An 827,884-nucleotide genomic window follows, 5' to 3' on the forward strand; every position below is an offset into this window, starting at 1 on the left:
TCTGTTAGAAAATTGATTCATATTCCTATTACTGTTGCTAACAACAATCGTGTATGTATTAAGACATAAGAAGGGACAATTATCTTAGTTTTATTATATTAGTTCTAGTATTACAATACTCCACATTATATTATAATATATTTCATTTCAACAATGTAATATTTTAACTGATACTATCCTTTTTAGCTTCAACCAGTATATTTGATTGGGTCCTGTTTAAAATAGCGAATCTTTAATGGAAATGCCGTCAACACGCTATGATTTGCTTTCGTAAAGATTTCCACGGGTGCGAGCAAAGTGTAATATCCGGTAGAGTGAAAAATTTCTGCGTGCTACGCTGACAAGGATTCGTATGCACGACAAGAGGGCTGCAAGTTCCCAGAACTTTTAATTGACTCCATCGTGAAACTTAACAGACACGACTTTGATCGTCTTGCTTTCGTTTATCCTGGTCCCGCAATCTTGTAGAGAGACTTGGATTTGACAAGTACGAGAAACGATTTTTACCGCCACGCGAAAGTTTGACAGTTTAAAATAAAAAGTAGAAGGTTCGCGTTTGGTTTAACCATGAGTCGATAAAAAATTTGTCTTCTTCGGATAAAGATGGCGAAAATGTATGTATGATAAGGAATAATGATAAATGTCGAATAGAGGCAAATAACTTTTAGTATACAGGTAATTAATTCTCTATTAAAGTTTCAGTTTAATAATGTTATGTGCTTCATATAATAGCAGTGAGCTAAGCAGCTTACCATTAAATTAAAAATTAGTAGAGTACGAATAAATGAATTCTAACTTCGCGCAAAACATTTAATTATGTAAATGTTCCGTAAATACTGAAAAATGTATTATACAGTACTTGATAATAAATAGGAAGGGCAGTTCTGTGGATAGATATTTAATTCTTTGTTTATTAAGTACACTCCACTTACATAATTGTGTTTAAAGCGAAAATTAGTGGGAAATGTTGCTATCATTTTAGCTTCTTTTACGTCTATTCTTTCTCTGAAATTTATCATGATAGATAAATATTACTTATTGAGTATGGTTAATTGTTAGTGGAGTTTTAAATTAATCTCCATCGTACTCGCTCGACTCTGCATTGAAACTTTATATGCTACACATGTGTGTATAGAAAACGTGTTTGTTCGCGAAGAGGACCTTCTCGCTTGTTTACCTGGAAATTACATTTCGTGTTGCATGCATTGCCTCATGCTGTGGACGGCTGGAATTACAGATGAAGCAATAGATGGGAGATGAAAAAGAGGAAAGGACGAAAGAAGATAATCATATAAATAAATTGCAATCTGCTAAGCAGAATGAAATGTAGTACAATTCTTTTATCAACCCAGCTTTTCATAATTACCTTATTTTATGATCTTGTCCAAGATGTTCTTTTATGGTTTTGTCTAAGACCTTTGTCGTCTACTCTCTGACTAACTCTCAAATTCTCATCTTGCTTCAACTTGAACTCTCTTATGGCGTCCAGCCCTAAGATCAGATCATATGTGAAGTTATCATTGCACACTATATAAACATTTATTTCTTTCTCTATTTTATTAACTTTCATTCTAAGTTTTGCCCGGCTATTCATGAAGTCCTTCCCACTGATAGTCTTAAACATACTCGTGTCTTTTATTATATCTGCCTTTATTTGGTCAATGATTCTTTGGTTAATGTAGCTTGCATTGGCTCCAGTATCATAGACGCCTTCAACCTCTTTCTGGTCGTTGATTCTAACTCGGAGCTTTATCAGTGATTCTTACTTCTCCAGGCGTTTTAGTTTTTTCCATTCTCATCTGGTGTTATTGCTTCTTTACTTTCTGTTGTGAATGCTTCTAATGAATTTACCGGCTTTTGGTTCCTCTGAGCATTTCTGTTTCTGTTTCTGTTTCTGTTTCTGCATACTTGTGTTGGGTGAAATCAGCCTGGGAAATTCAGTGCTTCACAAATCACACACAGTTGTTTCTTGGGTGGTGGCTCTGGCTTTCTGTCCAATCTTGCATTATTCTCTTGTGTTTTTCTTCCTTTCATCTGGTCTTCATATTGCCCCAAGAGTCTGATTAAGTCATTTGTTGATTGTACAGCTTCTTTATCAATTTCATCTTGAATGTGTATGGGTAATCCAATAACAATTAGATTTATCCTTGTCTCTTCGGAGGTCTTCCTCCTTGCTTCCAATATTAATCGTTCCTTTTCTATGGCATATTCAGTGAATGAACCTGAAATATATTTAAAGTTATAGGCATATTGGGCTGCCGACCAACCTTTATTGCTAAAAGCTTTTAGAAATGCTGCCTTCCAATTTTCCCAGTTGTATTCTTCATCTTTCAGCAGATTTGTCTGGTACCATTCTGATGCTGTTTTTCCCAAATATTTCTTCAAATTCTTGATCCTTTTTTCGTCGTTTTGGATCTCGTATTTTTCGCATTCCGTTTCATACAAATATCCAATCTGTGGCCTTTTGCGTTCCATTAAATTGTTTTATGGCAAAGTCCGTGCCTTCCCTCTCATGCATGTTTTGTTTCTGGAAGATCTCTAATAATGTTTCTATTTGAAGATTGGGCTTTCCTTGTGGGGATGATCTCCGATACTTCTAAATAAATATCTCAAAACAGGAAGTTTAAACTTGTATCGATGTATGACGCTGCTGTTGCATCATCCATCGTGACTGCAATGTTTCTGTAATGGCCTACCTTGGTTAAGCTGTTTGCGGCTTTCTTCACTATCGATAAACTGAATAACCGCGGATGATGATCTCTTGCTTGATATTCTGGGGGAAAGACATAACATACTTCATCTTCTGGTTTTCTTATGGATTCTATGCATTCTATTTTCTCCCCCCTTGCGTTCTCGTTCATGACAATACGTAGCTTCACTTCTAACGGCATGACATAGTGAAAATCGGTTTGTAAGATCGTAATCTGGGGATAATTCAGGGATCGATTCTGTAGTCTGAAAATCGAGTTTTTATTATGAAGTAAATAATAAAATACAAAAATAAACAACAATTAGTATGCGTCTATAACAATAAATAACAATAATTATCTAAACGGGAAATAACAAGTCTTTAGTGCAATGTTTACCTGAAAATCGAGAATCGATTTTCAACGTCCTGAGCTACCGATCTTTCTTCTTCAGTCTTTAAAATCTTAAATAACTATTCTGTAGCCTTGTCTGTCTCTAATGTAACTCTCTGTCCGTCCGTTCGGGAAAAATGTGCTTCTTAAAATGGTCGTCCGTAAAACAAAAGAAGATCGGTCTGCCCGTGAAACACAGCCTGTCGTGCTACCCATAAAGCAAAAAGAATCCCTATCCTACATGAACTCTAGGGAGTTTACACCTCCCCTCCTCGTGTTGACAATTACATCGCTAATTGTATTCTCTGTAAGGGGTCAGCTTACTCGAGTGGAAGAAATTCCCTTCAGATCTCCGATTACCGTTATCCACTTCATATATGGAGTTTGAAATCCTTCTTAGAATTTTGAAAGGTCCTTTCCTAATTTCTTCCAGCTTATTTCTATTCATTTTGTTTCCGTTGTGGGTGAAGACCATATCACCGATTTTAAATTCGTGTTCTCTTCTTTTTTTATCGTATTTTTCTTTGTTGATTTCGAAATTTCTTGTCGAGTTTTTGAATGCTTCTTCTCTGTCTCTTTTTAGGTTTATCTTATTTTCCATTATTTCCTTAGGGACGATTTCAATCATTTTTCCATACAGTAAATGATTTGGGGCAAATCCCGTTACACTGTGTCTGGTGTTATTGTATTCTTCTACGCTTTCTTCTGCGATTTTTGTCCAGTTTCTCTTATTTTTGTCTGAATTCATCTTACATCTGATCCTGTTCACTAATGTTTGATTTACCCTTTCGTTCAGTCCAGTGGAGAATGGGCAGTCTGTCGAAGTGAAAATTAATTTAATGTTCCTTTTTCTCGCATACTCTTGAATTTCTTTGGATGTCATTACTGGGTATAGGTCTGCAAGGAAAATTTTTATGGAATCAGTTTCTCCTGTCGAGTCTATAAGTTTTATGATATCTTCTGAGCGTTGTGTTTTCGATGTGGAGATAAAAACAGCCCTTGAAAAATGATCGATGAGTATGTGCATGTATTTCTTTGGTGAGTTGTTATTGGAAAAACCTCCGATCGTATCGAATGACAATATTTCAAACGGTTTCCTAGCTGGTCCTAGTTTCGACATAAACCCGATCGGTCTTCTCGTTCTGCTTTTATTCTTGATGCAGATTTCGCAATGTTTGCAGAATTTGTCGACAATTCGGTCCATCTTTTTGAAATAACAAAAGGGTCGGATTTTCTTCAGTATATGGTTTCTTCCAATGTGACCAAAGAAATCATAAACCTTCCTTATGATATATTCACCAAACTCTTGTGAGACGAATATACGTTGGCGTCCTTTAATATTTTTAAAAAAAATCTCTGATTTTTTTATAAGGTCTTTCGTATTTTTAATATTTTCTCTGTTTTCTTCTTGGTCTTGGATTATGTCTTGTTTTTTTATAATATTTGCTACTTTCAAAACATCTTCTTCATTCTTAAAGCTTTCTAAGACGGGGTTCCTGGATAGTGCGTCTGCCTCTATGTTGTGCTTTCCTGGAGCATAGTATATCAGGTCTCCTAAGATTTCATCGGTTCTTGCCTTGATTCTCATTAATTCCAATGGTTTATGATCTGAAAGGAAAGTGAAATATCTACTAATTAAACAATGTTGTCAGTATTGAATCGTCTCTTTAATAACAAGACATTCAAAGTGGATTGCTTTTCTCTTAGCCTCTGTTGGCTTCAATTTTCTCGAAAAGTACACAACAGGGTATAACATCCCGTTGTCTTGAGGTTGCCTTAAAACTGCTCCTAAGCCCTCTCCACTTGCTTCTGTGTAAATGAATACTTCTTTGTTATGGTCTTATATTGAAAGGATCGGGCTTGAACAGAGGTATTCTTTAATCTTTTGAAATGATTTTTCACATTCTTCATTCCAAATAAATTCTGTGTTTTTTCTTAATAATTTGTGTAGTGGTACCAAGAGTTTGAGATGAATTTATAATAAAAATTTATTTTTCCGAGTAATTGTCTCACATTCTTCTTATTTCTTGGACGTTCAAATTCACGTATCGCTTTTAGGTTATCTTTCCCTGGTCTCACACCATCTTTCTCTATAATGTGGCCTAGGTATTTTACTGAGTTCTCTGCGAATTTACATTTGGCCAGTTTTAATCGGAAGCCTTCTTTCCTTATTACCTTCATCAACTGCTCTATGTGTTTGATATGTTGACCAAACGTTTCAGAGAAGACTAGGATGTCGTCGATGTAGTTAATGCAAAATTCTGCTAATCCGTTCCTTCTAAAAGTATTTGCCAGCACCCGTTGGAAAATAGCAGGAGAGATTATTAGTCCGAACAGTAAACATTTCCGTTGCCAGTGTCCATTTTGTGTTATAAAGTCTGTCTTCTCTCGGTCCTCTTTTTTTATTGGAATTGATCAAACGCTGAATCAATGTCAAACGTTGAGAAGAAATAGCAATATCCCGCTTTGACTGTGATATCTTCGATTCTTGGGAACGGTTGTAATTCCAGAACTACAATTTTGTTTATCTCTTGGAAATCAATACACAGTCTATCTCGACGATTCAATTTTTTTTTAGAAGCTAGTGTCATCGGTGCTGCAAATGGTGAACTGATCCCTCTGTGAGAGCCTGTTCTAGTAATTTCGTACTCTGGAATTCAATTTCTTTCTGGTCTGGAATGCTACATCTGTATGGTTTCTTTGATATAAATTTGTTTTCAGTTAGCTCAATGGAAGCCTCTTGATATTTCCTAGTTCCCATATCGAATTTGTGTTTTGTAAATATGTTTATATTTATATATATTTCTCTATATATTATAGAGAATTTATAGAGAATTCTTTATATTTTATAGAGAATTTCTCTATGTTATATATTCTCTATTCTTTATATTTCTTTATAAGCTGGCTTGTCTCTTTTTTTGTAGGTTATTTAGGTGTCCTAGGTTGTCCATCTTCTTGTATTCTGTAACGTTTATCTCCTAGTTCCCATATCGAATTTGTGTTTGGCAAATATGTTTATATTTATATATATTTCTCTATATTTTATAGAGAATTTATAGAGAATTCTTTATATTTTATAGAGAATTTCTCTATATTATATATTCTCTATTCTTTATATTTCTTTATAAGCTGGATTGTTTCTTTTTTTGTAGGTTATTTAGGTGTCCTAGGTTGTCCATATTCTTGTATTCTGTAACGTTTACCTTTCTTCTCTGATTATTTCTTCTTTCTTCTTTTCTATTAAATATTATTTCTTCTTTGTCGTCTACTTTCTGACTAACTCTCAAATTCTCATCTTGCTTCAACTTGAACTCTCTTATGGTGTCCAGCCCTAAGATCAGATCATATGTGAAGTTATCATTGCACACTACATAAACATTTATTTCTTTCTCTATTTTATTAACTTTCATTCTAAGTTTTGCCCGGCTATTCATGAAGTCTTTCCCACTGATAGTGTTAAACATACTCCTGTCTTTTATTATATCTGCCTTTATTTGGTCAATGATTCTTTGGTTAATGTAGCTTGCATTGGCTCCAGTATCGTAGACGCCTTCAACCTCTTTCTGGTCGTTGATTCTAACTCGGAGCTTTATCAGTGATTCTTACTTCTCCAGGCGTTTTAGTTTTTTCCATTCTCATCTGGTGTTATTGCTTCTTTACTTTCTGTTGTGAATGCTTCTAATGAATTTACCGGCTTTTGGTTCCTCTGAGCATTTCTGTTTCTGTTTCTGTTTCTGCATACTTGTGTTGGGTGAAATCAGCCTGGGAAATGCAGTGCTTCACAAATCACACACAGTTGTTCCTTGGGTGGTGGCTCTGGCTTTCTGTCCAATCTTGCATTATTCTCTTGTGTTTTTCTTCCTTTCATCTGGTCTTCATATTGCCCCAAGAGTCTGATTAAGTCATTTGTTGATTGTACAGCTTCTTTATCAATTTCATCTTGAATGTGTATGGGTAATCCAATAACAATTAGATTTATCCTTGTCTCTTCGGAGGTCTTCCTCCTTGCTTCCAATATTAATCGTTCCTTTTCTATGGCATATTCAGTGAATGAACCTGAAATATATTTAAAGTTATAGGCATATTGGGCTGCCGACCAACCTTTATTGCTAAAAGCTTTTAGAAATGCTGCCTTCCAATTTTCCCAGTTGTATTCATGATCTTTCAGCAGATTTGTCTGGTACCATTCTGATGCTGTTTTTCCCAAATATTTCTTCAAATTCTTGATCCTTTTTTCGTCGTTTTGGATCTCGTATTTTTCGCATTCCGTTTCATACTCTAATATCCAATCTGTGGCCTTTTGCGTTCCATTAAATTGTTTTATGGCAAAGTCCGTGCCTTCCCTCTCATGCATGTTTTGTTTCTGGAAGATCTCTAATAATGTTTCTATTTGAAGATTGGGCTTTCCTTGTGGGGATGATCTCCGATACTTCTAAATAAATATCTCAAAACAGGAAGTTTAAACTTGTATCGATGTATGACGCTGCTGTTGCATCATCCATCGTGACTGCAATGTTTCTGTAATGGCCTACCTTGGTTAAGCTGTTTGCGGCTTTCTTCACTATCGATAAACTGAATAACCGCGGATGATGATCTCTTGCTTGATATTCTGGGGGAAAGACATAACATACTTCATCTTCTGGTTTTCTTATGGATTCTATGCATTCTATTTTCTCCCCCCTTGCGTTCTCGTTCATGACAATACGTAGCTTTACTTCTAACGGCATGACATAGTGAAAATCGGTTTGTAAGATCGTAATCTGGGGATAATTCAGGGATCGATTCTGTAGTCTGAAAATCGAGTTTTTATTATGAAGTAAATAATAAAATACAAAAATAAACAACAATTAGTATGCGTCTATAACAATAAATAACAATAATTATCTAAACGGGAAATAACAAGTCTTTAGTGCAATGTTTACCTGAAAATCGAGAATCGATTTTCAACGTCCTGAGCTACCGATCTTTCTTCTTCAGTCTTTAAAATCTTAAATAACTATTCTGTAGCCTTGTCTGTCTCTAATGTAACTCTCTGTCCGTCCGTTCGGGAAAAATGTGCTTCTTAAAATGGTCGTCCGTAAAACAAAAGAAGATCGGTCTGCCCGTGAAACACAGCCTGTCGTGCTACCCATAAAGCAAAAAGAATCCCTATCCTACATGAACTCTAGGGAGTTTACACCTCCCCTCCTCGTGTTGACAATTACATCGCTAATTGTATTCTCTGTAAGGGGTCAGCTTACTCGAGTGGAAGAAATTCCCTTCAGATCTCCGATTACCGTTATCCACTTCATATATGGAGTTTGAAATCCTTCTTAGAATTTTGAAAGGTCCTTTCCTAATTTCTTCCAGCTTATTTCTATTCATTTTGTTTCCTTTGTGGGTGAAGACCATATCACCGATTTTTAATTCGTGTTCTCTTCTTTCTTTATCGTATTTTTGTTTGTTGATTTGGAAATTTCTTGTCGAGTTTTTGAATGCTTCTTCTCTGTCTCTTTTTAGGTTTATCTTATTTTCCATTATTTCCTTAGGGACGATTTCAATCATTTTTCCATACAGTAAATGATTTGGGGCAAATCCCGTTACACTGTGTCTGGTGTTATTGTATTCTTCTACGCTTTCTTCTGCGATTTTTGTCCAGTTTCTCTTATTTTTGTCTGAATTCATCTTACATCTGATCCTGTTCACTAATGTTTGATTTACCCTTTCGTTGAGTCCAGTGGAGGATGGGCAGTCTGTCGAAGTGAAAATTAATTTAATGTTCCTTTTTCTCGCATACTCCTGAATTTCTTTGGATGTCATTACTGGGTATAGGTCTGCAAGGAAAATTTTTATGGAATCTGTTTCTCCTGTCGAGTCTATAAGTTTTATGATATCTTCTGAGCGTTGTGTTTTCGATGTGGAGATAAAAACAGCCCTTGAAAAATGATCGATGAGTATGTGCATGTATTTCTTTGGTGAGTTGTTATTGGAAAAACCTCCGATCGTATCGAATGACAATATTTCAAACGGTTTCCTAGCTGGTCCTAGTTTCGACATAAACCCGATCGGTCTTCTCGTTCTGCTTTTATTCTTGATGCAGATTTCGCAATGTTTGCAGAATTTGTCGACAATTCGGTCCATCTTTTTGAAATAACAAAAGGGTCGGATTTTCTTCAGTATATGGTTTCTTCCAATGTGACCAAAGAAATCATAAACCTTCCTTATGATATATTCACCAAACTCTTGTGAGACGAATATACGTTGGCGTCCTTTAATATTTTTAAAAAAAATCTCTGATTTTTTTATAAGGTCTTTCGTATTTTTAATATTTTCTCTGTTTTCTTCTTGGTCTTGGATTATGTCTTGTTTTTTTATAATATTTGCTACTTTCAAAACATCTTCTTCATTCTTAAAGCTTTCTAAGACGGGGTTCCTGGATAGTGCGTCTGCCTCTATGTTGTGTTTTCCTGGAGCATAGTATATCAGGTCTCCTAAGGTTTCATCGGTTCTTGCCTTGATTCTCATTAATTCCAATGGTTTATGATCTGAAAGGAAAGTGAAATATCTACTAATTAAACAATGTTGTCAGTATTGAATCGTCTCTTTAATAACAAGACATTCAAAGTGGATTGCTTTTCTCTTAGCCTCTGTTGGCTTCAATTTTCTCGAAAAGTACACAACAGGGTATAACATCCCGTTGTCTTGAGGTTGCCTTAAAACTGCTCCTAAGCCCTCTCCACTTGCTTCTGTGTAAATGAATACTTCTTTGTTATGGTCTTATATTGAAAGGATCGGGCTTGAACAGAGGTATTCTTTAATCTTTTGAAATGATTTTTCACATTCTTCATTCCAAATAAATTCTGTGTTTTTTCTTAATAATTTGTGTAGTGGTACCAAGAGTTTGAGATGAATTTATAATAAAAATTTATTTTTCCGAGTAATTGTCTCACATTCTTCTTATTTCTTGGACGTTCAAATTCACGTATCGCTTTTAGGTTATCTTTCCCTGGTCTCACACCATCTTTCTCTATAATGTGGCCTAGGTATTTTACTGAGTTCTCTGCGAATTTACATTTGGCCAGTTTTAATCGGAAGCCTTCTTTCCTTATTACCTTCATCAACTGCTCTATGTGTTTGATATGTTGACCAAACGTTTCAGAGAAGACTAGGATGTCGTCGATGTAGTTAATGCAAAATTCTGCTAATCCGTTCCTTCTAAAAGTATTTGCCAGCACCCGTTGGAAAATAGCAGGAGAGATTATTAGTCCGAACAGTAAACACTTCCGTTGCCAGTGTCCATTTTGTGTTATAAAGGCTGTCTTCTCTCGGTCCTCTTTTTTTTATTGGAATTGATCAAACGCTGAATCAATGTCAAACGTTGAGAAGAAATAGCAATATCCCGCTTTGACTGTGATATCTTCGATTCTTGGGAACGGTTGTAATTCCAGAACTACAATTTTGTTTATCTCTTGGAAATCAATACACAGTCTATCTCGACGATTCAATTTTTTTTTAGAAGCTAGTGTCATCGGTGCTGCAAATGGTGAACTGATCCCTCTGTGAGAGCCTGTTCTAGTAATTTCGTACTCTGGAATTCTATTACTTTCTGATCTGGAATGCTACATCTGTATGGTTTCTTTGATATGTATTTGTTTTCAGTTAGCTCAATGGAAGCCTCTTGATATTTCCTAGTTCCCATATCAAATTTGTGTTTGGCAAATATGTTTATATTTATATATATTTCTCTATATATTATAGAGAATTTATAGAGAATTTTTTATATTTTATAGAGAATTTCTCTATATTATATATTCTCTATTCTTTATATTTCTTTATAAGCTGGATTGTTTCTTTTTTTGTAGGTTATTTAGGTGTCCTAGGTTGTCCATATTCTTGTATTCTGTAACGTTTACCTTTCTTCTCTGATTATTTCTTCTTTCTTCTTTTCTATTAAATATTATTTCTTCTTTGTCGTCTACTTTCTGACTAACTCTCAAATTCTCATCTTGCTTCAACTTGAACTCTCTTATGGTGTCCAGCCCTAAGATCAGATCATATGTGAAGTTATCATTGCACACTACATAAACATTTATTTCTTTCTCTATTTTCTTAATTTTCATTCTAAGTTTTGCCCAGCTATTCATGAAGTCTTTCCCACTGATAGTGTTAAACATACTCCTGTCTTTTATTATATCTGCCTTTATTTGGTCAATGATTCTTTGGTTAATGTAGCTTGCATTGGCTCCAGTATCGTAGACGCCTTCAACCTCTTTCTGGTCGTTGATTCTAACTCGGAGCTTTATCAGTGATTCTTACTTCTCCAGGCGTTTTAGTTTTTTCCATTCTCATCTGGTGTTATTGCTTCTTTACTTTCTGTTGTGAATGCTTCTAATGAATTTACCGGCTTTTGGTTCCTCTGAGCATTTCTGTTTCTGTTTCTGTTTCTGCATACTTGTGTTGGGTGAAATCAGCCTGGGAAATGCAGTGCTTCACAAATCACACACAGTTGTTCCTTGGGTGGTGGCTCTGGCTTTCTGTCCAATCTTGCATTATTCTCTTGTGTTTTTCTTCCTTTCATCTGGTCTTCATATTGCCCCAAGAGTCTGATTAAGTCATTTGTTGATTGTACAGCTTCTTTATCAATTTCATCTTGAATGTGTATGGGTAATCCAATAACAATTAGATTTATCCTTGTCTCTTCGGAGGTCTTCCTCCTTGCTTCCAATATTAATCGTTCCTTTTCTATGGCATATTCAGTGAATGAACCTGAAATATATTTAAAGTTATAGGCATATTGGGCTGCCGACCAACCTTTATTGCTAAAAGCTTTTAGAAATGCTGCCTTCCAATTTTCCCAGTTGTATTCATGATCTTTCAGCAGATTTGTCTGGTACCATTCTGATGCTGTTTTTCCCAAATATTTCTTCAAATTCTTGATCCTTTTTTCGTCGTTTTGGATCTCGTATTTTTCGCATTCCGTTTCATACTCTAATATCCAATCTGTGGCCTTTTGCGTTCCATTAAATTGTTTTATGGCAAAGTCCGTGCCTTCCCTCTCATGCATGTTTTGTTTCTGGAAGATCTCTAATAATGTTTCTATTTGAAGATTGGGCTTTCCTTGTGGGGATGATCTCCGATACTTCTAAATAAATATCTCAAAACAGGAAGTTTAAACTTGTATCGATGTATGACGCTGCTGTTGCATCATCCATCGTGACTGCAATGTTTCTGTAATGGCCTACCTTGGTTAAGCTGTTTGCGGCTTTCTTCACTATCGATAAACTGAATAACCGCGGATGATGATCTCTTGCTTGATATTCTGGGGGAAAGACATAACATACTTCATCTTCTGGTTTTCTTATGGATTCTATGCATTCTATTTTCTCCCCCCTTGCGTTCTCGTTCATGACAATACGTAGCTTTACTTCTAACGGCATGACATAGTGAAAATCGGTTTGTAAGATCGTAATCTGGGGATAATTCAGGGATCGATTCTGTAGTCTGAAAATCGAGTTTTTATTATGAAGTAAATAATAAAATACAAAAATAAACAACAATTAGTATGCGTCTATAACAATAAATAACAATAATTATCTAAACGGGAAATAACAAGTCTTTAGTGCAATGTTTACCTGAAAATCGAGAATCGATTTTCAACGTCCTGAGCTACCGATCTTTCTTCTTCAGTCTTTAAAATCTTAAATAACTATTCTGTAGCCTTGTCTGTCTCTAATGTAACTCTCTGTCCGTCCGTTCGGGAAAAATGTGCTTCTTAAAATGGTCGTCCGTAAAACAAAAGAAGATCGGTCTGCCCGTGAAACACAGCCTGTCGTGCTACCCATAAAGCAAAAAGAATCCCTATCCTACATGAACTCTAGGGAGTTTACACCTCCCCTCCTCGTGTTGACAATTACATCGCTAATTGTATTCTCTGTAAGGGGTCAGCTTACTCGAGTGGAAGAAATTCCCTTCAGATCTCCGATTACCGTTATCCACTTCATATATGGAGTTTGAAATCCTTCTTAGAATTTTGAAAGGTCCTTTCCTAATTTCTTCCAGCTTATTTCTATTCATTTTGTTTCCTTTGTGGGTGAAGACCATATCACCGATTTTTAATTCGTGTTCTCTTCTTTCTTTATCGTATTTTTGTTTGTTGATTTGGAAATTTCTTGTCGAGTTTTTGAATGCTTCTTCTCTGTCTCTTTTTAGGTTTATCTTATTTTCCATTATTTCCTTAGGGACGATTTCAATCATTTTTCCATACAGTAAATGATTTGGGGCAAATCCCGTTACACTGTGTCTGGTGTTATTGTATTCTTCTACGCTTTCTTCTGCGATTTTTGTCCAGTTTCTCTTATTTTTGTCTGAATTCATCTTACATCTGATCCTGTTCACTAATGTTTGATTTACCCTTTCGTTCAGTCCAGTGGAGGATGGGCAGTCTGTCGAAGTGAAAATTAATTTAATGTTCCTTTTTCTCGCATACTCCTGAATTTCTTTGGATGTCATTACTGGGTATAGGTCTGCAAGGAAAATTTTTATGGAATCTGTTTCTCCTGTCGAGTCTATAAGTTTTATGATATCTTCTGAGCGTTGTGTTTTCGATGTGGAGATAAAAACAGCCCTTGAAAAATGATCGATGAGTATGTGCATGTATTTCTTTGGTGAGTTGTTATTGGAAAAACCTCCGACCGTATCGAATGACAATATTTCAAACGGTTTCCTAGCTGGTCCTAGTTTCGACATAAACCCGATCGGTCTTCTCGTTCTGCTTTTATTCTTGATGCAGATTTCGCAATGTTTGCAGAATTTGTCGACAATTCGGTCCATCTTTTTGAAATAACAAAAGGGTCGGATTTTCTTCAGTATATGGTTTCTTCCAATGTGACCAAAGAAATCATAAACCTTCCTTATGATATATTCACCAAACTCTTGTGAGACGAATATACGTTGGCGTCCTTTAATATTTTTAAAAAAAATCTCTGATTTTTTTATAAGGTCTTTCGTATTTTTAATATTTTCTCTGTTTTCTTCTTGGTCTTGGATTATGTCTTGTTTTTTTATAATATTTGCTACTTTCAAAACATCTTCTTCATTCCTAAAGCTTTCTAAGACGGGGTTCCTGGATAGTGCGTCTGCCTCTATGTTGTGCTTTCCTGGAGCATAGTATATCAGGTCTCCTAAGGTTTCATCGGTTCTTGCCTTGATTCTCATTAATTCCAATGGTTTATGATCTGAAAGGAAAGTGAAATATCTACTAATTAAACAATGTTGTCAGTATTGAATCGTCTCTTTAATAACAAGACATTCAAAGTGGATTGCTTTTCTCTTTGCCTCTGTTGGTTTCAATTTTCTCGAAAAGTACACAACAGGGTATAACATCCCGTTGTCTTGAGGTTGCCTTAAAACTGCTCCTAAGCCCTCTCCACTTGCTTCTGTGTAAATGAATACTTCTTTGTTATGGTCTTATATTGAAAGGATCGGGCTTGAACAGAGGTATTCTTTAATCTTTTGAAATGATTTTTCACATTCTTCATTCCAAATAAATTCTGTGTTTTTTCTTAATAATTTGTGTAGTGGTACCAAGAGTTTGAGATGAATTTATAATAAAAATTTATTTTTCCGAGTAATTGTCTCACATTCTTCTTATTTCTTGGACGTTCAAATTCACGTATCGCTTTTAGGTTATCTTTCCCTGGTCTCACACCATCTTTCTCTATAATGTGGCCTAGGTATTTTACTGAGTTCTCTGCGAATTTACATTTGGCCAGTTTTAATCGGAAGCCTTCTTTCCTTATTACCTTCATCAACTGCTCTATGTGTTTGATATGTTGACCAAACGTTTCAGAGAAGACTAGGATGTCGTCGATGTAGTTAATGCAAAATTCTGCTAATCCGTTCCTTCTAAAAGTATTTGCCAGCACCCGTTGGAAAATAGCAGGAGAGATTATTAGTCCGAACAGTAAACATTTCCGTTGCCAGTGTCCATTTTGTGTTATAAAGGCTGTCTTCTCTCGGTCCTCTTTTTTTTATTGGAATTGATCAAACGCTGAATCAATGTCAAACGTTGAGAAGAAATAGCAATATCCCGCTTTGACTGTGATATCTTCGATTCTTGGGAACGGTTGTAATTCCAGAACTACAATTTTGTTTATCTCTTGGAAATCAATACACAGTCTATCTCGACGATTCAATTTTTTTTTAGAAGCTAGTGTCATCGGTGCTGCAAATGGTGAACTGATCCCTCTGTGAGAGCCTGTTCTAGTAATTTCGTACTCTGGAATTCTATTACTTTCTGATCTGGAATGCTACATCTGTATGGTTTCTTTGATATGTATTTGTTTTCAGTTAGCTCAATGGAAGCCTCTTGATATTTCCTAGTTCCCATATCAAATTTGTGTTTGGCAAATATGTTTATATTTATATATATTTCTCTATATATTATAGAGAATTTATAGAGAATTTTTTATATTTTATAGAGAATTTCTCTATATTATATATTCTCTATTCTTTATATTTCTTTATAAGCTGGATTGTTTCTTTTTTTGTAGGTTATTTAGGTGTCCTAGGTTGTCCATATTCTTGTATTCTGTAACGTTTACCTTTCTTCTCTGATTATTTCTTCTTTCTTCTTTTCTATTAAATATTATTTCTTCTTTGTCGTCTACTTTCTGACTAACTCTCAAATTCTCATCTTGCTTCAACTTGAACTCTCTTATGGTGTCCAGCCCTAAGATCAGATCATATGTGAAGTTATCATTGCACACTACATAAACATTTATTTCTTTCTCTATTTTCTTAATTTTCATTCTAAGTTTTGCCCAGCTATTCATGAAGTCTTTCCCACTGATAGTGTTAAACATACTCCTGTCTTTTATTATATCTGCCTTTATTTGGTCAATGATTCTTTGGTTAATGTAGCTTGCATTGGCTCCAGTATCGTAGACGCCTTCAACCTCTTTCTGGTCGTTGATTCTAACTCGGAGCTTTATCAGTGATTCTTACTTCTCCAGGCGTTTTAGTTTTTTCCATTCTCATCTGGTGTTATTGCTTCTTTACTTTCTGTTGTGAATGCTTCTAATGAATTTACCGGCTTTTGGTTCCTCTGAGCATTTCTGTTTCTGTTTCTGTTTCTGCATACTTGTGTTGGGTGAAATCAGCCTGGGAAATGCAGTGCTTCACAAATCACACACAGTTGTTCCTTGGGTGGTGGCTCTGGCTTTCTGTCCAATCTTGCATTATTCTCTTGTGTTTTTCTTCCTTTCATCTGGTCTTCATATTGCCCCAAGAGTCTGATTAAGTCATTTGTTGATTGTACAGCTTCTTTATCAATTTCATCTTGAATGTGTATGGGTAATCCAATAACAATTAGATTTATCCTTGTCTCTTCGGAGGTCTTCCTCCTTGCTTCCAATATTAATCGTTCCTTTTCTATGGCATATTCAGTGAATGAACCTGAAATATATTTAAAGTTATAGGCATATTGGGCTGCCGACCAACCTTTATTGCTAAAAGCTTTTAGAAATGCTGCCTTCCAATTTTCCCAGTTGTATTCATGATCTTTCAGCAGATTTGTCTGGTACCATTCTGATGCTGTTTTTCCCAAATATTTCTTCAAATTCTTGATCCTTTTTTCGTCGTTTTGGATCTCGTATTTTTCGCATTCCGTTTCATACTCTAATATCCAATCTGTGGCCTTTTGCGTTCCATTAAATTGTTTTATGGCAAAGTCCGTGCCTTCCCTCTCATGCATGTTTTGTTTCTGGAAGATCTCTAATAATGTTTCTATTTGAAGATTGGGCTTTCCTTGTGGGGATGATCTCCGATACTTCTAAATAAATATCTCAAAACAGGAAGTTTAAACTTGTATCGATGTATGACGCTGCTGTTGCATCATCCATCGTGACTGCAATGTTTCTGTAATGGCCTACCTTGGTTAAGCTGTTTGCGGCTTTCTTCACTATCGATAAACTGAATAACCGCGGATGATGATCTCTTGCTTGATATTCTGGGGGAAAGACATAACATACTTCATCTTCTGGTTTTCTTATGGATTCTATGCATTCTATTTTCTCCCCCCTTGCGTTCTCGTTCATGACAATACGTAGCTTCACTTCTAACGGCATGACATAGTGAAAATCGGTTTGTAAGATCGTAATCTGGGGATAATTCAGGGATCGATTCTGTAGTCTGAAAATCGAGTTTTTATTATGAAGTAAATAATAAAATACAAAAATAAACAACAATTAGTATGCGTCTATAACAATAAATAACAATAATTATCTAAACGGGAAATAACAAGTCTTTAGTGCAATGTTTACCTGAAAATCGAGAATCGATTTTCAACGTCCTGAGCTACCGATCTTTCTTCTTCAGTCTTTAAAATCTTAAATAACTATTCTGTAGCCTTGTCTGTCTCTAATGTAACTCTCTGTCCGTCCGTTCGGGAAAAATGTGCTTCTTAAAATGGTCGTCCGTAAAACAAAAGAAGATCGGTCTGCCCGTGAAACACAGCCTGTCGTGCTACCCATAAAGCAAAAAGAATCCCTATCCTACATGAACTCTAGGGAGTTTACACCTCCCCTCCTCGTGTTGACAATTACATCGCTAATTGTATTCTCTGTAAGGGGTCAGCTTACTCGAGTGGAAGAAATTCCCTTCAGATCTCCGATTACCGTTATCCACTTCATATATGGAGTTTGAAATCCTTCTTAGAATTTTGAAAGGTCCTTTCCTAATTTCTTCCAGCTTATTTCTATTCATTTTGTTTCCTTTGTGGGTGAAGACCATATCACCGATTTTTAATTCGTGTTCTCTTCTTTCTTTATCGTATTTTTGTTTGTTGATTTGGAAATTTCTTGTCGAGTTTTTGAATGCTTCTTCTCTGTCTCTTTTTAGGTTTATCTTATTTTCCATTATTTCCTTAGGGACGATTTCAATCATTTTTCCATACAGTAAATGATTTGGGGCAAATCCCGTTACACTGTGTCTGGTGTTATTGTATTCTTCTACGCTTTCTTCTGCGATTTTTGTCCAGTTTCTCTTATTTTTGTCTGAATTCATCTTACATCTGATCCTGTTCACTAATGTTTGATTTACCCTTTCGTTCAGTCCAGTGGAGGATGGGCAGTCTGTCGAAGTGAAAATTAATTTAATGTTCCTTTTTCTCGCATACTCCTGAATTTCTTTGGATGTCATTACTGGGTATAGGTCTGCAAGGAAAATTTTTATGGAATCTGTTTCTCCTGTCGAGTCTATAAGTTTTATGATATCTTCTGAGCGTTGTGTTTTCGATGTGGAGATAAAAACAGCCCTTGAAAAATGATCGATGAGTATGTGCATGTATTTCTTTGGTGAGTTGTTATTGGAAAAACCTCCGATCGTATCGAATGACAATATTTCAAACGGTTTCCTAGCTGGTCCTAGTTTCGACATAAACCCGATCGGTCTTCTCGTTCTGCTTTTATTCTTGATGCAGATTTCGCAATGTTTGCAGAATTTGTCGACAATTCGGTCCATCTTTTTGAAATAACAAAAGGGTCGGATTTTCTTCAGTATATGGTTTCTTCCAATGTGACCAAAGAAATCATAAACCTTCCTTATGATATATTCACCAAACTCTTGTGAGACGAATATACGTTGGCGTCCTTTAATATTTTTAAAAAAAATCTCTGATTTTTTTATAAGGTCTTTCGTATTTTTAATATTTTCTCTGTTTTCTTCTTGGTCTTGGATTATGTCTTGTTTTTTTATAATATTTGCTACTTTCAAAACATCTTCTTCATTCTTAAAGCTTTCTAAGACGGGGTTCCTGGATAGTGCGTCTGCCTCTATGTTGTGTTTTCCTGGAGCATAGTATATCAGGTCTCCTAAGGTTTCATCGGTTCTTGCCTTGATTCTCATTAATTCCAATGGTTTATGATCTGAAAGGAAAGTGAAATATCTACTAATTAAACAATGTTGTCAGTATTGAATCGTCTCTTTAATAACAAGACATTCAAAGTGGATTGCTTTTCTCTTTGCCTCTGTTGGTTTCAATTTTCTCGAAAAGTACACAACAGGGTATAACATCCCGTTGTCTTGAGGTTGCCTTAAAACTGCTCCTAAGCCCTCTCCACTTGCTTCTGTGTAAATGAATACTTCTTTGTTATGGTCTTATATTGAAAGGATCGGGCTTGAACAGAGGTATTCTTTAATCTTTTGAAATGATTTTTCACATTCTTCATTCCAAATAAATTCTGTGTTTTTTCTTAATAATTTGTGTAGTGGTACCAAGAGTTTGAGATGAATTTATAATAAAAATTTATTTTTCCGAGTAATTGTCTCACATTCTTCTTATTTCTTGGACGTTCAAATTCACGTATCGCTTTTAGGTTATCTTTCCCTGGTCTCACACCATCTTTCTCTATAATGTGGCCTAGGTATTTTACTGAGTTCTCTGCGAATTTACATTTGGCCAGTTTTAATCGGAAGCCTTCTTTCCTTATTACCTTCATCAACTGCTCTATGTGTTTGATATGTTGACCAAACGTTTCAGAGAAGACTAGGATGTCGTCGATGTAGTTAATGCAAAATTCTGCTAATCCGTTCCTTCTAAAAGTGTTTGCCAGCACCCTTTGGAAAATAGCAGGAGAGATTATTAGTCCGAACAGTAAACACTTCCGTTGCCAGTGTCCATTTTGTGTTATAAAGGCTGTCTTCTCTCGGTCCTCTTTTTTTATTGGAATTGATCAAACGCTGAATCAATGTCAAACGTTGAGAAGAAATAGCAATATCCCGCTTTGACTCTGATATCTTCGATTCTTGGGAACGGTTGTAATTCCAGAACTACAATTTTGTTTATCTCTTGGAAATCAATACACAGTCTATCTCGACGATTCAATTTTTTTTTAGAAGCTAGTGTCATCGGTGCTGCAAATGGTGAACTGATCCCTCTGTGAGAGCCTGTTCTAGTAATTTCGTACTCTGGAATTCAATTTCTTTCTGGTCTGCAATGCTACATCTGTATGGTTTCTTTGATATAAATTTGTTTTCAGTTAGCTCAATGGAAGCCTCTTGATATTTCCTAGTTCCCATATCGAATTTGTGTTTTGTAAATATGTTTATATTTATATATATTTCTCTATATATTATAGAGAATTTATAGAGAATTCTTTATATTTTATAGAGAATTTCTCTATATTATATATTCTCTATTCTTTATATTTCTTTATAAGCTGGCTTGTCTCTTTTTTTGTAGGTTATTTAGGTGTCCTAGGTTGTTCATCTTCTTGTATTCTGTAACGTTTATCTCCTAGTTCCCATATCGAATTTGTGTTTGGCAAATATGTTTATATTTATATATATTTCTCTATATTTTATAGAGAATTTATAGAGAATTCTTTATATTTTATAGAGAATTTCTCTATATTATATATTCTCTATTCTTTATATTTCTTTATAAGCTGGCTTGTCTCTTTTTTTGTAGGTTATTTAGGTGTCCTAGGTTGTCCATCTTCTTGTATTCTGTAACGTTTATCTCCTAGTTCCCATATCGAATTTGTGTTTGGCAAATATGTTTATATTTATATATATTTCTCTATATTTTATAGAGAATTTATAGAGAATTCTTTATATTTTATAGAGAATTTCTCTATATTATATATTCTCTATTCTTTATATTTCTTTATAAGCTGGCTTGTCTCTTTTTTTGTAGGTTATTTAGGTGTCCTAGGTTGTCCATCTTCTTGTATTCTGTAACGTTTATCTCCTAGTTCCCATATCGAATTTGTGTTTGGCAAATATGTTTATATTTATATATATTTCTCTATATTTTATAGAGAATTTATAGAGAATTCTTTATATTTTATAGAGAATTTCTCTATATTATATATTCTCTATTCTTTATATTTCTTTATAAGCTGGCTTGTCTCTTTTTTTGTAGGTTATTTAGGTGTCCTAGGTTGTCCATCTTCTTGTATTCTGTAACGTTTTTTCTTTCTTCTCTGATTATTTCTTCTTTCTTCTTTTCTATTAAATATTATTTCTTCTTTGTCGTCTACTTTCTGACTAACTCTCAAATTCTCATCTTGCTTCAACTTGAACTCTCTTATGGTGTCCAGCCCTAAGATCAGATCATATGTGAAGTTATCATTGCACACTATATAAACATTTATTTCTTTCTCTATTTTCTTAATTTTCATTCTAAGTTTTGCCCAGCTATTCATGAAGTCTTTCCCACTGATAGTGTTAAACATACTCTTGTCTTTTATTATATCTGCCTTTATTTGGTCAATGATTCTTTGGTTAATGTAGCTTGCATTGGCTCCAGTATCGTAGACGCCTTCAACCTCTTTCTGGTCGTTGATTCTAACTCGGAGCTTTATCAGTGATTCTTACTTCTCCAGGCGTTTTAGTTTTTTCCATTCTCATCTGGTGTTATTGCTTCTTTACTTTCTGTTGTGAATGCTTCTAATGAATTTACCGGCTTTTGGTTCCTCTGAGCATTTCTGTTTCTGTTTCTGTTTCTGTTTCTGCATACTTGTGTTGGGTGAAATCAGCCTGGGAAATTCAGTGCTTCACAAATCACACACAGTTGTTCCTTGGGTGGTGGCTCTGGCTTTCTGTCCAATCTTGCATTATTCTCTTGTGTTTTTCTTCCTTTCATCTGGTCTTCATATTGCCCCAAGAGTCTGATTAAGTCATTTGTTGATTGTACAGCTTCTTTATCAATTTCATCTTGAATGTGTATGGGTAATCCAATAACAATTAGATTTATCCTTGTCTCTTCGGAGGTCTTCCTCATTGCTTCCAATATTAATCGTTCCTTTTCTATGGCATATTCAGTGAATGAACCTGAAATATATTTAAAGTTATAGGCATATTGGGCTGCCGACCAACCTTTATTGTTAAAAGCTTTTAGAAATGCTGCCTTCCAATTTTCCCAGTTGTATTCTTCATCTTTCAGCAGATTTGTCTGGTACCATTCTGATGCTGTTTTTCCCAAATATTTCTTCAAATTCTTGATCGTTTTTTCGTCGTTTTGGATCTCGTATTTTTCGCATTCTGTTTCATACTCTAATATCCAATCTGTGGCCTTTTGCGTTCCATTAAATTGTTTTATGGCAAAGTCCGTGCCTTCCCTCTCATGCATGTTTTGTTTCTGGAAGATCTCTAATAATGTTTCTATTTGAAGATTGGGCTTTTCGGTTTCGGAATTTATTTATTTCGGAATTTATTTTTTTCGGGCTTTATTTTCCTTGTGGGGATGATCTCCGATACTTCTAAATAAATATCTCAAAACAGGAAGTTTAAACTTGTATCGATGTATGACGCTGCTGTTGCATCATCCATCGTGACTGCAATGTTTCTGTAATGGCCTACCTTGGTTAAGCTGTTTGCGGCTTTCTTCACTATCGATAAACTGAATAACCGCGGATGATGATCTCTTGCTTGATATTCTGGGGGAAAGACATAACATACTTCATCTTCTGGTTTTCTTATGGATTCTATGCATTCTATTTTCTCCCCCCTTGCGTTCTCGTTCATGACAATACGTAGCTTCACTTCTAACGGCATGACATAGTGAAAATCGGTTTGTAAGATCGTAATCTGGGGATAATTCAGGGATCGATTCTGTAGTCTGAAAATCGAGTTTTTATTATGAAGTAAATAATAAAATACAAAAATAAACAACAATTAGTATGCGTCTATAACAATAAATAACAATAATTATCTAAACGGGAAATAACAAGTCTTTAGTGCAATGTTTACCTGAAAATCGAGAATCGATTTTCAACGTCCTGAGCTACCGATCTTTCTTCTTCAGTCTTTAAAATCTTAAATAACTATTCTGTAGCCTTGTCTGTCTCTAATGTAACTCTCTGTCCGTCCGTTCGGGAAAAATGTGCTTCTTAAAATGGTCGTCCGTAAAACAAAAGAAGATCGGTCTGCCCGTGAAACACAGCCTGTCGTGCTACCCATAAAGCAAAAAGAATCCCTATCCTACATGAACTCTAGGGAGTTTACACCTCCCCTCCTCGTGTTGACAATTACATCGCTAATTGTATTCTCTGTAAGGGGTCAGCTTACTCGAGTGGAAGAAATTCCCTTCAGATCTCCGATTACCGTTATCCACTTCATATATGGAGTTTGAAATCCTTCTTAGAATTTTGAAAGGTCCTTTCCTAATTTCTTCCAGCTTATTTCTATTCATTTTGTTTCCTTTGTGGGTGAAGACCATATCACCGATTTTTAATTCGTGTTCTCTTCTTTCTTTATCGTATTTTTGTTTGTTGATTTGGAAATTTCTTGTCGAGTTTTTGAATGCTTCTTCTCTGTCTCTTTTTAGGTTTATCTTATTTTCCATTATTTCCTTAGGGACGATTTCAATCATTTTTCCATACAGTAAATGATTTGGGGCAAATCCCGTTACACTGTGTCTGGTGTTATTGTATTCTTCTACGCTTTCTTCTGCGATTTTTGTCCAGTTTCTCTTATTTTTGTCTGAATTCATCTTACATCTGATCCTGTTCACTAATGTTTGATTTACCCTTTCGTTCAGTCCAGTGGAGGATGGGCAGTCTGTCGAAGTGAAAATTAATTTAATGTTCCTTTTTCTCGCATACTCTTGAATTTCTTTGGATGTCATTACTGGGTATAGGTCTGCAAGGAAAATTTTTATGGAATCAGTTTCTCCTGTCGAGTCTATAAGTTTTATGATATCTTCTGAGCGTTGTGTTTTCGATGTGGAGATAAAAACAGCCCTTGAAAAATGATCGATGAGTATGTGCATGTATTTCTTTGGTGAGTTGTTATTGGAAAAACCTCCGATCGTATCGAATGACAATATTTCAAACGGTTTCCTAGCTGGTCCTAGTTTCGACATAAACCCGATCGGTCTTCTCGTTCTGCTTTTATTCTTGATGCAGATTTCGCAATGTTTGCAGAATTTGTCGACAATTCGGTCCATCTTTTTGAAATAACAAAAGGGTCGGATTTTCTTCAGTATATGGTTTCTTCCAATGTGACCAAAGAAATCATAAACCTTCCTTATGATATATTCACCAAACTCTTGTGAGACGAATATACGTTGGCGTCCTTTAATATTTTTAAAAAAAATCTCTGATTTTTTTATAAGGTCTTTCGTATTTTTAATATTTTCTCTGTTTTCTTCTTGGTCTTGGATTATGTCTTGTTTTTTTATAATATTTGCTACTTTCAAAACATCTTCTTCATTCTTAAAGCTTTCTAAGACGGGGTTCCTGGATAGTGCGTCTGCCTCTATGTTGTGCTTTCCTGGAGCATAGTATATCAGGTCTCCTAAGATTTCATCGGTTCTTGCCTTGATTCTCATTAATTCCAATGGTTTATGATCTGAAAGGAAAGTGAAATATCTACTAATTAAACAATGTTGTCAGTATTGAATCGTCTCTTTAATAACAAGACATTCAAAGTGGATTGCTTTTCTCTTAGCCTCTGTTGGCTTCAATTTTCTCGAAAAGTACACAACAGGGTATAACATCCCGTTGTCTTGAGGTTGCCTTAAAACTGCTCCTAAGCCCTCTCCACTTGCTTCTGTGTAAATGAATACTTCTTTGTTATGGTCTTATATTGAAAGGATCGGGCTTGAACAGAGGTATTCTTTAATCTTTTGAAATGATTTTTCACATTCTTCATTCCAAATAAATTCTGTGTTTTTTCTTAATAATTTGTGTAGTGGTACCAAGAGTTTGAGATGAATTTATAATAAAAATTTATTTTTCCGAGTAATTGTCTCACATTCTTCTTATTTCTTGGACGTTCAAATTCACGTATCGCTTTTAGGTTATCTTTCCCTGGTCTCACACCATCTTTCTCTATAATGTGGCCTAGGTATTTTACTGAGTTCTCTGCGAATTTACATTTGGCCAGTTTTAATCGGAAGCCTTCTTTCCTTATTACCTTCATCAACTGCTCTATGTGTTTGATATGTTGACCAAACGTTTCAGAGAAGACTAGGATGTCGTCGATGTAGTTAATGCAAAATTCTGCTAATCCGTTCCTTCTAAAAGTATTTGCCAGCACCCGTTGGAAAATAGCAGGAGAGATTATTAGTCCGAACAGTAAACATTTCCGTTGCCAGTGTCCATTTTGTGTTATAAAGGCTGTCTTCTCTCGGTCCTCTTTTTTTTATTGGAATTGATCAAACGCTGAATCAATGTCAAACGTTGAGAAGAAATAGCAATATCCCGCTTTGACTGTGATATCTTCGATTCTTGGGAACGGTTGTAATTCCAGAACTACAATTTTGTTTATCTCTTGGAAATCAATACACAGTCTATCTCGACGATTCAATTTTTTTTTAGAAGCTAGTGTCATCGGTGCTGCAAATGGTGAACTGATCCCTCTGTGAGAGCCTGTTCTAGTAATTTCGTACTCTGGAATTCAATTTCTTTCTGGTCTGGAATGCTACATCTGTATGGTTTCTTTGATATAAATTTGTTTTCAGTTAGCTCAATGGAAGCCTCTTGATATTTCCTAGTTCCCATATCGAATTTGTGTTTTGTAAATATGTTTATATTTATATATATTTCTCTATATATTATAGAGAATTTATAGAGAATTTTTTATATTTTATAGAGAATTTCTCTATATTATATATTCTCTATTCTTTATATTTCTTTATAAGCTGGATTGTTTCTTTTTTTGTAGGTTATTTAGGTGTCCTAGGTTGTCCATATTCTTGTATTCTGTAACGTTTACCTTTCTTCTCTGATTATTTCTTCTTTCTTCTTTTCTATTAAATATTATTTCTTCTTTGTCGTCTACTTTCTGACTAACTCTCAAATTCTCATCTTGCTTCAACTTGAACTCTCTTATGGTGTCCAGCCCTAAGATCAGATCATATGTGAAGTTATCATTGCACACTACATAAACATTTATTTCTTTCTCTATTTTCTTAATTTTCATTCTAAGTTTTGCCCAGCTATTCATGAAGTCTTTCCCACTGATAGTGTTAAACATACTCCTGTCTTTTATTATATCTGCCTTTATTTGGTCAATGATTCTTTGGTTAATGTAGCTTGCATTGGCTCCAGTATCGTAGACGCCTTCAACCTCTTTCTGGTCGTTGATTCTAACTCGGAGCTTTATCAGTGATTCTTACTTCTCCAGGCGTTTTAGTTTTTTCCATTCTCATCTGGTGTTATTGCTTCTTTACTTTCTGTTGTGAATGCTTCTAATGAATTTACCGGCTTTTGGTTCCTCTGAGCATTTCTGTTTCTGTTTCTGTTTCTGCATACTTGTGTTGGGTGAAATCAGCCTGGGAAATGCAGTGCTTCACAAATCACACACAGTTGTTCCTTGGGTGGTGGCTCTGGCTTTCTGTCCAATCTTGCATTATTCTCTTGTGTTTTTCTTCCTTTCATCTGGTCTTCATATTGCCCCAAGAGTCTGATTAAGTCATTTGTTGATTGTACAGCTTCTTTATCAATTTCATCTTGAATGTGTATGGGTAATCCAATAACAATTAGATTTATCCTTGTCTCTTCGGAGGTCTTCCTCCTTGCTTCCAATATTAATCGTTCCTTTTCTATGGCATATTCAGTGAATGAACCTGAAATATATTTAAAGTTATAGGCATATTGGGCTGCCGACCAACCTTTATTGCTAAAAGCTTTTAGAAATGCTGCCTTCCAATTTTCCCAGTTGTATTCATGATCTTTCAGCAGATTTGTCTGGTACCATTCTGATGCTGTTTTTCCCAAATATTTCTTCAAATTCTTGATCCTTTTTTCGTCGTTTTGGATCTCGTATTTTTCGCATTCCGTTTCATACTCTAATATCCAATCTGTGGCCTTTTGCGTTCCATTAAATTGTTTTATGGCAAAGTCCGTGCCTTCCCTCTCATGCATGTTTTGTTTCTGGAAGATCTCTAATAATGTTTCTATTTGAAGATTGGGCTTTCCTTGTGGGGATGATCTCCGATACTTCTAAATAAATATCTCAAAACAGGAAGTTTAAACTTGTATCGATGTATGACGCTGCTGTTGCATCATCCATCGTGACTGCAATGTTTCTGTAATGGCCTACCTTGGTTAAGCTGTTTGCGGCTTTCTTCACTATCGATAAACTGAATAACCGCGAATGATGATCTCTTGCTTGATATTCTGGGGGAAAGACATAACATACTTCATCTTCTGGTTTTCTTATGGATTCTATGCATTCTATTTTCTCCCCCCTTGCGTTCTCGTTCATGACAATACGTAGCTTTACTTCTAACGGCATGACATAGTGAAAATCGGTTTGTAAGATCGTAATCTGGGGATAATTCAGGGATCGATTCTGTAGTCTGAAAATCGAGTTTTTATTATGAAGTAAATAATAAAATACAAAAATAAACAACAATTAGTATGCGTCTATAACAATAAATAACAATAATTATCTAAACGGGAAATAACAAGTCTTTAGTGCAATGTTTACCTGAAAATCGAGAATCGATTTTCAACGTCCTGAGCTACCGATCTTTCTTCTTCAGTCTTTAAAATCTTAAATAACTATTCTGTAGCCTTGTCTGTCTCTAATGTAACTCTCTGTCCGTCCGTTCGGGAAAAATGTGCTTCTTAAAATGGTCGTCCGTAAAACAAAAGAAGATCGGTCTGCCCGTGAAACACAGCCTGTCGTGCTACCCATAAAGCAAAAAGAATCCCTATCCTACATGAACTCTAGGGAGTTTACACCTCCCCTCCTCGTGTTGACAATTACATCGCTAATTGTATTCTCTGTAAGGGGTCAGCTTACTCGAGTGGAAGAAATTCCCTTCAGATCTCCGATTACCGTTATCCACTTCATATATGGAGTTTGAAATCCTTCTTAGAATTTTGAAAGGTCCTTTCCTAATTTCTTCCAGCTTATTTCTATTCATTTTGTTTCCTTTGTGGGTGAAGACCATATCACCGATTTTTAATTCGTGTTCTCTTCTTTCTTTATCGTATTTTTGTTTGTTGATTTGGAAATTTCTTGTCGAGTTTTTGAATGCTTCTTCTCTGTCTCTTTTTAGGTTTATCTTATTTTCCATTATTTCCTTAGGGACGATTTCAATCATTTTTCCATACAGTAAATGATTTGGGGCAAATCCCGTTACACTGTGTCTGGTGTTATTGTATTCTTCTACGCTTTCTTCTGCGATTTTTGTCCAGTTTCTCTTATTTTTGTCTGAATTCATCTTACATCTGATCCTGTTCACTAATGTTTGATTTACCCTTTCGTTCAGTCCAGTGGAGGATGGGCAGTCTGTCGAAGTGAAAATTAATTTAATGTTCCTTTTTCTCGCATACTCCTGAATTTCTTTGGATGTCATTACTGGGTATAGGTCTGCAAGGAAAATTTTTATGGAATCTGTTTCTCCTGTCGAGTCTATAAGTTTTATGATATCTTCTGAGCGTTGTGTTTTCGATGTGGAGATAAAAACAGCCCTTGAAAAATGATCGATGAGTATGTGCATGTATTTCTTTGGTGAGTTGTTATTGGAAAAACCTCCGATCGTATCGAATGACAATATTTCAAACGGTTTCCTAGCTGGTCCTAGTTTCGACATAAACCCGATCGGTCTTCTCGTTCTGCTTTTATTCTTGATGCAGATTTCGCAATGTTTGCAGAATTTGTCGACAATTCGGTCCATCTTTTTGAAATAACAAAAGGGTCGGATTTTCTTCAGTATATGGTTTCTTCCAATGTGACCAAAGAAATCATAAACCTTCCTTATGATATATTCACCAAACTCTTGTGAGACGAATATACGTTGGCGTCCTTTAATATTTTTAAAAAAAATCTCTGATTTTTTTATAAGGTCTTTCGTATTTTTAATATTTTCTCTGTTTTCTTCTTGGTCTTGGATTATGTCTTGTTTTTTTATAATATTTGCTACTTTCAAAACATCTTCTTCATTCTTAAAGCTTTCTAAGACGGGGTTCCTGGATAGTGCGTCTGCCTCTATGTTGTGTTTTCCTGGAGCATAGTATATCAGGTCTCCTAAGGTTTCATCGGTTCTTGCCTTGATTCTCATTAATTCCAATGGTTTATGATCTGAAAGGAAAGTGAAATATCTACTAATTAAACAATGTTGTCAGTATTGAATCGTCTCTTTAATAACAAGACATTCAAAGTGGATTGCTTTTCTCTTTGCCTCTGTTGGTTTCAATTTTCTCGAAAAGTACACAACAGGGTATAACATCCCGTTGTCTTGAGGTTGCCTTAAAACTGCTCCTAAGCCCTCTCCACTTGCTTCTGTGTAAATGAATACTTCTTTGTTATGGTCTTATATTGAAAGGATCGGGCTTGAACAGAGGTATTCTTTAATCTTTTGAAATGATTTTTCACATTCTTCATTCCAAATAAATTCTGTGTTTTTTCTTAATAATTTGTGTAGTGGTACCAAGAGTTTGAGATGAATTTATAATAAAAATTTATTTTTCCGAGTAATTGTCTCACATTCTTCTTATTTCTTGGACGTTCAAATTCACGTATCGCTTTTAGGTTATCTTTCCCTGGTCTCACACCATCTTTCTCTATAATGTGGCCTAGGTATTTTACTGAGTTCTCTGCGAATTTACATTTGGCCAGTTTTAATCGGAAGCCTTCTTTCCTTATTACCTTCATCAACTGCTCTATGTGTTTGATATGTTGACCAAACGTTTCAGAGAAGACTAGGATGTCGTCGATGTAGTTAATGCAAAATTCTGCTAATCCGTTCCTTCTAAAAGTATTTGCCAGCACCCGTTGGAAAATAGCAGGAGAGATTATTAGTCCGAACAGTAAACATTTCCGTTGCCAGTGTCCATTTTGTGTTATAAAGGCTGTCTTCTCTCGGTCCTCTTTTTTTTATTGGAATTGATCAAACGCTGAATCAATGTCAAACGTTGAGAAGAAATAGCAATATCCCGCTTTGACTGTGATATCTTCGATTCTTGGGAATGGTTGTAATTCCAGAACTACAATTTTGTTTATCTCTTGGAAATCAATACACAGTCTATCTCGACGATTCAATTTTTTTTTAGAAGCTAGTGTCATCGGTGCTGCAAATGGTGAACTGATCCCTCTGTGAGAGCCTGTTCTAGTAATTTCGTACTCTGGAATTCAATTTCTTTCTGGTCTGGAATGCTACATCTGTATGGTTTCTTTGATATAAATTTGTTTTCAGTTAGCTCAATGGAAGCCTCTTGATATTTCCTAGTTCCCATATCGAATTTGTGTTTTGTAAATATGTTTATATTTATATATATTTCTCTATATATTATAGAGAATTTATAGAGAATTCTTTATATTTTATAGAGAATTTCTCTATGTTATATATTCTCTATTCTTTATATTTCTTTATAAGCTGGCTTGTCTCTTTTTTTGTAGGTTATTTAGGTGTCCTAGGTTGTCCATCTTCTTGTATTCTGTAACGTTTATCTCCTAGTTCCCATATCGAATTTGTGTTTGGCAAATATGTTTATATTTATATATATTTCTCTATATTTTATAGAGAATTTATAGAGAATTCTTTATATTTTATAGAGAATTTCTCTATATTATATATTCTCTATTCTTTATATTTCTTTATAAGCTGGCTTGTCTCTTTTTTTGTAGGTTATTTAGGTGTCCTAGGTTGTCCATCTTCTTGTATTCTGTAACGTTTTTTCTTTCTTCTCTGATTATTTCTTCTTTCTTCTTTTCTATTAAATATTATTTCTTCTTTGTCGTCTACTTTCTGACTAACTCTCAAATTCTCATCTTGCTTCAACTTGAACTCTCTTATGGTGTCCAGCCCTAAGATCAGATCATATGTGAAGTTATCATTGCACACTATATAAACATTTATTTCTTTCTCTATTTTCTTAATTTTCATTCTAAGTTTTGCCCAGCTATTCATGAAGTCTTTCCCACTGATAGTGTTAAACATACTCTTGTCTTTTATTATATCTGCCTTTATTTGGTCAATGATTCTTTGGTTAATGTAGCTTGCATTGGCTCCAGTATCGTAGACGCCTTCAACCTCTTTCTGGTCGTTGATTCTAACTCGGAGCTTTATCAGTGATTCTTACTTCTCCAGGCGTTTTAGTTTTTTCCATTCTCATCTGGTGTTATTGCTTCTTTACTTTCTGTTGTGAATGCTTCTAATGAATTTACCGGCTTTTGGTTCCTCTGAGCATTTCTGTTTCTGTTTCTGCTTCTGTTTCTGCATACTTGTGTTGGGTGAAATCAGCCTGGGAAATTCAGTGCTTCACAAATCACACACAGTTGTTCCTTGGGTGGTGGCTCTGGCTTTCTGTCCAATCTTGCATTATTCTCTTGTGTTTTTCTTCCTTTCATCTGGTCTTCATATTGCCCCAAGAGTCTGATTAAGTCATTTGTTGATTGTACAGCTTCTTTATCAATTTCATCTTGAATGTGTATGGGTAATCCAATAACAATTAGATTTATCCTTGTCTCTTCGGAGGTCTTCCTCCTTGCTTCCAATATTAATCGTTCCTTTTCTATGGCATATTCAGTGAATGAACCTGAAATATATTTAAAGTTATAGGCATATTGGGCTGCCGACCAACCTTTATTGCTAAAAGCTTTTAGAAATGCTGCCTTCCAATTTTCCCAGTTGTATTCATGATCTTTCAGCAGATTTGTCTGGTACCATTCTGATGCTGTTTTTCCCAAATATTTCTTCAAATTCTTGATCCTTTTTTCGTCGTTTTGGATCTCGTATTTTTCGCATTCCGTTTCATACTCTAATATCCAATCTGTGGCCTTTTGCGTTCCATTAAATTGTTTTATGGCAAAGTCCGTGCCTTCCCTCTCATGCATGTTTTGTTTCTGGAAGATCTCTAATAATGTTTCTATTTGAAGATTGGGCTTTCCTTGTGGGGATGATCTCCGATACTTCTAAATAAATATCTCAAAACAGGAAGTTTAAACTTGTATCGATGTATGACGCTGCTGTTGCATCATCCATCGTGACTGCAATGTTTCTGTAATGGCCTACCTTGGTTAAGCTGTTTGCGGCTTTCTTCACTATCGATAAACTGAATAACCGCGGATGATAATCTCTTGCTTGATATTCTGGGGGAAAGACATAACATACTTCATCTTCTGGTTTTCTTATGGATTCTATGCATTCTATTTTCTCCCCCCTTGCGTTCTCGTTCATGACAATACGTAGCTTCACTTCTAACGGCATGACATAGTGAAAATCGGTTTGTAAGATCGTAATCTGGGGATAATTCAGGGATCGATTCTGTAGTCTGAAAATCGAGTTTTTATTATGAAGTAAATAATAAAATACAAAAATAAACAACAATTAGTATGCGTCTATAACAATAAATAACAATAATTATCTAAACGGGAAATAACAAGTCTTTAGTGCAATGTTTACCTGAAAATCGAGAATCGATTTTCAACGTCCTGAGCTACCGATCTTTCTTCTTCAGTCTTTAAAATCTTAAATAACTATTCTGTAGCCTTGTCTGTCTCTAATGTAACTCTCTGTCCGTCCGTTCGGGAAAAATGTGCTTCTTAAAATGGTCGTCCGTAAAACAAAAGAAGATCGGTCTGCCCGTGAAACACAGCCTGTCGTGCTACCCATAAAGCAAAAAGAATCCCTATCCTACATGAACTCTAGGGAGTTTACACCTCCCCTCCTCGTGTTGACAATTACATCGCTAATTGTATTCTCTGTAAGGGGTCAGCTTACTCGAGTGGAAGAAATTCCCTTCAGATCTCCGATTACCGTTATCCACTTCATATATGGAGTTTGAAATCCTTCTTAGAATTTTGAAAGGTCCTTTCCTAATTTCTTCCAGCTTATTTCTATTCATTTTGTTTCCTTTGTGGGTGAAGACCATATCACCGATTTTTAATTCGTGTTCTCTTCTTTCTTTATCGTATTTTTGTTTGTTGATTTCGAAATTTCTTGTCGAGTTTTTGAATGCTTCTTCTCTGTCTCTTTTTAGGTTTATCTTATTTTCCATTATTTCCTTAGGGACGATTTCAATCATTTTTCCATACAGTAAATGATTTGGGGCAAATCCCGTTACACTGTGTCTGGTGTTATTGTATTCTTCTACGCTTTCTTCTGCGATTTTTGTCCAGTTTCTCTTATTTTTGTCTGAATTCATCTTACATCTGATCCTGTTCACTAATGTTTGATTTACCCTTTCGTTGAGTCCAGTGGAGGATGGGCAGTCTGTCGAAGTGAAAATTAATTTAATGTTCCTTTTTCTCGCATACTCCTGAATTTCTTTGGATGTCATTACTGGGTATAGGTCTGCAAGGAAAATTTTTATGGAATCTGTTTCTCCTGTCGAGTCTATAAGTTTTATGATATCTTCTGAGCGTTGTGTTTTCGATGTGGAGATAAAAACAGCCCTTGAAAAATGATCGATGAGTATGTGCATGTATTTCTTTGGTGAGTTGTTATTGGAAAAACCTCCGATCGTATCGAATGACAATATTTCAAACGGTTTCCTAGCTGGTCCTAGTTTCGACATAAACCCGATCGGTCTTCTCGTTCTGCTTTTATTCTTGATGCAGATTTCGCAATGTTTGCAGAATTTGTCGACAATTCGGTCCATCTTTTTGAAATAACAAAAGGGTCGGATTTTCTTCAGTATATGGTTTCTTCCAATGTGACCAAAGAAATCATAAACCTTCCTTATGATATATTCACCAAACTCTTGTGAGACGAATATACGTTGGCGTCCTTTAATATTTTTAAAAAAAATCTCTGATTTTTTTATAAGGTCTTTCGTATTTTTAATATTTTCTCTGTTTTCTTCTTGGTCTTGGATTATGTCTTGTTTTTTTATAATATTTGCTACTTTCAAAACATCTTCTTCATTCTTAAAGCTTTCTAAGACGGGGTTCCTGGATAGTGCGTCTGCCTCTATGTTGTGTTTTCCTGGAGCATAGTATATCAGGTCTCCTAAGGTTTCATCGGTTCTTGCCTTGATTCTCATTAATTCCAATGGTTTATGATCTGAAAGGAAAGTGAAATATCTACTAATTAAACAATGTTGTCAGTATTGAATCGTCTCTTTAATAACAAGACATTCAAAGTGGATTGCTTTTCTCTTAGCCTCTGTTGGCTTCAATTTTCTCGAAAAGTACACAACAGGGTATAACATCCCGTTGTCTTGAGGTTGCCTTAAAACTGCTCCTAAGCCCTCTCCACTTGCTTCTGTGTAAATGAATACTTCTTTGTTATGGTCTTATATTGAAAGGATCGGGCTTGAACAGAGGTATTCTTTAATCTTTTGAAATGATTTTTCACATTCTTCATTCCAAATAAATTCTGTGTTTTTTCTTAATAATTTGTGTAGTGGTACCAAGAGTTTGAGATGAATTTATAATAAAAATTTATTTTTCCGAGTAATTGTCTCACATTCTTCTTATTTCTTGGACGTTCAAATTCACGTATCGCTTTTAGGTTATCTTTCCCTGGTCTCACACCATCTTTCTCTATAATGTGGCCTAGGTATTTTACTGAGTTCTCTGCGAATTTACATTTGGCCAGTTTTAATCGGAAGCCTTCTTTCCTTATTACCTTCATCAACTGCTCTATGTGTTTGATATGTTGACCAAACGTTTCAGAGAAGACTAGGATGTCGTCGATGTAGTTAATGCAAAATTCTGCTAATCCGTTCCTTCTAAAAGTATTTGCCAGCACCCGTTGGAAAATAGCAGGAGAGATTATTAGTCCGAACAGTAAACACTTCCGTTGCCAGTGTCCATTTTGTGTTATAAAGGCTGTCTTCTCTCGGTCCTCTTTTTTTTATTGGAATTGATCAAACGCTGAATCAATGTCAAACGTTGAGAAGAAATAGCAATATCCCGCTTTGACTGTGATATCTTCGATTCTTGGGAACGGTTGTAATTCCAGAACTACAATTTTGTTTATCTCTTGGAAATCAATACACAGTCTATCTCGACGATTCAATTTTTTTTTAGAAGCTAGTGTCATCGGTGCTGCAAATGGTGAACTGATCCCTCTGTGAGAGCCTGTTCTAGTAATTTCGTACTCTGGAATTCTATTACTTTCTGATCTGGAATGCTACATCTGTATGGTTTCTTTGATATGTATTTGTTTTCAGTTAGCTCAATGGAAGCCTCTTGATATTTCCTAGTTCCCATATCAAATTTGTGTTTGGCAAATATGTTTATATTTATATATATTTCTCTATATATTATAGAGAATTTATAGAGAATTTTTTATATTTTATAGAGAATTTCTCTATATTATATATTCTCTATTCTTTATATTTCTTTATAAGCTGGATTGTTTCTTTTTTTGTAGGTTATTTAGGTGTCCTAGGTTGTCCATATTCTTGTATTCTGTAACGTTTACCTTTCTTCTCTGATTATTTCTTCTTTCTTCTTTTCTATTAAATATTATTTCTTCTTTGTCGTCTACTTTCTGACTAACTCTCAAATTCTCATCTTGCTTCAACTTGAACTCTCTTATGGTGTCCAGCCCTAAGATCAGATCATATGTGAAGTTATCATTGCACACTACATAAACATTTATTTCTTTCTCTATTTTCTTAATTTTCATTCTAAGTTTTGCCCAGCTATTCATGAAGTCTTTCCCACTGATAGTGTTAAACATACTCCTGTCTTTTATTATATCTGCCTTTATTTGGTCAATGATTCTTTGGTTAATGTAGCTTGCATTGGCTCCAGTATCGTAGACGCCTTCAACCTCTTTCTGGTCGTTGATTCTAACTCGGAGCTTTATCAGTGATTCTTACTTCTCCAGGCGTTTTAGTTTTTTCCATTCTCATCTGGTGTTATTGCTTCTTTACTTTCTGTTGTGAATGCTTCTAATGAATTTACCGGCTTTTGGTTCCTCTGAGCATTTCTGTTTCTGTTTCTGTTTCTGCATACTTGTGTTGGGTGAAATCAGCCTGGGAAATGCAGTGCTTCACAAATCACACACAGTTGTTCCTTGGGTGGTGGCTCTGGCTTTCTGTCCAATCTTGCATTATTCTCTTGTGTTTTTCTTCCTTTCATCTGGTCTTCATATTGCCCCAAGAGTCTGATTAAGTCATTTGTTGATTGTACAGCTTCTTTATCAATTTCATCTTGAATGTGTATGGGTAATCCAATAACAATTAGATTTATCCTTGTCTCTTCGGAGGTCTTCCTCCTTGCTTCCAATATTAATCGTTCCTTTTCTATGGCATATTCAGTGAATGAACCTGAAATATATTTAAAGTTATAGGCATATTGGGCTGCCGACCAACCTTTATTGCTAAAAGCTTTTAGAAATGCTGCCTTCCAATTTTCCCAGTTGTATTCATGATCTTTCAGCAGATTTGTCTGGTACCATTCTGATGCTGTTTTTCCCAAATATTTCTTCAAATTCTTGATCCTTTTTTCGTCGTTTTGGATCTCGTATTTTTCGCATTCCGTTTCATACTCTAATATCCAATCTGTGGCCTTTTGCGTTCCATTAAATTGTTTTATGGCAAAGTCCGTGCCTTCCCTCTCATGCATGTTTTGTTTCTGGAAGATCTCTAATAATGTTTCTATTTGAAGATTGGGCTTTCCTTGTGGGGATGATCTCCGATACTTCTAAATAAATATCTCAAAACAGGAAGTTTAAACTTGTATCGATGTATGACGCTGCTGTTGCATCATCCATCGTGACTGCAATGTTTCTGTAATGGCCTACCTTGGTTAAGCTGTTTGCGGCTTTCTTCACTATCGATAAACTGAATAACCGCGGATGATGATCTCTTGCTTGATATTCTGGGGGAAAGACATAACATACTTCATCTTCTGGTTTTCTTATGGATTCTATGCATTCTATTTTCTCCCCCCTTGCGTTCTCGTTCATGACAATACGTAGCTTCACTTCTAACGGCATGACATAGTGAAAATCGGTTTGTAAGATCGTAATCTGGGGATAATTCAGGGATCGATTCTGTAGTCTGAAAATCGAGTTTTTATTATGAAGTAAATAATAAAATACAAAAATAAACAACAATTAGTATGCGTCTATAACAATAAATAACAATAATTATCTAAACGGGAAATAACAAGTCTTTAGTGCAATGTTTACCTGAAAATCGAGAATCGATTTTCAACGTCCTGAGCTACCGATCTTTCTTCTTCAGTCTTTAAAATCTTAAATAACTATTCTGTAGCCTTGTCTGTCTCTAATGTAACTCTCTGTCCGTCCGTTCGGGAAAAATGTGCTTCTTAAAATGGTCGTCCGTAAAACAAAAGAAGATCGGTCTGCCCGTGAAACACAGCCTGTCGTGCTACCCATAAAGCAAAAAGAATCCCTATCCTACATGAACTCTAGGGAGTTTACACCTCCCCTCCTCGTGTTGACAATTACATCGCTAATTGTATTCTCTGTAAGGGGTCAGCTTACTCGAGTGGAAGAAATTCCCTTCAGATCTCCGATTACCGTTATCCACTTCATATATGGAGTTTGAAATCCTTCTTAGAATTTTGAAAGGTCCTTTCCTAATTTCTTCCAGCTTATTTCTATTCATTTTGTTTCCTTTGTGGGTGAAGACCATATCACCGATTTTTAATTCGTGTTCTCTTCTTTCTTTATCGTATTTTTGTTTGTTGATTTGGAAATTTCTTGTCGAGTTTTTGAATGCTTCTTCTCTGTCTCTTTTTAGGTTTATCTTATTTTCCATTATTTCCTTAGGGACGATTTCAATCATTTTTCCATACAGTAAATGATTTGGGGCAAATCCCGTTACACTGTGTCTGGTGTTATTGTATTCTTCTACGCTTTCTTCTGCGATTTTTGTCCAGTTTCTCTTATTTTTGTCTGAATTCATCTTACATCTGATCCTGTTCACTAATGTTTGATTTACCCTTTCGTTCAGTCCAGTGGAGGATGGGCAGTCTGTCGAAGTGAAAATTAATTTAATGTTCCTTTTTCTCGCATACTCTTGAATTTCTTTGGATGTCATTACTGGGTATAGGTCTGCAAGGAAAATTTTTATGGAATCAGTTTCTCCTGTCGAGTCTATAAGTTTTATGATATCTTCTGAGCGTTGTGTTTTCGATGTGGAGATAAAAACAGCCCTTGAAAAATGATCGATGAGTATGTGCATGTATTTCTTTGGTGAGTTGTTATTGGAAAAACCTCCGATCGTATCGAATGACAATATTTCAAACGGTTTCCTAGCTGGTCCTAGTTTCGACATAAACCCGATCGGTCTTCTCGTTCTGCTTTTATTCTTGATGCAGATTTCGCAATGTTTGCAGAATTTGTCGACAATTCGGTCCATCTTTTTGAAATAACAAAAGGGTCGGATTTTCTTCAGTATATGGTTTCTTCCAATGTGACCAAAGAAATCATAAACCTTCCTTATGATATATTCACCAAACTCTTGTGAGACGAATATACGTTGGCGTCCTTTAATATTTTTAAAAAAAATCTCTGATTTTTTTATAAGGTCTTTCGTATTTTTAATATTTTCTCTGTTTTCTTCTTGGTCTTGGATTATGTCTTGTTTTTTTATAATATTTGCTACTTTCAAAACATCTTCTTCATTCTTAAAGCTTTCTAAGACGGGGTTCCTGGATAGTGCGTCTGCCTCTATGTTGTGCTTTCCTGGAGCATAGTATATCAGGTCTCCTAAGATTTCATCGGTTCTTGCCTTGATTCTCATTAATTCCAATGGTTTATGATCTGAAAGGAAAGTGAAATATCTACTAATTAAACAATGTTGTCAGTATTGAATCGTCTCTTTAATAACAAGACATTCAAAGTGGATTGCTTTTCTCTTAGCCTCTGTTGGCTTCAATTTTCTCGAAAAGTACACAACAGGGTATAACATCCCGTTGTCTTGAGGTTGCCTTAAAACTGCTCCTAAGCCCTCTCCACTTGCTTCTGTGTAAATGAATACTTCTTTGTTATGGTCTTATATTGAAAGGATCGGGCTTGAACAGAGGTATTCTTTAATCTTTTGAAATGATTTTTCACATTCTTCATTCCAAATAAATTCTGTGTTTTTTCTTAATAATTTGTGTAGTGGTACCAAGAGTTTGAGATGAATTTATAATAAAAATTTATTTTTCCGAGTAATTGTCTCACATTCTTCTTATTTCTTGGACGTTCAAATTCACGTATCGCTTTTAGGTTATCTTTCCCTGGTCTCACACCATCTTTCTCTATAATGTGGCCTAGGTATTTTACTGAGTTCTCTGCGAATTTACATTTGGCCAGTTTTAATCGGAAGCCTTCTTTCCTTATTACCTTCATCAACTGCTCTATGTGTTTGATATGTTGACCAAACGTTTCAGAGAAGACTAGGATGTCGTCGATGTAGTTAATGCAAAATTCTGCTAATCCGTTCCTTCTAAAAGTATTTGCCAGCACCCGTTGGAAAATAGCAGGAGAGATTATTAGTCCGAACAGTAAACATTTCCGTTGCCAGTGTCCATTTTGTGTTATAAAGTCTGTCTTCTCTCGGTCCTCTTTTTTTATTGGAATTGATCAAACGCTGAATCAATGTCAAACGTTGAGAAGAAATAGCAATATCCCGCTTTGACTGTGATATCTTCGATTCTTGGGAACGGTTGTAATTCCAGAACTACAATTTTGTTTATCTCTTGGAAATCAATACACAGTCTATCTCGACGATTCAATTTTTTTTTAGAAGCTAGTGTCATCGGTGCTGCAAATGGTGAACTGATCCCTCTGTGAGAGCCTGTTCTAGTAATTTCGTACTCTGGAATTCAATTTCTTTCTGGTCTGGAATGCTACATCTGTATGGTTTCTTTGATATAAATTTGTTTTCAGTTAGCTCAATGGAAGCCTCTTGATATTTCCTAGTTCCCATATCGAATTTGTGTTTTGTAAATATGTTTATATTTATATATATTTCTCTATATATTATAGAGAATTTATAGAGAATTCTTTATATTTTATAGAGAATTTCTCTATGTTATATATTCTCTATTCTTTATATTTCTTTATAAGCTGGCTTGTCTCTTTTTTTGTAGGTTATTTAGGTGTCCTAGGTTGTCCATCTTCTTGTATTCTGTAACGTTTATCTCCTAGTTCCCATATCGAATTTGTGTTTGGCAAATATGTTTATATTTATATATATTTCTCTATATTTTATAGAGAATTTATAGAGAATTCTTTATATTTTATAGAGAATTTCTCTATATTATATATTCTCTATTCTTTATATTTCTTTATAAGCTGGCTTGTCTCTTTTTTTGTAGGTTATTTAGGTGTCCTAGGTTGTCCATCTTCTTGTATTCTGTAACGTTTTTTCTTTCTTCTCTGATTATTTCTTCTTTCTTCTTTTCTATTAAATATTATTTCTTCTTTGTCGTCTACTTTCTGACTAACTCTCAAATTCTCATCTTGCTTCAACTTGAACTCTCTTATGGTGTCCAGCCCTAAGATCAGATCATATGTGAAGTTATCATTGCACACTATATAAACATTTATTTCTTTCTCTATTTTCTTAATTTTCATTCTAAGTTTTGCCCAGCTATTCATGAAGTCTTTCCCACTGATAGTGTTAAACATACTCTTGTCTTTTATTATATCTGCCTTTATTTGGTCAATGATTCTTTGGTTAATGTAGCTTGCATTGGCTCCAGTATCGTAGACGCCTTCAACCTCTTTCTGGTCGTTGATTCTAACTCGGAGCTTTATCAGTGATTCTTACTTCTCCAGGCGTTTTAGTTTTTTCCATTCTCATCTGGTGTTATTGCTTCTTTACTTTCTGTTGTGAATGCTTCTAATGAATTTACCGGCTTTTGGTTCCTCTGAGCATTTCTGTTTCTGTTTCTGCTTCTGTTTCTGCATACTTGTGTTGGGTGAAATCAGCCTGGGAAATTCAGTGCTTCACAAATCACACACAGTTGTTCCTTGGGTGGTGGCTCTGGCTTTCTGTCCAATCTTGCATTATTCTCTTGTGTTTTTCTTCCTTTCATCTGGTCTTCATATTGCCCCAAGAGTCTGATTAAGTCATTTGTTGATTGTACAGCTTCTTTATCAATTTCATCTTGAATGTGTATGGGTAATCCAATAACAATTAGATTTATCCTTGTCTCTTCGGAGGTCTTCCTCCTTGCTTCCAATATTAATCGTTCCTTTTCTATGGCATATTCAGTGAATGAACCTGAAATATATTTAAAGTTATAGGCATATTGGGCTGCCGACCAACCTTTATTGCTAAAAGCTTTTAGAAATGCTGCCTTCCAATTTTCCCAGTTGTATTCATGATCTTTCAGCAGATTTGTCTGGTACCATTCTGATGCTGTTTTTCCCAAATATTTCTTCAAATTCTTGATCCTTTTTTCGTCGTTTTGGATCTCGTATTTTTCGCATTCCGTTTCATACTCTAATATCCAATCTGTGGCCTTTTGCGTTCCATTAAATTGTTTTATGGCAAAGTCCGTGCCTTCCCTCTCATGCATGTTTTGTTTCTGGAAGATCTCTAATAATGTTTCTATTTGAAGATTGGGCTTTCCTTGTGGGGATGATCTCCGATACTTCTAAATAAATATCTCAAAACAGGAAGTTTAAACTTGTATCGATGTATGACGCTGCTGTTGCATCATCCATCGTGACTGCAATGTTTCTGTAATGGCCTACCTTGGTTAAGCTGTTTGCGGCTTTCTTCACTATCGATAAACTGAATAACCGCGGATGATGATCTCTTGCTTGATATTCTGGGGGAAAGACATAACATACTTCATCTTCTGGTTTTCTTATGGATTCTATGCATTCTATTTTCTCCCCCCTTGCGTTCTCGTTCATGACAATACGTAGCTTTACTTCTAACGGCATGACATAGTGAAAATCGGTTTGTAAGATCGTAATCTGGGGATAATTCAGGGATCGATTCTGTAGTCTGAAAATCGAGTTTTTATTATGAAGTAAATAATAAAATACAAAAATAAACAACAATTAGTATGCGTCTATAACAATAAATAACAATAATTATCTAAACGGGAAATAACAAGTCTTTAGTGCAATGTTTACCTGAAAATCGAGAATCGATTTTCAACGTCCTGAGCTACCGATCTTTCTTCTTCAGTCTTTAAAATCTTAAATAACTATTCTGTAGCCTTGTCTGTCTCTAATGTAACTCTCTGTCCGTCCGTTCGGGAAAAATGTGCTTCTTAAAATGGTCGTCCGTAAAACAAAAGAAGATCGGTCTGCCCGTGAAACACAGCCTGTCGTGCTACCCATAAAGCAAAAAGAATCCCTATCCTACATGAACTCTAGGGAGTTTACACCTCCCCTCCTCGTGTTGACAATTACATCGCTAATTGTATTCTCTGTAAGGGGTCAGCTTACTCGAGTGGAAGAAATTCCCTTCAGATCTCCGATTACCGTTATCCACTTCATATATGGAGTTTGAAATCCTTCTTAGAATTTTGAAAGGTCCTTTCCTAATTTCTTCCAGCTTATTTCTATTCATTTTGTTTCCTTTGTGGGTGAAGACCATATCACCGATTTTTAATTCGTGTTCTCTTCTTTCTTTATCGTATTTTTGTTTGTTGATTTGGAAATTTCTTGTCGAGTTTTTGAATGCTTCTTCTCTGTCTCTTTTTAGGTTTATCTTATTTTCCATTATTTCCTTAGGGACGATTTCAATCATTTTTCCATACAGTAAATGATTTGGGGCAAATCCCGTTACACTGTGTCTGGTGTTATTGTATTCTTCTACGCTTTCTTCTGCGATTTTTGTCCAGTTTCTCTTATTTTTGTCTGAATTCATCTTACATCTGATCCTGTTCACTAATGTTTGATTTACCCTTTCGTTCAGTCCAGTGGAGGATGGGCAGTCTGTCGAAGTGAAAATTAATTTAATGTTCCTTTTTCTCGCATACTCCTGAATTTCTTTGGATGTCATTACTGGGTATAGGTCTGCAAGGAAAATTTTTATGGAATCTGTTTCTCCTGTCGAGTCTATAAGTTTTATGATATCTTCTGAGCGTTGTGTTTTCGATGTGGAGATAAAAACAGCCCTTGAAAAATGATCGATGAGTATGTGCATGTATTTCTTTGGTGAGTTGTTATTGGAAAAACCTCCGACCGTATCGAATGACAATATTTCAAACGGTTTCCTAGCTGGTCCTAGTTTCGACATAAACCCGATCGGTCTTCTCGTTCTGCTTTTATTCTTGATGCAGATTTCGCAATGTTTGCAGAATTTGTCGACAATTCGGTCCATCTTTTTGAAATAACAAAAGGGTCGGATTTTCTTCAGTATATGGTTTCTTCCAATGTGACCAAAGAAATCATAAACCTTCCTTATGATATATTCACCAAACTCTTGTGAGACGAATATACGTTGGCGTCCTTTAATATTTTTAAAAAAAATCTCTGATTTTTTTATAAGGTCTTTCGTATTTTTAATATTTTCTCTGTTTTCTTCTTGGTCTTGGATTATGTCTTGTTTTTTTATAATATTTGCTACTTTCAAAACATCTTCTTCATTCCTAAAGCTTTCTAAGACGGGGTTCCTGGATAGTGCGTCTGCCTCTATGTTGTGCTTTCCTGGAGCATAGTATATCAGGTCTCCTAAGGTTTCATCGGTTCTTGCCTTGATTCTCATTAATTCCAATGGTTTATGATCTGAAAGGAAAGTGAAATATCTACTAATTAAACAATGTTGTCAGTATTGAATCGTCTCTTTAATAACAAGACATTCAAAGTGGATTGCTTTTCTCTTTGCCTCTGTTGGTTTCAATTTTCTCGAAAAGTACACAACAGGGTATAACATCCCGTTGTCTTGAGGTTGCCTTAAAACTGCTCCTAAGCCCTCTCCACTTGCTTCTGTGTAAATGAATACTTCTTTGTTATGGTCTTATATTGAAAGGATCGGGCTTGAACAGAGGTATTCTTTAATCTTTTGAAATGATTTTTCACATCCTTCATTCCAAATAAATTCTGTGTTTTTTCTTAATAATTTGTGTAGTGGTACCAAGAGTTTGCACGCGTCTTCTATGAATTTATAATAAAAATTTATTTTTCCGAGTAATTGTCTCACATTCTTCTTATTTCTTGGACGTTCAAATTCACGTATCGCTTTTAGGTTATCTTTCCCTGGTCTCACACCATCTTTCTCTATAATGTGGCCTAGGTATTTTACTGAGTTCTCTGCGAATTTACATTTGGCCAGTTTTAATCGGAAGCCTTCTTTCCTTATTACCTTCATCAACTGCTCTATGTGTTTGATATGTTGACCAAACGTTTCAGAGAAGACTAGGATGTCGTCGATGTAGTTAATGCAAAATTCTGCTAATCCGTTCCTTCTAAAAGTATTTGCCAGCACCCGTTGGAAAATAGCAGGAGAGATTATTAGTCCGAACAGTAAACATTTCCGTTGCCAGTGTCCATTTTGTGTTATAAAGGCTGTCTTCTCTCGGTCCTCTTTTTTTTATTGGAATTGATCAAACGCTGAATCAATGTCAAACGTTGAGAAGAAATAGCAATATCCCGCTTTGACTGTGATATCTTCGATTCTTGGGAACGGTTGTAATTCCAGAACTACAATTTTGTTTATCTCTTGGAAATCAATACACAGTCTATCTCGACGATTCAATTTTTTTTTAGAAGCTAGTGTCATCGGTGCTGCAAATGGTGAACTGATCCCTCTGTGAGAGCCTGTTCTAGTAATTTCGTACTCTGGAATTCTATTACTTTCTGATCTGGAATGCTACATCTGTATGGTTTCTTTGATATGTATTTGTTTTCAGTTAGCTCAATGGAAGCCTCTTGATATTTCCTAGTTCCCATATCAAATTTGTGTTTGGCAAATATGTTTATATTTATATATATTTCTCTATATATTATAGAGAATTTATAGAGAATTTTTTATATTTTATAGAGAATTTCTCTATATTATATATTCTCTATTCTTTATATTTCTTTATAAGCTGGATTGTTTCTTTTTTTGTAGGTTATTTAGGTGTCCTAGGTTGTCCATATTCTTGTATTCTGTAACGTTTACCTTTCTTCTCTGATTATTTCTTCTTTCTTCTTTTCTATTAAATATTATTTCTTCTTTGTCGTCTACTTTCTGACTAACTCTCAAATTCTCATCTTGCTTCAACTTGAACTCTCTTATGGTGTCCAGCCCTAAGATCAGATCATATGTGAAGTTATCATTGCACACTACATAAACATTTATTTCTTTCTCTATTTTCTTAATTTTCATTCTAAGTTTTGCCCAGCTATTCATGAAGTCTTTCCCACTGATAGTGTTAAACATACTCCTGTCTTTTATTATATCTGCCTTTATTTGGTCAATGATTCTTTGGTTAATGTAGCTTGCATTGGCTCCAGTATCGTAGACGCCTTCAACCTCTTTCTGGTCGTTGATTCTAACTCGGAGCTTTATCAGTGATTCTTACTTCTCCAGGCGTTTTAGTTTTTTCCATTCTCATCTGGTGTTATTGCTTCTTTACTTTCTGTTGTGAATGCTTCTAATGAATTTACCGGCTTTTGGTTCCTCTGAGCATTTCTGTTTCTGTTTCTGTTTCTGCATACTTGTGTTGGGTGAAATCAGCCTGGGAAATGCAGTGCTTCACAAATCACACACAGTTGTTCCTTGGGTGGTGGCTCTGGCTTTCTGTCCAATCTTGCATTATTCTCTTGTGTTTTTCTTCCTTTCATCTGGTCTTCATATTGCCCCAAGAGTCTGATTAAGTCATTTGTTGATTGTACAGCTTCTTTATCAATTTCATCTTGAATGTGTATGGGTAATCCAATAACAATTAGATTTATCCTTGTCTCTTCGGAGGTCTTCCTCCTTGCTTCCAATATTAATCGTTCCTTTTCTATGGCATATTCAGTGAATGAACCTGAAATATATTTAAAGTTATAGGCATATTGGGCTGCCGACCAACCTTTATTGCTAAAAGCTTTTAGAAATGCTGCCTTCCAATTTTCCCAGTTGTATTCATGATCTTTCAGCAGATTTGTCTGGTACCATTCTGATGCTGTTTTTCCCAAATATTTCTTCAAATTCTTGATCCTTTTTTCGTCGTTTTGGATCTCGTATTTTTCGCATTCCGTTTCATACTCTAATATCCAATCTGTGGCCTTTTGCGTTCCATTAAATTGTTTTATGGCAAAGTCCGTGCCTTCCCTCTCATGCATGTTTTGTTTCTGGAAGATCTCTAATAATGTTTCTATTTGAAGATTGGGCTTTCCTTGTGGGGATGATCTCCGATACTTCTAAATAAATATCTCAAAACAGGAAGTTTAAACTTGTATCGATGTATGACGCTGCTGTTGCATCATCCATCGTGACTGCAATGTTTCTGTAATGGCCTACCTTGGTTAAGCTGTTTGCGGCTTTCTTCACTATCGATAAACTGAATAACCGCGGATGATGATCTCTTGCTTGATATTCTGGGGGAAAGACATAACATACTTCATCTTCTGGTTTTCTTATGGATTCTATGCATTCTATTTTCTCCCCCCTTGCGTTCTCGTTCATGACAATACGTAGCTTCACTTCTAACGGCATGACATAGTGAAAATCGGTTTGTAAGATCGTAATCTGGGGATAATTCAGGGATCGATTCTGTAGTCTGAAAATCGAGTTTTTATTATGAAGTAAATAATAAAATACAAAAATAAACAACAATTAGTATGCGTCTATAACAATAAATAACAATAATTATCTAAACGGGAAATAACAAGTCTTTAGTGCAATGTTTACCTGAAAATCGAGAATCGATTTTCAACGTCCTGAGCTACCGATCTTTCTTCTTCAGTCTTTAAAATCTTAAATAACTATTCTGTAGCCTTGTCTGTCTCTAATGTAACTCTCTGTCCGTCCGTTCGGGAAAAATGTGCTTCTTAAAATGGTCGTCCGTAAAACAAAAGAAGATCGGTCTGCCCGTGAAACACAGCCTGTCGTGCTACCCATAAAGCAAAAAGAATCCCTATCCTACATGAACTCTAGGGAGTTTACACCTCCCCTCCTCGTGTTGACAATTACATCGCTAATTGTATTCTCTGTAAGGGGTCAGCTTACTCGAGTGGAAGAAATTCCCTTCAGATCTCCGATTACCGTTATCCACTTCATATATGGAGTTTGAAATCCTTCTTAGAATTTTGAAAGGTCCTTTCCTAATTTCTTCCAGCTTATTTCTATTCATTTTGTTTCCTTTGTGGGTGAAGACCATATCACCGATTTTTAATTCGTGTTCTCTTCTTTCTTTATCGTATTTTTGTTTGTTGATTTGGAAATTTCTTGTCGAGTTTTTGAATGCTTCTTCTCTGTCTCTTTTTAGGTTTATCTTATTTTCCATTATTTCCTTAGGGACGATTTCAATCATTTTTCCATACAGTAAATGATTTGGGGCAAATCCCGTTACACTGTGTCTGGTGTTATTGTATTCTTCTACGCTTTCTTCTGCGATTTTTGTCCAGTTTCTCTTATTTTTGTCTGAATTCATCTTACATCTGATCCTGTTCACTAATGTTTGATTTACCCTTTCGTTCAGTCCAGTGGAGGATGGGCAGTCTGTCGAAGTGAAAATTAATTTAATGTTCCTTTTTCTCGCATACTCCTGAATTTCTTTGGATGTCATTACTGGGTATAGGTCTGCAAGGAAAATTTTTATGGAATCTGTTTCTCCTGTCGAGTCTATAAGTTTTATGATATCTTCTGAGCGTTGTGTTTTCGATGTGGAGATAAAAACAGCCCTTGAAAAATGATCGATGAGTATGTGCATGTATTTCTTTGGTGAGTTGTTATTGGAAAAACCTCCGACCGTATCGAATGACAATATTTCAAACGGTTTCCTAGCTGGTCCTAGTTTCGACATAAACCCGATCGGTCTTCTCGTTCTGCTTTTATTCTTGATGCAGATTTCGCAATGTTTGCAGAATTTGTCGACAATTCGGTCCATCTTTTTGAAATAACAAAAGGGTCGGATTTTCTTCAGTATATGGTTTCTTCCAATGTGACCAAAGAAATCATAAACCTTCCTTATGATATATTCACCAAACTCTTGTGAGACGAATATACGTTGGCGTCCTTTAATATTTTTAAAAAAAATCTCTGATTTTTTTATAAGGTCTTTCGTATTTTTAATATTTTCTCTGTTTTCTTCTTGGTCTTGGATTATGTCTTGTTTTTTTATAATATTTGCTACTTTCAAAACATCTTCTTCATTCCTAAAGCTTTCTAAGACGGGGTTCCTGGATAGTGCGTCTGCCTCTATGTTGTGCTTTCCTGGAGCATAGTATATCAGGTCTCCTAAGGTTTCATCGGTTCTTGCCTTGATTCTCATTAATTCCAATGGTTTATGATCTGAAAGGAAAGTGAAATATCTACTAATTAAACAATGTTGTCAGTATTGAATCGTCTCTTTAATAACAAGACATTCAAAGTGGATTGCTTTTCTCTTTGCCTCTGTTGGTTTCAATTTTCTCGAAAAGTACACAACAGGGTATAACATCCCGTTGTCTTGAGGTTGCCTTAAAACTGCTCCTAAGCCCTCTCCACTTGCTTCTGTGTAAATGAATACTTCTTTGTTATGGTCTTATATTGAAAGGATCGGGCTTGAACAGAGGTATTCTTTAATCTTTTGAAATGATTTTTCACATCCTTCATTCCAAATAAATTCTGTGTTTTTTCTTAATAATTTGTGTAGTGGTACCAAGAGTTTGCACGCGTCTTCTATGAATTTATAATAAAAATTTATTTTTCCGAGTAATTGTCTCACATTCTTCTTATTTCTTGGACGTTCAAATTCACGTATCGCTTTTAGGTTATCTTTCCCTGGTCTCACACCATCTTTCTCTATAATGTGGCCTAGGTATTTTACTGAGTTCTCTGCGAATTTACATTTGGCCAGTTTTAATCGGAAGCCTTCTTTCCTTATTACCTTCATCAACTGCTCTATGTGTTTGATATGTTGACCAAACGTTTCAGAGAAGACTAGGATGTCGTCGATGTAGTTAATGCAAAATTCTGCTAATCCGTTCCTTCTAAAAGTATTTGCCAGCACCCGTTGGAAAATAGCAGGAGAGATTATTAGTCCGAACAGTAAACATTTCCGTTGCCAGTGTCCATTTTGTGTTATAAAGGCTGTCTTCTCTCGGTCCTCTTTTTTTTATTGGAATTGATCAAACGCTGAATCAATGTCAAACGTTGAGAAGAAATAGCAATATCCCGCTTTGACTGTGATATCTTCGATTCTTGGGAACGGTTGTAATTCCAGAACTACAATTTTGTTTATCTCTTGGAAATCAATACACAGTCTATCTCGACGATTCAATTTTTTTTTAGAAGCTAGTGTCATCGGTGCTGCAAATGGTGAACTGATCCCTCTGTGAGAGCCTGTTCTAGTAATTTCGTACTCTGGAATTCTATTACTTTCTGATCTGGAATGCTACATCTGTATGGTTTCTTTGATATGTATTTGTTTTCAGTTAGCTCAATGGAAGCCTCTTGATATTTCCTAGTTCCCATATCAAATTTGTGTTTGGCAAATATGTTTATATTTATATATATTTCTCTATATATTATAGAGAATTTATAGAGAATTTTTTATATTTTATAGAGAATTTCTCTATATTATATATTCTCTATTCTTTATATTTCTTTATAAGCTGGATTGTTTCTTTTTTTGTAGGTTATTTAGGTGTCCTAGGTTGTCCATATTCTTGTATTCTGTAACGTTTACCTTTCTTCTCTGATTATTTCTTCTTTCTTCTTTTCTATTAAATATTATTTCTTCTTTGTCGTCTACTTTCTGACTAACTCTCAAATTCTCATCTTGCTTCAACTTGAACTCTCTTATGGTGTCCAGCCCTAAGATCAGATCATATGTGAAGTTATCATTGCACACTACATAAACATTTATTTCTTTCTCTATTTTCTTAATTTTCATTCTAAGTTTTGCCCAGCTATTCATGAAGTCTTTCCCACTGATAGTGTTAAACATACTCCTGTCTTTTATTATATCTGCCTTTATTTGGTCAATGATTCTTTGGTTAATGTAGCTTGCATTGGCTCCAGTATCGTAGACGCCTTCAACCTCTTTCTGGTCGTTGATTCTAACTCGGAGCTTTATCAGTGATTCTTACTTCTCCAGGCGTTTTAGTTTTTTCCATTCTCATCTGGTGTTATTGCTTCTTTACTTTCTGTTGTGAATGCTTCTAATGAATTTACCGGCTTTTGGTTCCTCTGAGCATTTCTGTTTCTGTTTCTGTTTCTGCATACTTGTGTTGGGTGAAATCAGCCTGGGAAATGCAGTGCTTCACAAATCACACACAGTTGTTCCTTGGGTGGTGGCTCTGGCTTTCTGTCCAATCTTGCATTATTCTCTTGTGTTTTTCTTCCTTTCATCTGGTCTTCATATTGCCCCAAGAGTCTGATTAAGTCATTTGTTGATTGTACAGCTTCTTTATCAATTTCATCTTGAATGTGTATGGGTAATCCAATAACAATTAGATTTATCCTTGTCTCTTCGGAGGTCTTCCTCCTTGCTTCCAATATTAATCGTTCCTTTTCTATGGCATATTCAGTGAATGAACCTGAAATATATTTAAAGTTATAGGCATATTGGGCTGCCGACCAACCTTTATTGCTAAAAGCTTTTAGAAATGCTGCCTTCCAATTTTCCCAGTTGTATTCATGATCTTTCAGCAGATTTGTCTGGTACCATTCTGATGCTGTTTTTCCCAAATATTTCTTCAAATTCTTGATCCTTTTTTCGTCGTTTTGGATCTCGTATTTTTCGCATTCCGTTTCATACTCTAATATCCAATCTGTGGCCTTTTGCGTTCCATTAAATTGTTTTATGGCAAAGTCCGTGCCTTCCCTCTCATGCATGTTTTGTTTCTGGAAGATCTCTAATAATGTTTCTATTTGAAGATTGGGCTTTCCTTGTGGGGATGATCTCCGATACTTCTAAATAAATATCTCAAAACAGGAAGTTTAAACTTGTATCGATGTATGACGCTGCTGTTGCATCATCCATCGTGACTGCAATGTTTCTGTAATGGCCTACCTTGGTTAAGCTGTTTGCGGCTTTCTTCACTATCGATAAACTGAATAACCGCGGATGATGATCTCTTGCTTGATATTCTGGGGGAAAGACATAACATACTTCATCTTCTGGTTTTCTTATGGATTCTATGCATTCTATTTTCTCCCCCCTTGCGTTCTCGTTCATGACAATACGTAGCTTCACTTCTAACGGCATGACATAGTGAAAATCGGTTTGTAAGATCGTAATCTGGGGATAATTCAGGGATCGATTCTGTAGTCTGAAAATCGAGTTTTTATTATGAAGTAAATAATAAAATACAAAAATAAACAACAATTAGTATGCGTCTATAACAATAAATAACAATAATTATCTAAACGGGAAATAACAAGTCTTTAGTGCAATGTTTACCTGAAAATCGAGAATCGATTTTCAACGTCCTGAGCTACCGATCTTTCTTCTTCAGTCTTTAAAATCTTAAATAACTATTCTGTAGCCTTGTCTGTCTCTAATGTAACTCTCTGTCCGTCCGTTCGGGAAAAATGTGCTTCTTAAAATGGTCGTCCGTAAAACAAAAGAAGATCGGTCTGCCCGTGAAACACAGCCTGTCGTGCTACCCATAAAGCAAAAAGAATCCCTATCCTACATGAACTCTAGGGAGTTTACACCTCCCCTCCTCGTGTTGACAATTACATCGCTAATTGTATTCTCTGTAAGGGGTCAGCTTACTCGAGTGGAAGAAATTCCCTTCAGATCTCCGATTACCGTTATCCACTTCATATATGGAGTTTGAAATCCTTCTTAGAATTTTGAAAGGTCCTTTCCTAATTTCTTCCAGCTTATTTCTATTCATTTTGTTTCCTTTGTGGGTGAAGACCATATCACCGATTTTTAATTCGTGTTCTCTTCTTTCTTTATCGTATTTTTGTTTGTTGATTTGGAAATTTCTTGTCGAGTTTTTGAATGCTTCTTCTCTGTCTCTTTTTAGGTTTATCTTATTTTCCATTATTTCCTTAGGGACGATTTCAATCATTTTTCCATACAGTAAATGATTTGGGGCAAATCCCGTTACACTGTGTCTGGTGTTATTGTATTCTTCTACGCTTTCTTCTGCGATTTTTGTCCAGTTTCTCTTATTTTTGTCTGAATTCATCTTACATCTGATCCTGTTCACTAATGTTTGATTTACCCTTTCGTTCAGTCCAGTGGAGGATGGGCAGTCTGTCGAAGTGAAAATTAATTTAATGTTCCTTTTTCTCGCATACTCTTGAATTTCTTTGGATGTCATTACTGGGTATAGGTCTGCAAGGAAAATTTTTATGGAATCTGTTTCTCCTGTCGAGTCTATAAGTTTTATGATATCTTCTGAGCGTTGTGTTTTCGATGTGGAGATAAAAACAGCCCTTGAAAAATGATCGATGAGTATGTGCATGTATTTCTTTGGTGAGTTGTTATTGGAAAAACCTCCGACCGTATCGAATGACAATATTTCAAACGGTTTCCTAGCTGGTCCTAGTTTCGACATAAACCCGATCGGTCTTCTCGTTCTGCTTTTATTCTTGATGCAGATTTCGCAATGTTTGCAGAATTTGTCGACAATTCGGTCCATCTTTTTGAAATAACAAAAGGGTCGGATTTTCTTCAGTATATGGTTTCTTCCAATGTGACCAAAGAAATCATAAACCTTCCTTATGATATATTCACCAAACTCTTGTGAGACGAATATACGTTGGCGTCCTTTAATATTTTTAAAAAAAATCTCTGATTTTTTTATAAGGTCTTTCGTATTTTTAATATTTTCTCTGTTTTCTTCTTGGTCTTGGATTATGTCTTGTTTTTTTATAATATTTGCTACTTTCAAAACATCTTCTTCATTCCTAAAGCTTTCTAAGACGGGGTTCCTGGATAGTGCGTCTGCCTCTATGTTGTGCTTTCCTGGAGCATAGTATATCAGGTCTCCTAAGGTTTCATCGGTTCTTGCCTTGATTCTCATTAATTCCAATGGTTTATGATCTGAAAGGAAAGTGAAATATCTACTAATTAAACAATGTTGTCAGTATTGAATCGTCTCTTTAATAACAAGACATTCAAAGTGGATTGCTTTTCTCTTTGCCTCTGTTGGTTTCAATTTTCTCGAAAAGTACACAACAGGGTATAACATCCCGTTGTCTTGAGGTTGCCTTAAAACTGCTCCTAAGCCCTCTCCACTTGCTTCTGTGTAAATGAATACTTCTTTGTTATGGTCTTATATTGAAAGGATCGGGCTTGAACAGAGGTATTCTTTAATCTTTTGAAATGATTTTTCACATCCTTCATTCCAAATAAATTCTGTGTTTTTTCTTAATAATTTGTGTAGTGGTACCAAGAGTTTGCACGCGTCTTCTATGAATTTATAATAAAAATTTATTTTTCCGAGTAATTGTCTCACATTCTTCTTATTTCTTGGACGTTCAAATTCACGTATCGCTTTTAGGTTATCTTTCCCTGGTCTCACACCATCTTTCTCTATAATGTGGCCTAGGTATTTTACTGAGTTCTCTGCGAATTTACATTTGGCCAGTTTTAATCGGAAGCCTTCTTTCCTTATTACCTTCATCAACTGCTCTATGTGTTTGATATGTTGACCAAACGTTTCAGAGAAGACTAGGATGTCGTCGATGTAGTTAATGCAAAATTCTGCTAATCCGTTCCTTCTAAAAGTATTTGCCAGCACCCGTTGGAAAATAGCAGGAGAGATTATTAGTCCGAACAGTAAACATTTCCGTTGCCAGTGTCCATTTTGTGTTATAAAGGCTGTCTTCTCTCGGTCCTCTTTTTTTTATTGGAATTGATCAAACGCTGAATCAATGTCAAACGTTGAGAAGAAATAGCAATATCCCGCTTTGACTGTGATATCTTCGATTCTTGGGAACGGTTGTAATTCCAGAACTACAATTTTGTTTATCTCTTGGAAATCAATACACAGTCTATCTCGACGATTCAATTTTTTTTTAGAAGCTAGTGTCATCGGTGCTGCAAATGGTGAACTGATCCCTCTGTGAGAGCCTGTTCTAGTAATTTCGTACTCTGGAATTCTATTACTTTCTGATCTGGAATGCTACATCTGTATGGTTTCTTTGATATGTATTTGTTTTCAGTTAGCTCAATGGAAGCCTCTTGATATTTCCTAGTTCCCATATCAAATTTGTGTTTGGCAAATATGTTTATATTTATATATATTTCTCTATATATTATAGAGAATTTATAGAGAATTTTTTATATTTTATAGAGAATTTCTCTATATTATATATTCTCTATTCTTTATATTTCTTTATAAGCTGGATTGTTTCTTTTTTTGTAGGTTATTTAGGTGTCCTAGGTTGTCCATATTCTTGTATTCTGTAACGTTTACCTTTCTTCTCTGATTATTTCTTCTTTCTTCTTTTCTATTAAATATTATTTCTTCTTTGTCGTCTACTTTCTGACTAACTCTCAAATTCTCATCTTGCTTCAACTTGAACTCTCTTATGGTGTCCAGCCCTAAGATCAGATCATATGTGAAGTTATCATTGCACACTACATAAACATTTATTTCTTTCTCTATTTTCTTAATTTTCATTCTAAGTTTTGCCCAGCTATTCATGAAGTCTTTCCCACTGATAGTGTTAAACATACTCCTGTCTTTTATTATATCTGCCTTTATTTGGTCAATGATTCTTTGGTTAATGTAGCTTGCATTGGCTCCAGTATCGTAGACGCCTTCAACCTCTTTCTGGTCGTTGATTCTAACTCGGAGCTTTATCAGTGATTCTTACTTCTCCAGGCGTTTTAGTTTTTTCCATTCTCATCTGGTGTTATTGCTTCTTTACTTTCTGTTGTGAATGCTTCTAATGAATTTACCGGCTTTTGGTTCCTCTGAGCATTTCTGTTTCTGTTTCTGTTTCTGCATACTTGTGTTGGGTGAAATCAGCCTGGGAAATGCAGTGCTTCACAAATCACACACAGTTGTTCCTTGGGTGGTGGCTCTGGCTTTCTGTCCAATCTTGCATTATTCTCTTGTGTTTTTCTTCCTTTCATCTGGTCTTCATATTGCCCCAAGAGTCTGATTAAGTCATTTGTTGATTGTACAGCTTCTTTATCAATTTCATCTTGAATGTGTATGGGTAATCCAATAACAATTAGATTTATCCTTGTCTCTTCGGAGGTCTTCCTCCTTGCTTCCAATATTAATCGTTCCTTTTCTATGGCATATTCAGTGAATGAACCTGAAATATATTTAAAGTTATAGGCATATTGGGCTGCCGACCAACCTTTATTGCTAAAAGCTTTTAGAAATGCTGCCTTCCAATTTTCCCAGTTGTATTCATGATCTTTCAGCAGATTTGTCTGGTACCATTCTGATGCTGTTTTTCCCAAATATTTCTTCAAATTCTTGATCCTTTTTTCGTCGTTTTGGATCTCGTATTTTTCGCATTCCGTTTCATACTCTAATATCCAATCTGTGGCCTTTTGCGTTCCATTAAATTGTTTTATGGCAAAGTCCGTGCCTTCCCTCTCATGCATGTTTTGTTTCTGGAAGATCTCTAATAATGTTTCTATTTGAAGATTGGGCTTTCCTTGTGGGGATGATCTCCGATACTTCTAAATAAATATCTCAAAACAGGAAGTTTAAACTTGTATCGATGTATGACGCTGCTGTTGCATCATCCATCGTGACTGCAATGTTTCTGTAATGGCCTACCTTGGTTAAGCTGTTTGCGGCTTTCTTCACTATCGATAAACTGAATAACCGCGGATGATGATCTCTTGCTTGATATTCTGGGGGAAAGACATAACATACTTCATCTTCTGGTTTTCTTATGGATTCTATGCATTCTATTTTCTCCCCCCTTGCGTTCTCGTTCATGACAATACGTAGCTTCACTTCTAACGGCATGACATAGTGAAAATCGGTTTGTAAGATCGTAATCTGGGGATAATTCAGGGATCGATTCTGTAGTCTGAAAATCGAGTTTTTATTATGAAGTAAATAATAAAATACAAAAATAAACAACAATTAGTATGCGTCTATAACAATAAATAACAATAATTATCTAAACGGGAAATAACAAGTCTTTAGTGCAATGTTTACCTGAAAATCGAGAATCGATTTTCAACGTCCTGAGCTACCGATCTTTCTTCTTCAGTCTTTAAAATCTTAAATAACTATTCTGTAGCCTTGTCTGTCTCTAATGTAACTCTCTGTCCGTCCGTTCGGGAAAAATGTGCTTCTTAAAATGGTCGTCCGTAAAACAAAAGAAGATCGGTCTGCCCGTGAAACACAGCCTGTCGTGCTACCCATAAAGCAAAAAGAATCCCTATCCTACATGAACTCTAGGGAGTTTACACCTCCCCTCCTCGTGTTGACAATTACATCGCTAATTGTATTCTCTGTAAGGGGTCAGCTTACTCGAGTGGAAGAAATTCCCTTCAGATCTCCGATTACCGTTATCCACTTCATATATGGAGTTTGAAATCCTTCTTAGAATTTTGAAAGGTCCTTTCCTAATTTCTTCCAGCTTATTTCTATTCATTTTGTTTCCTTTGTGGGTGAAGACCATATCACCGATTTTTAATTCGTGTTCTCTTCTTTCTTTATCGTATTTTTGTTTGTTGATTTGGAAATTTCTTGTCGAGTTTTTGAATGCTTCTTCTCTGTCTCTTTTTAGGTTTATCTTATTTTCCATTATTTCCTTAGGGACGATTTCAATCATTTTTCCATACAGTAAATGATTTGGGGCAAATCCCGTTACACTGTGTCTGGTGTTATTGTATTCTTCTACGCTTTCTTCTGCGATTTTTGTCCAGTTTCTCTTATTTTTGTCTGAATTCATCTTACATCTGATCCTGTTCACTAATGTTTGATTTACCCTTTCGTTCAGTCCAGTGGAGGATGGGCAGTCTGTCGAAGTGAAAATTAATTTAATGTTCCTTTTTCTCGCATACTCCTGAATTTCTTTGGATGTCATTACTGGGTATAGGTCTGCAAGGAAAATTTTTATGGAATCTGTTTCTCCTGTCGAGTCTATAAGTTTTATGATATCTTCTGAGCGTTGTGTTTTCGATGTGGAGATAAAAACAGCCCTTGAAAAATGATCGATGAGTATGTGCATGTATTTCTTTGGTGAGTTGTTATTGGAAAAACCTCCGACCGTATCGAATGACAATATTTCAAACGGTTTCCTAGCTGGTCCTAGTTTCGACATAAACCCGATCGGTCTTCTCGTTCTGCTTTTATTCTTGATGCAGATTTCGCAATGTTTGCAGAATTTGTCGACAATTCGGTCCATCTTTTTGAAATAACAAAAGGGTCGGATTTTCTTCAGTATATGGTTTCTTCCAATGTGACCAAAGAAATCATAAACCTTCCTTATGATATATTCACCAAACTCTTGTGAGACGAATATACGTTGGCGTCCTTTAATATTTTTAAAAAAAATCTCTGATTTTTTTATAAGGTCTTTCGTATTTTTAATATTTTCTCTGTTTTCTTCTTGGTCTTGGATTATGTCTTGTTTTTTTATAATATTTGCTACTTTCAAAACATCTTCTTCATTCCTAAAGCTTTCTAAGACGGGGTTCCTGGATAGTGCGTCTGCCTCTATGTTGTGCTTTCCTGGAGCATAGTATATCAGGTCTCCTAAGGTTTCATCGGTTCTTGCCTTGATTCTCATTAATTCCAATGGTTTATGATCTGAAAGGAAAGTGAAATATCTACTAATTAAACAATGTTGTCAGTATTGAATCGTCTCTTTAATAACAAGACATTCAAAGTGGATTGCTTTTCTCTTTGCCTCTGTTGGTTTCAATTTTCTCGAAAAGTACACAACAGGGTATAACATCCCGTTGTCTTGAGGTTGCCTTAAAACTGCTCCTAAGCCCTCTCCACTTGCTTCTGTGTAAATGAATACTTCTTTGTTATGGTCTTATATTGAAAGGATCGGGCTTGAACAGAGGTATTCTTTAATCTTTTGAAATGATTTTTCACATCCTTCATTCCAAATAAATTCTGTGTTTTTTCTTAATAATTTGTGTAGTGGTACCAAGAGTTTGCACGCGTCTTCTATGAATTTATAATAAAAATTTATTTTTCCGAGTAATTGTCTCACATTCTTCTTATTTCTTGGACGTTCAAATTCACGTATCGCTTTTAGGTTATCTTTCCCTGGTCTCACACCATCTTTCTCTATAATGTGGCCTAGGTATTTTACTGAGTTCTCTGCGAATTTACATTTGGCCAGTTTTAATCGGAAGCCTTCTTTCCTTATTACCTTCATCAACTGCTCTATGTGTTTGATATGTTGACCAAACGTTTCAGAGAAGACTAGTATGTCGTCGATGTAGTTAATGCAAAATTCTGCTAATCCGTTCCTTCTAAAAGTATTTGCCAGCACCCGTTGGAAAATAGCAGGAGAGATTATTAGTCCGAACAGTAAACATTTCCGTTGCCAGTGTCCATTTTGTGTTATAAAGGCTGTCTTCTCTCGGTCCTCTTTTTTTTATTGGAATTGATCAAACGCTGAATCAATGTCAAACGTTGAGAAGAAATAGCAATATCCCGCTTTGACTGTGATATCTTCGATTCTTGGGAACGGTTGTAATTCCAGAACTACAATTTTGTTTATCTCTTGGAAATCAATACACAGTCTATCTCGACGATTCAATTTTTTTTTAGAAGCTAGTGTCATCGGTGCTGCAAATGGTGAACTGATCCCTCTGTGAGAGCCTGTTCTAGTAATTTCGTACTCTGGAATTCTATTACTTTCTGATCTGGAATGCTACATCTGTATGGTTTCTTTGATATGTATTTGTTTTCAGTTAGCTCAATGGAAGCCTCTTGATATTTCCTAGTTCCCATATCAAATTTGTGTTTGGCAAATATGTTTATATTTATATATATTTCTCTATATATTATAGAGAATTTATAGAGAATTTTTTATATTTTATAGAGAATTTCTCTATATTATATATTCTCTATTCTTTATATTTCTTTATAAGCTGGATTGTTTCTTTTTTTGTAGGTTATTTAGGTGTCCTAGGTTGTCCATATTCTTGTATTCTGTAACGTTTACCTTTCTTCTCTGATTATTTCTTCTTTCTTCTTTTCTATTAAATATTATTTCTTCTTTGTCGTCTACTTTCTGACTAACTCTCAAATTCTCATCTTGCTTCAACTTGAACTCTCTTATGGTGTCCAGCCCTAAGATCAGATCATATGTGAAGTTATCATTGCACACTACATAAACATTTATTTCTTTCTCTATTTTCTTAATTTTCATTCTAAGTTTTGCCCAGCTATTCATGAAGTCTTTCCCACTGATAGTGTTAAACATACTCCTGTCTTTTATTATATCTGCCTTTATTTGGTCAATGATTCTTTGGTTAATGTAGCTTGCATTGGCTCCAGTATCGTAGACGCCTTCAACCTCTTTCTGGTCGTTGATTCTAACTCGGAGCTTTATCAGTGATTCTTACTTCTCCAGGCGTTTTAGTTTTTTCCATTCTCATCTGGTGTTATTGCTTCTTTACTTTCTGTTGTGAATGCTTCTAATGAATTTACCGGCTTTTGGTTCCTCTGAGCATTTCTGTTTCTGTTTCTGTTTCTGCATACTTGTGTTGGGTGAAATCAGCCTGGGAAATGCAGTGCTTCACAAATCACACACAGTTGTTCCTTGGGTGGTGGCTCTGGCTTTCTGTCCAATCTTGCATTATTCTCTTGTGTTTTTCTTCCTTTCATCTGGTCTTCATATTGCCCCAAGAGTCTGATTAAGTCATTTGTTGATTGTACAGCTTCTTTATCAATTTCATCTTGAATGTGTATGGGTAATCCAATAACAATTAGATTTATCCTTGTCTCTTCGGAGGTCTTCCTCCTTGCTTCCAATATTAATCGTTCCTTTTCTATGGCATATTCAGTGAATGAACCTGAAATATATTTAAAGTTATAGGCATATTGGGCTGCCGACCAACCTTTATTGCTAAAAGCTTTTAGAAATGCTGCCTTCCAATTTTCCCAGTTGTATTCATGATCTTTCAGCAGATTTGTCTGGTACCATTCTGATGCTGTTTTTCCCAAATATTTCTTCAAATTCTTGATCCTTTTTTCGTCGTTTTGGATCTCGTATTTTTCGCATTCCGTTTCATACTCTAATATCCAATCTGTGGCCTTTTGCGTTCCATTAAATTGTTTTATGGCAAAGTCCGTGCCTTCCCTCTCATGCATGTTTTGTTTCTGGAAGATCTCTAATAATGTTTCTATTTGAAGATTGGGCTTTCCTTGTGGGGATGATCTCCGATACTTCTAAATAAATATCTCAAAACAGGAAGTTTAAACTTGTATCGATGTATGACGCTGCTGTTGCATCATCCATCGTGACTGCAATGTTTCTGTAATGGCCTACCTTGGTTAAGCTGTTTGCGGCTTTCTTCACTATCGATAAACTGAATAACCGCGGATGATGATCTCTTGCTTGATATTCTGGGGGAAAGACATAACATACTTCATCTTCTGGTTTTCTTATGGATTCTATGCATTCTATTTTCTCCCCCCTTGCGTTCTCGTTCATGACAATACGTAGCTTCACTTCTAACGGCATGACATAGTGAAAATCGGTTTGTAAGATCGTAATCTGGGGATAATTCAGGGATCGATTCTGTAGTCTGAAAATCGAGTTTTTATTATGAAGTAAATAATAAAATACAAAAATAAACAACAATTAGTATGCGTCTATAACAATAAATAACAATAATTATCTAAACGGGAAATAACAAGTCTTTAGTGCAATGTTTACCTGAAAATCGAGAATCGATTTTCAACGTCCTGAGCTACCGATCTTTCTTCTTCAGTCTTTAAAATCTTAAATAACTATTCTGTAGCCTTGTCTGTCTCTAATGTAACTCTCTGTCCGTCCGTTCGGGAAAAATGTGCTTCTTAAAATGGTCGTCCGTAAAACAAAAGAAGATCGGTCTGCCCGTGAAACACAGCCTGTCGTGCTACCCATAAAGCAAAAAGAATCCCTATCCTACATGAACTCTAGGGAGTTTACACCTCCCCTCCTCGTGTTGACAATTACATCGCTAATTGTATTCTCTGTAAGGGGTCAGCTTACTCGAGTGGAAGAAATTCCCTTCAGATCTCCGATTACCGTTATCCACTTCATATATGGAGTTTGAAATCCTTCTTAGAATTTTGAAAGGTCCTTTCCTAATTTCTTCCAGCTTATTTCTATTCATTTTGTTTCCTTTGTGGGTGAAGACCATATCACCGATTTTTAATTCGTGTTCTCTTCTTTCTTTATCGTATTTTTGTTTGTTGATTTGGAAATTTCTTGTCGAGTTTTTGAATGCTTCTTCTCTGTCTCTTTTTAGGTTTATCTTATTTTCCATTATTTCCTTAGGGACGATTTCAATCATTTTTCCATACAGTAAATGATTTGGGGCAAATCCCGTTACACTGTGTCTGGTGTTATTGTATTCTTCTACGCTTTCTTCTGCGATTTTTGTCCAGTTTCTCTTATTTTTGTCTGAATTCATCTTACATCTGATCCTGTTCACTAATGTTTGATTTACCCTTTCGTTCAGTCCAGTGGAGGATGGGCAGTCTGTCGAAGTGAAAATTAATTTAATGTTCCTTTTTCTCGCATACTCCTGAATTTCTTTGGATGTCATTACTGGGTATAGGTCTGCAAGGAAAATTTTTATGGAATCTGTTTCTCCTGTCGAGTCTATAAGTTTTATGATATCTTCTGAGCGTTGTGTTTTCGATGTGGAGATAAAAACAGCCCTTGAAAAATGATCGATGAGTATGTGCATGTATTTCTTTGGTGAGTTGTTATTGGAAAAACCTCCGATCGTATCGAATGACAATATTTCAAACGGTTTCCTAGCTGGTCCTAGTTTCGACATAAACCCGATCGGTCTTCTCGTTCTGCTTTTATTCTTGATGCAGATTTCGCAATGTTTGCAGAATTTGTCGACAATTCGGTCCATCTTTTTGAAATAACAAAAGGGTCGGATTTTCTTCAGTATATGGTTTCTTCCAATGTGACCAAAGAAATCATAAACCTTCCTTATGATATATTCACCAAACTCTTGTGAGACGAATATACGTTGGCGTCCTTTAATATTTTTAAAAAAAATCTCTGATTTTTTTATAAGGTCTTTCGTATTTTTAATATTTTCTCTGTTTTCTTCTTGGTCTTGGATTATGTCTTGTTTTTTTATAATATTTGCTACTTTCAAAACATCTTCTTCATTCTTAAAGCTTTCTAAGACGGGGTTCCTGGATAGTGCGTCTGCCTCTATGTTGTGTTTTCCTGGAGCATAGTATATCAGGTCTCCTAAGGTTTCATCGGTTCTTGCCTTGATTCTCATTAATTCCAATGGTTTATGATCTGAAAGGAAAGTGAAATATCTACTAATTAAACAATGTTGTCAGTATTGAATCGTCTCTTTAATAACAAGACATTCAAAGTGGATTGCTTTTCTCTTTGCCTCTGTTGGTTTCAATTTTCTCGAAAAGTACACAACAGGGTATAACATCCCGTTGTCTTGAGGTTGCCTTAAAACTGCTCCTAAGCCCTCTCCACTTGCTTCTGTGTAAATGAATACTTCTTTGTTATGGTCTTATATTGAAAGGATCGGGCTTGAACAGAGGTATTCTTTAATCTTTTGAAATGATTTTTCACATTCTTCATTCCAAATAAATTCTGTGTTTTTTCTTAATAATTTGTGTAGTGGTACCAAGAGTTTGAGATGAATTTATAATAAAAATTTATTTTTCCGAGTAATTGTCTCACATTCTTCTTATTTCTTGGACGTTCAAATTCACGTATCGCTTTTAGGTTATCTTTCCCTGGTCTCACACCATCTTTCTCTATAATGTGGCCTAGGTATTTTACTGAGTTCTCTGCGAATTTACATTTGGCCAGTTTTAATCGGAAGCCTTCTTTCCTTATTACCTTCATCAACTGCTCTATGTGTTTGATATGTTGACCAAACGTTTCAGAGAAGACTAGGATGTCGTCGATGTAGTTAATGCAAAATTCTGCTAATCCGTTCCTTCTAAAAGTGTTTGCCAGCACCCTTTGGAAAATAGCAGGAGAGATTATTAGTCCGAACAGTAAACACTTCCGTTGCCAGTGTCCATTTTGTGTTATAAAGGCTGTCTTCTCTCGGTCCTCTTTTTTTATTGGAATTGATCAAACGCTGAATCAATGTCAAACGTTGAGAAGAAATAGCAATATCCCGCTTTGACTCTGATATCTTCGATTCTTGGGAACGGTTGTAATTCCAGAACTACAATTTTGTTTATCTCTTGGAAATCAATACACAGTCTATCTCGACGATTCAATTTTTTTTTAGAAGCTAGTGTCATCGGTGCTGCAAATGGTGAACTGATCCCTCTGTGAGAGCCTGTTCTAGTAATTTCGTACTCTGGAATTCAATTTCTTTCTGGTCTGCAATGCTACATCTGTATGGTTTCTTTGATATAAATTTGTTTTCAGTTAGCTCAATGGAAGCCTCTTGATATTTCCTAGTTCCCATATCGAATTTGTGTTTTGTAAATATGTTTATATTTATATATATTTCTCTATATATTATAGAGAATTTATAGAGAATTCTTTATATTTTATAGAGAATTTCTCTATGTTATATATTCTCTATTCTTTATATTTCTTTATAAGCTGGCTTGTCTCTTTTTTTGTAGGTTATTTAGGTGTCCTAGGTTGACCATCTTCTTGTATTCTGTAACGTTTATCTCCTAGTTCCCATATCGAATTTGTGTTTGGCAAATATGTTTATATTTATATATATTTCTCTATATTTTATAGAGAATTTATAGAAAATTCTTTATATTTTATAGAGAATTTCTCTATATTATATATTCTCTATTCTTTATATTTCTTTATAAGCTGGCTTGTCTCTTTTTTTGTAGGTTATTTAGGTGTCCTAGGTTGTCCATCTTCTTGTATTCTGTAACGTTTATCTCCTAGTTCCCATATCGAATTTGTGTTTGGCAAATATGTTTATATTTATATATATTTCTCTATATTTTATAGAGAATTTATAGAGAATTCTTTATATTTTATAGAGAATTTCTCTATATTATATATTCTCTATTCTTTATATTTCTTTATAAGCTGGCTTGTCTCTTTTTTTGTAGGTTATTTAGGTGTCCTAGGTTGTCCATCTTCTTGTATTCTGTAACGTTTTTTCTTTCTTCTCTGATTATTTCTTCTTTCTTCTTTTCTATTAAATATTATTTCTTCTTTGTCGTCTACTTTCTGACTAACTCTCAAATTCTCATCTTGCTTCAACTTGAACTCTCTTATGGTGTCCAGCCCTAAGATCAGATCATATGTGAAGTTATCATTGCACACTATATAAACATTTATTTCTTTCTCTATTTTCTTAATTTTTATTCTAAGTTTTGCCCAGCTATTCATGAAGTCTTTCCCACTGATAGTGTTAAACATACTCTTGTCTTTTATTATATCTGCCTTTATTTGGTCAATGATTCTTTGGTTAATGTAGCTTGCATTGGCTCCAGTATCGTAGACGCCTTCAACCTCTTTCTGGTCGTTGATTCTAACTCGGAGCTTTATCAGTGATTCTTACTTCTCCAGGCGTTTTAGTTTTTTCCATTCTCATCTGGTGTTATTGCTTCTTTACTTTCTGTTGTGAATGCTTCTAATGAATTTACCGGCTTTTGGTTCCTCTGAGCATTTCTGTTTCTGTTTCTGTTTCTGCATACTTGTGTTGGGTGAAATCAGCCTGGGAAATGCAGTGCTTCACAAATCACACACAGTTGTTCCTTGGGTGGTGGCTCTGGCTTTCTGTCCAATCTTGCATTATTCTCTTGTGTTTTTCTTCCTTTCATCTGGTCTTCATATTGCCCCAAGAGTCTGATTAAGTCATTTGTTGATTGTACAGCTTCTTTATCAATTTCATCTTGAATGTGTATGGGTAATCCAATAACAATTAGATTTATCCTTGTCTCTTCGGAGGTCTTCCTCCTTGCTTCCAATATTAATCGTTCCTTTTCTATGGCATATTCAGTGAATGAACCTGAAATATATTTAAAGTTATAGGCATATTGGGCTGCCGACCAACCTTTATTGCTAAAAGCTTTTAGAAATGCTGCCTTCCAATTTTCCCAGTTGTATTCATGATCTTTCAGCAGATTTGTCTGGTACCATTCTGATGCTGTTTTTCCCAAATATTTCTTCAAATTCTTGATCCTTTTTTCGTCGTTTTGGATCTCGTATTTTTCGCATTCCGTTTCATACTCTAATATCCAATCTGTGGCCTTTTGCGTTCCATTAAATTGTTTTATGGCAAAGTCCGTGCCTTCCCTCTCATGCATGTTTTGTTTCTGGAAGATCTCTAATAATGTTTCTATTTGAAGATTGGGCTTTCCTTGTGGGGATGATCTCCGATACTTCTAAATAAATATCTCAAAACAGGAAGTTTAAACTTGTATCGATGTATGACGCTGCTGTTGCATCATCCATCGTGACTGCAATGTTTCTGTAATGGCCTACCTTGGTTAAGCTGTTTGCGGCTTTCTTCACTATCGATAAACTGAATAACCGCGGATGATGATCTCTTGCTTGATATTCTGGGGGAAAGACATAACATACTTCATCTTCTGGTTTTCTTATGGATTCTATGCATTCTATTTTCTCCCCCCTTGCGTTCTCGTTCATGACAATACGTAGCTTTACTTCTAACGGCATGACATAGTGAAAATCGGTTTGTAAGATCGTAATCTGGGGATAATTCAGGGATCGATTCTGTAGTCTGAAAATCGAGTTTTTATTATGAAGTAAATAATAAAATACAAAAATAAACAACAATTAGTATGCGTCTATAACAATAAATAACAATAATTATCTAAACGGGAAATAACAAGTCTTTAGTGCAATGTTTACCTGAAAATCGAGAATCGATTTTCAACGTCCTGAGCTACCGATCTTTCTTCTTCAGTCTTTAAAATCTTAAATAACTATTCTGTAGCCTTGTCTGTCTCTAATGTAACTCTCTGTCCGTCCGTTCGGGAAAAATGTGCTTCTTAAAATGGTCGTTCGTAAAACAAAAGAAGATCGGTCTGCCCGTGAAACACAGCCTGTCGTGCTACCCATAAAGCAAAAAGAATCCCTATCCTACATGAACTCTAGGGAGTTTACACCTCCCCTCCTCGTGTTGACAATTACATCGCTAATTGTATTCTCTGTAAGGGGTCAGCTTACTCGAGTGGAAGAAATTCCCTTCAGATCTCCGATTACCGTTATCCACTTCATATATGGAGTTTGAAATCCTTCTTAGAATTTTGAAAGGTCCTTTCCTAATTTCTTCCAGCTTATTTCTATTCATTTTGTTTCCGTTGTGGGTGAAGACCATATCACCGATTTTAAATTCGTGTTCTCTTCTTTTTTTATCGTATTTTTCTTTGTTGATTTCGAAATTTCTTGTCGAGTTTTTGAATGCTTCTTCTCTGTCTCTTTTTAGGTTTATCTTATTTTCCATTATTTCCTTAGGGACGATTTCAATCATTTTTCCATACAGTAAATGATTTGGGGCAAATCCCGTTACACTGTGTCTGGTGTTATTGTATTCTTCTACGCTTTCTTCTGCGATTTTTGTCCAGTTTCTCTTATTTTTGTCTGAATTCATCTTACATCTGATCCTGTTCACTAATGTTTGATTTACCCTTTCGTTGAGTCCAGTGGAGGATGGGCAGTCTGTCGAAGTGAAAATTAATTTAATGTTCCTTTTTCTCGCATACTCCTGAATTTCTTTGGATGTCATTACTGGGTATAGGTCTGCAAGGAAAATTTTTATGGAATCTGTTTCTCCTGTCGAGTCTATAAGTTTTATGATATCTTCTGAGCGTTGTGTTTTCGATGTGGAGATAAAAACAGCCCTTGAAAAATGATCGATGAGTATGTGCATGTATTTCTTTGGTGAGTTGTTATTGGAAAAACCTCCGATCGTATCGAATGACAATATTTCAAACGGTTTCCTAGCTGGTCCTAGTTTCGACATAAACCCGATCGGTCTTCTCGTTCTGCTTTTATTCTTGATGCAGATTTCGCAATGTTTGCAGAATTTGTCGACAATTCGGTCCATCTTTTTGAAATAACAAAAGGGTCGGATTTTCTTCAGTATATGGTTTCTTCCAATGTGACCAAAGAAATCATAAACCTTCCTTATGATATATTCACCAAACTCTTGTGAGACGAATATACGTTGGCGTCCTTTAATATTTTTAAAAAAAATCTCTGATTTTTTTATAAGGTCTTTCGTATTTTTAATATTTTCTCTGTTTTCTTCTTGGTCTTGGATTATGTCTTGTTTTTTTATAATATTTGCTACTTTCAAAACATCTTCTTCATTCTTAAAGCTTTCTCAGACGGGGTTCCTGGATAGTGCGTCTGCCTCTATGTTGTGCTTTCCTGGAGCATAGTATATCAGGTCTCCTAAGATTTCATCGGTTCTTGCCTTGATTCTCATTAATTCCAATGGTTTATGATCTGAAAGGAAAGTGAAATATCTACTAATTAAACAATGTTGTCAGTATTGAATCGTCTCTTTAATAACAAGACATTCAAAGTGGATTGCTTTTCTCTTAGCCTCTGTTGGCTTCAATTTTCTCGAAAAGTACACAACAGGGTATAACATCCCGTTGTCTTGAGGTTGCCTTAAAACTGCTCCTAAGCCCTCTCCACTTGCTTCTGTGTAAATGAATACTTCTTTGTTATGGTCTTATATTGAAAGGATCGGGCTTGAACAGAGGTATTCTTTAATCTTTTGAAATGATTTTTCACATTCTTCATTCCAAATAAATTCTGTGTTTTTTCTTAATAATTTGTGTAGTGGTACCAAGAGTTTGAGATGAATTTATAATAAAAATTTATTTTTCCGAGTAATTGTCTCACATTCTTCTTATTTCTTGGACGTTCAAATTCACGTATCGCTTTTAGGTTATCTTTCCCTGGTCTCACACCATCTTTCTCTATAATGTGGCCTAGGTATTTTACTGAGTTCTCTGCGAATTTACATTTGGCCAGTTTTAATCGGAAGCCTTCTTTCCTTATTACCTTCATCAACTGCTCTATGTGTTTGATATGTTGACCAAACGTTTCAGAGAAGACTAGGATGTCGTCGATGTAGTTAATGCAAAATTCTGCTAATCCGTTCCTTCTAAAAGTATTTGCCAGCACCCGTTGGAAAATAGCAGGAGAGATTATTAGTCCGAACAGTAAACATTTCCGTTGCCAGTGTCCATTTTGTGTTATAAAGGCTGTCTTCTCTCGGTCCTCTTTTTTTTATTGGAATTGATCAAACGCTGAATCAATGTCAAACGTTGAGAAGAAATAGCAATATCCCGCTTTGACTGTGATATCTTCGATTCTTGGGAACGGTTGTAATTCCAGAACTACAATTTTGTTTATCTCTTGGAAATCAATACACAGTCTATCTCGACGATTCAATTTTTTTTTAGAAGCTAGTGTCATCGGTGCTGCAAATGGTGAACTGATCCCTCTGTGAGAGCCTGTTCTAGTAATTTCGTACTCTGGAATTCTATTACTTTCTGATCTGGAATGCTACATCTGTATGGTTTCTTTGATATGTATTTGTTTTCAGTTAGCTCAATGGAAGCCTCTTGATATTTCCTAGTTCCCATATCAAATTTGTGTTTGGCAAATATGTTTATATTTATATATATTTCTCTATATATTATAGAGAATTTATAGAGAATTTTTTATATTTTATAGAGAATTTCTCTATATTATATATTCTCTATTCTTTATATTTCTTTATAAGCTGGATTGTTTCTTTTTTTGTAGGTTATTTAGGTGTCCTAGGTTGTCCATATTCTTGTATTCTGTAACGTTTACCTTTCTTCTCTGATTATTTCTTCTTTCTTCTTTTCTATTAAATATTATTTCTTCTTTGTCGTCTACTTTCTGACTAACTCTCAAATTCTCATCTTGCTTCAACTTGAACTCTCTTATGGTGTCCAGCCCTAAGATCAGATCATATGTGAAGTTATCATTGCACACTACATAAACATTTATTTCTTTCTCTATTTTCTTAATTTTCATTCTAAGTTTTGCCCAGCTATTCATGAAGTCTTTCCCACTGATAGTGTTAAACATACTCCTGTCTTTTATTATATCTGCCTTTATTTGGTCAATGATTCTTTGGTTAATGTAGCTTGCATTGGCTCCAGTATCGTAGACGCCTTCAACCTCTTTCTGGTCGTTGATTCTAACTCGGAGCTTTATCAGTGATTCTTACTTCTCCAGGCGTTTTAGTTTTTTCCATTCTCATCTGGTGTTATTGCTTCTTTACTTTCTGTTGTGAATGCTTCTAATGAATTTACCGGCTTTTGGTTCCTCTGAGCATTTCTGTTTCTGTTTCTGTTTCTGCATACTTGTGTTGGGTGAAATCAGCCTGGGAAATGCAGTGCTTCACAAATCACACACAGTTGTTCCTTGGGTGGTGGCTCTGGCTTTCTGTCCAATCTTGCATTATTCTCTTGTGTTTTTCTTCCTTTCATCTGGTCTTCATATTGCCCCAAGAGTCTGATTAAGTCATTTGTTGATTGTACAGCTTCTTTATCAATTTCATCTTGAATGTGTATGGGTAATCCAATAACAATTAGATTTATCCTTGTCTCTTCGGAGGTCTTCCTCCTTGCTTCCAATATTAATCGTTCCTTTTCTATGGCATATTCAGTGAATGAACCTGAAATATATTTAAAGTTATAGGCATATTGGGCTGCCGACCAACCTTTATTGCTAAAAGCTTTTAGAAATGCTGCCTTCCAATTTTCCCAGTTGTATTCATGATCTTTCAGCAGATTTGTCTGGTACCATTCTGATGCTGTTTTTCCCAAATATTTCTTCAAATTCTTGATCCTTTTTTCGTCGTTTTGGATCTCGTATTTTTCGCATTCCGTTTCATACTCTAATATCCAATCTGTGGCCTTTTGCGTTCCATTAAATTGTTTTATGGCAAAGTCCGTGCCTTCCCTCTCATGCATGTTTTGTTTCTGGAAGATCTCTAATAATGTTTCTATTTGAAGATTGGGCTTTCCTTGTGGGGATGATCTCCGATACTTCTAAATAAATATCTCAAAACAGGAAGTTTAAACTTGTATCGATGTATGACGCTGCTGTTGCATCATCCATCGTGACTGCAATGTTTCTGTAATGGCCTACCTTGGTTAAGCTGTTTGCGGCTTTCTTCACTATCGATAAACTGAATAACCGCGGATGATGATCTCTTGCTTGATATTCTGGGGGAAAGACATAACATACTTCATCTTCTGGTTTTCTTATGGATTCTATGCATTCTATTTTCTCCCCCCTTGCGTTCTCGTTCATGACAATACGTAGCTTCACTTCTAACGGCATGACATAGTGAAAATCGGTTTGTAAGATCGTAATCTGGGGATAATTCAGGGATCGATTCTGTAGTCTGAAAATCGAGTTTTTATTATGAAGTAAATAATAAAATACAAAAATAAACAACAATTAGTATGCGTCTATAACAATAAATAACAATAATTATCTAAACGGGAAATAACAAGTCTTTAGTGCAATGTTTACCTGAAAATCGAGAATCGATTTTCAACGTCCTGAGCTACCGATCTTTCTTCTTCAGTCTTTAAAATCTTAAATAACTATTCTGTAGCCTTGTCTGTCTCTAATGTAACTCTCTGTCCGTCCGTTCGGGAAAAATGTGCTTCTTAAAATGGTCGTCCGTAAAACAAAAGAAGATCGGTCTGCCCGTGAAACACAGCCTGTCGTGCTACCCATAAAGCAAAAAGAATCCCTATCCTACATGAACTCTAGGGAGTTTACACCTCCCCTCCTCGTGTTGACAATTACATCGCTAATTGTATTCTCTGTAAGGGGTCAGCTTACTCGAGTGGAAGAAATTCCCTTCAGATCTCCGATTACCGTTATCCACTTCATATATGGAGTTTGAAATCCTTCTTAGAATTTTGAAAGGTCCTTTCCTAATTTCTTCCAGCTTATTTCTATTCATTTTGTTTCCTTTGTGGGTGAAGACCATATCACCGATTTTTAATTCGTGTTCTCTTCTTTCTTTATCGTATTTTTGTTTGTTGATTTGGAAATTTCTTGTCGAGTTTTTGAATGCTTCTTCTCTGTCTCTTTTTAGGTTTATCTTATTTTCCATTATTTCCTTAGGGACGATTTCAATCATTTTTCCATACAGTAAATGATTTGGGGCAAATCCCGTTACACTGTGTCTGGTGTTATTGTATTCTTCTACGCTTTCTTCTGCGATTTTTGTCCAGTTTCTCTTATTTTTGTCTGAATTCATCTTACATCTGATCCTGTTCACTAATGTTTGATTTACCCTTTCGTTCAGTCCAGTGGAGGATGGGCAGTCTGTCGAAGTGAAAATTAATTTAATGTTCCTTTTTCTCGCATACTCCTGAATTTCTTTGGATGTCATTACTGGGTATAGGTCTGCAAGGAAAATTTTTATGGAATCTGTTTCTCCTGTCGAGTCTATAAGTTTTATGATATCTTCTGAGCGTTGTGTTTTCGATGTGGAGATAAAAACAGCCCTTGAAAAATGATCGATGAGTATGTGCATGTATTTCTTTGGTGAGTTGTTATTGGAAAAACCTCCGATCGTATCGAATGACAATATTTCAAACGGTTTCCTAGCTGGTCCTAGTTTCGACATAAACCCGATCGGTCTTCTCGTTCTGCTTTTATTCTTGATGCAGATTTCGCAATGTTTGCAGAATTTGTCGACAATTCGGTCCATCTTTTTGAAATAACAAAAGGGTCGGATTTTCTTCAGTATATGGTTTCTTCCAATGTGACCAAAGAAATCATAAACCTTCCTTATGATATATTCACCAAACTCTTGTGAGACGAATATACGTTGGCGTCCTTTAATATTTTTAAAAAAAATCTCTGATTTTTTTATAAGGTCTTTCGTATTTTTAATATTTTCTCTGTTTTCTTCTTGGTCTTGGATTATGTCTTGTTTTTTTATAATATTTGCTACTTTCAAAACATCTTCTTCATTCCTAAAGCTTTCTAAGACGGGGTTCCTGGATAGTGCGTCTGCCTCTATGTTGTGCTTTCCTGGAGCATAGTATATCAGGTCTCCTAAGGTTTCATCGGTTCTTGCCTTGATTCTCATTAATTCCAATGGTTTATGATCTGAAAGGAAAGTGAAATATCTACTAATTAAACAATGTTGTCAGTATTGAATCGTCTCTTTAATAACAAGACATTCAAAGTGGATTGCTTTTCTCTTTGCCTCTGTTGGTTTCAATTTTCTCGAAAAGTACACAACAGGGTATAACATCCCGTTGTCTTGAGGTTGCCTTAAAACTGCTCCTAAGCCCTCTCCACTTGCTTCTGTGTAAATGAATACTTCTTTGTTATGGTCTTATATTGAAAGGATCGGGCTTGAACAGAGGTATTCTTTAATCTTTTGAAATGATTTTTCACATCCTTCATTCCAAATAAATTCTGTGTTTTTTCTTAATAATTTGTGTAGTGGTACCAAGAGTTTGCACGCGTCTTCTATGAATTTATAATAAAAATTTATTTTTCCGAGTAATTGTCTCACATTCTTCTTATTTCTTGGACGTTCAAATTCACGTATCGCTTTTAGGTTATCTTTCCCTGGTCTCACACCATCTTTCTCTATAATGTGGCCTAGGTATTTTACTGAGTTCTCTGCGAATTTACATTTGGCCAGTTTTAATCGGAAGCCTTCTTTCCTTATTACCTTCATCAACTGCTCTATGTGTTTGATATGTTGACCAAACGTTTCAGAGAAGACTAGGATGTCGTCGATGTAGTTAATGCAAAATTCTGCTAATCCGTTCCTTCTAAAAGTATTTGCCAGCACCCGTTGGAAAATAGCAGGAGAGATTATTAGTCCGAACAGTAAACATTTCCGTTGCCAGTGTCCATTTTGTGTTATAAAGGCTGTCTTCTCTCGGTCCTCTTTTTTTTATTGGAATTGATCAAACGCTGAATCAATGTCAAACGTTGAGAAGAAATAGCAATATCCCGCTTTGACTGTGATATCTTCGATTCTTAGGAACGGTTGTAATTCCAGAACTACAATTTTGTTTATCTCTTGGAAATCAATACACAGTCTATCTCGACGATTCAATTTTTTTTTAGAAGCTAGTGTCATCGGTGCTGCAAATGGTGAACTGATCCCTCTGTGAGAGCCTGTTCTAGTAATTTCGTACTCTGGAATTCTATTACTTTCTGATCTGGAATGCTACATCTGTATGGTTTCTTTGATATGTATTTGTTTTCAGTTAGCTCAATGGAAGCCTCTTGATATTTCCTAGTTCCCATATCAAATTTGTGTTTGGCAAATATGTTTATATTTATATATATTTCTCTATATATTATAGAGAATTTATAGAGAATTTTTTATATTTTATAGAGAATTTCTCTATATTATATATTCTCTATTCTTTATATTTCTTTATAAGCTGGATTGTTTCTTTTTTTGTAGGTTATTTAGGTGTCCTAGGTTGTCCATATTCTTGTATTCTGTAACGTTTACCTTTCTTCTCTGATTATTTCTTCTTTCTTCTTTTCTATTAAATATTATTTCTTCTTTGTCGTCTACTTTCTGACTAACTCTCAAATTCTCATCTTGCTTCAACTTGAACTCTCTTATGGTGTCCAGCCCTAAGATCAGATCATATGTGAAGTTATCATTGCACACTACATAAACATTTATTTCTTTCTCTATTTTCTTAATTTTCATTCTAAGTTTTGCCCAGCTATTCATGAAGTCTTTCCCACTGATAGTGTTAAACATACTCCTGTCTTTTATTATATCTGCCTTTATTTGGTCAATGATTCTTTGGTTAATGTAGCTTGCATTGGCTCCAGTATCGTAGACGCCTTCAACCTCTTTCTGGTCGTTGATTCTAACTCGGAGCTTTATCAGTGATTCTTACTTCTCCAGGCGTTTTAGTTTTTTCCATTCTCATCTGGTGTTATTGCTTCTTTACTTTCTGTTGTGAATGCTTCTAATGAATTTACCGGCTTTTGGTTCCTCTGAGCATTTCTGTTTCTGTTTCTGTTTCTGCATACTTGTGTTGGGTGAAATCAGCCTGGGAAATGCAGTGCTTCACAAATCACACACAGTTGTTCCTTGGGTGGTGGCTCTGGCTTTCTGTCCAATCTTGCATTATTCTCTTGTGTTTTTCTTCCTTTCATCTGGTCTTCATATTGCCCCAAGAGTCTGATTAAGTCATTTGTTGATTGTACAGCTTCTTTATCAATTTCATCTTGAATGTGTATGGGTAATCCAATAACAATTAGATTTATCCTTGTCTCTTCGGAGGTCTTCCTCCTTGCTTCCAATATTAATCGTTCCTTTTCTATGGCATATTCAGTGAATGAACCTGAAATATATTTAAAGTTATAGGCATATTGGGCTGCCGACCAACCTTTATTGCTAAAAGCTTTTAGAAATGCTGCCTTCCAATTTTCCCAGTTGTATTCATGATCTTTCAGCAGATTTGTCTGGTACCATTCTGATGCTGTTTTTCCCAAATATTTCTTCAAATTCTTGATCCTTTTTTCGTCGTTTTGGATCTCGTATTTTTCGCATTCCGTTTCATACTCTAATATCCAATCTGTGGCCTTTTGCGTTCCATTAAATTGTTTTATGGCAAAGTCCGTGCCTTCCCTCTCATGCATGTTTTGTTTCTGGAAGATCTCTAATAATGTTTCTATTTGAAGATTGGGCTTTTCGGTTTCGGAATTTATTTATTTCGGAATTTATTTTTTTCGGGCTTTATTTTCCTTGTGGGGATGATCTCCGATACTTCTAAATAAATATCTCAAAACAGGAAGTTTAAACTTGTATCGATGTATGACGCTGCTGTTGCATCATCCATCGTGACTGCAATGTTTCTGTAATGGCCTACCTTGGTTAAGCTGTTTGCGGCTTTCTTCACTATCGATAAACTGAATAACCGCGGATGATGATCTCTTGCTTGATATTCTGGGGGAAAGACATAACATACTTCATCTTCTGGTTTTCTTATGGATTCTATGCATTCTATTTTCTCCCCCCTTGCGTTCTCGTTCATGACAATACGTAGCTTCACTTCTAACGGCATGACATAGTGAAAATCGGTTTGTAAGATCGTAATCTGGGGATAATTCAGGGATCGATTCTGTAGTCTGAAAATCGAGTTTTTATTATGAAGTAAATAATAAAATACAAAAATAAACAACAATTAGTATGCGTCTATAACAATAAATAACAATAATTATCTAAACGGGAAATAACAAGTCTTTAGTGCAATGTTTACCTGAAAATCGAGAATCGATTTTCAACGTCCTGAGCTACCGATCTTTCTTCTTCAGTCTTTAAAATCTTAAATAACTATTCTGTAGCCTTGTCTGTCTCTAATGTAACTCTCTGTCCGTCCGTTCGGGAAAAATGTGCTTCTTAAAATGGTCGTCCGTAAAACAAAAGAAGATCGGTCTGCCCGTGAAACACAGCCTGTCGTGCTACCCATAAAGCAAAAAGAATCCCTATCCTACATGAACTCTAGGGAGTTTACACCTCCCCTCCTCGTGTTGACAATTACATCGCTAATTGTATTCTCTGTAAGGGGTCAGCTTACTCGAGTGGAAGAAATTCCCTTCAGATCTCCGATTACCGTTATCCACTTCATATATGGAGTTTGAAATCCTTCTTAGAATTTTGAAAGGTCCTTTCCTAATTTCTTCCAGCTTATTTCTATTCATTTTGTTTCCTTTGTGGGTGAAGACCATATCACCGATTTTTAATTCGTGTTCTCTTCTTTCTTTATCGTATTTTTGTTTGTTGATTTGGAAATTTCTTGTCGAGTTTTTGAATGCTTCTTCTCTGTCTCTTTTTAGGTTTATCTTATTTTCCATTATTTCCTTAGGGACGATTTCAATCATTTTTCCATACAGTAAATGATTTGGGGCAAATCCCGTTACACTGTGTCTGGTGTTATTGTATTCTTCTACGCTTTCTTCTGCGATTTTTGTCCAGTTTCTCTTATTTTTGTCTGAATTCATCTTACATCTGATCCTGTTCACTAATGTTTGATTTACCCTTTCGTTCAGTCCAGTGGAGGATGGGCAGTCTGTCGAAGTGAAAATTAATTTAATGTTCCTTTTTCTCGCATACTCCTGAATTTCTTTGGATGTCATTACTGGGTATAGGTCTGCAAGGAAAATTTTTATGGAATCTGTTTCTCCTGTCGAGTCTATAAGTTTTATGATATCTTCTGAGCGTTGTGTTTTCGATGTGGAGATAAAAACAGCCCTTGAAAAATGATCGATGAGTATGTGCATGTATTTCTTTGGTGAGTTGTTATTGGAAAAACCTCCGATCGTATCGAATGACAATATTTCAAACGGTTTCCTAGCTGGTCCTAGTTTCGACATAAACCCGATCGGTCTTCTCGTTCTGCTTTTATTCTTGATGCAGATTTCGCAATGTTTGCAGAATTTGTCGACAATTCGGTCCATCTTTTTGAAATAACAAAAGGGTCGGATTTTCTTCAGTATATGGTTTCTTCCAATGTGACCAAAGAAATCATAAACCTTCCTTATGATATATTCACCAAACTCTTGTGAGACGAATATACGTTGGCGTCCTTTAATATTTTTAAAAAAAATCTCTGATTTTTTTATAAGGTCTTTCGTATTTTTAATATTTTCTCTGTTTTCTTCTTGGTCTTGGATTATGTCTTGTTTTTTTATAATATTTGCTACTTTCAAAACATCTTCTTCATTCTTAAAGCTTTCTAAGACGGGGTTCCTGGATAGTGCGTCTGCCTCTATGTTGTGTTTTCCTGGAGCATAGTATATCAGGTCTCCTAAGGTTTCATCGGTTCTTGCCTTGATTCTCATTAATTCCAATGGTTTATGATCTGAAAGGAAAGTGAAATATCTACTAATTAAACAATGTTGTCAGTATTGAATCGTCTCTTTAATAACAAGACATTCAAAGTGGATTGCTTTTCTCTTTGCCTCTGTTGGTTTCAATTTTCTCGAAAAGTACACAACAGGGTATAACATCCCGTTGTCTTGAGGTTGCCTTAAAACTGCTCCTAAGCCCTCTCCACTTGCTTCTGTGTAAATGAATACTTCTTTGTTATGGTCTTATATTGAAAGGATCGGGCTTGAACAGAGGTATTCTTTAATCTTTTGAAATGATTTTTCACATTCTTCATTCCAAATAAATTCTGTGTTTTTTCTTAATAATTTGTGTAGTGGTACCAAGAGTTTGAGATGAATTTATAATAAAAATTTATTTTTCCGAGTAATTGTCTCACATTCTTCTTATTTCTTGGACGTTCAAATTCACGTATCGCTTTTAGGTTATCTTTCCCTGGTCTCACACCATCTTTCTCTATAATGTGGCCTAGGTATTTTACTGAGTTCTCTGCGAATTTACATTTGGCCAGTTTTAATCGGAAGCCTTCTTTCCTTATTACCTTCATCAACTGCTCTATGTGTTTGATATGTTGACCAAACGTTTCAGAGAAGACTAGGATGTCGTCGATGTAGTTAATGCAAAATTCTGCTAATCCGTTCCTTCTAAAAGTGTTTGCCAGCACCCTTTGGAAAATAGCAGGAGAGATTATTAGTCCGAACAGTAAACACTTCCGTTGCCAGTGTCCATTTTGTGTTATAAAGGCTGTCTTCTCTCGGTCCTCTTTTTTTATTGGAATTGATCAAACGCTGAATCAATGTCAAACGTTGAGAAGAAATAGCAATATCCCGCTTTGACTCTGATATCTTCGATTCTTGGGAACGGTTGTAATTCCAGAACTACAATTTTGTTTATCTCTTGGAAATCAATACACAGTCTATCTCGACGATTCAATTTTTTTTTAGAAGCTAGTGTCATCGGTGCTGCAAATGGTGAACTGATCCCTCTGTGAGAGCCTGTTCTAGTAATTTCGTACTCTGGAATTCAATTTCTTTCTGGTCTGCAATGCTACATCTGTATGGTTTCTTTGATATAAATTTGTTTTCAGTTAGCTCAATGGAAGCCTCTTGATATTTCCTAGTTCCCATATCGAATTTGTGTTTTGTAAATATGTTTATATTTATATATATTTCTCTATATATTATAGAGAATTTATAGAGAATTCTTTATATTTTATAGAGAATTTCTCTATGTTATATATTCTCTATTCTTTATATTTCTTTATAAGCTGGCTTGTCTCTTTTTTTGTAGGTTATTTAGGTGTCCTAGGTTGACCATCTTCTTGTATTCTGTAACGTTTATCTCCTAGTTCCCATATCGAATTTGTGTTTGGCAAATATGTTTATATTTATATATATTTCTCTATATTTTATAGAGAATTTATAGAAAATTCTTTATATTTTATAGAGAATTTCTCTATATTATATATTCTCTATTCTTTATATTTCTTTATAAGCTGGCTTGTCTCTTTTTTTGTAGGTTATTTAGGTGTCCTAGGTTGTCCATCTTCTTGTATTCTGTAACGTTTATCTCCTAGTTCCCATATCGAATTTGTGTTTGGCAAATATGTTTATATTTATATATATTTCTCTATATTTTATAGAGAATTTATAGAGAATTCTTTATATTTTATAGAGAATTTCTCTATATTATATATTCTCTATTCTTTATATTTCTTTATAAGCTGGCTTGTCTCTTTTTTTGTAGGTTATTTAGGTGTCCTAGGTTGTCCATCTTCTTGTATTCTGTAACGTTTTTTCTTTCTTCTCTGATTATTTCTTCTTTCTTCTTTTCTATTAAATATTATTTCTTCTTTGTCGTCTACTTTCTGACTAACTCTCAAATTCTCATCTTGCTTCAACTTGAACTCTCTTATGGTGTCCAGCCCTAAGATCAGATCATATGTGAAGTTATCATTGCACACTATATAAACATTTATTTCTTTCTCTATTTTCTTAATTTTTATTCTAAGTTTTGCCCAGCTATTCATGAAGTCTTTCCCACTGATAGTGTTAAACATACTCTTGTCTTTTATTATATCTGCCTTTATTTGGTCAATGATTCTTTGGTTAATGTAGCTTGCATTGGCTCCAGTATCGTAGACGCCTTCAACCTCTTTCTGGTCGTTGATTCTAACTCGGAGCTTTATCAGTGATTCTTACTTCTCCAGGCGTTTTAGTTTTTTCCATTCTCATCTGGTGTTATTGCTTCTTTACTTTCTGTTGTGAATGCTTCTAATGAATTTACCGGCTTTTGGTTCCTCTGAGCATTTCTGTTTCTGTTTCTGTTTCTGCATACTTGTGTTGGGTGAAATCAGCCTGGGAAATGCAGTGCTTCACAAATCACACACAGTTGTTCCTTGGGTGGTGGCTCTGGCTTTCTGTCCAATCTTGCATTATTCTCTTGTGTTTTTCTTCCTTTCATCTGGTCTTCATATTGCCCCAAGAGTCTGATTAAGTCATTTGTTGATTGTACAGCTTCTTTATCAATTTCATCTTGAATGTGTATGGGTAATCCAATAACAATTAGATTTATCCTTGTCTCTTCGGAGGTCTTCCTCCTTGCTTCCAATATTAATCGTTCCTTTTCTATGGCATATTCAGTGAATGAACCTGAAATATATTTAAAGTTATAGGCATATTGGGCTGCCGACCAACCTTTATTGCTAAAAGCTTTTAGAAATGCTGCCTTCCAATTTTCCCAGTTGTATTCATGATCTTTCAGCAGATTTGTCTGGTACCATTCTGATGCTGTTTTTCCCAAATATTTCTTCAAATTCTTGATCCTTTTTTCGTCGTTTTGGATCTCGTATTTTTCGCATTCCGTTTCATACTCTAATATCCAATCTGTGGCCTTTTGCGTTCCATTAAATTGTTTTATGGCAAAGTCCGTGCCTTCCCTCTCATGCATGTTTTGTTTCTGGAAGATCTCTAATAATGTTTCTATTTGAAGATTGGGCTTTCCTTGTGGGGATGATCTCCGATACTTCTAAATAAATATCTCAAAACAGGAAGTTTAAACTTGTATCGATGTATGACGCTGCTGTTGCATCATCCATCGTGACTGCAATGTTTCTGTAATGGCCTACCTTGGTTAAGCTGTTTGCGGCTTTCTTCACTATCGATAAACTGAATAACCGCGGATGATGATCTCTTGCTTGATATTCTGGGGGAAAGACATAACATACTTCATCTTCTGGTTTTCTTATGGATTCTATGCATTCTATTTTCTCCCCCCTTGCGTTCTCGTTCATGACAATACGTAGCTTTACTTCTAACGGCATGACATAGTGAAAATCGGTTTGTAAGATCGTAATCTGGGGATAATTCAGGGATCGATTCTGTAGTCTGAAAATCGAGTTTTTATTATGAAGTAAATAATAAAATACAAAAATAAACAACAATTAGTATGCGTCTATAACAATAAATAACAATAATTATCTAAACGGGAAATAACAAGTCTTTAGTGCAATGTTTACCTGAAAATCGAGAATCGATTTTCAACGTCCTGAGCTACCGATCTTTCTTCTTCAGTCTTTAAAATCTTAAATAACTATTCTGTAGCCTTGTCTGTCTCTAATGTAACTCTCTGTCCGTCCGTTCGGGAAAAATGTGCTTCTTAAAATGGTCGTTCGTAAAACAAAAGAAGATCGGTCTGCCCGTGAAACACAGCCTGTCGTGCTACCCATAAAGCAAAAAGAATCCCTATCCTACATGAACTCTAGGGAGTTTACACCTCCCCTCCTCGTGTTGACAATTACATCGCTAATTGTATTCTCTGTAAGGGGTCAGCTTACTCGAGTGGAAGAAATTCCCTTCAGATCTCCGATTACCGTTATCCACTTCATATATGGAGTTTGAAATCCTTCTTAGAATTTTGAAAGGTCCTTTCCTAATTTCTTCCAGCTTATTTCTATTCATTTTGTTTCCGTTGTGGGTGAAGACCATATCACCGATTTTAAATTCGTGTTCTCTTCTTTTTTTATCGTATTTTTCTTTGTTGATTTCGAAATTTCTTGTCGAGTTTTTGAATGCTTCTTCTCTGTCTCTTTTTAGGTTTATCTTATTTTCCATTATTTCCTTAGGGACGATTTCAATCATTTTTCCATACAGTAAATGATTTGGGGCAAATCCCGTTACACTGTGTCTGGTGTTATTGTATTCTTCTACGCTTTCTTCTGCGATTTTTGTCCAGTTTCTCTTATTTTTGTCTGAATTCATCTTACATCTGATCCTGTTCACTAATGTTTGATTTACCCTTTCGTTGAGTCCAGTGGAGGATGGGCAGTCTGTCGAAGTGAAAATTAATTTAATGTTCCTTTTTCTCGCATACTCCTGAATTTCTTTGGATGTCATTACTGGGTATAGGTCTGCAAGGAAAATTTTTATGGAATCTGTTTCTCCTGTCGAGTCTATAAGTTTTATGATATCTTCTGAGCGTTGTGTTTTCGATGTGGAGATAAAAACAGCCCTTGAAAAATGATCGATGAGTATGTGCATGTATTTCTTTGGTGAGTTGTTATTGGAAAAACCTCCGATCGTATCGAATGACAATATTTCAAACGGTTTCCTAGCTGGTCCTAGTTTCGACATAAACCCGATCGGTCTTCTCGTTCTGCTTTTATTCTTGATGCAGATTTCGCAATGTTTGCAGAATTTGTCGACAATTCGGTCCATCTTTTTGAAATAACAAAAGGGTCGGATTTTCTTCAGTATATGGTTTCTTCCAATGTGACCAAAGAAATCATAAACCTTCCTTATGATATATTCACCAAACTCTTGTGAGACGAATATACGTTGGCGTCCTTTAATATTTTTAAAAAAAATCTCTGATTTTTTTATAAGGTCTTTCGTATTTTTAATATTTTCTCTGTTTTCTTCTTGGTCTTGGATTATGTCTTGTTTTTTTATAATATTTGCTACTTTCAAAACATCTTCTTCATTCTTAAAGCTTTCTCAGACGGGGTTCCTGGATAGTGCGTCTGCCTCTATGTTGTGCTTTCCTGGAGCATAGTATATCAGGTCTCCTAAGATTTCATCGGTTCTTGCCTTGATTCTCATTAATTCCAATGGTTTATGATCTGAAAGGAAAGTGAAATATCTACTAATTAAACAATGTTGTCAGTATTGAATCGTCTCTTTAATAACAAGACATTCAAAGTGGATTGCTTTTCTCTTAGCCTCTGTTGGCTTCAATTTTCTCGAAAAGTACACAACAGGGTATAACATCCCGTTGTCTTGAGGTTGCCTTAAAACTGCTCCTAAGCCCTCTCCACTTGCTTCTGTGTAAATGAATACTTCTTTGTTATGGTCTTATATTGAAAGGATCGGGCTTGAACAGAGGTATTCTTTAATCTTTTGAAATGATTTTTCACATTCTTCATTCCAAATAAATTCTGTGTTTTTTCTTAATAATTTGTGTAGTGGTACCAAGAGTTTGAGATGAATTTATAATAAAAATTTATTTTTCCGAGTAATTGTCTCACATTCTTCTTATTTCTTGGACGTTCAAATTCACGTATCGCTTTTAGGTTATCTTTCCCTGGTCTCACACCATCTTTCTCTATAATGTGGCCTAGGTATTTTACTGAGTTCTCTGCGAATTTACATTTGGCCAGTTTTAATCGGAAGCCTTCTTTCCTTATTACCTTCATCAACTGCTCTATGTGTTTGATATGTTGACCAAACGTTTCAGAGAAGACTAGGATGTCGTCGATGTAGTTAATGCAAAATTCTGCTAATCCGTTCCTTCTAAAAGTATTTGCCAGCACCCGTTGGAAAATAGCAGGAGAGATTATTAGTCCGAACAGTAAACATTTCCGTTGCCAGTGTCCATTTTGTGTTATAAAGGCTGTCTTCTCTCGGTCCTCTTTTTTTTATTGGAATTGATCAAACGCTGAATCAATGTCAAACGTTGAGAAGAAATAGCAATATCCCGCTTTGACTGTGATATCTTCGATTCTTGGGAACGGTTGTAATTCCAGAACTACAATTTTGTTTATCTCTTGGAAATCAATACACAGTCTATCTCGACGATTCAATTTTTTTTTAGAAGCTAGTGTCATCGGTGCTGCAAATGGTGAACTGATCCCTCTGTGAGAGCCTGTTCTAGTAATTTCGTACTCTGGAATTCTATTACTTTCTGATCTGGAATGCTACATCTGTATGGTTTCTTTGATATGTATTTGTTTTCAGTTAGCTCAATGGAAGCCTCTTGATATTTCCTAGTTCCCATATCAAATTTGTGTTTGGCAAATATGTTTATATTTATATATATTTCTCTATATATTATAGAGAATTTATAGAGAATTTTTTATATTTTATAGAGAATTTCTCTATATTATATATTCTCTATTCTTTATATTTCTTTATAAGCTGGATTGTTTCTTTTTTTGTAGGTTATTTAGGTGTCCTAGGTTGTCCATATTCTTGTATTCTGTAACGTTTACCTTTCTTCTCTGATTATTTCTTCTTTCTTCTTTTCTATTAAATATTATTTCTTCTTTGTCGTCTACTTTCTGACTAACTCTCAAATTCTCATCTTGCTTCAACTTGAACTCTCTTATGGTGTCCAGCCCTAAGATCAGATCATATGTGAAGTTATCATTGCACACTACATAAACATTTATTTCTTTCTCTATTTTCTTAATTTTCATTCTAAGTTTTGCCCAGCTATTCATGAAGTCTTTCCCACTGATAGTGTTAAACATACTCCTGTCTTTTATTATATCTGCCTTTATTTGGTCAATGATTCTTTGGTTAATGTAGCTTGCATTGGCTCCAGTATCGTAGACGCCTTCAACCTCTTTCTGGTCGTTGATTCTAACTCGGAGCTTTATCAGTGATTCTTACTTCTCCAGGCGTTTTAGTTTTTTCCATTCTCATCTGGTGTTATTGCTTCTTTACTTTCTGTTGTGAATGCTTCTAATGAATTTACCGGCTTTTGGTTCCTCTGAGCATTTCTGTTTCTGTTTCTGTTTCTGCATACTTGTGTTGGGTGAAATCAGCCTGGGAAATGCAGTGCTTCACAAATCACACACAGTTGTTCCTTGGGTGGTGGCTCTGGCTTTCTGTCCAATCTTGCATTATTCTCTTGTGTTTTTCTTCCTTTCATCTGGTCTTCATATTGCCCCAAGAGTCTGATTAAGTCATTTGTTGATTGTACAGCTTCTTTATCAATTTCATCTTGAATGTGTATGGGTAATCCAATAACAATTAGATTTATCCTTGTCTCTTCGGAGGTCTTCCTCCTTGCTTCCAATATTAATCGTTCCTTTTCTATGGCATATTCAGTGAATGAACCTGAAATATATTTAAAGTTATAGGCATATTGGGCTGCCGACCAACCTTTATTGCTAAAAGCTTTTAGAAATGCTGCCTTCCAATTTTCCCAGTTGTATTCATGATCTTTCAGCAGATTTGTCTGGTACCATTCTGATGCTGTTTTTCCCAAATATTTCTTCAAATTCTTGATCCTTTTTTCGTCGTTTTGGATCTCGTATTTTTCGCATTCCGTTTCATACTCTAATATCCAATCTGTGGCCTTTTGCGTTCCATTAAATTGTTTTATGGCAAAGTCCGTGCCTTCCCTCTCATGCATGTTTTGTTTCTGGAAGATCTCTAATAATGTTTCTATTTGAAGATTGGGCTTTTCGGTTTCGGAATTTATTTATTTCGGAATTTATTTTTTTCGGGCTTTATTTTCCTTGTGGGGATGATCTCCGATACTTCTAAATAAATATCTCAAAACAGGAAGTTTAAACTTGTATCGATGTATGACGCTGCTGTTGCATCATCCATCGTGACTGCAATGTTTCTGTAATGGCCTACCTTGGTTAAGCTGTTTGCGGCTTTCTTCACTATCGATAAACTGAATAACCGCGGATGATGATCTCTTGCTTGATATTCTGGGGGAAAGACATAACATACTTCATCTTCTGGTTTTCTTATGGATTCTATGCATTCTATTTTCCCCCCCCTTGCGTTCTCGTTCATGACAATACGTAGCTTCACTTCTAACGGCATGACATAGTGAAAATCGGTTTGTAAGATCGTAATCTGGGGATAATTCAGGGATCGATTCTGTAGTCTGAAAATCGAGTTTTTATTATGAAGTAAATAATAAAATACAAAAATAAACAACAATTAGTATGCGTCTATAACAATAAATAACAATAATTATCTAAACGGGAAATAACAAGTCTTTAGTGCAATGTTTACCTGAAAATCGAGAATCGATTTTCAACGTCCTGAGCTACCGATCTTTCTTCTTCAGTCTTTAAAATCTTAAATAACTATTCTGTAGCCTTGTCTGTCTCTAATGTAACTCTCTGTCCGTCCGTTCGGGAAAAATGTGCTTCTTAAAATGGTCGTCCGTAAAACAAAAGAAGATCGGTCTGCCCGTGAAACACAGCCTGTCGTGCTACCCATAAAGCAAAAAGAATCCCTATCCTAGATGAACTCTAGGGAGATTACATATATATTAATACTTGCACGAACATTTGCAATGAATCTTTAAGCATTATAGTATTTTCTTAAAACAGACACAGGAAGTAAATATCATATACAATTAAAATATTTCTACCGACTACTTTACAATAATTAAAGACCTTTAATTTGCAGAATAATAAAAATAATTAATTATGCTTCTTTTTCTCAGTAAAGTGAATATTCCACTTGGAGAATGACGATGATTTGCTTTCTTGGTCTAATGATCGTCCACTCTATTAAGAGCACTGTGCTTCGTTAAAATTCTAGCAGAAAATTGCACCTAGGCATGGCAGACGTGAAAAACGAAGTGCCACGAGGTTGTACGGGGTGAAAGAGGAGTGACGTTGAACGTATAGACTCCGCGAAACTGCTTCAAGCAAGTAGAAAAGTAAGAGAAAATGGAAGAAGAAGAGGAGAACTGGGCCAGCGTGAATAAATTGCGCCTCCGGCAAGAAGAGCGTTGCTTGCGTACAGTTTGACTGGTCAGAGGTAACTGAGGATCTGTCGAGTTTGCAAGCTAATATTTGTAAAATACAACACACGAAAATATACTTTGATTCGATACGGTTCAGCTCCAATTTAGATGAAACTTCATGGGCTTGAATAATAGCCAAAAATATTAGACTCAGGTTACTCAGAGGCGATTATAAGTAGAGAAAAAAATCTTTTTCCACCCAAAATTTACATTTTTCATTTCAATAATTACAAGCCTGACATCTCATGGATTCTACGCCATGAACTGGTGTTGAATTGCTTGTTGATACGCCGTTTGCTAAATAAATTTCTTACATTCTAGTTATAACAGACAACCTTCCATTGTATACTACTGCCGACCACTTATCACCCCTCACACACCCACCAAATTATAGATTACAGGCAAGTAGCGTAGATTACATACATTATATATAAACAACGTGTGTAATTCATAAATGGTTTCATAAATGGTGCGAATATAAAAATTTGTTAGATATAAAATCATATAATACGTATCCGTACATGTTGAAGAACGTTAAGACAATAGAATGAGAGAGCGAAAGTAGAAAGTGGGCCAGCGTGAATAAATGGTACTTCTGATAAGAATGTCCGCCGTGCAAGAGATAAGAATTTACAAGCCATTCGAATTTTGATGCGCTGTGAATTAATTCCCATAAAGCTGCGCTAACGCCTTATACGTAACACTTTAAGACGCTTTATCATTTTGATACAAACATTGCTAACATTATTCCTGATTTTGTCGAATCATATAAAATAAATAAATACAAAATTACATTTTATAAATTATTCGTCTTCGTATTAAGATGTACTGAATATGTTGTTCTTCGTAAAACAAAGAGTTATTTCGGATTTACAGGGAAAATATAAAGTAGGAAACCAGATCATTGTGAAGAAGCTACGGTATCTGCAAGAAAAATTCAACTTATGTGCGGAACAACCGACCGAGATTCTGAACTACGTATCTAAGGAAACAGACGTAAGGAAATGTTTAGAAAAGCACGTACAACGGTAGCAAGGCATTTTCACGGATGATGGAAATGAAACATTTTATCGCATTTATTCCTTTCCATTGGAATCGCAAGTTATTCGCCTCTTGCAGCGGAATTCTTTCGAGAAATAATGATTGCGTTTCCTATCTCCTCTTACCACCCATTTGGAACCCTATTAAAATTTGAATTTCAAGCACGAAGAACAATCCTTTGTCCTTTGGGGCTGAAAGCATAGTCACCAGCAGATATTGCTCTTTGTCATTACTTCTAGAAATCACGCTCAATGCAATCTACATAGCTTCGTTATAACACCAATAGTGTCGACTGTTCAAGATTGAACTGCAAAAATACAATGACAATGTACAGGCGTATTTTCTGCATTGTCAAGATGTATTATCTGAATCGATATCAGGTTTGTGCTAAGAAATGATGTTCTTATTTCAGCTGATAAGACAAGTCATTCGTTCTAGCATTTAACAAAAGTAATTCTCAGATCAAGTATACCAGATTTTCAAAATACGTATTTGATAAAGTATTTATGAATATTTATGAATATAAGTATATTTTCCTTAATATTTCTTAACTCTTAATCCTTTTAAAGACCCAGTTAGCCAATATCTTTAACTCTTTTATCTTGAATTTTTCTAAAATCTTCTAGGCTATAAATGTAATCATAAATGCCTCAGAATATAGCGATCCTAAAGTGATATATAGATAGAGAAGCAGACAACCAGGGAGTATTTAGTATCGAAGACGACCGGTGTTCATAAAACAAAAGGTGATACAAAGCATAGTGAAACAACGGCGAAAAGCGAAAAGCGCGGTCGTGATGGCAGAGAAACGAAGATAAAAGGAGAAAGGCAGATAGCAAAGGACATGTAAGAAAGTGGGCCAGCGCGAATAGATTGCAAGTTCGGATAAGAAGAGCAGCCCGTGTGTATTCCGTCCGGTCAGAGACAAGCAAGGAGCTATTTTCCCTGGAACCACCAGCTATCCAGCTTCGCAACCACGACCAAGCACGAATAGGGTAACGTAACGGCACGAAAGCTGGCGCTAGCAAAATATACGAGCAGCTCGTGGCCCTTACCCACCCCTTCATCACGATGTTCGCAACGCTTGCATGCTAAGGGCCCGTGTGCTCGTGCCTCGTGCCACGGGAACGTGAGGAGAGTTCGCTGCACCGCGAAAGTCGCTGAGCGCCGTGCTGCGAGCTTTAACCCGTTTACCGTTAGGTACTACGTTCTTAAGCCGCTTACATCGCTCCGCCGGCCCTCTTAGAAAACCACCAGGGCTAGACGATACCGATTCGTCGACGGTCACGTGTAGATAGTGTTTTGCTCGACATTTCGGACCCGAGGATCCTACAAAGACGTTTGCGCCGTGTCGCGTCGCAAACTTTTTATCAGCCTGTACGAAAACCTCCACTGGTGCTTTTGCTTGTGTATTCACGTTCGTAGAATGCTGCAGGGATAGAAATGCTTTTTCCTCGAAACAGGGATAGAAAAACGTGACTGTGCAATGTTATGGTTGCCTTTTTAGCATAGTTCTTTTTATTAGACTTTCTATTTTATACACGTGTTATGTATATTCTTTAATTTGTTGGTAAATTGATTTTTATTAATGTACTAACGGAGTAGAGGATGAATGTTTTATTTAATCGTATATCCGAGCTTTTGGAAAGGCTATGTATAATTTTCATTATGTAATATTGCAACGAGAACGTCAAAGATCAGTGGCCAAGATACCTGCTAGCCAGTGTGTGATGATCGTAGGTACGTTAAACTGGTGAGAAAGAAAAAATTGCGACAAGCTAGAGCCGACATGGCAGCGATAATACCTACTTAGAGACGATTATTCTGACGAGACTGGCACGAGAACATGCATACGCCTAGTTGAACGTATGTAAGATACCGAAGTTAGTTGTGGGCGATATCAATTTTCACATGGTTACACGCAGAATGTCAGGAGACGGTAGCTGAACTTCTGGTTACAAATGCTAGTGTTATGAACCAACGCTCTAAAATGACATTGATCGTCGGGTTTAGATAGGTCTTACATTTCGTCATGCGGTTTTGCAGTAGTTTCACTGTAAGCAACGTAAACGAGAATTGTGAAGAATTTCTAAAACAAAATTTTTTTGAAGCTCTATTTGATTATCGTGTACTGAGTTTCTAAAATTTTGTTTTCTTGAGTCATTAACGTAAAAACCCATTTTCTTTATAACGGCAAAGTCACAAGGAGCGACAGTTGAAGTTTCAGGTTATTGCATTACGAGAATGTGGATCTCCGGAGAGTCGAACTTGTTTTCCAGTTATGCACTCTTGAGAGTAATACGGAATCAAGTTTATAAGACTTTGGGCAGAGCGCGTTTAACTCCTGTAGAGTGAACAGTCGAAATACAGCTCATATTTGATTAAGCACATTTCATCAAGCATATTTGATCGGTATAAAGGTTAATGTATATTTGTGAAAAAAATTACTAACGTTGTAATTCTTTTATCTTAATATTTTGTAATTAACTATTTTACAGGTACATACGTCAATAGGTACAAACGTTGATACAACGAGTGGAGCTTGAAATCAGGTATTGTGTTTTGTGTTGTTTTTTACAGGAGAAAGTGATTATTATACTAACATTGTCCTTTAATCTTATTCTTATATTCTATGCAACGATCTCCTTTAGTGTTCTAAATATGATTAAACTCATAATCGCGACGAAGTTGAAAGTTATGCTGCTCGTCATGCGGTCTTTGATAATTCTTGCTTTTGTTAGAAACCACGATGCAATCCTGGCGGCGGTATTGCAACTAAATTGAATTAATCTCTTACTTAGTAGCGACTTTAGACCGCCTAACAATTCGCTTATCAAGAACAGACGGTACTAGAGAGAGTAGCGATGACGACGACGTTCAGCGTCGACCTCGGCACGTCACAACGAATCTATTCGGTTGTTACAGCTGTCGAAACTATGAAATTCAATGCATCCAATTTGCATGCTAATCCAGACGTCGTAAACTAGGCATGTATAGACCGCGTGGATCCGTCTAAGTTGTAATTGAATGAAGACACCAACGTTGTCCAATGTAACCGAATAACTTGGTTAAGTCGCGTAGCTAACGACTTTAACAACCTATACACTGTGCAGATACGACACGTATTCGATATACAACTAGCGTGACAGAAAATTTTTAATTTATAGTGGCGTCAAAGATTTCCTCGGTCTTTTATGCCACGTACAACATCATCCCTAGTTATGAAGTATAAACAATTCGGGACAACTGGTAACGAAGGGCAAGCATGTTACGAGGAGGCTATGTTATGTTGATTATTCCAGCGAATTTTCTGCGTTTCTACCTTTGTTGCATGCATGCTCCTTTCCCATTGTTAGAAGTTGTTGTTTCCACATTTATTTAATTTTACTGCGCTTGAACAATTGTTTTATTGCGCATGTCTGTTAAGCGACCAATCACGGCCTAACGAATCAATATTTAATTACGTAAATCCGAGATGGAATAAATAAATCGGATGATCATTTGCCTATGGAGGTTCGTTTAGCGGATTCAATTAAAGTGCTTGTCCTTTCTGCGCCGATATTACCAGACATAGAATTAATGGAAATAATGGAGTATTATACAATATTAATGGAAATTTGTGATGTGTCCATTTTCCATGAATATTGCGAATTGTAAGAATAATTACGAAAAGCGTGTAAAGATTATACCGATAATAACTAGCTAATTATTTTTGAAATACTTCATATGTGAGTATTTCTAAAATTTGTTACCAATACTATTCGCAGAAAAGTATGTGGAAAGGTACAAATTGACCGTAGTCACGTAAATACATATCGATATCATTCCGTAATTTCCCTATATAAATGCGTACAGTGGAATACCCAAAAAGGCCATCGACTCGTAATAGTAAATTTTCAAGTAACAGAGAATTTATTTCCAAATTGTTGGCAAAGCTATCACCGCTGTGTTGCTAGATATTTGGCATTTTCGATCAATTCGGTACCCCAGAGATCGCGGAAAAATGAGGGATCGATAGCAGCCGCGAGAGTGCATGCGAGCCGTGATCAACGAGTTAACAATTGCGACGATTCATCTATCACGCCATACTCTTATTATAGCTACGTTACCACGATAAAGCTCATCCTAGCAGGCAGGTTAACCCAGGTCATGGTATACCGGCTGAATTCCATTTAATGTTAAACCGATGGCAGAGGGAAAACGTAACTAGACACGAGGCCGAGCGAGATAACTGACTGAATTATGTTTTTCAGTACACAACGGCACGCTGGCCGATAAGCAATCGTAAGAATTACAATAGCACCTAATAAATAAATTTAGATAACAGACGATATTTCAACGCGTCTGCGTTCTATCGCCATGATTCGTGGAGCAAAAATATCCCTTTCTCCCCAAAATAGATCTCTCTATTCCTTTCGTTTCTCCACTCTATGACGAAAATAAATAAATAAATAATTCCTGCTGTGTAAAATATTCCAGCGATTTCGCGGCCGTCGCGAAACGCAGACACAACTATGCGCCGTCTGGAAGCAGAATGCATTACCGAATGTTTCGGAGGCTTCGTAGAATATTCGAAATTGTTTGCAATCCTTTCTTTCGTTGCCTGCTGGAATATTTGAAGAATCAAGTCGTTTGATTCCTACTTAAATTCGAATGTAATTTGTGTAAAAGGTGAATGTAATCATTCAGTTTTACTATTATTACGTTTTGCATTATTAGAATACCTTTTTCATTGAAATGCATAACAATGTCATACAATTTTTAGAGTGCGTTTTAGTCTTTTATGTAGCAATTAAAGTAACTAGGAATTTTTCTATACTTCTATTTCCTCCTTTTATATGTTCTAATTTTCTTCTATCACAATTTTACATTCATTCATAAACTGTACGAATATTTCCTGCAGTTTATAGAATTCTTTTATTCCCATATATTTACCGAAAGTTTAACGCCCGATGTATGTTTCACCGAAGAATATATTAATGTGTAATTGTGACACAATTAAAATAGTACAATCTATGTGCAATCTTGCGTGTGTATTCCTTTGTATTCTAGGAAATGCAGCGATTTCAGGGAATAAGGAAAGAAATACGTGTCACGTAATGATGTAAAACCTAATGGTCAATCACAGAGCGAGCCATTACCATTCGCGTAGCTCATTTTTTACGAGGCTGTCAGGTTGGCGTACGACGCTAGGCACTTGCTAGTTAAATTATTTCGGATTTATGTCGGTTAGAGCTATAGTTCTTTTTACCGAATGCTTCGACAATTGCAAGTTCGGGGAATGCCTTGACGATAGAAGAAATGAAAATGTCAAGTGGGATCTACAGAAAGACATTTAAAGTGAAAAATTGAAGAGAAACGCCAAAATGGGGAAGAGACGAGCAGATATACAGGAAAAGTTTAGAGAAATGGACAGATATTCAAACATAAAAAATGTACGAAGAATTGAAGCAAAATTACGTTGCTTTTTCAATTATGTTTATGAACAACTATTTATTATATAGAATTATTGGTTATAAAATATGAAACAGACATTGTTGGGTACAAATTGAACGATAATTCAGTATTTATACAGATCGATATGGTATGAAGATTATCGTAGATTTATTCTTGAATAACATATATGCATAAATATGAAATTCATGGAATTTTAAAAAAACAGTAGAAGTAATACAGTTGAGCCATAATATATGGTTGAGTGAAAGTGAATTAAAGAATGAGGCGGAACTTTTATTGCCGCATTTGGCATTTTATTTATTCACTCATATTTAATTAATTTTCATTGCTCGTATTTAATGGTATATATTGTAACGATATGTTTAAAACTGTTTTCCAATGCTATATATTTTTCGATTGAGATATAAAATGAATAGGCATATCCATTGAAACCCCGAGTAATGTACGAAACGGTTCAGATAATACTTATTACGAGGTAACTTGCTGGAATTAATATTTAATGTCTCGTTATTTCATTGAATATTTTGTTTAATACATCAGTTCAGCGTATTAACAATTCATACGCACGTAGTCACAATTCCTATGTAAAATGTACGTTAAACGCATAATTTGTATGCACTAGAGTAAAATACAATAACGAGATGTTTAAAAGCGTAAAATTCAATGACAACAATTAAATATCGTTGAAAATGGCCACTCAAGTATATTAAGTATAGACAAGTAATTGTCATTACATATTGTATATCATACTAAAAGAAATAATGATTGAATGTTTCCTGATTAAAAGCAATGATATGATGATTTTCACATTCTACTTGTAAATTTAGATTTTTTACAATAACTAACTTTGATGTTTTCGAACAACATAACCTACAAACGTCATACCAGCTAACAATACGGACATATATATTAATTAAACGCGTAATGTGATTACAGATCTAGTGTTTAGATTACAACATAATTAAACTTAACTTATGTTGATATTTGTAATGTTTCGCGATTATATCACGCCTGTAATTCTTCTATATCACTCATTCACTATCCTTCTTTACTGTTATCTCCTTATTATTTTTTTACTTTTGTTTTACTTTTACGATACTACAACTTCACAACGCAATTTCACTGTCACACTTTGTAACACGATTTCAAATTCCGATTTCATTGTTATGTTTATGATATTGATTAATACTTAATTATATAATACGATACAGCTTAATCCCACGCACACGATTGCCATATTTGACAATTACGTTGTATCATTAGACGTATCGAGATATCGAGATCCTCGACTCCCACCCGTTATGTGAAGCTTTCCTTTACGGTTTGTTTATGTCGCATGCGCACTATTTGCCTCAAGAGCAGCAGACGCTTGGTGACTCTTCCAGTCGTCGGGAAGCGTGCGGATGTTTTACATCTCTTGTGACTTGTTCGTGAAATTTGCTTCGAAACGAATATCAACAGTATCGAATTGCGTATGTTATCGGTGTCGTGTTGATTTCTAGCCATCGTTTACCGGGAGGAAAGTGTGTCGTCGTTCGTATCCTGCGAAGTTTTCGGCAAATCAAACAACTCTCGTTTTGGCGCGAATACCGCGGATAACCTCACAATCGAACGCCAATTGTTTCGGGGCTGGTGAATTGAAAAGACGCTGAAATACGTGAAATGTGTTATTCTCGTACGAATGTGATCGAAAATGTGGCGAAATATTTGATTAATGCATTACGAATGTAGAGGTATCACTTTTACATGTGTTTCCATTTAATACGGTTAATAATTGATAATATAATAAAAGTGCGAAGATTGACAATTTCTATGTAGATTGAAAAGTTATCGGTTTTAAATAATCGAAATAGATATTAATGGAATAATTCGTATATAGTAGTTTTTCGGTGTGAATGATGTATTATTAATTTATGAAAAATAGGTCATTATATCGGACCACGAGGATATTTGTTACATTAGCTAGAGAAACTCGTTAACTCGAATTCAATAATATCCAGAAACGTGTGTGAATTGATGAAACTTTGCATGTAATGCCAAACTACGGCGGAAACTTTAGAGATTAGTACAACGTGAAAGGATTACAAGGATCGTTGTGTTGGAGCACTGTTCAACGCGTCAGTGGTAAGTCGTATTATGTTAAAATATCTATTTATTTAATTAGAGAAACGTATAAAATTATTTGTCGTGTATCATGCTAGTTTAGTATATGTAACAAGATATATCGAAGATTTCCGTTTGTATGTAATTCCATTGACTTGTATCACGTTTTGTGTTTACGTTTTCTGTTTACGTTTTCTTTTGTGCATCAGCAGGTTTTTAAGCACAAACGATTGTAATAAAGCACTTTATTATACATATACACATACATACGTATGTATAAAACATTCTTATTCATTATAAACAGGAATGATGACACATTTTTAATTAACGAAAATCAAAGGATCGATATTTTATCGAAACATATTGACCATTGCATTTAAAAAATATTCTACTATTCGACAAAACCGAAGAAAATCGTTATTCGGAAATTTCTCTGACCACGTCGAAGCAAACGTTTCAAACGAAATGTTCGTCCGTTTCATATCGCATTTACACTTAATGGATTTTCGATACCACGTGAAAGCGCATCGCGGGTAAACGCCACTATTTCTCTTTATTCGTTTCTTCATAATTATCTCTTCAATTAATTAAAGGCACGCAATTTCATAAAATGTATATATGTATGTGTATACCTTTTTTCGTGAGGATATTAACGTGTCTACCGCGCACAAAGCATTTGTTTTTCAGCGACATGCGGAGCCATTTTATTTTTTTTCATACCTTCGGGTCATGTAGGTAGCGTTATTATCGTAGCTCAGCACAGGGGGGCCGGCTAATTGAAATTCGGATAATGGACGAATCGATGAACGCTACCGTTGCTTCGGGCGAGAACGTCGTTTTTGTCGACATCGTTACGCGGAATTTAATTTTCATGCCTCGCTAATGTTACCACGACATTCTCTGCACATCGGCCCGCCATGGTGTTTCTATCGGTCCGTCTGAAGGGTGTTTCGTGAATCACGCCCAAGTTCCTTCGCGTTACCTTAATTTCGCCAGATATCCACGGTAATTATTAGATTTTAGCGGTAATGACTTTTCATTGACAGTGATTGGCCGTTCACTAGGCGAGGTTAATTGATTCATTAAACGGGTAAGGTCGTCCCTGAAATCTTGAGGGATCGATGGCTTGCAGAGGTCTCGTTAACGTTCTTAGCTTGTTTAGGTGCTGTGAATCATAGCCGAGTTCACGGATAACAATATTTATATACGTTCAATCTATACCAAGAGAAACTTTCTGTCTAAGGGCAATCTTATTTATTAAAGGCCAGAATAGGGGTATTTTGGTTGGTTATTTTATCTTTATTGGTCGAATAAAAAGCTATTGATACAGCGAATAGAATTTACGGCTTTGCATGCAGAAAATCTCTAAATCTGTAGATAATACGATAACTATAATTACGTAATACCATGAGTTGATATATTTAACCGCGTTCAATGTTGTATTTACACAAATAACAACAGCAGATTAAAATTATCGTTACTATATTCTGCATGCTGCAAAATTACTGCTCATGTTGTAGATGCTTGCTCGCGTTGTAGATATTTCTAACCAAGAGCAATACCAATAATATCAGTTCATTAATTAAATTGACAATCTGAATAATTGCGTAACTGTATGGCCAACAATTATTACGTAATAATATAATACAAATTCTTCTCTCTTTATTATACATCACTTTTTTTGCTTTAATTATGATTTCAAAATTATATGTTATAAAACACATATACATATATACCACGAAGGAACTTCACGATTTATTATACTACGTATTTCGAAACGAAACTTTTCGTATTAAGCAAGTTGCTTCTAATACATCAGTATAAATACTCCGATCAGTTGCATTGCTACTACACGACTATACATTGTGAAAACTGATACTCCGACGGAGTTTCTACCGGAGAAAAGCTTAGGTGTGTCGTGCATAAATCACCAGACAGTTTCCACTTAGATTCTACAATTTGGTTTTGTCCAGCAGCGGTGGCGTCGGCGTACGGTATTAACGATAGCTACACGATTAATTTCCAGGGTCGTGCTCGTGTGACACTCGAAATTCGCATACGCAAGCAACGTTTGCCAGTAGGGGCGGGAGGGGGAGGGAGAGGGTGAGGGTCGATTTTGCAACAACGACTCAGCGCGTTTAGCGTCTTCCCGCGTGCCGGTGTAATAAAGAGCTTCATAATTTAAACTGACCTGTCTAGATAGGGACTTATAAATTGTTTCGGCTGGCAGGGTGGTCAGCATTATCGCGTCATCGGAATTACGAATGCTAGCAGGCTTCCCGAACCTACTTTTGCCTCCACCTCCTCCTATACACACCCTTCGTGGAGTATGGCATCTTTATTGTTTTCCACGTAGTTATGGTATCATCCCTCGTGCGTGCATGGTATTCGAATGGAGGTCCGGATTCATTGCGAGGACCCGTTGGCTGTATTTCGAGTGAAACGTTGCGCGAGATAGCCATTTCAATAGATACTCCGTGCACCGCATACCGGTAATTAGAAGCAAATATTCATAGGGGATGGGAGTTCATGAATAATGACTTTTGCTGGAAAACTTTCGGTGATCGATTTTAAGATTATATTTGCCAATGGAAGTATCGGCGATGTTCTAAATTCGAAGATTTATAGAAATCGAATTATTTTCAGAATAATTTGGTGGAATTAATTTTAGAACAATGACTTGCGCAAGAGCGTTCATTTAATAGATCTAATGTATTTCTGGTATAAGGTAATAAGATTATATCATCCAGTTTAAGTTCCTGGGAATTTGGAAATATGTAAATGTAAAATGAAGCAGAACAGTAACGTGTTTGAAGCCTCGTTGAATTTCTTACGTCTTTTGATTTTGAAATAAATTTATTTTAATACAAAATGTAAACCGTTGGCTCTTATTTGAGTTATTAGCGGGTAACATGAATATTCGATCCAAGTTATGTTACATTAAACTACATTTGCACGAAATTTAAGTAGGTAGTTATAGTTTAGCGGATGAGAGATATTATTATTCAAAATATATTGTATAGAATATACATTTTCGCGAAATATTTAAACATCGATTGACGGATAGGCCATATACATGCATATTATATTCTTCATTCCAGTACCTTTAGTCCAGAAATGTGTTGCCATATCCTATTCAAAAATTCATTCTGATAGTCCACCGACCGTTCTGTCAGAATTCAAATCGAAGGGATGATCGAGTTTTTAAATATGCATCGATCGTTCCGCCGTTTGAAGAGTTTTGGCGTCATATCGTAGACATCTTACGTTAGTAGTAAGCGATAAATTTTTCAGAGTTTTACGAGGCAGCAAGGAAGTATACGCGATTCATACAAGAGAAGCCGTTTATACGCAAGGAAAACACCTTAGGATACAAGATATATCGATACATCTTTCGTGCGAATTGATGTATATTCTTCCTTCCTCACTATGTTTTCACTATTCTTTTTCACTTCTGTCTCTCTTTGTACCCTTTCAACTTTCGACACAGCTGTTTTCTCAATGTACGAAATTTACGGACTTATTTGATCGCTTACTTTCCTTTTGACGAAAATGTTCCTTTGAAATGTGAAAATTTATCTTTACCGTTACACAGAGGAAGATGCTGCGCGACTATAATTCCGTTACTAACCTCTCTGCTTTCATAAACATTTCTCGCACACCTATAAACCCAGATACAGGCCATCGTGGAATAGAACAAACCCGACAAGCGGAAGATGTTAATACTTTCTTCTTCTTTTTCCGCCAACCATTTTTGTCAACAAAATTTTCCAGCTTTTTCGCGTCTAGGTTAAGAGTTTTCTATCTACAGTTACCAAAACGCGAAACTCCAGTCAAGGATCGCCTACTTTCGAAGGTTTGCCGTTTTCTTCGACACAAAGATACAACGAAGAAGCAGGACTCCGAGCTCGTACGGCTTTTTCGTGTTTGCGAGTGTCTGCTGGAAGGGAAACGAGTTCCGCGAACTTAGGCGGAGAGGGATGCTTCAGTTTCCGCGTTGCGAAAAGTTCCTCGATCCCCGAGAGGTCCGGGAATCTGCGTTCTTAGCCCGAGACGTTTCCATTGAAAGCTTTCTTTTCGGGTCGCACCTGACGGATCGACTTATCGCAAGTTTTGCCGTTCCTTCTCCGTTCAATGCGGACGGAGGGATAAAATGGGTGGGCGCGAACGAGTTCGAGCTGGGGAAAAAGGCAACGGGGTCTCGTGGAATACGAATTCTCCCGAATAAGAATAGGATCTGGATACTCAAGGTCGACAAGCAGCTAAGGGCGAGAAATAAAGTTAGTTAGAAACCGGCGAGAAGTAGCGAAATATTCCGGTGAGATTGGAAGAATTCCAGGAATACGGAGAAGCCACGAGACTTGCACTACCGTCGGTGAATAGATTAAAGATTAAAGAAGAGCTGCGAAGAGGATTTCGAGGTTTTATTAAATATTCAACTACCCCTGCGTTTATAACATAGATATTGGTTATAGAAAAACTGGAGGGAAAGTCTGTTATCTACGAACTTGCTACCAGTCCTTTAGAAAATTGAAATTTAAGCTGCTCCTGTTGAAAGGCTTGAAAAAAGCTACAGTCGCTACCTTCGCCACGTTATTAATTTTACGTATTCGATAATACGTAATATGTTTACGTTAAAGATAACGAATTCTACGAAACGTCGAGTTTCCCAATATTTGAAGTAGAATTATTGATAGCCGTGTAAAAGTTAATTTGAGTTTGTTTTATTCAAGCACTCGATCGAGGTTGCATTTTAGAGCATACACATAATGCTAAAATGGAACACGGGTTAATATAATGTAAAATTGGTTAATTGAGTAACATTGTTTAATTTTGAAAGTGATATTGGCGAATCATCATGGCAAACATTTCAACAGGTTATCTTCAGGGATACCGACAGATTTAATGTACTTGCAGGAGATTAAAAAATTTCCATGTAATTTACTATCTTCGCGTAACGAGGATATAAACAAAAGAAATAAAAAATTCACGTCATAAATAATCATATCTTATAATTGCGAGTTCACTGTGCCACAAACCAGTTCTTCGTTTCATATTTTGTAGATACGAAATTCCACATAATTTGTTCCATTTCATGAAATTTCAGACTTCATTTTCAGAATGTGTCCGGCGAATGTACCATCCAAGAATATTGACACGAAGGATGTTCGCATTGAGCTTTTCGTAACACGCGTGGAGACCTCAAAGGTCTCGGTAAAGGACCCTACACGTAACCTTACTCCTGTCGTAAAAATGCAAAGCGTTCCGTGCGAATAAAAAGCTTCCCCCGATCGGTGCGAAGCTCATGAAACTTTCAGAAGAAGCGACTATAGCGCCGCCAGGAGCATTGCGTACAGAATGCGTTCACGATGTATACCTTCTTCTCTCGCCATTTTTTCCTTTCTTCTCTTCCATTTCGTATCCGGCCGGAAGCGCGGGGTTTCCGCTGCAATGCGTTACGTGACTGCGTTCGTACTTTCTCAACCGACGATTTCACCCGAGTAGCTTTGCACTTCCTTGTGGCATTTCCTTTGAGAACTTAATTCTCCTTCACCGTGAGCTTTACTCTCGGAACCTTCGTTTAATAAATGATCGATTGTATTCAACAGGAAAAGTAAGTATGTAAAGATCTGCGAGACATTTTTCTTTGTTGGAACTTCGTTTCACGTTTAAGCGTGGCGTGGTATTATTTTTCGTTCGATAAAATAATTCATAAGGCACTGTTTACCGTTGTTCTTTCATTAAGACTTATCGCCGAAAAGAATAGAAAATAATATCGTAAGTAATAAAGTAATTTCGTAAGAGGTAATTATTCTTGTGGAGAAAGGGGAAATAGAAAATAGAGATTCATCTTAGTTAACACCAATTTCAGATAGATAATACGAAGTATTTCTTTTTTATGGACTTCTTCTTCTAACAAAATCTCTTTTCTCGGCGTTAGATAGATACGAGTGATTTAACACCATTTCTTTTCCATTTGCTTGGCTGATTTCTTATTTTCTTGAGACGAAGAAGAGTTATTCGGAGAATATGGATCACCGACATTAACTCTATTTCTTGAGATTCGTAAATCTCAGTCTATTATACAATAAATCTTATTTCGTCGAAAGAATGGCTATATTCTTCAGTATCTTGAAAAAGAACGCGTACAATGATAGAAATTGAAGCAGAAAGAAGAAGTTCCATTTCGATTAAAATATAAATTTCATCGGTCAATACAATTATTTAATGAAATATTTTTCCAATATTTTAAGTATCTCTTGACTCTAATTTAGTTTTTACCCTCTTTTAACGCTTCTTTGAACATCCGTACTTCTCCTTACAATTTTCTCCGATAGATTTGATCAAAGACATCCAGAAAGTGTTCTTCGCGTACAGTTGCTAGAAGCTCTCTTACCTCTTTTTAAAACTCTTCCAGCTAAAAAATGTAAAGAAAGGATACCTAAACACGAGGGGAATAATGATAATGGACATTATCTGTACTCTTTTAACTTGTTTCTCTTTGTACTATTTTCTTTACTATTTTAAGATCAAAGTCCTCCCTCATTTTCAATCTGTACATTCTTTCGTTGTTGTAAAACTTTTGAACAATTTAATTACTGTTAAATACGGTACTATACGTATGATACTTTATTTTGACTTCTCCCTTCTTTACATTTCTCTGGAGTTTTTTGACTTTTTATAGCTTCTTTTTTCCTCCCCACGGAAAGAAATCTACACCTGCACCTTGTAATCCACAAGGCAGAGATCTGCTTTTCTCGTTCGACAGATCTCCGAACGAGTTTCTTTTATTTCGTCGGTACTGTTACCGGAAATCCCGATGCACGTGGAACGTCTTTCACAACGAGGAACGTGCCAGCCTTACCCTCCATGTTTGACAATTCGTCAGAAAAAGGGAGGGGTACACATTCGATAGTAACAGAGACCTTGCGTGCTAAATTCTTTCTTTTTGGTCGTTTCTTTCCTTCTTGTTACAGCTTGCCTCCGGATGACGAGGTTTCGTGACAGAGCGCTACGTGACGGTCTCTATACTCGTTTATTCGACCTAGCCGATCTTTCTGTTTCCTTATATCGCGAGGATACCGACGGAAACGCCAGCGAGAAAGAACGAGCCCGATCAGAAATTGTTTCTTTAACTTCAGCCAATACGCGTTGTATTTTCGGTGAACCGACAGTTACGGTAATTGAAATTGTACGATACGAAGGCTATTAAATTACTCGAGGGCGTTCCGCTAATTTCATTCCTTTGCTCTGAAATCTGTCCATTTTTCACGAACTTGAGGTTGAAACATAAATCTGGATAAACTTGGCGATATATTCATCGAGATATCTACTTTTAATATTATAGCTGTAATAATATTGTATTTGAAATTGTTCCTGAATATCTTTATGTAGTTTATTGCAAACTATTTTGATGCAAATATCTGAGCCTAACTTAAAAGAAATACTGTCAGTATATATACACATGTTAATTGCAAAAGACCAAGCATTCATGATACATGTAATCGACAATGAACTTAATGACTTTAATTTTCTATTCGTCTTCCAAATTCATTAAAACAAAAAGGAACGTCCTTTATTCCCCACTAATAAGAAACTTCCTATGTGTAAATAAATGGAAGGTGGTTGAGGGACAATTTCATTGTGGAGCAACAATTTCTTTTGAAGCTAGAATGGCCCACCGGTGGGGCTGAACGAGCCGATGCGTGGAGCTAAGGCAGTTTAGATGTTATCGTATTTCGCTGTGGCTAACTCAAGGGAATATCCCCAGTACCCTTCTCGTCCTGTTTCCTTTCCCGTTTCTCTTAGTCCCGGCGAACCGGTGCAGCCCCCACGAGCCGGCCAGTCCGATTCTTATCGATTTTGGCCTCGCCACCTCCAATCGCGATAGAGTTTCGCCTTTCTTTTCGCCTTGATACCCGTTTTCTTCCATTGCTTCCCAAATCGCACTGAATCTTCTTAATGGGCCGTTGTACTACGCATTAATGTCAGATGCATTGGTTTCCAAGTTTGACCTGGTTTCTGAAATATCGATGTCATCATTCAGAGTGTTTCACGATTCCTCGACGTCAAAAGTTATGGGGTTCTTCGCCATGATTTATCGTTGCATAAGTTCGTATAATTATTCCATTATTCAAATATGAATATTGTAATTTCTTTGCCACTTTTTCTTCATAACGAAATCTGTTTATTCGTTCGTTCGCTAAAGTTTGGCAATGATTGATAGCTAACGATCGTTTGACAGTGCCTTTAGCTACTACCTTTCTTTACCGACTTTAATAATCGATTGTTAGTATCCAATCCATGTCTGGCACACCAAAATAAAAAGAACATTACATTTACGTGGTGCACAGGGGACCTCTGCTATCTCGATGGCCCAAGACCTTTATCTTCGATCTTGCAAAGGCTCCACGGATTGATCTTTCACTCTGTGCTATTGTTATGTCTTTCGAATCTCCTTGATAGCCGAAGGGCGGATGTGGCGCTTAATACAGCGATCATTACTTTTAGCTTCTTCCGAGTTTCCGTAAGATCTTCACGGATATGGAGACTAATAGCTTTCCCGGATCACTATAACTCCGGATTAAAACGGTGATTCCAGACGATCAGAATCGCGTCGATCGAAAACTACACCCTTTAAAACTACACCCTTTGTCTTATCTTTCTATTTTTTATAGAAGACTTTCCTACGTATAATCTCCCGAGATGGTTTAATACCCGTCAATCTTCTTTTTTCGTTTAGGTTTCGATAGATTTTGGTATGGAAGATTTAATGGTCAAATTTGATCAAAGACAACTATGGCCTGTCATTCGAATCATAAATCCGCACCTTTCGACGAGAATTTCGTTTTATCACCGAAGAAAATGGATGTCGCCGATTTAGCTTCCACTCCGCTACACATTTTTCTTACTTTTTCCGGTGTACGTATATTCGTATTTCTAGACTTAAATTTTACGGTCTTATTCCTTATACGATAGTTTTTCTACGACTTTTATTGCAGAAGATATTGTATTTGTAATATAGTGTACAAATGGTATAGTGTATAAAATAATAGACAATACTTTCGGTATTATTATCTGTTGATAAAGATTGTAGCAAAGATAAAGAGAAGCATAAAAGTATCTATTATTTATACAGAAATAATTTCTTCTAAATAAGAAATCAAATATTATATAATTAAATAAGAAATCGACGAAAGATCAGTTATTAATCATGGCAGGCATAATATCTTTTCATAATTATACTTGTTTGAGGATTTTTTCAATTATTTTTCGTGTCTAAATGATCTTATACTCAGAGCATACCGTGTTTGACATTGCACGAGTTGATTGATCAAATTAACAGCACGAACTTCCTTGTTCATATTAATTCGATGATTATAGAGACAATAGAGACGTAGGAAGACCTACACGCCCCTTCCTTTCTATGTATTTCTACGATGATTTAAGGGCTCAATGTTCATGATCAAAGGGCTTAGAGGGAAATCCTTTGTCTGCCGGCGCATGTGATTAAAGCAGTTCAACGATGTCTCGACATTCAGCCAATATAGCTTCAACTCCCCGTAGAGAATTTTCTAACGGAAAATAACATGGTTTCTCGTTTCCTAAACACAACTCTGATATCACAACTGACTAATCGATCAGAGAGGCCTTCTGACCATTCTATTACGAATGAAAAGCTGTATATTTCTCTGAAACATTGAAACGTTATTGAAAATTCTGAGAATTTTCTATAAACAGACCGGAGAAATTATTTTGAACCTTAATAAGAGTTACACACGGTTCGCGTTTGCGAGAGGTTTGTGTTTTATAACTTTAGGAGCCTTGGAAATTTATGTGATGGCAAAGGGGAAGTTGAAGTGGCGCGTAGAATTAGCGAATGGCGGGTGTAATTCCCGTGAGCGATTTAAGATGAAGGGAAATGAGTTTCCACCCCATCGTTATTATTCACATGTAAATAATTAATATAAATTTAGGTTGCGAATATAGACTGCGTATTTCACGTTTATTTGCGTACACATAACTTCTTGGTAATTGGAACCTGGCTGACAGGATATTTCAAATATTAGTTACTTTAGTGAGGGCGAGTAAACTCTGGCAAAATTTGATTTGAACTGAAAAATTGATTATGAATTTGAATATTCAACTGGCGTGTATACGTCGAGTTAATCCTTGATATTCGTAGATATTTTATCTGCACGACTAACAGCCACTAGTTCGCTGACTCACTGGATCGATCTAGTCGTAAGTACAAAATAGGGAGAATGGGAAAGAAAGATATAACGATTAGCGCGCCGTAACCTAACGAGGAAACAATCCAGGAAGTAGAAAGGCGTGGTCAGATAAAATGGCCCCGATCCTCACTTTTGCACAGGATTGGGCTTTCTAGTATCACTCGTCGTTCTTAATACCGACGATTAACACGAACCAACTGTTTGTATCTCTTTTTGCCTTTTTGTACGACATTACTTTTATTCCAAACTCGACGTTAATCCTCCAAATTATGACAATTATTCTCCAGACAATTTGTTATAGCTTTTATTTATCTTTTTCGAAGGATACAAACGTTTATAATCATTACGAATAGCTTTCACGGTAACCAGTCGTTAAGATATTTGTGACAAATAAAACGTACAATGCTTGAGAGACAATATCTTTAATTTGAGGAAAATGTAGCTAAAGTTCATCCATGATAGGAAAAATTACATGCTTGTAAATACTAAAATATCTTACTCATAAAATTTATACGTAGAAATACGTAATCATAAAGTTTGCAAATTAATACAATTTTGCAAATAAATCCAGATGCTACATTGTTTTTGAAAAAGGAAATGCATCTATATCACTGTTTCATTGGGTTTCTCGTTATTATCAAATGCATTACAAGTACAGAATGTTATAACTCTGCAAAGGCCAGTAAATCTTCGTTTTAATCGGAACATATTTTCAAGCATTTTCAGTACCTGATCGTTCAACCAAGAATCGATTTGCATGACGCTTTACCATTAGATTTTGTAATTGGAGTTCGATTCAGCTGGAAATATTTTTACATTTACGCCATTCGACGTTAATATGTCGTTGCAATTTCTGTTCCCTTTAAAGAGAGAAGATACAGCCCGGTAGATAGGGAAGATTAACGCAACGTCACAGATAAATCGAGTAAAAAGCGGAAATGAAAGTGCTCCACTTTACAACGAGTTAACAATTTGAGCTTCGTCGTCGCGCGAGGAAATACACTCGTTTAAAAATCTTTGATGCCTCCCGTGAAGGAAGAAGTAGGTCGGTGCTTCGGGGCAAGAACCGAGGAGAATTAAGCTCTCGCCTCCTTTCGCGCCACCATTTTTCTACTCTCTTGCTCGTCCTCCGTTCGTATTCCTGTCTTGAACTCAGGTATACCTACAACATGCCTCGTGGCGTCCATTTTGCAGCAGAGTTTCAAATTTACATCACCGTCTTCCGCTTTGTTCCCGATTTTAACTATCATAACTGACGTTATAATGATAAGATTCGTAAAATTTTATAAAACATCGAAAATTAATTGTTTATGCAAAATGAATGTGATATTTTATTAATATCGATATAGTATTAGATTCAGTGAATTAAAGTTAGTTAAAACACTAGCACAAATTTATAGAAGAAAATGTCTTTGCTCTACTGCATATGATGCAGAGTGTCGAATATATCTTTATATTCTGTAAAATCGATAAAATGCTTACTTTATGCAGGAAGAAATTCCATGAACTATCGTAGAAATCGTTTCGAACCAAAGTAAGTAAAGGAATTTAATATTTATCAAATATTAAACGTTAATAATAATCCGTTTATATCAATATTCGTTTGAAACTATTTCTTTAGATTTCTATCCTCATAGCTCAGTGCATGTATTTCTATAACCCAGGAAGTTCCACGAACCTGTTTTCTTTTTCTTTTGCAACTGTACCTTTCTCAATAAAATGTTCTTTTCCCTACATTTTTGTGCAACAAGAAATCGATAATGGATTTCATACAATCTCTACTTTTTCCAGTTAAATCCCAAACTTGCTGAAATATGACACGTGCATGGAAGTAAAACGACAAAATGCATATTTACAGTTTTCTTAAAAAAAACTAGGAAATTTTATATTTTATTCTACGTTATATTTTCTATCGTAAAATTGAGAAATTACTTATCCAAGAAAGAGCACGATTAACTTAGGAACGATTCAACAATTCACAACTTATTCTATAATTTAATATATTTTAGATATTTTAAGCCTACAGGCTTTGTTTCTTGTATATGTGGCTTATTTAATCCCACCAACGAATACGAGTGTTTTACAACGTATAACATTCTAGCTGTTGTCTTTCTGGCGCACAGTAGCTTCAGTAGCAATGAGATTAACTCGATTTGTCGAACGACAAGGGGTAGATGAAATACAATTCGGTGAGAACGGGCTCGCATGTTTGCACGTGAATAATTATGGCGTGTTGCGACGAGAGCATCTGCTGCAATCACTTGTAAAAACTGCAGAAAATACACGGACGATTCCTGCGATGTATAATCCTCTGTAGCGTCAATTAGTTCATGGTAAATTTGCGTTAACGGATCGGTAATTAGCAGAGATTTTTTCCTCCCTTAAATAGTACGATTATGCGTGCACGATGAAAATTTAGTCGACGAGATGTCTGTTTTCGTTTTATTCATTTTGCATAGCACTTTATCCCATCATGTAATCGAAGCAAAATTCTCTGACATTTCTTGCATTTTTTGATGTATTCAGAAAATTTAATCTCGGCTGTTTAATAAAATTGTCTCTCTGTTTCATCTAGAGTATTTAACTTAAACATATTTCATTTTCGAGGGCCATTGAGTGGAAAAATTTCATGGAAAATTTTCCTTATTTAATACCTTCGAAATGTTAAATCGAGAATCTTTAATTTTCAGTTGTAATTTTTATCGCGACAGTAGTTCCTTCATCCGCAAGAAGAATTCGAAATTAAAATTACACAGAACATGAATAATAATCTTTCGTTATCCATTCTTCTTTCCTTTAACTCGATTGTAAGAAAGAAACTTACAAATATTAATAATTTTCTTACCAACTGTTTTCTTTGTTATTATCTTTTACCTTGTTCAGTGATCACTAAAAGGATTCATAATAATATAATCTTTAATTTTCACTTATAATGTCTCGCGTTTCTGCTGTGTCTGTACAGTGAAACACCTGTACTACTTAATATCTTACTCTCCACTTAACTTATTATACAAGCTAAAAAGCGTCGTATTTCATGTGTAAAACACTATGTAACGTAATCCATCAGATTAAGACTTCACAGAAATCCTCACTGTTTATGTATATACGTAAAAAAGTAATGCAATAAACATAAAAAAGGAGTGATACCAACGATGTTTTGCAGTTTTCCAAAAGTTACTGGACTAACAGCGGAATCATGTTCCTTACATACTATTCCGATTGAAGTAACCATGTCAGTGATCAGAGGCGCACAAAGCGCACAAAGCGAGTGTATTTTTCACGCTGACGATGGGAGAAAGTTCCCGTATCGATACGAGAAACGTACCGATTCTTTACACGAATTGCTGTAGCTGCAACACGCCACAGAACTCGTCCGATTCCTTTGTGAAACTGCACAGGAGCTTTTTACTGCATCGAATCAGAATTGTTCATGGTTAATGGAGTATTCTGCTTTGGGGAATGAAAAAGATCAAGTTTCTAACTGTTGCATTTTTTTTAGTTTGAAAACGAACATTTGAAAAACGTTTGAAATCTCGAAAACGTGCTCTTTCAAATATTTTTACGAGAAAGACTCTTTCTTTCTTTATGTAAAAAAAAAAAAAGACTTATGAATGTCGCGATTCATCTACACTAAAAAAATGTTGGACATTGATCTTACACAACCTTTTGCAAGTGGAGTTTTAATGTATATTCTGCGGTACATTATTCGTTCAAGTTTCACGATGTTTTCATTCTCTCGAAGAGTTATTTCGTTACCAGTCCTGCAAACAGCGATTCTAACGGAACAGTAAGTCCACGAGGCACAACAAGATATTTTCTTTTCGTATTTTTCGTCGGGAATTCAGCGGGAAGGAAGAAACTTTACTCGTCCATGAAAATACACAGAAGAACTGGTCATTACCTGAGAAATAGACGAACACGGCCTAGAAGAAGAGCGCGATAAAGAAAATGAAGGAGACTTCTTTGACCTTGTTAAACGATACGTAAATATATAACCATAAGTCTCGGACTTGTAGGTTGAATTTTTTGAAACTGTTAATTAAAATGTTTTATTAATTGCGAGAAGGGAAAATGGATGATTCCACGTCTTTTCAAACGTCGTGGATAATTTCAGTTAATTTTATTTAGAGTGAATATTGGAAGTTATCTCTCAGCAGGCTATACAAAAAATAATCTTGGATTTTATTGGAAAAGGTATAAACAGATTGTAATAAAAGTGAAGGATTAATTTCACCTCATCTTTCTACATCTGAAATTAGCATTTATAATCAGATTGATTATGCTTTCTGTATACGTGGTTTTAACTGACAAACAACCGAAGTAATGTTCTGATTTCGTTCACTATACTACTTCACGTAATACGAAATTCCATAACATATTATTCTCCACACCACCCCCTTCCGCCGTAACATAATGAACGAGCTTCGGCATGTGAGAATTTTTACATCCACTCCATACCACGTTGTAGGTGTGTGTACTTTGAAAAATGGTGGAAGGATGTTCTCCTATAAAAGTTCCGCTTCAACTTTGATGAAAAACTTTCGGTTAGAATGTAGAATCTCGTAAATACTTTAACCGTAATTTATTCGCCACGATGCGATGTTGGGAAGGAGGCAAAAAAAAAAAAAAAGAAGGCGGAAGAGAAGTTGGTTATTAGTTCTTCCTAGAGTAACGGTGCTTGAGATTTTTAGGAAATGAGGTCGATCTATTGACTTTAAATTAAAGCCACTGATTTCGTTATGCCATTCCCTTATTCGATCACATCGGGACTTCCGCGTATATTACGATCGTTGGGTGTTATAGCGTATATTTCATTTCCTTTGAAAGTTGGAAACGATCGACCGCAGGAGTACGTACAGGGCCCCGTCTCCGGATTCGATAAGAAGCCTTGTTGACCCGTCTCGGTTCGGTCGTTCTCGTATTTTTTCCCTCTCGACCGGCTATCGAGAGATAATGCGTCCGCGAATCTATAGATTCAGCGGTGAAGTATAAGCTTCGAAATTGAAGGTAAATTAATGATCGCAGCAGCCGGAGGAGTCGTCCGGCAGTAATTACCGATCCCATTGGGATTCGAGTTCGCGAGGTTCTTAGGGAGACAGCTGAAACGAAAGAGAAACGACTAGGCGGATAGAGAGGAGAAGGAAAACGAAGAGGGCAGACGGTACGGACAGACAGACGTAGAGCAGCAGAAAGAGAAAAGGAAAGAGAGCGGTTGAAAGCAAAAGGCTGAGGAAGAGGAGGTGGAAGAAGGAATTTAACCAAACCTCCCTGTAATTTCTCGTTCATCCCTTCGCAAACTTGACGGTGCCTAGGGTTATTCTGAAGGAGTCTCGAGGTGACGGTGGTGGATGAGGGGTAGCGGTGGAGCAAGCAGAAATGGGACGGAAGATGGAAGAGAAAGAGAGATAGAGAGAGAGAGAGAGAGAGAGGATGACGAGGTTGCTGTTGGAAGGAGCAAGTTCCCTCTTCGAAGGTCGGCGTGCAGTAGGTGAGTTATCGGCGTTACGTTAGACGTCACATGCAGTGCAGACCTGGCAAACCTCCGCTCGAGTGCTCTAGCGCCTTCCTATCTTCGGCAAGTAAGACGCAACGTCAGATGCAAGACAAACATCTCAATCCTAAGCAGATGAACGCGTGAACAGTACCGGCGAACCTATCGTCATACCCTTGTTCTTGTGTTTCGTCACGTAATGAGCTTTGTAATTTGATAGTCGCATTTGTGAACTTTTTGCCTTGCAAGAAAAGGGTTAAAGATTAGGAAATTCGTATTGGCATATAGAATAATATAAGACAATTCAAAGTATCCGTGACCGTTACGGCTATCTTTCTTTAATTAGAATTACTTCGGTGCGTGAAAACAGCGACAATATATCCACGAAGAGCAGATTCAAGTTTCTGAGAACTCGGAAAAAGTTTCAAAGCCCTATACGAAAGTTTTCTGGGACACGGAGGTTTATAAGCTGGGCAAACATTTGTCAACAACGCCACATCTTCGTTCAAAAGAGCGGACAGGCACGCAACCAGAGAGCGGAGAAACGAAAAAAAGAAACGATCTAATGATTAATACAGTTGGCTCGCGCGAATGTCACGTTCAATTGTATCCGTCTACCACAGGTAATCGCAGTCGCGAGCGAGACATTTCCGTCGTATGCTGCGGGTAAAGACAAGAAAGAGTGTATCAAGCTACGAAATCCTAAGAAAAACGAGGCTGCATTGTTCTCTATTGACTTCCTGATCGTCGGTGTCCTGTACTCGCACGCTGCGGTACAAGAGAAATGTTCTGCTGCCAGATGAATAACGAAAATGGGCAACCGTTGTAGCGGCAGTTTTTCTTCTGTCGCGGAGAAGAATACGACATTGTCGACCTAACGGTCGGAATATATCGAGAGTCATCTTTTTCGATCATTGAAAACGATAAATGTAGCTCGCCACGTGACGTTTCGAGAATCATGATTGCGTTTCGATGAAAATCAATGGATTTTTGTTGGTGATTTATCGATGCGCGCGAAATTGAATTTCTCTTTCTCAATCGAAACAATCGTGCGTCTAGCAATGCTGTGAAATTGGATCAGTTGATCCTCAATGATGCTCTGAGCTCGATGACAATTAGCGTCGGCGGTTCGCCGATTACGTTTTGGAACTGTTAATTAATATCGATCTCGTGGAACTAATAAGCGAAGATATACCGTATGCGCTATCGATAGAACGGAACACGGAAACTCGTGCAAAATGTTGGGCTTAACGCGATGTGGCGTGACATAGAGTAACGATATGCAATCGGTTCAGCGCGACGTTATCTTGTACGTATTACTTTACATTTCTTTCAGTCGATAATACTTAGGAAGTCTCGAGAGAGAGTTGGTGCAAGGGTATCTTATCCGTGGACAGGACACGATGGTGATTTATATTCGGGAATTAATTACGTGTCAACGTTACCACGGGGTTTAATTAAACGTACAGAGAAGTATAAAAATGAGACATCTACGTCTATTTTTTTCGATTTCGGTCTAACTAAAGCCATTCATATATATAAAAATTAAACGAATGGCATATGTTTATTAAATCGTACGTTTTGTCAAACGATGTGCCATGATATATACCTATATACCTTTTTGTCCACTGCTTTATTTGATAACATTTTCATGAACTACCTGGAACGATCATATGTACACGTAACATTCGTAATGGATATTTCATTACATGTATTACTTTTGTCAGTTGTCAAGTTAAACAAGAAACAGTGTTGTTGATAGTCAGAGAGAGAATTATAAGGACTTAATAGCACAAATACATATAACCTCGGTATTGCTGGTGATCGATCAAAGTCAAAGGTCGATTGGGAGCTGCCAGTTCTCTCTTCAGGTCGAGAGTAGGTCGAGCCAATGCTTTATTTGTTCCTGTCGATATTGAAAGCTGGTTACTCTGTATCACGATCATCGTCGTATTGGTCTCGCTTCAAGGTTTATCATGTTAATTTCTTTATCACGTGCAAGAAAGCACGGTCCTTTAGAATTTGTTGAACTTGGTTAAACCTGATGATTTTACCACCAATGAAAACGAACATAACATGTAATCCGTTATAAGCAGGATAGATATTTCATTGGTCGTTGTAATTCGTTTATACTTTACACGTATCTTACATTACGGGTCCAATCGGAATCGTGGCGTGATTCTGCGTTTATTCGGATTTCGACGATGACGAATACTCGCATTATTCATGTGCAATTTTGTATACGCTGACACGACAGCTCTTATAAATTATTACTTTCAAATGCGATAATATTGTCGCCTGAACATGAAACAATCATCACGATATTGGTGTGTGACGTTAAACACACTGAATTCGTATCTGATTTTGCCCAGCGTACTGTTTTGCATATAAATTCATGAACCTGATAATACAAACGAAGAAAGCATAAGTGAAATCGTAAGCTGAACTATATTATTCGTGACAAATTTATAAACCCTTTAATATTTACATTATACAGTAAGCTACAGAGCGGGAAGAATTCAGTGGGAATAATATATTAAAATTCAACGTGGCTTGTTCGATGAATATATGTATCTAACAGAGTATGAAAAGATTTTAATAATAGCGGTCAAAATGATATTTTCAACGAATCTCAATATTCACGCTTCATTGATTTATTTACTTCACAATGCGTTAAAAATATTAGCAATTCAACTTGAGTCTTTGGAGGAACGCATTTATTCTCATAGAGAGAAATTTTTAATAATATCCATCAAAATCATTCCGATAAATCAGAGTATACAAATTGTCCTATTTTATCTACTTCGTAAATTTGATAAAAACAATAAAAAATCCACGAAAGTGGTACTAAATTTACACGTGGATTGTTGGAAGAACGCATTTACTGGCGTATTGACGTTTTCCTTAGCATTATGGAAATAGGATTACCTAGACAGGGAATAGGCACAGCTTTTCAATACGTATGGCGGTTTCCTCTTAAGCAGGTTCAATCGATTCTTGCGCCATCGACCATGCAGGAAAACCCTGGACATTATCATGAAGCATCGATCTAAATCGCGTCGAATATTTCGCGATCAAGTGATGTATAATAACACGTAGTCCTCTTCGATAAGCGAAATAAGAGGTTATTCGAGTCAAAGTACATTTATCTTGACTCGGTGTGGTACATCGACGTATATTTGTGAGGAGACACCTTCAACCCCGCGCTGGCCTGTTTCCGGCTTCGCCTCTTGATGGAATACGTGCGTGGACTGCGTTTCCAGCCACAGTCCCTGGAATTTTGCGATTTTTACGTAAGGACGACATCCTCGTTTCGGGTTGACGACAAACTTTCCACCTCTCCGACTCGATCAGTGTCACCGTCAAAAATCGAATTTGTCGGATAAAACGTCGTCGTTCGTGACACGTTACCTGTCGTCCGATCATTCCGCTTTGCCTTGAAATTTGTCAAATCGGAGAAAAGTGAAAGACGAACGTCCGAATGATACTAGAAAATTTTCACCGATTATTCGTCATTAATAGAGTTTCCTTATTCGCATTAGTCGTGATAGTAATTGAATATTAAGTCTGTTCAGTTTCCTCGCAGAAGAACAATATTTCTTTTCGTTCTACGATACTATTTTTCATTCGAAGAATTTGCATTGTTCATATCATCAAGTATGATCGCGTGCATATTGTGAAATAATAAAATCTCTTAATTATTTTTTTTCGTAAACGTTGAAATATTGTCTGCGCTATGTATATACCGTTAGTTAACTTTTTAGTAGAATACAAAGATAGATTAAAAAAGAGCATTATATATGTCTAATAGGAGAGAAGAATAGTCTCCAGGAGAGAAAGTAGGGGAACAAATTTTGGAAATAAGGAATAGGTGGTATGATAGCGTATAACAAAGCAGTAAAAACAATAGAGAAAAAAGGAAAATTTCTATAGTTGGAAGAAAAATGAAAACTGTACTAGAAAAACAAAAATGAAAAAAGAAGGGGAAAAAAGTGCAAACCTTTACACAGGAGGAAAAAAAGAAATAGAAAAAGTTATCCGCGTACCGTCAAAAAGCTTTATCCGGAATCCGGAAATCTGATTCATACCGAGGAGAAAACAGAAACAAGGGGCTTTCAGTGCGGGATTTGATGTCGTGCTAGTGCTGGAAGTCAACACGTAGTGATTTGTTATTGTAACGTCACGATGATGTTTGCGTAACAAATCCTTAGCGCGGTCTACGAGGCGTAGACTTCCTCTTTACACCTACAGCGACGCTCCGGGCACGAAATTCCACCCCTTGCAAAAACATCAGCACATCTTCGATAGAAATCGGTTGCACCATTTATCCTAACGGACTGCTAAAATGATCAACGATCTGTAGGAAGCTTATACTTTATCATGGTTGTCAGGGATTAGTGCGAGAAATTGATCGAATTCTTTCAATGTCCATAAATAGCAAAAGCTTTATTATTATTCTGATACTAATACAATTTGTTTTGATGACATAACAAAAACGAAGGTATAGTCAGTTTTTTCTTCTGTATAACAGATAGAATTGAACATGTGTATGTGACATTACATATTGTATGTTATAAAATGAATCTTGGATTTATACTTTTTTAATTTATATCATGAATTATTCTATCTATAATTTAATAACAAGGAAGTGGAAAATTCAGGTCAAAGATCGACACTAAACAAATCTTTATCCTACTCCTTTTATTCGATCACGGATCGTCAACTCTTCACATTGTCTATTGATAAGACTGACTTAATTAATTCAAATTTCTAATCGAACCACATACTTCGACTTCAGTCTTTTACTTAAACCATTGACAGTAACACTAGACCTGCTTTAACACTTAAAATTATGGTCCCAGATACTTTTTATTGGATCGTGGATCACAAAGTTACACCCCTTACCAAATTCCATAACCAAATTCATCAGAGATGTTTACCCAAATCTGATACATCGGCCCTTTGGTCTTTAAGTTCATTACCCCTACTTGTGTCCGGATCTCAGATATCTCAAGATATCTAGAGATATCTGAAGTAGAAATGAAGGAGATACAGAGTCTCATTTTCAGAGGGGGGATAGCCTGGGACTGAGAGGGAGAATTCAAGTGGGGCTCTCGGATCGATGCCCGTGATCCAGGTAGCGGTTTGGGCCGGGTATCAGGCTGTCAGGGTGTGTGTTGAGTCTGGGGTTGAGGTCAGAGGTTAGAATAGGAATCCCAGATCAATGTGTTGAGTCTCAGGGGAGAAGGATTCCGAGCTTAGGTCTACAGTTCAACTAAATCTAGATCAAAGTACATACTGGTTTGTTTTAACGTTTCTAATTACTATACCATCGTGTATCTCTAATGAGTCTGCTGAGAAAAGGCTGTAAGTAATCGCGCAGCTGAAGATGCGGAAATCGATGGACTCGTAAGCATCTCTTATCGGGCACTGCTGTCGATGTTGGAAGTTAACTACAAACTGTGCCACGACCTAGACGCAAGTAGCATCCTCTCTCCCTGTTGCAACCTATATTTCAAATGGCAATAAATCAGCTAAGATTCCGGAAATTTACGCGCGACCCGAATCTCTCATGGCTAGCGTCCTAGGAATAGCGGCAAGAGGGTGTCCGAGAGGCGGAGAGAAGAGCGGCAGACTGAGGAGAGACGACTTTTAAAATGGTCGAACAGGGAACGAAGAGAGGAAAGAGGAGGTTAAGGGTGAAACGACCTTCGCGATCAGACATCGTAACTCAACCAGCTAGAGGCACGTAAAGCGAGAATATCGATTCTTTCTGGTCTGGGAATTCTTCGCAGCGGTTCAACTGACCGTTGCGTTGGCTATTGGATGCAGTGGCCTCAATGACCGAGTTTTGTTGGAAAACGATTTCACTGAATACGCTCATTACCGGGTGCACACGATCAAAGGTAATATGTGTATGTTATTCATCGTTGTTGAATGGACTTTCTCGAAGAGTAGCATCGGTATATGTTAAAAGGCAATTGAAATAGAAAGCACGAAAAACCGGATATTCCTTCTTAATCCAGGATTTTCATTCGGAAATTTGATTTCTTTTTATCTTTCCTTTTTTTATTTTTATACTTTGAATAGAGAAGATGTAGAAACAAAATCATGAAATTAGAACGTGGCGGAATTATGTGGTTCGGATCAAGTCATGCAATCGCCGATAATATTCTCCGTGCTATAGTCCAGGATTTTCATTCCGGATTTTGATGTCTTTTCTTTTTATTTTTATACTTTGAATAGAGAAGATGTAGAAAGAGGATCATGGGTTTAGAACATGGCGGAATTGTGTCAATCGGATTAAGTCATGCAACCACCGATAATATTCTGAATTTTACAATTTCCGTCTACGAGCAGGCAAGCATCTACTTTGTTTTACGCCTCAATTTCAGCCGGTATGTGTACTCGTAATTATGTGATCACGTTTAAACAGCGCATGGCCGGCATCAGCGAATTTACTTCACCAAGTAGATTGCAGTTTAATATCGTCAGACCGTAACTACTAATTATGTACTAATTTGGAGTTAGCTAATAACGTGGTACTAGATAACGATGTCCGGACTACCGTCAGCTGCTCCCATTGGCAGTGGTATAGTGGCTACGGATGGAAACGATCTGCCCTTTGTCCAAATCTGCTCATCTTTCATTGAATTAGTTATGAATGATAAAACGTTAACGATAAAAGGTCAAGAGAATAAAGATAAAGAATAGGATAAAGATAAAAAGTTAAATATATCGTATAAGATTCTTGAAAAATTGAGTACTGAGTGAACTGTATTACACTCACATCTTTCTTCTCGGACCCTTAACTTTAATTCGTGTCACTTGTACCATACAGTCGTCAAAAGATACTAAAATAATGACGATGGTCGATTTTATATAGCAGATACGTATTAGAACAGCGTAGACGAACGCGCGTTATCGTAATGCCATCGTTCCCTGTGTTATAGCCGACATGTGTCGCGTGAACAAGTCCGTCTACCTGTAGAATGTAGTATCTACAGCCCCTTGTTGCCTGAAAAGCTGCACGTAACGACTCGACGTCGTCAGCCGTCATAACGAGACTCGTAATGCGAAATTTATTGTGCGAACAGCTTTAAAAATTAGCTCTCTTGCGTTTCTGACGTTTAGCACCTGTTGGGTGGCATTGTGTTACGTATACTTGGTTTTCTTGAACCTCGTACATACACCAACATTAGCCAAAATTCAATGCCGATTCTATAACCAATACGATAACCAAAATTCTATTCCAATTCGATAGCCAAAATTTCCATCGATGTTTACGAAAATGGTTTGTTAACATTTATTAAGGAAACACATGGAATAAAAGAATAATTAATCGAATTTAATTAAATCAAAAATAATTTACTCGTGCTTTTAGACATTATTGATTCGTCGAACCTTTGAAATTCCCAGTCGAATGCCGTATTCCGAACGTTCATCCGGCAAACACCATTAACCGAACCGGTAAATTAAAGTTTATTGTTTCTCCGACGAAAGACGGATTTCGAATGCGACAGAGAATAATTCTGGCTAGAGGTCCATATGTTTGATCGATTTATAGCGCTGCTAGACCTTGTTTCACACATAGGTTGCCGGCATACGAGATCAAAAGCTACCGGTATTTCGGGGCGATAAAGCGTGTCGCGCCACCAGGGAAAGGTGCGTTAATTAAAGTGTCTCATTACTGGTTTCGCCTCACTCACGGACAGAGGCTCTCCACTCGTCGCCTCCAATGAATTAAATCACCTATTTATCTCGATTTTTTTATTCATCTCGACATTTTGAAAAATAACAATAAAAGGGAGCTTGAGAGCGGAGGGTAGGTTCAGATAGTCGGAAGTTTTTAATTAACACACGTGCAAAACCAAAGCTTCCATTCGATCTTTTGGCACTTGCTCGTAATAAATGAGTTATCGGTAAGAAAATACCAGCGAACGTAAACAATTCTAATTTTTACGGCGTCTTTGCGAAACAAGAGGAAAAAGTTGGCGTGTTTCTCGTTACTCCTAGGTTTCTGTTCACAATAAGAAATTGGATCGCAGTAATTCTTACCCTGAATTAATGAATCGTGTTAATTTGGTCTGAAATAACGTAGCATTTATTGCTACAATATATCGACTTTGACCGAAGCGTATTTAGTTAGAGATTCTACAGCAATTTAATTTTATCTGGAGTTATTTAAACGTGAGTTAATTTGAATAAATGAAAATTGTTTTATAAGAGGAAAAAGCAAGGAATTTAGAGTTATTTATTCGTATTTTATCCATCTCTTAAAGAATTTGCTTTTTTCTAGTCAAGTATTAAAAAAAAAAAAAAGAAAAAAGAAATTATACAAAATTATGGAACTATATTTAATAGATAACGTATCTATATTTAAGAATGTAATCATCAGAGGACAATGCTTTGAAGAAAAATTTTAATCAGAATGAAAATTTTTCCCTATGAGTAACTATATCTTACAAGCGACGCGAAAACATACGGTATAGAAATATTTGTAGATTCAGTCGAATAGGCGAATAGCTGCACTATCGATACACAGACGTAACGGTATTGTAGATAAAACATAACAGATCGAGCATGGGATTCCATGAAGCGGTCCTCGTTATAGGTTCGCTCGTTCGCCATCGATCTCACCCTTCAGAGTTCCCAATTATTTTGGTCGGTCGTAAAACTCTCGCAGGCTTGATTTTACGAGATGCGATGTCGTCAATTTTACTAGCAATCGATAGACAATTCGCTCCCGTTGCGTGTCCACGATTTCGCGGAACAAATGCAAACTCTCGCTCTTGTCACGCTCAGCTGCCCTCGTGGAACCCGCAATTCAAAGTCCTTGTTTTGCGCCACGTGGAAACGTGGTAAACCGGAAGGATTGGATTTCGTGTATTTCCGACCAAGCCCGCAATAGCTTTCCACTTTTATTAATCGCGTCTGCCGGGCTTTTTTCGCAATTTTTGCGTTTATCCCGTGAAAGAGATTGAAAACTAGCTCCGCTCGGACACGCTGCCATTTTTTTACTCTCTTTTCCCGAATTTATCCAATTTCGTGTTATGGAATTCGCCAAACGATCGACGAATTAAAATTTTTCAGAAAATCCGTACGAGATTCCAGGCATTTTCAGCATACTGGCACGTCATTATAAATTTCACGAAATGGACATTGTTATAAAAATATTTCGATGCGAGTTATTCGGTACGTTGAACTTTTAAATGAAACTGATAGACATCTATACTCTATAGAGAGAAACGTTAACATTGTATTTAGTAGCTTTTTTAAAATAAATCCCGTGGCAAAGAACAGTGACTACAACAAATATTTACACGTATCCTTCGTTTCCAATAAAATATTTTCTTATCAAGTTTCACATTTCATTTCCATAGTACATTTTATTTCTACTATTTCACTAAACGAAACCTATCTAAATATCCTACTTTTATATAAACATCCAGAAAGATTAACAATCTTCTAATCGACTTTCATCACTTGAAATCCTCGCGAGAATGAATTCCCTCGCGCAAAATCGGAACGGGTATTCAGTATCTTCTGTTTTGTATCGAACGAGTATTCGTATCGCCACGAATATTCCTTTTACAGACCACTTCGGGCAATAAAATTGCATTCCGTCTGCCTTCGAGAATGGAACATGTTTTTCGCCTTTGTCGAGCTTCATTCGTTTTACTGTTTCCGCGACTCTAATGCGGCTGATGCAAACATCAAATCGGGTTTACGGCGTCGATGCGCGATACATTAGCGAAGTGAAAAGGTATCGTGGCGTTTTCTGAAGCCGTGCACGCTTGTCTCAGGTGCTCGAGGCTACGTTTAGCAACACAAATCGACGAACTATTCGGAAGCGACGATAATCTCATTTAACGAGAAAATGTTTGCAGCTTCAGTTTCTTAATGAATCCCCAATCTCGACCGTAGAGGCTTCCCTCTATAGAATTCCAGCCTACCGTTTCGATGTTTATAGTTAGTTCCATGTAAGAGTTGCATTGTTTCTTCAGATGCTTGTATGCGATAAGCCTTGAATTTACTGTATCGCGGTTGGAGGGGATGGAGGAGGGCGGGATTATGTTGACTCACAGGTGAACCTTCGCTTCCATATCTTCCCACGCAATCGTGGAACGAGTGACTGAGTTTTTGGGTTACTTTTAGGGTGGATTGTAACTAGATACAGGAAGTGGAATTTGTCCGTTTTTGACAATTTATGTTTATCGATCAAAGATATTGGAAGCTTCGCTTCCATAATTCTTTATGAATTATTATTTTATTTCCTTACCTTATTTGTTTATTACTTACCTTATTTGAAATATCATATTAGTAGGTCGTCCGGAAAGTTTCTTTCGTTTTATAAGGAAATAATGGCTGCACAACATTTTCCGTTTTATATTATTTTATCGAATTACGTATGATCCACTTTGTTCTATCAAAATAAAGATCACAACGTTCGACAGATTAAGTTTCATGTTTGTATAAAGATGCATCGTTGTAAAAGACGTGTCTGTAAAAGAAAGACACTTTACGGACAACCTAATGTAAAGAGTACATCTTAGAAAACAGTATATAAGTATAATTTAAATAAACGAGATTACAAGAACAAACAGTTCAAAGATATACAACATGAAATAAAATAATCATACGATAATCAAAATTACTTGCTTAAACTTTAAGTTCGCTATCTTACAGAAAAATTCCTCTGAAATAAAATTCTCATTTTTCCTATTACTCAAGAAATCTGCACCTTAGAAAAATCGTGCTTAGTTATCCAACATTTTAAATAGATATTATTTCAAATCTCTGAATTATCCACGATCAGCGCATATATAATTACATTATTCTTAAACATTCATTGAAGACATGGCATCCTGTTCGACACAATATTCGAAAAAAACATCCCCCACATATAAATTCTCTTTGCCAAGTCGAAAATTCTGTACGCTTAATTAAACGTCGCGACAAACGATCGCATCGATCAAGTATCAGCCGTCCTTATCAGCAGGGTTGCGACAGAGGGATAAAGGATTTGCGAGAATAGGGGCGAGACAAGTGGCACCGGTGAGTAACGCCGAGGGTGGCGGAAGGTTGATGTTATCGAAAGGTATCGATGCAGAGTGCGGCAAAGCCGCGACGTGTCGAGTCGTTTCGGGCCCTCGGGGCTTCCCTGTGTGTTTGCCACGAAGTCTCGAAGAACGTGGCTACCAGTCGAGTTACTGGTTCCTCGTTTTCTCGGTGCGAACGAGCTGTTAAAGAATCCCGCCCCTCTTTCTCTCTTTCACCCTCATGAGTGGTGAATTGCACTTCTACATAGCGATGGGAACAAGATGTTTCGAATCTACGGTCAAAGTTTCCTCGAGGCTGTCCTCGAGAATTTTCCAAGTTGGCTGAATTTACGAAATCGCACGAGTTCTATGTAGGAAAGACGACACTTCGCGCCTTACGTCTTGTACGAGAGTGTTTCAAGATATTGCTGCAGTTTTGAATGATTTGCGAACAGTGCATTTTTTTGTTTGCAATTGTTGCGTTCCTGATTGGGAGATAAAAGATACCTTAGCTTTGTATATTTATGGATTTTTTGAAATTACAGCGAAATATCAGAGGTACAAACTACTTTGCAGTGCTAAATATTGTAATTTTATGGATGATTCATGAATCGATTTATTTATGTACTTATGTCGTCGTAGAATAGAAAATTCTAGTGTGTTATCACTTTTCTGAAAAAAATACAATATTGTTGTTCCATTTTGTTCTATTTTGTTCTATTATCAATAAAATAATACAAAACAAAAAATGTTGCGCATTTATTGTTTTCTCTTAAAACGAAAGACACTTTTGGGACAACCTAATATATTGCATACGTATGTAGATTTTTATTCTGCGTCCACTCTTCGTCTTTTTTAATCACTCTATTTACGCTTTTTAATCCACGTTTCGTCATAAGCAATATGCCGGTGTATAATACATTCGCTCGATGCATGTTCCACCCATTCGATCCACAAACTTAATTATCCTTAATGCTCAGTAATTGAATACGCAAATAAACATTGACGATCAATCTCAATTACTATCTCTTGTTTTATTTCACGGTGTATTTTCAAATTATATCAACCAACTAATATTGTAACGTAAAAACTAAACAGATGTTATTGATAAAAAAAAATTTGTCCATTCATTAGCTATTTTTGAAAGACTCATACCGTCCAACCCATCATGTTATTCCTTTCTTCAACTATTCTGTATTAAAATCCTCCTCTTTATCTACCAAAGGGCATACAAATTAGAAGATTAACAAAAATTGATTTATCATATTTTTCCTAAGTAGTCTTCACGTAATAACAAGTGATCATCGAACGTTTGAACTGCGCGAATCTGAGAATTTTTAATCACTGAACTTGACTGATCGTGAGAGCTGCGGGTATTCGAAGCGAAAAGCAGTTGCAGACGTTCGAGAGACTAATTTGATCCAGGGGCTTGCGTGCGGTGCATCGAAGACCCATCGCTGCTGGCGTGTATACGAATGCACAATCTTGTTTACGCGGTGACGGGTGTAGGTGAGCACATGAGTACACATCGCCCGGTATGTTTTGCCTTGTTGTGGCCTCGGCAGGTCGGGGGTGCGGCAGAATGGAAATCCGCGAGCTCACCGTCGAACCCCATCAGACGTCTGCGTAGCTGGGGTGTCTGAAGCAGCCCTCCACCGTCCCTTTCTCTTTCTCTCAAGCGGCTGCCTACCACCTTCTCGTATCACACCTCATTATGCCACTGCTTCGTTAGTGCTGGCCGACGTCGGGATCATCGTGGAACAAAGAACGCGCGATCGACGGCGAGTAATTTGTCGGCTGAGCTTGAAAGATTCGGCGGTTCGCTGAACAAAGCTGGCTCGTCACGTTTTGCGCGACGTTTCCGGCGCCGAATCACGGCAGAGAAAAAAAATCATATGAAATTTCTGGTGCGCGACCGAATTGGGAAATAACAATCGTGCTTTCCCGACGTTCGAGAGTCGACGACTGATCTAGACACGCCGTTCGAGAATTATCGTCGTACTGGCAATTGAAATTTCATTCCCGGTTTCGTCGTTTCATTTTTCAAGATCGTATTGCACGTTCGACGCGTGATTGGTGCTGTTATTGTGACACGTTGCGAGGAACGTTTAGAAGTGTAATATAATGTTGCATTGTGTAATAAGATTGCGACTGTGGAGTTCTTTATGCAGTAATAAATTTTCATATATGTGAAGAATTGTAAGCACAGTCAATAGAAATGTTGACATTGAAATAAGTATTTGAATAATTGAAAAATGAAATCCCTGATATTAACGAATTTTGAATTAATTAATATTCATTAAAGTATCTTTTTATTTATTAAAGCATTTAATTTTGATTCCAAAGATCTCATGAAATGAAATTAAATAATTTAATATTTAATATTTAATATTTAATACTTAGTATTTAATATTTAACATAAAATATTAAATATCTAGTATTTAATATTTGGTATTTAATATTTAATATTATTCATAAAAAAATAATAATTAAGTAATTTAAAATACTTTAATATTTTGAGTCCGACGTTAAACATAATTATTCCACGGTGAAAGTCCAGTGGATTTGCATAAACAGCAAATGTACGCACGCACGTGCAATCGTTGCAAAAGGAGAATCACAGAGAGATAAGCCCGTGGTCCGCACTCGTAAACCAGAAACTTGCGCAATCACAAGTTGGCAGAAGTCTACCGGGAACGGGTGCGGCTGAAACTCATAAAACTACCGTAATTGTAAAACACGAAAGGGCGGAGGCGGAGACCAAAAGCGGTGGGTGGTCAGCGTATGCCACCAAGCTTAAATTGTGATCTATTTCACTTGTTGAAATTATTAAGCTTTTCCTTCGTTTAGTCAATCAACGCCTTTAACATCCTATGGATATTGAAATTACGTCTTTATTTTCCTTAACGTTTACGTCCTTAAACTTTTCCTAATTTAAATTACTATAGCCGGTTTTTTCAGCAGTTCGCAAGTTAACATATAATAGTAATTGATATCACGTGAAAATGGCAAAATTCGTATCATTATGAAAGTTAAAATTATGTAGAGGTTCGACCGGGGAAAACGAACAAGAACATTTTGAAAAAGCCAAGTCGTTTTGCTTCAATAGACCGTCGTTGAAAGTTCAAATCGTGTATATCGTGGCGAAAGATTCTCAAAGCACGATTTCCTTTTATCGGAAGTCGATATTCCTTTCCGGTCAAGCAAAAGCTGCTTCGAGCAATCTCACCAATCTACTTTCTTCGCCAAATCTAACCGCACCAGTGACCGTGTCCTTTGATCATTGTTGCTAATGTCCCATGTCCTCGCATTTTTTTATTTCCGGCAACATTAGTGAAGTACCAGCTTATGTAAGTTGACCATGTGAAATTGTGTAGCTGTAGACGTATAGATAATAATTTTTATCTGAACGATAAAAAAAATATATATATATATTATATATATACATATGTGAACCTAAAAATCGATATTTTGGAACTAGTGTATTAAAAGCTGTCGATAAATTTTTCTTCTTCCACCTTTCTTCCAAATTATGATTTTTATCTCTTCGTGCTCTCTACCATAGTGGTTAATTCTAATTAAGATTCCGATTTTTGCGTGAGTTAACGCTAAATGTGTCAAAACTGATGTCAAGATTTATAATTATCGGTAATTGAATTCCGTGGATTTGTGTTACGTATACATTATCCTTTGATTTAAAATCTAATTTAGTTAGAGAATTGTAACCTAGATCTATAAATCTCATAAAAGCATCGAGCTTTCGTTCTCGAACATATTTAAAGTAATATCGGAGAAAGAGAGAAAGAGATAGATAGATAGATAGATAGAGAGAGAGAGAGAGAGGGAGAGAGAGAGAGATTTCTATAAAAGAAAGGAAACAAAAAGAAACCAGTGTATAATACAGCTTACACTCTACATTTATTTATCGCAAATTATTTTATACTTAATCACTTTGCATTTACATATCCCCGCGTTGCTCTCAATCAAAATGTCAAATCAGATTAAGAAAGAAGTTTAACCCGTCTCGTGAAACAGATACTGAATCCAGTTGTTTTTAAAAGCTGTCTGACGATATTTAAAACTGCATTCACCTTCATAGAAATGGACAAAACTGTTTTGGAAATTCGCAGACGTGAAAAGGGGCTGTACGGTCGTTATATAGTAAAATCTCCCATAAACGTTCGCAGACAGAAGTTCTGTTCTGCAAATTCATTCGCGCCGATGCCCGTTGAAACGGCGCATAAAGGATATTCACTCGAAATTGAAGAGCGAAGTAACTACCGGCTAAAGTGCAACAGGACTATTCCGCTTCTTGTGAAAGGTGCATATGAATGGATCACGTTTAAGAAGATTTCAACGACGCCGTCATACGTGCCGCTGTGTATATTTAAAAAATTCATACGAATATTCACAGTGAAATTTTGAGAAGCTTCAAGCGAAGTATTCATCGGAATTCTCTCGTTAAATTCTTCCAAGTACAAAGCGTCGAGCATTTAACGATCAGGGACTTTTAATGCAAGCTGCGAAAAATTAAAAGACGATATTCTCCTTTTTACGCGGTTGCACGGTTGCCCGATTATGCTGGCTACTGAAACCAATCGATCTAGAGTGTTGTATAACATGAATATTTCAACAATAATCTTTTCTACCGGGTATTTTTCTGCGATACCGAGAATTTCCCTCTTTTCTAACTCAGGGAAATTAAGTTTCAGCTACCAGGCTTTGGTAATCGAGGCAAACTTTCGTAACTTAGATCGACCCTTTCATTCTCTCTATTTTTTCATTCCTTTTTCTTCCTGCCTTTTCCCTAGCGATGAACTATATCGATTTAGTTAACGTACTTACCGATCTCCCGGTCGGCAGCGTGCTCGAAAGTTAATACGTAAGTGTAATGAAATTTAAAAACTTAGTTATAAGTTTCACCACGTTCGCGCCATTTATCGGCCAGTTGACCCCAGAAATCTTACATCAAATTGCTCGCGAACTCTCTGCTCTCGTCGTGTCGGGCTTTCTTGCTTATTGTAGTTGCTTAATACAGCGGAAGAGAATTCCTACGAGTAGCACCCTGTAAAAGTTCCCTCTACGACTATATACCGTTTCCCATAGTTCCGACTAACTACAGTCGTCGTCATTATATCCTTTATGAAAGAACGGTGGCTGGGAACTTCCGGAAGTAATGAAAAATTTATAACGAACAACGCAACACGCTGCTAGTCTAATCTTGTTAAAATCGTAATGGGAAAAAGAAGAAATGTAAGACGCGAGCAACTCTAAACAACGTCCTTTAACGGGAAAAGTTTTCGGTTGGAATTTACGTGGATTTTATCGAATGTTAGTCGAAACAGGAAACGAGGAATCTCGTGGGACAATTTGCGAAGAAAAATAGGGGAGGAAACCCGTGGAAACGAGCGGGAGTCAGAGACAGTACCGAAGAGTCGCGAAATGAGGAAATCAAATCAGGAGAGAGCGTGCTTACCCTGAATGAAGAAGAAGAAAAAAAAAATAGACAGTAGTAGGGTACAAAGGGAAGCGAAAAAAGAAGAGCTTCGTTGAAAATAATAGAGTCGTATACGTCTTTCGTCCTGATACATCGTTACCTTCTTCCTTTGTATACATTCATCTCAGGTGCACTCTTGTTTCTCTTCGAACCTTCCAAATCACAGCCGTCTTGGCACTTGGCCTGCATACTGCCTTTAGACAATTTTACGTTTCTGCACGAGCTAAGAGTTTATTCGATAAGCAGACGAGAAACGGGTAAAGGCCTTTTAGCGGCTCGGAATCGGGGTCGCCGGCAAATTAAATGTTTACCTGCTCGCGTCTGTTTTAACCTCAATTACCCGTAACGAATTTTAAAAATATTGGAAATAGGAACTGCGGTGTTAGCTTCGTGGAATTTTTTATGGAAGTGGATTTTTCGAGAGTATCGTCAGGGTTAGTTTAGATTTTTATTATTAATGAGCTGTCTTAGATTTTTTATCGAATACAAGTTCGATATCTGATTCATTTCGCTAAACTCTGTATCTCTGTTTAAGAACGTGATTGGCATTGAATTCATTTCACTAAGTTTCGAATGTTATCATTGGAAGTACCGTTTGTATTAAATTCGCTTGACCAAACCTTACAAACAAGCTAGAAAACCTTAATCGGATAGAGATAAATGAAGATTGTAATAATTAGGTCTGTATACTTCCAGTATCCATCGTAAGCTGTTAAATTACAATAAAAGGGGAAACGTATAAAAGACTCTTGTCCAACATATTACAAATTCATCTTTAAATTCAATATGTTTCTATCGAATTTGCATTTCGTATAAACATACCACGATACATAAATGGTCGATAGTAGCTAGCCAGTTTTTTTTACAGTTTATTAAAAATTCATAAATCCAAGCTGGCAAAAAATTCTTCCTCATTTACATGTACTGCATATAGAACGAAATATGTACACTTTAAAACATGGTCGTAACACACACGTGAACAGCTTCGTATTCTCAGAAGCCCCAGGCTTATAGATATTTTTTCGGCATAGGTTAGTGGTTTTCATCGAGTTCGTTACGCGTTTGCAGACCAACGCGAATTGACCGAGCAAATGGGACGGTAAAATGAAAGATTAGCAACGAGGGTGCGACAATATCCCCAAAAGGAAGAGCACCCTTGAACGCTTCAAAGATCCTTCGTCTTGATAACCCAGACACCCGATCTAACGGGGCCCTTAGATGTGCTACGGAATTATTTAGTGGTGCGTAAGCCACAGGGTCGGTTGGAAGGAAGGTTAATAGCTTCGATTCCCAGTAGTACGTTTACCCGGTTCTCAAACTTGCCGTTACTTCATTGGTTCTCAGCCTAGAATTGTGTAAATAATACATAATATGGTCTTTGCGCAGTTAAGCTGCTTGAGACTTTATGACTCCATCGAAATTTACGGTGCGTCGCGATACCGAAAGCTACGCGTTATTAACGTCCTATTCGATACTAAGCTTTCGTAGAGTTCTCTCGGTGTCGGCCTTAATAGAATTTCAAACGCGATAAAAGGAATTCTATATTTGTTATTCATAAATACTAGCTCAGATCCCCCTGATAGCATAAATACTCTACTTCTTAAATTCTATTCTGGAAGAAATTTGTTTATATATGTATATATTTCCGCTTAAAGATTTTAGGTCATTCGTGTTTTTAATAAAACTGATATTTCACGTAGATTATGTATTTTAAATTACACGCGTTTTTTCATAAAATTGCTACTAATATATTAATATGGTATACTTCTTTTATCGTATAAACTGTTAAGCTAAATGAGTTCTTAGAGTAAATATAATAACACTGTCCTGTTCTAACACTGTTAAGCGGGAATGAAGTTCGATTATTCTCGACGTAACAGCACCACGACCCACCAAATTCTAAATTATTCAAGGATTGTAACAGAGCTGTAGTACGTTCAAACATCTACAGAAACGTACGCAACAGGAACGTTCGAATACGAAGAACAGTCGGCATCTATTTTGTCACAGTTCGGTAGCGATTCATGGACACTTGATATGACAATTTCACGGTGATTTAATAGATACTCGGTATATTATGTAAATTTTGGAATTAGCTCGATAATTTCAAAATTATTAGGTGGGTGTTATTTAACTGGTCAGCGAGTTCAGGTTCATATTATACGCCGCAGCTACCACAGATGGTGGCCGTTTGGTCGCTAAACGTCAAATCCACCTCTAGCCCTGGGCGAACGTCATGTTCGTTAAAGGTAACGACACACGTACAGTCACAGATATTTGTATGCGCAGTGGTGAGAATGACTGCGTCGGATATCAGGGTCCCGCAGTGCAGCGAACCTACATCGAATAAGCTTTCCGACGGAGGTCTACCAACACTGGCTAACATTGGTAAATTCTGGATCGCACGAAAGAGAATGGGACAGGGCAATGAAGAGCGGTGAACACCGAATAGAGGCAGTGAACGAGGCGAAGGAGCAAGAAGAGGAGAGCAATCGAGAGGCTTGGTTGGCATTAAACGGCCTTCTCCTCCGCTGCCATTTGCGCTCGAACCGATTGAATCCTTTCTGGATTAAAGCCGCTGCGATTCTTCCTGGCGCTGTCGATCATGGCTGTCTATCGCCTACCTAGTAGATTTGTACGGAAGCTCGAAACGAATTGGCATGTGAATTTTCTACGTATATTGGTTCGTAAAAGTATTTGAACGATTACAATATACTATGGTAAATAATAATATAACGATATAATAAATAAAATATTTATTACAGTCACCGTGGAATTGTATCAAAATTCGAAACGAATTCATACGCGAATTTCATACGTCCATAAAAGTATTGCGCCAATTACGGTATACTGTAATAAATAAATAATAATATAACACCATAAGAAATAAAATATTTATTGAAGCCACTGTAAAATCGATATATGAATTTACCACTTACGTTGACTCTTATTGAACAATTTCTCTGTATATTATAATAAATATAACGTTGTGCAAATACTTCTCGTAACCGCTGTCATATTATTGCGTGATGAACGAAGTCAATGGGATGATACAAGACCTAGTAATCGAGACCAGATACCTATCACTCGCGTATTAAATCTGCTCATGTTGATTATAATAGTATTCTAGTGACGTACTACGAGGTATACCAAGAACTTAAAACTTAGATGAAGATGTAGAAGAAACTCGCATGAAACAACAGGAGCAGGAAGCAGATGGGTGCGATACGCGGCGCATCTTGGAGGACGAACGGCAGCATTATATTATGTGCCGTGCGGCTAAATTGAATTCTCGCGCCGGCGCTTTCTGGAAATAATATTATGTTTTATGTGCCCGGCACCCGCGCAACCCTATTGGAATCCCTTAATAGGAATTTTTCACATTTTCCGCCCGTTCTCGACGAATAAGACCAGCGAGAGGCAGCAGCATCCATTGGCACAGATTCCGATGCGCCAGGGGCGGGAAAACAGGAAGGAAAGGCGAAGGGATCTATCTAGCTCTCTCTCTCTCTTTCTCGTTTTCTTCTCTTCTTTTTTTCTCTCTCGTTTTCTCCGCGAGCAACGAAACGAGAGGACAGATGGGCCACAGGCGGCGGGGGTGGCAGACTGCCCCTGTTTGCTTTTGCTCTTTGCTTTTTCCCACGGTGATGGAAGCAAGGAAAATTCCAACGCCGCCAGCACCAGCATTCACCGCCGATATCAGCTTCCACCACCATCGCCGCCACCGTCGACGCCGCTACCGCCATCATCATCGCCGCAACTTTCCACTACTACAGATAAAAAGCTCGGGGAAGCTCCACTTTTCGAGATGGCGTGGTGCACGCGACGCTCGATAACACTTCAGAGGACGAAGTTAATTCCCGTCGAGCAGCTGCATCCAACCTTCGCCGGCTTCGGCCTTCCCGAACGTCCCGGAATATTTGAATTTAACGATGAACCTCTCTGTTTCCTCTTTTCGTTATTTTCTTCCTTGCTTTTTGCGTGTTCCGCTTTTTATTCCTTCCGCCGTTTTCGTTTTCCTTTTCGTTCTCAGTTTTTGCACAGCCGACCGAGAAATGTACGAGCTTATCGTATCCATCCACGTACCTTTTCTCAGCGGAAACCGAACTGACGGTTTCGATCGTGTGTTCTCGAAATCCGTGTATCCCGATTGATAGGTTTCCCGATTGATAGGAAAGAAACTGAAACGTTCCGCGTGCACTACTGGCAAAAGAATATTTTCTGGTAAATTCGTGAAATAGAGAAGGCGTATATCGATTATCGAATTCGTTTCAAATGAAATTCTATAATAAATATAATTAAAATGCTGTCAGGTATCAATCACTTCCAAGATAGTGATGGACGAATCAACGATACAATATGTATAAAATATGTTCCCCTATCATAATCAATCAAAATATCAATCATGATTGAATATCAAAATTCAATAATGGTTGAGTACCATAACAATACAATTTTCCTTCGTTTCAGGCTATGATCCTCGCTAGCGTGAAAAATTTGGAATATCCGAATCTTTTTAAAATTCATCTATGAATACACTTAGATCGATGAATTGGAATTTGAAGCAATGAAATATTAATATATCTCTAAAATCGAATCTAAAAGCGAATATCTCTAAAAAGATCTATTATACGAGTATCGAGCCCCAAATTTCTAAAAACGAATTAAAGAAACCTAACAGTGTTTAATCTTTCACCTACATCGTTAACGGTTTTGTAAACTACGTACCAATTAATCCTTGCTTTGAATTCGTAACAATCATGTCAAATCCGATATTCAACTAGCAGAATATACAATAGAATATTCTATGGGGCTTCTAATCGATTCATCAAATAATAACGTATCGTTAGTGAAAATCGACGAGAAAACTAGGGAATTGGATAGAAGCGGTCGGAAGACGAAATAATTTAAGCGCGGACACGCGTGCTGCGCGCGAAGCACAAGTTGCAGTTTATTCGCGATTCAAAATAGTAAAAGCGATGATCGGTGAATGTAATCGTGAAAAACGTTTGCGGGTTGTACGAGTGAATATTTCAGGCGTGTATATCGGGCGTTCTGTTTTCAAGCAAGCCCACCGTGTACACAATGTTCTCGCGGTTAAATTCGCGATGTGCCATTGCAAACAATGCGCGGGCAACGAGGCTTCTAAACTATCTCGCGGTCTGTTCATAACTAGAACGTGAATTTTTCAAACTTACAGATGTTTACCTGCCAACGCCGGCACACATTCAGCGCGTTGATCGCGCTCGTTATCGATCCCTCGTTTCCTTCCCCAAGCGCGTGTCGTTATTGCACATTGCAAAGATTCTAATCGACCAGCGAATACGATATCGGTGCAATGCGCGTCGTTACACGTATTATTTGGGTCATCTACATAGAAAGTAAAACAAATTGGCATGTACGATATAGTGGCGCGTTACGTGAGCTACATTCATTATTTCACGTCGAGTGTAATTTAATCACATCGGGTCTTTGAACCGTCTTGCATAACGGATGCGAGCAACGCATTTCAGGAAACATCGATTCGAATAATCACCTGTTGTCGTCTACACGCGTTCGAACTCCCTCTTAATCCAAATCATAAACGACGTGCAAAAGGTTAGGAATGTTTTCACGTGATTAATATACTCAATGATCGAGAGCGGTGAGTTTTGGAATTCTATTTGATCCCATCATGAAAGTTTTTGTTATTTTTAATATTACCGATATAGTTACCAATATGTTACGAATTTTAAAACAGCCCGAGGCGTAAAAATGCATTAGGTAATAAATCTACCTTGTAGCTTGCTTTCATCCAAACATTTGACAGTTCGGTGTTCGCTCATTCTGTCGAACATTTTTTCGTTACTCGAAAGAATAACGAGAGGCTTTGCAGCAACGGCGAAATTATCATCCAGTCACATATTTTCCGGTTTTCGCCGTGCTCTGAAATTTCGCAAAGTGTCATTTCACATCATGTAACTTCAAAAATTTGTTTACATCGTTCCACCATTACCACGGTGCACGTATTTTGTTCATTTATTTCGTATGTTCCTGCGTCGTTGCAACATTTCACGAGCGCGTTGAAGCTCACTTGTCGCTGGCTGTACGCCATCGTTTCGTTGAACAACGGGGGGAAAAAGGGAAAAAATAGATTTTCTCCGGTGCAAGTTTTGCGTAAACACGCGACCAGTTTGTTCCGTTTGGATATGTGATAGATTTTTGGCGCGTTATCGACGTTCATGGCACTCGAAAACTCCGGAAACTGTCGACTATGCAGCTTGTCTGCAGGCTGGCCGCCGGATCGCGTTAGCATAAACGCATTCGGTCACGACAGTTATAGATAACGGTAGCATTCTGCGTTTCGAATGAGATTCAAATGTATTCTAAGGAGATGTTTCTTCAGGCTTGGAACAGCTCGCTGTTTTACGAGTTCATCCGTGGGCGCGCGCCGTTTCACGTATTTCGTTTCCGGCCGGCGAAATAACGACGGATACCGAGATACGATTTGAAATTACACCTTGATGTTTTCGTGAAACTTTATCGTTCGCCTTGGCGTGGATCGGCGGCGCGAAATGGCTGACGTTAATCAGCGGATTATGTGCCTTTAAGTGTTTCCTTTCTGCTACGCGCAACCGGAAGGATTTATCCCAGATCACTTTTCTCGCTGACTGATGGCATTATTACGCGCCGCGGAACTTTCCCTCGTCAACCGGTTGGCTGGTTGTATTTTATCGGGGGTGACAGTAGAAAAAATGACGAATGTCAGGATTTTCTACGTTGAACGTTACGAAACTAAACGATCGCGTTTTGTCAAAACTCTTCAGAGTGTAAACCAGAGAAATGTTTTCTTTTTATTCAATTAAATAAAACAGGAAATATTTTCATTTTGCTTTTATTTCATTAGTGTTGTGAAAGTAACAGTTGAATAATTCGTGATTTAGTAATGACATGAAACAGACATGATAAAGAAATGTTGATTTTCATCCTGTTATCCATTCTTCATTATGAATCGAACCGATGTATACTGACAACAATACGAGAGATATTTTAAAAATATTGAAAATAGCTTTTTATATAAATATTATAAACGAGGATGAATATTTCCAATTCACTCGATATTTCGTGAATATATGGTTTTTAATGGCATGTCATAAAGACAAAAATTTGATTACATAATAATACGTAATACAAAATTCTACAGTAATTAATGTTGAGATAACTTGGTCCGACTTGTCATCGACCAATCTCCTGTACATCGGATTAACGTAGATTAATACTACTGTGGTATTTATTGATTTGTGCGTGCTAATTGCTAAGCAAACATGCATCTTATTTCCATCACGTAGTTTTCAATCATTGACACATCACATATTGAAGGAATTTTTAATAAGTAGAATACATGTTTACATAGACATGTAAATAGAGCGAAATTGATAATTTCCAACGTGGGAGGCAATTACTACTTTCAAAGCAAATCAGTTATCCAGTAAATAAATGCAATTATGTTATAACCGTGGCAAATGAAAGAGTAAATACGTGAAATGTATAAAAGATATACCAACATTCAAGACAATTGGTTATTTATTTTGGCAATACGGTATACTATTTTTTTGCCCTAAAATCCTACCAGCTATTTTTCCACAGAAGTACTGAATTCACAGTTTTAACTTTATAACGTTTCAATCGATGAGCTTGATATTGCACTTTTTAAACATTCCTGCCAATACCGAGCAGACATTTAATTAGAAAACTAAAAAAACGTTAATATTTGTTTTTGATCTGAATGTGTGGTAACGTACAATAAATTTCTTTATCCCGCTTTATTGTTTCGATAACGAAATTTCACAACTTTCCTACAATGATTCAGTTCCTACTACATAACTTTATCAATAATCTATCCATCTAACTTTCTCCATCTATTCCATAGCTAACCTCGCCTATTCAAATATTCTGTCTAAATACTGTTTCGGTTCAACAGTTCCATTTACACGCATATTCGTTCCACGCGATTCGATGTTTCCCATACGTTCGAAAATTCTCTTTTTTCCATCTAGTAGAAATTCAACCCGAGAAATCTCCAATTTTAGCAAATAAATAAATACTCTCTATAAATATCCGAATGACGATGTTACAACATATTTGTTTGGATACGGCGATTGATACGCAGGTTGTTGTCTTTATCCGATGTCGAGATACGTACTAGGTACATGGATCGAGGCTATGGTGCTTTAATACCTGCATAAATGGAACGGTGCTAAATCAAACGGTGTAGCGATTGGGTTCGCCCGATCGAACCTCATAAAAGTTCAGTTGTCGATAGTGTATGCGAGAAAGAGGAGAACAAAACCGCGGAGGGAAAAAAGTAAGAGCTTATGATTGCGTGCTAAGGTTTCGTAAAGCACGTTTCTTGCCTTGAGACTTATCGAACTATCGGCTTTCCTTCCAAAGACTAACCCTCCCCTTCATTGGCCCAGATAAAGAAAGCCGCAGCCTCGTTTGTAGATGGCTGCTAGCTCGTTCCTCCGATGGCTCGACGTTTATCGACGAAAGATATATGGAAATTACGAGAATGAAGCAATTTCACCGTTTTCCCCATTTTTCTTCCCCTCCTTCGTGTCTCTCTTTCTATCTGTTTCCCCTACCTATTTGCCCGTTTTACGTTTCACTATGAAACTCAGGTAACGAAGAGTCGCCCTAGCGACGAGTTATTCGATGAGTCTAGGCTTATCCGCGAATCACCCAGAGGATGCACAGTACGCATAAAGCCGATCGTAATTCGATAGCTAGACGTAATCTTCTTTAATGACGGGATAGAAGTCGCGACGTGCTTTCGAGATTGAAATTCTTTTCTCGGCTCTTGGACTCGCTGCGTCATGTCGAACTTAATCGATCTGTGAAATTAAAGTATTAAATTATAGGGAGACGTTTAAGATCTCCTCTCTTTCTCACTCTTTTTATTAAAGGACTTTTATTAAAGGACAAGGGAAAACCGAATGGATCGCGAGCACCGCGACAAATTTGACCGACGCGACGCGAAGATTTTATTCGCCGACGAATAGCTTTGTTCTCGAGCGATCGTAACGGGTGCCTTTTGTCAATTGTTTGACGATGAAAAGTTTCGATTGGTCGTTATCTGTTGCGTTCGGTCGTGAAAGCATTTAACCGATGAAAGTTAATTTATCGTGATTTCGATCCATCGTGTTTTATCGTTTCCCCTTTTATCGGTTTTCGCACTCGCTTCCTATCTATACAGCTCTCTTTCTTTTTGTCCTTCTTCCTTGTTTACAAATGGTTAAAGTTCGCGACTGTTAGGAAAGTTCGATTTATCGCCCGACAAATCAGATACTCGTTTCTTTTAACGTGGCAAGCGTGGTTAACTTCACAGTGAAATTGCCTAATTTCATACCTTATTGAAGATATAATATTATTTCATAATAGCTACTTTCCTTTGTCAATTCTATTCCAAGTACAAATTTAAGTACGAAGGAAATCAAAGGGAACGTAAATTTCGCTTCTTTTTCATTTGAGCCAAGTCAAAGATAAGCCGAGTATCGTAATGAAGCATAGATAACGGAGAACGAAAGAAACTGAAAGAACCAAATTCTTTAATTTAACAGCACGAAAATGTAAGATGGTAATGTGATCATAATAATTATTGACCGTCTCTTATTAACGTATCCGTGTTTCATTTTCATATGAAACGAACGTTTAACGAAAGGACCGTGGACATCGGAATTGGCCGATTAGAAAGTAGACACGCGAGAAAAATAGAGGGCGCGGTGAAAACGTCCTGTCACTGCATTTGTCGTTGGCAGGGGCGCACGAAACGAAACGGGGGTTGCCGCGTTACGTCAGCGACATCGAAATTGCAAAAATTCACGTGCGGTCCACCCGTTTTTCCTCGACTTTCGCTTGTTTTCTGCCTCCTTCTCCCTTTCAACCGATCCTCCACCGACCGCCGCTCATTTTCTCCATTTGTTTCGTCTCGTTATACACGACTGAACGAGAAATTCTCATTTACAACGGAATGTGCGTGGTGGGCACATCGGTGATACAAGAGCCTCGGGACTCGGTATCATTCACGCTCCTTCGTTGGACTCAACAAAGCCGAATATTGATTAAACCGTGGCGCACACAGACTGCGTGCGGATAATTAGTAGATGCACGGAGTTTTAATGGCCCTTTAATAACACGCAACATCAAATTAGAAGGGTGGGGTCGTAGACCCTTCCCGTTCTCCCGCTGCTTTTCCATCTTTTCCCTTCCGTGATATATTTCACCAGCCATCGTCGTCGTGCGGAGCAGTGATTACTCGCGGCCTTGTCAAGCAATTTCGCTACGAACGGTCATCCGACTAACTTATTCGGCTAATAGAGTTATGAGACCAGGCGCTTATTAAGAAGCATTCTGCCGCAGTGTTTTGGTTGTTTATATATAATTTGCGAGCGGATCTAAGCGAAATGTTGCGTTTCATGGTAGTGTTAGGTCTCTAAGTTACGTATCTCTGTCCTGAATGTATCTGAAGTAAGAAATCCTTGTAGAACGAAATATGCGAGATAAGCGAAAGCGTTAGGTGTGAAGAATATATGTATCGTAATTACAAAGTGAAGTAAAGTCAGGTATTGTGAATTTTACTGTCGAGCGAGGATTTATTAACCAGGATATGTGTTACGTAATTCAGATGTGTGATTTAATCAAGGAATATTGCACGTATCCTGCGCGTTTACTGTAAATAAGGATATATTTGCTCATTAAATATGATCTCATTTTCGCAGTATATTATGTGAAATTTGTAATACTTCACGATATAAACTTTGTTTTCGTCTAGTCGAGTTTCTGCTTGCTAGTAATTTCCAACAAAAATACGTGCCTATTAGACGAAGCTTTAATCATTGATCGAAAGGAAAAATATATACATCGAAAACAAAGAAATTTCTTAAGGAACAATAAAGGTTAAAAAAGGATAAAGGTTAGTGGAACTTTTTCAATTTTTTTTTATCAGAATATCAACAATACAATCGACGGCGAGCTCTTCTGGTCTAGCATGTCGAAAATGAAGAAAAATTAACCGAACATGTACCTACTTCATTGCGTGAATTTCGTATGGAGAGGCCAGTTGAAATGGTTATTCGTAATGTTTGCCAAGTACGCTACGCTCTTTGTGCGGTATAACTGGCCGTTACGTTAACAGCGCAATTATGGGCTGAGCGAGCCGCCGTGTCATGAAAGAAATACATTAATACGACGTTAAAGCTCGTAAATTATTAAGCGTACAAACGTCCGGCGAAATTACGGGAGAACGATCCACCAGGAGGTCTACGGCGAGCCACGGTGAAAATTTAATAACGCACGTTCGTCCTGTCTGATTGCAATCCAATTAATTACACGGGGATATTTATTAATCGGTCGTTTCCGAGTTGCGGACCCGAACGGGCTTATTGCGTTTGCTGGGCAAACAGACGAAATTGCAGAACGTTCGGGGCGGGAGTCCAACAATTTTTCGAAGTTAATTTTATCATATACACGATAGAATACGCCTGGATCCTTGAAAAACCGATCATCGAATTATTCGAACGGAATCCAACTTAAACCAGTTCTCTTCAGTTTTTTTAAGTTTCCTATCTATCCATATTCTTCTCTTCTCTCCGCATTTTTCTCCAGTTATTTTACCTATTTCTTACGATATATTAATATATTACGCGTTCGTTATACAACGTTTCCCGAATAAAATTGCATCTATGTACGCGTGTTCTCTTCTTTTCAGAATTATTGGTCGATCCTGTTGGAGAAGTTTATTCAAGGCGCACCGTTTACGCTGTTCACAGCGGCCGATAATTTCAAATTTACGTAGCACGAATAGGAACAGCCGAAGTTAAATAGAGTCGGATATCGAAGAATACGTTGAATTTCCATAACTAGTAGTGGATTATACGATTCTGTTTGGCTGCTCTATCCGTGACTATCCATAACGGGCCACGGTTTTATTTTGTCCGAGTAATCTGAACCTTTTTCAATTTCTGTTCGAGCGATAACTCCGGAAAAGCTCTCTTTCTCTCTCTGCTCTTTTCTCTTGGTGTTTATCTGGTTCTCTAACTATCGTACCAACCATGGCAACGATAATCTGTTACAATCGATCTTGCCAATGAACTGCGAGTACAATTTTCGATGAATCGCAGAGTAGGTTTGTCTGCGGTGGTTCATGCAAGAACTCGAGACGGGATTATGCATCGAGCGACTCGATAATTGGTGGTAAAGAAATGAATTGGTCTGTGCTAAACGATCTAGTCGGAATCGTGCAAAGTTAATCAATCGTTTAACCGTACTTTGCTCGTCCGATAATTCACCGCTTCGAAGTCTATTAAAGTACACATAGTTTAATATCATTGGGGAACGATCCGGGAACCACTGTGGGAGCGAAACCTCGAACGTGGCTAATTCTCTTGCTCTAAAATCAACCGTAATTTTCAGGAAAAAGGAGGAGGTGAGATAGAGACAAGGAACGTTACGAACGAAAGAGAAGGAGAGAGATAATCTCGTTTGTGTAGTTCTGTCTCGTGGATTATTATTAATTTATTAGTGGTTTGCAGCGAGCGTACGCTGTATTACTGGCGCGCAAATCGTTAGCGAAAAATAATTAAAACGAGAGGATTTTATCGAACCCATATAACGGCAATTACCGAAGGGTACCAGCTCCAAAGCAATTAAACCCAGTTCGGTTTCTCTCTCGTTGTTGCCTAGCCGTTTGATCTGTCCATAGAGAAAAGCCTGCGTCTGCTACCGATACTTTGCTGGTCGATAGTACCACGATTGGCATGCTTCTCGATAATTGTTACATCGTCTTTTGTGAGGCCGGGAAATACGATATATCGATTTTTAATACTCACATAGTGATCTTTGTGTCGACGTTTCTACGTATTACAGATATTAAATATAAGGTGATAGAGTTGTAGCAATTTTGCTTTCTACGACTCGGTATATTCTGCGCCATCTCTTTGAACACCTTTTTCATTTATTGTAATTTAGTAACTGCATGTTTTCTTGTTATTCGTGTCTATGAGTAGTCGTTTGATTTGAATCGTAATTATTAATGAATAAATGTAATTAATCATATTTATTGATATTACATAACAAATATTATCGTTTAGCTACTAAACATTTTTTTCCAAATCTGAGATTCTCTTTTATTTTAAACGTGGAATCAAGTATACTTGTGATTAATCAAAATTATAGACGTTAAAAACGAAATATTAAGTACAAATTGGAAAGAAATGAAACCAAATATTTATCTAGAAATTGCACCGAATTGTTTCAAAGATTTTTCATTTTCGGTCCTTATTCTTTAACATATTGTCACCAATTTTAAGCCTGTCGCATCATTTCCTTATTATTCCGTGCATTCCATATATATCACTCTACTCGTGTTAGTACTACATAGCTCGTGTTAGCATTAGAAAACAGACGAGTAGGTTAAGTCAATACAAGTAACAGAGCAAATACAGGTAACAGAGCATACGTTCATTCTGCAAATCTGCGGATGCGATTGGTCTGAAGATATCGGAAACGGTTGCCCGATAGCGATCGGTCGTCACTCTGGTAGCTCGCAATATTAATTGGTTTAATTAACTTGCCGAATTGCTGCCGCTCTCGTGGCTTGGCCTGGATTAATGTGTGATCAGATACGGAGCAACGTCTTGCCTACGGGAGGACGTCGTGAAATGTGTTACATGCTGCTCGAACAACCCGACCTATGGTAAATTCAAGCTATTAATTAGCTTCGACGATTCATTCAATGATTGAACATCGTTTAATTTGCAGACAACTCTTGATGATAGAGAAATGTATACTACAATATAAAGGAATGTCGATCGATTAGTTGAATAATTTATAGCTGTTTTTCTAATTTACCATATCGAGGATGCAAATGATAGTAAATATTAATTAAAAGTATTTGGTGGACTTCATATAATTTAATTTATACCGTTGCTTGAATAAATAATGAATGTTATTACGATTAAATGAACTTTAAGATGTTTATGAATGTCTTTATTACTGTCGAGTATCTGGAACATATAATAAAATTGTATGTTTTTTTTTTTGCTTCTTGATAGGTAATTGGGCATTATGTAAATAACTGGTCAAGAACAGATAAATTACGATTAAATGGTTATTTGAGGCAGAATTACTCCATTTTACTGTTAATGTAAATTAATTAAGACTAATTAGCGATACAGAGGAAATGTAAACTTATCCTTATTTATTGGATTGCGTTACTTAATGGTTGCATTTAATTGGCAATTAATATTCCATCGAAATTGAACGACTTATTGGGGCATTCAAATTGCAGGTTACGATGAAATATTTAAAGAAACCCATTGTCACATTCAGAGAACGACGTAATTTTTTATTAAAATATTTAACACACAACATATGATGAATTGTATAAGAATGTTTGAAATATTCTCATCTCTTATGTTTACAGCGATTCTTTATTCAAATTTATTACGTTGCTTTTTATAATATTTCATTTCTTTGTATCATACATATATACATGGTATGCGGATATATTTTGTATATATATTATTAACAATCTGATGAAGATAAAGTGATTCATAAATTAATAATTATTAATTTTTTGTAATCATTTATATAATATTACGAAACAAATCATTATCTTAAATCTTCTCAAAATTACTTATTTGAAAACTGGATTGATATATAGTAAATTTCATTAGATAATTCTAAATCCACTTTGTCGTTTCCATTAATTTCTATACGCAATGTTTCCTGCGGAAAGATAACATTTTATACCTGTTATAACTCGGCGCATATTTGAAGATTAGGATATATCATCAAAAGTTTATGGAGATGAGGCAGAGGTGATTTGAAGCGAATGAAGTGTCACAAATATAATCTCCGGATTACGGTTCTTGCTTATGAAACATGACTATACTTATATGGCATTAGCCTGAAACTGCACGGTTTCGATTTTATGCGGGACGCTGGAGTTTCACAAGAAAATTAAATTACGTTTACGACGTCTTCTACGGTCGGCCAGAAAGAAATACAGAAGGTATTCTTTAATACGAACGGGCTTACTTAAAACAGCTTTATGCGCCGTGGCTAAGAGATATAATTTTCTTTAATATACTCAGACTTGCTATGAGAACCCTGAAATTCCGCTTAATTAAATCTCTTTCGCGAGAATAAAATTGCTCTTCAAGGATTTTTTAAACGCTACAATTACCGAGTTCGCGACCAATTTTCTCTTAGAGTTTATTATTTTGCTACGCATCCTCATGTAACACTTAAACATTAAAATAATAGAAGAACCAAGAATTAATGAGGAGAAAATTGCAATAACTTATGGAATTTTGAGACTAACGAAGACTTATAAGCTTGAGATACTTTTTATATCTCATGTGAATAAAATAATAATATTAATTTACAATAGGGAACCTTGACAATTGATTTTACGTATTATAGGTAGTATTATTACAATATACTATTACAATGTTAGTTAAGTTCTATTTAACCGTTTTAATAAAATAGTAATTTTTAACGAGTTTATTTAAAGCAGTAACACAGTTTGAAATCGACAACAATAGTTCGCAACGTTTGTCCGAGCTACCTGTAAATCGCCACACCTGTACCACCTTTTCATTGACCAGCTCGAGTCACATATACTGTATTCCAGTCACATTTAACTTATTAATCCTCGTAACAATGAATGCCATTGCGTTACACAACGACCAGCTAAATATACAATAAATACCAGCTTATCTCTCTCTTTAATATTTATCCTGAATGACTATATGGCCTGGATGGCTAGCTGAATGAATAGATTGTGTACAGTTATGTAAAATAATAAAACTCTACATTAACATATTCACATAAGTAAAACATCGTCGTTTCAAAAGAAAAAGCGGTTCATCTAAAATCTCGAGATTGAAATTTTCCTGCGATATTCGATAGAATGCAGCATGTCCACTTGAAGCAATAATATATTTGAGTCAAATTAAACAAGTTAGCCTGTAATTCCCCGAATTCTGTTTACAACAATTTTCGGACGAATCACGTTTGAACACATACTCGATGAAACAAGTTTGATTATTCTGTACAAGGTGCAGGATCGAATCCTAAGATATCTCGAGCAATCCTTCCTCACATATCTCCTGCCATCGTAACTCTGCTTTTATCGATCTCTACTTTAACAGATGTAATAACGCAGGTTCGATCACAGACCAATTCCATTGGTCGTAATAGGGCCAGGATGGGCGCGCTCGCAGTCTCGTTTCCGTTCTACTCACCGCTTCACGGATGAGAAACGATCCTCCCCGCATTTCGGAAACAGGATTCTCACGAGACGTCTGGTATCCTGGCCACACGTGATCCTATACCGCAAGGACTGTCAACCCTTGGCTCTCCGGCCCGTCGTCTTACAGTTTTGATACGCTATTCCATCGTCAGTGATGCGAGATAGAGGAAACTGCTAGGTCCGCCCGTCAACAGGGGTAAGGCGTGTGGAAGCAGGAAGAAAAGGCTCGGAAAAGGAGCATCTCGGGAAATAAGATTCTGACTTTCTTCTTGACGTATCTGTCTTCCGGCGGCGGATCTTCAGAGGTGCAACGGTGTAGAGTATCAGAGTAAGAAAAGCAACGAGGAAGAGAGGAGGATGAGGAACAGAGCGAAAGAATAAGAGCCGAGAGAATAGTGGAAATTCTTCTAGACGGCTGATGCTATGCATTGTCTTTGTTTGTTCGTTGCGGTGCGTCACGAGTACGCGTACATCAGACAGAATTTACATACGTGTTCGCTAGTGCTCTTTCCTACGGACCCTAAGAAAAATGCGCGGACCCTGACGCACGATATCCCGAAAGTATGAATTTCGTTCGCTTCGGAATGTTATATTCCACGGATTGCAGGTTTCCAATCGAATTTATCTTTCCCATCATCAGATTTCATTCTTCAAAGATTCACTCGGTGCGTTTAAATTCTTTTTCCTAGGGTGAGCTGCTTTCACGCAGCAACTGTTAGAGAATGACCGAATTTTTTTTAGCAGTTTTATCGATCTACGATTTTTACAAGGTCGAATGATTCTTTGTAAAATACGTGGGTAAAGAGTCGTTCCTTTTTCTTGCATCGTACGTCTTTCCACGTCGATTCCTATTTCAGAAAATTCTATATTTTAGTTGTTGGTAGTACCATCATTAAAAGCGGTTGCTATTATCAACAGTAAAATTCCTAGGACATCTCGAACGTGATCTTCCGATTGGGAGAGTCACAAAGGTATAGTACAAATTAGAATCCTAAATAATTGCACAAAATCTACAATTACAATTAGTTTCTCATCGATTCATTCAATTTTGCATTAAGTGGATTATTAACGCGGATTGATAAATGACATAGAATGACGTATACATCATTTAAACGGGTTTAGAATACCTGGAATTTCGAGGTTGCGATCGGTGGAACATTAGCAATACGCAAACTACATTATTACCGGCGAGCGCGAGTTCAACTAAAATTTTCTCCAATTTTTGCACGGCGAAAAAGTTGCTTGCGATGCGAATCACGGTAATTGCGAGCGGTGCTCGCAATTATGCATTTAGTTAGTGTTTATAATTAAAATGAAACACGGAATCGAGAGCAGAGACGTGGCTGGCCAGTCTAACGAGACAATTTAACGTTACAAAGCTGTACGGAGTAATTTTCTCAAATGTTTATTTCAAGATCGTTCCCTGGCGGTAAACGCTGGTCGTTTCGGTTTTCGTTCTTCGAAAGGCAGGCAAAAGGGCAGCTCGTGGATCGCGACAAAGCAGCGCGACACAGAGTTGCGAGTTATCGAATTTCGATCACGTCTCTTTTCCGTGTACTTTCTGTGAATTGGCGCGACTATCGCCAGAAAACCTCTCGTCGCGCTTTCGCGGTCGCAAATTCGATTTTCCATGTGCGTTTGTGTCCGTGTGCAACAAAAAGAGGTTACTCCGTGGAAGTGAGGAGAAGAAAAAAAGTAATTCGAAGAAGAGCAAGGGAATGAAAGTACAACGTTAATCAAACAGAAAGGTGCAGTACGTGAGCGTGAGCGTGTAATTGCGGACACGAATTTTCCGTGGAGTCTCTAATCAGCGCGCCTTGATTAATCAGGCTGCATGTCCGGTTACTTCCGACCGCGATCTTCTTTAAGTGAACCAATCTGAAAAGTAATCACGGTTTACATAGAGCATTCGGGTGCAGAGCGTCTAACCCTTCGTCTTAAGAAAGTAAGAAACTTTGGTGCAAATCGCAGGGTCACTCGGCCAATCACGATCTACGTTCCGTGTCTGTTTTCTTTGCAATTTGTAGCAAGAAACAAGACGGCAAGCGTCCGGTTTTTAATTTATAGAACAATGTTTCATTAACTTCGTTACGTTTCTCAATTTATTTTTTAGCCAATCTATTTGTTAACAAATTCCTTAAGTTTAAAGAATAAATGAAGGAATGAATAAAATAATCCTTGCTAGAAGCTCCGTTCAGATATTAAAAATCTTTTTTCTTTCTTAGAACGTGTTTAAAATCCAAGCACAAAAATTCGAGTATCGTAGTTGACATCGTTGTATCAATTTCTGAAAATAATTACGAATCCTAATTAACCGTACGATACGAAGCGTGCATCTATTGACTGTAAGTCGTGATTTCGTCCATATTCGTCCTTTTCCTTTTTATCTTTTTAGCCTATGTCTTCCTTATAAACTCTTCTGGAACGGATCTGACCGGAAGGTTAACCAGGGTTGATGTATTGAAAACAACCCTCGTCCGCTATCTGGACAGCTTATCATATCCATCATTCCACCCTATTTGTACGGTCCGCATGGGCTTGGCTTGCGCGTAGAAAACGCGGATCGTCGGCGTATGTATGTACAAACAATCTCGCCAGTGTTTGACTGCTCTGTTTTTCATACATAAACCAAACCTAGCCGTGCATCGAGCTTTTTTTTCTCATAAGCGTGTAATGTGCAGAGGTAAATGGAATGATAGACGTGAAAAGAATGCAATTAAGTGGAGACGTACGTTTCGTGTGTTGAAAGGAAGCTCTTTTTAATTGAAACAACCGAAATGATCTGTTACGAAGGCATCAAAAGAGAATCATATACAGGGACGTGGAATTAATTAAAAGCCATAGAGTCGTTTATATCGTTTTAAAGGAAACGGCTGATAAAGTAAACCCACGACTTAAGTCTGGAAAATTGTTCGGATAGCGATTAACGAGCATCCACCTCTGACGTGAAATTGCATTTTTAATAATCACCCTTTAAACCGACGAAACGTTATTAACTGCTGCAGCCTGGTTTACGAATAGCATCTGCCCCTATCGCGTTTCATCCCGTTTTAGAAAGGAAAAATTCTATTTTAATCGCGACCAGTAAAAACATAAAAGTATATTTTCCTTAGCATCGCGTCGGTCACACTGTTTAGAACATTGGACGATTGGTTTCCTCTTTCTCGGTCATCACCGACAACGTTCATTACGCCCTTTCATTTCGCAGCAAGGAACTCTGTTTGCTCCTATTATCAGTAAACGCATCTAATTGCTTCTTTCTAGCGAGTGAAATCTATATAAAAAATAAGAAAACTAACAGTCGGCAAACAATGTTGCATAAAATTATTATGCTATGGTATCTGTGGAAAATGTAATATGCTTGAATTGGTATCGTTTGGTGGTTAACGACATACAAAAAGCACAACAATTTGAAAAAATATAATTTCAAACTGCATGATTGCCTATTATATAAACAAATAATATCGATAGACGATTAGAATGGAACTAGAAGACATTGCATGATTCACTTCAATCTTTTATCAATTTAGCGAGGTCCAGTAAGTTTATAAAAATTCATATTCATGGGGACTTTGAGAAGTTTGAGAACCCTACTTTGTATCTATTTATTTTGGAAATAGCTGTGGCGAGCATATGCACGCTTATAAATATTAACAAGGACACGTTATTATTTTACATTTTGAACGCATAAGCCATATTTACGAGCAACGTCCCTTCCCGCTTCCAGGCAGAAAAGTTTCGACTCGAATTGCTCCCCTGGGTCTTCTAATGCTTTCATTCCACTATTTATTCCGTGTAATGAATCACCTTGATCATATTATTTGCATTCACATCTGATGACGTTTTATTCTACTTACAATGTTTTCCCGGACCAATCTCATATCAAATTTAATTTTTCCCTTTGTAATTTTAATTTAATTTACATTTACCGGGGAAAAAAACTATCCAAAGTGATACAAAGTGATGTAACAGAGAAAGAGAGAAAATAAATTAAGCCGATAACATTTGTTGTAGACGCTTGGCTAAGCAAGAAGAAAACGAAAACGGATAAACTGACGAGGCAAAGCTATTGACGTATAGTATTGGACGGTTGAAGTAACTGAAGTAGCCATATAATGTACGATAGCGTTCGATCCGTAATAGTTCAGAATGACGAAAGTTTTCGGGTGGAACATTAAGATTAAATTTATTAATAATGTCCTGGCAAATAATAAAATCGTACAAAGCTTTAAGGACAAACAGAGAGCATCAGCTATTTTTCTTCTGTTTTCTAAAGTTATACGATTAAGCACTACTTCCTTTATCATTTGATCATAGCAGTAGCATGTTAGAGGCATTCTAACGTGTCTTGCAGCAAAACGAAGAAACCTATGTCGAACCCCTCAAGCGCAATAATATATTTTCTATCGTAAGAAGACCATATTATGGAAATGTTTAATACCGTGACATTTTTCGTTATCGAAAATAATCATTGAAATGTATAATATAAGGATGTTGCCAATTCATTCAAATCGACTCAATTTATTAGAAAATTAATTTTCTGAAACAGAGGAACTCCAACTGAAATACAATTCGACACAATTCACTGGTTCATTGGTCAATGAATTGGTCGAGAGCAGAATGGCCATTCTTCTACGTCGTTTGGGATTGAATCAATAATCATCTTGGCGCGTCGAACTCGAAATCTCGAAGATACGAAATAATAGAAGGTAAAGGAGAAAATGAGTTTCTCGGACGAGGTAGCGACGGAGGAAAGACGGTGTAGAGATAATCTAAACGCGAGGTGATGGAGAAGTGGCAGGTCAGACTAGGCGAGTTGTCAGCTCATGATGGATGGACGTACGGCACGTACGAACGAAGATTCTCTTCTCTTTTTGCACAGACTTCGCCTTATTTTCCTCCGGTTCTATCTTTTTCCACACAAGGAAGCACTATTCTGCCACCGTATTGTCTTTCGTTCCCTCGGTCCGCAATTTCTCGATTTCTTGCACCGAACAACATATGGCAGTTGTTCAATCCAATTTCTTCCTGTTCAGAAACTACAGCTGTAAAAGCAGCCTGCTATTTGTACCACATAAACAATGCTCGCTATTCTCACAGGTTTATTCAACCGAGATGTATCGTCCTAGCAATATCTCTACATCGAGGTTCCGCAATAATGGTGAGGAAAGAATAATTTGCTTTGATCCGATTGTTTTTTAACTACAGACTTTCATGAAACTATTTGTACGGGATTAAAAGTTAAAGAAAAGAAATCAATATCACTTACGTTGGTTTTTACTTTTTTCAAATCTCATTCGATCACCTCTTTAGTCTTGAGATGAAACGACACGTAAAGGAGGTATTCCTAAATAAATATTCCAATATTCAACGAAAGAAGTAAACCTAAATGAAATTAAATTGCTCCACGTGCAATTCCAATAGACATATAGCTATCGATTTCAAAAGTAATCGGAGAAGTACATCGCGAAATAATTCAGTACTTTATTTAAAGAGTTCGACGATCGAAAACTTCCTTCGTGCCGTTTAATCGAAACTTCGATCGGGAAGCGATATCGTATCCACTTCATAATCGAATCGGTCGTCTCGAAGCCCTACGTGAAATATCTCTGCGAAAGATATTTTTCAAAGAGACAATTCCACCGTTCTCTGGGGTTTTCCCCGTTCTATGCCGCGCTCCGTGTTCAGAACGTTGAAACCTGGCTAGATTACCGGTGCCATCTAACCTATTCCTTCGTTTCTACCGTATTCTTCGGTGTCTGTTCGCCAAGTCTTCGTTCTTGGGGACGTGCAGCGTGTTCACGCCCCAATTCTCCCGTTTCTATGGGCGTATCGACGGCGAAAGAGAAGAGCGCAGCAGAATATCAGAAATATCGTAACAATATACATGCATAAAGTTGCTTTGTTCGCATCCTTTTTATACGACACGGCTGTGTTCCACAGAAATTTAGAATATTCTTACGCTGCGCTTGCACGTTGAAATGTAAACGTTATACCTGGCATGCGTACATACGTCCCTGCGATGTAGTTCTTTCTTCTTTTTCAGTTTCATTGCGAGACCGTGTGTCGTGTTAAACGGGCACGAATCTTGTTCCAGCTTTTCTGCTCGACTTAATTACCCTGCTTTCCCTTAGTCGGTACTCGACTTAGATAGCTGCGTGCTTAACACTATTTCTTCGATCCAATTAGCACGTAACCCTTTCAACGATGTAACGCGGTATATATACATACGAATGAAACTTGCATCTCAGTAGTTTCATTGGATAGCCTACTTATAGGTACTCCATCTAGTTTGCTGACCTATACTATTTTCCACCTACGAAATTTTACATTACGCTTACGGTCTAATTCTGGAGAAATTCTCTCAAAATTTTCACAGTATTTTGGAAACATTATCTTCTCTGCATTCGGTACGTGAAAATGAAGAACCGTCAAAATTACCAAAATGTAGAAACGCTGTTATCGACACGTTACATCGATGCTGTTAAATAATTGCATCGACGTAACTGTTGCATTCTCGTTTTCTATACGTTCCAATAAAATTCGTTAAACAATTAAACAAGGCGGTTAACCTTATACTATTACAATGGTACTGCTACTCTTAAAGTAATGATTCTTACAAAAAAAAGATATGCAGCTTCATAGCCGTGTTTCAGTATCAACGAATGAACTAATCACTAAACAACGCGATTTCCCGTCTATGTTATGCCTTTTCGAGGACAAACACCGATTCGGAATACACAGTCGACCAACAAGGATCGATAGAACTTCGACGGGTCAGTACCTTAATCAAGTCGAGTCGACTAAATCGCGACGGTTTCCCGTGACGCGCTCGTTTCCAGCTAGTTTTCGGACGGTTCGCTGGCTTCTGGTTACGCGTTATTCCACGTCTGCGTCCGCTCATCAGCGTCCCGGGTCTCAAGACAGACGATATGTTCACGCTCTAATTCCCTGGCTGTAGCGGTTGTGTACGGGATTGAAAGGGTGAGGCGGCAGTGCGAGGGAGAGGGGTAGCGCCTAATACCCCTTTTCCTTCGTGCCTAGAGCGACAGTTAGAATCCACGTATTCCACCATATATACACAAAGACCGTAGAGAACGTGTATACGTGTCCTTTTGCTCGCACACCGTTGCCAGGACTGGTACAAACGAGAGTCCAGTCGACCGGAAGGTGAGCTCGCACGGAGCGTCCGCCTCAAGCCTGCAAACGTGTCTACCGTTTCCGCAATTTGTGCTTGCGGCTTCTCCTAGACGAAACCAGACGTACTGGTAACGAGCGTTCGTGCACGATGACGAGCACGAGTGCATTTTTCACCGCACTGGCCGCGACTTCGTACGCGCCCACTGCCGGTGTACCGCGCTGTTTCGTGACGCTCCGCCGGGGAAACCGGCAGAAAACGTTTATTAAATGTCGTCGAGACGCAGCCAGATGCTGTACGCGAACAGACCACGTTGTTTTACAATTATGTGAAGCGAATTTATATCGCACCGTGCGCTAACGATAACGATTCTCGCAGCTTAAGGGACAAGCGAATTTGTACATTCGCGTGGAATACACGTGTGCGTATGGTTTCATTTAGTTCGGTAAAACTTGGACTCACTTTGTTGAGATATAGAATTTATCATGGGAGATGAAGTTAGTAGGAGTATGTTATTGTGAGCTTTGCGTCTCTTTCATATTTTGGATTTCAGTTACATAGCTAAACACTACAGAAATAAGTGAGCGTGTATATGAAAATGCTTTGAGTATTAGTATATTGTACCTTGAGTATTATCGTCCGAAAAGTCTTTTTCGTTTTATAAGGAAATAATGGATGTACAACATTTTCCGTTTTATAGTATTTTATCGAATTACGTATGATCCATTTTATTCTATCAAAATAGAAATCACAACGTTCGACAAATTAGGTTTCATGTTTATATAAAGATGCATCGTTGTAAAAGACATATCTATAAAAGAAAAACACTTTTCGGACAACCTAATACTATGAAGCTTTATGAAAATTACAAACAAACGAAGGTCCTACATTTATTTTGAACTACTCCCTTAGAAAATTACTTTCTTGCAACATTTATTTTGCGGAAGGAAAGTACCGTTATGTTTCTGACATTAAATACAAAACTTCTGAAAAATAAAAACTAATTACCTCCACTTTCTGTACACTTCTCAATCTCATCACTTGAATACATAATCGCCGATCAGTTTCTAATAAACAGATAATTTACTACAATCATTTATTTATCATAAGAACCACTTTACGTTTTTCCCGTTTTTTAATTTATGAAACAACTCGGTACAGCTGCTGTACAGTTCACGTATCTTTCGAACATTGAATTCACTTCTTGAATATATCAGCTGAAGGGGACTCATGCCCGGAAATATTAACACCGTCATATCACAAAATTCTCCAACTTTGCACCCGATACCGGGCATACCGAGTTGATATCAAAGCCAACGATCGACTGCGAGCAGACGGGTATCCGATATATATAACGATACGTTGAATCGTAGCGGCGATGATCGTTCGAACTGTTCGTCAACGAACGGACCGCTAATCGGATCAGCGTTTTAGCCCGGGCGACAGGTGGAGAGTCGGCTTTCCGCTTTTTTCACGCCAGCCAAAAAATTTGCCCTCGCGGCGATTATGCGATGTACTCTCGTCTGGATTATACTCGCACGCTGACAGCGACGGGGCTAATGTTTCCGTTGCACTGGCGAAACGGTTTTAAAAATGCAGCAGGACGTACTCGTAAATGTCCAGACTGCGCCTGGGGTGTAGCGTCGCGAAACACGGCTCGAGAGGGGTTTCACAGGGCGTCGAGGGTCGCATCAGGTCGCGCGGGGGTTGCTGGTCTGTAAGCGTCGTGTTCGCGACGACCTGCAGCGCGCGGCAATAAATTTGTTTTAAAAAGCGCTTTTGTTCGTTCCGGCTGTGCGTGTGTCCCACGCGATTGTGTGCGTGGCACGCGCTAAAAAAAACGAGCAGGTCGAGCGCTAAATCTCGGCAAAATACGATCCGGCGGGCATAAAGTACCGCACGGGGGTGGAAGGATCCTGAACGTAGGAACCGACGATCAACGTATGCGGACTTTCATGAATATCGCCGTGGCATTTCCTACGAGAATGAATTTACGCGAACCCTTGGAAACCGGCAGTAGGGGTCAGCCGGCGATATTTTATACCGATTCGCGTGAATTACTACCGAGTTCACGGTTATAAATAAAGTTCAATGGATGTTAGGTTCTGCACGTTGCTTTTAACGTTTCGTGTTTGACTTGCTGAATGGATCGAGCGGAATCGTTCTCCGCTGTTTGCGCTGACAAAACGTTCGCTGGTCTCGGGAAATGTACAGAACGTTCGACTAATAAGGTCGATTAGTAGCTTCGGTCATGATTGTATTGAATCAGAGGATATATGGTATTATCTCGATTACTTCAATATGGTCGTTGCTTGAATGATACTCGTGCAATACGGTAGTAAATATTACGACGAAAATTTGCAAGAATAAATATCATAAACTTCCAGGAGCCGCATTAATCAATTTCATAAACTGTGAAATATGTACAAAAAAAGCTTCTTTTAAATTTATCTTAGAATATTATTTATCATATCGTTGCGATGAATTAACTTATATATTTAATTATACTAATTAAATATTAATCATTGGCTTGTATACCTTTTCCGTATAACATGTATAATCGTAAGATGTATCTGCAAGTGTTCGAATACATCGGTATGTATACCGGAAATGCCAATTTGCGGGGTATCAAGCCAAACAATTAACGCAGTAGAAACGCGTTACGCCTAACTCACGATGTTCCTCGAAATTGGAGATAAACGCGCGAGAAGACCAGTTAGTCGCGACGATTTGTCGGATGAGGGATATCTAAACGATGCTATGGTAACTGGAAGAGGATCGAGAACGAGGATGAACGAGATGGAAAATCGCAGGAAGCAGGGGAATCAGCATGAAAATCCCAGCCACCGTTTACTTAATGATGGAAGTTTCTACCTCTGTGAACGAGACTCCAGCTTCCGGAAGCTCTTAAACCGGATTTAAGGTGGACGGGAAACTACGAAAGCGCGCGTCGGCCGTGGTGTCACGTCGGTTCTACGGAATCGGTCTGGAATTTGCTACCGAAAGTTACGGCCGATTTGAGCGTGATAAGCCCTGTGCCTGGATTTACTGCGAATGCACATATTAGTCGGGTACGTGCACGCGTTCCCAGCGCCACGCGGTTGATATTAAATATTCGAGAAAATAACGGGCCGAAATAAAATACGAACGCGACCGGAGTCGGTGTACGATTTTTCGCTTTTTGGCGCGACTCGTTTTACCTCTGCCGTTGCAGCGAAATTTCACGTCGTCCAGACGGACGTTAGCTACGGGACTCTCCAAGTATTTATGCGTTCGGACAGTCGAGTGGGTTCGTACACGATGAGTATGCGAATTGCGACACTGCGATTCGTAGAAAATTTTTTGATGTTGGAGTCTTGCCTTATGAGGACGAAATTTTACATAAATTTGTTCTATGTTTAATCTTGAGATGATATGTCTTTTCCGAATTATTATACGTCATGTTGATTTCGCGTGGCTTTTATACATTTCGAATACATAATAAATTACACAAAGATTTTATTAAAATGCTCTCAAGTACGTAGTTTAAGGTTATAAAATTCAAATGTTCAAAGAAAGTTGAAGAAATGTATGCAATCATTTTGATATAGAGTTACTAAAATCCGCATTCTGCTAGGGTTATTAAAGAGTCCAATGTATCACTCCAGGATTAATACTAGTTTGTTTGAGAATTTAGGCAAACCCTTTCGTAAAAGTTTGGAAGGCATATAAAATATTACGTGGAATAATTTCTTGATTGTACATTGTAATAGAATTACAAATGAAATTAATCTAAAATAAAATAAAATATCGTAATCATTTAGAAATACGATAGTATCGGTTCATTTAGGATGTGAAATTAATGATCGATTAATTAATCTTAATGTCGAATAATTCGAACTATAAATATTTCAAACAATTCAATTACGAAGCGTACGTGACGACTGTATACGGTTTGCAATCTTGATACGTCGATTCCTGATTCTTCGATTAAAATGAAATTGCGTCGTTCGATATATATTACGAATTTATATATGCAAAATAAAACTATGTATCGTGTGGAATCGTGGCGCGAATATCGTTGCGATTCGTTCCCGACAAATTAAGCGGCAGACACATTTATGGATCATACGTATCGTGTACACTTTTAATTAGCATTCATGAACCGTACTTTTGCAAATGATATTTCGCTTATGATCAATCCGCAATTCGAAAATTTTCATTTTACAATATTTCATAGCACGAATGTTTTCCAGCGTGAATGTTAAATATAAAGCACTCGTAGATATTTCCACGGCAGCTATTTAAATAGGTTCATTATACATTTAAATTCAATTTAAAATTGCATCCGTATTTTGAAACCAATGTAACGTTGTAAATTTCGTTAATTTTCTTTTTATGTAATATGTGGATTATGAAATTCTCGTAATATTTTTGGTAGATGACATTTATAAATATCAGTCATATTTGTCAGGTTTAATTAGAGGCCTTTTTAATTATTCAATCGTATGACGTTTCTTTTGAAAGACAACTTCTCAGGTAGAAAAAGTGTATTATATAACTAAAACTGTTTATTCCGTATACATTCTTTCATTTACTTTTAATATACCTTACCACATTATAGTCGGAAAATACAAACATCATATATATATATATATATATAACAGAAATTCAATTTCCTCGTTCACTTTTCATATTACCTTTACTCTACTTACTACCACAATCTCAAGCTGCAATGCTAAACAAAATTTTCAACTTCCGATAATTCAACACCACGAGAACAAAGTAACAGAAGAGCGATAATCCTCGTCATAAATCACATCCGCCCACAAATTCGACACGGATGTTATCAACGATCCCCGTAATAACCTATTTGCCATTAGACCTCATTCGATATCGCTACTTCAGCATGACGTGTTCGATTCTATACACCTAATACTTATTTTCTTTCGGAAGTTTCCTTTCAAGGAGTCATCGTGACAAAATACACTAAACACTCAAGATCGCAAGATAAATCTACGAAAGTACGACACAAAGGAAATCCACAATCAAAGTAAAACAGTAATTTCATCTTTACCAAATTGATCACTAATATGTCGTATGTCACGAGTGCTTCCAACGACGAGTACCTAATGCACATAGCCAATATAGTCATACATAACGCCAAGGATAATACCTCGCAATTATGGCGCTCAAGAGATTCACTTACTCGGATTATCCCCGAGGAAGCGTCGAAAGTTCTACGCAGGTGTAATATGTAAAAGCGGACGAAGAGCTGGCCATGTAATACAGCGGCGATAGAAAGACGCCATTTTCACCGGGCTCGAGTACCATCCCAGGAGATGGTATAAGAAGAGAAGAGGAAAATCCCATCAAAGTTGAAAGTGCCGAAAGTTAACGCCGCCCGACCGGTCGGCTCGGTTTGGTTCTGAGTTTTTCTCCAGCGGAGATCCACCCTGTAGGGTTGCACCATCTCCTCGTGCCATCCCCTTTTTCTCGTTCGGGCCCGAGTGAACAAGAGGAAAAGTCGTGGGCGTAACTTCGTCGCGGTGACAGGGTTGCGCTTCTTTCTTTCTCGTCGAGTTCCATAGCAAGCAGCAACGCGGATGACTGGTAGGGGAAGGAAGGAAGGAAAAGTGCCGCAGGGGAAATAATACGGTCGAAAATCTAGCTACTCCTATAACGCTCGCGGGGACGAAATAACGGCGAGTTGCTACCGCGGAAAATTTAGAGTCAACGACAGCGTTATTGTTTTTCGAGAGTTTCCGGTATGAGCATGGGCATGACGTAGAGACGGAGGCAATGACGATGGTTAGTCGTGGAACCAGGGTGACAGAGCGAAGGCGACGCCCTTTTATAACGTCGAGGTCGTGATCAAGGTAATGCTATTTTAGCATGCGACGATTTACTTTGAAATATCGTCGCCGTGGCGAAATATCATTATGTTCTTGAGATCAGACCGAAACTACAGAAATTCGGGTGGTACAGCGTCGCGATGCTCGGTGACGCCTAACGACATGCCGCGCTGTAACGATATTTAATAACGACATAACGCTCCAGCTTTGTTAAATATTCGCGCGTCGCTTAAACAAATCGAAAATTGATACGCGCCGATTGTTGGGGGCTTTGGAACGATAATTTGGACGATACCTCCAGGGAAATAAAATACGTGCGGCGTGTTCGAAACGTAACGTTTGCAAAATAGACGAAAACTTCATACAGGTAATGTTAGCGGCAGTGACAAATGTTTCTACCGCAAATATCGATTCCTGTGACATGAGTGGTACTTTTTGTTAATACACGAAGTAGTTAAAATAAATTCATTTGAATGCTCAATATTTATAAAATAACAGAGATGAAATGTTTGGCCAAAAATATACGATATTTCAAACTGTACAATAGAATTGAACGATACACGGTCACAGTGATTCAAATGCGCGATTCATATCCGAGCGTGTGTAGCTGGCACAAAGTCGTTTCAAGATCTCCAGCACATTATTCATCCAATTGTATATTCTATGCATTCAAAACACTTACAACAATTACGATGTCCCCCAGCGTACGTACTCCAAACAAGCAACGGTTATATTCCGCGGCTAAATTGGTCCAGACTCCTAAATGGTATCCACCCCGCCTGACCATCTACCAAATAAACCTACGCTGATGTTCCCGTAGCACTGACAATCGTAAGCGTAAAACACAAAAAACAAGGGAAAATGAAAGCATAGTACACGCACAATCCGGCGAATATTACCTTGTCCATTTTGTTTGATCGCCGCCGAAAAACTGGACGCCCCCTTTGTGCCACGACGTATCAGCAAAGAGAGGGAGAGAGGGAGAGAAAGAGTGGAACCAGAGAGGGAGACAAGGTTGGATGGGGATTTTCATTCTTTTTTCCAGCAGTCTGCAAATAACTCGCGCACGTTCGCCGAGAGATTCCCGGCCTGTCCCCGTGGGAGACCGCATCTAATCAGGATGAATGGCCTCGCCTAGTAGCCTGAGCGTATCCCAACCGACGACTTACGCCGACACACTCTGCCCACCCCCGGCATTTCACTCGATTCCGGGCCAAGCCCCGGTTGTCATCGGTCTTCATTATAAAAGAGGTCCACCGTGCGACGGGAGACTAAATCTCGTTTGCTTGTCTCTCGTTGTCGATGTTCTCACAGAGACCTCGAGGCTCTCTCGCATTCGACGAAAAACCAAGCGGACCCGCTTGTTGGTTTCGAGCCGACCGATCCAGAAGGGGAATAGGGCGATTTCAAGTAGGAGGACCTCTTCAACTTTTCGCCTGGAGTGCCACCTTGTCGATTATCCGGGGCACGTGATACGTCAACCGGCTCGTTCCAACGAGGGCTTGGAAAAACACTTGGACGAAAGCGATGAAAAAGAAAAAGGAAAAAAAGGAGGAAGGAAAGAGGAAAGTGGGCCAATGAACACGCAGACGCGTGGCGGTCGACGATCGATTTTCACTTTCGTTCCCGGAAATCACGGGGGTGTGCGTCGTCTACCTTACGGAGGAAACGATCGTTTTAGGGCGGATCGTCGGACGGGGGAATTTGGTAAACGTTCACACATTCGTCTTCCAAAGTGGCTAGGCAATGTATTGTTTCTTGTCGCGTTCTCTTTTAAAGATAGAGAGGGAGAGAGAGGAGAGATTCGTAGAGAGCGTGAACTTGATTAGTGCTTAATTGTTTGGTAGATGTAATATCCATGGAGCAATTTTCTTTCCACGTGATAACGTTTATTCGTAGTTTGAATTATTTTATTGGTGCATAATCTGATAATAAGAATGCGTTGAATTTTTTATTATTTGAATTACAGGTTGTTCTATAGGAAATCGATGTATCGAACGATAAAACAGCTATTGTTTAGATTTCGATCGCCCTTGATCTTCATAACACAAGTCAGAATAATTTACATAGTCTGAGACATGATGCAGTTAAAGAGGAAGAAATTTATTTCACTTTATTTGATGTTGAAATCACACGAACATTTACGATGTAGTTATATCGGTATAACCCGTATCTCCTATATCAAACTCTACGAGATAAAATCGTTTTTTATTTCGACGCGTCTGTCTTGAATGCTACATCCCCCGATACGAAAAACCACTCAGGATTAAACGGCGAACGTTAATAAATATACATGCCGCGATAAAACGCTCTTTGCTGCATAATTCCGACGCGTTTCGGGAAGATACGAGGAAAATTCGCGTTGCGTCTGAAGATTTGGCAGCTGTTACAGAATAAGAAAACAGAATATCGGAGAGATAGGAAAATGGGTTAACGGTGGCTGCTCACAGAGGGTTGTTTTCGTGTTCTGACGGAATGGGATACTTCGGAGTTTCGGTGAGACGATCGCTGCTCGAATGTGTCATATTCTACGTGGACATTCATAGACTTCTTCGTGGCACTCGTAGCCGTTCGGGATAAATAATTGATGAACAGAAAGTAGTAGTTGGTGTCGCGCCACTTGCTCAACGCTCTGTCGTTTCCGCGCCAGAAGCGTCGTAATGCAGACGTAAAGTATCGAGCGGCTTCGAGCGTACCGTAACTTCCTTCTCATTTATTCTATCGAAGCAACGGTTCTACATTTTTCACGAGGACTGGTCGTTGAAAAAAGGACGATTTTCTAGTTGACGCGTGAGCTCCGGCCTTACGATGACTATGGTCGCAAAAACAGGACGTTTTATACATACATTTACACGTTAATGTCCAGGGAAATTCAGGAGAACAGTCTGTTCTAGGCAGCAACTTTGGAGAACTTTGTAGATAAAGTGGAAGAGTTTGTTTCTGGTGTTCATAGACCCACAGGGATTCGTAGGATTAATGAATTGTCTATAGTTCTCTATTTCTTCAAAAGTAAATCGCATTGTCCGCGTCTGTTACGCTTGTATTTAATCCAAGAGATTTACTTTCATCTCCTTCGTTGGAAAATTAATCTTAATTCAATATAATAATATAACGATCGTGAATAAATAATACAATGTTTAGAGTTATATAATTACAATCAATCGGTAATTACTCAATTTCCCATTACGAATTAATTAATTTTGATCGTCGACAAATTGCCATATCATATCATCTTGCAATTTCAACATTTGTTACCTTCCCTTTCGAAATAGACGAATGTGTTCTATGTTTCTAATTCATAGATGTAATTCACAAATTTATATTTCCTATGTATTTCTTTGTATCCAAGCTTCCGGATATTTCATAATATTACAAGTTTGATATTCCAATGTAAATATCGAAGCAATCACGAAAATCGTTTGCTATTAGATACTCGGAGGACAGTGGACAGCTGAAGTGACCTTAGGCCACTCGTTTGGGAAAACTGTACGTGAAGCGGCTTTTGTTAGTCCTGAATGGCACTTGAAATCAAGTGTATCCTCTTCTCTTTCTAACTTTAATAGCAAGAAGGAGGAAACCGTTCGGCCCACAGTCTCTTTCTCAGCATCCTCTCGAGAGTATCTGTTTCTTCTTCGATAAGTTTCTCCCCTTGTCCCGTGGAGGCGCGGCGTCTACGTCGTCCAGGCAAATCCTTAAATCGACTGTCACTGTCAAAGGAAGGGAAATTTCTTCCCCACCGATCTTTATTCACAGCAGTCGTACGTGAAATGATGCGTTAAATTTGCGAGCTCGAGAGAGGGCGCGAGGAAAATGGGATATCGAACAGGGCTCAAAAGATTTTCGACCGCTGGAAAATCAGTAAATTTCCACGGGGCTCGAGAGTGTTCGCAAATCTATCTGCGAGTATTGTGCGCGAATGAAAGTGAGGAACGCTCGAAGATTGGAAGGAAACATATTATTCGACGACATCGAATCAAATTTTTTTCTAAAAGGGCGATGAAAAAAAGAAATGAAATAGTCAGTTGGATTTAAATCGACTATTCGAATTCTTTTTTCCCACTTCAAAAGCAATACATTTGGAATAGGGTAGAAACGTATAGAAAAACGTACTGTTATCGATCTTTCGTGCTGTACTTCGTTAACGATCCTTAACTGTTCAATCGGATCATTAATTTTTAATCGATTCTCTTCGCGGTTTATTTCTGTGGCTTTGTCGCTCGACTAAGATTTTTCAGCACGGAGAAAGAAAAGTACCGGGATTTCTTGATCCAAATTATGAGTGTCTAGAAAACGCCGCTAACGAAGCGAGCCAATCCTTCGAAGATAGTGATTTACTATCCTTCTGTTTCATTGCTTAAATCCCTGCTAAACGATCCCGGTGGCAGGTTTGTCCTTAGACTTATAGAATTATTTACGTCGTAGTTGGTGCTCGCTATCAGAAAGAGATAGGAGAGACGGTTTCTTAGCGAAGCGAGAAATGCGTTCTCGGACGAACGACGAATCAAGGCGACGAATTAAGAGTCCGTCGGGACGATTAACCCCGGAAATTTAATCTCGTTGAAAATGAGGGACGATTTAGATTGGTACGGCGTCCTTAATAGTTTCTGCAAAAAGAAACGAATAAAATCGGCCTCCCTTCCGGTTCTCAGCTGCGAAACATTCTCACTTTTCCTCTCTGTCTCTGTCTGTCTGTCTCACTCTCTCACTCGCTCTTTCTCTCTATTGGATCTCAGGAGTCGCGAACGCGGGAGGGTACGGTTAATTGGCAGAATTACTACGATTCGAAGGAAAAATAATAAGAGGAAAACACATTACTGGAGACTAATTCGCGCGGACTGGCTGAGTGTCGACTGCGAACCGGGGAAGAAGAAAAATTCGTAGCGAGAATTCCCTGGTCCGAAGAGAGCTCGTATTACTCGAATCACAAATGTACGCGCGCTAGAGCGCATTACGAATGAACAGTAATTAACGTGTTTCTCCTTTTTTTGCCTGGTCCTTTCATCTGTCTGCATTTATTATTCCTTTCCTCCTCGAGCTATTGCGCGCATTCTGGTCGTAATCACGGAAAGAGAAGAAACTAGGAACGATGCCTCTAGACTACAAGCACCCCCTGCTCTCAAAAAAAAAGTGAAAGATAAAAAAGGAAAAGAAAATAAAGTAAAACATTTACTCCGAAAGGAGTCGTTAGAATGCATCACACCGCTGGTTCTCATAAACAGACTAATAGTGGGTTAAATCGTTGGAAGTTCTCGTCGTGCCACGATTAAGTTAACAAAGTGCGCGGCAGTTTACATACATTACAAGTAACAGGACCGAAACTTTCGAGACTCCCTTTTCCTTCTGTTACGAACGCAAGTCTGGCTACATTTTGGAAAACGGTGTATGCATAATTAAGATGTTGCAACTTTGACGTGCATTGTGCTCTGAATCTTGGCAGATATGTATGCTGCGTTCGCTATGATAAGACATTCGTCGCTGGCTGTCCTTGAAAAGACTTCTTATCAATTAGTCAGGGTTAGTCTTTACGACTCGTAGGTTACGCGTATAACGGTGGACTTTGAACGTGAAAAATTGTAATATTGTTGTGTTGGTTATTATCGTGGTTTAAAAAAATTGGTTATACTTTGACGTTTGTCCTACATAAAATAATTTTTAGTGTCAGAGGTTGATTAGATTTTATTTAACAAAATACTTAGCTGCGTAAGTATCGTCGATAAATCGTAGTTGAAATATAAAGAGGAGATTTATAAGCTAAATTATCCAATCAGAACAATCTTTTAGAGACATAAATTATTAACTAAATGAAAGATATAAAAATTTCGTTAATCATCATTTATTTTTATCAGTTTACAAAAATCCTTTCCCTCGCTAGTACACTGATGTATATAGTTCACCAGTGTTGAATATAAAAATACCACAAAAAGACATAATTGAAACTAACGAAAAAGTGATACATAATACATTTATTACAAAAGAAGAACCGTTAATACGTTATACATACATGTCGAAGCAGTAGCTTGTATAGAATAACCAAGTTACAGGCACGTCGTTGATAAATTATTAATATCGTCAACGCTGAATTACTTGGAGCACAGTCGGCCGTGCTCAAGGTTAATGACTAGGATGCTTCGGAATAAATTGCCGTCTCATTTTCCCCGACGAACGAGATTCACCCGTGTTACATAGTTTTTAGCTACCTACCGAGGCAGCAGAATCTGCGTCGCTTTTGTTCCGCTCACCCTTGGCGATTATCCTCGGCGGCGATCAATTATTACGTTAGATTACAGCGGGCGTAAGAACAGGTTTTTAACGCGGGAAAGATAATACCGTGGCGAAGTTGTTCGCGGCCGCTAAAAGTTTCACGACGTAGCACGTAGCCGTAAGCCGCCAGTACCTCCTAAGTCGACGATGAAAATTTCACCCTGGGCCCTTTATTTCCAAGCTTCCACGTGTTATCCCAGAAATCCCGTTCAACGCGCCGCTGATGAATGGTCCGTTGCATCCTTTTCGTTAATCCGCAGCCGTGTTCTAATTGTGCGGCCGCCGCTTTGTGTTAAAGGTTTCAAAGCTGTTAATTGGATCATAGAATTTATAAGGGTGTTTTATAGGTAATTGCGAATTATGTGTTTCTGTTATGAATGTTGAATGATCATGTTACAGGCATACGAAGAACTGCTTGGACATTTTCACTCGATTTTAGTGAAGAATTTTCATTGATTTTCACGTGAGTGAATATTACAAAGCGGAGTTGGTATTTTACAAGTATTTTAAGGTGGAGAGTGAAAAGTTCATTGAAGTTGGCCATGTTATCCTACTTTATTTTGAGTTATTACTTGTTAAGAAGTTCTTAAAGCTGGGTCAGAAGAGTTCAAAGAATGAAGATTTTATGAGACTCGCTCTATAAAGTCACGCTATGTATATAATCCTTTTAACCAACTTTATTTAAAGGACTCTATGAGTACGTATATTATTTAATACTTAATTGATCATGTTACGGTGAACAGTATTCCAAACTACCTGGGTAATTAATTATCATATAATGACACAGGAAAGACAGAATTTTCGTGCCACACAACAAACCTCTGAAAGACAATTAATTAGAAACAAACTTACACTCTTTGGAACCTTTTTATTCACTTCCTTTTTCTATTTTCCAAGGTAAATTGTAATTCTTAGTAATCCATGTTTCATCAACGTCCTCGTAACTTTCACTAAGGGCAATATCCAGGCGCGTATGTACCATTTTATACCTTTTAATCAGCACCAGCGATTGCGTTGCTGATTATTGCCATAAAATATACAGCGAGATTCATTTTAGTCCCATAGCGAGCTAGTCTGGTACGGGGATTAATTATTAAATCGCTAATAGGGAAACATCGTACCTTTAATGAAAAGTTAAACGTAATCTTAAAAATCCCGCAAAGTTTGCATCTCCGAGCGACGTGCGGTTATAATTACGCGGTACGTGCGTATTTACGCTGGTGTACGAGCGCCTACGCGCCTCGAATGTCAGCTCTTGGTCCTTTCCCTTCTGTTTTGAAAAATTCATTAACATTATGACCGGCATGCTAATTTTAGCAAAGTGTCCCGCAAGCCATGAATAATTTAGACAATGGAATGGTCTGCCACTCCGAGAATATATTTCATGCCTACACCGCAGAGAATACCTGTCCCGCGTTCTGTTGCATGCATTATTTGCACGTATCCGCTTAAATACGCTTGTCTAGAGACCATCGTGTCGTCGCTGTAACGATTTCAAACGCGTCACATCGCGGACACTATCACCCTCTACCTATCTAAATTAATGGAATTCCAGACAACCCTCGTAATGATAAGCGCTTTCGATGATTATTTCTTAACCTTCTTCTTCGTGTCCCTTCGATGTCTACGGTATAGTTCAATTTCTACGAGACGCACGTTACATAGCGTCACGTTTTTCGTCTGGCTAACAGTGAGATTAGTGGATTGCTATGATCCAAGCGGGTCAGAAAGGATTAGAATAGGTCAGAGGGAATTAAGACAATACGTGACGAGGGTCAACCGAATTGGGTCGCAAATTCGGCTTCCGAATAACGATCGAACTCGTCTCTGACTCGTCGATGAAACCGTCCAATTTCACCGAATACGCACTTCGTACGAATATCACAACCTAAATTTATGTAGCTGATCGGTATAGCTACTAAATGACTCACGTATACAGACTCATTGATATAACGCATAATAGACTACTTAAATAAATGTACGCCTCTTATGAAGCGTACATTTACAATAAATATCTCCTAACTTCTACGCATACTCTTCTACTTACATGCTGATTATGAGAATGAGACATAGCAGCGACAGCGGGGTACAGCTATTGAGATATGTATAATTTTGTGTGTTAGACTAGATTGGTCGCATAGTAATGACACACGTATGTGAATATGAGTGTGTGGAAGTATGTGTGTGCGCGGCGTCTCGAAAAACAGATGAATGTATCTGTTCCGTTGGCAGTGTGGTATGGAAGATGGTGAGACAAAGAGAATGCTGAGACGCGTGCAAATGTATATCGACGAAGATCTTGGAAATCGTTTATTAAATAAATCTAAAACTATTTTAATATGAATTCTAAGTGTAACCTTAGTATTCCTTTACTTTTATTTCGACAATTAAGATCCACAATTCTCAACAACAGCAATTAAATAACTCAATTTCTGAGTTATTAAAACGGGATAAAAACACGGCATTGTTTAATGTCAGTTGACGTCTTTGTCTGCCCGCGTCGGTCTTCCGGCGTGAATATCTCCCGTTGAACGAAGCCCGACCACCTAGCCGTCTATCCGCGTTGTTCGCAACTTCAGGTAAAGCGTTGCAAGCCCGTTGAGGTGAGTCCTTGTCAGTTGTGAACGCGGCAAGTTCACGGTGGAATTGGTTGCGGGTGGGTGATTGCTGGCGCGGAAGGGGTGCACGCGGGGGTGGCTGGAGAGCCAGACTTCTGAGAAGGGCTTCGCGGTATTATGCTAATCTCGTTAAACTGAGAGCAGGTCAGACGGTACTAGACCTTACACTATCGTATTAAGATAATAACAATGAAAGGGTTGGCGCGACGAGGCATCGGCCGGCGTCGTTGCATTATTAGCTCAACGACGGCGTACCAGCGTAATCTTCTCAACGCTTACCAGATAGGTACACAGGTACGCGTCTCGCCGAGCCGATAATAATTTATTCGACGAACTTTCCCGTCGTGCATTTTCAACGCGTCAGGCTGTTTTCGTCGCTTTTGTCCATACATCGATTGCTATTTTGTAATCGCGAGTCAGGGGGACGAAAAACTGAACGTTGCTTGTTTGATGGTTGGCCAATTTTGGATTGTTTGCGGTGAGCAATTTGCCTGAAGTTACATGATATGTGTTTCGATACGAATCATTGCGGTGGAATTGGTTACACGGCACGTATAGGATGGTCTCTCTCTCTCTCTCTCTCTCTCTCTTCGTGCGCCAAGAGATTTAAATCGGAACTTGATTTATTTTGCTTCGAAATTGTATATTTCGACTATGTGACTAAACGTAGAATTATTATAGCTTCGTGACTGTGCTTACTGGTTATAGTGAATTATATATAGTCTTGTATATAAATTTAATCTTTGAAAATTCATTCTCGTTATCATCTCTATTCTGAACTCTTTTATTAATATATTTTGTGGTGTTTAATATTCTTGAAACAATTATCAATAGAATTTTCAGAATATAGACAACGATATTCCTTCTAAGTCGTTTCAAATTTAACTCATTGTTTTCGTTAAAAGAATAAATAAAGGTGAGTCAAAATTTTAAAAGAGTTTTAAAAGAATGAAGTACCATTAAGGATTTAAATTTATAGTTATTTTTCTGATATTAGATAATATAATGTAATTTTACGCCATGAAACTTATGAAGTGTATATCACAATGTCTTAATTTAAATTGCAATGCATCTTTCTAATTCCGTGCTCTTACTATGCATTGTTATTTCCTTAAACAGACAACGTGGCTCGCTCATTTTTATTATTTGCCGGCGTTACGTAAAACTCTGGAACTTTAATGCGGAAGAATTCCCTTTGTTTTGGCGAAATATGTTGCCCGATAAGAGCGATAGAGGATGGACGGCGTAATTGCATTCTGAAAAGTTTTTGCGGAATGTAAGCAGAAGGAACGTAGCTATGAGATGCGAAAGAAAGTGCGGCGGGAGTGCAAGTGAACCGAGGATAATCGGGAAACCGTGAAAAAGCTGGTTGCACGAGGGATAAAATTTTATAACTGGTCCGTGAAATTTCATAAACTGCTATAAATGTGCGCATCTGAAAACTCGCGTAGAATTAATGACTCTGAGAGTGCTTTTCGGAAAAGAAGTTAAACTGTTTTCAATGTTTTGAATAGAAAGTTTAATGAAAGTTTACAATAGTTAAATAATGTAAATTTTTTAATGGAAACTGTTTTTCAGTATAATTTAGTTCACAGGAGCTATAATCACTGGTAAAATTTTTGAACCTAACATTTAAAGTTATGTTCAAGTTGCGTGCCTACTAGATATTTCAATGTTATCGATGAAACTTTAATATCTGTAGAATGTTAAAGGTTTAAGATGCAAATATCTATAGATGTTAAAGAAAAGATAAAGAGAAGGATAAGCAGTTTGTTAAATGATTTATTTTATAAAGTAAAGTTTGGAAAGAGAAAGTTACAGGCTAATATCCAAAGATGCTTGAAGCTTTAAACTTTTTTAAGAATTGAATATCATGTAACTTTAAACTTTACTCAGAGAAATGAACTTGAAAGTAAACTCTTAGTAATTTACACTCTTTAATTAATTCACATAATTAACAGTCCCTAATTAAACCTATATCTTAAAATAAATAGAAACACACCATTTGTACAAATTAAAAAGAGTGCTCGTTCTTTATGTCCATATCTTCGCCATACAAAACTAAACGAATTCCTTCATAAAATCTTTCACCAATATCTCCGACTCTCCCAAACCATAGGATTGAATTCATCCAGCATAAAATCCAGAAGCGACATCATTGGGAACACGTATGGCCACGCCTGATACTGCACGATTCATAATCGAAATTACATTACTGGTATGAGCGAGAGATGGAAGAGGCTTCTCTATTCCCCGCAGCGTCATCATCTTGGATTCTGATTAATAATTACGTTAAAGCCACCGAGTCCTCGAGCCAGTGTCGTACCTTCCGACAGATTATGATAATGTAGTCCGTTTTGAACTACGGAGGAAAATTTTCCGCGAGGAATGCCGGTCTGCGCATAAATATGGAAGAGGCTGATTGAAGGGAGGCGAGGGAAACGGCCAGATCCCCGCGCGCAAGCTCCGTGTTGACTCAAAGGAACGATGAAAAGGAGCAAAAGATGGGAAAGCGAAAGAGAGCAGAGCTGCGATAAAGCAACCCCTCCTGGCTTTCCTTTTTCTCCCTTTCCATCCTCGTTCCCCTGGCTGAGAACTGAAAAAACCGAGCGAAGGATTGAAGCTGGTCCGATTGGGACCAGGTGTGGCTTGATTGTCACGTAATATGCGCGGCTTAAGTTTATTCAAGGAGAAGATTTGTCGCTTTAACGCGCCGGTCGAATTTCTTTTAATAAAACCGCTCACGTGACGCGGCTCGTAATCTCGCGAATCAGATCCTATTGTAGGCTGACTCTGAATCAACAATTTCAGCTGATTCCCGTGGATTCTATTTCGCTGGGAATGACGTGACTCGCCAGCCCTCTCCGCGCGCCGCGATGGAAGAAATGGTGTAGCATTTTTAGCAGGTACTTCGAAACGGATAAATTAATTCAATGATTTGTCGAACTTGGTTTAAGCTGGAGAAAAATGTAAAAACAGTAATAATTAATTAAGTGACATTGCTAATCAGTAGAAAGATAAATAAGGGTGATAAGAGTGGTAATTTCTAATGGTAATATGGTTACATATTATAATCGATTCGGAGTGAATACCATCCTCGACGCTATATGAGAATTTGTATTATTATATTAATGAACAGGCAATCAACAGCATTCAATTTAGTGCACAAATATAACTCTTTAGTGGCGTGATAATTGAAATTACCTACTTGCCAATTAAAGAACAGTTTATGTATACATTAGCAGTATCACTTTCAGCACATTACGATTATCGCGTTCGACAGCATTTTTGGCCATTCAAGCAATGAACCTTTCTTTGCCTAGATAATCGAATCTGCGTTAAAATAAACAAACGTTTCTTTTTTTTTATCGAAGAATCAGGGATGACAAACTAGCATTCCGAGAACTGAGAGCATAGGGAAATGGTTTTCCGCTAATCAGATCGCAAGGACAAAGCTTATGATACATTGCCCCGCAGATTGCGGAGAATATTATTAAATGGGCCACGTTCCTGAACACGAAGGTCTTCCCTCGAGCTCTTTAGCTGTAGGATTAAGTAAAACGCTGGACGTTCCTATTCCGGCGCAACAGGTGAGACGCTATGTCATTTTTTAACGGACATTACTAAGCATGTGTTGCGAGGCCATTCATCGAAAATTTATGTGACCTGTTCGCCAGGAACAGGCAAAAAACCCGACCACCTCCTCTCGATGCAAATAACGCGACATTATTCACCTTTTAATATTATATTAACCATCTTGTGGCTCGGTTGAAGCGCATAAATAAATCATACAACGTGATACCAACTAGAGAAGAGAACGCCAGCGGATGAAGAATCTTGGTTCCCCGTTGGTGAAAGCTTCGCCTTCGGCACCAACCTCCGATAAGGTAAATCTCTTCCCGATACTCGCACGAGTTGGAATAAAACACGAGTCAACAGCAGACTAAGACGAACGTTTCTGGGATAATCTATTAATGGCGGAGTCGTCCAGGTGCGTTTAAAATGCAGGAAGCTTAGCGTGCCTGTGCAGGGATTGCAGCTGGCCTCTAGCCAGCTTGCTAAGTGGTCCACGTTTTCCATCGGTACGTCGGCCTCCTTGCATTTTCCGTCTTCGATGCTTTCCCTTTCCAACCTTTCTCTTGCATTCATACGCATCCGCACGTTCCGTCCCGATGTACTTTTCGCATCGACGAGTGCCTCTACGCTTCCCCTGTTTTAATCGATCAACGATCCACACCTCTCAGGAAGGAAAATTAACTTGGAGAGATCGTAACTTAAGTCCCCGGCAATCCCCTCGATTTGCATGTCGCTGGTTCGTTGTGGAGTTTTACATTCGTTCCTAGATTTGGATGGAAGGTAGCGTTCTTCGTTAGTAGGAAAAGAATTATCGCGGAATACGCTGGCGGTGTGCCGATTAGCGAGTTGACGAAGGTGATCTTGGTACTGTTCGTGACTGGGAAGTTGTTTAATGGAAAGAATGCAGATTTGATGGGTTTATAGCATAATAGGACTATCTTTTGTGACATTTCTTTTATTATTGGCCAAAATTGTTACATTTACGGATCATCTACGTTTGCAGATTAAAAATAGGTATTTTATATTCAAATAGTATTCTTGCTGAGCAACGTGTTTCAGTTTCAACATTTTAATGTTAAATCATATTTATAGATTTATATTATATTTTATAGATTTATAGATTATATTTTTTTTTAGAATTGGATTCGTGATAGATAATTAGAAATACTTGAATCCTTCTCGTGACATTATAGCTAATTTCTACGAGACAATTGTGAAATGCATATAAATTTTGAGAATGTTGCGATACAGAAGAAAATCTGATATTTTTTGGTCGATGCTTGAATATTGAAAATAAATGAATAGCGTGTAATACACAAGGATATCCAGTGTACGTAGTAGATGTTCCACCGTAGGCGTAGTGTTTCTTACGAAACTTCTTTCACAAGCGATAAATTAGCTTTAATTAGCTTAGATTAAGCGTAGGGTAAGAATAGTTTAAGTAATTGTAAAATAAATTTAACGTCGAGGAAAGAAAATACGTTGAAAAAGTTTTAGAGGGAGATTCTCGAGAAGCATCTTAAAAGCTTAATAGCTTTCACCGATTAAAACTTTAATTCGTGGTAATCAATGGTAAAATGTGGAAGCTCCTGAAAATTTTCAAATATGTACTCACAAGAAAATTAAATCGCGGTAATCTTAATTAGTTGCGACGTGTTGCACGCGATTAACTCTCAAAGAATAGGCTCGGCCTGGCACAACAAGGCTTTTCGTACCACAGCTCGTGGTTATGAGCTTTACCACGGACCATTTTGTATAAAAAAGAATGAATTTAGATTCCCCAATATGAATTCCCAATAATATGAATAGAATTTGGGATCAAGAAAATTGACCCTCGAGTTTGACGTGGATAATAAATTTAATAATAGAAACAAAAAAAAAAAAAGAGAAAGAAAGAAAAGGAAGTGTCGTAATAGAGTTCACAATCGCAAGCCGCCAAATAATCGAACAGAAGCATAAGCTATAGAACTATTGAGTTTAATTAAAGATTGGAAAGTGTTCCGCGAAATGTACACGTTAACACGTTTAATTAAATCAACCAGAGTTACAAAAAGAATTGTAAAGAAATATTCACGACCGTCAATGGCATTCATAAATCGTAACACACTTATGTTATCGCGGGGAACGGTAATTAATACTTATACCGTAGGAATCACAGGCAGTAAATTATACAAGAAAATAGAAGTAAATCGGTACGCGAAATCTCTTGACCGCTAACACGCGGAGAAGAACGGTATACTCGCGCTCGTGTCACGGGGGCGAGACCGCCAGCCGCAGGTCACGCTAACTCAGGTACCGTCGCTTAACGTGCGGGCGGAGTACAACGCTGTGGATGACACAGACACAACTCACTTGCTCACGCACCGCAAAGCCAAGAAGAAGTCAAGGAAGCCAAATAATAAACGATTCACTCTACTACACCCACGATTCCGCGCTCTCGTTCCGCCCAGGCAGCAACCACCCCACAGAACAACGCAATATGCGACCCTTGCTGAGGCCGGATCGATCACCTTCGCACAATCCACTCTTTGCGTTCGCAAATATAAAAATTCACTCTAATTACAAAGAGAATGTCGCCGGAAAAACAAAAGAGGATCGCCATCGTGAACATCTTTAATTTGTGTCAAAGTAGTCAGACACGTTCTTTTCAAGATGGCTGCGCTTCCTTCTTTCCTCGATGTGTTAATATTAAGATGGTTTCTGATCCGAATGAAAATAACAAAGGAAACTAGATGAATTCTGAAATTTGAATTGATTTGGCAAAAAAAAAATTGTTGTCTTTTATAATTTAATTGACATTGTCTTTACATTTCGAGGGTGTCTAATAAGGGTGTCGAGGGTGTTTACTATTGAGAAAAAAATCGAATCTCTATCTTGTTCCATTTAAATAGTCTAATTTTATTGCACAACTACGATATTCGCATCTTAATAAATAATTCACTTTTAGAGATAAATTTCTGTAGATACCTCAAAGGAAACGGCTTTTTTAGATGTGCCGCGCGTCTATGAAACCAACGGTACATACATACGAGTCTTACACATAGGCGTTGCGCAAATCTCAAACTAATTGGACGTGGGTTACGCGTCGGAGGGTTAGAACAGATAGAATTAGGAATTGTGGAAACGGCGACGTGTAGAGTGAGACGATACTCGGCACGCTAATTAACATCGTACGCGGGTACACGCGTTAGCATATTTCCTCGTTAGAAACTGTCTATCGTGTCTTTGTTATTGTTCCAACCGTTTCTAGCCCCTCGGATGCGTTCAAAGGTATTACGGTTTCTCTCCCTCTCTTATTATTATCAGGCGGAGGATGCGTCCTTTCGCTAATTATACTCAAAATCGATTAAACTTAACTTCGTAGGAATTCGCGAAGGAGGTAACGATGAATTTAATCACGTTTCATGTGCACTCCAGGTGTAAAATGTAATCACGCCGCGAGCGTGCAGCCAAAGTCATCAGGAGTTTACACTCCAACGGTTTGTTAGCTATAGTTACACGCGGCGCCACGATAATCGCGACGCTTAGTTTAGAAGTCACAGGAACATTGTCAAACTACGAACATCGCGATCTACCTCATGCCGAATGCAGATCGCGAATCATTAATTCTGCAATTAAAATCTTCCGTACGTAACGACGAACCGGAAACACGTGGCAGAAAATGGATCGTATCTTCGTAAAAGTTTTGGGTATGTATATATCTGCTATTTATATATATTTGTGTAAAATGGATATTTTTTAACCTCCATCTGGATTTGAAATATTATGTACACAGGATAAAAATCTATTGCGAAATATTCTCTGTCGTATTCTTCTGCTATTTTAAATAAGACATCCATCTTCGCCTTTTAAATGTAAATAATGTCCTGATTGATTGATGTTTTTCACTAATTTATTTTTCAATTTGTACTTCGAATAAATCAATATTGCGTTTAGGTTAAAGGGGGAGTAATATTTTTTATTTTCGTTCAACTAAGCAATTGTTGCTTACCAACGATACTTCTCGTGAAAAACAGGATTCTTAAACACGTTGAATACATCTCAGGTATCCAAGCGATTCGATTTCGTTGCCTATTGGTATTTCGTGACACGAAAATCACATGCCGTGACAATGGCTAGGAAAGAAATTTTTAACGAGATTGAACTTAACGGACCGAAGTTAAAGCTCCTGAAAGTTGTACGGATCATAGAATTTTGGTTCACAGACATATCTGATAACAGCTTCGATAAATTCTACCAGTAGTTCTTTTTTAATTCTGTTGTATTGAGTTCGTATTGAGTCAATTATCCAATACAAAATGTTAATTTGTTTCTAATACTCGTTAATATTAACATTTTCTTTCAAGTTACACATCAAAAGCGGTTGAAGACGTTCCTTGAATTTCTTAGGCGGATGTAATTAACAATTTGAAACACGAAAATAACTATATTACATAATAGCAAAGAAAGTACTCCTTAACTATGAAATTAGTTAATAAAATTCTATCGTCACTATTAACGACGCAATTATCTTTCCCCTGCTTTGCATAGAAATGTAGAATAATCTGGTTACCGCAAATGCATAGTTCGCTGTATTAAATCGCACGTAGACTATTCCTCTTTATGCACATTACACTCTCATATTTCAACTCTCCAGTGCATGCTCGATTACTGATTTAGCAGTGCATGAATAACTTTCGAATGGAATAGCATTTTCGAGTAGCGTCTCGGATACAGGTCTGCGTATCAATTGGGAGTTCCACGCAGCGAGCATCGATGCGTACATGTTGCACGCTCGCGGACTTTACACGTGAGTGATTACACGTGATTATGTCGACGAGATTTTGCTCGCGCGGAACGTTGGCTCCGAGAAAACGACGAGAAAAATCATTGTCCAGACGACGGAATAGGGGAAAGAAGAATAAAACGGAGCTGTAAAATGAAAGTTGATAAAAGAGACTGGAAGATAGATCGTTCTCTTTCTTCGGCTGTGAACAATAAAGTGTGTGCGACGATTGAACTTGTGGTTAAGAAAATAACGCGTTGAAAAAAATTGTATTGACGATGTATGTATGATCGACTGACTGACTGACTGACACAGTAATAGTATTAAATTAACAGATATTTTTTCAATAGTAATTTTAATCAAATACCCATCAAAACTTTTATTATATATTTCCTTACGTTTTTAATTGTAATAAAAAATTTTTCTCTTCCTTTAGCGATGCAATTAAAAATCTTTTGCAATCTAATGTGTAAAATATTTTAACGAAGCAAGAGTATACACATGTGTGTACGCAGGGTGGAATTATTTATTAAGCAAAATTTTAATCCTTACTACGTGGAATGAAAAAATATATTTCACGAGAAGGACACTTAATTTAGAGGCAACTAAAAGTTTTAGTCTTTATTAAAAAACGTGACTGGCATTATCAGTCTCTACATATCACTATGTTTCTACTTACTGGCTGTTGGCATACAGACCTATTTCACTTTCGCGTCTGGCTGCTGTTACTAGTAGCGACCAGTGCAATATTATTATATCCGCCGATTACTTTGTTTCAAGCTATTTATCTCATTTAAAGGATAAATATTATTGTGAATATTTAAGCTTCTCAATATTTAAGCTCTCAGTGTCGTAAGTAAAAGACCCTCAACACGTTCGATATATATTGTCAGTAGAATGTTGAGAATCTTAAATATTTACAACAGTATCGACAACAATATTGATCGCCTAGTTACAATACAAAATTGGTAGTGAAAGTAAGAATCTATTTACACGATATGTCCATCGATATCCAGCAAGAGGGAAAAACGGCTGTATGTCTTGCAATGTAGCAACATTGCTATAGTCCATAGCTTCGACAGAGAAATCTGCTTAGTAAGCGTTGCGTCTCGGCCGATATTATGTAGCAACGTCGGATGCTATCTCTGAAATCGATTTCTCAAATCCGTATGATCGGCTCTGTCTGTTATTGCCCAAAGGAGATTTGGCCATGACTTGAATTAGATTCCTAAATAATTAAATGATCGTAAGCAATCGTGCGAATCATCATCTTGTTGAAGGCCTGCTTGTCCACGACCTGCTTTCTGTTTAACGCGACGTTGACCACGTGATGGTTACAATTATCGTCAAAGATACCATTACCGCGAGACATTTCGCGCGTGGTGAATTTCTAGCTGGTGTAATGTGAAGTGGCACGGGGCCACGTTACATTAGACTTGTCACGTAAATGGGCTCACCGTAACGTAGACATTAGAGACGCGGTCGCCTCTAAATTTCTATGTGACGCGCTACTATCGGCCCCTAAATTTCGTCACAGTGAATGGAAATTGTAACTCAAGTCCGATGTCTGTAAATTGATTCCACCAAAATAGCTTTGTTTGCCAAGGAATTCGGTACCTGTATAAAAACGATTTATTCCGATTTTTACGTTCAAGTCTTTTTATTTTTAGTTGTTCAACTCATTTCTGTTATTGTCACCACTATATTACACGTATTTGTCTGTGTTGATTTTTTAGCAAAAGAAAGAAAAATTTTGTTAGAGTAAAAATATGCTTCATATCGTTTCATATTGATCGTTAAAGAGGTAATTTTAATATTATCATTTACGCTGGCTAATTTCTATATTATCATGAATGGACACTTACGCATAATAAATCGATCTGTGTTCATAATTAGTTGGAAAATTAAGAACCATAACTTTGAAATTTGTTAATACTCATTCAATTTTGTTAATATCCACCACACGTTTTTCGTGCCTCGTTTTATATTATCAACATCGGTGATATGACATAAAACCTTGACGTGGCGCACGTAACCAGTAGTTTCGAGTTATAACCCTTAGGTCCAATTCCCAACAATGCTTGGTATAGCTCTCCACAGATCATTCGCAACACGGCGGCAAAATGGTATAACTACATTTACCTATGGACTTAACGGAATGCCCTAATCCCAAAAATCACGTGACTTAAAAATTACAAATATTTATACAATAATTTTTCATACCCTATCTCCCTAGGATTAAATATTAAAAACAAATCTTTTCCTATTCGTGCAAAGATAAATAAACATAACAAATTTCTACCAGAAATAATCGTGCTCAAAGTTCTTTAAAAACGTCAGATTACCCGCAGCGATCCTAGAGGAGCGTGCAACGCGATACATTCCCCAGAAGCGGTGGTGAGATTTTGCCTGGAATATGTATCGTGTTACATGGCAGATTGAATGCGCACGCGAGACAGGACACACGAGGCGTATTCTTGCTCCTATTAAACGAGCGAGTCGAATAATTTCTCTGGTAACGTGAATTTCGAGATCACACAAAGAAGCAAGCAGCAGTCAGAGCATTGGTCGCGCTGTGAAATGACGTCTGCGTGGAACAGCAACGATGGAAATTATAGGAAGTTCCTTTTAATTACCTGCGATAGGGGGACTGCGAGATATCGAAGAAAAGGTAGAACGAAGAGGTTCAATTTAATTAGCCGATTCTGTCGATCGATTCCATTCGGTCTAACAATCCGGTCGTTACCGGCGGCAACGACAAGGAGGCCGATCGTTAACGCGATTCCGAACTCCACAACGATATTACTCGCTCGAATCCGACGCGATTGAATCGAATTCAGTCTCGGTCGGTTGTCTTCCGCCCGGGCAGAGTTAGTTTCCACGGACTTTAAAGGTTCTTTCACACGGTTCGTTGGCCTTGCCTGCTTCGAATCAGCCGTTCACCCGGTCAAGAGTTCGCCTTGCAGGCAAAGTCTTCTGAAGCTCTCTCCCTGTTTCGTCTTGCGCGGCGAAAGACGTTTCATAGACACGCCGCGGCACGCCGTATCGTTCCAATTTCTCTAACGAACCTTTGATCGAGTACTGTCCTTCCATTATTCTGGCTGTCTTAATAGAATTTCTTTGAAAACTACTAATTGCTCTATTGCCGTTGACGTGTACACACGCCCCGTCGAAATAACTACTTCTATAAATCGTGAAGAGAGAAGAGCAGCAGCAGCAGCAGATGCTGCTACCGCTTTACCATTAATGCGTCGTTCCAGGCTCGGCACTTGTTTTCAAAGCGGCGAGTTTTGATCGCGTTGCGTGGTCTATTCGCGAGATCCGCAAACGTTGATCAACGAGTAATGGAGTGTTTCGTGTCGCGTGCTTCGTTCCATTTCATTTCTGCTGAAACACATAGATTTTAAGTAATAAGACCAAAGGTATATAACAATTTCATTTTCGTTCTGGTCGAAATTCGTTCCAGTGATATTAGACATTTTTTCAAATATAGATCTGGTTTAGTTTTTAAGTTATTTACGCGAGGATTAGCGTAAAATATGTAGCAGAGTCTTTTATGAGATTAGAAGGAAATAAAGCAAAAAAAAAGTGCAAGACGGAGACAGTCCTGAAATGGAAAAGCAGTGGTGTGCAACGTGCAACTGGCAAGCGAGAAAGAAGGGCACAATCAACCGGCGACTTGGTCAATTAGGCTCCCGGAAGAGAAATCAGCTTGGCTAACACGGTTAGGTCGCTTTTACGGGATTGAAAACAGCTCGACAAAATGGTCACGCGACCACGTGTACAAATCTAATTTCCGAGATTTATTAGAGTTGCGAGAACTCGATAAAAAAGGGGGGGAAGAGACAATAGATTTTTCAGATAGAATATTATGAGATCGTTAAAAAATAATTACGAGCACAGGTGTTCCATTTTTTTGCCTAAAATTACATAAGAATAAAATTCGACGAAGTTATTTTTAACCATCTTAATTTTCCAGCTGGGAAAGTAGAATAATTATCGCGGACGTATAATAACATAACCGGATAACGAGAGAATAGTCGAGAAACGGAGGAAGATTTAAAGAAGGATATGCATATAATCGTCCGTGTGTGTTCAGTTCTGTTCGTGGTTTTTGTAAACCGCCGTGTATTCTTTAGCCACTGTGCTTTTCATATTCCCTCTGTCAAGCAAATTTTAACAACTTAAACAGATAAATGAAAAAAGATATAAGCAGAGGAATAGCTTGCTTTGATTCAAAGAAAGTAATTAAAATAAGTGCGCTTTAATCCCTCCTCTTGCTTATCAGTCTTCGTTTTTTCCCTTTCGTCCTTTTCGCTCTCTACTGGTAATCCACTTACATCAAACCGATTCAAAAGGAAAATATGACAAAAAAAGCGTACGCAGAAATATGTTCTAATAGATGTCGTTAGATGTAATTGCGATGAAATACGATCCAAGAGATTGAGAACCTCTTACCGAAAGCACGGATTACGATAAGGTGGATACGATATTTGTCGTAACGAAGTGTATAAATTGATTAATACGATATACATAACTCGGATCAATATGATATTCGTGTGTCTTCTTGCGAGCGTATTGTCACCGCAAACCACCATCAACACACTTATGCGCTCCCGTGTGCGCTCCTAAGTGGCACGAAAGGAAGACACCAGCATACCCGACAAAGCGGAAATAATGCCTCAGACGTTGTCTATCCAGCCTTCCTTCGTGCTCTCGCACGAACTACAATAATTGGTTGGATTATCGGGTAGGATATGGTTATGGGAAGTGCGAAGCCCCAGGCCTCGTCGGGGTAATCTCCACTCTGATTGCGTTTGACGCGTCATTGAGCGGAATGATGAAGGCGCGCGTGAATCTCGGCTATATCGCGTCACAACAGCTCGTTCTTCTACTCATTATTCCACGAGCATTGTAATTTTTGACACCCCTAAGCGCCGAAAAGCCGATCGATTCTCCGCGTTTTTCATATCGCTCGTTTTTTTTCGCTTATCGCGCTGGAAATCACTGCAATTTTCGATCCCCTTCACTATCGTAGACTGAATTAATTTCCAACCGTAACATTGAATTCAGTTCCTTTTTTTCCATTTTCGAACGATACGCCACTTTTTTATGGTGATTACTTTTTTTCTATAAATTTGTAAACATTTCTAATATAAAAGACTTAAGTTTATTTGTATTTATTTTACGATGGTTCTCGTTTTTCGACAATGATTTATCATGTAAACATACTTGCATATAATTTAAGGCATTTAACGAGCAAACATTTTTAATTGATATTAATTTGAAAGCCATGCTTAACAGAAGGAGGATATATAAATTGGCTCGGAATTAAGTGCTCGGAGCACGCACGTTATTAGTTCGCATAAATCTCGAAATTGTTGATAATGAGTAAGTGGCGGCACGTTATAGACTTACTTTAAGTTCCACGCACGAACATTATACTATAGTTTGTAATAAATTACCAGTTTGATGCTAAGCACTTGATAGTTATTTATCGCGTCTTGAAATCAGTCTGCTTACTTTCTCGCGTTGAATGTCATCAACCCTCCAGCCTTTTCAAAACCATTGACGCGTATGATCGAAAAACTCTTCCGTTTTATTAATTTAAAAAACTTACGCATAAAAGTAACATAATGATATGACTTATCGTGCTTCAATACGATTTTCGCTCTTATTAAATCATTTCTGAAACCATTTCAAAGATATCTAAAGAATCTTACATTTAAAAAAATGTTTGACATAACGTTCGTAAATACAGTTCAATCTAAAAGTACGACAGAATAATATTATAGAACAATATAAATGAATCTTTTAAAAGGTAACCTTTAAAAGGATGAATTCACTTTTATTAATTTCTTAATTTTATTACCTAAGTGGTCTATTATTATTCAATTGTCAAGAAACCTTTGACTTACTTTCATGAGTTTGTTCATTGCAAGGTAACGTAAGTATTGGAAAATTTTTAAATAAGTTTAGAAAACACTGTTCGCAATGTTGTCACTTTCCTGTGTTTTTTAACTTAAGAAGCTGATCAATATGGCTTCTGAACGGCACAAATATAAAAATTAAATATCATTTAATGCAAAGAAGTTACTTGCAAGAACTTCAGAAGCTACTCCTTTTAAAATTTCTTTCCCATTGACTCGTCTGGTCTTTGTCGTTTCATTTCCCTTCTCTTTAACCAATAACTTGAAAAGTTTCACGATATTAATCGTCCGCACGAATAAACGGGAACATTTCCAGATAAATCAGTTCGACAGATATTCCATGCCATTTAAGCTGCAGCAGTCTGGTCGAGTATATTCTCTTTCGTTACACCTACCACGTTTGATCAACGTTTCCTAGACGAATGTCATTCGACGAAAAGAAAGAAAGTAAAAGAGTAACAGTTTGGAGGACGAGTTTCCCAAAACTCGTGTCTCTGAGAAACTACGGAAACAGAGTTGCTCTGGAACCGATCGAAAAAGTTCACGGTCCTCCACGGAGTTTTATCCTGGATGTTCCCCTTGTCCTGTCTCTCGGTCACTTTTCTTTCGTTCGGTTGTTTTTTGTCTGGCTAAGGCAGGCGCCTTACACGGCCGTACTTAATTAAATCGGCTACGATTTATTTCAGAATTTCAGCCGAGACGGCGTTAACTTACGATCTATTTAATGCTCCATTTCGCTCGTTTTCGTCCTGAATTCGATCGCGTCGATTAGCACGCAGTCGCGTCGATGAGACGCGTATCCGGAGGGACTAGCTTCGTTTCTCTACCCTGAAGAAACTTCCCTTTTCTCTTCACCGACGTGGAAAGAAGTGAATTTAATTTCGCGTAATGTATTCTCCTCTAGCGTTGCATGTTAGAGAAAGAAGCTGGTTCATCGCGTCGTAGCTTTATAGTATTCGTGTTTTTCCTCTTAAAGGTATTACGATACTTTTGGAACGACAAGACAACAGATTGAAAGCTCTAAGAGTAACAAAAGCTAGGACAAGTCGTTGAAAGGGAACAGAGATTCCTCTGATTCCTCTGCCAGTGCTGTTAATATTGTTTCGTGAAACAGTTTTCGCGTTGCTATTTATAGGGTGAATACGTTAGCAGCCGGCGTCGATCGGCGTGCTTTGACCCGAGGCATTAAGCGTGCGCAACGCTACGTCGCGTGATAGAAGGCAACCTCGATTAATTACCTATTTATCTTGAGGATTATCGGTGTACGGTGAAATGTATGGCGTACAAGAATATTAGCGTAGCGTGAGTTTCGGGACGCATTAGTGTAAGATACCGTGGTATCTTCACCCGAGGATTTTGTGCTTTTAATCTTTCGATCGACCGTACGATCGCATAACGTTTTAATTACCCTTACCTGGATGGTGAAATATCGTGAATAATTCTGACGTATCTAAAACAATTTCGGAAAGATAAAAATTGTAAAATAAGGAAAGGAATAAATTTTAGGAGTACAATCGTGGTTTCCAAAATATAGAAATCAATCTACATCAACGGAAAAATGTATGAAAGGAAGGTTCCATCGAATGGATTATATCTAATAATAGCACAGTCGTATTATCGTTTCTATATTATATTACGATATATCATTGAGCTTCATTCATTCTTTATTACGTAGAACTTTTTATACTTTGAGAGCAAACAATAAAAAAATCGATGCTGGTGACGAGAAGGAACGCAGTGTTAATTAAATATTGTTCTCTGAAAATATATTGTTTAACGGAAACCCGTCTTTCGGAGCAGAGAATTTCCATTACGCTGCACTTCGATTCCGTGTTTGCATACTGACACAAATATATGGCGTATTATTTTATTCGAAAAAGCTTCATCGTTCCGGTGATCGATGAACCGGCGCGCACGTCATTCTTTCTCCGTCTACGTAGTTTTCCACCAGTTACAATTCGACGACAAATAAATGCGTGAATGGGCTGACAATCATGGCTACCTATGTGTGCGCGACACTGCTGCCGCGCAAAGTAACTCGTGATCGGCAAAGCTATGGTACCGAAGTTCCACAATCCTAACAATGGATATATTGGTTCATCCCTTCGACGCACTTCCGACCTCAATCAAAATCCCAAACTACCTTCCCATCCACTTCTCGTGGACTAACTCGTCTCCCTCTTTCTCCTACGCTCACTTCTCTCCTTCTCATGTTCTCCACCTCCCTTTCTCTTTTCATCTTTGGACAAGAGTGAACGAGGCTGTCTCATCCCCGAATTCCTTACAACAATGCCTCTCTAATCCGTCATGTTTGCCCTGGCATTGAGTACACGATTGTTGCTGCTACCGTTCTGGAATGTTTCGATAGCGTCAAACACGCTTCCGCTTGCATGACAATTCGTTTTCGAAGCTCCATTGTTCGTTGATTAAACGAATTGTGATAGGAGCAGGCAGGAAGGACGGGTGGCCACGAGGTACGACAGAACCAACGTCAGCAGAAAAACGCGAACGTTTCGCGCGTCTACGATTCGATTTTATGAGAAAGTTATGTCCGATAGCTTCTTCCCTCTTTGCTCGTTTTGCTATCGTATAGACTTTTATGGTTGGGCATGGAACATCGAATGTGCGCGCTATTTTCTAATTCAAGAATGATTTGCGTCTCGGTGGTGGAACGAGGCTGACAGGGAAAGTTACAAATCGCTTTTTGTAACATTTCAATAGAAACGTAGGATCTTTTGTGGTGGAAATCTTTGGGAAGTAGTCGCGTCGCGTATGAAAGGGCGAAACGTTCCCCCGTCAAAAAAAAACCAGAATTCGAGAAGAATTTTTCTCTATTCAGCCGCTTTATGCTCCACCCTTTTGGCTGCATCGGCGATCCCTGGCAAATCGTCGAGTCTCAACTTTCGATCTTGTCATTTCCCCTTGTTTCACGAATCGACGACAATCGACGAGAGTTTACGAGTTGTCGCCGGGCTCGTCGTCCACCACCACAGCCTGCGTGGACCCTTTGTCGAAAAGGGCTGGGAGGTAAGGCGCCTTCATTGTCGATTGCTGACTGGTCTTGGTTTTTATCACTGACCCTCGGGGAACGTGGAGGCATCCGAGCTTCTGGAAAAGTAGGTTTGCCATCTTTCCGTACGTTTGACGAGTCCCAGAGGGAACATCGGTAACCTGACAGCCCATCTACTCTAGTTTCTACATTTTTCGCATGTCACTGAAGACCGTGCACCTGGACATCGACACCCAACCCTCCTTCCACCCTCATTCCAGCATGCAGGTATTTTAGAAACGCTGTCCTAAGTAAAGCTTTGTCTGCAAGCTATTAACGAACTTTCTATACCGGGAAGGTTTCACGATATATGTATACGGTGGTTAACAGTAGATGAAGAAAGCGGGAACGTAACTTTATTACCTCTAATCAGCTTGTTAATATATGGCTTCGTTAACTGAATTTATCAGTTTCGTTTTCGCATAACATGGAAGAGGCTATTTACGTACGGACGTTTTTCACTGGAACTTTTTTAATGCCCTGTTCAGACTTCCGGTTGTGTTTTACGACGTCACGCTGCGTACGACACGAACGACCGCAAACTGGACGTAGCTGTACAGTCGGTCAAAGGAGGGAAGTGTTTCGAATAATTCTTTGTTAAACTATTCAAGTATTCGCGTGTGTACATAGATGGTCGACCGTAATTAAGATTCATCCCTCGAATGCTGTAGAAAAAGAAAAAATAAATAGCCGGACAAAAAGTGGCTGGCTTGTTAATCCTTGTAGGCACTTAAGTCAACATGCTAACAGCCGTCTCGAGTGGCCGTACGATAGCCCTGGGTCTGTTAGTCCGAGAGCGCTACAACGATCATGTGCACGAGCTCTGTGTACGAGAAAACGTCTGGAACCACTACGAGCAAGCGTCATCTCATGTGTACTCGCGTGTAAGTTCACGTGTGTTCGCTTACATGCACCCCCGGAATGAATGTCAGGGCACAATACGTCGCTAGGCATATCATGCCGTCGTATCTTGGTTACTTTCAGCTTGTTAAAAGGACGCGCATACATACATATATGTGTATGTATGTGACGTACATGTAAGGGATTGCTTGCAGTTACCCACGAAAGTATTCGAATACTTGTAGAAATATTTTATGAATGTATTATATGTCGCATACGAAACATTCTGAATTTTCATTAGCGTTCTGAGCGAACTGGACTATCGTGATTAAAGTAAAGTATAACTATCATGAGTAAAGTTTCAAACAATTCTATATGGAAGCTAGAAGATATTTAGCGCAAGTTTAGTATATGTATATTTCGCAAAGACCGTGAAAGTATTTAAATAGTCATTTAACCATTATTGCTTTAATAAGCTTTAATATTCAATGGGACTACTTAATATTCCTATATAAGATAGCAATTCACGTTGTATACTAATTTTTTATTAAATATGTGTTTGCGGTAAGTATCTTGTAACTTCTATGTGCATTTTCGGGTTGGTTTCAAACTTTACCAATATAATCACGATATATTACGTGCATTTCGTATAACGCACATAATATATTCATAAAAATTTTCTGTGGTAAATGTACGAATACTTTCGCGTGCCGCTGTATGTCAAACTTGCTCGGTGAAGTACACCCCGAGCAATATCGAGTTGCCAGGGTAAAAGAAAAACTGGCTGGGGAATTCTTGCCTTCGCGTACTTGAACGATCTTCGTTGCTTCCGCGCAGATAATTCCGCGGCACGCTATACACGAACCTCTCGACGTTTCCACCGTTTCCTTCCTGATATTTATTTGGCCACTCTTTCCGACCACTCGCCTCTCTCTTTCTGTGCATTTATGCAAACCTATTTTAAACGGAAAAACGCTAGACCGGTACGGTACGGTTGAACGATGTGGTATCGTATAAATGCATTTCTGCTTCTGGTTCTTCGTAACCCGCGCGACGTTTAATTCGTCGTATCCTCCCAAGCGAAAAATCGTTCTATCAAGCGAAAGTGAAGCGAAAGTAAATATTAACAAAACGTCTGTGTTTGCACGTGCATATATTTGCGATTGTTTTAACATCGTGTCGAGAATTGTGGCTCGGTTTCGTGTCATAATGGACCAATTCATTAAGGCATTCCAACGTTCCCGTATAATGAAAGTGCAATTAGAGATATGCAAAACGCCTTTTATACCGACTGTGGAAAGTAGAAGGCCGAAGATGCCATTTGAATTGTGAAATACTTGGAGAGATTCCAATATTAACTGCTCGAATACCGTGAAAATAATGGAAGTAAAGTGGTACTCGTTGTGACAAACGACTTTTCGGACGAAGGAAACCACGCATACTCGCAGTGTATCGATAAAACTGTATCGCATCACCAAAGGAGAGAAAGATTTAGAAAACAAGGTAGAGTAAGTTCGGAGAAATAGATCGAAAAAAAGAGACACATGAACCCGACGTGTACGATAAAATAATTTTGACCAAGAGATAACCTGGAAACCAATCCAAAACATTTCTCGGAAACTACCGATCATTCGTTTCTGAGTAAAGTGTAAACCAAATTCGGGATTCGTTTGCGTGTAAAAGCGAGGGGATTTCGCCCTTGCGTTTTTTTTTATCTTCTGGTTCTATCGAAAAAATGGTTGGAACGAGCCCGTCCCATGTATCTAAACAACGGACCATCCGTTACGCACGATACAAGGCATGTAAACCACACTCCAACATTTATCAAGGATAGAGACCGCAAACTGAAAGTTCCAAAAAGTTCGTCGAGCTGCGTGAAACTTTTTAACGGGCATCCAGCGGAAAGTTGGCCTGTTCGAGATGATCTACGACTTGAGGGGGGGGGGGGGATAGATAACTTAACGCTTAGCATCGACTCGACACCCTTTTACCGATTGAGAAGCAGATCAAGGCAAGAACACGTGGCATGTCTCCGTGCTAGCAATGTTGCAGAGTCGCAGACCATCGTACATCGGACGATTCTTCTCTTTGATAAAGAAAAGAAACGGTGACCGCGATTAAGGCTTTTAGCCGCGACTATACAGTGTCCATGTGCCAGTTTCCCGTAATGCGCGTTACGGCCGACAGAAGCTAAAGTTACGCTGGAGCGTTGCTAGAAGAAATGGTTCATGGATTCGGTCGGGGTGGTTTCCACCCGCTGAGCAGCTTTCTCAGTGTTCTGCGGCTCCTCCGCGCTATAAATACCGACACCGAGCTCCAGCTACCATGAAAAAAAAAAAGAAGGGATACGGAAGGAGCCGGTGCTTGACCAAGAGAGAGATACCAGGAAGAAAGATGTCAGATCGTCCAGGGACATTGCAGACAAGAGCAGTAGTTTTTTCCTCTCGGTTCCTACGGCTTTTTGTGGTTAGAAAAATGAAGCTTTATGAGCTGTGAAGCTAACCCGGTACATTCTCAGCCTTCGTTATGGGTAATTTCGTTTGTCCGACCTGGTGCTCCTCTTCGGGTTAAAATAATTGCCACGTGCATGAGGATTGCACTGGCGGAGCATATAAAGTTCGATTTTGTGTTTCTAGTTTCGTCGACAAGTGTACGAATTAAAAGTGAATTTAAGTTTCAATCAATATTCCCTATTTCACGTATATTTCTTGGAACATTTTGTCATACGGATTTTACTTAAGTATCTTCTAGTAATTTGAATAAAGAATATGAAGAAGATTCGATAAAACGAAGGGAATAACCCGAAATCGTTTCATGTTATATTTCGGTCTATATTTCACGAGGGAAAGGTAAGGGCGGTTGTGTCGGAAAAGTTGGAAATCGTTATTTCAGATCCCACGTTCATTCCGGCTATCACATGTTTTTCCGCGTTGATACGTCCCTAAGGAAGAAGGCTATCAGTTTACTAGGTTCACCGCCAATACATATGCAATCACATTCCTCTTCAGACCCTGAGCGTGGTACAGTGACGGATATGGAGACGTAAGGGACGAACCTTTAGGCTATTTACCTAATCAGCGGCTGGAGTGGTAAGATCGAGGGGGCATGGAAAAGGACATCCGTCCGTCGAGAATTGGCACAAGTCGTAAACTCCTGACAAGCGGCATTAAATCGTGCAGAATCCAGATAGGTTTGAGGTTACGAGAGGGATATAGGTTGTATGAATGTAGACAAGTGTAAAGGGTGCTTCAAGCCGCACAGCCCCCATCGTTATAATTCCGTTTCCATTTTTACACGGTAAATTTGCATAGTACGAGAGTGCAGCTTGCGAACGAAGAAATATTATCATTAAAATTGATACATTTAAATCATATACGCGGCTGATTTCGATAGCGCCGTGCGTACAATTTAATCGTTTCAACTTTATTAAGCGCGTAAAACATAGTTAGAGTGTTACGAGCGTTTCCAATGGAAAATTTCGCGGAATCGTCGGCGATAAACGTTACGTGGAGACCGTTTGCTCGCGTAAGGTACACGTAGAGAAGCCATTATACGTAGATGGATCGCACGTAGGAAGGGGTTAACCGTATTATTTCCTAGAAGAACGATGGAAAGCGTTTGCGGTGTCTGCGCGAGTAGGCAATCAGAGATAGAGGAATCCGATAGAACATGTGTAATTGAATTGGAGTTTAATTGAAAGTCGAGTTTCTTCATTTTGCACGTTATATTCGACACGATCATGGAAACTGGTGGCAACGTAGATATATCGTGTATCGGGTTTGAAGAGCGACCTGAATGGTTTTATATCTGATAGAAGACTTCATCACGATTCCCGATACTTCAATGGATCTGTAGGGAACCTACGAGGGAGCAGAAATTGAAAGACGAAAATAAATTCCAAAATACTTCTTCCTACAGAATGAAACTACCCTCGTTTTCTTTGGACGAACAGGAATTTTATACTCCCGTTTCACGGTGTATAGTAAAATATCGTCTGTTTTCGATATGTAAGATAGGGTGATATCAATAACGCATCTTAAGAGAAGATGAATGAAAAAATGTGAACCAAGGAAAATGTTACTATATGAAACATATACACAGGCGCACGAAATAGTAGATACCTTTTATGAATATACTATATGTGCTGTATGAAATAATTTTAAATTTCGCCAGCACTGTTACGACATTCGACTATCATGATTATACTGACTAAGTTTGAAACAAAATTGATAACATTTGTAGATAACATTTTGATAACAGCTTGATAACATTTGTACAAGATATTTTATTTAATTCTTTATTTATATTAACTAAATAAAGTTAATTAATTAAATAAGTTAAACGAAGATAAACTAAATTTGTACTCAATATAATAAAACCAGTACGTCGTATACTTACGTTAACGAAACTCTTGCAAAGTATAAAATATTTACACCAATCGTTCGAAATTCTCTGGACCCAAGATAGTCTATCTTTTGAATCGTGAATTACCTTCACAGATCGCGCGCGTACTCAGATGTACCGTACCAGTAGCTCATTAACATAAATGATTTTCTGACCTAAAGACATTGCCTTGTTAATTGCATTGGCTAATAATGAAACCACTTGCCTGTTCAATGTACCCATCCGTGTGCACTTACGATACATAATGTATACGTAATGGAACAACCAAACGCATTAGAAACGTTATATCGTCGTAGGTTGGTATTTATCAACGATTCATCCTATGAATCGAAGCGTATCGATAGTCAAACACGGGAGTCGGTGATCACGATCGAGGAATACTCGTCATCGTTTAAGCTGGATGCGAATTTATGCGATGTACTCATTCGAAAGTGATATCGGTGGAAGCAATAAAATCTCGTGCACACGCGTTGCCACGCAGTATTCCTACATTTGCGGTACTGCACGATTCCGCGTGCTGCGGGACGAAAAGTGATAACGCGATTGTGTGACAAGCCATCGATTACAGAGAACGGAACAACACGCACTACGTTCCGTCAACCGCGACTAACGCTCTCAGCCCTGTCACTATTATGCGTCCGGTCTTTCATCCGTTGTATTACGATTATCACGCTCATATATACGGCGGACAAGAGCCACGGGGAACATAGAGAGATGCTGTTGGACGAAGTCCTATTGTCAGCTTTGGCTGAACATGTTGGTAACGAGCCGGTTGTTGCTACAAACTATGCGAACGTGGATCACGGCCGTATCGAGCGATTTACCGAGTCAGAAACTGGTCGATATAGATACCCGAATAGAGCAGATGAATTGATTTAATCGACCTCATTTATCGATAGAAAGTACTATTTGATCGTTTAGATGTTGCCCCAGTCCAGTTATTCGTTATTAATGGTCCTGTATTTTTCGTGTCGATAAGCTCGTACGATAGAATATTGAAACAATATCAACATATCACGTTTAAAAAGAAGTAACGAATATTAAATGTACTATAGAAACATTCAATTAGGATGATATGGAGTAATAGAGGATTTTATACGAGTTGATTTCAGCATTTTATTCGGAACTTTATGATAATCGATGATTTTAGGTAGATGCTTTATTGTAATAGCTTCGTTTTAAAAATAGATATAAAAACGCTTGCTTTGTTGGGTAATCGCGTGGAATTTACTTGGCGTGGTATAATGGATGATAGGATCAGGAAAAATAATTTTTTTATAGTCGTCAAAGGTAAACGTATTCTTTTTTTTTTTAATCAAGCCTTTACGGTTACACTATATTAGGTATTAATAATGTTTTCTAATATCTATAAAAAATATATTTATATCGTACTTTACGCTCTGCTTTAGATAATTTTTATATCTTCTTGCCTTCTTACAGTACACAGTTACTTTTTCTATGTTATTTCGGCGAAAGTACTCTTATCTTTATTTCACATGGCAGCACAGCAGTCTCGTTTAAATAATCTACTTTGTTCCATGCAAAATTTTCTTGCTTTTTCATAACTAACGCTTATAAAAAATTAATGTTCAAGATATCATCAGAATTTTCATGCAAACTTTAAGTAACCATAAATAGATACAAAATAAATATATAATCTACATACTGAATTATACAAACTTTATGTGGAATATTCAACTTTTCTCTTATACTTTCCTGTATTTTATACTGTAACTCATATACGTACGAAATTCATTATACGAATTAATCCATTCACGGAGCTGCGAATTCGAGGAAAAAAATTGAAACGTAACATCGACAGAATACTCGAGCCTTCGTCGGCAATATCGAGCCTCCTCGCGACTGTATCTTCCCGCACACCCTATAACTTTCCCCGTCTATGAAAACGTGCGCAGAGCCCTCCTTGGCGTGATACACTTTCCCGCCTAGGCCGCTACGAGAACAAATTAATTTATCATTTCGTAGTGTTACGGTTAACAACATTCCGGGGAAATAATGGCCAGTAATAAAGGCACGTAGCGAGCCTAAAGAACCCCGTGTGCGCCTACGAAGAGTGATCAAGAGAAAGAGAGAGAGAGAGAGAGAGAGAGAGCTAGAGAAAAGACGATCCAGGATGAAACGACGAGAAAGAAGGTGTGCGAGTGAGGTGAAGCGAGGAAACGAGCGTAACCGCGTAGACGGAAGCGAGAACAAAAATGTGAAGGACAGTCGAACGAGGAGCGAGAAGGAATAAGGAACGGTATACGCATGCGTAAAGCATGGGTGTATCTTCAGCCACCCTTTCCAGTTACCCCCACCCTTTCGACAGACTCGCCTGTTTTCCTCGTCGCTCGTCCCTCGTCCACCGCTCGATTCAGTCACCGGGCCGTTTCGCGAGCGGAGGGTTTCCGCGCCTTTTCTCTCCGTGCCTTTTGCTATTTCGTCGTTCGAAGATCGTACAAAAGCCTACGAATTTTTGCTTCTGCGCTGAGCCATATATTCGCGAAATCGTTATCGAACGACGAATAATAACGCGCGGGTTTACTCGTGCCGTTTCTCTGGTCAATTCGACGAGTGGCCCACTTTCGGTACGGTCACATGTGCACATCGTGTCGCGAAGTGTCGTCGTCACGAGAATATTCGCCACACTGTAGCCTTCGGATTTGTCGAACGTCGAGTGTGTGTTCTACGACGAACTCGAATCGAGGTTAAGTTCAGTGTAGTTCTCGCGGTATTCATGCTTCAGTGCTGTCTATCGGCAATTGCTCCGGACTAAACGATTACAAGTCAACGATATTTCGCTGAGAGGATTTATGACGCTTCGTGCGAACGAGGATTCCGAATTTGTGGATGGAGTCGCGATTAGAGCATGAAGCTGGTATACGGTAAATACGCAGTCGACGAGAAATTGACATTCTCGAAGACAAAGATCGCTGCTGATTCGTGACATTGACAACTGATCGAGTGTCGCTGCCGGCCGGGGGGGGGGGACTCTTGTTTTTATTTTCTTCTCTACGTGGCGCCCGCTGCGTTCGTAGAATGAGTTCGCGACACGCTGTTACGAGGTCGTGCTGATTTATCGCGAAACGTGTCTGTGGTCGAGTAACAGTGTGATGTTTACGTGACAGCCGGTGTAAGGAACAACCGCGTGAGAGCGTGGCGGGAGTTTCGAACAGTGCAGCTAGTTTCTTGATGCAACGTGACTCGCGACGTTATGCCAGTGCAACGATACGTCGGTACGTCGAAAACGTTGCTAGACAGTGTTCTTCACCAGATACGGCATTGATAGTGCGTACAAGTGGAACGGGCTTTGGCGTGTAAACGCGTTATCGTGATTACGTTACATAATTAATTAATCATACACCGTCACAAATGGTACACTAACGTTGCATAATTGAGTGACGCCGCTGGAAGTCGGGACGCGTTGCCGAACACGACATCTTCGAGGTATGGAAATTTCTAATTAAACGAAAGTCCTTCTTAAGCATGCCTACCTTTCTTTCTTTCTTAAACGAGCTCGAGCGATTTAGCTTCGTGATTCTTTCACGCGGGGTTAAATGAGAAATTTTAACACGTAAAAAATAAGCTACCTGAGTTAATTAAGAGATCGTACATAAACGACAAATCCTTTAATTCGCCGTTACATATAAATGTATATTAATCATTAGAAAAATGAAACAAATATTAAATGCAGGTAACGCGTGTTTTGGATGTAGCAATATTTTATTAAATTCTTCGTTTACATAAATTGTGGGAAATATTACTCGATAAAATATACAAAAAGTTTTTCAATATCTTGATCAATAAATTTAGAAATTTTTCCTGGAATAACACGCGAGATTTATTTTTCGTTGCTCGTAAAATGGTTTTTTTAATCGAATTCGACTGAATACGATTGTATTGTATTTTAATCAGAAATTGCTGAAATAAATCGTGGAATTCATAAAAAAACAATCGTTGGATAAAAATATATTAATACGGTGATGTTGAATTCAAGTATTTATCCAAACACGTGATTTTCGATATCTAGCTGGTTCCAGGCAATATATTCGAATAACAAGGACGAAGAATCTTTTGTCTTATTTTCTCGTTGTCGTATGCTTGAGACTAACCTATATTTAAAAACATCCGGGAAACCCTGAAAGCTTTTATCTATAACCACCGTGTTTACCCAAGAATGTCGCAGTGCGCCTACGGCGACACGTTTGCATCTCGCCTTTTTCCTCTGGAATTAGTCTCCTCTGGTTTACTTTTCCTCCATGTACCGTTTTCCATTTTTGTTCTCATCTTCTTTTTTTGTATTCATCTCGATGCTTTTGTTCCTCGGATCTCTGTCATTTACGGACAGAGTGGATTAGGTTTTAAGCATCTAAAGTGATTTTGAAAACTGGGACAGTCTGCTGGGACTCTTTTGTAAGCGATAGCAGAAAAGGAAAGCGCTACGTGAAATGTTCCTTTGACGATATCTCTTAGATTGCACGACTATTCTCTAGAATGGTTTCATGAATTTTATTTAAACACTTTTATACCTTTATGGCTTATGCTTTTAAAACTCTTCATAGTATCTCAAAACATTATTTCGGGACAATCGAAGCGATAATTGAAGGTTCGGATCCATTTATTTACATATTCATAATATACATCATTTACATATTCATCTCGTTAATAAATAGCTACTTCGATGACACGGCGATATATGCCGCTCGCAAATTCATAACTATATCTCTCATCTATTCATATAGCCCTGTATAAACAGTTTGTTCGAAAAGCGCTACTAAAATATGTGCAAGAGTAAAAGTTTACTTTCACCGTTAACAACGATCCAATTTATGAAACTTCTATCACGCAAAATTCCAAGCATTAATGTCAACGATCGCAGAAAATTCCAGGAACATTATTAGTTAATATTGCTGGTTATATAGCAGCGGATACCGTGACAAAATCGATGCAGAGAAAACGGTGTGACTGATCGACGTGATCCTTGATAAAATGTTGCCTAGGTTCTCGTTTGATTTTACACTAACGGGACAATATTCGTGGATGGGAGATTGTCAGTCGATGAACAGGAGCGAGTAGCATCTATTGAAATGATATCCTTTCTACTGGCGGAAAGGGTGGAGATGCTTCGGGGCGAATATGAGATTTCAGTGTATCTACTTCGCTTATTGCTTGACATATGTACCTATGTATTAAATGGCCCCATCCCGGGCGGCGTGCATCGAAGCTTTTCATAGCTTGGACTGAGAATGAAATACGAAAAGTGGGAAGGGAAGAAGAATATATCCCTACGGTGACTACCTTTTAGCCTCGCGTCCTTGCAACCGCCGCGTATATACCTTTACAGGACATGTGAAGTCGCGCAGTACACGCTTTGTGCGCTTACCATCAGTTATTTATTCCGTCGATCGCTTTAACGTCGACAGACTTTCCATTATTCGCTGCAACATCCTTTAAACGGGTTTTCTCTCTCTCTTTTTCTTTCTGTTTTCTCCCTTCGTTGTTTAATCACTGTGTTGCTTGATGTATTTTTATTTTTATTTGCGCGCAGGAAGTTGGCGGTCGTTTGTGTTATAAAAAAACATGTAGACAGTTATTGCAATTCTTTTTTACGTTTTAAAGCAAAAAATTTAGAAACAATTGTTAGAGAAATATTTTTAGTAATATTAACATTAATCTGTGACTCTTACTTCTCGAATACTTTAGATGTTACAAACATTGTCATTTCATTATCATATAACGGACGATATTCCAGTAATCGTCAATCATACATTTCACGATTACGAATTATAAAATCAAATTAAAATTTTTGTTAACATATTTCTATTTAACTGTACAAATTAAAGTTTAACGAGACATATGTATACCTTGTTATCCTATCTTGTTTTAAAAATTTGTCGTTATTTAAATTGAATTTATATTTCATTTAATTTCAAACAGATTTCAGTAACGTCAAATAATATTGCACCCATTAGTACAGGATCCAAATACCAATAATTAAACCGGCCTGTCGTCATACAGTATATATAGTAGTACAAACATATAAATAGGGAGACGATCATTTATATTCGTAAATCGCATTATAGTAATACTCTGCTTAAATAAAACTAGTATTTTGGAATAGTCGATTCCCGTATTTCGTTTTCAAACCATTCGCCAGATAATCAGAAGATCTGAAATTTTGGTCTATTTATACCTTTTACAGCCCTTCTCCGATTCATCGATGGATTGGGACCGCGCTGAGGTCAGAATACCCGGGTAACCGAATATTGGTGCCATTGATATGCATAATCCTTTTACTTCAATATCGCGAACCGAATGTTCGAAGTAATCGATACACACACCTGGCTGGCACGTTCATTATACATGCAGTATCAACGTATATTACGACGCACGTTCGTCCATAGAGTTACTAACGAAGAACGACAAAAAGTTAAAAACTTTTCCACTGCGCACGATGGAATATCTCTCCGCGGTTTTTACAGCATCTAATGCGAGCGTGGCGTTCCCGAGGAAAGAAAAATATTTGGGATATGAAAATATTTTCGATATTCGAATCGTTCGCGAGCAACAATATTTATACGATTCGTTGGTCACGAACGAATTCAATTACGAGCCAAACGAAACTTTTTGCCGTCGCTATATAAAATTCTCGGTGGCATCGCTGACCAATGTCGAGGTTCCTTTCAGAAAATTATATTCACCGGTTTTTTAATAGAAAAGCGAATTTTCCCGACTCTGTTGCCCAACGAATGCACTCGCCCACACGCAAACGGTTTTCTGATATTTCGTTTAATCGAAACCCGGAGTTTGTAACTGAGTTATCGAAGTCGGGCGAATTCGTTTGAAAATCTTCAAGCGTTCCCTCTCTCGAGTTGTTCTCCCTCCGTAGCTGCGTGCTAGAGAAGCACGTCGATCCGTATCGATACACTCCCTGTTGAATTCACCAACCGAATTCTCGTTTCGTCGATTACGTTAAAGTTAACAACGGCTTCCGTTAATTCTTCGTTTTCGATCGCGTTGACTACTTTAGACTACTTTTTCCTTCTCTTTTCCTTCCTTTTCTCGGTCTTTGCGAGGTGAAGGCGGTAGTTGATGTCGCGTTCGCCCGATTACAAATGTGAAATCGATCTTTCATTGTCGAAGAATCGGCAGGGTACGATGGTACTGCCGTTGCTAAATCGATTCTCTGGAGATAGGTAGCTGAAAACGAACGAACCGCCATTCCCGTTTTCTAGTAAGGACGAAGTCTCGTTAGTCAAGCTGGTAATCAAAGCTTCGCTTCGATCTCGCTTCAAATTACTTCTCGTGCCTTCTCTGCTGGAAAAAGACTAACTTTTCGCGTATATTTCGCCCTGTAAAGTCTGACGATCACGTTCTACAGGCGATGTTCTCTCGTAAGCAATAACGGCCGCTTCCTGTTGCCGTTCTTTATGAGTATACGGTGTAAAACTAATAGAATTTATTGGAACTGTCGATAACCATTAATAGGATGTTCCGTATGCTTCGTATGAAATATTAAATGAACTAACATAGAAATAATCCGTAAACTTATCAATTAGATTTGAATTTATTTTATTTAAAAATTTTGCTCATTTTCCTTTATCTCTTATAATTTAATGCCTTTGTATCGTAAATTAATTCTGGATTTGGATTCGTTATCATTGCATCAAAAGAAAATTCATTAGCTGAGAGAAAGGAAATTTTATATAATTGGCCAAGAGCAAACTTTATTACAGTGTTTTAATTTCTAACATAAATGTATTATATTAATTTCGTATCTATTTGTCTATAGATAATGAAACGTAAACAATAATTATCTGACATAACAAATAATTATAAAACCGTGTTGTTCCCATACATTGAATAATGAACTTTTAATTTTATCAAAAATTTTACCACGATCGCCGCACGAAACTTCAGCGCGGAAAATTGCATTTGCGCTTAACGAGACAACTAATTCGATCACGTGGAAACAGATTTCAGAAGATTGCAATTGAGTATTTAATACTCTTAATGAAACTTCACTCTCATTAAAGCATTGATCATGCAACATTATACATGTGTAATGTGAAATAATCGAGCTTGCAGAATGTAATTTGTTAAATATGGGCCGTTTGTGCAAACAATTGCATAATTCTCGCAAGTACTTGTTTGTTATAAATCCGATTTTATAGGAATACCTGATAAGCTTGAAAGAATATTTTAATAAATTCCTGCAATTGCATGTATTTTTAATCACGTTTAAGATTTTGATTGAATCTTTTATTCGTGTATTCCAATAATATGTTGTGAATTATTTAATTCATTATCATTGTATAACTTTTTATTACATTCACGTTTCGATCAGTTTCAAGTGATAAGAGAGTAAACGAATGAAACAAAAGAAAAACCTTCGATGAATAATAAATACACGGGAAATTGATTAATAAACACGAGATAGGTGTCTACACACATTTCAGCTCTCGTTTTGATCACAAAAATGAAATTCTACTTTCGAGGTCACTGATTTCCTTTGTAAATGTTGCGCAAGGACGAGGTCAAGTGATCTGCTGCGGCAAGAAAACATGAATAACTACATCTTTGAACGAGACGTGTACTTCGAATACATCTGATAATATTTGCAAACACTTATGAAGGTGGTTATTTCAATCGAGTTTAATTTATTCAAATAATTTATCGTCTATTTTTGTCATTCATAATTGCAATTGGAGAGTGCCAGTTAATTTATTAATTAAATAGTAATGTAGCCGTTTATTAAATTTTCACGTGTATTATACGACTAATAAACAAGATTCATTGTGTTTACTATGGATGTCAATTACTGTAATTATATCTTAATTTAAAATTGCCTGATGATATAATTTAATAATTAATACGATTTAATAATATAGAAATCTTTGTACTTACACGCTCTAAAATACACGTTTTGTAATATATTACGCCTGAAAACATAATTGTGCATCGAGGCAACGGCCAAATTACAGTCTTCGTAAAATTCACAATATCATTTTATTCTGTGCTTACGCGATAAACTTCCCCACAAAGAGATCGTCCCTCGTAGTTCAAGTACCCTACACGAAACAACTATTCGTTCTCATCTAATCGCATCAGAGGACGCATAAAGGACCGCGATTGCGTTCGAATGCAATGGTCCTGCGGCTTTAAAGCATGGGATGCATCATTCGATCTTATCTCGCGACGTGCTCGTTACGCTTGCGGCATATTAATGTCGTACCAGCGATTTCAAAAGAATCTGTCAGGCAAGTGATTTAATCGAATTTCTTTCTTAACGACATTTATGTGCTACACTTGGCGAGGGAGAGTTCAGATTGGTAACAATACTATGTCTGTGCGAGTTCTTTTATAGTTTATTGCAAGTAAAAGTAAATACTGCATATGTATGATCTTTCGGAAATACTGAAAATGGAAATTAATTATGTGTAGGATTGAGCATTCGAATTGTTCTCAATATTTCTGAGATCTCTTTCAATCATGCTTCTTATTTCCTAATACACTCTTTAATTCAAATAGACAAACATAAACACATAATGTAAACTTAGATTATAAATATAAAATTCACTTTTTTCGCGAATAAGGAAACATTTTCAAAGAAACGAAAGCAAAATTAGGCGGAAGGAACTTGAAATAATATCATAATAAGATTAAGCTGAAATCTTCGTCTATATTTTTTGTAAAATTCATCGTTCATTGGATATTTCTCTCATTGTGTAAATCGATATCAATTTCCATTGGCGTTTTAACGGAGAGCGTAGAATTTAGAATGGGTTTCGATTCACCGAGCATAGAGCACAGAGTTTCCAAATAGTCACCCATGTAATTCTATAGCATATAAGCTAAACCGTGCTCACTGTAGCTTAACTTTGCTGATCGTACGAAAACCAGTTCACCCCGTTTTCTGCTACAGCAGTTGCTTTGCGATATAACCAGTTGTACCGAGATTTTTAATCGTCCAAACTCTGCTCGTCTCTGCCGATTGCAGTTTCACAGTTACAATTTCCTCGACTAATTCTCCCAACTATAATTTCTATTCTCATCTTAATATCCGTTAACGATATCTCGTATGCACGTGGACGCTCGTAGACATTGATTTCAGTTCTAGTTTCCCATCGTACGAAATTACAGGATTTTGTATCAGTTAAATACCGGTTGTCGCGCGATCGGTCACGTTTACCCTTTCACTTCCCACACCTATCGCGTATATTGGACCGTGTTCTATTTAAACGTGCTAATAATAATCGGGAAGCCGGCAATCTCCACCGTTCAAACGTGCAATCTCTTCTAAATACAGTCTGAGGGTGTTTCGAATCAAAACATCGCGGTGTGCGCACGGCTGCTTTGGCCGTTGGGCTATTTAACCAGCTACCGACTTCAAAGTGTGCATGTTTGAAGCGTTTACTCAGCAACGAGAGAAAGCTCGAACGAGCTTACTAGGTAGGTAGAGAGAGAGAGAAAAAGAGAGAGAGAGAAAGAGAGAGAGAGAGAGAGAGAGAGAGGATAAGAAAGCTGAAGTAGGGATAACACGCAGCGAGAACGCGTAGGAGAGTGAGAGTAAGGCTCGAACCGTTTGGGAACAGTAGAAACGTTCCGATTTACACAGACGTACCGCACATAATCCTCGCTGAAGAATTATCGCGAGCGTAGGCGAAAAACAAGAGAACTTTGCGAGAAGTTTCAGCCCCTCCCCATTGACGCAATTCGCTCCATATTTCCGAATTAACGGGTTAAACGATAATCCGGAATTATGTTACGTGGCGTAGTGTTGAAGCACACTAGCTTTGTCTGAAATTTCACGAGTTACGACGGCTCTTCATAATGTTTCTCTAGTCTCTCACAAATTGTCTGTTGTTGTACAAATTTACATGTATGATGTCAAAACTTGCTTGTTTAATAATTTTGAGGGATAGGATTATACTTTTTTACGGAGAATCTTTTACGAAAAATTAATATATTAGATTTTTTTAATTTTCAGTAAGGAACCTTTTTAAATATATAGCTGAAGTCGGAAACCGTATGCATTAATATTAACTTAGTTGTGTTTGGCTTAAAACGAGAAAATGTAGAAAAATAAAAGGAAAGGATAAGAAAAGGAAGTTCCGTTGTAGTTTTCTATCACATTTCATTTTATTTTTATTAATTAACAGTTTAATTACGTATAGCTATTTACCAAACCTTAGTTATCTCCAACTTCATTTGGAAATTCAAGCGGATCTGTTTCCATTAACTGAACGGGATAGCCGTTTATTTTAGTATATTGGTTTACAAATGCGTTACTAACACCGATTAGTCAATCCATTATTTCTGCTCGTGATTATTTGCAGGTATTATGGCTATTAATATTGCTAATGCGAATATAAACACGGTCACTGATACTTATATACGCGATATGATTAACAACTTCTCCTCAACAGCTGTTAAAATGCTCGTCAATGATTTATAAAAGCCGCTTTTAAACCTATAAAAATATTTGGATATATTTTCCTTATCAAAACTTTGAGATTCAGTTTATCTCCCGCGTACGTTCAACTTTCCATTTCGATGGATATTCAGTGGATTGAATATTTGTAAATATCTATTTCGTCGATTTTCCTTCTCTTTTATTCGATCCCTATTTTGGCAATTTTAGGAGGGACGAGACAAGAGATCATCGAGACTCGGGAATCACGCTCGAAGGGACTTGTTTTCACGAGTAACGGGATATAATACATAATTGTTCAGCTAATTTCTCGAAACTCTTACCCGTTCGTCCGAATATAAAGCCGGCACTTATGCTCTGAGAGATAGCAGCCTCGAGTGCAAAGGTATTGGAAAATAATGAAGAGGTTCACCCTCGCAGCTGTTGAGCCTCCCCGTGGCTCAATGGTGGTCTGTCGATGACAACGAGGTAATTACTTTTCAAGTAGCAGACGTGCAAATGAACGGCGGTTTAATCTGCCGATAATATTCCAGTATCGCTGTCGTTTTTATATCACCCTTCGTACGAACGTAGGTAAAGACGATCGTATCGAACAGAAAATTTATTTCCGTCCGTGATTCGATTCGTCTGCGAGAATTGCTATAATCGGATCACACAGCGTCGCGAGATGATATACCATAATGAAAATGTCTCGCGACTGGACTAGACTATCGTCTGAACGCGATCCCTCTCGTTGAAAGAATTTTAGATTTTCATTTATCCCCGAATCAAGATTGATGTCTTCTGATCAACGATCAGGTAATGTTTATTGCAAACGTAGCAGCGAAAGGGTAATTAATCTTGCGACTATGATTCATCGCGAGATTTTCACGTGTCGTATATCTCGTCAGCGATTTCGTTACGTTAATGCGGCCGATGTATGTAGCTCGTAACGTTTCGTCGCATTAGGAGCGTAATAATGAAATACGGGTTATTTACTTAATCGTAGTAACGTTTCTCTAGTCGCAGTATATTTCATAATTAAAGTAATGCATTAATATCACGGCGCGAAGCTTTTCCCCGTCTCTGTTAATTCGCGTCGCGACGAATTCTCGGAAGCAACTGAAATCTCGTTGATTACTAACCTGGCCGTTCTTCGTTCCATGTCACGTAATCCTATCGTTCATCGTGTACCATTAGAATTTATCGCGCTGAATCAAAGCGAACTCGGTTTAGAATCGGTGTCGAGAGTTTCTCGGGAACTCGCCCGCGACACACCTTTGCCCCGAATTAATCTCGCGCTATATAGCTATAAGTTATTTTCTCATTTCTACGATTTCATCGTCGTTCTCTTTTCTTTGTATTATATACTTGGAACACACTTGGCCGGTGTATTATTACTACAAAAAAGAATTTAAAGCTTGCACGTAATGCGCCTCTCGATAAATCATGGCTTATTGAACGAGCGAGGCTCAGTTTTGAAGCCCACCAACGGGGTGCCTGGCGTTGTTCGTTCGCCGTGATACGTCATAAGTCACAGCTGGTAGCACGTTGCGACGACATCATCCAACCGTCTACCCTTCCTGCCACCCCTTCTGTCAGCCACCCCCATGGTGGCCCCTGCCTCGCTAGAGTTTGGCCAGCCTAGACATAATAGTGCCATTAACCGATTCTGTATCTTAGCAACGTAACGCTGCTCTCTCCTTCGTTGGACCCGTTTATTGCATTCTATGATTGATACTGTAAAATATGGTGTTTGTGCGTAGAAACCTCACAGGAGGTGGACAATCGGTTTGCCCGACATTTCCACATCTATTCTAGTACCGTGTTGCCTTTCGAAATAAACAGATATATTGATCGAGTTACAAATTATATCAAAGTTCTACACATAAGTCTCCAGTGTCTATAAATGGAATAGTCTACAAGTGTCGGACGTATAGTTTGGTGTGAATGTAACAGATGAAGATCGTTTAAATATTATACTTCTTCAATGTACTTGTCGTAATACGACCGCTTCACACTGACACGAAATCTTCCTGTGTGAACGATGTATCAAACTAAAAGTATCCGGAGACATATGTTTGACGCTTATAGGAAATTCTAGCTTAACACGACCCACGATCGAGTTCTTTATCGTCGTAGAAAGAAAATATTTTCTCTAGACTGGAGAGAGTGAACGATTAACGTCGATAAACGTGACACGGAGTTCATATATCACGGATATGAAGATCAAAGGTTCCAACCTGGCTGGAAAGGATCTAATTGTGTTTGAAAAGACGAATGGGGGCGACGATGGTTGTTGATATTGTTTATGACCATGTCAGAAACATGTGCCGGCTGTCTTTGAAGGACCCCCATTGGAAAATTGGACGACCTTTTATTTCGCTCGCGTCTAATCTTTCTTATTGCGTATATCTAATTTTTATTTCCGCATTTCGCTTGATTTTTCAAGCCTGGTGCATTGTGATTGTCTTCTCGTTTGTCATGTACCAATCATTCGTTTGACGTTTCTTTGTTTACCCTGTCCTCTGCGTCACTTCCAGCGTTGCAGCGCTGAAAATATTTTCCACTACCGCAAGCTATCAGCTTTCGGTCGCGAAATATTCATGGTATTCTTCGAAGTTCCCTCGCGGTCGATCATATATTGATAATTAACAATGGCCGCGATGATTATCTCGCGGAAGATAGAAGCGATATCGGCGATAGAATCTGGCGAATAATGCTGTCAACCGTGATGGACAGCTGTAGTCACGCGACGGCCAGATAACGCGTAAGCAAGTTTACCGAATGGTCGTGTTTGTTTAACGTATTGTCCGAGCAAATAAATGTTTTATGCCCGTCAACGCGATAGATCTCTCAATTCGCGCCGGTTTTCATACATACCGGCAATATTTCCCTTTCATTCATAAATCGTCGTAGTAGCGAGGCGATAGCTACTACTTTTGTCACAGACAAAGATCCTAACAGCGGTCATTAAAAATCACACCAGGGAGGGGTTGCGATCAGACAAGGGTTGTAAGGACTCGAAGGGGTAAGTTGCCGTATGGCGGTTCGGAAAATCGAGTAGAATACAGCCCTCCTTTCCATTCGCGAGCATATTACGCGCCACCTTGAAATGCCTGTAACCATCGATCAAACCGTAATTCCCATACATGTCGCCGTTTTTCGAGCCTGTTGAACTTCGATAGAAGCGTGTAATGCGATTCTCGAAGAAGTATATTTTTACGTTCACTGGGTTTATGTTCCAGTGGATTAATCCTTCGAGGAATAAATATCTTGAAAAATAATATGGAAGATCTGTTGAATTTCTGATACATTGAATTCTAACACATCGATCGTTGATATTAGATCAACTTGGGTTAAGATTGCTTTGAAGTTTCACAAGATGAATACAAAATTTTCGACTGCTTCCTACTTCCTTTTCTCTCATAATCAAATAGATAAAATCGAATTTTGATTAAGGAATAAATTATTTCCGTTCATAGAAATGTCTATCTTCGATAGGTAGAGGATAATTTGCGATACTAAAATTATGGATTCCGTGTTAATACATATTCACGCAAGTCAACAGCATATGTACATCGATATGGTAACTATTATCAGACTAGAGCGGGTTTGTTGAACTACACCGAAAGAAAACAAATGGTGATGGATGCTAAATAAGCGCGCCATATCACGCTGGAAGTAATCAATCCTACCTAACGCCACTTTCCGTACCGCTCTATTCTCCGATTATGCAGATCATTTTGCACGTTTCATTGAATTATTGCGATGATATTACGCGTTTGAGCTCTTCGTTCGTGACGCGATTTTACTTTAATACGACATTAAACACTATTCATTCTGAATCAATATTTCGATAGACAATAAATTGTATAGTCGTAGCGTGTTCAATGAACAGAACAGTACATCAAATGTTTGGATCTCGGTCTTCGTTGTTAGAGATTTTTCACTATTTATACATTCTCATGTGATGGCATTCTGGAACTTAAATCCGTGTCGTTTTTTGTACAAACGCGCGTGATCTCATTTATGGATCCGTGTAACGACAAAAAGCGGGGTGCATTTTACGTCGGAGCACAGTTACGAATGAACGTGGAAATAAAACGTCGAATCAAGTGATCATTTGATAAAACTTTAACAAAATGCCAGAAGCTATCCCTCGGCTATGCTCGGTTAAACAATAACAAAAAGCGATGCCAATATTGCTAAATGTTTATGTCACTTGTCAAGATCCAATTGAATATTTTACGAAATATATTTGACGTGGAAAAATAAAAATTGCAGAACAAATAAAAATTTTGGTAACGTTTCTGTTTGAATTTTTAACCGCGATTTAACTGATATTTATTTTATCGGTTCCCTGTATTTTATTGTTAAATGTTTTTTTCTTACTCGAAATTTTCGACAAATATTATATATATATATTTTTTTTTATTTTAAATAAATCCTTTTATTCTGCTCACGATGATCAGACGCTATGAAAGGAAATTTTAAAAAATTTCACCGTTCAATTAAGCATTCTGGAAAAATATAAAATCAAATTGCCAAAACGCAACGTATTTATTTTCGTTCGGAACGCGTCGGCACGTACAAAATTCTCTTATTAAATCCATCGTTCAATTTTTATCTTAATCCTACCTTGACCTCTCTCTCCGGTGATCCTTCTTGGTGAACCATTTTTCCCTCTTTCTCTTTCCTCTGGATTTACAGAACGCTATAGAGATACTTTTCTTCATACGCGGATGTAATTCCCCGTACAAATGGAGGTTGTTCCAGGCGAACTCCCGGGTCACGTCGACGACCTAACTGTCCTGACACCACCCAGCCTTTTATACCAAGGGTTACCACGCGAAAGTTCGGATGAAGGAAGGGGAGAATCCATAAGCCGTCCTTCTGGCCTGGCCCTCATCCTCCAACATCTTCTACCCCCATCTTCCACTCGCACCATGGACGCATCTCACCATAGACTCCGCTATATGCAATCTTGCGTCTTGCTCTCGTGCTTACAATCTCACGTGTCTGCCAGACCTACGCCCAATTTCTTATCGTATCTATTTTTTTCAGTTTTTTTTATTTTCGCCTCGAAACAGATATTCCCGGATCCTTTCATCTTGTCATATGTCATTTGATCACTTGCACGTTTCGTGTTTCGCCCTTTTAAAAAGGGAAAAGCCTGCTAGTCGTTTGTAGCCCTTTGTGAATTCTTATCGTGGGGACTGTACAAGATAATGATAGGGAAAATGGTTTTGTTCTGAATTTTGCATCGATACTGATCGATGTGTCAGCTGTAACATTCTCTTTGATGCTTGTTACTGAATATTATGAAGTGAAAATTTAACGATCGAGGGCATTTTTTTTAACTATTACTTTAGCATCTGGAAATATAGATTGGTTACAGTTATTTGTAGTGTAACATTTACATTAATTAGTTAAGATACTAATATTAATAATATATTATTAATTGATTAAATTCATGAGTATTAAATTTTGTAATTTAGTAGTATCTTCGTATTTCTAAAAAAATTGGTATTATGAAAACGAAATATAGAACCTGAAATAGAATTTCATAATAAAAAGTAGAATCATATTCGATTCTTTAATTTTTTACTTATCGGAACAGTGGCAAGATTGTAACACGAAAAAGTCACATTAGGATTAAATGTAGAATTTGTTACTTACCTGACAAATCTATTTTCTTATATTCAAAATCATATCAAGCAAATCATATCCAGCAAACATACTAGTCTATCCGGAGAAGTTTCGCACAAACTTCAACTTTACTCAAAGTATATCTCTCGACCATTCCACTCCATTCATAGCATTTACACCGCTTGGCCAATGGCCACTTCTATTGGACTTTCTGACGAAATGTTAAATCTAAGCAGTTCGTAGTGCCAGTTAAACTCTCTTGGAAGATTGATGTTTTTAGAAAGGAATTAGCCCGTGAAAGGAAAAGGAGAGGTCCTCTTAAATGGAAAAGTTAAGTTCGACGGAAATGCAGTCTGTAAACTATGAATCCAATTTTAGTCGGTTGCTCCTTATCAGTGCCGAACCGGCGAAACTCCAGGGCTCTGGTAAACTTTCGCCGTCTGCTGTCACTTCAAGCAGAATCATTAAATTAACAAATCCGCTCGCCACACGCCGGACAATTTCTTTTATTGAATCGGAGAAAGTTTGAACGTTGAGTAATCCGTTTGAAAATAAGAGGAAGAGTCGTTGGGAAGACGATACGGGCTACGGACAGCGAATTAAGAGAGGTTTCAAAGTTATGATTCCTGGTTTGAAGCGTCGAGAATGGATTACTGCCGGCAGCTCGAAAATAAAAGTTTCCAGAAGAGGAAAAGGAGATCAGCCACGTCGTCGACAGCGCACCGATAGAAAGCAGTTGGTAGTCGGTCAAGAATGAAGCGACGCGTCGTTCGAACGTTCGCGCAACGATATCCAGGACGATAAGAGGGAATCGCTCTTCGAGGGGGATAGCTGAAATTCCACGATGAATTTGAACTATTTTAATAAAACTTGGCCAACGAGTCCGGCACGCGTGTGTATCTACGTGTGAGCGTTCGCACATTGTCAAATTTCAATGGTTAAAATTAAACCGCCAAGAAAGTTTTAGACACTGGCTGCTGAAACCTGGAACAAGGAAATTAAACTTTTCCGTCGCTTCTCACTTTTCACGGGATCGCACTTTCCCCGTGAAATTTTAATCGTCCGGTTTCGTAAAACCCTCTCTAGAACTGTATTTTATAATGGTAACTCTGTTATTCTCTATGTAACTGCTAGACGATAATTCTATTTTCGTTCGATTATTTGCTAGGATGCACGTTGACATATTTTTCGAGATATTTACTCTAATCTCTCATCGTACCTTTTAATTAGACGGATTAATTCTCGTAAAGAGAGTTGAATAATTGATTCTAGATATCTGATCGCTGACTATACGAATAGATCTGTAATCCGAATACTACCCCATTTGATCGTATGTAACCTGTGTTAGCGATGTAACGTGTAATCCTTGGAGACCAGACCTGGGGCTACGTAAAAAGAATAATTAATATCATGTTCACGTTATTATCAGAAGCTGCGCGTAAGCTTCTATTTTCTTTTATAGTAACGGTTAATAACTGCTTTTGAGGGTGCGCCAAGTCCCACAGCTACGGATAATCGTATTTAATACACTTTTTTGCCTCGATATATGATGACGTCTCTGCACTGGTCCATAACTGCTGATTCTCCGTATTTCACAAATCCTGAGATATCATTACCGTTTTCTTAATTAATTCTCTTTGAATAACATGTCTATTCGATTCGTCAAAATATTTACAAAGGAAAATGAGAATTGTCAGAATTCGTTTTAAAGTGTTTCCAATCGGTTTTGATCTCAAATTTTCTGTCGATTAATAGTTTGGAAGTAGGTAACGAGACACGCGTTTGACAAAGAGCGGCTGTTAATTTGAATCGCTCAGAACGCGCGGTATTTCGATTAATTGAGCTCGATAACAAGCTTTCCCACTCGCGTCTCATTTTCCCCATTATGAACGATTTTCGTTGAGTCTCGGGCAAAATAAGATCACGTTCCAGCCATAAATCTTTGTCTTGCTTGACTCAGAGAGTCCCTTTATTGCCACTAGAAAAATCGTTGACTCTTCTCCCGTCTTCGCGCGTCGTTTCTTCATAAAATACTCATTGCGTCAGATATATTCTCCCCATGAAAACGACATTGTACGTTATTTTCTAGAAACGTCTCAAACATATCTAAATGTGACACTATACGGACGAGGTACAGAATAAACTTATCACTTTATGAGGCTTTGTACTCCATGTTTTGAAATACAAAGTTGTTAAAGACAACAAATATAAAACGATTTTCACTGTGATTTTCTCCCTTCTAGTTAAATTTAATAATTTAAATCTAAACTACGTTTGTGCTCCTTTCATTAATTTACGCGATAGGTCTATGTCAAAATGTTCTTCTTGTCAATTTGTATTGAAAATCTATATGAATGCTCAATTTCGAGGGATTTAGCTATTTCAACGTAGATATTGGGATCGATGAAAAAAAAAAATGTATCAAATATTTTTCCTAAAACTACCTGCCTATCAAAATATCAACTTTCGACATGTTCTCTGTTAACTCTCGATCGAACAAATTTGTATTTCCATTTTCGATTTAACCAATCGCATTGGTACATATAGTAATTCCGCAGTGGTACTAGCAATTTACCGGACGTTCTACATATTCTGTGAAAGCAAGCAGTTCCGGTGGAATTGTCGCTTCTGTGCGAAAATGCAACTGGCTAGGAAAGCTCGGCGAGTTACAGCTCCATCAAGTACCGCTCTCACGTGTAATTACCGCTGTTTGTAAATCTGATTGTGCAAATATCGCGCGGCGATTATAACTTACTCGACGATTCTAATCAGCAAAGTCGTAGACGCTTCGTAATCAGAGCATTAGCTTTCTCGTTCGTAGCAGATAGAGAAGTACGCTGCGAAACGGAGGACATCGAGCACGTAACGAGCTCTCTTCGTGACGGTTTAAGACGCTATACGGAGCCAAGAAAGTTAGTTATTTACTCGAGAGAAGCTCTGACAGCTCGTTTACGTACGCAACGGTATTTCATTTCCTAGACGCTTCCGGATAGGTACTCGTGCTTTCGCGCAAACACATTAAGCCACCCCTAACTTGCGTTTCGTTCCAGGATACTTGATTTTATGATCTTCCACTTCTCCCCCTTCTTCTATATTCGATCTTTTTCTATACGTCAGCGCGAGACGATGTGTTGGATGACGTAACACGCAAGCTTTTTTGACGTCTTAATGATTCTCTGTAGCTCGGGAGCGTAAGCTGGACCCGTTCATCTCGCACTCTGTTTATTACTTTTCCGGTGAAGCATTTTCAGCGAGCATTCGAAGCGCGTTTACGAGGTTCGTTTATTTAATCTACGTATGAAATTGTGATATTATATTATAGCGAATGAATAATATTAGTAGAATCATGGTATGTTATACGAGTTTTATGATACGCGTCTTCGTTACAGTAGAATGCGTACAGTACATGTCAGACATCTACTGGAATTCTAATTATTTGATTATCGATAATTCCAACGGATGAATAAAAACATCTGTTCAGGTTTCTTTGTGCTTTTTATTAAGTTTGGATAACTATTGATTTAGTAAATTTATATCACTATTTATTGACTTTGGTGTTTATCAAAATTATCAGACTAATTAAGCCGTTGAAAAAACACATTGATCAATATCATAAATCGAAAAACAGGAAAAGGTGATGGTATCAGTAAACGTTATTTTTTAAATTTACTTTGGCAACGAATATTAATCGTATACTTGTGTAATGAAATATAAAAAATTGATAAAAAGTAGAGTTGATCAGTTTGCCTACTGAGCCAATAAGATTAATATTTTATCAAATATGAATCGCTAATTATGTAACCTATCTTTGGTTAAGGGACTAAGTACTTTATTAATATACGCTTAATGAATGAATTATACAATATCATGGCGCGAAGTCATTAGGGCGTGTTAAAGCTTGAAGACAAGTTCGCGTCCAGGAGAAAGTCTCTAGTGCCCAGAAAAGATTTATACGGCGAGGGGTGAAAATTCATGCTACGCAGTTTCCGCCCAACGAATAATTGTCCAAGATTCCGGTCACGAGTCACCGGAACTGAAAGCCGTTAAGTCGGAACTAATTGAACTGTTGTTAAGGGGCAGCGAGAGGTGAAGCAAGGGTGCTGTAGCTCGGGTATTATAGCAATACCCTGACCGAAAACTACCAAATCCCCGGTGATAGATCCATACGAACAATGTCACTGAAGAACGGAATCATTAATATATCAAGGTTTCGCCATTAACCGAAAAATCAACGCGAAGCGACAACGTTCGATTTGGAAAACACACGTGTACAAACACGGGCATAAAATTCGATGGACTATGGAATTTTTTACGATATTCGACGTGCTCTTTTTCATTCCTTTTCTGAAGAAAAATATGAAGATTAATTATTACAGAAGGTTATACGAATTTAACCTTACAATTAGTTGTGTCCAGTATCAAAAGTTTGCAAGAAAGTGATCGCAAAATTTTGATAATATAAATCGTTAAATTTATTTATTTTTAAATAATGAAATTTATTCGTGTGATTTTTAATTCAAGTTCGTAAACGTGTATTATTATATTCATTGATTAGAGGAATGTAGTAACTATAGTGTTACAAACTATAGATAATAGAACTGAATTAAATTGCACTGATAACAATATCAGAATTATGAGAACAAATAGTAGAGACAATGGGAATACGGAAATTGATATTCTCAAGATTCTACGTCCGCGTGACTCGAAATTGAAGACATCCAAGTTGTAACAGTCGAAGATCTTAGGGTCAGGAGAATCTATACAGACAATATCAGAATCGTAAGAGACAAATACCAGCATACTGGAATCCTAGAAGTTATAATCGAGAACACTAGAACTGAGGAAGTGAATATCGAGGTCATCAGAATTGTGAAAACTAATATCGCAGATATATAATGTTGTGGAAGTTGATACTATGAATGTCAGCAGCAAGACAAACGTTACCAAATTATTAAAATCGCAGAAACTGATATTAAAGATTCAAACCATGAGAATTGGTATTAATGGTGAAGCATTGTTAATAAGCACAAAGAATGCCGTGAAGCTGAAGTTCTTAAAGAACCCAAAGGCCTTGGAGTTTAAAAAAATCTTTGAGGTTTCGTAGGTCTTAAAGGCTTTGAACATCCTAGAAATGTCGAGGATCTTATGAAAAGACTGTGTACTTCAGAGGGCACAAAAATTCTAAAGATTCTACAAAGTTTCATGCTTTCAGTATCGATACAACGTTCAATGCATGTTAAAATTAGATAGATTCTGAAATATTTGTAATTTTTATATCATTAATATTCTGTTTGACTATTCGTGATTTCTTAGTGTTTTATTAACGACAACGACTGATTGAAACAATTAAAAATATTTGTTTGTATAATATATTAATCTATTAATAAAGCATATATTCGAACATTTTAGATCTTTCACATAGATTGTATGACTTATGTATAAATTTAACGACTCGTTATGATAACACTACTCCTGTAGTAATATTCCTGTAGTTGCTTAGAGTTCTACTAGTGAATGTATTATTCGCTGTTGCTACTCTAAGTTGTATGATATCAATCTTGAAAATGAATAACCAGGTAGAGCTACAAATATTTATCTAAAATAGGATCAGAGACATCGTGCCTCGCTGGTAATCCATCAATCCCAATGAAACAGACCTTTCATTAATAAACATTTATAAAAAGCAAACCGAAAAACTGTACATGTCATACATCACAGTCTAATAATACGTACTATTACTCTTATAAATCATTCTAAACTGTACAGCATCAGTTTTACTCTATATGACAGTTATTCCATGCTGGTGCGTCATATTTTGTTGACGTTGACTCATATGTTGATAATAAAATCATAGATCGTAACCGCAATCTTCAAACACAATATATCGTTATATTTCAGAGAAAGATGATTCCATACAGTTCTTTGAGGTCATATTTACCCTTAATGCATCTCTCCCTCTCTTTGTGTTGAATCAAGCAACTCATTACTTTACATTGTGGAACCCGTCGACAATGGCAGCCTTTTCTCCTCTACCTCGCCGCTCATAAAGCGAAAGAGCGGTCTACTGCGAGAAGAAACCGGTGAATGGGTATTCGCTGTACTTATACGACCTCCACTCGATCTTCGAATTCACATTCGACCATTCCCGTGCATATTTCCTTTTATCGAGACGGTTTTTTCCGGCTCGCATTATATCGATTTCACGGAGCAATTATTATTGCGTTCACTGAATCTCAAGTGAGGCAACGTTCACTATGAGACGAATGTCGTCAAGTGGTCGATGTTTTCGATAAAAGATTGGACGTCAAGCTAACGAACGTCAAAGAATACTACACGAAATCTTTTATGTTATTAGACATTCAGATTTACAGATTGAAAGTATTGGAACACTTGTAGGCATCTGTTATGAATATATCATGTGTGTTATATGTAACATTTTGAATTTTTATTAGCATTGTTACGAGAGACGACTATCATAACTGTATTTATAAAGTTTGGAACGAATCTCAAAATATATACAGCGGTTGCAAGATATTTAGTACAAGCTATGTATTTTGCAGAGATTACAGAAGTATTTAAATAGTACATTACCTATAATATTTACAACCTCAATATTTATTTAACGTTTATTATATATTTAAAATGGCTTAATGTATATAAATTTTTTACTAGATACACGTTTGCAATAAATATCTTGCAATTTCTATATATATATATTTTTTTTCGATTATTTTAAAATTTTACGTGTCTACGGTGCTAATGAAACTTTAAGATATTCTATGTAACACATATAATATGAACACGAATGTTGTCTGTGTTGAATACTCAAAAATACTTTCGTGAAGCAGTATACTTCAAAAGAAATCGATATTACAATCGTACTCGTTGCAATTTAAATAAATTAACATATTAAAATTAGCTGCTTTTCGTGTATCCTACTGTTTAATCGTCCTTCATTTGAATGTACCGTTTGTTACATAACTTCACGCCATTTGCATTTTAAACGAGAACTTTTATTTAAATCTAGATCGAAAAAGTCACTTGAAAATACTAATTTACCACTTTATTATTCATAATTAATCTAACATTTCCTCATCACTCGTTCAACAACCGAGTTTACTTGAATTCGAAACCCCGCCTTCGGGTTTCTACGACATTGTTAGAAGTCCACGTGCAAGTCCAAGCCCCGTATAAAATAATCTCGCGAGCCGACTAAACGTCATTGAATCGTAGACGGTTTTGGCAGCGAAATTCGCAGAGCGGAAAAGCGGGAAAAAGTGGCGCGGCGGACGGTCGTACGCGACGATAAGAGGGCGAGCCAGGCGAGCGACAGTTTTGTTTCGTCGGAGCGGAAAGGAAAATTTCACCGTGAAATCCTGGACGTCCAGCGCGTTGGTTGTTTACCGCGCGCCCTTTTCTACCCTCTCTGGTTCCCGTTCTTTTCTCTTCCTGTTTCCCTCTCGACGACGAGACGCACATACGTATCCAGACATAATATTGTTACTAAGCGGTAGCATATTACTTTCGAACAGCGCGAGAAAACGAGCGGCCACGGTAGAAAGGGGAAGATGAAATGAAAATAAAGCATGGACAAACCAGCCGAGCCCCTTTCGTTTTTTAACGAGCAGCAGCAGCAGCAGCGAGTCAGCAGCAACACGGTCGCCGCTGGGAAGGCGCGCCGCGACTTGGAAACAAAAGAATTCGGAAGCTTCCTGTTTCGTAGTCTGCGCTGTGCGTGCGGCTGCTCGCCGCCGTACACGGAAGGTGTGAATGCGGGTACTTTCGTAAATGTACTCGGCTCGATTTGAAGAAGCTGAAGTCTCGACGTTAGCAACGGGAAGAATGGAGGCTCTACCCTGGGCACGAAATTTGAGAAGTAAGGACGGTGCAAGGGAACCGGGGAAAAAACGAGTGGAGGAGAGTAACGTTTCCATTGTTAGACGAGTTTATAATTTGAATAATGGTCGAGCACGGTCGTGGCGACGATTTTTATTGAAATAATAAGAACCGGGGCGTACTCGTGAAAGCTTGTTGCTCGTTCTTACTCCCTTCGCGCGTCACGCCGCACAGAAAACGTTCTAAAAAAGGAAACGCAAGAGGTGTTACGGAGAAATCTGAAACGAATCGAGTCGAGTACCAGTTTCCGTGCAATGTGTCGCGGATTATATAAGCATTGAAAAATTGTATTCGAGCCACGGAACGGTCGCGTCGTGGCTGCTGTGTAATAACTTGGCAAAGAGAATCGCGGCAAACAGGCCGGAAGGATACAGTCGTTTTTTGCTCGTTCGTTCTTCTGCCTGATTAAAGGTAATATTTTGCTCGTATCGAAACGAAACTTCTGTGATGTATATGTATCCGGACGAGGCGTCCAAAGACTGCGAGTAATTGCGAGTAATTAGAAGTAATGGGAAACGGCAGCTCGCGTCATTAAATCAGAAATCGGTGGCTCATATGATTTACACAGACGATGTTGTACTTACAGCTCGGCGAGTAGCAACCGCCGTCGTTGGCTTGTACAGCGCAGAAAATTGTTTTCCGCGCTGCTGTGCCGGGAAGCACGCGTCGCGAGTAGGAAGCGAGGGCGAGACATCGTTGTCGTCGTTGTAGCTCTCTTAAAAAAGAAGTCAGACACACGTGAAGAGAGTGAGAGGCCCGCGAGCAACAGAGTGTGAGCGAAAAACGGAAAGTGAAGGACAGGAAACGAGAGAGGGGGAGGAAGAGAGCGAGAGAGGGTCGTTGGGTGGAAAAAAGACACTGTATACTCCCTGTCGGCGACGCACACACTGGCATAAAAGCAGACACGCGTGTGTTGAAAAGAAAGGGCGTTGTCGTCCGTCTAGCGGGGCGTCTCGTCCCATTGTCCATGCACGCGGATGGGTTGGCTCTTTACTGAAATGCAAGCCGAGGTTTTTTCGAGGGATGGAAGCACGAGCCTGGGACGGAACGTTGGTTGAAAAGAGAAGATTATGTACGAGTGAGAAAGAAGGAGTGAGACAGGCGAGGGGTGGCCAGGCGGCTTCGCGACCCCCGACGCGACTCTTCGATTCGAGACAGGCGAGAACAGGCGGGTATGTTGGGGGTGCGTAGGTATTTTCCACCCCCTGGGGATCGCCGGCGGTCCCGCGACGCTCTCTCCTTCCGATTGTTACCTACACCGGTTGCTTGCACTGTTTTAACGTTATTCGAGACAGCTCCCTTTGTCTACCGATACGTTGCGCCTTCGGCGGAATGCCAGCCGAGGGTTCACATAGAAAGAAGCAGAGGGGAAGAGGGATGTAGACGACGCGAAGACAAGGGGGCGGAATACCGTCATTAATTCCACACGTTCCTTTACTTTTCTTCCTTTTTTTTCTTCTTCTTTTTCGTCACTCTTCGTTGCTTCTTCCTCCAACATCGACGTCGCGGAGGAGCGGCGCGGACTGGCGTGATCGTCGCGCGATCGTGAATTTTTCATTAAATTAACGCGGCCTGTCGATTCCTTTGGCAGACAGCTTTCGGACGTGATTGTGCTCGGCCAGCTAGGCGCCGACACAGACCAGATAAAAAGTTAGTTCTTCGCCGAGCACGCGAGCGCACGCGCACGTGCACCACACGCTTCGCGCGTTTAAGTATTCATTATTTTGGAGCGTTTCAAACGGACGCGTGTGCTCGCACGTACGGTTTTAATGGCGTTGTGCAGAAGTCGAGACAGCGCGAGCCAGCGGTTCCCAAATTGCTCGCTTCAAAGAGCTTCTCGGAAGAGAACACGTACTGTTTTCGGCGACGAAAAAAAAAAAAAAAAATGGGGGTGGGCGGGAATTTCGCCGGATTTCGTAATCGAGAACACCAGCTTTGTTCGCGTTGTTATTTCGACAAAGGAATTTTTGTCGGCAGAAAATACGATTTCGAGGAATGTTAAGCATATATAAAGGGTAGTTAATCATTTCCACGGGACGTTTAATCTAATCGAGAAGATTCGTTACATGAAATTACGTCGTACTTTGTCCATTCCCCGCGGAAAGTTATAAAATTACACGTTTCGACCGTGACGTAATTAGATTTCATCGTACGTATTATTTCTGTTTTCGTCTGCGTCCCACTAATTAACAATTTCCCACCGGGCATAACCCGACAGCTTCAAATATTTTTGTGTATGGCGTCTTCGGTTCTCGGTTATACTCTTTCATTATGATTCATTGTTATGAGTTGTACGTGTTATCATAAATTATTAATAATCCTACCTAGGGGATCTATAAAATAACCAAAACAATATACTCTCGTTACATTATCGTCCAGTTGGAAATAATTCTTCCTATAATCTCTGAAAATGCCATGCTCAGTTCCGTTTAAATCAAACATCTATATCCTGTGTAACCAAGAATATCATAAAACACGCTAACCGAAGAGATCTATAATTCTCTTTTATTCCCTTCTGTGCGCCGCCACGTACGATACGAGATCCCTTACGAAGCTCGGAATTGGTTCACTGGAGGGCACGCGAACTCATGAAAAAAGACAATGGACAGTGTCAAAGCGTAGTCGCCGTGTCGCCCCTCGTACTATCACCGACGGTAATACACGTATCTACCTACTTTCCTCATTCCCAACCCCTCTCGACTATCTGCTTGCCCTCTCCATTCTACACTACCTCGTTCCGTGCGTTTTATTCGTTCCCCGTTCTCCGACACTCTTCACCACCGCCGGACATGGTAGTTCTGTCGATTTAAGATTGTCGAAGTTATAAAGCTTCTCAAGCATTCCCTCGGGTTCGCAACTTTTACTCGAACTTGCTCGATCCTCGTTCGTCCTCGTTGTGTCTCCGTTCTTCCATTGCCGTCGTCGCTACTACCATCCCCTTTTTCCAATCGAGATTGCTTGCAACGTGTCGAAGGAGTAATTTTCCTGTTTTGTGGCGCAACTTTCTCCCAGTTACTCGCTCATAAATGGCGGAGAGTATTCGTACACATGTGTACATAAGTCACGGAACACTTGCTAGTTTTAAATATAAGTTTAACTTTCGTCCAGCAGATGGTCGATTATTGTTGTCACAATTGTGGAATATTCTATCTTATAAAGACAGTAAAGACGAATAAAAATGTTTTTTTCCACTGTGTGACAACTAAATTACATAAAATATAGAATTCATATATTATAGTTTAGTAAAATCATGATACTTCAGTTTAACCCAGAATATAATGAATGTGAGGTATTTGCATCTTCAAAACGTAGTATAATTTAATCGCTAATTAAATATAATTTTAAATTATAATTAAATTAAATATAATAATTAAATATAATTTTATCGTTTAATCGCTACGCTAAGTATACCTTTACGAGAGAATCTAGAAAGTTTGGAATTTGTTATTAGAATTAAACGCATTTTGAAATTTTGGAGTCAAAATCTCGGAGTTCTTGAACTTTGGAAGTATCTGAACCTTGCAGCTCAGAGGTACAGAAGTTTTGATCCTGTACTCCTATCCATCCTTTAATCGCGCAAGATCTATCTCGAATTTTTTAAAAATTCCCTAAAGATTATCGATGAAACGATCAATTATCTTTATCCCTCTAAAAGTTAAATATTTTTCTGACCAATGTCTTCAATATCAACTTATAGATATCAAATATTCTAAATAACTGAAAGACAGGAAATTGAGAATTTTAAGATTTAGATATTAACTTCACTCGACGATCAATTTCACTGTTCCATTGAATCAGAAGTTCGTTTACGATAGCACTTGTTTCTTAAATTTCCTTGGTTCCTTATAATATCTTCTAATACAATATCTTATAATATCTTACGATATATTCGATCTTCAGAAGACGTTTATCTTTTTTGTAGAAATGATAACTCCAGACGAAGCTCGCCGGTTGGAAGTTAGGAAGATGCAACTTTGTTCGTGTAACAGTGTTCTGTGACAGCAATTACCGTGACATGAAGTGAAGAAACGGGTCGTCTGAAGAGACTGTAAAATCCTGGGAAGCCACTGCAAAGAAGCGAGACTTCGTTCTGAAAACTTGTCCGCGAGATAAGACGTCGACGCGAGTAACGAAAAGTGCAACTATAACGGTGAGTAAGGTTTTAAGTTTCATCAGCAGGTCGAATAATGAATCTCGTGAACGAGCAGTCGCTACCCTTCGTTAATTAGTAGTTATTTAAAAATTATTGAAAATGTTTAAATCAATCTTTGATATATATATTGTAGAATCGTAACTACTATAGTTAGTTTATTAACGATAAGTAGATTGAACAGGTGTTAATTGAACGGAGAATAATGTTCGTTAAACATAAACTAATCGCAGCAGACGTATAATAATCAACACAACTAAGTAATTAATCAACGAATCTCATCAACGCAATCCGCACTCTTTGACATCTGAACTCGTACTGCTGTTAATTCGTTTATTGTCCCCTAGCAATTCCTTATCTTTTATCTTAGCCTCACTACGTATATGCTCAGCAACCGCTTGTTTATAATCCACACAACACACCCCCCTAGACCTCTCATCCATGATTCTACAATATATATAATCACTATATATAATCTTATAGATAATATTAATATATAATGATATATGTATATAATAAAATATGTAATAATAATCGAAAAGAAAATGATTTCCATCGAAAAACGAAGTTCGTACATTTCCATTCGTACTAGTGCGACGATCTTTCGCGTTTTCATTACGTTTATCGACGAATGATTTTTCAATTTCCCACATCTTTGACCCATTGTGACCACAGTCGGGCATATATCCTTGTTTCAAGCCGAGCCAATATCGACGTTTTTGGCAATTGATTTCCGGCTCGCTCGCTGGCGAGCTTTTAATATCGGCGACCATGAATAATTTCTAGGCAACATTCGTATTCCGACACTCATGGCAAACATTCATCACCCTTTGCATTTGTAGTACATAGACCGGTGTGTTTATTTACGGCAAAAGTTGACGATCAACAAAGTACGCACGAAACGAATTCAATCGACGTAACGTGTACGATTGAAATCAAAAAATATTGTAAACCGATACAACAAATCTGTTCTACAGACTGAATTACCTTTGATTTTTCCTAATTTCGTTAATTCGATATTTCTTGCAATTCCATCGGACTGGGAGCTGGAAAGAGCCTTAAGACGTAGAAAGTTTGTTCGTTAGACACTCCACGGAAGCCCGTTAATTATATTAAATCAAACTTGTTCGTATTTTCCAGACGCTCTCTTTTCCGTCTGGAAACGCTTTACAACTTCGTTAAACAAAGCTCCCACCTCTCTGTTGCGCGGCAAGTCTGAATCCACAGAGTGGTACATCGACGTTGAACTTTTGCTCTGCGGCGTGTCTATCTTTTCCTGGGTTCGCCTTGTCTGTTTATTCCAAGTAGCCTGCATTTAAAAAATTCCTTCGATCCTCCAGCGAATTCGTAATTTTCACTTGTTTCGTTTCAATTGCACGATTGATAGAACATAGGGGCCACAGAAGAGTCTCAACTAGTTCACCTAAGCGATAGTTTCTCTCGGAAACCAATCTCAGGACGAGCATAACACGTGTAGATATTCAAAGGGTCCTAGAGATCGGCACATAAAGACGCGAAATAAATACAAATACCTCGTGACGTTGGTAAGAACGAAGCAGGCCAAGAGTGATTTTTTTCACACATTATCGCACAGACGCGAGTGTGTTGCGCACACGAACACTCGACGGAATGCATATGAAACGTCAAATGCACTCGGTACGGTCCATCAAAATGCAAATATCTTTTATCCGCGCCGGTAAAATATGCGTCCGTGGAGAATCAGTATTCAGGCCGAGTACGGCCGATCCGCCCCTATGGTATCGAAACCGGTATGTGTGCACCAGCGTGGATACACACGCCGCAGGGTTACCGTTGGGGCAAAGTAACCCCTCCGAAAAAGACCACGGGAGCCACCCTCTTGGCCAAATCTTTATTTTACGACCGATCTGCCGGATCGATGGCCCCTTCTCGATGACAGGCCACGCAGGCTGAATCTCTCGAAAGTACCGTAACCAATTTTAATTGATACCACCTCTTCGATGCTCCCCGGAACTCTGGGGACAAGTGGATCTCGAACGAATTTCTCTGATGCGACAGTCCATCGACTATAAATCATGGAATAGAATAGGGTTCTCTTTTATCGTTTTAATTTACATTTCTTTATTTTCTTCGTGAAGCATACGTTGCCGATATATCGATTTTACTTCTGTTTAAAACGTTCGTTGTTATTAAAATACGGTTAACTACCTTTAGTTCCTTCGATCAGCGACTGTTTTATTTCGAATAATAATATTTATTTCGCATATGCTTTCATTGTTTTTTCTAGGTTATTTTGTTTGAACGCACGGAACGTAAAAGCGAGAGTTGCGTCAATAATCAGTAGCGTTACTTAAATAATTGAATTGATGCAATACATACACCGATAACAGGTTATGCGTATCGAATCGATACAACATATGCGTCAATAGCATGTTAATGAATGTTGGTTTAGTAGGAACAATATGAGGATAAAGTTATCGAAGCGAATTCGAGTTAGTCCACACGTTCGAATTTTATAGAGAAATTTCGGAAAGCATTTGGATCTGAGATTTACTGGAGAGTCGAACAACTGGAACGAAAACTGGCGGCAGGATGTGCTCGAAAGAGCGAACATCGACCGGTGTTTCTAACTTTCACCTCGTTCTCTTGATTCCATGAAATTTCATTTCCGTTTCTTCTTGCAAAATAGTTGATGCATTATTGATCGCGTTATGTTATCGCGCCATTGCTATTACTATTACCTGCATCGTTTAGTTTTTACATTTTCCCATTGATATACCTTCGATTGATTTTAATCTCTCCTCTACCTATGAAAACAATTTTCCTCTTTGAAAGATATCGAATTCTCCATCCATGCGGTGAAACAGTTTAACGAAACGATTTCAAAATCACGAACGATCCGTAGTTTCCCTGCAATTTCGTATTTATTTGTTTCTATTAGATTTACATTTGTAGGATAGAGACGGTGGAACGTTTCTATTTCCCATGGTAGTTGGACGATGATCGATACACGGACAAAATGTAGACCAAGCGAGTACACTTCTAACCTATCGAACCATATCAATCATTTATGTAAACTCGATAACAGGACTCTTGGTCCATCGAATAAAATCCTGTAGTCTTTTTCTTTTCGAAGTTCGATATCAAAGCCGAACGTTAGCTTAAACGATTAGATCGAGTATTTTGTTTGATCGAATTTATATTTTTATGAGCAGAACCTCGAAGAAAATCAGTTTATAATTTTTGTTTCCAATCAATGGCGTAAAACTAGAAAAATTCGCGAGTTATTTTGCAGCAAGGTTTTTTGGAATATTTTTTAATTAAACACTGTCAGATATTTTTTAACATTTCCGCAGTTGCGGTGTCTTTCAGAAACCCGTTCAATTTCGCGCAACTGTTACTCTGGCGTGTTTCGTCTCGGTGGTATAACTATTGGTTTGTAGGTCGAACAACACGGCGTTTTTATTCAGATTAAAAAGGGTTGTGCCTCTGAAAGGGGCGGTTTGCAAGCTATGTTTGTCGAAACATCTTTCCTCGTTCTGTATACAATTTTTCTGCGCTGTTTGCTGACACAGTTTTTAGCGACTCTATGGATTTACGGCGCCGCTTTCCATCACAATGAACGTGCACGTCGTTCCGTGTCGCGTATTGCTAACATTTAATTTCGTATTATTTTCATAAATTATACGAATTCTATCGGTCGTGCGTATTTGAAACAAACGTTAGCAAATATCTTAAACAGATTAAAAGATTACCGGAACTATTGTGTATTTCGTTACTGGCGTTTTATTACTTGCAGTTTCTATGCATTTTGCGTGCTAGTTCTTTGCGTGTACTTTAATAGAAAATGGTTATTATGGAAACGTGAACAAAGATTAATAGAAAATTAAAAAATCTGCAGGTTGACGTTTCAGCTTTTTCTAGACTGACCCGATAAAATTTTTATAAAAATTCATTTTCTATCCGTTTACGTGCTTCATAAGAAGCGATTGTTAGGCAAAGATTAATAGAACAAAAGCTAATAAGAAGTAAAATGAAGCGTTTGGATTAGCATTTTAGCTTTATCAGGTCTGATCTCACAGAGTTCCTTAAAAAACTCCATTTTTGTCCGTTTATTTCATCTATCGCGAAATATTTTTTATTTATCTGAAAATTCCTCTTGTCGCTCATAAAACCATGGTCACTTGGATCAAGTCAATTATCTTTTTCATTATCTAAAAAAAAGCTCAGTTATTAAATCCAACAAAATAGACCGCTTGGAGGATTTTCGAGAGTACTTGACGTCCCAATAGCGAAAGGCTGAGCCCCTTTTTCTGCGGAGATCTCGAACGGCTGGAAGTTCGAGGTCCCTTACGAAAGCTCCGACGAATCGGACGTTTAGAAAAACGGACGATTTTATCGCGAGGTAAATTGAATCGGGCCGCGCTGGATGGCGAGATCGAGAGGGTGGTGGAAAGTGAACAAGGAGAAAAGGATACGAGCAAGAGAAATACAGCGGCGCATTACGCATCCCTTGTTACCGGTTGTAGTATGTATTTCACGTGTATTTGCATACAAAAGGCCTTCCTTTATGAGTTGGCAGTATTACTGTTACTTAGTATTTCCCAATCGACTGAAGATGCTCCGTTTGCGCGCACACAGCACCAAAGAAATATCGTTCCTTTGCTTGTGAAGAAGAATTGAAACGTTATTGAGAGATGTATTGATCTTCTGCTGCATACATATCTTCGTATGGAATTAGACTTCTTTAACTTCAAGTTTTATATTAATATTAATATTCTTTTCGATCGTTGAACTTTATTCAAAATTTTATAGTTAAATTTTATAACTTTATATGATAAAAGGTTACCCTTTGATTTGATTTATGAGTGTGCGATTTTTAGATCGTTGCCATTTACATTAGGAATATTACACTGTTACAATGTTTCTTAATTAAATTTACTTCGTCATTAATCACGATGTTGAGTAAGTTCGCCATCAATCAATTTAGAAATTGTTGCCAGTTCTTACGATAGTTTGACCATATTTCAGGAACCTTATTACGCAATGTTCATTAATCAATTACATCGCATGTTACATAATTCTCTAGCATCCTATTTCACCGAAATCTAATGATTCTAATTGTGTAACCGATATTCTGTATTTAGTATGCGTCCTCGGGAAACTGCGCGCTTGATATAATATAATTACATAGATATCGATTAGTTTTACATGAAAAAATAAAGAATTAATCCTTACAAGTATTGCAATTATTTAATTGCACGTAATTTGCGTTCTTGTTAAAAGAAAAATAATTATTCCCCATGCTACACGTCGACATGATTCGCTATTTCCTTTTCCTGAAACGTAATCTGTATGATTTCTGTGCTTGTCAGGCACTAAAAGCACTTTGAGATTTTTCGTTTTGTTTACCACGCTACTAACCTTGTTTGCTGGTCGTTTTAAAAGTAGCAGTTCCTAGCCTCCGTGAAACGACGTCAGATAGGAATAAAAAAAAAAAAGAGCGGGGAAAAAAGTCGCCCGCCGTGAGAATCAAGTAATTCTTTATGTATGCTTCGCTATAGGTGAGGCTATCTCAAGTATCCTCGCTAGCTGTGCTAACAAACCCGGTTTTTCCAGAAAATATATGCGCGTAATATTTACCAAGAAGAAATATTATTCACGAAACGAAGTTTCGAAACATGGCAGTCTCGCAGCAAAAAATTTCAAACTGAAGTGACGCAAGAATATTCAAAATATTTGAATTCTCATATCTTTTTGTACTCACAATATAGAATGAACTAACGCAAGGATACTCAAAATATTTGAATTCTCATATCTTTTTGTACCTTCGATATAGAGTCAACTAACGCTTATAATTCATTTCTTAATATAAAATACATTTCGGTTAATTATAAAATAGCGTTGCACTGTATCTCATTCCTTAACAATGTACATTGCATATTACATTAGAAATCTGCACATTTTTAGTCACACAACTTTAAATTACATTTTGTAATTTTAACGCATTCAAGACCGATTGCATAGTATACATGCTGTATCTCGCCGCCATAAACGACGAAAAGTCAGTATTTTTAGTTAATCTCGAAAAATGCCTCAGTAGGCATAAATATTATTATATACACGTTGTATAATCTTCTTATTCTTAAAATAATTATCATTACCTTTTGCGTCTTTATCCTTTTGAAATTTTAACTAAAACAATCATATAAATGGGTATGTTACATGATCATTTGACGTCAGAATTATTACGGATGCCCGATTACATACCATGACCTCTATCTATTTTTAAATACAAATTATCTAAAACGTGTTTCTTTTTATTCCTACACTGACGAGTTTCGCTAGCTTCTTATTATAAATGCAAAAATGTTTTCAATCATTCGGGAGAGTTTTGTTCAAAGACACCGATTCTGAAAGTGTTAAGGTATACTACTTGTTATATTTTTCGCGGTAACGTATATTACGTCACAAAAATTTTAGTTTTCTTCGGTATTTATTATTTATAAATCTGAGTTTTCAATTTATCACTATTTTTCCGAATCGTTATTAATTAAACCACGCAGCAAGTCCTCCAAACTATCATAATTGTGACGATAGACCGATAAGAGTAAATCAAATTTCAAACGAATAATAATTTCGATAACGATTTCAATTTAGATACTGCGGTCGCGGAAAATTACGTTCCCTGACCGATCGATGCTCACCCTTCGTTTTACGATGAAATCGGCCCATGAAAGCAATCGTTTTCGAGGGCATCGGAAAGAGAGAATGCTCGCAGGAGAAAGTATTTTTCACGTGGTGGCCGCCACTGAAAGTTCCCGGTGAAATGCCCGATTTCGTTCGATTGAACTGCCTCGAACGAGTGCGCTATTTAACCGAACGCCAGTAAAAAGCCTAAATGAGATTCTTCGCCTCTCTTCACCGGCTTGTGGAAAAGCACACGCGCGATTTTCCGGCTTCAGCTATTCTGCATATCCTATTTCGCGGCTCGGGTGCTTTCTCTCCTTTGTTTCTCTTTTTCCCCTCCATTTCTTCTATTTTTTTATACAGCCTTTCTCTCCTCGTTTCTGCCCTTCGTTTCACTTCCGCTCTTCCTACATGGCTGCCTAGTTGTTGCGCGGCACACTTGTATTAATTTATTTCTTCATTATTACACGCCGGTTCGCACATTCGATCCTGCCGATTTTCTTTAAAAAAGGAAACAAGAGAAAAGAGGCCGGACGAGGATTTTCGCGCGAATTTACGCGTGGCTACACCATGGTTAAATGGTCTTAGGAACATATTTTCCGCATTTATGGAAAGCGATATTTATTAAGAACATATATCACGAAGGGACGAGAAGAGACTGCCTCTGGTCGCGTTAAAAATAAAGCCCGCCATCGTTTCGTGTGTACCACTTGCTGGGATACCGGATTAACGTATTAGTGGCCAATAACTGTAATTTATTTTTCACTAAATTTTCCAACGTATTTAATCTCTCTTTTTGCACGGGAATTAATTTCGGACGATGGTGTGTATATATATCGGTGTGTGCTCCCTTCTTTCTAGTTTTTATAAAAGTGCATTCAACAGCAATTTAAACACGTGCACATAATCTTCCGTATATTAATTCATCTCGAATATTTTGATGAAAGCATAGAATCCGTATACAGCAATTCATAAAACGATAAAAATATAACCACTATCTCTGTTCGTACGAATAAGAGCAAATATAACAAATACGTATATAATAATTTGTACAAAGAGGAAGTAAATGTACTCTTGTTGTGTAACAATGAATATACAATCGATGTCAGCCGAATAAAAAACTTAACGAATAAAACCGACGAATAAAAGCTGCAGCCACGAGGGACTTAGTTATCGTGGAAAGAAATAACGAAGAAAGTTAAAAGGAGAAACAAGAGTAAAGGCAAAGAACTGTGACTGAGATACAAAAAGCAGCGGCAAGAATTATAAAGGGTTGGGCGTAAAAAGGCAGAACGAAGATGGAGAGCAACAATGAGAGGAAAATGCATATTTTTATTCTGTGGAGAATTTACAATTCAAGTACAAAAGATACAATAGAGCATGACATTACTTTTTTCCGGTAAAGAAAGTTAGACCTGCTGAATGATCGTACAAAGAGCGGCTGCATACACTATAAAAGTTACAATGGAACGTAACCGTAGAATGTAACAATTCCCGCTTTTTATTCGAAATTGTGTCAACGTCACGCGTAAAGTGCTCGATAATTTACGAGCAATTGAAGTTACTATTGCTATTAACTTATTTCGCGCGCATTCCACTTTGTCAGCAATTCGAGCGATTAAAACTATGAATATCGTTAAATAAGCTGTTTAACTTTTCGACACAGAGACGCGCACCGTGTAAATTACTTATTCAGTGAAAATTCGAAAGTAAATAAAGGGAAAACATTAATGATGTGTAGCTATTATATCGCGTGTAACATATAGTAGAACTAGCAATCGTTCCGAGGAATTCATAAACTGTATCTGTGGTTATCAACCCCGGTTATAACAAGCTAGCGTAGACACGCGCGTTATCATCTACCAGCTATCAATAATGGAAGGACCGCCTTGCACATTCGCATCACCGACGTGACGAAACGGGCAATCTTGTCTACATAAACCTGTAGATTATCACCGAAACTTCCTGTTTTCGAATGGAATATTGTAGTATGCATTCAACACCTTTAACTGGCTATGTATATCTGTTCTCTTGGCGATAAACTGTTACATTGTCCTCTCGAATAATATTCATATCTTTACCATTCTCGATAATTCTATTAATTTTAGTAACTTGGTAATTCGGTAAATACGTTATCGATATCGTTATATACAGAACGTCGACAATTTTTCACGTCCAAGGAGGTTATCCAGCAGAATCCCCTTTTCGGGAATTTAATCATTCCCATGTACGTATTTCGTTGCGTTCGCTACCGTGAAGCGGAAAGCGCATCTTTCCGTGTTTAACGACGTTAAATTCGCGGTTGATGAGGGTCCCCTTCCAACTTAACGAATTTTCGTCGCATCAAACAGAAATTTCAGCAAAGCGGTCGTAATGGCCTGCGAATTGGCCATATAAAACGCAGTTTACCGTCACCGTGCACTCCCTCCCAGCCGAGTCGTACGTCTGGATTCTAACAATTCCACAAGTTTCGTGGTTCGACCGTGTCGCGACCAGACCGAGCTTGCTGCAGCAATGCTACGGCCGCAAAAGGTCCAACTCGCCTCTGCTGGCCAGCGGTATACATTCGTTATTACATTGGCCCGATGTCGGACGTAGCTCGAGCGTGTCTATCGATCGAAAGAGTGAGAATGCCACTCCGCCGGACGAGATTCTTATCGTTATCCTCGCCACCGTCCGCGGAGAAAGGAATATTATTCCGTCCGCGCATGTTCGAAGGGCCACCGATGTCAAACCACGATCCTTAAACAACTGGTGAGCTCTTAGTGTCCAATACGGTCACGGAGGGGCTGCTTCCCAGCTGCGGAAGCTTCTACGGCTCTTGCCATCCCTTTCTCGCGCGTATTCACTCCCGCTGAACTTCTTCCTTTCCTCATCCGCATCCGAGCTGATCAGAGACAACTGATAGCCGCGCCTCACGAAAGGGGTTTTAATTCCAAGCTGACTCAGCCGCACGCATTTGCCCGGAAAGCAATAAAGTTAAGTGTAAACAGCAGTCTCTGCGAGACGACCCTCCGCCCGGATGGGGTTACGCCTTTCTCTCGTGTCTTCTTCGTCGTCGCTCGTCCACCGTCCGTTCTCCGGTGTCGTGTGACACGCGTGTCTGAGGGTGTTCATGCGTTAATCGTGACTAACGCGAAGGGTTCCTTGGATTTAGAGATACCGGGGCGAGCACGCGCGACAACTCTTTAAAGAGGCGATTTCTTCGCGAGGAAACATGCCACCTCGATTCGTCCGCTCGATATCGATGCAGGAATGCGTCCCTTTCTGAGAGAAATTGCGCATTCAGAGAGAAAAGTGAGACGATATGTCTGGATGTTTGTATTTGTAAATCTGTTGAAATATTATATTGTTATCTTACCTTTACGGAAACATCGTAGGAATTGTGCTTGTAGCTCCCGCTATTAGGAAAATTTCTTTCCTTATATCTCGTTCCTTCAATTTCAATCGTTTGTTCTCCTGAAATAATAATTTTAGTGTAAATCCTCTATTTAATTATTCGTAGATAGTCAATCTGTATCAAGATTTTGACAAAATTCACTTTTCGGTAGAATCTTCTTCAGTTAGCTCGACAGAGGCTACCGCTGGTGTTAATAAAATACAAATTACGAATGCATTACTTATCGAAGAAAATTTTGTTTCCTTTCTTTTCAAACAACGCTCTTGCTACGAAGGCGCAAATTATTTATCCGTACAAAGCGAACGTTGTATCAAGATTTTGACGAAATTCACTTTAGGGCCCAATTTTCTTAGGGTAACCTGACAACGCAGAGGAGGGATAGCATTCGTGCGTGTTAATAAAATACAAGCCACGAATGCATGTAGGCTTCCTATACGAGCTGATCCCAGTTTGTTAGATTCTATTCGATATTTTCAAGGTTGTGACACGCATGTTAAAACGGTAGCACGGAACCTCCCCGAAACCGTGGATCGCTTTCAGTGGCAATAACGGACAAAGAAAAACGCGGAACATGCGAGACACATAAATATGGCCCCTGTTCGGCGGCATTAGGAGCTTATCGTTATTCTGCACACGTTGGCCGTTCGTCGCAGCCCACAGGCACTAACTACTTGCGTTACGAGTCGACCAAGAACCTCCCCCCGTAGATAAACAACAAGGGGGAACGACCACCACCATCGTCGCCCTTCTACAGAGCCTACCTCTCGATAGCTATAAGCATTTAATTTGCATAGAAACGCGACTAACTTTGGCTATTAAACGTTCTGCGCCTTGAGGCTCACGCCAGCTTTCAATTACTCGAACAGCAAATCCTTGAATTCACCCGTCTCCCTTATTGCTAATCCACGAAGCATTGTTACCGGCTGATCATTTCAGTACACGGTGGATCGTGTACTATCCAGCTCCGAGAATATCCTTTGACGGTTCTCGAGTATTTATTCCTCGTGTTCTTTATAATTATATTATCCAAGTAACATGCATAATAGAAAAAAGTTTAGTTAATAAGAATTCGTATCTAAGAAGGATCAAAGTAATGTTTCTTGGGGGTAGAGACTGCAGATGTTTATGAATTTATGGGAAATTAGATTAATACACAAATTTGCAGAATATATGTAATATAAATATAATAAATATAGAAAATATCTAAAATAGAGTACTTACAGATTTATGATATTTAAAGCGTAAAGCAGATTTCTATTTAGATTCCACTCTTTAGTTGTATCCATAAAAATGTGAATTTACAGAAATATCTGCAGTCCATTTATAAGTACCCTATAATTGAAAATATTTTTTCGAATGCGATTTAGAAATTTTTCGAAAGAAAATTTAATTTAGAAATCTCATTCAACGCAAAATAGTCTTGGGAAAATATTCTCTCACTTAAAAGAGAAAATGAACCAACCTGAACCGTGTTACTGTACTTAGTTCGATGGAATACGATCTACTCGAATCAGTTCGTAGTACTACGACTATTAGAAATTACCTTTAATTTCGATCAAGATACAGATATACACACCGCAAATAGTGGTTTTCAGACCTCAAATACCGAGTCCCTGAATCCTGGATCTTGCCACTACTCCCGCAAAGTTGTGAGACCTTATTCGACAAAACCCTCGATTCGAGGAACATGTCTAGTCCAACATGTAAAACTTCGACCGCTAAGACCTTCTATATGTGGAACCAGTCCCGAACTGCCAAAGGATCCCCGACCTCAACCGCACCAGCCACGCAGCCGGGGTTCCAAGGACTGGGTTGCCCAGGATTACTCGAAGATTATAAAAGCATCAGTGACGATACCTCGCAACTTTGAGACCTACCACGAACTACTTCGATAATCGTAGGTCTTCGATTAGTAAGATCTTGAAAACGTGGAACCCGTCTAACGCCTCCCTAACTGCTACGTGAGTGGAAAGATGGCTCGCACAGATGTGTCCCATGGATAGCATAAGGACAAGAGATATACTGTGTTCACTCCTCTTTCGCTGTGTGGATGTAGATGCTCTTAATCAGTAATGGAAATATGTGTGCTATGTTTCTAATATTGTGACAGACAAATGTAGTTCTATTACATAACATTATAAACCATTAGGTTTGCGTTTCTTCGACTAGTAAATTTTCTGTTTTGGATCATCGTGTCAAGTGATTAGAACCTATAGTTCTGATTACATGTGATTCTGATAGCAGGAGGTTCTCGACATTCCACAGTTCTGAGATCTGATAATCCGATGTTAGATTAAGCGGTTCCTAGGAAATTTTTTAATTTCTCTATATTTAACACCGTAGTCTTTGTACTCATCCCTCTGACGGCTAAATTTTCCGTGATACGTGAGATATTAAATATGTTCAACTATGATTGCAATGTTCTAGAAACTTGTATTCCCTTAGAAAGTTGTATCATCTTAGGAACTGTATGCACCTGCTCTGAATGGAATAAATACCTTTCATGATTATAAATTATAGAAGTTAGAGTGTTATGAAAAAAATCATATCGTTTCTCCGTCAAACATTTTCAAAAATTGTCATATATTTTTTTCTTTGTTATATGCGTCTTTGTATTCAGTTCATAGATTGTTGTCCCAAAATCATTAACCCAATCAGTTTTATACAATAGACCTGTCTCTCGATATTCTACTGTACTTTCCCAACGCGTTCCTACGAAATGTTATTTCATTATTTATGTTTGTGTAAAAGTATAAGCCAGTATTTGATGAAGTCTAGCCCAGAATACATATTATTTAAATTGCTGTGTCTGCTACTATTTCTGGTACGAATGTACGTTTTCTTTCACCTCCCGACAAGATGTTTATTCACCATAAGTGGCGGCTTCTTGCTGCTTCAACTTCGCCATCCTTCGGTATTGTGAATAGCTACCGTGATGGCTCTTTTCACGAACTACTTTCCATCATCCGTTATCACTCTGAGCATCTGTGGCCTCATTTGCAACCATGTATGGGCTGTTCCGCCCAGTTCTTTTCCTTTCTTCGTCTTTCTCTCTTTATTCGTTTCTTCGGCTTTCTCAACTTCTCGCCCGTTTAATCTCACTGGCTTTTCACCGAGCGAAAACTTTTTCTTCTTCGACTTTTCTTTCCTCGAACCGAGCCTTTTCACGGAATACTGCAACTCCGTTCGTATTCCTTCTCTTTTTCCTGCATGCATCCAATATGAAATCTTTTTTATCCATCAAATTATATTTTGCGCTATAAATTTTCACTATTAACGTCGATGGATTTCGGAACTGCGATCTATAATTGCTTTTCGTAAATCCCACGTTAATTGGTAAGCTACGATCAGGCGTGCAATTGGACATCGAACAACCTGCACCTAACTGTAGTCGTGTGTATCTAGCGTATGATTTACCTCGTCCCTCGTATTCCCTTGAATCACGCACTGGCACACTATAGTATTTCAACATTTACTATAGAAAACTTCCATGTCCATATTGAATACGTTATATAAAACACTTTGAAATTCTGTTGGCATTGTGTTGAGATACCATTGATTATATTAGTCGGATTTGAAACCAATCTGAAAATGTATCTATCTATGTATGTAGAAATTACAAGCTCACTGAAAAAATTTAATGTACTGATAAATAGACATTTTAAACAGATAAGTGTTAAATATAGTTCCACTGCATATTCATGTAATAAATATTAACCATTTAAATATTTTTGATCAAATATCCAAACGTGTACTTTCCTGAGTCTGTACGTACAACAAGTGTGTATGCATTAGAAATATGCCTCTAATACAGGTTTAAGCGTGCGTTAAATTTCCAATGTGGAGGACGCCGTAACGTATGTGAAGAGCATCGCAATCCCCGTATCGTCTCTAGCTTGGTGGCATCAGAGCTTATATTGCTGGAAGTAGGGGTGTCTTGGAAAGGGTCTGGCGATAGAATAACTCGTAAACTGCCGCTATTCCGTGTCATCATCGAACTTGTTTCCGCCTAAGCAGGCGTTTTGAAAGCGGGAGATTGCACGGCCCAATTGAAAGGACGGCTGATGCAGGAAACAGCGGCCGTAGATGTGGAGGCGGAAAAAAGTTGGCGATTTACATGTGCAATTTTCCGCGAGGCCAATGGACGCACGTGCGCCGCGTTACGACCGCGTTCTTGCCTCGTGTTACGCGTTACGAAAGTAGCTTCGTATTTCCAGACGTAATCGGCGTGGCCATTTCGCGTCGTCGAGTTGAGATCGTCGTCGACGCTTTTCTTCGCTTTCGCGAACGCCGCGAATATATAAAGTGTGTTTATTACCATTATCATTGGACGATAATGTTGCATTAATTTTCGCGAAATTATCGGTAATATCGGCACAATAACGCGAGAGCCGCCATGACGATGGCATGAATTGCAGAAAGTTGGGGACGACCAAATGGACTCGAAACGAAGGAGCAACGGTTGTTTGCTTGGCGCGGGAATGACACGAGTACGCGTGAATTTTCGACTGGAATCGCAGTGTATACGCTCTCAAGGAAACACTAGGAGTCCGCTTTTAATTGCGTTTACGAGCTTCCGTTGCTACTTGTCGTCCTTAATTAAATTACATTTACACGACGAGGCTCGGACAGAGATTCGAAGAAAATATGCATAAACCTGAAACGTAGAGTAATTGGTGGCTTTCAGCTTTGATTCGGCGGAACGTGCGAAATGTCGCTTAACCCTTAAATAAATGCGCTTGCCGTGATGTGGGTCGTTATATACAAAACATGGTAAACATCGCGGTACGTGCCCTGGAAAAGAATTTTGTCCTAGAATTTGGCTTTATCGTTATTGCAAGATGTTATTACTTTTATCTGGTTGGTATTCTCAAGATTATTTACATTTTGTGTATTCTTTAATACGAATGTATTTGTATCGCTTGTTTTACGTGTGGTATTTATTTTTGATGCTACGAAATTATTTCTTTCTTTTTTGTAACTTTACAAATTGTATGCAACTGAGTATATTAAACTCGGAAATGAAAATATTACTGATAAATAAATACACAGTAATATCGTTTAAGCAATGTATTATATTTTTTGCGGAATTATCATGAAGTAATTGCGTTATTTGCTCAAGTGAAACTTTTAAAATGGATGCTAATTATACAATCGTTGCATGCGTTCTATATTATAAGACATTAACTTATTAAACAGTTTGCAAACAAAATTTTACCAAACCTGATAAAAGTAGTCGTTAAAATATTAGACTAATTTTTACAATGCAGTGATCTTATAATAAACTACCAAATAAAATTGCTTAAGTTAAATTGTTAACATCAAGAGAGGAAACCTAATACTTTCATGAATTTTTAAAATATTTCGTACTAGAAAACCTACCCCAAATATCTATAATATTAAAGCGCGAATACCCAAAACGCGTTTCCTTTTTCCCTCTCCGACAATAAGTCTTGTCTCCCTCCGCCATACGTTAAGCATTGTCACAGTGCGCGGCGGAACATACCGAAATCGGGGCAACTTAGAGATATTCTGGGCAGGCCTCCGATAAGTTTTACGCACCCTCGGTGCTTTATAAGCGCGTACGCGGGCCGGCAGAAATGGTTTTACATATATCACATCGGTGAAATTCGATAAGGGTAGAACGGTGTTCGCGTGGGGTGGAGAAGTTCTCTCGTGGCCTGGGTCGACTTGGAGCTTTTTCAAGCCCTGGTAAGCTTAGTCGATTAACGGGAAAAGCCCGTGTGTACGTGGTTCCTCCTGTACTACGAGAGAGCGAGACTGGGAGGAAAAGCGACTGGTAACTCCGTCGTCCGACGAACATGAAAATTGTACGTAGCCACAGCACGACCACCTTCTTCCAACGCCTTCTCTACCTGCGCCATCCACCTCACGTGCAGACCACGATGTCTCTGGTCTTTGCAAGGGCATGGCTAGAACTGAGGTTTCCTTTAAATATTCATTCCGTGTAGCGGCTCTGCCCTGCCCACTTTAATGTTCTCCCGTTATCCCAGACACTGTTCTGCTTTTTGCATATGAGCGTCAAGCTGCATGTTTTTTTTTTCTCTGCCTTTTCTAACCGGGACTGGAAGAAGAACGAATGAAGGCAACTCTGGTACGCGGGGCGGGGGACTCTACAGACGCGAATATCCCCAAGGTACAGATTTAATATTTATTCCTACGAGAGGACGCTCGTTGCCTGTACGAAACTTCTGTTCGCCGTTATATTTCTACCTTCCCTGAGACCTTCCCGTGTTCTCTCGTTCGTCCTAGTCCCTTGTGTCGTTCGAGCTGTATATTTAACCCTGACGCGCTGCCACTCGCGAGCTAATCCGTGTCCTGACGCTCGTTCTTGCATATCTTCCTCGTCGTTTTCAGTGGCTCGAAAGATAGTGGGGGAGTTGATTGTAGCAGCGATGGAAGTTTGCTGTGAGATCGAATATCTTTATGTTGTATCATGTACGTGCATGAAGTTTGGAAGAAGTATAGTAACGTTATTTATAGCTTTTATATACGAATTAATACGTAGTGATATACGTATTTGTATATTTTTAATTATAAAAGAACGATAAAAGATTTATTTCAGTCTGTAACGTAATCGTTATTACTTTTTATACTTCCTTGCTATCTTAATGGTTTTTAACACTTGTTTTGTAGCATCGTGTCAGGGAAAGCACAAAATTGCAGAAAAATTTATTGACTGATCTAATAGAAACAACTTACTTTATAATTATTTATATCCAATAATGAGTAAACGAAAAGTCATAATAATTATTCATAAAACATAAAGAATATGCCGAAAATACACCAACGTTTCAACACTCAAATAAATATTTAAATAAACAGATAAACATATCCTATTAAATCATACTTCACGATAAATAGATGGTTACATATATAACTCGCATTGCGAGGTCCTTCATTTCGAACAATGCAACGGCTTAATTTCCCTCCATGTTCAACTTGCTCCTAGAATATACTACACATGATCTTGTACGGGGGTTTTTCGCCAGGTGTAGTACCTTTACATTCGTAATGACGACGTTCTATCAATACTTTACTTCTCGATGGTTCCATCTGTTCATCGATCCCACTTGTAACTCAATCGTCCCTAGCCACAAAAAAGATTTTCATGTTTTTGGCGATCTACATTTTCACTTCTCCTTAGACAGGTCGCGAAACAGTCTTCTGTTCGAACCTTTGATATCCAACAAATCGATGGTAGTAGCTATCGTGTAAACGCATACACTGTGTGTCTGGAGTTGCATTGCGGCCACTGTGATGGCCTAGCTTTGGCAGTCCTTGAGCATACTCGTGCACACACGCAAGCGGTTGTAATCGTGGCGCGGTCTCAGGTGCAGCGTGACCGACCCATTGACACGTAGGCGTCGTTAAAGGGAAAAGGCAATCGTGTTTCAAAGGAGCCATTATTTCGGCGTCGTGGCACACCGGTAACACCGGTGCGCATCGGCTCTTCCTCAGTGACATCGCTTCCGCTTTCATTGCCTTCTCTTTCGGGCAAACCGACGCATGGCATAGCGTTAGGGGTGGCGCGGCACGGTGTAACGCGACGACTCGTAGTGTTCGTTTAAACCACCTTCCGTAATACTGCAATCAACCGTACGTTGACCGTAGCAGTAAAAGTAACTATTCCGCTGTTGGAAAGCTTACCGATTGCTTATACCCTGACTCTAACAGTCGGCTCTAACAGTCAGCTACCAGTTGGCTAAAAAAGGCTAGGCGAGGCTTGGCTGGAAACACCGTCGTAGCAAATCTTGTCGGTGACCACGTAGCCGCTCACGATTGCGATAAAAGCTGGATTAAAGGTCTTTAGAGTCGCTTGAGTATTTTAGTCGACCATGTAAGAAGAATGCGAGCAGAACATTTACGAGCCACGATCGAATAAACGGATGGAAGAAACAGCCAATTCGATCTTCGTCGTCTTCTCGGTGGCAGAATTATTAATTAGCCGCGCGCGTGTGTCTGGCACGCGAGAGATTTATAGGGGATGATTTTTGAACGCTGGTAGGGGAAGATATAATTAATTGTCGAACGTGTGCGACCTGAAAGAAAGTGGTCTTAATTTGACTCGAAGGGTAGTCGGACAGTGTAATAGTGAGAAATCGTGTGTTTGAAAATTATGTTCGAATTACGATTTGGTATGCGGGAAACATATTTTACAGTCATGGAATTACTACGATCACGTAACATTAACGTCCTCGGATAATGTATCGTGAAATTCGTGTTAAAATACGCTTGCGAGAGAATTTAAAACGAAGACATATGGTACGTATGTTCCGCGTTTGAATGGGTAGAATGCGACTGGAAAAATATTTTATCGTTTAATGTTATTGATTTTTTATTACTGGAAAAGTTGGCTACCTGCATAATTTCAAATTGAATTTGTGATTAACTTAAACTGGTCGAATTTGCTAGTATATCGAGTGAAAATTGATTCGTTTCGACGAATTTCACGTTATCGACATCGTCTTCCAATTTCATTCGCGTTTAATCCAAGAATGAAATGAGATTGAAATACGATTGGTATTAAGCTTTTAAATGATATATTTATCTTTGCGTGGAAATATCATCATTCGTTTGAAATATTCACGAATTACAAATGATAACTCGCGGAATGCTTTCTTTCAAAAGATTTTTATATGGCTTAAAAAATATATATATATATATGTGCAAGATTCATATCATATATTACAACGAACAAAATATTTATGAGCAACTTTGATATATTAGCTGTTCATAAGTATCTTTATTGCGCGCAGTATCTAAGTTGAAGGTAGCTCACACTATATATTATTGTTTTATTGGTCGCGTGCAAAGGTGTAGGTGGCACTGACATGATATCCTCCAGGGACCAAAGGCCCTTATCTGCACTGCAGGCAATGCACCTAGCTGCAATCCTGTCGATTCCGGCCTCTCTCATCTTTGTTCTGTTTCTTTTCCTCTCTTGTTTGAATCTCCAAACTCTTTCTCCTTCGTCGATATGACGTAATAAAATGTTAAATGCAATAAGATCTTGCATCATGTAATGAACGATGAAAAAATAATAAACAAAAAAAATTGAGCAAAGAAATCCATTTAACACTTCTATATTTTCAAACGTAATATTAGCTTGTTCGAAAAATTCGTAGTGTATTTCACAAAAAATTCTGCGTTATATTCAGTATGGTTGGAGGAGGATTATTTATCATGAATTTCTGTCAGATATTTAAATACTAAATTTAAGACTAAAAAGGTTTCTTCTTTAAACGAAACATCATTGTACGATATCTGCAATGTTTAATTGCATTCGTCCTATTCTTTGAATATAGCATAACATTACAATCATATATTCCTGTTTTTGAAAATGTCAAATAGTTTGTTGAAAAAAAGAAAGTACTCGATTCGTAACACAAAATAATCGAAATTCAATAAAATATTAATTCTTTAAGAATACATTACCTTTAAATTTTCCTTAGATTCCGATAGATCCAATATAATATACATTAAGGAGCGACAATTTAAATTGAAAACGCATGTTAAAAATGTGACACAGAACAATGATCTACAATCGCTACTTTAAGAATATTTCCCAGCATCGCCGTGACACAAAAAGTTACACAAGAAAATGGCACATGATTCTTTCGTAAGATCATCCTTTCTCTCAACCGATGTAACCTTAATGGAGCAATCTTGTGCGAAGTTCACAGATTAATTGGCTTAACCGATGAACATCGATCCGATTCTTTTCTACCCTCGCGTTTCTGGTAATCGTGGGTTATCGCGCCACCCGCCTTCCCCATTTCCACCCTCGCCGAGCTATCATGGAACGTGTAATCTTTCACCGACACCGTATTTCTCTGTTCCTCGCTTTGCCGTTTCTTTCTTCTCTGTTCCACGTCCATCGCGATCCTACCTTTTAATTCGATTACAAGTGAACCCGTGAACGTACACGAACAATGTAAACTGTTACAGATTACTTAATCACGCGGTATGATCGCTACATTTGTGGTTCGCATATACGACTATCGTTCCTTTCACCGACTTTATTGCGAAATCTCGAATCATATCTGTTTCGTTTTTGTACTTTGTTCCGTTTTATCTTATCATCGTGGCTATATCACATTTTATTATAACTAGACGGCGGATTCTTATACGAAGTTTATACTTTTATGCTTAATTTTCCATGCAAATTTATATGAGCGCAAGTACTACTTAAATCATTTATATTTGCCTGAAGAAATAGAATTTAAAGATTTGCTCCATGTTCTAAATATAACAATGTAAAGTTTTCCTTCAATCTTTTATATTCTCTAGAGTTTTCTTTTGTTTCTTTGACTTTGCCATGAATGCATAAACATTCGCAGTGTGGCAACGTGAGCGCGTTATTGTCTTTTTTTTCTCTCCTTGAATATGGAAATGATAATTTCGCAATTATTTATGTTTATACGAAAAAAGATACGATGTCATATGAAATGATTATAGTCGATACTACAGATTGTCGAAATTTCGTTTGCAAAGTAACAAGTTCGGTGACTAGAGGTACCCACTGTTTCAGTGACTAGCCCGCGCAGCCGGCAGCGATCAATACAACCCCAAACCTCGGTTCGCGTATTTCCGAACCCAGTTTACCAACCGGTCGACGAAAACGCCCGAAATTCTATCATGGAATTGCAATTTCTGGAACCCGAAGAATGCGCGTTACACAGCGTTGCCGGTTGTTTATCGCAATATATTTCTTCGATGCCGTAATTTTCCCATATACAATGTACACGATGCGAGAGATATCGTCAATATTCAGTCAACCACGTGAAATTATAATGAATTCGGGTTCGATACGCAATATGGATTATCAAGTTCACGTAAAAATCACGAAATGATATTTTTAATTCGCGCACTTATTCATCAGCAATCGACAATAATGCATGGAAACATTTAACTGAATATTAACCTTTCTTGCAATTTATGCAAACAGATTCGATTACCTCCGTAATTTCGAACCGTGCTAAATATCTAAATGCATCATGCCAAATCTTCATGGGAAATTAATCGAATCGTGGATATTTCAGGAATGATACTGTACAATATTTCGTCATTAAATCTATTAATTGTTTCCTATGTGCGACATACTGAAAAAGTAAAAGTAAAAATATATTCCATTTCCATTCTTTTAAATCTATTATTCCTGTATAATCTCTCTGTGTAAATAAAGCATCTAAAAATATTTTTATATATTTAAGAACCTGAAAGAAATAAAAGTAAAAAAACAGCACTTTAATGTTTCAAAGCTCTTGTTAATACTTAACGACTGACGTTTTAATCCGGTAGCACAGATTTGATAGTACGATTTACACTTTTTTATATTTTCTTGCTCCCCATAATTTTCCACGATTAATTTCAAAGTATTCCAACATAGTGACACAAAGCAAATGATCGGGCACGAAATTTGGATTATAAATACTATTTTCTCAGGCAATTGCCGCGAGCTAGACATAGAAAAGGCATTGCCGTGTTTAGGGTGGAAAAGTCTCAGGCTTCCGGATGCAACGATATTGTCGGCGGACTTCTTTTCCTATAGAGATTACAGGTAGCCGAGCCGTAGTTCAAACGTGCGTGCAATTAAGTCGTAGAGACGCGAACCTCTAAATTAACTTATTAAACGCGAATGTGCCGGTGAACACGAACGCTTAACGCGCCTACGAAGCCGTAAATAACATTCAGAGCCGCATTTTCTAGCCGTATATCAGTGCAACCCCACGTGGAAGAAGGCACATGTAAACGAGCAGGATGCACGCTGTTCTGCGAAAGAAGATTGTACTTTATTGCATTGAGCTTCGTGGTGTGATTTCATTTTTTAAAGAAAGGGCAATTGCGCGTTTCTAGGCGATTTTTGGTAAATTCTGAAAATTTGTTGTAATATTATAATATCATATAAGTGACAAATATCTAGACTGAGAATGTTTATACATTTGTGAAAAATTTAACCTGCTCATAGTGTAATGTGAACAAAATTCAGCCAGATCGTCAAATCTATCAATATAAAATTATTTTCTATGAAAAAATATATTATTTTTGTAGTCAATTTCAGAATTGCAAGAAATTTCGACGATAAAGAAACGATTATTTTCTAAATCGTTCGTTCGGAACTCATTATCATTTTATTATTCTGTTGAAGAATTAAATGTGCGAAAATACGCAGAATAAATACGTGAATGTGAAAGTAAGAAGCTCGTTAGAAACAAATGTTTATTTAAATTTCACTTCATTATTTGTATTCGTATATATTTACAAATATAAATTTGCATAAACATTCACAGTTCAGTCATATTTATTGTTTTACACTATATTAAGATAGATCTTTAATATTTAATATTTACTTAATTTGAAGTTTCTGGAACCTACAAATAGTTATTATTGAGAGAAAATCTGTATAAATGTACTTCATATTTGCATCCATGTTTCTCAGCTACAGACAGTTTTGCTTTGATCTTCCTCAAAGTAGTTATATGTATTTAGAATCCTACTTACATGCGTCCCTCTGCATAAACTATTTGTAGAATTTCAGTTTATTTCATCTCTACATAGATCATAAAATCATAAAGTATATCATAAATAAATCAGAAATAAATATATCATAAATAATAAATATTATAAAGTTTGTCGTGTTAGTCTTTTAAAATAATACGACCAAAAGGAACACCGATTAGCCATAAATTTATCAGAGACGCATGTTGCAAAACGAAATCACATATAGATGCGCGTACAATACTTCTTTCTGTAAAATAATATCGAAATATGTTCTGATATGTCGAATCAATAAATTATCCATTTTCAAGGGAGGTTAATTCTCGTCATTTTCTACTACAGTAACGTATTATAGTCAAACATAAATTCTCTCTTTATAGACGAACAAGAGTTCACATAAAATTAATTTCAAACTAAATTATATACAACGAATATAGAAGTTTTCAACAGAACATGTAGAGCGTAGAATATCTAAAACTCTGTCATAAACCATCAGTACATTGTCGCTGCTGGATTTCGCCAATCAACACGCTTTTCCACATGAATTTTCTTCAGGGTCGTCGACTCGCAAATACAACTTCGCCGCAAATCCGAATTCCGTGGGGGGCAAAGATGATCTGTTTCCCTCTCTACTGCTCTTTATCGGGCTTCCGTAATCCAGAAGCAGCTCTGAAAGTTTTGAAGTCCGATAAAGCGAACTGCGATTATGAAAGTTTCCTCTCACTGCTCTCTCACTCACTCTCTTTCTCTCTTCCTCCTCCCGTTTGGTTTAACTGTCCAACGTTGCACGATGTACGGTTCGACGGGATTCAAAATTAAATCCATAACAGGCTTTGTTTGGCTTTCGTCTTTTTTTTTTCCACCCCGTACAGCTGCAACTGAGAGGTGAAACGGTGAGATTTGAGTCTGGTACCAGTGCGGTGCCTCGTATTTTACAATCGGTTTCATCGGATGACGAGACAGTTAATTACTCGGCGAATCTATTCTAGACATTTCGATTCTAGTTCTATTCTGATGAAAGATTTGTTTAAAACGCTGCTCTTGTGAAAATATTCTTTATAACAGATTTTAACTTAGGTATACGGTTAATTTTAGATTTAATTAGTGTCGTTTGCTGTAATTAACGTTTAAATCTGTAGCGTTTTTGTACTTTTATGCTTTACTCGAATAGAAATTATTGTTCGCTTTTAATTATCAAATGGAAAGATCTGTAGTACGAACTTTGGAATTGAGGAAGAGATTTTTTTGCAAAAAAAAAGATTTGACTCTCGTAAATCAATGGGAAGTCAGGCCGCACTGAATCGATTGCGGAATCGATTCTTTCGCTGGCGGTTCACTAAATAAAGGTCTGGCTCCAGTGACTTTTGGTACGATAGCTTCTAGATCCCTTTCACTCACGCCAGTCGGTCCGGATCCTGTAATCTGTTATCGTAAAAATCCTGCTCGCTCACTGGCTTTAAAGGGAGAGAGGGACGTGCTGTATGAGACACGAGATTCGGAGTCGGGGTTTTTAGGATAAAAAAAGAAGGGAGAGAGCGTGTGATGGAGAAAAGGGACGAGACGTCACCCTTCGAGAGACGGAGGAGTATCAATATCACGCCTCACTGCCGTCTCCGCTAAAATCCCTACCTAGCCGTCTCTTTTCGCCTGTCCCTTATTATCGGCTTGGAAAAATAATCTCCGAATACCTAGCCAAGGGAATGCAGCCTTTCGAATACGGGTCTGATCGCGGTTTAATTTCTGCCGTTTCGTTGTTCGTGATTTTCGATTTCGAAACAAAGTAGATTTGCCGAATCCATTCCGCGACTTCACGGATCACGGTCGACTCTCGATCGATTTGACTTTCGGAAATAATATGTAGTGGCGATTTATTCGCGGTGCGTTTCACGCGAATAAACACATCGATAAATCAATGTTTTGTTCCGTGATACGGCATTCTGCGAATTTTGCATTTTACACCCGTTACTATGCTATTTAAAATAATCAAAACCGACTCTCTCTCTCTTTCTCTCTCACTCTCTCTTTCTCTCTATGTGTGTGTGTTCATCCGCACGGACACCCGTACCATAGCTGAGCGACCACGTGCGTGCGGAAACGTTTTCGAAACTGTCCCACGGAATGATAAATAACGTCGAAGGAAAAGGGTTCCGTGGATCATTGGTAATTCGGTGGGAGAGACCGAGCCGATAACTTTTTTACGCAGCCCTGCCGTTTCACCGGCTAGCCGCGTTTCAAAGGGTGACAAAGTGTACGCTCAGCGTTATATCGTGAAGTTGAAATATCGTTTCGGTGAATTGTTCGAAATAGCGACACTTTCACGAGGTATCGGTGGGGAATGAGAATGGAAAAGAAAACGATAAAAGGGTGCTCGACGTAGATGTTTAGCGAACATGGTGGTGGTAAATAAATCTTTGAAGAGTCTTTAAATTTGTCTTGGGCCAATTACCGGTATTAACGGTTGGGCAAATTTGTATTCGCTGCATTATCTATACTTTGGCGAACAAAGAACCCGACGCCTCGCTTAATAGTGTCTAAAAGGTGTCGCTAATTTAAATAAAACCCGGAGAAACTGAGCGACAATATTTTCAGGATAGAAGAGTACACCGAGACAGCCATCCCAAGTCACCAATTAAGCCTCGGTACTCTCCTGGAACACGTTCCCGTCAAAATCAACAAGCTGACACTTTTGCAAGTACAGATTCCCTTGTTTGCCGATTTCCCTCTTCCTTTATTTACCCCCGTTTCGCCGCTGTGCTACCCCTGTTCGGTCTTGCGGCCTCTTTCATTCGAGTTCTTCCTCCTCGCTGTTGCCAAAAGTCGATTTGCCGGGGAACGAACCCTCGTGACCGGTCGGTCCCTGCAAATTGCATAAGGGGTCGCTTTAAAGCGAAGTCCGCTCCCGACCGACCAAATTCTCTCGCGAAATGTCTCGCGAGGACGATGAACCTGCTTCGTTTCCGGAGGATGTCGTAAAAGTTGAACGAGGTAATCCTTGACGAGTCGCTGGATACCTTTAATGCTTTCTTAACGAGGTCTTAGGGTCGTCGTTGAAAAAGTGATTTGATTACGATCAGATTTCACACAGTATGTCTGGTTTAGGTTGTTGCCCTTAACATTTCCTCGAAGGAACGCGTTCCACTACGGTGGAAAAATTCTTCCGTTGCTTGATACTATTTTCAATATTTAGACTTAGAAAAATAACTTGTCTTTTTCATAGTTAGAATTTATTTGCTTATTCGTTTTCCTTCATCATTTATGTCGTTAATAACAAACTTGAGTTGTATACGATACAAACATTTTCGCTAAACGATCTTCAACCACCATTAAAAGTATATTAAAGTATATTTCATAGTTAAAAAATGTTTTCTATTCTATGTTCAATATTTTTCTGTAAATTTTTCCTAACGGATAAATCTATAGATTTTATCTTTCGCAAACGATTAATCTTTCCAGTTCCAAATATTTTCTGCGTCAGAGTAAACACGTTTTCACTTCCAATACAAGTAATATCGACTATGTACAACATTATTTTAATAACGTATTAAAAAATTTAGCAAAACTAATATAACGATACGAATATTTACTCAAATAAATCTTTGTTTCACGGTGAATCTTTCGTACCTATAGCAATATATACAAGAAGGTTTGTAAAAAGATTAAACACCAGTCTGAAACACAATGAACTCAACTGAACATTTATGCACGTTAATGTACATGTTTTACGATGGCGAGCATAGCGTAATCGTCACCTGAACGTTGCATCCCTCGAAGCGCTAGGGAGAATCGAGCTTTATTCTCTCGGTTTCTCTCCTATCCGCCAGCGAATAGCAGACATCGGGCTACGTGGCGTGGGATGGATTCGAGGGATTTTATATTTGATGAGCGTGAAGCATGAAACGGGACTGGCGAATGCGCAGCGATGCGTTGCAGCTCGGAAATTGGGAATTTCAATGACTCGTACGCGACTGCGGCTCGTCTCGGACCGATCATTTTTATGCAACCGTCTCGTAGCTCGCGTTGATGAAAGGCAGAAAGGATGAAGATCCCGAAGAAATGAATCTATTAAATACGATTTTCAAAAGCGTTGTCCCGAGCTCCGAGCTGTTGCGTCACCCGGAACTGTGGTTTTACACGGTGAAATTCAAATTAATTACGAAATGATTTCGCGCGAAATTGAAGCTCCGGATAAGTTACTAGAAACACGATGTATTTGTATAGTTATATATAACTAGATGGAAAAGGCAAAACCGCGAGGTACATCGAATCGGAACCGGTAGTCATTATGTTCACTTAGCCGATATATATTCGTAATAATGAAATTACCAAACTATTGATTTCACAATGTTTGATATTACTCAAGGTTTAATAGTTCTTACGAATCAATCGATCAATGTTGGTTGCAAAGATATGTATAATTCAAAGAGATTTATATATCTTGCTATGTAGAAAAATAATAAAGGTACGAGTATGTTAAAAAAAACGATAAGATCTTATACAAAGAAACATCGGTTCTGTTATTAATCGAATCTCCCTCGATTGTTTGATAGTTTGCTATACAATAGGATTCTTAAGATCAAGATTTTCCATATCTGAAGTATATGTAATTTTGTAACATATAAAAGAATCGGTTCATGCAGTCACTTTTTGAGATAACAGCGGGTTACCTTCGTCTTTGCAAATAGATCTTCGGTGTAAGAAGGTTTTACAAGTAATTTAAAAACTCTCTCGTATTTTCATTCGACATAATTTCCTCGGTAAAAGAAAATAGGGCAGGAAAATCCGAGGAAAGTTTATCCTCTTTCTACAATTATAAAAATGTAGGAAAGAAATCTGTTTGTCGAAAGGAGGAGCGGCCTTGTGTCTATTTAAACGCGTAATATTCTATTGGATGCTTTGTTGGATGAACATTCTTGCGCTTCGTTGTAATAATTAACATCAAGCGGGTAGAAATGATTAAACATTTCTGGAGAATACTTAGCTAGACGAGGCAGGAAGAAAAACGGACGAGGTACGTGCAGCTAAGTATTTAAGTAGAATCCTCTTTATGAAGGCTTTGGACTTATTAGCACCACCGCCATGGCAAATATTTTCCCCGTATGTCAGCGCATGCGGGGAATTTTTCTCGCATCTCTCTCTCTCTCTTCCTCTCTCTTTCTCCCTCTCTACGTCGTTTCCGGCCCATCGTTTCGTTTGGCACAGTCGATACTCTTTCTCCGTGTTTTTTACGGTATTCCAACATTTTTCGGCTGCGTCACTCCTTTGAAGAGGGTTCGTCTATATGCCATCCTGTACGCTCGTTAACTCAGCCTGTTTGTTTTACCTCCGTAATTATCGATTTCGATCCTGTAACGCCTGACCGTAAACTGCATAATTTATCCAACGATAAACGACCCGTGGTAAAAATAAAGAAACATTTTTCCAAGTTTCATATGTTTCAACGCGCGACAGGAACATCGCGCGATTTTCCGCTACTCCGTAGCCATTACTACGAGGATCGCGACCAGCGGCACGATGCATTTGCAATTATCATGCCACGAGATTGCTCTGGAATTATGCAATTTCGCCACAATTTTTCCCTTCGCCTTTTACAACGTCGACCGATTCGACGTCGTTGATTTCATCGCGCGCGCCGTTCCGTCGAGCATGCTTTCCTTTTAATATCGCAGTCAATTGGTTTCATTAAAATTAGAAGAATATTACTGAACGTATAATTACACGAATTATCGTTCTTAACTTCTTTCCACTCTTAACGGTCTGCTTGCGATATGTTCGTTTTACACAGTGTATTTTATTTTGCAACTTCCTTCCCGTGTAATTATTCGACGTTATTCGCCCCGACGATCTTGGCGGCCCTTTAACGTCGAGTCTCTCCACTATAGCGAGCGAGTGCAACAAGAAATGATCTATCGAGACGAAAGTCGTATCGCAATGCACGTTTTAGTACGGTAAAATGCCGATTTATCCGGGGACATGGTTCCATGCATCCGCGCGACGGCGCATACTATGGCCATTTTAAAATAGCGGTTTCAGGTACACGATTCTTGCTCTCCAACGTTCATTGTTGTGCAGCTGGCATATGCCCGTGTTGCATATATAACAGCATCGCGTGGTAAAATTGCGCGCGGAGAAATTTCCGCGCTCTCCTTCGCTTTTACCTCTCTTTTCTTTATTCTCACTGCTTCCATTCTAGCTTGCACCTCTCGTGTGCTTCACGCGCATTTGCGCACCCTTTTATCGGTATTTCAAATCATCGTGGAATTCCATCAACCTATCAACGTTGCTCATCCGCCAGGTGTATGCGAGAATGCACGGCTCATGAAAGTCGAGCATACTCTTTTCTTTGGCTTTCCATTCTAGTTAAGCGACGATACTTGGAACGGACGTATATTCTTTTCCTCTTTCTATTCTTTCTCTTTTTTCGCTGTTCTTTCATTTTTCTCTTCGCCTCTTTGTGCCGGTAAATACCGTAGGTCTAGAAATTTCGTTGACACACGCTGAAATAATTTCAGGACCGATGACGCGAGAGGTATGGAAATGATACTAATAGAGGTTCGATTCGCCGCACCCACGCACGTGAAAGGAAGCTCGGTAATAATGTACGCTAGCCAGACGTCTGGCTAAACACGGACCCCTTCTACTTTCCAGACGGCGCTTCAATGCTCGCGTCAGTTTCTTAAGATTCTTTCTTCCTCTGATTTGAGAATTAAGTTAGGGCTCGCGTGTAATTTCTGTTTCGTATTAATTGCGTGATTTATGCAATATATCGGTACATGTTGATTTCGAATAGATATTTCATTGTGATATAGTCGAAGCTACAGTAAGACGTTTTATTATCCAAAAATTTATTATCAAAAAATTAAATTTCTTCCTTAATATAAATGATTTTGCGGTATTATTTTATGTGCTTATGTTCTGAAAATAACAATAATATATAGAATATTCGATTTTATATATACAATTTCGGTCGGAAGAATTTCAAATGTCAATTGGCTAGCATTAGCTACATAAGACAATATTTTGTTATACTTGTCTATGTATGGAATTAATAATCAGATATAATAATTGAAATGCAAACGAAGGACGAATATGATAATACTTTTTTTGCCAATCTATGTATAAACCACAATTTGTCCACAAAGTGAAACATACACTGTGATATATTTTGTAAATATGTATTTGTTACGCTCTGAAGGTTTAATTCTATCCGACTTTTCGACTTCCTACGAGTATTTACATAGGTGTTCAGAGACTCTGTTCCATTCTGCTGTAGGCTAGTAGCTTCACGGAAAACGTGTCCAACCATCCTGTGGTCAATCAGTGGTCACTTTCACCGAGACAACAGTAGAACATCCGGAAATCAGAATACCTTACCCGACTTCGTGGCCATTGGACCACAACTTGCCTGTCTAGAAGGTGATACGCGTCGATTCGTTTGTCGCTAGAACTCTGTTTGATTCGCCTGGTGGACATAAAACCCCATAAAACATTACTAAGTTTGATAAAATACTTACAAAAATCGCGATATTTAAATTTTCTGACCGCGGGAAGTCATAATTGACGCACATATTCTGTAGTCATGACACTTATTCATGACCTAGGATCATAAAAGCCATCTTGAGATACCTCTGGAATGTTACATCCAGACTTGTCTTACTTCTGTCTTGTAACATTCATAGCAGGCTTATGGAAAACAGACTAAATTGGTTCCAGATGTCATAGAACTTTAACCTACCGACCTCGGTATCACGGAGTACTCGAAAGAGGACTCTGAAGTTTAGGAACAAGAGATCTTATTGTCTCGTGATTCTGTTGTGTCCCATTGAAACGCTTCAAACATATTTATATCTTCATTTTTTATTTTGGTGTTTCTTTTTTAATCGTTGCGTGTCAAATTCTTGTAAGTTTCAAATGCAAAGTAAATAGCGCAGAATAGAAATCCAGACTAATTAGGCAATTGCAAAAATTGATTTTTCTTTTTCTATCACCATTTAGTGTCTTCATAGCAGTATACGTAATTTTACTTATTCGTAAATATAATTCGTTTCACAATGTGCAATGTACAATATACTACAAAATAATTTCCACGTGGAAATTATAATTGTCTTAATAAAAAGATAAAAAACATAATTTCTATTGTTATCTTTTATATAAATAGAAATTGTATCTACAGTTTGTACTGTGCCTACACTTTATCATCGAACATCAACGGTATCGAGCTGCTTACGTTTCATCAAAACATGGAAATTTCAGGAGGCGGTAGACAGACAAATTCCCTGAATCTTATTAAGTTATTAAAGCAATGCATCAAGCACCCTTTTCATGAACACCGTCGTCCTTGGTAATCGCTGGTCGTTCGCTCATTTTTAAGTCTGCGACTTGAATCATAAGATTCTTTCGCCCCGAGCTCCGGGTTGCTAAGAGCGGTAGACGTTCCGCGGCGACGACGACGACGACGACGTTAATTACCGAATTCTTTGTACGTGCTGTACAACCGCCTTCCCCGGCAATCTTCCTCTCCCTGAATTAAGTCCTGGGAATATTATCTTTTAATAAGTGAGATCCGACTTCGGTTTCAATGAGCAGCGGGAATAGCTATGAGGGAAAAGCGCATTGCGCTATGAAAATCCAAGCGAGAACCTGCTCTGCGTGCCTGGCTTTTATTATCTTTCGTTCCACGCTCCTCTTCTTTTTTCTCCTGGCGACCACGCAGCTTTTTTCACGATCGACTCGTAGAGTGCGAATCGGTCGTCGCTCGAATACAACGCGGTCTTTCACGTCAAAGTTCTTGCAGTCACACGTATTCTGTTTACAAAAGGCAGCATTCCTCGATCTCTCGAATCACATTCATTCCTTCGTAACTTTGCCATGGACTATTTACTTGAGGTTGAGCACTTCGTAGTGTTGTTTATTGGTACAGAATACTTTTGATACTCTGTTTTGTTCGTAAACTTTTTTTGATGATTGAAAATCATAGATGAAAAATGTAGTAGACTACATTTTTCATGTTTTATTGAAGAACAATTTTAAGATTCAATATGTCGTCAACCAATGTTATGTGACAATTATATTCTTCTTTGACTTTGAGTTAAATATTCGTAGGTATATTTTTGTTATTCCCTCGAACACTGGACAGATATTAATAGCACTAAATATTCTAGTATTAATTGAGTTAAATTTAATATAACAACTGAACTAATGTTATTCGTGTTTTACAAAATATAGGTTTATCAGGTATTTTTCAAAGATTTATGTTATATCGTTAAACCTGTTAGCCTATTCATTTCTTCAATGGTTTTAAATTAAAATATTTCTTCCTAACTAAAATAATAACTAAAATAAACTCATCATACTTTCTCCATGCACTTCCATCTTCCATTACAGAAGAAATACAGAATCTATATTACAATATTCCAGGAAGCAAAGGAGAATATTTCAGAGAAATATCGTTTATCGTGCAAGTTCTTGTTTTAAAAATATACACACCAGTAGAACAAGCAATTTTATTTTCAGCAATCTAACTTAGTTAGAAGTTAACAGAAAACATTTGAAAACCCCTTCAGTTTTATGTTTCAGTTGTTTTATTTCATAAATGAAATGAATGCTAAAATAATACACAGTTCAAATATTCAGCGAAAAAATGTCGGAACGTGTATTTCAAGCGTAATAACGACTTTCAAACAATATTTCATTAGTGGTCAAATATGATGAAGAACTACAATGAAAACCAACCCGTTTGTGGTTTTATAAAGCGAAAGCCACAATAATGCGTTCTAGCTAGGCATAAACGGCAAATTAGAAGGGTGAGGGTTTATTCATTTTCTCTGATGAATTCTGCATGCACGATGGAGTTCTCCTCGATAAACTTCCTACGTGACTGAATGCAAGTTGATGGGCGCGTAAGGTTTCCCGAGGGCCCTCGGTATGACAGAGATTGTCATACAAATTAATTCAAATATTTGACGTTGCCTGGTTTAATTCTTCATTCTGTCTTGTCTTAGGATTCCCTGTGTATTCAGACTTATGGGGAAACGAACAGAAATCTGTCGCACCGTATATGCTTTTTCGATTGAGGCACAATAATAATTTATAACAAAGATGAAATATAATATATTCGTCAATCTATCGTAACGATTTAACGTTCAAGCTTATCATTAAAAATGTTGCTCTTTCTATTAAAGAAAATCTAAAATTGATAAAAATAATTCGATTTACTTTTCATCGAGTCTATTTTTAATTTGATCATTGCGAATTCATCAAATCTGTTGATTAATCGCGCGAGTACCTTCGCCAGCAATCAATATATTATTAGATGTATTATTTGATTTTAACCAACGCTGGTGGAAAATTCCGAGAAAATATCTTAATACATATAAATTATTTTTATCTGCGGAAGATCGATGTAGAAGAACAAACACTGCTGCGCATATCGCGGAATGAAAGTAAACAAATCTTTATTACACCTACCTGTGAAACGCATAAATCTGTAGAACTTGCTTGCGGAACGATCTTTTCCTCTTTTTTCCACAGGTTATGCGATATTCTATATTTTCCAAAAAAATCGGAATTGAAAACTTTTCATTGATAATTTTCTTCGACGATCGTATCTGTTATTAAAATATGGCTACTACTCGACAGAAGGAACATACTTTCTCTGCAAAGATATCTTTAGTTGTCTGTTCTCTTGTATTGTTTCTTCTCCTAAAGTTTTTTATTAAAACATATAAAAACAAAAATCTAACAATTGCGTCGCTTGTTACGATTAAAAATTTAGCAACTGAGTTTTAAGTAATAAAATCGAATAATGCAACAACGAATATATTAATCAGTACCTAATATATTTTCGTCAATTTCTTTTACAATCACCCCAGATGGATATTAGATATCTCTTTTTAATTAATTATATTTCTTTTAATCTCGTTGCTTACCATTTTGTCTGTCCTTCTAAATCATTTTATTAGAATACATAAAACCAAAAATTTCTCCAACAGTTACATGGGTACCACTACTAAGCTTCAAGTAATTAAGATGCGACGAGTGCGTCATAACGAATTATCAAATGTGACAAGAACTAGTTTCGCCCGGAAATGATTCGATCACCGTTAAAATACGTCGATGATACAGCAACGAATTACCAATTATTCCGTAATTTGCGAGTTTTCGCACACGAGGTACCACCGATATGCTCTCGCTCGATTGGTTATTTGTATCATTACAGCCACGTATGGGATAAAGAACGGGAAGAATTAAATTCTATCCCACGTAGCCACGCTTTGAATTTTCATTTGGTTAATGCGTCGCCGTAAACCGATCGTTGCTTGCGCTCTCGTCGACCGGACGATATAATTGATTTAGTACAGTGGATTTAACAGGGAAATGAATTTTATTTGTAATCCGTCGCTGCGAATTATTTACCTTTAATGCGACCTATGAATAATAATTGCGTTTACGGTGTTCGCCCTTAGCGAGCTCGTTCGCTTTCTCTCTCTTCCTCCCTTGATATCTCTTTTTCCCGCGAGTTATAATTGAAAATTACTGTAAAACACAAAATGGAAGAGCGTTTCGTTGACGATGGTCGATATAAATTATTCTCTTTCGTACGATCATGTACTTTCTGAGTACGGATCGACATGGATTGCATTTATCACATGGGTTCGCGTTGTATCCGAGAGTAAACCATTAGCATGTGAATTTCCGTCACAAAATAATGAAAGCTTCTAGCGCTAAAAATTATTTTAATCAGCAGTCATATTGTAAACTAAAATGTTTGCAACGTCGTGTATATGGTAGTTGCGTGGTTCATTGTTACATTGATATCACTTGTAAAGAATCTCTGTGTATTCTTCAATTAGCTACCGAACGAGAATTATGCGAATAGCAGTTGCTCGTAAGGACACTACTAACGAAAACGGCTGAATTATTATCCATTATGTTCCCCACTCGCAAAAACATACTTAGCTTCACTCACAGTGGGATTGTAATTGGTCTGTGTAATTTATGGTTAGATATATTATTCTAATGGAACCTCTGCGCTACATTCTGCTGATGGTCTGCTATTAGGTTACATCCGTAGATCATTTGCGAGTTTGGTTTAACTCAAATACATTTACGCAGAAAGCGGGAATACATGGAAACGTGCAAGATCAAATATCTTGCGAGTGTAATAATTTGGCAATAATTTATAACGCAATTATGATATTTGTTTCCGACTTAAAATATCGCATAGTTCTTGTTTCAATAAATTCTAAGTAATAAAGTACATCATTAAAATTCTATGTTTACTTCGTACGATGTTATTTCAACGAAAATTATATTTTCATTGGTACATTTACACTTTTATATGTCCATCGTATTTATTTCTCGGTTGTCCAGCAGACTTAATATTCCAGAGCATCGGCGAAGTTATTATTTCAGCTGAACGCGTGTAAAGAAGCCGGATCTTGCGATAGACCGTCCCCCTCCGGTCGGAGACACCTTGGGAAAAAGTTTTCGGAACTCGTCGCGGAATCGTGGCGCGAATATCGAGTTTTCACGCGGGAACTTCGCCTCGGTCCTGAATTATTATCACGCTTGGCCGGTCTAATGTAAAAGGGAGAGAAAAAAAATAAAAATTCGGCGACGCGTCGTAAATTTCCTTCCCAAGTCCCTGCCGTTCTGCGTCATAGGTCTAATTTGAATTTCAATTCCGTTCGCGATTGACTCGCGAGGATCGTTTACGAGACTTCAAACGTTAAAAACGCGTTCCGTCGGTTAACAAGGAAAAAAAATCGCAAGAAGAGTAAAAGAGTTGCAAATATAAAAAAATGCTTGTGAAAACTAAAGAGAAACGTAATTCTAGCGTTCGGCGAATATCGCCGAATATCGTGCATCCATCGTTCGGTTATACTCGACAGCTTTAGCGACGAAAATATTCGACGCTCCAGCCTTTCGCCAAAACGGGGAATTAAATCGCTAGCATGATACCTCTCGACGTATCCAGGGCTCGCAATAGCATTAGCATGGCGCGCGCGTTTATCGAAAAGCGATCGTATACAGTGTTCATCGTGCAGAGGCGGCGCGTAAAATATGCAAGCAGGGCATCAGTTATTTAACATGTAGGGGAAAGTTATCGCACAGAGTGTCAGTCTGGCTTCGATATGATTGTGCGTTCGAGCGTACTGATTCAACGATAGACGACAACGTAACGCGAGATGCGGCTCCACCCGACTGTATGTCGAATTAGTTGGACGTCGCAGCTCGACTGGATTCGGCGTATAGTTCGCGTCGAATTCGAATTAGCCTCGACGTATATACTTACACGGACATAGGTACATACAATGAATGGGCCCGTGATGATTTCTCGGGCAAACGGGTCATAAAGTATACTTGACATTAATTTTCCAGACAAATTAATTATGAACTTCTGGATTGAGCGTTTGATGTAAATTGACCTTAATTTTGAATATTGACCGAGAAAAAGCGTTTAATTGGAGCCGAAGAAAATTACATTTGACTGTATACACCGTCGAAGAATTTCCACTTTATCACTGAAGATTTCCTATTAATATTCGTGACAAAATAATGACACAGAAAATTTATGAATATTGATGTCGATTATTTTATCAAATCAAATATTAAGAACACATGAATTAATTTAATAAGTGAACTCTATTCAAACAAATTATTCGTCCTTATTTTAGTATATATTCCGTATCATATCTAGAAAAGTACAACTATAAAGAGTTCCTTATCAAAGTTACCTATACTTGACAATCGTGTTACGAAACTCGTTGAAAGGAACTTTAGCACGATTAATCAGAAAAGTTTCAATAAGGCAGAAGTTAATGCCTGGTGGCATGCACGTGGGCAATTCCCGACGAATTACATTGTAATACAAGAGTTACAAGTTTCGTAAAGAGGGGAAAATATTTTCGGAAGGATTATGAGTAAGATACAATTTATGAATTTCATCGTGCAGCTTCTTGCATAAGGCGCGCTTTATTGAGCGACGTTGCGCACGCTATGATACTATCGGAAGAATTCCTTTCGTCAAGTTTCAAACGCGATATTAAGCAAATTATGCTACGAAGGAACGTCGCTATATCCTTCCAAATTTCTCTACTTTCCGTTTTGTTTCCGATAAATGAGAATCACCGCAAACTCGATGGATTAATTTATTTTAGAAGGGAATGAATATTTACGTTTCATATCGATACGAATGAAAACATTTTAACACAGTGTTAAATTCAAAATTAGGATGTTGTAACGAAAAAAAGTAGTACTTATGCGGTCGCATTAACTCTTTGATCGTCTCTTTCTCCGCTCAAAAGTTTTTGTAGAATTGGCTGAAAAAAATGGAAAAAATTAAATATATAATAAAGGAGAGAAATGATATTTATATGATACGGAAAACACACATTATTGATATATTATTTCATTAAAACAACCGTGTAATTTGAAATTTACAATCTGCGCCAAATATAAAATATCAAACATCAAGTATCAAGTATGAAAATTTTATTAAAAATATATACTATAGGCTTTTTAGCTGAAGTGTATTTACCTCGCTTGAAGGGTAGATATGACAGAGGATATCTTCATTTGTCCAATAAGAATTTCATTTCCGCCAACCGATGAATCGGCAATGATATAACCCAGAGCACGAACGTTTTAATGAAATTAGCGAAACTTTGTTTGTTAAAATGAAATTTATTCAGAAGAGCGGGCCATGCTAGCCTTTTGTAATTTCGTTTCGCGTTTCACAAAACGCGAATATTGTTACGAGTTCAACTCTCTGCGCGCTGATCGAATCTCTGGATGACATTTCTGGCAGTACGCTTGAATCTACGAAATTTCGCTAAAGGTTTAAAACGTGGTTAGAATAACGTCAGCGATTGTGTCGTGCTTGAACTTGGCCGCGGTAACCTGCTTTTTCTTAAGAATGCCAAAGCAATTCTCCGAAGAGAAACTTGAAAGTTCTTTTTTTTACTTACAAACTGATAATACTACTGTTGCTGGTTTATTCATAGATAAGTAGAAAACTAGTTCAAACGGAGATTCCCTCGAGTTGAACAACTACGAGTAATTAAATAGCAATTTTGCAAGTTTTAAGTAAAAGTTTAAAAATTGGCAATTTTTGATTAATCTACAACAAAATATAAACTTGTTGCGTAGAGAGTACTTTTAGAATGAGTACCTCTATAGAATATAAAATATTAACAACTAAAAGAGCTCTATTTAGTGGATACAGTATACGATACAAATTTAAAATACACCTACAGTATCATTCATTATCTTCTTTGCTATATTCATTTTCTCACTTAGAACCACACTGAACGTGTCCAACAAATCACTTAAAAGTAAACCATTCAAAAGCAACGTCGATCAACTACGTAAATTGGAAAGAACAGAAAAGTGATGATGTTACAACCATTGTTTTCTAAATTTACCTTAGAATGTATCGTTATTAACATTATCTTTTTATGAATGAACTTGTTTCTTAAGAATTGAATATTAATCGTATATTTATGTAATGAAATTGAGAGAGTAATAAAAAATTGATCAAAGGCATGAATTAAATAAGATTACTAACAGGATACTACATACAGTCCACGACTACTCTGTCCTTTGAAAACAAGAACCCTTACACGCCAGGAAACATTTCGGTTACAAAAGACACCTAAATCCAGTAGCAGCGCGAAACTAACAAGGGTAGATAAGCTTTTACACGACTCCGAGGCACGGTCGAGCTGAACATCGGTCGTCGATTGCGGAAAGTGTTATTTGCATCGCGGAAGGTTAATTTAGCAAACTAGTAGCAGAAACGAGCGCGGAGAGACAATGGAAAACTCGATAGAGCGGTATCAGTGTCGGCTGACTAAAGCTCTCCCGTGTCATTTGTTACCGCTACGAAAATATTGATGCAGCTCAAGCAATCAGGTTCGCACGGTTCCTCGCGTTCTAACCCAATTATATAGTAATTCAGAGCTCGATGTTATCGAGCCTCTTTAATACATTACAATTCGATAATATTGTCACGCGATGCGGTAAATTTTGCTGACATAAACCGGGAAAGGGCGTAACATAGTTCATAGAGGACGTTGCGGATATCGTGTCGGGAAAATTCGAAATTCCGCGCGCGCCGCACAATGTCAATCGAGGCAAAAGCAAAATGCCAATCCGTCGATATTATGTTACGCGTCGTTATTCTCGTAGGGACACTGAGGCCGATCGACGTGCATTGTAACCAATCGCGTGCCAGTACACCGCTATCCATTAATCTGCAGACACGCGCGGCCACCTCCACCTATGCACGCCACGTATATTTGGCGGACTGGCCTGTTCCAAACCTCTGACACACCTGTGCACGCATGCACTTCGACACTGGTCAATACGAGGTAACCCGTGGAATTTGATCAGCTTGATTGTTTCTGTCATTTGTGCTCGTTGAACTGGGTTTCTTTGTCTTTTTCGATGACTTGACCGCAAAACATCGTGCCCGAACTTTTGCTTCTTTCTTGTTGCCCGGTGTTGACCCACTGGTCTTTTTTTTTCAAATGATTCTTTCATAGAAAAACAAACACCTTTTGGAATGGGAAAATTCTGAAATTTTTATAGAGTACAGGCACCAGGGATATTACTGCTTGCATCTTTTAACTCGAGAATTGAAATTAGTAAGGAAAGCGATGTAAAATATTAATAGAGACGTAGCCTGAGGATACTTTCCCGACATGTTTAACTTGAGTTTAGTAATTACTATTTATCTCGACAGTCTACATTTCAGACGTACAAGTCTGTATTTGTAATTTGAATATTTCGCTCGGGAATTAATTAAAGCCCGATATTAACTATTGAGATCGATATACATACATGTATGTACGTACATGTGTATCGATATTATTTCTTCTGCTACGAAAATATAGATATTAAATATAAATAAAAATTTTGTTTATAGATTTTAGATTGCTTTTTATTTTACACGAATAATCGGACAAATTCGAACTAATAGCAAACGACACGACTTTCCAAAATATGTTTAAAATCTATGAACTGTGATAAATTCGCGAACACGATTCGATGATACTGTAGCGGCACATGAGTTAGAGGACGATTCAAATCATATTGTTGTTTTGCCTCGGTTTATCAAGATCATTAGGATACACGTAATGTAATAATAAATAAACTCCGGGTAAAACAATGTCGCCGCTATGTGCAACCGTCGAACAAAGACTAATTTGTATTTTCCGACTTTCCCCCGACCAGTATAAATGGACGCAACCGAAAAGAGTTCAGTATATACCCAGTATCTATCAGCATCTACAAGTTATCGATCAATATCTACGAGTATTTATCAGCGAATATTGTCTGCATAATAATTTATTTAATTCATTTGAAATATATTCGACGGTTTCAACAACAAGCAATAACGTCTAATAAATCTCACGATCAAACATCCTCTACAATGATTTTCCTTTTCACCCGAAGTTACGTATGAATTTTATGTGTTTTAATTTGTATCGGGGGAGAATGTTGTTCAGGAAGAACGTTAATTTTAGGATCTGCTAGGGTGCACGCGCGCGCGCACACACACGTCGTAGTAGGTATCCCTTGTTCGTGGTCAATATCGTGTGTGGATGAGCGTGCAGACGGACAAGGTCTCGTCGTAAATTGAATTGCAGCTTGATGAGAGGTTTATGCTCCTAATGAATTATTTGCCCTGTCCACGTAAAACAAACTCCAAGATTGCGGAAGCCCCATGTTTGCACACGTTCGCTAATAAATACGGCCGGTATCTTAGATTGTCCTGGTAAGCAGAATTCTTCGTTAAGCGTAGAAACATTTGTTGGCTCACTGTATCGTCTACAATCGCTACACTTTACAGCGTCTAATTTCGAACGAAAGCTATTATTTGATATTATTCGTATAACTATAAAACGTTGAAATTTATCGCGTTAAAGATATAGCGTCTGAACATTTCTCTAATTGTTACCATACTTTCGAATTTTATAAGAAGAATGTGTAAAAATGTAATATATAGTGTGAGATAGAGAGTCTTGAATGAATCGCCAAAGAGCCAAGAGAGATCCATTTTTAGAATTGAACTGTTATTCTTTTATCGTTATTTTCGTTTTCCCAGTTCATTTCCTATTATATACGCCGAGTAAAATTCTGGCTACAACTCAGCATTCGTACTATTATTATTATTTTAATGTTTTTGTTCGTTGTTAGACGGCCAGTCGTGCAAGCAACAAAAACACAACAGATGCATAGGTTTGTAGCGGGAACCTTTGAATTTTGCACTGGATGCCAGTTCGTTCATTAACTGGGGCTAGAGGGCCAACGATAATGGCTTTTCTACCCACGCTTCCTGCGCTGAAAGCTTGGTGAAATATTCGTATCCACGGTACTCTGAAATTAATTTTTGCACAAATATGTTCTGATAATGGTATCTAGCGCGGCGTATGAGCTCGTACCTGGTATGGTCTTTGTGATGAACTGTGAGATGAAATACGTCGTGTTTACTGCAGCGTTGATTATGCGTGTTCTCGCATTTTAAGTGGTAATTATAACGTGTGTCTTATTGTTATTCAGCTGCTTAAACAATCCAGTTAGCCGGATGAAAAAACTATGTAATTTGCATACACTTTATCGGGATATATCAATCGATATAGTGTGAATAATATAACGTCAATCAATGCAACTGAATAACGATCAAACGGACGTTTGAAAACCTATCTACGAGTATTTATATTTATACGTATGTTATAGTAATTATAACTTTATTTCGAATTGGTAACAACGATTCTCTGTAGACGAAATTTAATGTAATATTGGATGCACAAGGTGAATGAGAAGATAATTTTAATCGGCATTAATGACACGCGTAATCATGATCATCAATATTACTACCGCATAAATGGAACGTATTACTCGGCTTGTATTGCTTTGAAGTGCAAGTAATATCCTAAATTTCCTCTTGTTTATGCATTCACCATTCCCATCGTTAAGGGGTAAATACGTGCGTACACATGCATATGCACAGCGCCTAAATGAACATGTCAAGAGCATAATGCACTTGTACTAATGCACGTTGCGTGTTGGTATTGAGAAGTGTCTGCGGCTTGAACATTGTCGTAAATTCGATATCCATCGAGATGACGATTATTGGCTAAACGTAAGACGTTTCTACCCTTTCAATCTACTCTTGTCGATAACTCATACATAAAATAGATTTTGCACGAAAAACAAACACTCGAATGATCGAAAATTTTTTAAACACACTGTGCTTTTAGTATCACGTAACATATAACAATTTATACAAGAAAAAGATTATTCAATCGCCGTTGTATTTTTATAATTTCCTATATATATTATATTATAGAATTCTTTAAACGAATAATTCATTGAATTCTTTAACGAACACGCCACGACTAGAAATTTTCAAAAATTATCCAAACATTTTAGTAAAATGTGACATGTAATACGTAACATGCAATAGTATTACAAAAAAAAAAAGAAAAGAGACCATCGTGAAAAATTATCCTGCGTTTTCGTTCAATAGATTACTTAATATTTAAGGTAGTGGATGAATTTCTTCAGTAGATCGTCGAGTTCGAAAGACAGAATTCCCTAAAAATCACATATATCGTGCGATTTTTTCCATGTCTCGAATAGCTAGTTTACTTTACGTGCGTTCGCCTACCAAGAAAATCAAGTTACTTGAAGGCACGAGGGTGAGCCAGGAGTAGAAACGCGTGGTACATGGGTCGCACGCACTCGTGCGTGAGCCGTTCAAAGTCGCGGTAACAAACGCTTTCCAAAATTGCATTAAGAGCCGTTCCCACTTCACCACGTATCCGTAGTCAGGTAGCGTTTGAGAGGTGCCGAATGAATGCAATTCTTGCGTATAAAGTACACGCGGTTTTTAAACACCACCGTAAAGGGCGCACGCGGCCCGTGAGAGAGAAAAGCACGCCTTTGAGGGAATTCTCTACGCGAGCTACCTCGCCCGAACAAGGAAGAATCTACTTTTCCTCCTTTTTTCACTACCGTCTCTCTCCTTCTTTTTCTTCCTTTCTCATTCACATTCTTTTTTCTTTTTTTTTACCTTTTTTCCCATTCCAGCTCTTTATCACATTCCACGTCGGGAGACAAGCACCAAGCTTACTACAGACACGCTCACCCAGCAGAACACCGTCATGATAATTGCAAAGAAGTTAATTAAGAACACCGTAGGAATGTACCAATTTACATTTACGCCCTTCCGTTTGCTTTCATCTCACCGCGGAATAGAGGCACACATTGGGCCTCGCACGCCACACAGTCGCCAGAAGTCTCCTCTCTGTATCGGATCTTCCTCATCCCCTGGTTCCCCGGTCTTTTCCTCTTATTTCTCTCAACCGTGTGTGTCCTGCTCTCGTGCTCGGCCTTTTACCCTCCCATTAATCTTACTTCCTTTGTTAGCTACTCTAATTGTATCCTCCGTCTCTCTCCAATCTGTCCCACAACTTTATCCGTAGACTCTGGTTGCTTCTTGTCCACCTTCGTCCTTCGCCGAGGCTTTTCCTCGATATTCTATGTCGTATTTCACCCGACGATGTTTCTATCCGCGATCACGACGTCTTTTCTCTGCGTTTCCCCCTCTTAATCGCTCATTATTCTACGTTGCTCCCGCTCTCTCTTTTACTTTCTCTTCAGTTTTTCTCGCATTCATCCTGCGTTTCGTCTTTTTTTTTCTTTAACTGCTTGCTACCCTTCACTTTCCGGTTCCTCTTCAGCTCTTAAACAAATTTCATTGCAGTTCGGTTAAGCGAAACTCCTCGCGCAGTGTCGGTTCGGAAGAGGGAAATCCCCGGGAAGAGAGCAACGTAGGAACCGGAAGGATGAAAAAAACCCGAGCGGAAGACTGGGTGGGTGTACAGGAGGGAATCTTCCACTCACCTTTTCGACTTTTGTTGGTGTGCCCATGCGTCGACGGACTCATGAAAGCGTCCTCGAGACCAACCCTTTCCGACGACCGCAGTTCCTTTGACCATTAACAGTCAGCTTTTTAGACATTCGTCGGCCATTGTGCGAAACTTCCTTCCTCTCCTCTGCGATAACGCATGCGGATCTTTGTGCCAACGTATCATTCTGATCCTACACCAGCCGAGAATGATTTATGAAAAAAGAGCCGCTATTCTTGGAAACCATCGTGTCAGAGAGTATTTCGAGGTTTTACTACGAAATGACTGTTGAGTACTGTTGTCACGAGTTAAAAATGCTTTATGAAAAGCTTTTGTCGACCAAATATTTGATTTAGTTCGTAATAATTTTATTCAAAAGAAACCTTTATATTCTATTCAGATGTTTTTAAGCTAGTAGTAATTTTGCTGTTTTTAAATATAATTTTAATTATTATTATAATGATATTTGATACGAGAGCCAGGGACGAGTAAAATATATTTCTGAATTTTTAAAAGTTTTTGATATGAAAAAAACGTGAAAAAGTATAAAAAGGAGAACAGAGAGAAAATATCAAATATAATTATAAAATGTCGAGCAAAACAAGCTATCGAATATAGAATATCATAAGGAAACTGGAGATTCATCACAGTATACTTGAAATTAAAAGAGAAAAAGAAAGAAATATAAAGGACGTTTAGTACTTAAAAATATGTATATAAAATATGAAATGTGTATTTTCTGAAAAAAAGGATAGAATAGTGAAGGAGCAATAAATCAAAAAGTTCGTTATTAAACCAAAAAAAGAGGAAACATTTGAAATATGAAATTTTAATGACATTTTTAAAATATCTCCCGTTATCAAATTTTAACATATTATCTATATATCTCCTGTATAGCTGTACTTGTAAACATTTGCCAAAAATCGACTGTCAAAAGTGCCTACAGCTATTTGTTTCTCTCTGTACGATTAACGTTCCACGATGATTACCTTTTAGTCGAATTGTAATAGCTAGCTTCGAAGAGAGACAGCGGTTTTATTTTATGTTTCATTTTTTCCTCGTGCAAACGAGAAATTAACTTCCTCGTCCTCTCGATGTTTACTGCTATGCAGTTTTCGATTAAATCAAAAAGCAAAAAAAAAAAAAGAGAAATGAAAAACAATGAGCCGTGAGTAAACGTGAATGGCAGCGATCACAATTTACGTCGAAAATTTCTATTCTCTCTCATCTCCTTCGCTTCATCGTCGAAAAAGTAGATAAACGATACACAAGTGTCAATAGATTTTTCTTGTCGTTGAAAAGCGTGTAACAATTTATTCTCATCGTCGCTCTATGCCATCGATAAAAACAGCTGTATTCGTCTTGCAACGCGTGGACGTTTATCGCGAATCGACGAAAGAAACTCGTAAGAAATAATTTCGAACATAAGGGGAAATAAATTTATAATGGATCGTTTGTTTCTTCTAACTATAAGTAATTTCTGCAGTTTTTATTAGAAAAGTACACGGCCAGATTTTCCTATTTCCAAATTCTAAAGATTTTATTAAGGACTCTCTCTTTGTTCAAATTCGATTCTTTTGTAATTCTACACATTTTAGAAATGTTTAAAACAGTCGTGTTATTGATACACGATTTAAGAAAGACTTTTACAGTAAAATGAAACACTTTTTCATTCATGAAATTTATCTTCAATGATTCATCTTTCACCCTAACCTGAGACTACAGTAAACTGTTCGATGTAATTTTAAAATATTATTTATATACATATATTTTAGTATAAAAAGAAAATTAAAAAGGTTTTTGTCTTCTGACATTTTTCTCGTTAAATAGCATAATTTTATTACGTAAATGAATAATACTCCGAACCTAGAAAATAGTTCATTTTTTAAATTAATTCTTGCAAGTATCACGGAATTAACGAATTTTCATTGTTCTTCTAATAAACGACGATGTTATTTTATTCAAGTTTGAGAACAAAGTTTTATGACCTATTTGTTCTCTCACGATGTTTCTACTCAACGAGTCACCACATCGAAGTAACGACAACACTTCGGTCGTCCTCGAATCTCGACAGACAGGTGACTCTAATTCGTTGTAGATCACGCGCAGACAGTCTCGCGTTAGCGTCCTCGTCGCGTTCCTTGTATCCCCGTTTATCCATTCCCGAAGGATAATGCATGCGCCCATCAGTATTCGTTCGAACTCAATATTGGTACGCGGAAGGCGTGCCCGCCACGTCGAATTTCCATACAGGCCTCCTGCAGACGGTATGGAAATGCGAGAGTGAAAAACAACCAAGGCTGGCACTGTACCTGGCCGCCTCTTTCTCCGTCTCTTGTCGCGCCTCTCGTGAAACTCAAACGCAAATCCTCCGGACGACCGCATTATTTGACGAGACCGGTCTCGCTGAAAATTCCACGGAAACAATTTTATTCGGACGTGGTCTGTACTCCTGAAGAAAGGCTTTGCTATTAGGCGCATGCAAAAAAGTAACGACCGATACATTTGTGTGAGTATTATCGAAACGGGATTGAACGCGGATACGTGGAAGAAATTAATCAACTAATTGAAAGTAACTGGGCGATAGTAGATGGAAATTTAAAAGAAATAAGTGGAATTCAACTACGAAGAAGATAAATGTATCGCGTAGTATCTGAATGATTATTAAATTATGATGGTTTGTGTATTTATGAGAAATTTGAAGTACAAAAATGTACGAAACGTTAGACATCCTTTTATCAAAATATAAAAGAAATCGGTAAATTCTAAATGGACTAAAAGAGTAATGGGATGAACGTGAAAGTAGAATAAGATCGCAGTAGTCAGACAAGCAACTATGTATCTAGCATCTGGTGTAAAATATCTCCTGCTGCCGTAATCGACAATTTATCGATAATACTTCTTACTATACATAAAAATAAGCACAATCAAACCTGCGTGATTCGTTTCCTCGTATAAAACGTATTTATTCGTCATTCCATTTTATACCACGATAACATAAATAAACGTACAGATACTAAATGTATGAAATAAATCCTTATTTCTTTAAAAGCACAACAAAATGTTCACGCGAAAAAGATTGTTCTGTATACAAGTTTGATATGTTAATACGTTTCGTTTTATTCAAAAGATACATTGTGAGAATTTGTAATATCGACCTGAAGAAGCCATATATAGAGGATTAACGGGGGACTGTCATCCAGCTGCGCCTACTCACCATCAACCGATAAAAACGTTATTCTCGACGTGGTTCAATAAACCATTATACGAAATTTCCTAATTTCTACATCTGTTAGTTCATTACCGAGCTTTCCACGTAGACTTTCCTAACTGCTATTCTCCATCCTTTCTATCGGTTTTCGATCCACCCTACGATCGATTATACAACCTGCATTCGAATATCTATGCAATCGAATCTTTAATCTGTACGACCGAATATCTTTCCAATTCCAATATCCACATTCATTCTAACTCTGTAGATTTTCATTTCGTTTAAAAAAGATTAATATTATTCTTATTGACAATCGTTGTTCAAAATTTCTAGCTTCTAGCATTATACAAACAATTCTAGCGTATGTTTTTAGGAAAAAACAAGCTGAGTTATATTTAACTGACATTTGAAACCTGTGCTTTTAATTCTGTTCAAAACTTGTCAACTGCGTCTAAATTTTCTTTTTTGTTATTTTTTTTTTTTTTTTTTTTTTTTTGCTATATTTTTGCCACCAGTGTGAGTGACTGGTGGTGAACGGTTCGATATTTTGTAGAACAGAAGTGGTGTAAGTGTTGAATATGTATATGTTCTATGCGAAATTTAAAAAATATGCTTTGTATATTTTTCTGAAAATGTCCTTCATTTTTTTTTAAATACACTGAAATAAATACGTTTGATTTACACTCAATTAATATAAAAATAAGATAGTAATGTATAATAAAGTTTAATCATTGTCCTATGATCATAAATCATAAGTCTTCCTCTTTATTTTCTCAATATATACACAACAAAGGTACTGATTCAAATGACCCGGCCAGTATATGTATAGTAGCTTGCTAGCTGCCCATTGTCTGGCGCATCTTTCATCTCAAAATGAAGCAGCACTATTCCGGATAGAAGTTCCTTTTTCAAATTTCTCCTTTTCTTTTTTCGCGCGCAAAGTGCACCTTTGTATTCCCACACTGTCGATATTTTACAACCAAATGGTTATCAAAGAAAAGAGTTAAAAAACAACTAAGAAAACAAGACAGAGAAAGGAAGGAGATAAAAACTATTTAAAAAAAAGGAGAATAACGCACTACTGACTTTTCAAGTGACCGATCACGCAATTTGTATTTTAGCTGGAATATCGTTTGTAAAGTTTAAACGTTTGTGTTGCGACGAACATTCGAACGCGTGTATTTCGAAAGTTGAACGCCGAAATGTTGGAATTGAAATTCACGAAGAAAAACAAACTGCGGCAGATGTCGCGGGGGTGACGTGGGGGAAAAAAAGCAATCGACGAAATCGAATGGCAGCGGTGTGGTCAATTTTATCGGTTTTATTCGTCCGTTCGCTGTCGTTCGCAAGCATCTCGCCTTAAGCCGATAACTTCCTTATTCCGGCGCTCTTTGCAGCCATTTAAAGTATTTAAGAGATTTCTCTGGATCTCTTAAGGAGTGACAACGTTGGAGGGATTAGTGGAAAAGTAAATACCATTGAAGGAGACTTCACAATTTATTAAGACCGCGCTGGAGGAGAGATCTCTCTCGATTTCTTTCTAAGAATCGCTCAAAGGTCGAGCATAAAGTATCTGCAATTAAATTTACGAAAGCTGTTTATTTAGGAAAATATTCGATATTAACGAACACTTGCAAGGCGAGGTCTTGCCAGTTTGTTCGAGATGAATCGACGCACCGGATCCGCCCGGTACTTCTCATAGAATTACAGGAGGATTTGCTTTGAAATGTTTCGAATTGAATTTAAGCAAGTTTTCCCTTTAACGGAACTTCAGACACGAATAAACATATCTAAAAGAAGATTTTCTCCTGTATATCTTTGAAAGGAAAATACTGATTCTTTCGATGTTCTCTCTGTTAGGTTTCAGTTAGTTTTAATTCGCTTTCAGAAACTGTACGAAGTTTCCGTAACATACTATGGGTTAAACCAACGAATCTCTGTTCTAACTTTCATTAACGTTAAACATACTTATACACCCCGTGAAAGATAGAAGATTTGCCGTTTAAACAAGCTGTTGAAAGGATTTAGTTCACTCGTGAAATACCGGACCGATTCCACGAAAATTTCACCACAGATAAACTCAGTACTGTTTCTAAATTTCATAATTCTGTCACTTAAATACAACTATACACTTACAGCCGTTACAGTAGGAACATGTACGTAACCTTATTTTCCCAAGAAACGACTTTTTATCATATCTTCTATATTTCATCTTCGTACTATTAAGTCAATTAACTTCATTTCATATGTTAAATATAATCCCACTAAATATTCAGATTTCTTACTGTAATGGATAATTGGTCATTTAAATACTTTGGCAATGTCTGCGAAATATATTAAATATCTTACAATTTCTATATATATTTTCAGATTTTTTGTTGCAAACTTTACGATTATAATCATGATAGTTAGATCTCGTAACAGTGTTAATGAAATTTCAAAATGTTTTACGCCAATGAAAAGTGTCTACGAATGCTCGAATATTTTCACCAGCCTGTGTACGCAAAAATTCGAAACTAGAAGAAACATGAAAATAACAGAAAATACCGAGCAACAAATTTAATGCAAACAATGAAACAATTTTCTTGAACAGCCACCGCTTTTAAAGCTCCTTGTTTGACCGTTTTGACGAGTACGAGTAACAATTGAAAACCAGTGACGGGCTAAGGTAACGTGGCATCGATTTTACCTGAATTCACGGGGTTGAATTCACCCCTAGTGCGTGATTCGTTGTCCACGCTAGGGTCTCTGGGCTGGGTTTGCGGTCTTGAACGAGCACTTTCCTCCTGGCCGAATAACGCGAGCTTTTGGGCGATCGATGGCTCACCCTCGTAGATTCCTGATGCTTTGTGTGCTGCCGTGTATTTCCCATATACGTGGCACAATCAGCGGCAGGTGTTTACTCGGCCTGATTAACGTTGTTCCTCCACAGTTGCGCCTCGGCTGTGAACCACGTCTATGTATACCGGATATATCCGGTACGCCTGGTTTCGCTCGGATTTCAACCTGGATTTAACTGTCATTCTTTACGTGTTCGCCGTTTGCGCTTCGCGAATATAAATAGCCTTAATTGTTTCCTGGCACTCTGTCACGTACGTGTAATTATGGGAACGGAAATTGCGTTGGGAGATCGAGAAATAAACGATTGTTCGAGCTCTCCTTCGACGATGATGGACAACGTAGGATTCGTTTGTTGCTACAGAACGATCTGCTGCTGTTTCGATGACGTTGTATGCTTGCCTCTGCACGCGATGAAGATTATTACGTGATGAAGTAGTTAAAAGCAAATTTGAACTTAACGTTTCTGAAATTAACAGCAATGACTGAACGCAAGATTGGATAAGCCTAACTTTTGAATTTTTCAGAGTTTTTGAAGCTTTTAAAATTCGGACATTCCGAGCAGTGAATTTTGTAGAAATTCAAGTTTTTGAATATTAGAAGGTTTGAAGTTTTTATAGCTTAAAAGTTAGATATTTTTGAAATTTGGTACTTGACGGATTAAAATATTCATTATCGGTAACGTAACGAAATGAATTTCATTGCTATCCGTTGAATTAAATACCGTCGTTTAATCCTACTTTTAAGCATGAAATATCTTGAAACAGTATCATTTTTCAACTTCTTCGTTCTAAATTGAATTTCTAGAATTGGACATTGCGTATATCTGAGATATACGCCGCCGTGTTGTAACGAAAATACAATCTGAAATCTAAAATGTATCTGATATTTCAAATATCTCGTATGATATTCTCTCAAGTCACATGAGAGAAACAGATTCTACGGATATTTTAAATCTGGAGAGTACAATATGAAATGGATTTATTAAAGTGTTCTGGGAAAATGTCGTTTTTAGAGGGTCACGTCGCAGATTGCAATAGTTCTCTCGGGGGATGGTTTAGCGGACGCGTGTCCTATTTCGGAGCCGAAAGATATGACTCTTCCGTTTCCCTTCTCGAAATTGCCCTCAAATCGAAATCGTATACACAAAATCGACATGTGTTTTACGAGTGCCTGTAATCAATTGATCAATATCAGAGAATAAATATTTTATATAAATAAGATGGCTTCATATACGATGGAATTTAAATACCAAAGTATATGTATTCGATAATTTAAAATAATAGCAAATGAAACAGCAGGTAAAGGTTTGGTAATCTATTACGGTTTGGTAACAGACATACATATATATTGTACAGAAGCGTTGATACAATGGAGTACGATTGGATAAGTAGAAAGAGATTACAACATGCCAGGCATAGTTGGGGTTGGTTAATCCCAGTGAAAACCTAATGGATAAAGCGTCGGTAAAATCGCTTACCGTCGGTTAGTTTTCGCCATCCCTACTTGCCCGTTAGTGGCCGCTAGAGCTCGCTTTTAACAACGCCATCTGTTGGAAAGGAAGATTAATCGATCTAGGGGTAGTACGGAAAAATACATCGCTGTGAGTTTAGATGGCGCCAAAACGTATCCATTGCTTGTTGTAACCCCGCTACAAGATTTAGTCTATCGTAATTATAGTATACCTTTTAGAAACATAAAGATAATTATTTGATACTTTTATAACATATATTAATAGATTTCCCTCGAAAAGAAGATAATAATAAGTTAATGTATAAAATTAAAAAGACAGAAGAATTGTGAAACGCTATATTTAGAACTCTTTAGAACTAGTGAAACTATTTCAAAATTCTTTTCTTCTTTCTCCTGTTCTGATTTTTAAATTATCAATCTCACGCAAAAATAAAGCAACTATGAAAGATACAATAGAAAACAAAACTTGACTCACTGTCAAGATAAGTCACAAAATATCAACATTAAGTAGAAAATTAAATTAAGCGATTAATCAAAATACTTCCCAAAACAACGAAACTAAATCCAGCGTATTTAATGGAGGAGAAAACCCGTAGGAATACGTTGCCGTTTACGTAGTTTTAGAATCCTTAATCATCAGCAAGCTGAACGTGTAACAGTACTACAGAGAGGATAAGATGAGAGACGAGAGGAAAGAGTTTTACAAAAGAGTCTTAAATTTATCTTTTCGACGGTAACGCTCGTCACCCCTGTAAAAACTAGACAAAACCGATCGACAGTGGTTTCCGGGGACGACGGTGGGATGGCTATTACGTAAAAGCTTGCGATTAGCGACGACCACGCTGGTCCGGGATCCCTTTGATCGCGAAGCCGGACTCCGCGTATAATCATGCTGCTACCCCAACTTCTCTCCTCTGCCTCGTCCCTTTTTCTTCTGCTTCTTCTTTGTACTCACGGTGGATGGCGATAATTGTTTCATGCCCGCAGGAAGTAAAGCTCTTTATGTTGGGAGCTTTATTTTGCGGCTGCCGTGCCGGGCATCTAGAGGAGAGCCAGGATTAATTAATAACTATGCCCCATCCACTCTCTCTCTCTTTCTCTCTTTCTCGCTCTTCCCCTCTCTTCTCGTCTTCTTGTCTCTTTATTCTTATTTCCGCTCTATTTCCCTCTCTTTCTCCTCTCTTTCTCTTCGTTTCTTCCTATTTTCTCTCTTTTTTTGTCGCACGACCTTCGTCGTTCTCTTTGTTTTTCCACTTGGATCCTCTTCATCCCTTACTATCCATCGTTTTTCTCTTCTTTCTCTCGCTTCTTTTTTCCCCTTCCGCGACGACATTAAGGCTAATCTGCAGCAACGAGTTCGAGGCAGGCAGCCCGAGCGAAACCCGGTCGAGTGAAAATTAAATCAGAGCTTATTTGTCATAAGCGACCGTCTGCCTTTTTTATTCATCGCGGACTTTGCGACGGATTAACGCCGACCGCGCTCACCCGTCCGTCTGACTACCGCTCGACCGTATCTACTTGCGGTCGCCCACCGATGACGCGCCGACACCGTCGCGTCGCCTCCTCCTGTTGCTGTTCCCCCCTATCGTGATCTGCATACCGTCAGGATTAGCGAATTAACTGTGTGAGATATACGTATCATGTTGAAGCGAGTAGTTATACGGGTTATGCACATATATTTTAATATTAGAAATATATTTCGCTCTATCGAATTCCATCGCGGATAAGAATTAAGTAAATTAAATTAAAATTCTGAGGAATTTATTTGAAACTAACAAACAATTCATAGCTTCCCTGATAAATAAAATAAGGATATATGCAGAATTCATAAACGCTATTAGCTGATATACATACGTATTAGTATACGTGTATTTCAGTGTTAATCAGATGTACAATCCAGTAACAGAATTTAAATTACCGATAGTCTTGTGTATACTTAGGACTAAACGTTCTTGAAAAGAGATGTTTCATTTCCTCAATTGTGCAGAAAATGCGTTAAAAAAAGAAAAAAAAAAAAAGTTTGTGAGCCCACTGGCACTGTCGTTCATCAAAATAAATGAAAGCTTCAAGAAATATCTTTATAACGATATCCTGAAAATCTATCTCTACATAAAATTGAACAAACTGTAACATTTGCAATTGCAACATAGAAGCACATACATTTTCTAGACTTCGTATTCTCCTTTGGAAACAGCTTTCACTTTTCCTACATCTCATCCAATAACTGAAGCCATACTTATAGCCTGAATTCGATCGGCCATCTATCGAGACGTCCGCGATGCCTCAGTGGCGATATAATTTTATATAACAAAGTATAGCGTGTAACCCTAAAATGCAATGAAGCCGACAAAACTCGAGGCTCGCGCTAATGAAAAATCTCGTGCAACCAGGGCACAAACTCTAACCACGTCATAGTCGAAATCACGCAGACTTGCGTTCGTTCGAAAGGGGAAGGCCTTTCACCATTTTGTCTTTCTTCTCCTGCACGATTTTCCGATCGGATATTTGAAAAGCGACCGCGTTATCGAAGCATCGTGGCGGTCAATGGTTTCTGATCGAGGCAAACGAGCGCGAGTCGACATTGGTATGCACGATTGTCGAAGGGTGTCCGTGGCAACGCGTGTTATTTCGTGAAACGGATCTATTTTGAGGGTGCCTGACCCTTAAGTGATATGTGCCAGGAATAGGAAAGGGTCTGGAGCCTATGGTTGAAGGGATCGTGCGACAAGGAGGAAACGAGGTAAAGCAAGCTGGCGAACGAACCGAGAGGGAACCAAAGAGAGGAACTTGTTTGCGCTCAACGAAAGAAAGAATTCAACGTGGGGGTGATCGCACGTCCGGGCATCTACATGTATTTTCCATTCGTTTGGGATCCTCTCGATACGAGGAGACCGAGGCAAGGAGGGAAAAGAAAATCAACGACCGACAAGGAAGAGGACAAGGGTAAGGGAGGGGGTTAGAAACTATGAGAAAGAATGGAAAAAAAAAGAAAGAAATCGAGGCGCACAGTGTGGTCGATACCTTTTTATACTATAGACCTTCGTCATCGACAAAGTCTTTCTCTCCACAATACCTGTGTGCTCGTACAGTCTCGCTCCTTCACTCGACGCTATCGTCTTGCCGGAACTCACGACCTGAAACCTCGAAGCCGGCCACCCCTACATCATCCTCTCTGCCCACTTTTGCAAGGCACTTTTCTTCCGGAACGCTGGCCCGACAATCGTATTCCCCATTCCGCCATTACGTTCGTCCCGGCTGTTCCATTCCTTCAATCTGGCCGCGTTATATAAGGAGTTCTTTCCTGTCTTCTCTCTCGCTCTTTCTTCGTTGCTTTCTTCTCCTTTATTGTACCGCACCGCCACACCCGTTTCTCCGTGCGTCTCTAACTCTTTCCGTTCTCCGCCAGTCGCGTCAAGTCAGATTGGAAAGTGTGTGCTCCGTGGAGAATTCAAAAGGAGAGAAGAGTGAGGGGCAGCGTCGCCTTTACTTCTGGTCGGTCAACTCTCGAAATTCGACGAGAATGTGGATACCTGTTGAAGGAAAGCCTCGGCTGTCTCGTGCGCGACGTTCGATTATATTTTTCGTGGAACGGCTTGCGATATAAACTTGAGAAATTGTTTGGATTTGCCCCGTCCCTTATCGCGGGATAGCTCGCGTTTTCGCGTCTTCGAAATTTGACAAAATTGGATAATCCAGTTTCTCGTCTCTCTCGACGTGGTCTGATTGGATATTAAAACCGAGATGTAAGTAGCTTTCAGAAAAAAGGCATTTGTAAGTAATATTTTATTTCACAGATGGATAAAATATAAGAGATTAGTAAGATCGAACAAAGAGGATATCACAACTTTTTATAAAATTATTACAGTCGCTAGACTACGGATGTTTATGGCAATTCATATTTTCATGAACGTAATTAAAGAAACGAAACTTGAACAGAGATTTGTTTGACTAAATATTATAATAATTAGTTTACCTTGCTAATTTTACGTATTTTTTCATATCACGAGCACTCTGTAAATTACCGTGGCTCTAAATTTTACATAAATGCATAGACATTCACAGTCTAACGACCACTGTCACGATACTAAAATAACCAATACCGATTGCAATTTCTGCAACCAACGACCGGATCGATATTCCTAACGGTACGACATTGCTTTTCTCTAGTTCTCCTTACTTCCACACGGCAAAATCCGATGGTGCCGCCATGGCGCACGATCGAAGCTCCGGTATTGCGGAAGCGAGCGCGACGAGCGACAAATTCTCGCGCGCTTTATATTCGCGACAAGTGCAGACGTGCATTCCCGTAAGATTGGAGTGGAAACTTTCCTCAGCGTCGTTGAATATTGCCAGACTGTAGGTAGTAACGCGCGCGACACCCCGGAACTCGACGTTCCTCGTTCGAACGAGGATCGTCCGTGAAATCACGCGTGCTGCCCGCGACGCAGCCGGATACAGTGGCTGTGTGCAGCATGCACGCGCATCTCGGTGGCTCGTAAAATCTGTAGCCTTTACTGCTTTGCGAGATTGAAGAATCAGGTTGTAAAGGGCTGAATCCGCGCGGATAAAGCGCGTCGAGGGGATGAGTGAGTGGTGCGGTACGTTGCGACGAAAGGATACGTGTGGAAACCGGAGAGAAAGAGACGAGAAAATCGGCATAGAGGTAGAGAGGGAGGGATAAAGGGTGGTGGTACGCAACGAAGGGTTGGTCGAAATTGGGCTAGCGACGACGTCGGCGAGGACGTCGACAGGTTTCATAGAATCGGCGACAGGGAATGTTGAAATATAAAATAAATATCTTAAATCCGGCTTGATCCTGGCTTTAATTAAAAGTTGATCCTGGCGTTCGATACTGTCGAAAAGATTCCCGTGGCGCAATCCAATTTGCGTGTGGATAATTTATCAGACGGCCCTTTCAAACCGCCCGTTCATCTCACCTTCTCCGTTTCAAATTCGCGTTTCGTCGCGCTGCCAATTATATCGCCGTTGCTCTTTTAATATTCTACGTAGATGGATGTATATACGCTCGTATCCTATGTACGTAGACATACATACGTTTCAATGTGGAATTAATTACAATACCTGTATTCATATATGGTTGCCAATGCCCCCGTCAATTATTTCAAGGTACCATTTTTACCATTCGTCAACAAAAGACATAGAAAGGGTATTTGTGGCACCGGTTCGGACGGTGATTTCTTATTGGCTGCCACGACGTACCTCATCCCCCGAATCTAGAACCTCTTGACAGTGGAAACTTACGAGCTTCCATTTAACTCTGGAACCGCGAATCCTCCTTGTATTTCATCGTCACGCCGCGAATTCTGTTTCAATTTTCGAGGCTCGCCTCGGCTTCTGCCTTCCGCTGCCAACGTTGCACTCTCTTGTCCCCATCTCCAAACTCCTACCCGCTCTATCGTCGTGAGAATGCTAACACGAAAATTCTAACCTAGGAATGCTAACTCAACAAACTATTCGCCATCTCAACCATCGAGAAGGAAGTAAATCGCGAATAGATCGAACGACGAAAAATCTCCTTTCGCTCTCGCGTTGGATTTTTGCGAGAAATCGCTTCACGCCCTGTCTCTCTCTCTCTTTCTCTTTTTCGCCGATGGGATACGATCGGACGACACGGACCAGGAGACGACAGGCAACGAGACAGGATACGAGGGTAATCAGGGGGCGTGGAAGAGAGACAATCCATCAGCAAGAGCCGCCGCGTGGCTGTTACCCACTGCCATCGGTGTCGTCTGCCATTGGCAGACTTTCACCCCCTGGCGAGTACGCTAACTTCAGCGGTGGTGTCGAGTGAGACAGAGACTCGATGATACGAGCGAAAGTTCCACGATGCGCTGCAACCGCGGTTTTTTTCTATTTTTTCCTGTTCTTTTTTTTTTTTTTTTCTTTCTTTTGCAACAACTGCCACGGCAATGGCGGCAGTCAGATGCAGATGCAGATCATCCGGCCGATGCGAACGGCCGACAACTGTTCTCCATGGCGCGCTGACAGTTCGTCTGTTCGGCACGTGTTCGAACGAGTTGGAAATTAGTAGGCGGCGGCTGAAGGATTTAGGAGAAAGTTGAACGTCGTTTCGGAGTTTTTGGTGCTTCGAATCTCCTGCTCGGCGAGATTAAATCGTGCTACAGACAGTTTTGGGGATTCTAAATTGAAACCATGTCAGCGGTGATGTAGTCACGTGGGAATGAAGATAAGCATTCTTGAATTTAGGTTTCTTTATTCTTTCATTTTTTCGTATTAAACATTCTTTATATATTTTTTTTTTTTCATGAATAGAAATGTAAAAGTATTAAGAGAATATAAGATTCTTTTCGTGTATAGTTCGGCAAACTTATGTTCTAGGAAAGAAAGTCTGTCATACTTTATACATCAGATACTCTAAATTCGAAGCGAAAATTTTGTCGATTGTTGACTTTCGATTACAAATTTCCATCTTGTCTACCCTCTTTTACGAATCGCATTCAAATACTTTACAAAATGATACCTAAAATAGAATAAAGAAATATAACATAGAGATAAATCAACAGTATCTTTATTTCCAAACGTGAAACCAAATCTACAAGAAAAGTAGCTAAGGACAGATTATTTCTTGTATATTCTAAAGCATCAAAAAGCTTTGTCACGAAAGCAAACGAACGAATTACACAAATGTTCTGGCATAATTTCTCAACAACTCGAATTAATTAACATGACCAAGAGTCGGAATGGAATCATATCACTAGCAAAGGTATTTCAAACGTCACTGTACATAGCGTCCTCGGTTTCTGAAAAACGGCAGCAAAGAACGGCGGCAGAGTGACGCGAGACGATAGAGGTGTCGTAATGTAAACCGCAGGGTTAATTATCCACCAGTAGAGCTGTGACTGACGTATGTGGCAACAGCGGGAACGACCTGCTTCAATATTGCTGTGTTGACATAGAAAACAGCCACGTGAAGTCAGCCAGCCAGGTATGTCCGCGTTTAAAACAGTTAGCGGTATCGATTCGGCCTGTAAACGAGAACAAGAAGAAAAAGGCGTCTGACGTTTCACTGCGATAAAAATATGCGAGAATGTGACGAATAACCGTGGTCACGTTTTCGTGACTCTGCGAATAGAGTGTTTTCAAAATGTGAGATAATTGAGAAAGTGATACAATGATAAGAATAATTTTTGTTTAATAGTCAAATGATTGATTTCATAATTCTGTGATGTAATTTGTTTGTCATATATTCTGTGATATAGTAAAGTTCTAAACTCGGTTTAGGTTCTATTTCTTTATAGATGTTCATGATAGCGTGAATTTCACACAGGCATTTGTTATCTCTTTATTAGTAAAAGCTCAAGCTCGATCTATAGTGGCACGTATATGTTCATTAGATAAAATTGTTCCTTTTATCGTACCTTGTCACTTCTGCTTGATTGATCTGTGGTTCTAAAACATGCTGTATTGTTATTGCATTTACGAGACGAATGGTCTAGGGTATTATCTGTTTAATGCGTCATGGCCCTGGAACATCACCCTAATGGGCTTGCAAACGAGAATAATCCTGTTTCACGCGTGAAGGGTTGTAGTAATGACGATAGCTATTCTTTGCCGCATTTGTCTTTTTCTTGCCCACGTTTTGCCCCTCGTTCACGATCGTTGGAAATACACTGTGTAAAACTCAAGGTCATCGGACTAGATATTACAGCATCGACTATTTTCTCTTTCTTCTTTTTTAAAACCTTTAATTAAGCACATGCGTTAATTACCTAAAACTCGTTCCTTACTAACCCTTATCTCTCTGTCAAAATCGAATCTGTTCAACTCTGCGAATTCTCAACAATTCAGCAATAAGTCCCACGACACACGACAAAGATTCATCTTACTAATTCTCTGAAATTATTACTCTACGTTGTTAACCATCTCTACTCTATCGCTGGCTAAATTCTTTGCGTCTTTCGATTTGAGAATATATTCGACACGAAAAAAATACCAGGAAACTTGAAAAGAGCGGGTTTGCGTGGAAATTAATAATTCAAGGTCGACTTTCGCGGATAGAACGCGCTCGTAGACAAGAAGCGAAAACAGGGACAAAGACGCGGGCTCGAGAGCGAGAGTAACAAGATAAGAACAAAGATGGATGAATGAAGGGAGAAAGGTAGCCTAGTCACCGAGGAGACCTCTATGCATAAGCCAAGCTTTAAGGATGAGAGATACGTGTCTAACGAGGTACGGGGTAAGGAGTTGGTGCCGCGAGAAGAGGGATGACGGAGAGGGGTGAGACGCGAGGAAAATTATTAATCACGGCTGGGATTTCATAAAGCTCCGTTTAAGCTGTGCACAGTGCATCGTTTATTACCAGGTTCTCCGTGGAGGCTTTACGCAACCAGGAAATACACTGGTACTGGCTGCTTCTAACGGGCCCTCCCGTATATTACGTATCAAGGCGGAGCCGGTTGATCTTGCCCGCTAGAATAACTTGCTCGGCCTCCTTTGCGAAAATTGAACGTCGCCGCCCCCGCGGTTCGAATTACGACCGACGACGTCGTCCGTGGTCCGTGGACTTTGAGTAAACTCGAGGACGCGGTTTGTTTAGACAGACGGCAACCCGCCAAATTATATCGGGGGACCAGATTTCCTGATCCCCCGCTTCCGGTAATATTCAAGTTTCTGGAAACTCGTCGACTGTCGTCCCGTCATATCTAAATTTCATCTTGAGTCTTATTAAGTTTCTTGTCTCTTTTGTGAGGCAGGTTCTTTTATTTGTATGTTATTCCTTTTTATGGGATCATGTCACCGTGTCCTTTCTTTATGCGAGCTAGGCAAGTTTAAGGTTCGTGCAGTACATTCCTCTGTTTCTTTCGACGATTTGTGTCACTCGAGCGCGCTGAAAGGCAGTGTCGGGTTTCCCTGTTATTACTAGGGTTGGGTTCAACCCTTTGCTCTCTCTTTTCTTCAAGGATCCCTTTAGAAAGTACGCAGATGTTTGCGTATGCAGATATTTATTACATGGTACAGTTGTACTGTTTTCTTTTATTTATTTACCTGTTGATGTTTCTACACCTGTTCCGTAGTTGTAACAGTTACTCATATTGATTATTGTAACTCTGATAATGACCAGATAATTTCCTTTTGTTTCAGGTAAGTGCTACTTGCAGAATATGGTTCCTTTCTGACAACGATGTAAGTGATACTTTTGAGATATACATATTGCTGAACCGATATAGATTTCTGAAAATACATTAGAAACTGCATTTACGAACTATACGAACAGCCAGCACGTTATTCATTATCTCTAAGAACGTTTTCATTATAATATGATTATCGCGTGAAAAGTCGGTATTTCGCAAGTAAATTTAATTTCAACGATATAAATGTTAATGATACTTAATGAAATAATTATTACACTTTCATAAACCCAATCTAAACAGGGCGCAAAAGTAACATTTATATCTTTAATTGCGAACAAGCTCAGGGTAATTAACCGTCAGATTAAAAAATTAATTTTCAATTTTATGTAACAGCAATAACTTTACATTTCGTCACACGAATCATATCGCGCCTAGCTTTAACATTCCGCAAACCATCAGAACAAATTTCCAACTTAAAGAACCTACATTTTTAACATTCGTTTAACGTTGAATACTTTCGCATATCACGAAACTTTCTGTGACATGCTTCCACCAATTTCGTCAATCGATGACGATGCATCGTAACCTCTGCTTCATCGAGAACCAGTCGAGAGCGCTCTTCTGGTAACGGAAGCGCGCACGTGCGTTGTGCGAGCGCGTGCACGTGACACGCGAGGGACGGGATCAAGGAGGGTGGTTTTCCCTGTAAACTAAGTAGTACAGTCAGAGCGAGGTATCGAATGAGGGGTCAGCTCAAGGCGTACTAGGAAGGGATTATCCCAGTCGGTATTCGGTAATTGCTGCTAGCAATTTACTCCGGCAAATCCCTATTAACCGAGCCGACGAACCTGTCGGATGTATTCCTTCACGCAACGATAGCCGTGTGTGCGTACTCGTGTAGTCGTGCGTGTGTCACGAACACTTTCCATGACTGAACGATGAATCTAATCGAACGAATGCTGAACGCGACAGGTGAAACGCGAAGTCTACTTTGATTTTTATTCATAAGCGACGACAAATTTGACAATGCCACGTGTGAAAGCGCGTGCGTCTGGAAGAAGACGGTAATTGTTAATGACGATTGCGAAAGGTTCTTAATGTGATATGTCATGTTCTTGGTATGATGTTTAATATATCGTACATTGCTTGTGAAGATTTGAATTATCGCGGAATACCATTGCTGATTTTAGTCAATCACAGATGTATTTAATCTTGATATATACCAGTAATTGATATCATATCGTTTTTGTAATATAAAAAATCTTGTAACAGTACCGTGAATTAATCGAAAATCAAATAAGTAAACGGTGTTTTTGAGAAGTACACGAATGAAATATATTCACACTTGAATAAAATGGGATTAATTTGTATGATAGAGAAATCAATCTGTAACGGATATATAATTCTAAACATCATGTACTCTTAATGAAACAAAGCTCTGTTGCATTTTATGTCCATATTTCTTCACGTAGAGATACGATCTATTTTGTGAAATATAGTTTAATAACAATAACTCACTGAAACTATATTAACGTGTATAAACATATAAATCAAACAATCTCTCAGAAAGGTTTTGAACAACCTTTCATCTTAGTATAAGCGAAAAATACACTCTTGAAACTCCATTTTTTAAGACTTAAAAAATCCTCTTACAGCACCATATACCAGCGATCTCATCTTGTAGGCATTAAGCTCGCCATAAGACGCTACGTTGGTGAAGAAACCGACTCCAAACAATCGATGCTAGAATAGATCTCGTACGAGAGGAAGGTTAATACGACATGTAACGTGACGTTGAGTCGAAATCGAGCAACTCCCCGTACTATCGTGAGCTTGTGAAGCAACTGTTCCTTCGAGACATAGCGCAGATATCGCGGCAACGTAGGTCGGATTAGGATCTATCCTTTAGCCTGCCATTCCTTTCTCGAGTAACTTGACGGTGCTTCACGAGGAAGGTCCAAAACGTGGAACGACAGTGTGGCAGTGGTTGACTGGGAATAGGATAGAGGGAAAAGGAGGAGCCGATTTCTCTGCATCTGGGGAAATGTGCCGAGATTACGGATCCAATTCCAATAAAGTTTAGCACGTGAGCCGACTGACAGCGGGCCAATTATTATTTAACCGAACTGGTTCCGCTCTTGAGCTTCCAGTTGAACCTGCTCAAGGAGAGAAAAAAAGACACTTCAGATATTCACGAAAATCTTCTGCAACGTGCCCCGAAAGAAACTGTTTCCGATCGGCTGTAGGATGGTGGAAAAATGGTAACGATTTATATCAGTCTTTGGAATTTCTCTCTTTCGTTGCTGCACGTGTACATGCAGTTACTCACGAAAGAATTCGAACATTTATAGAAACTTTATGAATGTATTATGTGTATTATATGAAACATTTTACAACTTCAGTAGTATTATATTGAGATTCGACTATCGTGATTACGTTGCTAAGGTCTGAAATATTTAGAATATACATAGAAGCTACAAGATATTTAGCCAGGTATATACTTCGTGGAGATCATAATAATATTCAAACAGTCAATAATTCATTATATTAATAAGCCTCAATATTCAGTGGAATTACATTTAACACTTATTATACGCTTCAAATGGTCATTCATAATTTACACTAATTATCTTTTTTTAATTTATGTTTTCATAATATATCAATATATTAATTATACCTCAAAATGTATCATATGATGTAAGACACATAAATATGTACACGAAAATTTCCTACAGCGAGTGTCCAAATACTTTCTTGAGCCACTGCACTTCGAGATGGAATGTGGACGTTGACGAGATTACAGGCGCAATTTAATTTATCGTGGAGCCTAAGTGCAATCTTAAAGAACGCTCCTTATTGTCGCGTAATTGCTGAAGTTATTATTTCGAGCAGTAATTAAGCAACGCTGGTGTATCAAAGGAAGGCTTTTTTGATCCTTTATCCGATAGTAACATCAAACGATTCCGTCTCCCGTTTGATCCTTCTTCGTTAATAGCAATAAGAAGCACGCGGCTGCGTTCCCGCTTCTCTCTATCGAACTATGATTCTTTTCCTTCAGCTTTTAAACATAACCGTTTGTTCAGGCTGTAACGACATTTCTTTTGTCGAATGCTTGTCGGGTTTTCCTTATAATTGAAAAAGGTGACGTTCCATAGATCGCATTGCTGTCATTCTTCTGTGCCGACCTATCCTTATGTACGCTATTCCTATAGTAGTTTACACTTTACATATTCCCTGGAAAGACCGTTCCTTAGTTTTTCAAGCTGTTCGTATTCGCGTCTAAAAAGTTTTCTAATTATGATACTTTAAACTGATCTCATCTACACGACGCCACGTAGCTCCATAAATTCGACAAAATTGCTTAACATAGGTTGTATGCTACTTACATCGCTAGCCACGTGAATTATATATATTTTGTGGTAGGAGACGTAATATATTGAAATATACTACACTATAACATTCAATATTTTATAAAATGTTGACCTGCGCGCCTTCCTCTAGTAAATATTATTTAAACCATTCATATTCTTGAACATTTCTTATTACATGAAATATGATTTTTTTAATCATTCTAAATAATTTAATAAGATACGTTGGATGACTTGTTGATGCCACTGTTAACAGTGTTCTGTGAAGACAGTCATATTACGTTACTATTATTACGAAACATGATTATTACTATGACTACTACTAAACATGACAACTACTGAATCTTAAGCTACGATTATAGTGAAACCGTGTTCCGATGAATTGTAGAATTTTCCGCAGTACGTACAATGTACTAATCGAATCTTTTCAAAATTCAACAGACCGCTTCTCTTTCAATTCGATTCACATCGATTATATACACCGGGTACCTACCAATATTGTTCATCGGCCCGTGCCAATAATCGGCAACGTCCAATTAATATTAATTATTTGAGAGTTCTTTCACGGAGCGCGAATTTTTCGGATTAAACAGATCGGGAAACAACGAGAGCACCTGGCAGCGCGAAATAGGGGACAAGGAGAGAGTTCATTCGAAACGGCGACATCATTGATCCCCTGTTCCGCTTTCTGGTTCGATGCTTAGCGGCATTAATCAATACACAACGGCAGCCAGTCGGTTGCAATTTAGAGTGAGCGCAATTGTCACTGGTCGCCCATCGCCGTTTCATCCATTCATTAGGCATTTTCTATCGCGTAGACGTTTTTCCGTTACGTCGACGTTGTTTTCGTCTGCGTTCCAACACTCCCGCCACGGTGTAGCCACGTTAATTGGCTTGCGGTGTCGGGCAACGCTCTCGTAATTAATTACCCTGGTGTCGGCTATACACCGTGATGACATTATGCGACGACATGTACGCGAAGATGGCAAAAGATTATCGGTAAAACCGGGTGTGTCATGGTTCCCGGGTTACGCGTACGTGGAATCGCCCCGCTATCTAATGTCTCGTAACAAGATCGGCATAGGAACAAGATCCTTGCAACGAGAGGTAGTCGAGTTCTTCGCCCTCGTTTACGCTCACCGGTGAGTTCTCTCACTCTAATTGTTGTCGATCAGTGCTCGATGCATGCTAAATTATATAGCTACAAACAGCGAGTGTCTGTTAAATTCATTCGACAGAGCTCCGTTCGAAATTGCTCGTCGAGGTCTATTGTTGCTTTAGGACTAATACCGATTGATGCAATTCCCAATTGATTCATTGGGATCTGTAGCTCCGGGTCATATCCGATTCGATGAATTTCTAATTTATTGAAGGAAGGTTCTTGGTTCGTGATAATATACGAAATATCTTTTAAAGATTTTCCTGAGCATATAAATAGTTAATTAAGAAAAGGAATCATGTTTTAATATCGATGGTTATGTTTATGCAGAATATCATTTTTGAATGATGATATCGTGCCTCCTCGTGTGCATATCGCCTCAAGATACTTATTTTTAGATAACGTTATGAAAAACAATTATTGTACATTCTAGCATTTAAATAAATTAGTCACTTTCTTCAAACAATAGCTTGCTTAATAAACGAAGATAATTTTCGATTTAAAACCAAAGACCGTGAACAGCTAATAGTATAATTTCTCTATTTCTCAATTTACCTTGGAAGATTGGTTTATTTCTTCAGAGTCATAAATTTAATATGTCCCTAAAAAAAGGAAAAACATTTTCCAGCCATGCGTATGTACAATTGATGCCCGTAAATATTTCGATGCCTCTTTGTTCCGGACCCCGTTTCGCGTGCAAATATACCGCTCGAAGGCTTGCGCCACTACTATGGAAATTTATGTAAATTCAAAGCGAAATTCAATGAGTAATTTTTCACTTCGAAACGAATTAACGTTCCGAACCGAGAAAACACTCCCCTGGCATGGCGTAAGAGCGCAACAAACACACGTAATCAATTAACACAGGTAGACCATCGACTAATCGTATCTTAATTGCAAGCACAAATTCAGTTGAAATGCTGTTTTTTCAGTGTTAATTATTTTTATACTAATTAAATTAAATAATACCTACTATTTGTATCATTACACGGTTTTCACACGCCAGCTCAATTTCAAGAACTTGATGCTTCGTAACGCTATGCAGCCAACTTCCGGTATGATGAAAACGTTTATGGTTAGTTTAGGTTCAATGCAGCCAAGCGACGCGACGCTACCGTATGTCATATAGTAATCTGAAACTGTAAAAACTCAGACTAAGTTCGAATTTTCAATCTCGTAGGAAATTCGAAAAGTTTTCTGATTTTTAATCCGAGGAAGTATCCTTTCGCCCAAAAGTATTAGAACGGTTTCTATGTTTGCTTTAAAATGAGAAAAATTTAAATAACTATTAAAAAATCATTGGATTTGATACTGTATACAGTGAATAATATACATATAAAATACTGATATATCAATCGCATGATGTCTAGTAAAAAAATATATGCAATTTGAAATTTATAACGTGTCAAGCATTGAAAGTTTATTAAAAATGAAAGGTATCCTAAAGGTGTATGTACTTCTATATAATTGGTTCATAACTTAGCCCTTTAACTTGTAATCTCGCTGCATCTGTCTCGCGTTAACGCTTCGTAGTATTATTAGAAACATAAACCTACCAAATTGCACGATGTCATCACTACCAAATCACAACCCAACATCATATCGCTCATCTGCATCAGACCCGAACAAACATCGTCCTTGACAAACATTATTTCACATATGAAATTCTTTTATCGTTTCAAACGCGATGCTTAACCTGAATTAACACACGACGTGTCACAAAAGCAAATGATTTTGATATTTCTGCTAATATCGCACCGTAACTCACGGTAATTCAATGGGCTCACGCGTTTGCTCGCATTTAATTTCTCATCTGTCGCGACGGCGCGGCGTGTCGTGATGCCAGCCACTAGCTACGAAAATTTTACTGTAAAATATAAATGCGGCTGTTAATTCGTCCGCAGGTCCGCGCTTTTTCGGTCTGAATTTATTATTTAAGATCTGTCCCTACGCGTCCATGGCATTCCGGGGGAAACGATGGCTCGTTGGTTGTCGAGCATCGCTCGAACGGGCTTGCTGGAAGTAAAATACGAGCTTTGGGTCCTGTGCATTGAATTACAGTAACTACAACAATAATTTTAAACCTGCGGAATTTTTTTTTATTTTTTATGTTGCAGTAATTTCAATCTGAAGAGGAAACGAAATTTAATTTTACTGTTAATTTTATAGGGAGGTTGTTACATATTTTTAAACTATTCTCGAATTCCTCACCGTTTTTACGAGATTTTTAATTCGATCATTCGGGGAAAATTTTATTATGACTAAACGTATTCTAATATTCTGAAATAATTACATGTTTGAATTAATTAGCAATATTATTAGCAATAATTAATTAGTAGTAATATGAAAATTGTCGCGATAGTTTGAAAACAACCAAGACCAAGACTAAGTCTGGCGCTTTAAATCGTTGTTAAGGTTTGGAATTGTCGAGTGTAATTATTCTCGCTATTAATATTATGCTATGGTAGTTGACACGACAACAAAATTAGCTATCATACAATATACTAATACACTGGCACCCAGTCCCATATACCATATTAAAAGAAGTGGGACGTTTTATGCTTTCGGGGAATTAAAATGTATTACCTATCTTAATTACCTAATAATATCAAAACATTTCAAGTACATTGTAAAATTATAAAACTTCAACATTTAAAGTTCCTTTTAACTTGTCAATGCGACGATATTTTACAACATTATTTTTCCACGTCTTTTAGATTTCATATTACTATTTTTCACAAGGTCATACAAATTTCTGTATTACACGTTTTCAAAGAAAAGTCACATAAAAGTATAAATAAAAAAATGTAATAAAATTTCATAAACTCGTTACAAGTAGAAAAAAGAACTTCGTGATGGAAAATTTTCTAACCAACAAGGGCGAAGAGTCTCGGATTCTCTAGGGAAAACGTAAATGGCCACGATCATTACAGAGGTACCTTTCTTGCAACGTCAGAGCTCAATGATTTAGCAATTCACCCCCTGCAAGAGTCGCGTTGTAGACAATAACGAGACTAGTACACGTACCGACCATTCTACAAATACTTTGAATGACAGATTACTCGCCGGCTCGCCGCAAATCCCACGAAGATGCGTCGAAACTTTCGAGTCGCGTTGGTAGGTGTAACGTGAGCCGGGAATGGCGTTGGGACGTCAATCATGCGCGTCTCTTCGTGATGGTAACGGCGGGCTACCGCTTCCGTGTCGAGTCAGAAGTCAGGTATTAAACGTAATAATTACAATCGGCGTAGCCGCGTTGCGGTATGTTCACGTGACGACCAACGGGAGAACGATCGTTTCGTGGAAAATTGTGAAGCTGTCAAGCACACGAAAGGAACACGTTCGTCCTATCAAAACAAGAGAACGATCGATCAAGATAGAAATATATGGAAAAAGAAAGCATAAAGAAGAACAAGACGAAGGAGAAAGAGAAAGGGGATGAAGAACGGAAGAAGAAAACAAGGATAAAGAGAGAATCAACCCTATACAAGGTTAGAAAGCTCACGTACACGCGACATGCAAGGACGTATCGATTGAGCTACAGCGTTAGATCCCTGTTGCACGTAGACCAAATGACTACGTATTATTCCCCACTTACTCCTGCCGTTAGCTCGGCAAAGAATACGGGAACACGACGTGAAATCGCTCGCGTGCCGCATGAATCATCATTCATTTCGTGTTACGCGGGCTGACGTACGTGTCGGTGTTGTACACCTGCAGCTAAGTCTACGTGTGCAGAAGCGTGTCCACGCGGTCTCTGAACGACGCCGGTCTGGTGGACGCCGGACTTTTATCTCTAGAATCGGTTTACATGACCGGCATCTGATAACACCGTCACCGAACACACCGGGATACCCCTTATTTACTCCGTTTTTACGCCGCCTATCCTCTTCCACCTTATACGTCCTCGCTCTTTTCCTCCCCTGGGTTTAGTCTCCATCGTAGTCTTCGTCGAGGGTACTTTCAGGGACAACCATGTAGGAGAAGCTACGATGCGATCTTTATCGTCGCTGTAGTTGTCTTCGAAATAGTCCATCGGTCGCTGATGGAATTCCGGGGAATCGTTTCCGTTAGTGTTTGGAAATGAGGCTCGAGCAAATAGCTCGACTGAAAGGTAACGAGCGAAGCTAGTTTGAGGACTTACGGAACGTATGGTTCATCTTATACCCGGTTCTAGACTGGAATTGCATAGTGTTATTGCCGAGACAGGGAGTTGCGAATAGGTTGCTGGTCGATCTTCTTCCTGAATTTAAGGGATGGAATGTTATTTATTGCGTGCCAGTAGGGGCAGATCGACGTTGCTCGTGAAAATTGGAGAGGACGATGCTTTAATGAAGCTTAATTTTGATTAGCTCTGTTCGATACTAGGATTTTTTCTACGTTTTATAATAAAAGTAGAAAATAAGATATATAATTTAAATGGATAGTTTGTAATTAGAAAATATAATAAGAATTGAAAATATGTCTGATTACTATAATCATACCTATTGTACATCTAAATCTTTAAATCTTTCACTCTTTTGTATCATTAACTCGTTGAATTAATTTATTACATATTATTCCGCCAACTAAATTAATCGACAAATTCTGTCTTCTAAAGTCTAATTTTCAAAATTATCAGGATTAAGTATCAGGAAAGGAATACAAAAACGGGACAGAACATATCCTATCTCTGAAAATCTAAAATATCTATTACATATCAGATCTTTCTCTTATCAAATACACAAATACCTTCTTTCCTGCCATAACCATCGAAAACACCATCTACGAGATACGTCTCATACTCTATTCTCCCCAAACGGATTATTCATTACCAGCTTCCGGATAGAACGCGTCCCAGTGAAAGATCCCACGTGCAACAACTCGACGAAGCGGATGATACGCTTAAATATCCAGTAGACCGGTGACAGTAGGAAGGAAGAGATCGCAGGACCGGCAAGCTGGTATCGAGGGTTGAACGTGCAAATCACGATTTTTAAGTGATCGTTACTCTCGTCGGCACTTAAGCTTCATTCACCGACAGACTATCCAAGCTATGTAGAGTAAGAAGATCGTAGCTCAGAAAATCTTTCTACTAGTACAGGCACGAGCTTTTCTCATTGGGCTCCTCGCCTTACGAATAATCGGAAAGATTCCTGAGGACGTGTTACGATGACAAAATGGTAGGTCGGAAGACCAGACAGCGCACTTGGTTTTCAGGGGTTCACCACTGTTACGTGGTAGGGATATCAAACAAATTGAGTGGAGATCCGGTCGTCTGCTCGTTTATAATGATATCAACGCGTCTGTCAACCCCATCTTCCCTCTTCTTCTCTCTTCGTTCCTGCATTTCTCTATTCTTTATTCCCTCTCACTCAATGGCCCTTTGTTTGCCTCTCCCTTGTTCCGTCTCGTTCTCTGTTTCGCTTTGATTTCGCGCCTCGCCGTTACCCTTTTCCCTGATTTTCCCACTACGTACCTCTTTTTCATCCCCCCCTCTCAATCCTAACAACACCGTCCCTCTTGTGTATACAAACGATCGACAACACACGCGCGTAGCTTCCACACGCATTTTGACGCGTAGTCGCGCGTGAACACGCACCGTATCGACGCGTTGCACAAAACTGGTATCATTACCGAGACCGAGCGTACAATGGAATCGCAGAACGTCATCGCGTTTCTCTTCTCACGGCTGTTGTCCGCTCGTTGTTCTCCACGAGACATCATTGCGCGGTGATTCTTTCATCCAGAGCAATACGCGAACGCAGGAGGTCGCGACGTCGACGATTCCTCATCGTCGCATGATTCTTCCCACTGTGTTTCTGTTTTCGCATTTGATCGCCAGAAAACCGTGTGTAATTCGCCGCGTCCCCTGTCGGTGGGAATTTTAACGAGCAGACAAATTGTCTCGTCGAATTGATCGTCAGTCGGATTCACGGCGCACGCGCGGTCAATAGCAGCGCGACAGTTTATCGACAGGGAAGATTGTTTCGCGTAATTTGTATTAATACTCGAAAGCAGTCTCGTTAATAGTTAAGCGTCCCGCATTAATTGCGATGCACTGCGGTTAATGAAATGTACCAGCGTGACAGCGTTGCCGTTTGACAATTCTGTGTGACGCGTTCCGTGTCATCCGCCGCGCCGGCGGATCCAGTTTCCCCGGAAACATTGACGGCGTTTAACAAAAGTTCGTAACGAGATTTCGATGAATGCTACCATCTGTATATTTAATGCTTACAAGCATCATAAACGTTTCGTGTAATTGTTTATTATTAGCACGTGCTTGGCTCGAACGAATGGCATAAATATTTATCCTTTTAACGGTATAGGATGCCACGTTGAATGTCATTGTTTATTCATTAAATCGATTTGTATTTACGCCTTTTATACATCGAAAAATATAGTAGTGCTCACTTGGCTGTCACGCTGTGCTCGTTGCAGTAACGTATAATCAATGATAATGTAGTTATTAATGAGTCGCTGGAATGATAAAATATTTATATTTTCTACTTCACAGCTAGGAAATTATTGTAATGAAGTTAATGATGTTCTGCAAAAAACGATTATACCAAATATGTTGCTATTTAAATCACTTTTATACGATGATAATATACAATTAAGGGAAAAATGTCAGACGAACGTTGTTATGTTAACAGTAAACATCTACCTACCACTCTCAGTAATTGTCATAACTCAGAGTATACTAAGTAATGGGTATGTGAGCATCGCTATAGCTATTTATAAATTGCGTCGGGCTGAACATATTTTTATAACAAGCGGGAAACATCACACGGTATTCCAAATGGAATTCAAATTGGAAACGAAATTGTTTCAGCCGACGTAGAAAAATTAATAAAATCGTTTTCCATTTTCCTGCCTGGCTGATCTCCCGACCCCTTGAAAACCATTGGACGTTCGGAAACATTAATAAAAAGAGATAATCTACCGAAATTGATTTCGTGTGTTGGTACGCGAATAAAACTGTCCATAAAATAACAGAGAAATGCATGCGTACGCAGCTTACAACAGATTCTTTAAATTGTCAAAAATTTCAACAAAAATAATCAGAATTTCATAACTTGTAAAACTTCTCTAAGAAAACTTCTTAAACCTTCTCACTCTATTTTATTAGCATACGTCATCTTCACAACGCCGCAAAAGTGATATACAGAATCACTCATTACATTATTTAAACGATTTCAAAAATCGACAAACATTGTTCGAGTAATCTCAATTTAAGATACGTTCAAATCCTACCAATAATACAATCAAAACAGTACTCCAACCTATTGTTTTAACAACTCCATTTAACAACATTGTTTCAGAAGGATTTGAACTTCCAAATCTCAAAATCTATCATCTGCTTATAAAAGCACTCCCCCAGTTTCCAAAGTCTGTGTCTTCCCTAAAATCTCATTGATCTTCGCAACCATCTATACTTCGCTTTCGCCCCTCAAACTTGTCGCGAAAAACTTTTCCTCCCTTATTCGAAATGTGATTATCCACGGCGCATTTTCGTCAATCGAGAAAAAATCTCGTGGAGAATCGTAACCTCGTTTGAGCATCTGTTTAGAGTTTAGGTCCATACGATTACGTGGAATCCGAAAGAGTGGTTTTTCGGGAGGATTAAGCCGAGGATGATTTTTCCCAGGCGAGCATCGCCGATTTTGCTCGAAGGATTTCGCGACACGACACTGCTCACGAGCTCGAGCGATGATTAATGACGTCGACCTCATATATCACCATCATTTTTCACGCATAGATGGGAGTCGTTGATGTTCCCTTTGGCTCGAGTCCGCTAACGCACATTCACACTCCATAAATGATGCGTATTACATATATGTGTGATGCGCATTTGCTGGAAGTATCTACTGCAACAACTAACGACTTGATTAGTGTAAAGAATGAAACAGGTTATTATATATGAAAGAAGAAAGGATGGTTAGCGATGAACGAATGTATTAAAACTGTATTATGGAAGGTTTTGATGTGAGATTTTGTTTCAAGCGAAAATCGCTTAGAACACCCATAGAGAAATCCGTTTTGGCAAATATTAGCAAAGTACACGTATACTGGATTAATTTTCAAAGCCGTTTGACGTTCATGCACTGTTCAGGTTGATACAGCCTGGAACGTTAATTGGGAATTTAATAACTTTTCAGTAAAATATTTAACACATGTGTAATTTATAAAGTTCTGTTTGTATGATGTAACGAACATGTTTCGCGTAGGAATGAAATTGTTTCAACGTAAATCTTATTTGTAGAAATATTTAACGTACGTTATATGATATAAAAGTATTTAACAATTATAATAATATAAAATTACATGATACAAAATGAGAAAAATAAGGTTACTAAGAGAAAATTATACGATAGACATTTGTTTTTTATAGAATGTCGCTAAAATTCAGTGAAAGAACAAATACGAATAGGTGGACGCAAGATAAAATAAACTTAATGCTGGTACGGCAAACAAATCGGGTAAAATTTCGAACGAACCAATCGGCCGTGTGCCAATATTATCGGCGTGACTTTTCATCAATTTCTTGCACAATACTCGTGATTTATACCGAGTGGCGGGAGCGGGTAAATATCGAAAGCGACGAGCACGCGAGAGAAGCACTTATCGCGCTAGTCATCGTGAAATATGTTATTGAAGCATCTTTCTCGCGGCGGACAAGAGTAGTCCTACGTAGAGTCTGTCATTCTGTAATTTACACACCAGAACGTATATTCTTGTGACGCGTCTGCACGCGAGAATCGATAGAGTCGTATCTCTCGTCTGCATTTCACCCGTTCGATCGCTTTTTATGACTTTTCTACGAACGTTCTTCATTTTTTAGGAATTGAGAAAAATCGTTATTTCAATCGTTATTTTTTGCAATTTTGAAATATCGTTTTGATAAAAGTCATGTTTATTGTTTGAACGATATGCTTGTGGTATGAGTCAGTGAAAAATACTTCATTAAATTAATTAGGAATGATGACGATAGTTTATAACAGCGGTATCTTGCACAGCACAGTCCACAAAAATTGCTAGCAGATTTTGTTTGATGAAGGAAGTTCATATCGCGCAATAAGGCAAATCGATTAGAATTTTATAAAACATAAGATCCTAACCAATCTTATCTTTCTACCAAATAAAACTCTTGTTCAACTTGAAATCATCTATCCCTTCAACAAAAATCGAGAGATGTTTAAACATCGTGAAAAATCATGGTCACAGTTCATTATACGAGTAAATCGTTGCGTTTTCGTCGCGTTAAAAATTCGTTAATAAAAATTCGTGAAAAGAATGCGAATGGAGAAAGCCTGAGGCGTGTTTAATATTTAAACAGAGTGAGGGTTGGACTAATCCGCAAATCCCAAGAGATTCTCGCCGCTTAAACTATAACTTACGTTGCGTCGAGGAACTTGTCGAGGAACAGCCAAGTTTCTCGGCCGTGTTTTTCTTACGACAAGTGGTTAACATACTAGGAAGCTAAAAATTCGGTCTCAGCGTGCAAAAATACAACGTCTTCGTTTCCTACAACGCGAATGACGCGCTCGTAAACGAGATGCCGTTAATTTGGTCAGCGAGAGACAAGCTTCATCTAGATATAGAACATGACTAGGCTAGCGAGGAATTATTAAACTGGCTCGTAATTGAATCTGACCGGCTTTTGACCAGGTAGATACACATTCCAGGCTGCAGTCAATGCAGTGTCTTTGCTCTTGCGCTAAAAGCACGCATACACAACCGATCCCCCGTCAAACCACACGAGAGTCGACACTGTAGTCAACGATTTTTATTTTCCTCTTCTTTTTTTGAAAACTCGTTCATAGATATCCTGTTCTGAAATTTCTCTGGTAACGGTTTTCGTGACGTTAAATATTAACGCTCTAAAAATCTAGATATTTGAGGGCGACCAGGGTTTTGATATCATCGATGTTTTACGTTCTTGTTAGAGCAAATAGCTACCAGTTAGTGACGCTCCGTAGTAGGTCGAATGAACAAATGTTAAAGTTGGAGTAGAGTAAATATTGGAATTTTTGACCAGAAAAGTTATTTTCGTAAGGAAAGAGGTTTAAATTTAAGACAGGAAAAAGAGGATTTAGATCGCGAGAGATCGGGATAAAAACGGCTCTGACGCTGAAACTATTAAGTCAAAAAGATATGACCGAAAAAACTGTGCCTTAGAATCCAGACGATCAAGAAATCTTTAATCTTGGAAGTTTGGATTCAAGGATAACCTTGGAAAGTTTTGATAAAAGTTTTAAGAAAGCTAAGGAGCTTTAGAAATTTTAAGTTGATGTTTAATACTTGCTTCATATTTCCACCATTGATTTTATACGGATTGATTTACTGAGACAATATTTGTTAGAACGTTTAATAGAACAACTTTGGAAAAACTCAATAACCCTGTTACAAGTTCTTATTTATTTTAAATAGGACGATTCGTGCACGTTTTACTTTAACGAGCAAACATTAGTATGAATGTCGTGCTCGCCAGTCCGCAGCAATACTTGTTCCACTGCAGGAGATGCGAATGTTTCATGAATATACCAAGGCCGTTTAGTATCTCGCTGTACGTGTACACATGAATGCTCAGAAAATTATGAATTTAAAAACTTTGCTTAATACGACTACGTACGCGATTCGGACTTGGAATCTCCTTCTGCTAAATATAAAGCAAAACAAACGTTGATCGTTCCCGCAATCCTAAATCTTCTCAAAATACCTTCAACGTTAGCGTATATTCAAATACGTAAATGCAAAATGTAAGCGCATGATCCCATAAAAATTCTACGAAACATGGAATATAATTTTGTAATATTAAAAACTAAGACATATACTTTTGAAAAAGACAAGTAGGATTTGTCCCAAGTTAACATCCAAGTTAACGTCTTATCCCTCAAAATTGTTCCTCGCTACACATTTCGGCACTCGAAACACGTAAATTTCATCTCTTCGTTGATTTTACTACGCTATATCGTCTCCACCCACAGTACCCCTGCACAAAGAGGGCAGTTGGCGAATATTAGGTTCATCGTTTTCGCGAGGCGAGCAACCGAGTGCGGAAACACGGAGTGAAAGAGGGGGGTTGGCTGAGAAAGCGGGCAGACAAGAGTAGGGAAGGAAAAGAAGGAAGAGAACCGGAGTAGAAGGCGACGCTTTTCCATCGATGGAAGATTGAATAATTCAAAAGCGTCTTGCCCAGCGATTTTCAAACGGCGAGCGCCCACTTGTGCTTGCGGCCGCAATCCCTGGTCTAATTCCGCGTCTCCGAATAAATGCATACTATTAATGGAGAGGGGAGATGCTTTTACGTCTCGAATCGTATATCCAGCTCTTGCCTTAGCCGAGGCACACCGGGAATAGGGAATTCCTCGGTCCGATCTCGATATTCACGACGATCGTCTACGGCCTCTCGCTCGGATAGGAAAATCGAAGGTAAGAGGTCTTAACTTTTTTCCCACAAGCTATGCGTGCACGCTCTGATATTCCACGTTTCCACGCTTCGATATTCCGCTGAAACTTTCCGTGGCCAGCCCATTAAATCGCATCTAAGAATGAAACGGCCCACTCGCCCTTTGGGAGAAACTAACTTACTTAACGTTTTGCGAATCATTGGAGTTGATGTTTCTAGAGAATTAATCGTAGTGTTGCTGAAAGAAGGATGAAGATAGAAGTGGAAATTTTTTATCAATGATGAGAAAGATCATCGAGGTGGGAATGACTAAGGATTAATTAGAAAAGTATATGTGGAGTTTATCTATACGTATATTTGTTAATCCCACTGTTCTCTTGACTTCTCTCTATATTTACATCTTTTCAAATAAGAAAATACGAAAACTAAATGTTTAAAAATTATTTGAATTTTATCGATACCTACTGAGATATGACACCCATCAAATCCGAGGAGAACAGGGTTAAATATAATACCTACATATACTGCTTTTGTAAAGTTGGTAAATTAAAGAATCATTTTGTTAACAACAGTACGCTAATCCATCTCCAAGTCTAATTAGTCTATTCGAACTTTCCTAAACTTCAAACTTCCTATATCTTTTAGAATATTACATGCTTCATACCCACTTTACACAAAATTTCGATTCTCCCAATTAACATCCCTTTAACTCTTACCGTATTCGTAAAATAGTTAACAAGATTATAATTGCATATTTTTCTTATAAATTTCACAAATATAATAAAGAATTCGTTCACACGTTACAGCGATATTGTAACGTGAATTGAAAATAAAAATATTCGATAAATCAACCAGATGATACAATGATTGGATCATACAGACCCAAATACGTATAAACCTAACAAGTTAAAAAGGATGACGAAAGTACAAACTTTACCCTAATCGCACGCCTTCATTCACAATCTCTCCCACCACAACCGTGTCGAACTTACATGCAGCGACGAGCGATCAAAGCGTTCGACAACCGAAGAACCAGGGTCAAAGGTGTCTGAAGCGTCGCGTCTGGTGCCCCGAGTGTCTCGTGTATCCGACTGGACGCACACAGTTACGCGCTGGCGCACGATACATCCAGTCTGTCCGTGTTCATCGCGTTGCAGCCAGTGCAGCACCGGAGGTTTTCGAACGTTGCGGATACAGCCACCCCACTAGAGAGAAGAGCGTCTAGTGTCAAGTGGCAGCGCGGAGCCGAGGGATATCCTCGATGCCGCGGAAGAAGGGGAGGCGATGATTGTCGGCGAGAGGGATGGGCGAGCCCTGCGGTGGGGTGGCTTAGTGGTGAAAGGGAGCACGAGGATGGGCAGTAACGACGGCTTGTCGCATGCAGAATCGCGACTCGATGATTGTGATAAAACGCCGCCATTATTGTCGCCGTATAAAACTTCGTCGAACGCTTCTGACTTCTTCTAGTTTAGATTTTAAGACTCGCACGAACACGTCCAGTAATTTAGACAATTTGCGAATAATTTAGTAACTTACCATGTGTGAACACTAAAATTTAGTTGAGCAGTTTAGTAAAAGGTTCAATAATTTAGTCGAATTGTAAGTAATTTAGTAATTTTCCGTGTGTGAACACTAAGATTTAGTCGAGAAGATTGTTACCCCCTACCATTCACTTCAACAGTTAAACCTGTAATTCAATTGTACTAATCCCGAATTATTTACATGTGCTAAATCATCCACGAGCCTTTAAACTCAATCTAATTAAGATTTTGGAAGATTTTAGGACATTTGAATGAAAATGCGTGTTGAAGGATTGATATAAGCGACTTTTTATTTTGAAGATTTGTTTCATTCAAAGCAGTTATAGTGTTAGTAATGTTAGGAGTGGTGTTTGAGATTTTAAAGGTTTGGTTTTAGAGGTTCGTAGAGGGATGATACGATATGATGTCGGTTTGAGAAGTTTAATGCCACGGTTAGGTTGGATGCTGGAGGATAAGTGGATTATGCCGCACAGTGTACAGACCATGTATATGAAATGTGTGTATGTACATAATGTCTGTATGCACATCATACATCGTGACGTTGAAGAATTTATGAGGGGTCTGAAGGTATTGTTATATTATGCTTTTTGTATTATATGATATAACATTCGTACATAACAGTTTAAAAATTAAATTCGTCAGAACTAGAGCTGATCAATATATTTAGAAGTAATACATAGAGTTTGGATGGAAGAAAAATAGAACTAATAAAAATATTTTTGACTTCGTATAAATTCAGAAACTACACTTTCCTTTTATAGAAAAGAACCCATTCTTAAGTTAATAATAACGTAAAATATCAACTGCCTGTTGAACTTATCACGATACTGTAAAATTCTAAAAAAAAAAAAAAAAAAAACACTTTCCTTTTCGACTCGGAATAAAAACTCGTAACTTAAGTAGCTCATCCATAAATCGTTTTACTTGAAAACCCTTTATTCAAAATTTATTAGAAGTCTTCTAAGAAAAATTCCATTTAAAATAGCCACGACATTTTACCAAAAGGGAAATGTCAAAGTCGCGGGTATTACCGTGCCTCTCAAACCCTTGAATCGAATCGGGCGCGGAATTCGACCATATTCTTCGAGGATTTGCCAAGATTTACAGCAGCGAATAAACTCGCGTTCACGCAGTGTTCCGGATTCTGTAACTGCATTCAATGCGCTCGAGCCTGAAATATGGGTAAACGTTACACTGCAAGTATTACCGCGTCACCGACGATGAAGGTGTTATATTTCCGCGCTGTTACGCGGAATCTCGCCCCGACACGCGGCTTACGCCAGATCCCCTGCAGTCGAATAGGTTCACGCTGAAACTACCTGAATATCGTATTTCATGTGTGTATATCACGCACCGCAGTTCTTGTTTCATTCGTGGCGGAACGTTGATTGGAACGCGATCTAGCCGATGCGACGTTCTTCTCTTGGTTGAAATTTTCTTTGTCCCGTGAGTAGGTACGAACGTCCACGATTCAACGAGAAAGAGCAAGAATCCTAGAAACGAGCATTTAGTTGATTGCCTTTCAGCATTAATTGAAATAATATTGGTAATACGATTACTCTGAATTATTTTTATTTTTCGGATATTTTATTATTGCGTAGTTTCAAATGAATAGATGCTATGTTTTTACTTTCATATTGTTAAAAATTTTGGATCTTAATAGCCGAAATAATGGTATAGGAACCATTCATCGATACACACTTGCACGCACTTTCTTCCATACTAGACTGTTAACAAACTGAACAGTCAATTTACATTTCTTTGTTTTCGAGACGCCGCGCATACATATACTTCCACACACTGATATTCACATACATTTATCACTACTACGCAGCTAATCTAGTCTAGCACATAAAATTATACATATCTCAATACATATTTTACTATTGAATGTACTAGTGAACAATTGTTAAATATTAAGTGAAGCATTTAAGTCATTGATAACTGATTGGTGAAATTGTTAAAAAAATAGAGGATTATTTATAAGTGTGTATTGTACAAGCAGATTGTTACGGAAAGTTGAATACCTCGACTGTACAAAATAAGAAAACATCGTCAACTAACTTCTTCGAATAATTGAGATTAACGAAAGAAATTTGAGTTATGCAACAAAGAAGCTTAAGATTACAATAAGGCTTATGATAATATAGTAGCATTGCCATGAAGGAAATAATTGTGGAAAGGAAAGATTATGGTATTGTGACAAAAGTTCGTGAAACATCATCTCGCAGTTGGCAAATGGTTGACCGAGACATTTCTTTATATTAGGCTCATAAAGGCTTCAGCCAGAGATTGCTACGTTTCTCATTCTCTCCAAACTCGTTCTCCAGTAGTCGCATGCCGAGTTCAAGCTAATTTTACAGTACAATCCTGTGACGGTCTGTTCCTATTTTCGTATTTCATGAATTATTTGATATTTTCCTTTGTCAATGTCTGTGACACTTGAAATTCCGAAGTCTGTGCGACTGCTTCAATATCTTAATAACTTTAACATCGTCCTTGTCGCACTTTGTACATTTTAGAATAAATTTTTTAATGTATTTATCTATTCACGATATGACCACCCTATTCTCCTTTCAATTTTCCTCCCACCATCTACTAGTGAAACTAATAAAACTAAATAAAACATGCTAGTAGGAATAAAGGAAAAAAAGATCAGTCTGCGAATTTTTATATTTTTATGGACACGATTAAAGAAATAAAATTCAAATAGGTATTCGCTTTACTTATTAAAAATTATAATAAGTACCTTATTTTGGAAATTTTGTATATTTTTATATATGTACATTATACTATATGATAAACGTAGTATAAAAAAGATGTACCACAGTAAAGAAAACACGCGGATAAATCGAAGACGAGAAAAAACGAGTAACAAGTAGAACGAGGAACTCTCGGCGACTTTCGTCGAAGAGGGTTAGATAGAGACAGTAAGTAAGCGAGAGAGACCGTTACTGTCGTATAGAGGAGTGCGCATGAGTGTACAGTGTAGAGAAAAGTAAGCAACAGGGGGTTAAGGGTGGCGAAATAGCGTTCTTTGTGCCCGCTAGTCTTACTAGCGTCTCACTCGTTTTATGGCGCTGCTCGGCCATAACGACACCCATTGCATTGTGCTCCATATAAAGCGGTTGACTAAATCTCGGCCCTGGCATCGAGACCAGAATCTTCGTGAGCCTTTCCTCCTTTCTCCTGTGCCATTCGACCAGCCTGTTTCCCTTCTAATGTGCCAGATGACAAAAGAAACGAATCGGCCCTTCGGTGCCAACCTCCACTTCACCTCTACGCAAATGATCCTCCATCGTAGACCAAATGGAAAATAAGTTCATGACGTTCCTCCGCAGTGAAATTTACCGACGATCGTACGATATGGCCTTTCAGCTGAAAATTTGCCGCTCGGAGAAAATAGCAGAATGGGAATTGCGATATTGAATTGCTTCTATTAAAATTTAAGTCGTCTCGCGTTTTTACGAAGGTTATTTTTGTCGCTTTCACGTGGTCGTTTGAAGGGAGGGCTTTCTTTTACAGGGAAAGGTGTTAAGAGTTTTTAGGACACAGAGTGATTAAGGATGAAAAGGAAAGCGTTTTGGAATATTTTAATTTACTTTCGTTCACAGCGTTTTAAACTTAATTTGCTTAGTATTGTAGGAATGTTTAAGTAAAACTTTCTCACTCTGCAATGGAAATATGTGAGTCATTTGACTTCATATTCGAAAAAGTTGATACATTTCAATATCAAAAAGTATGCATAATTAATTTTTAATACTGAAGAAATCTAACGATTAAATTCGATGAAATTGAGTTTAGCTTCTATGTGTATCATATAATCAATATAACGTTCGTCGTATTATAGTCATACTTAAGCTCGCATATATCACTATTCGTAAGATTATTTAACAAAACTTACAATTATTTAAGCTCTGTAGTACACAACTTAAGTTTTCACCCTTTAGAAATTTCCATTTATATCATACATAAACCCTTAGTCGAAAGACGAATCTTTGAATACTTCTCTCTTTTATATGTATAATAATGAATATCATGTTTAATAAACTCGCAGAATATCAGACAATAGATTAAGTAGTATTAAACGCACTACTTTTTAATGGTTGCTCCATTAAAGTTTCACATTAACGCGTAAAAACATCGTAACGAGTCGGTAGTTCATTTTTTCAAGTATCAGATCTCTGGGGTGTTGCGTTTAACCACGGACGCGTCTAGCGATTATTTCCGGGCCCTTGGAGGTTTATATCCTTTCCCCGAGCTAGAGGCATGATAATAGAGAGCCGGTTGACGCGCCACTGTTTTTGGAACTGGAATTATTGCCGGTTCCACGAACGCCTGATTTACATTTATTGCGCTGCTTGCGTAATGGTGTCGCTATATCTTCGGTTATTCCAACTAATTATACTCCCATTCCGATAAAATATGACCTACGCGCGTCGGCCGCTCGTTTTGCGTTGGCTCGTCCCGCGATTCGTAAGAATTATCCATTGTTTTTTCCTGCAATCGATTAATCGGCGTCATTGTCATGTCGTGTTATTTCATGAAAATTCTGAATTCCGAAATGAGTTATCGGGTAAACTATCGTTTTCCGAATGCATCGATGCGAATGTGTCCGCAGTTCGATAATTCACGTGATAACATTCTTTATATACGAAACTTTGTTTTCGTTTGAAAGGAATTTTACGAGTTTTTTTCTCTTAAAGAGTGAAAACACGTATTACAGTTTTGCTTGGTGACGTAACATCGTTCTTTCATCCTTTAGCAACTTCATGCTCGTAAAGTTTTTAAACTCTTCCGTGTTGTTAAACATGTCGGAAAATAAAAAACATTTGTATTATATCTTGCACATATGCACAATAAAATGAAAAAGAAGTCGAATCCAACTACAACCGAATAAAATTATGGAATAAAGAAAATAATTTATCTGAAATATCTCAGTTATTCCTGCAAGTTCAAAAACTAATTGCACACGTGGCAAGGAAGCGGAAGTCAAAAGAGACGTTACTCCCAGAAACTAATCAATCAATCTATTTCTGACATCACAAGCTGAAACCTTTCACGCGTTTGATCTATACCGTGCGCTGATCCACAAACGGGAGGAAACTTACACACCGTACGATCCTGACTTGGAGATAATTTTCGTGGTCGACAGGTAATTACATTTAGAGCTGAAACGAACGGAAGACTCGGCTACGTAGTCAGAACTGCCGAATAATCCTGTTCCCGATAACGGCGGGGCAGATTCCTCTGAGTGATGGTCGGCCGCGTTCCCAGAGCTTCGGTTTCTCGGATCGTCCGCTGTCTCAGCAACCGCTTCGCCTCTTAATTGGCCTCGTTCGTTACGATTACTCGAACGATACATCCTTTTTATTGGCGACCGTCGTACTATTATTCAACCGCGAACCACTGCGCCGTCACGGTTCGTTCCATGGATTCCTGGTCAATATTTGACGAAGGAAGAAGAAACTTCGATAAAGGCTTTCGATTAATTTATCCCGGATCGTCATCCGCTCGAACAACGTGTACATTGTATATCGAACTCTCCACGACCACTAGAGACGGACATCATGCTTTATCGCACATACTTTGGAAACTTCTATTTAGCACTGATCGCAAATTGCGTGAACAACCAGCGATCAGTCGAGTGGATGGCTCGTGGCTCCGTCAAGCACTTTCCGCGTATGCTTTCGACGGTTGATGGCTCTGCATAGATAATGTGGACAATTAGTGCTGATCGAAACGACGAACTCGTCGGTTTAGAACGAATATCTTTGCGTTTTGAACGTGTTCTAGGTTTTAAAAGATATTACAGGTTCACGTTTAAATGAATATGGAAATTGCATATTTGCGTTTAATCAATTCGAAATTATTGAAGTTATTTAAAAATACATGGAAAACATACATTTTCTATTCATAGAAAGTATACACGTATGACATAAAACACGTGAAACCTTGTCATACATTTCTTTAATACACATGTATTGTGAAGCTTATCGACAAACGATACCAGTCGAACAAGGGTTGAAGAAGAGCCAGCGCTTGAGACTGGATTTGCACGCATATAAATATGTATATTATATATCTTTGTAAATTTGAGACATTTCTATATCTCGAAGGATAAACATGAGAAAAAACAGGCAAGGAAGATACAGAATAAAAAGGAAAGGAAAAAAAGGAGGAAAGTTTTGTCATAACTCATTGAAGATTCGTGATCTTTATATTTATCCCAAATATCAACACATTTCTTTCTTTACTCCGACGAATCTTGTCGCGAATTGTTTCCGTAATCCACGATATATCGCGAATAATAAAGTCAAACGGCAGAGAGCAAATCATGATCGGGGAAGGAAATAAAATTCGAACCCACAAGGCAACAAAGCAGCAACAAAACGCGTCGAATTTCCTCTTTCGATTTCGCGAGCACTATTCAATTTCCCGAGGTACCGCGACCAAGGGACATTTCTTCCTTCACCCCTCGCTGTTTTTTTCCGAAATACTTTTTCTACTTCGTTCCGCCTTTCTGTCTGACACGACGGTGATTGCCGGCCGCAATTCCGCTCTCTGCTCGTTCGAGGGTTCGGTTGACTCGAAGCGAGAAGAAATGGCCTTGCCGCGAGTAACGTAGTTAGACGAACGCGTGGCCAATGAGCCATTTGCTCTCCAACCCCTCTGGGCTTATTTTTCCGTCTCTTCTCTCCGAGAACACCAGCCACCAACTGCCTTTTGTGCTGCTTTCTACTTTCGTTTCTCTGCTCGATCGTTCTGATGTTGGATTGGTTCCCGTTAACGAGAGGCTGGTAATGGGGTACAATGGTTGATAATCTTGTAGTAGATTTGGTTATCCCAACTATTCCGGCGCCGCTATGAGCTGTGATTCAGATATAATTGAGTTACGAAAGTATGCGTGTACGCCTGATGCAAATCGTTTATCAAATCAAGTTATTATTAACTGCTGTAGTTGGAAGAACTGTTTTAAATAACCAACTTGACAACAATGATAATATTTTTGTAGCTTTAGTAATCGATTGTATTTTTATAGTAATGAAATTATGTACAGCATATATTTAAAATATTTCATTTTCGCAGTGTTGGTGTCTTCAAACAAATATCGATGAATGATGTATCCAACATTTAAGAAGTATCATATGGAAAGTTAATATCGAACAATGAGTATCATAAATATAAAGTGGAATTTTTTCAGCTTGATTTAGAAGCAAATACGTTTATTTCTCATTTAGCAAAGACTATGCTAATACGACTTTCTAAATCCTGATATGTATGGTACTTAATTGTTAATCCCTCGAAGAAGAATGTCTAACTTTCAATTGAATTCCAAATGTTCCATCTCACAGATGCACATGTTGAATCGTTTAAATTTTGAAACGGAGCACTTGTCTTCATTCAATTCTCTTTTCCACTCGTCGCTTTCTCCCGTTGTTCTTCTCCACCTTGCCAAGCTAAAAGCTCGTCTCGTCTCCTCATTCTCGAGACCAGTTACCATCGAGATTTGCCCCTTTTTCCGATTATCTTAGATTAAGCGAAGGCTCGAGTCCTTAGGACCGAAGATTTCAGGCCAGAGAAAGAGAGAAAGGGAAGAAGGACGTATCGAGATATGTCGGCTGTGAACCTAATCGAATTTCTTTTACCGCGTTGATGCCGACCACGCTTATCAGGCGGAATTTCCTACCGTAGCGAGATAAGTATTTTCTATGAAAGTTTAATTTATCGGCTGCGGAGCCATCGAGAAGGAATTCGTTCTATCGCATCGTCGCGTTCGCTAATGGCCGGTAAATATTGAATCGGCACGAATAATTAATTCCCTCGGAAATTCTAGTTTATGCGTCAGTGGTAATAAAAACTAGAGCAGTTATCGGGGTAAGGTTCGATCTGATCGACGACGTTTAACCGTATCAGAATTTAAATGAGAATTCACGATCCGTCCTGTTTTAATCTCGCCGCGACGTCGCGATTGAAAATTGTGTCTATGCCGTAAATAATGCAAAAAACGAAACGTCTATTTAATAAGAACAAGAAATTTTTATTTAACGTTCTAATAATGTAACATATTCACGTCACGTTTCCTTTTTAATTATTTTACCTCGTGACGTTTGTCTTATTTCAGTTTGCACTTTATCACAGAAAAAGGAATATTGGCGTCAAGTTTGCAAGAGCATTTATACGAGTGTTTATTCTGCGAAGTACCCTTTCAAGGGTCAAGCTTTTCGCTTTTTACGCAGTATGAGTATATTCAGCGAGAAGTATGTAGTAGTTTCCGGTATAGTGCAAAACGGATTTATCATATAATAATTATATTAATATAATAACATAAATAAATTTATCATTCTAAAAAAATTCTAAATAATTTTGTGTTTAATTTTTAATTATTCTAAATTCTAAGAATAAAAATAGATAATGTAATTCGAAATTAACGAACTTTGTATTCGACCAACGTAATTAACGTTCCCGTTCATTCACGGTCGTCGCTGAAATCCTCTTTAATCAAACGTTTCGATAATCGATGGCCGGATTTTGTCGTAAATCGACGTTGTCGTGTGCAACGAAGGTCGAAAACTTCTTTTCGCGTTGGGCAAAGTTGCTGAGACGAGGTACAGCTACGAACGCGGTGCTTGGTAAAGTAAAGTAAATAATGATTAGGGCGATTTGTATTTTTACGTCGTGCCTGATTTCCGTTGGGTAAATATTGCGAGTTTTCTTAAGACCGTACTTCTGCTTTCCCCGACCACCGGCATCGTTCTGTCTCCCCGTCGACTTTCCGCTTTTCCTCTAGCGACGACGCCGTGAGTTTCGTCGAATACAGGTCTTAGGACAAGGTTTTCCCGTTTACACACGAGTGTTAAACATCTTTCTCGAGCAGTTCCGAATCTGCTTCGTCTTCCGGGTATTTGAGAATCATTTTTCTTGCCGATGCTATCCGCCATCATAGCCGCGTAGTCGGAAATGTTCTTTATGAAAGGAATAAAGTTGTGATGATGAAGATTAAATGAGTGCTTACTGGTTGTACTGATAAAGAGGTTTTTGAGATATAATTTGTAAAAAATATTTAATAGATGCAGGTATTTTATGACTGCACAGAACAACTGAACTAATCATTTGTAGAGATATTACCGTAATAAATTCGATATTGTAGATTCAATGTATCTTTCAAGTATTACAAATTCTAATTTAATATAACTAATTAATGATATAACTAATAGCATTAACAATTTCGACAAAAAGTATCTCTTGAGTCATCGTGGATATACGTTCTAAAATAAAATCACCTATTACATTTTAAATATTGAACCTAGAACAATAGAATCCATCCACAAAGGAATCAGTATACTCAATCAGCGAAAGTAGCCGAACGATCCGCAAAACGCGGTTACGATAACAGGTATCTGTCCCGCGCTACCGGACATTAGAAGTAGCAGAATTCCCAATAACGAAGCGTCGAAACTAACCGATGGGTTATAGCAGGATTCTGGAATGTAGTTAAATCGCACAAGAACGTTAATCGTGTGTCTGGATCGTTCGATGCTCCTAGAATGAAACAGTCTGCTAATTTAATTGAAGAACGGTATGCACCGCTTCGATGGTACGAGCCAAGTTATAAAGACCATCTCGTTGAGCAACGCAGTTCCTCTCGCAAAATATATCAAATCGCACGCGAAACTTTCTAGCAAACAAGAAAAATGGGAATGGAACGCGTTCATCCGGGCGAGTAGTGCTCGATGTTCTACGGAAATGTGAATTGGTTGCCTTCGGTACCAATTTTTTACCCTTTTTCTTCTTTTTTCTCCGTCTCTTTTTTATTTTTTTTTCCTTCTTCTTTTTTTTGTTTCGTCAAACCATTCTAGCTTACACGTTTGTAAAATCACGGGCGAAATGATGTACAGACACGATGTTCAGCAGCGACCGTTCAAGTGGAATCGGTTGTAGTAGGCTGAGGAACCGTGTTTTCGTAGCCCATGCGGAAACCAGCGGAACATCGGTTCGTTCGCGTGTACGCGTGCCTTCAAAGAGCGATTTTTTATAGCTTTTTTTTGACGAGGGGCAAATTTTGTCGGTTTTATTCGATCGCTACACGTATCGTTGGTTGGCGCGCGATCGCAGACCACGTTTCTTTATTCATCTCCGTATTCCGAAATGGATACCTTACCAATGTAATTGAACGCGGAATACCGTGAAAGGAGTGAAAGGGATATTCTAGACAGGTGCAAAAATGGAGGCATGAAAAGTGTGCACGAATGAGAAGTGGTAATTTATATCTGTGTATGGGATTACATATTTCTGAATATCGTTATTCGTTAGAAACGAAATGTTTCGTTAAGCGTATATATTAATATTACATTATTAATTTCGTTTAATTATTAAATTATTATTTTAGAACTTAATAATTTCCAGCCACCAACTTAGTTTTTGAATTATCACACGAAATAATTTGTTTAAGAAAACATAATCAAATTTCCAGCAATATTTATAAATGTAATAATTATAAATACAGTCTGTAGAAAATCTGTAGCTCAAGCGTTATTAAATTTCTTCGAAATAATCTGTTGAAGTATGTATGCACTTGTATCATAATAACACTGTCAGAAGGTGGATGGTTTTCAACAGAAAGTACTGCTAAATCATTATTACTAAACTTTAAATTGTAGTGAACTAAAATGAGACTAACTGATAACGTTCTATAATACAACATTTAATATTGATACGTTCACAATATAAAGTACTTCAGTGTGGGAGAAGTATGCTTTGTCTGATCAGTAAAGATCGTAACTACTAATTATCGTAATACTGCACATCTCGTATTAAATATTCTTGCCGCCTTCCCTCAAATAAATTTATGCAAGCACAAAACACAAGTTCGCGTTCACACGCGAATATGGAAATATGCATGCTTCACTATGCCAGCGTATCATGTATGGAAACATCTTCCGAGAAATTTCAATTGTAATCAAAATTCCTCCATCATCTATGATAAACTCGACAGAGCATGCAATTTTTGCCACATATTTTGCATGTTTAAGGAAGCCCTACTTTCGTATCGATGCAACGTTTGCATTGGCATCGAGAAATCACTTATAATAGGAATTCTAATAAATGAAAAATCTTTTGATATAATTAACGCTACGAATCAAAATTAACTAAAATAATTTTGTTGTAGATTTTATCAGTTATTAAATATATATAAACGTTTTGTAAAATTATTGAATTAATTATAATTATCTGTGCATAATATATTTAGAAATATACGTATGCATATACTTCCGTTCAAAAACTTGGACAACCTTTTTTCTGGACGAAATATGCTTTTCTGTACATTTTTCTACGAAATATATTATAATCATAATTTTCATTTTTAAATATAATTAATTATACTTTCTATAAAAACCAATCTATAAAATCGGTTACTTAACCAATAACAACTAGCAAAGCAAATATTACACAGTTCATTTAACCACTTTGATGGTTACTTAATTTCCAAATATCCTGATTATAACTCGCTAAATTTTCTCTCCTGATAAAAAGAAGCACCTTCTGTTTAAATTTCGTGCTTGAAACGTCCTTTTATCCGAGATGCTGAGAGTCGAGCTAACTTTTCCAGCTACAAATTAGGGAGTAAATGGCGCGAAACGGGTTGTCGCAGTATTCCAGAGGATATTGCAGCGATGTATCGCATTACTGTAACACGAACCAACGGTCTCGCTCGTATCGTTGGCAATGGCGACGACAACGACAAAGAAGAGGAAGAAGAAGAAGAAGGGCTGGAAATGGTGGAAGAAGTCGGAAGAAGAAACGAAACGGTCCAGGATCGCGGAAACTACGCTCGTCGGCCGAGTTTCATCGGATCCGCGTTAACGGCTAACTCGAAGCTACGTTAAATTAAACAGAGGGGAGATAAGTTTGGACGTGTCGCTAACTTTGCTCCTCTCGAACCACCCCTTCTTGCAAACTAGCCTTCTTCATCGCCGGCAATCTCGGCTGTTGCCACGTTTTAGCCACTGTCGCGATACGAACATGCCAAATGTTGAAAGTTACCACTTGGATCTTTCATATTATATATTTGGTATTGATAATATCACAGAGATAAATGTGTAGAGTGCCACTAGCTGAAAGAAGAAACTTTCTGGTATATAAGCAATATTTAAAATCAATGAAATAAATTTGTGGCAACATATGAGCGATTGAATTTGTTTTTAAATAATGTAACCCTAGCAATTGGTTGTTATATATACTTTTAGTATGTATAATAACTTGTATATGTATGTTGATCTCTTTCATAAAAGATTGACATTTGGTATTTAAATGTGACATTTGATTTTGTTACTACATATGCTATCTTGTTATGAGAAATAGGCAAATGGAATTTAAAAAATAGTATCTGTTGCAAGAATGAATAAAGCATTAGTATAATCCCAAAATAAGGTGAAATCGAGCATACATTTTTATTACATATTTCGAATCCGTTCCAGAAATTTAACATTACAATTTTATTATATATAATTAGCCATTCATTTCTGGAGTATCGAAAATATATGAGCATGTTGTAAATCGTTGTAAAATTTCATGGTCCACGATTCCCAGAAATTAAAATTAAATTTAATATTAGCGTTACGTGAAATAATATTTTATTACGAACGCAATTCGCATTTAAGCACAATTAGACGTTAACCATGAGTGCAGCGCGATATTACAGAACAAAGGGTTAGGTTACACTCTATATATGGAAAACTTGGGTGGTGTCGAGCTGCTCGATGCGCAGACATTATCGACATGCGCAAAAATAACGAGCCTCCTTCGGATACAACGAACGAGAATGTATGAATAATAACAGGCGATACGTATTTCCGGTTGATGTTCCAGTTTAGCCAAAAGGGAAACGTGTTCGCATTCGGTATCAAACCTGTTCCTGCCAACGATTCGTTTGCTAAAATAATGATCAAAATTAACTTACTTACTGCAAGGTTTATACGTTTCCATCAAATCATTATTAGAAAATCAATGTTCCTTATCAAAAATTTAAATTTGATCTATTAGTATATTGTATTATAATATATAGATATATTAATAGAAATAGAAACATAATATATAGATACAATAATAGAATATACTATATTCTAAATTTCTAGCAAATGAAGACAGCTTTAATAAAAACAATCGTTTCATAAATTCAATCGATGAAAAATAACATAAGTAACGAGTAATTGACTTCTTCAATGAGAAGAAAATTTGCTCTCATGAAGTTCAAAATGAAAAAGTGAAGAAATTTCAAACATCGTATACTTAAATAAAATATTCACCCTCCAAGTCTGTCGAAAAGAAATTCGGTTGAACAATCTAAAATTCTCTAGCACGTAAAAAACATATTTCGTCTTTTACATGAAACAAAGCACACTAATTTGTGCCTTTGTGCGTCTCTTAAATTTCAATAAATCAATACCTATATGCTGATTGTATCACGCTTCGCTTAAACGATCGCTACAACAATAATACGATCACTCAAATTAATACTTGAACGAGTTGCATACAACCGTTACGTGTCATTGTTTCAACTTTCATAGTCGTGGAAAATCCAAAGTGTCTGAGAAAACCGGTCGCTAAGCCGACAGCGCAAGTACAATGACTGGCATCGTGGCCCTAACAGAGCCTTCGTATTTTATCTAAATGACGTGAAAAGGGAGGCAATGTTCGAAGTCAGGTCGGGTCGCGCCCTTAACATCCAGTCCCTTTCTATCCACTCACCCTTTCCTTCGAGGCCATCTTCACCCTGTCCGTGTGCCGTTTCCTCTCTCGAACTTTCCTTCCCCGTCTCACCACCATAGGGAGCGTTTTAAAACCCGTGGAACACCGGGGTCGAACTCCCTTCCCAGGTATTATCTCGTCGGCTGTTCCATCGCGTAATGCGGAACCACGGTATACCGTCGCGTTTAAGGGCAAAAATAGCGACACCCCTCGTGGCCTCTCTTTATTCGTGCTTCAGTCCATGAGCCGCAGGGACAGGTGGAAAGCGTGGCGTAGAAAAGTCTCTTGCGTGCGGGACGCGCGAACCGCGGCTAATGGAGATGCTATGTAGGCGGATCGTATAAAATTTTATGGGCATAACCCGGTCGCCGGCCGCCGGTTGCTCCAGAGGAGAGTTTCTGCTCCTTTATGGTCCTTTCCCTTGCATTGAGAACGTATTTCTTTGGAACGACCGTTCGTTAAATTTTTCAGATATATACGAACCATTTATTTGTTAAATTAATTAACTTCACGAAACTGAAAATAGAGAAAATCGATGTAACTGTACAAGATAAGCATCGATCACGAGTGCTTTGGCACTAAAATCTGAAAACCTTCATAAGGCGGAGTAATCACTCCGGTCTATGTATGATATTACATGTAAATTCACTGTTGATGATGTACTATATGTAAATTCAATGTAATAGGAGAATCGGATGATGGATAATGTTTAATCGAAAAGCGTGTTCTGGTTAATTAATGGTCTGAAATTATTTGTAGAGGAGTTAGATCGGTGCTAAAGTTATTTTTACCCTTGCAGATAGAAGGGTGTTGCGAACCCTACTTGTATTTATAGGTATGAAACACTTGAGATTTTTATTGCTTCTTATGATGGAGGGTATAATTACTTGTTGTATGAATAGTCCATTATATAAAAGACTGTGACTCTTAAAAAATAAATATAGTAATATAGTATGTAAGTATAATGCTACTAACAATAATATAGTATAATGTTGCTAGTAATTAACTTCACATTGTTATATCGTACGATGATCATGCAATCCCCCTATAAAGTTATAGATAATGTTTTTATTGCAACAGCTACTTTCTTCAGTCAAGTAACATGTCCCAAAATTTTCTACGGTGCTCTAAATATACAACCGCTTAAATTTTATATAATAAATTTGCAATTGAACAGTTTAATTCAGAATCGGGATGTTGGAACGGCGCAACTGTATAGCCAATATGAATTCTTTCTCTGGATTCATACGAGAAAGAAAGCACTCGAACCTTCGACCCTTATTGAAACCGCTTGTTGGCCACAGTTAGCAATGGATATAGGCCGCGATGTAAATGGTACGTAGAAGTGGCGTTCGACTAGATGGAAACTGACTCGACGAATGCATATCCGACGGTAAAAATTGGAATATCCTAGCGTAGAATACGAAAATCGACGGCGGAGAGGGACAACGTGTGATTTATATTCAATGGAGAATGGTTCTTCAAATTTTCGCCGGCACCGGGAAATCGACCGAGTTATATTGAACTACGATATTTTATGTAACTTCTGGCTATTTGCATGAGCCGATAGTTCAAGCGGTCGTACGTTTTATTCTGGATCATTTACATTTGTAATGCTGGCGAGTATATTTTCAAATTTCGATCAGATTGAGTCGTAAGGATTTGTGCATTAAGTTTTTGTGCTAGTTTGGGAATTGCTCGATAATTCCAAATGATCGAGGTAAACTATTCCACGATTTCTTAAATAAAATAGATGTTTTCCAAGAATATGTTCGCAACCATTGTAATATTAGAATTTTTATCGTCGGGAGAAACTTGCATAAAATTTGTATTTAAAAAATATATTTCCTCAGAAACTACACGAAATAAATTACTAATGTGATTTCTAATAAACAATGACAGAAATATTTTTTAGCTCTGAAACTACAATCTCTTTAAAATCCTCGAACTTCCCCTCGAAACTTCTGAAATGCTTGCCAACTCTTCGGTAGCTCATCAATTTTCATAAAATCATCTAACTACCTATACTCTAAATCATTCCTTCATCAAAATATTTTCAAAAGTAAACTAACGTTCCTTCGTCTTCAGCTCATATCCGTCACCACCAATGAATCTAACCTGCACCGTTTTCCCCATCGTTCGAATCGTTTGATCCAACAATGAAGTTCGACGTCAAGCATCTTCCGACACGTTTGTTCTGCAAGAATCGAGAACAATGCGACAACTAAACGAATCAAAGTGCTCCTCTTTATTTCGGCCCCTGGAGAGTATCCGTTAATCAGGTACATACGTACACGCAAGGAAGGTAAGGAGGAAGGAAGGAAGGAAGGAAAGACCCTCGCGTTCCGGTCCATGTCCACGTGCACCGGCAGAGCCCATTCGGGGCCCGGTTGTTTGTTAAATATGCCACTTAGCCGTCAAGTCGAGCGCGGTTAGTTGTTTGTTTTACTTGAAGCACTCGCGATAATTATTCATCGTTGCCTTTATGGCACGCCTCGCCCTTCGAGAGCATGCCAGCCGAGGAATAACGACGAGGTCCTCTCTCTATTGACTTGATGGTACTCGCGAGAGGCCCCCTGCTCCTCAATCGTTCGACTTCACGAAGAATAAACTGCGAAAAGGACTCGTTCTCTTGCACACTTGCTCCCCGTTATGCTCCGCATTCAAGCCGAATGCAATCGTTCCCTTTTTCTGTCTCTTTCCCTTCCTTGATCCCTTGCAGCGGTGATTCTACCCTCTTCTCCGGTTTCTATCCTTCTCCTTTTTTTTTATCTTCTTTCTCCCCTACTCCAGATGGCATTGTGGCCGTCAAACGACGTAATAACGATAAGAGCGTTCTCTCGCAGAGAAAAGAAAAAGAATTTCTTGTCGTTGCTCGACCCAGGACTGACTGTTCGTGTCTTGTCGTGAAGCCGAGACACGAACGGAGCGTATTATTGTTTCGTTACCTACGAACGGACTTCCATCGATTTCTGTTTAGTTGAAAACGGCTGAGTGCCACGCTATTTCGTTCCATCATCGGCTCTAAACGCGACAAGCAAGTAATGGGGGGAGAAAAAACGAGTCGAGGCAGAGTTCACCTGGGCGTCGATCGCTGATGGAAATGTTTGATGAAACGTGAAATAAAGACGATTGGAATGTCGAGATTAATGGCACGAACAATGACTAAGAAATTACTTCCATCTCTGTGTTCTTTTCAATTTATACTTTTAACACAACAAAACAATATCAAAAATATCGCTATCGCTATAACGTAGTACGTTTATTTAATTTGTAGACATTACGTTCAAGATGTACATTGATCTTACAATTAGAAATCTTGTAAGCTACTCTAAAGTGTACAATATTTCATAGGAATTCCTTTACGCACTTTTCGAATAAACCTTTCAATGTTGTTGCTTCATTACAATTCTACAGTTTAAAAATCGCATAAAATATATCAAAAGATTACTTTATTAACCCTAACTATTACATCGTACAATCGCTACAATAAAACAGTCATCCGTATCATATTATTATAAAAGGGAAAAACAGGAAACTCTTTTCGCTCTATCAGACTCGTGAAGATATAACAAAAAGGTCGTCCCAATTAATCCCAATGAAATCTACTCAATCGTGTGATTCATGTCGTATTCCAAACATACTTAACCATCCTCGTCGCAGCACGCACAATTCCCCGTATGAAAGCAACCGTCTCATAAGCATCGCAAAATAACCGGATCCTGGGAGGAACGAGGGGGTAACATGTTGTGGCGTAGTCGGCTCGCCCCCAGCGTGAAAATTCCGATTCGCTCGAGTGTACCGCTTTCACTCGTCGTTAAAGTCTCGGCGGGCCTTCATCGTCGCGGTTTAATTTCGGCTACAAGGCGAAACTTTCCGGCCGCGCGAGATCGAGCGAAAGCCATTGGACTAGCGCCGACGACGGACGATCCCCGTGGCCGAAGCTAACGACGACGTCGGGGGACGATGTTTGCGCTCTCTTCTACCCCAAAAACCTGAAAGGGTTCTCCTGTAGATTAGAAAGACCGCGGTATACGTATTTCGCCTACGAAAGGGTAGATTGGCTTTCTGTCTCTATTAGACCGCGTCTCGCCCTTCCTTCTGCTTCTCCACCGCCAAACTATCCCTCCGACTATCTCGTGCCGTTGGCCTACCCTGGCCTTTTCTGGCGCCACGATATTAACTCCGGACCTCCTAGACTATCCTTTCATTCTCGTACGCCTGGAAATCGTGCCAGCGACGCGATGCAGATAATCGACGATTGGCTGTTCACGATGGATAAGCGACCTGCAGCTGTGAAATTGCGGCTGTTTAAATCAATTAAGCCTCTATTTTTAGATAGTTTTATTCTGTTTCTGTTGAGATACCATGTAGATGTTTTTTTTTTTTACGGACAAAATTCGTAGCTTATTACGATTGACTTTCTCTGTGAATTATTTGAAACTACAGGCCGTGATGGTGTTACGAGGAAATGGGAATCTTAAAAAATATTTGGGGATTTTAGATATATACAAAGATCATACAACGTGTTGGCGTAATTTTATTTTCCAACGAAGCATTTTTTTTATCTGGTTCTATGTGTTTCATTCTCATAGTATCAAATTTTTATAGCCATGCTAAACGATATGAAATGTGCTTGAATTGTACTGATTAATTAAATATAGTACGCCAATACTTTTCGTAGCAACTGTAGACAAATTTTATTAACCACATGAAATCGTTGGATTATAGATTTTTCTACGACTAAAGTATTTATCTTTCTGACGAACAAAATAAGCGAATACTTAAAAAGAAAAAATTATCGTTTAAATTATTTTGTGAATCCATTACTTTACATACATGAAATTTTCTATTTTATTTTTTGTCATATCTATCTGTTCCATGTTATCTTTAAATTCCAACAGCAATTAATTTAATTGCGTTAAAATTTACGATCGTTCTATTCGTATGTTTCAGATGGTGAGTGTTTCAGACACAAAATACGCAATTTCATGATTTCACAGGAGAATAATAGTATTCAGGTAAACGTTATCACACGAATTTTCCACGTTAGTTTTCACCGATGAATAGCTTATCGAAGCTGTCGAAGATTAACTTTTCAAATACCGTCCGCAGAAATGAATTTTATCAGGAACGCGTTGAACCCCTAACAAATGGTATTACGCTCCCCTCGGTTATCTGATCAACATAACTCAATGCGGCCAGTGACCACCGTAACGCGATACACTGACCAAAACAATGCATGCGTTTACGGCGGTTTACGACCTTTGATAATTACGATATATCGATATTTTAAATGAATTAAGCAAAGAAATACAATTAAATCAATCGATGAAAATTAATATTCATAAATTTATCGTATCAATATTGCTTGTTATTTCGAACAATATCGGTAAATGGAGCAAGTTAATCGTTAACTCTGTTACAATCGTTAATTATATTTTTTAACTCGAATTTCGTATATCGCCCCCTCGATGGCAATTTTTTGTGTTAATCTCGCTAAGTGATGCAGCGTTGAATATTTGTACAATATTAAAGAAATTGTTTAATTAGTTAAAGAACTTTTTTTTACATAATTTTTCGGAAGTTTCTAATTACTCATTTATTTCAATTAGATTATGGATGTTTATGCAAATTTATATTCTACTTTATCAGTATAATTTCAAAAATGGTAGCTATATGGAAATTCTTTTCACCTACTATACATTATGATATAGGTATAGAAGTAACTCACTTCAAATATTTAATATATGTATGTATTTAAATTTCAAAATATTTAACTTGTATTTAAATTTACAAATATTTAAATTTGATTTAAAATTTATTTAAATTTTCAAATATCCAAATTTTCAAGTATTCATATTCAAATCTTTTTACGACTTGAAATTTTCCATAAATTCGCAAACATCCATAGTCTAAGCACGACGAACGAATCGTTGCCTTAATGTATTCCTATTTTTGTCACTCTGCCTTATAATTTCTCTGTGCAACAAATTTCCTTCTCGGATATTTAACGTATTGCTCACGTTAACTATGTACGAACTAAACACTCAAAGAGTTAAAGACAAATCCTCAAGCCAGTCCCTAATTTCGAATCGAATCGAAACCAACGGCAAGCACATACGCGTAAGCCGCGTTTCTCCTCGAAATCGTTATCGTCTCTGAATTGCAGCAACCACGCGTGTAAACATTTTCATAATAAGCGTACCGAGGAATACGAAGAGTAATTGATGGGAGAAACCGCGGACCTCCGATTGAATGTCTCGCGATTTTCATACGCGGGACGGACGATTGATAATAATCACGGAGCGTATTCATCGGTTACAAACGAGATTACTCAGGTGGCCGGTGCGTTGATCAAAGCAGGATTCCCGGCGAAATACTCTAATTGGCGCGTGCATGCTTTGCCGGGGAATTTGATTTGCTTTCCGTTTGACGGAGGTCCGCAGATTGACCCTGACGATATTGCGATCCGTGTACTCTCGTTGGTGCTTCGGGTCAGAGAAGATTCAAGGCAATCTGAGGTCTGTGCACTCGCGCGCTCGCTGCATATATGAATACCAACAGTGGAAGGAAGTTTATTGGGAGGTCGGAAAGGGCAGGACTACTCGTTAAGTCAAGTTTAGATCGTGGTTAATCTTAGCTTCCCACCCCCGAAGTTATCGGCTGATAAACAGGAAAACGATGTACCGTTTATATTTGCCCGCTTCTATTTGCGTATCGCGAAACCTGCAACCAGAGGCAATGTTGCGTCTGTGATTGATCCAACAACACCGTTTTACGCCGATTATGATGAACTTAAATTATGGAGAAAAATTTTTTATATTTCTTCTGCGAAGATGCACTGGCAGTTGGAATTTTTGTTTTATTGAATCTTTTGTGAGATTACTAGTGTGTGTAAATTTCCGAGATTACTTGAAATTAATATTTTAACGATTGGGACAGACTCATTGATTGCCTGCGCGAAATAATCAAATTGCAAAATATTAAATATGAGATATACAGTGGTTTACAGAAGTATTCGAACACTTGTAGATACTTTTTATCAACGTATTATGCACGATATACGAAACATTTTGAACTTTTAGTGGCACTGTAATGAAAGCCAAGTTTGAAACAAATCTGAAAATATATGCATATAGAAATTTCAAGATATTTAACGCGAGTATGTGTAAATATATCTCACAAAAATTGCGTATGTACATAGTAATTGTTCATCTACAATATTAATAAGCCTTAATATTTTGTAGAACCATCTGTATAATAATTCTTTATATGTCTGCAGTATAGATTTCTAACTTCTATATATATTTACAGATTGCTTTCAAATTTTATCAATATAATCATTACAGTTGTGTCTCGTAATAGTGTTAATGAAATTTCAAAAGGTTTTATATAACACACACATATACACATAAAAGTTTCCTGTGCTAAATGTTCAAATACTTTGGAAATTGGCAAATGGGCATCACGCTTTAAATTGTCTTCAATATTCAATTGTTTTAAGCCACGTTAAAGAATAAGAAATTTGCTGCAGTAACTTTATTATCTGAATCTTTCCTATGAATTTAAACTCTGGAAACGTATCTTGAAAGTTGCTGAAAGTATAAATTTATCCCTTGAAAAGTTAGAACTTGTACAATGCAAGATTCATAATCTTTCATCGAGGACTAATTAAAGACTATGGCCGAAAACTGTCATTGGTACTAAAGTTTTATGCGCAAGAAGAAAGATATTCTGAAAATAAGTAAGACATTTAGTTATTTCCAATAAATATAGACTAGAATATGAAATTTTTTCGTATTTCTTCCATTCTTCCGATTTTATACTTATGGATTATTATTTTCCAGACACAGTATCTCAATTTTAGAACTGACGAAAGCGCGAAATATTGAAATTATATTTAGTATGTCAAAATTAGTTTCCAGAGATAGCTCCAATAGAATTACAAAGAAATTATTTTATTGATAATACGTTTTCCAACTGAAGTAAGAAGAGAAGTTTAACTTGCTATGTGATGCTCACTAAAACATTTTGTTGAAACGAACTGCCTACAAAAATGTCCCAATTTATAGTTTTACGAGGAAATTTTTACGTGAGGTGAAACAAAATGTATGAAAAACGAAAATAAGAAAGGTCACGTTCTATTTGATATACGCGGCCTTGCAACATGCAACCGAATTTAATGCAGAAAATAGGAACAGTCGCTATTCTACTCGGGAAGTTTGCATTCTAACGTTACTAATTACGAGTTAACTCTACATAGACACTTGAGTATCTCAAGTTTCTTTGTAAAATATCAGTTTCAAACTTAGCCGAAACTTCATGTTGCATCTCGTAAACAATTAGCGAATATGGGGGATAGCTTGAACTTGCGTGACATGTCCAAGATATCCGAGCCAGTGGATGTAACGTGTCTCTTTTGAGGAACATCGTATCCTCTTAGTTATATCATAACATCGCAGCACCTTTTAATAGGCACGTAAATATTCTTGCAACAGTTTCACTTATAAATACTGTAACTTCGCGGAAACGTACAAAACGAGGAACGAAGGAAATGTTACATGCAAATGACGACTATGGATGATAATTAAAAATGGAAATTCTATTATGCTTATAGATCGTGATCACAAGTCGTGTTTATAATAACGTGTACCGTCGTTGCAAACAAATTCATTCTGAAAAAGAAGAAATTTGTCAGAGGAAAATATACTTTGATTTTATGATTCTATCTAACCAGGGAATATAAAATAGAATGATTATTTTTCATCGCATCAGGTCCTATAGTTCTATATTTGTATAGAGTCATATACAAAAATAAAAAGAAAAATTACAGCTCTTCCAAAAACGTTCCACATATATTCTCTATAGTTCCATCTAAACTTTGTAGCTTCTGTAGTACATCGAAGCATGTTCCAATATTTCAACACATTAGCACAATCTTCATCATAAGAAAAATATCAACTTTTCTACTGCACATGTATCAAAATAGCACCAAAGTCATACCTAACGAATTCTATCTAACAATTGAAAATAAATTAGACACGTGCTAACCTTATCTTGTATCCCGCTTTCGTTGAGGATAAACTGAACGATCTTGGAGGATGCGTATTAGCCGCGATTCGACGAGGACAGATAAGCCATCAGTGTCAGTTTCAGAGATCTGAAAGCGTCCACTCGACAGTTACGTTAAAACGGGTTGATATCTATCGTCCTGCCCAGCCGAATGTCCTGTCAGGACTTTGTGATCCCCATCACGAGAGTCATACACGTCACCGGCATACCCGGGCTTGGTCCGTTTCGCAGATAACTCATATCCATCTATATTAATTCTCGGCGGTCGGTGTGCATGCGCACCCTCGGAAATTAAACTCCGTCTTTGCGCCCTGACGTGCCTCTGATTGTCATCGATCTGAAATTCCGGACCTTTATCCGACCTTTGCGATAATTACGATATATCTTGGACGCGTTATTAGTTTTGGCTTGACAGGGTATCTAATAGAATCGACGGGTGCGGGTTTCTGTTATGATGAGACTCGTTGAAAGTCAACGATGAAACAGGAGGTGAAGATTTCTTGAATGACGAAGATTTATTTTATCTGTTTCATTTCTTTGAGAATCAAGCTTCTGCTTTTTCTTCTTCTCGTATAATCAAGTCGTTTTAATTTCGATGAATTTCATTTGGAAATATATCAACATAGATATACCATATAATCAAAATTTTGTAATTCAAGTTCTAGTGCTCTTTTATTCATATAGGAATATCCTCCTGTTTTAAATCTTTTTTTATTAATCATTTGAAGCCTGTATGATGGTTTATTTCAACTTACATGTTAAATGTCGTCTGGCTATATATGCATATAATAATTTTTATATTCAATCTTTTTTATTCATACGTAAAACTATCTGCGGAACTGATATTTCTTGCTAGAATTTAATTGACAACGCTCGAGAACTTCGTCGAATTTCTCTCTCTCTCTCTCTCTCTCTCTCTCTTTCTCCTTCTCTACGTTGTCGAAAAGCTGGAATTGTTAATAATGTAATCAATCGATAAATCGACGTATGAACGCGTCGTTGTTCAGTAACAGAAATTCAATCGACCGATGAAAGCTTAATGTCGGACAACAAGATTATAACAAGTATACAGTGCGAATTCGCTAATAAAGTTAAATTCGGCCGAGCATCGCCATCTCGTATCTCGTTACGTAACTTTCGTTCGTTAAATAAACAACCGGCACGAAAAAACGTAATCTTCGTCGGTTTTTTCGATTCAATTTTCGCAACAACCGACGCTTTCCTCTTTACGCACTATGAGAAGAGAAAAGGAAAGAAAAAAATAGCGAAAAAAAGAATGTTACAAAAAAGTAACGCAAGTATCGTTAGTTTTGTGCGAACTTTCATGCTGAGAGAAAAACTACGAATTTAATATTTTTTCTATTTTTCGTTTTCCGACCCCATCGATGCTTCGTTATTCCTTCTTCGCGAATGAAAATAGTTTTCAAACACGTTGAATCAGAATTACGACGTTTATAGAGTTTCTTAGGATCAATAAAATTACGTTGCATTTATCCACTGTTTGTTATACAAATATTTATTTGCTTCGTGATCCAATAGTATTACACAATATTACAATTTCGTTTAGATCGTATAACAAGTTCGGCTTCTTCTGACGAGTACACGTAACTTAGAAACCGATCGCAACTTTTCTACGAGACTTTCTTCCAGAATTATTTTCCTCTCTTCGATGAAATGGAAACAAAAGTGTTTGCTTCCATATCGCTTTCGGCACGATATTTTTACGAAACACGATAACTGAAACGGATACGATGTACCGAGAGTTGTATTATACACTTATGGTTAGTGTAATAGCACAAGTTGAGACTCGCATCATTGCAATTGCAGGAAATGTAACTTGCCTCGAGCAGATATCGCGAACGTTGCTATTTACGTTACAACTAGCTTGTTTAATTTATTAAATAATTCAAAAGAAAGGGATTCATTGAATTATACTCGTTTCAGTGTTGATAGCAGTAATCAAAAATAGTCTATTACCTAAATATAGATTTCCAACAGTGATTGGTAGAAGGATATTAATGTGGAAGTAAATAAATAATTAGCGCAGCAGTAACAGTAGTAATCTGCTGCAAAAGTAATCTACTCTGATTGATATTAGAAGTCATTAATGGTGGATTGTAAATTCCTCTGACTAACTCTTTGCCTCTGTTACATTAATATATAATATAGCTATATAGAAATTGTTATTCTACGCAAATTCCCTTAAAATAATGTTTGATTCACAACAATAAGTTCGTTCGAGTGAAATGAATCTGCAGTGGAGATCGCTAAATATTTGATTTGTATGAAGCTAACGCAATATGGGATACTGCGATTAATCAAATCTTCGACGATAATAAAAGAAAAAGCTATAGAAAATTGGAACATTCGTAGAATAGACAAATCATTAGTTTACAAATCTGTTATCGTAAAAATTGAATTTCCTCGAAACAGAAAATCGCAGGTAACAATCGAACTGCTCGTTTGCCTCGAATTATTTCCCAGTTCGCGTCCTAACCCATTTTCTCCGAGAACAATCGCTTTTCCATCGTTAACGAGTGAATTATCAAACGGGTGCTCGCTTACAGGGAAAAACAATCGAACGAAGGGAAAGGAGCGCGAATTTTCATAGATGCGGCGGGCTCCAATCGCGATACGTTATCGAGCGGAAAGCGCGAACGCCCGTCACGGCTCGTTCCAATTAACGGGAAGGCTCGTTTCTCATTTAAGAACGCTTTAGAATGCGGCACACCGTGAACGACCCATCGACCCGGCAACAACAAACAATTTATACATTTAATAACCTCCGTCTTCGACGATATCGCGCCAGTTTGTTTGTTAAAGCTAATTGAACGTGCGTTTTAATAAACGCACGCGGTCAATTGAAAACGCGGCCTAATTGGCGCTGTTCCCGATTTTCGGGGCTTGCGTTTTCATGCGCGACTACGCTGCAAACCGCTTAGGCACGCTGCTCTGGCTCCGCGATTCTCGCGACAGCTTTTCGCAATACCTAACATGCGTGAAACATACCTAATTCTTTCGAAAAGGCACGAAATGGACGCGCGTGCAATTTTGAAGGCCCGATTGCCAGTTTCCGGTTGGTGTAACGAGCCAGCCGCAAGTAAATCCGCGCGGTTGCACGCCTCGTCGGCCACGCTTCGACTGGCTTTGCTGATTCGATAATGGAATATTTGCTGGTCTACCTTTGCGTCTTATTCGATGACCAATTGATTAGAATTTTTGTTCGCGATTTGTGGTTTGTGAGAAGTCGGTATAATTGAAGACGAGACTGATGTTTGATAGTGTAGTTGAGAGACAAAGGTACAACGAAGCGTGAGGCAGAAATCATTTCAGCTTTGCCCTGAGAAAATGAACTGCGATAAGAAAACGATCTGACGTTATCGAAACATAGGAGCAAAGCACAACGTTCTATTAAAAATACGATCGATTGCCGAAGAATCATGAATATCATCTAATAATCATTGCGAAAGTTTAAGATCTAGAAGTTACTTTATTAGAAATCTTCACTATTTCGTTGTCATTTTGATAGATGAATAGGAAGCGAACAAATTGTTCAATTCTAGATCAAACATCATTCTTCCATCCGTTCTGGTCGAAAAGTGAAAGTGAATAGAACCTGTCCGCTTATTCTCGAAGCTGGCTGTCATTAGACGCACGAAAGATAAAGTAATTTCAACTGGATTTTATATCTTTGCAGCAGCAACTCTCTAACGCGAACAAAGTCGACAAGCTCGCGATAACAAGGCCAGTCATTAGTCGTCGGTACGCCTCGGGAAATGGTAGTTCGCACGTGCGCAACAACGACAAGAAAAAGAAAACAGCGGTTTTAGTTTTTCTCACGGAAGAGGACTCGAAAATTGTAGTGGGTGCACATGCACTTGGACGTACCGCGCGCGGAAAACCGTCATTCGCGTGTCGTTCGAGCCGGTCTGCTGCTGGTCGGTGTGCTAATTAAGATGGACGAGCCACCAGGGGGATTAATGACACCCGTCGAGTCTGCCTCCGACTATCGTTACAACGTTCCGCTCGAAAGCATCGGAATACTCTTCCTAATTGCCTATCGGGCAAGAATGTTTTCGTCGTTGCTGCTGAATTAATCTGATAAGACGCGTATGCAGCGGGGATTAGACTGAGGAATGAAACGTGAATTTGTTGTACCCTTGTAACGAATTCATCGTTTAGTCTCGTTACCGAATCGAGCAATTTGTTATGTCGTGATTTCGTTTCATCGGGTCTTCTTGTCTTTAGACATCGTACGAAATTCTGGTGGCATTTAAAAAATTAATAAATACGCATGGAAAGTAGAAAGCTTCTTTATAAAGAATGACAATGGTGTTAAGAAAGATCTGATAAACATAATATGGTAGATGTTTTCTTTTCTTATGACGCATGTATGTTGTAACCTACAAATGTATTTTCATGAAGTACACATATCTTGTGTGTTTTTCCTTGTTGTACCTTTCAATTTTATGATCTTATGATCGTGACTAAGTTGATTTTTGTGTGTACGTAATATTTCATATGTCATCTGATGTTGTATAAAATTATTTTGCATTATAAAGTACAATTGGATTTTTGCCCCAGATTGTAGATAATCGACGTAGATAATCGTACGTACTCTAAGGCATATAGGAACTTTGTAGCGTAATTTAGTTAATAAATTTTTATTTGGTTGTTTTATTACAATAATAAAGCCACATTGTCTACATATCTAGTTTTCAATTTATGAAATAAATGGTTTATGTCGTTTAGAGCGGCGAAAGAAGTCGAGTACAAAACAGTTTTCAAGCTGGACAGGTAGTAATTGCGTTATCTGAATGCCTTAATGTCGCTAGCTGAGGTTTTATTCTATGTACGTCTTATACTGATGACGACTGAGTAACAACGACTCACGCAACTGTGCAGGTAACTGATTGTCACGAAACATACTACAGAAAATTCACACACTCTTCATCTTTATAATTTCTTGCTGATCGAGATTAAATGTCGACATGCTCAACGATTACAGCTACCTAGAACTTTTCCCTCATCTTTTACTCTCATCTTCCACGTTCCTTAACATGCATCTTAAACGAGCGACGCTGGCTTGATAAATACAGAACATTCTTTCGAAGCAGGACGCCGTCACGTTGAAAGCAAGCGCATAATTAATATACGAATAAGAAAAGCTAGATCCGTCGGTATATAATATATTAAAGCATTTTTCATCGACATCATTTCAGACACATCCCGCTATAAATTCGCAAATACGCTTAATTCGTGTCGCTGATGGTTTTATCTCCGGACTAAGGCGTTGGCAAAAAGCAATTTCTTCCCCGTAGTACATACACGAGAGATAGGACTATCCCCTCGCTATCAAACCTGGAAACGTATGAATTCCTACTTTACATCCGCTCTGTGAGTTAAGTAGGCCATATTTCCAGTGTGGCAAACAGGGACCGTGGAATTTATTACGGAACAGATGTCCCCAAAAATAAAAGAAAGGATATCATACGCGCTGATACTACTCGCGTAGTAGATGGACGTATATTAATAAGGTTATAAAATCACTCAGTGATCAAAGTTGAAAATTTTCGATAAAAGTTAAGTATCAAGTAGCATTTCCATCAGTTTTTTTTTTTTTTTACATAAATTCCTATCAACGTTAACAATTCAACGATGTGTCATAAAAGCGACCTAATAGTTTTCGTTTTCGATTATGCCATAGTAAAATTCTCATATTAAATCATGAAGTAACATTAAAATTAAAAAATCTCTAAGAATGCATCAATCATATTTTTCTTCTTGATTGTCGTCTTTAATTGCTGCGATCGTCAAAAGTAGGAAACTTCAACCGCTGGCCGATTTTACGATCTCACTGTATCGTTTTCTTCAGGTATACGCGCAACTTTATGCTGTTTAACGACAGATCGATAGCATTCTCGACAATTTCTCCCTTCTGGCTTGTTCGGCTCATGTAGATCGTATATCTATATGGAATGGTTCGCGATAGTAGAGAAGCGGTACAACGCATATAATTTCACGAAATTAGGTTATCCTTTAATGCATGCCGGCTATTCATAATGCGGCAGTTCGCGAACACGTTGCGGTGTCTAGCCTAGCATCAGAGTGCATATTCCTGTCTCATCGGGCTCGATTCATTCGCGTTTCCTCTTGCTGGTATCGTTCTGCTCTCGTCTTTTTGCATCCACCTAATGCGCGCTAAATTAATTCTTCGCGCCGTTAGTTGACCCTCCGAGCCGATGCGAAAATGCAGAGAAATGGAGAGAACGTTCGACTCATCGGTGAGAAAATAATTATCGGAACGTGATTCGACGCTGAGAACGGAATACTATAAAAGAAACGTGTACGTATGTAACTGTATTTGATCGGTGTCTTTCAAGGAGTATAAAAAGAACAAGAGATATTGGGATTATGTGGTGTTTGTTGAATTGGCTTATCGAACTGATTCTTCGAAAATGGAAGCTAAGATGTGGAAGCAAAGTAGCAATTTTTATTGATCAGTTGTTGGTTGTATTCGTGAGACTTTTAATGTTATTTGCAATTTCTTATTGCTCTTATAATTTCTTTTTCCTGATAACTTTCTTTAGAAAATGATCTCAATTATCAGCTATTCTATAAATAGCTTTTGTAGAAAACGATTGCGACAGAATGAAATTATTGCTCTCATTCCCAGAAAGCAGCAACGCGTAGATTTGTTCCCGAGAAATCTGATTTTATCATTTCTAATAACAATCAGGTAATTGTACTAATATTTTCGTTCATTATTTCTTGTACAATAATGCATAAGCTAGTGACCTATGTTTAACATTCATAACGGTAACAAGGTTTATTTAACATTTATATTTAACAATCTCTCTGATATTGCAATGTATATTCCGCACAAATATTCTGCATTACAAAACAAAGTAGGGAATGATATATTTAACAATTCGCTTGTGTAATACTGACAGAATTTAAAATACGGATGTATCAATTTTGAACTAAGTATACATATAATAATTATCTATAATGCTCACAAATTTGCCTCAATCTACCTAACCCTCAAGTTAACCTATCTAAGTCAATCTACCTAATTCTATACTGAATTTCTCGCTAATTTTGCTGTTAATCCGAAATTGATAGTATCTGTAGAGAGAAATCAATAATTATTTCCTTTATTTTCACAGAATTTCGATTTGAAGATTAATGAGAAAAATACTTTCTCTGAGGTAACAAAAGAGAAGAGAATTTTAAGATAACTTCTTTTTATAGTTTTGCACTCTATGAAATCTGCAAGATCACGTGGATATTTGTCTATTCATAAATAACATAGAATTCCAAACGTAGTGATTGACAAACTTTTAAACAAGGGGTTATTGTTAACTAAATTTATAAAAACTAAATTTGAAATCTTGCCAGCCACACGTGAACTTATTGACTCTTTTCTAGGCGACTATTAAAAATAAAATTCCTTATACTACAAATATCGAGAGACCATTTCAAACGTTGTCAAAAGGAGTTCAGTCTTTAAGAAGAGGGCAGGAACGTCTCATTTCCGCGATATAATGAAATTTAGTGACTGACGGAGTCCCTTCTCTCGGAAAAGGATATCGAGGCGACAGGATCCATTGTGCGGCGGTATGGCAGCAAGTTGTTCGCAATCGAAGACACGAATCGTGGTGCACGGTTGGAGAGATGATAAAAGACGAAAGGGAAACGGGACGGAGAACATCGCATTACGTACGGGAAGACAGGCGGTTGGAGGCTGGGACGACCCGTGTAAATCTCGTCGGTGTACCGGCGTGGCGAAGCATAAATTTCCTTTCGGTCGACCTCTCGTCCGACGCCTCTTACATCCACCTAAACGTTTCTGCGCTGGATACTACTTATCTGTCGGAACCGTTCTCGCGGGCTAACGCTTCGTTCCTTTTGTTTCCGTCAGCCGACATATTGTGCGTCGAGTGCGTCCTAGACGTTATCGGTGTCCCGTCGGAGAACACCGTGTATCCCTTCGCGGGATGCTGCGACGTCAGATGCCTGCGGGCTGCTTACAATGCGCGATAATGTTGTCTGCTTGAAAGCGTTCTCCGTGAGAGCGATACACGAATCTGAAGTTATGGTTGCAGAGGATGCATGTCCTGACGAACTGTCGTTTTGATACATGAAACGTTTGAAAACTCAGATGCTGTACTTGTAAGATTGTATATACGTAGTTGACTGATTTGATGTATTCGTGTATTCATTAGAATCATAGTTAGAATAATAGTCCACCGGATACACAATATAAGACGCGGCGTTTTCGAGTTACAAATATCACATGTTTTGTATGATCATAAATACCATAAAGCTCATAAAGATGTTGAGACAGTAAAACTACATTCCTGTATACGCTTTAGCGAGAATAAGTTTCTATATACAAGATTTAAGGATACACGCAGATGTTTTCGTTTGGCTCATGCAGAAGTTGATTGAGGATCAACGGAATAAGGAATGGAAAAAAGCAGCTGTGACCGAAAGATAATTGCTTAAGAGATAGGATTAAAGGATAAAGGAAGATTAACTCGTGAAATTCTATAGTCGTGTCATTGCTTAACTTAAAAATATTTAAAATAATAATAAAAATATTTTAGTAAAACACTGATACATATACTCGTACTACCAGTTCAGTTTCAAAATTTCAAGCTTCAGATTCTTTCCAGTTCCTTGAACAACATTCAAACTTCACCACTAATAAACTCTTGTATTCAGTCGTTATCGCGACTGTCAATGAAACCTTCGAATCTTCTTACTCACTCATATGAACCATAACGAAGCTAGGAAACGCGTAAATCTCGAGTACAACTTACAAAGCACTTCGTATCGCTATCCAGATTGTGCAGGAAGGTCAAATACAATGATTCGTACGCACGGTGGCGAACAATTCGTAGCGGGAAACGCACGGAGGAAAGTGCGAATACACTTGACGGTAAAAATTAAAGGGAAAAGGGTGCTCGCGCGGTGCAAAGTTTCCGTCGCGGGTCAGGTGAGTGCGTACCACCAGGGTACAAGAGAGAGAAGGAAGAGCGAAAGTCGGAGGAAGTTGGAGAGAGGGAAAAACGTGGATTCGAGAAAGAGAGACGGGCATCGTGACAGGGAAAGAGGCGAGGGAAATAGGTGGAAAGAGCTCGGCCGCTCGACTCCCTTCGGTGTTTGTAAGCACTTACCCCGCGGCTTATTGTTACCGCAGCCCTCTTTGTCGGGATTTGTAAAAGCACTCGGTGCGTTAATTCCAGGGTGCCGGATGCGGCACATCGGCCGGCGTGCGCGCGCACTTCTGACACACACGATTTGTTTGCCTGTATTCCGACCGCTTAATCTTTTTTCCTTTGCCTACGGAACCGTCTGCCGCCAGAAGAGCCACCAGGAGAAGAGAAATAGCCACGAAGGTGCAAACATTTGACATGTAAACCTCAGCGTATGCCGGGTTACACGTACTGGACCCGGCTGATCTCTTGCGTCAACTCGGATGAATTATTTTTTTCAAAGTTGGTAATTGGCTACTATATGTTTGTCACGTGTATGTTTCTGCTCACAATGGTCGTAGAAACATTCTGATGTTTGACGAGGGTTTAAAAAATGTTGGAACTCGTTTAGGGTGTTAGAATTTGAATATTATCATTCTGGTGAAAAGTTAGATGTACATCTTTATATGATGAAATGTTTATTGTAATAACGTTTTAACTGTCCAGAAACAGAACTTCATTTTCCAACCTTTTTCTTTTTTCAACTTTATTTTTTGGCAATTCCTTGCTTTCATTACATAGATACTTACACGACTAACGTTCAATTTCGAACAAATAAGTTATTATTATGTTGTTATATGTAAGTTATGCTTCCATAAATTCACATATCCCAAGAAGATTAACAACAATAAATTCTAAGGTAAAAATCTGTAGCACGACACATAATATATGCAAATATATTCCGTTGCTGTCAAACGACATGACAATCATCCTAAAATTGTGACAATTCTACCTCGATTTTCCAGAATCAAAATCTCTTGCCTGGCTAATGCGATATTTACAAAGTTCGTTATTATGCCGCGAACGAGACAACGAATAGAGAACGTGAGACGCTTCCTAGATCTGGCCACGCGCAATCAACGAGCGATAACCTTAAATCGCTTCCAACAGAAATCGCACTCAGTGTTTGACACGATCGACCGGAATCAGCCGGTAGCAACGTGCTTGGTCCACGAAAGCTTTCGGTCGAGCATGACGCTCGATTTCCTACGACAAAGATCTGCTCTCACAAGAGCAACTTCTGCCCTCCGATTGCTTTCTTTTCTTTCTTCGCCCAGTGGCCTGTCTACCATTTCTTCCATCCTTCTCCACAGTGTCTATCTTCTCCTTTCGCAGCCTGGACACGTGTACGTGGGCGTGACCAGCTAACAACGAAGAAGAATACGAACGCGCAGGGTTGCAGAGGGTTGGCGAACGTAGAAGCTTTGTCGGAAGTATCTTCTTATGGGTGAAGAACAGAGTGGCGGTAACGCGAAGGGATTTTCGATATCACGCTAGAGCGACGCTGATTATCGGCAAATTGTTGCGATAAGTCGCAGCTTGACGCTTCACGGAACAACGAGAGCGCCCGGTTTTTATTCAATTGAACGATACCCAGCCTGTGGAACGGTGGACAGTATAACAGAGAATAAACGATTTTGCTAGCTGATCATTCTGTCGTCGATGAAAGAGAATAAAGTTAGAGTGAATTTTCTTGAGGCAACCTGGAACGTTTATTTGAAAATATTGACAGGAAGTTCTTCGGAATTTATTTAGGAGTAATTTCTTGAGATAAATGTGAACTTCGATTGTTTCTATTATATATTACAGTACTGTCTGAGGTTGGAGGAAATTTGTTTAATTTATTATCTAAATAATTGCGCGACAGTTAATGGTTTAAAGTGATCTAGAAATGCACTGCATCACATTCTTATACAAATTTAGAAATTCTAATTGTTTCATTTAAATCCTAAGCATAGTGGAAATCCTCATTATATACTCTCTTTAAATTCATTAAATTTAATGAAGTAGAAAATGTCATTCTAATAAAAATTGAAAATTATCTAAATCCTCGTGGATCTCTACGTTCAAAAAAGCTGCCAATGCTATAAAAATATAATATAAATAGTTAGCTAGGAAAGTACAATTTATTATCAATAACTAATTGACCTGTTTAATTTTTTCTGAAGAACATAAGATTCAAACAAGTCTACAAATCTCACTAATCCCACTATGAAATTCAATCGTGTTTAGGATTAGCTCATTTCTTTTCCTTAAGAACAACCTAAGCTCGTGTACCAATTACTCAGCCAAATAGGTAGAGTATTCATATAAAATGGGCAAACGATATCGCGCGACTCGAAATTGCAAAGTACGCGTGTATCGATTGGCACGCGTATCCGGCGGTGTTATAAGCGGTAGCAGACTTTATTAGCTTTTGGAACGCGCATACCGTTTAATGTATTCCATTGTGCGGCGGTGGCAGCGGTAGTGCTAATTCCGAAATTCCGGGTATTATGCCCTCCCGAAGTGAATTTCGGCATTTGCGTACTCCGCGAGGCACGGAACGCCTTCTCTTCCCTCTTTTGCGGTAGTGTGTCAGCGAATCGGCCCCCAAACCGTTGAAAATCCGACTGGGAGATCCGGACTGTCGTTTACGAGAGTCCATAAATTCGCGACATTTCATTTTAAATTATCCCGCGCCCGCGGCGTAATCTCGTTCGACCGAAATACAAGCCTAGAATTCGCGGGCGATGTCGATATTAAATTTCCATGGCAATCGAAAGATGAGCTGCTTGGAGACATTACTGGTCGTGAAATGAGATTCAGTAGCTGGTCCAATTGTTGCTACTGCGAGTAATATTTATGTCTGTGTAGATAAGTGTCAATGCTTTGTCGACAGACTGCTTTAATTGCGAACGACGATTTTGTTTCAATTGTGTGTTTTAAATTCATCAAAATATTGAAATGAAAATCTGACTGTATATACGTATACATTTATTAAAGAGATTTCGATATTTATTTCTACATTATTGATTTAATATTATTTATAAATACTTGTGTCCCATAGTTATGTAGGGAGATCTAAGGATCATAGTGGTATAAGTGAGATCATCGCTATTTTTCATATAATAAAGTTCTGCGTGTATTACTATAAAAAAATCCATTATCGTTTTTCATGGCATGAGATTGTATTGCAGCAAAAGATAAAGTTATAGCTTGATTAATTATGAAATTTAATGGATGATAATTTTAAGAATTGAGATACGTGACTGGATCTAAATTCTCAAAATCTGGACTCACATCGTTGTGATTTTCAGATCGCCATATTCCGTTGCAATCGTTTCATATCGGATGGCACTTGGCTAGTCTCATCATTAAAATGTTCAGAATAATTGAAACAAGCAAAGTGTGAATAAACTATCTGTAAAATATACTAACAATAAGTACTTCTCGCTATTGCGTATGTTTCCACAGAATTAACCTAGAAGCAATCGAGGATAAATATTCTTTTATCATTATACGCTACATATATCGTATATACTGTGCACCAGATTCAGTGAATTATTCAGTAGTGAAATTCAAATTCCTATGTGTCGACAAGCAATCGTTTCAATGAATCTAACTTACACAATACACGGATTACGGATCAGTAGATCCGTGATTTGTGACGCCACGGTTGGGTTTGCAGTTCATTGTTCGGCATCTGTTTTCTCGTCTTTCTTCTCTATTTGTCAATAATGTCTCGATGGGCTTCTATTTTAAAACTTAGCAATCACCGGTTGGTTATTGGCCCAGTTTTGCAGCGACGCGAGCGAGGGCTCCTAAAATCGACGAAGGCAAACACGTCATCGGCAGAGTTGTCTTTTCCTCGAGGGAAACGTGCCAACGTCGAACGTGGAAGTCTGTATACGTCGACGAATCGACGAAATTCACGTTTTCCGTCGTATCGGTAATATCGAGATATTCGGCATTGTACGTTATGTAGAGAAGAGATTCGCGGAATTGAAATATGCATCGGGTTGTTTGTTCTGAGCTGAAGTATTCGAAACGCTGTCTGGATCATGTGAGATCAGATTGAACAGATTAATCAAACGTAAATTGGATATCACACAAGTGGAATGGATGAAGAAGTATATATGTATATCGAGTTATTTTAATTAACTATTGCAACCTAAATTCTAGAAAAACATCAAACAAAGTTAAAATAAGGTAAAATAAAGAGGTCTATATGCTATATACAATACCACATTTTTTAAATACCAAATTTTTAGTAACATAAAGAAGAAAATGAGATCCTGATTCTTGATCCTAGAATTTTTCTCTCTATTCCCGAACATTGACTTCTGACCGTTTCTTGATCCACGTATCTGGTTGAGTTATGGTCCAAAGTCCTATGAATCTCTTTTTGTTCCTTGGACTTCTGAGGTTTCTTCACATGGATACCTTTTATAATGTTTTGAGTTTTTGGTTCTGTCTTAAATTAGATATAACTTTCTAAATTTTTTTGTTAACTTGCTTATCTTATTCATTGTAATTAATTAGTTAATTTAATTTAAAGCGGCAACCAATTTTCATCACGATTAATTTTCACCCCTAGTTAGACACTAGAAATTTCCAGTCTAGTACCTTTCGTATACTATTATTGCTTTCCATGTAATGGTGACGCAGGGTCTTGCAAGATCTTATTAGAATTTCTCTTTGTTGTGTATTAGGTGTTACGGCACTTAGTAGCATAGCACAGCAGCATTTCCCACGTGCAACCTCTTACACTGTCGTACTTCAGTGTAACGTATGCCACTCGAGACAATCTCCGTCGTAATGGTATTATTAAGTTGCAAGAATTGTATTATTTTAATGTAAATCGTAACTCGGTTACGGTGTCGTATTCTAACTAACATAATTCCCACAAGGATACGTACGAAAAGTATTGCTCCTGCTACATCAGAGGAGCGTCTTGCATGCTTTGTATATTGATAAAATAAAAATGAACCAAAAGGAATTTTGGTTGTGGCTAAGTTTCATTCAAACTCAAACTTGAGAATTTGATGAAGATTGAATCTTACAGTTGATTTGTAATTTCAGACTTTAAACGATGTTTTCTTTTTTTATCCAAAATTTCTGTAAATTGCACGAAGTAAATTTTCATATTTTTGAAATATTTTTCGGAAACATATCCCACTTTCATAACTGAAAAGTACATAATCTTCATGAACACGCTTCACGCTTAAGAAATCTTGTATTCCAGAACGTGTGATCAATATTGAAGATGAAGTTGCATCGGGGTTTGTTCGTGCGTGAACGTACACACGTAGAATAACAGGTAAATGTGTCATCCACGGCGACTTGCCGACTACTACGAGAAGTCTGGCAGACAATCGAAGCGAAACGAGGAAGCACGACCATTTGCTATATCGGAAATAGAAGTTCGAGCATTACCATTTCCAAACGTCCTCGCCGTTGTCGTCGGCTTCGTCGCGACATAATTCATCGACGTCGAGCGCCGTGCCGCTGAATTATGCCAATTAGCAGCAGACGCGATGAACTTCGCACCGCGGAGCGGATTATCTTAAATAGTCCCGTGGCGTACGTATCGAGAACCATGACGAGATTCAGACCTGTTAATTGACTTGCCTGTTCTTTGTTGAAGTTTCGACTCTCGGTTTCGGCGTGTCGTGCTTGCGTGTCTTGATTTGTTTGTATTTCGTTAATTGGAAATTTGATCGAGTGTTCTTTGTGTACTTGAAGAAACTTGAGTATTTTATTCCCCGTGGATAATAGTATTTTTAAAAAATAATTAGATATCAAGGCACATGATCATTGATTACTTAGAAGATAGAGTTACTTGATACAATAACTTGTCGTTAGTGTTTCCTTATGTCACGCTAAAATTCGATATTCTTCAATTTTGTGTGCAGTTAAAAATTTTCTTAAATTATAAGCTTTATGAAAATCAACGCATGAGACTTTCTATACTTTTTCTCTCAATATTTATGCCTTTACTATTAGTTAACACATTAGAAAAATACAAAACGATGCTAATCGATAGATTACATTAGATCAGAATTTTTTAATAATATTTCGATCTACTTTGGGATGATTGACGTTATTTATAAGTGATGCAGGGCAGTAACCGGTTAATTACACGGAGGTATTCATAGATTCGTTCTTAATTGATATTCTCCGCTAGGAGAGGCAGCTTCTCTGTGCTAAACAATTAAGTTACGAGAATGAACAAGTTCAAAAGCAGCTACCGAGGTGAAGTAAACCAAACAATCCCGAAATAAAACAAGACGATTGAAGGATACTTCTGCAGGATGCTCGTAGATATCAATTATTATCGAGAGGTATTGGTTTCATTGAAATAGCGAGAACGATTGATTTCGAATTAAATCACGAACTATCGCTAACAGAAATGAGAGCTCGATCGCTTGGAGCGACTTGAAAGGGCAGTAGAAGGAGCTAAAGGAAATTTTATCATCGTAATTAAACGATCTTCTACGTTTGCCGCTATTCGCGCAATTTCGCTTTTTCTACTCTCTTTCTTCCACGAAGTGATAAACAACAAGAATATTGTATTCCTACTTTCTCACCAGTTTAACTTCTTATGACATCATCCAGGTTAAGTGCGCTAAAAAGAAAATTGCTTTTAATTTGATTTCAAACTTCGATACCTTAATGAACGGAATAATTTTCTTGATAAACGAAAGACCCGAGATAATTTGAATCCAGCGTGCCTACTTTGCCTATTTTATTGTCCCGTATAGCCAACTTTCACAATATTTAAAATTCCCCTGATATTTGGCGAATTTTCCAAATGACTGTTACAACAGTCTCCTCGCCCGACCTTATTCCCACAATTACTTAGACCGTGTTAAGGAATCTTGTTAGCTCGCACTTCGACAATTTCTCTCGGTTTAACGAGCAAGACTTCGCGATCCCTTAAAGCAGCCCACGGGCTCGCGTTTCCACGAACAGCGCCAGAAACAGGAACGTTCGACCATTAGAGCGGAATTTACGAACAAGAGTAACACCTAGTCGCGACTTCTCCGAACGAAAGACAAAGGGGGGTCGATAAGGATCTCGAAGGAATCTGCATTGCAGCAGGCAAGAGTCTGTCGCGCGGAAAGAAGCCACGCAACCAAACCCATTCATCGCGAAATGTGGAATAAGAATCCGAAAAAGGGGAACGCGTATCCGGTCGTATGCAAATTACGCACGTGGGAAAGGTAGGTTACAGCGAAACGTTAAATGATACACAACTCGCTTGGGAAGAGAGGTTTTGCCTGGTAAATTTATTACCAAAACGGGATAGCGAATCGCTCGAATTATCACGAGCTGTTTCGACCGTTTAATTCTTTTGTAATGTTCTATCCTAATGTTCTTTTGTAATGCTTTCACAAGGCTATAGCAATTTGATGCGAAACTGAACCGTGGAACCTGATACAGAAAGATTAAATTCATTGAAAGATTAAAATATGTATAAATACCTGTGTTGTCATTGTATATATGCATGTACATAGTTGCTATTGAATTTTAGTTTTTATTAAAAACAGAGAAAACTTAGCAACAATTTGTCAATGAGAAATTTATTTTTGGTTTGATACTGACTCTAGTATCCTCGAGAATAAATTCTGCTGCGGTCTGAAAGTTTTGATCAAAGTAGCTGTTTATTCTGTGTGCAGTTTGCGTTTTGTTCGGGGTATGTTGTTCGAACTAAGTCTGATACAGCAACTCATAATATTGTACTTATATATATGTTAAGTTTTCTTTGAAAGATTAAGAAAGACGACGTTGAAGAGGAATATCGGTCAGAATAGAATAGAACATTCCTATGTCATCTAATTAGAAACAAAATTAACAAAATCATTTTTATTTTTTGTATCGATATTTAATGACATTAATGTAATAAAATGTGCTTGAGACTATCCACAACTATTATATTATTATGTCTATAGCTATTACGAAGGAATGAAGTCTCGTCTGATCTTCGTATTATGGTGAGGAGGTGTTGTGCCCGAAATTGCATCCTATTCATAACTAATACTAACATGGAGTAAGATCGATAAATGCACATTATATTTAGAAGACGACTTGACGTTGGTAATATTTATATAAATTTTTGACGATGTCATTCAAGACTTTTCCTTCAGTTCTTAATAGTAGCATATCAATATATAAATGATAGGATATATTTCCGTATTTTCTAAAATGAATTTCATGAAGTTTGATGTTCATAATTCCTAATAATTAATAAACGTATTATAAAAATCTAAGATATGATGTGTTTAATACATCACCATTTCTCTACATTATATAAATTATTAGTATTGAAGTGGTCACCACTTCTACGAAAACTCTACATCTGGTCTTGTTAGTTCTCTCGAGCGCTGAAACCATCGACAGCATATAGACAAAAGACTGGCACGAAGGCAGACCATAAACAATAGACAGGCGACGTTGGCTTCGGGGTTTTCAGTTATAAGGTAACATTGCTAGCGTGTGGATCTGGACCAGCTCAAATTGTATTCCTACTTATTATTACACTTCTCTATTAAATATATATTTTCTACCTTACACTTTATCTACGCGTTTTCTCTCTTTATACATCTAATAACCTCAACAATTAGAAGACAGAAATCTAAGTTGCATGTAACAGGGAGCAGTTGTAAAGGCATGGCCCCTCTAAAAAATACATTATGAGAAGAATAAATTGAAATGCTTGACGATATAATGGAAGGAAATTAAGATGGAAGAAGGAACCGAGGACAGTGTGCATAGATGCGTGCTTACGAGAGATAAATGGGGTAGGCCGGCAAGAAGGGCTGGAAACTAGAGGGTGCAAATGAATGAATGAATGACTTGACCGCAGCAGAGTGTACAACTGGTCCTGCTGCCACTTTTTCTTCCTGGAATTCGAGCTCCTCGACAATAGTCAGACGTGTTCAATGGGATGTGTGTTCTTGTTCTATAGCTACGATTCTTATGACTCGATAGAGAGAAACAGCAACGGGTTAAGAGAGTGCAGAGTGCAAGGTGTTAGGATTTATATCTATCGTTCATGAATAAACGATCCTTTATATTTTCGATATATTCGTAAATGATTACTTTAGTGATAAAACTAGGATTAATTTGAGAATTATTTGTGATATCTTCACAATGATGAAGATTTTCTTGTTATTAAAGTCATATTTTTTGAAATCTTCCATCATTTTCTATCAACTTAATTATTGTCTTATTTATTTACATAATGTTCTTACTTTTTGTTTAATTAAGGAATAGAAAAAAATATAAATTGAGAGAAAAAGGTACAAGTGAATGAAAATAGATCTAAGAAATATACGAATGTCACGAATAGGTTAATAAGTTAAAGGAATTTCGAAACTAAAAACAAATATAGAGATTATTGAAATATGCAGTATAGTTCCTTTCAGCAAAGTTTCACAGTCTACGTTAACGTGATAACAGTTCATCGTAATGTTGCTTCGTGTAACGTTCAAAGAACTTTGGAGTAAATTTTCTGTTTAGCCTATATCTTTGTTAATTTTTCGATGGACTGGTTTCCGACGGTGAACAACGTTCGTTTTCGCGGGAAAATATTCAAGACAAGCGAGTATAATAGTTCGTAGTTAACGTGCTCGTTTCCATCGTGCACGAAGGAACGCCGAAGCTAAAAGTAATCGCGCTTTGACTTGCGAATGAGCGAACAATATAACTTCATACGCAATTTACATATAATTCTACAAATTGAGTTTCTCACTGTGCAGTCCGTCGAGCCGGGTAAATTATAAAATAATAGAATCATTATGCATTTATGCAGATACGCTCGCAGCGAAATAACAGTGTCCCGCGAGCGTGCCGCATTTTCAAAATAATTGGTTTTATTTTGCCGCTCTTTCATTCCCTTCTAACAAGTTTTAGCCAATGCGAAGAAGGTACCAGCGTAAGCCCATTTTGCGTGCGAGTGGCTAACGTAACACGGTATTGTATTTTGTTAAATAAAATTTATTTCAACCGCAAAGCGTATAACAATGTTTGCTATTTGTCGAATAAATTTAAATCAATGTTTTCGAAATACTGAGTTTATTTGATTTTAACAGATCTGTGCTTGTGTCATGTTAGTTAAAAAGGAGAAACATCGATATAACTATTTTTATTAGCTTCTAGAGGGAATCGATAAGCTGAAAATTTTGATTAATAAAAATAGTAGATGATCGTGAGAAACGATTTTATGCATAATATAAAGTATAATTTAACATTCACTGCGCTATATCATATTATTGCAAATTCCAAAGTTAAGAAAATCATTTAATTTATTATATTCATCTGATTTGTATATTAAATCAATTACTTCTTAATAATCTCACGAAATTAGATAAATAATTCTGCCTTTATAATAATTCTAATAATTCATTCGTATAATTTAATTCTTCTAATAATTTATTCGTATCTCAAACAATTCTAACATATCGAACTTTGAAATGACAATTGCTCGTGCATTTATTAAATTCACCAATGAGATTTCTGATTTGAACTTCAAGTAATGCTATCTTTGGTATCTTATTTAGAATATTTGTATTATAGTTAAATCTTTTAGTCAGAAACCACAGTCTCGAAACTATTTTATGAACGCAAGAATCTTCATTTCTATGGGCTATATGAGCTGCTAGACCTTGGTGTCTGAACACTAAATAGCGATGGACGCGTCGTAAACTCATAACATGGTGCACAAGTAGTCGGAGGACGCGAGGTCTGCTTACCCTTGGGTCTAGTCCTCGTACTTCTCCTTACGAGGTTGGCTGGTCGACGTCTTAGGAGGACCACTCAGGTTCTGGAACATCCACCTGTACGTTAACCATATTATCGTCTATTATTCATAATATGATATAAGAACTGGTTCGATAGATCTTCAATTTTCTCCACATAAAATGCTTCTTTTTTGAAATTATCACACGTGAGATTAAGTTAGTATATAAAGAATGTGCAGGAACTATATAGTTTCTATATAGTTTCTACGTTACTACATAGTAACGTCATCAGAAAATACATCTATATCACACGGACTCGTCTTTTAATTTTTCATCTAACGCAATATTATAATCGTGCAATAAAAATCAACTGTGTACCACGACAAATTTCCATAATATTCAAAATTAAAATGAACAACCTCGTCATGGCGCGGTCATAATATCGAAAGTAAGTAGAAAATAAGATAAGTAATCCGGAGGAATAATTCAAAAGTATCCAACTCTTGGCAGATAGAGCCGTGTTTCGCGGTCGGAATTGAAATTTTTGGCTCGTAAAGTCGGCCTGTTCGCGGCATCGAGTCCCTACAATACGCATGGTCTCGGCCGCGTGTCCTTTTACGAGTCGATAAAAAATGCGATTTCAACCGGCATAAAAATGATTGCACGATGTATGAAGTGGGCAACATCGGTGGGAAAAAAGTCACGGGTTCACACGGGATTGTAACCAAGTTTATTACACGGAGACAAGTTGGATTTTCGCGCTATTGTCTCGCTCACGGTCGCGTGTTCACCGGCACATTTTTATCGTGTTCAGTCTAACAATGAACGAGCCACTCGTATTGCCACCTGTTCCCGACAGCTTGTTGATTTCCGCGAATATCACGCTGTTTTAATCCTCGGGACGGTTGTCGTGCAACTGCGCCGCCGGTTATTTCGGCGTTATGATGTAAAGCCGCGTTAAACGATTTAACGTTGCATGAATTGCCCGCCATTAGAGTCGCGATGTCACTTCCGGAAGATCGAAGATTGCTAGCAAATTGTAAATCGAGTCAAAAGTCCGCGATTTTCGAAAATTTTCTTGAAGAGAAGTTTGAAGGAAGAAAAAAGGCGATCCTTTGAATAGTTAATTATACTGACAATCTTTTTGTCTCTTTCGTTAAATCGTGTCCCGAATTTTGAGAAGTTTTCTTTCATTCATATCTGTTACTAGAGTTCTTTAGATTCATGGACGATATTAATATAGATGAATATCAAATAATTTAAGTATGATCTTCAATCATCTTCAAATAATCATATTACCATATTATGTTGCCATTGAAGTCACCGCATAAAGTCTTATGAACTGTATTTATTCTGATAACTATTGAAATAATTTTCACTTCACTTTGATTTTCATGATTTCACTTTGTGAACGAGTGTAGGTGGCAAGATTTGTTTCCTACAGTCCTTTGATTGATATTACTCATGAATTATTATGTATAGAATATGAAGTAGTTAGAACGAGCTTCTACTTATTGTTAAATTGTTTGATAGTCTTCCAAATTTCATTTCTGATAATTCTAATCAAAAATTGAATAACTACAAGATTTTCAAAATACGAGACAATAATTCACAAAAATACGTGTCTACATACACTTGCAACATTAAGCTGGTAACATATACTGTATGAAAGGAATTATTTGGTAATTCTATATTCGAAGTATTAATAAGAAACAGTATTTTAACCTAAAGAAAAGAACTGTTCTAGTCTATCGCTAAGAATGTTGCTATTATATATCTCGTTGAAATTATCTCACTCAAAAAAGGTAAAACCGGCATGTCTTACGCGAAACCCCTTTCCGAAGCATGATGTTTGTTTTAAGCGATTTTTACGTTGTTGGTCGAACGAAGATTTATGCCTTGGAAGATCCATGAAACCGATTAGCTTGCAAGCTCGTCACAACTCGATATCGCGAGTTTAAAATTGCATTTAAGCCTGTTAGCGTGTCGCGTGACAGATCACCTTTAAAACTTATACTTCTTCGGCTTCACCGGAAGGAGGGCATTCTTCTCGATAGGCAAATCGATCGTACTTAAGGGTCGCTGGGCGAATGTTTGCCATCTATACGTACAAATACGATATGCAAGATCCATGAGCGCGATGTAGTCAGCAGGAGATTATGATTCGGGTCACGATACCGAGGAATGCGAGCTACGTAACGTATAAAACGTTGCTTGATGCGTTTCACGTTTGGAAAGTACTTTTTTTTTCGCTTAAGAAAGTTTGTTCCGTACATATAAACGTATAAAATATCGCTAATGATAATAATCCTGCTTTTGACAGATTTCTCATTATCCCTTCATTTGAATAAAAATAGAAAGAATATCGCGCCGTTATTTCTCTCACGATACTGTTCGTATAAATTCGAATACAAATTCGATATCATAGAAACTGTACAGTTAAGAAGATGAAATTTTATATCAAACACTACTCAAGCTCGTTTCTCGTAGATTATAATTTCCAAAAGGACAGCTGGATAAAATCAGAGACCTGTAAAGGATCAGAAATGCAAAATCAAATATTCGTTATACATGGAATTCATAATTTCGTGGCTTAACAGCCTCGATTTAAATAATAAACGAGACCGGCTAGCCGTTTCGTTAAGGTTCCCGCTTTCGTTCCGATCCGATGATCTTCGAGAGGCGAATTTCGAGTGGCGAAGCTTGGAAAAATTCGGCCCGGCAATAACCATACATTTGCAAAGTTAATCCCGTTGAAAATCGTGCCGTGAATCACGAACACGCGAGAATTTATTCCGGCCGCGTAAGTTATCGACAAACTTCTATCCCGTAAATCTACGTTATTAGTAGCGAACAAATTCATTTCTCGCGACCTGGCAACATTTTCCTCCACGTCTTTCGTGGCTACGATCCATGGGAAAGGATCAAAACTTTCCTCTGGGAAGCTTAATCGACGGACGAAAGGTGCCATTACACGGCGAATTCTTCGCGACACATCGATGCCTAAGCTTGGTCAAAGTATAAACGCAATGTCTCTATGAGCCGGTTTAATTAAGGACACCGGTGGAGAAGACCTTCCCTTCGAACAGGTTATAAGCCAGGGGAAACGCTGAAATGCTTCAACGACCAATGGCACGATGCGTCCCTCGTAATAAGGGTAAATGAGAGATAATATGGCACTCTTCGGTCATACGCAGCTACAACGACGTGACTCTATCCTGGACGTAAATTGAAGGATGCTGTGTGTGTGAGTGATAATTCGAAAAATATAGGGTAGGCAAAGACTCATGATGTTCTGCGCTCCTTTTAGATTACTTTCTTTTTTGTTTACTTATGTGGAAAGTGGCGTTAATTTATTGATTCTATCGAATAATGAAATGCAGTTTTTTATTATAGTACATATCATATTTTTTAATCATTGATGTAGATAAGATTTCAAAATTTTTAATGCTTTAACGATTTATTAAATTACATAATGTAAATTACATTAGTTTAAAGGTCGATTAAACTAATGAAAATGATATTCTTAGATATTTACTGTATATCAAAAGATGACCAACGAATTGTAAAATAATTTTAAGATTTATTTTAGTCCTTCGTGTATAACAATATAAAACAGTGTTGATAATACTAATCATGCGGTCATGTAATGAAGTTAAGGCTATCGAAAAGCTTACACATCTATCCAATTCTGATAACAATGAGATCATTTTAAATGTACATTTGAAACACTAAACTGTCATTTTAAAATATTAACACCAAAATGCAAGGTATTTCAATGGTATTTCCATTGGCATTTACATCAGGTTGGTACATTTATAAGTAACAAAGCAAGTAGCAGGCCGTACCAGAAACCTCTCAACAAATCTCCACTCTCTCCCTCTCGCTCTTTCGACATTCAAATTTCACTCGTAGCTTTCCACCCTCTATCTCAATGGATGCTCTTGCTATTCACCAAGACTTCACGCTGTGATTCTGCGAGACCGCTCGAGAGATACGGAGATCAAGCAACAAATCTGGGGAAACGAGGTCGGATAGCCGCGCTTTTGTACCCTCGTTAGTTCGTTAAGACGTTGCACGATGGATTATTATTAAACGTCGAATCATAAACGGTACTTTCCATTTACGCAGGCGGAATTCATTTTTTCTTGATGCTCGACATTTCTTTTTGAACCACGAAAAACCAAGATGTTAGTTCATTTTTCTTTCAATGTCTGTACTACAATTTAATGTTGTTGCTAATTATATCTATTTGCGATGATCCATTGAAGATAAGACAGTTCGACGTACTGTTGACCTGATTTCATTAACCAGAATATCGCTTTCGTTTCAACTTCTTAATTGTGAAGATATACATTACTTGCTTCATCGAAAATGAAAGCTCTTTCGTCAGCTCATGACGCGTCTTTGTAACGTCTACTGAAACGAATGAAACGTTAACTGTAGAGTCAGCGTGAAAGGGTTCGGGCCTTTGTACGTTCCTGGTACTGCTTGAAGTGTGAGAGCTTTGAATTTTCTTTTATATCCACGTAACAAGAAGAATTGTGACAATTTACGATAATTATAGTTATTATCATAACGTGTATAAACGTAATATAATTATGAAAAATACGAAAAGGGATCTTTATTTTGTGGTACAGTAGAACTCCATTTATAGTTTATGCAAACCCTACTTATTCGGACGCAGTTTCAGTTAGTGTCTGATTAAAACTTCTGCTGTCTGAATCTACTTGCCCGTGTGTAAACAGTTATATGAATGAAAAATCACTGTTAGGTATACGTATAAACTGTTTCTCCTACAACGCGTTCACATAAAGAGAATTCTAGTGCATGTTACAGGTCAAAGTGAATAAACACGAGACGACTTCTACATGTAGATCCAGTGTGTAGCAGGATTGCTTTTGTTCTATCGTCTAAGAGCCTGTCTACTATACTAAGCGCGATTACAAATTAAATTGTAAAGCAAAGGGTTAATTACGGATTGTACGTCGCATCTACTCTACTTGTAATGTTTGTGAAAGGGAACTACATGTCCAACGTAGAAAGATTAAATCTTCGGTGAATTTAGGATCGTGGAAATTTCTTAAATGTTGTTCGATATAAACAGCCTGGTTCCTTACAATTCTATTTCACTATTGAAATGAAAACGTAGAAACGAATATATATATATGTAACACAGAGAAATGATTACAAATGTTTTACGCGTATTAAATAATTCGGATACTCTGATTAACAGCTAAGGGAAAACAGAAGAGGTCTTCTTAATCCGAAAGTATCTGGAATGCCTTCAGGGGCGAAGTCCAGAATTCTTGAAGTAGTCGGAGCCAGATGCTACCCAAATTATCAACGTAAATGCCTAACGTCCCCAGAGTCCCTTATTAATCCGTAAATTAATTCCCCGAAACTACAGTATCATAACCGCTTGCTCGTCCGTAGTGTACCCCTTGCGATTTCACATTTTCGCTTATTAAGCGAAGCAGCCAGTTTGTCAGCGAGCTCATCAATCTTGAATGTCTTTCACATCTTTCGAATTTTTCGATATACATTTTGCATACGAAAGCTATAAGAAGTTGATAAAATAACGCTGCGAATTTAAATTTCCTGATATTTAAATATTTGATTATTAAAACCTTTTAAGAATTAATAAGTAAGTTTATGTTTTTTTAAAAGATATGAAATTTAAGTTTACATACCAGACGATTTTTAAATTAAGGGATCCGATAAAGGGGATGCTAGGGTTTGTTGGATTCGATAAGAACAACACAGCATCTGGAAACAACTTCGAACTTTCGAAACAGACAATTTTGGAGAATTATAGGACTATAGGAGATCCACACCATCGACTTTAAGTTCGAGAAGCTTGATGGTAAGACTCTCCGACTCTTGGGATCCGACGAAGGTGATCGCGAACTTTTAGGAACTTGTTGAAGCGATCTGATGTAATGCCATTCGATACAAATGGTTCTAAACTCCGAGAATTTGGTAAAAGGAACCTCAAACACTAACAAGTGGAATCTAAAAGGAATAACTTCAAACTTGTACACTGTTAAAAAAAGAACTGATAATGACAATACCAGTTGTATTCAAATACCAAATAAAATTCAATAGAAAATTCTAAAGTCTTCAGGATCTCAATAACTTTTGGAAGTGACAGCATACGTGATCCTTTAGAAAATTTCCAAAACAAATATCTTGAGAATCTTTAAGTTCCTAATATTCCGAGATCCTCGGAAGCCTGTGGTTTATCGAATACCAAATTCAAGATCGCACCTATCGCATCTCAACAACCAAAAGTCTTCTCTATGGAGTCGTTAATGTTGAAAATGCTTCCTGGCTGCGTGAGATCAAAGTTATTCGTGTCAAGTTTCGCGAGTCCAAAATGCGCTTTATCGAGTTTCAAAAGTCCAAAATAATCTCAATCGAATTTCACGAGAGCAAAGTTATCTCTAGCGAATTTCACGAGCTTGGAATCATATCTCTTTAACCGAATCTCCTTTCTACTATATTCTTCATTGTCTGGGTTGTTTCTATCAAAACCCAGCAACTTAGGATACTATATATAAGATACTACTAGTTGGTTTTATAATTCTCACTGACCTTTCTTAATATAGAATTATGTATGTATATTATATATAAATGATTATAGATCAATCAAATTTGCAATACTTTATTATTTTTCATGCCTACTGCTGATACGTTGAATTCAAATTCCAAAAATAGTGTTGCATTTTTCGCTGTAATAATAGCTTTTCTGTTTTTCTTGCGCGTATACACGAAGACTTTAACATTGACTTCAAATTCCAATCTCTACTAAATAAAATATTACAACTAAAATGACGATATCTTCTCAATAAGATAGCAGTCAATAATTTACATCTATACAACTATAAGACTTTCCAGTAGTTGTTAGCATGACAAAATGATTAAGCAGACGATAAACATAAAAATCAGGCATAACTATCGCCGAAAATTTATCAAAGCTATCGTGTAGCATTAACCAAGTGCGATATCACAAAGCACAGTAGACACAGATACTTTCGTTAGGCGGTTCGACTTGTAAAAGAGCACTCAGCTCTCGAAAGTAGCAAGGACATACTTTCTTCGAGCGCGACCAGGTCGCCTTTTCAGGCTCGAAGGCGTCTGTATGGATAACGTCGGCAATTCATTAGCGCGCACCTATAGCCGATAATTGCATTTTCAGGCCATTTTACTAAAACGCTCGGCCCTGGCGCCTGTCTCGTCGGGAGGAGCGCTAACGTCCTCCCGTGCGAAACCAAGGGCCACCGAAAGGGGGACCGGCTAACTGCATTAACCTTTCTGCCACCCCATTGAGAGGTGCAGACAGAGCAACGGAGCCCGGCAGAGCGCCCAGAGAGAATCCGGTACCACTCAGGCGGCGGTCGCTTCTCTTCTGCCGCCGGTTAATTACGTTCAATGATTTTGAACACCGGCACTAAGCGAATCTCAAATCCGATTTTCATGCTTGGCATTTGATGCACCGCCAGCGACGCTGTTGCCTTCTTATCGCCTGCTGGTTTTTAAGCTATGGAGCTATCAACCATCCACTTTCGAGATAACAGAAGCGTTTTCAAAGTTGAACGTCTATTTCCAAATTATTGATTTAGATTTATCGTATGGGCAAAGTAACGATTCGATAATCAAAGTTCATGCAGTGACTCAAGAGATAATGAATCGATTGGTACTTTTCGTAGTAGGTTTGATATCATTAATATTTTTTAAGTAATTGATGTTAGTACCGTATAGTATTTATGTATATTTTCATATAATATTTACCAAGTACTAAACACTTCAAGTTTTTCCAGCCAATGACTACAAGAACAATGTAACTGAACATAAATAAATTTAGTTATCCTCGCAACAAGGTGCTCGATGACTCGAGTTGAACGACTTTTTCCGCTCACCGTTTGCCGGTATTCAGTCTCGTCAATTTCGTCGTAACCGCGATACACCGGTAGCCTAAAGCCATCCAAAACAAGCGGCAATCACGACTGCGGTTAATAATTCGAGGCCGCAAACGGTGCACGCGAGAGCGATAGATGGAATACCGAGGCGAGCGTGGTCGCAACGTAAAACCGCGGACCCGGTAAAATCCGGACGTTTCCAACGGCCGAAATATTGCTCGGTCTTGCCGCGCTGACGTGAAAATAAGTTTCGACGAATTAATCGGGCATAGAGCGACGGGTTCGCGGTACACGCGCGGCTGTACGCGCTTTAACGCGCAGTCTCTGCGCTGCGGTCGCTAGCTTCGAGCGCGTAATATCACCGCACATGAATCATGAGGATCGACGCTACTCATTATTTATTACGATCCTTCTGACGCGCGATAACTTCCATAGCAACGAGAGAAACCGCCTATTATCGATATTTTTTTATTATTTTACATTTCTTCTGTCGATTATTTTTAAGTTTAATAGTTAGGGGTTGAATTTGTTCTTTCTTTGTAATATAAAGATATTGCAATGTTTTTAAGATATTGCGTTAGTATTGAATGCTTTTAGGATATTTAAGATATTTTCGTTGTTATAGTAGTAGTAGTAGTTGTGAGAGTCTCTAAAATAATAGTAAATGTAATTGAACACGATTGCGGTAAGAATAAATTAATTTCGATATTTATATGTCGGAAAAGAAGAGATTGAAATTGTAAGAAGACATTTTATATTACACGACATTGGGTTAACATCATGTAACGTTGAAAGATTTTAAGAAATGTCAATGTATGGAAGAAGATAAATTTTATTGTCTGTCGATAGTTGGAAATTAAATTCATTCTTGTGGGAGAAAACAAATACAACAATATGCAAGTGCATATCCACGTTTGTATTATTTTAAAAAATGAATTTTTTAGCCGTAAAAAAAAATGGGTGTTTAAGCAACTTTATCGAAGGGAGATTATTAGTTCAACGTCGAATCGATTTTCGTGCTTTGCGAACCAAAACTTTCTCCGTTATAGCAAAGTTATAGTCAATTCCATTATTGCTGTTATATTATTCAATCGTTGAACGTTTCTCCAATACTTCGATACATTAGTAACTTCTCGCAGCCTGAAAGTTATTTACATGAGCCGCCGAACATCTTCTTAGTGAAAAACTCCTTCAGTATCTTCATGGACGCTCAAGTGCTTTGTGTTCGAATAACATATTTCGTTTTACAGAAACATCATTTACGTTTAAATTGTGAAACCATAGACTTGAGATACAAAGTACAAAGAACACGTCATTTATTTGAATGGGTAAAGATTGGTCTGTTTCTATGCTTGAACGGAATACGTACTGTTTATTTATGATAAGAAGTATCTTGTTTCCGATTATCATTTAAAGAAAGTTGTTCCCAATAAAATAATATTTATGATAAAAATATTTATTCGTGTGACAAATTGATTTGACAAAGAACAGTCTTCTAATATTAAATTAAGATTTCTAAACTTCGTAAATTCTTCAAATTTATATGAAACTTAGTCCAAACCATCGAATACAATTGTTACACAGAGACACTGTGTTTCAACAAGATTACGTTATTAACGATCTTCTATGAAATATGAAAATATAATATTAAAACAAACATACAAACGATAAAATCGATACATTTTGACTCAGTCTTAGTTGACTTCGGTGTACCAAATAAGCGAACGTAGCCCAAGCCAAACAACAAGTAAAAGTATTACAAGTAAGAACAAAATTGAAAAGATTATTCACTTGACAATTAAATAATCCACAAGAAACAGACATTCTCTCATTTGTCAAAAGATCATTCCATGACTCGTGCTTACGACCGTTTACTCGAGCCCTGTTCATACGAACCCCGTCGAATAGCTGGCGTAATGATTAAAACAATCAACGACCCTATACCGGTGCTCGTTCAATTTCGTCGGGTGTGGCTGTTCCGTAACAAGAAAGCGCCGACTTTCGGCGACATTGGCTGAACAAGTTTCCAACGGCTGGGGCCCGCGGCGAAGGCAAAACCGTCGGCGAGGAGGACAATCTCGAATTTTCATAAAGCGTCCGTGTGTCTGGTACATTACTCACGATAATCCAGCCGGCGGTTGCTCTGCTTGTGGAGTATGAAACCGCAAACCAAAGCCTCGATGGGGACGAGAGAGCCTGGTGGGAAGGGTACGCCGTTGGTCGACCAGCCTCGCGTGCTTTACACCAGCGCGCGCAAACTTACCGTCCAAGTTTTAATTCAAACTTTTATTTATACGAATCGTGTATTATCGTAAGCCCGTCGGAAACGGCGCTCGGTCCGCCGCCTGTCCGCTGCGTTCAATTGCCATTGCCTCTCTCCCTTCTTTGCTTTGTGTCGTTCGCTGAGCTGCCTCTGGCCCTAGGTATTATCCCATGAGAGATTTTTTCAGTGAAATTTCCAACGACGCCGTGTTTTATAGTCGCATCGCTCCGAAAAGGAATGATTGTCTCATTGGTTTTCGATACTCGAGGCGTTGCAGAGTGTTTCAGGTGTTTTCGTGTTTCTTGATGAAATTCTGTGGATCTGAGCGCTAGAGTTCGTGAATGAGTCAGAATCGCATTGGAAATTGTGCTGTGTTATAAAGTTATGCTGTTGGTTCACGTATTCACTGTGAAACGTACAGTGTTTGCTATGGCACCATCAAAGGGTAGTTAAACAGAGGTTATATAGGTATCTGAGAATCGACATACAGATCATTTACGACCAGAAGATCTGATTACTCTATTTGACGATAAATTTAAAATTGTGTAGATACGGTAGAAAAATGGGGAAGGAATAAACAAAGTCACACTCTGGTTTCTCACCCAACTCTTTGAATTTAATTACAATTAATAAGCACAGATTCGTTGGAACGATTCTAGGTGAGATTTTGCCAAGCTGCGTACTGTTCCGGCTTACTTTACGCTCCGTTGGGATTTCAGGGACGTATTTAAGCGAGCAAACCCTCCCCATACCTTCCACCCTTCTGCTTGCTGGTTAGCATCGCAATCGTCTCGAGAATTTTTCTGCGATCTCGTGGCCAAGAGTCTCAATCTTACGCCGTATAACGAGCCGATTGCCATCTTGGCTACGAGAAGGAAAGAAAATTACGTAAGTCTCGGTTAAACTTTACCCGGTAACTGAAAATTATCGTGTATTACGGGGCGGTTATTAAAGCTGCCGTAGCGGATGAACCTCATAAATTTCCAGTGCCCTGGAAGCGGAATTTTTTCCAGCAGAATGATATCCGCTGGGGATGAAGTAGCTCATGAGGTAGCGTGGATTTATTATTTTAATGCGATCTCCTTTGTCGTCGTAAGTTCCTTCGACTGATATTTCTTAATGCTTGCAATACTATTGAACCCATGGATCTGTAGCTTAATTTTGATACATTTGTCTGTGATCAAATTTTTGAATTTTGTTTAATTCAATTTAAAATTGTTGCGTGGGAATATTTAATTCTGAATTACCAGATCCATCTTGGAACCATCTTCCCTTTTTAACGGCGTTCCCGTATAATACTTTTGCTAGCCACTGTAGAAACATCAGCGTAATCACAAAATTGCCTATTAAATTCACATTACATCTCCATGATGGTATTGCCAAGAAAGTTCCACTCTACATACAAGTTCTTATATTTCTTTCAAACCAACTGTCTCCCTCTTTTCTAAAAAAATCACCACTGATATTCCCAACCGCATCCTGCTAATGCGTATTATTTACCAACTAGACTTTAGACAATCGCCAAATCCGAACACTCCAGATACTCTGGAAATTACGTTAACATCCAACCATCGGGATCTCGCAGGCTTGAATCCACATTGAAGATCAAGCGCGTTACGTCGCAGCCGTCCGTTGGCTCTCGTTTATCTAAACATACCGTGCTCGTGTTACATGAATCGTAATCACCAGGCAGACGAGTGACGTATTATCTGTAGCCGCGAGGAGAAATTGTATTTGCGACTGCGATTACCTAACGTCGGGGGATGGAATCAAAATCCATAACTCGATCGGTGTGGGATACAGGCGCTGGTAAACGCGAGTAAGTATATACATTCATACCGGCGTGTTCGCGTGCGCACTCACTCGCGTGGCTCGTCCGCTTCGTTCCCTTATTGTACATCAATAAAGCGGAAATGAGAACTGGGCGAACTTATGCTAGCGAATTGCCTTTGAAACGATCCGCTCGAATCCGGTTTGGGATCAGAACTGTACCTAGCGTATTTCAATTATTCTGAATTACGCGTGTTGTGCCGGGTACGCGAGCTTTTATTGGCCCCTCGAGCGGGTAACAGCGAGCCGCCCGTATTCAGGATCGGTCGACGAGCCGACTTACGTTTCCATCTTGGCTGCGACGCGACGTCTCTTTCGCCGTCGGAAATAAGACGAGATTGCGATTCCCGGAAATCCCATATACGAGCGTGACTGACAATAAGAGTATGAAATCCTTCGACGCGAGAAATCGATAATGCATGCGCCGCTTACGATCTTCGTTATCGTGCTACATGGGATTGGATGGGTGCTCTGCTACTTTGATTTGTCGTTTCATATGGTTGTAGGCTCGAGTGGAGGACTATTATCGTTTAAGGTTGACGTGTTTATGCATAGTTGTTCAGTTGGTGTATATAATTTCCTTTCTTCTTTTTTTTCATTAATTTAAATGATTTTCTCTTTGTAATATTTTTATATCGATAATGTTCCTTATGGAACCTATGAAACTTTGATGGAGATTTATTTTATCTCGAACGAGTGCATTTGATTATGTACAAATATTTGAAATTGATATATGATATCGATAATTAATTAGCCAGAAAATAGATGAATATTTGAAGATCTTTAGTACTATCGTAATTAGAAGAATCACAAATATGAAACAAAGGAAAGATTTTGAAATTAAACTCTCTGCATTTCAGTTCATTTATGTTATTGATACATATTTAACTTAATAGACACAATTTAAGGACGAATTTACCCAAATTTCCTCAAAATTTATCTGAATCTTCCCCTATAATCTTTTTCATAGTTCTTTCTTCTACAACCGTAGTTTAGCTTCGGATAAATCGCTTCAATCAACAAGAGTTGATTTAATCGATTTGCTCATCGAATGAATTTCATTCCGATTAATAGAGTTCCGCTGTAACTGAACTAACATGAACGGAGAAGCTTAACGTAATTGTTACCATGCTCCGTTTTCGGGAAAAGATCGCGAGACATCGCGAGAAAAAACTTGAAGGGGCCACTCGTAACGACGTACGCGAAAGTTCGAACGAAGGGAAGAAGCGAAGAAGAAGTACCTCAGTGAAGACAAAACGAAAACTCGTAAAAAGAAGTCCCAGCCTCGTCGAGCGTTAAAGCCTTTTGAACTTCATTTTGCTCGGGAAAGAACCGTTTTCCACGGTTCTCTCGTCTTTCTCTGCTCGAACTTTTCGGCGGTGAAGCGCTCGTGATTCACCACGCCGCATCGTGTCTTAACGAATTATTCTTTCAACTTAACAGTCCTCGAATTAACAATTCATCAAGAAGGACGAAAGACAGAGAAATAGGTAGAAAGACAGATAAGGATACACGAGTAGATTAACCGTTTCATGGTACAATAAAATAATGAAAAATTCAGAATGAATGATTTAGAAAATAATTATTTCATTATCATCGAGATTTTGTGTAGTTTTGGTAATTCTCTTGATATCACTGAGACCGTATTGGTCTCAGATCTGTGGCGGCACTCGACAACACATACCGCCACTCAACACTAACGTTGGACGACGGCAACGCAGTGGTTAGCGCCGTAGGTTACGAACGTTCGGGACCCGGGTTTCAAATCCCGGCGACCGGAGTGTCCGATTTTTCTTCTACGCATCAAAAACGAAAGAAAATCAGCAGTACTCAGCGACATCTACAAGCCAGCAGCTACAATTATCACGGAGAACACTTACACCTCAGATCTACAGGATCTGAATATCGATGAAGCTACGTGAACCATTTAAAAAATTATGATTAACCAATATTTTTTCAAACTTCACTATATTTCAGTATGTATTATCATATTATTGTATTCATTCTTAATGGTAGTATTCTTATAGTACTATATTTGACAGCTTCCCTAAGTCTCTCTTAAACCACATTCGATATGAAGGCGTTGAAAATATATTTTTCTTAGTTTGATTTAGCGAATTTGTCAAAGGTTAATTTTAGCGAGAATGAGGTATAATTACCGAGGCACGCACAAAAATTGTTGAACGAGGACTAGGAAAATGAGATGTATGGAAGAAAAGCTTTTTCGAAAGGAAGAGTTCGTTTGATTTACTTTTCGTTTGAAAGCTCTCCACGAATCAAAGGACTGGCCCGGTATCCTTTCGCTGTCTTTTCCTTTCTTTTAATCATTTCAATTTCCCTCGAAAAACGACAAACTTGGTTTACAAAAGCCCGCTCTCTACAGTGTTTTTACTATTATCCGTTGCGAGACAATTTCCTGTACGTCTGTCATGCAACATGTATACACAGTTTAAGCGGAAAGATCCGATCTAAATTAATAATTTTTAGCATTGACAGATCTCTCCTTTTCTCTTCATTGTTCGTCATAAACCTAATACAAAAAATTCTTATCAGTATGTAGTGTTACATTCCATAAACATTTACGAAGATTGATTTATCCCTATCCACTCACAATAAGTTGTGTTCGTTCAAACAATTATGATCTTCCTGATGTGTATTTTTTAATTCTTAAGTTCTTATTCATGAACATAACTCTGCTAATTACTTATACTTGTACTCGTGTATCTTCTCGGTCATGAAATATCGACATTAATGACGGATAAGTTTATTCTTCATCTCTATCTTTAACTTTCAGATGTACGAAACTTACAACATTGATCTATAAAATTGACCCCGGGAATATTCGCAGAAAATGCATAGAATCGACAGGAAGATCCTAACAGGAACATACCAATCGCATAGTTCTAAAAAAAATCTGTTTTATCTCTTGACACGTTTGTCGTGGCAACAAGCAAGCAGACATGGCGCGTCATGACATAGGTAAATGATGAATCGAACTGTTGCAAGAGTCTGTAGACAGAATTTCAGTGAAATAGCGCCATTGCGCTCAACTCTATCTATCACGGGGTGCGTTTATGAGAAAAACGCAGGGGGACAAAAATTCTGGGTAGTACTCCGTCAAATTAAGCCATGGCTCGACCATAAATTGATAGATGCCCACCGATAGTTGCCTCTGCATTCATAAACAAGACATTATCGCGCGAATATCCCGATAATGCGTTTCATCCACCCACGCATTGAGAAGAAATCCCCCTGGAGAGGATGGAACGATGAAGTTGGGTAATGCGAAAATAACAGGTCGAAGGATGAATCATGGTCGATCTGACTGCCGCCAGGCACGTCAGAGGTTGGCCATTCAGAAACAAGACTGTTCCCAGCTAACCACTGACCAATAGACGCTGGGTATTTTACAAAGGCAGACATGGTTCACTCTGGATACACGTAGTTACAAAACGCCAACATTTTCTTGCTTGAAAGGCCAGATATCGGAGAAGAGTTGCATGGATCGCTTTGGAGTGATTGCTGTGACGTTTGAACGATTTGACAAATGGATGTGTGCCGAGGAAAAGTTAAAAGAATGTTTGTCCGTCTTTTATTTCTCAAACTTGGGGAAGAAAGTTGGGAACTTAGAATATTGGTTCTTACGCGGAAGTTTGCGAAACAGGTCAAATGGTTAATGGAAGTTTCATTAATCGAGTAACTATTCGAAATAAATATAGTAATATTGAGAAATTTCGAAACGAAGTGAAACGAAGATGGATCCCACTAAAAGAGCCTCCAAAGAATTTGAAACGTCCTATGATTATCGTTTCCTATAAATGCGAACAACAGCAACTGCCAAACTGGAGTCTCAACTTCCTCTAAAGAAACAATCTCCAAGTATACCTGAAAAACATTTCAGAAGTACCGATTTCATATACGACTTCGTCCGACAGGAAGTTTCATAAGATCTTGACGCCATGCCTTGTCTGTGTCACTACCATAAAAGTCACATTCATGAATTTTTATTTTCACCGGCAGATTCCAGCTATTCTCGCATAACAATGTTTACCACGTTTTCGTCTATCACCGGTTCCTTTATCAGAAAACAGGAGAGTCGTTCTCGGATCGATTGCAGGTCGTAAAAGGTCCATCGCGAGGATACCCTCCGCAATGACATATTTTCAAGCGACGGACCGGCTTATACGTAAGTCGATCGGCGCGACGTATCAAAGATAGCTCGAGTGTCTCGAATGAGACGATAGCCGAGAAACGAGTGGCTGGCTGTTATTTCGTTCGCGTTTACTGTATCATTAACAAATTATACGAGGCAACGATAAACGCGAAATAAAGCTGGGTCGGTGTAAAGAGATTTACGACGCTTGGCAGCGTTATACGACACGTGGAAGCGTGGAAAAGGCGAAACTGGTGTGGGTGGCCGGAAGAAACAAGGAGAAAAGACCAAGATGCGTAAGTTGACCGAATTTCTTGCACTTGGACCCGCGACGTCAATAAGTTTACGATCCTGTTGGTTGTACGCTCCTTTTCCGATTATCTTCCGCAATGGAAGACGTCAACGTTACCGTCCCAGACGTAAACCTCGCCGGGATCCTCGTTCTCTCGTTCCCTTCTGTTATCGTAACGTTTAAAATCCAGAGGATTTCTTTGCTCACCCGTGAACGTTCACGATCGCGTCGTTGCGGTATTATCTGACTATTGGCAACAATAGCTGCTTGAAACCGGGTAGACGAGTAAACGAGTGTTACGAATGTCGCAGAATTACACGGGACAAAAGGGGTGGATTTGGAGAGAAAGGAGATGGAAGGGTTGACCAATCTTTAATTTCAATCTTACGAGATTAGAGCAATTTTGTGTGGTGTATGTACTACAGGTACATATCATTTCGATTTTCTTTTAACGCTTAGAAACTACTAGCTTCCTTTTCTATTTTAACTACAGTACGATTTTCTATATAGTATTTTGAGTACAGAAACAAGAAGGGAGAGGAATGACAAATCATATTTCTGTTAAATGTATGATAAATCTTGTAGTTACTTCTCCTGTTTCTCATTACAAAATAACTGATTTAAGATAGAAACATTGACACGATTAATGTTTACTGTCTTAAATCTAAGAACATAAGCTGATACATTCTTTTCTCCATTTCAAACTTTCCTCTATTATCAAGTACTTTTTGAATTCCATTGGATGTAAATGTAAATGTATCTGAGACATTAATTAAAATATACGATAACTCCAAATAATTAATTTACTTTTTAATCGAACAGTAATTTTCTCCCAAATTACATAGATTTATTAAACCTATAATTTTGCAAACGAATCTTCCTCGTCACCGCAACCACAATTTATCGTTCATCAAAATTCTATCAAACCAGTTTTCAAAAACTTGTCTCCGCAGCATCGAATCATCCTTTCAAGAGAAATCGTCCTGCAACCATTTCGTATCGCATCTTTCGCCTTGTCCCATACAAGCGTTATCGTCAACGTAAAGTTTAAACGTAACAGGACATAAATCGGGACGGAGATGCCGCGTAACGACCCGGTTACCCGGAATCGTTGCCGGCTGTTTTACCTTTTTCAACGGAGAAACGCTGGCGCTTAACCGCGATACGACGCTCATCGCAAAATGAAATTGGAGATAAAAGGGAAGAACGTTTCTCGCCGGGAATATTGAATGTCGTGTGGTCGCGCGACGGACTGACGCGCGTCGACTCGTTTTCATAAATTAATGCGCAATTATTTTTCCGCCGGAAAGGAATAATGGCAGTGACACGACAGGGTCGAACGAGAAGCGACGCATTCGCGTATTTGTTGGCTCTCACCGGCACATCGCCTTTTGTGCTGCTCGTATTATTTCCCTGCACTTCCGCAAGAACTCTCGCGTAAAATGTAATGTAACGAAGTAATTCGTTGTTTTTTGGCACAATGGAAATTGTAAATTAAGATCATAGAGCTTGTAGAGATTTCGTTAAAATTGTTTTTCCTTTAGTATATTAAGCACTTGCATTGGTATTGAACGTTTTACTTTAATTAGCTCCTACCAGATAAGCCACTTTCGGAAGAGAAATTACAGTTGTACAATTATATATTGTACATAATTATAACATAGAAGAGTATGTTTTATGTGTTAATACTGGAACGAATTGGATAAAATAGGATGTCGAGCTTAATATAGAGGCACAAAGGGTTAAATGAGGTATAAAATTGTAATATTCTCAAGCGGGGAATAAAGCGTATTTATATAAACAGAATGAAAATGAATTGGAAGCAGAAAAGATACATCGTAAGAATTAAGGTAGCGTTATTATAACAAAAATTATCAGATTAAGGAAACTCGAGAATACTAGGAATACCCCAAATCTATGCCCATTAAAGCATAATCAACCTAGTTCTTCTATTAGAACAAATATTTGTCATTAATTCATATATCTAATTGCTACAGAAAGTCTTAATAATACCAAATTACCTTTTAACGTGTGGTCACACGTAATCCCTTTTTGCACACAACCTAATCGTCTGACGATTTTAATCCTGATTCTTAATCATAATATTGACCCAATTCTCCGTCTATTTCCAGTTCCCCCGATACCGAGAGAGCAATTAATTAACTCATAACCTGAAACTATTACGCATCATGAGGAACGTTAGAAAACGATCGACAGGTGATCGAACCATGCTAAACGGCTTCCATATTATTCAACCATAGTGCGATTGGTTTCATGGAATATTAAAATTCAATTGAACGAGCACCATGTCAAGCGCGATACCAAGCTAAAAATCTGACGGATCCGTTTCGTAACGAGCATCCAAATTTGCCGATGAATATTTAAACACCTATTAGCTAAACGACCGAAATTAGATGGCAATTTTGATGGGCGTTCTTCGACCTGATCAAATATGTACACGGGTCGGAAGTACTTCCATGAATGATAAACGAATACCCTCCATCATGGTCACGAGGCAAAACGTTCTTCCTAAATCCCTGGCGAGGCCGAAGAAGCTGATTCGGTCGGGGCGGTGTGTTCGATTGTCCGTGATAATCAACCGATACCCTACTTCGACAATGCCGACATTTTTCCTTGTTCTTACGACCAGAGAACGAACGAAAGCACCTTAAAAAACCATTCCAATCCGAACACATCCAATGGAATCATCAAAAAAGAAAAAGGAATAGTGGGAAAGGTAGATAGGGATGGATACGAAGAGAGGGAAATTCTGAGGGGTGGATGAGCTGCTTACCGGCACGTAACAAAGGACAAGCGCTCGTTCAAGTAGCGAGCGTACACTTTAATATTTTTAAAGTACGTCCGATCCTCTATGAAGGGTCTTCCGCTAACGAAGCAGAATCGAAGCGACGAGCCGGAAAATGGAAGGGGTTGCGAAGAAAGGGAGGTCGAGGTCGTGTAAGGTAGACCTAAAAGGAGAGAGAGTCTTCGGGGGTTTGGATCTCGCGGCCGTGTTGTAGGAAAAAGGCGTCGCCATGGGGGATAGAAGGAAAAGGAATCGCGAGCAAAGATATCGAGCCGATGGCGGAAATAGAGAAGAGTTCAGTGTAGCCGCGCGCAAATTAATCGTTTTAATGCACCGTCTGACAGCGTAGTCGGCTGCTACGAACGCATCGTAGCCTAGCACCAGCTTCCTAACAGCTTTTAGCTCGATATGGGGTGTATAGGTACCTTTATCACGTTATCCCGTTATCCCGAGGCCGCGCTTTGAGCGAGATCTTGTTCTCCTTCGAGACGGTTCGTGACTGATGGGGATACTCGTTTGAACCCTTTGTCCACCGCCTTGCGTCGTCTTCTCTTCCATAAAGATTCTGGAAAATTTGCAACGAGACGCTGCATGAATCTTCTCCTTTTGCCTAAGGTAGTATTATTTGAGTCAGGAGGATACGTAATTCGGCACATTCGTTGGGAACAATTTTCAAGCGATCCACGTTTGAAAACAGACTATTATTTAACTTGTTATCAGTGGTGTGATAAACAGTGAGATATTATATTGAAGATTAACTAAGAATCTCGTAACATACAAGTTTGAGGTGATCGTCGGTGAAGGTGTCCACAAGAAATACTCTTGATTTTCAACAATAGCGTTTATTAAACTCTTAACAATTAACAACAAATAACGATTAACCACGATTAACGATTAACAACGATTAATAACAAATAACGATTAACACTGAACTATCAAGAATCAATAACCCGTTCCTCTAATTGTGTTTGCTCCGCTTAACCTTTCGCACTTCGCAGCTCGGGGCAGAATGAATCTTTTGATTCGAAACCAAACAGATTCTTTTCTTTGTTGCCCCTCGATATTCCCACTACGTGCTCGTTTATTAGAAGTCCGCGGTGGTTGCCGTGTTTGCATTCTTCCGAATATTCGGCGAAAGAACCGTAGGAATATCGATGGCACATTAGGTCTGTCGGCCTTACGCTTTGAAGGTATAGCGCTTTGTGTCGCGAAGGCGTTGGAAATTTCCGTAGTCGAGTGCTGCCACAAGTTTAATCATTTTGCACAAAGTTCAAGATTGAATCTTAAGATATTTAGGTGATTTAAATAACGTTACCTTACTATGTCCTTTCTATGGTTATTTCATCGGCTAGTTACAAAAACCGTGGCAATGTTCGCAGATGACTTCCGACAATTCATTCGAATCCTTTGTCCATCACTTTGCATTCTCTTTTATTCGATAAAGATTCTTGAAAATTTGTAACGAAATGTTAAATAAATGTTTTTCTTTTGTTCTCTTCCTTTTTTCGTGATTTCAGCGATGTATCACCTGGTTGAAACAGGTTTGGAATAAATCCGGGCTTAACTGCGACGAACATGGCCGTGTTCATTCACGACTTCCGACAACTCATCCGAACTTTTAATAACGTCGCTGTCCGTTTCCATAAGTGAGTTATCGGGATGAAGTTTCGCCTTGTTGCGCGTTTGAATTGCCGCGAGTGGAACGGCTCGCTCGGAGAAATTTGTTTATAGGTGATGATTGCATAATTAGATCACGCGAGCCGGCTCGTGTTGTTCAAAGCAAAAACTGGTGACTGTAACTCGTACATGAGACGTGTAAATCTGGTTAATACCTGTACTAGATTATAGTGCGTATGACTTCCAGACTTGCTTTATTCACGCCATTGGATTGAATTATGTGGAACTACGGACGAGGTCCTGTTGGGATTAAGACTGACGGTTTAACGCATGTTACTCTTAGAAAATTCATAGAATATAAGTTTGGAAGGGTAAAATGAATGATATAATCAAATGGAATAATTGGTAATAATTTTAACAATGGTAAAATGAATGATATAATCAAATGGAATAATTGGTAATAATTTTAACAATGATAATTTTCTCTTCTTTGCATTTATTAGAATATGACATAGAGCTTGGCACAGTAACAAAATAATTATTTTTTGCACAAGTCTTATAAGAGAAAAGACAGTATTTAAAAATTGAATATTCCTAATCGAATATTCCTAATTGTATCAAAATTTTCAAGCTATTCCACACTAGTTTCCATCGTTCATTTAAAAACATATATCACATACAGAAAGTCTGTCCTATACGTTCTTATTCTACTTCGCTGTCATTTCGCTGCGGAAGTACGTTTCGTCGAATACGTCACGTCAAATCGCGAATAATATACTGGATCCCATTATACACGCGGCGTTAGGATTTCCGAAATGACAAGCCGAGTAGCCTACGAATATGCTGCCGATCTCTCGATGAGCGCTGTTCATCATCCTTTTCTTTCTTCTTTTTCTATGTATCTTCGTCGTATAAAGTAAACGCACGCTTTTGAATGCCTTAGAAGATGGACTTACTCAGTCAATGAAGGAAATATAAGCGGTAATACTTTTTCATTAACGTGCGAGCAAGAATTACCGCGTCTACAGAAGCCGCAGGCCGAAGTAATCAAATTATATTCGCAGCGCAATCAGCTTCGTGAAAAAAGGCATCACAACTGGCAGCCGATAGAGACGAAAGAAAGAAAAAAGAAAATAGGAAGTAGAAAAGGAAGAAATGTATGTGAACATTGTCGGATGAAGCGAACTGTCGAAGTTCGCGATTCGAGAATTATTTAAGAGAATTTAATAAGCGCGGTCATAGAAAAGGGAAGAAGATAGAACGAACGAGAGCCTCGGAGGAATTCTAAATTCAATTGTTACTTGGTGCTCGTGGAATGCATTTCGCAGCCGTTGATTGATTCTCGAACGTCGAACGATTCAATTATAAAAGGCTATTGTAATATTTTTCCATTTAAAAAACCAGGCTTACTTGATATTGGCAATTACGCGTGACTATTTGCGTATTGTAATGTCGTTGCTCGTTTCCACGGCAGAGAGAAGCACTCGAAGCAACGGAAACTCATTTACGATCTCCTTCGATCGGTCATCGACGATGTTCGATATTAAATTCTTTAATTGTTTGTTAATAAAATACGTTATTTTAGCTTCTTCTTTTTTAACTGTACCCTTGTCTTCTTGGTTGGGGAAAAGGGAAGGAAATAATTATTATTCATACCATCTTCTTTAGCTCCTTTATGGATTTAATGGAAAATTGGAGCATTCGTTTATTATATTTTTATTACTAACCACTTTTTTACCTAGTCAGCACAAATTATGCAAACAGTGTAATTAAATTGAGGTACTTTTATGAATATTTATCGTACTTGTTATTTATGCAAAGTTGCTTTACAAACAAGTATATTGTAAAAACTAAATATTAATGTGCCAAAATAGATATTCTAGTATATTTTATAAATAGATATATACAAAGTAGAATTTTATTTATACAAATTCTACTTATTTGAACGAAATCTTGGCATCCGACTAGATGAAATCCTATATTCTGAATTTATTTATTTCAACGTGAATACTTATTACATAAATGAAAAATCACAGGTAATGGGGAGGATCGGTGAAACTCTGACATGTTTATATAAACAAAGCTCTACTTCATTACTTCGAAATGTGTATAAATAAATAAATATAATATACTTTCAAAATTACATGCTTATACAAAAAAATATTATCCTATTTAATTGATAGAAATTTCTTTAATTAGTCGTGGGATCTTCTCTAAAGCATCCAATCGTTTCGCGTTTTCTAATCGGGAAATTCTCGATAGCAAAACATGGAGTGACGTGTTTAAACAACTTCACGCCAGCCGGCGTGAATGACCAGAGCGTGCAGCAGTCGTAATTGGTCGGATGATAGAGTGGAAATTAACGATTGCAAGTTCAGGAGCGTTTTCAATAGCCGGAAAGTCTATTTCGTGTCCGTAGCAGCTGTTCAGAGACGTCTGACCGCGGATTAGTCTTTTCACGAACGAAGACTACGGACAGATGTTTCCAAACAAATGGCCACGAAACTTTCTATAATTGAAATTAATGATTTATCATCTCGTAAGCTTTTAATAGCGAAAATACGGCAACGAGCCATTAAATCGGAAATGTTCATTATATAAATGGATTGTAAACTTTCGAACGACGTGGATAAATATGTCTTCTTTGTCTTTTCCGATGGTGTAGTGTCTCTCAATTTCGCTGAATTATAGAGCCGTTCGTGTCTATGTAACGACCACATTTTTTAATAATCGTACATATACATTCACGTAGATTGTACGATAGTGTGAACGTAAATACATGCATGAAACGTTGCAATTTGACGAAAGATTAACTTCATTTTGAAGGTTAATCCACCGATTAACTTGATTTCTGCAATTCCTCGTTCTATGTCAGAAAAAAAAAAAAAAATAGTTTCGAGCTAGCGTTTTTCCGTGCAAAATCTATTACGAAATTTGTCGTGGTGTATTCGCAAGATAAAATTGTACGGTGATGCGATATAAATAAAAGATGTTAAATATTTTATGGTTAAAACGACAATTGCTGTGAGAATAATACGTAAAATTACTATTGGTATTAACGTGTAGTATTAGTAAAACGTTGGAACAAAGTTTGGGAATAGTACATTTCTCATAATGTATATGTACTATTCCTGATTCCATGCAAACACAAAATTTCGAAACTATTTCGATTATAGAACACTCTCGCAATTCGTTTCGTCTAATTATCGGTTACGCATTTACATTATCGTTTATCGTTAAAATTAATTTCTCTAGTACCACTACTCGGTAGAACACACGTATATGTACATGCATGTGCAGAAAATCACAGATACACAAGAAACCACGGTTGTTTCCCAAAAATAACCACGGCCGATCGATCCTAGCAAATCTAATTCCTTCGTTCGCTTCACACTTCCCATAAAATTCACTCCATCCCTTCGATTCACACGGCTGGAGTGTGAACTAGCCGAAACTCGAGCCCTCGAGCTCTCGTCGAAGACGAGAACGCTTGCCACGTTGGATCGTCATAAAATCGCGTCACCAAACCGGTGAACGCAATCTACCAAGTAACTAACTCGGTTACCAAGCACTTGTACACCACCCGACATCGTCGTTCTCTCTCTCTCTCTCTCTCTCTCTTTTACTCTCGCGTGCTTCACGACATGCGGTCGCGACGTCTTCGTCCCTCTCTCCAGCTTCAACCCTTTCCTCTCTCGAGGACCGCTCTCTTTGCAACGCTGCTGGCGGCGCGTGTACCTGCCCATTATGGCTAAAAGCGTAGCACACTCGATTATCACGTCGTCGCGCGTGGCTGAAAACTGAAAATGCCGTGGGCCTTTGACAGTGTAAGAGCCCCTTCGTACCGGCGATAAGGCATTAGCCACGCCGTGAAAATTCTGCTAACAGCCTTACCGCGAACTTGCCGATGCAGTCCCGTCGTCGCCATGGGTCCTGATCGATCCCACCCATTTTCGGCATACCAGCTAACGGCTATTTCCAACCGTAGACAGAAATACGAGCTACGATGAGGTTTTCATCCAGCTCTGGAATGTATATGGTTCATTTTGTATACTTTTTCGATTTGATATAACTCGTCGAGATAAATGATGATCGTTACGGTAATTCGCTGATAGAAAGATACAATAGTATGCGTACGTGTTGGAGAATCGGGGCAGTGACCAGTTAATTCTGTATTTTATATTTTCGATATATTTGAGATTACATGTTAGTTATTTTAAGGGAGCTTGTATGTTTGTTCTTGCGATCGGATTAGAGGAGTAAGTTAAAATGTGTAAAGTATTTTAGTGGAACGTTAATTTCATCCGTAATGTAAATAATTTAATAGCAGAATTTTTTCGTGTAGTTTAAAGTACATCGATAATCAGATACGAGTTTGAATCTGTACAATAATTCTATTTTGTACTTGTTTTCTCCATTAGATCCTGCTTGTACGACATTTCTTACTTTTAGTGAAACTTTATTTAACATAAATTATAAATTTCATACTGCACGCATGCCTTTGGGCGCATTATTATACAATATAAAACTTTCTTCCTATGACATAATACACTTAAAGAGCCAATCGAACGTATCGGAAATTCTAGTTGAAAAATACTAAAGAAGAAATGTTTTGACGCCGATGAAAATCTGCGTACACATTTAGAAGTCTGAAATTAAAATTTATATCGCCTTCATCTTATTGTATTTATGAGTTAGAAAAGATCGTTCATGGCAGCAGAGCTCAGCGAGAATTTGCATTTGAACGCGTCAGCGAAATTCTTAAGGCGGCATATACTTACCTGCCGAACGGTAGGTTAAGAAAGGAACCCTCGTTCTATGGAGGTTCAACCACACCCTCGAATCATTATTAGGAAAGCTACACCGTTGTGATTTCAGGGAAAGACGACCCTTCGTTTTCGAGGCACGAGAACGGGAACGTCGTTTAACGACGTCATGTGCTTCAAAATCCTTACAACAAAGTTTTTGTTTGCACGAAATCCGAGACCTTTCCCGGGTATCCTTACGGAGCTCGTAAGGAATCCCTTGTAAAGGGACTCGATAATGACGAGACACAGTGCTCCAGAGATAAAATCTTGCCATTGTATCAAAACTTTGTAGCGTTCCTTTTTTCGAACATCTTAATTGTCTTCATCCACGATTGTACAATAATACTTTTAAGGAAAACACGAGTGACATAACATCTTACTTGTAAAATGTGGAAATATTCCCTTTTTATTTTAATATTCTCCTGTTCCCTGATTTGGTAAAATGTTGATAGGCCAAGTTTCTTCCTTGCGTTTTTTGTTTATTATAGATGGTTTTGTATATGATTGACTGTAATGCAGGTTATAGTTATTAGTAACGAATTCACGATATTAATAGCGATGTATGTAGAATAGTCTTCAGGAATCTTGCATTAAGCTAATAAACCTCAGCCAGGCTGCAGATAAATAGTTTATGTCAACATAAATGTACTTCATCCTTTGCGGTGTACTCGTGTATATATCTTCACTGACGCTTATACATCATGCTAACAGTTAATTAAGCGAAGCAGAGACGCGAATGGCGATTAAATGTAGAAACCTAGCAAACACATTCTGTTTGAATTATATTTTCTCCCGAAACAAATTCTTATGATCGAATTTCGAATAAAAAATATTAACGACTATAAATTACCATAAAATTCCAGATTTCCATCGAAAAATTAAAAGGTAGAAAAGTGAATTCCAATGAAACGCCTATTCGAAGTGCTCTTTTCCTTCGATATACAGGAAAATTGTGACAGGACAGCAAATTCTCTGTCCCCACGGAGATGCTTTTCCACTTTGCTTTTTATGCACTTGTCACCTCACACCCCATGAAAGTCCCTGTACATCGAGCGTAACCGCACAGCTTTCAGAAACTTCAAAGACTCACTCAACCGTCAGTCTTATCCTTTTACGTTCTTTTTAACATGCGCGTGTACTACATTTTACCTGTACATATATGTATCAACGTAGCCGCTGTAACCGCAAGCCGTCCAACATACTGATTACAATCCACCGGTAGCTGGAAGGAACGTCTTACTCGACAATCGGCTACCGGGGAATTGCACAAAGGACGAAATCGCTTGTGGAGACGTTGATTTCTGACGCTCTCTCGACCCGTCGCTTGATGCAATTGCGCTAACGAGACGGCACCGCCTCGTGAAAAACAGAGTTGCGAAACAATTTGGATCGAGGTTAATAAATCGTGACGCCTTCTTCATGGAATAACGCATAATTAGGAAACATACCGGAGGCGAATTTTTAAACCTTTTTTAAACGATTCGTTTTAAACGACAAGTAAATAATTCTTCTAATTTTTGTAATAGTTAAATACCTTCATACAACGTTCTTTTATTCTTTATCATTTTGAGTATCAGCTCTTAATTTTAAGTTACAGTTGATTTAAAGTGAAATTTATGTGAATTGTTTTAACAGATCGCAAAATTTTCTCGGTAAAACAGATTACTAGAAGAATATTGTTACGTATTATGAACGTTCATTTATCGGAATATAATTAATGCTAATTCTGCTTGCAAAATCTCATTGAAACATATCTTTTGCTCTGATTAATTCTTCGAGTATCCCTAGCAAAACTTCAACGTGACTGAAACACCACTTTTAAAATAGTTTCTTTGATAAAACAGTAATTAACTCCTTCCTTGGAACCGTACGGATCTTCATTAGCCGCTGAAAGGATAGTCTTCGAATAAATAGTTTTTGCAAGTAATATTTAATCGGCCAGCGAGGATGCAGAGCATTAAACGTGGCCAAGAAAACGACGACGATGAATCTCGTTTGGTAGTCTCAGACACGAATCCTGCAGGACCCTTGGTCGTCTAGAATCGAGATTATAAATATTGATCCTGAGCGTCCTTCAACTTTGAGTGCACTCGAGGAGTCCCTCTTGTCCCGCATTTCTATACCCGGCCGTACAGTCGAGGGGGATTCTTCGTGGCGAAATTGAAATCCGAGAGGTTCCTCCTGCTCGTTCCGCCAGAAAGAGAGTCAAAGTCGCTCGGGCAAATTAAAATTGTAGGGCACGGCCGTGGACAACTGGCCTTTGACGGCCGCGCCAACGGTCACGGATCATCTAGTCTGTGGAATAAGGAAGAATCGCCGTTGCCAGGCAAGGCATTTCTTTATGGGGGTTGCGTCGGGATGCGTTGAAGCCTGGAAAAGGGACGTCAGCCTCCTTCGAGTTGTGGACCTTCAAATCCGTGGAAATTGGACGCTTTATAAATGGATCGAGGGTGGGGATTAAATAAAATCGCAGTTTGTTGTTATAACACTATATTTGCTTGGGTAAGATAAAGTATATCTATGTATTTTAGATTTGAAGATAAATTAAGATAAGGTCAGGGAACCGATAATTATCAACGTAAAAAATTGTCTTGGTAATTTTAAACGTAGGGAGAAATTATTTAATAATTCAAGAACTTCGTTAATTATTTAACAATTTAAGAAATAGTAGCATTGTTAGTTTTACGATGTGCGCAAAGAATAATTGATCTCATGAAACACTTCGATTCCTGCATCGCTTGTGGAACGAATCTCAGCGCATCTTACGATTATAAGTATCATAAAAACATAGGACTCTACGTAATAAAAAAGTAGAAATCTGATTTTGTTTATTAATAATAACTATGATTGAACAATAAGTGTCTGAATTGTTTCTCTTTGATTTTATAATCAGTAAATATCTTATACTAGCAGCGACGTTAATTTAAAGTTATCTTTTATCCACCATTATCCTTTAATAAAGTTCATATCCTTGAGAAGAAAGGACAAACTTTACTCAGGCTTAAAAAATAAAGGAAATTCTTGATAAGGGACAAGAGAATGGAGAGAATAGAGGGTCAGTAGCCTAAGCTGGGTTGAAGGACGCAGACTTCAGAAGATCAGTGACTGGCGTTAGGCTGTCCGTCCCTTCGTCTCGTTTTGCCCTCTAAATCGGTTTAATCGAGCTCTCGTTAACTTCGTTATCGCTAATGCCCGTTGCAATGTAGCTAAGTGGCTGTTGCTGCCTCGAGCTGCACTGCCCTCCAGGCTCATATCCTTTGGCAATTACTTTACTACCGCCGAAGTCCTGATTCGATTAATCAATTAACGTAAGTTCATTCCGAGAGTGATACGCTTTCGGTTTAAACAGTCTGGCCGATATATCGTTTCGAAAATATCGTAGTTTTACATTTCGACAAGACAAGAACTACGAAGATTTTATAGAAACAAAATTTTGAAGATCTTATCACTGTTCACAAGAGTTGGAATTTGATCAGATGAAAATTATAATTGTAGTTTATTTTTGTATAATTCATTTGGGAAAATATAATACGTATAACATTAATTAATACAGCGTTGTGAGTATGTAAACATCTATACTGTGAAACTCAACAAGTCTCCATCAACATCTGAGATACTGATTAAATAAAGAGGAGTCAGTCAGAACAGTAGGAGTGGAGAATATTTGACACTGTATAAAATTACATAACGATATTATATTATAATATTGTAATTATAAGACCACGAGTGATATATAAAAATAGTATATTTAGTATGACACATAATAAAAAGCCATTACAATAAAAATAATTCAGCAAAGAATCTAATAACATACATCAATGTGTGTGCATTCTAAAGGGAATACTACAAGTTCCCCAATTTGCTTGCTGGATTACGTAAATACTGTTAATTCTCATTCGACTAGATCTTAATCGTAAATAACGTGTAATACCATGGAAAATCACCTTATTTGTATTTCGTAGCTATGAGAACCCTGCAAAACTCAGAGTTCTAAGGATGACCGTCCTAGAAATTTCGAAACGGTGCTAAGTTGAATCGATCGTATGAATCGTTTTAGTACGCTGAGTCTGCATCAGGCCTTCAAAGTGCAATCGAGTTCGCCGATTCCGAGAGAGCGTGAAACGTTACTCTACTATTCAGAGATGCTATAGGTGTTCTCTTCATCTTCATCACTCTGTCCCTATCTTTCGTCTGTTCACCACTCATCCTCTTCTCTTGCCGCATGCAATTACTCTGATTTCACCTTCAGAAACGAGTAATTACCATCTCCGGGCTAGTTATAATTAATAATAATGAATTCGACATATATTCCGCACTTTCTGTCCTTTTCCTAATTTCTGCGTTCGTTAGTCGTTGTCTTTGTCCACTTCCTCTTAAAGTAGTAAAAGATTTGGGTGAAAGGCACTTTTAGTAACTACGTACAGAACGTAGAAAGTGGCAAGAGAGATGCTATCAAATTTAATAAAAGATCTTATTTTACAGATAAAATCATGTTTTTTGTGTTTGATAGAAAAGCAATTTCAAAATTCGGAATCTATCAAGTTCTTGCTTTTTTCAATTACTTCATATCGAGACATTTCTTCTTAGTTACCAAAATGACATGAAGGTAACAAAAATAACCGAAAATTAACAAAAATGGAATTACAATGTTTCTTCTGTGCGGTCTTCATAATTCGTAAATCATACTTTACATATAATTATAATTCAGAAATTATAATTTAAGTCTAATAGATTATATCATTTGCATAATACGGAATCATATTTATCCAAAGAAAAGATGAAAAATTCGCGAGACGTGTTAGAACGCAGCGTCGCGTCGTTAAGTGACGCATTGAGTTCACTTTCAGTCTCATTCCGGGCGCGAATTTTGTTGCCAGACGCTTCTTAGGCCATGCGTCGACTAGAGGTGTATTTTCAAGTTGAGGTAAACGCCACTGCCAGAAAAGTACATTTCTGATTCCCGTGAATCAAACCTGATGAGCTACTAGAAATGAGCTACATTGTTGCGCGAAGTTTGTGCCCGTAATTTTGTCATACTTGTAGCTTCGAACATGCAGGTACTGATAAAACAACGTATTGTCGAGAAATTTTGAACGAACGACAAACTCGATAAACTCAAATATTTCCAACAATTTTTCTGCTTAAAAATAGAAGCGGCTGCTGTAGCAGTTAAAATAGAGCTGGTAAAATAATCTAAAATACAGAAAACTAAAGCATTGTAACGTTTGTAACATTGTTACAGCATTTTCGATGCTACATTGCACTCTCCCGAAAATGTGTAGGTACAGGTTCAAAGTGTTCGAACATTCATCGAACTATCACATTTTATTAACACTGGAACGTGATACAGTTAGGCGTTTGTATTAATAAAATTTAAAACCAATATGAAAATGTACATATATGAAAGTCATAAGACATTTACTGCAAACATATATTTACTAAAGAATTAGTATAGAGGATGAACAGACATCATAAACATATAAGTAGTAAGAATAATCCAACCGTATATCGAGGCTCATTGATTATTTAAATACTTTCGTAATCTCTACAAATACTTTACTCGTACTAACTATTTTGTACATTCGGTGTACATTTTCCTTTCAAACTTTACCGATATAATTATGAAAGTCGCGTGTCGTTACAATTCCAGTAAAATTTCAAAATACTTCTTATAACATATGTGGCGGCACTCGACAGGTAAATACCATCACTCGACACTAACTAGTGTCGGACGACGGCAGCGCAGTGGTTAGCGCATTTTTGCGTTCAGGCTTTCATTTTTGCATCCAGGCTTTCAGGACATAAATTAAAATATCGTACATAAGCACAGCGCAACAGCGGCTTAAATTTAAGGCACAATAATAATCTTAAAAAAAAAAAAAAAAAAAACAAAAAAAAAACAATGTAATAATGCATGACTACGTCGTACCGTCGCGTATCGGTACTTTTGCCTGTACCACCCTACAATTAGAATTCAGCGTTTATTCTGGAAAAAAAATCATGTAAAAAACAAATATGTAAAAAACCTGGAATTAATAAACAAAGTTAAAAAAAAAAGCAGTGGTTAGCGCCTTAGGTTACGAACGTTCGGGACCCGGGTTTCAAATCTCAGCGAACGGAGTACGATTTTTCTTCTACGCATCAAAAACGGAAGAAAATCAGCAGTACCCCATCAGCGACATCTACAAGCCAACAGCTACAATTATCACGGACAATACTTTTACACCTCACATACTTCCACGAGCTACTTTATATTTCATTAAATTAAATATCCTTCCGATTTTTTAAAAGCTTCACCAAAAGCCCTCTATCAAAAACGAGAAAGGAGAAAAACCACTGGTAACATAAATATACCTTCGCTGCGTTCGACGAGTACGAATAATCCCCATCGGCAGAAGACAGCCTTAGGTGAGAAAGTTTTGATTTACGATAGCAGGTTCGTCCGATACCAAAGGTCAGGACCAGAAACGGTGCAACGGGAGAAGTTTACCGGCGACCGAGAACGCTCTATTAGTATCAACCATTCGTTATTTTCTTTCCTAGTTCGCGCAACCATGCAAGAACGACAAAGAAACATTGGCGAGTTGGTTAGTAAGAAAGAGCCGGATCCCCAAAGGATATCCGTTCGTGGTTCAAGACACTCGGCTTGCTTTCTCGTCATGGAAAACTGGTTATTGATACTGCACCGGGAACTTGTTTGGAGAAGGGAGAAGAGGAAAAGTTTGCGCGCCGGTGTCGGAGCATCCCTTCCGGTGCTGGGTGCTAGCCATTGATAAAAACATATTTGCCCGGGACCAAGCGATGTTAACAACCTCGCGCTCGTATCGTTTGTCATTATTGCTGTTACGTGGCGGGGGACTCGATCAACTGGCGAACGAGTACGAAAAGTTTCGCATCTAAGGAAAGTTCGACGCTGTCACGGACCGTGGAACCGATGAATCGTGATTTTCTCGATAGTGTCTTAACTGGCTCGAGTCCGAGTGTCGAGGAAAATCTTGGCCGATTGCCGACCTTTGATCTCTCCTTCCTACTGGCTACGTAGTCAGAATTTTATTAGGGAAAAATGCAGGGGACCGAGACAATCAGCTACAGTGTTTTCTTAATTTTTCATTTATTTTATTCTTTCGTAAACTGTGCTGCACTTAAGATGATTGTTTTAAGTTTCTGTATAAAGTTAAGTGGAACAAACGAGTTCGTATGAATTTATTTTCGAAGATGATTTATTAAAAAATTATAAGATATGAGATAAGATTTCATCAAGGAGAATGAATTGATATTTTACTTGTAAATAGTATGGTCATCGAACGAATGCCTTGAATGTTTGCTGTTAATTATTACCGATAAGTAATTACACAAAGTTAAAACAGAGAAACATCGTGCAATTTCGCTTAACGACAACGATTTTTTCATTCCTTACGAAGCAATAGGAAATTAGGTTTGGACAGAAATGAGAAAATAATACGGCGAACCGATTAGTGAGGTTACGTAACAAAGCTTTACCTTTGTCAGGTGGTAACGTTTAGTAGTAGAGCACGACGGGTTTGGATGTAGAAATCGATAGTTGTACGGGAACTTGTGTAAATAGAGATTAACGGGAAGCTTTTGTTTGTAGCAAATATTATGGGTGTTGCCATAACATCAATCGTCCAATGCTAAGACCGATGTTTGAATATTGTTGATTATTGAACTTGATCGCTTCCGTCATCACACACATAGTCGAAAATCTCTGAATAATTTTATACAAATAGTGATTGATACTATTATTCAAATTTTAGATTGAACTAAAATTTAGATATATTTTAAGACTTTTTTATATAGATACGTCTATGTACTATTTACAAATGTGTTTCAAGGATCAGACTTCATCTTTTACATAGAAAAATCCAATTCTGTTGCAGTGTTTGAGTGTTAGCGCGATGGATACGTCAAGGAATCGAACGTGGCTGAGAAGAATGGCTAGTCTGCTCTGGCTTGTCTTCCTATTTGTCGGAGTTTCGGCTGGAACTCTAGAGAAACTACACGAAGGTGAGTTGGTAGCATTATGTCAGCCAAATTTTTCTTGCTATATAAACAGACGCTTATTGAATAAATATTTTCAATCTGTTCCACGTAACTGATCGATTTCTCTAAAATAGCTGATATTATCGAAGTTAATAATTATACGGGATCGTGTCGCACAATAGGCGCAAGCCATTATCCCAGCCTTGTCTGTGAAAGTGAAAAATATAGACCGAAAAGTCATTATCATTCCTGTCCCTGACGCGTACCTTTGCACGGCGTCACCGACAGCGTTCGAGTGACGATGATAAATTTCTGTTTAATGTATTGAACACCCCGTGAGATTTATTACGTCTACAATAGCAGGAAATCGGTCTTTATCGATAGCATCGCTTCACGACCCAACAGCGTTGCCAACATTCCTCAAATTCCTTCCAAACGCACTCACGAAGATTCTTAAACATCTTCGCTGCGCTATATTCAAAACGCGAATATGCACACTATGCACAGAAACGTTTAAACGGTCTTCAAAGGATAAGAAAAACGTCGAAAATGTATTTACAGCTCGCAAAACGAGCAGAGATAATCGTAAAAGAAACGACGCTGAGACTACTTTAAACCGCGGTATGACCACCGATATCTTTCGACCGCTTTCGTTCCTTTAGGCTACGATCTGGTTATACTGATTTCGTACCGCGCCGTCAGCGAGACACGGGAAAGCGTTAACGATCGCGGGACAGCGCGTGCGGAGAGCACCATATGATTTAACCATAAATTCGATCTGCATAACAAGGCGACCCCTCATGAATAAAGTCATTCGTATTTCGATATTAATCATGCCTCGCCACGCCATCCGGAACAACGAGTTTAGAGGTCTGCCCTCCCTTTCATCACCCGCCTCTGTTTTCCTTCTCCGCTCTCGCGTTTCACGTGAAACGCGCTTCTGTCAGAGGCCGACGCGTCTCTTTCGCGCCGTCTGCTCGCCTCGTACCATCGCTATCGAAAATTTCAGTCTCTGCTCGCCTGTTCGTCACGTTCAAATGCGTAAGTGTTATACGCCGACTGAACCGATCGTTTATAATTAACGACGCTACATGTTATTCGTTTTCACGGAAGCTGAGAATTTTGTTAATGGTATTTATAGTGGAAGCGTAGCGAAGTGGATTTGCGTTTTAACGTTTCGTTAAATAATCAGAACTATCGGGATGGAATATTATACGTTTCCCTCTTTTAACCATATACGTACATAGATACATATGTATATCGTAGAAATTAGGTTAGAATGGGTCACTGTTACGTAAAATATATTGGGATATTAACAGTAAGTGAAAGATTTGCCTAATATGAACGAAAGGGTATTTGTGGAAGATGTGACATTCCTGATGTTAGAATCAATAATATATGTTACGATCATTGAAATATTTTCACTAATAACGGTAAAAAGGATCGAAGCTAATTTGCTATGTCGTCTAATCTTAATTGAACCAATACATTTATGACGGAGACTCATATAAGATTAGGCTGTAACCTATTAAAACGCTAGAGCATTACTAGAAACATTCTGCTTCTCTAATTATCTTATCTCCCTCCGACACCGATAATTTCATTCTAACTAACCTTACCCAAGCGAATCGAAAAATCCCTCCCAACTATCTCCGATTCTCAACTTAACCCGTACTAAACTCACAAACCAAGAACCGCCCATGTACATACGTTCACCTGATTGTACGAACGTACCTATAGCTGAAGATACATATTTCCACGACTAGGATCCAAGGAAACCAGAGCAAAGTAATTTCTGATAGCGGTTAGGAGCGGAAAGGATAAATGTATCGGGTGTACCGAACGTAATTAGAAACATTCGAGGAAATGGATTGTGGGATAGGAATGCGGGTTTTCGTTGTTCGACCAATGGACGCGACAAGCGAAACGGTTTTATCGAGTTTTCCAGAGAATTATCTATCGCGACCACGGTAGATAAAGTATCTACGTCTTCCGGCCGATAGGTCCTCCACTATTCCCATCTCTCTTTTCCTTCCTGTCTCTTTGCTCCTCTTCTCTGCCCGAGTACGCCTCCCCCTTCTCTCTCCTTTCTGTGAAAGCCAGCAAGCTCCGTTGCAACTTCCGACTGAATAAGCATCACCTCACTTCCGTTTCCGACGATGTAGCCTTTGACGTAATACGTGCGCCGTTTTCTGTGTCCCATTGCCTATCCTATTTCGTCGACCTCTCGTTCTCTTTCTCAGTTACCAGTCTGCGTATCTACTTCCTCTTTGATACTTCCCTTTCTCTTCCGGCCTTCCCTCTCCCCTTTCTTTATTTCTTTATGGATCCACGAACTATTCTTTGCGGTGTTACCATTATTGCCGCATCTTCGTCCGTGTTCTCGGCTTCTTATTTTAATACCACTCATCGAACTTTTCAGCCACGTTGTTTCTTTTAAGCGACCTCCCTTTGACATTGCTTTTTACGCGATCGCGCAAAACGGGTCACTTAACGCTTTGTCGATTGTTAGAAGTACTTTGCTGGTCGTTTTGATATGAAAGTTTCTCGAGTTTTTTTTAATATTTATCGTTTTCAGCGATCTATCTTTTGCGTTTCGGTACTTCAGTTTCTTTACGCGGAATCTTAACTGCGAAATTAACGACTGACTATTGCCGGGCTTGTGTTATTGCATTTACTCTTGAAGCACGTAAGAGAGTCAATTTGTTTGAGATGTTCAAAGAGAAATCTACTTTTTCTTTGTTAATGGAAATACATTGGTTTCGAAATTTTTTACAGTACAAAAAAAAAAAAAGGAATAAAAAGAACGTTTAGATGTAGTTGAATCCTTCGATGTAATTTTGTCATTAACGTAGAATGCATTACGGATGATATGCTTCGTTTTAACCTAACAAAAACTATTGAGCGTTAGACAAGATGCGTTGCTTCCAGTAATATTTCCCTCTACTCGAATACCTTTTTTGTATTGCTCTATAGTGAGATAAATTTGTACGAGATGAGATGCTAATGGTTCCCTGAATTGAATTATAAACGGCAAATAAAGACAGCGTACCTGTTAAAATCTCGTTCCGTCTATTTACCGTCGGAAGAGGCACGTTAGAACCATCAAAATTTGTACATCGCTGAACGTTAATTTTCTACCGCCGGAAGGTTTATTCAATTCCACACAAAATACCAACGCGTTTTTAATCCGTGGTTCGAAAACTAGGGTTTCACGTGTCGGGAAGAAACCTCGGTTACGTTTCTCGTAGAATACAAATGCGACGTTCTTATTTTCTACTCCATCAAAGACAAAGTATCCGACGGAAGTCCTGTGTCGTTGCGTTATTAAATCTTTCCACGACTAAAAATTGAATCCATCTTTTGTTTTCGATATCCGTTGTGAACTCATGGCCAGTTTTCCGTGATGTAAAACCTAAAACGGATTATTCCTTTTGCTCGAACTTAGACAGCGCGACATCAAACGAAACCAATGGTCGCTTGAATTGTTGTTTAAAAGATTAAAATTAAACACGCTCGATTTCACGGTTAACAACGTTGATATGCGGTCACGGTGGTCCTGTCAACAGATTGGGTGCTGAACGAATTTTATATCTGTGTATTGCACATAGCGTTGATAGTGTCGTTTCTTTCAGTACAATAAATTGTTATACTCCGATATAACATCTTATCAGACAGAAATGTTTAGTAATTTTCGGTAGGTTATACTATATGTTATACATACTATGGTAGTCATGAAATTATATGTTGGTTGTATTATATAATGATTAACAATACAAAATAAGAATTCCTAGAATTTTATAGATTTTTTTTTAGAAATGGATTTTATAGATAAATGTCTTATAGCGCATTTCACATTTCAAATTATTATTATAGTATTAACAGCATTATAAAGTTTACGAAAATCGAAACATTTCAATTAATCCTGATATAATTGGTTATCCATAATAATAATCGGTGTATCACATGGCGTCACTGTCAAGTTTAACGCTGATTTTTAATCACTGATAAATCCGCAACGTTCGTGTCAAAGATTCTACGAACTATCGTCCCTCTATCGTGTAATGTCAGAAACATACAGAGGAGATATACATAGATATTAGCTGCATTATAAATGAAAAATGACAACAATTATGTGGAGTAACAAGATAACAGTGATGCATCAAACAAGCTTAATCTCTTTCTATCGCGATTCCGATAACGTTGCTGGTTTTTTTATCGAAGCTAGACACGCATCTGGTCGCAGCTTTATTTCTTCTCGGAACGTGTTCTACGCGTTCGCCGATCCCGCTTCCGGTTTCCGTTAGACTTCCGGCTCGACGGCATCCGTGAAAAATTGCGTTTCGTCCGCTATTGCCTGATCGGTGAAGCGTTACGCCGACTGATGACGCAAGCCACGATGAAATCTCTTCTCTTACCGGCTCATGGTTCCATTTCCCTTCTCGCTCAGGAGCAACCTTTCGTTCTTTTGTTTTCGTATCCGATGAACACATGATCCCGGTTTCCGGTATCCTTGACGGGCCACGTTCTCCTCTTAGTCTTTGCATCCGACTTTTTTGAATTCGTCCTCGGCGTTGTATCAGAAGATGGTGCGTCCCCACTCTGCGCGGAAACGTCGACATCCATCATCCGAGGAAACCGAATCTCAGCACTTGCTATCCTCTCCTCTGCCACCGTTCTCAACGATCCTGGCGACTGTGTTGGCAATGGCTGTGAGACAGTGGTGAACGATCTACCAGATGGGAGATAATTTTAATGACAAGCTTTAAGCGGAACTACGAAAAGAAAAGTACGGTTGGAACTAGGTTTCAATGTTATCTTTCATCCTCATTCTGAATTATGGTGCGAATAAATCTTTGCTTCTCGCGTGAAAAATGTTATTAATTTTCTGGTTATATGTATAAGTAGAAAAAGGTATCGTTGACCGAGAAGTAAATATTTGGAGCGAAATCAGGAGAATGCAGTTATCGTTAGCGGATAGAGGAAAGGCAATTTCGAGAAGAAGACATGGAGGTTCGCATAAATTTGACGGAACACAGCACGCCATAAAACCAACTGCAGATTGTATGCGCAAATGCAAGGTGCATGTTCTCGTAGTCGTTTTTGCCAGCGTCCGCGAACCGAGCCAACAAGCTAGGCATCCTCTTGCCAACACTGTCTTTCGCTTCTTATCTCGCAGTCGTAAAGTGCATTCGCTCTTGATAATAGTACGTAACGAAAGGCGACTCTCGAATTATCGCAATAACGCACTTTGCGATACATCGTCGGGAAACATTCCGCGCCAAAGGAATTCCCCTACTATATTCCTGCAAGTAAATGGGTCCATTAAGAAATTTAATATCTTTCAGTACGACTGCAGTGCTGATATTAGCAAATTGCGTACTATTTTTCGCAATATTTTCATCAGATCGGAAAGGAAATGATTATATTCGAAAATTTCAATATATATCTTTCATATATACTGAGATATATTATCAATAAACCAATATTAATAATAATCAATAATAAATAAAATATGTTTCCGTCTGTATTTCCTATCGACGAAAGTTTTACGTTAAATACTTGCAAAATTTATTCACGAATATCGCTAACTTTCCTATTCATCTCTGAAGTAGGAATACTTAAGCAAAAATAATCTTGTATTTATATTTTCAAAAATAGAAGATATCAGCTTCTAACTTCGTGGCTATAGATATTCTTGATTAATGAATGATTGGTGATGAACGAAGAATGATGCTGTGAACAGATGGAAGGATAATCTTTTTAAATTTCTATGAAACTATTGCACAAATTTTATCACAATTAATATGGAAATGTTCGTGTTCGTTCGTTGTCGACCGAGATCAAACGATCCTAAACCTAACGGTGTTCCATCAAAGTGGGAAAAGGGAAATCAATTTGTTCTCGCGTTTCAATCGGCGGATTAGAAGTTGTCGGGTATTTTTTTCCCCTGAATTCGTGGAAATCGTTGCCAGGTGCGAGTTTATGCAAGTTGCCGGTTCCTGTTGTTCCTGGTGATTGGAAATCGCTTTTGTCGTTAAGCCAAATCGCATTTCTAGATTGCCTCGTTACCTCGAGCTATTCTGGACACCTCGGACAACGCCAACACGAGAACGAACGAGAAGGGATCGGTTAAAGCCTGTATTGCGAAAGCCTCGTCCAATTATCAGCGTCTACAGGGCTCAAAGCAGTCGCTCCTTTATTGTGTTTACTGATTGCTGACGACGCTCCCGAAGGTAGCTTCGCTTATGCGGAAGCACTCAATATCCAAACACCCGAATTTTCAGTCGACCCTCTATTGAGAAACGTCGTTCTCCGCTTGCATCAATACCAAACTGGGATTCCGTTTAACTTGGCGGCATATCAGTTTTAGCAAAATTGATGCACTTGCTCCCGAGCACTACGTAATCCTCTGTTATAACCAGATAGGCAATAGGAAAATAGGCAAACCTTCGATGAATTCCAATTTGTTAATCCTTTTATTCCATTTATTTGGTTGGTATACGAGTACAAAACCATAATAGTTCATTTAAAAAATTTTACTTGCTTACTTTTTTACTTTTATGCCATTTGGTAGTTTCAAAAGTGAAACGATTAATATTACGATATACTTAACGTTGCTAGAATTGACAGTTTTGGAATCTCACGATCAAATAAAAGTACAGTTCTGGTTACATGAAATTGATTAAATGAATTTTAAGATTGCATATTATGTTCTTTCCCTGTAGTGTTTATTGTATTTATTATCAATATAATATATTGTATTAATCTCATACGAGAAAATACTCTGATCGAATATTCTCATTGTTCATGGTAAACAATATTTAACAAAGTTTAGGTATTTTTGTTATAAATCTTCTTCACATCGAACATACGTGATTCAGAACAAATCGTCGATAGTATAAAGAATGAGTAGTATGAATCGTCAATTTCAAACTTTGAAAAATCTGTTTCGTAAAATATATTCGATTTTTCACAGAATTTTTGATGATCTTGGAATATTTAACTATGCAATGCAATCAGAAAGGTTCGAAACTCCTTCGCTTTTATCAGATTCATATTTCATCGGACTATCAAGTAGTTTGATCGAATTTTCGCATCGTCTTATCGTTGCTCCTCCATGTACCGACTGACCGCGTTAGCAGGTCAGCCAAGCAACTTTTAAATTTCCCATGCACGGCGATACCCGGCCATTGGCATAACGAGAAGGAAACTTGGCCGACAGAGAATCGAGCCGTAAGTGGAATGGGGTGGCAGAGGGGAAAAAAATTCTTGCGAACTACTCACGACGGAGACCGCCAAGATGGAGAAGAATAGCGAGCGTTGAATAGAAAGACGGCGGTGGAAAGTTCGAAAATTCGTTGAAGCGAGGCCAAGTCCGACGTCGTATACAGAGGGCAGAAAATGGCGGACAGAGTCACGTTTGTCTTGGAGTTCTTGCGGGGCTTAGCGTCGCTCACCCCCGTTGCTACCGTTTGTTCTTTTGATTCTTTCCAGTCACTTCACCGCCACCGTCGTCCACCTACTCTCCGCCGTTACCTTCCAGAGTAACCCCGGCAATCTTTCTCGAAAAGTTTGGTTATTTAATTTCCTAGCCGCGGTCTGCCAGAGGAGCGCCGTGTCTGCTCCTTTTCTCTATCCGCGTTAAAAGAACGTCCATCTCGTGTGTCCCCAGATGAACATTTTTTCCTTGTCAACCCTCTTATCGCGTGCTGCAAATGATCGTCGAGCTTCGTGAACTCCCTGTGAACAAATTACGTTTAGATTGATCAGTTTAAGGGAAACGTGACCTCGCATTAAAACTTCTACATTCCATAGAATTATTATTATTTTACTAAGTCGAATTTAGTAAAATTATAATAGGACTAGCAACGATTACAAAACAAATTTACAAATTATCTATCGTAAGTTTCGTAACTTTGGTATTTTTAACGAAGCTGTCATGATATCGTTTCTTCGAATGAAAGTAACGCCACAAGCGAAATTTCGCCGGCTCAGAAATATTTCACCGAGAACGGAACGCGAGATAGCGTTTGATAAAGCACGCGTCGATATCGAAGAAACAGCAACATCGCAGAGACGGATACCCGATGGAAAAATAACGCGTCGTCACGCACAGCTTCTCACGATTACGCGGTCTCGCACGCGACGAAGTCCCCGGCAACGATTTCTCGGAACTGTCCCTTTCCCCGACGGTTCTTTTGAATGCTCGTTATCATGCAAACGGCGATACTGCGAAAAAACGTATCCGGTCGAGAGGGAGTTTCGAAGGAACGCGTATCGGCTTCAATACGGAACAGCTTCTTCGCGACTGCACGGATAAGAATCTCTTTGGCCACTTTATAGAATCGCGTCTGGTCGTCTCAGAGCTTTTTCGTCGCGCCATTCAATAGTCACACGCTATCCAAACGAATCTTTCGACGCAAGGGTCCACCAGGGGAACGTTCGGTCCGGATATTCGTTGTATATACAACCGCCTCGATGGAGCTGTGCTTGCAACTGCGATCCTTCCACTATGTTCGTTTGTATACGTACATGTTCGCAAACTGTGTGCACGGACATACCAGCGCCGACGTATAATTCAGTTTTACCCTGAAACGACTCATTTATATGCGTTCGTTTGATTGAATCTCTCCCGCGTAGCCCTGACTCCCTCTCTGCATCGTTTCTTTCCTCCTTCTCGTTCCTCCCTTTCATCTCGCTTCCACCACACAGATTTCCACCCTGTCCCTGTCTCTGTATTTCTTTCTCCCTTCGTTCTCTTCGTTCTCTGTTCTCTGATCCTTTCCCCAAGTTCTTCTCTCATTTCGACTCTACCCATCTCTCATCTCTCTTGCCTTTTCTCTTGTTACCACCCTCGTCGACACCAACGCGGTTAGCTGTTTCAATTTCCCCTCGCCTCACAAAACTGAAAGGCGTGCCCATCATCCGCCGTGTCCTCTCACTACGCTTCTACTTTTCGTCCTTCGTACACGCCTTTCTATCTTCTGTTCGCGCGATCGTCGCTCGTTTTCAACCGTTCCAGATAGTCCACGCGACATCTGTCCCCGTCTGTCATGGATATATCGTTTACAGTTTATAATAGTAGCCTACGTTGTTGACGCACGTTTGGATAGGTCGATGGAATTTGATCGTTGCGCAGTACGATTGTTTGCCCGGTGTCGACGGTTTTCCAGGAATTTCCAGCGACTTTCAGCTTTCTGTCCTGTTTATCGGTTCGTGCTTAGAGGCAATTCGGGTTATAGAAGCCTGCGAAACGATCGTCTGGGGGGGAGTAATGGCCAGTTGATTCGATGGAACTAGCTATGGATTGCTTCGACTCTGTTAGAAGCCTCTCGCGTTAGGCTCCGTTTAAGTTACTTTTTACAGGTTCCCCGATGGCGATGATATAAAGTTTCGTTGGCAAACTTCGACCGAGTAGAAGTATCGCTCGATTTGTGACCGTTTATAAAAATCGAGAAGGTAAAAAAGGAAGAAAGAATTACGCCTATGATATTTCTTTGTATATATATATTTCCTGCCATACGCTTTTCAGGAACACGTTCCATTTCCACTTATCGATTTTGCTGTCACTCAGGCTCTCTTTTACCGTCGAAATTCAATTTGTCACGCGGGCAGGCAGCTTACTTAAATTGAAGTTTACAGCACTTTCTGCCAGTATTTTTGTTTTACATCGGAGCGCTTCGCATCTTACGCGGAATTTTCACCGTAGACGCGCGAGATAACGCAATTTCGTCAGCCACCGGGGTGGAAACGCGTAAAACGCGACTGATTATCCGGCAGGAATCGAAACGACGAAGGGTTTCGTGGGAAGCGGGCTTGATGTAGTTCGGGATGTACGACTAATGCAATTATATCTCCACCCTCTGACTTTCGGTTCATGAATATCACCGTTTGATTTGTATAATGTCGAGTTATTGTTCCGGATTCGAGGGGAGCAACCATTTTATATCGAATATCTTCAACTAAATCGATTTCAGTGAAACGTGAAAACGTACGAAACTTTCGAGAAAATACTGTTTCGAATTATTTGAAAAAAAAAAGATAACTACTTTCATGAAACCTATCTATAGAGTATTTTTGAATTGTGTGATTTTTTCTCTCTGAATATTTGTTCGAAACGACTTCTCCGTTCTTTCCTCTCTTTCTCTTATCCTTCTTTTTTTTTGTGATAAATGTATATTCGATAAAATTACGAGAAAGAACCACCTGGATGAAGCATTAATTGAAACGAAGAAAAGCTTTTTTTTCATGCATATTTCGTTATAAATTATTCAATATCGATGTCCTTAACAATATTACGGTGGACGTGGAGAGCGAAGGAAAGTTTGAGAATCATTACCGTCTCTGTTCGTGTTACCGTAGCGCCTTCAATCAAGCTCCGTTGTCTAGACAATTAACCGGACGGTCGATGCAATTAAAAGCAATTGTTACGAGCGTGTGTGTGTGCGCGCGCGCGCGCGCGACCGCGACAGTGCGACTGGGAATTAATGTTCCTGCATTAGAACAAACGGATCCCCCGCCAAACTCCCAGGATTTCAATAACAATTTTATTGTATTGAAAATTCATTTTTTTATTCATACGCTGGTTATCGACGCGTAAATAAATTAATTAGTTATTATATAATCGGCTATTTCGCTTTGTTTTATTCAATATCAGTCGGAAACGTAATAAGATTAAACGAAATATCAAGTTTCCTATTGGATATCTATCTATAATATTATTCGATTTTTCTCTATTTTAAAAATACTTAGGTTGTCTCATCATCGAAATAACGTAACCTATTTTATTCCCACCTCGGTTATAAAACCGTATTTAATTTTCTAATCATTTCGCAGTTTCCAATCCTTCCAATAAATTCCTAAATTCTATTACCATTAGTCAGACATTAACGTTGCACAAAGATTAGACGATTTTTATCTTTCATCGACCTCGTCCACGATCGCTTTCCTTCCTCCGTTAATCTTTAAACACTCAAGTCTTTTTGTGCTTTAAATGAAAAATGGAGCTTAGAGGAAAGCAGTCCTTTCTTCGATCTTCATTATACCTGGATGGGATTTTTCGTTTTCTCGTTTAACCGGCGTAATTGACGTCTCGAGGGTCGGGAAAACCTCGGTTATCTCGGTGGCACGCATCGATCCGTCCCGTCGGCGCAAAACGCTTTTTAGGATAGGCCGTTTATTCCGGTTGCTTGCCGGCCTGGTGACTAATTACTTCGGTTAACTGCTCGTGAAAAATGCACTACTGGCCGAATCCCCTGAAACGGAATGTATAATCAGGCCGGATTGCTCGGCGATCGAGAGCAGAGAAATACGCGACGGGGAACGGCTCGATCGTTTCGAATGGACATCACTGTAATCACTGGTAATGCAGATGGCGGTAGTCCGCCGATGGGCGCATCGACAATCAGCTATATAATTAGCGAGGCCTCGCCCACCAATTAAGCTGCATTCATTGGACGCGATCGTTAGCCCCGCCGTAAGCATATTGCCGTGAAAAATGTATACGCTGTTCGCTAAACGTTGCTTAACACGGTCGTTGACGCGATTATCGATCCGCTGATGAAAAATGACAAGGTATCGTTTCACCTCGCGTGTGTATCGATGCTTTGCTGATCGATGCTGATCGTTATCCCGTGGAATAAAAATGAAAGAATAAGAAACAGTATCAGAGATGACTCCGATATGGTCCGCTACAAGTCTAGTTGTCTTCACGTTTTTATATCAATAAAAAGCATAATTAGATTTTATATATTATTGTTTATGTATTGTGTCGAAGAAAGAGTAATTTTGTGATCATTCCTTGTTCTTGTTCGGCACTGTCAACTATCTTGTCAGTCAATGCAATACTATCGATCTCCGCGATACTGATACTTATTCCGTGTTAGTTATTTTTGGGGGAATGTGGTAACATGAAATAGGGGTAAAGTCACGAGGGAAGGAGCGACTATGCCAATTTTTGGATTGTGTGTGTACGTGCGTGTGTGAATCTCAAAGTGACCATTTTTATGTAATTTCATGTTTAGTTTTATTTAAGGTTGTTTTCTTTTTAATTTAATTCTGAATATAATACACACATGCGAACAAAAATGTCAGTGAACGGATGAATGATCAAGTTTCTATTATTTGTTTGTCTGCGTAATGAAATGAATTTGTTACTTTCATCAGCTGTGAACATTTTCAAGACAGTAGTATCTAAAAGTATTTAAAATTGACATAGAAATTATTGACGAGATCTAAACTAACATCGAGACCAGACAGGTGTAATTCAACATTCACGTTTGTGTCTTTTAAATATTAAGAATCAAAAGAAGAACGTTAATTCGTCTATAGAGAGACAAATAAAAATAGAAACTAAAATTCGAGATACAGGTAGAGATAATGCACCAAAATATTATAGGGCGAGTATTAATTAAACACTGACAAAAACATTAACTGAACAATTTCCAATGTTTAAAGTAATTTTATTTTCCTCGATCCGCTACATTAAACACACGAGAACGTTGGGACACCTAATTGTGGAAACACTCGCAGGGACGCGAAGCGTAAAACCATGGCAAAACTACAGCTACAGGAAGAAAGTTCTCTGCGGTGAAACAACCGGGTCGAAAGAAATCCAAATTTCATTAACTGGCGGATCGATCTTAGCCACAGAGCGGAAAAGTACGCAATGGAAGCAATCGAACCTCTCTTTCAAGGGAATAGCACGGTCTTTATCGTCTGAAAAATCGAACAGCGGAAAGGTTCGCGTTCCTGTGGTTGCAACGTACGACATTAGCGGATACCTATCCCTCGTCGACGTTATTTTGGAGCACGGTAACCACAGCTCGTCCGGTAATCCTGTTCACGAGCTTGAAAGCTCTCCTCTCTTCTTGCCTCTTTCATTGCGCGTGGTTACTCGAGATCGCGGTCATTTCGAAGGTTTGCCGGGACCACGTCGGAAGAAGAAGAAGAAGATTCCCTCTCGTTCGCCTTATCGAGAACGATTCTGCTCGACGAGGGAGCTCCGCCTCTCGCGATTACGCTATACCGACTTCTATTCCACTCTTTCGATTCTGTAAAGAACAAACAGCCACTGAATCGCGACTCCATCCGCGCTTTACACGCCCCAGTTTCGTCGTGATCGATCTTTTCTCCGTACAGGATTCCTCCTTGACGTTGTTACAAAACGACCGCGATCCGGCTGAACGATCGCGATGCTTCGTGCTGCCCGCTGGCATTCCGATCGAGAAAGAGAAAGTAAACGCGCTTATTTCGTACGATCGAACAAGATGTTTGTAAGATTGATACAGTTGATGTGCGATAACTTTTCTTTCTTTTAAGAAGGAACGTAAAGATATGGAATTTTAGAGGATTTATAAGTGCGTAAGTTTCACACAAATGTTCGTGTCATGTTAGAACGATGAGGATTTATAAAGTAAGGAGTATATTGTCTATTTAAGGAGAATGATTAGAATTCTTTAATTCTTTCAAAAGTTTGTAAAAGATTGTAAAAGGTTGATTCCTATAATCACTTAATGTTGGATAATGTGAAATATTATATGTGCTAAAAACAACTCGATCTATTACGATTAATAAAGCAGTTCCTTCATGATCAATCGTAATTTTATATTCAACATTATGCAGGAGTGTTTATTGATAAATAAAATATACTAGCTGTATTTTACACCTTTTGCAATTCTTCAAGAAGACACCATGGGAACTCCTATCAATGTCTCAAGAAATCGATACGTTACACTTACGAAACTGTAAAAATCCATGCGCGCGCTAAACGTAAGCTCGTCGCCAGCATCGATTACATTTTCCAATAAAGTCGTTCATAAATCAGATTTCGCGCCCGAGACACCGGCCCGGACGTTAAATTCACCGCGCAAACTTTCGCGAGAGCCTCTTGCCCTCGGCTTTATGAAACCACTATCCGAAAGGCGACAACGTGGTCCGGGCGGGGTGCAACGTAAAAAAACCCCATCGTCGTTCTACAAGGTTCATTTTATCGAGGGTTGGCGTGTGATCCATCTCTTTTAGACTCGCTCTACATTGCGTTCCCTGTGAGCCAACTATCCCTGACCACGATCGCGGACGCGCCTTGCAGTTTTCGCAGGGATGCGCCCGGGGAAAGTGTTCCACGTCGAGACGTCTTTTTCCCGACGTCTAATATTTTTGTTATTATCCCCGGACGTCTATCACATCGATATGGAGGATGTATCGGCAGCTGTCGCCTCCGTATATACGCTAACCGTGTGCGCGTATACGCACACTTGTACACAGGCATGAAGCTAGAAGGGACTAGGTTAACGTACGCGTTCCATGACGGAGAGAGAGTTTAATACGGACGGATGACCGTAAAGCCCCGGTTTCGCTAGGCAAGAGGAAGGTCGAGAGATATATAGAGGGTTGGGTGAGGCAGAGAACGAAGAGAGAGGGTGGCATTGGGGCGGTCCAGGTGTCGATATAATCGAGAGACTTGCTCGTCATCAAAGTGCCCCCGTGGTTCTCCTAGTACAGCCCAGTAGCGGCAACACAACAGCTACAACGGCGAAGCTGGCGGCCCTCGTTAACGCAAAAACGCGAGAGATGATGGATGGATGCTAAATTGCATTAATTAAATCCACCGTGACACCCTAGGCCGGCAGCCTTGGTATCACTCGGCGGCTACCACTCGGGCCTGCTTGTCTGTGATCGAAGTGTGAGCCGTTTAAAGGGGTATGGGTCACTTTGATGATTACACCCCGAACAGACCACTCTCATCCCCTTTCCCCGTAGACGGTCTTCCTGCTCCTTCCTACTCCGTCTTCGGGCCACTCCAACCTACCAGAGAGCCATTCTCGCAGCCCATCCAGACCCGTTCATAGTACACGTACCTACCTTAGTACTCGAAGGTTCCGCGTCGAATCTCTGGCTGCACCGACCGAAGCGAAGACGTCTTAACTATCAAAGTCGTTCCCTAGATTAGGCCGCAATACGATACGATTCTGGCAAGAGCACTCCTAGGAGGATACCGGATCCTTTTGTCGTTATTGAATGACGACCTACTCGTTGTTTCGCCGACGAAACCTTGGCACAATTTCGCGCGCCTCTATTGACTGATTCCCTTTGATCGTGATTCGTTTAGCAGTTGCAGGACCCGAACTCCGCGTTCCTCTGTATCGGAAAGTAATTTTCTTCTCCGCGCGAATCGATCGGTCATCTGGATTGATTATTCGCAGGTTTTTTAATACGCAGACTCATTGCGGGGTGAAAAGGACGATTATTCAGCGATGAAATGTATTTCTCTCCCGGATGAAGTCAATTATACCGGCAATCGTTATGGATTTTTTACTTCCAGTGACGCGCAACACCGCCTGGAGCCAATTCTGCGTTTATTTAAATTTAATAGCTCCGTGGGGCGCCACGCGATCTTACTCCGGAGAGACGTGAATCGAATGAATGCCTCATAACACTTTTTCAAATTCTTACCTCCGTCTTTACTGAATCATTCTGGAAGACCTTATGATACAATGTCTTTTTTTTATATAAAGCAACACTTATTCTGGAAATCCTTCGATTTTACTAACATTTCCCTCCATGAAATGTGAAAAATGGTGCAAATGGAATTTAATTGAAAAAGTATCATACTCACCTTTTATAAGTTTTATAGGTCGTATAAGATCGTATCAAAATTATTCAATGTTATCGAAGAAGACACCAAGAATTAAAAATCAAGTCAAAGTTATATATCACATACTTATGTACTACTTACGTAGCCGAAATCTTCGCAAAGTTATTCATAGACAACGCCCATTTTCTCCCTTCGATCCCTCGTAAATCTTTGGTTCGATAGGATCAAGAAAGAAGTACGGCTCCGTGAGGGTGAAATATCATTCTGTTTGCAGCCGTTGTATTTCAAGTTCGGAGGGAGGAAATTAAATGAGATCATCCTTTCGCTGTACCTTTTGGAATTGCGTCCTACGCTTTGATGTTCTAATTTGATCCGCGTCGGCGCGGGAAGGAAACACGGGGTTAAGTGGATTTCGTCGAATAAAAGAACACCGGCGCGAGACTCGTATGGCAAAGTAAGACATTATCCGGAGCCAGTGGCGAGAGGAATCGGTCGGATTCTGTTCTTCAACTTCGTGAACGAGATGATGAGATCTCGATGCTGTCGCGTACCATGTGTTTCGCCGCGGAGATAAGTGAGGGTTACGCTGCGTGGATATTGGGTATAATTTAGTAGGTTGAGGCCTCGTCGATGTTCCATCAGCCGGAAGAAAGAAAAGGGTAGACGATAGCAGAAGAAAAAGGGAAGTTACGTTTGGTGTGGTATCGTGCAGTGTATCATGTCTTGATTATTTCCAGGATAAACGCGAATCGAGCGTGCTCCTCGGCTAAAAATCATAAGTCGGAATAATAAAAGGCAAGAGACTGGCGCAATTATCTCGCCACTCGCATGCTCGCGTGCACCAGTTGGATGGGAACCGTTGCCTTACGAGGCATGGATCGATGTCGAGAAGCAATTGGGACGGTTAGTTTGTCGCAATTAGAGTTCGTAATGACGATCTAATGATCTCCGTGAATTGCGTTTCTTAGCCGTTGAAAGAGCGGCGCGAAAACGCGGTTAATATTTCATCCCTGTGACGCGTAACAACGTCCAACGATTAAAAGAGGAGGAAATTGGGTCGACGTAATTGTTGAATTTTTAAGTCGACGTTTCACTCTTCCCCTGCCGCTGCTTCTTCTCTCTCGTTTGATGAACGCGCTGTTTGTTCAATTAGGCCAAGAGATTCGTTACCCGCGTAAATCATTTTTATTTTCATTGAAAAATATTACACCAGGGACGGAAACGTGAGAAACGGTAAAATTAGAGTGTCATGAGGGGACGCTTTGCTATTTAGGGGGAAAAGCGTGGAAATGCATTTTGAAACAAGCGGAAAAGACGAAAAATTTCTACACTGACAGAGCGCGACGAAACGCAAAGAAAATTCTGCTTGCCTCTCTTTCTCTATATTTTAACTCTTCCTCCATTTCTTTACCCGCTAGATTTTGTTGATCTTCGCGGGTGACAAATATTTTCGAATCGTACGTACTAAAGAGGGATCCGTCGATTCGCTCTTCGGAAGCGACGAAGCATAGCAGCTTCAAAGACGCAGAAGTACCTTCGCGGAATAAGAGGATAATGTGGACTCGATTTGGCGTTCTTGAATATTTAATATCTCGCGAAAGCCTTCTCATCGCGCGGCCGCTCTTTTTACGACAAACCAACCATTTGCTCTTGTCGAAGCGGAACTAAACGAAGAATCCGACTGTGTCCGATGTAGCATCCATAGGATACGCGACCGATCGTCCCTTCTTCTGATTGATCTGCCGTCATGGTGTTCAAGGAATCGTTTAATACCCTCGGATTTTATGGTTTCGCGGCTGTCAAAGAATCGTAAAACGGGAACAGGAGGTAATATGGAAATAACGTAAAAATATTTCCACTGAAAATACGGATTCGAACAGAGGCAAAATCGTTTTATTCGAACACGATTAAGTATACGAATACGTGGTTATCTTTTCAGTCGTGTTCTTCCTGAAACTCGATTTTTATCTTCTCTCTCGGATAGAATTGAAACACAAACACAAGCGGAGGTTCTTGTTACTGATACTATGTACTTCGGAAATCGTTTCTAATAAAACAGTATTTATGATCTTCAAGTCAACACCGAGATACCATTATTGCTTCAATCGATCACTTATAAAATTATATCGGTTCTTCGTAATACAAAGAACTGTTTAATTTATAAGATATTGCTACAGCATAAGAAAAGAGACATATATTCTTTCTTGGTCATAAGGACGAGATCCTATTAAACTGGGTTTCACACGTCTATAAATCAAACACGAAACATTAAACGGCAACTTAACTTTGCTAAAACTTATCACATCCCCCTTCCCTCGAATCGCGTGTTTCTGCGTTGCACGGAGGTCCATTCAGGCCTTCGTCGTTCCATAAGTCAGAACTTCCATGGGAACTTGCTGAAATTTAACCAGGCGTCGGGAAATTCACGGAGCCTCCCCCATCAACCGCATCACGAAATGCTGTCCGGCAATGAATGCCGCGGAACAGCCGACATTATAATGCCTTCTTTCTTATTCAAGACGAATCGTTCGTAAGAAGTTTCAAAGTTAAAACGTCGTTTCTCTCGGATGTGTCACTCATCTAAACATGAAAGGGTGTATTATACGTGCTCTTAGGCGAGAACCATTGCATTGGACTACTCAACGGCTGCTTTACCCATTTTCGATTACGTTGCATCCAAGAATAATAATTGCACACTTGCCAGATTGTATAATAATTTTGAGTGCTTTGAATAATGCATTTTTTCGTTAATATGTGGAATATATATATACATGGAAATAATAATATGCAAAAAGATCTTGGAACTAAATAACTTAGAAATATATATTTTGATACTTCATCGTAAAAACATTGGCGTTCTAAATAAATTACCTTCCATTTTCTTTTCGTCGTTGTTACCAAATTGCAATAAGCGTGTATTCTTGTATAGATAAATTTATTTATTGCCTTATTATACATTATAAGTAAGTGTAGAAATATCAAAAACTTCTTTTCTTCTTCAACAATAGTTCTAACAAGTAACTTCTGTGACTTCTTCTTTAGACTAAAACTGCCATAGGGATATAGTTTAAACGTTGCAACTTGGTAAGTAAATTAGTCCAAATGCTTCTTCGACAGAGCTCTTTGGCAAGAATAGAGATTCTGGTGTCTGCATGTGTCGTATCCTGACAATTTATATTCCAGATACTAACCACAGCAAAAGTCACATCTATACGGACAATACTTTCAACGATCTTCTTTCGAAACGGAGGAAAGGTTGAACGTTCGCGCTTAGAAGCCACGCAAGAGAGAGGATTCGTTGGCCCGGTAAGAAACGACAAAGGAAAAGGGGTAGGGGTGGCTCATGCAATTCTAAACTATTTCAATGAAATGGGATAGCGGTTGGTAGATTTGTTGGTCGCGGTGCAACCGGCTAGTTCCTAGACTAGAAGACAAGGCAAAAGGTGGAAGAGAGAGAGAGAGAGAGAGAGAGAGAGAGAGAGAGAAAGTTAAGAAAAGCCAGGCTTCTGTAAGGACTCGGCTCTCTTCCTTTGTTCTAAAATTCTTACGACTTCCCTTACGTCTTGCTAGGTTCCATTCTCCCTCTTCAGGGACGACAACAAAGGGAGTGGCCTGCGTCAAGCATGGTGGTAATGGCGGCACCGCAGCCGCTGGATGATACAAAATTGTTTCTTCTTTCGCGCTTGGTCGGGGAACACTTTGTAGGTAGCGAAACGGGCCGGATATGCCTTGCAACTTTCTTTGCCCGTCAGCTCAACGTTGGCTCAGCTAACTTCGAGGGTTTTTACATTAGCATATCGACTTATTCATACAATCCGCTTCTCTCTTCGTGTTCCGTGACGGATGAACGCGCGCGCAACATTCGTGCTCTCCTTCGGGCTATACGGGACCGTCGATGATCACGCCGTTGAAGACGTACCACGCTTTTTGAGGGGCTTTGAATTTCGCCTTCGACCCTCCGGGGAATACGTTACGACGTGTTTCGATACATTGATTTCGTTAAATTCGAGTGCTGACTACTACGTCCTCGAACCGACTTTGAAACACAATATTAACTTTTTCGAACCATAATTTTTAAAAAATTTAGATCATATTGGTAGACGTAAATCGAAATCTCTACTTATATAAATATAGAGTGTTTTTAAATTGCATATGGACGTTTCACGGGGTTAATTTGGAGTATAAACTTAGCATCATTATATAGTACGGACAGTTTGTATTAATATTGGAAAAGTTCCACGTAGTTGAACTTTGTCGAAATAAAAATAGCTCTATACGCCTATTATAACATTTGCGTCATCTTATACCATTAAACATGATCGATATGTAGATCGCAATTGTCTTTACACACCGTATGTTAAGGGTTAAGTGAATGCACTTTTCAACGATCGTACAAGTTACTCGTAAAGAGAAGGAGTTGATACGAGTGTCAAGGACTCGAAACATTAGACACAGAAAAATCTGCAATAGAGGGTAGACAATAGGGTTTCGCGATAAATCGGAGACACTTCATAATTCAAGCCTTCGCAACGAGAGTAGAACGCTCCAGAGAGTTCAATTCCGAACAGCCGTTTCGTTGGTGTGTCCGTATTGGCCCCACGTAGTCGAAAATTTTTCATACGAGCTATAAAAAGCGTCCCCGGGGCGAGGGTTAAGAGAAATATCGGGGGTGATGCTTCTTCGGACATTCGTTCAAACTGGTAGACGACGAGCGACTCGGATTGGAAAGAAACTAGCGTGGATCATAGAGTCGCAGAGCACGAGCAGCGCTTGCCGACCGTGGCCGAAGTTTGCCGAGCGCGGCCGACCGCCTGTGAACGCGGCAACTCGCATACGACAGTACAGTCGTGCCGCGGCCTCCATAGAGGGAGGTTTATACAATCTGTGCCGCTCACAGCACTTCGTTTCATCGTGAGAAAGCGTCGTAAGACGCGTGTTCTATCTCGACACGCCGATAGACACAAAACCATGTTGTGACATTTGTACGAACGATCGTTCGACAAACGTGATGTCACGGGATTAAGGAAAGGCTGGCTCATTCGTGAAGTAAAATTCGGCGACTCGATCGTGGGCCGAGCAACAGATGTGACGTCGCGGGACGCGCTCTTTATATTTAGTTGCCAACGATTTCCTCGGTTGTTTCTTCGTACGCACGAATATATACGTATACGTTCTCGTGTGTCGGTTCAACGGTCGCACGCGACTGTGTATTACTTCGACAGTGACGTAATATGGCGCGAACGAAAGTGTATCACGGACGTCAGTGACATAGAGCTTTACGTCGATAGAAGGGTTAGGTTGCATGTTTAACCGTTTATCATAGATACAAGCCTTGAAACCATTCAGAGGTATTCCGTTCCTATTAGCGATCTTTACTTCGTAACTTTGCGTGTACGATCACGTTCGTGTATGCCACGTAACATAGAAGAAGAAAAAAGAGAAAAAATAAGAAAGAGAAAGTGGAGAATCTTGAGCGATTGTTAGACCTGTATCCGGTGCTCGCCGAACGACCCTATCTCAAGGCCCTCTACCTGCGACTAAGAATACTGTAAGGACACGAGGTACTGGCGCGTCGTTCCTAAAGCAGGAAAGAGAGGCACAGGAAGAATTCCTTTGTCCTCGAGGGCAGAGTTGGTGAAGCTGGTGGACGAGAAGCGGCGAACGTAGCGGCCGAAGTGGAAGGGAGAGAAGGAAGCACAGCACGCGGTCGAGTTTCTACCTTGTCGATCGTATATACCTGGCGTGCGTGAGAGAGAGACGGCGCGATCGTTGGTGAGTGAGACGGACAGTGAAAACGAGCCTTGTGGCATCGGTGAACGTCCGTCAGCGCGTTGCTAACGGCAAAGGGCAACAACCACGCCGTGAACACAGATTGTAGCGCGCTGTTAACCAAGGCCAGGTCGAATTTAACGCTACAATACGCATTTTCACTTGACAGTGACCTTTCCTGTTCTCTCTTGCGATTCACGAGAAATTTTCAATCGGTCTCGATACACGTGTTACGCTTTGTAGTGTAATGCCTTTGGTCGATTAGCGTCAATTGTGCACGCTTTTCGTTTGAAATTCGCGCTTCAAAGTGTCCAGCTGGGTCTGCGTGTGTCCTTTCCGTGAATCGTGCCCGAGGATGCAACGACGAAGATTACCGGATGCCATGTTGCTGCTGGTCAGAGCAGCTGTTCTCGCAGCTGTCTTGGGACTGTTCCTGGGATCGAGCCATGCAAACAGGCCCGCCGGTGCGCATCCCGGCCACGCGTACTTCGAGCAACCTTGTTGCGGACGCTCTCATCTCAGGCATCATAAAGGTTAGAATCCTACATACAGCCTTTTCCTACTTTTTTCTTCGAATAGGTGCGGTTAGGATTAGTGTGTTAGCATAGATAGCGGATATGCTGGATGTGTTCGGGGAAACGATCCTGTGTTTACATAAACGTACTGTATCTCGCAGTTCGAGCGATAAGTTGAATAAATTCTATAGAAAGTACTGTTGTGTACAAGCGATATTATACATATATCTGGTGTATTTTGAGGTAATTCTAGGGATGTTTTCTTCGATGGAAGAGGAAGATTTTAACGTAATTCTTGTGGTAATAAAATGTTTCTGAAAGTTGTTTAGGTTATTCTGGGTTTAAATAAAAATGCACAATTTCTGTGGTATATCCTGTAGGTGGAGTTAATACGTAGTTTGTAGCATAATAATTATGGCGGTAAAATACAAACTGTGTCGTTAAATATAAATTGCTGCAAGATGAGGATTTTTAATCAGTATAATTAACAATCACCCGAATCGATAGATTTTCTCTCTATGATGTTTTTGCTGTTGCGCAGCAGAGTTTGATCAAGTGTATATTTACAAACAAGTGGTTCGAAAATCGTATTTTCTGCATGTTGTGTTTACCCTGATATGATTAAATCAATGAAGTGAACGATCAAATTGAAATTTTCTGGATAAAAGAGTACGAAGAAAAATAATTATCGAACGTTCTATATTCTATACTATCAAACGGACTGAAATAAAATTTCGCCTATATTTATTATGCAATAATCTAATATAACTTGCAAGTATATGTCTAATCAAATTCAAAGAAAACACAAGGCTCGCGTTTAAGAGTCCAAAGAATTGACTTCTATTCTTTCGAGTTAAAAAATTCCAACAGTGCAAGCTCAATTCAATTAGAGTGTTGCAAAAGATTTTGAAGTATTTAGGATATCTAAACAGACGTGAGACACGTAATACGATGTTAGATAACCAACTCGCGTAGTTAAAGTTACACAAATGTTTTTATCAGTTTGGAAAATCTTCGACTTGGCCAATTACTGACTTAGAATTTCTGAATTCTTGTTTTAACGAATTTCTCAGCACGTGATGTAAAGTTCCTTCGGAGGTTATACGTGATTTCCTATGATTTCAAGAAAAATGTAAAATCACATTAAACTGCCTTGAAGTGTATGTAAGTAGGTTCGCAAAACGGAACATTGGAAACACGGAAAAATTGAATTTGGAGAACACCCAAAGTATAATAAAAATCGGGCTCGGCCATTTGCCGCTATACGAAACGTAATACCTGTCTCCTGTAAGTTGGAAAAATCCCGGGGATCTTCGAACGGATTTAAACTTTCAGTTCAAGCATGTCTGTTTACCGACTCGCGTTCAGAATTCATCAGTAGGGTACACAGTTTGTCAATCTTCCCTTAAATCCACCGGACGTTCTATGTACGTCCCACTGGTGAAGATTTTCACCAACTATGAAACTTCCTTTCGACCACTTGTCTCCCGAACTAAAATATCGAAAACTTTCGGCTGGCAAACTTCTACCGAAACGTCGGGCATTAACGCTTCGACATGTTCGATAGCTAGCGAAAGCTGATTCACAATGCGCTTTTCATTAATTACCGGGTAATAATGATTTCGTTGCATCCGTCGCCTGATACCGAGTATTCGTTGGGAAATCTCGCGGAACAATGTGTCGTTACTGCCACGTAAATACCCTTTCATTAATTAATATTATGAGTTTCACTTCTGTCGGCCGCTCTAAATACCAGCCACCCTCGCGTTCATAGAACAATGTGGCCCGCAACCCGTATAAATCGCCAACTTTCAAACATTCCACATCGTCCGGTCGGCCCTTGCCTATAAAAGACCAACCCACAGACACCCTCGGTGGCTGAAGGTTAACGAAGTCTGGTGGTGGTTTACTCTTGGAATTTTCAATGGTCGTGTGAAAAAAAAAGATCGCTTTTCGCCACCGGTATACATGTACGAGGACAGTAAGGGTGGGATTAAAAGGGTGAAGTTTTTTCTTTAGCCGGAAGGGGGTGGCACTGGCGGGGTGGACGGCGTAGAGATAGTGGCCGACCCCCACACGCGTTCTCTTTTTCGCGGTAAATCATTTAGGAGGACACGCCGGTACGAAAGGGACGTAAAAACGACGTAGCCCGGTACCGAAAAGCCCGTTAGCATACATCACCAATATTATCTCGGGGAGGGCCCTGCCACACGATATTACCGGGGCTTAGAACGCCAGGACTGACTTCATTATGTGCCGGGGGAGAGAGAACCGTCGAATGGAATGTGGAATGGTTGGTTGGTCGGGCAGAGCCGGCTGCTGGCTGGTTGCTTGGCTGCCTCTCTGCCAGTTGAGAGCCACCGAATGCAGACCCCTCTCTTTTCCACGTATGCATACTCCTCGCTCTGTACATGCACGAGTTGTGTTTGGAAAATGCGTGGTTTAGAGGCGTATGAGTTTCGATAGGGATGCAGGAGAAAGGTAGCAGGTCGAGGGTAGCGGTGCCACACGTGAGAAAGGTGGTCCATCGGTGGCGTTCTCGCGCGGGGAGCAACGGATGGGAGCTTTCCGCAAGAAATTTTTCAACTCGCACACCGTCGACCAACAGGCCAGACGAGACACGAAATTCTCGTTTAGTTTTTTGTTGGTCGCGCGTTTCGCTTTCTTTGCTCGCGCGAACGTAATTTTAATTGCGCGGTTGTCCGCCTTGTTATGCGAATTTGCTCGCCACTTTTTCCTCTCGTTCCACGCGAAATTGCTGTTACCGAGGCCGGAGGGAACACCGAACCTCTCGTCGAGTTTCTCGTTTCTCTCTCTCCCCCTTCCTCTCTTGGGTGAGTTCGTACCAGGTTGGCCAGGGGCGAAACGAAAATTTTCACCCGTTCTCCTTTTCGTTGTTGATTCCACGCTGCTTGGTTTATCGCCTACGGTTGTTTCTCGCGTGGGGGTTTGTTTCATTATCGGTTCATAGAGCAAATGGATGTTAGGGGTTTTCGTAACGATGGTGCTGAACCCTCGATCTCTCGCTCGATTCTCGGACGAATGGGCCGTCTAATCTTTTGTTGAACGATTCTGCGTTCGGAGTATGACGTTACATATCCTGCATGCTGCTAAACTGCGTAACTGAAGATATATAAATACCATGGAAGCGTATTCTATGCGAGTTATTGTAACGCGAGATCGACGATAAGGGAGCATTACGTGCTGATTTCTGCAGAGAAATCGATGTTGATAACGTGCTTGATAACGAACATTCGTGGCTTTATGGACGTTTTATAATGTGCATATAGCATGTATATAATGAAAACTTCTAATGCATTTTATTTTTTAAACATTTCATAGTTGGCATGCAATCAATTTATGTAAAAAGTCTTTTGTCTAGTAACGCGATAGAATAACGTATTGAAAATTCCTGTTAGCGCAGAAAACAAATTTACATAGGGCAGAGTTATTTTTATGGTAACGTCGTTTTTTACAATTACCTTTTCCGCGAGTGTTTTAAATAGCGGAAATGCGCGCTACTGGATGCAGAACACGTCTACTTTTTCATCGCGCAAAAACTGGAATATATTGCAAAACCGCAGGTCACGGTTTTCCGTTATTCAGATACCAAACAGTACGTTAATTTAATCCGCACTTGTGGCTGCAACTGTACGCCATGATACGATCATGAATCGTAAACCCCAAGTATCGAGTCTCTCTGGTAACTAACAGAACGGATATTAATTTCGACGAGCTTCTCAAACTGACCCATTGATCTAATTTGCACGCACATTTCACGTGTAACGTGTTCTGCCTGTATATCCATCTAAGATGAAATGAAATTTACGCGAAACGCGTCTAACTTGGGCAAACACGGTTTTCCTCCCTTTTGATTGCTAACTTGTCTTTTTCTTAATTTCGTAAGTTTGTTGGTAGCAGAGAAGTTGTCGTTGTACAAAGTATCAAAGAAGTATCACAGAAGTACGTGAATTAGAAAGTATGTTGTATATGAAATTTCTGGAAACTTTTTGTTTTAAATGAACGAAGGATAAAGTTTAAGAAAGTCGAAAGATAATCGTAGCAGTTAATCTCTTTTTACCGGTAAAGATAAATTGTGGTTCTTTGGTTAGACGATTTATTCTAAATTAACACAACTTCTGAGTAACTATCGTTCGAGGAGAGAATTCACAAATTCAAGAAGAAGTTTCGCTGCTAATTTATCAGATCTTTATAATTCGTTTATAGGCGATGCAATCTCCTTTGATAAACTCGAGGTAGTTTTGAAAAATAACCCGATTGCCGATCGAACGGCAACTCCTTGAGCTGTTTCGAACTTCGTAGACCTTCGGCCGAAGGAAAATTTTCATAGTCGGAAATCGTTCCATTTAACGAGCCGTGTCGCGAACTTTCTTAGAAAGGGTCACGAAATTTTATAAACGAAAAACTGACCCCGACTTCGATAATTAGTCCTGGCACAAGAGAGCCTTCACCCTCTTACTTTCTTTCTTCCTCTATTTTCGCCTGTTCTTTCCTTCCCTTTCTATCTGCTCTCGTACAAGATTTGCCCCGACTCCTGAATTACCCCGCGTAAATCCTTAATTCGACCGTAAACTCGAGGAGCTTGCCGGGATACTTTCTTTGCTCTGCCTAGAAATCTACGAATGATGTTTGCGTAAGTATCCAGGTGGAGAGAGAAAGAGAGAGACAGACAGACAGAGAAGGACAGAATTATCGAAAGGTGGCGGCGGATCGCGGAGTTTGAAAACGAGAGAACCGGCCAACAGTCTCGATGAGAGAGCTTCCCTTTGGTCGTCGCCAAACGTCCTAAAGATTTCGAAGATTAAAAGCTAGCACATTCACAGTCCTTACTCCCTCTCTCTGTCTCACGAGGTTTCGACCGGGCAACCCTCTCGAACGCTCGCAAGGAAGGCCGACTGGCTAATGAAGGATGATAGCAGAGACTCATCTACCATGCGGTATTTGAAGCCGCGCATTCCTGTGGTCGAGACCACGACCCCCCATGAATGCCGAGACATTGACTTTGCTGGCCGTGCTCCGGAAGTTGGAACGTGGCTCCTCGAAGCTTTTGGATGCGGCCTGCTCAGCCCCATCGCGGTTGAATTATCTCCTTTGAAAGCCTCTTGCGCTCTACCTCCTTCAAGATATCCCGTTGAAAGAGTTACCGATCCTCGGCACGTATTCATCCGAGAAATCATTAGCCAACTTTTCTTGCCCGGTTCAGGCTGTTTGATGAGAAGGAAGATTTTCGTTCTACAGGACAGGGGTGAAAAGATGCTCAGAGAAGGTTAGATCGACTTGGTTCTTTCGCGTATTAGTCGCGTGCCATGTCGACTCCGTGTTTTTGCGTTGGTCGTGAACTGCAAGTTCCACTTGCAAGTTCTCGAAACCCGCGATAAAACGGAAATGCGGGAGAAAAAGCTAGCTGTAAGAGTTGGTAAAGACGCGCTACGGGTGGCTGTGCGAAGGGCGGACGAAGTCTGAGGGTGAAGAAGAGGGAAAACGGAGAAAATGCAACAAAACAGCGGTTATTTTCCGTCTTGGAATCCATAGATCGTAGAGAAGTCTGTTTTAAGGTGGCGACGCCAGTCTGTCCAGATCATTGGCTCGATGAAAGATCAACAACGCGGTAAAAATTCGAAACATATTCGAGTCTCAATTTTTGCCGTTGGTGTATAACAAATTCTATTCTTCTTTAAACAGACTTTTATGGGGTGAAATCCAGTTTCTTTTTATTGATTATCAGTACAAAAAGTGGAGATTATTACTATAAAGAAAACTGTCTGCCTTCTGAAGATTCGTATTAGAAATACGTTGATACGTTGATTGAGTAAGCATAGTACGTATAATTTAATTCTGAGTTTAAAAAATTAGAGGGTCCTTCTCCTTTCTGTTTTAACGATGCTTTCAAACGCATCCTCGCACAGCGGCTGAAAAACAAATCGTTTACGCCGCGGTGGTTTAGGAAATCATCGGGATAAATTAATCGGCTCGCCCGGGGCAATCCTCCTAACTCGAGCCTGGGTAGCAATTAAAAAATAATTTCCCTTAAGGAACATTCAACCAGACTAAAGAACACAGCGTGAGTTTTAATTAACATGCAGAGGAAGCTCATCCCCTTTGGTAAAGAGTTACCTCGTCGAATTAAAAGCGATACTTTGGTTACGTGTACGCACTGAAAATCCAACGAACAGTAACAACAACGACAGCTTGTAGAACGGGATGTCCAGAATGAGGGAAAAAGCAGCTTTACCTGCATTAGCTTGCGTCTTTTCTTTACTTTAAGCGAGATCCGGCCGCGATGTAAGCTTAGCTCGTGTTTGGCGCATGAAGCGCAAGGCAAAAAGGTTGGGATAGGAAAAGCCCGACGACGACGAAGACGGGAACAACGAAAGAGGAAGGCAACATCGTGCCGGTCTTGTCGGATATTCCAACGACAGGATTACAGTCACCCTCGAGAGTGCCTTCCTCTTCTTTTCTCTCCCCTCCCTTTTGCGTGCCATCTCTTCACTCTCAGCCCCCTCTTGCCTGTCCTCTTTCTCTTTATTCCGCTGGAAAACACTTTGTAGCCGGCGTGTAAACGTGCGAAAGTGCCCTGCCAGAGCGCTCGACGAGAGAAAACGATTCCGTGAAGCGAGACCAAGAGAGCCCCGGTATTCCGGACGACGATAAAAAGGATAATGAGGATATAATGTGGCGCGCGGTGTTCCGGATGTTTAGGCGAAACGCGCGTTATCGCGTCCAGCTGGTTAAGGTGTTCGTGTAATGAGCGTGCAGAAAGGAGAGGGAAAAAAAAGAGCATCAGATTGCGTAACCCGTTGCTGCCGCCATGCGCCAGCCGTACTGGCTTTTACGAAAGAGAAAACGCGCATCGTGCCACGAGGCTCTATGGTCCACTGGAATTTTAATGAAATTTTTGCCTTCGCCATTGGTTGGTCAGAGAAAGGGATAGATAGCGAAAGAGAGAATCGCCCTTTTTGCTCGCTACCAAAACGATTCAGAGAGCTTCGATTTCATCCACTAGTATATATTCCTCGATGGACCATAGCGTGGAAAATAGGCGCTCCTAATGGTCGTATGTTCGTTCTGTTCCTATCGACACGATTTTCACGGATGCAAATCACATCTGTTTATTATTTCACGAATGGTGTATTTGATGCGAGCGAGCGAGCGAGCGAGAGAGAGAGAGAGAGAGAGAGAAAAGCTTCAGTCAATTCGTGAAATAATGAAACGTTGTTTCGATTGTTCGGCCGGTGTGTGCATGTAGACCATGCTGATCGAAACGTTGGAAAACCTGGTCAGTTTTTTGGATACATTCCTCAACGCAGAGTTTTGCGCTGAAAGCACTGTTAATTCGCCGTTTAAATCGAATGAACGTCGTATAATCGCGTTCGCGACTGGAATAGATTCCTCGTACGCTAATTCAGGAATTTAATGCGCTTTTATATTCCAAGCTTCCACGATAACGCGCAACAATGAAAAATTCTTTCTTCTCTCTTATTTTTTTTTTTTTTTTTTTCCTCCTCCAAAAACATATTTCCATAAAGCACCGCCGGGAAATTATTTCAAACGTTCATTCCGCTAGAATTCCGCTTTATTCAATTAGAGGCATTAAGGTATTAACGACGATAAAACACGCGGAGCGTTTCTCCTCGGAATTCGAGCGTGTTCGAAAGCTTCTACATCTTCTCCCCGCGAAACGGGGTTAACGTTAAAACTAGTTTCTCCCTGAAGACGCACGCCGGCTTGAAACGAAGGAAAACGCCGGAAATGCGCAAGTTTCTTTGCCCAACCGCGACTACGCTGAAATAACAATGTTCGCTACGCGTTACTTTTCTCTCTCGTGCGAAAAATCTCTTGCCTTAAGTCTTAGGTTTATGGCAGTCGTTGGATGCGTCGTGTTGTAAACTAGCCGGTATTACGTTCTCGCGCGCCTTACCGTTCGAATGCGTTTTAACCGGCAACTTCTTCCTTTGCGTGGACGGTTTAACGAGATTCTTCTCGCTGGGGACGCAACGAGATATCGTTCTCATTCAATCGAAAGTTTCCCTCTCCGAACCGGGAGCTCAGAAAACTATACGACGCGACGTCCGTAGATTCAATCTTACGTATAATTTATAAGAGGCGTGATTCGTAAAGCAGGTTGGGCGCGCGATTTTTAAGACGATGAACAGTCGCGATTTATCGCAACGGAGCGGCAAACAGTGTAATTAGAGGGGAACATTAAAAGGCGAAATGTTCCTGGCCTTTAATCTGCGATAGCATGTATCAAGAGTACCTTATGTGAAAGAGAGTATGATTTATTAATGTGTTTGAAACAAAAGGATGAGAAATGCGTTTCATGTTTTACTTTAGAAGAATTTAATTATTGAATTTGAATGTTAATTAAGTTTGACATGTAAGCCACGTAAAAGCTACAATGCGAACAATTAAGTAAACAAGATAAATCGTTTGGTTTCTGAGAAGGTAGACACTGCTACCAAACTTGAGTAAACAAGATATTTAGATTATTTCACAGTGAAATATAATTACAAGCGATTATTAATATGAATCTTCTTTCCACTAATCTATTATTCTCAAATATTTCTTCACGTTTGTAAACATTTTATACCGCATATTATGTCCCAAAGCAAACGAACAACGCTTTAAGATAAGATCTTATTATCCACTTAATGTAGCCAAAAGACATTCAATTTTTTCTTATCAGTACGTTAACCCTCGCATTAATATCATGGCTGCCATTAACGTCGAAATATCTTCGAATAGATTGTCAATCACCGCGCACCTATCTCTGAATTTTTTAACCTGTTTAAAATCTTTTCACGTGTTTCAAATTATCTGGTGTTCGCCTCACACCTTCGTTCGGTAGTCGATATCACTTGGCGGCAGGGATCTTAGATCTTCCTCTTCACCCTTATTCGCGTGGCGTTAATACAAGAGAAAGGTAAAATTGAATCTTGCTTTATCTCGAGAAGAGATATTGGAACGAAGGCGGAGCTTCTTCGCAAGGGACCAGACGCTCCCTTCGTGGCGCGCGTCGCTCGACTGAATAAATTGTTACAACCGCTATCAACAGCTCCGCGATACGAGCATTCTCACCCTTTTGCCCGCCATTCTGCTCGTATTCGGTATTTCCAGATCGACACATTCATCCACTGCTCTGTCGTAGAAATTCTAGACTACGATCTTCAGTTCGGATTTCCTATTTCCGAGAGTACGGGGTATGAGTCGTTGAGTGTGATTTTAATATTCTTTTGTATTGAAATGTACAAATAGAATTAATGAATAGAAATTTTGGATAGAAAAACAAGTTTGGAAATATTGTATTGTTTTATGGAATAATTAAAAGTTAATTTAGTAGATGAATATTTTTAACATATTTTACATTAAAAATATCCTAGTTTTGCGGTCGAAATGCCAGAAGCATTTTACGATTATCTATTATTCTTGTTTCTTATTTTCGTATTAAAGATTCTATTTACCTACTTCATTCTTACAATTACTTATTATAGTAGCAAGACAAACATTTTTGATATCTTCTATCGTTATGATCGTCACTGCTTTTTGAAGAGAATTTTTCTTTTCTAACTATCACAATTTTATCAAGCATTCTCTTGGTGATTTATAATCATACTATCGACAAAACAGCCACTTCGAAGCCCGTATCCACCAATTCCTAATCTAACTTTCTAATCCACACGAAGAAGCATCGAAAGAATCTTGGAATGAGATTCTATCGCTAGAATTTAGCCTCGCCGGTAATTTCGAGTATTCTGGTATATTTCTGTCGGCGCGACGCGGACTCTCAAGAAGCCAATTAAAAGAGGCCGTCTGGAGGTCGGCGAATTGCCTTATCAGAAAAATTTCAAGCTCACGCAGTCGGAGCGCGGTAGTGGGAACGCGTATAAATTAACTTTACGTAACGAACGACGGCTGTCGCGAATACATACACATGTTTTCAGTGAGCTGTCGCGGCGACGACGGTGCTTCCGTTTTCCGTATACGTCTGTCCGTGATTACGGACGAGCGTACGACCACCGCGGCTCACGAACCCGCTCGCCGGGACCTAATTACACTAACGACCGGCAATAAAAAGCAGCCGACGCGGCGACGTCGCGGAATTCGCGCGCAATTACCGCGGGATTCGCGAGAGGGGGGTCAGGTATCGCGTACACTTAGCAGCCACTCGAGAGACGTTTGCAGACAGAAGTCCTTTAACCTTCGCTTCAAATCGACGATCGCATCGTCGAACGCGCCTATCAACCGGCTCTAAGTAATCGCGTGCGCGTTTATCCGGCAATCGCGTGCGTTCGACGACGTGCAGGACTGTACTCACGCTCGTTATGCGCAGTTGGACGCCCGCGCGCTTCAAATTGCACCGATTAGGACAAAAGAGGAATCACCGATCACTTCTGTCTTGAGTCTGCTGTTGCAAAATCTACTGATGTATAATCGCGATTCTAATTAACCATACCGCTTATTATTTCTCGGTTTGTATGAGTTTCGGTTAATTATTCAATGATTGATGATTTAATGGAGAAACGATTTTGCGATTGTGAGACAGCTGGTAGTTAGGAATGGAATGATGCACTAGCTTCGATCTGGTAATTCATAGGAAAGTGAAAGATGAGATTAATATTGAATTAGGGACTGAATGTAAGAGAGATGCAGCTTTGTAAGGTTATTGGGATTTTATTGAGAATCAAGAGTATTTCGAATCTTGGGTAGGAAAAAGGAATTGATATGTCTTAGTACACCTTTATCGATTTTTGACTGTGGTAAGTAAAGAAAACATTCGTGAATAGAATTAGGAGCATCGCAGAAGAAATGAAGAGGAATTAAAATATCCATGGCGTTCATTTTTTTTTTATCGTATTAGTTTAATAATCCTATGTGGCTGAAAAATGTTTCGCCAAGAGCGCAAAGGATGTAATTCCGCGTTATTACACCGTAATTGGGCCTCGATATAACTTGACGAGTTCGAGTTTATTACTACCTCGTAGTGCGTGGAAGAATGAAGTCGTTGAAAGGCAAGTCCGTTCCTTAAGCACGAAGGGCCGTTGTGGTAGGTTAATTATTCCACAACTCCGGTTCCAGGTACGTCCTTCCCCTGCGTATGCATCATCGTTCTCTCGACCCCTGGGTATTTCGCATATCATAGATTTCGTATTGTATATAACACTGTATATTTCATATGTTACATTTGTTTCTTGGAAGTCATCATTGAATGAGGAAATTGTATGGAATGTAGATTGTTTCATCAAACACGTCGAATTATTTAACGTTTATTCGCATTCAAATACTTGAAATAATTCTCAAATAGGAAAAGTTGTATTTTACTTTAAAAACTTGGAAAATTTGAGATCATTATCGAATCAGAAAATTCCTTCCCTATGGCCGCAAATGAATTCTCTCATCAACCATGTCGAATGATTTAACGTTCATTCGCGTTGAAACGTTTGAATTATCAGAAAAAGATATAAATATTATATATTAACTTGGGAACTTGATAAAATTTGAAATTAAAATAAATACATATTCCAATTTTAATAGGTATTTTTCAAGTATCTTACGAGCCTCGTTTGTATAGGTACTTTATGTCTCATTTAGCGTTTCGCACGTTTACTCGTCCGGATGAGAGACTCTCGCTCGTTCACTCATTATTCACATACCAACACAGATATACCTCTCATTTGTCGATAGCACTCGTTTGTCACGAATCACTCATCTCATTCGCGCTTTCTCTCGCTTTCATTACGATGTTCGTTACACAACCTGACGCTGATGAGTTTAAAAAGCCTCTTACACCCGAGTTTTACCAAACGTATAAAATCAAGTAGGATTACCGAGTTGAATATAAGGTGTAAAATTCCTATAGCGATTTACATATTATTAAAGTTTTAATGCATTTTGCCAGGGCAGATTGAAAAATTTCCGGAATTGCCGCTAGGTGTTGTTTCATTTATTATTGTTTTTGTTTATTATCCTGTAATACTTAATTGTCGTAAACCACCAATCTCCTTAAGCATTCTCGTTAATGGTTTACTGAAAACCACGGGTAACAGTACGTATGTTTCGAGAACATTACGAGGAGAAGGGTGAGGAGTTCGGGTTGGCTCGTTTTGGCAAACGAACGATATGTGGAAGTTACTCTTTACCTGACTAGCGTGTCGGGATTATGGTTTCGTGTCAGTCGAAGGTAGAGTGGAGACGAAGCATGGCGCGAGGGTGAGCGAAAAACGTAGCAACAAAGGGCAATTGGAAACTGGTCTTGCCTCGAAAACGCGGTATCGTCAGGCCGAAAAGAAGTATTATAACCGTTGCTACGGGGATAATAGTCGACAGGGCCAGTTAATGCCTCGTAATGGCTGAACGAAAGGGGCCACGATCGCCCCTCGTAACGACCTGTACCGGCGTAACACGACCGCATGGCCCCATCAAATCTGATACCGGTGTACAGGCGTACTAGAAACATGCTGCCGTGGCCTAGGCCCCGGAACCCTGCTTGAATAGTCAGAAAAAATGTGTACTACATTCGGTGGAGCGGGCTTCGTGCGAAACTTTACGGGTATCGCAGGTTGCTTCCGCGTGCACAGTGCATACAAAGTGCAGACAAAGGGTCACTAGTGGTAATTTGTACTAGGTCTAATGACAGAGAGAGGAGGAATTAATAGTAGGTGTTTGAGTTTGAGAGGAAGCTTGGGTTCGGAGATAATAATGTGTTTCATGGTAGGGTGAGATCGTACTGTTGAAAGATTAGTGTCTGGAGGAATTATATGAACCTCCCAAAAGTCTAACTAATAACTATGATTTTTATAAATTTCTCAATTTCGTCACACAGAGAATACAATTAATGTTGAGGTCTTTAACAAAAAAGAAAACACTTATCACAAGATATGACAGAAGGTAACTTTTACAGTTAAAGGTAAATTCTACGATGAATTGAAAAAATATCATTCCCTACTTCGCAATTGCTTCATATGAATGTGCTTTCTGAGCGGCTTGTATGAAGAGGTAAAAGTTAAAAGAGTTAAAGCTATGTGTATATAAATAAAAATGGTCTAAAAATGGAGTGTATTTAGAGATTCAACTGAGCTTAACGAATTAAACGAGGGTATTTTAATCTTCATATTTTCGAGATTCTGAAAGCTTGTCCAAATAGAATTTCACGCATGTGTATACAACTATACAGTTGGACTACAGTTATAATTACGTAAAACTTTATCGAATAAAGAAGAATAATTAAAATATCATCACGTTTTATTTAACTTTAACATTTCATCATTGCATCGATAAAAGTCGCCCACATATACCGGAATATCTCTCTTAGCTTTGTTCGTGCTGCGAAATATCGCTTTTCCATCTAACTTCGGCGAAATGAATAATTTTTCCGGAGAAACTGCGGTTCTACCATAGACCGCCGGTTCATTATCTTCGCCGCTACTAATAGTTCTAATTGCCGACAGCTTTTAAGGGAACGAGCCTGGAATACTGTATGAAACGGCGACAGGCTTGTTTTGGTGTACGTGCACGAAACTCGCGTGAAAACTCACTGCTCCTCTTTCAACGTTCGCACGGCGCTAGCTGCAGCGCGCTGCATTTCTTAATTGTTCCCTAACAAGAGGAGTTGGCACTTGGCACCGTTTGTTGGCCTGCCTCACCTCTTTCAGGGCCCTCGACCCACTACCATGAAACAGCCACCAGCCAGGGCTCGTACTTCTTGTACTCGCCTTGGCTAACCTCGAAGGAAACAGCTTTCCTCTCTAACCTCTCTGTCTTTCGCTTGCTTGCTGTTACAAGCGTGTTACAAAGTGATTAGTCGAGTAATAGTACCGGCTAGTCTCTGGTTGTGGTATGTCGTTAATGTTCCGTCCGGACTTGCAGCTGCAGCTGCACTTCGCTTCCGCTTCTTCAGAACTTAGACACGCGACCAATCGGTGGTTGCCATTGGAAGATTTAGAGCAGAATTTCCGTGGTTAGATCTCTGTGTGACCAAGTAAAAATTTCAATGTTTCGTCTGATTTCTTTCGCGGCGAATGTAATATGGAGTTTAAAATTTTCGTCGAACCTCTGTGATGGATACGTTTTATAAAAATAGTCGCAAGCGTTGTTTGTTTTATAAATGAAATCTAAGATTATAGAGGAGGAATGTAATAGATCGGATTTCCTATGTTTTTACATGCAGTTTTGAAGTTCGATATATTGTTGATCAATTAGTTTTCTTTTTATTTGATTTTGGAGTTAGATACGTTTTTCTTCATCCTCTTCAATATTTTTAAAATGTTGCACGTTATGACACCAGAATATTACTTTCGCTTCCACAAAGTTTAGCCAATTTAACAATTTTTTAAAAAGGCTTCAAAACATCTGTATTCTCTGTATTAAAATGCATTTATTTAATCATAAAGTGACATAAAAACTAGAAATTCAATTAAAATGTAATTACTTTATTTTTTATCTGTGATGATAACCATAATAACGATGATCACCATAAATAACGGTCAAACAATATCTACGATATTATTATATTTAAAAATAAGGATTCTTATCCTTCTTTCAAGAAAGATCTTTTATTAATCATTTAGGCTTAGCAGATGCAAAATCGAACTTTAATTCTGAATAAGCAGTTTAATTTCTTGCATGAAAAATGTGAATAAATATTAACACAGTATGACGTCACATCTTTGACTTAATTGGGTCATTTAATTGCAATCTGTTAAGATCCCGCATTATAGTGTCATGTTTGACAAACGTTCTTCGAGACGCGCAGCTGCTGCTATTTCATTAGAATTAACGATGCGTGTAAAAGTTCCTCGTGCACGATTCCCCGTTCACACGCACCTATGTAGTCGATGCAGTTTAGGCTAAATTATTTCTACGTTCGCGATGTTATTTATACAAGCGTATCGCGCGCACGTGGTGTGATAGGTTGCGGCGAACACACGGTTCCGTATGAATGATTCAAAGCGTAGGCGGCCGAATGTAAATGGCTTGAACGATCGATAAATTTATTAATTGTTTGCGTCAGCGATTCAATTTGATTAATTAATTCGGTCATTCCATTGTTCCGAGCAACGATAATTTCATTAATTTTGTAACATTCGCGTGGAAAAGATAGATATCAAAACCAATCGGTTATTTCAATTTTATATTTTAGATCCGTATTCGTTTGCGATCTGTTTGCAATAAAATACAGCTTTATTCATTTTTCGAATGATTTCATATATATGAAGTTCCGTTTCATGTGGAGTTAACGTATTCTGCTTTTGGTTAACCTCATTTGAGTAGAATTTTTAATATTATAGTTTATTAATTTTTATATCCAATTAACAGATTCATATTTTCATATTAAATAAAATTCTGACGGAGAGAAAGGAAAGTTTGATATATATATATTATACAGTTTATAAATACATTATTTTATACTTTAGTACAATATTATATACGATATTATTCATCATTTTCATAGCTGTTGACCATTTTAAATTCGTTTTATTGAAATGAAGCCATTTCAATTTGAAATAGATTCTAGGATTTAATCATCATAATTACCATGATCTTGCAATGCCGTTTAATAAGGTGTACGAAGACCGCGTAGTCATATTTGTGCAAGAAATTTCAACAAGTGCACGTTTTCTTGTTCGATATATCTACATATATGTACTCGTCCACAATTTAACGATGAAACTGCGAATTTTCCGCATCTGTGTTCGACAAAGGGAGTTAGACAATCCAAAATACTTTTTCCTTTTTTACGAACTCGTTTCAATTCAAACCAAACTTATAATTACGTAACGACATACCCTCGGCGTTCCACGAATATTTTCTTGTTTCTATTATACTAAAATGGTACACATTTATATATATATATAGTTCTTCCTTTAATACTTTCTTGCAATGTCTGACTCTTAAAAGTAAAGCGAAGAAACGTGCACGCGAATTGTTCATTTTCGAAAGAAAAAGTTGTCGAGGTCTTAATACAAGCGTCACCGGATGTGCACACCGTTCTTCCTGCGAACGCAGCTGTCAGTGGCTGTGAGATTCGGTCTCTGTATAGTCAGATACCGCGTGCTTGGCATTCTCCTCGCTCTGCTAGTTCGGTTCAGGAAAAATTAACTTTTTAACGATACCGAACTACGTAACACATGTGCATATCTGACGAATGTTGCAGTCTGCCTGACTGGATGCGAATGTTGCGTTTTTTTCTTTCTGTTCGAAATTCCTCTATTTGCGTTTGCATGTTGTTGTATGTTGAAATTCAGTATATTTTAAATAAATCAATTAAATCAGCGAACAATGCAATCCGATTTACTGAAATGATCGATACGATTCACATAAAAATTCCTCTCGTAATTTTAAATTCCTCTTTTCAAAAGAAATACTCAATATTTGCGTAACACACATAATATATTGACCACTGATGCATTCTTAAGACCAATTTCGTATTCAATATTTCAAAGCATTAGCAACGTTAGAATTCTAATCATTCTTATTAAGCATTATATCCTCGACCATCAACTTTCCTTACCATAACGCATTAAACTCTCCAAACCATGTAATTTGTACAATATTACCCTCCGTAACATGCACATCTGCTATTCAGCACACGAAACCTCGCTCATGATTCTCAAATATTTCTATACTTTTCTACAAAACCCATTTCCTTTTCTTTCGCTACATAAAAACCCACCACCAAATTCAGGCTTTTACTGCTTCTTCCCTCAACATGCACTTGTAAAAACACATTTGCGAAGACTAACTCGCGTCACTCGAAATTATGCATGCGTACATTCTCTCGAAAGGAACGAATGTCGCGTCGTTGCAACAGTAGCAAGCGGGATAGGTTAACACGGATCGCGTTTTATCGGATCCGCAACTAGCGTTCCTGCTAGGCGTCCGATTATCCTCCGGACTGGGCACATTCGTGGGAATAATTCCACCCCCGCGCAGCTGGCATTCTTGGGGGAGACGGGGCGGTTATTTTGATCGACCGACATTATAAGCCGTCGCCGCTGCTTCCGCAACCGTGAAACGAGCTCTCGCGTATTAAGACGATGATATTCGCCGGTTGCTGGAACCACGACTCGTAGCCGCGTATAGATTATATTACCTCTGGATGGGATGTAAAGAACGAAATTATATAATGGGCGGAGTGATATCATAGGAATTAGACCAGAATGCAATCCTGCTGAACGTTTGAAGAGTCGTTACGTTCTAATGCCAGTCGATTATCTATTTAAAAGAAATGCTATGCTATTATAATATTATAGTTCGAACGAAAGATCGTGGAGCGAATAAGCGAATAAGATACTCGGTATTATGATAGAAGCGATTCGATAATTGATTTTCAAATAATGAATAATTATTCTTAGAACTCGCTGGACTGGAAGGTCGGCGGTGTCGTTAACCACTGAGAAGATGATGCACTCTTCTTTTCTTTACTCCGAGGTTGTTCATTATTTGGACCGGTTCAAGCAATGAGTAAAGTTTCATCGACTTACTTGAGAAGAAGTGACCCTTTCTCTCGACTCTTTTAAATACCGCGCTCCTCAGAGATGATTCTCGTTATCATCAAAAATAAGAAAATCGTTATTAGGGAGCATTCGAAACACGGTCTAAGACGGGGAACAGGAAGATCGAAAGGTCTTTGTGCGAGAGAACGTTCGATCCCTCCAGAGAGTCGATATTAATTTTTGTCGACGAAGGAATCGCCGCGGGGAGGCGATAAAGAATGAGAGCAACCGCGAAGGGCGAGGTTTAGAATGATTGGAGGAAAAGCGGGGTGCGACAAGGTAGAAGGAACGAAAACCGTGAACGCAGCGATTTTAAGTTTCCCGAAGCTATCGTTCCGCGCCGCATTGAGTTTCACAGATGTCTCGTTTCGTCTCGCCGCGGCGAAATGGCGAGCGAATAATTAGCAGCCTGGCGGTGTGTTGGTACCGCGATGGAAATAAATTTCGGCCGTAAACAGCCATGAAGTTGGTATTTAACTGTACGTCGCGTTTGTGTTACTCTGTATTTCTACACGCGGCTGATCGTATCTCTCACTCTCTCTCTCTCTCTGTCTGTCTATCTTTCTCTTTCGTTTTTGTTTTAACATTTCTCTGTTGCGCCGTTGCTCTTTCAGCGGTTGTTTTCTCTTTCCGTTCCTTTGCCAAGCGTGAAGGCGATTGCCTTTGCCACGGTTAACTTCGGCGGAACACAATACCAAAAACGGCAGCGAAACTCCCGACGTGTCTACGAATCCGCCTTTATCGTCCGTTGCAAGCGACGCCACTTCTTTGGAAAAGGCACGTACCACCTGCAGCGAAAGGAGAATACGAGCAAAATGCCTTAATGGTCGCATCTATTTCTGCCTTTTCGTGGCGAAGCTGGAGCTCAACTGGCAACAGGGGTTGCCTCCTGGCTGACTGTATAGTTGGATGTGTTAATCGGTGCGATTCGTGCGATTCTTCTTTTGTTCTGTTTCGGTATAAAATTGCTGGAAATGCACTGGAAACGATATCCGTGGAATGAAAACTGTTTCGTTATTACGACCCCGTGGAGTCGGTTCCAGGCTCTCATTTGAGTGGTTTAACTGCTCTTGAGAAAATAACCGACTTGTTTCACCGAGTTCTTCTTTTTTAATGAATAAGTAGCAGATTGTATCACTTACTTCGCGATACAGTCTAATATTCTTGCCTCGAATTTTATAACGAATTTTAATCTTACGGATATAAACTTTGGATTAAAACGACGTGATTGCTAATTTTATGTACGTACGTATTACGTAGTTGGGGTTAGGTAAAAAAGTAACAGCAGAAATAATTCTTTGTTTTTGAAAAATAATAAACTTCATTAAAATTCCAAATGAAACTGACAAGCGAGCTGTGACAGACGAAACCGCAACAGCAATTTCAGTTTTTGGACAAACGTAAGCGAAAAATAAATGAAAACGATGTCTGTGTACTGGCATTCTTTACCGAGAAAAATTGTAACATTTTTTAGATGTTTCTGTTTACTGGTGCCATGCGCACGATGAACAAACAGTATTGCCATTTTACGCGACGGGTGGCGTTTTAAACCGTTTAAACAGGAATGGAACGATTTATTCACCACGGTGGATGATATTTTTAATATGTCAACTGAAATGAAAAATAGAAACCAAAAATTTGTATGACGTCGGATTGTTTGGCGTTGGCATTTTGTCTCGCACTATTTTCATTCATTCTAAATTGTAATCAATATTATATAATGTATTAAAAGTTCTAATAAAGAAACAAATCTTATAACTTTTATCAAAAGATACAAATATCGAGAATTTTATCGGATAACTTGAACTGTGATATAATTTTTATGTTGTATATTATTTTTTCTCAATTTAAAAAATATATAGGACCATATGTACGTTTCAAAGAATTAATCGAAAATACCATAAAATCGAAGCGTGTAAGTTGTAAAACAGCTTGTGTGAGAAATAAGCGAAACATTTGTACATGTAATTCTGTACCGAAGGGTACAAATTGCCAGCAGTCTGGCGTTAAAATGCGGTCGTTTATTTATGATAATTTAACGCATTATTCGCGCGATCGTTACGCATTTGCATGTAATTTGCACACATCGAAAGGGTTAATAGATTAATGCAATCAGATTGATTATCATCGTGAATAAACGTAGAGTATGTTGCGTTAATCACGTATTTTCTGTTGTTAACTCTAGTTGAGTATTATAGAAACAGCAATACTATAGAAGATTATTAATTTTGGATCTCGTTGTGGAGATGCAATTTGTACACGATACACGCTATATTACTTATCGTTTATGAGTGTTCTTAAAAGTTTTTAACCTTTTTATTTAAAAAAATAAAACAGACTACGATACCTGTTTTTTTTTGCAATCGGTTAGTAAAATTTTCAAGTCAATTATTACAAATATAGATAATGTTTAATAATAAAAAGTTACTACGTTAAAATGATAAAATTCTATCGGAATATTCATTGCTTCCGGTTCGCGCTACTTTCTGCTTGGTCCAGCGAGTAAATTGCGGTTTTAATTAAATGTCGAATCACTTTCCAAGCTGTGCATCAGATTCTACAAGAAATTGTGCAAAATGCGCGTACGATTGCTTGTAACTGTGTCATTTGTTACTTTCACTCGCGTTAAGATCAAACGCGACTACCGTTTTGCACAGCTGGACAATGAAAAATTGTTCATTCCCAAATCGTATCTGGATCTCTTAACGCGTTAATCGAAAGTTTTATTCTCGAATAAAACTTGATATTCATCGAACGGTTAATATCGTTTAGTCTTTCTCTTTTGTCATAAGAGTCGATGTTAAAACGCAGCGTTTACTAGGAACACAGGGAGACGAGAGAGCTTTTCTTACGTGGCTCTCGCAAACGATGGTAAACAGCGTTAGGTACAATCGTAAAACGGCGTGGAGTCTGGTAAAAAGTGAAATTCTGATGCAGTTCGCAGGCGCGAAAACGAAGGAAGCAATTACTCGTTAAACTTTCGTCTTGCTCTCGTCGAGGAATAACTTCCTTTCAACGTCGGTGATTATCGAAGCTGGCCAAAGGAGAGAGAGAGAGAGAAAATTCGACTGGTTCGATTATTTTAACGACCTGCTGCGATTCTCCTAAGATGCTCCTGGCCTTCTGTCGATCGTTCCAATCGATTTCCCTGCGGTGTAATTTCGTTTCGCTTCGACAAACTTCTACCCGATCGTACCTTCGCACCGTTTCAACGACGGCTCCGTTGTTTTCTGCGAGAAATCATGGTTCGACAATTTGTTCCGTAGCTTTTCAAACAATCGCGCCCGAGTAGAATGAAAAACGATGTATTCGAGTTGAATCATTATGTAGGATTTACAAAGCGTCTTAAAATAAAGGAAATATTTCTCATCGAGTCAATTACATCGAGGAATTAATGTTTCAAATATTGTTGCAATTTTATCCACATTCATTGATTGATTAAAACTTAATTAAACGTGCCGATCGGTTCTTTTTAACAAGATCACTTGTGTCGGACGCATCGTGTATGTTAATTTTATCAGAGCTCGTTAATCCGTTCAAGTGTCCCATACTTCCCTTCGGCTCAAGGATGTCTGCATTATTCGATATGTTTTTCAAGTGGATATTAAGCTTACTCCGTTAAGACAAACACACACATCGAGTTGAATTTCGTACGAAACACGCAGTTGAGATAACTGTATGACGCGTTTATAATTTCTGAATCATTTCTCTGTACCTTGCTGTTCGTATGATTAATTCAAAGAATATTTCGATTGCGACACGTAACATATAAAGTAACTGGAAATGTTATAGCGATACTATCGATGTTTATAATACATGATCGATACACTTGTAATGTTATTGCAACTTTTTACGATAGCAATTAAATTTATTCTTCCTTTATCTCCATTCACAGAAATTCTTTCCGAAAACGTCATTCTGATAAATTTGAGTACTTGATTACAATGTTCTCTTTCAAGCTATATGTCGTTTCTAAATCCGAAATTTCTGAAGGTAACGAACGCACGGATTAGGCTCTGTATACCATAACATCATTGGACGATAGAAGGCAGGCAACATTAACGTCAAGTGCGAAGTGGTAGCGTGAAAATCAACGCTTGCGAGTAATATCTAGTTAATTGACGAGGGATTAAATTACCTTCGAAAACGAATTGGCATCGTGATGCCGCGTTGAATGACGACGAACGGCGTGTGCCATGGCGCTCCAACGATCAACGCCGAGGCTTCCCTTTCGAGGCGTGCGCCGCTCTCAATATTCCTGGTTGTGTAGCTCACACCCGTTGCACGCACGTACGATACATCGAATACGTATAGGTATGTACATGTGTATGTATATATACACGTATGAGTATGTATATGCATTGTCGAAGCGATCGAATTCGACGAATGCGATCATATTCAGACGAGACGTTGGAAGTCTGTACAATGTGAAATACGCATTTTTCCGATAACTTCCCTAGTTCTATATTTATGAGGTCAGTGAATCTGCCGAAGAGAAATAATTTTGTGCGTGTAACTAGGTGAAAATAGTATTAATCGATATAGTTTTCGAGTTTAAATTAGTTTCAGACGGGATCTAAGTGATTAGGTATAAATTAATTTGTAGGTTAATATATTTTCTGACACGAGCATAGTAATTGTTTTAGCAATATTTTAGGTTCGTGACAAAATATTTTATTGGGATGAATTATTAACATTTTAGCTAAGCAAAGACAGCATTCGTGTCAAATTTCTAACATTTCCATTTTCTCTTGGATTTATACTAAATGGATGATGTGATAAATATTTTTATTCAACTACTTGGAGATGCAAGTGGGTCGTGTTATATCGTAGAGCAATTAGCATCACGTTAAATAAAGAATATTGGTAAGATATTCTGGATTAGAAATAGTTGTTATAGATGTTCGAGACATGAGATTTAACAATAGATTTAAACATCAGCTGATTTCTTTTATAATTGAACATGTAGGATCGGAGTAGAATATTTCGTATCACCTTTTTAAATCAAAAGATGATTTAAAATTTAAGTGATCAGTGCCAAAAATTCGAAAGAAAGTGTAGTAATTAGGTTTTTTAAATACACACGGAAATTAAAATTGAATCTGCACTGTACTTTTTGAAACCAAACCAATTTTATGAATCTGCCAAATATCTACCGCTATTGTAATTTTGCTACATCCAATATGTAAATGATATAAGATCAATTATTTCTCTTTTATTGTTGTATCACGAAATTGGCAACTCGACGCAGTGGCGTATTTAATGTATGAATCGTATAACATGGCTACGAGTTACACGCGATAGCTGTAACGTTTTCTAAAGTACGTGTTAGCTGGGCTGAAAATGCTGGCAGCCGTGTGTCAGCCTTGCAGAGACACTGTTACAAACGTTTTATCCTCCGTTCTGCGGCAAAGCGCGAAATCGTCGACGGCCTCGGATTTACGAGCGTCGAGCACCAAGAACGTCCGCAAGAAACTCAGACCTGGTAATTTACTGATGCGCATATTCGAGAATTGAGACGTTTCGCGTCAAGTCGGTCTCCAATGGATGCGGTTAGCTTTGATAAATATTGATAAATTATATTGATAGATATTTAGAAGAACAGAAATGTATCTAGTTAAATTGGACGTTGCTAATGGATATAGACGTGTTAGTAATGGCTGTTAAAATTGGACCGATGTAATCACATTGTTACATAGTCTGTTTTATAGTTTTATTTTATTCTAAAATAGAAGGTGCTTTTTTTCATGGAATTGAACTTTGAACTCTAATATATCATAATATATCTAATATCTAATATAATATATCTAATATATCATAATAAAATATTAGTTCTATGAATTCCATGTCATCGTTTAAAATAAAAAGCATATTCTATTCAGTTCTACTTTTTAAGACATTTAGTTCAGTTCTGTTACATTTTTTATTGATTTGAATTTTTTAACATATAAAAGCCACATAGGAACGTACAATGCGATTGTATTATATATTTTTCTGAAAATAAATAAATCCTGTGGAAGCGTTCAATTTCAGTTTTCCACAGTAGAAAGGATTTCGTACACCGAATACGATGCACGACGACATTAGTCTCCAGTATTAGGATTTCATTATATTTAATATTAATTCAGATTTTCGTATTAAGATTGAAGAGATTCTTAGCACTTAAGCTTAAAGTCGAAAACAGAAATCCAACGGGATTCGAATAACGCGGGCCTTAAATGAAATCGGGCGGCGGGTGAACGTTTAAAAACAATGAAATTGTTACGAAAGTACGCATATAAATAACGATATTTGCGAAGGTCCTTATGCGCCCCTTGTAAAAAATCAAATACGCGGAAGCTGAAAAAAGAAGGCAAGAAGATCCAAAAACGTTACAGCGCACCGTGGCTTGGTTATGCCCGTGGATTGGCGCACGAATAAAACATAGAGAACGAGAAATAGAGGCGAGAAAAAGGAAGAAATTGTTGATAACGAGTACTCCAAACGTTCTGCGGAAATTAGCAAATAAACTTCCTTTCGAAATTAATAAAACCTCGAATGATAAGATACGCAAAAGGAGTTCAGGAAATTGCAATTTGTACGAACGTGGACTGGATCTGGCTAGACCGCGTGCGCGCTGAATCCTTCAAAGCGACATTAAAATTCCATTAAATAGACGTATTTAACGCTGCACCGTTGGATATAAAAACACACGAGCATAGGGATCGGTGTATAGGCGTAGTTACTGTGATGCGCCTCTGAGCCAATGAACTACGTCCTCTCTATCTTTTATATCTTCTATCCTCTACCGTCTTTCTCTTTTTCTCTTTTCTTATCGTTCTCTACTGTTCGCTGTCGTACATTTGACAAAAACGAACAAAATTCTGGCTCATCATTTGAAGCAGCTAGGTTCGCGGGATACGAGCTTTCGTCGAAGCTCTCGTCCTTTTTCAGGGAGCGCTTCAATGCCGCGGAATCATTTCTCTTGTTCGCGTTGCTACGCGCGCGGCCTATGAAAAAACAGGCGGAGAGGGGATCATGTAACAACGCGGTAAAAAGTGTTAAACGCGTTTCGAGCACTTGAAATGGCTGGTCTTGTATATGGAGTACCCACTACAAAGCGACCCATTTTTCTATTTTTTCCCCTTTTCTTCTCTATCTTCTTTTATTATTTAACCCGTATATTTCACGTGAGCAATGGTAACCTGCATTGTGAACTCTTCACTTTGAAATCATCGTTCGATTCGCTAATCCCAAAGTAATCCGTTCAGTCGTTGAATTACACGACGCTGCGTGCATTTAGCCGCGATGAATGCCGCGTCTCCGGAAATTCAGTAAAAGCGTCCTCTCCTCGTTCTTGCTGCGAGATAGCGTAGCTGCCCTTTTCAGAAACTGGGACGAATTCTACTACGTATGTAGTCACTTCGGAAGAAATTCGCGTTTTTTGTGCATGGCTTGTTACTCAGAGTGAATGTAATGAGACCACGTCGGGACTTTAGTGAAAATTCACGTGAACATTTGTTTAGCGATTAAGTTTCTTACGTGCTTTAGGTTCTCGAAACTGGAACTGTTTTAATGACGATCTTAAAAGTATTTTACCAATTGGGTTTCTGTTATATTTGGAAACAAAGTTCAGTTGCTCGGCATATTTTTCGAACTAGTCGTTAAAGAAATTTTAACGAGATCCGTGGTATAATGCTTTTCGCAACATGAATAGATAAACACACATTCGCCTCACGTTTTGTACAATATAAATTACGAGTCACGTTATCCAACGTCGTCTTAAATTTTCTGTCAATTTCAATTCAATAAGTACCAACAACAAATTTGATCAACTAACTTTTTACCAACCATCTCAGCTATAAACAAGATCCACCCATCATTTCCCAAATCCACCTTTCCACTATGTCGCATCCTCTTTAGTCGACCTCCATGTTCGATCTTTTAGAATCACAGAAAATATTCGCGTGCATCGTCAAAGGAAATAAACTCGAAATATTTATAAGAGCGTTCAACAAGAAACAGATCACGGACAGTTAATCGCTCTCGCGTTTCTATCGTTTTAACAGCGTGAAAACGGGGCTATAATGACAGAGATTAGCGTAGATTTCGAGATCTACGTTACGGGACGGCATCCCGTGGCGCGATAATTTACGGAGTGTAATGCTCCGCGGCGAGTAAAAAACGAATATAAGGTCCAACGAAGAATGATATGGCGGCGCGTAGCACGTCGACGCTTTCTTTTCGTACATTGCTCTGTCTCTTTGGTACTCTGTTTTTCGAACGAGCTTCTAAACGTAGCGCGTGAGTCGAGGCTGTGGTTTTAAAGCGATACCATGTGCCATGTGCCGATGGCATTTCCGTTTGCGCACCATCGTACCGAGATGTTCGCTCTTGGGGAGGAGCAGGTTCCCTTCTTCTCCAGAAATAGCCTTGCACACGTTAGATAGATGCTAACTTGTCTCGTATCCGTGCACGAAACGCCAGGATGTTTTGTGGTTCGCTTCCGTGAACAAGAAACCCGGAGAAAATTGTTTATTGAACCATCTTGAAGGTGTTATACGAGAGCCGCGAATAATTGTGAAAACAAAATTATATACTTGCATTGTCTCACGTATGATGAACGATAAAACTGTTTTTCGTAGACGCGAAAATGAATAAAGCTATGCTAACACATGCTGTTGTCATTGCATACGTTTATTCATTTAAAGAGTTACGGAGGCGATCATTGAATCACGATTATAGTTCTCTACGGTTGGTTTATTTTTAGTATTGTACACGTTGATGCTATCGCCCTTTTCGTTTCTTGTTAATGTTTTCGATGCATAAAATTGTAAATGCAGAACCAACGTCAGCAGTGGTATCAGTTATACGGTTTACATTCAAGAACACTCGTTGCTCTTGAGATTAGCGTATAAGCAACGGAGTAGTCTTTCGATTACAGTGCGATTGCCTTGTTTGGAAGAAAGGATTCTAGGAATGCGTGCACGACGCAGTATGAGTGCCCGGTCAGAAGTACTGTACACCAAAGTAAGAGCTCTCGAGAGTGAATAGTAGTATCGGTGGTGAACGAAGACAGAATGTTTGGTATGCTTTTACAAAACACGATTCTATTTCCATAAAAATATTATTAAAAGCACTCGGGACATTTCTTTGATTTGATACAGCACTAAAAAGTTCAATAACTTTTATTATATCTTTGTAAAATCACGGATGACTAACACATTACAAGTAGCATAAACCCCGTTTATTTACAAATATCGACAATAATATTCTGGTCCCTGTAACATAGAGTTCGCTTTCAAGAATTTACAGAATCCCGTTAAATCCCCACTCGATGAATTGCCACTAATTTCTAAAGCAAACTCGTCATTTAACAGATTTCCAATCTGCTCGTAGGCCACGTATACACGCACCAGCCGCTTCCCAACGCGATTTTCTGAAGTCGAGCGGAAGCGAGAGAGCCAATCTTCCTTTCGTGGTCACAGCACAAAGTCTCATTTGCGCGACTCGAACTTCCAAACGAAACACGTTCTTGCTCTCGACTAAGTTTGCTCACATAATAATGCAAAGGCTTCTACCGACTACAAACAATCCTTTTACGAAACAGAATCTCACAGGGTAATGTCGAAAGCGTTACCGGAAGTCCCATAGTGTTGCGCGTCTTTTTAGCGTGATGCCGCTGGGTTTCCAAGAAAATTTCATTTATTATGACAAAACACGGAACTTCTAGAGATATTCTTTGCTTCTAAAGGATTCTGAATTAGAAACTAGGATACTTAAAACCATAAATTCGAAGAGATTTTGTGTTGAGATTAGAAAATATATCAATTCATTTCCCTCAAATTTACAATTAACTATTCTTTATTACTCGGTAAAACAGTTTTTTTACTTCGAGTAATCCTTCGATTTCGTTGTATTTGATTAAAAAAAAAAAAAAAATAGTTATACGATTTTACAATCTATAAAGCATCGTAATTATAAAATTTTACAATTTGAAAAAGCTCAAATATTTGTAGTTCGAATCGAGATAACTCGACTGACCTAAAATTTGTTCTCAGTTCCATGGAATTTCTTTTTTCTCGTGTAGAAAGTTCGTAGCAGAAAAATTCTGGGAACACGACTTACATCATTCTGACTTTAATCGGTCCATATAATTTTCTCGATAATAGCCTGATCATAATTCTCCGAAGCCCTTCGATAAGACCTCTCGGAGCCACCATGCTAGAACAAAAATGCCCCCGTCGAAAACTCCATTCTTGAATAATGGACTTCACATTTGCACGATTTATCATCTCTTTGCCCTCCGTAGCGGCATCAACCGTTAAACATAGTCACGAGGATTTGATATTCAACGAGAATATGGATTACTTGATTATGACGCGTGTCGCCATCCAGTTACGAAACGACGATCAAATTTTCTATGCTTTGTGCTTTGTATAGATCGTTGTTCACGTTTCGATTCGTGGAAGATTCCAAAATTGTAAGATATACTAAAATTTTCACTCCTACTTTTGAGGATGTCGCACAGATGTTTATTTTGGTAATACTTTGTTAAATATCGATAGGATAAAAGTTGGAACGAACTATTATCGAAATTCCGAAGTTTCTACGAAGAGCTAATATGTGATAGACATCGACAAGTTCCGTGTAACTTGGTTACTCGCAAGTTTCAGTTTTAGTAATAATAAGGTCATGTTTTCCTGCCGAATTGCTACGAAAGATTTCGAGAGTTAGAGTTTGCTTCGTTACCTTGAGCTCCTGCACGGACCTTTGAAGTATTAATTAACCCTTGAATATTCTGATCGTGGAAACTTTCGATTCTGAAGCTCTCCAAAGAAAGAATCCTTATCCTTAAATGGCTGGTAGAATCCTAGTCTAGCCAATCGATCTACCAATGATTTTCTCTCTTACTAAAATTAGCAATAAATTTTAAAATTTTTCGATCGTTGGCTTGATCTTCCTATCTTGATATCTTCAATGTAGAATCTTGACGATCGTAAATTAAAAAGATTTGACGTTCATGTAAGAAACATAAAGTTGGATCTGAGAAGTATTAAAAAAAAAAGGAATTTAATAACGCGAAGCCACGTCAGTATTTCGAATAGGATCAAGACGTTGACATAACATTTGCACGCATCCTAAAGAGTTACGACGGCAACAGCTGACTTGCACGCCGGCTTTTTTCTCTCTGTTTGCGGAATGTGGGTCAATCGAGAGCTGTCAACGATCCCGATAGATTTCGCTCTCGGCTCTTTATCGGAGTTTCTTATCGAATCGAAGAGACAGCCGTGACGCGAACGGATCGCCGTACGATTAGCCTGGGAGATCTCGAAACGATTCGAGAAACTCGTTCGTGCCGCGGTGTTCCTCCGGCGACGAGGGAGCCACATTTCGCATTCCTCGTTCGAGAAAAGCCGGCATTGTAGCTTATCGATTGAGTGCAAAGTTTGGCCCGTTGCGAAACATAATTTTCTGGAAGTCGTCGGAGGCCACGGATTTCACGGGAACACGGATTACTCGCAGAAGTTTATCGAGACGTCTATCGACTTTCCTCTTGTTGCACGTTTTCAACGAAGAATATTCGGTTTCCCTTCGGGTCTCTTGTGTTCCGTTCGTGTTTCAACGGAAGAGCATTCGATGGCCAAGAATGCGAAAAGGAAAAAACGGGCAAGTAAGTTCGTCTCCTAAAAGTGCGAGGAAATATTCGTTTTATTATGCAGTTGTTCACGAAAATATTTGATTATTTATAATAGAAAATATTTATATACATATCGTGTGTGTGCGTTATATTAAAGATTTTGAAACTTCATTGGTAATAATGAAACGCCACTAGTATGATTGTATTGCTAGAATTTGAAATCCATTTATAGAAGTTACAAGACATTTATCGCAAATATATAGAGCATATATTTGATATAACATGTAATCTATGAGCATTTAAATAATTAAGGATGACCCCATTGAATATCGATGGTTGTTAATGTAATGGATACTTAACTATTTAAATACTTTTGTATTAAATATCTGGCAATTTTTGTATATATGTATTTCCGAATTTGTTTTAAACATTGTTAATATGATAGCGCCATTTGGGTCTGATAATGATGCTAATGAAATTTCAGAATGTTTGATATAGCACATAAAACATTTATAAAAGGTGTTTACGCTGTAAGTGTTGGAGTACTTTCGTAAGCCACGGTAGTTTCGATGCTGCGTTTACGCGAAGCAGAGAATTGTTGCAATATTTTGAACGAACAGGTCGAATCCGATTCCTATGGTCGAATGTTTATTGGTATTCCGTAATTAGTATCGGAAAAATGGGGGGAACACGCGAGATACAAAGCATTTATCCATTAAATCGATGGAATTTTGCGGGGAAGATCGGATATTAAAATCGCTTGCGATATACAATTTAATTTTTCGCTGCACGAGTTGCTCGATTAACATCCAATTCCGCGTCCAATCCCGAGCGTACAGCAACGCTATGGCGTCCATACGGCCGGTTCAACACATCGTTCCCACGGATTACATTTCTCGCTGGTGGAAATACAAAACTGACATGGATAAAAGCAACGGACTCCATTGAAATCGAGGCATTTGCGTTCCGATCAAACAGCAGTTTCTCTTCACAAACAAAACGCGTGCTGTGTAAATTTATGTAATACTTTTTGTTCGTTTCATTCCGAGGATTTCTTAAGTGTACGCTGCCGCGTTTTCGTTCTTTTCGTTCGATGAATGGACCACGAACGTATAATTTTACCTGCAAAGTGTTCTAAAGTTTCCTTTAATTAAAACATACTTTGGTGCAGAGAAGAATACTATGTGGAGAGGATGTGAATAGAGATATCGAATTGCCAGATCGAAGCTGAAACCCGGATCTTTTGCTCGTCAGATGACTGTCTCGTAGGCAATGAATTGCGTGGGTCGATGTGAAATTTTTGATGTTAGTCGTATCTATACAATGTATCTATATGATGATTGACGTTTATTCGTATTAGTCCTGACAATGTAGTTATTTCTATTTTATTCCACTCTCTATATATAGAGTCATTTATTTACTTGAGTTATGAAATCGAATTTAACAGCATAATTAAGGATATTCCAATTCAGCCATGTAGATATAATCAATCATTTTCTTCCTATACAAAAGTCTTTGTTTCGTGTATACATAACATCACTGCAAAAGAAATTACATTCATCTATTGTCATCGTACACCATAATTGCAAAAAGTGTCTTTCGTAGAAACATCCTTCTGACAATTTGCATTTAGGACCGCCCATATTCATATTTATTAATTAAACAATATATCGTGACAATATCTCATCTCCATAGCACATTTTAATGCACTCAGACCTAACCAAAATTCATAAATACGAAATCAAACAGAAAATATGCAAATAAATTTCCACCCCATACAAATTTCACTCGATAATTAAACGCACCATGCCACTATCCCAAGTACATTAACATATCGACAACCCTACCAATACTCCAATCCTTAGTTCTGTCTCCCCAACCGCTATAGGGAGAAGGTCCTCCTTTACTCTCGCGTTTGACGATCAGCCGATCGCGCGAAGATGTTCCGTTCAGAGTAACGAAAGGCGCGCCCATATATCGAGACACGCGGCGGTCGACATCCATATTCATGAAGGCAGAATAGAGTCGAAACGGGCGGAGAGGATCGGCCTAATTAAGTTGTTGTCTTCTTGGAAAACAAGGCGAGCTGCGGTGGCTTTGGGCCGAGCGTTGGCGGCCCTTTCTCTTCCTCTCTTCGTCTCTGTCTATCGTCACCTCGTCCCACCTTGCCCGGATTGCCAAGCCCACCACGTCTCTATCTCTTCCATAGCCTGTCGTTGTCGTTGGTCGACCAAGGTCCGTCCACCTTCGCCCGTAACCTCGTCAGCCTCGTCAACCTCGTTGCGGTCGAGCGTGGAACTCGTTGCCGACGACTATCCGTGAACAGTTCAGCCAGTCTGTAAATTGTTTGATGTCTTATTTACTTGATTCCTGGAATCATGCAGGATGCGTCACAGGCTTTATTTGCGATTGTTAGAGACCCGAAGAGAATGTCGCCAGCCGCGAGAGAAAGTGGGAAGCTGTAATTTATCGTTGAATGGCCCGTTAAGGTCGCTGTATACCTCCTGCTTGGAGTAAGTCCGAGTAAGTAAGTGTACGATAATTCCGGTGATTTGTTGGAATTCCTTGATATACACTAAGAGACCTATATTTGATTTGGATGGATCGTATTTGGGGGGCAAAGTGTGGAATTCTTATTCTTAAAATTTCGTGTAGCACGGAATATGTTGTTAAGTTTAGGCTTAGCTTATCCTTATCCTTATTTTTGAGCGGATACTATTTTTACTACCTGTAGAATTATTACTATGACTTGGTTGCTAGGTTGACATTTTTTTAAATTTAAATTCAATATGTGTCCGACGTGTTAATTACTAGTTATTCTTGCGCCGATTTGCTATCGAAAAGTAGAAAGAGATTTTACATTTTCTTTTACATTATTTCATTAATACTTAAGAATTAATCCTTAGAAAAGTGTAAAATCTCGAGGAGTATTTATGTACTCTTGTAGTATTATGTAGTATTATGTATTGCTTGTTTTCCCCCGGATAATTGTTTCTCTAGTTAATCAAAACTAAGAGTTGGAGGAAGTTTGTGTATTCCAAAGTAGTATCAATGGTGAATGCGCCTGGATTTCCTTTGCAGTTGTTAGTTATTGTACTATCTTGAAAGGCTTCTCCGATATTCCTGTGGTTCAATTACTAGTTTGCATCTAGGTCGAACGATATAGTAAATCAATTTGTTTCTCCTTATGTAAAAGTCTCTTAGATATACGATATATGAAACTTGTTCTTTCAATTTATCTTTGTTGAAAGCCGATAACTGAAGGTTATATAGGTTAACGATTATTTTAAATGCCATTGTTGAAATGCAAAATGATAACTGTTGAAAGTTATTCAAATGTAGTTAAATTACAGTTGAATTATATAGAATAAAAAACTACGTAGGATGAAAAAGTTTACTATACAAACAATACATATATACTTCTACCTAAAAAAAAAAAAAAAAAAAAAAAAAGCGAGGAAGGAAGCGAATTTAAATCTCTGAAACATTTCCAATTCAAAAAATATCTCATACATCGCACAATGTGCATTCTACGCGAAAACAATTTATCTTATGAATTCATCGAAACAATCTGAATTTATTTTTTTCTATCATCGAACGTTTTTTCCACCTACATATGATATCCTATGTATACTTTCTATTAAAAAAGGAAAATAATAGCACCTCATCTACTAAACCATTTTAACCTATACACGGAAGATCATAAATACAAGCACATGAGTGAAAATCGAGAGCCAAAAAGAGGGTTTTGAAATCGGATTGCTAGAGAGAAGTTACTAAATATTTCTTGTCCCATCGTCAAGTGGTCTATGGTGGTGCTTTCCATCAGGGATACGGTCAATTTCCGGTGGCATCTTTGCGGTCGCGTTCCAACGTCGCTCGTAAAGTGGCAGTTCCCTATCTACTCTCAACAATGAGGACCTTCTTATGCGAAACGGACCGGACCGCGTGTATAATGGTGCGACTATCAACGTGGATGCAGCCGATCGGTATTCGACCATTATTGAACAGTAAATCGAGTCCGTTTAACAGGATATTTATGGAGAGCTCGCATGCGCTTGCAAAGGGAACTGGAGTGGGCTGATAGTAGGTGTATGCCGACTCGTATGTATCATGATGGCTCACGGACCATCTAGCAATGTTCACGCGTCGATATTCGGCTCTACTTATCGCCTGAGTCTTCTCCCGAGGAGTCATCGTCGCGTTTATGGCATCACGGGCAAATTTTTACGAACATTGCAATCCTTTATATATAGACACGATATATGTTTTTCGTAACCGAAGATATAATAGGATTCTATGTAGAATTTTATGTAAGATTCTAAGGGGATTCTTGGAAAGGAAGATGGTCTAAATATAGAATATGTATCTAGATGGTTTTTTTTTTTTTTTTTTTTTTTTGAAGAAAATTGTGTTTGGAGGTTTGTGTGGGACTACTTGAGAAATTTCGTCATGTGTTTCAAGGATATACTCGCCATCAGAAGGATATGCACCGAAACATTATTTCTCAGAAGTTCTCCTTAGTCATCCTCTCTATACAAATAAACCGTTTTTAGCCTACACTTCTGATGAATTTACTAGAAAGTTTCCAATGAAATGTAAAATTTCAGTTTCTTTTTTATTTTGTTCGCTTCATTAGCGTCTTCTAAAGCGTCTTAATTACCATTTCGGAATTGAAGATTATGATTTTCTTATTTTCTTCATATCATCTCTGTCTCTCTTCGTTTAAATTAAGATACACGAGAGTATTCGAACACGTGTAGACATCTCTTGTGGAGACGTTATATGTGTTATATAAAACATTTAGAAATTTCGTTAGTACTGTTATGAGACTCGACTGTCGTATTTATATCGGTGAACTTTAAAATAAATCCGAATATATTTCGAGTCTCTACTTCGCAGAGATCGCAGAAATATTTAAACAGTTAATTATCCGTTGTATTATTAATAAACCTCGAAATTCAGTGAGATTATATTCGCAATAAATGCCTTATATACATTTGCAGACTGATTTCAAATTTTATCAGTATGATTATGACAGTCTTGTTTCGCTAATGTTACCTCAAATCGTTTTAAATACTGCATGCAATACACACACATAAAAATTTCCTTGAAAACAAATGTCTTTAAAACATCAAAATCATATTGCACGTTGTTTTATTTATTTTTTCTACCTAAAATGATCGCACTCCAATCAAACCACCATGTATGAAACACTCTGTATATCGATGTATTTCCACTGCCACTAGCGTCAACCTATTTTTATCGACAATTTTTCTCACCGGGTTCCTGCGCCACGGTGGAAGTCGAATCTATAAATCTTCCACCCTCCAAGAAGGATCTTCGGTCCGTTGGATTTCAATCGCGCGCCGACTGAATCCCGGAGAAACGGAATTGTTTCGACGCGGAAGAAATGCAACGCTCGTCGGTCCAGCATGTCTGGAAGTTTGTTTTGTGCCTTGTTCCGTTGCTTCGCTCGTTGTTCTTCGACTAGTTAGCTGGTTTCTTTCGTGTCCGGTGGAGTTCGTTAACGGCGGCCCCGTGTAACGACGTATTCGATCAAAGTGCTGGTGCGTTCGTGCCTTCGCAAGACAGCAGGTTGGCCGCGTGTGTAGATGAAACTGTTCCGCGGATAAAAATAGCGAGAACCATGCCGTTCGAAGTCGATGCTGGGAGTTCCGTTATATTATCATGAATAATGATTGAGGAAATGGTAACGACTTGAACTTGCTCTGATTTCCAGATATTTATAAAACTTGTTTTATGAGTTTATGGTTACAAGGGTGTTTTATGACTGTACTGTGTAAACTGAGAAAAATATTTTCTTTTTTGCTTTACTAGAAGAACTCGCTTATAAAGTAAGGATTAAGGTATAAACTATGTTACAAATTTTATCTGTAATTCCAGCTTTTTCGAATATTTCGCTCTTTCGATAGAGAATATCTAGCTGTTAAAAAATGTAAACATTTTCAACGTTCTGAAACTTTTAGCGTCTTTAACAACGCATTTAAAAATATGGGTAGTTCGCGTGGTAAATTCACTATGAAAACACTATGAATTGTTTCAATAATCTAATACCATCTTTTTATCAAAAGGTATATAATTTTTATTGCTAAACGAATACAATCTATTGCAATACGAATACGAACTACCGCAATATATCGTCGTAAATATGTAACTATATAAATTGATGAATCAAGATTCAAATACATCTGTAATGAATGGCGTGCGGCATCTCCGTCAATTCAGTGGGAGATCGAGTGGAGTATAGGGCAAGGGTCAGGTACCCAACATTTTGATTATGTCGAGGTGTTTTCGTACGAGCGACACGCCAGGGCAAAGCGTTAAATATAGACCGCGCACGGCTAAACAAACGATCAGCCCGTGGCTTAACCAGAGCTTATGCTCGAGCGTTAACTAGGGTTTATGTTTATACTCGCGGTGCAGCTGTTAACTAGTTCGCCGTTGTCGAAACAGTGACACACATCGCGCGTTCTGGTCCACAAGCATCGATCTCCAGCATAGCAAACTCCGAAATCCTTGGATAAGTCTTCAGACGAACGCCTACCGTCTAATCCGCGATAATTTCAAATATTACTTTTGAACATTGCTTTTAAGAGGAAAGAATCGACTGATATTCCATCCTATTTCTTAATTTTGTTAGCTTTGAAATTTTATTTTCAAAAAGTTTGGAATACAAATAAACGAGAAGAATATAAATGTATAGCTTTATAGGAATTCTTAATGCTAATCGTAATTAACAAGATATTGAAAAATAATATTCTTAAAGTTGCCAAGCGTGATATAAAAACTGCTACATTATAAAAGTAGAAAATGTAATTTACCACGCTATAATGCTGTAATTTTACATATATAGTATATATACATCTACGTAAGTATCTATAATTAGGAGATCTCTACTGCAACAATTTATCTTCTCGCAAGACCATATGTATCTCCATCATAGTCAAGAAAATCATAACCGAGATAAAACTAAAGGGATTAGCGCACATGAGATTCAATCTCGCGAGATTAATTTGTCACGTGTGCGCGTTGTTGATTACTGTAGTCAACAAAGCAAGGGCAGCAAACTAGGGCGGTAAAAGTCGAAAATAAATTGGTCAAATCAACCGACGGTCGAACGTTTATGATCCTTTGAGACAAACGAAGCTGTTCTATTATTCAGCGTGTTAACCTAATTAAACGGGACTTTCCTGTCTCTAGACGCAACAAAGGAACAGACCGAGCATCCAGCTGTTGTTTTTGGACGGAGTACCGCGCCGAGCGGAGTTTCGCGAATGAATAATTCGCTTAAATGTTTCGTGCACGCCAGTTTAATTATTCGATGCGGCGGAAACCTGAAGAGATGCGTTGGTGAAGCGTTAATGGATACTTCGAGAATCAAAGTTCGACGCCATTTAATTTGCGTCCAAGTACGAAAATTCATCAAAATACTCCGCGTTGTTTTCGACGCGAATTTTTAAGAAGGCTAAAGTTGGATACTGATTTTAGTAAAATTTCCGCGCTCAGGCCAACTTGTAACTTTTTCGGATTATTTTCGTACTTTTCCTTTCTTTCGCGCGTATTAGCTCAATTAACGTCAACGCAGCTTTTTCATAACGAGCATCCTGAGATTTGCTGTACGAGCATCGTTTGTTGATACTTGTTGCTTTTGTGCATTGTGCGTAGGTTATCGATGTACGTACATCGTGAAATATCAGTTCCTCGAAACGTTCCTTGCTTCTCTTTTTGAAAAGAGTATTGAATCGATATTTGTATTTACTTTATGAGCGAATTAAGCTACTCCTCGTATTATTGTATATTGAAGGAAGTATAACGGAGAAAGAGCAATGGAAAGAATAACAGAATATTTGAAAGGGAAGAAATTGGGAAGAGCGACGTTGACTGTATGCGTTTGAAACGACTGATGATACTTGTGAATTCGTAGATTGTAGAGACAAATCTCAGCATTTGAATTTTCTATTTTTCGCAGATTTTTCACCCGTCCTTTATATAATATTATTCTCTTGCTCGTGCAATATTGTTTACGATATTATCTACTAAATTACAGTAATAATTACATCACTTTCAACATAAATAATTTGTGTATTAACTTGCTGCATATTGCTATTAGTATTAATCTAGTCTTATTACTATTAATTTCTATGTATTTATTAATTTTTAAGCAGTCAAGGAAGGGACAATTATTGCACATTTTTCTCGAAAAATAAAAGAACATTTAGAAAATTGCTTGATCTTGTCTGAACAGAAAAAATGTCTATAAGCTCCGTGTAACACGGATTAGAAAAAACCTCCACGATAAATTGATAAGATAATAAAAGCTTCGAATAGTACGATCATCGAACAGGGGTCCTTGTTGGCCTGGATTGCTTAAGAAAGAAAATTAAAACGGATGGCTGCTGTCGATGGCAGAACCGGACCCGTTTCTTTTTGCAGCTGCGGTTAATGCTCGACGAATAGGGGAGGCGAATAGAACGAAGATCTCTCGATTCAACCGCTATCGTTCGACCTAATAGGACAACTCATCAACCTACTCTCCGTTTCCATTTTATCTCAGCAGATTTGCACGGCATTAAAGTGGAGCTTTGATCGAAATCTATTCTAATCGAAATTAGCTGGAGGAAAAAAAAGAACGTCAAGCAAACGTGTAAATCCGCAGATAAGCATTGGCAACTTCAAATGAGTATTTTTTTTATACTTAGCGATTTGCGAGACTCATTTTTATATTAAGGACTTTATAAGAAATTTGATGACGTATTGGAATAGTAATTACGAGACAGCTGTAGCGTATCAATTAAAATCATAGTTGCTATAAATTTTAGTATTTATGTGAATTAAGATATAATGTATCTCACATTCAGTGAAATAAATAATTCTGAGCGTTTCCTTTCATTTCGCTAGATTATCATTGCAATTTCGATTTAGACTATTTATCGTATATGGAGAATTTTCATCTTCAAAAGTCCAGTATTCCAGCATCGATGACATTTTAATATCTCCCTGTTTGACATACAAGTTCTATTAAAAACAGAATAAATTCACGAAAAAAATGCACACAAAACTTGTTTGTTCTTCGTTTCCCAAAAAATCATCCTCTGACATATCAATGAATACGAAATGCTGCTCTGCTTCGAACAATAATTCGAACACACATTTCCGACATTCGTTTTTTGATTCCAAGCACCGTAACCCATGGCGATTTAACGTCGCCTAAACTCGATGAACTGAATCCAAGCATTTTACGTTTTATCGGAAAAGGAATCGGTGTGAAAGGGGACGAGAAATCGTTGCAGACAAACTAGCAGGGGGAACGATTCCATGTTCCATTTGGTCCTATCGCGAATGCTCGTTCGTTATAGGATTTATGCGCGCGTTCATGAAAATTGACTCCTAATAACGGAGTGCGGACCACCGAGACCGCCGCCTACCCGGCGCGTTACGCATCTGATTTAAAATTTATATGAACATAATTGCGCGTACACGGACTATAGAACGGAAACCACGCGAATTCAGCCAGTTGTCAGCGCTTCCGGATAACTGAACACCGCGTAATCCTTCAACCAAGCGCCTAATATAATCGCCATACATTGACTTCCTCCAGTTTCAGCCTATGTATGCATGTATTTCGTTCTCAGGCATGCGATTTATAGAACACTATAAAATTTCCTTTATTCTTTATTTTCCTTTTTCGTTGACCTTTTATCATATTTTCGATTTTTCGTTGGCCTTTTATCATATTTTCGATTTTTCGCTGATTTGTGGAGCCAATGGATCTCGTTACTTTCGTAATCCCAACGTTTCATTGTGTCTGAGTCATTGGATCCAGCAGATCTCGCTAACATTCTATTTATTTTATTAAAATACACGCAGAGCGAAATTGTGACTAGTTTCGTAGTGGATAGATATTCGAACGAGAGCTTAACCCAAACGATTAAATAAAGATAGGAGTATGTCTGCAACCACTATATTTCATTTTAAGAAAATAGATTCATCGTGAATTTCGATAACACGCACGAATAAAATCGAAAGCTAGTAATTGGCATTATACAATCAACACGTTAATCCCACAAGACTTTCCTTTAAACCTTTCCTTACGGTAACAGTTTCATTCTCATTGCATGACTCAGAGTCCAGCATCGCTCCATAACATAGAAATCTACCTGAGAGAGACCGTTGCCACCCTTCGCTTGAACAAAACCTGTTGATGAAAAACTACATACATCGCGTTTCCTTCGAAAGCCACGCACACGTCGCGTTCACCTGTTAACGTACCCACGAGCCAATGTACCACGACCGATCTCGAGTTCAAATTAAATCAGCAACTCCCTTGTGGAGAGTAGGAAAACGCAGGTGAAAGGGACAGCGTGAGGCTGCTCGACGAAAAGAACGTTTGCGTGTCCTGAAAGATTCATGGCTGCTTTATTTAGTACCGAACTCGATTAGTAATTATGCTGTTTGACTAACAAACTTCTCCTTTTGTTTCAGGTAAGCCCCCAGACGGTTTCAAAGTGAGTCGTGCACTCGTTCGGGGTCGGGAACGGGGCTCGTTCGCATTTTCGGTGAGTAAACAGCGCGTATCGACGCACGCATAATTAGTAGCCGACACCCCCGGAAGGCCGTCGAATTTTCTGACGGGCAGGGTTGCTCGCTAGGGTTTTTCTGTAACGAGGATACCCTTTTATCCCCGCGCCTCGATCCTCTCGCACGCAACCCAGGCCTCGTGTATACATGCGCGTACACGCAGGGTTCGTTTAACGTCGTTCTTTTAGTTCACCCCGCTGCCAGCTGGCCTTGCATTTTTGTTAACTAGCAAGAGGGTGCGCCTCGACCCGAGCTGATATAGTTTATTTACGTTCTCAATTAACACTCGATGCGACCGACAAGCTAGGGCCTCTACAGTTGAAAATTCTTTTCCCTTGGAAATTATATTTTTCCTTTCCCGCCGTGCTTAGGAAAATTGCATTTTTTTCTATTGTTACCTTCTGGTAATATACTCTGCATAATCGAATGTTAGTGTTTCTACGAATTTGGTATTCTTTTTACGAGAAACGAAATTTAAAAATGCTTGTCAAATAATTTCGTTATTTGACGTGAAAGTTTGGTTTCCTAAACTATATATTTCTATACGTTTATGGGAATTTTAAACACGAGATAGCCACAAGTACGTAAAATAATAAAAGTGCACTATTATGATATTACTTGGATAAATTCTCTTTCGTTCATCATGTTCGTAAAAATATAAATTTCCGTAAGCATCCAATGTCTATTCATCAAATAAGGTGGAAATATTTCTTTTCGCTACGGTAGATAATTTACATTTCAAACGTAAAACGTATTTTCGTCGCGATGATATTGATAATTTGCACTTCAAACGATACATATCTAAACGAGTCTCACTCAATAAGGACTGTGATGGGGGATTGCTGTGTGTAAGAAACAGAGATGACAGGGATGGTTCGAGCTGCAAATGAATCAGCCCGAGGGGAAGACATCGGGTCATCTGTACTGTGTGGAGTTGCCATTAAGTACGCCACAAACAGAATGCTGGGCTGACGGAGGCTGTGCGGTTCAATTAATCGCATGATAAAGGCAGTGGAAATAGATTTCCTCTATTTAGAATCGTGTCTTAGAGGCTCGTTAAGCTTGGTTGTCTAAAAACCTTATCGACCAAATCCAAACGATGCAACCTTAATGATCCTCCTGCGCCGTTTCTTGCGGCGTGGAAACGACTAGCGAGAAAATGAAAAATAAGTAATTTAGAAACGAAAGGAATTACAACAGAAAATATTTCGGTATAGTATCGACAGTAATAATTGACAAAATTTCTATTTAAAAACAACTATTTAATTATAACTTGGTAACTTGCTTATTCGTAGACAGTGATTTAATCCGATAAAAATAAATATGAAATATTTTTATATGTACTTTTGAAGTTCATATTTAAAGCTACATGTAGCTTAAATACACAATGAAGGGTAGTTGCTATATGATACACTACATTTTCACGTGTTCATCGCTTTGGGCTGCAGAGAGGAGGATGAACCAACGAATGGAAAAGAGAAGAGAAATAGAAAAGATACACAAGAGGAGGTACAGAGTGAAAGAGGAAGGAAAAAGAGAAAGTAAAGTGCAGATACTGAAGAACAAAAAGCTTTTAATCTATTTGTTTCACTTTCTGCTATGAATGATCACAATTTCAAAAAGAAACTTCGTCTTAAATTTTATACTCCAATTTTTTCCTTTCTTTCAATAAATGTAGAAAGTGAATATAATATTTAACATTTACAATAGCGATATTGCCATAAAAATTCCAATTCATAAAACACGGTAAAGCTGTCGCTGAGCATAGGATCCAATCAAAAAGCACCCCCATGTTTAGGAATGTTGGCGGGAGGGTTCAAGATGATTAGCAAAAGCGCTTGAAATATCCAGGAAGTTTCTGTGATTTAAGAGTCGTCGGTGCAATATTGCGGCGCGGTTCGAGCGGATTGCCCGGAAGAATCGTGGTTGTCACAAATCAGCGAATGGCAATATAAGGCTACGGGGCGGCGGTTTAGTGCGAGAACGCTCGATTACGCGCGCGCTATAAATATTGCGTGCAATCGGGCCGTAGGGCGCGAAAGTGAGAAGGGCGTGTGTTACGAGGCAGAATTCTCTCGTCCTCGTCGAAGCTCTCTGGCTTTTACTTCGTCCGGGGAAAGCCAATTCGCCATTGCTGGTTAATTTATCGGAGGTGCCGTTTATTTATTGGCAGCCCTTTCGTTCAACGAAAGTCGAACGCGACTCCATCGGAATTATCTTCATGAAAAAATCGATTCGTTGTTTCTCATTGCTAGATTTAAATGCGAAATTCGTTTTTTAATCTGATATATGTTAATTGCTAGAAGCATCGTCTAGTTTCATTTTTGTGGCTCTGGATTATTATCGTCTGTATATCGCATTATTACTCGTAGATTATTCTGTAGCTTGGTTGTAATTTGCTAATTCAGCGAATAAAGAAATATTGAACTGAGAATAATAATATTAGATTAATATTAGAAAATGTAATGGATATATCAGGAAATTCATTGTCATTGGAAATAAATCTTAATAAGCGTAAATTTAATATCTAATTACAGTGTAGATCGTGCTTTGGATTTATCTGCAATATAAATACCAGAAGTAGATCGTAGAATGTCTCATGAATTTGCTACTATGTTATTTATTACATATTATTTATCACATACAATTAAATCGCCTATAATCAAATCTCATGTACAACATTTCATTCAATTACAAGTTCATAACATCGGTATAAAACGATTGAATTATACGATAGACGAACGTTTCACGATTAAGCTTTCGTGGAACACTTCTGATCTAATTTAATTAAACCGGCTGCTATTTTCGTCTAATTTCCGATGCTGTCCGCGTTACACACGCGAAACTCGTCTGCAGACGGCGAGGCGTATTCTCGCCGCGTCTTCTCGACTAGGTTCGCGCGATCGCCGTGAATAATTGAGAAGTTCCTGGAAGTTCTTGAAAACCGATCAACGGGAAACTTGCAGAGGCCCTGCGTCCGAAGGTGCGACGTGTATGACGGTTATTAAGAAGACTAGGATAATCGCATATCGAAGAACTCCAATTAATTCTTAATTACGTTGCTCGATCATCCGGTGAACGCGACTCTACGCCACGCCGGTATATCGACATTTCTGCTCGATAGTGGTGCGGCTCTCTGTTTGACTTATCGTTCACGACTCTGGGAACGCATACTAATTTTCAGCTCGTTCGTTCATTCGCCACACTCTAACGGGCCGATAAACGAAGTTAAGAAACTTGACGATTTATCAGTTGATTCAAATCGAGAAAATTGAGCTTCTATTGATATTAAATTGAGCGAATTTATTTAGGCGAATTTATTAAAGCACAGGTTCAATCGAAGAAGGCTTCCTTTGAAGAGTAATGGATAAATATCATTGATTAATTAACATTTTTATATCTTGGACGAATGGAAATTAGTTTGTAGTCTGAAATTAATTTAATAGGAATATAACTCCTGATTTAGTTTATTTCTTACTTAATAATAATTAATAGCTTGTGAATATATAGTTAATGCACTTATAAGAAATCTAAGTGTGTAAAAGTATAAAGAGTATGCATAATGTACAGAAATGTATAAAATGTTCAAAATAAGCTTTTTTAGTTAATTAATTAGTTATAATACTTGATGGATGAAGCGAATTTTTACTTAAGTTCTCTATACTCAGGTAATTATATATGTGGTTTTAAGTTTGTACAAAATTGGATTCTACATTTATAGATGTGTTACTTCACATTTTGCAGATTCAGCAATTAAGTGGCATTCATAATTTAGACAATTCTACATTTAATCACACGTTAGAAGAAGCTTTCGATTTGATAAAAATTCACGAATCAAAATAGAAAGAATTTAGTCACGAGGGAATCATTCGCCACAAAATTAGAAGTTAGAATGAATTTTCGGAAATATCTCAAACCAACATCATAGTGTATTTTTAACCTTGTCTGTTCGATCGTGAAAATAACGAGTAATTCGCGATGCTTCGTTAACGCGACTAACACGTGTTTTGCGTTACGGACATGAGAAACGTGCTTTGATCTCCGTTGAGTGCCGCTAAATCGTGACGGGATTATTTACGAGTTCTAAACGAGAAGTCAAATACCGAGTTTCTGTTTGAGATATCACTGTGATTACTCAGTTATTTTTTATGGAAAGAGGAATTGTGTCGAAATATCAACAATATTTTGATTTATATTTTGTTTTCTCAGAAAACAAATTGGCAACATCTTTCAACTTTATTAGTAGATTCTGACATACTTACTCAGTCGTTGTCGTTTTAATAAAATGTAAACAAAACCCACTTCACAATAATCGTAACAATAAATTCTGAAATATAAAATTAAGTATAAGTTGAGTACATAAACATGACTTGCGTTAGATTTTAAAAATATTATATTCAAAGTATTTATCTCGATATATTATGAAGTATAGTAAGCTATACTACTCGACGTAGACACCGACGTTAAAGTCAGAATGGTCGATCGTAAAATTCAATCGACGTTTCGCAAAAAGTGCGTCGAGAAAAGCATCTAACCGACTGAGAAGATTAATGTGCGACCAATAGAGACATCCATTCCACGATAAACGCGTTGCAAACGCGACCTAATGGCTCGAAATCGCAGCCGATAACACGTTACCTTTGACTTCTTGCTTCGGAAATTCGCTTTCTGCTATTCACGACTCTGTTCGTTTTAACGGAAAATAAGAGGAAGCTCGACAAAGCTTAAAAATTGCATTTCATCGTTATTCAATGGATCAATGAGAAACAGGAGGTTAGTTTGCTCATTAACATCTAGGGACAACAATACAAAATTGTTGGTTTACCAAGGGAAACATATTTTCGTTGTTGTTTCAAACGGTCGAGCAATTCTGTGGTCGGGTTCAATAAGCGTCCGCGTCAATTTGTTCAGATTTCGAAGAGAAGAGGCAGAGTACATAGCTCTTGATTCTCGCTCCTGTTCGTGAAAGTGGCGTGTATCGATAGGTGCCATTGCATGGGAAGGTAAACCGTTTGGATTTACGTCAGCCGGAATGGCGTATGTGTACACGATATTTCAGCTCGAGATTTTCCTTTGTAGTCGCGGCAGAAAGATTCTGGACGATGGGAATGATAAGAATGGAAGGTGGTTGATGCACATTTCTCTCGAACTCTTGCGAACGATATTAGAGGTTTTAAGATTTATCGATGTTTTCTTCAATGCATCTATGCGTTGATCGCGCGCTTTCGATATTTCGAACTATCTTCCCTCTCTCTTGTTTCCTTTTCCTTTTCCTTTTTTTAAACCTTTCATTGATATCGCTCGCGTTATATCAATAGAACCATCACTTAATTTTGCTTGAAAAAGAAGTCACAGGTTAATAATTATTTACTATCACACAATCTCCACATTAACCGTACTTATTAAAATTATGTAACTAAGGTAGCACCAAGTTGAGACAATTTTCTGTAAATAGATCTTTCATACCGTGGTCGTACGATGCTTTTCGGATTCTCAGGAAGCTTTTAGTGATTTCAATATAGAACCATTTGAGAAAATCTTTGAAAGACTTGAAAGGTAATGCTTAGGTAATAAAGGAACGATCGATCCTTTTTATTCTAAAAAAGGGAGGAAAAAATAGAATCTCCTCATAGTAGATTACCATATATACACCTTTTAATAATATTCAAAATAGATGTGATGAGTTTATTTTCACACACAACCCTCTGCCTTATCGATTAACAAAAGGAGGACTTCACCATACACGGGAATAAAGCAGGACGTTAATTGAAATTATGGCAGGCAGTGGTTTGAAATGCCGATGCGTTTAATCATTACTAATCTGTGGACTAACGAAAAAGGAAAAGAAAAAAAGAAACAAAGCACTCTCTCTGCGTTCCAGCGTGTCGGTAACCCTTAATAACGTTAATTGCCGTTCGGACTATTGTTCCTAAACCCGAAACCATATGTCCACGTCAAAGGAGGGCTGATGTGGCGCTTCGTTTTTCTGATCAAACCCCGCCAATTATCGTCACTGCAGGGTAGGCGTAGCTGGGACGCGTGACACCCCTAACATTCGAGGTTTCTGTTGGGCCGGCATGTGGCTCCGAGCAAGAAAATACACAGATTACCGCGACGTGTTCCAGTAACGTGCCGATTAATGACTGGACCACGTGTCGCACGACAGACATAGGGTAGGATTATTTTATCGAACTATCGATTCGATCCTTACGATATAACTATTCGACTGTCAGCATTTACACACAAATTCATCTTACGCGTGGAATGATCGATATTATCTATCCAGTACCAATTTCTTATGGAATTATTCTGATTCTGATAACATATGAGAGAGAACATGAGAATAGCTTGATTATGTTAGAATGAGGTTGAGATCAGAGCATAAAATTGTCCGAGATTTGAGTGTCTGATTTTGTTCTTTTAATTACTGTCGTTCAAATTACGAAGTTTAATCACAAATGTTAAGTACACAAAGGCTATTACGATCGAAGGAATAATACATTCCACCTGTTGTTTCAATCGAGATGTATTTACCTAGTCATTTTATTTTTATATTTCATAGCGTTTAATAATATATTTGTATTATACAATGTTTTCACATTATATTGCATGCTCTGTGGAACTATTTCCAAATTTCCATGTCGTATAAATAGAATTTCCAATGAAGCCTCGTTAACCTATTCCAGGAAATCTCAATATCTAACGTAGTCCATTTGAAACAGTCTTCCACGTCTCGTTCACCTGTTCTCTCTTCTGAAACGACACACAATCGACTCTGCGGTCGTGCTTCTCACCCTTTTCGATCGTTCTTCCCCATTGTCGTGGTCGTTGCTCGCTTTATTGCATTTTTTCTTCGCAGGCGCATCGATAGGTACACGGATAGTCGAGGCGATCGTGTGTCTCGAGGCTTTGTGCAGGCTCGAAGGAAACCACCACTGGCTGTAATCTCTTTTTTAACTCACCCTGGTTTCTCGACCGGCTCAAAGCTAACGATTACACGCCAGTTAACGATCCCTTGTACGCGAACCTTCGTTCATACTCCTTGCCTTCCAGTCTCCTTTCCTGTCTATTTTCTTTCCTTCTGCACGAAGGCCACTCGCCACACGTTCTTCCGCTGCTTTCTCGATCGATCGATCGTCCAGTAATCGCCTGCAGTGTATTGTTTAGCGGTCGACTTGCTCGACTATGTGTAGTTTAGAAACTCGTATAACCTATAAAGTTCGAAATTTTCGAGTTAAAGGAAAGGTAGTTTCCTTTGGTGGCCCTGCAACCACTGTAGTTTATCGTTAATGGTAATCGCTGTGTAAGCGAGTTTCATTCTTTATCAAACGATGTCGCCAAGATTAAGTCCATAAATTGACCAGTTTTTTATGGGTTATGAAGTTTATACAGATAGAAAATTCATCGATCGAAGATTTTTGGGAAACTCTAAAAATAAAAATCTCAGATAAATCTCGCATAAAATCTCAGATTTTATAGTCCTCCGGATCAGTTAACCTACTTTTCTTCTTCTGATGTATTAACCAGGAAAGACGAGTTAACATATCATTTAGGATTTATGTCTCTTAAATATGCTAGTTTCTTTCTTTTCTTCGCAATTCTCTATACCTTTACGCGTTGTTTCTCTTAAAAATAAATTATGTTACATTCACATTTACATTTACTAAAACCGACCTAAATTAATCTCTCTTTATTAGCTTCCAATTACGTGATTAGAAAGGTTTCTATCTAAATGATAACTCGATTAACAGATCAATATCTCTGATAATCGCCAGACCATTTGACTCATTTCTACGAAAAATCCACACAATTTGTGGCTCGCGTGTAGGTAACTTCGCAGGGAAGAACGTGAAGGATATAAAATATGACACCAAACTTTCAAAGCTACATATTGACAGCTCGGAGAACGCTTGTATACACGGTCCGTGTACTTGGATTTTACCCTCCGTGTCCTCTTATCGAAGATACTTAATCTGCGTTTCTATGGCATAGAGAGAACTGGGGGTTCGAGTTCATCGGCAGGGGTTCCATTGAACAGACCAGGCAGAGATGTCGATACGAAACCCCCATTGAAAGGGGCCGTGCACTAGGTTTACGAAGGGATCGATAGTTTTCCTAGGAACGGTAAATACAGCACGTTAATCCTGTGTTTACAGTTTATTCGCCTATTTATCTGCTCTCGCGTACCATTTCTCCTTTCCGATGCGAATAAATCTACAAACTCGAAACGTAATCAACACCCGATCGATCTTGATAGATCGTAAAATCGCTTTTTTAAGAAACCAAGCTGAAAACAAGACTGAAAGAATGTGGCAGCGTGCAGGTTTCAGTTGATGAACGCGATAGGAACGGGAAGCGATATCGCTAATTACGGCCGTTAAGAAGCACAAGAAGCGGGGAAATGGCACGAAAACGTGGCACAAGCACGGTTACTGTAATGAAAGAACATGGAGCGTTTTTTTTCTAACCAACTTTCTTCGAGCAACTTGCCTCGGTGCTTTTTCCTTTCCCTTGGCTAGAATTCGCGAAAGAAAGAAGACGAACAACGCCGTGCTAAGGTAGATTGCTCGAGTAGAAGAAGAGCGACGGTATTTGAAGAAGAGCGAGAGGAAAAGCAACACGATGAAAAGACGAGAGAGCGACGCGTTTACGAGTGGCAAGAATGAAATACGCCGGAACACCGAGCCACGGCCTTTGCTTTCAAATTATTGTATAATTGTATATTGCGGAACAAAGTTGGACGGAGACGTCCGCGACGTAATAACGCGACGAACGTTTGCGTATAAAAAGGCTGGCTGGCATCCTCCGTTGCTATCCTTCTCTGTCCTGTCTCACAGACTTTCTCGTTTTTCCTTTCGTGCAACTTGCCACCAGTCTTCGTCTCTCTATTTCTCTGTTTCTTGTTCGCTTGGTTTCGCGAAGAAGAGGACTCGTTTTTGCCAGGATAGAACGAAGAAACTGCAGACTCGAACGCGCAACGAAGAACAAGGATTTATGAATTTGCCATCGGACGGCTTCGAATCTTAACGATTCTCCTTGGTGTTTTACGCGAGCCGGAAACGCGATGAAAAGCGAGACTGTGATTTACCGCGGAAGAAAGACGAGTCTCGCCTCTTTGGAAACGCTAAGTTTTCTCTTTAGTCGAGCATGCTCTTGACCGATTGCTTTCTTTTCCTTCGAAATTCCCAACGATCCTTCTATTAAATAATTCTCTCTGCGAGAAAGAAGTTTTTGGGAGACTGTCTTCGATTGTATTATAATGTCTCGTTAAATTTCTATCGGAGCCGATGTTTGAGAAATATTTCGATTTCCTGATCGACGTCTTGAGGATATTAGCAAAGTGTGTCAAACGTAAAGATATATCAAATGAAACATAAGAACCATTAGTTCATTTATAGAAGGAGTACAGACAAAAATTTCATGTTCTATCGTTCACGATAATGTTGTGTAATCTCGCCAATAAGGTGACAAAAAAATTATTACGCTTTATATCAACTAAATTCATATCAAACAGAGTTCTACGTAATTAATTTTACAACAAAATTACATCAGAGAAATCCGAATACTTTTAAAACAGGTGTCAAAATATATTTCATTTATTCTACGTCGATCAATTAGCTACCGCTGATTATTTCTAATATACCGACATCACTCTGACAACACGCGTCACGCGCAGTGATCCCAGGGAATTTTTGAGCGGAGCCGATGAAGACGTCAAACGCTTCCAAAAAATGTCCTAGACGTTTATCGATAGATAGACGTACCCTCGTGTGAAGACTTTCCTCCCTATCGCAGCCGACGTGTTACGATGTTCCTTTTTCCCCCCCTGGTTTCTCCATCTTCAGCCTCGTGTCTCCTCTCACAACGTTATCGACACCTTCCACATTGCCACGTCATGGCGCCTCTCGTCGTTCTACATAGGCATTCGTGTTCTATGCAATAGAGAAACGAGATATCGTTGACGACTACTGGTCGACCGGTAGCCAGTGTTAGATATCGTAATGGGAGATACACGTTACACAAGACAGCAGACAAGTGTGAGCGAACATTGTCCCATCGATATCTTGTAGTCTTTGGCTGGCCACCACTTTGCGTTCCATTATAGTTACGTATGTTAGGCTCTTCTCGGCTGATTTCTTCGGAATTTTCGGATAAATTTTCCTTAACCCGTTAACGAGCCATCCGAGTAACGACTACATAGTTCTTTGACACCGTCGTCCGGTTTTTCCTGGTTCCTTTTGTGCCTCGAAGGGATTGGAATCGATCGATGCTACCCTTTGTAATTGACACGTACGGATTTGCCGGACGATCCGGAGCAAAATTACACCGCGCGCCATAGAGAGGCTGTGCTGCTGCTGCCTCGGAGTTCTAGCTCAGCTTGGCGATTCAGCGTTTTTAATGGAAAATTCCGGACCGGACGGAAGCGATGTTTTCAAATCGATTTCACGAGGAAAATGGTTTTAAGTGATGGGATTAGGGAAGTGCAGTGTAAAAGCGATGTTGAAGATTAATAAGAATTAATAGTTTTTTCAATTGTAGAGCATTTTTCCCAATATGTACATATTGTTACTAGATTACAGCTGTTGTTTGTACGAATATCTACGTTGTATACATTGTATTTATTACAGTAGATACATATACATATAGTAGGTTCAAAAGTATGTTACATTTCGTATCATATGACTGCAAAAATACCATATTATGAAAACGAAATTCACATGATAGAAAATCTCGTTGCTTCATTGAAGGAAACTTACTAAACTTCGCGAACGAATCTGTAATGAGATCGTTATTACATTATTATATATTTCATTCTGTGTTTAGAAAAGAGCAGGAATTCTTAATTTAGGAAAATAGTTGAAACTTCTATGAAAAGCTACGATATCAGCAATCGCATGATTATTCTGGAAATCCAATTTATGACGTTTCCGGATGTTGAGATCATTCTGCTGTACTCTGCCATTATGCGCATAAGGGGGAAAAAACCGAATGAATTGCCACGAAATTAACTCGCAATCTGCACAAAGAATCGAGAGGCTTCCTTCAGATTTGTCTAATACGAGCCATTCACTTAATTAACGCGGAGACCCTTTTTCATTCGCGGTAATGCGCGCTCGAGTAGAAAAAAGGAGCTCTTCTAGCACGGTCGTTGTATTGTGTTTGCCCTCATTTGCGTATAAATCCTGATTAGAGTGGGACCGTATCGCTGCTCTGAATCGAGCAGCTATCTCTCTCTCTCTCTCTCTCTCTCTCTCTCTCTCCCCAGTTTCCTCTCTTTATTTGCCTTCGTTCGAGAAATACATCGCTCACGGCGGAATTTTTCTTTGGAACTTTGCAAAAGATGAATTCTGATACTTGCGAACATAGTCGAGAATGAATCTCAGAATCTCGGTCATGTGCAGGTTCTTTTTTCGCGACGCATGGAAGGAAGTCTGGCTTGGTAGGTCGAGAGTGTCAAAGGTGGAGAAGAGGCAGCAGTCTTAGGGCGGGAAAATATTTTGGAACGTCGCCAGAAAGCATCCTCCCCTCTCCGTGAAATGTTCGACCGAAGAATCTCAGCGACTCCAAAAATAATGTCTCATAATTCGCCGAGTAGTAATAATGCTTGGCCGATTCTGTGATTATGCGGTTGAACCGTTCGAAATGGTTAAATCGAGTTATCAACTAGAAAATTCGCCCGCGGAGATTCTTCTCTGTTTCTTGAACATTTTTGCGGAGAACTTTTTTGAAGAGGTGGTACTCGAGGTCGAGATGCTTGAAAGGTGTCTTCACTATGTAACGTGTAGTGGAATATTTTAAATTTAGGTCAAGCGACGTGATTAAGCCACATTTTTCTTCTTCTTTTAATCTGTTTAAAAATTTTAAAAATTCCTTTCAGGCTTTGCTTATATTTTTTAATACGATGAAACGAGTTGATCGTATAAATGAATATAATTAGAACGGAGTTAGAATGTACAGGATTTATTATTTAAAGATACGTAATCTTCTCTTATCAACAATAATCACTATGATGTACGTGCCTGTCTGAAATTGTAATATTTATTATTGGTTGAATTGACAATTAACAGCAACCATTAATTCTAACATAAAAATTAAAAATTATTTATTACACGAGAGATTAAAAATACAACAATGTCCGACAAAAATACCACATATCATCTCCTACTTTCTCAAACAGACCAATTTCAATTCGTATCCTAAATATCCAAAGGATACAATCACTTGACTTTTACATACAAAATCTTTGCCAACATAGATGTAATCGATTTCAGGTCGTTCGTTATGGAAATCAAAATTCTTATCCGACTAGGTTATTAGCCTCGATCCAGAGAAAACATACAGAGTCCGAACAAACGCAAACCGACGCGACAGGACACTGTTCTCCGTGGATCATAGCGTGTAGTAGGTCGGATCGTGCCAAATTCAACTGTTTGTTCCGGAGTTGGCTTTTTTTTGCCTCGCGCATAGGAGCGAAGAGGATTGACCATACACCGTCGATAGGTCGGGAATCGTTCGAACAGCATTTATCGAGATTGGCCCTGGGCGTTTGAACAATTCGCTGTATCGGAGGCGAGTGGCGGCTAGATGCTGTCGGATTTTCGAAAATCTCGAAAAGCTTGCCGAGCATACGATCGGTAGCGCGATAAATATACTCACTCGTGCGTATAACGTATGCGCGAATAGCGATTTTGTATTCGACACGCGGCCTCGTCGATCGCCTCTCCCCTCTTGCTCGCTCTCTATCTCCCTTCCGCTGTTTGCAGTGTATTTCGATTGCATTACCTTTTCCGCGCCATTGGCCTCTCCTGTTTGCAGGAAAAATTCGTGCACGCCCGATACGCTTTCCACGGGCCGATTTTTATTTTTTAGAGATTTTTATGCGTTCGCTCGTATACCCTGGCGGTACCCCTTTTTTTGCCCCGCATTTTTTCTTCGCTCGTTATAAACGGCAGATGCTGTTGTGGTTGTTTCAGCGAGGAGTTTCGATACATATGAATATTATACACATGGTTCGTTTTTACTACACGTGGCTGGTATTTATTTAAGCATGGTATTTCGCGTGATTTTTTTATGAATAAATAACTAGAATTTATAACTTTGGCTTAGCAGAGGTATTTAGCATCCAGGGATATTACAGAGGCGAGAAAACCGATTCTCCAACTTTTTATTAGTTTCTCAAAGAGTTATATGTATTCGTATCAGATACGAATACTATTCCCACTTCTAATTTCGATATCGTGACGACGATGTGGCTTGAAGTTAAAAATTAATGTACGCTTCGCAGATCCTATTACTGGTGATTCGTCAAGCACCAATTACAGCTCGTAAATGATTATCTTTCCATACTGTGAAGATAAACTTACCTACTAATTTGCACCTTCCGAACATTTTGCATATCATAGATCGAAAATCTGCTTTAACCCGTTTGGTTATCGCGCTGGCTAGTTTTCACACTTCTGTTTCGTTCGATAAAGCAGCGAATCGTAAGCACGTGCGAAAGAAAGAGGCCGTTCTTACATCGTGGCGTGATTACGAGTAACAAAAGGTGTAAGAAAAGTTCGTGAAAAACATCGGTAGCAGGTAAAAAGAAGTTAAGTATCGCGTCAAAAGGCATACGCCAATGGAAAACCTACTGATTAAGCTATTCCTTACGATACATGCAATTCTCACAGACAGAAACCGTCGGAAATACTTCATTTCGCGGTCGATTCTGCTTACAACTTGAAACACAGTTTCTAGAACAGGTCTTACTTTCTACACAAGGAAGAGGTAACCCTGTATTGTATACAGTTTTTGCTCTTTCCTTCTTTTTTTTTTCTTTTTAACTATGGTCTCGCATGGTGTTCGTTAAGCGACAAGATTGGATAAGGAAATCACTCGCGTCTCGACGCTGTAACACTTCTCTCGATAGCATCGACCGGAAGCGGCGAGCTCGCGTGCCACACTCCACTTCGATTGCGTACTTTGCAAATATGTAGAGGCACGAAAGTTCCTTTTTTTTTTTGTGCTCTGCGAAAATCATGCTAGTTCCGCGCTCGTAAACCGTTTCGGGGATTGGTACGAATTACGAGTGAATTACGGGTTTGCCACATGGCTGCTTACGTGAATACGATTGCAGTTGCTGAAGAAGTTGACGGCGATCAAATGAAAAATAATCGTCGACTGATCGTAAGGATGATAGGCGCAAGTTTATGTACGAGGTGCACTCCTGATGGAATTATCGATAAAATATGTTATGTTTAAGGTGAAATTGCTTTTGAACTTGGATTAAAATCTTGTTTATGAGTTTTCAGACACAGTGTTTTTAATAAGTCTCGTGAAAAATGTGACTGCTTTTTAAACGATGATATGTTGAGATCTTTCGTGATTCGAAGGCATATTTCGTTTGATTAGGCACATTCAATTGATATTTGCTACGAATGGCATACTTCTTACTCGTAATGTAATTTATATCTATATAACTATTTATAAAGGAGAATACAAATTAACGTAAAATTTATTAGAATTTTCTAACAAATATAACTAATAGATGTCTTAGTAAGTACTTGTGACCGACGGTGTAGCTTCGTACTTCATATTTGACTTTTTCTGTTCTATTTTAAATTTAATTTGTACTCTTTAGATGCAACGAATCGAGACCAATTCCATTTAACGCAGGCAAAACTCCTGGTAATTTGGTTAATCGCAGCTTTATCTCCTATCTGCTATATATATTAGGACAACATTTAACTTTTCCGCGAAGGATGCCGGCCACCGATATCCAGCATTTCTCTAGCTTTAGATTCCATAGATTGGTCGGGGTCAACAGAACGCGAATTCTCACGGCGATCGATTACGCTTAGCCTGTTCGAATCCCTCTGAAATACGATCTGGGAATCGTGCACAGACTCCTGGTTCACCGCGAAAGAGGAAAGTCCTGACGAAGGACTCCTTCGGGAATATTCGTTCGCCATGCCACGATTACGGGATACATGCATCCTTTCTCCTCTGTGTTTCCGCTAGCCTGCACCACACCGACAATACAAGGGGAAATCGTTGATGATACTGTTTCGTGAGTGTCCGTTTCTACGTGTCGGATCAATGAGATGATGCAATGCTGGAGATATCTTGGCTGTTATGGATCTTGTTATCGTTTGATGCGGGATAAAAATGCAGTTTAATATATTTATATTTATTATTTTATCGAATTACGTATGATCCATTTTATTCTATCAAACTAAAGATCACAACGTTCGACAGAATAGGTTTCATGTTTGTATAAAGATGCCTTGTAGAAAAGAACGTGTCTGTAAAAGAAAGACACTTTCCGGACAACCTAATATTTAGGAGATAATTAAAGTAAGAAGCTGAGGTATTGTTCTTGCTCACTTGGACCAATGTTATTAGTAACATTTTGCAAATTACACGTCATGAAACAACAAGCTTGGTAAATGTCAATTTTATAAAGTACAAGTCAGTTGTTTGCTCCATTTGGTCTAAAGTTGTAAAATTTTAACTTACGAATTGTAGTTTATAAATTATTGTGTGAGAAGGCCCTGGTCATGTTCTTAAATCCATTTATCGATTTATACATGATATAATAGATTTCATTAACTACTACATACAGTGTTTCGATATCACATCACGAATGATCAATCACCATACTCTCATTTCCTTTCGATTAAGAAATATATTACAGAGGAAACTCATCGATCAAACCCAATGCAATCGAAATCACGGGTGTAACTCAATTACATGTTTATAACAAGTGTAATTAAAATCTCACCACGAACCTTCCTCTGTTCTCGAAAATACTTGGTAGCAGCCGATCTATCATCTCCTATACATATACCATGAATACAATTTGAAACAGCTGCGATCTGGAAAATGTATTTCGGAGCTCGTATAATCATCATTCTTGCGTAGATGCATAAATTTGTTTCACTCGTTAATCTCGCACAAATACCATATTTCTTTGAATTTTTCCATCTTTAGTTCCATAAATACATAAACGTCCTTAGTGTAACTGTAACAATTCCGCCAACTAAAACTAATCTTGGAATATATTATACTGGTTTCGTAAGAATCGAGAAAAACCAACGAAACTGAAAATCCTAATAAATCAAGGTATGTGTTGGCAAGATTCCATCAATCAGGACAGAAGCATCTTTAACGGTGTAACTTCCATGGAACTATTATCAAGACGTATTAAACTGAACATGCGTATCGACGCGTTAACGAACCCGATTCCAATGGCCTTTAGCCGTTGGCGGGTGGCCGCGTATCTCCCGAGATTTGCATCATCATTGCGTCATTAGCGCGTATTCGTCGGGACGTCGAGGTGTACAGTCTGTGCGGCCTGCGATAATTGTATCGACGCTATCAGAGAGATTCCCTCGTGGGTTTCCTCTGTGCTCTATCTCTGGCGGTTGCTTCTCGCGTCAAAACGTTTTGGAATATTGAAAGCCAGGGTTCACGGGCCAGAAGCTGTCTGTTCCGGTTACGTGGAACAATTTTTGCGAGAAAAGGCAGGCAGCCGGATCTGGCAAGGTGAAGGTAAAAATCAGACGGAGAAAAAAGAAAAGGAGGGAAAAAGGACGGGCGAGGCCCGAAGCAGAATGACGAGGTATAGGCTTGACTCGAGGGTGAGATGCAGTCGATGGAAATAGAGAGAAACCAGAACGGCGAGCGGCGCCACGAGGGGTGCAGTGGGTGGGAGGCACTCGCGGATGAAGCACAGTTCACCGAACACCGTTTGTTCTTTCCGGGTCGCTGGACCATGCAATCTTTTCGCAAATCCAGGTTACTGCGGAACTACGGGCTCGTCCTGTCGGTCGGTTGGTCAACCTTCTGTTGTTGTCAACAAGTATTTTGTTCCGCGAGTCGTGCTATTTCCGGGAATTCATGAATCTTCCACTGATACCCGCTGGAGAATATCCCGGCGCGTCCTCGACACGTGATTCCAACAGCCAGTTTTATCGTCCTCGGCACAGCAGATACATATTTCTTTTTCGCTCCACCACGCAACGATTGATACGGAACGCTTGAAAGTTATTGGTATTTTTATAGCGAAGCTTTTCGGGTAACGTATCTTAGCAGCTATTGCTTTGAAATGGTTGGACGAAAGTTGATCCTAAAGGTATAATAAAATACGTTTATGAAGCTCGTATTGGATAAGTGGCTGTATACAGACGTTTATTTACCAAGGATACAATTTTATGGATTTATATTGGAGTTTGTAACGAATTATCAACTTGTTGACAAAACTACAGTTTGCACTTTCGATGTAATTAGCTTTCAATTCTAACGTAGTCGAGAGTATAATGCATTATTACCGGAATAATAGCGTCGATTAAAGTTTAAGGAATGATAGATACAGTTTCGAATTTTACCTCCTTTCAATCTATTATCGTATTATTCTTTTCGATTCATTAAAATAGTCAGATTACATCTATACCTACGTACTTTACGTACTTTACACGTTCAACTCTTCCAACTCATAGTTCTCAGCTATTATTTTATTCTGTTATTAGAATGTCTATATATAATTTTTTTTTAATTACACGTAAAAGCATTATTTTACGAATAAGATTTACAGTTGAACCCGTGAACAGATATGTAACATAAGAGTAACAATAGAACACGAACGAATGAAAATGTAAAGCAGATGAAACTAATGTAATCGGAACGAGGATATCGCTGATCAGTCGTCAGGAGATGCGCTACGTCGAATCCTAATGACGTCGATTCTAACGATGTTGATCGTAACAACGTTCCGGTGGCTATTACGTCAGTTGCTAGGATCCACGCTACTTAATGCGATCGAACTGCTTGGACTCTGCTTAGTTACGTAAACTCTCTGGAACTAGCGATCGAGGCTGCGTGTTATTCATTGTCCGTCTTACAGATATGCCTTAGGTTTCTCTCGCACTAGATCAACGGACCCGTAGACCGAGCGGTAGATTAGTCTATGTCCGACGTGCATACGCGCCGGCAACGTTACGGTCATTAATTTCATTAATTAAGGCAAGCCTGTCCTCCGTTCGCAACGATGCGCTGACTGCTTGCAAATTCGACGAAGATTTTATACCGAGATCGGTCAACCGAGAGCTATCGGACTCGACCCGAGGTAAATTTATTGGTTGCAACGATATTAATTAACTCAATGGTGCGATTTCATTGAAAGTAACGAAGGAACTATAGTAAAAATATTAATGAAAAAAACGATGCAATATGCCTTTTTCTTTACGCGGAAATATTTTTTCTTAACATTTATAGTCAAGTTTTACTGTTTTACTTTTCTCAACTTAATTAAAATTCGAATAATCAAATGATGTGAAAATTGTACAAGCGCAACGATATTTGTTGAAAAACATTATTTCGTCAAGGTACAGAATATATATCAAAAATGGATACTTTTATAGAAACTCATTACACAAAGCAGAGAGATAATATTTATTTTTGTGATTTATAAAACAATTTCTCAGTATGATATAAATAATTCAATTTCTTAAAATTTGATCAAATTATAGAAGCTAGATTTCGCATTTGTCTTTCGAAACAACGATGTGACAAAATAGAATTCCATGATATAAACTAACAGGGAGAGAGAGAGAGAGAGAGAGAGAGAGAGAGAGAGAGAGAGAAATGAAACGTTGCGTTAACGTTGAAAATACAACGAATCGCATTTTGATTTTCCATGTATATTTGTACCACCTGCCGAACTCGTGTTTAGTATCGCGATCCAGGGTCATCGCTCTCTCGATTAATCGAATCATTTGCCATTCGAAACAATTCGACAATCCATAATTGACGTTTCGCACACTTCCATCTATCACCCAAAATCCCAACATAGCATAGCTGTTAATTCCCTCCGCAAGCCGTTTCAGCAAATAACTTGACGCAAAAACGAAACACGGTACACCGCTATAAAAACAAAAAGAGAGAAAAAATAAGGAAAACAAGAAGGACACGGAAGGATTTTCTGAAATGTTTGCTCAACTTTGTTGTAAACATTTCAGTGTGCAGAGAACAGAGTATCCGTGGAATGTTCTCATTTATCTAGTAAATAAAGCTTTAGACCGATCTTCGATGTACACTTGTTCGTTGTTATTTTTCACCCCCCCCCCTCGGTTTTTATTCTTTTCGTTGCTTTTTTTTTTGTCTCGCTCAATCCTGTGCACACAGGGTTCTCACTGGCGAGCACATATTGACGTTATTGCGCAAACAGTACAGCTGCCCCGGGTCCGATGAATATATTGTTGATTCCGCGACAATTTATGCGACCGTGCTGCCCGACCACATTTCAATCGCGAATTATTCAGCTCCGGCTGACAAGCACTCCATCAAAGTGCATTCATATAAATAATTACATCGGCCGGCATTATTAAATCATTAATTTCAATTCCGTTCGACCGCGCGCAGCAACAACCTATTAGTTATCGTTCGCCGAGCGGGCCAACGATGAAATTCCGACAATTCGTCATAATCTCGCGCAAATGTTGCCCTCGCGAGATATTATCGTCTGCTGCTGAACACCGTTGGGCTGCTTTGTGCTTCTAACTCCTTGCTTTCTGCTATGTATAAAGTTACTACGTGTTATGTTGCTATATACACCAGGTGTTAGGTTTGCTGCAAAAATTCGCAATGAAAATTACAAAATATTGAAGGGAATGAGTTTTCATGGATTCAGCATGAATTTTTCCTATGTAGTAAAAATAGTTCGCCTTTATTGATAATCTCTTCGAATAGCTTTTACATAGCTTCTGAAATATTTCATTTCTTATCTGTCTTTTAAATAAATTTGCGAAGACCACCGTAAATAATAAGACTATGAGACTCACGCGATTCAGTGAATGAAACAAATAGAGTTGAGCATTCCCGTTAACATTCAAATTTTCGTTCGAAGATTCTTCGAAGTTTTGTTCTTGTATGTGGCTCAACTTTGTCTTACCAAAGAAGATCTTTGTCCATGATTCTCATTAGTATAGTTAGTGTAATATTTGTTCGAACGTTTCATTATTTGATAGGAGTTGATAATAACGTTATGAAGTTTCTAAATGATTCGATATTACACATGGTTTGGGAAGATTGTTAGACAAACTTCGTTTCAAAACAGTTTTTGGTTTCAACAAAATTTTTGGATTGAAACATATAGTGTTTGGTAGCGTTTTTATATGATAAGAGGTATATGATACAGTATTGATTTCTAATTAAGATAGCCTGTTCCATTTGTCATGTGGTGGTTTTTTGAGTTCGATAGGTTTTATGTCTGAATATTTATAACGATTGAACAAAAGCATCCCGCTATAAATATAAATATTCATATTATTCAAGAAACGCTGATAGTGGGCTTTGGTTGCTTGTCATGCGAACCTTCGTAATGCAGCATTGGAAAAATTGATGGAATTTTTTCTAAATATCCTAGAAATTCCTTACAATGGAAAAAGTATGACGATATTAATATCTTGGAAGTTATAGAATTTTTACTCTTTCAAATTTATTATTTTCTCTTGTGTGTCTGTTCGGAAAGTCTATCTGATTTAGTGTTAAAAGCTTTTTGTATCTCAGTCTGATTCGCTATCAAAACCATCAGCTATTGTATACGTTTCCTGTTTCAAACCATTTATCATTCCACTTAAAATATCACAGTTTTGAAACCACTTTAAATCGTACAAAACATCGTGTCGATCACTTCACCCGACAGGAACAATAATGGCTCGAAATTTTACCTCTCAACAGTTTCGGTTCGAACAGTACTTTTGGATTTGTCAGTTATCATTCACATAATGTTCTGCAAACTATTTCATTCGATAAACTTATTGTGAGAAATGCGGATTGTTTTTAAAATACTTGTACTTTGACGCAATAATTTTTTATCCATAATTTTGTAAACTCCGTGTCGATATTATTCCTAGATGAAGTTCTATTTTACCTTCAACCGACACATTGTACGTTCGTAGATTTCAAAGATCTATTTGTTCTAGTAGAATCCTAAAATAGAAGAAGTTATAGCTACCCACTAATAGATTTACTACTTACTAGTAGATTTCAGTTCAAGCTCCAGGAATAGACTTGGAGATTAGATAAGGAACAATGAAAGCAATCGGAGTGTTCAAAAATTCCAATAATTCTAAAAATAATTATTTACACTTCTGATGTAATTTCGAGAGTTCAGAATCTAATATCCATAAAGCTTTCAAGAATATCGAAGATTATGTCTAGAATTCTCAATCTGATGTATGTATAGTACTATACACAACATCTTTTGATTATCTAAGGTCTGGGAATATTCTGATTAAATTTGAACAACATAAACAGATCTATATCAAAAGTAATGAACACGAAACCATCGAGTTCGACATTCGGAAGCTGTCTGTATCACAATCTATAGACGCGATACCATTTTTGTTGAGTCGAATGGATATGGAATTGTCTGTATCGGAGTGAATTGTTCGGAGGTCGTCCGTACCGAGTCCAATAGATTCGTGGTCGTCTGTATCACGCTGCATGCAACCGGTGTTGTCTTTGTCAAACTGATGGGAACCAAGCTTATGTCTATCTGACGGGTACTTCTGGGGTCGTCTGTATAGGATTTGATGGAGCCCGTGGTCTTCTATATCAAGCCGAATCGAACTAGATTTACCTGTATTGAGACGAGTGGATTCACAATTGTCTGTTAGAAGTTTATCGAACCAACAGTTGTTGGTTTCGAGGTTTACGAATCTCGTGACTTCTGTATATGTGCCATTCATCTAAAACAATCTGTATTGGAGATCGTCAATTCTGAATTATTTATATTTCTCATAAGTTTACGAATATTATGTGTATCTTATGTAGAGTCGTCATTCAGTCGTGCATTCTTTATTGCGTGAATATATAGAATTTTTTGTTATATTAATATTGTATAAGGGAAAAACTTCACGTTATACAAATTTCTGTATCATTTTCAATTCTCATATTATAATTATTACACCGTAGAAACCGTGATATACCTACAACAATGTATTTTGTTTTGCATATGTCACGAGATATAATACTTCTGCGTCACAAAATAAATGTTATTACATTTGGATTGATATCCCGTTAAGCTCTCAATGCTAGAACTACTGGATTATAAAATGTGCCTAAATATTCTAAAATAGTGAATGGTAAATGTAAAGAATTGAACATACGTAATTATACTTCTGTTTGAGTAATAATCCTCTCTCCATTACTCTCGTCGAAAGCGCTTTACAGTTTTAAGTACATACTTACTTGTATGTAATTGCAAAAGCAAGAAATCTGAAACCCATCAATTTAACTGATTTAACAATTATAGTTGCAATTAATCTATCAACAAAACAGTAAAAGTTCTGCAGCTAGTTACTCTATCGAATTTAATTACCACTTTCTCTAATACCACTATACATTACATACAAGATTCTTCACGCTTCCAGTCAGCAGTACCGGAACCGTTCCGGTTGAATAACCACGCGCGGTTCGGATCTTATAGAATCTATGCGATTTCATGGTTGGAAATCTCGGCGACTAGGTACTCGATACACGAGAGAGCAAACTCGCATATTCGATACGCGATTATACGCGAGTACTTGGCTGGAGGACGCGATGCACGCCAATGTAGAGATGAATGGCCGGTTATTTGCGACGGGCCTGGCGGAGGCGTCGGCCGACGATGCGGCTCCACACGCCGTGTAATTAAATATTTGCACTGCCATCGCCGATCGCGCCGCTTGATACCCGAATTGATAGTGTTCCATTTTATACAACGCTTACGCGCTGTCCGCCTGCTGTCCGGTGTCGATAAACACGGGGTTTGTAGGATCAGCGTGTACCCTTTTGCAGGACCGGCCACGCTACAAATCGTGAGATTTGCGTTTGTTTTTTTCCGATTTTTGCCCCTACCTTGCTCTCTACGCCGCCTCTTTTTTTCATTTTTATTTTAAATACATGTCCGTCCGGTCAGTTTTCACATGACAAGCTTTCTCTTTTGGCGTTCGGCGTGGACACAAAGCGATCGAAAATTTCCTGTTCGATGAAACTGTCATCGATGAAAGATGATTTCGTTTGGTTGGTCGATTGTATATCGACTTTTATAGAGAACGTTTCGCTTGGAAGTTTTGCGTGTCTTTCGTGTGTGAACCGTGTTTTTGGAATATACAGAATCTATAACGTGAAACATGAGCCTGTGACATACGGGATAATCTCATTTAACGATATTGGTCTGAGACGTACAAGACAATTTCATTGAACGATAGTCTCCTCCATTGTTCTAAGAATTAAGATGTAACCCAGTTAAAGATCAGTCATTTGATAATAGTATAACGTATAGTATTGAGAATATTTTATATTTTATAATCGCGTTAAACAATATCATTTATCGCTAATATTTTCTCAACCGATCGCGAAAGTTTCTCATCACTTTCAAAATTGCATTTACATCGCGAACCAATGCGCATATAGTATATCGCCAATATCGGAATCAATTATGTACGAACTCGATCAAAATTGAAATTTGAAAATGGCCACATTAAGAAAGCTCGAACGAGCCCGTCGGTGATCGATGTTTAAAATCGTACAGGTGAACAGCGATGAAACTGCGAACGAGAAATCTCGTTAGAGCGCAAGAACGCGTTGTTTTTCCAGGCTGGGTGCCCCGATTCATCGAGCACCGGCGTACAAAGCTCAATTTGCCTTTGAAAGTCGATGCTTCGCGGTTCGCTTTTATCGCTGGAAAATTTGGTCCCACGCGCGTTACAGCGTTATGTATTCATCGCTGGACGCTCGACGCGTGCGTACTTCAATTTTGTTATCTAATTATGTAGAACACGATCCTTCTCGTTCCGATACGAGCGTATTAATTTTAACATTCGCGGGGACCGGGTAATTCCGTCGTTTCGTCGTAGGAATATAGTTTTCTCGAGCCGCTTTCACCGAGGAAGCAAACGCAAAGATGCCTCGTACACGTCGATTTTAACCGTCGAATATATATTTAACGGAGCAGAAAAGCTTCTTTGCCTTCGTTTGACGCCTTTCGCCGCTTGCGAAAACTGGGACGCATAAACAAAAAGACCGAGAAAAAGAGGAAGCACACAGACTTAACGTCCTTTCTCAACGAGTTTAAATAATTTACTGTCGAAGCAAAGCCGGGATTTTCGTCAGGGAATATTCTGCAGAGGGCTCGTTTCCTATGGAAAACGAACACACACACACACATACTTTCTCTCTCTCTCTCTCTCTTTCTCTCTCTGCTTCGTCCGCTGTTTTATTGTTCGCTCGAGAGGAAAACACTCGTCGCTTCGTTTCATTTTGCAGCGTGTTAACGAGGAAAGTGTATGTAAATTGAACCGCGCCGTGAAGGATCGAACGAATTGAAACGTGCAATTAAGGATTTCTCCCGATACGTGCCGCCGATAACGGCGATCGTTTTTCTAGAACGCTGGTAGCTTACTACGAGCTTGTTATTTGCGTTTACCACTGCGATCGTAGAGCTGTCATAAATACACGTTTTGCAGAAAAACGAGGGTAATTGAAACCAATTATATCGCACCGCATATCGAAATTAACTTGGTTGCAGGAACTCTGAGCAACGTTCAACGTTTTATAGGATTTTCTGCGACGACGTTTTTTTCCTGATGATGTGTGAACGAGAACGTTTAATTTAAATATTATCTATGGAGTTTATTATCGAGCAAATATGAATACGATTAATTTTAAAAGCATGACGAATGGACTTGTAAATTACGCTAAAATTATATATTGTATATATATTATGCGTGTATCTTTTTACTAATTTGTTACAATAAATGCCATTAAATGTCATATATTAGGTACCACAGTGTAGTAAACAAATTGAGCATCTGTCTACTTAGAGTAGAAAGTGTTCCAATCTCTGTGAAAATATTCTAAAGCATTTTATAGGGACGCTTTTAACGGCGTTCAAAGTGTTGGCGTGCATCAGACGAGACGAATCGATAACGAACCCCGTTCTGCTTCATCGACGACCAGAAGCCCTCGCATTCCATATGATTACGTATTATAAAAACGATCAATCGCTTGTGAAAATTCGTGAAAGGTCCCGTTACCGACCGTTTCCAGAGTGGCGATCGCGTTGCCCCTTTTGTCTGAAATCGCCGGTTGAAATCTTCGACGGCGAGCAGATTCAAATGGAAAGGGTGAAACGTTTGTCTTTCACTTGGCCTTTTCCTTTGATAATTCAACTATCGGCCGATTCCAATGAACATTATCCTTTATCCGGGGTAAATCGATGGAAAGGAGTTCCAAGAGCGCGCGATTTGTGAATAAATCAAAGAAACAGATTCTTAAGATGTAGATATATTATTATTCAGAATGCTAATTTTATCTTATTTATCTTTCGTGTATCTTTTAACTGTGTCAAGAGCCTTTGATATAATTCTCAAAACTTTCAACTTTCAAAAATAAGAAATTCCCACGGCACGAGGATATTTATTTTCATGTAATCTGTTGAATAGGGAAAACTCTTATTTGATTATTTCCTTGTCTTATTTCTTTATATGACGTACAATTTCTGTTAAACATACACTATACCGTATCCGCAGTTACTAAAACTAAAATCTACCTAATCGAAATTGAATAATCTTCAGTAACTTGTAATTCTATCACTAAGGAACTTTCTGATTGATGGATAATCGAGTTAACAGGTTAATATTAGTCACAAATACGAAATAACTCAATCTTCTCAATGGTAATATTACATATAGACTGCAGGCAACATTTATGTATTTACAGGAAATTTAAACATGCAAAAATGCATAGACTGCGCATAATATATGAAAATGTAATGTCAAAGCATGTTTATAGCTTTATTTATATAGTTTTATTTATATAAATAGAAACAAATTTTCTATTTATTTCTTTAATTGCGTCTATAAAGATATACATTTTCGTAATCATTGCATAAACCTATGGATTCAAATATGTAATCAAGTGATTGCCTTGTCGCAACTTATTCACTCTGCATTGGATGAAACTTGGATTTTCGAGGAATTATTTGTTCGTCGGTGGATCAAGCAAGAGACACGTTCGAACTTCTCACGATGATTAATCGGCATCAAGCCGTGCGTTAGTCGGGTAAATTACTCTTTCGCTACGTAATTTGCCGTCTGTTAGATAGGTGATTTAAAGTCGCGCGATAATCCGTCAGGAAACGAAATACGCGGGAACACGCGTCATGATCGCGTTTAGTAAACGCGGTGCTAATAACTCCAGCGATTCATTCGTGCAAATTATCGAATTTTATCATTGAAGTTTTCAACTTGAAGATTGTTTCAGCGACGAAAAATAACGATGTTGAAACCTTTGGCACTTTTGATATATCGAATTATAAAGTGGCGTGTCAGCGTTGAACGTGTAAACAAGATTATGTACATGACGTTGGACAGAAATTGAAATTTGCGAAGTGATAGCTGTTTAAGTATCTCAAAAAGGAACTGGATTATTGTGGATCGTAATATTTGAATATTATAATAGCAACTGTTAACGTGTTCACGTGTTTCAAAATATTGAACATAATAGTGTTGAATATTTTTATTTATATATTACGAATAGAAGGTACAATTTGAAATAATTCATTAAGTAATTTATAAATTTCATTAATTTTACTCCAAGGATATTATCTAACGACATCTATTAAATACGTTAATCCGAGATCTTTAATTAAAATTCTTAATATAAAATTGAGATTAACGATTACAGTCCTCCTTTAGTGTACCCACTATCTCTTCAAGATACTATCAATTCATTTTATTATTAAGCAAGGTTTAATTACTAACGAAACTTTTAAAACAAGTTTATCAACGAGAACTATCATCGACTACTGTCGACATTAACCAAATTAAATATGGAGCCCCGAAATCAGTTTACCAGCGATAATGTTGGTCTCCACAAAATTCGTAGAGTTAATTGTCGAGTAAATGAAACAATCATCTGCTAACGCGTTTATTAATCGATAATATCGTATGCAATTATAATTAGTCGAAATGGGAGAAAAATTAGTTGCAAATGTCGCTAAGTAAAGAAAGACGTTTGTCAAAGGCTTTTAATACGAAAAAGGGACAAAGTTTAGAAGGGGTGTCGCTCCTAAGTTGATTCTCGTTGCTTTGGAAGCGCAGCTGTTACAGCAGCGACGAAGCAATTACGAAGGAAGGCAAGGAGCTTTATCGTGAAAATAGCCGTGTTGCGATAAACCGGCTGCGGGCAAGGCCGAATTATTGCGTAGCCAGCCGCGTAAACGGCCAAGTCCCCGGGCATTGGGCACGGGCCCTCGTTAATAGGCGGGCCACTTCCATTTCGAGACTCTGCTAATTAATAGAGATTATAATTGGCAATTAAATGCGTCTGAACGAAGATACGAGGTGGTACGTGTGTGTTCCACAAAATTCGGCTCGAGATCCTGTGGGAACGACTCGAAAGAAAATTGGAGAACTGCAACCGTATGTGTGTTTATCCAACTAGCTGTTTAAGCGATTGATTGACAGAATTCATTGGTTTATGGGAAAATGAATAGTGAAAAATTTTAACATCTTATCGAAGATGTCATTGCGTTGATTACTTATTCGTAAATTGAATAATTCTATGCAAGTTTGAATTTTTATCAACATAGATACAGGAACGATACTTAAGTACCGATGTACTGTTTCATCTTATAAATAACTACTTTAATTTGAATATCTTGTACATTTTTGTATATTATGTATTTATGTCCGTGTACATATCTACACATGAACATTTCCTGTTGCTGCATAAACATTCGCAGTCTATTTATTTAACGTGAGAAGTGCGAATAGAAATTAAAATCTCATCGTTCTAGCACTGTATTTTTAGAAGAAACGAAAATAAAAAAGAAGAAGAATCTCAATTTGCATTAGCATGAATTTTCTTCAAGTTCTTGCTGAATTTATTAAACCAAGTCTTTATTTGTTAGACGCTAATTGATTGCGATCTTGATACATAATATTGCTGAACAAAGCACTTAGCTTGATGGCACGTAATATCGAAAGTCAAACATAAAAGCAAATGTATAGAAAAAGGAATGGTTGTAGCGGTTTTCGACCAAGTAATGACGAAGACAAACTTCTTCCTGTTGAAACATATTATTTACGCGATCGTAATTACTATTTACATTACCTGATTACCAAACGTGTTATTTAATAACTTTGTCGCGTGCACTCGTACGTTTTAGTTCACAAACTGCTAATCTCTTTTTTAGCGTTTTCTAATTTCATAATATTTTTATCTATATAATATTTCAACGGTATAATCAAGATGTTTGTATGATAATGCAATGTCAAAATTACATATGAATTTACGTATATCGGATTATATCTCGAACTACTCATTAACTTTGAATTTGAATTCATCAACTCTCTTGCCGAATACTTTATGCTACTCGCGAATCAGAAATAGCGAGCAAAGTTAAAGTTAGTGAGACAGATGTCTGGACGTGAATGAATTCGACTCTATCACGGTGATGCTATAGACTATGCTGTACGTGTTAGGATTGTTAATTAATACTCTAACTTCTAACGCTTCCAACTTAGATATAATACCTACGAAGTTACTGAGAAACGTGGATCAAATGTAAATGTCGATGAATCTGATTTCATTAGGTTGAAAGACGTCGAGTTAGGCAAGAAGTTGAAGATCTATATCGAACTTTGGCTATTACATTTTGACTATTTTTCATACAAATTCTTCAACGTAATTCAACCCTTGAGTTCAATTTATCATTGAACTAAATTTGGCACAAAATCTTAGATACGCAACAGAATTACCCGATCAATTATCAGCTACATCTATGAACCTTCAATTTCTGTTTCATCTCGTACGATGTGTACAAAATCTTAAATTAATTTTTACATTTTATACATACGTAATGCAAGTATAAATAGAAACCTAAACACTGGTAACTCACCAGTATCTGGCCCATCCATAGACAATTTTCTCAGTCGCCTATGTTTCTTAGCACAGCGTATCGTGTCAAAAGTTGCAAAAGTTGCGATATTTCGTACGACATGTAATATTTCCCATAAAAAATCATGCCCCTTTACGATCCTCCTATCAAGCTCCTCCACACGAAATTCATCTGATCAACTTTGTTGCATCTAGACTCAGCAGTAAACAGACGGCCATCAGTATGTCATTCTCGGAATTTCTCAACGACGCGACGATATGTATCATAACCGCGAACATGCACGCCGTGTCTCACCCGAAATTTTCGCGATAAATTAAACGACGGCCAAGCCTGTCAAGGCGAGAGAACGAGCCGCGATTTAACACGACGAGCAAGCATCCGCGATTCTTTCGATTCTGTAGTACGGTCGCCAGCTAAGTAGATCAGCGTTTGATGTACGATGCCAAAAAGAGATAACTCGACAGCGTATTGACGTCGATTGGTAGCATCAATCACACGGCGTGTTCAACACGCGTGTATCAATCACCGAGCGACGCTATCGAGAGCTACGATATCCGTGCCCGCCACTGTATGTCGGGATCGCGAGCTTTTTTGTCGACGAAAACCCTATCAATCGGAGATAAGAAAGGACAACCCTCCGGTGATCCTCGCACCCAAAAATAGAATATCCCTAGCGCCGCGACGCTGATCACCGCTCATACAGACGGAATATGATATCTTGTTCTCGGCGACGCAATCTGGCGAGAACGATTCACTGTGCAGAGGGTGAGAAACGTCTGTCGATTATACGAGGGTTAGGTTTGGGAAAAACTATATGGGTATTGTGCAATTGATTTTTTTGATTTGCGAAAGGTTATGTGGGTATTTTGTTTATCGATATATCGCAGAATACAGAGACAAGCTAAAGTTCTGAATCCCTGTTTAAAATGATTGTTTTTGTTTTTGCAGGATGATTTATATTCATATATAGACATAGCGATTTTTAAAGAAGGATTTAGAAAATTATATCGTTTTTTCAAAACTTGCAATATTTAAATAATATTTACCATCTTCGTGCAACATAATGGTATTTAATGAAAAATTTTTATTGTTAGAGTATCATAGCAATCGAAGAATGTGTTTGTTTCTATGCAACCAGAGTAATAAAGCTTTTCAATAAAATTTTCTCGAAATATTATTATCAAACTGCTGTATCTACCTCTCCCAAAATTCGCCTCGAAAGTTTTGAAAATTATTTCATCGTTGCTTGGTAAATCAGTAAAAGGATCCCAACATGAACCAATTTAGATAATCTTAAAATATCCAGCCCTCTCCATATACATATATATTCGCGTATTAATGCTTTCACTTCGAATAACATAAAAGGAAAGAGGACAAAAATCAACGAACATCGGGAGTTAACTTTAGCCCCTAATACACTGGGATCCTGGTGTATCAGTTACGTTCGCTGGCAGGAAATAAGATAAAAAAATTCGCAAGCTGAGCCAGCCAGACTGTTCGTTCAGAGGTGCTGTGATGAAAGGGGACAGAGAGATATAGAAAACGAGGGTGACTGAGATAAGGGCCTGCAAGGGTTACGACCTTGGGGAAGGAAGTCGAGTAGGATTAAAAGGCGCGCGCGCGCGCTCGATTCGGCACGATAGACGTCGACGATCGTGGAAAATACTAGCGTTGAAAGGTTGAATTGCGTTTCGGGTGGGAAAAAACTCGCGATTTACCGATCTGCTAGAGGCAGTCGTCGCTTGGACAACGAAATCCCGTTCTAATCAGAATATTCCATCTTAGAGTGCCGTTTCATATTTGGAGTTTTTTCTAACGCTTCAAACCGCCTCAAATTTCTTTTAGTACTTCACTTTGATGCAGTGTAAATGCATGATAATGTACTAGGAAGAATACGTATAAGATATTGATTATTCTCTTCCACATCTTTCTACAGCAAAAACTTGGTGATTAAAATTTTGAAAGGAGATAAGAAGTAACAGAATGGAAAATTTTCTTGTTTTCTATGAAACATATTTTCTACCTCTATTATTAGAGTAGATAGATATTGCGTAATATTACTCATTTTCCTATAAACCAGTTAATTATAGATTTATTAAATATTAATACTACCAATATTGTAGAATTGTGTATGTTATTATATCTCATATAATATAATACGTTGTTATATCACAGCTTAATAATTAAACTACTGAAATATTACAAGTTCGATATGAAATTATGGATTATCAAATTGTATAATATACGCAATGTATCGTATACGATGTAACATGTGCGAATTACTGTGATAACACTTCGCTCCATATTTACTGATATTGATCTTCATACAAACGACCTTCTTAACGAGGAAAAATTCTTTTGAATAATGGCGCATACAGCCTTTTTGATTTCCACTCTTCGAATATCATCTTCCACATATTCCACGAACGTTTTTCTTCTAACACCCACATCGATCCAAATCATCAGTAATTCCTGATTCCACGATCACGTCATATAGGACTCGCTATTGGTGCATGTTCGCAATTCTAGCGGAAGCAGCGGCGTGACCAAAGTCGCAAAGATAGCACTGGTCTCGTGGAGAGGGAAACGGCAAAGGTCAGAAGTTGCGGGTGGAAAGTTGGTCGTTATCGTCGTAGCTTTTCACGGGGAGGAAATGGGGGCCGATTAAGCCTCGCCATTTTCCAATTAACGCCTTAATTAAATCCTCCCACCGCTGGCGTCGGCGACGGAGTCAGCCGCGCGTCGTCTGCTAGCCGGCGAAAAGAGACGCGCGCTTAAAATTGCTCCGGCGTGGCACGAGGTCGGCGCGACGCAACGTGGCAACCGGTACGCCGCAACCCTCGATTGCGCGCTACGTTTCGCCGGCTGATCCGTAATTGCGTTCTTGCGCGGTGAAATTGCCGACCTCTCGTCTTTCCTTCCTTCGACCTCGTCGACAACCAACGCGACGCTGACAAGCTCTTTCAGACTCGATCGAACGATCATCGCTCGATTACCGTCCCTGCGTTGTTAGGTAATCGATTGTTCATTGTGACGGAATGTTTAATGATTGATCGTTTAATTTTATGATTATATGCGGCAGTTTGTGCGACACGCAGATATTGTAGATGACATAGATGGAAGTTAGATTAGTTATTTTACATGTAAGGAGGCAAGGAAGAATATTCGTGGATTTACGTGGTATTGATTTAGTATCGTTATAAGAGTTGCTTAGGTATCATATTGTAATTTAACTTTATACGTTAAAATGTATAAGGGAATAGCAATTACACAGCTTAAAGCTTTAAAAATAAGATTTCCTTTCGAGATGTTGAATTTTAATTATGTAACTGGATAATGTAAAATTTATAACTTTACAAAAAGTAGCCACAATTGATGAATTTGACTTCCTTCGAAAGGATCATGTGCCATGTGATAGGATTTATTGTTAGAATTTTATATGATTCCGTTTAAATGTTCATTGTGTGAAACTATATTCACGGCAGATAATAAGTTAAACAGAAATACAATATAAAATATAGAAAAGCGTGAGAAACATGTAGATATTAAGCATTTCATTGAAAGTTGAATGTTTTTAGTGTCAATGTACAATCGACTCGCTGTCTAACAGAAAAATTCGCCAAAAAATGTCTTGTTATCGTCTTTGCGTATCTTTTTATAAGACTTGAATCACTGCCGATCGCTTTGTGCATCGTCCAATGTAAATTCTAACAACCGGTTTGGAATATCCAAGCAACTCGGTCAATCACATTCCCATCTCTTTCCATGCAGGATTCTATCATTTATGCTACAGTTACAAAAAACTCAACGGTATTTTTAACATTGACTGATGTAACTTGCAATCGTTAACTCGATTACGGCTATCGATCGTATTCACGAAAGAAATACAGTACAGAGATGGGGAAGAACCATGAATTTCAAATGCACGTTCCGTCGTGTAAGCGTAATCGAAGTATCGGTATACGTTTTTCTCGCTATCGATTCTATGACATGGAAGCCAAGGAGGCGGACATCATCGTCGTCAAATGACACCTCTCGATTCGTTCTCCTCATTCTATACTCCGCTCAGAATCGTTGACTTCCGAGTTATAGCCCTTACCTTCGTGACTGTCGCTTAAACGATTTGCGAACGTTGTGATTTATCGTTGTCCACCAGCGAGGAACCAGAAATAGGTTTGAAAGTCGCTTGAAAACCTACCCGAATGCATCGACGAACAGTTCGATCGAATAATTGTCTTTATAAAACTTTAAGTTAAGCTGGAACCTTACTGAAGCAACGACGAGCAACTTTTTGTTAATGTTCCACGTGTCTTGACAAATTCCTTGGTTGTTACCCGATATTTCTCCATGTTTCTTTACGTTTCTGTTGTCGGTAACAGAAGTTGTTGCTTGTTTGCTATTTACAACGACGAAGATCGAAGAAAAATAAGAAACACAAAGCAACACGTCGCAAGGAAGAAACAGCGTTCGTTTAGCGCGTACAGTTTGTCGATTGTTCCACAATGCATTTTCGTGTGGATGACTTATTGTTAGGAATGAATGTCGCTTTGAAATCGAAACAAAACCCAAATGTACCTCTGATTACATTGTTTCAGCGCGGACAGAATGTTTCTTACGAATCGATGTTTGTTAGTTACCGTTCGAACGACCCAGAAACAACAGGTAACAAAAAGTTCTTCATTGTTACTTGAACGAGGACGCTGCTTTAACAGCTGTGTCTTTCTCCTCGTTGCCAGTTGCCAATGTTTTATCAACGACAGTGGCTCTTTTGCTTCGTTTCCGCGTTTCTAACCTACACTATCGTTTCATTTTTAACCTAACAACGTTCCCTGATGGTACTCGATAATGCACGAAGAGAATCTGCTAACCGGTGACTACCGTGACCACGGTTCTTTATAATGCAAGTACCAATCGCGAGCACGTGGAATGCCAACCGGAATGGATGATCTAGCCGATTGGTTTATTTATCAGCTGGAAAACGATCCCGAATAGATAGCCTGTACAAGAATGAAGAAATATATGCAGCACGTACACCATACTGAACCGATGCACTTTTCGAGATGGAGCTTCTTTCAGACGATTGACCCGTTAGGGAAAAAATACTATCGATGATGATGCCGTGATAGGAGGCTGACATTATCGTCGTGGATCAGAGTGAATCGTAATTTTCGAGAGATCAGGATAGGGAATGCATAGGGGATTCTCTTCTCTATTCACTGGAAAATCGATACGCTCGCTCCAGTTGCTGAATTTCACGTTGCTCGATCGTTTTCTCGAAACGCGGGAATGCAGAGGGAACGAGTACAGGATTTTACGACGAAATTGCATTATCGTTAATCCTTGGTTTATTTTAGTTAGAGGCGATAGCCGTTTAATTTGTTTCGAAGTCGTAAAGCACCGTCGTTTGGTCACAGCCTCTGGCGAACAGTTCTATTGCAATATTAGAAAGTTTTATAAACGCGATTAATAAAGGAGGGGGATATTTAATAGACGCTTGACCGGATGCTTCTCAGTGTATTTCACACTTGATATTTATCGCTTTGACACACTTCAAGTAATTATTAATTAATACAGCGCAATCGGAAATTAAAATTAGTGCCACGATCGCGAGAAAAAAAAGACGGATACGCCGACATCATCGAAAAGGTCAGGCGAATAAAGATATCGAGCTGTAACCGGTCTGTGCTTGAAATAACACATTCCTGATGACGATCGTCTAACAAAGTGACAAACCAGTTATCCCTCTTACCCTTTCCCCATCGTTAGTTGCCATTCGTCCAACGAAACCGGCCAATTTTCGAGTAATGTCTTAATCAAAAGCCGCCGCCTTCCGAAACACATCCTTCATTTTATACTGATCATGAAATTTGTATCACGTAATAAAATGCAAATGGGATGTGCTCATTAATGGCGGGCCCACCATAATTCTTGGTAAAATTTACAAGTGTCTTTGGTTCCTTGGAATTCGGTATCTGTACATAAATTTTCAGCTCGAGCTGCGAACGTTTATGACGTATTATGAATAAGTTATGGGAAGTTGCGTTGCATAATGAATCGAGACATATCCGTAGAAACGTGTTATAATATAAGAATGTTACAGGTGCTCAATATTTATTGATCCGATAAACGTGTTAATGAGGTTACGTGTAAAAAAATTAGATCTTTCTGCGCTAAATCCGTTTTTCGTAATATCGTAATGCAAATCAGAAGAATGGACATATTTAAAGTATTACAAATTAACGAAACTGCGCGATCATTTTTAATTTACGTATTTGTCTATTTGTTTCAGGTAAGCCGAGAAATTTGCATTTTGCTTGTATTCAGCCTGATTGAGCCCTGATGCGTACGTGAGTACTAATATTTAGAACTTGAATAATTGTTACGAAATTATCATGAGTGTATTCGCAATCGAGAATACCATATATAACACATCTAATCGAAACCTCATATTTAGAGCAATCGTCAAAATAAATTCTTTAAAAAAACGTGCTCTTTTAAACGCATAAAAATAAGCAGTATATATTCTTCGACTTCAATTTCAGAATCGCAATATAAATGATCTCTTCCATTTTAGTATGAATAACAACCGTATTCTACATAAATTCAGTTGTGCTTATTATACTTCCAAAAGACGTTAGGAGGAGGTATCTAATTTTATTTTGTGATTTCTCAATACTATCCTGACTGGCCAATGTTTCTTAGGAAAGTGAACATCTATTTAAAGATCAACGTTAATCGATTCATCCAATAACTTTATTTAAAAATCAAACAAACAGTGTAAAAATATAGAAAATAATAGAAATAAAATAAAAATCGGAAATTTAACCATTACGTTTAATCTGACATCTAAGCCCAAAAATATGCCACATTATTTTGAAGTATCATGAAAATTCAAGTATTGTACTTTTCTCGGTTAAATTTCTGCTTGAACCATGTAAACGAAGCCTTTGACGGCGCACGAAGAATCAAAGCCAGCACGTAGCCGCGGCGAGAATTTACAGCTCTGGAGAACCGTTCGCGCGAGAAGACGTTCGCCCGTGGCCACATTCGACAATGGTCGTCGAAGTACCGGTCAGACCGGCTCTCGAAGTGCCTGCCGCTTACGGGAGGTCTGGATGCGCGAGCAGGGTACACTAGCTCTCTTGTTCGTCTTTTATTTTCCCCGTCGTTGCCGTCGGGCTGCTCGACTAGCCGCCGCTCTCGCTCTCCACGTGAAAACGAGAGAGAAGAACAAAGAAATCGCCTGCACGACTCTCTTTAAGCCCGGCCCTCCGCGTCGTCAGCAAACCAGCAAAAAAGATCGAATCGATGTGGGATCGAAAGCGGTCGACGAAGCCTGTAAACGTCTAATCGCGGAATTCCTCTCGCAGAGGCAATTCCACCTGGCAGCTCCTGAGAGAGCATTCGATCGCGAAAGTGGGACACCGTGTTCCACTTCTATCGACGCAAAGTGCGGACGGGAAGTGTCGGGATGGACGCGGTCCCTTGAGCGCACCTCGTTCTGGACGCTTTTAAACCCGATGAAGATTTCGCCAAGTGCTAAATTGATCGAGATCGTGGTCCAGTTTTGAACCTAAATTCGAATCGAGCACTTCGTTGATGCGTTTCCTTGTTTCCTGTTTTTGGTTTTGTAACTAACATACACGTTAGTCTGCATTTTCAGACTGCGAGTTTGCATTTTCTTAAGGCATCTGAGTGCAAACTAGTTCTGCCAAATGGTTCTGAGTAGATTGTAGGAGAGTATCGTGGCTTTGGAATTGTTTACATTTCTTAAAATGGTTTCTTCTATTTGTATAAAATTTTGGAAGATGCGAATTTTCAACCGACAGTTGGAGCAAGTAAAGGATTAAGTCATCGATGGTGTTGGTAACTTATTGTGAGAACTTACTGTCTGTGAAACGTTATTTTCTTTATTTATATAAAATAATACTTTCATAAAAAATCGCCCGTTCTAGCTTTATCTACATTTTATCTCTAATATTGTCTTCTATTTATTAATCCCAATTCTTCTTCTTCTTCTTCTTCTTAAAATTCCCAACGCAGCGCTGCATATTAAAGCAGAAGCAGTTATCGAATTATAAAACTTCCATGAATCAGTATTCTACCCGAGTATTCGAAGAATTTCATGAATCAAAATTCTCGCATTATCGATCATTCGCAGGAACTGCATACCGGTTGAAAGTTTCATCACGAATTATCGGAGACGAAAATTTAAAAAAGCTCGCGAGACTCGGCCGTAACCGGTGGCTTAGCGACCGGAAAGACCGGGAAGAACATAAGCGATTATATCCACCTAGTAATCCTCCGTAATCCTTAGCTCCATAAAGCAGGATGCTGGCGCTTGCGCGCCCTGTATACCTCTAATAAACTCCTCGTCAGCCGCTACTGAATATTCCAGTCTGTCCTACATAAGTTGCGGAATATCCTTGTAGTGTTCTGAGAACGCTCCATCCAGGGACTAATTCGTTTTTTCTCTGGTTAACTTAGCTCCGTTTTCTTAGATAAAGACGCGTTTTGACCCAATTCTTCCCATTGTAATATTTACAAATGTTTTCAGTCATTAGAGTAAATTCAAAAAGTATCGTGATATAAGAAAAACGTAAATTAATTTTAATAATTTTCATCCTTTACGAACGCTTATGTGAATTCAAATTTTTGTGACCACGCCTAAAAAAAAATTTGTTTCATCCGTTCAATGTTCCAAAGATTATTTCGATATTTTATATATATATTTTTGTACATTATGTGCACTTTGTACATCTTTGTATCCTTAAATTACTTGCAACTAAATTTAACACGTTCTAAATAACTGCGAGCCTAAAATGGCAGACGACACAGATAAAGAAGATCAGGAATTTAGCTTCGTGTACCTACTTTACTCGGATTTGAATTACTGCCAAAACGATTACTTTTCTCCAACCAACCACCGTACAAATATACTTTCGACTTTATAAATGAAGCTAGCACACGAATTTCACGATATCTCGGTCACCACTTTGGCAAAAATTTTCCTCGCAATATCGTGGATATCATACGGGATAAATTCTTAAAAGAATTCTTAGTGGAATTATAAAATATATGGTTTAACCTTCTTCGACAAAATCGAACCAGCAATCGACGGTATAATAAAAATCGCCTATCGAATGCTCTGACCGGTCAAGGCTCATGTATTTCACTATCGTTTCGAACCGGAGAGGTGGCCCGGTCGAAGGATTGAGCTTAATCCAGTCGCGTTCGCCGGTAACCGGGATCCACGGGAGAAGATTCAGAGCAACGATGACTTTCAAGAGAAAAGGAGGATTAGCCGTGGATGAGTGGCAAGACTTTCCATTGCCGCCTCGTGCTCGTTTTTCTTCATTCTTTCTCTCCGTGTACACGCGGGATAACCGGTCCGGGAGCGAGAACTATACGACGTGAGTAAAAGGGATGAAAGTGTAGATGGATGCATCAAAAAGAGAAAGAAAGCGGAAGATAAAAGATGGAGGCTAAAAAGATAAAGAGTCGTGAGAGAGATGTGACGGGGCGATAGAGTGTAAAACAGAAATGCTGATGTGATGGAGTGGCAGTATGGCCGAATAGCAGAGTCGGAAAGTGATCTCCTGAGGGAAGAACAGGCGGGAAAGGATAGAGAAACAGAAACGTACCGCATCTTCACGTAGCAGTATACAAGTGTCCGTTTAAGGAAGACCCAGAAAACGCGAAAGATAAGCCAGAAATGTCGTGAATACAGATGGACTGGGCGATAAGTTGACTCGTTTGCTTTACGAACCCTTGCCTACGAACTTGCTTTACGAACCCTACATCTCCTTCGTATCGCCTTGTCACGACGCCCCACGTGTCACTACTTGCTTCGCTTTTGCCTGTCGGCTCTGTTTACTATATTCCTCTTTCGTGAATGCAGAAACAACCTCGTGATAACGCCTGGTCCACTACGTGATAAGAAGGACCGGTCGGTTCCCTCTATTGCCCTACGTGACTCTGGGCAAACCGTTTTTCTGTCCCGATATCCACTTCCTTTTTCATCTACAGTCTATAGACGTAGTTGTAGGCTGCCGGTTTAAAATATTTTTGTTATAGTCCGGTGCTCGAATCGAGATGAAAAGAGACACAACTATGGGTTGAAGTAATAAAATGTTGGTGGTATGTGCGAATTTTATTTGTATGCAGTATTAGATATAGATACGTTGGTAAAGTCCAATTGTTGGTAAAGTGAAGAATGCAAAAGAAGAGTATTATTTGATTTTTCGAAAATCAGTCTGTTCTTATACATATTAAAATGTACGATAGAAGAGGACAAATGAATATGATATAATAGATACTGGTATACATCTGCGGTTAAAGATCTCAAGACGGTTATTTCATTTGCTCGAAAATTATACACTTGATACTTTATATGACAAAGAAAATATCTAATGTGCTAGCGTATTAAAATTTTTGCTATAAAATCTGTATAATTTGAAATTTACAATTTACGTCAAAGACAAAGTCTTAAGACTTTCAACTAACAATATACGAAATCTATCCGGAAAATGGTGAGAATAAAATAACATGTCTCTTTGGGTTAAATAGGCGGATAGGTGGACGTTCAAGTTCATTTAGGTGGGAATGTCAGAATATCTTACTTACTAGTTGTGTTGTAACCGCATCCATGCGAGTGTTTTTCTGCATCTTTTTTCTTCAGTTCCTCGTCTCGAATATCACGATAATGCACCAAACCATTCATTCGTAGCTATGATAGTGTTGCTGACTAAAAAATCCATTTCAGTCCTTCCATACTTACCCTGCAGTCCGAACCTAGCATCTTGCTACTATTTTTTGTTCTCCAAATTAAAAACTAAATTAAAAGGCACCGTGGAAAGCGTCGAAAAAGCTGTGACGAAGGGTCTAAACAGGATAACATGGGAAGACTTCTTGCTACAAAGAATGACAGATGCGTTGCCTCAGCGATATGCTTTCAAGAGGATAACATAGCTTTGTGGATTTATTCGATAAATATATTTTTATAAAATAATTATCGTTACTTCCCAGGCAGACCTTGCGTCATATCTTTTATTACCAACAGCTATTAATCAAAGCTATACAACCAGTCGAATAAGAAAGGGTATACAATTTTGAACTTTCATCTAAAATTATTTAAATCATATCTCTCCAAAAATTTCAATCGACAGTAATAATGTATATATTATCTTCTACATAAAGTACAAGATTTTTCAAATCGATTGCGACATTTAAAGACCTTCTCTCGGCGAGTCACACGATTGGCACAGGTTTGCCGCATCCATAGAAACTGGCCATAGGTGGGATTTAAACTGGCGAGTCACGCGATCGACTCGCCGATCGGGATATCTAGAACGCGATAGATCCTGAGACACGAGCCGATGTGTGCCGCGGATCTCGGCTGAATGTGTAAATCTCCTGAATGCGACCTCCGATGGCAGAAGGCGAAACTGATAACCGCGGACCATGCGAGTAAATCAACGGCTATGACGTCGAAAAGGGTTAGCGGCGTGGAATTCCATTTCTCGGGGCGATATCGTCGCGGCGTTTATATCACGCCGGCAGGAGGAACGACCGAAGTTAATCACGGACTGCTATTCCGGAGCGAAAAGGAACGAGTTGCAGTCGAACAATGCTCGCCCGTCCCTGCGGCAAGATTGAAACTCTCCTAGCTGCGAGTTGTTTCACCGTGAACAGCCAACTGAATGTTTCTCACACGAAATGTTAAAGTAACTTTCTCTTATTCTTGGAGTACATCTTGAATAAGAAATTAGAACTTGAGGGTATTTGAGACGGAATTGAGGTTCTATTCGCTGACATTCGAAATAAGAAAGATTTTTAAATAAGATTGAAGACTTGTACGACTGATACGTATGATATATAACTATACGTATACATATACATATACATAAATTGTGATATTATAGATCCAAATTTTTAATTTCAACTAAAGTTACTATTTCTAAAAGGAGAATCTTGTCTATAACGATTTACTTTTTTTATATTTTCTATAACACAAGGGAGCAGATAGAAAATATCTCATGTTGCTTAGATATATGTATTGACATATAGATTTTTGACGTTCAAATATATAGGTAGATAGGATATATAGATTTGAATATATAGCATTAATATTGCACTTTTGTTGCTAATCTCAGAATTTTGTATGTTTTTATATCGCTGCGCTATCTCACGGACGTGAATATTTTTCTTCGTGTATTTTTCTAAGCGAAGTCTTATGCTTGATATTTATCTTATAATACAAGCATTGTGTTCCCGTTTTTAATGAGTTTATTTTGTGTGCGGGATAAGAATTTCATTTTTAACCTAAAACGCTATATGACGCAAACATATTACACAAAAAGATAAATCCAAGGGAGCAAAACTTACATTTTATATAGGAGCGTGGCAAAATATGGTTCAAGATATTGCTGTATAAACTGTGCTCCTGGATTGAAATAATGTTTCGCGGTACATGAAAGCACATTTTTATGATAAGAATTTCCATTTTTTTAATAACGAAAAGTTAAGTTCACGTCAGGTACTTTCAAGTATGAGTAAAAAAGAATTATTATAGTCTTGATATAATAATTCTATGCAATTTTTCTAGACATTTCTTAAGGCAAATAACATATTTACACGCGCAACTCTAGCTTTAATCGCACAAAAATTCTTCTGTCTTCGATTCAAACTACGCAGACACTTCCGAATATATCTATATCAAAGCCAACGAGTCGTCACAGATATTAGGAATCTTCCCCTCTCGAAACAAAGCGCACACGTTCAGAAAGCTCGCGGCTAATTATGACGAATCGGTCGTCCGTCGACGTGACAGAAAGAAAATGAGCGATCCGAGGAAAAAAAAAGGAAAGTCATGGGGGCTCGGTGATGGCTCTACTTGGAAGTCCCGAGATGCGCGGCATAGTGCTCTTCCCGCCGCTTCCAGAGCAAATCTTATTCGAGCAAGATTAATTCCCTTGTTCCTCCTTCCACCGGTCGAATCGCCAGTACGTGCTCGCGCTCGAGAGGACGAAGGGTAACATTGAGAGAAAACGAACAAGGAGAAGAAAACGACGAGGGGAAAGAAAAGAGGAAGAAAAAAGAGAAGAAAAAACAGAGAAAGAAGGGTAGGATCTAAGAAGAGATTGCCTCTTACTAATAATCATTCACAGCCCATTACCACCAATGACTCATCCGTCGCGGAAAGACGCGGAACGTCGAGCGGCGCCCGACTAAATCATCGAACCGTGTTTCCTCTCTCTAACCCTGGGATATATGGACAGTAGCTATGCGAGGGTTGATGGGGAGTTGTAGATGAATTTCCAGGACCGCGAAGAAGACGCTGGCCGCCGATTCGATTCGAATCGAGTCCGGCGCGCATCAAACAATGCTCGCAATTACGGTGCGGCCAGAGCACCGCTGTTCGGTCACCCCGACGCCTGTCGACAATGCCTGGTAAATGTACCGTCTCATTTGCCAATATTGTCCCACTTTTGTGCCTCCGTTGACCGGTGTGCGTGCATGCATGCACGAGTTCGGCCACCGATCGATCCTGACTTTTGTATCCAGACGACAATGGGAGGCTGTGCACGCTCCACCGACCTGGGGAAGAGGCGTGAATATGGATTTACACTGGACAGTTTTTCGGAACGCGAGTCTTAGAAGCAGCAAGGGAGAGTTGGGTGATATCGATCCAATGAAAGATTTTGGAAAGAAACGACGTTGAGACTGGTAGCATTTGGTTTTAAATCGGAGAACGAATCGGAGGGTAGATGATGGAGATTTTTAATGTATAAATATATTGAAAAATCTTTGTTTTGTATTTACAATACTGCGCGTAATTGGGATTTCACATACGTACACAGTGGCTATACAAATTTGCGCACCATTTTACCTGTTATAATATTTATATTCTAATTGATCAGGTTCAGGTATATCGTATTCAAATTTCGTATCGTTTAGTAGTAGGCTATCATATGACTACAAAAATTTGACACTATGAAAATGGAATGTAAAATTTGGTAAAAATATGCTCCGATGGAAAGTAAGGGTACGTATATGCAAATGCATTCTGTAGCCACGATACGTGGTATGAATACAAACACTGAATATTTGTTCATATTATCCAAATTGTCCTAAAAGTAGGATAACCTAGAATAAAGAAATTTGTATGAATTTTGAGAACAGGTTAAACTTTCGTGTGGTTTGCCAAAACTAAACCACTGGTACATACGTTGGTTGAGTTTCGGAAATTCAGCATTCGTCGACCGGCAGAACACTCGGTCCGTTCGAAAATTAACGATTCTTGGCTTTAGAAAAGAAAGTTTCCTCATTATACGGAGATCTTTTCTTTATTAATCCGGAAAGTATAACTCCGCTAAACTGAAAGTCCAGTTCGAATCCTGATTTTTCTTGCAATAAGTTTCAGAAAAGCGAACTTCGTCGCGGGGAAGTTTAACAACCGGGCCGCTTCGGCTTCGAAAACTTTCGATTCGTCATTTTTTGTTTTCCGTAAATCCGCACGATGATTATCGCGTTATCCAGAACTTAAACTATCCAAACATTCTTTCTCCTTTACGCAGAATACCATCCTCTGAATAACATTTTTATTACGTTTAAAAATTCTACTACTTTTCGTCGAAAGTACTTCACCATCGTTTCGCGAGTTAAACGAACACCGAAACCTTTCCTACTAACCGTCGACAAGTACATTCGAAAACGTCAGTTTTGCAAGATCAAGCGCGACAACTTGCTAAATCACCGTTCGACCGTCTGCTCTTCAAATTGCGCCTAATATTCCTTGGTTGCTTGCTCGCGAGCTTACGATCAAAGACTTCATAAAGACTTGGTAGCTGTCTGCATTCGAAAGGTTCCGCGTTCCTTCCCCATTCAAAATGCTCAGAAACCCCGTAAACTTGCCACGTGGAAAAGAATCAATGAGCTCTTACAGTTACAAAATTACGAAACTTCGGCTCCCATTGAAGGAGGTGGCGTGTGTTCGCGTCTTTCCGTGCTTTTCGTCGAATATTGCTCGCGGGCCCATGCACCGTGTAAATGTAACTCCGGAGACGATAAGATCGAGCATAGTAACGCGTGAACACGTTGCAATATATATTCCCGTTGCGTACTTGCTACAAATAACGAAGAGAGCTGCGTACGTTGATGGCGGCAGACACATACCAAGGGGGAGAAGAGAAATCATAGAAACGTTATCACGCCAGTTCTCCAGCGAACGATGAAATACTCGTCGGTTCCTGTTCGTTCTATCGCTGTACAGTTCCGTGTCGCTTCGTAGTTTCTGTTTCTGCATGTACACGTGTATGTGCGTTATATGGAGGAGATACGTGCACATGCGTCTACAGGATGTTTCTAAAACGGTCTCCTAAACTTTACGGATGCGCTCTCTTCACCTTTAAAGAGAGAATACGCATGTATGCTAGAACACGAGTTTCCTTTTGGTTTCGAGTCGTTGACTGTTGACTTGAAATTTTCTGAGAATGGAGAAGTCTTGTTTTACGAATCGTAAGGGGAAACGTAGACGACACGTATTCTCAGATCGAATAGGTAAAAATATTTATTGTTTTGTTATTTTTATTCCTCTATCCGGAGGATAGATCCTGATCCTAGGTGGCAAATTTCTCTTCATTTCTATGTACATTTCATGTTTCAGTTTTTGCAGAAATATGATTTTTGCCGTCAACTCGGTTAGCATATTCTAAAGTAAGTAATAACATTTTATTTACTTTCCGAGGATAGGTATAACGATAGATATACATTTCCACATTTCCTACATTTTCATGTCAGATGAAAAGATACATACTTTTAAGCTTGTATAGAAGACAAATATCAACAAATGTGAGATGATGAAATTTAAGACGTAAGATTTATACCACTACACTGTTCAAGGATTAATTAATTAAAATCTATTAAATAAAATACCAGCCTAAATCAAGTTGCTCATCCGATCTACACAATGATACAGTCAGAGTTCATCCACCGCGTAACCTGTCCTACAAAAAATATCGATCCAGCCGAGAAGAACTGAAAAAATATGCACATCTGAACAATGAAACATTAGGAACAGTATATCTTTGTCAGTGTGCCGGAATCAAGTAGAACGTTGCTCTAAAATTTGGGCGTCCACTTTAACAGGCAGCCAAGTACACGTAGTACGCGAAGAAGTGGAAGGCTTTTGCCAGCGAGGCTTCACCGTTTACGGTCCATTAATATCACTTTAGTAAGTGGGAGTGTAGTTGGACGAAAGGCAATCCGTTTTCATCCGCTCGTCGTCGTATCCTCGATGGAGAGGATAGGCGGAGACGGCTAGATAGATAGGAAGGAAGGAAGTAAAAGGAAAGAAGTTCGCTTTGCACGAGCAGGAACGTGGCTCTCCGTGAACGGATGCAATAATTAAGGTAGATACTCGCAAAGAACTCGGGCGAGAGAAGAGTGTGCGCCGGACGCGTAAAGATGGAGCACGCCCCCTTAATACCGAGATATAGAAACCATTAATTTACGTCACATTACGCCGCCGGTGTACGATTTCAGTCGTACCACCGTAATAGGGTCTCTGCCAAGCCTGTATATACTCTAATTTGTTCGCAACGTCGTTACCGTTATGCTAGTTTCCGCTCCCTTTCCTGATGCGCCTAGAGTTTTGGTAACCCGGATGAAATGCACTTTTTTCGGTCTCCATCCTCTTTGATTTATGACCTACAATTAGAATGAATTTTAGACACGAGGAAAGAAGCTTCTTCTCTTTTCGTGGTTATTCATTTTCATTTTATTTGGAACACTTTGGTATTTGGTTACCTTCATTGGATTATATTAGGTTGTCCGAAAAGTGTCTTTCTTTTACAGACACGTTTTTAACAACGATGCATCTTTAAACAAACATGAAACCTAATCTGTCAAGCGTTGTGATCTTTATTTTGATAGAACAGAATGGATCATACGTAATTCGATAAAATAATATAAAATGGAAAATGTTGTGCATCCATTATTTCCTTATAAAACTTTTCGGACGACCTAATAGATATACCAGAAGAGATATGGTCGAGTTACGCAATTTTTAGAATATTTTATTTTTGTTAGTACTTTAAATTTTGTTAGTATTTTAAATATTGTGATAAAGACTAGCACTTGTATCTATAAAATAGGTATACGATTAAATATCTTAAAATTAAACAATCATTTAAATATAATTCAAAGTGTCATGGTCACGCACGGTCCAGATACTAATTAGGGATTAAATTTCCTCGACTTTTTGCTTTAACTTGGATAATTTTTACTTGTACTTTTTATTAGATACTACAGTTGTAAATCTAGGAACCATGCGCAATAAGGATTTGGTTCTTTCCTTTTTTCTATTGACATATCTAATCGTCTTACATAATACGTATTTATGCAAACAGAGAGGAAATCTACTTTCGCAATTATTATTGAAATATTGGAATACTTCACTAATGACGGTAGATTTAATGAGAGATCAAGGATCAAGGCAGGCAAGTGTAAGCTAGATCTTGATCGCGATACAGCAATTTCTGCTCAAATGTGATGAATGGCTATGCCAAGTCAAAGCTATTAAGCAATTTAATCGCGCCGTTCTTCTTAATGATTATCCGTCTTTCATTGTATTTATAAACTAAAATTAATTTCAAGTAATTCATTAAATCGTTCTTTCAGTATCAGACGTATCTATATCGCTCGTTTTGAGGAGTGTATCGTTGTCAATGAACATTACCGTCAGCATTTATATGTCCGTAACAGGAAATTGCCACACAATTTAATCGCTCTTTTAGTACCCAACATCGTCTGAAGTCCATAGAATGTATTTTTATATTTATCTACTAAAAGCTGCCATAAAAAGAAATGTATTCCCGCTTGTAAAAGAGTACAAATGTCTTACCTAAAAAATGTGAGCAGAAGGACAGGACAAAATTTGTTCATTTTACGGTACTATCCCTACAATATTATATAAGTTAAATCTTGAACATGTCTTCCCTAAGTTATATTTTGATCATTTAAAACAAAACAGATATTTAACTTGTTTAACCTATTCAGAATACCCAGCCTATATTTTTCTCTCTAACAAGACCCTTACAATTTTTCCCAATTATATCGCTTTTATGTAAAATGCATAGGAGATACTTGGGATATTTTTATTCCCTAAGAGTTTGCTACGGCTCTTCTGTATTCATCCTCTGTTCAGGACGCTTAGCTTCTTATCTAAACTCAGGACGATCGCCACGGCGATGATCCGCGGTGAAACGTCGCCGCTCGTTATCTCAAAAGTTAATCACCCATCGCGCGCGATCTGGATAGACACGGATAGACTATTACAGCGAGGAGTTAATGCAAAGTGAAATTAATGGGATCGAGAGCTGGCGTGGTATCGTGCCAAGGAAACCTCGTCGTAATCCGTCAGCTTATTACGGTAGAACGAGTAAAGCGACGTCGCGCGGCGTGCGTATGCAAGTCCTCCTCTTGGACTTTGCACTACCAGTGACACCGGCATAGGACAGCACGCGCCAGTTTTCCTCTAGGAATTCGGCTTTGACGCATTCCTGCGCGAAGAACTACAAATTCCATCAGAACGATCTATCAGAGATTATTCTGTTTTTTTTTCTCTCGATATCTTTTCACGAGTTCAATGGGATTGGGGTCTACCTTTGTGCAACCTGGATACTCATAGAGAGATAGAGATAGTTGATCTAATAAGTTTTCAATGAACAAATGATAGTTAGCAATAGCATAGTTGATTCATGGCGAGTATTTCATAGCGATAGATTTATGACGCTATAATTAATTTGGATTACGCTTTTGTTCATATGGACACGAAAAGGTACCATTAAATTGCAGGTGTTTGGAAACGAGTTTGTGATCTCGTTATCAAAAATATAAAACTGCAAAATCTCTCGCGTAGTGTCGCTACTACGAAATTGCAACGATTTTACATTGCTCATATGCAGCCAGGCTAATCCTTTGCACCGAGCTTAAGATTGCAAAATAGTACTTCTTTTCTATCGCCTATTTATTTCGCTTTTCAAGGTATATTTTTTTGTTTCCTTTATAAATTCGCGACAAATAAATATTAAATATTTGCAGTAAAAATTTCGCAAATTTAAACACGCATGTAAATTTTGTTATCCTTCCCTGTTGGTTGAATATTTTACACGAGCGTAAATCCTCTAAAGTTGAACAGTAGAACAGAAATTTTTAACCAAGGTAAACTTCAGAAAATCGTAATGTCTGAATGACTTTTTAACGCGAACAAAATCATTATAGGTACGCATTTGCGCAGGATTGTAGTTTCTATAACTGGAACGATTCACTTATTCGCCCTTATACATCCCTTACGGCGAGAGCTAAATAATTTCCATATTGCCCGGACATTCAAAATCGTTGTTCGATGTATGTACTTCTCGATGGATGATCCTTGTTATCCGTTCGCCTCCTACTTCAAACTTTTTACTTGGACATTTATAGATTTTTCGCGGAATTATTCATAAGTCTATTCGCGAGCTCTTCCCGAAGGAAAGACTGTCGATATCGATCAAACTGTACGGAAGTTTGTTGAACAAGAAGTTCATATCCTGGATGATATAAATGATATTTGTTTCGAACATATTCCACCTGATGTATATTTTGTTAGTTAAAACGTTCGTTCTTTTATCAGATATGTAGAAGGAAGATCATTTTCTTACTTATTAGGCGTGCAAATACACTATGTTTCAATTGAGATACTTGGGACAGTTATTTTAAACAAGAATTGTATGTCGATGCTACAATCGATGAACAATCCAACTGTTGAAGTTTAATTTTAAATTGATTTGTTATTCGAGACTGAAAAATATGAAGAAGTCACTGAATTTTAGCTTAATCTACATTCTGTTCGGAAGTTGTGGGACAGAGATAATAAGCAAGTCTTGTATCAAAGCGAAGGGAAAATATTAAAGACTATTAAAATTTCGCTTCGAAAAAATTGTTCGTATGCTTGTTGAAAATCACGAAATATTTAGTTGTTTCAATCTAAAAACAGAAAAATAGACACTCTGACATTCATTAAATTTTTGCACATAGGTTTCCGAAATCCAATTCGTTTGATGTTTGTAAAAACCAAACCTTGAATTACCAGCGTTCATTATGCAAGAAGAAAAATACCCAACCTCAGCCTAAATAATCGCTTGACAGAAACTTTCGAACGGAATAACAAATAACGTTCATTTCCAGCGTTCAGCTTTGGAATACGTGGAAACAGGAATGTATTACCACGCTCTCTACTAAACATACGCAACAACGGGGCATAAAAATCCCCAAGGGTAGCTCGAACGATCCTTGATTCCTTCGGGTGGGTAAAACGACACTGCGAGGCGTCATTGTGGTAAACAAAGAGGGAGACAGCGACTCGGAATTTTGTCGTCCAACTAGCGGTCGGTTTTCACGAAGGTGTCCGGCGAGAGTCCATACACGGTGTATCCGGTAAACGTGCTATCCATAAAAGTCAATGGCCGGACGTTCTTCTCGCGTTGTTGTCTCTCGCAAATGCCAGATAAATGGCTCTCTAGAGTCTCGACGACACCAACTAATACCCAACTCGTATTCTCCTGCTCTTCGCCTATCCCTAGCGTGTAGAAGCATACGCACGTCTCCATATATACGTATAGGTGTTTGCGTGTTTTAGTGGAAGCAGATAGGTCAGCCGATATCAATATAGAAAACTGGACATCGGGGACCAGAACGGGTCTCGTAAGGCTACGCCTTCTCGACAGCCGTGCTCGCTAATATCGAAGGCGAATGACTTATGGGCAGTGTCCCGTGTTCACCGGGACCTTTTGACCAGCTTCGCGGAACCGAAGCGTCGACAAGGGTTGCACGAGGCCGCTGCACCCCTTGATACCAGTCGAAGGGACCTTCGAAGTTAGGGACGAAACGACTCCAAGTCGCGTGTGACTCGCATACGAATGGAAACAGACACAATGGAAATGTAATTTCATTCGACGGCCGCCTAGGACGCGGGACATATTGAATTCTTCTTTTGACTGGGTGGAGGAACACGCCATGGTGGCTTGTTGTAATCGTTGTTCGCCCTCTCTTCGCGAAGAGAGTGTTTCCTTTCTTGGATGACCCGGAGGGATAGTTTGAATTTTTCCTGCTCATTGGCCTGAGGGGCTTGAAAGAATGGGGTTGTTCGTATCTGTACTAGGTTATACTCGCTGCTTTGTTTGATATCGCGTTAAATATTAATAAATATGAAGCACGTGTCCGTTGCAAACTGCATCGCACCGTGTTCGCTGTAAACTGAATATATCCGTGATAAACCCGCGGGCGAGTTTCCTCTCGTACGATCTTTATAGGTCATACGTATATAATGAAATTGGCATGACAGAAGTGTCGTGACTCAGGTTTATTTAGTTTTTTCTAGGAAAATTGTTTTGATCGTTTATTTGGAAATTTGCCGACAGCTATCGTTGGACAAGTTTTATCGTCGCGCAATATTGTAATATATCCATTTGAAACTGTCTTATGGTTACTACACAAGGGGAAATTAATATCTACTTGAAATGGCTGAATGAACAATTAGCTGCAATTCGGTCTATATCTTTTAACATTTTATAACCTTCTATCTATGTACATACTCAAATAATGCAATCCTTGAAATAGTTTTAAGATTTGCAAAGATTCGATTACAAGAATTTTCGAAATCTTATCGTAGCTTTGGTAAATTTCAAACAACGATGATACGGATACGTTGGTAGATACGTGTCGTGCGTAGCTCGAATCGTCAAACTTCTCCCTTCGGGGAAAATGCTTCCATTCTTGACAGAATTGGGGGACGCTTCTACGCAGAATGTAAACTGGTCTCCGGAGGTTTCCGTAGATCGCCTGGTATTCGACAAGATCAACTACCAGTACGTTTCAACTGGCCATAAATCGCCGCAATGGCAAAAAATAGGACTCCTTCGGGGTGTTTGTCACCGTGAACTGTTTTTCCTCCGGACATTATTTGGGGAATTCTTTTCTGATAGTTTTGCCCCTTCATGGTACTTTCTCTGAAACGATATCCGCTTACTGTAATGGCTGCTGGAAGTGGTTCTTCTTTTAAAACACTTTGAATTGAAACCTTTGATCTCAGATTAAATAAGTCACGGAGATATTTCGAATCTTTCAGTTTATTCCATGTCTCTGGGGTTATTGTCTTCTATTTCTTAATTCATTGTTGTTAGAAGATAATGTTGTTACAGAAAAGGAAAGCAAAACATACCTCACAAAGGCGATCCTATCCTTTGATACAGTTTCTTGTATAATGTCGTATTGATTATAACTTTTTTACCGTAATAACAAGGAGAAAGAAAAGGAAAATATTATCCCAGATATTTATCATGACTTTAATTCAATTTTTGTATACAAAAAAAAAAAGGAAATAATTGTTACATAACATTTTAAATCTTCCGCTTACTATATTCACGATCCAAATATCTCCTACAAAAAAAGAAACATAAAACGAAAAGAAAACCACAAAACAAAGAATCATAACAAAATTAACCATTTAAAGGCCAAACAATGGCAGTGATTTGCTCGGAAGCCTCAATGGATCTCGATGTCACATTCACCGGCGCGATTGTCGAGCCGATCGTCGAGCTTCTGTTTGATAACCGAACTCTTCAGGAACGAATTCGCGGCAGTGACTTTGCAAGGAATTTCTGGCAAGCACTTGTGGGTGTCGTAGATCGCGTGGCATTCACCGTCTCCGGTCTGAACGGGGCTATTCTTCCATTGAGAGCCGACTGGGCGTGGAACGAGTCTTGCAGCATCTAAATTACTCGAATTCCAAGAGCCACGGAACGATCAAGCGAGGATCGGTGTTCTCTCGTAGGCGCAGGTTTGCACGCTAGGTGACTTCATGGTATGGCGATCGTCGTTTTCAGAAGGCCGTCTTTGTGGATCCTTCGTGCACTCACGGTGAATGCCTGAAAATATCCCAACGGTGTTTGTCAAGGTCTCGAAACGGTGAGTAACAACGGCAATATGGCAAACTCTGTCCCCTTTAGGTCGCGTTGTCGCAGATCGGCCGACGTTCATTTTATTGACCCCATCGGGGTAAGTCGAACCCCTCGGTCTACCGGCATAACTGGCCTCCCTAATGGTTCTTGATTGAAATCTTGCTGATTTCTGACCTTCCTGCACCGCCTCGGACAACAGACGACGTTTATTGATTCGTCATATTTTACCCGCCTCTATTTTCTTTCTTTTTATGCTCGTAAAGTTTGGAAAAACTTGTGTGAAATTTGAGCGAATATTTTGGTAAAGAACATATGGGTATTTCGTTTCTCATCCTTATCGAATATTTAAGTAAGCATTGTTTTATTACGTAACTCATTGGTTAGTGTAGTAGTAATTCAGTACTATACGTACATTTCCTTGATATTATAATTCCTTCTTTTTACCAGTGTAAGTAATTTTATGGGGTATAACAATTTACTTTAATCGGGTTTAATTTTAAACCTATTTTACTATGTACAAATTTTGTCAAATCATTTCGACGAATACTCATAATCAGTAAGAACATAACATGAAAGAATCACAGTATTAAAAGTAACAGTCAAACATGTCTCATGCTCTCACCTTCTCACACACTATCGCATACACATCACTGTCTATACCTTTAAAATCTCCTAACCAATACACGTGCTCAACTATCAACTCAACTCAACTCATCGGGAAGTCGAATTTTTTCAGTGTCAATCGTCCGCCACGCAAAGGTGACGACCCAAGCGAGTTAGCGTTTTATTCTCGACAGGCTATCGCGACAGGTTCGCGGTGAAAAGTTGGAAAATTTCGGTCCGACAAAGAGACCGCCGATCCCGAAGGTGCTCGCCGGCTCGGAGTTACGCCGTTGAAATTGAACTTCGCCGACCCTTTGGAGCAGCCGTAGTAACTATCGGAAATTGAACACTCATAGCGGCACGCGCTGATGGTGCATGTGCACGCACACACGCGGCGGAAAATGACGAGAACTCCCGGTGGCCACTCGTATATAGCCGGCAGCGACCGGAAACGCAATTCTGCCGCGTCCAGGTCGAATTCACGGCCGATCAGGCCGTTCCGAGAAATCAATAACGCTTTAAATCCTGACGATTAAAATCTTGGCCTATCACGTTGCGCGGCTAGCGCCCATTTCTTTGTTGTGTCGCTCGGATTTCGCTTCGAAGTGAACCAAATACCTTCGATAGCGACACTCAGAAGGGTTATTTAATTGGTTTCCTATCGAATGGAAATGGAAATGGAAGCTGGATGAAATTTATTAAACTCGTGCAGGATCGTTTTATTTAATTTCTATTCCTAGAGAGGAGATTTAATTCAGCTATAGAGGAACGCAAAATTATTTGTTTGCGCACCTAGAATATTTTTCTTGCTTTTTGCCTCTGCGAGGAATCGTTTGCTTTGATGCGGCAAATGTTTAGAGAAGCGGTGTTTATATTTGTTCGGGTAGTCGTGTTTGTTCAAAGTATAAGGCATTTGATATCTTTTTCCAAACGAGATCACGCGTTTTAATCCCTGTGTTACCGTTTCTACGTTACATTGCTTGCGGAAACTATATTTACGTAAGTAGTATTATTTAAAAAGGAGCAAAAAATTTGGAGAAGCATTTTAACCAATCATTTTTCTAGTATCCTGCGAAGTACTACGACTGTTACACGTTACGTTTCGTCCAAAAATTCGCGTTTTCACTTCAATTCTTCTTGCAGCCATGAAAAAAGGGAAAAAAGAAAGACTTGAAGCCAGGATTTGTAATGTACTCGGCGAAATAAATTCAGATCTGAGAGCTCGCGTGCGACGTACGAGGATAAAACGGTTCCAAGTGAAATTGAAATTCGTTACGTCGACAGAACAAGATATTCGACGTGCCAAAATCTATGAGCGAGCCGACGTGCCAACCGGCGGAGAAACAACTTGTCGAATACTAAAGTAGCCCGAAGTTTTACGCGAGCGATTCGCGGTGTCGGAACGAATGTGCCGGATTGCATCGGTTTCTACCCCGACCAGAAATCGAAATTGCTGGACCGCGAACTTCTGGCTGGGAATGTCGGCCAGCCGCGGGGGATTATTTCCTGCGTTGTCGATTGTTACGTAAATGGAAACTTGCTTGGTAATTATTCCACCATGCAATAATTATCGGAAGCGGCCAAGTTTCAGCGATAGAAGTGGTAATTAATCGTTCCATCGATACTTCTTGCATTTTTGGCTGTTGCGCGTAAGTACCTCGTGACACGTTTTTAACACAAATAACGTGTAATTATAACATGTAGTTCCGAATTTCGCTTTTATTCTCTCCATTTACTTTATAATGTATTTTAGAATTATTGTAGGTCAACTCTGCTTCTGATAGTAGAGTGAAAGCGACAGGAACAGTTTTACCTAATGAACGTGTGTTTGACTTTGATTTATTTCTTTAATAGAGATATTTTAAAAGTGAAGTAGACATCTTTCATCGGTGTTGCACAGTTATGAGTGAAAAGATTATATAATTCTTTTCGAAGATACTTTTCCAAGATGCGCTTTTAGTCGATATTTCGTAAGAATAGCATATGCTATTGTTACGTTAATTTGGAATAAGTGGACGTTGCCTGTGATTGATGTAGAGAGAAGCTAGTAATCTGTTAGTTAAACAAGCCACTCGATTGACTGCTTCAGTTTGAACAATGCGAATTACGTTCGTGACCGATCACAAGACCTATTGAATCATACATGGGACATTGTTTTTGTAAGCAGCACTTGAGTTACTGCGCTTAGGGATTGCTCCATTAAAGTAAATTAGTTGCTTCTCTGGAAACATTGTTTGAAGCTATTTTTGTAGATCAGAAGTATGAAGAGGCATATAAATGGCCTAAAGTTAAATCTTTTAACGATGACAATTTTTATAAATAAGGAAGTTTACAGAAAATACTTGACATCCATAGAAATAATATACCAAAATGAACCTAATTCTCACTAAGATTAACTGAACACAAACTTCATTTAGTATTTACTACTATAAAGATCAGATTCCAATAATAAAGTAGATACTCAGCTAACGTACGCCCCATTCTGACGAATCGTTTTCATGTTTCATCCTCAAATTGCGTATATTTCAATTACCTTTTAAGACCAACAAAACTACGCTTATATGGCCTATACTTACTTCGAGCCTTATACCTCTGTTCATGGCACTTTGTTCCGGAAATACCTCCAATTATGAGTCCCCATTAACTTAAGCAGGATAAAATAAGTGCAGTATAAATATGATCAAGGAATTTCCAAGGACTTGATTCGATTACCATCAGCTGTATCAGATTCAGATCGGAATTTCTCGGCAGTCGTCCGAATACCGTTAACTCAAGTAAGTAACTCCGCGAGCTATTTGGTTTCATGAACGAGCTCAAAGGATAACGGGAGAGGGGAGGGGGTTGGATGGGTCGATGATCAGCGCAAATGCTCCGGGCAAGGGGCTCGAAATCATCGGTTTCGCGATATGTACGCTCTCCCAGGCGATGCTGGAACCTCGAGGGCCCCGACACAACGCTCGATACGCGCTTATCGTACAGAGACGGATGCTCCATTATGTCCACATGCTCGACATGCCGGCCGCTTCAATTGAATCGTTCGCCAGATTACCCAATGACGCATAATGCCCGCCCGTGCTGGCCTCTACGTCTGTACGTGAAATCGTACACACGTATACAGGCATGCAAACACAACGCCGATTGGGGCACGCGCGCACCCTCTTGCTCACCTCTCTTACCCGATCGTCCTCATTCTCTTCCACCCCTATGCAGTTTCTGCCCCCCATGCACAGCCTTTCACCCGCCACTACCACCATCGTCGTTGCCGAACGGATGCAGGTATGCAGCTTCGCGGACTATTGTGGCCCTCTGAGTAATTCCAGACACGTAAAAGCAATTCTCGGAATCCTCCTCATTGTTATGCAATCACGGCTGCCGGCCAGCGCAAACCGAACGGGATCATAATTTTGTCGAGAAGCCGGTAATGCCGCGGCGGCCGTGCCGCTGACGCGCCAAGTGTCCTGTTTCCTTTGACGCACGTAACGTATGCGACGATACGCGGACTACCACGCGATCAGGGGGTTGCTGCCTTGGCCACGCGACTGCGTACCACCCCGCGGCTCGGCCGCAATCGCTGGAATTCACATTGGACACCGTCTGCGCCCAACGATCGCTCATACTGATGACAAGTACAGGACCGGTACTCCTCTATGTGAATGGAAGATAGTTCACACTTACTGAGTGTTGGGTCTGAAGTAGCATTGCGGATTATTTTATTCATTTGGGAAAGGATACAAGAAGGGATATTTTCTTTTTTAAGTATTATTAGAATAACATTCGAGGATCTATGTATATATAAGATATTCAGAATCCTGTAATAAATGAACTCACGAAAGTATTTGTCTTTTGAGAATCGAATATTAATAGTACAGTTACGAAAGGAAATTGAGAAATTGGCAAAGGATGAAGTTGATCAGTTTGGGCTCCAAGAGATTTATATAAGAAATTTACAGAGAAGTTCACTGATAATTTTCTGAAGTAAGAGGAGGAAGCGTTTTACTTCAATTCGAAGTTCAATTCTATTGATAACAAAACGTATGGTCGTACGTATCAACTGTATTATTATTGTTATTATGTTAATATAGTAATGATAGGAAGGAGAAGAATCAGTATACTTTACGTTATTCTTTGTCTATTCTTTTATTCATATCTCGATTCCACTATCTTGATCCAGGTTTCATTGAAAGTCAGGAAATGAAAAGTTAAAAATACTAACCACAGTACACCGCAATACGAAACAACACAGCAAGGTATACTTAGGAACGCAACCAGTTTATTACAGCGTAGTTCGAGCATCCAATCTAACTGTTGGCCTAGACTTTGTTCCACGAAGATTTGAGAGTCCACGCTACGAATGTTTCAACCGTGAAAGTTTTCAAATTATAAATCACTCAATTCCAGAGATTAACCGCGTCTAGCGAGGATACTTCCTAAGAGTGGTAATTTATCACGTTTTCGTAGTTGCTCGGACGATCCTCGGGGCATTCGTCAGTTTTCAGCAGCAATTACATGTACCCTGTTATTCGTAGACTCGTTTCCCGAGCAACAGTTATTATGTTCCACAGTTATATAGCACCAGCAGGAACTGTTCTTCGAAGTCGAGCCACGCGCGAGGCATCAAACATAGAGTCGGATCTGGAAAAACTTATCTACGTTTCCTTCAGAAACGATCGCCAGCTTTAAAGCCTCTCGAGATATATCTCGAGTACACGTATATACTTTCTCGAGCCGGCACTCCGATGCTTCTGAAAATTTCGTAGGAGGAAACGAAACATCGACTGCACTCGATGTATCCGTTATCGAGTAGGATAAAAACGGCGGGAAATCAAAGGGGCACGGCTTCCGGTTGCAGGAACGTTTGCGTTCGATCGACGATGAACGTGCTAGCAAAGAGCGGCTGGCACGCGAGTTCCAACCGTATCGAACCAATGAACTCTTCCGTTGAGAAACGATTACACTGATATTTCCTTACTTACCTATGCTCTATGTGGAGGAAATACATATAACATGATCGTAAGTTGAAGTTTCGAATGACGTCACGGATTGACGTAATACGTAGAGTTGCGTATAGCATTTCATATATTTCACGGTACGGTTTTACGTATATCAGCAAATAGAAAATATATATAAAACTCTGTTTTAAGCTGCGTCATATCTAAGGTAACAAACGATAGCGTTTATGCTAAAATTGTTTTTTAATAAAGTAGAAGATTTGTTCTCCAATCAACATACTTCTTATTAAACTCTAATGAGTATATAATGAAACAGCAATATATATATATCCAACTTACTCATTTCTTATTAAACTTTCGCGAATATATGTGACATTTTTTTAATATCGATTTACTTGCAAATGAAGCCTTCTTGTAATAGAAGATCAGTCGATATATCCAGTTTATTTATTTCTTATCAAACTCTGGTGAATTTTTGTCAAATTTTTAACATCCACCTCTTTGAAAATGAAGTTTGTAATAAAACATCAATTTATATATCCAATTTTCTTAACCATGTAAAGTTGTCTCTTTTTGCGTTGCACCATTACTTTAGTATCTATTGTGAACTTAGCTATACTTCACACTATCCGTGACAAGGTCTCAAATCCTGACTGATTTTATAATCACGTTATGCGTTTAATAACGAGGATACGTAGAGATATAGCGGTATCGCGTTGATAACTACAGATAGAAGAGCATGTGGCAGGCGTAAGAGACGCGTAGGTAGGCCCTCGCACCGGTTTAAAGGTAACTTTCGACGAAGCACGGCTGCCAGGTTCACACTCTCGGGCCACATTGTTTTGCCGCGGGAAACTTGCGAGCTATTTAACGCCTTGCTTAAACCGCTCCGTTCTGCCGCAAGAACCTGAAACCCGCGTCGTGTATCTTCCACCTCTAGTCGCCCTCTTTCGGCTTGGCCCACGCTCTTGCACTCTCTTAACTACCCCCTCCGTTTAGAAACCCATGAGCCTGTTCCATCGACCAACTTCGAGCCAACTTCGCCTACATATTGTTCCCGCGAACGTGAGAGGAAGTGGCCCACCACGAGCTTCCGGCATTAAGGAAAGGCTCGACATGTTCACCGTTCAAAATTTCAAGAAACAACACCTGATGCAACTCCAAGATTAAATGGTTTCACTTTCGAAATAGATTTGGAAAAACTTTTTTATTGATCTTTCCATTTCCTTTTTCTTCTTCTTTTTTTTTTTTTTTTTTTAAATAAGTAACATCGAACGAATGATGATACGTCTACGCTTTCCTTAACATATTCATATGTTAGAGGATTCAGAGCAATTTGTTTATGATACCTTCATTTTTAATAAAAATGTTTATCTAAATCGATACTATCTTTCATACTTATGATATTTAAATGTGGTAATTCGAATAAAATAATTGTAATCAATGTAAACGTAATCAATGTAAATCATATTTCACAACTAGTTTCGAGTATCTCTGAAAGCAAAATTTTCTTTTTAATATAATTTCGATAAAGGTAGCGGAATTAGAATATCGAGCAGATATTTTAACTTTATTATACTTTTGAAACGATGATACTGCAAATATCAGAGGTCACAGTTTCTCGAACGCATTTGATTCTCATATGGAAGCTGAGTTTCCATCAGTCACGGAAATAGGTTCGAGTTTCAAGGTAGGAACGGTATCAATTATTCGTCCTACTTTATTCCCCGTATAGACATGGTTTCCAGAAATAATTTTATCCACGAGTGCATTTCAATTTTCACCCGTGACCCCATTTTCCTGGCGATATTAACTTAACGACAGTAATATGCCCGTGGCCCACACATTAGATGCATCATTGTCACGTGGCGAGGGCGCGGGACAACCTCGAAATTAAACTTTTCCTTTAGAACGAAGTGGGGCGCGATAATGACCGCATACTCGCCTAGGAACACGTAATTGAGTCACAATGACTGTACCATCGGTTACGGTTTATGGCCATTATAGCTGCTCCTAGTGGAATGCGTGATTTTACACTGTCAACTGATTGCACTAATATCGTGTACCGAAAACAACGATCGTGATTAGTAATTTTATTTCATGAGGTACGAGTGCATCAAATTTCGCGATAAATTTGCTAGAAAAATCTGGAACGAGATAATAATAATTAATATATCTCAAATAGTATAGCTCAGCTGTGAAGATTTTGTAATAGTTCTATTTTTTTGTGTGCAGCCATTAAAAATAAAAGTTGATGTATTTTCACTGAGAGTAAGAAAAATATCTTTTTTGTCTGATAAAAAATTTGTATTTTTGTAAATAAAATATTTTAGCTTTCGGATATTTAATGGAATAGAGAGATAATTTGCATATATTGAAACGTTCGAGTATACTATTATAATACAATTAATTTATGATTGAGATAATTTCTGGTGACCGATCTAAATTCGGTCCTACCCCTTTTGTTAAAAGTATTGACATTTTTGTGTTAATAGGCAAATAGAAACGACAGATGCAAACTGCATTAGGAATATTATATTTGACTGAAAGATACGTATCTTAGTAGGTGTGTCTCGCTCACATGGGAATATTCCAATTTCTTTTTCCAAGAATCATTTTATCTTTCTCAAGATCCTGCATCGTACGAAGAATGAAGTACCCTCGATCAATTTATGGATATCCAAGAATTTCATAATTTCTTTGTAAAAACTTTCACGATATTGCCTGTTATTCGTGTAAGAGGGTCTTCTACCCTTTTCTGCTTTCCTAACATCATAATTATTCGCATAAGAGGATCTTACGACCTTAGTAATGTAAAAATACCATCACGACGTAGTACCACGCCAGAAAAATTTACTTATAATTCTCAATGAGAATTGATTGTAAAATTCATCCAAATAGAAAAAAGGAACCATAACCTAAAAAGATAAAAAAAAGTGTAAATCGTAAGATTGTAAAATGTGAGACATAGCATATTTGCTGTTTTTAATGTTAACTTTGATTTAGACTTACAAATCATATAGTATAAATTTTTTTAATTAATTGAGATATAAGTACATATGACAATTGAAGAATGCTTTAAACTAATTTCCATTGGTATTTGTACATTAGCTATATATATTTGTCACATTTTTCAAATTACACATTATGTCAAATTCTCATATCTCATATGCTTACATACTGCGAGATAATTATTTCCAATTGACGTAGTCTATATGGAACTAACTTCGTAAATTTGATTTACATGTGAGTCATGGCGTTTGTATTGATCTCTGGAAGACTCTTTTTCATTACTTAGCGTCCATCGAGTCTCGTTCTTGCTTCTCCCGTTGATTTATACGTCGCGTGGACCACGCCCGAGGTGCACAAGCCGCATAATATTTATAAGCGACCATGTGCACCGGCGGCACGGTGCTTCACACACGTCCGCCCGCGTCGTGAGACAATGAGGCCGACATAAAGGAAGTAAAAGCGCGGGAATGCTGCAATTGAGGTGAATGCGTGCCACATGAGATATGCGCGGCTGCGCGAGGCACCAGCCGGAAATATATCGCGAATCCCGCGAACGATATTGTTATAACGAATGGTCCTTTGCGGGCTGCGTTTCGCCGCGATTCATCGTTTGAATTGGAAATCGAAATTAGAGGAATCGAGGATGAAACCGTTGGATTTGTTTCTATAACAGTACTCTGCAGTTGCATAATATTCGGAAAATTGAGAATGAAACAGACAAACTATGAATCGACCGATTGAAATTAACAGTTGCGTGAAAGCAAAAGAGAAGTGAAAAGACTGCGGACACATAAATCGTTAGATATATGGGAATGTCGTATCTGCTTTCTGCTGCATAAATTACCTAAATATAAAAACTGTTAAAAAAGGCACATAGTATCTGACTGAAAAATTATTCCTTTTCTTCTGTGTGATATATTTTATACAATGGCGGTTCTATAAATTTAGTAATTAATTTGACAACGTAGGGAAAATTGCATGGATATAAAGTAATTTTTTAAGTTCTATCAAGACGTTTCGTGGCGAATTATTCAGACAAGATATTAAACGCACGTATGTATTTAAAGATACATTTCTTTGACCTCCTATATAGGAAAGCTTGAAATTGCTTGAAATTGGAAACGCTATTTACGTTCTCGAACTATGTCGCTGGTTTCATCTGAGACATTTTTCAATAGTTTCTCGTTGACGGCATACATGGGCGGTCAGTTATAAAATAATCACGGACGATATTTAAAACGCGCACGGTATGGCGAGTTCCTCGCGCATCAGCGGTCCGTTGAAAATGATATTTAAGCAAAACAAGATTCGAGCCGGCGTAATTGCGGTAAAACAAGGTTTTCGTGTACCGTGATTTCCGGCGATTACCGTTTCGCTTACATCAACGACGAAATTTGAGGGGTCGTAAGATTAACATTTATAACGCAGCATTTCGCTGCGTGCTTTTTTAATCTTCCTAGCCGTACCCTTTCGATTGAGGCCGATCGGCCGCAATTTTTTCGTCAGTTTCTGCGTTCCACTTTCGTTTCGTTTCGCTTCGTTTCGTTTCGTTTTGTTTCCTGAATACTCTATACACTTCGACGTATACACAACGCAGCGCGCGTATTTTCTCTCTCCGTTTTGTGCTTTCATGGTAACGAGCTATGTATCTGCAACGATAATTAAAAATTTGATGGATCGCGTGATGGTTGTAAAAAGTAATTTGGAGAGATGCAATCAAAACCCTGAATACGGGTCACAGCGGGTATACTCGAAAGGAAAATAGCTGCACGATGACCGTACCAAGCGGCTTCATTACGAACAGATAGATTTTATCGTTTGTTTCACTTTAATGGCGTTTCGCCACGATGAAAACGGAACGAATAAAAACGCGTAGTACATGGTGAACAGTTTGGGATACTCGAACGTTCCAACGATAGCCGTGTCTCTGTTTTACCTTCATCTCGTCCTGTGAATGATTAATCATCGTTTAAATATAGCTTGTCCCTTGCAGGACGTACAAGGGGGTTGATTCCTCGTATAAGAAATAGGTGGTGGCCCGCTTTTCGGCAATTATCCCCTGTCACATGCCTCGAACGATCTTCGAACCATTGATCTTTCCCTCTGTACGTTCTGACAGTGGCAATAACGGTAATGTTCTCGATTCCATTGTGCAGCAACGATTTACAATATTGCGACATCATCGTTGCCCCTTGCCGTGAGAACCACATAAAACGAAATATAAAACCAGGCTTTAGGTAACAGTATTCTTACTATCATTGTCTACGAATGTTTTACTGCCGAAACTTTATAGTTAATAAGATAAATTTGGCCGATATTAAAAACGAAATCATTTCTTTACATATTTACGAACTGGATAGTTTTGTGCGCATGTGAAAAATTGAATTAATTTAAAATGTAGCTAGAACCTTAAATAAAATATTATCGTACGGTTATACGAAAAAATTGAAATATCTTTTCTTTTGTTTTAGGTAAGTTTCCCTGTTAAACTCAGAGGCTAGTCTAGCGACGCGTAAAGTGAGTATGTTCGTTTTAGGGAAACCATAAAATATTCAGTGTTACAAAGGCGGGCTTTTTCGATTGCCGTTTTATCTATTTGCATATGATTTGCTCTTACATTTCTCATTCTTCTGCAATTACACTGGAAGACCAGAAAAGAAAGTAAACGAGAGAAGATGAGGAAAAAGAAGGAAACAGCGAACCCACGTAATTTCACTTTGTCTCGCGCTCATCGAACAATTACACGGAATTGCGCAAAGTGCTCGCATTAAACATTTTAACGAGAATTAATGGGCGGCTGTTGCTTGGCGATCGACCCTCCGCTCCGCAAAATACAGGAAAAAGTTGAGGTTATTGTCATTATCGGATCAGTTACGTGACGCTTAATCCATTCGTTGTAATTAACGCGTCTAGTACTTAACGCTCGAGTAGAAAATGGTCGGATCTTCCGCGCGAGATGCTGCACGAAAATTAAATTTATTGGATTTTAGTATAGAAGCAAAATCGATGAATAATTTGCTAATTAGAATGCCGTTAAATGTAGTAAATTAATAGAAAATTTTTGCCAAGTTAAACAGCACTATATTTCATCGGAGTAAACATTGTTTCTATCGTATTACAATTTTAACAATTGATTGATCGACCAATTACTTGAACAAGTGTAGCCTCGTTTTACCATTAATTCTGCACTATAATTACGCCTGTTAGTTAATCGAACCGATATAGCTAGTCGAATTACTCGTTCGAAAACAAATGGTCGATTTCCGCTCCCAGAATATTGAAGCTCGATTTGTACAGCTACCACCTGTCGATATTGCATCGTGCGTAATCTTTCTTTTTACGTTCAACTCGTTATAATTTCTGTTATGCTTGAAATCTTATATTCAAACATCGTAGCTTGTATAGGAAGTATAAAATGATTGGATAATTGAACTATTTTTATGTGCATACTGTATGGATTGCACTATGTGCTAGAAATTGTAAAGCTAGATTGAAACGCGTGTATGATGAACATACGAATCGATACTACTAAACTACTAATTTTCCAGATATGTACGTAATTTGAAACGCAGTTATAGATTATTCCCCAAAATATCGCAAAATTGATTGCTCGAAACGGCTGTAATGCCAATCCGACTCCTTCAGGAAAATTTGATTAAATGAATAATTAAACTATTTCTTAACAACGACAAACTAAGATATCTATTTCCCATGCACAATTTACGCACTTTTCTTCCGGTTGAATTTAAAGTTACTGTAGATAAAAGATTTGTATTTCAAGTAATAGTAACTTAGTTCGCAAGGAATGAAGCTTCGTATTTCATTGAACGAGATAGTGTCTTTGGTAGCGAATCACATAGCGAATTCACGGGTCCCCAATTATAATGCCGCGATGTTGTGTTTTGGAAACAATGGCTACTATAATGACTAACAGGCAGCCTGCAGGTATTCGTACTAAACGGTGCATTTCCGTACATTTACGGAAGCAAATGTAATGCACCCCATTGCCGAAATTGTGCCGGCTGGCATTGCAAGGAATTGTATCGATAACATATGCGTGGAATTTCATGGAAAATAAATAATAACAGACAGAAAATTGTTCTTGAATACGTGTAGCTCCGAATCATACATAAGTGCAAACATCAGCGATATCATTAACGAAATTAATAGAACCTTAAGACAATTTAAATGCAGGTTAGCATATTTTTTATTTTAATACATTTTTCTCTATGTATCTTTCCTTTTCACATAAAATTCCTCCATATAATACACTGTCATTTAAAAAATGAATAACATTTTATAAAAAGTGAATGGAGAACTTTCATTGTTCGTTAATTAACTTGTTCCAACATTAACAAACGAATTTGTTTTAATATTTCCACTTTAACAAATTTGTCGACATTAACAACGATTTTAATTATGAATCCAATTAAAGTTAGTATATCGGGTTTTACATTTATCAGCAAGAGGAGGCAACGAAATTAATGTTTACAACAGTTGTACCGTAAATCGTGAGTATTCTCCGCTCAGTTACCACTACTTTTACAATTTTGCATTGAATTCATTTCTCGAAAATATAAAATTTATGCCGGTGGCCAATCGAAAGTATGCTGTTGTCCCGTGTAATACAATGATTCAAACTGGAAATGCATACTCGTTTATCTTATTCCATTGTTTATTTCGAAAATATAACAGATGAAATCATAGATTAATCTGGCTCAAGCTAAATAAGCTTCGGAGGCTTCCAACGTTCGCAAATGATGACGTAGAAATATTACTGAGAATCATTAGATTATTGGCACCATTTAATGTATAAAACAATCGATGTCATTGTGTACATTTGAGAATAATAAAAATTTAAAATTGGAGAATCCATAATGGAAACATTATTTGTAACGTAAAAAAGTATTGTTTACGATGAAATTGGAAAGTATAATAAAGACAGCAAAGTAATGTAATAAAACATTATATACAATGACAGAAGTGAAAATCCATATCGTCTTATTTATTATTTACAATAGAAAATACAAAGTGAGACTGCGTACAAAATTTATTTCTAACCATAACAATCTAAAACTCAAGTAAAAAATTTACAACTCATTTTCTTCGCCTATCACCATTCCACACCAAACTACTTCCTCGCGTCGTTACAGTAACATTCTTGAAAAAAAACTGTCAGTGGAAACGAGCAAAATTCCATTCAACGCCATTTCATTCGTTGCCCATTTAATAAACCGTATTTATTACGTGACCACGTACAGGCAATGAAATATCGAAAGAGAGAGAGAGAGAGAGAGAGAGAAGGTGGAAGAAAGAAAAGAAAAAAAAGCAAGACCAACTCGTATAACGAAGCGCGATATTTCGGAACTAGGTTCCACGGCCGTATACCTATTTGACGTGTCTGCGCGAGAAAGCGGGGGAAAAGATAGAGAGGGTTGAATCCAATTCAACTATGGCATCGACTTGTTTTGGTCATCGAAATCCTTTTTTTCCCCTGCCCTCTCTGCAACGTGTCGCGGCGAAGTCCGACAAAAACGAGCAAGTGTAGCGTGTAACGAGCGAGGTACACCTTTCTATTTTTTATTTTTCTTTGTCGCTTTTTCCCTTTTTTTTCTATCGCTAGCACCCGTCGTTGGAATCCGCAGCGACAAGAGAAATGTCGCGAGCAGAAAAACGCGAGCGCCCGATCGACACGCGTCCTACCGTGAAATCGCTTGTTAACTTTTCTTAGTCGATTGTCGTTTCTTCTTCTTTCGGAGATCTATTCGTGAAGTTCAAGTCTTTACGCGAGAGTAAAACTGTGAAGCTAATAGTTTAATTGAAAGCGTGTTGCGACGAACTGTCGTTCTAATAAATACGCCAGAAGAATCGAATACGTAGGTACAACCCGATCCACAAGTAGGTATTAGGCTATGACATAGCTTAAAAGATGTCATTAATTTCATTATTATTAATATAATAGGTAAAATTAAGTAGTCCTTCCCTTATAAAAATTTTATTATAATTTAAGTAAAATTAGATAAAATTGTTATTTGTCTAAGATACTATAATCTCTATCTTAATCTAAGATTTCGAATCAGACAATAATTCACAAAAGTTCCAATAATTTTTTAATAACATTTGAGACTAAATATTTTATTCATTCGGCAGACCAATAGTTCGTCGGAATACGTATCCACTGCTTAATTATATCCTGAAACGAGGATTCCTTCGATGACAGAAGACGCTGAAAATTCGAATACGGTATACAGAGTTGGAGAAAAATGATTACGAGAATTGCGTGGTAGAATGCAGATCATATGGGTGGCGATAGACTTCGAAAGAATGCAGTAGGAAGAATGCAGATCGCGATGGAGACGGTTAGGCTTTGAAAGAATGTTGGCGAAAGAATGCAAATTATGAGGATAGCGACAGGGTTTTAAAAAATGCGGTTGCGAGAGCGTATGGACTACGTGGACAATAGGACACTTGGAAAGAATAGTGTGGGAATTGAAACGTCGATGGGAGTGTCAATAGGATAGTATCTATCGATTGCCAAATTGTGAAGAATACTGTTTACGTAATACTTCTATTGACAAGATCTGTAGGGATCAATAGAATTCACTGGTTTAGGAGCTTCAGAAAATCGAACACGTTCGCTGTGTGTAATATCGATTTGAATAAAAAATGCAAATTGAAAGTCACGAAAGCTTGAGAGAATATTTCGTAATAGTATATGTAAAGAACGTATGTATAGTTTCATAATAAATCTTATAGAAAAAACATATTTAGGACAGTAATAAAGATGCGATATATAGTGAAGGGATTAAAAGATTCCATCGTAATGTAAATTACTAGTTTCGTGAAATTATATGTATAATATAATAATCTTTTATCTGGAATTGTTATAAGCATTAATACATTTCTTGTAATTTGTTGGAGACTCGTAAAAAAATGAAACCCGATTATCGTATAAGTTAAGAATACTCGTAGGATTAACGATTTGTCCAGTACATATTTAGACTAATGTCTAAAATCTAAAAGAGGTAAATACGAACAGTACTCGTATCGTTCCGTCAACCGTGTTTTCCAAGAAATACTGTTTTATCAGCTATCTTTTCAAGTATCCTTGAGGAAAGTCTATAGCCTGGCACTAGGAACTAACGGGTTATAAATAGAGAAATGCAGGGAAAAAACAGTTGTTAAGTAACAAAGCGCATTAATTTCATAACTATACTTAAAATCAAGTACTATCTGGATTAACAACTGAAATCTAATATTACCTCGCTTCACACTATACACCTTCGACCAGGGTCCGTTTTAAATATAGCCGTACATACATTAATGGCTACACGTCAGTACCTTATCCACTCTTGCAAACGTAGACTATTACTTTACTTATTTTTACACGTTTCCTACACTTCGTAAATAATTGGTCTATCGATCAACTCTCACATTTATTCACATCAGTATACTACTAAAAATATAAGACAGTTTGTCGAAATAAAGCATTTCTATATTTTAGTTACACTATAATTTGACTTAATGCATTATGTCTTTAAAACTATCCCAAAGATCTGTTCGTTTTATTGACAATTAAGAACAGATAATATTTCTGGAATCCTAGAAGAAATAAAACCCAAGTACAAAAGAGCTACGTTTCAAGCCATCATAATCAACGAGCATAATCATCTTTCCATCATTGTCGGCGAACTATTCGAAAAAATACGTTCCTATTAATTAATAACTAATAAACAGTAAAAACTAATATTGTTCGTAAGCTAAAATAGGTAAATTGTGTGCTGAAGGGTTTAAAATCTAAGCTGAAAATATGTACATTCTAATACGTCAAAATTACCAAGCAATTACTACTGGACATAATAAAACTACGAAGCTCGTCTATCGCACTTTTCTTCCATTCTCGGAAAACATGGCCTGGTCACCACCCACGTGTTCCGCTCGCACACGCGAGGTTAACCCACGCGTTCCCTCGATGTTCGCGCGATTCGCAAGCCGATAGCGCGCCCGCGAATCATCACGACTTCTCATCATTCCTTTTCATGCCATTGCAAGCCAACTGGTTTCGATAACTGAATTTGGTTCGTGCGCGCGCACGTGCTATCCTGGAACATCGCTCGAGCGAAATTAACGCGCGCGTTGGCAAATAAGCACGGGGAACACGCGATGCTGCCGGTTGAGCGTCGCGTTGGCCGCTGTTGCGGTGTGCATTACAGATGTAATTAAGATAACTGAGGTGAGGGCAGCTATGCACAATAGCTGATATATGCGCCGATGGATTCGCGCAAGCGGCGGCTAGGCCGGTTACATAATCGTATCCGAGCGGCTATCCGCAGAAATCTTGGCCCTGGACGTCCGTTCCGCGTACCGATTTCCCTTTGATGTCGATTCATGAGTAATGGCTGCTACGATCCGCGTCGCAATTTTTCACCAGGCTTCACTTGCACGCGTGTCACCGGGTATTGTTCCAACCGGCTCGCGTGCGATCAGTTTCCGATTGGTTGATAAAAATCTCGTTACAACCGTACTCGAATTATAGAAAGGTAACTTGACAGGAACACGACACAGATCGTATCTTTATTTCGAACGTTTGAATCCCTTCGCGTGTGCGAATGTGCTTTTGCGAACGCTAATGATGCACTCCTAGGGGAATGGATTCTTGAGGTTGGGTTTGATGCGATTGTTTCGTGATTTCAAGTGTTGAGAATTGTAAACAATATTGTAAGCAACTATAGATGTGCATTATTGATAGCGTCCTTATTTATTTGTACATTTGTATATTTGTTTTTTACGTGCTTACGTTTGGACGATTTTGGTACTACTAGAAATATGGAAATATGAAACATAAGCAGATGGTACAGTGGCTCGTGAAAGTATTCAAGCTGCTATAATTACGATAGAATCATGACAGTTGTGTTTCGTTACAGTGCTAATAAAATTTCGAAATGCATTATATAACATATATAATAATATTCATAAAAGGTTTCTGAAACTGTTCCAACTCTATATGGGAATCAAGATTTTTGTATAATTTCATGCAGCATACATTACGTACTAATTACTAACTTACATTTGGTATATTGATACTTTATCATAAATGAAATATGATCTTTCCTAGTTCTTGACTTACTTAGTTAACTTTTTAGGTCTTTGCGAAGTAATAGCTAGTAGTAAAATACAATATGATAAATAACTGCAATGGTAGCTTTCTCAAGCATTATAAAAAAAGTCTATAAAAATGTATCAAAATATAAGGAAGCTCGAAACGATTATACGTATGTATCACGCAATTCGTCAAAATATTCGTCGGCAACGGCGTGCACGAAGCAATTCGCTGCAGCAATTTTCCATAGAAACTAGTCTACATCCATCTCGCACGAGGTATAGAATTTTGCACATTAACCTACTCCTGTTATGTAACTTCCAAAGCATTCACGATAGTTCTGGAAGTATCTGTTAAACGTATTCAGGCAATGTTACCTTTCGAAAATTTATCGAAGAAATATCGAGAAACATTTGTGTTATATCGTATACAAGTATAAAGTAATCGTGTACAAAATATTCTCTGCTCTGTTTCTGTTATAGTTCCATTTCTATTTTTGTTTCTATTTTCAGTAGAAATTTTCTATAGGTTTTTCGAGAAATATCGAACTCGTTTCGTATTAACCGCTGGTGGAACAATGGGCAAAACGTTTCTCGTAAAATAGAATGTTTTTCATTCTATACACAGTGGATATTTGAATTCTGACATCGATCCGTATTGCTTGAATAAGCAGAGGAAATTCTATTTCAATACTTGGCTTGAAGTTGCTTGCTGCCTTTCGCTGTAATTTAACAGTTTCTTATTAAGTTCCTGTCGAATGTAGTTCCGTGGCTGCGAGAAGTTCGAAAATGCGGGACGGCATACATTTTCGAAATATTTAAGCTCATTCAGAGACGGCGTCGCGCGTTCAATTCGAGTTTGTTCAAGTGATTAATGAAGTCGCGGCGAAACGTAAGCCCCGCGAAGCGCGCGCCGAAAGCGTTCAATCAATCTGATTTATGTTTGATCGTGATTAACGCATTCACGGGCCGGACGCGCCGGATTTTTACAGCCGCTCCGACGAATGGACTTCATGAAGCGCGAACAAATACGCTGGCTAACTCGATTTTTGCAAGCGCCATGCGTAGTCTCCTGTTTTCGATTGTAATTTACAAAACTTCGCATTATGGAATTTTACACCGTCCGTTTGAATTTTATGTATTTCGACGCTTATAATTGATAATTAAATATTCACGGTTCAATTAATTCACGGGATTTTGCGCGCTTTCACGTATTTTAATTTTTGGTGCAATTTCATTTTATGCAAGATTTGCTTTATATTCCTTTCAAGTCGTGTAATATCATTTATTAGGAATATTCATTTAAACATTTCTTGTATCCTATTATGATTATGCTGAAACAAGATAAAATCATTTATTTGAAAAACATCTCACATAATTTTTTACATTTCGTCTACTAATTCGCAAGAATAATTCTTTCTTACAAAACTATTTCTTTTATTTCGTAACTTTCAAAAGTATTCTTTGCGTGTTAATTACTACAAGAAAATAGTACCACGATTCATTATTCATGCACGCCTTATGCACAAAGTATCAAAAGCATTCATCCACTTTCTTCTTCATCACGAGATCTTTCCCCATTACTTTTATTAGCATCATATTTTCTACCACATGTGAACACCTACATTTAGTGTCTATAATCGTATTCGAAAATCGTCGCCATGAACACGAGCGTCAATAAAATCACGTCTACTAGGCTTAACGATGAATCACTACGAACATTTTGTTTATCAGTCGATGTACACTCTATACTTTACCTCAGTATAGTCTACGAAACTTTCTTTTTGATTTCTATTTTCTTCCTGATCTCTATCTCTCCGAATTCTATATTTCTTAGAAAATTTGATACAGAATTTATATAACTAAAATCTCAATTAGGTATAATTTTGACTCAATTGAAGTTTCGGAAATATTTTATGCTACATGAATATCAGGGAAGTAGAAAGTTCCATAATTATACAGAAATATCTAAGCATACATGATTTTTGTCTTTCGTTTAGAAATGAATGGACGAAGCGTAATTGATTATTTCATAGTTTGCATTAATATAATTTTGCAAGCACACTCGTGATCAATGTGTCGCTTTTTCATCATGAGTACACGTATATTAAACACAATTTTTAATAAAATCTAAAGAATAATCCTCCCTTGTTATTTCTCTAGTATAAATAAATTAAGAACATTTCGTTCGAGAGCGCAGTGACGCAACCAACCGGACAGAATTATGCAATAAGCTACAAATGAGAAAAAAGAAAGAGAGAGAGAACGCTAAAATGAAACAGTATCAGGAGCCTCGTGAAAGTTGTCTTAAAAAATCTCTCATTTCTGTGGACGCGTGGTTCATCAACGATGAAACGAGTCGCAGTTAAAAATTTGATGGGGCAAAGCCACCGTTTCGCTATTTAAATGCAACGATCGATCATTTCCATCTGCTTCCTTTTCTAATTCCGTTTCGCGTATCTATCGAGCGAGTGAATTACCGCTGAAAGGAAGAGTTCGTTGCAGATTAATCAGATATCGGTGCACCGACATGGTTCATTAAGTTTGCGAAGATATCGCAAATTGGATCACCCTTACAAATACCCAGTTCGCGTACCTATCTTGAATATTCCTCGGTGAATTTATTTCGCTATTCGGCGGAATTCAAGAGAGAAGCGGTGGAACATCGCCGCCGCTTGTTTGAAAAGATAACAATATGAACCATAAAATTTCACACGTTGCCATTCCCCTGAATAATAACTTCAAACTGGTTTAAGCACGGTCCCTCGGCTACACACGCATTCACGAAACTGAAATTTTCTGCGCTTTCCTAATTTATCTCTGCAAATATAACCTGCGAAACGTTATATGAAAATTTCAGATTGCAACATTCGAAACGCTGAGTCTATCTAAGGTATTGCTAACGATTCAGGATTTAGTGGGCTTCAGATAGATGACATTGAATTCGTATCTCCCGATACGATCAATTTCAGATGTATTTAACTCGATACAGATCATCTCTGGATCATTCGACTCAATCGACATGAACCTAGTTCAATTTGTTACTGTTTAAATATTGTCGAGCTTGTAGGATGCAGCATGGATAATTCTGTGTCTTTGACTTCGAATAACTTGGAATCCGTCAACTCTGCGCTGTCTGATTATGTTGATGGAATCTACTGTGAATGTTGTCCGAGGAGATACCATTAAAGACCTCGCAGATCCGATGAACCAGGTGACAATGGGGACCATGAATATTGTAGGCGACTCTTAAGAGCAAATATTGCTGAAATTTTGGAAATTTTTAAGGTTCTTAATCTTAGCAATCTGGAGCCCTCGTGATTATACTGAAACATTGCAGCTTTCAAAAATTGGAATAATCTTAGAATCTATAAGACTTCAGATATTGTATTAACCTTAGGAAGTCTGGGAATCCCAGGGAATTTTAGAAAATTCTAGGGAACCCTAAATACAGCTATTATCCATTATACGTTTGAAAAATCAGAATAATATACACTTTCTTAGAATCTTCGAAAGTTTTTGATAACCTTACAACTTTCGAAGACTATGTTTTTTGGTGACCTTAGAATCTCGGATGACCATTAATTAATACCTTAGATAGTTTTGGAACCTACTCTGGATAACTCTAAAAAGTTCTTTTGACAAATTATATACAATTCCCAAAAACACGTATCGGTACGTAGATTTTATCTTCAGATAAAATGTAAACCTCCATGTTTTGGTTCCTCTCTTACTTCTCTTATGCTCTCAATGGGTACCGCTTCTAGCTAAATAGTCTCATGATCATTTGATAGTAGCGGATCTAATTATACAGGCTAAATCGAGCTTGTCCCATAACCTAGTTTGCGAGATATCTTGGACAGTCGAATCTCTACGCGTACAAATGTAGTCCACACCGGAACATGCTCTCGTATCGAATATTTGTATCGTAATGTCGTATTTTATCTTTTCTTTTTCCTTTTTCTTAAATCCACTTTACATTTGAGATTCCTATCTCAACCTTTTTCGTAAAAAAGTTATAAAGTGAAAATTAAAATATCGTCGAATTATAAAAGTTTCGTAGATGGTTATGTATGGGAAAAGTTAGAGAATTTGAATTAAAATTTGAAACTTTATAGTATTCTAGATTATACTCGTTTTTAAAACTGAAATTGCAATACTTCCGTGTCCTCCCCCTAATATCTAACGTTCTTATTCCTCGACTTACACTTAATTTTTTTAAAAGAATTTTTTTATAAGAATCTTGAATGCTTTGATCGTTCTGTCTACTATTGCAATAAAGTAAAGTTTGCAATTTTTCATACTTTTGAAATGATAGATACCAAGACCGCAGCACATTCCTAAAATCCTTCATAATTAATTCATTTGCACTTATCGTCTACATTCTAGATGAAATTACTCTGAAACAATATTCTCTAGTTTCTTTTCCATGCACCTGGCCATTGAACTTGTGTCAGCTGCACGAATATGCCAGCAAGCTTTGACTTTCCAGCAATCGAAACGGCTGCAAACGATGCCATCTGCGTAGATGTTGTATCTATAATGAATAAGGCAATATGACGATGGTAGTTAAAGTCGCTGTTTGTCCCTTATAGTCTCTATGTCATGAAAGAACATGTGAGTTGCGCCGATGGCCGAACAGAGTGTCATTATTTTCGCATTTAAGCGTATTATAGCGGGTTCGATACTATCGCAATAGTCGAATAATAGAAAAAGGGTCAAAAAGAATTTCTTGCAAAAAAACGTGCGCTAACAACACTGGTTAGCTTAACGAGAACGCGAATTCATTGTACGTGTAATTATTAACACATTATTTGACTCTATTTTTAGGATTCTCGTGAGAATTTACATGAAGTTTTGATTCAAACTTTACGTTTTTTTAGAGAATATATGTAGCTTTCAATAATTCAAAAAAAGTTAAATTACTAAATAGAACGTACAAATTAAAACGAACAAAATAAGAAAACAGATTTCAAATTTGGATCCACTAATTTTACGTTTTTTTTTTTTAGAGAATATATTGTAGCTTTCAATAATTCAAAAAAGTTAAATTACTAAATAGAACGTACGAATTAAAACGAACAAAATAAGAAAACAGATATCAAATTTGGATCCACTAACTTTACATTTTTTTTTTTTTTTTAGAGAATATATTGTAGTTTTCAATAATTCAAAAAAGTTAAATTACTAAATAGAACGTACGAATTAAAACGAACAAAATAAGAAAACAGATATCAAATTTGGATCCACTAACTTTACGTTTTTTTTTTAGAGAATATATTGTAGCTTTCAATAATTCAAAAAAGTTAAATTACTAAATAGAACGTACGAATTAAAACGGACAAAATAAGAAAACAGATTTCAAATTTGGATCCACTAAATTGCAATTCAAAATATATTGAATCGAAATGTTCCTATAATTGTAACTATAAAGAGAAACGAAGATGGAAAGACCAAAATTATCACGTCTTCGAGGCAAAGAATTGGTTCCTCGAAATTCTTCTCTAATTCCAACCTGCCCTTCCTTGCAATCCACCCTCCGTTTTATCGCAATAAACGAATTTCGATGGCGCTTCCGTTTAATTAGCAATATCATGGGACGATCGCGATGAAATTCGTTCCGTCGCAGGCAATATTATTTTCGTTTAAAGAATCGGACTCGTGAGAGGGTGTCTCGCTAAACAAGGGACAAGTCTACCCCAACGATCAACAGAAAGGGGAGGAAGAGTTTCAGACTGGCTGACGTCGGCTGGCCACTTGAAATGCCTGACTGTCTGAAATCCAAATTATCGATAGCGTGCATAGATTATTCCGCTATTATTATGCTACGTTCCACGTTATCCCGCAGTTCAAACGCGAAAATATCAATTTTTCGAGCGCAACACCGATAATCCATGGTTCGAGACCGTCGTCACTCCATGATTCCGTCACACGCCATTACGTTTACCTCGTGCAACACATCGAAAATGCTTTTTTTATCTTTCATCTTCTTTGTCCTTCTTTTTTTCTACTTTTTTCTCTTTCTTTTTTCCTTTTTTTCTTCTTTTTTTTTTATTTGCGCATTGTTCCCGATAGCACGAACGATAATACCACGCATTGGGACTTCGTTCCAGCAACATCGACGTTAATCTGGAGAGCGCGACAGAGACGAGCGTGAGAGAGACAGGGTGATTTAGAGGGGTAGGTCGGATAGAGGGGTGGGGACGAGACGCGCCGGTTGCGCCGAGGGGATGAAATTCGCATACCTGTACAAATATTTCGTGCATGTGCGTGGAAAATATCGAACCAACTTTCTCTTCGGTCTGTGGCGCGCGATACCTCGAATACCCTGAGCACAGGTTCCCTCCGATATAGACAAGAAGGGGATAAATTCTTTCGCTGGATTTATGCCAGTAATTAGAGAAACGTTATATCCCCTTACCTCGCCCCCCTCCCCCTTCACCTATCCTACCTCGCTATTGGCTGTATTAAATTTACGCCAGAGAAACGAAAGCTATTGTGGAATAAATAAATCCTTACTCGTTAAGCAAGCCTCGAATTGTATTACCTTCAGAAACATTCGACTCGTGTCGTGTGTAGTTTCACTTGGAATTGTTGGATTGTTTTATCGTTATGCGTGCTCTGGCCGAATTTATTTAATATCTGCTTTCTAGATTTTGGAGATAGAAAGGTTTGAAATAGTTTAGAGAATGTATTGTATATCGTGTGTGGAAATTTTGCTGGCAATATTGTGAACTATATTGAAACTAAAATGTTGAAGATCCAGCCTCGACCTGGTTTCGAAACTGCAGTTTCGATGGAAAATCGTAGGAATTCTATGAGTTAAATATTATGTAATAATACGTGGTCAGTTGTAATTTTCATTATTGTACTTCTAACTTGTAAAAATTCTCAGTATTTTCATGATCGTGAGCAGAACGAGATGTCGTGGGAAAATTGGATCGCTGCAGTTTGATTTCTAAATGTCAAGCTCGTTAGGATAAATGAGTTTCGTGGTCAGTAACATCATTATTATACGTTCTCTTTATCAAAATTTCATTTATTTTTGCAGAGATTACAATTTTTTATACAAATCCTATTAAAAATTATTTTACATTTTTAATTTAGCTCATAAAGGAATAAATAACGAGTGAAATAATAATCACAAAATTTTGATAACAGTATTACATGCGAAATTTTCACAATCTGAATGCTTTACTAATGACCATTACTATAAATACAGAAATCTCGGAAAATACATATATCTGTATTTTTGCACGCTTTTCCAAACATGCTTCATCTCGATGCTTGAGTAAATATGATTTCGCGTCGAAAGCGATAATTTCGATATCTTAAGTGAAGATTCGTCAACAGAATGTCCAAATTCCTAGAGTCGAACTTGTATTGAGACGTGTTGTGGTCATCGGCAGAGTGTGCCATAAAAATCCGCGTTTTCGTCCGCGGAGAATAAATTGGCTCGTATATCAAAGCAAATTAACGCCGGCGTCCGCGCGGACAATTAACGATTTTCTATAGGCCACGAACCCACAGAGAGGCAGAAAGAGAGAGGAAGAGGCGTCGTTCGTTTTCCGGCTATAAATTTCGTCGACCTCGGCTCGGGCATTTTGCACATTCTACAGCTGCCGCCAATTTTATGTCTCGCCTGTTATGCTAGCTCTGTTATGGGCCTACGGTTAACGCTTACCTGTTGGCCGGTCTTATATCTTGATAACGACATGATCATCGAGTCGGCTCGATTTTTGCGTTGTTTTATATCAGACCAGCTACTTCGCCGATTTATTTTCTTATTGAGATGTGGTCGATCAAGATAAAAAAATTAAGTAAAGGAGAGGAGAAAAACGGAAAAAAGGAAGAAAGAAAAAAGAAGACGAGAGAAAAAAGAACAAATTTGAAAGAGGAAAGAAAGTATAGACACGCGCGAAGCTTTTTTAGATGAACACATAAAAATTGTTGGTAAAAAATAATCATATGATACATGATAATTAAATCTGTATGTAGCGTATAGATAGAGATTGAAACATGTCCAGGGAGAGATTAATATATGATTATACTATTAAAAGGAGAATATATACAGATTTAATATTATGTCGATCATATGAACATAAACGTGTATCAGTTCTGTATATTTCTCTATAGCTCGTTATGAATAGAATTAAATTTTACGATAGCGTATTTCATTGAAAGCGCTTCAGCAACACGAACAAGACCGGCTTTCATCCAGTTTGTCAGTAAAACGGCTTTAACCCCAGTTTTAAACACTTCCAAAGCTGCAATTTGTACTTTTAGCCGGTGCCAACAATCCTTTCCACTTTTACGACTAATTACAATCGCGTTTCATCGTCTATTTTCAAGCTAAAGAGTAATACTCGAAATGGTAACAGGCAAAGCATAATAGAGGTGCATATTAATTGGCTCTCTCGTCACCTAGTTCCTCTGCTTTCCGGTCTCCCCTCGTAATATCTTGTTATGTAACGCGTACGCCAAGAAACTTCGCCGTGTAATTTTCGACATTCTTGATAGTCCGGATTGAAGTTTAGCGAGACAGTTTCTGACTTTACGGACTATAAAACAAAAACTTACGACTCAGTTACTGTTACGTTACTAGGAGTTTTGAAAATAATTTGTTCTCCTGCTACATTAAACTTTATATCAATCAATAAAATATATATATACATAACGTAAGTTCTGCAGTTACTTCGTCTATGAACAAATATGTAACATATTAATTGTGTCGTAAATAAATGAAACTGTTGAAGTAAAAACTTCAAGAAAATCTCTGCACCTTTTCTTTTGTATATCCGTGGCCTGGAGTCCGCTGTTACAAAGAGAACAGAATTTAGTGAAACAAAAAATTCAAAATAAGAAGAGGTCCACATTATTGTGCCTTTGAATATAAATTTTGTTTTGGGTTACGAGATCTAGAAACAAAAAACCTATAAGCAGATTTCTATTGTTGTTTCTTGTAGCCTTCGGCTAAAGCTACACACCAAGGTTAACTTTTTGGTAATGTCCTTTGCTATAAATATATGAACGTGCTCCCTATCTTCTTCCTATTGTATTGTAACAATGTAAGAGTGAGGAACTGGATCAGCATACATTATACCTGTACTTATTTCAAGATATTTTTCTATTACAAATTCATCCACTCGTTCATCTATCATTCAACCTCAACAGAAACTATAATTAAATTCATAGTAATATATCAAGAATTAAAATGCATTACCAGAAATATCGTTGGTTGATCAAATGACATCGTATCTTGAGAAGCGAATTATTGAAAACTTAAAGAACGGTGAAACTTCCAACAAACTACGTATAAACAAGAGTGTAAAACATATAAATTTTAAAACACCAAAGGAGAAAACTTCATAGACAAGACATAAAGAAACTTACACTGGTATCGTCATCGAATCTACAACATTTAACACGAACCACACTTCACTTATTTACTCCAGCTCGCAATTGCACATCACGAAAAACCCTGCATACTATCGCATCACACTATCTATTAAACCAACGAATCTTCACCCAATAAAATTCTATAATTCTCTCGCAACTATTCCTTTTCAAAATTTTCGCCAATTCGAATTCAAGCCGCGAGTTTTTCACTGGTCGTTTGTATAGGCTCGCGACAGAGATAAATATTTTATGGAGTATCGGTTCTCTTCACCAGCGTAGATCCGTTAACAGCAAAATTCCTGGAACTGCACGTTCGTGAAAGTTTTATTTTAGGTCGCGATTTCGATCGAGTGACAGTTTAACGAACGTGTTTCTGTTAGGTAGGCGCGCTGCTGCTGCCCAACCATAAGTTCGAACAGACGTCACTCCCGTGGGCAATGCATGTTTCATCGGATCGATTTCCAAGTGACGTCATGTAGGTATTAACCGCGGTTTCTTTGAATTATTAAAACCGCCTGCACCCGACGTAACCCCACTGCCTTGCATGCATTCCTTCCTACGTAAGTTCAGTACTTTGACCTGTCGAGGATTACGTAGCACGACCATGTTATATGCTACACCGTTCTCTATCTTATCTCCTCGTCGGCCGAGGAAAAACCATGGCGAGGGATGCAACTATTTTTTTTATGAGGGTTGCGTCGTTGCATCGGCCAGGCACAAGAGATTCATTCGAGATTATGTTTACGATTTTGTGGAAAATTGGTGGAAAAGTTGATTCACAGAGAGAATCGATAAATATCTAGCTGGTTTTGTAGACAGAAAGAATTGCAGAGATTCCTGCTTTTGTATTTTCCTTCTTTTTCGTACCAGGTATTATAATGTTTTATTCTTATTGTGAGTAGTATTTCATTTTAAGAAGACTCGTTTCATAGATAGAACTTTTAGGGAATTGTAGTTTTAGAGGAATATAGAAATTTGTTAGTTTATAATTTCAGAGATTTAATTACTTGAATTGTTTGAAAACTTGTTTTCGCGAAGTTTATAGTCTAAGGGAATATTTGATCGACGTTAACAGTCTTTGTACCGGAATTTTGTTCAGCGTTTGTACAACAATAATGAATAATACAGACAATATGTGAGATGTTTTCTACGATTTATATATCTTTCTGTGATAGTGTAGAACATAGCCTGAACATCACCGATTCGTTAATGTGCAATAGTTAATAAGATGCTTAAAATAAGAACAGCATTTTGTAAGCTCAAATATAGATATCTAGCAAAGTGTAACTTCAATTTGAAATTTTACAAACTAACGAAATATAAATTTGTTATTCGAATATAACATGTAGGTCTAATAAATGAAAAGACTGTATCTTGATACTTGTAAGAAACGATATTTACACGATAGAAGTGGGCAAACTTTTCGCGAGATAACTACAGCATACTTTTACGATTATAGTTCAGAAGGCGATTATACGATGCCTGAAAAGTTGGGAAGAGTGCTTTGGGAAGTTTTTAAATGTAAGTTCACCGTTTCCTTGGGAATCTTAAGCAACTCTTTCGCGTTGCTCTCATATCGTTTCCTCGAATTTAAAAATGTATACAGGGCGCAGTTAAAAAAATTACATAGCCGTGACGCAGTAATAACAATTTTCTAGTATTTTGTTATGCTGTATCTATCGATTTCTCGTATGTAGTATTGGCAAGTTACAAGTGTTAAGCAACAACGATATTCCCAACAATATTTCAGATAATAATTTTCTAAATTATTATCAATTGCGTGAGATGGTACATTAATCTATTTTTGACGATGTGCCAAATTGAAAATGTGCCAAGTTGTTGGTAAGCGCCAGATCGCGCGCTTTATAAATGTCTGCTAATGTTAATGAACTATATATATATATGTAGAGCAACCAATAATAGATGCTAAGATATTAAATATGTTCAACATTTCAACGATATTGGTCGTTCCAACAGAAAATAGAATAATCATAATTAGTTGTATGATATCGTTATATCGAAAAAAATTTGTAACAGTAGCAATGGAAATAAAGCGATGGAAGTATAGATAACTTTTCTCGAGAAGAATGAAAGTTTTCATAGATCTATTCCCAAAGCGTTGATCAACTTGAAATTGAATTACGTCGAATCTCGTTTTTGCATTTCAAAACCCGCAATTATTGCCCGACGCCTGACCATAATGAGAAGACTAGTATGACGGCTTTGATCTTTATACCTTCGGTAATCTAGTTAAGCGTAAGATCAAAGGGACATTTTTGCATTTTTTCAATCTCGCGCGTTATCGTATTTGCCGAATATCGCGCGTACTTTGATAATTTCAAGAAATCTCATTTCAGTCTTGACTGTAATTATTAAATTGCTGGTTATCAAGATCCCTGATTTTTCTTAGATCAGAGATTCACAGTTTGATTTGATCAAGAAATTTGGAATTTAATTTATTCTACAAACGCAAAATTTGTCGTGCTACTCTAAATACATCTCTGATTGAAAACATAAAACAGAACAAGACACATGAGAACGAGAGAAGCGCAGTATGTCAGGCGACCATAGTCGGTCGTAGTATGCAGAGATTACTTCATGGCAAGTGACTATAGTCGTTTGTAATAGTTAAAGGGTTAAGACGGAGAATCTTGGAACTAAAGACAGTTTAACCTGGTAACCGGAGTCATTGATCAATCAGAAACTTCTGCAACCACGTTATAGAATATTAATGACGCTAAATCAATTTCAAGTAGTTTGTTAGTTCTTGCAAATTTAAATAAAATATAAAATGTATTCCTATGAAATATATACAAATCAATAAAACGATTTTAAGTATAAAAACAATAGTAGTATAAAAATATATTAGTCCATTGAACAACCCTTATCGGTTCACGCGTGAAACTATCGAGAGGTGCGGATAATCGTCGCGAAATTCGATTAAGCACTTACTTTGGTGTAGTCTGGACACCAGGTCGTTTATAACGGTGCGAAACGTGGCCAGGCCAGTCGCAGGCGTTAGCTGGTCGCGTACATAACGAGACAACACACAGGTAACAGGTTCCAGAGAATAATTGCGAGTCGTCCAGCTGGGTCCGCTTTTTCGCGTTCAATGTACAATTATCGATCCAATTACGCGAAATAGAACGGTCGATTGTGTCGTTCGTTTAAGTAAGCTTTATTCAATTCCGGCGGTAATTGTGTTTTGACTTTGACGGGCTTTATACCGTGTGCAGTGGAAATGGGAAAGAGGGAACGAAACACAGGAAGAGAGACAGCCACTGTTGATCCGTGACGTGTCAAGCCGGACCGGAAATACAAACCGGAAATATCGGCACCACTTTGGCGCAACGATCGTTGTAAATCCCTCGATATCCGCGTTGTGCTCGCCTTCTGCCGCGTTTGCACGAGCAGAAAAACACTGTTTGCAAGGAACAATGAGGCCTGGATCACAATACTCGGCAAATAGATTGTTTGGAACATATCGGTCTGAACGCGTCGTATTGTCGCGTATTCCTGTTAAAAAGGTACATCGACTGACAAAAGTGTTCGCGGGGCTTTGAGAAACAATAAAAAGAGATCGAGCGAGAGAGGCCAACCAGGGAAACGAGCGTCGCATCGTTCAATCGTTCGACGCGACGCAACCTGCTGAATCAATGTATCCTCTGTTCGTGACGCGTAGGTAGGCTACGTGCATTCCAACTACTGTACCGTTTCTTTCGTTTCGTGCACTTCTTTCATTCCGTAATTGTCCCTGCTTGTAATCGATTAAGCAGTTGATTTTTTAAACGACGATTCTTGCTGAATGTGCAACATCGATTTCTTTCGATGCAATGTCGTTATCTTGTTTTGCTTTAAATAAGTGATCTTTTTAACATACAAATGGATAGAAAATTCTTACTTAGAACTTCATAGGTTTCGAGCATTGAATGTGCATATATATTCGAAGGGCTTTTAAAGAATTGAAATTTTTGTAAACATTTGTACAAAGATCTTCATGGTCCTATAACGAATTGTGGAATTTCGAAATGATTGCACTTGCATAAATAATAACAAGCTAATAGTGATAAATATTTTTGAGAAATTTGAAAAATATATTGTGTATATCTACTTACAGAGAGCAAGATAATGTAGCAACAATAATAATCGAAGTACGAAAATAAAGACAAACTTGTTATTTTGAGTGACTTGGTCTGGTAGATTGGCATCTTCCCCATTGGGCCACTAGGGACAACTATCATTTGTCTCGCATTACTAATCGTCGTGCACTCGTTTAACGCTTAGAATGACACCCGTCGTAATACACGGACGTTATCTGTAGAGGCAGCAACGTGACAGAGCGATGCCAGTTGGTTATATGGGGTCGTTGATCGATAAGACGATACCAGTTAACTGCGCGAGATACGACACCCTAAGCTTCTATCAAACTCCAAGTAACGCAGCCGTGAGAAGCGTGCACGAAAAGATGCGTTTCTGCGATCATTTCCTTAACAGTTAAATACATAGTTTCCTCGTCGTAATATAGGTTTCTATAAACTGTTTATTTATTTATCGTTTATTCTAACAAAAATGGTCATAAGGTATATAGATTTATCTTCATTTTCTGTTTAATTTGATATTATAAATAAACAGTATTTAAAGTAAAAATATTAATTCGTAATCAAAGAATCAAATGTTTAAGTATTTTGATGTTGCAGTATATTTTATAAATATATTACCATTTAAATTACACAAATGTAGAATTCAAATAGTATATTTAATACATTTCTATACTCAACACGACGTTTTTGAAACGTTCGTATTCCCACAAATTTTATAATTTATCAAAATATCTCTACGAAACTGCACGTAAAATATCTTATTGCAAACCATCGGTTTTTTTCCAAATAAAAACATTCACGATTTAACACGAGCGTAACGTTCAAAAGGGCGTAAATTGGCCGGCTAATCGTACGCGTGTTTACTCAGTTAGGTTCTTTAATTAATCCAATGCTCGAAGCAACGAGTGCCTCGTGACCCACCGTCGTTGGTCCCGCTCTATGCAAATAACCGATATAACGTTTCTAAAGCTGGTATGAGGCTTAGTCGTCGAGTTACGCTCGTTAAAGTCGGTCGAATCCATCAATCTCGAGCCGCGTCTCCTGTCTGCGACGTTTATCCCCGTCGATTCGAAGGGCCACCCTACCGGGTTCAAAGAAAACATATTTTCCAAAGGGCCTCCGGCTAAAAATTAATATTCTTCTGCTGGTATCCTTTCGTTCCCTCGAACGATTCGACGTGCAACGTTCAAATAAGCTGGATCGAGAGAGGCGGAAAGCATTTCCCAAACTGTCAACCAATTAATCTTATTAATTTGTCCCCGCGTTCCAACGATCCCCTCGCGGTCTGCGTGATTTATGAAACGTTTAATTAAAGGTTTCATAAAGACGCTCAACGCCCCGTCTTTGGGTAACGCTCGAACGACCGATCCGTGCTCGTTGATCCGCGTTAATGATCGACTGAGGAGACGAAGCGAACGGTTACAAAGAAAATGAAAGTCTACGAGGTTTTCACGATCGATACACCCTCACACGAATTGAATAATCGCGCGATTATTCGTGGAAGTTACGGCAGGTTACGTGGTAATTAGTTAGGATCGAGGTTTTCACGGCACGTTGGCCTGCTTTCGCCGTAAATAGCGGTAATCGTTTACATAATGCCGTTGTTAATAATCTGTATCGAAAGTGCTTTGTAGAGAGTTCGTCGTGATAATGGCGAAGAGAAATCGACGTATTATGTGCCAGGTAAATCGTCCCCTGCCGTTCTTTTATACTCAGGTCTGAATATTTTTGTGATTTATAAGAATCAATTGTTCATTGTTCGGGTCAATGAAAGAATGAAATATAGTCGATACGGAAATGAAATTTTCATTCGCGTTATTGTTCGCGTTTATGATCGATCATTATGTTTAAATTTTATTTTTAAGAAAGTTTCAGGAATTTCATTCTCAGAAAGTTTTAAAGTTCGTTGTTTCAAAGCTACGATTCACGCGAATAGTAATTAGTCGCAGGAAAGAATTCAAAACGGATACATAGATTTCTTAACGCGGTTCATGGACACGAAACTCTTTTATCAGTTATCTTTGATCAAATTAGCTTAACGATCATTTCGAATAGTTTAACACGCAGCGAGCAGAAAGTTCCAGCGTAAATTTTCTAGCGGAAAAGAGAGCCAAAGGTACTAATTAGACGGATCCTAATTATTCGAAGCGGTGTGCAACTGGCGCGTGTGCGATGTTGACAGTTAACGGGAACCTCGATTATCCCGCGTGCAACGCGAACGAAGCTAACATTACTCTCGTCTCTGTTCAAACGTTCCATAATTACGATGGGTAATTACGTTGTCGATTCTATTGAGCAAACATGGCTTCTAAGGTTGCAAGATGATGTCATTCTTTACCTATCGACGATCAACGATCGCTTTAACGTGCGCACGGTTGATGCTAGCGGCTCATTGTGAAAGTGAAATTATAAAAGCAACAAATTTGATCAATGTGCGTTTCTCTTTATCCTTTGCTTCCTATTCTTGTAATTATGTTAAGCTATAAGATGTTTCTTTTTGTATATGATTATAGTAAGTCTACATTTTCATTTATATTTTTTATAAGAACAATACAAGTTAAAACTAAAAGAAAAGTTTATATCATTTCATAATGAAAATAGTTACTATTTAAACTGTACACGTTAGTTTTGAAATATCTAGAGCGAAGGAGAAAATATATTCTAACGTCAGTCCATCATTCGTCAAACGAATGCCTTAACCAATTCACTTATTCGAGCTGTGAATTGGTCCGTGTCCAAAATTTAATATCCCAATCAGCTGTCACCCGCAGAAAAGAGCGTCAGTCCCTTTTGTCCGAGAATTGTCGAGATTTGACCAACTGACCGAATGGAAGTGCCATTTTCGATCATGACGAGAACGAACTCAATTAAACGTCGTTTTGTTTGGAATGAAATCATTCGGAAGCATCCGTGTCTGTAACAGCAACTTGATATCACGTCTAGTAATTACTTCGTCTAGGGTATCTTCAAAGGTACTTTGAAAACGTCTCTTTGAATCTTTTTCAGTCAACGATAGCCTTTCCATGGCTAGTGAACTAGAAGCACGAATCAGTCGATTACAGCTACGATCTTTTTGCAAAGAAAACCATATTATTACTAACCTCTTGATTTTTCTCCAGGCGTAATAATCGTGCAACATGTTTTTTTATCAGAACAAATGAAATACAACGAGTTTATCATGTATAGAATTAATCCGATTAATCGAATCGCTTATTTTTGTAGATACGAGGAAACGTTTATGTAGATTAATTTTTTGTTTAAGTTTTGTTTAATTATGAAATATTTGTAATTACAAGCTATAAAATTCTCTATTTGAACCGTAAATTCGTTTGGTACTTAATTTTACCTATCATCGTTAGACAGCGAATGAACAAGAGAATGTTTGGAATGCGCGTAATATGTAAAAGTATAACAAAATATATGAAGTGAAGTAGTCATTGTAAAATTTAGGGGACGAAACAAATCTACTATATAGGTTCTATTTCTTTAATTATTTCTATAAAAATATATATTTGCATGAAAATCTGCAGTCTGATTATCATGGTTCATAGTTAAAGGTGTAACTTCTAACAGATTCATCGATGGTAATGTTTCTCGCGTTATTAAAAATCAAGACACCGATTAAAAAAATAACTAAGCAGAATTTTGTAAACCACGTAACAATATTCAAGTGGTAAATTACAACCGTCACGAAGAAATTTGCATGTGAATAGTGTCGAATGGATTCGACATTTTCGGACGCGGGGGAAAGAATTTACGCGCGCCATTAGTGTCCCGACGATGGTTAAATGTTTTTGTAGAACTGTCACCGTTCAGTTTTATAGCGGTGATCGTTGCGGAACTTTTACATTTTCGTCCAGGTGATGATTCACTGGTTGAGCTAGGGCCATAATCAAGAACGAATCGTTGCGAAAAATCCTGCGACCGAAATAGGGAAAGGGACAGACACTCGTTTCGTGAACGAGTTTTCAATCCTACGATTCAATTAGCCTTTTCTCAATTTGCATTAATGACACGACACGCGATGCAAGCGAATTGCCTGTATAAATAAAATTTGATTTTTTCCTGTTTGCTTTAAAAAAAGCTTTATAGAACTGGTTCATAAAAGTCCAAGCACTTTATGTTGTTAGGTTCCGCCAAAAAATTGGTGGAATAGTTAAAATGCATAGGGAAAGTTTTAAACGATACTGAGATTGGTAACGCGTATATATGTGTACTTGTATTATATATAATCATAGGAAATTACTTTGAAAGAGTTCTGTATATATAACGTTTGAGAATAGTATGTACTAAGGAATCAGTAAAAAGTTTAATATAAAAAGAACAGAAATTACTATATAAATTTCTCGCGTAATAAAGATGTCAAATAAATCATTCGTTAGTTCTATTAGTGGCAAGTTAATTTACTTATGAATTGCTTACTTAGCTTACTTTGCTATCATGATAAAAGTAAAGTAAAGTATAAAAGTTCAAATAATTACGATCGATATTATACACGCAGTATTTTCTTATTCTAGAACGTGCAAATCCATCCTAGTTTTAAGCCTGTTCCATCAGAGATTTTCTAAGCTGTTACTATTACCCTTGGCGAACAATCACCCCAACATCGGATTGCGCGTAGAGAACGCGTGAAATGCGCGTACCGTTCGGCTGCATGAGAATACATACTGTGTTGCCGCAGTAGATAAGGTTTACAACACGATAACTGATAGGAAGGTGATAGTGTAGGACGATATATCCTTGCGTGTCGGCCTCCCGATAAAGCTTCTATCGTCTTGCCGCTGCCAGGGCTGCGCTGCAAGCCTTTCGTGACACGTTGCATGATGATCCACGTGAACCGCGACGGTTTATTGCCAGGATCGATCGCCAACATCGAAGATCTACCTTCCCATCAGCGACAGAACTCCTTTCATTAAAGTTCCGCAGAGAAATTGGGCCACTCGCGCTCGGATAAGACGACGACACCATCGGAAATTCCGAAAACTTCCGCTCGATATATTGGTTTTAAAGTTTCCCGGCTGCGTAGCTGGCGGAGTTATTGCGAGAAGATTAAAAAAGGAGAAAAGAGAGAGCGAAGAACGTGTGCTCGATAACGCGAGTTTTATTACGAAGGGTCGGTGTGATAGAATGCGATGGAAATTGGGTAATTTATGAAATTCTCTTTCACGCTGGAATTCCAAAGGAATTTTGGGTTTTAAGAGTGTAGTGTACCAGCTGCGTTCGTTTTGAATTGCTTTTTTTCCTTTTGTCTTTTTTTCTTTCTTTCGAAGGAGAATCGAAATGACGCTTCAATGAGACTCGTTTCTGTTTGATCTGCGAATATCAATTTATTTATCATACAGGCAAAGAATATAACGTTATCGTTTTTCGGACGGAATTTTTTATTTCATTTTTTAGCGATAAAGGTCTTCAACTATAAATGTACATGAAAGTTTTGTTAGTTTATTTACTAAAATATAAATGACGATGTAGAAATAAGTAGGTATAAACCATATGAAAAAATATTTTAATATAAATATTGTTAAATCCACTACAAATTATTAAGATCAATTTAATAAACGTTTGTTCCTTCTATCGCGTATTTCTAAAAGGAAAAAAGGAACCATAATGTCGGGAATAGCTGGATGGAGTCCATTCTCAGGGAATTACCCGAAAGCTCCATAAAAATTATTTTCCACCGCGGACAGCTCGTCTTCCAATTTATTCCCATTCGACTCGCTCCCGATACATATTCAAGAATCGATATTCCCCGCCTGCCCCCGAAAAAAATTCTTTTGTGCCAAATATTGGAATTGCTTTTTTCCTCGAAAGCCGCCTTTGTGCTCGCAAGCCACGCGAACCGAAAACGGGATGAAAAGAGCACGTGGATGTCATGCAGGTACACGTAAGCGCCACCCTCCATTCCTGTTCTTTCTTTCTCTTTCACTTTCTCCTTCCCTCCATCCTTTTCTCTTCCTTTCCTTTTTTATTTTAACCTATGAAAATTAGGGCAATGACCGAGATAAGGGCGACACCACGCAACCAACCCCTGTCGGTTTCGACCCTCGTTAACGCGACCCAGTACCGACTCCTGGCATAACCAGGCACAGAAACGCTGAAATCGTACTCCCATTAGTTCCGGAAACCGTGGCAGAACGATATTTGTTGCGGAACATTATTTTAAGCGCACGCGAACATAAATGCAACGACGAGAACTTATTGCAGAGTGAAACCGTGGCAGATATTTTGTGACTAACAAAAGGAAAAAACACAAGGAAGACAAAGCAGGAGGCAATCGTTGATTGCTTTAAAATTGCAGCGTTGACTGGTAATACGCTTCTAATTGGCATGTTTGCGCGCATAAATCGATAAGGAGATTTTCCAGCGAAAAATTCCTGAAACTTCTATGCACCGAAGGTGGCAATTTGTTGCCTGAGAAATGGGTCAAATACGTTGGGCATATAGTTTTCATGACAATGGTTCTTTTTCTTTTTCCTTTTTTTCTATAATTGATAGATTTTTAATGTATTGATATATTTCTTTTTATAATTAAGTTGGAGAATAAGTGAGATTAAGTACTTGATATTTAATGAAGTCATGAAACCTTAATAATTAAAAATGTGCAACGATGAATATTATGGACTTGGAGAAAGAAATAGAGAAAAAACAGATAAAGCGGTAATTGGTCAAGACCACTTCTTTTTTTTTTCTGCATCAGACCGCAGATGTAACCGCGCTTGCATTAGAGCCGATTGCTCGCAAACGTTTTTCTTTTTCCTTCGTCGAAATTTTCTCCGATGCCATTACAAAGACCGTGGGGTTTTTTCGGAACTGGGTCGGATTTATTTAAACCGAATTCCACTGGCCAGTTACGAAGTCGCCAACGGCGTCGAACGTGTCACTGGAACAATCATCGATTTTCCTCCAATCGTACAGGCAAATGTAACAGACTTCGAAAACGCAATCACCGATTCCATTCCCAGTCATTACAAACCAACGCGTATCGAAATTACAAAAAAAGGAGAACACACAGCGGTACGGTTCGCTTCGAAACGAAAATATCGAAAAAGAAAAAAGAAAAAAAAAGAGGGAAGGATCGTATCAAAGAGATCCCCCTGTGTGCGAGTTCTATCGAATCAGCAGAAGGAAAATAAACTTACAATCAAAGAACAACAGCGACTGGTCGCTAACTTCGTTTCGTTAAGAACAAAGACGGAGAGACGGAAAAACAAAAGAGAAAAGAGGAAAAACGATAAAGACGATACGGCAATCGTTGGGCTAAAGTATCCTTCTCCTCGACAAATGGATCGATACACTCGGCAAACGATAAACTGTAGACACGCGTTTAAATAAAGCGCGGATCCTCTTCATAACGAAGTCTCTACTTTCTCTTCAAGGAGACTCGGCTCTGTGCGGAGACACGCGGCGACCGACATATGGGAGGTGGAGAACAGCTTAGAGGGGGTGAATACACACTCGAGGCGTTACTGGTACCGGGGGATGATGCGTGCTTTCAAGGCTATTTGTTGCGTGCCTCGCCACGTGCTATCTAGATATTCTGTTTGATGGAACGGTTCTGCAAAGACTTTGTGTGTCACTACCGTGACATACCGTGCAACCCGAACCTTTATGCGCACGCACTTGGCCGCGATAATGCGTGTCACGTGCTAGCTAACACCAAATATGGTCCACAGAAACGATTTTAATATCCAATATTTTCCGAACGATATTACGCGACTGCCATTTACAGACTGTCTCCTGGTGGATGTTGGATGCTAACGAATTCCTTGGACGTCGTAATGTTTCGATGGGCTTTTGAAGTTTTATGGGAAATAAAGGGGGAACAATACGTTATAGCCTCGCCAGGGATGGAAAAAAGGAGCATCGCACAACGATGAGTTATAGAAGTTTTCCCCGGAAGAAAATTGATGGGTCCCGATGGTAAGTGGTCTTTCGACTTTGACGGCTTTTCGTTCCGAAGGATTCCGATTGCTATCGACCAGTTCTTCTCCTTGTCCAGTATCTGAGGGTAAACTTTGTGAAAGTGAGTTTTCTAATCTTTCGATGTTTCTAAAATTCGCTAAATTTGTTTTGAACAGAGATCAGCCGTTTGTTTCGTTTTTTAAATGATTTTGAAAGCATATTATCTTGGAAGGTTAAATATAGGAAATGTAACTCCACGGTTCAATAAAGTTACACTTGAAAGACATTTAAAGGAACAGCAGAACATCTTTACAAATTGTACAAATTGTTTATGCGTTTAATAATATAATTACTTACGTTTACGCAAATTAATGTTTCTGCAATATCGATAAAATAATTTCAACTTTATTGTATGCATATCGATCGTAAGTTAATCATAATGATATTTCTTGGAGCATATTCTGGCAATGAAATATCAGTTTCCCAGTTATCGTTTAATCAACGATACTTACGGAGCTTATTTTAAACAAAGCCAACTAGGGGCCAAAGAGATTACGCGAAACGCAGCTTGAAACGAGAGGAGAAACGTGAAAATATATTATGATGTCGTTCAGATAGCAATGGTGTGCACGCCATTTACCACTCTCGTAGCTATTCTCGAATTCTTCGCGACGCGTTTTCTCTAAGAAAGAGGTTTCAAGAAACCAACAAACCACCACTCGTGGCACGGCTTCCTAAGAAAAGCGTTAGAAAGAAGGAAGATCTTCTGCGATTTACTTAAAATGAATTTTCACCCGTTTACCTGAAATTGTATCTCATTTTCCTACCAATTTTCAATTCGTGTTATATATATGTACTAATACCAATTTATTTTTCGCATGTTATTGATATGGATTAATATTTTAAAAAAAATGTACAAACAGGGACGACTAAAAGAAAAATAATAAATAATAAAATGATTGTAAATTAACAAAGGCGAAAAGAACAATTTCAATCAATTACCTTAATTTAAGATTAGAAACCTTTTTTCTAAATATTTCTAACGACTTTATAAACGTTACATCCATTTCTCAATACGCAGAATGTTCACGTTGTTTCAATTGCAAGCCAGCTTTGATCGTGTTTTATACGAATCCGTGGTAACAGGCAACTAGAAACGAGTAGATTAGCCTGCACGCGCTCGATCACAGAAATTGAACAAAGCCGAGGTAGCCTCTCTGACAAGTAATAACAGTAATACCGACGTAAACTTTCGAAACAAGTCGACCGCCAAGGTATACACGAAATTAATGTTACCGGGGTTATCGCGGACGGAAGGCATGGTTGACGACCTTTTCCTCGAGCTCTGAAAGCGTCGCAAGCTCCGTTCACCGATGAAACCCCGAAGCTGTAAGCACGTCGTAAACTGGCCACATTTCGTCGCGACACTTCGCCGCATTATCCCGCCGTTTCTCTTTTTAATTAAAGTTAACGACTCGTTACTCCTTATTCGTTCCCAAGAGGAATCGTTTGCTTTCCAGCGCAAGCTCGTTTTCTTTCGCGTCTATACGAGTTGAATAACAAAAACAAGACCAATATAATCGTTTGATTTAGTGGGTCGATAATGGCCATCGCAAGTTTCCTTCTTGGATAGTATTTTATTAATTCTTGCAATAAAGACGTTACGATGTCTTATTTCGTAATATTAGATCCAGGTGAGAATTTTAAAAGGTCGCTATTTCGTATTTTAGTTGATTTATTTTACGTTGCTTAGTTTAGCACACTTTACTTTTCACAGTTGTTAAGGATATAGAGGGTTTTATAGAATCGTAACTTTTCTGACATAAGATTATTTGTTCGTTATTGAAAGTTGGTAAATTTGAATGCATTAATAGTCTCGCGGAGAATATGATTTATCGACTGTTGACTCAATATGATGATTTGATGTTCACGTGATACGATATCGATAACTCTGAGTCGATGTAAATCAATAGAATGGCTTCCGATGTAATTCAATGCCGATGTCAGACTGGTTGTAGGGCTGGATTATGACGACCCTGTTGTTATGGGAACCAATATAATCGCTAGACTCGTGACACTTGGTATACGGTTCTGTGAGAAAGTCTTATACCATTTATATTACTAATTTCAAAACATATGTTTAATTATTTTTGTCATATTCGTATTAAACTATATTAATATTTTTCTGTCGTTTAATAAACCAACGAAATATTTCTGACCGAAATATTGTTCATTGAATAAGAACCGTATTTAACTGAATCTTCATTTTACATTTGATCCCAATTCTTTAAATTAAATATCATTGTATTAAATATTTATATTATTCGTAGCGTTTTGAAAGCAAATTTAAATTAAGTTTAAGGAGTGTAATCATAAAATAAATCATACGACAAGGGGTTCGTCGTATTAAAGTCGTATCAAACCTGTAATTTTTTTCCTTGCCTACGAAGAACAACGACAGTGGTGCGAAATGTACTCACATAAGCTTGTCGACATCGCATTTTTGGTAATTCCGGTGAGCGCGTTAGACCCTCCCATTTATGTGTTCCGAGCAGTCGACGCGGCATTGTCGTGTAACTAATGGAAATTTAAGCCCGTCCTGTGAATCCAGCCTTTACTCCTCACTGGCATGCGTGTCACGTATCACTTTCCACCGAGCCTTCAGCAAACACGCCTGTTTACGATATCGTCGGATGATAACAACCAGTCTTATCTCGCATTGTCGTTCAACACGAATTTGTTGCGCCGATACAATTACTAACTATTCCATTTTTTGTGTGTTTCAGGTGAGTTCGAAATTTATACACGTGCCTGCACCTGATTCTACTGCCTGCGGAAGAAAGTCATGTTGGTAATCGAAGTGCATAATTAAACTCTCGGACGTAATTTGGTATACCAATTATTATTCTTATTTTCTTTCGTATACAGTGGTTAATTTTATCTGAAATTTTTTTAGCTTCAATTTGACACTTTGGATACTACTTCAAATTCTTCAGATTCCAATCAAATTTAGGAAAGGGAAATTATATCAACCCTTCGTGGTCCTGTGCTTTCAATCATCAAAATAAAGAAACATTCGGAGATACGTATGATTCAGAGTAACACTGTACCATGAAATTGGAAATATTGACGATGACCTTCGTTTTAAATCTTTAGACATTTTCTTCGATTACATTATCAATATTCATTCGGTGAAAATTTAATTGCGACGATCTTGCGCGAACTCTAGACGACCACAAAGAATTAATCTGATATGAGCCATACTAATCGGTCCTTAGGATAGCTACAAAAGAAACAGTAGGAATTTTAAAAATCTTATCGTCATTGATAAATAGTTGAAAAATTTTATTTCCGATCATTTCTTCCTCTCAAATTCTTATTTTCCGTGAGACAGACAAAGATCTCATGAATGCGACATCACAGTTCCTAAAATACGATAATTCGTTCGGACCTGAAACACCAAATAAAAACGAATATCCTCCTATATTGAAAGTCAACTGTAAAACAGTCGAAACAGTTTAAGGCGTCTTATCTTCTTTCCATTTCAATAACGCTGTCCTTGTAGTTCCCGTGTGGCAACCGGCTAAATATAAATATACGAACGTCTTCTACGCAAGACGAGACGGAAGAAAGAATTGCGGAAAAGTACAGATAGCAGGTGCATTAGTCGAAGTCGTGTGTATGGGTCCCCAGGAGAAATCATAAGGTCTTACCCTTCGGCCGTTGGTAGCGTCGGTACCCGCGAGGGTGAGCGGCCCTAATAAATCCTAATACTAAATCACCCCCTCGTCCGACTCTCTCCTATTACTCATATTTTGTACGCGGTGCGTGGTGCAGACGGGCACGTAGAACGCACACGAAACCAGCTTTGTTTTCGAAATACTAGACGGGTTTACGTTTCATTAAATGTGACGTGACCTTCTCGACCAGCTGGCATTAGATAATTGCCTTACTGGGGGATTCAAGCAGTATCGATTATTTTTTAAATCGAACTGCCAACCTTTAATTAGGGTAATATCCCCGGTTATCCACCCTCGTCTTATAGCGAACGGCGTCTGTAATTTGCCCCCTCTATTCCAGACGCTTTGTGATCTCGTTGCTCTAGCGTTCACTTCCTGGCGTGGAAAGTTTATTCGCCGCTTTATTTCTTGGTGTCTGAGTTTCTGTCTTAGATAGAAAGGAGACATTTTACGTTTATTTTATTTAGAACGAGAATTTGAATTAGGTTTATTATAGGTAGTTTGTTGCATCGGTTTTATGGGGATTGTTATTATTGTACAGTTGATTCGCAAAGAATTGAAAAATAAGGTTGGAAAGTAAGGAGAGTAGCGGTGCATGTTGATCTAGAACATCGATTAATCAAGTTTTCTGCGAGATTTCATCGCGAATAAAGGTGTATTGGAGGATTACATAGCTAGGACTGTAATAAAACGTTTATCTTTCAACCATTGAATGAAAGAAATCCCTGTGTTTGGTACGATGGTTTCGAAAAGAAAAAATGGGTTAATATGTTTCTTTGTTTACAACATTCGAATAACTTTCAAAAATTGCGAAAAGAGATGAAAAATAATCACAGTATTGTAACAACTGTGTATATATATATATATATATATATTCAAATTAAAATCTTCAAACACAATCCTCCTCGTCTACGAACATTACAAATATCACCGTTACAAAAAGTCGTAGCAAAAGTCCATTAAAAAAGAGGAACTGGGAATGCCAGCACCTCGTTACCGAGCAATTTGGCGTATCGTAAACGAACCGGTGCACAGGTCGCTATTCAAAATTTATCTCGCGTCGAGGCAACACGGGGACGGTCATTTGTCCGGAACAGCGGTGCTACGCGATATCAATATCCGTTTTGTCGAATTATGTTCATGCCTGTTCGGCGTCAGCGCAAAATCAGCGGCCGCCTACGTGTAACCGAAATGTAATTACAAACGCCGGCCTGGTAAACACGTGCGTCTGATATCCATACACACGTGCTGGCCGTTCGCACGGCCGCCGGACGTTCGCTCTCTCGCTTATAACCCCCGTTGTATCAGCACGGAAGAACAATAATCGTACACTAGCCGCGAGGATATTATGAACGAGTCACTGCGGCGCTACAAAACAACCAACTTTTCACCCGTACTTTTGTTTCTCTCAGTACGTGATCGGCGAGTTGACGTGTCTGAAAGTACCGTTTTTACATCGCCTTTGTGTCCTCGTAGCGGCAGCGGATAATTATATACGTAACGCAACGGTTGTCGTGTTTTACGGCATAGAATGGCGACACGACCGTTCCAAGCATTGTCCTTCAGCAACGCGCGTGAAACTACACTTTAAACGCAAGAAACTGGCGAGACTCTTTCAATCCTCCTCTCGTGTCTCGGTTTTGTGGTCCCCCTTTAGTCGAGAGATTACACTCTCGCGTCTTTTTATTGTCTTAATGTGCGCGTTTTATGTATTACTCGCGAGCGCTTGGAATTTAACGTGCGTATTGTCTGTTGCGTTGATAACATCGCAGATTAATTGGATGCGAGTTGGATGCATTCGAAGAGATTCTTTCATAGCTTGTTCGTGTAAACTTTGGAAATTCGTGGTTCTTTGTGTCTTTTGGAATTTTTCTGTTGGTATAGTAATAGTGATAGGTTGAAACGTGTACTTTGGAGAGGTTTAGATGCTTCTGTGTAACTCGTTGAAGATATATACATGTGGTAAATATAGGATTTAATTTTCACTCTGCCCTAATATGTAGCTATCCCTGATTGATCAGGATTGTTCAGTCTCTCGCATATACGATTGAAAACTCGCGTCATCACGGACACTTATTCTCGAAAAATCGATATTCATCAGATATCTATTACATTCTCCGAAAACTTACAAGAACGTCTTAAAATAATGTTCGCGATTAGGATTACCACTTCTACTTCTACTACTACTACTTCTCAAAAATACCTTGCTGTCGCTCGACTCAAAATCGTGAAACGAACAAAGTATCGACGGTCACGTATAATCAACTGGCCATTATCGACATTATATTCCAATCACGGGCACATCATAGACCCGTGATAAATAATTTACGTGATCCTGTAGTGTGTTTCGCGTATCTACTGTCGCACATCGATAACGAGCCAATTAGTGTGTTGTCGCCGCGTAACGATACAACACGTCCCATCGATTGGTGAGTCGCATAATCGTTCAAAAGTTAGCACGCACAAAGTGAAAAGTGTGTGTATGTGAGAGATAGAGAGAGAGAGAGAGAAAGAAAGAGAGGGAGGGAGCGAAAGTGTTGAATTCGCGGCGGTCGAACTCGCGTTTCTTCTCTCTGTGTGTGCTACGCGGCATGCTGTTCCCGCGCCAACGGGGAATTAATAATTGAACGAGTCTTCTCGTCCAATTATACCGCGGCTGCGTTATTTTATCGTGGCGATCGCGGCATAGGCAGCCGTCAATTAATTTCAGGAAGCACGTTTCGATGCGTCGATCGTCATTTTCTTTCCGTGTTCAATTACCGGCCTGGCAAATGAGATAATTGCACGAGAAGGAAAGGAGGAACCCCCGGTTCCCTGGCTATCTTCTTCATTTTCTTCTTCCTTTTCCTCCTCTTTTTCGTTTTCTCCTTCAATTCTCGTTCGAGGAACTTCCTCTATCCAACGAATATATATCAGAGGCTGATTCGAATTCCTCAGGCCAGTTGGCGTGATTGCAAGCAATTACGCAGTTTCTTACATGGCCCTTTTCCCTCGGACCAATTATTTGCTTTTGTCGAAATTAACCGTAAATTGCAGAGGAACTCACGAATCATACCCACCCTTTTGACAGAGCTTGATCCAACCACCGCGTCGTTCTGGTTCGCGGAATAGCATTATTAGTCGAAGGTATCGCTTTACGCTTTTAGTCAACCGCTCCATGATTATTGTGCTTCTGGTAATGGACCAGCTGGTTATTCGTTACATCCAAGTACGAATCATAAGTAGAACTTACTTCGTACATGCTATACCGGTCATGAATTCTTTATAATTCGTTAATCGTCTTCCGTGAAAACCTAAATCTTTCAAGTATGTCCCATTGCTTTCAGTACGTGATAAAAGAAAGTGCGAAAGTCTAAGATGTTTGTTCGATTATATATAAGTTTGCACAAACGTCCCTCCGGTACACATTCGCTGTTATTTACACGTACGTTGAGTTGATTCAATTATGTAAATGTTAATTGTTGCATTTTATGATTATGTGCGTATCAGCAAAAAGACTTAAAAAGACAAACGAAGCCAGTGACAGAGTATTGGGAGAAATGTTGTTATTTAAAATAAAGTTACTTGTGATTGATTAAATATTCATGAAGGGATAAATAAACCTATAATTTATACGGGTTTTATGTAATTAATTTAGCCTGAAGTACGCCTAGTTTATTGTATATCGTTTATTTCCTTATACTTCGACCTGTAAAAATTCCCATGACATAAAACATAGATCGAGAATAGACAGGTACGATTTAAGCGGCACGCATTGTGCGGTCGAAGATAATCCCAGAAAATATCCCAACGCGTGGAGCAAGTGTTTCGCTACGCAATCGAACACCACAAACAATGCTGTTTGATCATTGGGTTAACGGCGATCTATTAGCGCGAAATTCTGGTTAAGGCAGATAATAACGTCGATGCCGCGAAATTATTATTGATTCGCGTTGTAGACTGGCCTCGCGGCAATAAATTTCCTATTATCCTTGGAAAACGATCAAACTGATCGAAAAATGGAAGTCCAGCGAATTCTATTCCGCAATGAACCATTGATGCAGCGTTTAAAAAGTTGTTTTAATCTTTTAAATAATTATCCTAGTAATTGTAGGTATTGATGAATTCGAATAAAATATCGGATGAATAAATGGGTGCTTATAATATCACTTTTTAAGATATGTAACATTGGAAAACTAAAGCGACGTATCAAAATTATTAAAAATTCTTACGTAAAATAAGCATACGTAGGATGAATTTTTATTCAGAGAACATTAGAGGGAATGTTTTATACAATGGCAATATAAAACCAATGAATAATCGTTACATTGTTTATCCAGCACAGAACTTTGCCGTTGAAACCGCCCGTTCCCTCCTCGATATTTCTAATTACAATTTGTTGCGTTCTCGCAAACATTTCAATATCACCAGTTAAGTAAAAAAGCATCCCAGTATAGCGGGAATATTCCCGTGAAAGTTCGAGCCGGCGATAATTCACGACGGGATAATTCGCGTAGAATGGTGTTATTAATTTATATCCCCTTTTCCACGCATTCCCCAAGGATTCCTCGACGCCAGAAAATAAAACCACCACCCTCCATCCTCCAACGACCAGGTAACCATCGCGCGTTCTCGCCTCGACGCTCGTACGCTCTCGCGACCAAAAAACGCCGTGGAACAGAATTAAACAACAAAACCGAAACACACAAAAAAATGGAGGGGGGGACAAAATATCAGGCGAAAAAAAGAAAGCGAAAGAGGGAGATGAGTGGGAGGGTGGTATGGAAAAAGAGAAAAGGAAGAAAAATCAGAGAAAAAATTCACGCGTACGCAATTTCGCGTTTCGCGCGTATCGGCAGGCAACGTGTGGCCCTTGCTGTGGTGTTCGAGGTGGCGGAACCGGTACCGACGCGGCGGTGGCCTGCTATTTGCATACGTGGCGCGCGGGGGTGGTGGACGAGACGGTTGGAGGCGGCGGAGGAAGGCAGGCTTTAATGCCCATGCATCATGCATATTCAAACCCCCGGCACGGTACAGCTGTACACGGAAGCTAAATCCCAACGCGCGTCTCCGCCGTTGGCCCCTCCAACACCCCTTCACCTCTCTATCTTTGTCTCTCTTCCCAAACGAAACCGCTCCTCGTCTACGTTTCTACGCAGCTGTATTCGCGTGTACGTACATAACTGTTCCGGACCGTGTCTCCGCTCTGTCTCTTATTGAAAATCAAAATTCAAGCGAATTAGTTGGATGGAGGCCTTGGGGAGAGAAACGGTCCTCACGGCATCCAGCCCGTCTTCCGCGTCCTCTCGTATTTCCTGAGCTTAGCACCGAGCATCGTGATTTTCCTTTCTATAGATACTAGAACCGTAAAGGGGGATAGAGAAAGAGAGAAATCCTCGAAGGCCTGGATTTCGTATGTTTGCTCGTGGACGAGTGTGTATGTATGTATAAGAGTCAGCTAGGGAGAAGTATAATTGCTCAATCGTAACCTGGCCAGTGCTGTAAGTGGATCCACGGTACCCTCACCTGCGCCCGGGATAATTAAACTTCGCAGACGTGGTGGCGCGCTAGCCCCGCCGACTCTACGATGCGTCAGGAGGAGAGGTTCTGGGAAGTCGCGACTCTCGATCGCGGCTAGACCCAGTCGATGAGAAAGGGTGGTAGAAATCGTTATAAGGGGGATGAGTGGGTCGGATATTCGATATCCTAAGGGTTCGATAAGCTTTTTCTCTTGTTCTTTGCTGTCGTTCCTTTTTGAGGCGAGTGCGAAGATTGCTGATAATGATACTTAAATGGATAGAATTAGTTAGATTCTATTTATATGTTAACTGGTATATTTGTTGTTTATTGGAAATTGTGATTTGTTAATTTACTGAAATTAATTGCGAGGAAGTGTGTCAATTAATAATTAAACTGACACGCTTTTACGGTAATTGTACCTCCGTACGTGCGTAAAAAGTGAAACAGGAATATTAATTTCTGTTTTATATCCGATTTTTAATAACATCGTGGCAGAATAATATTCATGCCGTGACACCGTAGGAAATATGGAAATATTCCGCTCACGCATGCATATCATTATCGTTTCTGTAATATTACAGAGATGAAAATCGTTTTATATTAAAATGAACCGATTGGTAATCGTTGCATACGTTTACATTGCAAACATCAGAGGACTTGTCCATTCAATCGGGATGTTACGTAAAACGATCCGATTAATATTACATATCGATGTTAATTTCATTTTAATTCTGCTTCTCATTTAACAGGAAACAGGAGGTTTTATTTTAATTTGCAGAGCTTATCTCGCTTTAAGTAGAATGATGTTTACATGGTCAGACAAATGTTTTTTTTTTTATTTTTTACGATTTCCACTCGAAGATGATAAGTTTATTTGATATACATATGTATAACAAGTGTTCATTTAGTGTAAAGTCAAGTATTTAATTATCTCTCTTGTACGCGTTCACTGGTCTATTTAAAAAAAATTTTTTTTTCTCTTACTAAACTTCAGTTAACATGCACATTGTTCACGTAATCTGCGTTGAACGCGCTGGTTCGCACGCGTTTTATTCAGTTTCGTCGGTAATGCATCTTTTTCGGTTTAGCTACCGTTTGATCCTCTTTTTCCTGTATGCTATCGACTGTTAGCGTATTGCGCTTCGTATCACAAAAGACTGTAAAATTGAAAGCACATTTTTCATAAACTCCCTGTGACAGGACTATTAAAAAGTACGAATTCACTGAAAATGGTATGCTGGTGTGAAAATAAATTACGATATACTTCTGCTTCTATCATTTCGAAAACTTAGTTTTATCGTTTAGAAATTCTTCGATCACTATTTCAAAGAGAAGTTATTTTGATTAATATCTTACTTTATTTTTTATTTTTTTATGCATCGAATCGTAGTTTGCTTTGTTCGAATCTATTTAATTAATCTGTATCATCGTCGGGAAAAAATAATCGAAAAAGTGAAATACACAAACATCGTTTTAGTCAGAAAATGTCAGTCAATAATCGAGTCGTTGAAAAACTACATTGATCTACCCATAAATTGGAAATTATAAAAATAATAATATTGTAAACACTGTTTTTCTCTTTCTCAAATTTACTTCAGGATTTACCATTGCTTATGGCATTCATTTATGACAGATGAATTTATGAAAGTAAATCATTTGTTCCTTCAGAATCGAACATTAATCGAATATTTATGTAATGAAATTAAAAAATTAACAAAAAGTGAAGTTAGCGTGAGAGACGCTCAACTATTATATATGAAAAAACTTATAAACCACCTAGCGCCAAAAGATATTCTATTTTCCATTTTATAATAAGACTTCCAAATAATCCCAACATCTCTAACACGCAACAACATCCGCACGCAGGAAGCCGGTTTTCAAACGGAAGAAACGCAATTTCAGCATCAATTACCTTACTTCCATTTCTCTGTAAGCGTCTCCTTATCCAGAGCCCGAAAATGATCGCTTGAAAACGTATAATGGTTATCCGGCGAGCCAGCTGATCGCGAGGCAATCTCTCTTCACCAGTCGTGGCTTATTTCGCTCGGGTGACGTCGGGGCATCGATGCACGACGGTTGCCGCGAATCGCGTTAGGGAACGATGAATGGGTGCCGGTGCTGTTCACGAAGAGCGGACGCGATTCCGTGTAAAATTGGAAACGAAGCGGTAATAAAAAGTTCCAATTTCCCCGTCGTTTCTCTTACTTCGTTCAGACAGGCCCCATAATGTCTCCATTTCTCTCTTTCTCTGGTCGTGGTTCGCTCCTAGTTCTCTTGGAACAGCTAGTCGAAGGAGGTTGGAATGGGCTGGTGGATGCAGGAACATCGTGGCAACGCCTCGGGGGCTAACGGCGCTGAATAGAGGCAGGAAGAAGGCAGACGAGGGTGCAAAACCCGGCTCGACCCGGGAGAGTAGACAGTTTAGCCAACTTTCAGATTTACACCCTTGCAGTTCGTTCACGGGCCGGCTGCTTCGGCAGACGAGAAAAGGGTGAAGGAGGAACAGAGAAGACTGCTTCGGGGTCGGATGGGACACGCTCGGGATCCTCGGCTTCTTACGCCGTACAATACTCGATTTTCTTGCGCGTGTGTGCGTGCCAGTGTCTACAAGGACCCCCTCGAATCGGCTGCAGCCCAACGATCCGTCCGCTTGGGGGAAGTTCCCGTTTCGCAACGCGCGCGAACAGGTTGAAAGTTCGATCTCGCCAGTGTGAATGTCGGGACCCGGCTTTTGTGAAAACTATGCCACATTCCCTCGTTCCCTGCGATTTAGTGCGTCGATTACTGCGATTAGGATGAAGGCGTAGCGTTCTTCTTAACCCCTTGAATCTCTTATCCCTTTGCTTGGTTTATCGTCGATGGAATTTCGAATCTTTTGTTGTATGTTTTAAGTGAAGTAGTAGATCGATGTGGTGGGATTTATGAAAAATTATGTTTTTGTGGATGGTTGTGTTAGAATTCGTTGTGGATGGGTCTGAATAAATTCGCTGCTAGTTTCTTGATGTTAGAATTATGTCTTGTACAAATTAGCTAGGTTATCTGATTCAAGTATCTCGACAGTAAATTTGTGTTCATGGAAAGCCAGTGACGGATTTGAACGAGACTTACACAACGTGTTATTAATTAGAATAAGCTAGCTAAATCTAATAGGTCAGTCAACATGGATTAGACAAACATTAGCATTAATCCGTACGTCTCTTCCATTTGCCATTGGATTTTGCTGATGTAATATTAACGATAGACGAGTATTCGTAATATTTTTCGACACTAATCCTCCGTTAAAGCCACAACAAGTACGCATACAAGTTGAACCTTAACATTACTTGCAGGGAATCTGCGATCTAAAGCCGCGCTTTCTTTTTACAATAATCGCCTCTTTTATTAACTCCGCTACAATTTTTTTCGCACGCGGAAGAATCTATCATCCCGCATCGAAAAAGCACGTTAAAGACAGCGGAAAACACGAACACCCGTGTCTAACAATTTTCCGATAATCCGTAAACCGCCACAAAGACGGAAACCACCGCCCGCAGCGTAGAAAAATCCGGGCAGCGTGTCGCGTGTGTACACGTTTCTTGAAGAGAGGGTCTCGTCGGTACACGCGTGTGTAGGTGTTTGAGCGAACTAACCGACCTCCTCCTCGTGCTCTCTCCATTGCCCTCTTCATCCTTAATAAACGACGGAAGTCTAATGTACTTATCACCCTCGCTAAATAAGCCGAGCGCTCTTCGGCGTCAAAGAAATGTAAGCAGCTTATTTATTTCGTCGTTTGATAAATACCGGCAATTAAGCTTAAAGAGCGTGGCCGGAACGCGAAAGGCCTCGCTAGGGCTAGGAGAGACGGGAAGGGATGGCAAAGAAGATGGGAGAACACAGAGCGAGAGAGAAAACTGAAGCAAGATGGAAAAAGGAGGCGAAAAAGGGAGAGAGATAAAGGGAAAGTGTGGATGTTCGCTCAGACATTCAGTGGATTCACGGCTGCTCGATCACGGCAGAGGGCAAAAGACGGAAATGTCAAAGGACAAGCGGAGGATAGTTGCGCGAAAGCGGAAGACCCGCAGCAGCCACGAGGAATGAGAGAGGAACCGAGTCTTTCTCTTCTTATCTACAAGTTCCAATATACCGGCTCGACCCCAGTTTTCCGTTCGCGCGAGGCCCTCGACGCCTCGACATCGTCTTAATGCAATAAATGATCTCATTTCGGTGATAACTGTCTTGATATATCGCGAGCAGAGAGGGAGAGGCTGATCTTCCAAGTTGCGGCTCACGAAGCAACGTAGGAAGGGGACGACGGTCAGGAAACGAACCGAACTTCCTTTCCATCGGCTACAGGACTACAGGAGATCATCCCGAGCCGATAGATAAGCTCCTCTACAACCATTCGTTTATCTGTCCACTCACCTATGCATGCTTCTTTATCTCCCTATGCTACATTTGTATAAACCAGTTTACTTGTGGTCTTTTTTGGAGTTACCGGGTTCTCGGAGAATTTGGTTACTATATCTATGTATTAAGTTAGATTTAGGGATTTGATTTGGGTCCCATGATTTCAGCTGTTGAATATCTGAATTGTAAATTTGTTCAATCGATTTGTAACGGGATCTTGGGGACATTGATATTATACGGAGTTGATGTTATACTTCAGATACTTGAGTTTTGGTTTGTAACGATTAGATTTCACAGTTATAAATTTAGGTCACAGCCATAACGCGATGTAATATCGTTTATCTTTATTTGTTAACGCTCATTTCACTTCGTGTTTATACGAATTCAACGATTATAACATTAATGGCATTCACTTTTTTTTACTCCGGCTGTTTTATTAGAAAAAACGTGGAAACACGTTTCTACATTTCCTGTTTGAGTCATGCAACATGATACAAATAGTAAGGTATTTCTATGAGTCATCGTGTAAAGCAATATAATGCGACATCGATGCTTCCAGAGATTATCGGGGTATGTTTAAAATTAATTACTAAGTTACCAAACTAAATTAAAATATGCTATCAAACTACCATGGTATACTTCAAACATTTCAATTCAAACTTACTAATCTTTGCATACAAATTTGATATGTGGCCTCAAGATAACACATCTTTTAGTCCCCAGTTCAAAAGTATCTATGTATTTCTAAAATAAGCTCATATCTTCAAAACTATACCTATACGATCCAACGTTAATATAAGAATTCCATGCCCAATAGTCTGATGATAGACAAACGCTTGGTTCTATTCCCGACACGTGACGTTTGCGTTCCTGTTCCCTTTTTACGTGAACGTGATGCATACATATTTGTTCGTTGACCCATGATTTATGCTCCAGTTGGGTCGATCTAGGCTTCACCTACTAGATGGACGTGCACGAGCGTAGAATATTCGCGAGTTAGGCAGGTGTCTGCTATTGGATTCTGTGCGCGGAATCCCGAATACGAGCACAGCTTCTCTATTCAACGTCAAACTTGGATCGTGTCGAACACATCCGTTGACTTATTCAAAAAAATTATATCCACTTCTTTCCATTAGAAAATACAAAAATCCACGATGAAACCTTTTAACCATAGTCGTTATCTCAATTTTTACAAGAGAGTGACAGACATTTCCAATCCCAACCACCGATGACGTTTGAAACGTCGAGACGAAGCCAGGCTTTCTCTCGAAACCGTGAATTTTTATTCGTCCGGGTTCGAATACCATGTACATCCCCATCAGTCTGATCAGCAAGTATCGGGGTAGAAAAGTAGTATATTTTCGGGCGTATTTCACTATAGAAGACAGGTGGAAGAGTTTCTTATCCCTCCGGTCGCGTTGACCTTTACTTGTCTTTGGAGTTTTCGCTGGCGTAAATTGTGGAGGGACTCCCGAGTCGTGGACTCTCTTCTGTTGGAGTTCGATCCAACTGCCGTAGCGACACGTGGAATCGCAATATAATCGAAGCTTCATGTTGATAGCTTGTTGATAACTTGATGATAGTTACAGCAACAGTTATTCTTTATATGGAAATACAGTCGAACTTTATATCGTCTCGTTCGAAATGTAAAATTTAATTGGCACCCGACTGAACGACTACTTGCTGTTTGAACCCATTAATTTAAACCTGAATTTTTATTATATGAACGAAAAGTAATAGTTAATATGAAAAATCGGTTACTTCCTATTATATAAACTATTTGCCTTGCGAATAATTCATATAAAAGAATTTCTATTGTATGTAGGAGAATTTGGAATAAACGAACTTACAAATAAAACTTATTTCGCGCGTACCATCACATTGATCACGATTTCTTTCTTATATATACGGTTCTGCTTTTGTAAACGCTTCTTTTTTTTAAATGCCTAATTCTTTCAAGCCTTTTAATTCTTCGTGCTTACACCCCCCTGGTCAGGAGCTATCGCGATGGAAAAGTAGTAGATTTTCGAGCGTATTTCACCGTCGAAGACAGGTGGTAGAGTTTCTTCCCCTTCCGATGGCGTCGACCTTTACTTCTCATTGGAGTTTTCGCCGACGTTTCCGGGGGAAACAAGCGCTCCGCCGCGGCGAACTTCGTGTCGGAATCAACGGAGCGGTCGAGCCGAGCCGTGCCGGGTTGTATATCAGAAGGAAAACGTGGCTAGGTACACCGGCCAGGGACGAGGTTTAACGGCTCCCTCTAGGGCTGCCAGTTACCACGGTCCGATGCCTACCCTCTCGACCTGTCCGTTCTGGAATAAAGATGGCCGAGGGTTGCAGGAGCATCCGCACCGGGGTTATCCTCATGGGATTGCACAAGGGTACGGGGTGTATACGTGTAGCAGCCGGTCGTGGTATACGAGAACGAACGATGTACGGAGAGGGGGATTTTTTGCTCCACGATGCAACCACGACAGACTTGACGAGATGTAAATTCTACGCACCACGGAAGAAAATACCTAATGTAACACATACGCTATCTTTCATAAGTAGATAGAAATGTTGGTCGATTTGGTGCTAGGATATTTGAATTTGATGAATATGTGCAAATTAGTAGTGAATATATGTGACGATGATGGTAATGAGTTGATCATTAGAAGCAATATTTACTGCATTATTTATATTATTTAGTAAAAGATCTAACTATGATATATTTCATGATTTGGGATATGCATTTTTTATTTAAATATCATTATATACACTTGCATCAACGTCGGAAACTATTTTATCAGTTCAAAGGAACCTTGGTATTCTGATTTGAAAATCGGAATAAAAAGAAATCCGAAGATAAATAGGTTGTTACATGCTAAAGTAGTTCTACAAGTTTTGACAATTTCAAGCGTCAATTTTGAATTGCGCATTCGATTTTAGAAATCAATTTAACTGTTCCGTAGTATACTTGTACGTAGCTATGACGATTACTAGGAACAAATTGTAGTTTGACCTACATATCTATAATTCTGTAAGGTACATTTCGTCTAAAATAACTGTTGAACTAAAGAACTAAAATAACTGTAGCGTACATCGACCGAAGTTAAAGCCAAATTGCCTCACGTGCGCGATTGTACTAGTCAATTATGAGATTGGTTCGTATTTAATTTTCGTCGTACAGTCTAGAGTTCGCCTTGATTCTACATTCGTTTGTTCAGATAGTTTGTTGAAATTGATCATATTAGCTGTATGGATAATTCGTTGCCTGGAAGCATGGACTGTAATTCATTAAGCAGATTGTTTGCAGTTTGACGATTACAACGTGTATTCTTATGTAGAGGAACATTCCGTATCGTGATGATCGCGAGTCACGCCGTTAATTCTATTACCATATTCGAAACATAATTATTATTGTTCCGTGAGGTTGCATGCGCGGTTAGTAACCGTGATTAATTTCAGATTTATCGCGGAATTATCGCCCTCTGTCGCGTGTAATCAATCAATCTCCTTTACGATATGCTTCACGACTCTATTGGCCCATGTTACACCTATTCGCTAGTCTTTTCGCGTAAACGATACTATGGTCAAGAAATTCTTCCATCATGTCACAGAAGTTCGTGCAAGAGTTCATTAAAAATCCTCGAATTTAGAATTCAATGTTCGACTTAGAATTCAACGAGTGATCTTGTTACGATATGGCCAAAATTTATATCGTCACGTAGTTTCTGAGTATCACGTAGCATGTATCTATGTATTAGCACTTATATGATATTATAAGGCTACAGAACTTGTTTTGTCTGAATAGTATACCTAAATGTACCAAATTGAATATGACACAAAATTCTGATAAAATAGTACAATAGTTCATATCGATTACATATATAAAATTTTACAATATAGGAGTTATTCCAATACGAAGAACGATAATTATTTGTTAGCATACAGCAATATAAGTAATAAAAATCGGTCTATAGTGAACCTGTTAATTTTTGATTTTACACAACGCTATATATAATACTTTGTAAACAAAATACTCAGATATATCTGCTAAAAGAATTTCTCTTCTTATCATCATTGCCAAACGAAAATGTTAATCTACCGCTGCACAGGAAACTTCCTTGGCACCATGTATATCTCGTCCAACGCAATCGATGGAACGTGATTTCAACCGAATTACAAGGCCTACCAGGCGTGTTAAAACATGGTGAAATGCGGTAACATGGATGTGAAAAGTTCAGCGCATAAAATGGCCGTGTATTTTCATGATCAAAAATGAGATTTATAGGTCGGATTTGGTCGGTGTTGCTCGCTTGTTGCTAGAACGCGACCCGGGCCGGAATCGGATTTGACCGGGTGATCGATGATCTTTCGACAGGCCATGGCCGATAGGAAATTTCGAGGTCGGTTAGATAACCGGCAATCTTGTGATATATCGGTTAACGATATTAAAAGCCGAAAAGGGCATGCATATTCAGGGCGCCGCTTACGTTTTATCTGATCGACGCTGGCAGGCGCCGCCAGGGAATCTTGACGCCCGACGTAAACCTGCCAGAAGTTGATGGATTGCGATGCCGGCAGAAAGCGGGTTACCCCGAAGAACCTGAACCACCCAACCGGTGTTATACTTCGCTCCGGCGTCGGTCTAATTTGAATTTAATAAGGGGTTAAATTACTGTTTATTCCTTCGAGCTTGTACGCCTTGTATCGCGTTATTTGTAACAGCGGTGAAGATGTTTCATGGGGTTTGAGAGGGGAAACACGACCCCCTGAAATTATATTTTTTTCTGTAGGAAAAAGGATGTTGGTGCATAAAGGATCCATGGAATATTAAATATTCGTGGAATATTAAATTGGAGAGTATAAATTTTAATTTCAAGATGTAGTTGTCTGTGTGGTGGTAAGTGGATTGTAAAGGTGAACCTATGCTGCGAGAAGTTGAATGCTCTTTAAATTCAAGCTACAGCTCATTTTCAAGTAGACTTTAACTCTTGAACCTTTTTGATGTAATTTAATGTAACTTGGAATATCTCTTCAAATTTCAAGTGAAGTTGAGACTCTTTCGACTATTCTTTAGTTTTAAGGGAATTAGTTTCAATTTTGTATTCAGTCATTGTGAGCAGAGCACTGAATTCTTTTTCGGACGTTTTGGCATGCTTTTTATATCCTTCGTCTTCTCTGCGTCTACTTCTTTTAACAAGGTGTCAGATATGTTAAGGCAATGCTCCTGCAAATCCATTTCCTTATCAAAATTCACCGTATCTCTATAGATCGTACTTTATCGTACTCTAACTCGTAATTCTCGTTGGTCGTCAACAATTCATCTTATATCGCTCATCTGAATGTATCTTAGTAAGCAACTGAGTTGACTTGTATGAATACCAATTTCAGTCAACTTGAATTTAGCTAATTGGTCCTATCTGAACGATATTTCACCACACATCATTTATCTACATTTACTGGTACTTTTCTCTAACCAGATTAAACTCACGTTCCCAACCTTTCCTCTATCATCGGTTACACCAAAAGCCCTTAATCCGTGCCATCAAACTTTTCGAATCCTCGTCGAGCTCTCAATCGAACGTTTGCAGACATCCATTACGCGTATGAAACCTCCTAAATTTGTTTCTCCGTGGAAGCCTAGTCCGCGGAATCGCAACGAGCAGCGAACGAGAGGTAGGGATCGGTGGTGGAGGCAAATAGACGCACAAACAAACGAACAAAGAGAGCAGTTCGGTCTCTCCTGGCGAAATATTAGGCAGGTCTTCGGTAGAGCCGCATTGTGTTTTGTACTCCGGGAAATAGCGACGTTCCCGGTCGGCCTCGAATCAGCTTGAAATATACGACAGAGGGTGGCCCGTTGCAGCTGCATCCGCAGTTGCAGGCCACAGTCTCTCGCTGGCGAGCGAGTGAACCGACGAACGAACGAGCCTCCTCGTCTCTTCGTCGTTGGACGATGGAGGCTAAAAAGGGAATAAATAGAGAGATAGCAGAAAGGGGCTCGAGCAAAGGACGAACGAACGAACGGGCAGCCGCATACGGTATTATACGGGCATTCGTCGATGCGCCAGCTCGTGTGCTATATCGTGGTTAAATCCCAAACCGTTCCCGTGAATTATTTCCGACATTACGAAAAGTGGGACGGCATACTTTAACCAGCGCGACGCGCCAAGCGCTTCGGCTTCTACTTAATTAATCGTTCCACGGGATTTATCGTTGTCTCCGGTGCCACTAGTCGCCACGATTTCGCGAACCTTTCTGCAAGACGCCATTTATTCAACCGGCTCTCGCCTCCGATTCGTTTGTAGCGATCCTACGTTCAAGCAATTTGCGACTTTTGGATGAATTATACGAAACAATATCGGAGTTAGCCAAATGTTTACCGTGTTTAGGCACACGTGATGTATTCGTGTATGGGTTATTAGAAAAGTTGTTGTACGATGGGTAGACGACGCAAGTGGCTGAGAAGGGACTATTTATGGAAGGTTATAGGCTCCAATTTTGGAGAGTTACTGGGCTTGGTTAAACGGACAGGAAAGGTGTACAAACGAAAGGAGGTATTTTAGAAGTTATTGTCTAGAAATTGTTAGGTGCTTCTTACTAAATTTTTGAAAGCCGCGTTTTTGCTTAATGTATAGAATATCACTGAAGTTTTGATAGAAGTATTAGGATATTATACAAAAGTGTTATATTAAAAATGTTCTATTTTATTCGCGCGTTTATTAGAATTGTTCTATTCCGCTAATAGAAGTTTAGAGACAAAATGAAATGTTAAATCTTTTAAACGAGATACAAGGGAAGCTTTAAAACCAAAAAGTAGGATTATTAAAAGACTGAATATTACACGAGCAAAAAGCGTTGTGCTCTAAACTTAACGATGCGATATAAAGATAATGCCATCGTCGAATTAAAACGTTTTACGCTTCAAATATAATAGCATAGATAGTAACACTATCTGTACTTGAAAAAAAAAAAAAAAAAATGAATAAAGTGCAGAAATTGAAGCAGACTATTTCTCTCTCGAAGGAAAGAAGAGGTAAAACCGACTACATTCGCGTTACGTATTCGCACGGCGAGAGAACTCGGTCCGTGAAGCGGTGCGAAGCGTAGCGAATTTCGACGGAACGCGGCGAACAAAACGGGGCTGAAGCAGAAGAGGATGAGCTTCAAGGGGCAAATCAGCTTTTGTCGTGTACACGACAAGTCTTTTCAACGCGTACCATCTTAATAGAGCGTGCGAGAAACATCCAGTTCAACGAAGACAGAGGGAAGGAGGGGAGGCAGGAGGGAAAATTCCCGTTCACGGATGTCAGAATCCTGATATTATCCCTCATATTACTTTTTTCCTCTCCCTTCGCGCCTGTAGCTTCGTTTTATGAGCGTATGATGGCTATGTCGACGACACCGTTTCGAATGAAACTGTTCTTGGAGATTCGAGATATTTCTCATACAACGGTCAACACTTCTGCTACTTTTTTCCTTGTGACTTAATAATGTAGCTCTGTTACACAACAAAACGGAAAAGTATCGACAAAATTAAAGATGAAGAAAAAATTAGGTAGTGGGTTTATATTACATAGAATCTTCTTTTTATTAAGATTCTATTCTTTCTTAACTAGCGCCACGTGAGTATATTTATTTATTTTTTATGCACCTGTTCAATTATTTACTATAACTATACTTCTCTCTTCTTACTTCTCAAATATTCAAAGTTATTAAATTTTTCTATGAACGTAAGAAAAATTATATCTTTATTCTGCTTATTCTTGAAAATTATACTCGGAGCTAGCACATTTATTGGCAGGCTCGATTTTCAAATCTCTAGGAACAATAAAAAATTCGCATTTAAAATTTCCCATTATTTCCCTACTTCGTTTGTTATCCGTTTCTACAGGTGTTGCAGCGGATGTATAAATCTTTCCTATTGATCTCTTCTCACATCTTTGCGATGAACGATAAAGGCTTCTAAACTGCGAAACGATCACACTCCATCTAAATCGTTATATTTATTCAACGGATATTTACTCTTTTATTTCCATTTACAAGCAGCCTGGAAACAGAAGGTATCGCGATAAGAACAACGAAAAAAGAAGAAAAGAGAAAAGAAATGAAAGGGAGCTGATTTACGTTTCCTCGATCTACCGACATGAAACGTGTGCACGTATACGCTCGCTATTCATCATACTCTACGGACATTCGTCGTGAAACTAGGCAATTTATGCGTGTTTTGATATTCTCGCTCGCGTTTTATTCTTTTTCTCTACTTTTACGTATTTTTCGTTTCTTTTTCGTCAACTCGCGTCGCGAATATATTAGGCAGGGGCGAGGAAAGCGACGCGAGGCGGAGTCGCGTTACAGATAACATCGCGAGACCAACGAACGAGCGACTGCTATCCTAATAAACTCGTGCTTCTGATCCCATAAAAATGCATTGGATTCTCCAAGTTCGTACACGAGAACACACCCTTCGTGAGTGTTCCTGCTGGAGATAGTGCGCAGGGAAAATGACTGGAAATGGAAGGAAATATTCCTGAACATATAACATATAAATTGGTGTCTGATATGCGTTATGAACAGATTGTGACAGGATGTATGATGTTATCGATGGATTAATAAGCAGGGAGATTGTCGAGTTCAGATTACAACCGTGAAAAATTTCTTTTGTTGTCGCGTGTAATATGTCCACTATATACATAAATCTGTTGAGTACATTGAATATTGTACAGGAATATTGTGCAGATAGATGTACATGACAATTGAATTGAAAGAAACAAAGTCTACGTGAAAATAGAATTCCTCGGTAATTAAATTCTTGTAAACTATATTACGTATAATGATACGCCCTAAAGCTATCCTTTTAATCTCGATCGTTATATTTATGGACTTATTAATATCTTCAAAAATGACGAAACTTCCATTAGTATACGAAATATACATAAATATAGGAACAAAGGTAAAAAAAAGAAAAAGGGAACCAAATCCTCACATCTATCCCGAAAATCGGAATAGAGGCTGCCGTAAGTCTTTTGAGAAACCGAATGCAACCGGTGGATTTTTATTTCAATTCGCGGCGCAATATATTATTTGTAAAGCTCCGGCTTGTGAGCACTCGCATACGGGACCACCCTCATCTACCACAAATCCTATCCGTGGAAGCGCAGAACCTTTCGCCAGGGCCAAACGTTTTCTATATGTCTGTAACGACGCGAATAACTTTTATGCATCGACCCTTCGTCGATACTCTACGCCTCTTCTCCCTCTTTCGAGGAGATCCTGCTACCCCTCGCGAGTTCGTTCGTTCCGTCGTTTCGCGATTGGGATTTATTTTCTACGCACGAACGCAGTGATTGGCCAGGCACATTGAGCAACACGATCTAGAGCATTACGTCGCTGCGTACTTTCTCTTTTATTTTGCGTCGTTAAAGGATGGAGGGTGCTCTGTGAGACATTGGTGAATTTTAATTTTAAATGTAGAATCTGGTTGTACTGTGAGCTTAGCTTTTATGGAATCAAACAGTTCCTATTAATTAATCCTTTGCCTTATGATTCATTTCTTGGTTATACTTATCGTTAAAACGGTATGATTAATGAAAAAATTATCGAGATACTATAAGTTAGATTTAATGTTTCGCAATCCTATAAATTGGAACGAATTTTTCAATGAAATGAAAGTTTCGAAACAAACGTAGTTCTTGTTTGTAGTTGTAGTTTTGTATAGTTTGTAGTGTATGTAGTGAATCGTGAGTGGATCGTTGTGTAATGCTTTGCTGTTAATCGGTAAAATAGAAAGAAATTACGAAAATTATAATAAACGTTAGCGCCTTAATCCTTACCGTTCCTTTAATTTAGGTGTACCAGCTTCTATCTTCGTTTTTTGGTTCACGTTAATAATTCCACGATAAAGTTGCTTCATTCTTTATTTCCGACCCAGTTAGGAGAGCACGTATAATTCTCGAGCTAATCCAGCTACTTAATCCGGCCATTGCCTCGCGACATTAATGTCTAGAAACTCTATAGCTCCGCAATCATTCAAAATCGATTCAGCATTGACGTGATATTCTTTGTTGGAAATCCTTCTTAAACCACCTCCTACCGAAGTATGTATTGACATTTGCATCCAAGTGAATCCGAGTACTAGACAAACAGATAAATCTAATAAAACGCGACATTCTCTGGTAATTTCATGCGTCTGACCGCGTTTGACTCGTGTTGGACAGTCACAATTCTCGTCGAATGGATTTCTGACCGTGGTCTGGAATCGACAGCTTCCAATAGCCGGGCTGATATCCTAGGATAATCAATTCGACCACAGCCAGAGTTCGAGTCGAACGATACGCGATGCGAGATCGCCTTCGCTAGAGAGGCTTGTCCTAATTCGAGCTAGTCGGTCATGTTTAATTCAGACGTAATGCGAATTTCACGTGAATCGTTTCATCGTCAAAGGTCCCGAAGTCAACTCACTTCGTGAGTTTAAAGGCTACGAGATCTTCGAATCGGTATTGGCGGTAATTCGGTTCCGAACTTATCGTTCATGTTTAATTCAACGTTGACCGGGTGCACCTAAGATGGGCGTAGTTTCGCGCAGGAAGCGAGAATAGTTCGACAAAAGGGGTGCAAAAGCGATAAAGAACTGTAAAAAAAAAAACGGTCGGGGTAGTACAGGTTTGCCGAAAGTATCTGGCGAAGATTTACTTTTATACGTTGGTGATGCATGTAAAATACGTCTTTACATAAAATGTCGTGGAGTTTTTACTCCGCAACTGAAATTGCCGCTCGTAAATTCTGGCATTGCAGTGATATCGACGACGCCCACCTGGACAATCCCGAGCTTTATTCCGGAATAAATCAACGCTATCGTTGCATAACGAAGCAACTGCAACCTTCTTTCCCTTTTCCACTTGGGAAACAATATTCGGACACGATACTCGTGTCTACATGCTACGTGCTTTAGGCTGTGGCAACTAATCGGCTGTGTGAACTGACGTTCACACGAAATCGATATATCAAAGCAATCAAATATAGTAATGTAGGGTTATTTGAGTTACCTAAGGTAAACATCTTTATTTAATCGTGATATTGAACTTGTAGAAACAAAGTAATGTAAATACACTATATAATTATGATAATTTCAATTAACAATATCAATTTTAGCTGAACAAATTTTTTTTCCATAGAAGTTATAATAGAAGTCATATCCTCATAGAAGGATATAGCTGTCAATATAAGTAAACGATATATTCCACTGTTTATCAGATTACTAATAGCGAATGAAATAGTCTGTTCTTAAATGTAAATGTCTCAAAAGCTATTCATAATTGAATTTGACAAATTCTCTTCATTGGCTCCTTATAATATTCCTCTAGATCCGAATAGAACCCTACCCTTACTCTATGTATATATATTTTTTTTATGAGTGTATGCATTGCAGTTTTCGAATGTTTCATTCGTCAGAAATCAGTTGCCGCCAAATCGCATCCACTGTAAAGCCACAGCTTTATTTCGACTCGTTTCCCTTCAATATTTCTTTCAGTCCTTTACAACGAAAAGATGGAGTGCCGCTAAAGAGATGTCCCTGATCGTTTCACAAACGATATGGGATAGTTTAGGATCAGAAGTCGATTATTCGATGGCCGTTTGAACGAGCAGCGAGGCTCGATCTAGCATCTTCAACCGTTGCCACGAACGCTGCGTGTTCTGGACAGGGGATGTCCAGTGTCCCGTGGGACAATCTTGTCGGCAGGCCTTCGCCATTACCTGGCTACATTGTACGTCCACCCAGTGATCCTAGGCACACGATATTGCATCTGATGCGAAATCTGCCAGGCTGATCGTGGTGCCCCGGTACCTCTAGTCTGCATGGTTACCTTCGATAACCTCGTTCGGTCCTCTAACCGGTCGCTTGTTTGCAGCCGGTCTGGAGGAAGAGAGACAAAGGATGAGGTTTGAGGGAGTGGACACGAGACACGTCGACAGCACTAGTGGGATTATAGGGTCGACGGTCATAGAGGTCTTTTGAGTCAGAAGAAGGTCGCAGGATTGAATTATCTGCCATCAGGAGGGGTTTTGACCTCGGCTATCGCGATAGTGGAAAGTCGGAGAAAACCGAGTGGCCACTAATCATATAACCCCGAAATATAAGGAGGAAAACTCTGCTAGGATGAAACTGCCGGATATTGCCAGGAACAAAGAAAACAACCGTCTACCGTGGCCGAACGCTGGCATCCTCTTAAATCATCTCTATAGCCTGTAGCTAGAGTCTCCATAGAGTTTATTGCTAGGAGGCTGCGACGCTTGCCACAGATTTCAACGTTGGTCACGATTGATGTTATACGTTTGATAGGTAAACATATTTTAGTGTCTATTTGTTACGAAAGGGAAGAAAGAAAAGAAAAAGGAAATTCGTTTGTTCTTTTCACGATCTTTATTGTTATTTCGAGTTGGAATTGGTTTGTTTCATTAAAGTTAGAAACGGATCGGTCCTGCTACTGTCTAGCATATTTATCTAATAGTATCTTTGGTAGAGTTGTTTGCTCGAATAGTTCGGTTGAAATATTCGTATTCTTCAGTTAAGATGATTTGAACTATTCATATCTTCACGGTACCATTGCAAAAGAAAATACTGAAGAGTTTCCAACACTATTTTCAACAAAAGATACAAGAAACAAAGTCGACTTTCTATTCTGATATAATCGAGATAAAGATTATGAAACATTCAGGTGACCATTTCATATATTGCAATTTAATATTAACTTATTATTTTACCATATTAGGATATATCTCATTAAGAAATACGTATGTGTATATTTTCGTCATTCACATCCACTATCCTTGGTCGTCGGATGCATGCCAGAACGGTCTGCTTTGACATGAATCAAGGATCAAACTCGCTGGGGTCCTGTTCAAGCAACGGGGTCAAAGGGCTGCTCGTCGAAGTGATGGCGTTCGAACGTATCCGCCGCAAACATTCCACAGAACAGGAGGACAGATGTGGTATATTACATCAGCAGTTGGTGGCGGAACCTCTCCGTCGTGACGGTATCCTTTGGGGTATCCGCAGATGTGCCGAAAGCCACACTCCTACGAGAACGCGCGCGCGTTATATATATAGTATATAGGAAACCGCCAGCACGAGCCTGGCTATTCGTGGTTTTGACAAGGTCGGGACAGGCTACCTGTCCTTCCAGCCCTGAAATTCTCGGTCAATGATTATTAAGCGTCACATCTTGTGGCAACGACGGAACCGCGAAACGTGCCAAGTTCCTAATTATCAGGAACGTTTTGGTTGGATAATTCATGTCCCGTCTTGTGGAAATTCCCGTGAAAGCCGCTTGCGACTTTCCTCATTGCTTGAGAATCTGGTGGGTAGTCGATTCGAGGAAGAAGGTTATTTTTATGTTACGTTGCTTTGAGAAAGATTCGCGACTCGGTCAAATCTATTTATTTGCTTTCTCAGTTTCCTTTAATGTTATTAGAATATATCACATTGTCCAATTTTCCAAACTTAATACTCTAAGAACTTGTGATTTTTCTCTTATCGTATCAAGCTTTTTGCAAATATAAATTCTTCCTTCTTATTTCTGTTTACATCTTTGTCATTTAATTTTATATTTTACTTTACCTTTCTAGAATATTGCTCCGCGTTATCAACCAAAATACCTAAAACTCCAACGATTAGCAGTATCGTATCTCCGTCTTCTCGTTCCGACATCATCGCTCCACCAGGAATCGGAAGTGGTCGGTTCCGGAATTATTATCACTATTATCATATATATTGACCGTGCCGGCGTAAAGCCGCGTGCGGTGCTAACGCATTTGATTTAGCGCTAATAAATAACCATTATTGTAGAAACTGGAGTGGCGAATGCCGTATACGGGGCCGGTTGCCAGCTTCCCGAGGGAGAGAAAATAGAATCGACAACGTAGTTTCCATTATTGTGCCTGATAAGAGGATGAGTACGCGGGGGCGGCTCGGTATCACGTCATACGTGTGGATAGGGTTGATTATACGACTATAATAATCCGCTAAAAGAGCAGCAGATGGCTCAGGCCACCCAAGTCGCAAAACTTGTGCATCGTTTTTGCATTCATCTAAAAAAGGCACCACGTGGTGAATGATGGACTAGGAACTTTCTCACAGTTCTCGTGAAACGTGAAAAGGCACGGAGCATGAAGAAAATTGCGTGTAATGATGGTGATTTATATGGTGTTTGATCTTGCGAACTTTCGTGTTTTAGAACATAATTACTTAGAATATAAGATGTTTCAGTGACTTTAAAAGAAGATTTTCTATAGAAGTTTAGATTAGATTAGTACTGGTATATGTATTTATAATGTAATTAAAAGCGTGATATTATTTAAGCCTCTCAAAAGCCAAACTGATCGACTACACTTCTTATAAAATCTTTGTTTCACGAATTAAGATCGTAATTAATAGTCAACGCTTTATAAAATAAACAAATCTTTTCATAAATTTACTTGTCATAAAGAGGGAGGGAGAACGAAATGTCTATTATAAAAATATTAGACGAAATAATCCACATTTTACGAGTAATATTCGATAATCACTTATTCTCCATCGCCTAAATTAGTGAAGAATCAAAAACGCGACGCACACCGTCCAAAATCGAAAGCACCATCAGAGGGATCATATTATTCGTCGTCGTAGAATCCAATTGCACGAAAGCCGCAGGCCTCCTATGTATCGATGTTCACTAACGGAATCGCTAATCCCATCTCGAAAACTCCAAGTTTCCCTAGAACTATAATTGTATAGCCGCGGCGTTCAATGAAACTGTTCCGGAGTCAAAGCATTCCTTCGTTTCACCGGTCAGACAGTGTTCTGCAGTCGTACCGACAAAAGGCCACTCTCGCTCTCTCATCTTCCTTCACCCTTGCAGCCTACAGTAACCAAAATACAGCTTAGACAGCAGTAGCACTCACCACCTACTCGTTGTTGCTCGAAGCAACGGCATCGTAACATTATTCAAAACGAAGAGAGGAGGGGGACAGTAATAACAACGCAACGTTGCGTTACCATTCTGCGCATCGTGTAGTCGGCTGGTTAGTGCTTTACGCGGCGAATAACATCGTAACATTGTATATGAATGGCTCTTTCGTAGATTTCGATGATGGGCCCGGTGTAGTACGCATTCCCTCGAAGCCGGGCAACCTGTCCGAGGTTGGCTCTAGCGCCGTCACATTCGTCACAGGCTCGCCACCCTTCTTGCCTGCAAGCCGTGGCTACTACTCCCTGGTCTGCAACGTGTAAACACGCCGGCGTAATAGCGAGCAGCGACCCTGCCGCTCCAACGGCATTGTGTGCGCATACTGATGTTTCATTAGCCGACTGTTCATGCTTCTCCCGGGCCGTCAATCAAGTTCTCCAGCCTGCGGCTGGCTCCTCAGTTTCACCAGACGTCCGTCCCGATCCCGGCCACAGTATCGGCCTGTTAGGATCGCTTTATAAGGGGATTACAATTATCCGATGTTTGATTACCCCTTCCGCGGTTGCAATCTGTTTAGACGCATTTACGTGCAGTAGCTACCGTATATATCTACGTACCCGTGCTCTTCTCTCCTCACTTACTGTATCGCAGGGAGACCGATGGAACACGCTAGCATTTGCTTCCTTATCGTGGCGATCATTTGTTTCGCGATACCGGATAAAAGGATCGATTAACCGTATCACTGCTGCTACTTGTTCTTCGTTCGATTGATAAAAAGGTAGGTGGATAGACGACGATCATTGCGATTAGCGATGTGTTCGCGATGTATGTATCCGTTGTTCGATGGATACACTTGACGGCTTAATTGTACTGGAGAAATCGTGAGTGTAGACTGCTGCGAGGGGAATATTTTAAGGGGCCGCGTCGAGGAGCGTTTCAGAGATTGGAAAGATTCATTGTTTTGAGGACCTCTCGTTGCGATCATGATTACGTGTACTGTGGTTGATGGTTTTTTTTTAGATCTGGAGTTACGGTAACTCGGGGCATTATCATTTGAATGGATTTCATCGACTCGTTGAAATGATATGAATATGCGATTGGCTGGTATAAATAATTAGATGGAAATTTGTTTGTTTTTTTTTTTCTTGTGATACGTAATAAGCGTGAGTTAGATTGTTATATGTCATAGTGAATAATTTAGAGATACGAAAGAAATGAGATTGTTATGCTAGAGTGTTAAACACAAGTGACAAGAGATTCCGAGAATATATACGTAGGTATTGTTAGAGATTTGATTACACGGTAATTTCTAATAAAAATGTATATTGTACATTCGTAATCTTTATGAATACGGTATGATTAATAAGAAAGAGAGTCGTCATTAGAGCGGTGCATGAGTCATCAGAGAGTCTTTCAAAAGTCATTACTGAGTCATTGCGGGCTTGTGGCAGAATCGTTAAAAAGCATCTTGCAAACGTATTAACTAAGTACATAACCAAATGGATACTTATTTGTTCTAGCTGTAAATTAAACATACTCTGCATAATTTTTTTTTTTTTTTTTTTATTCTCTTAACGCAACACTCACATTCCACTTCTTCGCAATAACGTTTATTATTTGTATTCAGAACAGCAAAATTCGCAGGTTTGCAACAACGTATCGTTATCATCAACTGCTGGAGTAGCAAACACTATACCATTTTCAGCCTGTGTAGTATTCTCGCGGTAAAGGTGAAACCATTTCGCCAGGAATTCAGCTTCGTTAGACGTTAACGCGGTTTTATGATACGATCTCGCGTATCGTTTCCTAGAAAGCGTGTATGACATTACGATATTCCATTACACGTGCTGTTTATTGTTAGTCATTTCGCTTCGACCACGCTAATCGCCAACGTAACTTATCGTTTCGATTTCTGGCGCGTTTTGAAATTTAAATAGAGGGAGGTGGAATCGAGAGGCGCGCCAAATGGAAATGCGCGACCGTACCGAAATCAATTTATAAGAGGATCACAATTATCTCCGCGGTCGATCCACCATCCCCCTTTCGAATTTACGCAACGGTTCGGAGTTATGCCGGCGGCGGGCCAGTGATGAACTGCAACGCAAATTCGAACCGCACTGTGGCGATGCCGATGGTCGATTGTTAGCGATGTCGCGCGGCCCGCCCGCAATTGTACACGTTTCATTTCAACGATCCAGATTATGTAAGTTTCGAGGCAATTACGCGTTGGTTATTTTGGTCATGTGGGTTATTCATGTTCGACGTTATGCAGATTTTGTTTCGGGAATAGAAGAGGGGGAAAATTAAATGAGATATGGAGAGATTTTTCTATGTTTCGATATGAATCGCGATGACGATCGATTTGATACGTTTCATATATATTTTTGTGTACAATGGCTCACGAATGTATTTGAATAGTTACCATAGAGAAGTTTTATGTCCATAATACGTGTGTTATATGAGAGATTTTCAACTGTTATTAACACCATAATGAGGTACGATTGTCATGATTATATTGGTCAAATTTGAAACCAATATTACAATGTATATAGAAATTACAAGATATTTATTGCAAATATGCATGTAGTAAAAAGTTAGTATTTATCTGGCATAAATAATGTTTCTTTACAAATATAAAAATCATTTAAAACTTTGCTCTGTAAATGCACTTGAAATCCTGGTTTTCTGTTCAATGATTGTTTGATGTGGACGGATTAAACTTATCCAGTTCCGTTTGATTATCCTTTTGAACTGAAAATCCACTCGTGCCGAATCACGACGATGTCGCGTGCACGAATCTCCGGAATCCCTTTGACGAATCTTTCTCGATGATTCACCACGACACGAACGTCTCAACGTTCTTGTAAACTAACGAGTAATTAAATTAGCTCCGAACACTAGCGTTTTTATGAAGTTAAATTGCAGGGCGTTCGTAAAGGAAACAGTAACTTTACCGTAAGGTTACCTGCCACAGTCAATGCTTATCCAAAGAAACACGTGCAAATTAGTGGGAAAAATATCGCTAGAATAAGATTGTTTGACATAATTTAAAAGACATGTAAGGCTCTACTTTTCAGGGTCATTCAAGATGTAGTAAATATTGTTCCAAGGTCATTTTTTACGCCTTTCACGACCGTTCTAAGATTTTTTTATAGATCAATTTAAAGTTTTACTAGTTTCATTCCGTTATGAAACGTTACGACTTGCGTGAGCACATAAAATTGTATAGTTTTCTATTAAGAATAGAGAACTTCTTTATACACAAAAAGCAGAGACACGAAGAGTATAGCCATACAACGTATATCCATAAGTCTCTATAACGCCACATTACAAGTACATAATTTCCCAATTAAATGTCATGTTTCATAACCAATCCCAATCAACGGTTCTAACCACATAACAAATCAGCATGCAACGTTACCTAACCACGAGTAATATTAATCTAACCATCGAGTCGATTACGAAGACAATGAGCATTATGAAAAAGGAGAATCAACGTAACATTTAACGCAACCTACTACAAATTCCCGTCAAACTGGAACAGCGTCAAAACCAGCCGAATCCCATGAAGGAACGCGAACACGACAGTCCTTCCACCATCGCGCGGGTAACCTTTGACGCGTAGACGTGGTGTTGATTCGTGCACAGAGAAAACATGAAAAAGAGGGACCGAGGAGAAATAAAAAAAGAACGCAGAGCGACGATGCGTTTCAACGCGAACGAGATTGCTTTGTCAACTGCAGCGTAAGTGACAAGTACGATTGGCCCGCGCGGCGTATTATCCCGCCGATGTTTCATTACACTGTCAATCACCATGTTTGTCCAGAGGCCCTTGCCCGCAAACCGATCGACTCGTTCTCATCAACCGAGCCAAATCGCTTTCGCCGTTCGCTTTATAAAGGGATTACAATCATCCACTGTTTGATTACCTTTCCGGGCGTGTGCGAGTTAGTTAGCCCTGGCCGCGATACATACGCAAGAGAGCGCGATGTCAACAGCGTGTGCCAGCTAGTAGGACGATTCCCGCCGATCTATCCGCGCTCTGGCCACGGCAATCATATCGCGATATGCTTTACAGCGAAAGCTATTAACCGTCGATGGGCCAATTCTGTGACACATTTACACAAACTTCACCAGACCCCTTCCGCAAAGTGCCAATGTAATTTAATAGCACGATGGTTGCGTACGCATTGCCCATTGGGAACGCGGCTACGAGATGCGTGCATCGGTCCAAGAAATAAGGGGAAGAGACAAATGCGTTTCGTATTTGTGATGAAGATTGCAGGATCGTTCGATAATTTCAATGGTATAGGGTACGAGATTATTTATTTATATATTTGAGGGTCAAGTGGTTTGTAGAATTTGGGTTCATCGATACTTTCTGTTTGCCACAGTGGTACAGTGGTACAGTAAAATGGCTATATATAGCCTGCGTTATATGAAATATTTTGAAATTTTTCGTTAACACTTTAATGACACACGTTGGCATGATTATATTAATAAAAGGAACCAGTTTAAAATTGCAGATTGTAAATTGCCTCCCTCTTCTACGATGTTACGGATTCTTGAACTTGGATTTGAACATTATAGATTCTAATAATTATAATTATAGACAAAGTAAAAGGTTAGTGTTATATGTTACTTAACTTACACAATATCGTAAGAGAACAGAAGCTTATATCGATTATACAATGTACAATCTAAGAGAAAGTGTAATCAGACAGAAAATCCTCGTTTACTTTATATTTTTGTCCATCACAATCACAGCTGCAACTATTTCCAATTATCCTCACAAAAGTTATTCAACATGAAACATGTAAAATACCAAACCTGATCTTACACATCATCAATCACTACTGGCGCCTAGAAATTCAACATTTTGACTTATGAACTTACGACTACGTTCTAATCCTTCTACCAATACACCAAACTTATACATGCATAGCACGAGAGAAGTCATAATACATTCACGTTAACTTCTCCTTATTATAGATGACAAGGCAAGCACCTTGGTGCATAGGTTGCAGTAGAAGCGATTGTATTAGTAAGACCGAGGGACCAAGCTGTGCGTATCGTGTCGACGGCTGCCGTAACCTGTAATTTCCCCGAAATCTTTAATTACCATTCTCGCGAGAGTCTCTTCTCCTCTCTCCTCCTCTCTCCTGCTCATGCTCTCTCTTTCTATCTGTGCACAGCCGTCGATCGTTGGAACGTTACGACGCGAACGTTCGAGGGTTCGTAATACGCCGCACCATCGAAATCCGTCCGGTGCATGTACGTGTAGCCGAATGGAATTTACAATGGGACGATAATTTATGCTCGACGAGAGGCTCGCCCCGACCGACGACGGAACGCTTCGAGAGGGGTCTCGTGACGAGCTTCAGTGGGGGAAAGGAATCGAGAATTTACGACGGGCCGTTGCTCGGGGATACATTCATAAAAACGCCCCGTGATTCCCGTGGCCATTAAAAGCTGCCACACGGTAAACTGCGAATATCTTTGTTGATACCGCGACGATGACTCGACACGAGCTACGTTGCACGCTTTCTGACGAATGATCTGCATTGATGGATAAAAAGAGGTGGAAAGAGAAAAAGAAACGAGCAGAGTCCTCTTGCACGATATTATTTGAGAAATTTTACATTTTCTTATATATTTGCCTAGTAGAAGTGGGGTAATGAAATAAAGAAAATTTTCTAAGTACGTTTTTTATTTAATAAATTATTTGGATGATATTCGGATTCGGAACTTCGGGATAATTTTTCGCTGTCGATCGTTTTAGATCTCGAGATTGTCTCTTTTTAAGTTCATCTCTTTTACTAATGATTTTTTAAATACTGTTCTAATATTTTCTTCGTCGTTTTTTCATCTTATGAAATTTAGAGAAAACGGAAATATTTAGCGATATATTTATTAGCGATATCAGACTGAATGTTTTGCCAATAGCGCGAAAAGAGAATAGAGAATTCGCAGGACATTTCGTCGGGTTTCCTACATCTATCTATCTGATCATCCTCGAAAACAGTGGAGGATACAAAGGAGAGGGGGATGATGCGTGGTCTGCACCCTCGGTCAGCTCCTCGTGGACGTTGGAAAGGGTGAAACAGGGGCTGGTTTGTGCAACGTGTGTGATTACGTTGGCAATTACTCCCACCCTAGACTCGGATATGCCGTTGGCCTCCTTCCACTCTGGCATTCTCTGCGTCGTTCTCGACCGACGGCGGAAGGGTTGTAACTCGTTATTAGCGAGGAACAGAGACGGTAGAGGGGCAGGTGATTACAGCCTCGAAGTAGATTCCCCGGTGATGATAAACGCGGGTCCGCAGATCCGATCGTTGGTTCTGCCCTTTGAGTCTCTCCCTTTCTACCTCGATTTCTCGTACTTTCTCCATCTCAGACTACGTTTCCGTCTACCTCCATCCTTAGCTCGTCTTTCTACTCGAAAGTCGAAAGGAAACATCGGTGTCTTGATTACCGATCTAAAAGCTCGGAGCAAAATAACCTCGAGTTTAACCCTCTTAGCGCGTCCGTTTACCCTCCTAAGAGTTTCTTTCGATGTATCTAGATAAGAACGTAGCGGCCTTGAAGTGAACCATTTCGTCGCGTGTAAGTAGGAGTGTAAATCGTTTTATTGGACCCCGTTGGATATAGAAGCTGCTATTAAGACTGAGGTTAATCGTAAGGTTATATCGCCGAAGGGAGGTTAGATCGTTGCGAGACAGAAGTGATACTGTAGCCTCGGCTTTGCGTAAGCTTTTTTCGCGAAATCTTCGATGTATACGCGGAACGTCCACAGGTTGAAAGAGAACGGGCAGGCGTCAGGGGGTTTATCTAGATCCGGCGGCGTCACGCGAAAGTGCTTGCAAACGATGCGGGAATAAATCATCCATAGTTGAAGAATCGTAGTTACCGGCGTCGACGATCGTTTCGCGAGAACAGTGGCTGTCTTTCGACGGTTGCATTCGGAATCGGTTGTCTCGTGCTCGTTACGCACTCGAGGAGCAGTCCGATGGAAGAACTCCGATATACCCAGGCCACGAAAGTTATTGACGAAGGAAATGGAGATCGGTGAAAAGGGAAGGAATGTTGGACGCTGAATGAAACGAACGCACAGAGGAATAGGGAGTTCGAAGACAAGGCAAGGTAAAAAAGAAGATGCCAAGGGTCAATCAGGAAGAAGGGTCCTTAAAGATCAGTCGGAGAAAAAGAGAGATAGAAAGAGTATCTCCCAGAACGGATTCTTTTGTGTATATACGTGTATATATACTATATAACGTTTCGACGAGAATGCTCTGCCATAGAATAGACTTGGAGAGCTCTCTAAAAATGACTGCACCTTTCGCGGTAGCGTACGCAGCGAAGGTATTAGCAGAGTCGATGGTAGCTAGAAGTTCTATAGGTATATACGCGTTACGCCAGATACACCATGATGGAAGCTATACGCGTGGAACGAAAAGATAACGCAATTTATTTCAACCTTTATTCATCCTCTTTTCGCTTTCCCCCTCTGCTGGCTCGTGTGTACCAGCCAACTCTATGTAGCTAAAGACTTTTCGCCATTTTCTTTTTTTCTTTCGCCTCCCCTCTCTGTTCCCCCTCTTCATTTATTATTTTTTCTCTTAACCCTCATCTGATGCGCTCACTTCTCGCATCTTCTACCATTAAAGGTCCACTCTTCGCCATTATTATCGTTGTGGACTTAAATGCATCCACTTTACACGGCTTCGTTGCGATAAAATCTTAAGTTCTCCTTTACCGCTTCACTGGGATTTCCTCAGAGAGAGTTTTCCAAGTAATGTTTTACCTTGTTGTTTTCGAAATCGCGTGGTCCTACCTTTGTGACGAGTAACAGTCGTATGACCGATCGGAATAGGTACAAACACCTAGCTGATGGTTATCGTTCAAAATATTATTCACAGCTTCCTTGCATTTTTGTTTCAGCGACTTAGTCGCTCACTTTGTCTCCAAGAATTAGGGTCATTCTACATACCGTTTCTTCCACGTGCAATTTATCTTTCAAGTTTCTTTGCATTTCATACAGCAGCAAAATTTTTTTATTAATATACAGGTGTTTTATAAATTGTACAGTTAAGCTGTGGACGAGAAACGTATAACTGTAATAAAATCACTGTAATGAGATACGACTGACATGATAATATTGACCAAATTTACTGTTTAAATAACTTCGTAATTCTGTGAAATACGCACTTACATTAAATATCCTGTAACTCTTATACAAATTTTCAGATTTATTTCAAACTTTACCAATACAATCATAATAGTGGCTTCTCATCGTGGTATTAATGAAGTTTCAAAATGTTTCGTGCAACATACGCTCATGAAAGATTTCTAAACATGTTTGAATGCTTTCCTGAACAACCTTAGCTTGTAATGCAGTCAAGCGCTCTTTACAAATGATATTCCTTCTTTCTTCTGACTTTTTTCCCTCTGTTATTCGCGAGACTAATAAGATTATGCGCTTCGAACGAAATCCTACTCACGTTGTGTCGCTATTAAGACGAATTTTCCGTGGTTGACGAAAGCTGTTGGCGGAAATTTCATTTGTTGTTCGTAGATGCCGCTAAATCTGTCCGTAGCCGAGCTAAAATCCAACGGCCGACTAATCCAACTCGATCGCGCTTAATCCAAACTCGCACACTTCTCATTTCCGGCTGCCTGGAATTCTGGCGTGTCGCGATGCACGCGATTCATCGTTATGCTCCGTGGTTTTCCAAGAGGGAGCTAAGCCGAGTGGGTGCGATACGATTAACATACCAGAAGTTGCGTCGTTATTTGAATCAACCGTCTGAGTTGCACGACTGTTGAAACTCCGCGTGTACAGAACGCATGCATCAAGCAGCCGGTAATTTGGGTCATCGGGCTGACTGCCTTCTGGAAACATCCCTACGGAACGTGTGTATACGTGTGTGCCTTAGTTCCGTTAGTACTAACGTAATGTACATTCCCGATATCTTGCAGTCATAGACCTCCCGTGCGCGTTTCTTCGACGCATATTCCAGTGAAATTGAATTTTCACCGCCTGGCAACCGATCGAAAACACGGATCACGGTTGACGATTGCGCGGTTTCTGTAGCCTCTTGACGATTCAGAGCATTATTTGTAATTATCTTATCTGCGAATGATATTCTTTTAGGTTGGTATATTAGATGTCGAGTTTAATGGGATACTAAATGGAATATGTATTAAAAAGGCATAGGAATAATGATGAAAATAGGGTAGCTATACAAAATATTTATACGTCATTGTATTTATTGTAGCATGTTCATATTGATTGATTAAACGTATAATTATATGGTACGTGGAAGTGTCGTATCATTAGTCGTACTTTCATACCATTACAAAAATTTGATACTATGAAAATTAGATGCAGTACCTGATAGAAAAAGTTTTCTTTAAAAAGGCTTTTTCTGCTAAACGAACAAGTTAATTTATAAAACAGTTGTACACAACGAAGTACGATTGTCTTTTGAGAAAAAATTGGCAGTAAACTTAACTTGCCTTTGTTTCGCCGTACCGTATTCTTATCTCGCCAATTAAATTCACTATAACCTTTGCACGCCAATTTACGAGATCTTCATTCTGTCTTCACTCGACTGTCCTAAACGTACCCGCTTCAACTACGATTGTCCTTTCTCATCAGCGAAATACTCGACATTTGCAGAAAGGTTGTCTAAGAATGAGATACAAACGGCATTCCAGATTGAGTCACGCTAGACTCAACTTTCTACAAGACTCGACGAAAATGTCATGAGCATCTTTACCAGTAGTTTGATGCCGGAGTTCTCCAAGAACGTGTACTTAACGCTTGCTTTAATTCTACATGCCTGACCTCGTTTTCGACACAGTGTTGCATTGTACCCCATAATCACCCTCGCTTATGCACACGTCAGCCAATTATTGCAGTAGGGACTATCTCATTACCAATTAAGCCCTTTTCAACTGGGCTGGAACAAGGCCCAATGAATTTTCCATCGAAATTTCGACGTATCGAGGCCTTGGAAATTATAATAGACACGATGAGTTCATAGTTATTCGTGGGAAACTATCGAGGGGCGCGTGTTTACAGCACCGATATTCGTCTGCTAGACGGAACTAAGAACCGCTTTCTTCACTGAGAAAGTTCGACGTACAATCTACAGACCGAACCTGATCTGAATCTTGCATGGCTACGTCATTAAATTAACGAGTCCTTAATATAATTAGAGTTTCACAGGAACAAGTCGAAAGTAGAACGGAACGGAAGAGTGTTTCCTTTGTTCGATCAGCGTGCGACACGCGTTTCTCTTCCGTTCTTTGCTTCTTTTTGGTTCGATCCTGTCATAAGCTTAATGACTTAGGAGAAAAAAGAGAAAGCGAGTCGTGGTGTATTAATAAGAGAATTTTGTAGTTTCGATCGTTGATACAAGAGCGTAGACAGGGCATGAGTAACGAATAATTAGGAATTTATATGAGAATTATAGTAGTGATAATATGATTCTTATATGAATCATACAAAAGTTAAACTAATTAAATTTATTGAGAATAATTATATGATTTTTGAAAAGCATGAATGATGTATTTTGGTATCGTTAATTAAGAATTCTTGAAAAAGTGCATTTAATTCAATATGAGCTTCTAAGTAGCTCTCACAAGTGATGGTTCAATTGATCAGAATTTTTTAAACACTCTAGATTTGGAGAATTGAATCTGTTTAATCACGAATAAGAACATTCTACAAGAATAAAACAAAGAATATATTTCAAGAGCGATATACCAGAGAGAATAGAGTTCCACAAGTCGTTATCTACATTCACCGACTTTTATAATCGCCTTTAAAAACATCTCCATTTCATCAACGTGGTTAGGTACACATCACACAAAGACCATGAACTACACGCTACTTTAATGGAAAGTAGTAGATTACAGGTTCGAGTTGCAGGCGTTCAGCCTCGAAAGAGGCGATACCCGCTCGCGAAAAAGGTGTTTGCCATTAATCTCTAAGCGTGACCCGGTGATGTAAGCCTATTACCTTGATTAAAATATCCAATAATCGAATTCATCCGAGTACGATAACGACAGGGTAACCGAACGATAGAAAAACAAAAATGCAACAGAACGAGGAAGACAGAGAGAACGAGGGGATAGATTTGTAAGAGGAAGATAGGTTAACACGGCAGGGTGGTAGGGGGTTGATTAATGAGAAGGGAGTGACGTGGCGGTACGCCGCGCACCAGCCACGCTTCGCCCCATTTCATCTTTTGCTTTCCCCTCCGTTTCGGTTTCGTCCTCTCGTATCTCCCTCTTTCCACCCTGCCAGCTTGTTTTCTCCCTCCTTTCACTTTTCCTCTATTTCCTTTTGTTTTATTCCGCGTCCTATCTCGAAAGGTTTCCGTCTTTTTTCGCTTAACTTCGTGACTCCTTTGTTCAGGGTGGCCCATTCGCCGCCTGCTTCGTGGCGCCTTGTCTGCGTGTAGTTTTTTCTCCTAAGAAGTTTTCTGAGTGTCTAATGTTCATCGAGAAGTATCGATTCGGTGGTAGTTTTATATTCTCATGTTGCAGTTGTGCGTTATCGTTGACGGATACGAAGGCCATAGTTGAAAATCGTGATAAGTCTCGTCTTTATATTTACAGTATATTTAAATATCTACGTGTATATATTTTCCGTATTGACAAAAAATATCGTCTTGCGCAGAAGAAATGCTTTCACTTTTTTAGAGTGCCGTAGCAGAAGGGCAAACAAAAATGTGAAACATCAGTCTAATTTTGAAGATATAAAAATTTAGTTTGTTCATCACATAGCAAAGTAAAAAAAGAAAGGTGGGAAAGTTCGAGAACGAAAGTGCAACGATGTTTTGCTCTAAATATCTAGCAATAAAGACGCCAGGAAAAATGGACCAGAGTTGTGCACTTAGCGGTTCTTTTTTTCCCGCGTGTTATGAAACAATGGGCTAGCAAATAATAGCACAGCGGTAAGCCACCATCAAAAGCCAAACACGGAATTGCCTCACCATGTCGACCCTTTCGAACCATAGCCTGCTGCACTGAGTAAAAATGAACCCAGTGACCTCGTATTTTTTAACCAGGTAACGCGTGTCGGTAACAGGCCACATTGTTTAAAGGTAACTTCGAGACGCCGTAATTCCATTCAATGCTACGATTAAAGCGTCGTTATTAGGGTCAACGAGAAACCTGTCATCATAGGAAAAATTGTATAGCCAGCAAAACTAATAACGACGGTTTTTCAACTGTTGAACGTTTCGTTCCCTCTTTTTTCGAACCGTTTCTTTCATCCGTCTTTTGCTTCTTCTAACACTGCAGATTTACACTGTTTCGTGTTCCAAGTCGTAGAATCGGCGTGGCGCCAACTATCGTCATTTTCCCAGATAGGCAAACGAGTCGAAAGTCAACGTGTCATTATCGATACACCTCCGTCCACGCGATTTTCGCAAAACTTGTTTCTCATTCTCGCCCCTGTTCCCATTTCACGAGATCGTTCACGTGCACGATTGCACGTCCTTTCAACGCTCGCCCTTCGAGTTTTACGCGACCGAAGGATACCTCGGAGGCTACTCTTATCTTGATTTATTCCACCAAGGTGTGATCCCTAGGGAAGGCCTCCCTATTTATTTAAAAGACTCTCTCGTAGGTCAACTTGGCCCGGAGAACCCTTAAAAGTAATCGCCAGATCTTTCAATTTCGTTAAATGGCAATGTAGTCTGCACACTTTACTAAATTTGTTTATTTATAGATAAAGGTTACGGGTGAATAACATAATAAAGTTATTATTAAAGTACAGTGTTGAAATATAATATGTCGTTAACCAATTCTACATCCATTCGTTTTTGATATTGAATATGTGTTGTTGGCTTTCTTGAATATACTTTCTTGAATATTTAAAAAAAATATCAGTACTAACGCAGACTAACGTAACAGCTAAGCTAAGCTTACTCGTTTCTCAAACAAAACATCATGGATTTATTACTTATTTTCGAAAGTCTTGGGTCTTCGAATTTGTCAGATTAATTCCTTCTTTAATTGTTATATTAAAATTCCGGATTTTAGCTATCAAGCGATATAAAAGTCAGGAACTGAACAAAAATGGACTTGTCATGTTCTTCCCGTATGGCCGTCAAACGTCATTTTAGTCAAATTTGAACTTTCAACTGCGAATTTTACGCTGCTTCTACATTAGGTGGAATTAAACTCTATTTCTCTGTAAGTGCAAGACGCGAGCACTATCTGCTTCTGCATTAATGCTTCTACATTAATTACCGAGAAAATTGCAAACTCCTCAAAGCGAAAAGTAATAAAATTGTTTCAACAAACTTCGGATAGAATCGATATCTCGCCTCTCGATCCGAACGCCGCCATCGCTTCAAGTGCCCCAGACATTCGTAATCAAATAACTTTCCCTCTCATTAGAGACACTCGAACGGTCCCAAACGAGGCAGCCTTGCATTCAGTGCACTCTGCGTTTCTGGGGGAGCGCTTTGTATATCGTCTTTCTCTCGCTATTCTTTCCCTGCTGGCGAAAATGTACCGGTATAAGTCATCAATTAAAACTTTTCAGCGTCTATCGACGAACGTAATTCCGCGATGGTGGTACATACCTGAATCAAAAAAGTCCCTTCGACGTCATAGTTTGGGAGGCAGGGAACATTTTACCCTATAATTTCAACAAATTTAGTTCATTAATTTTATTCTTATTCTGATGCTTAAGATTACTAAAAGTAGAACGGAAATCTGTGCACTGTCATTTTATCATTATAAATTAAAAAAATCTGTTTTCCTAGTACGACACGAATGCAGTATCTTTCTGACAAAGTACAATGATCCCTATCAGCTGCTATCTTGCAATATTGGCGGCAGACTTCCGTTTTTAAGCGTAAAAAACGGCTAAATTATTGCAGGCTCTGTTAAGTTTCAAAATATTTACTTCTATACGTACAACATACGATACGCAACTATTCTTCAACTTAACACAGTACGATACAGCTGAGTTCAATTTTCCGGTAAATCCTTGACTTAAAAATGAGCATGAAACTAACTAATGATTCAAGTTTACTGATACGCCACACAAAAAATGTCCACTTGCTGCCGGACTATCGCTAGATTCCCTGCGAGCACTTGAAACTTCGATACACCTCCTAGTTGAATCGTCGTATGTTTGAGAAGAGTGTATTGTCATGTCGAGGTCGGCCCATCCGTAATCAGCGCGCACGAGTTGGAAACATGTCAATTCCGTGAGGAGGCGTGAACTAGAGATGTCGAGGGTGTACGCATTCACATCTGGCCATAGAACCTACCCTCGATCGTCAACTCTTGATGGACACGGAGGAGGAAGAGAGCGTTTCAGACCGGATAAAGGCTTCTAGAAACGCGTCAGCAGGGTCAGATCCCACGAGCCGAACTATCTCCGATCAAAAAGTGATCTGATGTTCCATTTAAATCGGCTTATATAGCGAATGCGTTTCTGAGATTGTTCATTATTTGGCCAACTTGTTCCATATATTGAATGTGTGAGTTTTTTTTTATGTGGGATATACAGGAGTGGTATGTTGAAAGTTGTTGAAGGTTTGATGACGTTGTATGTTGAACAGGGTAATAAGGGAAATTGATCGTTGGATTATTTTAGGCAGTGAATTGATTGATGGGGCTGATGTATGTACATATATGGCGCATTTAATGCAACGTTTATGTAGGTACAATTAGGGCAGGATGTATGAACAGGTTTTAACAGAAGGTTTGATTTAGGATTTCTGCGGTAGGTGTGATTTTCATGGCTCTTTTAAAACGTAGTATATCTTTAAACACTTACTTTGAGTTTTAGTTTGATTGCTTAAACTTAACTAGATCTATTAGTGGTAATGCAGTAAATCTTTATTCATAATCCTAAACTTTATTTCAACGTTCCGTGGAATATTTCACAAGCAATTTGCTGCTGGAATATATAAATTACAGATTTGTTCTCTTCATTAAACTTCCAAACCTCCAACTATACTAAACCAATACAAGTTTCTATACAAATTAATCTTAGGTTCACAAAAAATATTTCTTTCGTAACTCGAAGTTTACGTAATAATACGCAATTTATCACTTGAATTACAATTGAAATTCGAATAATTAAGTTGGAAGTGAATTCGATCAAGATCAGGCGTGAAGTTGCAAGGGAAAATCTACGTTTTCTCGAAGAAACTTTCAATCGACGCCTTCGAAACGGTCCCCGGAATAATTTACACCGATACGATCTCGAACACACGTTGCAGAAGGAAGTGTCGCAGTGCTGTGAACGTTTTGCGAACTGAAATGCGAACGATCGAGATAACCGGAAGGCCCGAAGTTCCCTGTCCCCTTATCTTTTATCGTTCGTTTGCGATCCACTCGATTTCAGTTAATTTGAACTTCGCGCAAACTATCGCGACTCGTCTACCCTCGCCTATCATTTTCACAGAATAGTGCGAGTAAAAGTGAGGAAAATACGAAAGTCGTGCGAGCTCTAGTCTAAAGTAAATTATAAATTGTAAAAGAGAGAGAGAGAGAGAGGACAGGCCTTAAATAAACAATTTTACGAAGTAACTTCGAAGAAAGCTATACACCGTATCCTTGCTCCGAAAGCAATTCAGAAACGTTCATTTTTATTCAAATGTAAAAAATTGTCCTTGAACATAACAGCACGATGTTCTGCTACTTTATGTGTCAAGATGAATAATGTTCTTGAAATTCAAGTATCGTTCTATTATTTTCAATTTACGATCATATAAACTGTTAATGATTATTTTACAAAGATAGTTTACAATGAAGTTAGATTACTTCTAGAGAAAAGTTTGCTAAATTTATTAATACTATTTATGAATAGTATTATAAGACGATAAGGAACGGAAATTTTATCTTCATTAAAAATACTGAAAGAATTGCTAATTACCTAATGGAATAAATATTATATTCCATTTACTATATTCTTTTTAGGGTGTATACAGTGAAATACAAAAATGTATGATGGTCTGTATAAAAGAAAAATCGAACGATATCCATTCATGCATCGTGTATACTATACAAGCTCGAATGAAACTCAAGTTTCATACACAGTTTCCTAGTTTTTCATGGATTTTTAAACAAACTATGTTATTTCAAATACATATCGTGTTCTGAGCTCCGTTTTTTTATCTCAAAAATTCAAAATGTTATTCTTACATACGGTTGAATGGGTGCTTTTACATTGACCTGTGTGAGATGTGTGCATCAGACAGACACCTTGCTGAACTCGGGGGATTAAAATAATAATAACGTTGGAAATTGGACACGGCGGTGGCTGTACCCTCGTAATCTTCCGTGGCCATATGCCGGTGCCGGCTGGAACGAAGCCAGGCGAACGTGAAAAAAAAGGAGAACGATCGCATACCTAATCTGACATTGTGAGAGCGGGTTAGGGCGTCTAACTTTATTCAATCGCGGCTACGTTTCGTTATGGTCTCGCATTTCGAAAGAAGACGAATGTGAAGGGTCACGGAATAGGGTCATTCTAGGCGCACGTGTCGCGAAATCCCCTTTTTCCATGATAAGATGACGCTGATAAAGTCACTATCGAGTGAATCCCATAGCATACGCCATGCGTATTATCGCCTACCGTATTAGCATAACTTTAGATTTATTTTCAATTATAGTCTCGTATATTACATTCCATTTTTTTTTTTTTTTTTTTTTTTTTTTTTAATGCAAGATAGCGGCGACGGTTATGAATGTGATGGATTTGTTTTTTTAAATATGGATAAATGGAGGTTCTGGTGGGAATGTATGCAGTAATATTATAGTATACTTGCGTATTAAGTAAAGAAAATAATGGCACGCGTTTGGTTTGTACAAACAATTGCAACTAAAGGCAAGAACTTATTTGGTATGTATCATTTTTTTAATATTATATATAATATTAGAATGATCCATCATAATTTTCTACGCAATAGTCTGCTAAATTATCCCTTATTTAGAAACATATTTTAGACAGAACTTATCTTATTTCAAGGAAATAATTTTACGATAGACATTAGTCTCAGCTAAGTAGAAAATAGAACTATAAACCTTCGTTCAACTAGATGTGTAGCTCACTTCAAGTAAAGTTTATTCACCTGTCTTACATCTCTTGATACTATTCGCTTGCGATAAATACATTTACTTTCCGAGATATCGAATACCAGTTTATATACTTAAATGATAAAATTCAGAGATAGTCGAGGAGTGGAGTTGGTCAACTTGGCATCCAAGAAACTCAAATAACACGCCATATCATCGTAGCGTAAATTCAGCGAAAGTATCGATCGCATAGGTGAAACTATTCAATTGCAAGTGAATTCCGCGCATCGAAAAGCCGAACGAGAGAAATTTCCGTCGCTACTGTTCTTACTGCACGTGGCACGCGATCCGTCTGCGTGCCGATAAGGCGTCGCACGTATAAACACGTAAAACTAGACAGAGGATAGAACAACGCGTGCACATGTATGCGACGACTCGGCGGCAAGGGAGGCCAACGTTCGAAACGCCCGTTCACATCGCCATTCGCGTTCCCCGGGAGCTTAACAGGGATCTACCGAGCTTGCGTGAAAGCCTCGATGACGTCCGGGTGAATCGGTTGTTTGCGCTTCTACGTGCGCCCACTTTCAAGGGAGCATTAGTTTCAATTTTTCTCCGCGAGATTTCCGGAGAGGCAACGTAATAAAGCGGAACAACACTGAAATAATAATTTATCGTCGCTCAAGCGTAACTTGCGTTTCGACGGTTACACGATAAAAGGATGATTTTTTGGTATAACTGTGGTGATATGAAAATAGGAATGAAATTGTAGCGAGAAATATTATAGTTTTGTTTAATGTTCTTGGCATCGGACATTTAAAGTTATCGATGAAGATGTTAAAGCGATTTTTGTAATGATGGAAGTGACTGTGAAAGAGTGTCGGATGTTTTCGGTATTATAGAGAAATTGACTGAAGAAATTATTGGCTGTAATTGCAGATAATGAGCTCGTTCCACTGGAATTAGAATCATCGATCAGCTATAAAAATGCCAGCTAGATTGCATAAACAATCTGTAATAAATTCGCATTACTTTGCAATAATATAGGCTAATTATGGTTCAACAATCGATCGAATTGATTTTCCACGCTTTCAAGAAATAAATCGCCCTCCATTGCCTTCCGCTTGCTGAGATTATTAGCAGAAGTATCGCCGCCGCGATTTTAATATCGCCACGAACTATAGTTCGAGGTCGCGTTAGCGGGGATACGAATCGATTTATTAAATTCGAAGCACTTTCTAGGGAACGTTTATTCCGATACGGTTCGTGGAGAAATGAGGCGTTCCAAAACGTCGTTTAGAGATGGAGGAATGAAACTTATGAAAATTTGCAGCTTCTCGTTCATATAACCCTGATGTTGTACTCCGTCGAATTCAATTTTGTGTGTGATATTGTTCCATGTATTATAATTCCACGTTCCATTTTTACAATATGTATATCATTTGATATCGTATTTTTATATAAATCATATTATTCACACAAATGGTGCGAGTAGATGATTCGAAGCCGAAGTAGTAAAAACAGAATTTGTCAGACAATTCTCAGACAATTTCTCAGACAATTTGTCAGACAATTTCTCGAGTATTTGCTCGAACATGACAAGAGATACATCGTTACATTGTCACTAATAACTATTTTTATTTATATGTCTTTTATATCTTTCGTATTAAGTTTATTTTTAACACAGCATCCGTATGGTACATTAAAAAAAATTTATAAAATCAATGAAAAATTTATACAATCAACAAAAACATAATTTCACCAGAGCAGATTCAATCTCGTTTTCATCACCCGCAATGAAAGCATCCTGAAAACCGTTGACCACCAGAATGCACGCGTGTCATGCGCAGCGCCAGATTTTGTAGAGCGAAAATTATAGCCGCGTAAGGAAGAACGTGACCCAGATTCATCTTGCGAAACCGTGGTAACTTCGTTTCGAATGCATGATCGCGTTTCACTCTGTTAACGATATCGATATCCGGCTGTTTCCGCAGCGTTCAGTTTTCCGCGGAATCCACGGAAGATCAATGTATAAGCAAGAGGTTCAACCGAAAGTAGATCAAGCGTTTTTCAACGATCTTTAAACAGTTGCGTTCAGAATAGCGTAACAAATGCATGAAATTTCCGTTTCGTTAACAATACTTGCTTTCGGATCGTTTATTTCTACATTTTGCAACGATTTTAAATGTTCTTGCTTTTATTTTTCATTTGTATTATTAACTCCTTGCCTTACGGTATTGAATCGTATATTCATGATTGAGGTATGGTTCCGATTAACATTAGAATTACTGATAGTTAACACAGAGTCATTTTCACCAAAACCAGTCAAAATGACTGGTCTTTAAAAAATATGTAATAATAGAATATTTTTATATTTATTAATTTATTTCTTTCTTACAGAAGCAATTCCATGTTATGTAGTACATTTTTGGTATTCTTAATCCATCTGGGACCATGATCCCTAAACGAGGATTGACACATTTATAAAATTGTAGAATCTGTCATTTTGGCTGCTGTGGTATTTCTAGTGTTAGCATCTAGCGATTTAGCAATCGATCCGGAATTTTTCTGATAACTCATCATATTAAATGATACACAGTAAAAATTTTAAAAATATGTGGGAAGTTGTATAAAATGAGGAAACTGTCATTTTGACTGGTACTTGGTATAAGTAGCCTTAATACAAAATTATTTTGAGTTTGAATACATAAAAAACAAAATAAAATTCATTATATTATTCTTTTAGTTATCGTTGCGAAAGTCATTACATCATTGCGGAAAGAAAATATAACATGAAGTAGGAATTTTAAAATAAACTTGTAAAACCACTCAATTTGACTGATGTGGTAGTTCTAGTGTTAAATAAAAGGAAAGTTTAATTTGTACTCTAATTTTTAATTCTTCTCCCATTGGTACGGATTGCGAATTATTTATCTAGCTACATTTCCTTAGTCACAGTTGCTTTTCATCTGATTGTGTTCTTTTCATCATTAAACAATTTTTCAAGTTTGAAATGTTTTTAATATACGTGATTTCTCGTTTCAGTTTTATGCTACAAAACATTGAATATCTTTCTGTTCAATCTTTCTGAAACAAAAGCAAGATTGACATATAGAAATTGCAAAACGACAGAGTTCAATGCAAATTACGTACTGTATTGAATATTTCCGAATTGCGTCCGACATAGTATTATTGCGATGAATACCTGATTTAAGTAGTTACTAAAGCAATCGTCAGACACGGTTTTAATTATAACAATTGTTTGATCATCAAGATAATTGACAGAGGTACGAACAATCTGAAATTTAGTTGGATAATTTGTACTTCCAAATTGTTGAAAATCGAACGAGGTTGGCATGAAATTCCAGGGTTTTCTCATTTGCAAAGCGACGAGCAAAGACACTAAAATCGTTCGAATTGGAAGCACGGCCAAGGCTCGTGTAATTAAAGCAGAAAGTACTCGAATCCCTGTGCAATAACAAGTAATGACCAGCCTCTGTTCATAAACTGTGCACGCGTGCAACAGGATGGTACGCTCGTTTTCGACATGTCGAGTATCCGTGTGCGCGTGAACCAAGGGAAAAGTAAAATATGCGCGCGAATTCAGTTCGTCCGACGAGTTCCCTGGGCGATGACGGTCTCTCGTGAGGATCGAGTTCTTTGAAATTGGAGAGAGACGGCGGAAAAAGCTTCGTCCGTGCCTCTCGCGAGTATTGATTGTTCATACTTGGATTTTCTCTGTTCCGTCGGATAGTCAGTCCGCTTCGAGAACAAAGTTTCGAAAGAAATTGAAGCAGGCGAGATCCCAATTTTCCTTCGTCCCCATTTAAAATCGCACCCGTGAATCCTTCTCTTTTTCTTCCTTTTTTTTTTTTTTTTTTTTTTTTTTTGTATCGTTAGCGTTGGAAAAAGGGACGATCGACGAAACAATTTTTTTTCACGGTCCGAGTGACTTTAATAGTTCCGATCTTTCTGACGCGTGAAATCATTCGACTATGAATGCTCTCATATTGGGTTCTTTCGCTTTTTCCTCTTTTTTCTTTAATCGACCGTGCGGGTTAAATTTTTACTCGACCGGATTTTTTCAATATCATTGCGAATTTTTCCTGGAATTATCGAATCCATCATTGAAAAATTTATACGTTTTAATATGATGGAAATATTTGCATTATTTTGGCTACATTCTAACATTTTTCTCTGTCAGTTATCGAAGACTTTGAGCATTCTAAAGAAGAAATGGTCGTTTAACTTGTGTCATATTCATAACCGCTTAAATTATAACTTCGTGCAAGCTACAGTGAGTCGTGATACAATGTCAACTTTTGATTACCGAAATAAAAAAGATACGTACGTGATGTTTAGGAGTGCATAGAAAATTTAACGATGAAAAGTTTCACTGCCATGTCGTCATAGGCTGTTCTACATATCATGTCCATAGTGTAAGTGAATAAATCTTGAAAAAGAATCGGTCCAACATCATCCTTCATCAAAATCACATAAAAGAACTACCACTTCTATCTGTCTCTAATAAAAATCACCACTGAAACACCATCGAACAATTCACTTAACATCTCTAATGCATTAATCTGTATTCACTCCAAATCTGCTAATGTTAATGACACTCATTGTCAACATCTGGTTGCCTAATGGAGAGGAGTGTTCACACTTTGACATGTTCGTCAAGGTAATCAAACGAGACCTACATTTTGAAAATACATGGCTGCCGGTACTCTAACTTGCAATCTGTCTTTCATGGCACACACAAGTTAGTGATCCATTAGACAATTCGTTAGAAGCCTAAGCATCTATCATCAATCGTCTGGTGAACGCGCGTACGTAACGTCGCAGCGAAAGGTCTGGCCGCCTTTAGCGAGTCGAGTAATGATAAAAAATTACATAAGCGGACAGTTCGGGGTCGAAGGGAAGATAGAGTGGCCGCGTTTTAACGATAGCATCTCGTTTGTCGTGATTAACGGAGTCGAGCAGGCTTTTCTTTCGTATCGAGTCTAGCGAACGCGATTACGAGGACTCGCGAGGGCCGACGATGGCAGACGAAAAACAGAAGGAAAGAGAAAACGAAGCGACATCGACTCGGTTAATTGAGAAATACCGCTTAAGCGAATTAACCCACTGCCGGAACCACCGAATTCAAATGGATAGTTTCCGGTCCCGGGCTCGTTTAGCGTTATCTCTCTGCGTTAACAACCCCAGAGGAACGATCTTATCGTTCCGCGATACCTAAAGGCTCTTTTTCGACCACTCGAAGGCAATTTACAGTAAATAATCGCGTCTACGGTGTTTTTAATGGCACACAAGTGTGTAATAAATGGTCTTTGGAAGTCGTTAGTTTTGTTTAAACGAAAGGAGCCTATTGTAAGAGTCTTAAAATTAATATAATTCACTTTCCTCATCGGCTTTATCTCGCGGTTAATCGGATCATCCCTCGACTAAAAATTTCTATGACTAGGAAGTTAATAATTGCTCGATTCATTTGAAATAATATTTATTTTTCTATGTTATAAACTATTGCGATATATTTAATATTTTTAGTTTGATTTGTTGGGTTATTATTTGAAAGATGTTTATACTTATAACGGATGGTAAAATTAATAAAGCTTCGAATTTAAGTTCTAATTGCACGATTATACAGAATTTGACGAATTATATATAGCCGTTCTAAACGATCGTGGCAATTTTGGCAAGCAAAGGTTCTTGCAAATATTTGGTAATTAGTGATCTACATTCGGCGGTTAGTGTATTATTTTCTCGATAAATACGCAAACAGCGAAACGTTTGCACGATGTTCCGTTACAGAGATTATTAGTAATTATTTGAACGAGCAGTTTGCAGCTAATATCGAGTCATATTTCCTGTTAATACGTTCGATTCATTGATCGACAGTTGTAAATTATACGAAGAGTTTTAGCAAGAATTTACAATAATTTCTTATACAAAATTATGTTTTTGAATAGTTATTAGTATATAGATAATGGAAATCAGGAAACCTAACAACCTTAGCATCAAATGAACATGAATGGTATCAAATAGGACATAGAAATAGAAACAAAATTCGAATCGTGCTATCTCTTTATTCAAACTGCGCGTAAAATTAAGTCCTCCGCATTCATTGTTCGCAAAAACATTTTTCCTGTTCAATTGAATACAGAGAACTTAAATAAATTTCTTTCCAAGATTCACTACGATTAGCATTGATAATTTTTCTGCACACCGGAATTAATTTACGCTTGAATCTACGAATCACCAAAATGGTGAAAATAATCAATTTCTAATAACTTTCACAGAAATTTTGCACGTTAGCTTTTACTTACATGCCATTGATTTTTGAATGATTTTTTATAAAATATATATAAGCAGTTTTAACGTTAATGAAAACATAATGAAAAACAAGCCACGTATGCTTATATTCCCAAAATATGTCTTTCAAATCTTCATATGATCAAAACTACGAGATGCCTGGTTTAGAAATAAGCAGAGGTTAATTTCAACGCTGATGTACGATCGAACCAGTACCCTCAAGAACTCTGGAACTCAGCGGCACGAACAATCTTGTAGCAGTGGTCGAGGTTCGATAAAGTTGGCGAAAGTTGGCTGACCTCAGCGACTACCGCGAAGATCACCGAGGAAGAAAACGATTTTACGTCTGGTCGAAAATAGAAGCGTTCGAACGAATGTGGAGAACGATGCAGTTATATCAACTGACCGAACGAGCGGCAGGTGCAGACATCATCTTCTATGCACGCGACGCGATACGATTTTATTACGGCAATAAAATCGGAATAATGCGCGCGACGAACGCACTGCTGGTCCTCGCTGACGAGCCGGAAAAACGAACCGTCGTATTTGCGAGGGAATATAAATTTTCAGTCTTCCCCGGGGGGACAATACGGCCCTGGGCCGCCGCGGTTTATCCGCGCCGATCTAACGAACTGCGTGCCGATGTTGCGCTTCGGAAGGTACACTGCAAAAACATTCTAGCAGATCCAGCTTTTCCGAATTTTATTGACGCCGAGTGTTTTGATGGTCTAAGTGTATTTTCTGCGTGTTAGGTTTAGTGCGCTCAAGATTTATAGCGGGCGCGATATATATAGGAATGCCTGTGTTCCTATTGTGATCGATAATTGATAACAGATTTCAAGTTAGAATGATTAGAACGGATGGAATAATTAGTTTGATGAATCGAAGATCAGTTCATTCTGATATTTTACAAAATAGGTTTACCCCTCGTGTTTCCCAGATTTCATTGATTTTTTAGTGAACACAATTAGGCTAATTCAAACGAACGTATAGCTAGTAATAATTTGATGAATTTTTGTAATTTTTTTTTTAGGGATTTTTTGTATTAGTGGATTACGAGAAAATCTCTATATAGTAACATTAATCTTCCTTTTCGTATCGTAGTGTATATCGAAACCTGCTTCGTCTAATTATTAATTGTTCTTAAATGTAGAAAATCTCTTGTACAGAGAAGCAATTAAAGAATTGAGCGAACATGAAAATTACAAGTTTGAGGAAGGATAAAACTATATCAATAATATCGGTACATTATCTTGAAAAATCTCGAACTATCTGCTTGAAGAGTTCAATCTTGGCCATTCATGATTGAAATTCAGGTTATAATCCACGATTAAAAAGCTCGATGAGCCGAGTAGATATACGTAACGATCTATTACACTCGTACAAAAGTACTATTGTTACCGGATCCACCAATGAACATCAATTCGAGTTAGCCTCGTATTAAGCTCGACCGCATCGCTACGCCACTTGGTCGGGAGATAAAGGACGAGAGATCAGGTTTTTGCATTCATTCATGGGCTCGCGGGCAAAGAACTTGTGAAGGGAACGAGAGTCAGCTAGAATCGTTCGGTGCCGGTGTAAACACGAGAAAGATAGAGAGAAAAAAGAGAGACTCGTGTGTCTGTGCAGCGACGCCACACTTGGACCCCTTTCATTCGACGTCAGCCCCTTCTGATACCGCATAAAATATAGTATTGTTCGCGCTCTGTTAGTCTAGAGTGGAGAACGAGTATATTTAGGAAAGGGCGGCTTTCTTTCATATGTTAAGCAGATCAGTGTCGGCCGACGAGATAGAGGGTGAAAAGGGTGTTTGTGAAAGGTGTGGGGGATGGTGGCGAAGAGTATAGCGAGAGGATGGCACGAACGTCCCTTACGACTTTTACCCAAGAGAACTGTGCAGGAGCGCGCGCTCCTAAATGATTGCTGGCTTGACTTAATGTTGTGAAAAATAGCCGCGCACTCCCGCGCATCTTACGGATATTTTTCTTTATAAAAAGGCGAAAGCAAAGTGATGAATCCAATTTTTTAGCATGGTATAATTCGAAGTTTCCCCGCTCAGCGTGACTCGTAGCTGCGATTTCGACGATTTATATTCGTCGCGTATGCTATACGCTTCCTTCACGATCGCTAGATCGTGAAACTTCTTTCGTTTACGAGTTATTCCTCGAGCGTTTCAAAGAGGGATAAATTCGTTTGCCGGTACGTTTTAAGATTCGAGATTAATTCAATACTTTGGTTAAGCACGTTCTAAAAGCCGACTATATTTCAGGTCGTACCATTTTTCTTTGTCGATGGTACAGTGAAATTTTTATCGCGCGATGCTTCCTTGTGTGTGCACGAACCGTACGCTCGTGAATTAATGCTGTCTCCACTTTACGATCAAAGAATATCAGAACCAAGTGTCTCGTAACATTATCTTTTGATGCAGCAAGAAACGAGGTCCTAGTGTAAAGTAGTACGATCTTTGCGTAATCTTAGTAACCTGAATCTCATTAAGAGACCGTGTAATATTAAATACTTGCAATATTTATGAAGTATGTAAAATTGCTTTAATCCAAGTGCTATGGTACCCGAATTTATTGAACTTTAGACTATAAAGTCCAAGCCCTAAACTTCATAATTCTCAAAGTTCAGCACTTTAAAACCTCCCACCTCTACAATCCCAGAACCCTTAAAATCGATTTTACAGAGCTCAGATCCTAGACCTCTGTTAGACTCTAGAGCCTAGGATCCTTGAACCCTAGATTCTAGAATCTGAAATCTCAAGATTGCGTATACATAACCTTGCTTTGATTCCCCGGAGACTCGATTATGATCGTACTAAAGTAAATCCAAAATGTTCCGTCATATTACCGGTTCGGTAGCTCCACACTCACGCATAAACTGCCATTCATCCTTAATGACCTTAATTGACGTTTTACTCGAGAACATTTGCACGACCGAGTCCCCGTCTCCGCCAATTGAGGTCCATTTGCTGCTTCGATGTTCACGTCGCCCCCGTTCCGCAATAAAACCGCCACCCAGTCGATGAAACGAGAAATGTCACGTTGTTACGTGTCGTGTAATTCTAACGAGTTTTATGACGGCGATATAAGTCGCCTGTTGGCTTTGCTCGGCTTACTGCGAGATGCGAAATGAAAAGAGAGCAGCAGAAGATAGAGCAACGCGAACGAGGGAACGAGGAGAACAAACGGCAAGCGTTATTATAAAAGTCATAATGAAAATCTAACGATCCGTCAGGCGAGGCGTGCAGCGGCCAGAGAAATGAATTTCCTCGAGGTCCACCCTTCGTTGCTCAGTGTTTAATCTCTTTGTTTACTTTTGCTTGCAGAACACGTGAGGGAATTCAGCTGCGGCATGCTGTATTACAGGACGTTGTACCTGGACAGTAAGAGGGACGCTCTATACGTCGGCGCTATGTAAGTACTGTTTCTTCCCTTCCGTACTAACCCGCAAACCGGCTCCGCGTCCATCGCTTTTTCTCACATAATAAAATGTCGTAGGATGAAAATCCTGTCTCGGTAAAAGTTGCGCTTCATTCGTCGTCAAAGTGCCAGAAGCGGGACCTCGCTGGATAAAATGGAAAGATGGAGGGAGGTGTACGTGTGTGTACGTGCCGCGAAACGGATTTTTATGATTCTCGTGATTAAAATTCTGCACGGAATGCGAGCGCAAGAGGGGATGGAAGCGTGACGATTGATTAAATTTCTCGGTGACGTCGAACATCGTATAATCCATGTTTTGAAATACTCTGTGTATTACAGCGACGCTGATACACGCCGGCTTTCGCCATGATAATTATCGTCGCGCTGATTGCACCGAATTGCTACCCCTCTCGCCGTCGTCCCCTATTTCCACACACCCCTTTCGACCTATCGGCCGTGCAACGTTCAACGACGATCGTTTTTTGTTCAAGGCCTTATATCGACGCGCGTGCGCACTGAATCAGTGTGCAATTTTGCTCGTTATTTATCCCGCATTCGAGATTGAAATGAAAAGTAACGTTCCGTTCGATGGCGTAACTGGGTCACGCGTGAAATGTTTCGTGCGTTCGCCCTGTCTCGACCAAGCTTTCCGTACGTTGCGGAATGATTGACAGAGAGGGTTGGCGAACAGTTGGCTGGCTATTCCGCTTTAGATTATTTCCAGTGGAATCGTGAAGTTTGCTCGTTTAAGGTAGAAAAAAAAGTAAGCTGTTATTGGAGGTGATTAAAAATATCGTCAAGCGAGAGAAGTGTTCGAAACTGTACCTCATTCTGTTTTCATGTTTTTCGTTTTAATAGCACAATAATCGAAATTTTTATTTTTTCTGTAGAACGAGATATTTTGACAGTTATTTCGAATGAATTTGATTAATAATAAATGTCTAATCAGTCAAGTTGAATTAATAGCAATAAAATTATAATCAATCGAATAAATCCAACTAATCAACTGTGAAAAATGTCATAAATTTTATAGAATTGGATTTGCAATAACAATAACGATCAATTATATAAAAATATATACGTAGATTATATATTAATATTCATTTAATAAAAGGAAAATTGAGTATAATAATTTAGTTCTCGCCGAGCCGATTGTTTAACTTTCTGTTTCGCTTCGTCGTCATAACATATTCACGCAAGAAGCTTCGCGTTCGTGCACTCCTTTTCGTAATCGGGCCCTTTTCTGCGGTATTTGCACGCACTCTTAGCTCGAGCACTGAAATATATACCCGCGTTTATGTACCGGGTCGTTCCTCTGTACACGAGGGGAATGACTAGGTTTCGTTTGCTAAACGTTTCAATTTGCAGAAAGGTAATTTACTGAGACCTTCGGGGCACGGCGGAAACTCTGGAACGAAAGACGAAAGAGCGGATTAAATTCCTTTGCTACTTTTTAAAGAACATTTCCGATTAATCTTGACATTCAAGTGAATGAAGAAATATCCTCAACGATTACATGTAATCGAGACGTAAAATTGTTTTTGCGGGCGATAGCTCTTAATTGACGAGATTTAATTCAGCGAAAATATACGCCTGGAATATTCATGTTAATATGTATAAATTTGTTGATTACTTTGACTAGATCGTATTACTGAAATAAATAGAGAGAGCAAGGCTTGAAATGTATGTAGTTAGAGCTAGCCTTTTCCACAAATTAGTTGCCTTTCTTAATTTTATGAATTAGTAGAGTTAATTATCTCTATCAAAAATTCTTCTATTCTCTTTATAAAATAAAACACACCTATGTTTCTTTCTAACATGAAATTAACTATGAGTTTTACTGTAAATTTGTTATAAATTATTATTTTCGAATATTCTTGGAATAGTAATGAGACCAAAATTAAAAATATCTTGTTTGAATAAAGTAATAGAAGAGAAATAATAAATCGGTATAGCAATATTAGTCGTGAGCCAAAATAGCTTTCGTTGTCAACTCGAATACTCTTCGTTGTAGCAAACAAAGCACGAATCTCTTGCACCATCGTCGTATGGTGGTAATACAATATTCTAATGGGGGCTATCTTTTCTCCTTTAGAACGAAGGTCGTCGTTGAGGGAACGGAACAGGGGGTTGCTTCGTCTGGAATGGATAAAGAGATTTTGACAGGGAACACTGCATCATTACTATACGAGTATTATTTCTTGATTCGGTTCCAACCTTTTCTTTCCCCCGCGTTACTATCCTGCCGGCCATTCACTGGCGTTTTCCTTTGTGAGCCTCCCTTCTTAATTTGGTAAATGCCAGCAAAATGCTACACGGCTCTGGTAATGGAGAGGTCACCAGGGCAACGCGTCTCTGAAAGACATAGCCAGATACAAAAACCAGAAGAACGTCTCCTATACGAGCCAAAAATAAGAAGTCATGTAATATATTTATTGCGACAGAAAAATTATGTCGTGCTTTATGTTTTGGCAGATAGATGAAACTGCGTGGTTGTTACATGTGAAGCAAAAAATCAAATTAATAGTAATGTGTTGTTCCTTGATGAAGTTAATATTTAATCAAGTTGATTGAAGCGAATTCTACCACTTTATTTTTGAATATAATTTAGAATTAAATGTAACGTGTGTAATCTGCAATTGAGTTTGCAAAGGGTGCTTAAAGATATAGTTTTAAGTAAGATCTTATAAGAGTATCTTATAAGAGTAATGGATCAACGTTCAGGAAAAGTGTACTTTTGATTTCAATACCGTAAAGTGTATGCTTGTGTTATGATTTATTTATCTGGCTTACAATAGCTATAGCTAGCGAAGGGTGCATATCGAATAGAATAGATTAAGCAAGAAACTTTTATATACTGTAGGAACATAATATTTCAAAAATCTTTTTATCATTTAACGATACACGTGCATTGTACACAGTAGGTATATAAAAACTCTTTTATGTAAAAGTGAAGAAATATTAAAATGCATTCGTTTTCATAAATAAAAATAAATATAAATAAAAATATGTTACACGTAGAAGTATAATTACGATATATTCTCGTCATAGTATATTTTTAAGCAAGTTTTTGATCTAGTAGAAATTTAATTTACACCTGCTATTATTTATAATGGTAAATGGATGAAAATCTCATTAGGAATTGTTATCTTATGATTATTAGGACCATTTTACCGGGATCGTATTACATTTTGTTGGGATTACAAATACAAATCGTAATCGTTGTACTAGAACGGATCACAAGGCATTCGCGGGGACGATTTATTTTGCTGATATTTAACATATCTGTCTGTGCTTGTGTGGTCCATTTGCTAAATAGTCGGAATAATGAAGGTTTAATCCTGGCGATGCTCAATAAAGTAGCATTATGTAAATGTAATAGGTAATTCCGGAACAACTGATAGATATTGAATTTCAAAGCGCATCCACGAATAATCTATTAAATTTACTGTCTCGATAAATTCATTTTTACGCAAACTGTATATCGATGATTGTTCGATGTTGTTATGCAAAAATTAACATTAAAATTTATGTCGGCTGCATTTATTTTCCATTTTCAATTTTATTCAGTACAATGTCCCGCGAATTATTATCATCTTTGGCAATGTTAATGAAATTGGGATTAAAAAAGGATAAATTTAAAATTGTTCTTAGTATTATTTGTATTATTCATTCTTTGTGCTAATTCCGTGATCTATTTCTTTCATTATTCCACGAAATTATGTACAAATTGAATATCTCCTTTCATTGTTTTTTGTCCTCTTTTTCTAATTTTACTGCATACTAACTACACTTAGATAAAAAAAAAAAACGTTCCAATATACTATTCAACATCGCTTAAAAATAAGCAATTTAGTGAAACAAGATAACATTCAAATTCTCGTCGAGCTCAGAATCGAATAAACCGAAAGCCCCAGTACACTTCTCAAGATTTCCAAACGAACGTAACCTTATTACACGCGGCAGCGAACGCGTGACACGCGCGGGGCGCGAAATAATTTCAGTCAAAACGAGAGGACCGAGGATGAGGTTCTCTCAAAGGTGGAGGAAACGGGATTACGAACGGGGAGAATAAATCGGATAAAGGCGACGACGAGGTAAGAAATGACAAGCGCGTAAGATCCTTCCTTTTAAAAACGATTCCCTTCGTCCCGGTAACAAGACGGGAGCGCCTGCGCGTACCAAAGCGCATAAGGGGTGAAAAGGTAAAAACGCGACTTACGATAAATTGCATTTTCCAACGAGCAAGAGCGAGCAGGAGTTTAACGTTTCCTGTTTTCTGGCTTCGTTCCATGGCCTCGTTTCTAGTTTCCCTTCGACTATCCACCTGCACACGCAGCCACCCCTCCCCGCAATATCGAATTCCGATAAGAATCCTCGCGCAAAAGGAAAACGATTCCGACATTCCTTTTCCAATGATGCGAAACGATTAAGCTCTATGATCCCCGAGAACGCGGCGTTTCAATGATGTGACTCTCGATTTCAGACGGAACATCAGCGTACCACCCTCTCAGCTGCGGGGGCGTAGTTTAATTAAAAGGCTCCGGATAAAACGCAGCGCGTTATTCGCAAATTCGAGTCGATTCCGCGCTTTGTAAAAAGCGAATTGTGCCCGGTTTCCCACTGAGCGATACTGTTAATCGTTCGCGAGCCGGTTAATTGGATTTCCAGATGATATTCTTCGAAAAGGGGGTGATCGATGACCTGGTATAAATGATAAATTGCTACGTTGAGATTGGATTCGATACGGTTCCTTTTCTTTTCTTTTTTTTTTTTTTTTTTTTTTTTTTTAATAAGCTATTGTGAAGGTAGAATCGCTACTTTTGTACAGAATTTTTTAATTTTAAAGGTAGCCGTAGGGCTTCAGGGTGATATTCTTTGTAAAGGGGTAGATCGATGATTTGGTATAAGTGATACATTCTTAACATGAAAATCGTTTTCGTGGTGCTCCCTTTCTATAGAATCCTTATATTTGAGATTGCCTCCAAGTGGAATATAGGTCAACATTACTATATTATTGATAAATTTAGAACATGAGTGATTGTAACTTTTGTAATTTCAATATGAACATTATAATTATTAATTACGCGTATTAAAAGGAAAATGAAATTATTATCAATTATTATAAAAGCGTTTTATGTCTTGTCAATTTTTGTTACCTATGTGAATATACATATTTCGCCTCTTTATCCTATAGAATTAAAATTGGAATCTGTCAAAGAAAATTTATCTTTCAATTAAAAAAATTCAATCAACAAATTTTGTTGCATTGAACGCTAATAACAACTTATAAATATTTGTCTCCTCATCGATCGACACGTTCTTTTTCATAAAAGTACAAGTCCTGTCGTTTCTACAGAAAAATGCTGACGTGTTAATTACCTACTTCCCTCGAATTACGAAATCCAATATTAGTTCGATAATGAGCCACACTGCAATTAGTAACCTCGGTGTTACCGAACGGAAACCTAGTAACAATTAATGTACACGAGTTTCGTCTAACCGTAAACTATTCTGATTAATTTTGCCAATCCTGAAACTTCGACAAAAGCGCGCCGCAAATATCCTTGCATTTGAATTCCTGTAAAAATATGTGACAGGCGAAAAAAGTCACGAGTAAAATAAACAAACGTGTCAAATGTATAACGATTGATTTGAATTATTTATGAACGTCAATCATAACAGAACATTTATGCTCGGTGAAATTACAACTGGTTCTAGCGCTTCAGTTCCATGCGATTCATGCGAAATGAAGAAAAATAACGTGCTGTGGTCAGGTTATTTCATAAAACACAGTATGGTAGCATAATAGATCGCGTCGATGGAATGAAAAATAAAAAAGATAAACGTTTCCGCTCGGAAAAATGGACAAAGGAAAGGGGCGATGGAGTTAAATCGATACCTCAAAACAAATTGCTCGATAATGCCTCGACCTCTTGGCCCGTGATAATAAATTTTTCCTCGCCGCCTAAGAACCACACGCGCTCGTGCATCGTCGATGCCAGCTAGGGTAAACCGTCGAGGAAAAATGCCGGCACAGGTGTGTATGTATATGTTTGTGTGTGTGTAAGTGAAAACAATGAACGAAAAAGCGAGCAAGAGCAGGAAAAATGGAAGAACGAAATAAAGGTCAAAAAAGGGGGGAAGGAAAAAGAGTAAAAAAAGAGGAAAAGGGGGAGGTGTGTAATCGACGCACGTTTCAGATCGTCGTTGATGGTGATAAGTGGCGAACGATCACACTTTCGCTCCATGCGAATTGCTCGTGTCGCACGGCTCGCGTCCTGCACATGTTCCTAACCGTATCCCATCATGATTCTCTTCGTCCCTCTTCCCCTTATCCTTTATGATCCCTTTTTACCTTGTTGTATCGTCAGCAGAGGATCGATACTACATACGAGCATCGTTGCTCGTTAATTAGAAAGGTGATACCCATTAATTGTAGTTGGAGAATCGATGGCTGCGTTGCGGTTCGCTTCGCCATTAAGACACGCTAGTCGAACGCTTGCAATTATCAGACTTCCGGCCGAGTTGCCGAGTCGAGGAAAAAAGAAAGAAGTCGTTCTTTACTCTACGAGAGTAGCGAGGATTAGTATCGCGGTGTCGAACATTGGAATCTCGTCTTCTTGAAATGATGTTGCGATACGGAAGTCTTTGGCGTTCCATCACGACCCTGTTAGTAACCTGTGGAACAGAGGCCTTATCTTGCTCTTTCTACGATTTTATGAAACTTATCTGTTACTCTCTTATCTTCTTCTGTTGTATCATTTTTTTTTTATCTCTTTGATTGTATCCTGTAGTTGAGTCGTTATCTTCTGACAAACCATTTTGTTTTTCTTTCATTTGCCTAGATATATTTTACTGGGATAAGTTTTAGGGCTTACTCTTACTTTTTTTTTGCGTATCAATTGGACAGGGGTAAGAATTTGTGATATTGGAAAGCGTTGTCCACGTGATGCGTGAAAAAGGAGTGGAATTATGTGAATGCCTTGCGAGATTGCGCTGTCGAGTATGTGCTTCCATTGTCGATATTGGAGTGCTACGGAAAAATGACATCGATTAATCCCATCATTCTCGACAATAAACGACTCTCATGTCGAGATTTAGATGTATCGAGTACCGTGTTAATGCACTTCAAGAGGATCACTCTATTTGTAGTACTTTTGAGACTTTCGATGTCCTCTTGTGAATAATCTTCCTATAATCGTTTTATCACACATCCAAGCATTTGCTACTGAATTTTTCTAGCAAGTTATAGGAATTGCTAAAAGTTTTCGTTATTCGCAAGTCAAGTTTAATTTTCATTGAAAACTGAATTGTATACCATGGTATGGAGAATGAAAGGAAGTATGTACGTTTATATGAGTAGACGTTCATAAAAGTTTACACGTGACCGCTTAACTTTGTTTCGCTTGGCTAATTTGAAACTCCTTTGTCGCTCGAATAATGAGATGCATTGCGCTTCGTTCATCGAATGGAGTCCAATTCAGTCCGTGTCACGGTTCGTTCTCTATTCTAATTCAACATACCTCATTGGTCGACCTATGTACGAGCATACAGCGGAACGTCTCTTAATGAAAGTAAAGCCTGGCCACTGGGAAATCGATTTTATGTTACGGGCGAATTGATTTTATTTTTACTACATTTCTTTCATTTTGTTGACGATTCTTTTGATATAAAGGTGTATGGAATCGTAGAACACTGATTGTAAATCGTGTATTCAATATTCAATACATCGTAATGAGTATTGTATTGTAATCAAACAATAGTATTGTATTAATAGTAAATAGTATTGTATACGTACAAAATAATATCAAAAAAAATAAATCTTTTGCGCCTGCATTAGAAGAAGGGAAGAAAATGAAAGTTAAAAAAAAAGGAAACTAAAAGTAGGAAACCCATGAACGAATAAGTGTATTTATAAGTTTATGAATTAAATTTATCGATAAGATATTGCTCCAAATATTGTTAGTGTCGATTACGGAATTGTATTGAACCATTTTATGTATCTGGTACTTATATGAAGAACTAAGCAACAAAAGTAAGAATCGACAATGTTCAACGTAACCGCTATCGTTATCATGCATAAAATATAAAAATCTGGTAATCGAAGTATCTAAACGTTAAACGATGTCGCTATATTTTACATAATTAAACGGGCAACGGTGTGGTACGATTCTGGAAACACGGCAAACGCATTTAGCGAATCAATCGAAATCCGACGGATGTGATTAGATTTCACGCATTCGATCAGAATCGAGCGTTGCAGCAATTGAAATGGCCGTAATACAGCCATGGACGTTTGAAATCGATAAGTATCATATAGTGTTAGAGATAATCGCATCGACAAACAATTTATTTTTTCCTCTTTTGTCTTTTTACGCTTTTCTGTTGTTCGACTAATAAGCAGCAGCCAAACACCGATCGATGTGTTTTTCGAAAGAAATCGACGCGGAGTAAATTTCGCAATCGAATCTATCGAAAAAGTTTCATCGTTCTGGAATGAAATTTCTCGTTATACGGGATTTGCGTGAGATAAAACTCTTTTGAAGGATTTTACTGCGCCATATTTGCTCGATCATCGTGATATTAGTTCATCGCCGTTTAAACGCCGCGATATTAACTTTCGATGAAAGACAGTGGATCGATAACAGATTCTGACAGCATTTTACCTCTTTTATGACAAGTAAAAATTCCTGTGTTATTGTTTTATTCAATATGTATTTGGTACTGGGGATATTAAATCAAATGGTTCGGAAAAAAAAAGAGAAAAGTCGTGGAGTAGCGCTGAACCGAGTCGCGCTTGTTTCGTTTTTAATTAACGAACGAAAATTTTGTAGGGTCTTGTTTAAAATCAATCAATTCGGTGTAATTAAAACCGAGGTACAATTTCTTCTTCGTTCCTTTATATCTCATAATTGAAATAGGACACAAAATTTAATGAAGTTTTTATCGTTCGAAGAAAATTTTAAATAAATAAATCAGTATATTATGTGGTAATATATAACACGAAAATTTTAATCTTCTTTTTTTAGATTAAAAAAAGTGGGTCATATTATAAAATATGATTATATTAAAAATAATAAAAAAGACATCTGATAGAACAAATCTTTTAATTATTTAAATAATAACACGTTATATTTCGTAAGTTTGTCTCATCTAAAATTTTAGCCTATAGGCAGTAAAAGTTTGTTTAAAATCAGGTCAAACTATATATATATATGTATTCGTTAAGTGATTCACACCTCGAATTGTTAAACTCGATCTATTATGTTACATCGCAGAGAATACATTATTCTTGCAAAGCTTTCGATGTTAATAACAACGGTACCTCTTTCCTGACGTGCGTTTCGCCATCGAAAATTTAAGGGGGAAGATGGGGACTGGATCTCGACACAGTGGATAATGCATTGCAGGTCGGAGCTGTCTGTCACGTCACGTGCAACACCAAGTCAGACACCGACGCTTTTCTGATTTACTGGCTAGTGAATTTCCAAGTTTGTCGAGTACGTTACATTACTTTGATATGAAACTACTTTGAAATATTTATTTTCATTGTATAATCGCTCGTGATTTCTATTTATTGTGGCAACTTAGAAATGCATCAAACAAGAAGTTATTCAATTATTTTGATACAGATTTGTTTAACAATAATGTCTCGAGTTTCAGGAGAGAATTTATTGTAAATCTAAGAATCAATTAAAAAAAGGAAATTTAAAAATGAAATTTAGTGAATGATGGTACTATTGTTACATTAGATTATCACATTTTTATGATGTAACAAATACATTTACTATTGTTATTACAAAATCGGCACAAGTAACACTTCTATAAAACTAGTTTAAATCGAAGCATCATATCTTGAAATATTTTACAAAGTTTATTAAATATTATAACCATACCAGGGCAACCTTCTTTAACTTTACTATTGATTAAATACCAATAGAAATGACCAAAAATCTATCAGAAAATTGTTTAAATATAACAATAAATTTATAATCAATTTCGACATAAACTACCATACATTCAATTGAAAGAAGAAAAGAATAAAAAAAAAATTCAACTACGAAAGACATCAGACCAGAAACATATATCGTCACGCCTACGATTCTATCAAAATTCTTGCAAGTAACTCGCTCCGTGAGGCAATCGAAAAATTACAGAACGAAAAGCTGAAGGAAAAGGGAAACGTTAGAAATTCTCAACTGGCTCGAAAGAGATCGGATACCACGGTCCAGCATTTCGAAGCTGACTGGGCGGTTTTTTTAAATCGAAAACACGATGACTTTACGCTCGCGTTCCCGCCGCCATCGATCACCCCCGCAAATTGCTTTCGTACAAATTTTTTCCCCCGTTCTTTCCGGTTGTCTCGAGCGACGAGCTTGCACGTACAAGGTCTCGCCCCGCCTTTCCCATTCACCTGTTCACGTCAGCCCTCCAGGAAACTTCTCCAGAAAGCGAGAAGCCGGCGCAGCCGGATTCCAAACTACGGATTTGTTTTTCCACGTCGCTATTTACTTTTTCACGGCAGCGTGCACCGGATGAATGAGCAAGGGAAACCTTCGAAGGGTAAAGCAAACGACTGCCTTTCTCACCCTTACTTCTCTCTTTCGTCTTTTTTCCACCGTTTTATACTATTTTTCTTTTTCTTCGTCTTTCTTCTTCTTTTTTTTTCTGAACCCGCATTCCATCCGACTGCGTGTTTTCTATTGAAGGCCAATGACGAACGGTTATTGGAATAAAGTTATGTGGCGCGCCGGCGCTAATGTTGCGAAACATTTCGAAACTGGGTAAATTCGATTTACCCCAGCCACCAATGCTCGCTGTTCCATGTACCATTTCGCTCGATCCGCCGACACGCACTTTTGTTTTCACCCACGATTCGATCTCGTTGTAGATGTAACGGGAAATCGCGATCATTTTCCGACCGCGTCGTCCTGCGGAGTTTTTGCTAATTAGCGCGTCCGTGGAAACGATTCGGTTTTGTCGACTGGATTTTACGAATAGCACGGTTGAAGTAATCGTGTAGGGTATTTCAGAATCGAGTACGTGTTTGTAGACTTGGACGTATGCATGGTATTTTATTGTAATGATGAAAGTGATGTGCAAAATTGGATGAGGATGATCTTCTGATTTTCTAAATGAATAAAAATATTCCGTTTTCATGAATTTTTTGTGCTTCGAGCATATTTAAAGATTTCTTGCTGTAAGACTTTCTAAAAATATTTCAAAGTAATATTGTCTTTCTGTGTAACGATCAAAGATTATTTCTGATATGTAATAATATTCTTAGTAATTGTATTATTTGAAGTCCTTCTCAGGAAATGGAAAAGTTTAATTATCGATGAAAGAAAGTATTTTGGGGTAAGAAATTTATAATAATTCCAATTTGTGATCACTTTATTCGCATAGGATTTACCAGTTTCACCAATTTTACCATCTATCATATATACGAAAGCGGTTCATGCAGTCAAACATGATTACACTCGTAAACAAATATTATACCAGTTTCTATACACGTATGTCTATGTTTCACCTTTAAAGTCAGTAAAATATATCCCAAAGTTCAGTTATCAATATAAAGAAAGTATCTTACATTATGCAGTATAGCGAGCTGGAAAACTCGAAGGTTTTCATTTTCTAGGTCAGGCAATTAGGAATTTCTTCGTTGTGAATAATTCGCCGAATCCTTATGAAGTTGCCGTGGAAACGAAAATTAAATATGCCTACGAGCTGTGTGTAATCGAAGCTCCAGCTTCAATTGTTCCGAATTCCCGGTTTCGGACGATTCCGTGGAACACGTAGCTTCGGCCATACAAACGTTTAGTTTAACGCCATTGGAATTTCTAGAGGGAAAGTAGAGGGTTGTACTCGCTGAATCGAGGAAAAATCTTCCAAAGGAGAAACCCCGTTACCTTGGTTCTTTATTATTAGATGTATTTTTATGCAGTTATAATAAATTAAAAAATGCAAAGATCCAAAGATCCAAAGAATGCATATAATATACTGAAACGTATAAAATATTAGATTGTCCGAAAAGTGTCTTTCTTTCGCAAACATGTTTTTTACAACAGTGCACCTTCGTACAAACGTGAAACCAAGTCTGTGAAATATTGCGGTGTTTATCTCAACAGAACAAAATGGATCGTACGTAATTCGACAAAATAATATAAAACAAAAAACGTTGTGCGTCTATTATTTTCTCATAAAACGAAAGAGACTTTTTGGACAATCTAATATCTAGAGTGGAGTACTCGCCATAGTTTTTAGATTATACGAAAGAAATCACTGTGTGCAGTGACAGAGAAAAGAAAATTGATAAAATAAGAGATATATAAAGATACTATAGATATATAAATTTTATAAACCTGATCTATATTTAATAAGAGTAACGAATAAATATATTATATACCACAGATTAGACGAGTGTCGTGAATATGATAAAAAGCTTTTGATACAAAAATTACTGAAATTGATAATGTATAAATTTTAAACTTTCATTTATCCGCCACAGTAGCCATTCGCCAGTTCTGCAATTCTTTTCATAAAGATATAAAATTGCATGACAATCCGCATCCTCGTTATTGTCTTATGTCGTGTGAGTATATTTTTTGTTTGATAACCTTGGGCCTAGCCGGAGGATCATGCGTCAAAGGAAATCCTAATAAAAAGTAAGCGATAGAACGGAAACGAAGAAAGTTAGGGATCCGTCGAGGAAGAAGATACAGGAGATTGGTAGACATAGGGACGAGGGTTTCCTTCCTTCGATGCTCATAGAAATTCCGTGGCGTTCGCGAGCAGTTCCGCCGTGCCGGGCAGAATGCCGTAAGCAAAGTGCCACACGCCTCCTACACAACCATACATAACCGTGACTAGATAAGGCGAACCTGCAGCCCAGCAGGGGTAATGTATCTCACAGACGTACGGAATGAAAATTTATACCCCGAGCTTTCGGCTATCGCCGCGTTTAATGCGAATTGTTGTTACGCCACCGTTAGCTCATTTTCGTTTTTCTCGTTTGTTACAGGGACAAGGTGTTCAGGCTGAATCTGAGCAACATCAGTCATTCTAATTGCGAGGTGAGTAATTCACAGTCTTTCAACGCATAAAGTGGCTACAAAAAGTATTTGCACGCATATTCTTATTTTCCAACGAACCGTTTTTCTTGTTATACTTTCCCATTGCTTATATTCCATATTTTCATTATATACTTTCATTCTCATAGCCTCATATTTTTGTAGTCACATTGGAATAATACTACTTATACTGTCATTTTCTAATACTGCGTTTTTTCGTCAGATTTTACATTTCATTTTCATAGTATTTTATAACAATAGATAATAAGGCAAAAAGATACATAATATCTTATATAATAGATTATGAAGTTTGATTCTTGGTTATAAAAAATATCACTCACTCAAATTTTCTTTAAATATTATGGACCATAGAGCAGAAATATTATCCTCATTTCTAGTTCGAATGGTTTATTACTGGTAGTATAATCGACAACTTCTGGAATTTTATATGATATTAAAGTTTCTGATCATGGTGTCTAATAACTTTTAATGTCAGTTTCAAAAGTTCCACGATGGAAGAAAGTAAGCTTCGAGTGAAAACTTTAAAGTACTCTTAGAGTGGTCAAGAACTATGTATAGCAGCTATGAAAATTGGAGACTCGTATAAAAAATTCTTCTTACAAAAAGAAAATTATATTTTTTGCTAACCAGTAGTACATTTGAATGAGAAGAACTTTATAGCATTATTAACGGAGATTAAATTACTATTATACGCATTGTATCGTAGCTATTTTAATCTTTTATTTTTATATTTATTGTAGCTATATCATCGCCAATAATGAGCACCTAAATGTTATTGCTTAATGTATCGTATATGAAAATGATGAATCTTGTAAAATATAATTAATTATGCACTTCGTGCCTTGACTGGTGCATTTTTCATGATTCACTTCGAATCAATAACTGAACTACAGATTCTTATGCATTTCTGGTTACATTCTAGATATATAAATATATAGAGTATAAGGAAAATAATAAAACTCTTCTAAAAATGACAATATTTGAGGAAGGAAATAAATGTTTCTATTGAGATGTCTATAATTTTCTGTGCTAGACTAGATTGGCCGAGTAGTAGTGACACACGTATGTGAATATGAGTGTGTTGAAGGAAGTATGTGTGTGTGCGGCGTCTCGAAAAAGAGATGAATGTAACTGTTCTGTTGGCAGTCTGGTATGGAAAATGATGAGAGAAAGAGAGTGCCGAAACGCGTGCAAATTTATATCGACGAAGATTCTAGAAATCGTTTATTATATAAATCTAAAACTATTTTAATATGAATTCTAACTGTAACCTTAGTGTTCCTTTACTTTTATTTCGGCAATTAAGATCCACAATTCTCAACAGTATTTTTAAGTATTTTTGTTATTTCTTCAGCGTTCATAAAAATGTGTATTTGCAAGAAATATTTGCCATCCATTAAGAAAACTAATAGATTAATGAAAAGTAATTTGCACTTAATCACTTCTTAAAATACACATTCGCCTAAAATTCATAGATCGAAACAGCCCGCTACTTTTCAAACAAACAGAATATCAACTTCGTTTTCATAAAACTCCCCTCTGTATGCTCACGATTTTACCCCCCGTTGTTTCTGCCCGATACACGCAGCGATCGCACAGCTGGCAGCGAAACAACAAAAGTAGTAATTTACATTTATAACCTCCGTCCGCCTCGAATTCAAGTTGGCGCAATAAAAATGAATCTATATTCAGAATCATACGACCGGTGGCAGTCGGCGCATCTTCGCGCACCATTTTACGAATCGCGTACTATTTAATTCGAGGAAACAACGAACAAACGTAGCAACGTTCGAAAACCTTCCTTCTGTTGCAGCATCACGCTTCGATTAGCATCAAACGTCGCGTAACGCTTGACCCCCTCGTGCGCCACGATAAAACTTCGTTCTGCTCGTAAATCCGAAAAACGGTCTTCGTCGTCCCCCATAAAACTGTCAATCATCCCGGCAGAAACGTCGTCTACATCATCGTGACAGCTGACGACTCTACTCGCCTCTAAGCGATCCATTGTAGACGAACGTTGCGTGTCCCGATTTTTCCACGCACTCTTTTCTTCCATTTCGCCTGGATGCATTCGCGCGACTCTGTTCTCGTCGTGTCGCGAACGTCGAACAATCGATGTCGGCTTAATGCACGCAGACTGGAAATGGTGGTCGCTGTGAAATTTCATATTTTGTGGAACCTTTTCTTTTAGAGAGAGATGGAAAATCTTTGCCTTTTTAGTTGGTTTCGTATTATATTCTTGCCGTGATGTTTGGAAAAAATGGGATTTTCGTGTGAGTGAGAGTGGACAATTTTTGTAGTTGAATACGTGTGAATGCGTTAGGTGTTATAATATTCGAATTGCGAATTATCAGAATAAACATGTTTAAATTTAGGTTTATCGTGAATGTAACCCAGAAAATCTTGAAAGGGGATTGTTTCCACTGCATAATTAATTCTTTGGTTACTCTTAAAAAGTTTCGATTTTAGAATCAAGAAAGGCGAATTCTTTAGCCTTTATCTTTTTCCGTGTTCCTTATGTTGTGTCTTTATATATTTTCAGAGTGAAAAAAAAAATCAACTTTAATGATACATATATCTTTGTAAATCCTCAGAACACGAAGACTCAGTTACAATGACACGTCGACTAGAGTCCAATCAATTTCCGTAGACAAACGCACAAAGATTAATCCATGTATACGTATAAGAGTACTAAGAACTACATTTCATCGTCGATACCTTTGATAAAGTGATATTTATCGTTTTATTTTATCATTTAGAAGCCAATTCCAAATCCAGCTACAACAAATTTTCTACGAAACAAAGTACAATTTTCACAATTTCCCAAGACAAAACAAAGAACAGAGAAGCAGACCAGGCGTATTAAGAACACCAGAGAAGCATAATTGCGCCAATGAAACTGCTGCAATCTTCTTTATACGCCGCTTTGAATTGTGTCCACGCTTTCGTTTAGCATCTCGCCGAACCGCACCTGGTTAAATTTTTCCTGCGCCCAGGTGCACTTCTTGTTGAGCGGCGCTGCACTTGGCGCTCGTTTTCCACGGATACCATCGTTGTGGTTCGTTCAGGAAGATTGAATCGGAATTGCTTTGTCGGTACCGACGTCGGTGACGCCGATGTGACCGTGGTCACCTGCAGTCCGATTGTTCGACATTGTCAGAGAAGGAAAATTGCTTTTTAACCTTGTCGAACGATCGCAAGTCTCGAGACGGCCGACCATTTTCCTCTGTGCCGACCACATTGCAACGCTTTTTAAAAAGACCGAAATCCGATCCGTAGGTACCTCGTTCGCGTGTCTTTTTCTTTTCTTTCCGTCCATTACTCGAAACGCCTCCATCGAAATTGCCATTAACCTTCATTCCGTCCTTTCTTTCGTTCTTCTTTAGTTTTGTCCGCTCTTTCGTCTCGCGATCGACTTCAGCCTCGATAACGGACTATCTCGAACGACCAACCGATCTTATTTTCGATTCCTGTTTCGTCGAGAAGGCCAATCTAACGATGGAATTGATTTTTCTAAACGACGTTTCAATCGGATTGTTATGGATATCGGGCAGTTCAATGCTATTGAATTAGCTCTCAGAAAATCATTTTATTTCGTCTTATGTAAGTGTTATTTTATGTGGTATTCTTGGGTCTTTTTTCGTATTGCGCTTTAAATTCTTATCTTTTGTACGTGATATTTCTGACGAGGATTTGATGTTGCACGAATAATCTTCTATACAGAGTGTCACAAGATATCTAGAGGATATTAATAGGCTTGATTCTAGAGATCAAAGCGATGATAAAAGTTGCTTTACAAAAATAACGTTTTGGGCTCAGTCTTCAAGTTACAAATAATTTTATTTTACCCTGCAAGTATACTGGTTAAAGTAAGAAACATAAAATGTGAGCAACATTCTATATGGATTTTAACTGGATTGATACAAGAAAGAAAGATCTATAAATTTGTGAAACGATCGCTATTAAAGATAAACAAATAAGAAACTTATTAATGCTTCATAAAAAATCATAATTAACTTTGTTCATAAAAATACTTTGTCTCAAATTCATTTTTGTTTTCGTTGCGAAATTTTGTTCATCTGTGATATCTTAATTAAAACATGAATATAATATGATTTAGCGTTTCTGTGTTCATTATACAACAACCTTTTATACAATTTCCACGAATCCACGGTTATTTTTACACCTTTACATTTTAAAGCCGAGGAATAATAAAATTCCGTATAAAAATTTCCTGACCGACCCATTTTAAAATATGAAAGACTATTTCCCTCGATTGTTCGTGGAGAGTGGAGAAAAAAAAAAATGATTTCGGTATGGCGTCATTCTTTGGCGCAATATCGCGCGAACACGGCCGCGATCCTCCAGAGCGTTGCACGAAAAGCGGCGACGACAAAGTGTTAGTGTACAGAGGAACAAGAAGAGCCGCAGTTATTGATGACAAGCGGAGATAACGAGCACGTGGAACGTTATTAAATTTCGAGTGGATTGTAGCCAATAAATTGAAAAGCGCGCGTTACACTCGAACGACGCAAAACACACACGCGGACGCTTCGAATCAATCGCGAGGATCCTCGGATTTGATAAATTTTCTCGCATAACGAGTAGCACAAAGAAACAAGATTAATTGTAATAGAAAAAATAATAATAATAATAATAGATAAAAAAGAAAAGAAAAAGAAATAAGAAAGATAGAAAGGGCTGGTGAAAAGGAGATGGAAGAAGCAGAGGGAGAGACGTAAGAGAAAACAATTTTCGAGGTATCGGACGTACCTCGAAGAGTAGCTTTTCACGTATCTTTACCTTCTACAGTCCATTGAAATCGGCCATTGAATTCCACCGGATTCCCCTGAGGGGCGAAGAGTTTCGACGGGGATGAAGAAAAAGTCTTTCTCGATACTGGTTTCATGGTTGGGCACAAAGAACGGTGAAACGACGCTCCACCATGAGGGAGGAAACGACAATTCGAAAACGCAATTATTCGGGCAACGTATCGTTGCCGTACCACCTGTCGCGAAACCGAAAACCACCCCAAATAGAGAATCAAAAGAAAAAATATATAAAAGAGGAAAAAGAAACGTTGAAGAGTAAAAGAGATAAAGAGGGGAGAAAGGGGGAAAGAAACTAGAGAACCAACCCCATTCTCGTTGCCTCTATGGCCAGATGTGACGATTGTCACGAAAAAAAAATAATTTAAAAGCGGAGAACAACGCGCGCGATCGCTGGACGTATGCCGGAAAAAGGATAAAGCTCGAGTTTCGTTCTTTCGACAGGGACCATGGTCAGCCGCTTACAGATCATGTTTCCAGCGTAGCCTTTTTTCTTTAATTATGATCGTCGCGTCGGTCCGGTTCGCGAATGGTAAATTGAAGCACGTAAAACAGTCGCGTATCGTGTTTCTCACGCCTGTCCCGATAGCTCTTAACGCTAGCGTGCTTTGTGCCGTTTGGCATTCGAACTGGGTGTGAAATTGAAATTTTTCGGAGAATTGACGTGACGATTTGATTGGTAAGAGACAGAGGATGATAAAAGTGGATGAGGAAGAGATATTATTTTACAAGATGATTGTGTTACGATGATATATAGAACGATTCAGGTGTATTTGTATTCTATGTATGGGTTGCTTTAATTTCAAAATGTGGATACAAAGTAGGAAAGATTTCAATTATACTTATAAAAATGTGTGAAATATTTCATTTATATTGATATTGATATAATGATATGATGATATTTAAATTTATTCAGTGTACTTTTTAAGTGTAAATAAATAAATCATTGTTTAATACGATAATATGGAGATATAATGAACATTTGTTAAAGAAATCGGATGTCTTCAACCTTTTCCACCAAGTTTCATCTCTAATGTTCGATTAAACTTGTATCTTTCTGTTGTACATGACAGTTCGTACTCACGAGAAGTTCATCTTTTATCTTGTCACGTTACGATGCTGTTCTGTGTTTAAAGTTGCTCGACACGAACGGTTACACCGTAACAGTTGCAATAAAATTCCATCGCGAGGCTGACGTTACCGCAGAGTTTAGTTCCATAGAGAATTCCGGGTGACTGTGGTTTCGACTTTATTCATTGCGGTACCATCATGGCGTGGCCAAACATTAACACGTTCATCGTTTAGCGTCTGGTTTTCAAACGCCACATCATCCATCCATATCGACTTACCTTCAAAATCTTTACGTTTCACTGTCGCTGAAACATATTAATTAACATATAAAATCCTTGTTTCAATCATCAAATATAAACTTATCCCAGTTGAAGTTTAACATTAGTGACAGGAGAGGCGTTTTTCATTTTTTGGACTTTGAAGACGGACGGGCACCGTAATCTCAGGTTGCTATCCATTTTTAAAATTACAAGTGAAATATCTGTAACATACTTTTAAAAAAATATTTCTATAGTTTTGAGTAGACGCATGCATATCTCATAATATTTCTCGCGTGAAAACTAAGGCTCGATCCTAATCCTGCTCGTTGCCAGATACTGCCGCAACGAAACAAAGTTGAAATAATACAATTGAAATTCTCTTAAATACTCGCGAGTAATTGAAACGCTCGACCAATTTCAATTTTCCCATTAATAAATGCCGTATTACCGTTCCCGCGAAGAATCTTCCATCTGCGGTTCCACGAACTTCCGAGGTTCCCCGGTGTCATTACAAAGTTCGGGTCCACGGTGGGACGAACAACACAACTGAGACACCTTGGAACGTGGATTTCCGCGGTGGGACTTTACATACTTGTTACCAGAAAGTAAAATTCGAACGAGAGAGGGTTAAACTCGATCTCGACGTTGCTTAAGGCTCGAAGAGTGGGAGCGTGAAAAATTCGCGAAAGTTAGCCGGCCCGGAGTCGGGCGCAGTTACAATGAAATCCCATTGCGAGGCCGGCGTTGCCACCGCAGAGTTCGATTCCATGGAGAATTAACGGGAATGGGATTTCGATTTTACTCGTGGTAGTGGCGTGGTAACGTGGCCGTAAAACGTTAGCGCAGGCTCAGCCAGGCCACAGAACCGTCCATCCCCCCTGTGACCGAACCCCCGGGGGTGTTTCGCGCTGGCCAAGTAAGGGGACCGTTGCGTTACGTGGTAAACTGTAAAGCGAAAAAAAAAAGGAAAAAAAAAGAAGAGGAGAGGAAGGAAAAGGTAGAAAAGAGTGAGTTAGGGGAGGTAAGAAGACGGACCTAGCGCTTTCTGATGCAATTTCATGTTTTGCATACATGTATAGCGATTGCGGTCCGGGGGCAGACCGCAGCGGCGGTATATTCTGGTTTAGACGGCTACGGGAAATTGATACGCTCAAAGATACTTCCGTCCTTCTATACCTCGCACTTTCTGTTTGTTCACGCTCTGATCCATTCGAAATAGGATGGCTTATTATGTTCTTTGCTGTTCGTTGGAAGGTAACAGATAGGTGGGAATGAAAGAATACCTTGTTTTCATTGAGGATATTGATCATTTCTTGAGGATAATGTTTGAGTAGCTCAGATCAGGTAGAAGATTGATATTATCGGTGGTTGATGTAAGTTGTGATTTATGATAATTCACAGATGAAATATAATTTGCGATATCGGATATATTCATGATGATGAAGAATGGAAGCTATGCATATTTAAGTGACTCTGTCCTGGCAAACCAATATTCATTGTATGATATTTATTATAAAAAGTCAACCTTTGTGTAGCATTTATTTGTTGCCAAACTTCTTGAAAGATCTATATCCTCTCAATATGTACAGGGGTTGGACAAAATAATGGAAACATCTCTTATATGTCATATACATATACAGATATGACATATACCAGGTGTTTTATTGTTTTATCTAACCTTATGTCACATTTGTACATGTATGTGACATATAAGAGATGTTTCCATTATTTTGTCCAACCCTAGTATGAGGAAAGAAGATGTATAATATAAGAACTATAAATCATTTTTTTTTTTTTTAAATTTAAGAATGAAGAAATTGATAATTTTTATAAATACAGAATGGATTAGATAATTAAATAATTATTAGGAAGATTACACAATTGAATACAATTACAGGAAACTCATTTTAATGAAATATCCAAGGATCTACATATGTTTAAGAAATCTGACTTAGAAAAGGTATCATTCCGCATTGCTCCAACCTAATAGACAGAGCTCAGTGAGGAAATACAATTTGCAACTTCTCCTCATCGTCAAACGGAATATTAAACACGAAGCGCGGTATGGTGTGGTGTAATCAAAGACACGATCAATCAATCCTAATCCAGGGTCGACGAGAGTCCATTCCGTGAGTAACGCGTATACCAAATTACCTCATTGGCACTGGGTATAGTTCGTTCGCTGTCTATTTCCATAATGAAGCGTTTGAACGCGACAGAATTGGTTCGCGAGAGGGAACGATCGTCGGTTCCATTAATTTCACCGACTTAAATCGAACCAGACCCGTCGACGACGAACGAGGAACAATGAAAATGGAGTCGGAAAACGCGGTCTTAGCCCGTCCATCTCGCGTAACACGGGATCGATTCGATGGTATCGCAGCGTGGTTCCGCGACATGACGCGTCACGCGAACGTGTGCGTTTTTCCCTGGCGCACAGGCCAGACAATGGGCTCCATGCTAATCCGTGTCTGCGTTACAATTTCATAAGGGGGAGAAGAAAAGTTTCGAGGCCGTGCGTCAGTCCTGAGGGAACTGCTCCGCGCCCCATACGTTTCACGCAAGTTATAACACGTGGTGCTTACAATGGACGACCGGGGACATACTCGTCGGGGCTCGTGCATCTTGCAGAAGCGTTGGCGCCATACTCGCGAAAACACGTGGAACAAATCATTCGTACCCGGTAATTTTCTTACTTCGCTGTTGCTTCGTGTACTTTTTTTTCCAACGAATTAACAAACTGAACTCTCGGTTGCTCGATGCTATGGAAAAGTATCGATTGTGGTATTAGATTGATACGAGGGATTGACATGAGGTCGTCGCCTGGAAGGTAATCGCACAACTTTTTCTATCTTTCGTTGTTTCTTTAGATTGCGGAATAATGACAGCTCGCGAAGTTGGTGGATAAAGTTATTTCAGTCCTGAGGTTTAGGCTTCTTTATCGATCTATCTTACTATGTTAAATTGTATAGTACATATGTTCTCTGTAATATGGTAGTTGATACGTATGCTGTTGAAATACGTTTAATAGGAGAGTGGTTATTTTTATATTCTAATATCTTTTACTAATTTTTCATCAATATTTTATGAATAATAAGAAACATAAAAATATTACTGTTATTAAGTTAGCACGAGTCTGTACGTCCCTATATCATCGAGTCTAAGGTAAATGTAAATCGCTCTTCCAAAATCGCGTATAACATATCTATATATGTCACTTTTACTATTCTTTTCCATGTCCAATTACCGACTAATCAATCGAAAAATCCTTTGAAACTTATCCTCGAACGTTGCTCTCGAAACGGAGAGCCGAGTGGACGCGATGCAGAGGATTCTTCAAAGGAAACCCATGATTTAGAGCCAGACAATCTCAGTATCTTTATCGTCGACTACGGAGACATGCATCGAATGATAAAATCAGCCAGGCCGGATTCTGCATTTTATCCAGTGCTGCTCTTTCAGCGTGAAATGTAAAGTGTTCTATGTAAAGACAAAGAGGAAGAAGAAGCAGAAAAAAATAGGAAGAAGTACATGGTACGAAACGACGAAGAAAGAACGATTGGTTTGCATCGATCGAGATCGATCGACGAGGAAAATCGTCGTGTCCGTTGATCCAAAATACGGAACTCCAAATCGTGTCTGAGTGGTGTAGCACACAGAAACAGGATATAGTGGAGGAAGGAAAGGGAGAAAAGGTTAAAGTTCAAACGAGAGAAGCTCAAGTGGTTTCATCGGGCCGGAGAAAATCGGAATCTATAAAACACCGGTACGTCCAATAAAACAACGTCCAATCCGGGTGAAGATCAGGATTCACGATATCGGCTGATACCACCTACGCGTTTCGAAGCAACCGCATCGCATCAGCCCCGACTGAAACTCCTGGCGCAACAGCGACGACTGCAACTCCGGAAGATTGGACGCTGGGGTGGTTTTACGTTTACATGACGGCAGTAAAGTATTAAGAAGCCCTCCGTGGGATTTACACGGCTGTAAAGCCGCGGATGAGATACCCGTTGCGCCTCTCTCTCAGATTTGCTGATGCTGCGGCTGAGAGAGCTTCCGGTGATGCTAGTCGGCTGGTCGGATTGTATTGGTCCACGTCCGCGAGATTTATGCGCTTTTTATGCCCGTGGAACGCGGTAATAATGAGTTCGGCTGCTTTATTATTTCAACCACGATCACCGTAGCTCTTCTATTTTGATTTGTTAATTTTCGCCTGACAAGCAACCGCTTTGTTCCTCGGACAGACGTGATTGGAAAAATAATTTCATCTATGGCGTTAGGGAATATGATGAAATTCACAGATGGTATAAATAAATTAATGATAAAACACACAGAGATTTTTGATCGTTGTTGATCTCTGTTGTACAGTGACACTTTCGATGAAAAATATAACGCACATGTCTTTCGTAGGAGCAAGAAATGGATTCTGGAAATTGTATCGCGATATTCATTTACGATAATTCCTCGCACGTTCGTTACATTTTCCCTCTGATTTTATATCGGTATTAAGCTGAAGAGTACACTTGTTCGTTTAATGAAAATCGTGTCTCTGACGAATGTAACGTACCACCGGTACCAGATGTGTTAATCGTGATTTATCTGACGAGTTCACGTGAAATACAACACAATAGGGTAGCAACCCCTCTGTGCAGCGTGTAATTTTAGCGATATTAATTTCTAACGATTTTAATTCTTTGCGTTGTGTAAATATTTTTTTGATAAATAGAGCGAATGTTCGAGACTATCGAGAATATGTCTTGGGTATTACATTAATCAGGAGGAATTTCCGAAACTGCTTAAATTGTTCTGCACGACGCATAGTGGTCCAGGATGAGATAGGATCGTGATGATGAATAATTACTTGCTTCCAAGTATTTTCAAATCAATGATTATTGTGTTTTATGTATTATATTATTATACACTATGTAATACACAATTTAATATATGTAAATATACATTTTTTATATAAATATAAATAATTATACACACTTTATATGAACAAACTTATTACTATGTATTATATAATTGAACAGTGTTATATATTATTATATTATATTAATTTTGTTCGGCCAAATCGGTCATTTGAACTACTGTGCGACGTTCTCTGCAGTTTCGAAAGAAACTCCGGCGCCTCGAAGTTTCCGAAAAAGAATCATTTTGTCGCCTCAAATTTCGCGGTGACCTAGAAATACAGCAGCGTTCAGAAAGAGCAACGACTGGGGAATACGGAGGATGATTAAAAACTTCTCATTCAGCCTCTCTTATTTTTACTCTACCCTTATTACGATGTGGGACCGAGCGTTATCTCGACGCGAAATTAAGAGATCTTACTCAAGCTACCGCCTACTTCTCATCCTCCTTACTTTTCTTTTCACCGCGCGGTTTCTTCTCAGAAAATATGGAACAAAGATTCTTCGAAATATGGTCAACATTTTTAATTATACGACAAATTAAAAGAAGAATATCCGAAAACAACGATAAAATACACGACGAGAGTACTCTCCCAATATTTCGTTTTTTCTTCTTTTTCCTTTTCTTTTTTTTTATGTATGTATATGTACAAGATGACATAGCTAGATATGAAGGGGTTGGCAGCGAAAGAAAAAGTAGCAAACAATTCTGCCAAGCACTGAAATATAAACGGGCAGGTCCGCTGCTTTCTAGAATGATGGCATTAAATATACATTTCGCGCGCAGGCCACTCTGTATAACTTCGAGACTCCTGCTTTGCCTTCGGAATTTCTATCCCTAACGCCTCGTGTTCACCCTCGTGTTTCTTTCCTCCTTTCCCTTTTCTCGCCTGTCGCGTTTTGGAGCCGACATCCCTCGTCTCGGGGGTGGGAGGGAGGGGGTAGGCACTGGTCGTGTACAAGCTGTAACGCGGAGTTTATTGCAACGATGAATTTAGGATAAGATCCCGACGAAATTTCAGTTTGATGAGGCTCTTCTGCGCCGCCAGCCGCCGCATTCGAGAGACGAACAGCTCTTTCTCTCATTCTTCTTCTCTTTCTCTCTCTCTCTTTCTTCTTCTTGCTTTTTGCCTTTCTGATGACAATCTCTCGAATACGCGCGAACTAGGGTAAAAAAGGAAAACCCTTTTCTCTCTCGGGTTGACCATAAATTTATGCTTCTACATTTCCATCCCGCTTTCTCGGAAATCTATTAACTCTACAATGAGATAGTTTATTTTGGAATGGTTGATAAACGTTCAATTAATTTCGATTTAATTTAATCGATCGTAACAGAAATGTTCTATCGCGTATGTGAAATTAATTTTTATATTTACCTGGGACATGATTTGTCATTCGGTATGGTTAAGAATTGATTTTGATCTCCTTAGAAGGTAGATATTGGATCTGTTAGGCTTTAGTATACTTATTGTCACAATTTTCGAGTTAAGCTATGATTGATTATATTAGGATAGCATTGACGAAATATTCATTTTTAATAATTTGGTTTCAACGAGATATTGACATTCTTGAACGCTCTTTAAAGTACAATAAATCGGCAATAGTAAGAACGTAATTCCATTTCTTTAAAAAATGTGGTCATATTGGAATTTCTATAAATAATTCAAAAACTTGGTATATCTTTTCCCCGCGTCTCTGATAGCATATGTATCTTATATATAGATACTTTCTTTTAAGTAACATTAAGTATATTTGAACCAGATATCTCTTATTTTATTTTATTATAGTATAAGTACCCAATTTTTCTTTTTCTTAAGAACTCTATCAGTAGTAAACTTGAAATGTTGAGGAGACATTCAGAATATTACGTTCTACTCTGTAGTATATTCTACTCATAATACATTCTACTTTCTCTACAGTCAGTTTCAGCAATATACGTATGTTCTGCTCGTGTTTTGCATAGATACGCGAGCGATGAATTCGGGAAAAAAGAAATCCTTAAGGATTTCGCGCGCCAACTCTCTTTTCCTCTTTTTTACTTGGGTATTTAGACACGGCACGACGCTGTTCTTGGAAACTTGTAAATAAATGTAATGACGGTGGCGCACCGGTGCTCGTAGAGCCGGCGCTAACGCAGTTTTAAATCCGTTCCGCGGATAATCACGGCGAAGGCAGCGGCAACCGGGCCGCATCGCGAAGAAGAAAAGACAAACAAAATTTTACGAAAGTTGCGATGAAAAATTCTCACGGTTCTGTTCGCGAAATCCTCCTTATACTAGTTTCTTTCTTTTTCTCCATGCAAACTTGTTTACACTTCTCATTTTCCCGATTTTTCGTTCTCGTTTCACGCCCAAATAAAATTATTCCTTGAGTATGGTCTTTGGTAATCCTAGACTTGGTTAACACCGCGACAACGTAGTTCTTCTTTCCCTTCCCTTTTTTCTCTTTTTTTTTTTTTACTCTACTTGGAAGCGATAAATCTAAAGAAAACTTTCGCGTTGGTCTTTGTTCCTCGCGTTCATTACACCTCTTCCGTTTTTAATACCGTGTTGTCGTGGAAAAATAAAGAGTAGATGCGCCGGTACAGAGCCGTGACGACGTTCGTTTGATCGCGGGCCGAGTTTGTCTTGCCGAAGATTTCTTTCCTCACTTTGCGCGCGACACCGAGAAATCGGGAGTCTAGAAAGTTTCGCCGGGGTCGCCGTTGCAGAGTAGCGGTTGGCGAACCGTCTCGACCAAGCAGGGTAAAAAAGGAAAAGAACCAGATAAGAGGAAGAGAAAACATCGTAGAAGTAGATAAAGAAGGAGGAGCAGGGAGAAGACTGTATACGAGACTGGACAGAATGGTAAGATTTCCGCGAACATCGAGTTTGCGGTGGAGAAACCCTTCCTTCGTCGTCGAACAAACATCGAAATTGTAAACAGTGCAACAGAAAAAGAGAGAGAGAGAGAGAATTCTTAGCTAGCGTGCTACTTTAGAAGGCTCGCGTTAGATGGTTCTCGACGATGCCGGTAATTGGAGCTTACGAAACGGTTCTATTATCCGAAGAAGTAACTGTCAAGCGTGTCTATCTCTTTCTCGAACCATGCTACACTCACTGCTTAGCCTTATTTCGCGCTTAGTCCACAGAGTTGTTTCATCCAAGTTGCTGTTTCTATTCTCCCTAGCTATTTCATCCAAGTCAAACCAACCCCTCTTTCTCCTCTTGTATTTGTCCTACACTTTGCGCTGCCTTCGCGATTGTATCGCTACTTAGCAGCTTAACTTTTTAATTACCACGGTGACTCTTGTTTATCGTCGCTTTGTTTCTTGTGCTCCTCGCTTTTCACCTCTGCTCTTCCCTTTCCTTATTCCACGTGGTCTGCCGGTTCTCTCAGCAAGTTGCTTGTCGCGTTTTCGAAGACCGACTGAAATACCCCGACACTCGAGCCGCGCTAACGAGCCTCGAATCGGCCGAAAGGCGCGACACGCTGCTGCTATAAGTACAAACAGTACGCGCGAGGAGGCAGGAGGAGAGGCGAGCACAAAACGAGAATACGAAAGGGAGAAGGATCGGCGCATTGCGCGGCGCGAACGAGACTCAAGTACCCTCTCGCGCGAATTTATGGCGAAAGTGTTCAAATAGCCATACAACCCCTGCCTGCAGTGGCACTGGCTGCGTCCTTGTCGCCGTCTCACCCCGCCGTCGTCGTCATTCTCGTTGTCGTGCAAACTGCCTCTGCTACTAAACCGCGAAAACCCGAGAAAAAAAGACGCATACAGCAGCGGCCCGCTTCAGCGCGATCTGAAGCGTGATAATCCGTAATTGTTCCGTGCTTATTGACGGACGAGATTGGGTTTTCTGCGAAATTTATCGTCTCGTCGCCGCTTCGTTCCTCGATATTAATATTCTGTACGTGAATGGAAATATATGGATGAATATAAGAAGACAGTTGTGTTTTCGTAATCTTCGCGTGAAATGATTCTTGGATCGATAAATATTGGTAGAAATGTCTTCTTCTCTTTCGTTTCTGAAACTTTTTAAAAATTATGCAGACCCATTATATTACAGTTGCAGACGTATTTTATTGCACTTGAATACGAAATTCCAACTTTCGAGACAATTGAATCGTTCGGAACTCACATTAATTCCATAAATTGGAAGATGCAGAAAACTGATGATATTGTTAACATTGTGTTTTTTAATTTACCTTAGAATTTACTATTATTCGTGCCATACAACTTTAACAACTATTCATTGAAATGTTTTCTTGTAACATTATGTCATGTGTAGCGAAAGTGAATATACCGAATATTACTCGATAGTAATCCCGTGCAAGAAATCCCTCAATCCAAAGCATCGAGGATTTACGATCGTCTCATTTGATCGTTAAAATCCACGTCACCGATGCAATTCACCTCGAGCATAGTTCCGGATAATTTATCGAGATATATCGCGCGAACGAGTTCGTCATTGGCAAAATCAAGCCTGATAATTTGTTATCTGCGCGTTGTGGACGTTTACCCTCCGCGGACACTAATGTCCTGGAACTTTGGTCGTTAGATGTTTCTTCTACCTCATTGACTTCCTATAATTGGTACGGATGACGCGAAGGATTCACCCGCCTCTCACGTCCCTCGATTGCGAAACTTTGCTCCTGCAAATGCCTGGTGGACACAGGAGATTAGAATCGTGAACAAAGGAATGTGACAAAAATTATAGTTCAAGCGTGAATAGCGATAACTTCGAAGTTGTGTAGTTTGGCTTTGAACATTTAACAAGACGATATTTGTTTTAACAGAAATTCGTATCTAATGGTGTCACTAAATATAAATTTTGGGTAGATTTATTTCTATTAATTTTAATATTTTAATAATTTGTTTTCCAATTTATAAGAGCATTAACTCGTAAAATTGTTACTTTGGAACTCGTTGGTAATTTACACTTATTATTCATAAAGATATAAACAGATTGAATTGATATCAACGTACAGGCTAGCGATTAAAATTAATTATCAAGATTCATATAGAACATGAAACACAATTATGCGGATAATAATTTCTATGATATCACGAATATAAATAAATTACAAAATGTTATAAGTCGATGGCTATTTCTCAAATGATTCGACAATTTCACTCGTACAAATTATTATAATACATCTTCTACCAATATCTCGTTCTAACTTCATATTTGTACGATTTTTACTTTTCAAGAAGCATCGTTTTCTTGATTTTAGTAGAATCGTCAATGCATCCCCATTCTCCCTAACGATGAATCGCATGATCGATGAGAGCGTGACATCGGTATGCATTGGAGTTGACTTTCGAAAATCTCCGGCGGCCTTTTTCACTGCGTAGATAATTTTCACGCCGCCGGTGTAAGAAGTAAATCACAAAAATTGGAATCCACGATATCGGATTGAAATCAATATTGAATGCAGATTGAATCCCGGTTTTTCGCTCCTTTTACCTCCCCATTCACCTCCCATTCTCTTATCCTGTTTCTCCCTTCAATGTGCGCACACGATGTGCGTGTATCCGCCATCCACTCTGTTTCTCCATTTTCAGCTCTTCCTGCTACACTTCCTTTCTGTCTCTATCTTTCGCGTCGGATCGCAGAAGGGCGCGCGAGTTTGACGGTTTCCATTAAGAAAAAGTGACTTACGGTAGTGATCGACAACGAAAGGCACTTTTCGGTCTCATCGCTTCTGATCGCGAAAATTTTATGCGTATGATCACTTATGTACGACGAAGCTCGAGTGTTTAGTTGCAAGGCGAATCGAATACAGGTATTGTCACTTGGTCTACGACACGGAATTATCTAAATTTCAGTTATAGCACTCATGGTGTCGCTTTCGACGAGCTTTTAGTTTTTCGTGAATTACGTGTTTGAAAGGTTTCGAAAAATTCTATCGAGAAGATAACTTAAGTCTTTGAAAGAAGTTTGAATGTTTATTTCGTTGTTAGAAACTAGTGGTGAAGAAGCTGGGAATTAAATATTTTCAATTGTGAGAAATTAATACGAATGATCGAATAACAGTAAAATATTTACATTAGATTGAACTAGATTTTACAACATAGTGTTTTAATAAATGAGACACCAAGTAACCTGAGAGAGAGAGTGGTAGAAATATGATTGTCTATATTTAAGGAATACACATTTCTTTTTCTGAGTATCGTATTCAAATTATAAATTTAATGGTTAATATAGATACATCGCATGGTATAGAGAATTTTCAATTGGCACTAACAATTGAAAAGTGAACGTAAATCTTCCGACTTCATTCCCTGTATTAATAATTTCTTCTCATGGATGGTTATTAGTATATAGCACACGTAGCGACAAGAAACGATTCTATCTTCTAACGGTTCACTACCGTGCGTTACTATTTGATGAGATAAAAAGCGGCGCGGTGGCTCAGCCCGATGAATTTTTAACCACGCCTCCCAGGTACCATTACGGGCCTCGAATTTCGAAGGTTAGGGGGTGTCGATACCCCTGAGAAAACCGTGGGTCTTGGTCGTTTCAATAATTTAGCACGGTAAATTGTACCAGTCGCCGTATAGACTGACGTTCCACTTTCTTTTACTTCCGATCAAAATGTCATTCGTAAAAAGACGACGGGCTCCCTAAATATTTCATTCTACCCTTGACCATAAATGTAGTTCGATTTCACTTTTATGCAATTCTGTTTCGAGTATAAATGAAGTTGTATAGGTGTGGAATGATTTATCAAGCAGAGGGAAAGGGCATTACATTTTCATGGCACGCTATATCCTGCATGAGCGAAATTGAATTTTAGATTTTATTTTCTGCCACTTTTTATCTTTATAGTTTTGTTTCGATCAATGGTAACATGTTTTCTGTTCTCCTTATCACAGAGGAAACGAAATTTCAAAAATATAAATACATGGATATGCGTGTGCTTCTTTAAGTCACGTCTTTATTATATGCCTAAACATAATTGCAATTAACACAATATGATGAATATAAATAGTCATTTCTTATGAATCATTTCCTATTTCTTTTAATTTTGTATTGCGTATCACACTCTTTCCCTGACTACCGTAATTAAATCTTTCCAAATTATAGAGAAATCCCAAATCTTCTTCTAGAAATTGCATCGTTACCTTTCTTCGTTACTAATCTTCGAAACTTTGAATCTTCAAAAGACAAGGCTATACCTGAAGTAATAATTTCATTACGACCAATCTCGCGTCCTAAGAGGAAGCCAATCGAGGGATCAAACCTGCGTAGTAAAGGGACCAGCGCTTCTGTTCCGCTAAGATTAATCAAAAAGCGTCGCGCATCTTAAGGATCAACCGCTATCAGATCTTTTAGTTAACGATTCTTGACTCGCTATTGGGCCGAGGAATTCGCAGACGCGCGACATCGCGGCGATGATTAAACCGTCGAAACAAGAGATAGGAAGAGGCGAAGAGGAGGTACGGAACGAAGGAGCAACGAGTTCGTCGTAGTTTAACGACCAGATGACAACCTCTGGGTGTTCTATTCGCGACATCATCGCCTCGCCACGAGCTTAATCAAGCCGGATGCCGAAAGTCTAAAGCCACCCTCTGAGGAGCCTAGCACCGCGCGGAGACCTCTTGAATAGAAGAAGCGCAGACGGCAGAGAACCGTGGCTGATTTGAAGACGTAGAGGCGCAAAGCAAGGGAGTTTTGGTCCGAACTGGGACACGAGCGGTGATTACATGTGGACACTCTGCTTTGGATGTTCGCGCAGAGTCCTCATCTTTGTTACATAATCAGGCCGCCTTTCTTGCACCCGACTGCACCTTTTGGAGACAGTTCTCTTCGCCCCGATCCACACGTCGAAAAGATTCCGTCCTAGTAGTGATTACGTTGCTCGTTTAGAAACGTGACCGATTTTTCTCTGCCTTCACTCAGTGTATGACCTGTTTTTGCGGATTTTAGAGATTTTTATTTAAATTTGGCTGACGATAAATCGCTCAGGGCGAAAAATATAGGATGACATGTTTCGGAGAATTGATTTGCTGAGGTTTAGGATTTGGATTTGGGTTATTTGATTGTAAAATTGTTGTTGTTCGAGGGTTAAACGTATGATAAATTATTAATACAATCGAACTCTGTTTATGCGAATTTTATTTATTAACGAAATTTTCTCTCGTGCTTGACTAAATGAATTCTTGCTGTTTGAATCTACTTATCCGATCGTGAATCATTATATCAACAATGAATTACGGGAATTTGAGAGAATTAATGGACCCCCTTTTATATAAATTATTTGTCTCCCGAAAAATTCATATAAACACCGTTTTGTAAATAAAATATTCTAATAATAAGTTCTAGTAATAAAATATTTGCTAGTAATTTATACACCGGTGTCATTGAAAATATATTACGAAGTTTAGAAATGTTTCTTCGTTATTTCTTCATTAGTATAGTATTTGTTAGCGTAGTTAATTGTAACGAAACTATGTTGAACTTCCTTTGTTAACGATGAATGATGATATACAATATACATAGAAGAAGATTAAAAGATTTATCGTGTGCATAATATTAAATTCTGAAAGTTTCGATCTATCGAAAACACGGTTACATCGGTTAATTGAAGTAGGAAAATTGTAAAGGAAAATGTTCAATTAAAATACAGAGGAAAGGATGTAAGGTATATATAACACGCGATAACGAATATTATACGGCAGTACTTTAGAAGTATATATTTCGCCGCTAAGAAGATTCTTTGTCTTTGATGGCATGGCTCCGCAAACCAACCTTCAAAAGCCTCGACCTATTTTTCAGCCATACTTTTCGTTGCTTTTGTTTCCTAACGGCTAAATGAGGAAGCGACGGAGTCTAATGAAATGCAAAGATGCTGCAGCCGCATAGAAAGAAGTGAAAAAGCCAAGATGCTTTGAGAAGCATGTTAATACCAAAAGCTACAAGCGCATAAAACTACCAGACAACTTCATTTATTGGAACGATATTTTATTTCGTGCTCGAATAAAATTACAGATATGCGACTAATTACACGGTTCAATGTAAAATTGTTAGGGAATTTAATGTTTAACTTACCCTCTTGGAAGCAAAATCGATCAACTCCATGTTTTTATTAGTTTCTCAATTTCATTATATACATAAGTACGTATTTAGCAATCAATTTTCAAGATAAGAATGACTTGCTTAAGTTCATTCGTCGGAAGAAAATGATATTAATAATAATAAATTCTAAAAGAAATTTCCTAATAAGAAAGAGAAAATAATATTGTTTCTCGATAAAACCCAAAATCCTTCCAGTCAAATATCCAGTCGTCTAATTTCTTCAAACTCGAGATTTAACACCTTTGCAAGTTGTCAGGCAGCATGGCAACATTTCAGCATACGATGCGGCGAGGTTGGAATTCGGTGTCGTCGTCTCAAAATGCAAGCGTCAACGACTTTTCGTCGTCTGTAAGACGACGGACAGACTTCTTCCTCCAGGACTGCTTACTGAGCGTGTAAACGCAGCTTGGGGACGCCCCGTGGCCTCGCACTCGATCCTCGTCGACTTTTCTGCCTGCAGCAAATCCGCGGAAATCCGGCTCCGTCGATGGAGTTTGAGGTCGGAACACATACAACCAACGTGCAGGGAGACGGTAGATATTTCTGTTTAATAGTCAGCGTACCATGGCCGATAATGGAAGTCGAGGCGTTTGCATGCCGCCAGGCACACCGGTGCCGTAAAGTTAATGGCATCGTAGGCAACGCGATAAAATGATGCACCCCGGCCAGCTGACAAAATTATTGCCAGCATCCATACGTGACCTGGTGAGATTGGCAACCTGGTTCAACCTTTAGAGACACATAGAACGTATCCATGTTAGGCTTGAACGTGGCTGTGGTTGTGAAACAGTAGGCTTGTGAGAGATAGGATGTTTTTGATTATTATTGAATAATCTTATTGAATTAATTGTGTAGAATATTTGTCACATTTTCAGATTTGGATATTTTGATTTATTTTTAATTAAGTAATCGTAGGAAAATGTTATAAAATATTAACGTTTCGTATTATTTTGAATATTTTGTAATATTTTGTAGTGTGATATATAGACATTTATATTCTTTCGCGGAGATTGGAATAGATATGTATATTGTCTCTTGTGAAAGCTAAAATTGTCGTATTGTGTCAATGATTAATTAATGAAGGCAATGAAAGGATACGATAAGATACGTTATTTTGTATCGAATCACGCAGAATATTATTCTTATAGGAATTTCCTCTGACACTATGAATATGTTTCAGCAAACTGACAATTTCGTTTGTAACTTTTTTAAGTTCCTATTGGCTGGCTCTAAATCTTTCAATTCATAATTAGAAATGTTTTTTTTTATATAATTATACAATATTTTATACAATTTGTAAATGATTTAAAATATCGAGTATATTCTCATCGTATCAATAAATTTACAATACAAATATTTCTTGTTCACACTTTACAAAGACTATAAAGGAACGTTAAAACAACATTGAAACCTTTGCAGTAACATTCCAAACAGAAAGAAAACATTAATTCTACTATCACATTCTCTTTTCTGATCTAGACAACTATACATTTAAGTCGGACATACCAAGTGGGTAGTAGGTTACTATAGAGGTAACTTGCACCTGTTCTTTCCTTTCTCTCTCTCTCTCTCTCTCTCTCTGTTTCTCTTACTCTTTCTTAGTCTGAAGTTGTTCGCGTCTCTTGGTTCTCCGTCTGCCTGCTCGAGAACTTTCTGCTGCTCTTTAGTGAATTAAGGACTAGAGAACATAGCCTTTAATCAGAAACCGAGCGAGATTAAGGTGCGTTCCCATTTCGCGAGCTCGTTAACGGGTCCCTGGTAATACGAGAGGTTCGTTAGAAAAACGACGTAGAAGGAGGCCTGATATCGGAGTTGTAATCTGAAATTGAACCGTTAGACGAATCGTCGGCCTCGCTTGGTCTCGCGTGGTTCTTTCTTTGCTTACGTGACTTCGAGATCTATGATCGATATTGAACAAACACTGGTTTTTCCTTATCGATTTTACATTCAACCTCTTGTCTCGTTACCTATTTCTGCTTCTCTAAATTATAGCCGTATTGTAACTAATGCAAATTGTATTCACGATAAAATTTCATTTTATTTCTGAATCTCATTTCAGCGTACTGTATCGGAACTTTATTGAACCGAAATTATTTCTGAATGTTCATTTAACGTAAGTACTATATAACGCAATTTTATTTAAGAGCGAAATGTTTATAAAACAAGGGGCTAAAATGATTCAGGTGTAAGTGACGTATGAAATTATGTTTTCTTTTATTTTCAAAATTAGAAGCTATGTCGGTGTAGTTTATTCAGATATGTTATCGTTAAATAATTTCTTTTTTGTTTAATTGTGAAAAAGAGGCAAGTATAGTTTATGAAACGTTCTGCGGTTATTAAGTTACATTTTCAAGAACTGTGCTACGCATGGGTTATTAATATTAACTAAACGTAATGGCGAGAAAATTTTACGAGTTACATAAACTTTTATGTCGGCCAGCTCACGATGGTAATGGAAAAACGTCGTGAGTTGGTTCCGATATTAGATTCTATGACTCATTTACTATTACTATAGCTCACAAATGAGTGTTCTTAATTAATGACACGCTGTCGACGTGTGAGAGTAGAATTATAATGTTTCACGATTTTGATCTCGTTGGAAAACAGTAGTAAAAACATTTTATGCTTCTGTATCCTGTAACTTTTTCTATAATTATTCCACTCTCACAGAATTATTCACAATATTACTATTTATAAAACATATCGTTTCCAATTAATTATGAAAGATATATTTATTAACTTTTAACATAAAATGATGTACATGAGACGTTATTGTAAAATTCAGCAGCTACTAAATGAATGAATTAGACAAAAGGCAATGAATTAGATAAAAGGCAGTCACAAACAATAATGAATATTACAACAAAAATTAATTAATAGAAATATCAATTAAAACAATCAATTTCTCTCCTTTCAACGAAGAAAGAGCAACGAACTCTTCCTATCAACTTAACGCATCTAAGATTAAACTATCGTTTTTTCCATAGCCATCAGTTTTCACAGTCAAAGAGATTTTTCACGCTCGTAGAAAATCGAATGAAACACGAATGAACATAAATGCATAAACAAGTTACAAAGCAGGTCTTTCGATAGATTAATGACTCAACACGAGTTTCTTTCCTCTGAACGAGGAGCATTTGCATTTCGTCGTCGCACCTTTTCCATGTAGCCAATACCATTAACATGTTTCATTTCACTCGACCCTTCGACACGCGTACAAAAAGAGGAAAGAAGAAAAGGAAAAAAGGGAGCGAAGGAGGAACTCGAGCACAGCTTCAGCCATGGTCTTCGTTTCGTTCTTCCTTTCGAAGATACTTTCACCCACACCTCGATCCAGCGCCTTCATTTCCCGGCAGCCTCGCTATTTCTAACGCGGCGTACACCACCGGATAGTAATGATTAGTGTAACGAGAAGATCCTTGGCTGGGTTGCAGTTAAGTGCGGATACCGGGAATGGCTCCGCTTTTAATTACCGGCGAGCCCGGTGTGTACATCGCAGCCTTAATGCACCAGGCTGCTTAACGAGTAATACGTCGTTATCAATGGCCACGCGCAGCTGTACTAGAGCCTGGCATCGTTAAATGATTTTAACGGGCCAACCGGTGGAATTTACACGAGGCAAACGCCTTCCCTTCCGTTTTTCCTCCTTATGATCAACTGGATTGTTTCTACAGCCATACGAACCACATCAAATAGGAGGTGGATATTTTGAGAATTAGAACAGTGCGTGATCGTAATTTTGGTACGTTTAGGAGATGCGAGGTGCATTTAGGGAAATGTGTTAAGGAAGAAAGAAGAAATAACAGGTTAAAGTGAAATTTATGCGAGGCAAACGTCTTCCTTTTCGTTTTCATCACATGTGATCAATTGGATGCTTAGAAGAAGAAGAAGGTGAATATTTTGAAAATTACGACAGTGTGTGAGAGTCACTTTGTGCTCTCAGGTCCTAGATAATTTCTACGTATATCCATTGGGAGATTTTTCTCACAAATTAGAATTTTCTTAGTGCCATGAAGAGAGTAGAATAACAAAATCTGACATAACCAAAGCTATTTACGCACCAAATTGATTTCCCGAGAAAGACGATAAAGGATAGACTCGTATAATATAAATTTTCCTTTAAAAAATGAAATCGTAGTATTTAAATGTATTAGGTTGTTTGAAAAGTTTCCTTCGTTCTATGAGGAAATAATAGACGCACAACGTTTTTTGTTTTATATTATTTTGTCGTATTACGTACGATCCATTTTGTTCTGTTGAGATAAATACCGCGACATTTCACAGACTCGGATTCACGTTTGTATGAAGGTGCATTGTTGTAAAAGACACGTTTGCGAAAGAAAGACACTTTCCGGACAACCTAATATATCGCTTACTTGAATCGAAGAATTCGTTTACATCTTCTTAATCGTCTACGTCTTCAGAATAATTCTTTTCCTATATCTGCGTTCAGTTTGTAGCGATTCTGCTTATTAAATGATTGAATCGTTGTATTTTTAAACAAATGTCGATTAATACAAAATGTCGATTCATACAAAGATATGGAAGCAGAGTAATACAATGGAAGGAATCTGAATGAAAACGTGTCATGTCGAAAGTGGGGCGAATTCGACAAAAGCAACAGATAACTAGCTTCAGACAATTGTTAAAATCAATATTAGAATGGCGGTTAAATCGAGTCGAACGTGAAGATGTCAAACAGGAAGATAGTGCAGGATCTATTCAGTTATTACCTAGTTAACCATCGTTTTGCATAGGAAATTCCAAGCGCATATAAACGACTTCGAGACGAACTAGTTCTCCAGCCACGTGCTTGGTATTTCGAGAATAATTGTGCCGAGCAAGCGAACGTAACGTAGTACGTAAGTAGATTATCTTTATACGCGGCCAGATCTCTGAAAATTACTATCTCGCTAACGTACCTCCTTTAACAAATATTTCGCGAACGTTAAGTTTCCTGAAACGATATAGACTCGCCGTCCTTATTTCCGCCCAATTTTAATGCTTTATCGTATAAATTATATTTTCAGGAAACTCTGCCTTGAAAAGCCTGTAATACAATTTAATTAGAGAGATTCTGTTACAAGATCTTTACATTCTTGAAGAAGAATCTCGTTTGCTTTGAAAGCAAATAAAGAAATAATAAACACAGTTATACAGTAACGAAAAGAACCGTAGGTTTTAATATCAAATCAAAGTAACACAAAGATCAGAAATCATTTTTAATTTTTCTCTTTTTTAACACTAGAATTATTCCAGAAGAACTCCGGATATTTTATAAAAAATCATCGAAATGTCCAAAAATACATCGATATAAATCTACAAAATTTCTAAGAAACATTACGAATTAGTGCGACTATTCCATTGCATAGTAGCTTCATGCAATGTGAATCACAAAACTTAGCTACAAAATAATCAATGTGTTGCCTAATGTTCCATTAAAAAGAATAGAATCATTGCATTTCAATTTACCCGCAATTTTATAATTATGATACACTGTGTCAAAATAAACGAGTGTCCAGATATTTTCAGAGATCGTTTTAATTTTACTCATCTCATTAATTCAACTTCACAAAATACCAATTAGTAGCCAACCACGGACGAGTCATCTTCGTACAAGTCAATCGTGTTCAAACGTAATTAACATTCTATCGGACGAACACGATCAAAGCCAAAGTAGAGAGTCGCTACTCGTGTTACGATTCTTATCGCGAGTTTCCCATTGCAAGTTAGAATCCTCTGAAACGATACCGATCGAACGTGCATTTCGTTCCACCGGGAAAAATCTCGTTGTCTCGTGAATGAAATTAACTTTGTGGATGGAATTAGAAATCGAAACGATAAAGGCCAAAGGCCAACGACTTATTTCGAGAACAAGACGTGTACACGCAATTCCACGCTCGTTCAAGCGCAATCGTGTAATCACAGAATCGCGAGTGGCGTTCGCGCGCTTCGCTGTTTAGCTATGGCAGGTTTGCAGCTTGATTACGCATTCGTGTGCGTGCGTGTCCACCTGTGCACCCTCTTGTTCCAACGTGCACGTGCGTGATCCGCAGCCTGTCGCGCACGTGTTTGTGCACGATTATATATTCGTACGTACACAGGTAAGCAAGGCTACATATATGTTGGAGGGACGGGTGTTAGTGTTTGAGGACAAGCGTGTTTGTGGACGTACGCATGTGATTACCCGATGTCGCGGATGTACAGCTGCGATCGAACGTTTCCGTGATTGTACGAATGTACTGTACGTTGATCGGTATTGTTGCTTTATGATATACCATATATGGAATTGTAGTTTAATGCTTTGCTATATGAGTCGCATACGACATTTTATTTTAACTAGTTTTTATCACATTGCATACGGACTCAACGCGCTCCCAGAGTCCGTATATTTTTGATTAGCACAGATCTACCGATGTACTGGCTATACTGACTGATTGTTCTTACATGCTTGCAATGTCAACATTCAGTTGTTTTCCTCATCATTTGTCATAAGAATGCACAAGGCTTTATTACCCAGGTAACATAACAAAAGCATTTGTCTCTGGTTGCCTAAGTCATCGATTCAGTCGAAAAAACATGAGAACGAGATATCTCATGACCCGGCTACAACGTTCAGCTTGCTAAAAAACGAGATATCTCGTGACCCGTACGCAATGTGTTATCACCATATATTGTATCGTATTGTTAATATGTATCGGTATCGACATATTTTTATTAGATAAAAGAGCATTACTTTTGAAGGCTACATGTGTAATTTAGACGTACTTTGGCAATCGATATGGTGTATCGATAATGACGTATTTTTATTAAATAGAAGAGTGTGTTTGACGTGTTGAAAGGAAAAGGAATCGAATGAAATCAAACATCGAGTCTACTAGTGTGACACGATACCCGCGTAACCTGTTTCTGAAATGTTATTAATGTGCTTTTGATAAGCACCTTTTCTGACAAGTAGAAAAAGGACTTTAATCGAACATGAAAATGCTGTGCGCACGGTATAAATCCTTTGTTTCAATTAATATATTCCACGCGTGTATAATGACAGAAATACCAGTGCTGTCACAAGTGATTGCATGTTCGAGACGTGTTTAAGAATCGTCCAGTTAACAGCCATGGGTCAAGGAAAACAGAGGCTACTAATTATTTGTAAACGAGGAGTTCTATTTCCATTTTAAGAAACCCATTTTCCACGGGTAGTCATGCAAGAAATAATATATCCGTACAAACAGAGTCCAATTACAAAGGCGTTTACTGAACTGAAAGCAAAAATTCTACGTTAAGAACGTGTAAAAATGTGAGTATCTTTATTTAAAAGAAAAAAAAAAAAAAGGAATGTTTAACTTACTTAATTCCCCTGAATATAATAATTCGCAATATAAAAAACTTGGCCATAAATCAAAAGTAAATTTACTTTTTCAAGCACTCGGAATCGACCTCATTTCATTCGTGGAAAGTTCAATAATGAAGTTAACGTAGCAGCTAATGGTTATTCTACCTCAATAAAACTTTCATTTATTATCCAGCTCGTTTGAAACGCTAAGAGATCAAAGGATTTAAAAACATTAATATCGCGAGTTAAAAATTGAAATTAGAAACTTAACCATCGCGTGAAAGAGTTAGCACGCGAGAAACGTTATCCACAGAAACGAAATTGGACGATATCGAGCCAAACAAATTCGGGTAATTTTCTCTTTACAGCGGAGCGTAAAGTTGGTCTTTGCTCGGCCGAAAATTTCCCTTCTAGCGTATTCGGTGTATTCCAAGCGATCGGAATCGTAGCGAATATCGGAGAGGTTCGAATCGAACCGCGTAAATCGTGGTACGCGCCGGGTTTGCTCGAGTCGCGCGATTCGCGAACTTCCAGCGACCAAAAGCTCGTAGAATAGAATTCCTCGCAGGAATTCCATTTTACACGGCCATTGCCGGGAGCCAGACGATTCGATTCGGTTCGAGGCGATTCATTCTACCTTCAGCCCGAACAAATAATTTTCCACGTTCGCCAAAAACCTATCGCGAGATCAAATACCACATATTGTCTCTAACGTATGCGACGTCGCAAAAACGCAATTTATCGTGTACTCCGGAGAACGTGCAATTTTTCTATAAGAGATAATTTTCTCCTTTGGTTACTTTCAATGCATCGCATTAGGCACGACATGTTTCGTTTGCTAAAATTATGTATATCGTATCTCATTGTATCTTAGTTTTATTATCGAACTTTTGGATTGTAGATGTAACTAATTAAAAGTTTCGACTTTTGTAAAAATGTTTCTTTCAACGTATTATTGGATTAAAAAGTTTCAAGTGTAACAGAAGTTCTTTTATTTGTATTCATAACTGAAATATCTAGATATTTTCTCGTGCCCTAAATTTCTTTCACTCGATATTTCAACATATTTTTAGCTTCTTTCGTTGTTCGCTCGGACTGATTATGTGCTATATGTAAAATATCTGATATCTGAACAGTATACTCTGAACTGTATTTTATACATAAGTTTAGACATGGTCAAATAAGATAAAAAAAATTGTCCACGTATAATTCCTAACATCTGGAGCTTTCTCATTGCTTTATGTATTTCCGATATGTCAACTGAATAACTTTATACGTATTTACATAGAAAATCGCATGGTGAATTAAACTGTTGAACACATACAATAGAATTTTTAGATTTATCTCAAATCAGTAATACGATTAATTCGATTCGATTAATAAAAAGAATACTTGAATCACAAATTTCACGTTTGTTTGCAATGAATAATTGACATTTCATAAAATGTATATAAATTCATAATATCATAATATCATTTCATCATTTATACATTTCATAAATGTATATAAATAAGATATTTCAATTATTCTAAGATCAGTTGATCTCGCTTTAATTATTGTTTTTTTATTCCCACCAATTAATATTAACTATTATTGTTATCAATATCTATCAATTGTAGATGGTTGTCTGAGACAAGTTCAGAAGCCAAAACGAGATTAAAGAGCTTCATTTCAAGTATATTTATATTTTATATATTCGCAATAATTTGTAAGTATCGAATTATTTATAAACAGCAACATAAAGAATCGGAACTTGCAACACCACAAGGCACGTTTAATTCATCGTGGTTGATGATTAAATCCATCAGTGTGAAACATCCCAAAAATAAAAAAAAGACATGGCACCATCGAAATCCTAAAAATCAGACGCATGAAAACCAGGCGTGTCGCATAATTTGCCCGTTTCGAGTTCGTCCCCCGTTACTGTCCTCCACATCGTCCGAATAAATATCACAGTGTGGTCGCGTGCGCAAGCAAAAACAATTCTTTCGTTAATTTATTAGCCGTAGATCACTGTCACAGGACGGTGTTTCGGGTTTCTCCCCCCTACGTTCTCTCGGGCTAGGCCAATTTCGAGGATCAACGCGGTTTCTGGCCGTGACATCAGCGGGGAGCGGCACGCGACGTCCGCAGGAGATCGATCGTTAAAGGCAACGCGTTTCGGACGATTGACCGTGCAAACGAACCACTTCCTTTTCCGGATCGTGTCTACGACCTCTGGCACACGAAATGCTCTGGCTGAATGGAAGACGGTGAACGAGGGGTTGCTCCACCAAGGCGTCGAAATCTATGGCCGAAGGGTCTGCAACTCGCGGTTTCCGTTTTTCCGGTTTACCGGAGAAAGACCTTGCGGCTTTACTGTCACAGATCAATTTCAATGAAATTCCTTTTGACGTTTCGTAAAAATGGCTATATTTAGCTTGGTTTAATTCGGACGTTGAATCGTCCAAGTTGTGCGAAGAATGGACGAAGGAATATAGCTGGAAATTTGTGCTGTCGGATATTTTATAAATTTGATGTGAAATGTATGGAAAAACGTATTTGTAGTATTTATGAAGATGGTTACGTTGTTAAAATGAAGGAACAAAAGTGCTTTGAATAATTTTAGTGAAAACAATGCTCATAGTTACTGGTGTACAAAGGATATTTATTTAGTTTAAACGTTCCATTGTTTATAGACAGTTAAAAACGATGTTCGAATCATTAATAATTCCTGCTGTCTTGTTATTTTATAAATATTAATGTAAATATAGTAACAAATGCAACAATATATACAAATTTGTCATATTTCTATGAAAGGAGAGAACAAAAATGGATCCAATAATTTTAACGAAAGCATAGTTGAATGGAGTACAAAACGTAATTATTTTCGACAAGTTAATCTCTGGACTTTCATATTAATAGAACGTTGCAGAAGAATTATAGAAATAAATCGTGATTTCTCGTTGTTAAATAATACTGTTTAGATTATTTGAATTTCGTGTTTATTATAAATCATTTAATGAATTCCGTTATGCAATTACGGTGAAAAAACAGTTCGGTTTTAGTATATGAATCAATTACAGTTCAAATATTGCTGCTCAATTAATTATATTTTTGTCCGCGGATATAGTAAATATAAATACGACATTTTTTAAGTTTGAATTAATTATTTAGCAGCGTAAGAAACAACAGTTGAAATAATTATAATAATTGGAATAATTTATAGCTTTATATAAATAATATATTTGAAAAGATTATATTTTGCACTTGAATGCACTTGAAATAAACTTTCATAAAAGATTTGTCATTTTCGTCTGATCAGATATCTATTATAGGTTTTTAAAACTTCAAATGATTAAATTGATATTTAGAGTTTTATTTTGCAAAAATTGCTTGTGCTTGAAACAAACGATGCGCTTGAAAAAAAAAACAAATTTGATTAGTTTCTTTTCCGATAATAAACTTGGATTTTTCTTACCGGTTTCCTCGACAAATAAATGATCTTATTTCAATGTATAATCTTTAATTTATTGTTTATCGCTTAATTCCACGAAGATCAAGCTGTTATAGTCGTAAATCCCTCAAAATGCTAGGAATAATACCAACTTGATAGTTGAGAAAAATAAAATGCAAAAGAATCGTGATGGAAAATATAGATTCGAATAAAGGTATAAGGAAATACAAATATTGGACATCGTATTTTATTCTTGTATCATATGTATAGACGTCCAATCCTGTTTGATAGCCATTCAAAGTTTCGAGAAATGTTCCCTAAGGAAATATTTCTTTAATATATTACTTTTTCGAAAGTATGTGAATATTTCACTTCTACTTAAAATATGTACGCGTATATATTTTACAATTTTTTGCTGTATACGAAGCTGGCAACACGAGAAATAAATAAAAAGTCCTGATAGTGATTAAGATACGTTTGTGTCTTGTGTTACTATCAAAGAAAGCAATGGCTTGGCTGGATGTATGAATAAGAATAATTTCAAAAAGCTCTGTTTGCTAAAACTTGCTCTTTCTAAACTCGCTAGACTATGTACTTTTCGTCTTTAGGAATACTCATCGTCACAGACATGCGCACACATAAGCATTCACAGACAGTACTTCATCTTTCCAGAGTACACGTAGACTCGTCAAATCTTAGCTTTCGGACATGATACGGTATCTATCAGAAAAAATCTTAAATTATTTTATTTCAAGATTTAATTTCGAAATTCAATGAAAAATTTCAAATGCTGATTCAACGAATATGAATTTCAACAACTTCGTATAACTATCCATAAGTTTGCCGAACTTACAGGCTACAAGCTATAACCTTCGCTAAATAAAATTTGTCAAGATCTAGCTGGAAATATTTACGTGATTCGTACTGTGAGCTTCTTGAATCTCCTAAACTGATCAACTCCATTTTTTATTAATTTCTTCATTTCATTACGTAAGTACACAATCGATATTCGATTCTCGAGAAACTTGACTTACTTCTTACAAGTTTACACATTCAGAAAGATGATACAAATAATGGTAAATTCTAAGCTAAATTTATAAAACAAAGTTGCTAAGATTTTTCTGTACTCCTCAATTTGAGGATTCGATTAACATGGTTCATGAACGATCCATATGATATATCAACAAACATCGATATGAACTAAAAATCATACTAAAACCACGTTGTATCAAAAAAACTGGATCGACACGATAAGTAGACATCCATTTGCCGACGACCGCGTAAATAGCAAAAGACGAGCCTCCGGAAGTTCTGTTAGAATCGAGAGTGAAACATCAAAGAGCAGCAGCACTCTCGTCGCGGAATTCGCGAGCAATGACACGTACACCGGACTTGATACGGTGCTCTTTACTTTTTTCAATTCCGTAACTCCGTCTGTTGACCTTATTCCGGGCGACACATTCGTAAGGGAGCTTTGGAAAAGCAAGTGGCGTCCGTCTGCCACGGCGTCGCGATCCGCACAATGACACGAGTGCAGCCTCTTCTTCGCGCTTGCGAACCGTCGAGCACACTCTCGTCACGCCTCTTCACGTTGTGTAAGGTCGACCGTGTCGAGCAGTCGACGGTTGCAAGAATGCCGCTGAGGTGAGGAGTGTTGTATGGGAAAGGAGAAAAGACGATGGCTGGCGACGAACGAACGTCAAACGTAAAAATGCGAGTTCCAGTCAAGAAGAGATTCGGCCTCCGAATGGCTCGTAATTATGGCGCTCGTCTTAGAAATACAATTTTCTGGCTTTCATCTCGACCTTTCGAGGGACGAGTGATTCATCGTGTTGCAGGAAACGATTCATTTTCATGGTGAATCTCTTACCGACCGAGACTTTCTCATCTCTGAAAATGACGCAAGATAGACGTGCAAACGAAGTTCGAAAGCACAGTTGCGCGTAAAAGAAAATTTTAATATCGATACACTGCAAATTTTAATATCTCTTCGTATTAAATATTTTTTTACGATATTATCATTCGTTCTTTGATGTATTTATATTATACTGATTCGTTGCTCTTATTAGGAAAAAATTCATTTTGTAAAATTATAACGTCTTCATATCTCTTATTTTATAAAGTTTCTTGCGTCCGCCTGTATATCGCGTCAAGTGCGCGTTAATCGAATTCACCGAGAGTCTTTTGATGTTTGGGCTTGTTAATGATCGTCCCATTTTTGGCTATCAGTAACTACCTGGCGAGATTTAATCTCGTAATCTCGTAGCTGTACGCTTTTAATCGGTTCATCTGTATTTGCGACTGTTAACAGTATTTAACTGTCAGTATGAAAATTTGTGTAATTTTTTTATTTAAGATTCTGAACAGTCGTACTGAACGAAAGTATTAGGTTGTCCAAAAAGTGTCATTCTTTTATAGACACGCCTTTTACAATAACGCATCATTATACAAACGTGAAACCTAATCTGTCGAACGTTGTAATCTTTATCTTGATAGAACAAAATGGATCATACGTAATTCGATAAAATAATATAAAACGAAAAATGCTGTGCATTCATTATTTCCTTATAAAACGGACGAAACTTTTCGGACGACATAATACTCGGAGTTCGGAGACGAATGAGATCAGAGTACATTCGACTAACGATTAAATAAATATGCTGCATATTTGATTTCACGATAAAGTATATAGTAGGATAATAAAATAAATGTGGTACATATCTAATATTATAGTAAGGTATATTACAGAACGATAAAATAACTCATTTGATTTCGTTTCTTTTACAGAGGGACGCGCTTAATCTGGAACCCAGCAACGTGGCAAATTGTGTGTCCAAAGGGAAATCAGAGGTGAATTACTTCTTTATTTCATTATCGCATTTACCGGTCCGGCTCGCGTCGTTTCTCGATGGAATTTTAATAACAGCGTAATCTAATTAAAGCATCGCTTAAAATAGAAACGCCGGGCTGATGTAATTACGGAAATGTAGAAAAGTAGAGGAAAGACAAATAGCAGGGATAAAATTTCGTAAACAATTGTCCATCGTGAAAGAAAAAGGAACAAATTACAGTTTCTTTAGATTTGCTCGACAAAGGAGAACAAATGAAAAGAAACACGGTTTCTATGGACTTTGATGAACGCGATGATATCCTTTTGTATCAAAGGCAAAAAACGTATCGATAATCCCTGGTGAAACGCGAATTAAGGGTATAATTAAAAGTAGACGAAAAAAAAGAAACGTTCTTTTGGAATTGTCTACGATATTTCAAATAAAAGAACGGTCGCACGCGATATCGTTTATTCGTTCTTTGTGAGAAAAAGTAACTCGAGTTCATTTGAAGGCATCGTAACGCATTGCCTTCGTTATTTCTTGTTGTTCGTCGTTTTACATGTAAAATAAATGGATCGCGTATAAGAGACAAAGAAGAAAGGCAAGCGAAATAGGGAGAAAAGAGTGAAATCCCGTTTAACGGGCCGTGCGTTTCAATTTTATGGCCGCGGAATGTATCTAAACGAAATTTGATATCGAACAGATTCGTTAAAAGCTGTCAACGAGCTGCGCAACTTTTACTGAAACGGAATAATGGAAACAACTTTAGACGAAAAATGTTTCCCCGTTTGCAGCCATTCGTTTTATGGAGTATCGATCGACCGCGTTGACGTTGCTTTAATTGAGAACGGATTCGTTCGTCTGATGACGTTTCCAATTTGGCGGTGATAATGTTTTCATATAGCGATAATTTCCCAACGAGATGGAAGACCTCGGCCCCACTCACGCTAATTGCAGATTTCTCAACGATATTTACGTTTGGACGCGAACATCGTTTCCATTTATTTTATTCCATTTCGTGAGCGTATTGTGTCTGAAAAAGTAATTACCAGAGATGTATATTAGATGCTCCTTTTTCAATGTTTATAACTGTACTTTTAACGCTACGCATACTCCCGTGATTCTTTCGTTTTAATTCGTAATCTACAATTATCAACATATGGAAAGCGCCAAATTAAAATTTGTACGATTAAAATAATTATAAATATGGATTCTTTACAACAAGATAATAACATGCGAATATAATTTATCATTCGAGAGGTACAAGTGAAGTACATAATAAGTTACATTTTATGGACGAACAATTTTAAAATCCCATATCCAAAATTCCTGTTACCAATCAGTTTCGTATCAAAACAATTTTTTTAACATTTAATTTTCCATTCAATTACGTATACGTCTTTGTCACCTTCTTGAACATTTCAATGTATAACGTTAGATTGACAACTCTTTCCAATCATCAAAAATGAATTTATCATATTCTTTTTCGTTCAATATTTATTCGAGATAAAAATACAAAATCTTGTCGCTAATAATCCTCGATTTGTTCCTTCTTCATCGCTTCATCTGCCCCCAAGCTGTAACGGGTGACTTTTTAAGGTGCACAATTCGCCGACCGCTTATCGCGGCTTCATTCTGTATTCATCGTGCACGCATCGGCGAGGTGTAAGGTCCACGCAAATACTCTCTACGTGACGACAAAACCAATTTATTTTCCGTGCGCCAATTCGCAGCGAAATACGCGAAGCGACGTGATCGACCATCGGCGGAACCCTTTGCCTCGACCTCGTTCTATATAATTTTCTGAAAAATCCCTGTCCACGCATCGAACTCTTGTCCTCGCCGCGCCGCCGCCTCTTTCCACACCCCGAGCCACGTTTCTTCGCACGTATCCGTCGAAAATTCAATTTTCTTCCCCTTCTTTCACAGCACTTCGACTGCCGGAATCACATAAGGGTGATCCAACCAATGGGGGACGGCAATCGGCTCTACATGTGCGGCACGAACGCTCACTCGCCCAAGGATTGGGTGATTTATGTAAGTATCTGTGTGTTTGTTCTTCATTTCGGCCGTTTGTTTCACCAACCGCATCGTCCAACTCACGGTTTCCGTGTCGAAGGATTTTTTAGTGTTACAAATCCGAATGTATGCCAATGGTAAATACGCGAATGAAATTTTGGGGCTTTTTAACAGCGTGTCGTATTGTATCTTTTTGATCAGAAATTTGTGATTTTCAAGGTTATAGTTTTATACGTAGAATACGTAAACGAAGAATTTTATTATAATTCAAATACGCTGTACTTTTAGTTAGCATGTTCAGAAGGATGATTGTAAGATAATTCGTGTAACTATTAGATTATTACAATGCTTAGCGAAGTTTAAGGAAAATTTATAGAAAAGTGAAGAATTCTATAGAATTCTCATTTTATCGAATAAAATACATTTTGTTTGTTTTAAATAGGAAGAGGACTTAATAAATTCAATGAATGGATAATTAACGATAAGTAGTATATTAGGTAAGATACATAGGCAGAATTTAGTGTCGACGGTGTCTACGTCGATGTTGCTGCTTCGTTACCGTGTAATTTAGGTATCAATTCCTCGAGTGGTATCTGCTACTAACACAGCGCCATTGGCGTTACTGTTACGCAGCAAGGTAAATGAATCGTGCGTTCAAGTACCCGTGTAATGAAGTCAAAGAATATATTGGTCTCGCTTTGTCGAAGATTACGACTCCCGTGCGTGTAATGGAGTTTCCTACAGTAACGTACAGCTTTTTTGTAGGAACGTGTTATTTTAGCCCCAAAATTTCCGTGACTGGTACAGCTATTTTTCTTCGATATGCCATTTATTATCAACCACGTTAATTTTTTGTCTGATAAGGTATCATTATTGATATGTTATATCTATCTGTGACGTTTTATTTCTATGTCATTAACATTTAAAGGAGGGTTGAGAAATTAAGAATCGAAAAATTAAGAACCTTAGATATTAGAATTTTAGGATTCAGAGATTTTTAGTTCTTCGTTTTCTTATTTTAACGTTTGTTATTCTACAAAATACATTCGTTATTTAATTATAAGCATTCTTCGCAATTACACGAATGTTAGTATTCATACAAAATAGAAACGAAAGAAGCTGAACTACCAGCACGATACTATCTTTTTACCTCACTCTTAAGAATTCTACTAAACGCTTTAAAATTTAAACAACACGAAACGCGACAACAACATAAGTGAACATTATCGTTTACCTTTGTGTATCCAATGTGAATATCTGTTGCAGAGCAATCTAACCCATTTGCCTCGCCACGAATTCGTCCCCGGCGTGGGAATGGGCATAGCGAAGTGTCCTTACGATCCTGCGGACAATTCGACGGCGGTGTGGGTGGAAAAGGGCAATCCTGGGGAACTGCCAGCTCTTTATTCCGGAACCAACGCCGAATTCACGAAAGCCGATACCGTAATCTTCCGTACGGATCTGTACAATTTAACCACCGGTCGCAGAGCGTTCAGCTTCAAGAGGACACTGAAGTACGACTCGAAATGGCTGGACAGTAAGTGCCCTTCTGCACAGCAATTTCTTTTACTTCTTCTTCTTCGTCTTCTTCTTAGTCTGAAACGAGGCAATATCCGCGGAAAATTAGTGCTCCACCTTACCGGAACTTTTATACCGACTGGTAGAGCCTAACGAGATGAAATCGTCGTAATAATACTGTAAATTTGAAACCGTGTTATCGGGATAGGGATTTGAAGGTATCGGTTTCTGTGATGAGAGTCAGCTAACGGAGAAGATTTTCTTTTCTATTGAATTTTCGAGTTGGAGAATTATTATCGAGCAAAATTATAGAAATCATTTTTATCGACTTTCTATAATGTCTTTCTTGGCCAAAATACCTAATATTTATTCATTTTTCGAAACATATTGAACTATTTGAAGTTGCTCGTATTTTTTACCTATCAATCCAAACTTATGTTGTACAGATTGTCATGAAATGATGATCAAATATTTTACATTGAAAGATGAAATACAAAGATCGTAAAAAAAGTAAATTCTCTCGGACACTTCTGAATGCTACATAAGATATCGTAGCTAAGAAGGATAACATACTTCATATTAAAATAAAAAATATCTCCTGTATCTTTTCAAAGAATCATGTAACTAATCCAGAACTGGTTCTTTAAGGAATTTAAAAAAAATTTATACCAATTAAGAAAGCTAAAATAAGTCTAATTGAATTCTAATTATTTTCGAGGATAATTTGTTTGAATTTATTATTTCTGCGAGGATAAACTTCGTTGGCCGTCTTTACTATGTTTGCTTTATTGTTGATAAATATAAAAGAATCGATAGATTTTCATGTATTATATAATGCAACATCGGTTAATAATCTTCTATCACGGAAATAGAGCGGTAAGCTCCTAGAATTCCGGAGCTTAACTAGCTTAACGTGCTTTAATTGATCCTTACTAACCGGTGATTGACAGCTAATTACTGTGACGATAAACGCCGACTGTTAGCTACTTGAAGATTAATTTTGATTGTCTTTCAAAATAATACAGCTTGAACTTTTAAGTATTTGCATCTAATTATTGATTATTATATCTTATTTAAGTTTTATCCTATTGCATCCTGATTTATTTGTTTCTTTTCCTAATCCTCCCGTTTTGTTATTGTATATATTTATTAAATTAATAAATTCACCGGTTAATCTACCATATCTCATTGTAACTCATTTTTTACAATATTATATTTTAGAGCATACTTCTCTGTTTTTAATATTTATGCAAAATCTTGTTCTTATCATCTTCTTAACATTCCAAGTTTATAGTATACTTTCTTACCAGACGAAACCGAAATTTCTTGGATAATTTACATAAAGAAATACTCGTAGAAATATTTGATGTAGAAATATTAAACGCTTCAAATTTTCACTATTAAGTATATCATCCCACAACAGCTAACCTAGTGTAAAGCAAACATAATATTCTCAAGTTTTTCTCCACCCACATGTTTTAATGAAAGATTGCTATCTCTAACGACCTTGCCATGAATCCGGCCAACGGGACTCTATCCAACAGAGAGTATAAAATTGAAAACATCAATTTCTCAGCCATACTGAATATTCATCGATTCCCAGTGTGCTCGCCAGACGCGATAGAAGTCAGCGTTCACCACTTAAGGCGCTTGTTACGGCTCGCACCATCAACAAAGAAACTTTCATTACAATCTGAACGCGGATTTCCCGTCGGAAATATGCGGAATAGCGAAAAGAGAAGAGGAGAAAAAAGACAAGAAAGGAAGAAACTGAAAGAGAAAAATGAGCCCCTCGTTACAGGACGCAAGATCCTTTGAAGCGAAGCCTGAACGTTGCAAGAAACGCGTATAACCTCGCTTAAATAGTTGCGTATAAAGCCGATACCGCGGCGTCTGTTCTCCGAAAAGGGTCGAAGGGACTGACATTTCCGTCTTTTGAGCGTGCTCCACCACGCTTTTCCACGGCAAACTTTGTAAAGAAGGTTGTCGTCGTAGCAAGGGAAAGATATAGAAAGCGGTTCGAAGGGTAACGCGACCAGCTAGTATACAGTCGGGCTTTGGTGCGAGGGTGTCGGTTCTAAAAATCGACAGGGTAATAAAATAACACCCGACCACTGGTTTTTCTTCGACTAAATGTTCGTCGGTGGCAGGCTTTCTCCGAAAGAAGAGAACATTTTCTCGCGTCGATGCCACAGAGAAACTCCCTTTTTACCATCGGCTCTGTATTCCGATCTTTAATCAGTTTTAGCTAGGTCGTTGAATCGGAGAGGGGTGAGAGAGCCGGGATTATTGCGATTCGTTGGATTTTTCGTTACCGAACGAAACACCAGTTGGAATTCGAGAGAGGGGGTTGAAATTGGAAAATGTAGATTAGAACGTGTTCCGGGTATCGGATCGCGGAATGCGGTAATCAGATTCAAACGCGTTCGAACAGCTTTGATTTGTTTGAATTACGTTTGTTTGGTTCGTTTGATTGTGATTACCTTCTGTAATGTCGGCACCGTGGTAATTGCGTAAGTGTGTAATAACGGAGTGATATTAACGATGCTGCTTGTTTGGGAAAATATTGGAAAGGCGCAAAGGTACCCTTTGCAATTTAGAGGATACTCGATATTATTAGGCAATGATTTTAATATATACCTTGGATGGACGTGTTATTTTAAAATTCGCATTTAGCACCTCTAATTTGCAATTACAAGCTTAAAATATACGTTATAAGATTGAGCACACTTCTTTATGTTCTGTTATATTCCACACGTTCTACCATCGAAGAATCTTACAAACAATTTTACATTAAACAAACAGGAACAATAGTTTGACACAATTAAAACAAAAATGCGTACACAATGCGATGCTCCGATAAATTTGAGTTATTTAGAAAGATTCTTATAAGCAATAAATTGGGTAAATCGATATCCATGTAATTATCGGTAACCAACGAAATTATACAAGTATTTGGAAAAAGACTGAAAGTATAATTTCAAAGTTCTTTGTAACAAATCCAAGAACTAGAAATTCATTAGAATTATCCCGCTTGCTGAGCTATTAATCAAGCTGTGTACACGCAGAATCCTCGAACGTAACGAACGAATCCTCATTTCTTCTTTCTCGTCTATAAGCGAAAACGCATGCTCGAAAGTAAAAGTTCGTCGCGTGAAAACAGCGACGAACCACCGTGCCTCCGTGTTCGCGAAGAATAGTCCTTTGAAGAAGAATAGTCACATAGACAGTGGCGAAACAATTTCATTCGCGCCGCGTGCCGCGAACGTATTTCTTACAGACATAGTTGGAACCGAATCATAAATCTCAGGCAAAGTTATCAATTAATTTCAACTTCGTCCCGTGTATCTTGTCTACGATAATTTTGTGGCGGTGAACTGCGGCGAGTTTCGCGTTTGCCACGCGAAGTAATAGCATCTCGGACCGGTAGTTTGCCTTATATTTCTCATTAGGGTGTCGTTCCCATGCGAAGCGCGCCGGTAACGTTCGACCTTGTTTTACCCCTTCGTTTCTCCGACTGTTGGATTTCCAAAGGGTCGCGAGAAACGAAAGGAGTAACACAAAGTGAAGGAGAACGACGACGTCGACCCCACTTTGTATCTTCCTAGCCCTTCTCGTCGCCTCTTCGCATCAGCTACTAGCGGGATGCATGATTAGCCGTTTGTTTCGTCGTTTAATTTGAAGGCGGTACCCTTTCACCTTTCCTCTCGTCCCTCATGCTCTTTTGCCCTCGCTTTCAAGGCCAGCACTGTTACCATCAAGAGCCATTTCCCCGCATCGAGTTTGTCTATTAACAGAGGCGTTGATTAAATGCAGGAGAGAGACCCGAGAGACGGATAGGTTCACGTGCTCCGCTGTTTGTACGCTCCTCTGTTTCCAACCTCTCTTCCTCTCTCTCTCTTTCTCTTTCTGATCCTCTCACCCCTTCGATTCTCGAGCGTCTCGTTCGTGCGTACGCGGTAAAGTATGTGGAATGAAGATCGATGCGATTTGCGGGTGCGAGCAGGGGTGGATAAAGGATCGCGCGTTCTGTGAACGGAAGCACTGGAACACACCGGGTGGCTGAAGTAAAAAGAGCGGTGGCTGGCTGGGATAGAGCTTAACGAGTCCTGAATAATCGACCGACCACTTTCACGGATCCTTGCCCGTGTCAAACGACGATCCGATGCTTCTCGGTCATTTGTTTCCTTCTACGGGACGCTGTCGTGCCCGCAACGCTACCAAGAATGCCGAGTTCTTGGTCGCGTTCATTTGTGTGTTTCTAACGAAACTGAACGTACGGGAGAAGAACAGCGGCCGTAGATTTATTAATCTCTCGCATACAATGATTATGATTTAATTAAATGAAAATGGTTCGCGCGACATTTTATATTATATTATGAATTTTCGTTGATCGACCATCGTGCTTTCGTTCGTTTATTATTCTATTTAGAGTAACGATTACGTTGAGTGGTTAGTAATTACATTGATTTATAAAAATTAATTTGGAAACAAAACGAAATAGGTTGAATAATACGAATTTGCCGGGGAACAAGTAGTTTATATGTATAATTAGAGCTGACGTAACAGGAGTTCTCGTCACTATCTACGATTTTCCGTTTATATAATAGGAATTCATGTGCAGATGAGTGAATTCAACCACCGAGAGTTCACTTAATCAGATGCTAATTATAATTTTGTACAAATAAATGGAATTTCACTTACATTTTTAACACTAGAACCACCACACCAATCAAATTGACTGATTTTACAATTTTATTTTAAAATTCCTACTTCATGTTATATTTTTTCCGCAATAATGTAATCACTTTCGCAACGATAACTAAAAGAATAATATAATGAGTTTTATTTTGTTTTTTATGTATTCAAACTGAAAATAATTTTGTATCAAGGCTATTTATACCAATACCAGTCGAAATGACTAGTGCTTGTCAAAGTGTAAAAGGGTCCTGCAATTTGTTTATCGAACCCCAATTAACCAGATTCCTCGTTTTGTACAACTTCCCAAACGTTTTTTAAATTTTTACTACGTATCATTCAATATCATGATATCAGTTATCAGGAAAATTCCGGATCAATCGCTAGATGTCGAATTCAGATTAATCACTAGCAATACCACATCAGTCAAAATGACTGGTTCTACAATTTTATAAATGTGTCAATCCTCGTTTACGGATGATAGTCCTAGATGGATTAATAATACCAAAAATATACTACATAACATGAAATTCCCTCTGTAAAAAAGTAATAAATCAATAAATATAAAAATATTCTATTATTATGTATTTTTTAAAGACCAGTCATTTTGGTAAAAATAGCTTCGTGTTTAACCATTGGTAGTTCTAGTGTTAAGGAATAATTATGCAATCTGTTCTTTTCTAGCCGAGTGGCACAATTTATAAATTGATTCGATACTACTTCCTACCTTGCTAATATCTCGTTCAAATGAAATTCGAATCTAAAGTAAATGTATTTAAATGCTCAATAGAGTTAACAGGTTATTGCTCGCGTCAGGCAATGATTGACGTATTCTACTTAAAATATACGTATGATTTGCATAATCTATCCTTACTCTTTCTTCAATCCATTTGCTCATGTCTGTTTCTGTTTCTTCCACGCAACACAACATTAGAAATCGGTCCTAAACATTGCATTGAATTACTCTGGCGAAACTACGTTTATCGTCGGTCAAGTCTGTCAAACTAATACAAACTTCCTCGAAACTTGGCTCCGAGCGTGAAGAAGGGCCACAAAGGTTAAGGAAAAGGCTGACGCGAATTTGGAAACTCCACGGAAACATCGTCGCGGGTTAGGGTTCGGTAGGAAGAGAAGAGCAAGTTCGCGAATATTAACCGGCCGCGAGTAATTTGGCGTATTTATTAACGAGATGCCGTCTCTAATGGGTAGCATGGACGCGGCCGAGCCGCGGAAAATAGAATTTCATATTTGGCCGCGTGAGAGATGACGTCTCTCCGCGCTACTTGTAAACTTTATGAAACTAGCCCCAAGGGTGATTTCATTATTCCTCTCGCGGCGCGAAATCGAGAGTGCCGTGGCTAGAGCGTTTTCCGCGTCTGCTCTTCTACAATACCGTTTCACCTCGACGAGAGGAGTCCAATCAAAACTCGTCGGTCCCGCCGTGTTTCTCTCGAATCGAGACATTTCCTTTTTCCTGTCCCAGCCGCCGTGTTTCTCCTCGTCTCTACTATCTCCCTCTCTTCTTTTATCTTGTCGCGTTTCCCATCTCGTCCCTCCTCTCTCTCCGACTTCCGTGCCTCAATATATCAAACTTCCAGCGGCGAAGCGTCAGACAATCGATTTAATCGGTGAACTGTGAAAGAGATTGCGGCCTCTCCGCTCCGTACGCCATCGCATAATGTAAAATCGACAGAGAGACAGAGACAGAGAGAGAGACAGAGAGAGAGAGCCTTCAGTGCTGGCGCGCGGTACGATTTAAACGCGGCGGAAAAAAATTCGATTTCCGTCTGTACGCCGCTCGTGGCATCGGCCGGCATCGATGTTTTGCCACGACGTTCCACGGTAAACTACTCGCCGATATCGCGTGAAATCGCTTCGGTTGGTGAACGGGCAATTAGGGAGGCGTGACTCGAATACACGGCTAATTGATCGAGGAATAAAATTCGACGCGTGGGCGAACGACGCCGGTTCGTTCGGGATTCCCCTAGATATTTTTCGGTAAATTTACGAGATCGTCGCTGATATTTTGCGAGGGATGCTCTTTTTTGAGGGGAGGGGGCGACCATCGTGGATGAAATGGATGACGAGAATTCCGGCGATTGTAAGATACTAACTGATGTACGTATGTACTTGTTTTATTATCGTTGTGATATTGATTTATGGAGCTTATAGTAGGAAAAGTTAACAGTTATTTATTTATTTTTATTCTCATATTTATTTGTGTTTGCTACAAGGAAAAATATTATAAGTGCATTTTTAATGGATTTATGCAATGGATTGTGTGACTTTTATATCATTTGGTGGCTAAGAAGAAATATCCCGAGCTTGTTTAAAATAGATGACAAATCTACGACGTTTTGCAAGTAATAAATAATACTAGTTTAGTCTTTACGTTAGTTTATTAATATTTTTTAGATATACGGGGAAAGTGACGAAAACGAATATTTCGTACAAAAATCAAATGAAAAAATAATCTTGACGCGGAATTGCTTTATAACATACTGAATTTTGAAATTGCTTTTCTATGCGAAACAAAAAATATCACTTATCATATTCATTTATCGTGGTCTTCGTATGGAACTTCACAGTTTGCATAAGGAAATCTTGTTTTCGTTAGCTAGGGAAATCCGTAAAATTATCGATGCTCGAACTATAGTAACGAGCGTACCGTTAAACGGTTTTACGATTGTAGATCGTAAAAACGATAAGTGGATGCTCGTTAAGCATGCGTTCAAGTTGGTCGCTTCATCTTGGTGCTAAATGAAAACTAGAAAAGTCGTTCCTCCTTCGAGTGTAAAACTTAGCTCACCGCGTCGTAACTCCAGCTCCTCGGACGTTTGTTTTATAGTTTTTCTCATTGTTCCGCCTGTTCCTTGAATTTCGAAGTTTTTCGAGAGCTTTCACGATCGTTTCCTCTCTCGTAACCCTTCCGCGTAATTTCTTGTGGTTGAACTTTTGTTTCTCTAACGAGCGCCCGTGGCGATATCCTCCAATGGAACATCAACGTGAATCGTCCAATATGTTATGTTAAGTAAAATATCGACGCTACCAAAGTTAACTTTTGTGGTCGCAATTGAAAGCTAAATTACCTCGAATATCGGAAGATTTATTAGTATTACGATCATTGTATATTTAGAATGTAATAAAATAATGGTCGACTTTTATTTTTAATTTACAGTTGCGCTTAATATTCAGTGTTGTTATCATTCTATAGCTTTAATAATTTTATGTCTATATTATAAAAAATTGTGTCATATAACACCGCGAATTCCAATTGCAATTGTAAATTATACGAAATTGATATTTTTAAGTAACTTCCCGTAATTTCCAGAAACGCGAGAAATATTTCACTTGCATGACTGTAGTGTTGATTTTTAACAGAACCAAAAGAATGCCGACCATCGTAGGAGATTTGCATCCTAATTTGCTCGACGGTGTTTAAAGAGCAAATCGTTCGGCGGAAATCTTCGAGTGGAATTTCATCAACGATAGAATCCTAGCGCGCCTGGTAGTCTCCGTCGAAATTACTGTTTCTCTGGATCTGACACGAAATTCCACTTCATTTTTACGCTCTGCTTGGTATTTCCATAAATTTCACCACGACTGGGAACCGACGTTCGACTCGTATTAGATTTGTCAAGAAATACTTATTGAACGTTAAACATTATTCTGCGATTTCGCTTTAATATACGGAATAGTGGCATCGCAAACTGATTTTAGTCTATTATTTTATACATTTTACATTTATGGAAAATTTTATTTCTCAAGTAAAAGCTCTATTGTAAAAGTGAAAATTTGAAATAGGAGATAATAAACATTTCTGTAAGATTAAAGACTTCTTAGAATTCAATTTTGCAACCTCGTTTCTTCAGCGCAATATCGAACTTTGTCAAACTTTTGCCAGAATCTGCGGAAAACCGAGTTTTCTTGATCGAATAACTGTTATTCTTTGTGACTGTTTCAGAACCTAATTTCGTGGGATCTTACGACATCGGCAGCCACGTATTCTTCTTCTTTCGCGAGACGGCGGTGGAATACATAAATTGCGGCAAGAGTGTGTATTCCCGTGTGGCGAGAGTTTGCAAAAGGGACACCGGCGGCAAAAATATCTTGTCGCAAAACTGGTCGACTTATTTGAAAGCCAGGCTGAATTGTTCGATACCTGGTGAATTTCCATTTTACTTCAACGAGATACGTAAGTTTTTATGCAACATCATTATTCGAGCTTATTTAATTAATCAAGTAAAAGAGTACTTTCATAACCATTTTTCAAACTTGAAATTTTTTCGAACGTATCTTTAGATATACATACGCACACACACACACACATATTACTTGCTTAAATTTTTATATCTATTTTTCGCGTCCTATGTATTTTAAAATTTATAATTTTCATATGCATTGAAAAATCCCTATATTATTCGTGTTTTAAAGTTTAATTTTTTGAACGTGATGTTTCAAAATTCAGAATAATATAATTATTTAAGAGGTTCGGAAGAATAAAATTTTTAATTTGAGGTCGAATTATCGATAAATTTTAGTAATAAAAACGGCGTGTAAATTGAAATAAGTGATATGTATTCACAAATTATTAGAAACTCGTGATAAGATCCTCTACATAAATATGAATTGTATAATATATAGCTTTCTGAGCTTATCTTATTTTTAGAAAAAATATATTATTTATCCACCGAATCTTGCACTTGATGTCTAATAAGACTTGTTTAATTTATCAGGAAATTAATGGTTGCTTGTATTTTGTATATTTGCAGAGAGCATCTACAAAGTGCCCGGCGATGACACCCACTTTTACGGTACTTTTACCACGTCGACGAACGGATTGATGGGTTCGGCGATTTGCTCGTTCCATATCGACGCGATTCAAGAGGCGTTCCGTGGAAAATTCAAAGAACAGGCGACGAGCAGCAGCGCTTGGCTTCCGGTGCTTTCCAACAGAGTTCCTGAACCGCGACCTGGTCAATGTGTGAACGACACTGAATCGTTCCCGGACACGGTGCTGAACTTCATTCGATCTCATCCCTTGATGGACTCGGCCATATCGCACGAGAACGAAAAACCCGTCTTTTATAAACGCGACGTGATGCTCACACGGTTGGTCGTGGATAAACTACGAATCGATTTCGTTGGACTCGATTTGGATTATACGGTCTACTATGCAGGATCCAGTGAGTATTAATTTCATACGTTAAAGGATTATACATTTCGTCGATTTGCTATGATTATATGTTCTGTTCAACGTTTAATTGATTTTCATTTCGAAATTGATGAATCTTATCTGGTTTGTAATTAACATTTTCTTATATTTCTTTATATTTGCTGTATTTATGCTTCCTATATATTACTCCAATATATTACTTATTATTATAATAATTTGAATAAATATTGTACTATGTACTATGTACTTTAGACTCAATACTTTACGATTTTAGACAAGATATTAATAAAAATACAATAGAACTTTATTTCTTCTATCAAACCGTTAATAACTGTCAACTTTATTTTGCGAGTATAAAATTAATTTATCATTATTCTAAACAAAATATCTAAAGATTTATGAACCCCAGAATATATATCGAAGCTGTTTTTCCAGTTGTAGTATTTTTGTTTATAGCGACTTGCTGCAGTAGTTTCATAACTTACATTTTTCATCGTGTCAGGATTAAACTTTAAATCGGGAAATTGTGATAAGAAATTTAATTCGGGACTCGTAGCTAGGTTGGAGCGCGTTTTGCGCTGATATCCGTTGGCCGATTTGTCGTCGAGAAACTCGGCAAGATAATCATGAGCGAACTTCAAAGTTCTTGCAGTTGACTCGTACAATCTGCTATCGCAATCGCAGTTCTCGTCTCACAGTCAACTGTCTAGTGTCTATTAGCGCTAAAAACTAATATAATCAGAAGTCTCCTGTACATTTGCAAACTGTACAAGAAACAAGTTACAAAAACACGACATAAGTCCGTGACTAATTACACGTTGTAACTTCTATTATCGATTAATATCAGGATCTTCTAATTGCATGAACGAAACAAATTACTTTCTATCATCGCGGTATGTATCAAGAATAGAAAAAAATCTGTAGAGAAGGAAGCGCTTCTTTCAACAAGATTGGAGTTCAGAAAGGTGCAAGAGTCTTGTCAGTAATTTAATTCCAGGTGAAACAGTTACTTCAGAATATTTAACGTGTTTCGCGCTGTACGAAGATTAACTTTTAATGGAACTTTATGGAAATATAGCAGTTACACCTAATTCTTAACATTTTGATCTTCTTTGAAATCCTGAGCCAGGCCAAAATGAGTCTTTGATGAAATCGATTGGAAAAAAATATCTCTTTGCCTCTTGCAATCATTGCCTTTGATACTTTTTACGTTATCGATGGTATTTGCGATATAAAACGCATTAATTATAGAAAAGTAACATTTGTGTATTTCAATCTCCTGCACTTTAATCTTCTTTTGTATTTTGCCGTCGACTGTTATGAATTACCTACGTGATAGAAAGCCTGTAACATAAAAATTTGTTAATCGACAAAGATAATGTTTTCACGATAAATTTCTGCTGTAAATTTAATAGAACGTTGTCTGTATTAATTGTGTTTGTGAACGCGTTATTCTCGTTTGTTACAGGTGACGGACGTGTACACAAAGTTGTTCAATGGATAGATAATAATGGCGATTCGCAATCTATTCTGTTGGATGTTTTTGACGTGACGCCAGGCGAACCGATTCAGGCGATGGAAATCTCGAAGGAGCATAAGGCTCTTTACGTCGCTTCCGACCATCGAATAAAACAGATCGACCTGGTGATGTGCACCCGTAGATACGACAATTGTCTCCGCTGCGTTCACGATCCTTACTGCGGCTGGGACAAGGACACGAACACGTGCAAACCTTACGAACCTGGGTGAGTGTATTGCTTTATCGTTATTCGAAGTTCCAAAAATGACATTGAATCCAATGCGATTAGATCTAACGATGTAATGTAATTGGAAAGAGAATTCGAGTTTGGAATCCAATAAAAATTTATTGTTATACTCTTTAAGAATTATATCCAGAAATGGAATTAGAGATATTATCTTATATTATACTTAATACTTAGGTTTTGATATATTTTGTAATGACAGTCAAGATTTTTGCAAGTATTCTACGTTAACCTTGTTGCGTTCTTTCCGGCATCGTTCAATCCATTCTACATTTTTCAATATTGGAAAATATCTCAAGTTTGAGCAAAACATGAAAGAATTGTTATATATACGCGTTCCTGTTTCGACTTTATATTGAAGATTTTCTTAACAGATCAGAAGTCTCCTTAAGGAGAATTAATCAGACGATTAATGTTATTGTTAATATTTCAGAGTTCTCAACATTGTATTGACAATATATATCGATCGACTAAATAGTTACAGCTTCTTTAGTCGTAAAAATAAGAGTAAGGTTGTTAAAAAAAAATCGAAGATCACAACAGGTTTATCACCTTTGTCGGTATATTTATACAAAAATGTGGAGTTTATATTTTATCATATTTATTACAAAAAATGCGATTCAAATTAGAACGTCGATTTTTTGAATGCATAATAATTTAAAAAACACAATATGACTGTGCATGAAAAATATATGAAATGGTAGAAATAAGACGTTGACAGAATACTTTGTGCAAATATTATTATTTTATAAATGCTGACTGTTATATTTGACGAGTTTATTATCCTACAAATTTATTATATTTTATACCGAGAGGTAGTTACAGCGTAGGTAACAAATGGTACGAGGATAATACGTGGAAGAAAAAAATGTAGTTCGATTAAGTACTTTTCTAAAGTTAAACATTATCATGTTTTCAATGTTCAACATTTCACAGTGAACTTTCATGCACAGAATGACCTAGTTAAGTTGGTCCAGTTTAATAAATTCGAACGAACATTGCCCCGACTCTACTGTTTTCCTTCCTGAAATTTCCATAACCCGCTTAAATCCTTTTGAACACAATCCGTTCCATCTATCCGATCGGTTATATATTTAAAGATATATACATTTGTTATAACATATAATGCAAAATTTTGTTTTATCTCCGTTCATAATGGATGATACTCGACTCATATTAATAGGAAATTATTTTTCTCCCTAATAACAACGAATTAAATATATTTCACGAATGTTTTAAAATTTGTGAGAAATACTGTTAAAAAGAACTGTTAAGCGTGTATCGAAGAAAGTGGAACGAAAAACAGATATAATACGAAAGGGAATAAATCCCTATCTTTTCGGAAAACTATTTTACAAAAAAATTATTGAAATCCTCAAAGATCTAAATTCAATCTATAAAATTTCTATAAAATTTATGAATTGATTATTTCGAGTATTTTGACAGTCTTAATGTTAATGTATATAATATATAATATATATGTAATAAAACAGTAGGAGGATTGTATAGTATATACATTGGATAGAAACAAATAAAGCGATCATTTAGGAACAGCTCATAAGCTTTGGAGTCCAAGAAAATAATTTTTACAATTTTTCTCTGTCCGTTTCTTTGTCTGCCTGTACTCGTATCACGTAAAACCTATTGAGCGGATTTTGGTGGACTTTTTCCTGTTGTATCGCTTACTGCCCGAGGGGGGAAAAATAGAATATATTTTATCTCAATTCGTTTTGTAGAAGCTAAGAAGTAACCTAACATCTGAATCGTATGCGCTCCCATGTTTGGTAGAGATCAAGCAACGATGTTTATTGTTTACGTGTTTGTTCTGAAATGGAGCTTTTTTATAATTTAATATCATTTACTAGCCTATCTATATAAAAAATATTTCATTCATAGAAATTCATCTACTTATAGACTGTTCCGGATATTAGTAGCCCACGCGAACAAAGTTGCAAATGCTAATAAATAATAAAGTTTCACAACAAAAACATGAATAATACGAAACACTATGCTTATGATCGTATTTTTATTGTTTTACAGGCTTCTCCAGGACGTGTCAAACAATACGGCAGACGTTTGCGACAGTAGCGTGGGTAAACGGAAGCTCGTAGTCACCTGGGGCCAGTCGGTGCATCTCGGTTGCTTCGTGAAGATGCCGGAAGTGCTGGCGAATCAGGAAGTCAGGTGGTACCACTACAGCAAGGAGAAAGGCAGGTATCAGATAGCCTACAAGTACGGTGCTGGGGGGGACAAGTTCATCGAGACGTCCGAGAAGGGCCTGGTGATCGTTGGCGTGAACGAGCAAGACGCCGGAAGATACGATTGTTGGCTCGGTGGTTCGCTCCTCTGCTCGTACAACATCACAGTGGACGCACACAGATGCTCTGCGCCAGCCAAGTCAAACGACTATCAGAAGATATACTCGGATTGGTGCCACGAATTCGAGAAGTACAAGTCGGCCATGAAGAGTTGGGAAAGGAAGCAAGCGGTAAGTCGACATGCTTTGATCCCACGAATATATTTTTGTTGATGCTTGCGATCGAACCTGGAAACCTTTGATGAAATATGAATGAAAATATTCTTTTTGTAATCTTCTATGATCCTGTCGGCAAAAATCTTTCTATTTCTGTACTTTTATTCGTGATTTTAATAATTTTGTATTCTTTGCTTGTCGAGAAATCAATGTCATTAATTCGTTTCGTTTATGAGTCCGAAACCTGGAAACCTTTGATGAAATATGAATGAAAATATTCTTTTTGTAATCTTCTATGATCCTGTCGGCAAGAATCTTTCTATTTCTGTACTTTTATTCGTGGTTTTAATAATTTTGTATTCTTTGCTTGTCGAGAAATCAATGTCATTAATTCGTTTCGTTTATGAGTGTAATTGCTTATATATACAGTTGGTGAGAAATCTGAAAAGTTTTATAAAGGAGACGCGTGGTTTGCAAGAAGAAATCGTTTGATATAACGCTGGCAAATATGTAATCTAACTCTGAATGCGAAGTTCCTTAGAAAATTGAATTCATCCTTGAAAAAACAAAAGCTTCGTAGCAAGCTGTTTACTTTTCACGCGAGAATTCTTTTCCTTTACTGCACATGGTTACGATCTAAAGAGCTTTGTATAATGCAATACAAATTGAAGATAAAAACTACCAAAGGTCTTTTATACGTATGCCCATTCTATCGAAAAGGAAATATGATATTCGTCAGAGGTTTCCCTTCCCTTTTTGCATAAATGCGAAGATAAACGCTATAGAGTGTAATTTGATGTAATTGAAATAAATGCGATTGTAATTTGAAATAAAAAAAGTAAACTGGCAAAATTACTTATGTTATAGAATAGTCGTCCTATGAATTACGTACAATGTGTCACCATTGCAAATATTTTTCACAGAAAGTGAGCTATGGGAAAGCTATTAGAACTATAGTTACGCAAGACAACTTTCTTCGAAATACCATTGTGTTTTTAAATGCATTGTTACGCTTTCGATCTCACAATCAAGAATATATAAAGATATACTTCAAATTATAAACAAACTGATTGCCCCAATCGACATAAAATTAAAAAATTGTAAAAACTCTTTGCACTACAAAAGTCTATAACTAAGATATGCTAAAATTTCTTATTCATCAATTTATTAATATCATTATTTGCACAATAGAATCCAAATAATAGATTTTTTGATCCAATCGTATAATTCGTTTTTATTTATATTGGAAAAAACTTAAATATATTCACCTCTCAATTATTACGTAACGTTCAACTTATCGTCTGCTTGAGGATCCCCACCATTTTCTCTGTTGTAGCAATGCGCATCGAGGCAAAACGACAGCAATCAAAATTTACACATGAACGAGGTGTACGGCACCCCCTTAGTCTGATGGAGCCAATCATTGGAGCCCTCGTCGAGCCGAGATCCCGACATACTGCCACGCGCGAGCGTCTTGCCGAAGAATTGCGGTCCATCCACAATCAGTTGGACGAGGCTCACTCTCCTTCTGACCGGTTACACCACTGCCTTTGTCCTTCTTGCTGCCGACGATCTTTCGTCCAAGTGAAAGCCACGAAACGCATCCGTATCAAAAGAACCGGCAAATCGAATGTCCGAAACACGAGCATCATGTTCACCGCGACATCCATCCTCGATCGGTTGGACGAGCCTCACTCACCTTCTGACCGGTTACACCACTGCCTTTGTCTTTCTTGCCGCTGACGATTTTTCGTCTAAGTGAAAGCCACGAAAATACATCTGCAGCAAATACCCGGCAAGTCAAACGTCCGAAGTACAAGTACATTTTCATCACATTCACAGTAACGTTCGTCTTCGATCGTTCGAACGAGCCTCGTTCTGATTGGCCTCATCACCCGCCCGGAACGTGTCTCTCGCTTAACTCTCAAGTTTCTGCGAGATAAATAAAAAGATAATATCCCCACGAAACAGAAATATTCATATGAAGGAGAGAAATATTCACAGAAATATCGATATTTCGAGGTTACTTGTAACCAATCGGTGTAACGAGGCTGCCCGCAACGCGCAGTGTTCATCGCACGATCGCTCGTCATTTTTCATTAATCATAGTATCATTTACATTCTATATTGCCATAATGCCATAATGCGCGTGTACGGTGGAGCACTGTCAAGGATCCGGTTTCGTTTTCAATGGACAACCCTCTCCACGAATACTTTTCATTAACCCCGTGTATAAATAAATGACACGCGACGCGGTCAAGAAGAATGCGATTCCAGGATCGTCTCGAGAGAAAGTGCGCCTTAAACGCGAACGACGATAGGAATAACTCGGCCGGAAGGGCAACAATAATACACGTGGACTGCGCACGCTGATACACACACGGTTCCTAAGCTTTCTCACGCCGTGGATCGGTTTCTCGAGCGAGGAAGATACAAGGTCAGGGAAGGGTCATTAGAAGAGATCGTCGAGATTGATCGTCCGTGGTGGCGGAGGTTGATCGGTGATCACGAAAACGCGGCTCGAATCGAGGCGTCCGTCCGCGAAGTAACGCGTTTAGAAACCGGAAATCAATCCTCCTGTTTCCTTAGATCTGTGATACGAACGAGACGAGACGAGAGAGAGAGAGAGAGAGAGAAAGAGAGAGAGAGAGGTTGGTCGCTCTATCGAGAATTGGGAGGTTACAGGAGCAAACAACCGAGAGTAAAAGGCGACGACGAGATCGAAAAGAGAAGAGAGAAAATAAATACCATAAGGTCGAGCTTCAGTGTAGTTTTAACGAGTCAAAGATAACGAGTCAGGATCGACACAATCTTATATGTAAGTTGTATATCAATTTGCTAATGAAGAAAGTGAAATTAAGAGAGAATGGATAAGAATGGAACGCGTCCAGGGAGAGAACGCGACATAACGTCGATGCGTTTTCAAACGTCACGCAAAGTTACACATGAGATTATTAATCGGCTACCACGTAGGTGGCGCGCGCGCGATCACCTCAACTTATTATTAGCTTGTTAACTTTTTCATATCAACAGTTTTCGCGACGTGCACCGCCGCCTTTGTCTTCGACTCGCACGATTCCTTTCATCACCCTTACTCGACGAAACATTCGTTTTCAACTTGTTTTCACCTTTTTTTTTATAGCGTAGATGCATCGATCGATCGATGCGATTCTGTTCCTCGCCCCATAGATTATAGTTATAGCATTGTAGTTTTTGGGTTCTTTTGTCGCGACTTTATTGAGATGTCTTTGAAATCAACATTTCTCGAGTTTTGTCAGTATTCAGATATAATATCTTGGAGACAATGAGAAAGGAAAGTTAGTTACTCAGTTTTATGAATGTGACAATTGTTGAATTCTAAACGTACAGAAAGAAATTGTATCGATTAACTGGATTTAAGTATTCTTCCAATAATTTCATGAATCACGAACTCATGTATTTAAATTTTAATCAAAAATCTTTAATGTCGGATTTAGAATTCGATATTTAGGAAAAAGCTAGAAAGCCAGACTAAGGAAAATTCGATGACAATCTAATTAGCCTAATTTATTAACATTTATAAATATAAGTGTTTCGAATTGTGTTAAGATTTTAATCGATCGTTCTCTTTTCCTTCGTATGATTCTAAATTACCAAAATGCTAACCAAGACAATTCCATCCATATCGCTATAATCGAGCCCGTATTCACAGCCATCCTAATCACTCAACGATATCACTATTACCATAATCATTCACGAGAACTCTAAAGGTGCTACGTAGGTGCGTCTGACGCGTATTGGAGATCGGTAATAAGGCCTGCCATCCTCATATTCACTATGCGCTCTTCAAACCTATACAAACACACACACACAAAAGACAAACACATACTTGTATACTTGGATAGTAATACACGCAGATTTATCACACGAATCTATCTGCATCCAACTTCTACGTTTACTCGAATTTCCTCGAGTACTTATCTTTTTGGATGCCAAAGATTCAAACAGATTCTCGTATATATCTCCGAGCCTAGGAGTAGAATAATTCCGTTTTTGCTCGACGATTTTCGCCAGATTGAATCGGGTCTCGATCGAGCTTAAATCGTTCAGCAAATCGACGTAAATCGCGGGTCAATCGGACAGACGATCGGTTCGAGACAGTTTCGAAATCCACGCGCTCGTGAACACGGATGTCTCGTTTCGAGCAGCAAGCAGCTTCGACAGCAAGACAAATGTCGGCGAGCAATACATTCTCTTGTTCGTTTTCCGTTCGCTCGATCGCGTCGTTCGATTAAGTAACATTGATCGACGATTTACCGGTCTTGTTCTAATATTTCCATGTATGTCCGTGGCGCGTTTAGGTTTCCCGCTGTTCGATTAAACGTATAAAGTCGTTTCTCTTCCGGTCCGGGAACGTCCGTATGTAAATAGGATCGTCATAGTGCATGGTATTTTTATAAAAATTCTCTTCGGAACGATACAATCGTAGACGTGAAGAATAATAGCGTTCTCTGTTCTCCGCAAGTTTTCCTTTCATCTCTACTAGTTCTTATTTCGTACGATTTCTCCGCGATAATTTAATATTTTAATCCTTTATAGTATATTACACGTAGTATTAGTTTATCGTATAATATTTTAAACGTAGATACTCGGATCGTCGGAAGTAATCGAGAACTTGAAATGGTAAACGATGTGAGCATCAAAAATGAAAATGTTCCGGTATGAATAAGAGATGTTAGCTTAAAATTCAGACCTACCACTTATTAACTAATAAAATTATCGAATTTTTATTCAGATAATTCTAGTCCTTCTAACTAAATTAAATTATTCCAGAACCTTAACGCCATATCAAGCATGGAATTCACATCTTTTTTTTTACGGTTAAAGAAAAATCATTCTCTATTTTTCTGACATTTACCATTTATTTGCTATCTTTACCATTTTAACCGTTTAAACTCTTTGATACAAACTTCTCGACGATCACAATTGCTTCTACCGACGGAGATGGATGCTTACCGGTGCTGTATTAAACAATTCGTGGAACGGTCGCTGTTTCCTGAAGACCCAGTTCGCCATCGCTAGTATACATACGTAGGCTATAAAATATAGACCGTAGCGAGGTGGTGACACCTCTCGTTTCGTGTGTGTGTGTGTGTGTGTGTGTGAGAGAGAGAGCACGCGCGTATGCACGGACCGGAGTTCCCTCAGAGACGAAGGACGACGATCGAAATGCTGCAAAATGAGATACGGTGAACGATAAATGAAATAATAAGTATAATAATGTAGACAAGCGAAAAAGAGGAAGAAGAAGAAAAATGGGTGAAGAAAAAGAATAAAAAGAGAAAAAACACCGATGTATCGGTGATAGTTTCGCTCTTGCCCTTAAGTTTGTACATAAACGTTCGTATTGTTGAGAGGTTCACGTCGCGACCGTTCGTGACCCGCGTGCCATTTTCTCCTCGCCGTATGTGAAGTTTTAACTTCAACCGGAAGTTACGAGGACCGCGGGCCAATCGGAGGTAGACTCGACGCGCGTGAACCGTTAGTTATTCCTGTACAGAGGTTTGGAACGCCGTGCTCGACGATTTTCTGTTCTGTATCTATCGCGTCGACGGCATACAAAGGTACACTGTCAGATATAGTATGAGAAAACGAATGTATGCGTGATATAGTGTGAACGAGTGCTTGATAAGCACGATAAGAAAGAGAGAGAATGAAGAGATATAAATGTATATGAAGAAGGGAGAGAAAAGATGGTAGAAGCGTAAGGTTAATACAATAATCGGTAATTTAATCTTCAAATATGTACTTATTATGAGCTTGAAACAGGTATTGAATAGTATTATGTCGTAAGGATTTAATTTTCGAGCAAATAAGATGATGAACGGAGAAATACCTTAGAGTGCGTCCTATTAACGCGGATCGTGAGTTCAAGAGTTGCCTTCGAGACGATCGGAGAAAAGGAATTTTTCTCTTCGGGTTCGTCTACTTGTAATTCTCGAGGATCATTCACGGAAACGTTTCGCGTCGACTCTAGAACGAAACTGACTGACAATGAGAATATTTCAGCTATACTTAGAATATTCCAAAGTAATCGACGCGATGTGTGAGTGGATGGCGAGGGCTAACGAGAATCTAAATGACGAATAACGAAGACAGAATGAAAGGGAGACTGTATCAAGACGCGTGTGTGTCGTGACGAAGCGATACGCAAAGAATAATAGTAACTTACCTATATCGCACTTCTATGAAAAGCTATTTAAAAAGAGAAAAAGAGGGGAAATAACAAAAGACGAATAACAGAGGAGAGCAGTAAAAGAGCATAAGAGAGTAGTTAGAGAGCGCAATATTAGAGAAAGCGGAACTGAAAACAGGACAAAGACGCAGAGGATTACTAAGGTACACAATAATCTTGAACCACGAGTCTCTCGTGTACGCGTCGACGGCCAGCGAGGAAGAAAAGCGGGCGCGATCGATAAAACGATCGAGCGATGAAACGCCAATTTAAACGATCCGTTGCCGCGAATGATCCTAGTTCGAGCCCTCGACGAGTGCACATTCAGACTCCGTAGAACGAGTCGGCGTGATCACGGAAAGCAATCTAAGATGAACTTAACGTTGTTAGATATATTATTTGTAATATTATCGGAGTACTGTATATTGCGTAGACACGATCGTGGTGGCTGGATCGCGATGGAAGCAGATGGAGGTAGAAGGAGTATACTGACCGGAGATAGAAGAGCTCATTTTCTTCTGGCAATCGAGATTGTCGTTTTCGTAAATTGATCGATCGGATGATTGTAAGAATAAGAAGATACGGTTCGGTTATTTAACGTGTGAATCAACGGTTTCGAAGTGAAAATGGCTTGGGGACCATCGCGAACTCCGATCGATCTGATCCAGTGGCGACAATCGTGTCAGCAAAGATAGGTTATAGCTCGATTTAGTGTACGCTGTACGAAAATACGTCTCCGTGACGACAGTTACTCGAGATACATGAAAGCGAGAGTGAGAAAATGCAAGAGAGAAAGAATGATGGAAGAATGCGAATGCCCTAAATGAAACACTTAACTACGATGACTTATTACTACGATATAAGGAGGAGAGTAGGGTAGCTGGTAACGACTAATTCAAATATATCATTAGGACTAGCCGACGACTGTCTTAGGTTCTCTAGATTTCTGTACGGATCGGTTTTTATTTTCTGGTGAACGTGGGGTGGGAGGGTGATCTACCGAACTGACATTTTTTTTAATGTGCTTCATTCATCGCCTCTCTGCAAACATTTTGTAAGCGAATTTATCATACATGACCACGCTCATGAACCTTTTTTTTTATTCCTAATTTCACACACCATCCGATATCCCATTTTTTTTACATTTTGCGCGTCATCGATTGTCTTCTCGTAACGTTTCCGTTTTGACATCGTTTCGACGACAATCTCCACCGATTGCGACAGAGAAATTCTGCGAGAGAAAGAACGAGAATAAGAGAGAATGCTGCGTGAGATTCATTATTTCGCCACTGTGTAACTTGTTTCTCATCATCATCATCATCGTTATTATTTTTACCGTCCTTGCCATTCGATTTTATTTCCTCCCTATTTTTATCCTCTTTCGTTCTGTAACTTTTCTACCGTTTGTACGAGTTTCTTTTCTTTTTATTTTTTTGTATAGCGCTCGTCCCTCTCGACTACAGCGATCAAGGGTAGAAAATAGAGTCGGACCAAAGTACATCGTGAATCCGAGAATCTCTTTTATTTTACGAGCGAAGAAATTTATTTTAGATCAAAAGAGGCGTGGCCTGCGTCTCGGCTCGTTTCGAAAGTTCCTTCGCTTTCTATCGAATAGTCATTCGAGTTCGTGCGTTAATACCCGTTCGAAACATTCTGTTCGAATGGCAATGGTGCATGTAACGCAATTAAGGCTATTATTCGGTTTTCTTCCCTATTGGAGAAAAACGGACGTTGCACGCGCTTTCTCTGCTATCGATTAAATTTTCTACTGTTTGCGCGTTGGTTGGTACGAACTGACGCGTATATCGCGACAATTTCGTGTACGAACGAGCTCCGAGAAATTTGGACGCTTTACTCCTTTATATATTAACTAGATATATTATTTATATATTAATATTATTTTATATACTTTCGATATATATTCGATTGCGACTGTCAATTTTTATCATTTAATTAGCATAAGATAAAATATCGCTGGGGTAGTTTGTTAGTTTTTTAATTTTTTCGATATTTTCTTTGGATTCACGCTGCACTTGCGCCACCAATGGAAAATTCACACGTATCTACGCGTTCGCGCGATTGTCATCATTAAACACACCACTGTAGACACTTCTTTTAGTTTGAACAACTTCGTACGGTAAGAGACCCTTTAGATATTCACCTAATACTTAAACCTAAACATCCAATCGCTATTTTTATCAAAAAAAAAACATGTTAAAAATCTTTAATAGTTATCCATTGTTCACTATTGCTATAATAAAGTTTTGCTTTAATAAACGATGGATTCGTATGTGCTATTTATTCACGTATACCCTTATGAGAAGTCCATTGTCTTTTGCATAATAAATGACGCGTACAGAATCTTGGATTGTCCGGATGTTCTGTTTTCTTTCGTTACGAGACGTGACACGCATATGGGATTTTAAGGTAAGTATATTTTATTCTTTATTACTCCTAAAAGTCTTTCGATAGTATAAATGCTTATTAAAAGTTAAATAAATACATTTACAATTTTCCGAATTAATATTATATACATTTACGAAACTTGGAAGGTTTTTACATTCAAATGGTTTATATTTCTTATCTTTGCATCAGTGAGAGTTGTTCGAAAAATACCATTGAAAATTCGTATCCAAATCAGTAGCATTTTATATGCATGATAATAAAAGTAAATAAAAAATACCTACTTAAATATTACAATTTCTTACCTCGTGCTGCCAATTTCATAAATGAGATTATGTTCAGCAAAAGTATACTCTTTAATATACCCTCTAATAATAAAATAGAAGCATTTCAAAAGCACTTCAAAAAATAAAACATACGACTTCCGTTTCCGTATACCGTATATCATAAGAGGACAAATAAAGGCAACGATTCGAAATCTGGGATCATCTAAACGTGGTAAATTGATCGAAGACAGGGATCCGTTTCAAGGCAACAAGGAATACTACAGTCTTTTTTAGACTGAAAAAAATACCGCGTCCAACTACCGCGAACAAATTTAGATTAAAATCCGTGGCGATGATTCAGTTACATTTAATAAAGTTAGCAATAAGAGAAAACCAGCCGGCGCAACGCGGTCAAAACTTACGTTTCAACCGCGTCTGTTCGACCATTGCCCGATCAATAGAGCAACCTGAACTTCAAGCTATCCCCTGAGTTTGAATAATTACGTGCAACTACTAACTCTCTACAAGGGAGTTATACACCCTGTCTATACGCTTTCTACCCTCTCACTCATTGAACTGACGTCGTCACGGCTGACTTCTACGCTCGTAGTCCGCGACGTCATCGCCATTTGGATTTGTTTCCCCTGTGACGTCATCCTGGGAACCTTTGAGACAGAGTCGCGTCATCTATCGATCATTCAACTTTCCCGATGAAAGTTTACCGCGTGAACGATCGCACGTTTTACAGCACGAGAACGCGTGCATCTCCGTCATGATAAAAAGGTCGTGAGAAAGCGCATCTGATAGCTCTTTACCGAGGAGATTAAATATAGAGCGGCTGTTTGAAGAGGACAATGCCGATCGACTCGGTGATAGAGGTAAGCAAAAAGTGCGCCGGCTTGATCAGGCTTCAAAAGTGAAGTTTTTGTTGGTCTGCTGTTAGCAGGAATGTTTGCGCGTGATTCGTGATCGGAGATGTTTTGATTAATGGCAGCTGTCCTATTGAAGTTTTAGAAGGTTTTAAGTACTAGGTAGCTGTTTTGGAACAGGAAGAACAGAAGGTATAATATTTGCTGTATTTCTGGGAACTTTCGAAGCTCCTTTGTCATTTTAATTCTTAGAGGATGGTTAAATTCGGCTGAAGAACCGAATTCAAGATACGTAAGTAATTCAGCAATATGATAAAATGGTTCATGAAATGATCCGATGTTCAGGGTTAATGTTGTATTTAATTAGATTATAATGTATTTTTTTAAAGATCACTTAACAAATAAATAAATGAAATTCATAACTACCGCTGTAATTATCACATTATGTATATTCTGCCATTGAGCGTAACTTATCGAGTACACTAGAATAGAATAACGAAGAAGACCTTAAAGAAATTTTCATTATATTCGATATTTAAATTTTTCCACACAGAGAACGTATATAAAAATTCCAACAAAGCTCAATGTAACTGAAACGCAATTCTGCCACATTGGTCCATCAAAATAACGACGCAGTGAATCATGTGAAAAAAAATATCGATTTTCGCGTTATCATTATCGACGAAATTAACACTCGAATGTTCACAGGCCGTCAGTCGAGGATATTCATTAACTTAAATAATTGAGCGAAGCGCGCTGTCAATTTTTATCAACCATCGACACTTTCACACCGGATTGGTTTCAATTGATCGAAGCGTTTAAACGTTAATGACGAGAGTTTCACTCAAACATGGCCGGCTGACGTTCGATCTTTTCAATGCTTCGATTGATTATTTATTTCATTAAATCAAATGACATTCATTTACCGAACCCATCAAGATATTTGAAACAAAATTTTCAAGAGACGTCTAAAAAATATTTTATTCGAAAATCGTGAAAGGAAAAAAATATATCGATAAACTGCTGGATAAAAGTAAAGTGATTTTGCTTAACGATATCAGCGAAAAAACGACGCAGGATAGAGTTAGATTTCGTTCAATTTTCGTCTTTTTATGACAATTCATTACGAGAATACTGTACTCGCGCTTTCATCGAGCCCATTACCGGCGATGAGATTTCTGAAACTGTTACCGAACGTATTTAGAAACGGTTTAGACGCGATATGTTGACGATAATCTGAACGTGGACGAAACTGTGTTGCGCAATTGGCAGCAAAGCGTTGCGTTTATGACCGTCTTTATTGCCTTTCGGCGGCATCGCTATACATTTGTGAACATTTTAGCCGTTGAGGAAGCGCGAAACTGACGATGAAATCACCGGTGACGATTCAAGTTTTTGTGAATGCGCGTCGACTCGTTTCAACCAGATATCCTGCTGCACAATATCATCGTATTTAGCGTTTGGAATGATAAGCTGTGATATGTAGTTTCGACACGAGAAAACGTATGAAATTAAGTGTGATTGATAATGATTTATGAATAACGAAAAGAAGCTAAAAAAGAATGATATAAAAATTGGATTTTAGTTTTATCGAAATATTATGCTATACTGTTGCTTTTTAGATAAAATGTTTCATCTATCATTTCGAAACATTCGAGAAAAATTTTATTATATTTTTGTATGTATATTATAACCAACTTTGTATTTTCTCATTCAATATAAAACGTCGAATTATTATTTTTCAACGTTTTGCATAATATTATTTTACTTCAAAGGTAGAAACATGGAAATGTTTAACTATTTTAATATATTTTGAAAAATGAAAAAATAGTTACGTACAATAAAATATATTTTTGCGCTTTAAGTAATCGAGTTCCCTTTCCGATCAACAGAAAGCCAGTGCACTTTAAGTAGGTGACTTGTTAATTATTATATCGTAACTGTACCTCTTGAATTTCTGTTTTTACGATCCAATGCACGTTATTAAAATAAATGTTAAATCAGTCGCCGATCGGATTAACTAGAGCGAGTGATTCGATAAATCGATAAAAATATATGTCAAAGGCAGCCGCGCCAGTAGCTGCGAGAATGAAAAATTCGTCGTGTACACGTGATAAAAAAAACAGAGTAACGTAACTCACGAATGAGCGGGAGCTATTTTTTCTCGGTGAAAATTGCTCGATGGCGCGATCACGGTCTGGACCCATCAGCGTTGATCACAAGTTCGTTCATAGAACAAAAGAATTATATTGTAGTCTTTCACATAAAGTCAAGGTAAATTACACGAGAAAAGAAACAATTTATTAGACAAGTCATTCGATTAACGGATGCTAGTTTTTCTCTGTACACATGTACATCGATTAAGTCTTCAAAAAAAAAGTACCATTAGTATAAATTCATCGGATAAATTTACATTTGATTAGTTAAATAACACTTTAAAATCTTAGTAGAATAAAATTACTTACTAATCACTGAAATCTTCTTTACTTGACGAAATATGACAATAAAAATTCCATTTTATCTATCAAAATATGTGAGAAAACCTAAGATTCATTCCATTAAGTTTCGTATAATAAGATATGTGTAAGACAAACGGTTCACCGTGGAAACGCGTGCATACGCGTTTCAAAGAGGGACGATCAATTTTGTGAGATACATATTTGGAAACCACGAGCACCGCTTAAGCTGGCTTTAGCGTATGACGTATGCTACGAGTCGTTCCGCTCGATGAGAATCGCAAAATCTTATGGGGGTTGGTTAATCTATAAAATATTGCGGACATATCCTTACTTACGCGCTTTGCCGCGTGGAAAAGCGTACATACGCCGTAAAAAGAGTTTATTCTGTTGGAAAGCACTTATACACGTATGGCGTATATTTTTTCAAAATGATGTTTAGTCTCGCTTGTATGGGAGTTTTTCAATCGTTCAAAATGTCCAAACAACTATTCTACGAGAGTGCTACTTTTCGATACCCAGTTATTCATTGTTTCAAGTTTGAATAATTATATTTATATTTTGGTTACCTTTGGATTAATTTTACGGTGTTACGTAAATTTAAATATTGATGAATAATTAAATTTTATATAAGCTAAAATTCAGGTTTTTTATAAAGAAAGTAAATTTTGCGTAGGTTATGAACGCAATAAATACAGAAAATCTCATATAGATCCACTGGTGATTAATATATTTAAAATAGTAGTAGTAATTAACATAGCGTATATCTGAATCGTCTGATGCATATTTACTTTCATATCAGTTGCATAATGCCACATTCATCTCGTTCTCCATTGTTTTTTCCTCCGTTGTTCTTTTTCTCGAAGCTTTCTTGTGATTACATTGTTCCAAAGCAAAAAATTGCTTTTTGTTAAACGCTTATTGTTGTTACTCATTGTTAGACACACATGCAACCAAACGTATTAAGAAACAGAATAGAATTCACAATAAAGTAGACAGCATTCTTCTTACCATCTCAATCGTAAATTCATTCTTTTAGTTTCTTTCATATAACAGATTCATTTATAAAACAATACTGATATTCTACTAATAACATGAATGCATTCTATTGAAACTACTTTATTAATTGACGTTAGAATTACTTAAAAGAAACAGAGGTACGCGTAGAACGAATTAATAAAGTAAATTCTCATCTCGCAAGAAAAATGCAGCTAATTCAACAAATGAATCACTACTGCTGATTGGCTTTCAATTACGAACCAACGCTGACTAGAACAGACTTCATCCAACGTCCTGGTCATTCGGTTATCCTGTTCATTGACGCAGCGATTCTTTATTCCAACGTTTTTCTTCTGCCTGCAGCCTCAATTTCCTATTTATTAGTAAATCGTCCATCCTGGCATTTATCTTTCAATTCCGGTTTCGGAAATATAATTCACTCGTTTAAAGCTGCGCTTGGCGTTGAAGATGGCCTTTATCCGAGAGGCTTTCAGAGCTCGACGATAACAGCCTGCCGCGGAGTGGGCCCGAGGAAAACAATGAAAATAAGGATACGTCCGACGAGTGTGTCCCGTTAATTAAATTTCCGTTTCCTGCTTGTCCGGCTTCTCATCTTTCCCATCCTTCCATATTTCTTCCTTTTTTCCCTCGTTTTCAACCGCACGTACTTACCGCCCATTTCATTTATCCTGTTTCTCCGAATTCATCTCTTCGATTTTCTTCCTACATCTCTGCTTTTTTTCTCTCCGTTTATTTCAGCCGTTTGAAAACTCAGGTTTTCCGATGTCGTCTCGTGACATCGTTGGAAATAGCGAAGCTTAGATAAAGCTTGCGATAAGGTCTATAGAATTGTTTGGTCAATCGATACTGTTTCATCTTTTTCTGAGATGTGTCGGGATGAAACATGATTCCTTGGACCTAGGAGTTGTAGAACGTAGAAAGTATTCAAGCGATAGCTTTAGTTTTCAGGAAATCAGGATTTATGTTCAAACATACATGCATTGGTACTTTACGAATGTTGTTCCAGTATATTCTGTGTTACACTAAAAGTCTTCATCACGTAAATCAGACTTATTGAACAAATGTTCTATCATTTCTACTTATTAATAGAGAAGTTGATATTAGAACTGCTAAATTTCTAATGTTGATTATTTTAATCCCGACAATAACTCACGCGTATTATTTAAAATTCAACAAATACAATTTTTTGATAGTAAAATTGTCTTTGACAGTTTCTCTTATCATTCATACATATACCCAAAATTCCTATAAAAGCAACTAAAGATTTAAAAGAAAGATCATGCAATTTTTCTCAATTCCAAATAGCTATACACGAAATATTCTTCCAACAAATATCTCTATATGTAACATTTTTCATCCAAAAAGGTTAAATAGCTGCAGATAAAAAGTTATACCTTCGTTCCATTTTGTGTCCCGTTAATTTTTATAGCGCCACACGTCGATCGACGAGGATGCCTATCGCGCGTCTTCTTGTATTCTCTGCGTGGCGGGAGGAATTTATAATACCGCTCTCGAGCGGCTTGGATCGGGGCGTTAAAGTTAACGGCTTCCAATATCCGACGTATAGGGCTATACAGCACTCAACAGCCTGATAATGCTTTACTTGCATTATGGAAAACAGTTCGTTAAAACCGTATTATCCGCTCCGTCGAGCGACGACGCTGGTCAGAGGCTCAGCTGTGTGCCAGAAGTCTCTAGGATCCAATACATCGCTATATATTGTTATACGCGGTTTAGGTTAGGTTTCTCAAAAATTTCGAATGTTCTTCAATAGATAATTAGACGATTAAACATTAATCAATGGAGAAGGATGAAATTTGTATAGATGAGAATTACAGGAGAAAAATTAGAGGATTTTTTAAATATTCTAAAAATATTAATGAATATTAACACTGAAAGTAGTGGCAATTAAAATACAAAACTGGTACTAAAGAAATTAGAATGAAAGACATATGAGAAAATGTATACTATAAGAGGGACATGTATTTAAACAATATAATCTATAAAAAATTCGAATTCTCAGAAATGTATCATTGTAAATTTATGTAACTTCTACATAAACTTACGAATCGATCAATTTGACTGTTCAATGTTAAGTAATTTGATTCAGTTTTTAGCAAACCGATTGATAAATTGGTAAATTGATTTGTTAAACACAGCATTAAGAATAAATTATATTTGATGATTAACATCAGTGCCATTACTTTCGAACGTGAAGAGTAAATATTCAACTGTTAACGAACCGTCAAGCGTACTAAAAGAGCCATTTAGACGAAATATTTTAAGCATAAATGACTGTTGATGACTTTACTTGCGGATTAATTTCGACGTACACGTACATCCATGTAGAGGATGTATAAATTTCGGCTAATGGAACCACGGTACTATGAATTTCTGGAAAGTGACGGATAACAACGATAAGTGCTTCGCTTGAACTTGCTGGTATCAATGTGGGGAATACACTGTTAAGGAAATTGAGTATCATCAATCTAGTAAACGATAAATTCCATTATTAGTTTTTAGAGAACGACTTGTCGCAAATAAGTATAGTAAATCAAAAGAATATAATATGTACGTATAAATGAACTTCTCAAATAACATTCATGTATCTCGTGTAAAGTGGTTTGAGCGAAGAATATTTCAGTAAAATCGTTTCTTAACGTAGAAAATATCAAGTAGAACTACTTTACTGACATTAAAATGTACGATGAAAATAATTTACGAAGTATCTAAGTCTACTTTTACAAGTTTACATTATTTTTTAATTATTTCCAAGGATTTCTTCTACGATCGAATTAATAATAGAAGAGAAATTTTACGACCTTTGACCCCTAGTAACATTTGCAAATAATTTTTACAAATCTCCCCATCGTCATATTGCATGAACACGAAATCATGATCGATTAATAATTTTCTGGACAATTCGTCTTAATTGTTACATCTTATATAAAAACAGAAAGTATCCTAATACTTCAAAATATGAGTATATGTACATACATTATTAATTTTCTATATTTCCTAGTTAAAGAAGAAGGCTCGAATTAATTATCGAAATATCATTAACAGAACAATGAAGAATTCAATGGACCTTACACGTGCTTATTGCCTCGCATTTATCATATACAAATCTTTCTACCATCCCATGTCGTCGAAACGCGACAGATGGAAGCATGTACAAAACTGGATGGTGAATCGTCGTGCGAACATATCTCACCCCAATCCGAGAAGACAGCGAATTCGAGCCGGCATTGTTCCAGCGCTCTGCCTTATCACCGTTCTCCAATTCCCTTTGGAAGTGTCCCCTACATCTCCAAGGAGCCTCCGTGCAATTCTCAAGGCTTCGACCGGAGCCAACTCGATCCTCGGCCGTGTCGTGTATCCACGCCCACCGGCTGCACCGAGTCGATGGCCATTGTACTTTAAACAAAGCGGCCGGCGTGAATTGTACGGGATTTAATGAAAGAAGATCGGCCCACCCTTTCTATCCGTCCAGTAGAATGGCAGCCACTCTCGACTGTCTTTAACCGGCGCCGATTTCTGAATTATTGAGAACACTCCTGGTGAAACCGGCCGCGCCTGGTCCCGTGGAATTTGTTAAACGAACTGTGAACCGACGTCGGAGAATTTTTCATACCGGAAGGCCGGACGAATTCGTCTGGCTGCTCTCACGAATCGTTTCTCGTTCATTGTCATCGATTTTATTCGAAGGTCGCACCAAGTTAATGGAATAGATAGCTTGTGAAATTTTTCATGATTTTCGCGGGGAAATACGTGTAGAAACGTAAGAAGACGATCACGTTCGGAGTGTCAATGAATGGAGCTAATGGGTTTCGTTGTTCTTTAAGCGCACAATTGAGAAGCATTTGGAAATAGGGTGAAGTAATTTAGAATCGAAATAAACTACTTATGCCTTCATATTTCAGATAGAGTATTTATAAATTCATATTTTTGGGAGAAAATAATAAGCTCTATAAGAATGATTACAAGCATATCCTACTAAAAAATGATTATCGTCGACTCGACTATGTTTGCTGTTACACTTGATCCTTCGCACTTCTCTGTTCAAAACCGAATGAATCTTTGGACAGATTCTTTTCTTTTGTTGCTCCTCGATATCCCCACTGTGCACGCGTACGCATTCTTCCGAATATTCAGCGGAACGACCGTAGGAATATCGATGGTACATTAGGCATGTCGGTCTTACGCTTTGATGACATTATGCTCTGTGTCGCGAAGCCGCTGGAAAGTTCTGTCGTCGAATGTTGCCACAAATATAACGAAGATTAAAATCCAATCATCAACAAGTACCCATCCCTTCAAGATTAAGAATGCCCCGACAATCGTTCAATAAACAGCAATATATTCTATCTCCACGTTCCACAGATTCCTCCACCTCAGCGTGCCTCATAGCCTCAAGAAAACAAGCCTTATCACGCTTATTTAAACTTTCTTCCAAGCTTATTACACTACCCCAAATTCCTCAGGACTCCCCATCGTGAGTTGTTCCAGTCTCGGTCATCAAACTTCGAAATGCCGCGTCGTGCAGAGGGTGCTCGTATCGAGGCGAGTCCAAAACGAGGCACGAAAATCCGTCGGAAGTTTCTCGTTGGCCCGAGAATCGTCACGAGACTGGCAGTTTCGCGGACGGAAGCGGAAAAAGGTGCGGGTAACTTAAACAGAACCGCCACTACAATGTAATTACCCCGGGGGTGAACTTTTTACTTTGCTCGCGGATAACTGCACGGTCTCTCAGCGCTGCATCCCGGCGAAGTTTACGGGAGGACGTTCCTCTCGACGTGTCCGCGACGATGGCGTGTCCGTCGAAAATTCCTCGGGAACCTCTCCGGTGAGAAAGTATTCCCGAGGAAAAGTTGCCGACGCGTTCAACCTTCTCCTGTACTATCCAGCGCTTAGTTTCACGCGCCGAGGAAAAACCTCGTTCCGTGACGAAAGTTTGCGTACGCTCTTCCTCTCTTTTTCTCTTTCTCGTGTTCTCGTTGAGAGACAAAGAGCTCTCTGCACGGCGATTTGCTACGCCTCGTAGCGAAAATACTCCGAGCCGAAGAGTGGGAATGAAGAGGGTGGCTTAACGACGGACCGCCAGGGATAAGAGAGAAACGAGTTGAACTTTTTGACGACTGGCAGCAGCGAGCGACGAGATAAACGTCGCCCTTTTACGAGTGCCGTCAGTGACAGTAGATAGTGGCCGGCACGGGTCAGCCGGGCCGACATTCGCGTAACGACTTGTTTTGTCAGGCGCCACCTCGAGAGGCACAAATCACTCACGCGACAACACGAAGTAGCGGAGGGTACAGGGAAGCGATCGAACGACTTTATCGCGGAAATCGTTGCGATGGTCGTTCGAAGAGTTTTCCGTGAAAGAGTGACACCTATTAGGAAGATCGAAAAAATGTTTGGTTTGGAAAGAAGTGGAGAGAAGTTTTGGTATCGATGGTGAGGAGACGTAGGGTGAGATTATTTCGGAAGTTGTGGGAAGGGTGTACGAAATGAGAAATTTTTGAGATTTCGATATTTGAATGTAGGTTTTCGACTGGAGTAAGATGTAATGTAGTAAAATATAAATTGTAAACGATGATATATTTAATGACATAGTATTACGTTTTTATTTAATTTTGTGATTACTATATGGACAATTACCAATGACATTATGGAAAAGAAAATTTCTTCTATTTATTTAAGTGAATAACAATGAGTTAATTGTAAGAATATGTAGCTTATAATTTAATTTTTATTTAATAATTAATGTGAATCGTGGTTGTTCAAGTTGATCTGCACAAAATTGTAATAATTGTGCATAATTTTTATTTAATTTTACAAAACTAGAGTTTTATCTAGTTTTTCGTAGAATTTATTTAGAAATGTTGTAATAAATAAATTGAAAGTATACGGCTTATGAATTATTAATTAACGTGATGAGATAGAGTTGCGTTATGTACGTCACTCATCCATGGAATTAAACGAACAACCGACTTTTCCATAGTGTCTACCGTAGGATGGTAATGGTGTCGATTATATTTGGAGATATATAGGAAATTGAAAGCTAATTGCGTCGAGAATTAAAGGCACCCACGTAGCTCGTTACAACGTAATATCACGTATGCATCGTGGGTGCCAAGGGATCAATAAAACCATTTAAAGCCGATTTCGCATTTAGCGAATAAACGAACTTTGGTTACCGGCGGTTAAAGTGAAATAATAATACCAGGGCTGCTCACATGTTGATGGAGATTATTAAATTTCGTCCGAAAAGATGGATGACATGCAATTATGTCGCATGTTCGCATAAAACCTATAGTCTCGATGGAATTTGATTTAATGATAATTCTTCTTAAATTTAATCGTTTTAAATCCACTTAATAACAAATCACATCGTGATTCAATCTCTTATTATTGTGTATAATAGATTGGAAATAGCTAAATACTTCATTTTTGAGCGGATACGAGATTGATGATCTTTATTTGGTTGGAAATATTGAAGTAGATTCATATATTTTGTATATTATCTGTTTATTTGCTTGTAATACCAAAGAAACCGAGCCTAATATCGCGAAATAAAGCAAGGTTTTATACTATATGAGGCACTTCTAATTGTTAACGCGTGTTAAAAGGATATAAGGTACATTTTCCTTTTCTTAAATATTTCGTTAATATATCCCTAAAAGATTTTATTTGCACGTTTTAGCATGAATGCTCTTATACTATATGTATATCAAAATCTTTTCAAATCTTACCTTATGAACTTCAATATATTTACATTTTGAAATTAACAATCGCATTTTATTCTTGTTACAACTTCTCTATATTTCCACCAACAACACGCCATTTTAACACACTCAACGTATCGACACGTTTTCCTTTTGTTAAACGTTTCATGTCTGGCCACGAAAAACGAATGATTTCCCCTGGAGGAAATTTCGGCCAGGTTAGCGTGCATAAAGAGTTAATCGACCGAGTTGGTGGAAATTTCTGGAGCGGCCGCGGTTCCAAGCGAAAGAAAGAAAACAGATCGGAGCAGGAAGCGGACAGGAACCGGATACCGCGGCGGAGCGACGAAGTTTCGGGCTTTCGCAGCCTTCCACGCGGAAACGTTCTCTGATCTATCGCTACTTTAAACCAAAGGGGAAAGCTGTGGCGATCTCGTGGAACGCGTTGCTTCTAAACGAGGGGAAATCGAACTTTTCCAATTGATTCGACTTAAACTGACGAAGGGAACCGCCGTCGATAGAAATCGCCCGGTTTGTGCGCCGACTATCTCTGCCTTTTTCTCCGACTTGTCCTTCTCTGCTCCATTCCACCATTGCTCTTATGACTGCAAGTTGCACCCCTTGCTTTTCCTTTTCCAGTTTTATCGCCTCGACTTCACTTCGACCCCACCCAGACGACTTTACCATCGAATATCGCGAGAACTTTATCGAACCGATGTTCTCGCAGCGTGCAAAGCTACCAGATTTGTTTTCACTTTCACGCTGGTACATTTCGTGTTTGAAATTCGCTGGTTACTGTAGAGACCATTGATCATCATGGAGTTTAGTGAGAGGTTTGAGGCTTTCATGGCGAAGATTGGACGAACTATTAATTGAGATTTCTGAACTTTGATCGATTGTTCTTATATTTCAATGTTTTGCTAGGAGCACAGCTGGCTCCGAACAACGCAGTAGTACATTGTGCAATTTTGAGGTATAAAAGTCCTTTATGTACGTACAATGACTCCTTTATCCGAATTGAAGAGTCAGTTTTGTGGTACTCTACAATTCTTGTACATCTATTCTCATAGATCATCTTATAACGTTTAGTACGTTTGTCAACATTCGACAATTTTTATCTAAAGATCCATCGACTATTTGGTATATTCTGGGATTGAATTTTGTAACTCGACACATCTTCCTCATATTCTGAACTATTTCTTAGCTCTTCTCTACGCTTGCAACGAAGATCCATAGCTATATTTCGATCCATTTTCAAGTTCAATTTCTACACTCGACGATAAAAACCTGAGAAAGATTCGCTTTTTTCAAGGCGAACCAACTTCGCGACTCTAAAGAAGAGAAATTAAACTCCGCGTATGTGAGATGATGGCGCGTCGTGGTACCACGTTCATTCCGCGATTTTCAGTGTTCCGCGCGCATGTAGTTTCATTGTTTTTCAAAGTCTTCCCGGGGATCTGCAGGAACTTTGGTAGGGTGTGAGTTGAACAAGTCTCCGCGGAGACAATACCGGAAGGAAAACTAATTTTGTCTCGGTGGACGAAAGACGAGAGGCAGAAGGAAATAGGAGCGATCCTATTCGAAAGAAAGGTTCGTAACGTGATTTCAAGAGACAAAACCGCGGGGCTATGATGCGCGATAACGTAGCACGTGCTCTACCGCCTAGAGAGATTGTCAGGCCAATAATGCATTTCTCGTGGAAAAATCCAGCAAAGAGTACGTTCAGTCCAGAGATTTAGTCATTTAAAATGCATAGAGTTCATAACTTATTCCCAGACGACTGCCGCCGTCCCGCGCTAGCTATTGCAACCTTGGCGCACCTCCCTTTCGTTCCTACGGAAAACCTCACAGGCAATGTGTTTTCATGCTCGACACTCTTACGTTGTTTCACCGGGGAAACGATTTCCCTTTTGACATTTTACATTGTCAGGTCGCATCACTGCGATGATGGAACGCGATATCAAATTTACAGCATCGAATTCTGGAAATGAAAAGTTGAGGACGCTCACCACTTTTCATTGTGCATCGATTTTATATCGAATCATCGCGATTTATCACTTTCATCGTAATGGATCTTTTCTTTGACTCATAAAGTTCATCTTTACGTTCTTTGATGCTTTCGTTTCAGGGCGATGGGAGATTTGTAAAATTGGATACGAGTATACAAGCAATGTTACAAATATATTGTGAATGTTTAGGGATTTATGGTTTAAAGATACAAAAATATACGGGATGCATAGAATGCACATAATTACGCAAAAATGTATGAAATATCAAAGATGTAGTTATTTGGCGGATGAAAGAGGAGAGAGAGAAAAATTAATTTGCATAAAAATCCATAGTCTGGTAAGAAATTTTTGGTTATCTAAATTTAGCTAAATGTAAGATACGAAAATTGTAATAGAAAAATGAAACAATTTTCTCGCGAGTCATCTAAATGAAAATTATATCTTCCCTTTTGATTCAACTACCTGAAAATTACTTCATTAGTCTCTACGAGATTGCAGTGACAAACTAACACGAGAAAAAAACGTTTCCTTTCTATATCTGAATGACGTTAAGCGTTTTTCACTCGATCATACCTGTCTCTCACCGCCGCACCGCGCCAAAGAAATTCTCTAACGCAATTACGCGCAACGAATAACAGCATTTTCCAGCAACATTCCATCGAATTAATGTTCGCGACGCGCACAAAGGAACAATTTTAACGGGTTAAAAGCGATCCAGAGTTGTCTTCGTTAACCGTTCCTCGACGCGATAAAACGCCAATATCGATCGATAACACGTGCCGTTAATAATCGAAATCGCTCTTAAGTGACTCCTCTAAAAGTCCATGTCTCTGTTTTGCTCTTTTTATTACACCCTTTTATAACTTTTCTCTTTTTTTAGTTACTTAATTCTCATATTATGACGCAATATTGGAAATCCTGCTCATTTCAATGTCTATAGACACAAAGCAAACAAGTTTAAACAGTTTACTTCGAAATACATGTATTAATTTAATGGGTCTTAGAGTAAGGACAAGTAATGATGTTTTAATTTAGCAAGCAATACTCAATACAACGAACTGATTACAATATCGTCGTACGTCTTATTATCATACTCGGCTCTTAACTTCCCGATTCATACTCTTCGGCTCCTCCACTCACACTCTCCGGATGCTGCACTCACTCTTTCTGATTTCTCAACTAACACTGTGCACGACTTCTCCATTAACTCTGTCTCTAGCATCCCTTTGTCTTTTTTCGCCCCGCCACGCATGTGTTCCGCAAAGGAGTCACGTAGGCCTTTTCTACGAAACTATTCACTTGAAAGGACCGACGACACATTGATGGATCCGACGACGCCTCGGCTCTCGCGACATTGTTTATGGTCCGACCGATATCTTAGGCCTTTTTGTCCACGATACTACATACATATAAAATACTTTATTACAAACTACAAATTATTTTACGATAGTTCATTATCTTATATTTCATTATTTCAGCCCTTTCGGAATTGAGTATTTTAGGAATAAATTTTTTTCTAGTAATTTCATAAATATCAAATGGTGCATTAATATTTAATATCAACTTTATTATAATGTTAATAAAAAAGTGCTACAAATAGTAATATATTAGATTCACAATATTATGTCAATATCATATCTGTGTGTAACACCTAAAGATTCATTTTCTCTAATTTTCAATTTATTAAGCTGATCAATATGGTTTCTGAACGGTTCAATTAACATACCGAAATAGTTATTAAACCACGGAATTAATTACCAGGAAGCATTAGTACCTGTAAACGATCAATTTCCTCATCCCATAAAATAAATACCTAAAAACCGCCACCTGTATAAATGCTAATGTGAATTGAGGAAAATTGTGAAATTTTTTTCTGGTCAAAAGATAAGATAAAGGATTTAAGAGGGACGAAAGTCCACAGCCAAGGGTTTAACGAGCACGAGCCAGCGACAAATGCGAATTCCCTTTATTGTAACGCGCAAGTAAAACGCGAGAAACTGTGCAACACTGGTTAAAAGCGGTGAGGCGAGCGAAAGCTGACGCGAGAATGCAAGTGAATTATTGCACGGCGTCGAGATTTTATATTTCTCTTGGCTTCCGCTGCGCGACTCACCTTTCGCGCCTCCGCATAATGGTTTAATTGGACTCCAACACACGCGTCTAACAATTAACCGCACACATAGGAAGCCGCCCTCCCTTGAACGCGCCACCACCGCGGCTAAATGTCACCATAAAGCCGAATTATATTCGGATTAAGCTCGGTAAAAATATATTTCCCCCTTGACGCCGGCCACGCGTTACGCCTGACAGATTCTCGGCTCCTTGTTCACGTGAATATTATCGTCGATACGCGTTTCTAACCAAATTCGTCTCTTTTACTGCACGCTGCTAATGGAATTGTCTGTTTTTGCTGTTTAAGTCGACGCAGCTGAATACTACTGAGAGTTGTTTCGTTCGTTCCTTTAAAAAGTTTCGTCTCCGCTTTTGTTTAAGTTAGCTTAGGAGGAAATTACGGAGGAATTTGTTATCTTCTGCATTTTGGTAATTGTGTTGTGAATTTTGATTTAGGAAGTCGTTAATATGTTATCGTGTCGTGATACGAAGTATTGTTTTTTATGATAGGATAAAGAATGTTTTTTAATTGTCAATTGTCTATCTTGATTTCTGTTCCGTATTTTTACAGGAAAGAAAAATTAAAATTAAACAAACTAGGCTAAATCTAAATTGTTAATTTAGATTAAGAATTGATATAGATTTTTTATATTCTCCAATTCTGGTATTTCTGTATTGTTAATGATTTGGTGGATTTTAACTTAATTGAATTATATAAAAAAATGGTACTTTACACGTTTGTACCTTAAATCTATTCGATGCTGTGAATTCACTATACGTATATGTAAAATTATACATGCATTATCACATTATGAATGCATACTTTATAATAATGTATATGAAATTTGATGCAAAAAATGTACATGTAATTTATCATTTCGTCCTGTTTCTTTGTATTCAAAAATGTTAGAAAAGTAAGGAAGAATAACTGCTAAATGTTGTAGCGCAGATATTATGTTACAGATGTTACTTTAAGGATGTAGAATGGAGAAAAGAAGGAAAACGACTCCTCTTCAGTTTTCATTGCACATTAGAATACGGTTAGTAACCTTATGCTTTACAAAGTGGAGAAAATATAGTTTTATCCGTTAAAGGGGATGAAAGGATCTAAAGAGGTACCGTCAAGAAATTAGTTTTCTTATGGAAATAAGAAACTTTTCAACTTGCTCTATTCACGGCATACTTTCCCCTCAGAAAGATAGTTAACGTTATATGGATTTTATACACAAACCTTCAAGTAAAACTGACTATATTGTAGTAACGAATAAAAGTGAATCTATAGGTTTTTGAAAACATGTCGGAAAACTAATAAAATTTTTCTAATTTCTAAAAATATTTTTCAGCTTGAGATTTGAAAAATATCTTTATCCCTTTAAAATAAATGCAATTATCTGCATATGTACGTGAAATAAATGAAAAGCTGATCTAATGCTTGGAAGAAATAATTTTTGTAAATGCACCGGTAATAATTACAGACGCAAGCGAAATATTACCAACCTGCTGAGCTTGTTCGTGCTGGAGCAGCGGTATCAAGAAATTACTGGAACGTGAAATTAAATTATTTGAGTTATTTCGCACGTAACACGCTTACATTGCCGCAGGAACAAAATTAAGATATGAAGTTTCAGTCGTTCCCTGCAGCAAGTTATGTATATATTATTATTATCTAAACGTAGCGGGTCTTCAATGTTAAATGCTTAGAATTGACCAAGCTACATGGTACGAATAAAATATATCATTCAAAGATAGCGGTGAAGTTGTAAATTTTACAAAAATCTAGAATTAGAAAATTCGAAAAAATTACATTTAAATTGTTTCATCTCCTACATTCGCATTCTGGTAACATGTAACGCATATAAGTATAATATTTATTATTATATTATTTATTAGCATAAGAAATTCTCACACCTATCTAACACCGATATTTTCCATCATTGCTGAATTATCAATTTAAAATATTCGGCCAAGCAGTTTTTTCTATATCACAAGATCTCAGCGGCTATAAAAATTTATCGATGCTAATGAGACGAATCCGTGACGAGAAGATGAAGTTTGTCCTGCGAAGTTGCCTTTCGTCATTGAAATTGCATTCGGCCTTACCCCTTTCACGGGTTCTTTGAGTTGCACATTAAATATTGATGAACTCGAACCGACCGAGTGTTCTGAGAGCTTGGAGGGGGGAGGGGGGACGCTTAATAGAGCCACTTTCCGAGGATTTCTCCACATTTTCATGCTTACTGCTTCTTCAGTCACATTGGTAAGGATATCCAGCAGGGGGATAACGTCTTAGGGCGAACACCAGTTTCCAGCAACAGCTTCAGCAATGATTTAATAATGTGTAGAGCATTAGTCGAGTAACGTAAGCGGGGATAATCCTTTTAACCAGTTGTCTAGCAATCCCTTTAACCCTTAAACCTGGGCGACAACTAATTCCACTAGATATTGTGGGGTAACAGGGACTTATATAAAGGGCCATTATATGTCGAGCGTCATACGTAACGTGCATATGTTAAGAGGATACGTACACTTCCGTTCAAAAGCTTCATTCAAACGTCTTTCATTTTTAATAAAACAACATAATATTTGATGTAAATTATAAATTTTAAATTACATGCAGTTTTTAATAAAATGTTTAATATTTCATATTAGCTACTTTCTCCGTCGTACAAGGTATCAAATTAAACGATATTCCATGTATTATATGTAGCACCCATTTACTTTTATTTAATTCTTTTTTAGCTTTGAAGCAAATATAATAACTATCCTACAATTTTTGAGCGGTGTGCATATGTATATGCTGTGTATATATGTGCGTATCAAGTAGCAAACGTAAATTTTTCGAAGATCCAAATGCATGCAGCTTCTTTAATTAAAGAAACTGCCACTTGTACCACTTTTCCTCTGAATTCCTCTGTTAGAAGAGAAAAGAAGTATTTTTAGAAGTATTTCGCTGTACATTGACATATGAGAATAAAGGAATAAGGAAGCTCACATTTGGAACATCCCAAAATGCAATCCCGCTTTTTTTTAACACACCTTACACGACCTTCAGAAACAATAATATTTTTAATTTGAATATTTCGTAAATTTTACTTGGCAATAAGTTGCCACGAGGAACTAAAATTCGAAATTACTGAGGCGGGATTATATTTCTAAGGTATTAATAAAATTCCTGGTGCCTTATTCTTGCACTAATTACGAGAATCCCAAGTAAACTTCCGGCATTTTCGCGTTTCTGTCCCTGGTAAGTAGATATGCCGAGCTATGAAATTCGACGGAACTCACCACCTAGAGGGGCGGACTTATTACAAGACTTTCAAGTTTACTACCGAAAGGGATGGACCAGTGCGTCGACCAATTTTGGACTCCTTTGCTTTCGCATGGGAATACGTCTTTCCCCTCCAGGACCGTCGGTCGGCCTCTTAATGGTAATTGGTCCGTATTTCTAACGAGTCTCAGGAGAACCTGCGTGACATTGATTTAAATAATCCATAGGGTTGAATGGATGCTTTAATTAGGCGGGTTCGTGCGACGTTGCTGCTTCGTGCCCTCTTCTAAATTCTTTGTCCAAATACGCGGCTTCGAAAACGGTCCCGATTCTCTTGAGTATTATTCCTGCAAACCTTTTATTGTATCGTGTGTAATGAATATTCATGTTACCTTCTGCGTGCGTTAATAACCCTCGAAATTGGTCACCCTTTAGGTCGCTTCATGTTTCGGACGGTTCAGATCGAAGATAATTTACTTTACACTAATTTGTCATTTATTGGTTGATTTTAAAGAACATAGGAGAGTAGATTCATGTTTCATTATTATAGGATATTAGCGTGTATTATAATACACTATGATATGTGTAATACAAAAATTAAAGAAGGTGGATATTGTCATTAATAACGTGTCATTAACGTTTTAATCTTTAAAGCGTTTGAGTCAATTGTTAAGAAGATTTTGTTATAAAAAGTCACAAAAAAACTGTAAACAGAAAAATCATTTCCTTTTATGTAACATAGCCAACAAACTAGACAAATAGCTACGCTTTAAGTCACAAATATCAATTTATTATTCAAACAGACAACTCGTGTAAGAAATCAATGAATTTCAATAAAATGTACTAAATCGCCATGTTGAAAAGGCATTGATATCAACACGCAATATTAAGAATCGTAAGTGGGTACACATGAAATATCGGAATGTGTGTAAGGTGAACAGAAATCCGGATTGGACTGTGAAAAGAGCAAACTGTCCAGTTTACCCAGTAAACAGTTGCCCTTAGCATAAGTCAACGGTTTGGAGCTGTACCTACGACACGACTGAAATCCGCTTAACAAACTTATCTATCGTTCTCTGCTGTATGAGAATATTTAATTGCGAGTCTAATAATCCCGCAACACGTTTACGCGTGTGTCCTACTTGAAAATTTTCCAATGGTATATACATTTAATCATAATTAATTCAAACACTTCGATATACGATTATCACGATGATTGTATTGAAATTATTAACCTGTTACAATTAGAAATTCTACTTGCTGGTATCTTGAAATTAATTTATTTTTTATGTTCGTTTAGTGAAAATAAAAACGTGATTTAGCTGAAAATTAATTCGTCTTTATTAAGATTTAATTTCTTATCAACTAAGAAACTACGAAAACAGATTAAATAATAATAATAGATTATGAAATTTCAATACATCTACGAATTTCAAATTTCTCTGATGAATAGATTATAAGGAAAAGCAATTACTGATAATTACAATTTTATCATGCTTGTAATTCAGTATGTAAATTGCGTAATATCAAATGGTTTAATTAATTGATTAAATATCAATTTTTCAGACACTCGGTTATAAAAGCAATTAATGTTAATAATAATACATCCTTGGTAGGATTGGTGAAACACAAATTTGTCGACGGTGTTTCGCGTTACATAGCATACAGCCGCGCTGGACGAATTTTAAACTAGTTTCCGCGACGCATAATTCATTTCTCATCTGATAAATGTAATTACGCTCGACAACGTATCGTTAGTTGCTTTAAAATCATAAAAGTTATTTTATAGTTCCACGTGACGTTAATACATGACCGCTTGTAACCTGAGTCGTTTATTTAATTATCATCCCGCTTTTAATTAGCTACAATTATTATTAGAAGATAGCGCGTTCAACAGGAACGATAATTCTTGATGTCTTTATGATATACCTTCAGCGCTTCGGTTTTAATTGCAGCTTTACCTTGCTTTCATTTCCTTGCACAAAGGATAAATTGATATTACGAACCTGGTAAAAAGATCTTGTTCCCTTGCTGTGTTATCGTGTGTGGTATAATAAACGGCGGAACTATAAAGGGAAAAACAGTAAACGTAATAAAGTCTGATGAAATGTAATAACACATGGATATTTATATAAATCATAACTTTTAAACAACTTATCAAAAAATTAAGTTTTCATATATTTTATAAATGTCCAACAGCACAAGAATTATTGCTAAAGTGTTAAATTGTTCCAGCACACTGGAAATATTATTATATTCGGTGCTATATTTATAATCACTATTAACTTTCGTATGATATAGAAATGAATCGAGAAAGTTACATAAATTTCATTAAATTTAATCTTGTCAGATTTTAATAAGCTAAAATTTGTACACGAAGACACGTAATATTTTTAATAAAATATGGTTTTTATCCAATTTCCTACTTTATTTCTTCATGCTTGCCATCAGATTTCACTTGAAAACATAAATTTTTATTTACAAAGGTAATTCATATACAACATTCGCTCCTCCATTAACCATTAACGCCAGTCCGCACCCATTTCTCTTCTTTCATTCAAGTACGCTCGACATTGTCAAGGAAGGTCTGTTGCTTGAAATCTGTCTACTTTCGGTCGGTTCGTGTTGCAAACGGCGTTCTCTGTACTTACCCCATGGACTCTTCGTCCTCGGAGAAAAGTAATTTCCCAAACGGTGGCAGAAATTGAAGGAACAAGATGATTCCCTTTTTTCTCGTGAACCGTATTAAATTGTAAAGTTTGCACAGTGACACATATTTCGTCTGGAAAACCGCGGAGAGGCTTTTCCTCGTAGTTTTTCGATCTTACTTTTACATTTCTATATTTGCGTTGATGGCGTAGACATTTGATGCCATACTTTTACGAGCAACATTGTTTTTCTTATTCTTACAGCGATGTTAGTTTTATTCTTCACGTTAGGCGAGGAATTCTATGCTTTGGTGAACAAAACTTTAGTTTCTATTCTTAAGAAAGTGAAATAGTCTTAAAATGGTCAGCCGTTAAAATATTTTTCATCGGCAGTGACTTTTCTTTATCTCAGAGACGTTTTGACTCGTTATCAACAATTTTTGTAACCTTTTCAAGCTTTCCAAATTTTTATTACTAAATTTGTGGTACCGGTTTTTACACGCAGTATGTTTTTTGGTACAGAGAAGATCTAACCGCTGTAATAGCCTCAGTGGCTCTTACTCAGCTAAAACACGAACACATCTCCAAAAAGGAAACGCTTTAAGGCAACAAAATACTGTAATTTGAAGTAATGCCATAGTTTGTAAAACTGAACACATAGGTTTTTTATATACCACGACTTTAATATCGTTGGTAAAAATGAAACCAAAAAAAGAATATGATATTATATGACAGACGCAGTATTACATCGCTATTTTTGGTACACGAGAAAACTGTGTCAGCGACTACAATTTTTAATTCACAAAGGGGCATGCTACTCCACTGTCGAGAACTTTTAAAAAGTAAAACACGGTGATATTGCGTATTGACAACAATTTTCAATTCCCATAAAAATGTATGCCATTGGCTATAATTTTTAATTCACGAGAAGACACAACTAGATCATTGGTTACTATTTTTACATAGAAATATGTAACTAGATTATCGACTACAATTCTCAACTCACGAAAAATCGTCGCGTTATGTCATTGATGATGAAAATGTTAAGACAACGCCGTCCTAACCACAGAGAACGGAAGCGAACCTTTACCAGCATATTATAACGCAATCATCGCGATGTGTGCCGGGTTTACGAGCTCGTAAACCGATACGAGCCTTGATATAAGAATGTTATAGTTCGCTATTCATAAATTTGCCAACTAGCCAATGTGGCCTCGATGCAACGGCGTGTTCGCGATTTATTAGCCGGATAATCGAAAGTTGTCGCGTGAGCACGCGGTCTCGAGCCACGAGTTTCTACACAGGCGACGAGTTCATGCATACGCTGTACAGGGATTTACGTGCCCGAGATACCGAGCTGCCTGTTCAATTTTACTGCATTCCGAACGATTGTGTTCGATGGTTTACAATAATATGGTTGTTCCGATGCGAGGGATTGCATCGTGATACGGTTACACCCGTATCGAATCAAACGAGTTCGCATCTACGATATTTGTTTCGAGGGTTGTTTCTTGTTTTGCCAACGTAATCGTATTGCTATGGAAGAATAATTTGTCTAAACAAACTTAGGTTATTGTTATTGAATGTAACACATTAATTCTAGTAAATTAGTGAGAACGTATTGTAGGATCTTATATTACAATTAGTTTATTTAGAATAAATAGATTAAACAGATGTTGATGAAACAGGAAACGATGATTATTTAACGTGAACTAAATACAATAACGTACTATAATTAAGACAACTAGATAATTAATTAGCAACTCTCGTCACCGCGGATCCAACGCTCTCTCTCATGCGGACTACACCCTCTCGACAACGCCAGCAACACTTTCTGACTTCTCAGCTAACACTCACCGGCTTCTCCACTGACACTGACTGTTAATTCCTCTATGTTCGTTAGCATCCCTTTGTCTTTTATCTTAACCCCACTACGCACGTGTTCATCGACGACACATTGATGGGCCTGTCGGCACTTCGGCTTTCTTGCGACATTGTTTATAGTTCGCCCAATATCTTTTAGTCCTTCCGTCCACGATACTACAGTATAATTAGTAATCGTATATATGATATACATATATGTGTAAATAATTAATATTGACGAAAGGTGAAAGACAATTTATAAGACAGCCTGTTTTTTAGATCATGATAATCCTAATTTGTGAATCTGAAATCAGAAATCAATCCAATTTGTTATGAAATCAAATCGTTTAAGAAAGATATATACTAAATTAATAGAAATAAATGTAACTAACGTTAAACATGTCGAAATACACAGAAACCGATCATATTATCAAAGTATAATTTTCCTCCACGTTCCCTTATCCTTCTCCCCTGAATTTTATCCGCATTTTCGACAACGCAATAACTTGAGCCACCACGAGGGCGTAATTGCCACGCAGCAAACGGAAGTGCTGAATATAGAAAAGGATAGAAGGAACAGTTGCTCAGCAGGCAAGAAACTTCCCAACCCTGGTCCCGTATATCTGGTGAGTAGGTATATTTCGGAATTTTTAATCTCGCAAAATTTTACACCGGCATAAGGAACGCGTGTAATCCTCCTTCTCACCGTGCCAGCTGTATTTAGATGCGAAATACGCATGTACTACCGCGCCGAACGCCATTGTACGTTTATTAAACGCGTACCCCAGACCAGCTTCCGGAAATATATGAGGCGATTCATTCTTATTTCTTGGTAGCGTGATTCCAACAAAAGCGTGAAAACGCGTTATAAACCACTTCCACGAAGAGTCATCCGATTGTTGGCGCCTTGAAAGTGTCTTATCTAAGAACTGATATAAATTTAGCCAATTTTTATGATCAGTGAATAGCCTGAAATTCTACTATTAATTTTAAAAGTAAGAAAATGTTTTTTTAAATCTCCAACGTGGCTGTACCTATGAATAAGAAAGAACACATAAACCAAATCTGTCACTCAAAACCTTGCAACTTTACAACAATGTTGCATTCAACGTTTGATTTAAAAGTTATACAGGTTATTCAAAGTTGCTGTGCGTGCATATAATTTCATCATTAAATGTCATGTTACGATTGTAGACACGATAAAAACAGTCAAACAAGTCTTTCCAAAAGACATCAGTACCTACTTTTGCACGTTGACGTAATGCATCAAGTACACCGAACGCACGAAACTTTCATATATTAGGTTGTCCGAAAGGTTTCTTTCGTTTTATAAGGAAATAACAGACGCATAATGTTTTTTTTATATTAGTTTATTAAATTATGCACGAACTGTATATATGAACGAATAATAGAAATATAACGAAATGGATCATACCTAATTCAATAAAATAATATAAAACAGAAATTGTTGTTCATTTATTATCACCTTATGAAACGAAAGAAATTTTTCGGACAACCTAATAATATTATTAAGATTTCGAGAAAAAGATTTGCACTGCCCACCATGTACTCCTCGGAACCCATACAATATTCATTGTTTCTGAACATTTATTTTCACATTTTACTATATTCATTACTCGTAAACATTTGTTTGAAAATTTGGCCTATTTCATATCTAAATGCAATTATAATTTCACGTGAAGTTCAAAAAGAATAAACAAGCAATCTGCTAATTTGACGTAATTAACAGGCCTTTCTTTGTCACCAAACAATCAAAGCCTAGAATGCGGACAAAGTGTGGAGCGCGAAAGGAACAGCACAATTTGCAACAAAACTGCGTTGACTAACGTCGGCGAAGGGAAAAGCAAAGTCTCGTGGGAAAACGTACCGGCGCGTCGCACCTGCGTAGACAGTTATTCACCGCGAAACAGTGACAGTTCGATTTTTTTCGGCTGCGGCATTTTTTCTTTTTTTTTTTTTTGTACGACGCGGTGGACGCAACTACCGATGATTGATTCCAATCAATGACGTTGCCGGTGTATTTTACAGAAAAGGGAATCGGGCGTGCGAGGGCTCGAAATAGCTGCAGGGACTCTTGCAACAGTATCGTCGATCCATTACACGGTTTAACGTTAGCGTTAAGTGCAGGCGGCTATACATACAGGTGTCAGAGCATCGTAGGTAATAGTGCTCCGTCCTAGAGTGCTGTAGGTGTTTCGTATACCAATGGAAACCGATTACCGTGAACCCGTCGACGATCCCCGAGATTACCTTTGATACTGGAAAACGAAAAATCAAAATCAAAAGCGTCATAAAGGAATATTCCTGTTACGATTTAAATTTTGCATTTTTCTATGTATTCTTGGCAGACGGTAAATATTTAAACATCTCAGAAAGGAAGATTAAAGAGTCTTTGAGCGTTGAGTTTCTAAAGTGTTGGGTACATTTAAATTATTACATATAAATTATTAGGTAGTTAGATATGAATTGAAACAGAAAATTCAAGGTAATCCGTGGTGAGAGCGGAATCCAGTAATATATGTAAATCAATATTTTATTGTACGATTTTTACAAGTATCATCCTTTTAGTTTTACAGTTAAAAGAACATAATAAATTTTGGAAAATAATAGATATAGAATATATTATCATAGAAAACAACAGTACACTGACTTACATGGCTATATGATATTCAGCCAACCAATCGTCAAACATCAAAGAATCTTGAATTCATTTTAGTAATTCATTGCAATAACAAAAAGAAGGAGGCAGATAAATTCAAAGAATGAACGCATGTAAAATTGATCAAACCTCTTACAAACGCGACTCTAACGACGAGAACGTCGTGTTTTCCACTTAGCGGGACACCTTGTAATAACGTGGATATAACTTTCGAGAAAATTGAGCAGCCAGCAAACAGAGTCGAATTTGCAAGCAAACAAGATTTTCATAAACAAAGTAAAAGTGCACGATGAAGAAGCTTAGCGTGGATTGAGTTCGGTTACAAATTGCAATGGCTGAACGAACCGTGACACGATGCCCCGCCGATTAACTACACAATCGAGCAGCCGCAACGAAAAAGCTCTATTATTGGATTTCGTTTAACCTTACGAATATCCCCATAAATATTTATCGAAACGCCTTCGTGAAAGTCAGTCGATTTCATTGAACCGTGTCCCGGCAAGCCTCTTTCGTGAAACATTCCGGCTCCTGTTCTCACCGCTCGCCTCTCGCCCTCTGAATCGTATCCACTCGGGGAAAACTTTATTTCTGAAAGTAGAAAACTTGTCGTTGGATCGATTTACACCGTAAACGATGATCAGCTCTCTCCCCCGCGGAAAAATGTAAATGTTCTGGAATCGACGATCGCGTTTACCACTACGTTAAACTTCTTCGATGTAATTCGGATCCATAGCAAACAAAATGCGAACGAATAATGAAATTCGGATTTTTCTCATTTCATTTGTGGAAATGAAAACAAATAAAGTTTGCCAACAATTGGTTTCACTTATTTTTCAAATTACAAATCGCTTTTCATTCCGACCCTTTTTTTGTTGGCTTGTAAATAATTGAAAATCAAATCGATACGATTCAATCGTTTATTAATTGAGAAATAATATGTACATCATACGTTTTAAGTTTCATAAAAATTGTTTAATGTAGGACAGTTCTCATATGAGCGTTTTAGCCTTGGAAAATTGGATTTTGCTAGATATATACATAAATGTCGAAAAGTTTGGGCTTTATGTTTTAACCTGATTTCAAAATTCCTTTTGATATGTAATTTTAATATGTAATAAACACATTAATTCGCATTGCGAATGGAAAGAGGAGGGGTTTCATAGCTTTGGTATTAAAATTTGGATTAGTTTTGTTCAGATGAAACGAGCAGACAAAAGAGTTATTTATATAATCAGAAATGAAATTGGAATTAAAACTGTATCTGTGAGATTAGTTCTTGAATGTATATTGACCAATATTTAATCAACATTTTATCAACTCATTTACCTAGTTCTACTTTTACTCCAATATCCTTCACTCTCCCGCAAAGATCTAACAATAACGTTGTTACCTAATTACTACATAATTGAACATAAATTTTAAACTTTCACCAAAGTCAAGCTTCAACATCCATTGTTTCTATGAAATTCGTTGTTTCTCGCGCGTGTCGTATAGTATTTTACAAAACGCGAACGGACAATTGAATGAAGAGAAGTAAACGAGGACGAACAATAAACTAAAAAGAGAGATACGCTCCGGTGCAAACAGTCAATGAGCTTCATAATTCCGCGACATTATATTATGGTTTCCTCTTGGCCGGTTCGCATTCACGCGGTGCATTGCCGTCAACGTTCCAGCAAAGTGTTGACGGTCGACGTAATTAAACAAAAGCTTAATTTACAGAGAGACCGGCGAAGGTGATACGAAATGTTCGGTTCGCCCCTCTGGAATCCTTTATTCGCGCCCTTCCGTCAGTTTATTAATGCGCATTGCGAGCATGCCAACGCGGCCAAAAATTTTCCATGCAATTAAACCGATTTGTATTTTCGGAAGTGGCGGCATCGCTGATAGCTCGCCCCGACGCGGTAAATCACCTTCCTGTCACACTTTTTTTTCCGCGAATGCAGAATTACTGGGATCGCGCGAATAAATTGTAATATAAATTTTTCGTTTTTGTTGAAAGTGATAATACAACAATGGCGATAAAACATCGTGGTTGGCTTGTCTCTGTTTTCACTACACGCCGGCAGAAGCATGCTGGAATGGACGCTAACGAGGGGCTAAGTCCTTTCATTGAGAATTATTTTAGTATCTATAATTTTGAAGAATCAGAATCACTCTTTTCATTAGTTTAATCAAATAACTTTTTCCATAAAACGATTGAATGGTATGATCTATGCAAATCTATCCAAGAAGTATCATGTTTAAAAAAGTATAAAAAAGACGTAGCTGTAGAATGCATACATACTCTAGAATGCTACTGAAAGTATAATTTATTCTCTTTAAAGTATTCCCTTGTTTCCTCCAACGTACTTTCTAATGGAAGTTAGAAAAAAATAGAAACACCAGTTGCGGAGGAAGCTTTGCATAATTTTTACGAAAATAAAAGATCTCTTAATTTAGAATTGGAAATAGAAGAATATTTATAATATTACAGAAATAGAAATGGAAAGTATGCTACTATTACGATGATTAATTTTTGATAACTAATGTCTCAATTGGAAATCGTCCTGAAACAATTCGCAATCTGGGCTCGAATTATAAAGTTGTATAATTGGAAATGAAATGGAACATAAGAGACGCGACACACGTTCAAAATTACTGCTCGTGCTTGGCTAGGTTGCACGCGATTGTTCAAAACTTTTCTCCGGGTTATTCACCCTCTGTGTCTGTGGCTCTCTAAAGGAAGAAATAATTGTGTACCTGGAAGACTGTTTCTTTTTCATTGGTTAACTGCGGCAAAAAATTGCTTGTAACAATATTCGCGATAATATCGGGCGATGCGAAAAGTTCAGCGAGTAATTGACGTCAGCGCAACCAAGAGCTCGCATTGCATGTGACCGTTTGCTGTGTTTGCTCGCCGATTATTCCTCCATTTGTTTAAAAATTCTATCGGGCTTTTTTCCCACTGTTCAAAGCAATTGTGTAATCACGTTTTTAGCTTATTTTCTATGAATTAATATTTTTTTGCTATGTGCACTGGTCAGGTTATAACAGATGAATTACAGGTTAACATTTTAATTGGTTATTTCATTTAACTGTACTATGTAAAAATATACCTCCTGAAATGTATTAACTAGGTTCAAATATTTTATTAGACGTTTTCATTGTTTGATTTATTAAAACAATTTTTATTTACGAAAATTAGATTATTCAAAGAAATTAGATAAAGTGGCCATATAATTTTATAGTATATTCTAAAGTATATACAAGAATTATATTAATTCAATTCTTTTACTTTTTTAAGTGGAATTAATAGTAGTTATTATTTGTTTAGTTCTTAATTTAATTCTTTAATTAATTTAACTTCTAAATGTTTAAATAAGATTTAAATAAGGACTTTTATCGTTACAGTAATATTAATTTAAGCAATGAGCAACAAAGATATTTCGAATATTGCGACACTCGAAAGGCATTTCCAGTTACATTACAGGATATAGGGCAATTTACAATTTGTCCGACATATTTAATGAATTATTCTATCTTAGAACACGCGTATTTTAACGAACCTTATTTATACGATTATCTATAGGGGTAAACTGGTTCGTGGTGGCTTGCAACGTTGCATAATCTAAGGAAACACGAATTGGCAGTAGGTTTACGAGCCAAGATTGTATGATTACAGCAACACTTGACCCACTATCGACTCGTTAAACTTCCGTCAACGTATACTCTTGGAAATATTCCAGAAACTTTTGTAATAAGACATTCCCATAATCGGAATAAAATTACACACGCAGCCCATTAATTAACATTTATCCTTCAATTCTTGCGACTCTTACGTGCCTCAAAATCAAAACTGTATGTTTCTTTTATGCTTTATTCTTCGTCAATCAAGAGAGAAACGTGAACGAATCTCATTTTGCAGAACGTAAATTAAACGAAACAAAAGATTCGAGTTTTCCAATAAAACGAGAAACGATCCATGCTATCGATTTCTCTGAAGAATCATATTCATTAATCCTCAAATATCTCGAGAAGACAAGTGTATTATGTGTGTGTGTAACCAAAAATAAAATTACACAGAAACGTAGAATGTGAGCAAATTGTAGCTTTTTTGTTGGTTCACTCCAGAAAGAAATTTGTTTATAACAGTATTGGGAATAGCAGATGACGCGAAAAGTTTTGCGAGCAATTGATATCAGAAGAATCAACATAAACGTGACTAATGTGATTAAAAATTGAAAGTTCCAAGGCAAAAGATAGATGACCCGTCCTGTCGATCTCGCTTAAAACAATGAACGTTATCCTCAGAAACACAGCGAAGAGGTAAGTGTACCGATCGTATGAATTTTGTATTCTCCAGATAAATTAGGTCATCCGCGCATGATAACTGAATTTTCTGGTTAAAAGGCAATCATCTTTGCCACACTTGCGCCTCTATTAGCCACGTCGCTCTCGAATAATTTTCGGGAAATTGCTCGTATAATGGAATATTCGCTCGATCGTCACTCTGTTAGTTACATTATAACGACACGGAAAAATGTAGAATTAGCTGACGCGTCCGGCCGGTAATTGCTTCGTCTATCGTTGCCCTGCGTGTCAGCCCGTGGACGTCGCTTTAGGTCGTAATAATTTCACCGTCGAAATTTTTCGTCGCCGTGGGAAAAAAGTGGAGCTCGTCGCCAGGATGACATCGCCGGAGGAGGCGTCGCCTCGATTTCGCTCCACGAAATTTACGCGAAACTCCGCTTTTTTCTTTCTCTCGCTCTCGTTGCTCGTCTACCGGGTTTGTCGACTGAACTTGTGCATCTAAATTGATGTTCGCTCGAATTTGTCTACAGTTTTTTGATTAATGAATGTTCTAGACTGAGTCGTTTGGTCCTATACTGTACCGAAAAGTGCAATCCACTTTGACGGTATTATTGGTTTTTTGCAGGATTTCTGTTAGATATATTTCATAGCGAAGTTAACTGACGAACGTTGAGTTCACTTTCGGTGAACTCGTGTTTTTTGAGAATTTTACGATAAAAATTATTAGATTTGTATATGAGATGTATATATAAGATATTGTATATAAGTACGTGTAATTTGGTATGGGTGTATTTTAATGCAGATAGTTTGAAATGAAATTTCAAAGTAAAAGATTAATGGCTCTTCAACAGTAAATTCAGAGTTTCTGCCGTGTCTTTTCTTTCCGTTGTGGTTTCTTTTACTAAACTTCTTCTATTTCGTATTATTGTCTCGTAAGGACATTCATTGTAATATTTTCTACATGAAATCACGTATTAGGTTGTCCGAAAAGTGTCTTTCTTTCGCAAACGTGTTTCTTACAACAGTGCACCTTCGTATAAACGTGAAACCAAGTCTGTGAAATGTTTATCTCAAGAGAACAAAATGGATCGTACGTAATTCGACAAAACAATATAAAACAAGAAACGTGCTTCTATTATTTCCTCATAAAACGAAAGAAACTTTTCGGACAACCTAATAATATATCGTGAAAGATGATTAACCATTGATTAACATTTGATGTGCTTTGATGAGAAACAGGATTATCACATATATGCACTATTATAATAATTAAATCAAATAGCCAACCTAGAAAAAATACATAGATTTCAATCACGTAATAGAATTAAAGAAAATCGTCATTTGAAAAATACATAGACGAGTCAAGATACTAAATATTTCATTAACGTTTCATCCTCCTATAACTGGTTTCAATAAACCAATACATATCCTCACGTGCCACACGCTTCAACAATTCAGCCTAATCACATCCAAATTCCAAGCAAAACCCCTCTTAAATCAAAACAGAAGGAAAACCATAAAATCGCTCCATACTCTATCGATTTTCCATCCCCTTCTAAGAAAAGATATACAACCTCATATTCGAATTCCTTCCGCGCTAAAGCGCGCTACGCGCCACGACGTGCAAGCCAGGTGCAAGAATCGTGCGCGCTTTCGTGTCCGGTGTTCTAAACGAGAATAAAACGAACTTCAGAAACGACACGACGTGGTGCTTATCGAGGGAACGCATTCTCCCGGCCATTTACAAGCGCACACACGTTCGAACACGGGCGTGCCATGTCACGGCGAATGCGTTTATCGACGTTGGCCCGTGCGGCCTGGAAACAGGATCACGGCTCTCTCGAGGCGTAGGTATTCATACGGACGAGCGGCACACGGCTGATCTACCGGGATTCGTAGTGACAATAATAGAGGGAAATCGATGCTGTCGTGCGAGCCGCATGCGCCCGCCGCGCGACTAATAATGCGTAATAATGCATCGCTACATATGTACGAATATTATCCGCCGTGTATAACCGGCCGTGTAGCCGGTGTTGATGATGATGATGATGATGATAGGGCCATACCGCCACCTCGGATACCTGTACCAGCTTCTGCCCTCGATCATGTTGTTACCGTTTCCAGATTAGCGTAATTATCGGCGTATCGATCAGTCGACGTAAACGAGGATTTAGATTTAGATTTTCCTGCGGAGATCTGCACGGGGTGGCGCCGACAGAACGTACGAGAGCGTTTTACTTGTTTCGCAGGAAATTATGGTTGAAACCAGATAGGCCAGATAGAATGGTCAGGGAGGAGATCGTTGGATTAATTTGAAGTTCAACGAGCCTATCGATATTCCGCTCAACGAAATCGCGATGGTTTTGAGTAATTCAATGCCCCGCGAAGGGTGAACGCGTAATCTTGTTTAAAGGATTGTATCATACGATGAAAAATCGTCCGGGGTTGTGTGATTTAGGGGAATCGTGTTTGTTAGGAGTTTTAGATTGTATGAATTAATTTGATTCGAATTATAGCGTAGACGTGAATGGTGTTAATTAAAATTTGCCTTCTGAGCGAAAGTAATTGAAATTGATCGCCTCGCGTTGATTTTTCTCCCCTGTTTGTGAGTTCCTTTCAACGAATTGGAAATTAATAATTGATAATAGTACAACTTTCTATTTTGACATTTTTTAGATAGTTTAGTCGTCTATGCGTATACAATTATATAATTGTAAGAAAGAAATTAATTTATTCTTAATATTCTTTTCAGAGAAATAATTTAAGTATAAAATATTTCATTTCAAACATTTATTCCTTTTATTCGGAAAATGATCGGTTACTACAAGTACCCTGTTTGGGACTAATTCATCGAACATTTTCGATGCCGCCAGTGCCGCGGATGATCCCTCGAACGATCGGCGTTCCAACAAAGTTGAGTGGCAGTAGCGCCCTTCGTGCATACATATTTGTCGAGAGTTTCCGATATGCACATATTTGGGAGGAAAATCGATCGTGGCTGTAGCGAAGAAGCGGCAGTTAAAAACGTAGAAGGACGAGGCTGTTGCTTTGACGCGCTTTTCCATTACAGCTACATACTTTTCATCGCAAATTGTTCAAGCATCGTTTAATTATTATTATCGGCTTCTTCAAATGCAACTAATGTATCATACGGCAAATACGAAGCACCAAAAATACGACTAATATAATTCTCAGTACAAAAGCATGCGGTTTAATTTTTTATTTCATATCTAATTATCTTGGAAATTAATATAAATTACTTACTATAAAATAAAATAAAAAATATGATCTACAAAATTATTCTATAACGATATATACAGAATATCCTTAAAACATCTCATTAGCATTTCTAAATTATTTGAGAAATCACGATTCTTCATTTTTTTAATTTTTTCTTCAAATTTCGAAAATTTTCGTAAATGAAAGATTGAAATTCATCGAGCAATCGGCAGACAGAAGCCGAAGGGCGTACACGCTAATTCCAGAATAGTTTGCAAAGAAGCCATGCGGATTTCTCGGTGAGCCGATGTCACATCACGGTTTAGGTAGCAGAATGAGATTACGAACAGTTAACGATATTCCGTACGGACGGTAGGTAGGACCGAACTAATCTAATAACCGCGGAGATCGTAGTGGATGTGCCTCCTACTTCCCTCGTGGCAGCTTGTAGTTGAAGGCCTGATCGTACCTGCTTTCCTGACGATCTCGAATGAACTGACCCGGTAAACCTGGCGTCGCTTCGCTTTTCCACAATTAACGCTCGGTATCCGCACGAAGGACTCGTCCCTCGCGATGGACCGCAGTCCTAAAACAACGAAACTGACGCGTGCCTCGACTACCAGATCGCTCAACTGCCGTATTGACTTGGGTTCACGATCTCAGACCACCGATGTATCGTGATTTTAGAATCAGTACGCGGAGAGTTTGAAAGTGGACCGGAACCCAAGTTTTGTATTTAAATTTAGTTTCGCGTTCCACTGTTGTGTTTTAGTAGAATAGCAATGCGGTGTTCTTTTTATGAATAATTTGGTGAAATTGTGAGGCGGAGAGGACGTAAAAGAGAACAATGTAATATAATTAAACGATAACATCATCAAGAATATTTTTGCTATGGAAAGTTTCGAGGGTTATAAAGTGAAAAAAGTAGAAAACAGTATTCGATCCTGTTTTATGAGAATTATTTTTCTTGATGGTAAGTTTGATTAAGAAATATCTAGGAATTTGTATCAGTGATTGAAAAGTTTGGATAGTAAGCCTATGAAGTTTTGAATAGGAACGATCAAACACAGAAACCTGGTGAATCTTCCAACGTTTCCTGAATTCCTATCGTCAGCGAAGCACTCGTGAGATATAAAATTTGATGGGTCAGCACCACTGTCCACAACGTTGTTTCACGCTAACGAACGTTTATGTACACGCGTGACGCGCGGGAAAAAATATTTGCGAACGAACACACTTGCAAATGCAAAGGAATAACACATTCCAATAAATACACACTGTCACACTGGTTCAACTTTCCAACTCGGTATTTCAAAAGTGTAAAAAGACATTATTTAAAAAATTCGAAAGTAAAAAGATTTATCTGTGAACTCGAAGGTTTTTGTCATGTACGAAAATGAAATTTTGATGTATTTGCCTTAATGAAATTTTATAATATTATCAATCGTCGTGTTCGTGTAAGTATCTAAAAAACAAATTGTAATAACGATTTTAATTTCTCGCAAATGGAATACTAAAATCTATGAGAGATTAATCGTTATTTATCATTAACAAAATATCATTTTTTCAACGTTAAATGGCTCATTACATTCATATAGAATCCTCTCTTAAATGGAAAGTTACCTATGCAAAATCGAAAATATTTTACATTTTCAATTTACACTTGCAAACAGTTAAACGTAACAGACAGAAAGTAAAAAGTATCGCGATAGTTAAATCGTATAATAAAATCTAGTGCTGAATAGCTCTCAACCCTCAGTGGCTTTTGACCAGACGACAGGGACGGAAAAATAAAAGTGAAGTAGTACGGTCGGTAACTAGTCAGACACGATTGGAAATAGCCATAGTTTCCCGTTTCAAGATCGCACGTCACACGCAACTGCAGCCGGGTGTCCAGAACAAAAGGGCTTCAGACGGTTGTTTGTTACGCGGGTTCACGCAAAATTGCGCGCCCAGTTAACTTCGGACCCAGTCGAAAGTTATCCTAGATTGTGCTCTGGTCCTGTGGCTCGATAAGTTAATCTCCTCTGTCTGCTCCTCCGTGTGCTCGTGACACCGGCCTTTGATTTATTAGAACGTCGATCAGTGTCGTCCGATGGCCCGGTATCGAATTTCGAATGCGTCTGTTTGCCTGTCGCTCCTTTTACGAAGCTTTTGTAGAATGACGTGACAACCTCGACGCCGGGCGAAGGAAAATATTAGCCTGGACAAAGATTGCCTCTCTATATTGATTGCCATAGGACACAGCGCGACGCGTCGAATATGGACGTTGGAAAACTGAGAATCAGTTTGTTGATTTCTTTGCTTCGATCGGCTATCACAGAGAAGATGATCGTTTTTGGTCCTTCGACAGTTTAATAAAGCCATAAAGAACAGTGCAGAATGTACGGCTTAGAGAAGACACCATGTGTTTCTCATATCAGGTATGAAAAGATAGCTTTGGTTCTTTAGGGATCGAGGATCACGAAGAGAAATAACGTATAATACTTGCACAAACGTGACATTATTAAGAGACATAAATCGATATAGAACATTGTTTTATCGAAATATAAAAGATTTGTTGGGGGCTTCATAAAAACACGCAATATAAATCAGAGATATTAACAAAGTTGTTATTATTTAAAAATAAGTTTAACTAGTGTAAATACCTCAAGTTCATCAAAATTTCATAAATTTGGAAAATTTAAAGGGAAGAAGAAATAGTAACGAAACATGATATTAAGTAAACCCCTGGAATTTCCATTTAAAAATTCCCCCTACAAGACTGAAGAACGGAAATCAATAATGTAAACTGACTGAAAACAATTAAAAATATGTTATGTACGAATCTTACATATAATGAGATGTTACATATATGAAAATTAAAGACGCTATAATGTTAATGATAATCAAGACAATGGAAACTGATTCACGATACAAGATTTGATTACAAAAGAGAGAATACGGGACGATCAATCGATACTATCGAGTCGTCAACAATTTTCGTGATTGAAATTAGCCACGTTAAAGCTGTTACGCCACAAAGAAATCTGCGGGCGGAACGCAATTCAAATTTCAATCACTAGCGGTACCCGGACCATGGAGATAATGTTCACGAGGGTGTGCACGCGTGTGTTAATAAGAGTATCAAATAATGCGCTTGTCCAAAAATCACTTTGGAAACCGCGCGCGCGATAAATGAACACCCGTGTATTCGAATCGATATAAATCACGCGCTCTACCGAGGCGCTGGTAATTAATATTCAGTGATTATCGGTAATCGAGTTCTTCCGGAGTAATTGAACGAGATTGAAATCATTCTACACGGAGAAGTTCATTAACATCACCGTAAATCATCAAATCGCCCACATGCAATCGTAGTATTTAATTATTATATTTAAATATTTGGAAAATATCGATAACCGATTCTCGAGATCGAAATAAAAATACAACGAAGTATTATTAAGGTACTTGAGTAATACTGTTGAGAAGTATTCGGACACTTGCTTATTTTTGACGAAATGTATTTTAATTGCTAAATTGCGTTTTCATAATCATCATATTTATAGATATTATATACTAATTTATCTGCTAGGTATCTTACTTTTTCTCATAAAACAATTTAATTTCCTTTTTTTATAAGATGACATTTAAAAAATAATCGTGTGAAGCGTTCAACGTATAACGTAGAGGAAAAATATAAAAAGATTGATAAAAGAAAGTTCTATTTCAAATTACACGCGACGCTACTATAAATATATTCTTTGCAACAAATACACTTATCAATTCTCTATAAAAAAAATAGATTTCCAAATTTTCACCAAATTTTCTGTGTCTCTGAAACATAATGCAACGGTTTGAAATTTCGATAAAACGATTCTACGCGCCAGATTCACCTGCGTGTGTATCGATCTCGTTTCTCTGATTATCATTTAAACACGGTCGACGCGATGTACCCGAATGTACTCAGGGATCCTCTCGAATACCTGCAACTTCTTCGATCCATCTTCGTTCCATGAATATCTGCGATCTAAACGATCGTAGCGTAGTTAAGCGGACGGACGAGACGTATAATCGCATGGTGCAACCGGGTTTCCATGGGAATCCACGAAACAGGGCGGCCACGATAGGCTGCCGGAAAACTCATCAGGTATGCAGATATCAATAAAGGGGGATTCTAGACTAGGCCATAGCATCCGACGCCGTGCAGGATTCGATCGGCTCGTTCTGAGCAATTCGCGGCATGCTTCCAGTCGAGCAATACCAGCAGCATCGAAACCGTAAGGGTTGGCGCTATGCCGACCCCTTCGTTTAAGGGGGCAATAACATACCGTGCGCCACCCCCGAGGCACTACGAATAATGGAGCCTCTCGACTATCCATGATTAACGCGGCAATAACGATTATTTATAGGCCTAAAACAATGTTTCACGGTGTCCACCCCATAGCTGGACGGCCGGTCTCGTCCGTTTCTCCCGTGGTTTCTCTACGGTTTGAATCAGCAGTTAGTACTTTCTCCCCCTGCTCCCTTCTGTATTTGTAACTCTGTGCCACGCGACAGGTGCGGATTTATGCAAAAATCTCCGAATGTCTCCGTGGGGTGCCACTACGCGCCTAATTAATCGCAACCAGCGACAAACCATGCTCGTGTCCACCGTCTCGTATTATCGCCTGGCTACTGATTGGAAAACTCGACGGATTTAGCACCTGCGAAATTGGGGCTTTTATGAAACTCGCGCACAACGAGTCTACCCTTCCCCATAGTCTGTCTCTGTTTTACCTATTTCGAAGAGATATCGGTCTGGAAATGGTATTTCAGAGGGTAGGATTGGTCATCACGATGGACGTGATATTGGGGTAATTTACGGTACGTATTCGCGAGATTGGGTAGGTAGGGGTTAAGAGAGACTAACGTGAAATTTATGCAATTTTTGTCTCGATCAAAGATACACGTGCCATCTGATGTTACGATATTTTCTTTTGTTTTAGATGCCATTAGATATATTCACCTGTGCCCCGTGAAAGATCAAAAATGGGTATGTGTAATTATCGTTAAATGGAAAACTTCCTAATATTCTGTGTATTTCTATCGTTCCTTCTATAATATAATAAGTATTAAATGCCAGGTAGAAACTTGAAATTACTACACATTCCATAGGATCCAGCAATGTAGAAAAATTAATTAAAATATCAACCAAACTGATGATGAATTTATTTGCAGGATTAATTTCGAATCGATAGTGAAATTCACTGAAAATTTCCTATGAATTCTACTGAAAAGTAATTCTGAACTTTCGAATCTTTTATATCATGCATATACTTCATTAGTAAAACAATTGTTCTACTACCAATTTATATTTATTGAAACGCGCAGAGCCACACATGCACGTATCCGCAAGGAAACAGTTCACGTGTCGAAAATCCGTGCGCGATGTCCCGGTTAATCCCAAACTTTTGATTACTTTCCCGTGGAATCCTTTCCAAAACCGGCGGATAGCTAGTCACTACGATTGATCCTTTCGACCGTATAACGAACTAGGAGGAAGTCCAATTTGAAATTTCTCTGGCTGGGTTCAATCAGCTTAACGAAAGAACGTCGCGGCAGGAGAAGAGCATGAGGAGGGGAAAAAAGGAGTCAGAGATCAGATATTTTTCATCCTGTTTACCACTGTGTGTGGGTGAGAGAAGGGATACTTTCTACGACGTCATTGTTTGTACGGGTCAGCGGAGGCATAATAATAACCAGTGGTGGGGGGATAGAATAAAAGAACAGAGAGTTTGGTCCAAGAAAACATATCCATTCCAGAGGGATAGAAGACGGCTGAGGGAAACGTGGAGGAAACAAACTAAATATTACCAGTCAGAGGGGAAGAAACTAGAGGGAAAGACAAATAAAGAAGACAGAGAAACTCGAGAAAGTGGCGAATAGGTTGGATCGAAGAAGGAGAAGAAATAAGGTAACTTCTTTCTTTTCGTTCGTTCAGATTAGTCATGTTACTTCAGCTGAAGTCGCTCGAATTTACTTTCAAGTTCATATACATATTACTGTAGTTAAATTATCTTGAAGTTGTTCAAATTCAAATAATCTAATTTAAAGTATGAATTAAAAATGGATACTTCAAATGGTATTTATGATTTAATGTCTAGAGTTGTATATTGGAAAAAGTGAAGAAGGGAAAATATAAAACTCACCTCGGAATGTTTATCGAAAAGTTTGAAGTTTACTAATCGATTGTTCACGAATATTAAGAATATTATATTATCCAACAATTAGTGTGCCTTTCAAGAAATAGTTAAAAAAGTTCCAACTTTATTTACAACTTGAAAGGATATTTCGAGTCAAAGATACCAGATTCACATTAATGAAACGTTTCGAATGCATTCGACCAACTTGCAGTGAAATGACTTCACTTCGATTCAAATAAATAACATTAGCTTCCACGAAGAAGTTTCAAACCGCTTAAATTGCTCCATTCAAATTGTTCGAAGTCAAGTAACTTGACTAATCCGAACAAAGTTTTATACGAATGGTTCGATGATTTTCGACATTTTGCTCTCGATAATTCGGCATCGAAATTCCATTGCTTTGCTCGGTTTCTTTGGGCCACGCTCGTCCGGGATGAATATTATTTGCGATAAGAATTTTTCGTATTTCGGGGAGGAATGGTCAGGGTCGAGCGGTCATTTCTATGCGGACGTCGGAGCTCGCTGGTGCGTGCTGGTTCAGCCGTAACCGGCAAGCAATTTCCTAAAGAATCCGTAGAATTCGATGCATACCTATGGGCTCCCGAACGGATGAATAAATTAGACATACGTCGCTGACGTTATATCATCGCTGATACATCCGAATGGATTGGATTCAGTACGGAATTCGTTATCCTCCACGATGTTACTGATACGGTTGTTAACGGCACGCTTAAGGTCTTGTGTTTCCTTATAAAAGTCGAAACGCAAACGCATGCTCTGAACGTATAACTATAAGGAAGAAAGAGTAACGTTGAATGGAAATGATATTGACTGTAATGTACTGTAGACTGTAATGAAAATTTTATGTACTTATTGTACTGTTTTCATATAGTTTGAAGAGTATTATAATCGAAGAGACTTGTCGTCAAAGAATTTTTAATTAATTAAATCAATATATTAAGAGGTATTTTGTTACATATTAAATATTCTAATTATTAAATCAAATTATTCCTCCACAACTTTTATACATAACTTTATAAAACATATCATAGAAGTATTTGTGTTAGTATTGAAGCAATCTGATAGAAGTTCAAACGAAAACATTATAAATAATAGTATATTTGCAAATAATTAATTCTGACAATAAGTGGTTGGATTTTTATTTGTCGCAATACAACTGCATATATTGAAAACATGATTACCATCATCCACTCATATCACTTGATATAATTGATATTCTTCCAACATTCGTACGCGATCCTTTATGTTTCATATTTTACAGTGAATTTTTATTGAATCTCTACATTATTGCTGTAAAGTGTAGAATTATACGCACGATTACAGGTAGCTGAAACGAAAGATCCAGCATACATTACGTAGGAGATTCGAAGGAAAGTCATAATGGGGCTCAGGCCATGAAAGCTGTTAGGGTTGACAAATACGATACAATACTACTGCATCTCCTCTCTCTCTCTCTCCCCCTCTGTGTTCTACGTCTACGTGTACTAAGCTGGCCGATCGTAACAGTGAATGATTGACAGTGTGGAGATGGGAAATAGAGAACAGAAATAGCAAACCGTATCAATCAGACATGGGAACTTAGCCATCGACGTGGGTATAGCAGCTCTCAGGTTCAATGAATTATTTACAACGCTTACACGTTTCTACGTAAAGGAGCATGGTAAATTGAAATGGAAGCTTCTTCGTACATTTATCGTTTAGCTATGAATTTAATCAAGACTGATCGTCATCATTCGCGAAACTTTTCCATTATGATATTTTATTAGTAAAATTTTGAAGATGCACAAATATTGTTTCTCTAATAAGTATAATGTAGTATCACCACTCTCTAATATAGTAAATTAACAATTATATAAATTAACACATACGACTATATTCAACAAGTTTTCTCGTCTTTCACTTATATTTTCTTCTTCTGCCCATTTCCTGTTTTTTTTTTCATTTTACATAACCACGATATATCCCCACCAATAATTCGATGATCTATGGAGTTCCAATAGTCAGGCAAGTTTTGAATCTATTGTCTAATCTACTACGTGTACACTATGAAACGTGATTTATGTCGTACATTCCAATTGTCCTGTGCATTATTTCAGGCCGTGGAACAACGTTCGCTTGAAGATGAATTAAAAGTTTTCACGTCGACAACGAGTGGCCCGTGAAGTAAATGCACGAAAGGCAAGCACGGCTGCAAACAGAGCGGCATCGACAAACGAATGTAAACGAGACAGAGTGCGATAATTCATGCAACGAGAGTTTGATACTTGTTTACGTGTGTTTGTCTTTGCTTCTCGATGTTGTTGGTGCAACTGCCGCGGTGTTCTTTCCCAAGTATGCGCGTGTCTATTAAGGTGTTCGTTTCTATACCTCTTTCTTTCTAATACTGTCTTTTAATGCAAATTACCTTTTATTAATTATTTGATTTTCGATACAACTAGTTAAATATCTTTTCCAATTACAGTCATAATTCTTATACCTGATATTATAAAAATTTATGATTGTATAATCTAGGCAAATTCAAGAGCAGATTTATTTATTATAAATCACCATAAATCTCTCAGAACTTTCTATATCATATTAAATATAAAAACTATTCTCAAGAATTCATTCTTCTCACATGATATCTTCAATGGATAATGATATAATGATAAATACAATTTTTACACAGAAACGAAAATAGTTAATTTTTTATTGCATCACTGATATTTGATCCATAAATATAAATACAACATAAAATATTATCATATTTATAAACTAAATTAAAGGTAGAAAATTATTCAGTCGTGTGAATAATAACGGGTATTTCATAAACAGATGAATGAAACGTAATTCGCTGGTTACGCCAAAATTTCCCCTGCTCATTCAACGTCCAATCGCTACGATGTCACGTTTAGCAAATCACTCGGATGTTAATTCGTTTTTACAGCGGACAACGAGGCCGGGAATAGGACAGCGGGGAAATCGATAAAACCAATAAACTCTGGCAATAACGTGCTAATATCCTGAAGACCATTCTCGCCTACGGCATTTCTCCACCCCTTTACTGCCTCGTAAAGTGTAAACGATGTCCGAATGCCTTTGTAATTGCTTCTCTATGACTTGCTCTTGTCAGCGGACTCGGTCGTGAAATAATATCTATAAGTAGTTCAGTGTAGTGTAGCGAAAACTAACCATGTACATGTATTACAGTCATAAATATAGTATTATAAAATAAAGAATGCTATTTGACGTAATATCTCGGAAACCTTTAACGTTTGATTTGAGATTTTTATTGAAATATTCATTGAAGTTATGAAAGATTTACTAAAAAAGGTTAGAATATTAAATGCAATAATTTGCTTTAAAAATTCGAATTTATTGTTAGTGAATTTTTATTTAATCTAAGGACCAACGAAAGATAATTGTATATTGGCACAATGATCCGTCACAATGAAGTACGAATATGTGTTTAATTAAAGAACAACGTATAGTAAATAATAAGATTATCTGATTGTTAAGAAGTTATATATTGTATGATTATGAAGTACAAAGTCGAAGATTTAACTTTATTACATGTAATATTAGGTAATTTAATATACCATGGGAAAATATCGAAGTAATATTTTGTGAATCCACAAAATTGTTCTCATCTTTTAAATTCATAATTTGGTAATGCAGAGAATTTCACGATCGAAAATTTATACAAAATCCAAAGCGACAGATAATATATCCCAATTGAAGCTAATTTATAATAAACATTCATATTTTAATCGATTCGCAGCGTCGTTCAAATAATTCAGCTACCTTTCAGTTCATTCGAAATCACGAATAATTGCCATTAATTACTAATACAATTATTCTATAACATACAGTGAACGTGTTGTCGCAACGAATTCAATCAATCTTTTTACCTAAACATATTGCGATGACCGTTCAATATAATTAACATTTGAAATCTAAATTAAACGCAATACATCCTTTCATTTTTATCGAACGTAAAAACTACAATAACAAAATAAGCAACACCGTGATAAATTATTTGTACGTGTTCATTAGATTATTTTCAAGAAAAAGAGTAATCCTGGAAATATCGGCGGATCAACCGTTAATCTGACGTGAAAAATCTCACTCCAAATAATCGCGTATTTTCGACTAAAACACTAACGACGTCATTTACTAAGGCACTAGCTGATTGAGTGGCTTTTCCAGGGAAAGTTCAAATATTAACGTTCATGAAAATACTAATTGACAGATTTATCGATAACCGAAGAAACCAATACCAAAATTTACTGAATACAAATCGAGAACACTCTCGAATTAGTGGTATCTGTTAGCTTATACTCTTTTTCAACTATTTCATATCAAAACGCTTCCTTTAACCGCAAAATGACATACGAGGCAGATAACTAACAAAAATTCTAATCACATTTTTCTGCCTATGGTCTTAGATTACATACTAGACATATTTAGCTTCCAATCCATTTTCTCATAAACAAGCAAAATATACGGAATCTTATTTTTGAAGAATTTCTAACAATAAAATCCTAAATTCTAATGGGGCAGAATCGTCAAATTATTTTGATATCATTATTTCGAAACAAATCGTTTTAAATAAGAATCAGAAAATTCATTTGAAAATTTATATAGTTGACACGGACGTCAGAAAGAGAGGCAAACAACCAGTTCGATTTAGGGTGCGAGGAAGACTACATAGTTTCACGACCTGTCGTGTTACGACTGCCGTCGATCCCGAGAATTAGGGAATTAAATCGAGCCACTACGCCCACCTTCTACGCCCCCTTGCACCTGACGTATTTCAAATACGGGCATTGGATAGGAGGGTCGGACGTCTGACGGCAAGTTCACGAATACATAGATGCTCGAGTCGCTCGACGCTGGAGGCGCGTAGTTACTTGCCGGCTCGACGGCATTATTGACAGGAGAAGGCCAAGTGTGTAACTTTGTTGGGTTGAGACTAAGGAGAAGCAACCTTGTGCGTCGAAACCGCTATGGGGCTCACCGAATTCCCGCATACCGATAGAAAATAATTATTGTGTACATGGAACTATTAAGATGACGTTTATCAGTCGAGGATCATAAACGTTTCGTACGTTAAATTGATTTTCAGTGTTTCTAGTCTGTGATTAGTAAAGTCGGAGCTGTTAAATTTCAGCAATTGAAGGGGTTGTTACAATAAGGTAGCGAATTCACTTTTCAGTAGAGTAAACCAATCATGTTTGAGTAAGCGAACAAAAATTAAATCAGAGACAATTTAAATCAAATCTGCTTGAAACGTATTATAAATTAATATTAGTAAAGTTTGACATTTTTGAATATGAAACCTATATTTCTCTTTTTCTTTCGATAAGTACAATTTAGACATTGAATTTGCCTTCTTATTGCTGTAAAATCCTTTTTTTCCTCCTTCAATTTTCACCTTCAAGGCATCCTCGCCATGAAGTGTTTTGATATCTGTCAACCAACGAAGTTTCGAACTTCTAGCTTTTAACCGTAGGTTTCCACTTTGATCTAAACATAAGAAATTAATTAATTATTTAATAGAAAATATCTTTTTAATTTGATTTTAATGAATTTTAATTAACTTTTAATAAATTCACTTAATTTTAATATAATCATTTATAAGAAATAAATTATTACAAACTATTGAGTAATAATACAGTGATATAATAGTAAAATATAGTTTACGATGATAAATAAGTAGAATAAGACTTTAATGCAAACATATAGAGATTTACAGGATCGTTACAAATTATATAGCATCGAAGAAGGTTACAATTACAATATTCCTAAAAACGGCAGTAACATTCATAGTATATTTGATAACATATTTGATTGTACGAACTATTACGTCATAAGAAGGGATGCTAAGTTCCCTGGGAGTTCGAGTATTAAATCTTACGTTCAGGGGATTATTGGTATCGAAATCAACGATACTGGAATCACCGGTATCCGATATAGTTTCATAACCATCGAGTTCTATAATGTATAGATCGTTAGTTCCGTTTCCGGTTATTCCAATAGACTCATGTTCCGTGAATACGAGAATCCTCTACAATGATCTTTGAGGCTAGCAGGTTGTGACCACGAACATTAAAGTGCCAAGTGTTGTTTCTAACGATCCCAAACGTGTCGGTATCGATACCAATATCTTTGCCAATAGGTGTCGCCCGAAATGGGTTTGAGAAGCACCGTGGAAATTGTGCCATTTGATAAAGCAATGATGCACAGATTGAACCATTTATGGAACATGCTAGACTACGACGAAAATTTGAATCGATCAACTCTATTTTTTTTTTTTTTTTTTTTTTATCAATTTCGTTAGACAAGTACAACTTGGTTCTATAAATTTCTTCATCTCAGGATGACAAAAATAATGGTAAACTCTAAGAGTTTAAAAAAGACGTTTTTCTACAAAACGTTATCATTTTTCTGTATGTTTTGCAACGTATGGAGTTGATCAATGTCGTTTTATTATCATTCGTATCATGTGTAGTAGATCGAAGTTCTGAGAATAGCATTAGGAACATAAAAAAGGAATATTATAAATATCAGAATCATATTGGGAGGATTAGAAGATAATCCGATTACAATATTCATTTCAAATGTGCCACGCAATGAGACGACAAAATTATTTATCCATATAATTCTCATGGCACTTAAATGTAGATGATCCAAATAATTGGAAATAGGGCAAACAATTTCGTTCACGATATTCCACTGAAAGTACATTGGAGGAAACGCAATTATAAATTAATAAAATAGGATAGTTTGCCATTTATTGTAACAATTATGCAGACTCGTAAATAGGTGGAAATGCTTGGATATCACGTTATTGTGGTCGAATCGTTCCGATTTCGGTGCATTGCGCTCCCACAGGACATCGATTCCCGTTACAAAATCCCTTGCAGCAGTCGAAGGGTTGAAGGGTGGGGAGGTCAGACAGGGTGGACATCCATTGCATCGATCTGGGTCTGCTCGTGCCACCGCAAAGAGCAACAGTTGGTTTTTATATAGACTAATATTCGGCGAGCGTGACAGGGGACGATTTCAAGTTGGAATTGCTCCCTCGTAACGGCATCGTTGCGCCTCGTGCTACTTCTATTTTCCGCGTCGTCTTTCGGAACTTTCTCTTTTCTTCATTTCAAAGCCGACGCGACGTCAGCCGCGTTTCATTGTTTTCGATCGTCGCGTACCGATGAAACGAAACGTTTCTATTTGAACGTCTGAAGCTTGAGCGCAAGGATTTATTTAAGCGTACATGTTTAACAACATTGATTAGATTTATTGTCCTTCTTTTATTTTATTTTAATCGATTCTTTATTCTTGCATTCACCATTGCCATTTTAATTTTTGGAAGGTAATTGGTTTACTTTAAACATTTGAACAATTCTAACGTTTAATTAAAATTTTGTATAAAAAGAGAATTGATTTTAACAGTTTATCGATTACCAGAGCGTATACTTTCACGAATTAATCGACGTAAATTTTCTAACGGTTCGAATCCAACGAACAGAGAATACGTTGATCGTACTTCTAGTACTTCGCTAAGGAAATCCGACGTAATCTCTGTTGAACTAGTTTAAACTAATCCGTAATATATGGTATTTAATGTAATTACCAATTGTGCCAGCCGTACCTCAAATATCATTAATTAATCTTACCGGTGCGTTTACATTCGCCATACGTTTGCTCGTGTCCCACTTAATGTAACTTACGTTAGAAATCGCGACATTTCCTACGGCAAGATTCTCTACAAGATTACGTTACCATCTCTTCATCGAGGCAACGTTGCTAACGGCGTTTCTTCGAAAGCAATGATTCGAACGAGATTTATTAGAAACATTGTTTTAGGATTATTACTGCTAATTGTTATCAAAAATGCGGGCTCAGTTAATAAGAGAAATAGACATATAGAACCTTTCTTCGTCATACTTGTCATCTAGTGTCATCGACACTAAATGTAAGATACACAATCTGGTAATTTGTTCACTCGGCTTTAAATTTATTACTTCGTGAAATTATAACTTATTTAATTTAAATTATAAATTTACTCGTACGTTCTTGTTCTTAAATTGTTATATGTTGAAACCCAAACATATAGCAATTAATCGAAAATTGATGGCAAGATATTCGAAGTGTCATTTTAGACATTAATACCGTCAACAACTTTTTTAACAGTATTAGTATTTCTTCATTGTTTCACGAACGTACTTTAAGATTAATAATCTTGATAAATAATAACTTCCCAGTGACATTAATAATATTAACATATCGTGTCATAAAACTACGTGTAATTGCAACGCATACTACATTAATCCATTGTCACAGGCCTGCACACCCTACATAAATAATATCCTTCAAGTGCACAAATCTGTCCGCATGGCAATCTTATTCTTACAATAAATTAATCCTTATCAATGCGAGTATTCGCGCGATCTCCCATAATAAAACCGATACTACGCCTGTATATTTCTACTAGCTTTCTGCCTGAATAAAAGATAACCATCGGTAAATCGCACGGTGTAATGAATATTCCTCTGTGCATTTATAACACCTTAGGAATTCCATATTAATACATTATAAATAAGCGAGAGACGGGACGAAGTATCGTAAGGGGGATGAAGTACGTAGGGGAATAATCTGCGTGATCGTATTTAAACTAGTGACTCGAGCACGCAATGCCACGTGTACCAGGATAATTTTCTTGCGTCTACGGAGCGCAGACTATCCGGATTACAGACCAATTTCATATTAATTTCCGGCCGCGGACCAAGACGAGTACACGAGGCTTAGCGCCTGCCCTCGACTCGGTATTTGTTAATGTTATCGCGAAATTGTCTACAGTTCTGAGATCTGCACGGGTATCGATGTTGTTTTATTACGATATTGTATTCGGGAGCGATAATCCATTCTTTTTCATTAATCTTTCATCAAGTGATCCATTTCTCTCTGTTTCTTTACGATATCTAATATATTGAGTAATTGCTAGAAATCTGAACACCGGATCATTTGCTATTATATAAAACTGCTCCCTCTCAGCTAGTTTGTTATCATATTCGAGTTACAGTTACTGATAATAACGTCAAAGAAAATCAAATGTGATCGATCATGGATAAATGAAATTCTATTTCATTATTATTATTATTCATTATTCATTATTATTATTTCGATTGGGTATTTGTTATCAGATGTTGATCGTTCATCACGTCAGTAGTATGTAGTTGATTATTTGTCTATATCAATTATATTTACAGTTTTCTGGCGATGGAGGGATTTGGTGAGAGTGAGACATCATTGATGAGTAATTGACAATGAGTTGTTAGTAGTAGAGTTGCCTAGAGTGATCGAGTGTTTGAGATTATGGAGATGAAGTTTATGAAAGAATAATTTCCCAAGGTATATATTTGTTTTTATTGTAAGAATGGTTGTCTAGTTCATTTGATGCGAGTAGAAGAAACGATGAGCTACAGGAAGATAGAATGTGGGTGTGTTAAAATATATATCAGGTCTGTAAATATGAAATCGGAATTTGCCTATAGATGGCCCTAGCTGATAATGCAGTTATCACTAAACTGCGTAATTGATGCCAAAAGTCTTTGTTGACATCTCACAAACATTTTCGACTCAGAACAATACAAGTTTCATACAACAGCATAGTTTGTAATAGCGTTGAACATGTCGAATTTTATGCCTGGAAAGTACGATTTGCGGACAGCATTGATTTTCTGTTACCATTTGAAGAAAACTGCTGCAGAATCGTATCGAATGCTTGTCGAAGTTTACGGTGAGCATGCTCTTGGTAAATCACAGTGCTTTGAGTGGTTTAAAAAATTCAGAAGTGGCAATTTTGACGTGAGGAACGAAGAACGTAGAACGTGGAACGTGATCTATTATGAGCTGTTAAAACCTGGCGAAACCGTTAATACTGAGCGCTACCGACAACAAATGATCGATTTGAATCAAGCTTTGCGTGAAAAATGACCAGAATATCAAAAAAGGCAACACAAAGTAATTTTGCTTCATGATAATGCACCATCACATACAGCAAAACCGGTCAAGGAAACGATTGAAGCGTTCAGTTGGGAAATACTTTCGCACGCGGCTTACTCACCAGACTTGGCTCCGTCCGATTACCATTTATTTGCATCGATAGGACACGCACTTTCTGACCAGCACTTCACTTCTTACGAAAATGTACGAAAATGCCTCGATGACTGGTTTGCCTCAAAAGAGCGACAGTTTTTTTGGCGTGGCATCCACCAATTGCCAGACAGGTGGGAAAAATGTATAGCTAGCGATGGGCAATACTTCGAATAAAATATTTTTAATCATTTTCATACAATAAACGTGTATTTTCTATACAAAAATTCCGGTTTCATATTTACATACCTGGTATATTCACACATCTTTATGTATAATAGAAAGATACGTTAAGGTGTGTTAAGTCTGTGAGAATTAACTGCTGAATCATGATCACTGACATATCTTGCATTATTCTGTGTTTAGCTGTGTTGTACTTTAATTTTGGAATTACTTTCAATATTTTCAACTACAATTTTATTTCCATATGAAAATTGCTTTACAATCTTTTCATCGTACCAGACGTAATCTAATAAAACTTCTATCACAATAATTCTTTGGCTTAAAAATAGAAACAGACGTATGTACTATGACAAAGTCACCTTTGACAGATATTTTTTAGTATAACCGATATTGCCTTGTACCGAAAGAAATGTACAATAATATTGTCTTACCATACGTATCGATATCCGAAAATGGATCACAACTCAGACAGCGATTTACATTCCTTGAAAATTCATTGTGAAACCGCTTTTCCATTTGTAGGAGAGAATTCTATGGGACAGAGAGGAAGAATAGATCGTTCGGTCAAATTCTGGCGGAACTTTGATGATGATGCATCAGAGGTTCAACGAGACAAAATCAATTCGCATGGCAGCATGCTTCTTCATTTCTTGAATTTCGTGCCTCACGTCGCGTCGTGCGGTTACCTTCGAATTCTATACGTTCTCGTGGATATTTCACCTGGCACGTTCGAAAGGGCATCGAACCGTTTCGTCGTAAATTTCTTTCGAAATTTGTACGATCGCCCTGAAATATCGGAGCTAGCGCATACTTTATTAGATTTGGAAAATTTTCCCCGGTGATTTTATATAAAGTATTTATAGACAGGATCTCCTCCTTCCATGATTTGAAATTACATCTTTTTCGATTTATGGAGCGTCATCGAGAATTCTATGAATTATTAATATTTGTACTTTTCATTCGATTGATTCGTTCCAAAGATTGTTTAATAGGTAAATCAAATGGGTTTCGGCTTGAACGTTTGAAAATATATATGAAAATCGATTAGAAAATACTTAGACGAATTAAATAATATAATTGAACAATCAATACTTTGGGACAAGCGAACTGTTATATTATTACTGTGAGGTTAAATTACGAATTTTTAATAGCATTCCGACAATCGAAATTGACAGACGTCGAGTGGAAAATAGTGAAGGAAGCATGTAAAATTTCCATGAACTGAGGCACATGTGTTGAAATAATATTATTCGTCAGAATATTTGTGATTAAATATCTGAAAATGCAAGCAATGAAGATAAGGTAAATGTCTCCGCGATTTTCATTATTATATCAAGAAATTCGATACCTCGACTCGATAAGGAAGTACAAATTTATCTTTTATTATTGAATATACGAAATCTATATGACAATATCGTCTGCTACGTGTCTAATCCACTGGGAAAGCACCGTGTCGTCATTTAATCCTCGCGATCCCACTCATAATCAGAAACCAAACATAGATGTACAAAAGAAAGATCATATCTATTGACTTGTGAGAGATAAATAATGAAGATAGAATATCATGCCAAATTAATATATCCAGGGTTATACAAATTTGAATATCTCTATCGAATGTTAAACTGTGAATATTTGATTTTCTCTATTGGAAATTACTATAAAGTACTATACATATATACACATATCAAATTTACGAGTTACTAATTTCAAATAAATGAAATATTCTATGTTATACATATATTCTTAAATATATTTTTTAGTTTTGAATATTTGTAATTTATCCTTTTTTTTTCTTGATATATATCATTAATTTTCTTGTATTGAATCTACATATTTATTTGTTTAGGAATTGAAAATAGAACATGTATACTATACTGAATTAGACCATAATAGAGCGTGAAATTGAATTTATCGAATGAAATGAATTTATTTCTATAGCAAATTTCCAGAGCACTCTAAATCGTGAAAAGAGTAGATACGACTTTAAATTTACTTTCTGACCGGGTAATGTTTGTGTTATCGACCTTTTGCAACGTGATGAATGCAAACGAAAGACCTAAATGACGGCGAAAAATAACACCTCCCAGGAACAACGTAATTTCAGATGTAGACAGATGTTCGTTATTCCATTCTCTTCTTCCTCAGGTGAACGGCTCGTGTTATTTCTGGTGCCTGCTTGAAATCGAACAAAATGATTACTTTGCCCGATACCTTTTTCCATTCGCGATTCCTCCAATATTTCACACGTTAGCTGCGAATTCTAATTAAATATTATCACTTGTGCAAAATATATTTCAAATGTATTTATCAATATAATTTTTGTTGAAATTACAATCTTTCCTTAAAAAGTGAAAAATACTATAAAAAGAACATGTTAATATAACATTCTTGTATTTAAGTTAAGTAAATCAGGTAACTTCATCGTTCATTCTACAGACATACATCGCGACTTAAAAAATTATTACATCAAGTTCCTCCTTTGTTTCATTCAAATATCTCAGAAAGATATTCCGTAGATACAAGCACAAGTTTTAAGTAGTTCTTGTCTAAGAACCAGCTCAACATGCATTCTTAAAACCGGATAAAAAGTAGAGATTATTTTAAGTAATTCCACTTCCTCTGTTCTTCCAGAGGAAGAATAAAAGCCGTGCATTTAAGTGATCATAAAATAGTAGACAAATTTTTGCTGAACTTTCAATATCTGTAGGTTAAGTCCCACATTTTTACTATAATAATGCTAACAGCTATAATAATAAATTTCAGTAAAAAATATCCTATATTTAATTAGAGTATTAATTTAGAATATTAATAAAATCTTTGTTTACAAAAGATATTACTTTCCAAGAACTAAATTACTTATTACATGTAAACGTCAATATCTAAATACTATAGTATTAAATAAAATATAAAAATTACGATATTTAACATAAATTAATACCAAATATTATAATCAAGTATTTCAAAAACAAACATCGAACATTAAATAAAGTTTATTTGCATCCAAATACATCTGTCTGAATCTCCTTGCACGCGGAGATCAACGTGCTCGAAGAAGCATATACCGATTCAAATCACACAGCGTGGTGGCGCGAATCGAGCCGAGTGTTTATCAGGTCGGAAATCACACGGGAAGGAAGATGATTTATCGTCGTCCAAGATACATTCACCGATACGTCGTAGCAACCGAGACGGATGACGTTTCGCGAGACTGACGATGATTTAAATATCTTTGTGGCATTGGAGGGGAGTCGGGAATCTACCCCTAAAATGAACGTGCCTGCTTCGTTTCTTCTTTTTCGTTCCATCGCATCATGAAAGAATAAGATTTCCCCGCTCATGACCGCCCTGTCAGTCAACTGCCGCCTCTTCCAACCCTCTTGCTCGTTTAAAGGGATATTATCTGCGGGACACGCCGCTCCCAATACCGCATTGTGACGATGAATCATTGAAACCTTCATTCTCGTGTACCGTATCCGAGGGCTCGTTTAAAAAATTCAGAGGGCTACGGTGACGTTAATTAAGGCGCGACCGAATCAGGGTTCTTCGAGCGAACCGAGAAGCTGCGTTCCACGCAGCCGAAATTCAAGCTATTGTGACGCCACGGGCGGTGGTAAAAAATTGTCCGACATTAATCAGTCGTATGTAAGTGCAGAAAAGTGTATTACTGTTCAAAAGTACCCGGAACATGGTTACTTTTGAGAAGATGTATTTTAATTGCCGAAAGGGGACAACCTAATTACATGAGAGGATTTTACTTTATCCTTTATAGTCGTCACAGCTACACTAATAGTATTTGAACATTTCCAAATCGTTGGAGATACAAAAAATATTCTTGAGATGAAATTCTAGTAATCTGATTTTGCCTTCTGATCTTTCCTCATCAAAGAATCATGTACAATTAATAAAAATTGATAAAAACGTTAGTGAATATTATCTGATATAAGTAAAAGGATAATAATTGAAGATGAATGGAAATTGATCCTACGTAGACATTTGAGTCAAGTGATTTTAAATGTGCCTCCTTAATGTCGGGATCTTGAAACGTTTGAAATACATATTTACGTAGCCACTTTCTGAAGACTTAAAAATTTAATAGAAAAAGTTTTTAAGCGATTTTTAAACGATAAATGTACGTAGTAACATATACAATGAATAATAAATATATTATTACTGTGCCTTTAACATGTAATTTAAATTGATTAATTATTGATTCACCATTGCTCAAATTGGAATGTTAGTGCTACGGATTGAACAGAGTGTCCGGATACTTACAAATATAAAGTCTACATGAATACTTTCTGAGTATTTTTGAATCTAGGTGATTGCAGGAATCTGGGACGACTAGATTAAGTGGGTTTTGTAATTTCGTTTCGTGCGGATTGAAGGATGGGAGTGGTTTCCACCGTGGATTTTGTTTCTTTTATTTACCCGCTGCGCTTCGCTGTTTGTTTGCAGGATTTTATTTCGTGCTATTGATACTCTTGGGAGGTAGGTATTTATGAAATACGGAAAAGTAGGTTGGAAAACAGCGATATCGATTCGTTGTACCCGATTGTGCGAATTGTTCGGATTAAAAATCTCTCCGTTTCGTCGGATTTCTGATGTTTTTTTTAATAGGAGCATCAATGCATTAATATCGAGTTATTATTTATTCGTTACGAAGGATTTAATAAATGAAAACCACAAGGGAAAACTTCGTAAATTACATCTTCTTTTTTCAGGAGTAATTTTTAATTTCAATACGGTACCTGTATTAACAAACCAGCTCACTTATTTCATTTTTGCGATTAAACGGATCTATCCGTATCACCTACAAAATTTAACTATTTACGGAACTTCATACATTTATAAATAAAGCTTAAGTTTCTAGATCTAACAGGTTGCCCCACTTTCGAAACATGTCATACTGAGGTATTCGCTTTTAAAGCGATAGCAATGTATTTGTGGTGCATCTAATTGTGTTTGAGTACAGAATAATCGATTGATATAAAAGTTATTTGAAAATAATCTTCTACATCTTTCCTACCATTCAAATGTATTACGATCGATTATGATGTCCTTATTAACTTTAAAATTCTATATTCTTCGCTTATCTCCGTGCTGTTCTTTCTTATTCCTATTTTCCAACAATCTCATATTAAAGGATCAAAGATAATAATAAGTTTGAATCAGTTTCATGCGAATGTTACTAATATAGTTAGTTTCAATTCGAACCACTACTATTCTTAATCGACAATGTCGAACATCGCACGAAAATTGTAAAGGAGGTTAGATAACCCCTAAAAATGTAGAACAAACCACAAAAAGCATTGTATGTCACGTCTATTCTGTACCTCGCCTGTGACGTTGTTAAGAACATCGATACCAGCAATCGATCCGAGGGAAGGCGAGAGTTGATTTTTAGCGTGGCACAGGGGCGTCAAGAGTTTTTCTCCATTAACGTGGCAGCCGACCCTTTTGATTCCCAAGGGGACCAGTGCCGTGCAAAGGTCACTCATATGCAGCACGCTCATAGATCATGGTTAGTCGGACCCCTGGTTGCCTGGTGGTTAGCCATAAGACTTTACCTTAGCATCCTCAATTATCCACGGGACGGTTCGTTTCCCCAAGGAGCTCCAGCATTGTCGGTTCCCCGCAGAACTTTCCCTTATAATTAAATCATTAATTAGACACTGACTTTTCTCTGTTTTTCAACGGGAACGCGATCGGCTGCCTCGTCGATGATCATTAGTCTGATTAGTGCCGTGAAACATTAATCGACCAAGCTTCCTTGCTTTTTCATCTTCGTAAATTTATGGAATGAAGAAGCATTAAGAATATTTAAGGTATTTCAGTCGTACTATATCGTTTGAGGGTGATTAAGTTCTTTGTATTAATCTATGATCTATAATCTAGGAGATATGAAGAGAAAGATGCGAAGAGCGTTGAAATATCAAAGATTGTTTAGCGGTACTTTTTCGCCGTATTGAAAAAGGGAGATCGACATATTTTCGTTAAAGATATTAGGTTGTACGAAAAATTCCTTTCGTTTCATAAGGTGATAATAGATAAACAACAATTTCTGTTTTATATTATTTTATTGAATTAGGTATGATCCATTTCGTTCTATTTCTATTGTTATGTTCGTGTATAATTCAATAAACTAATATAAAACAAAAAACATTGTGCGTCTATTATTTCCTTATAAAATGAAAGAAACTTTCCGGACAACCTAATATATGAATGAGAAGATTGAATAATATATTATAGCATACGAGAATCTAACAATAAGAAGATATTCGTTTAGTGTGTTAGTTTTAGTGTATTATTTTTGTAGTCTAACAATACTCCTGCTAACATTTAATATTTTCACGAGGATAGAATAAAATGAAAAGAGTACGATCAAATGGAAGAGAAAATATTTTAAATATACGCAATTGTGAATCGAAATTCACATATAATTATAATCAATACGTGATTAAGAGGGCTAGATAGAATTATTGAAATTTAAACTTCTGATCTTCTACATTTGCAACACGTTAAATAATAAAAATGCGCAGAAACATTTAAGGGGCGTGACATTTTATCTCGTTTATTAAACGCCGATTCATTTGTCGCTTTTTACGCAACCAATTTGTGCTTCCATGCTGCGTATCGACAGTTCCTTTGAACGCAGAATGTTTTATTTTCATCTCGTTCGTTTTCACGTGCCGTTTTGATAATGTCATGTATGATTTTGTTTCGACGAGAGGCATTTACGTTAAGCGATTTCACTGGCATTCGCGTCGCGAAAAACGGTTTTTAATCGAAAACATTCTTATGACTCTTTTACATATCAAAAAATAGAAAAGATAGAAAATAACTTATTACGAAATAATTATGAATTGTTATCAGATATTTTACAAATTGATAATTCTAAAATTAATTTCACAACTGCATGTTTATTTTCATTTTAAATACACGTTTTTGCACTCGTGCTTTTCGATATCAATATCAAATATATATCTGAATAGTACAATCCAAATTTTTATCTACTTTCAAATACTGTGCACAACTTTCAGGGTTTCAAATTTTCCCTCCATCCTCAACTGAATTCCTACAATAACGTTAATACGCTGTCTAAAACTTGTTCGATGGTGTTTCTTTGTTTCCGCACGGTATTTGTAGCGCAGCGAGGACAATTCGATTAATTCATCCCGAACTAACTATTCCTCAATTTTCCTCGCCGCCTGTACGTACGTACATTCGTATACGTGGTTGGCAATTAAGCGTCAACGATACGGTTTCCGATTGTATTAACTTCGAAATTGGGTCACAGCGTTCGTTATCAAAAGGATTATCAGTTAATTTATATTGCACTGTAACCGCGGGCGTAATTCCGGGAATCTCTCTTCCATCTCCTTTGTCTCAGCTTGTGTAATTTGTGCATCGTTTCATGCGTTTCATCTGCTCCATTTCTTTCTTCCTGTTCTTCCCTTTTCGTTTCTAGCCGTGTTACCATGTTCTCCCTCTTTCTTTGTTGCACGCGTATCCGTGATATGAAACGCTGACTTATGAAAAAGAAAAAACAAAAGGAAGAAGAAGAAAAGAAAAAAGAAGAAAAAAACACGATCGAATAGTCGCATACATATACATCTGGAAGGGATTAATTTGTGAAAGATACCACCGAGCTCTAAATCGAATGGGCGCGACCGAATCTGTTCCTACCTCGTTTCACTTCTCTGTTTCTTTTCTCTGTGTTCCCATCTCTGTCCCGCTTCACCCAGATAGCTCTTTTTCCCTTCGCCGTGGCAAAGGCAAACGCGTATGCATCTGGGTTATCCAGCTGCAGGCGAAAAACGCATTCATCGATGGGATTTATTTTTCCGGCGGCTATACAGCCGCCTCCATATCCCAGGAACGTGCCATGTTTTGCTGGCAAATAATGACCATCGTCGATGAAAACGCGGATCCCGCGTGCTCGTAACTTTCGCGATCGACGGCTTCTGCTTTCGAGACGCGGAGAGAAAACTACTCGCTCGATCATCAAGCTCGCGAGTAATCGCCACAGGATCCGCACGATTCTTCCTTTGGTCCCATATAATTTACGATACACGTTCTATATCTATAACTTGCAGAATATTTTTTGAAAAAAATGTATAACTGTTGAATGAATTTACCAATGAAATTAACAAACTTTGGGAAATTCATTATTATTGAATGTCTGGTATGTCTGACACTTGTGGCATAACAAATTTTATCAGTACGATTTTTAAAAAAGTAATTAATAAGCGAATTTGATATAGGAGAAAATGAACAATATTGATGTTGATATTATTGTAAATTCAACAAAATATTGGTCAAATACAATAAGAGTATAATACGTATCATTTCATGCTTCATTAAAATTTAGTTTTTATTGGAACTTCAAATGTAATATTAAAATGTAAATTTAAATGACAACGTAGAATCGACAGTGAAATTACAACTGTTAGGAAGTTATACGGTTTTACTTTGGTAAAGAAAAGTGGCATGTATATTAAAAATGAATATTATGCTATTTCAGTTTGTGACACTCAATTATCCGATAAATCTACTTTCTTGCTGAAGTTTTTATGCCTGTAACTATACGTCTGACTTACAAGTTAATTATTCCAGATAATGATATTTTAAATATCTCTTGGCGATATCAGATTGTTATCTCTACGATCAGCCTGCCGAAACTTCAGGTTGATGATATACAAATGAGAAAGAAACGTCATCTCGTTGTCATTGTTTATTGTAGAAGAGAAAATTACTTTTTGGTAGTTTAATCGCTATCTTCAGCTGAACGTAGTCCATTTATTTCGCAATTCTATTTTACGTAATTGAATTACATTTGCCAATTAAAAGAGAAATTAACTTTCAAAAAGTTCCTGTCAGTTCTATTTTCCAAACGTTATCAAATTTTCATTTAAAAACTCATGTAGGCTATTAATTAAAATAAGATGTTCGCAAGTAGAAAACAATATTTAATTAAAGATAAAGAATATATAAAATGACCTAATAATTTCGTAATAATAAATATCACAAGCAATAAATTAATGACACAATAAACCTTTAAAAGCAGAGATCGAAAACCTGTAAAAATGAAAAATCGATTATTCCTCTGGAGTTCTACTTTTCGCGTCGCTATCGCGTCACTGTCACGAAAACGACTAGGATTTCCATTACATAATGTCAGCCCTTGATCCGACAAAAAATTCTCCTTTTAATTTTCCCATTTAAACCATATTTCCCGAGATTTCCGGTATCTTCCACAGAGAAATTCGACTCGATTCCCCCGATGGAATATTAATTCTTGACATCGCATCCCGACGACGAGTAACCATCGTGATTGCTCTTCGATAAGTTACGTTCACCTGTCAGCTTACGTTCGTTATCGTACTGTCATTCGTGCACGAACTCGAAACCACCAACTGTTCTCTATTTTATTCATAAACTGTTCACCAGTCCACGGTGAACGAACTTGAACGAATCGATGGATCGATCGACGGATACACGACGAGGAGAGAGGCCCCGGCGTCTTATCGGCGAAACGGAATCGAACGTTAGCCGGAGGGCGAGCTTCGAGTCAAATTACGAAAGTTTTAATTGGTGAAGCAATTAATTTTCCCGTAAATTAATTAAAATAATATCGGCCTCCTTTGGCGAAGTAGTTGCCGCTTCGTGGACCGGTTGCTCTCCTTTCGCCACGCGAAGACGCACTTCCTTTTCTCCCCGTTTCTTCCTCTTTTTTTCTTTTCATTTAATTTTGCGGTCGAATCCCGGACTCGTTATTGCTTTCGTGGAAATATCTGGGACGGATGATGAGGCGTTTTGTAACTCTTTTCATAATTTCCTTTCACATTCGTCGTTTCGACCAAAAGAATTTTGTTCATTTTGTTTCTTTTTTCCCCACTGGTTCCTTTGAGCTTTTAGCAACTAATTTAGAACGTGAAATTTGAATATGTGGATTTTTATAGAAAATGTGGATCCTTTTCAGACCGAAATAATTTGAATGGCGATGATCATTTTATTTGCTATAATAATTTCAAAATGCAAATGAGTCGAGAATTTTTGTATCTTTCATTTGACTGTTATCATATGTATGTTTTCATAAATATATTTAACATTTATTGTTCGATTAGTATATTCAATAGTTAATATAGAAGATGCAAGAACCATTGAGTTACAGTTAAATACGTTCTCTTTCCTGTGATAGTAAATCAAGAAACAGGTAATCTTTAAATATTATAATTTCCGAACTCTTAATGGGAATGAGAACAATAATTCGTGGAAATTTCATTTGTTTCAACAGTCTGAGATCAATAGATGAAATTTTTAATAAAATTCTCACTTTTAATTCCTCTACATTTGAAATGCGTTCGCTGATCGATTACAAATGTAGAATCTTGTCTAACGAGTGAAATTTTTATCTGACACTTGAAACATCAAAATAAAATTTCTTTATTCGTATTTAATTTTCCTTTCATCATTGCGATGTAGTACCTACTTACCTTTTACCGTTTCTTTAAACATTTCAGGTGTTAATACTTAAGAATTAATTCGCAAGAAGCTCATATCGTTATAGAGGAAAAAATCGACAAGAAATTAGGAGGTCAGAGTCGTCGTGAAGTATACGGATGTTTAAATGAGACTTAATTAGAGAATTCGAAGCGAAGAAGTACTTTTTCTACAGTAAAAGAGGATATGGTTCTTGTATCGCAACGAAATGCGAGTACCGACTAAAAGCACGTCGTATCGCAGTTTAATTGGAGCGGAATTAACGTTCACGACGACTAAATGTAAGTGAAGGAAACACAGACGCAAGCGAATCGTCTTTAGGTTTTTGTTTCTGGCTATCTATTCTGTTATTTCGGCATTATGTTCAATGTAATCGCATTGTCATTGCCAAGTTACTTTCAGAAGATATATATATATCTGTTCAGGCGTAAATCATAGTCCGAAAGTATACTATAAATATACTGTATAGAACGTATTTATGTGTAAAATAAATTATTTAATCATTTAATCAATTAATCATTAATATGTTCTTAATTATCAAAGAAAATTGACAAACAGTCGTCTAGTATTAAAAAATAATTGATGATAAATGCTAGAATAAATACAGATATCTTTCGTGGTGCAATTGTATTTTATTAAAAAAAAACCTTTCAAATTTTCTATAAATGTAATAAAATCCACAAATCTAATCATCACTCTAGCAGTACCAATAACGATAGCATACGAACAACTGTAGTTCTATTCGATGACAGCGATCCGAATCGACGTGGCAAACGAAAGCGAATGGCCGGAGAGGGATGTTAGAAATCCATTTTGCTGGGGATCAGAATAATCTAGGCCGAGAGATTTAAATAATAATGTAACTCGATCCTGTGCCGACGGTTTTCCCGCGTCACGGCTTTCCGTCTCGCTTCGCTGTCCTTCCTCCACGTCGGGACAAAGCAAATTTGCGAGATTGCGTTCCGACGAACACAGGGATGCGCGGCCTCGAAATAGCTGGGTAAGGGTAGTCGCGGGATTAGAGCGTAGCTGTCTCTACAAGCGAGAAAAGCGAACGAGGAAGAGAAAGAGAATGTGAGATAGAAGACGAAGGAGTAAGAGACTCGAAACACTCGAAGAAGACGGAACAAGGAAGAACGAAGATGCTGGTAAAGAGGCAAGTTCCATTCGCGGGCCACGCGACGGATGGGTCGAAGTTTTAAATGACTTTGGTATTAAAACTTTGATGGCATTTGTCAGTTTCCCGGGGCTCCGCGAATTGTTTCGCAACTCTTAAGCCATTTTAAAGCGCCATTATTGACTGGTCGTTTCCTAGCGGCTCTGCTCCGTCCTGTCCTGCTCGTTTCGCAATCGAAAGTCCGCTTCCGCTTCCAGTGTCCTTCTTTCGCGCCTGTTAAATTAATACGAGCTGCTTACGGCCTTCGTCGATGGCCTGCCGTGTTATCGGATCACGTTAAATAGCGGCGATGATTGACAAATTTGGAGACATTGGTTTCAAGTTTCAGCAGCGTGGAAGAATTTGGTTTTTAAGTTTCGGATGTGTTTTACAGTTTGTTTGTGTTGGGAGACTGTACTGTGTCGCTCAGAAGTCACACTGATTAATTTCATATTCAGGGTCGAGTTTGGTATACTTGAATGAATTTATACTAGAACAGATCGTGACAAATTTTTTACTATCACTCGTTATAAGATAAAACTTAGTTGGTAACTTTGGAAGGAACTTGACTAAAAGCAGCTACGAGCCAGGTTTTATACATGTATCGAGACTATGTACACATGTATCGATCGAACGTTGTTACTTTTCTTAGTAAAAGAGAGAGAAGGATTTAATTTGAACTCCTTAGGAAATATTTACCTAATCCAAAAATAATTTAGGAAGTAAGACTACTTAATATTCATATTGTATAAATATTAATAGTAAAATTAAATACGTGTTTCAGATTTTTATTTTTTCACTATTCACCTTTTTCAATATAACTACCTAACAAATATAACATAGAATTATTAGTAATTACTGACATACATTGTCATATTATTTTACTATGCATGAACCCACTTTATAGTTTCAAATAAGCATCATGAAATTAATTTTCACAAATGATCATAACACCCCTCCTATTTTATTTTATAATTGTTAAACATCTTTATATCGGATAATATATTGTAATAAATGATAAAACAGAGTAGAACAATAGACATAAAAGCGACGATTCAAGTGGCACCATTTAGCTATTCTCGTGCGTTCTCTGCACCCAAGGGACATGTTCCTTTCAGCCATCATTGCACTTACACCTGGAAACTATGTCTGCCAGCGTCCGTGACATTCGAGATGGCAATCCTCCCGAGTAGTCCCTCGGTTCGAATCAACGTGGGGTTGCTAGGAAAACCTTCTTCTTGGGCTTCAAACAGCAACGAGAAAGCGCATTAGCCATAATTGCCGGGTTATGTCAACTTTTTGTTGCACTCTTATTCTGTTTCGGATGCAGCAACTGGTAGGCGAAATAATTGAACGCGACATTAAAAATGCACCCTGTTCCTTCGTTCTTGCTGCAATTTCTCCGGTAAGTAATGGGAAATACGGATACTATTTTACTAACTTTCACGGTAAATTGGAATTAGAAATGAAGTTGTTCTATGAATATTTCTTTAGAAGATTGAAATATCATAAGTATGAAACGTTTTATGATTATTGTATATTGTTAACTACAAGACATTCGTTTATGGACATCTTATATTTATTAAGATTTTTATTTTCGAAAATATTAGAGAATTGTTATAGTACTGAATCGAAAGACAGAAAATCGAACCAATAATTGAACTCGATATCGATTTACATACATACATATTTCAGGGGACTTAATTGATATATCAACATAAAAATAAACCTTCTAAAGAATATATCATAAGATGAAAATAATCGGAAAGCATTCTTAAGTGAAATTTAAGAAAACCAGGAAGAGCGATTCAAATGTTCCTTATGATTATTTCGGAATCAAAAGCCGAAAGTTAGGATCTTGACTGGGTATAAAATTAAATTTCTAACTAAAAATTTCTAATCGAAGCTTTAAGATAAATTCGATGTGATTTCTTAATGTAAAGAAAGGGAACGATTACATCGAACTGACTAGGTAGCCTTTCCTCGTCAGCAGAAATAAACACTCTGTCGTCGCCTAAAATTACATTCACCTTTGACCTCAGTGAACTATAAGCAGTCCAGATATGTATATATATGCTATATTGATCTGATATATCAAATACTACCTTGTTCCAGTATTTAATTTAAAGGAATGAACGACGACAATTATCATTTAAATAGAAATCGACCAGTTCAACCAAAATGTTTTATTAAAATACTAAAATTTAAAAAATCATATTTCAGTGGCTATTGACAAATATTTCCTTACCCTCTCTTACATAACATATTTATTATCTGATACGTATACGAAATATCTATATTTTAAGACAGAAAGAAAACACCTTGAAGTTGCAGTGATGAACGAACAGACAATAATTATCGGGTGACAAACAAACACAATGCGCGCGATTAAGGGAAAGCTAACGACGATAGCGGGACGAAAAAGCGGAATGGCAAAAAGTCGACGAAAGGTACAATGAGAAGGAAACGAAGACGCGGAGTGTAAAAGGGGCGAAGGATTAATTCCAAAGATTTACAGCGCGGCTCAACCATTATCGCGTTTCGTCGGCTGGATAAGAGTTTGCCCTCCGGGCTTTTAATTCCCCCGCAGACGCCGCACCTTAGTCTCTCGCTTTTCTTCTTTTTCTTTTTTTTTTTTCAACACTTGCCATAGCCTTAACCCCTTAACCGCCTTAATGCGCCCGGCTACGCGTCGCTTCCGCCCTGGTGTGTCTGACACTTAATTAGAACCGTTGTACATGAAAACGGAGCTGCTGCTCGAAGTGCGTTCCCGCGAGGGAAACCTACAGAATTCTGTCAGCCAACCGCGAGAAAATCCATCTACGTAACGGTCTACGAATACCTTTTCGCCAACCATTTGCGGCGAACCATGAGGAAGATTGACGTTCGATCCTTCCATACGAATCGAACAATCGTGAAATGTCTGTTTGATAAAACATTGAAAAACGGAGCCGGCAGGATTGTCATTGTGGGACAAAGAGCGTCAACGATGTTTCTATTCTTTTGTTGGAATTCTTTCTGTCGTGTGAAATACTATCGCGAAGAAATAAGCATTTTGTAGAGAAAGAGATGTTACTCTTGCTATGTTGATTCATATTCGTTTGACAGTTAAAAATTTCATGTGCAATTATCATGAATAGTGAGTTATAGTTTATTAAGAGGATTGGGCACAAATGAAAGCGAATATACTATGGTAATGGTACAATAGATTATTCCCTCCTGATATTCTGAGAATTAATACACTTTACAATTATTTATGATATATCCATTTGTGTCCAAGAAAAGTTTTCTTTAATTTTTTCTACTCAAATTCAGCCAGTAGATTTCTACGAGAAACTTAATTTCTTTCTCCTGGGACTTTGTCTGTTACAATTTTCGATTAGAATCTGTTTATGGTATCACATTTGTTTCTTAGAATGTTTAGTTCCTTTCTCTTGTTGACTCGTACTTTGTCTTTTATAATCTTCACTTAAAATATGTTTGTGATGTTATCAGGTGATTTATTTCTTAGAATTTAAAATAGTAAGAATATTTCACTTGGACGACATATTCGTGCGAAAAAATAGTGAGATTGAGATTAAATTTTTGAATTTTATGTTCTTCCAGTTTAATATATTTTAACGTGCACAGATATTGAAACACGAGGCCTTCTTACATGTTATAAACCATAAAATCCGTGAGGACGATCCAGCGCTTCCGCAGTTCACGGAAAAAGTCATAACACCAAGAATATGGTAATATAACTTGAATCAAAAGGCGAGAGATAAAAAGGCTCGAACACGAAATCACTTAAACTTCAATAGCGAGACGTGCCAATGAAATTCTGAAACCACGCTAGATCTGAGGTGAGGGCCAATTTTACGAGCTATACTGACAAAACTTGCAGACAATTTTAAGTCTACATTCTTTTCAAGCCCAGACGACTTTATTACACCAGCAGCTTCTCCTTTTAACCGTAGCTGAACGTATGTCTGCCAAAGAATCATATTGATTCATTTGGAAGAAATCCGTAATCCGCTTCGAAAAAATTCCTGGCAGAAAATGAAAATTTCTTTCGTTCATGGTCCAAGAAGATGTTTATAAGAGCGAAAGCTTCTACTTCTATTTCGGACAGAGTCGAATAATATGACGAATTATCTGTTAAACCACATTCGAAGAAATTTTAAGATTCTGGTCGTAGATGTGCTGTCCTATTACGATAATCCTAAATCGCACATTACTCATAGTAAACTATATAGTAAAATGAATCACGAACTTCAACTTGACTAAGTACTAAGAAAATATAGGTCACAATTAATTAAAAATACTTAGAAAATTAATTATGTCGATCAATATTCTCAACTTTTAGAATAATAAAATAAAAATTCAAAGTTTCAGAATAGCAGTACTTAAAACATAATCTGACATTACAGAGAAATACTTGAGAATCTAGGCACTATCGATGTTTCAATTCTCATGGCCGATATAAATAGGTAGATATAAATTTCCTGGCACGTTTCGTTTCCATTCAGGCTGTCCGTTCCTCTTCCTCCTGTTTCTCTTCCTCCATGATTCTCCCCTTTATCCACAAAACGATGTGGATCTCCCTAACACCGACAACATGGTCGGAGTTTAGTTTGACAGGTAGTCTAGTGAGCTGACATAAAGCTCACCACCAAACACAGCCAGGCAACCGGTCCGCGGCTGCGAAACACTGTCTGCGAACTGTGGCCGACTTCGCACCGGGCACACACAGAATTTGAATAATCCCGATTCAAAATTACGTCACGTACGACGAAATTGCGATGATTAGGGAACTTGAGAATTTCCAGAGAATTCATCGTCGAGTTTGCATTTTGCTGGACTCGCGCCGCGATGTACGGGTCGGGTCGGCTGGAAATCCAGCTAATCAATGACGATCACGAAGCATTCTCGAATTTAAAAAACTTCATGTCGAATTATACGCCACTACTTTGTCCTATATTTTGAAGTGTCCGCTTCTTTGTTCGTTTTTGCAGGATCTTCAATTTTCTTCTTTCTTTTTGTGAAAGAATTGTGTCGTTATTAATTATAATGAAATCCCGATTTCTTTCTAATATTTGTGTCTTTATGTTCTTTTGTTTCGAAATGTTATACTGACTATAATAAATATTCCTATAGCATTGTATTTATTCATCAGATCGAAGTATGTGTATATTAAAGTTTTTATAATTTGGTAATATTTTCACAAGACTACAAGAAATTTGTTGCTATAAAGACAAAGTGTAGATACTAATAAAAAAAATGCCCCATTGGAAAATAATGGTATGATCCAATACTTTTTGTAGCCGCTATAAACCAACGTCAATCACGAAGCACTCTTGAAGTCCTTTGTAGAAAACTTCGCGCGAAATTACGCTACTTCTTTGTCCTCAATTTCAAAAGATCGTTCCTTCGACAATTTTTGCCGGATTTTTTCTTCTCTTCTTTTTTTAGCAAATTGCGTCCCATTAGCTACAAAAAGTTCCAGTTTTTTTCTCGTATCCGTCGCTTCGTGTTATCCTTTTGTTTCGAAATATTTCGAGCTCGTAGTTTATGTGAATACACGGGCGCGTGTATTGTAATTATTTTGAAACTGGGTTGAATACCACTGCCACGAAATAATTTCTATAAGCGTATGCTTAGCTCTCGTGCATTCCGCGTTCATTTGCCCAAAAATGATTCCCTAATTGAAGAAATGTTGCCAGTGAAATTTTTACTAGTTCGCCAGGGCGACACGAGTGCGAAGTTACGTTTACGAGTTGCTGGAACTTCGTGATACACCCGACAACGTATCGCGCGTTCTAAAAGATAAATATAGTGCGAGAGTTGGGTTGAGCTAGTAAACTTTGTTCAACTACGATTAAAACGCAACTGTATTTCCCTATTGTTAAAAAATTTCTGCAACTTCAGACAAATATAACAGAATCATTATTAATATGCACAACCTTAATCTTATGTTAAAAAAATAAATAATTTTAAAACAATTTTAAAACAAAATAAAAGTCTTTTTATCTGTCGAGACAAAAGTGAGATTTAGATATTCGAGAACCGTAATACGGTTAATTAACGATAATAAATTATATATCTATCGTAGAAACTGTACACTTTTCACATATATAATTATTAGACCGCGGAATTTTGTGTAAAAGTTTTGTGCAATTTATGCAAAATTTTGAAGGTACAAAAATGCATAGAATGCATATAGTATGCAAAAATACATAAAATATCCAAAGTAGAGCACACGTTATATTGTTTAGTAGCTGAAATAAATCTCCACCTAAATTGTATTTTTTCCTTTTTTGCTTGTATTGATAAAAGCACAAATTTGCATAGAAATCTTAATGATTATTTTCTGGTATCGTTTCTTCCTAAATTTCACAAGTCATAATCGCTCGGGTCTTAAAAATTTAATGTCGCAGGTTATCAGTTATTTTTCTGATTGAAAGGGCGTCTTCTCGACTGGCTTACTGTAATAAAAACTCCATACGAGTCTCCGTTTCCTCCGGATGGAACGAGAAAAGATGCAAAGCAACAACGTTCGTGCCAACGTCAGACGATTTCGACGATTTCACGGACTGGTGCTTTCATAGATTTTGTCCGTGCGTAGACGAACGAATACAAACAGTCCTGGTCATGGACTCTCTCGCTTTCTTTATCTATTCGTACGTATCTGTCACGGAGGGAGGATCAGATTGATGGTAGATATCAATTTTACGTCTAACGTTATTGCTATACTGTTTGCGTTCACTCGCATACATCAAGGTATAAATCGCGGATCCTCTATGAGGAGTTTTCCTCTTGCTGGAGACGCTTTCACGTTGCCCTCTGCGAACTATCCAACCGAGTGATTTGTATCCTCGAATATCAATCAACGAGCTTCACTGTTCGTAACTTCTTTCTCGAAATCCTCGAATAATTCCTGACTGGTTTGATCTCACGGACGAACCTCCTAACTGTTACATTTCTTTTGCAGCTACGCATGTTTACGTTAGGAAATTTTACACTGGAGATAAAGAAAATTCATATTAAACTAAATACATTCTCCTAGTCCATTCTTAATTTTTCTTGTACTAAAAAAAGTTCTGAACGACCAATGAAGTCTGTATTTATTTCAGATTAGATCAAAGTTCAGCTTTTGAAGCTCGTTTTTGAATTATCTCTCCAAAATGTTGACAAAGAAATCAAAACGTGCTCAAACTGGGAGCGTGTCTTATTGCTTCGAACGCTTCATCGATGTTAATTTCTGACACAAAGTCTCTTATACAGATTTTATGTCGTAGACGCTTAAATTACACATTCTAGATTGATCAAATCTATCTAATCGTAAAGACAGGTGAGAATGGTATGGATTAATTTAATATTATTATAAACTATCGTTAATATAAGAAGATAATTACTAATTATTTTCGATTTCATTAAACATACGTGTACGTAGAATCTACTAGAATTAGAAATGCAAACCAATCTACAAATCAAACAGTATCCATAATTTAAACTCTCCATCTCTCGCAAAACGTCTCTCACCTATAATCCCTCAAATTCAAAGGGAATGATTTCAGCACTCTCAGAGTTTTCATCGACCAATACAATCTTGCACGGCGCAGCTTAACGTTAAAAGAACATTTCCGTCTGCTCTAAAATCGAAAAGTTTGCAAGCACACGGAAACGGTTTCTCCTGCGTAATAGAAACTTCATTTCGTCTCTGTATCCCAGTAGATCAAATTTACGATCCGTAGAATTTGACCTGTCGTTTCGCGATCTACTTAAAGAGAAACCTTTCGCCGTATCTACAACCGGATGAAAAGAAACCGTACAGCGATCGTCGGTTTCATTTCCTTCCACCTTCTCTCACGATCTTTTTTCCTCTTCGCTCGGCCATAAATGCCCCGCTATTAACGTCGATTTGTAGCCTCTTAAGCGCGGCGAATTTATCGAAAATCTGGCCGCGTGTCCTTCCGCTCTTTAATCGATCAGTCTCGTCGATCAATTACGTTTCCTGCCATTTACTGGTGACCGTAGAAACCCACGGAAATCGAGAATCGTGGTTCGCTTTCGAAGGCTCGTCGTTTAAGCTGCTGCACGTGTATCACTTTCCTCGTGACTCGATTCAAACCGTGACGAGACTCGCGAGTGGGTTTCACCACAAGGTAAATACAAGCCACGCAATTCGTTCCGTCGACGAATATCAGCACGTTTACGGTTGCCATCGCGAGTTAAAGCGTCCTTATACTCTGTGCAACCACCTGAGGCCGTAGCCCATCTATATACATTCTTTATTTGCAAAGCGATGCAAGCTGTGCACAGGCTGAAAGAGAAATTCCTGCGATATTCGTCCATGGATAGCAAAAGGAAGTGTACTTCGTGGTTGGAAAGTTGACGAAGGAACGCAGCTTTCATTGGTTTAGAACGTAAAAGGATCACTTTCACGATTATAAAAACAGAACAGAGATACATATTTTTGTTACTGGTGGAAATTATCATATCTTAAAATCAACCATCTGCATCTACAGACTGGATGAGAAACATTATCTCTACACAACCTTCCAATTATATTAGGTTGTCCGAAAAGTTTCTTTCGTTTTATAAGGAAATAATAGATGCACAATGTCTTCTGTTTTATATTAATTTATTGAATTATGCACGAATATAATAATAGAAATAGAAAGAAATGGATCATACGTAATTCAATAAAATAATATAAACAGAAATTGTTGTTCATCTATTATCACCTTATGAAACGAAAGAAACTTTCCGGACAACCTAATATATTATATGACAGGTTAGTAGGAAGAGGACTGACTTAGTCGAGTAATCTTTTCATCCACCTGTCACTGAATTGATAAATGAGTAACTGTACATTTTATTGATGAATGGAAACTATTCTCTAGCATAAAGCAGATGGGCTCTACAAGTGTGGTGAAAAATATGCGAGTAATCTATTCATGAAGTTCTTTTTATCTGGTCACGACTTTGTGATGTATGCTTGTGCATATAGACATCTGTGGTAAATTATTAATACCAATCAATAGTGTATAATTGAATGACCGGCGCGGCTGACGATCTACAAATCATAAGGATTTATTACATGTGACGTATAAAGGAACTATGACAAGAATTTATTATATTTAACTTACTAATTAAGTTTCGATTTATTTAGTGGCCAGTTGCGAAGATGTACCACGAATCTTCACATATCTTCGTACACAGTGTCTCTATCTTTCATAGGATTTTTCTCTGTTTCAACATCAGATACGATTTCCATTATGTTGCTCGAATAGACCACCGCGCTGAAGTTCTGAGATTTTGGAAACTTTTCACATCCAGGGACGAATATAATCCTTGCAAAATATATAGAGAACACTAACTTTTGGAGTTGCACTCGGCAGATAACATGTAAACGTGTTGCTTCACCTGCATACTAAAATGAAAGTTCACAAACGAGAATAAAACGAGAGAATATGAAACAAGTCTGTAGATCAAAAATACCATCTCGATACCGGAAGATAATTTAAAGAGGCAGAGCAATTGGACTGCTTTGAAGATACAAATTTTCATTTAGTATTCTACCGTTTCGACCGATTAAATTTTGTCTCGTACAAATGTACAAAGAATTGTGTGCCATTTTCACCAGAAAGCCTCTGAAAACCACAATCAATTATAGAATTCATTGATTCGAAAATCGCTTTTGATATTAAGAAGTAATTCACCTGTACTTTCGATTGTACTTTATTCCATTAACTTTATTACTCGATAATACTTTATCGCCTTTTCTCATTAATTCAAAGTTAAACCTGGTAAATGTTTAGATTCCGATCTCTCGTCTGTAATTAGCAAACATTTTGTTGGTGCTTTAAATATTACTTAGACGATTTGAATAATGCCATTTTAAATGACATATGTAACAAGATTTCATTCTTTCGTACGTTCTTCAAGCTTAAAAAATTTATTAACGATAAAACTCCAACACGATTGAAACTCCAAAATAATCCAAAAAACGCAGTGGAAATTAGGATAATTAAGATAATTGTAAATTATCATAAATTAAGACAATTCTAACAAAAGGCATAGCTGTACCAATCCTCTAGAGTCCATGTATAATCTCGTATCTTATAGTCGGCTGTAATCGCAGCCAACAACTCCACATCGAACAATCTGTTCTAAAAAGAAAAGTCACCGAACTAATACACTCCAAAGTCTCGACTTGCTACCCCATCGAATGCAACGAAGTAGTGCCTCGCCAGCATTGGCGTAGCTTCCAGGTAAGTACCGTGCCAGCAACTTATCGTAGGGTCGGAGGAAACGTAGTCTAGGGACACGTTGGGGTACAGGAGGGACGCTGAGCCTGGCTGCCGGGACGGTATAACTTCGAACTTGGTTATGGAGTTGGTTGAATTATGTGTCACGTAGCTAGTCGCGCGCGAACGCGCCAACCCCAAATAGGCTGGGGAACCCTCTTGGATGTTGTACCGCCTCGCGAACGTGTGTGTCACGCTCGATACAGGCAGCTGTGAACGATATTACGTGTATGTATATACATCCAAGTAAATTATTGTATGCGTAACGTTTACATCGGCAACTTGTGAGTACATGTACCTTGCAAATTCATCCTTCGTCCTATTTACACGCTAGCTTACTCGCGAATCAATCAACGGTTGATTGGAAACCCTGCAGATTTATAATGGTAAACGTTTACCGCAAAACATTTCTATTTTCAACTAGCCTATGCCCGCGACTTAGTTCGCCTGGACTATTGATATACGGAACAATTTCTCAGCAGATGAATTTTTATGAATGAAATACCTACATATCCTTTATACCAACAGTTGGATAATTCTCCGTAGTAAAAACTATTTAATTATAAACAGGTTCAATTTCAGAACAAACAACTTTCATTCGTTATTGCTTACGAATAAAAAGCATTCGTTGCTTGATCTCTACCGAACATGTGTGCGCTTACGACTCGGATGCCAGATTATTTCTTAGTTTCTACAAAACGGATCGAGATGAAACATACTCTGTTTTCTTTCCTGAACATTAAGCTATACAACGGAGAAAATCCCATCAAAATCAGTAATTTTTCGTGATACGAGTACAAACAGATAAGCAAACGGACAGATAAAAGTATCAAAAATTAGTTGTTTGGACTTCCAAGTTTATGAGCTGTTATGAGAAATGGATGACTGCTTTAGTTTTCTTCATTATTTATTAATTTAGAGCTTTTTATTTGATATTTTATTGGCATGTGTCATGTCAAATAAAGTTATTGAGCTTTTCTGTATACTGGTAGAGGTTATAGAATATTTGGCAGATGAAACTTCTTTTGGGGTAAGATTTCTCTTAGACTTTAGTATACGAATTTCTGAACATTCTAATGTTATCACTTTTCATTTTGCAACCTGGAATTATCATATCATATCACATACAAATACTTCGATAAAACCTATTTATTATATTTATTGCATCTCAAAAATGTATAAATGTAGTCGCGTTTCTTTTATCTTATGACAAGAATAAAAAGATTTGTCTTAAAAGAGAACGAAAAGCGTAAAAAAGAAAAGACGTATAATGAATACAAGATTCTGTTCATCCTATAATAAGAACAATATTAAAACATCACAATTTATCTCATAAGCAAAGAACAAAAAAATGAAAGAAAGAAAAGACATACAAGTAGATTGACACTTCTTTTACAATAAGAACGAAAATACAAAATCAAAATTCCTCTCTCACAAAAGAAAAAAAGAATAGAAAATATAAAAAAGGAAAATTATTCGATTGATCAACTATCCGTTTACCTACCCCGAGCCCGTGATACGTCCAAGTCGCGTCTTTGTGAAGGCAAAGTCGCACTCGATACAGAATGTAGTCCTGTTTGCGAGGCAAAGCGGCTGGTAAAGTTTCGAGCCAACTTCTCTCCCGCAGTATTATACGAGAATTGATAATGCCGAAGTTGTTAATGCATTCTCGGATCACTGCGCCATTTATGGACCGTAGGAGGACGGACCAGTGTTCCCAACCCCTTCTTTCCTCCCTCGTTGAAACGTCTCCTTTCGCGTGCACCGCTCGACCGAAATTCGAGGCGCGAACCGAGCCACGGCCAGTGATTAATTCGTTTGGAAAGTTCGCAAAGGCGACGACACTCTGTCTCTCGACCAGTATTCAAACGTGTTTACGTGCATGATACTGACAGAGAGAAAAGTGGTGACTGTTGAACAATCGTGGGCGAAGCACTAAACTGAGAATGTCCATGCATTTATAGGAAACATAAATGTAATTTTCAAATATTGAAATTTAAACGAATGTACAAAATACATATAATATATATTTTTATATAAAATATGAAAAATAAAGTATTTATTTACAATATTTGAAGGGTGAAATAAATCTTCATATAAATTCTATTTCTTTAGTCGTGCTCACAAGGATATGAATCTGCATAAACATCCGGAATTTGCTCGTGAATGATGGATGGTTTAGTAGACGCTGTTTTGAATGTCAGAAAATATCTGATTTTTACTGACAATTCATAATAGGAATGTGCGTTTTCAATGACGTTTGTTCTATTGTTGCGAAACGTGTATATTAAATAAAAGGATTTTTATTCCACAAACTCGAAAGCAACGATAATTTTGTCTATATACTTCGTTCATTTTGTTTAGCGAGTTTTTGAACTCCTTCAATGAGCTTACCGCGAAAGAAAATCGCTGGCGATTCGGAGAATCGCTGAGATCTCGCAATCTTCCTTCTAATTTTATACTTCTCGTTTCGAGGCAAGCATCGTGGTACGAAGTTGAACGAAAATTGCAAGATAAGATATTTCCAAGCTATCTACAAATTTTCACGGGATCAAAATTGAAAATGTAAAGAGTATCAAGGATTTAAATTCAGAAAGAAAATCTGACGAGCACAAAAATAACGTGTAATAATACATTATCCATCCATTTTTATATGTATATAACCATTCAACATCGAACAATGAACACGCTTTCAACGAAACAAGCTATTTTCTGAGGTTTAATATTTTCTACTTATACAGATTTTCAATTTTTTTACGCTAATGTAAACCTCGATATGCTGCTGCAATGTGTACGTTAAATTCCTGTTTTTGCTTTTTTCTTCTATCAGACCGTGGTTTTGCTAATTAAAAAAATGTTATGAACATGCATGCAGTCGACAATTTTCCAATAGGTACAGTCGTATACGTATTTATATAGTACTTTGTTCCCTATGATGTCGCGTTCATACAGCACAGCTGGAATTTACGTACATAGGTAAAACGAGTATGCAGCCCACCAGCGTGCACTTTTATTATTAACGAAATAGACGGATCCGTTGATGGATCTGCCCGATGATATTATTGGTTGTTGCGTTCATTTTTTTCTCTTTTTTACATTTTTTTAAAGGGGATCGTGGCATCGTGTAACATTTAGAGACCGTGAAAACATCGATGCTGTATCAATTTGCTAATTAATAAAGCAAAAAAACCAACAGCACATGGGAAAGCGCCTGTACCAATTATCACAACCACACTAACGTCAAATGTTACACGAATTTTAGTACTTCGATTCTCTTTGTACGAATTCGTTTTATTGAATCAGAATTCTTTGACCCAACGCTGGCAAGCACTGTTTGTCATCCATATGCCCCGGAGATTTAAAAATGTGAAAGTAGCAAACGAAGTAATGGATATTAATAAATGGATATTAATGCATACGAAGAAAAATTTAATACTGATCAAAGATTTTCTACGATTCTATATTACTTTGATAATTTTCAGTATTTCATCCATAGTTTCTATAATTGTTGTACAATTAACTATACAATTAATTTATTGTATATCGTGAGTGCGTAACACAACTTACTCTAATCGTTTAATTATTATATAATTATAATGTAATAATTACTACATCATTTTCCTAAATTCGATAAACCATTCTCCGTAAATCCAACGACTTATTTCCAAAAATACACGATCAGGACAAGTGGAGAAACGTAAAGGGTTAAAATTATAACCAATCACATTTCATCACTCCCTTCAAAACAGGACAACTATCCAGTGGTATAATTTCTCCAAATGCAATAACCATTTTCCATAAAACCATCGACTTAGTTCCAGCAATATATTATGAGAAAAATTAAAACAAAAGTAAAGTATAGCAGCGAATTACTGAATTCGAAGGATCAAATGGGGAAGAGGCGAGTGAAGTAGTCTGAGCGAGTTTGTCCCGCTTGATCGTTCGCGCTTCACTGCTCTTCAATGCCTGCCATCGCCACGTCCTAATTATTCTGGTAATTATTCTAGCCATTATCGTGCCGACAGAGGATCGATAAGAGCGGTCTCGGGATCGTTTATGAGATAAAGTTGGGAGAGAATGTGCCTTACGAAGTCACCCTGCCGCTCCTGCCTTAGCTTTCATCGCCCATCGATAATCTTCGATGGTGGTTGCGATGCGCATCGTTGCCACGGTTAAAGCCGACCACGGATTTTCGCGTGACGCTGGCTACACGCTCTAACGAGAATCCAATAATCCTCAATTCCCCGGGATGATGTACGCCAAATAGAAGTTTATTCGAAAGGCGCGGCTCGGCCACGATGGACACGAAGATCCACGGATAAATACGTAGCTCGCGTTTAACTAACACGCGTTCTGACGCGCCATCAAACTTCGTTGAGTTCGAGGTAACCCTTTTCTGCTTGCGGTTTGCAGTCAGATTTCTGAGGCGTTCATGGACCATGCAGATCCATGGTGACTGAGCGTTATGATAGCGGGATTCACGCCCAATTTGATTTGTAACGTACCTCCGGGCACTGTTTAATGTAACGAGTTGTTCGGTACATGGATGTGGAGTTCATGTGGCGTGTTAATGTTTCAGATTAAATGCATTTGATAATCAGATTTTAGCGAAGAGTAGTGGATGTAGATTCTGGTCTGTTTCGGTGATGAATTTCGGAGGGAATTTTGGACTAAGTGTTGTAATAATATTATAAATAATTTGTCAGCTAATACAAGCTTTCAAATTTTGAATACCATCCAATACCAAATGATTGAACTGCATTAAATGATATCGTAAATCTGATCGAAACAAAAGATTATACTTGGTGTTAATGCTGCCAATACCGTGTGCTTTAGCCTGATTTGAACAAAAATTTAGTGTTGTAGACGGTTGAAAGATGTTTGATTTATATCGATAAGTTATATCGATAGTGCATTAAAGGAATTCTGATAGAATTATTTAAGTCTCATTCGATAACCAATTATTCGAAAATACTGTTTACTACTGCGATAATTTAAAGAAAAGTGTTCGGGTATATCGATTAAGAGCTTTGGATAGCAGCAAAATTTCAACCTTAACTTCTTTGAAATTTTACAAGAAACAGAGCTACCGCCGTTTCACAAAAATCCTCGTAGGAAATTAATTTTACCCAAGCTACTTTGTACATAGAAAATGGTTAATTTAAGAGAAGAGTTAGTCTCCTCCATCCTGTACACCTTGGTTTAACGGGTCCTTTAATCGACATTTCACGAACAACAAAAAGCCTCCGATACCTCAGATAATTTCACAGCTCTCGGCTACGTGAAAGTAAACCTTTCCTCGGATGCGATACGAGCACATACAGGCCAACGAAAAAAGACCAGAATATACGAAACGTTCTACAGTTAACACCAGAAAACGATTCTTTCCTGCGGCATCGTAGAAAACACTATTTGCTCCTGTGAACGCAGCCGATGGAAAATAAAGATACAAAAAGTAAAAGACGAAAAAATAAAGCACGAGGAAGAAAAACGAAAATAAACAGAAACAACGAATGGAATCGATAACCGCAATAAAGAACCGTGAAGCAAACTACGAACTCACCGGCCAAATTACTCGATTTGTGCCCTAACGATAACGCTACGAATCCAACAAATTATCTAGCCCTCTTTTGTCGAAAATAAATCGACGAGTTGCCGAACTCGCATTTCTTCCCCGTTGCGGCGCGTCGTAATTACTTATTAGCCACTAAGAAGGTCTCTGGCTCGCACTTTTCTCAAACCCTTTTTCTCCCCCTTGATTTTTCCCTTTTTTCTCTCGTTTCTTTTTTTCTTCCTTTTTTCACGTCGACGCGGAGCAGCCAATGCCAGAGGGTCGACGAATTTCAACGATTTATTCCATATTATGTAAATGACGGACCAACGAGGAGGAGAGGGGAAAAAGAAGGAAACGAGAGAGCGAGGGGAGACAGCGAAGGCGGAAAGGGTGATCCGAGAATCAACGAACGAGCCGGTGTGGACCAGAGCCGCAGCTTCTTTCATCTTCGGATATTAATTTCACGGTGGAAGAAGGGAGAAGGAGACGGCCGATTCGAAGAGAGAAGAAACCAGGGAACAGAAAGAACGCGGTAATCCAATTTACCAATGTCTCTCTCGAGCTAGAGCTTTGTCTGGATACCTCGACCGATCTTTCTTCCGTGTCTCTGTCCTCCAACAACGCGAGAACCACTTCTTCCATAGGATGTCCCGTCCTCTCCCGATGCCGCCAACCTTCGTACTTGAAAATTCAAAAAGGCACGACCACGGCTAGACCGATGCGTCGCGACGTTTCTTCGCCGTGTCTCAAGTATCACGTTGATACTAGCTACTTATTAGCCTTGCGTTGCCGCTGCGACTTTTGGTAACTGTATGAGATGGCATCAAGAAATTTAGATACATCAAATCTTTTTATTTTTATTTTCATCGTGAAGGAATTGTCTTTAAGACCTACGTTGACTACCCAAGCATTTTTTAGTCATCTCGGTAAGAGCTCTTTAATTCTTACATCCGTTTTAATCGCCCTATTTATAGGATTATGCAATTTTCGTTAAAGATCGGAAGGAGCGACGTTAGAATTATTAAGAGTTCTTAATATCGTATTAGTATCATCAGTGTCCTTAGTATTATCTGGAAAATAATCGTAAAAAAGAATCATCTACGCGAAGGAAATCTAATCTTCTTGAGCACAAAAATGTTAAAAAGCAGGTTTTTAATAGTAAGGGATACAAATAAATAATAATTAAGTATAAACTCTTAAAACTCAACTCGATATTGTTTCATAGAATGATAAAAAAAGATTTTTATCATCGCTAAATAGTCGAGTTATATTAATAACTGTCCACTTCTATCCGATCTGTTGAAAAAAAGTCCACTGTTTTTAGTTACACTATTCTTCCATCCAATCGACGATACTTGGATCTATAGACCGAACAAGTTTCCTTCTTTCCAAACTTATTCTAATTTCATCGTATGCGCGGGATATTTGCCGTAAAACTGAGCGGCTTTTTCCCAAGCATCCAGGAGATATCGCAGCGAATCGCCGAAAACTTTCAACCGATGGTAAACATCAGCAGAGATGGCGGGTTGGCTCCCTTCGTTGGAAATACCATTACGTTCCCGAGCTTCATCCCCATCGTGCCCCGTTTCTTCGTCACACCCGTCCCATACAATTCTTCGTCTTCGTCGGACGAGAAGCCGTGGGTTATATTACAAGCCATAGTGGTAACCCTAGCCAGCATGCACTTAGACCCGACCGGTATCCCTCTTGCTCCTTAAATGCCTCAGGATCCCTTTAGGAAAGTATTCCTGATGGCATTACTTCTCACTGGACTTCGAAAAACCAGCCCTCCGCTTTCTACGTAAGCTCAGATACGTCTAACGTAAGTAGATTTCGTGCGTTTGCCGTGAAATACCACGAACGCGGCGCGATTCGATTAGTCAACGAAGAAGTTGCGTGTCCTAATGCTCACTGTCTCTAGAGTCGCTGTCAGAAACGATATTTCCTTCAGCCGCTAAAGGGATTCTCTTGTACGAGGCTACAAGGTACAGGATAGAGCTCAGATGCGATAGGGCAAAGAGGAAATTGGCTGTAAGGTATAAAAGAATTTAAGAAAATCGTATGAGTGTAACCGTAAATGTATATAGATGTCTTTATAATAATACAGAAGTAACTATTACTTTTTGATACTTCTCTTGTTGCTTTGACACATTGACAGTAATGACAGTAAAAATCATCTTTCTGCGAAACAGATCCAATAAATTTAGAACGGAGTGCGAATACGATAAGAAAAGGAGGAAATTATTTGTGAGAAGTTTCAACTCGTGTACTGAAGTTGAAACTTGAAAGTCCTTTTCTTCTTCTAAAAACAGTAGAATGTAAAAAGACTCTGGACACCCGTACAACGCCTCTCGTTAAAGATTGGCGGGTTCGTTTTAGGTTTGATACGTTCCTTTTCCTCGCCGTTCTTTGAGGACTGAGAAGAACATAATTTCGAGCCACGTTTTATTTCAACGACGAAGTGTTTGTCGTTGAGCGCTCCAGGTTGGCCTTCCTCAATAAAATAGAAAGCGTTTGTGGCGTGGATACCGTGGATAATAAGATGAACATTGAAATACGCATGGCCTGCGAGATGAACCGGCGGCCTTCAAAGGGTTACTCAACGCTCGGGATTGTATCTCGCCGGCGTGGAAACCGTAATTACCTTCAAATGACGCCGTTAAGCGCAAACATTTAATCCGGACGAACGCAATGAAAGGCATTAAAACAAATCCACTTCCGGGTAATGTAGAAATTTCAGTGAAATAGATGGCCGTTCGAGAATCTGATTGCAATTTTACCTCAGCTACTTTAACTTGCGTCGTACATCAAAAAGATAGGAAAATGGGGGGAAAAAAGGGAAATTAATGAAGACGATCGAAATACGTAATATGACCAGTTTGCAAATATTGGGAATAATTAACGTATACCAGGTCCATGATTCGGTGTTTCGTTTACTATTTTATTATTTATTATAGATTACATTTTCGATATATAATGTTATTCTGACAGAAAGTTACGAGTTCAACGGCAAATTTCGAAAGTTGATAATCAAGATATTTAATTAATTAAATACCCAAGTTAATAGTTGAAAGGTAATACACGTGCATAGGTAAATAATGGTTAACAATAAACACAGAGGAACTAATTCAAAGCTTTTGGAGAGGGTTGTTATATTTAGGTCAAAAAGATAATGAAATGGTTAAGAGGGACTCAGTGCAACCTCATCTCGGTTTGAGTTTGTTCTTCAAATAAATACGCTACGAAAGTTCACTTTCTCTATGTCGTTCATTTTTTTTCTTTATCATGCTGGCGACTATAATAATGCCATTACGAAGATTCCATGCACTACCTTTTTGCTTCGTTTTATCACTTTGCTTCTTCTTTTCTTCGCTTTTACCCCTTTGTCTCGACCAATTCACAATCTTCCTTCCATTTTCTCTTGTTTTCTTTCTGGACCTTCGATAGCCGCAACTTGCACCATTAACGTGTAAACCATAAAGTGCGGTCTCTGTGTTTCGTAACTGTCGGAAAAATCCGTCGTTTCAGCGCGTGATAACCCGTTGCTCGAATTCGACGATAAGTTTCGTCGTCGTTCGGTACCAATTTTCCCTTGCGAACCAACCGACACTGACCCGCTTCCAACGAAACGGACCACGTATCTAGTTGCAAGGCACAAATAACGGAAGTAAATGTCAGCAGAAACGACGAGGATGCTTCTCGTGTTTTATAAATGGTAATTGCGCTGAACACTCGCTTGAAACGATCGAAAGATTGCTACTTACGAGAAAATTGTCGCGGTATCTTCTTCGTTGCAGCAACAGTTACTGTAACGACTGGGAGAAATTTATAAAGATTGTTACTAGGTTCGATTTATTTAATGTCATTTAATTAGATCGAAGTTTCAAAGTGCCGAAATTAAATTCTCACTTAACCCCTTGCTACATGATTTTAAGATATACTCAGATTCTATGAAGATAATTTTAGACTAGAATTGGTAGTAAGTTTACATTAATTTTACCTTCATTTTCAATTCTCAGATTGAGAACTCTTAAATACAGATTTTGTAGAATATTTCTATACTACGTCGTTTAACAAGGTGTTACAATGATTAACTAACCCCTATTTATGTAGATACTAGAGAAAACGAAGTATTGTGAAAATTTCTTTTGGGAATATAATTTACGATAATCAACGTCCTCATATTCGCCATACATTAATTGATTTACTATTAAGTGATTAGCCGTGACATCAAATTAATTGCAGCAGCTTCTATGAAGTTATCGAGGATTTCTTATATTTTATTTTTAATTCTTATCGAGGAGATTTTATTTAATATGGGAATTTTCCAAAAATGTTTAGCAAAATCTTTATACGTGTATACGGCTAATTGATATACAAGTGGAAGGAGTACACTTTCAGCAATATCCGATTAACCTTTGAAACAGTTTCTTAGAAACTTGCGCCGTATCGTTTAGATCGTGGCACGACCTCGTTCGTCAGCTAAATTCCTGCGCGCTACGACTTGTGAATAAAGGATACAGAAAGAAGGAATTATATTTCCATAAATGCTCGTCTGGGACGCGTAAAAGATATAATTTCACGGGGGAATTCCAAGTTGTTGGATTAATAAAAAAACACCAGCTTTATCTGAATACCTCCCTTAATCTATCGTAGTATTATTATTTCAGTTTATAAATAAACATATAAATTTACCGGTTGATATCTTTAGCCTGAAATTTCATTATATTTATTTGTTGTTTCGAATGTAATTCCAAAAACGTAAGTTACGATCACTTATCCAGAAATTCACACAATTTTAAATTTCACATAATACTCTAAATTAAATACCAAATTTTTTAAACGATCAATAATTACCAAAGTAAAGTATGAATTGCCAAGAATACAATGCATCAAAAAGAAAAGAACAACACGATGATGGAACGCTATTTCGCTGGAAGGAGGAGAGAAGCTTTTCCGTAGTTTACCCAGCGTTTCTCGCGAGCATTCCGCACTTTGTGCTTTAGCGTTTGTTCCGTTAAATTGCTTTAAACGCTATCGCGGCGCTCCAATGGAGCAAACGACCTGCCACGGTGTTAACCTTTCGTTGGTCAGGCTATAACCTTTATCTGGTGACAAAATCGGTAATAATCTCGACCAATGAGTACCACCTCGGGCGACTCGTATTTCGAGAATTTCGGCCAGGGAATTTCGTTCGCAAAGTTATCTGAATATTTACGAGATGTTTGTTCGGATCAGACTTGCAGCATTCGTTGTAAATAAATGTAAGTGTATACATAGGTGTGTGTGTGTGTATATATACGAGTTATTTGTTTGAGTAAAAAATTTCGACGATAGCAAAGGGCTGGGGTTGTCGGGTACCGTTATCGTCCTCGGGTAAACGGTTCTTCTTTCTATTGCAATTGTACAGAAAACGAATGTCTCCTGCAGTGGTACATACTGTAAATATCAGTTTGCCTTGACTGAGCACCAAGTCGTTACAGACGATTTACGATCCATTCTGGAGGCCAAACTGTCCTGACGCAACATAAGCATTAATGTTCGGAGGACGATTACTCGATGTGCTACTAGGTCACTGTTATTTCTTGAACCGAGAAGATAAAACTAGCTAAGTCCTTTTTGGATGAAATAATATCTTATAAATAGATTGTAAGAGATAAAACAGAAAACTGAGCTTTTCTCATAAAAAATACATTTCTTTTTAAATATAAGTAGACCGAGTTATTATTTACACGTGTAACAAGTATTAGGTTGCCCGAAAAGCTTCTTACGTTTTATAAGGAAATAATAGACGCACAATGTTTTTTGTTTTATATTAGTTTATTGAATTATGCACGAACATAATAATAGAAATATAACGAAATGGATCATACCTAATTCAATAAAATAATATAAAACAGAAATTGTTGTTCATCTATTATCACCTTATGAAACGAAAGAAACTTTTCGGACAACCTAATATCTGTTTTTCGTAGGAGAAAATGTTTTTTTTTGTTGTTGTTGAAAAGTTTAAGATCTAGTAAGTTTTCGGGATATTGCTTCGGGATTTGTTAATTCTAATTTCGAATAATTTTATATTGATAAATTTGCGGCAGTGGAATTATGAAGATTGATCGAACATGCATAATTTATCAAGGATAATGATGTTAGAAGATTAAGAAACATAGTATACTCGCGGAAACCTACGTCTGACATATTATACAGCTTGATTCCTGTGTTACGCATGCAGATGTATGCTGTGGCTCAGAAGATACAGATCGCATTTAATGTTCATAATTTCTTAAATAAAACAAATTAAAAGATAATGTGCTTGTATCCTGGTTCGTTATTTCTTATTTCTGGTAAGTTTAATAATTGTTTGCTTTCTCCTGCACAATAATATGTATCTTTTATCCCTGTGAGCGAAAATATTTTATTACTCTTTTGTACAACTGCTATTACGCTGTTTCTCAGATTATGGAATCTTTCAATTTGAAATTATTTTATTTCCGCTCAGCAATACTCTTGGGAACATATGCCCGACAGTGACCCAAAGAAAGAGTTTCTTTCTAGAAACACGTGGAAGAAAAAGAAGAAACAGAATCAATGAAAGAGGAAGAAGATAATATCAGAAGTTAAAATAAAAATACAAAACTGTGCAAGCAGAACCAAGATAAGCGGAAAAAGATTTGCAAGCAAACGAAAGAAAGAAAATAAAAAAGGAAAGGAGGACAGTGAAATAAAAATAGGATCTTCCAACCTGCGCCAACGCTTGTCTTCGATTTCTTCCAGCTATTGGTAGTCCTGAAGGTGTAACGTAGGTATATAAAAGTTGGTTTACGATCGAATCACGCGGCCAAACCGACGCGACCCAAAATCGATGAGAACTCGTAAAAGTGCATCGATTCCTTCGTCGGCGAGCATCGGTAGGAAGAAGGCAAATGAAGGCTTAGAGAAGAAAGGGGGTTTACGTCTAGAAAGATTGATTCCAAGATGTGGGGAAGTGGTGCTTGTCATTTGCTCGTTCGGCTTAACGAAATGCGTCCCGTCGTATCTACCCACTGCATACCAAGAAAACAGTGACCGAGCTTACCAATGCGGATTCTAAGCTTTCAGACGTAAAATTTCCTAAAACCAATTTTTGCGACCTTTGATGAAATGGATTTGATGGAATATTCCAAGGAATTTTCAAGATACCTACATTTGATATCTATCTTGTCACAGATAAATTTTTATAAAGTTATGAATAAGAAGATGGGAGATTCTTTCAAGATATCTATATTGTAGAGATTTATTTGAATTTATTATTTCAGACATACTTTAATATATCTATATTTCACATCTAGGTTATAATAAAAAATGTTGGGTAACGTTATGAACAGAGAAACAAGAGATTAATTTTTTACAAAATTATATATCGGTGACCTATATTATAAAGAAATTGTCACAAATATATATATACCTCTTCTATGGCTCATGATTAACTAAAATCGATGTGGACTATGAATAACGTACCTGTCCTCTATAATATAATTGGTTCCTACGTATCCTAAATAACATTCTAGCTTCTAACCGACACATTCAAAACGTTTCCCATTATACATCAGATGTTCCTATATCCCAGATTCCCGTTTTCTTATGAGTACAGTCATTCTCACCAACAGCCACTTTCGTTCTTCGAACGACATCACCGCATATACCCACAAAACCTACCAAACATCAGCGAGAGGTAGTGTCACTTGTACCATTATAAGCTGAACAAGCCACGTAACAGGGGCGCGTTAATACGCCCGGCTTCCAAAATCTGCTCGCCAAAATCCTGCGAGACAAAAATGAATCTCGTTATCCTCAACACGAACATTCTCCGTTTTCGAACAATAGAACCAAGTCGATCGTCCTGGAATCTGTAGATAAAAAAGACAATTGACTACTGGAAAGAATACAACGTGGTCCTACAGAAGTGCTATCGCATTTGATCTCTCATGAATGCGAGAATAAAAGCGTAGGAATAAACAGGAGTACGTAATTTTGTGAAATAAGGGTAACGAAGAACGAGCTCTCTTCTTGTTTCGTCGGAGTTATACGCGTCCCCGATGGTCGTACGCTAAAAAACATACGCGAGCCAGGCGTAGTCGTAAAAAGAAAAGGTTATGCCTGGTTTTACACCGGACCATAAGTGAAATGTGCATCCGGCGGCGAAGCTCTCCCGTTACGTATATGACAGGCCAACTTTCGGATGAACTCTGGCGCGCGGATTTACACGTCCGCGAAATCACTACCTCCGTTCAGCAAGCGTGGAACCGAGTTACCGGTCGCTCATTGTGTGTACGTTACGTCTTTAGCCTAGTTCGCGAACAGATGCACGCTGTCGTAATCCCTTCGTTGGTTTATCACAAAATTTCCGAATTACGCGGTCGCGTACACACGCGATGTACAGGATTCAACAACGCGGCGCGGAGACGCGATGAAATTTACGCGGTTCCTGCGACGGTGAAACTTCATAAAACGAAGATATTTCGTGTTTGTAACAGTTACTTTTCGTTACGTATTGTGTCTAGCGGAGGCAGCTGGTTGATGGAGGGTCGATTTCTTAATTTTTATTGAGAAAGTAAAATTTGTCTTTAATTATATTTAATATATGTAGTTGATTAGTTCGGTACTGGAAGAGTAGAAATATGTTATTTTATGACATTAATAAGTTAGACTTTAAGGTAAACATACAGGTGATAGGAATTAATATATTATATGTACAAACGTTAGATAATTATAAGACATTAAGTCTAGAAAATGTACGAGGAAGTGCAATCACGAAAGTCAATAATACGACAAAATTGCAAGGAAATCTAGATCTAAAACTTAGAACAATATAGTAAAGTCTCGTTCATATTAATCAAACTACTTGCGGCTGAAGAAAACGAGGAATAATTTGATGACCGAAGAGAAAGATAGAAATTTAAAAAAATATTTCAAGACAGGCATATCACTAGTATAAGACCACTAGTAAGGTCTCAAGTTGTTTGAATTCAGATAAAAGAATCATACAGAAAACAATACGTGTCTCTGTGCATATTCTGTGTCGTCAAACATAACAAAATTCATCGGACCATGGCAATAAACGGGACCATTCCATACCCATAGGCTCTCTCCAAGTGCAATCGTCATAACGACGACACGACATAGCAACTCTCTCATCACTTAGAAATCTATGTCATCAAAGAGAACGGGTTAATCTCCTTTACGTGGTTCGGATGAAAATTCATGAACTAAGTAGCAGGAACTTGGAGCAGGTTTCTTCGAACGTAGAACCGAAACGTATTTCGGAGAGTGCACGGTAAATATCTGCGGGACCCTTTTAGTTCGGCAAACGCGTGTTAACAGAGAAACCACGAGAGATAGAAAGAGAGAGAAGGAAAGAAAGAGAACACCGTTAGATATAATCGAGAGGGGCTTCCGATGGTCGAGACCGATGCGACGACGGCTGGGGACAGGATAGCGTTTTCTCTAGCTGAAAGTCGCTTTACTTCATAATCGCCCAGTTACACGGGGAATTACCATCGTCGTGGGGCTTGCGACGTCGAGTACTGTGAACGTGTCTTTAATCCAAGGAGACTCGCCTCCGCTTCGTGGAGGGGGTTTGTGGATAAAAGGGGCGAAGGTACGCAGAGAAGGGGATGACAGAAAGAGAGAAAGAGAGAGAGAGAGAGAGAGACGCAGAACGAGAGGATAGGCAAGTTGTGGCAACGTAACAGCCGGCAACCTTTCCTTCCTTCGACGTGCTCTCTCCGCATTAAATATGCATGCCTGACTTGACTGCGTCCTGCGGGAAATGGAGATTTTATTACTCCGGTACAACCTAATGTCTCGTGCAACTTTGAATTACCGTTGTAGGACGAGGCTACGCAGACGCTTAAGCGCTTCATAAACGTTATTACTAACGTAGGACAACGAGAACTGTGTGCTTTCCACAATCATACGTTTTGATAAAGGTGAGAGGAATTGCTTGTGCAAGGTGACTAAGTAGTCTTATTAGCAGCGTTGACGCTTTGTGCCGGTTTAGCAGCTCTCCTGAAAGAAAATCTTGGACTACTGCGATTATTCATAAGTTCGTGACAAATTATTTTTAGGAAGGTTGTATTTTAATTAAACGAAGAGATTCTATTGTTGCGATAAGAAAGTGAGTGAGCATGCATCTACATTCATATACATTTACCGCAGAACGATTTTATTAAATATGCTAGTTAATCTCGAGTATTTGTGGACTCTCGCTCGCTTTGAACGCGGGCGGATCATTTTAAAATTCCTGATCTACGCACAGAGATAATTATTGATATCGTAATTATCATCAAATGATTCACGAAATTAGCAAAATTTCTCGTTGAACATGCGAATTTCCTTCATTGCTGAATATGCTGAAGAAGAGGGGATGTTTTCCACCCTACTATCCTGGGATAAAAATGGAAGCCTGTACTTCTGTATGAAATGACTAATAGGTTTACCGATACTGTCATAAAACAGAGCAAAGAGGGGAGGAAAGCCATTTTGATTAAAATCTGCTGGTGGCACTTGCCGACAAGACTTCCTAGCAGATCAGTGACTTTGATGTCAGAAGAATGAAAATCCAGACGAGACAGGCAAATATTTTCCAAAATTCTATTTCTGGTAAGGAGCGTAGAACGATGATAATGAAAGTTTAGAACGTTTCATATGACGCACATAATATATTCATAAAAGTTATCCATAAGTGCTCGTATAGTTTCGTGAACCTGTATAACCTAAAATTATAGGGGCGTTTGAATAAAATTGGCGATAGAGGAACGCGATAGCCCTCATTATTCGATGGAATACGTTAATATATGGTTGGTCACACGTGTCGGTTGTCCGTGATTGTACATGAACAATAGAGTTCGGCGTAGTGCAAACAGCCGGTGTGTTATTATGAGTTAGAAGTGTATAAAACTGGCGACAATGACACCGATGATAGCGATGACGCGTTCATTATCCGTGATTCGACCGGATTGTGCGGCTCTATCGGCAGGCCTCAGTTGATAAATGCGGTAAAGAGATAGAGTTAATTCGGTGTTATCGAAATGCAATTTATGCGCACGCGATTCGGCCACGGAACGCGGGAGGACGCGCGAGAACGCGATATCATTTAACGTCAACGTTCACCGTGGTCAGCGTTGTATGTATCTCTTTTAGATCATCCGTATCGTTGATTCTTCAGTCGACCAGCCACCGAACCACCAGCTCCAATTAATTGATTTATGAAATCTTCCACCGCGATCGAGTGTTACTCGATGGAATGTGAACTGGCGAGATAAGCGAGGTTATACGAGGGAAACAATGCTATTGTTTGCCCACGGATACGCTAATATCTCTTCATGAAACCTAGTTTATTGTACGTTGATGTATAGTTAGAACTTTTAATGAAAGTTTCTACATGAGTTTCCCAAATTTGCAATTTTAATAGAACAATAAAATTAATGCATAGTTTAATAGAATATAATAATTGAGTCCCTCACAAGTCAAATTGATCAACATACACAAGTACGTGATATAATATACAAATGACGTACTTTCATAAATTTATTCATCTTGAGGGAATGACATAAATAACAGTGAATTCTGAAATTAAAACTTAAAAAACAGTGTTTGTAACATCGTCACATTTGTATTACATATTTTTCAATTAATGGGGTTTATTTAATATAGCTTCTGAACGGCTCAATTAATATACTATATGTCCAACGAATATGTATGTCTTCTTTCCGAATCGTCAATGTTTCTCCTTTTTTAACAAAGAATGCTCAAAAGACACTGATATAAAAAATATTCTTATAAAATAATATTCCAGTTTGTTTGTTTGTCCAGTTAAAATAATAATATTCCATGATATCCTCATTGAAAAAAGATCTAATCTCGAATTTCAAAATGAAACTCAATTTTTGCGATACTCCTTTCTATTAGCTGTGTGAACCGATTTATATGCATTCAGCGTATCAAAAAAAAAAAAAAAAAAAAAAAAAAAAGGGAATCCCGTACATAATAACCTATTCCATAGAATTATAAAATGATCCAATAAATTATTTCGTCCTTATCAATGTTTACTTGTACCTTTTCATACGTGACTTGAATGCTTACTCGCACGTTACTTGCACCTTTCCTTCGTACGTTCCCCCCGGAAAAACGACTACTCCAAGAAATCCTACAAACCAACCAGCATACCAATCGTGTAACAGATACTCCATCTCCCGCGAAATGAGCCAGTAAAAGCATGCCAAGGGTTTTTCGAGCGTGGAGGACGTTCTCCGGACAGGCAGTCGAGAGCAACAGCGAGGAGCTTCCTTTCACGGTATTCTATTACTCGATTTCAGCTTTGGTGTAAAATCTTAAAACCGTCCCAGAGTCTCGTGTTCTGCCATTCGTTCATAAGGTCTCGTTAGGAAAGAAGCCCGAAGATAATAACGACGCGACATAACTAAGGCTATCCACGAGTAACAACGTCTTGCATTTGGAACCAGAACGTGAGTGGATTTCGATGGCCCTTCGCGTTCTATTCTGCCTTGTCAGTGAATGGATGAACGGTGGTGTGCGTCATCACTCATTCATCGAATGAAAGAACAAGGACGCCTCGCGGCTGGATATTTCAGGCGGCTCGTGTTCAGAACAGCGAGGAAAGGAAACGAAGGTAGTCTCCCATGGGATGCGGTAACGTCGACCTTTGCGTGAACCCTCGCCAAGGTAGCCCTTGTTTCCCTATAAAAGTGAACTACCGTTGCGTGCAATGGCCATGGTTATGCTTGAAATGATAGCGAAAGGAAGGCCACTCTGTCATCCGGTGCACGAATAACAAAATTTGACTACGTACGTGGAAGGGAGACTGTGGTCGCATAATAGGTCACGATATAAAGAAAGGCACTAAATCAAATAAATATTTCTGACCTCACATAGTGGAAGTTCCTTTCTATTTCAGGATTTTGAATATACACCAGTTCAGGATAGTATTCGAATATTTAACATAGAAAAGTTTTACGTCCATACTGTATGTGTTATATAAAACATTCTGGAATTACAATCATATTGTCACGATCATATTGGCAAAACTTAAGATCGATCTGTTGAAAATGACAACGTGAGTTCGCGCTCGCCATCCATATGCAGATCCGCTAGTTGCAATAAATAATAACTAGAAGATAGTTACTATTTAGTTAGTTTGTTTTTATCCCTAGTCCATGTAAGAAAGTGCAATAAAGATTTTTCAATGACAACACAATCTGAAAACGTATATAATAGTTACAAGATATATACTGCGGACACATATTCGTAAAAAATTAAATATCGTGCTACTGAATATTTAGATTTATGAATACAATAAATAATTGACAATTTAAATACACTTGTCGTTTCTGCGAAATATATCTGCACTAAATATTTATGAACACTTTCAAATTTATTGTAAACCTTACGAAATAAGATACGATAATCGAGTCTTATTACAATGCTAATCAAGTTCTAAAATGTTTCGTACAGCATACATAACATATTCATAAAAATACAACTGTTCAAATACTTTCACGAGTCTGTCTATAGATACGTAAATAACGAAAAATCGTCGATGCTGGGCCAACATTTTCGACCGATCTTGTGTTTGCCTGTTCAGTTTCGTTCGTCCGATATCGACTGATGTTTGTTTAATTAGTTTCCTTTATATTGGCACGGAGTATTGGAACGTGAAGCAAATTGCCAGATTGGCCGTCCGTTTTGTTACTTTTTCGATATCAGGTTAATCGTATACCAACGTACACGTTAGTTTATGCGCGAGCACGTTTTTAATAAAACATTAAGAACACAGCGTACACACCGGCTCTCCGTAATGACACATTAACAGCGTATCAATGGTTTGTTCCCTGGATCGTTCGAAACTTATTCTCATCGAGACGGATTTTAATTAGTGCGGTGACATTTTACCAAGTATCGTATGGTGATTTCGGATAAAATTCCTTTTTACCATGAGACGATATGCATATACAAAGTCGAGGGGGATCCATGGGCACGATCTCTGCTTGTCGCAGTCGCGGTAATAAAAACGCACGCGTCGCGCGTGCTCTTGCGCGATACGCACGAAGGACAGGGCCACCGTTCTCGTTAAATATTTTACGCTCGATTTTACGAACCTTCGGCGGTACTGTTTCTCCTTTTTTTTATGAACGGTCACTGTATATCTCGCACGAGAGACATGAAAGTGGCTGTCACGACAACAAACGTGAAAAAGAGGTTCGCGCTGCATTGCGCGACAGCGAAAAACCTTCGGTTTCGTGATCATTCAAGAATTTGTGGAACGTTCGCTAAATTGTGAGTATGTATACCACACGTGGCTTTTTGTTGGGTATATCTATATTATTGAACAATGTATCTTCTAATTAGTTTAATGTTTAACAAATATTAGTCAAATAGCAGTAACAGTTTGCGTTAAATTGATTCACTTTAGCTGATTCTATGTAGAATATTAATGTGATATATTACATTGTAAATTAAATTAGTAATACGCAGGCTTGGTGGATATTAATTGCTTCTAAATTGATTTTTATAGCATTTATTAAACCTAGCCATAAATATTTGAATATTTGTTAGTGTAAATGTATAATATATAATTGCAATAATTTTACTAAATAAAACTCTTCAATTTAATCGAGGCTCTGATATTGTCAGATAACCATAAACAGTTACCAGATATCAAAGTAAAAATAGATAAAAGAGGAATAATCGAGGATGGATAAGAATAGGTGCTCCGTATATACTTGGGTTCAATAGTCTCAAGCATCCAAATACTGAAATGTCAGTCATCACGTATGAATAAAAAGAATGCTTTATAAAGCGGTGTGGAAATCTTTCTTATTTTAATTTTAATTTAATAAAATCAGGCTTGATCCTGCATGGCAAAAAGGGAAAAACTAACAGTAGTTATTTTATAATAAATAAATAAATTCAAGACAACAAAATGCAACAAAAATATAGATCTTTTGGTAAAATTGTATCTGATGTACATGTAAATACTTATAAACGATAGTATATATGATTCAATCAGTTGATTAACTTAGTTTTAAATTTTTCGAAGTTCAATTAACGGGAAGAATAACAGACACGCACTTTACGTCTATTCTAATCTATCGTACCCAAACTTCCACTTTTATGCCGTAAAAGTTCTCCCCTCTGTTATCTGCTTAAACTAGCATGCAAAAGCTAATACGACTCTGTCAAAACGGAAAAAAGGGGATGAATCAGCCGGAACAGTTCGTCGAGAAAACAGTTCTAATTGACTATCTCTGATCGAGAGTTCCGCCACCCTATTTTCTTCTACCCTCGACTAAATCAAATGTCCTGGTGACGGTTGTGTTGCGTCGAATCACCACAGGGAATATCGTTTAACGTTTGTTTACCCGTAAATCGGGCGAGCAGATGTACAGGCAAATGCGACTCCGAACTTTTTAGGAATCCTCGTCGCGAAAACGACGAATACGATGATAATTATAAATTTGATTTAAGCAAAACATTTGACAAAAAATTGTTCGTTACACTCAGAATACCAACAATGTAAAAGTGCGCTCTTTCAAATTTTTATTCAAAAATATTATACTATCTTATCAAAGAAATAATCATGTAACTGAAAGTTCAACATCACTTTGATAGATTCTAGACAAATAGATTGGAAACCTATTTCGTTTTGAAATTTCTTAAAATGAGATAAGAGAATCAATCTAACGCGACATGCTTCATATCATACTTTACTGCATTTCTTCTGATAATTTTATATAATTCACCCAATACATCGCGATATTATGCAACTAATTCGAAGAAACAGTTCAAACTTAGTCTAGCCAATAGTACTGACAAAATGCAGCTCATTATACATCAAGAAATTCTCTAAACTCTCGAATTGAACAGAAGAAACTAAACTCAAGGAACAATAACTAATTCATTTTCAAAATCAGTGCTACATATTATATCGTCATGCGTATGCATTATAGAAGTATACCCTCATCAGCCTCGTTTTTAAATCGTTCGCGGCGCAATATAGAAACTTGCAGACACGCGGAAAGTAGGAACGGGTCGTGTGCCTCCGTTGTACGATCGTTTTTCCGAAGGCGAGACGATGCAATTGCTCGAAGGGATCTCACGCTAGGATACGTAGCGCGTCGTGGATACGTCGGTTCGTAGTTGTGCCGGTATTCCTTGTTCGAACTCGTTTGTACGGGACGGGGACACCGTTTCGTAAATGTCTTCTCGTATAACGGCTTCTTATTGCCCCACGTACGATGCCGACACGACTCTCTGTCCCGTTTCCAACCGAGTACGTCCTTCGATCGCAACCAACCTTCGGTTCTTCGCTTCGCTCTGAAACCTGGCACGGTATTCGATGTAGCTTCACCATCCTCTTCCTTTCTTCATTCTTTTAACCGTGGTTCTTGCATTTTTAGCGATTCCAACTACCAGAAACGCCGCATTCGCTTCGAAATTCCGGCTTTTTGAACTGACTCTCTTTACTATAGTACTTCGTGCTCAGTCTCATTCCACTTCTCATCTCTCTTTGGCTCACACATTTTCTTGCTTGTTTGCTTCCCACTAAAAATTCTTTTCTCTTTAATTCACACTTTTTCTTGCCTGTTTGCTTGCCTCTTTCCAGTAAATCTCTTCCGTTTGTTCCTGCTTTTGATCCTCTCAAATCGTACTTCATTCCACTCTGATGTAACTTCGCATCCTACAGCACTCTGAAATGCTCGTATTCACTTTCTGGTCTTCTTATTTTAGTCTAGTTATACTGATTACGAGAAATTTAAAGTAGTCTACGTTTTTCCGATGCTCGAATATTTTTGATACGTTTGAAATTTTTTACGACTGATATAACTTTAAAAATGAAAGAACTTCGTACGTTTTAAATCATATTTAATTTCAACTGCGTTGAACCGTGTCTACGTTTATTCCTCTCGAAGGAAAAATAAAAATGTCAATTTTTAATTAAATCACTGATCGAGTCAATTTTAATGTCTAACATCAACTTTTACTACCCTAAAGATAAATACGTATTAAATCTTATTAAATTCATCCGTTTTGACTTCTTCCTTTCTGCTTCGTTCTCGCTCGCCCTCATCACACTTTTCCACGTTGATCTCCTTCTTGAAATTCCCTTTTACACTTTCTTTTCCATATTCCATCCTCCATGGGGAAGACAAACGCGTCGCGAGTTCGCTGTAGCTTCTGGCTTTAATATCTCGGCTGGATGGAGTCGTGATTCTCGCGACTGACTGTCGAAGTTCTCACGCGACGAAAAATGGAAATATACCGTCGTAGTTGAGCTGTTCGAGAGGCTTACGCTTGCGGAATAAGTCGAAGTGATTTGGGATCGATAGGACGACGCGTTATAGAGTATACTGAATATTATTCGCGCGTGAAGGCTTCTGCTCGCGTAGTGCATTTTCGTCGCGTCACCATGTGAAAATGGACCAAAAACTAGATCTGCCGTTGTGAGAGTATTAGGCGTAAAATATATTTTATTCTGTGCCTTCTGTACGCGTCCGAACCCTCGCGGTTATGAGCGCAAGAAATGAGTTGCAAGTCAAACAGATAAAGTACGAAATGGACTGTATGAATTTACTGGATGCGTGAGTATCAAGAGACTGTCCCTTCTAGATATATCAACTGTTATATCGTGTCTGACGGTCACATCACGACCCTTGAACTTTGAGAAACGGAAATGAGCCGTATTCGACGAATGACTGTTCGTATGTAACTACTCTGTCGTATTTGACGGTTGGACCACGACCGTTGATATTCGTAAGGCAGAGCAAAATCGTGCGTTACGACTGACGACTGTTGGTATCTGACCCTGAATCTGTCTCGTCATGCCCGGCAGTCGTATCACCACCTGACATTTTGTTTACGTAAGACGGAAGACAACGAATGACGAGGAGTGAGTCTTCGTATCTGCCCCGCTGTTGTTCGTTCAAGATGGGAGTGAAGGTTAAAAGTAAAAAGTTTGTTTCTCTTACCGAGTGGTTCATGACACTGTTGACCCTAAAAAATTTTTCGACCCTAGACCCGTTTCAATGGTTTCAAAAACTTTCTGTAAAAAGGATTATTTCAGGTGCAACCATGTTAATGTATGCTAAATCATTTGTACAACGAGATTTAATGGAAATGTTTATTATCATCATCGTTATTCCTACTTTACTTTATCCAATTAGATCAACTACAATTAAACAAAATACTTTAATTACAAAGTAAACGCAATATTTTTGTTGTTCTCGATGTTATTTTTTCCCCCTTTTGTACAATACAATAGCCATCGTAATTTCTATGATACGTTACCCCCGTTCCGTGGATGACGTTTAGTCGTTTTAACCAGTGTTTCCCATCCGTAAATTTTTGAATACACGCGAACATATTTAGAGAAGTATTTTATTTGTAATCGTCACGCGACGCGGAAAAGCTATCGATTTTGACCGTGGTGTACAGATTTATCGCCATTATGTATTTAAATTAAAGTAACAGTTCCCTTATTTGTATATTGTTAATTTAGGATTGAAAATATTAATGCCATCACGATTTTAAAATCTGTGCCACATGAATTCCAATTTCACATGTTGCTCATACACGTGTAATCCATTATCGCAATTAGAGTCAACTAAATGGAACTTTTTCCCATGCGAAACAACTAATTAAGCATTGTGGCCAATGCAATCTACCTCGAGATCCTAATTTTTCGAACATATTTCAAATTCTCGAAATTATAAAATATTGGACTGTTGCAAAAAATATTGCATTTTTTAATACATAGCATTGCAATTAATATAAAGAATATTTAGAATTCTCTTCTCTACATAATTAAAAATTTATTAGCAACAAAGTGACTAAAGGTTCGCAATATTTGCTTCGACACGTATCTACCAAGTTCTAGTATCTGTAAATATTACACGGTATATTTTAATATTTTCCAATTTACTAGGCATCGTATCTGAGATTAAAAGTTGATTCCTACAATCATGTAATACGATCGACGTAACAACCCGTACAATTCTCTCTATCTAATCCAAATAAGAAGAAACATTTATAGTGCTCGTCAAGATGACAAATATTACATACACCTATAAAACATTCACACAGTCTCGCCTTTATTACCTCATCAAAGATACGATAAGCATCAAAGGTTCAAACGCGTAGCAAACAGATAAAACCTAGGGAAAGAATAAAACCAGGAAATAGAAGGTCGAAAAAAAAGACTAACGAACGATAATCACGAGAGAACGGAGTCAATTCAAACACGCGACTCATCAGCTATACTATTAAACACACCGCGCTGTTATCTTTACATGTGTCGATGAATGCTTGCGCACGCGTTTAACCTAACACCGTTCCGAGTTAATACGTTCCGCGTTAATTTATACACCTCTTAAACAGTGGCGTGCTCTCGGACGAACAATATCGATTGCTGTCCGGGCACAATCGTTCGCAAACATAAAGCTTCGAATTTGTAGAAGCATTTAGTGCGAAGCACATTACACTAATGAGCGACGAATTATGTACATTGCCGCAAATGTATTGCCGTGCTTGCACATCACGGCCGCGATGCGTCGTTACGTCTGGTAACAATTTCGGACGCGGAAGTATTAATCGTGTCGCGTAAACACGCTCGGCACTGTATAATTTACTGGTTCGCGCGCGCCCGGTTAACGCGATCTTATGCAAGCGAAATTTGTATGGTTGAGCAGATGAACGTAATGTCACGTTATTAATTCCTTGACACGCTCCCGTATTTCCGTGTCCATCTTTCTCTCCCAATTTTACTCAATCTGTTCACCCAATTCGCGTGTACGAGACTTGTTAGTTACTCTTGTTCCGTGACACGAGATCAAATAGGATAAATAAATTAGAATGGTAATTGGACAATCTCATGAAAACATAGGTACGCTATCGTTCCAAATATTAGGATCTATTTAAAAAGTTTAACAAATTTTACTTCCTTATGTATTTTAAGACCGGAATGATGCAAACGAAGTGGCGGAGTTATAATGAAATAACTAGGTGATAGAAGTGGTGAAAAAAGTGTTCAATTTATATGGAATATTTTCAGGTGCCGCAATATTTATAGCTAACAGTGTATGTATGTCAGGTACGTCTAGGAAGTAATGAGACGGATTCCGGTCAATGTGACGGTGATGTTTAAGACGTAATATTTTTACTCTACCTTCAGCAGATCGATTCAGCTAACACGAGCGACTTTGCAGCGAATTTTAGAAAAATGTGTTTTAGTTGGGGAAATGGAACGGCGACAAATCGAGCAGTATCCTACACTGCACATTCTGTAAATGAATATTTGGTCAACGAAAGTATTCTTGTGATTCCATAGCTTCCACGCGTCTTAGGCTTGAATCTATATGAACTTTTTTTTTCTCCAAAATCAGAAGCCATTTTAAGGAACATCATTATGGAACTGTGGGCAACGTCCAAAACATCGTAACTGACCAACTGAAAGCAGTTTCGGTAGAAGAATTCAAGCAATGTTTCCAGAAGTGACAGAACCGCATCCGGAGATGTATAACTTCTCAAGGAAACTATTTTGAAGCAGACGATATATATTTTTGGTTAAATGACATATAAATACTTTTGCAGGATCAGTCTCGTTGCTTTTTAGACACACCTTGTACGTATATAGAATAACATGCGTTCAGTGTTAGAGTTTGATTCAATAGACACACTGGTGCTGTTACAAACATAGAATCATTGCTTTTAGGATATTTCAGGTGATAAGCACATTTTGTGATTACGTTGCTATACGTTCGATGGAACTTCACGACCGTCTGATCACGCTCTTCAAATTTAGATATGCGATAGTAAGACAACTGATGTCTCAGTATGCTAAATAGAAACCTTACACTTCGTGGAATATTAACAATCATGAAATCGAAAAAAAAGAACGAAAGAGTTACTTTGCAATGAAAAAGTTGAAGATAAGCCAGCCATAATCTTACAACCCAATATTGATTACGTCAGCCTTATAGAACCATGTCTGGCTGATCTCTGAAACTTCAAAGTATTATCTTATCGTCGAGGTATCTCTAAATTTCAAACCCAAAATCGTTGATCCCCTGTTTCATATTTTCAAAACCGAAAATCCCTACCTTTATGAATCCAAACTAAAAGTATGTGTATCAAACTATCATGATACTACGAAACCTCGAGAGTCACAAAAATCCGTCCTTCAGAAGTAACTGGTTTAAACCACCCTTTAGAGTTCTCATCGAAGATTGCCACGGAAAACCTTTAGATTCGCGTCACAAAGCTGTTAAAGAAGAAACTGTAGAAACTGCAAGGGAAGGAAACGTTTTGAAATAGAGGGTTAGGTGACACGTTAAAGGCAGGGTAGAGAGAAGAAAAGGGATAGTCGATTTCGTGGGACATGTTGTTCGCGAAAACGGCGTGGCAGGGGAATGGAAGCGAAGGGAAGGGAAAGACACATTGGTGGGTGCTCGGGTTTTAGTTGACAGTGTCAGCGTTTTTTAACATACTGCCATTTCGGCGTTTCATCTATCGTGTGTGCGATACCGTGTGCGTGCAGGACCAGAAAATTCATGGAAAATGGAGAGCGTCGCGATACCACGATTCAAATCAGTCATAATTTTCGTATCAGTGTAACGCGCGTAACACGTAATCGTCGACGCTATCTGCTAATTTATAATTTTTACCATGCAAATAACAATATTCCGTGTTAAATGAATATCGCCTACATCTCGTTAAAGTGGCTCACATTTATGTTTTCCTCTATTGCGTTCTGTATAAATAATTTATTGCATGCGAAAGTATCGTGCAACTGAAGTATTCAACGTTCGTTATTAGAAAGCTATGTGTTGATCGTGGAAGAAAGTGATTTTTACGAGGTGATTTTCTTTGAGAATGAGATTATCTTTCATTTGACAAAGCAACGTTTACACTCACGATTACGCTGCTATGGATGTAAAAGTAGCACGGATATTAATCTCATATCATTACTTTCTCCTTGTACACTGTTATACGTACGAATTTATATTCTCGGATACTTGGAATATACTTGGTCGATTTATCGTCAAAAATAGGAAAATATATTTCACTACCCACACGGACCGTCGATTTTTATTGCTTCTAGATATTGCCGGTACGACTCGTTCGAGATTGTCATACGTTTATCCACGATCTTACGCGCGAAAGCATACAACGACGTGTGTTGTCGCGCGAATGTAAAGGATTCTCGCGGAACACATCCGAATTCCGTTGCTGTCTGCACGCACCGCTCAGCGATATTGCGATATGTATTCCAATAAAATATTGAGACAGGTAGCCAGTGGCGGAGGCACAGCGCCTGGCAATAATATATTGAATATTCCCCCGTTGGATTCTGCGGAATATAAAAACGAGGCACAAAATAACCGTTATGCCTGTTTTGAATATTAATATCCGACGTGTGTAAAAATTCACGCATACACAGTCGCAGACACACGTCGTGTCGCACGCCAATATACGGAACACCATGCACATGCAGATTTGTGACGCGTGCTGGCAAGAGTCGACCGATTTCTCCAGAAAGCTTAGAATCGCAGAGAATATTTGATGGCCTCTCTGATTTCAATTCATAGCTGACAGTTTCGATATAGATACATTGAATTTATTACTATTTTTTTTCTCTTTTTTTTTTGTTATTTCAGGATATAAGCAGTTATTTGCCATTTGACATTTAGTACATGATATAATTTTTAAGATCGATGATTAAGACATTTCTTCCTTAAAGTTTAATTGTGCATTATTAATATAATATTGGTATATCATGAAAAGAATTTAATATCGTTGTACAAAACATATTAACGTAGTACTAATAGAGCATGATCTTAGCGAGTATAAGTTGTCAATGTTAATTTTTTTATTAAATATTTCAAAGCATTTTGAAAGAAAATTCGCTTTGCAGAATTGTGGAACATTGTTGTATATACTTCGGGTATTGATATTTTCGAAAGAATTTTCTGAATTTCGTTGGTTGTAATTGCTACTTTTATCTTCCATTGTTAAAATAATGGACTCTCTTTATCGTTATAAAGAGCAATCACCTGTATGCATCTGGTTTTGGCACTCTATTATGGAAATTAATTACATAATCGATAAACGTTTCAGTATATCGTGCAGCACATATGTTCGGAATTATTATATTGTTATTATAAAAGAATCGAGAGCAGCGCGTTACCAAAATATTTAAAGCGTAACCGGTAACCAGAAATTGTTCATGCATGTTTATTTATGCACTCGATAATACATTAATTTGTCATAATCGTAAGTGAACGACGTAATTATTCAAAATTTATTACTCTTTCCTAAGTGCTTGGTGCTATTCGATAAGTTAAAGTGCAAATTCAGCGATCATTAATTTGTCAACGAAGCAGAATATGCATGCAACTATTCCAATCTACTCCAAATACAAATGCAAATACAACTTTTTTACAGGCACAATTTTTACATTTTTCTCAGAAATTCATTTATTCATTTGTCCAATATATTGTTCAACGGAATTCTTTTTGCAAGTTATGATTTTGCACGATGTAATTACACGCTGTCATATTGCACCTCGACATAAAAGTATCTCCAAAATTTTCTCGGAAACACAATTTTTGCATTTTCCTCGCATTTTTTTATCTGCCCAATATTTTATCCAATGAAATTCTTTTTGCAAGTCACAATTTTCGTCAGTAATACACCCCTTCGTTTTTATAATACAGACTGTAGATTTACGTACGAAACTTATGGAATCGCACCCATTTCCACGGATAATTAGCAAACATTCGAGTTCTTCATTAGAGGCACGAACGCTTCTATGATCGACGTATATGAGAGATCCAAAGTTATGTAAGATCCGTCACGCGCCATTCATTAATACCGTATTTTCCTATGTGGTCGCAGTACCTGCGCATACATGATCAAGGTAAGTGGCATCAACGGCCGGAAGTAATGGACGATGGTAGAAATTCCCAAAGGATGACGTAACGTGTACACAATCATCCCTTACACACACGACTGATTAGCGGCTTATTAAAATTGAAAAAGAAACTACTAATTATTACTGTTACGACCGGTATCAACAGCTGAATCTGTTGGGCGTAAACTGGCGGCCGGCACGCAGCGCACGATAACGTAATAAAGATGGCATACTTCAGATAGAAAACGTAGTAAACTAGGGAAGCACGCTCAACGGTGGACCGAAAATAACCATATTTCTCTCGTCATTACCCCGCTATAATGCGGCATATCGTTTGAACGACCGAACGATAGCCGCAGTATTATAAACGTTTATTAGCTCGAAATTATCTAACTGGGTAGAGCAGAGCGGAGGAGAACTAAGTACGAACAATTACTCAAATTTTCGGCTGCACGTTTAACCAAAAATTATGGTCTTTAACGCGAGCTTGTTTTGTAGACGTATAATTGATACGATAATTAACTCGCGATTACGTAGTATTTATTTTCCTCTCGACTAAAATAAACTAACTACCTAAACTGTTAAGAGGCTACTATTCAATAGTTTAATTATGTATATACAATTATTTGTCTTCTATTAATTAAAGGATAAACGGTACCGTTTGACAGAAATGTAAAGCAAGGAAGAAGGTTTGTAAAGATTAAAGGAAACGTGTATAAGCTGGCGCGGAAGTGGAGAGATTTCTTGATCCAATATAATCCAGAAACGCAAAAAGAAGCTCAGGTGTGTTCGAAATAAAAACGAGAGAAAAAAGAAGGAAGAATTCTCGTGTACATTTCGATTCGTGTTCCGGAATCTTAAAAACAGCTGGTACTTGCGCCCTTCTGCAATTAGTCGCAGTTAACCTGCTTCGGGAAAATCTTCGCCTCGGCTAAGTAGGTTAACCAATCTGAATAAAACGAGCGTTAGATGCGGATCCACGGCGATCAGAAAAAGGTAGCTTGCTGAACGGATTAAAGGCTGTAGGTCGGGTTTTCCCGGGCGAACGACCTTCTTCCATTGTTTTGCAATTCCTTGAATATTCATACGAGGAAGGCGTCTCGCTGCTTTCTTATTCCATGATGGATGAGATCGGGAAAGCAGAACGAAGCCAAAGAGACCTACTTCTTGGATGGACAAAGGCGCCATCCATCACGTTTCCTGGTCAGCCGAACATTATCTTCCTCGCCCTTAATTCTCATCCGATACGTGATCCTTGTTGCGAGCGACGCTCGCATGCAAATCCACGTAAATTAAGGATGAAAAGTGATTTATTCGGGAAGTAATTTCCGCGCTCCGATGATTTCACGAATTAACCCACTTTAGACTTTTTCGAAAAAGAGGGTTAACTGCGACTAATTGCACGCACGTCGTTCTTAAAGATTCCGAACACGAAACGAGAACACTTTAATGTCTTTTCTTTTCCATTTTTTTTCTTTTTTTTTTTTTAGTGCAATGCACATATTTCTTATATGGTTGGATTATCTTTCATCGAAAAAGAAATGTCGTAAAATGCAAAAGACTTCGGAAGACATGTAAGAAAAATTAGAAAATTATTCTGTAATTTTTTAATAAGTACACCGTTATAGCGTAATTTCGGAGAAAATTCAAGTCGAGCGATTAATTTCATTAAATGTGGATATTTACATTATTGATAGAATGGTTAATATATATATTGTGTTATCATCGTCGTATGTTCAATCATCGATCAATAATATGTTAAGTGAATCCGTTACAAGTAAAAATTGCGTTTTGGCGATTCAACGTGCTAAATGAATTTTAAGCACCGATGAAATCTACATATATTATATGTCAATGCATGCTCCGCAGGCCGAGTTTGATAATATGTAGATTTGTACGGATGTTTCGGAGAATCTCTAGGTGTATTCGCGAAACATATTATGACCGAAACATTTAATTCTTCTTTGTTATAGTAAATTAAAATCCGCTTTATTTCACATTATCATTCATACTTTTACTTCATTTTATACTGTGAAACTTAAATGTTAAACATGTTGTATTAATAATTTTTTGATAAACCAGAAGTTAACTTAAATGAGCCTCTTAGGAGTGAAATTGGTAACATTTTATAAAGTTCTCAAATTCACGAACCTAATACATAATTAGAAAACAAAACGACTTATTTTCCTGAATTAATTTATCGTAAGATATCAAAAATTAGAAATTCTAATCGAATTTTAGAAAATTTTCATTTTTATCTGCATTTCAATTTATGGAGTTGATCGTTGCTGCTTCTTAGAGATTCGAATAAACCTTACGGTTACTCGTGCGAGAGTATGTAGCATTTATGAGTATAATTACAAATAAAATTTCTTTCAGGCAACGATAGAAATTGCCCCTTCCGACATAAATTTATGGTAATTCACGTACAGTCGTATATTCACCCAGCTATTACAGTTCCATCGATAAAACTGATTTTTTGAATTGCTGCATCGTGCGGCTCGAGCAAAGAAGAAGGCAGAAAATCGAGCGAATCGTAAGAAGCAAACCGCTCGGTGTTCACGGGATCACGCACGCGATTATTCGCAACAACGACGACGTCGACGTTAACCGATCGGGGTGACTGGGGTGTTCATAAGTACGGCAATCTTGGCCTGGTAATTTTGTGCAAATAGTAATATCGTGCAGACCAACTGGCTGTGAAAGGTTGCTGCTACTGCTGCTGTTGCTCGCAACCGCCGCTTTCGAGCGCGCCGCGTTTCCTTTTCCCCCAGAAGTGGCCTACGTTGGATTCGCGTGTCAGCCTATCGTTTCCATTATGCCCACCTTCGCCGCTATAGTCAGATAAAACCAATTATAACCTATCCACCCTCGTCGACATCAAGCCAAACGTTGTCAGCGGCCCCGAGCCGTGTGGCTCACTGCGGAGACGATTTTACTTGCAAACCAGACATTTCACCCTCGTAAATATCTGGCCGCTAGCTTACGTGGCGCGGTCGATCATCCTCCTTTTCGCCAATTTCAGAAATCACTTTGACCACAGACGAAACCCACCACATGGTCTACCCGTTTTCCATCCCTCCGTATTCTTGTTTAACCGAAATTAAGGGCAATTTAGTAAACTTCTTTCTGATTTATTAAAGGGTGTATATGATAAGTGTGTGGTGATTTATTATACGTGTTGGTTTATTAAAGAGACGAGTGATAAAATTGTAATAGTCAGTCTATATTAAAATCACTCTAAATACAAGTACAGAGATAGCGTATGCCGGTCGTAATCGTCGGTCGCTCAATGCCACTGTTCAACTCTACGCTCGCTATTCGACTGCCTACGACTCGCTACAATGATTGTCCTAGAGAGCATGTTCGTCTGTTTGTATCGGCCGGTGATATTGTAAAAAGTTCAAATGTAACTCCGGTTGACGATTACAAAGAACGGCGATAATGTTTTGTCCGGAGTTCGTTTACCTTTGAACCTAGCAAACCAAAACAACGTTGGCACTCCAAGGCACAATATGAGTCTCTCCCGATTCGAATCTTCCATTGACTCATGTGCCGCTGTAAATGTTTGGTTAGACGAAGAGTGAGTAGGATAATTTGATAGAAACTGTAAAAAGAAATGTATCTGGGAGAACGTTTTTCGAAAGATATTTCTAAATTTAGGAACACTATACTTTAACTTTTATACTACAACTGAGAAGCTACCCGACAAGAAAGATCTACAGTGCCTAAAAATGTAGGTGCCGAGTGTATCTCCTAATTGAATAGTTGAGTTATGAGATTATTATGTATTTTGTAAATATATGAAACGGACAAAGTTTTTCAATAGCCAGTACAATTACCAATTTAAATGTAACTAAAATTATGAAACTAGCATTAAAAACTTTCATCGTAACTAACTCGATCTATCATTTTGTCTCCTTTTTTCCCAGAAAACTTTTCAATTATACTTGAATTTACTGTGACTACAAAAAGATGATGCATTTTACTGAGTAAAATGAAAAGAGAAGAGTTGCACAGGAAAATTGACTAACTATAAGCAAATAGCAGCAAAAGTATATCTGTCTTTGTACTTTTCTATTACTCCATGAAACTTCTTTACCGATTTTGTTTCAAAAATCCACGCAAAACACGCAAACCAATTTATGTAAATCCGAGAGAAAGACGAGAAAATTATGGGGCAACTTCAAAATTTCACGAAGTCCGTCCGAACGTAACATAGCATAGAAAGATACGAAGAAAGATGGAGAAGCCCGAAATGGTCGTAAAATCTATGCGATCGATAAATCTATCGGCCGCGTGTCGAGCGTACGCGATTTTTCAACAAAAGGACGCATTTGATACACATAAGTAGAAACGTGGCTGGCTGTCGTACGAAGAAACACGACTTTCGAACACGGAATTCCATTCCTGGCCGAGCTGCATTGATCGTGGCGTATAAACGTTTCTGGGAAAAACGACGTGCCGTGTCGGCTAGAATTAAGTAACCACGTGTCGTTTCGTATCGCGGGTCTATGAAACTACGCATGGCCGCGTGTCGTCACGAGAAAAGGCAGTATCAGCCGCGGCAGAAATTATAATGCGTGTTCAGCCGACGAAAAACAAGTCGGCGCCGTTCTGCGTCGCGACAACGATGAAAATGTTCCCCGCATTCTCTCACGGAAACGTCGATTCCCATTCCTGTTGTTATATCGATTCAATTTTTAATACGTCTGCTTCGCCACGCTAAAAGCACATACGTTTGCTTTTAAACCGATATAGCATCGTGGATGAACTTTTAAGCGCTACTGTTAAATTACGAGTGATTACAACAATTTAGATCTAGATCAGATGTGGATTGGGTTGCACATCTTTACGGTATTTAACACCCGTTCTATTCTTCTATATCGTTAATTCTCTTTTATACTACTTGAAGGAATAGTAATAAAAAATATTCAACAAACTTTTGCAATTGCTTTTTGTAATTACAATATGTATTCGATGAAAGTAAATAAGAATTAAACAACAATTTTTAAAAAGAAACTATCTATACATATTATCGTGTTATCGTACCGTGTTATCGTAACGTTAACTTTTAGGGATTAATAGAGTTTTGAAGCTCTTAAGCAAAAACTAAAATGTTTACTAATTTTCCACTATTTTCTCTGTATACACAGTGCATTTATTCCACTACAGTTTTCGTCGTAAATCGTAACGCTAACGATTTAAATTATTCACTACATTTGAAATATATAATCTTTTAAAAGGAAAACGATACGATCAATACAATTTTATCGTATTACAATACGCTTGATCGTGAAAAGCTTCGGAAATTGATAGTAATCGGTCGAATTGCCACATGGTCCTCGGTATATACCGCTGTCACAGTGATTTCCGCGTTTGTATGTCGGTATTACGGTTCGAATAAAAGGAACGGACAAATTGTCCACTGTAATAACTGTCGCTCGAAGTTACGTCTCAGCTGCACAAGGGGAGATGATAAAAATGGTAGACATCGACAGCGAACGAATATACAGTAGAGATGGGTCGACACTCAGCGTCGAAGACGAGCAACAGAAGCAAAAAGGAAGTCGAAGATCGTAGGTTATATAGCCGCCATCCTCGGTGCCTTGGCTAATCCACTTGTCTTCCCGGCAAACTCAGACTAGCCTGAACTGACCTATCACGTCAGACGGGAAGCTTGCTTTCCGTCAGATTGCATTACACGGCTAAACTTTCATTAGCCTCGTCCAGCAAGCGACAGCTTAACCTTTCCCTGCCGTTTCTACCTTCTGTCTAGTCGTAACTGATAATTCACTCAACATCGCGACATCCCATGGGCTCATACTTCAAGGGCGTCTGCTCTCCCTTTCTTCCGTCTCTTTCATTCCGAGAGAAGAACCTTGAAAAGTTTCAAGGGAACGTCGACTGAGAATTCAACGAAAGTTAGGTACAAGTTTTAGTAAAGAACATTGTATGCAGCGCTTTTGTTCGTCGAGGGCATGCGTTTGGGAATGGGTGGAAGTAGACAGTAAATGTTAGTGATGAATTAGCCAACTTCTTCACAGCACCGCAATTTCGGATGAAAAGTGTTTTATACAGTAACTCGCGAGAGCACTTGAATATTTATCATAGACAATTTCTATGTCTACATTGTAAGTGTTATGTAGAACATTTTGAAAATTTCATTGGTATTATCACGAGACTGTCATGATTGTATTGATAAAATTCGAAATTAATCTGAAAATATACATGTAGCATCGTGGACAAAAGGTCTAAGATATCGGTCGAACCATAAACAATGTCGCGAGAGCCGAGGCGTCGTCGGGTCCATCAATGTGTCGTCGGTCCTTCAAGTGAATAGTTTCGTAGAAAAGGCCTACGTGACCCTGGCCACGGGCTTTCGCGGAACACACGCGTGTTGGGGTTAAGAAAAGACAAAGGGATGTTAGCCCAGGGGGTATGAGTTAGTTGGAAAATCGTACAGTGTGAGTTAAGAAGTTAGAGAGAGTGAATGCAGAAACCGGAGAGTGTGAGTGGAGGAGCCGGAGAGTGTGAGTGGAGGAGCCGGAGAGTGTGAATCGGGAAGTTGGGAGCCGAGTATGATAATAAGGCGTACGACAATATTGTAATCAGTTCGTTGTATTGAATATTACTTGTTAAACCAAAATATCATTACTTGTCCTTACTCTAAAGACCACTTAAGTTATTACATACATACAGAAGTTATACGATATTTACTGTTAAAAAATTGACATATAGTACGAATAGCTGTCTGAAACTTATAATAGACGTGGATTTAGTAAAGTAATAATATTTTTTCCATCTCTGCGAAATATATACTTGTAATAAATATTTTCTCTCTATATATACTTTCAGATTTGTTTCAAACTTTGCCAATATAATCGTGATAGTCAAGTCTCGTAACAGTGCTAATGAAATTTCAGAATGTTTTATGTAACACACATAATGTATATCCATCACATATGTCCTACAGGTGTTCGAATAATTTCGTGAGCTTGTGTATTTATTAGGTTGTCCGAAAAGTTTCTTTCGTTTCATAAGAAGATAATAGATGAACAACAATTTCTGTTTTATGTTATTTTATTGAATTAGGTATGATCCATTTCGTTATATTTCTATTATTATGTTCGTGCATAATTCAATAAACTAATATAAAACAAAAAACATTGTGCGTCTATTATTTCCTTATAAAACGAAAGAAACTTTTTGGACAACCTAATATATCGCATGTCGTATAATTTTCCAATGTGTGCGAAAAATTATAACAATTATAATAACTTTGCTTTAATAATCGCACTTGTAGATACTAGTTGGAGCATAGATATCGTAATTGCTGTGAGCATCTAGTATAACTGGCTTTGACAGCTAGCTTTGATAGCTCTGATTTGATAGATACTTATGCAGTTCCATTGACAACGATGAAATCAATGAAATAACAAACTAGACTTGAACAATTTTATTGAAAATATCATTCTACCGGAAACAATTTACTTTAACTGGATGTGTGACGAACGTCAATTTGAAAAAAAAGAGAAAACAAAAAAAAAGATAGAGAATTGAACAAAATCGATTATTCTAAATAAAATGTTTGATAAACGATGCAATAGGATTGCGTTCGCAATCGTAGCAAACCTTTTTTTTCACTAACGACTTGCCCATTTCGTTTTTCGTTAACGACTATGTTACTAAATGTTACAAACTCTCTGTAATCTCTGTAATCTACTAGTTCGTTGTATCACAGAATGGGCAAATATTTACCGTGCATGAAACAGAAACAACTACATATGAAAATCTACGATTGATTGAAGTGACTTGATCAACAGACGAGTCAATGTTTGCTCTTTCGTTCGACTTGGTCAGCCGCGCGTGACATTTTTCGCGCGCATTACACTGTAATACGTATATCGATTTCCGATGTTTAATGAATGTGGGCACAATCGAATTGTCTAGATAATGATGTCTATCAGTGGTTAATGTCGATATAACAGAATAGCTGAAATTTTCCTGGGGATGAACTATTTGATAACTTTTAATTTCGATCAAAACTATCATCTACGTCGCAATGAAAAAAATTTGTTCCTTGTTCCATAAATTTCTCAATAATATAAAAAGATAATTGACCTTTTCATTCGAAACCAGTGAAGAATCGACGTTATGTTTTTTTTAATTAAATTAATCGGTTATTGTTGTTAGAAAGTATAATCTGCTGCATTTCTGTCATTTACTCTACTGGAACGAAATGATAACGAACAAATAATCGTGTTTCGCTTAAAGCTCGAGTTCGATCAGATAACGTCAGCCATAATTTTCTTAGTTGCGCTGTGCTTTCATACGCAATTAATTTCCTAGGTAAGCTACATATGTGCGGCATAGTTTTGAAATATGCTTTCACAGGAAGAATCGAAACGCGTTTATTTTACGGATTACTATCTCGTATTGATTTTCAAGCACTTGCGGCGTTTGTGTACGAATACGAATAATACGCGCTTTTAATTGTTTATTTCGCTATTCATATATTAAGTTAAATTATAGCGACTTTTTTATTTTTTGTCTCAGTTATCATTAAGCATGATGGCTTCGTATGACGGCAAAATCGAGCTGGTTAATTCCCAAAGACAAATGGTTTACAACTGTTTTGGTAACATTCGATTATTCTCTGCGCTCCACCGAATGGGCTGGCTGTATAAAATCCACGCTTAAAGTCAGCGACTTTTATTTTAATTCTAACAATGTGCTTGAAATTGACAATTTTTTAACCGTATGTCGGAAGTTTGTTTCACATGAAATTTGGAGTTTTTAGCACTTGACAGAGCGGAATATGAATCACAGTTTTATCGTTTATTACTATTCAGTTGCCTCTTAACCGAATTTTAGTGGAATTAAAAATTAATGCAACTCGTATGAATGACTGCTATCATCATTAGACAAAATATAGTCGAAATCAATTTTATCTAGAATTCAAATTTAAAATACATATATCGTTATCAACTAATTTCCAAAAATCATATTTCAAAAAGTATTGGATAGCGTCGTGTACAATGCTGCAAAAAATCGCAAAGTAAAATTGTATCACGATCATCCTTCTGCAAGAATGATACGCCTACATAAAGTGAAAATCAAACGTAATTATCTGGAAGGTGCCAAATTCGTTCAAAAACTCTGACATATATGTTGAACAAATTGAAAATTGATTGAAAAGATATAAAGTACGTAGCAATGATTATAAAAACTAATAATAAAAGACACAAGTAATTCAATATTATAGGAGCTGCATTTTTGTAAAGTTATACTCACTTTGGACATTCAGTGTATTTACGACAACATTAATTCCCAATGTAATTTCAAAATCGATTTTCTCAAAAAGCAAAACTTAATTTATTTATTTAAACTTAATCTCTTTATTCTTCATTTTCAATATATCCTTCCGATGATTGTGAGGCACCAGTATATGATATATTCCACTACTATCGTGTGGTAAAGGTTGTTAACGACAGTTCACGTCCGTCTTGCCAGCAGAGAACGATCGCGGACAAAAGAAGCGTCCGCCGGTCGCGTAGCAATTGCAGCTCCCCTCTTGGGAATTGCATCTGAATATCCAGTGCGTACTCAGCCGGTTGATTTGTTCTGCAACCCTCCGGGTAATCGAATGAGGCGTCGCCCAATCTTCGCTCGTACATGTACGAGCGTGTGTCCCGATCCTGGTTCGGCCTACGAACGGTTCTATGCCGTTTAAAACGGCGCGGCCGAGTGGCTATTTCGCGAGGGTTCGCGAATTTACGCGCGCGTAGACGAACGCACGACGCGTACGTGTGCGAGCGTACAATACAAACCCGGAGGATCCCTAACGAATTCCTCGAGCAGGGGCTCCATGATATCCCTCCCTATGAAATTCTCCTCTCATTCTCCGCTATTGATTTTCCCCGCCGACGATTTAATTGAACCCTCCCTCTCGCCTCTTTAATTAGAAAATTAAATCACGAAAGAACGTTGTCACTATGAAAACAGTTGTACCTAGTGTTGTCCTTTGCGATCTCTCTAGTAATGGGATAGTGCCCCTCGGATCATAACATTTGTGTGGTACGTTATGATATGTAAAGGGGGAATTATGAAACCGAAATTAATATCGAGTAGTTATCGATGATGTTTATGCGTTTGTAAGAGACTTATAGGAGCTGGAAATGCACATAATATAGGAAATTATGGAAAGTATCTGAAGTGTAATATGTTATTGTACGAAGATTATACGACAAATTACTATTATTCTTAGTTATATTCAATAACAAAAATTCGTATAATAAAGTTCATACTGTGTCTAGTTGTGATTGGTGTATCATATTTGAATTCGGGAACGCGATGATTATATTATAAATGTACCAAATAGCTTTCAAGTTTTCTATGTCTATTGATATTGGTATTTTATTAATGAACGTACTCGTCATATTCATTCGTACTTAATAAACGAATGGATATGAATCACAATGTGATAATCTACCAATGATATCGATTTTTTATCCGGAAGAATCGTTCTAGTTTTAATAACTGAAATGGATAATCAGATGTCTGCAATCCTTCAAATAATTAGCAGCTGGTATTAGAAGCCACTCTATTATCATTTATTCAGGATGCAATCGAGATTTAAAATAATTTTCGATTAAATTTTTATTCCTTCATCTTCGATATTAAATTGCTAAATTTCGTTGAAAATTGTACAATAATATAATACTATATTTTTGTCGTTATCTAACTCTTCAACAACAAATTCAATTTTATAGAATTTGAGTTGAACGATTGCATTAAAATTGAAAATATAGAAATACTTTTTCTATACCAGGGAAAGAAATATTAAGCGAGCAACGAAAAGGAAATACTCGAAATAGAAGCGTACGAGCTCTTTCGTAGTAAATCGAGATGAAAACTCCAAGGTGGAGGTATCGGTTCGAGTCGAAACGCTCTGGGACGCTTTTTTCTCTTTTTCCGCCAGTTTCCCCTTCTTTTGCTCTCCTATCGGTGATCCTGGAGTTGTAAGGGGCAGAATATCTTCGATAATCGACACAAAGCCGACCGATCAGCTTCTGCTACGGTTCGTCGACGTTCGAAAGGGAAAACTGGGCCAACGTCTAAAAGGCTGGCCATTTTCCACTTTGTTCGGTGGATGTATTTCGAGATGTATTTCCGGTTACATCGATATTTCGCGGCTAACATACAAATTAAATTGTTACTCGTCCGACAAAGACACAGACCAACTTAATCGACAACTCGTAACTTTCTTATAAAATTCATTGGAAATGTTATGTAATACAAATGAAAATTGATATTGAAAATTATGATGGAACGTGATATTCGTTTATGGATGTAAGTAAACGAAATAAAATCTATGAATAAAAGTGAACCGAATATTTTGTAATTCCATTAGCGAATACGATGGGAGATATTTTTGTAATTTTTAAAATCGTTATATTCGTCTTATTATGCATAAATCTATTTTTAAGTCAGATTTCAATTTATGCTCTATATAAAACATGTTATAGAAAAAATGAATATTATATAGTAACGTATTTTATATATATTTTTCATATGCCAATTTTATGCAGACCTGAAGGTACAATATCCAATCCTCGTTGATATTTGAATATTTTCCTTTGTCCCTCGCTTCCTTTCTTTTTTATATAAATATACCCTCGATATTCGCCGATTATCATTTTATGCGTATAACATAATCGATGTTTCCTTTCTTAGACCCTCTGAAAACCTTTCTTGCGACATATAACGCTTTCTTTCGATATTACCGAGTATGTCTCTGCACTGTGTTCTTTCCATGGAAAAATATCGACACATCTGTCCAATAAGTATCCAGCACATCTGTTGTAACGTTTCTATTTATTGAACGTATTATATTATATATGACCGATAGCTTTATGATTTTCACTTAAATCGTTTTTTTCTATATCAATATACTCTTTATCTTATGTATTTTGAAGATTCTATTAATACCAATATAAACCTCTCCATTTCCACTCTTATATCGTTTCTTACATTTGTATGATTTTAGTATAATAAGATTGCAAGTATTAATATAAATTTATATTTTTATGATCTTTTATTCATAATTTAAAAAACATTATCATAACATTTGCATTATCTACTAATATCATAAAGAGTACTAGATTTTTGATACCTTATGTGTATACTATATGGATATTCTTTTTAGTATATTATATGCATGTATTCTGTGCAATTTTTCACCTTTAAATAAATATATAAACAGTTAAATAACGCAGTTCGTTAAATAACTATCGTTGCCGCCAAAAATCGGTGAAATCGGAAAAGTATCTAACCGAAGAAAGCAGTCAAAAAGACGACAGTATCACCACCCTTGCCGTAAATCCACGGGGGGCAGCAAATGAGTTTAATTTTAGTTGTATTTCAATGAAAAGGGCAATTCTCCGGTGGCTGTGCATCCATCATGGAGAATAACGTGAGCCGGCCGGTGGGATTAGCATGGATATGACTGAATTATACAGAGACTATGCGCCAGACTGCGTGTACCATACGCCACTCTCTCATTCGTTCTCTACCCCTCTCGCGCTGTCTTTCTGACTCTCGCGCTTCTGCCTCTCCGGAGAGCCGTCATTTCAAACTGGCTGTATGATGTTTAATATACCGGTAATGCGGTAAGCTTTAGGAGGTATACGAGGAAATAGTGTCGACTGCCTGGACCCTTCGTGATTGAATTTATCCATCCCGTAAGCAAAACTTCCGTATTATGAAAATAATTATACCGACTTCTCGGGTTTCCTAATTTATTTTCTTTTGTGTCTATGATTCTTGGTTGTAACTTGCTTTTGAGATTATAACGAAGAGAAGTAACATGAACGTAAGAAACAAGATAATAATTATAATTACAGTTTAATCAAACAATAAAGTTTAATGAGTTTATACAACTGATAAAAATATATAATAAATTAATAAATATAATAAAAATTGAATGTAGTGCCGTCTGCATAATTTAATTTCTGCATATTTAATAAAAAATTATTTTTGATAAGTAATGTCTACTTCTTTATAAATGTAATAACTTTAATATACACACGTTGATACGTATCTACAATAGCATGCATGATACATATTTAGCATGCAGAGAACTAAGATCTCTTCTAGAAATACGATATCTGTAATATGTAGTCAGTATCAAACATTTCTTAAAAATACATGTGGCAACTATTATTTGCTTTTATTAGTTAATAAATTATAATAAATATATGCAGACTGTGAAATTTGCATGCAGTGCAGAAAATCTGATCGCACTTCCTTCAAAGTTAATATTATCTGTATTACCGTCTAAATTTACCAGTATACACGAAAGACAAATACAATTTTCAACAGTAGTACCAGCATTATGCATGAGTTTAATAGCAGCTTGCACGCTACATTACTGTACTTATCAATTATTAAATTACAGTACCTTTACTTAGATGTAAGCGTACTTGTGATCGCTAGTGAAATTAATTATTTTATATATAGCCCGTATCTGTCGTTAATTCAGAATTTACCGTAAGATGAAATGATACATAAATAGCGATAACATTGATTTTGACGAAAGCACGACTTAAGATTAATATATTGACATGAACTTTTGAAAAAATTATAGTCAGAATCCAGTTAGGAAATTCTATACACATTGGTGTTGTTCAATATCTTTACAAGCAATTATACATCCTAATATATATATATACATATAGGAATTTCACCAACCAGATTAAACAATATTATTCCACTAGGTCTAAAAATAGAAAAAGTCGTGGATAAATGTTATGCATGCTTTAACAGGCTCTATGGCACGATTTTACATGTAATCAAACTTTTTATATAAATTTATTTCTCGGGCAAACACGTATAAGGGGAACAAGCTAACGTTATCGAAAATTCAGTATGTTGATTTTAGGCACCTGCTAACGAGCAATTTTCGATACGCCGGTCTACTTTGTTGAATTTCAATAACATCCTAATTACATCAAATATAAATCTGATTTACCAAAATTGGATGTGAAATTGGTTAAATATTTGTTAAAAAAGCTATTTCACGATCATTCATTTTTATCATCCCTTTGCTTACCCACGATGACCAATCCATAAACGTAAATCACTCTAGTTACAAAACTACCCAAATCAACTGCTCGTTCCAGGAAACGAGAGCAGGCTACTCGATGGCACGTTTCTCTCGTCCTTGAGAAATCTCATTGGTCCGTAGATCTTTTTCGGCGCGAAAGAAACCGTGCTACTTCGAAAAACTTCTCGTCGGCTTTCTCATCCCTCCGCGGACGAAAAGTTGGCCGGTCAGGTCAAGAGGATTTTACATCGGTGAATGGAAAGGCTGGGGGTGGTTTGCTGTTCGTAGTAGTGCTTGTACTCAACTAACAAAGAGAAAGAGAAAGAGAGAAAGAGAGAGAGAGAGAAGCAGAGTAGGTGGCAGTAGGAAAGGTGGCCTTTGGATATGGGGTGAGGCTTATCCCTTATCGTAAAGCGAGTTTAGACGTAGACGGGCCGAAGCCGGCTCTGTATTTCCCCGGAGCTCCGCAAAGTCCGTATAGGAAATCAAGTTAAATTTGTTGAGCCGATAAGGGCAGTAGGTAGAGGTTACCAAGGTATGGGATGATGGAGAAGGAGGGGTTAGGTGATGGAGGGGACCAACGACGGGGCTGGAATCGAGCTCGATAACGGGCGAAAGCTGTCTTTATGTACCACTACACTCTCGCATAGGTGCAAGCTATTTCTCTCTTACCCTCTTACTCTCTTTCCTTCTGTGTATATGTATGTGTGTTAACATTTCGGCCTTTGGATCGTGTTCATGGGAGAGCGGGTACGTGTGAACTGCCGCAGGAAATCCCGATCGGGCGTGGAAAGCTCGATCTACGAACATCGATTGATTCCTCGTGAATTCTATCCCCAGTACCCGGTGGCTGTGCTAGCCCGGAAAGCGATCGGGCACCGAGAGACGGACGACTTTGCTCGTGGAAAGGCAGCACGGGCCGGGAATTAGCTGTACGCCCGTTGACGTGCAAAGCCCGTTCCCGATGTCGATTTCGACCGTAAAATCCAGTCGGCGACGTGTGCCGTGTCACGATTACCAGTCTGCTCTGGCCACCGCACACCGCGTTGCCCTGGCGTGTTGATAATTCCTGCTGATCGTCGCATTATTTATGAACCTCGATACCGTTCGTTGACCGCCTGTCGATCCAGATCGACTTTTATGCAAAATCGTGCGGCACGATTTCGTTTCGTACAGGTTAGAGCCGTGTAAGTCGGGAATAACGTTGTTGCGAGCAAACTTGAACGAAACGGAGCGAGCGAATGCACTTTATCCATGCAAATCGACTCGTTTATCGGTTTCGTCAAGGACTTTGTTACTTGCAATTTATTGATGTTATTAATTTTTTAAGTTTAGATTTTTTGTAGATTTAAAATATATACTGTATCACGAAATGTGATGTATTAGGTCGTCCGAAAAGTTTCTTTCGTGTTATAAGGAAATAATGGATGCACAACATTTTCCGTTTTATATTATTTTATCGCATTACGTATGATCCATTTTGTTCTATCAAAATAAAGATCACAACGTTCGACAAATTAGGTTTCATGTTTGTATAAAGATGCATCGTTGTTAAAGACGTGTCTGTAAAAGAAAGACACTTTTCGGACAACCTAATACATTTGTTGTATATTGTCGTATACAAAAAAATCGATGGTTTATTTCCAGTTTGTCTAACGAAATTGTGTTATCTTTACTTTTGATAAAGTAGCGAAAGCATTTATCATAATGAGGATATTCTCACGTTTCCTGTCATGTTATTTCTTTTGGCGAGAACGAATGGAAATTTGATGGGAACGTTGGTCATTCCATTGATTTATTCAGCTTTACCCATACGCGAATATACCATTGTTGATTACTGTCGTTAGTGATCGAGTTAATGGCTCGAGAATAAATTGATAATTAGACGCGTACGTTGTTCACAGGCTATCGATGTACATAATTTATCACAGAAAATTAGGCTGCTAATGGAATCGCTTAGTGCCGCGTTAGAACCAGAAACTATGTACTACCTAATAAGTCATTGTACGGTTCATTGTATACTGTCGTAACATCGAATTATCGAGTCCTAGATGCAGATGAATAAATAAGCACGTAGTAGAACATTTATTTGCTTCTATCTTTAACAATTTTCCAGAAATATTTTGCAGATATGGATTAATCAATCGATTGAAAACATTTTATGAAAGTTTGAATGATTTTAATGCAACTTTGATACTTGTTGAAAGTATGTCTTCTGAATACCTGCTGAATTTACATGTTAGAAAATAATGATACCAAATGAAACGATATAGTCTACATCGTTTTATGAATTTAAAACTTTTACGTAAATGTAGGAACAAAAATTGAAACCATATTGATAAACAACATGTTCCTTGTAATAATCAGTTTATTATTACAGATGACTAATATATTCTCTGATTCCATTAAAAATCACATCCGCAGAGGATAAAAGAAAAATTGCAGTTGTCCATAATTCTTTGTTATCGAATATAGTCGCCTTAATCACAACAGAACGGAAGTCGTAAATTGAGCTTGTTCATTCATAGAGTGGCCCACTTTTCCGGGGCTACCATTGAAAATTATCATCGTCTGGGAATACTTGTAGCCAGTTAATTAAAAAACGTGGTACAGGAGGCGGCGCGGCGTGGCCCGTTGTCATTGAAATGTTGCCAAAAATTTTATTTCCGGCGAGCCACGCCGCCGGCCACGTTTCCGTCGAGCAAACATTGGAAGCCAGCGCATCCGTTCGCCCTCTCCTCTCTAGTTTTCGAATTTTGCATTGAAACGCAATTACCCCGTCGCGCAAAATATCTACATTTCAATTCTGTTACACTCGGTCGCTGGTTTTCCTTGGGAAAATTGTTCGCCGTTATGCTTCGCGAGAACGTTCCCCGTGCCGAGATATTTTCCAAATTTCGTTAACCAATAGTCGCGCAACGATGTGGAACATTCTGTTTGATTACCTAAATTGTTGTTTGCAGCCTTGATTCGTGTTGATTCGTGCCGAAGAATGGAGTTAATTAGGTAGTTAGTATAATAAAATAACGCAACCGCCTCTATAATACATAGATACGGTATTGTTACGATCGTCGAATCAATGGAAAATTTTAGTGGAGTAATAGTTGAATTTTGAGTTCCGAAAATCCTAAATTTATAGACTTTCGTAAATATAAAATATGGAACTGTTTTCATATTGCGTACAATTTACAAATTCATTTCATACTGGTAATTACTTTCTTATATTAATTTAGCTGTCATATTACTGATTTAATTTTGATATGACCTTTTAGATGAAAATATCTCACATTTGTGGAAAATGTTTAAAAATCGTCGTTAATATACATTAGAAATTATATGTCAAAGACATTCTTAAAATATAAAAGGGACTTTTCGTTTATTGAAAAGAGAACAAAATCGAAAACATTGCAATAGGGTTAAAACCAGTGTACAGCGTGTGATCTAAATCCATTTCTTTCGTCTCCTAATTCATGAAAGGAGCAACAAGTTTTACAAACATACTTCGTTACAGGAAAAGATATAAATATTAATTTTCATCTAACAAGTAAAAGGAAGACATAGGTATTCGTCATACCAGATGATATACCAGCTCAACTTTCTGAAAGCTGTATATAAAAAGACGTTCATTAATCAACGTGGTGGAAGTGATCAAGTCGTCAATTAAAATCGCAAAAATTTTGTCCAAAATGCTTCACCAATGCTTCATAGTCAACCAAGAACGTTCGTAACCGTTCGACACAAGACATTAAGCTAATGGTTATTCCCACTCGAATTTTCCCTGCGTTCTGGGTAATAGGATCGAACGAGGGGCATCGAGACTGCACATAAAGCGCAACCCTCGACCGCAGCAGTCGGATACACGGTCCGAAGAAAAATGTGCGGATGGACGTACCAGTAGCCGCGCCTAAGATCGTTGCCGCATGCGGCTAGCGGCCAGAAAAAATAGGGGCGAAGGAGAGAGACAGCCAGAATGCCGTTGAAATAGAGGGAAGCATCCCGAAAAAACGAGCCGTTCGTTTACAGGATATTTAGCCAACTTTAATTAGCATAATGAACTATCGTCCAAAGTGTGGTTACTATTTCAGCTACCTTCGCTGCGGGGGTGGATGAGGTCGCGTAATCCACAGTCATTGGAAGAAGGGGTTACGGTGTTACATGCCAGGTAATCGTCGAAAGACCCGAAGAATTCACAGCATACCAGTCCACGCGTAACGAACTGTCTCTTCCGACGAACAATTTTATTATTAGTTTCAGAGTATGCAGGGTGTTCACGTAAAATTTGCGTCGTGAACCAGAGGTAGCCAGAGGTTACCGCGATTCCGTCATTTCTGGTTGGCTCGATTAATTTTTAATTAATTAGCCGCACATCCTCGCGCGATCTCCCACTACCTCGCAACGCGGCCTCACTGATAATTACGTTTGAAATTCTGTTCGACGAGTCTCGTTACAGAGAGCACTTTGTTCGTCTCGCGGTCTCAGCTGGGAAAGTTGCGTATTAAATTTTCAGGTATTAATTGGCCAGTAACGCATCAGGAAAAAGGCAGCTTGGCTGCTATGAATTGCGCGTTCGTTGGAAACGAATTCGTATTCTATGAAGGAATTTACCTGTGAATTCGTAGCTTTTGTGGCGAATAATATTAGAATTGAAAGAATGTAGATGGCCAACTCTTTTAGCTAATTCAATAAAGAATCGGCTTAATTTTTCAGATTTCCTTAATATTTTACGAATACTTATTTTTATTCGTCTACTTTAACTCCCTCCTCGCAAATACCATCATATATGACAACTCGAAGTTACCACATAACCCAGGAAAGATTTTTGGCAATTGCCGAATACAGTCTAATGTAATTCAAGAAACAATACACGACGTCCGAAAAACACAGCGAACGAGGATTGCACCGAGGACAGCATCTTCCATTTTCCTCGCTCTGCTGTATAAAAAGGAGTCCACAACAGTTGAGGTCGTGGATGTTTCAACAATGCAAATAGAGTCGTTCGTTTAGTGGCCTATAACAAAAGAGCGAGTCCGCTGAAAACAAAGAGGAAACACTGGCAATGAAACCGGGACTCGGCAGGATACAAACGCGGTAGTCGTGCTCGTTCCATCTTCCCTCGTGGAACCGGCGTCGTTGCTGCACGCGCAGTCACCATTTCCCTGCCGCAAAGGTAAGCTGCGTTACTACTGGCTGTCTCCGCGAAGTTACTGCCGCGATCTGTTGCTCTATGGGCCGTGAAGCTCGAAACGCGGCAATAACGTAACCTTCTTACCAATCCAGTTGTTTCTCCGCCATCGTCGTCCATACAAGAATCACGGACTTGGTCGATGGCGTGCACGTAAATCTGGCAGAGCGGTTTTACTAACGGCGATGCTGTCGATGGCGGGCGCTGCTTGTGTTCTGTAGTAGTAGCAACGAGCAACAGCGGTTACGAAGCTGGTTGCAACGATTACCCTCCCCATTTGAGAAAGGGCCCCGTCTGGTTAGTTTTGGTTCTTCTCTTCGGGTAGTTTAATTGCTAAATTGGCCTTGCTAGATTCAGTGGACTGGCTGTACCACGCGCCTCACCACCGATTCCATTCAAACCCCTTCTTCGTCCTCCAATTCAGACGATATACACGTCCAGAATGCTGACGATACTATAGTCGTTGAACCTCGATCAATGGCACACCATGACCAAACTGTGGAAGAAAGGGCACCTGATCCTTCACAGACTTTTTAAAGCAGCAAGATTTACCAAAGATATTCGATAGAGACGTTCGTCTTCTGGCGACGTCTCCTCGAGACCAGCGAGACTGCGGCTGGGAAATTAGCGTGAAATTGTGTTCCAGCTAATACGAGTTTCATTCGGCAAGAGGATTAAATTCCAACGCATAGCCGAGTTACCGCGTTTTATTGCGCGTCCCCGGTGGTCTGGTACCCGGATAAATGAAAATTCGCGCTCAGTTGCGAATTGGCAGCCGAGAGAATATACATCGCGAGACGCGGTGTTGATTTAATGCGGTCTAAGTGAATATGTGGTAAGACTGTGTTGCCGATGACTTTACATCGTACAACGATGATGCATTGTATGTGCATATAAATTGTTTCACTGCTTCTCTTATAGTAGTTCTAAATTACGGAAAATTTTGTCGTACTCGGTAGCTGAAGACGCTATTAGCTAACTAAAGACACAGATAGCTGAAGTTCATATTATATATATTTGTGAAATTTTCTTTTTTCACATGCTGCGTTCATAGATTACTTGATATTACGAATAGACGGATCGATGTGGCATATGTACGATAAAAATGTTTTATCAACGTTCCAATATACCAAACGCTATAAGAGGCACGCTGAACAGTCTATATTGTGACCATAAAGAGAAGATAAGGGGCTTCCTATTTTATTATCTCGGACGTATTCGTTATGGGTAATACACAAAATCCTGGAATAATAGGAACGAGATCCTAGAGCTCGCTACACATGAGATTTGTGTCTTCTTCAACCGCCGAATAACGACGATTTTCGGTTCCCATTTTACCATGGAATTTCCTTCGTTCGCGAACTGTCTGGCCGATAACGTCTGATTTTTCGAACAGAACACGTACCGTCGTTCGTTTCACGATATTCTTGGAAGCCTTCCGCGTTCGCCTACAATGTACTTTTAAACGGAACGTTCTGTTCAAAACCCAGCGAGAAAAATCTTAACAATTCATACGGTATAGCTTAACGTTTTAATGTAACGAGGTAAGGTAACGTGAAGTTTTTAGCTAAAAGTATATACCATCGAAATATGAAACTTACAGATCCATTAAAAAGTCTTCAACCGGATAATCAAGAGTTTCACTAAGGATACTTTTCTCAATTAATGGTTAATTAATGGTTAAACTGCAACGTGTAGAAACCACTTTTGCTAATTAAACGTTTCATTCCACCAAATCCTCCTTGTCGCGATTACAATTTTCGTAGAGTGCTTCTGGTGGTTGCGTAAACTCGAGATTCGAGAACGACATTAATTCTCATATTTTCATCTTAGCTGCAATTTAATTCAAGTACCTCCGCCACCACGTGTTGCTCGCGTCCGGCTTGCAGCGGCTGTATTGCCTTTATTAGAATCCCGCTGAGCTGCCACTTCTAAATGTTTCCCTTGTTCCATGATTACGCCACGTTGATAGCGTTTTAAGAGAAGGGCGCTACGACGAGGTGTTATATACTCCCGAGATTATTTTATTAATTAAATGCGCCGACGATAAAATGTACTCTCCAAGGTAGAGGATAATGATGGATTTTTTTAGCATGGTTAGGGTACATTTTCCTTTTTAATCCATTTATATTTAGACCGAAAGGAAGATTATTTCACAAAAATAAAACACAGCAAAATATTACAGGTATGATAATAGAGAAAACGTGTGATTGCATTTTGTAAGAACATATAAATGGTATAAAACGCAATAATCTTTTGTTCTTACGCATTTGCAAATATTTTACTCTATTGAGAATGCAATAATTATCAGTTTCGATGCACAACAGGGACTCGACGAATTATAAGGAAGGGAAATCAATTCCCTTTGTTCCAACGGAATTTTTTCATTTCTTTCTCGAACAAAGCGAATTCTGATAGGGGATACGGGTAGGCTTTCTACGTGGCTCAGTCGTGCGGCATAATTTTCAATTACAATAGATTATATCGCGTTGAATTTAAACTGGGATCGGAATCACAGGACGTTGGGTCTTGTTTTGACAGTATCGTTGCGACGAAACCGTCGCTTCTCGCATACTGATATTAAAATCGGGTAACTACAGTTATCCTGATATAATTAAAATACAAACAACTCGTATCTTATAAATATGTTAAAATAAACCTGCATCAAGTTTGCGAACATTTGATAAAAAGAAAAAAAAACGAAAGAACATAAACGAACTAAAAGATCGTTCGCTAAACACCAATTTCCACACTAAATTATATAATCACATTCTCTGAAACTCTTTACGATACTATAACTCCCGTTTCATAATTTTATCTCAATTATTCCCTGTTCCTTATCAATTACGTACGCTTTTACGATCGGGAAGGGGATGCAATTTTTTGCATGGTCAGCATAGCTCGTCGGCGACCAAGATCGTGACCAGGCTATAAACGGTCGGTTTGCGTAAACGCACAAAAATCGTCGAAACTGCATGCCGGCCGGTTACACGCGGAATATTAATTAAGCTGGTCGGGTAAAAGCCGCGTGTTGAGCAGCGGTGACGCTCATAACGCCCGTTGTACGCGTTGAATCTCCATTACGAACGGTCGCACGTTTCCCGCGTCCGTTTTGAATTACGAGCGGAAAGTATGGAGCGATCGTAAAGCTCGTCTCTGTGGCAGCTACGAGGGAACGCGTTTAAAAGGTCGAGACCCGGCCTGACGACGCTGTCCTACGCACGCGAGGACAATGTTAATAAGCGAACGATGAATTATTGCCACGGAATTCTAACGACATCTATCGTATATAAGTTTCTGGTTTCGTAGGGCCAAAATTTGGACGTTTTCGATGTTTAGATGCTATAGCGAAAGGGGCCTTGGTTAACGTTTCAAAGGCGACGTTGATCGTTTAAGTTAACCCGGTAAAATTTCGCTCATGAATTTCTTGGAAGGACAGTTTCATCTTTCTTGGAAAGTTCTTTTACACATTTGAATTTAAAATTCATTGTGAACAGGTAGCAGGGACTTCAAGAAGCATTCTTGAGCTTTTTTAATCTTTTGGAAATATTGAACAGCAAACAATATAAAACGAGTCAGTTTGCCTATGGAAAGTGTCAAAATAGTATGTTTGCGCAGGAAGGGGTGATATATATTTCCTTTGCTTTGTTATTTATTGGTTTTGCAATAAAAATTCCAAACTTTCTCATAGGTCGTGATTGATCCGGAAGAATCAATCGATGCAAATAAAATTATTATTGAAAAACCATTCAAGATATAGGACTCGGAACTGTCTACATATTCGTAACTACAAGGACGATAAACTAAAGTAATAAGAAGCGTGATGAGAATTCCTCGCTAATATTTTTATATGTCTATCTACATAACATTATACTAGTCTACATAACTTATAATAATAAATACTTACTTGTATCAGAATAAAATACATAGGAAGATTCTTTTTTTATATTGATAGCAGGGAAACTGGCGTGGAGATTTCGATGAAAATAGAGGTAAAGTAAAGGAAATTATATCACTCCAAAATGTAGTAAATGATGGCTATAATTTAATCATACGTAAATTTGGTTAATTTATTAGTGCAATTATTAGTAGATATTATAGGAATGAGGTCCTTTTTTAGAATAACATTTAAAATATCAAATCTCCGAGAGTATTTCGGGAAATTTCTAATTACTGGATATTAAGTATTTACACCATTAAGGTAGATTAAGAAGCCAAACAATTTTAGGATCCAGATTAAACGGAATTGTTATTTAATTAAATTTTAACATGAAGTTATGAAGCTTGATGGTCGTAAAAAGTGCTCCGTACTATCGGTAAAATAGAAATATCGTAAAACCTTTGACGCGTTAAATATGTCTGATTAAACGTTGTTCCGTTGTTAATTACCTCGTTAATTACAATACTGACCTATTTAGTGAATAAAATTAATTGCCGTTCCAATAAGTACTTCGCAGGCAATATTCAAGAAGTGAAAACTTATACAATGTGTACATACTGTAACATTTTAAATTGTAAAATTCTCTCGAAGCCAATTCGGAATGAAACTAAGTGTATTTATATAAGATATAACGCTACTGAATCATGCTACCAATATATGATCTGTTGTAGTGTAATATATATCATCTAATAAGAAAATATTTCATCCTGATATCAAACTAAATCTATGAATGTAACTTTAAATCGGAAAATTTCGAAATATATCAAACACGAAGCAAGTAAATACTATACTCGTTTAAATTCAAACTCAACGAAGAATAAATTCTGGCGACATTCACGGGCAACGTCATTGTCAATCTCGTTAACTTTCAACGTTTCGAAACCTTTTAATGCAACCGGCTGCTTTTTCCCTCGATTTCGAAATTCGTATTTAATTCACCTCTGCGTGATACGCGCGCAATATTAATTTTCCACTCGCGGGCGGTCTTAATTTTGGATTCAACGGGGATGTACGAACGTCAGAAGTGGAATCAGGAGACGGTTAGACACACCACCTTCAGCGGATACCCCAGGCAGCGTGATAATGTCATGCTAAGATCAATTTTGTATTCCGAGCGTCACTTCGCAGACTCAAGTTAAGTACGAGCTTTTCGAAATTCCGCCCATTAACGACGAAGCTTCCTGCTTCTGTCTACATTTACGAGTGCTCTTACGCGTTTATTTACTCTCCCAATTGTTTTATTCGGCTTCAACGTTCTCCTTTTTGTCGCAGGCGCGGTATTTTTAAATCGATACATTAGGCTTCGCAGCTCATATATTTCTGTCCCCATTTGGGTTATTTAGATTTTAACATTGGTGGAATTCGTAAATAAACTTTTATATTCCTATACAAATAAGATGTAGAGATAGACTCGAAAGCATAAATATTCCCTTATTTTTCTATATGTCCATTTCTTTTGTTTTTTATTATCGTATTTAGATTTTTATATAGGTAATGTTCAAAACAAATCTTTTCATTTTTATATGGATAGAGTGTATTAAACCCTGCGGTTTTTGGATAAACAATAATAGTAGTATTGGAAAATAAATCGTCAACACGTCAAACAGAAGTTATGTTAAGTTAATAAGAAGCAGTGGTGCGTCTAAATATTCGCGAATCCTGATTTTCTAGGTAACACCTGACTTACCTGTAAATTAGATACGGGTCAGATCACTGGGTTAAACCTACGCCGATATCTGGCTTAACTAGCCGGAATTGGTGCATTTGCATTAGGTCGAATTTGTGGTATTGGTTACGGTTTGGCTAAAAGTAAGCCCAAATTATACGTACTAATTTGCTGGCTCGTGTTACGTACGATCGTGTCGTGGTAAATTTATACGTGTTATGCGCAACGTTTATCGTACTTAACGTCGGTAAGTGGCTTTCGCAATGAGAAGCATCAGATTTTCGATTTATCCATCCCCAAATAACAGTCGGAAACACGTTTACAATCGATCGCTGATAAACAACTAGACTTTATCACTTAACGCGTACAAATCATACATGAATACCTTCGCGATTCACCATGGCTTCAAATGCAAACCACTGATTCCTCTTTGTTAAAGATAATTAACGTTCTGTTCTAATTCGTCATTTACAGCTTCTACATTTAATTATATCCGTAATCATTCGTGACTAATCGGTTAATTAAATTGTATTCATTTAATAAATTCGAATAATGTAGCCAACTGTATCATCGCGACCTATAGCAGTTTCTGAAATATATATATATATATATATGTATAGGTGTACACGTTTGACAGAGAAACATTTAATATACTTTGCGGAACAGAGACTTGCTGCTGTTTCTCCCGACGCGAGTGTCCCAGGTCGCTTCAGTCGTGTTTCTTAGGCAACGACTATGTACATATTCTCGTTACATTCGAATAGAAGTTAACACGAAATTCCCTGACGGCGTATGCGTCGCAACAACGCCACTTCCGGTGGTACAGAACAATAAGGGCTACACAAGGACGACGAAGAAGATGTAAATTGGAACCGGAATGAAGAATAGGAAAAAGATGAAAGTGAGTGAATGTCAAAGGAAATATGATGTACAGGTGCAAAGGAAACGATCGGGAAAGCGGGGAAGATAGCCAAAGAAGCTTCAGAAATCGAGAAAGAAGCAAGAGAGGCGTGAAAGATAAATGTGGAAAGATAATGGAAATAGAAAGATGAAAGTAAAGATGAAATGTAAGTGGAAGATTACACAGAAATGAAAGGATACAGAAAGATAGAAGGAATGAAAAGGGAGATGAGTGAAAGCAGTAAAGAAATGGGAGAAAAATTACTATTCTTTCAAGTGAATAAAAGGTGATTCTATCTTGTTCCATTCGCCAATAATCCAACTAGTTAACAGTTGTTGGAACAGGAAAATAAATTAAACGGTGAAGTGATCTGCGTGTAGTTAGCGAATACAAAAAAAGGACAACGGTATCCAGAAACAGCAAGAGCACAGGAATTAACTAACAGACGAAGTGAAATAAACACAAAAAAGAACATCGAGCTGAAAGACAAAGTTTTCTAAGGGAAGAAATCAGAAAATCATCGTACAAATGAAAACGAGAGTGAAACGAAGAGGGGAAAAGGGGAGAAGTCACAACGAATCCTGGAAACTTCGAACTGGCTTTGGCAGTTTAAAAGTTGCACGAAGGCGTCGCGTTGCGTCTCAACGCCGGGAAACCTTATCATGGCACGTACACTCGCTCCTTGGCCAACGTCTTGCTACGATATTATTTCCGGTAAATTCCAGGCCGGAAACTGCAGCTTCTCAGCGAATCGGCGACGAAGAAGGCGTAAGCCTGGCTGCTTGTTTGAAAAGATTTCGATTCGTCGCCATCGGGAACGCGGAGGGAAATCGTGGTGCGACGAAGAGAAACGGAGCCGCAGAAAGGTAAAAAGGAAGGGACGACGGTAGCAGAAGGTGAGGGATTCGAGTTCGAAAATTGGCTTCCAGTTTTCCAGGGCAACTTCAAACACAGATATCATCGGATCTCGCTATTTCTTGGATGGAACACAACATTTCCTGTTTCAGAGTTGGTGAATCTCTGATGCTTCTTCTTTCTCCCTGGGGCTCTTTCATCTAGATCAGATTGATTCCTTTTAAATTTACGTGAGACGCTGTCACGAATCTTGCTCGAGCTACATAAACGTTCGAAATAAACGTTTCTCTTACCCTATCGAGCCAATGAAATTAATCGATAAATTTTTGGTTTGAAATTTAATTAATGCGTTGTTATGCAAAAATTTCATTTTTACACATCGCCTCGATATTTGAGGAAAAAGAATGAACAGCAAGTGCAATGATATTAAAAATACGTTGAAGAATTAAAAACGAGATTAATGTTTATTTCCACGGCAAACATTTTGCGCTTCGTTTTTTGTCACGAACTCCTCTCATTAGCATGCGAAATAAACGCGAACATCCTCGCTACGTGCAAAACATTAATTAAATACGAAGCAGGAGAAAAAAAAAATATATAACAGACTGGCAGGAACAAACTTTTTGCCAAACGAATGGCCCGTTAATAGCCCGATTCAACGTTTATCCGGGGTACTCGTCCGAAGAACAATGTATTATTTAAATATCGCATCGTGGAAAAAACATACGAGTCAAATGGCGAGCCATCGTTACCCGCTGAATTATTCATTAATTATAACGGGATTACTTCTCGAATCTTCACATGCGTATAAAAACCTGCGCGTTACATTACAGTAAAAAAGCACTCGTTTAATTGTAGAAGTTGCCGGTGTTCGCGAGGAAAACGAAACAAAACACACAAAAAAAAAAAAAAAAAGAATGAATGGGCCAACGCACGGTCGCCACTTCACTGGCAACAATTCATATTAATAAACAAACTTCCCAGCCATGTAACGTGTTTTTACGCCAGCCCGTAAAAATAAAACTTAATACGCGACGGCTCGTACCTTTCATCTGCCCCTCGCTTCTTTTCCTCTCCCCCCTCTTCTCCATTTTCCGCTTTTAATCAACCCTTAAGATCACCCGTAGGAAATTAAAATTGTTTATAATTGATAATTAGCTCCGGTTAGGAAAAAAAACCGGCGTGGCTAATAGTCCGCTAGGTACTGTTTCTCTGTTTAATCAAGCGTTTTACGATGTGCTTAAGCAAACTTTTCGTTAACATCGGTGAACTTATGATCGATGCTGAGCATTAAGCCGTATTTCGTTGCGTCGTTGTATAGTTAATATCAAGGACGTTGAGAGAAGTTCCTTGAGAACTTTCAGAATGGAAATTGCCATTGTTACCATCGGAGAGAAGTATAAACGAAGTCTGGCGTACCGTTTGAAAGTTGTATGAGTTCGTCGCCGTCGTTCAACTGTCATAATTTCGAGTACATTTGATTTTAATTTTAATCTCGTCCAAACGTAAAACACTTAGGACGGATTAAAACTTGTCCCCTCGTTCAAATTCTGCCGCGAAGTAGGAAAATAGTTTCGCAGAAATCGACAATTGTTTGCGGTTATTTTGCGAATCGGCTTCTTAGTTAAGAGAACAGCCAAGTTGCAGGAAGTTTCGTCGAGTTCTCTTCCGCTTTTGCGTGAAAATTTAGCTCCGCTCAAATTTTCCTTTGATGTTGTTGCGGCGACTGGTTCTTTGATCAGTAGGATTCTTCGAAACTGTTAGGTTCTCAGATGCTTAAGAACAATGGGTTATTTCGCTTCGGTTGCTCAAAAATTATTGAAAAATGATTAAAAAATGATAAGTAATTATTGTGGAAAAAACCAAAGTTGGTAATACAAGTTATTAATAAACTAAGAAATAGAAATAAATATTCAATCTTCTTGATAAAGAAGAGAGAATACTTAGAAAAATATTTTGATATAAATATAAACTCGTAAGTGCTTAGCAAACTCCTGAGCGTAGTTTGTACATCATTCCTTGTTGGAAACTCGCTGTACACTAATGATACTAGTTGATCTCCTATTTCATTATCCGTAATGGTTCCTGATTATTATAATTTTCTAAATAATAATAATTTTTCTTCTACTTTACGAAACGGAATCACCTGAACGCGAATTTCTGGTTTAATAATCGTATATGGCCAAAAAATAAGGTTGTAGGAATTTCCCCGAAATCAGAAGCTGCACAATCTTCGAAAACTTCATGGATTTTGCTAAAAGTATCGTGTTCACAGACGATTCAAGAAGAGAGAGAATGGCATTTCAGCGCCGTTTCGACGCTAAAAGAGAAACGGAGCGTTCTCGCGTTCGCCAGCGTCGAATTGCAAGCGGTTACCTCTCGTCTTCCGTCGAACGAGTGACAAGAGGCAAACAGAAAATGGCGTCGAACGGCGAACGAGAACGCGCGAGGTAGAGATTCGAAAAAGTATTCGCAAGGAGCACGTTGCTCGCATACCATGTGTACCTATACAACGTACTCTTCTTCCTTGTAAAATATCGCAAGCGCAGCTTTCCGAAACTGGAGCCTGTGTTAAGAATCTGCCTAAGTATTTCGTGTCCGGACCAAGTATCGCACATGATACGGACTTCGGCACGGGAACTGAAGATATCGCAGAAAACTCGTGCTCTTGTACGTTTTCAGATATCTTGAATGGGATCCATCGACGTTTCGTCGAAAATAGATAACGTAAGTCGATAATAAATTGTGAAAATCATATCATAATTATAGCTAATTAGAATTACACTGTTAATTGTAGGTTTAGCATGATTATTATTGGTCGTATAAATTTAAATACAGGCACATAACAGGGTAATATAATCTATTTAATCTATCTAATATAATCTATCTTATAATATAGAAAAACACTGAAAAAGTATTGACTTACGACGATTAATTTTCTATACTATCGTGAGGATCTTTTTACTACCTAAATTGCCTTTTTCTCCATTACCTATTATGCATTTGATAAGAGTAAAAATGTTAAATTAAAAGCAAACACAAACCGAGATATATATGTGAATATAGTTTGTGCAACTCGACATTCGTTCTCCAAGAATTCTGTCATTCAAAAACTATAGATAATACACATCAAAAGACAGCGCGTAACATACGGAATTTCTCGTGACGTAATATAAAAACCTGCAACCCTACATTTCAATAACCACCACGTATTCCACGTAACCACGATGTAAATTATAAAATCCAACAGCCTTTCCTTGAAATTCACTAATTGTAACAGTAAATACAAAAGTATGCTCATACACCAAACAACTCACAATATTTGGCGCGTCCTATTAGCGGCAACGGAGTTTGCGTGAAACTTTCAAAGTTAACCACACGCACAAGGAGGGCAGCTGCTAGCTTGGTGTCAGTCTGGTGACTGAGCCAAGTGCTGATAGTCTGACATCGCTGTTAGTCGAGGGGCGAAGACAGAGAAGGGTTACAGGTTTGGTTTAACGGAGTTATTTAGACATGGTGTTGTTCTGGCTCGCGTAGTATGTGGGCCGCCGGCGGCTTATTGGCGCGGGTAAGCCTCATGAAACATGAGTACCCACTGGAATGGCACAGCTATCTCCTTTATGGAGATGGAAGCTTATGCATGAATCGTAAGGACAGTGAGATCCTTCTGTTCCTTGGGCAGCAGCTTGTCTATGACACGGTGGAGTATGCTTCATGCTTTTAAGTAACAGTCCGTCAAGTAAGGCGCGCATCCTCGTAACCTTCGATGCGTTCATTATGAAGTTGAAGGGTGGGAGAAAGAAGAAAACTGAAGAGAACAAGCACTTCGGCAAGCATAACCCTGTCTGGTAGTAAAATTTCGGCGTGTAAGGGTACACTGTCGTTCTACGCTCAGTTTACGAACGTTCGGTGAGAAAGTTTTGGATTCACCTCGTCACCGCGAGGACCAAACGACTGTTATAAACTCAGCGAAGTTTCGCGTGGGGGAGAATGCAGAGTAACTCTTCTCACGGTACGCTGCACAAATTTTTCAATGACATCGAGGATGTGTGACAACTATGCTAAACCAGCGGTCGATGGTTCGTCACAAAGTAGTAGTAGGTATGAAAGGTTATTGGTGGATGGTGTCGGTAGCAAAATTCCTATGCCAAGTACAACGTCTAGTTATCTTGGAACGAATAACGCTATTTTTATTAAAAAGGTATGTTTTCTTCTAGAAATTACAGTAAATATTGGTTGCTGTAGAATAAAATTTATACGGTTAATTTAATATACTCCCAAACGTAGATACACATCAATTTCCTGTTTTCCATAGAATATTCTATAACGTACCATACAGTATTCTCTATCTCCCCTTCACACGAGAGTATTTTCATATTTTATATCAGTTAGCAGAACAGAGTTCGATCCGAAGGACAATAAAATTCGTCCAGGAACGATAAATCTGAACGATAACCCCCGCAAGGGAGCAGGAAGTCGCATACACTTTACATAATTGCGATCGCGCCTCGAATAAATCGTTTTCGAAACGATCCCGCGCGCTTTTGTACTCCTGGTTCGCCACAGGGAACAAGGAATATTCGATTGGTAGGATGTCCCTGAGCAAACGAAGTACCATCGCGTCCAGCCCTGGGAAGAGGTGAATTTCGTAAATTGAACTTACGTCTGGATCCGTTTAATATGCATTAAAGCGCTTCACTCGCTTAATCGCCTCGAATTCCCACGACGTTTCATAATTAAGCGGAAATCGGACGCGGCTTGGATCAGTTCGCGATATTAAATTCAATTATTATCAATTCTCGTAAATAATCGAGCTCGAAATCGAAGGAGCTGAGGCCTCGTTCAGTCTCCTTCAATTTATTCGACGCGATCGGATCATGAGAAGTTTCCATTAAAAGGGAGGCGCAACTTTTTCACGATCCACGACAGCTGGGTGTCGCCGAGTGGAAGATTTGCGACAGCCTAGCGGCGCAATAACGAAGAACGCCCCGGCTAGAAAGTAATATGTAAGAGGAAATAAGCTCTCGCTGTACGTTCCGCGATATCTGATGCGACCATCTCGAGACCCCGAGGGATCGTTGAAAACTTAACTCTTTCTTTCTCTGCCTAAGCCAGCCGCGAAGCTGCGCACAGCCTGGGATCTAGCCGTGATATTTATACGACTTTTCGCTTAATTGCCCTCGCTTGGAAAGAAGTTGCTGGCGTAATTAACGCTATCGTTCGCGGGAAATCGTCGCGTCTTCCTCTGTTACCTATGTATACGTAATATACTTTGGTGCTGGTGAAATCCGTCCCAGCCGTTTGATTTATTTTATCTGCAGATTAATCGATAACAAAAAAGCTTGAATTTTCGGGATCTTAGATGGAGAAGTTCGTGTAATATTTTTTAATTTCCACTGTTCTCCTTATATTTATATACTTGAGGTAGATATTATTATACGTGTTGGTTTATTAAAGAGTCGAGTGATAAAATTGTAATAGTCAGTGTATATTAAAATCATTTTAAATACAAGTACAGAGATAGTGTATGCCGGCCGTAATCGTCGATCGCTCAATGCTACTGTTCAACTCTACGCTCACTATAATCATTCGTCCTAGAGAGCACGTTTATTTATTTGTATCGACCGGTGGTATTGTAAAAAGTTCAAATGTAACTCCGGTTGACAGTGTTTTGTCCGGAGTTCATTTAACCTAGCAAACCAATACAACGTTGGAAGTCCAATGCACAACAATATGAGTCTCTCCCGATTCGAATTTTCCGTTGACTACACACTACTATATTTCGATAGATATTATTAAGGTATAGATAGTGATTAGATATTTAACTTTAATATTCAGTATATTGAAATTTTACTAATATTTATATATTTCACTGTTCGTAAATAATACAAAAAAGCTATCTCTGAAGAATACATGAGAAGATCAGTAGGGTTAAAAGAAGCTATAGTGATTTTGTTTCTTTATATCAGCTTATGATTCTCATAAGGCAAGGGGAATACTTATGAAAGAAGAAAACGAGATTTTTTTATGATCCCTCCAAGTACGTAATATAGAAGACGCGAAATGGTTGAAGGTGTGCTTTAAATCAATTATACGATCGAATATTAAAATGTCACGAGCTTTGGATTAAATATTGTTCGATCGTTCACGAACATTGTTATATCGGTAAAATGTAATCCATGCAGGATTTCAGAGGGATCTGGCTGATGGAAAAGGGACGTCGAGAAGACATAACACTGTTTCAGCTACGTAAAAATAAGCCATTACAAACACGTGTCCTTGTCGATTAGCATAATGGCCGGACTTTTTGTACTTGCAACGATCCTCTTGCAAAAAATGTTAATACAGCGCGCTGTCGCGAGCAGATTTAGAACTAGGGACCCAGATGCTGTGCATGTGCTTACCGGAAGTCATTACACTTCTTCAGGGTGCCGTTCAAGAAGATCCACCTCTCTGCTCTGACAAACTTGGTTATCCAGAGTGAATCGATAAATTTATAGACCACTTCGTTTTTTTATCGTCGCGTTCTCTGCAGGATAAGGGGACTTATCGTGCTCGTATTAAAATAATATCGTCTTAAATTCTGTAACTCCTAATTTTTAATCTATTTGCAGATATTATAACATAACAAGTATTCAATGATTCTTGTTTAATTTATAACATTATAGTATACGTTAGACCTTACTATAGGGTGTCGAGACTGGTCCACTAATCGGGAGAGCGAGACCACCAGTGCAGTGGTGCTTGATGTAATTAATACGATTTTAACCTCATATCTACAACGTAACACTCAAACTTCAAATCTCAGATTCTAGACCTCGCACTTCGCAATCCAGTAACCAGATCTCACATCGTATAATTGAAATCCCAAACCGCAGGCTTTAGGTCTCAGACCATATATTTCAAGTTTTAGATGGAAATCTAAGTACCCTAATTTAAAATCTTAGATCTTAAAATCCAGACCCATGTTTAGTTTTCGAGTTCCTCCATCTGCGTATGATTAGTCCTATGATTTTGTTGGAAACGTGCGCTATTCCACAACATTCACAAGAACGAAATTTATTACGTTTACGAGTTCACATTATGGTACTGTGTTTGCAGATGTTCTAGAAGACAATCTAATACGTAATTAACCAGGACGCGGGAATGTCGCGGCAACAAACGCAACAAAATCCGTAAAAGCAATTTCTGAAGCTGCTCGAGTCAACGGGCTGTCTGTACTAAGGGAGACGCGCAAGAACATTGTGCCGCACCTTGTACGACGGACAAAGAAGGAAGCCTCTTAACTGACACGACGGCAGAGCTAATTAAGCGCACGTAACGTTTTGCAAGGCGATTAAACCGGCAAGAGGAATTCCGTTCTTATCTCGCCAGGTTTCCTCGAGGCGGCTTCAACCGCCAACCCTTGCCATCCCATTCTTCCTCACACCATCGTCGCTTCTTCGTTCGTTCGCGAAATTATATCACGAATCTCGGCGTATCGTTATTTGTTTATAATTAGCGCCCGACTGACGTCGTTCGAGGATAAAATGGAGGCCATGGAACGCGTACGAGCCCCTTCAGATTTGGCTGGTATAACGTTTAAACCGTAGAATGGCAGTGGTCTGTGTGACATCATTAACAACTTTCTGGCATTGTTTTCCGTGCGGCCGACAAACTGGGCTAATTGCTTCAACTTCTGACCCGTTTCAGTTAGAACGCTGTAACTAGCTGCTTCTCCCGAGCGGAGACGATTGTCCTCGGCCGTTGCGAATGCCACTCTCGCGCAGGCTTGCATAAAATTCATCCCCTCACGGCGACGAGCACCACTACGCGACCGACGCCGCTTGCAATCGTCGCGGCTTATTAACCCGACGATAATTAGCCGTAATCGCGGGGACGTGAACTACCCGTTTCTCTTCGTGGCCTCCTCCTACCGCCGCGTCGTGGACTCGCGCGTCAGAGGTCACTGCTTATTTCTTTAAAAGCTCGTCTGAACGGTTATACTCGCGTGACGGTGATGTTAATCGGTAGTTAGACGGATTAGAATTGGAGAAAACACAACTTTGACGATAGATAGTGATAGATACTGTCAAAGATAATATCTACGGTGACTCATAAAGTTAATAAAACATTTTCTCACTATGAGCATGCTTATAGTAATTTATAGTAATGATAAAATGATTGATTAGAAGATATATAGATTAAAGATAGAAAAAGATTATAGATTAAACGATATATCGCTTTTACTTTAAAAAAGTGTAACGAAAGATAAAAGCGTAACTTGATCGAATATGAGAGTTTCTCATTTTCAAGTATCTCTGCCTTTTGATGCGAAAGGGTAGGTTTGAAATTATAGAAAGTTGTCGAAATTCTTACAGTTTCTTAGAAAAAGTTTAACATTCCCTAATTATATGGGAGAGGAATAAAGAATCACGAGTCTACGAGGATTTTATTTTAGAAGAATATCAATTAAAAGATGCTATGTAAAAACGGAAGAGTTTCTAGCATCAATAAGGTAACTGTAAGAAAAATTTAAATCGAAAGTGTTCTTCATGCGAGGAGTCCATTTTTGGATTGTTCTCTTTGAAAAGAAAGGAAGTTAATCTCTTTAAAATCGGACAAAGTAGTAGCAAAGGCATTTGTAAAAGTCGGATAATTACGCAAATGAAAAATTTCCCCAGCTACTTGTTCATTTTCAGTAACAAAGCAAGTTCGATTAGCTTCGTGACGCTGATCGTTTCATCAAGTTACGCCGCAGTTTTTTATAATTAAGAACAATTGATTCGCTATCGTTCACAAAACTTCTTGTTTACATCGTTGGCCAATTTGCAGAACTATAAGAAATATTGTGTAAAATCGTCTCGATGCAAGGAAAAAGAATAATACTGCAAATCAACCGTTGTCAGTCGCGCCAATTATTTGTTCGTGAAAGTTGCTTAAGTATCTGTTCCTTGCTCTTTCAAACATAATTCACGTATTTTACAAACGACAATCGCGAAAAAATGAAAGAGTAAACAGCGACAAAAAAGAACACTGGTTCTTGTCCTTTAAATCGGATCAATTGTTAACGAGCTATCTTGAAGAAAGATTTGTTAAGTCGAGTCTTTTCTTTTACTTATAAATAAGACTAAGGAGACAAAGGATTTTAAGAACTTGCATACAGGAGTATTTCGTTTTTCTGACTCGATTTCGTTTCGTTAAATTGTCTTTCTTGAAACCGAAAAAAAGATTCTTTAAAAGCAGTCTAATTTATCTTAAGAAAACAATTGTTCAGTAAAATTGGTAAGAGAATATTTAATTACAAATTTTTATCTAAAATTATATCAGAAAAACATTCATATTTAAATTTCTGTAATTATACTTTAAGATTCTAACGAATATCTCGTATTATTTGTTGCGTTATTCTTTCAATTTTTTACTTTTTTTTATTTTATACATGAAGTTTAATTTCTTCATACATTTTACAATTAGACTCTTATAAATATTAGACTTGTATATGTCGAAGATGAAAGAACACCGGAACCTTCCCTTTGGAACTTTGGGAAGATCCCTTAGTACTGTAATCCAGATTTCATCATAGCCGTACTAAGAAACTGTTGTCATTCGATCCGACTGTACTTATTCGAGATTTATGATAGTGAGCTCGGGCTCGAGGCGACAACCAGTCGCCGAACGTAGTCGCGGTCAAGGGATGAACGTTTTGTCTAACAAAGGCATGAAGTAATTCTATAGCTCTCCTTAAAAGAGATACTTGGGACGGGGCACGACGGTAAACGTTTCAATGGTTTCTGCCCTGTGGTTCGCCACACACAGACTTTGTCTTTCGGGTAAGATGATTGCAGATGTCAACGCATCTTCACAGTATATGTTTAGCTGACCGAGGACTCGTTACGAATAATCAAGTTGCAGATATACAAAGTCCTTCAAATAGACAAATAGTCCGTGTCCCAACTACGGGAAGATAAGAGAAATCTATCCTTCCACGAACGACGCTTCCCGCTAGCAACTTTTACCAAGGACAGCTAACATCCTTCTCTAACCACCAACATGGAAATTGATCAATTAACAGTAACGTCAATTTCCCTCACCCTTCGAACGAAGACTTTCCTCTGCGAATCCGATGATCTCGTGCCCTTAGGCACACCCATCATAGTTTTCTTCGACAGCGTCACCGTGACGGAGAGACACTCTCTTGTACGATCTCATCAACGATTGAACTGTCATCCTTATACGTAGTGATTGCTCCTTGCATTAACATTGAGTACAACTTAGACGCTACAGAAGAGTAGAGTTCGTCATCCCGTTGACCGCGGATTCGTTATTGAGCCTAGGATCATTGTCTTTAGCTTCTCGAGTATCTAATTATCGCGATTACTTGTCAAATTCTATCATAGTCATATTTGCACTAGTAAATATCTTCTCTATTGCATAATGATCACGTCTAATGCCAATAGGGATTCGTTTCACGCCCATAACTCTAACTCTAATCTTAACGCAAACCCGACATATATATTATATATTAGACTTAGATTACTGTATTCGTTCTTACATACCATATTTATTATAAAATCTGTCGCGTAATATTTCGCTAACAAAATATTTTATAAATTAAATTCATCAGTTTTCACTCTTTCATTATACTTTCATGCGCGTTATGCAAAATTTTTCGCTCTAACGATATTTACTTTACAGTAGATTTACGTATATCGACCAAACGAGTTCTTTCTATGAATTTGCATATAGAAACGGTAGAGAATGTTAATGCATACGCGTTCATCACATGGTTGAATTTACAAATCCACGGATTAGTTTCACGATCGCGATGTAACGATGCAGTCGCATATACGATACGCTCTCCTATTTCATCGGAGGAAATATGGTATTTCAGAGATGCGTTTTTCACCATAATAACAAATTTCATCGTTAAGCACCGTTTTCATTTGAACTGAAAATTATGATTGCCCAACCCTTCGGTATTTATGCAAAGAGCGAATCAGATGGCACTCGACTGTTTGAAATCGCCGCGACTTTTTGCTACGTACCACCCTTTTTCCACCTGCATATAAACGATAATCGATAGAAGAATAATTAACGAACAAAGTAGCCGAACGTTTTTCATTTGCAGTAATTTTAGATTTTGTCGAGTTATCGTTACGAGATACGTCGGGGAAATTCAATTTTATACCTATTTCCCTTTCTGATTTTAATTATACGCAATATCCTCGTTTACCTGTCTCGAATGCAATTTTTAATGGCTTCCATCTCCACGTTTTAATACTTGTCGACGTATTTGTACTAAAATACATACGTACAATCAGCAAAATTTCAGAACATATACAAATATTTTTATGAATTGAAATTGAAATACCTACGCTATCAAGTTCAGCTAAACATACCTAATTTATCGTTTATCAAGATTTAAATATTTAATGGCCAGTAAATGCTTTCCATCGATGATATACTTGACGTTTATAAAAAGTAAGCGAGGAATACTTTCCAATAATCATTGCTTTCCCGTAACGATATCTTTCCTACTCGATCTAAATTCTAAAATTCTACAAAGTTTGCTGGCTGGTACTTTAAATGAATCTACTGCTCGATCTTTATTTTGCAACGATGCAAGAAATAGAAAAAACGGGAACAAAGAAGAAACGAAAGAAAAGAACGATCACGAAAGTTTTATCCCAAAGTGGAACAGTATTCCAATGGCCTGACCGCAAAGGATACCGCATTTAAGTTAATTTGGCATAGTTTATGTTACAGGCCCAGAAAGAAGTGAAATTTTACAATGACCATCGTAAGTTGTTTGTCCGGTGGAGGAGTCTCGGCTATTTTTATTCAAGAGATGTACCACTGCTTCTCCTGCGGTTTCTTAATTAGCATGTTTAAGTTACTCCTCGGTAAAATTTATGTTCAGCGTCGAAGCACAACGAAATATCAAGTACGTCGTATGGAAAAATGAAACTCGCGAACGAATTTCATTAGCAACAGCAAATTTGTAGTTACTGCTCCTATCTCATGCAAATCTACTGTCAGCATTGAAATTTTTATTTTATAATCCTTGAATTTTATTTTATAAGATATCTCAGAAGCATAAAATTGGAATAAGATGATTCTTTTAAATCTTGCAAGAGTAAATTGCTATATTTACTTTATATCCTTACATACGTATAAATTTTTCATATCTACCTGGAATTATTCTTATAAATTCTAAAACTCCGATATCAGAAATAAAAGCAAACATTCTAAATTCATTTTCAGCTAAAGAACCATAATTTTCGTAAGGTATCTCTTATTAAAATAACTTATTTTTTATTCTAATGTTGATACTGTTTAATATTGTTCTATCCAATCAATGTACTGGATATCGGTAAAAACTGATCGTCTATTTAATTTTCTGCCGCGATACACGTAGGCTTTGACGAGCCACACTGTGATTGTGAAATATTCGTAACAATATAACATTATTGCTAGGCAACAAATGTGTATATAATTTTAAATTTTTACAAACATAAATATAAAAATAAATTCTACAAGTCATAAGACAAAATACCAACACTCTTATGAAAAGAGCATTTCTTGGTAGCACCCATCGAACGGGAGCCGTATTAAATTTTAAATCACCGCGCACTGGAAAAAACTTCGCATCGACCACCAAAAAAGGATTATGAAAAATATCATGGAAAAAGGAATAAAGGGAAGACGAGAGAGAAACGCAAAATTATTCAGTGGAAAGCGCGCAGAGGACGCGCGACAGAGTCCCGCTGAGAGTGTATCCGCGTGGCACGTAAACGGTGAGAGGACGTGAACGCCGCGGGCACCTCATTTACGCACATTTTGCATCCACTCAAGTTTCGTTTGAGCGTTGGAGATTACATAGAATATTATTTCGTCGGTGAAGTGGCTGGCACGTCGCGCGCGAGATGGTGAGGTGTGCGTGGGACGCCCTACGCTCTGGGTCGACTTTAGCCCGCTTTGATACACATGGCGGTCGAGAGTAGACCAGAGAGCACTTCGTTCGACGGTTTGAGCCTCGATCTATACAAACACTAGCGTTTCATGTACCATCGCGTCGATTCGGTGTACAATATTCTACCTGTGAACACTATCCACGAATTTGCAATAGGTTTGACAAGTATACCTTTCAGAGCAGAAGAGAAGGAAGAGAAAATGCTGCCATTACAATATCAATCTACTTTGTCGTCTTTTGTCTTTCCTCTTTCCTATTTCTTGGACCATACATATTTTCTTTCCTCTTGTGCACTTTAAATGTACTTTCATGATGTGTTTTGGATTTACAATCATATTTATGGTTGTCCTTTGATACTGATTCTTATAATTTCTCTCATTGCATTGTTTTTTCTGTAGGTAGATGTTCTTTATTTTTTCGTTTTGCTGTAGAGACAATCTCGTAATATGCGCGTTTATTCAAACGATATGGATGAAGGTGGAAAGAATTTCTTGGTACTTTGTATATTTCTACATCTGTTTTTTAAATGTTTTTACATCTATGATATGTGTACATCTTCTTTATCTTTATTTGGTCTATTTTTACTGTTAATTATCCGTTCTTCTGCCATCTGTTTTTAAAGATGTAACTTTTTACTTCTTTATCGTATTACTGCAGTTCACTCGCAAACAATAATGTAACTCTATATAAATTCATAAGCTCTCCAAGCACTTTCTTGCTTCCCTTTTTTGCTGATTCTCTTTTTTTCGTTTCTTTAATCTCGCTTTATATAAGTACTTTACCTTGTACCTCCGTTCCTTTTTTTCCCACCTTATCTTCTATCCACCTTCTTTCTAGTTATGATTTTTCTCACATACTCTTCACCCTTCCCATCCGTTGCCTCCTCTTTTCAACGTTTCCTCCTTAGCTGTATGTCTCGCGAATTTAATTAACTCAGTCTGAGCTTCATTGAGCCGCGTTAAGTCACATCCTTCGCGTAATCTTTGTATTATACCATTCAAAACGTATTTCTCTGCCGTGCTTGCATGGCGATAAGCCTCATGGAACAAGACTTGTACAAGAAAGTTACGCTTCCGAGAAGTGTCTCGCTGTTTCTGGGACGAAATGTCCCACGCTGCTTTTATCCGACGAGCTAAGTGCCTCGAAAAGGAAAGAATATCAGTAAGTGATGTACCTGGTGCACGTTTGCAAACTTCACATGTTGTTTATGCTTGCCTCTTCTAAACAACTTACCAAAGTTTGTATTCCACCTTGGATGCGCACTACATCCACCGTAATCTCGTCATAAAATATTAATTTCTTTAAAGCATTTGATAATACGCGGAGCGTCGTATGTAACATTTTTGGGCTGATATTTTTTTTCTTAATATTTCAATTAAATGTTTAAACTTCCAGCAGGATTAAATTCTGGCAAATCAGATTATAGAAAATTAGAGATTTAGATTAGAAATAGCTTTGTTTGGAAATAGGAAGTTAATTGTATTTAAGTAAACGAGTTTCTAGAGAGTTTGAAGGAAACTTTGAGCCTTATTTGACTATATATCATCGCGTGTTAGTGTGTGCAATTATTGGGATTAGTTTAATCTGAGACTGTCATAACGAAGTCAGAACTTTGTTTGGCGAATATATTCGCGTTAGAAAGCAAAATATTAGTGAAGTTACGACTTTGCAACGAGATAAAGCGAAATAACTTTCGTCAAACATCAAGATCCTTATTATTTCTATATCACTAAACTAAGAATGTCTCAGAGAATTAAGTTGAACTTGTGTAGTCAGATAACATATTAAAACCATAATATATTAATCATAGAAAACATTTTTCTATATATTATGTACGTTGTAATATAAAATATATAGAAATTTCATCAAATAATGAGACACGGTCATCGTAATTACATTGATCAAATTTAAAACCAATATGGAAATACATATAAAAGTTACAAGAAATTTACTGCGGATATATTTAATTAAAAAATTAACAGCTGTCTTAAGTGTTAAAGATGACTTCACTGAATGTTAATACGAATATGACGATTAGGCCTCATTGCAGTGTCAATGAAAATTCAAAATAATTTATACAACATACATAATATATTAGGTCATCTCATAAGTTCGTTCCGTTTTTCGAGCGGTTATATATATTAAGATTGTTTACATACCTTTCAGTTTCATGAAAAAATGTAATCTCCCTCTCGTTGTACAACTTCTTCCCATTTTTCAAGTGCATTGGTCCCTTATCGCCGTATGTTCATAAATCGACACATGAAATGTATACACAGAAGTCGGCACGAACTTATGGGATGACATAATATTTGTAAAATATTTCTAATAGATCGTCCGAAAAGTTTCTTTCGTTTTATAAGGAAATAATGGATGCACAACATTTTCCGTTTTATATTATTTTATCGAATTACGTATCATCCATTTTGTTCGATCAAGATAAAGATTACAACGTTCGACAGATTAGGTTTCATGTTTGTATAAAAATGCATTGTTGTAAAAGACGCGTCTGTAAAAGAAAGACACTTTTCGGACAACCTAACATAAAGATTTAAATACGTTTGCATAGCCACTGTATATAAATATTAGCAGCGAGCGTTTTAAAGAGCAGTTAACTTGGAAGAGAATTTACAAGTTTGAAATCGTGATTAGTGGACAACATTCTGCGTCTGATGGTCGGCTATTATTCGGTGAGATCAAGCAGGTCGCGACAGTAAAAATTTCCAATTTAAATTCACGCCGACGCGTTTAAAAATTATTAAGACAGCGAGGATGTCTGCGCCGACAGGTAGTTTGCATTCGTGGCCGACTATAAAGATTTCACGTAGCTTCAACGAGTCGGTAATAGAGTCCGTAAGCAAGTCTCGCCAGGTACTTGAAAGTTTTTCCTTCTCCTCTCAAAGGTGGAGGTGAAAGTTCCTCAAATCCAGAGCATCCTCAAGTCTCAGGAGTACAGCCGTAACATGTTGCAGACGCATCAACCAAAAAGTGAGAAGAAAGGAACTATGAATATCTTCGGACGAGTAAAATAATGTATGATTGAAGGATAACCACGTAACTTGAAAATATTCCCTTATGTATTAACATAAACATCTCAATGGCATAAACATTAATAATATGAGGCTTGTAATTGTAGATACAAAATGTTTAAATTTCTAATTGAATACATGTATCTTTACATAGACTATCTGAATGAAATTTAATGAAATGGCTTTTGAAATTTAGTATGAATATTCGATTATTAATATATTCATCATTCGCGAGTATTTTATTATTCCTATACTATAATATATTCTATTATATGACGCAGTTAAGTACCTGAACTTTTCTTGAATAAAATTGACTTCAATAAAAGAAGAATCATATGGATGTCGCACAATATACTAATTTGAAAAAGAAGAAAACAGAAATTGGTAAAGCGCTGAAACGTACTGTATGTTGAACGCTATATTCTTAAAGAAACCGTAGAAAGGATTTCAACTGGGTGAAACCTGCGCGATCAAGCAATATTATCGTTGCTTAAATATAGTGAATCGTTTAACAAGTTCTCTTGCTCCGGGAATCTTTTCCTGGGTTTCGCGAGAACTTCGTTTAAACTCCTTCAATTATCTCCGAGTTGTTTACATTTCGCTAAACATTATCCAGGTCAGAGGCTCCTCGGAATAACGCTATAATAACGCGGTCCAAGAAGCTCATTTTTCACAATCCGACGGACTGGGTTAGCTCGGTCACGTTGGTTCGCACCAACGTGTTTGTAAAACTAATTGAAAAATTCCTTTGCACCCTGTCAGGAACGAAAATAAAAGCTCTGGCCGTGATAAACGAGAAGGAAGAAACCCGTGGACCGGCCAGGGAAAAAAATGTTCATCGGGCTTAAACCGACTTCGGTTCCCAACCAGGAATTAGTCAACGTTTTTCAAGTTTTGATGGACAACGACGATGGAACGCGAGGGGTTTTCCTGTGTTTCAAATTTCCAACCTCCTCGAGGACCCTCTTCGCGTCGAATGGGAGCACGAGTTCGAATCTGTCAAAGAGAAGAGCATTAATGTTTCGTCCCTTCAACGCTTAATTTCGTAGCCGCGTCACGTTCGTTGTTGGCTCCGTAAGTGTCACCATCGATAACGAAACAGGACCGATCGTCGTTGTGTATATCCGTGGTTTTATTGGCTTTCGACGAGGGATCGACGAGAAATTGAAAGTGAAATGAAAAGCCACGCTTGAGTATCGTTGGCTACAGGTCGTAAATTCGCTTGACATTTGCAGTGGTTGATATGAAGGATAGTGATTGGTTACTTTTGTGACAAATTAATGGAACGAAGTCATGTTGGTGTAAGGCGCAAGTTATATAGAACTTCTATACAATGTTGGTTATTACGTAGCAGAAAATGTTACGCAGCGTAACAGAAAATGGAATTATATAGTTTTCAATTGTGTTGGATACAATAACGAGTTTTACAACGTGTGGATTGGTTGCTGCGATTTTTGAGTGGATTATTGAAAAAGGTATTTTGTTATTGTAGTTGAAAGCGCATGATACGATCATTTATTTATTTCATTTTGAAGATTTAGAATTCAGAATTTCTATTAGGTGAATTTTCGATATTGGCGCTTGGAGAAAGAATATAATTCATCATCTACAGTAATATCTGGAAGATTAATTCCGTTCAAATACGAATAAATTAATTTTCGAACGTGCTATTGAACATTTTTTTCAATTGTGAGATAACGTTATTATCATATACTTATATCATATATTTGTTATTATCATAACTACCTTTATCTTTTACTATTACAATATGCATTTCTCGTGATAAGGGAAGTAAGAGAAAAAGTAAATAATAAATAATAAATAATGAAATTAAAAATATCAACTAACATTGTAAATAAATAAATTTCCCCTTCCTCTTTGCGACACGTAGAACGTTTGTAAATTTATTTCAAACGCTTAACATGTAATTCCAAATGAAATCTACCGTAATTATACCGCACGTATCTACGATGTGCTCCTTTAAATTGGTGGAAATGATCTCTCGCGGTATGTAATGGAACTGGGTGTATTCCGTCTCGAATAAATAACGCGCTGTCTAAAGGCAGAAACCACAACGAGGGAATTACGAAAAACGGAAATGAATGGTAAAGCAAGCGGGCAGACTTGAAGGAAGCGAAAGATCGATGAGATCTCTCCAAAGGGAGAAGCACAGTTACCCAACTCTCGTATCTCAAGTGGATGCCTTTTCTGAAAGACTCGCTGGAATATATTGCGAGTTCTGGATGCTCGTTATACATCCTGGTGAAATTAGAAGAAAGAGATAGCCTTGGATTTAAAGAATATTTCTTTCGCATATATAACTTGACCAAGATTCATTGTACAACGAAAGGAAAACGAGGCACCTGAGTAAGATACTACATAAAAATTCAGACTTTAAATGTAAATAATACAATAAGAATTTAATTGTATAATAAACCGATTGATTAATTGTTGTTTTAATTTCTATTGCTATTGCATTTATTAAAATGTGATGAAAATATTTAAGTAGAACAATTGTTAATACGTTTTATGGAAAAGAATAATTCAATTAACCTATCCTTTTTCAATCATCTCACAGAATTTATCGTAATTAAAGCTATGAAAATTCCTTTCACCTACTGGTATCGACTCATAGTTCCTCCCGATATTTCACCAGATATTTAAATCTGACAAAGTAATGGATACTTCATTTAATGGAATATTAGTGAAAGATGTTCTGCCTTTCACATCATGTGCAAATGGCATTGAGAAAATGCTTTAAGTGTTTTATCGTGAAGACGAAAATACGACATTACGATTTCCAATATCCATATCTCGATAAAGTAATAAATCATGTCACACGCGTCGTAAAAACATCTCTATTCTTCAAACATCTCTTCCAAAAGTGAATTAAACGACTGCAGGTTCGAATTGGCTAACGATAAATATATTATTAAAAAGATACAAACGACCATCTATAAGTATTATATATACGTGGTTTCAACCTCACGTTAAGGTTCAGAAGAAAATTACCGTTTAATCACGAGAAAGAGGCATCTAGTCCACTAATTACGACAAAAACGCGAATGTTCCACGGAACCATCGACGCGAACCGTCTGAAGAAGCGTATGCGAATAATTTTCACGAAATTCCCGCCGGTGCTGGTATCGCATTAACCATGCTGTTACCGTTTAACGATACTGCCAAAGTAATAGGATCCCACTCAAAATCCGTTCTTTCACCAAGGCATTGCACACGTTACACGTCAAGCTACTCTCGCGATCGTTTTACAAGGGCCGCCAGGAATTTCGCGAAAGGACTCCATCTCGCCCCGGGATTAACCGGTGCACATTCTAAAAGTAAATGTAACGATGGCAGGTCGTTCATTGATTTTGTTTTAAGCATCTCGGAAATTCCGTGAATTTTCCTCGCTCGATTTACCAGTCGTTTAGTAAGGAATAATATAATAAGGAATAATAATAATTATAATATTTTATCGATTGACATGGTATTCGAATTAATGTTACCAAGTGCCTAATTCGTAATTAAGTTTATGGTAACTGGTGAAAATTTTGTGGATTTTTAAAGATATGAATAGACTGCGGATTTTCATACGTTTACGTGAAATTTAAATGTGTGACAATGAATAGGATATATTTACATATAATATTGTGACGCTCGAGTATAAAACCGATGAACATAGAACCCGGTATTACACCGAGAATAAACATCGACAAGATATTGTTTTTGGTCGACGAAACGACGCTTGCGGCATTATTCTTTTATTTACGCTGGTATTTATGAGAATGATCTAAATCAAGGAACTAAAGACAATGAATTTATCAGTTATTCTGTGTTTGCATACATTTATATTACAATGATGTAAAACCAGTTTTGTAAGGTAGTAAAAATTTAGTCGCTTAATAGTAGTGTCGTTAAACAGAATGCAATTTATGTTAAACACAAAACGTTAAATATGTCGAAACAAAAAATGTATGACTAGACCACTTTCATGATTACCAGCATATTTCGGACCTTACCGCATGGTTGGATTTATCGATCTTCAAAAGTTCTGGATGCTTCTACCGTGAGACCGAAAAGGCTCATCTCCAATCGAGCAACTTTTTATCGCAACTTGTTATTGCATATTCAAAAACATTTCCAATAAACGATTTACATTATAAAATATTTCCATAATGAAACAACATTCGACAATTGAAACAATAACAAAAATTTACTCGATACTACTTTAACAAAGATGAGGCTAAAGAGTAATCTAACCGATGCCTAAGCGCGAAATGGGAAAAAGAACCGGGACTTTCTATAGAAAATAATGTAGCCTACCTTGTCTGTATCCTCCGTTATCGACATGATTCTCCAAATATCCTCACCAGGCATTGCTTTCTGGCACAAACTCACATACAAAATGGCGCACACGAAACCGAAATGCGTATCACGTATAAGTATATAGATCGTAGAAACTTTGTACGATGGGTAAGGCCAATAAACTACGCAATATATTCATACAACAACAATTCGTTCACAGCATCAAAACAAAGAGGTTAATTGATGTCGCGAAACACGCGTATTACGTTCAATTGAAATAAGAAACGAGTCCCCCCGTCTGCTACGTGTAAAGAAATCTCCCCACCACTCGCCGTAACCCTTCATCTGCCGTGCTATCGATTATCGGTATTTAATCGCGAACTCCGTCGAAAGTGAGATCGATGCTCTCTTAACACCCAACGCGCATCTGAGCCGCGCAGCCAGGCTTTCAGCGGTTTCAACCAAATTCCTATAATTACGATACTTTCCTTTTCTGTCGTAATGTCAGAATATAAGAAAATATACAAAGTATTCAAAGTAAATTACTCGTTATAATATCTAAATCGAGAGGCAAATTACTTTTTATATAATAATGTCAAATAGTAATAATGGAAAAATAGTAATAAAGGGTGTTTAATTTCGAATGCATGAATGACAATGAAAGAAATGTGTATATTTTTTACAATATCTAATAATGAGTTAAATTTTTAATTAGAACATCAAAAAATTACGAAACGTTATAAATTAATATCCATTTCGAATATATTATTATAAGTATTAATAGCATTGAATAATACGGAATAAAATTGTTCGATTTTTCTCCAACGAACACTTTTTAAATTTATATAAGTTTTATATCAATGGTTTTATTACAAACCATGATTTTATCATTATTTTTTACTATATCGTATAGCTCAGGAATAATTTTCATAACATTGGATATTGGCAAAGCGTCTACATATATATCTGTGAAATTTTATTCCAACGTGAAATTTAATTTAACATTAAAGGAAACTTTGACTTCAATAAATTGTTTAAACATGAAAATGGGGCAAAAGGTATGGAATATCTTTTCTATATTAAATATTGATACCTTCTTTGCAATATATATGAGATTTAATGAAAGAAACATAAAGAATTGAATCGACAAGTTGCTTTATGTAATAACGCTTGAGACATGATCAAACAGCGCAGTGTTCCGGCAAAACCACTTCAAAGGGCTTCCTTGCAATCCTATTGAGTTTGAAGCGTTAAAGCAAAAACTTTTCAATTTGTGCTCGAAGTCTTAAGTGTTTTTAATTAAAGAGATTTGACTACGTAAAAGCCGACGGAATCCTTTTGAAAAAATCTCCGATACACGCTGCTAAACTTATATTAGATTTTTCTTGGTTTATATTCCATTTAAAATTTTATTTCCTATAAATTTTTCTCCAACGTTTTTCATATATTTATATATGTTACTAAGAAGAATTTTAAACGACCATATTGCATCTTCAAGTAAGATTTAAGTAGCAGTCTTCTTACTCTCGAGATATCCGGATTAACATAAAATTCTCAAAAATCCTTATCTAATCACCTCGACTATACAATTACCTTGATCTAATGTTACCGTGTACATATATCTAAAGCACAGATCTGCTTCGTATAGAAATGTATCTTCTTTTCTTCACTCTTTCGCTTCTTTTTTATCTTTTTCCTTATTAGAGCGTCTCGATATCAATAAATATATGATACTTATTACTTCTAGAATACAGATTTTTATGCATTTATTGGAAATTTAAAGATACAAAAATGCACACAATATGCATAAATATACATATAAGATGTCCAAAATATGGTAGCTATTAATGAATATTTAAATGATTAACGAATGAAATAAATCTTCACTTAGATTTTTATATATCTAGATCCTCAATCTTTACTTGTATTCATAAAGATATGAATTTGCATAAATATCCGCAGTGTAGTTACATATATGTATACATATATATGTTACATATATAGCTACATATATGTGTAGTTATATATATACGTGTATATATATATTAAAATACTATTTGCACTAAAATCAAATAAGATATTTTTAACAATTTCGTGTATATGCATTGTGCTAGCTGTGTTATTGATAGAATTGTATCGAGTACGAGAGTATATCGATGTTTAATCCTTTCGTGTCAGGAAATTCAAAGTAAGTGACTTTACAGGAGCTACTTCTGCAGCAGCACCGAAACCAATTATCCTTCTGCATTGGGGCTTTGAGCCTTGGCAAGGGTATACGGCAGGGCCTCTCGAATCACCTTGTCAATCATTTGCCAATTAATCTTGGGAAATTATTGCTTGGATTGATTCACCTACCTAACGCACCTGACAACTAGATCAAGTGTGCAAAGTGCACTTGCGTCTGACTTCGAGTAGACCGGAGACTGACTCATTGATTTCTCGAAACGGAGCGGCGACATGCACTTGGTAGCACGTACCAATTTCGTGCAATATCTGCACGTGAGCTGACATATAGATTTTCCAACATTTTGTACGCTTTCGTTGAGATAGTTACTATAAAATCGTTGAAAGCTTTACATATTCTATTCCTTTAGAATATTTCATAAATTTTACAATAAATATTATATTTATATTAATCATCGTCTTTGTTACTCAACAAAATTAAGAAATTAATATTTCAGTTGCCTCGTAACTATTTGATAACATAGAAATGAAGCGTATTTTATTGATTAGTAAAGGTTTAGAACCGGAAATTAAATTCTAAATAGGTTAATATCATTAATATCATGTATAAGTAGAAGGAAATCTGAAATTCTATATGGAATATAATAAATTTGACTATATGTCACTTTGATACACGGTACCAAAATTTTCAACAAGAAATTTATCAGTTCTAACTCTTCTATAGTTAAAATAGGAAAAATTTATCACAAAGATAGCTGACTACCTTCCAAACAAGTCCCTTGAATAGCCACATGAAACTAACTATTAATCTTCTCTCACTAGATACTGTTCAATTGTATAGGTCTGACAAAGCAGCGTCCTATTCTACTCGTCTCGCCAGACACGATTCTATTCTACTTGTTCGATCAAAATACTTTCCAATTCCGTCTTCCTGACCATGCACTCTTTTGTACTTCCACATTACATTATTTCCATTACAGCGGATAAAACTCAAGTTGAAATTAAAATTTAAAATTAATCGTATTTCCAAGCGCGAAATATAATATTACTATCGTAAAATAAAATATTACATTGTTGCCCAGTCGTACAATAACATGGTTCAAATAATTATAGAATCCATGTTTATTTAATTTGTTGCCAAAATACAATGAATAAAGGATGTTCTGCATTTATGCTAATAATAAACGTTCCATGTTCTTTGTAACTATTACCATTATTAAACTAACCAGAATGAAAGGCAAAGGTTTTTGCTTCGTCGGTTATTTTCATGTAAATTTATTAAAAAGACAACCAGCTAAAATATCGCTGTACCGTGACATTCTGCAGCAAATTAGATTACTACTCACTCATCAATTCTCCTTTCTTTCCAGCGGCTGCGTTATCCGAAGAATTAATAAAGGCTAGATGGAAGAGAAGAGGGTGGGCGTAGAAGAGGAAAAGAAGGAGAGAGCATTGATGAAGCGCCACGCGATAAGGAGGAAGACAGAGCATGAACAAGTACCACTCTCGATTCCGTATTTACATAAAATAATCTATAGCGTTCAGGATGTGGTGAGAAATTACATCGTGCCTTCAGCAAGCCCGAGTACTTGTGCCGAGAGGAAGTATTTATTATAGACAATCGATTTTCGAACTCTGCAAACATCGAACGTTAAGTGAAATTTAAACGCTAAAGAACAATTTGTATCTTCTTGTGGAATTCTATCCTCTAGCAGGATCATGTTTCTATTGAATTATTTAATATCGATGACTGATTAAATGGAAGAATGTTTTTCTTCAGGAGAAAGATACAATGTAATGGAAATGTAAAAAATAATTTGAAAGAAAGTGAAATAATTGGGAAATATAGAGTGTTCTTTAAAGTAAGTGAAAATTATCCTATCAATATTTTTCTAAATTTATCCGGAAATAAATACATACCCTTGTTTTGAAGTCGATTGTGTAGTACAGGATACCATATATCGTGACGTGTAGAATTTCTGTCTCTTTTATGGAGCTGTCAAATTTGCATCGAAATAGAAAATGGAAACATATATCATTTATAGAGAAACTGGGGCAAAAATTCTATTTCAGACATTCATCATTATTTTGATCTAGTTTTTACGAAATTTTGCGGAACGTTTTATTTATTCTATTAGTGAATACTGCATGTTCTAAAATTATTCTATTATGTTTTCAAATTGTTTGGTATAATCTGTGTTTTATATGCATTAACGATGTACGATGTTCTAATTTTGCTACAGATATAGAGAAATTTTCCAAAAACCAATACGACAAGATAAATATGTCTACCTTTCTAAAATTGACTTTTTTATCAAATTTAATAATCACTGATATACTTTGAATATTATTTTTATAATTTTCTTCTGTTGTTATTAAATTCAATTACTATTTCATCTGAATATTTTATCTTTAGAAATAAAAGAAATTTTCTGAGAACAGCTAGATCCTAAAAGAACATGTGCAATATAAAGTCAATTTCTTACTTTCAAATGGGAATCTTTTTCATGTGTTTTTCAACAGAAGATTTATGAAACTGTACAGTCAAATCACCTAACTTAAATTAAGATTGCAATATCGTCCACTAAATTTCTCGAAAACGAGTCAAAATGCATCGTCTACCTGATCGGACCGCTTTGAACAGCTCTTTGAAAAAGATAGCCTGACTGCTACATTATCCTTCTCCACTTTCACATCGTTTCACATGCGTTAGGTAGAAAATTCCTTTGTATTAAAATAAAAATCCGAAACAAAGAGATTCCTCGTATAATAAAGCCTTCGGATTAGTTTTTCACTATCTTTGCTTTTCAGTTCAACTAAAAAAGGTGAAAAACGAATTCATTAACGTTCGTTCAGCGAAAACTCGGTCATAATTATAACATTTAACAATAAAATTCACTTAGAAATTAAAACTACTTAATGGAATGATAATACGTAAGAGTAGCTTAGGGAGTAATAAACATAAAATATGCATATAGTACGAAGTACATTTTATGCCCCAGCCCACGAGAATTAATTCGCGCTCTATTTTCGGCGAAAAAAAGCATCTCAGATTTATTTGACTCGAAATCCTCGCAATAGCCGTTAACCACGTAGAACCTGAACTATCTGAGATCGTTAGAATCGCTCCAAAGCCCTGGTCATTTCGTCAAACGGCTAACTTTGCGGTCGAGAAAGCAATTTCTTACTGCCGATCATATATCTCAAATCAGTTTTACGAGTGTGGTGTTCACGAAACAGGGGTTAGGGGGCTGAAAGGGGCAAGGAAAGATGTGGAAGAATGTTCAGAGTCTGTAGTATCGATGCGTTGGAAGTGGAAATATAAGAGGAAAAACAGTATTAAAGCCGGAGGTCACGTCATTTTGTGTTATTAAATTTATATAGATGGCACAGAGCTCTGATCCCCACGACGTAGATTTGTCAGAAGGCATGGCAAAGGGGGTGGAATGGGGTTGAAGAGCGGCGACCCCGCAGGCCTTGCGGGAATTCAATATTGCACTTCCCCGTGTCCATCGTAGCGTGCTGTTCCTCCTCAACCCTCTTGGGAAACCGACGCAACCGGTAAATGTTTGTGAATCTAATGCAACCGTTCTCAGATTTGATGGTACGGAGAGAAAATGTGACGCCATTCAGCCTAGCTGACAGATGATACGTTGAAAAACGGTCGGATTACGGGACTCACCAGTGGAGAATGACGGGAAAGAAGGGAAATCATATATTGAGGTTAATAAAAGGGAAATATGAAATAGACGATCAGCAAAGACGTGACTCTTTAATGCGATTTTACTTTGAGGAAAAAATGAAATAACGCGTGAAAACCATTATTAGAATAAATGATTACCTGTACTTCGTTTATTTTTATTTGGATCTTGAAAAGGTTAATTATTTTTTAAGATGTTAGAATTTGTTTCACGTTTGCATGTTTGCTTTTTTGGTTTATTCTTTTCTTGCATGTAACATTAAACATTTAATCGAGTACATGAAACATTACGCTGTACTTTTTGAAATTAAATAAATTCATGTCGTCCAAGCGTTCTCTCTAAACTCGGAAATAGATAAATTTTTAATACTTTATACAATAAATGAAACAGGTACATTAAATGTAAAATGGATATCTTGTGTCTTTTGTCACGTGGAAGATATCTACGATAACATGTATTGGCATGTATATATACATATACTTAGAACATTTAACTGAATTTTCATTTGGATGCTAAAAAATACCGTTTAATTAATTAATCCTCGTGTTTCGATAAATCCAATTCCGTCCATTTGGGTAAGAACGCGGAATATGGAATTAATAAAATCAGAGTCGTCGAATGAATATGGTTCGTTTTTCATTTATCAAAATATAAATTTGCTTTGTGAAAACCCTATGTTCGACGGAATATATCTCCTGCTTCAAACTGAAACATCGTTTTCATTATTTCAATAACGTCAGATCTCGACTCTCAACCTGTTAACCTTTCTGGCCCTTCCCGATTGGATTTTCCATTCCGTGTACACAAAAGACGGGGGAAATTCGAGTTTCCAAGAATTCGATCGGCGACGTGGCGGGGTCTGAAACAAGAGAGTGGGCGAACACGATTAGCGGAGAATCCGATCAGAGGATCAACGTCGTCCTTTTACGGCCGTGAAGGGATATCGGAACCGGCTATTTCCTTTTTTTCTTCTTTCTTCCTTTTTTTCAAAAACGAACCACCTGATATTCCAGTCGTGTACACAAGCCGTATGTTTACCTCGCGGTAATAGGCGGCAGAGCGTGCTTTGGTTTCTTAATTTTTCACTTCCCCTCTTCGATAGATCAAGTAGAAGTTGGAGTGCGCGACTCCACGAATCAGGAAAGAAAGTAAATAAAAAAGTTCGGTTAAAAGACTAAAACTTTCCTTAGTTGGCAAGAAATCAATGATTTGGAGCGGCAGTTTTAAAAGAAAAAAGGTATCGAATTTCGCCATTTTCGTTTTTTCAAAATAGAAAAAAAGATTTATGATCTCATAAGAGAGAATCCCCGATAACTTTCAATCTTATCTTATTGCTTATCTATTTTAATATGCAAATAATGTTGGAACAAGGACATTTTGTAAATCGTCCATTAAATAATAAAGATACAGTGACTATATAAAAAAGGTATTTACACTTGTTCTTACTTTCCAATGAAGCATCTTTTTAATCAGATCCTATATTTCATTTGCGTAGTATCAAATTTCTGTAGTCACATGAAGATATTACCGTACGATACGAAATTCAATATATCATTATTTTAATATTAGATGTAATTAATTGTTATGCAGATTCTATAATAAGTAGAATGGTGTGCACATACATTTTTTAGCCACAATATATGTATTTTTATTAAATACAAGAAAGAGATGTAACAACTAGAACGACTTAAAGGATACATCATTTATAAGTGATATAGTAAATATATCCTGGAACTTTTATAAACATTTATGGTCGTTTGTATCGACATCCGGAGGATAAAGGATGAGAGTTAAGAAAAAGTCGAAGGCGGGGTGGGTTAGTAAAAAGAAGGCGAAGAATAGGAAAAATAACGATAGAGCGCAAGTAGAAACACGAGAGCAAACGAAGACACTCACAGCATGTGAAACAGTTGCTCAAAGCGTAGCGGAACTCTTCTATTTTTCTTTGCCCTCCTTTCCACCCTTACTTTAATGATGAGGCTGACCCACCCTCGTTCTCTACGATCCGTGGTGCAAATGTAACCCACGTGGCATACGTGCCAGTTTTTTGTGGTACCAGATGAGAACCACCTTGTAAATGAAATGGACTACCAGCCACTGTCGATGAAACTTCACCGCCTCATATATTTCTCTTGTTCTAGGATATGGAAAAATTATATTTGTACATATATCTAACAAGGAAGAAAAAACCCAAAGAGTTCAACCCCTTTTATACAAATCGTTCGAAATAAATTGAAAACCTTGCGTGCTTGAACAATTTCGCGTTTAATTTCATTTTTCGGGGTATTTATTTAAATTGTATTAATTCGCACACATTTTTCATATATTTAATGAAACAATTTTCCAATGTTTCCTCGCTGAATTATGTTGGAAAATATGCCTGGAACGTTTTCGTATATTAAGTGAGTAATTTTATTTGCTTTTACGATAATTGGTTTTTTAACAACTTCACATTGTTGCGTTCCGCCCTTGAATGCTTGCATGCATGTATGTAACGTAGGAATATAGATAAAATATAAATTTTTACCTCCGACTGTGAAGGGTTAATATTTATTCGATTAATACGAAACTATAGATACTTAGATATTTAAAAAATACTATAGATATTTAAATGTATATTGTTCAAGCAAGCTAATTTATAAGCTGTGATATATACACTCATCTTCTTGAAGTACCTCGTCTCAATTCTGCTGCATTGTCTGAATGATTTTCGACACAATTATATCTTACTATCGTCTTCTTTTATTTGAAGAAAAATGAAGTAATTGTTAATTGTATTGCGTTGATTTTTCATTTCAATATTTTGTTAGTGATCTTGTGAAAATATTGAACGTCTTTTGTCGTTAGATCGAAACTGTGTTCCAGTCATAAAAATTAAAATTACAATTATTTTTTAAATTCATTCAATCTTTGGAGGCGTGCAAATATGAAACAAGCAACTCTCGTCTAAAGAACTTACTCGTTCGCTGTCTTCTCCGTAGTAAATACAAAAATTAAAAATTGAATTACCTAATATTTTAAAAACAAAATAACTCTATACCACCAGGATCGCGAAAACCATGTATAACACGTACCAGCATAATATTAATCGACACTGAACTCGACCTTTTCCAAGAACTTCTGTCGTTCATCTTCGTGGACTACCATTCTCCAGAGAAAGTCCTTTAAATTCGCGTATCACAGGCGACATCTCGATACCATCTTTCATCCTGCTTCCGGCCAGTTCCGTTCATCGCTCAGTCATGAAGCTCACTTTCATTCAAAGTTAAATACTCGGCGTAGAACTTCCATTCCCGGCATGGATCCCCACCTTTAATGATTGATACCGACTCACACCCGCCTCGAATGTATAAATAACTAATTAGCTCGGTGACACGGACAAGGGGAGGGCGCTGGGGATGCATAATTTAAACGTCCATTACTGTACACGCCATAGTTCTTCCTTAATACGCACGAGGAACCGTGCACTTTAATTTGTCTCGTGGGAATTCGAGTTGTTTCCAATCTTCCTTGTGCAACCAACCAACGTCCTTGACTTAGCCCTATCTGGTAGAACTGACGTGGTTTATTAAACGTGTTGGTTGGTTTATTAGAGAGATGAGTGATAAAATTGTAATAGTTAGTGTATATTAAAATCACTTTAAATACAAGTACAGAGATAGTGTATTCCGGTCGTAATCGTCGCTCGCTCAATGTCACTGTTCAAATCTATTCTCGCTATTCGACTGTTTATGACTCGCTACAATGATTGTCCTAATGAGCATGTTCGTCTGTTTGTATCGACCGGTGGTATTACAAAAAGCTCAAATGTAACTCCGGTTGACGATTATAAATAACGGCGATAAAGTTTTGTCCGGAGTTCGTTTACCTTTGAACCTAGCAAACCAAAACAACGTTGGCACTCCAAGGCACAATATGAGTCTCTCCCGATTCGAATCTTCCATTGATCGCTACAGAACTACGAGACAAAGAAAATGTCTGATTGGGCTTCCTAATATTACGAACAATTGAACAAAGAAATAATCGGAATCGAAGACATTTAAGAGATAAATTAATTTTACTGAAAGCGATTAAGTTTCTTGGATCTTTTCGATAAACGAAATATACAGTATTAGAAATTTCTTTTGATACATTATGAATTTCCTTTTTTGTTCAGTTTTTGTTGGAAAAGGAGAGAATATAGGAATAGAAAGATTTATATTAATAGATTTTTGTCAGTGATATTATAAATGATTTTATTTCTTTATACTCTTAATTTGTATTTTAAGTGTAATTTGATATGTCTTATGCAGTAGAATGAAATAATGGTGCAGCACTAGAGATAATAATTGATAATCGCTTGGATCATTTTAAATCATTTCAATATCCTAATACATACAACCATGTACAAAATATGCAGCAATACTATTAAATCTTTAATCGATCTCAATTATAACTAATAGTGACGTAGCTGACATTTGTTGTTGTATTTTTAATGACCTATGTTGCATAACAATTAGCTCCCTAAATTAATTGTGAAAAATAGTTTAAACTACATAATTCTTTATTTCCATCTCAACTATAATATTATACTACTAAGAAAACTCAGTCAGAACAATCTAACTCTGATTTCAAGGGTTGTGATAGAAAATCAAGAAAATAATATTTAACCGTTGAGTCCTAGAGTTTACTTTTTTTTCTTGTCAGCATTATATATTTGATAAATAATCTTCTTGTAAGCTTATCAATAATTTTTCCCGAAAAATCAATTTAAGTAGTGCCACTTTTAAAATAGACGTGTGATATCAAAAAAGGAAAGTACCCAAAAAAGGATAGAAAAAGTCCTCTGGTTAAATAAAACTGGAAGTGCGATGGGTTAATTAACGAGGAGCCATTAAGGGAAGTAAAACACGAAACGAAAGGAAAGTGTGTTTTCAATAACGAAAATGAAAGCAAACGCGAAGCAGGTCGCCTTCCTTCTAGTCGAAACTTATGGACGACACCCAATATTGAGATTGCTAGCGAGCAGAATGTCGCGCGACGTGTACGGACGACCACCATAGAGGCAATGGTATCAAAACGAAAACAGAAGAATAGGGAGAGGAGGGATGAGAGGGATGGGAGAACGATCGGTCCTCTCTCTCGATCAACGTGGAAACAGGTTGACAGATTGGAAACAGGCCGAGACTTTTATGGCAGCTGTTTCCCGAGCGGTCATAAATCCTTTATCTAGATTGTTTATCGCTCAACGGGAGAGAGAATTTCTCATTTGCGTTAAAATTGTCCCTAGGAATCGCGTGTAGGGTGTCGTTGTTTACGATCCTTCTCCTACGTCCATTGTTGTCGATCTTAGAAACAATTTTAACGAAGAAATTACGATTGAATAAGAGTGAGTGTAAATTTGCTTTTGGGATTTCGATATGTTTTGTCTTCTTGTTCTAATTTACTCTTTTTCTTATTGTTCTCTGTGTGTTTGTTATTTTATAGTTAAAATCAAACGCTGAATGCTTTATAGCACTACGACTATTTCTAAAAAATTTGTTAATAAAACAACTGAAAATAGAATTTTCTGATGTCTATTCATGGTGTTTGTAAAGATTTTTCTATGCTTTTTAAATCTTTTATATCTTCTGTATGTTATAACGTATACGTATTTATTTAATCTTTCATATTTCTTAATTGTATTTTCAGCGTGTCAAGTTTTCAATCTTTTGGTAAAAGTAATTGAATTGATTTTTTAATTCAGTCATATGATCTTCAGAAATTATTACGATTTGTTGTAGAATCCTGTTAATCTTCTATATTACGAATTAAATTGAATTAATTTCAATTCGTAATAATCACAAAAAATTTTTCTTTCCAGTTTTCATTAAACACGAGCCTGTTTTATTTTGACGATTTTATTGAATTATGTAAATCAGAAATCATTGTAAGAACAAACGGAGGTAAAGGATTGTTGCGTTCAATTGAATGCGATCGTACCCATATGTATTCGATGTGACTATCCATATCAGGGAAATGTTCAATTTTATGGGTCATTTCTCGAGGCTTCGTGTCGTTGAAACCGGGATAAACCGAATCTGGTGAGAAAATTGTGACAATGAAAAGTTGGGCCCTTGACGACGACGTCTATCGTCATTCTGCCGCGAAATTAAGGAAGGCGTTTCGACTCGATCAATTAAACAGAACGTCGAGAGGACGGGAAAATAATAAAGCAGAGCCTTTATGGGAAATGGAAAATCGCCCGCTGAATAATGGGTATTTCGATTCAATTTGCATTTAATTGCTCCATTGATATTGATACGCTGTATGTCAGGAACCATTTCGAACTATGAGCGTCTGAAAAACGAAATTGATTACATTAATTTTTTAATTGCATTACATAAAAATATGAAACTTTTTAAATTACTTAAAGAAATTTGAGGTTTAATAGATTCGCAAGTCGTATCTTGTTGAAGTAAAATAATAGAATAATGTAACATCTCATTATACGAATTTTTAAAATTAAAAAATAGCCAATTTCTATTACAAGCTACCTAGTCGATCTAGGATCAATCGATAAACCTTATAACATTTACCCTTCGTTCATTCACGACCAACTAGTGTCTCTAGTTTTCATTCCTATCAATTCTTACTTTCTCTTTTGCTACTCTGCTCCCATGATAACTTTCCGAACTATATACGAAATTACAGAAAATATTCTTGCAATATTACATACACGCAATTCGTAATTGAATTGAATTACCAAAATGTAGGCGCGGATACAAAATTACCATAGCAACAGCGATAGATCCCAGGCGTCTCCACGGTCCACCAAACAGATCGAGGCAATTATCCGTAACAAAGCAACGAATATCCTACTAATAGGATTAATACACCGTATTAGCCCCGACAGAGTCGTATCTAGAGGCGTCGAAACATTTCGCAGACATTCGTAAAGCTCCACCGAACCGTGGCAATAACGAAGTAACGTTCGACTCTTTGCAGTTGTCGAATTTCATCAAGCTGGCCGCGATTTGGTTGCGTGTAGGCGATGTGTTTCGCGCCCGTGTTTCCCTACTCACCTGCACAAGCGCGACGCGAACGTTTCGGTGCAAACGCCGTGTATTATCCAAATTGCATTATCGTCCGCTGTTTGCACGGTTATATCGTCACAGCCGGATGTATTTGCCGTGGAGCACTTTGCCCGTGCGTAGCCAGTCAAATGGCTTAATTGCTTTGTCCACGCAATTACGAAATTGCTTACAATTTACAATCAGCCTGTCTAGTGCATGGCGCGCTACTCTCTTCGGGCCGCGTTGATCAATTTTATGAATGACTGGCCCCGTACGGCCAGTACGGCCAGTTTGTATAAAAAGATCCATTCGCTGGTTTTAATCGATGATACTTATGCACGTTCGAAGTGATGAAGTGGTGGATTTTCATTTTGCATAAAGGAACATGGGTTTGAATTAGAGGGAGATATAGGATTGTGCGATGACTATCTTGTGCTTAAATTGAATATCTCAGAAGCCATATTTATCGACTACATAAAGTGGAAAACGTAAGGAAAAGGATGATACTACAGATAATAATTAAAAAATTAAATATAATAAAAAGAATTTTTTAACATTTTCTTTAGAATTCTATGTCATCTCGGCAAAGGAACTTATTGAATTACCTAAGTCATTCGTTTCTCTAGAATTGAACGATAAAATTAAACTAATTGCAAGAGGTTCGTTTATTAAAATACCTATTTTTTTATTTTCTATAGTCTTCATTTTATAATTATTTCATTATAATTCCGTTGTTTCATTTGCATTTTTGTGTCTTATAGCGCAAGGTATTGGATAAAGTAAGCCATTTAATTGATCAATTTACGTCTACCTAACGTTACTCTATCATTTTTACCAAACATTTAACATATTTAAAGGCACATTTCACAAATGGCACATCCATGAAATAAGATGTAGCAACCGTCATGAGGAACGAGTTATTTTCATAATATCTAGATTATTCTTTCGTACAGACGTCTTTAATAAAATGTCAGCATCAGGGATGCTTACGTCAACCTGGACGTTCAGATATCATCGTTTGATCTTTAATAAAAGGAGCAGTAGTTGTTGTTTGTCCACAAATAACTGGCACCGTTACGATGACGCCGGCAGTTTTGCTCAGTGACTTTCATCCGCGCAAACACTAACTCGCTCGCTTCCAGCTGCCGGAAATTTTCATAAAATTCCGCCTGTTTTTTGTCTCATTTTTTTCTGTTTTGTTTTCTCTATCTTCTCTGCCCCCTCCCCTCTTTTTGTCTACATCTCCTCCGCTCCTGCGGTTTTAATAAATAGCCACGCTAGGCTCCGTCGCTCATTTTTTTAATCTGCGCGCAGCGTATGCGTCCCGCATTGCTCGTATTTCACAAATATCGAATCGCTTACGGGTCGTAAAACGTTCCCCGAAATTCCGGCCCGTTTAAAACAACCGCCAGGCCAGGCGACCGTATTTTAGTAAATTTATTTTTGCGTACGGCCGGTTGACAGGCTGAGTTTAACCCTGTCGTTGTCGTCAGCAACTCGCCGGACGAGCCGCGGTCACGTAGTCTAAGGCCGAGCTTTTTTTCCGCGGTACGCTGAAATTAATGTTTCGTCAGGCCTGCGGCGACGTTTCGCGTGCGCTGGAACATAAACGATTCCCAGATACGCGAATCGAGAACGTTTTGATTCAATATAGTCCAGAGCACAGATTTTTTTCAACGTTCAAGTCTTTTAATTGCGAATTTGAAATTGCTTGAACTACCCCATTTTTAGAACGCAGTTCGGTTTTGTCGAGCCAGTGGAACTGCATGTTTCTATTTGTTGCCTATTTTCGTAGAGTATGTGTACAGTCTCATTTGAAATTTTTTGGATAGTTGCTGGGTTTAATAGAACTCTTATATTCGATGTGAATTGCCATATTTATATTTTTTTTACTAAAGTTGTTGATCTGTGAGCATCGAGCACTTTGTTCAACTAATACAAAGTGTTAAATAAATTAATAACCCTACGTATTTTTTAATGATTTCCTAATTTTTTCCAAATTTGAATTAGGTAAGCATCAAGTATGCCAAAGTTTGCCAGTTAAATTTTTCACTTCATATTCCAAAAACGACATAAAAATGAATTTTGAGTAATATTGACTATGAGACATAACAAGCGAAAGAAGATAAACGCTAGTATATAATTATACGATATTACTTATATAGTTATACAAATTGTAATGATACATATTTGTGTACGTTAATTATAGAACTAAAAGTTAATTCAGAATACGGCCTTCATTAATTTCTTTATATCGATCAATTTGCATTTTGAAATTATTTAGAAATAATCCAAAATGTCATCGACAGAAATCAAATTAACAAGCAACCCGACATTGCCCCATTCCAACAGTATGGAACAAAAATTTCGAACACAATTTGCGATGATCGAGTTTCACGCTTTAATAGTAATAATTGACCGTCGGGATAGAGTTTTAATTTCAGTTCGCTAACCAGGCGAAACCGGCTGTTTCGCTCGGAACTGTAAACAGTACGGTTCATCACACAAAAGTAGCCATTCAGCGAAAATTCATTTATGTTCGAGATTCGCGATCGATCAAGTGTTAATCGACTAGATAAAACGTACATGCGTATGTGGAAAGTGGAACCAACACGGTTGCAACGTTCGATCATCGATGATAAAAGAGCGTTCATGGCTTAGATAGCAACGCCATCGATTTTTTCGCGGTAGATAACAACTATTCCATATAATTGCACAGTGACCAGGATAATTTAATAGCGTCGCTGGCTACGTTGAATGTATTTAACAATCAACCAGAGGACTCGAACGTTCCCTCGCTTTCGGCTATTTTTGATGCGCGAGACTCGATAATAAAATTATAACGGATGATCCCGAAACGACTGCAGTGTTTTTTCGTAAAATCCAATAAAGCGCCTATCGAACTGACACAGGGAAGGAGAAAAAATGTCGGCCAGTCTGGTTTTCGAGAGCCTCTTTCCATCGCGGCCGCTCCCGCTTCCTGCTTCGCTTCCTGTTCGCGCGGCCCTTTTCGAAAACTACGCCCGTACTGTGAATTCTCATTGTTTGCCCAACATCGGGGCTGTCACGAAAAATATCCATCGCCAAAATATCGAGCCTTTTGACTATCCACCAGTGTATCGACGATGACGAATGAAGTCGCGGGAATTGGCGAAACGATTCGTGAACGAGTTTTGTTGACCGATCTTTTGTCAAGACAACGTGTTGCCAAGCGATTATTCTCAGTAAAATTTTTCACATTTCCCATTTTGTATAGAAAATGTTTTCCTCTCTTTGTTAGCTAAGAAGATATAAGGAAGAATGATTTAGGCTAGGTGACGGATTTGTTTATGAAAAGCAAAGGTTTTAATTCCCAAAGGTTCTGAAACTAAGTTTCGCTATTGGACAGTGATTGATACAGTAATTGATAAAGATTGAGCGTTTCTAGTTCTAATTCTGACCACGATCGATAAATGGCCTAGTTTCTAAACATGGTGGTCAACGATTAATTCGTTCCTCGTTAAATTTCTGTTAAATTACTATTGACCTAACTACATATTTTGTATTATGAATTCTGAACAGTAGGTAAATCATAGATTCTACTTGTTGATCCCTGTATAATTTGGAAATCACGGGAAAAACATGACAAGTACACTTTTGTTGATTTTCTGGTTTTAATGTTAGAAGTTAAAAGGAGGATTTCAATGTGACGTAATTGAGAATGAAACCAATCAGTTCAATCGAAGGGATTTAAAAATAGCTGATAGGTTGGCGAAGTTTTATGGAGGCCAAAGATATAATTATTGAGCCAAACCACATTTTAATATTATCACGATATGAGACAATATTTTTAACATTTTGAAGTATATGAAAGAACACAATAAAAAGCCAATTTTTGTATTGATATGTACTGAATTTTAAAACTGTTTCTCTATAAAAAAATAAAAAATTAGACTTGCCCTGTTCTTCCCCTATATTCTTCATTCACTAAGTATCTATCAACAATGCAATTACTGAATGCATTCCTCCTCCATCCTTGTTTTCTCGCGCAAAGTAAGTATACACATTAGCCAGAATTAGCAACCGATTCAGAAAAGGCAAATTTCTCCAACAGAATGGAATCACTGAAATTAGCTTGAGTCGTTTCTCTTCGAACGAACAGAGGGAACTCAGTCAGCCATAAGATTCTCGATATATTATTAAGAATCGAACGGTATAGGGCGGTTGATTCATCGTGTTCGAGAGTAATCCGAAGGAATCGGCCCATTACGTGTCGGCTCGTAAAGCATACGACAGCGAAAGAAAAGAAAATAAAACGTGATCAAGGAGAAACGGAGCCCTATGAAAACCGAGGAGACGCAATAACACGCGAAGGATCATCGATCGAGCGAAAGTCAACGATATTCCGTGCGCAAGGACGAGAATGCTCGCGTAGCGTTGTCTCGTATCGAAATGATATGGCGCGCCACGCTGGAATTCCTAAACGCAGTCCAATAAAAACTTTTCCAATTGACTTCCCTTGGCTTAATTCACCCAAGTCGAAGGTAAGTAGCGAGCTGGGTTATACGACCGCTCTGTGAACGAGGAAGGTTATTCGTCGAGCATCTGCAACATTGATGGGGATGGATAAGGGTAAAAGTACGAAGGGTGGTTGACTGGTGAGTATCGTTGCCCTAAAGCAGAAGATCAATGAGAATTTTTTCCAGATTGGAGGCTGTGATTCTTAAATAGTTTGACTTTCTTTAAGTGTTACAAGTCGTTCTCGTTGGTTTAATAATTGCAGGCTTGATAACCGCGGGCTAATCGCAGTGTTTCGAATTAATATTACAGAGAATGTTGTCTAACTGTAGAGGGTAATACAGTGCCCACATACAATTTTAGGATGATTCAACTTTTATAACTGCTGCCTGTATTATTTATTTTTCATTTTCTATTACGATAGTTGCATAATGTATTTACACATCATTTAACTTATTATGTGGGGTATTAAATTATTTATATTAGATGTATTAAATTTTGTATTATTTACTACAGTTTTCATACGGCTACAAAAAATTGATGTTATGAAAATGTTCCGCCGCGCAACACATCTGCACGGCATCCCGCGCGGCTTGATAGCCAACGGTCTACGTGCCGTCCTGCGAACCTTCCATAGGCCCAAGAATCCACCATTAAGTTGAAATTCTAACTGCATTGTTCGCACATATGGTTCAAGTCAATCTGTTTGCCAGAAAGGCTTTCTAATTCTAGAAGTTGTCTCGTCGTACGGTGCTTACGTCCCACCTACGACACAGAGAGAACTTTTATAAAAAAAATTCTAGAAGTGTTTTCAGCTGGTTTTTTAGAAGGGTCCTTGGGTTTATTGCGCGCTCTTAAGAATTACGGAGAAAGCGGGTAGTGGCCTAACGCAAAATGGAAATGCCTAACGGAAAAGCCGGGTTTTCCTAAAAAACAAAGACATCAAACTAGCAACAGTAGTAGGAGGTTCCGTCCCCTCTCATCACTCATCAACATCTACTAACCAATGGACATCGCAGATCGTTGCCCTCACTTTACGAACGAAAAGTGTGAGCAACGAATCCGTTTTCTTCACCCAAAAAACCACACCCACACGAGCTTTCTTCCGCAATTGCACGAGAGCAAAGAGTCAGTCTATTCCAGTCAATCAGTCAGTCGTTCAAGTCATTCAGTCAAGTCAGACGGTTGATGTCAAGCAGTCGACGTCTATTCATTCGGTCATTCGGTTGATTCTATTGATTCGATTCAGTCAAAATCGGATCTGATCAATCGTTACGTCTACTACGACACGAGAGCCTTCATCTATCAGATTAGCAGTCAGAATCTGAACAAGATCAAGGCAATCCTCATACTCAGCGACGTTACTAGTGTGTGTGATTATACGAAGTTGTTGGAAAATATATAAGTTATAACACTGTTAATCATAGTGTTATATTATTTCAACCACCCCTATTGTCTTAACGGAAATCAGGGGATCGATCTACTCGCGACGTCGATTATTATAATCGTAACGGGAATTTACGACTCCCGTTGACGTGTTTCCTCGCGATTGCGTCTCCCCGCGATTAGTCGAATTTGCAGAAAATGAAATGTAGAATGTGATTAAAAAATCGGAAGAAAAATAAAATTGTTTCTTGTTTGTTACTGAAGACTAGAATATCAGGGACAGTGACGAATGCTTTAATTACAACCCTGGGATGGGACACTTTATTCTTTCGAAACTTTATCTATTTAACAAAAGAGAAGAAACTTTTAATAGAAACTATATGCTGTCATACTAATTTTAATTTGATGCTTTAAACAAATCAACAAAGGAACATAACATCTCAGCGTGTTTTAACTTAATATAATAACTCGTCAATTTTTGTATTCATATTTCTTTGCTACATTCTTCTATAATTTTATTCTTTAGTTATACAAAGTAATTTAAAACATTAGTTCTTAAATATTAAATATTCATTTTAAATCTTGAATATTATTTCTATTTACAGAAAAATTGATTCATTAACAGTATAATATTATAAAACGATATAATTTTCACAGAAAAGTTTAAACACGCAAGTGATTTCGTGGAGTTTTCCGCAACATGGCGGATTCCACGCAGGTATTTCCGAGTTAATAGCAATTATAGAATGAAATATAGCTACTAGAAAGCGACAAGCCTTGCCCTCTTGTAAAAGCGACTCTGCGCCTAGCAATACTAAATGAATCATTTGATTGGAAAATAGCATCTGTTTCTGATTTTTAGAAGAGCGAAGTTATTGAAATCACGCTGTTCTTTGAGTAAGCTGAACAAACGATTTCTCTCGCAGTAATGTCGTTTAGCTCGGATGAGACGTTCGATTAAAACGCACCTCCTTCGACTCATTTCCCATGCATGCAGCGTACAGTTTTTAAAACGAAACCTATCAATGTCCTGCCTTTGAAATACAAATCATGCACTGTGCTTAAAGGTACATTCTCCTTTAATGGAGTAACAATGTGCATAATGTGAATATGTACATATGTGTTATGTTGGGTATAAAAAATGTCAAATTGGTCACTTTCTGCTTGAGTAAAAATTTGCATGGCCGAGAAGTACGTGAAGGTACATATATAACATGAAATTATTTCTCCGAACATTTATCTTCTTTTTTTTTTTTTAATCGAAATCTGGAACTGTTCGGATTTAAAGTTTCGTATGCTTCCCACTTGCCATAAAGTAAATCGATTTTAAATACAAAGCGAATTCCGATTCACGATGACGTGAATACAAATTTCAGATCTCGAACTCTAAAGATTTACAATGTTAAACGTCTCACAGTTTCTATTTCCATCTCTATACATAGGGCGAGTCACGTAACTCGTCGTATCTCTTTCTTGGTTGAAGTTAGAAGAAAATGTTAAAGAAAGAAGATGGATGGTTCAAGCAGGACCGCATTTTCGTGACTACATTTATTTCCTAAGTGCAAAGATGCATAAATATTTTATTCTATTTTTTAAAGTGTAAGGCATACAGTCTTTTGCATAGATCGAATCATCTCGTTCTAAAAAGAGAAAGAAGCTCTGTTCCACCCTATACATTGTATATTGCATGCTACAAACGATCTTTAGTGATCCATCCCTTTTACAAAATTATGCACTTTCAACTTCCTGCATGAATCGTCTTCGAAAGAAATTCTCTTCCCTGCTTCGTAGATAAGAAGATAAATCCCGTTCGATTCCACGTATTATTCGTAACTTTCTCATCGATTCGATGATTGATGAAGAAAAAAATATAATGGTACAAAGTCTCAAAAAAGAAAATAGTTTCTGCGCTGTACTTCGATTTACCTCGAGAAGCAAGGATCCCTTTGTTGGATAATTCGTAACGAAAGGGTTTGTACGAGAGTAAGAGAGACAGCGACCGGATATCAGCGCAGTTCCGTGAAGTTTCGATAAGTCGGTCTCGAAGCGTTTACTTCCTGGTGAGCACGACTGCCTCGGATAGGATAGAAGACTGGAGAAAGTCTAGACTTTGAAAGATCAAAAGGCATCGGCGGCCTGGAAGTAACACGGTCCTGGTGTCTGGCTTCTCAGTAGGAGAGCTTCCAGAGAGTACCCTCCTTTTCGCTTCTTCATTCTCCCTCCGTCATCCTTTTTGCCAGGTCTTCCTCTTCTTCTCCGCTTGTTCCTGTCTTAGTTCCTATTTCAATCGCCCTGCCCTCTTTGTCGAGCCTATTTGCCTCTTTCCTCTTTCTCTCTTTTCCTCTCTACGCCATCGTGCGCCGTCTTTATAGGTTATGCAATCGTCCTTAAACGCTTTACAATACCCAGCAGTTTGATATCGAATCCTGGGATCATCGTAGAAATTGTGGTATTACCTCGCGACCGATGTTCTCGTTGTAAAATGTAATGCGCGAAATGGACACGGTTAAATGAACCGGGCAACAACCGGTGCCGTGGGAATCCATGTAATTGACTGGATTATAGTACGAAAGAGGAGGATCCTGTTTTTGGTTGACCGATTACAGGACACGGTTTGTAAATTCTTTGAAATGCTGCTATTGATTTCGACATAAATAGGTACTCGTGCGATAGTTAAATGTTTATCACTATGTTTGGCACTAACGTCGGTTGATTTTAGAAAATATCGAATATATTCTATTTTTTTCTTTTTTTGATACGTAATTATGATAGATGTATTTCAAATAATATCTAATTTAAATCATGTTAATTGTATTATACGAAAATAACGATCGGGACTTATTTAATATATTCCGCAATTTTTATATCAATTTCTTGATCGGTTTAAAAGTTTGTCTCATAGGTTACAATGTCCAACATATCCAAATTACGCTAGAACAAAGAAGAATACAATATAATATGCTGATCAATCGTATGTATAATTCATATAACCGATTAATGTAATTTTGAGTTTTTTCATATTTTCATTATTTTCTCCATCAAATTGCGAATATTCAACTATAACACTTAGAATCTTTAAAGCTACAGTCTCGGATATTATACAAATTTTCCGCGATAAATGATTACAGAATCAAATATCGCAATTTTCTACTTTTCCTTGGAAGATACTGATGTAAAGGTGATAAAATAGTTCGTTAAATGATAGGACAAGGTTTAGGGATTTTTATAAAGCGGATTATTCAGTAAAAAGCAACATCTTTACGCCGTGCTTCTTCATCATTCATTATCCTTTGCTCAGCTCTTTTTTCCATCTATTTCTTCTTCATTCTTAAAGATTTTGCGCGGGATCAAAGCACGCGATGGGAAATTTGATGCGATTATAAGTTCGAAGGTAAGAAACGAGGGAGCTAATTGCATCTTTTTCCGAAGGAGCAAAGGATAAGCTTCTCTTTCCTTTGGAATCGGGGAGCAAACTAAACGGTCGACCTCGTTCTCGTGGCGTGCTCGAATCGGGATTCTATTAACCCATTTCCCTGAAATCGTGCGTCAACTCTACAAAAACGAACTTTAACGACGTTTTTACATCCTCCACCCCGGCGACACGATTGCACATCACAGAGAGATCTTTGTTCCAAACAGTTACAACCCCTGAAATTACTTCTCGCGCCACATTGAAAGAATAAAAGTTTCAATCGTCTCTTTGCATCACGTGGATGAAGTAATACTCGACTTCAAACTCGACGTCGCAAATAAAGTTCATCTACATTACACAACCAATATGCTGCAATATAACAATATGCTATACGTTTCTGCTTAATTAATTTTAAATTAAACATCTATCGATTTATTTTTACTTCTGTGTGCGATGAATTTAATACTTTTATATTGCAAACGTAGCTTCGAGAATTATATTAGTACGGATTTTTGTTTCTACCGAACAAAACGTTCATTCTTTGCGAAGCGTACAATATTATTTATCTTTGATATTTATTTCTCCATCGAGTAGTTTTTATATCAAATTAGCTTTTTATATATAAAAAATTAATAGCGAATTATCTAGCTTTAGCAATTAAAAATGAGTATAAAAGAGATTGATTAAAAGTAGGATTCCTTTCACGTGTATTCATTTTAATTGACAATAAACTAAAGATTAAAAGTACTAAAAGAATAAAACTGATGTTCATGATTTTTTTTTCTTTAGTTTTGAAGCTTCAACAATGAAATAATATATTTGAACTAATTCCATGGGCCACTTAAGAGATCCACCTTTTTTATTCACGCCATTACAATAATCAAAGCAAATATGTATCTCTGTTAGACATTTATTTAAGAGTTAAGTACCTATACAAGGTGTGGATCCTACATAAATTACATTTTAATGTAACAACGCTGTTCAGTCGTTAAAACGAGAAACTAGAATATCTGTCCTACCGAGCAGAATAAATGTAACAACAACAAATGACAGTAGCCAAAATGTGCATAGAATTCGTTTACACGAGCCAGCTGACACTAATGATGCTGCGTTTACGAAACACGGGGATGCCTTGTTTTTCGCCCATTCCGCTTAAAATGTACAATAGTTTCGTTGTTATTATTATCATTATCGCGATGTCTATTTAATTTCACTGCTTCTATTTCGCTTGTAACGATTAAATAGACATCGAACAGTCGCGTGCCAATTTATGGCACGACTGTATCGCGAAGCACTTTGCTGATTACACGCATCGATGCTCGCATAAATGTCCAAATAAAATTCAACGCCATCGATTCTCCGTGATAATTCCATAAAACGCGGAAACGTGATCATCGAGCCGTTTCATCGGCCGTAAAAGAATCGCATCGCAGCGAGTGATTTCGTCGCTGCAATCTTTCGCTTTATGCGAACGCTTGGAAATTCAGGTTTCGTTAGTGAATGTTTGTTCCGCCGAGTTGATGTTTATTCGATCGAGTTGAAATTGAATGTCGTGTACAATTTTCACGACGGTTGTAAGTTAATTAATGAAGATTTTCCTTTTGGGGCAGTTGTTAAATGTTATTGAAGCTCTGTTCGGTATGAATTTTGCGTTACAATTATTCGTTTATAGAGAATTTAAATCTTGAAACAATTGGAAAGTTAAATTTTATATCGATAGTACTTTGAGAGTTGAATGTTAATAATAATTTTAGTCAAGTTCTAAGCTTTTCTTATTAACTGTAGAATTAAAACTTAAAATTTGCAGCAAGAAATGAACATGAGAGAAGTTGCAAAATTGTATTGGTATGGATCTATAAAATTTCTCTGAAAAATTATAAACTAGTTATTTTAACTACACCGGTAATTCTAACGTTAAATGCTTCTCATATCATAAATTCAAATTGTATAAATTTTATATATTCTCGTACTTAATCTTACGAATCTCATTATTTTCAGGAACTTCATTAACGCAGAAAAGGCCCATCCAAAGGAGAGTTCCTATTATCCGACTATATTGACTTTTAGATAATCGTCGGCGGTCCTCGTCAGAGAGTACCATCAAAAATACAAGATTCGTTTGCATAACGAAGCAATTGAAGAAAGTAAATTCCAATTTCCCAAGAAAATGATATCCCTTGCATGAATTGTTCTATCATAGAACAAGTAGTTTAAAATTGCAGCCACTCCATGTAAACCAGAACAACGAGCATAAACGTTGCAACGGGAGGTAGGAACTGAGCGTTTCGCACGGAACACGGGTTATTTCAGACTAGTTCGCAAGAACGAAAGTTCATAGTGCAAGAGTTATAATTGCAAATAATGAAATATTTCGTTGGAGTTGTATCTGTGTGTCTTCGTGCATTCACATACACAAGAAAAAGGGAGCGTAGTGCTGGCGACGAGGAGAAACTTATTCTCGTCGTTCAAACTTTCTCGTCTCTAATTACCAAAACAGCCGCGTTCGTTTTGGATCTAATTCGCGGATGATAACTTGCTTGACGCGAATTAAAAGCAGAGACACAAGGAAAATGCGTTGACGCACACCTCAGCTCTTTTCGTTCGTTGGTTCTTTCGTGCACCAATTATCCAGTGAATATCGAAACGATGAGGTAGACAGCGAGATAGGAAAGACAGGGACGAACGAGTACGTTTCCACTGGTTCGATAAAAAGACGCTTTCAATATATCCAGCAAAAGGAATTACAAAAATTCGGATATTAGTTCGGTGCAGATCGATCGTAATCGTGTGTGAGAAACCGTCAGTCCATGGGAACACGATGGAGCAAGATGGGGAACGCGATGGAAAGGAAAAAGCTGCAGGGGTGGCGTAAGCGAGGGTACAGAGGCTCGACTTCTCCTTTGAGATCGTGCCAAAGAACGTTCCATATGAAAATAAACCAAATAAATCGCGTGTTTCAGACGTTCACGTAATAGGAAACGAAATAGGATGTCGATAGATCGAGCTGTTTTTAGTTGTTCTTTCCTTCATCCATCCCCCTCGATCAAACTGTTCACCCTTCTTTCTCTCAACGTTCGTCATCCCTTTCGTTTTCTCTCCTTTTTTCTTCTTTTTTATTTTCCTATGTATGTATGTTTCAATGGAATGTTTCGCGTGTTACCATTTCTCCTTCCCCTTCTTTTCGTCTTCGTCGCCGTCGTCGTGGAGGTCGTTGTGTGCACATTTTGCGTTCCTCCAGCGAAAGAACGAAACTCGCAGTTTCCTCTGATGTACGCGCGTCTTGTTCGACTGGCTGTCGAAGAAAAAGCCAGGTGCGCACCTTTTCCGGAAAGAAATATCCAATCTTCCCCTGTCGGTCAAAGTGCGCCGCAAAAAGGGCCGAAGAATGAAGCGAGGCGTAGCTGCGTTGATGTACGCTGCCAGGCTATCGGAAACGTCTTTACATCAATATCAGATCGACGTTGAGAAGCTTCTAACGCGACCTCCTCCATTGAAAAACTGTGAAAATACCGCGGAGCATTTCCAACGCTTAATTCGTAGATCGAACAGACAATAAATGTTATCTTCAAGTTTCGAGATAATAATTACATGGTATTCTTAATCGAACGAGATTATTGGTTGATTTTAATTTATTAGTATAATGTTCGGAAATGTACTAATTAAAAGTTACCAATTCTATAGTCTACAATTGTATAAAAAATTAAATTTTAAATATTCTTAGATATTCGTAGTTATAAATTTGACCTAAATTCTTTATAGAGAATCCAACGTTTTTCTTTCTCCTTCTTCTTCGTATTACACGAATGAAAACCGTTCGACCATTAATCCTGCATATTCCCTTCGCGAAACACCAGGCTGGTGTACTATTTTCTCGTCGGGTCGGCGTTTCTGCCGAGGTCGTGGCTGGCAGAGGTCGCAATAAAATTGCATGCCCTACTCGCGCAGAGGTCTAAGAAATCGCTCATGTGTCACTGGTGGACGTGTTCCTTGATACCAGCAGATGCTTTTCGGTAGGATTTACAGGGCAACGGTACGTGAAGCGCAAGTACCTCGGGTACCAAGCCGGAAAAGCCTTTGCCGGATACGGGTTCACAGCCGAGACAGACCGTTCGTGGCGCTGTATTTGGTGGTAGGGGGGCAACAGGCAACGATAAAACCAGCACCAGAGGCGTATTGGGCGGGATGTTTTTAAAACTTACTCCTCTGCTCGTCGGCACACCCACACCATTAGGAAGCAGGTTCTGAATCTTCTCCTTCCTTCATTCCTTCTTTTTCTTCCCTCCTTGCCTCTTCTTATTTACCATCTTTCTTCCGAAGCCGCGCCGCGTTCTACACCTCGCGTTTCCTCGCGAGAGGGCCCCGCAAAAGTCTGAGCACTACGTCTTTCGGCCTCACCCTGACAAGAATACACGTTACGCTTGAACAACTAGCTCTTTCTTCCTTCCCATCTCCCCGACCAACCCTCTATCCCAACCCCTCGCCATTCCCTGTTTCTTTTGCTCGTTCACCGAGGCTTGCTTTCAATGCACAACGCTCAAGATACACCAAGGTTCCAGACGAACACTCCCGCCCCCTTGTCTTCGAGATTTCGGCCCCGAGTTCGGATTTAAATATCTGAAAACGGGAAAGACGGCCTTTCCCGCTGCCTTTAGTCAAGTCTATCCCCTTTCCTTTTTTCACTTTCTCCTTGCCTCCGCTGCTATCGTTTGTTCGCTCAGGTGCACCACGATCGAGAAGCTCTATCCGTCTGTCTTTCTTTCCTCTCCTTCTGGAGCGCGAGCGTCAATTTCCCATCGGGCGAGTTGGAAACCTTCACGGTCTTACCGTTAAAAGCCTGGCTCCTTCGCGCTCCACTTTTCCGACCGATTTCTTTTCGTCTTTCATTCCCCTCATTTCCGCTGGAACACCTCGCGCCGTTTACTCGACCATGCTCCCCGTGTGTACACGATGAGCCACACGAGGGAGCAAAATTCCAGGAGTCGTCAGGATGAGGTTCAACGAGGTTCAACAAAATACGAGGTGTAATTAAGGAATGGAGATGGTAAACGAGGTAAATGATGCATGCAAATTTTATGACATCGTAGAAGAATCTTACTAGAACGAATATAATCAATCAGCATTAATTTAAGAAGATAATGTGATGTTTGAAAGTGTTGATGGAGGCAAAATTAATAATAAAAACACAGTGTCCACAAAAAATATTTGAAAATATTATTAGCTTTCAAATCAAGCATTCATTTATCGAGTTTTATGTTGTTTCATTGTCATAATATGAAATTTTTTATAATCTTTGTAATTTATATGGTAGTATTACTAAATAATACGAAATTTAATATATTTGATTAAGTTAGAGATATATCGCTATGATTCTCTGTCCCACAATCATCGTTATACGTACATAAAATAATTTTTAATTGTCGACGCATATGGAATTCAAAGTAAAATACAAAAATTTTAATCGGCTTGGAACGCTGAAAATACCGAGGAAGAATCCAAGTTATTCGATCGAGTAATATTCTGATTATTTTTTAATCGGTCGTTTTTGTAATTTTATTCGACCAACATTTCAATGAACGAACATTAACTTCCCAATCTACATACCTTCCTTCTTTTTTCCC

General features: G+C 37.9%; 1 protein-coding gene and 1 long non-coding RNA gene across 7 annotated transcripts; one reads left to right on the forward strand and one right to left on the reverse strand.

Moving 5' to 3' along the window:
* Positions 1–93,922: 93,922 nt before the first annotated feature.
* LOC100645674 (semaphorin-2A) lies at positions 93,923–651,580 on the forward strand. 6 transcript variants are annotated; one of them, XM_012309545.2, is made up of 14 exons: positions 93,923–94,670; positions 216,510–216,737; positions 233,692–233,694; positions 370,529–370,655; positions 578,511–578,598; positions 591,629–591,680; positions 625,396–625,458; positions 627,369–627,476; positions 628,725–628,995; positions 637,639–637,869; positions 638,447–638,860; positions 640,319–640,595; positions 642,654–643,101; positions 644,423–651,580. In XM_012309545.2, the coding sequence occupies exons 3-14, from the start codon at positions 233,692–233,694 to the stop codon at positions 644,495–644,497; spliced, it is 2,157 nt and encodes a 718-aa protein (XP_012164935.1). In that variant the 5' UTR covers positions 93,923–94,670; positions 216,510–216,737; the 3' UTR covers positions 644,498–651,580. The 6 variants fall into 6 exon arrangements, with proteins under 6 accessions (XP_012164935.1, XP_012164936.1, XP_048262874.1 ...); XM_012309546.3 differs by lacking the exon at positions 93,923–94,670 and adding an exon at positions 190,006–191,073; XM_048406917.1 differs by lacking the exons at positions 93,923–94,670; positions 233,692–233,694 and adding an exon at positions 190,006–191,073.
* LOC125385336 lies at positions 274,306–308,352 on the reverse strand. Its single transcript, XR_007224452.1, has 2 exons — positions 308,094–308,352; positions 274,306–274,778 (listed from the first exon to the last, which is right to left on the reverse strand). It is a non-coding gene; the product is annotated as an uncharacterized LOC125385336 (long non-coding RNA).
* Positions 651,581–827,884: the final 176,304 nt, after the last annotated feature.

Source organism: Bombus terrestris, chromosome 6, assembly GCF_910591885.1.
Source record: "Bombus terrestris chromosome 6, iyBomTerr1.2, whole genome shotgun sequence".
NCBI classification, from domain to species: Eukaryota; Metazoa; Arthropoda; class Insecta; order Hymenoptera; family Apidae; genus Bombus; species Bombus terrestris.

Bases quoted from the DNA above. Each gene is read 5' to 3' on its own strand.
- LOC100645674 (XM_012309543.3), top strand. From the start codon at position 392,354: ATGCAACGACGAAGATTACCGGATGCCATGTTGCTGCTGGTCAGAGCA. The intron at 591,681-625,395 runs GTGAGTAATTCA...TTTCTTTTACAG, and splicing joins TCAGTCATTCTAATTGCGAG to AGGGACGCGCTTAATCTGGA. The intron at 625,459-627,368 runs GTGAATTACTTC...CTTCTTTCACAG, and splicing joins TGTCCAAAGGGAAATCAGAG to CACTTCGACTGCCGGAATCA.